This window comes from Pan troglodytes, chromosome 12 (genome assembly GCF_028858775.2).
Source record: "Pan troglodytes isolate AG18354 chromosome 12, NHGRI_mPanTro3-v2.0_pri, whole genome shotgun sequence".
NCBI classification, from domain to species: Eukaryota; Metazoa; Chordata; class Mammalia; order Primates; family Hominidae; genus Pan; species Pan troglodytes.
The window spans coordinates 14,996,563-15,941,444 of record NC_072410.2 but is presented as its reverse complement, the minus strand read 5'-3'; the positions used below and the strand labels follow the sequence as shown (position 1 = coordinate 15,941,444).

Sequence of the window (944,882 nt, the reverse complement as noted above, 5' to 3'; positions counted from 1 at the left end):
ACCAAAGCAGCAGCTGCATTCCCACAGTTCGATCTTCACCTTCACGATGTTTCGCTTGCTCAAAAAATGCACTAAGTCATCTCCAAGATCAAAGCATTCAGCAAACAATGGCAAGGCAGAGCCACCAGAAAAGTACACCTGATTTTCATGACAATACGATAATGCTGTGTTAGCTAGTGGAGCCACTTTCTGTATTGCTATATGGACATATGTAGCAACACAAATCAGAATAGAATGGAACCTGTGCCCTGTTGGCAGAGTCACCCCAAAGGAATGGAGAGATCAGTAATCATCCCAGCTGGTGTAATAATGAATTGTTTAAAAAGCAGCTCATAATTGATGCCAAGTTAAAACACTGTGTACCCATTAAGATATGGCATTATTGAAGAAATAAAGTACATTTTGAAACCTTCAAAAAAAAAAATACAAAAATTAGCCAGGCATAGTGGCAGGCACCTGTAATCCCAGCTACTTGGGAGGCAGAGGCACAGAATAACTTGAACTTAGGAGGCAGAGGTTTCAGTGAGCCAAGATCCCAACACTGTACTCCAGCCTGAGTGACAGAGTGAGACTGTGTCTCAAAACAAAAACAAAAACAAAACAAAAAATGCTCAACATTCCTAATCATCATTAGAGAAATGCAAATCAAAATCACAAGGAAATATTATCTTACACCCATTAGGATGTCTACTATCAAAAAAGCAGAAAATCACAAGTGTTAAAGAGGATGCACAGAAATTGGAGCCTTTGTGCAATGTAAAATGGTGTAGCTACTACCAAAAACAATTTGATGGGGTCTCAGAAAAGTAAAAATAGAATTGCCGTATGCACTTCTGGACATATATCCAAAAGAATTGAGAACAGGGTCTTTTTTTTTTTTTTTTTTTTTTGAGACGGAGTCTCACTCTTTCGCCCAGGCCGGACTGCAGTGGCGCGATCTCGGCTCACTGCAACCTCTACCTCCCGGGTTCACGCCATTCTCCTGCCTCAGCCTCCGGAGTAGCTGGGACTACAGGCGCCCGCCACCCTGCCCGGCTAATTTTTTTGTATTTTTAGTAGAGACAGGGTTTCACCGTGTTAGCCAGGATGGTCTCAATCTCCTGACCTCGTGATCCGCCTGCCTCGGCCTCCCAAAGTGCTGGGATTACAGGCGTGAGCCACCGCGCCCGGCCGAGAACAGGGTCTGTAAGAGGTATTTGCACACCTGTATTTATAGCAGTATTATTCACAATAGCCAACACGCAGAAGCAGCCTAAATGTCCATCAACAGATGAGTGGATAAACAAAATGTGGTGTATACAAATAACGGAGTATTACTCAGCCTTAAAAAGGAAATGAATTCTGTTACATGCTATAACATGGAAGAACCTTGAGGACATCATGCTAAGTGGAATAAGCCAGTCGCAAAAATACAAATACTGTATGCTTCCACTTAGATGAGGTATCTAAAGTAGTCAAATTCACAGAAACAGCAAATCAAATGGTGGCCACCAGAAACTAGGGGGAGGAGGAAATGGAAAGTTGTTGTTTCCTGGGTATAGATGTTCAAGTTTTAAAAGATAAAGTTGGGCCAAGTGGTGGCTCGCGCCTGTAATCCCAACACTTTGGGAGGCCGAGGTGGGAGGATTGCTTGAAGTCAGGAGTTTAAGAACAGCTTAGGTAACAAAGCAAGACTCTCTCTCTACAAAAAAAAAAAAAAAAAAAAAAAAAAAAAAAAAAATTAACCCAGCTCAGTGGTGCGCACCTGTAGTCCACAGCTACTTGGGAGGCTGAGGCAGGAGGATTGATTGAGCCCAAGAGTTCGAAGTTCGCGGCGGTGGGGGGGGGGGGCAAAAAGCGGCGGGGTGCAAAAAAAAGCGGCGGGGGGCAAAAAGCCGCGGCGGCAAAATTCGCAGCGGCGAGGGGTCAAAAAGCCGCGGCGGGCTAAAAGCCCTGGCGCCGGGGGGGCACAAAGTCGCGGCGGGCAAAAAGCCGCGGCGGGGTGGGGGCAAAAAGCCGCGGCGGCGGGGGGTAAAAAGCCCCAGCGGGCAAAAAGTCGCGGCGGCGTGGGACAAAAAGCCGCTGCAGCAGGGGCTAAAAAGCCGTGGTGGGGAAAAAGCCGCGGCGGCGGGGGGCAAAAAGCCCTGGCGGGCAAAAATCCGAGGCGGGGTGGGGGCAAAAAGCCGCGGCGGGTAAAAAGCCGCGGAGTCAGGGGGGGAAAAGCCACGGCGGAGAAAAAGCCGCAGCGGCGGGGGGGTGGGGGGGGGGCAAAAAGTCGCTGCGGCGGGGACAAAAAGGCGCGAGGGGCAAAAAGCCGAGGCGGGGTGGGGGCAAAAAGCCGCGGCGGGTAAAAAGCCGCGAGGGCAGGGGGGAAAAAGCCTCGGCGAGGAAAAAGCCGCGGCGGCGGGGGTGCAAAAAGCGGCGGGGTGCAAAAAAAGCGGCGGGGGGCAAAAAGCCGCGGCGGCAAAATTCGCAGCGGCGAGGGGTCAAAAAGCCGCGGCGGGCTAAAAGCCCTGGCGCCGGGGGGGCACAACGCCGCGGCGGGCAAAAAGCCGAGGCGGGGTGGGAGCAAAAAGTCGCGGCGGCGGGGTGGGCAGAAAGCCGCGGCGGGCAAAAAGCCGAGGCGGGGTGGGAGCAAAAAGCCGCAGCGGCGAGGGGGGGCACAAAGCCGCGGCGGGTAAAAAGCCGAGGCGGGGTGGGGGCAAAAAGCCGCTGCAGCAGGGGCTAAAAAGCCGTGGTGGGGAAAAAGCCGCGGCGGCGGGGGGCAAAAAGCCCTGGCGGGCAAAAATCCGAGGCGGGGTGGGGGCAAAAAGCCGCGGCGGGTAAAAAGCCGCGGAGTCAGGGGGGAAAAAGCCACGGCGGAGAAAAAGCCGCAGCGGCGGGGGGGGGGGGGGGCAAAAAGCCGCGGCGGGCAAAAAGTCGTGGCGGCAGGGGACAAAAAGCCGCGGCGGCGGGGGCTAAAAAGCCGCGGTGGGGAAAAAGCCGCGGCGGCGGGGAAAAAGCCGCGGCGGCGGGGGGCAAAAAGCCACGGCGGGCAAAAAGCCGAGGCGGGTAAAAAGCCGCGGGGGCAGGGGGGAAAAAGCCACGGCGAGGAAAAAGCCGCGGCGGCGGGGGGGCAAAAAGCGGCGGGGTGCAAAAAAAGCGGCGGGGGGCAAAAAGCTGCAGCGGCGGGGGGCAAAAAGCCGCGGCGGGCTAAAAGCCCTGGCGCCGGGGGGACACAAAGCCGCGGCGGGCAAAAAGCCGTGGCGGCGGGGGGGCAAAAAGCCGCGGCGGCGAGGGGGTGGGCAGAAAGCCGCGGCTGCGAGGGGCACAAAAAGAAAAAAAAAAAAAGAGTTCGAAGTTGCAGAGACCCATAATCGCACCACTGCATTCCATCCCAGGTGACAGCAAGATCATGTCTCAAAATAATAAATAAATAAATAGAAATAAAAGATGAAAACTTTCTGGAGATACATTGCACAGCAACATAAGGCTACTGCATTGCACACTTGAAAATGGTTAAGTTGGGCCGAGTGCGATGGCTCACACCTGTAATCCCAGCACTTTGGGAGGTCGAGGTGGGCCGATCATGAGGTCAGGAGATCAAGACCATCCTGGCTAACAATGTGAAACCCCATCTCTACTAAAAAAGTACAAAAAAAAAAAAAAAAAATTAGCTGGGCGTGGTGGCGGGCACCTCTAGTCCCAGCTACTCGGGAGGCTGAGGCATGAGAATGGCGTGAACCCGGGAGGCAAGCTTGCAGTGAACTGAGATCACGCCACTGCACTCCAGCCTGGGTGACAGACTCCATCCGAAAAAAAAAAAAAACAGGTTAAGTTGGGCTGGGTGCGGTGGCTCACACCTGTAATCCTAGCACTTTGGGAGGCCGAGGCGGGCATTCACCTGTGGTGGGGAGTTGGAGACCAGCCTGACCAACATGGAGAAACTCCATCTCTACTAAAAATACAAAATTAGCGGGGCGTGGTGGTGCATGCCTGTAATCCCAGCTACTCAGGAGGCTGTGGCAGGAGAATGCTTTGAACCCTGGAGGTGAAGGTTGCAGTGAGTCGAGATCGTACCAGTACACTCTAGCCTGAGCAACAAGAGCGAAACTCTGGCTCAAAAAAAAAAAAAGTTAAGTTGGTAAATCTTTTTTTTAATCACTATTAAATTTTTTAAAACTCATTTTTAAAGAGTAGAGAAAATCAACAAAGGCAAAAGTTGCTGTTTTGAAAAAAATTTTTTTTTTTTTTTGAGACAGAGTCTCGCTCTGTCGCCCAGGCTGGAGTGCAGTGGCGCGATCTCGGCTCAGTGCAAGCTCCGCCTCCCGGTTTCATGCCATTCTCCTGCCTCAGCCTCGTGAGTAGCTGGGACTACAGGCACCCGCCACCACACCCGGCTAATTTTTTTTTTTTGTATTTTTTTAGTACAGATGGTGTTTCATCGTGTTAGCCAGGATAGTCTCGATCTCCTGACCTCGTGATCAGCCTGCCTCAGCCTCTCAAAGTGCTGGGATTACAGGAGTGAGCCACCGTGCCCGGCCTGAAAAACGTTTTTAAATTCATAAAGCTTTTGTTTTTTGAGATTGACCAAGAAAAAAGAAAGACTCTACTAAAATCAAGGATGAAAGAAGGGGTATAAAAACTGACTTACGGCCGGGCACAGTGGCTTACAAAGTGCTTTGTAATCCCAGAACTTTGGGAGGCCAAGGTGGGCGGATCACGAGGTCAGGAGTTCGAGACCAGCCTGGCCAAAGTAGTGAAACCCCATCTCTAATAAAAATACAAAAAGTAAGCCAGGCATGGTGGCGGACGCCTGTAATACCAGCTACTCAGGAGGCTGAGGCAGGAGAATTACTTGAACCTGGGAGGCGGAAGTTGCCGTGAGCCAGGATCGTGCCATTGCACTCCAGCCTGGGCCAAAGTGCGAGACTACGTGTCAAAAAAAAAAAAAAAAAAATTGACTTACAAGGATGCCTTCTTTCTTCACTTTTATTCAACACTGTACTGGATGTTCTAGCCAGGGCAATTAGGCAAGAAATGCAAACAAAAAGTATCGAAATAGGAATAGAATAAATAAAACTATCTCTATTCTAGATGACATGATCTTATATACAGAAAACCCTAATGAAACCTCAAAAAAAAAAAAAAGACCTAAACCATCAGTGATAATAAATGAGTTCAAAGAGATTGTACCATACAAGGTCAATTAAAAAAAAATGAGTTGCCTACTTATACACTAGCAATGAACAATTCAAGTAAAATTAAGTAAACAATTCCATTTATAATATTATCAAAAATAATAAAATAATTATGAATAAATTTAACCCAAACGTGTAAGACTTGTAGACTGGAAACTACACAACACTGTTGAAAGAAATTAAAGAGGAGCTGAATCAATGGAAAGACATCCTGTGTTCATTAATTGGATGTAAACATGTCTACACAAAAACTTGTATACAGCCCAGGCATGGTGGCTCACGCCTGTAATCCCAGCACTCTGGGAGCTTTTGATGGGAGGATCACTTGAGTCCAGGAATTTGAGACCAGCCTGGGCAACACAGCGAGACCCCCATCTCTACAAAAAAAGAAAAAACAAAAACAAAAGAAAACCTATACATGAATGTTTACAGCAGTACTATTTTTATTAGTAAAAGGTGGAAACAATCCAAATTTCCATCTACTGAAGACGGATTTTTAAAATGTGGTATTATTGGGCACAGACACACTTGCCTGTAGTCCCAGCTACTGGGGAGGTTGAGGCAGGAGGGTCGCTTGAGCCCGAGAGTTTGAAGCTGCAGTTTGCAGCTGCAGTTTGCAGCTGCAGTGACGCTCCTTGATCCATGCAGGAGCTGTGATCAGGCCTGTGAAGAGCCACTAAACTCCAGCCTGGGCGACATAGTGAGATCTCTGTCTCAAAGAAAAATGTGGTATAGCCATACAATAGAATATTACTTTTGCATAAAAAATAATGAAGTACCAATGCATACTACGACATGAATCAGCCTTGAAAACATTATTCTAAATGAAAGGTGCCAATCACAAAACCTCATATATCATTTCATTTATATGAAATATCCAGAGTAGGCAAACTCAAAGACACAGAAAGTAGACTAGTGATTGCCAAGGGCTGGGCAGAGGGGAAATCTGGGAGTGCATGTGACTGCCAACCTAAATGGAGTCTCTTGTTGGGGGTGATAGAGATATTTTGGAATTAGATTTTGGGGATGGCTGTAAAACATTGCAAATTTACTAAAAAAAAAAATCATTGAATGAAATTAAATCCTATGGAGATGATAGGTATTTTCATTTTGGCCAGGCAATCTACCTGATTAGGTTCAAGCCACAAGTTCCCACCCCTCCATTCTGCAGTCTGGTTCCAAAGTCAGTTCAGTGTCCAAAGTCTTCACAGGACTATTCAGTTCTGTCTGACTTGTGCACCACCCAGTGGCCAGTTGTGTCTGTGGGTGATGGTCTCTCAGTTCAGCTGTCAGTCTTTGGTGTGTTGAACAGGACCAGATCTATGCAGGAGCAGCTCAAGAATGAGCCCTGGGGTTTATAGACAGGTTAATGGGGTTGCTTCACTGATTAACTCTCTCTCAGCAATTACCCTGTTGCTTTCATTTGCTGAGGCTTCTCTTTTTAGTCTTCCAAGCAGAAAACAGGCTTTCGGTATCTGGCTCTACCATGCATTTCTACATCTGAAGCCAAGCAGTGGGAGGACTGAATTGGAAGAGAAGCAACATGGATTGTTTCTGCCCTCTTGGGACCACAGCTCTGTCAATTGGAGAAGGTTCCCTCCTGCATCTTGGCTCCTGGGCTCCTCTTGGGGCTGGTGCCAGTGCCACTGTGGGACTGCTTGTGGGCTGAGGTATGAGAGAACAGGGAAAAGAAAAATGGGGAGGAACGAACTTCTGGATTCCCTCGGAATGTTAGGAGACACTTTTCCCGTTACTTGAGCCAGAAATAGAGAGCATCTTCTGGAGCTCTTTCTATCTGCACCCTGGTGCCCACTGCCAGGTTAGTCACGGGATGCCATAGGGGAAACATGGTTATCTCACCACTGGTTTGGTGGTACTTCAAGTTCTTGTCTTCTTGGGAAAGCTGCCTGCAACTATTTAGTTTTCACTGTCTTCCAATAGCTGCTCCATGCATTCTGTACTGTCTCCTGGCTGGACTCCATGCAGGAAGCCTGTCTCCTCCACAGTGTGCACTCACTCAGGTCATTGTTCAGTTTTATTGTTGGCGTTTGTTTGCTTTAATTTTTCAGAATGGCTTCTTAGAGGTCGCTTCTTGTTTGCATAGTTCGTCAGTCAAACATCAGTTAAAGCCAATACGGTTTCCACCATCTGCTGCTGGATCTATGTGCAATGGGGAGGAGGCACGCCCCGGGCCATTTGCAAGGGTGTTCCGGCTTTTACTTCCTAACACTGGCACCGGCACACACACAGGCTGTGTGCCCTGGGCATATGGACATGGCTTGGGCTTGCTCTAGTCTCTGCCAGCTATGAGCCTTCAGTCCATTAGGGTAGTGTGAAGAGTTTACTGAGCTCCCTCTTACATCCATGACTAATCTGCAGATCATTTGCTCGTCTCCAAAGGCCCAGAGCCTCGGGCTAGGAGTCAGTGGCCTTTCTTCCTCCTGGTCACTGATATCACCACCTTAACTAGCCATGCTGCAAATCAAAACCTTCCTCACTCTTGCCTCCAGCCCCTGCAGCGAGGTGGCAGGGGAGCTTATTTCCACAGGCTGCCCTGCTGGGGGCCGCTGTGTGTGTTATCAACAGCTGGGGTAAATGGGGGTAGCAGCCTGGGCAAAGATGCCACGGACACAGGCTGGTCTTATCCAAGGCTTTCTTTTTTTTTTGAGACAGGATCTGTCTCACTCTGTTGCCCAGGTTGGAGTGCAGTGGTGTGATCACAGCTCACTGCAGCCTCAATCTCCTGGGCTCAAATGATTCTCCCGCCTTAGCCTCCCATGTAGCTGGGACCACAAGTGTGCAACACCATGACTTTTTTGATTTTTTTTTTTTTTGTAGAGACGGGGGTCTTACCAAGTTGCCCAGGCTGTTTTTGAACTCCTGAGCTCAAGTGGTCCTTCTGCTTCAGCCTCCCAAAAGTGCTGGGGTTACAGGCGTGAGCCACCGCGCCTGGCCAGCTTTCATTCTTAAACACATCCCCATTTGTGCTGTGCCTTTGGTAAAGTAACAGAATGCTAAATGGTTTGTCCAGCTATACAGTTACATTTTGGAAAGATTTGTTGACCTCCTCACTTCATCATGCTAGAAGTGGGAACTTTGATTACTCTTTAAAGAATCTGAAGATGAAGGGAAGACCAACGCATAATTTGAGAGAATGGCAAGACTGAGAAAGGTTTCTGTAGCATGGTGCATGCATGTGTGTGTGCGTGTGTAGGGAGAGGCAAAGGGTTCTGACAAGAGGAAGAGGCTGAGGAAGCAGGCTCATCTCCACAACGTGCTGCTGCCACCCAATCATAGGGTCTCTTGCAGCAATTCCAGTCCTGATCTCACAAACCTCATACCCTAACTACCGTCTGCCTCATTGGGGTCCCTCCTCAGAGCTTTCCTAAGGCTCCCTAACTTTTCCCCTCACCTCGGTTGAGGCCTCCATGGTTTGGACTTGCTGGTTTTGCCTTGCTCTTCCCTTGATAAATACACCATTTATTCCGGTTCAGCCCTTGGAACTCTAAACCTTAACCCAAGCCTCCTCCACCCCACTATATTAGCCCAAGCCTAGAGTATCAGATCTGGATATTTGGGTAAAGATGCAGACAAATTTTGAGTTGGAAAAGAAAGAACTTAATTGCACCATTGCACTCCAGCTGAGGGCAGGGCACAGTGGCTCATTGCCTGTAATCCCAGCACACCATTGCACTGCAACCTCTGCCCCCTGGATTCAAGTGATTCTACTGCCTCAGCCTCCCAAGTAGCTGGGACTACAGGTGCACACCACCACGCCCTATTAATTTTTGTATTTTTAATAGAGATGAGGTTTCACTGTGTTGGCCAGGCTGGTCTCAAACTCCTGACCTCAAGTGATCCACTGGCCTCGGCCTCCCAAAGTGCTGGGATTACAGGTGTGAGCCACTGTGCCTGGCCTGTATCTCCTTTCTTAAGAATAATAATAATTTAAAAACCCAGCATTTACATTGAGTAGAGGGAAGACTACACCATTGTTCTAGATGGTTCAAAATTTGGCTTATCTATAGTAACCAGGTCATTTTATTCATTTACTTGTTTCTATTATATATTCATGAATACTTCAATTTTCATATGTATTTCATATATATACCATTCAAAATAAACAATATACAACAGGTTATTGTTAACAATTATAAACATTTATTAAGCACCAAGAATATACTGTGGTGGTTGCTATATGAAAACACAATTACCGATATAGTATCCCTGCCATTGAGCTTACACTCTAAAACGAAATACAAGGCTATGAGCCTACCTAAAAACTTCCTTAACTTAGAAATGGCTACTTTGGCAAATGAGTGAGGCAAAATGACCTATTATTCAGGTGCAGTGCTAATAAGGCTTTGAATATGATCCAAAGAATGTTCTACTTGTACCCATTTTTCCCGATTATATTACACTTGCTAAGAAAAACAGTACTTAGAATTTTGGCAATGAATTATTTCAAATTGTCTTGTAGGACTTTAAACAAAGAGATGCTTACTGGCCTAAGTTTTCCAGCAGCCAGGGAAAGCCCTATTAAAAATATTATGAACTAGACCAAGTTTCTCTTTTAATCCACTTACACTTTTTTTTTTTTTTTTTGAGACGGAGTCTTGCTCTGTCGCCCAGGCTGGAGTGCAGTGGCGCGATCTCGGCTCACTGCAAGCTCCACCTCCTGGGTTCAAGCCATTCTCCTACCTCAGCCTCCCGAGTAGCTGGGACTACAAGCGCCTGCCACCACGCCTGGCTAATGTTTTTTTTTGTATTTTTAGTAGAGACGGGGTTTCACCTTGTTAGCCAGGATAGTATGGAATCTCCTGACCTCGTGATCCGCCCCCCTCGGCCTCCCAAAGTGCTGGGATTACAGGCATGAGCCACCACGCCCGGCCCACTTACACTTTTTAAACTTCTTCCTCTTCTCCTATACCTAAGGGCTCCAATGATACTACTTATCAGGGAAGAAAGTACTGTATCTAGATAAACTACCCTTAAGTATTACAGGCTTAGCAAGTTGAATTTCTAGAAAATACTCATTCATAATTTATTTATTTTTTTTGAGACAGAGTCTTGCTCTGTTGCCCAGGCGGGAGTGCAGTGGTGCGATCTTGGCTCACTGCAAGCTCTGCCTCCCGGGTTCCCACCATTCTCCTGCCTCAGCCTCCCGAGTAGCTGGGACTGCAGGTGCCCGCCACCACGCCTGGCTAATTTTTTTGTAGTAGAGATGGGGTTTCAGTGGTAGCCAGGATGGTCTTGATCTCCTGACCTCGTGATCCACCTGCCTCGACCTCCCAAAGTGCTGGGATTACAGGTGTGAGGCACCGTGCCTGTCCACTAATTCATATTTTAAAAGAGGACTGAGCAAAGACAGCAATGGAACCTCTGGCTGCAGGAGATGCCTGGCTATGCCTGATATGTAAACAAACACAAACAGTCGAGTTCAGGCCATGCATCTTCAAAGTGACGAAGAATATATGTAAATGCTTGTTTTTCTCCTCCATATTTCTCGTGTAGAGGTATATGAGAATTTAGCATCAAGACGCTATACTGCAAACCCTGTCCTATGTTGCCTATATTCATAGCATAATATTTAATAAATACTCCCAAGGTTGTCATTGCTGGTCACATATTAGCTGACAAAGGCACACTGAAGGGACTTTGATTCTTACTGTCAAATGCAAAGATTGTTTTAAACCACTGAACATATACAATCTTAAACTATGTGATGATTATTTTCAATCATTTATGATAATTTTAATTCTAAAAGATTACTAAAAAAAAATGGTTGTAGGGTATCTGAAAACAAAAATAAAATGTACTCCATAAAGTACATGCACAGAATTTTTAAAAATGCAGGCATACAAATATTTAATGGCAGAGTGGTAATAACCTGAGACTTTTTAAAAATGGCAAAACAATATTTCAGCAATTTTTGGAAAAAAAACCCCAAATATTTTCCCTAAGAAGTCTCTCTTGGCAACTTTCTTTTTAAGTAACAAAGCAGCAGCAACATTTTTAAATGTTCATAAAGCTCGCTTTCCATTAACAAGTTTATTAAGGAAGAGTGGTCCTGAAACTTCAGGATAAAACTTTTGATAAAAATAAAATCACTAATTTTGACCTAAAACAGACACTAAAACACCCCTCCTTCCAATTTAAGAGTGTCATTTATACCTCCTACTTATAGTAAATAAATCAAATTAATTATAAGATTTGAAATGGAAAATCTGAAACACATATCAACATCATTTTCTTCTAATAAGATAACAGAAATTAACTTCAATGGATTTCCCCAAAAAGAAGAGAATAGAGTTTCTAAAAACTTAATTACAGCTGTGGTAAATGAATCTGGGTTTACCAATCTCAGATCTCAATGCACTTAGTTTTAGTTGGTATTCTGTGAGATGGCTAGAATTCCTGATTTAAGTATGTAGTATGTATTTTTTTAAGGCAAGGCAAGTTTGAGTATGTATAAAGCATAGATATTAGCATGGTTATAAAGGCAATATGACCGACATACACATTCAGTTTTCTGAAGCAATATATTCCAAGCTACATACAATTTAATTTCATGTCCTATTCTAAGACTACATGCTTAACATTAAGCTTAGAAACATAATTGCTGTAATACATTAAAAATACTTCATTTTCCAATATTGTAAAGTATATTTCCAAATACCTGGTATAAATTTTTTTTGCACAAAAATTTAAAGGACATCCTACTAGCTAGCTATTACTACTGCGTTAAGTAATCATTTGAAGGAAGAATTCACAAGGAGAGCAGGTTATAAAACTAAGCATAATAATTACTGCATTTAACTAAAAAAAATCAAGTAGTTCTGAATTACACTTGTTTTTTGTCTTAGTAATGTGCATATTCACTTTCTAGCTACTAGTTTGATAAATATACTAAGATTGTATAAGATTTGTTTTTCTTGTTTTTGTTTTTCTTGGGTGGTTATTTTTCTTTTCTGTGTCCTTCCCCAACAGCAGTTGGAATTTTCTTTTGAACACAAAGTAAATTAATGTTTATACTGTTTTTTCACCTGAGTCATGTAAAAGGTGACTCCTTTCATTTTAAAAAGTTATATTTAATTTTTGGGGGCCTTAATTAAAATTTAACATTTAACCATGTGTTTTTTTTTTGTAAACAGTCTACATGTCAACAAATGGATAAGGGTTAACAAAGGCAAATACTGACTTCATTTGTGTTTTAAACACGATTATATGAATTTTTCTTTTTTAATTAAAAAAATGACATAAAACCATTCATATAGGTCCTCTTCTCTCTCAACTGCTTTGAGATATAGCTTTAAATATGGGTAGATCAAGACAAGTAATGTTGGTAATCTCTTATCTTGCATAGAAAAGAAAAAATAAAGGAACTTATTTCCTTCCTAAGGTCTCAGCTAGTTTCTTAAGTCTTTTCTTCAGCTCCAGTGGAAATTTCTCATAGCACTTCTTACAGACTGGCTTCATGTCAAACTCCACAAACTTATTCCTAAAGATAAAAATTATATAAAAAAAGAAGTTAGTGGAAACATATTCAACAAAGATATATAAATGATGTGAAGTAATTGTACTGAACTAAACGAAGGCAACTAGGTGATGATATTATATTCATGTTAGTAAAAAAACCATAATTCTAACCTCAATTCTTATTGTGATATATATATAAAAATTCAGTATCATTTAAAAAAAAGTCCTTATAAATTGGTTCTATACATCCATCTGTGTAATGTAGACTGTAGATTACATTTTATTCAGTACTAAGTAAACAGGAAATCTAATGTAAATATAATTTACTTAAGTACAGTCAATCACTTTTTTTTTTTTTTTTTTGGAAACAGAGCCTCGACTGTCACTCAGGCTGGAGTGCAGTGGTGATCACAGCTCCCTGCAGCCTCCAACTCCTGGACTCAAGCCATCCTCCCACCTCAGCCTCCTGAATAGCTGGGACACAAGTGCATACTACTACGCCTGGCTAACTTAAAAATTTTTTTTTGTAGAGACAGGGTCCTGCCGTATTGCCTAGGATGGCAATCACATTTTAGAATACCTTAAAGATAAATTTATCTAAAGGAAAGAATCATATTTTTATAATGTGAATGATTTCTTTATTGGAGGCAATATGATCTTACTTAGTACTTTAAATTAGGTAGCCGTGAGGTTTAATTAATTTTAAATTATAAGGGGTTATTTTGGTTATCTGACAGAAAGGTTGGAAGAAAGTTTTTAATCACTCTTAACATAAATGTAACCAGATCACCTGTGGTTGCATTGTAAGTTGTAGCTATTTGAAGAACTCAACTATTCTTTTGAAAAGCTAGAGCAACACACATTATCAATTTATTTTTAAAATGGTCCTGGAGAAGACAACTTTTCAGATAGCCTCCTGATCATCTGTAATGCATTTCCAACAGGTAATTACAGGAGCTTATTACTGTTGAAATCCAGAGTGTTTAATTTTGAATTGAGTAAATATACCACTTGGTAACTTGTTCACTGTCTGTGAAATTATATTCAGGTAGCATTTGTGAAATAAATCTAGTGGTATATTGCTATCTATGACAAAAATTATAAAATCTGCTGATATTTTTACTGCATTTAAACATTATATTAAACTAGACTTTGCTTCAAGATCATTTTAAAGGACAATGTTAGTAACAAAGGAAATTCCTAAACACATATCTAAAATGAAAAATCTTCTATTTTAAAACACTACACTGGGAATTACTTTACGGCTTTTCTCCCAAGGTCATCTTAGAGCAAAAGCTATTAAAACTGCCATTTTTTTGATAAAAGAAAAAAATTATTCCTGTTTTCAGACAGACTACCTTAGCAAGCTTTCTAGTTTTAATCTTTTTTATTTTATTTTATTTTGAGACAGAGTCTCACTCTGTCGCCCAGGGTGGAATGCAGTGGCACGATCTCGGCTCACTGCAACCTCCGCCTCTCAGGTTCAAGCGATTCTCCTGTCTCAGCCTCGCGAGTAGCTGGGATTACAGGCACCCGCCACCATGCCTGGCTAATTTTTTTGTATTTTTAGTAGAGACGGGGCTTCACCACGTTGCCCAGGCTGATCTCAAGTGATCTGCTGCCTTGGCATCTCAAAGTGCTGGGATCACAGGCGTGAGCCACCATGCCCGGCCTCATTGTTTTAATCTTACATTTACATTTAATTCCTCTTTATAGAAGGAAACATGTAAACTGGAACAAAATATTTTTAGAGCTCCAAACACAATGGTAACTATGAGGGAAAACTGGAACAATCATGCTGGTAATTCAAGAGAATTTCAAAGATTGAAATACTTCTCATAAAAATCAGGAATAAAAAAAGAGTTTGAAGACATTGAGGAAATGAATTCATAAACAGTAGCATATGGGTATTCTATGAATGCACATTCGAACATCACAGAAGAAGATGTCTTACGTAAATCAGATGGACTTTGCTTAGATATGAAACATGCTGAAAGATTTTTTTTTTTTTGAGTCAGAGTCTCACTCTGTCGCCCAAGCTGGAGTGCAGTGGCAGTCATGGCTCACTGCAGCAGCCTCAGCCTCCTGAGTAGCTGGGACTATAGGTATGGGCCACCACGCCTGGCTAATTTGTTTTTTTTTTTTTTGACGGATGGGGTCTAGGCATGTAGTCCAGGCTGGTCTCAAAATCCTGGGCTCAGGCAATCCTTCCACTCTGCCTTCCTAAAGTGCTGGGATTACAGGCGTGAGCCACCATGCCCCGCCATGCTGAAATAATTTAATACATAACTTAGAATATATGCATTTTTAAAAATATCAAACAACACTTATAATTTATCAATTAAATGATCGTGGCAAGGAAACCAAAAACCAGGATTTTAAAAGCTACAGTTAATCAGACAAAAATCCTTTAAAACGTTTTCCAGGGTCTATTAAGAGATTAGAATTCTTCCCTTTAAATCCATTAAAAAAAAAATGAAAGAAATGTATACTATATGGTGTTTAAAAAATGAGGTGAGTGAGTCTACAGAGTAAGTGAAATACATGACCACAAAACTGTATTAAGTATGGAGTGTATTCATTTAATTTTTGTAATTTTAGCAGTTATGCAAAAGGACCAATTCTACATAGGACAAATACTTGTATTTCAATCTCTGATGACTACAAATACATGCCCAAAAGTTGCAAGGGGGGAAGAAAGCAAAAGACAGAAACAGAACAAAAACATATTCCAAAGGACTAACCAAAGGAGAAAGCAGTGAAAATGATGACACAGGGATAGAAAAGTTTACAAACAGACTGGCTTTTTCTTTTTCTGCTTGTCCTTATCCTTTGCTTCTCTCTCCCGTTTGGCAAGTCGCCTCTTAAATTCTTCTGGCATTTTCTCATAACAGTGTTTGCAGACTGGCTTTAGGTCAATTTCAACAAACTTATCCCTTTGAGTAGGACAAAGAAGGAATAGAAGAAAGAACAGGGAACAATTAAAGGAAGAACCTTTACTTTCAGAAGGCCTGAACAGAAAGAGGAAATAAGAAATCAAATAATTCTCTTTTTCTAAATTCTAGGAATTTTTTTAAGTGTCTCCCCAAAGTTTTCAGTCTTAGGATTCACACTGGACAAAACCGTACACTTACTTGAGTGTTAATTTAGTGTTGCAGGTAGAACAGGCAAAGCAGTTCACACACCAGGCCTTATTAAGAGCAGAGACCACTGGAGAAAGAGGAAAGAGATCTGGTCACATGGAAATACATCAGTATGGGGAGCAGGGCAGCTTAGAATTTCAACTCTAAAACAGAACTACGACTGTGTCTGTGGCACTTGGTGGAGGTTCTCAAGAACCTTTTTTTTAAAAATGAGACAGGGTCTTGCTCTATAGCCCAGGCTGGAGTACAGTGGCACAATCTTGGCTCACTGTAGCCCCAACCTCCCAGGCTCAAGTGATCCTCCCACCTCAGCCTCCTGAGTAGCTGGGACTACAGGTGCATGCCACTACACCTGGCTAATTTTTTTTTTTTTGAGACGGAGTCTCGCTCTGTTGCCAGGCTGGAGTGCAGTGGCGCAATCACGGCTCACTGCAACCTCCGCCTCCTGGGTTCAAGCGATTCTTCTGCCTCATTTTCCCGAGTAGCTGGGACTACAGGCGCGTGCCACCATGCCCAGCTAATTTTTGTATTTAATAGAGATGGGATTTCACCATGTTGGCCAAGATGGTCTCAATCTCTTGACCTTGTGATCCGCCCGTCTTGGCCTCCCAAAGTGCTGGGATTACAAGCGTGAGCCACTGCGCCCGGCCTGTACCTGGCTAATTTTTGTATTTTTTATAGAGACACGGTCTTGCCATGTTTCCCAGGACGGTCTTGAACTCCTGGGCTCAAGCAATCTACCTGCCTCGGTCTCCCAAAATGCTGAGATTATAGGCATGAGCCACCATGCCCAGCCAAGAACCTCTTTCTTGAGAGCTTCTTTTCTTTTGTTTTTCAGACAGGGTCTTGCTCTGTTGTCCAGGCTGTATTGCAGTGGTGTGATCACAGCTCGAACTCCTGGGCTCAAGCAATCTTCTCATCTCGTTCTCCTGTGTAGCTGGGACCATAGGTGTGTGCTACCACATCTCGCTAATTTTTTATTTTTATTTTGTACAGATGGAGGTCTTGCTATGTTGCCCAGGCTGGTATCGAACTCCTGGCCTCAAGAAATTCTCCTGTCTCAGCCTCCTTAAGTGCTGGGATTACAGGTATAAGCCACCACACCCGGCCCTCAACCTTTATGTATACAGTTGTTGCTCAGTATGTGCAGGATACTGTTTCTAGGATGCTGTGAGGATACCAAAATCTCAGACACTCAAGTCCCTGATATAAAATGCATAAACCTATGTACATTGTCTTGTATACATTTATTTATTTATTTTTGAGACGAAGTTTTGCTCTTGTCGCCCAGGCTGGAGTGCAATGGTGTGATCTTGGCTCACAGCAACCTCTGCCTCCCGGGTTCAGGTGATTCTCCTGTCTCAGCCTCCCGAGTAGCTGGGATTATAGGCATGCACCACCACACCCAGCCAAGTTTTTGTATTTTTAGTAGAGATGGGGTTTCACCATGTTGGCCAGACTGGTCTTGAACTCTTGACCTCAGTTGATCTGCCCGCCTCGGCCTCCCAAAGTGTTGGGATTACAGGGGTGAGCCACTGAGCCTGGTCCCATCTCGTATACTTTAGATCATCTCTAGGTTAATTATAATGCTTAGTACAATGTAAATGATATGTAAATAGTCATTATACTGTACTATTTGTACTGTTATATTGTTATTTTTCTCTAAATATTTTTGATCCATAGTTGGTTGAATCCACGGATGTTTGGATCCAGCCCCTGGATATGGAGGGCTGACTTTAATCTTCCCCCATCCTTAAGTATCCTGTGAAGTTATAAATGATGTGTGCCATGTCTTACACCAGCAACTGTGCCCCCTTGGCCTGGGCACATGTGGCAACTGTCCATGCATCATGTTGTTTAGGTGAGCTTGCTGTTTCTGTCCCTACTGCTGTTGGCCCAACATGGAAATATGAACTAGGTAAATAATTTTCAAAAATCCAGACATTAACTTATTTGCCCCTGTAGGAGTCTTTTTTCCAGAGCTGATGATAAGAAGACAGTTTCCTTTGCAGCTTCTTTCACCTGGCATCTATTTCACACAGGAGGGAGGTAAGTTTTATTTTCAATGGCACTAAAGATTGTTTTCCTGGATTGTTTTCACAAACTGCACATGAACAATGTTTCAAAAGTATTTCCTGAATTAGGTGATGTCTGCAGGGAGCCATGAATCATGCTGAAAACAGTATCGTTCAAAACTTTGCCAGGAAGTCTCTGGCAGAAGTGTGTTAGCGAGTCTTAGCAAACACAGCTGCTTCCTTTCTGTTCCAATCAATCAGCCCAGCCTAATTTCCACAGTACAAGGGTGGTAAGTCCTAGATATGCTTGCTGATAACTGCCAGCTTTTAGCATGTGCAGGTTAAAGTGCCTCTTCCTAACTGCGATAGCAGATTAAACTCTTCCTAATAAACGTTGTTCTAGAGCTTCCTGAAACTGGACACAGAAACAGGTCTTAGGGTCCACCAGGGACAGTTCCCATGATTGCTGGCATACAACACTGCAGCAGTGGCCGAAAGTAGTGTCATAAATCAGTAACAAATCCAACTCTTTGATATTATCATCTTACTGCTACAGATTACTTGGAAAATACGCCAAAGATAGAGAAAAAGTAACGATAACGATCACATTTCAAACCATAGCAATCACCAACCTGAATTTCCACATTACCCAAGTGTTTTTGTGTCAAAGTGGCACCAATCTAAAACTCACACAGATACTTACCATCACCTTCTATAACACGATTGCAGTGGAAGCAAACATCACCAAATAGCTGAAAATAAAAAAAGGTGGTCGAAGTTCAAGATGTGTTAGAATTTTTAGAACATTGAACATTTAAAAATAGCTGGCTATCTAAATTGAGGATTTATCACTACTAGAGAAAATTAGTAAAAGTTCTTTGACAAGTTTTTACTTCTTACAATGAAAGTAATTCACTCTCATCAATTAAAAGAAAAACTTTCCGGATGACAGTTTGAACACCCAAATAAGTGATGCAAAATATAGAAATCTGTGAGTCCATATGGATAAGAAATAGATAAATGAATAAACCTATAGACGGGAGAGGAGGTGGGTTCTTGCTCAGGCAGAGCGCTGAGGACCAGACTATGGATGGAGGGCATGGGGCTGGAGAAGTGTCGTTTGCAGCTGGCGCAGAGACAAGAATCATCAAGGGGTGCGAAATCTAGGGCGGGTTGATGAGGAACAGGACATTTCCGTGGTCATAAAATGATTGCCCACAGATTGCTTCTTTCTTACAAAGGAGGGAAGGAAATTGTAATTCACAGTGATGTTATCAGCCAGCACCATGCCTGGGAGATCACCAGTGCAGGAGAGGTATAAAATGCTCCAGGGGCAAGGTTCTGAGAAGATGCCCTGCCACTGTATGAGGCCACAACCTGCTGTGTATAACCTCATCTAAGCACAGAGAAGCACCAGGTGAACCCAAGTGGAAAGTAGTCTATTAAAAAGGGGTTAGGGGCCCTCTGCATCCCTCCAAAATGTCAATGTCATCAAAAATTTTAAAAGACTCTGGAAACGTTCCAGATTTAAGAAGGCTAAAGAAACATCACAGCCAGAGGCTGGGTCCAGTCTGGGAGTGGAAAAAATGCTGTGAGGATATTATTGACTCAAGCGACAAAACTGGAATAAATGGGTTAAAGTATGGTATCAATATTGATAACTACAATTATGTTAGAGAGTTCCATATTCTTGGGAAATATACACTGAAGTATTTAGGGGTAAAGGAGTATGACGAACTTATTGGCAAATGCTTTAGAAACAGCCATCATACTTGTATATAATATTTACGTAAGTATGTGTTTTACACAGGAAGACTGAGCTTGGGAAATGATAAAGCAAACTGTGGACTTGAATGAAAGACATACAGGTATTCTTTGTATATTTTATAGTTAGCTTCTGAGTCTGAAATTATTTCCCAAATAAAAAGTTAAAAACAAATCTCTACTGAACAATGTACATCTTCCAAGAGATTTCCTTGTAGCTAAACTACTGATAAGCTTAGGTTCATAAAAGTCTATCTAGCATCCAGTGACTAAGGTCAATACCTGGTTATAGTGAGTTTCACAATACGCCAGGCCTTTCCTCTCATAATGGCGATGTCCAAGAAAGGGTTTCTCACACTTGGCACAAACAAAATGCTGAAAAAAAATTGCTATAGGTCATTTTTGAATTGCCATATTTTATATCTAATAAAGTAAATACCAGAGTTAACCTATTTTCAGAGAAGATGAAGGAAAGTTTGAGACAGTCATTTCATTTGGCCATAGGTGGCCCCATAATATAATACTTCTGCAGTTGTAATTCAGGTGTCTGTCTTTGAAGGTTACTTTAAGACATAGCCTATTAAAATAGCCCAAAAAGAGAATAGAGGTGAGCATCTCAGTAGCACCTATAAAGGAGGAGCTGCTGCTGGATACAGACCATGGCACTTCCTGCTTCAAGAAGGCTTTAGGAGCAAAAGTGCACATCCTGTATCATTACTGAGACATTCACAAAAGCAGTGTACATTCTATATTCTTAGCTGTCAGCAAAGTCAATTGTCTTTAAAATGTCCACGTTTAATCTTTAGAGTCTCCTAATCTTGCCAGGACACCTGAATCATGAAGATTTGAAAGTACTGGTTACCCCTGAATCATGGGAGATTTGAAAGTATTGGTTACCCCTTAATCATGGAGATTTGAAAGGATTGGTTACCCTTTGCCATTTAGAACTCACCTCCACATGCCACTGCTTGCCCATGGCGTTCACCACGCGCCCTTCGATGGGCCGTCGGCAAGCGCCACAGATGGGGACCCCCATTTTATCATGGCATGGCAGGCAGTATAGCTCCCCTTTCAGCTCCCGTGCATCGGCAGTCAGCTCCTTCCTGTCCGTGAGAAAGACACACAGCTTAATACTAAGAGAGAAAAATGGCCAACCGATGGGGCTAGCACACTTTTTAGAAGGTTTTTAAAGATATTACTATGACAATCCCTGCAAATTTCTTTTTTCCCCTTTAGAGGTGATCAGAATAACCTGAATTAATAGGCCTGAACAGGTTTCAGACTCCTACCAAAACATCTGTATCTTAAAAGGATAAGATGCAAGACTAGGTCAGATACATACCACCACACCAGTCATATTCATAATTTCCTTCTTATATTATCACATTACATTTTAGTCCATTTGTCTTCCTTTAAAAGCTACAGGGAATAATCACAGTGCTGAGGGTAGACTCAGTAATACTACCTGCTATGGTGTGACTGTGTCCCCAAAGTTCATGATCCCCAATTCTGAGGTGTTGAGAGGTAGGACCTCTAAGGGGTGATTACATCACGAAGGCTCTGCCCTCACAGATGGATTAACGCTGTTACTGAGGGGGTGGGTTCCTTATAAAAGGACGAGTTCAGCCTCCTTCCTTCTCTTCCTTCCCCCCTCCTCTTCCCCCACCATGTGATGCCCTCTGCTATGTAATGATGCAGAAGAAGGTCCTCACCAGACGCCAGCCCCTTGATCTTGGACTTCCCAGCCTCCAGAACCATGAGCCAAATAAACTTCTGTTGGTTACAAATTACCCAGTTTGTGGTATTCTGTTACAGGCCCATAAAATAGACTAACACACGACCTTTCCAAGCAAACTGAGAAGTTGGGAGACTAGTTCCATTTACTAACAATTATTTAAATTGTCACAAGCTGTTGAAAAGAGTTATAGGTTAATAGGTTTATTTTCATAAACAACAAAATGCCCAGAATTTTCCTTCTCCAAATGCTCAAATTAAATATTATTTTCAGTCTCCTGCATCAATAAACATTTGGTATGAGATGGTCCCAATTAGTCAAACGGACTTGTTTGAATTTCATCCCTTTTATGTAATTCTGTAGGAGAGATGCTAATGAAAAGTGGACAGAGGTGAATCCCCAAGAGGAAGGACAGGCAAGAAAACGAGATAAGGCACAAACTGATAATTCAATCACAAAAGATGAGATGGCTGAACTTATACAACCAAACTGTTTTCTTTCTTTCTCTTTTTTTTTTTTTTTGAGACGAGTCTTGCTTTGCTGCCCAGGCTGGAGTGCAGTGGCGCGATCCACACTCACTGCAAGCTCCACCTCCCAGGTTCACGCCATTCTCCTGCCTCAGCCTCCTGAGTAGCTGGGACTACAGGCACCCACCACCACGCCTGGCTAATTTTTTTATTTTTAGTAGAGATAGGGTTTCACCATGTTAGCCAGGATGGTCTCGATCTCCTGACCTCGTGATCCACCCGCCTCGGCCTCCCAAAGTGCTGGGATTACAGGCGCGAGCCACTGCACCTGGCCCAAACTGTTTTCTTAGTATTTGGCTTACTGTTTCTTCTCCATCCCTACTATAATTTAGCAAGTAAGTTCACATTAACTACGGTAAAGAATATTTTTTTATTTTTATTTTTGAGATGGAGTCTCGCTCTGTCTCCCAGGTTCAAGTGCAGTGGCGCAATCTCAGCTCACTGCAACCTCCGCCTTCCGGGTTCCTGCCATTCTCCTGCCTCAGCCTCCCAAGTAGCTGGGACTATAGGCACCCGCCACCGTGCCCGGCTAATTTTTTTTGTATTTTTTAGTAGAGACGGGGTTTCACCGTGTTAGCCAGGATGGTCTCGATCTCCTGACCTCGTGATCTGCCCGCCTCGGCCTCCCAAAGTGCTGAGATTACAGGCGTGAGCCACCACGCCCGGCCAAGAATCTTTATCCACTAAATTTTTATACTAGGCAGCAAACTGAGAAAAATTCATAGCCTAACAATTTATCATAACTTATTGAAGACAAAAAATTAAATATATTTCTTTTAGATATAAACCAAGCCAAATTAAATAAATATAACAACATCTTTTAAGATAATACCTAATTATTACAACTGTAAAAGTTATGCATGTACAGAGATAAGACCTTTTTTTGTTTTTAGATCTTCGATTGGAAAAACATAGTGATGACAAATATTTCTGGGGCTACTGGGAATATTTTTAATATGGACTGATAGTTGATATTATAAGATTATTGCTAATTTTCTTAGGCATAATAAGAGTATTGTGGTTCTGGCCAGGTGCAGTGGCTCATGCCTATAGCCCCAGCACTTTGGGAGGCTGAGATGAGTAGATTGCTTGAGCCCAGGAGTTTGAGACCAGCCTGGGCAACGCAGCAAGGCTCCATCTCTACAAAAAATTTAAAAAAATTAGTCAGGAAGGGTGGTGTGTGCCTGTGGTCTCAGCTACTCTGGAGGCTGAAGTGGGAGGACTGCTTGAGCCCAGGAGGGTGAGGCTGCAGTGAGCTATGATTGCCCACTGCACTTCAGCCTGGGCAATAGAGCGAGAGAGACCCTGTCTCAAGGCAAAAAAAAAATTTACAAAAAGTATCGTGGTTCCATAGGAAAATGCTCTTATTCTCAGGAGACGCATACTGGGACTCATGAGAAATTTTAGAGGTATGCGTATACAGGCACACGTGCACACATACATAGGAGGGTGAAACGAGAATGTGGACTGTATACACACAAGCATGGCAAAATGTCAACTGGTGAAATGAAATTAAGGGTATACAGGTTTCATTATATCATTCTCTTGACTCTTCTATAGGTTTAAAATTTTCTAGACTAAAAATTGGAGAAAAACAATTTGGTTTGCTAGAGTAACAGAAATATAGATAAATGTAATCTTTCATTCCCACTGCTTGTGTAATAAAAAAGAAACAATTCCAGTACCCGCAGTTGGCGCAGTTGAAATGGTCTGGATGGTAGGGGTCGTTCTTGAATATCAGAGGCTGCTCATCGATGATAGCATGGCATTTCTGGCAGATGTATTTCCCAAGGCCTCTGGCTTTCTCACGATTATGACAGGGGCGACACAGGTGTCTAAACAGAGTCAAAACTTAAATTTAAAATTTTAGGTTCTTTCTAATGGTTAAAAAGAAATATGCTTCCCTTATCTCTGAAAAGAAATTAAACAAACCATTTCTTAAAAAAATCACTCCTGTGCTTCACGGGGCAGAATCAAGCCACATGAAAAATGTGTTCCAACCCTAATATCTGACTGATTTTTAAGAAACTCCATCTAGGTACATCCCCCATTGGTAGTTCAGCCATGCATGGAGCAGTTATGCCCTGTGAACAGCAACACAAGGGTCCACTCCCAGCAGCAGCACTCAGTCAACACACTGCAGTGTCTGAGTTCCCATGCCCTCAATTCAGTGTCCTACAGAACTGCCTTACATCCCACATGGAGAATACACGTGATCTTGTCACAGTCACACTGTCCACCCACATCTGACAAGGATGAAAATCCACCTACCTCCCAGCATTCTTGACAAACCCGATATCTGCCAGAACTTCCTGGCAGAGGTCACAGCGGAAGCACTCCGGATGCCAGCTGTTATTCATGGCTTTGATAACTCGGCCAATGATGAATTCACCTGTGGGAAAGCAACACACAAAGGATGTTACTAAGTAACATCCTAAGTAACAAGCATGGCACTTTATTTACTGAGAGAGCAATTAAGGAAAAACAGTGAGGAAAAAAACCGTTGAAGCCTTTCTCAATAGAGGAACTTTTTTTTTTTTTTTTTTGAGACAGTTTCGCTCTTGTTGTCCAGGCTGGAGTGCAATGGCACCATCTCGACTCACTGCAACCTCTGCCTCCCGGGTTCAAGCGATTCTCCTGCCTCAGCCTCCCAAGTAGCTGGGATTACAGGCGCCTGCCACCATGCCCGGCTATTTTGTATTTTCAGTAGAGACGGGGTTTCTCCATGTTGGTCGAATTCCCGACCTCAGGTGATCGGCCCATCTTGGCCTCCCAAAGTGCTAGGATTATAGGCGTGAGCCACCACACGTGGCCAGTAGAAGAACTTTTTATGTGTCTACCAGAGTAAGCACATTAGAAAAAAAGTTTATTTCATCGAATTTTTGTTTTTGATTCAACAGCCACATTTTTGGGCTGTTTTGTGTCATCTCTGAATCTAGCTTTCCTTTCCAAACGAGCTACTAGGCTCTCTTGAATGCCTTTTGGTTATTTCTGGTCATTGTCAACATAGACAACTGAAATCTACAGCACAGTTTCTTATAACCCATACTTAATTTATTCTTTCATTAAACCTTTAGAACATTCTACCCAGTTTCTTCAATCTCTGGAAACCTGGCAGAGGTATTAGCAACCAGTGAAGTGGCCAACGTGCAAGCAAGTCCATCACTTATGCGCCGTGCAAGCAACGCTTAAGCATCCCTAAGCTTCTGAAGCACCTCACTGATACCTTCCCTGCCTCTTTCCGGGCAAAACCAAAAGCAAGTAGGTAAAGGTTGTGTTAACACAGGAAAAGAACACTCCCAAACGCCACCCGATAGGAGTCCTAGTTCATCCCAAAATACCTCTACCTTAAATGTCCTTAAAAATCAATGATCTCTAGGTTTTGATACTCCTCCAGATTGTTCTATGTTAACAATAGGGAAGAGGAGTGATGAAGTATCCAACAGTTATTCATAATGAGCACTAAAAACCATTTTTACCATCGATACTTCACCAGTGTGAAATGACTGAAGTAATGTGGAAACTTACTTTTTTTTCCCCCCAAGATGGAGTTTTGCTGTTGCCCAGGCTGGAGTGAAGTGGTGCATTCTCAGCTCACTGCAACCTCTGCCCCCTGGGTTCAAGCGATTCTCCTGCCTCAGCCTCTTGAATAACTGGGATTACCGGCACCTGCCACCATGCCCAGCTAATTTTTGTATTTTTAGTAGAGACGGGGTTTCCCTACGTTGGCCAGGCTGGTCTCGAATTCCTGACCTCAGGTGATCCTCCTCCCTCCGCCTCCCAAAGTGCTAGGATTACAGGTGTGAGCCACCGCGCCTGGCCGGAAACTTACTTTTTACTTGACATTTAGCAGTAAAACTTACCACACTGATGACAGCAAGGGGCAAAGAGCATCTGAAAGTCATGTTCACAGTACTTTCTTCCTTCAAACTGAAAGAGAGGGTACCACCAACTTACAAACACGAAACAATCACAGGAGAAATATATTTGATGAAGATATACAGGAAAGATGTTTCTAAACTAAGAGTTCTACTCTAAGAATTTATAACTCTACTGGGATTTTAAAAAGCAGATACTCTTTTGCACCATCCATACATCTACATGTTGGTACAGGAAAGACATACGGAATAAGTAGAGGCTAGAGTGAACAGTACACCTACAGGGACTGGTGACCTGGCCTCTGACTGTGCTGAATTGTTTTCTGGCTCAAATACCCTGCCTTTAATGAATCTGATGAAAGCTATGGATCACCTCTCCCTCCAGAAAATATGCACATACATACAACTCTCCTCCCACATTTTTCAGGTCGATATCTGTAATTCTCACTGTAACCTCAAATATTTACAAAGGGCAAATATTCTAGCACATTGTATTTTATTATTTTTTTAAATGGGAGTCTTGCTATGTTGCCTAGGCTAGTTCTTGGACTCCTGGCCCAAAGCAATCCTCCTACCTCAGTCTCTCAAAGCACTGGGACCACAGGCGTGAGCCAGTACGCTCAGCCCTAGCACATTTTAAAATGACCAAAATCCATTAAAAAACATTCTCTTAACAGCCAAGATTTTTACATCTTTCATTTCTTGAACTGTTTTCGTTTTATGTGCTCCAATTTTATCCTAGTATATTTTTGTACTTGTCTTTAACTGATCACCCTATCATACTTTTCTGCAATTAAAAAATATATATAACATGAAATTTTAAAATGTGCTTTCTGAATCCATAAGGCTGTAAAGGTTAACATTTATTTTCTTCTGTATTATCATTAGAATGATTAGTATAGGACAAGCAAGACACAAATATTAATTTTTTATACTATCTGTTTACTTGAAAAGCATATCTTAGTGATAGTGAAATGAGTAGGGCTGCCCTTTCCTCCCACAATTATTTCATGTATCTCATGCATCAATATGGCTTTCCACTATAAGACTCAGCTTCAATATTAATTCTAGGTCTATTTTCTATTTTGGGTGTTGCTTTTTTTTTTTAAATATAGAAATGCTAAGAAGCCTTTTTCACATTACTAACTTGTGAGAAATGTTATAGTAATGTCTCCCCTTGAGTCTTCGAGCTCCTTACAAGTTATATGCCAAAAGTCATACACTGTTTGATTATTAAAATCCATTTTTAATGATATCCATTTTTAATGTATCAGTTGTCAACTCAATTTCCTCAAATTATGGCTATAGATTTAGTGCATCCAATTTAGTGAACATATCTACCATAGCTTAACTGGCAAAGTCAGTTCTTACTGTTGAACCAACCAAAGCAGATTTTCTCCTAGAAAAAATAACTTTTTTTTTTCCCAGAGTCTCGCTCTGATGCCCAGTCTGGAGTGCAGTGGTACAGTCTTGGCTCACTGTAACCTCTGCCTCTTGGGTTCAAGCGATTCTCCTGCCTCAGCCTCCTGAGTAGCTGGGATTACAGGCACCCACCACCACGTCCAGCTAATTTTTGTATTCTTAGTAGAGATGGGGTTTCACCATGTTGGCCAGGCTGGTCTCGAACTCCTGACCTCAAGTGATCCTCCCGCCTTTGGCCTCCCAAAGTGCTGGGATTACAGGTGTGAGCTACTATGTCCAGCTTTCACTTTTTAATTCAAATGAATAAGCTGTAATATATTTAATGTATCTTTTTGTTTTTAGACTAGTTCTTGCTATGTTGTTCAGGCTTGTCTTGAACGCTTGGGCTCAAGTGATCCTTCTACATCAGCCTCTTGAGTAGCTGGGATTACAGGCACACACTACCTTGCCCAGATTAATGTATTTGGTTTTTAAAGTTTATTAACAGAAGAGAATAAATTGATATGCTATTACTCAATACTATGCCATACTACATTATAATGTGCAGCCAAAAGTGTAAGTATTTATGAAGCACGATATATTTCTGATGAATGTATGCCATCTATATGTATAAAAATCTGATGTTTAGCTTTTAGCAGTAATTAATGGAACTACCATATGATCCAGCAATCTCACTACTGGGAATATATCCAAAGGAAATGGAATCAGTATGTGGAAGAGATATCTGCACTCTCATGTTTACTGCAGCACTATTCACAATAGCCAAGATTTGGAAGCAACCTAACTTTCCATCAGCGGATGAATGGATTAAAAAAATATGGTACATATACCCAGCGGAGTACTCTTTGGCCATAAAAAAGAATGAGATCCTGTCATCTGTGGCGACATGGATGAACCTGTAGGACATTACATTAAGTGAAATAAGCATAGAAGGACAAATACTACATGATCTCACTCATATGTGGAATCTAAAGAGGCTGATTTCATAGAAATAGAGTAAAATAGAGGTTGCTGGAGGCTGGGGAGAATGGAGTGGAGGGGATGGGGAGAAGATGGTCAATGGGTACCAAGTTACAGTTAGGACGAATAAGTTCTAGTGTTCTATTGCACAGTAGAGTGACTTTGGTTAATAATATATTGCATTTCAAAATATTTCAAAATAGCTATTTCAAAATAGCTAGAAAAGGGGTATTTTATATGTTCTTACGACAAAGAAATTAGAAATGTACAAGGTGATGGATACGTTAAATACCCTGATTTGATTTTTACACAATGTATACATGTATTGAAACATCACACTGTGCCCCATGTGTGTAATTATTACGTCAATTAGAAACAAAAAAAAACAAAATGACCACAAAACAGCCTTCTGTATCTGCTGGGTCTGCATCCTTGGATTCGATCAACCAAGGATAAAAAAATATGTGGAAGAAAAAACCCCAAACAACAAAAAATACCAATAGAAAAATAAAAATAATACAAATTTAAAAACACAGTATAACAACTATGTACATAGCATTTACATTTTATTAGCTATTGTTTAAGTAATCTAGAGATAATGAAAAGTATACAGGAGGATGTGCATAGGTTATATGCAAGTAAGTATACCATTTTATATCAGGGACTTGAGCATTCGAAGATTTTGGTAAGCTCTGAGGGTGAGGTGGGAGTGGGGTGCAGGGGGTGTCTTGGAACCAATCCTCTGTGGATATCATAAGACGACTGTGTAAAAAACTCATAAATAACTCCATTAATTTAGTTAGAAATGATCAACTTTTATTCTGTATTAAATGAAAGAGAAAGATGTATATTGCATAAAAACACAAAAAAGTAGCCCAGCAGTATATATATATATATATTAAAAAGGTTGAAAATATAATCACTGTATATGATAAAATAAAATTAGGATTAACTATAATTTGGAAACATCTTTTAACAAGACAGGTAGGAGTCAAGAACACTGACCATGGATCCAGACTGCCTGCGTTCAAAATCTGGCTGAAAGACTCATTGTGTGGCCTTGGGCAAGTTGCTTAACCTCTTAGGGCCTCCCAAGAGTCAAAAAGCGATACTGCTTTGGTCTGTTTGTTCTAGCTCATGGGCATACCCTCACTGTGACATTGTGAAATACATATTTGGTCTTCCTCCCAGTTTCTTGGCATACAGCTCCTAAAATCCTTGGAATCTTAAAAGTGATGTCTTTGTATATGTTAATGAGGTGCCTCCTGACTGGCAGCCCCTAGGTAGATTTAGGATGGGACTGGTTACCAGAAAGACCAAGGCAGAATCGGATGGTTGGGGTTTTCAGCCCCACCCTCCAGCCTTCAGGAAAGGCAGAGAGGAGCTGAAGGTTAAGTTGGTCACCAGTGGCCAAGTGTTTAATTCATCATGCCTACATAATGAAGCCTCCGTAAAAATTTAAAAGGACAGGGTGCAGACAGCTTCTGGATAGCTGAACACAGTGTAGTTTCCCAGAGGGTGGTGCAGCCAGAGAAGGTGTGGAAGCTCTGACCACCTTCCCCTATATACCTCACCCTACGTATCTCTTCAGCTGTATCCTTTGTAATATCCTTTTAAAAAAATTATTTTATTATTATTATTATTTTTTTTTCAGAAACGGTCTTGCCCTGTTTTTTCAGGCTGGAGTGCAGTGGCATGATTATAGCTCACTGTAGCCTCCAACTCCTAGGCTCAAATGATCTTCCCACCTCAGCCTCCCAAGTAGCTGGGACTGTGTGTGCCATCATGCCTGGCTAATTTTGTTATTTTTTGTAGAGACAGGATCTCACTATATTGTCCAGGCTGCTCTTGAACTCCTGGCTTCAAGCAATCCTCCCACCTGAGTCTCTCAAAGTGCTAGGATTACAGGTGTGCTCTACCGTGCCTGGCTGGTAATATTGTTTATAATAAACTGGTAGAGCCAGGCATGGTAGCATGTGCCTATAGTCCCAGCTACTGGGGAGGCTGAGGCAGGAAGACTGCCTGAGTCCACGAGATGGAGACTGCAGTGAACTGTGATTGTTGCACTGCACTCCAGTTTAGGTGACAGAGCTTGACTTTGTCTCAAAACAAACAAATAAACATAATACTAATAATAAACCAGTAAAAGTGTTTCCCTGAGCTCTGTGAGTTGCTCTAGCAAATTAATAGAACCAGAAGAGGAGGCTGTGGGATTCCCAATTTACAGAGCATGTCAGCCAGAAGGACAGGTGAAGCAATCTGGGGCTTTCAATTGGCATCAGAAGGAGAAGACAGTCCTGGGGCTGCCCCTCAATCTGTGGTCTCCAGATAGATAGTGTGGGAATTGAATTGAAGAATGCCCAGCTGGTGTCCACTGCAGAACTGATTGCTTGCTTGGCGTGTGGTGAAAAATTCCCACACGTTTGGTCACAGAAGAACTTGTGTTGATTGTTGTGGTGTGCAAGCAGAGGGAAAATGGTTTGTGTTTTCTATCCACCTCATTCACAATTTCTTACCAATGCTCTTTGCTTTGCTCTCCCAGAGCTTTCCCTTAAAATGGATAAATTCTTCTGAAATTAGTCAGGGGATGAAAAAGGCTAAGTCCTAAAAGGAAAGCTGTTGGCTGGGCGCAGTGGCTCATGCCTGTAATCTCAGCACTTTGGAAGGCCGAGGTGGGCAGATAATGAGATCAGGAGTTCGATACCAGCCTGACCAACATGGTGAAACCTGTCTCTACTAAAAATACAAAAATTAGCCAGACGTGGTGGCATGCGCCTGGATTCCTAGCTACTGAGGAGGCTGAGGCAGGAGAAATCGCTTGAATCCAGGAGGCGGAGGTTGCAGTGAGCCGAGATCATGCCATTGCACTCCAGCCTGGGCGACAGAGCGAAACTCTGTCTCAAAAAAAATAAATAAATAAAAAATAAAAATAAATTAAAAAGGAAAGCTGTTATAACTACTGCCTATGTCTCTAAATTCAGCATATGCAGTCATCTGCTGGATAACATTTCTGTCAACAATGGACCATATATACTACCATGGTATATGGTATATTTACTGTACTTTTTCTGTTTGGATACTTTTAGATACACAATACTCACCATTGTGTTACAACTGCCTGCAGTATTCTGCATAGTAACATGCTGTACAGGTTTGTAGCCTAGGAGGGACAGGCCATACCATATAGACTAGATGTGTTGTAGGCTATGACATTTAGGTTTGTTAAATACATTCTCTGATGTTTGCACAACAATGAACTTGCCTAATGACACCTTTCTCAGACATTTCCCTGTGGTTAAGGGGCGTGCATATCTGTACCTGAATACAGAATATCCAACACAGTTCCTAAAGCCAAGCTTCTCCTTAACGAGAAAATACATAAGGCAGGAAAAGACTAAGCCTTATGGATTTCAGCACTCCCTAACTAATCCTTTTTGATGGGTATCCTGGAGCAATTAATGATAGTAAGATTTGGGATCTCTTTCTTTTGCAATGTGAGAGAAGTACTACTGTGAATATAAATATGTTTTCAGGCAAAGAGAAAAGGATCCAGAAATTGAGTCCTTCAAAACCAGAATAGGAGGACTTAGAAATAGATTTCCTTGCCACCATTCATCCTGCAAATCTCTTGCACTCTGGGCTATGCTTCTCCAGTGTCACAGCTACTGTTAATTCCAGGTGGAGAACTTCTGCTATAATGAGCTGCCTCTTTTCTACAGTGTGTAGAAATGATCAAACATAGTATAGCTCAACTTTTGAGCCTGAGAGAAAGGCCAGAAGTTGATCCAAAGTAAAACTCTACGATATAAAATTTTTTAAAAATCAAGAATCATAAATTGGGAGGAATTAAATTTCTATAAATATAGCCTTTCTAGGTAACTACACATTACATCCCCAAACTGATTTAAACAACGAATACAATAAGCCTGTTAGAATTATTAATGGTCCAAATTGTTTATAAACAAAATGCCTTAAGAACCCTGGGGTCCCACCGCTTGTGGAAATGGGTTGCTTTGTGTGGGGGAAGATGAGCTCCAAGAATGGCTCTAACTGTTTTAAGTTTTGGAGTTCTGTAAATATTCCCTTTAGGGGAAGAAACAGTTATTCTGAGCTGCTTTCAAGTAAGCTCAGAACGGGAAACCAGCTGGAAGTCTCATTTCCAGTCAAGTGCAAAGTTGCAAATCTTCATTTGGTACTTTATACTGGTTTGTTATAAACTGCCTTGAAGTGAGTGGATCCACAGATAAACAGATGTGCTGGTTGGAAGTGTCTTCCATTTCAGTTTCTGCCTTCCTGAATAATCAGAGTAAATGAGTGAAGAAACCTCTTTGTAAAACATCTTGCTACAAGACTACTCATCATAAACGGGTCTTTCCTGGCCAGGCGTAGTGGCTCACTCCTGTAATCCCAGCACTTTAGGAGGATGAGGCGAGCGGATCACCTGAGGTCGGGAGTTTGAGACCAGCCTGACCAACATGGAGAAACCCCGTCTCTACTAAAAATACAAAATTAGCTGGGCATGGTGGCGCCTGCCTGTAATCCCAGCTACTTGGGAGCCTGAGGCAGGAGAAGCACTTGAGGCCGTGAGGCGGAGGTTGCAGTGAGCCAAGATCGCACATTTGCACTCCATCCTGGGCAACAAGAGTGAAACTCTGTCTCAAAAAAAATAAAAATTAAAATTAAAAATTAAAAAAATGGGTCTTTACTGTTAATGCATTTTGTGATGGGAAAAAAGGGACACATTTGTGAAATCCAAACTAAGGAGAGAGAAATGTGAAGCACCAACAAAGAACCCAGCCCTGAGCATGTACTAAGTCAGGGTTAATCAGCTGCACACCAGGTCCCTAGTCCTTGGTTCAGTCCATCCCACTCTGCAGTACTTCCTGGACTTAAATCACTCTTGTAACTGTTGGCTCTGCTTCACTCCCAAAAGTATTTTCTTATGGGAAAAATTAAAACACTTCTTTTACTGGAGATAATGCTGGATGTCACAAAGATTTAGGAACCACTATAGTTAGCGTTAGGGCCTCTGGGTTGAAAGGGTATTTCCCTGGGGAAATGGCATCTAATCACTTGAGCTCAGGAGTTCGAGACCAGCCTGGGCAACAGGGCAAGACCCTGTTTCTGCAAAAAAAAATTTTTTAATTATCTGGCTGTGGTGGTGTGTGCCTGTAGTCCTAGCTACTAGGGAGGCTGAGGTGGGAGGATTGCTTGAGCCCAGGAAGTCAAGGCTGCAGTGAGCCATGATTGTGCCACTGCACTCCAGCCTGGGTAACACGGTAAGACCCTGTCTTAAGAAAAAGAAAAGAAAGAAAAAAAAAGAGAAACTGTAGTTGAGACAGAAATACTGGTGCTCATTTCTTCAGATATATGTTCTGGTAAGTGGTTAGGAAACAAGGATCTCATTCTATACTTGCCTCTGTGGCCAACGGGAAGAATGTCCTATTTAATTCAAAGTACCAGAAAGTTCTACCATAAAAGTAAATCACATTTTCAAGGGGAAGCGAGTGCACAGACCCCACCTCTAAGTCTTCCTAACTAGTCTTCTAGAGAAAAGAAAAAATAGAGGCTGTGGAAATCAGGGAAGGAAGTTGTTGTGATAATGAGACAAAAGCAATAACAAAGATATAGAGTGGCGAAGATGCATTTATTATACAAAGACTGAAGCACATCAGTCATGTCCCAAATGGAAGGCAAACTGGGTAAGTTTCCAAGCTTTCTTTTCTGGAAAACAACTTATTGCTGGATATAATTGAAAGTGAAGATTATTTGTTAGCAGTCTTGGATAGTTTTTTTCTCTAATATCATTTAACCAAAAAGAAATGTCTTATTCTCCAGATGCAGGTTTACACATCCCTGGGCTGGTTTTAATGATAAACAATGTAGCCAAAATAGTAATCTTCCTCAGGACCCAACAGAGCTTGAACTGGGCAACAGCCCATGAATAGCCTAGTTCTGGGTATTCATCGCATCTTTTGGAATAACAGCACACAGACCCAGGGAGGGTATTTATAGTCCAGTGTGAGGGTGGGCAGGATGAGATGAGTCACACTTTACTCTTCGCTGCTCAAGGCTGTTCTGAGCTTCTCCCTCTGACTCAGCACCAGTGGCCTCACAGCTGACGGGGCCTAAATGCGGCAGCAGGAGCTCAGGAAGCGGTCATGCTGCTTAATGAAGGTAGCTTAACCATCATGTTCGTTCCTAAGTCACAGGCAAAATGGGAGAAAGAAGGTGACGGAGGGCTGGGGCTCCAGGGTGCTCACAGGGGAAACAGCAAGCCAGGGATATAAGGAAAATGTTGGGGAAACAAAGCCTGTCTTTTTCTCTGAGTTCTTCTCTATTGCTCCCCTGGACCGAGCTCTCCTAAGGCCTTTGTCATAATCACCCATTTCAATAAAAATATCTTATATTTAAAAAGAATATGTAAGGGAAAGAATATTGTATTGGATACTAGGAGACCAGCTAGGCTCTCATCTCTTTCATGTCGCAAACCTGCTATGTTATCAGACATTTCAACCTCTCTGGACTACAGGAGAACAAAAAAAGAAGGGAGGGATACAGAAGGGATTCATATAGTGAGAAGACCATGCTCTCTCCAAGCCAGCTTTCCAGAATTCCCTTCAATGTGCCTTGGGAGTCTCACCTCCTTCCTTGCCATAGTCCCGGCAGGCCTCCACGGTGCCGAGGTAGAAGCAGGTCCTCAGGTCCCTTTACCTGAATTGAGTCATGGCTCACCACCACTACCACCAGCAAACGCCCTCTCTTCTTGCTGCCACAGCACCTAGGGATTTCCTATTCCTTCTCCTCACCAGCTAATCACAGTCTACCTATAGCCTCGGTAGGGGGTCTCTATGCCTGATGCCTCCATTCACACCTCTGGAGCTCCTCTCCTGCCCTCTTCTGCTGTGGTACATTGGCCTCTCCTGCTCCTGTCCATCTTCACAACTGTCATTTGCCCATCCCTAAATCCATCATCCTTGCCCAAAAGATTCCCACTGCCCAGGGAAGGAGTCAGGAAGAACAGGAAGAACTGTAAGAAGATACATAGAGCATGTTTGGAGACCTAAAGAAATAAACTTAAAAAAAAAAAAAAAAAGAACTAGAAGAAAAGAGAAAACAAAAACCTCTTTCCACTGCTAAGGTTTTTGTTGTTGGGAATGTGTGTTTTGGGGACACAATAGGAGCTTAAAAAAATGTGTGCTAGTGAATAAAATAGCATTCCTTAACCCAAACCCTTAAAGCTGTTTCCGAGTTGACATTATTACATCCTTGCTAGCCCTGTATTTCATGTACCCATGATGGGGTAAACAGCTTTTCTGTGGGATAGCCTGGGAACCCCACTCTCATGTTTGTTTCTATGGGAAAATGCTGCCTGAGTGGCATACAATGGACTTACCAATGATCTTTGTCAACTACCTTTCCTTGCTCAAGCATGGTTTATATAACAGGGAAACATAAAAATCTGCTAGGCAAAAGAAGAAATCAAAGAGCAGCCATCTCCAGCTATAAAATAATTCTATATACATATATTATCATATATAGATGTGCATATATGTACAAATATGTAAGAAGTAAGGTGGTAAAAGTAAATTACCTATTTGATCTAACACACACATACACCTCACTCTCACCGTCATTTATAGCCTGGGGTCAGCATCTCTAGATTATCCCCCAAAATACATGTTTACTGTGAGAAAGGAGTTTCAGTAGGCCAGACATGGTGGTTCATGCCTGTAATCCTAGCACTTTGGGAGGCCGAGGATCACCTGAGCCCAGGAGTTTGAGACCAGCCTGGGCAACATAGGGAGACTCCGTTTCTATGAAAAATAAAATTAGTTGGGCATGGTGGCACATGCCTGTAGCCCCAGCTACTCAGGAGGCTGAGGCTGGAGGATCACTTGAGCTTAGCAGTTCAAGGCTGCAATGAGCTATAATTATGCCACTACACTCTAGCCTGGGCTATACAATGAGGCTTTGTCTCAAACAAAACAAAACAATAAAAAACAACGAGAAAGGGGTTTCGGTAATGTTGAGAATACCAAATACACTACAAAGGAAGTGCAGACCATATGCTAACACCCGAGGATCAAGAAAAACAAATATTTGGAAAAGAACATAGACACCCAGGAGAGCTAAATGTAGACAGTATAGTTCCCTAAAATACTTATTTTTTTTTCCCTTAGAAAATAAATGCATGGACGCTCCTGGCTCGAGGCTGGGAAGTTGTGGAGGGGGTGACGTACACTGCACGCTCTCCTTTAGAGCAGGTCCAGTGGTCCTCCGAGAAGGGGGAAAGACACAGAGACAGGAGTGGGTGAGGTGTGTAGGGGGCCTGAGTGTGGCTGAAGACTCGGAAAGAATTTTGTATGTGGAGCTGAGCTGCTTAGGTCTGAAAGGCTCTGTCATAAGGGACTCTGGGTTCTGAAATAGGACGATGAACTGAGCAATACAAATAAATGCGGGGTCTGTGAGGGTGTCCCAATCACTCCACTGCCCATATGGGCCATAGAGATGCCACCTCTGACCTCACAGCTATCAAATACCTGGCATGCATCTGGCACTTCAATTCAGTCTTTCATCCTGAAACTGAACATGAAGGAGGAGGCCTCAGGAAAGAAGGGCAGGAAGCAGGAGGGCGGGGAATGGCACCTCCCTGCTTTTGTCCAGTGCAACTCACCTCATAGAAGAGTCCTTCTGGGAACTGCTGGAAGCACTGAGCGCACACGAAACACTGCTCATGGTACAGCTCCCCATTACTGTTCACGATCTTCTCAGCGGGCGCAAAGCCGCCCTTGCAGCGCTCGCAAGTGGCGCTGGCCAGGGCGTTGGCCATGTTGCTGTAACACGCAAAGAACAGCAGGTTGCAGACCGTCAGCCACTTCTTAGATCGAAGATCAAACAACACTAAGAACCGAGCAGCAAATTCTATCTGATCACAAAAACCCTATTTTATCTAAAAAGCTCAATTTCTTGCTTGTTCCTTACATGCTCTGAACTCGGACTCTTCAGCCTCTTTACCGTAGCATCTGAGGCTCTGTAAGGGTGTCCCACTTTGATTCTAACATTTTTGGCATTCCTCTTGCTGAATATACTATGAGTGCGTGCCTACTACGTGTTAGGCACCTGAGACAGAGATGAAAGTTACAAGCTGCTCTCAAGGAATTGGGTTTATAGCTTAATAAGTAGCTTAATTAAAATATCCAAAAGTCAACATCTCAAGGCCAGTTTCTTTCCCTTCTGAGAACAGAATCTAAAATGCATGTCAACTAAATGCCATGTCATATAACCTAGACACGGGTTATCCCTTTGATTAAATCCTGTGGAAAACAACTGCTTAAGTAGCCTTAAAACCAGCCAAGATGCCCCAGTCCTGTTACCTAATCGGTAAGACGAACCTGATTACCAGTATTATAAAATGTATCTTAAAATCACAGAATTTTACATAATAAAGATCATTTTACAGATGGCAAAACAGGTTCACAGAGATGGAAGGATCAGACCAACATCACAAGGCTAATTAGTTAAAGGAAGGCACAGGACTAGAAATCCAGGTTCCCTGCTCATAAAATCACACTGTCAATCAAAACAGATTACACCACGAATTTCAAACACTTGAAAGGACATGACAGGGATACCACCACATTTCATAGGTTAGGAAAGTGACACCAGGTTGTCAAGTAACCACTGCTGCGGCTGGTGACGTGGGAAATTCCCCCATCAGTAGCCTCACTACACCTTAAAACACAGAAGGCATTCAATAAATAATCTCAGGCTCTAACCAGTGTGCAGTTTGGAAGAAGGAAAGCAACATGGCAGACGGCTGCGGTGACTCACACCTGTAATCCCAGGACTTTGAGAGGCCGAGGACAGTGGATTACTTGAGGTCAGGAGTTCGAGACCAGCCTGACCAACATGGTAAAACCTCGTCTCTAGTAAAAATTCAAAATTAGCCGGGTGTGGTGGCACATGCCTGTAGTCCCAGCTACTTGGGAGGCTGAGGCAGGAGAATCACTTAAACCTCAGAGGCGGAGGTTGCAGTGAGCCAAGATCTCGCCACTGCACTCCAGCCTGGACAACGAGAACAAAACTCCATTTCAAAAAAGAAAAAGGAAAAGAAAAGCAACATGGCTTTGACAGGCATACAATTAGATGAGGATTTCACGTGAAGACCTATTTATTTCTTAAAAGTCCTAGAAATGGAGACGGTCCCCCATGCCAAGCGGTCCTTCAATTTTTGGCAAGTTTATTTTCACAGGCCTACCCACAGCATGAGCTCCACACCTGTGTGTCTAGTTCCCTGGTACAGCTTCTGACCTTCCAGATATTTAATCAATGTACTTCATGAAGTTATTACCAATGTTCTCCTGAATTTTCACAACCAACTAGTGAGACAGACAGGTAGACAGTCTCCATTCTATAAACAGAGTAACTAACTGCCTTGCCCCTATTGGTTTCCAAGTTTTGCTGTTTCCTTAGCAAAAGTGGTTCCACTTACTTGCTTCACTCCCCTCCACACCTCTGGAAGACAACTTTCCCTCTGCCTTCCTCCCCAAAATGTTTCACAAAACAGTCATCCTGTTTTGTAGCCTTCCATAAATAACTGCGTGCAGACACACCATGTTCATCACTTCAGACCAGTCAAAGCTCAACTTTATTTAACAGGTTTGAATGCAGAATTAAAATGTCACAAAAAAAAGGAAGGAAGGGAGAAAGGGAAGCAGCTTCACTGCTCAGTAAACCTGGCCTAAGCCTCATGTTAAAATGAATTTCCATTTTGTCATTTCAAAGTTACTGTGGGTTGGGGAAAAAATCTGTAAAATTCTCATCATCGCCCAGCTTTGCCGTAAGCCAGATGATTGTGGCAGTTTTACAAAACTCTGGAGGGGTTTGTGCTTCTTCCCTCTTTCTGACCAAAGTCCACAGGTATTCCTGGATGAAGGAGCACGGTAAGCTCCACATCTGCCTGGTCATTCTCAGTGCTGTTCTCATTATTGTTCTGAGGAAAAAGTATTTTAAACTATTTGGAAACCGTAAGATGCTGCTCAAATATATGGCTCTGTTGTTAATTCTAAACCCTCTCAAAAGATTCACCAAACCTCAGCAATCTTAATGGGACTCTAAAAAAGCCCAAAAAGAATATTCTAGAATGTCCTGGATCATTATCACCTAAATCAGTCGTTTTCAAAATGTCAGCGTCACCATGACCCTTTCAGGAGGCAGAAAAGTCCTCTCTTTTCCAACTACATCTCTGTGGGAGGCCATGTTTTCTTCATACATTTCATCTAAAACAATAGACTGTAATAGGTTGAATGCAGAAACAAATCTGAGAAACTTTTATTAACAAGATTCGCAAAAATGTAACACAATGCCATCCTTTCCTCTAAGCCTCTTCCATTTTGGAAAACAGTTATTTTTCATGAAAACATTAATATTAACATTTACTATTATTAACACATAATAAGCTTAGTGTTGTTTTTAAATGAATTAATAAGTATTTTAAATTGTTCCCAGTTTCAATTTCTCATATGGTAAATACTGATAAATGAAAGTTCTTTGGGGACCTTAATAGTTTTTAAGAGTGTTAAGAGGCCCTTAGATTAAAATGTTTGATTATCACTGACCAGTTTAAACTCATAATAATATAGATTGTTTCTACTTAAGTTCAAATACTCAAGTAGAATTAGGAAATAGGTAGATACATCATAAAAACAAGCACACAGTTACTTCCTACACACAGGAAAAATCCGCTAGTTTTAGAGGTAATATAATATATATTTTGCAAGAAGTATTCCTTTTCATCACAAGCAGGGGGAAAAAGGAAACAGAACCATCACCTTGCTGCCCCCTGAACCAGTCAGGCTTCCCTTTCCTCTTTTGCCTTTGACCCTCTGGCACAATGCCTGTTTTTTTTTTTTTTTAATGTTGATTTTATATTTAATACTACAGATGACAGAAATTACTTTAGAAAAGTCATTAGTGATAGTTATAGCTACCATCAGATTAGTTATAATTAATTAGCTAATTTTTCAGAAAAAGATTTTCACTAAAAAGTGTTGATGACAAGAAATATGTAAGTGGGGGAGTATCTATCTATCTATCTATCTATCTATAGATAGATATTTATATGTAAAAGTCAGGCCAGGCATGACTGATGAAGCTGATCTACTTCCACAAATCAACCTCACACAGCACAACTGATATCTTGCTTTCCATTATTCAAGTATGCAAAACAAATTGTTTGGTCCTAAAATGCAGCAATGTATAAATCCAAAAATCTTCTTGAGAGTTCACCAAGCAGTTAAAATGTGGGTTACTGTATTATTACAATTCCCCAGTTACTGTCAAACAGAGCTCTCTGTGAGTTGTGAAGATAAGTGACATCTGTACCACAGAGCACGGATTATGGAAGTAGAGAACCGGGTCAGTTAAATTCTCATTAACTCTTACTTGACAAATTGGGGATACGCAGTAATTCTAAGCTCACAACTTTGAATGAGGTCAATAATCTTGAGCTGGTCTGATGGCTACTCTGCATTTTCTTAAAAAAATGTGTTTGCTAAAACCTATTTAATAATATAAATTAGCCTAGCTTTTTAGAGTTAACAGTATGTTCTATATGTGTATTGAGTTGCTACTTTTACGATATATATATTTATTCATTCAATTAAGAAACCCAGTTAGCTTACTTCAAATTGTTGATTATTACACAAAACAAAAATATTTATCTTTACCAACAGTCTGTAATTTGTTTTTTTCACTGTTCCAACCCATCTGCCCCTTATCTTTGGGCCGTTTTAGACTGCAGAATTTTTCTAACGTAATTACTGACAATGACAACACTAAGCCTCCCTTGCGGACGACATGATGAAAATGCAGTTACCAAGTGATCAGGAACCTACTGAAGACGGGGCCGCCAGGCTCTCACAGTGAGGGCAGCACCTCCCTCCCATCTGCGTGTCGCTGCATGTCTTACCGACAAGGCAGTCTCCTGTCTCCCTAAACATGCTGCGCTGCGAGCCCCTCGGAGCCCTACCACCCTGGAAAACTCCCACCCAAAGTCCAGTCAATAAAATTGTATGGGCCAGCTCAGGATGGCTCCTGAACAGACAGCCAAGAACGCTGGACCTGCAAGAGGGCACTCCAGGAGAGGAGACACTCACAATTTCGCATAAAAGTCACAGAACTCCTTGTAGACTTTCACGTCACTGTGCCTGCGCTGCAGTTTGGAAACAGCCCTCTCATCCTCGGTCCCATTGGCCTCGTGGACACTGTTAAGGGCTGCTCGGGGGATTTCTTCGTTCTCTGGGATAACGCAGGGGCGCGCTCGGCCTGAGAAGGCCATCGTGGGTGCTTGAGAGCTCTGAGCACAGGGACGAGAATGGCAAGACACAGAGCCAGGAGAAACAATATCCAGGCCTCCCTGCTTCCCAGCCAGGGTCACTCCCCCTGTTCCCACGCACGTCAGCCTGGCCCGCCAGGGTCACTGCTGCTGCTTCATGTTAAGAGCTCAGCAGCACAGTACACAGTTACATGGCAGTCAGGATTTACTGAGGCATTCTGGAAGTTCTAAAAAACATTCCACAAAGTAGTGACACAGTCTTTGTCAGAGCGGCAGTCCCAGTGGACTATGCTATAAACACTGCACCAGGATACCGGGGCTACCTTGTAAGCCTCCAAGAGAAAGAAATACCCACACGTGCCTTGCATATTTGCCACAAGAATTCATCAACAATGCCGTGCTTTTCACTCTGGAGGGCATAAGAGGCTTTTGGAGACCTTGTAAAACATCCCCTGACAAGCTCTCCCTGAGGCTGAGGCTGCTGGCACACTCTGAGGAGCATGTGAACCCTGCCCGGACCTGGGCTTCCACAACCCTGGCCATGACTGCCAGCTATGCCCGATGGGTCCCTTCCCCAGGAGGCCATGAGCCCCTAAAACTAAGAGCTATGTTTGACTTCTATCACCTTTGCTACTGGTACATAGTCACAAATGTACTCAGTCCAATCTCAGCTTCAATGAATGGGCACAAGTGGAAACAGACAAGGGCCGGTGTTTAGTTATAACTCTTCTACTGGACTCCAGCTAACCTCAAAGCTTAGGTGAGCCGATGTTTCTCAGTCTCTATCATGACTAAGGAAGCTGTTACATACTTTGGCATTCTTGCTATATTCAGTCCACACTCCTGTGTCCTGTGATTGAGTTAGCAATGCGAAAGGAAACTAAATCACTAAGCCAAGGAAAAAGTCAAGCTGGAAACTACGTCAGGCAAACTTGCCTCCTGTTTTATTGCTAAATAAGATCGCTACAAAGATAACAACCTACATCCCTCCCTCACCATTTGCCCGCAAGAAAACTCCTTATGGAAAAAGGACAGACACAACTCAAAGTCATCCCTTTGAGGCTCACCTGAGACAAATGCATAACTGATTGCTTCCTCTACCCTATTGTTCACGTAAAAATGTAGGTTCACTGAGCCAGACACAATTGTGTATTCATCGGAAGGCTGATCAAGGACTCAAAAGAATGCAACTTTTTGTCTCTTATCTACTTCTGGCCTGGAAACCCCCTACTTCGAATTGTTCCACCTTACTGGACTGAACCAATGTACATCTTACATATATTGATTGATGTCTCATGTCTCCCTGAAATGTATAAAAGCAAGCTGTACCCCGACCACTCCGGGGCGCATGTTGTCAGGACCTCCTGAGGCTGTGTCATGGGTGCGTCATTAACTTTGGCAAAATACATGTTCTAAATTGAGTAAGACTTGTCTCATATACTTTTTGGTTTACAGCAATCATGACAATCATGATGTAGCACTAGAGACAACTAAAGGGCTCAGAATCTTTCTCACGTCCCCGTCCTCTCAGGGCAGCGTGCCACCCACCAAAACCAAGAGACTGTGAAATAAAATCTACAGAACAGGCACAAGGCACACTGATGGACAGTCACGGAACCAGCAGCGACAAACAAAATGCAGCCAGAGACACCAAGTAACAACCATAAATAATGATATCCAAGAGTCAGTGAGTGCTTCCTATCACATCCCTTAATCCTTCCCACGGCTTCCGAGATAGGTGTTAGTTACAAATGAAGAAACTGAGGCACAAAGAGACTGAATAACTACTAAGGAGGTGGTGGAGTCAAGATTTAAACCTAGGCACTCTGAGTCCAGAGCCTATGTTGTTAATCCCTGTGTGAGAAAATGTTAAACATAATTACTGGGAAGCACAATGGTTAGCCAGAAAAGATGAGGGAGTGGGTACCAGACAGGACTGGAAGCAGGGGACCAAGTCTTTCTACTTTGAACCCTAAAAATCTCAGAGGATAGGTCAAGAACTCAAAGGCTGTGGGCTACAGATCCTGCCCAGGCCCAAAGCCTATGGCTCATGAAACAAGGGAACCACCATATTTAAATAAGAAAGGAACAACCTCATGGTTTAAAATTTTTCCTTTCAATTTATCTACATTTCCTAATTTTTTAGTTTTCTTTTTTACAATGACCATGTGAAACAGTGAGGAGGCAGGGAGGGAGGGAAAGAAAGAGACAGACAGACAGATGGATGAGGACAGAGGCAGGCTGACTCAGACCAGAAATTTAATGCATCCGGTGGGGGTGGCATGGTAGGAGGCAGGAAGCCACATGAGCCTTCTGCTCAGAATTCTCCCTCACAGTCTCCCCAGTGCTCACATCTTACGTGACTACAGTACAGGAGCAAAACCAGGAACCTGACATTGCAGCAATGCATGTGTGCGGGTCTCTGTCATTTCATCACATGGGCAGCTTCCTGTAACAACAGCTTCTATCAAGTTACAGGACTATTCCATCACCACAGACTTCTCTTTCATGTTATCTCTGACCATCACATACCTCTGCACACTCCAACACTCCTAACCTCTGGCAACCACTCATGTGTTTTTCATTTATATGATTCTGTTATTTAAAGAATGTTACCAAATGGAATCGTTCATATGACATCTTAAGGCTTTTCATTCAGCACAATGCCCTGAGACCAATCCAAGTTGCTCCACATGTCCACAGTTTGCTCTTGTTTACTGCCAAGTAGTATTCCATGACATGGATGCATAGTTTGTTTCACTGTTCACCCGCTGAAGGGCATTTAAGTACTTTCCTTCCAATTTGTGGCACTGTGAATGAAACTATAGAAATTTCTGTATTGAATATATTTTTATTTCTCTGGGATAAATGCCCAACAGTAAAATTGCTGAGTTGTATGGTAAGTGAATGCTTAGGTTTTAAAGAAACTGCCTGTGATATTGTGACTTTTAATAATAAATCTATTCTTGGTCTCCGCCCCCATTTCCTGGCACAGGACTCCTAAAACTCTTGGACTCTCTGAAGTGGTAAGTGTCTTTTGTAGGCTAATGTGACAGGTGTGGGGGTGGCTGCTGGAGAATCAACCATGCAATAAGAAGGCTGCAACTTTCAGCTCCAGCCCCAACCCCTTGGAAGGGAGAGGAGCTGTGGTCAATGATCAAATCAATCATGCCTATGAAAAGAAGCCTCCATAAAAACTCAATAGGACAGAGTTTAGGGGAACTTCTGGGTTGCTGAACATATGGAGGTGCTGGGAGGGTGGCGCTTCCAGAGGAGAGAAGCTCTGCTCTGTTTCCCCACACCTTGCCCCATTATCTCTTCCATCTGGCTGTTCTTAACTCAAGTTATGCTATGTAAGGATTACTACGGGGAAGCAGACAGAGATCTTTCCTTTTATCTGGTTTCCTCTACTTACATCTGTGACTATTTTAATGAGGGTGGTTGGCACACAGTAACCCTAAATAGAACTCTTCAATAGAGGTCACCTTAACATGACCTGGTTTTATGATCAAAGGTACCATATACTATGAAGATATTTTTAAACTGTTTAATCAATCAATGTAACATTTTATATGAATGTAAAACAGGTTTGTGGCTCTGTTCCTTTGTTTACAATTTTGCTAGATCTCATTCTCTCCTCTTGGCCTTTCTTTCAATCAGGAATATCCTACTGGGAGTTGGGAGGGAAAAGAGAAGCTGACGTTCTGAAGGAAGAGAAGATGCAGCAAGAAAGCTAGATTGTCTTCTATCACACTCTATAGATCACCTTCCCATTAGCCTCTGCCTAGGAACTGACGACCCAACCAGTTGATTCTCAGCATAAATAATACAAGGCAAAGAAATTCTCTGCACATTACCCAAGCTACTTACGCTGAAACAACAAAGGAACTAATGTGGGGGTTAAAGCCAAGCAGGAGGCTCAGACATGTCCTCCACTGCAATGGTGGGAGTAAACAGGCCCCGGGGTTTCAGGAGCTGGTGACAGCACTGATGGGCTGCCCTTCCTTTAGCAGCCCATTTTGGCATTCTGGTAAAGTCTATTTCTTCTAGAAAAATAGTTGCTTGCATTATTCCATTGTTGGCTTTACATCATTCCTGGACATATGGAACTTTTACTATGAGCCCATGATGCAATAGGCCCAATGTGGTGCCTAAGAAGTATCCAGCCCACCATCAGTAGAAGATACTACAATCTGCTGAATGAATGAATGAATGAATGAATAAATAAATAAAAGTCATAGCCTCTGCTTCTATGACTATACAGTACATAGTTTGGTGCCCAGTGCTGAGTGAAGAAGGTTGTTTGTATGTCGTGAATAAGGATCTGTAACAGTGTGGCCATGGAAAGTTTAGGTGGTGGTCAGGTGCAGTGGCTCACGCCTGTAATCCCTGCACTTTGGGAGGCCGAGGCGGGTGGATCACCTGAGGTCAGGAGTTTGAGATTTGGCCAGGAGCCTGGCCAACATGATGAAACCCTGTCTCTACTAAAAACACAAAACATTAGCTGGCGTGGTGGTGGGCACCTGTAATCCCAGCTACTCAGGAGGCTGAGGCAGGAGAATCGCCTGAACCTAGGAGGCAGAGGCTGCAGTGAGCCGAGATTGTGCAACTGCACTCAAGCCTGGGCAACAAGAGCAAAACTCCGTCTCGAAAGAAAAAAAAAAAAAAAAGAATAGAAAGTTTAGGCGGCACACAATTCTCCCAAAAAGACTACCTGCAGTCACTTATCTTATTATTACTACAACAGAGTAAAGCTAAAAGAAATATGTTATTTTTTCAAGAAGACAAGGGAGTGGTTCAATTCCGAATAAACACCATAGCTCAACTTTTATATTCAGGCATTTTGATACTGTTAAATCATTTTCAGGAATTAATAATGTCACTCTAAGAAATGCAAACAAATTTGACTGAAACTACTACTGCCACGGCAGTGGCATCAGAATAGCCATTGAAGTAGGGTAAGAGGCTGTTGTTTGAAAATACCAAAAAAGTCAGATTCGTCTGAATAGCAGGTCTGCTAGGTGGCTTTTGGTGAAGAATTAGGATTGTGCGAGGTCCTCAATTCCCTAAGGGCGTTTTTCTTTTTTTTAATGTTGAAAGTATTTATTTTATTATACTTCAAGTTCGAGGTAGGTACATGTGCAGAACGTGCAGGTTTGTTACATAGGTATACATGTGCCATGGTGGTTTGCTGCACCCATCAACCTGTCATCTACATTAGGTATTTCTTCTAATGTTATCCCTTCCCTATCCCCCACCCACCGACAGGCCCTGGTGTGTGATGTTCCCCTCCCTGTGTCCATGTGTTCTCACTGTTCAACTCCCATTTATGAGAACATGCAGTGTTTGGTTTTTTGTTCTTGTGTTAGTTTGCTGAGAATGATGGTTTCCAGCGTCATCCATGTCCCTGCAAAGGACATGAACTCATCCTTTTTTATGGCTGCATAATATCCTGTGGTGTATATATGCTACATTTTCTTTATCCAGTCTATGATTGATAGGCATCTGGTGTGGTTCCAAGTCTTTGCTATTGTGAACAGTGTTGCAATAAACATACATGTGCATGTGTCTTTATAGAATGATTTATAATCCTTTGGGTATATACCCAGTAATGGGATTGCTGGGTCAAATGGTATTTCTAGTTCTAGATCCTTGAGGAATCGGCACACTGTCTTCCACAAGGGTTGAACTAATATACACTCCCACCAACAGTGTAAAAGTGTTCCTATTTCTCCACATCCACTCCAGCATCTGTTGTTTCCTGACTTTTTAATGATCGCTATTCTAACTGGTGTGAGATGGTATCTCATTGTGGTTTTGATTTGCATTTCTCTAATGATCAGTGATGATGAGCTGTTTTTCATGTCTGTTGGCTGCATAAATATCTTCTTTTGAGAAGTGTCTGTTCATATCCTTTGCCCACTTTTTGATGGGTTTTTTTTTTTTCTTGTAAATTTGTTTTAGTTCTTTATAGATTCTGGATATTAGCCCTTTGTCAGATGAGTAAATTGCAAAAATTTTCTCCCATTCTGTAGGTTGTCTGTTCACTCTGATGATTGTTTCTTCTGCTGTGCAGAAGCTCTTTAGTTTAGTCAGATCCTGTTTGTCAATTTTGGCTTTTGCTGCCATTGCTGTTGGTGTTTTAGACATGAAGTCCTTGCCCATGCCTATGTCCTGAATGGTATTGCCTAGGTTTTCTTCTAGGGTTTTCATGGTTTTATGTCTTACATTTAAATCTTTAATCCATCTTCAGTTAATTTTTGTATAAGGTATAAGGAAGGGATCTAGTTTCAGCTTTCTGCATATGGCTAGCCAGTTTTCCCAACACCATTTATTAAATAGGGAAACCTTTCCCCATTGCTTGTTTTTGTCAGGTTTGTCAAAGATCAGATGGTTGTAGATGTGTGGCGTTATTTCTGAGGCTTCTGTTCTGTTCCATTGGTCTATATATCTGTTTTGGTATAAGTACCATGCTGTTTTTGTAGTAACAAAACAGCCTTGTAGTAACAAAGTAGCCTTGTAGTATACTTTGAAGTCAGGTAGCGTGATGCCTCCAGCTTTGTTCTTTTTGGTTAGGATTGTCTTGGCTATGCAGGCTCTTTTTTGGTTCCATGTGAAATTCAAAGTAGTTTTTTCCAATTCTGTGAAGAAAGTCAATAGTAGCTTGATGGGGACAGCATTGAATCTATAAATTAGTTTGGGCAGTATAGCCCAAAATTGATTCTTCCTATCCATGAGCATGGAATAATGTTTCCATTTGTTTGTGTCCTCTCTTATTTCCTTGAGCAGTGGTTTGTAGTTCTCCTTGAAGAGGTCCTTCACATCTCTTGTAAGTTTTATTCCTAGGTATTTTATTCTCTTAGTAACAACTGTGAATGGGAGTTTACTCATGATTTGGCTCTCCGTTTGTCTGTTATTGGTGTATAGGAATGCCTGTGATTTTTACACATTGATTTTGTATCTGGAGAATTTGCTGAATTTGCTTATCAGCTTAAGGAGATTCTGGGCTGACACGATGGGGTTTTCTAAACATACAATCATGTCATCTGCAAATAGAGACAATTTGACTTGCTCTTTTCCTAAGTGAATACCCTTTATTTATTTCTCTTGCCTGATTGCCCTGGCCAGAACTTCTAATACTATGTTGAATAGGAGTGGTAAGAGAGGGCATCCTTGTCTTGTGCTGGTTTTTTAAAGGGATTGCTTCCAGTTTTTGCCCATTCAGTATGCTATTGGCTGTGGGTTTGCCATAAATAGCTCTTTATTATTTTGAGATACATTCCATCAATGCCTAGTTTATTGAGAGTTTTTAGTATGAAGCACTGTTGAATTTTGTCGAGGCCTTTTGTGCATCTATTGAGATAATCATGTGGTTTTTGTCATTGGTTCTGTTTATGTGATGGATTACGTTTATTGATTTGCATATGTTGAATGAGCCTTGTATCCCAGGGATGAAGCCGACTTGACTGAGATGGATAAGCTTTTTGATATGCTGCTGGATTCGGTTTGCTAGTATTTTATTGAGGGTTTTCGCATTGATGTTCATCAGGGATATTGGCCTGAAATTTTCTTTTTTTGTTGTGTCTCTGCCAGGTTTTGGTATCAGGATGATGCTGGCCTCATAAAATGAGTTAGGGAGGAGTCCCTTTTTTTCTATTGTTTGGAATAGTTTCAGAAGGAATGGTACCAGCTCCTCTTTGTATCTCTGGTAGAATTCAGCTGTGAATCCATCCAGTCCTGGACTTTTTTTGGTTGGTAGGCTATTAATTGCTGCCTCAATTTCAGAACTTGTTATTGGTCTATTCAGGGATTTGACTTCTTCTTGGTTTAGTCTTGGGAGGGTGTACATGTCCAGCGATTTATCCATTTCTTCTAGATTTTCTGGTTTATTTGTGTAGAGGTGTTTACAGTATTCTCTGATGGTAGTTTGTATTTTTGTGGGATCAGTGGTGATATCCCCTTTATCATTTTTTATTGCATCTATTTGATTCTTCTCTCTTTTCTTCTTTATTATTCTCACTAGTGGTCTATCTATTTTGTTGATCTTTTCAAAAAACCAGCTCCTGGGCCGGGCGTGGTGACTCACGCCTGTAATCCCAGCACTTTGGGAGGCCGAGGCGGGCGGATCACGAGATCAGGAGATCGAGACCATCCTGGCTAGCGCGGTGAAACCCTGTCTCTACTAAAAATACAAAAAATTAGCCGGGTGTGTTGGCAGGCGCCTGTAGTCCCAGCTACTCATAGTCCCAGCTACTCGGGAGGCTGAGGCAGGAGAATGGCATGAACTCGGGAGGCGGAGCTTGCAGTGAGCCGAGATCACACCACTGCACTCCAGCCTGGCGACAGAGCCAGACTCCGTCTCAAAACAAAACAAAATAAAAAACAAAACCCCAGCTCCTGGATTCATTTATTTTTTAAAGGGTTTTTCGTGTATCTATCTCCTTTTCTGCTCTGATCTTAGTTACTTCTTGTCTTCTGCTAGCTTTTGAATTTGTTTGCTCTTGCTTCTCTAGTTCTTTTAATTGTGATGTTAGGATGTCGATTTTAGATCTTTCCTGCTTTCTCTTGTGGGCATTTAGTGCTATAAATTTCCCTCTACACACTGCTTTAAATGTGTCCCAGAGATTCTAGTACGTTGTGTCTTTGTTCTCATTGGTTTCAAATAACATCTTTATTTCTGCCCTCATTTCGTTATTTACCCAGTAGTCATTCAGGAGCAGGTTGTTCAGTTTCAACATAGTTGTGTGGTTTTGAGTGAGTTTCTTAGTCCTGAGTTCTACTTTGATTGCACTGTGGTCTGAGAGACCATTATGATTTCCATTCTTTTGCATTTGCTGAGGAGTGTTTTACTTCCAATTATGTGATCAATTTTAGAATAAGTGCTATGTGGTGCTGAGAAGAGTGTATATTCTGTTGATTTGTGGTGAAGAGTTCTATTAGGTCCGCTTGGTCCAGAGCTAAGTTCAAGTCCTGGATATCCTTGTTAACTTTCTGTCTCATTGATCTAATATTGACAGTGGGGTGTTAAAGTCTCCCACTATTATTGTGTGGGAGTCTAAGTCTCTTTGTAGGTCTCTAAGAACATGTGTTATGAATCTGGGTGCTCCTGTATTGGGTGCATATATATTTAGGATAGTTAGCTCTTCTTGTTGCACTGATCCCTCTACCATTATGTAATGCCCTTCTTTGTCTCTTGATCTCTGTAGTTTAAAGGCTGTTTTATCAGAGACTAGGATTGCAACCCCTGGGTTTTTTTTTTTTTTTTTTTTGCTTTCCATTTGCTTGGTAAATTTTCCTCCATCCCTTTATTTTGAGCCTATGTGTGTCTCTCCATGTGGGATGGGTCTCCTGAATACAGCACACTGATGGGTCTTGACTCTTCATCCAATTTGCCAGTCTGTGTCTTTTAATTAGGGCATTTAGCCTGTTTACATTTAAGGTTAATATTGTTATGTGTGAATTTCATCCTGCCAATATGATGCTAGCTGTTATTTTGGCCCGTTAGTTGATGCAGTTTCTTCACAGCATTGATAGTCTTTACAATTTGGTAAGTTTTTGCAGTGGCTCGTACCGGTTGTTCCTTTCCATGTTTAGTGCTTCCTTCAGGAGTTCTTGTAAGGCAGGCCTGGTGGTGACAAACTGTCTCAGCATTTCCTTGTCTGTGAAGGATTTTACTTCTCCTTCGCTTATGAAGCTTTGTTTGGCTGGATATGAAATTCTGGATTGAAAATTCTTTCCTTTAAGAATGTTGAATATTGGCCCCCACTCTCTTCTGGCTTGTAGGGTTTCTGCCGAGATCTGCTGTTAGTCTGATGGGCTTCCCTTTATGGGTAACCCAACCTTTCTCTCTGGTTGCCCTAAACATTTTTTCCTTCATTTCAACCTTGGTGATCTGAAAATTATGTGTCCTGGCGTTGCTTTTCTCAAGGAGTATCTTTCTGGTGTCCCATTTCCTTAATTTGAATGTTGGCCTGCCTTGCTAGGTTGGGGAAGTTCTCCTAGATAATATCCTGAGGAATGTTTTCCAACTTGGTTCCATTCTCCCCGTCACTTTCAGGTATACCAATCAAACAAAGATCTGGTCTTTTCACATAGTCCCATATTTCTTGGAGGCTTTGTTCATTTCTTTTCACTTTTTTCCCTCTAATCTTGTCTTCACGCTTTATTTCATTGAGTTGATCTTCAATCTCTGATATCCTTTCTTCTGCTTGATCGACTCGGCTGTTGATACTTGTGTGTGCTTCATGAAGTTCTTGTACTGTGTTTTTCAGCTCCATCAGACCATTTATGTTCTTCTCTAAACTGGTTATTCTAGTTAGCAATTCATCTAACCTTTTTTCAGCGTTCTTAACTTCCTTGCATTGGGTTAGCACATGTTCCTTTAGCTCGGAGGAGTTTGTTATTACCTACCTTCTGAAGCCTACTCCTGTCATTCGTCAAACTCATTCTCCTTTCAGTTTTGCTCCCTTGCTGGCAAGGAGTTGTGATCCTTTGGAGGAGAAGAGGTGTTCTGGTTTTTGGAATTTTCAGCCTTTTTGTGCTGGTTTCTCCCCATCTTCGTGGATTTATGTACCTTTGGTCTTTGAAGTTGGTGACCTTTGGATGGGGTCTCTGAGTGGACGTCATTTTTGTTGATGTTGATGCTATGCCTTTCTGTTTGTTAGTTTTCCTTCTAACAGTCAGGCCCCTCTGCTGCAGGTCTGCTGGAGTCTGCTGGAGGTCTGCTCCAGACCCTGTTTGCCTGGGTATCACTGGCGGGGGCTGCAGGCTGTTGTTCCTTCCTCTGGATGCCTCATTCCAGAGGGGCACCCACCAGATGCCAGCCAGAGCTCTCCTGTATGAGGTATCTGTTGGCCCCTACTAGGAGGTGTCTCCCAGTTAGGATACATGGGGGTCAGGGACCCACTTGAGGAGGCAGACTGTCCCTTATCAGAGCTTGAACGCTGTGCTGGGAGATATGCTGCTCTCTTCAGAGCTGCCAGTTAGGGACAGCTGAAGCTGTGCCCACAACCACCCCTTCCCCTAGGTGCTCTGTCCCGGGAGGTGACGGTTTTATCTGTAAGTCCCTGACTGGGGTTACTGCCTTTTTTTCAGAGATGCCCTACCCAGAGAGGAGGGAATCTAGAGAGGCAGTCTGCGGGTAGCAACCTTGCTGAAATGCAGTGGGCTCCACCCAGTTCTAACTTCCCAGCGGCTTTGTTTACACTGTGAGGGTAAAACCATCTACTCAAGCCTTAGCAATGGCAGACGCCCCTCCCCCAACCAAGCTCGAGCATCCCAGGTCGAGCTCAGTCTGCTATACTAGCACAAGAATTTCAATCCAGTGGATCTTAGCTTGCTTGGCTCCGTGGGGGTGGGACCCACCAAGCCAGACCTCTTGGCTCCCTGGCTTCAGCCCCCTTTCCAGGGGAGTGAATGTTTCTGTCTTGTTGGCATTCCTGGCACCACTGGGGCAAGAAAAAAACTCAAACGCTACCACTGGGGTATGAAAAAAAAAAAACTGGCTAGCTCGGTGTCTGCCCTAAAGGCCGCCCAGTTTTGTGCTGGAAACCCAGGGCCCTGGTGGTGTAGGCTTCGGAGGGAATCTCCTGGTCTGTGGGTTGCGAAGACCGTGGGAAAAGCGCAGCATCTGGGCCGGGGTGCATGGTACAGTCCCTAATGGCTTCCCTTGGCTAGGCGAGGGAGTTCCCCAACCCCTTGCGCTTCCCGGGTGAGGCAACGCCCCACCCTGCTTTGGCTCATCCTCCTTGGGCTGCACCCACTGTCCAACCAGTCCCAATGAGATGAACTGGGTACCTCAGGTGGAAATGCAGAAATCACCTGCCTTCCGCACCAATCTTGCTGGGAGCTGCAGACCGGAGCTGTTCCTATTTGCCATCTTGCCAACAAATCCAGGGCATTTCTTAAGAGGTTCTATACTCTAATCAGCCCTCATGGCTAAGTTGGGTCTTTGGGAGATTCTACAGGACAGGTCTGAACCCCACATGTTCCTTAAATCCACCCAGAGCAGAGTGATTTCTACTTTATGAAAACAGTTGATGAATTTGTCATTTTCTGATCATCTACTGCGTGTTTCACTTATGGAATGATTGACCTACTGCAGCAAATCTGGGACCCTGGCTGCATGAGTCCAATAGCTTGGTTAAGGGCCCCCACTCACTGCACAGTGATGCAAAGTTGGCACACAGTAGTGTCCTGTAAAGAAGGCTGTAAAGCTTCAGATTCCAACTGTCTGCTAACTTCATGATTTTAGTCAAAACTAACTCCACCTCTGACATAAGCCATGGCCAAATACAAATAAGCTACTTGGAGATATCATACAAAAAATTATAGCTATTTTCAGCAGCTCAAATAATTAAGGCCTGAATAAAGTCATGAAAATAGCAGCCAACATTTTTTTAAAAAGCAGCTTTTAAAAAACACTAGTAGCTTAAAATTACTCCTCTTAAGTAGTAATGATGGACTTATGTACATCATTACCAAATATCTGTAGGATTTAAAAGCCAAACTAGACATTTTAACCAATTGCCTCTAAAATACAGGACTCCAATATAGAAAAAGAGGAGTGCTTAGTAAATGCTTCATTCTATTCCACAAATAGATTTGCATAACTGATGGCTAAACGGAGCACTTGGCAATAACAACTACTAGATGAAGCTTCTCCAACTGCATTCAAAGGCTTCCAGGTCATAATGGGGTATTTGAATTGTTGGGGTGGCCTGGTGAAATTATCATATGCCAAAATGAACTGTTTCTACTATCATCCTCTATCCTGCTCAAATGGAAAATACAATCTAATTTCCCCCAGACTACTAAAAACAAAACAATCATGACATGCAAGTAAAGATAACGAAACTGGGAAGTTCCTTCCCATTTTGTAGCTTCTAGAACAAATGCACTGGATTTTCTTTCAACAGACAGTGAGAAAACAGACAAAGTTTGGCCAGAAAAAGATACGGATTTGTACTTAATATGCCATTTTGCCTTGTCAATTTTTTTTCCTAATTCTTGAATGCACAGGCAAAAAGAAATTATTCATTACCACAGAAGCAAGACAGTGATAAAGAAATAATGTACATTTTCTCAAGCTAGTTTAAAATAAAGAAAATAGCACATTTTTTACATGTTTATATTAGCATTGCTTATTGGGATTATTATCAAAGTAAGGCAGAGCTACCGTGGCTTTGTTACATATGCTAAAAATAACTGAAGAGTCACTAAAAGATTATTACCTAACAATAATGAAATGAACAAAACAAATTCTCTCCCTATGCACCATCAACCCCATCCCAGGGGCCCAAACCATCCCAAACACTGGAATCAAAGTCCAGAAATTACAATGAGGTTGTAATTGTGAGAAGGCTATTTGCATCTAATTGTCTTCAAGAAACTCCCTCTGAAATGAAACTTAATCTAAAGAGTTAGAGACTCTCTTCGGTGTTGCAGATAGGTTTCTAGCATCCCAAACTTTATGATATCTTAACTGTATTTATTTCCCTTAAAAGGAAAATGAGTGAAATGCCATTTGATATCAGGTTGAAATATTTCTGGAAGAAAACTAGCAGGCACCCATTTAAGTCTTAAAATCATCTAAAATACATCGTTTCAGATGGAATACCATCCAGCCACAAAAAAAGAATTAGATCCTGTCAGTCGTGGCATCATGATGAGCCCGGGGTACATTATGTTAAGTGAAATAAGTCAGGCACAGAAAGACACATGCCAGATGTTCTCACTCATATGTAAAAGCAAAAATACAATTGAACTCACAGAATTAGAACGTAGAGTTGGTTATTAGAGGGTGGGAAGGGTGGCTGGGAGGGGAGAGAGGGAGAGGTTAAGGGACTCAACATTACAGCTGAGTAACAGGAATAGTTCTTGGGTTCCTCAGCACTGCAGGGTGACTAATGTTAACAATAATTTATTGCGCATGTTCAAAAAGCTAGAAGAGGATTGTGAAAGTTCTAAACCCAAGGAAATGATAAATGTTTGAAGTGATGGATATGCTAGTTACCCCAATTTGATCCTTATGCATTACATGCATGCATCAAAATAACACATGCACCCCATAAATATGTACAATTATTATGTATCAATAAAAAATTCCTCCTCTAGTATCTGAGGGAAAACTATCCTAGTTTTATTCCCAAAGCCCACAGGCAAAAGAGAGTGGCCACTCAGGAGCCCCAGGCAGAGGTGTACTGAGGGACAGCCCAGAGAAGGCAGGAATGGCCCCACGCTCAACCTCAGTGTCCATGGGGTTCTGCAACACAAGGCAGGTCTGAAAGCGCTGTGTGGCCTCAGAGACACTGCCCACAACAGGCAGAAAGTACTGCAAATAAATAGTTCAGTTACTCAATCCTAACCAGTTTTAAAAGTCTTGACGGCCTATGTGGTGGCTTGTTTCTTAAGAAGCACCTCTCCCTGGATGATCTCTAGAAAAGTTGCTAACATGAACCAACCAACAAATATCTACCCACAAAGGACTTTGTAAAGGACATGGAGCCTGGGGAAGGGAAAGGAGAAAGACTGAAATCAAGCTCCTCCCAGCACTCTCTCCTTTCTCCATGACACTCCCTGAGTGCCTCAGACACTCTTGTGACGCTCTTACTCCCTGCAACAAGCCATCCTGTCCCTATGATAATGGAGACACTCCCATCACACAGGAAACCCATCATGGAAAGACACGAGACTGGATGGGAAAACAGAATGGGCAGCAAAAAGGTGCAATCATTAAAAGCAGAACACTAACAAATGACTGAACAATGGCAAGCCTCAGTTTCTGTAAGCCCGTGCGCATGGATGTGTAAGTGCTTTGGGATGGGATCACTGAACTGTACTGTTTTGGTTTGGTAAGCTGAATTTGTCAACTTTTATCAGCCCAACAGCAATATAGCTTATTGCAGAAAATGTATGAAAGGCAGAGAAGAATCACTCATATTCCTGCCAACTAGAAACAAGTACTTTAACATTTTGAGCTCTATTCTTTTTAAAATACATGTACACGGCTGGGCACGGTGACTCACGTCTGTAATCCCAGCACTTTGGGAGGCCAAAGTGGGTGAATCATGAGGTTAGGAGTTCAAGATCAGCCTGACCAACATGGTGAAACCCTGTCTCTACTAAAAATACAAAAATTAGCCGGGTGTGGTGGCAGGTGCCTGTAATCCCAGCTACTCAGGAAGCTGAAGCAGGAGAATCACTTGAACCCGGGAGGTGGAGGTTGCAATGAGCCGAGATGGCGCAACTGCGCTCCAGCCTGGGCGATAGAGCGAGACTTAGTCTCAAAAAAACAAAACAAAAACATGTACACATATATGATATATGATCTTAAATAAATACAGGGTTGTTGCAAGGTGACTTTAGAATTATCTTTAAAAGTGATGATCAACATTTCTAGCACTGGGTGAAACATATAAAGGACATACGATTTTCTGGATGAATACCACTGTCCCTTTTTTTTCTCCTGAACTTTCTGCTTATCAGAAACCTGCCCAGTCCTCAAGTACCTGCTCAAGATCTTCTCCAGGAAGCTTTCTTGACATTCCAGGCCTTATCGATCTTCTGTTCAGCAGCCATAGCACCCACTGTGTGTCCCATGCAGTGAGTGGGTAAGATTTTCATTGGATATAAAGCTGTGTTCCGTATTGCAAAGGTGCTCCTCATCTCCTCAAGAACACCAGGAGGCCCTTAAGTAGACATTTTTTTTTTTTGAGACGGAGTCTCGCTCTGTCACCCACGCTGGAGTGCAGTAGCGTGATCCACGGTCATTGCAGGCTCCGCCTCCCGGGTTCACACCATTCTCCTGCCTCAGCCTCCCGAGTAGCTGGGACTACAGGTGCCTATCAACATGCCCGGCTAATTTTTTGTGTTTTTAGTAGAGACGGGGTTTCACCATGTTAGCCAGGATGGTGTTGATCTCCTGACTTCATGATCCACCCGCCTCGGCCTCTCAAAGTGCTGGGATTACAGGCGTGAGCCACCGTGCCCAGCCTGTGCTTAGTTTTCTTGAGACAGAGTCTCACTCTGTCGCCAGGCTGGAGTGCAGTGGTGCAATTTTGACTCACTGCAACCTCGATCTCCTGGGTTCAAGTGATTCTCGTGCCTCAGCCTCCTGAGTAGCTGGAATTACAGGCATGTGCTACCACACCAGGCTAATTTTTGTATTTTTAGTGGTAGAGACGGGGTTTCACCATGTTGGACAGGCTGGTCTCGAACTCCTGACCTCAGGTGATCTGCTCGCCCTGGCCTCCCAAAGTGCTGGGATTACAGGCGTGAACCACCACGCCCAGCCTCTGTTGAATCTTTATACCCCTCATGGCACCAAGCACACTGTCATCATGCAATTAATCAAACTGGACATCTTGAGAGAAGTCCCTAGACTGCCTGCAGAGGGCATCTAAAGAGGGCAAGCCCTGGTGAGCTGCGTCCCTACCCAGACACCCAGACAGCTCAGTCTAGCTCGTGGCCTTTGGCGTAACTTTCTCTCCTCAAGAAAGACAGCTCGATCCACCAGAATCACTATAGTTTGAAATCTATAAGCCACCTCGCAATTTTTTTTTCTCCCATGGTCCCTCAAATAAGCAGTGTTTAGTCAATTTAAAAACATTCTTGGGCTGGGCATGGTGCCTCATGCCTGTAATCCCAGCACTTTGGGAGGCTGAGGTAGGAGGATCACTTGAGCTCAGGAGCTGGAGACCAGCCTGGGCAACGTGGTGACACACCATCTCTACAGAAAAATTAGCCGGGCACGGTGGCATGCACCTGTAGGCGCTACTAAGGAGGCTGAGGTAGGAGGATCGCTTGAGCCTGTGAGCTATGATTGAGCTGTGATCACGCCACTGCATTCCGGCCTGGGAGACACAGCGAGATACTGTCTCAAAAAAAAAAAAAAAAAAAAAAAAAAAAAATCTTAAAATTTTCTCTCATAGGTTAGGTGATTTTTCTCTGACCATTTAGAAACTTTAACTAGAAAATGTCTCTGTACTAGTTCCTTTATATTTCAAATCACTTATCTTTTCATTCTTTTATTTTTATTCGTATTGTGATCCATTAACATACATTCTCACACCTAAACAGCTTTTTAAAAAGATAACATTGTGTTCTGGTCAAAACAGACAAATTAGAGGAAGCTGTGTTTCCAATACAGAATGGCAGTATTTTTAGCTAGGAATGCTGACTTAGGAGAACGCCCAGATCACCAGTGACAGCCTCCAGTGTGTCAGGAGCTCTTGACACGGCTGTAGTGGCTGTAGCACCAGAGCATCTGGCTCTAAATAACACCCTTATTTTAGTTCTGACTCAGTCAAGGCTATCTCCCTGGACATTAACCTTCAGCTACACTGGGAGGGAAGTCCGTGGGAGTTTTTATTTTGTGACTAAGCTTAACGCGGGGTTTACTTCCCTCAACGATAAGGTAAAAGAAAACCATGAGAATTTCAGAATAGAACAGAATAAAAAACATTTCACTTGAGTCAAGTGAAAACAATGAACCCTTTCAAATTCAAATGTACATATCTTTCACTGCCCGTTATTTTCTTTTTGACACAGAACGTGTTTTGTGTAGATTTTACTGCATTAAACAGCATTTGAAAGTACTGACCAGGATGAAGCAGAGGAACTAAAATACACACACACACACACACACACACACACACACACACACACACACACACATTTTGCTGAATTTAAAAAGGTTTCTTTTCTTTCATTAACTTTAAATTTTGTGAAATGTACACAGAAAGGCAAGGGATTATTTCAGCTACCATAACTTAGATTTTGCCATAAGTACAATGAAAAAAGATGTGGAAATAGTATAAGGTCAGGAGGTCAACCACTGTAAGCTGGTGCTCATGTAACACTGCCCAGCTACAGCCAGGCTAGCAGCATCTCCCAGGGGCCTCAGTCACTCCTCTTGTTCTGCAGGCTCCTGTGCTCAACCTTCCTCTCTCCCCACACAGAGCTCTCCATTCTCTGTCACGGAATGAAGCTATGGTTTTTGAAAGCAGTTCACAGGGCTAAGTAGGAAGCTCTTTATTCCATTCCTTACCTCTTCTCAAAAAGTGGTATTCTATAAATCTAGCAATAATATATAAAAATATGGCAGTTACCCACTTAGACAGACCCCCTTGTGTCCTGTAGGAGGCATCACTGGGGTATTCCTAGGTGCTGGTGATGCAGTTACTGCTGCCTCTGTGAATCTTTGTCCTCTATGAGCAGCACTGAGACCTTGTCAGTAGAGGGTGCTGGAGAGACACTGCAGGAGGAAGAGGTTTGCTTCCCAGTCCTGCCTGCTCCCTGGGCAAAGCTCCTGCAGCACTCTGGCTTCTTCGGTGTCTAGCTCCTGCAGGGCATGGTGGCTAGCACCAGCTTCCCTGGCACTGGCCCCTCAAAAGTTTTACAGCAGAGTGCCTTGGACCCTGACGGTGCATGCAGCCAGCAGCACCCACCCCTTGGCAGTCAGCTATGTAGGGGGTGCCTTGGGTGAGGGAACTCACTGGGAACAGCCTTCCCTGGTATTTGAAAGGAGGATTTCCAGCAATCTGTGCCAGCGACTTTTCTGCATGCAGCATGCCCTGGTAGTGTGACCCCGGGCACGGAGTAGGGCTCCTCCCTTGGCACTCTAACTCATCTCTAGGGTCCGTGGCTGCTCCTTACAGCGGCTATTCCTATACTCTTTTGCTTTCTCTCCTCTTAGTAGCCAATTCCTTATTACTCCAAAACCTTGTTAGAGTTAGTAATTCTATCTTTATATTAAACCTTTCCTGTTCAAATTAGCGTGTGGGTTTTCTCTCCTGGTTGGACCTAGGCCGACAGAGGCAGCCTATGTGAGGACTCTGCAGCTGATGGTACTTAGACCTTTTGGGCTCTTTCTCCAAGATGTCACTTAGGAATTTAAACAACTGTATTTACATTCAAAACTAGGAACAGACGATTTAAACAACTGTATTTACATTCAAAACTAAGAACAGACGGGGGGAGGAGTGTGTTATCAAGTAAAGGTACAGAATAATAAACCTGTCAGTTAAACGGGAGTCCAAGTCTGTCTACCTCATTCTTTTTTTTTGAGATGGAGTCTTGCTCTGTCACCCAGGCTGGAGTGTAGTGGTGCGGTCTCAGTTCACCGAAACCTCCCCCTCCCGGGTTCAAGCAATTCTCTGCCTCAGCCTCCCAAGTAGCTGGGATTACAGGCACCCATCACCATGCCTGACTAATTTTTGTATTTTTAGTAGAGACGGGGTTTCACCATCTTGACCAGGCTGGTCTTGAATTCCACCCGCCTTGGCCTCCTGAAGTGCTGGGATTACAACCATTCTTTTTTTTTTTTTTTTTTTTTTTTGAGATGAAGTCTTGCTCTTTCCCCCCAGGCTGGAGTGTGATGGTGCAATCTCAGCTCACTGCCACCTCTGCCTTCCGAGTTCAAGCGATTCTCCTGCTTTGGCCCCCTGAGTAGCTGGGATTACAGGCACCTGCCACCACACCCAGTTAATTTTTGTATTTTTAGAGATGGGGTTTCACCATGTTGGCTAGGCTGGTCTCGAACTCCTGACCTCAGGTGATCCACCTGCCTGGGCCTCCCAAAGTGCTGGGGTTACAGGCGTGAGTCACCGCGCCCAGCCACAGCCATTCTTTATTTATGTAAACTAGAGGCCACACATGGACTCATTGTTCAAGTCAGGGCCAGAAGACATGGCCACCCCACACCCCAGTGTAGACCCCCATCCTCATGGCACTTTCTGGCCCCAGTGACATGTCTGGGGGCCACTCAGTGTGAGCTCCTGGGTTCCTCTGTGACCCCAGCAAAGAGGCAAACAGGGACACACACCCATTGGTCAGTCCTCAAGAACAAGAGGAGAATAAAGGAACTGAGGCGATCAGTGAACTTTTGTTCTTCTTGAAGATGACTGGGAGGGTGCTAGGACAGCAGCTCCTTGGGCAGTCGCTGCGCTCTGCTGCGCCTGCCCATGAGGGCTTCTGTGAAGCTTTACTGTGAGTGCTCCACATGCTTTCCTGTCATGGTCATTCCTGAGCCCCCCTTCCTGTCACATCACTCCCACAATAGAATGAAGCAGCCGCCTGTTTTCTAAATAGTCCCTCGATTTCAGGACATTTGTGGTGAAAAGGACCATGTGTACCACTTAACACTGACGTGTGTTGCGTCTCTCCAGAGATGTGGCCAGGACAAGGTGTCACATTCAGAAGGCACAGCTTCAGGAGCCTGAAAGCCAGCCTTGGGAGGGCTGAAAGATTTGCCTCATGCTAGTGGTAGGGGCAATGTTCTGTATGAGCTTCTTTGTTTTCTGAGGGGATTGAGAAAAATCTAAAATGTAATGCAGTAACAGTCTGGACAATTTCTGTTACGAAATGAGCTTTTAGGAGATGACATATTACCTCATTATTTCTTCTCTTTCCTCATTATCTACCTCTCTCCCATTCCCCATTGGTATAGACATTAAATTGAACAGCTGGCATGCTGAATTAACATGAGAGTCACTGAAAACTGAGTGCTGCATGAGAGCTGGCAGCTGGCACACCAGAGAGCCCTGCAGTCCTTCTTCCCTCCCCCTACAGACATCCTGCTAGAAGGAGACCCCAACCTGACACAGGTCAGTTATTGCATGGACTTCCTTGAGCTTTGCCCAGCCTGCTTCCTCCCTCTCTACCCTTGTAAGAGTCTTTGAGGACAGTCCTCCCTCCTCTTTCCTTTGGAGCCACAAAGAGGCCACAGCCAGCATCCAGTCCCCATCTCAACCACAAAGCTCCAAGAAATACTACTTCTAAAGAACGGTGGTGTGCAAGAGAGAATCACAAGAAAAGCTTGGTGGGAGAAACACCACAATGGGGTTCAGGGAGATTATTTCAGGAAATTTTGTAATTGAGGCACAAGGATGGACATACACACACACCTGTGTGTAAATTTCTTATCATTTAATTACTTAAATAATATAAAATAAAACTTAAATTTCCTGATTTTAGGGCAACAAAACTCCCTGCTCTAATCCTTTTATAAACAGCACTGTCACCAGGGATTTCAGTTCAGAATGGCAAACATGCACTTGTATGACTCTGGGCCAACCAAGTCTTTTAAGTCAAACCTTTAACCAACTATTAGTAAAGCATAAGACAGAACAATCTCTTTTATGGCAGCTCATAAATAAAAAAGCAAAAATGTAATCAAAACTAACTTGGCAAGAGGCCAAATTCATAGGCTGAGAAAACAGAACAAAATAACTGAGCTTCAAAGAGTTTAGAACCTATTAGGAAAGCAAATCAAATGGTGAAATTGAGAGTGGTTCAAATAAACTAATAAATATGGTGACTATCTGGACTATGTTCGGACTGAATATAAGAGGTCTGACGCTCTAATGACAGCGCCTATGCTGGTTGTATAAAAAGTCAATAATTTAAGCCTATTTAAAAGCAGCAGTCATTTTTACTCTTCTATGGATGGCAATATTCTAACCTATTACAGACAAAGCACCACATGACTATTTCAAGAGACAGTTTTATCCTTTGAAATAAAACTGCTCTGAAACACAAAAAATAATTCTGTGTTAAAAGAATACATAAAAATAACCTCACCAAATCAATTAGTAAGAATTAAGATGCTGGCAAAAACAAAGGGACAGAAGAGCAGGAAGCAATTCAAAAGGCAAAACCAAATCTTCCACTGCCGTCATGATGAACATTAAATGTTCTATTTCAGAGCAGAGCAGGGGATACATGGATGCTTCCTGGAGTGGAGGGGGAAGGGGACAAGGGAGTCACCTGGTACACTTTATTAACCTGAGCACAAACATAATCAGAAGAACAATATCATAATGGCTCATAAGGCAATGTCAGTGCTTTCTCATTCAGAAATCAATGTGTACACTTGCTATGCAGGTACAGATTGCCTCTAAGTAAACTGCTTATATAAACAGACTTTTCAAGGTCAATTTACCTTCCTTTTGGTTTAATATTTTCATCTACATTTAAGTAGCCTGAGCCAGTATTCCAGTTCTCTGAGGCCACAATCCCAGGCACTCATGTACAGCTCTGTAGAAGTTGCTGAAGTGCCACTACTCACATGTTGATTCTATAGCAGTATCTGCATTCCCTCTTAACATTTTCAAAGCTGAGGAGGCAGAGAGGCTTCTCTTTGGCTCGCTTACCATTCATTTGGCCCCAAATACCATTTTGTGCAATAAGATCTAGCACTGCCTGATAAAGAACAAGGTGTCCAGAACATCAGGACTCTGGGCATATCCTCCCTTGAGTTTTCCTTCACTGTTCATCACGCTCTGAGAATGCGCGTTGCCTGACCTTGAGACACCTGGACCCTACATCCTATGCAGCATCAGCACTTAACTTTTAACATGGTGTCTTTCAAGGCAGAGAAGATGGCTGAATTTAGCAGATGAAATCACTGACACGAGGTACTTAGGAAGTAAAAAGCAATTAACTTTCTGCTTTTCAAACATGTGTGGCTTCCCAAAGAGTAAAAAGGAAAAGTATCAGCTGGGCACGGTGACTCAAGCCTGCAATTCCAGCACTTTGGGAGGCCAAGGCAGGTGGATCACCTGAGGTCAGGAGTTCGAGACCAGCCTGGCCAAAATGGGAAACCTCGTCACTACTAAAAATGGAAACATTAGCCAAGCATGGTGGCAGGCGCCTGTACTCCCAGCTACTCAGGAGGCTAAGGCAGGAGAACTGCTTGGACCCAGGAGGCGGAGGTTACAGTGAGCCAAGATCGCACCACTGCACTCCAGCCTGGGTGACAAGAGCGAAACTGCATCTCAAAAAACAAACAAACACGAAAGTACCTATTCTGTGAAGGAGGCATATATGCAAAGCGGTTCCAAATGTGAAGGAGCTGAGAAACTAAAGAAGGAGAAAGACAAATCTATTTTGTTGGTATTGGGTGATTTACTGAGGGAACTTACAGACAGAAGTGTGGTCTTGGTCAGCCACAAAACAGGTAGATCTCTGCACCACTGCTCCCAGACCCAGGGCTTACAGACCATGAAGAAAGGGCACGTGTGCAGACAACCCTCCAGAACATGGATGCCGTGCGCATCACAGCCTGGAGTCTGTGTGACAACATCCAGGTTGACATGTTCTTCCACTAGGGACAGTAAGTAAAGTAGTAATCAGGAGCCATTCAAAGGTCTCAAAGGAGGGTAATCAGAAGTCAACATGGCATGCTATAACAGATGTCTTAGAAAAAAAAAAAAAAAGGCAACACGGTAGATTAGCATCCAAGACAGAGTCCCTTTTGTTCCACAGCATACAATCATTTGATATTTAAAATTAAACACAATAAATCCTCCTTGAGTAGGTCTAAATCTGTTAATATAAGAACATTCACTTCTTTTACAGATCATATTCAACTAGCAAAGGGAGAAACTCAAAGCTCCTAAAAATAACTGACTTGCAGAAGTCAATTACTAAGTAGTTATTCAAGACACTGGACCCAGGCCAGTGGGCTATACCCAGACTCCTCACCCACTCTCACTCAGCAACTTAAAACAAGTGTATTTACACTCAAAACTAGGAAGGGAAGGGCGGAGGTATATATTATCAAGTAAAGGTATAGAAAATAAAATCTTCAGTTAAATGAGAGTCCAAGTCAGTCTACCCCATTCTTTAAGCCAGAGGCTAGTCTACCCCATTCTTAAGCCAGAGGCTAGAAGCTGACTCATTAAGTGTCCCACACTCTGTAAGCCAACTTCATCCTGTCATAATAAATTTTAATTGTCTGAAAAATCAAACAATTCCATCCCTGCTCCACAGATGTAAAAGCAGTAACTTGAGATGTTCATTTTTCTGAATCTAATCTTTTACCCCTTCATTATCATTTTCACTTTCTAACATTAAGAAATACTGTTTTTTTCCAACACAAAATATGAAAGCTTAATGATTACCATAGAACGACAGCCTAGATTAAGGTAAAGAATCCTACTTTTTTCCTCCTCGTCCCACTCAACCTCCAAATTACTCATGCTAGAGCCATGGGTGGTGAAATCCTGGTGTGGCTTATATCCCAACAGACACACAGGTAGCTGACAGCAGAGGGAGCCTCAGGGGCTTTGTTATATTCCTGACTACCGGGATAGATGTTTGGATGGGACACAACCACTCATCAGATAAGCCCTAAATAAATGAAAAAGTATAATGTGTTAGTTACACATAAGGGAAACGTTAAAACTGTGCCATTCGTCATGATACGTATTTCAAAAAATTTAAAACCTTTGATTACTGAAGATTTCAAACATACATTAAACGAGTGAGTATAACGAATCCCTCTGAACCATTATCCAACTCCAACAGTCATCAAGTCGTGATCAATTTATCTACTCATCAACCATAAAATATTTTGAAACAAATTCCCTACATTGTATCATTGGATCCCTGAGTTCTTCAGCATGTAAGTGTGACATAATTAAGCTCTGATTTCCTATAGCAGCGCAGTGAATTTCGAAGGAGGCTCACTACAGGGATGCCTGAATTTCACTGTTTTTAAAATCACACTTTTAAGTGAGGCAGGCTGTCTTCTGGTTTTCTTTTTCTTTTCTCTTTTTTTTTTTTTTTTTTTTTTGAGACAGGGTCTCACTCTGTTGCCCAGGCTGGAGTACAATGGTATGATCTCACCTCACTATAGCCTAACCTCCCAGGCTCAAGCAATCCTCCAGCCTCAGCCTCCCAAGTTGCCAGGACTACAGGTGCACGCCACCACGCTTGGCTAATTTTTGTATTTCTTTGTGGAAATATGGTTTCACCATGTTGCCCAGTCTGGTCTTGAACTCCTGGACTCAAGTGATCCACCCGGCTTGGCCTCCCAAAGTGCTGGGATTACAGGCATGAGCGACAGTGCCTGGCCTTCACCTGGTTTTCAAATCTTGATCTCCTAAACCAAGACGCCTCTGCAGCTGCCATGGGACAAAGGAAGGGCCTCAGGAAAGGAATCTGCAGTCTAGGCCACATAGCCTTCTCTCCTCACATCACCTCTATGGAGAATCACTGACTTTGTTTCACATACCACAATCCACAGGGAAATCCTGTCTGGGAAAAAAATGACTCTTTAAAGCTTCTGAATGGACCAAGCCTTTCTTTTTATATTTGGAGGAAACTGGGCTTCAGAGAGGCCCAAGGTAAAGTTCCACTTCCTCACATGCTAAACAAGCTCATTAAAGGATGCAATGTCAAACAAACACAGTAACCACCCACACCTTTTCTGAGAGTCTCAAATGGAAAGTCTTCTCTATAACTGATACTCGCATTTTTTCATCTGTTCTTGTGAGAATCAGAAGCTCTAAAAACACTGACTGGCTTTTTGAAATAATCCAACCTCTAGCTATTTCTATTACGAGTGAAAGTTAACTCACTACAGTTGAAGCAGTCAATTTCAGTCTCTGTCTCCTCTCTTTCTTTATATGTATCTCTGAAGACCATCCTAAGTTCATTCATAGAGAAGAAACTTTTTTGGAAACAATCCTATACATCTTCTTTCCATCCGAACATGGTTGAAACATTACAAATTAGAAGCCAACATGTAAGTTGTGATCCGTTTCTAGTTCCACGCATACGAATACTTCTTCCCTATAACACTGCCATTTTTTCATTCTCATTACCCCGATCAATTAGAATTCTGACAATAAAATGTACCATTTCCTCCCAATACCACACAACAGTCTTCCTTTAAACAGCTATAATAGCAGATGGCAACAGAGATAGACAAAGGTGATGGCAATACGTTTCTGTTGAATTGCACAGCTGCTTATGATGGACACCAAACCTACTGATATTGCTTTAAGCACAGATGGTCAAAGAAGTAATCTGTTTTTTAAAAAAATATTTCAATGCAGTCTCAGCTACTCGGAAGGCTGAGGATCACTTTAGCCAGGGAGCAAAGATCGTGCCACTGCACTCCAGCCTGGGTGATAGAGCAAGACCCTGTCTCAGAAAAAACAAGAACCTTCATAAAACTCATTACTGTCATATTTCTCTTCAAAAATTAATGCACTGAGGCTGGGTGTGGTGGCTCACGCCTGTAATCCCAGCGATTTGGGAGCCAAGGAGGGTGGATCACCTGAGGTCAGGAGTTCGAGACCAGCCTGGCCAACATGGTGAAACCCCGTCTCTACTAAAAATACAAAAATTAGCCGGGCGTGGTGGTGCGCCTGTAATTCTAGCTACTCGGGAGGCTGAGGTGGGAGAATTGCTTGAGCCTGGGAGGCGAAGGCTCACTGCAGCCTAGGCAACATTGATTTCACTGCCTCTTCAATAAATGATCCAATAAACTGCTTTCATAGCTCATTTCATTCATTTATCGATTCACAAATATTAACTGGAAATCCCTAGTTTAAACTGGTGCTAGTCATTAAGTGAGAGCTAGAAATGACTCTTGGCCTGATTTGACAGTGACTGCACATGGATGGTATCTGAGCCATACATACTCAAGAGCCATGGGAGACACTGAAAGACAAAGGAAAAACTGAAAAGAAGTAACCAGTAGGAAAACTAGGAAAAGGCAGGGCTGAGGAGACAATGGAGGAGACAATTTTAAGAAGAAAGTATTACTGCTGTCAAACTTCAAGAAGTCAAGGGAAAGTGACCAGAGCTGTGGTGAAGACAGACACACTGAGAAGATGGCCTTATGACCACAAGGGCAGAAACAGGAGCAAGGCACCTGCAAGTCAAGAACACTCAGCACTGCAGGCAAAGCCTGGTGCTTGGAGAGGAAAGGAAGCATCTCCCTTCAGGGGTCAGAGGGGGCATGGCCCTGCTGACACGCTGGTTTCTGACTTCTGGTATCCAGAAATCTATGACAACAAATTTCTGTACTTTGAAGCTACACAGTTTATGGTACTTGGTGATGGCAGCCCTAGGAAACAGATATAACCATTTAAAAAAACTTAAGGAGGTTCATATTTATGTGAAACATGTTTAATAATTACTTCTAAAAGAAGATTTTTTTAAAATAAGAAAATATTCACGTCCAAAGTTTTAGTCACAGAATAGCCAATGAGTAGCACAGACATATAATCAGTTGCTGTGTCTCTAAGATACATACATGTAGAATAAATAGTACTGTTTCCTTTTAATAACATCTATCCAAAGTCAGGTAGGTAAAGCACAAGTTTTGGACAACTATCTTTTCTGACTTTTATAAGTAATTTATACCTGAGACTTCAAGATTTTGTTTGCTTTTTTAAAAACCAACAGGAAAGCAACCAAATTATTGATATTTTGGGATTTAATTGTCACAATAAATAATTTAGATAATTTGATGCGTACTGACAACAAAATTACAGATTGATTCTGTTAAAGTTGACGTTGGTTCGTTCCTAAATGTCTCCTATAGCAGTGCAAAAAAAAAAAAAAAAACAAACAAACCAGAAAGGGATCATTATTCAATAACTTTTTACTTCTTATCATTCCTTTAACAGACCTGATTTTTAAGCATCAACACTGCTATTTTTAATTTCAGCATAAACTCCCTCTACTAGTCATACATTGCTTAATGACAAGGATATGATCTGAGAAATGCATCATCAGGTGATTTAGTCATGTGTGAACATCATAAATATACAAATGTTCACATAAACATACACAAACCTAGACAGTACAGCCTATTACATGCCTAGGCTACGTGGTATAGCCTGTTGCTCCAAGGCCACAAACCTGTACAGCACAGGACTGTATTGAATACTGTAGGCAACTGTAACACAACGGTTAAGTGTATATATAGAATAGCTAAAAATATTATAGTATAGTAAAAATACAGTTTAAAAGATTAAAATGGTACATCTGCATAGGGCAACTTCCTTGTAATCTTAAGAGACCACTGTCATGTTTGTAGTCTCTCGTTGACTGAAACGTTTTATGCAGCACATGACTATATGCAGAAATATTTTAGATGACTGAAAAATACATTTCCCTTTGGAAACTAAGCTTTCCAAAACTACTGAAAGAGAAAAGCAAAATAATCATGATCTATACTCTGATAGATACGTCCGTCTCTTAGGCTTCTCTCAGTGTGATACTGTACATAAATAAAAAGTTAATAACTAAGACTTAAAAAGTAGAGTGTAAAGAGTTTAATCTAGAATAAAAGAGGTACCTTTAGGCCAGTTTAGTTTCTCATTCCTTTACTCATTCAATGAGAAACAGATTCTGAACTGCAGTACGTGCTAGATGCACAGGAAATATGGTAAAGTCTCTTGCCTTGAAGAATCCCCTCTCTATTATATGGGGGAGGGAGGTGAGAGTGGGTGAAGAGGGGGTCTGTAAAACCAGTTATTACAATATAAGTACTTGTAGGTTACAATCAAACATATAGGAGAAAGCACTATGAACTTTTAAAAAGCAACACTAGCAAGTGGTTTTTCTCTTTCCTATAGCAAAGAGAAAAATATTTCTTATTAATTGTCCCATGTGTTTGCTCATTGTTGGGAAGACTAAATGTACCCTCACTGAACCACCAAATAATAAGAACAGATAATATCAGATAATAAGATAATGGCAAAACTGCAATTTTATCCCTATTGTCTAACAGACTACATTTCTAAAACTAAAATACAAACATAATTTTTCAGTTAAAAGTTGGGCCAAAAAGTGATCAGCAAACTGCAAAAGAGGTATGCAAGAAACACACAGCCTAGGCTGAGCTACTCCAACGTTGACTGAATTCTAAGCACTAACTTATTTGAATCAAGGACAGAAACTGGTTTCATAACAATGACCACCTTTATAGCCTTCAGTTCTTTCTCCCTTACGGGATCATGAGACATGGTGGGCCCACACACACAAAAGCCCTTACTTAATGCAGTGCCTGGCCTATAACAGGGGTTCAATTAATGGTTATGTACTAGTCAGGAACACATGATCTGAGTTTTCACTCTCAAACCAAAGCAAGGACATTCCCACCACTTAAAAACGATTTTATATGCTATATCTATAAAAATATGAGCTTGGAAGGTTTATTCTATAACCAGAAAGTAAAGGTTACATTTCTTTGCACTTCCATTCTTGGTTAACCTGATCCATCCAGGAATCAGGAGAAGGGACTACTTCAAGGTCAACGCTGCAGGAAAGGAGGAAAGGAGGTCTAAGAAGCGAAGAGCTCACTGCTGCTGTGTGGCAACTTCCCATTTTCACTTTACTCCTAAACTATTAGGGATACAAATTTCAAACTGCATTTTTTTGGGGGGGGATTCATATTCTTTTCAAATGGCTGACGTAGCCCTGATTTTATCCAGGCAAGATAAACCTAACTGGGAGGTGAGAGAGGAGGGCAGAAGCATGGCCGAAGGAACAGGGAAAAGGGAAAGCTCTAGGAGTTCTTATCTCAGCACTAGACCAGGGGTCAGCCCAGGTTTTCTGTGAAGGGCCTGAAGGTAAATAGTTTTTGTCTTTGTGGGCCACATTGGTATGTGTCACAACTCAACTTTGCCAGCGTAGCACAAAACCACCACAGGCAACACATACAAATAAGCATGGCTGTGTTCCAGTAAAACTTCATTTGTGGACACTGAAATTTGAATTTCATATATTTCACCTGTGAAAAATATTTTTATTATTTTTTCAACCATTCAAAAATGTAAAATCCATCCCAAGCTCATGGGCCATACACAAAAAGGCAGCAGGCCAGATTTGGCCTGAGGGCCATAAGTTCACCTGCCCCTATATATATTTTTTGTTTGTTTGTTTGAGAGAGTCTCACTCAGTAGCCCAAGCTGCAGTGCAACGGCGTGATCTCGGCTCACTGCAACCTCTGCCTTCCAGGCTCAAACAATTCTCGTGCCTCAGCATCCTCACTAGCTGTGCGCCACCACACCCGGCTAATTTTTTGTATTTTAGTAGAGGCTGGGTTTCCCCATGTTGCCCAGAGTGGTCTTGAACTCCTGAGCTCAGGTGATCCGCCTGCCTCGGCCTCCCAAAGTGCTGGGATTATAGGCGTGAGCCACCACGCCCGGCCTACCAGCCCCTATATTGTTATTTATTTATTTATTTAGAGACATAGTCTTGCTTGGTCACCCAGGCTAGAGTGCAGTGGCGCGATCTCGGCTCACTGCAACCTCTGTCTCCTGGGTTCAAGCGATTCTCCTGCCTCAGCCTCCACAGTAGCTGGGACTACAGGCGCCTGCCACCACGTCCAGCTAATCTTTGTATTTTTAGTAGAGATGGGGTTTCACCACGTTGGCCAGACTGGTCTTGAACTTCTGACCTCAAGTGATCCGCCTGCCTCGGCCTCCCAAAGTACTGGGATTATAGGCGTCAGCCACTGCATCCAGCCACCAGCCCCTATATTAAGCTGTTTTGAACCCAACCAGGAGAAACTTCAATTTTGTACTGTTTCTAATCAGTTATTTATAGATCCCTTCTATCTGAGGCAGAGAAAAAGTAACTTTGAGAATTTTTAAAGGGCAGGAATTTCTCAGGTGTGTTTGTCATTCAGGTATTGTCAAAAAACAACTATGTTTGAATGCAACATAATTTAAAAGATAGAATAGCTAAAGGAGTAAGTATAGGTACATGGGTATATCTTAGATGTTATTTTGGGACACCAAAAACTTCAGGGAAAAAAGGATCAATGGCTTGTGAAGGTCTGGGGCTTTCGACCCACTGGAACAAGCATGTCACTTGTGTCACTTCACTCTAACTGTAGCCACAAACACAGTGGGTAATGCTCCACTGTACAAAGTATGTGAATAAAGTCAGTTTCAAGTCATATTTAATACTTTAAAACAAAAGTCTAGGAAGCCCAGTGTTTGTCATGCCACCTTTTACCTGCTTCGGTTTTGAACAATTTCAAGTTTGACGCCAGAACTATTTTCATGTGTATTACAGTGCTCTTTAAACACATGCATCTCGTGTTTCAGAGCACAGCCTTTTATTTAAACTTTAAGAGGAAAAAATGTTTTCTGGCAGTGGCCATGGCCAATTTTAGTCTCTGAAAGTTTTTCTGTTAAGAGTCCCCAAACATAAGAAATGAACACGTGAGTAAGAAGGACTGAGAGCTGGAATGGGTCTTATGCAATACTTGAGACAGTATGAAAGACGTTTGATAGCACATATATTCAAAATCAAATAATTGTTCATGGAGAGAAAATCTGTGGTCATATTTAATATGCCCAAACCTAGGTGGGTGTTCCTGTGGCGAGGCCTGTGTCTTATTCCTTACTGTATCTTTACTTTGCAAATAGTAGGCATTCAATAAAAATTAAACAATGAATTAACTGTATGGCACTATTCGCAAGATAACAATGCCACCTGCCTCACTGAATTGGTGGTTTGAGTTCTGTGAGAGAGTAAATAATGTTCAATAATAGTAGTTATTTTTATCCTTATTTTTTTTAAAAAAGAATAAACCAAGACTTAAAAAAATTATATAACTTGTCCAACTGAGTGGTACTGAAACTCTGGTGTACCTAACTTCAAAGTCCTTACTCTCTTTGATTCCTATTAGCTCAGAAACCTCATTTAATCCTGAAAATAGGCTTAGTATAACTAGGGTAAAAAAAAAATATACCTAAGCTGATTAAAAAAAAAAAATCCAGGCATAAACAGACAATGGTTTACCTTTCTTGGCTAACCTATACTTCTGAATAAGGAAAATGATCATTTTCTCTACATTAGGAGACAAAAGTGGCAGAAATACAAGTCCCTTCTATGACCAGATAACTACATCACCAGAATGGGTGACAAAATATTTCTCTTTAAACAACTAGAACAGGCAATACTTAAGAATTATTCTTCCTCTTTTAATTAAATTCTAAGCAAAAAAAAAAAAAAAAATCTAGTTGTTTGAAAGAGCATTATAACTATGTAAATAACTACTTCCTTGGCATATACGTTATTTTACTCATGAGTACTTTGGCTATTGTCTGAAAATAAAGAAAAGGTTGGTTTAGAATTTTTTTTATATAACTTAATTTTTTTAAAAAAGGAAATTCCTCCAAACCCCGAAATCTGAAATTAAAACTGTTTTTGGTAACTTCACTCTTGGATCCATTGTAGACTGGAGTCTACCAATAAATGTTGGTTTCAGAGGTCACTTCCAATTGTCTATCTGGTTAGCAATATAGAGCTCAATATTTTCACTAACCTCACATGCAAACTTCTTAACAATTTAAACTCTGAGACTTTTAAATTGTTTAATCCAGTCAATTCAAAGTTAATACATTAAATGTAGCTAAGAGACACCTGACATAGTAGGCGATAAGTTCTAATAATGTTAGTGTCAATAATAGTCCTTTAATGCTACCCTCTTCAAAAATTGGTGAGTCAACAATTTTAAAATAAATGTTTCTTTAGCAAATTACAGTTACTGTAGTATAGCTGTCTGTGACAAATACAAATTTAATAGAGAAGTTGAAGCTTGTCAATTTGTCCTTGTTACATTTAAATAGAGAATTTAAAATAAACTCTGGAAGTTAGTTTGTAGGAAAAAGAACAATAGTACACAAAGTATAGATAACCTTCCCGCCATCTAATCAGAATATTCAAACACTTAAATCAAGACCTCCAAATTAAAGTACTAACCAGTAAATGTAATTTAAAAAAAGGAAGTCTCTCTTTACTGCAGCCTTCTGTCATCAGTAAAACAGGAACATCCCAGGAACAGGGAAAATCTAAACCCTTCAGTTAACGCAGTATTTTAACACATAGGCTTAACGCTGTAGAGGCTTTCAGAACCTCAAATCTAAGAAATTTTCAGTAGTTGCAACAAAAAAATAAAATTGTGTTGTTTTAGGGAAATTCACTTTGAAAGCCAAGAACTCTAACCTTTTTAGTTAAAAAGGTTTCCAGATTTTTGATGTCCTTCCTTCCTAGGCTACATTCAATAGTTCCACTGCATTCCTTTGTTACACCATTTCAGTAACAATCTCCATGGCACCCCTCCCCCAACCCCAAACCACCACAAACTACCCACCTTCATCAAAACACAGACAAAAACATGTTCCAATCAGCCAAAGAAAACTCTCTTTAAACTAAGTGGAAAAATCAGTTGTTTTCAATTTAAAATATTTCTGGTGATTATATAATTTTTAAAGACATAACAACACTGTAGGTTTGGAGAAGGGGTAAAACAACTTAAAGGATTTGTGAAGAAATGGGCAAAAGTATTCTGGTTTTGCACAGTTCCAATCAGTACAATCTTGATATTGTGTTCAGTTTTTAATTACAGACTAAGAGGTTACTTTTCAATGAGTACTTCCCAACACTGCATCCACTTAGGCATGAATCCCCACTGCACTTACTAAATTAGATGTCTTGACCTTTAGCCAACCATGACTTTGCACTCACCTTAGCTCTTCCTCTGGTAACCCATTTACTCTCAAACTATCGGGGCGATCTCGTCTTCTCCTGTAGAGACCTGAATGTGAAAGCTCTTTAAGCTGTAATGCAGTCATACTTCTCTCCACACATCAATTGCTGACACTTTAAAGCATTTATGCTCAGCAGTGTGGCTGCCAGGGGAAAGCAGCGTCCCTTGCCGAGGGACCTCAGCACACCTGACTCAGCCTTAGAAACCTCCAGGCAGGCCAAGCTGCTGAAGCACAGCTTCCTGTTTCTCACTGGTACACACCCTCCTCAGCAAGGCACAACTTGCCTTATCTCTGGGCCTCGCACCTTGGGGAGGGGGGAGTCGGTGACCAAGAAGGCAGGTTACTTACTTGTTTATTAATAAGCAAAATTTAATTGTTATGAATAATCACACCAATTCCTTTAAAAACCTTGCCAGGACCACTCTGAACTAAAATTGGGCTAAAAAGCTCCAGTAAGGTAGTCGCTAAAGAAGGGTCCTGCTGTTTTATTTGCCAGGAAATCCATCAACACTTCACAGGCAGTTGTCAGTTTAAAGAACCGCCTGGTTATAGTGAGCTCCTTAGGGACATTTTCCTTAAAAAGGAGAGGAGGGGCAGAATTCTAAAGGGAAGCAGTCCAATTCCTCCCCCTTACCACTCCACTCTAAATCCTCTTCAGAAGGGAAGGAAGTGTCTTTGGTCCACCCACCCCTCATTAAATATTACTGAAGAATTCATAACTGAAAGGAAGATGGTTTCTTCCTTCATTCATTGTAATTACTGGCTGTGAATAATACCCTCTCGTAGGACAGGCCACCCCGGCTGACACAATGCTGTTGGCTTTAAGGTGGAATGGGTCCTATATACCCTGTATTTATCTGTACATTTGACCTCGGAAAGTGACAATGTTAGGAAGGTTTTGGGTGTGGGGATGTGGACAACAGAGGACAGGTTTGGGGAAAGTCCTTCGTCATCCAGCTCAAAGTGATGCTACCCAACAGCAGGCACAGCACGGCCCTCCAATCCACTTCAGTCCCACTGGGAACACAGGACGACACCACAAACACAGGCTACCTCCCAGCAAGCTCTTAGCCAGCAGTTTGACTAAATGGTTCTAGGACTTTTTCTCTGGGCAATTTATACCAGCCTCTTTTCCTTTTAGAACCTTCTCGACAAGAACACAGAGAAATGGGTCTGATAATATTTTTACACTAAGAGTTAGAGAGTTATTCCCATCTCTGAGAGAATCTGCTCTATATATACAAAAATTAAGGCAACCCATAGGAAAGGGAAGTCTACATCTTATTCCTTCACTTAGGACACAGATGCTAGTTCCCCTGAGGGCTACCATTTGTTACGCTAGGTCCATGGCCCCAGGAAAAACAAATGACTTTTCATAATTGCCATTCAAACACAGCATATGTTTTTAAAGATGCAGGGAAAAAATTTACCATTTTTGTCACTATACTAGATTTAATGAGTGATGAAACACGTTTTAAAAAATCAGTTGACAGTTACATCTGTCTCCGGAAGGGTACACAAAAACCGGTAATACTGGCTGCTTCTGAGGGACCTGGGGAGACAGGAGCAGAAGGAAGCATTTCCACTACACACCACTCTACACCTTCTGAACTTTGAATATATTGCCACTCAGAAACAAATAGAATTTAGAAGATTTAAATACCAAACAATTTAGTTTACAGTAATAGAAACATTTCAATTTAGAACTCCTGAAGTATCCAATTCTGTCTTTTTGTTTTGTTTTGTTTTGTCTTTTGAGACAGAGTCTCCCTCTGTCACCCAGGCTAGAGTGCAGTGGCAAAATCTCGGCTCCGTAACCTCCGCCTCCCGGGTTCAAGCGATTCTCGTGCCTCAGCCTCCCCAGTAGCTGGGATTACAGGTTTGCGCCACCACGCCCAGCTAATTTTTGAATTTTTAGTAGAGATGGGGTTTTGCCATGTTGGCCAGGCTGGTCTCGAACTCCAAGCCTCAAGTGATCCAACTGCCTCGGCCTCCCAAATTGCTGGGATTACAGGCGTGTGCCACCGTGCCCAGCCTTCGTTTTTAAAAATCAAGACAAGTTAAAAAAAAAAAAACAGAAACAACCACTAATCTTCCTTGTTTTCCCCCACCATCAACACAGAATAGACGCCTAATGAATAAAACACAAATCAATTGTATATTCATTGTAAATACAGAAATCCCAACATTAAATATGACCTGTCTCCATAGGAAATGTAAATAATTGCTTATTTTTAAAAGAGTTTTTAAAAATTAATGCAGCTTGCTGACAAGGGAAAAGAACTTGGTGACTACTAAAGGTTAACCAGACAGGAAACACCTAACTGTGTAGGATGAATCCTGCATTTGATGAGACTAGTGTTAAAAGGATGTGCAGGGGGTTAGACGGGGCGGGGGAGAGCAGTAACAGGGACAGTTACCAAGCCATAAAACAAATGAGCTGAAACAATTCTTGCCCTCTGACTTTTAAAAAGGCTGTACTGACAAACAGGAACTTCAGCAAATCAATGCTTATGTTCTGATGAAACTGCCACAGCTGAGTAAAATTAAATTCTGGGCCTTTGGGGAAGGTCTTTTTAACCAGGATCTTTTTTCTTTTTTTTTTTTTTTTTTTGAGACGGAGTCTTGCTCTGTCGCCAGGCTGGAGTGCAGTGGCACGATCTCAGCTCACTGCAACCTCTGCCTCCCTGCAACCTCCACCTCCCGAGTTCAAGCGATTCCCCTGCCTCAGCCTCCCAAGTAGCTGGGATTATAGGCACGCGCAACCACGCCTGGCTAATTTTTTGTATTTTAGTAGAGATGGGGTTTCACCATGTTGGCCAAGATGGTCTTGATCTCCTGACCTTGTGAACTGCCCGCCTCAGCCTCCCAACGGGCTGGGATTACAGGCGTGAGCCACCGTGCCCCGCCTAACCAGGATCTTTTCACTGAAGATAGAGAGAGAGAGAGAGGACTGCTTTCCCTCCCCAGCACCCTTCAGACAGCAGCACATCAGCACAGGGAAGGGGGTCAGATGGGCAAACACCCAGGACACACAGCAGGGCCGTGACAAAGACAGGGAGGAGTCCCCATCTATTTTTCCTTTCAAATGTACTTTCCCATGGAAATGGAATTATTAATTATGCCTGAATTCTCAGATCAGGCCCTATTTAAAAGGGTTTCAAATTTCAAATAACTGTCTTAGCATGATTTTGACAGTACAGAGGGAGGCCTGTATAAATGCATTTTCTGCGGGTTTCCAAATAGAGATATTTTTCATTTTAGCACTCTAAAAAAATCTTTGAAGGTCAGTCCAGACTCTCATTCAATGCAGAATTCCCCACCGTCATTTTCCCCATGGCCTCATCCCTATACAATATCTATGACCTGGGAGTTTGTCTCTTCATGGACACTTGCAGTGATGGGGAACTTACTACCTCATAAAACTCCTGGGGCTTTCCCCCACATGCCCAGTGGTTCTCAAGGAACAACAGTTCACAAAAACTGGGAATAAGACATTTGCCTTAACAATTGGTCTGGCCCTAATTACAACTTTCTGTCCTTTTTTCCAAACTGTTGGGTTCTCCTTGAATCTGTACTTTGACTCCAGCAGATCTCACACCCCCATCCCAGCTGAGAGGACTGGACTCCAGGAGTTTCCCAGACAGACTGTGCTTCCTCTCACTTTCTAGCCTTTGCACATATGGCTTGGTAAGACTGGAAGAAGGATCACTGGCAGGACTAGCTCCTGATCATCCCACTAAGACTCACTACAAGGATCATCTCTTCCGAGAAACCTTTCTAAACCCCATATCCCACTTACCGCTGCATCTATAGGGCCAGGGACATGGAAGACAGTCACGTTTGTTAAACAAGCTTTATGTTTTAGTTGTTCAACCAATTAATTTTGAGAGCCTAATCATTTTACAATGTCATGTTTGAGAAGAAATCTCCAGAGTTTTGAAGCTTTTTCATTTCTGCATGTAACACTCAATGTTACCTAAATGAGATTTTAAAAGACACACTTGTTCTACAGTTTTGGAAAAATTTACTTTCTTGGTGAGACTAAAACTCTGAAGCTTTCATATTTGTGGAGTTGAACAGTACCTTCCACAAGTATAAACATTTTCCATTTGTGATAAGAATAAAAAATTAGCCTGGATTTTTGCCTAAACTTGTCATAGTCCAGCTTTTAGCATCCTGTTGCAATTAACCCCTTCAGATATAAGAGGGTGAAGAAACCTAATTAAACATCAAGCTGTAAATATGATCATTAATGTTACTGAATCATCAATTATTTCTCCTATACAGAGTTAAGAAAGCTGCAAGCTGGTTTCCGTGGCCAACTGGGGCTCACTGCCAGTACACTAGGTACTAATGGCTCGTAAACTGGTTGAGCAGCTGTACATTTCCAGGCCATTAATTTCCCTGTGTGACATAAAAGAAGAATGTTATGTTTTGCAGCTAACTTTGCACTTGATGGAAATGAATCATTTTTAGTTTATGTTTTATCTCATAAATAATCATTTACAGGGAAAATCAAATTTTATCTAATAAAGCAAGAATATCCCTCCATACTATGTCCAACACACATTCATCTGGCAAACATTTATTTGCCAGCCAAGCTGTCTTCCTAAGTGAGGCCTCTCAAGAGTGCTCTAGGCTATAAATCTGAAGGAAGAACAGGGCTATATATCTGCTGCAGAAAAGGGTTCAACGATGTACCATTGCGAGTAGGCTCAAGGTCAAGCTAACTGGAGCAGAGAGTATGAGAAGGCAGAAGCAACTGTCCACAAAAACTGTTCACTGTGTGGAAAAAAAAAATCATGAAAATATGGTCCCACTCACAAGCAGATAATATTGCAACTGTCTACAAGCCCCTCTGAACTTTCTCCTTAATCAGGCTTCCTGGACCTCTGACACATCTGAGTGGACAGGCTGAGCTGTCATTAAAGCTCATGTGAGGCCAGTGTGGTGGCTCACGCCTGGGATCCCAGCAATGTGGGAGGCCGAGGTGAACAGACAGCTTGAGCCCAGGAGTTTGAGACCAGCCTGGGCAACACAGTGAGACCTTATCTTTGCAAGTAATACAAAATTAGCTGGGCGTGGTGGCGAGTGCCTGTAGTCCCAACTACGAGGGAGACTGAGATGGGGGGATCATGATCACTTGAGCCTGGAAGGTCGAGGCTGCAGTGAGCTATGGTCACACCACTGCACTCCAGCCTGGGTGACAGAGTAAGACCCCTATATCCAAAAAAAAAAAAAAAAAAAAAAAGCCCATGCAAACTTGCCTGTGTCATTCTCATACAGCAGCCTCTTCCACAACCAGCAACATGGGGCCATCGACAGTCTTCAATTTAGACCATTAACAAATGTTCTCAAAAGCCACTGATACAATATGCAAATTTTCCAGGTATATTTCCAAATAATTTAGAATGAAATTCTAAGTAACCTATCCAATCCCACGTTTTCAAGGGGCCAAGGGAGAGTACAAGGTAGGTTAGTGGAAGGATACAAGAGGTGACCAGTAGACATTTAGCTGACAGTTCCACGTTTGGAAACTCCCTTGCTGTGACTACCTTATAAGTACACAGGAAGTCATTTAACTATCACAGTCCTCCATTGTTCCACTTGGATCAGAAGTGGCTGAATTAGGTGACCTCCATGGTCTTCTCTGCAGGCTAACATTACTTGGTTTTCAGACAGGACCTGTGCAACATGACTCCCTGACTAAACACACTTTTCTCCTTCTTCATATAGTCAGAAATCTCATTCCTGAATAAAGCAGGTACACATGGGCAGGCTCTGCACATTCAGCAATTTCCCAAAGGCATCAGTGTGCCAGGCCTTTGGGGTGTGGAGGAGAACCCTGAACAGCCTCTGGGCTCCCCAGATCCTTCTCCATGAACACCTTTTCTTTGGTCACAAAGCTGCTTGAGGATAAGAGCTCTAGAGTAGATAAGGACCACAAAAAGGCATGCTGATCACCCTGGCCCCACCATACCCCCCACCCCACCCAAAGAGAACAGAGGGTCCTCCTCAACAGAGCGCTGACCTTTCAGGGAAGGAACACAGACAGAAGCTTGCAGCAGGACTGCACTTTTCCTCCCTGAGGGCAAAATAGAGGGTATCTCACTCAATGTAGTAAACTTGCTTCTGGAAAACTACATATAAAGCTAAAACTTTAGCACATAGAATAATTTTTCTTTCCCTAAATGAACTTATTTTTAAAAGGAATTCTAGTGGTACTCTTCACAAATGAGAGCTTTCCACAAATCCAGATTTTCCCACAATTTGACTTAAAACTAGATACATATATATGTATTGAAATCACTTTTTAGATATTGTTTCTATCTGTTCTGCCTGACCACCAACTATACATACAACTATACGCTATAGATTCTAGTGTATCTATATCTGCTCAGCATATTTCTAAACTAAACCGTCATTACAAAAAAATCCAATAGGTTAAATACTTCTGTGTGAGAGGAGAAATGTAACAGTTACTTGCAAGCTAACAGTTCCGACATTCTGAAGACCAGAAAGAACAAAAACGGTTCTTCTCCCTGCCCTGGAATTCAAGGGGTGTGTCTTAAAAAATAAACCACAATTCCTGCCCCACCCCAGTGTAGGTTCATGACTATAGCCAATATTGTCAACACATCAACTTTCACTTCAAAATTGTTTTTACCAGGTTATCAAAATACTCCCCAGGTTTTGTGTGAAGTCTAACCTTAAAGGCAACAACACACATAACAAGCTGTGTGGCCACGTTTCTGATATCTGTATTATCCCTTTATTTATTATTTTTTCCTAACTCCGATATAAAAGTTCAATTCAATGACACAAATCTAATTTAGAAATTTAAGGGTATCTAGCCCTAAAGACAAAAGTTTTTCAAAAACTTTTATTTCCTATGTAGTGTTACTATGCCAGAGTGACTGATGGCAACTGAAAATGATAATGTAAACATGTATTTGGCATAAAAATGTGTGTTCATGATCTACCACTGAATGAAAAAAAGACCATAGGATACAAGCTAAGAGATTCTATTTCACATGAAAAGACCACATATGTACATACATTGTATGTGTCCACACCCTCCCCAGCATCTGGAAGAGTGTCTACCAGGACATCTCTGGTTGGCAGAGACTGGAAGCCTAGGCAGGGTCTGGGTGGTGAGAGAGCAAGTTCAGGGCAGTTCACATGGAGGAGACGCCTGAGCATGGTGAGGACCTGTCAAGGGGATGAGACTGGCAGAGGCATGGGCCTTCCAAACCGGGAACACAGGTTTAAAGTGGATGAGAAAAAAGCAAAAGTCACATGCGGAGAGTCTGTCATCAGCCAAGTATAAGAAACAACACAGAAGGGTGCCTGGTGTGCCCCCAACCCAGCTGTGCACCTCACACACCTTTAGTGAGCGTCTAACCTAGGCTGGGGTCTGCTCTTAGCAGCAGAGACTCAGTGGCCTCGTGGAGCCTGCAGTCGAGTAGGGGACACTGGTATCAACCACATAATCACAATTTAAAACATGTCAAGTAGTAGAAAGTAGGGTGCAGAGTGGATGCCGACAGCAGGGAGGGGAGCAGGACAGCAGGGGCAAGCTTCCTGAGACAGAAACACTGGATCTGATCCAAGAAACCAGGCTCAAAAGCAAGAGGGCCTGACACTGTGGCTGAGGGGAGGGCTGGGAGGTGAAATGAGACAAGAGACATGGGTGGTGGCATGTTTCGAAGGACCTGGTGTTCTTCACCCTGAGAGCCAAGGGCCGCCCGTGTCTTAAGCAGGGTACTGACAAGATCCCACCTGTTTGCTGAGGACCCCTCTCTCTGAGGCAGCAAAGGCCCCAGGGTAAGGACCAGCAGAGCTGTGCAGAGCCACATGGCAGTCCATGGAACAGACAGCAGCTTGAGCTAGCCAGGGTGGTGACAGAGAGAACAGCAAGGAGAGTGGACACAGAGATGTGTAGGAAGGGAGGGCAAAAGGGCAGACTGGACACAGAGGGCCAGGGAGGGAGGCAGGAAGCACCCACACTGCTAACGTTTCTCCCCACATTCTTTTGTGGACAGAGCAACAAACAGACCTGGTGAACTACAGCATGAGCCAGATGTACTTCATGTTGCCTTAATCTTGTCCACAGAAACGTAAGCGTTTTAAACCTACTTTGACTCTAATAATAAAGACTTTTACGAGTTCACAAAAGAAAAAAGCTAGGACATAAAAATGTTTGCTTGTATTGTAAAGCTCAGTCTCTCAACTATTTATGTAATATAATTATTACTAACAACTGACGTTGGAGTACCTACCCAGCACATTATGTGTTATTAACCTCCATCTCAACCCTATGAGGCATGTATTGTGATTATACCCATTTACAGATGGGGAAACTGAGTCTTAAAGCAGTTAAACGACTTGACCAAACAATACAACCAATAAGAGTGTGTGGATCCAACCCAAGTTGATTTGACTCAAACATTCCTGTTTCAGTCATTAAACTGCACTGTCCCAGGGCCTAAAACATTCTGCCCCACAGACCATCACAAGGTCAAGTCTGAACTAGCACTGCCTCTCAACACTGACAACCTAACCCCGGAAGCTTCTGGGAAATTGGGTGCATGACAGGCGCAGGAGCCGCAGCGCAAGCCCCGGAGTGTAAACACTGACTAGAAACCACCCAGACACCTCAGCCAGCCCACACCTTCTCTCCCTCCAAATGACCCAGACCTAGTCCACGTGAATATTGTGAATGGTCGGTTTGAGGGTTCTGAAAGGAGCCTCGTGAGGTGCTCAGGTGCAGTCCCCACTCATATGAGTATTCCTTTTCAGCTGGTTTTCTCCTGCAGGTTTGGAGGCAAAAGCTAGTGAAAGAAGTGACCTTCTATGTAACTGAATTCCTAGATTCCTTAGGAGTCTTTGGGTCCAAATTACCCAAAAGACTTTATTTCCTTTTAGAGTACATGGAATTATTCAATGTTTCCAACAGTTCTGGGAAAAAAAAAAAAGGCAGATTCTAACAGGTTTTCTTCATCATAGCAACTACGCTGAAACCAAGGGTACTGTGGAACAGCAACACGCACTGGAAGCAATACAAACAGCAAACTTCAGGAGGGCGTGGGTGTATGAAGAGGCAATGATGATGTGTGACCACACCGATTTCGGTTCCTCTGAGAACACTTCATACCACAAACACACTTTAGAGCTCAAGCCGGTCAAGCAGCCACTTGCTCTTACTGCTTCATGCAAAGGAAGTCTGGTAAAGAAGGTGATTCTAATTCTAAAACACAAATCAAACCAGTCACTCTGTGAGACTAATAAAAGAAAGGCCTGAAGTTTTAATCCTCCAATCCTGATCTCAAGAACCCCTGCCAAGAGAAAAAACTCACTCTTAGGGCATATATATATGTATATATGTGTGTGTGTGTGTGTGTGTGTGTGTATATATGTGTGTGTATATATTATATATGTATATATTTTATATATGTATATATATTTTTTATATGTGTGTATATTTTATATATGTGTGTACATATTTTATATATATATGTGTATATATATATATTTTAGATCATGGTTCACAGCAACTTCTGCCTCCCTGGCTCAAGCAATCCTCCCACCTCAGCCTCCTAGTAGCTGAGACTACAGGCTCACGCCACCACGCCCAGCTAATTTCTGTATTTTTGTAGAGACAGGGTTTTGCCACGTTGCCCAGGCTGGTCTCGAACTCCTGAGCTCAAGCGATCCCCACGCCCCGGCCTCCCACAGAGCTGGGATTACAGGCGTGAGCTACTGCACCCAGCCTAGGGCCAATATTTTTGATTGATCACAACACACTAGGGAACTATGTTCTACTGAACAAAAATTCCCAAAATAGAAGTGAAATACCTCAAAATGTAATGAGACCACTATATAGAACCAAAGCAAGTGCACTATTTCTAAGGAAAGTGAAAAAAAAAACATTGATAGGTTATTTTTTAAATCAGAGCCTTGGGGAAGAAATAAAGGCTCTGATTATTCCTTCCCCGGGGCTCAATATAATTTAGGAAATAGCACCTTGGTCAAGAGCTAGATGTATTGAGTGCTTCTTATGCACCCAGAACTGTGATAAGCACTTTGCATACACTTACCAAATTTAGTTTTTACAATAATCCAATGAAACAGTACTATTATTATTCCCATTTCAAAGGTGATGAGACAGACATAGAAAGTGTAACTTACTATACAGTTATTAAGTAATTGAGTGAAAAACTGAAACCTGGCCTCAGCCTGGTTTTAAACCATAACGGTGTACTGCCTGCTAGTCAGAAAATGGTTATTTTTCTCAGCAGTAGATGAGAACTTATAATCAGAAATCATTTAAAAATTCAACCATGGCTAAACACAATGTGGTATCCTCGACTGATTGATGGCATAGAAAAAAGACATGATGAAGATAATGGAAGGTGCTGACAAGAGGGGAAGCTATGTGAGGACTATGTGAGGATTATCTGAGCTCCTGACCTCTGCAACTTTTCTATAAATCTAAAATTATTCCAAAATAAGGTTTATTTTAAAAATTCAAAACTTTAATTCTACATGACAACAGAGCTGGTATCTCTGTCAATGACTGGAGGAAAAACAGAGAAGGGGTTTTCCTGCAGATTAAGAGAGACTTAACAGACTTATCAATCAAATGTATTATTAAACTATGGCCTTTGTTTAGATCTTGGTTTAAATAAAACAAATGTAAAATGCTACTCTTGGGACAAGTGAGGACATTTGATTATGGGTGGGGTACTGGATGGTGATAAAGAATTATCACTCGTTTGTTAGATATGGTAATAGCATGTCCATCTTCTCAGAGACCAGCTTATAAAAGAAAATGTCCATCTCCTCAGGGACCAGCCCTGAGGTATTTTGGGATGAAATGACCTGATGTCTGGGATTTGCTTTTAAATAATTAAGAAAGAAAAGAAAACAAAAAAGAATATGTGAAGCAAATATGGCAAGAAGTGTGGGTGATGAGTATAAGAGGATTGTTTCTTCTATTTTTATATTAGAATGAAAATTTTCAGGCTAGGTGCAGTGGCTCACACCTGTAATTCCAGCACTTTGGGAGGCCAAGGCAGAAGAACTGCTTGAGGCCAGGAGTTGAGACCACCCTGACCAACATAGTGAGACCCCATCTCTATTTTTAGAAAATAAAAAAGAATAGTTTTATAATAATACACACACACACACACACACACACACACACACACACACGCACATATATTTTTTGTAACAGAGTCTCACTTTGTCGCCCAGTCTGGAGTGCAGTGGCACGATCTGGGCTCACTGCAAGCTCCACCTCCCAGGTTCACGCCATTCTCCTGCCTCAGCCTCCCAAGTAGCTGGGACTACAGGCGCCTGCCACCACACCTGGCAAATTTTTTTGTATTTTTAGTAGAGACAGGGTTTCACCATGTTAGCCAGGATAGTCTTGACCTCCTGACCTCGTGATCCGCCCACCTCGGCCTCCCAAAGTGCTGGGATTACAGGCATTAGCCACCGCGCCTGGCCAATAAAATATTTTTAAGTTAAAAAAAAACTTCAACCGTGGGGATGAAAACAAGCATAACTTCCTTAAAGCCAGAAGGTCATACACTGCTGTATATGTGTGCAGTGTGATGCACCGACAGCACAGCAGAAGGCATCAGGTCAGGACTCCTGGGTTTTCTGGGTGCTTCCTCTAACGAGAGATCTGAAGTATCATATCTGAGGATGTTAAATAGATTGCCCAAGATCATATGAAATACATTAAGGGATATGTTACATTGTGAAAGAATGGCACCAGGAAAAGGGAGGAGAGAATATTCTAGATGGAGAGGAGAATGCAAAGGCACGGGAAGGTGGAGAAGTGAGCCAGGGAACAGTGGGCACCTCACTCTGGAAACAGTAGGAGCAATGACTGCGGGGAGCCGGGCGGTTTAGAGTCAGCTTTTGAAGAGTGAGAGCCAGGCTGATGGGTTTATGTGACAGGTGATAAGCCACACAAGGTTAGAATTCCGGGTGGGGAGGGGTGCAATCCTGGAGACAACCAGTTGTGGAAGCAGCTCCAGGCAGCAACACCTGCCATGGGGGAGGGAAGAGAAGACTCCAGAGGAGAAGCCTTTATGCTTTGCCAGGTAAACAGGTTGCTAAGAAAAAAATCAAACAAGATTAGCACACACACCAACACAGGAAATTATTTTGCATGTATTTAGCCAGATCATGCCCCAAATGAGAACACTTCAAACCCTCAGTACTCTCGAATCACCGATCCCACCCACTTTTTCTATTACTCTTGGGAGATAACCCCACCTATGTTAGAGAAAACAGAAGTCTTCAGAAAGACGCCACCTCAGCTGTCTCCAAGCTATTGTCCCTACTTCTTTCAGAGTGCCCTCTGTCCAACTGCAAGTTAAAATATAGCACAAAATTAGTCCTGCCCTGAGTCTGCATTACTGTCATCTCGTTCTAGTGGCAGTAATGATGGTAATAACCATGGTGTTAATGCTTCACATACTATTTCATTTGATCCCCCTAACACCCTGTGAAATGAGCGGTATCCCTATTTCTCGGAAGTAGAAACTGGGCTCCCAACTGGTGAGTGACAGAATGGGGACTGGAATGGGCATCAGGGGCCCCATCTATGATCACTCTACTACCCTGCTTCTCTCAAGATCAAGAAAACAGATTTCTAAAATAGTGATGGCTTCAATGAAATGCTGTATAGCTGTAAAAGAAAATTCACTGAAGCACACATCTACACAAATAAATGTTTTAAAAATGTGAGTGGGCCGGGCGCGGTGGCTCACGCCTGTAATTCCAGCACTTTGGGAGGCCGAGGAGGGCAGATCATGAGGTCAAGAGATCAAGACCATCATGGCCAACATGGTGAAACCTCGTCTCTATTAAAAATATAAAAATTAGCTGGGTGTGGTGGTGGGCGCCTATAGTCCCAGCTACTCGGGAGGCTGAGGCAGGAGAATAGCTTGAACCCGGGAGGCGGAGGTTTCAGTGAGCCGAGATCACGCCATTGCACTCCAGCCTGAGTGACAGAGCGAGACACCGTCTCAAAAAAAAAAAAAAAAAAAAAAAAAGTGAGTGAAAAAGGCAACTTGCACAGTAACACAAACAGTATATACCAAGTAAAATCTAAATGAAAGAAGGAATCCCATGCAATGTTAAGAATACATAAATGTGTAATGAAAGTATAAAGATATGCACAAAAGTGAGCCAAACTCCATTAAGGAAAGGGTTTCTTCGTGGAGGAAAACAGGAGGAGGGAATGTGATTGGAAGAGGAAACTGAACCAAGAGACCTCAACTCTGTAAGGTGTTATTTCTTGAGGTGGGTGGTAGATATTTGGAGGTTCCTTTTATTAATTTCAATATCTTCATTATTTTTAAAAGAAGGAAAGATGAAGATGCAAAGCAAACACTCTGAGTATGTAAGTCCACAAAGTTTCAAAGCACTGCGCCTGCCACCATGTGGCTCCTGAAGATGTTACAGGCACACAATTTTCAGAGGACAAAAGAAAGGGGCATTAACTCTGAGACCAATATCACATGAATGTTACCCACAGTGAAAGCCCAAGGAGCCCCTACTTGATACATAACCAATATTAAAATCATATCCATTTCCAAATAATGCCTAATAAAACAGAAGACATAAAACATTATGCTAGGAGCCCACTCAAAGGAAGATGAGAAAAGTTAAGGGATATAAACTATAAGACTAGTAAAAACAGATGGGAAAGACTGGGTTTCAGGCACAATTAACTTAATAGGTAAATGAGGACCTGTGAATTGACTTTAAGACCCAGAAGTAAATAAGCAAAAAGAATACAGTAAAATGGAACTCCGCCCATGGTATTAATAATTTCACTTGTAAAACTTAGTACTTTTAATAGGCAAATTTATTAGAGAGATCAATACCTCTTTTCTGGTTATATCCAGGTTAGAGAGAAATACCTAAAACTGAAACCATAGTGAATTCTACTAGATGCACAAAAATACACCCTTGTGTAAAAATCACTTCTATATGTGCACACATGTACTATTTATGTGATGAAGATACCAGACAACTGGTGTGCTCAATTATGTTCTATTTGTGTTTCATTTGGAGGGGGAACAGCTCAATATTGTGCAGCAGCACTCACCATGTCATGTATCTTGATTCGATGTGTCCCTCATCAGCTGGCTGTCCAAGCTAAGCTCTCCATGCTCACAGATGGCACCCTCTCACTGTGTCCTCACATGCAGGAAGGGGCAAGCAGGCTCCCTTGGGCCTATTTTATAAGGGCACTAATCTCATTCATGAAAGCTCTGTTCTCGTGACCTAATCATCTCTCCAAAGGCTCCACCTCCTAATACCCTCACTTTGGGGTTAGAAGTTCAACATATGAATTTTGGGGAGACACATTCAGACCACAGCAGCATGGTACATGAGACATACCCTTTACTGCATACTCACCTGTGTGGCCTCATTCCAATCACTTTTCCCCTTCTAACAACTAATTGTGCTATATTTTAATTTCCCAACCACTTCCCTAGACTCAGCACACTCTTGTGTTTCCAGGATCTACCATTTCTCTATGTGGATGAACCTCCAGCCTCTCTCCTCACATAGGACTCCCACAATATTCCCATTTGGTGGAGCCTTCCAGAGCTCCCCCAGGGAGGCAGTGGAAGCTGTTTTCTCCTCTGGGATCCTACTTAACTTTAGACAAATCTATTTTGTTGCACTTGCTGTATTGTGTGTTGTTTATACGCTGGTTGCTCTTCCTCACTGAAATGTGAGCTCTTCAAGCCTGGCAACAGTAGGTACCTAAGAAATGCTTCTTGAATGGTTGAATTCAGTTCAGAAGCTTCATACAAACATGATAGTGCTAATAAAATTGTAAAAGTACCTTACAAATTGTGATTTTTTCTTACTAACGTATACACACATGCACATATACTGAAATCCGCCCCCCTTCCAAAAAAAGTCCTCGGTTCAGTGACAGAGTTTGCTGGTGAATCCAGCTGGCTTCACCTTGGTGAAGAATCCCACCTTGGTGAATTTTTAAAAATGTAAAGTCTGACCTTCAGCTTCTGAAGCTGAGCAAGGAATGTTGTCAGCACACCTAAGGTAGATCTGCCACTCAAGCATCCTCATTCACCAACTTTTAGAACTGACGTGCAAAACCACAACTCCAACTTGCAAACTAAAATATCTAGCTTTCATAAGTAATGTGTTCTCTCCTAGACACAGGTCAAATGAAAACCTAAGTTATAATTAGAAGGTTGTCTGGTGTGCCTGAATTCATAAAAATAGTTATACAGTCCGAATACTCAGTGACTACAACAGCCAGATTCACCTCCCCCAAATTGGGGGCAGAGCTGGCAGCAGGAACCTGGTACTTGGGCCCGAGGGCCACGCTGCCTGGCCCCCAGGCCTGGTTGCCAGCTTCACCTCTGTGACTGCCCATACAACTGCTGCTTCCATGCTCACCGGGCCTTTCAGATGGTCATGTCCTTTCTTTACATACACATCCAGAGCCACTCCATCCCCTTTAGGAGACTACAGAGCTCTACTCCTGTGTCAAGTTTGAAGTTTCACTCTCAGAGGATAATCTGACTTCTTTTCTTTCCAAGTTGCTCTTGGGTCCCTCACTGTAGTCTAATATGGCCCACAATACACAGATAAAATGAACTTGGTTATAAGGATGAAGACTACACTGGATGGCATTCTCTAAGTGGGGCATCACTAAGTCCAAACACTGACACATTCTTCTGCTTGTGTTTCTGCTTATGTGAAGCCATGTGCTGGGCATGTAGTAGGTACTGGGCAGACATTTTTGGAATGAATAAAGAGGAAAATGGGGACAGCATAAAATGCTGAAAGGAATAAATTTCAGTAAGTTTCAAAATATGGAAATTTTTAAAAAATTTTATAAAAAATTAGGTATTTTGAGTGAGCTCTTTAGCTTGACACATGTAGGTTTCTAAGATGCAAGCAACAGAAACCACCTTGGGTTAATTTTAAGTAGAAGAGATATTTAATAAATGATATTTGAATGCTCACAGACTCTGCAGGATTAACAAAGAACCGAGCTTATAACAACACCTTGCCCAGCAGGGGAAGTCTGTCCCCAGCCCTACACCTTTGGACACAGTGTACCACATGGACCAATGCTGGGTACTGGGCTGTGCTGCTCACACCGGGTTCTATTGCTGCCCCTAAACAATGGGTGTCATGAGTGCTGTTACAACCGTGCTCTCCAGAAATGATTCCAGGCAATCTCTATTTCTTTGCATCTCTAGCTCTCAGGTCACAGTCCAATACAGGTGTACCTAATGGCCAGAGCCCAAGACACATTCCTGTGCCTCAGCTGCAGCTGCAGGTGAGGCTAGGAAGGCAGTCATCTGGCCCTTCCAGATTCTCAAGAGGGAGCAAGCTTCAGTATCCTGTTCAGACTCACAAGGTGGGGAATCATCAGACAACTGGATTCCAGTGAAAAAGGAACTATGTGGCATTAATCCCTGACCCATCAATCCTTCCTGCAGGCAAATTGCTCTCACCTGGCAGAGATCAAATTTCAGACTACCAAGTGCTCTGTACAGTTGAGACGCTGCCTTACTGTCTGTCCAACAGATCTACTCCTGCTGGTCCCCTGCTTCATCCTTCATCCAACTCAGAGGAGCAGGGGCAGTGGGGGTGGTCTTAGACAACTCTCTAGTGCTCTTCCAGGACAGAAAGAACGGAAGCTAACTAATGCTAGTTACAAGAAACCCACCTTGAGGAAGGGGGATGAGGAGCAAGACTTGTTTTAAGGTAATTAAAATATGTTAATATCCAGTCATTTCTATTAGAACAAAATTTAATTTGAGAGGCTAAGGATAAAAGATCTGAATGCAGTAACCGTCTAAAATTTGAAAATGTTAAGTTTTCAAAAATTGCTACAACTCCTCTATGGCACGAATCATCAAACTTCTGTAAAAGGCCAGATAGTAAATATTTTAGGCCTTGCAGGCTATAAAGTCTTTGTGGTGACTAGTCAACCCTGCCCTCGTGGTTCAAAAGCAGCCACAAACAATAGTAAAGAAGTAAATGTGGCTGTGTCCCAAGAAAACTTAAGTTATGAACACTGAAATTTGAATTTCATATAATTTTCATATCATCCTTTTATTTTTTTCTCAACCATTAAAAAAGGTCAAAATATTCTTAGCTCACATGCTGTAAAAAAAATAGGAGGCCAGAATAAAACTAGAAATAAATAACAAGAGGAATTTTGGAAACTATATAAATACATGGAAATGAAACAATATGCTCCTGAATGACTAGTGGGCCAGTGAAGAAATTAAGGAAAATGAAAAATTTCTTGAAACACATGATAATGGAAACATAACATACCAAAACCTATGAGATATAGGGAAAGCAGTACTAATAGGGAGGTTTATAGCTCTAAATGTCTACATCAACAACAAAAAACCCTTCAAATAAATAACCTAACAATGCATCTTAAGGAACTAGAAAGGCAAGAGCAAACCAAATCCAAAATTAATAATAGAAGAAAAGAAATAATAAAGTTCAATAAAAAGTTTTTTTGAAAAGTTAAACAAAATTGATAAACCTTTAGTCAGACTGAGAAAAATAGAGGACCTAAATAAATAAAATCAGAGATTAAAAGGAGGCCAGGCATGGTGGCTCACAGTACTTTGGGAGGCCAAAGCAGGCGGATCATTTGAGGTCAGGAGCTCAAGACCAGCCTGACCAAGAGGTAAAACTCTGTCAAATGTAATCCCAGCTAGTCAGGAGGCTGAGGCAGGAGAATCACTTGAACCCAGGAGGCGGAGGTTGTAGTGAGCCAAGATGACTCCAGCCTAGGTGACAGAGCAAGACTCCGTCTCAAGTGGAAAAAAAAAAAAAAAAAAAGGAGATGAAAAGGAGACATTACAACTGATACTGCAGAAATTCAAAGGATCATTAGTGGCTACTATGAGCAACTATATGCCAATAAATCGGAAAATCTAGAAGGAATGGAAAAATTCCTAGATACATACAACCTACCAAGATTGAACCATGAAGAAATCCAAAACCTGAACAGACCAATAACAAGTAACGAGATCAAAGCCATAATAAAAAGTCTCCCAGTAAAGAAAAGGCCAGGACCTGACGGCTTCACTGCTGAATTATACCAGACATTTAAAGAAGAACTAATACTAATCCTACTGAAACTATTCTGAAAAATAGAGGAGAGGAGAATACTTCCAAACTCATTCTACAAGGTCAGTGTTACCCTGATAACAAAACCAGAAAAAGACACATCGAAAAAAAGAAAACCTGGCCAGGCGAGTGGCTCGTGCCTGTAAATCTCAGCATTTTGGGAGGCCAAGGCAGGCAGATCATTTGAAACCAGGTGTTCCAGACCAGCCTGGCTGGGTACCATGATGAAACCCTAAAAATACAAATACGTCCCTGCAAAAAATACAAAAAATTAGCCAGGCATGGTGGCACATGCCTATACTCCCAGCTGCTCAGGAGGATGAGATGGGAGGATTGCTTGAACTCAGTAGGTTGAGGTTTCAGTGAACCATGATTGAACTACTCACTCCAGCCTGGGTGACACAGCAAGACCCTGTCTCAATAACAAAAATAATAATAAAAGAAAACTACAGGTCAATATCTCTGATGAATTTTGATGCAAAATTCTTCAACAAAATACTACAAAACAGAATTCAACAACACAATCATTCATTATAATCAAGTGGGATTTATCCCTAGGATGCAAGGATGGTTCAACACATGCAAATCAACCAGTGTGATAAATCAATCAATGTGATACATCATATCAACAGAATGAAGGATAAAAACCTTATGATCATTTCAACTGATGCTGAAAAAGCATTTGATAAAATTTGACATCACTTCATGATTTTAAAAAACCCTCAAAAAACTGGGTATAAAAGCATACCTCAACATAATAAAAGCCATGTATGACAGACCTACAGCTAGTATCATACTGCGGGGAAAAACTGAAAGCCTTTGCTCTAAAATCTGGAACACGACAAGGATGCCCACTTTCACCACTGTTATCAACACAATACTGGAAGTGCTAGCTAGGGCGATCAGAGAAGAGAAATAAAGGGCATCCAAATTGGAAAGAAGTCTTCAAATTATCCTTGTTTGCAGATGATACGATTTTATATTTGGAAAAACCTAAGGACTTCACCAAAAAACTATTAGAGTTGATAAATTCAGTAAAGTTGGAGTACACAAAATCAACATACAAAAGTCAGTACCATTTCTATATGCCAATAGTGAATGACCTGAAAAAGAAATTTAAAAAGTACTCCCATTTACAATAGACACAAATAAAATAAAATACCCAGGAATTAATTTAACCAAAGAAGTGAAACATCTCTATAATGAAAACTATAAAACACTGATAAAGAAAATTGAATAGAACACCAAAAAATGGAAAGACATTCCATGGGTTGAAAGAATCAATATTGTTAATATGTCCATACTACTCAAAGCAATTTATAGATTCAATAAAATCCTTATCAAAATACCAATGACATTCTTCACAGAAATAGAATAAACAATTCTAGGCTGGGTGCAGTGGCTCACACCTATAATCCCAGCACTCTGGGAGGCCAAGGTGGGTGGATCACCTGAGTTCAGGAGTTCGAGACCAGCCTGGCCAACATGGTGAAACCCTGTCTCTACCAAAAATACAAAAATTAGCCGGGCATGTGTGTGGAGGAAAAATTAAATATTAAATTTGAACTCAGTTGAACATGGACACAAACAATGGTCACTAAGTCCTGAAACAGGTTGAGTGAGCCCCTTGAGGCATTCATCCAGCGCTGTTTCGGAGAAATCTCTATTTCAATCTATTCTTACACGTTAGTTATTAAAAAACAATAGACAATCGCAAAAACAAGTTGTGACCTTTTTGTGTTCCTTAAGCCCAGTCACGAAGGGCAATCTTGACTGGGTCTCATGCCAAACAACTTGTTAAGAAAACAGCTAGAGTCCCAGACTGCACCGAAACTTCATGAGACCTTCCCTCGCTGTGCACGGACAAGTGTCTGACTCTGGAGCCCAGGCTGTTTCTTCCCGGTCTGGTGATGAATCCTCCATAGTTTGGTGAGTGTAAAAAAAAAAAAAAAATATATATATATATATATATATATTTTCCCTTCTCCCCTTTTCATTGCAATTTGTTTATTATATCATTTGTTTATTATATCTGCATTGCCATTTACGTGGGATAAAGCTTGTTTACCCTTAAAGGTATTGTGTGTGTGTTTTTCTTCCCCCCTCAGGCATCTCCCGCACAGAACAGCATGATGGCGGGTGCCTGTAATCCCAGCTACTCAGGAGGCTTGAGGCAGGAGAATCACTTGAACCCTGGAGGCAGAAGTTGCAGTGAGCAGAGACTGCATCAGTGCACTCCAGCCTGGGTGACAGAGTAAGACTCTGTGAAAGAAAAGTGAAGAAAAAAGAGAAGAGAAGAGAAGAGAAGAACGAACAATTCTAAAATTTATGTGGATTCACAAAACAGCTGAATAGCCAAAGCTATCTTAAGCAAAAAGAACAAAACTGGGGGAATCACATTACCGGATTTCCAATTATACTGGAGAGCTATAGTAACCAAAACAGCATGGTATTGGCATAAAAACACACATATAGACCAATGGAACAGAATAGAGAACCCAGAAACAAAATCCACACACCTACAGTGAAGTCATTTTCCACAAAGGTGCCAAGAACGTACACTGAGGAAAAGACAGTCTCTTCAACAAATGGTGCTGGGAAAACTGAATATCCATAATGCAGAAGAATGAAACTAGACCCCTACCTCTCACCATAAACAAAAATCAAATCAAAATGAATTAAAGACTTAAATCTAAGATCTTAAACTATGAAACTAGTATAAGGAAATGTCTGGCAAACTCTCAAAGATATTGGTCTGGGCAAAAATTTATTGAATAATACCCCACAAGCACAGGCAACCAAAGCAAAAATGCACAAATGGGATCACATTAAGTTAAAAAGCTTCTGCAAGGCCAGGCGTGGTGGCTCATGCCTGTAATCCCAACACTTTGGGAGGCCGAGGTGGGCAGATCACCTGAGGTAAGGAGTTCAAGACCAGCCTGGCCAAAATGGTGAAACCCCGTCTCTACTAAAAATACAAAAAATCAGCCGGGCGTGGTGGCAGGTGCCTGTAGCCCCAGCTACTCGGTAGGCTGGGGCAGGAGAATCGCTTGAGCCCAAAAGGCGGAGGTTGCAGTGAGCAGAGATTGCGTCACAGCACTCCAGCCTTGGCGACAGAGTGAGTGAGACTCCATCTCAAACGACAACAACAACAAAAACAACAAATACAGCTTCTGTACAGCAAAGGAAAACAGTCAACAAAGTGAAAAGACAACCACAGAATGGGAGAAGATATCTGCAAACTAACCATCTGACAAGGGATTAATAACCAGAATATATAAGGGGCTTAAACAACTCTATAGTAAAAAAATCAAATATAATAATCTGATCAGAAAATGGGCAAAATATATAAAAAGATATTTCTCAAAAGAAAACGTACAAATGGCAAACAGGCCTATGAAAAGGTACTCAATACCACTGATCATCAGAGAAATGCAAATCAAAAGTACAATGAGATCTCATCTCGCCCCAGTTAAAATGGCTTATAACCAAAAGACAGGCAATAACAAATACTGGTGAGGATGTAGAGAAAAGGGAACCCTTGTACCCTGCTGGTGGAAATGTAAATGAGTACAATCACTGTGAAGAACAGTATGGAGGCTCTTCAAAAAACTAAGAATAGAGCTACCATAGGATCCAGCACTCCCACTGCTGGGGATATACACTAAAGAAAGGAAATCAGTATATCGAAGAGATATCTGCAGCACTGATCACAATAGCCAAGATTTGGAAGCAACCTAAATGTCCATCAACAGACGAGTGGATAAAGAAAAAATGTGGTACTTATACACAATGGAGTATTATTCAGCCATAAAAAAGAATGAGATCCAGCCATTTGCAACAACATGGATGGAACTGGAGATCATTATGTCAAGTGAAATAAGCCAGGCACAGAAAGATAAACATCATTTGTTCTCACTTATTTTTAGGATCTAAAAATCAAAACAATTTAACTCATGGACACAGAGAGTAGAAAGATGGTTACCAGAGGCTGTGAAGGGTAGTGGTGAGATGGAGAATGGGAAGGGAATGGTTAATGGGTACAAAAACATTAGTTAGAAAGAATGAATAAGACCTAGTATTTGATAGCACAACAGGGTGACTACAGTCAATAATAATTAGATTGGACATTTAAAAATAACTAAAATAATATAATTGGATTGTTTGTAACATAAAGAATAAATGCTTGAGGGGATAAATATCACCCCCCCCAATAAAATAATTAAACAGAAACAGGAGGTAGATTTGGCTCACAGACTGAAGTTTAGAGACTCCTCCTTAATAGGAAGAACTAAATACCATATTGGACAAACTTAAACAAAATATCATTACTATAGAGCCTTGAGAAAACAGATTTTTCTTTATAAGATGCTAACTCCTTAAATGAAATAGTGGCCACCACAATTACTGAAGGAATACCTTAAAGACCCACACAACCACAGCTTTTTGAAAGACCAGGGCTACGTTTACAATGACAGGAGAAACAGACACAGCTTCCGTGTTGCCTGAACTGGCATAAACAACAGAAGAAATGAACAGTGTCAGACTGGCACACATCTGCCTGGCCAGGGCCTCATTCCCACACTCCGTCCGTTCTCCCAAAAGGATTACCCCCCGCCACCCCCCAGATGGCTAGTATCCAACCATCAGGGCTTAATCCTAAGCAAAATATCGAACTAGCTGTTTTCTTCTCACTGGCCTGGTATCTGCAAAGCTAACCATCCGGCTGCCCTACCTTCAGCTTTCCTTCCAAATATAGTACTCCTCAGTCTCTCCTTCCTCCTAGCCTATACAAAGTCACAGTTTATGTTAATTTTATTAAAGCTTTGCCAACAACAACAAAAAGTCTCAAATCACATCTAAGACATACCAGGTGACAAAAATTCATTTATAAACAAAAAAGTTTGGATAAAGTAGACATTTTTTTAGTTTACTATGAACTGATGATATACTGGCAAACTTACTAGATGGAGGGCTTTGAGCCAGCCACTTACACATCAGGTCCTAATCTATGAAATAGCCCACGCTGCAGTTGTAGGGATGAGGGGTAAAGTTCATAAGCCACCCAGTGCACAGCCAACCACAGTGGGTGCTCATAATTGGTAGCTATTCCTAGGATGATGAGAAACAAGGATATATTAGAAAACATTCAGAATTCATCTGTAGAACAGGTGGGAGAAGGCTTTAAAAAAATAGCATTTCTGGCCAGGTGTGGTGGCTCACACCTGTAATCCCACCACTTTGGGAGGCCGAGGCGGGCGGATCACCAGGTCAGGAGTTCAAGACCAGCATTGCCAACATAGTGAAACCCCGTCTCTACTAAAAAATACAAAAAATAGCCGGGTGTGGCAGCGGGCGCCTGTAATCCCAGCTATTCGGGAGGCTGAGGCAGGAGAATCACTTGAACCTAGGAGGCAGAGGTTGCAGTGAGCTGAGACTGCATCATTGCACTCCAGCCTGGGCAACATGCAAGACTCTGTCGCCAAAAAAAAAAAAAAAAAAAAAAGCATTTTTGCTTGTATTATAGATAAGTGAAAAGGAGAAAAAAGAAACATGCACAAAGAAATTCTTTTAGTTATGCAGGTAGAGACAGTCTGTGTGTGTGCCTCTGTCTCTTTCACACAGACATACGCACAAGCAAGCACATACACAGTAACCTACAATGGCAACCTGCCAGAAAGAACTTGATGTTGTATGCTAGAAAACATCACCCTCTAGTGACTGCTAGTGTATTTGTTGCTTATTCAATTTATCAAGAATTCACAACATTTTAACTCTTCTATCCAAAAAAATGCTTTTTAAAAGTCTTCAGAAATGCAATCATCATTACAATCACGTGTTGCTGTGGCTGGACTGGGGGCATGAATTCCTGGAAGTTATACAAAAACTTTCTATGCATGTGCCTTTGTGCATTTTCTTCTATGAATGTCGTTAAGTGTTGAGTCTCAAAGTGGTCTGTGAATAAAAAAAAAAGGTCAAATTAAGATGTTTTGACCAAGCACGGTGGCTCACATCTGTAATCTCAGCACTTTTGGAGGCTGAGGCAGGCAGATCACCTGAGGTCAGGAGTTCGAGATCAGCCTGGCCGACAAGGGGAAACTCCACTTCTACTAAAAATACAAAAATCAGCTGGGTGTGGTGGTACGTGCCTGTAATCCCAGCTTCTCGGGAGGCTGAGGCAGGAGAATCGTTTGAACCCAGGAGGCAGAAGTTGCAATGAGCCAAGATCATGCCACTGCACCCCAGCAACAGAACAAGACTCAAAAAAAAAAAAAAAAAAAAAAAAAGATGTTTCGTAGGGAAATTAATGAAGCATCCCAAGTACTTCAAGTTCCTATTTCCTCAACATGCCCCCCTCCTTTTTATTTTTATTTTTATTTTTATTTGAGACGGAGTTTTGCTCTTGTCCAGGCTGTGCAATGGCGTGATCTCGGTTCACAGCAACCTCTGCCTCCCAGGTTCAAGCGATTCTCCTGCTTCAGCCTCCTGAGTAGCTGGGATTACAGGCATGCACCACCACGCCTGGCTAATTTTGTATTTTTAGTTGAGATGAGGCTTCTCCATGTTGATCAGGCTGGTCTCAAACTCCTGACCTCAGGTGATCTGCCCATCTTGGCCTCCCAAAGTGCTAGGATTACAGGCATGTGCCATGCCCGGCCAACATGCCCTTTCTTTACATACATCCCTAATGGGGAAAGTAAAATCTGAGACCTAACTGAATTCCATTGATCTGTTCTGTAAATCATTTTACATTTATGTTAATCTTCCAAAAAGTGTGCTCCCATTTTCCCCACCTCTTATTTTTAAAATGTTATCATATATAACACCAGACTCCTGAGCCACCCTCTGGCTTTTCTGCCCCTTCCACAGCTACAGCTCATCTTCCACGGACCCTTTCATTTCCTCCTTTGGAAATTAAAGACAGCACATGCTCATTTATCTCACACTCTTTTGTAAGAATTACAAATTAACTCGTATTAATACTAAGAGTATTAATTATCGCTAATTAGAAATAAGCTGAGAAAGATAAAGTACTATACAAATGTTGGCCGCTGAATGGCTACAGGGACACATGAAGTCAAAACAGTATCAGGTCTTTCTATGTCTGCGGCAGAATGCCAAAGCCCCGACACACACCCTTTTAGCAGCTTTAAGTCACTTCTGCAAGTGAATACTAGGAGATTGTCCCTTACTCCTGATCTCTGCTCTCAGGGGGCCACTTCAGCATAAGCCTTCCACCCTCCACAGATAACCTCAGGTTCTCCTCAAGCCTCTAGATCTTATTTCACATTTTATTATAGGTGCAACTTCTTGTGTACTTAACACTGTTGAACTGTTGAGTTTAAAAATGATTAAGATGGTAGATTTTATGTGTTTTTTACCACAATAAAATAAAGAGGCTCCAAACGAGCTGCAAAATGAGGGCCCTAAAAGATTATAAAGGACTCTAATTCTAATGTTTTTCATTTTTCAGATGAAGGAACAGAATGAAAGTCCCAGAGCTGAGAGCCAAGAACAGGACCTGGGGGGTACACTGATCCCTAGTACACAGTTGACTACAAAACAACAACAACAACAAAATAAACCAAGTACAATGGGAAAAACTGAAGAAAACAGTTAAGTGGGACAAAGGCAACAACAAAGTAGGCAGAATCACAAGAAGAAAGAAGACCAAGGGAAAATTTCAAGAACATTTTTTAAAGTAAGAAAGCATGGAAGAAATGACTGAATATTATAAACATAGGATGGTCCCTGTTTTGCTGGAATAGCAGTCTGAAACCATCATTTATCTTGGTCTGGGTGGAGCTGAGGTCTGGGAATTCCCATATAAGGTAGTTTGTTCATGCTTACTTCCTCAAGCACACATTACACCTCCTCATCTGAAAAAGGCACTGGAAGAAAAGATTCTTTGGGAATGACATCCACACATACATTAAAGGCTGTGGTTTCCACCCCTAATGGTTAGTAGATTTGCCAAGACACAGCATCCTCGCAACCCCCACCCAAATACGGTTCAGCATCTAGCAGTCAACACCACAGAGCCTTCCTGTGGTCACGACTGGCAGTGGTGATAAAGGTCAGTATGACCTTACTGCTCTCCATAAATAGCCCTTCAGTCAGTAATGTCCTTGCATGATATGGTCACATTCTTTCCTTTCAAGAGCAGCCCTGCTTTTATGTGTGGTACCTTCCTTCCACAGAGCTTTCCATCTCAGGTGAAGCTGCTTTCTTGCCCCACCATAATTCCTCTCAATGACTTCAAAGCAGGGCCTCTACATTCGATTTTTTTTAGGATGAGTCTGTCTACCTTTTTTTTAGAGCTATGCTGTCTACTTTGGTAGCCAGTAGTCACATGTAGCAACTTGAAATGTGGCTAGTCTGAATTCAGATGGACTTTAAAGTACCCACTGAATTCTCCTGGTAACTTTAAAATGCTGATGACATGATATGTATATAGCTTGGACATGAAGAGAGTTTGATATACTGGGTTAAATTAAACATATTATTAAAATTAATCTTCCCTATCTCTTTTTTCCTGTTTTAAATGGCTACTAGAAAATCTTAAAACTACACATGCTGCTTACATTGTATTTCTACAGGATAGCACCATTCTAGATAGTATAATAAGCCCTGCTTATTGAATACGCTCAGTAGAAAGAAACCCTGGAATCCTTTCATTTCAAACGATCTCCTGTCGGCCAGGCAACTTTCTTCATTTGCAGGTGAGATTCTTCATCTGTAATGTAGACAAAATAAACCCCCCTCACAGACTGGTAAGGACTGAGAACACAAAGAAAGCATTTTAAGCATTCAGCAACACTAAATGTGTTCTCAGTAAATGTCACTTCCCTTTCTGTGGGTGCATTCAGTAGCTGGTTTAGTCATCTAGGGGTTAGTCATGGAACGTCTGGATTCCAACCCTCTTTGTTCCTTTTTCTCCACTCTAATCACTTCCACAGAATTCACCATAACTTAAGAGGGCAGGGGTCTGTGGTGAACTTTCTAAGCAAAAACTACCCCTTCCCCACAGCTGAATTTTTTACTCCTACCACTTGTCGACCATATCCTTCCCACCTCTTCTCTGCTGGTGCATTCATTAATAAATTATTAAAATTAATCTCAAAATTCTGGCTGCTGCTCATTTTCTCCTTTGGGCTGTTACCAGTAGCTCACTGCTATTGTCTGAATTTAAAGGGAGCTTTGTTACTATTCTAGCTATTTCATGTGTGAACACTTCCTTCCCCTCAAGTGCATGGATATCCTTTACTTACCACTAGGGTCTCACCAGATATGTAATGACTGAAGGATTCTACAATGGTCCTAGAAATAAGTAAAATAAAACTGAATGTTGACTTTTAATTACTGACCAGGCCAATCAGGATTACAGGAATGAAAAGTACCTTTTATGACTAAGAAATCACATCTGACTTGGCAGTCTGGTGTTATTTCTGGCTGGTTTATCTGTGGAAAATTCACTTTATGATTTCTTCCCAGCTGTTGCTAGCAGTGTGCTAGGCTGGCAGCCCTAAGAGTTGAATCACCCCCATGGATGATACTATTTTCTCCTTCCCCACCCAACCTTTCCCAGATACTTGGCATTTTTTAGTATTATACAGGTGCTAATTGTTCTGAAAGTCTGGCTTAAATTAAAGTTTATTGTAAATTGACGTAATATAGCATCTGGATATCATTCTGTGTCTATGTCCCTTTTCACAAAGACAGCAACTCCAGGTCTGGGTAGGCTTGAGAGTGGGGATGGAGAAGTAACTCCGGCAAGACCTTTTCCCCAGCATTCCTTTATAGAAGGCAGGCGGTGAGAAGGAAAGAATTAGTGAGGGAAAGAAAAGGCAATCGAAGGGGAGAAGATTTAAGAAAGAAAAAAGCAAAAGAAAGAGAAGAATGGCTTTTTTCACAGTAGAAGTCACACAGTGGGAGGCTTGGATAAGGTTTAGATATGTTTGGAAGTAGAGAAAAACCATGAGACTATCAGGCACTAAAGTGAATTTAGTTGCTTTCAAACCCTGAACTCTAGTAATTCTGGATCTTAAAGGAGATATGCATAAATGATGCAGAGTAAACTAAAAAACAAAAGTAGAGAATGATTGGAAGTCCCTCAAAAAGTTAAACATAGAATTACCACATGACCCAGCAATTCCAGTTCTGGGTATATATCCAAAAGAATTGAAAACAAGGATGCAAACAGGTATGTGTACACCCATGTTTACAGCAGCATTATTCACAATATCCAAGGTATGGAAACAACCCAAGTGTCCTCCACAACTGAATGTTATATACATTTTACTATTAATACAATAAAAAGGGGAACATTTGTTGTTCACCTGGATCCCATCAAATATCAAGCTAGGATCCTTTTACATACACTACTCACAGATTAAATACTATTGCCATTTACAGATGAGGAATCTGCAACTCAGATATTAAATAATTTGTTCAAAATCACACAAATGGCAGAAGTAAAATTTAAACCCAAGGTCTTTCAACTTACACCACAGCATTTCAAGGATAAATAGGCTCAATGAATAAAGAACAAGTGAGAAAAGTATATGCTACTTATGGTCTCAAACTGTTAAATAAGTGACAAGAAAGACCATAAACAGCTGAACCCAAAGAACTCGGTAGTCTAATGTCTTCCCAGGCTGCAAACAAACCTTCTTTTAGCATAGCACATTTTAAAGCCCTATAAGGGAATCTCTGCCTGTTCTCCACACACCCCCCTCCCACACACAAAAATTGGTAAAAGTTGTTTTTCAATTTTTTTAGATTCTGTATTATATGTCCCATCTGGGCTGATAAAGTATCCTTTTCTCCCAACAATATTATCATACATTTGTGGCAACATTTGGGGTATAAAATACCTCCCCACCTGCCACTTCACTTATTTTAATCAAGCACTCTACAGGACATCAACATTTCATCCTGTAACTATTCTGACAAACTGCGCCTCAGAAGTGACACACCGACTCAGAGCTAAAACACTGCTCCTGTATACCTCTTTCTCCTGGAACTAATGGGTCAATCAACATATGGCTAACTTTTGGGCAAGACCCAATTTAAAATCACTGTAAGTCCCCGCATTAAAAACACAAAACTAGGCTGGGCGTCATGGCTCACGCCTGTAATCCAAGCACTTTGGGAGGCCAAGGCATGTGGATCACCTGAGGTCAGGAGTTCAAGACCAGCCTGGCCAACGTGGTGAAACTTCGTCTCTACCAAAAATACAAAAATTAGCCGGGCATGGTGGTGCGTGCCTGTAATTCCAGCTACTCGGGAGGCTGAGACAGAAGAATCACTTGAACCTGGGAGGCGGAGGTTGCAGTGAGCTGTGATGACGCCACTGCACTCCAGCCTGGATGACAGGGCGAGACTCTGTCTCAAAAAAAAAAAAAAAAAAAAAACTAAAAACATTTTTAAAAGTTCCCTTAAAAGGCCAAGCATGGTGGCTCAAGTCTGTAATCTCAGCATGTTGAGAGGCCAAGGCAGGAAGATCTCTTGAGGCCAGGAGTTCAAGACAAGCCTGGGCAACACAGCGAGACTCTGTTTTTATAAAAATTTAAAAAATTAGCCAGGCATGGTGGTGTGTGCCTGTAGTCACAGCTATTTGGGAGGCGGGAGCAGGAGAATTTCTTGAGTCCAGGAGGTCAAGGCTGCAGTGAGCCATGATCGTGCCACTGTACTGTAGCCTGGGTGACAGAGCAAGACCTTGTGAATCAATCAATTTTTTTTTTTTAAAAAGTTTCACTGAAGGCTTCCTCTTTTTTCTGGGAACTTGCAGAACTACTGACATCAAGAAACTATCAATGAGACTTCAGACTCCTTCCCACGCCTCTGACAATGCCCAGGTTCAGGCCCCACCACATCATTTGCTCAGTCCTTTGCTACAGGATGTTCACACATCTGGCATTACCCATGGAAACCATTTCTCAGTCACCTTTGTGTCCCCAGAACCTAACACAGTGCTTAGCATGGGGCAACCACTCAAATGTCAACTGAATGAAAGACCCACTGACACATCCTTTCGTATGGTATTGCTATCTTGCTCTTTAGTCCTTCTAATCCATTCTCTACACTGTAGTATTAGCAAACACTTCACTGCAACATCACAGATGCTTCCCTAATATCCCCAAACTTTACACTGCCCTCAAGACCAATACTCCACATACACCCTCCCTCCCTGCCATTCTTATCCTTCAAACATTCCAGCACAGTAGATAATTTTTGAATTTCTTTCATTCATTCAACATTTATTTACTGAGCACTTACTGCTCTGGGCACTGGGAATACAGAGGTGAACAAGAGGAAACAAAGCCCCTGTTTTAACAAATCTTCCAGGCTAAAGCGGAAAACACAGCACAGAAAGGAATAGGGCAGGGGGTAGATCCAGAAAGCACTTGCAGCCCAGAATAAAAACTGGATGTTATTCTAGGTGAGATGGAAAGGCAATGGAGGACTCTGAAGAGAGAAGTAACACTGACCTGCAAACCTTTGCTCGAGCTGTTGCCAACTGTGCCTAGAACAACACTCTTTTCCATCATTTGTCAAATTCTTCAAAGCCCAACTCAAAAGTCACTACCTCCATGGTGTCATCTCTTAGAATTGAAGGGGGTTCCCCGCTTTTTGGTTAGCCTCAAAAACTTGACACTACCTGTGATGGCCTGATGTTTAGTTATTTTTGTATATTTTTTAAACTACCACCAAGTGTTTGTGTTCATTCAGAATACTTTATTCTATTTTCATTCTATCAGCTATGCAAAGTGCCTTGTTGTTTGCAAACTAAAAAGCATGTACCCTTTTTATCAACTAAAAGACCAAATTAAAATGATTATCCTCTTTTTAATGTTTTCTTTCTTATCCATGAAAAATACTTGTGTTCTCCTGTTCATTATAACTATTCCTTATTTCCTGATTATGTATGTGAATGTACATATATACACACGTGTACATACACACAACATACATCTATATAAGAGACTGCCTTACACATGCAATCGGTATCACTCTTAATGTTCTTGAAGGTTAACTGTAAAATCAATGCTTTTGCAAATACATTTAAATCTCTAGGAAGTCCACTGTATAAGGCAAGTCATGTAGTAAAGCAAAAGATTCTTTTGTGGGTAAATAATCACCCCTGAATAAATGTTTTCCAAATGTAGGTCTGAGGCATTACAGTTCCGTTAAGAGTGGCCTGCTGGGGGAAATTCCACCCAACAGCAACAGAATACATATTCTTCTCAAGTGCACATGGAACATTCTCCAGGACAGGTCAAGAAGGCTGAAATTACATCACGTATCTTTTCTGATCACAATGGTATGAAACTAGAATAGTTTCTACAGTAACAGGAGGACATGGAAAATTAACAAATATGTGGAAATTAAACAATATGCTCCTAAACAACTATCGAGATAAAGAAAAAATTAAAGGGGAAATTAAAGAAGAAAATAAAGGAGATATATAAAAAAATCTTGTGACAAATGAAGATGGAAATACAACGTACTGAAACTTATGGGATGCAGCAAAAGTTAGTGCTAACAGGGAAGTTTACAGCAATAGACACCTACTTCAAAAAAGAAAGATCTCAAATAACAGCCTAACATTACACCTCATGGAACTAGAAAAATAACAAACTAGGCCCAATGTTAGCAGGAGGAAGGAAATAACAAAGATCAGAACAGAAGTAAATGAAAAAGAGACTAGAAAAACAACAGAATCAATGAAACTAAGAGTTTGTCAACAGGTACAAAATTAGGAAGAGTAAGTTCTGGTGATCTATTGTACAGCAAGGTGATTATAATTAATAATACTGTGTTGTATATCTCAAAATACCTCAAGAGGATTTTAAGTGTTGTTACCACAAAAAAGTGATATTTGAGATGATTGATAGGCTAATTACCCTGATTTGGTCATTGTACAATGTACATATGAACCAAAACATCACATTGTACTCCATAAATAAATGTGCCAATTAAAAATAAAACTTAAAAAAATGACCAGTTTTTTTTTTTTTAAACAGCATTTTACATGTTAATGGATAAGAGTAACTCCTTACTTAGTTATAGCTGCTTTCTTCTTACCATGACAGGACAAAAGTTCACTAAACATATTGCTAAATAGTACATTTCCCCACCAAAGACCCTAGGCAGCAGAAATAATGTTTTAAAAAATTAATGTAATAAAATGCCAAAAGCATTACTAAGGTCTTTTATAGAAGGCTCTGCAGGATATAAACCATATGACACTAAATACTGTTTATCAATTGTTTTTAAATTTTTCTTTGCAAACAAAAGGCACAGTTTCCCTTCCACACCCACCCTACTTTGAAACCAATAAAACAAAGTTTTCACATATTTCAATAATTAAATACACAACTACAAGATATAAGAACCACAATCATAACCTCTGCAGCAGGCAGAAAATTTTAATCAGCATGGCTGAAGGTTACTACAACTCACCCAAGACCCTTTCTGCATAGAGAGTTTCAACAAATATCCTTTAGATTTGCTTCTTAAATAACTGAGAAAGGTAGGTCATAAGGAAAACAAATCCAGAAATACGACAATACCCCGTGTTTGGCTGATTTAGGCAATCATGTCCATTTCTTCTCTCAAACTTCCACTCCTTTGCCTTAGTCACTTTACACACACAGGCCCAGTTCTGCAAACCTACGCACTCTACCTGAGCCACCTCCAGCTCCCCTTCTCTTAATTCAAGAGTAAAGAACCTCCCTCCTGGCTCCTACTCTTATTTAACTTACTTATCAGGGCTTGGGAGGCCAGTTTCACATCACTGCGAATTATCTTTGAAAGCCTCTATTTCCTAAACTGTACAGAACTTCCTCATCTTAGCTTTGTCTCTGTTGTCTTGAACTATATTTGAGCCAATGAAACCAAGTTCAGGGTTTTTTTTTTTCCTGTATTTAGTCAAATCATGTGACATGGTGTGTTACACGATAACCCCACTGTTCTGAAGCAATAGGACAACACCCCTAAATGTCATAACTCATATCCTGCTAAGTTGTTTTATATACTTTATGAAGTTAAGAAATTCACCCAAAAACTTACTGAAAGCACATATAACATGCAGACAAATATTTAGAAAAATGAATAACTGATCATCATAGAAAGAGGTAACTTTAAAAAAATGATAGCCTCTGGCCCTCTGGATCTCTATAATAACTACATGTTTGAATTAACGGAGCTTCTTTATGTGCCCTCTGAATGCTACTCTGGGGTCAAGCAGCTACTCTACACTACATCTTCCGGTGGCAAGGTGCAGGCCAGCTTAGAGACGGGCACGCCAGGCTCTGGCTGCCCCAGCAGCGGAAATTATTCTTTCTGTCCCAGATATCCCTGACAAACACAGTGCAGAAGAAGCAAGGCCAGTGGTGCTAAGGCCTCACATATCCGACTGAGTCACCTCCTGGGACTCCTCAGTGCCAAGTTTCCACTGAAGAATAAAGGGATCTAATTTAGTTGAAGCTAAGAAAGAACTTGAGAGCAATTAATTCAGCCTTCCCCTTCCATGAATGAAGGTGTCCTTGCCTGAATTCACTGAAAATACAGTAAGAAAGCTCCTTTACCCAATTTCTTTATTATAGAGGAATCATTCTTAGGATAACTGCATTTCTAGGATGGTAACATAACTAGGGCCTGAGGTTAATCTTTAAAAACAAGAAAATGGCCAGGTGCAGTGGCTTACACTTGCCTGTAATCTCAGTGCTTTGGGAGGCCGACATAGGAGATCACTTGAGCCCAGGAGTTCAGGCCCAGACTAGGCAACATAGGGAGACCATGTCTCTGAAAAAACAAAAACAAAAACATACCACCACAACAAACCAAACACACACACACACACACACACACACACACACACACACACAAAACCCCAAGAAAACAACTCATCACTTTTGCTTGTTATCCAACACCGAGACTGGGTACTAGCCACTCTTAGAGCTGGTGACAAGCTATAACCTGAGGGCACCCTGGCAGGTGACTATTTACAGGGAAGGGTTTAGTGCTTGAAAGAGTGGAAGAGCACATCCAAGACAAGCTAAAGGCAGAGGGAGTTCTAAAGCTCAGGGTTCTGCCCAGCACTCCTGGGGGAACCTCACAGGCTTCACCTTCACGTACTCTGAAATCCAACGGTCCCAGCTAGTTTGGGAGCTCTCACACAATACTGAATGTAATAAAATTCCAGCCAGAATGTTTTTCTGGCTTTGATTTATTTACTTTATTTTGGGAGGTGGGAGTGGAAGGCAGATGGAAGCTGGAAGTGAAAAGGCTGCTTTGGAGTGGGAAGCAGTTCCCTCCCCCATTCCCAGCAGGGACAGTCCTATGTCATGGACATAAACCCCGGGAAGCAGCTGCGATCTCTCTTGGGAGAGGGAAAAGAGAATGGAAGTCTTCTGAGCTACAGCCCCAAAATACAAAATTCCCTCTAGGAAGGCAGCTCGTGATGCTGCAGTTAAAATCTAAAGGAAGGAAACTGGATGTTTTTCTGAGTCCCAGCAGAACATCCTGGGCAGACTGGCATTGTTGTTAACTTCTCTACTCATGGATGGGTCCCATCAACCCTCCTCTTGAAGCCATGCACCACTCGCATAAGGACTTACCACGCTTGAAGGTCTTCTCGTAATCGACCTCATCCCTTTCTTCTCTCAGCAGATATTACTTTATTACTTATTCATGAAGAAAACAGTTTATCTGGAAGGTTCTCTTTCAACTACCTCCCACCCATATGCTTACTCTTCAGGCCTTCAGTCCCATAAAGGTCTGTTTGATGTCAGTCCATAAACTCACATCCAGACAGCCACTTTCCTTCTTTATGGGCTCTTTCCCCCGAAGAGTTTGTAAATAGGCTCCAGTTTCTGCTACGTTAAAATGAGTCTATCTTGAGTCACTCTCCAGCTACCATCACAGCTCTCTCTTTTCAGACACCATTTTCTTTTTTTGTTTGTTTGTTTTTTTGTTTGTTTTTGTGTTTTGAGACGGAGTCTCGCTCTGTCGTCCAGGCTGGAGTGCAGTGGCGCAATCTCAGCTCACTGCAAGCTCCGCCTCCTGGGTTCACGCCATTCTCCTGCCTCAGCCCCCGGAGTAGCTGGGACTACAGGCGCCCTCCACAACACCCGGCTAATTTTTTGTATTTTTAGTAAGATGGGGTTTCACCGTGTTAGCCAGGATGGTCTCGATCTCCTGACCTCATGATTCGCCCGCCTCGGCCTCCCAAAGTGCTGGGATTACAGGCATGAGCCACCACGCCCGGCCTCAGACACCATTTTCTAAAAGTTATCTCAACTCCTATTTACTCATCAACCTACTGCAATCTGGAAACACCTCTTACAGTCACAGCTCTTAAAAGCCAAATCCAGAAGGCATTTTTCAGTCCTTATCTTACATTTGACATTTTTAAATGATGCTTTCCTGGGAATTTTCTATTCCCTTGGCTTCCAGACCACCGTACTTTTATCCCTCTTGTCATCCCATCACCATCTCTTTTGCAAGAGCCTCTGCCTGGCTGTAGGTATGGCTACTCCCCAGCCTGACCTTGGCTTTCTGCTCCTCTCATTGCGCACATTCTCCCTGATGACTTCAACAAATCTCATGGCTCAACTACTTCCTCCCTGTTAGTGGCACTGGCTGGACCTTCTTAAACTTCGCAATCATACATCGAATTGTCTGCCGATGTCTCCATACAGATATCGTCACAGGCAACTCAAACTCATGATGCCTAAAATAAACTCCCCTCCCCACCATGCGTAAATCCAATTCTTCATCTTAATGTGCCCTCTCTCAGGCATGGCGACATTATCCAAGCAGGCATGCCGCAGCCTCCTAGATGGAGTCCCTGTCTCCAGCCTGGTCCCCTTCAATCAAATCCAACAGACACAGCCAGCAAGCGGTCTAAGGAACCTGCTATCATTACCCTGCTTAAATTCTCTACTGCACTGAGGACAGTCAGCATCCCCTAAGGTAACACACAAAACCCTGTATCGCCTGGCCCCGCCTTTTTTTTTTTTTTTTTTTTTTGAGACGGAGTCATGCTCTGTTGCCCAGGCTGGAGGGCAATGGAGTGATCTCAGCTCGTTGCAGCCTCCACTTCCTACGTTCAAGTCATTTTCCTGCCTCAGCCTCCCAAGTAGCTGGGTCAACAGGCACGTGCCACCATGCTCGGCTAATTTTTGTATTTTTGGTAGAGACAGGGTTTCACCATGTTGCCAGGCTGGTGTCGAACTCCTGACCTCAAATGATCTGCCCATCTTGGCCTCCCGAAGTGCTGGGATTACAAGCGTGAGCTACTGCTCCAGGCCCTACCTGGCTCCATCTATGTCCCCAAACCCTCATCCCTGGACACTTCCTGCCGCTCACTTTACATAGCCTAAGAGGGACATACACATACCACACAGGCCCTCATCTCCATGCTGCTGCTCACGCTGACCTCGGCTGGGAAGGGCTTCCCTTCGCTAATGCTCACGTCCTCAAACAACTCAGAAAACCTGTCCATACCTTCCTAGTCGACTCTCCTGCCTGGATCCCGCACTCCTCCTCAGGGATCCCGTTATACATTCTCATTTACTCTGCGAGGATCATTTTATGAGCTCCTGTTTCTAACCTCGTGGAGGGCAGGGACTAGATTCCTACTCATCTTTATGCTCCTTGGGCCTCTGCCTAGCAGACACACTAGATACTTAATAAAGTTTAGCTAAACTGAGGCCTATAGGAGGGGCACTGTTATTCCTTACCTCTAATAAGGAACAGGAAGCTCACAATGAGGTTACGTGGCTTTAAAAGTCACCCAAGGAAAAGTCTAGGGGGAAACCTAGAATGCAAAAGCACACCAGCTAAAATAAGTCTTCTTGACAGCAGAAGGCCTCTCAGAGCTAAGCATGGTGGGAACAGGGAACATGTCTATGTTTTTCCTCTGTTACCCTAAGCCTGACAAAGTGTTACACAGTGCACAGCAAGTGCTTAGCAAACACGGGCTGGCTCACTATGATTGTGGAGAGATCACTTTCATTTATAGACTATGTAAGAGTGGGTTTGCTTCTCTCCAGCAGATGGAGCTACAACCCTGGGTTATCTCCAGCTATGGTCTGGGAACCCTGAGAGAAGAACCAGCCTTTTCCATCCATCCCTTGCCATCTTCTTTTTGTCCTTTATCAGTCTCACATAGAAACAGCAACAACAGCCAGGTGCAGTGATTCACGCCTGTAATCTCAGCACTTTGGGAGGCCGAGGCGGTCAGATCACTTGAGGTCAGGAGTTCAAAATCAGCCTGGCCAACATGGTGAAACCTCATCTCTACTAAAAAATACAAGTTAGCCAGGCGTGGTGGTGGGCGCCTGTGGTCCCAGTTACCCGGGAGGCTGAGGCAGGACAATCGCTTGAACCCAGGAGGCAGAGGTTGCAGTGAGCCGAGATCACACCACTGCACTCCAGCCTGAGCGAGAGTAAGACTCCATCTCAAAAAAAAAAAAAAAAAAAAAAAAAGAAACAGCAACAACAAAATAACAGGATAAATGCTTTCCACAGACTATTCTGAATGGACATAGATCTTTTTTTAAAAAATTTGTTCAATGCCCAATACACTTGCGTATCTTTTCCTCCTGGGACTTTAAAAAAATCTGGGATAATTTCACCTAACTTGATTTACCCAATCTATCAAGTGCTAATCAGTGTCTCCACCTTTATATACTCTTCATAGGTCCTTGTTATGAAAGTCATTTATAACCCCAAATGTTCATCATACTCATCTCTATGTATATGCCCTATGTCACTCGGGAAAACATTAGTTTACTAACCATCTCTCATTTAAAAACAAAACCCTTTGGGCCAGGCGTGGTGGCTTACGCCTGTGGTCCCAGCACTTTGGGAGGCCTAGGCAGGCAGATCATCTGAGGTCAGGAGTTCGAGACCAGCCTGCCCAACATGGTGAGACCCCTCTCTACTAAAAAAAAAAAAAATACAAACATTAGCCAGGCGTGGTGGTGCGCGCCTGTAATCCCAGCTACTCATGAGGCTGAGGCATTGCTTGAACTCGGGAGGCAGAGGTTGGAGTGAGCTGAGATCACGCCACTGCACTCCAGCCTGGGCAATAAGAATGAAACTCCATCTCAAAAACAAAACAAAACAAAAAAACAACAAAAAACACCCCTTTTTAATATATTCTAACCATTGTCTTAAAGGATTTGAGTTTCTAAATAGAATATAAAAGAACAATTAAGGGCAAAATGTTCATAGGTGGTAATGTTAGTACCACCTATGAAAATAAAGCATAAAGTCCAAGCAAATTTCATCCTTCACTCAATTTATAATTTCATGGCATTCCCAGAAAACTTAGTGCTTATTGAAACTGTTGAAAAGTACTTCATGATGGTATCTTTTTTATTTTTATTTTGAGACAACATCTTGTTCTGTTGCCCAGGCTTGAGTGCCCAGGCAGTGGTATGATCTTGGCTCACTGCAACCTCTGCCTCCTGGATTCAAACAATCCTTCCACCTTAGCCTCCCAAGTAGCTGGGACTGCAGGCACGTGCCACCACACCTAGCAAATTTTCATATTTTTAGTAGAAATGGGGTTTCATCATGTGGCCAGGCTGGTCTCGAACTCCTGGACTCAAGTGATCCACCGACCTTGGCCTCCCAAAGTGCTGGGATTACATGTGTGAGCCACTGTGCCCAGCCGATGATATCTGAAACAGATATCAACCTAAACCTGATGATGTCAACCTAAACACAGTTAGGTTCTATGTTCATCATTATACAAAGGTGTTTTTCTTTCTTACGTTTTTAACCAGCATCAAAGTCCTGTGGATGCATACTTCATGACATTCAGCATCTCTGGCCTCAGTCCATTTAGTGCCTATGGTACCCCTTTCCTGAAACCATCGAGATAAACTAAAAATGCTCCACAAGTTCCCACTTGCTCCTTAGGGAACAGTTTCAGATCCGCTGAGGACGACAGACCCAGAGGATTTCTGAGGCCATTAAGCATTAATGCTAAAAGTACTCACTAAAGTACCTAAGGGAACCACTTGTCAGGGTTTGACTTAACTCATTAATATTACACAACATTGAATACTATTAAAATTAAAGCACTGTAACTAAATTCATTTATAAACTTTACATTTTAATCAAAGAAGTCCCCAATTTGAAATATTTTCAAACTCTGACTATATCAAGAAAACAGTGTCATCATATAGCAAGTTTTTTTTGTTTGTTTTGTTTTTTTTTTGAGATGGAGTTTCACTCTTGTTGCCCAGGCTGGAGTCCAATGGCACAATCTTGGCTCACTGCAACCTCTGCCTCCTGGGTTCAAGCAATTCTCTTGCCTCAGCCTCCCTAGTAGCTGGGATTACAGGCATGCGCCACCACTCCCAAGTAATTTTGTATTTTTAGTAGAGATGGGGTTTCACCACGTTGGTCAGGCTGGTCTTGAACTCCTGACCTCAGGTGATCTGCCTGCCTCGGCCTCCCGAAGTGCTAGGATTACAGGCATGAGCCACTGTGCCCAGCCTATAGCAAGCCTCTTCTAAACATAATAACATCTAAGAAAGAGCCCTAAATAGCAGCACTTAGTCCTAAAAGCCCCTAAGCTCTGGGGGCCTTTCTGAGTTTGGGAAAGTTACTATAAAAGAAAAATCTGAGGAACAATACAATTTTAAAGAGTTTATTTGAGTAAGAAGCAATTCGTGAATTGGGGAACACCAGACGAAAAAAGTTTTAGTGTCCCAATGACAAAAAGTCAGAGACAAGTATTTACTGGGAAACGCAGAAGCAAAATAAAGAAATTATTTGATTGATTTGAAATTACAGAATTGCCTTTTTTTAGGTACCTTGTTGGAAAGCCCCTAGTCACTTAGTCATATGTTAGTTGGCAGCTTACGACTGGCTGGGGTTAAGTTTTACTTCTAACATAAACATTTATCAAAATGACTCTACTTGTTCTGCTTATGTCTGCAATTTAAGCAAGGCTGAGGTAACATATAAGGCCTAACTGGTTTTGTGTGCTCAGAGATTTCACAGGCCTGGTCTTCATTTTAACTTCCTTTAACAATACTCATTCCAAAACCCACTCAGACCCAAACCTGCCTAAGGTAGGGGAGCAGAAGGAAGTACGTTACAAATTCCATGGCAATACGGTGAGAAGATTTCAGCAGCCCAGGGACACAAAAAGAGAGTAACAACCTTGGCAGAGGCCACGATGCGGGAGTGAGAGGGCCCTGATGGCAGAGCTGGAACCCCACAAGTAATTTAATGGGGAAGTGTTGTTCATACCCAAGTGTTCTTAAATTAAATGTGGTCTGCTTAGATACTCCAACTTATTACTTCATAACTGAATGAAAGCCCCATCCCCCTCCTGAAACTCTCTCTCCTCCATGCAAGGGACCACTATGCACACAATGGTTCTAGTCCAAGCGAGAAACCTGAGAGTCATCTTCAACAACTTAATCATCCTCACACACCTCCCAATGTCCAGCTGCAAAGTCCTTTCTTCTCTGCCTCTTAACTGTTTCTGAATCTATTTACTACTTTATATCTGTACAGGCTGCATCTACTTCTGGCACCATCACCTCCTATGTGGATTAATGCAACAGCCTTCTAACTGGCCTCTGAACATCCCTCTTTCCTAATCACTGTTCCCAAACCACCTCTTCTCTGAGCTACCGTAACACTGCCTTCTGGGTGGTCATGTCATCCACATGGGTACCCATGTCGTCCACTCTCTGTTTCAGGTAACAGATCTAGTTGTCCTAACCACCTAACAGTCACCTACCTTGATTGACTAGGCATGGTGCTTCTTCCTATCCTCTGGCCACAATGACTGGTCCTGGTCCATTTGGACAATGGACTTGAACTAAGTTAATCAGATACTATTTCTCAAAGACTAGAAATCTGAGTAGAGACTAACACCCTGCAGTCAGAGGAAGTCAACTCAGAGCACTGCTCTATAGAGACATCCCACAAGTTCTGCAGAGACACCGGGAAAGCCCTAGTTGTTTGCCCTTCTCAGAGACCTGTAAGTTCAGCCCATTCTTCAATTCTGGGAGCAACCCCAGTATTTTTCCAGTAAATTTCTTTGAAGCTTCTGTTTGCCTGAGTCTATTCCTGTTGTTGATAATCAAGGAAACTACAGTGCCAGTAAAAACGGACCTGGCTGTCCTTGCTCCCACCCGGCATCCCCCAGCTCCAGCCCTCACTGCACAGGCTGCAGCCCTGCGGATCTGCCTGTCACATCTCAACAGCCCTCCTGGCCTGGTGCCTCTTGCCTTCCTCCCTGAACTCTTCTTGGGATGATTCCCATTCAGACTCGGACTCGGTCAAGAGGTTGCTTCCTCTGGGAAGTTCTCCGGAAGGCCCTCTTGCTCCACAGGAATTTGCCTGTGTCCTTTAGTCTGACCTCAAGTTACAAGTGATGATTCCTGTTCACAGCTGTGCCCCATGCCAGTCATGCCTGGCAGAGGGCAGGCTCGCTGTGAATACTGTCAAACAAATGAGCAAATGAGGAAATCAGAAACACTTCAAATGAGTATTCAGGGAAGTGTAACACAAGTTTAAAAATAAATGTATTTCTCTGGAATCAAGAGACTCTAGACATCCAATATTAAATTCATTGTATTTTAATATTAATTCATAGTCCAAATCATTTGACCATGCTTTTGCTTTGCGAAAATTCCTAAGTTGCGCACTTACGATTTTTGCACTCTTGTGTATTACATATTAATAAAATTTTAAAAAACATATTTAACATCACTGAAAACCATAGATACAGACTAGTAATAAGTTCATATGCTTGGAAACATTATATAGTGGTAGAAGGTACACTGAATGCAAGTAAAATTATAGTCTTAATCATGCCACTTACTATAAGAGCTGTGACATCTTGGTTCGATAAAAATTCTTTATATTCAGCTTTAATATCCATAAAATAACATAATTACCATTTTGTCCAAATCTCAGGGCTACAGAATAGATTTTTTTAAATTATAAAGGTGAAAATTCAAATATAAGTTGTTTTTGTTACAAAATTCGGAATCATTTCAAAATGAATGTTAGTAAAACCAGTCAAAAAAAATTGGACTTTGGAAAACACAACACTTTGGCATGAAACTGCCTACAAAATCCCATGAATGCATACCAAAAAGTGATATAGGATAATGAATCCAGGATGCTAACCTGAAATTTAAGACTAAATTTATTCTTGAGGAACAAAAAAATGATATCCCTACATCATCATTTTTCTTTGTAAACTAGATTTAAAAATTATTTACATTTCATGACCAGGAGCAATGGCTCATGCCTGTAATCCCAGCACTTTGGGAGGCTGAGGCAGACAGATCACGAGGTCAGGAGATTGAGACCATCCTGGCTAACACAGTGAAACCCCATCTCTACTAAAAATACAAAAAAATTAGCCAGGCGTGGTGGTGGGCACCTGTAGTCCCAGCTACTTGGGAGGCTGAGGCGTGAACCTGGGAGGTGGAGCTTGCAGTGAGCTGAGATCGCGCCACTGCATTCTAGCCTGGGCCACAGTGGGAGACTCCGTCTCAAAAAAAAAAAAAAAAAAAAAAAATTATTTACATTCCATGAACTAAGACAAACATTTCTTAAGCTTATGATAACGGAAATGCTTTTAAGAGTTCAGCTAAGGCATTAACCTTCTGGCTGCAGTAATCTCAGAGAAGGGGGTGGAAGAAAGTGCGGATATTCCTTATTTCATACGGTGGAGATATTATAACATTTAAAACTATTTCAAAGTAAGTGCTTGCATTTAAAGAGAGTATAACAAAATATGAAAGGATGTACAGATTAAAAATATATGAAACACATCTTTACATATACACATGCTAATAAGCTCTTAAAAATAATCGAATGATAAAATGAACCATAATTAGAAATGGTGACTAACAGGCAATTTTATTGTATACCTCTCTATAGTATCAAAACATACAGGCTGGGCGCGGTGGCTCATGCCTGTAATCCCAGCACTTTGGGAGGCCAAGGCGGGTGGATCACGAGGTCAGGAGTTCGAGACCAGCCTGGCCAAGATGGTGAAACCCCATCTCTACTAAAAAATACAAAAATTAGCCAGGCGCGGTGGCGGACATCTATAATCCCAGCTACTCGGGAGGCTGAGGCAGGAGAATCACTTGAACCTGGGAGGTGAAGGTTGCAGTGAGCCGAGACTGTGCCACTGCACTCTAGATCGGGCGACAGAACAAGACAAGACTCCGTCTCAAAAAACAAAACAAAACAAAACAAAACAAAACATACAATCTCAGAATAGCATTTAACAGTCACACGGTAAGAGGAGAGAACAGATGGGCAAGACTTTATTTCTCAGAAAAAATAGATTTTCATTTTTTAACTGCTGAGCCAAAATACTTTATTAAGTTCCCAGAAATGCTAAACAGCTTTGTAAGAACATCTGAAGCACCTTTTTTCTCTCTCTCTTAAAAAATAAAGTACTACAATATAGATTCATGTTTGTTAAGAATGTAAAATACATTTTAAGAATGTAAAAACATTTAGTTATTGTAAAAATTAACTTTTGAGCAAATGCAAGTGTTAACCAACCCTTACCCACTTTGTACCATTAAAATAGGGGTAAGTAGAAAACAAATACATACACATTGAAAACTTCCATTTTCATTTCAGTGAATATTTACCCAATGACTACCATATCACTAACTGCTATAGGTACGGGGCACATAAGGATAAATAAGGCAGAGCCCGGAGTAACTTCCTAGACTGCGATGTACACACAAAACATATTGCAATATTCTGTCATGACACAGCAGAGGCAGCATCTGCAAAGCGCTGCGAAATGCAGCAGCAGCAAGAAAGGCCTAGGCCTTACCGGGTTCATCACGGAAGTGAGTCTGTATTAGCTGTGGTTCACGAAGTGGGAGAGGGAAAGGGAATTCTCAGGGAGTAACTCGAAAGAGCACTGACTTAGCAGTGTGTCAGGCACTGTGCTAGCTTCTCAGGCAACAGCAATAAGACTCAGTTAACTAGTTTCAAATGAGCTTATAGTTCAAGGGAGACACAAGAAAAGGTCAATCATAAAACATGTTGAGTGCACTCACAGTTCTGAGAGATCGTACTGTTTTCTGGAAGTTTAAAACCCATTTTCAAGGAATTTGGACATACTAGTGAAGATCAAACAATGGTATAAGGAAATGTGAAGCTGTGGCAGCCATGAGCATCCCTGTTTGGGATGACCAGAAACTCCTGTTGGCACGTTCCCTCCTACCTCAGGGAGTTCTCCCTGTCCTTGAATCCTGATTGCTCTGTACCTCTTTTTAGGATATTTACCAAATGTTGCCATGTATCAAGATAAATCTGAGACTTATTTACTCTTCCCTACTAGATTATAAACTCTGAGACTGGGAACTTTGTCCCTTAGCTTCTTAGCCACTGTAATGTGAGGCATAAGGCTCACTCTAAAGGGCACTTTAACTTGTGGCCAGGCACGGTGGCTCACACCTGTAAATCCAGCAGTCTGGGAGGCCGAGGCAGGCAGATCATGAGGTCAGGAGTTTGAGACCAGCCTGGCCAATATGGTGAAACCCTGTCTCTACTAAAAATACAAAAATTAGCCGGGTGTGGTGGCACGTGCTTGTAATCCCAGCTACTTGGGAGGCTGAGGCAGAAGAATCGCTTGAACCCGGGAGGCAGAGGTCGCAGTGAGCCAAGATCATGCCACTGCACTCCAGCCTGGGCGAGAGGGCGAGACTCCATCTCAAAAAGAAAAACAACTTGTTAGCCAATGAGGTGCATGCCTGTAATTCCAGCTACTCAGAAGGCTGAGGCAGGAGGATTGCTTGAGCCCAGGATCAAGACCAGCCTGGGCAATACAGACCCTGTCTCAACAAAACAAAACAAAACAAAACAAAACAAAACAAAACAAAACTAAACTTGCTTAGTTGACCCATAACTGGTACTGACCCACTATGACAAGTTCTATTCTATTCCTTTTGCAGGAATGAATAAAACCTATTAGCTCTCATTCAGTCAAGGTGATGATCTTAAAGACTTCAAAAGTTATTTTCACATACATAAATACTAAAACCTTATCAAGAACAGTACTAAAATGAGTAGGAAAACCCAGTAACTGCTAAGTCTCTGTCACTACTTCCAGACTAACACTGACATGAAGACCAGGCCTTTCCCCACTCCCAGGTATAGAAAGAAGACTTCAAATCCTGGCCCCAGCTGCCTGCTTCCTGATTAGGTGCAAGCACACGTGCCTATTAATATTATCTTGCTGCTTTTTTCTGTCCTGTTGGCAACCTCTTGGTTTGGTTTTGGCTACAAAATAAAAAATGCTGTATCACATGCCATCCAAATAGCCAAAATGAATATTACCACACACACACAAACGCACAAAAGGAGAAAGACTAAACAACCCTGATGACTCAGGATTGATTTCTGCAATAGTTATAACAAATCAAAACATAAAATACTTTAAAGAATAAAAATAAACGATGCCTAGAAGGAAGCTGGAGAACAAGAGGTGGGCTGCAGCAAACCCTGCACCTCTAACATCAGTGTTCACCCAGACCACTTAGCCCAATAGCCTGACTGTGACTAAGAGGTGACAAATGCAGGAATTTGGAGTAAGAAAATGCACCAGAGCAAAAGGGCCTCCACATTAAATTTCAAGAAGAATGTTCTCTGATGAAAGAGAAAGGAAGAGCTAGAAACATCTGGATGGCTAACACGCTTTAAACAAAGAAGTAACAGCACCTGCTAGGCTGCAGCTCTGTGAGCCGTAAGGGCAGCAAATCTCTACTATTTCAGCTAACTGAGAGGACTCAGGTTTCACGGCCATCAACACCACGTTGGCTAACTCTTCTGCATTTTTTTGAAGAATGGTTAGCTCACATTCTAACGAACATACAACTATGTTTGTAAGAGGATCAAAAACCATGTAACCCCAGGCTGAAAAACCCCACCTCCATCCTCCCCAACCTTGGAGGGGAAGTTACAAATGATTAAACAAACTAGCTAGGAAAAAAAAAGGGTGAGAGAAGTTATTTGTAAGATTGAGAACCCCAAGAGTGTTGAGGCGTGTTACTAAGAAATATAACCTACAATGAGAAACAGCAGGTAATACTTCAAAAGAAGAGTATCCTGCCAAATTTCAAAGGACACTTATATGAATTATTAAATTTCAACCTAAAAAATAGCAAGGCACGGTAAAAATCAACATGATATTTAGTTAGTCCCCAACCCAATGACCAAAAATCTGAAGTAGGATCTATATTAAGTTTCCAACCCTGGAACACATTTTCCATAAAAGCCATATAGTAAATTCCATAAAAATAAAACCATGACCAATCTCCAAAAGCTTCCTTCACCAAAAAAACGTAGCTGAAAAAGGAGATGGGGTAGCAGCAATCAGGGACAGGAAAACCAAAGAGTTTTTGCTTCAGGTCTTTACTCTGGTTTACCGGGAATGATGACCTTGGACAAATTATTTAACATCTGTGAGCTTCACATTTCTCATCTGTAAAACAGGTATAGTAATACCTGCCTACTAATTTTATGTAGTGCACAAGCTCAAATGAGACTAGAATACTTACTAGTTATAAACAGTCATCATCCCTACTCCTCCTCCTCTCTAACCCAATTGAAGGCTGGTGGAGGAGGTGAGAGAGCACAGAAGCAGTGGGAGGTTTGGGAGCCATGACCTCGAGTGAAAGGTTTGGGTCAGAGCTCTTGGAGTTTGCAGAAGGTAAGTCTTGGGTAGTGGAGAGCAGCCAGATGAGAAAAAAGCCCCAGCAAATGCTGCTGTCAAATACAAGGAGAGCTGTCTCTAAGCACCAGGTCATTCATAAGCAGGGAATAACCTACACATCCTTAACTTCAAAGTGCTTAAACAAAAGCAATGCCTTTTTCCCAAAGCTTTAATCTCTTCTTTTTTGAAAGCCCCTTCCCTGATCTTGTCTAGCTTTTCATGTCCCCTAGAGAAATTTCATCCACTTAAAAATGGAAACTCCATTACAAAACTCATGTACTTCATACCCTTAGGAAAAAGATACTTAAAGCCTTGAAAAATATCCAGACCTAATCATCAAAAGCAAAATCCACACATAAATTCCACCTTCCCATTCCCAGACTGATTTCCAGTTTTTTTTGGTGGGGGGGAGAGGGGATTCAGGCAGCTTTTAAACCAAGAACATGGAGAGTGAGTGAAGACTATAAAGCATAATAGATAAAAACCACATTTATTATCAGCCATTCCCTAGCTGAATGGCATGAGAAGAGTCCCTAACCTCAGTGAGTTCCTCAAAACTGCAGGACCTCACCTCTGCTGCTCCAAGTCTTCTCTTCCTGAGCCTGATCTTGGCCCAAGGTCACCTCAGAGAAGACTTCCAAGATCAACTGACTTCAATGTGTAATCGTTGCCTACTGTCCCCTACACCCTTTCTCTAGCTTATTCCTCCATACTGTTGATCACCATCTAATACGCTATATGCTTTATTTGTTTATGGTGTGTCTCTACCATCCCCAACAAGGACATAAGCACCATGAAGACAGAGAGTTCTGTCTGCTCTGCTTCCTGCTGTATCCCTAGAGCCAAGCATACACCTAGTCTCTACCAGGCACGCAGCAATATTTGTTAAATAATACATGATTACAAGTGAGGTAATTCATCCCTGCAGTGGGGCTAATACCACTTACTTTGCAGGGTTGTTTTGAGGATCACCTAGAAATAAAAAATAAAAATGCTTTGCCCATCAGCTGGTGTATCGTTAAGTATTCAAGAGCAACTGTTAGTTTCCTTTCATTTCTTAGGCCAAAATAACTGGTTAAAAGCTGCAGAACATTCTAAGTGGGAAACTCTAAAAGCATGGCCAAAAGATCACTGTACCCAGTAGAAAAAAAAAAAAAAAAAAGAAAAGAAAAGAAAACGGGAGAAGCAGGACTGCTGATCAGTATTGCTCAGTGTGGCCCACGAATCACAAAATTTTGTAATCACTCTGCAATAAAATAAGTGCAGAAATTGAGAGTAAGTATTTAGAAACTTACCAATGTGACATAGAAATTTTATATCTGCTGAATATAAAGAGAAACAACTGGGACTTGCATTCATATGACTTTTTTTATTTTTCTAGCATCCCATTTTAATTGTCTTTTACAGAAGTGTCACTTAACAATAGACTAGAAAGTATTTTTTAAAATCCTTATTCTTCACCAGTTTGGGAAGCACCGACAAGCATACACTCAGTCTGATGTGGCCCAGGAAGCTGCGGAACAGCAACAAAGCTAACACACAATACAAGTTTACTACTGCAATTTATGTGGGTTCTAGGACAAGAGAGACCTGGATGACAGAAGGGTGGGGAGGCAGATTCAGCGGCCAGTTCCAGAATGTTAGAGAATTCTCTAAGACAGTGTTTCTCAAAATGTTTTCCTACACTTCCAAGACCACCTGACTTCAATGTGTAATCGTTGCCTACCGTCCCCTACACCTTTCTGTAGCTTATTCCTCCTATACACATCAAGAGCAAAAGAGTCAGGCCGGGCGTAGTGGCTCATGCATGTAATCCCAGCACTTTGGGAGGCCGAGGCGGGTGGAACACAAGGTCAGGAGTTCGAGACCCACCTGGCCAACATAGTGAAACCCTGTCTGTACTAAAAATACAAAAAATTAGCTGGGTGGGGTAATCCTCCTGCCTGTAATCCCAGATACTCAGGAGGCTGAGGCAGGAGAATCACATGAATCTGGGAGGCAGAGGTTGCAGTGAGCTGAGACTGTGCCACTGCACTCCAGCCTGGGCAATAGAGCAAGACTCTGCCTCAAAAAAAAAAAAAAAAAAAAAAAAAAAAGCAAGAGTCCCAGAGACCAAGGGAGAGAAGGATTACAAAGGGTTATGCTCATTTTCTTGACTGTGGTAACAAACTCATGGGTCAGAACTTATATTGTAAAATTGAATACAAGTAGCTTATTGTATGTAAGTTGTATTTCAGTGAAGGGAAGTTTAAGGAAGGGAGAGAACAGTAAGACACAACAGACATGTACACAAAGTCAGGATTAGGATATAAATTCCATGATAAAAAAAAAAAGCCCAGTCCCTCAAATCCTCTTTCAAAATAACTTTTCTAGTGGCTTTATAATAGGCCACTCATGACACAACCAGTATTTAGACATAAGCTCAACATGCATTCATGTATATTATTACAGTTTTGGCATTGCTACACTAAATGCATATTTTCCAACAGAACATCCCCTTACCCATCCTTTTTAAAATATAAGGGCCCATGGTTCCTGGCTTAGAGACAGCTGTTGTCAGGTCCAGTTGAGCTCTGGAAGAGCAGCTGGGGCTCAATGAGACACATTTGAAGACAGTTTCTCAGGTGCCTGTCCCTACATTGAACAGTTTTCCTCAATAGCATTAAGCCCATGTCCCCATCTGTATTTTCTTATCATACAGAATTATGTGCTAAATTGTCAGAAACTGAAAAGTGAGAGTCTTCAACGAAAGAAAAGATTAAACGTTTAAGATTCACTGTCTAAAACACTCATTCCTACTTCTATCACAGCATTAGTAAGCTTTTGTACTATTCATAAAACAGACTGCCTTGTTCACAATAAAATGCTATTCCAATGTAAGGTATTACAACATTTTTTAAGGCTATTTATTGTCCCACCTTAGATGAGTAACAGGATTCCGTGCAATTATGTACGCCAATGTTTATTTTCAAAGAGGTATATTTCCTGTTTGCAAATAGCTCAAGGAGAATGTCCAGCACACTGGGAACAGTAGTGGACTGTGGCTCAAAACATCCACGATCACTGTTCACACTAACATGACTAACAGAGTCATTTTCATGGAGCCTCTTGCTATTTATATGTCAGATGCAATGTGTGGAAGACTCACACCTGTAAAGTTTACACAATCTTTAGCTCTCAATTTCTCCACCCTTAAAAAGATCTTCCTTCTCCCTCCAGATAACCTCAAATGGTTATCTAGAAAGACAACCTTATATCTTATGATTACTACTATTACCACTGGTATCATAAATATTTACCATTATTTATAAACACTCTGTCTTCTCTACTGCACTCTAAGCTTCTTGAGGGAAGGGTGCATAATATTTACATCCCTCCCAATAAACAGTATACGTAATAATATCTGATGCAGAAAGGAAAGGAAATAAAGATACAAATAAGATTTCTGTAACTGATTAATGCTCAGAGATTTTAAAAGAAGATTCAGACATTTGAAATGTTTTTAGCAACTTTGAGAAATGTTACCACATTAGACCAAAAGCTATGTTATTTTTCTTCAGTTAGCTATTAAGAGCTCCCAGAGGCTGGGATTAGCTAGCTGACGGCTAACACTTAGGGGATGGAGGAGCGGTCTTGGCCTCCCTTTCCCCTCCAGGGCAGGACTGCAGAGCCAGTACCTTCAGTCTGGTCTTCCTCAAGGTCGCTGCTCACAACCACTCTCAGCACTGCGGACCTCCAGGGCTCTCCCTTGCTAACTCCTCCCGCTCTTCTCCACCGCCTCCCAGGATGGCCACGTTCCCTCTGAGATGCGGCCACTCCCTCTGTGAATCAGGCCATCACAGTATACAGGAGACAACCCCTTAGAGTTCAGCTTTTTTTTTATCTTCTGTTTGTTTGCTTGTGGGAGTTCAGACTCATTAGTTTGGCATTAAAAAGGTTTCCTCCCCCACCACCAACCTGCCAGCAACTTCTGGATTCCAGAAACCCTGGGTTTCTGGAAAGCTGGTCTCTTCATAGCCAAAGAGAATATAGTATTACTTTATTTATTTTTTTGAGATGGAGTCTTGCTCTGCCGCCCAGGCTGGAATGCAGTGGTGAGATCTCGGCTCACTGCAACCTCCACCTCCTGGGTTCAAGAGATTCTCCTACTTCAGCCACCCGAGTAGCTGGGATTACAGGCACGCGCCACCATGCTGGCTAATGTTTGTATTTTTAATAGAGATGGGGTTTCACCATGTTGACCAGACTGGTCTTGAACTCCTAACCTCAAGTGATCTGTCCGCCTTGGCCTCCCAAAGTGCTGGGATTACAGGCGTGAGCCACCATTCCCGGCCTAGTATTACTATAATGTCTTGATTTCCTTTCCCCATACAAACAAATATTAATAATAAACTCCTCTATATCTGTCAAATAAGTTCTCCATAATTCCTGTAAATATATTATCCTATCAAAGATTTTTGTATACTTTTCTCCATTTATGTAGTGGCAAACAAGCTAAAAAATACTTTTGCATTATTTTTCTCCCAAAATAAATATCCCTTCTCTTCACTCTCCCTCCTCTACCCTTAAAAAACAGCATGATGGCTGAGCACAGTGGCTCATGTCTATAATCCCAGCACTTTGGGAGGCCAAGGTGGGAGGATCACCTGAGGCCAGGAGTTCAAGATCAGCCTGGGCAACATAGCAAGACCTCATCACTAAAAATAGAAAAAAAAAAAAAAAAAAAGCCAGATATGGCGGTGAGTGTTTGTAATGCTATAATAGCTACTTGGCAGGCTAAGGTAGGAGGATTCCTTGAGCCTAGGTGTTCATGCCATAGTGAAGTAGGATTATACCACTGCACTTCAGCATGGATGACACAGAGAGACCCTGTCTCAAAAACAACAAACAACAAAAACCTCAGCAAGATGGGAAAGAACAGTTTCTTCAACAAATGATGCTAGGAAAACTGGACATCCACATTCAAAAGAATGAATTATATACAAAAATTAACTCAAAATGGATTAAAAACCTAAACATAAGTCCCCAAAGTATAAAACTCCTAGAAGAAAATACAAGGAGAAAGGCATGACATTGGACTAGGCAATGGTTTCCCAATCCAAAACTAAAAGCACAGGCAACAAAAGCAAAAACAGACAAATGGAACTATATCAAACTTTAAAACTTTCGTGCATCAAAGGACCCAATCAGAGTGAAAAGGCAAAATATGAAACAGGAGAAAATATTTGCAAATCATGAATGGATGAGGCTTTAATATCCAGAATATATGAAGAACTGCTGTACCTGAAGAACAACAACACGGCCAGGTGCGGTGGCTCACGCCTGTAATCCCAGCACTTTGGGAGGATGAGGTAGGCAGATCATGAGGTCAAGAGTTCGAGACCAGCCTGGCCAACACAGTGAAACCCCATCTCTACTAAAAATGCAAAAAATTGGCTGGGCATGGTGGTGCGTGCCTGTAGTCTCAGCTTCCCGGGAGGCTGAGGTAGGAGAATTGCTGGAACCTGGGAGGCGGAGGTTGCAGTGAGCTGAGATTGTGCCACTGCACTCTAACCTGGGCAACAGAGTGAGACTCCATCTCAAAAAAAAAGAACAACGCCAAAAATATCAAATAGCCTGGTTACAACATGGGCAAAGAATTTAACAGACTTTTTTCCAAAGATGACATACAAATAGCTTACAAGCATATAAAAAGGTGTTCAACATCACTAATCATCAGAAATGCAAATCAAAATCACAATGAAACATCACCTCACACCCATTACAATGGCTACTATTAAAACAAAACAAAACAACAAAGAATAACAAATGTAGGTGGGGATGTGGAGAAATTGGAACCTTTGTGTGTTGTTGGTGTAAAATGGTGGGGGTACTATGGAAAACAGTAAGGTGGTTCTTCAAAAACTAAAAATAGAACTACCATTTGATCCAGCAATCCTACTTCTGAGTAAATATCCAGAACAATCTAAAGCAGGGTATTGAAGAGGTATTTGTAACCCATGTTCATAGTAGCACTATTCACAATAGCCAAAATGTGGAAGAACTCAAGTGCCCACTAACAGATTAATAGATAAATAAAATGTGGTATACATAACAATAGAATACTATGAACCCGAAGGAAATCTTGTTATAAGCTACAACATGGATGAAGCTTGAGGACATTATGTGAAGTGAAATAGAAAGCCAGTCACAAAAGAACAAATATTGCATGATCCCACCTATAGGAGGTATCTAAAGTACAGGAAATCTTCAATATTAATAATTGGTTCTCAGAAACTATGACTTTAAGTGAAGGGACATATAATGAAACCAATTTTTCTACAGGCTAATTGATACAAACAAGAGTTAAGTTCCTATGGCATATTTCTGGTCACAAAAATATCAACAAACTTTGAAATACCCAAAACACTTCTAATATTAAGCACTGAAATAAATATGAGCTATACAGTCTTTTAAGACAGACGAATAAAAATAACCATTTACCCAATTTTTGGTGAATCAGTGAGTGACAGTGGTCAAAATGGTGGTTAAATCAATGAATCAATGTTTGCAAAGTGAAAATTGCAAGTAGCACCTCCTGCCACCACGTTATTTGGAAACAAACAAGAACATAGGGCAGGCTGGGTGAGGTGGCTCACGCCTGTAATCCTAGCATTTTGGGAGGCCGAGGTGGGAGGATCATTTGAGGTCAGGAGTTCAAAACCAGCCTGAACGGCATGGAGAAACCCCGCCTCTACTAAAAATACAAAAATTAGCCAGGCGTGGTGACGCATGCCTGTAATTCCAGCTACTTGGGAGGCTGAAGCAGGAGAATCGCTTGAACCCAGGAAGCAGAGGTTGCAGTAAGCCAAGATCACGACATTGCACTCCAGCCTGGATGACAGAGCGAGACTCCATCTCAAAAAACAAAAAACAAACAAAAAAAAGGAAAACAGTGCATGTTCATTGAGTGCTTTTGTACCACATCGTTTACTGTCGTGTTTTATTGATCATTTATTGTATGATGATCATATACTTTACAAATTTTTATTTTACAATAATGTGTGTCCATTTATTCATTCATTTTCCACCCTGCTTATTCCAGTTCAGGGTTGCAGGTGGCTGGAGCCTATCCCAGCAGCTCAGGGAGCAAGATGGGAACCAACCCTGGACGAGACTCCATCCCGTCACAGGGCATACAGCCACACCCACTCACACGGCGACGATTTTAACATCAATTAACCTAACATGTACATCTTTGGGATGCGGGAGGAAACTGTAGTACCAGGAGAAAACCCAAGCAGACATGGGAGAAACACGTAAACCCCACACAGACACTGGCCCCAACTGGGAATCAATTTTTTGTTCTCATCAACATTATAACAAAATCATGTTGAATAAAACAACATTATTTGAGAATCTGCTGTATTCAAATTTATAGACATTGAAAGTAGAACAGTGGTTGCCAGGAGCTGGGGATAAAGCAGGAGTTGCTATTCAATGGATATAGAGTTTCAGTTCTGCAAGATGAAAAAGTTCTGGAGAGCTATTTCACAACAATATAAACATACTTAACACCACTGAACTACACACTTAAAAAGCATTACGATGGGCCAGGCACAGTAGCTCACACCTGTAATCCCAGCACTTTGGGAGGCTGAGGCGGGAGCATCACCTGAGGTCAGGAGTTTGAGACCAGCCTGGCCAACATGGCGAAACCCCATCTCTACTAAAAATACAAAAATTAGCTGGGCATGGTGCTGGGCATCTGTAATCCCAGATACTCGGGAGGCTGAGGCAGGAGAATCACTTGAACCCAGGAGGCAGAGGTTGCAGTGAGCTGAGATCATGCCACTGCACTCCAGCCTGGGTGACAGGAGTGAAACTCCATCTCAAAAAAAAAAAAAGGTTAAGATGGTAAATTTTATGTTGGCATTTTACGACAACAGCAGCATGATACACTGGAAAGAGTAGGGTTTGGGTTTTACAGACCCAAATTTGAAACTCTAACAGCTCTGCCACCTACTGTGTGGCCCTGGGCAATTTACCCTCTGAGAATCAGTTTCCTCATCTATATAAATGAGGGTATAAATAATATATATCTTAAAAGTGATCTGAAGAGTAGATGAGAACTGCTGACATAGAAGACACTCACAGCTGGATTCCTTAATTCTTCTTCTGGGGATTGCATCAATGCATCACCCTCATCAAAGCAGCTAACATGAATTAAAGCCTTACTGAGTCTTGCACTGCTCTGCGTGATATGCCAGGAACCACATTTAATACTTGCAGAAAGGAAAGTAGGGAAGACTGTAATCCCCACTTTGCTGATGAGGAAAGCAAAGCAGAGAAGTGGCCTAACCTGCCCAGACAACACAGTAAGTGATGGAGCCTGCTTCATTTTACTTCACAGAGACATGAAACAGAGCTAGCAACACAGAAAATAAAACTGACAGCAAAACACAAAACTCAAAAAGGAGCTGCTATGGTGTCAATGTCTGTGTTCCCTCCAAAATTCATGTTGAAACTTAATCCCCAATGCAACAGTATTAAGTGAGGCCTTTAGGAGGTGATAGGCATGGAGGGCTCTGTGTCACAGATGAGAATAGTGCTTTGTGAAGGGCTGGTGGGAACTTCCACGTCCTTTTGTCACCTCCTGTCATGTGAAGCCACAGCCCTCAAGGTGCCATCCTGGAGAAGATGGCAGCCCTCACCAGACACTGAACCTGCTGGCGCCTTCATTTAGGACTTCCCAGCCTCGAAAACTGTGAAATGTAAGTTTCTGTTATTTAAAAATTACCCAGTCTGTGGTATTTTGTTATAGCAGCAGGAATGCACTAAGACAGGATCACAATATATAAAACAGACCATAAGGACTGTGTCTCAAAAGTCAATTAATGATCAGATAAGATTAAGGAAAACAATTTTATATTTAAAATTTACATTTCCAAAGAATGGTTTAAAAGGTCATGATTTCCCTGCTTACCTTTTAAACAAGTTCATTCCCTCCTTAAGCATTCACTTTAATATTCAGTTGTCTTTCAAGATAGAATTATAACTCTAATTCATAATGCAGTTTAAGTTACTTTATTTCTTACTCCAACTAAGATAGAAAAGAGTTACTTAACACCATCTATGATTAGTAGACGACTAAATTATGTGCCTCCCAAATTTTATTAGAGACCTTTGTGCTACCAAATTTTACAGTAGCCACTGTAATAAACTTCCCAGAAATTGTATCATCTTGGCTATGTCCTAACATGACAACATAGCTGTTAGCAACCTTTCCATACATTCCATTTAAAAAACTCTGTGGAACGAAGACGGTATCCAAGTAAGGAAAAAGTTACCTCCTGGCTTTTAACAACAGCCATAAGTAACAAAGTTGAGTTGAGAGAATCAAGTATTCCAGAGGTCAACTCAGTTATGGAGCAGTTCTCAGTTTTGACAGAAACCGACTTGGAGAAAGCTCAGAGATTTTGTCCAGCACAAACACTTCCTGGAACTATGGGTTTCTCTTAAAAAACTAGGGCAGAGCGCTGGCCCTTTCCTTCCCTGTAACCTTGGGGTACAGTGACTACAGTACAAAGTGCTTATTTTGGACGTTTATAATAGACAAGTTCCCTTAGGCTACACAGTGTTACCCACACCTTTTTTTTTTTTACAGTGTTGTCTTTCCCTCTTTGACAACCCCCATTCCAGCTTCAGCCCTAACATGACAACATAGCTGCAGCAATCTTACGTACCTTCCATTTCAAACATTCTTGTGGAACTTAATTGTATACTAAATCGTACGACGTGCCAAGCACTGAGCTAACGGGTTTATATAAGAGGCACAGCATAATGGTAAAAGCAACTGGGGAGTACAACTGAGTTTGAATTGTGCCATTAGACAGCCTTCAGACTTGAAGTGCAACACCGGCTCCTCCCTGGGTCTCAAGTGGATTGGGTCTCTGTGGATTTTAAACTTGCCAGCCTCCAAAATCCTGCAAGCCTATTCCTCAAAATAAGTCTATCTCTTTATCTATCTCTATACAGGCATACCTCAGAGCTACTAAGGGTTCAGTTTCAGACCACCACAATGGAGTGCGTATCACAATAAAGCGAGTCACATGAGTTTTTTGGTTTCTCAGTGCATATAAAATTATGTTCACACTACACTGTAGTCTACTAAGTGTGCAAGAGCATTATGTCTAAAGTGTGCAAGAGTATTATGTCTAAAAAGAAGTACAGACCTTAATTTTAAAATACTTTATTGCTCAAAAATGCTAGCAATCATCTGAGCCTTCAGCGAGTCATTATCTTTTGCAGGGTCTTCCTTGATGTTGACGACTGCTGACTGATCAGGATGGTGGCTGCTGAAGCCTGGGGTGGCTGTGGCAATTGAAGAAAACCTCCTTGTGGCAAACAATGTTTCTTTCCTTTTCCTTTTTTTTTTTTTTTTTTTTTTTGAGACAGGGTCTTGGCCTGTCACCCAGGTGTGATCATAGCTCACTGTAGCCTTGAACTCCTGGGCTTAAGCAATCCTTCCACCTCAGCCTCCCAAGTAGCTGGGATTATAGTGCACCACCACACCTGGCTAATTATTTTTATTTTTGTAGAGACAGGATCTCGCTGTATTGCCCAGGCACATCTCAAATTCCTGTGCTCAAGCAATCCTCCCACCTTGGCCTCCCAAAGTGCTGGATTTACAGGCATAAGCTATGCGCCTGGCCACTAGAACATTCGAAATTGAAGTCAATTCTCTCAAACCCTGCCACTGCTTTACTAAGTTTATGTATTATTCTAAATCCTTTGTTATCATTTCAATAATGTTCACAGGAAGTTCATCAGGAGTAGACTACATTTCAAGAAATCACTTTCTTTGTTCATCCATAAGAAGCAACCCCTCATCTGTTCAAGTTTTATCATGAAATTGCAATAATTCAAGTCACAACTTAAGACTCCACTTCTAATTCTGGTTATCTTGTGATTTCCACCACATCTGCAGTTACTTCTTCCACTGAAGTCTTGAGCCCCTGAAAGTCATCCATGAAGGCTGGAATCAACTTCTTCCAAACTCCTACTAATGTTGGTATTTTGACCACCTGCCATAAATCATGAATGTTCTTAATGGCAAGAAGAATGGTGAATCTTTTTCAGAAGGTTTTCATTTTACTTGCCCAGATCCATTAGAGGAATCACCATCTGCAGCAGCTATATAGCCTATGCAATTTATTTCTTAAATAATAAGAATGAAGTTACTCCTTGATCTCTGCGCTGCAGAATGGATGCTGTGTTAATAGGCATGGAAATAACATTAATCTCCTTATACATCTCTCCATCAGAGTTCTTAGGTGATCAGATGCATTGTCAATGAACAATGTTTTAAAAGGAATCCTTTTTTCTGAGCAGGTCTCAACAGTGGGCTTAAAATATTCAGGAAACCATGCTGCACACACATATGTGGTCATCCAGACTTCAGTGTTCCATTTATAGAGCAGAGGCAGAGTAGATTTAGCATAATTCTTAAGGGCTCTGGCTTTTTTGGAATAGTAAATGAGCACTGGCTTCAATTTAAAGTCACTAGGTACATTATCTCCTAACAAGAGAGTCAACCTGCCCTTTGAGGCTTTGAAACCGTGAAGCCAGGCATTCACTTCCCCTCTCCAGCCTTGAGTCCTAGATGGCATCTTCTCCCAACAGAAGGCTATTTTGTCTACACTGACAATCTGTTGTTTGGTGTAGCCACCTTCATTAATTATCTTAGCTAGATCTTCTGGATAACTTGGTGCACCTTCTACATCAGCACCTGCTGCTTCACCTTGCACTTTTATGTTTCGGAGATCTTTCCTCAAGCTTCATGAATGAACTTCTACTAACTTTCCAACTTTTCTTCTGCAGCTTCCTCACCTCTCTCCACCTTCACAGAATTGAAGAGTTAGGGCCTTGCTTTGGATTAGGTTTTGACTTAAGGGAATGTTGTGGCTGGTTTTATGTCCCATTCAAACCACTAAAACTTTCCCTGTATCAGCAATAAAGCTGTTTTGCTGTCTTATCATTTGTGTTTTCACTTTTTCAAGTAGCACTTTTTCAAGAACTTTTCCTTTGTATTCCCAACTTGGCTAACTGGTGCAAGAGGCTTAGCTTTCAGCCTATCTTGGCTTTCAACATGCCTTCCTCACTAAGCTTACTTGTTTCTCGCTTTTGATTTAAAGTGAGAGATATGTGATTCTTCCTTTCACTGTAACACTTAAAAGATTATTATAGGGTTATTAATTGGTCTAATTTCAATATTGTTGTGTCTCAGGGAATAGGGAGGCCCAAGGAGAGGGTGAGAGATCGGCAAATGGCCAGTAAGTATAGCAGTTAGAACACATACAACATTTATCAATTGAGTGTGATATCTTATTTGGGTGCATTTTTGTGGTATCTCAAAACAATTACAATGGTAACATAAAAGACTGCTGATCACTGGCCGGGCATGGTGGCTCACGCCTGTAATACCAGCACTTTGGGAGGCCAAGGTGGGTGGATCACGAGGTCAAGAGATTGAGACCATTCTGGCCAACATGGTGAAACCCTGTCTCTACTACAAAGTACAAAAATTAGCTGGGCATGGTGGCATGAGCCTGTAGTCCCAGCTACTCAGGAGGCTGAGGCATGAGAGTTGCTTGAACCCAGGAGGCAGAAGTTGCAGTTGAGCCAACATCACGCCACTGCACTCCAGCCTGGCAACAGAGTGAGACTCCGCCTCAAAAAAAAAAAAACAAAAAAAAACACTGCTGATCACAGAGAACCACAACATATAATCATAACAAAGAAGTTTGAAATATTGTGAGAATTACCAAAGTGTGACACACAGACATGAAGTGAGCACATGCTGTTGGAAAAATGGCACCAACAGACTTGCTTGACGTAGGGTTTTACAATCCTTCAATTTGTAAAATATGCAATATCTGTGAAGTGCAATAAAATGAGGTATATCTTTCTCCCTCTACACACACATAGATGCATACACCCCCACCCCTAACACACACACACACACACTGCATTGGTTCTGCCTCAATACAAATTGTTATTAATTTACCACATGACCTTGATCACACTGCTTAGCCTTTCTAAACCTCGGGTTTCTTATCTGTCAGATGGGCTAATAATAGTACCTACTTCATAGGCCACTTATGAAGATACACTGTGTTAAACAGAGATTCAAACAGATTAAGCACAGTCAGAAAATAACAGATGCTGGTGAGGCTGCAGAGAAAAGGAACACTATACACTGCTGGTGGGAATGGAAATTAGTTCAGCCACTGTGGAAAGCAGTTTGGAGATTTCTCAAACAAAATACCCACAGAGTGAGAGATTCCAACAGCAGATAAGTGACAAATACCAACACAACTGAGAGTAAGGTCTGTACTGGTGTTTGCACTTTGCAGCCAAATGACAAATGCAGCTGATTTTTTTCACTGAGCTACTGGGTTTATCAGGAAAGACAGGGGCTCAATCTTTCTTCTGACCCATTGGTAACAGAATCAGACCAATTAGCATTGAGCTACAGTGTGGCAAAACCAATGGTTATTTATCAAAGCACACACAGACACACAGAAGGCATCATTCTGACCCTACTAAAAGTATACTTCAGGCAGAAATGCTGGTTAAGAGTTTTTAAAATTAATTTGACAAATATTAACTGGGTGCACTAACAGGCACTCTTCCAGCTGTTGTGGATACGATGAACAAAACAGAAAAACTCTTGCCATGGTGAGGCTTATAGTAAGGACAGACATGACAACAAAATTAAAATCCATCCATCCATCCATCGAAGCTCTGTGTGTGTGTTTGTGTTTAGCAGTGAACAAAGAGACATTTATATTCTAAGTGTCAGGAGAAAAGCAAGCAGGGAGGGGGCAATCAGGAGTGTCAGGGCAATTTTTGATAGGACAGTTACGGAGGACCTCCCAGAGGAGGTGAAGGAGTGAGCTCTGCCACAGTCTTTGGGTAGGAACAGCTGGTGAAAGCCTCTAGGATGGAAGCCCGACTGGTGAGTTTGAGAAACACCTAGGGGACAGACGTGGATAAAGGGGAATGAATGAGGGGAAGAACAGTAGGAGATGAGATCAGAGGGCAGCAGGGGGCCAAACACTGTGAGGCCTCATGGGTCTCTCTAAAGACTATGGCTTTTCCTTAGGGTAAAATGGAGATCCACTGGAGGGCTTTGAACCAGACTGACAGGATCTGACTTAGTAAATTTTAACAAGATCACTTTGGCTGCTGTGTTAAGAATAGACTGGAGCTGGCGAGGGGCAGTGAGGGAAACTCGTTAGGAAGCTAATAAAACAGTCCACTTGAGAGGTGACAGCAACCTCATCATCCACTCAAAAAATACCTGTGGACACCCACCCTGTGGCCCATCATCTGCTGGCCCTGAGAATACACAGTTGAACAACTCCCCGCAGGAAAGGCACCAGGAAGGCATTCTCCACCACCTCTTCCTCAGGCAGGAAATGAGGGAGCAAAGGATGCTCCAACGTGGGGAGAACCCAGGACTCCATGGGAGGTGGTGGGGCTGGCGGGTGGGCTCCACTTGTTCACTGCTGACTCCCCAGCACCTACGACAGTCCGTGGAATAAATATTTGTGCTCAGAGTGACTTTCAGATAACAGTTTTTAAGGCTGCTTTAGTGTCAAACCAGTTTATAATTGTTTGCCAGTTTAAATGTTGATCAACTCACTAAAAATATTATGAAAAGGACACACACCCACATACCTACACACGCCACACACTTCCCACAAATGTATGTTGAAGACTGATAGAGATTCTATAACAAGCACATCGAAGACAGAATATTTCCAGTTTCACAGAGGTTTCATTTGAGGGAGAGGGTAATAGAAAAATGTCTTTTAAATGTGAAGAATGTGATCCTATAAAGAGATTAGATTTTTATCATGCTTCTTCATAATTATAGTTTCTAATATAAACCTAGCACTGTGCTGCAAACTAGAAGTAATAGTTTTTAAAAATTAAGAGAGTTGATTATAAGACCACAATGAGAAAGTCTTATTTTCTTATTCCTTATGGAACATAAGTAATTATGTATCACAGGCAATTAAAATCAACTCATATTTACAGACTAATAAACTTTTAAAATTACAAGTAATGCAAATCACTCTAGAACAACACATTTTTACAAGTTATTTTGAAGTGTTTTAATGTCGCTGAGGACATTTAAAAATTCTCAGGAACCAATTCTCACATTTTCCAGGCTAGCATTTCTCACATCCATGGATGTCAAGGGATATTGTGATTATGTATCTTCATAGCCTTCTACAGAGAACTTTATGTGCAAACTCTGAATTAAAGCCAGTGTCTAAGGGTATATAAATTATCCCATACAGAATAATTTCGTGGAAGTGATATTTAGCTCCTTGCTCAGCCTGTCCTAATGGTGGGAATCAGAAGCTGCTCCCGGCGCCTTGGCAGTTTCTGAAGAGTTATTTTTGTACATTTAAATATGTTCTTGGCCGGGCACAGTGGCTCACGCCTGTAATCCCAGCACTTTGGGAGACCAAGGCGGGTGGATTACCTGAGGTCAGGAGTTTGGGACCAGCCTGGCCAACATGGTGAAACCCCGTCTCTACCAAAAACAAAAAAATTAGCCAGGTGTGGTGGCATACAACTGTAGGCCCAGCTACTCGAGAGGCTGAGGCAAGAGAATTGCTTGAACCCAGGAGGCGGAGGTTGCAGTGAGCCGAGATCGCACCACTGCATTCCAGCCTGGGTGACAGAGTAAGACTCCATCTCAAAAAAAAAAAAATTAAAAATAAATAAATAAATATATTCTTAAAAGTTTTCTCACAGTTGATGTAAAAGGATATTTGTCTCCAATGCACTCTATAGACTGTCAATTTATTCACATCTAACAAAAGATGAGAAATGCCAGTGCAACAAAGGCATTTAGAGTACTATAAAAACGCACAAATCGTCCTGGTGTGGTGGCTCACACCTGTAATCCCAGCACTTTGGGAGGCTGAGGCAGGTGGATCACGAGGTCAGAAGATCGAGACCATCCTGGCTAACACAGTGAAACCCCATCTCTACTAAAAAATTAGCCAGGCATGGTGGCAGGCACCTGTAGTCCCAGCTACTTGGGAGTTTGAGGCAGGAGAATGGCGTGAACCCACGAGGTGGAGCTTGCAGTGAGCCAAGATTGTGCCACTGCACTCCAGCCTGGGCGACAGAACAAGACTCCGTCTCAAAAAAAAAAAAAGAAAAAAATGCACAAATCTTCAGGTGGGCTGATATAACCGATCCTACAATTTCAAGGAAAGAAAGGGCAATCCATTTTAAATCTATAATTACCTTCTAGTATGTTTCAGAGATACTGTAACAGGAATTCTCATAATGGCTTTCTTCGTAGTCCTATACTTACAATTTTTAGGTATTAAATAGTCTGTTTGCTAGAAAGTATTAATAGAACTGTGAGATCTTGTATTTTATATCCATAATTTCCCCTTCATACATTCAGCCTTTTGTTTTTCACAGATCATAAAGATAACATTGTACTTATTAGTAGAAATAAACCAATTTGTTCTCACACACAAAGTTGGGTACTTTGAAATCAACAACTTCAAGAATCACGTTCACTTAAATCTTTGAAACTTTACAGAAAATTCCAACTGGGCGTGGTGGCCTATGCCTGTAATTCTAGCACTTTGGGAGGCTGAGGCAGGTGGATCACCTGAGGTCAGGAGTTTGAGACCAGCCTGGGCAACATGGTGAAACCCCATCTCTATCAAAAATACAAAAATTAGCTGGGCGTGGTGGCACGTACCTGTAGTCCCAGCTACTAGGGAGGCTGAGGCAGGAGAACTGCTTGAACATGGGAGGTAGAGGTTGCAGTGAGCCCAGATTGCGCCACTGCACTCTAGCCAGGGCAACAGAGCAAGACTAGGTCTCTCAAAAAAAAAAAAAAGTTCCTACTATTTTTTGATTAATGAGGGTAAAATATGAATCTGATCGTATGTTCGATATCTTATAAAATGGTCAGTTCAGAAGTTCCATGTTAAAATTACCAAGTCCTCTCAACCAATGAAAAACTCTAGTCTTAAGAAAAAAAGGCTGGGCATGTTGGCTCACACTTGTAATCTCAACATTTTGGGAGGCTGAGGCAGGAGCAACACTTGAGCCCAGGAGTTCAAGACCAGTCTGGGCAACATAGAGAGACACCGTCTCTACAAAAAATGAAAAATTAGCCAGGCATGGTAGTGTGCGCCTGTGGTCCCAGCTACTCAGGAGGTTGAGGCTGCAGTGAGCTGTGATGGCTCTACTGCACTCTAGCCTGGGAGACACAGTGAGACCCTATATGTCAAGGGTAGGGGAGAAGGAAGGAAGGAACAAAGGTAGGTAGGTAGTGACAGTTACTACAGGACTGAACGAAGGGGGATGAACACAGAAATGAAAACAAAAAAGAAACTGTTTTAAAGAAGGGGTCAGGGGGATCCTTGCTTCTAGTGAGCAAAGGCAGCCCTGAGCTTCTACAGCCTTTGTATTTATTGGGTAGAAAGAGCAGGGAGGAGTAGGTAACGATTGGTCAGCTGCTTGACTGATCACAGGTTCACATTATTGCTAACAGGCTTCAGATTTGCCTAATCACAAGCAACACTGTGCCTGGGGCGTGACTGCCCTCAGCATTCCTTCTGGGCGGCAGACGCAGTTGTCAGCTTGCTAACATTCTGCATTCATGAGAACAGTTTGCTGTTTACTCATATAGCCTCCAGTGGTATACTGAGTTGATCACCGACCCTCATTCTTTCAGCCTCCAACAAAGGAAGGGAGGGAAGGAAAGGAGAGAAAGAGAAAAAGCATAAGTCCATCTTCCAATCTATGTCTGAAAATATAAATAACATAAGAGTTAAGTTTTCAACAGTTTGACAGGTCCTAAAAGGTAAACACAGAATTACCATATGATCCAGCAACTCCACTCCTAGGTATATGCCCAAAAGAATTAAAAGCAGGGACTCAAACAGATATTTGTACACCAGTGCTCACAGTACTCAAGTGTTCATAAGTGACATTACTCACAATAGCCAAAAGGTGAAAATCACCCAAGTGTCCATCAACAGATAAATGGATAAACAAGTACAGTATATACATACAATGGAATATTATTCAGCCATAAAAAGGAACACAATTCTGATACAGCTACAACATGGATGAACCTTGGGGACATTATGCCAAGTAAAATTAGCAAGACACAAAAGGATAAAAATATATGATTCTACTTATATGACGTACCTAGAGTAGGCAAATTCATAGAGACAAAAAGTAGAACAGAAGTTACTAGGGGCTGGGGGCAAGGCAGAATGGGAGTTATTGTTTAATTGCATTGTGAATGTGAAGTTACTGTCACTGAATTATACACTTAAAAATGATTATGATGGCTCCCTCTCCCGTCTCCCTCTCCCTCTCCCGTCTCCCTCTCCCTCTCCTGTCTCCCTCTCCCGTCTCCCTCTCCCTCTCCTTTCCACGGTCTCCCTCTCATGCCGGGCCGAAGGTGGACTGTACTGCTGCCATCTCGGCTCGCTGCAGCCTCCCTGCCTGATTCTCCTGCCTCAGCCTGCCGAGTGCCTGCGATTGCAGGCGCGCGCCGCTACGCCTGACTGGTTTTCGTGTTTTTTTGGTGGGGACGGGGTTTCGCTGTGTTAGCCGGACTGGTCTCCAGCTCCTAGCCGCGAGTGATCCGCCAGCCTCGGCCTCCCGAGGTGCCGGGATTACAGACGGAGTCTCATTCACTCAGTGCTCAATGGTGCCCAGGCTGGAGTGCAGTGGCGTGATCTCGGCTCGCTACGGCCTCCACCTCCCAGCCGCCTGCCTTGGCCCCCCAAAGTGCCGAGATTGCAGCCTCTGCCCGGCCGCCACCCCGTCTGGGAAGTGAGGAGCGTTCTCTGCCTGGCTGCCCATCGTCTGGGATGTGAGGAGCCCCTCTGCCTGGCTGCCCAGTCTGGAAAGTGAGGAGCGTCTCTGCCCGGCCGCCATCCCACCTGGGAAGTGAGGAGCGCCTCGTCCCAGCCGCCATCCCATCTAGGAAGTGAGGAGCGTCTCTGCCCGGCAGCCCATCGTCTGAGATGTGGGGAGTGCCTCTGCCCCGCTGCCCCGTCTGGGATGTGAGGAGTGCCTCGGCCCGGCCGCGACCCCGTCTGGGAGGTGAGGAGCGTCTCTGCCCGGCCGCCCCGTCTGAGAAGTAAGGAGACCCTCCGCCTGGCAACCGCCCCATCTGAGAAGTGAGGAGCCCCTCCGCCTGGCTGCCACCCCGTCTGGGAAGTGAGGAGCGTCTCCGCCCGGCAGCCACCCTGTCCGGGAGGGAGGTGGGGGGCTCAGCCCCCCGCCCGGCCAGCCGCCCCGTCCGGGAGGGAGGTGGGGGGGTCAGCCCCCCGCCCGGCCAGCTGCCCTGTCCGGGAGGGAGGTGGGGGGCTCAGCCCCCCGCCCGGCCAGCTGCCCTGTCCGGGAAGGAGGTGGGGGGGTCAGCCCCCCGCCCGGCCAGCCGCCCCATCCGGGAGGGAGATGGGGGGGTCAGCCCCCCGCCTGGCCAGCCACCCGGTCTGGGAGCTGAGGGGCGCCTCTGCCCGGCCGCCCCTACTGGGAAGTGAGGAGCCCCTCTGCCCAGCCAGCCACCCCGTCCGGGAGGGAGGTGGGGGGGTCAGCCCCCCACCCGGCCAGCCGTCCCGTCCGGGAAGGAGGTGGGGGGCTCAGCCCCCCGCCCGGCCAGCCGGCCCGTCCAGGAGGGAGGTGGGGGGCTCAGCCCCCCACCCGGCCAGCCGCCCCGTCCGGGAGGTGAGGGGCGCCTCTGCCCGGACGCCCCTACTGGGAAGTGAGGAGCCCCTCTACCCGGCCAGCCGCCCCGTCCGGGAGGGAGGTGGGGGGCTCAGCCCTCCGCCCGGCCAGCCGCTCCGTCCGGGAGGGAGGTGGGGGGCTCAGCCCCATGCCCGGCCAGCCGCCCCGTCCGGGAGGGAGGTGGGGGGGTCAGCCCCACGCCCGGCCAGCCGCCCCGTCTGGGAGGGAGGTGGGGGGGTCAGCCGCCCGCCCAGCCAGCTGCCCCGTCCGGGAGATGGGGGGGTCAGCCCCCCGCCTGGCCAGCCACCCGGTCCGGGAGCTGAGGGGCGCCTCTGCCCGGCCGCCCCTACTGGGAAGTGAGGAGCCCCTCTGCCCGGCCACCACCCCGTCTGGGAGGTGTACCCAACAGCTCATTGAGAATGGGCCATGATGACGATGGCGGTTTTCTGGAGTAGAAAGGGGGGCAAGGTGGGGAAAAGATTGAGAAATCGGATGGTTGCTGTGTCTGTGTAGAAAGAAGTAGACACGGGAGACTTTTCATTTTGTTCTGTACTAAGAAAAATTCTTCTGCCTTGGGATCCTGTTGATCTATGACCTTACCCCCAACCCTGTGCTCTCTGAAACATGTGCTGTGTCCACTCAGGGTTAAATGGATTAAGGGCGGTGCAAGATGTGCTTTGTTAAACAGATGCTTGAAGGCAGCATGCTCGTTAAGAGTCATCACCACTCCCTAATCTCAAGTACCCAGGGACACAAACACTCTGCCTAGGAAAACCAGAGACCTTTGTTCACTTGTTTGTCTGCTGACCTTCCCTCCACTAGTGTCCTATGACCCTGCCAAATCCCCCTCTGTGAGAAACACCCAAGAATGATCAATAAAAATAAAATAATATTAAAAAAAATGATTATGATGGTAAATTTTGTTATTTATATTTTGCTATAGCAAAAAAGGAAAAAAAAAAAAACCAGGATAATTAAACCGGGCAAAAAAGAGTCAAGTTTTCAAAGCATTTCCAATCTACCTCCACTATTTCATTAGGATTCTATTTTACAGATAAGGAAACTGAGGTTCAAACACCAAATGAGGAGCAAAGCATGGACCAGCACTCCAGCCAGTGGGCTCCACAGCCAGCCAACTGCAGCCTGGCTCACCCCACAGTCCAGCACACAGCACTTCTGAGTGCAAGCCTGCCTTCCCTCAGGACAGCCTCCCAATTCTACTCTCTGCCCTTATAGCTTTCCTCTCCCTCCACCAACTTTCGTGTGAACAGTGGAATAATCACCACAGGGTAAAAGCACAGTTCACAAGACTAGGAGAAAAGCCTAGGAGCACCTGAGAATGTAGGCCTTTCACAAGAGGACCACGCACACAGCACCTTGTGCTCAGAGTGCTCATTACCAAAGCAGACTAGGATGCTTCCAGCTGCAGGAAATCAGAAAACCCAAAGTCAAACTGGCATAAGCCATGGGAAAATTTATTATCACACAGAACTATGAGATGAGAGGCAGAGAGGCCTGGATCCTATGACCAGCAGGTGAGTGCCAGAACCAAAAATGCAGGTTCCTTCTGTCTTTCTGCTCTGACAACTTCAGTGTCAGACTCACCTCAAGACTGATCCCCTCAAGGTCACAGAATGGCTGCCAGTGGAAATACGGTCACAGCTATGCTTCATTATTTGCTCTCTCATTCTGGATGTGAAGGAAAATGCTTCCCCCTCCCCCCTCAAAAAATAAAGTCTTTCCTTATGACTGAGCCAACCCAGATCATGTGGATACCTCTAGACCATAAACAGTCACCACGGGAAAACCATGCTCTCACCTACTTAAAGAATGGATTCTCATGGCTAAGCGTGAAGGGGAAGTAACCGAAGAAAATGTGCATCTCGTTATTAGGAAAGACAAAGGAAATGGATGCTGATAGGCAGCCAGCACTGTCCACTATTCCTGTGTTTCTCAAACTTTAATGCACATGAACTCCCAGAGGATCTCACTACAACACAGATCCGGATTTGGTAGGTCTGATATACATAGGGCCCAAGATTCTACATCTTCAATAAGCTTCCAGATAACGATTATGCTCCTGGTCCCGCTCTGCACACAGGAGCTATTCAACAATGGTTTGTGTGTCCCTTACTTAAAGAGCACACCTCCCCTAGTGACCAGGGTGTCTGGCCGCCTCCTGAGAGCGTCATGTCATGTACTTTTGTCAGGCTGGTTGCCAGCTGCGCTCTGAACATTAGAGGCCAGCACACTCCTCTCAGCTGTAATGGCACGGATATTGAATAGTGCAGGTGACAAATTACCCTGAGGCATCCAGAAGCTAAGAAGCTTTTTAAACAAAAACATTTGGCAAAATAATCAATGGTGATAAATAATATACTCTAGCTCTAATGGCAAGGCGTTATAAATCTCTTGCATTTTATCACCCCATCTATGTTAAGAGCTTCTACCCCAAGAATAAGGAAGATACTCTTCTTCAGAGACTGTCCTTCAGTAGCACTACCCCAATGGGACACCATGCCAAGTACAGGGGGAGAAGGTGACCAGTCCTCGGGAATAGAGTGTAGGCTCTAGAGTCTGGGATGAAGTGGAGCCATGGGTTAGTCTGGCTCATACTGAAGAAGATGTAAAGGGCAATAGGTATCAAGTGAATACACAGGAAATAAGTAGCAGCATCTCCTAGATTTTCCACAGGATCTCAATACCACTGACCCCACCAAGAGCTGTCATTCCTCCTCCACCTCTTCTATCCTCTCCTGGCAATTTCCTTGGCTTCAGAATAACAAGGTGTTCCCCACCATTGAATGGATTTCCCAGAGAAAATGTAATGCTACAGAAAATGCATAGGATCGGAAATTCCAGGGCCCAGGTCTCAATATCAGCTTTGTCATTTTACCAACCAACTATGTGAGTAAACAAGTATTTCCTGAGTCTTGGTTTGCTTATCTAAAAAAAAAGAGAGAATGAGGATAATCATGCCTATCTATATCATCAAACACTACACAAATGTTTGTCCCTATCATTCGAAGTTCTCCGTATGGTAGAAGAGTAATCCCAGTTTTCCCCATACACCAGAGACCTCTCTAATTCTCACAAATCCTGGATGTTCAGATTGAAAATGATCTCAGGCATGGCTCCTCCATATACTCTAATATCCGACAGAGTCATCACAGCAGTTCTGGGGGTGCATGGCCTGAAGCCAGTTCCCCAGAGATTCTGGGAAGGCTTGTCTGGGTCTGTACTAGCATGCAATTTGGAATTTCCTGTTCCTTAGTAGTTTATGGCACTAATAAGAGTGTTTTGCAAAGCAAGGGATTTTCCTTCCAAGCAGAGAGAAGACCACAAAATAGGAATGTCAATGCAAAACTATCATTATTTCTAATGAAAGAGAGCTGGATAGTTCTCTAAAGTCTCTTCTAACTCTAGTATTTTGGGATTGTGTGATCCTGGGCCTTTCCTAGAGAAACTTTAGCCCAGAATCCACTGCTAAAAAGCTTCTATTATGACCCGCACTTACTCCTGCCAAGCATAAAGCACTGTCCTCAACTGGCTCTCCAAGTTTATACAACAGTTAAAGGTCATTTGCTTCAATCGTGGAGCAATGATTTTAAAAAGGACCAACAGTTAAAAGCACACAAACGGCAGTGAGCCCCAGACAAGTACTAACTCTCTCCCTCAAAAGATATTTATCTGCACCCAGGCTGCATCTGGGCAGTGAGAGAAGGAAACCTTGAACCCTACAAATTGTGTCCAGGAGAGAGCATGGAAGACCATGCTAGAAAGTGGCAGCATATTCTCTTATGTAAGGAGGAGGCCCACATGAATTATGACTCTTTTTATGCTTTTCTCTTTAACATCCCATCACTGTCCACAGTGATTTCTCATGCACTGGTACCTTCTTCAGAGCCATCCTGATTAAACTTCGTTTATTTTTCATTGGATATGGCCGTGACAAAGGATTCTCAGATTAATATCCTTCATTTTCCCCAATCTATCTCTATGCCTCAGAAACTAAGTACTGAAGAAACTTCTAGCGTTTATAGTTAAATTGGACTAGGCACAGTGGCTCATGTCTGTAATTCCAGCACTTTGGGAGGCCAAGCTGAAAGGATTGCTTGAGGCCAGGAGTTCCAGACTAGCCTGGGCAACACGGTGCAACCTTATTTCTACAAAAAAATGTAAAAATTAGCTTGTCATGGTGGCACATGCCTGTAGTCCCAGCTACTTGGGAGGATTGCTTCAGCCTGGGAGGTCAAGGCTGCAGTGAGTGGTGATCATGCAGTATGGCCGACAGAGCAACAACCTGTCTCCAAACACACACACACACACACACACACACACCCAAAATATATATATATACACCCCAAAGTTCACTCATAGTGTATATATATAAATATATATAAGATATATTTATATATTATATGTAACTGTAATGTATTACTATTATATATTAATATATTTAACTGTATATTTTATATTTATATTTTTAACTATATACAATTATAGTTAAGTATATATAGTATATATAGTTTTATATATACACTATACGTATAGTATATATAGTTTTATATATACTATACGTATAGTATATAGTTTTATATATACACTATACATACAGTATATATAGTTTTATATATACACTATACGTACAGTATATATAGTTTTATATATACACTATACGTACAGTATATATAGTTTTATATATACACTATACGTACAGTATATATAGTTTTATATATACACTATACGTACAGTATATATAGTTTTATATATACACTATACGTATAGTATATATAGTTTTATATATACACTATACGTATAGTGTATATATAGTTTTATATATACACTATACGTATAGTGTATATATAGTTTTATATAAAACTATACGTATAGTATATAGTTTTATATATACTATACGTATAGTATATATAGTTTTATATATACTATACGTATAGTATATATAGTTTTATATATATACTATACGCATAGTATATATAGTATATATAGTATATATAACTAATGTATTATGTATTATATATTTATATAACTGTATATTTTATATTTATATATTTAACTATAATTATACAGTTAAGTATATATAGTATATATAATATATAGTTAACTCTCTCAATATACATATGTATATATACACACATACACACACATATACACAAACTAGAGACCTCTGTACTTCTCACAAATCCTGGACGTTCAGATTGAAAATGATCTGAGGCATGGTTCCTCCATATATATATATATACACACACACACACACACACACACACATATATACATATACACACATATACATATATACATGTATATACACATATATACATATGTATACATATATACTACATAGTATATATACAGTATATGTGTATATATGTATATTGTATATCATATACAATATACATAGGTATATATATTGTATATCATATACAATATACATAGGTATATATATTGTATATCATATACAATATACATAGGTATGTATATTGTATATCATATACAATATACATAGGTATATATGTATATTGTATATCATATACATTATACATATACTATATACATATATACTAGTGTATGTATACAGTGTATATACGTATATATACGTATATATGTACATATACACGTATATATACGTATATATGTACATATACACGTATATATACGTATATATGTACATATACACGTATATATACGTATATATGTACATATACACGTATATATACGTATATATGTACATATACACGTATATATACATATACACATTTTGGATCATTTTCAATCCGAACGTCCAGGATTTGTGAGAATTACAGAGGTCTCGTGTGTGTGTGTGTGTGTGTGTGTGTGTGTGTGTGCATATATATGTATATAGAGTGTGTTAACTATATATTATATATACTATATATACTTAACTATATAATTATATTATAGTTAAATATATAAATATAAAATATACAGTTATATATAAATATATAATACATAATACATTATATATTTATATTATAAATAAAATCTATTATATAAAAATATATATTTTTATATATATAGTATGAGTGAACTTTGGAGTGATGAAAATATTCTCAAACAGCATTGTTGTAATGATTGTGCAACTGTATAAATACATAAAAGCCTTATACACTTGCAACAAGTGAATTTTATAGTATTTAAATTATACTTCAACGAAGCTGTGTGTGGGTTTGTTTTTGTTTCTTGAGGTAGGCTCTTGCTCTGTCGCCCAGGCTGGAGTGCAGTGGTGCAATCACAGCTCACTGCACCCAACTTCCTGGGCTCAAGTGATCCTCGCACCTCAGCCTCCCAATCAGCTGGGACTACAAGTGTGTGCCACCACTCCCAGCTGAATTAGAAAACAATTTTTTTTTGTAGAGATGAGGTCTTGTTATGTTGCCCAGGCTGGTCTCAAACTTCTGGCCTCAAGCAATCCTCCCACCTCGGCCTCCCAAAGTGCTGGGATTACAGGCATGAGCCACTGCACCTGGCCTAAAGCTGGGGTTTTTTTTTTTTGAGACGGAGTCTCTCTCTGCCGCCCAGGCTGGAGTACAGTGGCACAATCTCAGCTCACTTCAAGCTCTGCCTCCCAGGTTCACGCCATTCCCCTGCCTCAGCCTCCCAAGTAATTGGGACTACAGGCACCCGCCACCACGCCCGACTAATTTTTTGTATTTTTAGTAGAGATGGGGTTTCACTGTGTTAGCTAGGATGGTCTCGATCTCCTGACCTTGTGATCCGCCTGCCTCGGCCTCCCAAAGTGCTGGGATTACAGGCGTGAGCCACCGTGCCTGGGCTTTATTTTTATTTTTTTTTATTATTATTTTTTTGAGATGGAGTCTCGCTCTGTCACCCAGGCTGGAGGGCAGTGGCGTGATCTTGGCTCACTGCAAGCTCCGCCTCCCAGGTTCACGCTATTCTCCTGCCTCAGCCTCCTGAGTAGCTGGGACTACAGGCACCCGCCACCGCGCCCGGCTAATTTTTTTTTTGTATTTATAGTGGAGATGGGGTTTCACCGTGTTAGTCAGGATGGTCTCGATCTCCTGACCTCACGATCCTCCTACCTAAACCTCCCAAAGTGCTGGGATTACAGGGGTGAGCCACCGCGCCCGGCCAGCTGTTTATTTTTAAAAAAACACTTTGTATTTTTCCTAGTCATTTTATGTTTAAACATTATAAAGTTCTAATCATACCATATTTATAGTTTCACATCCTGTTTTTCTGAATAATATGTCATGACATTAAAATATTACAAAGCTTTAATAAATATGATAAATATTATATAATTTCACTAAACTCTAGGATATCATCAGGCATTTTAAGTGATCCTTTTATTATCTACATAGTTTCAAACTTTCTGGTAGTATAAATAATGCTACCAAAATCTACTCACACCCAGTTTTCTCCACACGTTCTTAGATTTGATTAACAAAAGTAGAAATTACAAATTACAAGTTACAAATCATTTTAAACTTGACACATACTGACAAATTATTTTACTAACAGGTTTTATCCATTTGTCTTTCTTCTTAATAATTAGCTTTTTGCTATTCTTGCCTGTTTATTCCTCTCAACGAACTTCATAATAATTCTGTCCATTTTACCAAAAGAATTCCACTTGGAATTGAAGCTATATATTAATATGGAAAGTTGAGGAAATTCATAAGAAAAAAATTAATGTTTCAGCTAAAAAATTTAATCCAGTAATCTGGAAGCTTCATTTATCTAAAATATAGCCTCTTCCCATATCAAATAACTTGTTCCTGCATTGCCTCCTAATGGAGAAAGCAAACACTGTACTTACCATCCTGGCCAACATGGGGAAACCCTGTCTCTACTAAAAACACAAAAATTAGCTGGGCATGGTGGTACACGCCTGTAGTCCCAGCTACTAGGGAGGGCGAGGCAGGAGAATTGCTTGAACCCGGGAGGCAGAGGTTGCAGTGAGCCGAGATCATGCCACTACACTCCAGTCTGGGTGACAGAGCGACACTGCATCTCAAAAAAAAAAAAAAGAAAAAAAAAAAGAAACACTTTACTTGTACATTATTATTGAAATAATCCATGTCTAATTTAATGTCAAGTCAACTGAAAGGTTACTTATTAGCAACTACCCACAAATATACTTCACTAAACCAAACAAAAAGCCATATATACCAAATAAAATATACTGTGCATCATTATTTATTCATTTGACAAGTATTCACTGAATGGCTACTATATGCAATGCACTGTCCCATGAGCATGAGATTTTTAAGTATCTCAAAAAGCATAGGTAGCTTTTTGTAAAGTGCTATATTCTTAGAAAGTAACGTCTTATCAAAATTTATCTAAAATATCCAACTGCATATTTTGGCTTTCATCTCATTTGTTCAGCTAATCTCCAGTAATGCTTTATCCTGGAAAGCATGACAGTGCAAAACAAAACTTCATTTCTAAAAAGTTCCCAAGCCTTATGTTCTTAGAGTTCCCATGCCTTATATCCTTGGAGTTCCCATCACCCTCCACATTCCAAAACCTATCGCCGTAACTTCCGTCATAGAAAGCATTCTAAATGAATGAGCAAATTATCAGAGATGTGGTTTTTGTCTGTTCTCACGGTCCCAAAATGACCCTTTGCCAGGGGGGCTGGTGGGGAGAGCATGGAACAGACCTCTGAAATTTTGAGGAATTGCTGGAACTTGTTTTGTTTTTCATCAAACTCAATAGACAGTTCTGTATTAAAATTAAGCATCACATTCTACACTTCACCAATGTCCTCTGTCATCATGAATACCACTCCCAAAGGGAAAGCACCTGACGAATACTGGAAAACTCAGGTCTAAAACAAAGTACATTTCATACAGTATATACCACATGCTCAGGGTTAAAACATTCCATTATGAAGTATAAAGAAATTGTGTTAAACAGACATCTGTAGATGTTTCATGCTTTGTATAGATCTGGCAAATGCCCAAAAGACAAAAAAGTACTCAATTCCTGATGTGGGTTAGCCAGCATTGAAAAAAAAAAAAAAAAAAACCCAAACATTGTTAAAATTGTTTCAGAAATTACCCTTACACCCACCTCAAAGTTATATCATTGTAATTCTCATCATCTTATTAACCAGGTAACCTAGTGTCCTAGATATCCATCATTTTAAAATCTTTAACCACATTTTTTCATCATTATCCTCAGTCATGTAAACACATTCAATGACCTGAAATGGGCTAAGTGCGAACACAGCTTTCCAGATTTCATGGGGCTAGTCACAAAGCTCCTACTTTCTTGAACCCATTTTTAAAAAGAGAAAACCAGTCTCTAGCCATGTTTACAAAGGTTTCATGGCTATTGCAAAAATATCACTACCCACACTCCTAAAACAAAAGGCTGCTCATTTGACGGATGAATTACTCCATCTCCAGATTCTAATTAAGACTACTATATAGACCCTAAAACATGCTTCAATATGACAAAGTCCGTATTGTATTCTAAAGAAAGAAGTATTCTGACAGCAATCCAGTAAAACCCAAGAGAACCGATATATTCTAATGTAGGCAATGACCTTAAACGCTGGTATTTTGGGCACCATTTCCTCCACACACTCTATCAAGGAAAAATTTGAAAGTGGAGAATGAATAATTGTTTTGTTCTGAAACTTCCCATTAGAATAACAGAAAGAGGCGTTCAACACAAGCCTGAGGAACCAGGCTAAATTTTAACCTATATTCCTATGCTTTAGCTTCTAGGACACTCAAAGAACAAATCTCAACTGGATAGAAGACATAAGTCAAACTGCCAATGGTCCCTCTTGGCTAATTATGGGCTTAGCACCTGTCATTTTTACCTGTCTCTTTCTGCATCTGGGTTGTGGGCCCAGCTATGAGAGAACTACCCCACCCAAGAGAGTGTCCACCCTCTTGGAGCCAGCCGTTAGCAAAGTGATCTATGCTGGAGACACTAAGCATTATGTTCTAAGGGTCTGAAGAGAAAGACACCCTCAACCTCATCAATTCCACCTCTGCCCTACACCATCCCTTGGTGATGAAGGGTACAGCAGGGCAATCCCTAAGGATGTCCTGCCTGACTATCCACCACCCAATTCACAACAGGACTTGGCCTATTTCCCAGCAACTTAAAAGTTTAACACCACTATCAGTAAGTGTGGAAGCACACCAGTTTTGTGTTGAAGTCAAAGTCTAACTGCACCTTTGCAATCCAAAGCGCAAGGTAAAACCTTTATTCAAAATTTACATTAAACAACTTCAAACCACAACTCCCCCAGTGAACTCCATCAACCCTTCTTCTTACCTCATAATGAAATCAGAACTCTTATCTATCAGCCATTTCATTTTTTCCGTAACAGACTAAAGTTATAGACACAATTATAGTCAAGGAGACCATTACTGAAAAGCAAAACGTTATACTTCAAACACAAGCATCATTAAGGAAACTTTATTCTCCATTATAAAACATGCACAGTATTGACACCCAAATGATTTACAGGTGCTTTATGGAAGTCTCCATAACCAACTTACTTTGCCCTTTAGAGATTATCTTCCTTCTATCTTTCATTGAACATTTCAAAGTCTGTATGATATTTAACATAAAACTATTTATACCATTGTCTTTAAAAAAAAAAAAAATCACTCAAATTAGACAGGCTCGCTAGAGAATGATCCACTAGGCTCTGCTGGTTTAGCTATAAATGACCCAAACATTAATGATGGAATGCCAATCAGCCAATGAACAGGGATCACTTAATATGAGTGGGAAGTTATCACCATTCCAGTGGACTTCCAAGAAGTGCAGAGGCCATCCTAACCAGAGGGGCTCATAGTACAAGAGCAACATGCACTTACAGAGTAGGAGGGTGGCCCAGGCACCGTGGCTCACACCTGTAATCCCAGCATCTTGGGAGGCTGAGGCAGGAGGAACCCTGAAGCCCAGGAGTTCAAGGTTTACAGTGAGCTATGATCGATCCACTGCACACACTCCAGCCTCGAGGACAGAGTAAGACTCTGTCTCCTAAAAAAAAAAAAAAAAAAAAAAAAAAAAAGGCGGCAGCCCGAGAGCAAGGGAAAACAATCACTAGTCCAAATCAGAAAGTGACACCTCAACCCTAATTTAGTACTCTGTAAACCTAAAGCATCCAAAAGTTAAGGACTATCTAGATACCACAGACAATGCACTTTTGGAGCACAGGTTCTATAACCAGTATTATACTAAAGTGATATATGCTAAGGCAATACACATATTATTAAGTAGGAGACTAGACAGGATTACATGCTAACAACATAAGAGTGATGTGTAATCTGTCAGATTGTATCATCAGATTACTAAATAGTTAAGGAGGGCTTCTCTTTTTAGAAGTACAGCAGCTAGGACCTGCAATGTCTTCAATAACAATTAGAATATTTCCATCTTTGAAACCCTCAATGCATTAATAATAATCCAGATTGAAAGTCTGCATAGTGGGGTCCAGAGGCCAAACCAGCCTGTCCCTGTTTTTGTACAGCCTGTGAGGTAAAATAGTTCTGTCATTTTCCCATTTATTACGAAAGAGGTGCATCTGAATCAGATATGGGTAAGACTCAAGGCACCATTCATCCTGAGGCAAGTTCTCCTCCAGCTATGAGCCCTTAAGATCAAACAAGTTACCTGTTTCCAAAAGACACAGCAGTCTTCAATAATTTTTAAGAGAGTAAAGTGGTCCCAAGACCAAGAACTGAGAACTGCTTTTTTAGATCCAACTACCAATTTATAGAATATATTAATATAATAGAGGATGCACCGGCACGGTGACTCAGGCCTGTAATCCCTGCACTTTGGGAAGCCGAGGCGAGGCAGGTGGATCACCGAGGTCAGGAGTTCAAGACCAGCCAGGCCAACATGGTGAAACCGCGTCTCTATTAAAAATACAAAAAATTAGCTAGGCGAGGTGGTGGATGCCTGTAATCGCAGCTACTTGGGAGGCTGAAGCAGGAGAATCGCTTGAACTCGGGAGGCGGAGGTTGCAGTGAGCCGACATCAAGCCACTGCACTCCTGCCTGGGCAACAAAACTATATATATGAGGATGTTAAACCATATACCCTGAGGATATAAGCTGGTAAATCCAGATGGCAGGAAATTCTTCAAGATAACCACGCAATTTCTTCAACAACAGCAACAACAAAATCACAAGAGAAAAGAAAAAGATGAAAGGTGTACTTATATGTTAAAAGAGACTAAAAGACTTATCAACCTATCAAATTTGTGAACCTTATTCAGATCTCAATTTAGAAAAACCACAAAATAAAATTGATGTTTGGGATAAACAGAAATTTAAACACTGTGTAGTTGATGATATCAAGGAATTACTACTCATCTTTTTCAGGTGTGATGCTGAGGTTATGTTTAAACAGTTTTTTGAAGAGTCCTTATCTTTTAAGGATACATATTAAAATCTCTACGATATGACACAGGGGAGAGAAGAGTGAAAAAATATTGGCCTTCAGTCAAAGATTTACCATCAGTTAATAATTATTGAGGCTGGCCCAGTGTGGTGGCTCACACCTGTAATCCTAGCACTTTGGGAGGCCAAAGTGGGTGGATGACCTGAGGTTAAGAGTTTGAGACCAGCCTGGCCCACATGGTGAAAACCCGTCTCTACTAAAAATACAAAAATTAGCCAGGCATGGTGGTAGGCACCTGTAATCGCAGCTACTTGGGAGGCTGAGGCAGGAGAATCGCTTGAACCCAAGAGGCAGAGGTTGCAATGAACCAAGAGCACCAGTGCACTCCAGCCTGGACAACAGAGCAAAAACATCGCCTCAAAAATAAATAAATAAAATAATAATTGTTGAAGCTGAGCAGAAACACACAGAGACATATTATTCTCTGTATTTTTGTATATGTTTGAAATCCTCCATAATAAAAAATTAAAAAGCATAGATTTCATGACATACATTCCTCAAGAAGTATGGGATGAGGCTGAGCAATCAGCATTTTTAGCATGAACCCCATGCCATGAGAAGTCTGCAGCCCATGTTTTGAGAGCACTGTTCTCCCTGATTCTTGAATTTTCCCTACAACATTCCAAATAAGCCAGGCCTCTGGTTGAACCCTACGATGACCAATACACCTCTACCTGCTAAGAATCCAATAATATTTGACTGGTCCTAATGTCTTCAATAAGTAACAACTAATCTATAATAACTAGTAACAAATTACCACTTCCTCCTTTAAATTTCTTTTTACTTTTTTGAGAGAGACAGGGAAAGAGAGAAGACAGAAAAGAGAGAGGGAGAGAAAGACAGAGAAAGAAAGAGTCTTGCTGTGTTGCCCAGGCTGGAGTGCAGTGGCAAGACTCAACCTCCCAGGCTCAAGTGATCCTCCCACCTCAGCCTCCTGAGTAGCTGGGACTGTTCCTGGACCAAACTGAGGGTTGGGCTGCTATTTCTCGTGGCCCAATAACGAGATGCAGATGAACAGGGGAGGAAGAGAGTTTTTATTTCTGCAACCAGTTACAGGGAGAAGGCCTGGAAATTATCACCAGACCAACTCAAAATTGCAGTTTTCCAGAGCTTATCTACCTTCTAAGCTATATGTCTACGTGTAAGTGTGCATTCACCTGAAGATGTAAGTGATTAACTTCTTTTAATCTATAACTAAGGTCTGAGTGCTGGAGACCTTCTTCTGGATCCTCAGTAAATTTACTTCATCTAAATGGGTCCAGGTGCTGAGGTGATTACCCTTGTCTCCTACTAAATCACAGAGGTTTGGGGAGTTTCTTCAGACCCACAATAAAATTTGTTTAATCCTAAAAGGGTCCTGTTAAAAATTCTTGTTATTTTGTCATGCTTTAAGGCCCAGGAAAGGCCTAGGCAAAACTCTTGGTAGGTTTCTGTTACACTCCAGCCTTTGATAAGGGCACTGACTTGTTTAGCTTTTACTATTTCACTTAACCACTCAGTCAGTATTGAAACAGTTGTTATGGAGGCCTGCATTAGTGAGACCTAGCCTGCCACAGGACTACGGGCACGTGCCACCATGCCCAGCTAATTTTAAATTTTTTTGTAGAGATGAGGTACCACTATGTTGCCCAGGCTCATCTTGAACTCCTGGGCTCAAGCGATCCTCTCACCTCAGCCTCCCAAAGTGCTGAGATTACAGGTGTGAGCCACCATGCCCAGTGAAATTTCTAAAAGACTTTTTTAAACAGTCTCTTATGGGACTTGTACACACAAAGCTACAATATTAGACAATGTGTCCTTCACTCTATTACAGCTGTATACTCCATGCCCTATAGCATAGTACAGTGTATATAATGGACACAAACTGTATTGAAAGATGTGTTCCAAAATTTGTAAATATCACTTTCACATATGCAAGCACAGCCAAGAGTTCAAATAAAAATAATGAAGTTTGTGTGTTGCACACAAATACAGACACATTAAATTTGGGTAAAGAACTGCATCTTACCCAATGCATTCTCCAGGAGGTCAAGAAAAGAAAGCCTAATAGGTGTTGAAGCAGCCAAGGAAGTCATCTTCAAGACAGAGGAGTTTAAGCTGGGACTTGAGTTGTAAGACTTGGGAACTCCTACCCCCTTAAAAAAGGAAAGGCTACTCCTAGCAGAGTAACAAAAATCAAGTTCAGAAAGAAGGACTGTGGTATGGTTGGCAATAAGATGATATAAGCGTAAGGGTAGTAGGGAGTAAAACTGGATAGGTTGTCTGGACATGCCAAGAAAAAGCCTTGAGACTTGGAAAAACAATTAGCGAGCTGTGACCTCTTCTTGACCAGTGACATGAAGTGAGGAGACACAGGGCTCTACAGGGCACTTCCGTATGAACCCCAGCTGTCACTAATTGTATGACTTGGTGAGTTCTTAACCTCTTGAGCTTGGTTTTCTTATCTGTAAAATAGATATAAAGGTCCTACTTCATGGTGTGGCTGTGATGGTAAGATTATATAAAACAATATCCTTAAGGTATTTGTGTGGAAGTAGGTAATTAAGAGAAGGTGGTTATGACTAACCGAGTTTCCAAAAGAGTGGCCTAGGAGGAAACTAAACAAAGATGCCTAAATATCATCTGAATTTCTCCTAAATGTTTCATGATGTTGGGTCTCTGCCAGCAGTCTGTAATACACTGTAGAGTCAAGCTAAACCAAAGAAAATGATCCTGTCTTACTCAAAGTTTCGTGAATTTATTCAAACAACGTCAAAGACACTAAACAGAGCTAGCCCTGAACTTTTCGATTCACTAACAAATAAAAGGAGAAATAAAGCCTACTGTCCAGCTTGTTTTTCTTTGGATATTTAACAAATTTGATTAAGACATTCCTTTACTTCCAGAGATTACACTTTGGCAGAAAAGCTTAGACATATATACAAAAAACTATAAAACAAAACAGAAATTGGTAATTACCAAAAAAGAATTCAAAATGCTTTGGGAAAACAGAAAAAGCTCTGAATCCCTAATTCCCTACTACACAGCAGGGGCTAAATTAATGCTCCAGGAATTCGTTATTTTATGAGAGAAGTGGCAATTTTGTCCCAGCTGCCAAGAAAACACAAAAGATGATGATTTTCCAAGCCCAGAGAAGGGCATGAACAGCACCGAGGCAGGAAATCATCATTTTCAGAAAAAGGCAGTGGGTTAGAGAGACAAAGGCTAAGGAAACAGTGTGTGACAAGGCTATGAAGATGGGTTGGGCCAGATCACAAACAGCCTTAAATTCCAGGCGCTGGAGTTTGGACCTACTTGACAGGCAATAAGCAGCTTCTCAATATTTTGAAAACATGTGACCAAAGTAGTTCTTTAGAAAAATCTGAAACCAACAGGGATGACAGATCAGTCAGGTGCACCTGCACTGTACCTGCACAGAAAAACAAATCCTGTTGAATCTACTGCACTGAGAAGGAGAAACAGCTAGCTGTGGCAAAAGCTGCAACTGCCTACCCAATGTCCATTCTCCCTCCCTTCCTCACTGTATTAACAAGGCAAATTTTAAAATGGACAGCAATGTGCCCAGCTTTAAAAGTAAGCAAACAAAAACAAAACAACAACAACTACATTTACCAATGAGAAATAAACATATCTGTTTAAGTAGCTGGTAACATTTGTCACTCAGCTGATGCATTGGTAAGGAAGCCCGTCAATAGGAAGGGATCTCTCTGGGGAGGAAAAAGTTGCAAGCACCAGCACATGTGGCTAGGAATACCAGGTCTTCAACAACACTTTTGAAGTGTTCTTCAAAAGGAATCACTTGAAAGAGACTGAGATCCAGGACACCTGTAATAGAACAATTCTGGGCCAATATCCATAATTCATTCAGACATTTCCAAATGTACTATGTTAATGGGCTCAGCTATAGGTCTTGGTCCTCAAGGTATTTACTATATACTGTAGACAAAAAGATAAAATATATACATACAACAAACTGTAACAATGCAATGTGAATAAAGTAACAGAGCAAACCAACGTAATATAGCAGAGGAGACCCCACAATACAACCACATCTTGGGCTGTATTCCTAACCCTGCTGTTAACTGACTTTCGGCCTTGAATAAACTATTTTACCTTCTAGGCAAATCGTGTCCTGTAAAATAAAGAAGCAGTGTATTTAAATAAAGGGCTAATGCAGGGGACCCACTAAAGTGCATGAGTTCAGTAGGTTCCAACTTTTTCACATATAAACCCACTTTTTAAATGTTAAATAAATTTTCTTAGATCTTCATATCACCATGATTGTCTTTTTAGCACGTTAACAGATAAAGCATGCACTATATAAATACTACCACGAATTCCACAAACACTTTAAAAGAATCTGTACTTTATCAGCCAGGCGCGGTGGCTCAAGTCTGTAATCCCAGCACTTTGGGAGGCCGAGGCGGGCAGATCACAAGGTCAGGAGGTCGAGACCATCCTGGCTAACACGGTGAAACTCCGTCTTTACTAAAAATACAAAAAATTAGCCAGGTGTTGTGGCAGGCGCCTGTAGTCCTAGCTACTTGGGAAGCTGAGGCAGGAGAATGACGTGAACCCGGGAGGTGGAGCTTGCAGTGAGCCAAGATCATGCCACTGCACTCCAGCCTGGGCAACAGAGCAAGACTCCGTCTCAAAAAAAAAGGAATCTGTACTTTATCACCATTTAAATGAAAATTAGAAACATTCACAAAACATTATTTGTTCCACTTCAAACACTTAGTATGTGCATAGATTTTTTTTTTCCAGCCAGTTGGAATAAGTTTACAGTCCACAGGACACTGGCTCTGCATTCTCTCAAGTCTTTCCCAGTCTTAATACTATCATCTTATGTTCATTTGAAAGATTTTCAGAACCAGGGTGAAAAGGAAATCAGTAAGAAAGGAGTGAAAAAAGAAAACAATGGATTCAAGAGAAAATTCGAAGGTAAGAACTCAGCAAGAAGGTGGCTATAGGGAGGGAAGGACAGGAAGAAACAAAAGCAACCATGTTAGGTGCCATTAGCAGCAGTATAAGTCCGGGGGAAAAGAACCAGGATGATGGGAAACGATGACTTCATTGAGCATCTACTATGTTCCTGGCATGGTGTTAAATGGTTTAAAAATGAAAACATACACATGATTTTAAAAATCAAAACAGTACAAAAAGCTATACAACAAAAAAATGTCCCTCTCATCCTGGATTCTCAGGTGCCTAGACTCCCTCTCCAGAAGCAACAATCACTAAAAATTTCATCGGTATGCTTTCAGAAATATTTGCATTTGCCTTCATATTTAGTTATCACAACAACCTCTGAGATAGGTGGGATTATTTTATAAATTAAGAATCTGAGGCTTAAAGACGCTGACAGGGCCAAAGTCAAAGAGCCATGAAGGGACAGAACTAGGACTAGAACATGGACCCAAACACTCATGCACATACTAACTCTACACTCAGAAAGCTATGAAAACTCTGGTAGCTGGGTGCAGTGGCTCGCGCCTGTAATCCCAGAACTTTGAGAGGCCGAGGAGGGCGGATCGCTTGAGGCCAGGAATTCAACACTAGGCTGGGCAAGATGGGGGAAACCCTGTCACTACAAAAAATACAAAATATTAGCCGGGCATAGTGGCATGTACCTGTTGTCCCAGCTACTCAGAAGTCTAAGGTGAAAGGATCACCTGACCCCAGGAGGTTGAGGCTGCAGTGAGCCATGATTGCACCACTTTACTCCAGCCTGGGTGACAGAGTGAGACCTTGTCTCAAAAACAAAACAAAACAAAAAACACTCTGGCAGAGATGTTCAAAGTGTTTGTGATAATTAAAAAATAGAACCCAAATAACCACTAGTCAAGGACTGGATGTACAAATCATATCACATGTACACTGTGAAATACTATGCAGCCATTAAAACTAAGGTTAAAAAACATAAGGTAAACCCAGATACACCACTCTAAGACAGCTTGTTGAAGTAAAAAAGCAATTGCAAGAAATGGGGAGTTGGTATTTACAGGTCACAGAGTTTCAGTTTGGGAAGATGAAAAAGTTCTTGGAAGGAAGGGTAGTGATGGTTGCACAGCAACGTCAATGTACATAATGCCACAGAACTGTACACTTAAAAATGGTTAAAATAGTAAATTTTGTTTTGCATGTTTTCCGTAACTTTTTTAATACTAAAAAAAGCAATTGCAGAATAGTATGACTATGATTCCATTTTTGTAGAAAGGGAAAGTATGTGTAAACATTATTTGTAAATGCATGTTGTCTGTTATCTTGCTTTACCTTGCCTGCTACTCAGACATCCTGAAAGCCCTGGATTCCTGGTGTGCTGATGCTGAGTCCCGTGCCTCTCACTGCCAAGCACATACTCCCAGCAGCTGAACTACTGCCTTCACCTTTCTTCCTACCTCTCACAGAATGCACTCTTCAGCACTTGCTTTATCTGCAGCTGTCCCGCCCCACTGTTAAATGTCACTGAAGACTCATCAAGCTCCAAAACGTGCTCCAACGTGAAAAAAGATGCAGGAAAATGACTCCCTTACTCATTCCTGCAGTAAGCTCCAGGGTGGAAATGTGTGATATGATCAAATAAAAGAGATGAGATTATATCAGAAAGAGTGAAAAGAAAACCTCTGTTGCTGAAGAATGCACAGTATATGGCAACAGGTAGTGCAGCTCCTGCTTCTCAAGTGTCTTAAAATTAAAGTGTTTGGAAGACAATGTGGCAACAGTCCAGCATATAATGTAGACGACATCCCTGTGGGTGGAAAACCACAGCTTAAAGTGTAGTTACGAGAACTATAAAACTAACAAAATGGTTTGAGATGTTTTTCCTTCTATTTAAGTGCAAACCTAGGTAAGAACATGACCTATACTGAGGTTTATTTATTTAAATGATTATCCAAAGAGCAAACACAACATTATTGAAAATAGAGGCTTTCAGAGTAAAGCTCGGCTCTCCTGTTACTGATCTGCTAAAGCTATGGAAGTTTCTCTGACCCAGTGGAGGGGCTCCAAGGTCCCCCTCTCTAGGAGGAAAGGAAAGCCTACTTGTTGTACTCACATTTAGCAAAGGAAAGAACTGCCCAGGAGACAGGTCAAGGGGCTACAGCAAAGGGAAAAAAGGGTGGGAATGATCAAATAAAATCAAGACAGCACAATCCTGATGGACAGTTTTCTCTAAGCCTGCAAAAAACGGAACCACCAGAACTGAAATGATCTTTTGTACCACCAAACTTTCCTTAGCTTTCTTAAAAATCAACAGTTCGATTTTCTCACCATACAAACAGGCACAGAACACTGAAAAGTGTGAATACACTTAGGCCCATGGCATTTTCCCTCTTCATAATGGCACTGGCCATTTTCTTATCAGGGAAAATCCTGCAAGGCAGAAAGTTGCTTCTTCCATGGTGGTCCAAGTCTTAGTTATTACATCCTACTAAAACTAGCCAAAACTACAAGGCACACACTACCACAAGCATTCAAGAGCAATTTTAAGAGAAACCTTGTATTTTTTCCTTGTTAAATATCCCCAATACCTGCATATCCTTCATCATTTAGGATTATGTCTTTAACAGTGGTTCTTAAAGTATGGCCTTGAACTCCTGAGGGTCTCCAAGACCTTTTTAAGGGATCCGAGAGATCAAAACTATTTTCATCATACTAAGATATTCCTAAGAAGTCACTGTAGCATTGTGCACTGTGTTGACACACAGATAGTGCAAAAACAACAGTCGGTACAACTGCTGGCCGCTTAGCACTAAAGAGGGCCGTGGTACTGTCTCTGAATTCTTTACCTTTATGTACTCACAGGAAAATAATGTCAATTTCACTTTTTAAGTGAAATGGTACAGTCATGCTGGAAAAAAACTGTCAGTTTCTCAAAAAACTAAACATAGATTTCTGTACAACCTGACAATTGCACACTCTTGGACATTTATCCCAGAAAAGGAAAAGTTACATTCACATAAAACTTAGACAGGCTGAGCACAGTGGCTCTAAAATTCCAGCACTTTGGGAGGCTGAGGTGGGTGGACTGCTGGAACCCAGGAGTTTGGGACCCCCAGACTAGCCTGGACAACATGGCGAAACCCTGTCTCTACCAAAAAAATACAAAAGTATCCAGGCATGGTGGCGTGTGTCTGTAGTCCCAACTACTCGGGGGACTGAGGTGGAAGGATTGCTTCAGCCTGGGACGTCTAGGGTGCAGTAAGTCATGATCATGCTACTGCATTCCACTCCAGTCTGGGTGACTAAGCAAGACACTGTCTCAAAAACAGCAACAAACACCTGTCTATTTGTTCGTAGTAGCTTTCTTAATAGCCCAAAACTAACAGCCTGAATGTCCTTCAAACATGTGAACAGTTAAACTGCTGTACATCCATACCATGGAGCACTACTGAGCAACAAAAAGGAACAAACTATGACATGCACAACAAATAGTGTATGATTCCACTTACATGAGATATGAGGTACCAGCAGTAGTCAAAGTCATAGACAGAAATTAAAATGATGGCTGCCAGGGACTGGCGGGAGGAGGGGAATGGAGAATTATTGTTTAATAAGTACAGAGTTTCAGTTTTGTAAGATAAAGATTTCTGGACATGTATGATGGTTACGGATGCACAATAATTTGAATGAACTTATTACTCTCCCTCCAAAAAGTAAATTACTAATGGTAAATTCAGGATGGGAAGGGGATAGGATGCGGAGAGACACTGGACCAGAGAGGTTTGAAGGTCTTAAAAGGAAACTATTATCTCCTTTATTACACTACATATCCGTTATTCTTAATATCTCACAAATACTTTAAATTTTATATCAACTTACTAGTCAATACTTTTTTTTAAGGAAAAAAGTCCATGATGAAGGAGTACAAATTATTGTTATCAAATCTTGAGCTTTGACTCTTTTTTGTTACTTGTGACCAAATGGCAGGTGTGCACTTCTGTAATAGAGCGATAAGCTGAATTAACTTGCTTGTGTCATGAAATACCATTTTTACGGGAAAGAACACTTGACAAACTAGGGTTATTTAAACCTGTATTGCCGGACATTTCCTTGAAACTGAACAAAGTGAGTCTGTCACTTTGAGGAAAACAATTGACAATATTTTGCTCCCAATGATAAAAAGCAAGCTTTCAACCGAAAATTAGAATTTTGGAAAACTTGTAAACACCACCTTGTATCTGACGGCTTTTAACATAAAGACTTTCCTAATGAAATCAATAGCGATGGTAACGAATGTTATTCGGCGCTATTAGTGAAATGCGTCAGCTTGAGATCTGCCAAACTCAGTGAGCCAATATCTTCCAAACGACAAATATATGGTGTTACAATGGGTAACAGCTGCATTCAAACTGCAAGACAGACCAAGGAATTTTAACGTAACTGTGTGCAAAGGCCATTGACAGGAGCTTCAGCTGCATTCAAACTGCAAGACAGACCAAGGAATTTTAACGAAACTGTGTGAAAAGTCCGCTGACAGTAGCTTCAGATTCCACGTCCAAACCAGCCTTTGAGAAACTTCCACTTACGTAGTTTTGGTGTAGTAATAAAGAATACCCATAATTATCTGAAACAGCTATTAAGACAGTACTCACTTTTCCAACTACACATCTGTGTAAGATCAGATTTTCTTCATATGAAAACATACCGCAACAGACTGAACTGCAAAGCAGATGGGAGAACGTAGTTGTCTCTACTAAGTCAGACAACTCAAGAGATTCGCAAACTGTAAAGGACGCCAGTCGTCCCACGAACTCTTTTGTTTTAGCAAAACCCTATGTTGCATAAAAATGTGGTATGTACGCTAACATACCACGGATTTATTCAATGAGTTACTCGGTTTTCCTTTCTAGTACAGTCTATGGAGATAGCCACCATTCCAGGTCCTCTAGTCCCAAGAGGGGTCCTGAGACCAAGACGTCTGCGACCCGCTGATCCCTACTGCTAGAAGATAAATGATTAGCTCGGCAAATACTGATTTGTCTTATGGAACTCTCGGAGCAGCGGGGCGGCGTCAGCGCCTGTGCCACCGCGGACACCCGGGAGTGAACAGCAGCCGTCTCCTCCGCGGGCCCGCACGCAGCCACGCCGCCACCCGAGCGCTGGGGGTCGGGGCTCCGGGCCGCCCGGGGGAGGCCGCGGGGAAAGCCCGGCCGCCCGCCCGCGCCAGGCCCGGCCCGGCCCGGCCCGAAGGCCCGCCGGCAGCTGCAGGGCGGACGTGGCGGGCGCCGCGCGGCGCGGCCCGTACCTGTGGGTCATCCCGGCCGCCACGCCCAGCATCTCTCCGCTTTCGGCCGCCGCCGTCTCTCAGCCCCTCGTCTCCCGGCGCCGCTCTAGCCGCGTCCTAGTCCCTCGCCGCCGCGGCCGGCTACTGGCGGGCCCGGAGCAGGAAGGGGAGGAAGGCCAGGGGCGGGTCGCGCGGGGGCGCGGGAGGCGGGGGAAGGCGAGGCGAACCGCGCGGGAAGGCGGGGGAGGGGCGGGAGCTGCTGGGCAAGGAGGGGCGGGGACTGGCCGGGCGCCGAAGGGCGCGGACTGGAGAGGTAGGCGCGGGGGGGCGGGGCGTTGCGGGGCGGGGCGCGCGTCAGACCCCGCCCCAACCCGTGGCTCGGGCCCGCCCCCATCTCAACACCCCAGGCTAGTCTAGGAGGCTAGCGCAAACGCAGCGGGTGGCGGGGGTAGGGGCTCATTGGGAGCCCACGGAGTGCGGCGGCGGCTCGGGGGCCGAGTTCCCTACAACAAGGATGGCGGTGACGGGCGCAGGGAGCGGGGCCCGGCTCTCCTTGCCTCGAGGCTCCTCTGATTCCACTCGCGTGGCTGCGCGGCCCTGGCAGCGGCCTTCGTCCCGGGGGTGGGACCTACACAGGGTTCCGCCCCGTCCTGGCGAGGACGCCTGAGGGGGCTCTGTGGTAAGGCTCTGTCGGGCAGGCCAGGCTTCCGGGAGGACCTGGTCTGGATCGGTCACCGCTGGGTGCCTGAGCTCCGCATGGAGCCTGCAGACTTTGTTTAACTTGTGAGTTAAGAAAAGTTAACCTTTCTTGGAGAGTTTCCAGTCTTGCCTCTGCATCCTGTTCTAACTTGCTAGCTCTCATTTTCTTCACCCATTCCATCTATGAAAACCTGAAATTTTGGGGCCGGCGCAGTGGCTCACGCCTGTAATCCCAGCACTTTGGGAGGCTGAGGCAGGCGGATCACCTGAGGTCAGGAGTTCGAGACCAGCCTGACCAACATGGAGAAACCCCGTCTCTACTAAAAATACAAAATTAGCTGGGCGTGGTGGTGGCACATGCCTGTAATCCCAGCTACTCGGGAGGCTGAGGCAGGAGAATCGCTTGAACTTGGGAGGCGGAGGTTGTGGTGAGCTGGGAGATCGCGCCACTGCACTCCAGCCTAGGTAACAGGCTCCGTCCCCCCCCCAAAAAAAGTGAAATCTCCAAAGGATCTAATAGATAAGACAGGTTATTCATCCTGGGCATAAATGATCTCTCTCAGGATACCTGATTCTGTAACTATACCTACTCTCTAGTAATAGAATGAAAACTTTGGTCTCCTGCCAGTCGAGGCATGTCGGAGGAAAACACTGGATCTATTTGATGTCCTCATATGAAAGTAAATTCCAAACAAAGCAAATAGTTAAATGTTCTAGAAAAAAAAAAAAAAAGAGAGAGGTTATGAAAATACCAGAAGAAAACAAGGGAAAAAAACAAAAGTAAGGTTGGAGTGGTGAGAGACTTTTCAAAGAGCATATAAACCATAAAATTAAAAATTGATAAATGTAGGCCGGGCACGGTGACTCACGCGTGTAATCCCAGCACTTGGAGAGGCTGAGGTGAGTGGATCATGTTGGTCAGGAGTTTGAGACTAGCCTGACCAACATGGTGAAACCCCGTCTCTACTAAAAATACAAAAATTTCACCGGTTGTGGTGGCGGGGTTCCTGTAATCCCAGCTACTTGGGAGGCTGAGGCAGGAGAATTACTTGAACCTGGGAGACAGAGGTTGCAGTGAGCCGAGATCGTGCCATTGCACTCCAGCCTGGGCGACAGAGCGAGACTCTGTCTCTAAATAAATAAATAAAAATTGATAAATGTAACTACATAGAAATCTAAATTTTCTGCATAGCAAATAAATATAACAAACCCCAACCAAGAAAAATATTTGTAAAATGTATGACAAAAAGTTCTAAATTATTAAAAAAGTTCTAATTATTAAAAAAATCAGTACAAAAATGTTCAACTCAGAGAAAAACAGGTTTCTACAGAAAAATACAAATGATTTCTTAAAGTATCATAAAACAAAAATAAAATACGATTTTTCACAAATGCAAAGATGAAAAGTTTGACTATATATTGTTTTGATGAGGATATAGGGAAACCCTTTTTTCCTCCCCTAGAGGAGGCCTCTCTATGTTACCCACACTGGTCTTGAACTCTTGGACTTCAACTATCCTTTTGAATAGCAGGGTTTACGAGTGCACGTCAGCATGCCTGGCTAATTTATTGTTGATAGGAGTATAAATCCATACACGCTTTGTAAAGAACAAGTGGGCAATAGCTATCAATGTAAAATTCAGCTCTTCCTTGACCCAAGATATTCATATTTTGGAATTTATCTTACAAATGTATTCTTATATGTACACCAAAAGAATGTACAAATTTGGGCATGGTGGCTCACACCTGTAATCCCAGCACTTTTGGAGGTCGAAGCAGGAGGATCCCTTGAGGTTAGGAGTCCAAGACCAGCCTGGGAAGAAAAGGGAGACCCCCCTGCCTTGTCTCTACAAAAAAAAAAAAAAATTTAAAAATTAGCTGGGCATGGTGGCGTGCACCTGTAGTTCCAGCCGGCTATAATTGGACCACTGCACTGCAGCCTGGGTGACAGAGTGAGACCCCGATTCAAAAAAAAAAAAAAAAAGAAAGAACAAATTTTAAAGATCCCTAGGCAACTATCTGTACACTAAATGATATCACTGAAATTTACTTTAAAATGTAGGGGTGGGGAATGTGGGTTGATAACTTGAAACTACCTCATAAATACATTACATTCTTTATATTAGCTTGTCTACTTTAGTGTATATGTGAACATTTCTGTAATAAAAAAGTTTTTAAAAATTGAAAACGGCCGCGCGGTGGCTCAGGCCTGTAATTCCAGCACTTTGGGAGGCCAAGGCAGACAGATCACGAGGTCGGGAGATTGAGACCGTCCTGGCTAACACGGTGAAACCCCGTCTCTACTAAAAAAAAAAAAAAAATGCTGGGCATGATGGTGTGCGCCTGTAGTCCCAGCTACTTGGGAGGCTGAGGCAGGAGAATGGCGTGAATCCAGGAGGCGGAACTTGCAATGAGCCTGTAGCAGGATGAGCCGCAGACAAAACTCCTCAGACACCGAGTTGAAGGAAGGGGTTTATCTGGCCGGGGGCATCAGCAAGGCTCCTGTCTCAAGGGCCAAGCGCCCCGAGTGAGCAATTCCTGTCCTTTTTAAGGGCTCACAACTCTAAGGGGGTGTACGTGAGAGGGTCGTGATCGATTGAGCAAGCAGGGGGTATGTAACTGGGGGCTGCATGCACCAGTAATTAGACCGGAACAAAACAGGATAGGGATTTTCACAGTGCTTTTCTATACAGTGTCTGTAATCTATAGATAACATAACCGATTAGGTCAGAGGTCGATCTTTAACTACCAGGCCTAGGGTGTGGCGCCGGGCTGTCTGCTTGTGGATTTCATTTCTGCCTTTTAGTTTTTACTTTTTCTTTCTTTAGAGGCAGAAATTGGGCATAAGACAATATGAGGGGTGGTCTCCTCCCCTAAGCTGAGATCGTGCCACTGCACTCCAGCCTGGGTGACAGAGTGAGACTCCGTCTCAAAAAAAAAAAAAAAAAAAAATTGAAAACAGACGAATGTACAAGGAGAGTCATTGCAGTTTTGTTTTTAAGAACTGAGAAAGTTTATTTATCCAGGACATTGTTTAAGTAAATTACGGTTTCTACCAGGAATACTCTGCAGCTGTTAAATAAGAATAGCCAATAAGTATATGAAAAAATGCTCAACATCACTAATCATTAGGGAAATGCAAATCAAAACCATGGTGAGATATACCTCGTACCCTTTCAGATGGCTACTATCAAAAAAACAGAAAATAATGTTAGTAAGGATGTGGAGAAATTGGAACCCTTGTGCACTGTTGGAGGGAATGTAAAATGGTGCAGCTCCTGTGGAAAGCAGTAAGGCAGTTCTTTAAAAAATTCAAGATACAGTTGCCATGTGATCTAGCAATTCCACTTCTGGATCTATATCCCAAAGAAGTGAAAGCAAGGTCTTGAAGAGATATTTGCATGTGCACATTCATAGTAGCATTATTCACAATAGATGAAAGGTGGAAACCACCCAAATGTCCAGAAATGGATAAATGGATAAATAAAATGTGGTACATTCATACAATGGAATATTTATCTATTCACCCTTAAAAAGGAAATTCTGGCTGGGCATGGTGGCTCATGCCTGTAACACCAGCACTTTGGGAGGCCAAGGCAGACAGATCACCTGAGGTCAGGAGTTCGAGACCAACCTGGCCAACATGGTAAAACCTCATCTCTACTGAAAATACAAAAATTAGCTGGGCATGGTGGCTGGCGCCTATAGTTCAAGCTACTCCGGAGGCTGAGGCAGGAGAATCACTTGAACCCAGTAGGTGGAGGTTGCAGTGAGCCAAGATCATGCCATTGCAGTCCAGTCTGGGCAACAAGAGCAAGACTCCATCTCAAAAAAAAAAAGGAAGGAAATTCTGACTTATGCTGCAAAATGGATCAACCTTGAGAACGTTACACTAAGTGAAAGAAGCAAATCATAAAAAGGACAAATACTGGGCCAGGTGCGGTGACTCACACCCTGTAATCCCAGCACTTTGGGAGGCTGAGGCGGGCAGATCACGAGGTCAGGAGATCGAGACCATCCTGGCTAACACGGTGAAGCCCTGTGTCTACTAAAAATACAAAAAAAATTAGCCGGGTATGGTGGCGAGTGCCTGTAGTCCCAGCTGAGGCAGGAGAATGGTGTGAACCCGGGAGGTGGAGCTTGCAGGGAGCTGAGATTGCGCCAGTGCACTCTAGCCTGGGTGATAGAGCAAGACTCCGTCTCAAAAAAAAAAAGCTAACTTGAAAATTGAAGTCCCTATAATCCTACTTCCTAGATAGAATCAGTGATCTTGCACTTTTAGTGTTATTTTCTGTCAATCATAGTTATATGCATCCCAATGTAATACATATATTACTTAACATGAAAAATTTTAAGCACATAGAAATTTAAAGGAAATATGCTCATCTGTGAATATTATAAAGCCACTATCTAGATTTAGCAGTTAATATTTTGCAGTGTTTAAATTTTTTTCACTGTAGTTTGAAGTAAATTACTTTAAACTTTTCACCCCTAAATACTTTAGAATGCATCTTTTTTAAAGAACGAATTCTTTCACAATATAATCACACAATTTTCACACCTAACACAAGTAACAGTGCTTTCTAAATGTTGTCTAATGACCAGACTATATTCACCTTTCCCTTTTTGACCCCAAAAAATGTCTTTGAGAGCTGGTTTGTTTAAATAGGGTTCTAATTAAGGAGCATAGATTGCATTTCATTGTTTGTCTCTAAGCTTTTTAAAAATCAAGTGTAGTACCTGGCCCCCCCTTTTTTTTTCTTGACTTTGAACTTATTGGAGAGACCTAGCCAGTTGACTTATAGAAGTTGGGTCAATGTTCTCACTTACTGTATTTATCTGATTGTTTCCTCATGGTGTCCTTTAACTGTATTCTCTTTTATTTCCAGTAAAGCAGAATTTTAGGCTTGAACACAATTACATTAAACATGTTGGACAACAATTCTTCACCATCGATATCATTTTCTTTCTTTCTTTCTTTCTTTCTTTCTTTCTTTCTTTCTTTCTTTTCTTTTCTTTCTTTTTCTTTCTTTCTTATGGAGTTTCACTCTTGTCACCCAGGCTGGAGTGCAGTGGCACGATCTCGGCTCACTGCAACCTCCACCTCCTGGGTTCAAGTGATTCTCCTTCCTCAGCCTCCCACGTAGCTGGGATTACAGGTGCTCGCCACCACGCCCAGAAAGTTTTTGTATTTTTAGTAGAGATGGGGTTTCACCATATTGGCCAGGCTGGTCTCGAACTCCTGACCTTAGGTGATCCACCCACCTCTGCCTCCCAAAGTGCTGGGATTACAGGCATGAGCCACCACGCCCAGCCTGATGCCATTTTCTTCACATAATATCTAGTGTACCCACTATTAGAGATTCTAAGATTATAGGGTTAACTATCGATTTACCTTCTTGCCACTGGAAAGTATTCTATGGGTTGAAACACTGAGATCTTTGACATCTTTCCCTTAATGGTTTTAGCGTGCAGTAATGATTCTTTCTCACATCAGTTACTTAATTAGAAGTTGCAAAATGGTGATTAAATTATCTTCTTTTTTCTACATTTATTAACTGTCATTCTTACCTCTAAAGAACTTTCCCTCATCCACTGGGGTTATTTTGTATCTAAAACTTAGTTCCACTGCAGAGAAAGAATACATTATTCTTTATTTACCTTTAATTACCAAGTTTTAGAATAAGAACTTGAATAACAGCCACCCCCATCAGTGATGAATAAGATGGTTTGTTTTCATCTTTATTGAGTATGATTATGGACTCAAGAATTTTTATGCTTTAAATGTCTTCTAGTCAATTATGGTTCATTATTCTTATTGATGCTCAAACTGTCAAAATGTTCCAGATTTGGCCAAGGGGAGTCCTTTCTGTTAGCTCCTGGGACCTTTTCATATGACTCCATTAGTCTTTTAAATGACTCTTTTCGTCTTTTGGAGTTTTAATATAACTTCATTAGTCCTGGTTCACTTTGTACATTCCTTACCCCAGACCTGAAATAAGCATCTCTCAAGCCTCCTGATTCCTTTTACTATGGAATTACATTTACACATTTATGATTGTTATGTCTTCTTGTTGAATTGACCCTTTAATAATTATGTAATATCCTTCTTTATTCATGGTAATCATCTTTGTTTGAAGTCTACTTTGATATTAATATAGACACTCTCATTTCCTTTTTCTTTTGCTTATTTTTTTAGATACAGGGTCTCATTCTGTTGCCCAGGCTGGAGTGCAGTGGTGTGATCATAGCTTGCTGTAACCTCAAACTACTGAGCTCAAGTGATCCTCCCACCTCAGCCTCCCAAGTAGCTAGGGTACATTATACCATGCATGCCACCATGCTGGGCTATTTAAATTTTTTTTTTTCATTTGTAGAGAAGGGATCTCATTCTGTTGCCCAGGCTGGTCCGGAACTCCTAGCCTCAAGAAGTCTTCCTGCCTTGGCCTCCCAAAGTGCTAGAATTACAGGTGTAAGCCACCACACCCAGCCTAATTTCCTTTGATTAGTATTTGCATTTTTCCACTTTTAATTTTATTTTTCTATATATATATTTTTGATATGAAGTCTCACTCTGTCACCCAGGCTGGAGTGCAGTGGCACGATCTCAGCTCAGTGCAACCTCCACCTCCGAGGTTCAAGCGATTCTCCTGCCTCAGCCTCCCAAGTAGCTGGGACTACAGGTGCGTGCCATTATGCCTGGCTAATTTTTTGTATTTTTAGTAGCGACAGGGTTTCACTGTGTTAGCCAGGATGATGTCAGTCTCCTGACCTTGTGATCTGCCTGCCTCGGCCTCCCAAAGTGCTGGGGTTACAGGTGTGAGCCACCAAGCCCAGCCCATTCTTTTAATCAATTAAGTCTTTATATTGAAAGTGATTTTCGTATAAATAGCATGTACTCAGGTCTTGTCTGTTTAATGTAGTCTGACAATCTCTGCATTACAGTTGGTATATTTAGACCATTTACATTTAATGTAATTATTGATTTGGTAGGATTTAGGTCTACCATTTCTAATCTGTCGTCAAGTTCACAAACTCCTATCATTGTCATCTGCATTCTGCTATGTAGCCCATCGAGTGAAATTTTGAAAACTATTAATAATACATTTTATTGTTTGAACAATTTCAGCTTATCAGAAAAGTGAGCAAACAGAAGAGAATTCCCATATGCCCTCTTACCCCAAACCCTCCCACCCCCGTTTCCCTTATTATTAACATCTTGCATTAGTATAGTACATTTGTTATAGTGGATGAGCCATTATTAAAACTTTATTAACACTAGTCCTTTGTGGATTACATTAGAGTTCATTCTTGGTGTTGTATAGTCTATGGGTTTTGACAAATATATAATGACATGTATTCATCATAACAGAATCAAACAGAATAGTTTCACTACCCTAAAAATCAGCTGTTCTTCACCATTTATCTACCCTCCCCGCCCCCAACTCCTAACTCCTGGCAACCACTGAACTTCTTACTGTTTCTATGGTTTTGCCTTTTTCAGAATATATATATATAATATTATATATGATATATATTATTATATATCATATATAAAGAACTATTTTTTGCAAAGATTTTTTTCCCATTTAATGGCTTACCTTTTCATTCTCTTAACAGTGTCCTTTGTGAGCAGAAAAATTTAATTTTAGTGAAGTCCAACTTACCAATTTTTTCTTTTATGAGTCGTGTTTTTGATGTTATATCTAAAAAGTCATCACCAAATCTAAGGTCACCTAAGTTTTCTCCTATGTTTTCTTCTAGGAATTCTGTAGTGTTGCATGTTACATTTAGGTGTATGATCCATTTTGAGTTAATTTTTGTGAAAGGAGTGAGATCTGTGTCTAGATAAGATATACTTAGGCAGGCCCAGTGGCTCATGCCTGTAATCCCAGCACTTTGGGAGGCCAAGGCGGGCAGATCACCTGAGGCCAGGAGTTCGAGACCAGCCTGGCCAACATGGTGAAACCCCATCTCTACTAAAAATACAAAAAATTAGCTGGGCTTAGTGGCGGAGGCCTGTAATCCCAGCTACTTGGGAGGCTGAGGCAGGATAATCGCTTGAACCCCGGAGGCAGAGGCTGCAGTGAGCTGAGATTGCACCATTGCACTCTAGCCTGGGCAACAAGAGCGAAACTCCACCTTAGAAAAAAAAGAAAAGATATACCTCGATGTAGCATTTTTGTTATTTATCCTAAATGGTGTTTTTTGAGCTTCCTGGATCTGTTCCTTTATGTCTACCTTAGTTCATTTGGGCTGCTGTGACAAAAATATCATGAACTGGAGAGTTTATAAACAACAGAAATTTATTTCTCACAGTTCTAGGGGCTGTGATGTCCAAGACCAAGGCACTAGCAGTGTCTGGTGAGGCCCTGCTTCCTCATAGATGGCACATTCTGGCTTTGTCCTCACATGGTGTCAGGGGCTAGCTAATTCCCTGGGGCTTCTTTCATAAGTGCACTAATCTCTGTCCTGAGGATAGAGCCCTCATAACCTGATTGACTCCCAAAAGCCCCACCTCAGTACTATCATATTGAGGATTAAGTTCCAATATAACTTTTGAGGAGACACAAACATTCAGACCATAGCTTTATCTATCATTAATTTGGGGAAATTTTCAGTCACTGTTGCTTCAAATGTTTCTTCTGTTTCTTTCTCTCTCTTTTTTTTTTTTTTTTTTTGAGACGGAGTCTTGCTCTGTTGCCCAGGCTGGAGTGCAGTGGCATGATCTCAGCTCAATGCAAGCTCCTCCTGCCAGGTTCATGCCATTCTCCTGCCTCAGTCTCCTGAGTAGCTGGGACTACAGGCGCCTGCCACCACGCCCCGCTAATTTTTTGTATTTTTAGTAGAGACAGGGTTTCACTGTGTTAGCCAGGATGGTCTCGATCTCCTGACCTTGTGATCTGCCCGCCTCAGCCTCCCAAAGTGCGGGGATTATAGACGTAAGCCACCACGCCTGGCTTTCTTTCTCTTTTTCTTCTCTTTCTGATATTTCCAAAAAGTCTCCATGTTCCACCTTTTGTAATTGTCTCACAGTTCTTGACTCTTCTTCTGTTTTTTCTTTTTCATTCTTTTTTCTGATTGTGTGTCAGCTTTTGAAGTATCTATTGACATCTCTTCGAGCTCACTGATTCTTTCATTGGCCATATCCATTCTTTTGATGAACCCATCAAAGGCATTCTTCATTTCTGTTATGGTGTTTTTTATTTCTAGTATTTCATTTTTATTTCTTCTTAGTGTTTTTATCTCTTTGCTTACATTACCCATCTGTTCTTGCATGTTATGCCGTTTTTACATTAGAGCCCCTAGCATGTTAATCTTAGTTATTTTAAATTCCTGGTTGGATACTTCCAATATTTCTTTCATATCTGAGTCTGGTTCTTATGCTTGCTCTGTCTCTTCAAAGTGTGGGGTTTCTTTTCTTTTAGTATGCTTTGTAATTTTTTGTTTGAGGCTGTATATGATGTACTGGGTGAAAGGAACTGAGTTAAATAAGGCTTTAGTATGAGATTTTGTTTCTCTGGCTAGGAGTTAGGCTTTGTTTACTCTTTGCTATATAGTCATGGATGTCAGAGGCTAAAATTTCCTCTAGTGTCATTGTGTTGTCTCCCTTGTCTTTTCTGGGGAGCTCCCTAGAGGCTTCTTTGTAAAGTAGCTCTGAGTCTTGCAGTGTCTATCCCTAATCATGGGAAAACATCAAACAAACACATACAGTGGGACATCCGACAAAGTACCAAGTGTCAAGGATCGTGGATTGAATCCTGAAACAGAGGAAGGACACTGAAGGAAAGACTGGGAAAACCTGACTGAGGTCTGGAGTTTAGTTAGTGATACTATACCAAGACGAATTTCTTAGTTTTGATAATTTATTAACAGTTATGTTAACATTGGGGGTAGCTGTGCAAGGGGTGTGAGAATGCTGTTATATCTTTAACCTTGGCCCATGGTTAAGGTGTTTCCAGTGTAAGGTCACTCTTATTCCTTGTAGTTAACATATATTTGGCACCACAGGATTCATTCTGGAATTCTTGGCTTATTCATAACTTTTTTTCTTTTTCTAGTAGTGAGAAACCTGGCTTTCATGCAGAGTTTACAAACGCCAATTTAAACTTTTGTTTTGTCATATGCAATAATTTTATTACCTGTATTTATTTCAGAGCTTATGAATTTTTAATTATTCTAAGGGCTAACACAGAACTTTTTCATGTTTTCTACTCTTCAAGAGTAGGTAAGACTTTAGTTTGTAATACATTACAAGAGGAATCCTGTGGTTCTCTAAGAGCTAATTTGTCTTGGCAAAAGGCCTTAGCGAGCTGTGAGTGGTGGCTCATGCCTGGAATCCCAGCACTTTGATCTGAGACGGCTGGATCACCTGAGGCCAGAAGTTTGAGACCAGTTTGGCCAACATGGCGAAACCCCATCTCTGCTAAAAATACAAAAAATTAGCCAGGCATAATGGCATGCACCTGTAGTCCCAGCTACTTGGGAGGCTGAGGCAGGAGAATTGCTTGAACCTCGGAAGTGGAGGTTGCAGTGAGCCGAGATCGTGCCACTGCACTCCAGCCTGGGAAACAGCGAGACTGTCTCAAAACAAACAAAAAAAAACAAAAAACCCCCCAAAAACCAAAAAAATTAGACGGGCGTGGTGGCATGCACCTATAGTCCCAGCTACTCAGGAGGCTGAGGCAGGAGAATCGCTTGAACCCAGGAGTTGGAGGTTGCACTGAGCAGAGATCATGCCGCTGCACTCTAGCCTGGGTGACACAGTGAGTATCCATCTCAAAACAACAACAACAACAACAAAAACAAATTTAAAAACCCAACAACAACAAAACCAGCAAACAAAAAAACTAAACAGGCTTTGGGGAAAGAGCAATCTAATTATCTGATTATATGACTGGCACTAAGATGGGAATGACTCTGGCCTAATTTCTTCAATTTACATTTTAAAATAGGAGCTTAGTTAGCCCCCAAATAATATTTAATTGATGTATTAGGGTTGGGGAGTGAATATTTTTCAAAGCAGAAGATATTTCTCAATTCTTGCTTACTTTTAGAGGTTGAAGTTCAAGGAAGCCCCTGCCTTGGCACTGTATTCCAGGGAGGTATTTGGAGTTAATTTCAGGGCTTAGCAGTGACTCTTTAGAAAAGCAGTATACGATTGAAATGTAATGTGTTACAAATGAGATCACTACAAGTAATTTAAAAATGTGCTAGTAGTGTTTCTTTTTCTGAGACGGAGTCTCGCTCTGAAGCCCAGGCTGGAGTACAGTGGCACGATCTCAGCTCACTGCAAGCTCCGCCTCCCCGGTTCGCGCCATTCTCCTGCCTCAGCCTCCCTAGTAGCTGGGACTACAGGTGCCTGCCACCACTCCTGGCTAATTTTTTGTGTTTTTAGTAGAGACGGGGTTTCACCGTGTTAGCCAGGATGGTCTCGGTCTCCTGACCTCGTGATCCTCCCACCTCAGCCTCCCAAAGTGCTGGGATTACAGGAGTGAGCCACCACACCCAGCCTCTAGTAGTACTTTTATCAAAAGTAAATAGAAACATGAAATTAATTTTCACAATACATTTTATTTAAACTAGTATGTTCACAATGTTAAAATTTCAACATGTAATCACTATAAAAACTACTAGTGAGACATTTCACATTACTTTTTTCATGTAAGCCTTTGAAATCTGGTGTGTATTTTATATTTACTGTACATCCTGATTTGGAATAACCACATTTCAATCTTTCAATAGCCACATGTGGCTAGTGGCTACTGTGTTAGAGCAGTTCTAGAACAAAGGAGTCCCTTTCAAACTATTTTGAAGTCATCGTCTATAAGGCAATATGAAAGCTGATCTGAATGATTTCTCCTTTTCCAGGAAAGGAAACAAAAATGAAATCATGTTAGGGCTGCATATTTTATGGATCCCAGGAGAAATACACATAGTCTGAAAGAATGATCTCAGTCAGAAACTCAGAATGAATCATATGAATTAAACATTGGACAATGTCCAATGCTCAGCATGTGTTTTTGGTTTATACTAAGAGCATATTATGCCACCAAATACAGATATTTACTATTATACTTCGTGTAGGAGGTATACTGAGACATTGTTCTAGACTACCACAGTTCCATATTTTGTGAAAAGTTATATTGCACTTTTTTTTTTTTTTGAGAGTGCGCCCAGGCTGGAGTGCAATGGCATGATCTCAGCTCATTCCAGCCTCTGCCCCGCCCAGGTTCAAGTGATTCTCCTGCCTCAGCCTCCCTAGTAGCTGGGATTACAGGTGCGCACCACCACGTCTGGCTAATTGTTGTATTTTTTAGTAGAGACGGGGTTTCGTCATGTTGGCCAGGCTGGTCTTGAACTCCTGACCTCAGGTGATCCACCCGCCTCAACCTCCCAAAGTGTTAGGATTACAGGCGTGATCACCACGCCCAGCCTTATATTTCACTCTTTGGGAATTGCATCTTACTGTAATCTTAAACTACACTAAAATAAATAATGTAAACCTTTTGTCAAATTGCTCAGAGTAGGTTTCTACTTTGGTTATAAGGAATAAAATTCATGCTTTTGTGTACACACTAGACATCTAAAGCAATCAACTATAGTTAACAAGCAGTGCTCTTACCAAAAGGTAACTCTTTCTAGAATCTGGCACACCATTTAATATCAGTATGAGCATATGGTGGGTTTAATAATTGTTTTCCATGTTTATAAGTTTTCTTTAGTTTTATAAGCAGTTAAAAAGAATCCCTTTCACTAAAATACAATCTGTGGTGGGACTTCTAGCTTTTCTCGATCTTACGCTGCTAGATTTATGTCACTGCCATAGCTATGCAATGGGTGATATTTACACTATCCTCAAACAAAGCAACCAGAAAAACACATCACTGAATAATACAGATATTCTGAAGTCAAGCAAGCCAACTTTGATTAACAGATCAATTTCCTTAGAAAAGTTGATGAAACCAAAGACTGAAGTTCAAACAAAAAGCCCTCTCGAGGGGGTATGAATTTCTGGTAACTTATGGGGTAAGAAAAAGAGCAAGAAACTTGGAAGTAGGGAAGAGAAAAAAGAAAAGGAGCAAGAGGGGATAGCCAGCTCTCAAAAGTCTCCAATAGGAAAGCAAAATCTGTATCTAGCCAGTACCAACATGTGAAGAAAGAGTGAGCATAGCAAAATTTAGAAAGGTTGCTTGAAAACCAAACAAAAAACCAAACACCTGTAATCCTAGCACTTTGGGAGGGTGAGGTGGGCGGATTGCCTGCACTCAGGAGTTCAAGACCAGCCTGGGCAACATGGTGAAACCTTGTCTCTACTAAAATCAAAAAAAAAAAAAAAAAAAAAAAAAAAAATTAGCTGCGCATGGGCTGGGTGCGGTGGCTCACGCCTGTAATCCCAGCACTTTGGGAGGCCAAGGCGGGCAGATCATGAGGTCAGGAGATCGAGATCATCCTGGCTAACACAGTGAAACTCCATCTCTACTAAAAATACAAAAAATTAGCCGGGCGTGGTGGCGCGTGCCTGTAGTCCCAGCTACTCGGGAGGCTGAGGCAGGAGAATCACTTGAACCCAGGAGGTGGAGGTTGCAGTGAGGTGAGACTATCCCACTGCACTCCAGCCTGGCGACAGAGCGACACTCGTCTCAAAAAAAAAAAAAAAAAAGTCTCTTTTGGCCAGATGTGGTGGCTCACACCTGAAATCTCAGCACTTTGGGAGGCCGAGGTGGGTGGATCACTTGAGTCCAGGAGTTCAAGATCAGCCTAGGTAACATGGCAAAACCCCGTCTCTACCAAAAACAAACACAAATTAGCCGGATGTGGTGGTGCACACCTGTAGTCCCAGCTACTTGGGAGGCTGAGGCAGGAGAATCACCTGAGACCGGGAGGCAGAGATTGCAGAGAACTGACACTATGCCAAGGCACTCCAGCCTGGGCGACAGAGCAAGACTCTCTCTCAAAAAAGAAAAAACAAAAAGCCTCCTTTAAAAAATGCAGTTTGATGCTATAAATTTATCAGTTAATAGTTTTTGGGGAAAAAATGTTTTCTGACATTTGAATAAGAGCTATAGACGAAGTCCAGCATTAGTCATGATTCTGGACTAAGTCGGGAAATCTGGAATCTCTTCCCAGCTCTGGGAGGTACAAAGTTTTAAAAAATAAGTTAAGGTCAAAATGCTGGAAAACATTCAGTTTATTTCCTTATTAACTCAACTGTTCACTCATAAACGACAGTAACACTTGGTGCTATGGGTCATGCACTGAGGTCAGAACAAGGAACAGAAGAAAATGAGGTAAATTGATAAATCTTTTTGTAGGCTGAGAAGGGAGAGAATGCTGGCATGCCTACTCTGTGCTGTTTTTGTTTTGTTTGTTTGTTTTTGAGATGGGGTATTGTTCTGTTGCCCAGGCTGGAGTGCAGTGGTGCAATCTTGGCTCACTGCAAGCTCTGCCTCCTGGGTTCACGCCATTCTCCTGCCTCAGCCTCCCAAGTAGCTGGGACTACAGGCACCCGCCACTACACCTGGCTGATTTTTTGTTTTAGTAGAGATGGGGTTTCACCGTGTTAGCCAGGATGGTCCCGATCTCCTGACCTCGTGATACGCCCACCGTGGCCTCCCAAAGTGCTGGGATTACAGGCGTGAACCACCGCGTCCGGCCCTCTGTGCTGGGTTTTATGATGTCATCCAATAACTCACAACTATGTAATTTATTTCCTTTTTACAGATAAAGAAATGGGGGCTCAGAGCAGTCAAGAAGAACATGCCCCAAGTTGTTCGTCAGTGAGGCGGAAATTGTGGTGTCCTTGTGTAAGTTCACAGTTTATACTTTACCATTATACTGTGCTCCAAATTATCTGATATTTACTTTCAAAGTACGTGTAGGAAGTTTACTATGACGATGCAGAGACATTGTACAGAATCCAGTCCCTTGATTCTCAGGTCCCCAGAACACTCACTTCACCATTTTGTTGACCTCTTCTGTCAACTTAAACCTGGCACTCTCTTGGCTGGCTTTCTCTGCTCTTTCTGGGCACTCCAAAGCTTCTGTACTTACATGCTACAATTCCAGTCACAGGAAGATGCTGAGTTCTTTAGTCCCAGATCCATATTCCTGAGAAAACCTAATTGCCTAGGCTCAGGTCATAACTCTGTATCTGTTTCAGTTGATTATGGCTGGGCCTACTGCCCCTCTGTATGGTGGTGGGGCAGAAGTTCCCAGAGAGAGGCAGGGGTGACAGAGACTGTTGTCTCAAATGCTAGGCAGGCATCTGGAGTGGTAACCACTACATCTGTTCACAGTGAGCACATCCTTCCAGGGAAACTGGGTTAATCATCTCTATTATTGAAACTCAGAGGTATAGTGTTTCTTCATAGGAATTTTCTTTCCTTATTTGAGATGGGGGTCTCACTTTGTTGCCCAGGCTGGAGTGCAGTGGTGTGTGATCTTGGCTCACTGCAGCCTCCCCTCCCGAGTTCAAGCGATTCTCCTACCTCAGCCTGCTGAGTAGCTGGGACTACAGGCATGGGCCAACATGCCTGGCTAATTTTTGTATTTTTCGTAGAGACAAGTTTTCACCATATTGGCCAGGCTGGTCTTGGACTCCTGACCTCAGGTGATCTGCCCACCCTGGCCTCCCTAACTGCCGGGATGACAGGTGTGAGCCATCGCGCCCAGCCTATTTATAGGAATTTTCTATAGGTATATAAGTAATAATTTGAAGGTCACAACTCGATGCCTTTTCGTGTAACTGTATCTTGAATGGAACAAACATTTTCTTTCTACGTAATTATACATAAATAACCCAATGCTTTTTAATACCCATGAAAAACCATTAGCTCAAAGACACTTGCAAAATGGTATCAGGTTGTTTTCCTTGGTGTGTATTAAGTTTGAAGCAAAGGGGATTTTCAGATACCAAGACGAAGTAGAAGTCTTCCACCAAGTTGAAATCATCACATTGCAATTTAATCGTATGATACAACCAATTTTTTGATGTGTTATGCCATTCGCCAAATACCATACAAAGTACGGTATGCCTTCTCAGTGCCTTGTTAGTAATTCAGTTACAGTTCTGCCAAACTTTCTTTAAAGGAATACAATTCTCAATCTTACACTGTTCAGAGCACAAGCATAGCTTATTGTATACAAGAGATGTGCATCAGTTCCCACTCCTCAGGGACTGTATGAATTTGGCTTTATTTTTATTTTTTGACGGAGTCTCACTCTGTCGCCAGGCTGGAGTGCAGTAGTGTGATCTCGGCTCACTGGACTCTGCCTCCCGGGTTCAAGTGATTTTCCTGCCTCAGCCTCCCAAGTAGCTAGGACTACAGGTGCACACCACCGTGCCCAGCTGATTTTTTTTGTGTTTTTAGTAGAGACGGGGTTTCACCATGTTGGCCAGGATGGTCTTGATCTCTTGACCTCATGATCTACCTGCTTTGGTCTCCCAAGGTGCTGGGATTACAGGCATGAGCCACTGTGCTGGGCCAAATTTGGTTCTTAGAAACCAAGGAGTGATGTGTGCACCAGGCCCAGGGCTGAAGAGCTGCTTCTCACTAGATGCCTCTCTTGGTCTGGCTTCTGTATCCAGTCCTATGCAGGGTTAGCTCTGTTCCTCCTTGCGGCATCTGTGTTTCTCTTTCTGCTCTGTCTCTCCCCATCTCCTAGTCCAAACATCCAAAGAAATTAATTACCTCCAGGAGATCGAGACCATCCTGGCTAACACGGTGAAACCCCGTCTCTACTAAAAATACAAAAAATTAGCCAGGCGTGGTGGCGGGCGCCTGTAGTCCCAGCTACTTAGGAGGCTGAGGCAGGAGAATGGCGTGAACCTGGGAGGCAGAGCTTGCAGTGAGCCGAGATCATGCCATTGCACTCCAGCCTGGGCGACAGAGCAAGACTCTGTCTCAAAAAAAAAAAAAAAAAAAAAAAAAAAAAAAAAAAAAATTAATGACCTCTGCCCCTAACTGAACAAAGCCCTTCATCTAAGGCCACCCTTTGGTTGGCAGCCTTAGCGAGACATCTGCTTCTGGTCAAATCAATGTCTTGTCCACAGGGAGGCCCAGCGCTGTTTCTAGTTTTAGCTGGATGCAGGGTGTCAGACATGGCAGGTACTACGGTCTACCTGGCGGGTATCAAAGAGTTGGTCGATGTTCTCTCAACAACCTAATAGGGACCAATCGTGTAAGGCCAGTAGTAAAGGAGTTTGAAGTTCCCTTTCAGAAACCAATTAACAACCCCAAAGAGATAGTGTCTAACATAAAAGAGCAGCCATAAAAATATACAGTTAAACATATTTAATAGAAATATTAAAATAATCATTACACTTCCTCTCATTGCAGAAACCATGAAAGAATATGCCTTTTGTAATCAAAGAAATTTTTTATCATGCAAAAAAGTATTTTGTTATGACATTCTTAAGTAGAGACTATATTTCAAAACAAGTTTATACAGACTTCAAAAGGTCTAAAGTCAAAGAGAAAGTGAAATATATTTAAATATGGTTAGTTACATCGTATGCAGCTGGCATACTCATATTCACAGTTTATAAAGTAAAAAAACTAAACTCTTCATGTCAGCTCTGAAATAGATGCATTTTCATTCATACATTCACTAGTTAGGTCTGTTCTTCTAAGACAGGAGGAAAGACGAGATATATGAGATATATTTTAAAGAACAAACTCAACATATCAGCAGCAAATTTCAGTTAAACTAAATTGGAAACCAATGTTCTGTGTAACCAAAGTGCAAAGTCAGTTCTCCAGCTCAGAAAGAAAATTAAGAGTATAAACTGAAGGCTTAAGAGAACTTCAGAGAGCATACTGTATGATTAACACATAAATATTAAAAATTATCCAATTTTTGATTTAAGAACAACACAGTTTGGATCTAGTCATTAAAACATATGCAGAGGTGTCAAAGGCAAGTAACACTACCACCTAAGGTTATTCGGAGGAACTGTGAAGATGTAGCACGGACCTCTAAGGTGTCTAAAATCCCTTCTGATGGAAAGCTTATGGAACACTATCTGCCAAAAAACACTGAAAGCACCAGTTTTATATTTAGATCCAATGCTGAGTGATATAGTCACTGTTGGGATAGGTTTTTATTTGGGAAAATGGAGAGGATCCTCAAAACAGATTCATGGCTTGCATGCAGTGACACCCTATCAAGAGCCTGGAAAGACACCATGAAATCACCTCAACTCAAGTGGTGGGCCCACCTATTCATAGTCAGTGTTACACTAGCCAGCTCTAGGGCTCTGACAACATAATGAGTTTTGAGATAGTATAAAGAAAAAAAGAAGAGTTTATTTTAAAGCAAATAACTAAACTGTATTTTAACTTAGCATAATTCACTGCAGCATATTTACTTCATAGCCCCTTAACATGTCACTTTTACCAACAAAGCTTTTTCCTTCATATTCTAATCACAAGTTTCTCAACAATTTATAACAATCTGTAAATCTGACCTTGCAATAAATAGTCATAAAACGTTATTTTTATTACTATTATTATTTTTAGAGACAAGGTCTCGCTCTGTTCCCCGAGCTGGAGTGCAGTGGTACAATCACAGCTCACTAGCCTCAAGCGATTCTCCAGCCTCAGCCTCCCAAAGTAGTGGGATTTCAGGCATGAATCACCACACCTGGCCTTGAAACATTATTTTTAAAGCCTAAATTCCAGTTGGTATGGTACCAAAATTTAGTTTAACTTCAAAATTCACAGTACTGCCGAGAAATGGGCGGGTCCTGAGGTTCCAGAGAAGTGGGGAGTGAATTCATTCCTGGTGGTTTTATTCTGGCAGCATGCATGGGAGATCACATGAGTTAGAGAGCTGTGGCCTGGTATCAACACTTCAAGCTGTTGTACTTTTACTTCAAGATGAAACTTTTAAAATACATCTGTCATATAGTACAAATATATGTAGATGCAAACATATATACACACTTTTGACAAAAGAATGGTGGTAATATACATGAACCATTTTTGTAAATAGATTCTATTTGGTTAATAAAAATATTCCATCAACCTATCGAAGTCCAGACCAACTATGAAGATAGGATGCCCATCCAGAAGAACGGGAAGCATTTTCTTCCTCACCTTTGGAAAGTAAAACAAAAAAAAAAAAGAAAAAAAAAGAAAAAAGAGAGTATTAAAATTTCTCAATGTAAAAATCTATATTTTAGAACCACTCTACAATATAAGCAAATAATGTGTTTTTTACTGATTACATGCCTTTTTTTTGGGGGGGGGGGCGTTCTTTTTTTTTGAGACAGGGTCTTGCTCTGTCACCCAGGCTGGAGTGCAGTGGCGTGATGAGACTTCAATGCAGCCTTGATCTCCCAGGCTCAAGTGATTCTCCCACCTCAGTCTCCCAAGTAACTGGGACCACAAGCTGTGTGCCACCATGCCTGGGTAATTTTTTGTTTTTTTGTAGAGATGCGGGTCTCACTGTTTTCCAGGCTGGTCTCAAATTCCTGGGCTCAAGTGATCCTCCCACTTCAGCCTCACATTGTTGGGATTACAGTCACGAGCCACTGTACCCATCCATATGTCATTCTTTAGACATATTACTTACTAAATTTCTCTTTTTAAAGGATATACTGAATTTCCGGTTGAGCCAACTTAACAGCTAATTTTATATTTTAGCTTTAAAACATTGATAAGCAACATGAAGCAATCTAGAACTTAACCTTTAAATGGCTTTATTAAAGAAATCCAGCTATGAAAATCATGCAGAAATGATTATTTACAAACAATCCTACCAGCACATAAGAAATTCTTCCTCTATTCTGAAATACCGTCTTCTCACAATATACTTTGATGTTATGAATCAATGTCTGTTCTTGAACATTATTTTTCTCCATTAAACAATTCCAAAATAAAATTTCCAGCACAACTAAGTATTGTTGACGATGAGGATTTAAAAAAAAATTCTTTTAAAACAGAAGCTTATATACAACTTAGAATCTAAAACCAATAGATTTATGGTAAACCTTAAAACTGAACCAAAACAAACAAAAACCAAAGTTTTAATCATTTAAAAATCATGCTTATTGAGGTACAACTTACTTATAGTAAAACCTGCCCTTTTCAGTGTATAGCACTGAGTCTTGACAAATGCACAGTTACGTACCACCACCGACAAAGGCCTGGCACATTTTTACCTCCTCAAAGTTCTCCCTGGCTGCTTCTCCCACTCCTTGGCAACCACTAACCTGTTTTCTGTCCTTATAGTTCTGCTTTTTTCAGAGTGTCATATAAGTAGAATCACACTGTACATAGTATTTTGAGTCTGACCTCTGTCAACTGGCATAAGGCATTTGAGAATTATCCATGTTGCTGTACTGGCAGTGCACTCTTTTTTATTGCTGAGCAGTATTCAATTGCATGGCTGTACCAGTTTATTCATTTGCCAGTTGAAGGATAACTCACATCTTCCTCGTTTTTAGCAATTTTAAAGAAAGTTTCTATGAATAATTGTGTACAGGTTTTTAAATGTTTTGGAGATATAATTCATATACCACATAATTCACCTTTTTAAAGTGCATAATTCACTGGTTTTTCATATATTCACAAGGTTTGTGCATAGGTTTTTGTGTGAATACTGGTTTTCATTCCTCTTGGATAAAGATTTAATTTGGTATTACCCTTCCAGACACCTTTCTGTGTTTTCATACGTATATATGTATGACAGTTTGACCTTAGGCAGAGTAGCATTTTCAAAATTTTACATGGGGAAATTTTCTAGAGTTAAAGCCATTTTATTTTTCTGTTCTGTCTGGTTTTATCTGCGTATTATTTACAATCTGCTGCGTAACAAATTACAAACAGTACCTTAACACATATTTATTTCACAGTTTCTGTGGGTCAGGAGATCAGAAATGGTTCTATTTCAAGGTCTCTCACAGGGCTGCAATCAAGATGTTGGCATGGCTGGGGTCTCATTTGAAGGCTGGACTGGAGAAGAATCTAATTCCAAACTTATGTGGTAGTTGGAAGAACTTAGTTCCTCAAGGCCGCTAAACTGATGGCCTGTGTTCCTTGCCTCTGGGATGGTAGCTTGCTTCAACAAAGTGTGCAAGCAGAGAAGACAGAGTCTGCTGGCAAGATAGAAGCCACAATCTCTTGTAATCTATCATTTTTGCTGTAGTCTACTGGTTAAAAATAACTCATTAGGTTAGCCTACTGGCTCTCAAGGGGAAGAGATTATACAAAGGCATGCATTTCTGGAGGAGGGAATGAGGGCAAAGAATCCTGAGAAGTCTGTCTTCCAAAATCTGAAGAACTTCTAGAAAGTAGGAGGAAGCGATATTGCTTAGGGATGGACAACTTGGCACTGGTTATGTATTTCAAGTGAGGTAACCTTGTTCCCAAGAATAAAGAGAACCAGACGACTGTAAACATTTCCCTAAACTGAAATGCAGACTGTTGTATGTTCCCCTGAAATGAATGGTGTAAGCTGAATATAAGATTTTTGACAAAATAAAAATTTTGCTGTGTTCTCAGGTCTGGCAGGCTCCTGCCCTTGTGCAAACAATGTTCCTGGCAGCTATTCATCTCCTTAGGTAAATAAGAATTGGAGAAAAGCTGTGCTGAGATAGGATGCATTTGCTCTTGCCTTGGAAGGTTGTTTTCTGATAAGGTTCTATATCCTCTGCAAATCAAATCAGGCACTTACAGTGTGAGTATGCATTCTCTTCCTGCCAGTCTGGAGATGATCAAAAAGCCTATAACAGGCTTGGCCTATTTTCCTATTGGGTTGCTGGGCTTTTTTTTCATCTTTATTTACTTGTAGAGAATTTTAGACCTCTGTGTATGTATGGTGTACAAGTGACAATATTCAGATCTGTAAACTGTAACGCAGTCTGGGAGCAAAGAAGATATAGAAAAATGAGTTTTACTTCCTGCTTGAGTAGTAAAATTGAGATTCAAATTTTGCATATAGAAGTACTATATGGCTAACTTATTTGGGGAGCAAAACTGACTTACCGTAAGTCTACCTGAAATAGAAATGAAACACTCAATTTGTGAAATATGCTGAGTTTTAATGCGTGTGGGGGCAAGGTGAATTAACATTTGTGATGCAAGGAGAGGAGCAATCTATACTTACCAGTGTCTATTTGACATTGGGGACTACTGTTACACTCTAAGTCATTTTACCTTATAACGCAGAGTTGTAACACGCTACTCTGAGCAGCTCATGACATCTGCTTGAAATTTAAGTTGGGCCCCTAATATGTGTTTATTATAAGGACTTTGATGCTGCTTTTCCGAGTTGGGTAACCTACTTTACCCCCTAAGCTAATGTTTCCCAAATACACCCAAACCCACAGAAAGGAAAACTATTCCTCATTAACTTACAGCCAACATCATAAACATTTTATATCTAGAGCTGATGATACAGTCAGGTATTTACCAACACTCATGTATATATGTAGAGTTTCAAGAAATTGCTTACCCTTACTAGATGCAACATATTCTAATGTTTGACATATTATTTTTATTTCTTAATTTTTTTTTAAAGATGGGGTTTTACTCTGTTGCCCAGGCTGAAATGCAGTGGCATGACCAGGATTTCGACCAGAAGTTTGACTGCAGCCTCGAACTCCTTATAACAATCCTGCTGCCTTAGCCTCCTGAGTAGCTAGGACTATGGACACATGCCACCAGATCTGGCATATTTTAAAATTTTTGCAGACATAGGGTCTCACCATGTTGCTCAGGCTGATTCTGAACTCCTGTTCTCAAGCAATCCTCCTGCCTGGTCTTCCCAAACTGTTGGGCTTACAGGTGTGAGTCACTGAGCCCAGCTTGTATTCTTTTGATTTTAAAAAAATATTCTGAATGTAATCCACCAAATTAATTTCACCATCCACTAATAGGTAGCAACCTGAATGAAAAATACTGTTATAAACTTTACACAAAACCAGAGATTATAAACATTTGCTTCCAAGGAGATGAGAGAGGCAAAAGGTACTTGTTTGCTCTGATGGGCCCTGTTTCCTTCAGTGCCAGGAAGAGTGGCTCTCAGACCTTTCTTCTGGCATCCCTCATGTATGCAGTGTTGGTTATTATTTTCAAGGCCTTGGTAACAAAATGCCCCTAGTGTGACCAGTCAGACTGACAGTCCATATCTGTAATATGGTGGTAAGTTTCCTTTGCATGTCTTTCTTTCTTGCATCTTAGACCTTTTACCTAGGAAATTTTCTTTTTGCTTGAAGTACATCATTAAGAATTTTCAGTGAAGGCAGATTCTTAAAGTTTTTGTTTTCCAGAAGAGATCTTGGAAAATATAAAAGGTTGGCAGGTATTTCTTTTAGTACATGAGATAGTATTACACCAATGCTGTTGAGAAGTCTATTGTGAGGCAATGTGTCTTCTTTCTCTGGCTGCTTTTGAGATTTCTGTCTGTCTTTTTTAGGGGCAGTTTTACTCTTATGTGACTAGAAGTAGATTTCTTCTTTTTTTTTTAATACTGCTTGAGATTTTATTGGGGTTTTGAATCTGTGGATAGATATCCTTCAACAGTTCTGAAAGATTTCCAGCCATTCTCTTCATATATTATCTGTGCTGTATTCTTGTCTCTCCTTTTAGAACTTCGATTAGTAAAACCATGTTTGATGTCTTTTCCCACTATTGTTTTTTGTTTCTCCCATGCTGAATTCTGTGTAATTTCTTTTGAACCATCTTGTAGTTTACATTCTTTTTTTTTTTTGAGACAGGGTTTTGCTCTTGTTGCTCGGGCTGGAGTGCAATGGCACCATCTCGGCTCACTGCAACCTCTGCCTCCTGGGTTCAAGCGATTCTCCTACCTCAGCCTCCCAAGTAGCTGGGATTACAGGCATGCGCCACCACGCCCAGCTAATTTTTGTATTCTGAGTAGAGACGGGGTTTCACCATGTTGGCCAGGCTGGTCTCGAACTCCTGACCTCAGGTGATCTACCCTCCTCAGCCTCCCAAAGTGCTGGATTACAGGGGTGAGCCACCGCACCAGGCCTTACATTCTCTCTCTTTAAGAGAGAATGTAAGGTATCTAAATCTGCTGCTAAACCATCATTGTTTTTAATTGTAATAAGGTCTTTTTTATGTACTCACATTGATAAGAGACAAGTAGGAAATAATCTTTAAAGGGCAAACTAATTTAAATGTGTTTTCCTGTCTGTTTACAGGACTTAACAAATGCACATCTTAGAGTTCTGGGTTTCTAATGCGTATCTCCTCTATGAAATTCTTTAAAAATATCTGTTATTGGTATCCCTTAGGTTAGTCTCTTTTAGAACTTCTAAATCAATGGACCCTTAACTTACAGGAGCCACCTGGACGTTAGCAACGTCTACATTAAACATGCTGAGCTTTTAAAAGAGGCCTGTTAGACATGCTGAGTATTTTGAGATAATATCATTGTTGTATTGAAAACTTTTGAAAACTTTAATTTTAAAATGCAAACGTTCTTAAAGTCCTGGTTAATTTTATAACTATAAAATTAGTTATAATTTTGAGATTTCTGTCTTGTTTTTTTATAGGGGCAGTTTTACTCTTAGGTGACTAGATTTCTTCTTTTTTATAACCATAAAATTAGGTTTACTTTTCTTAGAATAAATTAAAGACAGTGAATTTGTAATTTGAATAACTACTAAAAATATACATGATGTATTCTTATTTGGGCCCTTGTGACGAAAATACTATTGTGGCTATAGAAACTTATCCTATAGTTTGAAGAACTGAGATTACTGTCAGTATTGAGAACATTCCTCCTTCATCATTAGAAAGATTATAAAAAACCAGATTCAAAGAAACTATCAATACTACTTATGAAGTATGTCTGTAAAAAAAATTAAGCCTGAATCTTATCAGGCCTCTAGACCAGGGGTTCTCAAGGTATGGGCCCCAGACCAGAAGTATCAGCAACAAATTGCTAAAAATGCAGAATCTTGGGTCAGAAACTGGGGACCAGCAATTGGAATTTTAGTAAGTATACCAGATGATTCATATGCCTGCTCAATTTTGAGGATGACTCCTATCAGTTTAGTTATTAGGATTTACAGGGGATGGGGAACATGTTAAAGAGCACCAACTAGATAAGGTCAATCAGTCAAAAGTAAGATGTCTGGACATTCTGGGCCTCCTGATGTCTTAGAAAGCACACAATACCATCTATGATGTGTTTTTGTCCACCATCCCACCCAATTGCACCTGGATCTTCCTATTTATAGGCAATTGGAACAAGTTCAGTGTTACCCTGTAATGATTAAAACCCAAATATAGGACTGCTATAGCATAAACGACCACTTTCTTCAATTAATAAGTGGCACATTAAAAATATATTTATATATATAATTGTTATAGATGAAAAAACAACAAAATGGCCGGGTGTGGTGGCTCACACCTGTAATCCCAGCACTTTGGGAGGCCAAGGCGGGCAGATCACAAGGTCAGGAGATTGAGACCATCCTGGCCAACATGGTGAAACCTCGTCTCTACTAAAAATAGAAAAATTAGCTGGCGTGCATCTGTAGTCCCAGCTGCTGGGGAGGCTGAGGCAGGAGAATCGCTTGAATCCGGGAGGCGGAGGTTGCAGTGAGCCATGATTGGACCACTGCACTCAAGCCAGGGTGACAGAGCAACACTACGTCTCAAACAAACAAAAACACAACAACAAAATAAAGCTTAAGGAACATCAACCAAATGCAATATATGAGCCCTATTTAGGATACTATAAAAAGACATTCACAATAACATAGGCAAAATGAACATAAACTAGGTATAGGTGACAGAGAAATCCAATAAACATTGAATTATTCACTGGGGAAAGAAATGACGTGTGGGATTTAAGTCTATAACTCTCCCGTATTTACGCCAAAAGATTGTCCGAGTTGAAAACTGTTAGAGATGGGTGACAACTCAAGAGAGATTATAGTGTCTTCCTTGTATGCTTGTAAATGTCAAAAATAAAAGTAATTTAAAACTAAAACAAAAATGAAACCGTAATTCTTAAGATGCAGCTTGAATTCAGTTAACTATAGCAGTTGTATATGAAGCATTTCAAAGAAGTTAATGACATCACAGTATTAAATCCATCTGACATGGAAACCAACTCTAACTACATCATAGTTTTTTTTTTTTTTTTGAGATGGAGTCTCGCTCTGCCGTCAGGCTGGAGTACAGTGGCGTGACAGCTCACTGCAACCTCCGCCTCCTGCGTTTGAGCAATTCTCCTGCCTCAGCCTCCTGAGTAGCTGGGACTACAGGCGCATGCCACCACGTCCAGCTAATTTTTGTATTTTTAGTAGAGACGAGATTTCACCATGTTGGCCAGGATGGTCTCGGTATCTTGATCTTGTGATCCGCCTGCCTTGGCCTCCCAAAGTGGTGGGATTATAGGCGTGAACCACCAGCGCCTGGCCTATGGCACAGTTTTAAAATTGCATTTGCCTAGAAAGTGGACTGCTGTATATAGACCAAGTGTTGGGCTATATGACTCCATTGTCTTAGGCTATTTGGGGTTGGAGGAAGGAAGAGGGGTGAAGTAGAAAAGGAACAAGCTAATAAATGTTTTTTAAAAAGTAGAATTTAAAACAAAATCACGTTCAGCTGAACACCAGAACTCAACACCAGGATAAAAATCCAATTTTCAAAGAGCTAGAAGATCAAGCTAAGCACTTATTGTATTTTGCTGAACATTAAAATTATATAAATGTACTACAGTTGCCTCAAGATGTTAAAAAGTCAGCTTTTCAAATCTAGTCATGGCCTACTCATATGATAGACCCAATTCAAATGAGCAAAATTGAAAAGTTACACATACAGACAACTTCTCAACCACCAGGCTGTTTAGTTTAAGTTAGAAGTCAGAAGTTCTGAGACTCTCCTTTTACCCACCTTGAGCAACCGCAGCAAGTTTTCCCTTTTCTTCAGGGCTGAGCTGCAACATCGTATTTATAACAGGAAGAAGTCTCTCTCTTTCACTACCTGGTTTCAAGAAAATGAACTGCAGCAAGACGTTCTTCAAGTATTCCAGGTTAGCTGCAGACTTCTCTCGCTCTTGATTCCTTTCCAATCTTCTTATTTCACTTTTGAGAAGCTGGTGGTAGAGAAATGAGTTAAAAATGGGCTTTAGGAGCTTCTGATTAAATATGGCAGACTGAACTCATGTATTTTTCTTCTCTTCCCCCCAAATTTCCCCCTTCCCTCCATATGGCAATAAAGGAAGGAATTCAGTTAACTACAGCAGCTGCATGTGAAGCATTTCAAAGGAGTTTATGACATCACCGTATAAAATCCATTTGACACGAAAACCGGAACTCCAACTATGAGATAGTTTCAAAGCTGCATTTGCCTAGAAAGTGGATTGCTGCATATGAACCAAGTGTTGGGCTATATGACTCCATTGTCCTAAGCTATTTGGGGTTGGAAGGAAGAGGGGTGAAGTAGAAAAGCAACAAGCTAATACAAGAGGAGAAAAAGTAGATGAGACACATCAAGAAATTCTCACGAGAAACAGATGAAGAGGTGGAAATGAGTCAGTCCAGCAGCTTACCAAGTATCACTGACAAGAGGAGAGGATGCATCCTGTGTAAATACTGGAGTTCTTGTCTCAGAAGCACAGGGTATCATGGAAATGGAGGTGAAAGCTGGGGAACTGATGGAACGTCTCCATGAGGAGCAACTAACTGGAGCCATGGGTTGGTACCAACATGTTCCCTCTGCCTTCTACTTTCGATAGAAACTAAGCCAGTATGGCATGGGGCTCTGAAAATGGGCTGAGGGGAACATCGGTAGCCTCCACTAACCCTCTGCCCCTACGCTGTTCCTAAAGTCCCAGGCAGTTAAGACGTCCACAGTGAACGGCACTTAATCAAAAGTTCAGACACAGTGAAAATTCAGGAATATAAGACAATGTAAAACACTATCAGAGAAATGAGGCAAAGAATGATATAAAAAAGGTAATAGGATGTTCAAGTCTTTGAGGAAGATTTCCAGGTTGAAACCAAGCCATAGCTTTTAGTATATTTTCATTTTAGGTTAGGCAAGAAAGCGAACTTTGTCCTCAAACCTAGGACCATTTAAAAAAGTGACAATAAAGAAGACTAAGAAATCATGAAGAGAGTATAAATTTATGAAAATATAACATTTGGCCAGGCTTGGTGGCTCATGCCTGTAATCCCAACACTTTGGGAGGCTGAGGCAGGCAGATCACGAGGTCAGGAGATTCAGACCGTCCTGGCCAACATGGTGAAACCGTGTCTCTAGTAAAATAAAAAAAATTAGCCGGGCATGGTGGTGCGTGCCTGCAGTCCCAGCTACTCGGGAGGCTGAGGCAGGGGAATCGCTTGAACCTGGGAGGCGGAGATTGCAGTGAGCTGAGATTGCACCACTGCACCCCAAACCTGGTGACAGAGCGAGACTCTATCTCAAAAAAAAAAAAAAAAAAAAAAAAAAAAAGAAAATATAACACTTAAATAAGTCATTTAGGTTTACTGGGCTAGTTAGTGATTTGTTAGCTATGATAATGTTTTTATTAGTCGGAAAATGTTATTTTATAGAGATGCATACTGAAGTATTTAATGGTGGAATGTCATGATATATACAATTTACTGAAAATAACTGAATTCAGCTTTAAAATAATCTGACAAGGATAGCTAGTGGCCTTGCACAGTGCAGGACAGATCTATTAGGAGCAGCAAAGTACAGGGAAAATGCATGTACTTTTCAGACAGCTATGAGTTTAAATTTTGTTCCACCATTTACCAGCTTCAATTTTTCTCCCAACCAGTGATGAGATTAAATAATGTATGTAAAGCCCAGGGCCTGGGTCATAAGAACTCCTCAATAAGCAGTATGACTATATTCTGAGGGGTGATTTATCAGTGAGCCAGGGTGGAAATACCTCATTTGAGTAATCCTCAACTGTTCTGCAACATTCCTAGATGTTTCTGGTGTCTACTTTAAACAGGAAAAACTTCCCATGCCACTTTGCCATCTCCACCTGAAAACTGTTTAGTAGTTCAGTACTATAAATATCAGTTGAATAATTTAAATTCACTGGTTATGTTTAGAATTCAAAGACTCACACCCATTTAAGTTTTATATAAGCATATGTGAACAATGATTTGTGAACATCTCTCTAGTTTCTAAATCTATTACGGTTTCTTAGAAAAAGTAGGAATTAAGAAATAATCTTTATGTAATAGGTGTAAAAGAAGTATTTTGGCAGGATGCGGTGGCTCATGCAGTGAGCTGAGATCGTGCATGTGTATGGAGGGTCAAGAAAACCAAACTGGCGGTTTTCATGGTGGCCAGGTTTTCTGATCTCACCTTAATTTGCTCCATAAGGACTGCATTGGTTGCTTCTGTTTCCCGAAGCAGGCCGTTTAAGTGATCTGCACTTTTTGTGGTGGAACTGAGCTTCTGAACCAATTCTTCTTTGGTAAATTCAGCATGCCATAATGGAGGCTCTGCAACATGTTGTTCCAAGAATTAATTTTCAAAATCATACATTACAGATGAAGATTCTAAATAAGAAAAATCTAAATATAAATAGCTTAATATGTGATATTTTATAGGTCTGCTTTCTTTGCCATTCATCTATTCAGCATACCTCAATCAACAGATTATATGTTATAGGTGACACAAATAAAACAGTATCTCTGTTGTAAAGCATGTCATCTAACTGAATAAAGCCCTATGAGTCCCAGTTCTGAAATTTGTCAGAATTGTGTTTATAGACAGTTTTATTACACATCTTCTTCCCATCTATTAATATTCCAAGATTTTATGTCATTTCACGTATAAGGAAAGCATTAACATTTACTGGTCACGTATCATGTTCCCTCATAAGAATCTTCTATCAGGTGGGGTAGGTATCATTATTCAAACTTTACAGACGATGAAACAGGCTCACAGTTGACAGGTAATTTTTGCAGAAATCACAAAGTCAAATTGGCTTCTGGAGTCTGCTGCTCTATCATGATGCCTCCATGTCACCACTATTAACTTTGCCTGAAGGAACCATGACTTGTAGCTTCTACCCCACGTGGTCAGTGACCATGAATACAAATAACCCTTACTCCAGGTGATTCTGAAGTTTCAGGAAGATGACAGATTCCCCCTAAATTTTGAACAGTAATATTAATTACAGGTAATAAAATATACCAAAACATCACTACAAAAATTTAGCATTACTTCATCAAGAGGAATAAACTGAAACTGTCAGTTTCTTGGAAGGGTGAGAGGATAGTTCATCCTGCTGTCTAATACCCACCACCTATTTGTGACTATAAACTTCCCATCACTTATTTATGGTTCAAGCCTAGGGCAAGAGCTAGCATTTTATTTTTAAAAAGATTTGTTTAATAATTTTTCCATTTGGACAGTGTGATGGTTAATACTAGGTGTCAAGTTGATTGGATTAAAGGATGCAAAGTATTAATCCTGAGTGTTGTCTGCGAGGGTGTTGCCAAAGGAGATTAACATTTGAGTCAGTGGGCTGGGGAAGGCAGACCCACCCTTTATCTGGTAGGTACCATCTAATCAGCTGCCAGCGAATATAAAGGAGGCAGAAAAACCTGAAAAGGCGAGACTGGCCTAGCCTCCCAACCTACATCTTTCTCCTGTGCTGGATGCTTCCTGCCCTTGAACATCACACTCCTAGTTCTTCAGTTTTGGAACTTGGACTGGCTCTCGTTGCTCCTCAGTCTGCAGATGGCCTAGTGATCGTGTAAGGTAATACTTAATAAGCATCCATCCATCCATCCCATCCATCCATCCAACCATCCAATTAGCCCTGTTCCTCTAGAGAACCCTAATACAAACAGGTAGTGGAATATTGAAAGAAATTTTATTGGAGCAGCCCAAAAAAGCATATGTAACTTAGAGCAATAGTAATTAAATAAGACAGTGAAATTAAATAAGAAAAACATATTTAGACAGAGTAACATACCAAGTTTAGTTTCGGGAGAGTTAAGCAGCTGCTCTAAAGACTGTGTGTATGTGCTGGCGGAAGACACAGACTCCGTATCAGTTGTCTCCATGCCTTCTCCCTCTTCCCGGGTTACAGCGTGCATGTCTAGAAGCGGGAGGTCTGTGTTTCTCCTTTCTCGAAGGTTCTTCAAAGATTGTTGAGAGGAAACTGGGCCTATTAGATTTTTTTTAAAGGTTAAGTGTGAGATTGTTCAAAATCTATTGATTTGGCCTTACAGAGATACACAATAAAATGAAAATATCAAATGATAAGAGTAGAGGAATTAAGTAACTATAAGGTAAGTGAAAGGTGTATGAAGAATTGCTAAAGCATTTCTTAAAATTTAGTCATCAAAGCCGGGCGTGGTGGCTCAAATCTGTAATCCTAGCAGTTTGGGAGGCTAAGGTGGGTAGATCACGAGGTCAGCAAGTTCAAGACCAGCCTGGCCAAGATGGTGAAACCCTATCTCTACTAAAAATACAAAAATTAGCCAGGCACGGTGGCAGGTGCCTGTAATCCCAGCTGCTGGGGAGGCTGAGGCAGAGAATTGCTGGAAACCAGGAGGCGGAGGTTGCAGTGAGTCAAGATCACGCCACTGCACTCCAGCCTGGCGACAGAGTGAGACTCCAGCTCAAAAACAAAACAAACAAACAAAAACTTAGTAATCAAACTTTTAAATACGTTACTCATTTTAATAGAAGCTATAAATTAATTGCTACTAGCTAAGATAAACTGTTAGATAACACAGCTCATAATATAGTACTACTTATTTTTTATTAATTTAGAGTAGAGGGCCAAACTACTGCTAAATACTGGCCAAAATTAAAAGACTAGATTCTAGCAATTTTTCAGGATTAGGTATTTCAGATTGCTGCATACTTCTTGAAACACACTTGCTGAAATCTGCTTGGCAGACATCCTCAATCACTGCCCTTATACCTTTACCTCTGCAGCTTCTTAATTGTTGCTGCTCACACCTACAGTGCTCATACAGTAAGAGCACAGAATCCAGGGCACGGAACTAATCAATTACATTGTCTAGCAAGACCTTCCTGTTTGCTGATAAACTGTATAGTGTTTTTTATTTTTTCTGAGACAGGGTCTCACTCTGTCACACAGGTTGGAGTGCAGTGGCACGATCTTGGCTCACAGCAACCTCTGCCTCCCAGGCTCAAGCCATCCTCCCACCTCAGCCCCACAAGTAGCTGGGACTTCCGGGTGCATGCCATCCTGCCCAGATAATTTTTGTATTTTTAATAGAGATGGGATTTCACCATGTTGTTCAGACTGGTCTCAAACTCGTGGCCTCATGTGATCCACCCGCCTTGGCCTCCCAAAGTGCTGAGATTGCAGGGGTGAGACACCACGCCTGGTCTAAACTGTCAAGTTTATCAGGCCCTTTGACATGTATTGGTTTATTGACTCCCCAAAATCTGAAGTTCAGAGAAATTTAATGACTTTGCCCAAGGTCTCATAACTGAGTTAGAAACCAGAATTGTAATCTAGATTTTTAAACTTCAGATTTCATTTATTTTGCATTTCATTAAGTTGCCTTAGTCCTGACTGCCCTTTTTGAAGCTTTTTCCTGGGTTTCTGGTAAGCTGACTGCTGATTGCTAGATTACAATCTCTTGTGCGACCTTTGCCCTGGCTGATTACTTCCTTTGTTGATTCGTTGGCATATGTTAAATTCTTCTGAAGTTGCTTTTTTACCCTAATAAGTGAGCGATAGCGGCTAATGCTCCAGTGACAATATTTCCCATGGGAAACCAAAACACCATCAACTTGCTACTAAAATACTGCATCATCATGGCTGACATTTTTCCATTTCTTCCTGGAAGCAGAATGGAAGATACTGGGTGCGGCTGAACTAAAACTCCAACTAGTTGTAAATGTGAAAGCAAAGAAGCTATATTGGTTATGCAGTTCTAACACATTCAGTGCCGCTTGTTTCTAAGTTCCTTGCTCTATCTAATGTTTCTATTTAAAAAGTAGACAAATTTGATGTCTAACAACGGAGAACACGAAAGGAATCTGGTGAATACTAGAATTAAGACATGTGTTGGCCAGGCGCAGTGGCTCATGCCTGTAATCCCAGCATTTTGGGAGGCTGAGGCGTGTGGATCACGAGGTCAGGAGATCGAGACTATCCTGGCTAACATGGTGAAACTGCGTCTCTACTAAAAATACAAAAAATTAGCCGGCCTGGTGGTAGGCACCTGTAGTCCCAGCTGCTCGGAAAGCTGAGGCAGGAAAATGGCCTGAACTCAGGAGGTGGAGCTTGCAGTGAGCCGAGATCGCGCCACTGCACTCCAGCCTGGGCGACACAGCGAGACTCCGTCTCAAAAAAAAGACATGTCATGAGACTGACAGAGGATATTTAAGTCAGAGAAAAAGAAATACTCCTTTCCATTGAGGGTAAGGAATACATCAAAGTCAGCATTCTCAGAGGTTATACAGACTTCTGTAAGTATAATGAAGAGGGAAGGATTCAGATGGTTCAATTATCTTTCTAGTAAGCAAATCCAAAATTCATTAATCACAGATTTGACACTGGTGACACCTAGTAAATTTTCTTTCTTATGAATTTGTGAAGAATGTATTTAAGAGACAAATGCATGAAAACATGAACAACTAATATTTCCATGTGTACATACATACTTCTTGTGGTCGGTTCATTCTTAAGCTGGAAGAGCTGTGCTTCCATCTTGGAGAGCTGCTGCTGTAATGTCTCCACTGTCTTTCTGTGTTCTTCCTGCAAATGTCGCACTTGATCTCGGAAGCTATTTCGAAGGACCTCGTTCTGGGATGTTAGCTGACTCACAGTCTGTGTATGTTCAGATTTCATCATCATGTTCTCTGACTGTATTGAACACAATCTGAAAGATGAGAAACTTAGTTACAGAAGATCTTTCAACTTTATATGCTGACTTAGCCTTTCTCAACTGGGTTCTGCAAGAGAATTAGCTCTAAGACCTCTACTGAAGGTATGAATCAACTTCTCTCCTACATACCTACACTGTACTCATTGTGAAATAACTTGATGAGAACTGACACTGGCTGTCATCTAGTTCAAATAATCTGTGTTACACATTTCAGATGAAGAACCCCAGTTAAGAAACTGTGTTGTGTTGTCCAGACTAGGAACTTCTTTCATGGTTCATCAGAAAATAGGATTATATTTAAAGCATAAAATAATTATACTTTTAATTAGTCCACTTCTTCACATCATCGTATGTGGTAACTCACATGAATGTAAGATTAATCTCCCTTTTATCTACTACCCTGAAAACATTAAAAAAAAAAAAAACAACTCACACTCTTCTGATTTACTCAGAAAACTTTAGAGGAAAGTATCCATTTTTGAGTTGATTAACATAAACCACAACAAACACAGACTTGGTTTACTATAGCTATTTCAAATCTCACTGCACATGAGAATCACTGGAGTACCTTGTTGAAAATAGAGATGTCTAATTTTCATGTTACACCCACTGAATCAGGATCTCAGTAGTGGTTCTAGGAATTCCCTACTTTTAGTAGTTTTCAATGTGATTTTTATGTACTCAGCCTGAAATTAACCAGTGGGCCTACAATTTGGGAACCATCACTTTTAATGGTTTACCTGTAGTTTTCATGTTTTATATGTTTGGCTTTGGTAAAAAAAAAAAAATAATAAAAAATAAATAAATTTCCTTTTATACAGGGGATCCACAGAATTCTCTCATAAAAATATAAAAAATACAAAAGCCATCAGAGAAAAAAGTAAAAGCCCCTTATTAATTACTCTCATGCCTGGCAGGATAAAATCCCAATTCCACAGGTAGATAAACGTTGTTAACAGTTTAGTCTGTACTTTTCCAAGATATTTTTTCTACCTGCTACACATATGCGCACCATACAAGGTTTCAAACAGGGTTTAGTGGCTGAAAGGAGAAATGCAATAAAATACCATGTTTCAGAAAAGAAATCTTAATTACTAAGTTCATACTGATTAATGAATCTAGAAAATACTAGTGTATACAAATTTCTCTGCAAGCATTTTTTGCAAACAATATCTACCAAGAAAGCAAAGGAAGAACCATCAGAGGTTACAAAAATAGTCTAAGCAGGATAAAAATTAGAGGTGGGTAAAGTGTCTATTCTCAGGCAGTATCACTGATATTTATGAATTTACCAATTTGAAAGCTAAACGCTTAAACCCCCCATCTGGAATCAGAATGATTGTGCTGATGGAAGTTCACTGTTCTGTCTCAGTTGTTACAGAGGTGTTTATATTAACTGTAGTCTCTGCGTAATACAGATATTAATTAGTTAGCCTAATTATCACATTCCTCTGGAACCATTTTCACAATCTGCTATAGATAAAGTATGAATATTAAAACATTTTTTAAAAGTGGAGACTACATAAAGAGAAGGCTATTTCTTCATACTTGGGCACAGACAGTAACAATACCATTAGTTTTTAATATTTCTGAAGAAGAGGAAAGACTCCTAAAGATACCTCAAAATGCTATGAAAAGTGACTGGCACATAGTAGGTGCTCAAAAAACACTTACTGAAAGACTGAATTACTTTAGAGGAATCAACAGTACTTTATTTGTGTTAGCAATGTAATTTGCAATAACTTTCCAAAAGAATAAGTGTTGGAGAATATCAAGCAAACATCACTATATATAAGATAATCTCATGGTAAACCCTGGTGATAGGCAGTTAGAAAACTGGTACATCTTCCCTGAAACTTTTGGTTTACATGATTAACATGCAAATTACACTGTTAACAGACAGAAGCCACAAAAAGCTAAACCTGCTTTCATTTTTCAGATTAGCATAAGATTAGGTATATATTATATAAGCAAATCTGTGATAAAATTATCTTAACACCCTTGATAAAAGATGCTCAATGAAGAATTCTTTTCCTCAGCCTAATACTCCTACTACCCAATTTCTTTATCACAGGAGTTGAAAACTTCTTGTTCACAATAATCTATTTATTTTGCCAATACTTCTAATGTCTATTTAAAGTATTACAGTGAACAAAATATGACAAATTGAAGACAGAATTGCAAAGATAAGTTGCATATTCTTTTTCAGTTAGCAACTATTTGGGTGTTTTCTTCTAGAAAAAAAAATGCTTATGATTTGATACTTGGGTTGGAAAGTAGTATGTTTTTGTTTGTTTTTTTAGAGAAACATCCTAGCCAAGAAGGCTGTAGGAGACACAGAATACTGGATGAGCAGATAGACATTAATTGTTCTTAAAAATGCAAAATACAAAAGCAATGTAAAAGGCGAAGCTCTAAGGTAGATAAAGCAAAGTTTCCAAGCCTTTAGAAATGTCTATTTTTTATTTTCTAATCTGCATTTATCTCAAGGATCAACATATTAGAAGTTTCAACAGAGAAATACATTGCTGTCTGGTACAGCGTTAGTGCTGCTAACAGTCTTACTTTTCCCGGAGTTCTGCCTCTTTGGACACAGTTTCCTGCAGCATCTTGTTGTGCCTTTCTAGCAGTGTATCATGTTCAGACTGCAATGTTTGAAGTTCAGATACATTAATCTGTAAGTTATTTTGGCTATCTTGTAATTTGATTTTTAGCTGGTCAATCAGCATTTCCAGATGTTCCCTAAAACAGAAATACACAGTTTTAAAATTTTTTGAAAAAGGTGAATTTGATTTTGTGGTTTTAAATATAGTTTAACCATTTAACCTTTCAATGCCATACTCTTGGATGATTCTAAACGAAATATAATAGAAGAATTCAAGACTAGGATTAAATATAATACAAAAGATATTATAGCCAGATTTAAAATCTTAGGCACTACAGATTTACAAAAAATTTCTCTAAAATTTAGAATTTCATATTCAAAAAGGGGCATCAAAATAGCCTATTTATGTTACAGGACTATGTCAGTTAAAGAAAAAACCTCACACTATTTTTTTTTTTTTGAGATGGAGTCTGGCTCTGTTGCCCAGGCTGGAGTGCAGTGGCTCAATCTTGGCTCACTGCAGCTTCCGCCTCCCAGGTTCAAGTGATCCTCCTGCCTCAGCCTCCCAAGTAGCTAAGACTACAGGCACCCACCACCACGCTCAGCTAATTTTTTATTTTTAGTAGAGACAGCGTTTCACCATGTTGGTCAGGTTGGTCTTGAACTCCTGACCTCAGGTGATCCGCCAGCCTTGGACTCCCAAAGTGCTGGGATTACAGGTGTGAACCGCCATGCCCGGCGCACTCACACAGTTCTTAAATTGTTGTTATAAGAATGGTATGTCAGACCAAGTTACAGTGAAAGATAATCCCTGAAGAAGAGCAGGTCTTTTTAGACTTGGAAAAAACACTAGGTGGAGATAGTTAAAATCCTGATTCTGCCACAATGAGTACAATACACTATTAGTTTCTTTTTTTAAAAAATGTATTTATAAGAAAGTAGAAGGAACACAAAACATTTACCTTCATGTAATGTGAACTCAAAATTTAGGCATGGTCAAAAATGGCTCTTGAAAATGGTAACATTTATATTTATGAAATGTATCAGTATCTAATTTCCCCTTTATATAATGAGCTACTGGAAAGAAACTACCATGTTTCAATCTACAGTCTCTATATTTAATAGATTCCTAAATGAAAGTAACAGAAACATAAACATACACAAATTTCAGAATAATTAGTCTTGTTTAGAACAGTAAGAGCCAGATGTAAAACTGCTTTGAATACTGAACCACTCAACACAGATGCCATGGAATGCCCTCTCTCTCTCTTACTCCCAGTACAAACAGGATCTGTATGCTAGTTTTAAAGCAGCATAAACAATATACCATTCAAATAGAACTGAAATGGTCATAAATAAGAAAAGTTTAATTCTAGACCAAAATTCAGTACTAAATTTAAAATTTTTGAAATAAGTGAAACATTTTAAAGCAACTTCTGTTTAACTAAATGGCAAATAAGTGTACTTAGCATTTTAATTTTTACTTCTAAATTTTCAAAATTGGAAAAACAAATCATAATGTAATTTTAATGCCTCTTATTTCTACCACGAAAAGATCTTATTAAGATTGAACTGTTAGCCTATTATCTCATATCCTGGCTTCACTGTGCACTTTAACATCTAATTTTAGAGGTTGCAACAGTGTTCTTTGTAATGAAGTTTCCCTGTTACTGTCTGCAGACACAGTGAAGCCAAGAAATTCCGTTCTCTTTGGTAACAATATACATAATTTCACAGTTAAAAATCATAATAGAATTTTAGGCCGGGTGCTGTGGCTCACGTCTATAATTCCAGCACTCTGAGAGGCTGAGGCGGGTGGATCATCTGAGGTCAGGAGTTTGAGACCGGCCTGGCCAACATGGTGAAACCCTGTCTCTAATAAAAAATACAAAAATTAGCTGGGTATGATGGTACACGCCTGTAATCCCAGCTACTCAGGAGGTTGAAGCAGGAGAATCGCTTGAACCCGGGAAGCGAAGTGGCAGTGAGCTGAGATTGCACCACTGCACTCCAGCCTGGGCAACAAGACCGAAAGTCTGTCTCAAAAAAAAAAAAAAAAAAAAAAAAAAATCATAATAGGATTTTCAATCTACTTGGTGAAGAACCTGCATTGTGGGAGGAAAACTCTGCATATTTAATTTAGACTTTACCTTTCTTGTTTAGCGCCCTCAGTTTCAGTCTGAGACATAGATTTATTTTTCTGTTTTAGAACATTATGAACTCGGACTTTGTAGCTCTCAAATTCAGAGGTTATAGTAGCTTGTTCTGCCTATAACATTTAAAAGAGAGAAACGTTTTCTATTTTAACAGGGTCCTTCTATTTTCTTTCAGAGATTAACAAATTGAGATAAAAACCTGTTTTTGAAAATGAGAAAAATGGCTGACATTCTTTTTGGTTTCTTGATTAACCTTGCTAAAAAGCATACTTCTGTTGGCTTTACACTTAAAAAATTTTTTTTAATTGATACATAATTGTACACATTTATGGGGTGCATGTGGTATTTTGATGGATGCATACAATGTCTAATAAGCAAATCAGGGTAATTAGAATATCCATTGCCTCCAACATTTATCAGGTCTTCATGTTGGGAGGCCTTACACTTTTTAAAGGCCTCTCAATAATACATATTTTCTGATAAGAGATCCGTTTCTACCATGTCTTCTACCCTGGTAGATTAATTTACTAACCATACATTTTATAGTGACACTATGTGCTTTTGGAACTTTATAAACATTTTCTTATGATATCCCCTCTTTTTATAAATTTGAGAAAAATTAACTCAGAAATTAAGTTATTTGAACTTCAGTTTTCAAAACAGGGTGGTTAAGTGTTAAGTTCTAGGTCTTCCACTTTCTTGAAGTGATCTGTAAACTCCCACAACAGTGTTGCCATGATTGCTTAAATAAGACCTCCATCTAACACAACCACTGCACTGTCTCTGTTTTGGATGATGACAAGAAAGTAGGCCCCCACAGCCATGCTATTAAAATGTTATTTTATAATCATTTAGCCCTAAGAACTGTAACACGTTTCTAATAAAAAAAGTTTTATAAATAAGTGACACATAAATTGCAAAACAAGGTTGAAATGGAAAAAACATCATGTTTTTCCTTTTGGCAAAAAAAGTGATCCAACTTAACGATTAGGGTTGGCATGGGATTGGGGTTAAAGCCAGATTAACTGAACAGGTCTTAATCTAGTAAGTGCTCTTAACAGGAAAATACTAAAAAGGCAGAGCACAGCCCTGGAGTAAACCAATGACTTGCTGATAATAAAATCCCAGTGGCTTGCTGTGGCTGCCCTGAAGAACGCACCTTGGCAGCACGGCTCTCTTCCTGTAGTGCTGTCACTCTCTGCTGGTATGCACTTAGCGTACGCTGGTGCTGTTCCGCAGAGGTTTTCAGGTGCTCGTGGATTTTGTGCCTCTCTGATGTTATTTCAGCCAGCTGTATCTGGGGGTAAATCTTTAAATTTAGCTTTAGCAAATCCTATCTTCACTAGTTAAAGAGGTTTTCCTTAAAATACAAACTTTAGGTTTGAGACATAAGTACATATAAGGCATAATTAAGTAGTGAAATATTTTTATGTATTATTATTGAAAAAGTAGAGACAAGTAGAACATTTTCTAAGTTATCTTTTCTTAAACCAACATCAATTCAAAAAAAAGAAAATCCCAGACTACATATTTAACATACAATGTTTAAATACTTCAAGACATTATATATATAAAAATATACACAAACATAGCAAACGTATAAAATCATTTTATAAACTGTTCCTTGTGACTGCAATAGCATTAAGTTCAGATGCAGGCTTATTTTATTTTGCACTATTCTATAGTATATTACGAATTTCCAAATACATGAAAATAATCTAGCTTGAGCTAAACAATATACTCCAGTTATATGCCAGACTTGATTTATTGTTGTAACTTCCTCAAAATGTTGAGGAATCTTTCTAGATATCGTTATAGGATAATTAATAAAATCTCTAAATGGTACCTCACTTCTACATGAAAAAACATTTTTTTAATCTTAAAAAGTAAAACCCTTACTTTATAGACTTCTACTTGCTGCTGGCTTGCCTCCAGCTCACCTTTTAAAGATGCTTGAAGTATTAAGTGATCAGTTTCCTATAGAATGAGAATCTTGGTTAGATTTTTTTTAATGTTACTCATAAATAAATTATGAATAAGTACTAAATATGACACTGAAAAATTAACGTACTGCTTGCTTTGAATCTGCCAGTTCCTTTTTGGTTTTCACAAGCAATTGCTTGATTTTGGTGTTTTTTTCTTCATATTGTTGTACTGAAGACTGTAATGAAGCTAGCACAAGAAATAATTTCAGCAGAAAAAGATTTAACAATTTTTATCAGTGAATTTAAATACACAAATATGTCTTCTTTGTATTGGCTTGTCTTTAAGCCTGTTTTAGCTTTTTATTATGGAATACTTCAAACATATGTGACAGTAGTAACAACAGTGCCATAAACTCTACTGTACCCAACTCCCGGCTGTAACAATTACAACCCACAGACAATCTTAGTTAACCCAGACCAGGAAACAGCAAGGTACTTAAGAAATGTTAAAGTGAATAAATGTGGACTACAAACATCTTAATGGCAAACAGTTTTACACCCATTCTGGGTCCCCAGTAACATTTATCACCGTGTTAAACACCTGACTGACAGTGAAAGACTGGTGAAATAAACAAGTAATGCCCCCCACCAAATCAAGTTGTTATGATGAAATAATTAAAAAGTAAGGTGAATTTTCTTTAACTCACTTATTTCTTCTTGTAGGGTTTCTTGTTTCTGTTTTTGAATTTTTATTTCTTGCTCCAAATCTTCTATCTTGTTGTTTTTATTAGTTAACTTTTGATTTAGTTCTTTCATCAAACGTTCATAATCAGCTATTTCCATATTCATCAATGTGGTTTGTTGGGCATCCTGCACATTTTATAAGTAAAAGATTTACACAATAGTAGATGAGTTCATTTGTAAATTTTTTTTTTCATTTGTAAAATTGCTAAAATGATGCCACAGCAATAAATGGGTGCTTTTCTGTAATACTGAAATCGTTTACACTGTAACAAAGAAATGAGGAGTTGGATATTTTCTACTTTTTAATTTCACAAAATATTTTCTAATAGTTTAACCCAACTTTCTTAGTTTCATTTTATTTCATTATAACTAACTACAACTAGCAGCTGTAGCTTGCAGAGCTCTTATTTATAAAATACTAATATGTCAAGTGGCTCTTACAGTACATTTCTTTTTAGCCTCATCTTTGCGGGAGTAAAGTCAGCCAAAGTTTTAAGTATAATACAAATTTCAAGCTTTGACATTAATTAAATCTTAATGTGTCATACAACAATCATGTATACAAAATGAACTGTCAAACCAAAATCTTGTAACTCAGGAGCCTAGATTCTTCTGAAAGGACTGGTACTTAGAGAAGTTAAATTTTCAATTTTTTGAGCAAATAATTTATAAAGCATTATTTTAGTACCACAAGTAACATTCTAAAATATTCCTTTTCAACATGTATAGAATAGTTTAACAATGCAGGCTGAGTGCGGTGGCTCACACCTGTAATCCTAGCACTTTGGGAGGCTGAGATGGGCGGATCATTTGAGGTCAGGAGTTCCAGACGAGCCTAACCAAATTGGTGAAACTCCATCTCTACCCAAAATACAAAAAATTAGCCGGGTGTGGTGACGCATGCGTGGAATCTCGGCTACTTGGGAGGCTGAGGCACAAGAACTGCTTGAACTCGGGAGGCATAGGTTGCAGTGAGCCGAGATCATGCCACTGCACTCCAGCCTGGGCCACAGAGTGAGATTGCAGAGAGAACAGAACAAACAGAACAACAAAACAGAACAATGTGAATATTACATCAATTTTGATCCTAGTGTTTTATTTTACCTTTTTAACCAGCTCTAATTCTTGCATGGTTTTCTGAAGCTGTTTCTTTTCCTTTTGAAGTTGTACCTGAAGTTCTTCAAGTTCATTTACAGTAGTGGCATGTTCCTGAAATTAAAAATAAAAACAACCCACACCACCCAACCAACATTAAAAAGGTATTTTTAAGGGGCTTTAAAATAAATCTGACGGCCGGGCGTGGTGTCTCACACCTGTAATCCCAGCACTTTGGGAGGCCGAGGCGGGTGGATCACAAGGTCAGGAGATTGAGACCATGCTGGCTAACACAGTGAAACCCCGTCTCCACTAAAAACACACACGGAAAATTAGCTGGGCATGGTGGTGAGTGCCTGTAATCCCAGCTACTCGGGAGGCTGAGGCAGGAGAATGGCATGAACCCAGGAGGTGGAGCTTGCGGTGAGCTGAGATTGTGCCACTGCACTCCAGCCTGGGTGACAGAGCGAGACTCCGTCTCAAAAAAATAAAATAAAATAAATCTGACACGCTAAAATACAAAAAGTTTGGTAATATTTCAATGTTTAAAATATATACACCCCAAATCACAGCATGGATTCTCAAATTTATGGTTGGTATTAAGGAATTAATGAACTCTGCTGTATTCATAAATGCTACTCTTAGTAAGTCTTCCCTTCATTTAAATAATATTTTGGTAAATGCATCATATATATGTGAATCAATCTCATAGGATTGTTTTTACCTTTATCTTCTGTTCTTTCTGAAGTTTTTCAGCTTCTAATTCTTTGTCTACCATTGCTTTGGCTCTCTGGACTTCTAAAATCTGTACTTCTAATAATTTGGCATTAGACTGTAGTGTCTCAATACGAGCCAGGAGATCTTCATTATCAGAATTTATTGTTTCACACTGAAATGACAAATGATTCATTACTATAAACATGCAAAAAACATATACAGCAGAGGAAGAATGAACAGGTACATTAATGAGAATATTGGCATAGTGTGACAAATGAAGATTTCCAAGTCCATGCTACAGAACGATAATATTAAGAATCAGTTTTAAAATCTGTCATTGAAATACTAATATGGTAAACCTTATAAGAGACCAGGTGCACTGGCAGAGCAAAGAGCAGAAACGAAAAACAAACAAACCCCCAAACAAACAAACAACCCTCTAGGGGAACTGAGATTAGAATAATAAGCAAGATAGTTGCTAGCTGTTTCGTCTTATTCTTCTCTCCTAAGTGGGAAGGAGGGTAAAGTAGGGGGGGGGGAATAAATTCTGTTTCTGACTATATTTTTTATGCAAAAAGTATTGAGATTAAAATATATCTGTTATAGTTTTCATTTTTGGATTAAAAAATTACCTGCAAAGTCGAATTTCTTAATTGTCTTGTAAGGTCTTCAATACGATGCTCAAAATTATTAGCACGTTCTTTTTCCACATCCAGTTGCTCTGACTGCTTTTCATATTCTAATAAAAGATTCTTCAATAAAAGAAGGATTTAACTTTGGTATATTATTTTGCATTCAACAGGTCAGACTTCATCATCAAGCCACCTTAAGATTCATGAGTCCATTCTGGATGCTTAAAATATTTACCCAAGTTGAACAGAATACCTAACTGGCATTAGGTAATAAAATTAGCACATTTTGGGTAACTTTTAGTATTGGAGAGTGGGGGAAATATATGAAAGAAGAAGAAAATTTTAAATATAAACAATATAATAGCTCCAAGGTTAAATATTCTACTCATTAACAAAAATGAACTTCTGAAGTGTAAACACAATTTAAGGATAGATACAACGTTTAATAAACACAATTTAAGGACAGAGGATAAAAAGTTTAACCTGGATACCTAACTCCACCTGAAGAATTCTAATGAGAGAAATATTCCAGGCCTGACCTAATATAAGGTAAAGGTGCTAATGAAAGAACACTGGAAGACATTCATAGATTTAGTCTCTCACACTCTGCAGTGACACTTTCAATATTTCCTGAAGAATCCAAAGACAACTGAATTTTCTTTGATATTCCTAGTTGGCCTACTGAAGGACAGAATGATCAGACTTTTTTGCCACACACAAGCTAATTAGGTTATCCACCAAAATATGTAAATGAGATTCAGTTTCGAGACTGCATGTAGTTCTTTATGTTTTTCTCTCTCTTTCCTTATAAATCCTGTTTTTGCCTTTGTTTCTGGAAAACTTCTATTCTTCCCATAAATGTGCCTGCAAAATTACTAGCAAAATGGTGTTTTTAAAAAAATTTTTTAACTTTTAAGTTCAGGGGTCCATGTGCAGGTTTGTTATGTAGGCAAACTTGTGTCACAGGGGTTTGTTGTACAGATTATTTCACCATCCAAGTATTAAGCCTAGTACCCATTAGTTATTTTTCCTGATCCTCTCCCTCCTCCTACCCCTCCACCTTCTGTTAGGCCCCAGTGTCTGCTGTTCCTCTGTATGTGTCCATGTGTTCTCATCATTTAGCTCCCACTTATAAGTGAGAACATGTGGTATTTAGTTTTCCGTTCCTCCATTAGTTTGCTAAGGATAGTGGCTTCCAGCTTCATACATGTCCCTGCAAAGGACATAATCTCATATTTTTTTTTATGGCTGTGTAGTATTCCATGGTGTATATATACCAATTTTCTTTATCCAGTCTACCACTGACAGGCCTTTCGATTGATTCCACGTCTTTGCTATCATGAATAGTGCTGCAGAGAACATACATGTACATGTGTCTTTATGACACAATGACTCACATTCCTTTGGGTATATACCCAGTAATGGGATTGCTGGGTCAAATGGTATTTCTGTTTTTAGGTCTTTGAGGAATCTGTTTTCCACAATGGCTGAACTAATTTACACTCCCACCAAAAGTGTAAGTGTTCCTTTTTCTCTGCAACCTTACCAGCACCTGTTATTTTTTTGACTTTTTAATAGTAGCCATCCTGACTGATGTGAGGTGGTATCTAATTATGGTTTTATTGCTAGCACATTGTTCATGTTTTCTTGCAAAGTTTATATTTGGAAGTTCCACTGAGATATTATGCATAACAGAGAAACAACATTAACCAAGAGGACTGTGAAGCCTGGCAGTGCCTGCCTGTGGACCTGGACCTCTTGTGTCCTTGGCTCACCTCTGCAGGCTTCTCTGGTGGGGTTTTTCATTTTTTTTTTGTTTTTTGTTTTTTTTTTTGAGATGGAGTCTCGCTCTGTCGCCAGGCTGGAGTGCAGTGGCGCGACCTTGGCTCACCGCAGCCTTCGCCTCCCGAGTTCCAATGATTCTCCTGCCTCAGCCTCCGGGGTAGTTGGGATTACAGGCATGTGCCACCACACCTGGCTAATTTTTGTATTTTTAGTAGAGATGGGGTTTCACCATGTTGGCCAGGCTGGTCTTAAATTGACCTCAGATGATCCGCATGCCTCAAGCTTCCCAAAGTGTTGGAATTACAGGCATGAGCCACTGAGCCCGGCCTCTGCTGGGTCTTGTGTGGCATTTATGCTCTTTTGGATCGTGCTTGCGAAATCTTTTTTTTGAGACGGGGTCTTGCTCTGTCACCCAGGCTGGAGTGCAGTGGCGCAACCTCAGCTCACTGTAACCTCTGTCTCCTGGGTTCAAGCGATTCTCCTCCCTCAGCCTCCCAAGTAGCTGGGACTATAGGTGTGTGCCACTACAGCCAACTAATATTTGCAGTTTTAGTAGAGACAGGGTTTCACCATGTAGCCCAGGCTGGTCTCAAACTCCTGAGCTCAGGCAATCTGCCTGCCTAGGTCTCCCAAAGTGCTAGGATAACAGGTGTGAGCCACCATGCCTGGCTCTTGCTTCCCAGATCGGATCCTTGACTAACGCACTTTTGTTTCTAATTCTCATTTACACATGGTCAATTATTTGACTCAACTGGTGGCTGACTGTTACAATCTGAATTTTGATTTCATAGTCTGTCCATTTAGTGATTTCAGTGGCAGAAGACAAGACTTGGGAATCTAGAATCTGGCTTATTTTTTATTTTTTTTGAGACGTTGTCTCGCTCTGTCGCTAGTCTGGAGTGCAGTGGCGTGATCTCAGCTCACTGCAGCCTCCACCTCCCTGGTTCAAGCAATTCTACCTCAGCCACCATGTCCAGCTAATTTTTTTGTATTTTTTATTAGAGATGGGGTTTCACCATGTGGCCAGACTGGTCTCCAACTCCTGACCTCAGGCAATCCTCAAGCCACGGCCTCCCAAAGTATGTTTTTCTATGTTTATTTATCTGAGTCTGCTACTTCTTGGCACACATGCATACAGGGTTGAGGTATCACTAGGGTCTTTTCTTTTCCATAGAAAGAAGATCCTGTGCTTGTTTAGTATTTGGGTAGGCTCCTCTAGAAATCAGAGATATTTATCCTCTTAGTCTCTATCTGGCCTTCTTCATTTTTACTCATTCTGGTTCCAACTGCTGTCAATAGCTGTAAAAACTGAATTGCTATGCCAAGGCATAATAAATAATGGCTCCCTTTGGGAAATTCTGATTTTAATCAAGTATTATTCCTAAGGGGAGTCTTGGAACAAAAATGAATGCCATGCATACAAGAGTCTACTTTCCTTATGTAGGGTAGACACTTCTAAACATCTGAATAATTACAAATTATTGTCCCTCTAGGACTCCTGTGTGTTCAGATCTTTTAATAAACTGATACAAGTTATTACAAGTGATATGAACACTGAAAAAACTAGCCAAATTAACAAGCTCCAAAAATTACTCAGTATCTTTAAATGATGCATCCTGAAGAACCTAATAGAGCGTAGGTACATGTGTTTTTAAAAGCGATCAACATTCTTAAACATTTCAGCACCTCTGGTTCTACCTTAAATCCTGTCACATTTTTATACGTAAGTTTATATTACATATGAAAATATGGTAATGAAATTTGAAAATTTAAATTTATACATGACAAAGAATTAGTATGTTTATATATAAAGATCTTACAAATCCATTAAAAACCCATTTAAAATTTATATATGGGCTTCTTCATAAGAGCAAGTTACACAAGGAACTTGCTTCTTTACATTTTAAGAGACTCTATAATCTATTAATTTCTTCCAGAGGTAGACCAGGCATATCAATTTCAAATAGTTAAATCTATCAATCTTTTCCTTTGTAATTTGTTAAAATACTTTAGGTAGGGGTGCAGTGGTACAATCTCCGCTCACTGCAACTGCCACCTTCCAGGTTCAAGTGATTCTCGTGCCTCGGCCATTAGAGTAGCTAGGACTACAGGTGTGTGCCACCATGCCCAGCTAAATTTTGTATATTTTGTAGAGACAGGGTTTCGCTGTGTTGGCCAGGCTGATCTCAAACTCCTGGCCTCAAGTGACTCACCCACCTTGGCCTCCCAAAGTGCTAGAATTACAGGCGTGAGCAACTGCACCTGGTCGAAATTTAGTATCTAACGTTTGAAAAAGTCTTTTGTATGCAGAAGTCAGTTAAAGGATCAAGTATTTCATTCTAGGTTTTTAAAAAATATTTTTCACAAAATTTTTTAATCCATCCAGAATAAATTTTGGTATGTGGAGTGAAATAAAAACCTAATTCCTTAGAAGGAATTTCTTTCTTCATTGGTTTCTGTTTCAAACTTTACTGAGATGGTATAGCTTAGTTGGTGAAACAATAGATCTGGAACGAGACTCCCTGAATTAAAATTTCAGCTCTGCTCTGTTACTTGTTCTGTGACCCTGAGGTCTCTTAAGAAATCGGAGTCTGTGACTTTGAGTTCCTTCATCTATTTATGCCTCAGAGTCCTCACTTGTAAAGTGTTGATGCTAATATACTTGGGGGTTGTTTTGAGAATTAAGTGTATTGAGATATGTAAAGTGCTTAGAAGAGAGCCTGGCACCTGTTTGTTGTTATGCAGAAGTATCTATCTCTTCTGCTACATTAATCTGTACCATTCTTGCATCAGAATTCTACCACATTACTGTAACTCTGTGATAAGTTTCAGTGTCTCTTTGAGTAGGATGTCACTTTTTTCTTTTCATTTAAAAAAAAATTTAGCTACTCTTGCTAGTTTTTACTTAAAACTTAGAATTCTGTCAAGATCCAGCCAAAAAAAATCTACAATTTTCAATGAATTTCTCTTAGAATTTATAAACCAATCTCAGAACTGATAGTTCAAATAATAGTCATCCTATATAAGTTTTGCAGTTTTCTTCATTAAGTGCCAAAACTTCTCATTTAAGTGCTTCCTAAGATTGGATTTTATGGCTGCTGTGGGATATTTTTTTTCATCAAATCCCGCCTGATTACCACTCACTCTCTTCTCCCTACCCACCTTACTTTTCTACACAGTATGTATCTTCTATTTTTGTATGTTTGCCTGTTATTGCCATTGGGATTTTTTTAAGTCCTAAGAGGATAGGAACTCAAGTCTATTTGGTTGACCTCCAACCTGCCCCAGAACTCAGAAGTCAGTCTGCCACATAACATTTGCTGAACGAATACCTGAAGAAATGTAGTGATGTTTATCTTGCATTCAGTGATTTTGTTGTACTTTAATTTTTAATTATCTTTTTAATAATACATTTTCATGTTACTAAGGTAAACATACTTTAATTTTTAATTCTTATCTTTTTAATAATACATTTTCATGTTACTAAGGTAAACAAGCATATTGCCTCCAAATAACAATGCTTCACCTTGTTTAAGCTTCAGGTTTATTCACTTGGCCAGAACAATATTAAATAATCACAGTAGGAATAGGTTATCTTTTTGTTACTGATTTTATTAGGAAATCCCAAAACAAAATTTTACTTTTATAAACAACAATTTAAAGGCACTATTTAGGCCAGGTGTGGTGGCGCATGCCTGTAATCCTAGCACTTTGGGAGGCCGAGGTAGGTGGATCACGAGGTCAGGAGTTCAAGACCAGCCTGGCCAGCATGGTGAAACCCCGTCTCTACTAAAAACACAAAAACTAGCCGGGCATGGTGGCGCGCACCTGTAGTCCCAGCTACTCGGGAGCCTGTGGCAGGAGAATTGCTGGAACCTGGGGGCAGAGGGTGCAGTGAGCCAAGATTGAGCCACTGCACTCCAGCCTGGGCGACAGAGAGAAACTTCATCAAAAAAAAAAAAAAAAAAGCAAGCCGGTATTTAAAGCTTAACCACTTTAAAATCTTGATATTAGGATTCTATTACATTGCACCCCAAAACAGAATAAAGATTTACTAAAAAATACAAGGTGATTGTTTTGTTGACAATAGTTTTACATTTCCACTACATTTCTTAACTTAGAAGTTATTATTACAACTTTTATAACTTGTTATTAAAATGACTATTTTTTACCTTATAGCTTTCTGCTCCTTGAATGAGATCTCTCATGGAAGCAGATAACTGGTCCTTTTCTGATCGAAGAGATTCAAGTTTTTCCTTCACAGTCTGGGTCTGTTTTAAACACAAGTAAAATTAAAGAGGTTTTTGTTTTTTTTTAATGGATAGAAAAACTCTTGATTTTTAAAAATGTAAGATTCCTGAATCTTACATTTTTAAAGTCAGCTCACCTCTTTTCTGCTGGAATCTAGTTCTTTCTTTGCCTTTACGGCAACTAATTTTATCTTATTTATTTTCTCCTCCTTTTCTTTGCATTCTTTTTCCAGATTTTCTAAAAATAGAAAATAAATGGATTACATACGAACTCAAAAGGAAAAAATTCAAATTACTTGCTTATTTTAGCCCTAGATTATTTGGGAGCACAAAATTGGTAATTTGATATTAAAATAAGCAGTAAAAACAGTAATATCATTTTTTAAAGTGGAATTTTATTCATTATGTGAGACAAACAATGTAAAAAGTTTCCATTGTCTTTAATCCTCCAAAATAGTCTACTTTTTTCTAGCCGTTTCATGTTTCTAGGAATTAGAGGCTTTCAGAACTTCTTTCTCATTAGATTTCCTGGAAATGCAGGTATGCTAGGACTTTAGGTGATAGTGTGCAAATTAGGATCAAGTATCAGAGATATCAGATGCAGATCAACATTTATGCTCCATAAGTGCACTCCTCCTCTTGGCTGCTGGGTCTGATTTTCACAACTAAACCTGTAATATGTTTTACCTATCCAATATTGATCTCTCTGTTAACTTCTTTAGCTTGAACTCCTGAGTTCAGGACTTCTTGGTATTTGTTTCTAAAAATTCAGTTATGATCTGAATTTCTGTCCTGGCCTATTAATTTGCTTGCACCGGTGCCTTCCCTCTCGCTGCCATAGTGAAGTGTCTGTGTGCGGAGCAAAGGCCAATTGTTCCACATCTGCATTTCATCCTGCGTCTCATTACCTACTCAAGCATCAGAGCAACAATTCTCCCTCCTTCTTCTGCAGCAATAATTTTCCCCTTTCTAGTCGATTTTTCCCTAATATTTTATAAACATGCAACAAGAAAAATTATCATCACGAAATTAAGGCCAGGAACAAATAGTGAAAGCAGTTAAAGAGGGTAGGGGACAGGTGAACATCTTAAACATGCTGTTACTCTTCCCATAAAATAAAAAATTAAACCACACTGCCCCTCTAAAATAAAAAAAAAAAACCACCCGGTCCCTCTGGTTTTGTCCCATCGCTTTTTTTCTCCCTATAGCAAATCCCTTGAAAAGAGTTGTCTATATATGCTCTCAAACACTGCCTCCCCCATTTTTTTCTAGAACCAACTGCAATCAAGCTCTGGTTCCAGCATGTCATGGACACTGACCTCTATGTTGCTTAACGCAGTGGTCAGGTCTCAGTACTCATCTTATTTGATACATCAGCAGCACTAGCAGTGGCTTTTTCCCTCTTGAAGCACTTCTTTCACTTCCATGTCACTTGCCTTAGCTTTCAAGACATTTTATGTTCCAGGTTTTCCTACCTTACTAGCTGTTCCTTCTCAATTTCCTGTGTTGTTTCTATCTTCTCTATGTTTACATGAATGGAAAAATGTCTCTGGTCTCCATCTTTTGGCTATCCTCCCTTGGTAATTTGAATCTCCCGGCTTTATTTATTTATTTTTTTGAGACGGAGTCTCGTTCTGTCGCCCAGGCTGGAGTGCAGTGGCATGATCTCGGCTCACTGCAAGCTCTGCCTCCCGGGTTCATGCCATATTCCTGCCTCAGCCTCCCGAGTAGCTGTGACTACAAGCGCCCGCCACAACGCCCGGCTAATTTTTTTTTTTTGATTTTTAGTAGAGACGGGGTTTCACCGTGTTAGCCAGGATGGTCTCAATCTCCTGACCTCATGATCCGTCCGCTTAGGCCTCCCAAAGTGCTGGGATTACAGGCGTGAGCCACCGCACTCGGCCTCTCCTGGCTTTTAATGACCACTCTTTAACTACAAGTATTTTATCTCTAGCTTAGCTCTCTCCCCTTAACTCCAGATTTGCATAGCATTCTAACATCTTTACTTGGACTGGTATTTAAACTTACTTCTAAAACTGAACATCCCAATCTGCCCCAATCACCCATTATAGACAACTGGGAGTCATTCTAAACTCTTCAACTTCCCTTACCCTAATCTAATAGGGCACTAAATTCAGGGATCATTGGCACATTACATACTTCTAAGTCTTCATTTCCTGATTCTTATATGGGAATAAAAGAGCTATCCTATAATGTTACTGTGAGGAATAAATGGATAAGATAAAGTCCTAACTCCTCTGCATATCAATCATACTAGTGTGTTTATGATCAGGCTCCTACCTCTCCAGGAACTTCCTAGTACTATATATCAACCTACAAGCACCTGCTCTTCCTTCTTCCTAGAATACCTTTCTTCCTGTGTAAAATTTCTCATTCTTCAAGACTTGGCTGAAAACCCTATTCTACGCTGCTTTTTTTTTTTTTTTTTTTAAACTCAAAACAGTGTTAAGTTCCTATGCTGTTAGTACTGTATCTTGTCCACACCTCAAACAACAGTGAGATCTTTGAGCACATGGTCTGTACCTCAACCACTTTTCTATCACCAGGGTCTAGAATAGTTGGGCATTTAAATAAAATTTGCTAAATGAATGAAAAACCCAAAATAAATCAGGAAGCCATTTATAAATCACACCAATCTTGCTTGGGTTAAACAATAGAAAGTAACACTTTTGAAAGAGAAGGCAAACAGGTGTTAGAGGGGCAAGAATGTGAGCTCGAGGAAAAGACAGCTACGAACTGTGTTTTTAACAACTCATTATTTGGCTACTATATTTCCCAATCTATTCTAACACTAACAAGAATCTGTCTAATTAATTGTGACAACATCTGCAAAAGCATAGTTACCTATTTTTTCTTCCAACTCTTTTACTGAAGACAGAGGATCATTTTTTACAGAAGGTGATTTCGCTAAGGAATCCTAGATTTTACAGGGGAAAAAAAAACACAAAACAAAACAAAAACCAGAATCAGAATTCATTTTCCATAATGAACTGGCCATCATGTTAAGCATAAGAAAATCACTATCAAAGAGAATTCCTACAGAAACCAATTTGGTCAACAGATTTTCCCTTGTTAGACCAGAAAATTAATACTGACCTTACTATGCATATGGCATTTACTATTAAAAAAAAAAAAGTAGTAACCAAGGCCAAGATAAACAACCTGATACATTAAATACATGTGTAATAAGGAAAAGATTAAATGATTTTTAATCTTTAATTTTTAAAGAAAACCCTAAAATTTTAGCAATACCACCACAGCTCTTACTTAAAAGTGCTCTTTACAAAAAATAACTAAGCATATCACACGAGAATGAAACTCAAGTTTTTTCATGTTTAGTTGTTTTGCTAGTGACTAATAAACTTCTGATCAAGACATTTAAACCCCTAATCATTTAATCTTCTATAAACTCAAGATTTTAAAAGTATCTAAAACTCCCCAAAAATAAATGTAATAAACTGGACATACAACATGGAAATGTCTAATGCACTTTTCAGAAAGTTGCCACTTGAGCTTAAATGGTAAAAATTTACTTTTGACGTCAAGGTGTAAAAATGTTTAACGTATATAGAGTTGAACTAAGAATTTATTTGAGACAATAGAATTCAAATGAATGGTACCTTTACTAGTATCAACTCTGCTCTCCTATCTCGTAATTCTGATTCTTTTTGTTCTTGTAGTGGCTTTAGGTTTTCATGTTCCTTTATAAAACATTTTTCTTTTTCATTATGGATTTCACTTTTGCTACATGTTTGAGATACTTCTTCAACTTGAATTAAAAGATTCTGATTTTCAAGCCTTGTTTTTTCATTAGCATTCTTCATTTCTAGAAGATCAGACTGCAGGGCCTCTTTTTCTGACTGTATTTCTTCTAACTCTTTCCTTAAGAGAACTTTCTCTTGCTCATAGTCTCTCAATAAAGACTTAAGTTCTTCACACTGAACTACACTCTCTTCTTGAAGGCACTTAATCTCTTTTTCTAACTCTAATATTTTTTCATCACGCTGAAAAGCCAGGTTGCATTTTTCCTCATTTATTTTTGCCAAGGATTCACCGACTGCCTGTAGGACATTAACAACATCTTTCTCTTCACTGTCTTCTGAAACTTCTGACCCCATTTCTTTAAGAAAACCATACAACTGAGTTTTAACAAATAACTTCTGAACTTGCTCATTTTCAAGCAGTTTATTTAAATTATCTTGCTCTTCAACCATTAACTGAAGTTTCTTTTCTAATTCAGTAATATGTTCTTTAAGGATAACATCTTCTTTTTGAGACAAAAAACCCTCCAAATCCCTACTCAACTGTTTTTTTTCTGAACTGAGTTTATTGTTTTCCTCATAAAGAGACTTCACTTCAGCTGACAATACTTGTTTGTCTTCAGAGAGAACTTTCATTTGAACCATAAGTTTTTCTAGTTTTTGGTCATTTTGATCCTTTTCTTTTAAAGTCTCCTCTAGTCCTCCTGTTAATTCATTTACCTTTTGTTCTAGTTCACTGTTGTACTGGGTTGTTTGCTCTACTTTCTTCCCAAGTTCAAGAATCAATCTTTCTTCCCTTTCACATTTCTTACGGAAATTATCCATTTCTTCATGGGAATTTTTCAGTTTATTTATAAAATCATCTTTTTCCTCAGTAAGAGAATTTATCTTTCCTTCTAATTCTTTTAACATGGTATCTCTTTGACTGAGACTAAGTAAGTATACTCCATTCTTTTCTTGAAGGTTCTTTATGGTATTTTCAAGTTCTGGTACCAATTCTTGTTGAGATAGTAACTTTTCATTTTCTCCCTGGAGGCGTTTCACAGTTTCGAGAAGGGCATCTTTTTCAGTAAAAGCAGTTCTGAGCTTCTGCTGCAGTTCATGAACATCAGATGCTTGCTGTTGCTTCATTGATTCAAACTCTTGACTTATTTTTCCAGCAGATTCCCCCAGTTCTGTTTGTAAAATTTCCATAATCTCTCGTAAACTCTCATAATTTAAAATTGCTTCTTGCTTTTCTTGCTGTAGGTTTTCACACTGTTCCTTAAGACCCTGTATTTCAAACATTAATGTTAATTTTTCTTTTTCTGAATCTGACAAAAATGTCTCATTTAGTTCTGATATTTCTTTTTGATGTTGTTCCTTAAGACTCCGTACTTCTTTGTTATGCTGTTCTACAGTATAGCAAAACTGTTTATTTAAACCTGCTAGCTCAGATTTTAATTTTTCAATTACACAGCCCTGTTCTTCTTTAGCTAGTAATAATTCATTAATTTTAAACTCTAAGTCTTCCCGTTCATGAAAAAACTCATCCTTTATATGTTGAGCATCCATTTCAAGTTTTAACTTAAGATTATTCATATAAGTTACCTCATCTTTTAAGATACTGTGTTGAGATTCAAGTTCTTTTAAGGTATCTTCTAAGTGTTTGACTTTTTCATTTACTACTTGTTCTACAAATGTATTTTCTTGCAAGAGAATAGAACATATCTGATTGTCTTGGTTTGCATTTGAGGTGGCTTTCCTTAAATTTTCTAACTCACATTCATACTTCTTCTGGATGTTCTTTTCACTTGCCTCACATTGTTTTACTAAGTTCTCTTTTAGCTCGTTCAACTTATTTATCTCTGCTTCATGTTCCTTAGCTGATGCTTCAATCTGGCACATCAATTCTTTCACCTCTTCTTGGTGTATAGCTTTCAACTGTAAAAGCTCTTCCTGCAAACTATTAATATTTTTTTGGTAATGCTGAGAATTAGCCTCAATGATATTTTGGAGTTGAGTAACTGTTTCCTTCTTTTCATCAGTGGTAGCATCTAATTGCTTTTGCAGATATAAAATTTGCTCCTCAAAGCCTGGCCTAATTTTCTCAATCTCTTCTTGTAGTTTTTTAACATTATCTTCAGAGTTGTTCTGAAATTTAAGTTGTTCTGAAAGTTCTAATTGCGTATTCATTGCTTCTTCCAGTTGCTTTTGTAAGTTAGCTTTGTCTTCACTGTATTTGGAACGTACTGCCATCAACTCATTTTTCAAATTTTCAATTTCTTTCACATAGTTTATATGTGATTGTTCCAACTCCTTATGTGCATCTCCCATCTTTGTTACAGAATCCTATTACAAAAAATAAGCACACATAAATTATTTAAGTAAGACAAAAGGAGCCTCTGACCTTAGGAAAAATATTAGCCACAAGCTAAGTAGAGAGAAAAGTAAATGAGCAGAAATGTATTTGGAGAAACATGATACTAATATTCCAATAACTCTCCTTAGGTGCTGCCTATCTAAAGTATGACAATATATATGTACAATATTAAATCTATTACTCAAACTAGCCCAGACCTAATAGGCAAGAAATAGGCAAGAAATGCCTCTGAATACCGTAGAACTAAAGAGATAATGGTATTTAGTCGTGTGTGAAAATCAACTTACTTTTTTTCGCTTTTAGTAAAGATGGCATTATAGCTATAAAAAGATAATGCAACAAAAGTAAATGTCACCTCTGTTGCTGTATAGTTAGGTGATTCAGTTATTTTTCCTTTAAAATCTCAATCTCGGTTTCTTTGTTTATATTATAAAATATTAATCAGATTAGATGCTTTTTAAAGTCTTACCTCTAAAATTAATGACTACACTATATGTTAATAAAAAAGAAAAGAACACTAAAATATTGACTTACCTCAACCTCTTGCTTCATTTTTATATTTTCCTTTTTCAGAGAAAGACACCGTTGCTCAGTTTCTGCTTTTTCCAGAAGAAGAGCATCCAGACGTTCAGTTAATGCCTGTTTTAGAACAAGATTTATTTGCCTGGGGTTAAAAAATGGTGGATTGACCACATGCGTAATTATCTCCTGACCTTTTCAAAACACACTGAAGTGAGAATAAGAGATTTTAAAAGGTAGAACACATTGAGCAAAGAGAAAAGGAGAAAAGATATAAGGATAAGAGAAATTTCAACACATCTTTGGAAAACTGAATTACGGAGGAGGATGAACTGAATTAGAAGCAGGAAGAAAGCTATAACCTAAGGACCTGCACAAGGAAACACATGAGAACCTGGCAAATATTCTGCAGAACTGAAATACTCAGAATTGGAGGCAACAGATATTGTGGAGGGAGGTGTCATGTGTGGGGCTCAAAAATTGGTGATTGGTCAACAATCTGAATAGGGACCAGTCAGAGAGTAAGCAAGAAATATCTATGTCCTTCCTCCCTCAGAGACAGGTTATTCTCTGCAGAAATTAAAGAGGAAATTAATGAGATGGAAAAAAAAATCAATAAGCCAAGAGTCAGCTCTTTTAACACAGCTATCAAAATAGACACCTTTTAGTAAAACTGATCAAAAGACAGAAGTTCCAAAAAATAATACAGTGTAAAAGGAAGCACATCTACGTAAGTCGGGGATGGTGGCTCACGCCTGTAATCCTAGCACTTTGGGAGGCAGAGGTGGGCAGATCACTTGAGGTCAGGAGTTCAAGACCAGCCTGGGCAACACGGTGAAACTCTGTCTCTACTAAAAAATACAAAGAAAATTAGCTGGGTGTGGTGGTGGGTGCCTGTAGTCCCAGCTACCCTGGAGGCTAAGGCAGGAGAATTGCTTGAACCCAGGAGGTGGGGGTTGCAGCGAGCCAAGATCACTCCACTGTACTCCAGCCTGGGTGACAGAGCAAGACTATGTGTCAAAAAAAAAAAAGAAAAAGAAAATTATTATGAATAACTATTTGTCAATAATAATGAAAACTCAATGGAAATGGATAACAATTCCTTTAAAAATAAAGCTTTACTGACTCACAAAAAATTTAAGAAGCATAATACTATATTTAAAAATCAAATAGTTAAAAATTGTCCACCAAAGAAAACAGGAGGAATAGATGGTTTTTAAGGTGAGTTCTATCAAATTTTCAAGGGACAGATCATCCCAATTTCATACAAACTCGTTCAGACAAAATAAAAAGCAAGAATAATCCCCAAGTTATTCTATAAAATCAGCATAACTTTAAACCAATATCCAAGTACTTACAGAAAGGAAAAATCAAAGACCCATTTTATGACAAATCTAAATGCAAAAATCCTAAATAAAACATTAGTACACTATCACTATTGCTAATTAACATTGTATTAAATACCCCAGCCTGTAAAATAAAGCTTTAAAAAGACAGGAGGTGGCCAGGAGTGGTGGCTCATGCCTGCAATCCCAACACTTTGGGAGATGCAAGTGGGAGGATCATGTTTGAGCCTAGGTAACAGGCGAGGCTGTGTCTCAAAAATAAATAAAAAAATAAGACATGAGGCATAAAGATTAAAAAAGAAATGGTTTTTCAGATGGTATGACTGTTTATATAAAAAATCTAGAAGAATCCATAGGTAATTAGAAACAACAGAGTTTCACAAAGTAGATATAGGATTAATATACAAAGTCAGTTCCATTTTTGGATACTAGTAGCAAATATTTAGAAAATATAATTACAAAGAAGACAGCATTTACAATGGTATCAAAGAATATCAAGAGTCTAGGAAAAACTTTACCAAAAGATGTGTGAAGGCGTTCCACAGGGGAAATTATAAAACTACAGATTCCACGCAATTCCAATTAATCGCAATGAAGTTTTTCATGGAATATGACAAAATTCTAAACGTATATGGGAAAGTAAAAAACCAAGAATAGCCAGGATACTTTTGAAGAGAACAAAGAGAGGACTTACTCTCCTAGATATCATGATTTACTATAAGGCTATAGAAAAATAATAAAGACAATATAGTATCGGCAAAGGCACAGACAACCAATGGAATAGAAAACAAGTTCAGACAAACGCAAACATATTTTTAACCATAATATTAGATTAATGGAGAAAGACTATTCAATAATTAAGGTTGAAAAAGTTATTGATATTAAAAAAGACTTCATACCATATTATAAACAAATAAACTCCAGATGGATTAAGATTTAAATGTCAAAAACACAGCTTTAAACTCAAGAAACCATAAGCTGGCCGGGTGCAGGTAGCTCATGTCTGTAATCCCAGCATTTTGGGAGGTTGAGGCGGGCGGATCATGAGGTCAGGAGATTGAGACCATCCTGGCTAACATAGTGAAACCCCATCTCTACTAAAAATACAAAAAATTAGTCGGGTGTGGTGGTGGGCACCTGTACTCCCAGCTACTCGGGAGGCTGAGGCAGAAGAATGGCGTGAACCCGGGAGATGGAGCTTGCAATAAGCCAGGATTGCCCCATTGCACTCCAGCCTGGGTGACAGAGTGAGACTCTGTCTCAAAAAATAAATAAATAAATAAATAAAAAAGAAACCATAAGCTGGGAGAAGATATTTACTACACAAACAACAAAAATAACAACAAATATGTATTTTAAAAAATTCTACAAACCAATAAGAAACCCACTGGCCCATTAAGAAAATGGATGTTGGCCGGGTGTGGTGGCTGATGCCTGTAATCCCAGCACTTTGGGAGGCTGAGGTGGGCGGGTCACGAGGTCAGGAGATCAAGACTGTGTTGGCCAACATGGTGAAATCCTGTCTCTATTAAAATACAAAAAATTAGCTGGGCGTGGTGGCATGTGCCTGTAATCCCAGCTATTTGGGAGGCTGGGACAGAGGAATCGCTTGAACCTGGAAGGCAGAGGTTGCAGTGAGCTGAGATCATGCCACTGCACTCCAGCCTGGCGACAGAGCAAGACTCCATCTTAAAAAAAAAAAAAAAAGAAGAAAATGGATGTTATAGACAAAAAGAATACTCTCAATCCAGACCACATGATCTATCATTTCACACCTATTTGATTGGCAAAAATAAAAATGTATGACAATACCTAGTGCTGGAGAGGATATGGTTCCATAGCATTCCTTGTATATTGCTGGCAGAAGTTATTTCAAATACTTAATAGTGGTTTGGCACTATCTCCTGAGGTTGAACCTTCATGTAACTTTTGATGCAAAGATTCCACCCGTTTACTTATTAAGAATCCTTTGCACATTTATAAAGGAGACGTACAGCGCATAAATCTTGGCACAACCCCAACATCCATTAACAGTCTAGTTCATGCTGAACCAGCCTCTGTTTGAATCTCATGATCAGAGGTGACTGTATTCTGGGCAGTATGCAGCAGATTTATATGCTCTAGTTATTACAAAGTGCTACCCAAGACTGAGTGAAAATTGTCTCCCTGAGATTTTTATTGAGGGAACCTAGTTTTCCTCCTTGTCATTCATAAACTATTCTATTAACAGTCTAGTTCATGAGTGAACTGTTATTGTAATACAGTGTCATACTCTATAGCAGCATGGTGGCATGCAATGATACAGATGAGCTTTAGAAAAATATTAAGTGCAAAAAGTCCTAATACATTACAAACAACATGATACCCTTTTAGTGAAGTTAAAAACTAAAATGAAAAAAATTATAAAATGATACTTATAAATGCAATAAAACTTTATAAAAGGAAAAGGAATGATGAACATGGGACTTAGGATTATGGTTTCCTGGGGTGTGGGAAACTGGGGGGGTGGAGTAGCAAGGGGGTGAGGATTACACCGTAAGATGTCCTATTATTTTAAAGATCCTAGCTTTTGGGGGGGTTCACATATGATTATATCACAAATAATTAAATTGGAAGGAAATGGAGACAATGCAAAGGAGGCAGAAGTAAAGTCCAAGACAGCATAAATTTATTGGCTCAGAAAGATTATAGAACTTGTTGAATCTTTAAATAAGATGAAAAAAGAATATTCATATATCAAGAATGAGCTCTTTGAAACGAAATATTTAACATCAAATAGAAATTTTAATACAATGATGGAAAAATTAAAAGTGAATGACATTTTTTCTTAGACAAAAGGAAAAACTCTACTGAGAAAAAGGAAAAACTCTATTGCAAATATAAATCTAGATGAGCATTCTAGAAAGTTTTGTGGCATACTCTATAGACTGTCTCCTTCAACTTCCATAATCAACACATTCTTTCTTGCCTGCCTTTTCTACAGACAGTATAAAAGCTAAAACCTAAAACCCCTGATTTTTCAGATCAACAGGATGAGGATGCAGGAGCACAGGGATGAAGAGTGTCTGGGTCCTGATGACATCACTGGAAGACTGCACCAGCCTGAGAACTGCTATGTCTAAACTTCTTAGATGAAATAATACTAATTTAAAAACTTTATTATTTAAGAAAACAAAAACAAAACAGATGTAGAAAAATTCAGAGTTCTATATCAAGTTACAGCTATCATTCAAACATGAGAGTAGAATAAAGGAATATTTAAATACAAGACAATACAAAAATTTACCTACATGTATTTATTCTTAGGAAGATACAGAAGAATGTGCTCTACCAAAATGAGACGGTCAACCCAGAGAGTGAATGACATGTGACCTAGCAAAGAACAGGGGGCCAACAGAAGTAAGCAGTGTAGAGGTTCATAGGATCATCACAAAAAGCCTGCCCACAAGTACAGGAAGACAGAAGCCAGGTACCAGGAATAAAGATAAAACAAAGATTATTTAATCTGTTTGATCATTTGGAAAGTAGAAGGGGTGGTGAAAGACAGCTAGATTTTCATCTGTTGTAACAGGAAGTTTTAGAACTGATAAATCAAGTAACAGCAGTATAGGTGTATTATTTAGAAATACAGAGATAATTTTCAGAAGTTATTGGGTATTATAAGTTATTTAGAATTTAGTATAAAAAATTATGTGCATATGACTTTGGTTAAAACAACCTGAATTTTAAAATTAGTTTTTTCACATTATATATAAGTATTGCAATATAAACTTCTGATTGGTAAGTATCGGAAGTCTAAATAAATTAATTTTAGGAGATCTATATATACAGGCTAAATGCAAACAACTATTAAAAAAAAAAAACCTTAAAAACGAGAAGCACAGAATGGACAGAATTTCTTAGGAAATACAAATTTGATTTCAGCTTAAAAGAGAAATTATTAACAGTGATATGGACTAGAAATTCAAGTATCTTAACATGAAATCTTTTCATGCTTCTTGCATTTAGAAGCAGCATAAATATTAACTGTAATACTGTGCACCTCAAATTTTGACATGAGAAATATGGTTCCTTAGTCCTTCTTTAAAAGTCAAACGTGTGAGGTTTGCAATGAAACTAAGATTGTATTTTAATGCACTAGAAGATGTCTACCAGAAGTTTTAGTCATAATTTAAACTTGTAAGGACATACATTTTAACACGTTATATAAAGAACATAAAAGTTTCTATTAAAAGCTATAGGTTTTTCCAGTGTACTTTCCCAAAAAAGTGATATAACTTAGCAAGAAAGCCTTTTCAGTTTTCCAGAAATGTAGAGAACATATTATTATATTGCTATATGAGTCTTCTAAAATAGAGAACTTACTTGTAGCAGTTGAGTAAGGGATGAACACCTGTTAACATCACTCCCAAAATAATTTTCTTAAATTGTTACCTTCTCAGACTTGAGTGGTCAGGATAACATGTTTTAATATTAAATCAATAACCTGGCCTAGGCAAAGAATTCATGACTAATACCTCAAAAGCAAATGTAACAAAAACAAAAACAAATAAATGGGACCTAATTAAACTTTTTGGTTTAATTGCTTATACCCCAAAAGCTACCGAAATAAAAACTAAACTTTTTAATTAGCTTCTGCACAGCAAAAGAAATAATCAACAGAGTAGAGACCACTCACACAATGGGAGAAAGTATTTGCAAACTACGCATCTGACAAAGGACTAGTATCCAGAATCTACAAGGACTCAACAAATCAGCAACAAAAAACCCCAAATAATCCCATTAAAAAGTGGGCAAAGGACATGAATAGGCATTTCTGAAAAGGATATATAAAAATGGCCAACAAACATATTAAAAAATGCTCAACATCATAATCATCAGGGAAATGCAACTTAAAGCCACAGTGAGATACCACCTTAATCCCAGCTACACAGGAGACTGAGGGAGAACAGCTTGAACCTGGGAAGCAGAGGTTGCGGTGAGCCGAGATTGTGCCACTGCACCCCGGCCTGGGCGACAGAGAGAGACTACGTTTCAAAAAAAGTCAAAAACAACAGATGTTTGCGTGGATGTGGGGAAAAGGGAACACTTATACACCGCTGGTGGGAATGCAAATTAGTACAACTTCTATGGAAAACAGTATGGAGATACCTTAAAGAGCTAAACATAGATCTATTATTCAATCCAGCAATCCAAAATGACTTATAGAATACTACTCAGCCATAAAAAGGAATGAAATAATGTGTTTTTAGGCAACTTGGATGGAGCTAGAGGCCATTATTCTAAGTGAAGTAAAACCAAAAACCATATATATTCCCACTTATAAGTAGGAGCTAAGCGATGAGTATGCAAAGCCATACAGAGTGATATAATGGATGTTAGAGACTCAAAAGAGGGAGGGTGGAAGGGGAGCTAGGGATAAAAAACTACACATTAGGTATAATGTTCACTACTCTGGTGATGGGTGCACTAAAATCTCAGACTTCACCACTATATAATTCATCCATGTAACAAAAAACCTCTTGTACCCCAAAAGCTATTGAAATAAAAAGTTTTCAAAAAATCAATACTCTGAGATCAAGGTTAGGAGAGGGCTTCAAAAGGTGGCTGATTAGAGGCATCTCTTACTTACCTCCTCCACTATGAACCAAAATAGTGAGTAGATAATTACATACATATAGATCATCCCAGAGAGAACACAAATTCAACAGAGAAGTGACGGAAAACACCTTAAGGTGATATAGTTTGGAAATTTGTCCCCACCCAAATCTCATGTTGAAATGTAATCCCCAATGTTGGCAGTGGGGTCTGGTGGGAGGTGTTTGGATCATGGCGGTGGATTCCTCATGAATGGCTTGGGCCATTCCCTTGGTGAAAAGTGAGCTCTCACTCTGAGTTCACAAGATTTGGTTGTTTAAAGTGTGTGGCACCTCTTCCCACAGTGCTCTCTCACTTGCTCCTGCTTTCGCCATGTGACGTGCCTGCTTCCCCTTTGCCTTCTGCCATAAAAGCTCCTGGAGGCCTCCCTAGAAGTCAAGCAGATGTCAAAACTATGCTTCCTGAACAGCCTGCAGAACGATGAACCAATTAAACCTCTTTTCTTATTAATTACCCAGTCTCAGGTCTCCATCCCTCCCGTCTCCCTCCCTCCCTCCTTCCTTCCATCCTTCCATTTTTCCCATAGACCTCTGGTATTTCTTCATAGCAATGCAAAAATGGCCTAAAACATAAGGAAAGAGAAGGAAGCAAGGCAGCCTGCTCAGCTACAGTTGGCTGGGAGAAGAGAGAAATTCCCCAATGCTCAGAAAGGCTAAGTGAGAGACTCTCAGCTGTCCACATTCCTGTTGCAGACTTCTACAATCCTAGCCATAGAAGGGTCCCTTGACCCCTGTGGGTCCCAAGACTCACAAAGGGAGTTTCCTGAAAGCTGCATGAAGGCATTGCTCCAGAGAGCTCACTCTGTCCCCACAAGCCCCTGAGTTTTGAAAAGTGGCAGCACAGTGCCATGGCCTCCACTCCACTGGATTATGTCTTGCCCGGCAACCTGGGCTGAGGTGGCAGCACGGGTGGCAATCTTGCCCCTTCTAACCATGCAGAGGGGTGGCTGAGCATTCTCATGAACCCTGAGGACAAATTCCACTGCCTGCAGCTGCTGTAGCTAAAGACCGCTGTGGGCCGACGCACAGGTGATGCTGCCTACCTATGGCTGCTCCCAGGGGAAGCAACTTCACTCTCCTCAGTAGCAGCGACACAACATGCTGCTGTCTCCACCTGAACATTCTGCTGGTGGCCTGGGACACTCACCCCACCCTTATAAACCACAGCCGGCATCTTTACGCACCACCGAGGAACCTAAGGGCACACAGCCTGTCCTGGCTCCAGCCCCTACCAGTACCTGAGAGCAATGTCCAGGGGACTAGGTATTGTCCAGCCCAGTCCATTACCAGTGGCACCTGCGCACTCAACCTGGGGCCTGAGATAGGGCCCACTTAACCTGCTGCTACCACCACAGCTGGCACTCATTGCCATGCACCACCTGTGGATATGGAGACTGGCCCAATCAACAAATCACAGTCACTGCCAAAACCAATGCTGATCAGTTAGGACCCAGAGGGTTGTCCCACCACTGCTGTTGCCATTTCCCATGCTACATCCACTGCCCAGGGGCTCAAGAACCCACCCAACAGCCTGGCCCACTGCTGCCATTCCCAGCACCTGATCAAGCTACCTGGAGGCTCAAGAATTGGCCTGCTAACACTGGTGCCAGCAGACACACTCTGGGGCCCAGGGACAGGCATGCTCAATCCACAACTACCACCACTGCGACCTGAAGACTGGCATACTTGGCATTCCAGGCCCCAGCAAAACTTTACCACAGCCTCCACTAACAACTGCACCCTAAGTCACTGATGAAATCACAGACACCACTGATGCTGTTTACAGCCAAATAAGTCATACTGATCCTACGCTATTGCACCCACCTAGAATCAAAGCCACTGTGCTCTACCCAAGCAATACTAAAGATACATCTTCAGGAAAAAGTTCTTCCCTACAAAAGTAAATTAAAAAAACTGGAAAAAGTGACTATTACACCAGATGCACAGATATCAAGGTAAAGGACATAGAAAACATTAAAAAGCATGGAAATATGACATCTCCAAAGGAACACAATAATTCTCTAGCAACAGATCTCAATCTAAAAGAAATTCATAAGATCCTGGAAAAAGAATTCAAAATTTTGATACTAAAGGAGCTCAGTGAGATACAAAAAGTTTCCAAAAAACAATACAAAGAAATCAGAAAAACAATTCAGGATATGAATGACAAATTTACCAGAGAATAGATATCAGAAAAAAAGAACCACATAGAAATTCTAGAACTGAAGAATTCATAGAATAAAAAACAAAATACATTCAAAAGCTGCAACAATGGACTAGATCAAGCAAAAGAATGTCAGAACTTAAAGACAGGTCTTTTTTTTCTGATATAGTCAAAAAAAAAAAAAATAAGGGTAAAAGAATTTTTAAAAATGAGCAAAGTCGGCCAGATGCAGTGGCTCATGCCTGTAATCCCAGCACTTTGGGAGGCCAAGGCAGGTGGATCATCTGAGGTCATGAGTTCAAGACCAGCCTGGCCAACATGGTGAAACCCTGTCTCTATTAAATTACAGAAATTAGCTGGGCGTGGTGATGGGCATCTGTAATCCCAGCTACTCACGAGCTTGAGGCAGGAGAATCGCTTGAACCCAGGAGGTAGAGGTTGCAGTGAGCCGAGATCACGTCATTGCACTCCAGCCTGGGCGACAGAGCAAGACTCTGTCTCAAAAAAAAAAAAAAAAAAAAAAAAAGAAGCGAAGTCTTTGTGACATATGCAACTCCATAAAGTGACCAAATATTTATTTATTTTATTTTTTATTTTTTGAGACTGAGTCTCACTCTGCCCCCCAGGCTGGAGTGCAGTGGCACGATCTCGGCTCACTGCAAGCTCTGCCTCCCGGGTTCACGCCATTCTCCTGCCTCAGCCTCCCGAGTAGCTGGGACTACAGGCGCCTGCCACCACACCCAGCTAATTTTTTTGTATTTTTTAGTAGAGACGGGGTTTCACTGTGTTAGCCGGGGTGGTCTCGATCTCCTGACCTCATGATCTGCCCGCCTCGGCCTCCCAAAGTGCTGGGATTACAGGCGTGAGCCACTGCGCCCGGCCTCCAAATATTTATTTGAATTACTGGGGTATCTCAAAGCAAAGAGAGAACAAAAGGATTAGAAAACCTATTTAGTGGCCGGGTGCGGTGGCTCACGCCTGTAATCCCAGCACTTTGGGAGGCCGAGGCGGGCGGATCACGAGGTCAGGAGATCAAGACCATCCTGGCTAACAGGGTGAAACCCCGTCTCTACTAAAATACAAAAAAAAATTAGCTGGGGGCGGTGGTGGGTGCCTGTAGTCCCAGCTACTTGGGAGGCTGAGGCAGGAGAAGGGTGTGAACCCGGGAGGCGGAGCTTGCAGTGAGCCGAGATAGGCCACTGCAGTCCGGCCTGGGCGAACGAGCAAGACTCTGTCTCAAAAAAAAAAAAGAAAAAAAAAAAGAAAACCTATTTAGTGGCCAGGCACAGTGGCTCATGCTTGTAATCCCAGAACTTTGGGAAGCTGAGGCAGGTGGATCACCTGAGGTCCTGAGCTCAAGACCAGCCTGGCCAACATGGTGAAACCTCGTCTCTACTAAAAATACAAAAAATTAGCTGGGCATGGTGGCAGATGGCTGTAATCCCAGCTACTTGGGAGGCTGAGGCAGGATCACTTGAACCCAGGAGGTGGAGGGTGCAGTGAGCCGAGATTGCGCCACTGCACTCCAGCCTGGGCCACAAGAGTGAAACTATGCCTCGAAAACAAAACAAAACCAAAAAATACCAGGAAACCTATTTAGTGAAATAGTGAAATAATACATGAAAACTCACCAAGTCTAGCAAGAGAGGTAGATATCCAGATATAGGAGGCCCAGGTATCCCCAAACAAATACAATGCAAAAAGGTATTCTCCATGGCATATTTATAGTCCACTGCCATAAATCAAAGACAAAGAGAATTCTAAAAACAGCAAAGAGGAAAAAAAAAATTCAGCAAAGAGAAAAGCATCTAGTCACCTATAAAGGAACCCCCATCAGACTTACAGCAGGTTTCTCAGTAGGAAGCTTACAGACCCAGAGAAAAGAGAAGAGAAAAGAGAATAATATATTCATTGGAGATAAGAGAATGATATATTCAAAATGCTGAAGGAAAAACTCCCAGCCAAAGTGTATTAGTCTGATCTTGCACTGCTGTAAAGAACTATCTGAGCCTGGGTAATTTATAAAGAAAAGAGATTAAATTGGCTCATGGTTCTTCAAGCTGCATAGGAAGCATGGCTGGGGAGGCCTCAGGAAACTTACAATCATGGCAGAAAGCAAAGAGGAAGGAGGCACATCTTACAGGGTCAGAGCAGGAGGAAGAGAGTGAAGGCGAAAATGCTACACACTTTTAAACAACCACATCTCGTGAGAAGTCACTCACTATCATGAGAAAAGCAAGGAGGAAGTTCATGTTCATCCCCATGATCCAGTCACTTCCCACTAGGCCTCGCCTCCAACACTGAAGATTACAATTTGACATGAAATTTGGGCAGGGACACAAATCCAAACCATATCACAAAGATACTATAATCGGCAAAATTATCCTTCATAAATGAAGGAGAAATAAAGTCTTCTCCAGACAAGCAAAAGCTGAGGGAATTCATTATCACTAGACCAGACCTACAAGAAATGTTCAAGAAGTCCTAAACCTGAAAGTGAAAGGATGACATTTATGATCATAAAAACACACACAAATAGAAAACTCAGTGGTAAAGCAACACACAAATAAGGAAGAGAAAGGACTCAAATGGTACTACCATAAAAAGACAGCAAACCAGTATAACAAACAATAAGAGAAAGGAACAAAGAATATATAAAGCAACCAGAAAACCATTAATATGACAGAAAAAAGGCTCACATATAATTAATAACTGCATGTAAATGGAGTTAAGCTCTCCTCTTAAAAGATACAGGCTGGCTAAAAGGATAAAAAACATAATCCGACTACGTGCTGCCCACAAAAAATGCACTTTCCCTGTAAAGAGACATACAGACTGAAAGTTAAAGCATGGAAAAAGATATTCCATGCAAATAGAAACCAAATGAGCAGAGAGAACAAAAGGATTAGAAAATCTATTTAGTGGCCAGGCACGGTGGCTCATGCTTGTAATCCCAGCACTTTGGGAAGCTGAGACGGGTGGATCACCTGAGGTCAGGAGCTCAAGACCAGCCTGGCCAACATGGTGAAACCCCGTCTCTACCAAAAATACAAAAAATTAGCTGGGCATGGTGGCAGACAGCTGTAATCCTAGCTACTTGGGAGGCTAAGGCAGGATCACTTGAACCCAGGAGGCAGAGATTGCAGTGAGCCGAGATTGCGCCACTGCACTCCAGCCTGGCAGCGGCGTGATCTCCGCTCACTACAACCTCTGCATTCCGGGTTCAAGCGATTCTTCTGCCTCAGGCTCCTGAGTAGCTATACTTAGATAAAACAGACTTTAAGTCAAAAATAGTAAAAAAAAAAAAAAAAAAAAAAAAAAAAAGACAAAGAAGGTCATTATCTAATGGCAAAGGAATCAAACCAGCAAAAAGATGTAACAATTCTAAACATATATGAACCTGACACTGGAGCACCCAGATTCCTAAAGCAAGTTATTACTAGATCTAGAGAGAGAGAGACTCCAGTGCAATAGTACTGGGCAAACTCACCCCACTCTCAGCATTAGACAGATCATCTAGACAGAAAATTAACAAAGAAACATTGCATTTAAACCGGACTTTAGACCAAATGGACCTAACAGATGTTTATAGAACATTTTATCCAACAGCTGCAGAATACATATTTTTCTCAACAGCACATGAAACATTCATTCTTCAGAAAAGACCATATGTTAGGCCACAAAATCATTCTCAACAAATTTTTAAAAATCAAAATCATATCAAGTATGTTCTCGAACTACAATGGAATATTAGAAATCAGTACCAAGGGGAACTTTGGAAGTGACAGAAATACATGAAAATTAAATAACATGGTCTCAAATGACCATGGGTCAATAAGGAAATTAAAATGAAAATCAAAAAATTTCTTGGAACAAATGAAAATGGAAACTACAACATACCAAAACCTATGTGATACAACAAAAGCAGTGCTTTTGTATCACAAAACCTATGTGATTTTTTGTATCACAAAACCTGTGTGATACAACAAAAGCAGGACATGAATAGGTAAGTTCATGGCAATAAACGCCTACATCCAAAAAGTAAAAAGATTTCAAACAATCTAATGATTTACCTCAATGAACCAGAAAGAACAAGCCAAACCCAAAATTAGCAGAAGGAAACGACTAATAAAGATCAAAGCAGAACTAAATGAAATAGAGACTTTTAAAAAAGGCAGAGGATCAACAAAATGAAAAGCTTGTTCTTCAAAAAGATAAACAAAATTGATAAACTACTAGTTAGGCTAACAACAACAAAAAAGAAGACCTAAATAAAATCAGAAATGAAAAAGGAGACATTACAACCGTTCTAATAGAAATAAATAGACCATCAGAGAATATTATGAACAGCTATGCACTCACAAACTGGAAAACCTAGAGGAAATGGATAAATTTCTGGAAACATACAACCTATCAAAGAAAAATCCAGGAAAAAATAGAAAACCTGAACAAATTAATAATGAGTAGCAAGAACGAATCAGTAATAAAAAGTCTCCCCACAAAGAAAAGCCCAGAACCAGATGGATGCACACTGAATTCTACCAAATGTATAAAGACCTAATACCAATCCTCCTGAAACTACTCCAAAATACTGAAGAGGTGGCAATTTTCCCTAACTCATTCTAGAAAGCTGGTGCTACCCTGATACCAAAACCAGACAAGGACACAGCAAAAAAAAAAAAAAAAAAAAAAAAAAGAAAGCAACAACCAATATCCCTGATGAACACCAATGCAAAAATCCTCAGCAAAATACTAGCAAACCAAATCTAACAGCACATTGAAAAGATAATACACCATGATCAAATGAATTTATTCGAGGGATGCAAGGATCGTTCAATATATGCAAATCAATGTGACATATCACATCAACAGAATAAAGGGCAAAAGTCGTATGTCATCTCACTAGACGCAGAAAAAGGAATTCATAAAATTCAACATCCCTTCAGGATAAAAACTCTTAGCAAACTAGGCACAGAAGGATTATACCTCAAAATAATAAAGGCCACATATGACAAACTCACATTAACATCACACAAAAATGGGGAAAAGCTGAAAATCTTTCCTCTAAGAACTGAAGACAAAGATGCCTACTTTCACCACTACTATTCAACATGGGACTGACAGTCCTAGCCAGAACAATTAGGCAAGAGAAAGAAATAAACGACATCCAAACTGGAAACATGGAAGTTAAACTGTCCCTCTCTACAGATGACAAAAAACTATCAAAAAACTCTTAGAGCTGATAAATTCAGTAAGGTTGCTGGATACAAACTCAACATACAAAAACCAGTAGCATTTCTATATACCAACAATAAAATAGCTAAAAAAGGAAATCAAGAAGGCAACACCTTTTACAGTAGCTCAAACAAAAGCCAAAGAAGTGTAAGATCTCTATAATGAAAACTACAAAAACACAGATGAAAGAAACTGAAGAGAACACAAATAAGCAGGAAGACATTTCATGCTCACAGAATATTGTTAAAATGATCATACTATCCAAACTAATGTACAGTTCAATGAAATCCCTATTAAAATACCAACACCATTTTTCAAAGAAACAGAAAAAAGAATCCTAATGTTTTCATGAAACCAAAAAAAAAAGCCAGAGAAGCTAAAGAAATTCTGAGTTAAAAAATAAAGCGGCGGCATCATTCTACTTGACTTCAAAACATATTACGAGGCTATAGAAACCAAAGCAACAAAGTATTGGTATATAAACAAGCATACAGACCAATGGAACAAAATAGAGAACCCAAAAATAAATCCTCATATTTATAGACAACCGATCTTCGACAATGCCATTAAGAACACACACTGGGCAAACGACACCCTCTTCAACAAATGGTGCCAGGAAATCCAGGTAACTATATGCAGAAGAATGAAAGTGAGTCCCTATCTCTCACCATTTAGTTGATACAAATATCAACAAAAATAGATTAAAGACTTATATGTAAGACCCAAAAGTGTAAAACTAGAAGAAGAAAACACAGGGCAAGTGCATCAAGACATTGGTCTAGGCAAAGATTTTATGGCCAAGATCTCAAAAGCCCAGGCAACAAAAACAGACAAATAGGACTACATTAAACTGAAAGGCATCTTAAATTTTTTTTTTTTTTTTTTTTTTTTTTATGTAAGGGCTCCCTCTGTCACCCAGGCTGGAGTGCAGTAAGTGTGATTATGGCTCACAGCAGCCTCAACCTCCTGGGATCAAGTGATCTTCCTATCTCAGCATCCCAAGAAGATGGGACTACAGGCATGTTCCACCATGTCTGGCTAATTTATATTTTTTTGTAGAAACGGATCTTGCTATGTTTCACAGGCTGGTCTCAAACTGCTCGGCTCAAGTGATCCTCCTGCCATGGCTTCCCTTAATGCTGAGATTATAGGCTAAAAAGCTTCTGCATAGCAAAAGAAACAATCAACAGCATGAAGAAGACAACCTCTTAAATGGGACAAAATATTTGCAATCTACTCATCCAATATGGGACTAATATCCAGAGTATACAAGGAACTCAAACAACACAACATTAAAAAATAACCCCATTAAAAAATAGGCAAGGGACATGAATAGACATTTCTTAAAAGACAAAGAAATGGCCAAGAAGTATATGATAAAATACTCAATATCACTAATCATCAGGGATATGCAAATCAAAATCACAATAAGGAATGGCTATTAAGAAGAAAAAAAGTAACAGATATTGATGACAATGTGGAGAAAGAACTCTTCTACACTGTTGGTGGAAGTGTAGGTAAGTATAGTCACTATACAAAACAGTTGGGGATTTCTCAGGCCAGGAGCGGTGGCTCATGCCTGTAATCCCAACACTTTGGGAGGCCGAGGCTGGCTCCCAAAGTGGTCAGGGGATCAAGACCATCCTGGCTAATATGGTGAAACCCCATCTCTACTAAAAAATACAAAAAATTAGCCAGGCTTGGTGGCCAGCACCTGTAGTCCCAGCTACTCAGGATGCTGAGGCAGAAGAATGGTGTGAACCTGGAAGGCAGAGCTTGCAGTGAGCCAAGATCGTGCCACTGCACTACAGCCTGGGCGACAGAGCAAGACTCCGTCTCAAAAAAAAAGAAAACAGTAGGGGATTTCTCAAACTAAAAATAGAGCTACCATACAATCCAAAAACCCCAATATTGGTAGTCATTGAAAAGAAATCAATATAACAAAGGGATATATGCACTCCTGTGTTTATTGCAGCACTACTCACAATAGCAAATACATGAGATCAACTTAAGTGCCCATCAAAGGATGAATGGATAAATGTGGTATATATACACAATGGAATACTATATGCCCATAAAAAAGAATAAGATCACGCCATTTCCAGGAATATGGATGGAGCTGGAGGTCATTATGTTAAGTAAAATCTAAGACAGGGAAAGATAAATATTTTTCAAAATAGCCAGAAGACTTGAAATGTACCCAACACATATATATGATAAATACCTGGGTGTGGATACTAAATACTCTGATTTAATGATTATATATTCTATGCATTTAACAAAATTTCACATGTACCCCATGAATACGTATAAATATAATGGATCAGGAAAAAAAAAGAAGGAAAAGAAAAAAACCTTAAAGGTAAAGTTGGCTAACTTGGAGAATTTTTTTTTTTTCTTGAGACGGAGTCTCACTCTGTTGCTCAGGCTGTAGTGCAGTGGCACTATCTCAGCTCACTGCAACCTCTGCCTCCTCGGTTCAAGCGATTCTTCTGCCTCAGCTACCGAGTAGCTTGGGCTATAGGCACGTGCCACCATGCCTGGTTAATTTTTGTATTTTGAGTAGAGATGGGGTTTCACCAAGTTGGCCAGGCTGGTCTCCAATTCCTGACCTCAGGTGATCTGTCCGCCTCAGCCTCCCAAAGTGCTGGGATTACAGATGTGAGCCACCGAGCCTGGCTGAAATTTTCTAATCTTGTCTTTAGGAGTAGTTTTGACAGTGGGAGAATACATTGATGAGTGATAAGGAGGAAACAGCAGGTAGATATTTAAATGTTCTTATTCTGAAATGCAATTCTGTAAAAAGTATTATAAGAGTTAACGGATAAAAAACTTTCTAGAGTGTTTTCTAACACTCTAGAGGTTGCAGTGAGCGGAGATCACGCCACTGCACTCCAGCCTGGGCGATAGGGAGAAACCCTATCTCAAGAAAAAAAAAAATCCCCCAGAAATAATACATGGTAGTAATAACAATGATAACTAACAATTATTGGGTACTTATGTGACCAACCCAGTTCTATGTGCAGTAGATATATTACCTTATCAATCCTACATTTCTACATCAATCCTGTTTGTACCTCAATCCTACAAACAGAAAGTATTATTATCGCTGTTCTACAGATGACAAAACTGAATCATAGAGAAAGAATTTAAGAAACTTAGTCAAGGTCACACAGCTGGTCAGTAGATGAACAAGGATTTGAAAGCCTGACTCAGGCAGTCTGGGTGTTATCGACCTTCTTCCTTAATTACCATATAGTTGTACTGTGGCTATCATGGATTAAGAAAACATATAGTGACTAAATATACAAAGACGACTACTGTGAACTCAGTAATACTTAAATGAAACAGTACATCATAAAATGAAATGACACTTGTGCACATCATTCTGGCTTCATACACTGTAACTAAATAAAGAACAAAATGATACTGTGTGACATGCATATGGATTTAAAGACCCCTTGTAATAACTCTCTGGGAGTCCCTCAGTAGTTCACTGCTCACAAGTGGGGAGCCACTGATGAGAAAATAAGATAATACATAACCAGGCTGGGCGCAGTGGCTCACGCCCGTAATCCCAGCACTTCGGGAGGACGAGGCAGGTGGATCACGAGGTCAGGAGATCGAGACCATCCTGGCTAACGTGGTGAAACCCTGTCTCTACTAAAAATACAAAAAATTAGCCAGGCATGGTGGCGGGTGCCTGTAGTCCCAGCTACTCGGGAGGCTGAGGCAGGAGAATGGCGTCAACCCAGGAGGCGGAGCTTGCGGTGAGCCGAGATTGTGCCACTGCACTCCAGCCTGGGCGACAAGGGGAGACTCTGTCTCAAAATAAATAAATAAATAAAAATAAATAAATATATAACCAACGGATATTATGCAAAAGCAGTGAAAATAGTATTTCAGAGCTCTGAGATATAAAAGAAACTTTACAGAAGCTTGGCCTAAGGCGGGGAATGAAAGTGAGGGAATGAAAAAGCATTTGTTAGCATTAAGGGAGTGGAAATAAGAATAAGCAACTCAGATTTTTTTTTTTTTTTTCAAACGGAGTCTTGCTGTGTTGCCCAGGCTGGAGTACAGTGGCTCAATCTCAACTCATTGCAACTTCTGCCTCCTGGGTTCAAGCAATCCTTGTGCCTCAGCCTCCTGAGTAGTTGGGATTTCAGGTGTGGGCAATCACGCCCAGCTAAATGTTGTATTTTTAGTACAGACAGGGTTTCACCATGCTGGCCAGGCTGATCTCAAACTCCTGACCTCAAGTGATCCTCCCACCTTGGCCTCCCAAAGTGCTGGGATTACAGGTGTGAGCCATTGCGTTTGGCCTGCGACTCAGGTTTTTAAACGGGGAATAAAAACAATATTTTGTTATCTGGCAGTATTATATAAGACTAAAAAGAGAAAGAGAACCCAGTGAGGTTTTTATTGAAATAGGTTAAGTATTTGATGTGTTTAACATAAAGCCATAGAAATAGAGAGAAAAAAGATAAACTGGAACAATATCTTAAAGCTATGATAGATCTCTGGTGACTGACACATATAGAGAATAAAGGAAACAGAGAAGTTAAAGTGTCTCTAAAGTCAAAAGGTATAAAAAACTGTGGTGCCACTGGTCTAACCAAGGGAAGCAATTTGGTTGAGTTTGATGAGATAAGTGAAATGTGTGAGAGGGAAACACAACTGTGAGATCTGGGTCAGTAGACATGTCCAGGGATATGGATCTATCTATAGATTATATACTGTACACCTAAAATCACTTAAGTCCTGAGCATGGCCAGGTTTTCAGGGGGCTGGGGAAGAGCAGAGAATGAAGTAACCACCATAATTAGAAAATATGGGCTGGGCGTGGTGGCTCACGCCTGTAATCCCAGCACTTTGGGAGGCTGAGGCGGGCGGATGGTGAGGTCAAGAGAGCAAGATCATCTTGGCCAACATGGTGAAATCCCGTCTCTACTTAAAATATAAAAATTAACTGGGCGTGGTGGCGTGCGCCTGTAGTCCCAGCTATTTGGAAGGCTGAGGCAGGAGAATCGCTTGAACTCGGGAGGCAGAGGTTACAGTGAGCCAAGATCGCACCACTGCACTTCAGCCTGGTGACAGAGTGAGACTCCATTTCAAAAAAAATAAAAAAAAAAAAAAAGAAAGAAAGAAAAAAGAAAATACGTGGGAAGAGAGTAGAATAATAATTTCAGAACAGAAAGAGACCCAGAGGTCATTAACCCACTCTTTTTACAGTGAATCAGATAGGTAAAAACAACCAAGGCAGAGAGGAAGTAGAACAGAGACAGAAAGCCAGATAGCCTCTAGCAGACTGACAATCCTCTGGGAAATTTTATTTCTCTTTAGACATTTCCCAACGTAATAATTACCTTAATAATATCACCAGTTCCTTCAGTAACAGGTTTTGATTTGAGTTCTTCAATTTCTTTCTCCAATTCTAAACAATTAAAAAATAAAGGACTCTGGTTCAGAAATAAAGAACATAATTACTGGGAAACTGATAAGTACATTCTCACAAAACCCCCCCAAAATCTGCAAATTAGAATATATTTAAGCAGAATAGTATGATTAATCTCTGCACTCATCACTATACTTCAGCATTACATGGCCAATTTTGTTTCCTCCCAACCTGTACTCACTTCCTCCTTCACTGCTTTTCTTATCCATCTGATAATTTTCAAGCATACCCCAGACATCATATTATTTCACCTGTAAGTACATCTTACTATATAACCTTAAAGCAACAATCACATATTAAGAATAAACGTTATTGAGAACAGCCTGGCCAACATGGTGAAACCTCGTCTCTACTAAAAATACAAAAATTAGCCAGGCATGGTGGTGGGTGCCTGCAGTCCCAGTTACTCGGGAGGCCGAGGCAGGAGAATCGCTTGAACCCGGGAAGGGGAGGTTGCAGTAAGCCGAGATTGCGCCACTGCACTCCAGCCTGGCCAAGAAGAGCGAGACTCCGTCTTGAAAAAAAAAAAAAAAAGAGAGAGAGAAAAGAAACGTTAATCTAAGTGTTTCATTAGCAAATGCCTAGATCTCAGGCCTAGAACTTCTTTCCAAATAAATTATTCTCTTCATTGCAAGGTGATCCAAACTCCCAAGACATACTTTTATCTTTTCTAATAGAAAATAAGTCTTTGCTTTTAGGCTAAGCAGTTAATATTTATAAGTCACTGGAAATTCAAGAGCTCATGTACATATACTAAAAAAAAAGGATGCTAAGATCTTTTTCCTTCTGGAATAAAAAGAAAACTGAATAGGGAATCAATCAACTTCAGCAGATAAACATACTTCAATATCTATAAATGGAAGTCTTTTATTATTTTAATTGAGGAAGCTTTCCATCTCTTTGGGCTTATCTTCTGTCTCTAACATTTCAACTGACTTCTCTTGAAAAAACGCTTTACTCGGAACTCAGAAGAATCTAAAGTCTACATGAAGGAAAAACACACTTAACTTACACAAACTTTAAAAATCCTCCTCCCTGACTTTAACAACTCAAAAGTCACTGTGGTTTAGAGATGTGGGAATAATTTAGAAATCAGAGGTAAATTTTTAGAATGTTAAATGACAGATTCTACTACACTAAGGTGTACTTGGAATCACTGGAAAACAAACAAAAACAAGCCAATGCATTATTTTAAAAACTACCATTTTAAACCACGATTAAAGAGACTGTGATCAAGATGAGTATTTTCAACCCAATACCTGTACACCTTGATTTAGCTTTCTGTATTAGCATCATCTGTTTCTTGGCAAACTTGATGAGGTCTTCTTTGGGCAATGTTTCCAGCTGAAAGATGTGGTCATGTTACCAACTTGTTATAACTCATGTTTCTAGTATATCACAAAAAAGAAACAATGTCTGCTAGAAAACAAAAACATTCTACAGAATAAATCTTTATGCCAACCGCATACTTTGTTCCACATTTTTTTTTTTGAGACAGAGACTCGCTCTATTGCCCAGGCCGGAGTGCATGACACGATCTTGGCTCACTGCAACCTCTGCCTCCCAGGTTCAAGCAATTCTCCTGCCTCAGCCTCCCAAATAGCTGGGATCATAGGCGCCCGCTACCACGCCCGGCTAATTTTTGTATTTTTAGTAGAGACGGGGTTTCACCATGTTGGCCAGGCTGGTCTCAAACTCCTGACCTCAGGTGATCCGCCCGCCTCGGCCTCCCAAAGTGTTGGGATTACAGGCGTGACCCACCGCGCCCGGCCACATTTTTTAAAATCAGCAAATGCAACGTCAATTCTGTAATTGCTATGCAACTACTAAAAATTAGTTATGCAACTACTATGAAACGTAAAAACCAGGCCATATCCTCTTATAGCTAATGTTACATGTTGACATTGGTAGCTTTTGATTTAATTGTAAAATCAGTAGGTTGGAGCTAATGCTACTTAAAATTCCTTGGAGCTGTAAAATTATTTCATTGTATTCAAGGCTGCAAGTCTTTGGTCACAAGAAAATTTAAGCATAATTACAGCAGCAAGATGAACCGGGTAACATTCAGGCTTTAATTAAAAAATTGAGCTTTACCACTTGAGAAAATTGCTTAAGCCTGTGGTCTCAGGTTTCTCATCTGTAAAAGGAGGGTAACAACAGTACCTATCTCATGGTTATTATGAAGCTTAAACGAAGGAACTGAGTGGTTAGGCAAGCGCCAGAAATTTAGCATGCACACAATAAACCTTAGCAATAAACCACTATCATTTAGAATGACTGAATGTTAAACATTGTACGGGGCCATAAAACTGGACTAATTAAACTCTTTGGCAATGTAGAAACTGGAGCCCACAGATCAGAATCCCTTGATTCCTACCCTATGTCACTGCTCCTTCCACTACACCACTATATAAACCTTCTTAGACTGCTTTATGTTCGAAAAATAGCAGGATCTCCCAGCAGTGCTAACCAGGAGCAGGAAGTAAACAAAAAGTCTTTCTATATCGGGGTGGGCGGGGGAGAAACAGGAAATGGGCGACTGCGCACACTAAAATTGAGATCCCTTGGAGCAAGGCTATTTAAAAAAAAAAATCAGCGCCCCCCTTCCCCATGCCAAAGTTTTCCAATTCATCACCCTTCCACTCTTCAGGAAGCCCGCTATTCAAGTATTCTCTTCACCTTAGATTTCCCGGTCCCAGGGGTAGCTGGTGAAGCCACCCCATCTTGAACAAGATCCTGCAAAATAAAATCAAACCCAGGTGTCAGAAGAACTCTTTTCCTAATTCCACACGGAACGCGTAGAACCCTTACAGGGAAAAACCTTCTATGGAATCAAGTGGTGGAAAGCCTCGTGAGACAGAGAATGAGGGCGGACGGAGGCGGTCGCTGTGGCAATTCGTACACAAACGGGCTCTACGGGGCAGGTAACCCCCAGGGATGGAGTTTACGAAAGATGGGGAGGCGACGGCAGCGCGGGCTTCGGGGCACCAAGAGGGAGACTACCGCGCCCTCCCATCGGGCCCACTCCCACATCCCAAATCGCGGCGCGGAAGGCTTGATGGGAGGCAGTGGGCCCCACCTGAGTTACCTCCATCTCCGCCAGCCCGCCGCCGGCCCGCAACCAGCCGCCGCCACCGCTGCACTTCTGTTTGCGCCAGCCTCTGACGTAGGCGCTACTGCAGGTCAAAGGTCGCGCTCTGCGGGCGGCCCGCCCCCCACGTCTCCATAGCTACAGCTCGGCAGCACTTCCGCTTCCGTGTCTGCGTCCGGGAGAAGGTTCCCCGCACGGCGCTAAGGGCGGAGTCCATGTAGACGTTCTACCTGGGGCTTGACCCCTGGGCCTGCAGGTCACGGAGTAGGTGTGGGTCCCGCCACTGCCGGTTATTGGCATGGGAACGCGGGCCGATTACCCCTTGGGGCCTCGGGCCTCGGTTTCCACGTCTGTAAAATCTTGTGAGAGTGAGGAGAGCATTGGATTGCAGGACAGGTCCCTCAGTCCTCCAAAGGTGTCCGCTAGCCTGCGAGTGCCTGCGGGACCCACAGCTGGTTCCGGGGGACTCCTTAGGCATTTGTGGCTAGCATGGTGCCCGGGAGCTCCGTGACTCATAGGTCAGGGATGCGGTAGAGGGCTTCCCTGAGGAGGCATTTCTTGACTCTGGAGGCTGTGAGGAGATCCCTGGACAGCTCTGCCCTACAGCCGCCCGGTACTGATGGTGATGTGGTGGAGGCAAGATAGTCGGCCAGGGAGCTGGGCAGCCGTGGGAGGAGACTCTGTAGAGTAGGGGGCCCGAGGCCACCCTTTCCCCAAGAGCACGCCAGAGAATCTGTGGTCGAATCCCAGAGCTGCTGCTGTTTCCTGATTGGCGGTCCAGTGCTCTTGAGAGCCTTTCTGTTAACTGCTGAAGTGGTTTGCTGCGCTTTCACCTTCCCATTAATGTTTTCCATACACTCCCATAACTAAGGTAACCTGAAGATAACCCAGTTTCCTGTAGTTTAAATGGCCAAAAGATTGAAGAGGCAGCACACAGTATGCATCGAGTAAATGGTAGCTGATTATTACTAGGTGAAAGAAGTGTTATAAACGAGAAAGAACAGCTTATTGTGGACATCTACTCTTTGTCTTTGACAGTGTGTATCACCTATGGTGTTTGTAGGATTGGTTCAGGGGTGGTGTGTGACCTAAGATGTACAGTCAGAAGGTTTGAGACTTCCGTTTAGTATTTTGGTTTAGTGATAATATTTTCTCTTTCTTTGGATGTGATTGAAGAAACATACAGCCCTGATTGCTGTTGGCAGACATCTGCCGCTATGGTAGAAAGCAGCCTGAGGACAAAATTGTTAAGAGGAAAAAAGCAGAGCCCAGGCAGCCCCGGAGGAATGAAGCTGGAACTCTGATCAGTTATCGGTGAGTCAGTAAATTCCCTTTAAGTGATCCAGTTAACACTGGGGTTTACGGTTACTTGTAACAGTGTACACATCTATTGGGAGGAAGAGTTTTCCAACCTGAAGAAAAAATCTCTCTCGCTGACTAGAGAAAATGTCCATAAATCTGGACATTGTGCAATGGTATAAAATGGGCAAGTTTCCTACTGGAGTAGAAAAATTTACCGCAGACAACATTTGAAGAAAAGATCTCCTAAGAGATCTTTCTAAATCTCCTAAGAGATCTTTACACAATTTCTAAAAATTGTGTAATTGTTCTCCTCTACAAAGTGCTGATATCGGATATTTCAAGGACATTTTCAATAAAATTTAAGGTTACTAATGATCACAATTATAGTTAATATATAATTCCTTATATAAGATGTGCCATAAAGATGTGTTGTTAGAAAAAGAATAATTTTGTCTAATTCGAAAGTTATCTAAAGGTTAATTCAAATTATGGACTTGCAAAAAGTTATTTATAAAATAAGGTAGTAAAGAACCAGTAAATGGGGGAGAGAGATGTGAAGAAAGTTACAGATATGAAGATGTATGTTTGGTAAGGAAAGTTATAAAGAAAAGAGAAGAATTTTGTATGAGAAAGGATCTTGTATGGTGAATTTTTGTCCTAAAATAAAATGACTGGTTATTAAAAAAAATAATTGGCCGGGTGCAGTGGCTTATGCCTGTAATCCCAGCACTTTGGGAGGCCAAGGCGGGTGGATTACAAGATCAGGAGATCGAGACCATCCAGGCTAACACAGTGAAACGCTGTCTGTACTAAAAATACAATAACAAAATTAGCCAGGTGTTGTGGCGTGTGCCTGTAGTCTCAGCTAGCTGGGAGGCTGAGGCGGGAGAAGGCGTGAACCCGGGAGGTGGAGCTTGCAGTGAGCTAAGATCGCACCACTGCACTCCAGCCTGGGCGACAGAGCAAGACTCCGTCTCAAAAAAAAAAAAAAAAAAAAATTTAGGACAAAACAGAAAGTCCAAACATGTCATATAGGTGGTCTGTGTAAGTCATACACCGTTTTCTTACTACTTCTCTGTATGTCTATATTTGTGCACATACAGAGAAGATAGAAAGTTGAAAAAGTTTAGATAATATTCTTTAAAACCTGATAGAAAATTGGAGAAATTTGGCTAATTAACATAGCATTTAAACATTTGTTTAAATGCTCTTAGTTTAAAGCTCAGTTAAATGCTGTTGTTTAAAGCACTTAGTTTTGATGAAAATAAAATAAATATTATGAAGAAATACATTTGCAGTTTGGCAATTCTTTTTTAATATAGTTAAGCATGAAGCAAGATTTAACATGGAGCCAGGTTTAACATGGAGCCGAATTTCACATATATGTTTGCATTGCTTTGTTTTACACTGTATAGATAGTACTAGCACTAAAATACTTACTGGTCATGTGCCTAAAGTGAATTTCTTAATGTACAAAATGTACAGTGGTATTGGTGGACTTAAAGACATTAATTTACATACCTGGAACAAAATATCTACCTTGTGTGTGTGTGTGTGGGGGGGGGGGTTTATTTGGCTCTAGGTAACACTTTAGCTTCCAAGGTAAACTGAGTAGGAGAAAAACTTGGGGTTGGTTTCTTGTTTGTCTTCGCTTCTGATTTTCATTTATTTGCTCTTTTTTTTTTTTGGGGTTTTATATATACATGTATAAAACCATTGATTTTTTTAGTTTCTAATGGAATGCTTTTATTTGGCTTTATGAATAGCCATTTTGTTTCCTATGCATTTGTAACAATTCATTATTTGTTCTGTTTATCTAGAATTCCTAAGCTGCAGTTGTCAAGCCTGGAAAAATTGGTAGAGCACACCAGCCATTTAAAATTTTCTTGTTTCTTCTTACCACTAATGATCTAGAGAGCTACAAGAGCTTTAAGGTTCCTGGAAAAAGTAAAACAAAAGACTTAAGTTCTGAACAGAAATAGTACATTATACATTTCGTTATTTGGAAAGTAGATGAGAGCAGAAATATTTAAATGGTGTTTATTTCCAAGGTAATTCTCTTCAATCAATAACTTGAGTTGGTTTCAGATCTTACCCTTTAATGAGGAAAAACCGATATGGATACAAAGTTTTAAGGTTCAGGAAAAATTGGCCTTATCTTTAAGGAAATTATGTTGATTGGGATTTCTCTCAAACTACTTTAGTTGTGTTGAACATTATTAAAATTAAGTAACATTCACTTGGATTAAGTAGTAATAAAAGATGTGAGACTTTCTACTGATTGGTGATCCCAAGCCATTTATCCCTGATGGGCCTTCCTGTGTGTACTTGGAAATACAGTGTATATAAGGGTTGCGCTGATCTGAAGATTTTTGGTTATGAAAATTACCTAATCAGTTATCAGTACTGTATCTAGAAACCAATCTTGGGAAATGTGTGATGATGCTCTTTTAAAATAGCTGAGAAGAAATTATTGTGTGTTCGTTCTTACTTTGTCCCTGTTTTGTTGTATAATATTTAAGTGAAGGAAGAGTATTTATTCTTACTGAATTTTCAAAACTGATATTTGTGCTTACCATTTTTTTAAAATAGAAAAGTTAGCTGTCTTACTTTGGTAAGTTTGGTATAGAACCTATCACTTTATGATGCTTTTGGTCACAGTTTTGTCACTAGAATACTAGCAATTAGGCCTATGCTAATTGCTAAAGTGTAACCTAACTACTTTAATACAGTGGTTTGAAGTGCTGCAGGCAGTAACTCCTAAACAACAAATCACATTGTTTTAATTTGTAACAGTAGAAGGAATGATATGACTTTCTGTTGTGTAAATTTCCTATTAACTAATCTGTGTGCTGTTAAGTTACAGAGCTTTGACTCCTGGGTCTGAAAAAATCATTGACCTCTGCTAAATCTTGAGCATTGACACAAGTTGAAGCCTCATCTTAAGTACCAGGAGAAGGTGATTGACCAAATAACCAGTTTTCGTGAGACATGGGGCCAGAAATTAAAATGATTCAATCCCTCTAAGCCCAGGGAGTATTGTGGAAGAGTTGGACCCGTTAGATCGTAAGGGCATATTTTGAGGGATAAGATTAGTTTAAGGTGTTTCTATAAATTAAACATTAATATCAAAAGCCAGTGATGCAAAGCCAGTGTCTGGGACCGTGTGTCAGAATAACAGGGTTTTCCTGGAACATTGATGTGCTCTTTAATAGAAAGTTGTAAAACATTATAAAAGGTTTAGGGAAATCTTACCTTATAGACAAACTGATTAAAATCAGATACATTTGTTTATAAAGTTTTATTAAACTTAGCTTTAGTGTTAATTATATACCATACAAGGGTAAAATTTTGGTTTTCTCTTTTGAACAAAATGTTTGTGTAATATTAATAAGAGATAACAGATTTCATTTACCTTTTGAGTGAACTGCAGGAAGAAAATGGAGTCGGGAGAGACAGGTTTAGTTGGTCTCATGCTGTCTTTATTAGGGCTTATTGTTTGGGAAACTGAATCTCCTTTTTATCAAATAAAAGATGTTTTTGTATTATAATTTTGGCTAAATGAATGACTATTTTATAGTAACTTGTGATCCTATTTTGAGATATCACGTGTGTTAAACCTTTTATATTTGACAGATTTTCCAATAGCAAAATTTCAAGTTCTAAATTCAGACTTTTTGAACTTACACTACCTGTTCGGATATTCATGTTCCCTGAAGTCCAAGAGAGACAGTAGGCGTACTTGTTATGTTAGAATTATATAGGAAGCATTGTCAAATGTGAGGTGGTATTTAACTTTCTTTGGGTTATATTTATACAGATATGTTGTTAATATGTGTTCCAGGATTGTATCACGTTCCTGAAATTCTGATATGTCTTAACATATTTTGTCAGTAATAATTATGGTTATTATGTCAAATTGTATGCCACAGAAATAACCAAATTTCCTTGTCAACTGTGTCTTTGATTATGGCTATCTTAAGACTTTTGTCATCCACAATTGATGTTTGCTTTGATCCTTTTCAAAAAATTGATATATCAGCTACAGTCCAGGGCTTGTTTCTTTGGAGTAGTTCACAAAAAGGACTCTTGAATGGAGGTTTCTGATAACTTTGGGTGTGCCATTGGATTTGAGAGAAAACTTTCAGGGCATTAATTGAAAGGCTGATGTGTTCGTAAAGATTGCTAACCCAATATGAAGCAGAGCAGGAGTTAATTGCGTGGACTGAATTAATGGATGACAGAAATAATTTTGTATGGCTATTTTCCTTTGAAATATTGCTTATTCTTTTTGTTTTGTTTTTCAGAGTCTGGAAAATTTTTTTCTTTTGAGCTATTTATAGCCTGTAAGTATACTTTAAGTATATTGAGTAGAGTATACTTTTATAAACAGAATTTGAGGCATTGTTTAATTTCTCCTGAATTTGTAAACTATTTGTGAATATTAATTGGGAATATGGTTAATAACAACGTGTTTTCTTTTATAATGGGACACAGTTGGAGGAACTGGTTACTTTCTGTGGGCCTTGTTTGAAATGGCCTTCTGAGATGTTCCAACAAAGCCAGTTTAGGAGCGCCTATGTAGACAATGATTCTTGCTGCACTTTGTGTGGGTAATCAGGCCAAGTCTATGGGACTGAAGCTTATTTTGCAGGTAGATTGGTCCTGCTGTGATTTGCCTTTGGTGGAATTGTCAGGGGGCCTGGAGAGAGAAAGATTGTTTCAGAAGAAAACTATAGTATTAGATTAACTATAGTATTAGATTAACCTTTGATTCCTGGGTGGCCATGAGGTCACCTGTGTTATAGAGGTGCCCAGGACACCCCTCCTCAGCACGAAACAGTCAGAAAGATTAACGACCAGATTCCCCATGACTGAGGAATTGATAAATAAAAAGGGGGCCTGGACTGACATCAACTTAATAGTGCCAAAGACAGTTTTTTGGATAAACATAGAAATTGACCTTCTGGTCTTAAAGCTTGAAACTTACTTTGTTTTATCTGAGACGCTTCCTCAGGAAATGACCTTCAGGCCTCTCAAAAAAAGTATCAAAACTGAAACTTACCAGATCACCACATCCTGACAATGACATTTGGACCCCTCAATCATCATGATTGCTTCCTTGCCCCTCACTAGTTCCTGTTTTCTTACACATTGTTACATTTCTTCCCTGCTATATAAATCCCTAATTTTAGTCAATCAGAAAAATGGATTTGTGATTGAGCTTCCATCTCCTTGGCTGCAGCACCCAGTTAAAGTTTTCTTCCTTGGCAATACTCATTGTCTTTCTGTGTGTCTTGGCAATACTGATTGGCTTTCTGTGTGGAGAGCAGCAGGACTTAGACCAAAACCCTGGTGTTTTGGTAACACTAATGTCTGAATGTTTGGGGCAGATTAAGGGGCCGACAGAGGCGGGCCCAGGCACAACCTGCTGTTAGGCACTCACAAATGGAAGGGCTTTCTTTCCACTCTGTAATCCACCATTTTACTTGGTCCTTCAGATTTAAAAGAGAAGTTACAAAAATGTATATCCTTTTTCCAGATTAATTACTGAATTTGCTTTATCATTCTTTCTCTATGTATAGACATAATTATTTTTTCTAAGCCATTGAGAGTAAATTGCAGACATCATGCTTATTTATCCCTAAACACTTCAGTGTGTTTCCTCAAAACATTATTCAATGTAATCATACAGCAATCAAAATCAGAAAATCAACATGGATACTGTTATCTAATCTACAAATCTGAAATTCCACTTATTGTCCCACCAATGTCCATTATAATAAAGGGAAAAATATCTTTCTGCTCCAGGGTTCAATGCATTTAGTTATCATCTCTTTAATCCCTTTTTTTTTTTTTTTTTTTTTTTTTTAGATGGAGTCTCACTCTGTCTGTTGCCCAGGCTGGAGTGCAGTGGTGCAATCTCAGCTCACTGCAAGCTCCGCCTCCTGGGTTCACGCCATTCTCCTGCCTCAGCCTTCTGAGTAGCTGGGACTACAGGCACCCGCCACCACGCCTCACTAATTTTTTGTATTTTTATATTTTTAGTAGAGAGGGGGTTTCACTGTGTTAGCCAGGATGGTCTCGATCTCCTGACCTTGTGATCCATCCACCTCGGCCTCCCAAAGTGCTGCGATTACAGGGGTGAGCCACAGCGCCTGACCCTTTTTTAAAATTATTATTATTACACTTTAAGTTCTGGGATACATGTACAGAAAATGCAGGTTTGTTGTATACACTTGCCATGGTGGTTTGCTGCACCCATCAACCTGTCATCTACATTAAGTATTTCTCCTAATGCTATCCCTCGCCTAGCCCCCTACTCCCTGACAGGCCCCAGTGTGTGATGTTCCCCTCCCTGTGTCCATGTGTTCTCAGTGTTCAACTCCCACTTATGAGTGAGAACATGCGGTGTTTGGTTTTCTGTTCCTGTGTCAGTTTGCTGAGAATGATGGTTTCCAGCTTCATCCATGTCCCTGCAAAGGACATGAACTCATCCTTTTTTATGGCTGCATAGTATTCCATGGTGTATCTGTGCCACATTTTCTTTATCCAGACTATCATTGATGGGCATTTGGATTGGTTCCAAGACTTTGCTATTGTGAATAGTGCTGTAATAAACATACTGTGTATCTGTGTTTATAGTAGGATAATTTATAATTTTTTGGGCATATACCCAGTAATGGGATTGCTGGGTCAAATGGTATTTCTGGTTGTAGATCCTTGAGGAATTGTCACACTGTCTTCCACAATGGTTGAACTAATTTACACTTTCACCAACAGTGTAAAAGTGTTCCTATTTCTCCACATCCTCTCCATTATCTGTTGTTTCCTGATTTTATTTTATTTCATTTTTTTTGAGATAGAGTCTCGCTCTGTCACCCAGGCTGGAGTGCAGTGGCATGATCTGCGCTCACTGCAAGCTCTGGCTACCAGGTTCATGCCATTCTCCTGCCTCAGCCTCCCGAGTAGCTGGGACTACAGGCACCTGCCACCATGCCTGGCTAATTTTTTGTATTTTTAGTAAAGACGGGGTTTCACCGTGTTAGGCAGGATGGTCTCAATCTCCTGACCTCGTGATCTGCCTGCATCAGCCTCCCAAAGTGCTGGGATTACAGGCTTGAGCCACCGCACCCGGCCATTTCCTGACTTTTTAATGATCACCATTGTAACTGGCATGAGATGCTATCTCATTGTGGTTTTGATTTGCATTTCTCTAATGACCAGTGATGATGAACATTTTTTCATATGCTTGTTGGCTGCGTAAATGTCTTTTTTTGGGGAAGTGTCTGTTCAAACAGACTACTTTGCCCACTTTTTGATGGGGTTGTTTGTTTTTTTCTTGTAAATTTGTTTAAGTTCTTTGTAGATTCTGGATATTAGCCATTTGTCAGATGGATAGACTGCAAAATTTTTCTCCCATTCTGTAGGTTGCCTGTTCACTCTGATGATAGTTTCTTTTGGTGTGCAGATGCTCTTTAGTTTACTTAGATCCCATTTGTCAGTTTTGGCTTTTGTTGCCATCACTTTTGGTGTTTTAGTCATGAAGTCTTTGCCCATGCCTATGTCCTGAATGATATTGCCTAGGTTTCCTTCTAGGGTTTTTATGGTTTTAGGTCTTATGTTAAAGTCTTTTTTTTTTTTTTTGAGATGGAGTCTTGCTCTGTCGCCCAGGCTGGAGTGCAGTGGCACGATCTCATCTCGCTGCAAGCTCCACCTCCCAGGTTCACGCCATTCTCCTGCCTCAACCTCCCAAGTAGCTGGGACTACAGGTGCCCGCCAGTACGCCTGGCTAATTTTTTGTATTTTTAGTTGAGACAGGGTTTCACCATGTCCGCCAGGATGGTCTCGATCTCCTGACCTCATGATCTGCCTGCCTCGGCCTCTCAAAGTGCTGGGATTACAGGCGTGAGCTACTGCATCCAGCCATGTTTAAGTCTTTAATCCATCTTGAGTTGATTTTTTTATAAGGTGTAAGGAAGGGGTCCAGTTGCAGTTTTCTGCACGTGGCTAGCCAGTTTTCTCAACACCATTTATAAAATAGGGAATCCTTTTCCCATTGTTTGTTTGTGTCAGGTTTGTCAAAGTTCAGATTGTTGTAGATGTGTGGTGTCATTTCTGAGGTCTTTGTTCTGTTGCATTGGTCTATATATCTGTTTTGGCACAAGTACCATGCTGTTTTGGTTACTGTAGCCTTGTAGTATAGTTTGAGGTCAGGTAGCTTGATGCCTCTAGCTTTGCTCTTTTTGCTTAGGATTGTCTTAGCTATGTGGGCTCTCTTTTGGTTCCATATGAAATTTAAAGTAGTTTTTTCCAATTCTGTGAAGAAAGTCAATGGTAGCTTGATGGGGATAGCATTGAATCCATAAATTACTTTGGGCAGTATGGCGATTTTCATGATATTGATTCTTCCTATCCATGAGCATGGAATGTTTTCTCATTTGTTTGTGTCCTTTCTTATTTCCTTGAGCAGTGGTTTGTAGTTCTCCTTGAAGAAGTCCTTCACATCCCTTGTAAGTTGTATTCCTAGGTATTTTATTCTGTTTGTAGCAATTGTGAATGGGAGTTCACTTATGATTTGGCTCTCTGTCTATTATTGGTGTATAGGAATGCTTGTGATTTTTGCACATTGATTTCATATCCTGAGACTTTGCTGAACTTTCTTATTAGCTTAAGGAGATTTTGTGCTGAGATGATGGGGTTTTCTAAATACACAATCATGTCATCTGCAAACAGACACAATTTGACTTGCTCTTTTTCTATTTGAATACACTTCATTTCTTTCTCTTGCCTGATTGCCCTGGCCAGAACTTCCAATAGTATGTTGAATAGGAGGCATGGGAGAGGGCGTCCTTGTCTTGTGCCGGTTTTCAAAGAGAATGCTTCCAGCTTTTGCGTGGTCAGTATGATCTTGGCTGTGGGTTTGTCATAAATAGCTCTTATTATTTTGAGACATGTTCCATCAATATCTAGTTTATTGAGAGTTTTTAGCATGAAGTGGTGTTGAATTTTACCAAAGGCCTTTTCTGCATCTGTTGAGGTAATCGTGGTTTTTGTCATTGGTTCTATTTATGTGATAGATTACATTTATTGAATTGCACGTGTTGAAGCAACATTGCATCCCAGGGATGAAGCCAACTTGATCGTGGTGAATAAGGTTTTTGATATGCTGCTGGATTTGGTTTGCCAGTATTTTATTGAGGATTTTTGCATCTATGTTCATCAGGGATATTGACCTGGAATTTTCTTTTTTTGTTGTGTCTCTGCCAGGTTTTGTTACCAGGATGGTGCTGGCCTCATAAAATTAGTTAGGGTGGTGTCCCTCTTTTTCTATTGTTTGAAAGAGTTTCAGAAGGAATGGTACCAGCTACTCTTTTTACCTCAGGTAGAATTCTGCTGTGAATCTGTCTTGTCCTGGGCTTTTTTGTTTGGCAGGCTACTAATTACTGCCTCAATTTAAGAACTTGTTATTGATGCATTTAGGGATTCAACTTCTTCCTGGTTTAGTCTTGGGAGAGTGTATATGTCCAGGAATTTATCAGTTTCTTCTAGATTTTCTAGTTTATTTGCGTAGAGGTGTTTATAGTATTCTTTGTATTTCTGTGGGATCAGTGGTGATATCCCCATTATTATTTTTTATTGTGTCTATTTGATTCTTCTCTCTTTTCTTCTTTATTAGTCTGGCTAGCATTCTATTTCGTTAATCTTTTCAGAAAATTAGCTTCTTGATTTATTGATTTTTTGAAGGGTTTTTTATGTCTCTATCTCCTTCAGTTCTGCTCTGATCTTAGTTATTTCTTGTCTTCTGCTAGCTTTTGAATTTGTTTGCTCTTGCTTCTCCAGTTCTTTTAATTTTGATGTTAATGTGTTGATTTTAGATCTTTCCTACTTTCTCCTGTGGGCATTTAGTGCTATAAATTTCCCTCTAAACACTGTTTTAGCTGTGTTCCAGAGATTCTGGTATGTTGTGTTTTTGTTCTCATTGGTTTCAAATAACTTATTTATTTCTGCCTTAATTTCATTATTTACCCAGTAGTCATTCAGTAGCAGGTTGTTCAGTTTCCATGTAGTTGAGTGGTTTTGAGTGAGTTTCTTAATCCTGAGTTCTACTTTGGTTGCGCTGTGGTCTGAGAGACTGTTATGATTTTAGTTCTTTTGCATTTGCTGAGGAGTGTTTTACTTCCAATTGTGTGGTCAATTTTAGAATAAGTGCTATGTGGTGCTGAGAAGAATGTATATTCTCTTGATTTGTGGTGGAGAGCTGTAGATGTCTATTAGGTCTGCTTGGTCCAGAGCTGAGTTCAAGTCCTGGATATGCTTGTTAATTTTCTATCTCATTGATCTGTCTAATATTGACCATGGGGTGTTAAAGTCTCCCACTATTATTGTGTGGGAGTGTAAGTCTCTTTGTAGGTCTCTAAGGACTTGCTTTATGAATCTGGGTGCTCTTCTATTGGGTGCATATATGTTTAGGATAGTTAGCTCTTTTTGTTGCATGAATCCCTTTACCATTATGTAATGCCCTTCTTTGTCTCTTTTGATCTTTGTTGGTTTAAAGTCTGTTTTATCAGAAACTAGGATTGCAACCTCTGCTTTTTTTTGCTTTCCATTTGCTTAGTAAATACTCCTCCATCTCTTTATTTTGAGCCTATGTGTGTCTTTGCATGTGAGATGGGTCTCCTGTATACAGCATACCGATGGGTCTTGACTTTTCATCCAATTTGCCAGTCTGTGTCTTTTAAATTGAGGCATTTAGCCCATTTACATTTAAGGTTAATATTGTTATGTGTGAATTTCATCCTGCCATTGTGATGCTTGCTGGTTATTTTGCCTGTTAGTTGATGCAGTTTCTTCATAGTGTGGATGGTCTTTACAATTTTACATGTTTTTGCAGTGACTGGTACCGGTTGTTCCTTTCCATGTTTAGTGCTTCCTTCAGGAGTTCTTGTAAGGCAGGCCTGGTGGTGACAAAATCTCTCAGCATTTCCTTGTCTGCAAAGGATTTTATTTCTCCTTCACTTCTGAATCTTAGTTTGGCTGAATATGAAATTCTGGGTTGAAAATTATTTTAAGAATGTTGAATATTGGCCCCCACTCTCTTCTGGCTTTTAGGGTTTCTCATTTTTTTTCTTCATTTCAACCTTGGTAAATCTGACGATTATGTGTCTTGGGGTTTCTCTTCTCGAGGAGTTTCTTAGTGGTGTTCTCTGTATTTCCTGAATTTGAATGTTGGCCTGTCTTGCTAGGTTGGGGAAGTTCTCCTGGATTATACCCTGAAGACTGTTTTCCAGCTTGATTCCATTCTCCCCGTCACTTTAAAGTACACCAATCAAACGTAGGTTTGGTCTTTTCATATAATCCCATATTTCTTGGAGGCTTTGTTCGTTCCTTTTCATTTTTTTCTCTAATCTTGTCTTCACTCTTTATTTCATTAAGTTGATCTTGAATCTCTGATATCCTTTCTTCTGCTTGATTGACTTGGCTGTTGATACTTGTGTATGCTTCACTAAGTTCTCATGCTGTGTTTTTCGGCTCCATCAGGTAATGTATGTTTTTCTTTAAACTGGTTATTCTAATTAGCAATTCCTGTACCCTTCAAGTTTCTTAACTTCCTTGCATTGGGTTAGAACATGCTCTTTTAGCTCAGAGGAGTTTGTTATTACCCACTTTCTGAAGCCTACTTCTCTCAGTTCATCAAACTCATTCTTCCAGTTTTGTTCCCTTGCTGGTGAGGAGTTGTTATTCTTTGGAGGAGAAGAGGCATTCTGGTTTTTGGAATTTTCAGCCTTTTTGCTCTGGTTTTTCCTCATCTTCGTGGATTTATCTATGTTTCATCTTTGATGTTGGTGACCTTCAGATGGGGTTTTGGTGTGGACATCCTTTTTCTTGATATTGATCTTATTCCTTTCTGTTTGTTAGTTTTCCTTCTAACAGTCATGCCCATCTACTGCAGGTCTGTTCGAGTTTTCTGGAGGTCCACTCCAGACCCTGTTTGCCTGCGTATCAGCAGCGGAGGCTGCAGAACAGCAAAGATTGCTCCCTGTTCCTTCCTGTGGAAGCTTTGTCCCAGAGGGGCACCCACCAGATGCCAGCTGGAGCTCTCCTGTATCAGGTGTCTGTTGACCCCTGCTGGGAGGTATCTCCCAGTCAAGAGGCACAGGGGTCAGGGATCCACTTGAGGAGGTAGTCTGTCCCTTAGCAGAGCTTGAGCACTGTTCTGGGAGATCCCTGCTCTCTTCAGAGCCAGCAGGCAGGAACGTTCCAGTCTGCTGAAGCTGCACCCACAGCCACGCCTTCCCCCAGGTGCTCTGTCCCAGGATGATGGGAGTTTTATCTATGAGCCCCTGACTGGGGCTGCTGCCTTTCTTTCAGAGATGCCCTGTGCAGGGAGGAGGAATCTAGAGAGGCATTCTGGCTACAGCAGCTTTGCCAAGCTGCAGTGGGCTTCGCCCAGTTTGAACTTCCCTGTAGCTTTGTTCACAGTGTGAGGGGTAAACCACCTACTGAAGCCTCAGTAATGGCGGATGCCCCTCCCCCCACCAACCTTGAGCATCCTGGATTGACTTCAGACTGATGTACTGGCAGCGAGAATTTCAAGCCGGTGGATCTTAGCTTGCTGGGCTCTGTGGGGGTAGGATCTGCTGAGCTAGACCACTCGGCTCTCTGGCTTCAACCCTTTTTCCAGGGGAGTGAACGGTTCTGTCTTGCTGGGGTTCCAGGTGTCACTGGGTATGAAAAAAAACTCCTGCAGCTAGCTCGGTATCTCCCCAGATGGCTGCTGAGTTTTGTGCTTGAAACCCAGGGCCCTGGTGGTGTAGGCACCTGAGGGAATCTCCTGGTCTGTGGGTTGCAAAGATCATACGAAAAGTGTAGTATCTGGGCTGGAATGCACCATTCCTCATGGCACAGTCCCTCAAGGCTTCCCTTGGCTATGGGAGGGAGTTCCCTGACCCCTTGTGCTTCTCAGGTGAGGTGATGCCCCACCCTGATTTGGCTAGCCCTCTCTGGGCTGCATCCACTGTCTAACCAGTCCCAATGAGATGAGCTGGGTACCTCAGTTGGAAATGCAGAAATCACCCACCTTCTGCACTGATCTTGCTGGGAGCTGCAGACGAGCTATTCCTATTCAGCCATCTTGCCAGCCACCTCTTGAATCTCTTTAAATCCAAAAAACTTATCTTTCATGACCTTGACATTTTTTAAGACAACAGGCCTGTAATTTTATAGGGTCTCCCTTAGTTTGGGTGTGCAGGTTCTGCGGTTTTGCCAGCATTACCAATGAAGCCATGTTGTGTCATATCATGAGGCATATGATGTTGATATATCCTGCTATTGGTGATGTTAACAGTGACCATTTCATTAGGGTGGTGTCTGCCAGGTTCCTCACCATAAAGTTATGATTTTTTTCCATTGTCATGAATAAGTATCTTGTGGGAGATGCCTTGACACTATATAAATATCCATTGTCTCATTAAACTTTCATCTACTAGTTTAAGCATCCCCTGACAATTCTTGCTTGTAACTTATTACTTTTGTGGTGAGTTTCTGATACCATCATTCCTGCTACATTTATTAGTCATTTTACTGTAAGAGCTTTCCCTTTCTCTCCCATTTATTTATTTATTTATAATACTATGAATTCATGGATTCTTATTTTATCCTATGGGTTATAGTCTGTTATGAATGCTGTTTATTTTGATGTTTAAATTGTACAAGATTTGACCAGGGGAAGACCTTTCAAGCTGGTTCCTGTGTTCTTTTTCCATGTCCCCATGGTGGTTAGCCTTTTCTCATTTCCTGTCAGAAAAAGATATTCTGGCTAACCTTATGTTTTCCGTGCCCCCGTTCTAAAATCAACCATGTCTCTGAGGAGCTCTGGTTCCTGTTGATGGAGTATGGTATTTAGAAATAAGGAGCTGGGGAAGTAGTGTGCTCATTGCCAGTGAGTACCATGGCTTCTAGGCCTTCTCAGCCTAGAAGAGTGAGGACTAGGGAATATATGTATGTGTGTATATACAGGTATGTGTGTGTATATACATATAAATATATATAATATATATATAAATATATATAATATATGTAAATATATATAAATGTATATTTATATATTATATATATATATTTATTTGTGGTACATAGAAAAGTGGCTGCCCATGTCTTAATCCTGGAACCTGTGAATATATTACCTTACATTCAAAAGGAACTTTGTGGATGAAGTTAAGGGTCCTGAGATAATTACCCTGGTTTATCTGGGTGGGCCTGGTATAATCACAGGGTTCTTATGAGAGAGAGGGAAGAATCAAAGAGAAGGAGAACAGATTCTCTTCTGAGGTCCTTGATTTTAGACTTCTGTCCTCCAGAACTGTAAAAGAATAAATTTGTTTTGTTTTAAACTACTAAGTTTGTGGTAATTTGTTACAGTACCAATAGGAAACTAATTCTGAAGTAGGAGATATATGTATATGTATGTATATATGTGTGTATCTCTACCTATATAATATATAGATATTTATATAATACACACACTCACACCCACACCCACTGGTATCTATTTATCCAGTAAAAACTATGAGTTTCTATTGATACCTAAAATTCCATTTCAACACCACAAGGATTATTCCAACTTCCCCTTTGTGAGACGAAAAAAAAATACTGAGTTTTTTTTCTATTCTTTCACTCCACAATAGCCATCAAGTTCGTGACCAAATGAGTGGGGTTTTTTCCCCACATGCCAAGTAGCAGACACTAGCTCTAGGTGTCCTGTAATTCAATTGAAATCTGACACTATCTGCCTGGAGGTTGCTTTAGCTTCCATAGGTTGGGGGCTCTGTCCCCAAACTGCCCCCTCCTTCAGATACCAGTCGCAAGTCCAGGCTCTGGAACTTCTGGCTGATCCACTCCAAGTTGAAGTTCCCCTGGCCCTGTTTTTAGGTATGATTAATTTGCAGGAGCTGTTCACAGAACTCAGGGAAACTCATTTACCAGTTCATTATAAAGAAGGATTTTTTTTTTTTTTTTTGACAGAGTCTCACTCTGTTACCCCGGCTGGAGTGCAGTGGTGCGATCTCGGCTCACTGCAACCTCTGCCTCCTGGGTTCAGGCGATCCTTGTGCCTCAGCCTCCCTGGTAGCTGGGATGACAGACACGCACCACTGTGCCTGGCTAATTTTTGTATTTTTAGTAGAGACAGGGTTTTGTTATGTTGGCCAGGCTGGTCTGGAGCTCCTCGCATCAAGTGATCCACCTGCCTTGGCCTCTCAAAGTGCAGATTTACAGGCATGAGCCACTGCCCCTGGACACAAAGGATGTTTTAGAGGATACAAATAAACAGCCAGATGGAGATACATAGGGCAAGGTCACAATCAAACTGCAGTAAAATTGTGGATTGAATGGGCATTGGTGATCTCTAGAACTAGGGTCTGGAGTAGTTGCTAAGGTGGATTGTAGAGTAAAGAGAAACGTAAGATTCACAGAGTGCCTAACTCAGAAATGAGTAACTACACCAGCTTGTCCTGGCATAAAGACCTAAAAAGTATTTTTCTGTGGATCCCCATGGAAGCCAGTGTGATAGGATACACAGCATCCCTGACAACATTGCTCAAACAAGTAGACTTGGTTTCTTATGATTCTCAATGAAAGCAGTTCTATAATGAGTGAAGATGGTGTGGTCCAGATTGTCAGGCTTGTTGTTATAGTAATTTTATGTGCTATTTTAAGTGTATATATTTATTTTAACTTTTTATTATGGAAAATTTCAAATACATTCAAAACTTGAATGCCCATGTTCCTAATCACCCAGCTTTAACAATTACCAATTGATGTCTATTCTTGTTTCATCTGTTGCTCCTCCTCTACCTCCAAGTGCCTTTTTTTCTTTAATAGTTTAGAGCAAATTCTAGATATGATGATTATTTCCCTCTTGAGTACTTCAGCATGTGTCAGGGACTTTACTCATTTCTTTTTCTTTTTCTTTTTTTTCTTCAACTTTTAAGCTCCAAGATACATGTGCAGGATGTGCAGGTTTGTTACATAGGTATACATGTGCCATAGTGGTTTGCTGCACAAATCAACCCATCACCCAGGAATTAAGCTGAGCATCCACTAGCTATTCTTCCTGATGCTCTCCCTCCCCCTGCCCCACTGACAGGCCCCAGTGTGTGTTGTTCCCCCAATGTGCCCATGTGTTCTCATTGTTCAGCTCCCACTTATAAGTGAGAACATGCAGTGTTTGGTTTTCTGTTCCTGTGTTAATTTGCTGAGGATAACGGCTCCCTGCTCCATCCATCTCCCTGCAAAGGACATGATCTCATTCCTTTGTATGGCTGCATAGTATTCCATAGTGTATATGTACCACATTTTCTTTCTCCAGCCTATCATTGATGGGCATTTGGGTTGGTTTCATATCTTTGCTATTGTGAATAGTGCAGCAATGAACATACTCATGCATGTATCTTTATATAATAATGGAATCATCTGTATTCCTTTGGGTATATACACAGTAATGGCATTGCTGGGTCAAATGGTATTTCTGCTTCTAGATCTCTAAGTAATTGCTGTACTGTCTTTTACAATGGTTGAACTAATTTATACTCCCACCAACAGTGTAAAAGCATTCCTTTTTCTCTGCGACCTCACCAGCACCTGTTGTTTCTTCACTTTTTAATAATTGCCATTCTGACTGGCATGAGAGGGTCTCTAAATGTAGTTTTGATTAGGTGCTTTACTCTTTTTTTTTTTTTTTTTGTGAGATGGAGTTTCGCTCTTGTTGCCCAGGCTAGAGTGCAATGGTGCGATCTCGGCTCACTGCAACCTCCGCCTCCTGGGTTCAAGTGATTCTCCTGCCTCATTCTCCCGAGTAGCTGGGACTACAGATGTGTGCCACCACGCCCGGCTAATTTTGTGTTTTTTAGTAGAGATGGGGTTTCTCCATGTTGGTCAGGCTGGTCTTGAACTCCTGACCTCGGGTGATCCACCCGCCTTGGCCTCCCAAAGTGTTGGGATTACAGGCGTTAGCCACTGCACCTGGTCAGGGGCTTTACTCTTAATCATTCTTGTTGTTCATATTTTGTGGATGAGGAAACAGGCACAGAGATGATTAAGTAAGTTGCCCAAAGCCACAGGATAATAAAGCGGTTCAGAGACAAAGTTGGTTCAGTTACCATCTGTATCTCCATCTGTCATTCTTGATTTCTCTGGCTGGGGTGACGTAGAAAAGCAAGAGTTACACGTGGAACATTTTAGCTATGATCAAGCACATTGATGTACACTGGCTGGAAATAAAGGAAAAAAACATGAGCTTCAACCTCTAATACTTTGTAACTTCTAATGTTAGGAGCATCAGCTTCAAATCTTTAAAATCTTATTGGCCTGTTTTACCACATTTTTTATTTATTAGGGCAAGAAAATTTATTGTCTTGATTCTGCACATATAATTTCAGTACAAAATAAATGCATCCATGAAGTTCCTATATATTTTTAAAATCTTGATTTCATTTCCTAATTATAGTTCCTAATAAGATCAAGAACTTCCCCAGGAAGGTGGCACTTGGGCCATGAAGGCAAGGACCATGTCTGTTTTTTTTTTTTTTCTTTTGCTTTTTGGAAACGGAGTTTCGCTTTTGTCACCCAGGCTGGAGTACAATGGGGCGATCTTGGCTCACTGCAACCTCTGCCTCCTGGGTTCAAGCGATTCTCCTGCCTCAGCCTCCCGAGTAGCTGAGATTACAGGTGCCTGCCACCACACCCGGCTAATTTTTGTATTTTTAGTAGAGACGGGGTTTCACCATGTTGGCCAAGCTGGTCTCGAACTCCTGATCTCAGGTAATCTGTCCACCTCGACCTCCCAAAGTGCTGGGATTACAGGCATGAGCCACTGTGCCCGGTGCCATGTCTGTCTTATTTGATGTTTCTTCACACCTGGGATGGCCTTACACAGTGCTTTGCACATTGTGGATACTCAGTAAATGTTTGTCCATTAAATGTACTTTATTTATTCCTAACAAGAAACTTTGGTAATTTTGTGACACCATCTTATCTAAAATTGCATGTATTATTTGTTATTTAGACATAGTTACTTAAACATTATGTTTAATTTAAAAAATGTATTAGGCCCCCCAAAGGGCATAAAAAGAGTAATAGTTAAAAACAATATGGTATATACAATGTAAACTTTTTCTGGGGTGGGGGTGAGAATTTATGAATGAGAGAGTGTCCTTAATTGTGAATAGCTGACTGTCTTCTAGATGGTTGCCAGTTGGCTCGCACCCTTCCCACCTCCAGATTTTGAGAATAACCTTGGGGTCTCTTGTTTGCATGCTTGCGTGTATATATTTAAATCCAACTCTATGAAGGATGCATACAGCGTGGCATATGTTATAAAAGGCAGTAAGCCTCTGCCTCACCCCATTCTGACTTTCTAGTTGCATTTTATGTGATTAATCAGTACAGGCTGAATACAGCCTTCTAGAATTCAATATGAACACAGTTCTAGAGACAATGATGATTCTAGTCTACTGGCAAGGACCTTGTGTTTGTTAGGTAATCATAGATACATAGAATTGATTGAAAGACTGGCTTTAGAATCAGTTGTTACTGGTTTGGTTTTGACTTTTTAATAATAAATTTTCACATTCAGTTTCTTCGGTTCCAGGATACTGTTCAAGTACCTAAACGATCTTTTCAGTCTTTTGGTCCAGGATTTTGTCCTAATCTAAACTAAAGTCTATCCTAAATGATTCTCCTATTGTCCAGCCCTGGAAACCAGGCCCTCACAAGAACCCGTTATTCAGGTTTTTGTTGTTCCGCATGAGCCACCACCACATTCTTGCATAAAGATGAGATTATTTATTATATAAGCCATACTCAGGTACATGTTGATTGTCATTGACCCACTTCTTCACAGTTGCAATCTGTTTGACCACAAGAGAAAAAGTCTAGGTCATTCTTTAAAAATTTTTTTTTTATTTAGCTGGTTTTATTTTGGTTATGTCAAGTGATTGATGTGCAGTAGATGTAATCATTTCGTTGAAAAGATGTTAGCCCAGCAAAGTGTCAACTGCTCAGCGTCCCATTATTAAACAACAGCATTCTGATTCACTTCGAAACCAGAGACATCAAGCTTCTGTTAATCAGGAATAGGCAATCCAAAAGCAAAAACCAAGGCAAAAGCAGTGACAAAAGTACTTGATAGATCTTTAAAGTGTCAAAGGAAAGAATCAGATTATGTTAAACACAACTTATTGTTAAATAAAAGGTAAAACAATAACCACACACGCAACAATAATTGAAAATCATAAATTGTTTTGCAACTTCTAGCTATAATTGCTGTCTATTGTTATCTCCCTTCAGGAAGATAATTAATCTTGAAATTGTCAGTGAGTTTAAAATGTACATTTCTTTGAGAAAACTGAGTGATAGAGATCAGTATTTTTTTAAAAGCTATTTTGCAGGTCATTCTTACTCTGCTTCTAAAGACAAAGTACATCATTATATAAGTATCATTTTACCGACTTTGACGAGACACATACTGAAAGACGGTTTATGTAGTAAGTTCGGAGTAATTCAATTTAATTTTTTTGGCAAACTAGTGAAGGGAGCCAGGTAGTTTTTTTTTTTTTTTTTTTTTGAGAGAGTCTCCCTCTGTCGTCCAGGCTGGAGTGCAATGGTGCCATCATGGCTCACTGCTGCCTTGGCCTCCCAAGGGCTTAGGTGATACTCCCGCCTCCGTCTCTCTAGTAGCTGAGACTACATAGGGATGTGCCACCATACTTGCCTATTCTTGTATTTTTTTTTTTTTTTTTTTTTTTTTTTTGAGATGGAGTTTCACTCTTGTTGCCGAGGCTGGAGTGCAATGGCATGATCTCGGCTCACTGCAACCTCTGCCTCCTAGGTTCAAGCGATTTTCCTGCCTCAGCCTCCCTAGTAGCTGGGATTATAGGCACCTGCCACCACGCCCAGCTAATCTTTAAAAAAATATTTTTAGTAGAGACGGGGTTTCACTATGTTTGCCAGGCTAGTCTTGAACTCCTGACCTCAGGCGATCCACCCGCCTCAGCCTCCCAAAGTGCTGGGATTACAGGCGTGAGCCACCGCGCCTGGCCTATTCTTGAATTTTTTCTAGAGATGAGGTCTGTCTCGCTGTGTTGCCCAGGCTGGCCTCAAACTCCTGGGCTCAAGCAATCCTCTCTCCTCAACTGTCCCAAGTGTTAGGGTTACAGGCATGAGCCACCATGCCTGGCCAGATAGATTTTTGAATTCTTCCCATTGCAAACTGAAAATAGACAAGTAACGATCCCTTCTCAAGGCAACACCCACATCCCATCCATTCTTGCTCGAGGCCAAACTGCTTTCCCACAGAGACTGACAGTCAGTGTGCATTTCATAACACTCTTCCCCGCAGTGCACCCATAGGCTTGGAAGCCTGAACATTTGTGGCCACTATACAACAGATGCAGTTTTCAGCCAGAACCCTCTAGGGCCTTCCTTTTCACTGGCCCTCAGCGGCTGCTGGGTCTGCCTGCCATCAAGGAGCAGCCAGTGTGTGTGTGGCTGTGAGGTGTGGGAGGGGCCAGGGTAAGCAACAAAGCAGATCAGAGGTGAATTCTGGGGCTGGGTGGACACAGTGGCAGGACCAGTCATGGCCCACAGTAAGACCAAAGGGTCTTGTGTCCTCCATTAATTCTTTTCTGGGCGGTTTCTGCTAAGGACAGCTTCAGGGAAAATTCCAGCTGGCCCTTAAGGCTCATCACCTGGGTGTGCTCCTTGCCAAGCAGCTCACCGAGCTTGTGATCCTCCCATTGCTCTGAGATGCTCTTCTTCTCCTCCACAGGCCTCAGATCCTTTTCCCTGATGAACTATTCCAGGTGGTATCCCATAGCCCCAGTCATGAAGTCCACAGGGAATGTGACATAGCAAGCATAGGTATGCATCACAGTCCAAAGTACAGGCCATGTGACATCTGCAGCCCAGACCACACTCTTTGGTCTGGCCTGCTCTCCCTGCCTCTCCTAGAGCACATCACAGACATTGCTGCTCCCAGACCCTAGTTTTTCTTTTATTCATTGCTTTTTTCTTAGGATTTGGCTGCAAAATTATTACATCAAGTCCAAACTCTATATTCTACACATGAAATGTCTAGAGGAATTGAGAGGTCCATTCTTGAAGCATTCCCAGAAGAATGAGAAATATCCTACAAGTCAGAATTCTCTTCCAGCCTCTCCCTGACTCTTATTGGCCAAAGTACATTCCAACCCAGTTCCTAAACTGACCACTGCCCAGGAGAATGGCTTATTCTTAGCCAATCAGGCTAATTCCTGAAGCTGAGGTTGAGATCAATGTCCTTGGAGGCATGTGGGCTGCATGGGGAAGAGGCAGACACCAGAACTGGGTTTTATTAGGAAGAATGAAGAGGAGATAGATGCTGGGTGTGGAATCAACAATGTCCAATTCAGAAAGAATGGAAGGAGGCAGGAAGGCTTGAAAAATATTAAGGGGATAAATGTGTGGGGAAGTGTTGTGGGGAATATGGGAAGAGATTCGGACTTGGCAACTGGGGGGGTATTTGATGAAATAAGAAACCAGACAAAATAGATTTAATGCCAGGGAGGTGATAAATTCAGTTTTGGATGAGCTGAATCTGAGGTGCCAATGGGATATCCAAATGGTAGTTTGATGTTCTCAAGAACAAGCTTTAGCCTGAAGGTATGTCTGAGAGTCCAAGAGGCATCAGCATATAGAGAGAATTGAAGCCATTGAGTGGATGACTCAGGGAGTGAAGAGAATGAAACAAAAACAAACAAACAAACAAACAGTAAAACAAAACAAGAAGAATTTTGGAACCCCTGAGAAAGAAGATGAGAGTAGGTGAGAAAGTACTGTGGGAAAGGTGGGAGGAAAAATCTGGAATGTTCGTTATCAGAGAAACTGAGGGATGAGAGCATTTCATGAAAGTAATGATGGTTACGTTGTCAAATGCTACAAGAAATACGTGGACTTAAAAGTATCCATTGGCTTTAGTGGCAAGAAGGTTCTTAAGACCTTGGCAATAACACTTTTGATGGACTTCTGGAGACAGAGCCTGACTGTGCTGGAGTAAGATGGAAAATGAGAAAATGGAGAAGGTGTGTGTAATCACCTATTTTGAAAGGCAAAAATAATTTAAAAAAAAAAAACCAGGAGAGACTTTAGCATGTTTAAATGCTAAACAGCCATTCTGTTTCAAGATGGGTGTCTACTCAGTACACACTTTTATCTCCGCTCCTTTCAAAATGCCATGCAGTTAAAGAGCAAGATCTGTAGCAGCACTGGAAAACATTCACATTGCCATCCGCAAACCAGAAACAATGAGGGATTTCTGGGAGACATAAAGCATGGGATTCGATCTTTGGCAAAGGTAAAGATCCTAAAAAGCAATATAGTAGAGGAAGAGACTATTGGAAAATTGAGTTTTTTTGAAAGAACCTTGAAAAAATCCTCAAGACTAGAGTCGTTAGTAGCTGTGGGGGGAAGAAGCAGTGGAGAAGAGTAGATTATGGGGCAGAGGGTGGGGTCATTAGTTCCAAAATGGCTGGAATAAGGTCAGGCCCAGAGAGTGCCCAAATGGGTATTCCTCTTCTAGGCTATAGCTAGAGACAGCCTTGTTATTAAAGACCAGAAAGTGGGGAGTGCCTCCCTTGGGAGACGGAATGTCAGAGTATAATCTCGAAGAGAGATAGTTCAGGTTCTAGCCACCAAAATGGACACAGTCTCTCACATTCTGAAAGCAAGTTCCCCAAGAAGCATGAAAGGTGATTTTCCTGGCTGCACTTTGCTGTCCACTCACCATGGCCAGTGCTCTGCTCTCAGCTAGGTATTCACACTGCAAAGGACACAGTGACTTTAGAACACTAGCTAAAAACACTTCTTATTTATAAACTTGAATAGATAATTAAAAATCATCAGACATTAGCATGAAGAAGAAGAATGAAGAATAATTAGTAAATAGTTACTGAGAAAACAGATAATTTAGAAAATTAGATAACTTAAATTTTCAGTATTTCTAGAAATGATTGAGATTATGTTGCACTCACAAAACATTTCTAGGCTACTCTGGGCCAAGCGCTGGTGGCTCATACTCATAATCCCAGCATTTTGGGAGGCCAGGGCAGGCGGATGACTTAAGGATCACTTAAGGTCAGGAGTTCGAGACCAGCCTGGCCAATATGATGAAACCCCATCTCTACTAAAAACACAAACATTAGCTGGGTGTTGCACACCTGTAGTCCTAGCTATTCAGGAGGCTGAGGCAGGAGAATTGCTTGAACCCAGGAGGTGGAGGCTGCAATGAGCAGAGATCACGCCACTGCACTCCAGCTGGGTGACAGAATGAGACTGTCTCAAAAGAATAAAGAAAAAAAAAGAACAAGTTACCAAAACAGTATGAAAAAATAAACTTTAAGTTTGTAAGTAGACTGGACATGGAGGAAAAATAACTTTATAAGCTGAAATATGGTGCCAATGAATTTCCCAGAACTTAGTGCAGAAAGACAGATAGTTGAAATTATGGAAGAAAAGTTAGAAGACAATTTATTATTTCATTTGATAAGTACTTTGAATACCTACTAGGTGCCCTCTTGGTGGCCTCATAGAGTCTATAATTTAGTGAGGAGTAAGGCAATAAACCAAACATTACAACAATGAGTATATAAATTGGAATTGTGATAATTTGCTATGAAGAACAAGAACAAAGAGTCATAATATTAATAATAGCTGAAATTTACATAATTTAGAAACTGTGCCAAGAACAGTTCAAAGTGCAAACTTTATCTGCTTATTTAATTTTTTGTTTTTGAGATGGAGTCTTGTTCTGTCACTAAGCTGGAGTGCAGTGGCACGATCTCTGCTCACTGCAACCTCTGCCTCCCGGGTTCAAGCGATTCTCCTGCCTTAGCCTCCTGAGTAGCTGGGGCTACAGGCACACACCACCATGCTCAGCTAATTTTTGTATTTTTAGTAGAGCCAGGGTTTCACCATGTTTACCAGGATGGTCTTGATCTCTTGACCTCGTGATCTGCCTGCCTCGGCCTCCCAAAGTGCTGGGATTACAGGCGTTAGCCACCGTCCCTGGCCTAATTTTTTTTTTTTTTTTTCAGACTGGGTCTTGCTTTGTCACCCAGGCTAGAGTGCTGTGGCGTGATCTCAGCTCACTGCAGCCTCGACTTTGGGGCTCAAGCAATCCTTCCACTTCAGCCTCCCCAAGTAGTTGGGACTACAGGCATGTACCACTACACCCAGCAAATTTGTAATTTTTGTAGAGATGGGGTTTTGCCATGTTGCCCAGGCTGGTCTCAAACTCCTGAACTCAAGCAATCCACCTGCCTTGTCCTCCCAAAGTGCTCGAATTACAAGCATCAGCCACCACACCCAGCCTGTATTTGCTTATTTAATCTATACCGTAATCCTATGTCAGCCAGGGAGTAAATATTTTAGACTTTATAGGACATATACAATCTCTATCACATATTTATTTTTTTGAACTCTATAAATATATCATTATTATTTTAAATTAAAAAAATTGAAAAATTTTTTGGCAGAGTCAGGATCTCCCTGTTTTGCCTATAAATGTATTATTTATGAAGTAATGTCAGGAACTTTGAAGGATCTGAGATTTTACCCTAGTTATAACCTAATCAGTTAGATGGAAGCTGGCAAAAATCATGAGACTCCTGTGTCAGAGACAAAGGACTTTATTACCGAAGACATATTGGGTGGCATAGACCTCATGGACTTCAGGTTTCCAGATGTGCATACAGTGGGTCTGTATCACAGCTGAGGAGTACTGAGATCAGGGAACCCAAATCTTTTATGATGGGCTGAAGCAGACCCACTCTTTTTCTTAGAGGGAGATATTATCATTGTTATACTTGACCGTAAACAAGGCTGCTCTTTACTGCAGAGGGAAGCACTCTCTCTTCCAAGGCTGTTCTCTATATAAATATCTTCGAAAAAATAGTTCATGACAAAGATGTGCAGAAATGAGAGGAATCCATGGTGAATTGTCTCCCATCAGGAAGCCAAGGCATAGAGAGGTTGAGGCTTGTCTGAGGCCTCACAACTAAGTAGATGCAGAGCCAGGATTCAATCCCACATAGTCTGTGTAAGCCATACTCTTAACCAAGGGTTGGTAAACTATGGCCTTCCAGCCTAATCTGGGCCTGTTTTTGCATAGCTGGTGAGCCAAGAATAGTTTTTACATTTATAAAGCATTGTAAAAAACAATATGTGATAGAAATTGTTTTATGTCCTATAAAGTCTAAAATATTTACTACCTGGCTGACACTTTACAAAAAACGTTTGCCAACTGATACTCCTAGCCAGTGCACCTGACTGCCTTTTAGGATGTTTACTGGGGTGTGCATGGGGGCTAGCCTAGTTCGAGGTAGTGGTGGTAGGGAAGACATGAATTAAAAATTGAATCAGAGGCCAGGCATGGTGGCTCTATAATCCCAGCACTTTGGGAGGCCGAGGTGGGCAGGTCACCTGAGGTCAGGAGTTTGAGACCAGCCAGGCCAACATGGGGAAACCCCATCTATACTAAAAATACAAAAATTAGCCTGGCGTGGTGGTAGGCACCTGTAATCCCATCTACTTGGGAGGCTGAGGCAGGAGAATCACTTGAACCAGTGGGGCAGAGGTTGCAGTGAGCTGAGATTGCCCCACTTCATTCCAGCCTGGGCGAAAGAGTGAGACTCTATCTCAAACAAAACAAAACAAAACAAAACAAAACAAAAAAACAAAAAATGAAGAATAAAAAAATTAAAGATAAAAATTGAATCAGGCCTGAAAGGTGAATAAGAGTTGAATGAAGAAAGGAGAGGAAGCTGGTTCCGTGAAGAAAAAAATTTCCCTGAGTGGAGAGATACTTGGGTTTTTAGACAAACTGCCACCCACACTGTGTGAATGTGCACCGTCCCCTAAGCCCATCGTGGGTGGTGGTTGTCATCACTGAGTGCTGTGCACTGAGCCAGTACGTGGGAATAGGGACAAAGATGTGGGACAAGGTCTTCTGAGAAGACGTGGCTGAAATGTGGCCACTTAACCACTTACACAGCTCTCAGATCAGAAACCTAGGAGTCATCCTTGACTCCTTTCTTTTCCTTATCCCACATCGAATTTATCTGGAACTATCTCCAGAATATATATGGAATCCAACTGCTAGTAATCTTCATCACCACCCCTGCATTCCCAGCCACAATTAGAACAGCTTCCTAAGCAGATCTAACTGCATTCACTCTTGCTGCTTACTTTCTATTTTCCATGCAGCAACCATAGTTTTACTTTTAGACATCAAGTCAGATGATGTTATTCTCCTGCCTCAATCCTCTGCTGGCTTCTCCACACCTTTAAAATAAAATTCAAACTCCTTCCCATGACCCTGTCCACCTCTTCAGCTGCATTTCTTATTCTTTCTATCCGTATTCACCTTGGTTTCTCAAGTCAATCTTTACAGAGATACCTTCTCTGACTAACCTTACTAAAATTAACTCATCCCTACAATGATATAACCCTAGACCCTGCTTTATTTTCTCCATGACACGTATCCCTTCTTAAAAGTTATATTTATTGGTTTATTTGCTTAAAAACACAATATACATCTTTCTCAATGAGCAAGACTAGAATATACTTATTAGAATGAAGGATTCCTGAAGGCAGGGACTTAGTCTTGTTTAGCACTCTATTCCTTGTGCCTGGGAAAGTGTTTGCTACATAGTTGGAAGGTTAATGCATATTTGTTGAAAGAATAAACACGTCATTTAAGTAATTTTTGAGCTTCATAAGAAAACACACCCGGTATCTCCTATGATTGAATAAAATCATAATAGTGAAGAAGATAAGCTGATCCTATTGATGACAGAATTTGACAAGAACCACCTGCCTTTTCTGGTTTTAACATTGAGGGCCCATGAAAGAAGTAGACAAGGAGGAAGAGATAGGTAGATGCATGGGCCACATAACATGGGGTGCCACCAAGCAAATCCAACCTTGTTTTTGTGGCTGTCATGTTTGCAGCCTGCCTTTAGTCGTGGCCACTGCATAACTCCCTTGGGGTGGATAGTCTACCACTAGGTGGAATGTTGGAATGCCACCTGGTGGAATAGACCACACTCTCCTTACGAGTAGAGTTGATAATGTGCTGCTGACACCAAGTCAGCCTAATACTTCCCATTGGCTCAGGGGCTGAGAAGGACATACTAACAATTACCTGTGAGCCTGGTAAGGATAGCAAAATGGTTAACATGGAATTTGAATCAGTATTTCCAGGCCTCTAAGTGACCACAAAAATAACCAGTAGGGGACTTCGAAAATGTCTGACAGAGCATCAATTAATCTTGCATATTAGTTTAAGAACTTCTTTGATACAGTCAAGAGATGGCCTAAAAATATAGGCTGTATTTTTGCATACCATGTATTCCACGTACCATATCATCCTGGGAACGTCTGCTGTCAGACCCTGCTCCTCCTTATCCCCATCCCAAGCATTAGGAATAGTGACTAATTGTTTTCTGTTTTAGAAAGCTAAACTGTTTCTATAAAGGGCTAGATAACAAATATTTTAGGTTTTCTGGGCCATATGTTCTCTTCCACAACTTCTCAACTCTGCTTGCTGTTGTAGTGCAAAAGCAGCCAGAGACAACACATATTTAAATGAATGATCTCATAACTGTGTTCCAATAAAACTTATTTATTTTTTTTTGTTTTGTTTTTTTTGAGTCAGGATCTCACTCTGTCACCCAGGCTGGAGTGCAGTGGCATAATCTCGGCTCACTGCAACCTCCACCTCTCCAGTAGCTGGGACTACAGGCACGAGCCACCACGCCTGGATAATTTTTGTATTTTTTGTAGAAATGGGGTTTTACCGTGTTGGCCAGGCTGGTCTCGAACTCCAGACCTCAGGTGATCTGCCTGCCTCCGCCTCCCAAAGTGCTGGGATTACAGGTGTGAGCCAGTACGCCTGGCCCCAATAAAACTTTATTTACAAATAAAGTTTTTTATTTGTAAATAAATAAATTTGACCAAAGGGCCATAGTTGGCTGATGTGATTTAGACTATCACATAAACACAACTGGGAGATTAGAAGAGTGGGCCTGTCAGTCATTTGCTGTAATTCATACTCCATTGTAGATGAGTCAACTATCTATTGATTTAATATGGTACATCTTTTAGTAGACTCGGTAAGGTATTAGCAGGCAATCTTCTTCTCTCAAAGATGTGGTCATTGTGTGCGCTATTTCAAGATAAACAACTTTTGCTTGCTATCAAAATTTTACTCTTGGTAAACCAAACACCCTTCTATAAAGACGGAAAAATTTTGTTAGAACCCCGGAAGAAGATATAATCGTATCCCTTAGATAATTTATCTTTTAATTCTCAGAGCACGTTATTCAAAGCCCTTTAGGAATCCTTGTTTCTATTCATATAAAATTAAACCAGAAACTGAGATCTTTATCAAGTTATGGATCATATTAGAAATCACAGGTATAGTCTAATTTCTTAAGTCCAGCTTGAGTTTTAGGTGTACTCATTCCCGATTGTTTATTATAGGAGTGAATTTGGGAAGTGTCTAAAACAAGGTGACTTATGTGTTTAGAATAACTGATCTCTATCTGAAGAACAGTGGCCTCACGAAGCTATTCTGTCACTTTACATTTAAAAAATATATAAATTATTATATATAATTATATGTTTTATAATTATATAAAATTATATAAAATTATATATAAGTATATATAAGTATATATAATTATATAAAATTATATATAATTATATATAATTATATAAAATTATATATAATTATAATTATATAAAAGTATATGTAATTATATATAATTATATATAATTATATATAATTATATAAAATTATATAAAATTATATAAAATTATATAAAATTATATATAATTATATATAATTTGTATATAATTATATATAATTTTATATAATTATATAAAAATATATATAATTATATATAATTATATAAAATTATATAAAATTATATAAAATTATATAAAATTATATAAAATTATATAAAAATTATATATTATGTATATTATATATTATATACTATATTATATAATATATAATATAATATATGTATTATATATTATTATATACAATATATATTATATATTATATATATTACACATTATATATTTATTATATATTATATATATTACACATTATATATTTATTATATATTATATATTACACATTATATAATATATATTATGTATAACATATATATTATATATGTAATATATATAATTATAAATATATATAAAATATGTATATAAAAATATAAATATAAAATTATATATAATAAATTACATATAATTTATATAAAAATTATATATTATATATAATTATATATTTTATATATATATATACGCACACACACACATTAGCACCAATTAAAGACCAGGACACAGTCAGAGAAGGCACCAGTAGAGTGGATATTTCCCATTGGCTTAGGGACTGAGAAGGACATCCTACAATTGACTGTTGAATAGATTTGAATTGGGCTAGAAGAGCATAAGATAGAAGAAGCTATTGTGTAGCGGTTCTTTCAGCCTGGTCTACATTTACAGAGCATCTACCACTCACTAAGCATTATGCTAGGCACTGGTCAGGGAAGGGGGAAAGATGCAATTGTAATTAAGACAGAGAAATTCTCACTTGTTGAATTAGTTGTAGACACAGGCTATAAGCACATAAATGAACAATATTAATTGTTTTTAGTTCTAGCAATTAAAATGGCTTTCCACTGTTGCTAGCCCTGGGAGACTAACCATTCCTTATTGGTTTTGCTGCTCACATCTTTGTAAACAATCCCTTTTTGAATTGTCCTGTTGCATTCCTGACTGACATAGATGGCAATGATCTTGGCATGTTTGAGAAACAGCAAGAAGGCCAAGTTGATTAGAGAGTCATGACTAGTGGGTAGTAGTCACTTCCCATTCTCTAATCACCTTGGCCTTCTTGCTTTTCCTCAAACATACTAAGGTCATGTAGTAGAAGGTGCAGTTGAAGAGGGCTTGGCCAGTCCCTGGGGGCTTTGAAGGTTGTGCTGAGTTTGGGCTGTGTTGTTTGCAAAATGGGAAGACATTGGTTGGTTTTAAGCAGGGGAAACATGATCTGAATTATGCATCAAGAAGGTCATTCTGACTTTTTGTGTAAAGAGGCTATTAGAGCAGGTGTGGGGGAGTGGAAGCTCTTAGGAGGCCTTGTAGTGGTTCAGAGGTGATAGTGCTGTGGGTGAGGGGGGTTGTAAAGGAGGTGATGAACAGTGATCGGATTTAGGATAACATTTGAAATTAGTGCCAGTTTTGAGGAACAACTTGGATTTTCTGTTGCACTTATGTGGGCATGAGGGAAAGAGAGGGATTAAAGAAGACTCTTAGGTTTTAGGCCAGAGTAACTCTGAATACTGGGACTGTTAATCAAGATGGAAGAAGGCTAGGGGTGAAGATCAGGTAGGATGTTTACAAGCTGTGTTTTGGACATATTTGGACAAATTCGAGTTGTCTATTAGGCAGCCAAGTAGATATGCTAATTAGGCAATTAGTTTAAAGACCATCTATCAAACGTGAAATTTGAGTTTGAATTTCAGTGCTACTATTTTCTAGCTGTTTATTGCTATCTTCTCCCCCTGGTTTCCTTGTTTGCCCTGGATGTTGACATCCAGTCAGCAGATGTGAGAAGAGGGGGTGGGAGGATTTTGTGAAAAAGTTTTTATGGGCCAAGTAAGGGAGTCACTCATATTCTTTTGAGTTGCAAAAATCCAACTGTGTCTGAGACTGAGGAATATTGTCTTGCTGAGGGCCCAGGAAGGAGAGAAGATGGGTGTGGTGGTTAACTAGCCATCTGAGTCAAATTCACCCTTCTGGATACCAAATATCCATTTCCCCCTTCTTCCCACTTAGAGAAGACACCCTCCCCATGGGCAAGAGCCCAAAAGTCCCATCTTGTTACTGGCTGCCACTTCAAGTTGAGCATCTCAGGATGAACTGCAGTCATTTTTCCAACAGGGCAGGGTGTGGCCAACTTCTGAATCAAAAGGACAAGGTTTTTGTATTCTAGCCACACATTACACAGTGATATAGTAGGTATAGGGCACTTCCACTGAGAAAAGGAAAGAATGAGAATCACACAGCAGTCATTGATCCAGCACTTGGTGACACCCTGCAGGGAATGCCTGAGGAGTCCTGTCTGCCCTGACATTGGGCACAGTTCCACAATTAGACCCAATGCTGCTGCCTGAGAAGGACTTTTTTAATCCACTGTTTTCCATGATCCCTGACTCTACTCTCTGGGAAGTTCTTCCTTGTGAGTGACCACTTTTGCATACATGAAGGAATCATCCCATACAAGATTTACTGTGGAAAAAATTTTGTAAATATCCTGCAGGTATCTTTGAGAACATCTTTACCCGTCAGCCCAATTACAAAACAACATCATAGTCTTTGTACTTTAAAAAGTGAGTCAACTGAATTTTCAGAATAGTTGTGGTAAGATGGCTGTCTTTTTTTATCTTTTTCCGTATATCTAATGCCCACTGAGAACAAAAGTTCCCTCAGGCTGTTTGGCCAGAGTCCAAAGGGATGCTCACAGGGCCAAGTGAGTCCCAGAATCAGCAGCTGATAAGGCCATGTTCCAAAGAGCTCACATTGCACCAGAGGTGGAAAAGAACATTACGGATATAGTAACTATTGATATGTTACCGTTGTACTCATCAAACACCAATTTTACTTTAATAATAATTTGTAAGCTGCATTCACTATTAATAATAAAATAATTAAATATTTTTAGACATAAAATTTAGAGTATGTAGAATTTAGTAAAGCACTCTTATTTTTCTTGTTTATGGTGTCTTAACTTATAGTGTACATTAATAATTAGCTCATTTTGTCACCATATGATTGTATTTTTACCAATTTTTGTTTTGAGACAGAGTCTCACTCTGTCACCCAGGCTGGAGTGCAGTGGCGTGATCTTGGCTCACTCCAACCTCTACCTCCCGGGTTCAAGCGATTCTCCTGCCTCAGCCTCTTGAGTAGCTGGGACTACAGGCATGTGCCACCATGCTCAGCTAATTTTTTTTTTTTGTATTTTTAGTAGAGACGGGGTTTCACCATGCTGGCCAGGCTGGTCTCAAACTCCTGACCTCGAACTCCTGACCTTGTGATCTGCCCGCCTCGGCCTCCCAAAGTGCTGAGATTACAGGCGTGAGCCACCATGCCTGGCCGTATTTTTACCAAATTATTAAAGCACATCCAATATAGATTAGATGATGCTCAATTATTTTGCAAAATATATAAGACTTGTTTATAATTTTTAGCAAAAAAGGTGAATTTAAAAAATTATTCATAAAATGTACCTATGTTTAGAATCACAGAAAGGTTACAACTGAAAGGAACTTTATAGCCTACTCAGTTCACATCTTTATCTTGTACTTAGGGCTGTAGTATGTTATATTTTAGGAAGAAAAAATATCACCAAACTCTTCAATTAGAAATTTACTTATTTGAGGAACTATATAAAGCTATATCAGATGTTATACATTAGACCCAAATATGTGTCTCTGAAAAGTAATTACTTTATAATCACCATTATGTTTGCAAGGCACAAATATTTAATTACAATGTTCAGATATATAGTTGTCCCCCATTATCTATGGGGGTTTGGTTCCAGGAACTCCCCGTGAATACCAAAATCCATGAATGCTCAAGTTCATTATACAAAATGGTGCAGTATTTATATATAACTTATTGAAATCCTCCCATATACTTTATTTTTAAAAAATACTTTTATTATATTTATGTATTTTTTAAGAGACAGAGTCTCCCTCTGTTGTCCAGGCTGGAGTGCAGTGGCATTCACAGCTCACTGCAGATTTGAACTCCTGGACTTAAGGAATCCTCCTGCCTTAGCCTTCCAAGTAGCTAAGACTACAGGCATGTACCACTACACCGGGCTTATTTAAAAATTTTTTTTTGTGGAGATAGGTTTTGCTGTGTTGCCCCGGTTGGTCTCAAACTCCTGGCCTCAAGCAATTCACCTTCCTAAGCCTCCCAAAGCGCTAGGGTTATATGTGTGAACCGCTGCTTCTAGCCCCACCTCCTGTATAACTTTAAATCAACTCTATAATTATAAATAATACCTAGTACAGTATAAATGCTATGTAAATACTTATTATACTGTCTCGTTTAGGTAATAGTGTCAAGAAACAAAGTTTGTGCATGTTCCGTACAGAAGCAACCATCCATTTTTTCCCAAATATTTTCAATCTGTGGTTGGATGAATTCATGCATGTGGAACACATGGATATGGATGGCCAACTGTATCAGATAAAGTCTTAGAAACTATTAGGTAGACAAGCGGAATTCAGTGAGATTTGCGGCAGCATGGGAACCTGTATGTAACAGAAGAACTGGACCATGGTAGCGATTTGTTGATTTTGAGCATCTTAGTGATGAGTGAGGTCTAGCACACAACCATGTGTCGGCATTGTACCTGCCATGAAGACAGTCAGAATGAAGAGGTGAGCTAGCAGCCCTCAGGTATAGGCATACTTTCTACTGCCATGGTTCACAGCCACTTAGAATGACATTGGAAGGTGCAGTTTAAAAACTTAGGTTCTCTTCATGGTGCCAAAACCAGAGCACTGGGAATGAAGGAAAAGGGAAGGAGTATTCACTGATAGAACAGACGCTGTTGGCCTCACCAATGATAGGATGGAAAATCAAACTTTTAAAGTAGTAGGTTGAAGATTTAAAAACTCAGCTGGGGCTGTATGAAAGGGGTGGGGAGAACACAGATGTGTATGGACACTAGAGGAAGTGGAGCCAGATCCCAGTGCTGCAGAAGAGGTGGCTGAGAGCAAAGTTTCTACTCCCATGAAAGCCACACAACTCACTGAGGGCCCAGATAACTCAAAAGCAGACGGAACACAAAGCTTTGAGGAACAGGACATGGTTTGGCAGTATCAATCCTCACACAGACTTTATGAAAAGATTTACAGTAATTATAATAATCATGTCCATTATCATTGCTAGGTTTCATTGGTTACAGATGATGTCCCAAGCACATTTCCCTTTTTTTTTTTTTTTTTTGAGATGGAACCTCGCTCTGTCACCCAGGCTGGAGTGCAGTGGCACGATCTCCGCTCACTGGAAGCTCCACCTCCTGGGTTCACCCATTCTCCTGCCTCAGCCTCCTGAGTAGCTGGGACTACAGGCACCTGCCACCACGCCCGGCTAATTTTTTTTGTATTTTTAGTAGAGACAGGGTTTCACTGTGTTAGCCAGGATAGTCTCAATCTCCTGACCTCGTCATCTGTCCACCTCGGCCTCCCCAAATGCTGGATTACAGGTGTTGGCCACTGCGCTCGGCCCCAAGCACATTTCTAAGTGCTTCACATGCATTAACTCACATAATTCTTAAAGCAAAAGAGAAGTAGTTACTATTAGTAGCTCCAGTTACAGAGGAGGAAACTGAGGTGCAGTTAAATAAATTGCTGACATTTCACAGTGAGAAAAGTGGAGTGGGGTCTGGAACCTGAGCAATCTGATTGCAGACCTCATTTGACCACTATGCTAAGAATCTTTCAAGAAGGATAATTTCTAGATGGGAGACTAAAAATAACAAACACTGAGAGATGACTAAATCGCTTGCTCTGTGTTAAGTAATTTATGTGCATTACCTAACTTAATTGCATGCCTCAAGAGCTAGGGACTCCAAGGAAGGCAAGGCAAGCTGGCTTCCTGAGAGAAAGACTGAGTAGAGGCTGTGTGCCTCAACAGAACCTAGGCCTGCTTCAGATGTCAAAGAGGGAATAGCAATGAAGACAATTGAAGTGGGCTGCCTGACTGGAGACCTCACCATTGCAAATGTATCCATTTCAGAGAAGGGGGCCTGTGTCTGAGATGCCATACTCAGAGAGAGAAGGCAGTTCACAAGGGGTGGAATGTATTCAGACCCTGGAAACCCGTGGTGGTATGGTGGTAAACTAACTCATTGATTGCTCCGCCTTGTTGTGGTCACTTGTCAGCTTCTGGGTCACTTATGTTTCACCTCACATCTTGACATGTTTAGGTCCTCAGTCTTCATTGCCACTCCTTTCAATTTTTGGTGATTTTAATAACCACACGGACTACCTCTTCTTTTCTTCAGTGCTCCTGTGTTTCACTCTCCCCCAGTTGATTGCTTTAGTGATCATGCCTTAGGACTTGTCTTTACCAATAATCGGGTACTTTTCATAATCACAATTACAGGCATCTCGCCAACTAACCACCACCTTCCATCTTTCCCACGCACTCCTTCCAGCACTCTGACCCTAACAACGGTGCTACCTGTGCCAGACCATCTGCATCTGTGTCTGCATATCCTGCCTTCCTCCTGTTACTAGGGATGAACTGTTTGAACTCCTGGGTTCTGTCTGTTCCCACCCCACACTCATCATCAGTTTTCCTTTCTTTTCTATAATGTCTCACATTTTATACTTTGCTGCCACATTCTACCTCAGATACTGCCCATTTTTTCCCTCTGTAATAGTAAACTCCTAAAATAGTTGACTATATTTACCATCTCCAGATAATTTCCTTGTCTCTCTTGCAGTCTCTGCAGGCAGAACTTTTGTGATCAGTCTACCAAAATAGGTCTTGTCAAGGTTAAAAATGGCCTCCACTTTAGTAAATTCAGTGTTGTTTGTCAGTAATGCCAATAACTACCCTCTACCTCCAAACATAAATTTTTTTTCCGTAGAAGAAGGAGAGGGAAAAGCAGAACTCTAAATTTGGCTAACAACTTCTGAAATAACTTAGTAATAACTAATTTAACCACATTTACCAGGACACTAATTTTGTTTTATTTTCTGGTTTGGAAAACATGTAGGCTGATTGTCAGAAATTAAGCTTAGTTATAGGAAAATTTAAAAAGTTACATTTTTGTGTATCTTAGGTTTATTATCTATGAAATTCACTACTGCAAAAAGAACAGGAGGCATTTTAATGTGGAGAGCTGTTAAGATCTATAAAGGGGAGAGGGAAGTGGTGGGAGCATTTTAGTGTGAAGAATGAAGTGAGAAAAATGGGGGAGACAAGAAAGCTTTGAGTCCCGTATGAGTCAAAAGAAGAAACAAGAATTCCGTCTCAAAGGACAAAATTTAAAGGACTATTGAACTTAACTAATGACAGCTCCAAACCACTGACCAGTCATGAAATAAGAGGATAAAAATATTCACCTAGGCCGGGTGCTGTGGCTCACACTAGTAATCCCAGCACTTTGGGAAACCGAGGTGGGGGATTACTTGAGGTCAGGAGTTCGAGACCAGCCTGCCCAACATGGTGAAACCCATCTCTACTAAAAATGCAAAAATTAGCTGGGCATGGTGGTGTGTGTTTGTAATCCCAGCTACTCAGGAGGCTGAGGCAGGAGGATCATTTGAACTTGGGAGGCAGAGGTTGCAGTGAGCCGAGATCGCACCATTGCACTCCAGCCTGAGTGACAGAGTGAGGCTTCATGTAAAAAAAGTGGAAATAGGTTTAATGTCTTTTGAAACAGTTGTGCAATACCTAGCAATGCTGAAGGTATATAGCATGATGATCCAGGAATTCCCCTCTTAGGTTTATACCCCAGGGAAACTGTGTGTGTGCCCAAGGAGACATAAGAGGAATGTCTAAAGTGGCTTTGGTGGTAATCGCAAACTGTTGGAAATAACCTAAACATCTAGCAATAGGAGAATAGATATGTAAATAATGTGGTATGTGATAAAACAAAGAAATAAGTTGTGTTACTATATTCATATGCTGGAATGCTACACAGTGGTGAAAAGAAATAAGCCAGGACTATGTTTGAACATGGATGAATATTACAAACTAGTGTTGAACAGAAAAAGAAAATTGTTGAAGAATGCATATAGTAGGATAATTTAAATCTGCAAGCATGTGCACTAAAAATATAAACAAATGCATGGGAATGAGAACCACCAAACTCAGAGAGGAGGAGATAACTTAGGAAGAAGGGGAAGGGATGCTGCTGGGAGTGGTACCAAGGAACTTCCCCTGGAATGCTTTATGCTTTATTAAAGTTTGTGGTAGGTACTTAGATGCTTTATTTAAGTCCGTGGTAGGTGCATGAGCATTTGCTCTATTATATTTCATATCATTTATATATTTCATATAAAAATGCTCAGACTACTAAGTATTCTTCATGTCTGATACTCATTTTGTCTTGTTTGAGTCTTTTACTGATTGGAATAATTAATTTTTTTCCACTTAGATGTGAGAATAACCTGGGACAGTTTTAGTGGGACACCAGCCGACCATTGATTCATATTGCATAAGCCAGAATGTCTGGGGACCAAGGAAATGTGTCTAGAAATTTTGTGCTCACTAGACAATGATGGTAAATGTGTAATATGGAGATTTCTTATCCAAGTAAGAACGTTCTAAAAGCCAGATAATTAATGTATTTTTTCATGAGGTAGAAAGCATCCACAGCATGACACCCACCCTAGTGATAAGTAAGGCATCCAGTCTTTGAAATGGGGTTATTTTTGACACACTCTGCAATCAGAGCTTGCTTTTAAAGGTCTTACGCAGACTTGTCAGGACAAGGGCTTGGGAGAGCCTACTGCCTAGGAATGATTTAGGAGACGTGCCTGTCCCAGTTTCTAGCAGAGGGACCCATAGGCCTCCAACGCTATGTCTGTGAGACCACGACTCTCTGGGATGGAGGGTGGCTTGAGAAAAGAGGAAGGGAAAGGTGCCTTGCATTTAACTTCTCATTATTTGGTTCCTTTATGCAACTTTTGTTGTAGAAGCCTCAATGCTAACATTTCTTATTTTAAGGAATCTCACTCCGTTTCACAAAGATTCTGGGAAGCAGAATAAGAAGGACAAATTTTCTCCATCTTTATTATATTGATTTCAAGAACAAGCATATTAAACATAATAAAAGTTGAGAGCATTGCATTGAGACACTATTTCTGTTTTCTAGTTTTTTTCCTTCAATATTTATACCTGTCAACCTGGGGTCCTAGGACAATAGATGGCAAACACTTTCAAGAATACCTCTCTCTTTTCAAGATCTTTGATTCTTCTTTGAACACACTCTCTACTCTAGGTTTTTTTTTTTTTTTTTGCATTGGCAACCTCTTTAATATCTAGACTAGATATTATAAAATCAGGCCTCATTTGTCCAGTATATATACAATATATACAGTATAGCAAAGTTAAATGAAATGCATGTACCATATAGGCAACGGATTAAGCTGAAATTTTCTAATAAACAATGGCAAAATGCCTTTTGCAGTTTCTTCCTCCCACCTCGCAAGTGGTTAAACAATTCCACTTCCAAATAGCATTTCCCATCAGTTTTTAAAAGCTATTTACAAAAAGTGTTATTCTACTACTACTTTTAAATACAAAAATATCTAGAAAGGCTAGATATTTCATATAACTTGTCCACCATGTACACAGCATCATTAAATAAAATTGCAGCCACATAACAATGGTTATCATCTGAGTTATCTTCCAAATGTTGCCATTTTGCCCTTGAATCATTCCCTCCTCTCTTCCTTCAATCCAGTGGACAAGTACAGGCACGTGTAATGCTTAGAGATGGTTGAACAAATTCCTATGCAAAAGTCATTTACAGAAGACAAGTTTTCCTATGAATTTCAGCACAAGGCTTACAAAATATGCTAATTTTACTAAATGCTTTGTCATATACACTAGCAACCTCTTTAACATCTAGAGACTAGATATTGAAAATTTGGACTCATTTGTCCATTATATACACTATATACAGAGCAAAACAAAATGCACAAAACGTACAGAAAAATGGTGTCGAAAATGTCCAAGTACAAACACACTAGCTATTACCTTTTGCAATTTCTTCCCCTCCACCTCCTCTAAACCATTGAACAAGAACAAGTATAGACAGTACTATACTGCTTACAAAGGTGGCTTCACAATTCAATTCCCAAAAGGCAGTATTTCCTATGAATTTTAGCAAAAAAATATTTACAAAGTGGTATTTTACTACCTCTACATTTAACATACATTGGGCACTTCTAAACATCTAGGTGTTTCAAGTAAGGGGTTAATTTGTCCACTATGTACACAGCAGTCTTGAATAAACTGCAAACATGTAACAGCAGTTATAATTTGAAAGAGTCTTCCAAATGTGAACATTCTGGCCTAGAACCCTTCCCATCTCCATCAATCCAATGGGCAAGGATGCTCAGATTTTCAGAAGACAATCTTTCTTAGGACTTGTAAAACAAAATGTACAAAGCATATTAGTTTACTAACTCTACTTTTGTCATATACTGGCAACCTCTTTGTTAGAAGTAAATGCTCGGTGCCACCAAGTGAAAATAGCACTCAGGCAAAAGTTTTCTCAGCAAGGCAATTTACTTCTATAGAAGGGTGCATCTCACAGTTGGGGCAATGGCGAGAGCACACCAGACAAGGGAGAGGAAGGGATTCTTATTTTTAATGCATCTGGTCCCTACTGCTGTGTCTTTCCCCTGTTGGCTAGGATTGGACCACACAATCTAAACTGACCTGATTGGCTAATGTTTGAAATTGAACACAGCTATCTAGGTGGGAAGGGGAAGGCTATCCATTACGGTGCAAGGCATGTCTAGGCTTGTCAGGGCATGTCAAGGTGCAGGAAGGGCAGGAAGGGTTGTTTACAGCATGGGTAACTATAGAAACTAGAGAAACAAAGAACCGGAAGAACACGGAATTAAAACCTTTTGAAGAGGAATTTATTATCTGTCAATTTCCCCCTCTTGATTTTATAGTTTTTCCTCTTCAAAACACCTCAGCATATCTCGCTCTGTTGTTGTTCTTAGGCATCTAAAAGGAAGAGTTTATCTGAATAAGGTGGAGGAGAGCTATGGGAGGTTTTGGTGAGAGCTGTTTCTATAAGTCTTTGCACTAAACCATGAGTACAAGGTATGATACAGCATCCTACAAGACTGAGCACACCTATAATGATTACAAGGGAGGTGAATATTGAGGTCATAATTCCTTTCCATTTCCCAAACGATTTTTCCATGAGGCTTGTAAAGGGGTCATTTATTCCAGAATTTTTAGCTAACTCATTTGACAAGGAGGTAAGGCCTTGTAAGGCTTTTGTTATTGTTCCATCGGGGGCGGTATTATTAGGAATAAAAGTACAACATTGGACTCCAATCATGACACAAACCCGGCCTTTCTCTGCTGGCATCATATCAAGAGCTATGCTATTTTCCTAAATCATCTGAGTGGTGGGGCCTAATCATTCAGGTGTTCCTTTAATGGCATCTTTTGTGTAATTAACAAACCTTTGTTGATTATAATAATTGTAATTTATCTAATTCTACATTTTTGTTTATAGTTGACCACCAATACAGTGGAGATTCAAATCCTGCAGCTATTTGATTTTGGGCTTTAAATTCATCTGGTACTCCTTGTGGAACTCCAATAGTGTCTACATAAACTTGGGGGTCAAAGGACCTATGTGGGGCACTTCTTCTTTTACTATTTTCTTTTCTGTCACATTGACGGACTGCTAGGGTGAAAGGGATGGCCAATTGGACTAGAGCGCAAATGCTGCTCCAATTACTTGGCAGAGTACCCAGCAATAGTCCCCCACAATACCACCACACATCTGCTCAGGGATGAACAAGGGCAGACTGATTGGTAAGCTCTTGAAAAGGTCTGGTTTTACTGAACCCTGTTAAGTCTCCAGGAAATGCTAACTTGTCCCCCTGCCGTGAAAGGCATGAGGTGAAGTTAACATCAGGGGCTGGAGGCCAGATGGCCCTCAGAGGCTGACTGCAGGGCTCTTGACCTCAAGGAAAAGCAGTGAAAGACTCTTGCATGACTCATTGCCCCAGTCTATGGGGTTCTGGAAGAGAGCTACCATACAGCTCATGCCGCGTCTGTGAGAGGACCACCCAAGTGGAAAGGGGACAATTTGGGTCTCTCGCCTAACTGTCGCACAAGTGTGACAGTCGCTTTTGTTTAGCTTGCGAACAGAATATTTAACCCATTCCAGCCAAGCATTTGCATCCTGATACCCTGTTTCAGTCACTATAGTTTGTTTTAAATCTTTAACCTCTACAACAGCTACTTTGGTTTTATTATTGGGTATATAACAAGAGAAGGTTTGGTTAGTGGAGAACTTAGGAGAGGGAGAAGGGGGTGCAGGAGGTGGGGAAGCATGAAGCACATTTCAAAGGATCTTATGGAGTCCTTCCCTGAGACTTCTACTCCTATACCACAGAAACAGCTTAATGGAGGGGAAGAACTCTGGGGAGCAGCAATGGTAATCTGTACTAGATTACATTGGTTCAGCTGACAATTGGAAGGGGTAACTCCTTTAGTAAAATGAATATAAGGTTTCAAGAAACTGCAAGTACTAGTTGGGGCAGTCCATCCTTGCTCCTTAGTATTTCATAGAGCGTTGGACCAACTTCAGCAGAGAAGCTCTGCTCTAGGAGGACAAGATTCCCAGTTCATACTGGAATCTTTGTCAAACTCTTCCCAAACTAACTTATCCTAGCTAACAGATTTCCAGTCTGAGGAGAGCTAGGAAGGACAAAGATACTTTTCTGAAGTGGAGAGTTTCCTCTGGCTTGGCAAATCTCCACAGGGCATCACAAAGCAAGCATCAAAAGTAATAGTTCGGGGTGAACTCAACCTAGTTACATTAATAACGAGAGGACTAACAATAGAAGGGGAAAAGAAAGGGTTGTAACATAAGAGGATCAAACCAGTTTTAGCTTTACCTTGGTTGGAGTTGGCGCTGGAATAGCTGTCTATGATTCTGGATGGGGTGGTGCTCTTTTGACCCGGGTGTGATGAGTCCATCCTCTTTCTGCTGTTCGAACTGTGGCCTTGGTGGTTAGAAACACTAGGTAGGGCCCTTCCCAAGCTGGTTCGAGTTTTCCTTCTCTCCAACTTTTGATGAGGATATGGTCCCCAGGTTGATGTTGGTGCACTGGAAACTGTAGTGGTGGTGCCTGTGCTAAAATACCTTTAATTATGAGGGAAGAGAAAGTGGAAGATAAACCAAGTATATAATTTCTGAGAAACTGATCTTTTGTTTCAAATGTAGGAAGACCAGTAGTAGAATGTAGATAAGGCAATCCATAGAGCATCTCATAAGGGGATAGGCCTATATCTTTTCAGGGAGCAGTTCGGACTCTCAACAGGGAAATAGGCTTTCCTACTTTCCCTGATGAGGGTGGATGCCATGGTGTGTGGTATTCCCATTTTCTTTTAGGGTTTGTTTATTGGTTTTTCTGCACACTATACAACTATCTGCAACTTGTCTAGCAAGGGTATAAATTCCTATGCATCCATAAACTCTAAGGACTGCATCACACATAGCTTGGGGGCCCCAGTGAGTTCCTTGATGTAGCTGTGACAATATCTCTCACATGAGGGGCTTAGACAGCATTTCTCTCTTGTCTGATAGTACCCATTTTCCCTCATGGCTTTCTTTGGCTCCTATTTCTTCTAGCTTTTCTTGCTCTCTGGGGGAGAAGATAGGGACTACAGCTGGAGCGGGAAGATAAGGGGTTAGGTGGAAAATGGGTGCTGCTTGAGAAGAGGCAGCTTGTTTGGCTACTGGTTAGCTATGTTATTCCCTCAGCTCTCGAAGGAAAGATTCTTCTAGTGACCTGGAACATGAACAACTGCTATCTCTTCTGGCAGCTGTAAGTTCTCTAGTACTTGGATTATTAAGTCTCTATGGACTAAGTTTTGGCCTTTACTGTTAATGAGACCTCGCTCTGCCCAAATTTTCAAAGGTGTGGATGACTCCAAAGGCATACCTGGAGTCAGTATGAATAGCTCCTTTCTGGTTTTGCAGAAATTTTAAGGCTTGATTTAGTGCAAACAACTCATGTGTTTGTGCAGAGCAGTCATTAGGTAATCTTCCTGATTCTATTTTTGTGAGGGTGTCTCCATCTACTACTGAGTACCTGTTAGGCCTTTTCTCTTTTATCACTTGAGAAGAACCATCTACAAAAAGGTGTCTTTCAGTTTGAAAGGGAGTTCCAATTTCTCTGGCATCTTGGAGGGACAACTGTGAGACTGGGGCTTGTCTATGGTGAGAATTTCTAGGAGGGGGCAAGCAAGGGAGAGAAGCTGGATACTGAGGATGGGGTGGACCCGGAGAAGCAGGGCTGGAGGGAGCTGGCTCCCCTGTTGAAGGTGCCTCTGGGATTCATTTCTTTAGTTCCCTGGGATTGCACCTTGTAGCCTCACCTAAGATGGCAGATAGGAGGGCTGGATCAATCCTAACACTGTTGGCAAAGGTCTGGATTATTGCCCTGAAAGGTGTAGAAATCCTGCAAATAGGAGGCCTGTGATCATTTGTCCTCACAGTTACAGAAAAGGTTCAATGGGAGGATGGTATTGAAATGAATGGTTCCTTCCTGAGGCCAAGCCAGCCCTTTCTGTAAGTCATAATTTGGCCAAACCTTTGTGCAGAGGGCTATGAGGCATTTTTCTTCCAGAGTCTGAAGGTCAAACAGTCCCAGAGATTCGGGATACACCCCAGTGGAGTATAAACTGGGGATGGTGAGGATAGCTGGTTGCCCATTCTGAAAGGAAACAGATGTCCCTCATTTTCCTTCCTTCTCTCAGCAATAACTCAGGGTGTGAGGGAGAGAGAAAGCAGGTGTTCCTCACTTTCTCTTCCATCTTTTCATCCCTGACTCCTGGTGACCTTGGCAGGTGCTCACCCATGGGTGCCAATGTGGCTTGCACCCATGAAGTAGGGAGAGCCTAGAGAATAGGAATTATCTGCACTAACCTATCCCCCCTACTTTTGACAACCTTTAATTCCCTGGGCCTCATCTATGCCATGGAGCATGGCCTCCTTCCATGGAGCAGGAGTTTAATTGGCAGGAATTAGTCCTGCCCATTTACATTGTGCCTGTTGCCTGGCTTTGGATCCCTCAGATCTGGTTTTCCATGCTAAGGCTTCAACCTAAAGCTTGGAATTGAGTTTTGGACAAAAAAGGTATTTCAGGGGGGTGCATGGGTCCATTTAGATTAAGCCCCATATGGGCCCCGCCAAATTTGCAGTCATCAGACACCAGGGGTCACTCCTCTGTTGTTTCCCTATCATAAGCAGAGTTCTGAGGTAGGAAAAGAACATTCTCACTTAGAAAAAAAATAGCTTAAAGTGCCAAAAAAAAAAAAAAAAAAAGGCGGGGGTCTGTCCTGGGGGAAGAACCTCTTTCTCTGTACAAATGGGCTCCTTCAATCACTGTATCCCTTCCCTGGTTCAGACTGAGTTGAGCTCCTCAGCAGCTGGGCTCACAGGGGCCCTGGCCTCTGAGATTGCCCTGGGGTCTGGGTGGCATGTGCAGCTTACTCCTGCTCTGCTTGGCCACTGGGCATGGCACATGCATGTGGTGGATATGCCCAGGTGCCCAAGCTGGAAGGGGAGGGGGTAAGGAGGGGAGCCACCATACACCATGCATACCTGCAGCTTTTGGGGTGGGGGTGGGGATGACACCTCTAAGAACAAATGGAAATCACATTGTTCTGAAATGCATGTCTGATGGCTGGGCCAAAAGCTCATTCTACTTAATATCTCTAGTTTGTAGCAAAACCCTTAACATTATAAAAGAAGAGACAGGAGCCATTTCAAACTGTGAAAGAAGGAAGGAAAGATACTATAGGAAAATCTAGGGGTCTTGGCTGATGCTTCCAGTTGCCCCAGGACCTTTTCCTGGTCCCACTCAATGGCTAAACCTTCATGAAGGGAAATCAAGCCAACATTCCTTTCCCCTGAAAGAAACAGAGAGGTGGCAGTGTCTTGGAAAAGAGACAGAGCTGATAGTTCCACATTTGTACTCATCCTTCTGATGGATCCTGGATGAGCCCCCAGATGAAAGGAGATAGTTCCCTTGACCCCTTCACAGGACTTGTGAAGCGAGTGACTTGTTTGCTCAGCCCACAGCTTTCAACCCCTCATGGGAGGGAAAGCATGCAGGTGAGTGGTTGCAGAGACCAGGATGAACGCTTCTGGGTAGTCAGCAGGAACAGAACTCCATATGGGCCCATAGCAGTGTCTAGGGGTAGCCTGTGACCCCTGGGGCCTCAGAGGGCATGTGTTACAGTGTGCTGTTTTAGCTTTGCCATCCATGAATGGCTTAACTATTAGATAACTCAGTGGAGGGTCAGTGTGACAGCTTCTTGAACCCATACCTGGGTCTTTGTCTAGTGACCAGGAGGAATCAGGTTGCACGAACAAATTGAAGATAACAAATGTGGAGGATTTCACTGCTGATGAAAGTGGCTTTCAGTGGGATGGGGAGGTAGCAAGGGGATGGATTGGGAAGGTGGTCTTACCCTGGAGTTCGGCCAGCCCTGGCCGGCCGAACTCTTCTCCGAGGTTTCACTGTTGAGCCATAACTCTGAAGTCAAGTTGCTTCTCACCGATGTCAAGCTGCTGCTTCTCTCCTTCTCTGCCACACTGCTCTGCTCCTTTGCCAGTAGAGTCTGGGGTTTTAATGGATACAGAATGGGGGGCAGGGTGGGCCAGGGTGGGTTTGGAAAAGGCAACATTTGGGTGGAAAAACAGGAGTGCATGTTCTCACTTTGGAAAGCAGTTCCAGGCTTGAGGGTGGAGCCCTCACCAGGGACCCTGCACTTTTCTACCTAGCATTTCCCTGCCTACAGTCTGTATCACTGTGACCTGGAATCCCCCTCCTAACTTCAAGTTGTCTTGCCTTTGCTTCAAGTTGTCCTGCCTTTTCCAGACAAAATCATTGTTCATCTTACATATGTTGACTGATGTGTCATGTCTCCCTAAAATGTATAAAACCAAACTGTGCTCAGACCACCTTGGGTACATGCCGTCAGGACCTCTGGAGGCTGTGTCATAGGCATGTGTCCTCAATCTTGGCAAAATAATCTGTCTAAGTTAACTGAGACCTATCTCAGATTTTCAGCGTTCACGTTTTGGTAACCATTAAGGGATTCTGAGTGGAGGTGCCCCAGACCTTTGACAAATCTCCTATCAGTGCTTGGTATCTGCTTGAGCTATCTTTGTGGCTCAAACCAATAAGACAATTTACTGAGGCCTAGAAGTACCCCCTCCGGAGAATCCCTGATCTCCCCAAATTTGGTCAAGATCTAAAGTTTATTTTGCTGTACAACTTCTTTTTTTTTTTTTTTTTGGAGTTTTACTTGCTTCCAACACAAGGAAGGCAAGTTTTTATTGCTTTCATGATGATGGAAGGCAGGTAACTCATTTATGGAGTTTGAGCTCACTTCCAATAGGGAAGATGAATTCGAGATTTTTCCAGTTTCTAGGATGGTAGAGAGTAAGTAGTCTTCAGCCTGAGACCCATCCCTTCATAAGTAACTGAATTAGGGTTTGTCTTGGTCAAAGTTAAGATTAATAACCAGCTGGTCTTAATTTCTCCTTACCACTAGAGTGCTCAGTAATCGTACAAGTTTTGCCATCATTTGTTTTGCTTAAAACAGATGATGTTGTTTTTATTGTTATTAGTTTGTTTCTGTTTTTGTTGTTGTTTTGCTCTTTTTCCCATTTGGGTTAGATCAACTCTATCTGACTTGATCATGTCTGAAGGCAAGTTCCAAATTATGGGGAACAAGGCCTCTGAAGTGGCTAAATTTCCACACACAAAAAGAGGTGGTGTGGTGTTGGGAGAAAAATGACCAGCAAAAGGTGGTGGTGGTGGGGAGGAGGGGAGGGAAAGATTTTTTTATTTTGACTATTTAAGGGGCTTTATTTATATAACAAGGTCACCTTTTATCTAGGCGGGCCAAACTGAAATAGCAATGGCTGTCACCCCACAGTGCAGTCCCATAGCTAAGGGTTCTGCCTTCTTTTTTCCTACTATGACAGCCTGGTTTTGTTTCCTAAATTAAGCCCTTTCTGGTTTGATATTTGGTACTTCTGAAATAGCAGCAATTTGTTCTAGCTGAGATATGGTAATGAGATTTAAAAGGATTTTTTTTTTTTTCGAGACAGAGTTTTGCTCTTCTAGCCCAAGTTGGAGTGCAATGGCGTGATGTTGGCTCACTACAACCTCTGTCTCCTGGGTTCAAGCAATTCTCCTGCCTCAGCCTCCTGAGTAGCTGCGATTACAGGTACATGCCACCACATCCGGCTAATTTTTTGTATTTTTAGTAGAGACGGGGTTTCACCATGTTGGCCAGGCTGGTCATGAATTACTGACCTCAGGTAATCCGCCCACCTCAGCCTCCCAAAGTGCTGGGATTACAGGCATGAGCCATTGCGCCTGGCCTTAAAAGGATTTTTTAAAAGGAGTTCAGTGGTTAAAAGTCAGTTTAATTAAAAGATAACATCCAAGTTGTGTGTGTATGTGCATGCATGTGTGTGTGTTTGTATTTAAAAGGCCTTCAAGTGTTGTTTTTTTTTTTCTCCCAGGACCTCGTTCTTTTTTTGAGCGAAAGTTTTCTTCTTTTCAGTTGACTGAATTCTGTTTTCTAAATTTACTGGTGCTGTCTCTCCTTTCTCTTGCGCCCTCTGCTGCATGAGGGACTTAAAATAGTTTATAATAGCCTAGGGTTTCTTAAAGAAGATGGAGAATGTGCCAGACTCCCTTTGGGGAGAGACCTATTTTTCCTTATGGAACCCTGAGATCGTAAGCAGACAAATTCATCTCAGCTCTTAAATTGCTTCCTTTTGTGTTGTGTTACCTGATTTATTGACTAAAATAGTTATTGCAACAGAGGCTACTCTTGGGTTTTTAAGGAAGAGTGTAGTTTAGACAGTTAGAAATGCCTTTGTTTAAAAAATTTTTTTTAAGTGCACTGTAAAAGCATCACATGGTCTAGCTTCATAATAATTCTCCATTTTTGGAGACCCAGGATTCAGTATGGGCTCTGCCCAGAGCTCAGAGATCCGGTTAAAAGACAGGTAGTTCCGGCAGGGTGCCGTGGCTCATGCCTGTAATCCCAGCACTTTGGAAGGCCTAGGCGGGCAGATCATGAGGTCAGGAAATTGAGACCATCCTGGCTAACACCGTGAAATCCTGTCCCTACTAAAAAATACAAAAAATTAGCTGGACGTGGTGGCGGGCGCCAGTAGTTCCAGCTACTCGGAAGGCTGAGGCAGGAGAATGGCATGATCCCAGGAGGCGGAGCTAGCAGTGAGCCAAGACTGCGCCACTGCACTCCAGCCTGGGTGATGGATCAAGACTACCTCTCAAAAAAAAAAAAAAAAAGAGAGGAAGTTCCTAGCTAAATAAAATTGGTCTCCTCATACAATCTTATGATAGATTTCTATAATTTTATGTTTGATTTGGTATCCATCTTTAATTTCTCTCTAGCACCATTAGATTTTTTCTCTCAGTACTTTAAGATGTAAATTTTGCTATCTGAGTTTTTATCTACAAGTTGTTTTCCTTCAATATGCAGATTTAGGGCTATTGAGCTGACAACTGCCTATGGTAGCAAACAGATTATTGAGAATTTGAAAGTCTAAGATAAGAAAAAAGGTTCTTATGAATCTATAAGATGTACTTCTATTGTCATGCCTAATACATCTATGTATTTATGTGTTGTGTACACAGTGTTTTACTACATATATATACATATATATAAGAGCTCTAATTGACTTAAAAAAGCACTTGAATCAAATACTTTATCAGGAAAAAAGAAAAGACTAGTCAAAAGCTTTTTCAAGGTTATATAACTTTAATAAATAAGTTGGCTTTAAAATTATTGGTAAAGTAATATTAGAAATGTCTTAAGAACTGCCAGCATATATTTTTGTTTGCATTTATTGATCAAGCAATTTTATACTTATCCCTGCCAAATACTATAAGATGTCAAAATTTGTCATAAGGGTTAGAAAACTATAAACCCAGCCCAAAACAGAATGATCTTTGCTTGTGTAATTTTTAATAAATAAGACATTGATATTGGTTTAAGGAAAATAGCTATATCTTGAATTATTCAGTTAAATTATTATAACTTCTAATCATGTGGCTTTAGGCAGTTTAGTCCATAGGCAGTAAGGTTTGTTTTGGGAAAGGACTGTTATCATCTTGTTTAAAAACTAAAGTAGAAACTAAATTCCTCCCAAAGTTAGTTTGGCCCATGTCTAGGAATGAACAAGGACACTTGGAGGTTAGAAGCAAGATGGAGTTGGCTAGGTCACATGTTTTTCACTGTTTCAGTTATAATTTTGCAATGGTCAGTTGCATATCTTTAAATGATGACTATCGCAGTTTTCATAGTCTAGGTAAATGATTAAAATAAGATAATTAGGCTAGACACGGTGGCTCATGTCTGTAATACCAGAACTTTGAGAGGCCGAGGCAGGCAGATCACGAGGTCACGAGATCGAGACCATCCTGGAAAACATGGTGAAACCCTGTCTCTACTAAAAATACAAAAAATTAGCTGGGTGTGGTGGCACGTGCCTGTAATCCCAGCTACTCAGGAGGCTGAGGCAGGAGAATCACTTGAACCCGGGAGGCAGAGGTTGCAGTGAACCGAGATCACGCCACTGCGCTCCAGCCTGGATGACAGAGCGAGACTCTGTCTCAAAAAAAAAAAAAAAAGATAATTAGGTGAATGTGATGGAATAAATACTTGTAGACAAACGTCATAATTTGGAATCTAAAGTTAAATTAAATAATAGATATTTCATTATTTGAATATTTTCCAATAAAAATATATTGTAGGAAAAAATTCTTTCTAAAAAAGTGTCATTCTAAAAAAGGCGAACAACTTTTGTCTAATTCAAAGCTTATTTAAAGGTTATGGGCCAGTCATGGTGGCTCACACCTCTAATCCCAGGACTTTGGGAGGCTGAGGCAGGTGGATCACCTGAGAACAGGAGTTCAAGACCAGCCTGACCAACATGGAGAAACCCCATCTCTACTAAAAATACAAGATTAGCTGGGCGTGGTGGCGCATGCCTGTAATCCCAGCTCCTCGGGAGGCTGAGGCAAGGAGAATTGCTTGAACCTGGGAGGTGGAGGTTGTGGTGAGCCGAGATCGTGCCATTGCACTCCAGCCTGGGCAACAAGAACGAAACTCTGTCTCATAAACAAAACAAAACAAAACAAAACAAAACAAAACAAAAATTTCTGTGCAGTGCAGAAGGTCTTTACTTTAGCCTTTTGGTAACTGGCCTAACAGATTTTATTGTTTATTGAAACAATTCCTATGCCATTATTATCAAGTTTTGGTTTGCTTAGGAAAAAACTGAGATTAAATTTAAAAAAATTAAGGTTATTACATCCATGTATCTTTCTGTATGTGCCTTTAATGTACTTGTGACATTGAGTTATAGGGCTTTGACTCCTGGGTCTAAAAGAACACCAAGTCCTGCTAAATTTTAAACCTTGACAGCAATTAAACCCCATGTACAAGTCCAGTTGAAGATGCCAATCAAAATAAACTGCATTCCTGAAACACGGGGCCAGAAATTAAAACTATTCAATTCCTCAAGGCCCAGGGACTATTGTGGAAGAGGTGGGCTTGTGAGATTTTAAGGGCTGATTTTGAGGATAAAATACCTTCAGTTTCTCTATTAATTAATCATTAATGTCAAAGACACATGGATGCAAGAGCAGCATATAGGCCCCTATGTCAGATTAACAAGGTTTTCTTGAAGCATTAACTGACTCCTTAATAAAGATTATAAAAGTCTTGTGGAAGTTATAGTCAAGATTAAAATCTTAAAGATTGTTTATACATTTTAAAAAACAAATTTAATCGGTTTCATGCTGTTTTTATTAGGGCTTATTGTTTGGAAAATTAACATTCCTCTCTTAAAGAATGAAGGTTTTTGCTTTTTTTTGAAATACTTGAGTTATCGCTCTGGTCAAGTGACTGACTTATTTTGTAATGACCTGAGATGTCAAGTGATTTTGATAAAAGTGATTTTCATATCAACATACAATACTATAGGATTCCATATTTGCCTATATGTTTACTTTTACTAGAAGCTTTATATTTTTGCATAGTTCCATGTTACTGGATAGCATTGTTTCATTTTAACTTGAAGGACTGCCTTTAATATTGCCTTTAGGGAAAGTCTAATGGTGATGGGCTCTCAGCTTTTGTTTTTATGGGAAAGTCTTAATTTCTCCAGTTCTTAAGGGAGAGTTTGTTAGACATAGTATTCTTGGTTGGCAGTTTTTTTTCTTTTAGTTCTTTGAATATATTATTCTACTTCCTTCTGGCCTGTGAGGTTTCTGCTGAGAAATCTGATAATCTGATAGAGGCTCCCTTGTATCTGATGAATTGCTTTCTTTTGCTGCTTTCAAGATTCTTTTTTTCTGTGTGGTTCTTGTACACAACAGACTACTATTCTGCCATCAAAAATAATGAGATCCTGTCATTTGCAACAACATGGATAGAACTGGAGGTCATTATATTAAGTGAAGTAAGCCAGGCATAGAAATACAAACATCACATCTTCTTGCTTATTTGTAGGATCTAAAAATCAAAACAATGGAACTCATGAAGATAAAAAGTAGAATGATGGGTTACCAGAGACTGGTAAGATTAGTAGGTGGTAGGAGGAAGAAGGGGATGGTTAATGGGTCCAAAAAAAGAAAAGAAAAGAAAGAGTGAATAAGACCTACTATTTGATAGAAAAACAGGATGACTATAGTCAATAATAATTTAATTGGACATTTAAAAATAGCCCAAATAGTATAATTGGATTGTGTATAACACAAAGAATAAATGCTAGAGGGGATGGATACCCTATTTTCCATGATGTGATTATTATGCATTGCATGCCTGAAACAAAACATCTCATGTACCCCATAAATATATATATAAAAAAATAAATATATATACTTTCTATGCACCCACAAAAATGAAAAATAAAAAATTTAAGAAAAGATTCTCCTTTTCTGTAACTTTTGAGAGTGTGATCATAATGTGTTTCAGTGTAGGTCTCTTTCAGTTTATCCTAGTTGGAGTTCATTTAGTCTCTTGAATTTGTATGCATACTTCTTTTCTCAGATTTTTAACATTTTTAGCTATTATTTCTTCATATTAGCTCTCTTTCTCTTTCTGTTGTCTCTTTCTGAAACTTCATAGTGCATATTTATTCCTCCTAATGGAGTCCTGTAAGTCCCACAGGCTGTCTTCACTTTTATTCTTCCTCTTTTTTTCTTCTATTCAATAATTTTAAATTACTTATTTTCAGTGAATTTCTTCCCTTCAATAATTTTAAATTACTTATTTTCAAGTTCACTGATTGTTCTGTCTTTGATGGTCAGTCAGGTATAGCTGACTGGAGAGACTCAGGAAGACAAGGCTTATTATACTGACAGCTGCTAGGAGAGGAGACACAGTGTGCCACACAAGGTCATCTGTTTGGTCAGGAGGCAGGAGACAGGAAACAGGAATGAGGGGAATGAGGGGAAGGTTTGGCTAGAGTCTTTATTGGGGTTTACATGAGAAACAAAAGGGAGGGCAGAATAAGTATTTTAAGTTTGACTATTTGAGTAATTTTGGTGTTATCTAAGCTATGGGTTTGTCCCTAGTTACTTGGTACCTGGTTGTGGATGATTAAAGCATACCTCCTGGGGCATATGGGCTAGAAAGGGAAGTTAGGGCTTTAGATTTATTAGTTTGTATATCAAAGCCACTCTCCTGGCTGAGCCCTTGCTATTTCTAAGAATTGGCTGAACCCAGGAGGAGCAGCCTTTCCCCAGAGAGGAAGGTTTTTAAAGATGTCAAGACATCATTACACACACACTTACTTTATATGCATTAAACTGATTTTTCTGTCCAATGAAGTCTGCTTTTTTGAACTGTATGTGAATTTTCAAGTTTGGTTATTGATTTTTTAGCTCCAGAATTTGTTTGGTTGTTACAATAGTTTTTATCTCTTTGCTGATATTCTTATTTTTTCATGCATCACTTTCCTGATTTCATTTAATTGTCTTTCTGTGTTCTATTTCAGCTCATTGTGGATCTTTACGACGGTTATTTTGAATGTTAAATTCTCTTTTAGGTAATTAGTAGATCTCCACTGCTTTATGTTAGGGGCAGAAGGCATCCAAGTTACCAGCAGTGAATCTGTACAGATCTGCAGCCACCTCAATTCTTGCCTCCTCAGAAGAAACAACTTGACTGAGGGGCATAAGGCAGAAAAAGAGACCGAGTTTCAGAGCAGGAGTGGAAGCTTATTAAAAAGCTTTAGATCAGGAAAGGAAGGAAGGTACACTTAGAAGAGACCCAAGCAGGCACTGTGAAGGTCAAGTGTGGCATTTAACCTTAATCCTAGGACTTTATAGGATGGTTCACTTTTGGTATCTTGCACTCTTTTTCCCATGATTCTTCCCTTCAGGTGGGCTGCCTGCATGCACAGTGCCCTTCTTATGCTTGGAAGTGAGCATGAGCAGTGTGTTTAGGAAGCTGTATGCATCCCCATCTGAGGCTTTCTTCTCTTTTCTGGTGGAGTCCCCTCAGAAGATCATACTCTGCCATTTTGTCTCTTAATGTGCATGCCTGGGCTCATTTGCCCAGTTCCTGAGATTTTAATATCAATCTCAAGTGTTTTTATCTCTTTGGGAAGTTGCTTCTCACTGGTGCCTGCATTCAATTAACACTTTAATGTGACAGCTGTGGACCATCAGTAGATTGTCTCTCCCTGGTGCTGGCTGCCAAATGATCATTTTTAGAGAGGCAATGCGAGAACTGTTGAACCATTACCTGATGATGGCCCAATGTTCCTGGTGGGTAGGGGAAGAAGTCTCTCCTGCCCCACGCATGCCTGTCTAACTACCTGTAACATTTAGGGCTGGTTTCTGGAGATTTATTTTGTTCCTTTGGTTGGGCTGTGTGTTCCTGTGTCTTTGTATGCCTTGTCGTCTTTTGCTGAGATTTGGGCATTTGAAAAAACGGTCACCTCTACTGTTCTTTACAGACTGTCAGTTAAAGAGATATGTCTGTTTTTCATCAGGAGCTCATCATGTCTTGCTCTCCCTGGTGTTTGCCTCCAATAGTGCGGTTTCTCTGGTGCTGTAATGAGCCACCTTTGTTCTCAGTGGCACCCAACCTGAGTATGCTGTTGTTTCTGTTAGCACTTCAAGTTAGGTGGTACAGAAACCATCTACTATGTAATTTTCTGTTTCATGAGGTATTTCTAATTATAGGGTGAATTTTCATTTCTCAAACGCTGGATTTAAGTTTGAAACAGTATGATGTGTATGTATTTTTAGAATTATGTTCCCACTGGTTATTCAGAAATAAATAGGATTGAGGTGGCCTCCTGAGGCCTTTCAGTCATATAAAATCTCTTAACATTGCCAAAGTGTATGAGTTTCTAAATACTTTACATAGAATCATAATACTTATATTATTGCAGTAGGTTACCTATTGCATCTCTACACATGAGCTTTGATTTCCTTTAATATTTTCTTGGTTCAAGTCCAGACCTCCTCCACAGAAGTCAAAGGTTATTGCTCTGGTGTGGCAAAACACCAAATGTGTACCCTGTATTTACAGACTCAATGTATCAGAAAGGTTACAAAGTCTAAATGCATTATTTTAATTCTCTGATGAAATGGAAATAATCTTGAATAGATCTAGAATACAATATCCTAATCACTAGTTTCAAAAGACTTGAGAGAATAGGCCAAGTGAAGACCAAACTGAGTTGGTCTAGTTGGGGCTGGAGCTAAGTAAGTAAACCACAGAGATTGGTTTTGCTTGCTGGGGGTATAGAGGGGATTTTCAGGAAAGTAAGAGGTAGGCTGGGCATGGTGGCTCATGCCTGTAATCCCAGCACTTTAGGAGGCCAAGGCAGGTAGATTGCTTGTGCCCAGCAGTTCAAGACCAGCCTGGGGCAACTGGCAAAACCTTGTCTCTACAAAAAAAACAACAGAAACAAAAAATTAGCCAGGAGTGGTGGTGCATGTCTGTAGTCGCAGCTACTCTGGTGGCTGAGGTGGGAGGATCACTTGAGCTCAAGGGTTTGAGATCAGCCTGGGCGACATGGTTGAAACTCTGCTCCACAAAAATTAGCCAGTGTGAGCCTCTGGTCCCAGTTGCTTGGGAGGCTGAGGTGGGAGGATTGCCCTTGAGCCCAGCAGGTGGAGGTTGCAATGAGCTGTGATCACACCACTGCAATCAAGCCTCGGCGACAAAGTAAGACCCTGTCTCAAAAAAAAAAAAAAAAAAAAAAAAATCTTGTCCAATAGAAGGTTCTCTGATGTTAGAAATGTTTTAGAATCTGCACTGCCCAATATGATACCCTCTAGCCATTCATGGCTACTGAGCAATTGAAAGTTGGCTGGTAAAAATGAAGAACTGAATTATAATTTTATTTTATTTTAATTAATTTAAATTTAAATAGCCACACGTGACTAGTGTCTAGCATATTGAACATCATAGCTATAAATTAGCGTGCTTTTAGGGACTATCTACTTGAAATATAAGAGTTAGCTTTTAAAAATTTCCCTGACATGTTTTTTCAGCCATTTATATTTGAGTGTTTTATATACTGTTTGGCGTGCAGTGAAATATACAGCAATATCCCTATCTTGGAGAAAAAAAATAAAAATTAAAATAAGCAAAGAGAGACAATACAGAAACATGAGAGTTGCCATAATACACTTTAATCTTCATCACAGAAGAGTTACACTAAGTATAGAGGACTTCAGAGAAGCAAGAGTGCTTTCCAGGTTGTAGTGTTTGTAGGAGGAAGGGACTGGTTATTGAAGCACGTGGTATGTCTTGGGTAGGTAGAAAGAAAGGAAGAGAAATTTCAGGAGGAGGCTTGGTATAAATAAAACTGGGAGGGTAGGAAGTGGTAAGATGTGACTAGGACCCAGTAAGTAGGCTAATTTGCTGGAATATGGAGGTGGTTTGGAAGGTGAAGCTGGAAGTGAAGGCTGGAGTCATTATGGTTATAGCTGCTCTTGAATGCATGGCTAAAATCTTGGGATTTATCTTTCAGGCAGTGAAAGTTCAGTCATTGAAGGATTTTGAGCTAAGGAACAACATAATAAGAATCTTTTTAAGGAAAATAACCTTGCCATCTGTCTGAAATAGAGAGAAATGGGTTAGGAAGCTATTACACTAGTTGAGGCAAGAAGTAAAAGGTTTCTGAACCAGAAGGGTGGCTATAGAAATAGAAGGAAAACAAGGAATGGTTAGACGGAAATATTGTAAGAGATTTCGTAGATTAAAACTGACAGATTTTGCTGACAGATTAGAATGGATTGTGGTGGCAATGGGAAAGATGAGTCAAGAGGTGATCCAGGATTGTAGCATTAGCTGAGGGTGGGAGAGTGAGTCCAGTTAAATATATACGCCAGTGAGAGATGGGGACAGATGTATTACACTAAGACCCTGAAGTTTTTCTTGGAGGGTTCCAAGAGGAACCTGAATCACTTGATGGTTACTTCACCACCAAAAAATTGCTGGAACAAACAGTCACTATTTACACGTTAGTGATGCATTTAAAAATTAACTTGAACCGGCTGGGCACAGTGGCTCACGCCTGTAATCTCAGCACTTTGGGAGGCCGAGGCGGGTGGATCATGGGGTCAGGAGATCGAGAACATCCTGGCTAACACGGTGAAACCTCGTCTCTACTAAGAATACAAAAAAAAAAAATTAGCTGGGAGTGGTGGTGGGCGCCCATAGTCCCAGCTACTCGGGAGGCTGAGGCAGGGGAATGGCGTGAACCCAGGAAGCAGAGCTTGCAGTGAGCCGAGATCGTGCCACTGCACTCCAGCCTGGGCGACAGAGCGAGACTCCGTCTCAAAAAAAAAAAAAAAAAAAATTAACTTGAACCAAAATTTAATCTGAAAATGTTAGTGTATTATCATGTGAGGACTGAAGCATTTCCAATATGTTAAAAAGCACATGATTGTAGAAAATGTAAATATGATGATAATTGGCAATGATACCAGGATTGTACCTAGTGATTTATTGAGCTTCCCTCTCTCCATGTCGCCACCGTGCTGCCTGTCACCACTTTGCCTCCAGCCTTTTAAAATAATTTTTTAGTAGAGTGAATAAGAGCAAACACAATAAACTATTCTGATAACTGGAATCTGATATCATTTGTTATGAGAATTAAACTTTCATTATTACCCAAATATACTAGGTAATAAACTAAAACATTTTCAGTTGTTTTTCTTCCTTACTAGAACTGGAAGTGGAAAGTTAGTCTGGTATCAGTCATTTTCTTCTTGTAATCTTCATCAAATCTCTCATTCTGAGCCACAGTGAAGTGTTTCTTCCAGTCTCCCACTGCCCCTGAAATACAGTTATGTGGGAGAGGGTCAGTAGCTGTTGGAAGAGTCTGTGCTTCCCTATTCTCCTGTTTCTGTATGATGATTTCTATGCCATGTTCTAGGAAGGGCAGTATTGGACAAAACGTTTCTCTTGCTATCCTGTCACTTCCTTATCCTGAAGAGAAGACAACTTTCTTGTCTGATCTGTGAGACAAGGAGAGCCTCTTGCCACCTGGTTGCATTAGTGGGTGGGCGAGACCGCCATGTTACAATAGCAGGCCTGAAGGGCTTTCTTGTCTTTCCCTGTGCCCTGTTGCACATTGAAGCATGGTGGGTGCTCATGACTGTAGCTCCCATGCTGTAAACTGACCAAGAAGGGCCTATTTCTGGGAGGCCCAAGGTACCATTTGAAGAAGAAAAAATAAGACCTCCCCCCACAAATTCTCTAATTGTAATCCCTGTTACCTTTCCCAGTTTCGTTTTTCTTAATGTTATCTATCTATGTATTCTTTATTTTGCTTATCACTAGAATATAATTTCCACGCAGGCATGAATTTTTGTGTTTTGTTCACTGCTGCAAACAGTGGCTAGAACAGTGCCTGGCACATAGAAGCCCCTCAGTAAGTACCTTTGAATAACTGAATCTGATAGCATAGAACTGTCTATAAAATGGATTCTTTGCCCTATCTGACTTAATTCTATATATTTTCATGTTATTAGCCAGAACTCTTAAGGGAAAGTGGGGATAAGTGGTTGGATTTGGACATCAAATCTTACTCTCTTAATCTTAATAATAATTGGCTAATTAAACGTGATTTTCATTTTATCAGTGGCTTCTTAAATACTTCTTTTCCCCAAATCATTTATTACAGATATTATTTTTCCTAGACACAGGAAAGAAAACTCCTCAAATGCTTTAAAATATTTGACAGTTCTTTTAAGATTATAATGAAAATAAACTATAAAAACCTTTTCTCATGAATGGAGAAATGGAGTGGTCCATGATTTCAGCAGGAATCGATGAATAGTTTGCCATTGGATTCTGTTTCATGACATCAAATGAAGTGTAATGGACAATTTTATCTAGAACTTTGTCATCTAATTTCTTCCCAATAAATTCTGCCAGCTTCTGAATTTCATGCTTTGGGTTCTATGATCAGAGTCAAAAGAAAAGTAATGATTTAATAGAATTAGTTTAAAAAGAATATTGTGATGGATTAATGACAGTAACCAGTAACATATTACGAGCTAAAATAAAAAACAAATCTTAACAAATGCTCAAGTGACTCATTTTAACGTGATGACCCATATTGTTCTTTTTTTAGTAATTGGAATCCCTAATAATTTTTTCCCCTTAATATGTAATCAACTGGGTAGGGTTAGTGAAACATTCACCAGACAATGACATACAGTGCCTAGTGAATGGTTCACTAAGGGAATGTGTCAGGGTTATGTCCACAAGCCCTGCTCAAGGCATTTCAGAAGCACAGGGGCAGAAGATTTAAGACCTGACACAGAGGAAGCTACATCCTGTTTCTGACATTGACAGAAATGTCCCCAGACTGCAGTGATGGCAGGAGGAGAGGAGAGAATTTTTTTTTTTTTTTTTGCATGCCTCAAGAGGCACTCATGGCTAGTGACTCTGGTACCAGACCACCAAGTCAAGTGGAACTGAGAGGAGCTGAGTTCCAGTGTAGCTACTGATTTCGCATCAAAGGGACATACAACCTTGTGACATCACTGTGGCTGTGGGACTCCTCCATCTCTAGGAGCAGAGGGCGGGTGGGGAAGGAAAGTGGAAGCGCTTACCCTGACCACTGTGTCTATAGTGGGCTTCTGCTTTAAAAGCTTGTATGTCAAAAATGTTTCATTTAACTGACCTCACACAGGCTAGGAATCAGAGAGTGCTGAGAATTGTGAGCTTTGTGGGAACTACAGTGAGGGGACATTCAAGAACAAGATCACAGCAATATTTTTAAAAGTTTTAGGGACTCTGAGGTTAGATTACCTATTTCGATAAAGTTTCTTCCTGGCATGCATAATACGCTAGGGTCTACCTAAACAAAAGAGCCCCATTCCCAGCGACATATCCTTTCTCTGACATGGCTATGATACATGCTATAGGGAAACATCATCTGCCTGCAGTCTTCGTATGGTGGCACAACACTTTTGTACCAAGTAAAAACAAAGTAAACACAAAGAAGGAGGGAATTTTATACTGATAACCTCATAGGTTGTTCTGCTGGTTCTTTGGTCATGCTTCTGAGAATCCTAGAGCTATAACAATTATTTTAAAAACCACATGAAAATAGTCTGTGTTTTCCACTCCTTTGATATTTTGTAGAACTCACTCATATCACAAGGCCCAGCAGTGATTGAACCTTAGAGAAGTGCATCTAAATGGTGATGTGTGCTTGAATCTCCTGGGAATTTTATAAAACTCCAGACTTAGCAGGCCTACAGCGGGCTCCAGTAGCTCATGCAACTAGTCTGTGAAGCACCTGTTGAGTATCAAGGCTTTCAACGACCAATTCAAGAACAGACACTGTAATTCTGTATAGATCTCTGTATTTAGTGGGGTCACAGAAAATAGCTGAGTAGATGATTATTTACAACAAACATCCACTGATATTATCTCATTTAGTCCTCAAATAAATCTTGAATGGGTAAATATTATTATCTTCATTTTTACATTTAAGAAAACTAATTTCCCAAGATGTTAAGTGTCTTTACCAAGAATTGACAGAACTTGATTTCAATAATTTTGAATCTAAATCATTAGTATTTTCCATTGCACCACTTCTTAAAGTTTCTTAAAGCTATTGGCTGGGCGTGGTGGCTCACGCCTGTAATCCCAGCACTTTGGGAGGCCGAGGCGGGCAGATCACGAGGTCAGGAGATTGAGACCTGGCTAACACGGTGAAACCCCGTCTCTAGTAAAAAATACAAAAAATTAGCCGGGTGTGCTGGCGGGTGCCTATAGTCCCAGCTACGTGGGAGGCTGAGGCAGGCGAATGGTGTGAACCCGGGAGGCGGAGCTTGCAGTGAGCCAGAGATCGCGCCACTGCACTCCAGCCTGGGTGACAGAGTGAGACTGTCTCAAAAAATAAATAAATAATTAATTAATTAAATAAAGTATTATGTTCGTCAGTGCTAATAAAAAAACAAAAACTCTGGGCATGGTAGCTCATGCCTGTAATCCTAGCATTTTAGCAGGCTGAGGAGGGAGGAACACTTGGGATCAGGAGTTCAAAACCAGCCTGGCCAACATGGTGAAACCCGGTTTCTACTAAAAATACAAATAATTAGCTGGGCGTGGTGGCAGGCGACTGTAATCCCAGCTACTCCGGAGGCTGAGGCAGGAGAATCTCTTGAACCCGGGAGGCGGAGCTTGCAGTGATTTGAGATCGCATCATTGCACTCCAGTCTGGGCGACAGAGTGAAACTCCTCCTCTGTCTCAAAAACAAACAAACAAACAAACAAAAAACCAAAAACCAAAGAAACCAAAATGTGCTAGGATTTTTTTTCCTGCTAAACTGCATTTTAAAATAGACATGCAAGGGAGAAAATGACATCATCCATATTGTGTAATAACCTGCCTGTAAGGGAAATGTGCAGCATCCCTGGGAGCACCAGGAAGTTGCAGGTGAGACTGTGTGATACTTAAACTCATGATCAGCCATGCGCACTTTGACAAATGACAGCTGTAACCAATGAAGTGCAACAATTTTCGGTTCCCGGCATCAATCTGAGTCCCTGATGGGGTCAATACATGATGACTTAAATGTTTTATGGTCCAGTGGGTACACCTTAGATGGCACTGTGCTCACCTTCTTCATGTCCTCATAGAAGAGATAGAGAATACGGTGTTTGTCTTTGGCTTCCCACCATCCTTTCACATGTTCATGCCAGGAGCCCCAGCACACTGGAGGATGGGATGGAAAACAGGGCAATGAGTCACAGAGGTCCTATTATACCACCGAAAGGAGAATTCCTGAAGAGAAGTGAGAGTGTTCCATTAAAGAAGGCAGAGCCCCTGCTGGTCAAAAGAAAAGATTCTTTCCTTCTAGGGTGTTTGGAGATTTTGAGAAAGGAAGGGAAACAAAGCTAAATTCTCTCACCTTTCCCAGCCAGAAAAGTCTCAAAATACTCTTCCCATGTTCCTGGAGCAGGAAGTGCTTTATTCATTCTTTGGAAATGGTAATAGGACACCATGTTGTCCTTGGGATTTCTTGCTACATAGATTATCTGGGAATGATGAGGGGAGGGGAAGGGAAGAAGCAAAAAAACAGGAATTTTTTCTTTTTTTGCTGTTACTGCCCAGGCAAGTCATGTTAGGGTAGATACATTTCATACAGTTCATTTTTTTCTGAGGCTGCATTCTTGTCATCCTGGTTATGGGAGACTTTTTGTTTTTTGTTTTTTTTGAGATGGAGTCTTTCTCTGTCACCCAGGATGGAGTGCAATGGCGCGATCTTGGCTCACTGCAACCTCTGCCTCCTGTGTTCAAGCGAGTCTCCTGCCTCAGCCTCCTGAGTAGCTTGGATTACAGGCGTGTGTCACCACGTCCTGTGAATTTTGTGTTTTTGGTAGAGATGGGGTTTTGCCGTGTTGATCAGGCTGGTCTTGAACCCCTGACCTCAACTGATCCACCCATCTCAGTCTCCCAAAATGCTGTGATTACAGGCATGAGCCAACGTGCCTGGCTAGGATTCATATTAATTTGCATATTGATTATTGTGAAGAGGTATATATATATATATATTTAACAAGTGAAGTGTTTTAAGAGGAAATGGAAGACTAAGGTTGTTTTAAGGAGTACAACTCTGAATTCCTTTTGCTTTTTACCTTACAGTTTTTCTCTAGCAAGGATGGTGGCAGCAAGTGAAAGGGAAGATGTGTTTTCAGGATCCGTGGTGAGGGCATTGCATGAGCTTGTTCCAAACCTGCAAAATTGGTTTTCGATCAATTTCTACGATTTTTTTCTCTATTTGCTTCCAAGTCTTGCTGCTTCCATTATTACTACTACAGTTCAAAGCATCTATAAGAGCATTGTAACTGTAGATCTGGTGTGAGAGAATACGTCTAGCCTATGAATAGATGTTTTGACTAGAACAATTCCTAACCATAACAGTCATCCAAATAAATAAGAACCTAAAAAATTCAAACCCTTTCACCAGGATTATCTTACTTGAGCTTATTCTTTTGAAGTAAAATTAATTTCTAACTAGAGAAACAAAATTTAACTCACTTTTGTATAAACAGCAATTCCATTAGAAAATGTCTGGAGTATAACAATGGCCAGACACAGTTAAAAAAAGACAAAACCATGAAACTCACCAATAATTGTTTGAAAGCCTATAATTTCAAAAGGTGCAAAGACAGTAAAAATCCTAAGTGCATTTTAGGACTGTAGTGAAGTGTGGCTATTTGTACTCACCAGATCCTAAGGATGGGATTTTCATTTCGAGGAAAGGAAATCGTTGATGAGTCGGTGCCCGTTTACTTTTCTCCACATCACCTTCATTTTGTATTAATTCCACTATCTCCTGAGTCCATGTTGTTCCTTACGTGCACGTAAAATGAAGATGAATAGACATCTAGTATAGTACATTCCTTAAAATATGATCAAATACTTGTTAGAACATCTATGTCTTTTGTTTTGTTTTGTTTTGTTTTGTTTTTTGAGACAGGGTCTTGCTCTGTATCAAGGCTGGAGTTCAATCGTGCAATCTTGGCTCACTGCCTCCTGGGTTCAAGCGATCCTCTCACCTCCGCCTCCTGAGTAGCAGGGGTTACATGCATGCACAATCACCCCTGGCTAATTTTTGTACTTTTTGTAGAGACGGGATTTTACCATGTTGCCCAGGCTGATCTGGAACTCCTGAGCTCAAGTGATCTGCTCGCAAGTGATCTGCTCGCCTCGGCCTCCTAAAATGCTGGGATTATAGGTGTGAGCCACCATGCCTGGACCATCTATGTGAATTTAAAAGCTAGGTTTTAAATGGGATTCAGAAGATAGCACTCCTTATTTATATCTTATTATCATAATATGATTTTTAAAAAATACTCCAATTTTGAATGGACATTAGACTGATAAATATACATTTCTTTTTTTCTGTCACAACTATTAATTTGGATTGTTATTATTGTTCTATTTATTTAGCTGTATTGTCCTTAGAAAGGACATTCTCCCCAAATTGTGATCTGCTATAGAGAAATGACTACATGGTTTTCAAACTCTCTTTTTCCCAGTTGCATAGCATAGGAGACACTTAGTATTTGTTGGCTGAATGAGTGAACCATTACATTAGGGCTTGAACTTGATATTGACCATTAGCACTTAGTATTCAGTTTTTCACCTTTCTCTGTTTCCCCCATATCTCATGGGCTGAAAGGCTGTAAAAGGCCTTCCCTAAACTCCTTTGCCACTAAGATTCTGAAGGCTATTTAGATCCCTCCAGTGAGATGCATTAGCCTGAGTTTTGGAAGGCAGTGGGGAGATAGAAGTCATCCTTCCTGAGGTGGTGGCTGCTGATAGTAGCCCCAGCAGATAGAAATTTTGCAGAGACCATTCCACGTTCCATGGCCCAGTGCCCTAGACCCAACCACTGCCACTGTGGCCATAGGTAGAATGGTATCCCCCACCTTCAGTCTGTCTGTGTTTTGCACTGATCCTGACTGATACAGTGATATTGTGCTATCAACATAATCTTCACCCTTTGATGAAGATCTGTTGCACCAGATGTTCTGGCAAAATCCAGGTTAGGAGGATGTTGAGTTATTTTAGGATGGCTTTTTTTTTTCTTTTTTCCAGAGACAGGATCTTGCTCTGTTGCCCAGGCTGGAGTACGGTGGTGGGATCCTAGCTCAGTGCAGCCTCCAACTCCTGGGCTCAATGGTCCTCTTGCTTCAACCTCCCAAATAGCTAGGACTGTGAGTGCACGCCACCATGCCTGGCTAATTTTTTTTTTTTTTTTTTGCACATAGGAGTCTCCCTATGTTGCCCAGGCTGGTCTCAATCTTCTGGCCTCAAAAGATCCCCCTGTCTTGGCCTCCCAAAGTGATGGGATTACAGGTGTGAGCCACCATGCCTAGCCAGGATGGCTTTCTGAATCCTGATCTAGGTTGATCTTTCCTGTATTATCTGGCTGAAACTCTATAGATTCCTTTTCCCATATTCTCAATTTAGTGCTTTTAAAGGCCTAGAATAAGGGCATAGGTTAGAAAAAAATTAAATTACATTTTATATTTTATAGTAGTTGGTCTCCTGTATTTTCTGGCAGCAACTTTTATTACAGGACAAAGGGCCAAGATATCTTTAGCTATCCATGCAAAGAATATTCCAGCCATTTGTACTAGTTTTATGGGAATTTATAGCCATAACACTGAATGTCTATAATGAATGAATTGAATGAATTTATAGACATGAGCCAACATGAGGGCAGATTCAAATGTTGCTAGAGGCTCCGGGGTGAGTGGAATGACTTCTCAATTTATTCTCTAGAGGTCAGTGATTCTATGATGTATTTTTTTCTTGTGTCATTCAGAGTATTATTCTTTTAAAAATTTAGGGTGAACTATTTTTGCCATCTATGCTTGTTTCTTCTTCCTTCTAATCAAATAGCCTTCATTAGTGTATATGGTTTTAATTATGATTAAATATTACTTTAGATGGCAAGCATTTAATTTTCTTAGTGTGCTTTTTGAATTGCTTAAACCTCATTAATGCCATGAAAAACCTAAATGAACCATATCTTTGTACTTGCGTTTGGCAGATAGAGAAAAGATTATTTATGTATTGAATTGATAATCAAGTGGAATTGTCAGTGAAATTAAGATGATGAGATGTGATCCTCACCAGTGGCTACTTTTAGAAATTTACATTCAGAAAAATTTGATCCTGAATGGGCTCCTAATGAGTAAGATTGGGAAATCAGGACCAACATGAAACAGATGGACAAAGAAGAGACCAAGGCCTCCATGTGCCTGCAGAATCTTCTGTCAGGATCTTGAGAGATAAGAACAAAAGAGGATTTTGAACAGTCTCAGAAAATACTGAGGTTTAGATTTTTTGATGTGTGTGTGTTTGTGTGTGTATAACAAGAGTTTTTGACAGCTTGATTTTGCAAAGAGCAAATGTATATACAATTTGTGTGTGGACCCAGTAATGTATTTCTAGTAGATATGTAGATATGCAAAAATATTTATAGAGAACTATTTCCACCTCATCATCACCCAATTTTTATGACGTGGTGGCTCGGCTCAAGCTAGTCCTACTTTTACAGACAACTTTGTTAAACTGATTGTTGAGATAAGGCAGTTGGTTCACAACTTACCACAAAGGAAGGTGGAAATCAGAAGGATGGTTCTCAGACCCTGAGATGGGAGGGCTGCTGAGGTGATATCAGCATTGCAGAACCAAAGCTCCCCTGTTTGTTTCCCAAATCAGACTCGGGATCCCCTTTCTAGCTCACACACTCAAAGCAGCTTTTTACAAGATCTACAATAAGGGCCTAGATTGGGAACGAATAAATAAACAAGTCTACCCTTTTGCTCTTAACTGTTTTCACTCTCTCCTGGGAAAGTGGAAAAAAAAAAAAAGTACATTATAGCATCATAGGAAGATTGAATTCTAAAAATTTGTATGTCATTTTAGTATGTTTCGGTATAGCTTCAGTTTCCACTAGTAACTTTCCTTAGCCATATCACTCTGTCCAGTAGAGTTTGCCAGATCAACTTCTTTATTTCATGACAATGCATACTTCCCACTTACCTTCCTAACTCTCCTCTTCCCCTTCCCCTGCAAGCCCTTCCACCTACCTGCTTTAGGATAGGTAGAAATAAGCAGGTCATCAGGCTTGGCTTGGAAGTTCCAGATCTTATCCCAGATGTCACAGGTGTCTGTGGGTTGAAGAATTCCCTTCACGTAGTTGACACTTAAGCGCTTTGTTCCATCAAATGTAAAATCCTCCATCTCGTGTAAGGCCATTAGTGTAAGAAATCAGAGGGCTCTTCCAGACACAAAGTTATCTTTCAGTCAGCATATGGCTGCGTTGTGGATAGAGGCAGCACTCTATCCACCACACTACCACACTATCCAGCCCTCTAGCACAGGCCTGTCTGGGCCAGCAAACAGGGAGAAAGTGAGTTGTAGGCCTCCCGACTCAGGTTCCAGGGAACTGGAACTCTTGTTTATGACTTTGTCCACTGGAGTTTCCTGAGGAACTGCAGCCCCCTCCTCACCAGGCTGTGGCGTCACAGCAGAGGCGGTCACAAACCCTGCTGGCCAGCAAACAGGGAGAAAGTGAGCTGCAGGCCTCCCGATTCAGGTTCCAGGGAACTGGAGCTCTTGTTTATGAATTTGTCCACTGGAGTTTCCTGAGGAACTTCAGCCCCCTCCTCACCAGGCTGTGACGTCACAGCAGAGGCGGTCACAAACCCTGCTGGCTGGGTCCCGTTCCAGCCCTTCCGTTCTCTGTGAGTTAACAGGACATAGTATCACATTGTTTATAGCTCTCATCTCTGTGTCCATTAAACCCTTCATAGATAATTTCAGTAATTGTTCCTTCTGGGAATTTTAAACAATTAAAAAGTTGCAGGACTTGCCTGTGAAATTACAGATTCTACACAGAATGACTTCCCTGAGAGACTGCAGGGACTTCCCGTGGGCTATTAACAGTGGGGGCCTGGATGGATCTGAATCTCCCAGTACAAACATCTGCCAGGGTCAGCTTTGTTATTTTTTAAGAGTAAAATAAATAATGCTAAACTGGAGAAGTCTCCTTCCTTTGTAGGGGTTTCATCACAGCTATGAAAACATGTATGCCTCATTTAAAGCAAAAGGGATGCAGAAAACTCCAGAGTTAACAGAAGACAGTGGCTGCCTTAGGAATCCATTCTGCCCCTGATAATCAGAAATTTCACAACTTGCTTCAGTCCCTGCCCCTGGCCTGGCCTGCACCCCAGGGCCATGCCACACTTGCTCCCCATGGCAGCACTCCTTCTGGAGATCTTGTCGGCTCTTGTGTGTCTGGCTGTCTGATTCTCTTTATTCGTGTCCCAGCTTTGATGCCCCCTTTCTGGAGAAGCCTCTTTGACTTTCTGTGTCATCTCAAGTAGGTCCCTCCTATTTCCTTGCTCATGGCACTTTGTGTTCCTTTAGAGCAACCATTGACAGTTAGTTTTTGCGTGTTTACTTGTTGGCATTTTCTGTCTCCTTCACTACACTCTAAGGCACATGAAATGGGGCCTGTTGTTTTCTCACTGTTTGATAGCTGTATGCCTAGTGTCTGGCATTCTTCTATTTCTCGAAAGAATGAATGAGTAAAACTAAGCAAAAATTGAGGAAGCGAGTTCCTTGGGCCATCATTATGTGGGGACTAGGTGAGTATGGTGGCTGTGGCTTGACATCCTTCAGAGAGAAGTCAGGCTGCCTGTATTTGAATCCTATGCCAACTCCCAGTAGCTGTGGGCAATGGCAGGTTACAGAATCTTTCTCTGTTTCATATCACGCTTTTCCTCAGGTCTGAATTGGGGATCTTAACATTATCTACCTCATGGTTGTGGGGAGATAAAACAGCTTATTTAATGCTTGGCAACAGGGAAATGTTGAATAAATTGTAGCTGTTAATAATAATGGGTGACTTTGTTCACCATTTCTCTGTGGCCCATGTTCTGGCTGCAAACTCAGAAAAGATCAATTCTTTGGCTTTCCCTATTCCTCATCCCCTCCCTCCAGACCATGGTGAGGTGGATGGGCCCTTGAGACAGAGACTGCCAGGTGGAATGCCTGGGATGCATATGCATTTAAACAGACTTTTAAAAATCACCTATAATTTTTCAGTTAGATTTTATTCTATAGTCTTTTTGGCCCTGTGTGCCGTCAGAGTAGAGTGGTAGATATTCAGCAATGCCTTAGCAGTTTTCTCTAGTGCGTTGTGTGCTAGAGGGGGAGGGCTGGGAGATGGGGGAGGATATGCTTCTGGACCCAAAGATGACTGACTGGGATTGAAAATAGATCCAGGGAAGATGGGAGGTTCCAAATAATTTGAAAAGTGATCTTGACTACAAACACTGCTCTTATTCTCACTTGATGTTTGTACTCAATAGTACTTTCTCATGAGGTTAGGAGAATTAAATCAATATATTTAGTGATTATAAGAATAAAGTTGGTGCTAAGTCTACATTTGACAAGCATTGCTTTGGAATTCTAAATATATGGGTTTGAATTTAAACTGCCCCCTAATAGCTGTGTAACTTTTCTAATACTTATCTCTTCTGAGCCTTTCGTTTTTTATTAATCTCACAGGGTTAATGTAAAGTTGGATGTAAATAAGGCATCCTAGAGTCTTGGGATATATTGGGTACCCAAGATAAAGCTAATATACTCTCCCCCTCTAATTCTTCCCTGAATCTCCCTTTCAACTCTGTCACTGTTTGCTTCTGAGCATGGAGAGGAGATTCCAACTCTCAACGTGCTTTAGATGTCCTTTTTGCAAACTACTAACTTGTTCAGGCCTCAAATGTGATTCATTTGCAAAATTTGTAACTGGGGTTTCCAAACTCTTTTTTTGTTAGTAAAATCCAGCATGCTGGTTACTACCCTTAAACAGGTCTCTGTTTGCTTTTTACGAAAGGAATATGTAGGCAGGGCGTGGTGGCTCATGCCTGTAATCCCAGCACTTTGGGAGGCCGAGGCAGGTGGATCACGAGGTCAGGAGATTGAGACCATCCTGGCTAACACGGTGAAACCCCGTCTCTACTAAAAATACAAAAAATTAGCCGGATATGGTGGCAGGTGCCTGTAGTCCCAGCTGCTCAGGAGGCTGAGGCAGGAGAATGGCATGAACCCAGGAGGCGGAACTTGCAGTGAGCCAAGATCGCACCACTGCATTCCAGCCTGGGCAACAGAGTGTGAGACTCCATCTCAAAAAAAAATAAATAAATAAAATTAAAAAAAAGGAATATGTCTAAAAGACGTTTTGACTCGGCACACTGTTTTAAAACACACCCGGCCAGGCGCGATGGCTCATGCCTGTAATCCTAGCATTTGGGAGGCCAGGGTGGGCAGATCACCTGAGGTCAGGAGTTTGAGACTAGCCAGGCCAACATGGCGAAACCCTGACTCTACTAAAAATAGAAAAATTAGCCAGGCATGATGGTGCATGCCTGGAATCCCAACTACTCAGGAGGTTGAGGCAGGAGAATCACTTGAACCCTGGAGGTGGAGTTTGCAGTGAGCTGAGACTGCACCACTGCACTCCAGCCTGGGTGACAGAGCGAGACTCGGTCTCAAAAAAAAAAAAAAGATACCCATTGGAGAGTGAGCTAAGCCTGTGTTGAAAAAGTTGAATTGTAATGGTCTTTGTTCTTTGAATCAATATTTAGCTTAGAGGTATTGTAAATGACTTATTTGTTGTTCAATACTTGAAACTGAAGCACGAGGAAGAACTAACAAGTCCACATAATTAAAACTGGAATCAAATCCAGATTGTTCAGATATTGATAAATATCTATGGTTTATTCATAACTTCTTTTCTCCCTTCCTCTATTTAGATGGCCTTAAGGCCATTCTATTTGCAGTACACTATTCCAGAAGCTGAGTAGGGAGAAAATGAAACTCAAATGAATTATATTACTCTTTGCTATAATACTTTAATCAGCTTCAGAGATTGGAGGTTACTGTAAGCACTTAGTGAGGTGAAGCAAGGATGTAGGCAATCTGTAATTTCAGACAATTCCTTAAAACATAACCTAAGAACCCCTTACATTCTCAGAAAAATGAAAAGCTGTGTCAAATGCTGGGTCACGTAGAGCTTCCAGCTGTAGCAAATATAGATACAGGATGCCCAGTTACATTTGAATTTTAGATAAACAGTGAATTAATTTTTAGTACATGCATTTTCTGTGCAATATTTGGAATATACTTATTCTTCAAAATAAATCACTGGTTGTTTATTTGAAATACAAATGTGAGTTGGCATCCTGTATTGCATCTGTCAACCATAAGTAGGGGAGCAGTTCTGGCCAAGTCTAACTCCCAAACAGAAAAACTCCAGGAGCTCAATCAGTGGGATTAGAAACATGCCTGAAGCAGAAAGCCTTTCAGAATTGCACATGAGCTGGGTGACCACCTGCCTCTTTTCCCTGGCTCATGGGGAAAACTTCATACTTGCCAGTTGTTAGCATCTCTGCCAGCCTCTCCTCTGGGCCTGGAGATTCACCCAGCTTGTTTTGTGGAGATGGCACCACCTTTATCGGGGGAACCCACACCTGATAATTCAACATGAGTCCTTTTCTATTTTCCCTAAGTGTCGGCCGATCTGAGAAATAAAGGGAAAGAGTACAAAGAGAAATTTTTAAAGCTGGGTGTCCGGGGGAGACATCACATATCGGCAGGCTCCTTGATGCCCCTGAGCCGCAAAACCAGCAAGTTTTTATTAGTGATTTTCAAAAGGGGAGGGAGTGTACGAATAGGGTGTGGGTCACAGAGATCACATGCTTCACAAGGTAATAAAATATTACAAGGCAAATGGAGGCAGGGCGAGATCATAGGACCAGGACGAAATTAAAATTGCTAATGAAGTTTCAGGCACGCATTGTCATTGATAACATCTTATCAGGAGACAGGGTTTGAGAGCAGACAACCAGCAGGAAGCAGCCAGGCATGAGCCACTGCGCCCAGTTTTACCACACTCTTAAAATAAAAGTTGGATTTGACCCGTGGAAGTAGTTTGCCAACCACTATTCAAGGTAAATATCTAGAAGTGTGATTGCTGGGCCACGTAGTAAGTGTGAGTTTAATGTTATCAATGCACTGCCAAATTACTTTCCAGAGTAGGTGTATCATTTTGTATTCCCACTATTAATGTATTAGAGATCCAGTTAAATTGTATTTTTGTATTCGGGTATCATCCGTATTTTTTTTAGTCATTCTGATAAGTGTTCTGTGGTATCTCATTATGGTTTTACTTTGTATTTCTCTAATGGGTAATGAGATTGAACATCTTTTCATGTGCCTATTTGCCATTAACATGCCTTCTTTGGTGAAGCATGTGTTCATATCTTTTGCTTCTTTTTAAATTGTAGGGGAATTTATATCCTCAGATTTTTTATTCTGTTGAAAAGCAATTCTACTCTTCAGTATTGGTAACAAATAGTCCTGATGTTTCAGTGGCTACTAGCATAAGTCTATTTCTCTCTTGTGCTGCCTGTCTATCATGGGTCACCTGAGATCTGTTCCTGATCCCTTAGTACAGGCTTCTCACTGTGAAACCTAGCCTGACACCCTGCCCCATCTGAAGTGTTGCTGATTGGCATGGCAAAAGTAAGCCATGCTCTAATTAACATTTCTACCCATGAGAAATACATATAACTTTGTCTTATATTTAATTAGCCAAGCAGGCCATTTGGCATGCCTTAACTTCAGAGGTGGGGATGTCCAATCTTTCCATGTCCCTAGGAGAAGAATGTAGCCATAGTGACAACAGCAGCATTGTCACTAATAATAAGGTATCTAGGCAGTTCTCATGTATGTCATATTCTCTTACCATTTCTTTTCAATTAAATTTCTAAAATATACCTGTAATCTCAGCACTTTGGGAGGCTGAGGTGGGCAGATCACTTGAGGCCAGGAGTTCAGGACCAGCCTGGCCAACATGGTAAAACCCCATCTCTGCTAGAACACAAAAATTAGCCAGGCTTGGTGGCACACACCTGTAATCCCAGCTACTTGGGAGGCTGAGAAACGAGAATCACTTGACCCCGGGAGGCGGAGTTTGCAGTAAACCAAGATTGTGCCACTGCACTCCAGGCTGGGTGACAGAGAAAGACTGTCTCAAAAAAAAAAGAAATTTCTAAAATGTAAAAGCACGACTAAAAGAAGATATCTTTTAAGGGGAGGCTCACTGACTTATGTATTTCATAAATTAATGTAAAAAACGTGGGGCCTGATGTTTATTTTCCCAAGTAAGGATATTTCCAAAAAAATTTACAATCACACTTCCATTTCATTAAGAAGGACATTTTAACATCAAGTGTGAGAGCATAATCTCAGGGTAAAAAGAAAATTGAATGTACCTAGCTGTATGAAAAACTTGTATTATCCTTAACTTTTACATCTCATTAGTAAATCATACCATTGAAGGATGACATTTGGGATTTCTTAGTAGTGGATTCTGGACTAGGAATTGCAGGGAAATGGTCCTGGGTATGTGTCCAGGATCAGGAAGGACTGTGCCATGATCAAATTAGGGCCTCACAGAGGTTTAGAAAGGCCATTAGAGAGAAAATTAATGCATATTTCTTTTACTTTAGGTTATTATTTTAAAAAGTGTTACAAGGAACCACATGGGTTATTAATTGCACTGAAAACAAAATGTTCTTTGGCTACATTGTAACTGGTCAATGTGAGTGATGAGGTAGTCTTTATCACTTGTCTTGACATCTAGCTTTACTTTTCAGAGCCCTGCAGAAAGTACAATACCAGTCAGACCTTTTCATAGTCATTTAATTGCTCATTCTGAACCACTACAAAGTGACTTTTTCCAGCCTGCAATGGTACTTAAAACGTAGCAACAAAAAATACTTTACCATAAAAATACATGTGTAGTGGCCAGGCATGGTGGCTCATGCCTGTAATCCCAGCACTTTGGGAGGCCGAAATGGGTGGATCATGAGGTCAGGAGATCGAGACCATCTTGGCTAACATGGTGAACCACCCCCACTACTAAAAATACAAAAAGAAATTAGCCGGGCATGGTGGTGAGCACCTGTAGTTCCAGCTACTCGGGGGGAGGCTGAGGCAGGAGAATGGCGTGAACCCAGGAGGTGGAGCTTGCAGTGAGCTGAGATCGCGCCACTGCACTCCAGCCTGGGTGACAGAGCGAGACTTTGTCTAAAAAACAACAACAAAACAAAACAAAAACAAAAAAAAAGTGTAGAAAAGCTTGATGAATGTATGCTGAAACATTAAAGTTATCTCTAGAAGATGGGATGACATATAACTTAATATACATCTGGAATCTTCAATAAGTATATATTATTTTATAATATGAAAGTTATTTAAAAATTAGAACAGTTTATAATTTAAATATAATGGGAAACTTTTTTGGAGATTCAAAGTGTCTCAAAGTTGATTTTCTTCTAACATCTTAGTGAGAAATGAATTATTATGAGGTCACCATAATATATCAGGAAACATGAGCTAGGAAAGTTCTGTAATTTTGTTCTGGACAAATGAATGAGAGATCAGAAGAGTCTGGTGTTTGGATTCCTACCTCTGTGTTAATTGTATCTCTTTGAGGAGGGGTTGCAATGTTGCAGGTGTCTTCCTAAACTCTTTACATGTAATAATTCATTTACTGTCCACAACATCTACTTGAAGTGGATACTAATATTCTTCCCATTTTATATAAGATACAACAGAAGAACAGAGAGGTTGAGTAACTTGTCCAAGGTAATACACCCCATCAGTGACATTACTGGTATTTGAATGCAGGAAATTTGGCCACTGCCCTAAGTATCAACAGCTGCCTTTCACAAAGATTCTTACTTCTTCATTTGACCTCTGTGATGACTAAGGATGCTCACAAATGACATGTATGCTAAAAGCTGACAGAATAACAATATGTTATCATATCATGGAGTCCACCTATAACAGTTTTTATAGCCATTTTATTGAGAGCCCTAGGCCTCCAGGTATTGTCTTCCAGAGGTTACTGTGCATTGGGATGGGAGGAGGAACAGGGCAGGGAATGGACAGGGATAGTGTCATTGGGTAAGATCATATACTTAATATTATTATTTATTATGTATTACATGAGGTTCAGTTATTTGTTCACATTGCTGCCTCGCACCACTCTGTCATAATCTTCACAAGGGCAACCACTATGATTTATTTCTTTCTGCTTCCTCATTACCTTAGCATATACTTGATACATAGTAGACAATATGGCTAAGTATAAATGAAGGAGTGAGTTACATTCATACCTTTCTACCCTGTTGCCCTCAAAACAGACAAAGCATACTAAATGTAACGCCCCAGGTGACTCATCTCAAGCTTATGCTATATCGATATTTATAGGCCCCAGGTGACTCATCTCAAGCTTATGCTATACCAATATTTATTTTACAAACTGGTCTTCAAACTAAAATCATTTTTAAATAAACAGAACTCCTTCTTTCTCTGCTCTTCCCCACCATCTTCAGAGGTATTGGAAGTGCAGAGAGCTCTGGCTGGAGCCACTGTCTGATTCTTTAGTTCAGACAAAATTTCCAGCGACACCGATGTTCTGAAGTCTAATTTTAAAATCTACACCTTCTCCCTGAACATTTAATCCAGAGGGAAAGTAATATGAAGAAGAGATAGAATTGACCATGTTTGTTTCAGACATACTCAATATTGCCCTAGGAGCTTCCAGCTTCTCTTGTTATTGAAGAATTTATGAGCCAGGTAATTGGGAATTGGTTGTTATATTAAAAGAAAAAAGCAAGATGTAAGCTTCATGGGGTGTGATCTCACTTATGTAAAAAATACGTAAGATGCTGAAAGGAAATTTACAAATAGAACATCTCTGGGTGCAGTTAGAGGTGGTTTTACATTTTAATAAATAATCATGGATTCATTTTAAACTTGGGGAGAATTAAGCTTCTGTTGTCATCTACTGCCACCTTCTTACTAATGTGCCAGGTGATGTTCAAGACAGTTTTTCATTACGGATAGAAACAAAAGAACTTCCCATCACATCCTTTGCACAGGACTTTGAGCTGGAGCTTTGTTTGTGAAATGTATTTATACCAAAGCCCCTGTCCTGTTCCCTAGGAAGACTACTGCTGTTGCCTGCAGACTCACCTTTCCATTATTCACTCATCAACACTTCCTGTGTACCTGATGTATGTACGGCAGGTACAGAGTGAATGCTACTGTGCTTTTCACTTGCTTCAAAATGGAAGACATCTGGAGAGCATCACCTACTGTGCATCGCTTGCTATTGCTGGGAAAGGATGCTTCAGAGTGTTCATGGTCCTAGATCAGGAAGTACATTATTCATCCTGTGATTATGGCAAAAAGATATAATGTCATCATTGACATTTCTTATCTCATAAACTAGCTGGAATAGGGCAAGAGACTGTAAGATGGAAAAAGATATATATGAAATGGCATTATATTTAGTATGCTTTGTCTGTTTTGAGGGCAACAGGATAGAAAGGTATGAACGTAGAATGTAACTCATTCCTTCATTTATACCTAGCCATATTGTTTACTATGTATCAAGTATATTCTAAGGTAATGAGGAAGCAGAAAGAAAGAAATCATAGTGGTTGCCCTTGTGAAGATTATGACAGAGCGGTGGGAGGCAGCAATGTGAACAAATAATTGAACCTCATGTAATAAATGGTAAATAATAATATTAAGTATATGATCTTACCCAATGACATCGAATTACCACAATGCAAAGAATTTTTGGTGCTCTCACCTTAAATTACTTGGTAAATATGGTATCAACTCAAAATAAGAGGCATATATGGTTTAGGGAAGGCACTTTGTAAATTCAGAATTTGTGAAGTATACAATTCTAATTGTTACACTAAGAAGGACATGACAAAAAAATAATGGGAAGTGTGCTGTAGGTTTTTCCTAGGAATAGGAATGGATATTTAGTTTTCCTCTATGTTGGGAAAGTTTTAAAACAATTGATTTCAGATTGCTTCAAAAAGAGTCAAGCTCTAATCTACTTTTGGGGCAATGGATGCCACATGTTAGGTCAAAAAGGTAGAATATTAATGTGATCAGTCAGGTGATCAAAGGATCTGTGCCGGCCTGTTGGAACTGGTGTGCCAGATCAACGTCCTGGGGAGAGGCAATGCTTTAAATTTGTACCAGCTGGCCATTCGCAGTGGCTTGTACCTGTAATCCCAGCACTTTGGTGGATCACCTGAGGTCAGGAGTTCGAGACCAGCCTGACCAACATGGTAAAACCCGTCTCTACTAAAAATACAAAAATTAGCTGGTCATGGTGGCGCACGCCTGTAATCCCAGCTGCTCAGGAGGCTGAGACAGGAGAATTGCTTGAACCCAGGAGGCGGAGGTTGCAGTGAGCTGAGAGTGTGACACTGCACTCCAGCCTGGGCAACAGAGCAAGACTTTGTCTCAAAAAAACAAAAAAAGGTGTACCACAATATACCATGGACACTGTGATATTTGCCTATGTTCTAGTTCTTTCTTTGTTTAAATTCCACATCCATATAGAAAGACATGCCAAAAATAATACAGCAGCTACTGTAGTGACTGAGATCCTGTTTTGCTTCCTGACATACGCTATTTTCATATGCTTCCTGACAATGCTTATGCATTTCTGACATTCATTGTATTTTTTCTTTTGGAATGTTATTTATAGGAAATTACAGCAGATACATAAGAGAAAAATGAGAAGTTTCCCATTCATTTTCATCACGCTTTATTCCTGATTATTTTTAAGGGTGAAGATATGATATTTACTAGTTCCAGTGCAAATAAACTTCTCACTGCTCTGGAAGAATTCCAGATGTACTCTGCTACATGATGATTCTATGTGTTGTACTTGAAACTAACGCTGCACTTGATACGTGGCAAGAAGTCAAGGCTGAAGTTAAACTCTGTTGTCTACCAGCTGAGCTCCCCAGCCTTGGCATGCTTTTTACAATTCATACTTTCTTTTCAAGGTGTTCTTTATTTGACTTTCTCATTTTCAACATCATGGTCTTCTGCTCTTTGAACATGGCAAATCATTACTGTTTGTATATGGAGGATGCCCAGGCTGAAGATTCCAGCGATGACAGATCATTGATAATGCGACCTAGTCTGATTTGCCTTACCGGTGAAAAGCTTTTCCTTCTTTGGTTTTACGGAAGACACTGTCCTCAAAAAATTAAATACACCTGGGAAACCTGGCCTCTGCTTCATTTAGAGGCAGCATTAATGATTTATTTCAAGACAAAACTAGGAGAAAGAACCGCACTATTTCCATATGTTACAAGTGGGTTAGAACATAGAGGAGTTGCTGCATGAGATTTTACAATGTTTTCCAGAAAGTTCCACACAGATGAGTCACTAACTTGTTTAGAAGCCATTTAAGACACATTTTGCACCTTTCTAAAAAAAATTGAATTGAGTCATACCTCTCTATTGATGTGTGAGAGCCACAGATGGTTTTCTTATTTTTTTATTTTTATTTTTATTTTGAGACAGAGTTTTGCTCTTGTTGCCCAGGCTGGAGTACAATGGTGCAATCTCTGCTCACCACAACCTCCGCCTCCTGGGTTCAAGTGATTCTCCTGCTTCAGCCTCCTGAGTAGCTGGGATTACAGGCACCCACCACCACACCTGGCTAGTTTTTTTTTTTTTTTTTTTTTTTTTGTATTTTTAGTAGAGATGGGGTTTCACTATTGTTGGCCAGGCTGGTCTCAAACTCCTGACCTCAGGTGATCCACCCGCCTTGGCCTCCCAAAGTGCTGGGATTACAGGCATGAGCCAATGCACCCGGCCACAATGGTTTTCTTATTAATCATATATTTCATTTCTTACTACATTGCTGAGTTAAGCTATTCTGCTACCAGCATATGAGCTGCTGCTCAAATAGCAGTAACTTCTCTGGCTTTTGTTAAGACATCATCTTGATTCAGAGAGCCAAATGCCACCTTAAGCCATTCAGTTTTCTTTAAAGACATATTGTGGTGGATGGTCTCTGGTACCCTCATCCAGCTTCCTTAGAGAAGGGGATTTCAGGTACCAGGCCATCATTGCCACAGGGCCTTCTCTGTGTCCTGGCCTATGGCCTGCTCTTGTGGCTTGGGCTCAGTGAGTCTGTGGGTTGCTGGTACCATGGCACTCCAGGATGCCAGCTGCCCCCTTGAGCCCACTCCATAGCCTCTGACCCTACACCAACCCCTCCTCAAGCACAGCCTCCAGTTCCACTACTAGAGTGGGAGAAGCCTCTTGCCCAACCTCACTTGCATTTATCACACATTTTGAAATCTGACATTTGGGGAGCATTCTTTCTTTCTTTCTTCTTCTCTTTTTTTGAGACAGGGTCTCGCTATGTTGCCCAGGCTTGTCTCAAACTCCTGGGCTCAAGCCATTCTCTTGCCTCACCTCTCAAGTAGCTGGGACTACAGGTGCGAGCTACCATGCCTGGCTATTTTATTATTATTTTTTTGTAGAGATGGGGTTTTACTGTGTTGCCTAGGCTGGTCTGAAACTCCTGGGCTCAAGCAGTCCTTCCACTTCAGTCTCCTGAGTAGCTGGAATACAGGCATGCACCACGATTCCTGGTTGTATTTATTTCTTAGTAATGAGGATTGCTAAGATTAAGTTACTTGTCCAAGGTTACATAGCTTGAGTGGTAGAGCTAAGATCCTGATCATCTATCTTAATGTTCATTTAACTCATGCCTACTTCCCAAACACTAACAAATACTAACATTTCAAGGGCTGCAAATCACGGAACTGTTTCTGTGGCAGATGCATTCTATCTCCCAAGTTCGAACACTAGAGATAAATATCTCCTTTTGCTTTGTGGAAGGAATGGGTCAGAAAATTTATTAAATAAACAACAAATACCAGTCTCTTGGTTGTTAAAGTTAGTATCTACAGCTGATAAGCCACTTCCATATGTGAGTTACTCCTTTGCATTCGCTGAAGAAGGGTAAAAAGTAATGGATGCTGGTCATTTCTAGGTGTTCTGACTGGGGCGTGGATTCAGGGTGTGAAAGATTTCCTTGCTGGTTCCTGTGGCTGAGTTACTTATAAATCAGATGATTTTGTATGGGAAACTGCTTGCATCAGATACCGAAGTGGACTGGTCTTACCCACTCAAGCACTGAATGCTGAGATTGAATGGGAGCTTGTCTTTTTCCAGTATTTTCATTATTCTGTGCCATATCTATAATCTCATGTCCAAGTGATTCCTGATGGGATATAAGAAAAAAAAATCAAGGTACGTTAATTATCTATAAAATATTAGTTAGAGAAACTTTCTGTAGTAAAAAGTGAAATCTATAATGGCAATTTTAGCAAAAGATGAACAGAAAAACTAGATTATAAGTGGGAATAAGGAGCAAGGCTAGCAAAGATAACTAGAAATTTGCAGAAAATCTGTAAGTCTAATTTTAATGATTGTATTATGTTGGGAATGGGTGCTCGGTGTCGCAAAAATCAACACTGAGACAAAGGATCTCTCAGCAAGGCTAGTTTACTTTCTGCAGAAAGGGTGCTGTTCTCTGGCAGTCTTGCCATGAGAGCACACATGAACAAAGGAGACGGGGTCATTTATAACCTGACGTGTCCACCCTACTGCTGTGTCTGGTTTCCTTTGGCTGGAACAGGACCTCACATTCTGTACTCCACTTGATTGGCTAGCAACTTAGAACTTCCCAAAACAGGCAAATTGCGGAATGCTGAGAGAGGCAAAAACACTTCCAAATAAGGAAGAGAAATTGGTTATGACCTAATGCTTGCTTGAACCGGTTCAGGCATGCCAGGGCAAATATCTAGGCTAGAATGTGGGAGCTGAGAACACAGAGTATATTGATTTCTTTAGTATGGCTAGCAGATGTTTAAGAATATTAGCACAGGACTTTGACTAAATTTTGCTTCTAAGAGAGGTTACTATCCATTCTCAATTAGACTGGGAGGAAAGTACCTTTGAAGAGGAACCTCTACTTATTTCATTTTCTACATATTAGCAAATAGTAAAACAGATCTGAGATTCCCCTTGCTTGTCTTCCTCTGTCCTCTCCTTTAGATTACTGCCATGGTCAAATGAAGGGAAAAGAAGTGATTCATGTTAGAAAAATTGCATATATTGGAAAATAATTAACATTTTAGGGGATGAGAATTTGCAAATCTTTCTTATTAAAAGCAGACTTAAAAAAATTAGATAATGAAGGATAACAGGATTAGGATTCTGAGGTATCCTCTAAGTGAGAACAACTTTTGGTTGTTTTCGGGTGCTTACTTTTTCTCTCTATAGGTTCTTTTATCAGAATCACTAAAGAACTATGAATATGAGAAAAAAAATCCAAGAATGTTTCCTATTCAACTAAGTCTTCCTGAAGCTTATTTATTTATATTTTAAATTGATAAGTGGTAGTTATATATATTGTGGGGACATAGCAGTAATCAGACACTCTTGGGTGCCTGAACATTAAAGATTTTTGGGCAGGAAAAAGGCAACAAGGCAGTGGTTAAGACAATAAGCTATTCAAAGAATTGGAGAAAAACCTTGGAGGAAGGAGAGCCAATGAAAAGACAATTGTTAAGGCACGAGTCAGTGAGGGCCTGGATTTGACTTTTGACAGTGGAATTGAAAGGAAAGAGAGATTAAAAAGACAGGACACAAGAAAAACAGACAGGATTTTATGACTGACTGACTGTAGAAAGAAAAGAGATGTTGCTAACAGAGCCGGTTTAGAAGCCAGCTTCATGGAAAAAGGAGAAAAGGAGAAGCTAGCACGAAGCTTTGAAAGCCAAGGCAGTGAAAATATCATGAAGACCAAAGCAGAAGTGGTTTTCAGGAAACTGTAGTGAAACACTTTAAAAGCTGCAGGTAGATGATATCAGCAAAATGGCAGAATAGGAGGTCCCAGGCTTCACTACTGCCAACAGAAAGTTCAACTGACAACAAAGAACACCTTGGTAAAAATCCCAAACTTTGGGTATAAGCTGGAGTTTCCTGCATTGTCCACAGAACTGAATAAAAACGACATTAAAGAGATAATAGAAATAGTCTCACATTAACCATGTCACCCTTTCCACTCCCCCAAATTGGCACAGTGCCACACAGAGGGGATTCCCCAGGACCCATGATTTCTACAGTGAGAAGTAGAGCCAGAGGAGGACATCCAACTTCCCTAGTCTTCTGAGATGCTTCCCAGAAAGCCCATTCCAGTTTTACTTCATGGGAAATACAGTGGGAAACAGCGTGGCTAGAACACTTGGGGTGAGGTAGAAACAAAGCAAGGAGGTGGTAACAAAGCAGTATTGGTGGTAACTCTGTGTACCTGTCAGCGGTGGAGCCCAATCAGAGGTACCAGCTAACAGATGTGATGTAATGCTCTACCTAGCTTGAGTCCCTAGATGGTCAGCCTCCATGACCCGCGTTAGACCCTACCGAGGGATTGCACTCAAGGAGGAAGATGATCACTGCAGCAAATTTCAGTAAAGGGTAGGGACTAGTTCTGCCACACCCAGAAGTTCAAACAGCATTTGAAGCATCCTCAAAGCCCATCCCCAAACCCCACCCACAGAGGGGGACAACTGATGCAGCAAACTTTGGCAAAGAGCCAAGGCTAGATCTGCCACACACAGGAGTTTAAACAGTTCTCAGCCCAACCTCAAAGCCCACCCCAAGGACTCATTTAGGCAGGGCAGCAAACCTCAACCATCCATTGCTATTAAGCATAGCAGCTGGTTCCATCCATCCCAATCAGTGACTCCACCTAACCTCAGGGTCCCTCCTGCAACACTATTTAGCTGCTGAACTCAAATATCAGTACCATCTGACCAGGGAATACACCCTGTGGCCCTGCTTGATTAGAAGCCATTGTAGTGCCAATTGACCGGCTCGGCTTGACGGAAACTGAGGCGGGAGGATTCACAAGCATGGTGGAAGGTGAAAGGCATGTCTTACATGGCAGCAGACAAGAGAAAATGAGAGCCAATTGAAAGGAGAAACCCCTTATAAAATCATCAGATCTCGTGAGACATATTCACTACCAAGAGAATGGTATGGGGGAACTGCACCATGATTCAGTTATCTCCCACCAGTCCCCTCCCCCCAACACGTGGGAATTATGGGAGCTACAATTCAAGGTGAGATTTATTTGAGGACACAGCCAAACCATATCATTCCTCCCCTGCCCCCTCCCATATCTCATGTCCTCACATTTGAAAACCAATCATGCCTTCCCAACAGTTCCCCAAAGTCTTAACTCATTTCAGCATTAACTCAAAAGTCCACAGTCCAAAGCCTCGTCTGAGACAAGGCAAGTACCTTTCACCCATGAGCCTTAAAATCAAAAGCAAGTTAGTTACTTCCTAGCTACAGTAGGGGTACAGGCATTGGGTAAATACAGCCATTCCAAATGGGAGAAATTGGCTAAAACAAAGGGGCTATAGGCTGCATGCAAGTCTGAAATCCAGTGGGGCAGTCAAATCTTAAAGCTCCAAAATGGTCTCCTTTGACTACATGTTCACATCCAGGTCACTCTGATGCAAGAGGTGGGTTCCCGTGGTCTTGGGCAGCTCTGCCCCTTTGGCTTTGCAGGGTAGAGCCTCCCTCCAGGCTGCTTTCACAGGCTGACATTGAGTTCCTGTGGTTTTTCCAGGTGCATTGTGCAAGCTGTCAGTGGACCTACCATTCTAGGGTCTGGAGGATGGTGGCCCTCTTCTCGTGGTTCCACTAGGCAGTGTCCCAGTGGGGACTCTTTGTGGGGGCTTCAACCCCACATTTCTCTTCTGCACTGGCCTAGAGGTGGTTCTCCATGAGGAGCCCTCCCCTGCAGCAAACTTCTGCCTGGACATCCAGGCATTTCCATACATCCTCTGAAATCTAGGTGGAGGTTCCCAAACCTCAGTTATTGACTTCCATGCACCTGCAGGCTCAATGCCACATGGAAGCTGCCAAGGCTTGGGGCTTGCACCCTCTGAAGCCATGGCCTGAGCTCTATGTTGGCCTCTTTCAGCCATGGCCGGAGTGGCTGAGATACAGGACACCAAGTCCCTAGGGTGCACACAGCAGGGAAGGCCCTGGGCCCAGCCCATGGAACCATCTTTTCCTCCTAGGCTTCTGGGCCTATGATGGGAGGGGCTGCCATGAAGGTCTCACATGGCCTGGAGGTATTTTCCCCATTGTCTTGGTGATTAACATTTGGCTCCTTGTTATTTATGCAAATTTCTGTAGCTGGTTTGAAATTCTCCTTAGAAAATGGGTTTTTCTTTTCTATTGAATTGTCAGGCTGCAAATTTTCTGAACTTTTATGCTGTGTTTCCCTTTTAAAATGGAATGCTCTTAACAGCACCCAAGTCACCTCTTGAATGCTTTCCTGCTTAGAAATTTATTTCACTAGATACCCTAAATCATCTCCCTCAAGTTCAAAATTCCACAAATCTCTAGGGCATGGAAAAAATGACACCATTCTCTTTCCTAAAACATAGCAAGGGTCACCTTTACTCCAGTTCCCAACAAGTTCCTCATCTCCACCTGAGACCACCTCAGCATGGATTTCATTGTCCATATTATTATAAGCACTTTGGTCAAAGCCATTCAACAAGTCTCTGGGAAGTCCCAAACTTTCCCACATTTTCCTGTCTTCTTCTGAGCCCTCCAAACTGTTCCAACCTCTGCCTGTTACCAAGTTCCAAAGCAACTTCCACATTTTTGGGTATCTTTATGGCAGCACCCCACTCTACCAGTATCAATTTACTTTATTAGTCTATTTTCACACTGCTGATAAAGACATACCCAAGACTGGGTAAATTATAAAGAAAAAGAGGTTTAATGGACTTACAGTTCCATGTGGCTGAGGAGGCCTCATATTCATGGCAGAAGGTGAAAAGGCATGTCTTACCTGGTGACAGACAAGAGATAATGAGAGCCAAGTGAAAGAGGAAACCCCTTATAAGATCATCAGATCCTATTCACTACCATGAGAACAGTATGGGGAAAACCACCTCAATGATTCAATGATCTCCCACGGGGTCCCTCCCACAACATGAGGGAATTATAGGAGCTACAATTCAAGATGAAATTTGGGTGGGGACACAGCCTAACCATATCAACATTACTTCCGTATACAACAAAATTATTTTCAGTGTTGATCATGAATAGAGACAAATAATAATAATAGTAAAGAAATGTAGTCAGTGAAACTTTTCTTTTATTCAACTTTGTGTATAGACTCAAGACCAGTAAAAAAATCAGAATGCCAATTTAAATAAAACTAAAATGTCTACAAAAAGTATAAGTCAGACAATTACTAAATCATACCACTGGTGTAATGTTTTATTTTCTTGATTCATTCTTAAATTTTAAAACAAATAATTAACACTTAGAAAAGAGTAAATTTTGTTTTTAAAGTTATTATTCAAAGTCAGTAAACTTCCTGTATGAGCACAACTTTGTACTTACTAAACAAAGTGTGAATGTTGCTGTTCACACTCTTAAATTTTACTGTTTTAAATTCTGGATACAACTGAAAACCCCAATGAGAGAATTGAACAAACTCAGGTGTTCTGCTTCTTTTCCTTTACAACCATTGTGCCACCATCATCTATGCCAAATCTACTGTTTAAACAGCAATATCCAAATACTGCAGGGTTGGAGACACAGGTTATACCTGAAGTGAGCTTGCAAGATTCTGAACTGTTATGAACTTAACCTTGGAAGGAAGCAGGCAGAACTACATCTGCCTGCTGGAATTAAAGAGGTAGACTCTATGCTTGGGGTTTCTGAATTAATTTCCATACAAAGGTGAATAAGACATGAAACCAAACAACAAAAATTTTACAATGCAGTGGGGATACACATAACTTTTATTTATTTACCTAATAAAAAGGTGCTTATTTGAAGCTCATATGCATATAGTTAAAACTCAGTGGTAACCTAGCTATTATTTAGAACTTAGGCCAATAAGAGTTTTTCTTTTCTTTTCACTTTTCTTTTCTTTTTTTCCTTTTCTTTTCTCTTTTTCAGGGAGAAGCATTTTAACACTGACATTGTTTGGAATTGCCAGTGCATGGTAATAATAAAAAGCAGTCAGTTGAGACCAGCCTGGGCAACATGGCAAGACCCTATTTAAAAAAAAATACCCTACGAAATCCAACAAAAAGCATTCAGAATTTTAGTTGGCTTCATTCTTCCTCTTATTGTCTGCTCCCAGGGTGAACTGCTCCTACTACCCTCAGCTATGGAATGCCACTATTTGGGACTAAAAGAAAAGGGTCAAAGTTCAAAATTTGTGATTTGCTGCAGTCATTTATCCATGCACTTTTTTACTCACTCTACACGTTCTCAAGGGCACTTGCTGTGTGCAAGGCACTGCATTAGGTACTAGGAGTAAATATGGCATGAGACTGAACCCAAAGAATTAACAATTGAGTGAGAGGTATAGATAAGAAATTGAAGAGTAAATACATAACAACAGGGCTGCAACTGGGACAAATATGGGAAGCAAGGGAAAAGAACACCTCAGTTGGTTTAGGGCTTCCCAAAAGGGTGGCATTGAAGCCAAGACCCAATTACCTCCATGCCTGGGAGCCATGCCCATGCTGACATTGTTGACAGCCATCCTGTCTCCTCCTTTCTGCTTTCACCAGGACGTAACTTGGGTTCCCAAAAGGCCACTATCATGCTTTCTGTTTCCTATATGACCTAGCACTGGGACTATTAACCAGGTTTTGGTCTTCTGACATCTCCTCTGTGCACTTCCATTTTATTCCCACCCACCAGTGAGGGCACTCAGGCCATGTTTCCTCAGGGCTGGCTGCACCAGGGTTTCCCTCAAAGTGTTCCTTCTGATAGTGACTAGACAGAACTCCAGGATTGAGCCCAGGCTGGAGTTGCCTGAATGGCCAGGACAGATGCCAGAAATTTTGTTTTTAATATAGATATAACCTAATATTTGGACTTATACTCAAGGTATTATGATGTTATAGACTGGGAGACTAGGACGCACTTTCCAGAATAATGGGGATTAAAACAATCCTTTTGTACTCAAGTCATACGTTTTACTTAGTTTATTAAGCTATCTTATATCTTACTTTGGAAAGAATAGTTGGGAAAATGGTCATTAGACGTGATCCTTTTTAAAAAATGAAGTGGTGACATACTGTTAATCATCACAGAGATTGTTTGTACTACATTGTATACATTCACAATATGCTTTCAGAGATTCTTCTGGCTGGGACTGAAGGATTGAAGATAGTATTTGCACTCTTGCCATCCACCTTTTAATTTTATTTACATCTTGCTCAGAGTTCCATGCAGAAGTTTATGGAGGTTCCTTCCATCTTTCTTCTATAGATTTCATCAAACCTCTCATTCTGGGCAACAGTGAAGTGGTTTTTCCAATCCCCCACAGTTCCTAGAAAAAGGAAGGCCAGACAGGAGTGTCACTCTCTGATTGAAAGATGTGGTGTCCCTGAGTAAAGTGGTGTAGTGCCCATACTGAATCTGGCCTGTCCACATACCTGACTCACCCAACTCCCCCTTCAGTGGACACCTGTCCACGAGCAGCTGTCCTATAAGAAGCAGGCCTAGGGGACTCTGTGCAGGGGGATGGACTTCTGAGTCAGCTGGGCAACTGACCCAAGGCAGCTAGTGGCCTGCATGACCTGGCCCCCCCTGTAGTGTATTTACCTGATGGATTACTACATAGACATAAAAGAAGGATGAACTACAGACACACAACCACGTGGAGGAATCTCAAAACATTATGTTGAGCAAAAGACACCAGACACAGGAAAGTAAATACTGTGAAATTCCATTTATGTGAAGTCCAGCAACAGGCAAAATCAATCTATAGTAATAGAAATTGGAAAAACGGTTGTCCCTGGAGGTAGACATTGACTGAAAAGGTCACAAGAGGGAACTTTCTGGGGTGATGAAAATGTTTCATATCTTGATTGGGGTGCTGGTAGTGTGGGTGTATACATTTATTAAAATGGGTTGAACTGTATACTTAAGATCTGTGCATTTTTGGTATTTTGATTATATCTCAATAAAAAACTATTTTGGAAAAATATGAATGAGATAATATTTTTCACCAAACAACAACTTAAACTAATTTTAAACAGGGGAAATTCTCTTTTCCCCACCAATGCCTCTTCCAGAAAATTATGCAACAGAAATAAAAGCATCTGGAAATAATAATTTATGCACAAAGATATTTACTGTAACATTATGCATAAAAACAAACATTGAAAACAATAATAACTATAGTGTCTATCATTAAGGGAATAGTTGGATGAATTATGATGTATCCTTAGCTTGGTATAACATGGGACCAAAGAAATCAATGAGGTGTATGAGTCTATATGCCTTGCCCTAGAGGGGTTTCTCATATCCTGGTAAGTAAAGGTACAAAATATGACCCCATTCTCCATTTTAGGGAGCAAGCTTTCATTATGGTTACATATCTTTGTGTCTGTGTGAGTCTGAAGAAGGAGGGTGTATAGAAAGATGGTTATGTATGAGCCTGAAGAAGGGCACCTTGACAAATCATTACCACTGGTTATCCAAAGAGAAAAGGGGTAGAATATTTTGGTTTGTTTCATTGGTATGGAATACTGTTGTAGATTGGAAAATGCAACAACATAAATTCAAGCACATGCAAAATCAAAGAGGAAGAAGAAAAGATGTTTCAAAGCAGTGTGTATACCATGATTTCACTGTTGTGAATAAAAAATCTGTATGTTATAAATGAGAGAGAAAGGGACTTCCATACTGTTGGTAGTTACTTCTTGGGGGTGGAGTTTTTGTGGAGAGACTTTTAAAAAATATAATTTTATACTGATTTTATTTATTTATTTATTTATTGAGACAGAGTCTCACTTTGTCACCAGGCTGGAGTACAGTGGCGTGATCTTGGCTCACTGCAACCTCCGCCTCCTGGGTTCAAGTGATTCTCCTGCATGAGCCTCCCGAATAGCTGGGACTACAGGCGTGCACCACCACGCCCAGCTAATTTTTTTATTTTTAGTAGAGACAGGGTTTCACCATGTTGGCCAGGTTGGTCTTGATCTCTTGACCTCGTGATCTGCCTGCCTAGGCCTCCCAAAGTGGTAGGATTACAGGCATGAGCCATCGCGCCCAGCCTATTTAGTTTATTTTTTAAGAAGAGCTGGTGTCTTGCTCTGTCACCCAGGCTGGAGTACAGTGGCAAGGTCCTAGCTCACTGCATTCTCAAAATCCTGGGCTCAAGTGCTCCTCTCACCTCAGCCTCCTGAGAAGCTGGGAATACAGGGATGCATCACCACACCCAGCTAATTAATTTTTTTTGTAGAGATGGGGTCTTGCTGTGTTGCCCAGTCTAGTTTCGAACTCCTAGCCTCAAGCAATCCTCATGCCTCAGCTTTCCAAAATGTGGGATTATGGGCATAAGTCAATCTGCCCAGCCCAATTTAATATTTAACAATGACATATTTTGCTTTTTAAATTAGAAAGTTTTTTCTCAAAAAATATTAGATGGGCCAATTAGAATTCCTCGTTTGGGAATTGGAACTAAGAAATACTGAGGATGAGGCAGTTCTCAACGGTAGTTGTAGTTGAAACTCATGAAGTAGAGCAGGTTTGGGTAAGGGTCAAGACCAAGTTATGAGCAGAAACTGAGTCATCAGAAGTTATAAAGTGGGAGAAAGTTGTAATGGGTGGAGAGACGGGAAGCTGGTTAGCAGAGGAAGCCATGCCTAATAGATATGTGAAAAGCAGCTGAGTCCTGTAAGTGGTGGAGCTTTGGAGCAAAGACACATCCCTCCTGCTGCTGAGTCCTGGACCCTGAGATCCAGCGGCCCCTGGGAGGTCTGGACCAGTGGTGGCTCCTCTTCCTAGTTTTCTATGTGATTGCATTTCCTTTATTGTCCATTGTGAATCTTCACAGTAAGCCCCTTTCTTTGGGGCTAGCTTGAGGGACTCTCTGTTCCTTGCAACCAAATACTGGAACAATACCCTAGAAAGTTCTCTTCTACAACAGGATCAAATCCCTGGTTTTATTAGAAACACATATTAGGAATAGTTGAAGTGGATTGGCTTGGAATTAATAAAACTCAATATTGTCTGCTAAGAGGCAGACAGGATGTTACGAGACAATCTGAATGTATGATAAAGAGGCCCCACACACCTTTTCTCATGAAGGAGGAAATTGACTGGTCCATGATAGATTTGGAAACTGTAGAACGATTTGTCATGGGATTTTCTTTCATTTTCTCAAATGACGTCTCCTGGACAATTTTATCTAGCACTGTTTCATCCACGTTCTTTCCCATGAACTGCATCACCTTCCGAATTTCATGCTTTGGGTCCTGCGGCAAGGGTAACATTGGACTGGAATGAATGAGAGTATCATAAAGAAATACTACAATTCTCTGGGATGTCCTTTGAAACAACTTTGAATTTCTCTGCACCTGAAGGACCACTTTAAAATGGTTCTTCTGCAGAGCCTTCACTCACCCTCTTTATGTCCTCATAGAAGAGGAAGAGAATCTGGTGTCTGTCTTTCATCTCCCACCATCCTTTCACATGGTCAAACCAGGAACCCCAAACCACTGAAATAGACACAGGAAACAGAATGGTCTACATAGGCATCGCACAAAACCTTCTGAGTATTAGGGATTTTCCTGAAGTGAGTTAGAGAGAGAAAACCCAAATTCTGGATTAGATATGTCCTAAGGGTTCTGATCTGTTTGATTTTGAGGGTGGTGTAGATGGGGTCAGCCTTAGGGTTACTTGCCCCAACATCCTCCCTAAAGTGGCTTCCTATTATGTGCAATCACATAGGGACAAGGACACCTTTTGGAAGAGGATGGCTTTAATTAAAGACTTTGAATCAGGTGGAAGATGTTTGCTGAGGGCTATGGGCATACACTCAGAAAGTGGCCAGCTTGCTCTGCCCAGTCCCAGTCTGTGGTAGGACACACCTGGTGAAGTACAGGCATTCTAGGGGATAAAATGCTACCTGTGGTTCCCTAGACCCAGCCTAGCTGGAGTGAGAATGCAAGGGTGTGAAGGATGTTCCCGTACCTTTTCCATTGATGAAGGTTTCAAAATACTCTTCCCAGGTACCAGGGTCCGGAAGCATGTGGTTCATCCTTTGGAAATGGTAGTAGGAAACCATACAGTCTTTGGCATTTCGAGCTACATAAAGGAACTTTGGGGTAAGAAAAGAGGTGGGTAAAAGATGGTATAAAAAGTGGGCTTTCACAGAGTTCCCTTAGGCGGAGCCATCCTGAGGGTTGCTGTGCACTCTGGCTCAGTTCTGCAGTGCTGGCCCTGCGACTTGGCCTTGTGACCTCCCTCTTCTTTCTGTCTCTGCTTTGTCACCAAGTCTGCTCTCTACTTCAAACTCAGTCCTTTTAATTAGCTAATCAATTAGGGATTGGTGAGGATTAGATTGCCTGATTGCCCCTTTGGTATCAGGAGCAAAGTCTTTTTCTGTAAACTATGACCTGCCACTTGAATAGGAGACTTCCACAGTATCAGCGTAAACTGATGACCCCTCGCGCACCCTCCCAAAGATGCACAGAAGCTTCATGTTTAAGAGTTTGAGCCACACAGCAAGAAAATAGCTCCTATTTTTCTCCTGGCCTCCTCAGCTTGAATGATTTCCATCTCTAATCATTTCAGCTCTGCCCCTACAAACATTCCTTCAAGTTCCACTTTGCCCACAATTTCACATCCCTCCACCCTCCCAACCTTTCATTTTACCAAATCTGACCTTTTATCCAGTACTCAGTTCACATTTTAATGGCATCAATGCCAAATGGGCCTCTTGACTATGCATCTCAGATCTATGACCAGCTATTTCAATGCTGTGCTTTTTTATTCTTTCACTTTTAAGTGGTTCTCAGTTGGGGATGATGGGATGATTGTATCCACTAGGGGACATTTGGCAATGTCTGGAGACATTTTTGGTTGCACAACTTGGAGTAGTGGTGCTACTGGCATCCATGCAGGGGCCAAGTATGCTGTTCAACATTCTACAATACACAGAAGAGTCCCCCTGCTCCCACCCACGAGAAAGAAAAATCTGCCCCAAATGTCAGGAGTGCTGTATTAATTATGTCTTTTATATTCTGTATCTGATGCTTTGACATCCTGGGGCTTTGCTGACTCTGGAGGAACTGCCTACAACACCCCAGAGCCTATACCCCCAACACTTCCGCTGTTGGGCTTGTACACACTGGGCCATTATTCACCTGCCCTGACCATCCCAGGGTCAGATACCAGACCACTAGGCCAAGCCCCTGTGGCTGAAAGCCTGCTCCAGTGGTTCAAACTGGCCAATCCCAAGCCTGCCTACCTTGCCTCAACTATTCTTTCCGAAAGAAACCACATCAAGGCTCTTGCCCATGTCTTCTACTCACTGTCTCTTCCTCCTGACCTATCCCATTGCTTCCCTGTGAGGCTCTGTGTGACATGCCATGCCTCCTGTTCTAGGGATCTGCGAGGACACACTTCTTCCTTACGACAGTCACCACTGTACCTGCATGTCTTGCCATGCCTGATTATATCAAGTCCCAGGCCCTTTAGAGCAAGTGCTAAGGTTGAGAAACCCTGCTCCTGAAAGCGTTGACTCTGTTGCTGTCTACTAAGTCCTACTCCCCATCTTCTCTTCTCCAACTTACCAAGCTGCCAAGCACCAGTAAAGAAGGTTTTAAGAAATGCTGATTTAAAAAATTCCCCTAGTTTCTAAATTTTTTATGCTCAGTTTTCTTCCTCTTCATTGCTGCTTGATAATCCTTTTATTAATCCCTCCCGTGCTCCCTCTCTTGGCTCTTAGCTCCAGACACAGGTCTCTCCTCTCTCCTCAAACCTTTACCCTCAAACCTTCCTGTCTGAGTTCACTAATTCTCTATGCAGCTGTTCTGCACTTTATCCTATGCTTGAGTTTTTAATTTCCATGATTTTATATTTTTTTGTTATAGAAATTCCATTTATTTACTTAATATTTCTGTGTCTAAAAGTAGCATCTTATTTCTTTATTTTATTTTTGATACACTTTTTCATTTATTCACACAACTTGAACCTTCTTTTATTTCTAGAGTTGATAATTACATTGTCTGAAGTTCTTGAGGTCTGACTCTTCCATGGGTTCTTTCTGAAGACTGCATCTCATGGTGGCTTGTTCTTTTGTGTATTTTGTAATGTGGGATGGTGAGCTCAAGTGGGGATCCTATGGGGGTCTGAGTTGCAGCTGTGTCCCTCCAGAGAGGACCGGGGAACACTGGCTGTGGGGACCACCTTGTGTAATTTCTCTGCTTGTAGTTTCTTGAACAATGCAAGGAGTGCAATTTTGAATCTCAAACCCTGAGAGAGTAAACCTGTGGCTATACATTCTCAAGGGAGCTGAGCGCCTAGGTCAAGGCAGAGTGGTTCCCTAAGGTCTTCCTCTGCTTCCTCCACCCATCCACTGAGGATGTAGCCCTTCAGTGGTCCCAGCTTTGGCTCCTCATTCTTCTGGTTCCTTGTGCCATGGGCTTTGACCCTGTCCCTGTGCAGCCATTAAAACTTAAATTGCTGGATTATCCAGGTCATCAGATTTCCCCAGGAGAGTCCCAGTCTCAATTTGCCTCTCTGAGTTTCAGTTTCCTCTGCAGTTTCTAAACTTAGGGACTTTATTTTGATCTCAGTTATGCATTAAAAGGAAACTTGTGATTTTTTAATGCAGTAATCCTGGATGTTCTACGTATAAGGGCTTCAGGGGTTCAGAACACCTGGTTTGCCATAATTCTGGAAATGGAAGTTTTTGTCCCCTTATCCAACATTATTACTAAAAGGACTGAAGTCATTTGAGTCCTCCAACTTCACTCCAGTCCCCTAGCAACATATCTTTCTTAGCCCTTCTTTCCCCTTCATTCCTGCCTTTAAGGAAACAGTGCCCCACTTTCTCACCAAGGCTGGCAGCTCAGTTTGTACCCTTGACTCCACCTGCTCTACAGCCACTTCCGTATTTACTCAGCAAGGACGTGTCTAATGCCCTCTATGTGCCAGGAACTTATTAGGCACTGGGGTGCATACAAATAAAGTCACAGAATAAATAAAACGAAGAACTCAGAGTCTACCAGAGGCAGAGGTGGGGTGTCCTCAAGAGCGTTGCTCGGCCTGTTCATCTGTTTACCCTTTGGGGAGAACTTTTTTTTTTTTGAGACGGAGTCTCGCTCTGTGGCCCAGGCTGGAGTGCAGTGGCGTGATCTCGGCTCACTGCAAGCTCCGCCTCCCGGGTTCACACCATTCTCCTGCCTCACCCTCCCGAGTAGCTGGGACTATAGGCGCCCGCCACCGCGCCTGGCTAAGTTTTTTTTTATTTTTAGTAGAGACGGGGTTTCACCGTGCTCTCGATCTCCTGACTTTGTGATCCACCCGCCTCGGCCTCCCAAAGTGCGGGATTACAGGCGTGAGCCACCGCGCCTGGCCCCCTTTGGGGAGAGCTTTAGCTTTTTTCCTCTCATTCTTCCCTCCCTGGTCTGTTAGAAAACCTCCCCATGGCCTGCAGCCTGGAACCACCATCTTCTCCCCTTCATTTCACAGCTACGCTTACTGCACTCACTGCCTCCCCATGTCTCTAGTTCCCTCCAAACATTCAGTCTGGATCCTGCCTTCATGTCCTATTTGAAACTGTTCAGGTGAATGTCCTGCTGAATGTAGAACTTTATGTTTTCTCTTTGCTGATAAGCATCAGAGACAGTGGAGAGGCAAAGGTGATCACGAATGCTCTGCGTTGGGGTCTGCAGGACTCGCTTTGGTTGGCTTACTTTCCCTTCTGTCACAGGGAGCTGTTGGTATCTTACCTTGCAGTTGTTTTCCCAGAAAGACGGTGGCAGCAGCTGAGTGGAAAGGTGAGTCTTTAGTATCCGTGGAGAGGGCATTGCTTTGGCTTTTTCCACACCTTTAAAATAGTTCAAGAGGAAACATCTGCGTAGTACAAGCACTACACGGGGACCTCATGATCCAGGCTCTGTCCAGGATATCCCATCACCCACCTGTCTTTCTGCTAGTCTCTTGACTTTCTTTTGGGATTTTACAATGGGATTATTAATATAATTTTCATTTTTGTAGAATCACACAGCTTGAGTCCTGGATGGGGCCTTAGAGTTAATTTACTCTGTCACTTTAAGGATGAGGTGACAGAAGGTGAGAATGGGCAAGTGAAGTCCTGCTGAGGCAGAGTCAGCCAGGACCAGAGAAGAGAGGACTCCCTCACCTTCCTGCCAGCCAGAGATGACCCCCATGTGCCTGCAGCAGGCTGTCTCATGTACCCGGCCTGTTTGCAATCACTTGTTTCATCTCTAAAAACATGTATACTTGCTGGCCTGTGAGTCATGATTTCTACTGTCTCATTTTTTTTTTGAGACGGAGTCTTGGTCCATCACCAGGCTGGAGTGCAGTGGTGCGATCTCGGCTCACTGCAACCTCCGCTTCCCAGGTTCAAGCAATTCTCCTGCCTCAGCCTCCCGAGTAGCTGGGATTACAGGCGCTTGGCCACCACGCCCATCTAATTTTTCTATTTTTAGTAGAGACAGGGTTTCACCATGTTGGTCAGGCTGGTCTCGATCTGGTGACCTCGTGATCCACCTGCCTTGGCCTCCCAAAGTGCTGGGATTACAGACATGAGCCACGGTGCCCGGCCTCTACTCTCTCATTTAAAAGCCTTAATGAGCACTTTGTGCAATCATTGTGTTAAGCTGAGGTTAGGGGAAAAGGCAACAAAGACAAGAAAAACACAGACCTTCTCCCTAAGGAGCTTCCACTCTAGTGTGGGAATCAGAGGCTCATGCGAATCATGTCAGAGGAGCTGGGTCAAGTTAGTGCAGAAAATCTCCTTCCTCTTTAAGACTGAGTAATGTTCCATTGTATATCCACATCTTGTTTATCAATTCAGCCATTGGTGGACACTTGGGTTGTTGCCACCTTTTGGCTATTGTGAATAATGTTATTTTGAATGTAGATGTACAGGTATCTGTTTCAGACCCTGTTTTTTTTTCTTTGGGATATATACCCAGAAGTGGAATTGCTGGATCATGTAGTCATGGTAATTTTTGTTAAATAAAAAAGTGTTTTGGTACTAAAAAGAAAAGTTGGAAAACCACCTTTAACCATTTTTGAAGTCCATATTCCTTAGAAGAGCTGCAAAGCTCTCCTGCCTCTAGTCTCTTTTCTCAGCTCCACCTCTACGCCAGCTCACACTCTGTCCTTCCACATGCCCTGGTCCTGCTGCCCCACACCCCTGTGCCTCCCTCTGGCTCTCATTTCTACACATCTGGACAGTCCCACTCACTCTTCAAGGGTCTCTCCAAGTACTTTCACTGCTGGAGACATGGTGGCCTGAACATTATGAAGATCTTTCCTGTTAATCACACACCTGCAGATTCTGATTAAAACACCAAACATATCATTTAAGTGCATAATCAGGCTCATAAGAAAATAAGGGGACCCTCCAGGGACCAAAGTGAAGAGGGAGGGAGCTGCAAGATGGAGAAGTGGGCAAAGGCTTTGATGACAGCTGCCCTGAGTGGGTTCACCCTCTGGACACCCAGTGCTCAGTTCAGTGACCTCTGCTCAGGGAAGAGGCTGGTAGCCCTGGACTTCAGTGAGGCACAGATTAGGAACAGAGACCCATGCATTAGCCGGAGAAACTCAAATGTCTGCTACCTCAGTGAAAGGTGAGAGAGAAAAAGATCACCTACTGCCAAAGAGAGGTAAGGTAATTTCCTTGCCTTGCCTCTGGGTGCAGAAAAAGAGGCTTTCTTGAGAACTCATAACCACAATCCTGTTTTCATACTACATGCATGGATATGAAATTATACTACCAGCTTGGACCAGAAGTTAACTTAAACTATTCCAGATTGGAAATGTTCCAATGTAGGTGTGAGATCAAGACAGGGAGAAAAGAGCTTTTTATACAAAATTACAAAACAAATGAGGGAAAAGCCCTATGAACAAGAGCTAGAAAAAAACAGGTGGAAGAACTAAACCCCTAGTGACCTCAGTTATTGGGTACCTAATAGAGAATATAAATAACTATGTTTAAAATATGCAAAGAAGACCAGGGGCAGTGGCTCACGTCTGTAATCTTGGCACTTTGGGAGGTTGAGGCAGGTGGATTGCTTGAGCTCAGGAGTTTGAGACCAGCCTGGGCAACATGGTGAAATCCTGTCTCTAAAAAAAAAAAATACCAAAATTAGCTGGGCATGATGATACGCACCTGTAGTCCCAGCTGCTTACTCGGGAGGCTGAGATGGGAGGATCGCTTGAGCTCGAGAGATTGAGGCTGCAGTGAGCTGTGTTTGCACTACTGCACTCTAGCCTGGGTGACAGAGTGAGACCCTGTCTCAAAAAAAAGTGCAAAGGAATAAAAGAGAAAGTTGAAAACATGAGCAAGGAAACAAGAGACTACTAAAAAGACGGGGAAGATTTATAAAGTGTTTGGACATGAAAACCTACAATGAGTAGGGTTAAATAGCAGAGCTTATATAGCTGAAAAGAAAAATAGTGGCAGAGCTAAAGAAGCACAATGTAGAGAAATGGAGATGAAAGCTATAAGAAACCTTAGCAGACATAGAGGACAGAAGGGAAGGTTATGGATGGAGTTGGACTGTCAATCCCAAGCTGGGGAGCAAATTCAGGGAATCTGCCAGAAAGTGAGATCTGCAGGCTGGTTGATTTCCTTCCTGGTACTCACGGCTCTCCTCTTTCCTATTACACCTGATTTAATGCCCTGTGGGCAGTAACCACTTAATGCCTAAAAGAGACCCAGTCTTCTTTTTTTTTTTTTTTTTTTTTTTTTTGAGACGGAGTCTCGCTCTGTCGCCCAGGCTGGAGTGCAGTGGCGCGATCTCGGCTCACTGCAAGCTCCGCCTCCTGGGTTCACGCCATTCTCCTGCCTCAGCCTCCCGAGTAGCTGGGACTACAGGCGCCCGCTACCACGCCCGGCTAATTTTTTGTATTTTTAGTAGAGACGGGGTTTCACCGTGTTAGCCAGGATGGTCTCGATCTCCTGACCTCGTGATCCGCCCGCCTCGGCCTCCCAAAGTGCTGGGATTACAGGCGTGAGCCACCGCGCCCGGCGAGACCCAGTCTTCTAATTGGGAAATCTGTACTCAGTCATTATGGTCCTTAGATGGCTCACAGTCATCCTTCCTGCCCATGACAAATAAGAAGGCCCACTCCTACTCCTGATCCAGCCCTGTTGGTGGGCTCAGTCCAGCTCTAACTCCAAATTTTTCTGCCAAAAAACCCCTACAGGAGAGAGATACTGTGGAGTCGGGGCTTGACATAAAGCAGTTGACCAGTGTTTTCTTTTATGAACATAGGTACATTGTACATTCTGCCCCCCCACACCCTCGCCCCACCTCTCTCTCATCAATGATTCAGAAAATCCCCATGGGGTTGCCTCACCCGCCAGGAATACCACGATGGTTGCTCAGACTCAGGGTGGAGAAGCACAGCGTGGAGAGTGTGCATGACACAGCCCAGGCTGCAGGGCCCATTCCCAAGCCCACTAGCTTGGAAGAAGGGGGCAAACGGGGTCACTTTTGGCCTTTGTCAGTTGCACTAAGATTTTAGCCTTGGGATTTGAGCCAAATTGCATGTGGCTGTGAGGGATAAATCAATTCAGCCAATACTGTAGAAACAGCCCCATGGGAGTACAAAGTTAAACAGAACTTGTTTCTTGCCATCAAAGAGTTTGCAGTCTGGCAGGAGACAGAGGCAGAAAATTAGTAATGACAACGGTTTATCATTTCAGGTGTCACCTCCAGGAACGGTTCATTGGCCATGTTCCCCTCACCCTGCCAGTAGCCCTCCATGCTTGTTGTTATATCATCTGCATTGGTTTCTTCCATGGGACTATAACTTATTGGGGGCAAGTAGGTGTGAGGTCTTATGAGCAGCATAGGCCCTTGAGCATAGATGTTTGCTGAAACTAAGTGGATCATTCCTAGATTTCACCTATATACAGTTCACACACACACATGCATATGCACACACATGCACACAGGTCTTTTCAAAGTCTTTCCAAACCAATTCTCTGTGGGTCACAGATGTAATCCCTTTTGTCACAGAACGGCTATGAGGCTGGGAGTTGATGGGAGAGCAGAAGGGGGCCTGGAAGGGAGACTGACCATGCAGGGCACAAGCTCGTCCATTGTCCCGTAGTGTCTGACCACTCCAGAATGCTCCAAGGGTGGTTGAGACCTTTGGCCGACAGCCATGAGTCTATGTCAGCAACTGGTCTCCTCCCAGTGATGCTCCTCATCTCGACTGGCAGGGATTATCTACTCTGAAAGAAAACCACTGGCTGGGCACGGTGGCTTACGCCTATAATCTCAGTGCTTTGGGAGGCCGAGGTGGGTATATCATGAGGTCAGGAGTTCGAGACTAGCCTGGCCAACATGGTAAAACCCTGACTGTACTAAAAATACCAAAAATTTGCTGGGCATGCTGGCAGGTGCCTGTAATTCCAGCTACTTGGGAGGCTGAGGCAGGAGAATTGCTTGAACCCGGGAGGCAGAGGTTGCAGTGAGCCAAGACCATGCCATTGCACTCCCGCCTGGGCAACAGAGCCAGACTTTGTCTCAAAAAAAAAAAACAAACAAACGATCACTGCACAGCTGAGTCTCCAGCCAGCATTCAGCTCTCTGTGGCTGGGCAGATCATAAAGCCTGAGACTGTTTGTTATTCTCAAACAGGGCACCTTGGTTCCTAAAGAGGCCAGGGTGCCTCTGTATGACATGCCAAGCTGGCCGTTTGAGTACCATCCTTTCTCTGGATTCTACAGCTCTATCCTGGTTTTTATGCTGATTTAGTAATTGAACACTCTGCTCTCTACTGCTGAGAATACTTCATTAGAAATCTTGCTTAGGCCTCTCCTCTTTCTTTAATCTCTCAAATTGCCAGAGGTAAGACACTGGGCAGCGGCAGGGGCAGGAGGTAGAACAAAGATCAAAAGCTGTTCTTGGGCTGGGTGTGGTGGCTCATGTTTGTGATCCCAGTGGCTTGGAAGGCCAAGGCAGGAGGAGTGCTCGAAGCCAGGTGCTTGAGACCAATCTGGGAAACATAGTGAAACCCGATCTCTACAAGCAAAAAATTTGCCAGGTGTGGCGGTGTTCACCTGTAGTCCCAGCTACTCAGGAGTCTGAGGTGGGAAGATTGCCTAAGCCCAGTAGTTCCAGGTTGCAGTGACCTATGATGGCACCACTGCAGTCCAGCCTGGGTGACAGAGCTAGCCTCCATCTTTAAATAAACAAAAAATGCTGGTCTTAGATAATCAGGGAACACATGGGGTCATGGGGCCTGGAGAAGTGGTTAGTAAAGATAGCTAACACGTAGATAGTATCCTCTGAGTGTCAGGCACTGCTTCAAGCTTTTTACCTATACTGAATTTGTTAATGCTCACAACAACTCTTTGAGATAGGCCTTGATTCTATCTACACTTTGCAGCTAAGGAAACTGTAACACAGAGAGGTTATGTAAACATTGTGAGGTGAGTGACAGAGTCAGGATTTAAACGTTGTGAGGTGAGTGATGGAGTCAGGATTTAAACCCTGGTAGTCCTTAACTATTATACCATCCTGCTGCTCAAGGAACAGAAGACCAGACACACACAAAACAGCAGGTCCTGATGGTGCATGGAGTGAGATCATGGTTAAGCAGGCAGAGGCTGGCCTGTCTATGGGGTCAGAGCCCCACAGGTAGTTCAGAGCAGGGCGGGAACAGGCACTGGGTTACAAAGCCAGTAGTTACCTACCTAGTGACCATTTTCTCTTCTTCGAGAGCCAGAGGAGCCAGAGGGGCTGGATGGTAGGATCATAGGGGAAAGCAAAATCCTTTAAGGCTATTCTGACTTGGAGACACCTCCTTCCACAGGTTACAAGTGTCTTGTATGCATCAGATCAGGGAATTTCTATCTTAGGACATTTTTAGGGATTTATCAGACCTCTGTCTACAGTTGCTCCAAGTCTAGACTTCATGCTAGAGCTGCATTAACTACATTTTCATAGCTTCAGCTACTGTGCTCCCAGCTTTCTATCACATGGATCTCTGCAATGCTGTAACTTAGGGAAGTAGGCCTTCCTCCTATCCTTGTTTTGCAAAATAGTTCCAGCAGCTCCAGTTACCTGAAATATAGCATTCTGGTTATATTTTTTAGCTTTCTTTATTTTTTGATGTGAAGAGAAACACTTCTAGGTTGAGCATTACCTGAAAAGTCTTCTCTGTTGAACAGAAATAATTGGTTCCAAATGCAATGGGGTGTGTGTGTGTGTGTGTGTGTGTGTGTGTGTGAATTATCGATTCTTGGATACCCTCCTGGCTGCACTGGGTTTTATCAGGTTGGGGTACAGATAGAAGAAGGAATAAATGGCTTACAGTTTTTCACATCTTCAATGTGATCTACAGTTGCACATGATCAGAGGGAGGGCTTAAGAAGAAAATAAGGCAGAATCTGACCCTAGCACACATCCTTTTCATTTGGTGATTCACTTTTGGTAAAAAATCTTAAATAATATGTAGACAGGATGAGAGGAAGATAAAAGGAAGAAACATATGACAGTGAAAATGAGAGAGAAAGAGAAGAGGAAGGAGAGAGGGAGGGAGAGAGAGAAGAGGAAGGAGGGGGGGAGAGAGAGAGGAGAGAAGAGAACAGTGAGAAAAGACAGGGGAAAACAGAAGAGAGAGGGAAAGAAAGCAGGAAGAGAGAAAGAGGGGGGTGCTCTCACCAGAAGGTTGGGGTGGCCGAGCCCACTCAATGAAAGGATGGCGGTGTTGGATTATGGCTCGCTGGCACTTCTCCACGTCCCCATTCTGTTCAATCATATCCACAATTTCCTGAATCCACGTTGTCCCTGAGGCTCAGAAAGGAAGGATGAGAAGCAGAAATCTGTTAGACAATCTTCCCTGAAGAGTCCCGAGTAAACAAAGAGGATGTAGAGCCTTGGTGTTTGCATCAACCTCCCCTTGGGTCAGAATCCTGTTTGCCATGAGTGATAGAAGTCCATGAGGGATGGACTTTGGATCTCTGTAGGGAGTGGAGCAGCACAGGCAAGGGTCTCTCCACCCAAGACCAGTGCATGGTAGAGCATAGCAGCTTTCCTGGAAAACTCGGATATCAGGCATCCTGTGTGAGCCCTGAGCTCCAAAACCCATTGTGGAACAATAAGAAGGAGCAGGTTTCCTAAGAAGGGGAATTCTAACTTAAGTGATGAGCCTGTGCTGGCTCAGCAGGTCTTTGCTGTCCCTCCTACCCTGCAATCACCTGCTTTAGGGTAGGTGCAGATGAGGAGATCATCTGGTTTGGCCTCGAAGCTCTGGATCTGGCTCCAGTTGTCCACAGTTGCAGGCTGCAGGAGGGTCCCCTCCACCTCTTTCAGTTTTATCTGTTTCCCCAGGTCTGAGGTCAGGGCCATAGTGTCTCAGGGTTGGGGTCCCTATGGGAAAAGAATAGAGGAGATTTTTAAAGAAGTTGTGGTGAAATATACATAACATAAAATTGATCATTTTAACCATCGTTAGGTGTACAGTTCAGAGGCATTAAGTACATTCACATTGTTGTGCAACCATTATAACCATCTTTTCTAGAATTTTTTTCATCATCCCAGACAGAAACTCTGTATCTATTAAACAATAATACCCATTCCCCCTCCCTCAGCTCCTGGCAACCACCATTTTACTCTCTGTCTCTATGGACTCTATATACCTTATTTAGGTGGAATCACATAATATCTGCCCTTTTGTGAATGTCTTATTAATTAAGCTTAATCTTATGCTTAATTGAAAGTTTGATCCAAAGCTTAATCTCTTCAAGGCTCATCCATGTTGTAGCATGTGATGGGATTTCCTTCCCTAGTTCACTGTAGATATACACCTTTCCTTTTTTTTTTTTTTTTTTTTTGAGACAGAGTCTCACTCTGTTTATCCAGGCTGGAGTGCAATGGCATGATCTCTGCTCACTGCAACGTCTGCCTCCAGGGTTCAAGCGATTCTCATGCCTCAGCCTCCTGAGTGGCTGGGATTACAGGTGCCCACCACCATGCCTGACTAATTTTTGTGATTTTAGTAGGGACCGAGTTTCGCCATGTTGGCCAGGCTGGTCTTGAGCTCCTGACCTCAGATGATCCACCCACCTCGGCTTCCCAAAGTGTTGGGATTACAGGTGTGAGCCACCGTGCCCAGCCTATATTTTGTTTACCCAGTCATCTATTGATGGAAACTTTTGGCTGTCATGAATTAGGTCTCTGTGAACATCGATGTACAAATATCCTTTGAATTATTGCTTTCAATTTTTTTTGGTATATACTCAGAAGTGAAATTGCTAGATCATCTGGTAATTCTATGTTTAATATTTTGAGGAAATGTTACAGCATCTTCCACAGCAGCCGCACCATTTTACATTTTTACAAGCAGTGCACAAGGGTTCCAGTTTTTCCAAATTGTCATCAACACTTGTTGTTTCTTGTGTTTTTTGTTTGTTTTTTTGGTTTTGATAATAGCCATCCTAATGATTGTGCGGTGATAAATAGCTCATTGGGGTTTTGATTTGCATTCCCCTAATGACTAATGATGTTGAGCATCTTATCATGCTTATTGGCCATTTGTGGGAGAAATATCTGCTTTGCCCAGTTTTGCATTGTGTGTGTGTGTGTGTGTGTGTGCGTGTGTGTGTGTGTTGTCATTGTTGTATTGAGGGAAGACTTTTAAATGCACCAAAAGGAGAAAGCAGAAGATGTAAATCACTGTTACTCAAGGATAACTGGCTTGGCTACTGGGGTTCCGGAAGACATTTATTACTACTACTACTAATGAAATAATAGTTAAAAGCTAACATTTATCGAACACGTCAATTTGCCAACGCTGGGCTGAGGCCTTGTATACATTAATTTATTTTAACTTTTGCTGAAAATGAGTGATAGAACTTCGGAGCTGAAAGGGTCCTTACAGAAAATGTAACAGTACATGCTTGCTAGAGGTTGAATGAAATAATCTGGCCCAGCTGCTTCATGGAATGGTTGAGAAAACTAGGTGCCCAGATTAGTGAGGGCAGTTTTCATGGTGGCTTCTGCTTCCAGATTGAGCTGAGCCCTTTAAGATGAAGACAATTTTTGGAAAACGAAAGACAAATTATTTATGAAAATTTTCAAATATGAGAAGCAGTTGTATTGTATGTATAATACATCAAAGAAGGTGGAGTTTGGACAGTACTCCTGAGATTATGGTATGATCAAATTCAGGAGAGGAGGGATAAGAACAAACATTTCTTGCAGGCCTTCTATGTTAGGTCCTTCATGGACTTTTCTTTTTCTTTAATTCATATGACAATTTTATTAGGAAGGAATAATTATCACCCTCATAAATGTGAGGAAGCTGAGAGTCACATGATCAATAACTTGCCCAGGATCGCAGCCAACATCTGTATACGAATCCTATGTTCCTTCTTTAAAAATTGCCTCTTGTTTTTTTTTATTGTGAATTTAAAGTTATACATTGCCAAAACTTTGGAAACAGTCCAAATGTACAAGGAAAACATCTATCACACAAGAGTTGTTATTATTTTGATGTATTTCTATCTGTCTTTTTCAAATGTATATTGTTGTAGGCAGAATAATGGCCCTAAAGATGTCCACGTCCTAATTCCTAATACATTACATTGTGTGGCAAAGGGCTTTGCAGATGGAATTTAGGTTAAGAACCTTAAGGCAATGAGCATGTCCTGTATTATCCAGGTGGGTCTAATGTGACCACAAGGGCACTTAAAAGTGGACAAGGGTGTAGAAGAGCAGTCAGAGAGTCGTGTGGCTGAAGAAGTGGCTGGAGAGTTTGGAAGCATGAGAATGACTCAACTTGCCATTGATGGCTTAGAGACAAAGGGGAACACAAGACAAGGCATGACCTCCAGAAGCTGAGAATGAACCTCAGCCAATAAGCAAATGGGACCTCCATCCTACAGCCACATGAATCTGAATTCTGCCAACAACCAGAATGAGCTTGGAAGGGATTCTTCTTCAGAGCCTCCAGAAGGGAATGCAGCCCTGCCAACACCTTGATTTTACCCAGAGACACCTGTTTGGACTTCTGACTTACAGAGGTGTGAGATAATAAACTTGTATTGTTTTAAGCTGCTAAATTTTTGATAATTTGTTATGGCAGTGATAGTGATAGAAAACTATTTATACATAGTTATGAACAAAAAGTATACATATATATAAACATAAAACTACAAAACACTTTTTGGATACTGCTGTGGTTTGGTTGTAGTTAGTCCCCACCAAAACTCTCTGTTGAAGTTTAACTGCCAGTGTGGCAGTGCTAGGACACGGGGTCTTGTGAGAGGTGTTTGGGCCATAAGGGTGGATTCCACATAAGTAGATTAATGCCATCTCCCAGAAGTGGATGAGTTTGGTCCCTTTAGACATGCCTGCTTGCCTTTCTATTTCTTCATCATGTCTTGATGCAGCATGGCCCTCACGAGAAGCTGAGCAGATGCCAGCACCATGCTCTTGGACTTTTCAGCCACCAGAATCATGATTCAAAATAAACCTCTTATATTTATAAATTACCCAGCCTCAGGTATTTTGTTATAGCAACACAAAATGGACTAAGACGGACATTATCATGGTTTGAATTGTGTCTCTCTAAGTTCGTATGTTGAAGTCCTAATCCGTAGTATATTAGCCTGTGGCTGTATTTGGAGATAATGTCTTTATGTGATTAAGTTAAAATGAGGCCGCTAGGATGAGACCTATTCCAATCTGGTATCCTTGTAATGAGAGGAGATTAGGACACACAAGGCAACACCAGGGATGTGTGCACATGGAGGAAAGACCATGTAAGGACACAGTGAGAAGGTCCTCCATAGGGTGGGGGTGAGCGGATGGTGAGTCCAATTCTGGGGTTGAGTCTGATGTATTTATGGGACTTCCCAATGTACACCTGTAGGCAGGTGTACATGTGAGCTTAGGGCTCTGGCCTTGAACTAATGCCCTGAGAATAATTCACGCAACACATTGACCAACTCTGTGGTAGGCGTTGTGCTCTGGGCAGGTAGCTGATGTCCGAGGGCCTGGGCACAGCTGTGAACATGTGTGGAAGGGCACCTGCTGCTGCTGAGGACCAGGGCGGTTAAGGGCTTGGCTGTCCAGTGAACTATGGATCCCACCGTATTGCTCTTGTTGGAGGCCTGCACGGGGAGTGATAGAACCTGGCTAAAGCTGGGAGAAGGAGATGCAGCAAGAGATTGAGGCAGCTGGGTAGTGCAGTGGGAGCAGAGGGATCTGCCAGTTCCCACAGGAGAAGTCCCAAGTCCTTCTCACCCTCCCCAGGCCCCTCATTGCTGGGCCACATCAGCACATGGTTCCTGCCCTTGGAGAGTCAGGCATGTAGACACATACATTTCCCCTTGAGCAGCCAGCAGGGACATTTTCATCGTATCAGGCCAGATCACTATGGCCTCCTTTGTGGAGGCATCCCTGACTCTGTAAACAGAAGTAATCACTCCTTTCCATGGGATCCTATAGTATTTTGTGTGCGAATTTTATAGTTCTTACTCCACGTCCTACAATTACTTGCTTATAAGTCTGGACCCTTGGAGCACAGGATCTGGTTCAGTCCCCTTGCAGGCCCAGCATGTGTCTTAGTCAATGGCTGGCATAAGAGGAGGGCTGTCATGGAAGAAGAAATAGTCTTGGCCAGAGAAGTTGAGCTGGCCCTGGAGGAGGATGGGACAGGGAGGGTATTTGGGAAAAGATCAGGGTGGGAGACAGAGATAGTATTACAGGAGAGAGAGCTTTTGGAGGTGATTTGAGGGGGGTCCTGAATTTCTAGGTCTGAATTTTTAGGCTGGAGGCTGTTAACAAAACTCTTTTATATTATTTTATCAGATTCTTAGGATCTTTTCTGGTTTGAATAAATGCATCTATAAAGTCACACCTATGTGGCTAAAGGTTAAAAAATAAATTAACGAGTTAGGTACAGAATTTCTTTTAAGCCATATTCTTACCTTCAAGTTCCAGCTGAAAGTCAGCAGCTCAAAGGCCCACTCAAGGGTCAGTGGGCACGGAAAGGACTTTCACAGGAAGCAGACGGCAATTGCAGAGGCTCAAATTACTACTGTGTCAGAGTTACAGGGGCGCTCAGCAGGTAGCCAGCACTTTGGGAGGCTCTCAGCTTCAGTGTGGGAAGTTGAAGCTTTTACTGGAAGAATCCGGATTGAACAGAAACAAACCCTGTGACCTGGCCCTGGGAGGGAGAACTTCTCACTTTACCATGATCACTCATGTGACCCTGACTGCTGTGCAAATACCAACTCCCTCTAGTTCATATGAACTAAGGGCACACTCTACTCCTCCTCTCGGTCACCAGCTAGAGTTTTTCACATCTTTCCTGGCCCTCAGCTGCCTGGCCCCTCCCTCCTCCCACTGGCCTAGAAGCTTAAACAGGTGGGGGCTGGGGGGAAATGGAAGGTTGGCTCTAGGACCAGATGCATCAGGCTTCAGATAGGCTCCTGCTTATTTGGTGAACTCCCTTTTCCTTCCTCCTTAGCCTGAGATTTAATTTCTGCATCTATGAAGTGTGGGTAATACTGCCTGTCTCCAATCCATGCTTTAAGATTGAAAGCAACAATGTTGATGAATACACTTTGCAGAGCAAATAGTAAGTGCTTAAAACTGCTGGTTCTTCTTTCCTTTCTTCCCAAGTTGTATTCATCCACACCGAAAATGCAGAGAGGATAGAACAGAAGTCTAGAGCTTAGGTGTGTACTTATTTATACTTTGCCTTATTGTACAAAAGGTACACTTTAGTGGAGGCAGATTATATTCCATGGTGTCTTTGGTTACCTGGGAAATTAAATGGATCAAGTGTTAATGATCTCTGAACTGCTACTCTTCTGCCAGCCCCAACCTTGTATCTACCCCAGTGCTTTCCTTTCTGGAATTGAAGCATAATTCTGCACCCCATCTGCCCTTCTTGCCAAAGCTTTCCTTGTCTTCTTTGACCCTGAACCTCCTAATGCTTCTTTGCCGACACTTCTTCTTCCTCCTTGTTTCCAAAGGGCTCTTTTTTCCCCAATAAATTGAACTTTCTTTCTTTCTTTTTTTTTTTTTTTTTTTTGAGACGGCGTTTCACTCCTGTTGCCCAGGCTGGAGTGCAATGGTGCAATCTTGGCTCACTGCAACCTCCGCCTCCCGGGTTCAAGCGATTCTCCTGTCTCAGCCTCCTGAGTAGCTGGGACTACAGGCGTGCGCCACCATGCCCAGCTAATTTTTGTTTTGGTATTTTTAGTAGAGACGGGGTCTCACCATGTTGGCCAGGCTAGTCTCCAACTCCTGCTCCCAGGTGATCTGCCCGCCTTGGCCTCCCAAAGTGCTGGGATTACAGGCATAAGCCACTGCACCCGGCTGAACTTTATTTTTCTACTTCTGCTCTCTTCCCAGTTCCACTTATCCCAGTGCTGTCAATTTTCAGCCCCATAGGGCTGATTCACAGTTCTTAGTGCAACCTCACATTTTCTCTGCAGTTAAAGTCCCTAAGTCTACTAAAGTGTCTGCCAGTATCGGTGCCATGCTGCGCTGCATGCTGCATCTCCCTGCCTTTGCTGTCTGCATGGGTCACAGTCTCTACAATCCCAGAATTTACAGTTAGTAACCACTGCTAGTATCTGCTTCCTCCACATTTGTGGAGGATGAACTGGGATGTTGCACAATCTTCTAGCAGTCTCCTTATTTCTGGTCTCTTCCCTACTAGTCTCTCATACTTTCAGCATATAAATTAAGCTCAGCTCAGATCAGGCTATCCTTTGGTTGTTTATGGCTCAAATTCTGGGTGCTTCCACTTGGAATTCAAGACCTTCTAAATTCATTAATTCTTATTTTTTATAAGACAGGGTCTCACTCTTTTGCCCAGGCTGGAGTGAAGAGGCATGATCATAGCTCACTGCAGCCTTGACCTCCTGAGCTCAAGTGATCCTCCTACTTCAAGCCTCCTGAATGCCTGGCTCAAGGCCTTCTTTAATATAACACCATCCCCACCATGGGCCCCACACACCAGGTGAACTGAATGACTTACTGTCCCCTGTATGCATCCTATAATTTCCTGCCTCCCTGGTTTACTCCTGTTTCTCCCTGCCAAAAATGCTCTTACTCTTAGCCTGGCACACTGCTGCGCACCTGTAATCCCAGTTACTTGAGTCCAGCCTGGGCAACATAGTGAGATCCCATCTCTAAAAAAATGTTCTTACTCTGTTTCCATAGAGTCAGATTCTTCAGCTTTGAACCCATCTTTTCCTTGAAGCCTTTCCTTAGGTTATAGCTGGAAGCAATCTCTCTGTGAACTACCATATGCTTTTTTAAAAATAAGTTTTATTGAGATCAAATTCACATACTGTGCACTTCACCCAAGTGTACAGTTCAATGTTTTTAGTTGTGCAACCATCATCACACTCAATTTTGGAATATTTTCATCACCCCAAAATGAAACCCCATGTTTATTAATAGTCATGCCTAATTCCTCCTACCACCGTCTCCAGCTTTAAGAAACCAAAATCTACTTTGTGTCTCTATAGACTTGTCTATTGTGGACATTTTATATAAATTGAATCATACAATGTGTGGTCCATAGGATTAATTTGGCCTTCTCTTACAGCAATTTTCTGTTTTTACTTTAATGAGGAAATTAACTACCCTCCCAGTGTGTCAATTGGGGCCTATCTCTAAGACCACCTGTACCATGTACCCATTCAACTGGATTAATATACTTACTGAATGAATAAACAAATGAATGAAACAAAAACTTTAGTTTTCACCAGGACTGGGACTTGAATAAGGGAACTAAGGTGCAAAATGTAAGGAGACACTCGCTCCAGGGCCGTGCAAGAGAATGAATGCCTCCTTCAATGCTATGCCCTTACCTCACCCTAGTCCCTGCCCTGGTTTATACATAATCCATCCACATGGATTTTTCCCTGATTTGTGATTCATGTACCTCTGGAACTTTCTGAGCTGTTTCTGAGAACCAGGTAAAGTGTGCCCTCTTTGGAGTTAGGGGAATGTCTACACGGCAGCCTCTGTCCCGCTAGAAAGACCAAAGTCACCATTGCCTCCTGGAAGAGTTTTGTGAGGGATCTGATCATGGTTTTCAATTGGGAAAAGTAGCCAAGCTGCTTTGTGCCACTAGCACAAAGTGGAAGGTGCCTGTGTTCCAGCAGGCTGGCTTTGAGGAGCAGCAGGAGCAAAGGTCTCCCCCCGGGACATAGCCATTCCTTCTGGGTGCTATGTCCTACAGCTGCAACTGCTTCGGGCAAGCTTTGTAACACTTGCCTCAGTCACACAGATCCTTTGACCAAGTCCACAAGAGAGCAGATGAGCTCTTTCCTGCAGGTGGTGAGGTACTAGGTGGGCAAACTCTGACTCCTTTGTAACTTCATGGATCTCGCTTATTATCCAGGAAACTGGCTCAGCATTCTCCTGGCTTGTGCTCCCTTGTCGTTTAAATTTTTTTCCTTCTGTTTTTGACCATCCGCAATTCACATAATTACATGTCTCTCAAGCCATTTTTCTCACTTTGCAATGCTCATTGGCTTTAATTCTCCCTTTCTCTTTTCTTGTCTAATTCTTGTCCAGTCACCCAGGGAAAGACAGAACAAGTCTTTTTCTCCCTCACTTTCTACTATCTCCTTTCTTTCATATTCTCCTACTCATCCTTCCATTTGCTGACCCTGGCCCCACTCCAGCCATGGCTGATGGCTGTTGGCATGGGGATGTGGCACATTTGTATTAAGGAAGAGAGAAATCCTGAGACGTGATTGACACAAAGTTAGAAATAATGAAGAATCACATTGCATTAGTTTCCCAGGGTTTCTGTACAAATTGGGTGGCTTAAGCTACAGAAACTTCTTGTTTCACAGCTCTGATAAGTAAAAGTCCAAGATCAAGGTGCAGTATGGGCTTCTTCTCGAGCTGTGAGGGAGAATCTGTTTCATGCTTTTTTCCCAGCTTCTGGTGGTTTGCAGGCACCACCCCAATCTCTGTCTTCATTGTGTGTGTCTGTGTCCAAATTTCCCCCTTTTATAAGGATATCAGTCACATTGGATTAAGGCTCACCCTAATGATCTCCTCTGCAAATATCATATTTCCAAATAAAGTCACGTTCACGAGCACTGGGAGTTAAGACTTCAACATTTTTGAGGGGGACTCAATTCAACCCATAACACGCTAATATCAGTTTTTGGAGCTTTGAAAAATAGACCCCAAATGTCCAACAACGATAGACTGGATTAAGAAAATGTGGCACATATACACCATGGAATACTATGCAGCCATAAAAAATGATGAGTTCATGTCCTTTGTAGGGACGTAGATGAAGCTGGAAACCATCATTCTCAGCAAACTATCGCAAGGACAAAAAACCAAACACCACATGTTCTCACTCATAGGTGGGAATTGAACAATGAGAACACATGGACACAGAAAGAGGAACATCACACTCCAGGGACTGTTGTGGGGTAGCGGGGGCGGAGGGATAGCACTAGGAGATATACCTAATGTTAAATGACGAGTTAATGGGTGCAGCACACCAACATGGCACATGTATACATATGTAACAAATCTGCACATTGTGCACATGTACCCTAAAACTTAAAGTGTAATTATAATAAAAACAAAACAAAACAAAACAAAAAAATAAAAGTTTCTTTCAAAATTCCATGGTAGTTTTCAACTTCATTTACCATTTTCTCCAGCTAAATTGGCAGTTTGTTTTAAGGCACAGACATTCAAGTAAATACAATAATCTGTTTCATTTAATAGCTAGTTTTGCAGTAGCGTTATCTTTTTACTTATGATTCATTTGGAGTGCCTGGTGTTTCAGCTACCTTGTGAGTTCATTGTAGATATTACTCTAATCTTGAGAACCTAGTACTTATTTCAGCATTGTTTCTTGGGAAAATATCTTTCAAGTTTCAAAAGACTGAAAGTATACTTTGAGCGCAGTCAATTTTTAAATGGGGGCTTCCTGTGCAAGTTTCTGGGTCTATCATATGTGATAATTGAACCCTTCAAAAACATAGAAAAGTAGACCTATGATAGTCCCAACACACTTTAAGGATTTCTCAAATTAATAAATAATGTTTTGTACGTATGTTAGGACACTGAATAACTGATCATATAGTGAGCGAAACAGCATATTACAAAATGATGTGTTTGGTGTGATCCTGTCTTTGTAAAAAATGTTTTGTCCATCAACAACTGTATGGAAAAAGATACACCAAAGCCTCTACCCCTGTGTTAGCCATACTCATCTCTTGGGATGAGATGTGTCACTGTGGGTGGGAATGGGGGAAGGATGTGGGAACCACTTGTCGAATGGGATTGCATTCATCCATTTTCATACTGCTAAGAAGAAATAACTGAGACTGGGAAATTTATAAAGAAAAAGAGATTTAATGGACTCACAGTTCCACATTGCTGGGGAGGCCTCACAATCATGGCAGAAGGTAAAGGGGAGCAAAGGCACATCATACATGGCAGCAGGCAAGAGAGCATGTGCAGGGGAACTCCCCTTTATAAAATCACCAGATCTCATGAGACATATTCACTATCACAAGAACAGCATGGGGAAAACCCACCCCCATGATTCAACTACCTGCCACCAGGCAAGCTACAAGGTGAAAGAAGATAGTTGTAACATAGCAGTTGTTAAAAAATTTGTATCCAGATTATATAAAGAACTCCTACAAATCTATGAGAAAAAGACTGATAGCCAAATAGAAAAGTGGGCAAGAGACCTGAACAGGTACTTCATAAATGATGATCTGACCAATAAATACATGAAGATGCCAACATCAGTAATTACCAGAGAAATAAATCAAATCAAGTAATTAAATAAGCTATTTTATTTATGTATTTATTCATTTTTTTAGACACAGTTTCACTCTGTTGCCCAGGCTGGAGTGCAGTGGTGCAATCTTGGCTCACTGCAACCTCCGCCTTCTGGGTTCAAGCAATTCTCCTTCCTCAGCCTCCTGGGTAGCTGAGATTACAGGTGCGCACCACCACACATGGCTAATTTTTTTGTATTAGGGGTAGAGACGGGGTTTCACCATATTGGCCAGGCTGGTCTTGAACCCTTGGCCTCAAGTGATCTGCTTGCCTCAGCCTCCCAAAGTGCTGGAATTACAGGCATGAGCCACAGTGCCCGGCTCATGCTATTTTAAATAAATTCAATTGAAAATTATATCACAATTCAGTACTACTACCCAAACACCAGAATGTCTAAAATCAGAAGGTCAGGATATGTAAAATTTTAGTGATGATGAGAAACTAGGATCCAATTACAATTGCCGTTTCTTTCTGTCTTTCTATGTTTTCCACATGTTCTACTCAATTTATGTTCTTCTCAAATCAGAATATAATGATATTTTTCTACAGAGCAGATTCTTGTTTTCTTAATGCTTTCCAGCTCAGCAACTAAAACTAAAAGATGGGCAGAACGGAAGGATGTATCCAAATAAATATGGCGGGTTTTAGACTGGTTCTTTAGAGGGCATGGGGCAATTAACAGACCCAGGTTATAGAGGGTAATTTAAGGGGCAGAATTTTTGACTTCTGAAAAGAACTTCAGCAGGAACAGATTCTGGGTTGCAGCATCTCAGCAGGTAGAGTGTAGATGACTGTGACATTGGGTAGCTCACTGTCCCACTGAACTGTGATAGTCTTAAGGGGCCAATGACAGGGTCTTGGTGGCTGAGCCTATTTCTTCTGTGTCAGTTCTTCCAGGACTTCCTACTCTAATATACTTCTCTCCAGAAATTGTTATAGTTCTTGGTCATCCAAGTACACAGTGGGCTCATACAGTCCAGTATTTTGTCTGTAGGTCTACTTACCAGATATAGATGTCAGCCAATCTAAGTGGGTTATTTTGACACTATAGTTACTGTTCTTCAAGGTATCCATGTTTCAGTAAACAAACTTCTGCATTTTATTGTTTAGTAGCTTTTCTTTCAGTCAAAATATCTCTGTATGATATTAATGATGATATAATATGTCTTACTATACAACTGGCACAATTCTAGGAATTTCACATTTTTATTACTTCATGTAGACCTCTAGTAACCCTGTGGGGTAGCTGCTATTATTATTCCCCTGTCATGATGGCAACGAGGGGTAAATACCTTGCTCCAGATCACAGCTGCAGAGCATGGGTTTGAACCCCAGAAGGCTGCTTCTCTAATTGAGGCTTTTGAATACCACATCACTCTCCATTTTAAGGCCACCTGCTATAGCTTTGTTTCCTGGTGAATGTAGAGTAGTGGGACTGGCACCAACATGAGATGTATTCCTTGCTGAGTCATTTCCCTCAAGACCAGGCCTCCAGGCTGGATTTCTGGAGGCAAAGGGCCTCAGCTACTTTCTCACAGCAGAGCTTACCCCTGAATCCCCTCCCCAAATACCTGAGGGTGCTCTGACCACATGTTTAAAACAGTTATAACTCGCTCTCTCCTCTATGGAAGTTTGCTCATCCTTGGGGTCTCACATGTTAAGTGTAAAGGGTAATTTGCTGGTTGAAGGTGTGGAGCAGTATCACTTTTTGAAGACATTTTTCTTACTAGCCAAGGTCATCTGCAATTTATTCTTGTCTTTTAAAGGGCTGAGAATCCCATGCGCTTATCAAATTAATAGCATATTTTATATTTAATGTTTTAATTCATTTCATTTAAAGGACTAAAAGAAAAGCTCATAAGTGGGAGCTGAACAATGAGAACACATGGACACAGGAGGGGAACATCACCCACCAGGGCCTGTTGCAGGGCGGGCGGCTAGGGGAGAGATAACATTAGGAGAAATACCTAATGTAGATGACTGGTTGATGATGGGTGCAGCAAACCACTATGGCACATGTATACCTACGTAGCAAACCTGCATGTACTGCACATGTATTCCAGAACTTAAAGTATTAAAAAAAATACTATTAGTAAGAGATAAAATGGTACAGTTTGAAGGGCCTTTGGTAATCTGATTGAAAACATTAAAATGCATGTGTATTTTTTTCCAAAAAAACAAAAAATAAAGAAAAGTTACAAATACATTCTCTCTCTGTCTGTCTCTCTGTCTCTCTGATTACTGACACTCGGCATTTAAGGACAAGTGGTGTATCATCGGGTGAGGAAATTAGGGTCCAGTTCCTGGTTTTGCTGAAAGGGCCATTAGTCAGGTCTCGCTTTTGGGCTATCTGAGTACCCTGACTCAGGGTTAACTGGCAGCAGGAAGGCCTGATTGCCATTGGCCCCACCATCGAGGTGTGTGGCCACATCCTGGCAGAGCTGCAGCTCCTATGTTGCTGCAGCTTTCTTCTCCAATAACTCATTTTCTGGGATCACCTTATCAGGATGCTGATTAATGAGTTTACCTTTGATAGCATTGGCCACACCTAGGTACAAAATCAGGGTTGGAGTTTTGTCCTCTGGGGATAAGCACACCCAGGGTGAATTCATTCTCCAGAGTGGGAGGAAATCACTGAGTGAACAGCTTCTGTGAAAGTCGTGCCACAGAGAAAGGGCCATGTGCTATCCTCAGTTCCTGTGAGATTTAAGGGGTCTGCCCTTAAATCTCCTTCTCATGGGGATGGCTACTAGTTTCAATGTTGATGCTGGCATCACGATACTGTTACAGAAAGCCGGAAACTTGGAGGAGCCTAGGAATTCTATAAAAACACGCAGAAGGGCACAAAGGACTCTCCCCTCAGAGATAAAAGAGAAGGCATACAGAGATACTGAGATTTCCATAGTAGATTAGCAAGGATCACCATTCATTCATTCATTCACTCATTCATTCATTCATTCATTCACCATTCATTTATCACCAGGCATTGTGTTAGGAACTGAGAAAACAAAGAAATAAGAGCTTTATATGATTTATGGAATTTAGCACTTGTGGATTTTGCTTCTTCCCTCTTTATTTCCTTATAGTGATGAGATACAAAAATCTCAAAATGAAAGGGTCTGCAACCCCAGTCTTAGGGGCAGGGGGAGGTGGAATGCTGGGCCATGCTTCCCTTTGTGGAGTCCCCAGCAGAGAGAGAGACAGGAGGTTCCAGCAGGAGCTGACGGCTCTGGGGAAGAGAAAGAGACTGACGGAGTTTTGGGGGCCTGTGAGGAGAAAGAATACGGTACTGGAGCAAGCGTGCTCTCCTTGTTCTCCATCAAACCGCCCTGCAAGTAGCCAGCAGAGATACCTTCTAAACATCTCAGGGGCTTCACCCTGTGCATAGCAGGGGCCAGCAAGCTTTCTTTGTAAGAGGCCAAGTGGTGACTGCTTCAAGCTTTGCCAATCACATGATGTCAGTTGCAGCTACTCAAGTCGGCCGCTGATTTGTGACAGCAGCCACAGACAACATTACACAGATAGTTGGGGCTGTGTTCCAATAAAACTTTATTTACAAAAACAGGCAGTGAGCTTTGGCTTGCCCACTCTGCTGTTTAGAATAAAGAGGAAACTCTTGAATTTGACGTAAAAGTCACTTTCAGTAAACCTTTTCCTCCCTGCACCTCTGGCTTCTTTGTGGTCATTCTCCTCATGTGAGTTGCCAGTGTCATCTTGAAGGCTCCATATTGCTGGCCTTTTTTTCTTTTTGTAACAACTTTATTTAGATATAGTTCACACACCATACAATTCACCCACTCACTTAAAATGTACAATTCAGTGTTTTTTTTGGCATATTCACAGAGTTGTGCCACAATAAATTTTAGAACATTTTCATTGCCCTCCCAAAATGCGGTGCCCTTTAGATGCCATCCTCCAGCCTCCTGCTCCCAGCCCTCAGCAATCTCAATTCTACTTTATATCCCTGTAGATTTCCCTAGTCTGGACATCTCATATAAATGGAATCATACAGTGTGTGGTCTTTTGTGACAGGCTTCTTTCATAATATTCTCAATCTTACATTTTAATTTCATTATCTTTTCAGGGTTCACCCATGTTGTAGCCTGTCTCGCACTTCATTCCCTTTTATGGCTGAATAGTATTCTGTTCTAGGAATATACTACATTTTGTGTATCCTTCCATCGGTTGATGGACATTTGGGTTGTTTCCTTCTTTTAGCTTTGGGAGTAATGCCACTATAGACATTTATGTATAAGTTTTTGTGTGGACAGAGCTTTTCATTTCTTTTGAGTATATACCTAGAAGTGGAATTACTGGGTCAAATGGTGACTCTATTGAACTTTTTGGGGAACTGCCAGACTATTTTCCCAAGTAGTTGCATCATTTTACATTCCTACTCCCGGTGTATGAGGTATAAAATTTCTCTACATCCTCTACCGACTGTTGTTATCATCTTCCTTTTTTATCATAGCCATCCCAATGAGTAGGAAGTGGCATCTCATGGTGGTTTTAATTTGCCTTCCTTAATGACTCATTAAGCTGAGTATCTTTTGGCCATTTTTATATCTTCTTTGGAAAAAATGTGTATTCAAGTTCTTTGCCCATTACAAAAATCATTTTTAGCAGTTATATAATTATATGTATGTTTAAGTCAGAGCATTTAATGTGGAAAATTTTTAACTGTTATGGGCTAGCAACATCATAGTACAGTTTATAAGGAGGAAGGGGGTACAACAAAACTTTCAACTAAGAGCTAAGTATTTAAAAACAAAATAATATTATAAAAATTCAAAATTCCTTTATGAGAGTTCAACACGACAAGCTAAATATACTTTTTGAATGATTCTGTAATCAAGGCAGTTTATTCTTTTAAAATATCATGAAATGGACAAATGCTCATTAACAGATGTAGCCGCCCCAAGATTTCAATCTTTTCAATCTCGGTGGCTTTCTTTAAATTAAAATTCATGAAGTGTACAATTAAAATGTGTCCAAAAACTGAATCTGCTACTCTGACAGATGTCCACGCTCAACACTTAGTAGTTTATCTGACCAAATTGGATTTTGTTAGGGGAAGAAAATGAACCACTTGTAAAGCATTTAGTTTGAAATATTTTTCTTAGAAATAAAAATTTGTGGAGGAAAAGTTATTTATCATAAGGAAAATAAAGTAAAACACTAGAATGAGCAAACATTTTCAAAGAACAAGAACCACAAAGGTCACTTACATTGAATTTTTAATATTTATCAATGCATATTTCTCCAACCAGTCTACTTCATCAAATTTGGAAACATTTTCTGAATCACTAGATTCCACAGCAGTATGGCAAGACAGGACGGTGGCAACATCATTTTCAATGTCTTCATGGTGAGCTCTCTTTACACCCTGCTCTTCTACGTTGTGTAACTGAACACCTTTCCTTACTGATTCCAGAAGTACACTCTTGGCAACCCAGACTATAGGTACAGCTGGGAGATGACACTTTGGCTCATAAGCAGACGTAACTTGTGTTGGAGGAGTTGGGGTCATTCATGGAGCTTGGGGACTTGGGACAGCAGTAGGTGAAGTTGGATATAGCCAGAGAGAGGATGAGCAGGACTGCAACTGTGACAGATGATGATGGTTGAATACCAAGTGGAGCCAGAGAAGGTAGTGTGGGGCTGGAGGTAGCCTTGGATGTCTTGTGGGGTGGATGAACTGGGACAGCACTAGTTCCTGGCAGAGAGGGCTGTGTAGAGGAGCAGCTGGAGGAGGAGCTGGGTGAAGACGGCTGGGGAAAATGTGGAAAGGAGCTGGAGGAGGTGGTACTGCTGGAGTTCCCAAGGCAGTGTTTGGAGGTGGAGGCAGAGGTGGGAGAGGTGTTGGTGGAGAGCAGTTGAAGTCACTGAAGCTCCTAATGAAGACATTGACAGGGGAGATGGAAGGGGTGGTGGAGGAGGTGTGGGGGTGGAGCTCACAGAGACACGTGTATTGCCTATAGCTGGTGACTGAGCATGATTTTCTATCAAACCTGCAGCAGCATTTACACAGGTGGGCATGGGTTTTGCACCTCTTCTTCCTTGAATTAGTGGAGGTGGAGGTGGTTCATGTGGCCTGACTGAGACCTTTTACTCAGCTTTCATCTGAGTCTCAGTTGTTAGACTAAATGACAAGACAGAAAGTGAACAAATCCATCCACACGATCCACATGCTTTGGGGGCTTTGCTGCAAAGAGATTTGCCTCATCTTCAGCCAGCTCCAGACTTGGGCCAGCTTCTGCCATCCTCTGTCTGGCTCATGAAGACAATCTAGATTTTTCTAGCTTCTGCTTCCTCCTTTCCTTCCTCTGATCTTCTATATGTTGCAACATTTTTTCTTTCATAAATCAAAGAAATGTGAAGGATTGATATAAGTTTGCCCATTTAAAAATTGGGCTGTTTGTCCATTTTTATTTTGAGTTGTAAGAGTTCTTTTTATATTTTATGCTGAAGTCCCTTGTCAGATATAGGATTAATGAATATTTTCATCTATTCTATAGTTTTTTTTTAAACTTTCTTGATAGTATCTTTTGAAGTCCAAAGTCTGTAATTTTGATGAAGCTCCATTTACTTATTTTTAATTTTTGTTTGTGCTTTCTTTGAGGATGGGCCTCAGTACACCACCAAAATTTATAATCTTTCTTCCAGCCTTCCTCAAAAGGACTTATTATCTTTTACCAGGGTGACTATGCACTGAAGAAAAGAAAATAATCAGACCCTTGGGGCACTACTAAACACATGGGCCCTGAACTGACACTAAGTTCCAGAGATCCAAAATTCCGCTGTGGCCCACCACAGTCAGAGTAGTGGCTTATGGCGGTCAGATGAGCCATGGAATTCAGCTCAGGTCCTTCTCACAGTGGGTCCAGTGTGTTCCTGAACCCATCCTGTGGGTATTTCCCCAGTTCTGAAATGTACAATTGGCCTAGACATACTTAGCAGCTGGCAGAATTCTCACATTATTCCCTTGACTTGTGGAGTGAGGGCTATTAAGGTGGAAAAAGCCAAGTGGCAGCCACTAGATCTGCCTTTACCTAGGAAAATGGTAAATCAAAAGCAAATCCACCTTTCTAGAGAGGCTGCAGAGATTAGTGCCACCATCAAGGATGTGAGAGATGCAGGGATGATGACTCCCACCACATCCCCATGCAGCTCTCCTGTTTGGCCTGTGCGGAAGACAGATGGATCTTTTTTGTTTGTTTGTTTGTTTTTTAATTTTATTATTATTATACTTTAAGTTTTAGGGTACATGTGCACAACGTGCAGGTTTGTTACATAGGTATACATGTGCCATGTTGGTGTGCCACACCCATTAACTCGTCATTTAGCATGAGGTATATCTCCTAATGCTATCCCTCCCCCCTCCCCCTACCCCACAACAGTCCCTGGTGTGTGATGTTCCCCTTCCTGTGTCCATGTGTTCTCACTGTTCAATTTCCACCTATGAATGAGAACATGCGGTGTTTGGTTTTTTGTCCTTGCGATAGTTTGCTGAGAATGATGGTTTCCAGCTTCATCCATGTCCCTACAAAGGACATGAACTCATCATTTTTTATGGCTGCATAGTATTCCATGGTGTATATGTGCCACATTTTCTTAATCCAGTCTATTGTTGTTGGACATTTAGGTTGGTTCCAAGTCTTTGCTATTGTGAATAGTGCTGCAATAAACATACGTGTGCATGTGTCTTTATGGCAGCATGATTTATAATCCTTTGGGTATATACCCAGTAATGGGATGGCTGGGTCAGATGGTGTTTCTAGTTCTAGGTCCCTGAGGAATCGCCACACTGACTTCCACAATGGTTGAACTAGTTTACAGTCCCACCAACAGTGTAAAAGTGTTCCTATTTCTCCACATCCTCTCCAGCACCTGTTGTTTCCTGACTTTTTAACGATCACCATTCTAACTGGTGACAGATGGATCTTAAAGAATGACAGTGAATTATCGTAAGTTTAACCAGGTGGTGACTCTAATTACAGCTGCTACAGCAGATGTTGTTTCATTGCTTGAGCAAATTAACACATCCCTGAGAACTGACATGTAGCTATTTATCTGGTAAATTCATTTTTCTCCATGCCTGTCCATAGTGCTCATAAGAAACAGTTTGCTTTTAGCTGGCAAGGCCAGCAACATGCCTCACTATTGTTCCTTGGGGGTCTATCAGTTCTCCAGCTCCATGTCATAATTTAGTTCACAGAGATGTGATTACCTTTCTCTTCCATGAGATATTACACTGTTCTGTTTATTGATGACATTATGCTGATTGGACCTAGTGAGCGAGAAGTAGCAACCACTCTGGGCTTGTTGGTACAACATTTGAGTGTCAGAGGGTAGGAAATAAATTTGACTAAAATTCAGGGGCCTTCTGCCTCTGTGAAATTTCTAAGGATCCAGTGGTATGGGGCATGTTGAAATATCCCTTCTCATGTGAAGGGTAAGTTCTTGCATCTTTTTCCTTCTACTACCAAAAAGGAGGCACAATGCTCAGTAGGCCTCTTGGGAATTTGGAGGCATCATCTTCCTCTTTGTGTGTCTTACATCAGCCCATTTGCTGAACAATCTGAAAATTCATTATGTTTAAGAAGGACCCAGAAGAGCAGAAGTCTCTGCAATAGGTCCAGGCTGCTGCACAAGCTGTTCTGCCGTTTGTGCCACATGACCCAGCAGATCCAATGGTGCTTGAGGTATCAATGGCAGACAGGGATGCTGTGCGGAATCTTTGGCAGGTGAATCACAGCACAGGTCTTTAAGATTTTGGAGCAAGCCAATGCTATCTTCCACAGATAACTACTTTCCTTTTGAGAGACAGCTCTTGGCCTGCTACTGGGCCTAGGTAGAGACTGAATGCTTAACCATGGACACCCAAGTTACCGTATGACCTGAGATGCCCATCATGAACTATTATCTAATCCACAAAGCCATAAACTTGGGTGTGCAGAGCGGCAACTCACCATGAAATGGAAGTGATGTATACATGATTGGGCCTGAGCAGGCCCTAAAGGCACAAGTAAGTTACATGAAGAAGTGTCCCAAATGTCCATGGCCCCCATGCTCCACAATAGAAACAAGCAAGAGTATGTCTGGAATCCAGGAGATAACTTTGAGTGTTTGTATACCATGCCTTGTGATTAAGTTCAATGGAAAACTACAGCTGAATTCGGGCAGGACTACTTATGGTCCAGATCCTTCAGGATGAAGGCTTGGGTAACCTCACCAGGTAATGATGCATGACTAGCTGAGGTGTTTGTAGGAAGCATAGGAATATGGAATGGGTAGTGGAAGAAGGTAGTTATAAGTATCAGATATGACCACATAACCGTTTACAGAAATGAGGGCTGTAATTGTCATGAGTATTTTTTGTTATGAATGTGTGTATATAAATGTATATTAAGCAAAGTCCTTGTTTTCTTCCTTCTCTCATCCCCATCAAGTAACAGAAGATGTATTGCTTTTAAATTATAATGCTTAAGTATTATTACTTTTATATCATAGTATATAAGTTACTGGACATCAAGGGGAAAGATACCCAATAAAATACTGTTTTCATAAACAGCAATTGGAAATTAGAAATTACAAGGAATAAATGGTTAAGGAGGAGAAGGAGCAGCAGCATGAAGAGGGTCATTTTAAACATTTCCAACACTGAGGTACTATGGAGGGATATTACTTGTGGAGGTGGGAAGATCTGCTAGGCAGTTGAAAACATAATAATCCTGCAGAATATTTGTAACTGAAGAATTAGATGTGGGAGCAAATCACATAGAGGTTCCATTTGGAGCTTTTGAAGGGAGAAGATGATCTATTCACATTTGCATTTCAAGTTCATAGGCTCTAGGTTGGAAGGATCCTTACAGTGTTTTCTTATTTCCATCTCCCACTAAGTTGGAAGGTTATAATATTCCATCTCTCTCTCTCTCTCTTTTTTTTTTTTTAACGAAGAACCCCATCTCTCTCTTTTTTTTTTTTTTGAGATGGATTCTCGCTCTGTCACCCAGGCTGGAGTGCAGTGGCGCTATTTCGGCTCACTGCAACCTCTGCCTCCCAGGTTCAAGCGATTCTCCTGCCTCAGCCTCCCTAGTAGCTGGGATTACAGGTGCCCACCACCACAGACAGCTAATTTTTGTATTTTTCTTTTAGTAGAGATGGGGTTTCACCATGTTGGCCATTGCTGGTCTTGAACTCCTGGCCTCAAGTGATCTGCTTGCCTCGGCCTCCCAAAGTGCTAGGATTACAGGCATGAACCACTGCGCCCAGCCTGAACCCCCATCTCTTAATCAGAAATATATTTAAAGTGAGATGCCTTTGGATGGGTTGACAGAGGTGTAAGTGTGCTTGAGAAGCATGAGTCAGGTCCCTGTGCCTGAGAAATGAAAGACTTCCAGTTCTATAGATTGTCGACTAACATTTATGACAACATTCCGGAAACAAGGCTGAAATTCAAGGCTTTTGATCACAGACCTTCACAGGCACACTATGTAAAGCCTTGTGTTGAGATTGCTTTATTATTTCCAAGTAGTTTTTCAGCTTTAGATCGACTTTGGCATAATCGCACACCGGGCTGAATGTCCAAAGGCTTCTTGCCAAGGCAAACCCTTAGAAGACAGGAGCATCCTGCTGGGAGCTGATTGCCAGGCAGACATCTCTGTGAAATCCCATGGCGTGCAGGCATCAAGGTGTACTTACATAGCTAAATACACTGAAAAACAGTTCTTCATCTGTCTGTATATATCTATATCTATTATCTGTCTATCATCGATATATCACAATCAGAGATTTCATTATAATATTCAATGTCAGGTGGAAAAGTATAGCAGTTTTATATTTTCAGCTTTCTTTCAGAAATTAAGTAAAGATCCATTTAATATACCCAAAAAACAAACATTATTTTGTGCCTTTAGTTTAAGTGGAGCAAGTCTGTCTATGAGTTTTGTCATCATCATAGCTCAGTGTTCAGGCATTTTCCCAGGAATCCTTTCTGGTTGTTTACTTTTCCTGTTCTTCCTGTTCCTTTCGCATCCCCTGTGCCTTCAGTGTTGTGTTTTAGTCATGAGACATGCCTCGGGCCCTCCCCAGAGTGTCTTTTCCAGCTTCCGGGTCTCAGGTTCCATCTTTGTTTCTGTTTCGTTTCGTTTCGTTTGGTTTCTGTGACTCTGACCCCGGGTCTCTCAATTACAGAAGGGCCTGCTGCCCTGAGTAGGAAACACCCTGTCCTAGGACCCTCCTGGCTTGGACCCATACCCCCTGCCCCATGGAAAGGGGCTAGGATGTTGCATCTCACATTCTAGGGTTTCCTACCTAAGTAGCCATTCTCCATATCAGGGCAGCAGGGTGTGGTGGGATAAGAAGGGGGACTTCCCTTAAGGCTGAAGGCCCTCCAGCTTGGCTGGCAAAGACCAGGGCAGAGCTCACAGATCAATGCTGAGCTGGCAGATCAATCAATCCCACATGTGCCACCACTGTAGTTCATCACCATCCTCAGCCCCCATGTGCACCCTGTATTCAACAACTACTCAGCTCCAACTTCAGAAGGAAGCTTTTCAACCATACAGAGCTCAAGGTTCTTGGTGGCACTCACACAGTGCTGGGTTTTTCATGTGGGATTCAAAAGTGGGTTCATCCTCACTGATGCTCCCTGGTAATGAAGCTGAGTTCCCAGTGCTCCGCCCAGATGCCCTCGGATCCCCACTGCCAGTCCTCACCTCACCCCCTACCCTTTCTTCTATGAGCCTGAACGTTGGGGACTGAGTGGCTTTGCCCAGAGGCTTAGAGAGCACAGGCTCAGAGAACACAGGTATGGGAGCTGACATTGCCCTGGGGCCTCTCAGAGGGAGTGACTGTGTCATGCCCCAGGAAAGCCCAGTTCCCTGACTCAAGTAGGGACAATCCCTGCATTGCCCCCTGAGGATCAGGCTGCACCTAGGACTGTGCTAAGTCCATACCCTTGCTTGGCTACTTCCTCTCCAGCCTGCCTCACCACACACTGATAATTCTCTCCTAGGAACACTTTTTAAATAAATCCCTTGCACAGAAACCCTCATACCAGGATCTGCTTCTGGCAACCCAAACCCAAATACAGGATGGCACAGGTTGCTTGCACACTGTGGGATTTCACAGTGATGTCTGCCTGGCACACCAGCCCCTAGCAGGATGCTCCTAAGGTTTTTCCTGTGCAAACAACCTTTGGACATTCAGCCTGGCGTGTAGTTATGCCAAAGTGCTGTGACTGATTGCAGTTTCCTGCTTGATTACAACCAGGGTGTGACCTGGCATTCCCCCAAATTCCAGCTCCCTGGGACCTCAAGGGGCATGACTGGAGATGTTTTGTGCTAGTTTCTTGGGCTCATGTCCACTTGAGTTGCTAGGGAGGGCATCCGAACTTTTATTTGGCTGTTGCAGCTGATTCTACACTGAGTCTTCTGTCGGAAGCCAGCCTGGTCTGCCTCTCCCTGCACTCGTATTGTTCCCTAATTTCCATGGTGGGTACTGGTGGTGGTTGGGGCTGTTCTCCATCAGTTTGGAGCTTAGGCAGGCAGCCAGTGGCCTTCTGGTTAGGGACATGCTGGACTCTGGAGTTTTAAACCCAGGGGTGGACCAAACCCTAGTCAGTTAGTCCACCTTTTTCTGCTAAACTTTGTACCTAGGGCTGAACTCTGTGAGTGGACATCGCTAATGACTGCTCCTGGAGGCCCAATGACCCAAAAGCCCACAGCGATCCAGCTGCACACTGGGGATGACCTAACAGGTGGAGAGCTGTCTATCAGCCATGCATAACCCTTCTTGATCCTTATCTTCTGGCTGGAGGCCATGTTCAGGTCACCATCTGAAAACTGCACCTGCACTTACTTTATGGTCCTTGCCATCATGGCCCACATATACTATTGGTCCCTTCTATGCCCACCTGCTTATTCCTGGGACCGCAATATGTACACCACTTCCCAGGAGGTGCTTCCAGATGGGAAGGTGGGTGGAGGAAAAACTCCTGCCTCAGGAGCATGAGAGCTGTAGTGGCCTGGGACCTCCCTTGGCTTGGAGAGCTGGGCATACTTCCCCTACAAGTTTCAAAGGGAGGCAGGCCCTTTACCATGCACAGGCTCCCGTTGTTGGGAGTACTCCTCAGAACTGTTTGGGAAGAAGGCTGGGAGGGTCTGATGACGTCTGGATTTCTGGGACTCCCATGCGATCCTCACCCAGGACCCCTATCTTCACAAATACGGATCTTCAGGAGCCTTCTCATTCATCTACATAAGATCCAGCGCAAGCCGACCCAGAAACTCAGCTTGAGCCGACTGAGGTGGGCTGCCTTTGTCAGCTGGGGTAGAAGGAAGTTCGGACACGTTTTCTGTGTCCGATGAACTCAACCCATGCTCTGCTCTGACTGAACTTTCTTCACTTAAGCCCAGTTAAGGCACAGACGAGTCAATTCAGGGATGGTCAACCAAGGCAGATAGAGATTTACAGAAAGTACTAAAATCCCTGAGTTCTGCTTGGTAGGGTTTGAAGGAAGTTGGTGTGACACATTCCATGGGGTTTCCAAGAACCAGCTGCCAATGTAAGGCAATTCCAGGACCTGGCCATGTGAGTGTGTCCCCAAGAAGATGTGGTGGCCCTGGGCACATGCAGAGAGACTGCATGGGGAGGCAGATTTCCCGGAGGACTACCAAGAATCTCATGAAAGGCAAGGGCTCTCTTTCTTGCTTTGCTTATGGTGAATATGGAACATGAATGGTTGATTGTTCTTATGAAGAGGCTGCAGAATGAGGAAAGTGGAAGCCACAGTGTGCTTGGGAGTCACTGAAATGCAGAGACTGATCATGGGTCAGGGCCAGCTGGATGGAGGGCGAGAAGGAAGAGAATGGGCACCACAGAGGAGGGATGGCCACTTCACCTCTACTCTCCCAATGTGCCCCCTGGGTGGAAGGTGGTGCCCAGAGACTGACAGGAGCAACGATCCTGAGGGAGACAGCTCTGCTGGAAACAGTCCACATTGCCAACAAAGACGCAGCACTCCAGGGCGGCCTGCAGCCAGCTGAGGACCCCTGATTATCTTAGACCCATCGGAGGGTCCCTGACTCCTGCTGCCCTCAGCCCAATGCTTAGCCCTCCTTGATGAAAAGGGGTCTCTGAGGAGCACTGCCTCTTCTTCCTGAGGAGGGATTCTGAAGCACCCAGTGAGAGGCAAGACATTACGATTTGCTGAGATAGCCCAGATGTACAGACTGGAGAAACCACTGCTGATGGGGCAGGCTGTGAGGGAAGAGAGGACTCCAGGGCCTGGATGTTTGTGCCAGCCATGCATGGTGGTCTTGCGGTATGCTCTGTTCCAGCTACAGCTGGGCTTAGGGTGTTTGTCAATATTTATTCATTTGTAAAACCAAATTTGGCTTTACTCAATTTTTGTTCCCTTCTCTCCTCCTCTGCCCTCCCTCCATAGAGCAGGTGTGCAACAGTGATGCCTGTATGGCCATGGTGCCTACAGCAGGGCTGGGTTGATGGTCGTCCAGGGCCTCTGCCTACAGAACAGGCCTGCTGGGGGGTTCTCCTAAACTAGGGATCAGAAAACAGTTTCTGTGAAGGACCAGATAGGAACTATTTTAGGCTTTGTGGGTCACATATTCTTGTCATTTCTGTTGTTTTTATAACAACTGTTTAAAAGTACACAGTTTATTCATAGCTCCCAGCCATACTAAATGGCTGGATTTTTTGGCCCACAGGCCACCTCTGTGGCCTAGACCAACCTCTTTGAGCCTAGACCAACGACCCATGAATATAGAGAGAGAAAGGGCACTGATAATGGAGAAGGGCTGGGAGGGTCCTCCACTGATGAAAAACCTCTTTGGAGAAGACTGATCGTTAGATTCCTCTAGTATGAACTCTAATTCTACCAAGCTGAAAAAAAATAGAATAGGAACTGTTAAGAGGTAAACTCTGACACGTTAACATTTTAAAGAGTTTATTTGAGCAGGCAATGATTCATGAATCTGGCACTCCAAGCCAGAATGTTTCAGAGCTCCTTTGAAGGAGCGTGTGGGGAGACTTTTATAGAGTGAATGGGAAGCAGGATAGGGGAAATGTTCAATTGGTCAAAGTGGAGCAATAATTGGAAAGTCCCTAGTCCAAGGTTGATTGGTGGTTTCTGACTGGTTGAGTCCTCAGTGTAACTGAGTTGGGTCTTGGTTTGCTTCCATAGGAATCTGGGACACTGGAGGCACTAAGGTCTGATGGCCTCCCAGGTGATCATTTTAACAACACCTAGAAAGGGTTAAGGTTTTTCATTCCAGTCCCTAACCCTCCTCTCTGTCATTTATTTCCTGGCATTCCCCATACTTGAGTTTATATGGACTAAAACTTGCCTCAGATGTTTTGGAGTTCCCTTAACAGCAAAACCCACACTAGATTATTAGGGGTAAAATGAGGAAAAGGGCAGTGGAACATAGTCTTTGGGGCTGCATAGGGAGCTCGGTCCACTCCACTTAGGGCAGGCCCTGTGGGAGATGTGATGAGGTTGGGCAGGATGCAGGGGGTGTCAGCCTGGTACCTACAGGCCAAAGAAATCCCAGAAGCCTCACGATGGGGGTGGAGGGCAGAGCTGGGCTTTACTCAGCTTTGGGGAAGGGCAGTTTCTGCTGTGGGCTCCCTCCTGCTCACAGACATCTCCAAGGTGCTCTAATGCAGAGACCCTCTCTGGGAAGAGCTGCCTTTCTAAGTGGATTCCCATCAGGCTTTGTTGTTTTTCTTTTTCTAAATAGGCCATTAGAAAAATTTTGGAATTTCTTATGTAATCAGAGAGAATCCATAGAACACCCAAGCTGTTCCAAGTGCTAAGAGGAAGTGAGTAGTGCAAGATGAAGTCTGCAGAGAAGACTTTCGCAATCTGCGTGACTCCTGCAGTGTGTGGGGAGCTAGCCAGGGGCCAGGGGATCCTGATTAACTGTGTCTGCGTGACCTGTTTGTGGGGGCCATCCCTCTCTCCCTGGTTCTTAGTTTTCTCATCTGAAAAGTAAGATTGTTGAATGATGTGATTTTTGTGACTCTTGTAATTCTCACCCTAAAATTTTATGAGTCTAACTTCCCATTGCTGCTTTTTATTTTCTTCTAAGTGAAAAGTTCCAAAGTAAATTGAACATTTACAATTTGATCTTCTATGACTGTGGTATATTTAGGAGTCTCTCTCTCTCTCTCTCTGTAAGTATGTAATAAGTGATCAGAACACAAGATTATCTAGGATACATGGATGGTCATCTTCATCATGTTTATTTTATGCAGCTGGACCAAAGATATTTTAAGATTGAATTAAACCATTAATTCTTCTTCATAGTACTTTTAGCATTGTTTGAAAGGACATAGCAGAGCTTTGTAAAAGAGGAGTCTAGAAGTATTTTCTGTGGCTGAAATTTATAGAGAATATAAGAATGGGATATATTTTTACAATTAAATTAAAAAAATTAGTTTATAAAGGGAGAAAAGCAAGTTTTGCCTAGTCGTAAACTCTAGACCTATTGCCTATATTCTGATCAATACTGCCCATATATCCAGTTTCTATCACAGTCACAAAGGGAGTCACTGTGTGATTATGTGCTTGCTATCTAAATTGTTAGGCAGCTCTTAGAACATGAACCCAAGACATTTGGTGTGGGTGTTCCTGATAAAAATTTATTTGCTATTGAATCATGCTGGTTCAGTTCACCATATCTTTCCTCAGTGCAGGCCGGAACTCTGCATAAATACTATACTGGGATATTTGTCATGTGGTTAATGATTTGCATGCTTACCCTAGGGAGGGAAAGATGAAAGAATGCAAAGGGGTATACTTTGTTACTGGGTGGAGTAGATATTTTTTTGTGTTGTATGGTTTAATGATAAGTTAATCACCTATCCCACAAAATGTACCTTCTTGACATTAAAAGAATAATAATACATGGATCGTTGTATAGCTTGTATAAAATGATGGCAGATATTTTCTTGGTACAGGTTTTAACAAAAAGAAGGAAAAGAACATAATCATTAGTGTAGCTGAAGAACTTGGCAATGCTGACAGTTTTGCTAAGAGCCCTTTAAAAAAAAGTATAAAAAACGATTTTCCACAGAGATGTGAAATTTAAGCTTTTCTTAACGTCCATGAGTTACCAAATATTTTATTTTTCCCTTGAGCTCACTGAAGACTTCCTCTCTCTCTCAGAAGTCCATCTGAAAGATAAAATCTTTCTCTGCTTTCCAGCCTTGTGTTGGCCACAGAAGTAGGCTGAGTTTCTTGTTCATCTTGTGTTCCTTATCGCTCTCCTGTGGCCTTTCTCTTTGGTTTTGGGACCATTTCAGCTTGAAGCCACCTGAGCCAGACCTAGCTCACAGCATTCCATCCTTCATGCCACCCCCTGCACCTCCTAATCTAATATCTCCAAGAGTAGGACTATCCTCTGCCTCTCATTCCTGACCTTTAAAAATAAAAACCATTTCCCCCACACATTATCCTTAGTGCCCACTTCTCATCCTCATTCTTCTCTTGCTCACTTTCTCTTACATTGAAATTCTACTCTTATTTATCTCTTTATTTATTTCACTATTGTAAACTAGTGATGGAATTAAATTGCCTTTATTTTGCCTTAGGACAGGGGAGTACGTTATGTGGTTGGTGTCTAAATGAGGGATCATGTATCTTAATTAAAAACTCTACCCAGGATTTGGTTACATTTTGATGAAGTATTATCATCTACAGGTAGTGTGTAACAGCTCCAGACTGGAGGAAGGGTGTCTTTGTTTTAAGTGTCCTTGATCATGAGGCTCAAATGGCAAAAATCTGGTAAGAAAGTCCAGGACAGACTCCCTGACTGCTCTCAGATCTCTGTGCGGAAGGTTAGGGTGCTTCCTGTCATCTTCTTCTGGTAGTCCTTGTCAAATTCTTCATTTTGGGCCACAGTAAAATAGTTCTTCCAGTCTCCAGGCATCCCTGAAACAAGGCAAAATCTTAATGATTGCTGCAGGAGTACAGGGAGAGGTAAGCCTGCACCCTCAGGACCCCACCAAGAATGAGGAGAAACAGGCAACTTGCCTCTCAAAGGTTGTACAGTGGTGCTGCTGGAAAGAATAAATAATGGAGCATGAAACATTACTGGAAAATCTAAGCAGACCATGGGGACCACAGAGTTCCATTTGACATCTTAGACTACAAAGCTTATCTACCTTTCCTCATAAAAGGGGAGATGGAGTGGTCCATAATGCTGGTGGGCAAAGTGGTATAGTTGGTCATTGGGTTTTGCTTCATTACATCAAAGGAGGTGTGATAGATGATTTTATTCAGAATTTCCTCTGATATGTCTTTTTCCAGGAACTTCAGTATCTTCTCAATTTCCCGCTTTGGGTCCTGTATGTGGAACAGTCACACCAAACAAATCATGTTGGGTCTTCCCTTGGGGATGATGTTCCATTTGGATAGTATTTGGAGAGAAATGAGTTAAAGGATCATTTGAACACATTTTAAAAATATTTCTCAAGTGACTCCTAGTGCCAGATACTGTACTGTCCCAGATACTGTAGCAACACAAAGATGAGGGTTGTCCCTGCCCTCAAGAGGCTTACCTTGAAGGAAAGGAATTAAGCATAAACACAAACAATCACAAGGCTGGCTGAGAAAGTACATGCTGCCTACGTACAGACAGAGTGCCAGGAGATTTGGTGGGAAGGAGCAATGGTATCCCCTGGGGGAGAACAGGAAAGGCTGTGTGAAGGAGGAACAATGTTGGTGGTGAAGCATAGTATAACTAACTCTAGTATTTGGACTACAACAGATGGCAAAAAGAACCTATGAACTTAACAGAAGGTCACTAAGAGGAGGAATAAAAGGAATCTCAAGTTGACCCAGAAGTATAAATCCTTATTTCTTGGATCTTTTTGATCAAAGAGATACAGAAAGAGAGAAAGCTATAGCTTTTGATTAAATTTCTGAGGACATCTCAGATGCTAGTTTTGTAATTCTAGGATGCTGATGCACTGGGTCATGAGAGTGAATTTGTGCAGGCACTCAGACACGATGGTTTGAAATTCAGAAATCAGTCCACTGTCCCAATATGTGGGACTAATCCTACCAGTGTTTATATGGATTAAACTTTGCTTTATGATGTGGGGTTGAGGTGTACAAGAGGGAGAAGGAAGCTAAATTTCTTGAACACAACTATGTACACTTTACAAGTATGATAGTGTAAATCTTTACAATGATCTCATGAGATAGATATGACACCATTTTGCAGATAAAGATATCTGGCTTACAAGTGCCAGGAGCCAACAGATTGATTCAACTATAAAGCATGTGCTATTTCCTGAGGAAGAAGAATATTTTGAAAACTGAATTAAAGCAAAGCAGATTTAGAATACCGAAAAAGTAGTTAGAGCTTTTGAGGATAAAACTGAGTTGCAAACAGTGTCATGGACTTGCACTGAAGGCTCTTCTGCATGAAAGCCCATGCACTAAGGTTCTAAATAGGGATTGATGTATCCTAGGATGTGGGAGGATCTGATGGAGATGGCACTGCCCTCACCTCCTTCATGTCCTCGTAGAAGAGGTAGAGAATGCGGTGCTGGTCTTTTGCATCCCACCATCCCTTTACGTGGTCATACCAGGAACCCCACAGCACTGAGGGGAAGGAGAGAGATGAGATGTCAATGCAAGCATGAAACTTGTAAAACAAACGTGAATATTTCAAATAAAAGGGGACATTTAATAAATACAACCAGAAGACAAAGACCTTGGGCAGAATTCTTATTTGCAGAAGGCAGGGATTTTTTTTTAAAGTAGGGTGATGATAGAAAGTATTCTGGATCTCTTGGCTTATATTTCCAACCTTGAACTTATTACTGCATGAAAGATTGTCTTGTGGCCAGGGATTCAACACCTTTATTTTCCTTGCATCGTCACATAGTGCATTGGTCAATATTATGCAATAAATATTGTTTCTGAACAGGCTGATTTTAAAAAGAAGACTTTTACTGTGAAAAATTTATAAGTACTGGATATTTGGGCACCTTCACTCTCTTCAATGATAAATAGAAGGAAGAGAGGCTCGCTGGGTATTTTCTGTTGTCTCTGCCAACTCACTTTCCATCCTCTTGTGCTCTGCCTGGTGCCCTGCAAAGCGACCTGCATGGACTGTGTCAATGATTTCCTTTGCCCTCAGGATTATAGCTAGACTGTGTCAGCAAGAGGCATAGGAAGGCATTTAGAGGCAGAAGGAGAGGAGGGCATTGTGTTTATTTCCCTGATGCCCTTCCTGTTGGCTCACTGCTTCCCCAACCAAAGGCTTTAGCTCTTGTCAAGGGGTCCTCTTTTGTCTCTGGAGAGATATGGCTCCCTGCTGGTACTCTCCCAAGAATACTGTACTAGCCCTTGTCAGTTTCCTTAAACTCTGCTCATAGCCTTGTAAATAGTCTCTTTGTTAGAGTCTTCCCAGATGACCCAGTTTGAGTGTGCCATCTACTTCCTCATAAAACCTTGATGGATATAGCTGTTCAATGAAAATTATCTTCCTTTCTGCTGTCAGCAGGTGAATGAATAAGGAAATATGAACTCACAGTTTTCTTCCACTCACCTTTTCCAGCTTTGAATGTCTCAACATATTCCTCCCATGTACCAGGGTCAGGCAACATTTTATTCATTCTTGAGAAATGATAGTAGGAGACCAGACAGTCCTTGGCATTTCTAGCCACATAGATAATCTGGAATCAGCCAGCAAGAGGAATGAGAGGCAGAGAGAAAACAAGACAGAGAAATATCATTATTCAATGCAGAGGACCATAATCTTAGAAAGCCTCTTTGTAGAATCTTGGACTCTCCTATTTGAATAATTTAATGTTCATGCATTCTATCTCTTCCAGTTTGTCTAGGTGCAGTTCCAGTTTATGGCTGTGGTCTTAGCGTGATCATTAAGAGCACCCCTTTTCTCTGATAGAAGTGTCCTGTTTGCATGGTGTATACTACATTCACCCTAACTGTGATATTTCTGGAGGTTAAGGAGGCTACCCATGTTGTCTTCATCCATTCACGGTTCTATAACAAAATACCACATGCTGAGTAGCTCATAAACAACAAAAACTTATTTCTCACAGTTCTACAGGCTGTAGAATCCAAGATAAAGGTGCTGACAGGTTTGGTATATGGTGATGATCTGCTGCCTCAAGACAGCCATGTGTTATAATCATGAATCCCATTCATGAGGGTTCCCTACTCATGGCCTAATCTCCTTTCAAAGGTCCCACCTCCTAATATTATCACTATCGGGGTTAAGATTTCACATATGAATTTTGAAGGGACAAATGCAGACAATAGCATGTGGTATATTTTTCAGTGTGTGAAGGTTCCCCTTGGCTTTCACTAAGCAAGGAATCTAAACTAGGTTCTAGGCTGGAAGGAGCTAAAGCAACAAGACATTTGGTTTAATTTCCATGATATGAATCCCAGCCTTACCGATAAATTATCACTCCTACATTCATTTGCTGATGAGGATGAAGGACCCTTGAGGCAGTGCTAAATCCATCTTTGGAGCTGTGTGTGATGGTCTTCTCATAGGGCAGGCATGGTCTGGTGAGAAGGAGCTGACTTCTTGGCTTCTTGTCCTGGTGACCCCTCCTCCCCTCATTACTCTGGCTGCCATCCCATCCTACCCTGCTGTATGCAATCTTAGCAGGGCTGGGGAGGAACCATTCTCAGTGGTTTCTCAATAATTTTTGTCTTGTGTCTCACTACGGAACTTCTGTGTCCAACACAACCAGTCATCCAGCCCTATTTTACTCTAAGTGAATTGCCCTAGGTTCTTGCTTTCCATCTTTGCTCACTCAGATGAATGCAGTCCTGGCATGACTCTGTTTTTCTGCCCCCTTTCTTGCTGCTGGCTTACTATCCAGCATTTATGAAAGCTTTTATGGTGTCAAAAAGTATGATGCAAGTGCAAAGTCTTATTATTATGTACATATATTTTGTGTAATATTCCTTAATGCTTAAGTTGCTTATTGCCTTCTAGGCCTAAATGGAAATGGGAAGTCCTAGGCTAAACAGGGAACATATTCAGATGTACATTAGGTGTGGGGTCCAATGTCAAATAAAATTTCTGAGAACTTCTTGATTCATCTGTATTAATTTCCAATTGCTCCTGTAACAAATTACCACAAATGACTTAAAACAATGTAGATTTATTCTCTCACTGTTCTAAAGGCCTGATTTCACTGGGCTAAAGTCAAGGTGTCAGCAAGGCTGGTTCCTTTAATGGCTCTGGGGAGAATTCATTTTCTTGTTTTTAGAATCTAGAGGCCACCTGTACTCCTTGGCTCTTGACGCCTTCATTGAATCACTCCAAATTCTTGCTTCAGTTGTCACGGCTCCTATTTCCTCCTTTGATATGCTTGTTTCCATCTTTTAAATACCCTTGTGCTTCCCTGATTTGCTGATTTGCTTCCCTGAGATCATCACCCAGATCACCTTAAATATGGCATATCAGCATATTTAAGACCAAGATAATCCAAGATAATCTCTCCATCTCAAGATCCTTAACTTAGCCACATCTGTGTAGTCCATTTTGCAATATATGGTAATATTCCCAGGTACTGGTGATTAGATGTAGGTATCTTGGAGTGACTATTATTCAGCCTACCATGCCATCATAAAATGAAAAACTTGGACTAAGCTCCCTACAGTCTTTTCCTACTCAAATAATTCACACCAAGTCTAAGTGGATAAATGGAAGTGCTGCCACTGAGATGTTTACATTATTTAGAAGACGTGATTTTACAAAAAGATGTTAGTATGATGACTAACCAAGTGTTAGTGTGTCTTCTGACAATGAGTCTACAAGATTTGGAAGTAATATTGGTTCTTGAGGAATAAAATTAACATACAATTAGTGAAGGTATTTATCTGTGGGAATAAACCAAGAAGTTTTCACAAATCTGGGTGATCTGGGTATGATCTCAGGGAAACAAATCAGCAAATCAGGGAAGCAAAGCAAGCAGATACTTGGAAAACTATTCAATCATATTGTACCTTATTTGGAGATAGAAGATGGACAAAATAAAGAGCTAGTGAGTCATGGAAGCTCAGAAAAAAGAGCAGTCACTCGCATCGTGTATCTGAGCACTGCACCAAGGACAGATAGTCTTGGTTAGACTTGACTGTTATGGTTTCCTTGGTGAATTCAGTCTAGAAGGTTGAAAGACTCTCCAGCTGTCATAGCTGAAAAACACTTTTTAACATCAACAGACTCTCTCAGCAATCTTCAGATAACTGTTTACAAAGAAGCTTGCCCACAAGCAGATGATGTGTTGGTCTAGCTGATACAAGCATTTGGTTCTGCTGAATGGCTATACTTTTCATTGCAAATGAATAGGTCGATATTTTGTTTATATTACACATTTCATTAATTTAAGACTAACTTATAAAGCAGAAATCAAAAGGAAACCCTGCTACATTCAATGTACACTGCATTTATCGGATCTAAATTAGAAAGTGTCAAAATAAAAATATATTTTTTGAAAATGAAGGAAATAAAGGTCTAACAGTTCCTAGGATCTTGCTTCACAAGATATGCTTTCTGAGAGTGTCGATCTCTCAGTTGGTATTAAGGGTGGGCCAAACCAAAATAAGACAAAATCATATTTCTCATCCTGAAAAGAAGAGAAGCAGATTTTGGATACCAAGGTGTACATAATCTCATCAGGGCAGCCAGATGGTGGCCATGAACACGGGCTATTAAGATCTCTGAATGTGGAAAGTAAGTGATGGATGGCCTCAGCTGCTGTACTCTGAACCCACTACCATGCTCTTTATAAGACCACATTTCCAAACGGCTGCTCTTGGCTGGTGAGTAAGCACAGCAGACATGCTAAGGCAGGCCCAGTCTATGAGATATGGGACTCTCTGATGGTTGACTTTGGCTAGAGGACTCCCCAACAGCTTGGATGAATCTTGCTCATGGCTGCATTGTAGTGTGAGTTTTCAACTCTCCTTCCTTGCCTCTCCTTCATAGGGGTCAGACTTGCATCATGGTCTTATTGCTCTCCATCCTTATTTGTCTTACTCCTCTTTTCACAGGTTTTCCTCCAAATAATTCTCTTTCAGGTCTGACTCTGCCAGCTCCTTAGAGGACACAATCTAAGAGATCACTCTTCCTCAGGAAATACCTGCTTTGTTTCATTGATCACCTTCTTTGAATGTGGCTTAGATGGCAGACAGTCAGAATAATTTTGTCTGAAAACTTCCCAATATGTACCCAAAAATAATATTTTAAAGGAAGATGAATCCAGAATGAGTGTGTGGGAATGTGGAGTAATGCCACCACCTGCCCTATGGCTCCACTGGCTATCTTTCTTTTAGTGTCTTTGACTGTTTCTACTTAGAGACATTATTTGGCCATGCCAATCAAACTCGGTTTGAAGACTTGGCTCTTCTTACCTTTGAATTTTCTTTCCAGAAGGAAGGTGGTAGCATCTGAATAGGCAGATGAGTCTTCAGAGTTCTAGGAGAAGGCATTTTGTTAGCCAGATCCAGACCTGGGAAATAAGGCCACACAATTCAGCCAAACATTTCTCATCAGCTGCATAGATTCGATATTAGTACCGTGCCAATCATTTGAAATCAGATTGACCCAATAGTCAGCTCTCTGTCTAAAATAATAATTTTTATGCCTATGTTCCCTTTCTGATGACAACTTTACTGCTCATTCTGGTAGAGGAAAGCACTGATGAAATATTGAAAACTATGGAGGCACATTACTTCCCTTAGTTGTTGGGCATTGGTGTGTGCTTGTGTGGGCAGATAAAGATGTTTGAGGTTGGTGAGAACAGCTCTGTAATAGCCCCAGTAGCTCTAAAGAATGCAAGATTTTCTTTCAACTTTTACTTTCAAGGCCAAGAACCACAACAGCCATCAGACATGTGCAAGCATTGTGCTGGGAAATATTTTTAGTTGAAAAACTGCCTTATAGTGATCAAGTCATTTTTCCAAGTTAGTAAATGTGAAAGCTAGGATTAGAAATCAGTGAGTCTATGAGTGTGGAGAGTCAAGGAAGAGAAGTTTTGTGAAAAACAGTAGAGAGGCAAGAAAGATTTAGATAAAGCACAGACGAAGTATTCCTGGAAACAGAAAGTCCAATGCTAACTGCTAAAATGCTGAATATAGGCCGGATGTAGCCATGTGCAGCACCAACTTCAGGGGACAGGTTTGCAAGTAAGGCATAAGTGTCAGTAATGGAGAAGATAGCTTCTGATGGAGAATGAGATATGTAAGGAAAGGGAAGTTCTCCTTGGAGGCATAGCAGTAAAGGGATAGAAGGAAGCAAGAGGGAGAAAATTAAAGTAAAAATTTTGCATAAAAGAGAGAAAGAAAAAGCATGCCAATTTCTTCTCCTCCCCACTAACCAGTAGTAAATACTTATAAACAAAACTGCTCAGAAGAAGGCAGAACTGACAGAAGAGGATGTTTTTGAACTAGAAACTATGTTCATGAAGTATATAAAAATAGGAAAAAAACACAGATTTCATTGACACAAAGCTACTATAAAGATCAAAGAGTCAAATAAAAAAAATCAAATCCCCACAAAATCAACTACAAAGCTGAAAATGAAAATGCAACATTTTAAACTAAATTAAATATCTTGAAACAAACATTTGAGAATATGAAAATAAAATCTGAAATCAGAAGTACAAAAAGTAAGGACAGACGTGGACAAAAAAGGAAAGTGAAAAAGATTTGAGTGAACTCAACAAAGAAGTAGAAGAAAAGGCAAAATAGCTTTAAAAATTAAATTATAAAGTGGATAAATGGGGAATAGATTTAAATGAAAATATAAATGCTATTGAAGAAAAGCACTAAAACAATTGAGACAATGACACAAGAAAAAGAAATAAGTAAAAGGTTTCAGAGAGCAAGTGGCTGACATTGAAGACAGGTGAAGAAGGTCTAACATTAGTAGAAGTTGGAGTCCCTGAGAAGAAAATGAAAACAGTGGAATAAAACTAGTATTTAAACCTGTAATCTGAAACAGTTTTCTGGAGAAAAAGACTGGAATTTATATGTTAACCATGGGGTATTGGGAAAGTTGATTCATAATGATCAACTCTGAAATATATGGTAAAATTATTATATTTTATGATTTAAAAAAATCATGCCTCATGCAAAAGATGAAATAATCCTGAAGGTGAATAGAACCAAACTGGCATCAGACTCCTGAAAACATCATAAAAAGCAAAGAAACTGTTGATCAACATTTTAAAGAAATTAAGGACAGAAAATCTGAAAGAAAGATGTTATCCCCAGGCAGGCTGTGCTTTAAGTATCAAGGATAGACAAAAAAAAAAAGGTTTAAATGTGCAAGGACTAGGGAATACAGTACACATGTGCCTTTCCTGATCAGTTAGCTAGAATAGGTTCCATTCAATCAATAAATGACTTGGAAATCTTCGCAAAAAGGATCGATGGTGAATATTTCACATTATATAATATTACAACTAAATTAATGAGGATAGATCAAGAGTAGAAGAATAATGTGTAAACCTTATAGGTTCCCACAAAGTAGTAATAATACAACTTAATATTTGAAATATGATTATTTGCTGTTGTATAATTAATAGGGGGAGTCACAGTATTCCTTTGAAACCAGCAGATCAGATAGTAAAAAGTTAAGTAAGAGAAAGGAGGAATTAAGGTTTTGTAAAGGGTAATAATACACAAGTAACCACTACAAAAAAAATACAAACTTTTCTAAATACAAACACACCATCGAAACAAACAATCCCCCACTTTTTTAAAACAAAAAGGAAAATAAAAAGGATATACTAAATAGGGAAGGAAACACAGTAAATATTACTTTTTACAACAGTAATTTGAACAAGTGATGATACGACATAATTGTGACCAACATGTCAGTCATATCAATAAATGTGAGTGGTTTAAATAACCTATTAATATTTTTCAAATTGGCTCATAAAACCTAACTATATGCATTGTACAAGTGAATACCCGGAAACATAATAACTAATATAAGGTAAAAATAAAAGAATGGATAAAGATATAAAACAGAATGAAAACTATAAGAAAGCAAGGATTGTGGAGAGCAAGATGATGAATAGAAGGCTCCACTGATCATGCCACCTCTCCGCCCCCTCTGCCGTGCAAGGAACGCCACCTTAATAACTATCTCTACCAAAGAAGCACCTTCATAAGAACCAAAAATCAGATGAGCACTCACAGTACTTGGTTTTAACTTTGTATCCCTGAAAGAGGTACTGAAGACGTTAAAAACAAAACAAAACAAAACATGACTCTTGAATTGCCAACAACACCCCTCCTTCGCCCCCATGAAGTGGCAGTGTGGTGCTGAGAGCATTTCTGTGCATTGGGGTAGGGAGAGAACAGCAATTGTGAGGCATTGAACTCAGTGCTGTCTTCTTACAGCAGAAAGCAAAATCCGACCAAACTCAGCCGGCGCCTGCCCATGGAGGGAGCATTTAAACCAGCCCTAATCAGATGGGAATCACTGATTCCAGTGGTTGGAATTTGAGTTCCTGCAAGCCTTGCCACTGAGGTCCAAAGTGCTTTGGGGTTGTAAATAAACCCAAAAGGCAGTCTAGGCCACAAGGACTGCCACTCCTAGGAGAGTCCTAGTGCTGAAATGGGCTCAGAGACAATGGACTGGTCAGGGTATATGACCTACTGAGATACCAGCCCGTGTGACTAAGGGAGTGCTGGCATCATCCCTCCCCTACTTCCAGGCTGCACAGCTCATAGGACCAAACGAGATCTGTTACTTCCTTTTGAGGAGAGAAGTGGGAAGAGTGGGGTGGAGTTTGTCTTGCATCTTGGATACCAGCTCAGTCACAGCAGGATAGGGCACAGGTCAGAGTTTTGAAGTCTCCCTTCCAGGTCCTAGCTCCCAGACATTTCTAGACACACTATGGGCCAGGAGGGAATCCGCTGTCTTAAAGGGAAGGATCTTTAAAAATGAGTCTTGGCCAGGCATGGTGGCTCATGCCTGTAATCCTAGCACTTTGGGAGACCGAGGCAAGCGGATCACGAGGTCAGGAGTTCGAGACTAGCCTGGCCAATATGGTGAAACCCCATCTCTACTAAAAATACAAAAATTAGCCAGGCATGGTGGCACGCGCATGTAATCTCAGCTACTTGGGAGGTTGAGGCAGGAGGATCGCTTGAATCTGGGAGGCGGGGGTTGCAGTGAGCCAAGATCACACCATTGCACTCCAGACTGGTCGACAGAGTGAGACTCTGTCTCAAAAAAAAAAAAAAAAAAAAAAAAAAAAGAATGAGTCCCGGCAGCATTCATCACCTGCTAACTGAAAGGTCCTTGGGCCCTGAATAACCAGCAGCAACATTCAGATACTATGTTGAGGGCCTTGAATGAGACCTTGAGACATGCTGGCTTCAGGTACCAGCTTGGCCACAGTGGGGTACAGCACCAAGTAGGCTGTTGGAGACTCTCTAATTCCAGAACTTGGCTCTTGGATGACATTTCTGGACCTTCCCTGGGGCAGAGGGGAGACTACTTCCCTGATGGGTGTGTCCCAGGCCAGGCAACATTCACCACAAGCTGACTGAAGAGCCCTTGGGCCTTAAGGGAGCATCAGTGGTAGTCTGGCAGTATTCCCTATGGGCCTGTGGTAGCGGTGGCCATGGGATGAGGCTCCTCTGCCTTTGGAAAGGGAAAGGAAGAGTGGGCAGGACTACATCTTGTGGTTTGAATGCCGGTTTAGTCACAGTACAATAGAACACCAGGTAGACTTCTAAGGTTTTTGACTGTAGTCTCTGGCTCCCAGATGCCACCTCTGGAGCATGTGGGAACTCATGATGAAAACCCTTATAAAACTGGGTATAGAAGAAACATACCTCAACATAATAAAAGCCATATATGACAGACCCACAGCTAGTATCATACTGAATGGGGAAAAACTGAAATCCTTTGCTCTAAAATCTGGAACATGACAAAGATGCCCACTGTCACCACAGTTATTCAATACAGTAGTAGAAGTCTTAGCTAGAACAATCAGAGAAGAGAAGGAAATAAAAGACATCCAAATTGGAAAGGAAGAAGTTAAATTATCCTTGTTTGCAGATGATATAATCTTATATTTGGAAAATCCTAAAGACTCCACAGAACTATTAGAGTTGATAAAAAAATTTGGTAACAGCAGGATACAAAATCAACATACAAAAATAAGTAGCATTTCTGACAACAGTGAATGATCTGAAAAAGAAATTTTAGAAGTACTCCTGATTATAATAACTACAAATAAAATTAAATACCTAGGAATTAACTTTATCAAAGAACTGAAAGATCTTTATAATGAAAACTATAAAACACTGATGAAAGAAGTTGAAGAAGACACCAAAAAGTGGAAAGATATTCCGTGTCCCTGAATTGGAAGAATCAATATTGTTAAAATGATCATACTACCCAAAACAATCTATATATACAATGTAATCTCTATCAAAATACTGATGACATTTTTTCACAGAAATAGAATAAACAATCCTAAAATTTACATGGAACCACAGAAGACCCAGAAGAGCCAAGGCTATCCTAAGCAAAATGAACAAAACTGGAGGAATCACATTACCTGACTTCAAAAAACCAAAGCACTATGGTACTAGCATAAAAACAGACACACAGATCAATGGAATGGAATAGAGAACCCAGAAACAAATCCACACTCTTACAGTGAACCATTTTTGACAAAGGTGCCAAGAATATACACTGGGGAAAAGACAGTCTCTTCAAAAAATGGTGCTTGGGAAAACTGGGTATCAATAAGCAGAAAAATGAAACTAGACTTCTATCTCTTACTGTATACAAAAACCAAATCAAAATGAATTAAAGACTTACACCTAAGACCTCAAACTATGAAACTACTACAAGAAAACATTGGGAAAACTCTTCAGGACATTGGTCTGGGCAAAATTATCTTGAGTAATACCCCATAAGCACAGGCAACAAAAGCAAAAATGGACGAATGGGATCACATCAAGTTAAAAAGGTCCTGCCCAGCAAAAAATACAATCGACAAAGTGAAGAGAAAATCCACAGAATGGGAGAAAATATTTGCAAACTACCCATTTGACAAGGGATTAATAACCAGAATATATAAGGAGCTTAAACAACTGTATGGGAAAAAATCCAATAATCCAATCAAAAAATGAGTAAAAGATTTGAATAGACATTTCTGAAAAGAAGACAAACAAATGGCAAACAGGCATATGAAAAGGTGCACAACATCATTGATCATCAGAGAAATCCAAATCAAAACTATAATGAAATATCATCTCATCCTAGCAAAAATGGCTTATAATCAAAAGACAGGCAATAAACAATGCTGGTGAGGATGCAGAGAAAAGGGAACTTTTCTACACTGTTGTTGGCAATGTAAATTAGTACAACCACTATAAAGAACACTTTGGAGATTCCTCAAAAAGCTAAATATAGAGCTGCCACAGGATCCAGCAATCCCACTGCTGGGTATTTACCCAAAAGAAAGGAAATCAGTATATCAAAGAGATATTTGCAATCTCATGTTTGTTGTAGCACTGTTCACAATAGCCAAGATTTGGAAGCAAGGTAAGTCTCCATCACATGAATGGATAGACACACTTTGGGCCAGAAGGGAATTTGCTGTCTTAAAGGGAATATTATTCAGCCATAAAAAAAGATCCTGTCATTTGCAACAACATGGATGGAACTGGAGATCATTGTATTAAGCGAAATAAGCCAGGCACAAAAATACAAACATTGCATATTCTCACTAAAAATCTAAATTGAACTCATGGAGATGGTTACCAGAAGCTGGGAATGGTAGTGTGGGTGTTTGTGGGGGATGTGGGGATGGTTAATGGGTACAAAAATTAGTTAGAAAGAATTAATAAGACCTACTATTTGTTAGCACAACAGAGTGACTATAGTCAATAACAATTTAATTGTAAATTTTAAAATAACTAAAAGAGTATAGTTGGATTGTTTGTAACACAAAGCATAAATGCCTGAGGAGATGGATACCCCATTCTCCATGATGTAATTATTATGCACTGTATGCCTGTATTAAGACATCTCATGTTTCCTGTAAATATATACATTGACTATGAACCTACAAATGTTAAAAATTAAAAAAAGAAACCAAGGATTGTGATGCTATAAGATAAATTAAGATTCAACCCCAAATATGTACGACACAAAGAAGAAACTTCATAATGTGAACGATTCCATTACACTAATAAAATATAGTAACCACGGATATCTATGTACCACATAATCAAGTAACCACTTATGCAAAACAGAAACCACAGCAGATGCAAACACAACACATTAATAATAGGATATTTTAACTTTCAGTGCAAAATAAGTCAACTGGAAAAAAGAGAAGAATACAAAGTGTTTAAACAATATAATATATTAAATCTTTTGGGTAATAGAGAATATACTTTCTTCTCAAGCAAACATAGAAAATTCACAAAATAATTATATATTAAGACACAAGTAAAACATCAGTAGATTTCATAGCATTGGCATTTTACAAACAATAGTCTCTTACCACAATGCAATAAAACTAGAAATCAAACACAAAGACAAAAACCAAAGAAGCACTTTCATCTGGAAATTAAAAACTTCTGCTAAACACCACTGGTATAAAATTACAAAAATTCTGAAAAATGTAGTGAAATTAAATGTAACAAAACACTACATATTAAAAACAAGTACATTTAACACGATGATCAGACAAAAATTGATAGCCCTAAACAAAGAATGAATTTAAATACATGAATTGAATTCCCAAGTCAAAAAACATTTGACTAAATGCAACAGCGGTTTATTATTAAAAACTCTGCGAAAACAAGGAATAAAAAGAAACTTCTTCACTCTGATAAATGATATCTAAAAAAATCTGCATCTAATATTATACTTAATGGTGAAAGAACAAATCCTTTTCCACTAATATCAGGGACAAGGCAAGAATGTTTGCTCTAGTTATTTCTATTCAATACGGCACTGGAGACTCCAGATGATAGTGAAATAAGGCAAGAAAAAAGAAATAATAGAAATCAAGACTAGAAAGCAAGAAGTAAAATTGTCTTCATTTAAAGAAGACATCATTGTCTGTGTAGAAAATCCACTCTCCAATCGAAAAGTACAAAAAATCTAGAACTAATAAGTCAAGTTGCAAGATACAAGGGCCAACAAAAAATCAACATATTTCAACCTATCAGCAACATATAAATAAAAATTAAAATACAATAATATTAAAATATATTTTAAAAAAATAATAAAAATCCTTATGATTAAATTTGACTAAAGATGTGACAGGCATAATGAAAGCTGTAAATCATTACTGAGTGGTATTTAAAACATTCTAAATAATTGGAGACATAAAGCACTTTCATAGGCCAGAAAAGCCAATTTTGTTAGGGTATTAATTCTTTCCAAATAGATATATAGATTTAATGCAATCCCAGCCAAAATATGAGAAGGTTTTTGTTTCTTTGTTTGCCTGTTGATTTTGGTAGGAACTGACAACTTGATTATAGAATTTATATGAAAATGCAAAGATCCTAGAATAGCTAAAGCAACAACAACAACAAAAAAAAAAAGCGAGAGAAAGAAATGGGGAGGTCTTATTTCTACTTAATTTCAAAACTTATAAAACTACAGGAATTATTATAAAACAGTGTAATATTGGCATAAAGACTGATACATCAAGGAGAGAAGCAGAATAGAAAATCCAGAAATATACCCATACATAAACAGTTAATTAATTTTGGCAAAAGAGTCAAGACAATTCAATGGGAGGAAAGATTAAAAAATATTTTTCAATAAATGTTGCTGAAATAATTGTCCCAATCAATAATAGGGTTTCAATACATATTAGGTATTATTATTTTACAAATGAAGAAAAATTAAGCTTTGAGATGCTTAATGACTTGCTCAAGGTACCCAGATAAAAAATCCATACCAGCATTTGAAGCTGGACTGTGTGATTTTAACGTCTATGCCTTCCCACAAAAGGCTTGTCTCCTACTGTGAAAACTACTATTTATTACAATTGGCTTTATAAAAACATGTCCTTTATTCCCAACTTGATTACAAAATCTTCAAGGGTGCCTTCTATGTCTTGCATTTCTTAGTATATTTGGTGTAAAGTGTAATCATTTATGGCAGTACTTTTCTCCCCAGGTGTTTTGACATGAACCCCCTTCAAACTTCTTCCCAGTTCCTTATGGACATAGTTTCTAAAAGGCTAACTGCAGAAATGATTTTCCTCTTAGGTGAAAACTGACCCAGTACAGTGGTTCCAACCCCGTAGGTCTCACTCGGGCAAACTTACCTGAGTTGAGGGGTGGGGGCAGTGTCCACTCGATGAAAGGATGGCGGTCAAATGTGTTGGCCCTCTGGCACTTCTGCACATCCCCATCATTTTGGATCATGTCCACAATCTCTTGTGTCCAGGTTGTGCCTAGAAGCATTGATTATTCTCATCTTCACCCACTCGTGGCATAATTTAATTCTATTTTCATGGTTACTCATGTATTTAGTTAATCTCCCAATTGCTGAGTGTTAAGCAGGATCAGCTCACCCGCCCTCTCTTCCACATGACCCCCAAGGTGAGCGGGGCTTCCGCCTGCCACCCAGAGTGGGTGGGGCCTCTCCTCTGAGCACCGGCCCCGATCTGCGCTCATTGATTATCATGGTCTGCTTACATATTAGCTTCCTTGCCACTAAGAGCACTTTGGAGGTAGGGAAATATTCTTTTTTTTTTTTTTCCTTTGTTCCTAGTACATACCATGGGGCTTTGTCCCTAATGAATGTAGCTTCGTGGTTGAATATTGAAGCAAATGAAAGTACGGAGATACAAAGATGAATTAGCCATTATAACTGCTCTAACAAGCTTACAATATTTTGGGAGGAGGTAAGATGTGACTGAGACTGCTTCTTGCCATAGCTACTATGCATTCTTCCCTTCCCTTTCAAATTAATAGATTCTCAATTTTTAACTTGGCATATAGTTGTTTGGCTCAAAGGTTATATTTTCTACTATTTCTTGCAGATAAATGTGGCCATGCCAGTAAATTCTGGGAATCTGTCATGAAAGGAAAGAATATGACCTTATTCCTTCCTTCCTACCTCCTTGCTAGTATTTGGACTGTGCCTGTGGTGGTTGGAGCCCCAGCAGTCATACTGGACCATAAACTCAAAAGCCACACCTGAGGATGGTGGAGCAGAAAGCTAGAAGGGACCAGGGCGGTTCATGACCAAGGCAGCCGCTGTTTCAGCCCCAGGCTACCAGCCTCCTGACTGCTTTTCCCTTTGTGTTATTTTGGGTTTTCTAACACTTGTAGTCAAATAGAATCTTAACTGATACAGAAGAGGACTGTAAATGGACGTGTGGGTAGGCAAAAAGGTGGACTGAAGCAGAGAGCTAATTGTCCACCAAATATCCATTTTCTTCTTACTACTTTTGATGTCTCTGTGGCTTGCAACCAAACCTGATGCTAACTGAAACATGAGACCCATACACATAACCGAAAGAGAAACTGTTCCAGGAAGGGCTGTAAAAATGTGTAAAGGGCTTCGGGAGTTCAGAGGAGGGCGGACTCACTGCAGAAGGCGTCAATAGGGCTCAGTGGAGGAAGGGGATGGTAGCTCTGAAATGAAGGGCTGAAGTGGGAATAGAATGTCCATCTTCACAAAGGAGGCACAGCATCCTAGGTGAGGAGCCTCAGGAGCTAAGACAAAGGCGTGCATATTCCACACTGGGAAGGAAGGAGGGCTCACAGTAAGTTGAGAGGTGCTGGGAGAGATGGGGGAGTAAGACTGGGGAAGCATTGAGGCCTTGGGATGGAGGGCCTTGGGGCCAACTGCATAATTTCCCATGCAAACCAAAACAAAATTTCTGCCCTTAGGTAATACAGGTTTACGTTCACATCTGGGCAAAGAAAAGTGTCCAATGCAAATCAAACAGAAGATTCTAGAGAAACTGAAACCTACTAATAGCAAGCCCCTACCTACGTTTATTAAGAAAGCCCTGGCCAGCCAATGCTGAGTTAATAAGAAGGCAGTGAGGCTAAGGAGGGGAGGTTGGAGCCAAAGAGAGGACAGAAACACATTTCCATGAAATGTGGTGAAGGGACCCTTTTCTGAAATCTTTCTGGTTATGGATTTCTTCATGTTGAGTCAAGTGACCACTGAGAGACTTTCCCAAACTCATTAAAGTCCTTTACCTCACTTGGTCACACTGTCTGAAATTATATATTCAGATAACATGGGGATTATGAGGCATCATCACAGTCTTGCTGGTGGTGATGTTCCCATTCCTCCACCCTGCACAAGCCTAGGATGCTCTTTGCCATTTCTGACTTTTGCTTTTCCCACAAACTCCTCTTCCTTTCATGAGATGCTGGTAAATGCCACCTTCCCTTTCTCACATCTTCCCCATCATACTCACATAAATTTTGGCCCCAACTCTGTCAGTACTTTTTATAGTGGGGTGAAAGCATTCAGTTCCACATCTGTCTTCTCCACTGGAAGGAGCTTCTTAAGGGCAAGAACTGTGGTTAATTCTGGCTTAGCAGATGGGAGCAAGGACTGGCTGGTTGGCAAGTTTACTGTAAGAACCTCTGTGCTCTTTGTAATTCTTTCAGTCCTTTGGGGATTTGGGATTCTGGCAATCTCTTTTACAGGGACCAAATAAAAGGAAGATCTTGGATTGTAGAGGATTGGAGATCATGAGCAAGTCTGGTTTTCATTTTTTCCAGGGCCGGCACTGGTGAAAACCTGCATTTTTAAATTGGGAGACTCACTGCAGGTGTCAGTGCTCTGCTAAATCTGCCTTTCCTGCCATTTCCTTATACCCACCTGCCTTTGCATAGGTTGCAATGAGGAGATCATCAGGTTTTGCTTGGAAATTCCAGATTTTGTCCCAATTATCACTAATCATTTTGGCCATAAGGATTCCATTCACTTCTCTAGTTTCTGGGTATAGATATTTTTCCTCCAGCTGAATCTCTTTCATCTTCTCCAAGGACATCTTACTGGGAGGACTGGACAGCTGCTTAAAACAAAGGTGTGTTGTGTCATTTCTAATACTTAGAACAGTCAGTCCTTTTTTAAAAAAGACTATTGTCTGAGAGAGTCAGAAGAGACACATAGTGGGAATTCATTACTGTGTTTCATGTTAATTTAAGTGAGAGAAGTAAAAACTGTGGGAGCCTGAGAATTGCAAATAGCTTTGTTTCTGGGTAAAGAAAGATGGTAAAGAAATAAGTGCACCTCTGATGGGGATGGACGCTAGGGAGGACCACAAACCTGGGAGATTTCTTAGCCAAGAGCTGGTTTATGTTGGCTCATCAAGAGACGCCTGAGGCCTGAGCCACAAGCAGAGGCCCTGCCGTGGAGCCCAGGGACAGAGGGGCCACTCAGTTCACAGACTTTTGTCAAGTTTGAGCAAGGAAAGGAAGGCTCTCATGCAGTCAGTGCTTAGACTGGTTGGATGCAAGCCAGTACTGAAGCAGGCTAGGGGTGGGCCCACTAGATTGCATCTGACCCAGCCTACCACAGAGCTGGGAGAAGGCACAGAACAGGCTTCATTAAGTCATGTTGGGTCTCTATAAGACAGTGATCTTCAGAAGGTTTCAGTCTGGTGGTCTGGGTTACATAGAAATTTCCCTGCATGTTTACAACTCTAGATCTCAAAGCCTGCCCAAATCTCTGTGGAAGAGCAATATGGCAGCTATGGAGGAACTTCACTTTGCTGGGGGAGGAATTCAAACTAGCTTGGGATGTCATCATTGTTCCCATAGTAGTTCACTTTAGTTCACTATAGTGAATCTTAGTATATACTTATTAATGTTTCATGTAAAAATAATTTCCTTCTACCCAGAAGGTGCAAGTACAATTGATGCTTCAGGCTGGGCACAGTGGCTCACGCCTGTAAGCCCAGCACTTTGGGAGGCTGAGGCGGGTGGATCACGAGGTCAGGAGTTCGAGACCAGCCTGGCCAATATGGTGAACCCCTGTCTCTACTAAATATACAAAAATTATTCAGGCTTGGTGGTATGCACCTGTAGTCCCAGCTACTTGGGAGGCTGAGACAGGAGAATTGCTTGAACACGGGAGGTGGAGGTTGCAGTGAGCTGAGATTGCACCACTATACTCCAGCCTGGGTGACAGAGTGAGACTCCGTCTGAAAAAAAAAAAAATTTGATGTTTCAGAAATATGTAATGTGCTTCCAGCACACATTTTCTGTGGTATTCATGATCTCATTTAAGAACAAAATTGATGGGTTTCCAGTGCCTAGTAGGATAGCTTTAATAGGGCCATGGAGATGTAGATATTAACTTAAAGGAGCAATTGCAAAGGTGGAAAGTTTCTGCAGGCCAATGGAGTCAACCATGGCAGGTGTTAACACTGTACCTGGTAGTGCTACTGCTTCCTCCTAAACGGAAGACATGTTCTAATGAGTCCTTTTAGAAGTTGTTCTAAGTTTGGGTAGGATTTTGAGATATTAAAAAGATGGTATGATTTTTCAAGTGTGCAGAAATGTGATCTATGAACTATTCCAAAGGAAGCCTCAAAGAAGAGAGAATCTGGTCCTTGATGGGCATCCCTTTTCATCTCCCATCACTCCCTTGTCCCCATGACCTGTGTTTTCTCATCATCGTTGAACTTACTTCGATCTCCTGAACAACCTTAGACCTTTCATGACCCTGTTTTGTGTCCCTATACTCATGCTCCTAGGTAATCAATCTTCAACTCGTTCTTTAAAACACTCTAAAATGTAACTCCACTAAGCTTTTTTTTTTTTTTTTTTTTTTTTTTGAGACAGAGTCTCTCCCTGTCGCCCGGGCTGGAATGCAGTGGCGCAATCTTGGTTCACTGCAAGCTCCTCCTCCCGGGTTCACGCCATTCTCCTGCCTCAGCCTCCTGAATAGCTGGGACAACAGGCGCCCGCCACCACGCCCGGCTAATTTTTTGTATTTTTAGTAGAGACGGGGTTTCACCGTGATCTTGATCTCCTGACCTTGTGATCCGCCTGCCTTGGCCTCCCAAAGTGCTGGGATTACAGGCGTGAGCCACCGTGCCCGGCCCACTAAGGTTGACCATATGTCTTTTAATGCATGGTTAACATTTGGAAAAATCTCTATTTCCACTTTAGACACTATGTTCTGGAAGAGAAAGGATTAAGTCATTCATTTATCTCAGAAAAAAAAAAGTCAAATAGATGTTATCTCTTCCAGGGAGGTAGCACAGAATATATAAAGAGCTTATCCTATAAATTGGAAAGTATACACCTATTACTTGTTCATCACTTTTGTACCAAACCATATTTCCTTGTGGTATTTTATGAATGGAACTAGGCAGAGCCCCTGTGACCAGAAATATGACCCCTAGCACCCCTTCTTCAGCAGACTCCTGTAGCTCCTGTGACCTAGGCCAGATGCCACCAGTGCTATGTTGAGGGAATGTGGAGCTGCAGCTGAATCCTGTCGCTGGGGACTACCAAGACATCCATGTGTGTGTTCAGAGGGACACACTTCACCTTGGCCTCTGAACAGGAAGGAGCCCTTTCACTAACTTCCTCTGCAATCACACAGCACTGGGAAGAATGAAGCAATAGGCACGATAATGTCTCCCAAAGGTGTCTATGTCCTGATGCCTGGAAACTGTGAATATGTCACCTTCCATGGCAAAAGGGACTTTGCACATGTGATTGAGTGAAAAAACCTTGAGATGGGGAGACTATCCTGCATTATCTGGGTGAGCCCAATGTGATCAGAAGTGTTCTTATAAGAGGAAGGCAGGAGGTCATGTAATAGTGAAATAGTAAAAGAATTAATGTAACTAACTATTTTCGTTGAAGGGGACTTTAACTCATTTTATATGTAGGCTGAGATAATTTTGGAGTACTGAGATAATATATAAAAATAACAATCATGTAGTTTTAAAAACTAACTCTGGGATTAAAAAAAACTATGTTAACAATTATGTTTTTTTGAAACATTTATAAAAGCATTGTGACCTGGCCAAAGACAAAAAAGTTCTTAACCTCCTCAGACCCTCGCTGGCACTCAGATTGTCAGTCACCTCTTTATTGCCACCCTCTCTTCTTCCCCTTGCCCTTAACATAAAAACAGCCTAAAATTTATAGTGACTTGAGATGGTACTTTAAGATGCTAGTCTGCCATCTTCTTGGTTTGCTTGCTCTCTTAAAAAATCTGCTTTTCCTTCCACCAACTCTTGTCTCTCATGTTTCTCTTTTGAGTGGCGGGCAGCTGAATCTGGGTTTGGTTAAAACTATGGAGCCCAACATGTGGCTGTGTGCCTCAGGTGGTCTATCCTTCCTGGTTTCCAGCGGATGGAGCAATTGGCTGTAGCAACACAGCAGGGCTGCTACCTGGTAGAGTTACACTACCAGGCAGAACAACAACCACTTGTTGAGTGCCATCTGCTTGTGGCTAGCTGATCTCATGGCTAGGATTCCAGGGATGTCCCAGCAACTGTTGAGAATACTTTTGTCTCGGGGATCCTTCCTTCTATCCCTGTTGTGGCATCAGCTACCTACAATGCTTCATTGGTGCAAGCAGAAGCAGTGTCTGGGGGAGTCAGTGGACTCCAGGACTGGGTAAATCGCTCCAGTTTGTATAACCAGGAACTCCCTTCCCCTCCATTTGGGCTTTTCCTCTGAATAAGCCACTTTGTTTTTGTCTTTGATTGGTATACCCTGTTGGAAAGGGGAATAGTTGCTGGACTTTTACCCAGTTTGAGAACTGGTTCGTTTTCATTTGTCTGCCAGTTATCTTTATGCACTCTTGCTTACATGTTTAAAAACATGAGAAAGTTCAAAGGCAAGCCAGGTTGTCTGAGACTCCAGCTGGTTACATATTATGGCCCATTTTTATACACATTTTGAACTGATGGACAAATTATAGCAAGAAAACTTCAGAGCTCAAATGGTTAACCTACAAGTATAGAATTAAACAGAGTCTTCTAAAACTCTGTATTTCTTTCTTTCTTTTTTTTTCCTTCCTGCTTTGAATCTACTGCTATTAAACTCCTGGTGTTGAGATAAAACTCACTTTTTATAGTACCACCAATTCAAGGTTATTTGGAGATTTTGTTTTTCTTACACAGTTCAACCAGTTCTGTAGACAATAAACACTCATTTAAAACAAAACGTAGGCAATAAACACTCATTTAAAACAAAAATTGAAGGGTAAAAAGTTTTTTTAAAAATCAAATTGCCATAAAAACTAGTTTAGCCAAAATTTTTGTTCACAGTCTTCACTGAATTGCCCATTGACAGATCCCAATTTTATAAAAAATAATTTGGATCTAGCTATCTTTTATAGGCCAGTGATTTTTGTGATGCTGTCTCATTGCAAGAGTTCCAAGGTAAAAGCTGTTAAATCTTTGTGTGTATGTATATATGTTTAAATATATTTAAACATCAGCTCCTGTAGTTTTTCCCTCTAATTCTAACTTGTGGCCTGATGCTAAAATGTTTTATCTTAAAGGTCTAAAAAACCAATATTTTCCTCCAGTATAACATGATTCTATACTCTTGGCTTTTCTTAATGTATCTAAATTATTCAATATAATCAAATAACTTCTCAGACAATTTCTAAGAGTAATGTATCTCCCTCCTATATTCATAACCTTAAACACATTCTTCCTGCATCTGATTAAACTCAAGTACTTTTTTTCATCAGGCTTGACTTCCCGGTTACCTAAATCAACTTCCCATAAAATAGAACAGCCACACTTCAAAAGGTTTTTCTTTGCCTCTTTGATAACTGGCTTGAAAAGCCAGTTTTTCAAGATAATTTTGTGTTTTATCAAGATAATTTTGTGTTTTGTCAAGATAATTTTTTTATTATCTTTATTAAGTTTTTGATTACTTAAAAACCTGAGATTTAAAATAATTAAGGTTTTCACATTTGTTTAACCTTCTGTATTGCCTTTGTGGTCTTTTAATTATCACTCTGTTAAATAAATGACTGTCATTTTACAATAATCTGTAATTCCGTTTCAACCAAATGGTTTGAGCCTTTTAACATCTTTAATAAATGTCCTCAAAATCAAAATTCTAAACTAAGTCTCTGACCTAGACTTATTACTGGGGACTTTTCAAAGCTATAAAAATTAATCACTGCAAGCTTGTAAAGTCTTTTTACAACTTCCAGTTGGATCATAGACTCTGGTATCATCACCTCCAGCCACTTAGAAGCGTCCTTATCAGGTGCTATTAACTAATCCTTGTGCGGTTAAGTTACAGGGTTTTGACTCCTGAGTTTACATATTTCATCTAAAAAGTCACCAACTGGCAGGGCATGATGGCTTACACCTGTAATCCCAGCATTTTGGGAGGCCAAGGCAGGAGGATAACTTAAGGTCAGGAGTTTGAGACCAGCCATGGCCAACATGGTAAAATCCTGTCTCTACTAAAAATACAAAAATTAGCTGTACGTGGTGGCACACGCCTGTAATCGCAGCTACTTGGGAGGCTTAGGCAGGAGAATTGCTTGAACCCAGGAGGCAGAGGTTACAGTGAGCTGAGATCATGCCACTGTACTCCAACTTGGGTGGCAGAGCGAGATTTCATCTCAAAAAAAAAAAAAAAGAAAAAAGTCACCAACTGCTGCCAAATCTTAAATGTTGACACCAGTATCTGACACCAACTCAAGTTAACCAAAGCCTTGTCTTTGGAACTCCAGCAGAACTCCAGGGGAAAAAAACCTTAAAAACCTAGTTCCCCAGCCATGATGGGATGGGAAGTCAGACACACCTTGCTATGCCCCCTCCCTTTTATGGTTTAGACACAACAACTTACCAATATTAATATTAAATAAAAATCATAAGACTGACAAAACAGACTCTTTCTAACAATAAAATTCCAAATTATAAACAAGACCTAAGGCCATGCCAGGCAAGAGTTAAGTCACACAATCCTACACTTACAAAGTAAACTATGTTCCACCTGCCGCAGGTTTTTCTTTTCTCTAACAGCCAAATACTGGCCTCAAAATAAACAATGTTAAAGCAATTTAACTGAAGCTTTACTAGATACTGACTAACTGACCCCCAGCCCCTGTTAAAAACAGCCGTAAGTACAGCTTTAATTAGACAATAGACTGATTTCAGTAACTTTCTCCTAATAAAAAGACCATGGACCATAGACTAGTTGTGGTTGGTTCATAAAAATTATACATTTGCATGACTTTGGATCCTAAAATAACGTTTTACATATAGGGCCTAATTGTAATATATTTAAATATTAGGTCTCCACCCTAATGTAAGTGTAAGTCACATGTTATCTACATGTTTTTCAATATATCTTCCTAAATATTCTTCACTCCTCCTATAATTTGTTAAATGTATATGGCTTAGCCAACCTGTCATCATATCCACATAAGAGCCCCAGGTACAACTGACAGTGGGAAACAGATTTATTAACTTTCTTTTTTTTTTTTTTTGACGGAGTTTTGCTTTTATTACTTAGGCTGGAGTGCAGTGGCACAATCTTGGCTCACTGCAACCTTTGCCTCCCAGGTTCAAGCGATTCTCCTGCCTCAGCCTCCGGAGTAGCTGGGACTACAGGCGTGCGCCACGACGCCCACCACATTGGCCAGGCTGGTCTTGAACTCCTGACCTCTGGTGATCCGCCCTCCTTGGCTTCTCAAAGTGCTGGGATTACAGATGTGAGCCACTGCACCCAGCCAACTTTCTTATAAATATGGGAGACATATATTCTATAATTAACACCTGTCTATTCCCTAATTCAAAAAAGACTATGATAATTACAAAGATGTCAGGAAAAACTATGACTCACACCTTCCTACAGCCTTTAGATTGTCATCTTAATAACCACAATTGACAAAAAAACGTAAAAAAATTGCCAAAATGTTTTAAAAAAACTACTTTGACTTGAGGTAAGACATTGTTGATTCCCTGTTATAAATTAAAATGAGTCCCCAAAGTAGACTCAGATTGAGCCCCTTTAAAATATTGTATATAAACCATTCTAAGTTTCTGCCCTGATTAAAAAAAATCAATTGATACTTTAAAAATTAAACAATTGGGCGGGTGCAGTGGCTCACGCCTCTAATCCCAGCACTTTGGGAGGCTGAGGCAGGCGGATCACGAGGTCAGGAGATCGAGGCCATCCTGGCTAACACGGTGAAACCCTGTGTCTACTAAAAATACAAAAAAATTAGCTGGGCGTGGTGGCGGGCGCCTGCAGTCCCAGCTACTCGGGAGGCTGAGGCAGGAGAGTGGCGTGAACCCAGGAGGCGGAGCGTGCAGTGAGCCGAGATCGCTTCACTGCATTCCAGCCTGGGTGGCAGAGCAAGACTCCGTCAAAAAAAAAAAAAAAAATTTTAAGCAATTCCCAGATTGTGTAATATGTGGTACACTTGTCCTGTCACCTTTCTTACATCCATACACTCTAGTCCTGGAAATGTCTGGACCCAGGGCCTTCCGGCAAGTGACTGTGGACTGTAGTAAAGACTGCGTGAAAAACATCTTGGTAAAAGAGTTCAGATTGTAGAGATAATATCCCTGAAGCACCTGTAAGACTTCCCAGTATAGAATGGATGGTCTATGTGGACAAGAGCATGACGAGGAGCTGGTGGGACAAGACCCAGACCAGACTTGCGATACAGTCAGACCCTGTGGGCAGAGGACGTGGTGACGCTCCTCCTTGTGGTTTGGGGCTAGAAATAGGTAGTCCTTGTTACATAAAGTAGATTCAGCTGTTCTCAAGTTCTTAGTGGATTTGATTCATCATTGCAGGAATATTCTCTTCAGATGTGAATCGTGAGCCAGCTGGCCTCCTACCTACTTTAGATTCTGGTGGCCAGGGCAGACAAAAGTAGATCAATTGCTTTCCTCCTCAAAGAATTTGGTCCAAACAAGGCTGAAATGTCTGACAATGGAGAGAAAAATTACTCCACTTCCCATCTAACTTCCGTTGAGAAAAGGAAATTCAGGAAGGGCATTAATCATATGTTAACATGAATATTGGAAATCTGTGGTAACGGCTCCCATCCAGCAGAGACACCATGGAAGGTTATGCTGGATTTGACTCTCATGTCTGTTTCCACATGTCTCCCCGCATCCCACTGCACAAACGAATGAAATAATTATGGGTTTATGTTTTATATTTTCAATTATTAATTATGAAATAAGGCACATATACCAAAAGAACAGCGAGAAATCTAACAGACACTTATGTATGTACCAGTAAAGTTCAGAAGCTGCTAACATTTTGCTTTATTTAGTTAAATAGACACAACACTACAGATAGCTAAAACCTTTTTGCCAATTGCTATCCCTTTCTCTTTCCCTAGAGTAAAAATTGTAATCATATAATAAATTGTAATCATACTTCTGAATTGGTTGTGTGTCATCCTCATATTTTTATAATTTTAATTATTTTTATTTATAATAAACAATTTCTATGAGTTAAATTTGGACATAAAAATATTGTACACATCCTTTTGATTTTTTCACTTATATTTTTAAAAATTTATTAATTTAGTTAATATCTGGTTAATATATTTGACCATGTTTTGCCAAAATTACTTAATCTGAATCTAAACAGAAGAAACAATCATTTAAATCCAGAATGTGGAACATTTTACAAGGCAATTGGTCGGAACTCCTCAAAAAGGTTAATACCATGAAAAACCGAAAAAGACTGGAGACTATTCTAGATGAAAAGAGGCTAAAGAGAAATACTCTGATTGGATCCTTTTTTTTTAAAGCTATATGAGATACTCTTGAGACAGTTGAGGAAGTGTGACCGTTGATGATGTTTAGTGGGATTATGGTTACATGAGAGAGTCCTTCATGGATTTAGTTCATTTATCCTAATCACTGTGTTGTGATTCATTACATGATAAACTCAGTTCCTTTCCTCTTTCCTTGGCTGATGTTTGTTTACTTGCATTGTTAAAATTCTCAACAGATTTACTTTATTGTCTGATACATTATTTAGTGGAAAAGGACATAGAACAGCCAAAATAATTATAAAACTGATCAATTTCTTGTAATCTTCTCAATTTTTGCTCACTATAACTTTGAGTCTGTTGATGGGTACATACCAGTTCAGAAAAGTTTCCCTGCTGGGTGAATTTTTTCTTTTAACATTATGAAATGCTATCTTTATTTCTAATATTGCTTTTTTGGTTAAAGTTTAATTGGTCTGATACCAAGAGAATGTCCTCAATCTTAGGAGGTAGTGGCTGAACTATGTAGTGGTAAAGTGTCACAGTGACCTTAACTTACATTCAAATGGCTCAGTGAAATAGAGTACACTTATGTGTGTGTACATGCACATACGTATATACAGGACACACACATGCACATATGTATATGCAGTGCATATACATGTGCCTATGCATATACAGGTCTTATACAAGCATTTGTGCATTGACAGGGCCTATAAACATGCCTGTGCATGTACAGTACATATACATCCACATATGCTTACATTTGGGGAAGGGTACATGCAGCAAACTTGAGTTGAAAATGCAGCAAAATTAAGTTGGCAAATCTAGAAGAGGGTTCAAATGTATTTTTTGCACACTTTTTCAACTTTTCTATAGGTTTAAAATTCTCTAAAGAGAAAGATAAGAGAAAAATGTCTCATTCGTTTGTCAGACTACTTATATAATGCGATGTGGGTGGCCAATGCATGTGACATTCAGCTTCTGATTTCATAATCACAGTGAGAATTGTTCTCTTTCCTCCCATACCTATGCCAACAAGGGGAACTGTATTCTGCAGTTCTTAGGGTGCGCTTTCTCAGATTTGGTCTTTTCTCAGAACCCCCTCCTGTTGTCTTGGGATTTGTGTGCTGTCCCCCAGCCCCTCTGGCTGTCGGAATGAGAGCCCTCCCGTACCTCTGAGGAGCTTTCATTTCTCTTTCACTTATCCGGATTTCCCTTACGGTTTTGCCAGTTCAGCAACATAGTTAAGAAGATATACTTGAGACAATATTTTATCTAGCTTTCAAGAAAGACATTCTGCAGCTGTAGGCTTGTGGATGATATTTATTCTTCTGTACTAATGATTCCATTTTTTGTTATGTCTAATCTATAGTTTGAAATATTAATGGCTATGTATTCATACTCTGTTACCTGAACTTGTAGGAGGTTTTACTATGCTGCTAATGCTTTCTGCTGATTCCTTCTGAGTGCGGTTTCCATTTTGGATGATAAGTGTACTTTCAGGAAGGATGTTCATCACAAACCTCTGCAGCCTGGTTGAGGGCTTCTCTCTCCAGAGAAGTTCTGAACCTGCCCCTGCCAGGTGGTCCAGAATATTACTAACTTGTGATTTATTTTTATGTTCATTTATTGTTTTGGTGGTTGGTAAATGAGTTGCATACTTTGCTCTGTTGCTCAGGCCCACAGTTGCAAATCCCAAGGGGAGCCTCCCGTTCACCCACAGCCCGGGATGGCCCTGTCAAGCTTCTCCACTGTCTCCCTGATGATGAACAGTCCCCTCCAGAGCCCCCTGAAAAATCCAAGCTAGGATTAGGGCTGTGCAATTCTACTTCCCTTCCTTAGGCTCTCCTCTCCTGACCTTCCAGGAGTGAAAATGCAGCGATGGGCACTCACCATTCCCAGCAACCCTGCCTGCCATGCTGAAACTGCCTTTGCAAAATTAAAACTGAGGAAATTATGACAGTGAAAGAAATCAGAACTAACTGACTCCATCTTGCTTCTAATCTTTAAGCTGTCCTTGTTCATTCCTGGGCATAGGCCGAACTAACTTTGGGATGGTATCTAGTTCATGGTTTGACTCTGAAAAAAAATTGATAACAGCCCTCTCCTGAAGAGACCCCCGTCTTGCCTGGGGACCAGTATGCCTTTGCAGGACTAACAAATTAGCTACAAGATTAGAAATTAGTTTAGCGGGTCATGCAGCCTCTGGCTCCAAGAGTCTGAACCTCCCCAAATTGCTCCAGGGGATAACATCACTATTGTAAAACCTAAGATCAGTGCTTGAGATATTTTGCAGACCCTGCACTGGATGGATCAGCTGACACCACCTAGACCCTGGTAATCTGGCTCAACCAGTTCTGCCACTCCACCCAGAAACAAAAGACAGCAAGAAAAACTGACTTCGACCCCCTATGATTCCATCTTCAATCTGACCAATCAGCACTCTCCACTTCCCAAGCCCCTACCCTACCAATTTATCTTTTAAAACTCTGATCCCCAAATGCTGGGGAGACTGATTTGAGTATTAAAAAAACTCCAGTCTCCCACACAGCCAGCTCTGCATGAATTACTCTTTCTCCATTGTAATTTCCATGTCTTGATAAATCAGCTCTGTCTAGGCAGCGGGCAAGGTGAACCCACTGGGTGGTTACAATGCTGGGCCTTGGGCTGTAGTCCCTTCTTTCAGGGCACCGTGGAATGTCCTTTCCTCCCTCCATGCTCAGCTCCACATTTAAAAAGAAAAGGAGAGGTTGTATTTATCTAGAAATCCTTGTGTTTATATTGGGAGGGTTTTCAAGAAACCTGATCTGTTTTGTTACCAGAACTGGAAGTTTTTTAATCTATTATTTTTGGCTTAAGTAAAAAAGGTACTTATTCTGTAAATTGGCAGAAAGAATCTCCCTGGATACATGTTTTAAAGTTCTTACACCTAGACTGGAAATAAAAACATTTACCTAAAAAGCAAATATTTTCTTCATTAAAAAGCTAAGTTAAACAGATTAAGTTTAGTAAAAACAATTTCAATGACATAGGAAAACAGTGACACTTAAGCAGACTTTGCTCTAGAAACCTATTAATAAATGGGTTTCAGCTTTCTGATTGCAGGAACCACATCTAGTCACCTTGATGCCTCCATGCCTGGTGATAAGCAACACAAAGTGGGTGCTGTATTTCTGTTGTTGTTGAGTGACTTTGAACTTGCTTATCCACCTGTGAGATAGGAAGACATACTTTTCTTTTTTTTTTTAATTATTTTATTTTATTTCTTTTTTTTTCTTTTATTATTATTATACTTTAAGTTTTAGGGTACATGTGCACAATGTGCAGGTTAGTTACATATGTATACATGTGCCATGCTGGTGCGCTGCACCCACTAACTCGTCATCTAGCATTAGGTATATCTCCCAATGCTATCCCTCCCCACTCCCCCCACCCCACAACAGTCCCCAGAGTGTGATGTTCCCCTTCCTGTGTCCATGTGTTCTCATTGTTCAGTTCCCACCTATGAGTGAGAATATGCGGTGTTTGGTTTTTTGTTCTTGCAATAGTTTACTGAGAATGATGATTTCCAATTTCATCCATGTCCCTACAAAGGACATGAACTCATCATTTTTTATGGCTGCGTAGTATTCCATGGTGTATATGTGCCACATTTTCTTGATCCAGTCTATCATTGTTGGACATTTGGGTTGGTTCCAAGTCTTTGCTATTGTGAATAATGCCGCAATAAACATACATGTGCATGTGTCTTTATAGCTGCATGATTTACAGTCCTTTGGGTATATACCCAGTAATGGGATGGCTGGGTCAAATGGTATTTCTAGTTCTAGATCCCTGAGGAATCTGCACACTGACTTCCACAAGGGTTGAACTAGTTTACAGTCCCACCAACAGTGTAAAAGTGTTCCTATTTCTCCACATCCTCTCCAGCACCTGTTGTTTCCTGACTTTTTAATGATTGCCATTCTAACTGGTGTGAGATGGTATCTCACTGTGGTTTTGATTTGCATTTCTCTGATGGCCAGTGATGGTGAGCATTTTTTCATGTGTTTTTTGGCTGCATAAATGTCTTCTTTTGAGAAGTGTCTGTTCACATCCTTTGCCCACTTTTTGATGGGGTTGTTTGTTTTTTTCTTGTAAATTTGTTTGAGTTCATTGTAGATTCTGGATATTAGCCCTTTGTCAGATGAGTAGGTTGCAAAAATTTTCTCCCATTTTGTAGGTTGCCTGTTCACTCTAATGGTAGTTTCTTTTGCTGTGCAGAAGCTCTTTAGTTTAATTAGATCCCATTTGTCAATTTTGGCTTTGGAAGACATACTTTTCTTCTTGAGTTAGAGCTTGCTTCCTTCCTAGCGCTAACCAATGGCACACGGTCATTACTGTTACTTGCAGACTCAGCCCCAGTCTGTGCAAAATGAATTGGCTCATGGCCAGCTCCCCCATGCTTGGGGAAGGAGAGGGTTTCATGTTGGGCTCCCAAGGGAGATCCAGGCCCTCTGCACCCAGCCTCTACCGCAGCCAAGCCTGTGGGGGAAGTGTGAGACAGGACTTGCCCAGAAAAGTAGCATGTGAGTGTTCCCTGCAGATGCCCAGTCCAGTCACCTGCCCTGGTGGATGGGATTGTGCCCTGTCAGGCTAGGGATGTATCTTCTATCCCAAGCTACACATTTTCTGTGTCCTCATGCACTTTTGCTGGGCTCCAAAACAAGGTGAAGGGCCCAGAAGCAAATACTGCTGCAGAGGCCCTTGTAGAGTGGTCTCAAGGAGATCACTGGGGGCCTGGCCCCTCCATGCTCATTACCAGTGCCCACCTGAGAAGGGGGCTAAGCTCTGAGGTTCTTATTCAGGAGGAGCCTCGATGGTGCAGAGGGTCAGAGAAGAGGTCAGAGTAGAGTCCACTACCTGGCTGGTGCCAGGCACACAGGTGCTGTCTCCACTGCTCAAGTTCATGCCTCAGGGCCTCTAGCACATGGGGAGCCTTCGGTAAAACATCCACCTGTTACCGGGGTGAAGGGCAAAGCTTTCAAGAAACCTCTGGGTCTGGTTAATCTGAGGTCCAGGTACTTGCAGAAGATCCCCCCCTTTTCCTCTCCTCTGTCCTTGGAATGTCATGACTATCTGGGCTGCAGCTCCAGGGTGCCTGGAACTCACCTCTTGTGCATTGCCCTCCTGTCGCCTTTTGAGACAGGCTTTTTGAGGCCTGTCTGTGAATACAGACTGTGAGATCTGAGTGTCTGTAGTTGTGTAGCCTGAGCCCTTTGTGAGGATGGTAAGTTAAGAGGAGAAAATCCTTTGTGCAGCCAAAGGAAAGGCATGGAAGCCTCTGCTCAGGCCTTGCTCCCCACCCCTGCCCTGGAGTTGTAGCCGGCTTGCCAGGACCCCTGAACCTGCTGCCAGTTTACTCCTCTGTTCTTTTCAAAACAATTTCCTGTGAACAGACAGTGAAAGGTGGCTCTGTAGTTAATACCCTTGGCCACAGAACCCAGGACTGGGCATGTCCTTGGTCTGTGTGGGTGCTATTGAGAAGATCCTGGCCCTGTTTTAGTACAGACAAATTGAAATTGGGAGCATAGGACTTGGAGGTGGGTCAAGATGTCTCCCACCTGCAGGGAGGGGAAGGACCTGGTAGTAACTTGCTCAGAGTGAATTTAAGTTAATTATTTAGGAAAGAGTTTCCCTTTAATCTAATAAGGCCACCACAGACAGAGGCCTTGGGAAATTTGGGACTAAGGGCCGGAAATACATTTTTTTCCTCCTTCATATCTTTGAAAAAAATTTTTTTTTCTCTTTTGTGCTGGAGAAAGTGACTCTTTCCCTTTCTTCCCTAACCTTGCTATCTGTTCATCTTGAAGGAATCTACCCTGGGAATTCAGTGGGAGGATTTTTAGCCAGTACTCACAAGATTCCAAGAGAAAGTAGTTTTCAAGACCTTGATCTTTGTTTTCTGTTTGTGGACTCTTGATGACTTTGCTTCCTTTAGTCCCTTCTTCCGGGATTGTTCATGAGTTCTGAAGCCCTGACATACAGAGGAGGGCCTGTGGAGAGGTTCTTGCATTAATCCTTTCCTTTTCTTCCCTTGATATAGGACCTGCTTAAGGCAAGTTAGGGATTGGGTTGCATCTAAGCGCTTAACAACTGAAGGAGGAGATCAAGGTAGTAACTAATGAAAGCCCTGGTGATGAACTCCAGCCAATCAGCCCAGCAGCATAGCCTGACACTTGCTTCCAAACTGTTTTGTCCCATGACCACTTATTTCTTGGCAGTGGCAAAGCACTTTGAAATTACAAGTTTGGAATTACAAGGGCCAGCATTAGGAGTCATATGCAGCATCACATTCCCTCTTGTACCTGTAGTTTACAGCAGTAAATGAATAGGGAACTGTTTCCCAATGAAACCATATGTGTCCTCAGAATTCTCCTTAACATAGTTTTCCAGAGAGTCACTTTCAATTGAGAAGAATTGGCAAAAGATAAGACCTGTTAGTTATCCCTGGTTTATAGTGTACCCAATGTTCTGGTGGAATTAAAATCAAAGGTTTAAAATGCCATAGAAGTCTTTTTTTGTTGTTGTTTTGTATTCCATTTTTTCATTTATTGATAATTGCAAGCTAACCATTTTTATTTGGTTTTACTTGTTCGGTTTAATTACCCTGATACATCAAACAGTTCTCTTATAAAATGTCCTTGTGGACACACTGCATGGTTATCTTGCACATTTGCTAAAATCACTATCTGTTTTTATTTATTTCATAAAGTTATAGCTACTTTTATCCTAATGTTATTTTGCATGTTTTTGTTCTACTTGCATTTTAAATGGGATTTAAATATATTTTATTATATTAATGAGGCTTAATATGAGGCCTCAGAATATTAATTAATGGCTTAACATTAATGAATGATAATTGTTAATTTTTATTCACTTATGGTAGTTACCATGCAAAGAACCTGTGGACCTCCAAATGAAATAAACCAAACAATAAATAGCAAACCCTCATTAAAGGCTAATATATATTGAGCCCAATTTCTAAGTGCTTTACTTGTCTTTTGTGATATAAAAATCCTTACTACAGTTGTGCCAAATAGATATATCATTTTTTGCCCCCATTTTACAGGTGAGAAATGAAAGGCCTAGAGAGCTTCAATAATCTACCCAGAGTTACACAGCTAATTTGGGAACTCAGGCAGTTGAGGTCAACATGATTCTTCCTATGGTGGAGAGATCTTAATATAAAGGAAGTTAATGCGGTTCAATGCCAGGAGGTTCATTTTAAATATACAGAATATTTGGTCTATTGGACTCTCCAGATTTTGAAGCAACGACTTTGAAAGAAGTTAAATTAGCAAATATATAATTATCAAAATAAACTGAACTTCAAAATTTTATCTGTTAATGTATAATCTTAGAAGCTCACCAAGTCATATATATGTATATTAACACGTTTAAAAATGTTGTTAAATCAAGTATCTCCTAAAGATGCTTGCTATAAGTTATAAAACTTTAAATTTTTAAATACTATGCATTTGAGGTCAATTTGCTCCATGTTTCTATTTGTTCTATGAGAAAAGGGTGAAGTGGGAGAAATAGTACATTTTCTTTTTTTGGTGGTTTGTAGAAATTTTATGTTCCAGACTTTCAGTGACACTATGAATATTCATCAACTTTTGAGGCCCACATTCAGAATTTCAGTGATAGTTATCTAAAAGATGTGTCTTTAATTGTGAATCAGCAATAAAACTTAAAAAAATTGTATTCATTTTGCTGTCCATGTACAAATGCCTTGGTACCCATAACTAGACCCAGCCAGTGGTAGGGATGGAATCCTAAAGGGGAAATGACCAAAGGATGTGAATGGCAATCTGTGTCCTTTGGTCATTAGAAAACCACAACAACATCTGAAAATCATAAGTGAGTCTGTGGTTACTCTGGAATGACATACAGACTATAGGAACTTACTTGGATAATTCGAAACAAGATAACTATGGAGTTTCTTTTTTTGGTCTAAACTCTATAGGTAGGTAGGTGGTTCTCATTTGTCTATCCAGCTTCCCAGCCATCCATCCATCCATCCATCCATCCATCCATCCAACCATCCATCCATCCACTCAACAAATAGTTACTGGACACTTTCTACATGCTAGGCGCTGTTTAACTGTTGGGAGTGGTTGTTTCCAATCATGTATGAGGAGACACATAATAAAATAATAAACAAGATTGCAGCAGATGCTGTGCTATGACAAAAGTGATAGTTCATTATGAAAAGAAATGGGGTGGTGACCAAGAAGTTGTGAACATGCTCTCTGAGGTAGGTGAATTTAGACCTGAAAGAGCCAGGCTAGAGAAGACCCTTGGAAAGGGAATGCCAGGCAGAGGGAGTCCCACTTCTAAGACCTGGGGCTTGACCTGCTCCTGGAGGCAACAGGGGACTTGAGCCCATGTGGTCATCAGGGGTGAGTGGTTCAAGTGAGATCGAAAGGTAGGTAGAGATCAAGGAGGCTTTGGGACTGCGAGAGAGTTTGGTTTTTATTCTAACTCAAGGGGGGTCCTTTGAAGGGTTTAGATCTCTTTCTTAAAATCAAGACTCTGATTTCCACTGGACAGAGCACACACTGGTTGCTGTTGGAGAATCATTTGTAGAGGACAAGAATTCCAATGATGAGACCGGCTTAGAGACTCGTCTGCAGACAAATAATTGCTCACTGGCATTTATTCAGCCTTGGACATGTTATGGATTAAATGTTTTGATAGTGGTGATGAGAACATGTGCTCTGGTTAATATTACAGACCCAAGTTGTCCACAGAGAAAGAACTAGTTAAGGGTCCCAGCTGCCTTACCTGCTGGCCCAATTACAGAGAGAACACCTGCTGTAGTGTATTGACTTACTACTTGGACAACTGCAGGGATCATTTATCACTCTCCATAATAGAAGTGTTTTCAGGGGGAAGCCAGACTCATGGCACTTAGTTACCTGGAGGACTTACAGGATTTCATTATTGGTGGAAATAAGCTCAATCGTGTGTGACTACAAAGGGATTAAAGAATTGTCTACCTTCTCCTGAGGAGGTAGAGCACGTTTGGTGCCTGTGAACAGATGTGTGGGCTGTGGGCAGTGGGTTTGGCGGGGCCTCCCACTGATTTCCTCCTTCCTTGCAGAGTGAAGAGGAAAAATGCCATGGAGTAAAATTCACTTCTCAGAAAGTGACAGGGCTATAATTTTAGGTAAATCTGTATTTGGAAAAAAGCAAATAAACAACAACAAAATTTAAAAATAGCAATCTAGGTGAGGAAAGTACAGTTTCCTGAGAGATGGAGTCCCACCCCCAGGAAATTGCTGTCCCACAATTGATTTCCTAGACTCTTTTGTAAAGACTGAGGTTCCTGAGGTCTGGGGCAAGGCTTATCTGCATGTCCCCAGTGTCTGTTGTTTGTACTAGTTTGAAAAGGCAGTCCTAGGCAGCGTGTGAGGAAGAGTTGGTGGGACTCTTCTTTTTTCCCTATCTATTCTTGGATGTTTATTAATAAAGTGTTGCTTTGTCATATTTTAAAAAAATAAGAAAAGGAATCCTCCTCCCCAGAAAAAAGAACAGAAAAGAAAAATTAACAACAAAAAAGAAATCATAATAATATTTGAATTGTGAAATTGAGACAACATTATACTTTCGGTTAATTTAAGGAGAATTGAATGACAAATTTCAATATTAAGTCTTTTCTACCCCAAACCATGATATTATTTAAAAATATTTAAATCTTTTTTCATGTCTGGAGTTTTTAATACAAGAGATGTAACAAACATGAATATTTACATAGTAAAGTGCATTGCATTAAATCATACAAAGTAAAATTGATTGTTTAACAAATCTTCTGTTTCATGGTAGAATTTAGTACATATTTCTCTGAATTTGGGAAATCACATAGTTAAAAATAACTGTGTACAGCAGGGAATAAACTAAAATATTTTAAGCACAAACTGGTAAAATTATTGTAGGAGGGGGTAGGTATGGTAGGATCTGTGGTGAACTGCACAGACTGTACACGACCTCAAGGCAGTCAAAGTAAAGGAATTTTCAAAGATAAAAGTAAACACTATGAACAGTGCAAATACTAGATTTTCACTAGCGTAAACAGTGTAATTACTATATGTTGTCTTAAAAATTAGGAATATATCAAGATATAAAGGCAGAAGTGGTAATCACTTGAAATCTCACCATGCAAAGAAAACCACCAATAATATATTGGTGGCCTTCATTTGTACATCTCCACATCCATACATATAATCAAATATAAATGTTTTACATCTATCCTTATAAATATATCTACAAATATGTATATTTACATATTGTGATAGTTAGTTTTAGGTGTCAATCTGGCTGGATTGAGGGATGCCTAGATGGCTGGTGAAGCATTGTTTCTGGGGGCTTCTGTGACGGTATTTCCAAAGGTGATTGACATGTGAGTAATGTGTATATATACATGTTTATGGTTTATTTTGCAAAAAGAAGATCACATTTTATACACTACTCTGCATTTCATCCCTGTGTAAATTCTGCTAAGCTAGCTGATAAATAGTTCATACTCATTCATTTTTTAAAATTCTCACCCTAACCGTAACCCTTCCAACTCATTGGCTAGGTTTGAATTGGCTGAATAATACTCTGTTGGAATAATATTTTGTTGGTTGAATAATATTCTATTCTATAATATTCTATTGGCTGAATAATATTCTATAAGGTGAACAGATGGGGAAATAAAACTTCCCCAGATGGATCAGTGCTTGTGTAAGAAACTCCAGCCTCCAGAGACTGTCTGCATTAATGAGATTGGATCTGCAGCCATTTGTTTAGTTCATTGCTCTGTTTCAAAAAGATAATAAAACTTCTCCTTAGCTCTTCCTAGAGGGCCAAAATGTATGGTCTACAATAGGTCCCTAGGTTAAGCCCCAGGATGCCTGGGAGTCTAATGTAGCTATCTTCCTAGGTGTTTGCATTTCAAAGAGGAATGAGCCCCAGACCTTGGTGACATCTCTAGGTCAGAGGTGCTCTCTGCTCCTAGAGAGATTTTATTTACATAGCAAAGGGTTGGATTAAGGAGGAGACCCTTTCAGGAGAAGAGGGAGACAGGTGCCTCTTTCCCATTTATAACTAGGGCATTTGTTTCCTCATGGGATTTGGCCTATGGGATATCTGTCTGCTGTGTAGAAAGGTTTTCCATCTGACTTTCATAGTGTCAGTGCAGGTATAGGTCTGAGCTTGGGTGTTAGGAGTTAGAGGGTTTGAGGGAGAATGACATTCATATATGGTAGTACGTTAATTAATAAGAAATCCATTCCTTATCTGGAATACCTCTCGTGAGCAATGAAGACAAATATGAAAAACCAAACAGGATGTCTGACAATTTATTACCTCCTTCCTTTTTCATAGGCACTTGCATAGTTTACAGATTATAGCCACTATGCTACAAACCATATTGCAACACACATCCTATATGTATATCTGTATATACTGTGTTTTTCCTGGAAAAGTTCCAATAGTAGTAGGAGGGTTTATGGTTCAAATTGATTATGTTTTATTTTTAATAGATACAATTTTCCAAAAGGTTCATAAGAAATTAGATTTCTCTCAAGGCATGAAAAACCATTCAAAAGATCAACAAACCCAGGAGTTGGTTTTCTGAAAAAAATTAATAAGATAAATATTCTGCTAGACTAATAAAGAAGAAAAGAGAGAGGATCCAAATAACACAATTATAAATGACAAAGAGGATGGTACCACTGATCCCACAGAAATACAATATGAACACTTCTATGCACACAAACTAGAAAACTTAGAAGAGATGGATAAATTTCTGGACATATACACCCTCCCAAGACTGAACAAGAAAGAAACTAAGTCCCTGAACAGACCAATAATGAATTCCAAAATGGAATCAGTACTAAATAGCCTACCAACCAAAAAAAGCCCAGAAAAAAAAAGGATTCACAGCTGAATTCTACCAGATGTACAAAGAAAACTTATTACCATTCCTATTGAAACTATCCCCCAAAATTGAGGAGAATGGGCTCCTCCCTAATTCATTCTGTAAGGCGAGCATCATCACCCTGACACCAAAACCTGGCAGAGACACACACACACAAAATAAAACTTCAGGCCACTATCCTAGATGAACACTGATGCAAAAATCCTTCACAAAATACTTGCAAACCAAACACAGCAGTGCATCAAAAAGCGAATCCACCACGATTAAGTAGCCTGCATCTCCAGAATGTAAGGTTGGTTCAACATATGAATATCAATAAATGTGATTCATCATATAAACAGAACTAAGACAAAAACCACATGATTATCTGAATAGATGTAGAAAAGGCGTTCAATAAAATTCAACATTTCTTCATGATAAAAACTCTCAATAAACTAGGTATTGAAGGAACATACTTCAAAATAATGAGCTATCTATGACAAACCCACAGCCAACATCATACTGAATGGCCAAAAACTGGAAGTATTTTCAAGAAAGCATTGAAAACTGTCACAAGACAAGGATGGCCTCTCTCACCATATTTATTCAACATAGTATTGGAAGTCCTGGCCAGAGAAATCTGGCAACAGAAAGAAATAAAGGTCTTTCAGATAGGAAGAGAGGAGGAGGAGGTCAAAGTATCCCTGTTTGCAGATGACAGGATTCTACATGCAGAAAATCCCATAGGCTTGGGTACAAAACTCCTTCAGCTAACAAACAACTTCAGCAAAGTTTCAAGATACAAAATCAATGACAAAAATCACTAACATTCCTATACACCAACAACAGCTAAGCCAAGAGCCAAATTGGGAATGCAATCCCATTCACAGTTGCCAAAAAAAGAATACAATACCTAGGAATACAGCTGACAAGGCAGATAAAAGACCTCTAGAATGAGAATTACAAACCAGTGCTCAAAAAAATCAGAGATGACAGAAACAAACGGAAAAACATTCCATGCTCATGAATAGGAAGAATCAATATCATTCAGATGGCTATACTGTCCAAAGCAATTTACAGATTCAACACTATTTTAAAATTTATATGGAACCAAAAGAGAGCCCAGATAGCCAAGACAAAGAACAAAGCTGGAGGCATCAGGTTACCCAACTTCAAATTATACTACAGTGCTACAGTAATCAAATCAGCATGGTAGTGGTACAAAAACAGACACATAGACCAATGGAACAGAATAGAGAGCCCAGAAATAAGGCCACACATCTGTGACCATCTGATCTTTGACCAATATGACAAAAACAAGCAATGGGGAAAATAATCCATATTCAATAAATGAGTCTGGAATAACTGGCTAGCTGTATGCAGAAGATTGAAATGGGACCCCTTCCTTACACCATATACAAAGATTAACTCAAGATGGATTGAAGACTTAAATTTTAAATCTCAAACTATAAAAACCCTGGAAGATAACCTAGGCAATACCATTTTGGACATAGGAATGGGCAAAGATTTAATGATGAAGGTGCCAAAAGCAATCACAAGAAAAGCAAAAATTGACAAATGAGGTCCAATTAAACTTAAGAGCTTCTACATGCAAAAGAAGCTATCAACAGAGTAAACAGACAACCTACAGAATGGGAGAAAGTATTTGCAAACTATGCATCTGACAAAGGTCTAATATATAGCATCTATAAGGAACTTAAACAAATTAACAAGAAAAAAACAAACAACCCCATTAAAAAGTGGGCTAAAGACATGAACCTGACACTTTTCAAAGGAAGACATACATGTGGCCAACAAGCATATGAAAAAATGTCACTGATCATTAAAGAAATGCAAATCAAAACCACAATGGCATACCATGTCACACGAGTCAGAATGGCCATTTTTAAAGAATCAAACAATGATAGATGCTAGTGAGGTTGTGGAGAAAGGGGAACACTTAATATATTCTTGGTGGGAGTGTAAATTAGTTCAATCATTGTGGAAAGCAGTGCAGCAATTCCTCAAAGAGCTAAAAACAGAAATGCCATTTGACCCAGTAATCCCATTAAAGGGTGTATACCCAAAGGACAATAAATCATTCTATTTCAAAGATACGTGCACATATATGTTCATTGCAGCACTGTTCACAATAGCAAAGACATGGAATCAACCTAAATGCCCATCAATGACAGACTGGATTAAGAAAATATGGTACATATACACCATGGAATACTATGCAGCCATAGAAAAGAAGAAGATTGTGTCTTTTGCAGGAATGTGGATGGAGATGGAGGCCATTATTCTTAGAAAACAAGTGCAGGAACAGAAAACCAAATACTGCATGCTATTACTTATAAGTGGGAGCTAAACAATGAGAACTCATGGACACAAAGAGGGGAACAACAGACAATGGGGCCTACCTGAGTGTGGAGGGTGGGAGGAGGGAGAGGATCAGAAAAAAGAACTCTTGGGTACTAGGCTTAGTATTTGGGTGAGAAATAATCTGGACAACAAACCTCTGTGACATGATTTTACTTGTTATATAACAAACCTGCATGTGTACTCCTGAATCTAAAATAAGATTTAAAAAAATAAATATAAATGATCAGAAGAGAGAAAAAAATAAAACAATGTAAAATAATAAAATAGTGTGATCTCTGCACTAAAAAAAGAAATTAGATTTCTCTGGGAATATAGAACAATATACTTCTCCCCAACTTTATCCAATCCTAGCCAACAATGTGTGTTGTCATTCTCTGCATTTTCGAAATGTTTGCTACTTTTATTGGTGAGAAATTTCTGTTCATTTCTACCTTGATTTGCAGTTCTCTGATAACTGGGGATGAGATTGAGAATCTTCATAAGGTTTTTGTGTTTGGCCTTGTGGTGTGTGTGTGTGTGTGTGTGTGTGTGTGTATTGCCTATTCATATTTTTGCTCATTTTTCTATTAGGATGTTTACCTTTTTCTTGTTTGTTTATAACAGTTGTTCATATATAGATAACAACTTATCTAGCTGCAAATATTGTTCCCTAATTATCATTTGTTTATTGATTTTTTTTCTTTTTAAACTTTTTATTTTACTTTAAGTTCTGGGATATATGTGCAGAATGTGCAGGTTTGTTATATAGGTATAAATGTGCCATGGTGTTTTACTGCACCTATCAACCCATTATCTAGGTTTAAGCTGCACGTGCATTAGGTATTTGTCTTAATGCTCTCCCTCCCCTTTCCCCCCAACCCCCAAAAGGCCCCAGTGTGTGTTGTTTCCCTCCTTGTGTCCATGTGTTCTAATTGTTCAACTCCCACTTATGAGTAAGAACACACGGTATTTGGTTTTCTGTTCCTGTGTTAGTTTGCTGAGAATGATGGCTTCCAGCTTCCTCCATGTCCCTGCAAAGAACATGATCTCATTCTTTTTTATGGCTGCATAGTATCCCATGGTGTATATGAGCCACATTTTCTTTATCCAGTCTATCATTGATTGGCATTGGGTTGGTTCCATGTCTTTGCTATTGCAAATAGTGCTGCAATAAACATACATGTGCATGTGTCTTTATAGTAGAATGATTTATTATCCTTTGGGTATATACCCAGTAATGGGATTGCTGGGTCAAATGGTATTTCTAGTTCTAGATCCTTGAGGAATCACCACACTGTCTTCCACAATGGTTGAACTAATTTATACTTCCACCAACAATGTAAAAGCATTTCTATTTCTTCACAGCCTGACCAGCGTCTATTGTCTCTTGACTTTTTAAATAGTCACCATTCTGCCTGGTGTGAGATGGTATCTCATTGTGGTTTTGATTTGCATTTCTCTAATGATCAGTGGTGATGAGCTTTTTTTCAAATGTTTTTTGGCCACATAACTGAAACTGAACCCCTTCCTTACACTTTCTACAATTAGCTCAAGACGGATTAAAGACTTAAATGTAAAACTATAAAAACCCTATCAGAAAACCTAGGCAATACCATTGAGGACATAGGCATGGGCAAAGACTTCATTACTAAAACACCAAAAGCAATGGCAACAAAAGCCAAAATAGACAAATGAGATCTAATTAAGCTAAAGAGCTTCTGCACAGCACAAGAAAGTAACATCAGAGTGAACAGGCAACCTACAGAATGGGAGAAAATTTTTGCAGTCTACTCATCTGATAAAGGTCTAATATCCAGAATCTACAAGGAACTTAAAGAAATTTACAAGAAAAAAACCAACAACCCCATCAAAAAATGGGCAAAGGATATGAACAGACACTTCTGAAAAGATGTTTATTAATTTTTATGTCAGCTTTTGACAAAAAAATCTTTAAAATTTTTGAAAATATATTTAAACATGTCTTTTCCCTTTATTACTTTTATTTTCCCTTTATTACTTTTTCTTTCCTACTTTGGTAATACAATTTTCTCCCAGAACCTACCTTGTACATATAGTGTCTTGTTTTTTCTGCTAATTTTTCTATTGCTTAATATTCATACAATTAAGGCTTTAATCCAGCTGGAATTTATTTTTGCATATGATATGAGATGACATTCCCATTTAAATTTCTTTCAGCTGGTGTGTCAATTTTGCTAACACAATTTGTTAAATAATTTATTTTTCAATACTTAAATTTAGTGCTGTTTAAAAATTTACTAAACATACCTATACTTTGAAAACTTTTCCTGTTTATCTACTTATCTATTCCTGTGCCAACACCATAATTACTCTGGTTTATAGTTTGTTTCAATGTCTAGAAAGATAATGACTGTTCTCCAGATTCCCTTTAAAAGTTTTCTTGGGTATTATCAGTCATTTAGACTTCTATATAAAATTTAAAATAATTTAATATAATTTTAATATAATTTGGTTGTAAATTTGGCTTTACATTAAATTTATATGTAAATTTTGGAAGAGTTAACATTTTTATATTAAGTTTTCTCTTTTAAGAATATGATATTTCTTATCATGTTTCACATTTTTGATACATTTTATTAATAATGTAGGTTCTGTATCTCTTTGTTATATTCATTCCTAAGTATTACTTTTTTTGTTACTATTGTGAATGGGGTATGTATATATATCCCATATATATATAAAATTTCCATAGGGTTTTGGGGAACAGGTGGTTCTTTAATGGTGATTTCTGAGATTTTGGTGCGCTCACCACTTGAGCAGTATACATTGTACCCAATTTGTAGTCTTTTATCCCTCATCCCCCACCCGTTCTCCAGAGTCTCCAATGTTCATTGTATCATTCTTATGCCTTTGCATCCTCATAGCTTAGCTCCCACTTAGGAATGAGAACATACAATGTTCATTTTTCCATTCCTGAGTTACTTCACTTAGAATAATAATCTCTAATTCCATCCAGTCACTGCAAATACCATTATTTCATTCATTTTTATGGCTGAGTAGTATTCCATGGTGTGTGTGTGTATATATATATATATCACAATTTCTTTATCCACTTGTTCATTGGTGGGCATTTGGACTGGTTCTATATTTTGGCAATTGCTAATTGTGCTGCTATAAGTATGTGTGTGTAAGTATCTTTTTTGTATAATGGCTTCTTTTCCTCTGGGTAGTTACCTATTGGGGAACCTGCCCCAATATTCACATAGGTTCTTTTCTATTTTTCCTAAGCATCGGCCAACTTGAGAAATAAAGGGACAGAGTACAAAAGAGAGAAATTTTAAAGCTGGGTGTCCGGGGGAGACATCACATGTCAGTAGGTTCTGTGATGTCCCACAAGCCGCAAAAACCAGCAAGTTTTTATTAGGGAGTTTCAAAAGGGGAGGGAGTGTGTGAATAGGTGTGGGTCACAGACATCAAGTACTTTACAAGGTAATAGAATATCACAAGGCAAGTGGAGGCAGGGCGAGATCACAGGATCACAGGACCACAGGACCGAGGTGAAATTAAAATTGCTAATGAAGTTTCAGGCACCATTGTCATTGATAACGTCTTATCAGGAGACAGGGTTTTGAGATCAACCAGTCTGCCCAAAATTTATTAGGCAGGAATTTCCTCTTCCTAATAAGCCTGGGAGTGCTATGGGAGACTGGAGTCTATTTCATCTCTGCAGCCTCAACCATAAGAGACAGGAGCACCTGGGGGGGCTGTTTATAAGCCTATACCTCCAGGTGTGTATTCTCTTTCTCAGGGATGTTCCATGCTGAGAAAAAGAATTCAGCGATATTTCTCCCATTTGCTTTTGAAAGAGGAGAAATATGACTCTGTTCTGCCCAGCTCACCGGTGGTCAGAGTTTAAGGTTATTTCTCTTATTCCCTGAACAATTGCTGTTATCCTGTTCTTTTTTCCAAGGTGCCCACATTTCATATTGCTCAAACACACATGCTGTACAATTTGTGTAGTTAACACAATTTTCACATGGTCCTGAGGCGATATACATCATCCTCAGCTGACAGGATTAAGAGATTAAAGTAAAGGCAGGCATAGGAAATCACAAGGGTATTGATTGGGGAAGTGATAAGTGTCCATGAAATCTTTACAATTTATGTTTAGAGATTGCAGTAAAGACAGGCATAAGAAATTACAAGAGTATTAATTTGGGGAACTAATAAATGTCCACGAAATCTTCACAATCCACATTCTTCTGCCATGGCTTCAACCGGTCCCTCCATTTGGGGTCCCTGACTTCCCGCAACAGTTACCCAGTAGTGGGATTGCTGGATCGAATGGTATTTCTACTTTTAGTTCCTTATGGAATCTCCATAGTGTTTTCCATAGTGGTTTTCCATAGTGGTTCCGTAGTGTTTTCCATAGTGGTTGTACTAGTTTACATTCCGAACAGCAGTGTAAAAGTGCTCCCTTTTCATCACATCCCTTCCAATATCTATTGCTTTTCAATTTTTGATTATGGCCATTGTGAATGGGATATTTTTTATATTCATTTCTAGTTAATGATGGTATCTAAGATAAATACAAAATATCAGTAGCTTTTCTCTATAGAGGCAATCTTCAACTACAAATAGCAGTGCTAATTATAAGGACTTTTGGGTTATTGATTGTTGTTAAATGCCAAAAATTTTCACCCAGTAATTCCAGGAAAATGTGGAGTAGAAGCCCTCTTTAGCAGCATTTAATTAGGAGACTCTCATCTCCCTGTGCTAGAGGGAACACTGGAGGAAAGCAAGCCTGGGATTTTATTGAGTGGCAGAACTGCAAAGGAGTTGGAATGCGCAGCTCTGATGACTCTACTTTGCTAAAGTTAGAGCCAGATAGGGAAAGACTGGGACTCCGAAACCTGGGGCATCCTAACAACCTTGAGCCCCTTGATTCCTCAGCAACTCTGGGGCTGCAAAATTGGCCTCCTCTTGACTCAACTTGGTAAGAAGCATCCCTGTGTCAGAGGGAGTGGGCCCACAGCAGAGTTTCTCAACATTTTCACTGTTGATCATTGGAGTTCAATAATTCTTCATTGGGGGTGGGAGTCTGTACTTTGCATTGTAGGGTATTTAGCAACATTCCTGGTCTCTACTTCATCCAATGCCAATAGCATCTCCCCAGTGGTGACAATAAAAAATGTCTCCAGAGCATGGGGACAAAATCACTCCCAATTGAGGACCACTGCTCTAGAGGAAAAGAAAGATGCTCTTTCTAACCATGTAAGAGGAAGATGCTGTGTGGAGCTTCTGGCATGTCCTAATAGGAGATTCACAGTGTGCACTCCTAAGGTTCTGGATCAAGCAAATCCATGTTGTTTGTTAAAGAGAACTGCTGACCATTTGAAAACAAGCCCCTGGCAGAGTACTCAGTCATAGTAGGGATTAAGCACTGGAATATGAGACACCAATTGACTCTGCAGCTAGTGCCTCTCACCATAGATGGGAATTGTTAGACCAAATCATAAGGTTGCATAAACAGCGATTTGTTTTATGATACTAATGGACATTGGGATCAGGTCTGAGCAGATCTGGAAGACATAAGCTCATTAATGAGATACTCCACATTCCTCACCACCCACACTTTCCTCTATTGCACCAACATCCCTCCTTTGGAGCCTGTGGGGAGTTCCCTATGACCATCTGACAGTGGAGGAAATATCAGGATGGATTTGCTGCCTATGTGTTCCTTGTGTCAGTAAGATCCAATAATAGACTTTTTCCATATTAGTGGGTGGGGTGGTGAGGAGGATAGTGGAAAGGGTAGGTCCTCTGAGTGAGTAGAACTATGTGCAGTATGTCTGGTCATTCTCTCTGTGTGGAGGAACAAGTGGCCTGAGTTGAGGATACACATGAACTCCTGGGCAGGATAAAGGGCCAGCTGGTTGACTGATATCCTGGAAGGGCAAAATTAATGAACTGGAGACACAGAGATCAGTGGCAGAGCTACATGCTTGGCCATATAGGGGTGGGAATGAATCCTGTGGATTTTTGTGTCTCACAGCAAATTCCAACAAAGAGGATCTACAACAGGAAGCACTGAACAACCAGAGAGCAGAAGGGAATCTTTCATTTTTTTGTTTTGTTTTTTAAGAGACAGGGTCTTACTATGTTGCGCAGGTTGGTTTTGAACTTCTAGACTCAAGCTATCCTCCTTCCTCAGCCTCTCAAAGTGCTGAGATTACAGGTGTAAGCCACCATGCTCAGCCTGAAATGACTCTTTGTTAAGCAAAGCTAGCCTCTCTCTTAAGCCATCATCATGTTTACATGAGCCCAATGGCATGGGCTGTCTCTCACAGAGGCATATCGAGTTGTGAATATCTGATCTTGCAGCAGCAGGGAATGATGATGAGCCTTTTGATCATGGTCCTATTTCTTGAAGGAACCAGCTGTACACACAGTGACTGGTTGATTGCATCACTCTCCATTTTGGAGAAGTAATGATTACCTTTCCTCTCTGAAGTGTGTTGGCCAGCACTACTCTCTGAGATCCCACGGAATTATCATCCCCTTCCGCCAATGGGACACTTTACAGCAAAGAAGGTGGGAAAATGTGCTTAAGACGCAAGACCTCTTTGTCTTATCCCAGAACACTTGATCCAGAAGCAGATCATTTTAAGGAACACGGAATGAACTCTCGAAGTTTTAGCTAAGGTGGTGCCAACTTAGAGATAACACTTTACAAGTTTCAGGGGCTTTCCTTCAAGTTACAGGGCATTCTTTAAATGAATGACCATTATATGGTACTATGTCCATGACCGGTAGATTACAGGAGGCCAGGAGAAGTGGCAGGTAGGTACAGGCCCAGTCATCAGTTCCTTTGTGATGTTTCTGAGGGATTTGTGATTATAATCTTTAGGCTTTGCTGGAGCAGGTGTCCTCGTGCCCAGGGGAGGAACTTTTCTACCAAGGGACTCAATAGGGGCCCAACCAAACTTAAAAGTATGGTTATTTTGGGTCAATTTTGCTTCCTCCTGCCTATAGAACTGCAGGCAAAGGCAAGCAGGAGTTACTATGTTGGCAGAAACTGGCCCTGATTTCCATGAGGGGATGGAGTTGGTGCCACATAATGGGGGCAGTGAGGAATATGTCTGGATCTGGGAGATTCACTGGGACTCCTCTTAGTGCCTTCATTTCCAGTACTAACCATAAGTAGTGTATTGCAACAACCACAGCCTGACAAAGGCAAGGTAACCAGGGAGCTCAGACTCTTCAGGGATTCAAGTTGTGTTATGCTGCTGTGCAGGCCCTCTTGCCCAGCACAAGTACTGGCTGAAGTTAGGGGGCATCAGCAGAGCAAAAGAGGAGGGAGAGGATGAGTATATATTATAGGCTCAGTACAAATTGCAGCAGTTGGGGCTATAGCTTGTTCCATTAACACTCCTGTTGTAAGATTTGTTTTTGTTGTAGAAATTGCTGCTGATCTTGAAAAAGTGAAAGGCAGGCTGCAAATGTCACCTGAAGTGCAAGCAGATCCCTGGTGCAAAGGGGGCTGTAGCAGACACTGGCAAGTGCTCAGCTCCTCTGTGTTCCACTGACGTCTTATAAATGCCAGTATCTTTTTCTTTGTGTCTAGGGGTTTCTTCTGGAAGCCTGCTCTGCCTGTGAGTGGAAGGGTAACCCTCAAGCAATGACGACAGGAGTATAAGTGTCCTGCCTCTATCAACGCTCCAGTGTGAAAATCCCAAAGCTTGTGCTTTACATAGTTCCCCAGGGTGTCTTTGTGGGACTCACATTTAGTCAACTTCTATGGAGCTGATTGAGTTTCATTCTCTCCCTTTTCTGTCCTAAATCAGGTACCCACTGCTCTGCTGGAGATCTGCAGAGCAGATTTGGATAAATCACTCACACACAAATTCCTGTTCTAGTGTCTGATTCTAGGTTCTGGGGGGGCCCAAATGAAGACACATATGTCCAAAGAAAATGTAAGAAAAGTAACTGAAAGCTATTGGAACTAATTCACTATTGGTAATATGGTCAGTATACATACACAAATGTGTGTGTGTATATAAAACATATATATAAAATATATACACATGCAAAATTGCACATATAATCAAATTACTTTCCTTGAGCTAGTGCTAAATAAAAGACTTGGAAAATGTGAAGTAGGAAGGAAGATTCCTTTTATGGTTGCAACAATAATTAAAAATAGAAAATTTATCAAAATATGTTTATGTCAATATAAAAAATAGAGAAAAATTTTTACAAAATATAAACATATACAAGAATATTCCATTATTGTAAGTGAAGATTTGTTATAAATATATCAATAATAAAAAATATTTCATAATTTGGAAATGAAATATGATTTCAATCCAATTGTAATTTCTTTCTTTCTTTCTTTCTTTTTTTTTTTTTGAGATGGAGTCTCGCTCTGTCACCCAGGCTGGAGTGCAGTGGTGCGATCTCGGCTCACTGCAAGCTCCACCTCCCAGGTTCATGCCATTCTTCTGCCTCAGTCTCCGGCGTAGCTGGGACTACAGGCACCCTCCACCTCGCCTGGCTAATTTTTTGTATTTTTAGTAGAGATGGAATTTCACCATGTTAGCCAGGATGGTCTCGATCTCCTGATCTTGTGATCTGCCCACCTCGGCCTCCCAAAGTGCTGGGATTAAAGGCGTGAGCCACCGCGCTCAGCCTGTGATTTCTTTTTAAATCTGTGCATATCTTCTAAAATTCGCATGACAGAGTAAGTCTTTTAACTAAATAGAAATCAACTTGAAAAAGAAAAATAAGGGAAAAAGCGATCTTACTTTATTTGAAGGTTGGCATTGTCACAGATAAGTAGCTTAGTGTAAGATAAAACATATATATATTCATAACTTTAGAAAGAATGAAAGTAGAACCCCAAATTGGTGGGAAGTAAGATGTTATTTGATAAATGTTTTTGGGAATATTAGAAAAAATTTAGTTGGATCTCTGTGTGATACTATATATGACTATGAATGGATTGAAGATTTAACCCACAAATATCTTAATAGATGAAGGAATGCCTCCTTAGTCTTGAAATAAATATCAAAAGACATAAAAGAAAATAATTTTAGGATCTGTTTACAAATCCTATAAAATTTTAGAAAAGACAAAATTATCTACATTATGAAATATAGCATAAAGATAAAATATAAACAAAGACTATTGGGGAAATTAAATATCTGCATGCAATTATATGTAATACATAAACATATCCATGCTTTATAAACTGATAAGAAGCATGATAAACACCTCAAAAGAGCAGAGTCAATGACTATGAACAGGCAAGACATTCACACACATACTCCTCTGCCCCACACACAGAATCTCCAAAGCAGGAATAAGGTACAATAGCAGAAACTTAACTAAACAGAACACACAAAATAAAAATGAGAAAAACCTTTTGGTTCTCCAATTAGCAAAAATTAAACAGCAATGATAATATCCATTGCTGGGAAAGGTGTGAGAAAACTGGCATTCTTGTTGGAGGCCACACTGGGTAAACCTCTATGGGGGGCCGTGGGGCACTCTGTATCTGTGAACTGTCTGATTCTCAACAGCCTGTAGCCAAGTCATGGCTCTGGAGGATGAAGAATAGCTCAAATCCTCCATGTATTAGGTTGGTGCAAAAGAAATTGGGGTTTTTGAAAACCACAATTACTTTTGCACCAACCTAATAGAAACGCACAGCAGCTTTGCTCCAGGCAGTTATCACCCATTGCATGAAAGAAACAACTTTTGTATAGTTGGTCATGAACACTGAGAGTCCAAATGGTGGTACAGGAAATGTTTTTATTGACAGCATTCAGTTGCTTAGAGAATCATTTCTGAGTAGGCAAATGAGGTTCACTTTTCCTTTTGTCTTCCTTTTCCTCTTCTGAGGTCTACTTTTGACTCTGACATTACCTGGGAACCAGAGCCCTCTACTCATTACGGCTTGTCACTTCTCCAATTGCAAAGTATACTAGCCCTGTGAACCAGTCTTTGAGTGCATTGACAAGGCAGGGGTGATCAATGAATCTCTGTTTTTCTTGCTATGCCTTTAAGGAGTACTAGAGGAAATCTCTCTGGATCACCAACTAGACATGAAGGTTGTATTTCAGTTGGTTGAGTTATCTGGCCAGATGGAGTCAGAGGGGTGATGGTTGATGGGGAAACTTCACCCAGGGTCCCCCCTGGGCTGGTTTAGACTCCCCATCCTCATTCTCTCTTCTACCTCATAGCAGGCCCTAGGGACTAGCTGGTCTCTTTTCTTAAGATCTCATCATCTATTCTTTACCATTGAGTTTGTCTTCCTTCCAGTTGGCTAGAGGGTAGGATGCTATTTCCCCTTTGCCTGGGGTAACAATAGCACTGCTTTTCTTACTAAAATAAGGTAGAGATAATGATCACAACCACAGGGAGTTTACTTTGTTCTGTGCATTGGGAGCTCTGTATATTCCTGATTCCCTTTCAAGACGCTAATTGAAATGTCTTTTTAGATTTCTCTAATTTTATCTCTGAGTTTAAATCTCTCCAAATTTCTCCCTTTCATGACATGTTCCTTGCTGTCCTCTCTGAGGTCATCTGTCCTGTTGTCATTCAGCCACTCACTAAGGCCTCTCAGAACCATCTCTTCTAATAATGATATATTAGTGCTGGGTAGAAAAGAGTGTGGTTCCTTTAAATGCTATGCAAAGGGGGAAGGAACTGCTGGGTCGAGGAGGGCCTGGTCTCTGGCTACCAGAGACCCCACCCCACAGACTTAGCTGAGGATAGGCATTTCCTGCTCAAATGTTGCATTTTTCCAAGACCATCCTGGACTACCATGCCCCAATACTATGCCTATAAAAACTCTGATGTAGGGAGACTCCCTGAAACTATTGCTACAGAATAAAAGATGAAATGCTCCTGATTATTGTAAATACAAAATTGCAGGCGGGATTGTGTAAAGACAATGCCAGGTTGGGCTGCCAGAATGAGCCAACAGCACATGATGTCCTTCTCCCTGCAGAGAGCCTATGAACGGACATGCAGTCAGGGAGGTTTCACATCACCAAGATTCCTATTCCAGAAAAGCAGATGTTCATGCCTCCGGGAATGGAATGTGACCCTTGTGGAGAGCCTATAAATGGATGCATGAGGGGCACCTCTTCATATGGATAAGATAGGGCTATAAACACCCCCATCTTGCCATGGCTCTTCTAGGCCTCTTTAGGGCGAAGGCATACTCCCTTCTGAGAATTTCTGGTTTAACCAGTTGTTTAGCTTCACGTCCTGTTTCTATGGATTGTCTGTAACCAGCTTTTGCTGCAACTGTTACTGCTGATTAATATCTTGCTAATCATAGGTTATGGAAAGACTATATTTCTGTTTTAAGGCTCTGTTAGAAATTACTGACCCACAGACTATATTGTAAATTCTTATCTCTGCATACTGTACTTCTGCATACAGATGTTATGTTAAAGAATTACTTCATCCCCATGTGACCATCTCACCTCATAATCAAATGACCCTAAATCCCTCACTAACCTACCTCCACCCTCACCAAACTTAATAATAATGCTGATATATCCAGTGCATTGGCGGCATTGCAGGACCAGAAGGCGGTGACCCCCTAGACCCAGCTTTCACTATCTTGCATGTGTCTATTATTTCTCGACCTGCTGATCCACCTGTGAACAAAGAAATAGCCCCATTGCATTGTGGGCTGCTGGCCAGATCCCACAATATCTGGCACCCAATGTGGCCTTCTTTGTTCCTTGGCTAAGTGCACTATGAGTGTGGGTTCATGATGACTAGTCTTCAGTCTCAATGGTAAGGTCTCCGGGTACGTGTTTTCTGACTCTCTCCTCTTTTCAAGTTTGTTGACCGGTATTATTCCAGGGTTATCTTTATACAGATATTTGTTTTTAACCAAGTTGTCATGAGGAAGTAATTTTATTTTTTTCCTTTTTTTTTTTTTGAAAAGGCTATAAATGCTGTGGTCAGGACTGGTTATAATGACTTCATGGGGGCAATGCAAACTACTTTTTGATTTAGAATTTAATTAAATTTAATCATATAAAAGGGTTGTCAGTAGGGGCTCTGAAATACTGTTATACTGACTTTTTGGCAATGATTTATTTTGTATCTGCCCCCTCTGCTTACTCTTGAACTAGGTAGAGCTGTTAGGTATCATCAGATCCCAATTCCTGCTGGGAAGAAGTCCTTTTGCTTGGTTTCCTGACAGACACTTGCTCAGGGACAGTTGGATTGTCCAAGGACTAGGAGCTCCCATCATCACAACACAGCCATTTCACTTATGGAAGGTCTAATTATTTGAGAGATATGCATTAAATTGAGCAGACAACATGTAATTTTCATCCATTTGTCTGCATTTTGCTCACTGCAGTGACAATGAAGATCTATAATCATGTTTCTACACTAAATTCGTACAGATAGGTGAAAATTATTCTCACATCCAAAATCATCTTCTGTAATCCTCTAGTCTCTTCCTCTGTGTAAAGATTGCTGTTTCCATGAGATATTCTTCTTTGAAGGGCTTTTTGCCAGGTCTTTGCCAGTCTGATTTCACACCTGGTCAATACCAGCCACTTGCTTTTTTGAAAGGTGTGGCTCTAACTGGTTCTCTGGTGTTCTGGAAGGTGTGATCTTGTTAGTAAGCAGATGAAGGGTCATGTCTGCTAATTCTAATTTGGAGTCACCGCAGGTGAACATGTTTAAGATTGTGCACTATGACCTATGGGAAAGGAACTCTCTATGGCTGTGCAATGTATGACATTTTTGACTGCACATGACAGCTCAGTAGTCCAATAACATTGTCAGATCAGGACAGCAGGATATCATCTCATGCCTTCCCACTGCCATGTCTTTCCATAGGAAATGCCTCTTCTTATTTTGAAGTTGATTGTTTGGAACTTAAGTCAAGGATTTGGGGCTTTTTACCTTCTCCCTACACTTATGGCCCCATGTGACTTCAATTTACATTTGTATCCAGTTTTGAAAAATAATCTCTTCTACTTGGTTTCCTTGTTCCCAGGTCTCCAAGATAGGACGTCCTCACTCAGGATGGCCTTTGGTACATTTCTATGTCAGATTCTAGAGGCACTTATTTTTAGAATCTCCTGAAAGAGGGTACCACAAAATTAGTTTGCACTCACCTTTTCCTGACATGAATTTCTCATAAAATTCCTCAAAGTTCTGAGGATCAGGCAATAAAGAAGTCATCCTGTGAAAGTGGTAGTAAGACACGAGGCAATCCTTGGCATTTCTGGCCACATAGATAATCTGAAATCAAGGACAGAGAAGGAAGCCAGGGAGAGAAAAATAAGACTGAGGGGAAATACTCTAGGAGAGTGTTCCAATACAATGATAACTACACCCAATAAGTTCATAGTATTATATGCATTATTTACGAACTAAAATATTAAATAAATGGATCCTCTTTGACTCTGCAACCCCGATGGCCTTGGGGAAGAGAAAGACAAACGAGAGTGCCCAGCTTTAGAGTGGTTATGAGTGATGCAGGAAGATGAACATGATATTAGGACAGCACTGTCAATCATGGTTGGAATATGATATAATATGCTGAGTAGTCACAGAAGGAAGAAGTGACAAAGCATTCCTGGGCATTCAGAGAAGGGGTCAGGAAACAATGAGTTTCAGCCATATCCCAACAGGTGAATAGGAATTTCCAGCTTCACAACTGGGAAAATATTAATGAATGAGAAATCATTCTTGTACATACCATCTCATCTGACTCCTAGAAATATTAGGGTTAGATAAGAAGAGCAGAGGTCCTATCCTTTAAATGATGAAGTAACTGAGATTTACAGAATTTGAGGGACTGCCACTAATATATGCTTAGTACAAGATGAGGTTGGGACTGGTTACAGAAATTGGTGCACTGTGTCCAGAGCTTCTTCCTTGATATATCAATGAGAAGTGTACGGAGAATGTCTCAGACAGTGTTTCTGAAAGAATAGGGTGGTTAAGCTGATATATAATTTTTTTATTAGTTGCATTGCTCTTGGCTTCTCCCTGGGAATTCAGGCATATTATGGAAAAAAGAATGGTGATGTGATGATTGGGAATTAAGGATCATTAATTCCACAAGTGCAGAGCAGAGAAGTTAACCCTTCCTATGTGCCAGACACTGTTTAGAATGATAAATTGGACAAGAGCAAGTCCCTGCCTTTCTGGAGCTCATAGTCTATCAGAGAGATAAGAAGAGAGAAAACTACAATGCCGTGTGGTGAACACAATGAATGGGGCAAACATACACACATATGCCAACATGTATACATGAAACTCACCCAGCCATGGGGTCAGGGGAACTTCCCAGTAGGTGGTTTCTATGCACAGACCAAAAGAACAAGTAGGAATGATGCAGGTAAAGATGGGGTATGCTTGAGTCAGATGGGAGCATGTGGGAAGGTGTGGGGATGCTCTGTGTGTGAAAGGACTTGCAGGATTTCAGGAGGACTGTAGTGAGGATCAGGGAATGGGAAGACACTGGGGAGGAGCTGGAGCAGGGTGCAGACTGTCAAGGCCATCGAAGTCATGTAAAGGATTTGGAGGGATCTTCATCCACCTGTGGAAGTGTTTATAGTGGGAAATCCCTTAGTCAGATTTGTGTTTTAGGAAGATTCGAGGTTACAGAGGGGAGGGGTTAGAGGGGGCAGGACTAGAGGCAACTGGGAGGCAAAAGAGAGCAGTGAGCTGACTTGGGTACAGGTGGTAGTGGTGCAGTATAGTGCACAGATTAGAAGGATGGAAAAAGTGAACTGGATTTTGTGAGATCAGATATAGAGGTGAGGGAGATAAAAATGAGGACAGGCTTTGAGCTTAATCTACCAAGTAGATTACGGAGGTGTGGAAGCCTTGGCAAGGAGTAGATCCTATACTTTTGGTTGTGGGACCAGGAGAGCATCTGCTAGTACTTTGGCAGAGCAAAGCAACAGGGTTTTATTTTTAAAGTGTTCCCCTCCGTTCTAGCTCCCAATCCACTCTCTGATTCAGTATGTAGCAATACAGGCTGAATTTTGGAAAATTTGACCAAGAAGTTTTCATGAAGTAGGATTGGAGAAAACAGTATTAGAAAACATGGATGTTCACAGATTTCAAATTTATGTAATCTTTGATTTTAAGGACTCCAGGTCTAAAAACATTAACACTTTTAGTATTTTGAAGGATTTCTTCACTTATATAATTTATATTACCAAGCTAAGAAAAGTTTGAAAAGTGAGCATTTTTTACCTTGCAGTTTTCTTTCCAGATAGATGGTGGCATTAGATGCGAAGGAAGGTGAGTTTTTATCATTCGTGGTGAGGGCATTTCAAGAGCTATCTCCAAATCTAGAAAAATAAGTCATATTCTTCATTTATTCTTGCCACTCTTGGGAAATCCTTGAATTTACATTTGTTACTTAGGCTAAAGAATGGTTAAAAAATTTTTTCCATTGGAGACAATAGCTGTCTATCCACAAGAACATGTAAACATTTCTTTCTTCTGAAAGCCTTCTAGGTGGCCTTTCTTTATCTAATCTTACTCTCTGAGCTTTTACACCATGAGGAAAGCTCTTTAGCTACCACAGTTGATTCTGGGAGTGTCTATAGAATATCCCCTTCTACTTATCCTCCTTCTTTTCCCTTAGAAATCACCTCCATCATTTTATGATAGCTCAACACTAATTGCTGGCTTTTCCATTTATTCAAACATGGGAAGTAGGAAAAAAAGAGAAGGGTCTTGTGTATCAGTTCTTTGAAATGGGAAAAGTAAAGAAATAAAATGAATAACTTGTTGAGAAGATGAAGGCCATCCACTCAGAACACCAGGAGGCTCTGAGGACCCAATCTAGGGTATGACTTCTTGACTGGTGACCAAATTGATCTCCAGAAAGAAACAGGGTAATTCAGGCCACCATAGAGGCACTTGACCAAGACACTGCACATTGCTCTGGTATCTTGCAGTGAAGGCCCTTTCAATCTTGTTACATATGGCTCACCAGGTTTTTCTCCAAGGCGAAATGTTAGTTCAAGGAAAGGGTGTCTCTCTGTAGAAGTGGCTCTTTTGCATTTCTCCACATCACCATCATTTCGAATCAAGTCTAAAATTTCTTGCATCCAGGTTGTACCTAAAAACATTAACAGTAGTTATTTAATTTTAGTGGACTGTTTTTTTTAATCCAGGTATTGAATAGTTGAAGAAAGGCAGAAAAATGAGATCCTTTGAAATTGAATGAATGTTGTGGACGTATAAAAGAAAACTTCCGTTGTATTACACCTACCCTTAGGTATGAGAGGGTCACAAACTTGCCTGTGGTAGGACTTCGAGCATTTTTTCCTGACTTTTATTATGAAAAATTTTAAACTAGAGAAAATTTTGAAAATATGACAAAAAAAGCATTCCAAAATTTAAATTTTAAAGAACAGTTTGCTCTGTTGACTTTTATCTCTCTACCCTCTCATTTATCCATCTATATCTATCTCATCTCTCTCTCTGTAGCTCTTCAAATCTATCATTACTGTGCTTTAGTGAACCATTTCAGAATGTTTCTGATGTCTTGACACTTTATGCCTAAAAATGCTGCATGTCCCAAGATGACATTCTCCTACCGTATCTCCTACACGTTTCTCATCTTATCTAATTTATAATGGTTTCAAAATATCATTAAATACTCAGTCTACATTAACTTTTCTTCAGTTGCTTAATAATGTCATTTACAGTCATTTTCCCAATTAAGGTTCATGGGTTCAATGACGTTTGTTGTCATTTTTGTTTCTCCCATATTTCTTCTTCATGACATTAATTTTCTTTCCTCCTTAACAATTGATTTTTGAACAGATCAGCCAGCTGTCTTATATTATGCTCCACATTCTGGATTTATCTCCTTATTTCCTCACAGTATGTAAAACTGTTGCGCTATTTCCTTTATTTTCCATAGAATGGAAATTAGAACCTGATTAGGTTCAGATAAAATATATATTTTTTTTTGCCAGGAGATTTCTCAGACCATGCTTTGTACTTCATTTTGCATCATACCAAGAGGTGTTTATGTCAGATCGTCCCACTATTAGTGGTACTACTTTGATCGTTGCATTAAGTAGGTGACCATCAAATTTCTCATTGTAAAGGTTCATATTTCCATTTGCTATTAGGAATTAAACTTGTGATGACATTTCAATACCATTTGACTAATCAGTTCTTTTCAAGTTTTATTTGATTAGTTTAGGATCTATTGATGATCTTGCTAAAATGAATTTTCAATGTGAGTTTAAATTATTAAGTTTTTAAAGCCATTATTTCTCCTCTATTTATTTTGTAGATCTTATGTAGAGAATAACTTTCCTCTCATAAACTAGAGAAGAACTACAAATCCTCTAGATTATTTTCCTTAATTATGTATTTACAGGCTAAGAGATTTATAATAGTTATCTTCACTGGTGGTAAATGAGTTTTTTTCTTTCTTCTTTTACCCTCATTATGGACTGTAATTTTTTGAAATCAGCTTCGTTGTGGTAAAAATGACATTCAATGGAATGAACCTATTTTAAATGTATAGTTTGATGGATTTTGACAAATGCCTACATCCATGCAACCATTCCCACAGTCAAGGTTAGAACCTTGTGTCTATTTGCAATCAGTAATCCCTACTTTTGGCTCTGGGCCACCATTGATTTAATATCTGTCGATATATTAGTTTTACACATTCTAGAATTTCATATAAATAGAAGAAAATAGTTTGTACTCTGTGTCTAATTTGTTTCACACAAGGTAGTTACTTTGGGATTTATCCATATTGTGTACATCTGTAGTTCATTGTTTTTTACCGTTGAGTACTTAATTTTATGGATAGTCTACCATTTGTTTATTCATTCACATCATGATGGAAATTTGAGTTGTTTCTAGTGTTAGGATGTTTTTGTTTTCTCTTTAAATTAAATTTATTATTTCTTATTTTATATTTTATTTTTATTCAATAAATTTTTGAAATTTCAATAGCTTTAGGGGTAAAAGTTATTTTTGGTTACATAGATGAATTGTTCAGTGGTGAAGTCTAGAATTTTAGTGCACCCATCACTTGAGTCATGTATATTGCACCCAATATGTAGGTTTTCATCCCTCACCGCCAACCTCCCCACTTCTGAGTGTCCAATGTCCACTATGCCAATCTGTATGCCTTTCTGTACCCTTAGCTTAGCTCCCACTTGTAAGTGAGAACATGTGGTATTTGGGTTTCAATTACTGAGTTACTTCCTTTAGAATAATGGCCTCCAGCTCCATCCAAGTTGCTGCAAAATACATTAGTTTATAATTTTTTAAGGCTGAGTAGAATTCCATGGTATATCTATATATACCACATTTTCTTTTTTTAATTTAACTTTTATTTTAAGGTCAGGGCTACATGGGCAGGTTTGTTATATAGGTAAACTTGTGTCATGGAGGTTTGTTGTACAGATTATTTTGTCACCCAGGCATTAAGCCCGGCATCCACTGGCTATTCTTCCTGATTCTCTCCCTCCCCACAACCCACCCTCACCGCATAGGTCCCAGTGTGTGTTATTCCCCTCTATGTGTCCATGAGTTCTCATCATTTAGCTCCCACTTAAAAGTGAGAACATGCGTTATTTGGTTTTCTGTTCCTGCATTAATTTGCTAAGGATAATGGCCTCCAGCTCCATCCATGTTCCTGCAAAGGACATGAACTCATCCTTTTATATGGCTGCATAGTATTCCATGGTGTATATGTGCAACATTTTCTTTATCCATTCTATAATTGATGGGCATTTGGGGTGGTTCCATGTCTTTGCTATTGTGAATAGTGCTGCAATAGACATACATGTGCATGCATTTTCATAGTAGAATGATTTATAATCCTTTAGGTACATACCCAGTAATGGGATACCTGGGTCAAATGGTATTTCTGGTTCTAGATCCTTGAGGAATCAGCACACTGTCTTCCACAATGGTTGAATTAATTTACACTCCCACCAACAGTGTAAAAGTGTTCCTATTTCTCCACATACTCCCCAGCATCTGTTGTTTCCTGACTTTTTAATGATTGTCATTCTAACTGGTGTGAGATAGTATCTCATTGTGGTTTTGATTTGCATTTCTCTAATGACCAGTGATAATGAGCTTTTTTCTATATGCTTGTTGGCTGCATAAATGTCTTCTTTTGAGAAGTATCTGTTCATATCCTTCACCCTCTTTTTGATGGGGTTGTTTGTTTTTTCTTGTAAATTTGTTTAAGTTCCTTGTAGATTCTGGATATTAGCCCTTTGTCTGACGGATAGATTGCAAAAATTTTCTCTCATTCTGTAGGTTGCCTGTTCACTCTGATGATAGTTTGTTTTGCTGTGCAGAAGCTCTTTAGTTTAATTAGATCCCATTTGTCAATTTTGGCTTTTGTTGCCATTGCTTTTTGTGTTTTAGTCATGAAGTCTTTGCCCATGCCTAGGTCCTGAATGGTATTGCCTAGGGTTTTTTCTAGATTTTTTATGGTTTTAGGTCTTAACGTTTAAGTCTTTAATCCATCTTGAGTTAATTTTTTTATAAGGTGTAAGGAAGGGGTCCAGTTTCAGTTTTCTGCGTATGGCTAGCCAGTTTTCCCAACACTATTTATTAAATAGGGAATCCTTTCCCCATTGCTTGTTTTTGTCAGGTTTGTCAAAGATCTGATGGTTGTAGATGTGTGGTGATATTTCTGAGGCCTCTGTTCTGTTCCATTGGTGTGTATATCTGTTTTGGGACCAGTACCATGCTGTTTTGGTTACTGTAGCCTTGTAGTGTAGTTTGAAGTCAGGTAGCATGATGCCTCCAGGTTTGTTCTTTTTGCTTAGGATTGTCTTGGCTATACTTGCTCTTTTTTGGTTCCATATGAAATTTAAAGTAGTTTTTTCTAATTCTGTGAAGAAAGTCAATGGTAGCTTGATGGGGATAGCATTGAATCTATAAATTACTTTAGGCAGTATGGCCATTTTCATGATATTGATTCTTCCTATCCATGAGCATGGAATGTTTTTCCATTTGTTTGTGTCCCCTCTTATTTCTTTGAGCAGTGGTTTGTAGTTTTCCCTGAAGAGGTCCTTCACATCCTTTGTAAGTTGTATTCCTAGGTATTTTATTCTCTTTGTAGCAACTGTGAATGGGAGTATGCTCATGATTTGGCTCTCTGTTTGTCTATTATTGATGTATAGGAGTGCTTGAAATTTTTGCACATTGATTTTGTATCCTGAGACTTTGCTGAAGTTGCTTATCAGCTTAAGGAGATTTTGGGCTGAGACGATGGGGTTTTCTAAATATACAATCATGTCATCTGCAAACAGAGGCAATTTGATTTCCTCTCTTCCTATTTGAATACCCTTTATTTCTTTCTCTTGCTTAATTGCCCTGGCCAGAACTTCCAATAGTATGTTGAATAGGAGTGGTGAGAGAGGGCATTTTTGTCTTATGCTGGGTTTCAAAGGAAATGCTTCCAGCTTTTGCCAGTTCAGTATGATATTCGCTGTGGGTTTGTCATAAATAGCTCTTATTATTTTGAGATACATTCTATCAACACCTAGTTTATTGAGAGTTTTTAGCATGAAGGGGTGTTGTATTTTATCAAAAGCTTTTTCTGTATCTATGAGATAATCATGTGGTTTTTGTCATTGGTTCTGTTTATGTGGTGGATTACATTTATTGATTTGCATATGTTGAACCAGACTTGCATCCCAGGGATGAAGCTGACTTGATCGTGGTGGATAAGCTTTTTGATGTGCTGCTGGATTTGGTTTGCCATATTTTTTTTTTTTTTTTTTTTTGAGGCAGAGTCTTTTTCTGTCACCCAGACTGGAGTGCAGTGGCACAGTCTCGGCTCACTGCAAGCTCTGCCTCCCGGGTTCTCACCATTCTCCTGCCTCAGCCTCTTGAGTAGCTGGGACTACAGGTGCCTGCCACCATGCCCAGCTCATTTTTTGTAGTTTTAGGGAGACAGGATTTCACTATGTTAGCCAGGATGATCTTGATCTCCTGCCTTTGTGATCCGCCCACCTCAGCCTCCCAAAGTGCTGGGATTACAGGCATGAGCCACCGTGTCCTGCTGGTTTTCCAGTATTTTACTGAAGATTTTTGTATTGATGTTCATCAGGGATATTGGCCTGAAATTTCCTTTTTTGGTTGTGTCTCTGCTAAGCTTTAGTATCAGGATGGTGCTGGCCTCATGAAATGAATTAGGGAGGAGTCCCTCTTTTTCTGTTGTTTGGAATAGTTTCAGAAGGAATGGTACTAGCTCCTCTTTGTACCTCTGGTAGAATTCAGCTGTGAATCCATCAGGTCTTGGGCTGTTTTTGATTGGTAGGCTGTTAATTACTGCCTCAATTTCAGAACTTGTTATTGGTGTATTCAGGCATTTGACTTCTTCCTGGTTTAGACTTGAGAGGGTGTATGTGTCCAGGAATTTATCCATTTCTTCTAGATCTTCTAGTTTATTTGCATAGAGGGAGGTGTTTATAGAATTCTCTGATGGTAGTTTGTATTTCTGTGGGATCAGTGGTGATATCCTCTTTATCATTTTTTATTGTGTCTATTTGATTCTTCTATATTTTCTTCTTTATTAGTCTGTCTAGTGGTCTATGTATTTTATTAATCTTTTCAAAAAACCAGCTCCTGGATTAAATGATTTTTTTGAAGGGTTTTTCATGTCTCTAGCTCCTTCAGTTCTGCTCTAATCTTAGTTTTTTTCTTGTCTTCTGCTAGCTTTTGAACTTGTTTGCTCTTCCTTCTCTAATTATTTTAGTTGTGATGTTAGGGTGTCGATTTTAGATCTTTCCTGTGGGCATTTAGTGCTATAAGTTTCCCTCTAAACACTGCTTTAGCTGTGTCCCAGAGATTCTGGTATGTTGAGTCCTTAGTCTCATTGGTTTCAAAGAACTTATTTATCTCTGCTTTAATTTCGTTATTTACCCAGTAGTCATTCAGGAGCAGCTTGTCCAGTTTCCATGTAGTTGTGCAGTTTTGAGTGAGTTTCTTAATCCTGAGTTCTAATTTGATTGCACTGTGGTCTGAGAGACTGTTTGTTATGATTTCTGTTGGTTTTTTTTTTGCATTTGCTGATGAGTGTTTTACTTCCAATTATGTGGTTGATTTTAGAATAAGTGCCATGTGGTGCTGAGAAGAATGTATATTCTGCTGATTTGGGGTGGAGAGTTCTGTAGATGTCTATAAGGTCCACTTGGTCCAGAGCTGAATTCAAGTCCTGAATATCCTTATCAATGTTCTGTCTCATTGATCTGTCTAATATTGACAGTGGAGTGTTAAAATCTCTCACTATTATTGTGTGGGAGTCTAAGTCTCTTTGTAGGTCTCCAAGAACTTCCTTTATGAATCTGGGTGCTCCTGTATTGGGTGCATATATATTTAGGATAGTTAGTTCTTTTCATTGCATTGATCTCTTTACCATTTTATAATGCCCTTGTTTGTCTTTTTTGGTCTTTATTGGTTTAAAGTCTGTTTTATCAAAGCCTAGGATAGCAACCCCTGCATTTTTTTGCTTTCCATTTGCTTGGTAAATATTCCTCCATCCCTTTATTTTGAGCCTATATGTGTCTTTGCACGTGAGACAGGTCTCCTGAATACAGCACACCAATGGGTCTTGACTCTTTATCCAATTTGCCAGTCTGTGTCTTTTAATTCGGGCATTAATCCTGTTTACATTTAAGGTTAGTATTGTTATGTATGAATTTGATCCTGTCATTATGATGCTAGCTGGTTATTTTGCATGTTAGTTGATGCAGTTTCTTCATAGTGTCAATGGTATATACAATTTGGTTCATTTTTGCAGTAGCTGGCACTGGTTTTTTCTTTCCATGTTTAGCACTTCCTTCAGGAACTCTTGTAAGGTAGGCCTTGTGGTGACAAAATCTCTCAGCATTTCCTTGACTGTAAAGGATTTTATTTATCCTTCATTTATGAAGCTTAGTTTGGCTGGATATAAAATTCTGGGTTGAAAATTCTTTAAGAATGTTGAATATTGGCCCCCACCCTCTTTGGCTTATAGGATTTCTGCAGAGAGATCAGCTGTTAGTCTGATGGGCTTCCCTTTGTGGGTAACCTGACCTTTCTCTCTGGCTGCCCATAACATTTTTTTCTTCATTTCAACCTTGGCAAATCTGACAATTACGTGTCTTGGGGTTGCTCTTCTTGAGGAGTATCTTTGTGGTGTTGTCTGTATTTCCTGAATTTGAATGTTGGCTTGTCTTGCTAGGTTGAGGAGGTTCTCCTGGATAATATCCTGAAGAGTGTTTTCCAACTTGGTTTCACTCTCCCTGTCACTACTAGGTACACCAGTCAAATGTAGGTTTGGTCTTTTCACATAGTCTCATATTTCTTGGAGGCTTTGTTCGTTTCTTTTCATTCTTTTTTCTCTAAATCTTGTCTTCATGCTTTATTTTATTAAGTTGATCTTCGATCTATGATATGCTTTCTTATGTTTGATTGGTTCGGCTATTGATACTTTTGTATGCTTCATGAAGTTCTTGTGCTGTGTTTTTCAGCTCCATCAGGTCATTTATGTGACTCTAAACTGGTTATTCTAGTTAGCAATTCATCGAACCTTTTTTCAAGGTTTTTAGCTTCCTTGCATTGGGTTAGAACATGCTCCTTTAGCTCGGAGGAGTTTGTTATTACCCCCTTTCTGAAACCTACTTCTGCCAATTTGCCAAACTCATTCTCCATCCCGTTTTGTTCCCTTGCTGGAGAGAAGCTGTGATCCTTTGAAGGAGAAGAGGCATTCTGGATTTTGGAATTTCCAGTCTTTTTGTGCTGGTTTTTCCTACTCTTCATAGATTTATCTACGTTTGGTCTTTGATATTGATGACCTTCGAATGCGGCTTCTGTGTGGACGTCCCTTTTGTTGATGTTGATGCTATTCCTTTCTGTTTGATCGTTTTCCTTCTAACAGTCAGACCTCTCTGCTGCAGGTCTGCTGGAGTTTGCTGGAGGTCCACTTCAGACCCTGTTTGCCTAGGTATCACCAGCAGAAGCTGCAGAACAGCAAAGATTGCTGCCTCTTCCTTCTCTGGAAGCTTTGTCCCAGAAGGGCACCCACCAGATGCCATCCAGAGCTCTCCTGTATGAGGTGTCTGTCAATCCCTGCTGGGAGGTGTCTCCCAGTCAGGAGACAAAGGGGTCAGGGACCCATTTGAGGAGGCAGTCTGTCCCTTAGCAGAGCTCGAACACTGTGCTGGGAGATCCGCTGCTCTCTTCAGAGCCAGCAGGCAGGAACGTTTAAGTCTCTGAAGCTATGCCTACAGCTGCACCTTCCCCCAGGTGCTCTGTCCCAGGGAGATGGGAGTTTTATCTATAAGCCCCTAACTGGGGCTGCTGCCTTTCTTTCAGAGATGGCCTGCCCAGAGAGGAGGAATCTAGAGAGGCAGTCTTGCCACAGCAGCTTTGCCAAGCTGTGGTGGGCTCTGCCCAGTTTGAACTTCCCAGTGGCTTCATTGACACTGTGAGGGGAATACTGCCTACTCAAGCCTCAGTAATGGTGGACGTCCCTCCCGCCACCAAGCTCAAGCATCCCAGGTTGACTTCAGACTGCTGTGCTTGGAACGAGAATTTCAAGCCAGTGGATCTTAGCTTGCTGGACTCTGTGGGGGTGGGATCTACTGAGCTAAACCTCTTGGCTTCCTGGCTTCAGCCCCCTTTCCATGGGAGTGAACAGTTCTGTTTCACTGGTGTTCCAGGTGCCACTGGGTTATGAAAAAAAAAAAAAAAAGTCCTGCAGCTAGCTCAGTGTCTGCCCAAACAGCTGCCCAGTTTTTTTGCTTGGAACTTAGGGCCCTGGTGGTTTAGGAACCCGAGGAAATTTCATCTGCGGGTTGCAAAGACCATGGAAAAAGCATAGTATCTGGACCAGAATGCACCAAATCTCAGGGCACAGTCCCTCACGGCTTGCCTTGGCTATGGGAGGGAGTTCCCTGACCCCTTGCACTTCCAGGGTGAGGTGACACCCCATCTTGCTTCAGCTTGCCCTTTGTGGGTTGCACCCATTGTCTAACCAGTCCCAATGAGATGAGCCAGGTACCTCAGTTGGAAATGCAGAAATCACCCACCTTCTGCATTGATCTTGCTGGGAGCTGTAGACGGGAGCTGTTCCTATTCAGCCATCTTGCCAGCCATCCCATCTCATTGTGGTTTTGATTTCCATTTCTCTAATGATCAGTGATGTTAAACTTTTTTCATATGCTTGTTGGCTACATGTATGTCTTCTTTTGAAAAGTGTCTGTTCAAGTCCTCTGCCCACTTTTTAATGTGGTTGTTTGTTTTTTTCTTGTAAATTTAAGTTCTTTATAAATGCTTGGTATTAGACTTTTGCCAGATTTATAGTTTGCAACAATTTTCTTCCATTCTGTAGGTTGTCTGTTTACTCTATTGATAGTTTCCTTTGCTGTGCAGAAGCTTTTACATTTAATTAAATCTTATTTGTCAATGTTTGCTTTTGTTGCAATTGCTTTTGGTGTCTGTGTCATAAAACCCTTGTCTATTCCTAGTCCAGAATGGTATTGCCTAGGTTGTCTTCCAGGGCTTTTATAATTTTGGGTTTTAGATTTAAGTCTTTATTTTATCTTGAGTTGATTTTTGTATGCGGTGTAAGGAAAGTGTCCAGTTTCAATCTTCTGCATATGGCTAGCCTGTTATCCCAGCCTCATTTATTGAATAGGGAGTCCTTTCCCTATTTCTTTTTGTCAGCTTTGTCAAAGATCAGATAGTTGTAGGTGTGCAGTCTTATTTCTGGGTTCTCTATTCTGTTTCATGGGTTTATGTGTCTGTTTTTGTACCAGTACCATGCTGCTTTGGTTACTGTAACCCTCTAATATAGTTTGTAGTAAGGTATCATGATGCCTCAGCTTTGTTCTTTTTGCTTATGATTGCCTTGGCTGTTCAGGCTTTTTTTGTTTGGTTCCATATGAATTTTAACAGAGTTTCTTTCCTTGTTCTGTGAAGAATGCCAATGCAGTTTAATAAGAGTAGCATTAAATCTATAAATTGCTTTGGTTAGTATGGCCATTTTGATGATGTTGATTCTTCCTATTCATGAGTATGGGATGTTTTTCCATTTTGTTTGTCTTAGCTCTGATTTCTTTGATCAGTGGTTTGTAGTTCTCCTTGTAGAGATCTTTCACTCCCCTAGTTAGCTATATTTCTAGGCATTTAATTATTTTCTTTGTGGTGATTGTGAATGGGATTGCATTCTTGATTTGACTCTCAGATTGACTCTTAGTGTATGGAAATGTTAGTGATTTTTGCACATCAATTTTGTATTCTGAGACTTTGCTGAAGTTGTTCATCAGCTTAAGGAGATTTGGGGCTAAAACTATGGAGTTTTCTATGTATAGGATCATGTCATCTGCAAACAGAAATAGTTTGACCTCCTTTCTTCCTATTCGAGTGCCTTTATTTTTTTCTCTTGCCTGATTGCCTGGGCCATGACTTCCAATACTACATTGAATAGGAGTGGTGAGAGAGGGTATTCATGTCTTCTGCCAGTTTTCAAGGGGAATGCTTCCAGCTTTTGCCCATTCAGTATGATGTTGGCTGTGGGTTTGTCATGGATGGCTCTTACTATTTTGAGGTATGTTCCTTCCATATCTAGATTATTAAGTGTTTTTTACATAGAGCTGGGCTGAATTTTATCTAAAGCCTTTTCTGCATCTATTGAGATAATCGTGGTTTTTGTCTTTAGTTCTGTTTATGTGATGAATCACATTTATTGGTTTGCGTATGTTGAACCAACGTTGCATCCCAGGGATAAAGCCTATTTGATCTTAGTAAGTAAGCTCTTTGATGTGCTGTTGAATTCAGTTTGCAAGTATTTTTTGTAGAATTTTTGCATAAATGTTCATCAAGGATATTAGCTAGAAGTTTTTTTGCGTGTGTGTTCCACGTTTTGGCATCAGGATGATGCCAGTCTCATAGGATGAGATGAAGAGGAGTTGGACCTTCTCAATTTTTTTGGGAATAGTTTCAGCAGGAATGGTACCAGCTCTTTGTACATCTGGTATAATTCAGCAGTGGATCCATCTGGTCTTGGACTTATTTTGCTTGATAGGGCTATTTATTACTGACTCAATTTCAGAGCTCATTGTTGGTCTGTTCAGGGATTCCATTTCTTCCTGGTTCAGTCTTGGGAGGAATATCACATTTTCTTTATCCACTCATCAGTTGATGGGCACTTAGGTTTGTTCCATATCTTTGCAATTGTGAATTGTGCTGTGGTAAACATACATGTGCAGGTGACTTTTTGATATAGTGACTTCTCTTCCTTGGTGTAGATACTCAGTAGTGGGTTTTCTGGATCAAATGGTACTTCTACTTTTAGTTCTTTGAGAAATTTCCATAGTATTTTCCAGAGAGGTTGTACTAATTTACATTCTCACCAGCAGTGCAAAAACCTTCCTTTTTCATCACATCCACAACGTCTATTGGTTTTTGACTTTTTAATAATGGCCATTCTGGTTGGGGTAAGATGATCACTCATTGTAGTTTTAACTTGAATTTTCTTGATGATTAGTGTTGTTGAGCATTTTCTTGAATGTTTATTGGCCACTTGTATGTCTTCTTTTGAGAAATGTCTATTCATGTCTTTTGCCCACTTTTTAGACGGGATTATTTATTTTTTTCCTTGTTGAATTGTTTGAGTTCCTTGTAGATTCTCGATATTAGTCCTTTGTCAGATTCATAATTTGCAAATATTTGCTCCCATTCTGTAAGCTGTCTGTTTACTCCAGTGATGATTTCTTTTGCTGTGCAGAAATTTTCAGTTTAATTAGGTTTCATTTATTTATTTTTGTTTTTGTTGCATCTGATTTTGGGGTTTTATTGATAAATTCTTTTCCTAGATCAACGTCCAGAAGATTTTTTTCTATGTTTTTTTCTAGAATTTTTATGCCTTCAGGTCTTAGATTTAAGCCCTTAATCCATCGTGAGTTAATTTTTATATATGGTGGGAGGTAGCGATCGTTTTCCTCTTGCACACGCGGCTATCCAATTTTCCCAGCACCATTAACTGAATAGGATATCCTTTCCCCAGTTTATGTTTTTGTATGCTTTGTCAAAGATCAGTTGGTTGTAAATATTTGGCTTTATTTCTGGGCTCTGCATTCTCTTCCATTGGTCTATGCATCTACTTTTATACTAGTGCCAAAACTATGGTTTTGTAGTATAATTCGAAGTTTGGTAATGTGATGCCTCCAGACTTATTCTTTTTGGTTAAGATTGCTTTGGCTATTCAGGGTCTTTTTTGGTTCCATATGAATTTTAGGATTTTTTTTCTAATTCTGTGAAAAAAGATATTGGTATTTTGACAGGAATCGCATTAAATATGTGGATCACTTTGGGCGATATAGTCTTTTTCATGATATTGATTTTTCCAATCCATGAACATGAGATGTATTTTCCATTTGATTGTATCATCTATGATTTCTTTTGGTGGTGTTTTGTAGTTCTCCTTGTAAAGATCTTTCACATGCTTGGTTAAATATATTCCTAGGTGTTTTATTATTTTCTTGTAGCTATTTTAAAAGGGATTGAGTTCTTGATTTGTTTCTCAACTTGATACTTGTTGGTGTATAGCAGTGCTACTGACATGTGTACATTGATTTTGTAATCTAAGACTTCACCGATTTATCTAGAAGTCTTTTGGAGGAATCTTTAGAATTTTCTAGGTATAAAATCGTATAGTTAACAGAGTTTGACTTCCTTTTTTCTGTTGTTTTAAAGCCCGTTTTATCTGATATAAGAATAGCTACTCCTGCTTGCTTTTGGTTTCCATTTGTGTAAAATATCTTTTCCCATTTCTTTACCTTGATTCAATAAGAATCCTTGTGTGTTAGGTGTCTTTCCTGAAGACAGTAGATATTTGGCTTGTGATTTTTTATCCATTCTGCCAATTTGTATATTTTAAATGGAGCATTTAGACCATTTACATTCAACGTTAATATTGAGATGTGAAGTATTGTTCCAGTCATCATGTTGATTGTTATCTAGTGACATTTTTCTTCATTGTGTTTTTGTTTTATAAGACTTGTGAATTTTATGCTTTCAGGGATCTCCATTCTGTTGCATATACATCTTTTGTTTCAAGATTTAGAACTCAATTCTCTATTTCTATCCTTATGCCAAGACCATATTGTTTTGAATTCTAAAGCTGAATAGAAGAAGGTCTTGAAATCAAGCAATGGAGTCTTTCCATATATATATATATATATATATATATATATATATATATATATATATTTGGGACCACAGGCATGCACGACCACGACTGGCTAATTTTTTTGTATTTTTAGTGGAGATGGGGTTTCTCCATGTTGCCCAGGCTGGGCTCCAACTCCTGAGCTCAAGCAATCCACCTGCTTCAGCCTCCCAAAGTGCTGGGATTATAGGCATGGGCCACCATGCCTGGCCCCAACTTCACTCTTATTTATAAAAATACTTTGGCTACTCCAGGTCAATTGCATTTTCATGTAAATCTTAGAATCAATATCTCAGTTTATGATTCACATGGCATTGAATCCATAGATCAATTCTGGAACTCTTATCTTAACAATATGAGTCTTTTGACCCACAGAATTGGTATACCTCTTTACTTATTTAAGTCTTAAAATTCCTATCAGTAATGTATTAATGTAGAAATCTTGGATGGCTTCTGTTAAGTTTATTTCTAAGTATTTCATGTTTATAAACACTATTCATTATAATGGTATTTTAAACATTTTGTGTTCTAATTGTTGCTAAAATATTAAAAAGACAATAGATACTTTTGTTTATTGACTTTACATCCTCTTGTGACCTTATTAAGTTTACCTATTAGGTCTAATAGAAAATAGTTGCCTTAGCCTTAGTATTTTCTGTATTCATTATGCTACCCTTAAATGATTAAATGATGTAGATTTTTCATAAATGTTCCTTATCATGTTGAGAAAGTTCTCAATTTGCATTTTTCTTTAATTTTTTGAGCTTTTTATGTTGGAAATTTAGAGTATTTGTTTTAGATCTTTCATATATCTACACACACATATAAATATTTATAAATTAAAAATTTTGCAAAGTTTCTCTTTAAGCACTGATTTAGCTGCCTCTCACAAATTTTGATCGTTATTCTTTCATTATCATTTAATTAACAGTGTTTTCTAATTTCCTTTACAGTAATATATTTAGAATTATATTGTTTAATTCCCAAATATTTGTAGATTTTCAGATAACTTTATTAATTTCTAATTTAATATTTTCTTCTAAGAAGATGCTGCACATAACTTCAGTCCTTTCAGATTTATTTGAGAACTTATTTTAAATCCAATTTTATGGTCTGCATTTAAAAATATTCCATGTATACTTGAAAAGAATGTAGATTCTGATGCTATTGGATAAAGGGAACTAAAATTATTATTAAGTCAAGTTAGCTGATAACAGCAGTAAGGTCTTCTATATTCTCACTGATTTTTCATCCACTTGTTCCAGCAATTACTGGGTGAAGAGTATTAAAATCTCTAATTATAATTGTGGACTTGCTTCTTTCTCCTTTAAATTACCACTTTTTTTGCCTTATGTATTTGGAAGCTTGGTTATTTGGGACATAGATATTTAGAATTATTTTATCTAGATAAATTGACCCTTTTATCATTATGAAATATTTGTCTTTATCTCTGGTAATAATTCTTGTTCTAATATTATATAGTCATTTCTGTTGACTTATAATTATTATTTGCATGGTATATCTTTCCCATCTTTTACTTTCACTTTATCGTGGTATTATATGTGAAGTTCATTTTAATTGCAGTGTTTAGAAAATTTATCTCTAAGATACTTATCTGCATAACTAGCTTTAAATTTGCTGCCAGGCTATTTGTTTTCTATATTCCCATCTTTATTCATTTGTTACTCTTTTCCTGCCTTCTTTTGAATGGACTTCTTTTTAGAATTCCATTTGGCTTTTGATAATATCTTTCTGTTTAATTTTCCAGCAGGGACCCTAGGGTTTACAGTATACATCTCTATTTTGTCACCATCTATGTTAAATTGATATTATATGTTATTTCCTCTGTTATGTAAGAATTTTGCAACAGTACATTTTTATATTTACTTTTAGTCTGAGTCTTATTTTGGTCATGCATTTTACTTCTACATATGTCATAAACTCTAATACATTAAAAAATTTTTGCTTTAATTATCTCTACAAAATTTAAAAATGAGGAAAATAATTTATTTTATTGACACATATTATTATCATTTCTGACATTCCTTATTCATTTGTGTAGCAGATCCAAGTTTTCATTTACTATCATTTTCTATCACACTGAGGAGATTCCTTTAACATTGTTTTTAGTGCAGATCTGCTGGCAACATATTCTCTCAGCTTTTGGTTAACTGAAGAAAGTTGTTGTTAGACCTTCATTTTTAAAGTGTATTTTTACTAATATATAGAATCCTAAGTTGACAGTTTAAAAAAATTTTTCACATTAAAGGTGTTATTTACTGTCTCCTTGTTTGCATTGCTTTAGAAAAGAGGGCTTTGGTTATTTTTAACATTGTTTCCTCTTAGGCAATGTATCTTTTTTTTCTATATCTGCTTTTAATATTTTCCCATTAGTTCCTAGCAATTTGATTACGGGTGAGGTTTGGTGTTCATGAGTAGCTCCTGATTAAGTTTTTTTGAGCCTCTTGGATTTGTAAATTCATCATTTTCCTCAAATTTGGTAAACTTTTGGCAATAAATTGTTAAAATATTTTTGTATCCCTTCCCTTTTATAGTACTTCAATTAGATGACTTTATCTTTATGGGGCTTCAGGTTTTTTTTTCAAGCTCCCAGTTGTTAACAGAATTCAGGTCCTTTTGGGTGTAGTGCTGAGATACTGTTTCCTTAATATTGCCTCTCTTCATTATCAGGCCAGTAATCATGCATCCAATCTTCCTGGTTTGAATTTCCCTGACTTTCTCCTCTGCCAAATCTCTTTGAATTCCTCTTCTACTTTTAAGAGCTCCTGTGATTCCATTGGGCTCATTCAGATAACCAAGATACTCTCCTTATCTTAACGTCAGCTAGTTAGTAACTTTATGTATAGCTCCAAATCACTTGGACATGTAATATAAAATAAACACAGGCCAGGCCAGGTGGCTCATGCCTATAATCCCAGCACTTTGGGAGGCTGATGCAGGAGGATTACTTGTAGCCAAGATTTTGAGACCAGCTGATCAGCAAAGTGAAACCCCATCTCTACCAATAACAACAACAAAAAAAAAAAAAGAGGAAAAAAAGGGAGGCTGAGGTTGGGGGATCACTTGAGACCAGGAGTTAGGAGGCTGCAGTGAGTTATGTTGATTGTGCCACTACACTGCAGCCTGGGCAGACAGTGAGATCCTGTCTCTAAAAAAAAAAAAATAAAATAATAATAATAATAATAATAATAATAATAAGCACAGGTGTGACAACAGAGGACTAAAGTCATAGGGATAATAATTCTGCCCATCACAGGCTGGTTGGAACACAAAAGCATCTCAAAGCTGTGTGATTTCTGGGAATTATTTGGCTGATATTTTTTCCTGGTAGCTCCTTGCATGACCTCATGGAGCCTAGTCCTATCCTAATGCAGTTTACTATTTAGCAATAGACTCAAGGGCTCTCTTGCATAGATATCTGGAGGTGCTTCTTTGTGTAGTTTAATTTTCTCTGGTACTCTCCCTGCAAATTGCAGCTGTCTTGGGCTCCTAGAACTCTTACATCTGGCTCCTGAACTCAGTGAGTCTGACATGACTTCCTTTAGTTTCCTGCTGCTATACCATATTCAGAAAGTATCTTCTGGCCAAAAACTGGGAAAATTGGTCTCCAATGTTGAACAACAGTAATTTCATAGAGGTTTTGCAGTTTTCTGTTTGCTTATGGCTGGAGTACACTTCCAATCCAGTCTCTCTGTCATGGCTAGACAGGATTTTTTAATTTAATGTTTCACCAGTCACTTAGAGACATTATTCTTTTGGACATTCAAAAAATCCCAAACTTGGCCAATGTGAGCTCCTTCAAACCGGCTCTTGTGTTCCTCTGACATTCCCCCATTTATTTTTGAGCATTTATTTGGTCCTTAGCAAGCAGCATGTCTTAGACTCACCTTGTGCATTCCCTGTTCAGGACTGGGATCATCTGTTCTCCTGATAGCCATGCTTTCTTTTGGTAGGAAATGATATTTGGAAACCAAGTTCTGGCATTAGGTGTGCACATTGCTACTCGGATGTATTTATGTCAGGAATTTTCAGAGAATTGTTAGAAGTTTAAGGCATTTTTAATCAAGGTCAAGTCCTTGGGCTTTTTGGAATGAGACTTAATCCCAACTAAGAGCAGAAAATTCTCAATTTACATCTTTCAAGAACTTGAATAATTGGATAATCACATTTTTTATATCTCGGACAATAGATTAATACCTGGAATATGGCATTATTTTAGGAGAAAGTTACCTTGAGTGAGGGTTTATGTTGAATAATGTCATCTCTATTTCAATTTATTGACCTTATATTTTATCTAAGCATTGGTTCTGGTATGGTGGCATTATCTCCCTTACTCCCAAGACATTTAGAAATGTGTCTTGATCATCAGGAGAGACTGCTATTGGGAATTGGTGCCTTAGGAGCCAGAGATGCTGAATGTCCTGCAATACTAAGGACAGATCTGCATAATAAAGAATTGTTTCTCCCCTAATCCCAATCATACTTTATTGATGAATACAGATTACCCAATAGTTTCAGGTTAAATTATAGAGCATTTGAATGTATTTTGATGCACTTACCTGACTTTGGGTAAGTTGCCAGAATAAGGTCATCGGGCTTGGCTTGGAAATTATCGATTTTGTCCCACATTTCTTTTGATAATATTGGCAAAGGGACTCCACCCACTTCCACAATGTTCAATACTCTCGACTTCTTTTCCAAAGTGTGACTGTTCTTCTCAATCTGTGCCGTTGGGAATCTGGGACTGATATTGTCACCCTATTTAAAATAAAAAAAATGTGTTTTATGGCTCATAGTTAGGGTTGCCATTGTACTTATTGCTGTTAATTAGAAGAACATAAAGCCAATGAAAGCTAACATATGTAAGCTGCTAAGAAGTTACTCTATGTGTGTTATTTACTTAATTCTCCTGGCAACCACATAAAATAGGTAATCTTTTGTTTTCTAAATGAGAAAGCTGAGGTCATTACAGATTAAGTAATTTAATAAATGTAAAACAATGAATATTTGTTAGAACTGAGATTTACACCAAATAGTCTGTTCCTAATCTATGTTCTAAAAACTATATTGCTTTTACGTTAGTAGAAAAAAAGGTAATGTCTCATATATTGATTTATAAATTTCAGAATAATATTTTGTATAATTAGAAATGAGATCATTGTATTGAAGAAAAATCAAAGCAATGGTTTTAAGGGGCTTTCTAGCGTCAATTTTCTTGTTTATTTTTACAGTGAGAAATAATTAAAAAACAGGCTTCTATATAGTATTTGTTCATTTTGGGGATCAGTTTTTCAACAACATCAGCCACAGATTTACAGCAAGAAAAACTTTCATATATCTATAAAAGTCTACTACTTCTGGAAAATTGAGATTAAGTTGGGGTATGTCCAGATCATTTAATCTCACTCTACACTGAAGTCCTGTATCCCATTTGGAAGAAAAAAGAAGATTCCTTTCAGTATCAGTCTTATATTAGTTGGCAGAAAAGAAACTATTGAGACAAAAAAAAAAGGCAACAAGAGTATTTAGGGTAAGAAGGACATAATAACTGCAAGAATACATAAACGCTCAGTATTCAATGCCTTTCTTATAGTTGACATTGAATAAATGTTAATTCTTTCTTAATTACGGGAGGAAATAACATTTAGTAAAATGTCTAGATAAATGCATTTCTGTAGTTTGTTAATCAGTGTTCTTGGAAAAAGGGATTCCATGGTGACATGAACTTGAGCACTTGCTGGGAAATACACAGTGAAACAGATTTATTTCCTTCAGAATGTCTTAGAGCCTTAAATTCATTAGTAGGCATTTTGAGTCCCTAAGAGAAGATTCTAGTTTGAAGCATTTTCCATTCATGAAACTCTTTTTTTTAAAAATAGAATTCTCATAGAATTTGCATTCTTTAAAATATACTGTGGAAAATTCTGACCCTACGCATATCAAAGCAGTGGATGGCTACAGTGTTGAGATGGCCACCCTGATCCACTCTCAACCTGCGGTCTTGTTCCTAATCCAAGGAAATTCTCAATAGTTCATTTACTTTGGGCAACAGAACCCAGTAAAATGAACTCACTGGTTTCATTTTAAGGTGCAGTGTGGCTTTTTCCTATGAATGTGTCATATGCAGTGCTTAGTCATTTTGGAAGCAGTACAAAGTGTCAGTTTTTTGTAATTTCCCTAGTTGGGAGCACAAAATTAATACACTTTTTGTATACCATTACAACTATAGCTCTCCTTCAGCAAATGTAAGGCTAGGTGAACCTAAGAATAAACAGCAATATGCAGAATGTACGCACAGTCCTTTCATGTTCAAAGAGGCCTGAAGGTTTGGGTTCCTTTCTGTGTCTCGCCTTTGCAGTCCTACCCCAGTTGCTTTCATTGGCAGGCAGGAGGTGCTCTGAAAGCAGCCTTGGGCAGATGTTTAAACTTTCCCACCAATGTTCCTTCCCTATCATGGACAATGTGTATCTGCCTTTATGAGAAATCTTGGGAAGTGATTTGTTGCTGAACTCCACTTGAATGATGGCTATTCTTTTGGGCAATAGCAAAATGCATTAATGTTCTGTGTTTTGACATTCATTTTACAGCAGTTCCTGTAGAAGTCAACAGTCCTAATAATTACTATAGACTCTAAATGTATTTCATAGTTTTGGCAGTTCACTCTTTCATTCAAAAAATATTTTTTAACACCTACACCATGTGAACCTAGATATAAATTAGTCTTAGGAAAGACATTGGGTATGAACTGTGAGCAAAATGCATCTGGATGTCACCTTCACAGAATCTATAGTCTGTTCATAAAGCCAGTGAGTAAATTATTGCATCGAGAGAGGAGCATCATGGAAACAGAAGCAAGATGTGTTAGGAAGGCATGAAGCAGGGACACAAAACACGGGGTGTGGAAGGAGTCAGGGTAGTGTTGCTGGAGGAAATGATGTTTGGGCTGAAACCTGGAGAATGAATTTGTTTTATCCAGATGGAGAGGGGGTTCCAGCCATGAAATGGGCAAGTGTATGCAATCCTCAAGGAAGTAAACCATGCTCAGTATGGAAGCAGCACTCTCTGCAGGGGTCCTAGAGGAGAATGCTAGAACACCACCAAATGCTGTCTTGGTGACGTCGCTAGATGTCAAAAGCAATGCAAGAACCTAAGTGGAGCCAGCCAGGGAAAACAAGTCTTTTGGCCAAGCGTGGTGGTTCACACCTGTAGTCCCAGCACTTTGGGGGGCTGAGGTGGGTGGATCACCTGAGGTCTGGATTCAAGACCAGCCTGGCCAACATGATGAAACCCCGTCTCTACTAAAAACTACAAAAAATTAGCCAGGCGTGGCCGTGGGTGCCTGTAATCCCAGCGACTCAGGAGGCTGAGGCAGGAGAATCGCTTGAACCCGGGAGGTGGAGGTTGCAGTGAGCCGAAATTGCGCCATTACACTTCAGCCTGGGCAATAGAGGGAGATTCCATCACAGACAAACAAACAAACAAACAAACAAGTCTTTTAGGAGGAGGAAAAACTAGGCTGGTTTTAGATTTTCTTATTCTAATACCTAGGAGCAGAGGAAGTGAAGCGATGTCTACAAAACTTTCAAAGAAAGAAAGTACAGCTGAAGAATTTTATATGCAGCCACTTTGCATTTCAAATGTAAACAAAATGATTGAGCATGTAAGAACCCAGGAAATTTAGCCTCTATCCCCTCCTAAAAAATAAACAAAAGATGCCAAAAACCTTGGAGTCAAAAATCCTGTATTTGCTCACATCTTACATCCAATCCATCATCAAACTCTGTCAAATCTACCTATAAAATTGCACAGCAATCAAAGAGGGCTTCAAGTTTAGATGGAGAGTCAAATTCACAAGAAATAGTAGCTTTCCTGGACACTCAATTTTCTTAGCTTTGAGAAACAACACAGGACATAAAACAGAGCATACACAGCAAGAGCATCATAGGTCTTGTGACTTCTTATGGAAGCTTCTAATGTTCCCAGTCATTATGCTTGGGCATATGCCTGCCATGAGAAGTGAGACTGAGTGAGGTGGTGCTCACCACCTCAGTTCAGGAAACCACCAGCTTGGGAGTGCTTAGCTTTAGCACTTTCCTAGTGATTTATCCTCACTCTTCAGTGCAGCTGTATCTCACAAATTAGCAGTCACACAATAAACTATCTTGAAGCCAGGAAGAGTGTATTGTGATAGTGACACTAGGTACACAGTGATCCTAGTAGAGCCCTTGTCTGTCTGTGATCTGGAACACTATGTACTTCTTCAGCTTAGTATTGCAAGGAGTTCAACCTGTGGTCTGGTCAAATCCTCAGGTGTCTCTGATGCTGAAGGAGTCCACTTGTACAAGCTTTCCTCTCAAAAACAAGGAATATTTTCCTATATGACCACCTGGTCACCTCCCAGTAAACCTCCAGCATCTTTCCCTGTACTGCTGAAATTGCCTCAAGACTTCCTGCCCTGCCTCACACTGGCTCCCTACAGTTACTCTCCATACAACAATCAGAAGTATCAACTTTCCATATGTCAGTGTATGTCTTTCCTTTGGTAAAGCCTTCTGGTAACTTCCACTCTCACTCTGAGTAAAAGCCAAAGTCCTTACAGTGCCCATGAGACCTTGTGTCCAGCCCAATGTCAATGCCTTCCTGCACTGGCTGAGCTCCTTGCTCCCCTCTGCTTGCTCTGCTTCAGCCACACTGGCCTCCTGGCTGTTCTGGGGCACCCCGCCCACTCCCACCTCTCCTTCTTGTGCCTGGAACGCTCTGCTTTCCCATAACCTGACTTCTTTTAGTCTCTGATTAAATATCTTTTATTCCACCCTCCCTCCCCAGGCAGCCTTTCTCTGGCAACTTTATCTAAATAATAAGCCTCCTCTGCTTTATTTTTTCTTACAGTGTTTATCACCACTTGATATATCATATTTATCAGTTAACCTGTTATTGTTAATGTTAAGTGCATAAAGGCAGGGGCTTTTGTTTTCTTTTCTGCAATGTCTCTTCTCTGGTGCCCAACACAGTGCTTAGCTCCCTGTGGGTGCTCAGTAAAGATTCCTTGAATGAAAGAATGTATTTACTCATAGCTCTCCTGTGGGCTGTCTATATGCTTATAGAAGTAGTTGGAGAGATGGTCAATTCTTAAGCTAGTGTATGCTGAGTCTCCAGCAATTCATCACTTATAATTTCAGTTTTTCTATTCCTGCACTTACTCCAGCTGTGGGCTTCTTCCCCTGTGTTTTTCTGTGTTCACGTTTGTCCAGTTTTTGGTGCAGCAGGTTGCCCTGAAACCTTGATTCTCTGAGGAATCTAAGAGGAGTTATGAATTTTAAGTTCCAGTTTTTCTTGTTTTGGGAACATGAGTAACCTCTAAGCTGCTTCCATTTTGAACCACAAAAGGGAAGTTCTTCCTATTTAATTTATATACGGCTAATTTTGCTCATCTGTAAATGAAGCTAATATTTATTGTTACTCATAGGATTATTAAAAGAATTACCTGAGAAAAAGATTCAAGAAGGTTAGCACAATGCTTGCACAAATCAAATGTCATCTTTTACCAAATAAGTGCTATGAGTGTTGGTGTTACTGTTATTGTTGATGATAGTAAGTTTAACCAGACAGGAGGAGGCAAAGAGGTGAGTCTGTAAAACACATCTTCAACTAGCAAAACAACCTGGAGCAAGAGAAGCAGCAAATAGAGTAATTCATAGATTTTATATCAAAAGGGTGGAAATCACAGGTTGATGTTTATAACATTCAGACCTTCATCATAGAGGAATGACATCACATTTGAAGTTGAGAAAGTAAACACACACACACACACACACACACACACAAATTAAAGACACAACAAGGAATACACCTTGTTGTGTACAAGATCCTGCCTTCTCCTCGCACTATTAAGTTTTTTTTTCCTTGCCCACCCTTTCACTAAGGATGCGTGCCTTTTCCGAGTTCCAGCAAAATGTAGGGGTTTTCGTTTCAACCTCTGAATGGCTTGGGTGTGAGGTCTCATCTCCTGTGTCCACCTGCTCACTACAGCCAAGCCTGGATCTGTGTGACTCATAGAGTGTCCCTCGGGAGGTTTTGGGAAATGTGGAATTTTGGCCTGTCCAGATTTTAGCAAAATCCCAGGGGTTCAATGCACCTTAAAGTTGGAGAAACACTGCTCTAGGGAATTGCACAATCAACAGCCCCTCATCCCCTTCCCACACACTACCCAGGTGCAATCAGTAACAGTTTGCTCACTTTCATTCTGGTTTTTAGTTCTTTCCTTTTACTGGCAATTTGAGATATCTTTTTCTTTATTCTGTTGATTTTAGTCATTCCTTAAATCCACAAATCCACTAGAGATTTGTGATATATTTCCTAGAATTTCTGAGTGTTAACATGGGAAATTATGCAAAAAATCTAGATTTCCAAATTCTCACAGCCAGAAGTCCAATTTGTCTCTCTTGGGGGTTTATTTCCCGTCCATTTATGTACTCACTTACATCTACACCTTGCCAGGCACTGCATCAACATTTGCAAATACAGCGAGTAGAGGAAAGAGTTGTTACAGGAAAAGAACTAGGAAGGAGGTGGATAGTTATGGGAAACCTAGGGAAGAATCTCAAGACCCTCTGCCATTCTATGTAATTATTTTACCCTTTCTCATGGGACAGAGGGAAGAAATAGACTGGAAATTGTTGTGAACCAAAATTATACACAGCCACCTAAGTGCCTTTCTGGGAAAGAGCAAACTCCACCCACTGCCACACAGGAGAGAGAACGGGACCCTGGAAAATCTTTGTTTGAGGCATCTGTTTTTTGGGAGATGCTCTGACAAGGCTTTACTTCCACTGTGTAAAGAGAATAGTGATTGGGACTTCATATGCCAACAGTGTTGCTCTGGTCAAATACCTCATGGGGTCAGAACACATCAATCCCCACCATAGAAAAAAGTTGTAAAAATGTTTGCACCAGCGTCCTGCCTGCGCCCCCTTCCCTCCCGGGTAGGCCAGGGCAGCTGAGGATCAAGGGTGTTCAGACTTCAGGGATGCTTCTCTTTGGAGAGATAGGTGAAAGTATGGGCAGGAGTTGACCTTATCAACGACTTTGTTGATGAGGAACAAAGGCAAAAGCCCTGTGTTTCATCTCTGCCTGGTATCACAAAACTTCATTTCATTGAATGAAAAGAATCAAAGTAAGATCTGTCTTACAGAGGAAAATCAATTCCAAATTTGCAGGGTTCTAAGACAAGGGTTCTTAACTTTTATGTGTCATGGAACCCTGTAGTAGTCTGGTGAAGTCTAACACTCCTTTATCAGAATAATGTTTTAAACATATTTATATATGTGGTGTGTGTATGTATATATATATATATATATGTATATATATATATATATGATCATTTATATTTTACATATGAACTCAAAGGAAATTTATTGAATTATAAGTATCAAAATATTATAAAATAAATGTGCTTAACATAGTCATACAAATTCTTCTCATAAATCTATTAAACAATAAGAGCTAGCATCAGGTCTATGAAAACTACTGTAACCTAGAAGTAGTCAAGACCCTAAATGGTATTTTATAACTGCAATGTGGTGAGACATATGGGTTTTCTATGGGCACAACTACATTTAGCATTAACAGAAATGCTACATGTCAGAAGTCAGTGCAAATAATACTGAATAATAAATACTTTTTTTTCTATTCATTTTTATGCACTGCCCTTAATTCTCTTCTTAGTCCTCTAAGGCAAGAGTGAAGTAAACACTTAAAAACAGAGTGTAAAATGAAATGTATAAAAAAGGTATCCCAATGACGTATTGGAAAGAAAGAAATACAAGAGGCAGCTGTAGCTCATGTGCAGGGACATCTGCTGTGAGTGATTCTTTTCCAGCTGGTAAACAGGGGCCAGAGTCAGCCAGGTGGAGGAAGTGAGAGAGGCTCTGCTCAGGCACACAGCTGTGAAGGGTGGGCTGGGGCGGGGACAGGAGGAACTCTGTTTTAAAAATGATTCCATGTAGGGCCTGCAGGACAAGCCCACATGCATAGAGCCGTTCCTGGATTTCAGGAAGTTGTCGTGTGCTGTAGAGGCTGACTGTGAAGTCCCCAAAGCTGAAGTGGATACTGCCTTTATGAGGTGGGATTCATTGAGGAATCAGCAGAAGAGGCTTCAGGAGAGGAACAGGAGTCCAGTGAGGACACTGACAGGGACCAGCAGAGAAGGGCAGGGAAGCAGGAAAGGACAGTATCACCGAGGTCATGCCAGGAGGAGGTGTGAGGTGCCCATGTGTTCCCCAGAGCTCAGGGCCTTAGAGAAGTGGTGAGGTCATAACGAGCTTCCTTCCCTCAAGTCAGAGGCGATACCACCCTGCCTCGGTTCCCTCCAGGATGAGGCCAGTGTGGAAGTGCCCCTGTCAGTATGAGGAGACTGTTCTGACAATGCACAAATGGTGTGGGTCATCCTGGGTTTGGCAGTTGTCATAATAATTACCAAAGTGCATACTTCCCATTTTCCAGCATTTATGTGTTACCTGTTTTAAACTTCAAAACAGTAATTAGTATTATACCTAATTTTGTTAATGCCAGGATCGATGGCCCATCAAATTGTGGGTAGAATTAGACTGCAAAACTTAGAGGTTCCTGCAGCAGTGACCTACCATTCTGCAGTTTGGGGTACGTCTACAAATTAAGAGCTTGTCAGAGCCCTGCCCTGCTGTGGGTAATTTCTACCCCTTCCCAGACACACCCTGTGCTTTGAGTAGGGCTTTCTTCCCTGGGGTTCTCCACTCAAGGTGCTCAGAGGCCCAGATTGCTGGACAGCAGGACAGGCAAGCCCAGCAGGTGGAGTCTTAACTCCCAGAAGGTAAATGTTAAACCTGAGCTAAACCCCATTAAGTAAGAGCTTGCCTGGCCTTGTTGGTTCCTGACACCTGTCAAGGGCTGCTAGGGCTGTGACCCCTCCTGGCCTGTCTGGAGCCAGCCCAAGGGATCTCTTCTTCAGCTGGATTCTCAGGAAGATGTTATACAGAACTGAGGCCAAGATTTGTTGCTTGTTTTAATATATACAAAGTATGTGGCATGGAAACTTGTTCTCAAATTGCGAAGTAGCCATTTAGAATAATCACATTCCAAAGTTAATATGCAGCTTTGCTCAACATTAATATGCATCTCTGGTCAAAGTTAATAGGTAAGTTTGCTCTTCAAAGTTCATATGCTGAAATGCTCTGTGAGTACGTTCCTTGTCTGGAGGTGCCTTCAGGAGTTTCCTCCTGCTTCTGTGGAAGGAACCTTGTAAATTACAGCAGCCCTGCTTGGTGGTGAGAAGTTCCAGAAACCTCTGCAGGCATCTCTTCCTTTACTGCTTTCAGGGTACTAACTGCCCTGATGATGAGACTTCGCAATGGAATATCATCCCCAAGTAATGGAAATTTCTTCTTCAAATGAGTGTTAAGTGGAATAAGCCAGGTATAGAAAGAAAAAGACCATATGACATCACATATGGGAGATAAAAATGTTGAACTAATAGTAGCAGAAATTAGGGTGGTGGTTCCTAAGGGCTGGGAGTGTTGAGAGATTTGCTGAAAGGATAAAAAGTTTCAGTTAGTCAGGAGGTAATTGTACAACACAGTGAGTATAGTTAATAACAATATATTATTAAAATTTGCTGTAAGTAGGTTTAAGTGTTCTCACCACAAAAATAAGTTGAGTGAGATAATGTGTAAGTCAATAAGCTCTATCTAGGTATTCCACAATGTATGCATACTTTAAAATATCATATTGTTCATCACCAATACATACATTTTATTTGTATATTAAATAAAGTAACAACTCAATAGCTATAAAGGATTCATGAAGGATTAATCTGTGCTGAAGAGTTTGCAGATAATCCTATTTTAGTTCTTGTAACTACAAAAGGTAGGCACCTGTTTTGCAGATAATGAATTAGGTCTGAAGTCATTCACCTAATAAGTGACAAGGCTGAGATTTGAATCCCGGCCTGTTCCCCCATAGGTGAAGCTCTGGAAAGCTTTGCATGGTCCCCAGGGGAAGAGAGACCCCTTCATACTGGGGGCAGCTCTAAGCCTGCTGTTCCAGCAAAATGGAATTGCAAAGTACAGTCCTGCCTTCAGCATCTCCTTCATCCTCTCAGCCCATGAGGTGAACTCACCAACAAGGATAGGTTTCTGGTTTAATGCCACCTTTTCTGCAAGGAACACTGAATACCTTCTGAAGGTGCGTGGGAAGTTCAGATCATACCTTACCTGAGTTTCTACTCTATGTGAAATAAATGATTGAATGTAGAGCCCCAAAGCCTGAAGACCTCATGGCATTTTGTTTTGTTTTGTTTGTTTGTTCTTAGAGACAGAGTTTTCCTCTGTCACGCAGGCTGAAGTGCAGTGGTGCGATCATAGCTCACTGCAGCCTCAAAATCCTGCATTCAAACAATCCTCCTGCTTTAGCCTCCTGAGTAGCTGCGACTACAAGCACTTGACACCATGCCTGGCTAAGACCCCAAACCTTAGGCCATTGTTTTTTATATGATTAATGAGCATTTAATGTTCTCACCCTTTCCAGGTTCTGGTGGTGGACAGACACCAGAGTGGGATTCTAAGCTGGCGAGGCTTACCTGGTATCTCAGGGTCCCGGTGCCCTCAGTCAACACAGGTTCCTGAAGACTCAGTGCCAGGTCCAGGACACTGTGCAAGCAAGAGCACAGCAGGTGAGGATGTTTTTGACTGTCCAGAGCTTTTAAAACTGACAGAAGGCACTGAGTGGGGGTGTTAGGCTTGCTTAAGGCCTGCAGTAGGAGGATGCCAGGGGAGGACTTTGCGCCTGCTGCCGTGTTTTGCCTCCACTTGACCCTGATGTTTTCCCCCGGGTTCCAATCTAGTCCCAGCCCTCTCTGCAGCCACCACAAAGTAGAGGACCCCTGCTCCTCTTCTGCAACTAACCTTAATTATCCTAGTGGGCCCTTAATTGAACTAAAGGGCTTCCAATTCCAGCTCAGCTCCTAGAAGGGAACAGGCATAATTCCAGCCTGTCCCCACTGAACCATGGGCAAGGTACATGCTACTGTGTCTTCCCCAAACCCACTGTAGAACTGGGTGAGGGCAGAATTCATTTTAAGGAGCCACAAGGCTTATAACCAAACCAAATGTCTCCCATGTCCCACTGTGTGTAGGTGTGTGTGTGTGTGTGTGCATGTGTGTGTGTGCTCCATAGAAAGAATGTCATAGTTGCTAGATGCAGTGGAACACACTGTGGTGTCAGTGTGGGTATGGAAATGAGAGGACAGTCTCCAGAGCTTCTGGTCTTGCACCCCTCATCTGGTGCCTAATTAAATTTCCATTTAGTGAGCTTACCTCGTTGTTGATTTTACTCTTCTTATAGCCAGAACTGCTCTGTATTCTATATTTAAGTAAATATTTACACAAAATTTATTTTAAAAATCTCATATGTTTGCATCTGTCAGTCCAACATTTTGCAAGACTCCCAGACACCACTCTACACTCTACCACCAAACTACAATTTGAGTTATACTGAAATAAGAACTTTTAAGCTGCAAATTCTTTTAAGTTATTTTTATCAGCAAAGTTGAAAGGCTCACATAATTGTAAAGTATTGGAGGATCTGTGGAAATAGAAACCTCCGTAGCTGATTATAAGATGAGGCTTTTAATTGTTCTCCAGTTAGTTTTATTAAGTTATATTTCTTGGACTTTGTTCATTTTGCCTACATTTTCAAATACTGGCTCAGCTTTCATTATAATATTATTTTCTTTCCCATTACTGTTTGTAGAAGCTGTATATCCCTCTTTTCCTTCCTGATAATGTTTTATTTGTGATTTATCATTTATCAGTTAATCTGAGAAAATGTTTTTCAATTTCTTTAGAAAACCAGCTTTTGACTTTTGACAGATAAAGAGACCTCAGCTATGTCAATATTTCATTTAATTGAATATTTTACTCATTTTAAAAAGGCTTTAAGCAATTTGATAAAAATAATAATTATGGTTTTGCTATTTTTTAACTATTATTTTAAGTTCAGAGGTACATGGGCAGCTTTGTTACATAGGTAAACTTGCATCATGGAAATTTGTTGTACAGATTATTTCATCACCCAGGTATTAAGCCTAGTACCTATTAGTTATTTTTCCTGATCCTCTCCCTCTTGCCACCATCCACCCTCCACCCTCCAAAAGGCCCCAGTGTGTGTTGCTTCCTTCTATATATCCATGTATTTTCATCATTTAGCTCTCACTTATAAGTGAGGACATGGGGTGTTTGGTTTTCTGTTCCTGTGTTAGTTTGCTGAGGATATCGACCTCTGTAATTTATTTTAAAAACTTCTCTTTAACTTCTATAAATTAATACTTAGAACTGTTAAAATATATAGTAATGAACCAAAGTGCCTTTTAAGTTCACATGATTTTAGCAAATCTTTGATATGTAAGCTGGCTTTAAATTTGTTAGGAAAAAAAGAAAGATATCTTCAGAATTGTTAGCATACCATTACCATTTTTTGCCTGGGTTTGCTAGTCAGTCAGTATTTTATTTGCCTCTGAAAAACACTGTAAGGTCATAAACCTCCAAATCCAGATTAAAAGTATTATAATCTTTGTTTATGTAACTTCTTGAAAACTAAGATTAATTTGATACTGTTGGTTTAATGAAAACAGCTTTATCTTCTGGTTTATCAGCAAAATATTCATATATTTAAGGTTCTTCCTTAGGTGAACCTCTCACATTTATAGGCTGTAAAGATGGTTAATAGGAAAATAGCTCCCAAGGATGACTAGCTTTGTCTAATATCTCAATTTTCATAAGTAATCTGTCTAATTGTTATAATAAATTAGGCAAATATAAACGGAATAAATATTTGTGAATAAACTTTTCATATAATTTGAGATCTTACTGTTATGTTTAATTAAGCAATAGACATTCATAAAATATCTGGATCATTTCCAAAATACTCAAAAACACTAAACCTAAATTGCTGAATGTTGAGTTTAAATGTGTCTACTTTTGGCTTCTTATTACAAAGGAACACAAATATTTGGGTCTATTAATAAATTTATCCTGTTCTATATTGTAGTACTATTTTATGAGAAAACACGTTTCTAAAAATTACAAAATGTATATTAATAAATTGTTGGTATATAACAGAATTCAAAATTGCTTACTTGCTAGATTTCTCCTAGAAATTAAGGTTGCTAAGAGTTAGGAATTCTAGTCAGTGTGCGTAATTTTCTATACAAAGTGTACAAAAAGAAAATTAAGATGTATTTTAAATGAGAAAAATTATAATGCATAAAATATGTTCTTTTATTGAGAAAAAATAAATAATTTTGTCTAATTTTGAGAGTTATTTAAAGGTTATTCAAAGGGTAAATATAGAAAAACATAGAAACAATGCAAAAAGGAATCAGTAAGTAGGAGGGGGAGATACAAAGAAAGTTATAAGCATGAGGGCATATGTTTTGATAAAGGAACATTAAAAACAAGATAATAATTTTTTATATTAGAAGAAATGTGAGGTTAAAGTGACAAGGAAGAAAGGATTTTTTTGTTTCAAATATGACTGGTTGTTTAAGAAAGAAGTGTAGGACAAAATGGAAGACTTAAGCAAGCTGTAGAAGTTTGGATGAAGTTGTAGAAGGCCTAAGGGTGTCATGGAGAATTTGCAAAGAATGAATTTTGTAAAAGGAAGTATATGTGTGATCAAGGAAATTGATCCAAATTAGAAGAAAATTGTTTGTAAGTCCTTATAAAGATTGAGCTTAGTTACTTAAAAATCCATTGACACAGAACTTAAATTTTTGTTCCCTATGTTAGAACAAGGGTTTCTTGAAGTATTTATCTGCTTACCATAAAGAATTGCAAAAATTTCTTATTTTAATTCACAAATGTATTTCTTAAATTTTTCAGCCATCATCTGAACTTTTGTTCAGTTCATCTTCTTTCTGTTTTGCAGTTTCTATTTCTTCCTGAAATCCATATAATTTTCATAATTTCAGGTTGGAAACATTGTCTTGTCCATTTAGAATGGTAATTTTATTTCTTGAGGGAGACTTTGCCTCTTGAGGCTTCTCAGATATCTAAACTGCTTCCCATAAGCAAAAGCAATCATTAGCTTTTCTGATTACTTAGAAAGACTGGGCTTTGAAAGAGTTAAGCTTTTTAAATTTCAAACATCCATGTAACTTTCTGTATTGCTTTGGAAAGCTTTTGATTATCACTCTGGTTAAATAAATTGTTGTGGTTTCACAGTGACTTGTGGTTCTTGTTAAATCTAATGCTTTCAAATTTGTGACATCTTTGTCAGGCTTCCTCGGCATAAAATTTTAAATTAAGGCTTTTTCTTTTCTTTTTTTTTTTTTTAACTTGAACTAATATTGGAATATTTCAGAGGACCTCAGAATTTCTGAAAGTTTTATAAAAGAGAGATACTGAGGTAAATAAGGGTTATTTGAAATGTTGAATTATATGGAATGCAAAAGATAAGTGATGCTAGTTTTTTTCTTTCAATTACATTTATGGGTATGTTATTAATATGTGCTTTAAAAATTGTATAAATTCATATAAATTTAATATGTCATCAGTCATAATTTTTGTTTTAATGTTAAATCTTTAAAGTTATATTTCTATGAGTATGTAATTGATGTGATTATTGTGAAGATTATGTGAAATTTATAAAAGTCTGACATTCTTCTTTTTTTATTTTTTATTTGTATAAATTTAATGGATACAGGTGTAGTTTTGTTACATAAGTATATTGTACAGTGGTGAACTCTGGGCTTTTAGTGTAACCATTGCCCAAATAATATTCATGGTACCCATTAAGTAATTTTGCATCTCACTCCCTTTCCCACCCTCCCACCCTTCCAAGTCTCCTACGTCTATTACTCTACACTCTGTACATGCCTACACAATATTTAGCTCCTAATTATAGTGAGAACAAATGGTATTTGACTTTCTGTTTCTGAGTTGTTTCAATTGTTTCACTTAAGATAAGAACCTCTGTATTCTTGGCAATAGCTGATATTTTTCAGCTTTTTAATAATAGCAATTCTGATTGGTATGATGATATCCCATTGTTTTAATTTGCATTTCAGTGATAATTAGTGATGTTGGTTTTGTTTTATATGCTTGTTGGTCATTTCTATGTCTACTTTTGAAAAATGTCTATTCATGTCATTTGCCCATGTTTTAATAGGGTTATTAGTTTTTTGTTGTTTTTGAGTTGTTTGAGTTCCTTACAGATTCTGGATATTAGTCTCTTGTTGGATGCATATTTTGCAAATATTTTCTCCCATCCTGCAGGTTGTCTGCTCACTCTGTTGATTATTTCTTTTGTTATGCATAAGCCTTTTAGTTTAATTAAGTCCCATTTGCCTATTTTTGTTTTGATTTCTTGTGCTTTTGAGGCTTTAGTAAGAAATTCTTTGCCTAGACTAATGGCAAGAAGAGAGAATTTCCTAGGCTTTCCTCTAGTGTTTTCACAGTTTCAGGTCTTACTTTAAAGTCTTTAATACATCATGAGTAGATTTTTGTATATGGTGAGTAATAGGGGTCCAGTTTCATTCTTCTGTATATGGCAATCCAATTATCCCAGAACCATTTATTGAAATGGGTATCCTTTCTTCAGTGTATGTTTTTGTTGATTTTTGTCAAAGATCAGTTAGCTATAGATATGAGGCTTTATTTCTGAGTTTTCTATTCTGTTGTATTGTTGGTTTTTATCCTAGCACTTTTTTTTTTTTAATTATACCTTGCAGTATAATTTCAGAGTAGGTAGTGTGACACTTCAAACTTTGTTCTTTATGCTTAGGATTGCTTTTGCTATTTGGGCTCTTTTTTGTTCCACGTGAATTTTAGAGTTGTTTTTTCTAATTCTGTGAAAAATGACTTTGGTATTTTAATAGGGGCTGCATTAAATCTGTAGATTTCTTTGAGCAGTATGGTCATTTTAGCAATATTAATTTTCTAATCCATGAGCATGGTATGTTTTTTCATTTATCTGTGTCATCTACAATTTTTTTCATCAGTGTTTTGCAGTATTCCTTGTAGAGGGCTTTTACCATATTGGTTAAATATATTCCTAGGTAGGCTGGGTGCAGTGGCTCACACCTGTAATCCCAGCACTTTGGGAGGCGGAGGTGGGTGTATCATGAGGTCAAGAGATTGAGACCATCCTGACCAACATGGTGAAACCCTGTCTGTACAAAAAACACAAAAATTAGCCGGGCGTGGTGGCGTGTGCCTGTAGTCCCAGCTACTCAGGAGGCTGAGGCAGGAGAATTGCTTGAACCCGGGAGGCAGAGGTTGCAGTGAGCCAAGATTGTGCCACTGCACTCCAGCCTGGTGACATATATATATACACATACACATATATATACACATATATATATACACACATATATATATATATACACACACACACACACACACACATATATGTACACTGCACCTATTTGGCAGCTGGCAGTGGCTGTGGTGTGGTCTCCATTTGTGACCCCAGACACAAATACATACATATATATATATTCCTAGGTATTTTATTTTGACCTTCTTTCTCTCTTTTTTTAAAAAAATGTTTTTGATTTAAAGTCTGTTTTCTCTGATGTAAGCATAACTATTCCTGCTTGCTTTTGGTTCCCATTTGCATGAAATATCTTTTTCCATCCTCCAGTCTGTAAGTGTCTTTACCAGTAAGGTGAGTTTTTTAAATAAGCAGCATATACTTAGAACAGATTTTCTTATCTATTTCACCAGTCTATATCTTTCAAGTGGAGCATTGAGACCATTTACATACAGGTGAATATTGACATGTGAGGTTTTGTTTCTGTCACAATGTTGCTATCTAGTTGTTTGGTGAATTCTTTTTTTTCTCTGTCTTTGTGTTTTAGTAGAGTCCTACCATGTTGTCATTTGATTTCTGTCTCCTACTCTTTTTTGTGTAATTGGTTTATAAGACCTGTGGGTTTTATACTTTCATATATTTTTATGATGGTGAATATTAATCCTTTGTTTCCATGTTTAGAACACTTTTGAGGATTTATTGTAGTGTAAGTCTATTGGTAATAAATTTGCCCAGCAATTTTCTTGTCTGAAAAAGATTTTATTTCTGCTTTGTTTGTAAAGGTTATTCTGGCAGGATATAATATTTGTGGTTGTTAGTTTTTTTAAAAAAAACTTTAATGATAGAATTGTAATCTCTTCTGACTTATAAGGTTTCTGCTGAGAAGTCCACTATTAGTTTGATGGGGTATCTACATGCATGCATTTCTCTTGCTGATTTTAGGATTTTTTCCATCACGTTGACTTCAGACAGCCCGATAACTGTGTCATGTGAGGTCCATCTTGCAATGTATTTTTCCTAATGTTCATTAGGGCTCATTCTGTCTGGATGTCTAAGTCTCTTGCTAAACTAGCAAAATTTTCATCAATTGTTTATTTAAATACGTTTTCTAAACTTTTTGCTTTTTTTCCTCTTGAAAATACCAATGATTCATAAGTTTGGTTCTTTATGTAGTCCCATAGTTCTCAAAAGCCTTGTTTATTCCTTTTTCTTTATGTTTGTACGACTGGATTTATTCAAAAGACTTATCTTCAAGTTATGAGATTCTCTTTTGCTTGGTTTTCAATTGTATTTTGTAATTTCTTTGTATTAGGCCACCTTTGCATTGTTACAAGAAATAACTGAGGCTGGGCAATTTATTAAGAAAAAAGGTTTAATTGGTTCACAGTTCTGCAGGCCTTACAGGAAGCATGGTGCATCTACCTCTGGTGAGGGCACTGGAAACTCTTACACATGGTGGAGGGCAAAGCAGCAGCAGGCACATCATATGGCAAGAGCAGAGGCATGAGGGTAAGGGGAGAGGTTCCACCCACTTTAAAACAGCTGTATTTTGTGTGAACTCAGAGCAACAACTCATTATTACCAAGGAGATGGTGCTAAGCCATTCATGAGAGATCTGCCCACATGATCCAACTTCCTCCTACCGTACCTCACCTCCAACATTGGGAATCACATTTCAACATGACATTTGGAGGAGCCAAAATCAGAACAATATTATCCTGTGGTGGATTTTTCATTTCCAGAAGTTCTGTTTATGTGGTTTTTTTTTTTTAAAGCTATCCATCTCCTTGGTAAACTGCTCATTTGAATCCTGAATTGATTTTCTGATTTATTTGTATTGATTTTTATATTTCTGTTGTTTCTCATGAGCTTCTTTAAAATCAATATTTTGAATTTGTTATCTGGCATTTTGAATTTTTTAAAAATTAGGATCTATTGTTAGGACATGACTTATTCCTCTGGAGATGTCATAACACCTCGCTTTTTCATACTTCCAGTATTATTACATTGATTTCTTCACATCTGCAGAAACGGTTTGTTCTTATTTTTGACTTTACTTTCAACAGGGCAGATTTTTTTTTTTCACTTTAGGATGTGACTATGATATATGTTGAGTAGGGCCACTTGGCTTTGCTTTTGGATGCATTTGGTGGTTAAAACTGTGATTTTCTTTGCTATAAAACAGACTTGGTTCAGTGGCTTTCTCAAATGTTGATTGTAGTAGCAGTGTAGTGGGTGGGTAAGTGGGCTCATTACCTCCTGGGTTGCTGCGATGGCATGGCCAATGGTGATAGCAGACATAATAAGAAGCTTGTCTTATTCCTGAGCACTGTGCACTTGTGCCAGGAGATGTTATAATGGGCTGTGCAGGTTGACCTCCAGGTCAATAAGTGGCATTCGCAGGTAAAAGCCAGCTGTGGGTATAGCAGTAGGGTTTATTAATGACCTTGTTAATCGAGGAGAAGTACTTGGGGGTCCCAGGTGGTGAGTTGGGCCCTGGGACACTTAAGGGCCTGGGTCCTATTGTCCATCTTGTAGTGGGTGGTGGAGCTTGATGAAACCAGATCAGGGAAGCCTGTATTCAGGCCCTCCAATAGTGGGTGCAAGCTTCATCCCTGATAGGGGTGGTCAGGGAGTCCTCAGGCCCCTGCAAAATGTTTGGATGATGGGTGATAACTGCTGTACTGTCTCAGTGTGAAGAGTGAAGAGTGAGTGGTCCCAGGACCACATCCTTGGCAGGCAGGAGTGGGACCTGCTTCCCTTTGATGTTCCAGTCCCAGCATTTGGGATTTTCATTTATGTTAGTCACTGCAGTTTGCTTCTAGGCTGCAATGTAGTCCATAGCCATAGGACATGCCAGGCCAGTGGCTGAACACTACACCTATTTGGCAGCTGGCAGTGGCTGTGGTGTGGTCTCCATTTGTGACCCCAGACACAAAGCCTTAATGTGATACTGTTAGTCACAATTTTGGTTATTATCTTAAAATGTTGTATGTAATAGAAATTACTAAAATTTCCTTGTCAACTGTGAAATTTAATCAGATTTTAACCATAACTATTCTAAGCTTTTGTCGCCCACTGTTATCATTTTGATTTTTTTTTCTAAAAGCATTTACAATCAGATTCATGGAAAAGACTCTAACAAGTTCTCTTATAAACAAGTTTCTAATAACTTGAAGGTCAGTGGACTAAGTAAAAATTTCAAAGCTCTTAGAAGAAACTGGTAGGTTAATGAAACTGCTAATTAATAATATGCAAAGCAAAAATTATTCATATGACATTGACTATATGGTGAAGATAATGTTTTTATGACTTTTATTTTAAACGTTGTCTTCTTGTACTTAAATGTTTTATTTTCCATATTTAAGGAAACTTTGTTAAGCTATCTATAGTTTATAGCAATTTGGTAAAGTATAATTCTGTGAAAAAAATTGGAAGCATTTACTTTTTCTCCCTATTCCTTCCCTCCAAAATTTGGAAACTTTTTGTGAATATTTTTATTTTATGGCAATATAGTTGCTTGCTTAAATTCAATAAGAATCTGCTGTCTTTATAACAGGATACAATTGGAAATATTGGTTATATTATCAAGATTTTGACTAGGATGTCACACTTAAATTGTTTATAGGCACTGAGGCAAAATGTGAAGTCTGCTTTAGTTTGGTCTCCTAGCCTCAAAAGGTTTTTGAATCTGGGATTTCTATGTGGCCAGTCACTATTCTTGCTGCACCAGTATAAAGGATTAGGCAAAATTTGGTAAAAGTAAACTTATTTTACTAAGAAATTAGTCTTACTCTGATTATCTGTGGTAAAAGTTGGGATAACTGTGGAGAAAAATGTTATATTTCTTTTTTAAAAAACCTACAAAACTGGTATTAAACTGTAGCCTTGTATATTATTTTTGAGTCCTTGTTAGCTACCTGTAGCCTGAACCAGATCCTAAATTCTCCCCGTTTCCTCCAATATCTGGCTACACCTCACTAATAAGAGCCACTCTATTCTTGAGGCCCTTGAAGCTAAAACTAAATGAATTTTAAAAACAAATCTTATTCCTGATAACATGGGCCACACAGAAGTTCACCAAACTGCCCAATGCCATAACCACAGACATTCAAACTGTAAACCAGTGTGATAATTTGATGGTGTCACACGGTGGGCAGCTTTTGCCAAGGTATCAGAACAAGACTCCATATGACAATGAGACTCTTATCTATTTCAAGGCCAAATTTTTTTTTTTTTTTACTTGACAGGATAATGGCGTAGTTATAATTGCATTGTTCATAGCTTCTGTGGGTGACTTGATAAAATTGTGGCTCTGTCATGCCAAATCTAGTTCCTTATATGACCTAAGAAATCCTTTAGTCCACCTAGTGGGTAACTTTGGCTACACCCAGTACTAGTATCACTAGTAGTGGGTAACTAGTGTACCCACTAGTACACCTAGTGGGTAACTTTGGCAACATTTTCTTTAAATTGTCCTAATAGTCCCTTTTTATGACACTCCTTTAATTTAACCCAATTATGAATTGTTAACCCAGTTTTCTAAAATAAGACAACAGGCTCAATCACCGCCATAGGCCTCACCTAATTCCCTGTGGCCTTTTGTTTATTTGGTTACTCTTTGGCTAAGGCTCTTGATTCGGAACCATTGTGTAGACTGGATTTGCTATGCTCTTGGTGTTTTGTATTATTTCCTTAAAATTTTCTACCTGTTGCCTGTTCAACCTCTGCAGAAACAACACTCTTAACAGAGTAAGGCTGGACCAGTGCTTCAAAATGATAACCAATACCTTTGAAACTGATGACATTGAACTCAACAAGAAATGCCAGGCAGACTTAGCCTGAGAGATATTATTTCAAAACCTCCTTGTTGTTCAAATGCAACTGAAAGGGTTTTGGTACTTACTCAGAATTGCTGGCCATTCTCCCTACATGGACAAGGCCAACAATCAGAACAGGTCCATCCCAGCACTGGGAGACAAACCTAATTACAAGGTGCATGAGCAGTGATGCTTTTGAAGAATAATGTTGATCAAAAGGGGAAGATGATAAAGTTGCCAGCATTAAAATGGAGTCATTTGTGTTAAGTTCTGATAAAAATATAGAAATAAAGCCATCAGGCGCAGAAGGTAGGGTCTTCATGCACACATTCCTGTGATAAGAACTATCACAAAGGCTCCATGAAGGACTTTCATGTACATATGTCTGCAACAAAAGCTTTTGCAAAGGACTTTTCAAACTGGGGCTTGCTACATGAGTTACAGGATAGCTGAGTAGGTATACATGGACACTTGCCCAAAACACTGTCTCCACTAATGAACTGGTGTCAAGTCCTGCAACAGCCCCTGTAACTAATGTTATATTTGTTCCAAAACAAATTAAAAGCTTCCTCTTGCCTTAACTTCCTTTGACATGCTTAGGATCCACATAGCCCATATCTTCTAGATTTGCAAATTCCCTGCATATTCCCGAAGAAACTCAGTATCTTTGGAGAATCACTTTCTGTTATTTATGTTGAAATCTGATTTTTCCACGTGTATCTGTTTTTAACCAAATTGTGTTGAAGATTTTATTTTATTTTGGTCATTTGCTTTTCTCAAGAGAATATGAATGCTGTGGTTAGGTTTGGCCTTAATAAATTCATAGGAGCAACACAAAGTACTTTTTAATTTGGGACTTAAATAGTTTAATCTAACAAAAAGGATTGTCAGTAGGGACTCCGAAATATTGTTATCCTGACACTTGGGCATATATTGTTTTTGTTCTCTGCCCTCTCTCCTCACTCTTAAGACCAGGAAGGGCTTTTACATGTCACCTGGTCCAATTTCCTGCTGAGAACAGAACTTTTGCTTAGTTCCCTGACAGACACTTGCTTAGGGACTCTCAGATTGACCAAAAACTGAGAGCTCTCAACATCACAATACAACAATTTCATTTATGGAAGTTCTAATTATTTGAGAGAAATGCATTAAATGGGGCAGACACGATGTCATTTTCATCGATTTGTCTGTGTTCTGCCCAATGTAGCAATAAGGAAATACTGTATTTCTTCATTAAAGCCCTTAAAAATATGTGAAGATGGTTATTACATTTTAAAGCACTCCTTGTAAACATCTAGTCTTTTGTTCTAAAGATTGCTGTTTCCTTAAGATACTAATATTCTGTGAATCTTCTGAGATCCTTTTCAGTCTGATTTGACACCTGGTAAATTCTAGTTAATTGCTTTTTTTGAGAAGTGTGTCCCTAACTGTGTTCACTGGTGCTCTGGAATGTGTGATCTTGTTAGTAAGTGGATGAGGGGCCATGGCTGCTAATTCTAATCCAGTCTGGAGATGAGCATGTCTAAGATTGTGCACTTTGACTAAGAAAGGCACTCTCTGTGGCTGTGCAGTTTATGACTTTTGTGAAACACTTCACAGCCTGGTAGTCCAATAACTGCTAGATCAAACCAGCAGGAAATCATCTCATGCCCCCCACTGCCAGGTATTTCTATAGGAAATGTCTCCTCTTCTTATTTTGAAGTTGATTGTATGAAACTCAAATCAAGGATTTGGGGATTTTTACCATTGTCTCAACACTTATGACATATCCCAGATGACCTCAATTTACATTTGTATTCAATTTTGGAAAAATATCTCTTCTATCTGACTTCTCCAGTCCCAGGTCCCCAAGATAGGATCTCCTCACTCAGGATGGCCTTTTGTACCTTTCTCTTCCAGATTCTAGTGGCGCTTTTTGTTAGAATTTTCTGAAAGAGGGTAACACAAAATCAGTTTGCACTCACCTTTTCCTAATGTCAGTTTCTCATAAAATTCCTCAAAGTACTGAGGGTCACTCAATAAGGAAGTCACCCTGTGAAAGTTGTAGTAAGATACTAGGCAATCCTTGGCATTTCTGGCCACAGAGATAATCTGAAATCAAGGAGAGGGAAGCAAGCCAAGGAGAGAAAAATAAGACTGAGAAGAAATACTCTAGAAGAGTATTCCACTACAATGATAACTACATTCCTATAAGTTCATAGCATTATATACATTAGTTATGAATTAAAATATTAAATAAGTGGATTCTCTCTGACTCTGCAACCCTGATGGCCATGGGGAACACAAAGACAAACAAGAGTGCCCCACTCCACTTCAGAGTGGTTATGAGTGATGCAGGGAGATGAACACAATGTTAGGACAACACTGTCAATATTGGTATGATATGATATGCTGAGCAGTCATGGAGGAAGTGACAAAGAATTCCCGGGCATTTAAGGAAGGAGTGATGAAACTGTGAGTTTCAGCTGTATCTCAATGAGTTGAAAGAAATTTTCCAGATTCACAATTGGGGAAACATTAGGGAGCAAGAAAGCATTTTTGTACATACACCTCATTTGACTCCCATAAACGGTTAGTCTTGGGTAAGGAGAGAACAGGTACTATTCTTCCTCAGTTGATAAGTAACTGAGGTTTAGCGAACTTGAAAGACTCTCACTAATTCATGGTTAGTACAAGACAGAGTCAGGCCTGGTCACAGAAATTGGGGCACCAAATCCAGACCTTCTTCCTGGATGTATGTATGGGACTTGCACTGAGGAATGTCTCTGACAGTGTTTCTAAAAGATTAGAGTGATTTTGCTGATACACATTTTTTTTTCATAGTTGGGTTGCTCTTGGCTTCTCCCTTGGAATTCAGGCAAATTAGGAAGATATGATATGATGATTGACAATTTAGGACCATTTATTCCACAAGCACAGAGCAGACAGGTAAGCCCCTGGTATGTGCCAGACACTGTTTAGAATGATAAATTGGACAAGACCAACTCTCTGACTTTCTGGAGCTCACAGTCCCTCAGAGAGAGGTAAGAATAGAGAAAATTACAATGCCATGTGGTGAACACAATAATGGAACAAACACATGCACACACAAACCCACATGTATACATTAAGCTCACCCAGCCATGGGTTCAGGGGGAGCTTCCTAGTAGGTAGTCTCTATGCACAGATCCAAAGAACAAGTAGAAATTATGCAGGTAAAGATGGGTGGATGCTTGAGTCATATGGTAGCATATGGGAAGATGTGTTTCTAATGCCAGCCATTAGAAACTGAGTCCACCCAACATGGCGATTCCCACAATTGTTCTCTTGCTCTTGCCCCCACATGTGCCTGGCAGCATGGCCACCCCCACATATCCCCCCATGTGTAGAACATCATGGAGCCCTGCATTTGCATATTAAAACCTAGGGTGGGAGGGCCAGTTTTTTCTTGGGCTATGTGGGTAATATGACTGGTTAAACCAATCGCCTGAGCCCTGTGCAAATCAGACATCACCTCCTCCAGCCTCGTCATATACCTGGCTGGTATCCTCTGTATGCAGGGTCTCCTTTTGTGGCTTTGGAGCCTCCCTCCCTCTGTCTCTGTATGGGGAACTTCTTCCTTCTCCCTTCTTTCTTGCCTATTAAATTCTTCAGTCCTTAAAAACCACTCCACATGTGTCCGTGTTGTTTTTTTTCAATTCAACTCAAGACAAAAACCTGGTGTTTCTCTATTCATCGGAGCCATATCACTACTGTAAAAGACTGGGACACCTTAAAAGGTACTGTCTTGGGCTGAAATGAAAGAAAAGGCAGGAAAATGCAACTCAGGAAGACTAGGGGTGCTCCAAGGAAGTACAGGGATTTCACCTCTCCAAATATTCTACCCTGACAAGCAAATTTGGAGAGATTAATATAATTATAAGCCACGAGCTTACAACTGCCTTGACACAGGCACAACTATATCTCTGATAAATACCACCTTATTTAGAAACCCCATTCCTCAAAGTAATGAAAGAATTACCATGGTGGGTGTGTCTAATAAAATGATCTTTATGTTTTGAGTCAAAACCTATACCTTATCATTTCATTGGGTTCATCTCCCCCACCACAGGCTCTAAGTGTCACATGCTCAGTAGGTCCCATGTGTTTCTTACATGCCCTGCGGCCCTGTCAATCTTTTGGGCTATGATCTCCTCGACATCCATAATGCCCATATCTCTTTTTCATCAAAAGGTGAACTTTTTCAAGAATTAGAGCCAGGGGACCAAATATACCAAATTAAAAAACGTCCTGACAATGTACCACAATTTAATGCTAGTAATGTTAAAACATCATCTTGTGACCAGGAAAATGAAATAGAGACAGAGGAGGAAATATTAGCAGAGAAGAGAATACATTGGAATAAAAAGCAGAAAACAATAAAACTACCTTTAGCTTACCCAATTTTTCTGTTAACACCAGAAGTGGAACACTTGCTCAAGGATGTCCCCTCCCACTTATGGTCTCCGTCAAATACAGATATAGGGAAAAGATTCTCAGCCACTCCAGATAAAGGTAGAGATAAACCTGAAGAACCACCTACCCAACCTTAAACAATATAATCTATGACAGGAAGTCATAGAGGGAATTACTCTTATCATACAAGATTATCTGAAAAAGGGGCTCATTATTCCTTGCACAAGCCCCTGCAACAGCCCTATATTCCCAGTTAAGAAACCAAGTGGGAGAGGATGGAGATTTGTACAGGAATTGAGGACAATAAACTATCATAATACCCAGGCACCCAATAGTCCCCAATCCACATACCCTTCTATCAGCTATACCCACTACCAGCCAGTATTTCTCAGTTGTGGGTCTCTGCAGTGCCTTTTTTTAGTATTCCTGTAGATCCAGGCAGCCAGTATTTGTTTGCCTTTACTTGGAAAGAATGGCTATATGTGTAGATGGTAATGCCCCACGGGTATACAAAAAGTCCCACTTACTTTCCCCAAATATTAAAAGCTTATCTAGAGGATTTAATTTTCCCCAGGGCTCAGCACTCTTTCAGTATGTAGATGATGTTCTCCTTTTTTCAGACACACTATCTTTCTCTTAGGAAGTTAGTCTATATTTGCTCAAACAATTAGCCCCCAAGGGACACAAAGTATTCAAAGACAAACTTCAGCTATGCTTACTGCAAGTTAAGTATTTGGGGCATATTATCTTGGTCAAAGGACTGAATATTAACTATGATAGAGTGAGAGGAATTTTAGCTTTCCCAATGCCCATTACAAAGGAACGACTTAGAGAATTTTTGGGCCTGGCAGGCTGTTGTAGAAACTGGCTACCAAATTTCTCCCTTATGGCTCAACCTCTGTATGCATACCTAAAAAATGAACAGCCTGTATCATACCTAAAAAATGAACAGCCTGATCCCATCATATGGACTCCAGAGGGACAATCAGCTGTACAACAAATAATGGAAATTCAAACTAATGCCTAGCCTTAGGGCACCCAAACTACAAATTGCTTTTCTCTCTTTTCATACACCAAACTGGAGGTCCTGCATCTGGGGTACTGAGCCAGAAAGATGGTGATCATCAGAGACCTGTAGGCTATCATAGCCCACAGCTGGACACTGTGGCTCAAGGGCTGCCTCCTTGTGTGAGAGCAATAGCAGCCATTGCCCCTCTGTACAAGTCTGTTGAAAAAATAATTATGGGTTCCCCTTTTACCATTTTTGTGCCACATTCTCTTAAGACCCTTCTAAACTCTCATCATACTCAACATCTGTCCATCAACCAGTTAGCCTCTTATGAAATTTTGCTTTAATCATCTCCAAATATTACTATTTCCCACTGTAATAATCTTAATCCAGCTACCCTCTTTGCTGGACCCTTCCAACGAAACCCCTCATGACTGTGTTCTGATGACTGGACTGACTTCTCACTCCCAGGACAGGTCTACAGGAGACACCACTGGATAATGATGAGATAGAATGGTATAGACATGGGTCTTGTTTAAAGGGAGAGGATGGAAATTTTAGAGCAGGATATCCTGTGGTTTCCTTACTGGAGATAATTGAAGCCAGTCTTCTTCCCCAAGCCAGATCAGCTCAAGTGGCTGAATTGATTGCCCTGACCAGAGCTTGTCAATTGGCAAAAGACAAGACTGCAAATATTTACACTGACAGCCGCTATGCTTTTGGGGTTGCTCATGACTTTGGGATGCTATGGAAAGAGAGAGGACATTTGACCTCCTTGGGGCAGCCCATAAAAAATGGACAACAAGTATCAGAGCTGTTAGAAGCTTTTCTAAAACAAAACGTTTGGCAATTATAAAAATTCCAGGTCGCTCAAAATTAGACACCACAGAAAGTTGGGGTAACCAACTGATGGATGCCAGAGCTAAAACAGCAGCGTCCAAGCCACCAGCTCCAATCCAGGAAATGGCCACAAAACCTGAAATGCTTAGAAACATCTTGAAAGAAACCCATAGCATAGCTCCTACAGAAGAGAAATCTACTTGGAAACAGGCAGGGGGATACTTGACTCCTGAAACTGAAATATTGTGTGGACCTAATAATAAACTCATTATTCCAACAGGATGTCAGGTGCCCCTTATGGAATATGTCCATAATCTAACCCATTAGAATCCAGATAAAATTATATCCTGGTATAAACAATATTACTGGAAGCCATCCTTTACAGTGAGAAAAAAGGTTTACTCTCAATGTGTTATTTGTCCCAAATACAACCCAGGAAGTCCCCTCCATGGGGCCCACGGTCATTTTCCCCTTCTGGCTGAAACTTTTGAGGTATGGCAGCTTGATTTTATTCAGCTGCCATCATCTCAAGGTTAAAAGTATGTTTTAGTAATGGTCTGCATGTTTTCCCATTGGGTTGAAGCTTCTCCCTGCAGGCAAGCAACAGCCATGGCAGTTGGAAAAATCTTACTAGAAAAAATTATCCCATGGTGAAGAGTCCCCTGTGAACTTAACAGTGACAGGGGAACTCATTCTACTGGCCAGATTATTCAAAGTATTTGTAAAATTTGGTCCATATTTCAACATTTCCATTGTGCCCACTATTCCCAATCCTCAGGCCTAGTGGAAAGGACCAATGGAATACTTAAAAGGTAATTGGCTAAGTTCATGGAGGCATTTCACTTCCCCTGGTCCAAAGCACCCCCCACAGTGCTGCTTACACTCCAATCCACCCCTTTTGAAAAACATCAACTGTCTCCTTAGGAAATAATAATGGGAAGGCCCATGTGTATGGGAACAAACATGATCAACCCAACTTTTCCCAAAGGAGATGTTTACAATATTGTGAGGGACTTATTTATTATCTTTAAAAAAGCTAAGATTTGGTAAAGAATTTCTTTCACAGTGCATTCCCTGAAGATAAGGTGCCTGATCACAACCTGCAACCCTGAGATTTTGTCTATTGGAAAAGACATCTAATAGACATCTAATAGACATCCAATAGACATTTGTCTATTGGAAAGGACATCCATCCTTCAACCTCGATGGAAGGGCCCATACCAGACACAGCTGACTAATCCATGCACTGCAAAATTAGAGGGTATAGACTCATGGATTCACATCTCTCATCTTAAAAAGGCACAATCTCCTGAATATGCTGCAACTCCCACCAAAGACCTTCACCTCCAGTTCACTAAACATCAACCTTCAACCCAGGATTAGAAGTAGACAACAGCTGTTGCGGACTGCTTAACCCCAAGACACAGGACCAGGCCTATATATAAAGAAATACCTATGTTTACTTTATAATAACCATTACAACTATTGTCCTAGATATAGTGTCAACTGTTGTCTCATAAAAAACAGGGCACTTGCCTTGTCTGATTTAACACCCTTTAGTAACTAAGATGAATTTCACAACTTTGCTATTATTAATCATGTATCCCTACACCTTCTTGCCACTGCCACTCACTGATGCCCATGAAACGAAACTGTTTCTACCATGGGCTCAGGATTATGTGGGCAGATTACAAAATGATACCTGCTGGATATGCAGACTCATGCCTCTTTCCAGTGTCTCTGACCTGCCATGGTGGGTATCCCCCTTCCAAGGTCAGGACAGGATAGACTAGCAAAAATGTATTACATCACAGAAATGGTCTGGTATTCTTAGTGCTGGCATAACAAAACAGAATATATATAGTTGGCCCATTAAAAACACTTTTAAGAACAAGGGACAATGGAAAAATTTTTCAATAGAAAGGACCAGCTCATTAGCTCTCACTTTAGCATCCCCCCAACTAAAACAGAAGGTGGTGACCATGCCCCCCAAAATGGCCCATTTTTAAAATGGAATAATGCAAATTTGGGATGGATTTATCTGGCTCACCCCTTTTTTGGCCAACTCAGCCAGAATACTCTTTTACACTGGGAGCAAAGAAATTACACCAAGGACCTATGGCCAAACAGTACAAGAGATACGGGGTGGATACCTGCAGAACATTGTGACCACATTATCCTATTACAAGACACTTACTAGCATGCCACTGATTAGGTGCAGCAACCAGGTATTTACTGACTAGCTCCAAATGGGATATATTGGCTATGTGGCACTAATTTATGGCTGTGGTTACCTTTGGGGTGGTTAGGACAATAATCCCTAGGTTATGTTTGGGCACAAGAATGAGTAATTCAGACCCTGCCCAAGTCAGCAAACCTTTTTCATGTACAATCTCATTGGATACATTCAGTAATCCAATGGTATGATCATTTAGCTTCAATATTTATACCACAGATAGGTATTTTTTCTTTTGTCTTTTTTTATTATACTTTAAGTTCTGGGGTACTTGTGCAGAACATGCAGTTTTGTTACATAGGTATACACATGACATGGTGGTTAGCTGCACCCATCAACCCATACCCCCAGCATTAGGTATTTCTCCCAATGCTATCCCTCCCCTAGCCCCCCACCCATCGACAGGCCCTGGTGTGTGATGTTCCCCTCCCTGTGTCCATGTGTTCTCATTGTTCAACTCCGACTTATGAGTGACAATATGGGGTGTTTGGTTTTCTGTTCTTGTGTTAGTTTGCTGAGAATAATGGTTTCCTGCTTCATCGATGTCCCCGCAAAGACAGGAACTCATCCTTTTTTATGGCTGCATAGTATTCCATGGTGTATATGTGCCACATTTTCTTTATCCTGTCTATCGTTGATGGGCATTTGGGTTGGTTCCAAGTCTTTGCTAGTGTGAATAGGGCCACAATAAACATACCTGTGCATATATAGTAGAATGATTTATATTCCTTTGGGTATATACCCAGTAATGGGATTGCTGGGTCACATGATCTTTCTAGTTCTAGATCCTTGAGGAATAGCCACACTGTCTTCCACAATAGTTGAACTAATTTACACTCCCACCAATGGTGTAAAAGCATTCCTATTTCTCCATGTCCTCTCCAGCATCTGTTGTTTCCTGACTTTTTAATGATCACTATTCTAACTGGGGAGACATGGTATCTCATTATGGATTTGATTTGCATTTCTCTAATGACCAGTGAGGATGAGCTTTTTATCATTTGTTTCTTGGCAGCATAAATGTCTTCTTTTGAGAAGTGTCTGTTCATATCCTTGGCCCACTTTTTGATGGGGTTGTTTGTTTTTTCTTGTAAATTTGTTTAAGTTCTTTGTAGATTCTGGATATTAGCCCTTTGTCAGATGGATAGATTGCAAAAATTTTCTCCTGTTCTGTAGGTTGCCTGTTCATCCTGATGATAGTTTCTTTTGCTGTGCAGAAGCTCTTTAGTTTAATTAGATCTCATTTGTCAAGTTTGGCTTTTGTTGCCATTGCTTTTGGTGTTTTAGTCACGAAGTTTTTGCCCATGCCTAGGTCCTGAATGGTATTGCCTAGGTTTGTTTTCTAGGATTTTTATGGTTTTAGGTCTTACATTTAAGTCTTTAATCCATCTTGAGTTAATTTTTGCATAACGTGTAAGGAAGGGGTCCAGTTTCAGTTTTCCGAATATGACTAGCCAGTTTTCCCAACACCATTTATTAAATAGGGAATCCTTTCCCCGTTGCTTGTTTTTGTCAGGTTTGTCAAAGATCCAACGGTTGTAGATGTGTGGCATTATTTCTGAGGGCTCTGTTCTGTTCCGTTGGTCTATATATCTGTTTGTGTACCAGTACCATGCTGTTTTGGTTACTGTAGCCTTGTAGTATAGTTTGAAGTTAGCACGATGCCTCCAGCTTTGTTCTTTTTGCTTAGGATTGTCTTGGCTATGTGGGCTCTTTTTTGGTTCCATATGCAGTTTAAAGTAGTTTTTCCAATTCTGTGAGGAAAGTCAATGGTAGTTTAATGAAGATAGCATTGAATCTATAAATTACTTTGGGCAGTATGGCCATTTTCACGATATAGATTCTTCCTATCCATGAGCATGGAATGTTTTTCCATTTATTTGTGTCCTCTCTTATTTCCTTGAGCAGTGGTTTGTAGTTCTCCTTGAAGAGGGCCTTCACATCCCTTGTAAGTTGTATTCCTAGGTATTTTATTATCTTTGTAGCAATTGGGAATGGGAGTTCACTCATGATTTGGCTCTCTGCTTGTCTGTTATTGGCATATAGGAATGCTGTGATTTTTGCACATTGATTTTGTATCTTGAGACTTTGCTGAAGTTGCTTATCAGCTTAAGGAGATTTTGGGCTGAGATGATGGGGTTTTCTAAAAATACAATAATGTCATCTGCAAACAGAGACAATTTGATTTCCTCTTTTCCTGTTTGATTACGTTTTATTTCTTTCTCTTGCCTGATGACCCTGGCCAGAAATTCCAACACTATGTTGAATAGGAGTGGTGAGAGAGGGCATCCTTGTCTTGTGCCAGTTTTCAAAGGGAATGCTTCCACTTTTTGCCCATTAAGTATGATATTGGCTGCGGGGTTGTCAAAAATAGCTCTTATTGTTTTGAGATACAGTCCATTAATACCTAGTTTATTGAGAGTTTTTAGCATGAAGGGGTGTTGAATTTTGTTGAAGGCCTTTTTGGCATCTATTGAAACAATCGTGTGGTTTTTGTCATTGGTTCTGTTTATGTGATGTATTACATTTATTGACTTGTGTATGTTGAACCACACTTGCATCCCAGCCATGAAGCCAACTTGATCATGGTGGATATGCTTTTTGATGTGCTGCTGGATTTGGTTTGCCAGTATTTTATTGAGGATTTTTGCATGGATATTATTCAGGTATATTGGCCTGAAATTTTTTGTTGTTTTTGTGTTTCTGCCAGGTTTTGGTATCAGGATGATGCTGGCCTCATAAAATGAGTTAGGGAGGATTCCCTCTTTTTCTATTGCTTTTAATAGTTTCAGAAGGAATGGTACCAGCTCCTTTTAGTACCTCTGGTATAATTCGGCTGTGAATCCATCTGGTCCTGGACTTCATTTGTTGGTTGGCTATTAATTACTGCCTCAATTTCAGAACTTGTTATTGGTCTATTCAGGGATTCGACTTCTTCCTCGTTTAGAGTTGGCAAGGTGTATATTTCCAGGAATTCATCCATTTCTTCTAGATTTTCTAGTTTATTAGCATAGAAGTGTTTATAGTATTCTCTGATGGTAGTTTGTATTTTTGTGGGATCAGTGGTGGTATCCTTTTTATCATTTTTTATTGCATCTATTTGATTCTTCTCTCTTTTCTTCTTTTATAGTCTGGCTAGCAGTCTTTCTATTCTGTTGATCTTTCCAAAAAGCCAGCACCTGAATTCACTGATTTTTTGAAGGACTTTTTGTGTCTCTATCTCCTTCAGTTCTGCTCTGATCTTAGCCACTGCTTTAAATATGCCCAGAGATTCTGGTACATTGCATCTTTGGTCTCATTGTTTTCAAAGAACATTTTTATTTCTGCCTTCATTTCAATATTTACCTAGTAGTAATTCAGGAGCAGGTTGTTTAGTTTCTATGTAGTTGTGCAGTTTTGAGTGAGTTTCTTAATCCTGAGTTCTAATTTGATGGCACTGTGGTCTGAGAGACTGTTATTATTTCCATTCTTTTGCATTTGCTGAGGAGTGTTTTCCTTCCAATTATGTGGTCAATATTAGAATAAGTGCGATGAGGTACTGAGAAGAATGTATATTCTGTTGATTTGGGGTGGAGAGTTCTGCAGATGTCTTTTAGGTCTGCTTCATTCAGAGCTGAGTTCAAGTCCTGAATATCCTTGTTAATTTTCTGTGTCGTTGATCTGTCTAATATTGACAGTGAGGTGTTAAAGTCTCCAACTATTATTGTGTGGGAGTCTAAGTCTCTTTGTATGTCTCTAAGGACTTGCTTTATGAATCTGGGTGCTCCTGTATTGGGTGCATATATATTTAGGATAGTTAACTCTTCTTGTTGCATTGATCCCTTTACCATTATAGAATGCCCTTCTTTGTCTCTTTTGATCTTTGTTGATTTAAATTCTGTTTTATCAGAAACTAGGATTGCAACCCCTGGTTTGTTTTTTTTTTTTTGCTTTCCATTTGCTTGGTAAATGTTCCTCCATCCCTTTATTTTGAGCCTATGTGTGTCTTTGCACATGAGATGGGTCTCCTGAATGCAGCACATCAATGGGTCTTGACTCTTTATTCAATTTGCCAGTCTGTGTCTTTTAAGTGGGATATTTAGTCCATTTACATTTAAGATTAATATTGTTATGTGTGAATTTGATCCCGTCATTATGATGCTAGCTGGTTATTTTGCCTGTTAATTAATGCAGTTTCTTCACAGTATCAATGGTCTTTACAATTTGGCATGTTTTTGCAGTTACTGATACCAGTTGTTCCTTTCCATGTTTAGTGCTTCCTTCAAGAGCTTGTAAGGCAGGCCTGGTGGTGACATAATCTCTCAGCATTTGCTTTTCTGTAAAGGATTCTATTTCTCCTTCACATATGAAACCTAGTTTGGCTGGATATAAAATTCTGGGTTGGAAATTCTTTTCTTTAAGAATGTTGAATATTGGCCCCCACTCTCTTCTGGCTTGTAGGATTTCTGCTGAGAAATCCGGTATTAGTCTGATGGGCTTCCCTGTGTGGGTAACCCGACCTTTCTCTCTGGCTGCCCTTAACATTTTTTTCCTCATTTCAACCTTGGTGAATCTGACTATTATGTATCTTGAGGTTGCTCTTCTCGAGGAGTATCATTGTGGTGTTCTCTGTATTTCCTGAATTTGAATGTTGGCCGATGTTGCTTGGTTGGGGAAATTCTCCTGGATAATATCCTCAAGAGTGTTTTCCAACTTGGTTCCATTCTCCCCATCACTTTAAGGTACAGCAATCAAACATAGATTTGGTCTTTTCACATAGTCCCATATTTCTTGGAGGCTTCGTTTGTTCCTTTTCATTCTTTTTTTTCTAATGTTGTCTTCGTACTTTATTTCATTAAGTTGATTTTCAATCTCTGATATTCTTTCTTTTGCTTGATCAATTCAGCTATTGATACTTGTGTATGCTTCACAAAGTTCTCGTGCTGTGTTTTTCAGCTCCATCAGGTCATTTATGTTCTTCTCTAAACTGGTTATTCTAGTTAGCAATCCATCTAACCTGTTTTCAAAGTTCTTAGCTTTCTTGAATTAGGTTAGAACATGCTCCTTTAGCTTGGAGGAGTTTGTTATTACCCACCTTCTGAAGCCTATTTCTGTCAATTTGTCAAATTCATTCTTCATCCAGTTTTGTTCCCTTGCTAGCAAGGAGCTGTGACAGTTTGGAGAAGAGGCATTCTGGTTTTTGGAATTTTCAGCCTTTTTGCACTGGTTTCTTCCCATCTTCATGGATTTACATACCTTTGGTCTTTGATGTTGGTGACCTTCAGATGGGGTCTCTGAGTGTAAGTGCTATTCCTTTCTGTTAGTTTTCCTTCTAACAGTCAGCCCCCTCTGCTGCAGGTCTGCTGGAGTTTGTTAGAGGCCCACTCCAGACTCTATTTGCTTGGATGTCACCAGCGGAGGCTGCAGAACAGCAAAGATTGCTGCGAATTTTTTCTTCTGGAAGCTTTATCCCAGAGGGGCACCCATCAGATACCAGCCAGAGCTCTCCTGTAGGAGGTGTCTGTCAACCTCTGCTGGGAGGTGTCTCCCAGTCAGGATACACGGGGGTCAGGGACCCACTTGAGGAGGCAGTCTGACTTTTAGCATGGCTCAAATGCTGTTCTGGGAGATCTTCTGCTCTCTTCAGAGCCATCAGAGGGATGTTCATGTCTGCTGAAGCTGCACCCACAGCCACCCCTTCCCCCAGGTGCTCTGTCCCAGGGAGATGGGGGTTTTATCTATAAGCCCCTGACTGGGGCTGCTGCCATTTTTTCAGAGATGCCCTGCCCGGAGAGGAGGAATCAAGAGAGGCAGTCTGGCCACAGTGGCCTTGCAGATAGCTATTTAAGATGTTATATGGCATATAGAGGCCTTAATGAGTTACACCCCAAGGCCCTGAATGATAGCTGCATGAGGACCTATTTGCTAAATGATAAGCTCATGCTTATGAGAAAAGATGTGCTGCAAAACTGTATGGCTTTAGATACACTCATGGCCGCACAAGGGGGACCTGCACCATCATAAAAACTGAATGTTGTGGGTTCATTCCAGATGAACTGAAGAACGTAACCCAGCTTATGACTGATATAAAAACCCAGATAACAAACCTGTCAGATTCAAAACCCTCACTAATCAATTGGTTGAGCAGCTGGTTTGGATCCTGGGGAACTTGGTGGCAGAAACTATTGCTTATCATAGGAATAATGATAATAATTTGTGTTTTGTCCTGTTTTTGCTTACAATGGTGTTATTATATATGTTTGCAAATAAGCCAAAACGCAACTAAAAGGGCTAGGGTAATGATTGCCCAGAGAATTGCTCTAATTGAGGAGGCAATAATATAGCATGATCCAGCTTCCAGTTTTCTTTTCCTTTTGTTGCTATAAACCTGGCTTAGGTCCCTATATATTTTTCTCTTTTCTCTCTTTCTTTCTTCCTTTCCTTTTCCCCTTCTTTCCTCCCCCTGCTTTTTGTCTTTGTGGGACATAACTTCGTAGGAATGAGCCTTACTAGTGACATGGGACAAAACTTCCTAGAAATGAGCCTTCCTAGCAATGTGAGGCATGACCTCCTAGGAATGAGCATTCCTAGCGATGTAGGACCTGAACTTCTAGGAATAAACCATCCTAGCAACAAGAAACCAGTGGGAGAGAAAAAAGGAGGAAAAATCAACTTTAGGCCAGGAACCCATATTCATTTTTAAAATGCTTTTATACAAAAGATTTTTTTTTTTAAAGAATAATGTGAAAGGAAATTAAATTTTGGGACCCCAAACTCATTTAGCCAAAGGCAAAAGTCAAGCTCAGAACTCAGTCATACAAACCTGCCTCCCCCTTTTGGTTTCTAAATAAGACGGCTACAAGATGAAAGGCTACACACCTCTCCCATATTTTGCCCTCAAGGAAATTCCTGGTGAGCTGTTAAAACATCACCATGGCAATGCAAAATGATGGCTTATCTTTAGAGGCGCCATCACCCTGGCCTGCCAGACACAAATGCATATCTGATTGTTCCCCTTCCCCTTTTCATCTGTGTTATCTTTTGTAAAATGCAGATTTTCCACATTTTTATCTCTGCCCCCTTTTGTTTATGTGAAAACTGTGTTTCTCAATATCCCTCCCTTTCCCCTTTAAATTTGAATTCCTCAAAATCATCTTTGCCGAAAGGCATAGACCTGTCTCTGGGGTGTGTCCTTAACTTTGGCTAATAGATCCCCTAAAATGATTGAGACTTGTCTTGTCATTTACTTTGATTGACAGGCCATATAAAAGTGTGCAACTCAGCCATGCCACTCAGAGGTTCCATGAACAGAACAAAAGCTAATGTTGTCTTAACATTTTCTTGTAACAAGGAAAGCAGTTTGAACATACAGATATTCTCTAAGAGCCGAAAATTCTTCAAAAAACATTTCTATGGAAAACAGAAAACAGAGCCCAGTTGCACAGAGCTGGCCTAATCATTCTGTGATTTATTCAATCAAACATTGAATCCAGGAATTCAAGGAATGAATTAAGAAGAAAGTTGAAAAATTTCTTGAAATAAATGATGATGAAAACACAACATACCAAAACCTATGAGATACAGCAAAAGCATTACCAAAAGAGAAATGTATAGCTATAAGCGCCTACATCAAAAAAAGAGAAAAACTTCAAGTAAATAACCCAATGATGCATCTTAAAGAACTAGAAGAGCAAGACAAAAGCAAACACAATAGTAGAAGACAAGAAATAATAAAAATCTGAGCTGAAATAAATGAAATTGAAATGAAGAAAATAATACAAAAGATTAATGAACAAAAAGTTTTTTTTTTTTTTTTGAGACGGAGTCTCACTCTGTTGTCCAGGCTGGAGTGCAGTGGCATGATCTCTGCTCACTGCAAGCTCTGTCTCCCAGGTTCATGCCATTCTCATGCCTCAGCCTCCAGCATAGCTAGGACTACAGTTGCCCACCACCATGCCTGGCTAATTTTTTGTTATTTTTAGTAGAAACGGGGTTTCACCGTGTTAGCCAGGATGGTCTCGATCTCCTGACCTCACGATCCGCCCGCCTCAGCCTCCCAAAGTGCAGAGATTACAGGTGTGAGCCACTGCGCCTGGCCAAAAAGTTGTTGTTGTTGTTGTTGTTTTAAAATGACAAACTTTTAGATAGAATAATTATGAAAAAAGAAAGACCAAACAAATAAAATTAGAGATGAAAAAGGAGACATTACAACCAATACCACAGAAATTCAGAGGATCATTAGTGGCTACTATGAGTGATTATATGCCAATAAATTGGAAAATCTAGAAGAAATTGATAAGTTCTTAGACATATACAATCTACCAAGATTCATGAAGAAATACAAAATATGAAGAAACCAATAACAAGTAATGAGATTGAAGCCATAATAAAACATCTCCCAGCCAAGAAAAGTCTGGGACCTGATAGCTTCACTGCTGAATTCTACCAAACATTTAAATAAGAATTAAATACTTTACTACTCAAATTATTATGCACAACAGAGGAGGAGGGAATACTTCCAATCTTATTATATGAGGCCTGTGATATTGATACAAAAACAAGACAAATACACATCATTAAAAGAAAACTACAGGTCACTAATGAACATTGATGCAAAAACCCTTAACAAGATACTAGCAAACCAAATTCTATAACACATTACATAGATTATTCATCATGACCAAGTGGGATTTATCCCAGGAATGCAAAGATGATTTATCATACACAAATCAATCAATGTGTCACACCATGCCGATGGAATTCAACGCAAAAACGATATGATCATTTCAATGATGCTCAAAAAGCATCTGATAAAATTAAACATTCCTTCATGATGAAAACCCTAAAAAAACTGGGAGTAGAAGGAATATACCTCAACATAATAAAAACCGTATGCATCAGAACCACAGCTAGTATCATACCGAATGAGGAAATACTAAAAGCCTTTCCTGGAAATCCTATCTAGAGCAATCAGACGAGAGAAAGAAATAAAACACATCCAAATTGGAAAGGAATAAGTCAGATGAACCTTGTTTGCAGATTATATGGTCTTATATTTGGAAGAACCTGAAGATTCCACCAAAAAGCTATTATAGCTGACAAGCAAATTCAGTAAAGCTGCAGGATACAAAATCAACATACAAAAATAAGTGGCATTTCCATATGCCAATAGTGAACAATCTGACAAAGAAATAAAAATTAATCATTTGTCATAATTGCAAATGAAATTAAATACCTAGGAATTAACCAAGCAAGTGGAATATATCTACAATGAAAAATATAAAAAAACTGATGAAAGAAATTAAAAAGAACAGCTAAAAATAGAAAGATATTTCATGTTCATGGTTTAGAAGAATCAGTATTGGTAAAATGTCCATACTATCCAAAGTAATTTAATCATCCAAAGCAATCCCTATAAAATACCAATGGCATTTTTCACAGAAATAGAAAAAACAATTCTAAAATTTATGTGAAACCACAAAAGACCCAAAACAGCCAAAACTATCATGAGGAAGAAGAACAAAACTGAAGAAATCACATTACCTGACTTCATATTATACTAAGGGGCTATAATAACCAAAACACCAGGTTAGTGGCATAAAATAGAAACATAGAACAGTGGAACAGAATAGGGAACTGAGAAATAAATCCATACATGTACGATGAACTCATGTTTGACAAAGATGCAGAGAACATACACTGGGGAAAAGAAAATATCTTCTATCAATGGCGCAGGGAAAACTGGATATCCACATGCAGAAGAATGATAGTAGACCCTTATCTGTCACCATATAGAAAAATCAAATAAAAATGGATTAAAACTTAAATATAAGACCTCCTCCTATGAAACTACTAAAAGAAAGCATTAGGGAAACTCTCCAGGACATTGGAGTGGGCAAAGATTTCTTGGATAATACCCCACCAGCGCAGAAAATGAAAGCAAAAATGGACGAAAGGGATCACATCAAGTTAAAAAAGCTTCTGCACAGCAAAGGAAATGATCAACAAAGTGAAGAGACAATCCACAGAATAGGGGAAAGTATTTGCAAACTACCCATCAGACAAGGGATTAATAACCGGAATATATAGGGAGCTCAAACAACTCTATAGGAAAAAATCTAATAATCTGATTTAAAAATGAGGCAAAAGATCTGAACAGACATTTCGCAAAAGAAGACATACAAATGGCAAACAGGTATATGAAAAGTTTCTCAACATCACTTGTAATCAGAAATATGCAAATCAAAACTACAATGAGATATCTCACCTCAGTTAAAATGGCTTTTAGCCAAAAGATAGGCAATAACAAATGCTGGTGAGGATATGGAGAAATGGGACTCTCCTGCACTATTGGTGGGAATGTAAATTAGTAGAACTGCTATGGAGAACACTTTGGAGGTTCTTCCAAAAACTAAAAATAGAGCTACCATTAGATTCAACAATCCCATTGCTGGGTGTGTACCCAAAAGGAAGGAAATCAGTATATTGAAGAGATACCTGCACTCTCATGTTTGTTGCATCACTGTTCACGATAGCTAAGGTTTGGAAGTAACCTAAGTGTTCACGAACAAATGAATGAATAAAGAAAACGTGGTACATATATACAGTGGAGCGTTATTCAGCCATAAAAAAAGAATAAGATCCTGTCATTTGCAACAACATGGATGGAAGTGGAGATCATTGTTAAGTGAAATAAGCCGGACATAGAAAGACAAACACCACATATTCTCATTGGTGGGAATCAAAACAATTGAAATTGAAATTGAAAAAATCAAAACAATTAAACTCATGGACATAGAGAGTAGATGGATGGTACCAGAATCTAGGAAGGGTAGTAGGGAACTGGGCAGGAGCCGGGGATGATTAGTGGGTACCAGATAATACATAGAATGAATAATACCTACTATTTGATAGCATGACAGAGCGACTAAAGTCAATAATAACTTAATTGCACACTTTTAAATGACTAAAAGAGTATATTAGGATTGTTGGTAATACAAAAGATAAATGCTTGAGCGTATGGATACCCCATTCTTCATAATATTATTATTATGTATTGCATACCACTATCAAAACATCTCATGTGCTCCATAAATACACCTCTTAGGTACCTACAAAAATTTAAAGTATTTAAATATGTAATTTTATGTAAATATTTTAATTATTTAAATATTTTATTTATTTAAATATTTTTAAAAATACATAAATAATTTAAGAAAAAATATTTTTAGTTAGATGTTCCTTATTTCTTGTCTAGGTAGAAGGACTTTAAAAAGTTGAAAACATACGTCCAGGAAGATTCTTTCTGCCAATTTACAGAATTAATAGATTTTTCACTTAAGCCAAAATAATAGATAAAAGAACTTCCAGTTCTGATAACAAAATATACCAGACTACATGAAAACCTTCCAATACAAACACCAGGAGTTTTAGCTACAGACAATAAACATTCTGTTAAATTTGGAGCCAAGCATAGTTTTATTCCCATGAGTTCTCTGTTAAATTCCAATTTACTCTTCTTGATATTCTATATAAGTTATGGGTACTTATTTGTAATCTTAGCTCCTCTTTGTGTGCAGAACTGGATTCCAATGTCTCTTAAAATTTTTACCAGAAAGCACATGCTTTTTTTTTGAAATATATATTTTAATGCTTAAAACTACAATAGCGGGTACATATTTTGCAGATAATGACCTCAGACTTATTAGGAGGGCTCATTCACTAATAAGTGAGAAAGCTGGGATGTGAACCCTAGCCTATCATCCTCTTTAGGTGAAGCACCCAAGTGATCTGAAAAGTTCCCAGGGGAGGAGAGAGGTCTCTTGCTGCTGGCAGCAACTCTAGCCTGCTGCTACAGCAAAATAGAATTTTGCAAAGCACAGCTCTGCCTTGAGCATCTTCTTCATCCTCTCAGCCCATCAGACAAACATTTCAACAAAATTAGATTTAGGTTTCAGTGTTACCTCAGGGCTTAACACCTTCTGAAGGTGCATGAGGCATTCAGTTCATGCCTTACCTGAGTTTCTACTGTTTGTAAAAAACATGGTTTTATTTGCAGCCACAAGTCTGAAGACCCCAAACCTTAGGCTATTGTGTTTTATTGATATATGATTAATGGGGATTGAATATCCTCAAACTTTCCCAACCCTGGTGGTAAGCATGCACTAGAAGGAGACTCTCTAAGCTGGCAAGGCTTGCCTGATATCTCAGGGGCCAGAGACGGCAAGCAGCTCACTGGCCTCAATCAACACAAGTCCTTGAAACTCAGAGACAGGTCCTGGGGAAAGTGGAGAAGCAGGACATCACAGCAGGAAAGGACAGCACGGGCTGTCTGGAGTTTTAAAACTGGAAGGAGTTGTGGTGTGGGTATGTCAGGCTGCTTTCAGGCCTGCAGTAGGTGGATACCAGGGGAGGTATTTGCACCTGCTGCAGTGTTCTGCCTCCACCAGACCATGCCATACTCTCTAGGTGCAAATCTAGTCTCAGCACTGCAGTCTGAAGCCACCACAAGGTTGAGAGGTTGAGTTCTTGCTCTGCTTCTGCAACCAGCCACTCAGAATGTGACTGAACGGGTCCAACATCAGTGAATGGAAGCCAATAACTGATTAACTATTCTAGTGTGCCCTTTTTTGTCCTAAAGGGCTTCTTTATATGTTTTGGATATTAAATCATTAAACATATGATTTGCAAATATTTTCTTCCATTCTGTAGGTTGTCTTTCATTCTTTTTAGTATATCCTTTGATAGACAAAAGATTTTAAGCTTGATGTTGTCCCATTTACTTGCTTTTGCTGCCTGTGCTTTTTTGTCATATACTAGGAATCACTGCCAAGATTAATGTCATCAGGCTTTCCTTCTATGGTTTCTCTAGGTATTTTATAACTTTAGGTCTTATGTTAAGGTTCTGATCAGTGTTTTAGCTTTCTCGAGATATAATTGACAGATAAAAACTGTATACACTTAAGGTGTACAAATTCATATTTTGATGTACTATACACTAAAATAATCACCATATTAACTTAATTAACATGTCCGTTACATCACATAGTTACAATTTTTTGAATGGTGAGAATAATTAATATTAAGAGAAAATTTCAAGGATTCATACAGTATTATTAACTATAGTCACTTATTGTACATTATGTTTCCAGAATTTAGGCATCTTGCATTACTGCAATTTTGTAACTTTTGTCCAACATCTCTCTATTTTCCTTTCCCTCCAGGCTCTGACAAAAATCACTCAATTCTCTGCTTCTATGAGTTCGACTATTTTAAATTGTACATATTAAGATCGGGCAGTATATGTCTTTCTGTGTGTGGCTTGCTTTACTTAGAATATTGTTCACCAAATTCATCCACGATGTTACAAATTGCAGGATTTTCATCTTTTCTAAGGCTGAATAATATTCTTTTGTGTAAATATTTATGTATATACACATGCACAATGGAATAAACATATACACACCTATATATGTATATGTGTATATATGCATGTATATATGTATATGTGTATATATATACACAATGGGAAATATATATTTTTGTATGAATATATATATATTTATATATATACACATATTATGTTTATTTATTCATTTATTTATTCATTCATCCATTGACAGACACTTAGGTTGTTCCCATACTGTGGCTATTGTGAATAATGCAGCAGTAAACGTGAGAGTACAGATACTGCTTAGAGATGCCGATTGCATTTTCTTTGGAAACAAACCCAAGTAGAATTATAAGATAGTTCTCTTTGCAGTTTTTTAGGAGCATCCATACTTTAAAAAAAAATAATGGCTATACCAATTTATGTTCCCATCAATATTGTACTATGATTCCCATTTTTCTGCACCTTAATCAACATTAAATTTTTTAATTTGTTTTCTTCTAAAAAGAAAAACAGGTACATTAGCTGAAAGTGTAGGTTTATTAACATAGTTATACATACAGACAATAAACATTCTGTTAAATTTGGGGCTGAGCATAGTTTTATTCCCATGAGTTCCCTCCACTCACCCGCGACCCTCCAAAAGGCCCTGGTGTGTATTGTTCCCGTCTCTGTGTCCATGTGTTCTTAATGTTCACCTCCCACTTAGGAGTGAGAACATGCAGTGTTTGGTTTTCTGTTCCTGTGTCAGTTTCTGAAGATGGTGGCTTCCAGCTTCATCCATGTCCCTGCAAAGGACATGATCTCATTCCTTTTTATGGCTGCATAGTATTCTGTGGTGTATATGTGCCACATTTTCTTTATCCAGTATATCATTAATGGGCATTTGGGTTGGTTCCATGTCTTTGCTATTGTGAATAGGGCTGAAATAAATGTACATGTTTATGTGTCTTTATAATAGAATGATTTATATTCTTTTGGGTACACATACCCAGTAATGGGATTGCTAAGTCAAACGGTAGTTCTGGTTCTAGATCCTTGAGGAATCACCACACTGTCTTCCACAATAGTTGAACTAATTTACACTCCCACCAAAAGTGTAAAAGCATAAAGCATTCCTATTTCTCCATAGCCTCTCCCGCATCTGTTGTTTCCTGACTTTTTAATAATTGCCATTCTGACTGGCATGAGATAGTATCTCATTGTGGTTCTGATTTGCATTTATCTGATGATCAGTGAGGCTGAGCTTTTTAAAATATATTTTGGCCACATAAATGTCTTATTTTGAGAAGCGTCTGTTCATATCCTTTGCCCACTTTTTGATGGGTTTGCTTGTTTTTTTTTTTTTCTTGTAAATATGTTTAAGTTCCTTGTAAATTCTGGATATTAGACATTTGTCAGATATGTAGATTGCAAAAGTTTTCTCCCATTCTGTAGGTTGTTTGTTCACTCCAATGATAGTTTTGTTTTGCTGTGCAGAAGCCCTTTAGTTTAATTAGATTCCATTTGTCAATTTTGTCTTTTGATGCAATTGCTTTTGGAATTTTTGTGATGAAGTCTCTGCTCATGCCTATGTCCTGAGTGGTATTGCCTAGGTTTTCTTCTAGCGTTTTTATGGTTTGGGGCTTTACATTTAAGTCTTTAATCTATCCTGAGTTAACTTTTATATAAGGTATAAGGAAGGGTCCAGTTTCAGTTTTCTGCATATGGCTAGCCAGTTTTCCCAGCACCATTTAAGGAGATCCTTTCCCTATTCCCTGTTTTTGTCAGGTTTGTCAAAAATCAGATGGTGGCAGATGTGTGGTGTTATTTCTGAGGTCTCTGTTCTGCTCTATTGGTGTATATGTCTGTTTTTGTACCCATACCATGATGTTTTTTTTTTACTGTAGCCCTGTCGTATAGTTTGAAGTCAGGTAGCATGATGCTGCCAGCTTTTTCTTTTTACTTAGGATTGTCTTTGCTATATGGGTTCTTCTTTGATTTCATATGAAATTTAAAATAGGTTTTCTAACTCTGTGAAGATTGTCAATGGTAGTTTGATGAGAATAGCATTGAATCTATAAATTACTTTGGGCAGTATGGCCATTTTCATAATATTGATTCTTCCTAATCACAAGGATGGAATGGTTTTCCATTTGTTTGTGTCCTCTCTTATTTCCTCGAGCAGTGGTTTGTAGTTCTAGAATAGGACCTTCACATCCCTTGTTAGCTGTATTCCTAGGTATTTTATTCTCTTTGTAGCAATTGTGAATGGGAGTTCATTCATGATTGGCTCTCTTCTTGCCTTTTGTTTGTGTAAAGGAATGCCTGTGAGTTTAGCACATTGATTTTGTATCCTGAGACTTTGCTGAAGTTCCTTATCAGTTCAAGGAGTTTTGGGGCTGGTATAATGGAGTTTTCTAAATATACAATAATGTCATCTACAAACAGAGATGACTCGACTTCTTCACTTCCTATTTGTATACCCTTTATTTCTTTCTCTTGCCTGATTGCCCTGGCCAAAACTTCCAATATTATGTTGAATAGGAGTGGTGAGAGAGGGCTTCATTGTCTTGTGCTGGTTTCCAAAGGAAATGCTTCCAGCTTTTGCCCACTCAATATGATATTGGCTGTGGGTTTGACATAAATAGTTCTTATTATTCTGAGATATGTTCCATCAATATCTAGTTTACTGAGAGTTTTTAACATGAAGGGATGTTGAATTTTATCAAAGGCCTTTTCTGCATTTATTGAGATAATCATGAGGTTTTTGTCTTTGGTTCAAGTTTATACGATGGATTATGTTTATTGATTTGCATATGTTGAACCAGCCTTGCATCGCTGGGATGAAGCCGACTTGATCATGGTGGATAAGTTTTTTGATGTGCTGCTGGATTTGGTTTGCCAATATTTTATTGAGGATTTTCGCATCGATGTTCATCAGGGATAGTGGCCTGAAGTTTTCCTTTTGTGTTGTGTCTTTTCCCTGTTTTGGCATCAGGATGATGCTGGCTTCATAAAATGAGTTAGGGAGGAGTCCCTTCTTTTCAATTGTTTGGAATAGTTTCAGAAGGAGTGGTGCTAGCTCCTGTTTGTATTTCTGGTAGAATTCAGCTAATAATCCATCTGGCCCTGGGCATTTTTTTGGTTGGTAGGCTATTAATTACTGCCTTAATATGAGAACTTGTTATTGGTCTATTCAGGGATTTAACTTCTTCCTGTTTTAGTCTTAGTAGGGTGTATGTGGCCAGGAATTTATCCATTTCTTGTAGATTTTCCAGTTTAGGTGCATTGAGGTGTTTATAGTATTCTCTAATGGTAGTTTGTATTTCTGTGAGGTCAGTGGTGATATCCCCTTTATCGTTTTTTATTGTGTCAACTTGATTCTTCTCTCCCTTCTTCTTTATTAGTCTGGCTAGTGATCTATCGATTTTGTTAATTTTTTCAAAAAAACAACTCCTGGATTCATTTTTCTTTGTTTTTTTTTGTGTGTGTGTGTGTCTTTCTCTCTTTCAATTCTTCTCTGATCTTAGTTATTTCTTGTTTTCTGCTAGCTTTTGGATTAGTTCACTCTTGCCTCTCTAGCTCTTTTAATTGTGATGTTAGGGTGTCAATTTGAGATCTTTCTAGCTTTCTGATGTGGGAATTTAGTGTTATAAGTTTCCCTGTCAACACTGCTTTAGCTGTGTCCCACAGATTTTGGTATGTTGTCTCTTTGTTCTCATTGGTTTCAAATATTTTTTGATTTCTGCCTTAATTTCATTGTTTACCCAGGAGTCATTCAGGAGCAGGTTGTTCAATTTCCATGTGACTGTGTGGTTTTGTGTAAGTTTCTTAATACTGAGTTCTAATTTGATTGCACTGTGGTCTGAGAGACTGTTTGTTATGATTTCAGTTCTTTTGCATTTGCTGAGGAGTGTTTTATTTCCAATTGTGTGGTCGATTTTAGAATAAGTGCCATGTGGCACTGAGAAGAATGTATATTTTGTTGATTTGGGGTAGAGAGTTCTTAGATGTCTACTAGGTCCACTTGATCCAGAGGTGAGTTCAAGTCCTGAATATCCTTATTAATTTTCTGTCTCGTTGACCTGTCTAATACCGACAGTGTGTTGTTAAAGTCTCCCACTATTATTGTATGACAGTCTAAGTCTCTTTGTAGGTCTCTAAGAACTTGCTTTATGAATCTGGGGGCTCCTGTATTGGGTGCATATATATTTATAATAGTTGGCTCTTCTTGTTGAATTGTTCCCGTTACCATTATGTAATGCCCTTCTTTGTCTTTTTTTATCTTTGTTGGTTTAAAATCTGTTTTGTCAGATACTAAGATTGCAGCCCCTGCCTTTTTTTTGCTTTTCATTTGCTTAGTAAATTTTCCTCCCTTTATTTTGAGCCTGTGTGTGTCTTTGCATGTACAATGGGTCTCCTGAATATAGCACACGAATGAGTCTTTATCCTTTTCCAATTTGCCAGTCTGTGTCTTCTAATTGGAGCATTTAGCCCATTTACTAATTTAATTCTGAGTTTAAATCATTCCTATTTCCCCCCATCTGACATGTTCCTTACTGTCTGGGGACAGTTGTAGCTCCTGTCTCTATTGAGTCAGTGCCCTTTCTGAGGCCATCTGCTGGCACCCACCCACTCACTGGCATCCACCCACTCACTAGGCCTCTCAGGACCATCACTTCTAGTAAGACAATCATAATTGGTCATATAAAAAACCAGGTCTTCACTGGAGCATGGTTGAAGCACTAAATTTATAATAAATCTGAGGTCATACCTATTGTTAGAGTGATGCAAGAGAGACTCTTTATTAAGAGAAATGGCAATGCAAAGTCATGGTGCTTTTTTCCCAGATCTCAATTTATAGATCAGATACATTAAGCAATTTTATTTATATCATGGAAAGATCTTTTTCAGGGGTACTCATTGCTTGATTTCTCTAATTCAAACTATTTTAATTAAAAACTTAGTTACAAGTCAAATTTGGAAAAGCAATTGTTTTTCAACCGATTGATTTTTTCAGTAGTAATTTCAGTAGCAACCTACTTATCAGCTCTTCTCTCTTGGAAGTTATTATTCACCCATAAAAATATAAAATGTCCATTCCTAGGTATTGTGCTTTCTGTTAATAATGGGGGCATGTAATACCTATGCATCATTTTGTTGTGAAATCTACTTGGGATCACACATGGGAAAGCGTGATGCAATGGTTTGCTCTTGCATTATCAGTCATATACAATGAAACATACCTGTACTTCTTAAGAAATCCTCATGTAGCCAGAGTCTGCTCTCCATTCCTCTTACTTTATTTACTGGAGTAGCTGGTTTATTGATATTTTAAATCATGTTTTAATATTGTACCAGACTAGTCACAACTCTAGGAGAAAGGGACTGAAGCTCACAAGCTCCACATTCAGTCACAGTGCCTTGCCCCACAGACAGAACAAAAGGCAAAATAGTTGGTATAATATCTGCCTCTTGTTGTTGTTGTTCCTCTCAGATCTCTGTGCAGAAGGTCAGTGTGGCCCCTGTCATCCTCTTCTCATAATACTTATCAAAGTTCTCATTCATAGTCACAGTAAAATGGTTCTTCCAGTCTCCAGGCATCCCTGTAGGACATCAAAGAAGTTCATGACAGACTCTGCACCCATTCCACCTAACCTTTCTACCGTGAATTGTTCCTAAGCTTACCCACATAATCTTCCCACAAGTAAGGGTCCCTCAGCCCCACTCCACCTGAACTTCCCAACATAAATGGTCCCTCATTCTCACTCCACTTGGCCTTCCCATCACAAGGCACACAGCATCCTTACACTCCTTCTTCAAATCTTGCAGGCCACACTGAGGTGCCCCACTTGGGCTGAGTCTTCTGCTTCTGTTCACAGTAGGCTCTAGTGTACCCAACCCAAAGTCTACAGCTGATTACCATCATGGATTTGCTGGGGTACATCCTATCTTGTTCTTCCAGGGACAGTGAAATGTCTTAGAAAGTGTCAGTAACATTCACTGGAGAAGACATTTCTTTTTGGGTGAAATTAAAGCGTAAATCCACCAGAAGTGACATTTAGATACTAGTGGTCTTCTACAAACTGTTGTACCATGGCAGCCCAACACATGCTGAACTAATGAATTGTTTCTCTAAATTATCCTAGTGCTTTATTTCTGCTGGTTTCCTACCCTTTGACAAGAAGATTAACCAGAAATGCTTGATCATAATACCAAATTCTAGATTCTAACTTGCAGCTAGTTAATTGGAACCTTCAGGAATGGGGTCGCTGTTTTGAAAGGTAATTTTGATATAGTCAGGTGAACTGGTATTAGGGAATTACTAGTATAGCCTCCCACATTACTTTTTTGTTATTAACTTTTTGCAACTATTTCTCCATCTACCTAGAATGTTAACCTGTTGAGGACAGAAATAATGTGTTGTTCATTCATACCCTCACACAACAGGTTTTTTTGAGGTATGAGTCTCCATACTAGGTTCTAGTAGAACAAAACTGAACACAGCATTCTCTTCTGGACAGCCTATTGTCTTATTTTGGAGACAGACATGAATACCAATAATTACAAATTTAAGTACTAGGTGCTAAGCTAGAGTTCTGAACAACAGGGATAGACTAAATATGTGTGCTCAAAGCTGCCCAGAGGATAGACAAGCCTTCAGGGGGGAATTCTTGGTTGAGCTGGGTATTGTAATCAAAGTGACCAGCACCCTCAGCATCACCTGAGGACGTGAGAAAAAGGCAAATTTGAGGGCTACTCTTGGACTTATGGAATCAGTATCTCAGAGTGTGGACCAGCAATCAGAGCTTTAGCAAGGCCTCCAGGGGTTCTAATGTGACTCAAGTTTCAGAACCACTGACACTGGCTTTCAGCAAACAGGCAGGGTGAAGGGAGCAGAGATTCATAACTTAACTGAAATGTGTCACTTCTTCCTGAAAAATAGGCTTAAAATTATTTTAGCCTATAAGGCAGAAAATTTTTTAGAATTGAGTTTAGTAAAAGAAATGCCACCAACCTTTCCTCATGAATTTTGAGATGGAGTGATTCAATATGTAAGAAGGTACCGCAGTTTGGTTGGCCATGGGATTATACTTCATTACATCAAATGAGGTATGGTGGACGATCCTGTTTATAATATCATCTGACAAAGTTTTCTCCAAGAATTCCAACACCTTATGGATCTCATGTTTTGGATTCTGACCATGGAAGAAAAAGGCATTGTGAAGATGGAGGAAAGAAGAACTTGGCCAATTAAAGCCACAGCTTGTTGACAGAATGACATTGTCAGGAGGGTTTCTGGGTCTGACCTACAAGTCTCAGTGCCACTTACCTTTTTTATATCCTCATAGAAGAGGTAGAGGATCTGGTGCGTGTCTTTTGCAGCCCACCATCCTTTCACATGGTCAAACCAGGACCCGAATAAAACTAGAAGACGTCAGAGCTCTGTTAGCTCCCAGTACCAGGACAAACCCAAGGCTGTAAACTAGATTAGCGCTCATTTGAAATAAGCTCTTGTAACTTTCATTCTGGTTACTTAATGAAGTGGAAGTAATTTTCTACTAATAAAATTTGTCCATATTTATGGTGTAAAGTAGAGATTTAGAGTACACATTTATTATATGTGACTTAGCACACATTGACGATTTCTTGAGACACACCTTAAAACATTAGGCAATCAAATACTTCCCTTGTTCCTGGTAAACAGTGCTTAGTTTCAGATTCAACTACTAATTCAGGCCATCAGATACAGGGGTAGGGTCCTCCTGCTGCTTTCCCTGTATAGCTGTGCTATGCAGTTCACAAGTTCCTGTTCTGAAAGAGACACAGCAGCAGCAGAAAGAAAGGTGCCCTCGAGGAGAACTTCTATTTCCACCAGAGGCTGCGTGTACATGGTAAACATGGGATGGATTTTATTTTCACCAGTAGGTAAGAGAATGAGTGCACACCTGAGTTAGCCAGTATCATATTTTTAATTCATCCCAGTGATGTTTTAGTGTCCCTGATAGGTTATCACTTCTGGCAGCTTCCTGGTTTTATTCTGAGTAGTCATTATAAACACAGTAGATATCTTTATTGAGTATTAGCTGTGTTACAAGTATTGTGCTAAGCGGACGTGATGATTTGTCTGAAGGATGATGGAAAACATTCTCCAGAGGTGAAATGCCCACATAACAAGAGGGCAAGGGAGTGAAATGCTCTCTTTTGAATCAGGATGAACAGAGATGTAAGTTTGCAGTGACTTGAACCTTGGCATGTGTCATGCTGACTGGCATCCGTGTCAGCCACGTTCTCCAGAGAAACAGAACAACAGGCAAAATCCAGAGGAGAATACATTAGTCTCCCCTTATGCACAGGGGATACACCACATGACCCCCAGTGCGTGCCTGAAACTACAGATAGTACCAAATTGTATAATAGTGCATATGTTTTTTTCTATACATACATATTTATGATTTATATATTAGGCACTGTGAGTGAATAACAATAAAACTAATAATAAAACAGAGCTATTATAACAACATTCTGTAATATATTCATATCTATGTGAATGCACTCTCCCTCTCTCTATCCTTCTTTCTCTTGAAATATTGTAATATTTTTGGATTGGGGTTGACTATGGGTGACTGAAACTGTAGAAAGGGAAACCAAGTATAAAGGGGACTCATGCACGTATATGTATGTTTGTGCATGTTATATGTATATGCATAATATATATGTGTGCACATATATGATTTATTATAAGGAATGGATATATAATATGTATATATATAATATAAATTATGTATGTATGGTTTATTTTAAGAAATTGGCACCTGCAATTGTGGGGCTTGGCATGTTTGAAATCTGTAGGGAACGCTGGAAACTCAGGCAAGATTTGATATTACAGCTTTGAGGCAGAATCCTTTCTTTTGGAACCCTTCTTTTTTTCTCTTAAGAAGTTTAACTCATTGCATAAGGCCCACTCATGTTATTAATATTTAACATTATCTCCTTTTCTTAAAGTCAACTGATTATAGATGTTAATCACAACTACAATATCGATATCACTTGGATTAGTGTTTAATTGAATAAATGGGTTCTACACTCCAGCCAAATTAACACAAAAAACAGTAACACAACCCAGGCCTTGAGAGGACTCCTATAAGAAAAGAACCTTGGATTCTTCTCTACCCCTGCTTCCTCCTACTCTGCCTGCTCTCAAAACTTCTCTGCATAAATATTGGAAATCTATCCATGTGGAGCCTTATCTAGATTTGTGATTTTCCTTATTTGCATCGATCAGTCCTTTTTTATTTCATTTATTTCTAGAGAAATTGCCCTAATGAGGTTATCTCTGTTGATTCAGTGGAGAGACTTGCTTGATGGAAATTGTTATTTATTGACTTTTTCACAGATTCCTGTTTTAATCAGGTCATGTTGCAGAAGTCACTTCATTTTGATTGTTTCCCTCAAAAGAATATGAATGCTGTGGTCAGGATTGGTTATAATGAAGCTCAGGTCCCTGACACACTTGCTCAGGGATAGTTAGGTTGCTCAAGGACTGGAAGCCCTCAGCATCACAACACAGCCATTTCACCTATGGAAGGTCTAATTATTTGAGAGATTAATGAAATGGGGCAGACACCATGTTATTTTCATCCATTTGTCTGGGTTCTGCTCACTACAGTTACTACTATAATCATATTTCTGCGTTAATGCTCATACAAATATGTGAAGATGGTCTTCAAATCCTAAATCACCTTATGTAGCCATCTAGTAGCTTTTTCTGTCTAGAAATTGCTGTTTCCATGAGATATTCTTCTTCTGTGAAGGGTTTGACATTCTTGCCCATCTTATTTGACACGTGGTCAATTTAGTCAATTGCTTTTTTGAAAATATGGCCCTAACAGGGTTCACTGGTGTTCTGGAAGGTATGACCTTGTTAGTAAGTGGATAAGGGGCCATGGCTGCTAATTCCAATTTGGACAGTGTGGAGGTGAACATGTCTAAGATTGTGCACTATGACTTATGGGATATGTGACTATGACTTATGGGAAAGGCACTCTCTGTGGCTGTGCAGTTTATGAGTTTTATGACTGCACATCGCAGCCTGGCAGTCCAATAACACTGCTAGGTCAAACCAGCTGGAAATCATCTCATGTCTTCCCACTGCCAGGTCTTTCCAAAAGAAAAGTTTCCTCTTCTTATTTTAAAGTTGATTGTTTGAAACTCAAGTCAAGGACTTGGAACTTTTTACCTTTGTTCCCATACTTATGAGCCCAGATGACCTCATTTGTATTCAATATTGGAAAAATATCTCTTCTATGTGACTTCCCCAGTCCCAGGACCCCAGGATAGAACCTCCTGACTCAGAATGACCTTCGGCATATTTTCCTCCAGATTCAATGGGTGCTTATTGTTAGAATCTCCTGAAAAAGGGTACCAAAATCAGTTTGCACTCACCCTTTCCTGACATGAATTTCTCATAAAATTCCTCAAAGTTCTGAGGATCAGGCAATAGGGAAGCCATCCTGTGAAAGTGGTAGAAAGACACCAGGCAATCCTTGGCATTTCTGGCCACATAGATAATCTGAAATCAAGGAGAGGGAAGCAAGTCGGGGAGAGAAAAATAAGACTAAGGGGAAATCTCTAGGAGAGTGTTCCACTACAGTGATAACTACATCCTGTAAGTCCATAATGTTATACACGTTAGTTATTATTTAAAATATTAAATACAGTGGAAGGTATGATCTCTTTAGTAAGAGGATGAGGGACCATGACTGCTAATTCTATTTTGAATTAGAATTCTAATTTGAATCTGCAGGTGAACATGTCTAAGATTATGCACTGTGACCTATGGGAACGACAGTGTCTGTGGTTCGGCAGTGTATGACTTTTGCGACTGCACATGGTGGTCTGGAAGTCCAATAACACTGAAACCCTGATGGCCATGGAAAATATAAAGACAAAAGAGAGCGCCTGATCTTAGAGTGGTTATATGTGACATAGGAAGATAACACAACATTAGGACAGCACTGTCAATATTGATTTAAATTTTATATGATATGCTGTGTAGTCACAGAAGCAAGAAATGACAGAGCATTCCTGGGGATTCAGGGAAGGAGACATGATACAGTGAGTTTCATCTGCATCTCAATGAGTTGAAAGGAATTTTCCAGATTCACAACTGGAGAAAGATTAGGGAGTGAGAAACCATTTTTGTGAATACCATCTCATTTGTTTCCTATAAATGTTAATGCTAGATAAGGAGAGAACAGGTATTATCCTTCATTAATTGTTAAAATAACTGAGATTTAGAGAATTTGAGGGACTTCCACTAATATATGCTTAGTATATGATGTAGTCAGGCCTGGTCATATAAATTGGAGGACTGAGTCCCAGAGCTTCTTCCTTGATTTATTGATGAGACTCACACTGAGGAATGTCTCAGACAGTGTTTCTCAAAGCTTGGAGTGGTTTTCTGCATATATATTTATTTACTTAACGTAGTTGCTCTTGGCTTCTCTCTGGGAAATGGGCAAATTAGGGAGAGGGGCATGGTAATGTGATGATTGGGATTTTAGGATCAGTCAATCGAAAAGTGCGGAGTGGACAAGTTAACCCCTCCTATGTGCCAGACACTGTTTAGAAGGAAAAGTTGGACAAGACCAAGTTTCTGTCTTTCAGGAGCTCACAGTCTATCAGAGAGGCAGGAAGAGAGAAAATTACAGTGCAGTGTGGTGATCACAATGATGGAGCAAACACATGCACACAGAAACCAATACATATACATGAAATTCATCCCATCCTTTGAAGTCAAGGAGACTTCGTAATAGGTGGTCTCTATATGCAGACCAAAAGAACTAGTGGGAATTATTCTGGTAAAGATGGGGGGATACTTGTGTCAGACAGGAGCATGTGGGAAGGTGTGGGGATGCTCTGTGTGTGAAAGGACCTACAGGATTTCAGGATGACTGTAGTGAGGGTTGGGGAATGGGAAGACACTGAGCATGAGCTGGAGCAGGGTGCAGAGGGTCAGGGGCATGAGAGTCATATAGAGGATTTGGAAGGATCTTCATCCACCTGTGGAAGTGTTTATAGCAAGGAAATGCCTTAGTCAGATTTGTGTTTAGGAAGATTATAGGCTACAGAGAGGAGGGGTTGGAGGGGGCAGGTCTAGAGGCAGGCCGACAAAGTGGGAGGCAAAAGAGAGCAGTGAGCTGACTTAGGTACAGGTGGTAGTGATGCAGTGTAATGCACAGATTAGAAGGATCTAGAGAATGAACTAGACTTTGTGAGAGATCAGATATGGAGGCGATTGGTATAAAAATGAGGACAGGTTTGAGCTTAATCTACGGAGTAGATTAAGGAGGCATAGAAGCCTTGATGAAGAGCAGATTCTATACTTCTGCTTCTGAGGCCAGGAGAGTATCTTCTAGTACTTTGGCAAAGCAAAACAACAGGGTTTTATTTTTAAGTCTGTTTCCTTCTATTCTAGCTCCCAATCCACTATGATTCTGTAGCAACACAAACTCAATTTTGGAGAATTTGACCAAGAATTTTTCATAAAATAGGATTAGAGGAAACAGAATTTTAGAAAACACGGATGTTTGTAGATTTCAAATATATGTAATCCTTGACTTTAAGAACTTCATGTCTAAGAAAAATACATTTTGAAAAATATTTTTCAAGGTATATTATTTTGAAAGATATCTTCATTTGTATGCTTTGTATCACCAAGCTAAGAGAAGTTTGAAAAGCCCACTGTTTTTACCTTGCAATTTTCTTTCCAGATAGATGGTGGAATCAGATGTGAAGGGAGATGTGTTTTTATCAGTCGTGGTGAGGACATTTCAAGAGCAATCTCCAAATCTAGCAAAAAACAATTTATATTCTTTATTCTTGTCACTCTGCCAAAATACTTGAATTTCACTTGTTTCTTTGTCTAAAGAGTGATTACATTTTGTTTTATATTCATTGGAAATAAAAATTGTCTATCCACAAGGACAGGCAAAGAATCCAATCCTGCCTAACCTTGTAGGAGAATTTTGCTTATTTCCTCTTATTCTCTCAGCTTTTAGACTTTCAGCAAAGCTCTTTACCATCTTCAGCTGAGTCTGGAAATGTGCATAATATATCTGGTTGTTCTTTTCCCCCTACTCTGTCTCTCTCTCTCTCTCTCTTTTTTTAAGAAATCACACCTATCCTTTTACAATAGGCTGCCATCCTTGGAAAAGTTTTGAATTTACATTGGTGTCTTAATCTGGAGAGTGATTTTATTTCTTTTCACTTTTTTTTCCATTGGAGACAGTAGCTGTCTATCCACAAGGACATGTAGAACATTTTTCCTTCTGAGAGCCTTCTAGGAGATCTTGCTTTATTTCATGTTACTCACTGGGTTTCACAATATGAAGGAAGCTTTTTAGCTCCCACAATTAATTCTGGGAATGTCCATGGTATTTCCCCTCTACTTCTCCTCCTTTTTCTTCAGAAATCACACCAGTCCTTTTACAGTAGCTGATTGCTAATTTCTGGCATTTCCACTGACTCAAACACAGAAAGTAGAATCCAAAGTAGAGGGAGTGTTCTTCATCATGACATCGGGAAGGAGAAATACAAGAAACAGAAAGAAAATCTTAACGGCCACCAGCTAAGAATAGGAGGAAGCCCTGAAGATCCAATCTAGGGTTTGACTCGTTGGCCTGTGAGTAATTTCACCTCATGAAAGATACAGGCTACTTCTTGCTACCATGGAAGCTCTGTCAAAGACAGCACACATTGCCTGGAACCTTCGAGTGAAACTCCTTTCTGTCTTGGTGCATATTACTCACCTGGTTTTTCTTTATGGGGAAATTTCACTTCAAGGAATGGGTATCTTTCCAGAGTATTGACTCTTTTGCATTTCTCCACATCACCATCATTTTTAATCATGTCTAAAATTTCTTGCATCCATGTTGTACCTGAAAATATTTGAAATAATTCTTTGATTTTATTCAACTGAACTTCCATCCTAAGTTATTGAATGTTTTAAAGAAAGACAGCAACATGAGAGCACTTTGAAATTTGATCAATGTTGTCAAGGCAGAAAGGAAAACTGTTGTATTAAACCTATATATCTCTCTTTCTCTGTCTCCTATTTCTCTATGTATCGATTATCTACCTATCATCTTTTTATTATTTAATCTCTCATCAACCATGTTTGAGTGAATCATTTCTATATTTCATATATTATGACACTTCATGCCTAAAAATCCAGTATCTCCTGACATGACATTCTTTTATCATGGTTCCTATATGTTTCTCATCACATCTAGTTTGTAATAAATCCTTAATAACATAGAATGCTCAAGCCATATTAAATTTTTCCCATGAGTCTTAATGTTATTAATCTCTTTTTTCCCAGTTAAGATTTATAGGCTGCATTACTTTTGCTGCCCCTTTTTGTCTCAGCTTAGAATCATCCTCCCATATTCTTTCTTTTTTTTAAAAAAAAAATATTTTATTGTAAGTTTCAGGATACCTGTGCAGAATGTGTGCCAGGGTGGTTTCCTGCACCTGTCAAACCATCACCTAGTTGTTAAGCCTGGCACGCATTCACTATTTATCCTGATGCTCTCCCTCCCCTCCCCACCGACAGTCTCATGTGTGTGTTGTTCCCCTCCCTGTGTCCATGTGTTCTCATGGCTCAGCTCCCATTTATGAGTGAGAACTTGTAGCCTTTGGTTTTCTGTTCTTGTGTTAGTTTCCCTTCCAACTCCATCCATGTCCCTGCAAAGGACATGATCTCATTCCTTTTTTATGGCTGCATAGTATTCCATGGTGTATTCCATGGTGTGTACGTACCACAATTTCTTTATCTAGTCTATCATTGATGGGCATTTGGGTTGGTTGCATGTCTTTGCTACTGTGAATAGTGCTGCAGTAAATGTACGTGTGCATATGTCTTTATAATAGAATGATTTGTATTCCTTTGGGTATATACCCAGTAATAGGATTGCTGGGTCAAATGGTATTTCTGGCTGTAGATCCTTGAGAAATCTCCACAGTCTTCCGCAATAGTTGAACTAGTTTACATTCCCACCAACAGTGTAAAAGCATTCCTATTTCTCCACAGCCTTGCCAAAATCTGTTTTTTGACTTTTTATGACGTTGATTTTTGTTCTTTGACACTGATTCTTTAACAGATCAGCCAGTTTTCCCCTAGTATTCCTTACATTGCAGATTTGTCTAATTGTTTCCTCATAGTACATTTTTGATCCTCTATTTGCCATAGACTGGAAATCGGGCCTTGGTTAGGTTCTGGTGAACATTTTTGGCTGATTTCTCATATTTCTTGGTACTTTATTATGCACCATGCTAAGAAGTACATAGGTCAGATTTCCCCACTACTAGTATGCTACTTTTCATTATTCAGTTTCATAGGTGACCACCAGATTGCTCATTGTAAAAGTCCATATTTCCGTTTGCTTTTAGGAATTAAACTGTATGGTGACATTTCAGTACCATGTGACCAGCCAGTTTCCCTCAGATTTTATCTAATTATTTTAGGATCCATTCACTAAAGATACTATTTGACCTTATTTTTATTGTGGATTGCAAATTGTTTATTTTTTAATCCCATGATTTCTCCTCTTTTTATCAGGTAGATCATCATATAAAGAAGAACTTTCCCTCATAAATTAGGGAAGAACTGCAATTCCTCTAAATTCTTCTTCTTAATTACTTCTTCTTTTGGCTAAGAGATTAATAATAGTTATCTTCAACCATGATAAATAAGCTTTTCTCTCTTTTTTTGCCATCATTACGGAATCATGTTTTTAGAAATAAATTTAATTGTGGTAAAAATTACAGAGAAGAGAATGAATCCATTTTAAACATATAGTTTAATGAAATTTGACAAATGTATGTAGCCATTACCATAGTCAAGATTAAAGCCTTGTGTCTATTGCAATCTATCATTCCTTTCCTCACTTTTGACTCCACAGAACTGCTTATCTATTTTTTGTCAGTATAAATTAGTTTTACACATTGTAGAATTTCATACAAATGAAGTCATATGGTATTTCATCATGTGTCAGAATTTTTCCACACATTATTATTTTACGATTAATTCATGTTCTTGTATATATCTGTAGTTCATTCCTTTTTATTATTGAGAACAACTAAATTTTATGGATAAGTAATGATTTGTTTATTCATTTATATGATAATAAAAATTAGGTTTTTTTTTCCAGTGTTGGGCTTTTTAAAAATAAATCTGCTATAACATTTGTGTACAAGTTTTTGGATGAACATAGATTTTTTATTTTTGGGGGGTAAATCTCTAGGATTGGAATTGCTGGGTTGCATGGTAGGTGCATGTTTAACTTTATAAGAAACTGTTGAACATGTCATATCCTCCCCAACAGTGCATGGGAATTTCGGTTGCTCAGTGTCATCATCCACATTTAGTATTTCCAAGCTTTTCGTCATTTGAATTGGTGTTTAGTGGTATTTCGTCGTAGTACTAATTGACATTTTCTCATGATAAATGATGTTGAGTGTCTTATTCTGTGTTTATTGGTTAGTAGTATGGATTTTTTTGATGATGTTTTTTCACATCTTTTGCACACTTTAATACCTTCTTTTGTTGTTATTGTTGTTGTAGTAACAGTTCTTTATACTTTATGGAGAAATATATGTATTGTGAATATTTTCTTTTTATCTGTGTCATGTGTTGCTATTTTCTTAACTGAGTCTTTAGAAGAACAGAAGTTTTAATTTTGACGAAGTCCAATTTATATTGAACTTACATGAAATCCAAATCATAAAGGTTAATGTTTTCCATTTTCCCCCCAAAATAGTGTTGCCTAACTTAAAGTTTGATACTGTTCTCCTATCTAAACTTCTATAGTTTTATAGATTTAATTTTTATGTTTTGGGGTCTGATGCCTTTGCAAGTTGACTATTTTGCCTATGGCATCAAGTAAGGGTCAATCTTTTATGTCTGTCCTTACACCAATACCACACTGTTTTGAATGCTGAAACTGAGTTTAATGTCACAAAATCAGCTAATACGAACCCTGCCACTTTACTATTTTTATAAAAAATATTGGCTATTAACATATGAAATAAAGCTCAACATCACTGATCATTAGTGAAGTGAAAATCAAAACCACAATGAGATACCATCTCACACCAGTCAGAATGGTGATTATCAAAAAGTTAAGTGAAAATAGATGCTGGGGAGGCTGTGGAGAAATAGGAATGCTTTTACACTGTTGGTAGGAATGTAATTAATTCAACCATTGTGGAAGACAGTGTGGCAATTTCTCAAGGATCTAGAAGCAGAAACACCATTTGACCCAGTAATCCCATTACTGGTGTATACCCCCAGGAATATAAATCATTCTACTATAAAGACTCATGCACACGTATGTTTACTACAGCACTATTTACAATAGAAAAGACATGAAACCAACCCAAAAGCCCATCAATGATTGACTGGATAAAGAAAATGTGGTGGATATACACCATGGAATACTATGCAACCATAAAAAGGAATGAGATCATGTCCTTTGCAGGGACATGGATGAAGCTAGAGGCCATCATCCTCAGCAAACTAACACAGGAACAGGAGACCAAACATCACATGTTCTCGCTCATAAGTGGGAGCTGAACAATGAGAACACGTGGTCACAGAGAGTGGAACAAAGCACACTGGGGCCAGTCAGGGGTGGGGGTCGAGAGGAGGGACAGCATTAGGACAAATAACTAATGCATACAGGGCTTAAAACCTAGATGATGGGTTGATAGGTGCAGCAAACCACCCTGGCCCATGTATACCTATGTAATAAACCTGAACATTCTGCACTTGTATCCCTGAACTTAAAGTAAAATTTTTAAAAAATTAGCTATTATAGGACAGTTACATTTCCATATAAATCTTATAATCAATTTTTCAATTTGTGATTGAAATTGAATTACATGTAAAGATTAATTTTGAAACAGTTGATATCTTAAAAATATTAATTCTTTTGATCCATAGTAATGGTATGTCTCTTTGTTTAAGTCTTATACAATTTCTCCTCATAGTGTTTTCATTTACAGATCTTGCCTGTTTTCATTAAATTTGTTTCTGAATATTTCATGTTTCTGGCTCTTTATTTTATCAATGGTATTTTTTAAATGTCATGTTCCAATTGTTTGTTGCTGGAATGTTGAAAGATAATAGAGTTTTGTATATCGACTGTGTATCTTGTTGTGACCTCATTAAATTCACTTAGTAGGTTAAATGATTTCCTATTAAGCTCCTTAGTATTTTACAAATCTATGATGTTTCCATTAAATGATTAAATAATGTGGATTTTGTAGAGATGTCCCTTATCAGGTAGAGGAAATTCCCTTATCAGGTAGAGGAATTTAAGCTAAATTGAGCTTAAATTCCTCTACTTTTTAAAAGCTTGTTATGTTGGAACTTCAGATTATTTATTTAAGATCTTTCATATACCTACATATATAAAATGTTAAAAACTTACTTTAAAAATTTCTCTTTAAGAGCTACTTTACTTCTCACAAATTTTAATATGCTATGTTTTTATTATTTCATTCATAATATTTTCTAATATCCTTAGCAGTCATATGTTATTCAGAATTATATTGCTCAATTTCTAAATATTTGTGGGTATCTTTCTGTTGTTGATTTCTAATTTAACATGTATTTTATAAAGTGTTCTGTATAATTTTCATCATTTCAGATTTACTTGAGAATTTTTGTTTAAATCTCATCTTATGATTTATATTTTTAAATGTTTCATGTGTACTTGAAAAGAATGTGGGGGCTGGTACTGCTGGGTGGAGTATTCTAAAAATGTATTTAAGCCATGCTGGTTCATTATATGCTTATGGTCTTCTAAATTCTTACTTTTTTAAACATGTTCTAGCAATTACTGAATGAGAAGTATTAAAATTTTTAATTGTAACTATGAATTTGTCTATTTCTCCTTTTAATTTTCACGCATTTGCTTTATGTATTTGGAAGCCCTGTTATTTAGTATATAAATATATAGGATTATTGTGTCTTGATGAATTAACATTTTTATCATTATGAAATTTTTTCCTATCCTTAGTAAAATTCTTGTTGTGTTATAGTTATTTTAGCTAGTTTATATTTATTATTTGTATGGTATATATTTTCCTATTCTTTTACTTTCAGCCTATCATGGTTTTATGTGTAAAGTCCTCTCTAATTGGTGGTGTTTATAAAATTTATATTTAATGAGACAGTTCTCATTTATTCAGTTTTCCTTCTGCAGTTTCAGTTATTTGTGGCTAATCATGGTCTGAAAACATTAAATGGAAAATTCCAAAGAAAAACAATTAATAAGTTTTAAATTTCATGTTGTTCTAAGTAACATGATGAAATCTCGGGCCACCATCTCCATTCCTCCTGGGGTGCGAATCATTCCTTTGTGTATTCTGTCTGTTACCTGCTCATTAGTTGCTTACAGCTAGCTAGTATATTAGATTGTCATGGTATTGTAGGACTTGTGCTCGAACAACACTTATTTTATGTAATAATGGCCCCAAAGTGCAAGACTAGTGATCCTGCATATTACTAGAAATGTTTTATTTTATTGTTATTTATTGTTAGTATCTTACCATTTCTAATTTATAATTCAACTTCATCATCATAGATATGTAGGTACAGGAAAAACATAGTGTATATAATGGTAGCATCTGGTTACAGGCATTCAGTGTGGGTGTTGAAATGTACCTTTTGCAAATAATTGGGGACTACTCTACAATTATCTGCATAATTGGCTGTAAATCTACCACCTTGCCATTTATTTTCTATATTCTCATGTTTATTCCTTTGTTACTCTTTTCCTGCCTCTTTTGGATTGACTGTTTTTTAGAATTCCATTTGGCATTTCTGGCAATACCTCCTGGTTTTATTTTTCTGGCAGGTACTCTAGGGTTTACACTACATATCTCTATTATCTGATCATAGTCTATGTTTAATTAATATTGTAATATTTCATAGGTTATGTAAGAACTTTACAACAGTATATTTTTATTCCTTCTTCCGTTTGAGCCTTATTTTGGTCATGAAATTTACTTGTACTTATGTTATAAACTCTATAACACATTGTTTTAAATTTTGCTTTAAATAATCAATTATCCTTTAAAAATTTATGAGAAAAATTGTCTATTATATTCTTCCATGTTATTATTTTTTCTGAGACTTCTTATTCTTTTGTGTAATGGATCCAAGTTTTCATCTACTATCATTTTCTGTCACACTGAACAAATTTCTTTAACATAACTTTTGTTTTGTTTTGATTTGGTTTTAGTGCAGCTGTGCTGGCAAGACATTCTCTCAGCTTTCGGCTGTCTGAGAAAATGGCCTTGTTTGACCTTCATTTTAAAGTAATATTTTAAAATATTATTTTTACTGTGCATATAATATTCTAGATTGAAAAGTTTTTTCCCCCACTTTAATAGGTCATTCATTGTCTCCTTGTTTGCCTTATTTTAGAAGAGAGGCTTATGGTTATTTTTAATATTGTTTCTCCATATGCAATACATGTTTTTCTCAATGGCTTCTTTTAACATTTTCCCATTGGTTTCTAGCAATTTGATTATGGCAGGTTTGGTGTTTGTATGTATGTGTGTGCATTTCCTGATTAAGGTTCATTGACTTTCTTGGACCTGTGAGTTCACAGTTTTCATCAAATTTGGTAAACTTTTGGCCTTTACTTTAAAAAACAATTTATTGCATTCCTTCTCTTTGTGGAACTTTAATTAGACTGCTTTGATTTTGTTCCACAGGTCACTGAAGCTGTCTTTATTTTTTTTCATTCTTTGTTTCAGTACATAAGACTTTTTGCTATTTTTTCAAATTATCGTATGTTTTATTCACCGTGTTTATAATATACTTTTAATTCCATTCAGTTTTCTTTTCTCTATTTCAGATACTGTGCATTTTAGCTCTGTAAGTCTTTTGGGTTTTTTGACTATCTTTTATTTCTACTCTCAGAGTATTTTGGTTAAGAGTAATGTTTTCCTGCTTCATGGCGTTTTGAGAAATATTAGATGCCAGATATTTTTTTTTGAATGTAAGATTCTTGCATGATAGATTTCTTCCCCTTCCTTCCTTCCTTCCTTCCTTCCTTCCTTCTTTCCTTTCTTTCTCTCTTTCTCTCTTTCGTTTTTGGCCTTCTGTTTAGGCATTAACTGTTAGGCAGTTAAGTTGCTTGTCATTTTAGGGATTCTCTTTGTTATGGTTGGTTTAAAGTAGATTTTTCTCTACAGGTTGTTTAACCCTACTACAAAGTACGACCTATAATTTTTACTAAATTTCCAGGGTATTCAATGAGGGGGATCTCTTCCAGCAGTATATTTGTGTTCTATTGCTGCTGTAACAAATTACCACAAACTTAATAAGTTAAAACAACACCTGAATATTAGGTCACAGTTTCTGTAGGTTAGAAGTTGGGCTTAACATGGCTGGTCTTCTGTTTAGGGTCTCACTAGGTTAAAATCAAAGTATTAGCTAGGGCTGCCATTCTCATCTGGGACTTCAGGGTGTTTTGCCAACCTCCTAGATGTCAACAGAATTCCGTTTCTCATGGGTGTAGTATTGAGATAACTGTTTCCTTGATACTTTCTCTCTCATCTTTAAATCAATAATCATGCATTGAACTTTTATTATGATTTAAATTTCTCAGCCTTTCTCCTCTGCTACATCTCTCTGACTTCCTCTTTTGCTTTGAAGAGCTCATGTTATTCTACTGGGTCCATCCGGATAGTCCAAGATCATTTTAATATCAGCTGATTAATTACTTTAATAGCAGCTGCAAAATCCCTTTGGGCATGTAATATGAAATAACCACAGAATGTAATAACAGAGGACTAATGTCATGGGGACCAACATTCTGCTCATGATATGCTGCTTGGAGCACAAAAGTCTCTCAGCCCTGTATAATCTCTAATAACTATATAGCTAATAGTTTTCTGGTAGTTCCTTGCCTGATTTCATGGAGCTGGACTCTATGCAAGTGCAGTCTACCATTCAACAATAGACTTAATGGGTCTTCTCTACAGATATATAAAGGTATTTATTTGTGTAGTTTCTTTCCCTCTGGTACTCTTCCCTGCAAATTGCAGCCACCTCAACCTTCCAGAACTCCTATGTCTGGCTCCTGAACTCAATGAGTCTGCTGCGAGTTTCTTCAGTTCTCTGTAACTAAACCCTGTTCAGAAAGCATCTTCAGATGGAAGACTGAGACAATTGTCATCCCATGTAAAAAACGGTGGTTTTATATATTTTGTCCAGTTTTCCTTTTGATTATCGCTAGAGTACAAATCCAATATTGTCCCTTCAGCATGGCTGGCAAGGAGGTTTTTATTTAATGTTCTCCCGATAAGTTAGAGATCATTCTTTTGGATGCTCAAACTGTCCCAGATGTGGCCATTGTGAGCCCCTTCGCATTGGTTCTTATGTTCTTCTACATGCCCCCATTAATTTTTGAGCATTTACTCACTCCTCCGAAAGGAGGATGTAGTAGATTCACCTTGCACATTCCATTCCCAGGAGAGGGAACATCAATTCTCCTAATATCTGTGGTTTCTTTTGATGGAGAATGGCCTATGAAAATCAAGTTATGGGCCTTAGGTGTGCCCGTTGTTACTAGGATGTATTCGAGTCTACAGACTTTCAGAGAAAAATTAGAAATCTAAGGCACTTTAAATCAAGATAAATCCTTGTTCTTCTCTGAATAAGACTTATTTGGTACAGAGCAGAAAATTCGTGATTGACATTCTCCAAGAACTTTAGAGGATTAGAGAAATCAATTTGTGTTGACTATCTGGGATAATATATTAATATTTGGTGTATGACATGTTTTTAGAAGGCTGCCCTGAGTGAGGGTTGATGTTTAAAAAAGCCATATGTCTTTCAGTTTATTGTCCTTATAGTTGATGTATGTTATTGGATCTGGAATGGGGGCATTATCTGCCACACTCCCAAGGTATCTAGAAATCTTTCCTGTTATCTGGAGAGAGTGCTATTGGAAAATGTAGCCCTAGATATCAGGAATACTAAATGTCCTCCAACACCAAAGAATGGATATCCATAATGAGGAATTGCTTCTCCCCAAATCCCAATCATGCTTCTTTGATCAACACAGACTATGTATGCATTGATTTCATGTGCAAATATTGAATACTTTTATGTTTTGATACTCTTACCTGACTTTGGGTAAGTTACCAGAAAAAGGTCATCAGGCCTGGCTTGGAAATTAGAGATTTTATTCCACATTTCTTTTGATAATACTGGCAAAGGGATTCCATCAACTTCCAGGATGTTAAATAGTGTTGAACTCCTTTCCATAGTAGAAAAATTTTTCTCAACCTTCGCCATTGGGAATTGGGATGGATATGGTCAATCCTAAGTAAAATTTTAAAAATGCTGTTTTATGACTCATAATAAGGGTTATCATCTTACTGCTGTTGATTAGAATGATATAAAATAAGTGAAAGTTAACATAAAACATGCTAATAAGTTACTCTATGTACCTTATTTATTTAATCTTCACAGCAACCACATACAGTAGATAATATTGCCTCTGTTTGCTAGATGTGGAAGGTGAAGTCATTACAAGATTAAGTAATTTGATAAAAATAAAATAATCAATAACTGTTGGGGCGGAGATTTATACTTAAATAGTCTTTTTCTACTCCATGTTCTAACAACCATATTATCCATTAAATTAATAGCGAATATAATGGGTAATGTGTCATATATTGCTTCATTTTCTTCAAAATATTGTTTTGTACAATTAGAAGTGAGACTATTATATTGAAGAAAATTCAAAACAATGGTTTCAAGGAACTTTCTATACTGAGTTTTCTTGAAAAATTTTACAGTAAAAACCTTCAAAAACCAGAATTTTATGTAGTATTTTTTTCATTCATGGGATTATTTTTGAAATATCAGCATAAAGAACTCTCATGTACCTGTAGAAGTCTACTAAATTTGGAAACTTTAGATTAAGTTGGGGTATACATGGGACATTTAATCTTGCTGTACACTTTGAGGTTCTGTGTTCAATTTGGAAGGAAAAAAGGAATCGTTTCAGGATCAGACATATTAGTTTACAGAAAAGAACTTATGCATTGAGATTAAAGAAGTATTTAGGATGAAGGTGGCATAACAAATGCAAAAGTACATAAATTCTCATTGTGTAATGCCTTTCATGTAGTTGAAATTGAATAAATGTTAATGCTCCTTTCTTCATTGTTAGAGAACATAATAAACGTATATTAAAATATCTAGAGAAATGTATTTCTGTAGCTTGTTAATCAGTGTTCTGAAAAAAGTGGACTGCATAGGGACATGAACTTGACGACCTCCTGGGAAATAGTGAAACAAGTTTCCTTCCTGCAGAATGTCTTGGAGTGTTAAGTTCATCAGTGGGATTTTGAATCCTTAAGAAAAGAATCTAGGTGTTAGCACTTCCAAGTCCTTTTATTTTTTGTTTTAACAAAGCAGAATTCTCATAGAATTTGAATTCTTGAAAATATTCTGTGGGAAATTCTGATCACGTGAGTATGTAAAAGCAATGGATTGCTGCAGTACTGAGGGTGGCCTTCTGGCCCCATACTCAACCAACCTTTCCTCTTGTATCTAATCCAAAGAAATAAGCACAATTTCACTTATTTCATCCACCAGAACCGGGTGGAATGAACTTTTATGGGTTTCATTTTAAGGTGCAGTGTCTTTTTCCATGAATGTGGTATTTGCAATACTTAGTCATTTTTGGAAGCAGGACCAAGTGTCAATTTTGCTTCATTTCCCAAGTTGGGAATATACAATCAAGAAATTTTCTTTCTACCATTACACTAGCAACTCTCCTTCAGTAAGTATAAGGCTCAATCCACCAGAGAATAAACATTAAGCAGAATAAGCAGAATGTGTGCAGCCCACTTGTGCTCAGAGTCTTGGAGGTTTGGATTCCTGTCTGTGTCCCACCTTTGCAGTCTTGCCCAGGTGGTCTAATTGGCAGGCAGGACATGCTCCGGAAGCATCTGTAACCAGATGCCTAAGATTGCCCACCAATGTTCCTTCAGTATCATGGGTAATGTGTATCTGCTCACTTGGGCAATCTTGTGAAACAATTTGTTGCTTGAATTATGGCTACTGTCTTGGATAATATAATAGTAAAACACATCACGGTCTTCTCATTGGACATTTATTTTATAGGAGTTCCTGAGAGCCAGGTAATCTTTGTTTACAAACTATTTGGAAGATGTGGACTTTCCCAAATCATAGAACTCCTATCAACATGGATATTCATTCTTTTATCTATTGCTGGTTGGCAGGTTCAGCCTACATCAATTAATTTTAACATTTGAATTGATTTATTTATGTAAGAAGTTTAAATTTCAAAAGTTATTTGAAGTTGTGATAGCATAACCAGTTTAGAAATGTTTGGTGTTAAATTTTTTGAATAAACCATCACCAAGCAAAATTAAATCAGATGATTTAAGGAAGTCTCTGTCCCAAACAGAAGTTAAGTAACTATTGGATCCCTCTTCTTCAGGAAAAGAATGAAGGTGGTTTGGTTAAAGGGTTACTGAAATGGACAATGATGGTAATACTTTGGGCCTGGGGTAAAATGATATTTCAAAGGAGGTTAGAGCACCAGCTCAAAATTGGCAAACATTTTCTGTCAAGAGAAACTTCTTTTGAGGAATCTAATTGAAGATTTCAGTCACTGAAAATGTGAGTGTAAAGGAAACGAGAGAAGAATTACATGGGAGTCTTGAATCTATTTAATAGCAGTATTAAAGCTAAACAAATTGGGCATTAAAGTTACCGGAAAGAATGTAAATTTTATATATCGTAATGATGTATCAACACTTTTGAGGAGACCAAAATAAACATATGTATATTATTATTTAAAGGCATGTGGTTATTTTCTAAGAAACAGACCCAAAACATGAGTAAAATATTTTGATTTATTCTCATTTCATAAAATGAAAATGAATTAGACTCAACAGGGCTGTTTATTTTTGAAGTAATTTTGACTTTTCCTGTTGATATCTGCTACTTAAGTATGTTTTAAAGTCAATGGTATAAACAATGTTGGTAATTTCAGTAGACTTTATCATGATAGAGAAATAATCAATAGTTCTAGTAATTACTATGGATGCAGGATGTTCTTGATAGTTTTGCCAGCTCACTATTCCATTCAACAAGTATTTTTAAGCAGCTACACCATGCAAACATAGATGTATGGTAGTCCTAAAACAGACACGGAGGATGAACTGTGAGCAAAATGCACCTAGCCACCACCTTCAGCATATCTATAGTCCGCTCATGAAGATAGACAATGAATAAGTAGTTGCATAAAGCCAGAGAAATACCTTGGAAATAGAACCACCATGGAAAACTTGAAGCAGGGACACAAAGCAATGATGGGTGCGAAGGCGTCAGGGTAGTGTTGCTGGAGAAAGTGATGTTTGGGCTGAAATCTGGAAGATGAATGTGTTTTGTGCAGATGGGGAGGAGAGGAAGGAGGTTCCAGGCATGAAATGGGCAAATACACACCATCCTCAAGGAAGTAAACCTAGTCCAGTTTGGAAGCAGGGTTGTAGAGGAGCATGATAGAACACTACCAGGAGACATCTTGGTGAAGCCAACAAATGTCAAAAGTAAAGAAAGAATCCTAAGTAGAGGCATCCAGATAACATTAGCCTTTTAAGGGAGGAAATATTAAGCTGGTGTTAGATTTTCTTATTCTAATATGTAGTGGCAGAGTTAGTGGATTAATGTCTTCAAACTTCAAAAGAAAGAAAGTGCAGCTGAAGAATTTTATATGTAGCCACATTGCATTTCAAATATAAAGAAACAAACACAAATGATTAATCCTGGAAGAACTCAGCAAATTTAGCCTCTGTTTTTTTTCTTTTTTAGGCAGAGTTCTATTCTGTCATCCAGTCTGGAGCTCAGTGGCACCATCATGGATCACTGCAGCCCCAGCCTCCTGAACTCAAGCAATCCTCCTGTCTCAGCCTCCAGAGTAGCTGGAACTACATGAGCAGGCTACCATGTCTGGCTAAGTACCTCAAGTTTGTAAAAGATAATACAATTTCAAGATCCTCTAAATGTATTATGCAAGGGATAAATTAAGCCCTGGAGACTGAGTCACATAGCGTATTTACAATTTTACTTCTTAGATTATAGAGGAACTCTCTTCCTCACTTTTTTTATTCTGTAAATTACTATGAGAGAACAGAGACCAGACCTTCCCAATTCTAATTGCTGATCTTTGTTATAGATTATCTTCCTCCTTTATTGTCCTGTACCTAACTCAATCAAATAGTACTCAAGACTCCATGACTGTTATATCATCAATTACATATAACTTTCCTGAAAGAAAAAGACCATCTTGACTAATCAGATCCTTGTAACTACACATTAAGCATTACATAAAATGATGTTGAAATTCTGCTAAACTTCTGTAGACTTTGTATAAGTGACCCAAAAGTTCTACACTTTAGAACACTGACTTCCCTTCTTTGAGACCTATGCTTAGTGGATGGCCAACCCTCAAACTTTGTGCTTAAACAAACTCTCTTTAAACTAGATTTTGACTCTTTTCGTTACTTTATCTTGACACTTTGGTGACCACAAATGGTCACCACTAGTGAGCCTCCAGTGAGCCCTGCTGTTTCACCAACACCTGATGCTTTGGTGCCAACACTAAGGTTTTCATTCACTGGACATCATCAGAAGCAGAAAGGTTTTTGATGAGACTCAGGTTTTTAATTTTCCTGACTTTTTGGTTGAAACTCGGATTTTATTCAAATGACTTGGTTTTATGCTCCATGCAGCTGGAGTTGAACCTCTGCTTTTAAGGTAGGAGTTTATTTTTTGTTCTTTAGAGATTCTGTTTTTCATAGATTTGTAATTTCCACTTTTCTCTGATGTCAAGGGTTATTTGTAGAACTACTTTTAGAGTTTGTACAACTTTGTCTTTCATTGGAATTTTGGTCAGGAACAGAAATAGTTTCTTCCTCTGAAAAGAGAAGGTGAAAAAAAAAATCCTGGCTAAACTCTGAAGCTTGGCTCATTTGTTATATCTAAAGATTTTTCTGAGTGATGAAAATCAAGGAAAAGCTGTTTTGTGAGGATGAAGATAAGAGATGCCATTCTTCCATTCCTCCTACCCAAAAGGCACCTTAGATGATGAAGATCTTGCGGGAGTGCAGGAGCTCATCACTCCTACATGCAACGGTCTCATAGGAAATCCCCATAGAAGAGCATACAGACAATCTTGCTTAACTAGATGGGCATGTATGAAAACTAGATCTCCTAGTGCCTTAAGTGCCCAGGATTCCTGGGTTTCACTGAAACATGTAAGAGGGGACAAGCAATTCCTGAGTGACACTTCAAGGTGTACTCCCTATTAAGCAGCATACCAGATCCCAAACATCTTTCCCTCTCAGTCTTTTGTCATTTAAGAAGAGAATCCAAATGATGGAAAATCATCCATCTGAGCCCAATTCTTCCTCTATAAAAAGACATCCACTTTTAGGAACTCCAGCCAGATTCATGTACCATACTTATTGTAACACCTCCTGTTAATATCCAGAATAATAGTCTCACTTAACTCATGAAGGCCCCAACCTACAATGACCGAAATGGGGTACCGTTATATACCTAAATTAGTGTATTTATGTGCACAATTGGAAAAACTGCCTCTAAAACTAAACGATGAGCAGAGTTACTTTCAATGGTACTTAGAAGAATCCCAAAGGCCTTGGCAAAGCTCTTTGCCCACAGGAAGAAAATAGAAAGAACTCTAAAGTCATTTCTGAATTAAAGAAAACTGCTGAAGCTTTTTCTCTTCATCCTCCTTTTTCTACATCTCTTTATCCCTCCTTATCTGAATTGCCTCACCCAGACTTGCCTTCTCTTCCCCTTCCTTCCACTTCCTTCATTTCTTGAACAGCTGGTATTTGATACCAGAGAATTTAACATATTTTATCAACCATGGTGAAAGATAGAACTTAAAGGCATCATTAAGGAATTTCCTGACTGCACCAGGATCCTACTGATTTTGTTAGGAAATTTCAACTGAATATTTGAGCTTATGACCCTGTTTTTTCTGATTTATATCAATTAGTTCACATTAGAATCACAAAATAAAGCTGAAGATTGGCTAGTTAAGGCAAATCAGAGGAGCTGGCTGAAGGACTTTTGTAAATTTTCAGAAGATTGAAGACATGGCTGTGAGTTTGCAAAGGCTTTGTTCAGAGCCATTCCTTTACTATTCCAAAGAGTGGCTGACTCAGATAAAATACACCAATGTCAACAAAACCCAGGTGAGTCAGTAATGCCATATTTTGATAGATTTGAAAAAATTTCCAAACAATATTGAAGATTCTCTGAAAAGAGCTGTGCCCACCATCAAAATGATACTCTCAGCGGGGTGCAGCGGCTCACGCCTATAATCCCAGCACTTCGGGAGGCTGAGGTGGGTGGATCACGAGGTCAGGAGATAGAGACCATCCTGGCTAACATGGTGAAACCCTGCCTCTACTAAAACTACAAAAAATTAGCTAAGCGTGGTGGCGGGCACCTGTAGTCCCAGCTACTTGGGAGGCTGAGGCAGGAGAATGGCGTGAACCCAGAAGGTGGAGCTTGCAGTGAGCCAAGATCACCCCACTGCACTACAGCCTGGGTGACAGAGCAAGACTCTGTCTCAAAAACAAACAAACAAACAAACAAAAAAATGATGCTCTCCTCAATTCCAATTCGTTAAACAGGTTAAGTGAAGAATTGGCACTAATAGTACAAAGATAACAGCCTAATTGGGCTACTTCCCAAACTTATGATTTGCTTAAGTTATTGATCAGTTATCTTATACCTTAATCAATGAAGAGAGAGAGAAAAGGCAAACAAAAGAATAAGGCTGAAAAGATTATGAACTTGTGACTCAAACAACTATCCACCCAGGCTGAACCTCAAAATACTCCAATAAATCTCAGAGTGGACTTCACACTCTTCTTTGTAATTACTGCAAAAACCTGGACACTTTAAGAAAGATTGTCAGAAACCACAATGGAGGGAACAACAACAGGCAAAAGAAGAGGAGATGTAATGGAGTTTCTCCAAGCAACTGAAAGAGTTTCTCTTCCTCCTTACTAACACTATGAGAGAAATAGAAATTGTTTGAAATGGAGAACAAACATAAGCTCTTGTTGACACTGCAGTTATGTTATCTGTAGTAAATCCCACGTTATTACAAGGCCTCATTCCTTGGAGCAAACAAACACTTCAATTGGTGGATGTCACTAATACCCCTGTACTGGCATATAAATCTTAGCCTTTAGCTTTTCAGCTAGGCCCTTTACAAGGGACTCAGGTTTTTCTCTTAGTTTCCTCAGGCCCCATTTATTTGATAGAAAGAGACTTCTTAGAACTACATAATGCCCACTTTTTTCCCCAAACATGGGAAATGTGTTTAGAATTAGAAGACAAAATTTAATTACTAGATACAATAAATGTTTTGAAATATGATTCTCTTAAATTCACAAATTGCAATCCATATTGCCATAGAGGACACCAAATTATTGAATAATGAAGAATCATAAAAACACTTAAAGGTAGTACCTGTTCAATTGTGGTGAAAGTCATCCACTGGTATTGGAAAAAAAATCTTAGTTGCCCGAGTCAAAATTCAAATAAACTCATCAAAGCCTTTTTCAGACTTCACACAATAGCCTAAATAAGGGGATCAAAGTCAGCCACACCATATCTTTTGCTCCTGCTTTTTCCAGGCTGGCCTTGTCCTTATGGGGCCGTCTTTGTACTGCCTCCTCCCAGCGCAGAGAGGGCACTGTGGGGGTTGCTATTATGCTCCTTTAAAAAACTAGTAGGGTTTGGGCCAGCAGGATGTTCATAGCTCATCCATGCTCCTTGGGAATTCCATGAGCACAGCCTGAGCCAATATGCCTTAACATGTTCTTATAACAAAGAAAGCAGTTTGAGCATACAGACATTCTTTAAATAAGCTGTTTCAGCTTTCAAGATTTTTTTTTTAACAGAAAACAGTACAGACCCCAGATGCACAGAGTTGGCCAAATCATTTTGTGAGCTGATACAGAGGTTGTTTAAGAGCCAATAGTGCTTGTGGTGAAGATATACTTACTCGAGGCCATAACATTCCTTCATTTCACACTGCCTACTTTCTGTTGGGTTAATTTGGTTGCTTCTGTATTCTTCCCACATTGAAAAGAGGGTGTGGAAATGTTTCAGGTTCCCTGTCAGGTCATAGGGGCTGGCCTTGACTCACCAGGGTACTGCTCCTCTTGGTGAGGGGAAGTCACTCCCAGTGCCTTTCTCTTAAGCTGGGTGCTCAGTGACAGCAGATGGGCAGTTAGGAGACAAAAGGGGCTGGATCTAGGGTCACTGGACTTGAGATCTAGAAGGCACTTTGTATGCCAATGTGCTTCACCATTCACTTTACATAGTGGGGAATAAAAATCCCCTAATATTGCCACTTGGCAACATGTGAGAGTTGAGCCACCAGATAGAGAAAATTAAGGTATCAGGTATTCAGAACAAAGATGCTTATTAGGATTTGGAATTAAAAAAATTGAAGACTTAAGTGACTTAAATTTCAAGCTGCTGCTGGCTGTGAACCTACCAAGATGGGCATCATTCCATTGCTCACTCTGTGTCTCCTGCTCTTAGTTAAACTTTGAAAGGAGGCTGGACTGTGACATTTCATGGGTATGGTTTTGCTTACCGTCAGCCAGATCTGGCTGCAAATATCAGGTTGTCTTCTTTTACCTTTCCAACTTTAACTTTTAGTTCTAACATTTCTGGTTGATTATTTCTTAGAGGTTCCATCTGTCTGTGTCATTGCCCATCAGTGTTTGCCTGTTGTCCACCTTTTCCATTAAAGCCCTTAGCATTTAATTATAGTTATTTTAAATTCCTAATCTGTTGCGGGAAGTCAGGGACCCTGAATGGTGGGACTGGCTGAAGCCGTTACAGAAGAACATAAATTGTCGAGATTTCATGGACATTTATCACTTCCCCAACCAATACTCTTATAATTTCCTATGTGTGTCTTTACTTTAATCTCTTAATCCTGTCATCTTTGTAAGCTGAGGATGTATGTCTCCTCAGGACCCTGTGATGATTGTGTTAACTTCACAAATTGTTCACAAAGCATGTGTGTTTGAACAACGTGAAATCTGGGCACCTTAAGAACAGGATAACAGCAATTTTCAGGGAATAAGGGAGATAACCTTAAAGTCTGGCTGCCTGTGGGCTGGGCAGAACAGAGCCATTTTTCTCTTATTACTGAAAATGAGTAAGAGAAATATCACAGAATTCTTTCCCCAGTAAGGAATATTAATAATTAACAGCCCTGGGAAAAGAATGCATTCCCAGGGGGGCCTCTAAAATGGCTAATCTAGGGGTGTCTGCCTTATGTAGTTGCAGATAAGGGATGAAACATGCCATGGCCTCCTGCAGCGCCCCCAGGCTTGCTAGGATTAGGAAATTCCAGACTGGCAAATTCTAGTCAGACCAGTTCTCTGCTCTTGAACCCTGTTAAGATGTTTATCAATGACAAGGCATGTACAGTGGGACATGAAACTTCATTAGTAATTCTAGTTTTGCCCCGACCTTGTGATCTCACCCTGACCTTCTGCCTTGTGATCTTTTGTTGCCCTTGAAGTATGTGATCTCTGTGACCCACACCCTATTCATACATTCCCTCCCTTTTGAAAATTGCTAATAAAAACTTGCTGGTTTTGTGGCTCAGGGGGCATCACGGAACCTGCCGATATGTGATGTCTCCCCTGGACACCCAGCTTTAAAATTTCTCTCTTTTGTACTCTTTCCCTTTATTTCTCAGACTGGCTGACACTTAGGGAAATAGAAAAGAACCTACATTGAATACCGGGGGATGGTTTCCCCTGATACTAGTCTCTTAATTCCAGTATCTCTACAATATCTGAGTCTGGTTCTGATTCTTTCTTGTCTTTCCAGACTGTGTTTTTGCCTTTTAGTATGCCTTGTAATTTTTTGTTGAAATCTACATGGTGTATTGTGCAAAAGTAACTGAAATCAATAGGCCTTCATTGTGATCTTTATGTTTAATGGCTAGGAGTTAGACTGTGATTAGTATTTGCTGTGGTTCTGATGTCAGAGGCTAAAATTTTGTCTAGTGTCCTTACTTTTATCTCCCTTGTTGTCTTGGAGTTTCCCTATAGACTACTTCTTATTAGAGTATGAGGCTTGCAGTTCTTTTAGCGGCAACCCCCTATTATTATACAGGAGCACCAATTATGTGGTGAGGTGCAGAGGAAGGAGAAATGTCCCATAGACCTAGGATTAGGTCTCAGTCTTTCAGTGGGCCTGGCTGCTGGGCATTGACCTTCACATGTGCTTCCAGTTTTCCCCTTCCTCATTTAGGTGAGATGGGAGGGCTAGAGGAGCTGGAGTTGAATATGCATGGGCATTTTCCTTCCTCATGTTTGTTTGGTCTTCATCAAATAGTTTATCTTGAGGAAAGGTCTTTGTTATTGAAAACCCAATGCTCTGGGCATATTTCAAAAATGGCTGTAGTTCCCTTCTTTCTACCAGAAGCATGAGAGGATTTTTCTCCAGTCCTAGCAGTGAGTATCTGGTGTGGCTCCAGGAGGTGAAATTCATAAAAGTATGTTCTATACACCCCCGAATTTGAGCACCCCTAAAGTTGTTAACTCTCAAGCTAGTGCCTCCTGAGCCTCCAACAATTCCTTTATTACAATTTCAGTTATTCTATCCTGGCACCTCCTCCAGCTTTGGGCTACTTCTGTTCAGCTATGATTCTCTGCATTCAAACATCCGTCGAGTTTTTGGGACAGCAGTTTGCCCATAAACTTCATTCTTTAACGAATTTAGGCTTACAGTTTGTTTTTCTTGTTCTGGAGACAGGAGTAACCTTCAAGCTTCTTTAATCTTGGACTGGAAATGGGAAGTTCTTCCTATTTAATTTTCCTAAGGATAATTTTACTTATAAATGGGGCTAATATTTACTGTTGCTCATAGGATTGTTAAAAGGATTGTATGAGAAAATAATGAAAAGAAGTTAGCACAATATTGGCACAAACCAAAAGTTAACCAAATGTCGTCTTTTACTGAATAAGTGCTATGAATGTTGCTGTTGCTGTTATTGTTGATGGTAGTAACTTTAACTAGACAGGAGGAGGCAGATGGGTGAGTCTGTAAAACACATCTTCAATTAGCATACAACCTGGAACAAGAGGAGAAGCAAATACAGTAATTCATAAGCTTTATATCTGAGGGGTGGAATTCTTAGGGAGACTTTTCAGAAATTCAACTTAATGAGGGAGGAATGAAGTTATATTTTAAGTTGAGAAAATCAAGAAACAAAAGAAGTCAGAGACACAAGTATTGTACAGAAACTGCCATCTCCTTGCTCTGTCAAGACATTTTTCCCAGCCCACCCTTTCAGTGATGGTGCAAATGTTTTGAGAGTTCTGGCAAAATATAGGGGTTTTAGGTTCAATCCCAGAATTTCTTGGGCATGAGGTCTCGTCTCCTGTGTCCACCTGCTTACTACAGCCAAGCCTGCATCCTTCTTACTCAAAGAGCATCCCTTGGGAGATTGTGGGGAAATGTGGAACCTTGATTGGTCTCAGATTTACTGGATCAGAACTTGCATTTTACCAAGATTCCAGGGGTTCAATGCATCTTTAAGTGGGAGAAGCACTGTTCAAGGTAACCATACAAAAAGCCCCTGGGAGTCCCCACTCCTCATTCCCTTCTCACCCACAGCCCAGCCAGGTCCAAAAGCAGCTTGCATACTTCCATTCTGGTTTTCAGTTCTTTCTTTGTTCCTGGCATTTTGGGATTTCTGTTTCTTTTTGCTGTTGAGTTTAGCCATTCACTTAAGGAGATATTTGTGATAAATTTTTGTAGAATTTCTGTGTATTACAGTGGGAAGTTGTACATAAAATCTCAATTTCCAAATCCCCTTAGCCAAAAATCCACTTTATCTCTCTTAGGGGTTTCTCCTCCATTTATGTTCTTGCTCATTCACATCTACACCTTGCCAGGCACTGCACAAAAGACTGTGAATACAACTGGTGAAGAAAAGGGTTGTTACAATGTAAGGATTAGTAAGGAGGAGGGTAGTTATGGGAAACCTGAGGAAGAGTCTCAAGATCCTCTGCCACTGTACACAATTATTTCACTCTTTCTCCCAGGACAGAGGAAAGAATAGAATTGGAATTGTTGTTAACCAGAATGATATACAGCCATCTAGTGCCTTTCTGGGAAAGAGCAAACTCTACCAGCTGCCACACAAGAGAGAACAGGATGCTGGCAAATCTCTGTTAGAGGCACCCGTTTTCTGGGAGATGCTCTGATCTGGATTTCCATACTTCTGCTGAGTAAAGAGATTAGTGATTGGGACTTCATGTGCCAACAATGTTTGCCCTGGACAAATACCTCAAGGGGTCCGAACCCTTGAAAAGAGTTGTGAAAATGTTTTTACCAGCATCCTGCCTGTGTCTCACCCCCTCCCAAGTAGGCCAGGGCAGATCATGATGAAGGGTGTTCAGACTTCAGAGATGCCTCTGTTTGGTAGAGGTGGTGAATAGTGTGAGGAGGAGTTCATCTTATCAAGGACTGTCTTTGATAAGGAACAAACACAAAAACCTTCATTTCATTGAATAAAATCCTAGAGAAGAAAATCAATTACAAATTTGGAAGGTTGTAAGGTGAGGGTTCTTTATTATTTTGTGTCATAGAACCCTGCAGCAGTCTGGCAAAGTTTAATCCTCCTTTATCAAAATAATATTTTAAATGCACCATACACACACACACACACTCACACACACCTATCTGTCTATCTATCTATCTATCTATCTATCTATCTATCTATCTATCTATCTCTCTAATCTACCCAGCCATCTATCTATGGAATCTCAAAGGAAACTTACTGAAGTATAATTATCAAAGTATTACATAAAGAAATACACTGAACATAGCAATCTAACTGCTCCTTTATTTATACATTAAATAACAATATCTAGCAGCCAGTCTATCAATACGACCATAATTTGAAATAGTCATGAACTTCAATAGTATTTTATAACTAATGTGGTGAGACATATCTGTGCTTTCTATGGGCATGAAGTCACAGGTGCTGCTAACATTACATTTATAATTGATAGAAATGCTTCATGTCCCATGGAAGTCATTAAAAATAAAGAAATAATTTTCTCCATTATTTATTTCATGGATTGCTGTGAATTTTATTCCTTGTTCCCTAACATAAAAGTGGAGTAAACACTTAAAAACAGAGTGTAAAAATGAAACATATGAAAAGGTATCCTGATGACACATTGGAAATATATTCAAGTGGCAGCTGTAGCCAACGTGCAAGGACACCTGCTGTGGGTGGTCGTTGTCCTGCTGGGAAAGAGGGGCAGAGGCAGCCAGATGGAGGAAGTGGGAGAGGCTCTGCTCAAGCACACAGCTTTGAAGGGTAGGCTGGGGCAGGGACAGGAGGAGTTCTGTTTTGGAAGTGATTCCATGCAGGGTCTTCAGGACAAGACCACATGCATGGGGCAGTTCCTGGATATCAGGAAGATGTCACACTCTGTAGAGGCTGACTGTGGAGTACCCAGGACTCAAGTGGGAGCTGCCTTGATGAGGTGGGAGTTGCTGGGGAGTCAGCAAAGAAGAGGCTTCAGGAGAGGTAGATGAGCCTGGAGTGGACACTGACAGGGACGAGCAGAGCAAGGCAGGGAAGCAGGAAAGGACAGCATCATTGAGGTCATGCCAGGAGGAGGCTCGAGGTGCCCATGTAGTCCCTAGAGCCCAGCATCCTAGAGAAGTGGGGGTGAGGTCACAACAAGCTTCCTCCTCTCAAGTCAGAGGTGATGCCACCCTGCCTTGGTGCCCTCTAGAATTACCAGAGGCCTGTCCTGGTTTTGGTCAGATCGACCTCTCCCAGGCCCAAACTCTGCCCTGAATGAGGGTTTCTCCCTTGGGCTGATTTACTCAGGGAGCTCAGAGGCCCAGATATCTGGATGGTAGGACAGGCAAGCCCAGCAGGCAGAATCTGAGCTCCTTAAGTGGGAGCAAACCCAGTTAAGCAAGAGTGTGCTTGGCCATCCAGAGCTGCTGGGTCAAGGTGCCTGACTTGAGCTGCTGGGGCTGTGACCCCTCCTGGCCTGTCTGGAGCCAGAAAAAGGGACCTCCTCTCCAGCTGGACTCCTTGGAAGATGTTATCTAGAATAGAGTTGAAGTGTTGTTGTTTGTTTTGATAAATGCACTGTGTGTGGCACTGAAACCTTTTGAATTATGAAGTAGCTGTTCAGACCAATTAAATTCCAAAGTTTATATGCAGAAATTCTCTGTGGGCATGTGCCCTGCCTGGAGGTTCCTAAGGGAGTTTTCTCCTCCTGCTGCAGATTAGTAATAATAATTTAGATTCTGTCTTGTTTTGCTTATAAGGTTGTTAAGTTACTTATTTACAACTAAGTAACTGAAAAGGTCAGGGTAATGATTGCACCAAGTTGTTCTGACTGAGGAGGCAGTGGCTTAGTCTGAACCAGGTTCCAAGATTGATTTATCTTTATTGCTATAAATCTGGCCTCAGTTGCTATATTTTTGCCGTTTCTCCCATGACTCCATTTTTCCTTTCCTTTCCTCCTTGTTTATTTTTTTTTCTTTAAGGGACATGACTCCCTAGAAATGAGCCTTCCTGGTAATTTAGGACATGACCTTCTAGGAACAAGCCTTCCTAGCAATGTGGGGCCTGAACTTCTGGTAACAGACCATCCTAGTGATGAGGGATCAGATTAGAACCTGGGACTGGAGACTCATTTTCTTCTAAAATGGCTTCTGAAAAAAAGGCAGGGAATGTGAAAAGCAAAGAAAATCTCAGAATCCCAAATTCGCTGAGCCAAAGAGAAAAGTCACACAAAGGGAACTGAGTTACAGAAACCTGCCTCCAATATTGTTCCTAAATAGATAGCTACAAACTTTCTTCACATTTTCCTCAGAAGGAATTTCCCTGTGGTCTCCAAGATCTTTGTCTGTTGAATCTCACCCTGAAAATGTAAATTAATGGCTTATCTTTGAGACAGCCATCTATAAAGGGGACCCCAGAGAAACTATGATTGCCCTGTGTACTGGGAGAACAGGGTGGAGCCATGGAAGTTCACATCCTTTGCAGAGGGGAGAAGCCTGGCTTCTGTTTTGGAGTGGGAGATGGGATTCCATCTGTGCAGGTAGCCCAGTAGCAGGACTCTGGCTTTGCTGAGAGTCCCAGTTTCTCTCTCTTTTTTTTTCCTTTTTGACCAATAAACCCTGCTCTTCTCACCCTTCAAAGTGTCTGTGAGCCTAATTTGTGGTGATCATGTCACAAGGGCCCTGTTTGTAGTTTTTAAGGAGAAAATCCTACAGCACCTTTGACGTGCAATGTGGGGCTTGAGAAAGGGTGAGTGAAATGGGGACTCAAAACCTCTCATTGTTTCTTCTGAGCCTTCTGGTCCTATGGCATTCCTCTTCTTTTTTTTGAGGACAGTAATGACAAATATTTTTTCTTTTACAGTACTGGAGGTGTCCACAACCACCCCAATGGCCACAGGAACACACCAGGGATGATTGGGTGGGCTAGCTCCCTGCTCCTCCTTCCTTCCCTACTTGCTGGAGTGCATGGCCCTGTCTGCTGAATGTGTGCACAGTGTTCAATGGCCACACAGTGTAGGAATAAGCTGCAAGAGCTGCCAAGACCCCAAGGCATCCCATCCCACGTGCTCATGGAGTGTCCCCCTCACCCATCCAGGGAGTCCAACTCTGTCCCACAGCAATTAAGCTTTTCTCTCTTGTGGGGGAATGATTTGCATAAGAATAAGAGGGTCTTTTCCCAGGCATCCTTTTTTCTTCTCCTCCCTGTCAGCAGTTAACTTTTAAATGAGGTTTTTTTATTCCCTTTTGGAAGACATTTTACTAGGCTAGGAATGATAAGGATCACTGTTTATAAAAGTTTTAATTGTGAAAAAGGATTTGTGAGGCTGTAAGCTGTACCCAATCTGGTGTTTTTTGCATGTCTGTATGGTCCACAGCAAACTTGGCTGCAGGCCTCCATCTTGCTTTATGTCCTGTGGGTGTGGCCTATAACCCAGTGGCAAGGCTTTATTTTTATTTTTATTTTTTTAGCAATCCTGCCATAGGGAAGGAGTACTTTCTGGCTTGATATCTGCATGTTTTCCTAGCCCTGTCTCTTAAGGGGATACGCTTAGAGACTGGGTTTTCTCCTGCCCACCTCTGTAGTTATATATGTGTTGTGTGTGAGATTTCTGTTAAGAGAGCTCAAATTAATTTGGCCTAAAGGAAGACAAGTGCTTGGATCAAATATTTTTTAAAGGGAAGATAAAAACTGTGGTACCTTTCAGTTCACATGACTTTAATCTTTGAGAAATTAAATTAGCCTTAAAGATTATTGGTAAAAAGCAGATGTCATCAAAATATGAATAGGTGGATTAAATTGTGCAGGTCAGATGCAATGTTCCCTAAATGTTTTAAGGTTATAAACTACTTTCTTTGGTTTTTGAGAACTGCCCAACTTGGTAAGGCCTAGAAACATATGGAACTAGCCACATCCTTAATTAAGCTGGAATAAGTAAAACCTTGGCTGCACCTAGCACACAATTAAAACAATTTATCAGGTTTTACATTAAAATTAAAATTGCTAGGAGTTACCTGTAAGACATGTAATTAAGGTGACTGGAAATAGATTTACATGCTAGGTGTGTGAGAATAATAAAATGTGTTTTTAGTAAAAGGTTATAAAAAGGCATGAAAATGTAAATCCGTGCATAGGGTTAAATAATTGTTTTGAATCAGACAGAATAAAGCTAAAAGTTCAAACAATGGTGGAAGGATTGTAAAAATTAACCTTGCAAAATTCTGTGTGAACGTATTGACTAAATTCAGAAGGCTATTGTATGGTTTTTCTGTAAATTGAGCATTAAAATAAAAGGTATTTTGCTTTTGTAATTTCTGAGTCATTTTGACAAAATAAATAATTTACGGTAATCTGGAATTCTGTTTTATAAAATCAAGTGTTTTAAACCTCTAACTTATTTATCGGGCTTCCCAAAATCTAACTTTCACTTCAAAATTGTCTTTCCTTGAAACCTGGATTTTTGGATTCTTCAGAGGGCCCCTGGAGTGTCCAGAAAAGAGAGATAAACAGGATTATTTAACAAGTCTATGTACATGGAATTGCCAAAATGATGTTTAATCTTCTTTAGCTTACATTTTTGTGAATAATGCTAATATATGTTCCAAAATTGCATGGGGCTTCTAAAATTCTAATGTCTGAGTATATGTTATTTATCATAATTAAGGTTGTTATGTTAAGTTTTGTAAACCACAAAGATAACCAAACTTCTTTGTCAATTGTGTTTCTAACTGTAACTACCCTGGGCATTTTGTTATTCACAGACAATTGTTTTGTTTTAATCCTTCTCAGAAGATGGTTCATAATATGTGATAGGACTCTGACATGTGCTCTCAAATATTGGTTTTTGATAACTTTGGAGATTGTAACATTGGAATAAAGGAAAAATGTACAGGATTCATGAAGAGCTGAAATGTTCATGAATATCAAGCAAATCAAGAACTAAATGGACTGAACTCAGTAAGCTGATACAATCTTTTTGATTTTTCTTGGAATATTGCTGATCCTTGTTTTGTTTTTCAGAGTCAAGGAAGCTTATTTTGAACTATTTATGGTCTTTAGTAATTGAATAAGTTATACTCTTGTGAATAAAATTTGGAGAATATTTCTCATTGCCTGGTTCCTCTAGAATTCAGAAATGATCTGTGAGTATTCTTCAATTATGGCAATGTAGTTGTTTGCATTAGTGCAATAAAAATCCATTTTCTTTTGCAATAGGATGCACCTGGAAAAACTGGTTGTATTATAAAGGCTTTGATTGGAGGTATATGCTTCCCTTTAAAGAGTCAAGCTCAACTTGCAGAGCCAATAAAACCCCCTTGGGTGAAAAACGAAAACAAAAAACTGGCCTTATAACCTCATATATGCAGTTCCTGTACAGGATTCCTGACCTGTGGTCAGTAAATAATGTCACTTTCCAACAGACCCAGGAGCCCCAACTTTATCTTGTGACCTTAAGAGAAGAAAATCACCCAACTCACAGGTATTTGAGGATACAAACACACAGCTGGGCTCAGCTTGTAAAGGTCTTATCTGAGATTCCCTGTGGAACAGAATTCCCTCAAAGCCAACCCAAAAGGTCTATGTAGTAATAGTTATTCTTGCTGCACTTTATGCAAATAATCAGGCCAAGTATAAGACTAAAATCTATTTTGCAAACAACTCAGTTGTATCATGTTTTTTTTTAAAACAAAAATGAGGACTGGAGAGAGAAAAATAGCATTTTAAAACTTATCATTCATTTATCATTAAATTCTAAACTTCTTAGTTGTTTGTAAGTTTTCCCTGCATTTTTAGACTAACCCTGCTTGTTCCTGTGAGCTAACCAGCAATCTCCAGCTGCAGCTCAGAAAGAACAAAAGTGGTGAGTAATGTAAAAATCAGGTCAATATTCTAGTTCTGAGTAATTCTCCTGCAAATCCTGCCAGGTGATATGAATAAATAGGATGCCCATCACCTAGATGTTTTGTGTGTGTGAAAGACAAAGGGAGCTAACAAAAGCCAATCACCATGCACCCAAATATTAGCAAGCATAACCATAGCCACCAGTTATCTGGGCATGTCACAAGATATTCTTTTCACTCCCTTGTTGGAGGAGGGCTAAGTTCCACAGCTATACTTTAGCATTTGGCTTTTGATAAGCAGTCCATGCAACACCCCTCGCCCCAACCCCTGAGACACATTTTTGTCCCAACTTAATTCCAAGCTTTGAGTCAAAGCCCTAGGAAAGAAAACTGGATCTAAGTGATCCAGAGGCAGATGATAACAGAGGTTAAAAGACACAGTGCAGGTAAGCATGACTAATTCCTGCCAATTAAGCCAAGCCTCCTGTTTCATGAATAAGAGTCATACTAGTATCCATGGCATAAATGAGGTCTAGGGAACTCCAAGGCTACTGACAATAGCAGAAAGAGAGACATAGGCGAGAGCAGATAATTTGTATTCTCTAAGCCCTCTCTGCTTCACAGGTTCATGCTGCTTTGGCACCCATGGGCAGCACCAATCAAGGTCACTAAGACACAGGGATAGAAGGATGAAAGAGAGAAAGAAGACACTCCTCCCTCTCTCCCTCACATACCCCGGGTATCTGTTTGGAAGAGAAGGGAACCATGGATGACTGCTTCCCTCTTGGTAGATGAGTAGCCATTCATTTTCAGGCTGTACCCCTTTCAATTGCATCCTGAACCTCTGGGACTCCTTTGAAAAAACACCTCATTTTTTCCTTTTTTCCTCCTCTGTCCTCTCTTCACTGATAGGTAATTGTGTCTCCGTACTACAGGACACGCCCCTCAGATGCATACTGCAAACTGAGAAAAGTTAATTTCCCAAACCTTAAACCAGTTGGCTTAGGATTGGGCTCAGGGGAAGGGAACCCAGAAGCTCAACATTGTGGCAAAAGGGTAAAGTTTTTACCAGTCTTGCTTTTGGCCTCTCTCTCCCCATGCAAAGTGGTAAAAGACCTCAGGACTTTTTAGCTGTTTTTACCCTCCCCCTTGTTTCAGTTTGATGCATGTTTTCTGATAACCTGGTTTGTCTCTTCTTACCTTCAGACCACCAGACTCCATATGGTCATGCAACTGGAGCCTCGGATGATGGCCCATTTGACTGGGTACCCTTAGATGGGTCTTTGAGGGAGATCTGACTGCTGTCTTCCCAAAACAGTGCCCCTTGTTAGCAGGAAGCCGTTAGGATAGGTCTTTATATTTATCCTTATTGTTATTCTAACAGCAGTTAGATACACTTTGTTAGAGGGGTGAATGAGACAACCAAGTGTAAAGGGGTCCCTGGAGAAACTCCCACCAGGCTGTGCCCTGGGAGAACAGGGAGGAGCCATGGAAGTTTGCGCCCTTTGCAGGGGGCAGGAGCCTGACCTCCCCTGTTCCAGGGTGGAATCTGGGATTCAATTCGTGAGGCTGGAAGCCCACTAATAGGATTCTGGCTTTGCTGAGAATCTCTGTCAGCCCCCTGCCTTTTTCCTTTAGCTCAATAAACCCTGCCCTTATCCCCCTTCAAAGAGTCTGCAGGCTTAATTTTTCATGGTTGTGTGACAAGGACCGGGTTTTTAGCTGAACTAAGGAAAAAGTCCTAGAACATCTTCAGAGGCAAAAGATAGAACTGAAAGTCCTTTCACCACTCATCTGAGACAAATGCATATCTGACTGTTCTCTGTACTCTATAATTATTTTATTCACTCATTTTACTTATGTAAAAATGCAGATTCACTGAGCACCAAGTGACTGCATAATTGACTATTAATCCACCTGCTTCTTTCATTGGAAAAATGTGGATACAGAGAAGCTAATCAAAAGACTCAAAGGAATCCAACTATTGCTTCTTTTATCTAGTCTCCCCACCTTTTTCTCTTTCCTTTTCCCCCTACTGCCTCCTCTTTCCTCTTTAAATATAGAAGCCCCCAAACTCTCTCTGGAAAAAGCATGGACCACACGGCCAAACATGTTTTCTGTGGTTATGTGTCCCTTTTTCCTGGATTCATCCTTAACCTTGGCAAAATAAACTTCTAAGAAATGTTTGAGACATGCCTCAGTCATTTTATTTGATTTACAATATGTTAATTAGTCCAATTTAGCCATTGCACAATGCATGCATATTTCAAAACATTGCATCATACATGAGAAACATATACAAATTTTACTTGTCTATTTAAAAATATAATTTAAAAAATCACACTATTTTGCTTATTGATATTAATAGCACAATAGCTATTATTTGCAAAAGACTAATCTGTGATGAAGAGTTTGTAGAAATTCTTATTTTAATTTTTATAACTACAAAGAGTAGGTAGTTGTGTTGGAGATAATGAATCTGAGGCTTAGAGGGCTAAAGTCATTCACCTAATAAGACACAAAACTGAGACTTGACTTCTGGCCTGTCAATCTCTGGTGGTGAAGTTTTAACAGCTGTGTAGGGTCCACTTCCTGTGGGATGCAGCTCCATCCTGCTGCAGCAGCATAACACAGTTGTACACCATAGCCATGCCTTTAGCACATTCCTTTAGCATCTCCTTCATTTTCTCAGGCAATCGGACAAAGATAACCAAGTTAGATTTCTGCTTTAGTGTTACATCAGGATCCAATACCTTCTGAAGAGGCATGAGGCATTCAGTACACAACTTACCTGAGTTTCATTTGGAGCCACCAATTCTGAAGACCTCAAAGCTATTTTGTATATGATTAATGAGGGTTAAATACCTCTCCCATTTTCCAAGTCCTGGTGGTGGGTAGACACTAGGGTGAGACTTTCTAAGCTGGCAAGGCTTACCTGGTATCTCAGAGGCCAGAAGGAGCAGCTTGCTGCTCTTGGTCAACACTGGTTCCTGGAAACCCAGAGCCAGTTCCAGGACACTATGCAAGAAAGAGTACAGCAGGTGAGGATGGTGCTGACTGTCCAGAGCTTTTAAATCTGAGAGGAGGGGTGGGGTGGGTGTGTCAGGCTGGCATAAGGCCTGCAGTAGGTGGATGCCAGGGCAGGACTTTGCACCTGTTGCTGTGTTCTGTCTCCACTGGATCCTGATGTACCCACTAAGGTGCAAATCTAGTCCTGGCTTTGCTCTCTGCAGATACCACAAACTTGAGGATCCCTGCTCCCCTTCTGATATCAGCTATTCGGAATGTAAATGAACAGGTCCAACGCGAGGGAATACAAACCAATAATCCATTTATTATCCCAGTGAGCCCATATTTGTACTGAAGGGCTTCCCAGACCAGCTCCCAGGTCTGGAACTTGCACAATTATTTCATCCTGTCCCCTCTAACCCTGTGGAAGACATAATCTACTGTGTCCTCACTGGATCCATAGTTAACATTGATACAGAAGAAAGTTCATTTTAGGAAAACACAAGGCCCATAATAATACCATGTATTGGCCGGGCACGGTGGCTCACGCCTGTAATCCCAGCACTTTGGGAGGCTGAGGTGGGCAGATCATGAGGTCAGGATATCGAGACCATCCTTGCTAATACGGTGAAACCCCATCTCTACTAAAAATAGAAAAAATTAGCTGGGCATAGTGGCGGGTGCCTATAGTCCCAGCTACTTGGGAAGCTGAGGCAGGAGAATGGCGTGAACCCAGGAGGCAGAGGTTGCAGTGAGCCAAGATTGTGCCACTGCACTCCAGCCTGGGCGACACAGTGAGACTCCATCTCAAACTAACTAACTAAATAAATTATAATAAAAATAATACCATGTATCCTCCATGTCCTCGTGTGTGTGTGTGCGCGCACGCGTGTGTGTGTGTGTGTGTGTGTGTGTTTTATTCTAGAGAAAGAATGTTGGGGTTAGTGGACACAGTGGGACACACTGTAGTTGTCAGTGGGTGTGGGCAGGGGAGAACAGTCTCCAGAGCTTCTGACCTTGCACCCCTCACCTGGTGCTTAATAAAATTTCCATCTGTTGAGCTGAACTAACGACTGGTTTTATTCTTCTCATTATACATACCGCTCAGTACCCTAGATTTAAGTAAATATTGGTACAGAATTCATTATTAAAATTCCATATGTTTGCATTTGTCTGTCCTCTGCTTTGCAAGACTCATAGACACTTTCCTAAATTGTAATTTCAGTTATACTTTTAAGACAAAGTCATGTCTTCTCAATCTCTTTCTAAACTCTTGTTCCTTATGAAGAAGCAATAGAACATAGCCTTTTAGAGTGTAACTTTGAAGCCATGTGGCTAGGTTCCCTATTCTCTGGCAAGCTGGTTGTAAGGATCAAGTGACATAAATTACGTAAGGTATGAGAACGTTGCCCAGGACAAAGGATGCCAGGCATATGGTGGTTAACATCATGATTACTTCTGGCTGCTGAGCTGATGTCTTGTTGAAAACATAAAGGAGGTCTGTTTGTTGAAACTCCTGCTGCAGGAGGAAGATTAAGATGTTCCCTTCATAGTTGTCATTGCGTATGCATGATTTAGAATATTCTGGCTGTGAAACATGACCACTCATGCTACAGGCCTTCTTTAAGGGGCGAACATATCAAAACAGGAACAATGTGAGTGTGAAAAGAGGTTCTGTTGATTACATCGATTGCCAAGTTATGAAGTGGGACTTTTCCAGCTACAAGGACAGTCCCAGTCCAATTGGATCATTTGGTCACCCTGTCCTGACAGACCTGCGGCCAATAGCAATTTTGGTAATTGGCCCAGGGGCTGGTGTAAGCAGAACTGGGAGGTTTTCTTGGATAGAGTCCCCTTGCCTTGAACAGATGCTATAATGGTCACAAAAGCATCTCTGCATGCCCTGTTGTTGTGTGCTGCCTCTGGTCTCCTGTTGGAGGGAAGAACTACATGTGTTAAGACCCAAGACAGAGCACCTGGTCTACTTGCTTCTCTTTGTCCCTCCCTGGGGTTTCTTTTCACTCCACATATTTGACAATTTGATCCAATGTCTGTGTGGTCTCTTTTGTTAGGCTTTGGTCAATTTTAGTTTTTTTCCATTTTAACAACTTGAAAAAGCTGAGAAAAGTACCTGAGGTTTTCCACCCTGCTAGGATTTTTAGTTTAGGGCCCACTATTCAATTTTATGCTAATATAATCGACATCAGCATGTTGTCTTTACTTGAAAAAAAATATTTTCTCCATTTGTCCATGTCCTGCAAGCATTTCTGGCCTCTTTTGTTTCGCTTCTGAACTTAACGAGAATGCATGTAGAGATTCCTATATGCTGCTTGCTATATGATTTTGGTTGAGACTCTTATCTATTCTAAACCAGAACTGAAAATCTAAATGTAAAAAAGAAAAAAAGTAAATCTTTACCACTTTTGAACACAATTCAGGAAAATATCTTTATAACTATGAGGCTTGGCAGAACTTATTAAGTAAAATATAAAATTCACCATGTAATAAAATTAAAAATATGTATTTTTCTATATTAAATAGTTTTGATAATCAAAAAACAGATATATTTGGAACATATATAATTCAGTCCCTGATACATAAGGATATTTTAGAAACAAAAAATGAAAACCATGAAAAAAATAAATACGCGAACAAGCAATTCACAGAAAAAGAAAACCTGATGTCCAAATTACATATGGGAAAATGTCCAATAGCATGAGTTATCAAGGAAGTGAAAATGCTAAAAATGTGAATTCTTCACCAGGCGCAGTGGCTTACTCCTGTAATCCCAGCACTCTGGGAGGCTGAGGCGGGTGGATCACAAGGTCAGGAGCTCAAGATCAGCCTGACCAACATGGTGAAACTCCGTCTCTACTAAAAATAAAAATGTTAGCTGGGCCTGGTGGCATGCTCCTGTAATCTCAGCTACTCAGGAGCCTGAGGCAGGAGAATCACTTGAACCCAGGAGGAGTAGGTTGCAGTGAGCTGAGATTGTGCCACTGCACTCCAGCCTGGGCAACAGAGTGAGACGCCTCAAAAAAAAAATGAATTCTTTTAAATTATTTTAATTGGAAAAATCAACATGCTTATATAACTGCCAGGTATTGGTGAAGATCTCAGCAAGTAGAAAGTTCCATAACCTATTATAAGATGATATTTTCTATTTTTTCTTGAGTTAGTTTTTAAAAATTATGTGTCCTTGAATATTCCTATTTCGCATATATTTTCAAACATACTGGCATAGTTTTCATTATAATAACCTGTCATTATTTTTACTGTTTGCAGGAATTGTATGATATTTGCCCCCTTTCATTGCTCGCAGTGTTTTATTTGTGCTTGGCATTTATCAGGTAATCTTACAAGACATTTTTGAATTCCATTAGTCATTCCAAGGAATCTGTTTTTTATTTCTGAGGGAAAAGGGACCTCAAATATGTCAGTAATATTTCATATGTTTTAACATTTTATTTATATTGAAAGGTCTTTAAGAAATTTGATTCAAATATTCACAATGGTGTTCTAATGTTAGGCATATTTGTATTACATCTACTTCCGTGCTTTATTTATTATATTTATCTCAAGATTTTTATTTTAGCCATCAGTCATGTGTTAATTAAGTCTCTGTGTGGTTATAACTCTAAGTTAACATGTCTGAAAATATTTCATTGATTTCCTTTCTATTAGAAAAAGCTGAAAGAATTAGCCTTTAACCTCCTTGTAATATTTAACTTTAAAAACAAAAAATTAAATCACTCCAACAGATTAACCTTAAAATACAATGGGGAGTCTTCATTTTTCTCAAACCTTCTGCTCAGTTAATGGTCTACAGAAGGGACCAAGGACTTTTACAGAAGGACTTTTAAGTTAGAAATAGGAATTTGAATCTCTTCATGAAGACAGTGGAAATATGGTGTTCAAATCTAACTTTATCCATTAGTTTTTGAGAAGGAATAATTTACTGGATTTCCAATACTTCTGTATTGAAAACTCAGATATTTCTCATAGATTCCTAAAACTTTACTCTTAATAATTATGTAATGTTTTGGAAAACAATTCTTTATTCTTTCAATTTATTTTTTTCAACAAAATAAATTATGCAGTTATAGACAATGTTAATTTTGTTAGAAACTTTGTCAATGTGTTTGACACTTAGAGGCTTACTACATAATCTTGTTATATATATAGATTCATTATTGTGATGTAATCTGTAGAAATACAAATAATTGAAAAGTGGGCCATTTCAACTAGACTGTCCTCCTATTTTCAAAGGCATAGTCTCTTATGAAAGATTGTCTGTGTTGATGGTGTCGCCTGTCAAAATTTTCTGTCCCACTTGAAGGTAGTGTCACCTGATAACATTTTTCAGTTGTTGGAAATTTCCTGAAACAGAACAGCATAGAAAAATGTACATAGCTCCAAACATTTATTAACTGAACATTGAGAACATACTGTATCTTTATCATACCCAAATAATAAATACACTTTACCCTTCTTTACCACATGGAAAATAGGATCTTTGTTCCATATCAGTGACTTTCTTTCTCCTCTAAATACTGTGAAACATTTTATAGTGTAATAGGGTTTTAGAAAAAATAAATCTCACTTTCATGATTTTTCCCAATGGAATACAATTCTGGAGAATGAGTGTGTGATGTGACATTCCTGATGCCAGTGGGGTGTTGTCATTTGTGTTGCCCCTCCCACCCCAAGCTTCACAATGGCTTTTCCCTCTGGGCCCTCTACTAGTCATTACCATTAGCTTTTTGAGGTATAATTGACAAGTAAAAACTGCATATATCAGATGTATAAAGGTTGATGTCTTGATAGAATATACACTGAAATAATGACCACTATCAAGATAATTAACATATCCATTACATCGTCAGTTACCATTTTCTTTTTAATCTCCTTGTTGTGTGGTGAGAATAATCTTTTGCAAATTGTGAGTGTATAATACAGTATTATTAACTAACGTTACAAAAATATACATTGAATTTCCAGAATATATTCATGTTGCATAACTGAAACTTTGTAACCTTTGTCCAAGATCTTCCCCTTTTCCTCTGACTCCTGGAAAACATCATTCCATTCTCTGCTTCTGTGAGTTTGATTATTTTAGAGTCTACTTATAAATGGTTCATGCAGTGTATTTGTCTGTTCTCATGCTGCTAATAAAGACATGCCTGAAACTGGGTAATTTATAAAGGGAAGAGATTTAATGCACTCACAGTTGCATATGGCTTGGGAGGCCTCACAATCATGGCAGAAAGCAAAGGAGAAGCAAAGGCAAGTCTTACAGCGTGGCAGGCAAGAGAGCTTGTCCAGGGGAACTCTCATTTATAAAATCATCAGATCTTATGAGACTTATTCACTACCATGGGAAGAGTATGGGGGAAACTGCCCCCATGATTTAATTATCTCCACCTGGCCTTGCCCTGGACACCTGGGGATTATTACAATTCAAAGTGAAATTGGGTGGGGGGGGAGGGACACAGCCAAACCATATTATTCTGCCCTTACCCTCCCAAATCAAATGTCCTCACAATTCAAGACAAATCCTGCCTTCCTAGCAGTCTCCCAAGTCTTAACTCACTTCATCATTAACTCGGAAGTCCGTAGTCCAAGGCAAGTCCCTTCCCCTAGGAGCCTGTAAAATCAAAAGCAAGTTAGTTACTGCCTAGGTACAATGGGGGTACAGGCATTGGGTAAATGCACCCATTCCAAATGGGAGGAATTGGCCAAAACGAAGGGGACACAAGCCCCACACAAGACAGAAATCCAGCAGGACAATCAAATCTTAAAGTTCCAAAATGATCTCCTTTGACTCCATGTCTCATATCCAAGTCATGCTGATGCACAAGGTGGGTTCCCTTGACCTCTGGCAGCTCTGCCCCTGTGGCTTTGGAGCATACAGCACCTGTCCTGACTGCTTTCACTGGATGATGTTGAGTGTCTGTGACTTTTTTAGGTGCACTGTGCAAGCTGTTGGTGGACCTACCATTCTGGGGTCCGGAGGACAGTGACCCTCTTCTCACAGCTCCACTAGGCAGTGCCACAGTGGGGACTCTGTGTAGGGGCTCTGACCACACATATCTCTTCCACACTGCCCTAGCAGAGCTTCTCCATGAGGGCCCTGCCCCTGTGGCAAACTTCTGCCCGGACATCCAGTTGTTTCCACACATCCTTTGAAATCTAGGTGGAAGTTATCAAATCTCAATTCTTGACTTTTGTGCATCCGCAGGCTCAACACCATGTGGATGCTTCCAAGGTTTGGGGGCTTGGGGCTTGCAACCCCTGAAGCAACAGCCTGAACTCTATTGTGGCCACTTTTAGCATGGATGGGATACAGGGCACCAAGTCCCAAAACTGCCCAAAGCAGCAAAACCCTGGGCCTGACCTATGAAACCGTTTTTTCCTCGGAGGCTTCCCAGCTTGTGATGAGAGGGGCTGCTGTGAAAACCTCTGACAAGCCATGGAGACATTTTCCCCATTGTATTTGCGATTAATATTTGGCTTCTCGTTACTTATGCAAATTTCTGCAGCCTGCTTGAATTTCTCCTCAGAAAATGGGTTTTTCTTTTCTATCACATCATCAGGCTGCAAATTTTCCAAACTTTTGTGCTCTGCTTCCTTTTTAAACATAAGTAATTCCAAACTATATCTTTATGAATACTTAAAACTACAGGTTATTATATTTGTCCATGTGTTTGTTGTTACCAGATACCTTATATTTTTATACAGCTTCATGTTGCTGTCTACCACTCTTTTGTTTCAATTTGAAGGGCTCCCTTTATTATCTATTTCAGAGCAGGTCTAGTTGTAATAAACTCCCTCAGCTTTTGTTTATTTGGAAAAAGCTTTAATTTATCTCTCATTTTTGAAGGTCAGTTTTGCTAGACACAGTATTCTTGGTGACAATTTTTCCCTTTCAGGACTTGGAGCATATCACCTGACCTCCTTCTGGCCTGGAAAATTTCTGCCGAGAAATTGGGTGATAATCTTATAGAAGCTCCACTTATGCAACAAACTGTTTTCTCTTCCTACTTCCAAGATTCTCTCTTTTTCAGTTAGCTAGGAGGAATAAGTTCAAAATATCTATTGTACAATATGGTGACTATAGCTAATAACAACATATTGTATTTTTGAAAATCACAGAAAGTAAATTTAAACAATTCTCAGCATAAAAATAAGTACATGTGGTAATGCACGTATTAACTCAATTTAGCAATTTCACAATGTATGCATTTTAAAAACAATGTTGTACAGAATAAATATATACCTTTTGTAAATTATAAATAAATTTTAATAATAAAATAAAAATTACAAATTAAAAAAAGATTCTCTCATTGTGTATGATGTTAGACAATTTAATTATAATGTGTCCTGGTGTGGTTCTCTTTGGACTTACACTTGTTGAATATTCTACTCCTGGTTTGTTCAGTGTTTTTATCATGAAGAAGTATTGAGTTCCTCAAATGTGTCCTTTGAATTAATCAATATGGTTATGTAGATTTTTTCCTCTATCATTCTATTAATGTGGAATATTAAATTGATTGATTTTCATATATTGAATGCTGTCAAATCCTGGGATAAATCTCAGTTGGTCATGGTAAATAATTCTTTTTACTATTTTGCTGGATTCAGTTTTACAGTATTTATAGAGGATTTCCCCACCTCTATTAATAAGAGATGTTAGTCTGTAGTTTTATTTTCTTATGATGTCTTTGTATCTTCAGCTCTGGAACACAGGAACTGAAGAAATATTTGTGTTTCTAGAAGGAAGAACCCTGAAACCTTGTTGTATTCTGGGGTATACAGTTCTTCTACAAAGAGAACATAGAGACATTTACTTGGGTTACTGTACATTAAGGGAAAGAGATTGCCTAGAGCAGGGGGTGGCAAACTACAGACTGGGAGCAGAATCAAGCCAGACACCTGTCTTTGGAAATAAAATTTTATTGGAACACAGCAATTTCCATTCATTTACACATTGTCTATGGCTGCTTTAATGCTACATTTGCAGAGTCCATAATTACAACTACAGTCTTATAATTTGAAAAACCTAGAATGTTCACCAACTAACATTTTACAAAATATGTTTGCTGACCCGTGATATTTGAGGACAGTTGGACATAAGTCTAAGCCAATATTGATACCCAAATACCAAAAGCATCATCATGGTCCCCTGTTAGAGTGGGAGCTTATAGGGCTACATAATAATTAGAGTCCTGGGTGAATTCCAGCTACTTTGCAGACCCACCCAGCAGTTCTTTCCAAAGTCCCTGACTGTATAATTGGATTAATATACTTGATCATTGGAGTAGTTCCTTCATTGGGCCCTTGGCCTGTGAAGTAAGAGGGACACGTGGAAGCTGCTGAAATTGCAACCCATATCAGCTACATAGCAAATCAACAACAATATTGCATGTTTGCAGGGGGATGGAGTTGGGTGGAAGTGATGAGTGTCATTTTTTTAATTCCTTAAACTTGTGGTGGGATATGGAGTGGAGGGGTCCTTATCATGTTTCCTCTTAACTCTTTAGTGCAGCCTCTTCATAAGTAAGCTGGATCCTGGGGGAGGACTGGAGATCACCTCAAGCAACCAATTAGCCACTCTGTTGGCAGTGTCAGCTCCAGACACAGGGTTGTTGTTGGAGTTAATTTCATCAGTCGATTAGGCACATGGTGCACAGCACTGAATTTTTGAATATACTCTTTTCTCTTCTGATCAGAACAGAAGTCTTATTGGAATTCATGTGCAAAGGACAATAGTTCTGACAGTCTTGCCCTAGGATTATGATTACTCTACTTGGTGCTGTTATATAAGAGAACAAAGCTATCTGGTGCATCTGCAGAACACTATGCTGATCCATTTTGTCAAGACGTCATGCTGATGAGGCTGGATAAGTAAGAAGCCATGGAGGTCTTGGGAAGACACATGTACTCCAGAGGGTGGGTGCAGGAGTTAAACTCTGAGAAGATTCAGGGACCTGTCACTGAAGTTTTGAGGTGTCCAGAAGTCAGGGGATTTGTAGCATTATCCTTAAAATTATAAGGCATCCTGCATCTCCTACCACAAAGAAGGAAGCTGATCACCTGGATAAGTCCTTTGGGATCTGGAGATGACACATTCTACACCAGATGACTTAGACCATGGCCAGGTAGGAGCAGGTCCTGGGACAGGAAAAGGCTCTGCAGCAGGTTCATTCTGCAGTGGATCTTCCCTGCTAGTTGGTCTGTGAAACCTACACTCCCCATGGGGGTGTCAGTAGTGGGTGCACATACAGTGGGAGAATCACAACACAGGCTCTGGTGATAGAGGTCATCCATGCCATCTGCAGCTAAAAAATCCCTCCCTTGGGACATAGTTCCTGGCATACTACTGGGCCCTGGTAAGGATGGAATGCCTGGCTGTAAGGGGCATGTGTCCATGCATCTGGAATTGAGCACTATGGGTCTGTCACATTCAAGAAGTCACAGTGAATAGACCACCCAGCATTCCTCTGAAAGTTCAAACTGGTACATTCAAGGTCAGGGCTGTGATGATCTAGCGGTCACTATCTAAACAAAAGAAATCTGGGCTTAGGGCCTGTACTGAAACAGATTATAGGAGGGAGGGGAGGAGGACTGTTGCAACAGTGAGAAACCTAGGCATGAGATTGGCAAGTGTCTCTAAGGTCATCCAGAGTGGGGCTTTTAAGTAATAGAGAGGAGTAAGAAGGCTAGAAAAAATCAGGGTCTCAGGGACTGTGTGTCTTTGAAGTCAGCTAATATTTAGGAGGGTTTAGGAGGGGCCTTTCTGCATTCAGATGCTGACTCAAGCTGAAGGTGGGCTGAAGTTCAGGGTACTCTGAAGAGAGAGGAGCTTAACTAAAGTTTGGTCAAGTATTTTGTACTGATTAATCTGTTGGGGAAATTAGCTCATGTATTCATTAATGAGACAAAGAATGAGAATTTGGAGGGTCTGTTTCTGACCTTTTCCTAGGTAAACCCAGGAATTATATCTAAGTTACATGAGGAAAGATGGTTATTCCAGTAAGCCATTTTCCAGATAACAAGAGGTGAGGGGAATTCTTTAAACTTCCTTATACTCAGGATCACAGGGCCTGGTAAAGTTCACCACTGTCAGCGCACATAAGTAAGCTGCATGAGGAGAAGCCCCACTCTATGTCCATCTTCATGAATACACCAGCAGCCCTGCCCCAGTGTGCACCTGTGACCATCTGCAAGGTCTGGTGGTGGAGAGGGGTTATGTGCAGCCAGCTGGGGGAGCAGAAAAAGCCCATTCTTGGTTTATGAATTATTCACCTCTGAAAGTAGGTAACAGCCAACATGGTCAGTATCTGCTTAAAGCCACTCTCAGAGCAGCCTTTAAGGACTAAACAGGAAAAGTTTCTTCACAGTGGTCTAACTTGTCAGTACCGTACCTGTTTACTTACATTTTTTAGAAGGAACAGTGACATTAGATGAGACCATATCCACATTGTTGGACATGACTTTGCTGGCTGGAATCAATAGTCACAGAAGGTATGAAGTCTTTTGCATGGCATGTTAATGCCCACCACAAAACATCCACCACAGAGGAGGCACTGGACTACCCAGGAGACAAATGTCTGGGGTGGTTTACATTACTGAGCATTTGTCATCATCCACCCCATGCCAGAATCAGCAGGACAAGGATCTATGCTATGCTTGGGCCAATACCTTGGATGTCCACTGACCATGGCTGATCTAGCTATTGCTTAGTATAAATGGCCAACCTAAAAAGATTAGAGACCAATATTCCTGAAAAAGAACAACTCGGTGGTCATTTGATTACAGCAGCCTCCTTTTATCCTTAAAGGGTCAGTGGTTCATTCCCACTGGGAAAGTGTCGATTTGTATTTTTTGCCTGCAGAGCCTCAAAAAGCACCACTGTCCAGGGGCATATGAAATGCCTGATCCACAGTCAGACATGGATTCCATACAACCCAGCATGTTCCATAAAATCCCCTAACAGTGACAGAAATATGTGGGATGCACCACTTAGAAGCAACGGGTCTCCTCGAGTCCTGGAACGGCCTGCTGAAGGCACAGCTGAAGCAGCAACTCAGAGGCAATGCTATGCAAGGGTTGGTGCCCTCTTTACTGATGCACTGTGTGCATAACATGAGGGAATTCCTCTTCATCCCCAGGAGGAAGAACACCTGGTTTCCAGGAACCCAGGGTGGAAGCAGGAGTGGCCCCATCATCATCATACTCTGTATAAAGAGCATCAGAGTACATGGGTCTACTCCAAAAGCCACATTTGGACACAGCCATCCTAAGGCCTTTCCCCTAACAATGTTGGAGCATTATGACAACCACAGATTCTGTGCCCCACTCTCTTATGCAGAATTTTACAGACTGAAGAAACTAAAGCTTAGAAAGGCAATGAACTTGCCAAGTGATATGGTTTGGCTCTGTGTGCCCATCCACATCTCATCTTGAATTGCACTCCCATAATTCCCATGTGTTGTGGGAGGGACTGGGTGGAAGATAATGGAATCATGGAGGTGATTTTCCCTGTACTGTTCTCCTGGTAGTGAATAAGTCTCATGAGATCTGATGGTTTTATAAGGAGTTTCCACTTTCACTTCTTTCTCATTCTCTCTTGGCTGCCAATTGTAAGAAGTGCCTCTCACCTTCCACCATAATTGTGAGGCCTCCTCAGCCATATGGAATTGTGAATCCATTAATTTATTTTTGTTTCCAGTCTCAGGTATGTCTTTATCAGCAGTGTGAAAACAGACTAATACAGTAAATTTGTACCAGGAGTGGGGTGCTGATGAAAAAGTAACTGAAAATGTGGATACAACTTTGGAACTGGGTAGCAGGCAGAGGTTGGAACAGGTTGGAGAGCTTGGAAGAAGACAGGACAAATATGGGAAAGTTTGGAACTCCCTAGAGACTTGTCATTGGCTTTGACAAAAATGCTGATAATGATATGGACAATGAAATCCAGGCTGAGGTGATCTCAGAAGGAGATGAGGAACTTGTTGGAAACTGGAGCAAAGGTGACTTTTATGTTTTAGCAAAGAGACTGGCAGCATATTGCCCCTGCCCTAGAGATTTGTGGAACTTTGAAATTGAGAAAGGTGACTTACGGTGTCTGGCAGAAGAAATTTCTAAGCCATAAAGCATTCAAGATGTGACTTGGGTGCTGTTAAAGGCATTCGGTTTTAAAAGGGAAACAGAGCATAAAAGTTTGGAAGTTTTGCAGCCTGACAGTGTAATAAAAAACAAAATCCCATTATCTGAGGAGAAATTCAGGCTGCAGAAATTTGCATAAATAATGAGGAACTGAATGTTAATCACCAACACAATGGGGAAAGTGTCTTCAGGGCTTGTCAGAAGCCTTCAGGGCAATCCCTCCCATCACAGACCCAGAAGCCTAGGAGGAAAAAATGATTTTATTGGCCGGGCCCAGAGTCCCTCTGCTGTGTGCAGTCTAGGGACTTGGTACCCTATATCCCAGTTGCTCCAGTCATGACTAAAAGGGGCCAAGATACAGCTCAGGTCATGGCTTTGGAGGGTGCAAGCCCCAAGCCTTGGCAACTCCCAGGCAATGTTGAGCATGCAGGTGCATGGAAGTCAAGAATTGAGGTTTGGGAACCTCCACCTAGATGTCTGAGGATGTAGGGAAACACCTAAATGCCCAGGCCGAAGTATGCTGTTTGGAGGAGGGGGGGCCCTCATGGAGAACCTCCAATAGGGCAGTGTGGAAGGGATATGTGGGGTCAGAATCGCTACACAGAGGAGTCCCACCACCGTCCTCCAGACTCCAGAATGGTAGATCCACCAACAGCTGGCACCGTGCACCTGGAAAAGCTGCAGACACTCAACAGCAGCCCATGAAAGCAGCCAGGAGGGAGGCTATACCCTACAAAGCCATAGGGGCAGAGCTGCTCAAGGCCTTGTGATCCCACCTTTTATATCAGCATGATGTAGATGTGAGACTTGGACTCAAAAGAGATCATTTTGGAGCTTTAAGATTTCACTGGCCCCCTGGATTTTTGATTTGCACGGGGTCTATAGTCCCTTTGTTTTGGCCAATTTCTCTCATTTGGATGGTTGTATTTACCCAATGCTTGCAACCCCATTGAATCTAGGAAGTAACTAACTTGCTTTTGATTTTACAGGCTCATAGGCAGAAGGGAATTGCCTTGTCTCAGAAGGGACTTTGGACCATGGACTTTTCAGTTAATGCTAAAATGAGGTAAGACGTTGGGAAGGCATGATTGGTTTTGAAATGTGAGGACATGAGATTTGACAGGAGCTAGGGAAGGGAAAATATGGTTTGGATCTGTGTCTCCACCCAAATCTCATCTTGAATTGTGCTCCCATAATTCCCACGTTATAGGATGGACCCAGTGGGAGATAATTGAATCATGGGGGTGGTTTCCCCCATACTGTTCTTGTGGTAGTAAATAAGTCTCACAAAAGCTGATGGTTTTATAAGGGGTTTCCACTTTCACTTCTTTCTCATTCTTTCTTGCTGCTGCCACGTAAGAGATGTCTTTCACCTTCCACCACGATTGTGAGGCCTCCCCAACCACGTGGAACTGTGAGTCCATTAAGCCCATTTTTCTTCTCAGTCTCAGGTATGTCTTTATCAGGAGTGTAAAAATGGAGTAATACACCAAGATAACAAGACCAATATGTAACAGAGCCAAAGCTGACTTGGTCTGTCACTCTCCAGAGTCCCAGCTTTAAGTTACCGTCAATACCATGTGTAGAACATTAGCAATCAGCTGACCAACTGTCCTGGTATGCTTGGGACTGATGGGTTTTCTGGGATTTAGGATTCTTAGTATTGAAACTGGGAAGGTTCTGCCAACCTTCCCAGAGATGATTTGAGTCCCCAGTTTATAAAAAATGCATAAAAATGGTAATAATTATTATCCTTAGTGAGTTTAGCTCTACAAATGTTTGGCCAGATTTATTAGAAGTAAACCTCAGAAAAGCAATTTCACATCATAGTTGTCATGGACATGGCAACTTGACCACTGAGGTAGGAGGTCCTGCAGAAATGGAGCTGAGAAAGGGATACAGGTTCCAGGCGGGGAGAAGTCCTGAAAACCTTGACAGAGCAGCTCTGGGGGCCATCCTTGGCAGAATCAAGTCAGGTAATGAGATGTTCTTCCTCAGAGGACCTAGGTCCATATGAAACATGAAGAGTGTGTGTCTGGCCTTGTGCTAGGTAAACAAAGGACTTATCCAGGAGTTATATCTAAGTCATATGGGGAAAGACAGTTCTTTAGTAAGCCATTTCCCAGGTAACAAGAGGTGAGGGGAAAAGGAATGACCTAAAGGAGGTGACCTAGAAAAATAAAGGTTTCTTCCCTCTGTGAGAATGGTTGCAGTCACAGCTCCCAGAAGTCCATCTTTCTGGACCAGTTCTATTTGCAAAATGATTTACCTTCTCCTTCCATCAAATGATAGAAGCTCTTTCTCCATCTCCTGGAGACTGGTCTGGCCTGTGGCTTGCTTTAGCTAATAGGATATGCTGGAAGGGGTGTGTGAGTGCTGGAATGGAGGGCTCAAAGGCCTTTTAGCTTTTGCTTAGAACCACTTACAATGCCGACATCAGCTTCCCATCAGCCTCCAGGGAAGAAGCCCAGAGTCACCTATGGGGGGATGGGATGCCCTAAGAGGAGAACTGAGATGCCATCACAAACAGCTGGCACCAGCATCCTAAAGTCTGAATGAGACTACCTTGGATCCCAGTCAGCTGCATGAGTGACTCCAGGTAGGGTCAACCAAACTGCCCATATTGCTAACTCACAGAATCATGAAAAAAGTAGTAAATCACTTTAAGCCACTACATTCTGGGAATAGTTTTTGTAGTTCATGGAAGCCTCACTCGCTGGGGCATGTAAAGGTTCCAGTTATTAACCTATCATTTCTTAGCTTACAACCCACCCATCTGGGCTCTGCTTTGTGAGGGCAGAGCTGGGACGCTGCACTTGACATTATGCTTGCCAGCTGGCTCCCATCAGGCCCTGCCCACATGGGCATAGAGGGATATTGGGAGGCCGAAGCAAGGGAGGACAGACTTTTTTCCAAACCTGTGAGTGAGAACCAACAATCTTGGTTACTTCCGCAGGAGTAGGGCCTTCCTGTAGCAGCAGGTGGACTCAGTGTGTGGGTTTTTCTATACATGCATACCTTCTTCATGGCCCTCCTTGGAGACATCAGCACCTTCACAGCCCTGGGTTACTGTCCCAAGGGGCTTTTCCTCTAAGCTTATAAATTTTAATAATTCAGTCCCTTTTTGTTCCAACAACCTTAGGTGCCGCAGTTGCTTCCTGCAGTTGCTACTTCCAGGATACCCGAGTGCTTCATTTTATTTTGCCTTCTGGTTCTTCAGTATCTAGTTAATATTTTTTACATTAAAATCCCCTATTAAAATATGGCTGCTGTGATTTCTGTATCCTGGCTGCTCTGACTGGTACACTGTGTATGGTTAATCCATTATCATTCATGAGGGAGACTCATAACTTCATTAGGAAACTAAGTGAGGCTGGATGCTCAGAACGTTAAGGATGGGGCTCGTACCAATTACAGAAACACTATAGGTAACATGGCCCAGGGAAAGACAAGTGGCTTTCCTGGCTGCCTGCCTGCCTGCCTTCCTTCCACATAATATATTGAGAAAAGATGGGCTTTGGAGTCAGATATATTGGTTAAAAAGTTTAAATCACTTACTCACTAGCATTAAGGCCTTGGGAAATTTATTTAACATGTTTACACTCTGTTACTCTCTCTCCCAGAAACTGCCTACTTTATCCCAGTACACCCTTGGCAGCTTAGGAAGAGAACAATTATGTAATGTCAAGGAAAAACACACATCTCTGGATTTCCTTAATAAAGGAAAGGCTTTATTGTTTTGTTTTGTTTTGTTTTTGACATGGAGTCTTGCCCTGTCACCTGGGCTGGAGTGCAATGGCGTGATCTCAGCCTACTGCAACCTCCACCTACTGCGTTCAAATGATTCTCATGCCTCAGTCTCCTGAGTAGCTGGGATTACAGGCACCTGCCACCATGCCCGGCTAATTTTTGTATTTTTAGTAGAGATGGGGTTTCACTATGTTGGTCAGGCTGGTCTTGAACTCCTGACATCAGAAGATCTGCCTGCCTTGGCCTTCCAAAGTGCTGGAATTACAGGCATGAGCCACCAGGCCTGTCCAAGGAAAGACTTCATTAAGGGGAGTTTTTGCAGTAGAGAGATGCTCAGAGTCTACGCCAGAACATCTCTTGGAACAGGTGGATGAGCAAAGCTGTTATATGCCAAGACATGAGATAGTTGACTGTGGGAAGAAAAAAACTAAAATATGCTGAGGGGTCTTGATACTTAAGGAACTGTATCAAATGTTGGAATAACAGGAAAGCTGAGGTAGAGAATGCTTGTTTTCATTTAGGTACATGGGCAGAGGTTTGAATCTGAGATAGAGCAAAAAAAGTTATAATGAAGGAAGTTCATATAAAACTGAGGGCCAGCCAACATAGTCTAGCCAGTTTCAAGTTATGTCAAATGTAAATTTTGATCAGCCTTGTCAGTCTCTCCTCTGTTTCAATACAAGCTCAGAGAAACTCTCCCTGAACAACCAGGGATAAGGAAAATTTGAAGTTGGGCATGACTGAGTGCAATAGTCCTCAGGGCCAGAGTTTCCTCAGTGTTGTTCCTGGAAGACCAGTAGAAATGTCTGTTGAGCATGCTGGCAAAGGTGAGCTGTTTTAGGGTCATACAGAATAAGTATCTTAAAAGTGGAATTTCTAAAATGAGAAACATAAATATTAACATAAAAGGTTGCATTAAAGTAAACAGCCACGAGTTGAACTGCAAGGGTACCCAGTCCAGCAGATTGCAACTGGTTTGCAAATGGAAATCTTTTGATTATGCACATTGCTTGTTGGGTTTCTTGAAGTGAGGAGTCTGCACAATGCTGTCCACAGTCTTGTTTACTTTTTATTTTTTCTGTAAAGCAAGTGTTTTACCAGACAGCCTTTGTAGCTCACACAGTGGTTTGTCTGGGGAGAAATCCAGCCCATGCACAGTCTGCAGTGGTTATGAGTACTTCCAGGTTCATTAAGTTACCAGGAATCAACTCTCAGGACTTCTTCAGATCCTGGGGAAAAGGCCAGCTTCAAGGTAACCTAGATCCCCGATGGGAATCTGCACAGTCAAGTTTGAGTTCTCAGTGATGCCAAATCAGGAGGGAGAGAGAAAAATGGGAAATAGTTGTTTGGAGGCTTGGAAACAGATATTGAAGGAAACTGGAAAACCTGAAAACTTGGTCATGGTGGACAGTTTGTACAAGGTGACAGCTAGGAAGTAACACTGTTTTTTTGTTTTTGTTTTTCACAGTGGGAGAAGTCAAGACAGAATGTGATTATCCATCAATTATTTACAGTTTATAAAGATATGCAAAGTGGTTTGAAGATAATGAATATGATCAGAATCTGATATCCCTGAAAGATATTGTACGTTGAATTGTGTGCCCCAAAGACATGTTCAGATACTAACTCTGGGATCTGTAAACATCATGTTATTTAGAAGTAGTGTCTGTATTAGTCTGCTCATAAAATGCAATAATCTGGGGGGTTTAAACAACAGAAATATATTTCTTACAGTTCTGGAGGCAGGGAAGTCCAAGCCACACTAAAGGTACTGTGCCTGCCTGCTAATGAGTTCAGAAAGTTTAAAGATGAGGATGGATAGGGAGATGATAAAAGGGAAGAGGGCAGCCCAAAGAGTAAATATATCCCCAAGCTCAAAGCATCATGAAGATATCTTCTTTGAGACAGTGTTCTAGACTGCAAAACTTAGGTCACAGACTTAAAAACTGAGCAATATTGGCCAGGTGCGGTGGCCCATGCCTGTAATCCCAGCACTTTGGGAGGCCGAGGCAGGTGGATCACGATGTCAGGAGATCAAGACCATCCTGGCTAACACAGTGAAACCCCATCTCTACTAAATATAAAAAAAATTAGCAGGATGTGGTGGCGGGCACCTGCAGTCCCAGCTACTCAGGAGGCTGAGGCAGGAGAATGGCCTGAACCCGGGAGGTGGAGCTTGCAGTGAGCCAAGATCACACCACGGCACTCCAGCCTGGGCAACAGAGTGAGATTTCATCTCAAAATAAATAAATAAATAAATTAAATAAAATAAAAATAAAATAAAATGTAAACAAAACCAAAACGAAAACCAAAACCAAAAACCTGAGCAGTATTTACTCAGTAATTAAGAGGTCTATGCCCCACTCAGCTGGAGAAAATAGCATGCCTTAAAGGTTTGCCATGGTCAGAAGATGATCTTGCTTTAGTTATTGGAACTGACTGATTAGCAGGTTCCCTGTTGCCTGAAGGAATGTCAATAAGAACACTATTCTAAGCTGATATTCACATTGATTCTTGAAAAGAAGGAAAATTTGGATCCAAGTCCAAAATCATCAGTGTTTTGTTGATTCTCATGAGGGCTTTCTTCTTGGCTTGCAGATGTCCACCTTCACGCTGTATCCTCACATGGCCTTCCTTGGTGTGTGCTTGTAAAGAGAGAGCACAGGCTCTGTGGTGTCTTTTCTTATAACGACACTAATCCCATCAGATCAAAGGCCTACCCTTATGACCTCTTTTAACCTTAATCACTTTCTTCCTCCAACTACACCCCCACTGGGATTCAGAGCTTCAAAGTATGAATTTGGTGGAAAGACATGATTTAGTCTACAATAAGTCTACAATGATTTAGTCTTCGTGGGATGTAATCAAGTTTCAATATAAAAAGAGGATATTTGGACATGAGTGAACAGAGGGTCAAACAGGGGACACACACACACACACACACACAGCAGAAGCCCCACGGACGATTGGCAGAGATGAGAGAGATGTGTCCTACAAGCCAAGAAAGCCAAGGGTTGCTGGCAACCACCTAAAGATAGAAAAAACACTGAAGCATTCTTTGTAAGTCTCATGGGGAGTACAGCCCTGATGACACTTCAATTCCAGATCTAGCCCTCGCAACTCTGAGGAAATCAATTTAAGCCACCAGTTCTGTAGTACTTTTGTTACAGCATCCCTTGGAAACCAATATGAATATGTTAGCATTTTCTGTTAAAACACAACATTTATTTTTATAGTCACCCCACTCTTCCTTTTGATCAAAGGCAATCTTGAAGAAAAATCACTCTTGATCACAAAATAATAACATATGGCTGGTCTCATTAATTTAGCATCATTATTTACACAGATAAAGGAAAAAGGACTATTTGCTATATGGGCCTTTTGAAGTTTACTTTGTAAAAAGTTTCCATAAGGAATCTTAGATTGAATTTTTAAAACCTTATAGAAAACCAAGCCATCAGAGAATAGGATTGCAACCCCTGCTTTTTTTTTTTTTTGCTTTCCATTTGCTTGGTAAATATTCTTGCACCCCTTTATTTTGAGCCTATGTGTGTCTTTGCACATGAGATGGGTCTCCTGAATACAGAACACCGATGGGTTTTAACTTTTTATCTAATTTGCCATTCTGTGTCTTTTAATTGGGGCATTTAGCCCATTTACATTTAAGGCTAATATTGTTATGTGTGAATTTGATCCTGTCATGATGCCACCTGTTTTTTTTTTTTTTGCCTGTCAGTTGATGCAATTTCTTCATAGCATCAATAGTCTTCACAATTTGGTATATTTTTGCAGTGGCTGGTACTGCTTTTTCCTTTCCATATTTAGGGCTTATTTCAGGAGCTCTTGTAAGGCAGGCCTGGTGGTGACATGATCTCTCAGCATTTGCTTGTTGGTAAAGGATTCTATTACTCCTTTGCTTATAAAGCTTAGTTTGGCTGGATATAAAATTCTGGATTGAAAATTCTTTTCTTTAAGAATGTTGAATATTGGCCCCCACTCTCTTCTGGCTTATAGGGTTTCTGCAGAAAGATACACTGTTAATTTGATGGGCTCCCCTTTTTGGGTAACCTGATCTTTCTCTCTGGCTGCCCTTAACATTTTTGCCTTCATTTCAAACTTGGTGAATCTGATGATTATATTTCTTGGGGTTGCTCTTCTCGAGGAGTATCTTCATGTTGTTCTCTGTATTTCCTGAATTTGAATGTTGGCCTGTCTTGCTTGGTTGAGGAAGTTCTCCTGGATAATATCCTGAAGAGTGTTTTCCAACTTGGTTCCATTCTTCTTGTCACTTTCAGGTAGACCAATCAAACATAGGTTTGGTCTTTTCACATAGTCCCATATTTCTTGGAGGCTTGTTTGTTCCTTTTCATTCTTTTTTTTCTAATGTTGTCTTCATGCTTTATTTAATTAAATTGATCTTCATTCTCTGAAATCCTTTCTTGCACTGAATTGATTCAGCTATTGATACTTGTGTATGCTTCATGAAGTTCTCACAGTGTATTTTTCAGCTCCATCAGGTCATTTATGTTCTTCTCTAAACTGGTTATTCTAGTTAGCAATTCATCTAACCTTTTTTCAAGGTTCTTAGCTTCCTTGCATTGGGTTAGAGCATACTCCTTTAGCTCAGAGGAGTTTGTTATTACCCACCTTCTGAAGCTTACTTCTGTCAGTTTGTCAAACTCATTCTCCATCCAGTTTTGTTACCTTTGTTGCAAGGAGTTGTGATCCTTTGGAGGAGAAGAGGTGTTCTGGTTTTTGGAATTTTCAGCCTTTTTGCACTGGTTTTTCCTCATCTTTGTGGATTTATCTACCTTTGGTCTTTGATTTTGGTGACCTCTGGATGGAGTTTTTGTGTGGACATCCTCTTTGTTGATGTTGATGCTATTCCTCTCTGTTTGTCAGTTTTCTTTCTAACAATCAGGCCCCTTTGCTGCAGGTCTGCTGGAGTTTGCTGGAGGACCACTCCAGACCTTGTTTGCCTGGGTATCACAAGCACAGCAAACACAACAGAATCTTTGCAGAACAGCAAAGATTGCTCCCTGTTCCTTCCTCTGGAAGCTTAATCCCAGAGGGGCACCCACCAGATGCCAGCAAGAGGTCTCCTGTATGAGGTTTCTGTCAACCCCTGCTGGGAGGTGTCTCCCAGTCAGGAGGCATGGGGGTCAGGGACCCACTTAAGAAAGCAGTCTGTCTCTTAGCAGAGCTCAAGCACTGTGCTTGCAGATCCACTGATCTCCTTCCGAGCTGGCAGGCAGGAATGTTTAAGTCTGCTGAAGCTGCATGCACAGCTGCCTTTTCCCCCAGGTGGTTGGTCCCAGGGAGTTGGGAGGCTTATCTACAAGCCCGTGACGGGGGCTACTGCTTTTCTTTAAGAGATGCCCTGCCCAGAGAGGAGAAATCTAGAGAGGCAGTCTGGCCACAGCAGCTTTGCCAAGCTGTGATGGGCTCCGCCCAGTTCAACTTCCCAGTGGCTCTGTTTACACTGTAAGGGGAAAACTGCCTACTCAAGCCTCAGTAACGGCGGATGTTCCTCCCCACACCAAGCTCAAGCATCCCAGGTTGACTTCAGACTGCTGTGCTGGCAGCAACAATGTCAAGCCAGTGGATCTTAGCTTGCTGGGCTTGGGCTCCATGGGGGTGGGATCTGCTGAACTAGACCTCTTGGCTCCCTGGCTTCAGCCCCCTTTCAAGGGAAGTGAATGGTTCTGTCTCACTGGTGTTCCAGGCACCACTGGAGTGTGTGTGTGTATATATATATACCTGCAGCTAGTTCGGTGTCTGCCCGAAAGGCCATCCACTTTTGTGCTTGAAACCCAGGGCCCTGGTGGTGTAGGCACCCAGGGGAATCTCCTGGTCTGTGGGTTGTGAAGACCATGGAAAAAGCATAGTATCAGAGCCGGAATGCACCATCCCTCATGACACAGTCCCTCATGGCTTCCCTTGCTAGGGGAGGGAGTTCCCCGAACCCTTGTGCTTCCCGGGTGAGGCAATACCCTGCTTCAGCTCACCCTCCATGGGCTGCACCAACTGTCTAACCAATCCCAATGAGATGAGTCGGGTACCTCAGTTGGAAATGCAGAAATCATCCACCTTCTGTGTTGATCTCACTGGGAGCTGCAGACTGGAGCTCTTCCTATTCAGCCATCTTGCTAACCACCCCATTATACCAGCCCCCAAACTCCTGGAACTGTTAAGCAACTTCAGCAAAGTGTCAGGATACAAAATCAATGTGCAAAAATCACAAGCATTCCTATACTTGAATAATAGACAAACAGAGACCCAAATCATGAGTTAACGCCCATGCACAGTTACTACAAAGAGAATAAAATACCTAGAAATATAACTTACAAGGAACGTGAAGAACCTTTTCAGGGAGAACTACAAACCACTGCTCAAGGAAATAAGAGAAGACACAAACAAATGGGAAAACATTACATGCTCATGAATACGAAGAATCAATATCATGAAAATGCCCATAATGCCCAAAGTAATTTATAGATTCAGTGCTATCCCCATCAAGCTACCATTGACTTTCTTCACAGAATTAGAAGAAACTACTTTAAATTTCACATGGAACCAAAAAAGCACTCATAAATCCAAGACTATCCTAAGCAAAAAGAACAAAGCTGGAGGCATCACGCTACCTGATTTCAAACTATACTACAAGCCTATAGTAACAAAAACAGCGTGGTACTGGTACCAAAACAGATATATAGACCAATCGAACAGAACAGAGGCCGCAGAAATAATGCCACATCTACAACCATCTGATCTTTGACAAACCTGACAAAAACAAGTAATGGGGAAAGGATTCCCTACTTGATAAATGGTGTTGGGAAAACTGGCTAGCCATATTCAGAAAACTGAAACTGGATTCCTTCCTTACACCATATACAAAAATTAACTCAAGATGGATTAAAGATGTAAATGTAAGGCCTAAAACCATAAAAACTCTAGAAGAAGACCTAAGCAATACCATTCAGGACATAGGCATGGGCAAAGACTTCGTGTCTAAAACAACAAAAGCAATGGCAACAAAAGCCAAAATTGACAAATGGGATCTAATTAAACTAAAGAGCTTCTGCACAACAAGAGAAACTATCATCAGAGTGAACAGGTAACCTACAGAATGGTAGAAAATTTTTGCAATCTAACCATCTGACAAAGGGCTAATATCCAGAATCTACAAGGAACATAAACAAATTTACAAGAAAAAACAAACAACCCCATCAAAAAGTGGGTGAAAAATATGAACAGACACTTCTCAAAAGAAGACATTTATGTGGCCAAGAAACAAATGAAAAAAGCTCATCATCTCTGATCATTAGAGCAATGCAAATCAAAACCACAATGAGATACCATGTCATGCCAGCTAGAACGGCATTCATTAAAAAGTTAGGAAACAACAGATGCTAGAGAGGATATGGAGAAATAGGAACACTTTTTTTTTATTACACTTTAAGTTTTAGGGTACGTGTGCACAACGTGCAGGTTTGTTACATATGTATACACGTGACATGTTCATGTGCTGCACCCATCAACCCATCATTTAACATTAGGTATGTCTCCTAATGCTATCCCTCCCTCCTCCCCCGACCCCACAACAGGCCCCGGTGTGTGATGTTCCCCTTCCTGTGTCCAGGTGTTCTCATTGTTCAATTCCCACCTACGAGTGAGAACATGCGGTGTTTGGTTTTTTGTCCTTGCGATAGTTTGCTGAGAATGATGGTTTCCAGCTTCATCCATGTCCCTACAAAGGACATGAACTCATCATTTTCTATGACTGCATAGTATTCCATGGTGTATATGTGCCACATTTTCTTAATCCAGTCTATCATTGTTGGACATTTGGGTTGGTTCCAAGTCTTTGCTATTGTGAATAGTGCCACAATAAACATACGTGTGCATGCGTCTTTATAGCAGCATGTTTTATAGTCCTTTGGGTATATACCCAGTAATGGGATGGCTGGGTCAAATGGTATTTCTATTTCTAGATCCCTGAGGAATCGCCACACTGCCTTCCACAGTGGTTGAACTAGTGTACAGTCCCACCAACAGTGTGAAAGAGAAATAGGAACACTTTTACACTGCTGGTGGGAGTGTAAATTAGTTCAACCATTGTGGAAGACAGTGTGGTGATTCATCAAGGATCTAGAACCAGAAATACCATTTGACCCAGCAATCCCATTACTGGGTATATACCCAAAGGATTTTAAATACTATAAACACACAGCACACATATGTTTATTGCAGCACTATTTACAATAGTGAAGACATAGAACCAACCAAAATGCCCATCAAAGATAGACTGGATAAAGAAAATGTGGCCCATATATGCCATGGAATACTATGCAGCCATGAAAATGGATGTGTTTGGCCAGGTGTGGTGGCTCATGCCTGTAATCCCAGCACTTTGGGAGGCCGAGGTGGGCGGATCACGAGGTTAGGAGTTTGAGACCAGCCTGGCCAACATGGTGAAAACCAGTCTCTACTAAAAATACAAAAAATTAGCTGGGCATGGTGGCACATGCCTGTAGTCCCAGCTACTCAGGAGGCTGAGGCAGAAGAATTGCTTGAACCTAGGAGGCGGAGGTTGCAGTGAACAGAGATTGTGCCACTGTACTCCAGCCTGCATGACAGAGTGAGACTCCCTCTCAAAAAACAGTAAAAAAATAAATAAAGGATGAGTTTGTGTCTTTTGCAGGGCCATGGATGGAGCTGGAAACCATCATCCTCAGCAAACTAACTCAGGAACAGAAAACCAAACACCACATGTTCTCACTCATAAGTGGGAGTTGAACAGTGAGAACACATGGGCACAGGGAAGGGAACATCACACACCAGGGCCTGTCAGGGGTTGAGGCCTAGGGGAGGAATAGCATTAGGATAATTCCCTAATATAGATGGCGAGTTGATGGGTGTAGCAAACCACCATGGCAAGGGCATATCTATGTAACAATCCCGCATGTTCTGCACATGTATCCCAGAACTTAAAGTATAATTTAAAAAAAAGAAAAAAAAAAGAAAAAGAAAACCAAGCCATCAGGTTTCTCCAGCAGGTACCTATAGTTCTTTGTGAATTCTTCTCTTTTCAAGAGTCCAAAATATGTTCAATTTCTCAAAAGTGCCAGGAAGTGATCTTTATTTCTTACCTCCATGTTTGGGAACCTATAAGCCAGGTACGGTTTTCCCAAGAAGGCTTTGTAAGCTCTGACTCTATAAAGTCAACATTAGTTCCTTAAAAATGTCTGGTCATATCTGAGTAAGTGACTATCATTTTAAAATATGACATCTCAGGCAAGGGCTTGATTCCATAACCAACGTTTTAAATTATATACTATTAAAAAGGACAGACTCCTACTAAATGTATATGAATAACTGTATTGCCATGGAAGTAAGAATACTCAACAAGAATTTCTGAATTCTGAAAGTATCAGGCAGGGTGAGAAAGATAAATGTTTCATTTTTGTTAGCAAAATCATGTCTATTAAATTGTTTTGAGCCTGAGAGAAAAGATAAAGGCTTCCACGTATTTGGAAAGTGTAACGATAAAGCATCAGCAATATTCCAAGCAAAGCCCACCATCATTCTTCATCAGTTCATTCAGTCCTATGTGATTAATTACTGTTCTGCTCATCTTGGGCTAGCAGTCTCATAAGCTCATCTGCTTCTCCAGTAGTGTTCTGCAAATCTCGACCCAGTCCACTGGCATAGTTTCAAATTTAACCAGACAATGCCATCAAATGCCTGTGCCTATGAGTACCTGGTATAGTTATTTACCATGGAGCTTTGAGAAAGTTCCTTTTTGTTGAAGATGAAGCACTCTGGCTTGTGGGTGATTTGCAAGTCTTTTCAGGGTAGCATCAAAGTAAAACACAAAACAAAACAATATGAAAACCTATCTGTAGATGAGGAAAGACTTAAAATGACTGTGATTAACTTAATGCTGACAATTTTCAGAGGGGAAATATCTGAGGAGAGTTCATTACAAAATAATGCAACTGAGAAGGAAGTGTGTTTTTTTCTGTGGTGTGCAAAATAAAATTAATCTGATTTTTTTGATAAAATATCAGAACATACTCCTTACAGAGAAAAAATCTATTATAATCCTGGGACATACAATACCATGCATATTGCAATAGTATACCAAAAATATATCAAGATCTTCAAGTAAAGAGTTTCAATAAGTCTGGAGTAGTTCCTAAACATGTCTATATACGCACTGCATAAGTAATGTGAATCCCCAGTTGAAAAGATTTATACTTTTAATATTTGTCTCCATTATTTGGAATAATGTTCTTTTATACTGAACAGATTTTTTTTTTTTTGTATTTTAAATACCATCACTTGGTTTCCCACCCTAGGCAATGAGAATTTACTTTTATTAACTTTTTGGCACACACACACACACGCACACACCACTTACCATCGCATATCCGACCAAAATAATTCAATCGTATTTTTAAAAAATCATGACTATTTACAAATTCTTCCAACCTGAAACACAAAGAAAAATGTGATGACCTTTAATTGTCTTTTTAGACTTTTGTTTTTCCTAGGGTTAATTATTGCTTCACCTTCTTTTTATCTATTCACATTTCTAGGTATCTATCAGTAATTCATTATCAAACTCTCTGCCAGAACTCTAAGACTCTTATTAAAATTAAGCATACATCACACTTTATCAGTTCCACTTTTTAAGTTGAAGATATCCTTCATCTGTCTGTTTTTATCTGTATTGGTTGCTCTCTAAGCAGGCTGAACAGATATCCTCCTGGAAATTTACCAAGCTTTTTTCTTGCATGCCTTTGTCTTTGCAGATGATTGACAGTTTAGCCAGTAGAATTCTAGGTCAGAAGTCATCATCATCTCATTATCTTCTAACTTTCTGCATTAATGTTGAGAAGTCCTGCATTAGTCAGTTTATTGATACTTATGTATGTTTTTGATATAAACATTTTTAGGGTCATCTATTATCTCTGGAGTTCTAAAACTGATTATTTACCTTAGTAAGCCAGACACTGTGTCTTTCAGTCAGGACAATCATATCCTTCCGCTTCTTCTTGTATATTTTCTTTGATAGTTTCCTTTTACCTCATGGGTTTCTTCAGTGTTATGTTGAACATGATGAATTGATAATATCATTTTTTTAACTTTTCTTGTCTAATTTCTATATATTTGCCTTGTTGGTCTACTTTTGGGAAATTTCCTTATTTTCATTCATTTTCTAAAATTTTTCTCCTAGCCTAGTTTTGAATTTTTAATTTCTGCTCTCCAAGTTTTAATTTCAAAGACACTTACTTTTTTATTCTCTAAATGCTTCATTTGAAATATTATCCCATTCTTAGATGCCTGTGATGGTAGGGAAGTACATTTCTTACTAAGATTAATTCATATTTCACTTTTGGAGGAGCTGCGGCTGTATCGTGTAAGAGATATAAATGGATGATTCTCTAAACACAGCTCTCTCCTTTCAATATTATTATTGGCTTTTTATCTCAGTGGAGAAGATGGTAACTTCTGTTGTGGTTTTAAGCATGCTTGCATGCGTACATGTGATCATTATTTACTGACTTAGCTAAGCAGTACAGCAAACATTTGCTCCTGGAATACTATCTAGTGGTGGGGAAACACAGATCCGACCTTGAAGTAGATCGCGCTGTGCTTGTATTCCTAGTAAGGACTTTGTAAGCATAAAAAGATTAAATACAGGAGGCCTTGGATGGCCTGAATAGAGACACGAAATACATTGAAGGGGATGTTGTAGGGCTGTGAGTAATAATAAGCACTTTAGGAATCCCAGGGGTTTAGAGTTACGGGCTATAAAGGAAATGCCTGTCTCTCAAGACCTTAGGTAAAGAGGATCGAATGACACAGCTCAAACAAGACCAGTTTTGTCTAACTGAATTTTTTCTGTATATCACCACATGGAAACAAAAATGGATGACAATAGTGCTGTTTCATCCTTTGCTCATAAAGATTTTATTTTTAGTATGCTCTTTTCAGTCAAAAATTATTCATTTCCCAGTGAATTTCATAGCTAGTGCTGTTATTTAGAATGTTTTACATTAGCATTAATCTAATCTATCCTTTTTGTCTTACACCAAGTCATCTCAAAACTTCTGAGAAATAAAAAAATCATTTTGTTAACAAAAGCTTTGGAAATTCTGAATCAAGTGTTACATGTAGGTGACCATGCCTTGAAGAAATATAGAAATCTAAGATGAATGGGCTGTCTACTTTTTCTCATTGCCTCACACTTTTTCCTTAAGGATCCGGAGATACAGAGTGGTGCACAGGAACTTTATGCTGTAGGACTGTGTTAATGTCAGCATTTAGAAATCAAAGTAATAACTCATAAAGTAAGCAAGCTGTAATGAATGACTGCACTTGCTCAGATGAGGAAAATTGTAAATTTAGAACATTAGTTAGATAACCTGAAGAATGGGCATGCCACAAGTTGCCTCTCATCCTATAGCCCTTAAAACACTGGTCCCAACTAAATGCTTACAATCCTATAACACCATATGCAGGAATTTGTGTAGGTCCTCTTTACTGGTTGCTTAGTGTAACTAGCAACATGTAGTATCAATTTATTTCTAGAAAAGAGAGCATCATAATATTGGACCTCATTTCTATCACACCAAGCACAAGCTTAGAGTTGAATAATACAGCATTACCACTGGGATGGAGAATCGGGATTTAAGCCAAGATGATCTCTCATCCTCTGGACACAGGGCATGTTTTTGAGCTGTGTTCCAAAGCTATGTCTCGGTGATAGATTGTGAAACACATCACACTGAGCAGTTATGCATTCTGATAGTCCAGTATTAAAATTAAGAAAAAAATAAAAGGCACCGGCATTGTGATATTAACTTCCAGAACAATTTCATGCTACATTCTATTACATATTTATGTAAAAGAAAATATAAAATATATAAAGCTGAGGGATTTTTTTTTCATATATGGCAAACATTGTCCTAAATGCTCAGACCCATGAAGATCATTTGCTATTCCCACTTCCATTCCCTTCTTGCCTGTTGATCAGCATCCAGGAGACATGTTTTCTGTTAGTATTTGCATCCTCTGCATACACAGAGCACAATGGTGATGCTTCCTTTTCTGCATCACACTCTGTGCATCATGGGAAATGAGAGTGGGTGCTGCTGGGAAGGAACACCTGGCTAGTTGGGCCTACCTGTACTCCTGGGGAAGTGCAGTAACAGCTCAGCCCATGCTCCATTACAGTGCTGAAAAGAGGACTGAGAACAGAAAGAGCCTCTATACACACGCTTTGAGAAGGCTTTCCTCTTTAAAGTTTTATTTTGTATGTTTAGTTTCTTCAGGATTTATTTTTGGTTTAAGCAGTTAATATTTTTCCTCCATAATTGCCCTGACAGGCTTTGGGAATAATAAAGAAACACTCCAATTGGAATCCTCTTTCTCACCAAAAGTTATGAATGTCAGAGAAGGGAGAAAAACTGCTTGACCTGATTGGGGCTAGAGGAGAAACTCCTTTGCAAAGCATTGTAATATTATATATTGTTTATGCTTATACTCATATGTGTCAATGTTATAAAAATCCAGAAAGAGGATACACATACCAATTTCAATGCCTTGTCTGGTCTACTTTTGGAGATTTCCTTAACTGTGGGGAAGTAAGAACAAAAAAATCAACCAACATGTTGCAGCCAGGCCTTCAATTTGCTTGCAATATCTAATTTCTTTCTTAAAAAATTGATGTAACTATGGAAAAGTGCTAACATTGTGTGTTAGTCTGTTCTCACACTGCTAATAAAGGCATACCCAAGATTGGAGATTGGGTAATTTATAAAGGAAAGAGGTTTAATTGCCTCACAGTTGCATATGGCTGGGGAGGCCTCACAGTCATGGTGGAAGACAAATGTGGAGCAAAGTTACATCTTACATGGTGGTGGGCAAAAGAGCTTGTGCAGTGAAACTCCCATTTATAAAACCATGAGATCTCATGAGACTTATTTACTACCATGAGAACAGTATGGGGTAGACCACCCCCATCATTCAATTATCTCCACCTGACCCCACCTTTGACATGTGGAGATTGTTACAATTCAAGGTGAGGTTTGGGTGGGGACATGAGCCAAACCATATAATTTCACTCCTGCCCCCTCCCAAATCTCATGTCCTCACATTTCAAAACCAATCATGCCTTCCAACAGTCTCTCAATGTTTTAACCCATTTCAGTATTAAGTCAAAAGTCCACAGTCCAAAGTCTCATCTGAGACAAGGCAAGTCCCTTCTGCCTATGAGCCTGTAAAACCAGTAGCAAGTTAATTATATCCTAGATACAATGGACTTCAAAAGTCCACAGTCCAAAGTTTCATCTGAGACTGGGCAAGTCCCTTCTGCATATGAGTCTCTAAAACCAGTAGCAAGTTAATTATATCCTAGGTACAATGGGGGTACAGGCATTGGGTAAATATACCCATTCCAAATGAGAGAAATTAGCCAAAATGAAGGGGTTACATGCCCTGTACAAGTCCAAATCTAATGAGGCAGTCAAATCTTATACCTCCGAAATGATCTCCTTAGGCTACATGTCTCACATCCTGGTCATGCTAATGCAAGAGATGGGCTCTCATGGCCTTAGACAACTTAGGCCCTGTGGCTTTTCAGGGTACAGCCTTTCTCCCAGCTGCTTTCACTGGCTGGTGTTGAGTGTCTGCAGCTTTTTTAGGTGCACAGTGTATGCTGTTTTTGGATCTACCTTTCTGGGGTCTAGAAGATGGTGGCCCTCTTCTCACAGCTCCACTGGGAAGTGCTCTAGTGGGGACCCTCTGTGGGCTCCACTCCCATATTTCCCTTCTGCACTGCCCAAGCAGAGGTTCTCCATGAGGTCCCTTCCCCTGCAGCAAACTTCTGCCTGGACATTTAGGGGTTTCCATATATCCTCTGAAACCTAGGAGGAGGTTCCCAAACCTCAATTCTTGATTTCTGTCCACCTGCAGGCCCACAACACCACGTGGAAGCTGCTAAGGCTTGCGGCTTGCACCCTCTGAATCCATGGCCTGAGCTGTACCTTGGCCCTTTTTAGCCACAGCTGAAGTGGCTGGGACACAGAACATCAAGTCCCTAGGCTGCACACAGCAGGGGAGTCTGGACCCAGCCCACAAAACCATTTTTTTCCTCCTAGGCCTCCAGACCTGTGATGGGATGGGCTGCCACAAAGATCTCTGTCATGCCCTGGAGACATTTCCCCATTGTCTTGGTGATTAACATTCTGCTCCTTGTTACTTATGCAAATTTCTATAGCAGGCTTGAATTTAACCCCAGAAAATGGGTTTTTCTTTTCTATTGCATTGTCAGCCTGCAAATTTTTCCAACTTTTATGCTTGGCTTCCCTTTTACACAGAAGTTCCAATTCCTAACCATATCTTTGTAAATACATCAAATTAAATGCTTTAGCAGCATCCAAGTCATATCTTGAATGCTTTGCTGCTTAGAACTTTTTTCCAACAGTTGCCCTAAATCATCCTTCTCAAGTTTAAAGTTTCACAAATCTTCAGGGTAGGGGCAAAAAGCCATCAGTCTCTGCATAGCAAGAATGACCTTTACTCCAGTTTCTAACAAGTTCCTCTAGCCTGAACTTTATTGTCCATATCACTATTAGCATTTTGATCAAAGCCATTCAACAAGTCTCTAGGAAGTTCCAAACTTTCCCACATTTTCCTATATTCTTCAGAGACCTCTAAACTGTTCCACCCTCTGCCTGTTACCCGGTTCCATAGTTGCTTCCACATTTTCAGGTATTTTTACAGCTGTGTCCGACTCTATGTGATGCCAATTTACTGTATTAATCCATTCTGATGATGCTAATAAAGACATACAATTCCACATGGCTGGGGACACCTCACAATTATGGTGGAAGGTGAAGGAGTAGCAAAGTCATGTCCTTACATGGCAGCAGGCAAGAAAGCATATGCAGGGAAATTGCCCTTTATAAACCATCAGATCTTGTGAGACTTACTATCAGGAGAAAGCATGGGAAAAACCTGCCCCCATGATTGAATTGCCTCCAACCAGGTCCTTCCCATGACATGTGGAGATTACGGGAGCTACAGTTCAAGCTAATATTTGGGTGGGCACACAGCCAAATAATATCAATATGGCTATACACCTCCCTTTTAGCAGTACTTTCCCTGCATCCCATAAATTTGGCATGTTGTCTTTTTATTTTCACTTGTCTCAAAGTATTTCCTAATTTCCCTCTTCACTTATTATTTGACCCACTGATTGTTTAACATTTTGTTGTTTAATTTTCATGTATCTTGCTATTCTAGTTTTGCTATTGCTTTTGTTTCATTCCATTGTGGCTATTAATTATACTTAATATGATTTAAAATTTGAAATTGTTGAGACTTGTTTTCTGGCCTAACATGTAATCTACCCTAGATAATTTTCTATGTTCACTTGATGAGAATGTAGGTTCTATTGTGTGGAGTTTTCTATGTATGCGTGTTAGGTCTAATTAGTATAGTGTGATGGTTAATACTGAGTGTCAAGTAGGTAGGATTGAAGGATGCAAAGTATTGATCCCAGTGTGTCTGTGAGGGTGTTGCCAAAGAAGATTAATATTTGAGTCAGTAGTCTGGGAAAGGCAAACTTTCCCTTAATCTGGGTGGGCACTGTCTAATCAGCTGCCAGCTCAGCTAGAATATAAAGCAGGAAGAAAAAAACGTGAAAAGACTAGCCTGGCCTAGCCTCCCAGCCTACATCTTTCTCCTGTACTGGGTGCCTCCTGCCCTCAAACATCAGACTCCAAGTTCTTCAGTTTGGGGACTCAGACTGGCTTTCCTTGCTCCTCAGCTCACAGATGGTCTATTGTGGGACCTTGTGATCATGTGAGTTAACAAGTAATAAATTACCCATTATTTATATATTTATTCCATTAGTTCTGACCCTCTAGAGAATGTTGACTAATACAGATTTTGGTACCAGGAGGGGTTCTAGAGGAACAGAATATTAAGGATGGAGTTCTTTCATTGCTTTGGGGGTTTCTGGAGTTGGCTGCTTAATATGATCAGACCCCAGAATGTTAAGGAATCCACTTCTAATAGTATGGAGAACACTGATAGTCCTTGGTGTGAACTGCTTAGAGAGTTATGCAGAATAAATGCATTTGACACTCCTGATTCACCACTCATGAGAGGCAAGGAGTTTAGTGACTCTATACATAATACTTCTGATCATATGTGGAGAACCGAAGAACACAACAGAGCTGGTTTGTTGTTTCTAAGTTCAGTGGACAAAGTGATGACAGAAAATGATGAACTCAGGGGGATTCTAACTCCCAGCTTCAGAAGCAGATACCAAACCTCAAATCGGCTGAGATTGCCCTGAGTGAGAGAGTCTTATCTCCTGTAGAAAAAAAGCTCAAATTGTGGAAAAACGAACAGAAGCTCTTATCATGTGAGTGGCTGACCTGCAATGAAAAGGTGCATGCACAGCCTCACCAAGTGTCTACTGTTAAAGTGAGGCCATTCATAGATTGGAGAAGAATGGCACCCTGCAACTTGGAATGGGGGCATGTGGAAGGACCCTGATGAAGCTGGGAACATTGAGTCTGTAAACTCTGGTGAACCTTTTTTTTGCCAGAAGAAACAATTTCCTCTTCCCCAGTAGTGGCAACAACCCCTCCCTGACCTATTCTCCCATTAGCCTTTCCACCTTTGTCTGAGAAGATAAACTCTGTGCTGCCTGAGGCAATGATGATGGCCTTCCGTGAGGCAGTTTCCGGCAGGATAATATTGATTCTCCTCAGGAAGCACCCCCAACACCCCTGTTTGCTTCTAGACGTATAACTAGACTAAAGTCCCAGCATGCCCCTAGAAGTGAGGTTGAGAGTGTGAGGAGGTGTGCTGCACTTCAAAACTGTTTGAGTTTTCTGATTTATACAAACAGAAATCTGGAGAACAGGCATTGGAATGGATATTAAGGGTGTGGGATAATGGTGGAAGGAACACAGAGTTGGATCAGGAATTTATTTATTTGGGCCCACTAAGTAGGGACTCTGCATTTTAATGTTGCAGCTTGGGAACTTAAAAAAAGTTCTAATAGTTTATATGCTTGGTTAGCTGAAATGTGAATTAAAAGATGGCCCACTGTGAGTGAGCTGGTAATGCCTGATCCACCTTGGTTTAATGTAGTGGAAGGGATCTAAAGGTTTAGGGAAATTGGGATGGTAGAGTGGCTTAGTCACTTTAGACCTACTCATCCCAGCTGGGAGGGTCCAGAAGATATACCCTTGACCAATGCCTTGCAAAATAGATTTGTGAAGGCAGCACCTGCATCTTTGAAGGGTCTTCTAATTGCTCTTCTCTGTATGTCAGATCTAACAGTGGGAAACACAGTCACTCAACTAAAAAATTTAAATACAATGGGAATAAGTGCATCCTGAGGTGGCAGGGGACTAAATAGTGGTACTCAACCATCAAAGGCAAGGTGGGGCTTGGCACGGTGGCTCACATCTGTAATCCCAGCACTTTGGGAGGCCAAGGTGGGCAGATCACAAGGTCAGGAGATTGAAATCATCCTGTCTAACATGGTGAAACCCCGTCTCTACTAAAAATACAAAAAATTAGTTTGGTGTGGTGGCACGTGCCTGTAGTCCCAGCTACTCATGAGGCTGAGGCAGGAGAATCACTTGAATCCAGGAAGTGGAGGTTGCAGTGAGCTGAGACCACACCACTGCACTTCCACCTGGGTGACAGAGTGATACTCTGTCTCAAAAAAAAAAAAAAAAAGAGAAAAGAAAAAAGAAAAATGGCAAGGTGGTTGTAGCTACTGTAATGGACTGCAGAGGCAAAGCAGCAAACAGAATGGATAGACTCATGTAGATCTCTCACATTGGCTAATTAATCATGGTGTTCCTAGAATTAAAATTGATAGGAAACCTACTGCATTCCTACTAAATTTATATAAGCAGAAAACTTCTAGGTCGAATGGACAAAAGAATAATTTTAATAATAAAAACAGAATCATGGCCCCTGAATCAGTTTCCAGACTTGAGTGAGTTTACAGACCCAGAACCCCTTGAATGAAGGGTAGGCTGAGTCCCCTTGAGGAAGAACCTCCCTACACTACCAACAATTTATGCTGTTAATCTTTCTCTCACCCTTCCTCCAAAAGACCTCCAGCCTTTTACCAGGGTAACTGTGGATTGGGGTACGTGAAATTGTCAGACATTTTGGGGACTGCTAGACACTGACTCTGAGCTGATGTTGATTTCAGGGGACCCAAAATGTCATTGTGGTCTTTAAGTTAAAGTAGGGACATGTGGAGATCAGATAATTAATGGAGTTTTAGCTCAGGTACAACTTACTGTGGGTCCAGTGGGTCCCTGGACTCATCCTGTGGTCATTTCCCCAGTGGAAGAATGCGTAATTGGCATAGACATGATTAGTACTTGGCAGAAGCCTCACATTGGCTCTTTGACTGGTAAGGTGAGAGCTATTATGGTGGGAAAGACCAAATGGAAGCCATTAGAGCTGCCTCTACCTAGAAGAATAGTAAATCAAAAACAATATTGCATCCCTGGAGGGACTGCGGAGATTAGTGCCATCATCAAGGACTTGAAAGATGCAGGAGTGGTGATTCCCACCACATTCCCTTTTATCTCTCCCATTTGGCTTGTGCAGAAGACAGACAGATCTTGGAGAATTAGTGCATTATTGTAAGCTTAACTAAGTGGTGACTCTTGGCCTGTTACTGGGCTTTGGTGGAAACTGACCGTTTGACTATAGGTCATCAAGTCACCAGGTGACCTGAACTGTCTTTCATGAACTGGGTGCTTTCTGACCCATCTAGCCATAAAGTGGGTCATACACAGCAGCATTCCATCATCAGATGGAAGTGGTATGTACGTGATCGGGCACTAGCAAGTCCTGAAAGCACAAGTAAATTACATGAGGAAGTGGCTCAAATGCCCATGGTATTAACTCCTGCCACCCTGCCTTCTTTTCCCTAGCCTGCACCAATGGCTTATGGGGATTTCCCTATAATCAGTTGACAGAGGAAGAGAAGACTAGGGCCTGGTTCACAGACGGTTCTGCACGATATGCAGGCACCACCAAAAAGTGGACAGCTGCAGCACTACCTACCCTTTCTAGGACATCCCTGAAGGACAACGGTGAAGGAAATCTTCCTAGTGGGCAGAACTTTGAGCAGTGTACCTGGTTGTGCACTTTGCATGGAAGGAGAAATGGCCACATGTGCAATTATATACGGATTCATGGCCTGTAGCCAATGGTTTGGCTGGGTAGTCAGGGACTTGGAAGAAGCATAATTAGAAAATTGGTGACAGAGAAATTTGGCTAATAGGGTTGTGGGTGAGCCTCTATGAGTGGTAAAAAACTGTGAAGATATTTGATCTCATGTGAGTGCTCACCAATGGCTGACCTCAGCGGAGGAGGATTTAAATAATCAAGTGGATAGGATGACCCATTCTGTGGACACCACTCAGCCTCTTTCCCCAGCCACCCCTGTCATCTCCCAATGAGCCCATGAACAAAGTGGCCATTAGTGGCAGGGATGGAGATTATGCATGGGTTCAGCAACATGGACTTCCACTCACCAAGACTGACCTGGCTAAGGCCACTGCTGAGTGCCCAATTTGCCAGCAGTAGAGACCAACACTGAGCCCTCGATATGGCACCATTCCTTGGGGTGATCATCCAGCTACCTGGTGGCAGGTTGATTATATTGAAGCTCTTCCATCATGGAAAGGGCAGAGGTTTGTCCTCACTAGAACAGACACTTTCTCCAGATATTGGTTTGCCTACCCTGCATGCAGTGCTTCTGCCAAGACTACCATCTGTGGACTCACAGAATGCCTTATCTACTGTCATGGTATTCCACACAGCATTGTCTCTGACCAAGGCACTCACTTTGTCACTAAAGAAGTGTGGCAGTGGGTTGATGCTTATGGAATTCACTGGTCTTACCATGTTCCCCATCATCCTGAAGCAACTCGATTGATAGAATGGTGGAATGGCCTTTTGAATCACAATTACAATGTGAACTAGGTGACAATATTTTGGAAAGCTGGGGCAAAGTTGTGCAGAAGGCTGTGTATGCTCTGAATCAGCATCCAATATATGGTACTCTTTCTCCCATAGCCAAGATTCACTGGTCCAGGAATCAAGGGGTGGAAGTGAAAGCAGCGCCACTCACCATCACCCCTGGTGATCCACTAGCAAGATTTTTGCTTCCTGTTTCCACGACATTACGTTCTTCTGGCCTAGAGGTCTTAGTCCCAGAGGGAGGAATGCTGCTACCAGGAGACACAACAATGATTTCTTTAAACTGGAAGTTAGGATTGCCACCTGGACACTTTGGGCTCCTTCTACCTTAAAGTCAACAGGCTAAGAAGAGAGTTACATTGTTGGCTGGTGTGACTGACCCAGACTATCAAGATGAAATCAGTCTACTACTCCACAATGGAGGTAAGGAAGAGTATGCATGGAATACAGGAGATCTGTTATGGCATCTCTTAGTATTACCACGCCCTGTGATTAAGGTCAATGGGAAACTGCAACAACAACTTATTTAGACAGGACTAAAAATGTCCCAGAACCTTCAGGAATAAAGAGGTTTGGGTCACTCCACCAGGAAAAAAAAAAAAACATGACCTGCTGAGGTGCTTGCTGAAGGCAAAGGGAATACAGAATGGGTAGCAGAAGAAGGTAGTCATCAATACCAGCTAAGACCACATGACCAGCTGCAGAAATGATGACTGTAATTGTCATGAGTATTTCTTCCTTTCGTCAAAAACATTTTTGTGTATATATACACTTGTACAAAGAAAATATCTTCACTTTATTTCCTTTTTCGTTTACCATGTGACATAAGATTTATTGACTTCATATCAGCATTTAAGTGTTGTTAACTTTGTATTTGAGTTGGAAATTGGTGCATTTCTGGTTATATGAAGGATAGTTGTATTATTTTAGGCATAATTTTTACTTTATTATTGTCTTTATTTGAAAATTATGTATGCTCTCAGGAGATGTATATGGGTTCAAGTTGACAAGGAGTGGACTTGTGATGGTTAATACTGAGTGTCAACTTGATTGGATTGAAGGATGAAAAGTACTGATCCTGGATGTGTCTGTTAGGGTGTTGCCAAAGGAGATTAACATTTGAGTCAGTGGGCCAGGAAGGGCAGACCCACCCTTAATCTGGGTGGGCACAATCTAATCAGCTGCCAGTGTAACTAGAATATACATCAAGCAGAAAAACATGAAAAGACTAGACTGGCCTAGCCTCCCAGCCTACATCTTTCTCCTGTGCTGGATGCTTCCTGTTCTTGAACAGGAAGAACTTGAACTCCAAGTTCTTCAGTTTTGGGACTCAGACTTGCTTTTCTTGCTCCTCAGCTTGCAGGTGGCCTATTGTGAGACCTTGTGATTCTGTCAGTTAATACTTAATAAACTTCTCTCTCTCTCTCTCTCTCTCATACATGTATGTGTATATGTATATATATATGTATATGTACATGTATACGTATACATATATGAATTTCTGTCCCTCTAGAGAACCCTGACTAATACATATAGTGATATTCAAGTCTCCTACTTTCTTGTTGATCTTCTCTTTAGTTGTCCCATTCATTATTGAAAGTGGGATACTGAAGTCTCCTACTATTGTTTTGCTATATAGTCCTCCCTTCAATTCTGTCAATGTTTACTTAATTCATCTAGAAAATCTGAGATTTTGTGCAGAAAAACTTATAATTGCTTTTGCTTTTTGGTAAATTAACCCTTTTATCATTATGTAAAATCTTCTGATAACAATTTTTTATTTAAAGTCTATTTTGTCTGACATTAATATAGCCAATCTTGTTCTTTTGGTTATCATTTGCATGGAACATCAGTATTCATCCTTTCACTTTTACCCTGTGTTTGTCCTTTGATCTAATGTGGTTCTCTATATATTTTCTTTGTGGTTAATATTGCAATTATACAAGACATCTTAAAGTCATAACATTATATATTTCAAACTGATAACAACTTAGCTTCTGTACAGCTGCCCTCTCCAATTAATATTATCAATGTCACAAATTACATCTTTATATATTGACAACCCAATAATATAAATGTATACTTTTATAAATAGTTTTTTCATTAAGATTCTATGAACCAAAATGACAACACTACAGATTACTATGTTCGTCCATGTATTTGCCTCTACCCAAGGACCTTATATAATTATATGGCTTATGTTGCTATCTATTATTTCATTTCAACAAAAGGTTTTCTTTCATATTTCTTTCATCTAGTGGTAATATTCTCCCACAACTTTTATCTGGGAAACTCTTTATTTCTCTTTTATTTTTGGAGATGAATTTTGCTGGATATAGTATTCTTGGTGACAGTTTTTCCCTTTCAGCAATATATCATTGCACTCTCTTCTGGCAAGAAGAGTTTCTGTGGGAAACTAGTTGATAACCTTATAGAAGCTCTCTATGTGTGGCAAATTGCTCTAATCTGGCTATTTCCAAGATTCTTTCATTGCTCACTTATCTAGGATGAATAAATTCCAGAGATCTTTGTACACCATGGTGACTATAATTAATAACAATATATTGTATTTCTGAAAATCACTGAGTGTAAAATATAAGGGTTCTCACTGCAAAAAATAAATATGTGAATCTATACACATGTTAAATAGCTCTATTTAGCCATTTCATAATGCGTACATTTTAAAAACAGTTTTGTACACAGTAAATATCATTTTGTCAATTAACAATAAGTTCATTAATTAGAAAATATAAATAAAAATACCAATAAGAAAAAGATTCTCTCTTTGTATATAATATTACAGAGTTTGAGTGTGATGTGTCTTGTGTTGTTCTCTTTGGATTTATACTTTCTAAATTTGTGTTCTCAGTTTGTTAAGTATTTTTATCATGAAAAGATGTTCGATTTGCAAGTGTATTTTTTTGCATTAAATGAAATTGTCTCGTAGTTTTTGTCACCCTTTATTAGTATTCAGGTAGCGTGTTACATTGATTGATTTTTATTTAAGTATCCTTGAATCCTGGGCTAAGCCTCAGTTAGTTATGAGATATATATATATATAAATTTCAACATTGTATTAGTCTGTTCTCACACTGCTAATAAAGATATACCTGAGACTGAGTAATTTATAAAGGAAAGAGGTTTAATACACTCACAGTTCCACATGGCTGGGGAGGCCTCACAATCGTGGTAGAAAGCAAAGGAGAAGAAAAGATTCATCTTATATAGTGCCAAGCAAGACAGCATGTGCAGGAGAACTCCCTTTTTATAAAAACATCAGATCTCATGAGACTTATTAACTATCATGAGAACAGCATGGGAAAAACCCACCCCTATGATTCAATTACCTCCCACTGGGTTCCTGCCATGACATGTGGGGATTATTACAATTCAAGGTGAGATTTGTGTGGGGGTACAGAGCCATAGCATACCATTCCACTTCTGGCCCATCTGAAATCTCATGTCCTCACATTTCAAAATCAATCATGCTTCCCAACATTCTCCCAGAGTCTTAACTCATTCCAGCAATAACCCAAAAGTCCAAGTCCAAAATCTCATCTGAGACAAGGCAAGTCCCTTCTGCCGATGAGCCTGTAAAATCAAAAGCAAGTAGGTACATCCTAGAAACAATGAGGGTACAGGCATTGGTAAATACAGTCATTCCAAATGAGAGAAATTGGGCAACATGAAGGGGCTACAGTCTTCATGCAAGTCCCAAATCCAGTGGGGCAGTCAAATCTTAAAGCTCCAAAATGATCTCCTTTGACTCAACATCTCACATCCAGGTAATGCTGATGCAAGAGGTAGGTTCCCATGGTCTTGGAAAGCTCCACCCCTGTGGCTTTGCAGGGTACAGTCCCTCTCCTGACTGCTTTCATGGGCTGGTGGTGAGTGTCTAGCTTTTCCAGGTGCATGGTGCCAAGGTGTTTGTGGATCTACCATTCTGTGGTCTGGAGGATGGTGGCCCTCTTCTCACAGCTCCACTGGACAGTGCCCCATTGGGGACTCTGTGTGGGAGCTCCACTACCACATTTATCATCCATATTGTCCTAGTTGAGGTTCTTTATGAGGTCTCTGCCCCTGCAGCACACATCTGCCCAGACATCCAGGCGTTTCCATACATCCTCTGAAAGCTAGGCAGAGGTTCCCAAATCTCAGTTTTTGATGTCTTTGCACCTGCAGGCACAACACAAAGTGTAAGCTGCCAAAGCTTGGGGCTTGCACCCTCTGAAACAATGGCCTGAGCTCTGTTTTGGCCCCTTTTAGCCACAGTTGGGATGTAGGGCACCAAGTCTCAAGACTGCACAAAGCAGCCAAGACTTGGGCTTGGTCCACAAAACCATTTTTCCCTCATAGGCCTCCAGGCCTGTGATGAGAAGGGCTGCTGTGAAGATCTCTGACACATCCTGGAGATATTTTCCCCATTGTTTTGGCAACTAATGTTAGGCTTCCCATTACTTATGCAAATTTCTACAGCAGACTTGACTTAAATTTCTCCGCAGAAAATGTTTTTTTCTTTTCTATTGCATCACCAGGCTGCAAATCTTCCAAACATTTTGCTGTGCTTCCCTTTTAAACAGAAGTAATTCCAAACCATATCTTTGTGAATACAGAAAACTGAATGCTTTTAACAGCACCCAAGTCACCTCTTCACTTTGCTGCTTAGAAATTTCTTCCATCAGATGCCCTAAATCATCCCTCTCAAGTTTAAAGTTCCACAGATCTCTCAGGCAGGGGCAAAATGCCAGCAGTGTCTTTGCTAAAGCATAGCAAGACTCATCTTTGCCCCAGTTCCCAACAAGTTCCTCATCTCCATCCGAGACTATCTCAACCTGAACTTCATTTTCCTTATCATTATCAGCATTTTGGTTGAAACCATTCAACAAGTCTCTAGGAAGTTCCATTCTTTGCCACATTTTTCTGTCTTCTGAGCCTTCCAAACTGTTCTAACCCATGTTTGTTACCCAGTTCCAAAGTTACATCCATATTTTCAGGTGTGTTTACAGCAGCACCCCACTCTACCAGTAACAATTTACTGTATTAATCTGTTCTCACACCACTAATAAAGGCAGACCTGAGACTGGGTAATTCGTAAAGGAAAGAGGTTTAATGGACTCAAATTCCACATGACTGGGAGGCCTCCCAATCATGGCAGAAAGTAAAGGAGAAGCAAACTTTCATCTCTCATGGCAGCAATCAAAAGACTATGTGCAGGGGACTCCCCTTTATAAAACCATCAGATTTCATGAGACTCATTCACTATCATGAGAACAGTACAAGAACTTCCCCCCCACCAACCTGTGATTCAGTTACCTCCCACCAGGTCTTTTCCACAACACTGTGAGATTACATTTCAAGATGATATTTGGGTGAGGATATACAGCCAAACCATATCAAACATGATGCTGAATTCAATTTTTTAGTATTTATAGAAGATTTTTCCAACTATATTCATAAGGGACGTTACTCTGTATTTAATTTTCTCATGACGTCTTTATATGTTTATCTCTGGAACATAGTGACTGAAGAAGTAATTGTTTCTAGAAGACAGAACCCTGGAACCTTGCAGTATTCCAAGATATAGGATAGGTATGTAGTTCTTCATCAAAAAGAACTTAGAGTCATGTACTTGGGTGACTGAACACTAAGGAAAAGAGAATACCTAGAGCAGGGGACTACAGACTACAGACTGTGAGATAAATCAAGCTGGGCAGCAGTTTTTGCAAATAAACTTTTATTGGAAAATGGCCAGGTACATTTATTTACATATTGCCTATGACTGCTTTCATGCTACAATGCAGAGCTCATAACTATAGCCAAAACCTTAGAGTTTGAAAAGCCTGAAATATTTACTATCTAGCACTTTATTAAAAAATTGTTGACTCTAAACTAGACTTTTTGAGCATTAAGGAACAAGGGTATAAGCTAACATTGATACTGGAAGACTGAAAGCATCATCATGGCCTGAGCAAGAGTTTATGGGGCTACATAATAACTAGAGTCCTGGCTGAGTTCTACCTAAATTTTACAGATTTACCCAGTGGTTAGTCCTTTTCCCTGTCCCTGACTGCATAATTGGATTGGTATTATTGGCCATTGGAGTAGCCCCCACATTGGGCCCTTGGCCTGTGAAGTAAGAGGGCCATGTGGCAGCTGCTGAACTTCCCTGATTCACCAAGATAGCAAATCAATAACAATGTTGCCTGTTTGCAGTGGGCTGGGTTTGGGTGGTGGAGATGAGTGCCAGTTATAAAGTCCTTAAATGTGAAGTGGGTGTGGAGTAGAGGAGTCCCTTATGATGTTTTGTTTTAATTCTTCAGTGCAGACTCTTCAGAATCAAGATGAATCCTAAAGGAGGACTGGAGACCACTGCAAGCTCAACCAAGTGGCTGCCCTGATGGCAACTGCAGATCCATATACACTGTTATTGCAGGAGTGGAATCCTATACCATTGGGCACACGGCATGCAGCACTGAATTGGAGACTATTCTCTTGCTTCTTCTGATCAGAACACAAGTCTTAATTGAATTTGTGTGGAAAGCACAATATTTAGTGACATTTTTGCCCCAGGATTGTTTACTCTATTTGGCTCTGTCATATAATATACAAAGTCAGGTGGTCCATTTGTATGTAGTGCAGGATATCACACTGATCCATTGTGTTAAGATATCATACTGATTCAGCATGATAAGTAAGAAGCCATGATGGTCTGGGGAAGACACACACACTCCAGAGGGTGAATGGAAGAAGACAAACTCTGAGGAGATTCGGGGAGCTACCATTTCTATGTTTTTATGGGTACAGAGGTCAGGAGAATGCTGGAACATTCCCTACAATATATGAGGCAAATTGTTGTTGCATCCTGCATCTCCTACTATGAAGAAGGAAGCTTATCACTTGGACAGCCCCTTTGGGATCTGGAGATGACACTCTGTATTCTACATCAGGTGACTTAGAACATGGTCATCTGTCATTGCGCCCTCGGGCAGGAAAGGCTCTGCAACTTGTCCATTCTGCAGTGGCTGATGCCCTGCTCCTTCGTCTGTAAAATCTGACACTATGGTGTTGGGAGTGTCAGTAGTGGCACAGATGCATTGGAAGGATCGCACAGATGCTCTGGGGATTGGAGGTGGTCCATGCCATTTGCAGCAGGGAAGTCTCTAGCTTTGGAAACAGCTCCTGGCATGTTAGTAGGCCCTGGTGAGTGTGGAATTCCTGGGCACAGGGTTCTTGTGATCATCCATCTGGAACTCAGCACTAGGGAGTGGGTCTGTCACACTCATCAAGTCACAGTGGAAGGGCCCTGCAACAATCCCTTTGAAAGTTGGAAATTGTACATTCAAGGTCAGAGTTTTGCAGAACAAGAAGGCACTATCTAATTATTACAATTTCAGGATTAGATAAGGAGAGACTCTACTCAAACAGATTATACAAAGAAGGGGAGAAGCACTACAGCAACAGGGAGAACTCTAGGCATGAGATTGGTAAGCGTATCAAAGGGCAGCCAAAGAGGGCCTGTTGTGTTACAGGAGGAGTAACAAGGTTAGAAAGAATCTTTCTGGGAGGGGCTCAGAGACTGTGTCTCTTTTAGTCCAGCTGATACTTAGGAGGGTTAAAGAGGCACCATTTTGCATTCAGATGCTGACTCAGGCTGATGGTAGGCCAAAGTTCAGAGTGGTCTGAGGAGAGAGGAGCTTAACTAAAACTCGGTGAAGTCAAAGTTTGGTCAAGCATTTTGTTCCAATTAATCAGTTGGCACAAAGATCTCAACTAATCATTCATAAGACTAAGAATTTAGAGAATGTGTGTCTGGCCTTGCTCTAGATAAATAAAGAGCTTATCCCGGAGTCTTCTCTAAATCATATGTGGAATGGTGTTTCTGTTCAGTAAACTATTTTCTAGAAAAACAAAGGATGTGGGGATTTCTTGTAAACTACCTGTAGTCAGGTTCACAGTGCCCTGGTAAACTCCACCACTGTTAGCTCACATGAGTAAGCTACTTGAGGAGGAGCCCCACCCTACATACATCCCTATGGTTGCACAAGCACCCCTACCCCAGCTTGCACTTGTGGCTGTCTGCAAATTGGGGCTGTGGACAGAGGATTCTGTGAAACCAGCTGAAGGAGGAGAAGTCCATGCTTGGGTTATGATTATTCACCTCCAAATGTGGATATCAGCCAAAATGGTCAGTGGCTGCTTAGTCACACTGAGAATAGCCTTTAAGGACTGGACAAGAAAAGTTTCTTCCCAGTGATCTAAACTGCGATATTGCACCTATTCTTTTACATTCCTTAGAAGGAATAATGACTCCAAGAGAGATTATATTTAAATTCCTGGGCATGATTTGACTGGCTGGAAGCAGGCATGGTACGAGGTATGAAGAATTTTGCATGGTATGTTAATGCCCATCACATAACATCCATCACGGAAGAGGCACTGGACTGTCCAAGAGACAGATACCTATGCAAGTTGACATTACTGAGCATTTGTGGTAAGCCACACCATGCATGGCACAAAGATCGCTGAACTCAGCATGGCAGAGATGGACACTATGCTTGGGACAACAGCTTGGATGTCCACTGCCTATGGCAGATCTGGGTATCACATATTCTGAATGGCCAACCTACAAAGAAAAGAGTCCAATATTTCTGGAGGAGTAAAATTGGTCTCTTGGTGGTCAGTTGATGATGCTGGCAACTTTCCATTGCATGATATGGTGATTATAATTAGGAACAATGCAATCTATTCTTGGGCATTGCCACCAGTAGTTATTTGTTCTCATGAAAAAAAGTTTGTGAGGTAGTGTGTGTATATTAATTTGCTTAATCAATCCATTCCACCAAATATTTCAAAATATCATGCTCTATATAACAAATATGCGCAGTTTTTATTTGTCAATTACAATTAATTTAAAAAATAATTAATGCTTTACATTTTCTTTACCAGGCTGTGTGATCACATTTTAAGTCTTAGGTGATCTTTACAGATTAACATCAGCTAATAAATACAGAAAAGATGATAGAAGCAAAAGTATTAAAAAGGGAGGCTAAAAACTTTTGTATAAAATGTTGAGAGGAAATAGTATATTCATACCATTTTAAAGTATCTGTCCACAGATTACGAAGGGGAAATATTCCTTCATAATGAAGCAAACTGGGGGTGATCACCTTCACCAGGTCTTCTAAATTAGAATTCCTGATTGCAGGACCATGTGGCATTATGTGGTTGCTGCTGTGATCCAATCAGATATCAATAGCCTGAACTGTGGAGTATTCCAGTAAGGATGTTTGTGTTAGCCCATTATGGGTTGCTATAAGGGAATATTTAAGGCTAAATAATTTATGCAAAAAAGAGGTTTATTTGGCTCATAGTTCTGCAGGCTGTATAAGAAGCATGGTGCCAGCATGTGCTTCTGGTGGGGGCCTCAGGAAGCCTTCAGTCATGATAGAAGATGAAGGGCAGCTGGCCTCTCACACAGCAAGAACTGGAGGAAGGGTAGGAAGAGTGGTTCCAGGCTCTATTAGGCAACCTGCTTTCATATGAACTTACTCGTTAATATGGGGAGGGCGCCAAGCCATTCGTGAAGGATCTGCCCCATGACTCAAATATCTCTCACCAGGCCCTGCTTTCAACACTGGGGATCAAATTTCAACATAAATTTTGGAGGGGACAAATATCAAAGCCAAATCAAAGTTTAACTTCAATTTAAGCATGAAGGAATAGTAAGATACATCCAGAATGTAGAATGTTCTGTGAGACAACTGGCCTGGATTCTTCAAAAGATTCAATATCATGGAGACATAAACAAAAGGAAGCAAGATGGTTTGGGCTTGGAGGACTGTTCTCAATTAGAAGAGACTAGAAAGACTCCACCAAATGCAATACAAACATTTCATGGATCGTGAATTAGGGAAAAAAAGGCTTTATGTATTAGGCTTTTTTTTTGAATTGCTATAAAAAATACCTGAGGCTGGGTAATTTATAAAGAAAAGAGGTTTAATGGGCTAATGATTCTCTAGACAGTACAAGAAGCATGGTGCCAGCATCTGCTTCTACTGAGGGCCTCAGGAAACTGCCATTCATGGCGGAAGGTGAAGAGGGAGGAGGCATTTCGGATGGTGAGAGCAGGAGCAAGAGAGGGAGGAAGATGATGACACACACTTTTAAACAATCAGATCTTACATGAACTCGCTCATTAACAAAGGGATGGTACTAAGCAATTCATGAGGGATCTGCCTCCATGATCCCAACACCCCCTACCAGATTCCACCTCCAATATTGGAAGTCATTTTTCAACATAATATTTAGAGGGGACAAACATTCAAACCATATCACTTTGGAAGATATTATTGAGACAGTTGGGGAAAATGGAACACAGATGGTATATTCTCTGGTGTTATAATAAGACATGAGAATGTCATTATTCTTAGGAGATAGCAAGTGAAGTGTGTATGGGTGAGTGTCACAGCTGACATCAAGTTACACAGAGATGGCTCAGTGAAATAGAATATATTTACATATGCGTACATGCACATATGCATATACAGTGTCTGCACATGCATATATGCATACGAAGTGCTTATACATGCACATATGCATATATAGCACATATGATTGGATATATACATATGCATACATATAAGGTGCATATACACATATGCATATCCAGTGCATATACATGTACATATGGACATACGCGTGTATACTGCCTGTACCTGCACACATGCTTATACATGCACATATGGATGCACAGTGCATAGGAATGCACATATAAATATAAAGTGCTTACATCTGCACCTATACATACACAGTATGCTTACATGCACCTATGCATATTCATTGCCTATACATGCACCTATGCACAACCAGTGCCTATACATGTACCTATGCATAAACAACATGTCCTATATAAGCACCTATGCATAAAAGGGTGTATATATGCCTATACATTCTATATATGTATATAGAACCCATACATGCACCTATGCATAAACAGTGCCTATACATGCACCTGTATATAAACAGGGTCTATAAATGCACCTGTGCATATATAGGCCATATGGATGTGCCTATGCATAAACAGTGCCTATAGAAGCACCTACGCATAAACAGAGCTTATAGATGTGCCTAGGCATATAGGGACCTATACATGCACCTATGCTTATTTTGGGCTTATAAATATACCTATGCATTTATGTGGCCTATATATATGTCTATGCCTATACAGGGCCCACACATGTGAATATGCTAATACAGGGCCTATACCTGATCTTATGCTTATACAGGGCCTATACATGCTCATATGCATATACAGTGCCTACGCATGTACCTATGCATATATGGGGCCCAGACATGCAACTATGCATATAGAGTACACATACGTGCACCTGTGCATACATAGTACATATACATGCACACATGCTTACATGCAGAGGGGAAGGAACATGCAGCAAAATACAAGTAGGTGAATCTAGGAGAGTATTCACATGTATTCTTTTAACTGCTTTTCAACTTTTCTGTAGATTTAAAATTATCTTAAGAAAAAAATGAGAGAAAAAAAGACTCATTCATTTGTCAGAATGATGTGAATGTGGATGGCCAACACACATGATAGCCAGCTTATGGTTTCATAATCTCAGCAAGAATTGTTCTCCTCCCTCCCATACCCATGCCGGTAGGGGAGCTGTGTTCTGTCCCTCTTCTCAGGGTGTGCTTTTCCTGGATTTGGTCTCTTTCAGAACCCTGCTCCTGTGTTCCTGGGCTTTGCATCATGGCCACAGCCCATCTGGCTGTCAGAAGGAGAGCACTCCCGTACCCTGGGGAGTTTTCATTTTCCTTTCATTTATCTGGATTTCCCTTACAGTTTTGCTAGTTCAGCAACACATTTGAGAGGACAAGATTTAGAAAAAAAAAATTATCTGGCTTTTAAGAAAGACGTCCTGCACAATGAGAACACATGGACACAGGGAGGGGAATATCACACACCAGAGCCTATTGGGGGGTGGGAAGCTGGGGGAGGGATAGCATTAGCAGAAATACCTAATGTGAATGACGAGTTGACGGGTGCAGCAAACCAACATGGCACATGTATACCTATGTAACAAACCTGCACATTCTGCACATGTATCCCAGAAGTTAAAGTAGAAAAAGAAAAAAAGTCTTTCCGTAGTTAAAGGCTTGTTGAGGGTATTTACTCTTCCATACTCATTATTCTCTTTTTGGTTATGTCTAACCTATATTATAAAATATTAATGGCTTATATGTCCATACTCTGTTACCTGAAGTTCTAGGAGGTCTGACTATGCTACAAATTACTTCTGCTGATTTTTTCTGAGTGGGGTTTTAATTTTGGATAATGAGCGCACTTTCTAGGAGAATGTTTGTCACAGTCCTCTGTAGACTGGTTGAGGGCTTCTCTCTCCAGAAAGGTTCTGAACCTGCTCCTACCAAGTGGTCTAAGAACATTACTAACTTGTGATTTATTTTTGCGTTCATTTATTGGGATTGCTGGGCCTTACGGGTCATATAATTTGGCCTGTTGCACAGGCCCACACTTAAAAATCCCAAGGGGAGTCTTTTGCTTACCCACAGCCCAGGATGGCCCTGTCAAGCTTCTCCAGGGTCTCCCTGATGGAGACCAGTTCTTTCCATAGATGTTTGAGGAATCCAAGTTTGTATTAGGGCTATTCGATTCCACCTCTCCTCATTGCAGTGGCTCAGTTTCTCCTCTCCTGACCATTCAGGCATGAAAATGCAGCAGTGGGCACTCACCATCTCCTGCAACCCTGCCTGCCATGCTGGGACCTGGGCTGCAGTTTCTTCCTTCTGGGCACCATGGAATGCCCTTTCCTCCCTCCATGCTCAGCTCCAAATTTAACAGAATGTTTATTGTCTGTAGCTAAAAGTCCTGGTGTTTATATTGAAAAGTTTTCACGTAATCTGGTGTGTTTTGTTATCAGAACTGGAAGTTTCTTAATCTATTATTTTTGGCTTAAGTGAAAAAAATCTATTTATTCTGTAAATTACCAGAAAGAACCTCCTTAAAGACATGTTTTCAACTTTTTAAAGCCCTTACACCTAGACAAGAAATAAGGAATATTTAAATTAAAATATTTTAAAAATTATTTATTTTTTAAATTTTGTAGGTACATAGTAGCCATATATATTTGTGGGGTATGTGAGATGGTTTGATAGTGGCATGCAATATATACTAATCATATCATGGAGAATGGGGTATCCATGGCCTCAAGCATTTACTCTTTGTGTTATAAACAATCCAATTACACTCTTTTAATCATTTTTAAATGTACAATTAAGTTATTATTGACTGTGCTCACACTGTTGTGCAATCAAATAGTAGGTCATACTTATTCTTTATATATTTTGGATCCACTAAGCATCCCTAGATCCTCCCCAGACCCTTTTCCAGACTCTGGTATCATCCTTCTACTCTCTAGTTCATGCGTTCAATTGTTTTGATTTTTTAGATCCCACTAATAAGTGAGAACATGTATGTTTGTCTTTCTATGTCTGGCTTATTTCACTTAACATAATGATCTCCACTTCCATTCATGTAGTTGCAAATGACAGGATCTTATTCTTCTTTATGGATGAATAATACTCCATCACATATATGTACCACCTTTTCTTCATCCATTCATTTGTTGATGGACACTTAGGTTGCTTCCAAATCTTAGCTGTTGTGAAAAATGCTGTAAAAAACATGAGAGTGCAGGTATCTTTCAATATATTGATTTCCTTCATTTTGAGTATATACCCAGCAGTGGGATTGCTAGATCATATGGTAGCTCCATTTTTAGTTTTTGGAGGAACCTCCAAAAATGTTCTCCACAGTGTTTCCACTAACTTAAAGTCCCACCAGTAGTTCAGGAGGGTCCCTTTTCTCCACATCCTCACCAGCATTCATTATTGCCTGTTTTTTTTTTTTTTGATATAACCCATTTTAACTGCACTGAGATGACATATATCATTGTAGTTTTGATTTTTATTTATCTGATGATCAATAATGCTGAGCACTTTTTCATATGCCTGTTTGCCATTTGTATATCTTCTTTTGAGAAATGTCTGTTCAGATCTTGTCCAGTTTTGATTGGATTATTAGATTTTTTCCCCAAGGATTTGTTTGAGATCCTTTTATATTCTGGTTATTAATCCCTTGTCAGGTGAGCAGTTTGCAAATATTTTCTCCTATTCTGTGAATTGTCTCTTCACTTTGTTAATTGTTTCCTTTGCTGCACAGAAGCATTCTAATTTGATGTGATCCCATTTGTCCATTGTTGCTTTGCTTGCCTTTGCTTGTGAGGTATTACCCAAGAAATCTTTGTCCCGACCAAAGTTGTGGAAATTTTCCTGAAATTTTTCTTGTAACAGTTTCATAGTTTGAGGTCTTAGGTTGAAACTTGTACTCCATTTTGACTTGATTTTTGGACATGATGAGAGATAGGGTATAGTTTCATTTTTCTGCATCTGAAGTTCCAGTTTTCCCAGCACCATTTATTGAAGAGACTGTCTTTTTCCTAGTGTATGTTTTTGGCACCTCTGTCAATTATGAGTTTAACATAAGTGTCTGAATTTGTTTCTGGGTACTCTATTATGTTTCGTTGGTCTATGTGACTGTTTATATTCCAGTACCATGCTGTTTCGGTTACTATAGCTCTGTAATATAATTTCAAGTCAAGCAATGTAATTCCTCCAGTTTTGTTCTTTTTGCTTAGGATAGTTTGGGCTATTCTGGGTCTTTTCTGGTTTTATAGATATTTTATGATTGTAGTTTCTATTTCTGTGAAGAATCTCTTTGGTATTTTAATAGGGATTGCATTGACTCTGTAAATTGCTTTGGGTAGTATGGTCATTTTAACAATGGTGATTCTTTCAATCCATAAACATAGAATATCTTTCCATCTTTTGCATCTTCTTCAATTTCTCATTGGTGTTTTATAGCTTTCATTGTGGAGATATTTCATTTCTTAGGTTAATTGCCATATATTCAATTTTATGTGTGGCTATTATAAATGGGATTAGTTTTTTATTTTTTTTTAGATTGTTTCTATTTTTGGCATATAGAAATGCTACTGATTTTTGTATACTAATTTTGTATCCTGCAACTTTGCTGAATTTGTTTATTGGTGCTCATAGTTTTCCTGCGGATTCTTTAGGTTTTTCTTTTTTTTTATTATTATACTTTAAGTTTTAGGGTACATGTGCACAATGTGCAGGTTAGTTACATATGTATACATGTGCCATGCTGGTGTGCTGCACCCATTAACTCCTCATTTAGCATTAGGTATATCTTCTAATGCTATCCCTCCCCCCTCCCCCCACCCCACAACAGTCCCCGGAGTGTGATGTTCCCCTTCCTGTGTCCATGTGTTCTCATTGTTCAATTCCCACCTATGAGTGAGAACATGCGGTGTTTGGTTTTTTGTCCTTGCAATAGTTTACTGAGAATGATGATTTCCAATTTCATCCATGTCCCTAAAAAGGACATGAACTCATCATTTTTTATGGCTGCATAATATTCCATGGTGTATATGTGCCACATTTTCTTAATCCAGTCTATCATTTTTGGACATTTGGATTGGTTCCAAGTCTTTGCTATTGTGAATAGTGCCGCAATAAACATACGTGTGCATGTGTCTTTATAGCAGCATGATTTATAGTCCTTTGGGTATATACCCAGTAATAGGATGGCTGGGTCAAATGGTATTTCTAGTTCTAGATCCCTGAGGAATCGCCACACTGACTTCCACAATGGTTGAACTAGTTTACAGTCCCACCAACCGCGTAAAAGTGTTCCTATTTCTCCACATCCTCTCCAGCACCTGTTGTTTCCTGACTTTTTAATGATCGCCATTCTAACTGGTGTGAGATGGTATCTCATTGTGGTTTTGATTTGCATTTCTCTGATGGCCAGTGATGGTGAGCATTTTTTCATGTGTCTTTTGGGTGCATAAATGTCTTCTTTTGAGAAGTGTCTGTTCTTATTCTTCGCCCTTTGTTTGGGAAAATAAAACCAAGAAAGTCCATAGATCCCCAAAGGGAAATTCTATATTTTTGTAAGTAAAATTTTAGATGGAAATTATCTACTCCACCACACTTATGGGAATTGCTATATTCACTCTACTATTTGCAATAGGGTTACAGGTATTTAAAGATCAAATCAAAATTATTGAGAAGCTCAGGGAAAATGCAGTCTTCAGCCTCAGGTGGCTGCAATCCTGCTTTTAATGAATTCCAGTCCTCTGTGTGGAATTGGTTAACTTTTTTATTTAGCCTTCTCTCGCTTATATGTCTTGTACTAATATTTGAACCCTGTATACTCAATACTATAACTCGAATTTTTTCTTCTCACCTACAAGCAATCAGACTCCAAATGGTGCCACAAACTGAAACATGCATAGACGTGCCGTTTTTCTGAGAATCCTAGGATCGACCACAGGAGGAGCCCTAGCTGCTGTTTCCCATTCGACACCCCTTTTCAGCAGGGAGTAGCCAGAAAGAGTCATCCACCAAAACCTCCTAACAGCAGGTATGGTGAGATCTCCACAGAGGGGAGTGTTATAGGAGTTATTGAGGAATAATTTTAGGCAGATAGAGAGGAAAAGGGGTCCTTGGAAAGTTTTTGTCTCTTTTAGAGCAGCTCCAGAAATGTTTATTGTCTAGCAGGAAAGCCGTGGCTCTTAGAGCCAGGCTGGCAACCTTTGATAGGCAAACGCCGGCCATTAGAAACTGGGTCCACCAACATGAGGATTCTCACCATTGTCCTCTTGCCCTTGCCCCACACGTGCCTGGCAGCATGATCGCCCCCACGTATCCCCACGTGTGTAGAACACCATGGCACCCTGAATTTGTATATTGAAAGGCTAGGGTGGGAAGGCCAGTTTTTTTGTGGGCTATGTGAATGACACGCCTGGTCAAACGAATCCCTTGAGCACTATGGAAATCAGACACCACTTCCTCCAGTTTCCTCATATAACTGACTGGTATCCACTGCTTGTGGGGTCTCCTCTCTCAACATTGGAGCTCCCCTCAACCCACTCTGTCTCTGTACAGGGGAGCTTCTTCCTTATTTCTTCTCTCCTCTTACTTGCCTATTAAACTCTCCACTCCTTAAAACCACACACACACAAAATAAATGATTGGGACATGACTTAGTAATTTTCTTTGATTTACAATACGTTAATTGGTTCAATTTAGCCATTCCACAATGTATCCATATTCTAAAACATTGCATTGCCCATGAAAAATATATAAAATTTTTAGTTGTCAATTAAAAAATAAATATAATTTAAAAAATCATGATATTTTGCTTATTGATATTAACAACACAATAGCTGTAATTCATAAAAGATTAATCTGTTATGAAGTTTGCAGAAATTCTTATTTTAATTTTTGTAACTTTAAGTAGGTAATTATGTTGGAGATAGTGAATCTGAGGCTTAGAGGGCTAAAGTCATTCACCTAATAAGAAACAAACCTGAGACTTTTCTCCTGGCCCATCACCCTCTGAAGGTAATGGTTTCAACAGCTCTGCAGTGTCCGCTTCCCATGGGTTGCAGCTCTAGTCTGCTGCAGCAGCATAACACAATTGTACACGACAGACATGCATTTAGCTTCTCCTTCATTCTCTCAGCCCATCAGGGAAAGATATCTAAGTAGAGTTAGATTTCTGTTTCAGTGTTACCTCAGGATCCAACACCTTCTGAAGATGCATGAGGCATTCAGCTCATGACTTACCTGAGTTTTATTTGCAGCCACAAAATCTGAAGACCCCAAAGCTATTTTTTATGTGATTAACAAGGGTTGAATATCCCTACCCTTTTCTAGGGCCTGATGGTCGTCAGACACTAGGATGAGAGTCTCTAAGCAGGCGAGGCTTACCTGGTATCTCAGGCACCAGAGGAAGAAGCTTGCTGCCTTTAGTCAAACTGGTTAGTGGAAACCCAGAGCCAGGTCCAGCTCCAGGACACTGTGCAAGCAAGAGCACAGCAGGTGAGGATGGTGCTGACTGTCCAGAGCTTATAAACCTGGGAGGATGGGTGGGGTGGGTGTGTCAGCCTGGGGTAAGGCTGATGCCAGGGCAGGACTTTGCACCTGCTGCTGTGTTCTGCCTCCACTGGATCCTGATGTACTCCCCAAGGTACAAATCTAGTCCTGGCTTGGCTCTCTGCAGATACCACAAAGTTGAGGGTCCCTGCTCCCCTTTTGATACCAGCTACTCAGAATGTAAATGAACAGGTCCAACATGAGGGAATACAAACCAATAATTCATTAATTATCCCAGTGAGCCTATATTTATACTGGAGGTCTTCCCAGACCAGCTCTCAGGATGGGAACTTGGACAATTATTTCATCCTGTTCCCTTTGAACCTGTAGAAAACATATTCTACTGCCCCTTCACTGAATCCATAGTTAAAATTAGTGTAGAAGAAAGTTTATTTTGGGAAACCACAAGGCCTATAATAAAACCATGAAACCTCCATGTCCTCCTCTGTGTGTGTGTCTCTGTGTGTGTGTGTGTGTGTGTATTTTAGGGCAAGAATGTCAGAGTTAGTGGATGCAGTGGGACACACTGTGGTTGTCAGTGGGTACGGGCAGGGGAGAACAGTCTCCAGAGCTTCTGATCTTGCACCCCTCACCTGGTGCTTCATAAAATTTCCATCTCTTGAGCTGATCTAACTATTGATTTTACTGTTCTCATTATACATAGTAACACCCAGTATACTGGAGTTAAGTAAATATTATACAGAGTTCGTTGTTAAAATTCCATATGTTTACATTGTCTGTCCTCTGTTTTGCAAGACTCCCAGAGACCATTCCCAAACTACAATTTAAGTTATACTTTTGAGACAAAGTCATTGCTTTTTAATCTCTTTCTAAACTTTTGTTCCTGATGATTGAGCAGTGGAACACAGACCCTTAGATCATGACTTTGAAGCCATATGGCTGTGTTCTCCATTATCTGGCAAGCTGGTTTTAAGAATCATGTGATGTAAATTATATAAAGCATCAGAACAGTACCCAAGACAAAGGATGCCAGGCATGTGGTGGTTCATATCGTGATTACTCTTGGCTGCTGAGCTGATGTCTTGCAGAAAACCTAAATGAGGTCTGTTTGTGAAAACTCCTGGTGGAGGAGGAGGACTAAAATGCTCCCTTTATAGTTGCCATTACATATGCTGATTTAGAATATACTGTGAAACATGACCCCTCCTGCTACAGAGCTTCTTTAAAGGGTGAACATATCAAAACAGGAAAAATGTGAGTGTGAAAAGAGCTTCTGTCGATTGCATTGACTGTCAAGGTAAGAAGTGGGAGTTTTCCAGCTAAAAGGACAGTCCCCATCCAATTGGATCATTTGGTCACACTGTCATGACAGACCTGAAGCCAATAACAATTTTGATAATTGTCTCAGGGGCTGGTGTAGGAAGAACTGGGAGGTTTTCTTGGATAGAGTCCCCTTGCCTTAACAGATGCTGTAATTGTCACAAAACCATCTCTGCATGCCTGTTGTTTTGTGCTGTCTCTGGTCTCCTTTTGGAGGGAAGAACTGCATGTGTTAAGATCCAAGGGCAGAGAACCTGGTCTACTTGCATCTCTTTGTCTCTCCCTGTGGTTTCTTTTCACTGCACATATTTGACAATTTGATCCCCTGTCTATGTGGTATCTTTTGTTAGGTCTTAGTCAATTTTAGCTTTTTTCCATTTTAACAACTTCAAAAGGCTTAGAATTGTACCTGAGGTTTCCACCTTGCCAGAATTTCTAGTTTAGGGCCCACTATTTATCTTTTTCTTTTTATGAAAAAAATCTTTTTTCTGAGATTGAGTCTTGCTCTGTCGCTAAGGCTGAAGTGCAGTGGTGTGATTTCAGCCCACTGCAACCGCCGCTGCCTGGGGTCAAGCGATTCTTCTGCCTTGGCCTCCTGAATGGCTGGGACTACAGGCACACGCCACCACACCTGGCTAATTTTTGTATTTGCAGTAGAGATGGAGTTTCATCATATTGGCCAGGCTGGTCTCAAATTCCTGAGCTTGTGATCCACCCACCTTGGTCTCCCAATGTGTTGGGATTACAGGCATGAGCCACTGCGCCCAGCCCCACTATGTATCTTTATATCAATATAACCAGGATCAGCATGTTGTCTTTCCCTGAAAAAATTATTATTTTCTCAATTTCTCCACATCCCGTAAGCATTTCTGGCCTCTTCTCTTTTAATTCTGATCTTAATGTGAATGCATCTAGAGATTCCTATATGCTGCTTGCTATATGATTTTGGTTGAGACTCCTATTAGGTAAATCTAATCCAAAACAGCTATGAAGTCTAAATATAAAAAAAAGTAAATCTTTACCACTTTTGGACACAAAATCTGTTTCTTACTATGAGGCTTGGCAGAACTTATCAATAAAATATAAAATTTCCATGTAATAAAAGAAAAAATATTCTTCTATATTAGTTTTGATAATCAAAAAACAAATATTTGGAACATACATACATAAATAAGTATCCATAATATATAAAAATATTTTATAAATCAAAAATATAAGCTAAGAAAAAAATCAATAAATATGCATGCAAGCAATTCACAGAAAAGGAAATCCTGATGTCCAAATAACATATGGGAAAATGTCGAATAGCATGAGTTTTCAAGGAAATGAAAATGTTAAAAATGTGAATTCTTTTAAATTATTTTAGTTGGAAAAATTGGCACACTTCTATAACTGCCAGGTATTAGTGAACATCTTGTTGTGGGAATAAAGGAGGACCAGAGAGATGACAGGGTAAAATAGGAGGATTTTACTGAGAGCACTCAGAGCCAGTCGATTAACATCCAAAAACTGGCCCCAGAACAAAGACAGCACTTGACTTTTATACACACTTCTAAAAGGGTGTGGGCTAGCTTGAAACAAGCTTACAACGGTGTGAAGCATAGTGCTGCAAAAGCAAGAATACAGAGGCAGAACAAAGGCAGTTAATCAAATCGCGATAGGTTCATAATTCAGGATTACATGCACCTCTTGCTATGCAGTCCAGATGGCTGTTATCTAGGCTTGCTCTAGTGCTTTGCATGGGCTTATCTCATAATGTTCGCTATGGCAGCTAGATGGCTGTAGCCCAGGCCTGTTCAGGCATGTCTTATAACCTTCAATGTGCTGCTTAGATAAAACAGAATACTTGAAGTTACTAGTTACAGAAAACAAGAATCTATAAACTCATAAGTTTACTCATATCATAGGAGAAAGGAAAGTTTGTTTTCTTTTTCTTATGTTGAGGGAGTGCTGGGAGAGTCCCTAGAGCACATTCCTTTGAGCCCTGGCTTCTTTGATAATGTTATCGAGACTTTGCCTGGGTCCGGGCTTTGCCTGTTATTGTCTTTGGGTTGAGTCAGCCTAATATAGAAGACTTGTTTTTCTTTTCTGTTTTTTTTTTTTAATTTTGTTTTTCTTTACTTCTTTTATTTCCTGCCTCAGCTGGAGCAAATGAAAATTTCCATAACTTAACAGAAGATGATATTTTCTATCAGTTCTTGAGTTAGTTTTGAAAAATTATATTTTCTTGGAATTTTTGCATTTTGCGTATATTTTCAAATATACTGGCATAGCTTCCATTATAACATTGTTTTATTACTTTGATTTTTTGCAGGAATTTATGATATCCCCCCTTCCTATTACTGGCAATATTTTGTTTGTGCTTAGCATTTATCAGTTAATCTTACAAGATATTTTACAATTCCACTAGTCATTCCAAAGAGTCTGTTTTTGATTTTTGAGGAAAAAAGAGACCTTAACTATGTCAATAACATTTCATATATTTGAACATTTTATTTATTTAGAGAGGTCTTTAAGCAATTTGATAAAAATATAATTTATTATTTTCCCTGTTCTTTTCAGCAAAATAAATTATGTAGTATAGACAATGTTAATTTTGTTAGAATCTTTGTCAATGTATTTGACACTTAGAGGCTTACTACAAAATCCTGTTGTGTATATAGATTTATTATTTTAATCTAATCTATAGAAATACAATTATTTGAGAAATAGATGATTCCAAATAGACTGTCCTCGTAGTTTCAAAGTCATAGTCTCTTATGCAAGATTGTCCATATTAACAGTGTTGTCTGTTGACATTATCCGTCCCTTTTGAGGGTAGTGTCATCTGATAATATTTCTGAGTCATTGGAAATTTCCTGAAACAGAACAGCATACAGAAAGGTACATAGCTCCAAACATTTGTTAATTGAACATTGAGAACATTGTGTACCTTTATCTTACCAAATAGGAAACAGACTTTACCCTTCTTTACCACATGGAAAGTAGGCACCCCAAGCTTTACAATGGCCTTTCCCTCTGTGCCCTCTACTAGTCATCACCGCAAGTTAACTGGACACCATATAGTAAAAATAAAATAGACATAGGGATGATATGGGTCTTCTTTATTTTCTTAAAAAATTTTAATGTTTTCCATAAGCTTTGGGGTGTAGCAACTTTCGAACAAACTATGAGAGGCAAAAAGATATTGATCATAAGCAACAACATACATTTTTTCAGGAATCATGTTTACTTTTTCTAGGATATATTTTGTCATCTTTTCTCCTTTAACTTTTTTTTTTAATTGAAAGTTTTAAATGTAAAACTTTTAAAAATTATATTAAAAATAGAAAATTAATTTAAAATCCTAAAATTGAAATTAATATACCATAAAATTAACCATTTTAAGGTGTACATTTTGGTGGCATTTAGTACCTTCCACCATCACCTCTAGCTCATATTATAAAATGTTTTCACCCTTAAAGAAAGTGCCATTCCCATGAAGCTCTCCCTCTTCACCCCTCCTCTCACAGCACCTGGTAACCACCAACCTTCTTTATGCCTCTACAGAATCAATCAAATTATCTGGGATGTTTCGTCCAATATGTAACCTTTTGTGTTATGGCACTTTAATTCTTTTATGGCTGAAAAACATTTCTTTGTATGCATTTGCCATATTTTGTTTATTCATTCATCCATTGGCAGGAATGTGGGCTGTTTACCGCTGGTGGTCATTGTGAGTAATGCTGCTGTAAACAGTCCATTTGTGCTTAAGTATTTGAGAACTACTTTTCAATTCAGTTGGGTATATACCTAGGAATAGCGTTGTTGAGTCTTATGTTAATTTTTTGGTTAAAAAAGTCACAAAGAAATGTGCCATCTTTACCATTTTTAAGTGTACACTGTAATTCCCATTTTCTTTCTCTTTCCAGTTCCTAGGAACCACAATTTTAACTCCTGATTCTATGAATTTGTCTACTTTAGATACCTTATAGAAATAGAATGATACCACATTTGTCATTTTAGGACTGACCTATTTCTCTTAGAGTAACATCCTCATGGCTCATCCGCATAAGTATGTGGTAGGATTATTTCTTTTTAAAACTGAAAAATAATCTATTTTGTATGTATAACAGATGTTGCTTCTCTGTTCATTCCTTGATAGACATTTGGGTTCTTTTCACCATTTGGTTATTGTGAATAATCCTGCTTTGAAAATGGGTGTAAAATATCTCTTTAAGATCCTGCTTTTAATTATTTTGAGACCCTTCTTTCCAATTCTAACCAGAAATGGGATTGCTGAAGCACATAGTAGTTTAATTTTCAACTTTTTGAGGAGCCATTTTTTGTTTTGGGTTTTGTTTTTACAGTTGCCATCCCTACTGAGGGTGAGGTGATATGTCATTGTTTTGCTTGACATTGAGTATATATTCTTATGCTTGTTGGCTATTCGTATTCATTTTGGAGAAATGTCTATTCAAGTCCCTTGTCTGTTTTGTAATTGGGTTGTTGGATTTATTTGTAGGACTCCTTTATGTATTTTGGATAGTAACTCCTTATGACATATGTAATTCACAGATATTTTCTCCCATGTTTTTTCACTCAGTGGAATATAACCTTTGATAGACAAATGATTTTAAGTTTGATGTAGTTCCATTTGCTTATTTGTTTTCATTGACTGTGCTTTTAGTGTCATATCCAAGAAATCCTCGCCAAAGTCAGTATCACGAGTATTCCCCCTTATGTTTGTTTCTAGGTGTTTTACAGTTTTAGGTCTTCCATTTAGGTCTTTATTACTTTAGCTTTTCTGAGGTATAATTGACAAATTAAAACTGCATATATTTAAGATGTATAAAAGTTGATGTCTTGATAGAATATACACTGAAATCATCACCACTATCAAGATAATTAATATATCCATTACATCAGATAGTTACCATTCTCTTATTTCTTTCTTTGTTGTGTGTGAGAATCACCTTTCATAAACTTTGAGTATGTAATACAGTATTATTAACTAAAGTTACACACTATACATTGGATTTCCAGAAGTTATTCATGCTGCGTAACTGAAACTTTGCAACCTTTGTCCAAGATCTTCCCATTTGCCTTTCCTTCCACTGCTGGCAAACATCATTCTATTCTCTGCTTCTATGAGTTTCACTGTTTTAGACTCTGCATATAAATAGTTCATGCAGTGTATTAGTCTGTTCTCACACTGCTAATAAAGACATACCAGAGGCTGCATAATTTGTAAAGAAAAGAGGTTTAATGGCTTCATAGTTTCATATAGCTAGGAGGCCTCACAATCATGGTGGAAGGCAAACAAGAAAAAGCTTTAATTTCTCCTTCATGTTTGAAAGTCAGTTTTGCTAGGCACAGTATTGTTGATGACAATTTTTCTCTTTCAGGACTTGGAATATATCATCCCACCTACTTCTGGCCTGGAAAGTTTCTGCTGAGGAATTGGATGATAATCTTAAAGAAGCCCTTCATATGCAGCAAATTTTTTTGTCTTGCGACTTCCAAGATTATCATTTTTTCAGTTAGCTAGGAAAAGTAAGTTCAAGAGATCTATTGTACAATATGGATCACAGCTAATAACAATATATTGTATTTTTGAAAATCACTGACAGTAAATTTTAAGGGTTCTCACCACACACACAAAAAATAATAAATATATGCACATATGGTAATGCACATATTAAAAAACTCACTTTAGCAATTCCACGATGTATTCATTTTTAAAACATAATGTTGTACACTATAAATATATACCTTTTTGTCAATTAAAAATAAATTAATTTTAAAAATAAAATAAAAACAAAAGTTACAAATGAAAAAAGATTCTCCCATTGTGAACGGTGTTAGACAGTTCAATTATATAGTGTCATCATGTGGTTCTCTTTGGATTTATACTTGCTGAACATTCTATTCTTAGTCAGTTCAGTGTTTCTATCATGAAGAGATATTCAGCTTCTCACATGTATCTTTTGAATTAGTCAATATGTTTATGTAGTTGTTCTCATCCATTATTCTATTGATGTGGAATATTACACTGATTGATTTTGATTTATTGAACCTCTCTCAAATCCTGGAATAAATCTCAGTTGGTCATGGTATATAATTCTTTTTATGATTCTGCTAGATTCTTTTCTAGTATTTGTAGAGGATTTTTCCATCTGTATTCATATGGGATGTTAGTGTGTAGTTTTATATTGTCATGATGTCTTTGTGTCTTCATCTCTGGAACACAGTGATTGAAGATATATTTGTGTTGCTAGGAGAAAGGACCTTGAAACCTTGAAGTATTCTGTGGTATCCTGTGTGTACACAGTTCTTGTTCAAAGAGAACTTAGAGACATTTACTTGGGTGACTTGATATTAAGGGGAAGAGATTGCCTAGAGCAGGGGGCAGCACATTGTGGACTGAGAACCAAATCGAGCCAGGCACCTGTTTTTGCAAATAAAGTTTTATTGAAACACAGCACTCTCCATTCATTTACACATTGTCTATGGCTAATGTCGTGCTACAGTTGCAGAGTCCATAATTGCAACTAAGATGTTATGATTTGCAAAACCTAAACTATTCACCAACTGACATTTTATAAAATATGTTTGCTGACCCTCGACTTTTTGAACACAGTTGGACATGGGTCTAAGGTGACATTGATACCCAAAGAGCCAAAGCATCATCATGGCCCCCTGTTAAACTGGGAGCTTATAGGGTTATGTAATAATTAGTGACCTGGGTGAATTCCAGCTAAATTCTGCAGACCAACCCAGCAGTTCTCTTCCCAGTTCCTGAATGGATAATTCGATTAATATACTTGACCATTGGGGTAGCTCCTGCACTGGGCCCTTAGCCTGTCAAGTAAGAATGACATATGGAACAACCTGAAACTGCCACCCAAATCACCTACATAGCAAATCAATAACAATATTGTATGCTCATAGGGGGCTGGAGTTGTATTGAAGAGATGAGTGTCATTTTAAAAGTCCTTAAGCTTGTGATGGGATGCAGAATGGTGAAGATTTTTATCATGTTTCCCTTGAACTCTTCAGTGCAGCCTCTTTAATAGCAAGCTGTATCCTGAAGGAGAACTGGAGATTACCTCCAGCAAACAAGTTGCCACTCTGATGGCAGCTTCAGCTCCAGACACAGAGTCGTTTTTAGAATCAATTCCAACAGCCAATTGAGCACATGGTGCACAGCCCTGAGTTGTTGAATATACTCTTCTCTTCTGATCAGAACAGAAGTCTTATTGGAATTCATGTGGAAAGGACAATAGTTACTACTAGTCTTGCCCTAGAATTATGTTTACTCTGCTTGGCCCTGTTATATAAGGGAACAAAGCCATCTGGTACTTCTGCAGAACACTATGCTGATCTACTTTGTCAAGACCTCATGCTGATTGGGCTGGATAAGCAAGAAGCCATGGAGGTCTTGGGAAGATACATGCACTCCAGAGGGTGGATTCAGGAGCTAAACTCTGAGATGATTCAGGGACTTGTCACCTCAATAAAGTTTTGAGGTATCCAGAAGTCAGGGGATTTGTAGAATGTTTCTTATAGAGTTCAAGCAAATTGTTGTTGCATCTTGCATCTCCTGCCACAAAGAAGGAAGTTGATCACATGGACGGGTCCTTTGGTATCTGGAGATGACATCTTCTACACCAGACGACTTAGACCATGGGTAGCTAGGAGCAGGTCCTTGGGACAGGAAAGGGCTCTGCAGTAGGTTCATTCTGTAGTGGATGCTTCCCTGCTTTGTGGTCTGTGAAACCTCACTCCCCATGGGGGTGTCAGTAGTGAGTGCACGTGCAATGGGAGAATCACAACACAGGCTCTGGGGAGAGAGGTAGTGCATGCCATCTGCAGCTGAAAAATCCACCCCCCGTGTTGGGACATAGTTCCTGGCATAGTACTGGGCCCAGATAAGCTTGGAATGTCTGGCCATAGGGTGCATATGTCCATGCATTTGAAATTGAGCACTATGAGCCTGTCACATTTACCAAGTTACAGTGAATAGGCCACCCAGCATTCCTTTGGAGGTTGGAAATGGTACATTCAAGGTCAGGGCTGTGAGTAACCAGCAGTCACTATCCAATTAAACAAATCTGGACTTAGGGCCTCTATTCAAATAAATTGTAGGAGGAAGGGGAGGAGGACTGTTGCAACAGGGAGGACCCTAGACATGAGGTTGGCAAGTGTCTCTATGGTCAGCCAGAGAGGCAGAGAGGAGCTTTTATGTTAAAGGGAGGAGTAAGGAGGGGAAAAAAAAAAAAAAAAGGACTGCAACAGGGTCTCAGGGATTGTGTGTCTTTGAGACCAGCTGATACTTAGGAGGGTTAAGGAGGTGCCATTCTGCATTCAAGTGCTGAGTTAGGCTTGGTGGGCTGAAGGGATGAGGAGAAAAGGAATGTGCTAAAGGCGTTGACCTAAAGGAATAAAAGGCTCTTCCACTTATGAGAATGGTTGTCGTCACAACTCCCAGGAGTCTACCTTCCTGGGTCACTTCTGTTTGCAAAATGATTTTCCTTCCCCTTTCTTCAAATGGTAAATGCTCTTTCTCCATCTCCTTGAGACTGGGCTGGCCTGTGGCTTGCTTTATCTGATAGGATGTGCTGGAGAGGTGTGTGAGCTGGAGGCCTCGAAGGCCTTGCAGCTTCTGCTTAGAACCTCTTACAACGCCAACATCAACTCCCCATCAGCCTCCTGGGAAGAAGCCCAGTAACACCCAAAGGAGCATGGGAGGTCCTAGGAGAAGAATTGAGACACCATCGCCAACAGCTGGCACCAGCATTCCAAAGTCTGAATGAGGCCAGCTTGGATCCCAATCAGCTGCATGAGTGACCCCAGGTGAGGCCAACAGAACTGCCTGTATTGCCAACTCTCAGAATCCCGATAAAATACAGTAAATCATTTTAAGCCACTACATTCTGGGAACAGTTTGTATACTTCATTGAAGGCTCAACCACTGGAGAATGTGAAGGTGCCAGTTATTAACCTATCATTTTCTAGCTTCCAAACCACCCATCTGTTCTGCTTTGTGAGGTCAGAGCTAGGACTCTTCACTTTATCTTATGCTTGCCAGCTGGCTCCAATCAGGCCCTGCCCGCCCAGGCAGAGAGGGATATTGGGAGGCTGGAGCAAGGAGGACAGACTTTCTTCCAAACTCGTGAGTGATACCCAAAAATCTTTGTCACTGCATCTGAAGCAGGGCCTTCCTGTAGCAGCAGTTAGACTGAGTGCGTGGGTTTGTCAATACGTGCGCACTTTCCTCAAGGCCCTCCTTGCAGATATCAGCACCTGCTCAGCCCTGGGTTACTGTCCCAGGGGACTTTTCCTCTACACTTTTAAATTTTGATAATTCAGCTCCCTCTTTTTGTTCCACCAGCCTTAGGTGTGGCAGCCGCTTCTTGCAGTTGCTACTTTTTGAATACCCCAGTGTTTTATTTTATTTTGCTTTCTGGTTTTTTAACATCTAGTTAACCATCTTTTACATCAAAATCCCTCTGTTAAAATACTGCTGCTCTGGTTTCTGTTTCCTGGCTGCTCAGACTGATACAGTGATTATGGTTAATTCATTATTTGTGAGGGAGACTCATAACTTCATTGGGAAACTCAGTGAGACAGGCTGCTCAAAAGCTTAATGATGCGGCTCATACCAATTACAGAAACACTATAGGTAATATGGCCCAGGGAAAGACAAGCCGCCTGCCTGCCTGCCTGCCTGCCTTTCTGCCTGCCTGCCTTTCTTCCTGCCTGCCTGCCTGCCTTTCTGCCTGCCTGCCTGCCTTCCTGCCTGCCTTCCTTCCTGCCTGCCTGCCTGCCTGCCTGCCTTCCTTCCTTCCTTCCTTCCTTCCTTCCTTCCTTCCTTCCTTCCTTCCTTTCTTCCTTCCTTCCTCATAATATATTGAGAAAAGATGGGCTATTGAGTAAGATATATCAGTTAAAAATTCTAAATCAATTACTTATTAGCATTGTATCCTTGGGAACATGATTTAACTTGTTCACACTCTGTTACTCCTTCCCCCAGAAACTGCCCACTCTATCCCAGTACACCCTTAGTAGCTTAGGAAAAGAACAATTAGTTGTATTTACTGTCAAGGAAGCACAGACACACCTCTGGATTTTCTTAATAAAGGAAATACTTTATTAAGGGCAGTTTGTACAACAGAGAGATGCTCAGGGTCCATGCCAGAACATCTCTTGGAATAGGTGGTCAAGCAAAACTATTATGCAAAGACATGAGATCGATGACTATGGGAAGAGAAAAACTAAAAAACGTTGAGGGGTCTTGATACTTAAGGAACTGTGTCAAATGTTGCAATAACAGGAAGGTAGGGAATGTTCATTTTCATTTAAGTACATGGGCAGAGGTTTGTACCCGAGATAGAGCAAAAAAAGTTATAATGAGGGAAATTCATATAAAACTGAGGGCCAGCCATCACAGTATATCCAGCCTCAAGTTATGTCAAATGTAGTTTGATCAGCTTTGTCAGTCTCTCCTCTTTTTTAATACAGGCTCAGATAAACTGTCCCTGAGCAACTCAGGGATGAGGGAAGTTAGAAGTTGGAGATGGCTGAGTGCAATAGTCTTCGGGACCAGAGTTTCCTGACAGTTGTCCCTGGAAAACCAGTGGAAACGTCTGTTGAGCACGCTGGCAATGGTAAGCTGTTTTAGGTCCCAAAGATGAGGCATTTTAAAAGTGGAATGCCTAAAGTGAAAAACATAAATATAACATAAAATGTTGTATTAAAGTAAACAGCCAAGAGTTGAACCCCAAGGGTATCCAGTCTACCAGATCCCAGGAGATCTTTGGATGGAAATCTCTGGATTATGCACATTGCTTGTTGAGTTTCTTGAAGTGAAGAGTCAATGCTCTGGGTGATGTTGTCCACAGTATGGTTTCCTTTTTTTTTTTTTTTTTTTTTTTTTAAAAAGCAAGTGTTTCACCAGAGAGTCTTGGGAGCTGACACAGTGGATTGTGTGTGGGTGAATCCAGCACAGTTTTAAGTGGTTTTCATTTTTTACAGGTTCAGTAAGTTGTCAGGCTTCAACTCTCAGGACTTCTTCAGATCCTGGGGAAAAGGCCAGCTTTGGGGTAAACTAAAGCCTTAATAGAGATCTGTGCAGTCAAGCTGTGGTTCTCAGTAATGCTGAGTCAGAAGGGAGAGAGAAAAAGTTAAAATATTGGTCTGGAGGGTTGGAAACAGATATTGAAGGAAACTGGAAGTCCTGAAAACTTGGTGAAGCTTGACAGTGTGTACAAGGTGACAGGTAGGAAATAACACTGTCTTTTGTTTTCACAGTGGGAGAAATCAAGACAGTTTTCTTATCCATCAATTATTTACAGTTTTTAAAGATATTCAAAGTAGCTTAAAGATAATGAATATGATCAGAATCTGATATCCCTGAAGGATGTTGTGGGTTGAATTGTGTGCTCCAAGAGACATGTTCAAATCCTAACCTCTGGTGACTGTAAACATCATCCTATTTAGAAGTAGTGTCTGTATTAGTCTGCACTAAAATACAATATTCTGGTATATTTAAACAACAGAAATGTATTCCTTACAGTTCTTGAGAAAGGGAAGTCCAACCCACATTTAAGGTTCTGTGCCTACCTGCTAAGGAGTTCAGAAAGTTCAAAAAGCAGTATGGATAAGGAGATGATAAAAGGGAAGGGGGCAGCCCAAAGATCATCTGTATCCCCAAGCTGATAGCATCATGAAGATACCCACTTTGCGACAGTGTTGTATTGATTCTGCAAACTTATCTCACAGACTTAAAAAAAACTGAGCAATATTTATTCAGTAATTATGGGGTCTATGCCCCACTGAGTCAGAGAAAGCAGCAAGCTTGATAGGTTTGCTATGGTCAGAAGGTGATCTTGCATCAGTTATTGGAACTGACTAGTTAGCAGGTTCCCTTTTGCCTGAAGGAATGCTAATAAGAACACAATTCTAGACTGATATTCATCGATGTTTGAAAGGAAGGAAAATTTGGATCCAAGTCCAAGTTGGCAAGTCCAAAATCATCAGTGTTTTGTTAATCCTCATGAGGGCTTTTCTCCTGACTTACAGAAGTTCACCTTCGTGCTGTGTCCTCACATGGCCTTTCCTTGGTGTGTGCTTGTGAAGAGAGAGCACAGGCTCTCTAGTGTCTTTCTTAGATGGGCACTAATCCCATTAGATCAAGGGCCTACCCTTATGACCCCTTTTACCCTTAATCACTTTCTTCCTTCAAATGTAGCTCCACTGGGATTTAGAGCTTCAAAGTATTCATTCACCAAATTCATAAATTTGGTAGGGGGACATGATTTAGTTTACAATTGGGTCTTTGTGGGATGTAATTAAGTTAAATGGGACCATATGAATTAGAATGGGCCATAATTCAATGATTAGTGTCCTTACAATCAGAGGATATTTGGACACAAATGCACAGAAGGTCAAACAGGGGACACCCACCCCCCCCCACCCCCCCACCCCCCCACACACACAGGGCAGAAGGCCCTATGATGATGGGAGGAGATGAGAGTGATGCGTCTTACAAGCTAAACTAGCCAAGTGTTACTGACCACCATGTGAAGCTAGAAGAGGAATTGAAACATTCTTCCTAAGTCTCAGGGGGAGCACAGACCTGCTGATACAATCCCAGATTTCTAGCCCTCAAAGCTGCAAGGGAATAAATTTAAGCCACTCAGTTTGTAGTACTTGTTACAGCATCTCTAGGAAATGAATGCAAATTTGTTAGAGTCTTCTATTAAAAGACAGCATTTATCCCTACAGTCACCCCCATTCGTCCTTTTGATCAAAGGCAATCTCAAAGAAAGATTGTTCTTGACTGCAAACTAATAACACATGGTGGTTCTCATTAGATTTGGCCTCATTATTTCACAGATACAGGAAAAAGGACAATTTGCTATACAGGACATTTAAAGTTTTATTTTGTAGGAAGTTTCCATAAGGAATCTTAGATTAGACGTTTAAACCTTCTTGGAAACTAAGCCATTACACTTCACCAGCAGTACCTCTAGTTTTTGGGTGAGTTCTTCTCTTCTCAAGGATATAAAATATGTTAAATTTCTAAAACTGCCAGGAAATGATCTCTATTTTTTACCTATACATTTGGGAACGTATAAGTCATGTATGGCTTTTCCAAGAGGGCTTTGAATGCACTGACTCCATCAAGTCAACATTGGTTCCTTAAAAATGTCTGGTCATACCTAAGTAAGTGACTATCATTTTAAAATATAATGTCTCAGGCAAGGCCTTGAACCAATGTCTTAAATTATATCCTGTTAACCAGAACAGACTCCTACTAAATGTATGTAAATAACTATATTGCCATGAAAATAAGAATTTCTGGGTTCTGGAAGGTTCAGGCAGGGAGAAAAGGATAAATGTTTCATTTTTGTTAGCAAAATCAAGGTCGATTAAATTGTTATGTTATAGATGACCTACAAAAACAGATAAAAGATTCCTTGCATTTACAAAGTGTAACAATAAAGCATCAGCAATATTCCAAGCAAGCCCACAATCATTCTTCATCAGTTCATTCAGTCCTATGTAATTAATTACTGTTCTGCTCATCTTGGGTTAGCAGTCTCATAAACTCATCTGCTTCTTGAAGAGTATTCTGGAAATCTTGACCCAGTCCACTGTATAGTTTCAAATTTTTCCAGATGATGTCATCAAATACCTGTGCCTGTGAGTACCTGGTATAGTTATTTACCTTGGAGCTTTAAGAAAGTTCTTTTTTTGTTGAAGATGAAGACTCTGGCTTGTAGGTGATTTGCAAGTGTTTTCAGGGAAGCATCAGAGTAAAAACAAAACAAAACAAAACAAAATAAAAAACCCATCTGTAATGACAAAGACTTAAAATGACTGTGATTACCTTACTGCTGACAATTTTCAAAGGTGAAATATCTGAGGAGAGTTCGTTACAAAATAATGCAACTGAGAAGGAAGTGTGTTTCTTTTCCTGTGGCATGCAAAATAAAATAAAATTAATCTAAATTTTTTGGGATAAAATAAACATAATCCTTACAGAGAAACATTTTATTATAATCCTGAGACATACTATACCATTCATATTTTAATAGTATACCAAAAATATACCAAGATCATCAAGTAAAGAGTACCAGTAAGTCTGAAGAAGGTCCTAAACATGTCTATATTAATAATCCTCAATGAGTAAGTAATGCAAATTCCCAGTCAGAAAGATTTGTACCTTTGTTATTTGTCTCCATCATTTGGAATAATGTTCTTTTCTACTTAGCAGATAATTTTTTATATTTTAAATACCATCACTAGGTTTCCCATTCTGAGCAATGAGATTTTACTTCTGTTAGCTTTGCAGTAAATAGAATGCAATCTACTTCTATTAATGGTACCGTTTATTAACTGTATGAACACACACACACAGACACAAACACACACACACACACACCACTTCCCTTCCCATATCCTACTGAAAGAATTCAATCATATTTTAAGAAATCATGACTATTTACAGATTCTTCCTACCTAAACCACAAAGAAAAATATGATCACCTTTCATTGTCTTTTTAGACTTTTGTTTTTCCTAGAGTTAATTATTGCTTCACTTTCTTTTTATCTATTCACATTTCTATGTGTCTATCACTAATTCATTACCAAACTCTCTGCCAGAACTCTAAGACTCTTATTAAAATTAGCACACTTCACACTTTATCACTTCCACTTTTTAATTTGAAGATATCCTTCATTTGTCTGTATGGGCAGCTCTCTAAGCTTGCTGCACAGATATCCTCCTGGAGATTTCCCAAGCTTTTCTTTTAGCCTGCCTTTGTCCTTACAGATGATTGGGAGTTTAGCCGCTAGAATTCTAGGTCAGAAGTCATCATCATCTCATTATCTTCTAACTTTCTCTATTACTGTTAAAACGTCCTGTGTTAGACTTGATGCCTAAATATGTTCTTCATATAAACCTTTTTAAGATCATCCCTTATTTCTGGAGTTCTGAAGGTGATTATTTGCTTTAGGATGTCAGGCATTCTATGTCTTCCAGTCAGTACAATCTTATCCTTCAGTGTTTTCTTGTATATTTTTTCTTTGATTATTTCCCTTTCCTTCATTCTTGGGTTTCTTTAGTGTTTTGCTTAACATGATGAATTGATAATATCCTTTTTAAACTTTTCTTGTCTAATTTCCATTTATTTGACTTGTTGGTCTATTTTGGGGAGAATTTCTTATTTCCATTCCTTTTTAAAAATTTTTTCTTGTAGCCTAGTTTTTGAATTTTTAATTTCTGCTCTCCAAGTTTTAATTTCAAAGAATACTTTCTTATTCTCTGAATGTTTCCTTTAAATATTATTCCATTCTTAGATGCCTATGATTATAGGGAAGTTTCTGGCTAGGATTAATTCTTCACTTTTGGAGGAGCTGAAGTGGTATCATATAAGAGACATAAATTGATGATTCTCTAAATACAGCTCTCTCCCTTCAATATTTTGATTGGCTTTATATCTCACTGGAGAGGACGATAACGTCAGGTGTGGTTTTAAGCATGCCTGCCTGCATATATTTTGTCATTATTTACTGATTTAGCTAAGTAGTACAGCAATCATTTGTTCAGGGTCTACTCTCTAGTGAGAAAATATAGATCCAACCTTCCAGTAGATAATGCTGTGCTCCTAGTCAAAGTAAGGGCTTTGTAAGCATAAAAAATGTAAATACAGGAGGCCCTGGATGGCCTGAATGGAGTAAAGAAATACAATGAAGGGGATGTTGTAATGCTGTGGGTAATAAGCACTTTAGGGATCCCAGGGGATTAGAGTCATGGGTTATAAAGGAAATGCCTGTCTCTCAAGACCTTAGGTAAAGAGGATCCAATGGTACAGCTCAAACAAGACCAATTTTGCCTAACTAAATTTTGTCTGAAATTACAGCATGGAAACATAAATGGATAACAATAATGCTCTTTCATCCTTTGCCATAAAGACTTTGTTTTAGTATGCTATACTCAGTCTCAAATTACTCATTTCCCAGTGAATTTCAGAACTGGTACTGCTTTTCAGAAAGTTTTACATTAGCATTCCTCTAAATTTTCCTTTTTGTTTTACAACAAGTCATTTCAAAACTTCTGAGAAATAAAAAAAATCATTTTGTTAACAAAAGCTTTGGAACTTCTCAATCAAATGTTATGTGTAGGTGACAATGCCATAAAGAAATATAGAAATCTAGGAGGGGTAGGCTTTCTACTTTTTCTCATTACCTCACACTTTTTCCTTAAGGATTAGGAGATACAGAGTGGTGCACAGGAACTTTATGCTGTAGGACAGTGTCAATGTCAGCATTCAGAAATTAAGTAATGATTCATAAAGTAAGCAAGCTGTAATGAAGTGCTGCACTTGCTCAGATGAGGAAAATTGTAAATTTAGACCATTAGTTAGATAACTTGAAGAATGGGCATGATACAAGTTGCCTCTCATTCTGTGGCCCTTAAAACACTGGTCCCAGCTAAATGCTTACAAGCTTGTAAAATCATAGGCAGTAGCTCGTAGATCCCCTTTACTGATTCCTTTGTGTAACCAGCAACATGTAGTAGTAATATATTTCTAGAAAATAGAGCATCATAATATCGGACCTCATTTCTATCAGACCAAGCACAAGCTTAGTGTTGAATAACGCAGCATTACCCCTGGGATGGAAAATTGGGATTTATGCCACAATGATCTCTCATCCTTTGGACACAGGGCATGTTTCTGGGCGGTGGTCCAAAGCTATTTCTTGGTGATAGATGGTGAAATACATCAAACAGAGCAGTTATGTATGTGATAGTCCAGTATTAAATTAAGAAAAAAATTAAAAAGGATGGCAACTGTATCACGATATTAACTTCCACAATTATTTCATGCTAAATCCTATGGCTTCTTTTGCATGTTCATGTAAATGAAAATATAAAATATATGGAGCTGAGTTTTTCCATGTAGGACAAACATTGTCCTAAATGCTCAGACCCATGAAGGTCCTTTGCTATTCACACTTCCGTTCCCTTCTTGCTTTTTGATCACCATCCTGGAGACAGGTTTTCTTTCAGTGTTTGCATCCTCTGCATACACAGAGCACAATGGGCATGCTTCCTTTTCTGCATCACACTCTGTGCATAATGGGAAGTTAGAGTGGTTGCTGCTGGGAAGAAACACCTGGCAAGGTGGGCCTACCTGTACTCCTGGGGAAATTCGGTAACAGCTGAGCTCACACGCCACTACAGTGCTGAAAATGGGGACTGGGAACAGAAAGAGCCTCTATAAACACATATTTGGGAAAGACTTTCCTATTCAAAGTTTTATTTGTTTTAAGTAGTTTTTTATTTTTTTTTTAGTAAAGTAGTATTCTTTTTTGCTTAAGCCGTTGATTTTTTCTGTACAAAATTGCCCTGACAGCAGGCTTTGGGAATGACAAAGAAATACTCTAATTGAAATCCACATTTTCACCAAAAGTTATGAATGTTGAAGAGGGGAGATAAACTGCTTGGCTTGTTCAGAGATGGAGAAGAAACTCCTTAGCAAATCAGTATAATATTATATATTGTTTATGCTTATATTCATATGTGTCAGTATTATAAAAATCCAGTGAGAACATAAACATACAAATTTTGAAGCCTTGTTTGGTCTACTTGGTTAGATTTCCTTAACTGTAGGGAAGTACAAGGTGAAGAAACCAAGATGTGGCAGCTAGGCCTTCAATTTTCTTGAAATATCTAATTTCTTTCTTATAAAAAATTGATGCAGCTATGGAAAAGTGCTAACATTGCTTGCACCTGAGTAGTGGTATATACAAATTTTTGTTTTCTGTACTTGTCAATATGCTTGAATTATTTTATAAAATTTTTATTTTTAAAATGAATAACTTGAACACAGGTTGATATTGAGATGTTTTAAATTATAAGCAAGGAAGAAAATCGTTTTCCTCTGAGATGCTCCACTCTATTTAATATCTACTGTTGCTCTCTTGGCCAAGAGCCAGGAATTGCAATCTCACAAATCTCAACCACAGAATGTGGCAGCCAAAAGAAGACAAATTGCTGGTGCAAGGAACAGGGAAAGTGGAAGACCAGGGGCTGGGGAACAGTTACTCAATTGAAAAAGACTCAATAATTGATGGTAAAAGTGAAGAAATGGCTAGCACCCCTTCTAAACTACCCACATTGCAATCAGCCAGTGGCCAGAGTGCTTTCCTTCATAAAAGAGTAATCTAAGCGGCTTTCCAGAACTTATGGGGCAGAGTGCTGGGATCTCATTTATGTCACAGTTACTGGTATGCTGGGGCAAAGCATCATGTTGCAAGGACCAATCTGAAGATGACGCCAGCCCAGAGGACAGGACACCTAAAAGACGTGGGGGTGTGATCCAGAGGACATGTGAGGCCAGGCGCAGTGGCTCATGCCTGTAATCCCAGCACTATGGGAGGCCAAGATGGGTGGATAACTTGAGGTCAGGAGTTTGAGACCAGTCTGGCCAACATGGTGAAACCCTGTCTATACTGAAAATACAAAAATTATCCGGACGTGGTGGTATGTGCCTGTAATCCCAGCTACTTGGGAGGCTGAGGCAGGAGAACTGCTTGAACCTGGGAGGCAGAGTTTGCAGATTGCACTGTACTCCAGCCTAGGAGACAGATCCAGACTCTGTCTTAAATAAAAAACAACAAAGGTGTCTTTCACAATGGTTGAACTAATTTACATTCCCACCAATGGTAAAAGCGTTCCAATTTCCACATCCTGTCCAGCATCTGTTGTCTTCTGACTTTTTAATAATCGCCATTCTCACTGGCATGAGATGGTAGCTCATTGTGGTTTTGATTTGCCTTTCTCTAATGACCAGTGATGATGAGCTTTTTTCATATATTTGTTGGCCACAGAAATGTCTTCTTTTGAGAAGTGTCTGTTCATATCACTTGCCTACTTTTTGATGGGGTTATTTTTCTCTTGTACATTTGTTTAAGTTCCTTGTAGATGCTGGATATTAGCGCTTTGTGAGATGGATAGTTTGCAAAAATTTTCTCCTATTCTGTAGTTGCCTGTTCACTCTGATGATAGTTTCTTTTGCTGTGCAGATGCTCTTTAGTTGAATTAGATCCCCTTTGTCAATTTTGGCTTTTGTTGCAATTGCTTTTGGTGTTTTAGTCATGAAGCCTTTTCTCATGCCTATGTACTGAGTGATATTGCCTAGGTTTTCCTCTAGAGATTTTATGGTTTTAGGTCTTACGTTTAAGTCTTTAATCTACTTTGAGTTAATTTTTGTATACAGTGTAAAGAATGGGTCCAGTTTCAGTTTTCTGCATATGGCTAGCCTGTTTTCCCAGCACCATTTATTACATAGGGAATCCTTTCCTGACAATGACAGGAATGACAAAAACATTGCTTGTTTTTGTCAGGTTTGTCAAAGATCAGATGGTTGTAGATGTGTAGTGTTATTTCTGAGGCTTCTGTTCTGTTCCATTCGTGTACATATCTGTTTTGGTACCAGTATCATGTTGTTTTGGTTACTGTAGCCTTGTATAGTTTGAAGTCAGGTAGCGTTTCATCAAGTGATTTTTTAGGTCAATGCTTAGGCCACCCACTAACTTCTTTTTCTCACACACAGCATTTGTCAGAGTGCAGGAGAGAGCTCATTGGCCTGTATTGTTTATTTTTCTACTTACAAGCACTTTGAAGTTTGAGGTCTCTCTGTCTTCTAGCTATGATGAAGGTAAAAGGTCTTCTGTCATTTTTAAACTTAATTTTTATTGACAAATAGAAATTTTCTATATATATATCATGTATAGCATGATGTTTTATAATATGCATGCATTTAGAAATGTCTTAATTCAGCTAATTTACATATGCATTATCTCACAACTATTTTTTTGTGTGTGATGAGAACACTTAAATCTACCCTCTTAGTGATTTTCTGTAGAATACCTTGTTATTAACCATAGTCACCATTTTGTACAACAAATCTCTTGAACTTATTCCTCCTGTCTAACTGAAATTTTGTATTTTTATCAATATCTCCACAGTCCCCAAGACTCTGGGAACCATTGTTCTGCTCTTAGTCTTGTATGGTTGTATTTGTTCTTATTTGTGTGTGTGTGTGTGTCCATGTTTCCACTTGTGTATTATCTCTGGGATGTGTTGGGAGGTTTGGACTTATTCAGTTGCCCATACTTCAGCTTGCATCCTTATTTCTAGGTTGTGTCTGTGTGTGTCTGTGAGTGAGTGTGAATGTGGGGTGGAAAAATTCCTGATTTTATCTTTTCATCACCTACATTTGATTTTATTCACTTTGGGTTCCCTTTCCAGTGTCTTAAAATGCTTCAAAAATTTTAATGTAACTATTTCTTACTTCCCCTTGTCTTGTTTTTTCTCACCAGTTGGTCAGTCCCATGTAGCTGCTCTTTTGGTGTCTTTGGTTCTCTCTTATTTATTCTTGCTTCTTACAGGCCCAGTGTTTCTACAGGTTGGGCTGCGTATTCCAGGAGAAGGGATTGTACAGTGATGCACTCCATATTGTAGTACAATCAAAGGGTAAATTGATGAAGACAATACAGATGCTCAAATATTACATGTAGTTAATAAATATATAAAGCAAAATTAATAAAATTTGAAGGAGAAACTGAGATCACATAACAAAATTTCATTAGCTTCCCCTGATCGAAAACAAAGTGAGCCAACTTGTTTTGTCAAATACCAAGATGTCACATCTTTTTTTTTTATTATTATACTTTAAGTTTTAGGGTACAGTGCACAATGTGCAGGTTAGTTACATATGTATACATGTGCCATGCTGGTGCGCTGCACCCACTAACTCGTCATCTAACATTAGGTATATCTCCCAATGCTATCCCTCCCCCCTCCCCCCACCCCACAACAGGCCCCAGAGTGTGATGTCCCCCTTCCTGTGTCCATGTGTTCTCATTGTTCAATTCCCACCTATGAGTGAGAATATGCAGTGTTTGGTTTTTTGTTCTTGTGATAGTTTACTGAGAATGATGATTTCCAATTTCATCCATGTCCATACAAAGGACATGAACTCATCATTTTTTATGGCTGCATAGTATTCCATGGTGTATATGTGCCACATTTTCTTAATCCAGTCTGTCATTGTTGGACATTTGGATTGGTTCCAAGTCTTTGCTATTGTGAATAGTGCCGCAATAAACATACGTGTGCATGTGTCTTTATAGCAGCATGATTTATAATCCTTTGGGTATATACCCAGTAATGGGATGGCTGGGTCAAATGGTATAACATAAAAAATAAATATAAAACTATTGGCCAGGCACGGTGACTCACACCTCTAATCCCAGCACTTTAGGGGTTGAGGTGGTCAGATCACAAGGTCAGGAGTTCGAGACCAGCCTGGCCAACATGGTGAAACCCCATCTCTACTAAAAATACAAAAATTAGTTGGGTGTGGTGGAGGGCACCTGTTGTCCTAGCTCCCTGGGGAACTGAGTCAGGAGAATCGCTTGAACCAGGGAGGTGGAGGTTGTGATGAGCCAAGATTGTGCCACTGCAATCCAGCCTGGGTGACAGAGTGAGACTCTGTCTAAAAACAAAACAAAACAAAATTATAATTAAGACATATGGTATTGGCCCAGTGATAGGTGAGTAGATTAATGGAGTAGAAACATGACCATAGAAACACACCTGAGTTACATAAAAGCTCACATAACAGATAAACAGGGAAAAGAGAAACCATTTAACATATGCACTGAGATGTTTGGCTACCTACCTAAAAGTTAAATTGAATTTCTACTTTATAGCATAGACAAAAATAAATTCCCCATGAATCAACACTTGTACAAACTTAACATATTTTTGGGAGAAAATAGAGGAGAATTTGACCTTGAAGAAAGCCAGGCTCTCCTAAACCAAATTGAAACCATAAATAAAGATTGACAAATTCAACTTCAATAAAACTGAGAACTTTTGTTTATCCAAAAACTGACAAAGAAAGTGAGTAAGCATGCCAGAGCTTGGAAGAAGATACATATCATATTCATATTTGTTGAGAAATTCAATTTTGAGGACACAGAGACAAGTACTCTCCCACTTGGAAAATGAGCCAATGATGTGGACACATACTTCACAGGAGAGGAAACTTGAGTAGAGTGTGATGTTTAAAAGATTCTCAATTTAACTAGTAAACAGGGACATGCAAATTAAAACCCCAGTGGAGGACTATTTTACAGTTTCTGGATTGGCAATAATGAAACAATTCCATGTGTTGCTGAGGATGGGAATCAATAGAAACACTTACCTACTGATGGTGGGACTGAAAAATCAGTAAAAATCACTTTAGAAACAGTCCAGATTTCTCAGGTAAAATTGATGAGATATGTCCCCTGTGACCCAAAAATGCCAAATCTCAGTACATAACTTAGAAAGCTCTTTCAGAAGTCACCAGGGGACATGTATAAGAACATTTACAGAAGCATTTTTACAATATAAAATATTACAGTTTCCCCATCAACAGAATAAATACATACAATGCAGCATATTCATACAATACATGAAAAAGAAGCACACAATGGCTATTAACTTCAACACGAGTATACCTCAGAAACAGAGTGTGGAAAAAGCTGGTCCTGAACAAACACTAAATGTACAACTACATAGTTTTCAAAAACAAGTGTAGAATAAAACTAAGATGAAAAGCAAGAACATGATAAAGTGATGTCAGAGAGAGGGATGGGAAGGAACTACTCAGGATTAACTGACAGAGCAGGAGTATCACCATCTTGGACAAGCATTGCCATTTTAAAGTTCCCTTGATCAAAAACCACCTAAAATCCAAAGAGCATCAGCCTAATGACTAAGGTCAGCATGACCATAAACCACAAATGACCTCTCCTACCAGAAACATTCCAATCCCCTCCCCAACCAGAGACATGCCAGACCCCAGATAACCTCCCCTCCAACCACAGGCATTCCAACCCCTCCATAAACTTCTCCCCCACACAGAAACATTCCAAGCCTTGATTGCAAGATAATCTCTCTCACCCTAAAACCCATAAATACTCTTAGTCTGTAAGAGAGAGAGTGCTCCTGACCAAAATCGGCCAGAAGCCCTTCTCAGGTTTATTCTCTAAAATAAACCTGTCTTTGACTGTTGAACCACTTTTCATATTTCTTTCCTCTTTCTTTAACTCTTACATTAATAACATGGTTTGTTAATGACAGTGTTAATATTGCTTTAATGATATTCTTAATATTGTACAGCTTTAACTGGTTGGTGGTGGGAAGCTGTAAAAGCTAAACTCTGTAAAATACTTAAAAGGTTTATTCTGAGCAAATATGAGTGACTACAGCCAGGGGAACAATCCTAAGTGGTCCTGAGGAAATGTGCCTGAGATGGTCGGGTTATAGATTGGTTTTATACGTTTTAGGGAAACAGAAGTTACACGCAATGACACAAGTCAATATGTGTATAAAGTAGACATTGGTTTGGCCTGAAAAAGCGGGATGTTTGAAAGTGAGGATGGGGGATAGGGTTGAGATTTATTTAAAGATTTGAAGTCAGTAGAAAGAAATGCTTGAGTTAATATAGGGGGTTGTGGAAGCCAAGGTACTTGCTATAAAACTGAAGCCTCCATGTAGCAGGTTTCAGAGAGAATAGATGGCAAATGTCTCTTTTTAGACCTTAAAGGTGTCAGATCCTCATTTAATCTCTCTTAACTACAGGAAAGACCTAGAAAGGTAAGCAGATTTTCTAGAGATGCAAATTTCCACAACAAAAATGGCTTTGCAGTGCAATTTCAAAATATATTAAGGAAGTATATTTTGGGGTAAAATATTTTGATTTCCTTTAGTGCCTGCTATCTGTCACATGATGCTATACCAGAGTCAGATTGGGATGGGATATCTTATTGCTACAAAGAGTCTGTTTAGTCAGTCTTAATATCTCTTTTTTAATGCTAATGCTAGTTAACTGTGGCTAACCTCCAGCAGGGATGAGGTATAACGAGGTGTGTCCAACCTACCTACCTGTCATGGCCTGAAATTTAGTTTCTCACATTGCTCTAGGGTTCCCTTAGCTAAAAGCATGTCCATTCAGTCAGTGGGAGGGCTTAGCATTTTACTTTTGGTTTCTGCAGCTGTTCATGGTATTATCCTCTGCATCTGTTTATAGTCTGTATGATTCACACTCTACTGCTCTGCAACCAACTGCATCAGCTTTGGTAACAGGTGTGCCAAACTGTTGCCTCAGTTTACTACTTATGCTCTCTTAAAGGTAGAAAACTTTTTGCCATCATGAAACATTTTTAAAAAGTGACCCCAGAATTTTATGTCAAAAAAAGATCTTCACAGAGAAACAGAACTTCTCGAACATTTACTAATTTGAGACAAATAATGGTCATGAGCTCTTATCATAAACAATGAGTCAGTCAACCCAAAGAACAGCTAATATGTAATAATGTTTTTGGATCCTAAACATCACCAAATGGAGTCCCTTATGATGAGTGACTCAGCCCACAGTGAAACTGCTGACCCTTTCTACTGATAAACACTGAGATGATAATGTTAGATGCAGGAGGCAGATAAGGGGGGGTCCCCGGAGAATCTCCAACCCACCCCACAAGTGTTTACACCAGATACTTTTGTGAAAATGAGGGACCCTACCCAGGGTCTTGTCTGTGCAAGCCTACAATGGACTGGGGACCCACGTATGCACTGGGAGGAAGTTTTCACCTTGTGCAGGGGCATGGAGTCTGGCCTCTTCAGCTGGTGTGTGGTTGCCTGGTATTCAACATTTGAAGTGGGAACCTGTTAGGAGGACCCCTTCCTTTTTCACTGAGAGCATTCTTTTAATAAATTCTGGTCTCTCACCTTTGATGTGTCTGTATGCCTAATCTTTCCTGGTAGTGTGACAAGAACCCGGTGTTAGGTGAACTAAGGAGAAAAAATCCTGCATGATTTTGGCGGCCTGTATAGGTACATGAGGAAGAGTTAGTAAGATGCAAATCAAAAAATCATTTTCCCTTTTGTTTCTAAGCCATTTTGTCCTTGGACTTCTTCTGAGGGTAGAGGAAACTATGTCCCCCCTGCCCTGTTACAGGGGTCAGGAATGTCAGTGTTGGTCCAACCCAGCCTTCTATGGCATTTTCTTTCTTTTTTCAGGATGAACAGGCAAGCAGTGGCTATGGCCCAAGGGCCCCCATGTGGCAGGCTGGCAAGTGTTCCTGCCAGGCGTCCATGGTGTTTTCCCCTCCCCTAGCCAAGGAGTCCAGCTCCATCAGCAATTAAGTTTCTCTCCCAGTTGGAAGAATCCATTTACATAAAAATAAAAGGTTTTTCCCCTAGGCATCTTTCCAACCCTGCACTTTAAGCTTTGTTTTTTTTTCTTTTCTCCACCCTGTGGGTAGTTAGCAACAGCCCTGTACTTTAAGCTTTTTTCTTTTCTCCAACAACACTTAAGTCAGAGATTTTTTTTTCCTTTTAGAAAACGTTTTACTAGCCCAGGACCCCAACTATTACTGTTTATGTTCTCTGTATAGTTTTAATTATGGAAAAGGATTTGTGAGGTTGGACTTAAGACATAGCCAATCTGGTGTGTTTTGCATGTCTTTCTGTACGGTCAGTAGCAAACTTTGCTGAAGGCCTCCATCTTGTTTGATGTCCTTGGACACATGACCTGTATCCACAGTGGACGTGGTTTGTTTTGGCCTCCACCATTTTAAAATGGCAGCCCAGGTTCAATCCTGGCTTAGGAAATGAGTTCTTTCTGGTTTGATATCTGTGGGAACTTTGCTGTTTTTTAATTCTCTTCTGCTCCAAGAACTGCCTTACTTAATGCATTTTAAACACCTAGTAATAAACTAATAAAAGAAACAAGACTCATATGAATCTTTGCAAATCATTATTAAGAGGAATTAATGAGGCCTAAACAGAGGGATATGTCATATTCATAAATTGGAAGAGTAAATACTGACAAGATGTCAATTTATCAAAACTAGTTCAATGCAATTCTGATCAGATTTCTTCTTTCTCTCTCTGTCTCTCTCTCTCTCTCTCTCTGTGTGTGTGTGTCTGTGCACTGTGTATAAATTGATGAATTGGTCTTGCAATTTATAAGGAAATGGTTACATAAAACATTCTCAGCTTCATTTTTAGCAGTAAATACAAATTTAAACTACAATAAGAACTACTATATACCCAAAGGCATTATAAAAATTAAAAAGATAAACACAACAAAACATGTGCAAGTTTGTGCAACAATGGAAATTTTCATACACTCCTGCCAGAATGTAAATTTCTGAATTCAATCAATTCAGAAAACTGGCAGTATTTGCCAAACCTGAGCATATGTGTAACATTGGTCCTAGTAATTCCACTCACAGGAATATAGCCAAGAGAAATACATACACATGTTCATCCAAAATACCACATATATTTATAAGAACATTCACAACAGCACTATTTGCAATAGCCTCAACCTGGGAACAACCTAAATACGCATCAAGAGTAGAATGCATGATGTTTGGTGTATTTATACAATGGAATAATACAAAGCAATGAGAATGAATGAACCAAGCTGCAGTCTGAAATAATCTGACATATATAATGTTGAGCAATAATAGGCTAAGCCAGACATAAAGTATATTCTTTATAATTCTATTTATTTGAAGGTCAAATTAGGAAAAACTTATTTATGATGCCAGGAGAGAGTGGAAGTATTGACTAGAACCAGTAGGAAGGCTGCTTCTGGTACGCTAGAAAAATTCTAGCTCCAGATCTAGGTGCAGGTTACATGGGTGTCCTCACTGTGAAAATTCACTGGGTTGTACACTGATGGTTTGTGACTTTGTGTGTGTGTGTGTGTTTTGCTAAATATCAGTTTATTGAAATATAACACCTACTATAGAATTTATCTGTTTTTTAAAATTTTACTTTGAGTTGACAGTTAATAGTTGTGTATATATTTGGGGTATAATGTGATGTTTCATTATATGTATTCTCTGTGGAATGATCAAATCAGGCTAAAAAACATATCCATCAGCTCAAATATTTATTATTTCTTTGTGGTGAGAACATTTTAAATCCTCTCTTTTAGCTGTCGTGAAAGAGAGTACATTTTTATTCAGTATAGTCGTCATGCTATGCAATAGATCACCAGAAGTTATTCCTCCTGTCTAACTGAAACTTTGTATCTTTTAACCACAGCCTCCCTTTTCCTCACCTACCTCCCCTCCCCCTAGGCCTGGTAACCGCTATTTTATTCTGTGCTTCTCTGAGATTGACTTTTTCGTTCCATGTATAAGTGATATCATGCAGTATTTGTCCTTCTGTGCCTGCCTTATTTCAATCAACATTATGTCTTCTAGGCTCATCCATGTTGTTGAAAATGACACAATTTCATGTTTTTAAAGGCTAAATATCATTCCATTGTGTATACACACCAAATATTTGCATACATTTACCCACAGATAGGGACTACAGTTGTTTCCATGTTGTGGTTCTTGTGACAAATGCTGCAATGAATTTGGGAATGCAGCTATCTCTTCAACTTACTGATTTCATTTCCTTTGGGTGTATATCCAGTAGTGGCAGAGCTGTGAAACCCACCTAACAGTCCAGTAGGCAAGTTTTCTGATAAATATGGAAATTGACCTTTCTGTTCTTAAAGATTGAAACCTCCACTTATTTTTTCTGCATTCCTTCCCCAGAAAATGACCTTCAGGCCTCTAAACAAAAGTATCGAAGAACTGAAACTCACCCATCACCACATCCAGACAATGAGATGCAGGCTTGCTTGTTCATCATGACTGTTTTCTTGCCCCTCTCTAGTTTCTGTTTTCTTACACATTGTTACATTTCTTCCATGCTATATAACCCGCTAGTCGTGGTTGGTCAGGGAAATTGATTTGAGACTGATATCCCATCTCCTTTGTTGCAGCACCCTATTAAATCCTTCTTCCTGGCAATACTCATCATCCTAATCATTGGCTTTCTGTGTGGTAAGCTGCAGGACCTACACTGAACCCCTGGCCTTTTGGTAACCTATGGATCATTAGTAATTGTATTCTTAGTTTTTTGAAGAGCCTTTATATTGCCTTCCAAAGAGGCTGTACTTATTTACAATGCCACTGATGTTGTACAAGGGTTCTCTTTTTTCTACACCTTCCCCCCACTTGTTATTTGTTGTCATTTTCATAATAATCTAATATATGTGAGATGATATTTTATTGTGGATTTAATTTGCATTTCTCTGATGATTAGAGAGGTTCAGCACTTTTTCCTGTATCTGTAGTCCATTTGTGCGCATTCTTTTCAGAAATGTCTATTTAGATTCTTGTCCATTTTTAAATAGGGTTATTTGTTTTTTTATTATTGAGTTGTATGAGTTCCTTGCATATTTTGGATATTGGCCTCTCATCCAATCTATGATTTGCAAATATTTTCTCCCAGGTTGTGGGTTGTCTTTTCAATCTGTTAATTGTTTCCTTTGATGTGTAGAAGGTTTTCAGATCAATGCAATGGCAATTGTCTATTTTCGTCTATCATAGTGATTTCACATATCTCCAGACCTATGCCATGCAGCTTTACCACTATGTTTCTGTTCTCCTCTAGTAGTTTTACAGTTTCAGCTCATATATTTTAAGTGTTTATCCCATTTTGAGTTGATTTCTGTATAAGGAGTAAGAAAAGAGTTTAACTTTTATTCTTCTGCATGTGGATATCCAGTTTTCCCAACACCATTTATTGAAGAGACTGTACTTTTCCCATTGTGTGTTACTGGCACTTTTTTCAAAAATTAATATACTGTAATTGTGGGTGTTTATTTCTGAACTTTGTATCCTAGTTCATTGGATGATGTACCTGTTTTATGTTAGTACCATGATGCTTTAATGACTATAGCTTTGTAAAGTATTTTTGAATTTGGTGGTGTGATGCCTCCAGCTTTGTTCTTTTTGCTCAGGATGGCTTTGGCAGTTTGGGGCCTTTTGTGGTTTCATGTGAATTTTATAAATTCTCTATTTCTTTGAAAAATGAGCTTGAGACTTTGATTGAAATTACATAGAATCTATAAATGGCTTTAGGTAGTACAGATATTTAAAAAATATTCTTTCTATCCATTAACACGAAATATCTTTCAGTTTATTTGTGTCATCTTCAATTTCTTTCATCAGTGTTTTACCATTTTCAGTATATAGATCTTTCACATTCTTGGTATTTTATTTTATATTTGATGCTATTGTAAATTGGGTTGTTTTATTATTTTTAAAAAAGATAGTTCATTGTTAGTGTATAGAAATGCAACTGGTTTTTGTAAGCTGAATTTGTTTCCTGCATCTTTACTGAATTTCTTTAGCAGTTCTATGAGATTTTGGGAGGAGACTTTAGAATTTTCTCTGTATAAGATTGTATCATTAGCACACACAGTATTTCACTTCCTCCTTTTCTATTTGCATGACTTTTATTTTTTTCTTGCTTGATTGTCCTGGCTGGAACTGCTAGTAATATGCTAAACATAGTGGTGAGAAGAGGCATCTTTGTCCTGTTTTTGATTTTAGAGGAAAAGCCTGCAACTTTTCACCATTGGTTATGATGTTCACTGTGGGCTTATCATATATAGCCTTTATTGTGCTGAGAAACATTCCTTTTATATCTAATTTATTGAGTTTTTTTAATCATGAAAAGATGTGAAATTTAGTCAAATGCTTTTTGTGTGTGTTAATTGAGATATTGATATGTTTTTGTACTTTATTCTGTTACTAAATTATGTTGCATCTATTGATTTGTATACATTGAATCATCATTGCCTCCCGAGAATAAATCCCACTTGATAATGATGATTGATCTTTTTAATGTACTATTGAATATGCTTTGCTTGTATTTTGTTGTCAATATTTTTATCTGGGCTCATTAGGAATAGTAGTCTGTAGTTTTCTTTTCTTATAGTATTTTTGTTTGGCTTTGGCATTGGGATCATTCTGGCCTTGTAAAGTGAATTTGGAAGTGCTTCCTGCACTTCAGGGTTTGCAAGAATTTGAATAGGATTGGTATTAGTTCTTATTTAATGTTTGGTAGAATTCAGCCATGAAGCTATGAAGTCTTGGGGTTTTCTTTGATGGGAGAGTTAATTACTTGTGTAATCTCCTTACTCATTATTGTTCTGTTCAGATTTCCTATTTTATTGTGTTTATGTCTTGCTAGGTTATGTTTCCAGGAATTTACCAATTTCTATCAGATTATTAAGTTTGTTGGCATAGACAGTAATCTTTGTATTTCTATGTTATCAGTTGTAATATTTCTTCTTTCATTTCTGATTTTTTTGAGTGCTTTCTTAGTTTGTGTAGCTAAAGGTGTGTCAATTTTGTTTAGCTTTTCAGAAAACCAACTCATAGATTCATCAGTCTCTTTAATTGTTTTAAAGTGTCTATTTTATTTATTTTTGCTCTGGTTTGTGTTATTTCTTTCCTTCTGCTAACTTTGGGCTTAGTTTGTTTTTTCTTTTTTTCCAATTCCTTGAGGTGTAACTCTGAGTTGTTTGAGATGTTTCTTTTTATTTTTTTTAATAGTATAATTTTTAGAGGCAAAGTCTTACAATATAGCCCACACCGGGTTTGATCTCAGGCTCAATTGATCCTCCCTCTGAGTAGGAGAGAGTACAGGCATGCACCATTGCACATGGGATTGTTTTTTATTTTTTTTAGGAAGAAAAAGAATTGCTGTGTTTCCCTCTTAGAAGTGTTTTTGCTGCGCCCAATAAATTTTGATATGTTGTGTTCTATTTTTTGTGTGTTAAAGATATTTTTAATTTTTGCCTATAATTTCTTCTTTGACCCAATACTTGTTATAGAGCACATTGTTTAATGTCCACATTTTTGTTAATTTCCCAGGATTCATCCTGTTATTGAATTCTAGTCGTATAAGACTATAAGCTTCATGGTTATACGTATAAGACTATAAGTCGTATAAGCATCATGGTTATAAAAGATGCTTAAAATGATTTAATCTTCCTAAATTTGTTAAGACTTGTTTTGTGCCTAACATATGATCTAACTTGCAGAATGATAGGTGTATACTTCAAAAGAATGTGTATTCTGTTGCTGTTGGGTGGAATACTCCGTGTATATCTGTTAGATACATTTGCTCTATAGTTCAAATCCAGTGTTTTTTTTATTGATTTTCTGACTGTATATTCTATTGTTTAAAGTGGGGTACTAAAATCCTCTACTATTACTGTGTTGCAATCTATATCTTTCTTCGGATTTCTTAATGTTTAGTTTGTATATTTAGGTGCTCCCAATTTGGGGTGCATGGATATGTATAATTGTTATATTCCTTTGATGAGTTAATTGCTTTATCACTATATAATAACTTTCTTTGTGTCTTTTAACAGTGTTTGACATAAAGTCTGTTTTGTTTGAAATAATAGATGTAGCTACCTCTGCTTTCTTTTTCTTTCCATGTGCATGGAATATCTTTTAAAATTTTTTTATTTTTATTTTAAATCCAGAAGGTACATGTGCAGGTTTGTTATGTGGATATATTGCATGATGCACATGATTTGGCTACTAATGACTCTGTCACCCAAGTAGTGAACATAGTATTCACTAGGTAGTTTTTCAACTTTTGCTTACCTCCCTTCTTCTCCCTTTGTGGAATCCCCAGTGTCCATTGTTGCCATGTTTATGCCCATGTGTACCCAATGTTTAGCTCCCACTTATAAGTGAGAACTTGTGGTATTTGGTTTCATTTTTCTGCATTAATTCATTTTGGATAATGCCTCTAACTGCATTCATGTTGTTGCAAAGGACATAATCTCATTCTTTTTTATAACTATGTAGTATTCTATGATGTATATGTACTACATTTCCTTTATTCTGTCGACCATTGATTGGCACTTAGGTTGATTTCATGTTTTTGCTATTACGAATAGTGCTATGATGAACATATATGAGTGCATGTGTCTTTTTGGTAGAATAATTTATTTTCATTTGGGTGTACACCCACTACTAGGATTGCTGGGTTGACTGATATTTCTGTTTGTAGTTATTTGAGAAATCTTCAAACTCCTTTCCACGTTGGCTGAACTAATTTTTATTCCCACCAACAATGTATAAACATTCCCATTTCTCCACAACTTTGACAACATCTGTTTTGTTTTTACTTTTTAATAATAACCATTATGACTTGTGTGAGATGGTATCTCATTGTGGTTTGACATAAATCTCTCTGATGACTAGTGATATTATTTTTTATATGTTTGCTGCCTGCTTGTATGTTTTCTTTTGAGAAGCGTCTGTTCATTCCCTTTGCCCACTTTTTAGTGGGGTTATTTGTTCTTAACTCATTAAGTTCCATATAGATTCTAGATATTAGTCCTTTGTCAAATGCATATTTTGCATATATTTTCTCTCATTTTGTATGTTGCCTGCTTATTCTTCTGATAGTTCCTTTGGCTGTTCAGAAGCTCTTTCGTTTAGTTAATTCTTATGTCTCTATTCTTGATTTTGATTCATTTGCTTTGGGGGTCTTCATTATACATTCTTTGCCAAGGCCCATGTCTACAAGAGTATTTCTTAGGTTTTCTTCTAGGATTTTTTAGTTTGAGGTCTTATATTTAAGGTTTATTTATTTATTTATTTATTTATTTATTTTTCAGAGTATTGCCCTGTCACTCAGGCTGGAGAGCAGTGGAGTAATCACAGCTCATTAGAACTTTGAATTGCTTGGCTCGAGCATATTTCCTGCCTTAGCTTCTGAAGTAGCTATGACAACAGGCACATAACACCATGCCCAGCTATTTCTTCTAACATTTGATAGAGATGAGGCCTCATTATGTTGTCCAGGATGGTCTCAAATTCTCGGGCTTAAGTGATCCTCCCGCCTCAGCCCCTCAAAGCATTGGAATTACAGACATGAGCCATTATGCTTAACCGTGAGTTAATTTTTGCATATGGTGCAATATGAGGTAGAGGTTCAGTTTCTTTGTTGTGCGTATAATTAGTTCATTTTCTTATTCCCATTTCCAGAATAGGATATTCTTTCCTCATTTATTTTTGCTGACTTTGTGCAAGATCAGTTGGTAGGTGTGTGGCTTTATTTCTGGGTTCTCTGTGCTGTTTCATTGTTCTTTGTGTCTGTTTTTTGTACCAGAATTATTCTGCTGTTTTGTTGACTGTAGCCTTGTAGTATAGTTTGATGTCAGTTAATGTGATGCCCCTGGATGTATTCTTTTTGCTTAGGATTGCTTTGGGTACTCAGGGTCTTTTTTGGTTCCTTGTGGATTTTAGAATAGCTGTTTCGAATTCTGTGAAAAATAATGTTGGTAATTTGATAGGAATAGCATTGAATCTATTACTGCTTTGGGCTATATGGATGTTTTCATGATATTTATTCTTCCAACCCTGGAGCACATAACCCTATTCTATAATTTTGTGTTGTCTCTGATTTCATTCAGTAGTGTTTTGTAGTTTTTCTTGTAGAGGTCTTTCACCTCCTAGTTTAGATGTATTTTCAGTGTGTGTGTGTGTGTGTGTGTGTCTATTGTAAATGGTATTTAATTCTTGATTTGGTTTCAGCTGAATGTGATTAGTGTATAGAAATGATACTGAATTCTGCATCCTGAGACTTTTCTTAAGTCACTTAACTAGGAGTCTTTTGGCAGAGTCTTGAGGTTGTTTTTGGTGTAGAATCATAATGTCAGTGAAGAGAAGATAATTTGACTTCCTAATTTCCTATTTTGATTATTTTATTTTTCTCCCCTTTCTGATTGCTCTGAATAGGGCTTCCACTACTATGTGGAATAGTGGACATCCTTATTTTGGTCTAATTTTTAGGGAGAAAGTTTCCAGGTTTTGTGCATTCGTTATGATGTTCGATATGGGTTTGTCATAGATGGGTCTTATTATTTTGAGATATGTTCCTTTGATGCCTAGTTTGTTGAGGATTTTTATCATGACAGAATGTTAGATTTTATTATATTTTTAATATTTCTATTGAGATGATCATTTTTTTAAAAGTTCTGTTTATGTGGTGAATCACATTTACTGATTTGTGTATGTTGAACCCTCCTTGCATCCCAGGAACAAAGCCCATTTGATCATTGTGAATTAACTATTTTACATGCTGCTGAATTTGACTTGCTAGTGTTTTGTTGAGGATTTTTGCGTCCATATTCATCAGGAATATTGCCCTGTCATTTTCTTTTTTGGTTGTGTCTGCCATAATTTGGTATCAGAATGATACTGCTTTTGTAGAATGAGTTAGGGAGCAGTCCCTCATCTTCAATTTTCAGTAGTTTCAGCAGTATTTATATCACCTCTTCTTCATAGGCCTAGGAGAATTTGGCTGCGAATCCATCTGGTGCAGAGCTTTTGTTGGTTGGTAGGTTTTTTATTACTGATTCAATTTCAATACTTATTATTTGTCTGTTCAGGATTTCTGTGTCATCCTGGTTCAACTTTGGAAGGTTGTGTGTTTTTAGAAATTTAGCCATTTCCTCCAGAATTTCTAGTCTGTGTGCATACAGATGTTTATAGTAGTCTCTGAGGATGTTTTATATTTCTGTGGGATTAGTTGTGATATCATCTTTGTTATTTCTGATTGCACTTATTTGGATCATCTCTTCTTCTTCATTAATTTAGCTAGAAGTCTGTCAACATTTTCAAAAATTCTTTGCATAGAACCAACTATTTATTTAATTGTATTGTCCCTTTATATGGTTTTTTGGGTGTAAATGAAATTTACATCCTGCTCTGATTTTAGTTATTTCTGTTCTTCTGCTAGATTTGGGCTTACTTAGTTCTTGTTTTTCCAGTTCTTTTAGGTGTGAGGTTAGGTTGTTAATTTGCAATCTTTCTATCCTCTTGATACAGGTAAACTGTAAACTATCCACTTAACACTGCTTTTGCTGCTTTCTCAGACGTTTTGCTATGTTATGTCTGTATTTTCACTTGTCTCAAATAATTTTTTGTTTTCTCCCTTAATTTTGTTGTTTGCCCAAAAGTCATTCATGAGCAAGTTTTTTAGTTTCCATGTATTTGTGTGGTTTTGAGAGTTCCTCTTGGTATTGACTTGTTTTTGCTGTTCCACTGTAGTCTGAGAAGATGGTTGATAAGATTTTAATTTTTTGAGTGTATTGTGACTTGCTTTATGACAAAGCATATGGTCAATTTGAGAGTATGTTCTCTGTGCAGATGAGAAGAATGTATATTCTTTGATTATTAGGTGTAGTATTCTGTAGATGTCTATTAGGTCCAATTCAAGTGCCATATTTAAATCCAGAAATTGTTAGTTTTCTGTCTTTGTGATCTCCCTAATGATGGCAGTTGGGTGTTGAAATTCTCTACTATTCTTGTTTGGCTATCAAAATCTTTTCTGATGTTTGTAGATATTTGTTCTATAAATATGCACACCCCAATGTTGGCTGTGTATATATTTAGGACAATGAAATCTTCGTGTTGTACCAAACGTTTTAACATGATGTAATGCCCTTCACTTTCCTTTTTTGCTGTTGTTGGTTTCAAGTCTATTCTATTTGATAAAAGAATAGCAACTTCTGCTCTTTTTTGTTTCCCATTGATGTGATAGATTTTTCTTCATCTCTTTACTTTGAGCCTATAGGTGTCATTACATGTGAGACAGGTCTCATGAAGACAACAGAAGGGTGGATCTTGTTTTTGTATCCAACTTGCCACTCAATTTCTTTTAAGTGGAGTGTTTAGTTCATTTATGTTTAGGGTTAATTTTCATATATGAGGTTTAGTTCCTGTCATAGTGTTGTTAACTAATTGCTCTGTAGTCTTGATTGTGTAGTTGCTTTATAGTGTCCATGGCTATGTGCTTGTGTGTGCTTTTGTAGCAAGTATCATCATTTTGTTCCCATATTTAGAACTCCCATAAGCATCTCTTGTAGGGCCAGTCTTGTGATGAATTCCCTTAGCATTTGCCTGTTTGGGAAAGACATTTTTCCCCTTCGTTCATTAAGCTTAGTTTTGCAGAACATAAAATTCTTGGCTGGCATTGTTTTCCCTTAAGAATGCTAAAAATGAGTCCCCAATCTCTTCTGCATTGTCAAGGTTCTGCTCAGAAGCCCAATGTTTTCATCTGATGGATTTCCCTTTATAAGTAATATGACCCTTTTCTTTAGCTTCCTTTAAGATTTTTTCTTTCATGTTGACTTGGATAATTTGATAAATATTCGTCTCGAGGATGGTTGTCTTGTATAGTATTTTACAGGAGTTCTCTGGGTTTCTTCTACCTACATGTTGATGTCTCTAGAATGATTGGGGAAATTTCTCTAAATTATATACTCAAATATGTCTTTCAGTTGCTTACTTTCCTTTCTCTCTCTGGAATGCCAATAAGTCATAATTTGGTCTCTTCCCATATTTCTTGAAGGATTGTTTACTTAAATTTTTTTTCTTTATTTTTGGCTGACTGGGTTGATTTGAAGGACCAGTCTTCAAGCTCTGAATTTTTTTCTTCTGCTTGGTCTAGTCTGTTGTTACGACTTCAAATGATAGTTGGAAATTTTTTTCAAAAAATTTTGAACTTCTTAATTCCAGGAGTTCTGTTTATTCACTTTTTAACTCAGTTAGGTCCTTCAAATCTTTGATTATTTTTCTGGCTTCTTTGTGTTATCTTTCAACTTTCTCTTGGATCTCATTGAATTTCTTTTCATCCATATTGTAGATTCCATATGTGTCATTTTAGGTGTTTCATTCTGGTTAAGATCTATTGTTGAGTAGTTAGTCAGATCCTTTGGAGGTGATGAAACCCTCTGTTTTTTTAAAAATTGTCTTGCCAGAGTTCTTGTGTTGGTTCCTTCCCATTTTCCTTCTTCTCCTTCTCCCTCTCCTTCTTCTCTTCTTCTTCTTTCTTCCTTGAATTTGCTACTGTTCGAATGGGGCTTCTGGACTTTTTTACCCTTTTTTTTCCCCCTTGGAGATATTACTGTGATGTATATTGTATATGATTAAATGGCTTTGTTTTGGAGTGCTTTCAGAATGCCAAGGATCTGGATGGGTTTCTTGGTTTCAGTTAGGTTTGTAGCTTTCTCAGATGCTAATTGTTATAGAGAGATAATTTCATTTGGTTGTAGAATTCAGGCTGCAGTCCTGTAGATGACACTTAAGAGTAAGCTCCAACAAGTAGGGATGGGGCAGAGGCGATGAAGAAGCACAAAATGTGCCTTTCCTCAGTGGACATTTGCCTTCAGTGGTGTGGGAGCTGCTGGACACGACTGAGAAGCACACTCTTAGAGCCCACGCTAAAGTTCAAACTGCTGGGATCAGCAATTCCCCTCTGGCTAGGGCTAGGTTAAATGCGCCCTCCATGCGCAGGTGTCAGCTCTATTATAGGACAGCGCTGAGTTCAGTGCCTCACAATTCCTGTGTTCTCCTTCCCCCAGTGCCCAGAGAGCTATCTGCACCTTGCTTCAGGTTGGGGAGTGTGGCATTGGTGATTCAGGACAGTTTTTTCTTTCTCTTCAGTGCCTCTTTCAGTGACACGAAGTTAAAACCAGGTAGTATGAGTGCTTACCTGATTTTTGGTTCTTATTAAGGTGCTTTCTTCTGTGATAGTTGTTAACTTGCTGTCCTTGTGGTGGTGGAGGAGACCATTGGTGGAGCTTTCTATCCTACCATGTTGCTCTGCTCTCCTCCTAAATAATTATTTTTAATGATTAAATTTAATACTTATGTAAAATATATAAAATTATAGACCCTGTCTCTTAAAAAAGATTAAACCAATTTTTAAAATACATGAAACTAATATATTTCCTCAAAATATTCCCTGATTATCTGTTTAGTTATTCCTATGCCAACACCATAATTACTCTGGCTTTATAATTTGTTTTAATATCTAGAAAGACTACAACACCTCCCAGCATCCTTAAAAATTGTTGATATTATCAATTATTTGGATTTCTATACAAAAAATACTTTAATATAATTTTAGTACAATTTGGCTGTAAATTGGCTTTACATTAATTTCTGTATGAATTTCAGAAGAACTGACATTTTTATATTGTTAAACCTGGGATTGCTACAAGTTCAATTTTGCCTCTTTATTTGTGTAAAACAGCAGGTAAAAGCAGGAGTTACTATGGTAACAGAGGCTGCCCCTGTTTACCATGAAGGGATGGAATTGCTGTCACATAATGGGGGCTGGGAAGAATATGTCTGGAGCTGGGAGATTTACTGAGGCCCCTCTTGGTGCCTCCATTTCCAGTATTAACAAAAAATAGGCAATTGCAACAACCACAGCCTCAAAAGACAAAGTCAACAGGGAGCTTAGACTCTTCAGGGATGCAGGTCTGTTATCCTACTATGCAAGCACCTTCACTCAGCAGAAGTTAAGAGAAACTTGAGGAGCAACATAGGAGGGAGAGTAGAAAGATTTATTACATGTTAGGGACAAACTGCAGCATCAGAGGCTGTAGCTTGTCCCATTAGCTATCTTGAGTGCCAAGATTTTTTTTTTTTTTAATGTCTAGAAATTGCTGCTGACCTTGATGAATGAAAAGGCAGGGTCAATTTTACCTGGGATGCAGGTGGTCCTCTGATGCAGAGGGGATTGTAGTAGACAGCGGCGAGTGCCCAGTCCTTTGTGTTCTGCTAACAACTTCCAGTGTTGGTGTCCTGTGTCTGAGGGCATTTTCTGGAAAGCTGCTTTGCCTATAGTTGTGTCAGGCTGGAAGTGCCCCAGAAGTTATTCTCGCTAGAAGTAACTTTCAGGTAGTGATGACTTATGAACCCTGCCTCTTTAACCCTTCAGTATGAAAATCTCAAAGCATGTGTTTTGCAAGGTTCCCCAGAGTTTCTTTGCAACATTCAAATTTTGTTGCCCTCTTTGGAGCTGGTTGAGTTTCACTCTCTCCCTTTCCTGTCTCAAATCATGTACCCATTTGTCTTCTGGGGTTCTCCTCACCTCTCAGATAAACCAATCACAGGCAGCTTCCTGTCTTATGAAGGATTCTTGGCACACCCAAATGTGGTTGCTTATGTCCAAAGAAAATAAAAGTAACTGAAAAGTATTAGAACTGATGAAGGAGATTGGTATTGTAGTCACTATATATACATATACCTCTTTTTGTGTCCATGTCCATGTATATGTGTGTGTGCATGTATATGTGTGTGTCTACAAGCACACATACACACCCAAAAATGTATATATAATCAAATCACTTTCCTTGACACTAAAGGGAAGACTTGGAAAATAGAAAGAGGAAAGATTACTTATATAATGGCAACAAAAATTCAAAATAAAAAATTAACAAAAATCTTTATATAAATACAAAACATATTATTAGAATGAAACTTTTTACAACATAAAAAATATATTATAATATTCCATGTTTCTGGAAATGAATATTTACTGTTGTAAATATATCAAGAATGTATCAATTAATTGGCTAAAAAAGAAATAGTGTATTATATAATTGCAATCAAATTGTGATTGTCTAAAATCTTGACAAACATTCCAAAGTTCATATGAAATGATAATTTTTATAAGTATCAACTTGAAAAAGAAAAATAAAGGAAGAGAAAATTTATTCTATTTAAAGGTTGGCATTTGTCATTGATAAGTAGCTTTGTGGAAGACAATGTATGTATTCCTAGCTTTAGAAAGAATGAAAATAGAATCCCAAATTGGATGGATATAAGGGGTTATTTCAGGAATGTTATTGGGAATATTGAGAAAAAAATTGGGTGGATATCTAAATAATTAGGAATGGATTGAATAGTTAGCCTACAAATATCCAAGAGATAGAGAAACGTTTTCTTAATCTTGAAATAAATACCACAAGCCCTAAAAGAAAATGATGTTAGAATCTGATTTTAAATTCTGCAAATTTGAGAAAAGAAAATTATTTTGCACGATAACATGTAGAGTAAACAAAGTTAAAATATAAAGAAAGAAAATTAAGTGAAATTTAATTGATACACATTGATATAAACATTTGTACTGTAGAAATCAATATAAAAGGAGGACCATCTCCAAAGGTTAGAGGTAACGGGTACAAACAGGCAAATTCCTCACACACACTTACACACACATGCACAGAAACTCCAAAGCAGGAATGGTATACAATAATACCAGCAAAACAAAGAATAGACACACAAAACAAAAATGAGTGAATATTTTTGGCTTTCAGATTAGCGAAAATTAAATAACATTCATAATATTAATTGCTGGGAATGGTATGGGAAAACTGGCGTTCTCATTTGCTCCTTATGGGAGGCCATGCGGCAGGCCAGGTTTCACTAATGCAGGCCTCCATCACAACTGTCTCAGTATTCAATGACTGTTTAAGTTAAATATTAAAAGCTAAAAAAAAAAAGCCAGTGTCCTTATACAAAGGCTGGAATGTAACAAAAGCCCATCAAGAGTTTTGCCTAGGCCTTTCCTGGGCCTTAAAGAATGACAAAATAATGAAGGAATTCTTAACAGTAACATTTAGGATTATACAAATTTTACTGGGGTTCTGAAGAAACTCCCCAGGCTTCCACAAACAAGTTTATTGGAGGTCTGAAGGAACTCCCGACCCTCAGTGATTTAGCAGGAGACAAGATAAGGGTGATCCTCCCAGCACCTAGACCCATTTAAATTAAGCAAAATTCCTGAGGCTCCAGAAGAAGGTCTTCAGGACTCAAACCTTACTTATAAATTAAAAGAAGTTAATCACTTATGTCTTTAGATGAATGCACGCTTACATGTAGACATATAGCTTAGAAGGTGTACAAGCTCTGAAAAACTTTTGTCATTTTGAGTTGGTCTGGTGATAAATTCCAGGCCCTCCAAATGTAACCAGTTACAGAAATAAAAACTCTCTTCCTCACCAGTTCATCTGCATCTCATTATTATGCCAGAGAAATAGCAGCCCAGCTCTCAGTTTGGTCCAGGAACAAATTCGGTGAGCCAGCCAGAAGAGACTGGGATGGTGCCGTGTTCAGTGGCCGGCAGCTCGCAGTGAGACAGTCTTCAGGAGGATCCCAGCAGCTGTCGGTGAGATTTCCCAGGAACGCTCTCAAAGGCTGTCCCATGCACAAAATTGCATGTCCCTGTCGCTACTGGGGAAGAACAGAGATCAGGTACAGACAAGCTCAAAAGGTGAGTTAACCGTATCATATGCTGGGAGACTATTGTTTTCCTGTTCTGGGCTTGTTAAGTCATTTGTCCGATACCACGAAGGGAAGCAATAAGGCTCATCCATAGACCCACTTTGCATTTTGGTTGAGATCTGGTTTTGAGTTGGTTTTGAGTCTGTTTTGCCTGAGTGCACTCCCTCCTTGTGTTTGTCTGAAATTTGTCTCCACTTGTTTATGTATCTGTCTTAGCCCTTTTAATGCCATGTGAACTTGAAAATGGGAAGTATTGGGTCCATTCCTGCTGAGAGGCCTCTTGGAAGGAAAAATAATTTCTTTAGGAACTCAGTGGTTAAATGTCAGCTTAATTAAAAGCTAACATCCAAGATGTGTATATGTATGTGTTCGTGTTTGTATTTAGAAGGGCTTTATGTTTTTATTTTTGTTTATTTCTCTCCTAGGGCCTTGTCTTTTTGAGCAAAGGGTTTTTTTCATCTCGGTGGACTGAATTTTGTTTTCCTTATTAATAGCTATTGCAACAGAAGCTACTGTAGGGTTTTTAAGAGAAAGGTATAATTTAGACACTTAGAAATGTCTTTGTTTGGAAAAAACTTTTTTTTTAAGTGCACTGTGAAAGCATCACACGGTCAAGCCTCATAATAATTCTCGCTTTTTGAAAATCCAGGATTTGGTGTGGGCTTTGCCCAGAGCTCAACAATCCAGTAAAAAAATAGGAAAAAGGAGGTCTTATGGTTTATAAAATGTACTTCTATTGACTTGCCTTATACATCGATATGTTTCTGTCTTGTGGACACCATGTTTCACTACTGAAAAATATAAAAGAGCTTTAATTAATTGGCTCAAAGAAAAATAAAAGCACTTAAATACTTTAACAGAGAAAAATAAAAGACTAGTCAAGTGCTTTTCCAAGTTTATGCAACTTAAGTAAAATCTTTAATAAATAAGCTAGCTTTAAAAAATGATTGGTAAAGTAATATTAGAAATGTCTTAAGAGTTTCCAGCATACATTTTTGTTTGCATTCATTGATCAAGCAATTTCATACTTATCTCTGCCAAATATTATAAGGTGTCAAAATGTGACATAGACACTACAAATCTATAACTTAGCCCAAAACAGAATAATCTTTGCTTGTGTAATTTTTAATAAATGAAACATTGATATTTTCTTAATGAAGATAGCCATATCCTGGAATACCCTAACTTCTAATTTTGTGGCCTTAGGCAGTCTAGTCCACAGACATAAAGAAAGTTTATTCTGGGAAAAGACTGTTATCATCTTTGTTTCTAAGCTAAACCACAAACTAAGTTAATAAACAGGAAGCGCTTGGAAGTTAGAAGAAAGATGGAGTCAGTTAGGTCAGATCATTTTCACTGTCTCGGTTATAATTTGGCAATGGCGGTTTCACAACTTTAAATGATGACTATCTCAGTTTTCATAAATATTCTAGGTAAATGGTTAAAATAAATAATTAAATAAATGTAATGAGATAAATGCTCATAAAGAAACTTGTCATAATTTAGAATCTAAAGTTATATTAAACAACAGATACTTCATTGTTTGTGTATTTTCCAATAAAATATATTGTAGGAAAATATTCTTTCTAAAATTTGTGTCCTTTTTAAAGAGTAACTAATTTTTGTCTAATTCAAAGTTTATTTAAAGGTTCTATATAAAACAAGGTAAAAGAACCAAGACATAAAAGATATATAAAGGAAGGTATAAAAGAGAGTTTTAAAGATTATTGGTAAAATAAAACTATCTTCAAAAATGTAAACATTTTGCCTAAATTATGCAGGTCAAACATTAGGTTTGCTAAATGCTTTAAATCATACACTGCTTCTTTGACTTAAAAATTATTCCATTTATTTTTCAGTGTTAAATTCTAGATAAGGCCAGGGGACATGCTAAATTAGCCATGCCCCTTAGCTATGCAAAAAGGTATTAAAGAAAGGAGAATATATATAACACAGGATCTTGTATGGTAAATGCTTGTCCTAAAGTAAAATAACTGGTTCCTTAAAAGAGAGGAACGTTTAAGACAAGTCAGAAAGTCAAGGCATGTCAAAGATTGTGTAAGTCGTGAAAGGGCTTATGAGTGGGAATTTATGCAAGAAATGTTGTAGAATTTAAAGGCGATTAGGTCTCCTAAATGCTTTATAAAATGCTACTGTGACTCTTAGCTGTACAACTTGCTTGCTTTCAGCTAGGTAAGGCCTGGGACACATGGAGTTAGACACTGTAATAAGTCAGACCTTATCTACCCTTCTGTCTAGGTCCCAGGCTCCACACCTAGTACATAATTAAAATCTCATAAATACCAAGGTTTTCACTAAAAGTCAAGGTTGCTAAGAGTTAACAGTGTAGTGTGTACTTATGACTGTTAAAGAAACAGTTTACATGCACAGTGTATAAGAAAAGAAAAATATACTTTTGGTAAAAAGATCATAAGGAGGCATGAGAATGTGGATTTTTGCCTAGACTAAAAAGTTAAAGGTTGTTTTAAGTTGGATAAAATAAAAGTACAGTTTTACACAAGTTGTGGAAGGTTAATTGTGAAGGAAATTCTGTGTGTAAACATATTGGCTAAAATTAAAGGGGTATCATCTAGTTTTTCTGTAAATTAAGCATTCAAATAAAAGCACAATGGGTTTCTCTTGGAGCACTAACCTGCTCTTTAACAAAAATTATAAAGGGCTTTAAAAAGTCTTTACAAATTTCACCTTATGGTCAAATATTAAAATTGTGTAAATACATGTATAAGGATTTATTAAGAATTGGGTTTAATATTAATAGTAAACTAATGTAAAGGTGAAATTTGGCTTATTTGGTATAAAAATTATACGGTAAACATTGTCAAATATAAAATAGAGTTTGGCTTTCTTTGGGCTATATTTGTATAAATATGTTATTTGTATGTGTTCTAAAGTTATGGGAAACTCCTATAATTCTGATATATCTTAGTGTATGTTATTAGTAATAATTATATTGTTATGTTAAAATTCTTGTGTGCCACAGAGATAACAGGTTTCCTTGTCAATTGTGTCTTTAACACAATATGGCTACCCTAAAACATTTTGTCACCCATAAACAATTGCTGTCTTGTTTCAGTCCTCTTTAGAAGGTGGTTTTATAATCAGCTATAAAGCTCTAACAGGTGTAATGCAGGTTTCTGATAACTTTGGAGATTGTGACATCAGAATAGAGGAAAAACGTTCAGGACATGTGAAGAGCTAAAATGTTCACTAATATCAAGCATGACGGGAATTAACTGCCTGAACTGAACTAATAGGAGACTGGAGTGATCTTTTTGACATTTTGCTTAAAGTATTGCCAATCCTTTGTTTTGCTTTTCAAAGTCAAACTTTTCTACACAGTTAAATTGGTGAAATTCAGCTACACACAGACACACACACAGACACACACGCACACACACACACACACACATATATATATATATACACACACACTTACTTTTTTTTTTTTTTTTGAGACAGGGTCTAATTCTGTCATCCAGACTGGAATGCAGTGGTGAAATCGTGGCTCACTTTCACTGCAGCCTCGACCTCCCTGGCCTCAGGTAATACTACCTCAGCCTCCTAAGTAGCTGGGACACGCATGCACCACCAAGCCTGGCTAATTTTTTTGTAGAGATGGGATTTCACCATGTTGCCCAGACTGGTCTCAAACTCTTGGGCTCAAGCAATTTACCCGCCTCAGTCTCCCAAAGTGCTGGGATTATAGGCGTGAGCCACTGCACCCAGCCTTTACACATCTTTTAACACTTTCTCTCACCTATCCCACATCACCAAGGCCCCACTGCATGTCCCAGGTGCTGTCCTTTTAAGACAGCCAGGCAAGCTCTGCCTGCACAAGACAGCTTCTCCCCATCAGATTACACCTGACTCTGAGAGTGAGATGAGTATGCAGGTCGTGACCCATGAACATGGACAAGGAAGATACATATTTCCAACTGCGGAAAGGATCATACAGAGCAATGGAAATGGGAACAGGAAGGCTTGGGGTGGTGTGTTTCAATCATGTCTATGGAACAGAAGGATTGGAGGAAGCCACAAAGTTTATCAATGGTTGATAATGCAGGGATTGGGGTTGTTTCTTTGTACTTTACGTTGAGACAGGTGCCAAGATGTCTCTGCTGCTTAATATATATAATATGTTACATAATGTATAAACATTTACTGAACCAATCTGTCACCCTTCTTCACTGCTCTCAGCCAGCTCACTCAGGAAGCCAACAGACACCACATAGGTGTACTAGGTTGTAAGGTCCCTTGAGGCAGGTGCCTTGACTTTATGTCCCTCCAAGTATTTCTCAAAACTAGGACAAAAAGATTTTCCATTTGAGTGAACTTATTAATGCTGAGGTTCAGTGATGGGTGCATTATTTTTCCTAGCAGTAAGGATTGTCAACAGAGACTTTTGGAATGACTTACTCTTAAGGCATGCATCATTCATTCAACATTTAACATGTACTTGTTCCAGACAGTGTTGTAGGCGTGGAGGATTAAGACAAAGTCCTTGTCCTCACATAGCTTATGATTTTAGTGCATGCCAGATAGAGGAATTTTTTTTTTTTTTTTGAGACGGAGTCTTACTGTGTCGCTCAGGCTGGAGCACAATGGCGTGATCTCGGCTCACTGCAACCTCCGCCTCCTGGGTTCAAGCGATTTTCCTACCTCAGCCTCCTGAGTAGCTGGGACTACATGCACGTGGCACCACGCCTGGGTTATTTTTGTATTTTTAGTAGAGACGGGGTTTCACTGTGTTAGCCAGGCTGGTCTCGAACTCCTGACCTCAGGTGATCTGCCCACCTCAGCTTCCCAAAGTGCTTGGATTACAGGCAAGAGCCACCGTGCCCGGCCTGGACAGAGGAATTTTTAATTGGGGGAGCACGTATTCCCACAGTCTTGGCTGCTGGAATTCTGGTTTGGGGTGATGGTTGTGGAAACAGGAATGCCTCTTGAAAACCCTCACATCTCACTATGCAGGAGAAAGTTGCTTATGTCCATGTGTGACCTGAGTCATTTTTTCCTCTTATTTCCCGTTCTTTCTAGAGTGGATGCAATGGTTCAAATGTAAAGGAAATAGGAAAGTAACTCAGTGGACTGCATTCAAAGGATAATGCCCAGACCTCCTGGAGTCACAGGGTGCTAGTGACTGTCAGGTGACACCCATGCCTCCCGTCCAGAGGCCTCTGGCAAAGCCCCACACTCTCCTTTTGCCGGGGTCGTGCTTGCTGCAAAGTGATGCCTGCTCAGGTTCTACACACAATGTAACAGGCCTGTGAAAACCCAACTTAATTAGAAGTTGGTGGCATCTTTTCAAACAAACATTTCCAGGAAGTAGCCACTCAGCATTCCAGGTAAGACTTAGGCTTCCAGGTTTCAAGGGGAGAAAGCCTAAACCGTAAGAAGGCATATACACAGAGTTGTTGTTGTTGTTGTTGTTTTTGAGACGGAGTCTCACTCTGTCGCCCAGGCTGGAGTGCAGTGGCGCGATCTCGGCTCACCGCAAGCTCCGCCTCCCCAGTTCACACCATTCTCCTGCCTCAGCCTCCCGAGTAGCTGGGACTACAGGCACCCGCCACCGCGCCCGGCTAATTTTTTGTATTTTTAGTAGAGACGGGATTTCACCGTGGTCTCGATCTCCTGACCTCGTGATCTGCCTGCCTCGGCCTCCCAAAGTGCTGGGATTCAGGCGTGAGCCACCGCGCCCGGCCTACACAGAGTTTTAGGAAAGAATATGCCAGACTGCTCTCTTTGTTTAATTGGGATATCCATCACCTTATATCTTTATCGTTTCTTTACACTTTTTTTATTATCTTCTAGCTATTTTAAAATGTACGAACAATTAATGTTAACTATAGTCACCTTACTGACTTATAGAACACCAAGTCATATGTCTTCTAAGTATATATTTGTACCCATTAATCAGCCTCTCTTCATCCTCCTTCCCCCAGTACTCTTCCCAGCCTCTGATAACCACCAGTCTACTCTCTAGCTTTATGAGATCTACTTTTTCTTAGCTCCCACATATGAGGGAGAACGTGCAGTATTTGTCTTTCTGTGCTTGGCTTATTTCACTTACCGATATGACCTCCAATTCTATCCCTGTTGCTGCAAACGACAAGACTTCATTCTTTTTTATGGATGAATAATATTTCATTATGTATATATACTACATTTTCTTTATCCATTCATCCATTGATGGACACTTAGTTTGGTTCCCTGTTTTGGCTATTGTGAATACTGCTGCAAATGAACATGGTTGTGCAGCTATTTCTTTGATATATTGATCTCCTTTCTTTTGGATGTATACCCAGTAGTGGAAATTACTGAATCACGTTGTATTTCTATTTTCAGTTTAGTTTTTTTTTTTTTTTTTTTTTTTTTTAGGCACCTCCATACTATTTTCCATAGTGGCTGTACTAGCTTATATTTCCACCAACGTTGTTTGAGAGTCCTCCTTTCTCCACAGTCTCACCAGGATCCGCTATTCCCTGTCTTTTTTGTAAAAGCCATTCTAACTGGGGTAAGTTGATATCTCCTTGCGGTAAGTTGATATCTCATTGCGGTTTTGATTTGTGTTTATCTGATGATTAGTGATGTTGAATACATTTTCATTTACCTGTTGGCCGTATTTTATAAAAACTCTGTTCAGATATTTTGCCCATTTTTAAGTCGGATTATTTCTCTTTTTTGTTATTGAATTGTTTGAGCTCCTTGTGTATTCTGGTTGTTAGTCCCTTGTCAGATGAATAGTTTGCAAATATTTTCTCCCATTCTATGGATTGTCTGTCCACTTTTTGATGGTTTCCTTTGCTGTGCAGAAGCTTTGTAGCTTGGCGTAATCCCATTTGCCTATTTTTACTTTATTTTGCCTGTACTTTTGAAGTCTTACACAAAAAATCTTTGACCAGACCAATGTCCTGAAGTGTTTGTCCAATGTCTTCTTCTAGTAGTTTCATAGTTTCCAGTCTTAGATTTAAGTCTTTAATCCATTTTGACTAGAGTTTTCTGTATGGTGAAAGATAGGGGTCTAGTTTCATTCTTCTGCATGTGAATATCCAGTTTTCCCAGCACGGTTTATTGAGGAAAGTGTCCTTTCCCTATTATATGTTCTTGGTGCCTTTATCAAAAATGAGTTGGCTGCAAATGTGTGAATTTGTTTCTTGGTTCTCTATTCTATTCCATTGGTTGGTCTATGTGTCTGTTTTTATGCCAGTACCATGCTGATTTGGATACTATAGCTTTGTTGTATATTTTGAAGTCAGTGTGATGCCTTTAGCTTTGTTCTTTTTGCTCAGGATTGCTTTGGCTGTTTGGTGTCTTCTGTGGTCCCATATAAATTTTAGGATTTGTTTTTATTTCTGTGGAGAATGTAATTGGTATCTTGATAGGGATTGCACTAAATCTATACATTGCCTTGAATAGAATTATCATTTTAACATGATTAATTCTTCCAATCCATGGATTGGAATATTCTGCCAATTTTTGATGTCCTCTTCAATTTCTTTCATCAGTGTTTTATAGTTTTTCTTATATTGATCTTTTATATCTTTTGTTAAACTGATTCCTAGGTATTTTATATTCTTTGTAGCTATTGCATGGGATTGCTTTCTTGATTTCTTTTTCAGATTGTTCGCTGTTGGTGTATATAAATGCTGCCAATTTCTATTTGTTGATTTTGTAGCCTGCATTTTACTGAATTCATTTATCAGTTCTAAGAATTTTTTTGGTGGTGTCTTTAGGTTTTTCTGAGTATAAGACTATGTTGTCTATGTATGAAGCTAATTTGACTTCTTCCTTTCCAATTGTGAATGCCCTTTATTTCTTTCTCTTGCCTAATTGCTCTGGTCAGAATTTCCAGTATTATGTTGGATAAAACTGGGCATTTTTGTCGTGTTCCAGATCTTAGAGAAAGGTTTTCAATTTTTCCCTAATCAGTATGATATTGGTTGTGGGTTTGTCATATATGGCCTTTAGTATTTTGAGATATGTTCCTTCCAGTTTGTTGAAGTTTTTTTTATCATAAAGGGTTGTTAAATTCTATTGAATGCTTTTTTTTAGCATCTGTTGATATGTTCTTGTGGTTTTTATCCTTTGTTCTGTCAATGTGATGTACCACATTTGTTGATTTGTGATACAAACCACAAATTTTGATGTTGAACCATCCTTGGATCTCTGGCATGAATCCCACTTGATCATGGTAAATGATCTTTTTAATGTGTTGTTTAATTCAGTTAGCTGGTATTTTATTGAGGATTGTTGCATCTATGTTCATTAGTGATATTGGCCTGTAGCTTTTTGTTGTTGTTGTTGTGTGTCCTTGTCTGATTTTGGTATCAGGATGATGCTGGCCTGGTAGAATGATTTTGGAAGTACTCCCTCCTCTTCAGTTTTTAAAAAGAGTTTGAGTAGAATTGGTATTTGTTCTTCTTTAAGTGTTTGGTAGAATTCAGCAGTGAAGCCATTAGGTCTTGGACTTTACTTTGGTGGGAGACTTTTTATTACAGCTTTGATTCTTTTACATTCATCATTGGTTTGTTGACATTTTCTACTTCTTCATGGTTCAATCTTGGTAGACTGTACGTGGCCAGGACTTTATCCATTCCTTCTGTGGTGTCTCATTTGTTGGTGTATAGTTGCCTGTAATAGTCTTTAATGATTCTTTGTATTTCTGTGGTCTCAGTTGGTATATCCCCTTTTTTTGTTTCTGAATTTATTTATTCTGTCTTTTTTTCTCAGTCTAGCTAAAGGTTTGTTGATCCAGACTGGCGTGTGTGTGTGTATGTATGTTTGAGTCAGGGTCTCTGTTGCCCAGGCTGGAGTGCAGTAGCAAGATCTCAGCTCACTGCAGCCTCTGTCCCTGGGCTCAAGTGGTCCTCCCACCTCAGGCTTCTGAGTAGCTGGGACCACAGGCACACACCACCATGTCTGACTAATTTTTGTTTTTTTGAAAAGGCAGGGTTTTCCCATGTTGCTCAGGCTATTCTCGAACTCCTGGGCTCAAGCAACCCACCCACCTTGGCCTCCCGAAATGCTAGGATTACAGGCATGGGCTCCCAAGCCTGGCCTCAGACTGTTCTTAACCTGTGGAAAAGGTAAATCCATCTCATTAAAGAGAAAGAATAACATATATGCCACAATGTTGCTGATTTGCCACAGCTGGGCATGGTGCCAGACAAAGAGGGCCAGAGAGGCCAACCTTGTACCAAGCACAAATCACCAACCAAGAGCAGCCCAGTTTCATGGGGGTTGGGGCAGCCAGCCTTTAAGTTGGCCTCAGAGATTCCATCTCCTAGTATTCACACCTTTGTGTCCCCTTCCACATTATAAGCATATTAGTGTTTGTGATAGATAGAATGTGGCGAACTGAGATAGGTCACTTCCAAGATTAGGTTAGAAAATACACTGTGGGCCCTATTTCCCTCTCTCTGTCTCTCTCTCTCCTCCATCTCCCTCCCCCTCTGTCATAACTCTCTCTGGGGAAATCAGATGCCATGTTGTAATAATTACAATAATATTTTGTTATTATTCAGTAGCTAATATATGCCAGGCACTGTGCTAGGCACCTTACAAATACTTTTCCAATGAATCCTTACTATCGACCCATGAGGTTAATACCATTATTATTCTGTACATATTACAAAGGAGAAAATGAGGCCTCAAGAAGTGAAGTAACTTGCTCAGAAGTTGGTCCTAATCTCTTTTGACTCCAAAGTCCATGCTCCTAACCACTCTCAGTGTGCTAGGGCAATAGTAGCAACAAAGAACAAAAATCTCAGAACCCAAGCAATTTACAATTTAGTGAGTGAGATGAAGCATGCACAAAGGGAACAATTAGAGAAAAATTACAAATGAAAATACAAATTTGAGATAATTTGCCCTCCCCACTCCCTTAAGCGATAATGACTAGAGGTGCTAAGGAAATAGGAATGTGGGGCAAGGGGAATAATCAGGAAAAATTTCTTAGAAGAAATTGGTTTTGATTCAGATTTAGAATGGAAGGCAACTGAAAATATCATCTGAGCTGGTTCCAACATGTATTGACCCAAGGAAAAGTCAAAGGCATCAGCATCTCTTTTACCTAGTTTTTCCCTAATGCTCATCTGCCTCCAAGGTCAATTGCTAGTTTTGATATTGTACAATAGCTATGCAAGATGTTACCATTGGGGAAAATTGAGAAAAGGGTATATGTGACCTTCTGGTCCTTTTTTTTTTTTTTTTTTTTGCAATTTTCTGCAAATGTATAACTATTTCAAAATTAAAAGGTTTTTTTTTTTTTTTTTTTTTTTTTTGGTCAGGGGTATAACTATTTCCCAAGTGTGCCAATCAGTTGTCTGCTGGCTCTTAACTCCATTCGCACCCCTTGCATGCGTCTCTGTATCACAGGGCGGCTGGAAGCCTGCAAACCACATTTCCTAGACTCTCTTTTCAGTTGATTTTAGGTTCTGCCAGTAGGAGTCACTGGCAGTAAATTGGAAGATGATTAAAGCCACAGACTTCTTTTATTCTTGAGGCAACAGTGTATCCCAGTAGCCTCAGTAGCCTGGTGATGGTGGGTCCTGGAAAACACCTTTCCTTTTCTTTCTCCAGGTTAGGTGGATGGTAGCACCCTGCAATTACTGATCTTTGGGTAATCTCATTTCCCCTTTCCAATCCTTCAGCCCTTCCAACATTTTTTTTTTTTTTTTTTTTTTTTTTTTTGCAATGGAGTTTCGCTGTTGTTGCCCAGGCTGGAGTGCAATGGTGCGATCTCGGCTCGTCCCAACCTCCACCTCTCCCGGGTTCAAGCAATTCTCCTGCCTCACCCTCTGGAGTAGCTGGGATTACAGGCATGTGCCACCCCGCCTGGCTAATTTTTTTGTGTTTTTACTAGAGACGGGGTTTCTCCATGTTGGTCAGCCTGGTCTCGAACTCCCGACCTCAGGCTGCCCTCCTCGGCCTCCCAAAGTGCTGGGATTATAGGCATGAGCCACTGTGCCCGGCCCCAACATTTTTTAAAAACACTTTGAGATATAATTTACATACAGCAAAGTTCATCCATCATAAGTAACTGCAAAAATTTTGGCAAATTCATGTGACCATCACTATAACTTAGCTTTGGGACATTTCATCACCCCCCAAAATTTCCTCGTGTCTGTTTATGGTTAATTCCCACTCTCACCTCCAGCCCCCTGGAGCCACAGTCCTGCTTTCTGCCTCTATACATTTCTCTTTTCTGAATATTTTATATAAATTGAATTTACAAAGTGTTGTCTTTTGTGTCTGGTCTCTATCACTTAGCATAATGTTTTTGAAGTTCATCCATGTGTTAGTGCATATCAGTAGTGTGTGCCTTTTAATTGTGGCACAGTATCCCATTATTTGAAAATACTACAATTTGTTTGCCTGTTCATCAGTTGATGGGTCTTTGTGTTTCCAGTTTTTGGCTATAAGAAATAATTCACAGATATGTCTGTATGTGGACATACATTTTCATTTCTTTGGGGTAAATTCCTGGGAATGGAATTGCTGTGTTGTATGGTAAATTTATGTTTAACTTTGAAAGACCCTGCCAAACTATTTTCCACAGTGGATCTACCATTTTATATTCCCACCAGCAATGCACAAGTGGTACAGTTTCTCTGCATCTTTGACAAGACTTGGTACTGTCTGTCTTTTTTATTATAGTTGACGAGTATCTGTGTAGTGGTATCCAGTGGCTTTAATTTGCATTTCACTGATGATTATGTTGCTGTTGAGTATGTTTTCATGGCTATTTGCTTTTCAGCCATCTGTATTCTTTCTTTGGTGAAATGTCTATTAAATCTTATGCTCATTTTTAATTGGCTTGACTTCTTGTTGTTGAGTTGTATGAGTTCTTTATATATTTTGGATACAAGCCCTTTATCAGATATATGTCTGGTAAACATTTATCCCAGTCTGTGGCTTTTAAAAACTATCTTCTTTATGGTATCTTTTATAGTGCAAAAATTTTAGATTTTGATGAATTGTAATTTACTTATTTTTTCTTTTATAGATCATTCTTTTGGTGTCATATTTAAGAACTCCTTGCCGAACTCAAGGTTATGAAATTTTTCTCCTATTTTTTTTCTAGAAGTTTTGTAATTCTAGCTTGTACATTTAGGTATATAATCCATTTAGTGAATTTTTGTGTAAAGGACAGGGTCTAAGGTCATTTTTTTAAAGTCAATATGCAGTTGTCCCAGACTATTTGTTAAAATATTATCCTCTCCTTGTTAAATTTTCTTGGCAACTTTGTTGAAAATCAATCCTTTCACCTCACCCTCCCAAGTAGCTGGGACTACAGGCATGCATCACTGCACCTGGCTCTACACCTGCATTTTTGAAAGATACTTTTAAATTCTGGATATAGAATTCTTGGATAATTGTTGGCATTTCCCCCAGCACTTTGAATATTTTCATACAACTACCTTCTAGCCTTATTTTTGAGGAGAAGTAGCTGTTAATTTTATTAGTGTTCCCTGTATATTCTACTTTCAGTGATAAAAGAGTCTTTGGCTTTCAACAGTTTGACTATAATGTGTCTAGGTGTGGTTCTTCTATCTGAAGTTTGCTGAATTTCTTGGATCTGTAGATTAATGCTTTTCATTTAATTTGAGGAGCATTTGGCCATTGTTTATTCAAATATGTTTTTCTGCTCTTTCTTCCTCTCTCATCTGAAATGCCCATTAAGTATATATAGGTACACTTGATATACAGCAGGTCTTCAAGGCTGTGTTCACTTTTCTGCAGTCTTTTCTCTCTTTGTTGTCTAAGATGTCCTCTTGATCTATCTTCAAGTTCACTGATTCATTCTTCTTCCATCTTAAATCTTTTGTTGAACTCCTCTAATGAATTCTTTACTTTGATTATTGTACTCTTCAACAACACATTTTCATTTTTTATATATTTTTTAAAGAGAGAATCTTGCTTTGTCACCCAGGCTGGAGTGTGGTGGCACTATCACAGCTCACTGCCACCTCAAATTCTTGGACTCAAGAGATCACCCTGCGTCAGCCTCCTGAGTAACTGGGACTACAGGCAAACACCACGACGCCTGGCTGATTTTTAAATCTTTTTTGTAGAGATGGAAGTCTCAACATCTTGCCCCGGCTGGTCTTCAACTGCTATGAATAGCTTAGTGTTCAGTCGATTATTAGATAAAGATTGTGTTCAAATACCTCAAACCAGTAAGGTTTGCATCATCTGCTGATGCATTTGAACATGGATAGGGGACCACATTAAAAATTTAGGCTGTTGGGGCCACGCCGGTAATCTCAGCACATTGGGAAGCTGAGGCAGGTGGATTACTTGAGGTCAAGAGTTCGGGACCAGCCTGTCCAACATGGTGAAACCGCATCTCCACGAAAAATACAAAAATTATCCAGGCATGGTGGCACGCGCCTGTAACCCAAGCTCCTCAGGAGGCTGAGGCAGGAGAATCACTTGAACCCAGGAGGCGGAGGTTGCAGTGAGCCAAGATCCTGCCACTGCACTTCAGCCTAGGGGACAGAGGGAGACTCCTCTTAAAAAAAAAAAAAAAAATTAGGCTGTTCTCAGGTCTTCTTAGTGTTTTGCTTTCTGATGCCACCTTTTGAGTCTTCTACGCTCACACAAAGCCTTAGTGTCAGCTAGGAGTGTGTGAATAGCCGGAGGATTCTCAGTCTCTGCCACACATGCGCACAGCATCATACAGGAATATGCTTGCCCCAGTTGCAACCTCAACACAGAGTCTTGTTCTGTCCCCCAGGCTGGGGTGCAATGGCGTGATCTTGGCTCACTGTAACCTCCCCCTTCTGGGTTCAAGCTATTCTTGTGCCTCAGCCATCAGAGTAGCTGGGATTACAGGCATGCACCACCACGCCTGGCTGATTTTTTTTTTGTATGTTTAGTAGAGATGGGTTTTCACCATGTTGGCCAGGCTGGTCTCAACTCCTGGCCTCAAGTGATCCACCTGCCTCAGCCTCTCAAAGTACTGGGATTACAGGTGTAAGCCACAGCACCTGGCTGATTCCATATCTTTGCTATTGTGAATAATGCTGTGATAAACATATGAGTGCAGTTATCTTTTTGATATAATTATTTCTTTTCCTTTGGGTAGATGCCCAGTTGTGGTATTGCTGGATTGAATGGTAGTTCTATTTTCAGTTCTCCGAGAAATCTCCATACTGATTTCCATAGAGGTTGTACTAATTTACATTCTCACCAAAAGTGTATGACCTTTTCTCTATACTCTTGCCAACATTTGTTATTTTTGTCTTTTTAATAATAGTCATTCTGACTGATGTAAAATGATATCTCATTGTGGTTTTAATTAGCATTTCTCTGGTGATTTGTGATGTTAAGCATTTTTTCATATGCCTCTTGGCCATTTGTATGTCTTCTTTCAAAAGTGTCTATTCATGCCCTTTGCCTATTGTTTAATGGGATTGTTTTCTATTTTGTTGTTGTTGTTGTTGCATTGTTTGAGTTCCTTGTAAATTCTGGACATTAGTCCCCTGTCATACATAGTTTGTAAATATTTTCTCCCATTCTCCAGGTTGTCTGTTCCCTCTGATGATTATTTCTTTTGCTGTGCAGAAGCCTTTTAGTTTAATTAAGTCCCATTTGCCTATTTTTGTTTTTGTTGTCTGTGCTTTTGAGGTCTTTGTCATCAATTTTTTGCCTAGATCAATGTCCAGAAGAGTTTTCCCCAGATTTTCTTCTAGTGTTTTTGTAGTTTTGGGTCTTACATTTAAATCTTTAATTCATCTTGAGTTGATTTTTTTATATGGTAAAAGATGGTGGTCCAGTTTCTTTCGTCTGCAGATGCCAATCCAATTATCCCAGCATCATTTATTGAAAAGGGTGTCCTTTCACCACTGTATGTTCTTGTTGATTTTGTCAAATATCAGTTGGCTGTAATATGTGACTTTATTTCTGGATTCTCTTTTCTATTCCATTGATCTATGTGTCTATTTTTGTACGAGTATCATACTGTTTTGGTTACTACAGCCTTGTATTATAATTTGAAGTCTGGTAATGTGACAGCTTTAGCTTTGTTGTTGTTGTTTTATAATTGCTTTGGCTATTCCGGCTCTTTTTTGGTTACATGTTAATTTTAGCATGTTTTTTCTAATTCTTTGAAAAATGACATTGGTATTTTGATAGAGATCCCATTGAATATGTAGATTGCATTGGGCAGTATGATCATTTTAATGATATTAAATATGACCAATGAGCATGGGATATCTTTCTATTTGGTTGTGTCATCTACAATTTTGTTCTCAGCTAGATCCTCATTGGTGTATAGAAACACTACTGATTTTTATACATTGATTTTGTATTCTTAAGTGTTACTGAATTCATTTATCAAGTCTAAGAGTTTTTTGGTGGAGTCTTTAGGTTTTTCTAGATATAGAATCATATCATCAGTGAACAGGAATATTTTGACTTCTTTTACAATTTGGATGCCTTTTATTTCTTTTTCTTGCCTGATTGCTCTGGCTAGGACTTCCAGTACTAATTAATATGTTGAATAGGAGTGGTGAAAGTAGGCAACCTTGTTTTGTTTCAGTACTTAGAATGCTTTCAGCTTTTCCCCATTCAGTATGATGTTGGCAGTGGGTTTGTTATATATGGTTTTTGTTAATTCAGAGTATGTTCCTTCTATACCTAGTTTATTGAAGGTTTTTATCATGAAGAGATGCTGAATTTTACCAAATGCTTTTTCTGCATTTATTGAGATGATCATATGGTTTATCGTCTCTAATTCTGTTGATAAGATGAATCAAATTTATTTATTGCTTTGCATATGTTGAAGCATCCTTTGCAATGCTGGGATGAATCCCACTTGACCATGGGGTATTACTTTTTGATGTGCTGTTGGATTTGGTTTGCTAGTATTTTTTGAAAATTTTTGCATCTATGTTGATCAGGGATATTGGTGTGGAGTTTTCTTTCCTTATGTGTCATGTTCTCTCTGATTTTGGTATAAGGTATTACTGGTCTCATAGTATGAGTTAGAGAGAACTCATTTCTCCTCAAATTTTTTTTTGAAACAGTTTCAGGAGGACTTGTATTAGTTCTTTGTACATTTGATAAAATTCAACTATGAATCCATCTGGTCCTGGGCTTTTCTTTCTTGGGAGATCTTTTATTACTGATTTAATCTAGCTATTCATTATTCATCTGCTTAGGTTTACTGTTTCTTCCTGGTTCAATATTGGGAGGTTGCATGTTTCTAGGAATTTATTCACTTCCTCTAAGTTTTCTGGTTTGTAAGCTTATAGTTGTTCATAATAGTCTCTGATGATCTTTTGTATTTCCATGTTATCAGTTGTAATGTCTCCTTTATCTTTTCTGATTTTGTTTATTCAGATTTTCTCTTTTCTTGGTTAGTCTAGCTAGTGGCTTATTAATCTGTTTATCTTTTTGAAAAACAAACTTTTCGTTTCATTGATCCTTTGTATTTTTTTATCTGTATTTCATTTAGCTCTGCTCTGATCTTTGTTACTTCTTTTCTTCTGCTAACTTTCCATTTGGTTTGTTCTTGCTTTTATAGCTTCTTGATGTGTGATGTTAGGTTGTTAACTTGTAATCTTTCTTTTTTTTGATGTAGGCATTTAATACTATAAACTTTACTCAGCACTGCTTTTGCTGTATCCCAAAGATTTTGGTATGTTTTGTTTTCATTTTTATTTGTTTCAAAAAATTTTTAAATTTCCAGCTGGGCATGGTGGCTCATGCCTGTAATCCCCGTGGTCTGGGAGGCCGAGGCGGGTGGATCACCTGAGGTCAGGAGTTCGAGACCAGCCTGACCAACATGAAGAAACCCTGTCTCTACTAAAAATACAGAATTAGCCATTGTGATGGCACATGACTGTAATCCCAGCTACTTGGGAGGCTGAGGCAGCGGGATTGCTTGAACCTGGAAGGCAGCAGTTGCGGTGAGCCAAGACCGTGCCATTGCACTCCATCCTGGGCAACAAGAGCAAAAATCCGTCTCAAAAAACTTAAAAAAAATTTTTTTTACATTTCTATCTTAATTTCTTGATGCAATGATCATTCAGGAGCATGTAGCTTAATTTCCATGTATTTGTGTAGTTTCCAAAGTTCCTCTTGGTATTTATTTCTAGTTTTAATTCCACTGTGGTCTGAGAAGAACTTGATATGATTTTAATTTTTAAAAATTTGTTTTGGCCGGGCACTGTGGCTCACGCCTGTAATCCCTGCACTTTGGGAGTCTGAGGCGGGTGGATCACCTGTAGTCAGGAGTTAGAGACCAGCCTGGCCAACAGGGTGAAACCCTGTCTCTACTAAAAATACAAAAATTAGCCAGGCGTGGTGGCAGGTTTAACCTGGTTTAACGTGGTGGCAGTGTTGTATTCTCCCAAATCCAAGGCAAAGACGGATCCAAGCAAAATTGGACTTAGATTAGAAGTGCAATAGAAAGTAAATGATCACAGAGTGATGTTTATGTTTCAGGTTAAATTATATTCATAAAATCTATGTTGGAGCAAAGTACCTGTGACAGCAATATACCTGTTAGAGTATACACTTGACACCTGTGGAATGCCATTTGTGGAAGATTTCAGCTAACAAATAAATTACAATACAAAAAAAAGTATTTACCATCTACTTCGATACTTTTGGAGGGAAAACTTCACTTTTTTGGCTAATATTTAGGATTTATTTGTCATATTCCAACTTAAAGAACTGAAAAATGATTCTCAGAGCTGAAAGGAAATGCATCCTTGAATTTTCTTTATTTTTTCCTAGACTTATTTTTCAACTAGACTAATCTAACTTCACTCTCCAATCCTATCTAATGAAATATTATAGTAGGCATTAACACCTGCCGCAAATTGATTAGGTTCTTCAACATGAAGTGCCCTGGGCAATGGTTAATTCAGAGGAAATGTTCACTGTCAGGGCAGACACAAAAGGATTTTTTGTGAATCTGCCTAAGACCTGTCATCCTCAATCACAGTAGTTCTTGGGATGAAATAGATGCACAGACCATTAAAAGAAGGAAAAGGAATAATAATTTCATAAGACCTTTCATGTTTGTGGGAAGCATCATGCTTGCAGAGAAGGGCACACTCTTTAGCACCCTCAGAGATTAATGATATTTACATTTGATATTAAGTGTCATGATCAAATATTTTTCAATTCATCACAATTAAACATATACACAAAAGTACATTTTTATAACTGAGTTGCAAGTATTTTAATTTATACTTTTTAAGAAGCAGGAAAACATAAGCCAGTAAAATGCTTCCAAAGCTCATGTTTTCAAATTACATGACATTATGACTGCACTTTTTCCTTGAGAAAGTAATCACAACCTGACTTGATAACTGGAAATATATTCTTCCACACAAGGTTGCAACAAGACAAGCAAACCTGTAGAAGGCCATGGAAATGAAATTTGCTCAGTGCTAAAATAAATTGTTTATTGTTTCCAGGTTTAGCTCAACCAAGTACAGCATTAGAAAAGAACAATAAATACCAGTAAACAGAGAGGGCAAAAGGCTGAACTCAATGTCAGTCAAATGTCTCAGTCTTATAAATATTTACTATACTGTCTCGAAATACAAGTTTCTTTAAAAATCATCTGTGCTGATGTATTTGGCAAACACCTTCTTGAGGGAATAAATCGGGTGACCTATGACTAAAGAGATCATGACAATCATTTTAAATAAAATAAATCCAGAGCAGTACTAGTCTGGTCCTTTTTCTTCCTTCAACTTCATTGTGACATTTGAACATGTTGAAGGGAAAGTAAATAACCCTGTCTTTCTGCTTTTACACCTCAGCTGCTCTTCAAAGCAACAGAATATATGATTATTATGTGCTTACATCTAAAGAGGATTCTTGAAGGTATTAAGGAATTCAGTAGAAATCTGTTATAAAGAGCAGGAAGAAATACATAATGGCAAAAATAAAAGAAAGGGAAAAAAGCTCAGAGCACTTGGAGTCAACACACCTGTAGCTGAAATCTGGACTCTCCAAGGTCACAATCAAGGTGCCAGCCAGGTCTGGAGTGTCATCTGAAAGCTAAACTGAAGAAGGATCTATTTCAGCCCTTGTGGCTGTTGGCAGACTTCAGGTTTTTTGTTTTTTGTTTTTTTCTTCAAATTTTATTTTAAGTTCGGGGTACATGTGTAGGATGTGAAGGTTTGTTACATAGGTAAATATGTGCCATGGTGGTTTGCCACACAGATCATCCCGTCACCTAGGTAGTAAGCCTAGCATCCATTAGCTATTCTTCCTGATGCTCCTCCTCTCCCTGCAACACCCTGATGGGCCCCAGTGTGTGTTGTTTCCCTCCCTGCGACCATGTGTTTCCATCATTCAGCTCCTACTTAAAGGTAATAACATGTAGTGTTTGGATTTTTTGTTTCTGCAGTAGTTTGCGGAGGATAATGGCTTCCACCTCTATCCATGTCCCTGCAAAGGACATGATCTCATTCCTTTTTATGGCTGCAGAGTATTCCATGGTGTATATGTACCATATTTTCTTTATCCAGTCTATCATTGATGGCCATTTAGGTTGATTTCAAGTCTTTGCTATTGTGAATAGTGCTGCAGTGAACATATGTGTACATGTCTCTTTATAATAGAATGATTTATATTCTTTGGGGTATATACCCAGTAATGGGATTTCTACTTCTAGGTCTTTGAGGAATTGCCACAATGTCTTCCACAGTGGATGAACTAATTTATACTCCCACCAACAGTGTAAAAACATTCCTGTTTCTCTGCAACCTTGCCAGCATATGTTGCCTTTTAACTTTATAATAATCATCATTCTGACTGACATGAGACAGTATCTCATTGTGGTATTGATTTGCATTTCTCTAATGATCAAGGATGTTGAGCTTTTTGTTAATATGTTTGTTGGCCACATGTTTGTTGTCTATTGAGAAGTGTCTGTTCATGTCCTTTGCCCACTTTTAAATAGCGTTGTTTGTTTTTTTCTTGTAAACTTGTTTAAGTCTCTTGTAGACCCTGGATATTAGACTTTTTTCAGGTGGATAGATTGCAAAAATTTTCTCCCATTCTCATGGTTGTCTGTTCACGCTGATGATAGTTTCTTTTTCATGAAGAAGTTCTTTAGTTTCATTAGATCCCATTTATCAATTTTTGTTTTTGTTGCAATTGTTTTTTGGTGTTTTCATCATGAAATCTTTGCCTGTGCCTATGTCCTGAATGGTATTGGCTAGATTTTCTTCCAGGGTTTTATGGTTTTGGGTTTTACTTTTAAGTGTTTAATTCACCTTGAGTTAATTTTTGTATACAGTGAAAGGAAAGGGTCCAGTTTCATTTCTCAGAGCTTGATATTGATCTGTTCAGGGATTCAACTTCTTCCTGGTTCAGTTTTGGGAGAGTGTATGTGTCCAGGAATTTATTCCTTTCTTCTAGCTTTTCTAGTTTATGTCATAGAGGTGTTTGTAGTATTGTTTGTATTTCCATGGGGTCAGTAGGGATATCCCCCTTATTATTTCTGATTGTGTGTATTGATTCTTCTCTCTTTTCTTATTAGTCTAGCTAAGGGTCTATCTATTTTATTGATTTTTTTCAAAAAAACAAGCTCCTGGATTCATTGATTTTTGAATGTTTTTTTGTGTCTATATCTCTTTCAGTTCAGCTCTGATCTTGGTTATTTGTTGTCCCCTGCCAGCTTTGGGTTTGTTTGCTCTTGGTTCTCTAGTTCTTTTAGTTGGATATTACATTGTTAACTTGAGATCTTCTAGCTTTTTGATGTGGGCATTTAGTGCTATAAATTTCCCTCTTAACTCTGCTTTAGCTGCATCCCAGAGATTCTGGGACATTGTCTCTCTGTTCTCATTAGCTTCAAATAACTCCTTGATTTCTGCCTTAATTTCATTATTTACCCAAGAGTCATTCAGGAACAGGTTGTTCCATTTCCATGTACTTGTGTGGTTTTGAGTGAATTTCTTAATCTTGAGTTCTAATTTGATTGGACTGTGATCTGAGAGATTGTTTGTTATGATTTCAGTTATTTTGCATTTGCTGAGAAGTGCTTTACTTTTAGAGTAAGTGCCATGTGGCAATAAAAATAATTTATATTCTGTTGAATTTGGGTGAAGAGTTCTATAGATATCTATCAGGTCCACTTGATGCAGAGCTGAGTTCAGCTCCTGAACAGCTTTGTTAATTTTCTGTCTTAATGATCTGTCTAATATTGTCAGTGAGGTGTTAAAATCTCCCACTTTTATTGTATGGGAGTCTAAGTCTCTTCATAGGTCTCTAAGAACTTGCTTTATGAATTTTGGCACTCCTGTATTGGGTGTGTATATATTTAGAATAGTTAGCTTGTCTTGTTGAATTGAAGTCTTTACCATTATGTAATGCCTTTCTTTATCTTTTTAAAATTTTTGTTGGTTTAAAGACTGTTTTGTCAGAAAATAGAATTGAAACCCCTTCTTTTCTGTTTTCCATTTGCTTGGTAAATTTTCCTCCATCCCTTTATTTTGAGCCTATGTGCATCTTTGCACATGAGATGGGTGTCTGGAAGATAGCATATCAATGGGTCTTGGCTCTTTATTCAGCTTGCCATTCTGTCTCTTTTAATTGGGGCATTTAGCCCATTTACATTTAAAGTTAGTATTGTTATGTGTGAATTTGATGCGTCATCATCATGCTAGCTGGTTATTTTGCAGACTTGTCTATGTGGTTGCCTCATAGTGCCACTAGCTGGTCTCTGTACTTCAGTGTGTTTTTGTAGTGGCTGATAACCATTTTTCCTTTCCATATTTAGCGCTTCCTTCAGGAGCACACAGGGCTGGTGGCAATGAATTCCCTAAATATTTGCTTTTCTGAAAATGATGTTATTTCTCCTTCGCTTATAAAGCTTAGTTTGGCTGGATGTGAAATTCTGGGTTGGAAATTTTTTTCTCTAAGAATGTTGAATATTGGCCACCAATCTCTTCTGGCTTATAGGGTTTCTGCTACGAGATGTGTTGTTAGTCTGAAGAGTTTCCCTTTGTATACAATTTGGCTTTCCTCTCTGGCTGCCCTTAATATTTTTTCTTTCATTTCATCCTTGGAGAATCTGATTATTTATGTGTCTTGGAGTTATCCTCTCATGAAATATCTTACTGGGATTCTCTGCATTTCTTGAATTTGAATGTTGGCCTTTCTTGCTAGGTTGAGAAATTTCCTGGATGATATCCCGAATGTTGACCTTTCTTGCTAGGTTGAGGAAATCCCTAGGTGATATCCTAGATTATACCTTGAGCCAAGATTCCAGCTTGGTTCCATTCTCCCCATTTCTTTCCGGTATCCCAATCAGTCATAGGTCCAGTCTCTTTACATAATCCCGTATTTCTCAGAGGTTTTGTTCATTCCTTTTCATTCTATTTTCTCTATTCTTGTCTGCCTGTCTTATTTCAGAAATATAATTTTCAAGCTCTTAGATTCTTTTCTCCACTTGGTATATTCTGTCATTAATACTTATGATTGCATTATTAAGTTCTCATGTTGTGTTTCTCACCTCCATCAGGTCAGTTATGTTCCTCTCTAAACTGGCTATTCTGGCTATCAGCTCCTATATTGCTTTATCATGAGTCTTAGCTTCTTTGCATTGGGTTGCAACGTGCTCCTTTAGCTCAGCAAAGTTCATTATTATCCACCTTCTGAAGCCTACTTCTGTCAATTCATCCAACTCAGCCTCAGCCCAGTTCTGTGCCCTTGCTGGAAAGGTGTTGTGGTCATTTGGAGGAGAAGAGGCACTCTGGCTTTTTGTGTTTACAGCATTTTTACATTGATTTCTTCTCATGTTTGTGGGCCCATCTACCTTCAATCTTTGAGGTTGCTGGCCTTTGAATGAGGTTTTTGTGGGGTCTTTTTTGTTGATGTTGTTTTCTATTTGTTTGTTTTTCTTTTAACAGTCAGGCCACTCTACAGTAGGGCTGCTGTGGTTTTCTGGGGGTTCACTCCAGATCCCAGTTGCCTTGGTGTCTCATACCTGGAGGTATTACCGGTAAAGGCTGTGAAATAGCAAAGATGGCAACCAGCTCCTTCCTCTGGAAGCTCTGTCCCAGGGGGATACTGACCTGTTGCCAGCCCTCACACACCTGTAGGAGGTGACTGGAGACCTCCATTGGGTGGTCTCACCCAGTCAGAAGCAATGTGATCAGGGACCTGTCTAAAGGCACAGTCTAGCTGCTTTTTAGTAGAGCAAAGTATGCTGCATTGGTGGAGGACCCTTCCTCATTCAGACTGTCTGAGTCTACCAAACCACAGAGATGGCAGCTGCCCCTCCCTGGAAAGCTCTGTTCCAGGGAAACATCAGAGCTCTGTGGGTAGAACTCTTGCTGGAGTGGCTGAAGCCCCCACAGGAAAGTCCCACCCAGTGAGGAAGAATGGATTCAGGGTCCCACTTAAAGAAGTAGTCTTGCCACCATTTGGAAACGCAGATGTGTTATGTCATGGAAGACTCTTTTTCATCTGGACCATCTGTATTCTCCACTGCTGGCAGGCTGGAGTGTCTGAGTCTACTGAACCACAGAGATGGTGGCTGCCCCTTCTCCTGGAAACTCAGACCCATCTCAGGCAGACTCCAACCCACTGCCATTGGCTGGCTGGGATTCCAAGCCAGTGGGTCCTAACTTGTGATGTTTTGTGGAAGTGGGGCCTGCGGAATGACACTGCTTTGCTCCCTGGATTCAGTCCCCTTCTGAGGGATATGTACAGATGGATTTCCCACCTTGCCCGGGATCTTAAGGCTGGCACATGTAAAACTCCTGGGTTTTGGTAGGTGCCCAAGCAGCTGCTCAGCTGAGACTCCACACAGCTCCTCACCAACCCAAGGCCCTGGTGGCATGGGCTCATGAGGGAATCTCTTGATCCGTGAGTTGCAAAGACCCATGGGAGAAGCATGGTTTCCTGGGCAGGGTCACACAGTCGCTCACTGCTTCCCTTTCTGGTGGTGGGGGTTCCTTTGGCTCCATGCCACTCCCATGTGGGCTGTTATCCTTCCTTGCTCTTCTTCATTTTTCATGGGTTGAGTTATTTGCCTAGTCAGTCCCAATGTGAGAACCTGGATATTTCAGTTGAAGGTGCTGAATTCACTTGCCCCTTTTCATTCTTCTCTGGGAGTGCTGCAGACCACAGCTGCTTCTGATCAGCCATCTTAAGACTTCATTTCTTTAAGGGCTGTTAGACAGAGGGCCTCCATTCTCACCTGACCCTGGGTCAGAAGCCACTCTCCTTTCCTGAACACTTGGCCTCTCTAACAAGGCAGCTTACTTCATCAAAGTACATAAGCCAAGAAGGCACCAGAAAGTTGACTAGCAAAACAGAATTCACAATCTTATGTCACTTAATCACAGAAGACATTGCATTACCTTTGCCATAGTCTGTGGGTTACAGGCAAGTCATAGGTTTCATCCAAAGTCAAAAGACAAGATTTCATAAGGGCATAAATAATAGTTGGTGGGAACCATCTTACAGATTAACTGCCACACATGGTTTCATCTGTCATGGGATTACTGTGACTATTAAGTCACTCAGTTCAGAGTAAGCATTTTGTAAATATTAGTTCTTGTCCATTGTGAAGGCACCTTCTTTTCCTTAATTGTTGCTGTATCCAATTACTTTTGTTGGAGTTCTGCACATACATTTTCTCAACCACATAGGCTTCCATGAATTATGCTTTAGAGATTGTTCCAGGCAATTACTGAGATTCCTTTCCTAGACAGACCATTTTCCTAGATGCTTTCCTAGTGAACTAATTGAAACAGGAACTCCTTAATGGACTGTAGAAGAGACAATGGACAGAGCAGGAACAGAAACAGAAAGAAAAGAATGCATACAGTTTTAGGGAGAGCAACAGTCATGCACTGGAAGAGAAGATTCCTAGAAGGTTTGTAAGTAAGGCATGATAGAAACAAAATAAAAGAATAAACTTTAGAATCATATCTGGATTTGTATATAAATCTACCACTGAATAACTGTGTATTCTTGGACAAATTGTTATATAACTTCTCTGAGCCTCAGTTTCCTCATCTGTAAAGTAGATCAATAAAACTTTCCTGATTCAGAGATGTGACGTGGAGCTAAGATTAGATAATCCTGGTAAAGAGCTTCACAAAATGCTTGAAATATGGAAAATACGCAGTAAATTTTGTTATCATCATCATCATTGTCATCATTATTAGTGTACAAAAACAATTTGGAATCTGATTATAGGGAACCTAAAATTGCTGTAATAAGAGAAAATGTTTGTTATTATTCGGAAGATAATAAAGAGCCATTTTAGATTTTTCAGAGTTCCTATAGTCAGTGTCCCTCAAAAATCACTGTCTAAAAGGAGGTGTAATAATAGTTTTAAATATAGAGAGCAAAACTTTAATTTTGTTAGAAGGCAAGGACTAGGGGTATGAGTGGGGAGAGCTGAGTTATAATATATTAATGAATAAATAATTGCCCACTGGCATGGATTATTTAATTTAATTATTTTATTTTTTTAATTTTGCCTTGCTTGTACTTCTTTGTGGAAACTGCAAGATCTGAAACATGTCATTCATGAAGTGGATCATGGATAGGTTCAGTCTTGTAGAAGAACCAATAAGTGAACAAAGTCAAACTCACTTTATTAAATCTCCATCTAAAAAAGGTCATTTGAACAAAAACAAAAACAAAACAAAAGGCTGTGCTCAGGTGTCTGCAGGTTTGTGAATGTAGTAGACGTGAAAATGATAGAAACCAGATAAAGTGATAACCCTGAGCAGCTTGTTTTGAACAGCTGCTGTAGAAAACAGCTGTTCCAGGCAGACAGGGGTGCTCAGAGGTTTCCTAGCTTCTCTCTAGTGCTTTGTCATTGTGTTTCTCCTTTAATATCTTCTAACATGTGCCAGAAAATATTAAGAAAACCATCTATTCATGCACAAAAATGAGGAGTAATTCTATACCCTTTAGCTTTAAATCTGCATGGTCTAAGCCAGTAAGAGATCACAAAGGCTGCCTCTCCCCTGTGAGGGATAACAAAGGTGAGAATAACTTAAAGGTGTAGGGCACTCGAGGAGTGACATCAGCACACACTCAAAATCAGTAAGTCTTTGAAGAGCTCTTGAGGTAAGATTCTACCGTTTTCCTGAATTCCCGTTACATAATCACCAAGTAGAAAGCCGGTTCCCACTCAAACACATCTAGAGGTAAGAAATTCATTTTTTTCCTGGGCAGCCAAGTTCATTTTCAGGCAGTTAAGGTGTTTAACAGGATTGCCTGGCACTGAGCTGAACTTGGCCTACCTACAACTTACTGGTGCTAGTTATGTCCTTCGGAATCAAACAAAGTTGGGCTATTTGTGTCACAATGCAGCTTCTGTATTCATTTTTCAATGGCATCTTTTCTGGTATATCGTGTGTATTAGTCCAGTTGTGTTACTATTGAGGAATACCTGAAGCTGGGAAATGCATAAAGAAAAGAAATTTAATTGGCTCACAGTTCTACAGCTCTACCAGAAGCATGCCAATGTCATCTGATCGGTTTCTGGTGAGGGCCTCAAGAAGCTTGCAATCATGGTATAAGGTGAAAGGGGAGCCAGCATCTCACATGGCAGAAGAAGAAGCAAGAGTGAGAAGGAAGAGGTCCCAGACTCTTCTAAACAACCAGACATCCCATGAACTAACCGAGCAAGCACTCCCTCATCACCAATGGGATGCTGCTAAACCATTCACAAGGGATCCATCCCCATGATCCAATCACCAGACCCCACCTCCAATATTGGGAATCTCATTTCAACGTGAAATTTGGAGATGACAAAGATCTAAACCATATCAATCATCCATATTTCTTTTAACTATTTTTTAGATATCATGCTTGATAGACTGTTTACCTCTGAGAACAACAAAGAAAGTAGAAAACCCACTCTGAATCTGGCTCCTAAGACCTAGGCTGTAGTATCCCTTAATGAACAAGAACAATTCAAACAATAACAGACAATGTCACTAGGTGAAGACAAAAACAAGGCCACTCCATATTCAACTCTGAACAAGGAACAGGCTAGGATGCTGTACCACCAGGAAGTAACCAAACACCCCTTTCTCCCTGCGGACACGAGTGACTATTGCTTCTTTACCAATTTCAACTCTAGCTCCACTTCATTTGTCCTGGCTCCTAAATGGAAATTGTTCAGATAGCAGCATTAGCCATATAGCCCAAAGGTGGAAACAACTCAAATGTTTATTAAAAGATGAATGGATAAACAAAATGTGGTATACTCACAAAATGAAATATTGCCCAGCCATAAAAAACATGTGAACTGACATATGCTACTGCATTGATGAACCTTGAAAACATTATGCTGAGTGAAAGAAGCCAGACACAAAAGGCCACATACGGTATGAGTCCACTCACATTACCGAAGAACCAATAAGTGAACAAAGTCAAACTCACTTTATAAAATCTCCATCTAAAAAGGACATTTGAACAAAACCAAAAACAAAACAAAAGGCTGTGCTCAGGCATCTGCAGGTTTGTGAATTGTAGTAGAGGTGGAAATGAATCTGGAAAGTCCAGAATAGGAAAAGCTAGAGACAGAAAGTAGATTAGTGGTTACTTAGAACTTGGAGAGAGATGAGGGTGTGAAAGTAATAACTACAGGGTACAGAGTTTCTTTTGGAGGCAATGAAAATGTTCTAAAATTGGTTGTGGTGATGGATGCACATGTCTGTTGTGGAAATAATGAAAACCAACTGGCTATTTATCCAGAGCTTGCTACAGCAAGGGAGTCGGCCACCAGCACCTGTGTTTGGCAGACTCTCAAAAGGCAAAGCAGCAGGCGCGCCCTGATTGGAGGCTGCTGGCCTGGAGAACCACTGGCAGGCTAACACAGAAAGGCCTCCTATATGACTGTTTAGGGGTACATATTTGGCTTCCTCTGACTGATCCTGAATTGAAAGTGAGGGCAAAAATTAGGGAAGCTGGAAGTTATTAATCAAATCCTGGCCATTTGGGGCTGATCTTTATTGGGGTTAGTAATTGGTTTCCCGGATTATTTACCAGAGGAATTGACCTTACTTCCTACAGATTTGACAGAGAGTAGATTGGCTTCCTGGGCAGGTTATTGTAGATAATGGGTTGGTATCCTGTACTGGCTGCTACAGACTGTGGGTCACAGTTTATTTTTACATATAGTCTGGCCCTTGTTCATATGTATATTCAGTCTCTCACTTGAGTATACTAAAAACCATTGAATTGTGCACTTTTAATGGGTGAATTTTATGTTATGTAGATAATATTTGTATAAAACTGTAACAAATTCAAAAGAGGGACATAAACTTCAATTATCAAATTGCATCTGCTCCCTGCAACATCCAACCCAGAGCCAATCCTCGCTTCTTTAAGCTTTTCCCAAAATCTCCCAGCATAAGCTCAATCCCTGCAATAAACCCATCCTTCCTTCTTTTTGCTAAGATACCCATTGTTTGTATGCCGATATCTTGCTGTAACAAGTTAGTAAACTGGGCTTTCTCCCTACTGCAGTTTATCTTCTCTAACAACAGTAAGTCTGTACATATCCTTCTTGCATCATGTTATTGACAGATCTTTCACACGTGTCATCAGATCAGGACAGAAACAAGCAACATTTCCACCTTGCTCATTCTTGACACTGAACTTCCATTGTGAGACTGTCATCTGCTTTTTTTCTGAAACATCTATCCTCTTAAAAAACAAGAGCCTCAAAGCAGGAAAAGGTATATTATTTTTCCCCATAATCAGGTCCTTTTTTGAGGAACCATTAAAAGACTAATCTAAAAATATTAATAGTCATAGACCATAAAATGATGTTTTGCTTAACAATGGACTGCATGAACATGAACATGCATGAACGATGCATGAAGATGGTCCCAAAAGTTATAATACTGTATTTTTACTTCACCTTTTCTGTGTTGAGATAGGTTTAGATACACAAATACTTACTATTATGTTACAGTTGCCTACAATATTTAGTACAGTAACAACCTGTACAGGTTTCTAGCCTGGGAACAATAGGCTATACCATATAGCCTAGCTGTGTCATAGGCTACAACATCTAGGTTTGTGTAAGTTCACTCTAATGTTTGCGCAATGAAGAAATCAGCTACAGCTAATGATGCGTTTTTCAGAACATATTCCTATCCTTAAGTGACACATGACTCTGTGTGTGTGGGGGTGTATGTGTGACTGTGTGTGGGCGTGTGTAAAACTATACTTCTGAATTGGCTGTAAGCCCATATTAGCTTCCTTGAAGCAACCATTCATATGGAAATGGTCAAACACAAGGAAACTGAGAATCAATACTGAATAATTTAAGTTACTTATTAACTTTATTACATTAGCAGTGGTACATTCATTTCAATTATTGATCTAGCTTACTAATGAGACTTGGCAAAGCTTCTTGTATTGTCTATAACCTAAATGTGAGAGGAGAAAAGGCAGGGAAAGGAAAATATTCTTTTGATCTGCCTGGCCTTCTTCAGGCTTAGGAATTAAGAATTTCATTTCTTGGAGCCATCAGGAGCTCCACCAGGTTTTCAGATTCAAGCTATCAGCACTGCTTCTCTTATTTGGAGAGTAGCCCACGGTCACTGTGCTTCCTACATTCAGATTGTTCATAAGCAGAATATTAAGAGACCCAGGCTATAAAATGCTGACGCTGACTAAACAAGGGGCATCTTATAGAAAAGCCAGGGGTGAGAGGCTGAAAGTAGAGAATCTGCTCACATTCCGCCTAAAGTATTTGGGTGGCCTAAATTATCTGTCCCTCTCTCACCCACAGACCAAGATGCTGTCCTTACCCAGGTTGTCTAGAGCAGGGCACTGACACATCCTCAAAACCCCCAGTCTCATTCTAGGCTGGGACTTCAGCAGAGCTCCTGAACCAAAGTTACAGCTGAGTCCTAGAAGTAGGAAGGAGACAAGAGAACACAGGTGCATGTTTAATTTTTAATCTTAGGAGAAATGAGATTCAAAATCAAGCCAAAGAGGTCCACCTCTTACATGCAAAAGCAAGCATATAACAAACCAATCCTGCTACAAATAACAGCTATAGACTCTGGGCAGAATATAAAACACAGCTACTGGAGAGCTCTGGAGACTGAACAAAAGAATACAAATTAACAAAAGAATACAAATTATCAAATGAGGTTCAAAACTTGAAACAAGCTGCCAAAATAGAGATTTCTGTAGATTTTTCCCTGTGGCAAGATGGGTGTGGAGCAGTGCAAATTCTGATAGAACATCCACCATTTTTCTTTTCTTTCTTTTTTCTTTTTTTTTTTTGAGATGGAGTTTCACTCTTATTGCCCAGGCTACAGTGCAATGGCGTGATCTTGGCTCACTGCAAGCTCTGCCCCCCAGGTTCAAGCAATTCTTCTGCCTCAGCCCCCGGAGTAGCTGGGATTATAGGCGCATGCCACCATGCCCAGCTACTTTTTTTGTATTTTTAGTAGAGACAGGGTTTCACCATGTTGGCCAGGCTGGTCTCGAACTCCTGACCAGGTGATCCACCTGCCTTGGCCTCCCAAAGTGCTAGGATTACAGGTGTGAGCCACCACGTTGGGCCCACCCACCATTTTTCTGATCAGAAGACCCAGGACGAAGAACTAGGACAACTAGGTCCACTAGCCAATGAGAGGAAAACCCTAAAATAGAACCAGTGAAGGGAATCCCAAATTCTGATAAACTCAGGTTAAGTCTCTAGCTGACCCTTGAGTCAGATGTGCGTAATAAAATGAAAGCAGCATACAGCTAAAGATTAAAGAATTGGCCTAAGATCTGAAATTTCACCTCTTTTCATTCCCTACAGGAAATTTCAACTTCAGTATGAGTCTAATCAAGTTAACTGACTGCTTAAAAGCAATCGATACTATTTTTCAGAATATAAGAGAATCCAGAATTATATGATCTAATATTTACAGGGTCAAGCATTCAATTTAAAATAATTTATATATGATGATTCAAGAATATGTAACCCATTCCAAAGGGAAAGACAATCAAAGTAGGCAACCTTGTTTTGATCCCAATGTTGAAATTATCAGACAAAAACTTTAAAGTGGCTGTTATAACCCTGCAAGTGAGGTAAGAAAAAATCTGCTCCAAATAAAAAAAAAATAGAAAAATTTAGCAGATATGACTGAAAAAAGAGTCAGTGAAGTAGAAACCAAGTAAGTAGAAATTCTCCACTTATAAGAGAGAAAAAATATTTTTTAACAAATCCTCAAGAATTAGTGGGACAAATTTAAGAGGTCTAAGAGTTAATTGGAGTCTCACAAGAGAAGAGAAAGATAATTTCTAAAAATTAAAGATATTAAGAAATAATGCTCAAAAACTTCCTAAATTTTATAATCCACATAAATTCACAAATTTAAGAATCTCAACCAAATATAATTTGGATAAATTTGAAAACCATACCTAGACGTAGCATAATCAATGGCTAGCAAAATAAAGAGAAAAAAAATTAAGGCATAGAAAATTACAGACAGGAAAACTATAATTCAGAACTCTACTGAATGCTCATCAGAAACTATGCAGGCTGAAGCAAAACGAAACAATATCTTCAAAGTTATTTTTTAATTCAACCCAGAAATCTATAAGCATCAAAAATATTATTCAAGAACAAAGGAAAGGGGCACTTCTGGAATAATGGAGTAAAGGCTTTCAAATGTCTGCTCCTCCATAAAATTAGTGAGAACAATGAAACAATTATTTACGTCAACTTTTTCATGTCTCTGTGAATTAATCAAAGGCTTCCAACAATCAAAGCAGTGTTTATTCAGGAAAAGTGGACAATTTTCAGTATAAACTGTGAGCTCTGTGGCAGTCTAACTTGCCTTATTCCCAACCCCCTCTCTCCAACTCCATGATAGCCTTGAAAACCAACAGCTTTGCAACTATAGTAATTATGAAAAACAGTAGCATAGCAAATACTGGCGGGGGCAGCAGAGGTTTGGAGCTCCCCCAAAAAGCCTTACTCCACAGACTTGTCACTATTTGAAAGAATACCCCAAACAAATGCGGTCCCTAGGCAGAGAGAATGTATTGCTTCAAGCTAGTTAAGGAAACCACCTAATCATTAGCTGACCACTAAGCTCCAGAGCTGAGAATTCAGTGGCTGCTAAGATCAAAGAATACACACTAGTTGGCTGGGCACAGTGGCTCATGCCTGCAATCCCAGCACTTTGGGAGGCCGAGGAGGGTGGATCACACGGTCAGGAGTTCCAGACCAGCCTGGCCCAGATGGTGAAACCCCGTCTCTACTAAAAATACAAAAATTAGCCGGGCACGGTGGTGGGCACCTGTAATCCCAGCTACTTGGGAGGCTGAGGCAGGAGAATCGCTTGAACCAGGGTGGCGGAGGTTGCAGTGAGCTGAGATCAAGCCACTGCACTCTAGCCTGGGCAACAGAGCTAGACTCCGTGTAAAAAAAAAAAAATATATATATATATATATATTTACACTAGTCAAGGAAAGTCATTAAACTAACAGTAACAATAACAAAAGCAAGAGAAAACGGCTACAGCAAAAACCCCGGGGTGGATGTCTCCAGCAGAGCATTCATGTTATATTATTTAAAATGTCCAGTTTTCAATAATAAATTATGAGACAATGCAAAGTGAAAGGAAGTATGGGCCATACACAGGGAAATAAGTCAGTCAGTAAAAACTGTCCCAGAGGATGCCCAGACAGTGTAAACATGAAAGAAAGATTTTAAATCAACCATTACAAATATGGTCAAAGAACAAAAGAAAACAATATCTAAAGAATTAAAGAAAAGTTTGAGAATGATGTTTCACCAAATAAAGAATACCAATAAAGAGATAGAAATTAGATTTTAAAGAAACAACCACATTTTAAAGAAACAACTACAACTAAAATAAATATTAGGATATCAAATTCAGAAATATGTTTTTAAAATAATGAAGTATCACATAAGTAAATTTGGTTTAACATTCGGAAATCAATCAGTGTAATTCACCATATTAAGAGATTATAGGAGAAAAATCATATTATGAACGCAAAAGATAGGAGAAAGGCTTTGACAAGATTAACATACATTTGTGATAAAAACTCTTCAAACTCGAATAAAAAGCTTTCCATATTTAATAAAGGACATCTGTAAAATATCCACTGCATATTGTACTTAATGGTAAAAAATTAAGCAATTGAAAACTTTCTTGCTTAAGAATGGAAACAAGGTAAGAATGTGTGTTCTCATCGCTTCTATTCAATATTGTACTAAATAGAGTAATATTTAGAGAACTAAATATCATACTATGTTTAGCAGTATCTCTTGTCCCTATCAACTATATATCAATAGCAACCTCTAAGTCATTATAACCAAGAAATGAGAAATTGCCAATGTCCTCTGGGGAGGAATATCACCTCCAGCTGTTAATCACTGCAGTAATGCACAAAAACAAAACACATTACAAATTAAAAGATGTCAAAACATCCCCATTAGGCAGATAGCATATTTGTTTACATAAAATTCCTCAGGTATTTACACAAAAATGCTAGTGAATTTAGCAAGGTCACTAGATACAAAGGTAATATATAAAAATCCATTGCATTGTATTTTAGAAACAAACAATTAGACATTGAAATTAGAATAACAACTTATAGCATGACAGAAACATAAAATAGTTATTAACAATAAACATAACAAAAGATGTAGAAGCTTTCTCTATGGGGTATTGCTGAATTCTACATGTAGAATATTGCTGACAGAAATTAAAGGCCTAAAGAAGTGGAAGGGCGTACCATGTTCATTGATTAGAATGGAGCAAGCCAATCAGTCATTCCCACAATATGAAAAGTTATATTTATATAAGAAAACTTATTTTAAATTTCCCTAAAGTTGTCTTATGAGATTTGATAATGAAATGCAGCTAAAGTACTTAGTATAGTATCTGGCACACAGTAAGCATGCAACAAAGCTTACCTATTATTATTATTTAATTACTGCTTTCTCTGCCATAAAATTCCATCTGTTTCTTCCAGCATTAGCTTTCATTTTTAAAACTAATAGAAACTTCTACTTCCATGTATTTTTTTGAAAATCTTCCTGAATCTGAACAGATAGACTCTTCCCACCTTCTGCACGAACTTGGAACACAGAATGCTAGAGCTGGCCATATAAAGCAGCTAATTAATTCCATGACTGAGTAAATGAGTTGTTCTGGCTCCCTTTACAGGTAGGGATGAATATCATAACAAAAATCAGCCACATCTCCCTTGTCACATTTCTTGGCTACTGATCTCCTTCAGGGAAAAATAAAATAAACTCAAAATATGGTTCTTATGAACCAGAAGCACCATAAAGATCAAGAAACAAAAAAATCTTAAAACCACTTTTACACTGTAATAGTATTACATAAAAATTATTATTCAGTGCATAAGTAAAATTAGACAGTGAAGAAAATCTACATAAATTAAATACCCACGGGTTTGAACAAATAGCCCACAAATGTTTTTATACCTTGATTTCTCTGAATAGAAACCCAAGTTTGATAAGACACTATTTCCCACCTCTTTATAGAGAATAGCATTTATGGAGTCTGGTCTTATAATAACTAATTTCACTTCCTGAGGATTTTCTACATGTGGATGATGAGGTAAAATTATGAATCAAGATTTAATATGAAAAGGTGAAGAGAAATGATACATGATACTGTTTTAATAAAATAAGCTAAAACTTGGAGAAGGATCAAGAATTCAGTCTTACTCAGCCTTTCTTGGGACCCTCATTTGACCTTCTCAAGAAAACCAAAAAGAAACAAGCTGTGATGGGTAATTTCTTTTGGAGCTAAGTAATGGAGCCATTATGCAATGATAAATCAGGGGAAGAGTCTCTTCCAGTAATGTGATTACTAATCCCAGGGTCAGAGGCAGTGGCAAGCAGAGGATCTAATGACGTAAGTTTATAGCCTTCAAGGCCTAATCACGCCTGCTACTACACTGGCTCAAATGGTATCATTTTTATTATACTAGCAACCAACCAACCAGCTAGGTCAAAAGGGGGAAAAACAAACCTGGGGCAATTGTGTTCGGCCACAAATACCTTATTTGGTTTGGTGGCAATTGAATAACAACATCTCTGGTGAGCTGCTAATGAAATCCTCTTCTCTTAGCATCTAATCAAAATTCACAGCCAGAAGCAATATGGAATGAATATTCCAGCTAAAACATTAATTATTCTGGTGATAAAATTGTCTCCACAGTGGGCTTCAAGCAGGCACATTCTTTGTGACCAGAAATGCTTAAAACATCATGTTCACCCTTTGATGTCTGAACACTTCAAATTAGGAAGGAGGGAGGGCAAGTAAGCCATCTATTCCCCAGCAGGGCCTAGTGGGCAGCATGAACATCAGAGAGAGCAAAGCATGTGCATTTATAGCTCTTGTCCTTCAAACTCTGGGGAAAATGACACTAAGATTTCAAAAGTCATGAGCATAGGAACTAAGCCTAATTTAAAAGATTAATAGTTTTATCCCCATTTAGTTAACCATAAGTAGATTGTAGTTGTTCTATATAATTTACCTGCAGAATACTAGTATTTGTTAAAATCAGAACAACCTTGCAACCGTTCATTAATTGTAATGTTTTCTCTAAATGTAGAAGTGCCATTGGCAAGGCCATGAACATAAAGTATCACAGGCACCACCACTGTCAGAAAGAAAACACTTCAGCACTCTTAGTACTTGCAGAGTTCTGGGCATGGTGATCTGGAGAGAAATTCAATATAATTTACCCACCATCTGGCCTATGTTCTGCTTGTTTTCTTATGACAACTATGCATGGCTTTCAACTGTCATTTTAAGAACAACCACGTTGTATAATTTAAGGCCAGTAAGTAATGGTAGATGCTCAGAGTCCTGGTTGGGAAAAGATTAGTTTAATATTAATGACAATAATATTAATAACAATACTTAGTGAGCACTGGTGCCAGATACTTTAGTAAATACTTTACATGGATTATATAATTTAATCCTCACATTGACCCTATGATAGGCAGGGCACTGGGCTCATGCCTATAATCCCAGCACTTCAGGAGGCTGAGGTAGGAGAGCCGCTTGAGTCCAAGAGTACAAGACCAGCCTGGGCAACATAGTGGGACCCCCATCTCTACAAAAAGTGTTTTTAAAAATATTAGCCAAGAGCGGTGGTGGTACACACCTGGGGTCTCAGATATTCGGGAGGCTGAGGTGGGAGGGTCTTTTGGGCCTGTGAGTTTGAGGCTGCAGTGAGCCATGATCGTGCCAGGCACTCCAGCCTGGGCAACTGAGTGACAGCCTGTCTCAAAAAAAAAAAAAAAAAACCCTTTGATAATAATATATCATTGTGCTTATTTACAGATGAAGAAACTACATGCTTAAAGAAATGTGCAAGTTAGGTCACATAGCTAAGAAGCTGAGGAACTAAGTTAATAACCTATGGCCAAATGAGTTCAGAGTTCAGTTCAGCTCCACCCTCTTGGCAGATAAGTAGCAGCAGAAATGAGTCTAACTAACAGGCACTGAGTGTTGACACTGTTCTGAGTGCTTTAACTTATTGAATTCCCACAATTCTGAGATGAATATTAATTATATTATTATTATTATTTCCATTTTACTGAACAGAGGAAATAGAGACACAAAGAGACTATTAGGTGACCAAAGTCAACACAGCTGTCTAGAACTGAAATTTTAAAACTCCGTTGTCTGTGAAGTCCGTACTATTTGGTGAACTATTTCTAAAACCATTATTCTTTACTTACTCACAATGTTTCCCTTGGTTTTCTAGGCAATTGGAAGATGTATGAAATTACCTTTTTGTGTGGTATGAATTTCAGGGTAGTCTGTAATTTATTTTTATGGGAATAAAATGACTGGGGATCAAAAATAAATAGCCTAATTTTTATTTAGGTACAATTAGTTATAATTGGTTTATGTGACCTTGATGTGTCTTTTCATTTTTCCTGAACTTGATTTCCTTGGTTATAAAATGAAGGGTTTATACTAGGTGACTTATAAGGATCCTACAAGTGAAAACTTATCAATCCTCGCCATTCTTCTAAGTATATGAGTATGTGAGCACTCAACCTGTTACAAATTTTTTTTTTCTCTGAAGTCAAGGCAAGGTTAGCTAACTTTCTTATTGAACTCTGTTTACCTGTGTTTAGGGGCTAACCTGATGATGTACTTCTGAATAGGTAAAGCTTTACTTCCAGGGAATGTCCTAGCAGAAAAATACACATTACCTTTCCTGGGAATCACTTATGGTGTATTTGCAGTAAAAGGCCAGTCAACAAACCTTTCCCTCCATAAGCCTTGAAGAAAATCATTAGCATTAATTAACCATGGGAAAGTGGAATTTACAATATTAACTTTCAAAAGCATCTGTGGAAATAAGTTCTGATATTCAAGCACGCCCTCATTTCATAGATACCCTTAAACTGTCTTCTAAAAGCTAATTTACACTGGGTGGCTCAGGAGATATTCCCCAAGAATGGGTACAAAGAGCAAGACATAATAACCCTTGGGCTTAGGTAGAAAAACGAATCTCAGAAAATGATGAGTAGGAATGTGTTTGAGACAGTGAGGCTATAAAAGACATACTTCCCACTGATTAAGAAATTTGCTTCCAAGAAGAGCTGTACTCCAAGAGGGAGTTAAAGACACTTAAAGGCAAGTGTCATTATTTTTGAATGAAGAAGTACACGAAAGCTATCTATGGCGACTAATTTCTTAAAAAGCATGTTTCTATTCTAAAACTATTCCAAGAGTGAAATAAATGTTTGCATTTTCTACAGAAGTCCAAGAAAATAACCAAAATACATAAAACAGGCGATTGGTTGATTAAATGTGCCAAGACCATACAATGGAATGTGGCACAATCATTAAACTTAATACTCTAGAAATATTTAATAGAAAGATGTTCACTATTTATTTGGATTTAAAAATATGTCCCAAAACAATAACCCAGTGATAGTGCCATTTTCCAATGTGTGAGTGTAGTGCATGTAAGTATATATGCCAATGTGATAGCTGACTACTTATTATCTTATTAGTTTATGAGCATTTTATAATTTTTTGGTAATAAGCATGTATTAATTCTTTAATGAAAGCAAATATATATTTAAAGTAGCCTAAGAAGGCAGATCCTGTGTGCAATCAACAAGACATAATATATCTCAAAAGGCACAATTTCTTAGATTAGGGATTTGTTGCTGTACATCGAGGCTTTCCCTGGTGAAGCTGTTCTGAGCGCTGAACCACTTCTGCTAGGCTGTCAATAAAAAACCCCTGCTTGGTAGCTTAATATGATCCACCTTTGGACATCCACACAATAGCTGAGTGGGACAAGTGTTCATTGTTTATCTAAGCAGGGAGTCTTATGCTGACTATGGCTGTCTCTACGTCAGCGTTGTAACAGCTCTGGGAGTGAAGAATTGTTATGACATGGCTTTTCAAAATGGCAACCATAAAATAACCACTTGAACTCACCCATGATGCTTAACCCTGTCACTGGCAAGATCAGATTTACAGCTGGAGCCAAAAAGTCTGTAGTTTCTCTCCTCAAATCATGCTTTAAAAGGAGAAAGCAGATTAGAGATCAAAATGTGGAACTCTGGGAACACACATCTATTAAATACCTTATTTTGCTAGTGGCAGAAGTATTAGTAACCAGAAAAATGAAAGAAAGCAAGACAGAAGCCACCGCATTAAAATATATCCTAAGACAGCTTTGAATCCATTAGAGAAAAACACAGGACAAAAAATGTTTGGCTGAAAACTCTTCAGATTTATCCTTTTGAAAATTATTCTTCCAAAACGTGTTCTCATTTTCTAAGTGAAAATAAAGTAATAAAATTCATGTATTACTAAACAAATGCTATATAGGCACTCAAGTAAGATATACCATACAACTCCATAACAGTCAAGCTGACAGCATTGCACAAAGGCAGGAGTGCTTAACAGCAGGCTGAATAGATGGCAGCTCCTGGAATTGGGCAACATGACAGCACCAAGTGACTTTCTGTATTCATAGTACATTACAGAGCCGTTTCCCCACTGTACAGATTGTATTTGGTTTTTAGAAGTACCTGGTGAAGCACATAGAGAAATGATGATTGCTCATATCCCATTTTTCAGGTAAGGATGCTATGGTTAATGAAGTACCCACAACCAGAAGCACTCAGTGTTTGAAAATGAGATTTTTGACCCCAAAGTGAAAATATCTAACTCTCAAAAACACAGAAATGCCAGTTTAGTAAATTATTGTTCTATTACCCATTATATAAAACAAGAAAATTCTTGAGATTTTTAAAAAATTAAAGTTCTAGAATGTTTTTGTTTCCTGAATATCTACCACCTTTTTTATTTTTTCCAGAAAACAGTTTCTTTATATTTTTAATTGAGGTAAAATTTATGTAACATAAAGTTATTCATTTTAAAGTGAGCGATTCAGTGACATTTAATACATTGACAGATTTCTCCCACCAGCACCTCCATGTACTTCCAAAGTATTTTCATTACCCAAAATCAAACTTTATACCCATTAAACAATTAGTCTCTCCCCCCCACCTTTCTGTGTTCTATGTTTATGAATTTACTTACTTTGGCTATTTCATATAAATAAAAGGATACACCATGTAACCTTGTGTTACCCTCTAACACATAGCTGGGGAGGAGGGGGATGAGAAATTCTAGTTAATCTTTTTCCAGGGAGATAATATAGCCCTCAACTAGGACATGGAGAGTGAGAGATCTCTGTGTCTTTGGCTGCACCCACACCAAGTGGAGTTTCCATTGTATTGAGCTGAAAGAGGGTAATAAAGAGGTGAGTCATAATTCAAATCCCAGAAACTCCAACTATTCTTACCAAGTTGTAGTAAATGTTCTTTTAAAAAAGCTTCTGCCTTTGTATATGCTCTTAGGACGATCTCCAGAGAATTAAATGGTTGTTTGTTTCATGTTAATTTTATTAGTTATGCTAATTTTACAGAGGAACAGGACAACAGAGCTCTTGTCACTTTCATTGTGAAGTAGAACTCTGCTCTTTGCTGTTTTAATGCTGGAAATGTACCTGGTTATTGAGCAGACCCAGGTAAAAAAGAGTATCACAAAATATTTGGAATTGGTAAGAACCTTAAAGGTCAGCTAATATATTAACTCAACCATCAGTATTTTTTACAGATTTTTTAAAGTCGATATTTAGAAACAATAAGGAGCATCCTAGCCACACAGGAATTTAATGCCAAATGGAAGAGTAAAAGGAGGTCATATATGGGGAAATTTGTAGATTCCACCTTAAAAAGGTGCTATATTTATCATGCAATAAGTTTATTTCTTATCCTACTAGATGGTTTATGTGACTTTCTAGACGCAGCTTCCCAAGTGGCTCCTGAGTGTGCCCTGGTGTACCAAACAGTGCATTTATTAGCCTCAATGCGTGAGGCACAACTGAAATAAAACCGGTTTAAATTTTATAAGGAAAGGTGCAGCAGTATTGTAGAGTTGTTTCTTTTATGAGCACTCATACCCTCACACATATAATTTGCATGTGTATTTTAAATACAGGTATGTTATATTCATAGGAAGATATAGACATGTAAAAATAACAGGGTGGCTTTTTTTCATTTCTCATAGGTCCAGAAAAAATAACACATTTAAGGAATGTTTAAACTCATAAAGAACAATTATGTTATAAATGTGTATTCCTAAAGGATAAATTAAGAATTTAATGTTAAGTCATGAATCTCAGTTTAATATTATAATACTATTTTAGTATGATCCCTAAAATATTCATCTCAATATCCAATAGATCAAAACAGAATGCATCAATGTATTAATCTTTTGAAAAGTAGCTCAAATAAGTCACTCAATGCCACCAGGATGTTTGTGAAATAGGACAGTAAAAATGAAAATATTTTGGAAAATGTATAATAAAATGTACTCTGCCTAATAAAAATATCCTGGCAAGAAAAAAAAGCATATTGAAGATCTACATGCATATTTAAAAAATACTTCTAGTTCATAGGATTAAAGAGTCAAAGAAGATAACCAAAAAGTTTTGTCTTCTCTGCTGAGTAACACTTCCAGTGAGCCCTGAGATTTCTCCTTTGCTAACTTTACAGAACTGTGGTAAAATTAAGATTTTTGCATTCTTCAGTTGAAGATTTATGTAGTGGGCTTCTGGCCATGTTATTATATGATTGCATAAAATGAAAACCTATCGATTCTAATTTATGTTCATATTATCCAACTTAAAAAATTACCTATCCTGATTTCACTTGAAAAGGAAGAAATTTCTCAAATATCACAGTAAAGATTATTGTAACAATAAGACAGCAACTTCAAAATTTTAGATAAATTTACTTATTTTCTTCTGCCTGAAGGAAAGAGAAAGAGAAAGAGAAAATAATAAGGTACTGCAGATGAAAAGCTCCACTCACTCATCTGTTCATGTCTTGAAGTTGTAAATATTATTTTATATATCTTAATGCAGAAAACATGTGAACAACCAGCCAATAACCTGAGAAAGCTATCTGGACTTTTCCTCAGAACTGTCTGGCTCTGTGGCTATGGGTTTGTGTTTCCTAGAACTGTATATTTATTTTGCATGGCCAGGGGTTTCTTGTGCCTTAGGAAAGCCATAGGACACAGAGGATCACATGGTAATTTACACTGTTTGTCACAAGGAAGCTTTGGATAAAGATGCTCTTTGATATATTAGACAGGGAGTGAGTGGGCTTGACACAACTGGCAGGGAAGAAATAAATGAGACAAAGTTTTCATCCGTGTTTAGTTATGGAAAGAATCCAGAAACTTTCAAAAAATAAAATCTGTATATCGATTTCATATTGTGAGATCAAATCTTACAAAAGTCAGGCAGCCATCTAGAAGGCTTGATCTAGGCTATGAGAACTCACTGGAATCCATAAACAGGTGGTCTATGACTTCCTTAGTATCATATTTAAAACGTGATGTGTTTTGTATATATGCTAATATTTCCACAGGGAGAGTTCATGTCTTCTATAATATGCAACTCAGAGAGTTCCATGATTTATTCAATAGTTGGTCCCTACTCTGTGCCATGCTAGACACTGGGTGTGCTTGTATCTATTATCTCTTTTTGTTTTAAAAAAAAAAATCCCCAGGCTCATTGGCTTACAGTGGTACGTTAGGTCTTTCTTGCACTGCTACAATGAAATACCTGAGACTGGGTAATTTATAAAGAAAAGAGGCTTAATTCACTCATGGTTCTGCTAGCTGTACAGGAAGCATGGTGCTGGTATCTGCTTGGCTTCTGGGAAGGCCTCAGGAAGCTCACAGTCATAGCAGAAGCCAAAAAGAGAGTTGGCATATCACATGGTGAGAGCAGGAGCAAGGGGAGAGGGAGGTGTCACACACTTCTAAACAACCATATCTCATGAGAACTTACGTGAGAATAGCACCAAGCCATGAATGATCGATCCCCATTACCCAAACACTTTCCACCAGGCCCTACCTCCAACACTAGGGATTACATCTCAACAGGAAATTTGGAGGGGTAATCCATACTATATCATTCTTCCCCTGGCCCCTCAAGTCTCATGTACTTCTCACATTGAAAAACACAATCATCCCTTCTCAATCGTTCTTCAAAAGTCTCAACTTTTGCATTTCAGCATTACTCAAAATTCAAAAATCCTAAGTCTAAAGTTTCATCTGGAAATGAGTTATTTTTGCCTAAAAATTTGCAAAACTGAAACAAGTTATTTACTTCCAAGATATAATGGGAGTACAGGCATTTGGTAAACACTTCTATTCCAAAAGGCAGAAATTGGCCAAAAGAAAGGGGCCTCAAGGCCCCATGCAAGTCTAAAACCTAGCAGGGCAGTCACTAAACTTTAAAGCTGTGAAATAATGTCCTTTGACTCCATGTCCCACATCCAGGGCACACTGCTGCAAAGGGTGGGCTCCCAAGGTTTTCAGTGGCTCTGCCTCTGTGTCTCTGCAGGGTTCAGTCCCTGTGGCTGCTCTCATGTGTGGGAGCTGAGTTCCCAAGACTTTTCCAGGCACAAGATGCAAGCTGCCCGTGGATATACACTTCTGTGGTCTGGAAGACCTGGCCCCCTTCTCACAGCTCCACTAGGCAGTGCCCCAGTGGGGAGTCTGTCTGGGTCCTCCGACCCCCACATTTCTCCTTGGCACTACCTTAGTAGAGGTTCTCTGTGAGGGCTCCATTCCTGCAGCAAGCTTCTGCTTGGGTCACCAGACTTTTTCACACACCCCCTGGAATCTAGGCAGAAGCTGCGAGTCCTTCTTCACTCTTGCACTCTGTGTGCCTTCAGGCTTAACAATACATGGAAGCTGCCAAGGTTTATGGTGGGTTGTACTTTCTGGAGCAGCAGCCTGAGCTGTATCCAGGACCCTTTGAGACTCAGCTAGAGGCAGAATGGTCAAGATGCAAAGAGCAACCTCTTGGTGTGGTATAGAACAGTGGCACCCTGGGCCACGTTCAAGAGACTATTGGGTTCTCCTTGGCCTCAGGGGTCTGTGATGGGAGGGGCTACCTAGAAGATTTCTGAAATACCTTCAAGACCTTTTTCCCATTGTCTTGGATGTTAGCACTTTGCTCCTTTTTAGTCATGCAAATCTCTCTAGCAAGTGGTTGCTCTGTAACTCTCTTGAATTCCTCTCCTGATAATGCTTATTTTTCCTCTGCCACATGTCCAGCCTGCAAATTCTCCAAACTTTGATCCTCTGCTTTCCTTTTAAATATAAATTTCATCTTTAAGTCATTTCTTGTCTCCCACATCTGAGCATAGGTTTTTAGAAGCAGTCAGACCACATCTCGAATGCTTTGCTGATTGAAATTTCTTCCACCAGATACCCTAAGTCCTCTCTCTTAAGTTCATACTTCAACAGATCCCTGAGGAATGGAGATAATACAGCCAAGTTCTTTGCTAAGGCACAACAAGGATGATCTTTGCTCCAGTTCCCAATACGTTTCTCATTTCCATCTGAGACCTCATCAGCCTGAACTTCACAGTCAATATCACTATCAGCATTTCAGTTACTACCGTGTAACAGTCTAAGAATTTCCAAACTTTCCCTCATCTTCCTGTCTTCTGAGCTCTCCAAACTCTTCCAACCTCTGTCTGTTACCCAGTTGTAAAGCTGCTTCCACATTGTCAGGTATCTTTATAATAATGGAGGGATGACCTAACATAAAAAATTGGTATCAGAAGTGAGGTATTGCTGAAAAGAATCAGATCTTGTGAAAACTCATTATCCTGAAGATAGCACAAAGCCATAAAGGGTCTACCCACATGATGCAAACACATCCCACTAGGTCCCCCCTCCAACACTGGGGATTACATCTCAACATGAGATTTGAAGGAGACATCCAAACTATATCAAGCAGTAAGCATTTACTTTTTCTTATGAATCTATATGTCACCTGGGCTGTCCTTACAGCATTTCTCATGTATTTGTGGACAGCTGATACACTGGCTGAAATTGCGAGGTTTAGGACAGCCTCCCACACATGCCTGGCAGTTGTCTGCTGGGGGCAATGGTAGTGGCTGAGAGATTGCATGCCTTTCATCATCCAACAGGTTAGCTTAGGCTTACTGATACTGCAGTAACAGGGGTCCAGAAAAAGATCAAAGCATGCACAGCATTTTGAGGTCTAGGCATGAATTCAGAATACCATATTGTGCCTTTTTTTTTTTTTGCCAGTGCAAGTCACAAGTTTAGCCCAGATTAAAGAGGTGGAGAAACATAGTCTACCTCCTGATCAGAGAATGTTCAAAATCACACTGCAAAGAGCAATGATACAAGGAGTAAAAAATCAAGGGCATGTGTGCATAAAAATCAAGGGCATGTGTGCATTCTCCCAGTGATTGTTCAAAAATTGGCTTTAGTTGATTACCATGCCTTTTATCCACACCATTGCCAGGTATTTCCTCAGTCTGGCTTTATTGTTGGCCATGTACCTTGATTTGGCTATAACATGCAGGTGGAAGTCCAAGTGTGTCCATTCTGAACCAGACCTTAGGAAAACTTGTCTGTTCTGCTTGTCCACTTTTTATTATTTTTATTTTTGGTGGGTACATAGTGGGTGCATATATTTATGAGTTGCATGAGATAGTTTGATACAAGCATGCAGTCTGTAATAATCACATATGGGTAAATGGGGGTATCTATCCCCTTAAGCATTTATCCTTTGTATTACAAATAATCCAATTATACACTTTTGTTATTTTTAAATGTACCACTAAACTATTTTTGACTATAGTAACTCTATTGTGCTAACAAATACTAGCTCTCATTCATTCTATTTTTTTTTCCCATAAGCATCCCAGATTCCTCACACACTCCCCCACACTTCCCAGCCTCTGGTAACCAAATCTCTACTCTTTATCTCCATAAGTTTAACTATTTTAATTTTTCAGTTCCCACAAATAAGTGAGAACACATGAAATTTGTCTTTTTTTGCCTGATTTATTTTACTTAACAAAATGGCCTCTAATTCTATCTATGTTGTTGCAAATGACAGGATCTCATTTTTTAATATGGCTAAACAGTACTCCATTGTGTATAAATACCACATTTTCCTTACTCAGTCATCTGCTGGTGGACACTTAGGTTGCTTCCAAATCTTGGCTATTGTGAACAGTGATGCAATAAACTTGGGAGTGCGGATACCTCTTTTATATACTAATTTTCTTATACTAATTTTTTAAATACTAATTTATATACTAATATACATACCCAGGAGTGGGATTTCTAGATTTTGTGGTAGGTCTATTTTTAATTTTTCGAGGAACCTCCATACTGTTCTCCACAGTGGTTGTACTAGTTTATATTCCTAGCAACACTGTATGAGGGTTCCTTTTTCTTTGCATCCTTGCCAGCATTTGTTATTGCCTATTCAGATTTTGGATTTCTTCATGGTTTAATCTTGGTGGGTTGTAAGTGTCTTTTATCCACACCATTGCCAGGGTCTCATCATGGACACATTTTAATTCCACACTCTGGCTTTATTGTTGGCCATGTACCTTGATTTGGCTAAGACATGCAGGTGGAAGTCAAGGAATTTATCAATTTCTGCTATATTTTCCAATTTATTGACATATAGTTGCTCATAGTAGACACTATTTATCTTTTAAATTTCTGCTGTATTAGATGTAATGTCTCCTTTTTCATCTCAGATATTATTTGAGTCTTCTCTCATTTTTTCTCAAGTCTGGCTAAAGGTGTGCCAATTTTGTTTATCTTTCTTAAAAAACTTTTTTTTATTTCAGGGATATTTTATATTGTTTTCTTCATTTCAAATTTATTTATTTCTGGTATGATCTTTATTTTCTCCTACTAATTTTAGGTTTGGTTTTCTCTTGCTTCTTCCGTTCTTTAAGATGCATTGTTAAGTTGTTTATTTGAAGTTTTTCATGTTTTTTGATGTAGGCACTTAATAGCTATAAACTTCTCTGCTTGTCCTTTTTACATCTTGTCATTGCCATATGGAAAACAAGTCCCAGAAGAAGGATGAGAGAAGTGTGGAGCAAGATCCAGCCTGCTGAATTGCACTGTGAAAAAGATGATCCCAACCACCACAGCCTCAGAAGAGACATCTCTGCTGATCCACAGGTTCATAAGTATGGACAGCATTATTGGCAATGGTTGCAATAACCACATGATATACCAAAGAGATTATAGTGTGAAAGATACACAAGATCACTTCCTTCATGGAGCCTGCAATCCAATGGGGAGAAATACATATAAATGAATAAACAAAAATACATTAAAATAATTCGTATTATGAATAAAGTGAAATGAGCAAGAGGCTGGTAACAGAGCTTGTTTTACAAGGGTGACTAAAGACTGCTCACAATATTTTTTTGCATTTTTAAATACATATCGGTGGTGTCAACATAGCTTCAGTCACAGAAGCCTGTGCTACAGAAAATGGTTGTCACTTTACTGCAATTTTTTAAAAGATGCCCTAGTTCTTAAACTTTAACTGTGGCTCTGACAATTCTCAATATAGTTTAATATTAGTGAATGATAAAATGACTGGCATATGGTGAATATGCCAATAAATAAAAGTTGGTATAATTTTAGAACATCATAGTGGGTTATAAGTAAAATATTGCAGCTCATTTTACTTTTGTTAATGAGTCAGAAAAAAATTATGTATGTTCGATGTTTTACTCGCTTGTTCTGGCATATTTGGGCAAACTGAAATTTATGTGCCACTGTGCCACTGCCATCCTTGAGCACACCACTAGGTTTTACTGAAAATGAATAATTACTGCTTCTTGGCCAGATGGACAATTCCAAAATAAACAGAAGAAATCCTAAAGCAATGTTAGCTTGGCTTCCAATAATGAGTTTTAGAGAAAAGAATAAAGCTTTCTCACCTACAGTGATTTTGATTCATCCTTTAAATAGAAGATATTCCACATTTTCATTTAGCTTACTTCAGCCCAATAAGTATTTATCGAAAGCTAAACAGGAAGAAGAGAAGGAAGAGAGAAGGGGAGGAGGAGAAGGAGTAGGAGGAGAGAATTAGGAGGACGAAGAAGAGGAAAGACATAACGGAGGAGGTCAGTCCAAAAGGTAAGAGTCAACGCCTGTACCAAAAGGTGAAATAGAAGATGTCTGAATCATTAATTGTCATACCATCAGCTTATCCCACAATGAGCTCTGATCATTACAAATTTATATTCATACCATTTTGACTAAATCCCAATTTCTTTGATATTACCAATATATTAAATATTTAATATATTAAAAGTGAGTGTCATCATTTTTCCAGGCAGCCTTTCCTGCCTAACTATACCCCACAATTACCAATATCTGACTTTAAGTTTGATTTGTAGATCACATTCTACCCATTAACTCTTTTGGATTTGCCTGTTTGGTGGTTCAGGATTACTCTCTACTTAGTCTGTGTTGGTTTACTCTATAAAGTTCTTCTATCTCCAAAGGAAAGATAAAAAAAAGTCCACTTCTTCTTTTGCCACTGAAGATGCCTAGATCTTTGCTGGAAACAAGCCAGTCCCCATCACTGGAATCTATCAGCATGCTGGAATGAATATGCAGCAAGGCAGACTTGACATGAAGCAGAGAGAGTAAACATATTGCTCGATCACCACTGTTTTCTAAATCAGAATGTGGCCTTGTCCATATGCACGTGGCCCGCAGGCCTAGTCATTATCCTTCCTTGCCCTCTGTCTAGGACAGACAGGCACAGTTGGTCTCAACTTTCAGACTTTGACCTACTTCATTCAAATATTCCTATAAAATGGTTCCTGACTTCACAATTTTCATCAGTTTCTTTGCCTCCAGAAATGAATGACTTCTGTTAGAAGCAATGATATGTTAAAAATTAACTAATTGCCAAATAACACTTGGGAAATCATTATTACAAACAAGTATCAGTTGCCAGTAACTAGACTTTCTGTTTCTTATCTCAAATCTGGATTAAGGACATCTACTGGTAAATAAATATACATCTCCTCAAGACATCACTATCACAATTGCTATTTCATGCCTGTCTGGAGTCATAATATTTCCTTTGGTTATAAACTTATACCTTTGCATATCCTGAAACCTTAGTGACATTATTTTTGCATAGGAAGATGCAGAGGAAGTTTCAAATTGTTGGAAAACCATCTGGTACCAGGACGTGAGGCAGACACCTAATAGTTGCAGAGCCCATGAGCAACAGGTGGGCAATCACTGTTTATTATTATCCACCATGTGGGAAATCATATTTTATTTGATTTTTTTTGAGATTTGAGCTGTTGTAATGATTCCCAGAAGGAGAATATGCCCTCACTAGACCTGAGCTGGGCTCATGCCTACGGTCATGTTATGCTTTCCTGATGATGTGGTCCCACCATGCTCACATCAAAGTGACATTTCACAATCTGGCTTCCACCTCTGTCTGGCTCTGAAATAGAGGAGGGCCCACAATGCCATGCACTGGCCCTGATTTGAAATGCACATAATTTTGAGGAAAGTGTGACCACCAAAGGGAAGAGAGGAAATACCATGGGGAGCTATTTAAATCATACTTATGCAGAGAGGTCTGGATAGAAGGGGTGGGAAAATGAGAGAGAATAGGGAGAATAAAGCAGTGAGGAGAAAGAAAAGGCCCTATGTCTTGAGTCCATTGCTCCAGTTTTCTAACTGTGAGCTTCTTAGTAATGTCAGTGCTCCCATCATAAAACCCCAAGGATTCTTCAAAGATTCCGTGAAGAAATACACAGCTCCTGGTCACATTTTGGCTGTTTCTCAAGAAAGCCAGAACTCTTCTCTTGAACCCCTTGGTTATCTCAAGGACTTGCACAATAGAAATGGAAAAAAAACACCACATGAAGACAAATTTACACACCCTGTCTCCCTTCCTTATGTAGCACCAACACTATTATTACCAGATAAAAATTAAATACTGATAATTTGGGGCCCGGACTCAATTTTATTATTTATTCAAGATTCAATTAGACATTAAGTCATGTCTGCTCCTCCTGCTACATGCTGGGATTTTGCTTTGAAAGGAAGGCAAAAGAAGGGACGGGGCATGATAGAAGACAATATACCTATGCAGAACTCTTTTCAGCACCATGGACAGTTGTCCTTAGACTAGTTGTCCAGTACCTGTGAGAAACACATTTGCAAAAAATATCACCTATCAATTCCTTTAAAGTTATCCTTAAAAATCATTTTGATCTTTACTACTCTAATTTTTATATAGATCCCTTTTGTAGTCAAAATTATATCAGTAGTGTGAGAAACTTTAGTACCAATTTAGCAAATGATGTTAGCTTCTTTAATAGAAATTTTTCGAGTGCAGCATTATTTCTTTTCAATAAAATTTAATTGTATCTATGACCTCACTAGTAATATAACTTGCTTTATATAAATAAATGTTTACATCTACTCCATATACATCTACTCCATTTTTATAATTAGTGTAACACTAAGGAAACATCAGGAACTTTGCATACTCTGGCCCACCGACTCACATTAACAGTTTAAATTCTAATGTTCAACAGCAGAGTAGGGTGACATAGATAGCAACAATACATTGTATATTTCAAAACAGCTAGGAGACAGGATTTGAAATGTTCCCAAAACATAGAGATGATACGTACTCAAGGTGATGGATACTTCAAATACCCTGGCTGGATCATTACATATTCTATGTATGTAGCAATTACTCTCATGTACCCAATAAATATATAAAATAATATGTATCAATAGGTTTATATGTTAAAAACTAGAGGTTCTAGAGTATCACCCTGGACCAACCTGGACCATAATTTTGAAACTGACTCCTGGGCCAACCATGCTTTTAGAAGAAGCAAAGGAGCTTCTTAAAATCACCAGTCTCTCCAATTATTTGTTCTAGTTTCTAGTTGATTTTAATTCTTGTCATGGCTATTAGTTACATATTGTTATATGTTGAGCTGAAAGAAAATAGATGTTAAACATGGAACAATGAAACAAGGAAAAAAAGTCTTTGGTTTTCACCTCAGAAATGATATTAACTAGCAAGGTGACCTTGGCAAGTCATTTCACTCTTTGGACCTCGATCTCTTGAAATAGAGTGCTTTAGATTAAATTTCTACATTCCATTCCAGCTGAAAATAGGTATATTTGTGTATATTTTTAGTAGCCAAATTAATAACCTAAAATTAATCACATTCATGATTTTAAACCATTCTACCATCAACTGGAATTCAGCAGCATTTCAGTTTTCTGTAGCTAGTTTAATGTTTAAGGTTTAATGTCAATTATCATCATGACAAGTTTCAATTCAGATAGTTCTATTACATATAATGAAAACCTTAAACCCAGTTAATAACTTCTATAAACAGAAAGGAAAGAAAGAATTGTTTTGTGTTATACTTAATAATAAAAGCTAGGGGGAGAGCAAGATGGCCAACTAGATACAGCCAGATGGAAGAGCTGCCGCTGAGGGACTGAGACAACTGGCATACTCCTAGCATCATCGTGATACCAAAACCTGGCAGAAACACAAAAACAACAACAAAAAGAAAATTTCAAGCCAATATCCTTGATGTACATAGATGCAAAAATCCTCCACAAAATACTGGCAAACCAAATCCAGCAGCACATCAAAAAGCTAATCCACCATGATAAAGTAGGGTTTATCACCCGGATGCAAGGTTGGTTCAACATACACAAATCGATAAATGTGATTCATCACATAAACAGAACTAAAGAAAAAAAACACATGATTATCTCAACATGCAGAAAAGCCTTTTGATAAAACTCAATATCACTTCATGTTAAAAATTCTTAATAAATTAGACATTGAAGGAACATACTTCAAAATAATAAGATCCATCTATGATAACCCACAGCCAACATCATACTGAATGGGCAAAAGCTGGAAGAATTCCCCTTGAAACACAAGACAGGGATCCCCTCTCTCACCACTCCCATTCAACATAGTGTCGGAAGTCCTGGCCAAAGCAATTAAGCAAGAGAAAGAAGGGAGACCAAATAGGAAGAGAGGCAGTCAAACTGTCTCTGTTTGCAAACAACATAATTCTACATAGTCTCACCAAAAAAGCTCCTTAAGCTGAGAAACAACTTTAACAAAGTCCCAGGATATAAAATCAATGTGCAAACATTACTAGCACACTTAAACACCAATGAAAGTCAAGTCAAGAGCAAAATCAGGAATGCAATCACATTCAAAATTGCCACAGAATAATAAAATACCTTGGAATACATCTAACCAGGCAGGTGAAATATCTCTACAAGGAGAACTACAAAACACTATCCAAAGAAATAAGAGATGACAGAAACAAATGGAAAAACATTCCATGCCCAGGAATAGTAAGAATCAATATTGTTAAATAGCCATACTGCCCAAACAATTTATAGATTGAATGCTATTCTTCTTAAACTATCAACAGCATTCTTTACAGAACTAGAAAAAACTATTTTAAAATTCATATGCAACCAAAAAAAAAAAAAAAGCCCAAATAGCCATGGCAATCCTAAGCAAAAATAACAAAACTAGAGGCATCAGGCCTGGCATGGTGGCTCACACCTGTAATCCCAGCACTTTGGGAGGCCTAGACGGGCGGATCATGAGGTCAGGAGATTGAGACCATCCTGGCTAACACGGTGAAACCCTGTCTCTACTAAAAATACAAAAAAATTAGCCAGGCGCAGTGGTGGGCGCCTGTAGTCCCAGCTGCTCGGGAGGCTGAGGCAGGAGAATGGCATGAACCCGGGAGGTGGAGCTTGCAGTGAGCAGAGATCATGCCACTGCGCTCCAGCCTGGGCAATGGAGTGAGACTCCGCAAAAAAAAAAAAAAAAGCTGGAGGCATCATGCTACCAGACTTCAAACTGTACTGCAGGGCTATAGTAACCAAAACAGCATGGTACTGGTACAAAAACAGACACATAGACCAATGGAACAGAATAGAGAACTCATAAATAAGACTGATATCTACAACTATTTGATCTTCTACAAACCTGACACATACAAGCAATGGGGAAAGGACTCTCTATTCAATAAATGGTGCTAGGGTAACTGGCTAGCCACATGCAGAAGATTGAAACTATACCCTTTCCTTTCACCATATACAAAAATTAACTCAAGGTGAATTAAACACTTAAAATGTAAAACCAAAGTTAAAAAAAAAAACTCTGGAAGACAACCTAAGCAATACCATTCTGGACACAGGAACTGGCAAAGATTTCGTGATGAAGACATGAAAAGCAATTGCAACAAAAGCAAAAATTGACAAATAGGATCTAATTATACTACAGTGCTTCTGCATAGCAAAATAAACTATCAACAGAGTGAACAGACAACCTACTGAGTAGTGGGGGATTTTTTTTTTGCAAACCTTGCGTCTGACAAAGGCCTAATATCCAGCATCCATAAAGAACTTAGACAAGTTTACAAGAAAAAAAAAAACCCCATTAAAAAGTGGGCAAAGGGCATGAACAGACACTTTCCAAAGAAGACATACACGCAGCCAACAAGCATATAAAAGAAAATTCTGTATGCTGTAAAATTATTCTCCAAAGTGAAGGAAAAATAGAATCTTTCTTGACAAACAAAAATTGAGGGAATTTATTGTCAGTAGACCTGCCTTGCAAATAATGTTAAAAGACATTCTTTAGAGAGAAGAAATGTGAAATAGGTCAGAAATTCTGATATAGATAAAGGAAGAACATTATAGAAGGAATAAGTGAAGGTAAAATAAAAAGTCATTTTTTCTTATTCTTAATTGATATAACATAAAACATTATGACCAAAAGATAGTAGCAACAACATATTTGATAGTTATAGCTTATGTATAAGTGAAATGAATGACAGCAACGACACAAGACATGGGAGGAAAAATTAAGAATAGCTTGTTATCATATGTTACTTAACTTATCCGTGAAGCAGTATACTGTTATTTCAAAGTGGACCTGGATTAGATGTTGTATATTACAAACTCTAGAGCAACCACTCAAAAAAATAAAAAGAGAAGCATAATTGGTGTTCTAAGAAAGGAGATAAAATGAAATCATATAAAATGAATTAAATGTTCAATTAAAATCACATATGACAGAAAAAGAGCAGAAGACAAGAACAATGAATAGAAAACAGTAACAAATATTGTAGATATTAATCCAATTATATCAATAATCACTTTAAAATTCAACCATGTAAATACAGTAATTAAAAGGCAGAGATTGTCAAAGTGGATTTAAAAATAAGACTCAATTATCAATTGTCTATAAGAAATTTACTTTAAATATAAAGACACATATATACTAAATGTAAAGAGATGGAGAATGACTCCAAGCATATCACATTGTGCAAAAGGGGAAATTACGCAGACGGTAGAAAGACCAGTGGTTGCCAGAGGTTAGGGAAGGAGAGGAAAGAATAGGCAGAGCACAGAGGCTTTTTAGGGTAGTGGAACTACCCTGTATGATACTAGGCAGGTGAATATATCTCATTCTACTTTTGTCACAAGCCAAAGAATGTGCAAAACTGGAAGCATATCTTAAGCTAAACTATGGACTTCGAGTGATAATGATGTGTCAATACAGATTCAGCAATTGGAACAAGTGTACTACTTTGGTGCAGAGATACTGATAGTGGGGGATGCATGGGTGTGTCAGGGAAAGGGGCATTGAAATATCTCTGTACTCTCTGCTCTATTTTGCTGTGAATCTAAAACAACTCTAAAAGCTGAAGAATATTTTTAAATTAAAAAAATAAAACCTGCCAAAAATATTTGACAGACCAGATACAATTAGTTAGATAATCTGCCAAGATAAAAATATCGATTATGTTTTTACAAAGGTATTCATTTTCCTCCAAATATCTCTCCATCGGGATCCATTAAGGTCTTTGAGGCTATTGCCTAAAGCCAGGGGGAAAGAGGTGATTGGCTTGGCATTTTAACTCTGCTCGTTTTCTCAAATGGATATCAAATATAGCAACTGATAAGACATGTGGGGATAGATGTTATGCCACCTCTTCCTTATGAATGCCTGGTAAAAGAGTTTGCTGTGCCATAGGTTGCTTTGCAAACCAGTTCTTTCTGCAGCTCCTACATCCAGCTGACAAAGGTCTTTCACAGTCGGGGATGGGAGTTTCAAAGCTGACTCTATGGAATTCAGAGGATGAGTCCGCATGGGGTAAAGAGTGTCTGAACCTACACAGAGTAGGGCCTCGACAAGTTCTGTGGAATTACAAAATGCTACCCAACCTGAAAATATAATTTGATATGCAAATAAATAAGTTTGCAAATTCTACTGAGAATCTTGATGAGCAATAAAAGGAACTGTTAATGCTGGTGGGAAAATCCTGGGTGCCTACACCATTTCCTAATGAAACTTGAAGATTTGACCATTCTGTCCATTTCCATCCTTGTTTGAGTGGTGTATAAGTGTTTTACCCCACATTCAGTTCTACCAAAATTAACTGTGAGCCATCGTGTTGCTACATTGTGTTTATCCAATTTGTGAATAAGTAAAAGGGAGTAATATGACCAAAAACATCAAGATACAGACCCAAAATGGAAACATTTTAAATGTTAAAATAGTACCTTACGTCTACTCCACATTTCTACCTTGAACAATTACCATGTTGATGGGTTAACTTTTATAAACCGTTAGAATCCTACTAAGATGCCTGTTAGAATTTTATTTTCACTGTTACTTAATTCATGAGGAAAATGTCCTTATGTACATTAATAGACTAAATCCTGACATTAAGAACTCTGAAGTAGAGCAACAGCATATCTATACAAAGATTTCTAATTTTATATTATCTTTGTTCCATACACTTACTGTTACTTTACTTGGAATAGTCACATTTCTTCATCAGCGTCATTGTCCATAGGTTTCCAAATTAAATGCAATTACTTAAAAGGAATCAATAACACAGCTAAGACAGCTCAGACCCTGGGTGGTTCCTAAAATAAGCTTCGATCTTTTTTACCAGAACAATGTCTAGTCAAGTTTGAAGAATATTTTAAGAGGCCCTAAATCAGATTAAGTGCTGGCTTTCAGGTCTTGATATCTCGGAATGCTGCCAGATAGCAATCTCTGCGATTGAGTCATTTTACATTAGGAGAGCTTGTTCTGATGATGCCCAAATGACTCATGGCTTCTAATTCTCTTAAAGAGAGCCATGAGACCTGCAATGTTAATTACATTATGGGACCGAGTGGAGGAGGACCATTTCTTTAATGGAAATGGATCCAAATTATGCATCTCAGGCTCCTGTGTGCAGAGTATTTTGGAGTACAGGCTTGTTCTAACAAGGAAGGCATTTTAGTCTCATGGCACCAGAGTTGTTACAGTTTCTACTTTGCAAATATATCTTTAATGAATGAAATACTAATTAGTATGACCAGAGTAATTAGAACATGTGGAATTTGGCCTCCTCTAGCCTAGGATGCCAGGAAACAACTGTATTGGGCAGCAGCTCCTGGGTGCTTGCATGGTGTACTGAGTGCAGAATTCATTCTGAAAGGACAGTTTTATAGGAAATAGCCATTTACCCTGAGTATGAATGATGGGTCTGGTACCCAGCTTGCTCCAGACAATATTTGTTTGATGGAAGGAGATTTTGTTATGCCTTAACCATAAAGACACTACCTACATTAATCAAGAACTATTTGAATTTTGTGTTTTTAAAAGAATGAATCAAAGGAGTTTTATTTCATGAGCTTTGTCTGGAAATACTGAGCTTTATCCACAAGAAAATCTCTTCCACCTCTCATTTCATACATCTGCTTTGGTGGTTCACGCTGAAACAAAGGAATCAAATTATATCAATTCAAAATCCATATTCCTTAGCTGCTGTGTAGGTTGTACAGATACTGAGTTTTATTTTCCACTTACCCAGAGCATACCTGGATTATGGGTTATCAAATGCTTTGAGAGGGTTTTAGCTTTGTAAAGGCTATATAGAATGTATTAAGTTTAGTTCTGTTAAATAATGAGAACAACCTTATCTGCCACTCTGAGTTTTAGGAGCAACTTGAGACAGAAGACAAAATGAAAAGGTACTAATTCATTAATTTGCAACCTTATAAGTCAAAAGACTACCTTTCCCTAGATACAAAGTTGTAAAACCAAACAGAGGAGCTGGGATTAGCTGACCTTATAGCCGGGAAGAAAAGGCCCCAACATGTCTGACCCTCTAAGTAACACAGACAAAGGGAGGATCCTACAGAGATAGTTTTCCTGAAGACCAGGAGAGATGAGCTACTCAGGCACAGAAAAGCCATGCCTCCGAGACACATAGATAAAGGAGAGAAGCCGAGAGAAGCCTCTCTTGAGTCTGCTGTCTCAGATTCCACTTTGGGAGGCTTGTATTTGTTTTGTTTCATATAATTTAAACTACACAAATAGTTAAAGAAAACATTCAAATAACAGAGTTAAAATGAAAATTCTCCTTCATTGTCCTCTCCCATATTCCAGGAACCTCCCCAGAGATGACTATTGACTATTATATGGTAAACAATAATTAAGTTCATTTCTTTTTTATGTTTTGCTGACTTTCAGGTATATACACATTTTGTTGTTATGAAAGCATATTCGTAAACATAGATTATATATGGGTGTCTATATATGCATTATAAATATATACACACACATAAATATGTTTATTAGTTTGCTTTATTGTAACTGTTCAAATATATGGTACACGGATCTCCACTTGTACTCCTGCCCTGCAAAAGGGTTGGGCCTGCCTAGTCATTTCTGACACTAGATTTTGTTTTATTTTGTATATTTATATTTGTATCTCACCTATGTTCAAAAATTTCAGAGGTAATTTACAAAAAAAAAACATATTCATATAGATACAGTGTAGCCAGAGCTGAAGCTATCAGAAATTATATAGTCTGTTTGCCAAAAATATTCACAGTGAAATATTATATAAAAGTATATTAAAATATAAAAAGTTCTAGAAAGTCAAAGAAAATAATTTAAGTAAGTTAACAACTTTTAACTTTGTTGCAGTGCTTGCTGTTACACTGAGCCCAAACAGAAGCAGTAATGAGTTTCTTCTTAATGGAAAGTGGGAAACACAAATTCCTTAAGCAAAATTCTAAAATGATATTCTCATGTGGAAGTCTACAGTAGCATTTTTATAGCAAATGTAATAGTGAATTACGTATGACTTTTATTTTTGGTGTAGTCTTACAATAAGAGTTGAAATAAATTAAAATGCAGGTTATGAAAATGATTCTGTTATCCAGGCAGTGACCTGGTTATTTAATGTGTATTAGAGAAAGCCAAGAGTTTGCCATCACCCACAAATTTGATGGTAGTTTTCTAAATCTCTGATGAATAGGGCAGGCCATAACCAGGGAACTATTGTTTTTGACTGTTCTTGACTGAGAACAAGCAGATGAAGAACTAGAAATGGCTCAGTGCCTGGTAGATTTCGTTTCCGCAGACCTGAATAGGATCAGTTCCTCTTGGCATAAAGGGATATTGGGTGATGCTGTTACTGAATGCTCTTAGCCATTCTGGAAATGTTACTGGCTGGTCTGGAAGTTCCACCAATTTTGCTGTCCTTGCCTTCCTTCTGTAATTTCCCCCAGAGCCCTTGGTCCAAGTCTGAGAACAGAATACTTTTGTATTAAATTTACCTTAATTAAACCAATGTATACACTAAGATAAAAGAGCACCTATTGCCAGCAAATCCATTTAGAGATTTAAAAATATTTACCTCTTACTAAGTATGGCAGGCTCTGCATATTTAGTCAGAATGATAAAATTTTCTCAAAGACTTACAATCAGGGTCAGCTACAGTAGTTTTCATTGTGGGAAATATAATTTAAAATTATTATAAAGGGAGAAAATATAATAAACTCATTATTCTGTTCCTGCCCCTTCAAAAACAAAAAACAAAAATCAAAAACCCTTTTTCCAGACTTGGGCTCATCACACAGGCCCCATGTTAATCCCCACATTAGACATTCTGACAAGGTACTCCATCCTCTCTCAGCAGGGTCTATGTGTGCGGCACACTTTGAAATCTTTGATTGAAGTGTTGCCACTTTATAATTTCATTTTTCGTGGATAACAAATACGAGAATTCATTTGGGGATCAAAATAGAACATCTCGATGCTAGACTTTACGTTATCATTGTCGAGCTGTCAAAAGAAAAACTGATGAGATGGCAGATCATCTTGTTAAAAGAGCCTCAATTCAGTGGTTTGGAACTTACAAGCAATTTAGCCACACTGTCTGCAAGCCCATCTAATAGTGGGGCATCATTTGAAACAATACATACATGTTAAATATGGGTTTTATTGATGAAACAAAGTCCATGAGCTCATTAAGTATGGACAGGTTTGGGGTCTCACATAAGTAAGATCACTTTTAATATCAAGTTTGTAAAGATTTAAGAATACTACTGTGCAAGACTATTCCACAATGTAAGGAATGTAAAGATCTTGCATAGGTTGTACTTTACCATTGAAAATAAATATTTGATGTACAACCAGGTACTTCATTATTTCAAATCTATAGTCATTTTAAATACCCTTTAACTCAAAATTTTTACCTTATTGACAGTTATTATAATAAAGTCAATTAAAGATTTCAAAAGACATTATATGCATGGGCCACCTTCTCTTTTCATATGCAACAAGAAATAAAATGGGAACCCTCTTTCAAACCAGCAACTGCTCACAATTAATAGTGGTATGAGTAGGTATTTGTATTTCCACTGAGCGTATGTGTATAAATGTTCATTCATTCATCTCACCAACAGTTATTGTGTACAATTTTCTTCTGTGGATGTAAGCAAAGTTCATTAGGCTGATGGAGGGCAACTAATTTTTGCATTAGGTCACACTTAGCTCCCAGATCCCTCACGTCTCTCCTTTCTACTTCTCTGCCTTCTGAACACACTCCATCTCCCAGCTCCTGGGTTTTTTTTACACTCCTCCATGTGGGAAAAGGGAGCATTTATGATTCTCAAGAAACTGTGATTTAAGGTTTTTAATCACTTTTTATGATATTGTACTTCTTTAAAAGACTATAGAAAAGGACCTCAAAAGAATAAAAAGTTTGATGGTAAAATTTCAGGTCATGAAATATTTCTCCTTGAACTAGAAATTGTCTGAATCTTTTCCAGTAATTCTTAAAATCACTTGTGCAAAAATCACTTGTCCTTTATTCTTTCAATATGGTCCATTTTGTTAACCTAACCATAAACCAGTCTCACTATTTACATACACGGTGTTTGAAGAATCCCAACATCTTATTCTCCACTGAGCTTGGGATCAGTTGAGAGATATAAATGAGTGTTGGACAGAGTTTATTGTTGATCAAACCTGGAACAGAAGATTTGTTTTAGATGTGCAGCTGGAATGGACCAAAATAAACATATGTCCCCAAACTACAGGCAAAGCAAGAAGGTAGACCAACCATTCTGCAGGCAGACTGACTCAGAGAGAAAAGAGGCAGCCAGGACAACATTCTCAGCTGCTTGTCCTAAATTCATCAAGGGAAAAAGTCATTCTGCCCACCAGGGAGAATAAGTAGAGTGGGCACAGAGGGCAGGAGCTTAGTCTAGCTCATGAGATCAATGAGCAAAATGGAAGAAATGTTACATTTAATGAGCACTTACTGAGAGCCTGAAATACAGTTCCAAACTTTATCTTGAGTATCTTGCTCTATTTTTGTTAAAGTCCCATGAAATAGGTATTATCCTCTATTACACTTTAGGAAAGAGAATCTCAGAGATATGGTAACTTGCCCAAGTAGCAGAGCTAGGATTCAAACTCAGATTTCTCTTAATCAAAAGCCAGAATACTGCCTATCTCCATGCATTGCTTTCCAGTACCTTATCAAGAAAAAAAAATTTCCTCCCTCAAGATGTGCTCATATTTTAAGTGGATAAAATATGTATGTATATTATTTTCAGTATTGCATTAGTGACAGCTGTAGATTGTTTTCAAATCAAAAATCTTGAAATGAACTCTATCAAGAAAAGAAAAAGCAGAACATCTACATGGGCATTCAGTTCCTACTCGATCTGTTGGTGGTCATGCCTCTCAACATCTGCCTTCAATAGCAGCAGAAAGTAATCACCATAAGATCACTATGCTTTCTCAGTTGGCTGTATCAAATATCTATAATTGCTCTTTAGTTAGATAAAAGTTACCAAGAACAAATAGAAACATTACTGTTATGCCTCATTTGTAAATTAAATACATATGTATTTTAGAAGACACTGAGTTATTTTAAATTATAGATATATATGAAGTGTACACCAGTGGGCCTCTCATCCTTAGGATCACAAAAATAAATCTCAAAATTCAGAGGTATAAAGCCTGGAAAAAAAAGTATCTTTCAGTTTAGGCTTATTAAATGATATGCCTAAGTATTATCACCAGTTGATATCAATTATATTTCAAAATTAAAATTATGATGAATTGGGTAGTTCAAATTCACTCTAATTTTTTATAATAATGTTTATTTTCCTTTAGTAAGTCTTTGTGAGGCCCCGAGCCTCACAGATCTGCACTGTGGCATCTCAACTAAATCTGTTCTTATATCCTTCCACTGGGAAACACTTAATAGATAAACTGGTCTCTTTAAGAAAGAAAGCTTGATGGAAAGAGGTTCAAGAAAGTTGTAAAACCTGATGAAATATCAAACAACACAATTTTTAAATTACTCTTCAAACATAGTGATGAATTGAACAAGGGATGAGATACTAACTAGACTAAGTAAGCTAGAAACATGTACAACAGCAATCTGGCTTCTGGGGTGTCCCTAACTAACTTAAAGGAGAACAATATCAAAGATACAAGCCAACAGTCATGCTCAGTCTCATTTCTCTACGTTGGCCAGAAGTAAAAATTCTAGCCAAGATTAAAATGCTAGCCAAATAGCTATCACAAGATTACAGGCAACAGAAGATCAGATTCTGAGACCAAAAAGGCTTGGGATCAAAGCCTGATTTCACCTTGGATCTTCCAATTATAAAATTAGGAAATTAACAAGTACCTTCACTGGGCTGCTTGGACTTGCAGGAGTTCATATACATGTCAAGTACAATGCTGAGACACTGAAAATATTCCTTTCCCTCTCCTCTTCCTAAAGACGCATATCTCATTTCATTCTTTTTTTTTTTTCTTTTGAGATGGAGTCTCACTCTGTCACCCAGGCTGAAGTGCAGTGGCACGATCTCAGCTCACTGCAAGCTCCACCTCTTGGGTTCAAGTGATTCTCCTGCCTCAGCCTCCCGAATAGCTGGGATTACAGGTGCCTGCCACTATACCCGGTTAATTTTTGTATTTTTAGCAGAGATGAGGTTTCACCATGTTGGCCAGGCTGGTATCAAACTCCTGACCTGAGGTGATTTGCCCACCTCGGCCTCTCAAAGTGCTGGGATTACAGGCATGAACCACTGTACCTGGCCTCATTTCATTCTAACAATAACTCTATTAAGTAGATACTCTAGTGATGCCCAGATGAGAAAACTGAGGCACAGAGATTTGTCCCGTTCACAGACAGAAGTTGTGCTGGAACTGGGAGTGCTGCCTCTACTCTGAGTGGGGGATATGACAACTTTTCTTACAACAAAAGGGCAAGCCAATACTTAGCACATCAGACATTGATACTAGTTGAGTTCATTAATTAACAAAGTATTCTTACCAAAGCATCTACATTTATTTAGCTTTTGAACTTTAAGCTTATATTTGTCACATAGAGAAGATAATGTACCATATTTCCATAAAAAGGTAGCATCAGTTTAACGCTCCATCGACTAGATCTCTACTCTTTTCACGTTCTATTCTCTGTTGTTCTCCAGCACCCAGCAGAGTAACAAGACTGGCCTGATTGTCCAGGGGCTGGAGCCGGGGCTGGAGCCAGGGCTGGTTCTGGTGGGTTAAGATGGAGCATTCCTGGTCAAGGCAGAAGACACCTATAGCCAAATGGATGGACAGAACTTAGGCCTGCAGGAGAAGGCTAAGGCTTTTGAGAGAGCACAGACAACCACCAAAGAAGAGTGAGTGGCTCTGGACCAAGAGCTGACAGCAAGGTAGAGATGAGGAAGGTGGAATGTGGGCACAAGAGGAGGGGGAGGGGCTGTAGGCTGCCCAGAGTGCTTTCCTTGAACACCAGCTGATCTTTGAGATGCAAATGTGCAAGCCTAATATTTCTTGATACATAATTGAGACATTTTGACTTAGGGTCAATTCATGTCATAATTGAGGCATTTTGACTTAGGTTTCAGAATATCTGAAAGGTGGAAATGATTTGTGCTTAGAACTGGTCTTTCCATCTGACATGCAGAGTCTAACACGGAGCCAGCTCCCAACTGGAATCAAACCCAGAAGTAAAGAACCAGCCTCTGTCAGTCTGATCTCCCAAGCCCAAATCTATGAAGTGTTTATAAGTGTGACCCCCTTCCAACCCCTTCAAAATGTATGTTTTCATGTCTAAGAAAAAAGATTTGATTAAAAACTAAGGAGCTGTGCGTGGTGGCTCATGCCTGTAATCCCAGCACTTTGGGAGGCTGAGATGGGTGAATAGCTTGAACCCAGGAATTTGAGACCAGCCTTGGCAGCATGGCAAAACTCTGTCTCTATAAAAAATGCAAAAAAAAAAAAAAAAAAAAAAGCCGGGTGTGGTGGTGCAGGCCTGTAGTCCCAGCTACTCTGGGGGCTGAGGCAGGAGGATTGCTTGAGACTGGGAGGCAAAGGGTGCAGTGAGCAGAGATTGAGGTGTTATACTCCAGCTTCAGCAACAGAGGGAGAGTGTCTCAAAAAAAAAAAAAAAAAAAAAAAAAAGAAAAGAAAGAAAGAAAGAAAAAGAAAAAAGAAACTAAGGTAATGGTAATGTATTATGTTTATGCAGATATATAAACATAATTTTATACATAATTTTATATTAAGATCTCAAGGTCCTAATGCTCCCTCTTCTCTCCCTGCCTGGTGAGTACAGAAGACAATGACTCAAATAATGAATAGGAAGGCACATACCAGAAGGTCCCTGTGAATCTGTGGTGACCCATGGCCTTCATCAAGGATATTCTTTTCTAGGAGAGCTTGGCTTTCATCAAGTACGTAGTCAGTAAGAAAACCAAGAGTCTGTTATAAAACTAAAGCTGTCCTGGAAGAAGCTGAGATACTTTAAACAGTGTCTGGATCTGACAGATAATACTGGCTATCAATTATTGAACAATTAAGTTCATGCTAGATATCATTCATTATATGCAGACATACACACACCCACACATGCGCATGCATGCACATACACACGTACACATACATGCATGCACATACCCACGTATACACACACATACACACATTATCACACTTATCACATTATCATATTCACTCCTTAAAGTAATCCTATCAAACTGAGGATATTATTTTCTCAATTCTGATTGATGAAATTGAGCTTCAGAAATGTTGAACAATACACCAAAATATGCACAACTGGTGGATCTATGCTTTAAAGCCAGACTTCCAAAGTTTATCCTTTTAACTCTCGTGCTATACTGCATCTAGGCAAAATGCCCACCTTTGGGACTGTTTCAGAGTGTCTGTTGTTTTCAATTCCTTCAAACTAATAAGAACCAGCCTGAGCCCAGGTCCCTGTCAACCCCAGATGTTTCCCTTTCAGTCCCAAATCTGTCCCTGGAGGAGGTAAGCTCCTCAAATCTGGTTACATAGGAATGTGCAAGCCCAACTTGTATCTATTCTCAGTCTTTTTCATATTTATCAACAACATAAATTTTTTCTTAATATACGGCTGGGAGACCTACAGCAACTCAGCACTGAAGCAGTTAAGTTTATTATGTTACATCTAAGAGGAGTCCTGAAAACTTACTCTTGGCTTTTTCCCTTTTCTTTTTTCTTTAGTCAACCCCTGTAATCAATCACCAGTAGATCATGATACTGGCCACAAAGCAAACACATCACAGTTGCAGTTGCTATTTCCATTGACTGAACATAAAGCCTGTGAGGCACAGCATCCGGTGGAGGGCCAGGGATTCAGCATGGCTTAGCATTGCAGGCACCCTTTCCTGTGGGCTCTAAGGAAAGCAAGCTGTCTTTCCTGGCACCTCTTATTTTGTCCTACAGGAACATTGCAGGGTTGAAAATTTAAAATAATCCAGCTAATGCAAAATATTTCCTCTGCCCCCCCACTGAGCCTACTCTGAATTTGTGCCAAAATAGCTATTAGTGGTGATTGAAAGTATGAGATGGCCGAGATGACATTCTCTCAGGAACAAAGAGAGAAGCACCTTTCCACCCTGGGCTCATCAGCGCTAATGAAAGATCAGCAAAAAGCCCAGCCAGGAGTAGGATAAAGAACCAGGAGACAGACAGCTCAAGAACATTTCTTCTGATTAATTCATCAGTTGCATGTGATATGAAAGAATCAAGCAGAGTATTGTTTTTTTCACGTTGCTTTTTTGATGAGGGGCCAGAGGAAAAAAAAGCAAAATTCGAATTTCATCTATTGCAAATAGACGTCATCTTATTCTAAAGCAAAGTCAGTTAAAGCTATTGTCACCTACACATGACAGATTCTAGATTATAAGTGGAAATCTCTGCCTAGAGCTACAGAACACAGGTAAGAATTGTGCCAAAATGGTGTTGCCTTGGCTTATCCTAGGAGCATCTAGACTCCCTGCAGCCATGGAGTTATAACCTGAAGCAGATAGAGAAAGATACACCCAGTATTTCCTCCTCGCTTTATTTAGGTCCTGAATCAGCAATCAGATTGAAATCTTGGCTCGTCTTCCTGGAAAAATCTATCTAATTCTGGGAAAAGGGTTAATATCAGGCCTGGAATGGTCTGTCTTTTTATAGGAATGCCTGAAAACAAAGCTAAGAAAAATATGGAATGCGTGCCTGCCTTGTTTGTTGTGAACATTTTTTTTCCTGTAGGATGGCACCTGAGCTTGGGAAGCTGTGAGTTGGCAAGTGAGCACTGGGCCTGTGATATAGAATTGGATAAATATGGTGGAAGTCTTAGCTTCTCTCTGTCAGCTTGGCAAGCACACCTTGGCTCTCATTTGCAACAAGTATACTTGCTCCTTATGGGAGAGGGCATTTGAAATCCTGATTACTTGGTAGCTATTGCGCTATGAGACAAGATGCAGTGTGGACAGTGTTTCCTACTGTATGTTCCTGTAAGGCTCAGTATGTGCCGTATTAGATTGAAGCCGACTGGATCTTGTGAGTTTGGTTGCCAGTTAGGTTGAACCCTCCTTACTCACTGCAATGCTGGTGTCCAACTTTCCCTTGATCCTGGCAGCCTTTGAGGGACCTAGGTGAGCTCTATTAATTCCATTTGTCATTTTTATTAAGTTTATACCCAGGTAGGATGATTTTTAAAAGTCGAATTATGATACTGGGTTTAAGATAAAATTCTGTGTCTACACAAACTCACATACACAAATGTAGGGAAAGTGTTCCCCTCCTAACCTTAACCAACTTCCTTGAATATTTTAAAATTAACTTTTGGAGGATAAACCTAATTTCCTGTTTTAATGAATATATTGACTTAGAAATCCAAGACAAACTTGATGTTCCAATTAGTGTTGAAATAGCTTTATTTTCCCATTTCAGCCAAAGGGAAAGGCAGCCAAACGGGTTTAGGACTTTTATATTGAGTCAGGTCCTCAGTCAAATGTTCTCAATCAGATAATGTCACAAGGAACAGCCACATAAGACCCACTTTTTATTAATAGCAAGTTCTGACTATGTCATCTTGAACATTTTTACATTGTTACTAGATGCATTAATTCTGAGACTAATAAGACATTTCTTAAATCACAATTAGCATGACTGATGTTCATGGAAGTTATGGATACCCCTGGCTAAAGGAAGTAGTCCTAACCTCAGAATATTTAGTAGCTTCTCCAAAGAGATGGAGCCCAAAGGTCCAGCTAAGATGTCACTTAGTATTATCTGACATTGCTACACAATGTTCTCATCCCATGGGCTTCATAAAACTACAGTAACCCTCAAAATGTGGCTTGAGCACATCAGCAATTATTCAAGAAAAAAATCGAAGTGTTTTAACTATCTGTAGTATCAAAGAACAAAGGAACTTACTAAGAAATCACTGCACACCTCAAATCCATTATCCGCCTATGGGTCGATGGGTCCAGGAGCCACTGCTGCTACCAACAGAGAATAATGGCTTCCCTTTCTCTTTAATCTTCCAAATACCATTCAACTGCTTCTTACTAGTGAAAACGTAGGCCAGAAATGTCAAAAGAATATGTAAAATACAGGTTTCAGGTTTCTAGCCATTAGGATACAAATTAGAGTTTAAAGGATTTGAGATGGTATTAAGTATCAATAGACAATATCTAGCATACTCAGAAGAAAAGACAAACCACAGCAGAAGATGCAAAAAGGATGCCAAGGAGTATTCACCTATACTATATCAATGAAAAGTAAGAATCCACAGAGAGCTGACAATTAGGACATCAACAAGATGATCATAATTAGCATGGCAACTAGGTAAGCAAATGAAAGAAATATAATAATGTAAGAAAGAAAAAAGGAAGGAAAGAAGGAGACAGAGAGGGAGAAAGGTAAAAGAAGTTGGGAACTAAGAAGAACTCATTCTGGAAGAAAACATTACCCATGGAATGTAATGAAACCTACCAATACTTTAAGATATAGCAGAATTTAAGAATGCAGATTCAAAATCTAGGTGATAAAACAAAAATATAAGAAGAAAAAATTCAGAACGAAGAAAGCAAGTTGAAAATTAAAAGACAATTAGATATTTAATTATCATATTAAGGGAAAAACAAGGACTAAATAAACTTGCTAAGAATCAAATTATTGGAATAAATTGATTAAATTATTGGATAAGAATCAAATTATTCCAATAATTTGATAATTCTCCTGAATTCCAATAAGAGTAAAAGGAGAAGAAACATTTAAAGAAATTAGGTAAAATATGAAAGAGAAATGAAAGATTTTAGGTCTGGAGAAAATAACAAATCTTGGTTTTTCATCTGTTCTCTCGTTTTCCCTCCCAAAACATGACACCAACAAGAACGACAGATTAATCGACAGAAGGCTCATGCCTTCAGCATTCCTAGGACAGTGAGAAAATGCAACTATGGTCATGTGGAAAGCACAACGTATAAATGATGAACTTGGATATTAACTGAAAATATTTTCATCCAAAGCATTGAAGGTACAGCGTGGTTTCTTTTTGCTTCTTATATAGTAAAATATTAGGAGAAAAAAAAATTGAGGGGAAAACTGTTAAGCTGCAAGGAAGCAGAAGTAGATAGATGGGCCATTTTTAGACACTCCAAATATCAAAAGTCCTTAAAATGAGGAAATCTACTCTCAGGAAAGCATGCCCTGGAGAGAAAGCCAAAGGTATGGCTAAACAGCTTGGTGTGTCAGAAGAATGAAAAGGTCAGAGTATTTGACACAAAGAGGATTCTTTGAAAACATTGGCATGTTATTTATGGATCCTCTCAGTCATCTAAGCCAGAAGATAAAAGTAGAGATGGAATTATTCAGGTAAAATCTGTGAAGGAATCTCTTATCTAGTAGGGTGAATCCTGAGACATACACAGGAGACCCACACTGTCCACTGTCCGTCAGATATGATACCAACAGAAACATTGCGAGCTCAAAATGAAAGAGACGTAAAGAGTATAACATGGAGGAAGAATGCTGGACAACCAAAATTCTACAGACTGGAAACAGATTGGTTAAACTATTCAGCAGCCAGAATATGCTAACCCTCATGAAATTAAAATGACTCCAAGGACAGAGCCATAAGCCCAAAGAGTGGAGTCATGAACCACAGAGGATTGCTTCCAGTCCTCCAAAGCCAGCACTGTTTACCTGGCTGGATATTAGAATTGCTTGGGGCTGAGAATTCGTTATTTCTTTCTGTTTTCTATCCTTCTGAATAAAAATGTCTGTAATTGTTCTATTATGCCTATCTCACCATTGCATCATAGATGCATATAATTTGTTTTCTAGCTTTATAGGTCTGCAAATGAAGAGAAATTTTGCCCCAAGATGGATTACACACAGAGCCTCACCCATACCAAATGCAGATGATTTAAATGATGAGATTCGGGAGTTTTGAGTTAATGACACTTAAATGAAATTTTTATTTGATGGGTGATGGCATAATGGGTTCAGACTTTTGGGGGACCTTGAAATGGGGTGAATGCACTTTGCATATGGGACAGATGTGAATCTTTGGGAGTCAGAGGGCCAAGCTGGGATGAGCAAAATGATGGCTCTCTCCAATGATGACTACCTCCTAATCCCCCAGATCCTGTGAATATGTCGATTTACACGGCAAAAAATGCTTTGCTGATATGATTAAATCAAAGACTTTGAGATGGGGAGATTTTCCTGGATTATCAAGGTCTGCCCAATATAGTCACAAAAGTGTTTGTAAGGGAATCAGGAGTGTTAAGATTCAGAAGGAGACTGACAGAGGAAGGAGAGGTCAGAATTCTGTGGGACCATGAGTCAAGGAATGCAGGCAGTCTCTACAAGTATAAAAAGCAAGAAAATGGCATCTTCCTTAGAGCTTCTAGAGAAATGCAGCCCTGCCAACACACTTTAGACTTTTGGACTCCAGAACTCTAAAATAATAAATTTCTGTTGCTTTAAGCCATTAAATTTATGGTAATTTGTCATGACAGAAATAGGAAACTAATGCAGATTTGAATCTTTAGCAGTTAGGGTTGAACCAGGAAAAAAAAAAAAGAAAGAACGAGTAGGAGACATATATAAAGAGATTTATTGCAGGAAGTTGGCTTATACAATGGTGAGGGCTGAGTAGACAAGTCCATACCACAGGCCATCAAGAAGGGCAGCTGAAACTCTCAGGCATGAGCCAAAGCTTCTGTCCACAGGAAGAACAACTATTCCTTCAGGGAAGCCTCAGCTCTGCTTGTAAGTCCTTTCCACTGATTGAATCAAGCCACTAAGATTATTTGGGAGTCTCACTTACTGAAAGTCAACTTTAGTCATATATACAAAAAAAAAAAAATACCTCTAGTGTAACACCTAGATTAGTTTTGACTGAATAACCAGGGACTACAGCCTAGCCAAGCTGATGCATGGAACTGACCATCACACCAATGCACCAAAATTAACATCATCCAAAAGTGGACAAATAGACATCAAGTGATTCCAGACAAGAGACTCTGAAAATGACACAACCAACTATACAGTATTCATGGCAAAAAAGCAAAACCTGTATCTAATCCCAAGGATCTATCAAATTCAAAGTGAGAATATTGTTTTAAAAAAATTATTTTTAAAAAATCAATGTTTTAAAAGGCGAAAATAAAAAGGTATGGAAATGTTCCAGATAAAAGAAGGCCAAAGAGACATAATTAAATGCAGCCTCAGTTCCACACAAACCTATACTAGAGGGGGGAAAATGCTTATAAAGGGTAAAATTGGAATGTAAGTGGTAGATTAATTAAAATATGTAAATGTAAAGTTTACTAGCATTGATAACTGTGCTATTTTTAAGTAAGATAATATGACTTTCTTAGGAAATATACCTTGAAGTACTTAGAGATTAAAGCCATGGGTAGGTAAATCATCCTCAAATGGTTCAGAAATAAATTTATCTCTCTCTCTCTCTCCCTCTGTGTGTGTGTGTGTGTGAGTGTGTGTGCACAGAAAGAGACTGGGCTGGAGAGTTCTCAATGATTATTTACACAATAAGTGAACTATCTCAAAAGGCATAACAACTGGTATTTTGGATGATGAAAATTTAGAAAAATCATGGTATTTAAAGGCATGAGGTAAAGACAAGAGATAAAATAAATATGTCATTCATAATTAACATAGATTTAAATTTTCTAGAATTTTTCTAATTAGCACTTTCAGATTCTTTGTGCTATATTTGGTGACCTCTGGGTCTTCCAAGAGTAATTATAACTACAATAATAATAACTAACATTCTAAAATCCACTAGTTTTGACAACATACAAATTGAGTTTGTTATAATCCAATTATGGTGCTACAATTTTGGTTTTATAAAGTATATAAAAATTTAAATGAAAATTCAATGTATGCTTATATGCATAAATTTGACAAATTCTAAGAAAGTCAAATTTCTATCAAAAACTTGAATATTCAGATATTAAAATAACACAATTCTTTCTTTTATGGTGTAAATTATTCTTCCTATTTGATTGATTATTGCAAAATTCATATTTATACCTTACATTATAAATTCAATATATGGCACCTAAATTAGGGTAATGACATATCCATGGATAGGGGAACAACTTTCCCTTTGTGCAATGGTTGATTAATAGTAGTTTCTAAAGAAGTATAAGCAGCGTGAGATAAAATAACAAAGCCTGGAGCAAGACAAAAGCAGTATCATCTACCACTATGTTTTCAATTCTACGCCATAGTTTGTTTTTGTCAAACTCAAGCAAGTAGATTTCAACAGTACTGGAGAAAGTCACACTGTCCACTCCACTCAAAACTTTCTTTGCCATAATTATATGTGCATATTTTTATGTCCAACCCCTCAGATTCTCATGGATGTGGACTGTAGTTAGACTCAGAAATGACTTCAGACTCTTCTTGTCATACAACAGGCATAAAAACATCTCTGTTTATCACTTGAGAGTGTTTTTAGAAACAAGAAAATATTTCTGGCATGTTTTTTATGACCTATGATAGTCCATAATTTTTTCCCACTGTTTAGTCCTATAGCCCTGACTTTTTAATAAAAAGTACTGTGGCCATTGGCTCAAAAGCAAAAATGTATGTTCCAATCACTCCAAAATGTCATATAAAATCTAATTTAATCACAAGGATATTGTATCACTTCCCTGTTGCTGCATAACAAGTTATCACAAACTTAGTAGCTTACAACAACATCCGGGACACAAGCTCTAAGGTTTGCACTGCTGAAGAGAAGAAAGATAGGCCAGCTATTTCCTCAAACTCTTTCCGCTAAGTTATTTCCTCAAACTCTTTCCACTTATACATCAGACAAATCACTCTGTTTTCAGTTCAGAAAAGGACTCAAGAATATTGCACAAGCTCAGACAAAGAAAACTGCTCAAGATAGTATTGCTGGTATGTAGCAAAGAAGAATCTCAAACTTGCTTTTCTCACTTCGGTGCAGTGCTAGTTCCTTTGTGTGGACTACTTCTTTCTTTAGATGTGTGTTTATTTTCTTAATTGAATAAGAAAATGTCTAAGGCAATTCATTATGCAGCATGGAATTACCTAAAGCTTTACCATTAAGGTTACACCATTCATTGGGTTTAAATGAAGAAGAGTTGTCAGATACATCCTAAAATCCATCAGTTACCATGTATCCTGTTATTATTCATTCTCACACAGAGGGATATCCAAAATCCTCTTGGTAAGTAAGGATTTCAGTATCTTTCATTGTATAAAATTTTAAATTTATAGCAGGACTAATATTGTACAAGGTGTCTGAGCTCTGAGAGCCAGATCCTTAAATCCAGATAAAGTACTTCGACATCACTAGAGGACAATTACCCAATGCACATTTTTTCTTTTTTTTTTTTTCCCTGAGTAGCAATATCTGCCCAACAAAAGATCATCTCACATATAAGACCTGTAGATGAATGAAAGTTAAACTATTTAGACCAGGTTTTTAAAATGTATGATGCATTGTCATAGTGTATATAAATTTATTCAATTATTTTATGATATATTCTCATAAAAACAGAATTAAAATCCTAATAAAGATCTTAATGAACAGGGAAGATAAACACATCATGCTGGATATCTAAATTGTAAAAAAAAAAAAATAGGCAAAACTTTAAAAAATACTTTTTTATTAAGGAAAAATATCAGAATATAAAGTTTCAGGCAGGTAGCATTATTAGCCAGTAGAATCTTTTGCTGTAGGATTAAAGTTTTAAAAGTACATTTATTTGCATTTCATTTTTGTTATTGTATTGTTTAATGCCTGGAAAGAGTCAGGAGCACAATTGTTTGTTTGTTTGTTCAATGGAAAAGTTGAATATTCAGTTGACTCCAGATGGAAAGAGGAAAAAGTATAGATCTTTTGATTTTAGAAATCCTTTTTATATGTTTCGAAATACTAAATCCCAGTTCAGTGGAAGCCATAATCTCCATGTTAAAACTTTTTTTTCTAAAATTAATAACAGATAAGGAAAAAAAATCAGGGTTTAAGCAACAGATTATATGGAACAGTGACTGGAACCTCTTCTGCAGCTCATTCTACTTAGCAATGGAGACATGACTGGAGCCCAGGCATTGTACCATTGTCATCACAGCCTCTGCGCACCACCTGCAAATGGGAAATACCAGCAATCTGGATGCATGCATGGCTTTTGGACTTCCCTCCTGTTTTTACAGGACACTTCCATCTCTCTCCTCCCTTCCCCACCTCCACCACTTTATTCATTCTTCTCTTCAGCCCCCCACGCCTTCCCCACAGGACTATTAGGGTTTTGCTTGGGATCAGGCCCTGCAGAGACAGCCCAAGTGCTAAGGATGCACCCACTGACCCCAGCTTTGTCAGAGCACTCTCAAGGGCAGCTCATGGGGGTCAGAGAACTTCTTTGCATTCCAGCACTGCTCTTTGCCATTTGTATGACTTTACCCCTCTATTTACTCTTCTGAACACTGAAAAGATTTAACAGGAGCATCACGCAGGCACCTTCCATTTCTAACAGCTCTAGGTCCAATGCCTCTAAGAACAACAAGACTTGGAAGTGCAAAAGCATAAAGCTAATGATGGTGTTCCCAGGGCCAGATGAATTCTAGGCCTTTGTTATTCCAGAGCAGAAGGAAAAACCCGGAAATAGAAGAAGGGATAGGAGACCTAAGCCACAATCTGGGATAACCATTCCAACAGTTCAGGGTGACTTGGAGAGGATGAAGCAAAAGACGCGAGACAGAGCAGGCAATTAGGCAGTTTGGAAAGTCTAAGAGATTGGCTTTGAAAAAATACTTCTAGTGCAAAGGGGGAAACTAGTGTGAGATGTTGCCAATTTAGATGAAGTGATACACGGAGTTTGAAGTGCCTTGCATTTGTTTACGCATCAAAGAAATGATACCATGTATTTAGCGCCCAGCATTGGTGATGGTCCAGGAACACAGGTGCTTTCATAATAATGCCTCCGCACTCTCTAAGGACTATAACAAAATGCTATGATTTCACAACACAGGGTCCTTTCCTGGCTGAAACATATGCAAATGCATCTGCATTAATATGAATACCAACTAACCAGAACAATGGCTAGAAAGGCATTTTCTAGCTGTTCTGAGCCTCATACTTGACGATACTTTAGGGATGGAAAGGTGGAAGTTATTATTGCAGCATAGTCAGTTCTGATGGGGCTGTGTTGATTTGTGAGTCAGCCCAGCAGGCTATCCTATACAAAGAAAACCTCCTGCCTACCTTTCTGGCACTAGAAGCCTCCAGTAGGCACAACTGTGCTAGAATATAATCACTAATACTTGTGATTCCCTTATTATTTTCAGAACTACATAGAGACCACTTGAGTAGATGTTAAAGAGAAGAAATTACTAGTGACTCCTTGGCATCTATAAATCCAATATAGGAAATTTCAATAATTTAAGCTGTTTTTTTGCAAAACTGTCAAGTTGTGCTACATCAAGTTTAGAAGCCTTAATTCCCTTTCCAAAAGAAAAGAAATATATTTTTCTTGCAATCTACTTACTACAGTGAAGAAAAGAATAAAACTTCCCAATTCCCCACCTCCATTACCTGTCATTCACTCTAGCAATTAGAAATAACACAAATGTTCAGTTATTTCTGTCAACCATTCCCACCTCTTGAGATGAGCTTGCACACAATTCTCTCTTAAATCAATTTACTTTACATTACAGAGCTGTTTTTCTTGGCACTGTAAAATTCATGGTGGAAGTTTCCTAAATAGCATGTCTTCTCACAAATCCCTTTGGCCGCGTTTGTCATAATAACCTTACTAAACCCAATGGGTGAAAAATAACCTCTACTAAACTCCACATTAACATATGTGCATGCTGGGTAACCATATTGATGTATGGCTCATATGTAACACTTCAGAAAAATAATGCAGCTGTATCTTTCCATAATAAACATCCAGGAATACGGAGAGAATTTCATTTCAATCAGTGTTGCCTTGAAAATCTCCCAAGGAGATGGATAACATGTAACTGAAGACTTTAAATTATTAATTGTTGTCATGGGCTAAAATAAAATGTGAAATCAGGATGAAAGCCCACAGTGAAGCCAAGCTTACAGGGCGTATTACAAAATTATGAAAAACAGAAATACAGCATCAATAATTCAACACTATGGTAGATTAAGTGTGCCATCCATACCAGCAAGAAAAATCACACCCAGTTTCTGGCTTTTAGGATTTTAGGAAAGCAATTTATTCTTTTTTTAATTGGAAAAGACAGCAGGGATATGTCTATCTTCATCTTTCTCCTTTTGCCCTGGAAAGAAAGAGGACAAGGCAGAAGAAGCAGATAATGTACAAGACACTGAGGTGGTCATTTTTATCTTTCAAGAGGGCATTGGCTCTGTTAAAAGTCAGATAGAAAGACAAAAAAGTATAGAAAATTCTGGCTGTCTACCCAGAAATAGAAATAGTCATTTTATCAGAAATAATACAATTGTTTGTGGATATTTATTTATTTATTTATTTATATTAGACAGAGTCTCGCTCTGTCTGTTGCCCAGGCTGGTATGCAATGGCACAATCTCGGCTCACTGAAACCTCTGCCTCCCAGGTTCAAGGGATTCTCCTGCCTCAGCCTCCCAAGTAGCTGGGATTACAGGCATGTGCCACCATGCCATGCTAATTTTGTGTGTGTGTGTGTTTAGTAGAGACGGGATTTTGCCATGCTGCCCAGGCTGGTCTCGAACTACTGAGCTCTGGCAATCTGCCCACCTTGGCCTCCCAAAGTGCTGGGATTACAGGTGTGAGCCACCATGCTTGGCCAGTTTATGGAGCTTTAAAGAGTAGAAGAAAACTGTGAGAAGTGGTTAGCAAGGACCCCTTATGTATTAATACAAATATTAAATATAAATATGAACATAAACATGTCTTCCTAAACATCCAACGCTGCTAGGTACTTATGTTCTTTCCCACTGTCTGATTACACTGTGGGTTGGGACGTGACGTCCTGTAGCAGCAAAGTCGAAAGCAGTGCAGCTTTGGTCTCCTACTAAACCAGCTACTTCTCTACTGAGGGCTTCACCATAATTCCCCCAGCACTAAACAGTGCCAGGGCCCAGAAACCACTTTCTTCCTCCTTCTGTGGACAAAGCCACAGAGAGCAAGCGGGTTAGAGACACAGTGAAAGTAATTTCTTCCACCCACAGCTGGTGCATGCTGGCTGAATATCTGTACACGAGTTTTGTATCGACATGCAGCACAGCTGGGCTCTGGGCCCCTTCTGAACTGACAGTCTTGGTGATCTCACTGCCTTCACTCATCAGCCCTGTTCATGCTGCAAGGTCAGTAGCCTCATGCTCCCTAGAATTAGAAATTCTGCCCTAGCCTCTTCTTGGTTTATATATGCCTCAGACGTGTTCTACACCATCTCCAAAATTGTAAACTCATTTTAAGGCAGAATTCTACCAGAGCCACTGGCATTATATTCTCATTAAATGAATGCTGAATACATGGCTACAGCCCCTTCAGAAGGCTTAGATCTATTATCTTATTTTGTTGCAGTGATATGGGAAACTCGAGGGACCACTATCAGAGGGTGATTGGTAGTGGTTTACCCTCTCTGATTTCAGTTTCTGCCTCTGTAACATGGAGGAGGTAGAACTGGATACTTCCCAGGTCCTTCCTGAGCTATAGTCCTAGTTACTATGCCCAGAGGCATTCTGGAATGATTTGGGTCCCTGTGATGAGAGGCCAGAGAGCCAAGAGCATATTTTTCCAATGGGTTAAAGAAATTCTATATAGTAGATGTATTTCTGTATCCATCCATACAGCACTTACTATGGACCCATGTTCCAAGTACCTAACAAAATTTAACCTACTTATATTTTTATTTGCAGATGCCGAAGATCCAAGGGATGAAAGTAAAAGCCAGAAATCATATCCAGCTGGTTCTCTTTCACCTAAATGGACTTTTAAGGGGTTCAAATTTGAATGACACTGGATAAAATCCAGCCCTCCAGTAGAGCCCATTCCCCACCACCCAGTAATCATTCCCTGCCTGGTTCCTGTGTGTGTCTGTGATGAGAAAGTATCTGCTGGGCACCTGGAAAGGAGTAGTGTAGGAGGATCTGACACAGTTTCTTACTAATAACTGGAGTATTTTCTTATTTTGCTTAGTGATATGGGAAATGAAACAATAAGGAGAATAAGGGATGGTGCTGTGGACAGTGACCAGGTCCAGAGACCAGGTTGAGACCAGCTAGGGAGACCAGAGTTTCAACAAAGTATGCTCAGAAGTCATGTGCCTGATCAGTTTCTGTTTTGTACATAATATAATGAAAATATAAGGGACAACAGCTACAAAAAGAGAAGTTCCAATGTCAGCCACAGAACAGAAGTGAAGTCACTGTGAAGGAAATAGTACAGAGTTTATTCAATGCTATAGAAGACATTAAGCATGATGACTTTAAGGAAGGTATGAATATCATTCATGAATGAGGGGATTGGCCAGGAGTGTGTAAATGGCACCCGCCAATGAGGAGGTGGAAGACTGCATACCTTCTATTATGCATTGAAATGGGATGTTACAAAGGGTTATAAAAGAGTGCTGATTTGCAAGAATTAACAGGGAGCTAGGATAGTGCTAACCCTTCTTTTGACCCCTGTAGTTCATGGCAAATAGAAGAAAGAACAACCTTCTAATGAAGAGCTGGTATCAGTCACTTATAACTCAGTATAGACTGTAGAGACTGTATTTCTTCTCTGAAGATATTTGCAAATTAAATTTAAGCCCTCTTTAGACCATGAAAGCTGGTAGGTTGTCTGTTGTGAATGGCAGCAAACCTGAAAGTACGTCACTTGCACAATTCTGGAGACTACCTTCCTGTTGGCCTCCAGAGCACTCTGGCCTCGTTTTCTTCACATCCTTGGAGCCTTTCCTGCTCACTCTATTTTGGATAATTCTCTTCTTTCTCCCACAGCCGAATGTTGGGCTTTTCCAGAGATTTGCCACAGCTTTGTTGTCAGTAGCCCAGTACAGGTTTTTGTCTTTGCAGTGCAAAAGAATTTGAAAGTGAGACTACAGTGAAAGTACAGAAGCTTTAATGTGGAGCAAAAGCAAGCATACACTCAGGAGTATGTGCATGTGTGCTCAAAAGAATGAGATATGCACAACATGGTCAGGGCTCAAATACTATATGGGTAAGCATAATGAAGTCACAGAGTATTCTATAATAAGGGGAAGGATTTTCTGGGAAATGGGTAGGCAATTCCCAGAATCGGAGGGTGCCACCCTTTTCTTGATTAAATGTGGTAAATCTGGTCATGGCATCAGGTGCATGATAAAAGTGAGAGGCTTCCCCATGGAAATTTTATGGTAATAGTGTCATACATTTTCTGATAAAAGGGTCAGCAGTAGATCAAGATTTTGGCCGTTTTTAATTTAACCAGTTGTGGTCAGTTTCATCTTTGCTACAATCTTACTTGTGCCTAAAGCACGATGACAGCAATCTCTCTACATTGTTACAACCTGTTGTAACAGTTCCTTTCTACTAGAGGGGAGGTCCCTGTGCTAACCAGTTTGGCCCAGTTTGTTTTGCTTTTAGCCACCTGTAAGTAATTATGCCTGTTCCCCCCGCTAACTGCTTGCCACAGCTTTCTATTCCTACTCCAGCCTGGGTGGTATCATCTATTCCTGTGGCTTCACTCATGTGCCAATGACATCCAGAGGCATCTATGATCCATAGTTCTCCAGACCCATGTGTCCAGCATCACCATATAAATTCTTAATTTTGTATTTTTTTTTTTCTGGAGGATACATCCCCAAAGTTATAGAAACTTCTGAGCCCACAAAACCTGAATCAACTCTTTCTCTCCTTAGTGCTGGTCTCCCTCCCATGCAGCAAATCACTCCTTCCTATTAATTTTATTCCCCAAATATCTCTCAAATACAAGAGGAATTCATCCCTGTGGCTACTGCTGTATGTCAGGCTCTCATAATTCCTCCTAGAGTTGCTGCTAAAAGCCCCAAACCTGAGTCTCCATACCTCATCCTGTTCCCTTCAATTCCATTCTCCACACCAAAGGTACTGTGAGTTTTCTGAAATTGAAATCTACCCATATCATTCCTCTAATAAAAATTACTTAATCCTTTTGGTCTTCAATATTGAATTTAATGCCTTGGCATAAAATACAAGGCCTTTGATGATCCAGGCATCGTCCATCTCTTGCTGCTCCATACACACCAGAAAACCTCAATTACTTGTAGTTCGCTAAACATACCACATCCTCTCACACCTCCAGGCAGTGCTTATGCTGGCCTTACCTGGTGCATCCTCACCCTCCCTGAACTGAACATGCCATCTTCCGAGTCCTGTGGCCCTACTCGTCCTTCAATGACTCAGCTCAGACACCAAACCCTTCTGAAAGCTTACCCCACTTCCCCACCTCCTAACACAAGCACCCTCTATCTGAAAGTATGTGCGTTTTCTTAACTCTTATTATATCTTGAACATGTTTTAATAGCATTTATGCCATTCTGTGTAATTGTCTGCTTATCTGTCCACTCCCCCATAGCACTGTGATCTTATGGGAAGCAACCTTTTTCTTTTGTGCATCTTCAGCACATGACAAGTTTTGGGAAGCAGTTTGGAACTTTACAAATGTCAATTGAATGGACTAAATGGAGAGAAACGGATGGAGAAAGATGCAAGTCACATGGTGTCTCTTCAAACTTTTCACTTAATTCATCTTTTTTTATAAATACAAGGATGACTCTTACCTGTTGTAACAGTGTCTGGAGGGATTCAATGCTTAGTGGATGGCAGAGAACATTCTAGTAGTTATCCCAGATGCTGGCATTGTAGTCTTCTATAGGACCAAAAGTGGCATTAGTACATACATCTTTTTGCAAGGTCAAATACCCTACTTTAGCAAGGATGAAATTCCACACAACAATTTACTCTTAAAAAGTGCAAACATGGAGTCTGTTCAGGCCAGTTATTCTGGAAAATCACACCTCTTTTCAGGAAAGAAGGGAGGAAAAGAGGAGTAACCAGCCAGATTGAGTAGTATAATATCATATTAGCTACTGGCTATTGAGGACTTGAAATGCTAGCCATCTGAATGCAAAAGATTTCATTAAAAATTGTATTATTGATTACATGTGGAATTTTTAATATTTTTGATATATTGGGTTAAAGGAAATACTTTATTAAAAGTAATTTCACCTTTTATGTTACTTATTTCAATGTTACTTCTTAAAACTTTAAAAATATATATGTAACTCCCAATATATTTCTATAGAATAGTGCTGATTTAGGAGCTAGAAAACATACTTTTGCTACCATGCTATTTCTATCTTTGGTAGCAAAGCTTTGGAGTTCATGACAATGCATTCTTCTTCATTCAAAGAAGCCTTATTCTGTTCACTTTTCCAATTGAACTCAACCAAAATGTAGTTATTCAAAACAGTGCCATCTACTGAGAGAAAACAGTAATAACTTTGAAAGTAACTGCTATTTTGAGTCCCAGCATGGGAATTTCTCTCCTACTCCTATTTACGATTAAACAAAAATACAGCAAACCCAGAGTAAGATCATTGTATCAGCTGCCACATTTCAACCTCTGATGGTTGCATACATGCATCTGCCTTCTTTTTATGTCTCTTTATTTTAAATAGCACAGGACAGCAGAAGGCATGGCCAGTCCCCAGCTCAGACCACCTGGGCAGGCTGCATGCCTGGTTGATGATGAAGGGAGAGATGGTGCTCCCAAGCATTTTCTGTAAGAGGCGCTAATTCTTAGTTGTGCTTTCTCTGTCCTGAGCAGATCCTCCTTTGGGGCATTATAGTGCTTGAAGCCTGCCTCTCTGGCTTAAGATAATTTTTTTTTATTATACTTTAAGTTTTAGGGTACATGTGCACAATGTGCAGGTTAGTTACATATGTATACATGTGCCATGCTGGTGCGCTGCACCCATTAAGTCGTCATTTAGTATTAGGTATATCTCCTAAAGCTATCCCTCCCCCCTCCCCCCACCCCACAACAGTCCCCAGAGTGTGATGTTCCCCTTCCTGTGTCCATGTGTTCTCATTGTTCAATTCCCACCTATGAGTGAGAACATGCGGTGTTTGGTTTTTTGTTCTTGCGATAGTTTACTGAGAATGATGATTTCCAATTTCATCCATGTCCCTACAAAGGACATTAACTCATCATTTTTTATGGCTGCATAGTATTCCATGGTGTATATGTGCCACATTTTCTTAATCCATTCTATCATTGTTGGACATTTGGGTTGGTTCCAAGTCTTTGCTATTAACACTTCCAAGTGAAGTCTCCAAATCAATTTTTACTCTTGAACACATTCTAAACATCTTTAACCTTAACTGCCATTTCTTAATGACCCCTTTGGAGCCTTTCCTATAGCACATTAGTGGCATCTGCCCTGGAGGGCAGGGGAACAGAGGAATAGGGAACAAGGCGGTCCTTAGAGATATTTTGAGACTACCCACCTTCCTCCTCAAGCACATTCAAAACAATACTCAAAACAGAAGACTCTACATCACTCTTTGGAAATATATTTTCAGAAATCGCATCACCTTTTAATTTTTCAGTGGCAAAACACTTTCTATTGACAACATTCCATATCTTAAAGGAGAATTACTAGTTAAGAACAACCAGATTGGTCTTGTTAATAAAAAATTAATGCTAGCCATCTTGGCTAATTATATATGGATACCTGTGTGTGTATATGTATGTGTGCAAACATGGCTGTGCATACACACGTACACACACACTCCTTTGCCCTCCCATCAACATGAAGCATTTCGTCTGTGAAATGGGATTACAGATGATTTTGCTAATTCCCATCTTCATAAATTTCTACATTTCTAAATTTTCCACAATTAACGTGATTAACGTGTATTATGTTTGCAATTTAAAAAAATAAAACAATAAAGTAGAAAAAAGAAAGGAAAAACAGAAGGAAGAAGTAGGGAGGGAAGAAAGAGAGGTGGAGCAGAGACAGAGAGAGGAACAGATAGAGAGAGGGAAGGAGGAAAAGAGAGAGAGCACACTCAGCGAACTGCTAGCTCAAGCCTACACTAGTCAGAACGGGAAGTTAGTCACCCTAAAGCCCTTCTCTCAGACAGCTTAGAGGAAGCATTTAGGAAAATTCTGTAATGCACTCACATGCCATGCATCTGCTCTCTTATATCATCACTAAAGACATTCTCCCCAGAAGGAATGGGTATTAGTGTACGCAGAAAAGATTATTATTTTTCTGTATACTCATTCAAAACAAAGGCTGTTTAGTTGCTTCTACTATTGCCAAACATAAGGTCTAGCCAGAAGCTCTTTGTTTTTTGGCATTGATTTTAATTCTGCTTCTCCAGCTCAGCCTTTGGACGCCCAAAGGTAATAATTTTTTTTAAAGACAACCACAAAATTAATATCCGAGCTCTGCATGGTTTCTTCCTACAAGGAGACATACAGGGATGGTTATATGGTCAATGAAAATCAATACTTTCAAGAATGATATTGACCTGCTAACAAGTGAACAGAATTTCTAGGAGAAAGCAGGGTGCTCTCAAAATTCAAGCTGCATGCATGTGTTTCAGGTTTTTAAAAATGCACTTTATGTTAGAATCCTTACCATGCACTATGACCTGCTGCCTCTGGACTAGCTACATCAATATGAAGGACAAATTTACATCCCAAGGAATGGCCAGTGACAGTCTCTCCAAAGCCAGGATCAGACCTATGGAATGAGCACCAATTTATGCTGATTGATGGCCTTTTGTCACTCTGTCTTAGAGGTTGTGACCATTTGAAACTTCAAAATGGATGAAGTCAAACAGAACAGGCGCTCCTGCTCAATGAAGCAGAGAGACAGGACCAAGAAGCCAACCATTCTGTCAAAAAAGAAAATGTTCTGCCCAGAATAATCCATCAGGGTTTCAAACCTTCTGACACTTTTCATATCCAATGCATACAAAAATATCTATGATGAATGCAGACAAAACAACTGATTGTCTTTCTTTTACATTAGTACATAAAACTTTAAAAAATAAATAATCCATGCAATCTTTTAACTCAGTAAGTACACTTGCAGGTAATTTTACTTCAAAGTATTTATTATAAATACATAGAATTTTTTTCTAAAATTAAGGGGCTTGATAGACTACTGTTTACAATTTTTTAAAATAGGAAATTGGTTATAAATTATGACTAGTTAAAATAATGTAACAACATGAAATCACTAAAGATTACATTGTAGATTATTTAAAATATATTCAAATAATATAGTAATTTTAAAAAATTCCAAATTGATATCAATGTTATATCACATATATGTATCAACATATGTAAGATATATAGATTTTATAACATATAGACATAGAAATATATATATGTAAACTATATGTACATCAAGAAAAAAAAGCACTGACATAATACATACAAAAATGTTAATAATGAACATCCCAATAGTGGAATTACAGATGATGTTTTAGTTTTCTTATATATCTAGATTCCCCAAAATTACCAAGTTAACATATAATGTTTATATATGTAAAAATGTTCATAATTATAGTCTGTTAATTTCTGTTTCAGTATATACTTCTATTTATTGGAGATCAGTATCTCTACTAAGGTCTAAGAAATACCATATGTAAACATATTTCTTATTGTAACAAGACTTTCCATGCCGAGGGTGGCCTGACCACCAAAGGGTTGTGGACTCATGCCCTTGTATAAATAAAATATTAACAGAGCTCTGCTTGGGGTTACAAAGCTGGTAAGGAAGGATACCTGTAATACTTTAACAGTATCAAAGAGAAGAGTTTATGAACATTACAATGCTCAAACAGATTTACACTATCAGTTACCATTAACAAGCAAATATCTCTTAATCACAATTGTATTAAGCATGAAAATTGGATACTTCCAGGAATATGATTTCCAGAAGGCATGAATTTAAAGAGATAGAAAAAAGAAGTAATTTAAGCATGGAGTTGTAAATTCCCTCAACACATGTGTCTTTACCCCTTCATCCCAGTCGGCATGGCAGAAACAGAAATGCATAAAAATGCCTGGATTAATGTTTTCTCAATATAACGGGGATGGGGGGAATTGGAAAGTTTACAGCTGTGGGAGCAATGCCTACCTTCAGTTACGTCCAGGAAGCAATAAGATTTTCCTTGGTCAAAGAGTAACTTTACAAGTCTTGGACAAATTCCAAATAAAGTTTTGTTTCATGTTTCACTGATGAGAATTATAATGTATGAGCCTCTGAAATGTAAACTTGGGATGTTGTATATTGACTCTGATTTTTTAATGGATTGCTGGTTATTCTGCATTTGCATAGTTCCATTCTAGACCATTTGCCAATCTTTTCTATCTTTCTGTATTTCCTGGGAGGCTGATCTACACAAAGGACATCACTAGGGCTCCCTTGCTGATTGATTTCCAATTGGTTTCAGCCAGCGAGCAATCACCAAAAGACCAGAAGCCAGAAGACAGAGAGTAGGGCATTATTTCCTGCTTCCTCCTGTACCATGCCTCTGGTAGCAGCCATGACCTTTCACAACTGCAGCTGCCTCCAGGTGGCCCTTCTTCCATGGCTTCAGCTCCCACAGCAATTCCTCATGCCCCTCTGCTTTAGGGTTGTCAATCACTTATTCCCCTACGAGTCTCTAGGTGTCTAATCACTGCTCCAGGGAATGGAAGATCTTGCTAATTAATACCCCTAAATATTATTTATAATTATATGCATATACATATACATATTTTAACATAGTATATATTACTGATATATAAGATTAATATCTTATATAAATCATGTAATGTATATTCTATAAATGTGAAAAGAATTATGGAAAATATTCTCAAGGAAGACACTGTATATGTATACGTGTGTGTGTGTGTGTGTGTGTATCTATATATGCATGGAGAGAAATAAAGAGAAAGATGGATGTACTACCTCAAAAATTTGGGATTTGTTGTTTAGCTCACATAGCTGGGAGTGGCTCTAACGATTTGGTTGTTTGATTAGTTGAAGCCTGCATCTGTGGTGGCCTGTAAGCACAGTTGAGATGGAAGCTTCCTTGGCATATTGTAAATTAAGGAAACTGGAGGCTTAAGTAGATGGACATGGGAGAGTGGACCTCTCATGTACAACACACTTAGCTACCTCCTAACCTCACCCCATAGCAAAGCAAAGAGAAACAGATTGGCGAGAGTCTTCCCAGCGTCTCTGAAGAGCTCTGTGTGGCTACTCTATGTAGCCTTGAAATGATGATGAGAGATTTTGCCATTGATCTGGCTGTTCTGATTTCAATAGCAATGATGCTATTTCAGGGTGGCAGGGACCCAGTTGTGAGGCTTAATTATCAGAGACAAAGTTGGCTCAATTTCTGTGATAGACCACAGAGATGCAGTAGCAATCGGAGGGTACTGACACTTAGAAATCTGTGGAGGCTTATTACTGGCTTCCTATGAATAAAATAGATGGGTGGCCAAAAATGACATGACTTGATTAATATAATCCAGAAATCACTATCTCTGATGGAAAAAAATGCAACTTCACAGAGGTGTTGGTATAAATCCATAGGCAGATCCCATACCTAAGCCAGTTTACAGATCCTGAGCCCCTTGAGTGAGGAGAGAGTCGAGGAACTATTGGGATAGTATCCTGAAACTTGACCTCAAGTATGTGCTGTAAATCTCCCCAGTTCTTTCCCAGAGTAACCTGCATCTATTTAAAGACTGACTATGTGAATGAGAGATGCCCAGACCTTCAGGGGGTTCTTAGGTGTTAGCTCTGAATTGACACTTATCCTAAGAACACAATGGTTGAATGGTCACAGTGAGAATTTATGGGAAGACGCTCAATAAAGAGTATATCTAAATTTGTCTCACAGTGGCCCTGTAGACTGCCAGATCTATTTTATGGTATGTCCATGGTTTCTGCAGGTATAATTGGAATAAATGCATTTAGAACTGGTATTACTCCCACGTCAATCCCCTGCAGTCTGGAGTAAAGACTACCATGGTAGAAAGGGCCAAGTGGAGCTGTTGGATCTGCCTGTTCCACCTCTGGACAAACTGGTAAATCAAAAGCAATACTGTACTTCTGGGAGAAATAGCGTAGCTTAGTGATACCATAAAGGACTTTTAAAATGCAAGAATGGTGAATCCGAATGACACTTAAGAATAGCTGTGATGGCCGGCTGCGGTGGTTCATGCCTGTAATCCCAACACTTTGGGAGGCTGAAGTGGGCAGATCACCTGAGATTGGGAGTTCGAGACCAGCCCGACCAACATGGAGAAACCGTGTCTCTACTAAAAATACAAAATTAGCCAGACATAGTGGCACATGCCTGTAATCCCATCTACTTGGGAGGCTGAGACAGAAGAATCACTTGAACCTGGGAGACAGAGGTTGCAGTGAGCCAAGACTGTGCCATTGTACTCCAGCCTGGGTGAAAGAGTGAGACTCCATCTCAAAAAAAAAAAAAAAAAAAAAAAAAAAAAAAAAAAAAAAAAAAAGAATAGCTGTGAGTTGTTATAAATTTAGTCAAGCTGTGATTTAAAAGTAATGTATTTATTGAACAGACCAACACAACCCCTAGCACCTGGTATGCTAATATTTACTAGGAATACACTTTTCCCCCAACTCAATTAGTCAATACAAGTAGAAGTGGTTTGCCTTCTCCTGGCAGAGACGGCAGTACATCCTTACTGGCTAACTAGTCATTGGCTATGACAACTGTCCTCCTTTACCTTATATAGTGGGCAGACCTTGATCATCTGATCCAGTATGGTGAGTAAATTATATAGATAGCAACAGGAAATACCAAATAGCCCAGTTTTCTTGTTGAAAGAGTGAGAAAAAATAACACATGAAATTCAAAGGCATAACTCATTAGTGAAGTTTCCAGAGATCAGCGGTCTTGGTTAAGCAGATTATAACCTCTAAAGTGAAAGAGTTGCTGCACTTAGCACTGACTATGAGAAATGTACATATTTGGACATACTTATAGTTGAACTCCACAGGAATAGAGATGGCAGCTATTATCAGGAGTATAGCTTGTGCAACTATCCTGAGACAGAAAAGAACTTGACTTGTACTAGGAATGGAGAAAAAAAACAGAGTGACCATAAAGTAGGTAGCAGAAAGGAAGGTGAGTATGTGATGAAGTTGAAGGGTTAGGATAAACCTGGATCCCAGGCCTCACAAGCTGCAGTAAAGACTTTTAATTTGATTCCAAGTGCAGCTGCAGAGTTCTAAACCGGGAGTGGGAGCAAGTGGGTCTGGTGCAATTTGATTTGTGTTTGTAAACAGTGAGTCTAGCTACAAAGAGAAGGATTGAAAGAAAAGATTAGGAAGATTAGAGGCACTAATTTGACAGAGGAAATAAAGGACATAATACTAGATTTGGTGTGTTGCCTTATTTATTGGTAAATTGTATAGGTGTGCTGCTATCATTAGCTAAAGTCTCAAGATAAGATATACTTTGAGCGGGAAGTATCAACAATAATGGATGTAACTAACCTTGCATTTCTAATTTATTAGAATGGCATCTTGGATCATGGATTGAATCCTGAAACAGAGGAAGGACACTGAAGGAAAGACTGGGAAAACCTGACTGAGGTCTGGAGTGTAGTTAGTGATACTATACCAAGACTAATTTCTTAGTTTTGATAATTTGTTAACAGTTATGTTAACATTGGGGGTAGCTGTGCAAGGGGTGTGAGAATGCTGTTATATCTTTAATCTTGGCCCATGGTTAAGGTGTTTCCAGTGTAAGGTCACTGTTATTCCTTGTAGTTAACATATATTTGGCACCACAGGATTCATTCTGGAATTCTTGGCTTATTTATAACTTTTTTTCTTTTTCTAGTAATGAGAAACCTGGCTTTCATGCAGAGTTTACAAACGCCAATTTAAACTTTTGTTTTGTCATATGCAATAATTTTATTACCTGTATTTATTTCAGAGCTTATGAATTTTTAATTATTCTAAGGGCTAACACAGAACTTTTTCATGTTTTCTACTCTTCAAGAGTAGGTAAGACTTTAGTTTGTAATACATTACAAGAGGAATCCTGTGGTTCTCTAAGAGCTAATTTGTCTTGGCAAAAGGCCTTAGCGAGCTGTGAGTGGTGGCTCATGCCTGGAATCCCAGCACTTTGATCTGAGACGGCTGGATCACCTGAGGCCAGAAGTTTGAGACCAGTTTGGCCAACATGGCGAAACCCCATCTCTGCTAAAAATACAAAAAATTAGCCAGGCATAATGGCATGCACCTGTAGTCCCAGCTACTTGGGAGGCTGAGGCAGGAGAATTGCTTGAACCTCGGAAGTGGAGGTTGCAGTGAGCCGAGATCGTGCCACTGCACTCCAGCCTGGGAAACAGCGAGACTGTCTCAAAACAAACAAAAAAACCAAAAAAAAAAACCCCCCAAAAAACAAAAAAATTAGACGGGCGTGGTGGCATGCACCTATAGTCCCAGCTACTCAGGAGGCTGAGGCAGGAGAATCGCTTGAACCCAGGAGTTGGAGGTTGCACTGAGCAGAGATCATGCCGCTGCACTCTAGCCTGGGTGACACAGTGAGTATCCATCTCAAAACAACAACAACAACAACAAAAACAAATTTAAAAACCCAACAACAACAAAACCAGCAAACAAAAAAAAACTAAACAGGCTTTAGGGAAAGAGCAATCTAATTATCTGATTATATGATTGGCACTAAGATGGGAATGACTCTGGCCTAATTTCTTCAATTTACATTTTAAAATAGGAGCTTAGTTAGCCCCCAAATAATATTTAATTGATGTATTAGGGTTGGGGAGTGAATATTTTTCAAAGCAGAAGATATTTCTCAATCCTTGCTTACTTTTAGAGGTTGAAGTTCAAGGAAGCCCCTGCCTTGGCACTGTATCCCAGGGAGGTATTTGGAGTTAATTTCAGGGCTTAGCAGTGACTCTTTAGAAAAGCAGTATACGATTGAAATGTAATGTGTTACAAATGAGATCACTACAAGTAATTTAAAAATGTGCTAGTAGTGTTTCTTTTTCGGAGACAGATTCTCGCTCTGAAGCCCAGGCTGCAGTGCAGTGGCACAATCTCAGCTCACTGCAAGCTCCGCCTCCCGGGTTCGTGCCATTCTCCTGCCTCAGCCTCCCTAGTAGCTGGGACTACAGGTGCCTGCCACCACTCCTGGCTAATTTTTTGTGTTTTTAGTAGAGACGGGGTTTCACCGTGTTAGCCAGGATGGTCTCGGTCTCCTGACCTCATGATCCTCCCACCTCAGCCTCCCAAAGTGCTGGGATTACAGGAGTGAGCCACCACACCCAGCCTCTAGTAGTACTTTTATCAAAAGTAAATAGAAACATGAAATTAATTTTCACAGTACATTTTATTTAAACTAATATGTTCACAATGTTAAAATTTCAACATGTAATCACTATAAAAACTACTAGTGAGACATTTCACATTACTTTTTTCATGTAAGCCTTTGAAATCTGGTGTGTATTTTATATTTACTGTACATCCTGATTTGGAATAACCACATTTCAATCTTTCAATAGCCACATGTGGCTAGTGGCTACTGTGTTAGAGCAGTTCTAGAACAAAGGAGTCCCTTTCAAACTATTTTGAAGTCATCGTCTATAAGGCAATATGAAAGCTGATCTGAATGATTTCTCCTTTTCCAGGAAAGGAAACAAAAATGAAATCATGTTAGGGCTGCATATTTTATGGATCCCAGGAGAAATACACATAGTCTGAAAGAATGATCTCAGTCAGAAACTCAGAATGAATCATATGAATTAAACATTGGACAATGTCCAATGCTCAGCATGTGTTTTTGGTTTATACTAAGAACATATTATGCCACCAAATACAGATATTTACTATTATACTTAGTGTAGGAGGTATATTGAGACATTGTTCTAGACTACCACAGATCCATATTTTGTGAAAAGTTATATTGCACTTTTTTTTTTTTTTTGAGAGTGTGCCCAGGCTGGAGTGCAATGGCATGATCTCAGCTCACTCCAGCCTCCGCCCCACCAGGTTCAAGTGATTCTCCTGCCTCAGCCTCCCTAGTAGTTGGGATTACAGGTGCGCACCACCACGTCTGGCTAATTGTTGTATTTTTAGTAGAGACGGGGTTTTGTCATGTTGGCCAGGCTGGTCTCGAACTCCTGACCTCAGGTGATCCACCCACCTCAGCCTCCCAAAGTGTTAGGATTACAGGCGTGATCCACCACGCCCAGCCTTATATTTCACTCTTTGGGAATTGTATCTTACTGTAATCTTAAACTACACTAAAATAAATAATGTAAACCTTTTGTCAAATTGCTCAGAGTAGGTTTCTACTTTGGTTATAAGGAATAAAATTCATGCTTTTGTGTACACACTAGACATCTAAAGCAATCAACTATAGTTAACAAGCAGTGCTCTTACCAAAAGGTAACTCTTTCTAGAATCTGGCACACCATTTAATATCAGTATGAGCATATGGTGGGTTTAATAATTGTTTTCCATGTTTATAGGTTTTCTTTAGTTTTATAAGCAGTTAAAAAGAATCCCTTTCACTGAAATACAATCTGTGGTGAGACTTCTAGCTTTTCTCGATCTTAGGCTGCTAGATTTATGTCACTGCCAAAGCTATGCAATGGGTGATATTTACACTATGCTCAAACAAAGCAACCAGAAAAACACATCACTGAATAATACAGATATTCTGAAGTCAAGCAAGCCAACTTTCATTAACAGATCAATTTCCTTAGAAAAGTTGATGAAACTAAAGACTGAAGTTCAAACAAAAAGCCCTCTCAAGGGGGTATGAATTTCTGCTAACTTATGGGGTAAGAAAAAGAGCAAGAAACTTGAAAGTAGGGAAGAGAAAAAAGAAAAGGAGGAAGAGGGGATAGCCAGCTCTCAAAAGTCTCCAATAGGAAAGCAAAATCTGTATCTAGCCAGTACCAACATGTGAAGAAAGAGTGAGCATAGCAAAATTTAGAAAGGTTGCTTGAAAACCAAACAAAAAACCAAATACCTGTAATTCTAGCACTTTGGGAGGGTGAGGTGGGCGGATTGCCTGCACTCAGGAGTTCAAGACCAGCCTGGGCAACATGGTGAAACCTTGTCTCTACTAAAATCCAAAAAAAAAAAAAAAAAAGAAAAAAAATTAGCCGGGCATGGGCTGGGCGCGGTGGTTCACGCCTGTAATCCCAGCACTTTGGGAGGCCAAGGTGGGCAGATCACGAGGTCAGGAGATCGAGACCATCCTGGCTAACACAGTGAAACTCCATCTGTACTAAAAATACAAAAAATTAGCTGGGCGTGGTGGCGCGTGCCTATAGTCCCAGCTACTCGGGAGGCTGAGGCAGGAGAATCGCTTGAACCCAGGAGGTGGAGGTTGCAGTGAGCTGAGACCATGCCACTGTACTCCAGCCTGGCGACAAAGCGACAGTCGTCTCAAAAAAAAAAAAAAAAAAAGTCTCTTTTGGCCAGGTGTGGTGGCTCACACCTGAAATCTCAGCACTTTGGGAGGCCGAGGTGGGTGGATCACTTGAGTCCAGGAGTTCAAGATCAGCCTAGGTAACATGGCAAAACCTCGTCTCTACCAAAAACAAACACAAATTAGCCGGATGTGGTGGTGCACACCTGTAGTCCCAGCTACTTGGGAGGCTGAGGCAGGAGAATCACCTGAGACCGGGAGGCAGAGATTGCAGAGAACTGAGACTATGCCAAGGCACTCCAGCCTGGGCGACAGAGCAAGACTCTCTCTCTCTCTCAAAAAAGAAAAAACAAAAAGCCTCCTTTAAAAAATGCAGTTTGATGCTATAAATTTATCAGTTAATAGTTCTTGGGGCAAAAAATGTTTTCTGACATTTCAATAAGAGCTATAGACGAAGTCCAGCATTAGTCATGACTCTGGACTAAGTCTGGAAATCTGGAATCTCTTCCCAGCTCTGGGAGGTAGAAAGTTTTAAAAAATAAGGTCAAAATGCTGGAAAACATTCAATTTATTTCCTTATTAACACAATTGTTCACTCATAAACGACAGTAACACTTGGTGCTATGGGTCATGCACTGAGGTCAGAACAAGGAACAGAAGAAAATGAGGTAAATTGGTAAATCTTTTTGCAGGCTGAGAAGTGAGAGAATGCTGGCATGCCTACTCTGTGCTGGTTTTTTTTTTTTTTTTTTTTTTTTGAGATGGGGTCTTGCTCTGTCACCCAGGCTGGAGTGCAGTGGCGCAATCTCGGCTCACTGCAAGCTCCGCCTCCTGGGTTCACGCCATTCTTCTGCCTCAGCCTCCCAAGTAGCTGGGACTACAGGCACCCGCCACCATGCCTGGCTGATTTTTTGTATTTTTAGTAGAGATGGGGTTTCACCGTGTTAGCCAGGATGGTCCCGATCTTCTGACCTTGTGATACGCCCACCTTGGCCTCCCAAAGGCTGGGATTACAGGTGTGAGCCACTGCATCCAGCCCTCTGTGCTGGGTTTTATTATGTCATCCAATAACTCACAACTATGTAATTTATTTCCTTTTTACAGATAAAGAAATGGGGGCTCAGAGCAGTCAAGAACATGCCCCAAGTTATTCGTCAGTGAGGCGGAAATTGTGGTGTCCTTGTGTAAGTTCACAGTTTATACTTTACCATTATACTGTGCTCCAAACTATCTGATATTTACTTTCAAAGCATGTGTAGGAAGTTTACTATGATGATGCAGAGACATTGTACAGAATCCAGTCCCTTGACTCTCAGGTCCCCAGAACACTCACTTCACGATTTTGTTGACCTCTTATGTCAACTTAAACCTGGCACTCTCTTGGCTGGCTTTCTCTGCTCTTTCTGGGCACTCCAAAGCTTCTGTACTTACATGCTACAATTCCAGTCACAGGAAGATGCTGAGTTCTTTAGTCCCAGATCCACATTCCTGAGAAAACCTAATTGCCTAGGCTCAGGTCATAACTCTGTGTCTGTTTCAGTTGATTATGGCTGGGCCTACTGCCCCTCTGTATGGTGGTGGGGCAGAAGTTCCCAGAGAGAGGCAGGGGTGACAGAGACTGTTGTCTCAAATGCTAGGCAGACATCTGGAGTGGTAACCACTACATCTGTTCACAGTGAGCACATCCTTGCAGGGAAACTGGGTTAATCATCTCTATTACTGAAACTCAGAGGTATAGTGTTTCTTCATAGGAATTTTCTTTCCTTATTTGAGATGGGGGTCTCACTTTGTTGCCCAGGCTGGAGTGCAGTGGTGTGTGATCTTGGCTGACTGCAGCTTCCCCTCCCGAGTTCAAGCGATTCTCCTACCTCAGCCTGCTGAGTAGCTGGGACTACAGGCATGGGCCAACATGCCTGGCTAATTTTTGTATTTTTTGTAGAGACAAGTTTTCACCATATTGGCCAGGCTGGTCTTGGACTCCTGACCTCAGGTGATCTGCCCACCCTGGCCTCCCTAAGTGCCGGGATTACAGGTGTGAGCCATCGCGCCCAGCCTATTTATAGGAATTTTCTATAGGTATATAAGTAATAATTTGAAGGTCACAACTAGATGCCTTTTCGTGTAACTGTATTGTGAATGGAACAAATATTTTCTTTCTACATAATTATACATAAATAACCCAATGCTTTTTAATACCCATGAAAAACCATTAGCTCAAAGACACTTGCAAAATGGTATCAGGTTGTTTTCCTTGGTGTGTATTAAGTTTGAAGCAAAGGGGATTTTCACATACCAAGACAAAGTAGAAGTCTTCCACCAAGTTGAAATCATCACATTGCAATTTAATCATATGATACAACCAATTTTTTGATGTGTTATGCCATTCGCCAAATACCAAAAATTTTTTAGGGGAAACTTTACATCCTCAATACTATACACTTCCAGCTACATCACCACCTAACAGGGACTTTAAAAAGAATACAAAGTACGGTATGCCTTCTCAGTGCCTTGTTAGTAATTCAGTTACAGTTCTGCCGAACTTTCTTTAAAGGAATACAATTCTCAATCTTACACGGTTCAGAGCACAAGCATAGCTTATTGTATACAAGAGATGTGCATCAGTTCCCACTCCTCAGGGACTGTATGAATTTGGCTTTATTTTGTTTTTTTGACAGAGTCTCACTCTGTCACCAGGCTGGAGTGCAGTAGTGTGATCTCAGCTCACTGGACTCTGCCACCTGGGTTCAAGTGATTCTCCTGCCTCAGCCTCCCAAGTAGCTAGGACTACAGGTGCACACCATCATGCCCAGCTGATTTTTTGTGTGTTTTTAGTAGAGACGGGGTTTCACCATGTTGGCCAGGATGGTCTTGATCTCTTGACCTCATGATCTACCCGCTTTGGCCTCCCAAGGCGCTGGGATTACAGGCATGAGCCACTGTGCTGGGCCAAATTTGGTTCTTAGAAACGAAGGAGTGATGTGTGCACCAGGCCCAGGGCTGAAGAGCTGCTTCTCACTAGATGCCTCTCTTGGTCTGGCTTCTGTGTCCAGTCCTATGCAGGGTTAGCTCTGTTTCTCCTCCTTGTGGCATCTGTGTTTCTCTTTCTGCTCTGTCTCTCCCCATCTCCTAGTCCAAACATCCAAAGAAATCAATTACCTCCAGGAGATCGAGACCATCCAGGCTAACACGGTGAAACCCCGTCTCTACTAAAAATACAAAAAATTAGCCGGGCATGGTGGTGGGTGCCTGTAGTCCCAGCTACGTAGGAGGCTGAGGCAGGAGAATGGCGTGAACCTGGGAGGCAGAGCTTGCAGTGAGCCGAGATCGCGCCATTGCACTCACGCCTGGGCGACAGAGCAAGACTCTGTCTCAAAAAAAAAAAAAAATTAATGACCTCTGCCCCTAACTGAACAAAGCCCTTCATCTAAGGCCACCCTTTGGTTGGCAGCCTTAGCCAGACATCTGCTTCTGGTCAAATCAATGTCTTGTCCACAGGGAGGCCCAGCGCTGTTTCTGGTTTTAGCTGGATGCAGGGTGTCAGACATGGCAGGTACTATGGTCTACCTGGCGGGTATCAAAGAGTTGGTCGATGTTCTCTCAACAACCTAATAGGGACCAATCGTGTAAGGCCAGTAGTAAAGGAGTTTGAAGTTCCCTTTCAGAAACCAATTAACAACCCCAAAGAGACAGTGGGTAACATAAAAGAGCAGCCATAAAAATATACAGTTAAACATATTTAATAGAAATATTAAAATAATCACTACACTTCCTCTCATTGCAGAAACCATGAAAGAATATGCCTTTTGTAATCAAAGTAATTTTTTATCATGCAAAAAAGTATTTTGTTATGACATTCGTAAGTGGAGACTGTATTTCAAAACAAGTTTATACAGACTTCAAAAGGTCTAAAGTCAAAGTGAAATATATTTAAATACGATTAGTTACATCGTATGCAGCTGGCATACTCATATTCACAGTTTATAAAGTAAAAAAACTAAACTCTTCATGTCGGCTCTGAAATAGATGCATTTTCATTCATACATTCGCTAGTTAGGTCTGTTCTTCTAAGGAGGAAAGACGAGATATATGAGATATTTTTAAAAGAACAAACTCAACATATCAGCAGCAAATTTCAGTTAAACTAAATTGGAAACCAATGTTCTGTGTAACCAAAGTGCAAAATCAGTTCCCCAGCTCAGAAAGAAAATTAAGAGTATAAACTGAAAGCTTAAGAGAACTTCAGAGAGCATACTGTGTGATTAATACATAAATATTAAAAATTATCCAATTTTTGATTTAAGAACAACACAGTTTGGATCTAGTCATTAAAACATATGCAGAGGTGTCAAAGGCAAGTAACACTACCAACTAAGGTTATTCGGAGGAACTGTGAAGATGTAGCACGGACCTCTAAGGTGTCTAAAATCCCTTCTGATGGAAAGCTTATGGAACACTATCTGCCAAAAACACTGAAAGCACCAGTTTTATATTTAGATCCAATGCTGAGTGATATAGTCACTGTTGGGATAGGTTTTTATTTGGGAAAATGGAGAGGATTCTCAAAACAGATTCATGGCTTGCATGCAGTGACACCCTATCAAGAGCCTGGAAAGACACCATGAAATCACCTCAACTCAAGTGGTGGGCCCACCTATTTATAGTCAGTGTTACACTAGCCAGCTCTAGGGCTCTGACAACATAATGAGTTTTGAGATAGTATACTTTAAAGAAAAAAAGGAGTTTATTTTAAAGCAAATAACTAAACTGTATTTTAACTTAGCATAATTCACTGCAGCATATTTACTTCATAGCTCCTTAACATGTCACTTTTACCAACAAAGCTTTTTCCTTCATATTCTAATCACAAAAATTTCTCAACAATTTATAACAATCTGTAAATCTGACCTTGCAATAAATAGTCATAAAACGTTATTTTTATTACTATTATTATTTTTAGAGACAAGGTCTCGCTCTGTTCCCCGAGCTGGAGTGCAGTGGTACAATCACAGCTCACTAGCCTCAAGCGATTCTCCAGCCTCAGCCTCCCAAAGTAGTGGGATTTCAGGCATGAATCACCACACCTGGCCTTGAAACATTATTTTTAAAGCCTAAATTCCAGTTGGTATGGTACCAAAATTTAGTTTAACTTCAAAATTCACAGTACTGCCGAGAAATGCGCGGGTCCTGAGGTTCCAGAGAAGTGGGGAGTGAATTCATTCCTGGTGGTTTTATTCTGGCAGCATGCATGGGAGATCACATGAGTTAGAGGGCTGTGGCCTGGTATCAACACTTCAAGCTGTTGTACTTTTACTTCAAGTTGAAACTTTTAAAATACATCTGTCATACAGATGTACAAATATATGTAAATGCAAACATATATACACACTTTTTGACAAAAGAATGATGATAACACACACGAACCATTTTTGTAAACAGATTCTATTTGGTTAATAACAGTATTCCTTCCATCAACCGATTGGAAGTCCAAACCAACTACGAAGATAGGATGCTCATCCAGAATAACGGGAAGCATTTTCTTCCTCATCTTTGGAAAGTAAAACAAAGAAAAAAGAAAAAAGAGAGTATTAAAATTTCTCAATGTAAAAATCTATATTTTAGAACCACTCTACAATATAAGCAAATAATGTCTTTTTTACTGATCACATGCCTTTTTTGGTAGGGGGGGGTTCTTTTTTTTTTTTTTTTTTTTGAGATAGGGTCTTGCTCTGTCACCCAGGCTTGAGTGCAGTGGCGTGATGAGACTTCAATGCAGCCTTGATCTCCCAGGCTCAAGTGATTCTCCCACCTCAGCCTCCCAAGCAACTGGGACCACAAGGTGTGTACCACCATGCCTGGGTAATTTTTTGTTTTTTTGTAGAGATGCAGGTCTCACTGTTTTCCAGGCTGGTCTCAAATTCCTGGGCTCAAGTGATCCTCCCACTTCAGCCTCACAGTGTTGGGATTGCAGTCACGAGCCACCGTACCCAACCATATGTCATTCTTTAGACACACTGCTTACTAAATTTCTCTTTTTAAAGGATATACTGAATTTCCGGTTGAGCCAACTTAACAGCTAATTTTCTGTTTTAGCTTTAAAACATTGATAAGCAACATGAAGCAATCTAGGACTTATTAAATGGCTTTATTAAAGCAATCCAGCTATGAAAATTATGCAGAAATGATTATCTACAAACAATCTTACCAGCACATAAGAAATTCTTCCTCTATTCTGAAATACCATCTTCTCACAATATACTTTGATGTTATGAATCAATGTCTGTTCTTGAACATTATTTATTGTCTTTCGCTATTAAACAATTCCAAAATAAAATTTCCAGCACAACTAAATATTGTTGACGATAAGAGGATTTTAAAAAAAATTCTTTTAAAACAGAAGCTTATATACAACTTAGAATCTAAAACCAATAGATTTATGGTAAACCTTAAAACTGAACCAAAACAAACAAAAACCAAAGTTTTAATCATTCAAAAATCATGTTTTTTGAGGTACAACTTACTTATAGTAAAACCTGCCCTTTTCAGCATATAGCACTGAGTCTTGACAAATGCACAGTTATGTACCACCACCGACCAAGGCCTGGCACATTTTTACCTCCTCAAAGTTCTCCCTGGCTGCTTCTCCCACTCCTTGGCAACCACTAACCTGTTTTCTGTCCTTATAGTTCCGCTTTTTTCAGAGTGTCATATAAGTAGAATCACACTGTACATAGTATTTTGAGTCTGACCTCTGTCAACTGGCATAATGCATTTGAGAATTATCCATGTTGCTGAACTGGCAGTGCATTCTTTTTTATTGCTGAGCAGTATTCAATTGCATGGCTGTACCAGTTTGTTTATTCATTTGCCAGTTGAAGGATAACTGAGATCTTCCTCGTTTTTAGCAATTTTAAAGAAAGTTTCTATGAATAATTGTGTACAGGTTTTTAATTAAATGTTTTGGAGATATAATTCATATACCACATAATTCACCTTTTTAAAGTGCATAATTCACTGGTTTTTAATATATTCACAAGGTTTGTGCCTAGGTTTTTGTGTGAATACTGGTTTTCATTCCTCTTGGATAAAGATTTAATTTGGTATTACCCTTCCAGACACCTTTCTGTGTTTTCATACATATATATGTATGACAGTTTGACCTTAGGCAGAGTAGCATTTTCAAAATTTTACATGGGGAAACTTTCTAGAGTTAAAGCCATTTTATTTTTCTGTTCTGTCTGGTTTTATCTGCGTGTTATTTACAATCTGCTGCGTAACAAATTACTACAAACTTAGTACCTTAACACATATTTATTTCACAGTTTCTGTGGGTCAGGAGATCAGAAATGGTTCTATTTCAAGGTCTCTCACAGGGCTGCAATCAAGATGTTGGCATGGCTGGGGTCTCATCTGAAGGCTGGACTGGAGAAGAATCTACTTCCAAACTTATGTGGTAGTTGGAAGAATTTAGTTCCTCAAGGCTGCTAAACTGATGGCCTGTGTTCCTTGCCTCTGGGATGGTAGCTTGCTTCAACAAAGTGTGCAAACAGAGAAGACAGAGAGAGTCCGCTAGCAAGATAGAAGCCACAATCTCTTGTAATCTATCATTCTTGTTGTATTCTACTGGTTAAAAATAACTCATTAGGTTAGCCTACTGGCTCTCAAGGGGAAGAGATTATACAAAGGCATGCATTTCTGGAGGAGGGAATGAGGGCAAAGAATTCTGAAAAGTCTGTCTTCCACAATCTGAAGAACTTCTAGAAAGTAGGAGGAAGCGATATTGCTTAGGGATGGACAACTTGGCACTGGTTATGTGTTCCAAGTGAGGTAACCTTGTTCCCAAGAATAAAGAGAACCAGACGACTGTAAACATCTCCCTAAACTGAAATGCAGACTGTTGTATGTTCACCTGAAATGAATGGTGTAAGCTGAATATAAGATTTTTGACAAAATAAAAATTTTGCTGTGTTCTCAGATCTGGCAGGCTCCTGCCCTTGTGCAAACAATGTTCCTGGCAGCTATTCATCTCCTTAGGTAAATAAGAATTGGAGAAAAGCTGTGCTTAGATAGGGTGCATTTGCTCTTGCCTTGGAAGGCTGTTTTCTGATAAGGTTCTATATCCTCTGCAAATCAAATCAGGCACTTACAGTGTGAGTATGCATTCTCTTCCTGCCAGTCTGGAGATGATCAAAAAGCCTATAACAGGCTTGGCCTATTTTCCTATTGGGTTGCTGGGCTTTTTTTCTTTATTTACTTGTAGAGAGTTTTAGACCTCTGTGTATGTATGGTGTACAAGTGACAATATTCAGATCTGTAAACTGTAACCCAGTCTGGGAGCAAAGAAGATATAGAAAAATGACTTTTACTTCCGGCTTGAGTAGTAAAATTGAGATTCAAATTTTGCATATAGAAGTACTATATGGCTAACTTATTTGGGGAGCAAAGCTGACTTACCATAAGTCTATCTCAAATAGAAATGAAACACTCAATTTGTGAAATATGCTGAGTTTTAATGCGTGTGGGGGCAGGGTGAATTAACATTTGTGATGCAAGGAGAAGAGCAATCTATACTTACCACTGTCTATTTGACATTGTTTGGGGACTACTGCTACACTCTAAGTCATTTTACCTTATAACGCAGAGTTGTAACACGCTACTCTGAGCAGCTCATGACATCTGCTTGAAATTTAAGTTGGGCCCCTAATATGTGTTTATTATAAAGATTTTGATGCTGCTTTTCAGAGTTGGGTAACCTACTTTACCCCCTAAGCTAATGTTTCCCAAATACACCCAAACCCACAGAAAGGAAAACTATTCCTCATTAACTCACAGCCAACATCATAAACATTTTATATCTAGAGCTGATGATACAGTCAGGTATTTACCAACACTCATGTATATATGTAGAGTTTCAAGAAATAATTGCTTATCCTTACCAGATTCAACATATTCTAACGTTTCACATATTATTTTTATTTCTTAATATTTTTTTAAAGATGGGGTTTTACTCTGTTGCCCAGGCTGAAATGCAGTGGCGTGACCAGGATTTCGACCAGAAGTTTGACTGCAGCCTCAAACTCCTTATAACAAACAATCCTGCTGCCTTAGCCTCCCGAGTAGCTAGGACTATGGGCACATGCCACCAGATCTGGCATATTTTAAAATTTTTGTAGACATAGGGTCTCGCCATGTTGCCCAGGTTGATTCTGAACTCCTGTTCTCAAGCAATCCTCCTGCCTGGTCTTCCCAAACTGTTGGGCTTACAGGTGTGAGTCACTGAGCCCAGCTTGTATTCTTTTGATTAAAAAAAAAATATTCTGAATGTGATCCACCAAATTAATTTCACCATCCACTAATAGGTAGCAACCTGAATGAAAAATACTGTTATAAACTTTACACAAAACCAGAGATTATAAACATTTGCTTCCAAGGAGATGAGAGAGGCAAAAGGTACTTGTTTGCTCTGATGGGCCCTGTTTCCTTCAGTGCCAGGAAGAGTGGCTCTCAGACCTTTCTTCTGGCATCCCTCATGTATGCAGTGTTGGTTATTATTTTCAAGGCCTTGGTAACAAAATGCCCCTAGTGTGACCAGTCAGACTGACAGTCCATATCTGTAATATGGTGGTAAGTTTCCTTTGCATGTCTTTCTTTCTGGCATCTTAGACCTTTTACCTAGGAAATTTTCTTTTTGCTTGAAGTACATCATTAAGAATTTTCAGTGAAGGCAGATTCTTAAAGTTTTTGTTTTCCAGAAGAGATCTTGGAAAATATAAAAGGTTGGCAGGTATTTCTTTTAGTACATGAGATAGTATTACACCAATGCTGTTGAGAAGTCTATTGTGAGGCAATGTGTCTTCTTTCTCTGGCTGCTTTTGAGATTTCTCTGTCTTTTTTAGGGGCAGTTTTACTCTTATGTGACTAGAAGTAGATTTCTTCTGTTTTTTTTAATACTGCTTGAGATTTTATTGGGTTTTTGAATCTGTGGATAGATATCCTTCAACAGTTCTGAAAGATTTCCAGCCATTCTCTTCATATATTATCTGTGCTGTATTCTTGTCTCTCCTTTTAGAACTTCGATTAGTAAAAACATGTTTGATGTCTTTTCCCACTATTGTTTTTTGTTTCTCCCATGCTGAATTCTGTGTAATTTCTTTTGAACCATCTTGTAGTTTATTTTTTTATTTTTATTTATTTATTTTTTTGAGATAGGAGTTTTGCTCTTGTTGCTCGGGCTGGAGTGCAATGGCACCATCTCGGCTCACTGCAACCTCTGCCTCCTGGGTTCAAGCAGTTCTCCTACCTCAGCCTCCCAAGTAGCTGGGATTACAGGCATGCGCCACCACGCCCGGCTAATTTTTGTATTCTGAGTAGAGACGGGGTTTCACCATGTTGGCCAGGCTGGTCTCGAACTCCTGACCTCAGGTGATCTACCCTCCTCGGCCTGCCAAAGTGCTGGATTACAGGTGTGAGCCACCGCGCCAGGCCTTACATTCTCTCTCTTAAAGAGAGAATGTAAGGTATCTAAATCTGCTGCTAAACCATCATTGTTTTTAATTGTAATAAGGTCTCTTTTATGTACTCACATTGATAAGAGACAAGTAGGAAATAATCTTTAAAGGGCAAACTAATGTAAATGTGTTTTCCAGTCTCTTTACAGGACTTAGCAAATGCACATCTTAGAGTTCTGGGTTTCTAATGTGTATCTCCTCTAGGAAATTCTTTAAAAATATCTGTTATTGGTATCCCTTAGGTTAGTCTCTTTTAGAACTTCTAAATCAATGGACCCTTAACTTACAGGAGCCACCTGGACGTTAGCAACATCTACATTAAACATGCTGAGCTTTTAAAAGAGGCCTGTTAGACATGCTGAGTATTTTGAGATAGTATCATTGTTGTATTGAAAACTTTTGAAAACTTTAATTTTAAAATGCAAACGTTCTTAAAGTCCTGGTTAATTTTATAACTATAAAATTAGTTATAATTTTGAGATTTCTGTCTTGTTTTTTATATGGGGCAGTTTTACTCTTAGGTGACTAAAAGTAGATTTCTTCTTTTTTATAACTATATAATTAGGTTTACTTTTGTTAGAATAAATTAAAGACAGTGAATTTGTAATTTGAATAAGTACTAAAAATATACATGATGTATTCTTATTTGGGCCCTTGTGACAAAAATACTATTGTGGCTATAGAAACCTATCCTATAGTTTGAAGAACTGAGATTACTGTCAGTATTGAGAACATTCCTCCTTCATCATTAGAAAGATTATTAAAAACCAGGTTCAAGGAAACTATCAATACTACTTATGAAGTATGTCTGTAAAAGAAATTAAGCCTGAATCTTATCAGGCCTCTAGACCAGGGGTTCTCAAGGTATGGGCCCCAGACCAGAAGTATCAGCAACAAATTGCTAAAAATGCAGAATCTTGGGTCAGAAATTGGGGACCAGCAATTGGAATTTTAGTAAGTATACCAGATGATTCAGATGCCTGCTCAATTTTGAGGATGACTCTTATCAGTTTAGTTATTAGGATTTACAGGGGATGGGGAACATGTTAAAGAGCACCAACTAGATAAGGTCAATCAGTCAAAAGTAAGATGTCTGGACATTCTGGGCCTCCTGATGTCTTAGAAAGCACACAATACCATCTATGATGTGTTTTTGTCCACCATCCCACCCAATTGCACCTGGATCTTCCTATTTATAGGCAATTGGAACAAGCTCAGTGTTACCCTGTAATGATTAAAACCCAAATATAGGACTGCTATAGCATAAACGACCACTTTCTTCAATTAATAAGTGGCACATTAAAAATATACTTATATATATAATTGTTATAGATAAAAAAACAACAAAATGGCCGGGCGTGGTGGCTCACACCTGTAATCCCAGCACTTTGGGAGGCCAAGGCGGGCAGATCACAAGGTCAGGAGATTGAGACCATCCTGGCCAACATGGTGAAACCTCGTCTCTACTAAAAATAGAAAAATTAGCTGGCGTGCATCTGTAGTCCCAGCTACTTGGGAGGCTGACACAGGAGAATCGCTTGAATCCGGGAGGCGGAGGTTGCAGTGAGCCATGATCGGACCACTGCACTCCAGCCAGGGTGACAGAGCAACACTACGTCTCAAACAAACAAAAACACAACAACAAAATAAAGCTTAAGGAACATCAACCAAATGCAATATATGAGCCCTATTTAGGATACTATAAAAAGACATTCACAATAACACAGGCAAAATGAACATAAACTAGGTATAGGTGACAGAGAAATCCAATAAACATTGAATTATTCACTGGGGAAAGAAATGATGTGTGGGATTTAAGTCTCTAACTCTCCCCTATTTACGCCAAAAGATTGTCCATGAGTTGAAAACTGTTAGAGATGGGTGACAACTCAAGAGAGATTATAGCATCTTCCTTGTGCTTGTAAATGTCAAAAATAAAAGTAATTTAAAACTAAAACAAAAACGAAACCATAATTCTTAAGATGCAGCTTGAATTCAGTTAACTATAGCAGTTGTATATGAAGCATTTCAAAGAAGTTAATGACATCACAGTATTACATCCATCTGACATGGAAACCAACTGTAACTACATCATAGTTTTTTTTTTTTTTTTTTTTTTTGAGATGGAGTCTCGCTCTGCCGTCAGGCTGGAGTACAGTGGCGTGACAGATCACTGCAACCTCCGCCTCGTGAGTTCAAGCGACTCTCCTGCCTCAGCCTCCTGAGTAGCTGGGACTACAGGCGCATGCCACCACGTCCAGCTAATTTTTGTATTTTTAGTAGAGACGAGATTTCACCATGTTGGCCAGGATGGTCTCGGTATCTTGATCTTGTGATCCGCCTGCCTCGGCCTCCCAAAGTGGTGGGATTATAGGCATGAACCACCGGCGCCTGGCCTATGGCACAGTTTTAAAACTGCATTTGCCTAGAAAGTGGACTGCTGTATATAGACCAAGTGTTGGGCTATATGACTCCATTGTCTTAGGCTATTTGGGGTTGGAGGAAGGAAGAGGGGTGAAGTAGAAAAGGAACAAGCTAATAAATGTTTTTTAAAAAGTAGAATTTAAAACAAAACCACGTTCAGCTGAACACCAGAACTCAACACCAGGATAAAAATCCAATTTTCAAAGAGCTAGAAGATCAAGCTAAGCACTTATTGTATTTTGCTGAACGTTAAAATTATATAAATGTACTACAGTTGCCTCAAGATGTTAAAAAGTCAGCTTTTCAAATCTAGTCACGGCCTACTCATATGACAGACCCAATTCAAATGAGCAAAATTAAAAAGTTACACATACAGACAACTTCTCAACCACCAGGCTGTTTAGTTTAAGTTAGAAGTCAGAAGTTCTGAGACTCTCCTTTTACCCACCTTGAGCAACCGCAGCAAGTTTTCCCTTTTCTTCAGGGCTGAGCTGCAACATCGTATTTATAACAGGAAGAAGTCTCTGTCTTTCACTACCTGGTTTCAAGAAAATGAACTGCAGCAAGACGTTCTTCAAGTATTCCAGGTTAGCTGCAGACTTCTCTCGCTCTTGATTCCTTTCCAATCTTCTTATTTCACTTTTGAGAAGCTGGTGTTAGAGAAATGAGTTAAAAATGGGCTTTAGGAGCTTCTGATTAAATATGGCAGACTGAACTCATGTATTTTTCTTCTCTTCCCCCCAAATTTCCCCCTTCCCTCCATATGGCAATAAAGGAAGGAATTCAGTTAACTACAGCAGCTGTATGCATTTCAAAGGAGTTTATGACATCACCGTATAAAATCCATTTGACACGAAAACCGGAACTCCAACTATGAGATAGTTTCAAAGCTGCATTTGCCTAGAAAGTGGATTGCTGCATATGAACCAAGTGTTGGGCTATATGACTCCATTGTCCTAAGCTATTTGGGGTTGGAAGGAAGAGGGGTGAAGTAGAAAAGCAACAAGCTAATACAAGAGGAGAAAAAGTAGATGAGACACATCAAGAAATTCTCACGAGAAACAGATGAAGAGGTGGAAATGAGTCAGTCCAGCAGCTTACCAAGTATCACTGACAAGAGGAGAGGATGCATCCTGTGTAAATACTGGAGTTCTTGTCTCAGAAGCACAGGGTATCATGGAAATGGAGGTGAAAGCTGGGGAACTGATGGAACGTCTCCATGAGGAGCAACTAACTGGAGCCATGGGTTGGTACCAACATGTTCCCTCTGCCTTCTACTTTCGATAGAAACTAAGCCAGTATGGCATGGGGCTCTGAAAATGGGCTGAGGGGAACATCGGTAGCCTCCACTAACCCTCTGCCCCTACGCTGTTCCTAAAGTCCCAGGCAGTTAAGACGTCCACAGTGAACGGCACTTAATCAAAACAAAAGTTCAGACACAGTGAAAATTCAGGAATATAAGACAATGTAAAACACTATCAGAGAAATGAGGCAAAGAACGATATAAAAAAGGTAATATCATGTTCAAGTCTTTGAGGAAGATTTCCAGGTTGAAACCAAGCCATAGCTTTTAGTATATTTTCATTTTAGGTTAGGCAAGAAAGTTAGCGAACTTTGTCCTCAAACCTAGGACCATTTAAAAAAGTGACAATAAAGAAGACGAAGAAATCATGAAGAGAGTATAAATTTATGAAAATATAACATTTGGCCAGGCGTGGTGGCTCATGCCTGTAATCCCAACACTTTGGGAGGCTGAGGCAGGCAGATCACGAGGTCAGGAGATTCAGACCGTCCTGGCCAACATGGTGAAACCGTGTCTCTAGTAAAATAAAAAAAATTAGCCGGGCATGGTGGTGCGTGCCTGCAGTCCCAGCTACTCGGGAGGCTGAGGCAGGGGAATCGCTTGAACCTGGGAGGCGGAGATTGCAGTGAGCTGAGATTGCACCACTGCACCCCAAACCTGGTGACAGAGCGAGACTGTCTCAAAAAAAAAAAAAGAAAATATAACATTTAAATAAGTCATTTAGGTTTACTGGGCTAGTTAGTGATTTGTTAGCTATGATAATGTTTTTATTAGTGGGAAAATGTTATTTTATAGAGATGCATACTGAAGTATTTAATGGTGGAATGTCATGATATATACAATTTACTGAAAATAACTGAATTCGGCTTTAAAATAATCTGACAAGGATAGCTAGTGGCCTTGCACAGTGGCAGGACAGATTAGGAGCAGCAAAGTGCAGGGGAAAAGCATGTACTTTTCAGACAGCAGTGAGTTTGAATTTTGTTCCACCATTTACCAGCTTCAATTTTTCTCTCAACCAGTGATGAGATTAAAGAATGTATGTAGAGCCCAGGGCCTGGGTCATAAGAACTCCTCAATAAGCAGTATGACTATATTCTGAGGGGTGATTTATCAGTGAGCCAGGGTGGAAATACCTCATTTGAGTAATCCTCAACTGTTCTGCAACATTCCTAGATGTTTCTGGTGTCTACTTTAAACAGGAAAAACTTCCCATGCCACTTTGCCATCTCCACCTGACAACTGTTTAGTAGTTCAGTACTATAAATATCAGTTGAATAATTTAAATTCACTGGTTATCTTTAGAATTCAAAGACTCACACCCATTTTTTATTTAAGCATATGTGAACAATGATTTGTGAACATCTCTCTAGTTTCTAAATCTATTAGGGTTTCTTAGGAAAAGTAGGAATTAAGAAATAATCTTTATGTAATAGGTGTAAAAGAAGTATTTTGGCTGGATGCGGTGGCTCACACCTGTAATACCCGCACTTTGGGAGGCCAAGGCAGGTGGATCACGAGGTCAGGAGATCGAGACCATCCTGGCTAACATGGTAAACCCTGTCTCTACTAAAAATACAAAGAAATTAGCCAGGCATGTTGGCGGGCACCTGTAGGCCCAGCTACTCGGGAGGCTGAGGCAGGAGAATGGCATGAACCTGGGAGGTGGAGCTTGCAGTGAGCCGAGATCGTGCCACTGCACTCCAGCCTGGGTGACAGAGCAAGACTGTCTCAAAAAAAAAAAAAAAAAAAAAGGCAATATTTCTCACCATCGGGAATCTAATATAAAGATCAAGACGTTATAGATGCATCTGCAATGTGAATTTTTAAACTTGGGTGCATGTGTATGGAGGGTCCAGAAAACCAAACTGGCGGTTTTCACGGTGGCCAGGTTTTCTGATCTCACCTTAATTTGCTCCATAAGGACTGCATTGGCTGCCTCTGTTTCCCGAAGCAGGCCGTTTAAGTGATCTGCACTTTTTGTGATGGAACTGAGCTTCTGAACCAATTCTTCTTTGGTAAATTCAGCATGCCATAATGGAGGCTCTGCAACATGTTGTTCCAAGAATTAATTTTCAAAATCATACATTACAGATGAAGATTCTAAATAAGAAAAATCTAAATATAAATATCTTACTATGTGATATTTTATAGGTCTGCTTTCTTTGCCATTCATCTATTCAGCATACCTCAATCAACAGATTATATGTTGTAGGTGACACAAATAAAACAGTATCTCTGTTGTAAAGCATGTCATCTAACTGAATAAAGCCCTATGAGTCCCAGTTCTGAAATTTGTCAGAATTGTGTTTATAGACAGTTTTATTACACATCTTCTTCCCACCTATTAATATTCCAAGATTTTATGTCATTTCACGTATAAGGAAAGCATTAACATTTACTGGTCACGTATCATGTTCCCTCATAAGAATCTTCTATCAGGCGGGGTAGGTATCATTATTCAAACTTTACAGATGATGAAACAGGCTCACAGTTGACAGGTAATTTTTTCAGAAATCACAAAGTCAAATTGGCTTCTGGAGTCTGCTGCTCTATCATGATGCCTCCATGTCACCACTATTAACTTTGCCTGAAGGAACCATGACTTGCAGTTTCTACCCCACGTGGTCAGTGACCATGAATACAAATGACCCTTACTCCAGGTGATTCTGAAGTTTCAGGAAGATGACAGATTCCCCCTAAATTTTGAACAGTAATATTAATTACAAGTAATAAAATATACCAAAACATCACTACAAAAATTTAGCATTACTTCATCAAGAGGAATAAACTGAAACTGTCAGTTTCTTGGAAGGGTGAGAGGATAGTTCATCCTGCTGTCTAATACCCACCACCTATTTGTGACTATAAACTTCCCACCACTTATTTATGGTTCAAGCCTAGGGCAAGAGCTAGCATTTTATTTTTAAAAAGATTTGTTTAATAATTTTTCCATTTGGACAGTGTGATGGTTAATACTGGGTGTCAACTTGATTGGATTAAAGGATGCAAAGTATTAATCCTGAGTGTTGTCTGTGAGGGTGTTGCCAAAGGAGATTAACATTTGAGTCAGTGGGCTGGGGAAGGCAGACCCACCCTTAATCTGGTAGGTGCCATCTAATCAGCTGCCAGCGAATATAAAGCAGGCAGAAAAACCTGAAAAGGCCAGACTGGCCTAGCCTCCCAACCTACATCTTTCTCCTGTGCTGGATGCTTCCTGCCCTTGAACATCACACTCCTAGTTCTTCAGTTTTGGAACTTGGACTGGCTCTCGTTGCTCCTCAGTCTGCAGATGGCCTAGTGATCGTGTAAGGTAATACTTAATAAGCATCCATCCATCCATCCCATCCATCCATCCAACCATCCAATTAGCCCTGTCCCTCTAGAGAACCCTAATACAAACAGGTAGTGGAATATTGAAAGAAATTTCATTGGAGCAGCCCAAAAAAGCATATGTACCTCAGAGTAATAGTAATTAAATAAGACTGTGAAATCAAAGAAGAAGAACATATTTAGACAGAGTAACAGACCAAGTTTAGTTTCGGGAGAATTAAGCAGCTGCTCTAAAGACTGTGTGTATGTGCTGGCGGAAGACACAGACTCCGTATCAGTTGTCTCCGTGCCTTCTCCCTCTTCCTGGGTTACAGTGTGCATGTCTAGAAGCGGGAGGTCTGTGTTCTCCTTTCTCGAAGGTTCTTCAAAGATTGTTGAGAGGAAACTGGGCCTATTAGATTTTTTTTAAAGGTTAAGTGTGAGATTGTTCAAAATCTATTGATTCGACCTTACAGAGATACACAATAAAATGAAAATATCAAATGATAAGAGTAGAGGAATTAAGTAACTATAAGATAAGTGAAAGGTGTATGAAGAATTGCTAAAACATTTCTTAAAATTTAGTCATCAAGGCCGGGCGTGGTGGCTCAAATCTGTAATCCTAGCAGTTCGCGAGGCTAAGGTGGGTGGATCACGAGGTCAGCAAGTTCAAGACCAGCCTGGCCAAGATGGTGAAACCCTATCTCTACTAAAAATACAAAAATTAGCCAGGCACGGTGGCAGGTGCCTGTAATCCCAGCTGCTGGGGAGGCTGAGGCAGAGAATTGCTGGAAACCAGGAGGCGGAGGTTGCAGTGAGCCAAGATCACGCCACCGCACTCCAGCCTGGCGACAGAGCGAGACGCCAGCTCAAAAAAACAACAACAACAACAAAAAAAACTTAGTCATCAAACTTTTAACTACGTTAGTCATTTTAATAGAAGCTATAAATTAATTGCTACTAGCTAAGATAAACTGTTAGATAACACAGCTCATAATATAGTACTACTTATTTTATTAATTTAGAGTAGAGGGCCAAACTACTGTTAAATACTGCCAAAATTAAAAGACTAGATTCTAGCAATTTTTCAGGATTAGGTATTTCAGATTGCTGCATACTTCTTGAAACACACTTGCTGAAATCTGCTTGGTAGACATCCTCAATCACTGCCCTTATACCTTTACCTCTGCAGCTTCTTAATTGTTGCTGCTCACACCTACAGTGCTCATACAGTTAAGAGCCCAGAATCCAGGGCACGGAACTAATCAATTACATTGTCTAGCAAGACTTTCCTGTTTGCTGATAAACTGTAAAGTGTTATTTTTTCTGAGACAGGGTCTCACTCTGTCACACAGGTTGGAGTGCAGTGGCACGATCTTGGCTCACAGCAACCTCTGCCTCCCAGGCTCAAGCCATCCTCCCACCTCAGCCCCACAAGTAGCTGGGACTTCCGGGTGCATGCCATCCCGCCCAGATAATTTTTGTATTTTTAATAGAGATGGGATTTCACCATGTTGTTCAGACTGGTCTCAAACTCGTGGCCTCATGTGATCCACCCGCCTTGGCCTCCCAAAGTGCTGAGATTGCAGGGGTGAGACACCACGCCTGGTCTAAACTGTCAAGTTTATCAGGCCCTTTGACATGTATTGGTTTATTGACTCCCCAAAATCTGAAGTTCAGAGAAATTTAATGACTTTGCCCAAGGTCTCATAACTGAGTTAGAAACCAGAATTGTAATCTAGATTTTTAAACTTCAGATTTCATTTATTTTGCATTTCATTAAATTGCCTTAGTCCTGACTGCCCTTTCTGAAGCATTTTCCTGGGTTTCTGGTAAGCTGACTGCTGATTGCTAGATTACAATCTCTTGTGCGACCTTTGCCCTGGCTGATTACTTCCTTTGTTGATTCTTTGGCATATGTTAAATTCTTCTGAAGTTGCTTTTTTACCCTAATAAGTGACCGATAGCTGCTAATGCTCCAGTGACAATATTTCCCATGGGAAACCAAAACACCATCAACTTGCTACTAAAATACTGCATCATCATGGCTGACATTTTTCCATTTCTTCCTGGAAGCAGAATGGAAGATACTGGGTGCGGCTGAACTAAAACTCCAACTAGTTGTAAATGTGAAAGCAAAGAAGCTATATTGGTTATGCAATTCTACACATTCAGTGCCGCTTGAGTGTTTCTAAGTTCCTTGCTCTATCTAATGTTTCTATTTAAAAAGTAGACAAATTTGATGACTAACAACAGAGAACACGAAACAAATCTGGTGAATACCAGAATTAAGACATGTGTCAGCCAGGCGCAGTGACTCATGCCTGTAATCCCAGCACTTTGGGAGGCCGAGGCGGGTGGATCACGAGGTCAGGAGACCGAGACTATCTGAGGGAAAATCTTCAGGTTTTTTCTTCTCTTTTGCTGTAACACCAGTCAAAAAAATTGACAAAGATAAGGTATTAAGTATTGACGTTAATACTCTACCTGAAAATAAAAACCATGGAACCTATCTATAGGTTAAAACAGCATACTGATAAAAAACACATATACTTTGATGCAGAGATGTACGATAATCATGAATTAGAATTAGCATCCTGATTTAGTGTTCTATCAAAAACCCTAAGTGAACACAGAATCTATTTAAAACCAAAGAAAACAAAAAAAATCTTGTGTTTACTTAATAGTCATTGAAAAGAATTACTACAAATTTCTAGAATTTAAAAAGGTTAAACATTTTAAAGTGTTGCCTAACTATACTTAGCATACAATAGTTTACCAAAATATCCATGCATTTGCAGCAATTGAAAAAAATCTTAAAACATAAGCAAGTATTAGTATACATATGAAACTAATCCAAAGCCAACTGTGATTAGTTCCTGTAAGGAAAGTTAACAATTGCCAAGAATGGAAGGTGACTAGAGTTGCGTCTAGTTTGCCTGTGTTCAAGCATGATACTAGATAAAATTAAATAAAAACTGTGACTCTATGGGTAGCTAACACTATAAAATCTAAGACCATTCATATGGCTGAAAACAACCCATCCCCAGCCACCATCAATGCAAAGGGCAAAAAATTAGAAACAGAAAAAACTTCTATATGCAACCTGTTCTGATCTATTAATGTAAAGAAGAACTTCTGGCTAAAGGAGTTTAATAAAGTAAGCCAGTTATGAAGCATGCCATGTATATCAACTGGTGACAGGGAAACATTCTGAGAGCTATGGTGTCCAATATGGTAGCCTAGCCACATTCTATTAAAACCTCACAAGGTGGCTAGTCCAAATCAAGACATGCTAACAGTAAGTGTAAACACACACACTGGATTTTGAAGACTTGGTGAAAAACAATAATGTAAAATATCATTAATTTTTATATTAATTAGAAGTTAAAATGATATTTTGGACATAATGAGTTAAATCAAATCTATCGATAAAGTTACTTTCATCTGTTTCCCTTTTTAACTGTTTCTTTTTATTCTTTTTAATATGGCTACTAGAAAATTTATTTATTTATGTATTTATTTGAGATGCGGTCTTCCTTTGTCACCCAGAGCTGGAGTGCAGTGATGTGATCATAGTTCACTGAAGCCTGGAACTTGTGGGCTCAAGTGATCCCTCTGCCTCAGCCTCCCAAGTAACTGGGATTATAGGCACAAGCCATTGCACCAAATGACAATTTTAAATTACATACACAGGTTATATTTTATTTCTATTGGATGACACTGCTCTGCAGAACCAGTGCCCTTCCTTTTACAATGTGAAATTTGTCCCTCTCCTTCATTATAAACAAAAACTTAGTATCATTTCCTAGCTAGGAGGAATAACAGTACACCGTAAGATACAGATTCTTGTTCCACTTCTGCTATTACTCAGTAAAGACCCCTTGGGTAAATCAGATAGCCTCTCTTGGCCTCAGTTTACTCATGTCTAAAGTCTTCATTTCTAAGGTCCCTTGGGACAATGACATTATCAGATTCAAAACAGAATAAGGCTCTATGTTCTACAGTAGTGTATAGGCACATTCGTTCTTAGGTCAGGGATTCCTAACCTAGAGCTCACAGAAACTGTACGCAAGTATACATCCACTTTTAAGTTAACACTTTTCACATTTCTCAAAGACCGTATCTTTAAAATAAAAGATTAAGAGCTACCTTAGCTGGTAATAAAACTGGTATACTTAAAAAAAAATCAGAGATTGTTACTTTATCATTGTACTTGTTTGGCATGGCTAAGATGTGTTACTGGTCACTAAGGGTGAGATTTCACTTCCCTAACCTGTTCTTGAAGGCCTTCAACAGATCCCACTTCTTGTTCCACTCTAGAAGCCACACTTCTAAAAATGATCTGTGCAACATATATAATATGCAAGCTGTAGAATGCTGGCTGTTAAAAATGGGGTCCATTTTCAAATACAGCATTTTTCTAAACCATGCACAAAAGAACAGCCCTACAGGGACACTCTTCCATACTGTATACATGCCGTTGCCACTACATGTGAATACTGGCAGACGTTAGTGGCTAAAGATAAACATTAGATAAAACATAGGTCTTCATTGAGCAGACCTCAAATAGCAGAGGAATGAAGTACATTACAAATCAGCATCCCAGTACATTTAAAAAAACAAACCAACAAGGGTGTCATGCCACCAGTCAAAAGGTACTTTGCTTAAACTGGCATTCTTTAACATGCATGTTGTAGTGGTAAGTACTTCATTTCATACAGCCACAGTTACGAATACTTTGCTAAGGGCTACCAGCTGCTAAAAACTGCTGTTACCTCATACCGAGAATGCTAGTTCTATACCTTTGCTCTCAGGCTGTGAGGAAGGGGTGCTAGTCCAAAAGGCCATGGGATTAGATTTTAAAAGGCTAAAATTAAATCCTAGAAAATAAAGAATATTTCATTTTTTAACATTTTAGGAAACAAAATGAATATGCTTTTAAAACATAAAAAGCCAGAATCCCTCAATTTATACCACCAATCTGACTGTCTTACATATTCATTTATCCCTGTAGTTTCATTCTTTGCTCATTTAATACACGAGCAAGACTGACATACAACACATAAAATGAGAACATCTCAATATCATGTTTTTCTTTTTTTTTGTTTTTTTTGTTTTTTTTTGGAGACAAAGTCTCACTCAGTCACTCAGTCAGGCTGGAGTGCAGTGGCATGATTTCAGCTCACTGCTACCTCCATCTCCTGTGCTCAAGCGATCCTCCTGCCTCAACCTCCTGAGTAGCTGCTAATCATTGGCACGCACCACCACGCCCGGCTTATTTTTGTATTTTCAGTAGAAACAGGGTTTCACCATGTTGGCCAGGCTGGTCTCGAACTCCTGAGCTCAAGTGATCTGCCCTCCTCAACCTCCCAAAGTGCTGGCATTCTAGGAGTGAGCCACCGTGCCCAGCCTCAATATCATGTTTTCTGAGTGACAAAAGAAACAGAACAAATGAAAATGAACACTTTAAAAAAAGACTCATGTCAATGCGCATGATTCAAGCATGAGTCCGTACACTGTACCAAGTTCTTTTGCTCTGCCCTAGCATGATAGAAGTATCTTCCAGTTACTGAAATGTCTTTAACTAAGTTCTCTTGCTCTTTGAAACCTCACTGTGAACTTATTAAGGGAGAAAAAAAATTGCTCAAATATTTTGGGGGTGTTCACAAAGCATCGTTTATATCCCAACATTAGTATCCCACAGAGAGCCTGCATCAAGCTAAACATTAAAAGAAAGAAAAATTGTGCTTAAACAACAAAGTACCTACCCTTTTCTGGTGTTTTAAATGTGTAGTTGATTGAAGATTCTTCCGTTGGAAAGGAAGCAGAGAGATTTTTGACTTTCCTATCTGAAGACTGTTTGATATCAGAGTTCTTTGACAGTTCACATTTTTTAGGTTCCACTTTGCTTTCAGATCCACTCTGGGCTACTGAACTAGTTTCACTATTGTTACTTTTCAAAGGTGCATTAAAACTAAATCCAAACAAAGACCCAGTGGCAGAACTGTTGCCAAATGCAACTGGTTTTGATTTTTCACTACTAAAAATGCTTTTAACAGACTCTGAACCAAATACAAACTTTGCAGGAGAAACCACCGCTTTTGTTGTTGTTTCAGATGTGCTAGACACTTCAACTTCTGAAGCTGCATCTGCTACATCATCACCCTGAATAACATCTGTCCTCTCTCTTGTGGTTTCTTCTAATACAGCTACAGCAATTTTGCCACATGGTGACTCTCTGGGAGTGCTTGACCGAGAAACATGAGGTGTTATCAAAGAATCTTTTTCCTGGGCTGTTTTTGCTTCATCAAAAATTTTCTTAAACGAGTCTGCAACATCCTGTAGTTTAAAACGAACAGCTAAATGCTCTACTTTTCTTTCTCCATCTGCAAAATCACATGCAGTCCACACCCATACTCTTTCTGTCCCTTTCATATTGTGCAAACTCATGTCTGGAGTTATTCTGTGATTGGCACAAAGTTTTAATACTTGGTCCCTTCTCATCACTATACGAACTTGCTTATTATCATAATTCTGTAAAATCTTTATATCACCAATGCCCCTTTCTTTCCATTGACCAACATCTTTATCATATCTGTAGAGTTCTGCCCTGTGACTAAAAACAACTTGTTCATTTTCCTCACCACTGGATACTTCAACTAGATCAGGTAAAGGAAGAACAGGTTCAAAGTACTGTCCATCTCTCTCTTCTTCTTGAGTAACATCAGATTCTTCATCAGTGCCAACTGAAGTCCCACTCTGATTCAACTTGGCAGGAGACTTAGATAGACTCAAAGCAGATTTAAAACTGAAGTCAGATCCTGTTGTCGACTCATCAGAGCAGAAAAGATTTTCTCTCACAGGGCTACTTGCCAACGGAGAATCATGTACTGAGCTACTACTAACATTATCATCCAAAGCATCTTCCCTTAAATCATAGTTATCCCATTCTAATGTGGGCCCAGTGTTTTCAGGATTGGGTTTTATTGTTGTGTCTGAGGCACCGGCTGCACCTGTACCTGAACCCTTATTTTCTTCCTCAGTGACTTTTGTTTGATCATTTGTCAAAACTGCTTTGAAATCTTTCAGTCCACTCTTCATTTCTTCAGCTCTCTGTATTAACTTGGCAGCTCTGCCAGTATCTACAAGTTTATGGGGAGTTTGAAGTGGTATGTCTAACAGAAGCCGCTGGCATTCCTCAAATTTCTGCTTGAATTCTTCAGCCAGCACTGGTGTTTTAAATTTTGCTGCCAACTGCTCTAGTTTGGCATCACCATCAGAGAAATCACTGGCTAACCACATCCATACTCTATCTGATCCAGAGAGGGGCTTCAGGTTCATTGTAGTTGTTATCCAATGATTAGCACACACTTTTAGTACTTGGTCTCTTCGCATCAGCATTCTTGGTTTGCCATTGACCTCATTTATGAGGATTTTTAAGTTCCCCAAGCCCCTTTCTTTCCACTGACTTATCTCAGCATCAAATCTAAATAGTTTTACCCGCTGTGAATACAGAACTTTTTCACCTTCTTCTCCGGTTACAAGTTCTACTTTTTCAGGCATTTGAACTACTGGTTCAAAATGGATGTCATCGCTGTCCTCAGTCTTATAGGCATCATCATCTTTCTCAAAGTCACCGGAAGTGTTTGCTTTATTGGCCATTTTACCACATTGTGATGAGAATAATTTTTCTCCAGCACCTGAAAATCCCTTGAAATTGGGGTCTTTTTGGCCAAACTGAAATCCTTCTCCTGAAGTTGATTTTCCAACATCTGCAAATGTAAAAGTGCCACTTGTTTGGCCAAAAATCACACCATGGCCATTCTGGCCACTAATATCCTGAGCCTGGAAGCCAGTATCATTTTCAAGAGGCTTTTCACTTTTCTTTTCTTGATTTCCTGGTTCTGAAATGCCAAATTTAAATCCATCAGCAGACACAGGGATGGAAAATCCTTCTTTGGTTGACTTAAATTCTGTATTAGAAGAACCCTGAAACATAAATGAAGGTGAATTTTCTTGATCCACATGCCCAAAATAGTCATGAAATAAATACCTTCTTCATTCCTAATTTATCAAATGATGTTAACAATAATGATGATGATGATGATGATAACATTTATTGAGCATTTATTAATGCGCCAGCTGGGCACTGTTCTAAGCACTTTACATTATTATCTCATTTTAATATCCTCAAAAACCCTGTGAATTAAGGTATTATTATTATCCTCATTTTACATATGAGGCAACTGATGCATTGAGAGGTTAAGAAACTTGCCTGTGGTCAAAATAAGCAGAAGAGCAAGGGTCTAAATGCACCCCAACACTCTGTCCTCAAAGCTGTCACATTCAACTACCACTGTAACATTGAGTCTTCAATCAATTGTTATATATATAGCTGTATCAGGCCTGAAAGTACTTACCACATAGTGGGTCAGCAAGGGCATTACAGTTCTATTTCTGTTAAAACAGAACGATGAAGGATCCACCACCACCACTCCCATTTTTAAAATATTCTAAATATTCACACTTATTAACACAAAAATAAGGTGACTAAGAAGGATAATTTCTGTATTTGGAGATAAATTTTAAATATCTACATTTTAAGGGACATAAAAGTTTTAATAGTGAACTGCTCTCTTGAATTTATTTGAAGGAACCCTAAACAATTTAAAAAGAAAATAATTATAAATGTATAAATTATTCCTTTGTTACCTTTGTGGGAGTAACATTAGCTGCTGGTCTGAGAAGATACTGGGAATTATATGCTGGTGACTGACTATAATATACTGAAGGGCCAGTAGTTGCAACTAAAAAAAAAGAAAGAAAGAAAACACTGTTAAAGTCTATACTACAGTTAAGACTATCTAGGCAAGAGCTATAAATACAAAGGCAATAGAAATTAAAGAAAGATTTAACTACATACATTTTAAATTTCTGTACATCAAAATACACCAATCAAGATTATCAAATGACAAACTAGAAAAAATTGCTAAATATGACATGAAGAATAAGAGAATAGCATCGCTGTGATCAACAAGAACTACCTCACAAGCATTAAAAAAGGAATAAAGAAGAAAGTAACTGTTGCCTTTTCTGAGAAAGATCAGTATGATGTGGAATTATGGACATTCAGTCACAGAAAGGACGTAAGGAACCAAGATGCCATCTGATGGTCAATGCATTTGAAGTGGGCCTAGAAAATCTGCAGAAAGACTAGGTTGTATTTTGTAAACTTAAGCTATTACTGAGAATGTTCAGCTCAAAAATCACCTGACAAATTCATGGAAAGGATGTCATAAATAACATAAAATGTGTTCCCTGGCTTAAAATAAAAAGCACATCAACACTCATACAGATGTACAAACTGTCTGCTCCCTCTGTTTGGTCTGTTTTACCAGGAAACAAAACGACTAGAAGGCACCCATGTTAATGACAAAACTACCAATAGTCATTTGCTTGAACTGTTTTATGATAGTTTTACCAGAAAACAACCAAAAGACCTTTTATGCCTGTACATGGAAGAAGAAACAGAAACTGTGCCAAGAGGTTCCAAACAATTGCCTCTGGAAAGCACTGAAAAATCAAGACCTAGAAAAGGCTAGCCAGAAGCCCAAGTTTGATTTTGGAAACCTTACAGAGGTGAGGATAGCTATTTTGAAATTACTATGGGGAGGAAGCAGGCACAGAACACAGAACAACCTGACAGAAATGGCCCAAGAATCTTAAAGTCTTGCAAGATGTCTGTCTGCATGAAAGCAAAAAGAAAAAATAAAATATTAAATAAAAAAAAAAATCTTAGTCTGAAGTTTAAGTAGGGACTTTAATTGACTACTGACTCTAAACTGTGCGGCTCTAATAAATCTACTAAAAGTAATCTAATTTTTTAAAGCACCGTATGAATAGACAATTTGGGAAAGAAATGTTAATAGGCCTCAAGGAACATGTTTTTGAAGTGAGCCTTGAAAATCTGCAAAATGACGAGGTTGCATTGTGCAAATTGAGGCTATTATGAGAATGTTCAGGTCAAAAAAATTACCTGACAAATTCATGCACAGGATCTCCCAAGGAACACAAATGTGTTCGTTGGCTTTAAAAAAATCACATTAACATTCATGTTGATATACAAAAACTCTTCTCCATCTGTTTTGTGTGAGTTTTACCAAGAAACCAAACAACTGGAAGGTACCCACGTTGAAGATGGCAAAACTACCAACTGCCATTTGCGTGAATTGTTGAGCATGACTAGTATTTAAAAAACTTAAAAATTGATATCACTTTTGTTCCTACAAATTGGCAAAGGATTTTATAAACTAGTAAGTCAGCATTAGCAAAAGTGCGAAAATGGCACTATCAGATACTAGTGGTAAGAGCATAAACTGAATATTTTGAATACCCTACAAAACTAGGACACTGTCCTAGAATTTGTAATGGCATAAACCAGAAACAACATAAATAAAGGAACAGAATTTACAGTACTTCCATGTGATGGGATACCATGAACTCATTAATATTCAAAAAACATTTAAGTTTAAAAATGCTCAGAACTAAAGTAACATTTAAAAAACAGGCTAGCTCATCTACACACAACATAGTAACATGGTAACAATCTCATAAAAAATACTATATGTATAGAGAAAGAACCAGAAGGAAATGCTCTCAAATATAAGAAATGTTAATAAGGTGGTTAGTTTTTAGTTTTCTTCACCCTGTTCAGTACTTCTGAGTATCTCCTATGAGCTCATTAATCTTTAATTTTAATCATCTTATTTTAAAAAAACAAGGACCATCTTGATGTATGTTTACTTTTATTAAGGAAAAAGAACCTATGAACACAGGAACAGAAATCAGGAGATCTTGGCTCTCGCCCTTTCAGTGCCACAAAGCTGTTTTGTGAACCTGTAAATAATCCATTTGGAGTCTCCATGTTTCTCAATTGTAAAATGAGGATGTGCTGCTTCTACACATTTCACAGGGTCATTGCAAGAATAAAATGAGACAATGAGAATGTTGGATTTACATGCTTGTATAAGAACAGAAGACCTTTTATGCCTGTACACAGAAGAAATGGAAATCATGACCCACAAGGCACCAAATAACTGACTGCACACATCACTAAAAAAGCCCCAGGAAAGGCTAGCCGGTTTGTTTATCCTCTTACAAGGACCTATATGATGTGTAAGGTTTTAAGAAAACAAGGTTTGAACGTTAGACATTTCATATACTTATCTATGACTTACGACATTTAATAAGCTTGACTTCACAAAGATTTTCTGTTATTTTGCTTGTGTTGAGAAGATACTATCACAAAAGGCTAGTGGGGTTGCCTTAACTATATGAACCATCACACAAATGTGCTCATCTAAACTACATTTTATTCTAAATCTTTCCTGGGCTAACAAGAGAAAAAAAAAAGGGCACTACTACTACCATTTCAGAAGTCTGTCGTACGTAAAAGGAACAATTTTGTTATTTCTGGCTGCCTGGGAGCAATGTATTATACTGGCAAGTGCTTTGGAGTTACACCACTGGAGTGTGAATCTCGGCTCTATCAATAACTAGCTGTATAATAATGAGTAAGTTACCTAACCTTTCTTTATCCATTTCCTTATTTATAAAAAAGGGATTAATAATGGTACCGGCCATTCTAAGTTACTGTAATTAAATAAAATTACATTCACAAAGCACTTTTGCACATAGCCAACCCACAGTAAACACTATTAGTAACCTTAGTTCATTAACTGTTTACTGTGTACTCTAATAAATGTCTGATACACACCCACGCCCACCTGCACATACACAAATGCTCATAGTAATTATGTAAGGCAAGTATTATCTCCACATTTCAGACAGGTTAACTTACACAGCTATTATAGTAAGTGATAGAGCAGAACTTAAAAACCCAGTATGATTCAGGTCCAAACTCCTTTTCTTTCTTTATATAACCATAATATTTCAAATTAAGTAAGATTTCCTATATAACGTCCTGCCTCTCATCATTATCATCAAAATAATTCCCCAGAGGTGTAGGTTCTTAATTAAGCATTTCTTAGTGCATAACTCTATTCAATAACATTTTTCAATTTAAGGAATAATCTCATCTCAGCTCATCTGAGGTGTGGATTAAGTGTTCTTTAAGCCTTTATATACACGTGATCACATACGGCTCGTTTTTTCTGCTTGGGATTATAAAAATCTCCGTAACACCAAATACAGCTTTTGAAGTCACATATAAACAGACGTTGACATGTATATTAACAAACATATATAAACAAGGTGATTTCACACGTTATCTACTTAAAAGAGGGAAGTAAAGTAATTTTACTAAAATATGCGATTATCCACTTGCCAGCTCACCTGTTAGTGGAGCCCCATGAAATGTCTGTGACCCCTGATATCCATCAGGCACCGAGTCTGGTCCATAATTCTCTGTGGGCCAACGATGACGGGATGCTGACTTACTGCTATTTAGTTGCGACTCCTGCATTTCTTTCTATTGGAAGAAAAAAATACCAAATAATTTTAATCATTTAATTATATCATGCCAGAAACAGTGCTGGGGAAACTTACTCTTTTAAATTTAAATAACTGATTTTTTCTTTTTTTCTTTTTTGAGATGGTGTCTCGATCTGTCGTCCAGGCTGGAGTGCAATGGCACAATCTTGGCTCGCCGCAACCTCCACCTCCTGGGCTCAAGCAATTCTCCCACCTCAGCCTCCCGAGTAGCTGGGATTACAGGCGTCAGCCAGCACGCCCGGCTAATTTTTTGTATAATAGTAGAGATGGGGTTTCACCATGTTTGCCAGGCTAGTCTTGAACTCCTGACCTCAAGTGATCCACCACCTCAGCCTCCCAAAGTGCTGGGATTATAGGTGTGACCCACCACGCCCGGACCTGATTATATCTTTTGAAAGTTTCTATTTGCCAATGAGTTCTAGGTACCTGGTGCTGATTTTAAAATATGATTCTTAATTTGTTAAAAATTTATCTGCTCCCATTTTCATTCGTTAACACAAAACCTAATTCATTAACTCTCTCACCTAAACAAATAACCTCCTAAATGATCACACCTTCATTTCCATTCTACACTTGCCTACATTAACCTTTCTGACGTTCACCTCCAGCCAAGACAATTCCCTGCTCAAAAAAACAAGTACCTACAAACTAAACTTCTTTCCCCAACTTTCACAGTCCTCTAACATTACACTGACCATCCTTTCAGTGTGTTCTTTCTACACTGCAATCTGGACTACCTGACATTCCGCGTTACCTCCCCAAATTAGCTTTTCACTTAACCCCGTGCTGAAACAAAATACAACTAATTCTCAAGGTGATGTTCAAATGCTCCACCAGGAAAGGGAAAAAAGTAGTAGCTGCAGAGAATTTATTATGTATATAATAATACGTCCAATGCACTTAAACTCTTAATTTTTATACCATCTACACTGTTAGGTAAACAATATTAGCTCCTATCTTAAAATGAGAGAAACGGATGCAGGGAATAACAGCTGGAATTTGAACCAGATCTGACTCCAAAAATGTTTTCTTAACACAACTCTGCTGCCTTGACAAGACGGCAGATAGATACAATGCCGTCTAGTGTAGCTATGTGGCTACCTGATCTCTGCTGAAGAAAACTAAATGACAGCACCATACCCAACCCTAGAACCTACAAAATGTCCCCTTACAAAACAGACACTTAACAGGAAATTCTTTTTCCAAAGAAACTGTAGTGGTATCAGAAAACAGGTAAATTTTGAAAAGTTTCAAACTTCTCTGTATCAGCCCAGGAATCCGATCAGTTCTAACAAGTGAGGTCAGGGACAGATCTAGCATGTCTGCTTTCTTTTTCTACAAGTGTCTCAAATAAAAATTTCCCAGAAAGACCTAACCATGAGGTCCAAAACTATCTCAATTTTCAAGCTAAATAAAATTTCCCCCACTTATCCATCTACAGTGCCTAGTCCAGATGCTACACATACACATCCAAGAAATAAGAAACTAGTGGAATCACCTAGAAAACTTTATGGTCACTGTTGGTATCCGCACCAGAGCTTAGAATTTGCAATCACTGCTGTAACTGTAATTTTTAACATTCAGTGTGATGAGAACTGGCTTCAATAATTCTCTCATTTTAAAGATAAGAAGCCAAACAGTCACAAAGGAAGTGACTGGCCCAAGATCATTAATTAATGGCAGAGTCAGTACTAGTACCAAGCTTTTCAAGCTCATGGACTAGTGCTCCACTATACTTCCACAGAATACAATGTTGGGAGCCGGAAACCTGTATGTTAAGTCAAAATTGTATGTAATTGTCATAGGCCACGACTACACAGAATTAACATTCAAAATTTTTGTGCAAATTCAAAAATGTCTTCCCCACCAAATAGTATTCTCTTAATTTGCAAATACTGCTGATCACACTGTAATAATTGCCACACATCAGCATATCCTTGATGTAACTTTAGCAGTATGAGTAATTTAGTTCTTGCTTGATAAACATGAAAGAACCTACTTTTATTTCCAATTCCAAAAAAGTCAAGCTCCTTTGAACCCTATTGTTAAAATAAGATATATATACATAACTATTTCCTTACATAATTAAGTCAAATTCATATGGAAGTATTAAAATATAGTAAGACTTTTTGAAGCTCAGACCACTTTTCGATTCCTAGCTATACATTTGAAACACATGTAATCCACAGCTAATCTGGGAATGAACTCATAGACCAGAGTATGATTAGTACATTGTAGCACTTCAATCACTCGGGAACCTTCTCTGTGTCAGGAACTCTTATATTTTAAATAAAACAGTTTCTACCTTTGAAGGTCTCAAATTTTGTGGAAGATGAGGAGAGAGACACATAAAGTACTTTCAAAAATACGGTAAAGGGCTGGGTGCGGTGGTTTACACCTGTAATCCCAGCACTTTGGGAGGCCAAGGCGGGCAGATCACCTGAGGTCAGAAGTTCAAAACCAGCCTGGCCAACATGGTGAAACTCTGTGTCTACTAAAAATACAAAAATTAGCTGGGCCTGGTGGCGGGTGCCTGTAATCCCAGCTACTCGGGAGGCTGAGGCAGGAGAGTCACTTGAACCTGGGAGGTGGAGGTTGCAGTGAGCCAAGATCACATCATTGTACTCCAGACTGGGCAACAGAGTGAGACTCCATCTCAAAACAAAACAAAACAAAATATGGTAAAGGGTCAAGACCAAGGTATGTAGGCTGGGCACAGTGGCTCACACCTGCAATCCCAGCACTTTGGGAGGCTGAAGCAGGAGGATTGTTTGAGCCAGGAGTTCAAGGTCACCCTGGGCAACATGGCAAAATCCCATCTCTACAAAAAATACAATTAGCTGGGCCTAGTGGCGTGTGACTGTCTGTAGTCCTGGCTTCGTGGCAGGCTGAGCCAAGAGCCTCTCTTGAGCTAGGAGGTCGAAGCCGCAGTAAGCTGTGATCCTACCACTGTACTCCAGCCTGCACAACAAGACCCTGCCTTAAAAAAAAAAAAAAAAAAAAGACCAAAATGTCCCCTTGCCATACTATTTGGATGGCAAGGGGACATTCTGACCAGCTTCAGAAAAAAAGTGAGAGAGTGGCCAGGGAAGGAATCTTGGAATAAAAAGTACAGCTAGAGAAATTAAGTGACTTACCTTAATGGCCTCTACTTGTTGGGAAATCATTTTCAGTAAAGAAATCTGATCTTCTGTCCATCGACGTGGTATTTTGGGAGAATACTAAAATAAAAAAAAAAATAACAAAAGAGCATTTAAAACACTTAGAAACAATTTCACAATGAAATGATTCCATTCTTTCCTGTTTACCTTGTAACTTTTACTTGGTGATAGTGAATATCCGGTAGGAGACGGTGGAGAATGTTTTATTTCTGAATCTGCATTTCGCAAAGAACCATTTGTATAGAGAGGACCTCCTTCACTATAGGCTTCGAGTTCCTGCAGGACTGACTTCAGCATCTCTTTTACAGACTCCAGGGGCACAGGCAACTCAAAATAAAAGACATTAATTAAGGGCTTTCATTTGCAAAAAATTCCAAAAGTAAAAACTCTAAAATGATATATTTTATCTTATTTACATTTTTGTCACTTTAATAAGTACTTTACACTTTAAATAATAATACACGTGAAGGTGTTTTTTAATTATCTTTTTTCTTTGTTTTTCTGTTGTTTTGTATTATTATTTTTATTTTTTTGTCTTTATTCTATTTTTTTCTTCATGAACACAGAAAAGTGTTGTACAATCTAACATCTTCTGATTCTAAAGTCCATGCTCTTTCTATTACTTCTGTTAACCATGATAATTGTAGAGAAATGTTAACTTGGAAAGCTTTTCCAAGTGAACAAAATAAGTTACTGATGTTTTCTAACTGATTTTCAATGGTGACAGAAATACAGATGCTACAATACACCAGACAACATAAATCCTAATAAAAGAGTAGTAACACAAATTAATCAACAAAACACTCAGAAGACTGAACATAATTTAACATCATCATGACAATCTCAAACAGCTGACAGCAAGAAAACAAGGGCGTTCATAATGGCTGATGACGATGAGAAGAAAAGCTCTTAAGTTGTCAGCAACAACTTTCAATTTCAGCAAAGTTCATTAAGAATTAGTCCTGAGGTTATAATATTTGTTTTGATTACACTGCTAAGATAACAAAATCAATGTCTTATCTTAGAAATCTTTTCTAATTCCCCAAGAAGTACTTTTTAAGAGCATATACCTAGATTCCCAAGTTTAAAAAGACACACCAAACCTAAGACAAAGCAAGCAAATATAAGCATTTAGACACACACATCCCTTCTGTGCATTAATAACAACATATTACTGAGTATTTTTGAAATTACCAAAATATAAGACCAACGCAAAAACACTGACCAGTGGGTTATCAGTAAGAACGTACATACAACAACCTGCTACTTACTTTCTTGACCACTGAAAGATTTGAATCACTGTCATCTATAATCTTTATTAGGTAGTCCCTGGTCTTTGTCAGATAATTTTTGCATTCTTCTTGTTCTTCAGGAGAAAGGGCATCATTTGCAATGTCTTCTGCCTTCCTGTGAAAAATCTATACAAATAGTGCTTTTATGAAATCATTAGCTTTTTAAAACAAAAAACTTTCAGCTTGGCCACGCATGGTGGCTCATGCCTGTAATCCCAGCTACTCGGGAGCTGAGGCACAAGAATCGCTTGAGCCTGGGAAGCAGAGGTTGCAGTGAGCCAAGATTGTGCCACTGCACTCTAGCCTGGCCAACAGAGAAACACCGTCTTTTAAAAGAAATAATAAATAAATAAATAAAACTTTTAGCTCAAGTACCGCATCTACTTACCAGTGCAAGATTCCAATAAGAAACAACACTTTGTATAGATTCAAAAGCAGTCACAGCATCTTCTATATTTCCATTTACTGCATCCAATACAGCAAAAGTTATGTGTGCGTCTTCTTCATATTCAACAATTTCTGATGCCTAAACACACAGAATAGTTTTTAGTCAAATTGTTTATACTCAGAATATAAAACCCAAATGATTTTCCAAAGATTTTATATGATCTTAAGAGACAAACATCTCATTATTCTTCTCTGTCATATCTTATCCGTGAGAGCTAGTGAATTTACAAAACAAGATTACCGTTAAATAACAAGGCAATTAATTTAAGCAGTTTATAGCTCCACTTCTTTGTTTATAAACTGGAAATTCCCATCTCCAATAAATTCATAAAGGAACTCTGTTACCTGAATGTCTACACTATGAAAATGTTTAAACAGAGGATCAATAGGTTCAGGAATACTGTTCTTCTTTATTATCTTCAACAATGGCAAAACTTTCTTCCAATAATGAACACTTCTCCCTATGTATTCTCGTTGATCATAAAAAGAATTAAGACCGCTGCCCTAAAACAGAAAGTTAAAAGCACACAACTTTAAGGAACACGCATGATTATATCTAAAGTTCATTTACAAGTTGTAAGAACTGGCTAAAATTTCAAGTCAAAACCAAATGGTATCTCAATAGTCATTTGTTCAACTTCCAAATACTGTAATAACTAAACCACCTTAATACCAGTGAACTCACTGCAACCTCTGCCGTGCAGGTTCAAGCAATTCTCCTGCCTCAGCTTCCCAAGTAGCTGGGATTACAGGCACCTGCCACCATGTCTGGCTAATTTTGTAGTTTTAGTAGAGTTTTTTTTTGTATTTTTAGTAGAGACGGGGTTTCACCGTGTTAGCCAGGAATGATCTCGATCTCCTGACCTTGTGATCTGCCCGCCTCGGCCTCCTAACGTGCTGGGATTACAGGTGTGAGCCACCGCACCCGGCCTCTACACTCAACTCTTAAAAGCTTCTAATGATACCACCCTAAGGTAGCAATCCCAACTACTTTTTAACAGTTGCCCTTTTTAGATAGCTGAAACCTGCCTCTTCTGTAGTGTCAGTTTGTTCAAAAGGCTGACCATCTACACCTAATGGTGACACAAAACACACCTTAAATATTTAGAAAGATCTATAATGGTCTTACCTACAAAGCCTTGTGCTAAATTTTTTTTTAATTTTCAGGCTGAATAATTATCAGAACTTAATTATTAAGGAATAACAGTAACAGCTCAGCTAATATGTAACATTCACTGTGTGCCAGGCATTGCTCCTCTAAGTGCTTATATTTAACTACATTAACTATTTTGCAGCAATAAAAAACACATCTGTCCTAATATGACCAAGCTGCTGTTTCCAGAACAAAAAAACTTTCAATAAAAAGTGCATGATTTTAAAAAATTAAGGTAATGTTCTTTAAAAATGCTTATACTTTAAAACTCACCATTTTCTGAAGGCATTTTGCCCAATGTACAAGCAGAGCAGGTTGAAGGCCATGTTTTTCCTGGGCTCTTAGAGTGTTTATTCCATGCTGAACTAGAAGTCTCAATTTTGCTATGTTTCCAGGTCTAAAAAATAGTTCAATTTACTAAAATTGCTTTCTAAATACACAGTTCAGCGCTTACATACATATATGTTAATGGGTCACATGACAAATTAAATCTTCACATGAGGATTAAATCCCTGGTAAAACCTACACACTAAGTGAAAGCAATATTTTTGTTTTACTACTTACAGTGCTTTTCTGTGAATCAGAGTACAAACCGCATCCCACCAAGATTTTTGTCTTTCTGTACAAAGCTGTTTACATACAGGAAGGGGCAGGCATAACGGCTGATAGGAGCTGTGGTCAGAATTACATTTCTCCTTTAATTGTAAGTGGCTGGTATATACTACTCCAAGGAGAAATACCTGTTTTATTTAAGGAAAAGTTAAGTTAGAAAAAAAATTAAACAAAATTCAGAATATTTAATTTGTTAAAATCTTTGCTTACTTCAAGATCTAAAGTACATATTGATTCAGGCGCATTTGTTTCAAGCCTTGAGGTTTCATGGGGCAAACGATGGAAAAGCTGTTTTAGCCATTTTCGGATTCCAGGTAAAGCAGGCAATGAATTCCACTGTAAGCCGAGCCAAGTAAGGTGCTGAAGACTACCATTATGTGCTCGAATAGCACCTGAAATAAAATTTAAAAATTGGCTTAAGGGTTTGAAATTTTTCTTTGTGCCATTAGTTTTGCCAACATAAACAATTCACATTATATATATATCTTAATTATATAACTGCTTTTCTATATCAAAGCTGGAGGGAATTCTATGTTAGGCAAAATCTCATGTTCTTATTAAATGCATTCTCACTTGATTATTTCTAGAAATTTTAATAAAAATAGTAGTGATGAAGAATGTTTAAGTCCATCTTAAAAAATGACACTGACTAGAACTCAATAAACCAAAATCAACTGACAAAAGCCAAATAAAGAACACCTAACCTAATAAGAAACCCCAAAACAATGGGTTTTCCTTTAAGTCATTAAAGCAATGGAACACCACTATATTAATCCATCGGTACAGTAAAGAAATCTGTTTTTCTACAAGAAAGTCAATATTGAAAAGGTTCTGCGCAGTCAGGAGTTCGAAACCAGCCTGGCCAGCATGGTGAAACTCCGTCTCTACTAAAAATACAAAAAATTAGCCGAGCATGGTGTCACGTGCCTATAGTCCCAGCTACTTGGGAGGCTGAGGCAAGACAATTGCTTGAACCTGGCAGGCGGAAGTTGCAGTGAGCCGAGATTGCGCCACTGCGCTCCAGCCTGGGTGACAGAGCGAGACTCTGTCTCAAAAAAAAGAAAAGAAAAGAAAGGAAAAGAAAAGAAAAGGTTATGCGCTTCTGGAAGCATGAAGAGGTATAATCTTTCTGTCATTTTGGCAATTTGCAAGACTTAAAGATGTTCATGTCCCTTGTCTCAGTAATTCTGTTTTTAGGTATCTCTATGGAAATAACTTGCAATGAAGACACTTTTTGTTGAAGTTTTTATCAGAGTATGATTATTAACAGTGGAAAAGTTGAGAAAACTTGGATGCCCAATAACAGAAAGTAGCAAGCAAATTATGACTACTTCATAAAAAAGATTATATTGCCAATAAAAGTGATATTTATAGTTTTAATACACAGACTATGGGAGAGAATTCATGAAGGAAGCAAGATAAATCATACATAAACAACCATTTAGATGAAAAATATGGCCAGATGCAGTGGCTCATGCCTATAATTCCAACACTTTTTGTTTTTGAGACGAAGTCTCGCTCTGTCGCCCAGGCTGTCGTGCAGCAGTGTGATCTTGGCTCACTGCAACCTCCACCTCCCGGGTTGAAGCGACTCTCCTGCCTCAGCCTCCTGAGTAGGGACTACAGGCACATGCCACCACCCCCGGATAATTTTTGTATTTTTAGTAGAGATGGGGTTTCACCATGTTGGCCAGGATGGTCTCGAACTCCTGATCTCAGGTGATCTGCCCGCCTCGGCCTCCCAAAGTGGTGGGATTACAGATATGAGCCACTGTGCCGGGCCTAATCCCAACATTTTGGGGGGCTTAAGCAGGAGGATCACTTGAGCCTAGGAGTTGGAGACTAGCCTGGGCAACAAAGGGAGACCCTGTCTCTACCAATTAAAAAAAAAATTATCTGGGCCGAGTGGCATGTGCCTATGGTACCAGCTACTCAGGAGGCTGAGGCAAGAGAATCCCTTGAGCCCAGAAGTTCAAGGCCAGCAGTGACCTACGATCATGCCACTACACTGCAGCCCAGGTGACACAGCGAGACCCTGTCTCAAAATACAACAAGGCTGGTCGCGGTGGCTCACACCTGTAATCCCAGCACCTTGGGAGGCCAAGGCAGGTGGATCACCTGAGGTCAGGAGTTTGAGACCAGCCTGACCAACATGATGAAACCCCATCTCTACTAAAAATACAAAAAATTAGCCGGGCGTGTGGTGGGCATTTGTAATCCCGCTACTTGGGAGACTGAGGCAGTAGAATTACTTGAACCTGGGAGGCAGAGGTTACAGTGAGCCGAGATCGCACCACTGCACTCCAGCATGGGCGACAAGAGCAAAACTTGGTCTCAAAATCAACAACAACAAAAAATACATGCCACCTCCACAGCACCAACTCCCCCCAGCCCAACACACACACAAAAGGAATACAGGAAAATATTAAGTTGTTATTTCTGGGTAATAAGATTATGGGCAATTTATAAGAATTAAGACGGAGACCATTTCCTCTGAAACATATAACTTACCAACATCGTATCTAGCCAAATCTTCAAGCTCTGGTTCTCGTACATCAATGTTTCCAATATCATCGCTACCAAGAAAAGATGTATCCTTAGGTGACTGACTAGAAAACAGAGCATCATATAACGCAGACTGCCCGCTTTTGTTGGCAAAAGTTTCAACAACCTCTTTTAAGAAATCTTGCTTGCCACGACTTAAGCTTAGCAACATGTGCCCTGAAAAAAAAATTTAAGTTATTTCCATCACTTTAAAAATACAGATTGTATTTGCTCACGTTGTCTCATTTGTATACCCAAAGGGGAAATAACATGATTATTGCAGACCTAACCCTCCAACCCAAAAAATACAGCTGGACAACAAAACGGGTGCTTATGTAGCAAATGAAAAGAGTACAGGTTTAATATTCTCAGTATCTACATAAGACAGCAGAAGGGGGAAAAAAGACAGGAATGTGTATGAAAAATGCCAAACGTATTTGCATTTTAGATGAAAAGGTCTGGATTTAAGTGGCCATAGGAGAACCGGGACAAGCTCTTATTCTCTGATCTGATACACTGATTTCTAAACCTGGCTTATCAGAATCCTCCTTTAAACAGCTTTTAAGAATTATTTCCGGCTGGGCACGGTGGCTCATGCCTGTAATCCCAGCACTTTGGGAGGCCAAGCTGGGTGGATAATGAGGTCAGGAGATCAAGAACATCCTGGCTAACACAGTGAAACTCCGTCTCTACTAAAAATACAAAAAAAAAAAAAAAATTAGCCGGCCCTGGTGGCGGGTGCCTGTAGTCCCAGCTACTGGGGAGGCTGAGGGAGGAGAATGGCGTGAACCCGGGAGGCGGAGCTTGCAGTGAGCCGAGATCACGCCACTGCACTCCAGCCTGGGCGACAGAGTAAGACTCTGTCTCAGGAAAAAAAAAAAAAAAGAATTATTTCCAGGCCTCGTTCCCAGAGATTTTTATGCCATAGGTTTACAGTAAGCAATCAAAAAATCATAGTCCTCGGATAAAGTACTGATACATGCTATAACACAGACGAACCTTGAAAACCTTGCTAAATGAAAGAAGCCAGTCACAAAAGACCACATACTATATGATTCCATTTATGTGAAATGTTCAGAAGAGGCAAACCTACAGAGACAGATGAGCGGTTGCCAAGGCTGAGAGGTTTGGGTAAAATGGGGAGTAACTGCTAACAGGTAAGGAATCCCTCATGGAGTGATGAAAATCTTCTAAAACTGACTGTGGTGACAGTGGTAATACTCTACGAACACAGTAAAAGCCACTGAACTGTACACTTTAAATGGGTGAAGCGTATGGTACATGAATTATATTTCAATTGAACTTTAAAAAAAAACCCTCCTTCGAGTTAATTCTGCTGGGCAATTAGGTTTGGTTACCACTACACAGTTGTGTCTCAGCACACTTACAGAGGCACCCTCGGGATGCCCAGATCAAAGACATAAAAAAAAATACAGGCAATTTTCATCCAACTATGACACCATGCAAAGGCACTTATGAGAGCCCTGCAAGGGTAGAAGGAAAAGAGAAAAGGAAAAAAGTAGAAAGTCACTTTAAGGACTGAAAGCCTAACTCCCACAAAAAAAGTGGGCTATGGAATAAAAGAGCAATGTGAGCTCTGGCCAACAGCCTAACTATACACCAAAGCTTGTAATAACCTTGATTTAATATTACATCTTGCTCTTTACAAAATTCATCCAATTTTATATCAAAACTGCTCCTTATAGAAAGCATTATGTTTCTTCAGTTCACTGCTTGATTCAATGGCCACCTAACTACCTTAAAGTTTGTATCTTAGCAAAATCACAGGTAATACGCAACAGACCTTTAGCATTCATCCCAAGCCAAAAATGGGGGAAAAAATCCACAAATTCCAAGAGCCTAATATAAGGTAAGTATATATCTTCTATCTTCCTCACTGTGCTCTCAGCTCTTTAAGACAGATCCGTATCTTCTTCATCTTTATATCCCCACAGCAGTGTTTTTAGAATCAGCTGGTGTTAGATGGTTGGAAAACCAATAATTATCCTTAGTTCAGGAAGTGACTAAATATTCAGGATAGAGGCTCTAGCAGCCAGATGAAGAAAGAGTTAAGAAATCCTCTCCACATAGGAACAAACAATATCAAATATTCATTTTTTTAAAAGAATGTGCTATTTCTTCGCATCTCTTCCATACCTATTGCTCTTAACTGATATGGCAAAAAGAAATAATTTTGACAAATTATCTCCTGGACAGATGAAGATTTTATCATAAGATATGCCTTAACAGAAATTCCTTTTTCTTTTTAAATTAAATTAGTTTAATATTACTATTACCTGATTGGCTCAGTCGGTCACAGGCCATCATTTCCAGCAGATTTTGTCCAGCTTCACCTTTTATTAATTTAATCTTTGGTCTTGGAACCTAATAATTTTAGAATCAAAAATCTTAATTTGATGATACCCATACTTCTAATAGTAACATGGTCTTATGTATTACACTGTACTTTTTTTGATAATGAATAAACAGTTAACCATTAATTAAACTGAATTGGAAAAGACTGCAAAAACTGGGAACCAAGGAATTTATATAACCTATGAAAGATAGGCCAGGTACAGGCGTGGTGGCTCACACCTGTAATCCCAACACTCTGGGAGGCCAAGGTGGGCTGATCACTTGAGGTCAGGAGTTTGAGACCAGCCTGGCCAACATGGTGAAACCCAGTCTCTACTAAAAATAATAAAAAAAAAAAAACAAAGAGCCAGGCGTGGTGGCACACACCTATTAATTCCAGCTACACGGGAGGCTGAGGCACAAGGATAGCTTGAACCTGGGAGGCAGAGGTTGTAGTGCGCCGAGACTGCACCATTGCACTCCAGCCTGGGTGAAAGAGCGAGACTCCATCGCAAAAAAAAAAAAAAAAAAAAGAGGGGCCAGACATGTTGGCTCACACCTGTAATCCCAGCACTTTGGGAGGCCGAGGTGGGGGGATCACTTGTGCCCAGAGTTCAAGACCAGCCTGAACAACACGGTGAGACTCTATCTCTAAAAAAAGTTTTTTTTAATTAGCCAGGCGTGGTGGCACACACCTGTGGTCCCAGCTACTCAGGAGGCTGAGGCAGGAGGATCACTTAAACCCAGGAGGTCAAGGCTGCAGTGAGCCATGATCATGCCACTGTGCTCCAGCTTGGGCGACAGAGTGAGACCCTATCTCCAAAAAAAGAAAAAAAAAAAAGCATACACAGAGCAGCTCTGAGAAATTAGTTTCTACTAAAAGCACATTCATGTCACATTCAGAGAAATGGAAAATTTAATTACATTACTTTTCTACCCTGCATAAATAGGACAACAGCAGATGTTGTCCTATTTGAGTAGATATGACACCCTACTTTAAAAAGTACAGGTGAAATGACACTTGGAAATGCCACATTGTAGATAACACATTTTCAGAGTATGGATAATAGGGGATAGCACTGGAATAAATGGGACAACCAGGAAATTAAAAGAGATCCTAATGCAATAACCTATAAAAAAAAAAGCATGATGAATAGAATGGCGAAGGGAAGACGTGACAGCTGCCTTCAAATATTAAAATTATTTTATAAAAGAAATCATCAAAAGAAGAAACAAGACCAACAGGTAGAAGGCTTGAAGAATATTTTTATTCTATATAAGGAAGTACCAAGAGCCAAACCACCTAAAGATGCACTGGGCTATCTTGAAAAGTAATGAATGTCCATCACTGAAAACGTCCAGTCATAGGCAATGCCCGCTTACTAGAAACATACCAAAAGTAACTATATGGGTGACTAGAGCATCGGCTTTTAATTCTATCACCACTTTCTTAATTGGTGGTGGAAATGTAATTTGATACAACCTCTTTAGGGTTAGATATTTGGCAACAGCTCTAAAAATTATAAATGCACAGATATACTTTGATACTGCAATTCTTTCAGGAATTCATGGCACAAGTTAATCATTGCTAAATTACTTGAAGTAGCATTAAAAAAAAGAGTAAAAGCAAGCTAATGTCCTGGTTTTAGGACCCTGGTTTTAAAAACTCCAAAACTACAGTACATCCATACAATGGAATAATATGCAAGCATCCAAACTAATGAGAATACCCTTTATATATACTGACATGGAAACATCTCCAAGATACAGTTAATGGAAATAAAGTAAATGGAATGTTCAAATGTTTTCCTCCTTCTTTTAAAGACAGGGGATGTGTGTTTACTTGGAGATGCATAAAACATTTCCTGAAGAACACACAAGAAAGCAATAACATTAGTTTCTTTGGGGGTGGAGAAAGTAAATAACTAGGGAACAGAAAGGAGTCTTCATAGCATATTCTTAAGAGCCGCCAGAATTTTAAACCATGTATATATAATTCTTTCCAAATATGCTCATTTTTCAAAATATATGATTTATGAACCTAAAAGCTTCTGATTTTGAATTTTAGAAATATTCGTATCGCCTATCCTTTTACTCACAAGTTTTCTAAACATCATGTCAAAGTTTGTCATCTATATGTTGAAAAGAGCACACAAAATAAGAAACAAAATGTTGACATCATTCTTTTTGTTTTCAAACTGACCTCAATTCATAAACCCGGCCTCTTTTACAAAATTATTCAACAGTTGAATCTGTGACCAGTTAATTAGTTGTGAATCCACTCAATCAAATCATCTCAATTCACTATTTCCTTTTTTTTTTTTTTGAGATGGAGTCTCGCTCTGTCGCCAGGCTGGAGTGCTGCAGTGGCACGATCTCGGCTCACTGCAACCTCTGCCTCCTGGTTTCAAGCAATTCTCCTGTCTCGGCCTCTCAAGTAGCTGGGACTACAGGCACCCGCCACCATGCGTGGCTAATTTTTCTATTTTTAGTAGAGATGGGGTTTGACCATGTTGGTCAGGATGGTCTCAAACTCCTGACCTTAAGCGATCCGCCCGCCTCAGCCTCCCAAAGTGCTGAGATTATAGGCGTGAGCCACCACGCCTGGCTATTTCCTCATCTTAACTAAAAGGTTTCAAGATACTTTGTTAACTACCTAGCTGCAATGCAGATGCACTTACTAGAACCACAGTATTCCTCTGATTAAGAGTCTGAAAATCTTGCCATAAAAGTTAGCCAATTCTTAAATACCCAAATGCCAGCACATAACCTACATTTTATGCTTATAATCATTTGATCATTAAGCTTTAAAATAAACTGATCAAATAAAATACAAGCATCTAAGATGTTTCTATTATATATTCATTCTACAGAAGTATGTGGTAGTTAATAAAGACTGAGGTAGGTATCTCTGTGCTGAAGTGGGACAATGAGGAAACATTTAGAAAAGCAAGGCATCTGGCAATAGGTAAAGCACACCCACATTGAGGCACAATATTTTTTAAAAGCACAGAAAGAATGTATTGCACATTTGCATATGCAAAAAATATTTCTGAACACCCAAGAAACTCCTAACAGTAGCTGTCATCTAGGAAAGGAGACCTGAGTGAATGGATTAAGAGGGAAACTAACTTATTATGATTACAAGTTCACAGTCAGGTGTGGTGGCTGATACCTGTAATCCCAGCACTTTGGGAGGGCAAGGCAGAAGGATCACTTGAAGCCAGGAGTTCAAGACCAACCAGCCTGGGAAACATAGCAAGACCTTGTCTTTACAAAAAATTTAACAATGTAGCCAGGCATGGTGGCAGGCACCTGTAGTCCCAGCTACTGAGCTGAGGCTGAAGCAGGAGAGGATCACTTGAGCCCAGGAGTTCGAGGATGCAGTGAGCTATTATCATGCCACTGCACTCCAGCCAGAGCAAGAGTGAGACTCTGCCTCCCAAAACTACATATCAAAAATTTTAGGCTGTGCGCCGTAGCTCACACCTATAATCCCAGCACTCTGGGAAGCTCGAGCCCAGTTCAATGTTACGGTGAGCTACGATTACGCAACTGCACTCCAGCCTGGGTGACACAGCAAGACTCTAATAGACACACAGACAGATAAATTTTAAAGTTTCCATTAAAAATAAGAACTATTGGCAGGGCGTGGTGGCTCACGCCTGTAATGCCAGCACTTTGGGAGGCCAAGGTGGGCGGATCATGAGGTCAGGAGATCGAGACCATCTTGGCTAACACGGTGAAACCCCATCTCTACTGAAAATACAAAAAAATTAGCCAGGCTTGGTGGTGAGTGCCTGTAGTCCCAGCTACTCGGGAGGCTGAGGCAGGAGAATGGCGTGAACCCAGGAGGTGGAGCTTGCAGTGAGCCGAGGTCGTGCCACTGTGCTCCAGCCTGGGCGACAGAGTGAGACTCCATCTCAAAAAAAAAAAAAAAAAAAAAAATAAGAACTATCAGTTACTTGAGAATTTCTATAAGAACCTTTTAACGTTTGTATTACCTAGTGAACCTCACTAAATCCATTAATTTTCACTAATCCATTCCTTATGAACACAGAAGTTTCTACTGAGCAAATATTAGCACTTAACATGTGAACTGTCTATCAACGGTGTTTTTAAAAGATTTACAGGCCGGGCTCAATGGCTCATGCCTGTAATCCCAGCACTTTGAGAGGCCGAGTCGGGTGGATCACGAGGTCAGAAGATCGAGACCATCCTGGCTAACATGGTGAAACCCCATCTCTATTAGAAAATACAAAAAATTAGCCAGGCATGGTGGTGTGTGCCTGTAATCCCGGATACGTGACAGGCTGAAGCAGGAGAATCACTTGAACCCAGGAGACACAGGTTGCAGTGAGCTGAGATTGCGCCACTGCACTCCAGCCTGGTGACAGAGCGAGACTCCGTCTAAAAAAAAAAAAAAAAAAAAAAAGCCAGGCGCGCCAGGCGCAGTGCCTCGCGCCTGTAATCCCAGCACTTTGGGAGACCAAGGCAGGTAGATCACGAGGTCAAGAGATTGCGACCATCCTGGCCAACATGGTGAAACCCCATCTCTATTAAAAATACAAAAAATTAGCTGGGCTTGGTAGCACGGGCCTGTAGTCCCAGCTACTCGGGAGGCTGAGGCAGGAGAATCACTTGAACCCAGGAGGTGGAGGCTGCAGTGAGCCGAGATCACGCCACTGCACTCCAGCCTGGCGACAGAGAGAGACTTGGTCTCAAAAAAAAAAAAAAAAAAAAAAAAAAAGGTTTTATGTTTTCAAACATTAATAGATATACTGTTACATATACACAATACAGTCATAAATGTTATATACATGTGTTTCAATTAACATGTTAAATTGCAATCATATTCTTCTATCATAGGCTATAAAGCCATTGCCCTACATCTACTTATTAGGATTTTGTCCAAGTAACACATCTTTTTGAATCAAGCTTTACCCATAATACGAGATTACATCTTTATCATGTTCCCAAAAATGGCAGAGTAAAAAGATCAAACTCTTCAAATTTGTCTACAAACAAATCATGGCAATGCAGGCTTTCGACAAGAGTGCATTCAACATCCCTGTTTCACCAGCCTCACCAGTATTGTGTATGCTTAGTTATTTTCCACTGTATCAAGTTGACTATTTCATTTTAACTTTAATTCCACAGGTTTGTTCACATATTGTCATTACATACCAGAGCACACCTTCATTTAAAACACATCAAGACTCCGTGAAATGTCAATTGCTCCTACAAGTGGAAGACTTACCTGAAATGCTATGAGATAGCACAATGCAGCCAGCTCAGAAAGAGCTCGCCATTGAACATTATTACCATGCTGACCCATCTTCAAGAGCAGAGAACCAGCATACATATAGAAATGTCCTTTCATTTCTAAGAAAGTAGCTGACAGTTCATCATTTCCACCCAAAGAAGATTTCGCAGACTGAAGAGCACTATCAAAACTGTAATATGAAAATATCAAACAGATGATACACACTTACTGCACTGTGAATAATCATGGTTCATTTAATTCAAAACAAAATAAAAATTTTATTTCAAGCTTCATCTTCCACATTCAACTTCTAATAATTCTTATTCCCCATGTTATAAATTATGAATCATCTAATGCTTATTTTTATCCTGCATACTTCCTAAACTTCATGCTTAACCTCTCAAATGTCGTCTTATTCCCAGTTATTTCCAGCCCTCCAATCACAGGATAAATATAAGATTAGTGATTATAGGTGCACATTTCAAAATAAACCAGGATAAAGTTGGGAGACTATTTTGTAGTTTCTTCCTGATCATATAATTTCATTATTTAATTAACAGTTGTAATTTGTCAAATTAGACATACCATTTCCAAATTACAATTAAATAACTGACAGGTATTTGAGTATCAATACAGCAATTGCTCTTTTTACTATATAGATCATTACAGCGTTAAATAAATTGTCTTTTTTTTTTTTTTGAGACGGAGTCTCTCACTATCGCCTGGGCTGGAGTGCAATGGCACGATCTAAGCTCACTGCAACCTCCACCTCCCAGGTTCAAGTGATTCTCCCGACTCAGCCTCCTGAGTAGCTGGGATTACAGGCACCTGCCACCATGCCCCGCTAAACTTTTTTTATATTTTTAGTAGAGACAGGGTTTCACTATGTTGGCCAGGCTGGTCTCGAACTCCTGACCTCACGATCCGCCCGCCTCAGCTTACCAATGTGCCGGGATTACAGGCATGAGCCACTATGCCTGGCCTATTATTTGTAATCTATATTCTAAATTAGTTCTTCTAAATCCTAATGTTTCTCCAAATCCTCACTTTGGAAGAAAAGTAAAAGCAAAAAGCAAACACTTAAATGTGAAGCATGATTTTAAAGTGGCTTACAATAAAGCAACCAGAGCAAGTGAGGTCTAAAGATCTCTGAGGGTGCTCAAAAACCCCTTCAGGGGATCCATGAAGTTAAAATTACTTTTACAATAATACCCAAAAAAAATTATATATTACATACTCATTTTCTCATGTATGTAGAGCTGACTTTTTTTTGTTTTTGTTTTTGGAGACAGAATCTCACTCTGTCACAAGGCTGGAGTGCAGTGGCACAATCTTGGCTTACTGCAACCTCTGACTCCCAGGTTCAAGAGATTCTTCTGCCTCAGCCTCCCGAGCAGCTGGGACTATAGGCGTGTACCAACATGCCCAGCTAATTTTTTGTATTTTTAGTAGAGACAAGGTTTCACCATTGTTAGTTGGGACGGTCTCGATCTCCTGACTTCGTGATCCACCCGCCTTGGCCTCCCAAAGTGCTGGGATTACAGGCCTGAGCCACCGTGCCCCGCTGAGCTGAGTTTTCTAGAGGCTTCATGACATGTAATAGTTTTACAGATTGAAAGAGGAAGCAAATGAGAATCTAGCTATGTTCTATTAAGCGAGACTTTAAAAAGATTTACAAAAATGCAAAAACAATGACACTTTTCTGACTACTTTTTTGCTGTTGGGAAATAATTATTTTTCATAAAAAATGCTATTATTGGCCCTGCGCGGTGGCTCACACATGTAATTCCAGCACTTTGGGAGGCCGAGGCGGGTGGATCACCTGAGGTCAGGAGTTCAAGACCAGCCTAGCCAATATGGTGAAACCCCATCTCTACTAAAAATACAAAAAATTAGCCAGGCGTGGTGGTGGGCACCTGTAATTCCAGCTACTTGGGAGGCTGAGGCAGGAGAATCGCTTGAACTTGGGAAGCAGAGGTTGCAGTGATCCGAGATCACACTGTTGCACTCTAGCCTGGGCAACAAGAGCAAAACTCCGTCTCAAAAAACAAAAACAAAAAAAGCTATTATTATTAACACACAATAGGGCTTATTATATTTTTAATGGATTACATTTTTTATTTGTTTTAATTTCTAATGTAATAAACACTGACAGAAATAACCCACATACGGCCGGGTGCAGTGGCTCAGACCTGCAATCCCAGCACTTTGGAAGGCCAAGGCAGGCGGATCACGAGGTCAAGAGATTGAGACCTTCCAGTACTTTGGGAGGCCAAGGTAGACGGATCAAGAGGTCAAGAGATCGAGACCAGCCGGACGCGGTGGCTCATGCCTGTAATCCCAGCACTTTGGGAGGCTGAGGCAGGCGGATCACAAGGTCAGGATACCAAGGCCATCCTGGCTAACACGGTGAAACCCCATCTCTACTAAAAATACAAAAAATTAGCTGGGTGTGGTGGCGGGCACCTGTAGGCCCAGCTACTCGGGAGGCTGAGGCAGGAGAATGGCATGAACCCTGGAGACAGAGCTTGCAGTGAGCCGAGATGGTGCCACTGCACTCCAGCCTGGGCAACAGAGCGAGACTCCATCTCAAAAAAAAAAGATCGAGACCATCCTGGCCAACATGATGAAACCCTGTTTCTACTAAAAATACAAAAATTAGCCAGGTGTGGGCTGGGCGCGGTGGCTCACGCCTGTAATCCCAACACTTCGGGAGGCCGAGGAGGGCAGATCACGAGGTCAGGAGATCGAGACCATCCTGGCTAACACGGTGACACTCCGTCTCTACTAAAAATACAAAAAAATTAGCCGAGCGTCGTGGTGGGCGCCTGTAGTCCCAGCTACTCAGGAGGCTGAGGCAGAAGAATGGTGTGAACCTGGGAGGTTCACAAGGGGGGTAACAAAGGACCCATGAGGCCGGATTAACTGATCTGACAAACCATCTGTCACCCACAGCCCTAAGCCACACTGTGAAACTGCCTAGGGTGGCAACAGCTTTTTATCTTCCTCAGGGTCCTCCCCTCAGGCCCCCAAGTCACCCCCTCATGGTCCAGATTCTCCCCTGAGTGACTCCATCCCCATGGTCATCTCCCCTCCTGAGCCTCCCCCTCTGAGGGCCAAGGGCTGTCCTCAGGGCCCTCCTGGGGCTTCCTGGTGGGGAACAACCTGAGGCAGGAGGATAAGCTCTTATTCAGAGCATTGAGAGGAAATTGTGAAGCTTGCAGTGAGCCAAGATTGTGCCACTGTACTCCAGGCTGGGTGACAGAGCGAGACTCTGTCTCAAAAAAAAAAAAAAAAAAAATTAGCCAGGTGTGGTGTCGGGCACATGTAGTCCCACCTATTCAGGAGGCAGAGACAAGAGAATCACTTGAACCCAGGAGGCGGAGGTTGCAGTGAGCCGAGACTGCACCACTGCATGCCAACCTGGCGAGAGCAAGACTCAGTCTCAAAAAAAAAAAAAAAAAAAAAAGAGAGATTGAGACCATCCTGAACCCCGTCTCTACTAAAAATACAAAAATTAGCTGGGCGTGGTGGTGTGTGCCTGTGGTCCCAGCTACCTGGGAGGCTGAGGCAGGAGAATCACCTGAACCCGGGAGGCGGAGGTTACAGTGAGCCAAGGTCGTGCCACTGCACTCCAGCCTGGTGACAGAGCAAGACTCCATCTCAAAAAAAAAAAAAAAAAAAAAAAAAGAAAGAAAGAAAGAAAGAAAAAAAGGAACCCACATACAAAGATCTTTGATGTCCTTAAGAAAAATGTAAAAGGAACTTGTGACCAAAAAATTTGAGTATACAAAGAACACAAAATAAAACATCCTACATGTTTTCTAAAATAATCTTAAAGTTATGTTAGTTCTTTTAGATACTGCTCTTACCCTACCAATTTAGGACACTATGTACTTTTTCAAGAAAATTACCTACTCCCTGCACTCAGTGAAATGAACTTCTTTCCTTATACCAGATGGGGAAATAAATTAACTTCCAAACAAATGGACAGCCTAAACTAGCAATCAGTAAACTTTTTCTACAAAAAGGAGGAGATTACTAATCTGGCTTTACAGGCATACAATCTCTGCTGCAACCACTCAACTCCAACCTTGTAGTATGTAAGCAGCCACAGACAATACATAAACAGAGGCATGCTGCATTCCAATAAATATTAACAAAATTAGGCAGGGGCCATATTTGGCCCACAAGTTCTAATCAACCCCTGCTCTAAACTAACATCTTTATACAAATCCAAGTGATGTTTTTGTTCAATGGAATTTATTTTCAAAATGGAGACACTGGTTTTCAAAATCAAAATTTAGGAAAAAAGGTAAATCGCATAGTTGAGTTATTTTGTTTCTTAGCTAAAACAGTATTTTCTGAAATACCAGTGATGCTAAGTGCTTATACTAGTACATGTGAACCTAGCCATCTGATGACAGATGAACTTTTTCACTCAAGATTATACTATTATAAAAAAATAAAATATGAAATAGCAGTTAGAACATTCATTTTAAGCTTGACTATGACAAAACTGAGTAACCATAAGGCTAATTTTAATCAAGCTTGAACTATAAGAGTTCTCTAAAAAGGAAAGTCATATAAAACCAATTAGAACTTCCCCGTAAAAGAAGAAAAATAAGATTGCCTCCTAGTGGTTCACTGTATTAACTATAACTCCTAGGTACATTATAGAAATAATGATTCAGTGAAGAAATTTAGAGCAATGAACTTACTGCAAAAAGAAAAACTGCAATTTATACTAAAGCATTCTCCTCAAAGTCAACGCACCTTTCCAGTAATTCTCTACTTTCCTGCACATCTCTAGTGGAAAGCGTAAGAAGCATAAGATTAGCGTAGGCCAGCAGTAAGTCTGTATTGGTTGCTCGCCAGTCACTTTTATCAGACTCCAAACACTGTAAAGACTCCAGATATTCCTATTTTGTGGAATGAATAATAAGTTACAAAACTTAATCAAGTGTTAAGAAATTAACCATTTTATGCCTATAAATTCCTTTTCTCACTCCAACCACGTTTGTGAAACTACATTGATTTTTACATCAACCTTATAAATGAAAACACCAAAAATATATACATTTATCATAGTTATCTCCCCAATTTTCCCATTATAAATTTAACTGATCCTGGTAAAAATTTCATTTTATAACTGTTCTACCTAAATAAAAGAAATTTAAGTCCTGCGGGGCACTGCTGCTTTAGTACAAAAAGATGTATGCTAATTGCCTACATAGAAATGTAAAGACCCAATAGCTTTTATCTACCTTAAGGGTCTGTACAACACACGAATTCCACTCTAAACTTGAACGCAAAGCTATGTTCCTCTCTGCCTCATGGCAGTGGGCCACAGCATCCTTCAATCTTTTAGTTGAGCGATACAACTCCACTAGCCGGATGTTCACATGGACGTCATCAGGTCTTACATGAAGTTCTGACTGAATCAAGTCAAAAAGTTTATTCCATCCATCTTCACCTTCACAATCTAGAAGCTGTTCCTATTTAGAGGGGAAAAAGAAAAATTATTAGAGTAACACTTGTGCAATTTTAAACAAGTCATGCTCCCAAAGAGCACCATTCCACTATGTCTAGTTTTATGATGATGCCACCAAAAACACCATCCTATATAGCTTATTCGTCCCTTCTGAGAGTTGCTTACAACCCAGAAACTAAGCCTCAAGAACTGTATGTGAAGAAAAGCATCTGTGATTACTGCAGTAGCTCATACTCTCTTCAGAGACTACCAGGACTATTGCCACACATCCCTGTCCGTCTGAGTCACCACCAGAAGCCTAGACCTCCCCAGTCAATCCTCAGCAACAAGGTCCTTATGCTCAAACTGCTCTGTATCTCCTTAAATCTGACTCAATCCCGCATCCCCTCTCCTCCCACTGTTCTGTTACCTTCATCATCATCTCAAAGCACTGTCATCACCTCCTGACCTTAAATGAAGACAGTATCTTCTCAGGATAACCCCCACTACCATGATGGCTTTTTCTCTCTGAACTTACATACAAGGAGAGGAAGCAGGTTTTGTGGCCACTCGTTTCTCATTTGCGACGCTCTTCCATCAGCCTCTCAAGAAGCTAGGACCACAGGCATGCACCACCATGCCCGGCTAATTTTTTTTTAACGTTCTGTAGAGATGGGGTCTTGCCGTGTTGCCCAGGCTGACTACTCAGTTCCTTAATCACCTCATCTCCAGTGATGTTATCCTCTACTCCAACCTCAACCATCCACTTGCCACTGACACAGGTCTTCAAAATCTGCATTTTGGTCATACCACCGAAACCACCATACCATCCTTCTTATTCTTCCACCTCACTGAGGGCCTACATACCCTTACTTTCAGAAATATACTTCTCCACCATATGACAAGTTCCCTTCAAGACAATAACATCATCAAGTTTTAAACACCTGTAAACACATATAAATATACACACTTTCTTCTGTCAGGCAAAAAATGCTATAATCCCTTATATCCATAATTACTGTTTGCTTACAGATCCCTTCAACTAATTCCCTCTTTTCCTCAGAACCCTCCCAACTGGTTTCTGTGTGCTTAGATTTGGGAAATCATAACCCCAAGCTAACTGATTTCATTTGCATTATCTCAACCATCAAACCGGTGCTGCCTAAAACAAAATACCATTTTAGTACTAACAGACTCACTTTCTCCACTCCCTGACACTTCACACCTCCTCCTATTTCCTCAACTTCCCCATACCTTCCTTTGACCCTCACTTTCAACTTATAACCTAGATTCATCCTTCACTGAGAAACCTGATGCTATCACATATAAATTCCATTTTACCTTACCTACTTAAACTCGTCTTTCCCCAGCTCTCAAGACCAAGCCGCCCATTACTACTCTGTATTTCATTCCCCTCTCTCCTTTATCAATTTCTCCTCTTCTGGATGAGATGGATGATACCCTGGTCTCTCCCTATTGCAAAAGCCCTAGTCTTTGACTCTATGTTAAACATTTTTTAAAAAACCACTGTGAGTGCTTTTAAAAAGTTCTATCTCATACTTGAGAGAAAAAGCCTTCTCAACAGTAATACTCTCATTCTTTAAACAAATGTCAGAAACTGTTTACCTTAGCAAGCCTTAAATTTTAGGAGAAATGGAATTACTTTGCATGACAGTTATAAATCTCATGGATTTCAATTCCAAAAAAAAAAAAAAATCTGATACAGGAAAGGTGTAACAGTGCCTTTAAGTTATTAAAGAAAATCTTTAAAGAATGCTTCAAAGTATCTAACTTGTTACACTGCAAGAAAAGAATCTCCTGCCATTACATATGTTCTTTAACACTACTGACACCAGATTAACTGGATTGCCACGCCCAATATGGGAGTTATGTTTGAGGCATAACACCTAAGAGAGTAAAGAAATCTGCACAATTAGACCTCACGTTTTAGACTAATATTTAAAATCCAGCTGCTTATTACTGGGGAGAAAAACTTATCAGTAATATTTATCTTTGGAAGCATCTTCAATGCTTTTTCAGCTTCAAAAATCTGTACATGATTGTTCATAGCAATTGAACAATAGCCAAAACCTAGAAATAACCAAAATGCCCCTCAAAAGTGAATGGTTAAGGCTGGGCACAGTGGCTCACACCTGTAATCCCAGCACTCTGGGAGGCCAAAGTGGGTGGATCACCTGAGAACCCGGGAGGCAGAAGTTGCAGTGAGCCAAGATAGCACCACTGCACTCCAGCATGGGCGACAGAGCAAGATTCTGTCTCAAAAAAATAAAAATAAAAAAAGTGAATGGTTAAATTGTGGACCATGAAATACTACTCAGAAGTAAAGGAACCAACTATGGATATACAAAACTTAATATGGATCACAAATGGTATTATGCTGACTGAACAAGCCAACCTCAAAAGGTCACATGCTTGGCTGGCCGCGGTGGCTCACGCCTGTAATCCTAGCACTTTGGGAGGCTGGGGTGGGCAGATCACAGGAGGTCAGGAGTTCGAGACCAGCCAGTTTCTACTAAAAATACAAAAATAAGCGGGACATGGTAACATGTGCCTGTAGTCCCAGCTACCCGGAAGGCCGAGGCAGGAGAATCGCTTGAACCTGGGAGGCGGAGGTGGCAGTGAGCCGAGATTGCGCCAGTGAACTCCAACCTGGGCAACAGAGCGAGACTCTGTCTCAAAAACAATGAAAAAAGAAAAAAAAAGTCACACATTTCATGATGACATTTACATAACATTTTGAAATCACCAAAGTATAAAGATGGAGAACAGATTAATGGTTGCCAGAGGTCAGGCATAGTGAAGAGAAGTAAATAGCATGACTACAAAAGGGGCAGCATGAGGAAGATCTCTGTGGTAATAGAGTAGTTCTGTATCTTGACGGCAGTGGTGGTATGAATCTACACGTGATAAAATGAAAGAAAACTATACGTACACATTGTACCAATGTCAAAATTCCTGATTTTGATATTGTGCTTTGGTCGAGTTAAACAGGTTGAGTATCCCTTATCCAAAATGCTTGAGACCAGAAGTATTTCAGATTTTGAATTTTTTCAGACTTTGGAATATTTGCAGGATACTTAGCAGGCAGAGCATCCCAAATCTGAAAATCTGAAATCCAAAATTTTCCAATGAGCATTTCTTTGAGCATCATGTCAGTGCTCAAAAAATTTCAGATTTTGGAGCATTTAGGATTTCGGATTTTAAATGCTCAACCTGTATAAGCATTGGGGAAAAATGAAGTAGCATATAGGATCTTTCTGTGCAAACTTTGCAACTTCCTGTGCAAAAAAATCTATAATTATTTCAAAATTAAAATTTTTAAAATTTCTATCAGAAACATATATAATGGGGGTAGGAGGAAGCTAAAGGCAAATATACATTTATAATTTTATATTGTACACACACAATAAAGTATACATTAATATATAAAACATTACAATATACATTTTAAATGTTTGCCAAACATATTTGTGTAGATTTCTCCAGAACAGTTACTTAGTAAACTATATTTTACTCTATAAAGAATATCAGGACCAGTCAACACACTAGCAAGAACTTCCTACCATTTTTAGTAATTACATCTTATATACTACAGAAACCACCTTTTATCTTTTGCTTGAAAACCTTACTATCTCAAAATACAATCCCTTCTACTTTCAGACAATAGTTATTAGAAAACTCTTCTTTAAAATATCCCTAAATTGTCATCCTGTAGGTAATTTTCACTTAATGAAGCAAACATTGTATATCAGACAGAACTTAATGTAAATCTTAGCTCTACTTAGTTTACAGCTACTAAACTGTAAAATCCCTGAAATATTAATTATTCCAGAAGGGTAAATGAGATGTCACTTATAAAGTGTAACAATGCCTAATAAGACAGTAGATGCTCAGAAAGGTTTTAATACACTTTTTAAAAGAAAAATGTTAAAGGAAACACAAACACCTGGGCTTAAGGTTTGCTATTGAAAAGTAATTTAAACTCCAAATATTAGAAATGGTTATGTCTTAAGTTTTCTCCCTTTATGTTTTGTTTGTTTACCTTTAGTTTATAAATTGCAGGACTTCCTGGGAAAAATTTAGCTGCTCTTTCAACCCAGTATTTTGCTCTTCCATCAGTAACATCATTTTTACAAAGCAATTCTGCAATCTTCAACACAAGATCTTTTTGTGTTGGGTTTAATTCCACTGAACGCTAATATCAGAAAAGAAATTAAAGATTAGTAAATAAATTGTATGTATGTATGTAGGAGTATATATACTTATATACTTATATATAAAGGTTAAAAATTATCACTCCAACCCTTAAAAAATTCTACTTCTAGAGAAAACATATTACTTCAAAGGTGTTAAAATAAAAGTGTGTTGGAATTTTCTGGAAATGAATCAAATAAAAATTATATTTGTGTCATTTGAATGCAAAAAACACAAAAGAACACCATTTCTGACCGTGTTAGACCTACAATTTACAGGTGTTAAACAATTCTAAATCTGTTCCAAGCTGTGTCACATAACTGTACTATGATACCAATGCCTGTTTTATGATATTCATAAAATATATTTGACTTACTTATGTACATTTCTCTGGGCATCATGTGTTTGGCTATGCAAAGGCTATATTTGAATCCTATAACTTACCCTGTAACATTCAATGGCTTTCTCTGTGTTTTCTTCCAATTCATAAAGAAGACCCAGAAATCTGTGAGCTCTGGGATCCCACTGTTGCACATTAATGTAAGTACATATGTATCTGTTTTTTAAAAGTAATACAAAAGTAAATTAAACTTAGAACTGTACTTTTAAATGCTAACCGAAGAATACATCTTAAACCAAAGCAACCACTAAACTCGTTTATATTGTTACTCAAAACTACCACTAGTCATACAAATAACTCAAAAGTATTCATAGAAAGAAATGGGTAATACTTAAAAACACGTACATAGGGTTGACCACATACTCATTTTACCATTAAATGTCACATTTACCAAATTTTTCTCCAGTGTTATCCACACATAAGAAATGAACATATCAATTGCTTTTTCTTCCTGATCACATTTTAATAAAGCACTAACAGTTTTGCAAATAAATTAGAAGTGATTATAGTAAACATTTTTAAAGTTATAATGCAAAATACTAAACAGCAACAATTTCCCAAACAACAAAGGGAAATACACTTACCCTTTAAGCAAGAAAGTAATTTCTAACAGTACTATATATCCAGCTAAAATCGAACAGAAGAAAAATTACTAATTACAGTACCAAATACAGGAAATTTCCATTTCTCAAATCAAGTAACAACTAAAATAAGTAAATATCCTCTAGGTTCCTTGACAGTATTACCATCAGAGAAATTAGGCCAGACCCAAACTAAGGGATTAAAGTCTCACAGTAAAAAGGTACAAGAGTTAACAGTCACAGTGCTGCTAGTTACATAATTTATGTACCACCATTTTCCTTTCTTACCAGCATTTCCATCTTCCTTTGGATGCCTTTAAAAGCCTGCCTCCCAGCTGGGAGCAGTAACACACACCTGTAGTCCCAACACTATGGGAGGCCGAGGCAGGCAGACTGCTGTGCTCAGAAGTTCAAGACTAGCCTGGGCAACATAGTGACACCTGTCTCTACCAAAAAATGCAAACCTTAGCCAGGTCCACGTGGTGGTGCGCATCTGTATCCCCAGCTACTTGGGGCGCTGAGGTGGGAAGATCGCTTGAGCCCAGAAGGCAGAGGTTACAGTGAGCAAAGATGGAGCCAGCTGCTGCACTCCAGCCTGAGCAAGAGAGACAGATACTGCCTAAAAAAAAAAAAAAAAAAAGCCTGCCTCCCTCTTAATTTCCTGCTTTAATCCACTCCCAGCCAGGAAATCAGAATCACCAAGCTTCTTATCCCTAGGATAGAGCCTTACAGCATCACATATTGTGTCAATTAAAGATCTTTTATACAAGCTATTCTCCTGCCTTACAACTACAGTTTAGTTTTTTATTCATTGCTATTTTCCATCTGATTAAGGTATCAGATATCTAACCAAAAACAAATTAAGATATAGGCATGGTCCTCTTTTACTCCAACAGAAGACAATTTTTAGAAAAAGTGTTTTAAGCCAAACAATTTCTTGCCCTTGGTATAAAGCAGCAGCATGCAGAAAACACTAATTGCAGTTTCAATCTCAATGGAATCTAGGCTGGTCCTTAGCATCAGTCTGAGTGATAAATCCCTTATTCCAGAATACACTTAGGAAGAACTACTAAGAACATATTTTTACCTATTTCAAAGAAGAAAATGAGAAAAGGCATTGATTTAAGAAAAAAGAATACATGTTACGGTTTGTACTTACTTTTTAGCAAGATCATATTCTTTAGCTTCAAAATACAGCTTTGCAAAATAGAATCCTTTCATTGACTTCTAAAAAAAATTAAAAGTTGTTTTATGTTTCATACAGAAATATTTTCCAACATTTTTTCAAAAGTAGTTAAAGCCTGACAAATGCATAATTCCATGTTTTATAATTTCCTATCACAAAACAAAAAATAGAGCTGGGTGCAGCCGCTCATGCCTGTAATCCCAGCACTTTGGGAGGCCGAAGTGGGCGGATCACCTGAGGTCCGGAGTTTGAGACCAGCCTGGCTAACATGGTGAAACCCCGTCTCTACAAAAATAGAAAAATTAGCCAGGCATGATGGCGGGTGCCTGTAATCCCAGCTACTCGGGAGGCTAAGGCACAAAAATCAGTTGAACCCAGGAGGTGGAGGTTGCAGTGAGCCGGAGGTTGCAGTCAGCTGAGATCGTGCCATTGCACTCCAGCCTGGGCGACAGAGACTCCATCTCCCAAACATCATCATCATCATCATCATCATCATCATCATCATCATCATAAATAAGCTGGGTGCACTTGGTCACACCTTTAATTCTATTTAATTCTGGTACGTTGAAATTACAACGTACAAGTAGATATCTATCCTTCTCTGGAGGAACAGACTGTAACTTACTCCACTGTTCCCAAGAGAAATCGGCCAGAAAGCCCGGGCCAGGACGGGCCCAGGAGCGAGCACCGTCGGGAACAAGCTGGGAGAAAGAAGAAGCGCTGGCCCCAAAGGTCTCCCGCCCACCGCGGTCCCCCCAGGACTCTTCCTGCGCTTGCAAGCGCCACGCCGCCCACAGGACTGCGCTAGCCGGCCGGCGCCTCAACAGAGCGCGCCAGGGAGCAGCGCCCGTCGGGAACCATGACGCCTGAGCCATCCAGGCCGTCGCCGCCCGGCCGGGTCGAGAGACCGCCGCCGCCGCCGCCGCCGCCCGGCTGGGTCCAGAGACCGCCGCCGCCGCCGCCGCCGCCGCCGCCGCCGCCCGGCCGGGTCCAGAGACCGCCGCCGCCGCCGCCCGGCCGGGTCCAGAGACCGCCGCCGCCGCCGCCCGGCCGGGTCCAGAGACCGCCGCCGCCGCCGCCCGGCCGGGTCCAGAGACCGCCGCCGCCGCCGCCCGGCCGGGTCCAGAGACCGCCGCCGCCGCCGCCCGGCCGGGTCCAGAGACCGCCGCCGCCGCCGCCCGGCCGGGTCCAGAGACCGCCGCCGCCGCCGCCCGGCCGGGTCCAGAGACCGCCGCCGCCGCCGCCCGGCCGGGTCCAGAGACCGCCGCCGCCGCCGCCCGGCCGGGTCCAGAGACCGCCGCCGCCGCCGCCCGGCCGGGTCCAGAGACCGCCGCCGCCGCCGCCCGGCCGGGTCCAGAGACCGCCGCCGCCGCCGCCCGGCCGGGTCCAGAGACCGCCGCCGCCGCCGCCCGGCCGGGTCCAGAGACCGCCGCCGCCGCCGCCCGGCCGGGTCCAGAGACCGCCGCCGCCGCCGCCCGGCCGGGTCCAGAGACCGCCGCCGCCGCCCGGCCGGGTCGAGAAACCACCGCCGCCGCCGCCGCCCGGCCGGGTCGAGAGACCGCCACCGCCGCCGCCCGGCCGGATCGAGAGACCGCCGCCGCCGCCGCCCGGCCGGATCGAGAGGCCGCAGCCCGGCCGGGTCGAGGCCGCAGGTCTCTTCGTGACCCACTTACCTGTCGAGGCGACGGGGTGCAGCCCAGCACCGAGGCGACGTACCGCTCCACGTCAGCCTTGCTGCGCCTCATCGCGCCGCCAACCTGGCTCCCGAGACGCCAACCTGGCTCCCGAGACGCGTGAGAGCACCGCTCAGCCCGGCAGCAGTCGCCACTTCCAAGAGGAAAGTGCCTGCAAGCCAGTCACGCAGCGGTGTAGCCGGCGGAGAACCACTGTGACGAACTTGAGTATTGCGTCAGCACTGTGTATCCTTGGCGACGTGGGCGCTGGAGCTGCACTGGGCCGGGCTCTTGGCAGCCCCCTGTGGTCTGAGGGTGTCTTGACGTGATCTTATGTATAGAAAACCCTAATGAAACCTCAAAAAAAAAAAAAAAAAAAAAAAAAAAAAGACCTAAACTATCAGTGATAATAAATGAGTTCAAAGAGATTGTACCATACGAGGTCAATTAAAAAAAAAATGAGTTGTCTCCCGGTGCCCCTGAGCCAGCGGCCCTCTCCTGCAGGCTCCGGAGGACTCCCCTGCCTGCATCTGGTCTCGCATTTCCTCCGTGACCTCCAAGCTCCCACTGGGGGCACACGGCTGCCCCGCTGACCCCAACTCTGGCCCTGTGCCGGTGGTGGGCAGCATCTGGCACGGGGGAGGCGCCATTTCTTCCACACTCACGCGTTTAATACTGACCCCATCAATCTCCTGTACACATTAGAGACACCTAAAGATTTTCTCCCTCAGAGACTTTGACTTCACGGTTTTGCTATTGTGTGTGCACCCAGGTGAGAAGTGTCTAAGCTAGCTAGGAAGAACCGGGGAAGGGGATTTGTTATTGTGGGATGAATAGGAAAGCTTGGGGGCACGTCACTGAGAATCCAAAAGTAGATTAGATTTATAACCTGCCTGCAGTTATTTAAACACATACACACAGAGCTCATACAGATTGATCTTCTTGTGAATGCAACAAGGTTAGTGGTTTGTCTTCTGAAAAAAGGAGCCAAGATTGACGGAAAGCCCATTACTTCCAAATTTAATCACCTCAAGGCAATTAAAGCAATTTTGTGTTTTCTACTTTAGTGCTCCCCTGAAACGACAGCATCTGGACAACTTTAATTACCGTTTCAATTCAGTAAAATGCATGAAAAAGGCAAGTTTGGGACTAGCCATGGCTCTTTTCCCTACTGTTTTTCTGATTTCTCAGCTGCAGTGTTCGGTTTATTTTCTGTCAATGCTAGGCGAAGTGACTACACCCTTGAGGCTGCCTGTGCTCCCAAAAAGTGTAGGGATAAAAACTCTAAAGGAAGATCACCCATGAGAAAGCTGAAATGATAGGTATTTAAATGTTTAATGTACACAGAGTTGATTATCTCTGCAGGTTGCCTCCCTGATATAAATATTGACAGCATCACTTGAGCCAGCTCCTTCAGGCCCTCCTTATAGTCTGTCTCAGAACTGTTTGAAAAGTAGTGCCTGGTGTGCAACTAAACCTCAGAAGAGACTACCTGGCATTAGACAGTAAGAGACTAGGTCACTGGAATGCCCATCATGGACTGGGGGCTGCCATCCAACCAGTGCTAAGGTTGGGTGAGCACAGCAGCAATTTATCATATATTGGAAACAGTATATTATGGCTCATGTCCAGACAAGTCCAGGGGGCACAAGGAAGTGACAGAAATAGGTAGCTTAGCTCTCCACACACAGCCTCTGTTGTACGGACACTTTTCCCTCAGCTCTCACCTGTGGGAGATCCCATATAGCCAACTAATAGAGGATTTAAAATGTCATGCTTAGTTCACAAATAAATGTCTTAATGTGAGCAAAAAGCAGATTGCTGCCACATTACATCCCTACTAGAGTAGCTTTGAGAGTCCTCGATGGGGTCCATACTTCCAGTGGGCAGAACTTGGAGCACTAAACCTGGTGATCAATTTGATGTGGAGAGAGGTCAGTCCCTACGTAAGGACTTACAGACTCCCAGGAAATGGCAAATGGTTTGACTTGCTGTTCAGGGAACTGCAAGGGGGCAGTAAACAACTGTATTTGCTTTTCTACAAAGGACGCACCCAGGCCAAACTATGACATATGAAATTTAATAAAGAGTTTTGAATATTTTCTAGGTAAAATTGAGAAGTGTTCATATCTTAGATTGCTTAATAAGCTTATAACACTCATATTCTGACATTTTTTCTTCCCAATCACCCCTTTCCACACTGTCATTTTTCCTCTCTTTTAGACTTTCCCCCATTCATATCTCCCACAAGTACTCTTTAGCTTCTAAATGTTACTCTCGCCTTCCAATTACTAACGTATTTCCTTTAATTCTTTTCTTTTTGATGGAGTCTCTCTTAGTCACCCAGGCTGGAGTGCAGTGGTGTGATCTCAGCTCACTTCAACCTCTGCCTCCCAGGTTCAAGTGATTCTGGTGCCTCAGCTTCCAGAGTAGCTGGGATTACAGGTGTGCACCACCCTGCCCGTCTAATTTTTGTATCTTTAGTAGAGGTGGGATTTTGCCATGTTGACCAGTCTAGTCTCGAACTCCTGGCCTCAAGTGATCCAACTGCCTCGGGCTCCCAAAGTGCTGGGATTGCAGGTGTGAGCCACTGTCCTCAGCCTTCTTATTTTTTTTTATTTTTTTATTTTTTAGACAGAGTTTCACTCTTGTCACCCAGGCTGAAGTGCAATGGCATGATCTTGGCTCACTGCAACGTCCGCCTCCCGGGTTCAAGCAATTCTCCTGTCCCAGCCTCCCAAGTAGCTGGGATTACAGGTGCCCACCACCACGCCCGGCTAGTTTTTGTATTTTTAGTAGAGACCAGGTTTCACCCTGTTGACCAGGCTGGTCTTGAACTCCTGACCTCAGATGATCTGACCATCTTGGCCTCCCAAAGTGCTGGGATTATAGGCTTGAGCCACCCCACCCAGCCCTTCCTTTGAATTTTTAATGGAAAACAATCTATACAAAAATAGAGGGAATATTATAATGAATCCTATATACATGAAATTGCACCTCTCAGCTTCAAACGTTATTTATGATGAGTCTTGTTTAATTTATAAACCTATTCACTTCCCAGCTCATGCCAGCATCTTCTGATCAAATCCACATATCATTTTATTTATAAGGATTTCAGTGTTTCTCTAAAGAATTATTTTAAAAAGATAACTACACTACAATTGTCATACCCCAATAATAATAACAAAGACAATAACTCCTCATTACCATCAAATATTCATTACTCAGTATTCAAAGTGCCCTGAGTGTCTTATAAATATGTAAATTTTATCTTAATAAAGATCTAAATACAGTCCATATATTGCAATTAATTAATGTGTTGTGATAAAGTTTTTGCTCTTTGAGAAAGCTTATATTTTGGTCTAATGTTTCCATTTATATTAATACCCTTGTTGAAACTATTGTTCTCTTTTCTTGTGGCTACAGCCTATGGGTTCCACACTAAGATCAATAGTGATATTAACTAGTGACCCCTTCATTTTCCTCTCTTTTCTCTCCTCTTCCCCACTCTTCTCGCCTAAACTCTTCTAAAGCCCTCTATGCCACGATCTTCCTTCTTGGCAATGCCCTGTCATTAGGGCCTTACTCAGCTTTTATCCAGTCCTGTTAAAATGTGCAAGTTCTATATCCTGCTTCTTTTGGTCCTTTTCATTTTAATTTAATTTCTATTTTTTTGTGACAGGGTTTCACTCTGTCACGCAGCCTGGAGTGCAGTGGCACAATCATGGCTCACTGCAGCCTTGACCCCTGGGCTCAAGGGATCCTCCTGCCTTGGCCTCCCGAGTAGTGGGGAACACAGACACGAGCTACCAGGCATGTCTAATTTTTTTTTATTATTTGTAGAGATAGGGTCTCACTATGTTGCCCAGGCTAGTCTCGACCTCCTAGGCTCCAGTAATTCTCCTGCCTCAGCCTCTCAAAGTGCTGAGATTATAGATGTGAGCCACTGAGCCTGGCTTGGTCCTTTATTCTAATTTCAAAGCTAATACCCAGTTAATCCCTCAGAAGACACAATTATGGCTCCATAAACAGTGTTTAAACATAACATCTTAAGCTGGTACTTCTCAAACTGGAGTATGACCAGTTATTGCAGGCTAATGGAGTCATAGGATAAATAAGTTTCATTTTCATGAAGTGTTAAATTTACTTTGTGATGAGCAATTTTTAAAAATGATATATATTTTAATATATTTATTGTTTCATATTTATGACTAGGTTATAATGTATCATCTTCAATTTATACTAAATTTTAAAGTTAATTTTGAAATGGAAAAGAAATTTTATGCTGTTAGTAGACATAGTTGCATTCTTTTGTGCCATTAGTTGTGCTTTTATTGAGAACTTTGTCTTATACCCAAAGGGTGACTCTAACTATGAGAATTTCTTTCTTGGTGGTTTGCTAGTACAAAGAACTTCAGGTGTTCAGAGCTTTCTGATGACCTTCAAATCACAGGTGATACATACTCTGTTTATTTCATGTGTGCTTAAACTCGAAAGAAGTGTTGACCACGTCCAACACGGTTGACAAACATGTATTCATGTGGCTATCAATTCAAACCTTTCCACTTCTAACAATTTAGCTAAAGAACACAAACTATTGGAAAATATTTCCCTTGTGGCCACTTTATAACTTTATGTATACATCAAAATTGCATTTAGTTGTTAAAATTAATGAGATTTTAGCTGGATAAGGCATGTTATTCTTTGCTCTCTGACATTTAAGGAACTTAGTTTACATTCAGGAAGTACTTTGACTTCCTTCGAAGCCACATCCTAAGTCAGTAGCCTGCCACGCTGGTTTCTAGTCAGATATGTCTACATATTATTTATTTTTATATCTTTATGCCTCTTCTAGTCTCTCTGTCTTGAATTCCTATACATTCTTGGGCATGTAGAAAAACTCAAGTAGTCTGGAGTCCAAAGTCACTTTCTCTATGTAGAATTCCTTAGTATACCCTAAAAGGAATTGATTGCCACCTGCCTATCCCACACTTCCTTTAGAAGTTGTTCATACTGCTGGGCATGCTACTGTATGTGCTCTGGAGTTAGGCCTGGATTCCCACCTCTGTGTGATCACTTGCTAGATGTTTAATATTGAGCCAGTTACACAGTCTTTCTAGATCTCTGTTTCCTCATTTGTGAAATGGGGAAGATAAAGCTGCTTACCTTATAGTATTGTTGTATATAAGATAATGTATAGAGACTGCCTATTCTAGTTCTGGACATATAATACGTACACGGCGTTAGTGCTGTTGTTGTTGTAATTATTATTATTACAGTGGGATGTGGTATTCCTTTAGCACCCATTGCTTATTCAATTTATCATAATCATTATCCAGCACATAGTCCTGCACATTTTTGGTTAGTTGCCATTCCGTAGGTTTTTGCCAAATAAATTATTTAACAAATAACTCCATTGCCAGTCGTCACTGTTCTATTCAACTTAGTTCATCATGCTACTAAAATAATTTTCTTAGGAGATCATACCTTTTGCAACAACATGGTTAAAACAAAAGACATTCTGCTAAGTAAAGTAAGCCAGACACAAAAAGAAAAATACTGAATCATCTCATTTATATGTGGAATATAATTTTTTTTAAAAGTTTGAATACACAGAAATAGAATTAAAATGGTGGTTACCAGGAACCAACAGTGGGTGACAGAGCAGGAGCATCGACATCTTGGACAAGCCCATCATTGTAAAGTTTACCTTAATAAAAAAACACTTAAATCCAAAGGGCATCAACCTAATGGCTAAGGTCAGCACGACCATAAACCACAAATAACATCTTTAACTAGAAACATTCCAAACTCCTCCCCGACCAGAGACATACTAGCCCTGAGATAACCCCCCTCCGGGCAGGAAAGATGTCTGCCCCAAGATAACTTCCCCACCTCACAGAAAGATTCCAGCCCCACCATAAACTTCTCCACACACATAAACATTCCAAGCTTGTGATAAGTCCCCTCACCCTGAAACCAATATATATTCTTAGTCTGTAAGAGAAAGCACTCCTGACCGAAATTGGCTAGAGGCACCTCTCACGTTTTATCTAAAGAAAACCTGTCTTTAACTGTCAGCTGTGTTTTGTGTTTCTTTCCTCTTTCTTTAACTCTTACAGTGGGGAGGGTGGGGAGGGAAAGATATAGGTCAAAAGGGAATAAAGTTGCACTTGTGACAACTACAGTTAATAAGATTATATCCTATGCTGGATATTTGCTAAGAGAGTAGATTTTAGGTGCTCTTACTACAAAAAGGTAACTACGTGAGATGATGGATATGTTAATTTGCTTAGTGTAGTAAACATTTCACTATGTATATGTATATAAAATCATTGTGCTGTACACTTTAAATACATGCAATAAAAAATTGTTAGCAACTCTTGGTGATGACACTCATTTGAGTTTCAAACATAAATACTATTTCTTTATATACAGTGTACCTGTATTTTTTTCTAGAAAGTAAGCCTCTTTGATTTTCCTTCTGTTTGTTCATGAAGGATCTTCATGAAGACTATACTAATATTTTAGAATTGCTATAGAACATGAAAGTAATTACTCATGTTGATTTTTGTAAATAGTTGAAAAGACTTAAATGAGAAACAAAACTCACAAGTGATTATAATTTCACTTAGAAAGTGAACAGTGAGAATATATTCACTCAGCAGTTAATAGAGAGAATGAGAGTTTTATATAACTATTTAAATGGATGGAAGATAAAATATCTTTTTTTTAAGAGAGTTATGGGGAAAACACAGACCATGACCCCAGCTTCTGCAGCACCACTGTGGGTGATTCCCTGGAGAAGCACTGGAAGCCAAGGGATGCCACTGCCAGTGCTATGTGCTGTCTTCCTTCTCTTCTGCTTTCCTAGTGCAGCATGTGTAGTTCTTACTGGCAAATTGTAAGGGCCAAGGAGTTCTGGAAAATGAATTTCCAGTTTTCAATCTTGAAATGAAGAAGCTAACTTGCATCAGACAGTCCACATTCCACGTGTTTTCTAGAGTGAAAAGGATGGCCTGGAAAGCCAACATATCTGAGGGTCATGAATTACTGCTGTGGAAGACCATAATTCAACATATTTGTGAGGGAAATGTGTTAAAATAATGGGCATATTTAATAATGAAAATATATGTCTATCAGGCCTTTACAAGCTAGACAGGGATTTAAGAGAGGGCTAAACATGATGAACATTGCCATGTAGGCCATTTTTCTGTCGCTGAACTAGCCTCTTCTTTACTTCAGCTCCCAGAGTGCCAGGGCACGCTCAGTGCTTGGAGAATACCTGGGAGGCACATTCATCACATTATGATGTTACCGACTTAAAATGCTGCCCATTCCCAGCAGTTTTCCATATCTGTATGGGGGAAAGAAAAAAGTGGCTATGCTTATCCCAAATGTGTACTAGTTTGAGAGTAGAGGATAACTAAACATATCAATTTCTGTCAATTTCTTCTACTATTTCTGGAATGCATTTCCTTCTCATTGCTGCCAATACTGCATTTTCTAATCTAGACAATCATCGGCTTGGACTGCTGTTGAAAACCTCTATGTGCACCTGCACACCTGCTCTAGCAAGTTTTACAATGTGAAAACTTATCACTTAACTTACATGATTAAAATAACCTTTTAATTTATTCTCATTTAAAAAATAAAATGAAGTTCGTTTTTTAGAATATGAAATAAACACAAGCTATAAATAAATCATACGCAAACTTATAAAGAAGAAAATACAAATTCCATTATAAAAAGTCAAATGCTAAAACTGTTCTGTATATATTTTTAGTTTTTTTATATATACACAAACATACCCACAGTATATTAACACAGGGTATTAAACAAATACCAAGGGGAACAGTTAACTTGAATGAAAGGTCAAAATCAGCAACAAGTTCTACAATCCAGTGCTGATATCAGATACAAGCTTCAAGGATAAGTTTCTTTTTATAGGTTTATTCCAGTTTTGTGAGGCTAGCATGAGGTGTATTCATTTGCCAGGGGCAAATTTATACTTCTGAATTAACCCGTGCAGCAAATGCTAGCATCTGCTTGCAGTCTATTTAGAAACATTTGCAGTGGACTCTGAAGGGGGCTGACTCATGGTACTCCTATTGCTAATCCACATCTACTGGAAGATGGACAGTGAGGCCGGAATGGAACAGCAGATCCACACTGAGTACTTGTGCTCTGGGGGCACGCTGATCTGATCTTCATGGTGCTGGCACCAGGGCGGTGATCTCCTTCTGCATCCTGTCAGCGATGCCCCAGGTACATGGTGGTGCCACTGGACAGCACTGTGTTGGCCAACACGTCTTTGCGAATATGCACATCATACTTCATGCTGGAGTTGAAGGTGGTCTCGTGGATACCGCAAGATTCCATGCCCAGGAAGGAAGGCTGGAACAGCATCTCCAGACACCTGATCCCCTCGTTGCTGATCACAACCATTTAAAATTGTACAATTTATTGGCATTTAGTACAGTGACAATGTTGTATATCTATGACTTACATAAGTTCTAAAATATTTTCATTACCTCAGAAAAAAAACACCCCAAACACATTATACAATTGACTCCCATTCTCCCTTACTCCCATCCCCTGGCAAGCACCAATCTCCTTTCTGTCTCTATGAACTTACTTGTTCAGGATATTTCACATTAATGGAAAAATATAAAATGCAATCTTTTGTGTCTGGGTTCTTTCACTTAGCATAATTTTTTTTTTATTTTTTGATATGGAGTCTTGCTCTGTCGCCCAGGCTGGAGTGCAATGGATCAATGCCCCAAATGCAAGAGCTAAAACTACAAAACTCTTAGAAGAAAGTATAAATAGATCTTCAAGACCCTTGACTGTCCATGGATTTTTCATGACACCAAAGACAAGAGCCAAAAAAAAGAAAAAGAAAAATTGAACTTTATCAACATTAAATATTTTTGTTCATCAAAGGAAATTATCAAGAAAGTGAAATACACCCTGCAAAATGAGAGAAAATATTTTCAAATCATCTATTTGATAAGGGTTTAGTATATAGAACATACGAAGAATTCTTACAACAACAAAAAATCAGCCATGTATTTGAATAGACATTTCTCTAAAGCGATGTGTAAATAGCTATCAGGCACTTGAAAAGATATTGAACATAATTAATCATTAGGAAAATAAAATTTAGACCCACAGTGAGATATGCTTTATACTCACTGGGATGGATATAATAAAAATAGGGGGAAAGATGACAAATGTTCATGTAGATATCGGGAAATTGAAACTCTCATATATTGCTGGTGGGAATGTAAAATGTTTCAGCCGCTATGCAAAACAGCTTGCTGGTTTCTCAAAAAGTTAAACATAGACTTGCCTTGCCCTATGACCCAGCAATTCCACTTCTAAGTATATACCCCAAATAATTGAAAACAGATACTAAAATTCTTCTGTAAGAACGTTCATATCAGCACTATTCATAAGAGCCAGTGGGCAGAAACAACCCAAATGTACATCAGCAGACAGATGAATAAACAATATGTGGTAATACATACAATGGAATACTATTCAGCTATAAAAATGAATAAAATACCAATACATGCTACAACCTGAATGAACCTTAAAAACATTACGCAGGCGGGACGTGGTGGCTCACGCCTGTAATCCCAGCACTTTGGGAGGCCGAGGCGGGCAGATCATGAGGTCAGGAGATCGAGACCATCCTGGCTAACACGGTGAAAACCCATCCCTACTAAAAATACAAAAAAAAAAAAAAAAAAAAAAAAAAAAAAATTAGCTGGGCGTGATGGTGGGCGCTTGTAGTCCCAGCTACTCGGGAGGCTGAGGTGGGAGAATGGCGTGAACCCGGGAGCTTGAACTTGGAGCTTGCAGTGAACTGAGATTGCGCCACTGTTTAGTTCATTTATATATACAGTATAAGTTAAGGGTACAAATTGATCCCATTGCATGTGGCTCTCAAGTTGTCCCAGCACCATTTGTTGAAGACTTTGATGTTCCCATTGAATGGTCTCGGCATCCTTGTCTAAAATCATCTTGTCATAGATGGATTATAGGTTTGTTTTTGGACTCTCAATTATATTTCCTTTGTCTATATATCTTCGTACCAGTAACAAAGCAATCGCCATTGCTTTATGGTACATTTTAACATTAGGAAGTGTAAATTTTGTCTTAGTTCTTTTTCAAGATTATTTTGTCTCTTTGGGTACCTTTGCCATTCTCTAGAAATTTGCAGATGGGCTTTTTGTTTCTACAAATGTCGTTGGAATTTCGGTTAAATCTTTAGATCACCTAGGGTAGTTTTGTGATCTTACCACATAAAGTCTTCTAAAACATTACCATCATATAACTTACTATTATTTAGGTCTTGTTTGATTTATTTCAGCAATATTTTGGAGTTTTAAGTATACAAGTTATTTACCTTCTTGGTTAATTTATTCCTAAGTATTTTTATTCTTTTGGATGCTATTGTAAATACAATTATTTTCATAATTTCCTTTTTAGATTATTGTTTCCTAGTGTGTAGAAAGACAACTGATTTTTGTATTTTGATCTTGTGTTCTGTAACACGAATTAATTTATTAGTTCTAATAGTTTCTTTGTGATTATAAAGGGTTTTGTAGCTAGCTATAAGCTCATGACATGTGCAAATAGAGACAATCTTACTTTTCCCTTTCCAATTAAGGTGTCTTTAAGTTGTTTTTCTTCATGACTCAGTTGAAAACAAGCATTTTTGTCTTGTTATTGATCTTAGGGGAAAGACTTTCAGGCCATCACCCTTGAGTATGATGTTAGCTGTGGATTTTTCATAAATTTCATTTACCAGGCAGGGGAAGTTCTTTTCTATTCCTAAATTGTTAAGCGTATTTACCATAAAAGATTGTTTGCATTTTACCAAATTTTTTTTGCTTCAATTGAAATTATAATGCATTTTTTCTTCATTTTGTTTATGTGATGTATTACATTGATTATTTTCATGGGTTGGACCACTCTTTTATTTATAGGATGAATCATACTAGGTCAAGATGTTAGTGCTTTTCATATGCTAACGGATTTGCTTTTCTATTTTGTTGAGGATTTTTACATCTATATTTACAAAGGATATTGGACTACAGTTGCCTTTTCCTGTAGTGGATCTTTATCTGACTTTGGTGTCAAGATAATACTGACCTCCAAGAATAGGTTAGAAAGTGTTATTTCCTTTTCTATTCTTTAGGAAGAATTTGAGAGTAACTCTTTTTAATTCTTCTTAAAATGATTAATAGAAGTCACCAGGGAAGCCATCTGGTTCCAGCTTTTCTTTCTTGGGAGGTTTTTACCGATTCAATTTCTTTAATGGTTATAAGTCTGTTTAGGTTGTACATTTCTTCTTGAGTCTATTTTTGTAGCTTGTGTGTTTATAGAAATTTGCCCATTTCATTTAAGTTATATAATGTGTTGGTATATAATTATTTATGCTATTTTCTTATAATCTTTCTTATTTATATATATTTGTAATGTTGGTAGTAATATCTTTTCTTTCATTTCTGATCTTGTTAATGTTAATTTTTTCTTTTTTTCATAGTCAATCTAGGTAAAGACCTGTCAATTTTATTGATCTTTTTAAAAAAACAACCTTTAAAAATATATTTTGTTCATTATTTATTTCATTTATCTCTGATATAGTTTTTATTATTTTCTTTCTGCTGGCTTTGGGTTTAGTTTTCTTATCCTAGTTCCTTAAGGTGTAAAGTTAGGTTGTCAATTTCAGACCTTCCTTCTTTTTGAATGTAGGTATTTACAACTGTAAACTTCCCTCTGAGCTCTGCTTCTGATGCACCCTGTAAGTTTTGGTATATTATGTGTTTATTTTCATTCATCTGAGTGTTTTCTCGTTTCACTCTGTGGATTTCTTCTTTGACTCATTGGTTAAGAGAATGTTGTTAAATTTCCACATATGTGTACATTTTTCTATTTTCCTTGTTATTGGTTTCAATTTTCATTTCATTGTTGCTGAGAAATATGCTTTGGATGATTTCAAATGTTTTAATGTGCTGAGACTTGTTTTGTGGTCTAACTTATGGTCTAAGCTGGAGAATGTTCCATGTGTCCCACAATTTTTAGAAAAGACATATCTTACTATGGCCTACAAAAGTCAAATAACTTGACCCCTAACTATCCTAGCTTTATCTTGCAGCTGGCTCCCCTCACTCGCTATGTTTTGCCATGCTTTCTTTTAGACATTTGTTTTGCCCAACTTCTTCTCACGATAAGCTTCTATTGGCTTCTTCTTCCTGTTGTGTTATTTTGGTGTTTTTTTCCCTTCTAGCTAAAATTATACCTTCGTATAGAACCACATTCTTCTCTTCCACAGAGTATCTCACTTAAGACTTCATACACAATTCAATGATCCTTTTTCTCCACCACTCAACTTTAAACTATGACAGCAGGAATCAAGTCTATTTTGCTAATTACTTTGTCTCCAGAAGCTAGGATACTGCTTAGCACCTCATATGTTCTCAATGGGTACATGTGGAATAAACAAATAAATGAAGAAAAAGGGTAAGATTCTTGAGTCTTCAAATTATACTAGCTATTCCAATTTTACTTAAGTCTGGGCATTAAACCAGAATAATCTTCAATAAAAAAAGAAAAATAAATGAGTAAATTAGCAGTTACTATTCAACTAATTCTTAGAATTAATATAAAACACAAAATCTGTTTCATTTGGAATGAATAATTTTTGACGGCATTGTTCATTGAGCTATATGATATATTACATTTATTCTTATGGAAATTTTAAATGCCTGTAATGTACTAAGCATTAGACACAGCTTATAAAACACAATATGTGGTACATTAAGTGCTCAGTTTGTTTTTTACCTCTCCTATCAGAGCATTTATGGACTATTATCAGAACTCATAAAAAAGGGATACTGTTATGCACTTCCTTACAACTGAATGTCAGAGGAGGTAGAGCAACGTAGCAGAATAAAAGGATGCACTGATTGTCCTACCTGCAAGGACACCAATTTAACAACTATCTACACAGAAAAACAACACCTTCATAAGAACAAAACATCAAGTGAACACTCATAGTACCCTGTTTTAACTCTGTATCACTCAAAGAGGCACTGAAGATATGGAAAAAACAGTCCCGAATCATCAATGCCACCCCTTCCCCACTCCACAACAGTGACGGCACGGTGCAGAGAGCATCTCTGGGCACTGGGAGAGGAAGAGAACAGCATTTGTGAGGCACTGAACTCAGTGCTGTCTTCTTTGAGCAGAAAAGAAAACCAAACCAAACTCAGCTGATGTCCGCCCATAGAGGGAACAATTAAACCAGCTTTAGCCAGAGAGGGTATTGCCCATCCCAGTGGTCCAAATTTGAGTTCCTGCAAATCTCCCCACCAAGGGCCAAAGTACTCTGGGTTTCTAAGTAAATTTGAAAGGCAGTCTAGACCACAAGGATTGCAACTATTAGGCAACTCCTAATGCTGACCTGGGCCCAGAAACAGTGGACTTGTGGGAGCAGGGGACACATGACCTACTGAGACACAAGGTGGGGCAGCTAAGGGATTGCTGGCATTACCCCTCTTCTAACTCCAGGATACACAACTCACAGCTCCAAAAAAGACCCCTTCCTTCTGCCTGAGAAGAGGAGAGGAAAGAGTGGGGAAGACTTTGTCTTGCATCTTGGATACCTGCTCAGCCACAGCAGGATAGGGCACCAGTCAGAGTTGTGAGACCCTTGTTCTAGGCCCCAGCTCCCAGACAACATTTCTAGACACATCATGAGTCAGAAGAGATCCTGCTGCCTTGAAGGGAAGAATCCAGTCCTGGCAGCATTCATAACCTGCTAACTGAAGAGCCCTAGGGCCCTGAACAACCAGCAGCAATACCCAGGTACTACATCTGGGGCCTCGGATGAGCCTCTGAGACTTGCTTGCTTCAGGTACCAGCACAGCCACAGGGAGGTAGAGCACTAAATGGGCTCTCGAGGTCCCCAATTTCAGGACCTGACTCTTGGATGGCATTTCTGGATTTGCCCTGGGACAGAGGAGAGCCCACTGCCCTGAAGTGTGAGTCCTAGGCCAGGCATCATTCACTACAAGCTGACTTAAGAGCCCTTGGGCCTTAAGGGAACATTGGCAGGAGTCTGGCAGAACTCCTTGTGGTCTGTGGTGTCAGTGTCCAGAGGGTGAGGCTCCTTTGCTTTTGGAAAGGGGAAGGAAGAGTGGAAAGGACTGCATCTTGTGGTTTGAGTGTTAGCTCAGCAACAGTACAATAAAACAACAGGTAGATTTCTAAGATTTTTGACTCTAGCCCTTGACTCCCAGATTGTACTTCTGGACACACCTGGGGCCTGGGGGAATCCACTGCCCTGAAGAAAAGGACACAGGCCTGGCTGTTTTTGCCACTTGCAAAGACCCCTAGGGCCATAAGCAAACATAGGCAATAGCCAGGGAGTGATTACAGCAGGTCTTGGGCAAGACTCAGTGCTGTGCTGACTTCAGGCCTGACGCAGTGCAATTCTAGTGGTGGTAGCCACAGGCATGCTTGTGTCACTCTACCCCTAGCTTGAGGTGTCCCAGAAGACAGAGAGAGACTGTGTTTGTTTGGAAGAAAGTAAGGGGGGAAGGGCACAAGGGTATCTATCTAGTAATCCAGATAATTCTCCCAGATCTTGTTCAAGACTATCAAGGTGGTACCTCTATGAGTCTGCAAGAACCACAGCATTACTGGGCTTAGGGTGCTTCCTAAAACACATTCAGCTTAGATTACAATACCCTTTCGAATATCTGAAAAGTCTTTTAAAATACCTGAAAAGCCTTCCCAGCATCTTATAAAAGCAAGAGCAAGCCAAACCCAAAATCAATAGAAGAAAAGAAGTAATAAATATCAGAGCAGATATAAACGTATTTGAAATGAAGGAAATAATACAAAACATCAATAAAACAAAAAGTTGTTTTTTGACAAGGTAAACAAAATTGGCAAATCTTTAGCCAGACTAACTAATTTAAAAAGAGAGAATAAGCAAATAAATAAAAACAGAAATGAAAAAGGAGATATTAAAACTGATACCATAGAAATTCAAAAGATCATTAGTGGTTAATTTGAGCAACTATATGCCAATACATTGGGAAATCTAGAAGAAATGGATGAATTCCTAGACACATATAACCCAGCAAGATTGAACCAGGAAAAAAATCCAAAACCTGAACAAACCAATAACAAGTAATGAAATTGAAGCTGTAATAAAGTCTCCCAGTAATAAATCACTGGAACCTGAATGGCTTTGCTGCTGAATCTTACCCAACATTTAAAGAAGTAATACCAATCCTACTCAAACTATTCCAAAAAATAGAGGAGGGGGTACTTCCAAATTCATTCTACAAGGCCAATATTACTCTGAAACTAAAACCAGACAAACATGCAGACACATCAATAAAAGAAAGCCAGAGGCCAATATCTTTGATGAATATTGATGCAAAAATCTTCAACAAAATACTGGCAAACAGAATTCAATAATATATTAAAAAGATCATCCAACATGACCAAGTGGGATTTATCCCTGGGATGCAAGGATGGTTCAACATATGCAAATTAATCAATGTGATATGTCATATCAATAAAATGAAGGACAAAATACATATGGTCCTTTCAATTGATGCTGAAAAAGTAACTGACAAAATTTAACATTCTTCACGATAGAAATCCTCAAAAATCTGGGGATAGAAGAAACACATCTTAATATAAGCCATATATGACAGACCCAGAGCTAGTATCATACTGAAGGAGAAAACACAGAAAGCCTTTCCTCTAAAGTCTGAAACACCACAAAGTTGCTCAGTGTTATTGCTGTTATTCAACATAGGACTGGGAAATCCTAGATAGAGTGATCAGATAAGAGAGAGAAGTAAAGGGCATCCAAACTGGAATGGAAGAAGTAAAGTTATCCTTGTTTGCAGATGATATGATATTATATTTGGCAAAACCTAAAGACTTCACCAAAAAACTATTAGAAATGATAAATTCAGTAAAGATGAAGGATATAAAATCAACATTCAAAAATCAGTAACATTTTTATATGACAACAGTGAACAATCTAAAAAGAAATTAAAAAGGAATCCTATTTACAATAGCCACAAAAAAATTAAATACCTAAGAATTAACCAAAGAAGTGAAAAATCTCAATAACAAAAGCTATAATACATCAATGAAAAAAATTGAAGAGGACACCAAAAAGAGGAAAAAATGTTGTGTTCATTGATTAGAAGAGTCAATATTGTTAAGATGTCCACACTACCCAAAGTGATCTACAGATTCAATATAGTCCCTATCAAAATACCAATAACATTCTTCACAGAAATGGAAAAAACAATCATAAAATTTATATGGAACCACAAAAGACCAGGGATAGCCAAAGCCATCCTAAAGAAACAGAACAAAGCTAGAGGAATCACATTACCTGATTTCAAATTATACTACAGAGCTATACTCACCAAAATATCATGGTACTGGCATAAAATCAGACATATAGACCAATGGAACAGAATATAGAACCCAGAAACAAATCCACATACTTATAATGAATTCATTTTCAACAAATGTGTCAAGCACGTACACTGGGGAAAAGACAATCTCTTCAATAAATGGCTCAGGGAAAACTGGATATCCATATGCAGAAGAATGAAATTAAACCCCTATCTCTCGTGATGTACAATAATCAAATCAAATTGATTGAAGACTTAAATCTAAGATCTCAACCCATGAAATTACTAAAAGAAAACGTTGGGGAAAATCTCCAACACATTGGTCTGGGCAAAAATTTCTTGAGTAATACCCCACAAGTACAGGCAACCAAAGCAAAAATGGACAAATGGGATCACATTAAGTTAAAAAGCTTCTACAGAGCAAAGGAAACAATCAACAATGTAAACAGACAATCCACAGAATGGGAGAAAGTATTTGCAAACTACTTCAACAAGGGATTCATAACCTGAATATATAAGGAATTCAAACAACTCTATATCTAAAAAGCTGATAATCTTATCAAAAAATGGGCAAAGGATTTGACTATACCTTTCTCAAAAGAAGACATACACATGGCAAACAGGCATATAAACACATATTCAACATCATTGATCATCAGAGAAATACAAATGAAAACCACAATGGAATATCATGTCACTCCAGTTAAAATGGCTTATATACAAAAGACAGACAATAATAAATGCTGGTGAGGATGTGAAGAAAAGGGAACCCTCATTCACTGCTAATGCGAATGCAAATTAGTACAAGTACTATGGAGTACAGTTTGGAGGTTCCTCAAAAACTAAAATAGAGCTACCATATTATCCAGTAATTCCACTGCTGGGTATATACCCCTGTATTCGTCCATTTTCATGCTGTTGATAAAGACACACCTGAGACTGGGAAGAAAAAAAGGTTTAATTTGAGTTACAGCTCCACGTGGCTGGGGAGGCCTCAGAATCATGGCAGGAGATGAAAGGCACTTCTTACATGGTGCAGGCAAGAGAAAATGAGAAGCAAAAGTAGAAACCCCTGATAAACCCATCAGATCTCATGAGACTTACTCACTATCATAAGAATAGCACTGGAAAGCCCAGGCTCCATGATTCAATTACCTCCCCCTGGGTTCCTCCCACAATATGTGGGAATTCTGGGAAATACAATTCAAGTTGAGATTTGGGTGGGGACACAGCCAAATCATGTCATTCCACCCGTGGCCCCTACAAATCTCATGTCCTTACATTTCAAAACAAATCATGCGTTCCCAACAGCCGCCCAAAGTTTTAACTCATTTGAGCATTAACCCAAAAGTCCACAGTCCAAAGTCTCATCTGAGACAAGGCAAATTTCTTCCACCTATGAGCTTATAAAATCAAAAGCAAGCTAGTGACTTCCTAGATACACTGGGGGTATAGGTATTGTGTAAATACAGCCATTCCAAATGGGAGAAATTGGCCAAAACAAAGGGGCTACAGGGCCCATGCAAGTCCAAACTCCAGTGGGGCAGTAAAAATTTAAAGCTCCAAAATGATCTCCTTTGACTCCTGGTCTCACATCTAGGTCATGCTGATACAAGAGGTGGGTTTCCATGGTCTTGGGCAGCTCCACATGTGTGGCTTTGCAGGGTACAGCTTCTCTCCTGGCTGCTTTCATGGGCTGGCATTGAGTGACTGTGGCTTTTCCAGGTGCACGGTGCAAGCTCTTGGTGGATCTACCATTCTGGGGTCTATAGGATGGTGGCCTTCTTCTCACAGGTCCACTAGGCAGTGCCCCAGGAAGGACTGTGTGTGGGAGTGCCAACTCATATTTCCCTTCTGCACTGCCCTAGCAGAGGCTATCCATGAGGGTCCCGCCCCTACAGCAAACTTTTACCTAGGTATTCACGTGTTTCCATACATCTTTTGAAATCTAGGTGGAGGCTCCCAAACCTCAGTTCTTGACTTCTGTGCACCCACAGGCTCAACATCACGTGGAAGCTGCCAAGGCTTGGAGTTTCCACCCTCTGAAGCCACAGGCTGAGCTGTATGTTGACCCCTTTCAGCCATGGCTGGAGAGGCTGGGACATAGGGCACCAAGTCCCTAGGCTACACACAAGCATGGGGACCCTGGGCTCAGCCCATGAAACCACTTTTTCCTCCTGGGCCTTAAGGCCTGTGATGGGAGGGGTTGCTGTGAAGGTCTCTGACATGGCCTGGAGACATTCTCCTCATGGTCTTGGGATTAACATTAGGCTTCTTGCTACTTATGCAAATTTCTGCAACCAGCTTGAATTTCTCCCTAGAAAATGAGTTTTTCTTTTCTATCACATAGTCAGGCTGCAAATTTTCCTAACTTTTATGCTCCGCTTCTCTTATAAAACTGAATGCCTTTAACAACACCCAAGTCACCTCTTACATGCTTTGCTGTTTAGAAATTTCTTCTGCCAAATACCCTAAATCATCTCTCTCAAGTTCTGTCTTCCACAAAATCTTTAAGGCAGGGGCAAAATGCTGCCAGTCTCTTTGCTAAAACATAACAAGAGTCACCTTTGCTCCAGGTCCCAACAAGTACCTCATCTCTATCTGAGACCCCCTCAGCCTGGATTTTATTGTCCATATCGCTATCAGCATTTTGGGCAAAGCCATTCAACAAGTTACTAGGAAGTTTCAAACTTACCCACATTTTCCTATCTTCTTCTGAGTCCTCCAAATTGTTCCAATCTCTGCCTATTACCCAGTTCCAAAGTTGCTTCCACTCTTTCGGCTATCTTTTCAGCAACACTCCACTCTACTGGTACCAATTTACTGTATTAGTTTGTTTTCATACTGCTGGTAAAGACACACCTGAGACTGGGAAGAAAATGTGGTTTAAGTGGACTTACAGTTCCACATGACTGGGGAGGCCTCAGAATCATGGTGGGAGGTGAAAGGCACTTCTTACATGGTGGAGGCAAGAGAAAATGAGGAGAAGCAAAAGCAGAAACCCCTGATAAACCCATCAGATCTCATGAGACTTATTCACTATCATGAGAATAGCATGGGAAAGACCGGCCCCTGTGATTCAATTACCTCCCCCTGGGTTCCTCCCATAACACGTGGGAATTCTGGGAGATACAAATCAAGTTGAGATTTGGGTGGGATACAGCCAAACCATATCAACCTCAAAAAAGAAAATCAGTATATTGAAGAGATATCTGCACGCCTATGTTTGTTGCAGCACTGTTCACAACAGCTAAGATTTGGAAGCAACCTAAGTGTCCATCAACAGATGAATAGATTTAAAAAAATGGTATGTAAAAAAACAATGGAGTATTATTCAGCCATAAAAAGAATGAAGTCCTGTCATTTGCAGCAACATGGATAGAACTAGATGTCATCATATTAAGCCAAATAAGCCAGGCACAGAAAGAGAAACATCACATGTTCTCACTTGTTTGGATCTAAAAATAAGAACAATTGAAGGTATGGAGATGGAACGTAGAAGGGTGGTTACCAGAGGTTGGGAAGGGTAGTGGGGCATTGGAAGGGGATGGGGACATACTTAATAGGTACAAAAAATAGAAAGAACGAATAAAACATGCTATTTGATCAAACAGCATGGTGAGTGTGGTCAATAATAACTTCATTATACAGGTTTTAAATAACTTAAAAAGTATAATTGAATGGTTTGTAACACAAACGATAAACGCGATAAACGCTTGAAGGGATGGCTAGCCCATTTTCCATGATGTGCTTACCTCACATTGCATGCCTCTATCAAAACATCTCATGTATCCCACAAATATATACACCTACTATGTACCCACCAAAATTAAAAATTAAAAAAAAAAAACTTGAAATCATATGTTTTTTTGTCCCACAGAAGAAAACATATTACAACTAGGAAACATTTTACATATAATCTAATATTCTCTTCTTAATTTAGAATTGAGAACATTGAGGCTCAGATGGGTTAAGTGATTAATTGAAGTCATGAAGCTAGAAACTAAATTCCAATGCAAAAGAGGCTTGTTTTCAATTATAGCATGGTGCTACCATGGTATCTCTCAATTTATTTAATGCATACTGATAAAAGGCTTATTTTCATCATATTAAAAGTAATGCTTGTACTTCTGGTTTGAGCCATTATGCAGTAATAATGGGTATTAGATTTCTCTTCCCAGGAGGAACAACTGCAGGATAATCTGCATGGAGCAACTGTGTTTAGGCATTGGACTAAACAGAGCATAGGACTGTGGCCCTTGGGAGAAAATAACTTCATGAGTAAAACTTTAAATTCCTTTTGGCTTTCTTGCTGCAGATCCTTTTCAAACCATACCATAGGGAAATGGAGACCAGAGTGCAGTGATAATGCTCGGTGGAGAAAACACAGAATAAAGTTCAGGGCCACTGAGGCAGGTGGAATGTGAGGAACAGGTTATAAAACAAGAAGGTGTAGAGACAGAAGAGGAGCTCCAGAAATCTGTATAGAAGTTATCTTGAGCCTGTGGCCAAATACTAAGTTGTACATGCTCAGATTCCCTAAAGCTCTGCAGAAAATAGCTACTAGAAGCTACTTGGGATTGGGGCTGCACAACTCTGGCAAACACTGGGGGTGTGACAAGCCATAGTAAACACCATAGGCATCCAGCTGAGACTCAGGCAAGGCCAGAGCATTTAAGAAAGCTTAAAAGTAAGAATTAATAGATTGAAGCTGATCAGCTAGTAAATACATAGAACAAAGCTCAACATCCTTCCAATGAAGTTACCACAAATTAGAATCTGCAGCATAATATCTACAATTTTCAGAAAGCCATCAAAATGACTATTCCAAGATATGCTGGACTTACCAGATAAGGACTATAAAATAGCTATTGATATTATAAATTAGTTCAAAGATTTAAGAAAAAATAAAACAAAAAGTATGACAGATAGGGACTCTGCATACAAGTTAACATTTAAAAAATTAAAATTCTACATCTACAAAGCACAATACTTGAATTGAAAATTTTACCCAATAGGCTTAACAGCAGTTTAGATAGGACAGAAGAAAGATTAGTGGGTTTTGAGATAGGGTAATAGAAATTAAAACAGAGAAAGAAAAATCACTAAAAACAAAAAACATATGTTCAATGTCATGTGGTATAACATACATGTGATTGGAGTGCCAGAAAAAGAGGAGAGAAAAATTGGGGTAGAAAAAGATATTTGAAAAGATAATGCCTGAAAAATTTTAGATTTACTGAAAAAAATATTAACCTAGAGATCTAAGAAGTAGGATAAACACAAAGCAAACTGTATTATTTTAGATTGATTAAAAAGCAAAAACAGAAAATTTAAAAAGTAGTGAAGTAAAAAGAACACATTGATGTAGGATAATAACAATAAAAATAACGGCTAAACTTTCATCATTATAAATGCAGTCCAAAAAAATTGAATGATGCCTTTAAAATGCTGTAAGAGGAAAATAGTTATTAACATAGAATTCTATATCTAGAAAAAGTCATTTCAAAAAATGAAGACAAAATAAAGACATATTCAGATAAACAAAAGCTGAGATCATTTGTCTCTGGGAGACCAACACTTACAAAAATCCGTAGAAGAGGTTCAAGTTACCAAAGGGAAATTAAATTAAATGGAAAAAAGAATTGAAGGGTATTGGAAATAGTAAATTGGAGGGTAAGTAGAAAATAGTTATTTTACATGTTTCTTAATGTCTTTAAATGACATATTTAAAAGGTTGTTTAAAACAAACACTAAAACACTGTTTTCTAACATGGAGTTTATAACATATGTAGATGTATGGTATATGACAGCAATGAAAAAAAACATGAGGGGTAAAATACTACACTGTTGTAAGTGTTTAATTAATACTATTTCTGTTTTACATGGCATAAATAATAGTGATTAAAGGTCAACTGTAATAGGTTAAATATGTGTATTGTAATACGACAATCTCTCAAAATTTAAAGCAAAGAAATACAGCTAAAAATCCAATAGAAGACATAAAATGGAATGTTAAAAACTACCCAAATGATTCAAAAGAAGGCAGAAAAATGAATGAAGAATGCATAAATGTGAAACAAATAAAAGGAAAATGGTAGACATAAGACAAAACAGATTTAAATTATGTCAAATGCAAATGGACTAAATGCACTATTTAAAAAGCAGTGATTATCAGATTGGAAAAGAAAGAATCAACTATATGCTGTTTAAAAATATATACCTTAAATAAAAGATGCAGATGTATCGGAAGTGAAGGGATGAAAAGTATGACATGCAAACACTTATCATAAAACTGTTGGACTGATTCTATTTCTCCAAGGCAAATTAGAATTCAAGACAAGGAAAATTTTGAGAGATAGAGATATTTCACAATTATAAAAAGGTCAATTAGTAAAAAGAAAAAGGATAAAAATGCTAAATGTGTATGCACCTAATAACACTGTGTAAAGACACATGAAAAGTTTACAAGTCTAAAATGAGATAAACTAAAAAACATAGTGGGAGATTTTCACACTCCATTTCCTGTGATCAGTAAAACAGGAAACACATTCAGTAAAGACAGAGCATCTGGACCACACTACCTATCACCACAATGATAGAACACTACATATTCCTTTGAAGTTCACTAGGATAAGTCAGGTGCCAGGTTTAACGCCAAGTGTTGTGTAAAACACAGCTCAGTAAATTAAAAAAAAAATTAAATCATACACAATTTTTCCCCTGATCATGACATTTTAAAACATAACTCAAGAACAGAAAGATATCTGAAAATCCCCAAATACATTACAATAAAGCAACACACTTCTATGTAATGGGTGGACAAAAGAAGAAATCACAAGAGAAATAATAACATATGTTCAACTGAGAAAGTTAAAATTCAGCATATTAAAATTGTGTAATGAACTAATATAGTGTATACAGAAAAAATATTTTAAACGATTAAGCATAAAAATGTTTAAAATCAATAATCTTATTTTAAGATTCTAGAAGAGCAAATTAGCAAAATAAATTGAAGAGAGAGGCAATCAACACAAGAGGAGAAATCTCCAATGTCTCTATCGTCTCATCCCCGGGGAATCACGCCTTCCCAGTGCCTACTTGGTCTCACCCTTGGTGCATCATGCCTCTCCAGTGCCTGGACTGACTAATCTCTAGGGATTCCTGCCTCCCCAGTGCCTTCACAGCCTCATCTCTAGGGAATCCTGCCTCCCCAGTGCCTGCGCGGTCTCATACCTAGAGGTTTGTGCATCCTCAGTGTCTATATTCTGTGCTCTGTAGTGGTTCATGCATCCTCAGCATGTGCGTGGTCTCTCCTCTAGTGGTTCATGCATCCCAGTGGCTGCATGAGCCCCCAGGGTCTCCATGTTCTCTCTGGGTCTGGAGCCCCTTTGTTGAGTTGATTTAATGTAATAAGTGAAAACCAGTACCTGAGCACCTCTGGACAGTTTTCCCTCCATTCTTATCCTCCTTTTTGGGTGCTAACACAGTAGAAACCCGCTGTAAGCGCTCTCCTTTGCTATGGGCACTTCCTCAACCACCAGGCCTTTCTGGCAATGTCACCTCTGGTAGTTCAGCAGAGTCTAAAGCATCATCCTTTTTTCCTACCTCTTTTCTATTGAATCTTGCCAGGTTTAGTACATGTGAGCACTGGAAGATGCTTGAAAAAGGTAGGTGTCTACTCAGTTGTTGCCCTGGTGTTTGAAAACTGTAATTTAGGTCCCGCGGCTCCCACTTCTGTGAGCTTATTATTCACGACTGCTTTCAAGACTTTAATGCTCCTGTCTCTGCTATATGATAGTCAATGATGAAGTATGGGTATTTATTAGCTGAGTTGTCTCTCCTGAACCTAGCAGTGAGGTACCTTTCTTTGTATTTGACAAGTGCATGTTTAATGCTAACCCTGTTAAATCCAAGTGCTGTTTTAAGGGCCCTTAAGGAGTAGTGTTAAATGTAGGAACTTCAGGAAACCAAGGTTACTCAAGAATGTACTTGTAAACAGGGCTCCAAGGACTTCTCTAGTCATATTAGCAGGTGACTTTTTATGTGCTCATAAAGCAGTATTGATTCCAATAGCCTAAACAGGACAGTCTTTAGGTTTGAGGCTAACCCTCGTGATTCTAGTTTTCTGTGTAGGATCTGGAGGTGAGGAGCCTCCATGAAGAACTTAGAACCCCTATGCCCACAAGGATTGGGTTCTTCATCATCAGGGCCCACGGATTTAGTGCACAGAGTCATTTTGTGGGACATTTAGGAGGTGCCTCTTGGGGGAGCCCTGACTCATCATGAAAATTCCATCTGGGGAAAATGCGTCTGGTTTGCCTAAACACTATAAACTAAATGAGCCTTAAAATATAATGCTGTCCCTCAGGGAAATAACGGTGACAGCATTTCAGAAAGAAATGGAAATTTTTGACTGCCATATAACACAAAATATCAAGAAGAGAAATAATTCTATTGAATGATGTAGGAGAAAACACTAGAGTAGGAGTCTGCAGACCTGATCTTAAATCTTGTTTGAGTGACTTTTGACAAGTTGCTTCATCTCTTTGATTCCCACATACCTCATTTACAATACAAGACATTGGTGTAGATTCCTTTTAAGAATTCCTCTGGGTCTCTAGGGGCAAGGATTCCATGAAATAGATAATTTATTTGACTTGTAAATTAATAATTGACAAAAAACCACCTCATTAATCAACTATGAGATGACTGGTATGTCATGGAAATTTTAATGTTTGCTCATTAGTTGGATTTAACACCTTAAAAGTAATGATGGCAAACATTTACAATTATGTGCATGTTCAGAGAGCGTTTATATATATTTTTTCTGGCATCAGCTAGAGACAAAGAATATAGTCCTCCTGTATTAGTCTGTTCTCATGCTGCTAATAAACATATACCTGAGACTGGGTAACTTATAAAGGAAAGAGGTTTCATTGACTCACAGTTCCACATGGCTGGGGAAGCCTCACAGTCATGGTGGAGGAGTAAGGGGCATCTTACATGGTGGCAGGCAAGATAGAGCTTGTGTAGGGGAACTCCCCTTTATAAAACCATCAGATTTCATGAGATGTATTCACTATCATGAGAAAAAGCATGGGAAAGGTCTGCCCCTATGATTTAATTACCTCCCACCAGGTCCTTCCCACGATACGTGGGAATTATGAGAGCGACAATTCCAGATGAGATTTGGGTGGGAACACAGCCAAACCATATCACCTCCCCTCCTCACCACATATAATTTCAAAAGAAGTGAGGGCATGGAAGTTATTTTCCAGACATTAAAACTCTGACTTATAAATGCTGGACGTTAGACCTTTGTTGGATGAATAGTTTGCAATTTTTTTCTCCCGTTCTGTAGGTTGTCTGTTTACTCTGTTGATAGGTTTTTGTTGTTGTTGTTGTTGTTCTTTTTTTTCTGGAGTGCAGCAGCTCTTTAGTTTAATTAGATCCCTTTTGTCAATTTTTGCTTTTGTTGCAATTGCTGTTGACAGCTTCATCATGAAATTTTTGCCCATGCCTATGTCCTGAATGATATTGCCTTGGTTGTCTTCCAGGGTTTTTATAGTTCTGAGTTTTACATTTAAGTCTTTAATCCATCTTGAGTTAATTTTATATATGGCATAAGGAAGGAACTTAAAAACATTTACAAGCAAAAAATAAACAACCCCACAGAAAAGTGGGCAAAGGACATGAACAGACACTTTTTGAAAGAAGATATATGTACAGCCAACAATCATATGAAAAAAGCTGAACATCACTGATCATTAGAAACACACAAATCAAAACCACAATAAGATACCATCTAACACCAGTCACAATGGCTATTATTAATATTAAAAAGTCAAAAAATAACAGATGCTGACAAGATTGTGGAGACAAAGGAACACTTATACACTGTTGGTGTGAGTGTAAATTAGTTCAGCCAGTGTGGAAGGCAGTGTGGAAATTCCTCAAAGACCAAAAGACAGAAATACCTTTGGACCCAGCAATTTCATTACTGTGTATATACCCAAAGGAGTATAAATCATTCTGCCATAAAGACACAGGCATGTGTATGTTCATTGGAGCACTATTCACAATAGTGAAGACATGCGATAAACATAAATGCCTATCAATGATAGACTGGATAAAGAAAAGGTGGTAAATATACACCATGGAATACTATACAGTCACAAAAAAGAACAAGATCATGTCCTTTGCAGGGACATGGATGGTGCTGGAGGTTATTATCCTTAGCAACTAACACAGGAACAGAAAACTAAATACCACATTTTCACATATAAGTAGGAGCTAAATGACGAGAACACATGGACACATGGAGGGGAACAACAGACACTGGGGCCTATTGGAGGATGAGGATCAGGAAAAATAATGAATGGGTACTAGGCTTAATACCTGGGTGATGAAATAATCTATACAACAAACCCCCATGACACAAGTTTACCTATGTAACAAACCTGCACTTGCACCCCTGAACTTACAATAAAAGTTAAAAAATAAAAAACCTCTGACTATTTTTTGGCACTATGGAAATTTTTCCAGCCTGGTATGAGAATTTTTTAATGCAAAAGAAGCCTCAGGAGCTGTTTAAGTATGTGTGGCCATGTCTCAGGGATGTACTTTCACCCAAGTTCAGAAGCTGTATTCAGATAAACCCTAGGTTTGTCCTATATTATGAAAAAGAAACTGCAGCTAGACTCCTGTGGCTGACAGACATCCCCAGCTGTGCACAGCTGCAGCCTGCAGTGGTGGTTTTGAGGTTTCCTTACCACTTAACATTGACCTCCTTATTTTTCCTGAAAGCCACTGTGCCTTGGATTCCATGATAGCATCTTCCTGGTTTCCTCCTACCTCTCCGGCAACATAGCCTCAGCCTTCTTTCTTAGATTATCTGCCTTTACCACATTTTCAACTACTGAATTTTCTCCAGGCTCAATGCTTAGACCCCTGTCTTACTCCACAGTTTCTTCCTAGTTTATATTGGTAATTCCCAGAGGCTTCAACTACTGTTTGATAACTCCAGTTATATATCTCCTTTCTAGACTTTCCCTCTCAGATTTAGACTACATAGTAAGCTTTCACTAAGCTCCAACTCCTTAGTAATGACATCTAAAAATCACAGCTCCTTCAATATCACATGTCCTGCTTAACTCCTGACTTTTTACCTCCCAAACCTACTTCCCCTTTCTGGTTCTGGTCTCACTGAAAAGACTAGTTACTTACTCAATTGTGCAAAGCAGACACTTGGGAGTCACTCTCATGGCTAATGAATCCCTGTATCCCTTATCTCCTCTCTTATCAACTACTCTTACTTTCTTTTTATTTTTATCCAATTCTACATCAAAATTACAATAGCTTTCTAGTCCATCTCCCAGGCTCAGTTTGTAATCTTATTTGATCCTTTCTCTACAAGCAGCTGTGCAATTTTTAAAAAATAGAAATGTAAAACAAATCTGATCATGCCATTTCCATTGATGGCATTTCATTACTCTGAGGTATGGTGATCAATTGTTCCATTTTTCACAGGACTGAGGAATTACCCAGGATATGGGCCTTTCAGTGAACCAGGACAGTCCTGAGACAATTGTCCCTATTTGCTTAAGATATAGGGTTTCCTGGCATGTGATATTCTCAGTGCTAAAACTGGGAGAACCTGTCTAAAACACCAAAAGCAATGGCAACAAAAGCCAAAATTGATAAATGGGATCTAATTAAACTAAAGAGCTTCTGCACAGCAAAAGAAACTACCATCAGAGTGAACAGGCAACCTACAGAATGGGAGAAAATTTTCACAACCTACTCATCTGACAAAGGGCTAATACCCAGAATCTACAATGAACTCAAACAAATTTACAAGAAAAAAACAAACAACCCCATCAAAAATTGGGCAAAGGATATGAACAGACACTTCTCAAAAGAAGACATTTGTGCAGCCAAAAAACACATGAAAAAATGCTCATCATCACTGGCCATCAGAGAAATGCAAATCAAAACCACAATGAGATACCATCTCACACCAGTTAGAATGGCTCTCATTAAAAAGTCAGGAAACAACAGGTGCTGGAGAGGATGTGGAGAAATAGGAACACTTTTACACTGTTGGTGGGACTGTCAATTAGTTCAACCATTGTGGAAGTCAGTGTGGTGATTCCTCAGGGATCTAGAACTAAAAATACCATTTGACCTGGCCATCCCGTTACTCGGTATATACCCAAAGGATTAGAAATCATGCTGCTATAAAGACACATGCACACGTATGTTTATTGTGGCACTATTCACAATAGCAAAGTCTTGGAACCAACCCAAATGTCCAACAACAATAGACTGGATTAAGAAAATATGGCACATATACACCATGGAATACTATGCAGCCATAAAAATGATGAGTTCATGTCCTTTGTAGGGACATGGATGAAGCTGGAAACCATCATTCTCAGCAAACTATCATGAGGACAAAAAACCAAACACCGCATGTTCTCACTCATAGGTGGGAATTGAACAATGAGAACACATGGACACAGGAAGGGGAACATCACACTCCGGGGACTGTTGTGGGGTAGGGGGAGGGGGGAGGGGGGAGGGATAGCATTAGGAGATATACCTAATGCTAAATGAGGAGGTAATGGGTGCAGCACACCAACATGGCACATGTATACATATGTAACAAACCTGCACGTTGTGCACATGTACCCTAAAACTTAAAGTATAATAATAATAAAAAAAACTGGGAGAACCTGAGGCAAAGTAATCACCCTAGTTTTAGAACAAACTAGTTAAAGTCCCTGGATGTTCTGCCCTGCTTTTCTTTGGTTCTCTGAGTTTCAGCCACAAGAGTCTTCCTTCAGTTCCATGAAGTGTCCCTCTCTTGATGCCATTGGGTTTCCCCTCCCCCTCCCTCTCATCCCAGTGCCCTTGGTTTTAGGAGGACAATTCAGTCCCTGTCCATAGTTTGCATAACTGCCATAAAGCAAAGACTTCACAGGGGCCAAGGAGCCACAGCTTCCTGTTCCTCATGAATGCCTTTGGAAGGTCTCATTGTATCTTCTTTCCACATTGTAGTGGGAATGGAACCTTTTCCATTGATAACAAACAAGCCCACACAAAGTCTCAAGGCGATAATTAGAGAAGTCAACATTTGTCTATTAAGGAAGGATAGGTAGAGAATTTGGTTTATTATTTTCATTAGAATTTGAAAAAAAAATCTAAGAAAAATTGTGCTAGAGCTTTGGCCTATAAGATGCTAGTAGAAATTTTTCCCCTAAGAATACTTTTCCTCACATGAGCACAAAGGGCTTTGCCACATGCTGGGCAACTGACCCTTGACATATCCCTGTGCAGTGGTGCAGACCCCAAGAGGCAGTTCTGGGAATGAACCCAGACTTTCCATCAACCTATCTATTTGCAGCTGTGCTTCAGAGGCCTCAGCTGGAGAGAATTGGCTGTAGGTTCTCAGACCCCAGCTGAGCTAATGGAGCAAAGAGAGACGGAGTAGCTACTGTGAATGCAAAGAACTACAAAAAAATGTGGACAGAGCACAATTCAATTGTAGCATCTTTCAATGACCTGTGTATAGGGGAATACACCGTAAGTGGTTAACTGATATGTGCAACACCACAGATCCTATTGCCCTGGTTATCTTTGCTGCCTACTGGGATTCACTGTGTTGGAAAAATCTCAGAACCCAAGGATGTCGGAGTTGGAAGGGAACTGAGGACTCATCTAACCCCTCCCCTTCATTCTTCATTGAGGACTTTCAGATGCAGAGGGGTTTATGCCTCTTGCTTGAGGGTCACTTTGTTATTTACATATAATGAAAATGAACATGCCTCTAGTTTCTAGTTAATTAAGATCCAGCTTTGAATGCTACTCAATTAGGTATTTCCCCTGGTGTATGTGGATCTGTAGTCTGAAAAAGCAACAATCAATGGTGTCCACTTTTTAACACAAATCAGGACTAAATGAGTTTTAAAATGATGAGTTGGTTAAAAATACGTTCAGTGGGAATAGTTGTGTTCATCAGTCTTCTGTTAATGGTTTGGAACCTAAAGTGATTTTTAAATCATTTATTTCTTTCCCAAAGGTTTTATGCCCACCTTTAAGTAAACAGCAGAATTTAATCAGCAGAGTTAGATGAGCAATTTCTCTCTTGAGAGCTTGCACAGTATTGAAACTCATTGGGTTTCACAGTTACAAAATGCAGTCTGTTTCAATGGTCCTCATATTCTTAGATATGCCTCTAGGTAATCATTGATCTTCATACATGTGACCATAATTCAGCCTATTAAATTCAAATTTGAAATATGGCAACATCCCTTTAAAAGCAGAAGAGGGCATAGCGGTCCCATGAGATATTACAACAGACCTCTGATCCTCCACACAGCTGCTCTGTGTACATATTGGGGCAGCCACATAGGAGCATGTTTGGAGCTGTATGATAAATCAAATTCATTTAGCATGAGAAGACAGTTTATACTAAGCGTACATTTTTATAACACAATATTTTTTCTTTCCTCAAGGACCTCAAAGGCCTTTAACAACTCGGATTCTTATTGTTGCATGACTTAACATTCTGCTGGGCACAGGGCACATCCACACTCCATATGGGCTATTTGATCAGAGACATATAATTTAGCATCCTTAGAGTTTCTGTGCTCCGTCATTCTATCGTCATAATAACCTTGAGGTGAAATAGGAAAGGTACTGTCATCATCATATTATAAATGAAGACATGGACACACAGAGATTAGGTGTCTATGCCAAGGTTTCAGGTTTCTATACAGGAACTCTAATACCCCTGAATTATTATTGTGATGCCAATCAAAAAGGAAGTGGTAGGGGGTCTTAATTTGTATTAATTGGGTGGGGAATTAGCAGTTAAATTTGTTTGGTTATTGGCAGAAACAGAGAAAAACAGTGTTTACCGGTTCAGATTTTCTTTCTTAGAAATAGTGAAAGTCTCTGTAGACAGCAGTCTCACCAGTGACACTGTGTTGCACATCTCCTCACTGTTTTAATCTGTGGGACTTGAAGGTCTGTTCCAGCTTAGCTTGATAGCCTTGGGGTCAGAGTTCTAGGTTCTAGGTATGATGTCAGTAAACTAAAACCCATTTTTCAAACAAGGGGTTAGCTATCATGTCTTTAAAGATTTGTTCAGCTTAAACATTTTATGACCTCTGATACTTTTTTTTCCACTTTGGCCCGTGGGTCAGACACTAGGGTCACCTAACGGTTTCCAGGAATACAAGAAAAGAGTCATTTATCTTAAGGTTTGCGCTATTTCATAATGCTGCAATTAGTGTGCTAAAGTGTAGTTTAATAACTGAGTTTGAATCTAGGTTTAGAGAGAGCTGTGCCACTTACTAGCTGTGGGAATGTAAGCGACTTACTTATCTTCTCTAAGACTGTTTTATAAAATACTTAAAATGCCAAGTAAGCTTGTTGAGAGAATAGAAGATAAATGTAAGAAATGATGCACATATAGAAAATTCTTAAGTGGTAGCTATTAATGTGATTGCTAGTATTGCTATCCCGAGGATTTGCCAGACATTAAATACATTAAATATAAAGATGATGGGAAATACAAAGTGATCAATCCCTAACAGAGATGGGCAGAAATCAACTTTGTCAACAGCTATCTCCCTGAGCCCTGTCAGTGCTGCTGTAAAAGTGAAATCAGTCACAGTGGAGTAAATGTGACCTGGACAGAGTTCTGATTGGCTGTGACCCATCAACTACTGAGACCCTGTTGGCAGCCTTAGCATGCTCACTTCCTGAGCTTGAGCCTAGAACCCAGTCTCTCACAGCTTAAGGTTCTAATGCACAAACTGTGGACAGGATTATACAACTTAAATGAGAGACAGACAGTGAGAGAGAGAGACTCCCAACACCCAACATGAGGTCTGGCATAGTCTGCCTCTAAATCCGCATACTTTTCATCTTGCTCTGCATGGAGTCTGACCTCTTCAGATTGCATCCATCTGGCTTCCCTGCTGAGTGCGAAAAAAGCGAATGACTAGAGAGCACTCATCTCAGGCTTTCACTGGGGAAGTCTCAGTCAGGAGATGGAATCCACTCGGGTTTCTCATTTCTCACTTATTCTAGAGCAATACACAGAGGTCTAGCAAAGTCGGGAGTTGTTATGAGAGCCCAATGACAGCTAAGGGAATTTAAGTTGCATGATCCAAGAAGCACAGATCCCTCTCTAGCTATGATGAGGGGCTGCACAATTGCAGTAGAGTGTGGCAAACACTTTGACTTTGGCCTTTTTCTGTCAGTTGAGTGTGTGAGTGTATGGGGGAAGTACTATCTCTGGGGGTCCAAGACCCAGAGGAATGTTGCACAGGAACGTTGCACAGGATTGACGTTCCTAAGAACTGGGCGATGGCCAATTTCCCAAGGAACGTTGAAGGACGCCAGCTTTTATTTTTTCTTCTTCTTTTTTTTTTTTAATTGGTGATCAGCCCCTAGGTTTCAATCTTGGACAAGTTAACACCTCTCACATGCCAACTTCTGGTTGGGTTTAGACACTGGGAGATGGCAGCAAGAGATTGGAAAATGGATAGGCAGGAAGGAAAGGGCATTTTCTCTCACCTCCCCCATCCTGACTTGGCCAGGCCCCAGCCGGGTTGGTCTACGTGGCCCTATTCTATAGCTGCATTCTATTCTGGTAGCAGCCCCATTCTCTCACCCCTTACAGGCTGAGGGTTGCTGGCTCTGGCATGTTTCACCACCTTATGCTTAGCTGAGCCCACACATGTGTGAGCAGTTCTGCTATCGATCTTCCCTCAGCCCTTCGGACTGTACCATCTGTTTCTAGCTGCAGCCCTGCCTGGTGCAATATGGAAAGATATCTATTTGTTTAAGATGTAGATCTTGTTCATTTTAGTCATTTGGGTCAACACAGGCCTTTCCAAAATTTCACGCTTTGTCTATATCTTCAAATACGTCTTTTAATCTAAAAAAAGATAAACCTTTAGGGAAATATAAGAAGGAATTTGCACTAATGTTAGAAAGGCAAATTATTAAAAGTCCTCTCCTTTTTTTCCCTTCCATTTTAATTTCCTAAGAGTGATTTTTTTTTTAAATCCAAAAGCCAAGCAAAAATTATGGGAATTCTATAGCTTGCGGTATAGCCAAGGCACTATTGTGGAAATAGAAAATTCCCACGATTAGAGCAAAACCTTTCAAATGGTCTCATTGCCCAAAATGACTCCATTAGACTTGCCACAATTCCCTATTTTGTTACAATGCTCTAAGCAAGCACAAATAAAAATAGCCAAGGAGGAAGCTTATGTATAGGCTCTGGTATTAGGGTTTTTCCATGGGAAATTGATTTATTCTTCACAAGTCTATAAATTCAATTTACCTCCATGACTTCCTCTATTGATACAAATACCATGGATTCAGGGAACGCTTACGCAGACATGCCTGGGAAACAGTCTTCATTTTTCTTTCTCAATTAGATGAGCTAAAATTGCATTACAGAGTACTCTGCTCCGAAAGCCCATAAATATACGTGATGTCCACTGTCTGGAGAAATGTAAAACTGTGCAGGCAGCTGCCCTCCTGACTTGGGCTTATAATTCTCTCACATCTCCCAGTGAAGTCACAGTTTTTACTCAGTCATTCTTAGCTGAGAGCTGAAGAGGCAGTCCCTGAGTGTTTCTTTTATACTGATTAAGAAATGGTTGATTTCCTTATGTTTACCATATTTTAATAGTTTAAAGGGCAAATCTGAATAAGAAACTTCAACTTGGTCCAACAAGCTTGCGGTAACTGGGTTTCACAGTTTTCCTTTGTTCATCCATCCCTGCATTCATCTATTGTCAGGCACTTCCTAGGAACACAGTAGCTCCCTTTAGTGTGACTACTAAGAAAATTAAAGAAGACAAAGTAAAATGTATAATCCATTGCTAACCATTCGAGAATGTGCAGGTATTGTGCTTGGTGCTGTGTGAGGAAGCAAAAGACACAAAAAGAAAAAAGAGCTGTGTTTTCTGTATTCTGGAGTTTGGTGTCCACTGGGAGAGTGAAAGTTCAGAAAAATAATAAAATGCCACTCATCAAAATGTTGGTTTTATTTTAGTAAATATATTAAATAATTCTTAGTATATGTGTTATTTAAAAGTACTGCTGGCCGGGTGCAGTGGCTCATGCCTGTAATCCCAGCACTCTGGGAGGCTGAGGCAGGCAGATCATGAGATCAGGAGTTCGAGACCAGCCTGGCCAACATGGTGAAGCCCCGTTTCTACTAAAAATACAAAAATTAGCTGGGCGTGGTGGTGCGCACCTGTAGTCCCAGCTACTCAGGAGGCTGAGGCAGGAGAATCGCCTGAACCTGGGAGGCAGAGGTTGCAGTGAGCCGAGATGACACCACTGCACTCCAGCCTGGGAGACAGGGCGACACTCCATCTCAAAAAAAAAAAAAATAAAGTATTGCTACATTTCCACTGTTAATTGGAGTAATTCCTAGACTTCCTAGTCTTGCTAGTAAATATGTTGGTGGAGGGTCAGCTTTACTCAATACTCCTATGAGGTGACCATCTTCAGATTGTCACAAGACTCCACCTGGTGGAACAAAAGCTTGTCCTCAGTAGCATTACCAATAGGGTTTTGATTAGTACATCAGATATTCATGGTAGGTAATTGGGGATAGCAGTTCAAGAGAGTTGAAAACTTAGCGCCTAAAATCACAGATTCTAGATTCGGATGCCATGGTTTTGAAAGCAGCCTCTGCCACATTTTAATTATGTGACCTTTGGCAAGCTACTTAATCTTTCTGGGACTCAGTTTCTTCATATGGAAAGTGTAAACAATCGTAGGATCTATTCCACGGCATGTAAAGTTCTTAGTATGACCATGAAAATGGCCATCGAATATTATTTATTACCATTATTATTAGCACTTCCTGAAACTGCAGGACCTAAAATCTGGCTCATATCTAATCTGGCATATGGCTTACTAGTAAACCTAGTAAGCACCTGAAATAATGATACTAAGTTCTTCATTTTATGTACAATGACATATCTCTACAAAATGTTACAAACAACCTTAAGATAAGGATGGTTTTATCTTTACATAAATGAAAATAAAAATATGATAGAGTGAAACTGTAATACTTTTTCCTCAAATAGCAAGTCAGTAGATAGGAAAAATAATTGGACAGACAGTAGTCTAGAGTGAGAACCTGTAAAGAAATATTCATGGAAACCGACATAAAGTGGTTCAGGCCAGAGCATGCTGAGGGCTCTTGTCATTTCTATAACAGGATGTACAATGAGGAAGTGATAAATAAAAATAAAAAAATTAATATTACTCCCCAGCCGTTTTCACTGAAATATACTGTTTTCAATAAGCTGCTGGTTGATTGAAACTATGACTACTTGTAACTCTCTCCCTCTCTCTTTATATAGGTACATATGTGTATATATATATATATAATACATCTATTATATATTATATATAATACATCTATATAAAAATCTTAATCTGAATGATAGATTAAGGTTACTTTTCTATAGAGAGAAATTTATATATCTCTACACATATTTTATATATATACATATATATAGAGAGAGACAGTCTCACTCTGTCACTTAGGGTGAAGTGCAGTGGTGCCATCTTGTCTCACTGCAGCCTTGAATTCCTGGGCTCAAGTGATCCTCCCACAACAGCCTCCTGAGTAGCTGGAACTAAAAGTGTATGCCATCATGCCTAGCTAATTATTTAAAAAATATTTTTGTAGTGACAAAGTCTCACTGTGTTGCACAGATTGGTCTTGAACTCCTGGCCTCAAGGGATCCTCCTGCCTCAGCCTCCCAAAGTGCTGTGATTACCGGCATGAGCCACCGTGCCCAGCCTTAGATGTTTTTAGTAAGGTGGAATGTCAATACTTTTCATTCATTCATCCAAGAAGTTTACTAAGTGCAAGATGTGTGTCAAGCTCTTCCCTAGGCACAACAGATGCAAAGCTTAATAAATTGTCTTCAATGAGCTTGCAATGCTGAAAGGAGAACTATATTATAAAGATGTAAGTCAAAGCATTAGTCTCCAAAGTGAGGAGTTTTAGGAGAGTGTGCCCAGTATTAATCTATATTTAGAAAATAAAGCTCACCTAAATAAATTTGTAAAGTATCCAAAATATGCTTTGAGACCAGCACTCAAATTTGGTGCATGTTCTGTGATATATACCAAGGGAAGGAGGTCTACAATGTAGAAGGTTGTCAATGACACACCAAACATTCTATGTATGCACTATGCATTAATGCATCATTGTATGTATACATTATAATATATCAGTGCCTAATAAAGCATTTTTGTGAATTATGTTACTTGTTTTTGTTTAACTTTCATAAAATCAACAAGAGACTTACAAAAGCTTCCTGTAAGATAATTGCAGACCGAAGATAGTAATAAAACTGTTAATAGGAGAGCAAAAGTGAGCAAGAAGCAGAAAGTGCTGTCCTTTCTCCTACTGCTAGTAGAACACCTCATCAGCCTCATCATGGATTAAAAACCATGACGATCTAGTCAGATCTACGGAGAAACCTATCAAAATAAATTCTAATTGATCAGTATTGATCTAATTGATAAGTATATTTGTAACCAAAATTGTGATTGACATTCCTCACTTGTAAAGTATATTTGGTATTAAGATTTTGGTTAATGATGGTAGTATAGATGCACAACTCATAAATATAAAAATTTGAGAGGATGTGCTGTAAATTTCTTAAGGATAGAAGTGTGTGAGCAAGTTTGGAAACCACTGTATTTATGCAAGAGAGTTACAGGGAGCAGCAGAAAGGGACAGGTTTTATTTTCATTATTCGTTTTAACAGGCTTAAGTAATGGAATTCAAAGCAGTGCTATCCCCTCCTTACTTAACCCACTAGCACATTTGCATGTTGGAGAAGTGCTTTGTAGTATCACAGAAGGATTGCTCTGTCACATCCCGTCAAAGTGTAAGATTTTCCTCCTTAGAGATGAGACATTACTCTCCATTATGTTGTATTGCTCATTTCACAGTTACCACTGCTACTGTCAAAAGACTGAAAAGGCACTGCCTCTACTAAATAGAAATGCCCCTACTGTTAACAGAAATTCTGAAGAGATTTGTAAAATGCATCTTAAAATTTTTGAATAGAAATATCTCTTTAAATGTAAATGATCTTAATTAAATTTTGATGCAATTGTTTTTTGAGATCTTGTAGAGTTTTATGTCTTGTGATATAAAAGGGCCACTTGTAGTCTTTCATTTTGATAATATTTGTAATTCTCAAAACACCTGATGCACATTATCTTGCTTGATCTTCATAGCAATGAAGAAGGCGCGGAATGAAAGGTGATGTGGATGCGGCTGCAGATCCTCTTCCTGCCTGCAGGAGCCCTGGTCCATGGGCAGGTCCTCTCAGTCTCACCTTCCTCATGTGGCAACAGGGATAACGATTCGTACTTCATGCGTTGGTTTTAAGCATCAGATTTCCTCATGTCTATAGAGTGCCACATTAAAAATCACTTAAATGCCAGTGGGCTGTCCTTTTTCTGTGTAATTTTTTTTTCAAGTTATTTTCTTAAGACATTTTGCCAGAAATGGAATTACTGAGTCAAAGGAGGTAGACATTAGCCACAAATGTCAAACTTACTTATGGGCAATTTTAAAATGGCCTTTTTAGTTTCAAGTACTAGTATTTGAAAAAAGATATTCATCTATAATGGATCCATTATATGTAGGGCAAGCAGTCCTATTTCTTTTAAACAACTTTCTAAAAAATTAAAACAAAAATAAACAATCAACATCAGAAAATGAAATTATTTAACTTTGATTTTCACTAGCTGAATAGTGCATATATTTAGAGGGACAATATGTCACCTGAAATTTTGGAATCATTACAGTAAAACTTATAGTTTCTATTTCATTATATCAACTATTTCTCTACTCTGTAAGTTTTAGCAAGTAATTTGTGCACCGAGTACAAAATGAGGAATGCATTTAAATGGTCTTGGCATTAGAAACAAAAAATATCGACAAATAGAAAAGGAATTTAGTAGTTTTAATTAAATTCAAAACAGGGATCAAGTTTATACAGTTAGTTAATGGCAGAAGAGTGTCTGAAAACAAAGTCCTCAGGACTATGTGTTATCCCTGAGATAATATGCATTTTTGTTTTTAAATCTAGTTTCACGTACTAGATAGTAGTGGGTGGTGATGCATAATGCTGGGAACTCTGATGTGATAAGCACTGTTTGAAGGCTTTATGTGTATATTCAATTTTCAAAACAACTTCGTGAGGTAGAAAGGATGTTAACCCCACCCGCACTTTGCAGAGCAGAACCCGAAAGTACAGCCAGGACCATCACATATCACGTGGCTGTTAAGGGCAGAGCCGGGACTCGAACCCAGGTAGCCCAACCCCAGAGGCTCTGCTCCTGGCCGTTTCTGATAATGCTGAGGTCGTGCAAGTTACTCCTCACAGCTGAGTTTCTTTTTTTGCTCACTTGTAAAATGGATTTCATAACAAGATCTGCTTTATGTGTGTTGGATATATGTCTTGAGAATCACAAATGGGCATATGTGTGAAAATGCTTTATGCACTGATGTGTTGTAAAATGTTAGTTATTATTGCTTAGCTCTCTAGTTGCTAAAATCAATAATGGATCCATTTTCTAACAGCAATTTTTCTTCTTCTGCAGTGAAGAAAGTGTGATCTGACTTGAAGTGTTGCCCTTTTGCTTCTTTTGATTCCCTTTGCTTTCCCTTACAGTGTTTATCTGCTGATTATAGCCAGACATCAGTGTTAGAGCTGGAGGAGGCCTGGGAGGAATCCGGTCCACTTACTCCTTCATTTCACAGAAGAAGAGCTGGAATCCAGGGTAGCTGAGGTTACTCAGACCTGACGAATGACTGGAAAGATACAAAGACATTTCACTTAATGGCCGTGGACAGCAACCTCATGATGACATCGCTCCAGCATTTCTTTGTGAAATGTGTTGCTCCCTGGGCCTGTCCCATTATCAGTGTTTGGGCCTGTATCCTGGGACTCTACCAGCTTTACCAGTGACAGTTCCATATCCCAAAACACCCTTCGGTAGCAGGCAAACTGGCATGGTTGGTCAGTCTACGAGACACAGTGGGATGGCTTCAGTCTTTTTTCCGGAGCATCTCTGGCTGGACTGGACGTTGTTAGTGTGAGACATCAGGGGACTTGCAGCATTCAGAGCGGGGTATCGGAAGGCCCACACAGGCCCACTCTCAGTTTATAAGGTCTGGTTTACGCTGCCCCTCTGGAGCCTGTTTTCTGTTCTAATGGAAACAAGAATTTACTCTGTTTTCATTTCCGAGCCACACAGCATTCTGCAAAATAAACTGTCAAAATAGAATTCTGAAGTTAAAATATACTTTAAGAAAAACAACAGTGAAACAGAAATAAGGTGCCGACATCTTTATAAAAACAATGCTAGCTCAAGGTCCAACAATTTAACAGTGTTGTCTTTTGTGGAGGTCTAAACATAGAACCATTATAGGTGGGATTTTGCTAAAATTCTAATCAGGTGTCATCTGAAACAAAGGGATAAAGACAGGCTGCAAGTAATTTCTATTGATATTATGCAGCCAAATCGCAAAGTCAAGTGCTAGCTAAATTCACAGAGCACATTTCGATGTAGAAAGAGCATACACACGGCATTCTGAGGTACATCCTGCCTCTAGCATGCTGGAATGACTTTCTGTTCCTAGGTCACATAGTTACAGAAGGAGCTCTCCAACCTGACTGCTAAAGCTGCAGCCATAAATCCTTGGAACCCCTTCCAGAGACTGCTGGTAATGAAGCCGTGAGCAGGCATCCTCAGGAACCCCAGGGAAATCAAGGTAAACAAGAGGAGCTTCATTTGTTTAATTAATAATTGTGCCTACTTAATGGGCTCTGACGACCCCTATGCTTTCATAAACCAACTTACCCAATCTTCCCTGATAAATGTTAGCTCACACAAGAAGTTCAACCAAATCAACCAAGAAATGTCTAAAAATTTTTATGGTGAGAATCCTGTTGGCCAACCTATCAGTCCTGCAAGCATGACCTTTTATTGGGAGGAATCGTTAAACTGTAGAGAGGATGAATGGTTAAGATGTGGTCCTTATCAATTTCAGAACTAAGGGCAGTTTCAGGCCAACCTTGCTTCAGAGGGAGAGATTTTACCAGGGTTCTGGTAAAACTCCTGATGCACCTCTGGAATTTGTTTTTCCCCGTTTAGAGTATCACGTACTCTAAATTCCAAGGTTAACTTAGTTGGCAGAGTAAATGAGATAGGTTGTGTCTGAGGCCACTGTGGGTTCTAATCTGTAGGGGATGTAGTGGCTGTAGCCAGATTCTCTGTGCAGCAGTTTACCCTATACATCCAACGGCCACCTTCAGACTGGCTTCCTGAGTTTGTTGATGGCAGGACCACCTGGTGCAGGTGCTCTCTTTGGGGCATTGCTATCCTGTTCCTTTTCTTTCTTTCTTCTTTATTTTTGTGTGTGCAGAATTCTTTTATTAGAGTCAGTTTTGTCCTACTGTTGTTTTGTCTACTTTTCTAAAATCATACCACTTTCATTGTGTCCAATAATTTGGGCACCTGAAGATTATACTCACACATAAAATTGGAATCATACTATATATATTTGTTCTTGAAAATATTATATTCTAAGGATTTCTTATAATTTCTAAATAACTTTTTTCGATTTTAACCTGAAATTTATTTGTCTTAATTAAGTTGACAAAACTTGTATTTATTTATGGTGTGCAACATGATGTTTGATATATGTGCACATTGTGGAATGACTAAATCAAACTAATTAAGATATCTGTTATCTCACACACTAATTTTTTTTGTAGTGAGAACATGTAAAATCTACTCTCTTAGGAAGTTTCAACTACTCAACAAGCACATTATTATCAACTATAATCACTACACTGTACAATAGATCTCCTGAATTTATTCCTCCTGTCTAACTGAAGTTTTGTATCCTTTGACATGGCCCCAATCCCAGTCTCTGTGGTTGACTTTGGCTCCTTTTCGGGAATTTTACTTTGCCAAAAACAGTCTCTTTTTCACTTGCGCAGACAATCTCTCGCTCACTTGACAGTGGTGTTTCTCTAATTATTACTTCCCCAGAGACCCCCACCCCAAATATTCCACTCATACCACAGTCTGTCCTGAACAGTTTTCAGCAAGGAGGTCGGGGAGGGAGGGGATGCTTCAGAGCGCTTGCACTCTTGCTCAGACCTGCGAGAGTCTTCCTTTCCCATGCTACTCTATAACCCCCCTTGAAGGCTACACAAGGTACCATGGGAATTTAGGAGACAGGGGTTTCAGCTGAAAAGTGTGGCTGGGTTCTGCTGCAAGTCTGAAGGGGTTTCCAGGTATCGGGAGCTTAAGGGATTTGGATGCCCTTCCATGAAGTTAGAGTAAGTCTACTTATAGGTTAAGCTGCATGGTAGGTCTGCTTAGGGCAGACCCTCAAACTTGATTAGTAAAGCCTTACTCTCTCTCTCTCTCTCTCTCTCTCTGTGTGTGTGTGTGTGTGTGTGTGTGTGTGTGTGTGTTTCCTCATCTGTTGTCCCAGAAAAGGATATTTTGATGGCTTAAAATAAATAAATGCATCTGAAATTCTGGCCAGCATGAATCTAGAACTTGCCCATTCCTTCATGTGCCTGCCCTTGGCATTCTCTTGAGAGGAGAGGCTTGGGTGATCACATAGGTTCTTCCTCTATCCTGAGGCTTCCATTGCATCCCAGGGAACTCTGAGAAGCTGCGGACCAGCTGGGCTTCTTTCTGAAGTCTCTGCCACCTGCTATGTCCCAAAGGGCAGGGAGACACTACGGGAGACGCAGCCTGTCTTTTCCTGCCTGTTCCCATCCAGCTGCTTCCTGAAAAGTTTCATTTTCTACCATTTCAGGGCAGTCCAAAGGCAGAGGAGAGGCTGAGAGTTGGACTCAGCCTCCCTAGGATGGAACACAGCCTCCCAAAGATTTGCCTTTTTGGGGAAGATTCATGGCTGGACCTCACCCCTCAAGTCTGGGCTGCCATTAAAGGACCAGTCCCTAGCCTCATGCAGAGAGGCTTGGGAGTCCCTATAGGTGCTGCTCCTTGTCCTCTGCTCTGATCCCTCTGGATCTAGAAAGCTGGTGTTCCCTCTGGACTAACCTCAGGCTGGACTCCAGGCCTGAGTGGTTTTTTATGGTGTTTTACTCTCAGGATCACCATATCCTCTTTAATTCACAGCCAGTTCCTTCACACACTTTCGTGGATGTGGGACTGTTGTCCTGGGCACTGACCTTTTGCAACATATATGAAGGACCATGGGACATGTAGTTACATGACTTTGCCCTACACGAAGTGTGCTGAAAATATTGATGTTGTGGTGGCCCCATCTTTCACTCTGTACCTGAATGGGTATTGTCTCTAAGAGGTGGAGGCAACTAGTTTGGCTGCAGGTGGAATGCCTATTCTCTCTATGAGATACTTTAAATATTTTACTTTATTTATTTTTATTTTTTATTTATATATATTTATTATACTTTAAGTTCTAGGGTACATGTGCACAACGTGCAGGTTTGTTATAGATGTATACATGTGCCATGTTGGTGTGCTGCACCCATTAACTCGTCATTTACATTAGGTATATCTCCTAATGCTATCCCTCCCCCCTCCCCCCACCCCACAACACACCCCAGTGTGTGATGTTCCCCTTCCTGTGTCCAAGTGTTCTCATTGTTCAATTCCCAACTATGAGTGAGAACATGCAGTGTTTGGTTTTTCGTCCTCGCGATAGTTTGCTGAGAATGATGGTTTCCAGCTTCATCCATGTCCCTACAAAGGACATGAACTCATCATTTTTTATGGCTGCATAGTATTCCATGGCAAACATGTGCCACATTTTTCTTAATCAGTCTATCATTGGTGGACATTTGGGTTGATTCCAAGTCTTTGCTATTGTGAGTAGTGCTGCAATAAACATACGTGTGCATGTGCCTTTATAGCAGCATGATTTATAATCCTTTGGGTATATACCCAGTAATGGGATGGCTGGGTCAAATAGTATTTCTAGTTCTAGATCCCTGAGGAATCGCCACACTGACTTCCACAATGGTTGAACTAGTTTACAGTCCCACCAACAGTGTAAAAGTGTTCCTATTTCTCCACATCCTCTCCAGCACCTGTTGTTTCCTGACTTTTTAATGATCGCCATTCTAACTGGTGTGAGATGATATCTCATTGTGGTTTTGATTTGCATTTCTCTGATGGCCAGTGATGATGAGCATTTTTTCATGTGTCTGTTGGCTGCATAAATGTCTTCTTTTGAGAAGCGTCAGTTCATATTCTTTGCCCACTTGTTGATGGGGTTGTTTGTTTTTTCTTGTAAATTTGTTTGAGTTTTTTGTAGATTCTGGATATTAGCCCTTTGTCAGATGAGTAGATTGCAAAAATTTCCTCCCATTCTGTAGGCTGCCTGTTCACTCTGATGGTAGTCTCTTTTGCTGTGCAGAAGCTCTTTAGTTTTGACAAACCTGACAAAAACAAGAAATAGGGAAAGGATTCCCTATTTAACAAATGGTGCTGGGAAAACCGTCTAGCCATATGTAGAAAGCTGAAACTGGATCCCTTCCTTACACCTTATACAAAAATTAATTCAAGATGGATTAAAGACTTAAATATTAGACCTAAAAGCATAAAAACCCTAGAAGAAAACCTAGGCAATACCATTCAGGACATAGGCATGGGCAAGGACTTCATGTCTAAAACACCAAAAGCAATGGCAACAAAAGCCAAAATTGACAAATGGGATCTAATATTTTAAATATTTTAAATAGTCCTTTAGGATTCTCACAGAAGTCATTTCCTACTTGTCTAATTAAAATCTATGTGGATTTCAAAATTTAATGGGAAAGCATTGAATATTTGTCATTAAATATGACATTATTTGGAAGTATTTTGAAGATGCTCTTTATCTGATTGGATAATTTTCTTCTGTTTTCTAATTTGCTAAACATTTGTATTATGAAAGGGTATTGAATGCTGTCAAATGCTTTCCTGTGTCTGTATAATCTGAGAAGATCATAAGATTTTTTCCATCTGTTCTGTTTATATGGCAAACTTGGTCATGGTACATTATTACAATTATATTTTGATGGATTTGATTTACCAATATTTTGTTCAGGATTTTGGTATCTCTTTTGAAGGATATTGATCTGTAATGTTTTCTTTGTATAGTGGTCTTGTCTGGTGTTGATATTACATTATTGCCTCAGAAAATGCATTGGGTAATGATACCTCTTCCTCTATGTTCTATAAAATTTGTGTAAAATTTCTAGTATTTTTGCCTAAATATTTGACAGAATCTACCAGAAAAATATCTTGGGTTAGAGTTTTCCTTATAAAAATGTTGTTAATTACTCATTCAATTTCCTTGACAGATAGTGATGTTACAGCATTCTATTTTTTCTGTCAGTTCCGGTTAATTGTGTCTTTCAAGGAGTTTATACACTTCATCTAAATTTTTAAATTTATTGGCATAACATTGTTCATATTTTGCTTGCTTTTCTTTTACTATCTATGGGATCTTTGCTGTCTCTTCCTTTATTCCTGATATTAGTAATTTGGTTTTCTTTCTCACTTTTTCTTGTTATGTTTTTCTAGAGGTTGATCCATTTTATTGATTTTCTTGAAGAGCCAACACAGATAACTCTTGATTTCATTAATTTTCTCTATTGCTAGTCCATATCCGATTTTACTGCTTTCCATTCATCTCTGGTATTTCCTGTCTTTTGCTTGTTCTGGGATTCATTTCTCTTTTTCTAATTTCTTATGGTTGAATAACAAATAATTGATTTTATGTATTTTTTCTATTTATCCATTTAAAGTCATAAATTTATCTTTAAATGTTCCTTTTGCTGCATTCCAACATATGAATATATTCTGTGGCCACTATTGTTTGGTTCAAATGTGTTCTCTGATCCATGGCCTATTTAAGTTCTATTGCTTAATTTCTAAACATTTGGGACTTTCTTGATAGCTCTTTTTAACATAACTAAATTGTGGCTATAGAACAATCTCTGTATTCTTTCAATACTTTGAGATCGGTACCACTTGTTTAGTGGATATTGCTTTTTTCTAAAACATCCCAGGTGATTCTAATTTATAGTTAGGGCTGATAACCACTGGGTGGAATGATCTTCTGGTTCCTTCCTAATCTAATAATCAATGATTCTGTGCTTTCTTTTCTTAGAAAGAAGGCTTTAGCAATGGTATTTCTGACTGAGAAGTGGTTTAGAGACAGCAGACTTAATTGCAGGCAGGCTTTTCCCAGCAGAATCTCTGCCTTAGATATGGATTTCACCCAGAGCCACTGATGCAGTGTATCACTGCCCCTCAGACAAGGCTCGGAGCCATTTGTTCCAGCCTTATGTGACAGACCCAGTTATCATGATTCATATCCCTTTCAGTGCTGACTTATTTGTAAGATGTGTTCAAACAAGAGGCAGAAGCCAGCTCTACTAATAGCATTTCTACATCGCAGCAGTGGGACTTGCGCTATTAATAAAAGAGGAGCACTTAATGAGTTTGATTCATTTAGCAGTCTCACAGGGTGACAGATCATCTGCAGAATCTATTAATTGGGTGTATCAAATAGTCTAGGAATGAACACCAATGTTATTAAAGACCTCGTGTCAAAATGACTTCCACTGCCAAATCATAAAACTAAGGCACTGGAAGGAGATATTATGTATATAGATCAAATCCATCTAAGGCATTTGTAATACACATTTCCTCTTTGCTTGCATTATTTTAAAGTTAACTCTGCTAAAGCATCTGTTCCAGCAGAGAAGCCACTGGCAGTCCCAGTGTGACTATTTTGTAACACTGCTGGTCAGAGACAGGGCATGTGGGAAGGAAAAATCTCACCAGTTTCTAAATTTGGACCAGATGACCCCTTGTGCGTTCTTTTCAATGGGAGGCTCTGTGATTCCTAAAATGACCCGTTAGTTATTTTCATGCTGTTGACTTGCAAGGATTCTCAATGGCTTGACTCTATCTTTCCTTTATTTGCTATCCTAGATTTCTAATTAACTCATTTTATCACCTGCCTTAGGGGTTCTACAGGTACAGACTACAGAAAATGGAAAAATGATAGGTGGCAAAGGTGTTACTTGAAAAAACGTCTTTTGTTTTTGTTGATTTTTTTTAAAAAAGTTGTTCCTGGCACAGTTAAACACACCCTTATATTCTCTCTCATTTAATTTGGACAGAAACCTTGCAAAGTAGATATTTTGATATTCACTTTTACAGATAAGGAAAATAAAGTACAAACAGTTAAACTGTCCAAGGTCACACTGCAAATTAAGATTAAAGCTCAGGTTTAATCCCAAGGTCTGTGATTTCTCACAGTGCTTTTGAGCTCTTAGAAGACATGGGACATCTGTCATCTGATGATTCTTTCTAGTCACCTTTTAGACTTTGTGCCAACGCTAATTTTAAAAATATAGTCTTCTGAGACTGCTTCTAGGTTGACCAGATGCTTACAGAGAAAATACTGTTGAAAGTTCCATTCTCCCTAGGTAAGGCCTGGCCTGTTACACCAATAATTTTACCTGAGTTCATATTTTAGTTGCAGTAAGTGGCTTAATGGGTGATATTCTTTGATGACATTTTCATGTTGACAGGTAGTTTTGGTAATCCCAAACAAAGTAGTTAGTCATGTGAAAATGTCATATAGCCAGTCAAGGCTTGTTTGGGAGATATATTTGGATACAGATGGGATTGAGCACAAGGCATTCTGAAATGAGAGCATTATGGGCAGTCTGAGAAGGAAAGCAAGCCAAATCCAAATAGGACAGGGCTTGGCCTGATGAACTGAATGGCAGCTGCACTATACAAAGGGGCATTCACTCAGGCTCAGTTTAGATAATTAATGATGGGGTGATGGGGAAAATAGTATTTTCTTACTGGTAAGCAATATGGAGTCACCAGCACTTTCCTACAGCAGACAGTAGTTCAGGGGCATCAGATGGAGCAGTGGAACCTGTTTTCAGTCTCTAAGGTATTGCGGCTGAGGCTGACCCTGATGATAATATTTTTTTGTGATGGTCAGGAGTGGCCTAGAGTTGGAGTAGGCTTGGGACTGCAGGTCGTGACAATCCCATGGTGGAATTAACATACAATCCCAGGTAGCCTTACTGCTGGATATAGGATGGCCACTACTAACCTAGGCTGCTCCTCTGCTGCCAAGTGTGCTTTTCATTGCACCTAAATGAATAGAAGATGAACATGAATATCATATATTGAATAACCCTTTGACTTCTGTGTGCAGCCACCCCAAGTGAATACTTGAGTTTCTTCTAAAGTGGCATGGTTTGTTTCCTGGTTCTAAATTGTTCATTTATGTATACAGGTGTCAGTAGTGATTGTTCATTTATGTATACAGATGTCAGTAGTGGTGTGATATTTTATTGCCCTATTATAATTTTTTTCTCATCTAATCCTCCCAAGTGCAAGAACTTGTCTGAATTGCCCTTGCTTCTTTCATACCTAGTAATTAACAAGTGCTTAAATATGATTTTTGAATGAATCCTGGGTCAGTCCTCCTCTCTTCAGAGTAGGACATCAGATAATATTGAAAGAAGCATGACATAACTAATGGTGTCTGTAAATGCAGCTTCCTGAGATTATTCTGTAGTATCTGACAATTAATGCATATCTTTACATGTCAACTTCACTAAAGTGGTGGACCTCACACGTTAGTGTACATATGATTACCTGGAGAGATTGCTAAAACTCAAATTTACAGCCCTGTCACCAGAGTTCCTGGTTCATTCATTCTGGAATAGGGCCTGAGAATTTGCACTTGTAACAAGTTCACAGGTGATGCTGTTACTGCTGGTCAGGAGACCACACTTTGACAATCACTGCGTTAGGAGTAATTTAAGCATGTGAGATAAATGAAACTTGAGGTTGAAAGCAAATGCTTCAAAATCTGACATAGAACATTTTTGGGCTCCCTTTCTTAAGAAATTATGCATAGTATCTTTGTTGTTCCATATGAAATAGATGACTTACCCTTTAGTAAAAGTCAGGGGTAGATGATTAATTGTTAACTCAGTCTGAAATGTAGTGTTATTAGCAAAAGCCTTCCTTACTCCTCACTAATGTGCACTTATGACAATTTCTTCTAGAGGTAATCAGATATAATATATGACTAATATCAATTAAGTTATGGTTCTAATTTAGGATAGGCAGCAGTGCATCAAACCAGAAGCAGTCTCTATTAATTCCACTGGGCAGCATTCAGTGGAGTAGGAGGCACTGGCTACGAATAGCTCCCTTGCTTTTCCTCTAGCCTCTTTGCCTCCCTGCACTACTATGTAACCATCTAAGTGTTCTGAATTCCCACCAGCACCAAAGAATCACATATTTGGAATAGGTGAGGCAAAGGCCCAGCCTGCGTTCATATAAAGTCAGAGTTAAACTTTAAGGAATGCAACTTCAACATCAGCAACCGCTGCTAGTTAAGGAAGCACATAAATCCAAGATGTACAGACCATGGCCTTGAAATCACCGTGTCTTATTAAATAAGCAAAACAATTTTCACTGATCTCAATGACATTAGTGAACTTTTATTGATGCTGGACATTCCTAGATACAGTTATCACCTACTTCCAAATTATGGAGTCAGAGCAAGTGCATTTTATTACCTTTTTCCTTGTATTTCCAATTTCTGGAATTATTCCCTCTTCTGGGACCTTTAACTTGCCTTCGTGGCTTAGGTTGTAAATAACAAGTAATAAAATAAAAATGAGATCATGGACAATGAAAACATCTCGTGGTCTCTCAAGTCGGACACAGAAGTGCTTTTGAGTAATTGGCTATAGTATAATTCATAATTTGACTCTTGCCTAAAAGCTCTGTTTAGCTTCAGTGTAGTTGCTAAGCCCACATGCTTTGTGACACATTCTCACAGAATGAGAACTTACTGTACACTTCTGGAATTTTTTCCAAATTACTTTTAATCTTGAATTTCAATATGCTATTGAAAAATGTAGCTTCAAAAGTTCTTATGCATTTACTCTTAGGCACGAGATAAGCCTTTTTGCATTGAACAAATTGTGCTGTATATTGGGGGAAGATTTCTAGTAGCTTGTCATTGGTGAATGTAATCTGTGCAAAATGTGCCCACTGTCTTTTCTAGAAAACCTCATAGCTTGTTATTTGAAAAACATAAGCAGATAGGTATATCTTTGATTGTGTGATGTAGGACATTATACTTCTAATATCATCATCATTCTCAGAGAAATGGCAGTTTGTGAATGTCAGACAGGACACGTGAGGGAATCTATTAGTTACTGGAAATGTACTTTCTGCCTAATATTGTGCTGGGTTCCTCCACATATGCCATTTTATGTAATCCTTTCATTAACTGTATAAGATAATTACTTCAATTTCATTAACAAGAAAATTGAGGTTCAGAAAAATTAGTAAATTATATCAATTTACTAATTTATAATCCTCAATTATATCAATTTACAATCCTCAATTATATCACAGGGTTAAGGCACTGGTTTCAAACTCAGGTGTTTTCAACTCCAAAGCTGACGTGCTTTCTGCTGTTGTTCCCATACTTGGCTGCATATTAGAACTACCTGGAGAGTTTTAAAACAAAGGACTAATTCCTAGGTTCTCCCCTTAAGTAATTTTAACTCATTTGGGTTGGGGTTGAGGCCTGGATATTGGCATTTTAACAAAATGCCTCATGTCCAAGTGGTTCTAATGTGCATTAGTTATTAGTTGAGACCCCTGGATGTCCTTTCTGCTTATAGCGTTCCTTAACCCTTTAAGCTGGTGGAGAATTGCGAAAGGACGTAATTTTTCAGACATTTGAAAATGGGCTTGAGACAAAGGAGGTGAACACTTCTGTCCTTGGTAGAGCCACTCCACCTTAAAACAACTGGAAAAGGAGGGCTCATGGAAGACACATATTGCTAGAATCTGCATTATGAAGTGAAAAGTCAATGTTTTGCATTTTAGATCAAATTAACTGGAACATAAGTATGGATTTAAAAAATATTTTCGTATGGTTATCCTGAAAATAAATGAAACAATGTAATTGAATGAGCTGGTAGAGGACATCACACTGAAGTCAAACACAAGATACAATAGCTATAAACTTCATAAATCTCCAAATATTAATGAATTATAGAAAATACACAAATGTAAGTATTTTTTCCTATTGCATTCACTGATTTTTCTCAATCCTCTAATTGGTAACTGCTATTTTTAAAGAAAGGAATTGAACATGTAGGAAAGCATAATGTTTGAGTTGGTTAAGAATAAAACTAAAAAGTATGAGGATGCAGTAAGTCTCATCTTGTCTAAATGTTTTGGATCCGCTTAAAATGAGGATATTGCAGTGAGTTATTTTAAAAGAACATCTTTTAAAGTTAAGAGTTTGTATTATTTTAGAAATGAAGAGATAATTATTCTGATCAACAAATGATCAAATCAACTAAACAACTCTTCCATCCCAGATTTTTGAAGCCAAAAAAAAGGAAGAATATTAAGACAAAAATTGGGAATGAAGGCAAAATAATGCTAATTTATTTAAATTAGTCAACTTTTTACTTTAATTATGTAGTCAGTGACATCCTAGATTTAAACACCTTTTGAAATAAGATTTTTGAAATGCATCAAAGAAGCAGGGTGTGGTGGCACACACTTATAGTTCCAGCTATGTGGGAGGCTGAGGAGGGAGGATCACTTGAGCCCAGGAGTTCAAGAGTAGCCTGGGCAACATAGTGAGCTCCGCCTCTGAAGAGATACTATGTGATGACTAAAGCAGTGAGCGTGGTATGTGGACTTGAAAGTGAAAGGAGCAAGGTGAAGGTCAAAATTGAATTGGAGGAAAAAACATCTTATTAAATGAAGCTTGTGATTCCCTTCAGATTCAGCAGTTGGCCAGAACGTTGCATTCTCCGAATGCCAATTTTCCTCCCCCTCCCCAGCAATTTAATCCAGAAAGTAAAGAATTGGGATAAAATTATGCGTCCCAGGTTGAATGTGCTGTTATCATAATATGTGTAAGAAGGGAGACGAGATGATTTCCTTTAAAATTTGATTTTTATAAAATAGTTCAGATTATCTGAGATAATCTTTAATACCTTTTCCTGCTGAAAAACTCCTTGAAATTCTCTGGAATATAGCTCTGTTCATTATCTCTTTCAGAGAAGCTGTCCATATGGTCGTCACCTCATGGAATACACTCAAACCCTTTTATCACCACAGGCAAAATTCATGGGGAGTTGTACTTCTCTGATGACTGGAATACATTTGGAAAAACTTAATTAAACTTCAAAAGCTTTCTGTCTTGGCACTTGGGAGAGATGTTTGCATTTTAGAAAGTTTTGCAATCAGGGTGTTTGGCTGTTTGTTTACCCTGTGAGCTGGCAACCTCCCTGAGACCAGGAGCACTGTTGCGGCAGGTGGTATAAAGTATAAAGGAAACCAGCTGGGTGATGAACAATCAGTGCAGCCCTGCCAGAGAGAGCCGCATTTCAGGGAGCACTAATCATCTCAGTGGAGTTTATTGCAGTCATCATCATCTCTGATTTAGTTTGAAACGAGCAAGAAGAAGAAAAAAAGGATCCTCATGAAAGTTCTCAAAACCCCAGTGACTGCAAGTTATACTAGCAAATGTACTTGGAACAAATGGATCAGAAATCAAACTGACATATGTGCTTTTTGGTAGCTCAAGCCATGATTATGTTTCACAGCAGATCTCAAAGGTAAACAGGTGAAAGCTTGGATCATCTGCAGGGAAAAGAAACAACACTAGGGTTATAGATATTTTTCTTTTTTAAAGTTGTGTTGTTTGAAGGAGAGATAACTCTGGGGATAGCTAAGAAGATGAGAAGAATTGGAAGTTTTTCTCCAACTTCTTAATGAAGGGATGGAGTTTCCCAAATACAGAGATTTTATGAAGTTAATGTATAACAACTTCTAGGAAATAGACTAGATGAATAAATAGAAACAGAGATTCTTGGGTTGGGATTCTGGATGTAACCTAGGTAAGTTGTTTTACCTTGCCAAGTCTTACTTCTCTCATTTACAAAATAAGAAAAATAAGAGCATTTACCTTGTCATTTGGTTATAACAATTAGATCACACACATAAAGTGCTTAATGGAGTGCCAGACACATAGAGAGCATGTACAATGTTAAGAATTACCATGATCAGAGAAAGGATTGCTTGTGAGCTGTAGGAAGGAGAGAATGTATTTTAGGAGATGATGCTTTGGGAGGAACTGCAGTTCCCAGAACATGCCTGTCTTTCCAGCCTCAGAGGCAAACTTTAGAATCTGTTGCTCTGTGCCCTCTTCCCAGCCCTCCCTAGCCACACACTAGATCACTGCTTCTCAAATCCTGGATGAGAAAGCGCCAGTTTTTCTTTTTCTAAATTCCCAATACATTGTAGACTACATCTTTTTATAAAATACAATTGAAAATAATTATTAGAAACAAACAAATATAAAAACATAAAATAGAAGCCTGCTGATCACATGTTTGGATATTTGTCCAATTGCTCTAAAAGCTTCTTAATGCCTACTCTCAATTTTATACTTATCTTGTTACGATAACAGGCAGTTTATGAATTGGCACCCGTGCATGGTACTTGCTTTGAGGAGCACTGGTCTAGATTGTCCCATGACTTCTACTCTTCCTTAAGTCTCATTGAGGTGTCCCTTGCCCTCAGTGATGGAAGCTTTCTTCCATCTCCCCAAGATTGGACCTGTTACTTCTCCAGTGCTTCCCTTGCACACTGTGCTTTCCCAGAACTTAAAGGGACTGTGTCTTTTTCACCTTCCTATTTTCATTGCTAACAAGACCTGCCACACAACTGATTCTCAATAAGCACCAAAAGAATGCAGAATGCATTTATTTCAAGAAAGTAGAGAATTAAGGTGCATATTGTTCAACTCTGTAATTTCTAAACTTGGGTTGTGATCATTCTTGGCAATAATTAGACTCACTGCCTCTTTGGAAAAAATACTTTCTTGGCAGGAAAATGAAATTAATAAACAACAGTATATTTAGGCCCTGAGGAAGTCTTACTCATAGAACTTACCCAGAAAGTAGATTTTATTCATGAGCTTCAGGAAGGAAATTGAAGGCTTAATTTATATTTCTTCCTCAGAAGTAGATGTATAAATCTTTGGAAACTTTTTCTATCTTTGAAATATGTTGCCTTAGACAAGCCTTGATTCTGATGATTCATTGAAGACTTACTAAGAGCATAAATTGATGTAGAGGACAGTTGATCCAAATACCAACAAGGGATAATAGAAATACCAGCGGCTGCCTCACCAAGGGAAAGGAAATGACTTTTAGGGATAACTTCTTTTTCCCTTATGGATAAAGGAGAAGTGTGAAAATATGTTTCTATCTTCTCCATGTAGTTTTGATAGTACATCTTTGAGAGAAGAAATTGCTGATCTCCATTTAATAGAATAGGTCACTGAGTGGCCAAAGGAAGAGAAAACGCTGCTCATTTGAAAGGTTACCAATTTGGTTATCACTTTCTGGATGAGGGTCAGTATTTCCTAGTAATTCAGACCAAATAAATGTTGAAGACACGTCAATGAACTAAGCACAGAGCCCACTGTTCCTTGGCTTTGCTCTGAGAAGAGAAGCGATCTCTTCTTCACTGAAGACTTTTCATCTACCCCCGCCCCTCCACTGTTGTTAGCAGGGACATGGATCCAAGACTAGGAGGAATGAACCCCTCCCCATGCCCCAAACTTCCTGTCTGTAACTGGTAAATGGGGCTCAGGTTGTGCATGTGATGCCAAACATCTTGGGACAGACCAGGAAGTCTCCTACTATTAGTGGGAAATTATGCACAATGTAATAACACAGACCCAGTGGCACACACCTTCAGAACAAGAAACTCTCAGGGCTGTGGAGTAAGAGCCAGGCATATGGACCCCTCATGTGTACACTGTACGTGACTTATGGATTGGGCTGACAGCTTTTCTTGCCCACGCATACAGCTATTTATTTCTATATGTGTATAGCTTGTTATGATTAACAAATTCAACATTTTATATAGAACTTTTATATGCATCTCGTAATTTTTTGCCAATATGTTTTTCTCTCAACAGATAATGCAAGTACCATTGCTCTCATGTATAGGTTTGTGAATGCTGAGATTAAGAAGGAATCGTGAGTCTCTATAAGGTTGGAGACTGTGATGTGCCCTGCCTGGCTGGTTCTGGTTTCACACTCTGCATTGTGTGTGCAGGGAGCTTCTGGACACTCTGACGAGGATCTGGTTACCTCTGCACAGCACAGAAGACAGGTTGAGGAAGACGGAAAGCTGAGGGGCTTCTTCAGGGAAAAATAATCTCAGCGTAGCATCCCTGTAAGCCTGTCTCCATCTTACTTGAAGGTGAGTTAGGGACACATGGAAACCCTTATGTCCCCAAACATCCCCCACATACGTTCTGAATGTTCCATGCTCCTGTAACCAGGAGAGCTCACCCTTCACTGTGGAGAATCCACAGTAGACTGGGCTCCAAATACCTGGTTTACGATGAAGCCCTGTTAGTTTACTGCCACGTTGAAGTGACACATCTCCCGTGTTCTTCTCTTGAAGAAACACCTTGATTAGAAGAGAAGGCGTGAGGTTTAAGGAATCTGAGAAGGGAAGAGAGTCCCATGGAGGGAAGAAGAGTGTGGGTTTTTGTGCCATTAATTTAGATTTTAGGCATGATGGCTTTATGTCAACATGGAACAGAAGGGAGGAGTCAGGAACTCCCATCCAGCAGAACAGGATGGGGTGGATGGTGGTCTGCGATGGAGGCAGAGATTCAGCCAGGTGGGAGAGGCCCAATGTGTTAGTACAATTCCAAACGGTCCTGTTTGAGGCAATGGCTGGCCCTGGAGCTCCAAGCTGGCCCTAACAGCAGCATAGAAGTAGAGGCATGAGGCTGTGTGCAAGTGGAGAGCCCTGTGGGCTGCAAGTCAATGTTCAGGGCGTCTGCTTTGGAGAACAAGGATCTCATCACTAGATAGACTTTTGGGGACTGGGCTCCAAATACCAGGAGAGGGGTGGACACAAGCCTTTAGCATCATGGAATGAGAGCCAAAAGCCGAGGGAGGTCATGGATCTAAGTGATTACAGGAGGGACATGTGGCAACAAAGACTCCTTGGGGGCTACCATGGGAACCCAGTGCATAGTACTGCAACATCAAGATTTAGGATGAAGATAAGAACTAAGTCTTGGGGCCATAATGATGGAAATGACAAGGCCATAGGCTGAGACAATTTGAGTACAGCTAAATACTGCCCAGCCTGTAATTGAGTCTGTTTGCTATGGTGGTATTGTTACTGTGCCTCAGGACAATTTACTAAGGAGGGCTTCAGACAGGGAAGTTGGTAGTGATGCCTTCAAAGAAAGGAAGTCCTCTGAACCTCCACCCGATCCCAGGGAAACATGGCCAGCTTTGATCTAAGACATTCAGCCTCTTTAGCATAGCAAAATGAAGCTATTCTTGTGTCCCTCTAGTGCAAAAGTTGTACATTAAGTTGAGGAGCCATATCATAGCCACATATAAAAGGTTTCTTTACTGTGGCTCTTTTCCTCTGTGCATAACTGCTCTTTGAGAAGTATGGGAAGGTGGGAGCAGTGATATCACAGTAGGATTTAGGCATTTCTAGGTCTCTTAATTAAAATGTCACCAGAACTTCCCTTGTTACCTCCTCCACTGTGAAACTCACCATGCATAATGAGGACAGGAGAGTCTGCCACAGTTTCTGGCACTGGAGAAAATGAAGTGAATCATTTTCTCTTCAAATCAGCAAGATAGACCTTGTTTTTTACCAGTGCTTGGAGTGGACCCAAGGAGAGGGGAGGATCTTTTGGCCACCCTGTTCATCCTTACGACATTGGTGGAATAAAAAGAAAGAGACAGAGATAGAAGAAGAGGCCTAACCAATTATGTTTTCAAGATTGAGTCCCTAGAACACTGGGATTGAAACCTGACATGTCTAGGTCACTTCCATGGGTGATGGGTCCCTCCTGAGAGGTAGGGAGTATGATAAATATGTAGGATTAGCATTTTACTAGTGCAGGGACCTCTTATTCAACTGCTCTATCTCCAGAGCTGAGGCCAGATCCTGACATATGGGAGGTCTATAATAAATATTTGTTGCATTTATAAGTGAGTGTCCTTTTTCTCTCAAAGGCTGACAAGGACCTCTGAAGACACATTTATTTACTCAATAGCTTCCATTCAGCTTACCATTACCAGCAATGAGTAGTTTACACATTCACAATAGTCCCAATAAAACAGCATAGCCTAAGATCATTGTTTCTGGAGAGATTTTGAAAGACTCCAGTGAGAAGCGCTGTCTTCATTGTAAGTAAGTAGAACTGTTGCGACACTTCCAAGGTGAAGATAGCTAGCTTCAAAACCTATGTCATACTTATATTTTTGATAGAAGGTGTGTCTGTATAATAGCACCTCAAGGAACATAAGAAAGCATTTTCATTCTATCATATGAAATATACCCTACATATTTATCATTGCTTTTTTGGGAGGAATTAATGAAATCTGTGACATGTACCCAACAAAAGTTGAGGGTGAATGGAGTCACTGCTGGTACCAGCCACAGGGGTGCTCTGTTGCTGCTGGGTTTAGAGGGGGTTGCTTCAATTTCTTGCTTTTTTTTTTTTTTTTTTTTTTTTACCTGTTTTTGTGTCTTTCCTTCTCATTTTCAAGCTCTGTCTCTTCTCATTTTTTTTTTTTTTGCTTTTTTTTTTTTTACATGCTATTTTCCTTTCCTTTTATATTCAGCTCTGCTCTGGAATTCCCCAAGTGTTACTCCCCCCTCCAGGAAACCCCATGCAGAGCAATGGCACACAGGAGGCATTCTCAGCTTCACATTTGGAATGAGCCAGTCTAAGAGATCATCTTCTTAGGAAGAGACAGAAAGGTTCTCCCTGAGGTTATGCCAACACAGAGATATTTATCAACTAGTTCTTACCACTAGAATTGGAAATTATATCAGAGCAGTTTCCTGAAGCTGTGTCTAACATGTGTAGTCACTGAACAAAACTTTGTTGACTACATGACTGGCTACTGAATGTATATATAAATAGGCATGGTAAATTTTACAACTTAACATAAACAAATGTAGACTACTTGTAGTCATGCCATCTGAAAAGGGTGAGCAGCTTTTCAAAGATTCCATCAAATCTCAGGAAAGCAAAAGCCTCACATTCCTTTTTCTCTATCCCCAGGGACTTGCTTGGATTTCTCCAAATCCATCGTTTGTGTTGTGCCAGGCCATGACTATTTCTCTCTGTGATAAGTACTTAATGCAAATGGCAAGCCATCCTGAGGGAGGCTGGCATCCGTACCTACTGAGAAGGCCAGCAAACAGTGTGTGAAGCACCGACGTCAAAGGCCATTAACGCAAATGCAAATTAACATTTTTCATCAAGGTCTAACAGTACACCAACAGGTAGGCCAACCACTGTGCTGCCTGTTTACAGAAACACGTTGCTAATCAGTCAGCACAATCCACTCAATACCAGTGTTCCTCCACATTTGCTTCTTAAGCCTTTTGAGAGTATTAAATTAGTTTCAATTAGTAAAGCCAATGTGTGCAGAAATATTGAACATTTTAATTTAATGGAAAACACCCTGCTGGGTGAGAAATATCATTTCTATCTGGAGCCCATTTTTGTAGCACAAGCCGCTGGCTGCATATCTTGAAAGGTTAACCACAGGTTCATTACAATCCAAAACACTGATGTTGACATTGTTTTGCATTTCTTACAGATCATTAAAAAGCTCGATATTCATTTCTTCAGTGATGAGGTTCATCTGGAAGTTAAGGATTTAATTTGTGGTTTTGAATTTTACCTTTTTCCTGTTAGAGCACAAAAGAAAAACTATTGCATCATGAAAGTTCTCTATCATGTGAATCGTTTCCATACACATACAACAGTGAAATATTGCCAAGCAGCAATAATGAAACAGTCACCCTTTTCCTCATGATAGCCATATACATTCTCAGCTCTCCAATTCGTTGCCACCATTAGCTCTGTTTTATTTATTGTGCCTGAAGCCTGATTTCCAATGGGAGGCCTTGTATAATGGAATGCCAGTAGACTTCTAGCTCCCTGTGATTTAGATGCCAGCTTTATTCTCCATAATAAAAGGAGAGAACTAGACACGCATGAGAAAATACATTTTATCTACTGGCTGATGTTCATATGTTGAATGTTAGAAGGACTTTGGTTTTCAGCCATCACTAAATTTCACAGAGTTGCTGACATAATTTCACACCTTCCTGTGGACCATAATAATGACAGGAGAATTTTAAATATGGGATTTGACATGGAGAAATACATGTAAAGTTTACTACAGCCACCAAAGAACGTTATCTCAGTGATCAAATACAAAACAAAAATTAAATACAGCATTATACAGAAGTAGTTATTTATCCTCACCCATCATATTGTGAAGGAAATTACTGTATCAATAAAAATGAAACAAAAAATAGTCTGGTGTTATAGCTGAAGGGGAAGAGTGAAGGTGGAGGGAGGGTGGGAATGAGAGACAGGGAGAAAAGATACTAGAGTGTCCCATGGAATTCAGAGTTTCTACTTTGAAAATAGAGAAATCTGAAAGTCTTGACACTGATTTGTGGTTGGGTTTGGACCATGGAGAGCAGCAGAAGGAGATCACAAGGAAGGAAAAGGGATGAGTGACCAACATGCCAAACAGCAGAACCAACTCTGAGATTTCACTTTTCACCATCCCCCAGGGGACCAGTCAGCCACATGGTGGCTGCTGAACATATTAGACCCAAATCCTTGCACTTCATGGGTAGGCACATACTTGACTTACAGATTTGATTTTCCTACCTGCAGTTCTTCTTTCACAACTACTATTCCTGGACTTACAGAATGCCATATTCATTGACACACAATGTTGCCTCTGCCCAAGAGATGTATTTTACGGCAAAGGAAGTGTAGTAATGGGCTTGCAACCTTGAGGTTCATGGGTTCTTACCAAGATCCTCATGCCTCAGAAGCATCTGGCCTGATGGAATAGTGAATGGCTTGCTGAAGGTTCAAACATGGCCCTAGTTAGAGCCCACACCTCATGATGTGGGACTACATTCTTATATGTGTTGTATATGCCTTTAACCAGTAGAGAATACATGGTGTTATGTCTATCATTAACACAATGCTCAGATCTGGTAACTAAGGAGAAGTGCAAATGGTCTCTTTCAGTATTCTTCCTGTTAACCTACTTGAATTTTTTTCCTTCTGTTCCCATAACCTAGGCCTTGTGTATTTAGAAGGCCTAATAACTAAGGAGTGAGTGCTTCCATCCAGGAATATTATCATCCTTCCATTGAGCTGGAAGCTGAGATTGCCACTTGCCATTTTGGCTTCCTCAAGCTATAAAACAAATAGATACAGATGTCACTGTGGTGGCTGTAGGGATTGATCTCAATTACCAAAGTAAATTTAGCTTGCTGTTATACAGTGGGGATAAGGGAGACTATGCCTGGGTCAGAGGATTTACTGGGGAGTCTCCTATTACCCTCTTGTCAAAAAGTACTGGCCAGTAAAATTATTCAACAACCCCCCCAAAACAAACAAACAAAAAAACCTACCACCACCAACAGGCCACCAAGGAATCAAATCCCAGTGAAACAAAAGTTTGATTCATTCCACTAAGTAAACAACCTCTGCAACTGCAATACAGCAGAAGGAGAGGGACAAAGAAGAGGTAGTGGAATATGCAGCTGCAATGACCACCAATTTAGGCTGCATGAGCAGCTGTAGGACTGGGGCTCCAAGAGCTGTTTCCTGTTAATGAACTTTTTCTGTTTTCCTTTCTAACAGTAGTGGCTTTGAGATTTCAAGTGTCGAATGACAGCATTGACATTACCTATCAACATTCCCCTTGATTGTTGCTGGCTCCAGAGTCCTTGTGGTTTTCCTACATTCTGCACACATCTTTGTGAATAGTCACTTATTTAAACTATCCTAAAATTATCCAGTTAATGTGCAGTCTCTTTCCTGCCTGAACTTTAAACAATATACCCCTTAAACAAGTATTTCAAGATTCTCTTTTAAATTTTTTGATAAATATTTTATAACAATTATATTCAATATTTGTATAATTATTTGTTATGTGAACTTCTTTTATACACATTATCTCATATATGACACTCATACCAATATTCGGAGAAATATATTAATGTTTCCACCTCATAGATAAGGAAAATAAGAATAGAACTGTCAAAATGTCCAGATTCGTAAACGTGAAGCAACAGAGCTGAAATTGATTTTTTTTCTTCTGGATCCTTTCCATTATACAGTAGCTGTTTTATAGACAATAGCTCAAGTGCTTTTTTTATTGTACACAATAACATTCACTTCTTCTGATATACAGTTTTATGAGCTTTAATACCTGCATAGAGCTATTTAGCCTCCACCGCAATGAGAACACAGAAAATCACATCATCTCCCCAAATTGTCTCATGCTATTTCTTTGCCATCCGTGTTCCCATTGTTCCAGCACCATTTCTTGAGAAGATTATCTTTATCCATTCAATTATTTTTTGTAAATTTATTAGACAACAATCGACCATATTACTGTGGATCTATTTCTGGACTCTATTTGGTATCTATATTTTTGCTCATAATGTCGACTATTGAAGTTTTGTATCTGGTGATGTGAGTCCTCCAACATTATTCTACTTTTTGAAAACATTTTGGCTATTCTATTTTTTTTTTGCTTTTCTATGTCATTTTAAAATCAGTTTATCTATATCTACAAAAATACTGCTTAGACTTTTATTGTAATCGAGATAACCTAGTATAAATTTGGTGAAGAGTTGTTAAATAAACTATATGAATTTTTCTGATCCATTAACACAGCATGTCCCTCCATTTATTTAGGTCTTTGATTTCTTTAATCAGTATGTATTAATTTTCAGCATGTAGATCTTGCTCATACAAGGGGTCTTCAAAAGGTTAATGAAAAATGCATCTTATCAATTTTTTTGCACCAAAATAAACTCTTATTAATGTAATATAGCATTTTTGAACATGATCTAGTTTGAGACACTAAGAAGGACAAGAACAACTTTCCTATGGAAAGCATTCTTATCAGAACAACATGAATTCTGCTAAAATTGAAGCAAGAAAAAATGTCAAATTTGTGGTGAAGATTGGATGAAAGAATGTGGAAATCATTGTTGCTTTATAGAAAGTTTATAGGCACAATGACCCCTCAAAAATCAGCAGTTTATATACGGTTAACTCATTTTAAGAAGTGACAAGATGATTTTGAAGATGAAGTTCACAGCAGCAGACAATCTACATTCACATTAGCTTGTAAGAAAAAAAGTTATCTTGTTTATGCTGTAATTGAAAAGCACCAAAGACTGGCAGGTGAAACAACAGCCAACACCAAAAACATCTCAACTGGTTCACTGTACACAATTCTAACTATAAAACTGAAGTTGAACAAACATTCCACTTGATAGAGCATATGCCTTTAACCAGTGGAGAATACATGGTGTTATGTCTATCATTAACACAATGCTCAGATCTGGTAACTAAGGAGAAGTGCAAATGGTCTCCTTCAGTATTCTTCCTGTTAACCTACTTGAATGCCAAATGGTGCCAAAACCACTGGACCCACATCAGCTGCAGACAAGAGCAGAGCTTTCTATGGAAATTTTAAACACGTGGGATCAAGATATTGAAGCATTGCTTCAGAGAATTTTCAAGGGAGATGGAATGTGGCTTTATCAGTATGATCCTGAAGACAAAGCACAGTCAAAACAATGGCTACCAAGAGGAGGAAGTGGTTCAGTCAAAGCAACAGTGGACCAGTCAAAAGCAAAGTTTATGACAACACATTTTTGGCTTGCTCAAGATATTTTTTTTGCTGCATATCTGGAAGGTCAAAGGGCAATAACATCTCCTTATTATTAATAAGCTTTGAGACAGTTAGCCAACACATTAGCAGAAAAGCACCTGAAGAAGCTTCACCAGAGAGTGCTTCCCTATCACAACAATGCTTCTGCTCATTCCTCTCATTAAATAAGGTCAGTTTTGCAAGAGTTTTGGTGGACAATTATTAGGCATTCACTTACAGTCCTGATTTGGCTTTTGTGGACTTCTTTTTGTTTCCCAAATATTAAAACATCTGTCAAGGGCATCCATTTTTCTTCAGTTAATAATGTAAAAAAGACAGCACAGACATGGTTAAATTTCCAGGACCCTCATTTCTTTAGGAATGAAGTAATTGGTTGGCATAATCATCAACAAGTATCTTGATGTTCATGGAGCATATGTAGAGAAATAAAGTTTATATTTTTTATTTTTATCTTTTGATTTTATTTTTCTACGAACATTTTGAAGTCCCCTTGAGTGTTGTTGTATTTACACCTAACTAATTTTGAGCTATAATAAATGGTACTGTTTTACTAATTTTAGTTTACAATTTTTCAATTTAGAATTAAGTATATGGGAATATAAGCAAGCATTATAAGTTGACTTTGTATTCTGAAGCCATGCTAAATTCAATTATTTGTTCTAGAATGGTTTTTTTGGTAGATTCCTTGAACATTTCTACATGAATAATTATGTTGTCTGTGAATAGGAAAAATTGCATTTTTTCCATTTTGTATACATTTTATTGGTCTTGCTTTGTTGTATTGGCCAGAACTCATGATGTTGAATAGAAGTATAAAAAGTAAACATGCTTGCTTGCTCCTCAACTTAAGGGAAGAGCATTAAGTTCGATGTCATCTATATGAATTTTTGAGTTTCCTTTTATCAGATTAAGGCAATTCTCTCTTATTTGTAGTCTGCTGGGAGTTTTTATTATATAAATCTATTAGTCTTTTTCAAATGTATTTATACATCTGTTGAGATACTTATGTGGTTTTTCTTTTCAATCTGTTAATATAGTGAGTTACATTGATTGCTTTTCTTGGGAAATTGACCCTTTATCATTATGTAATGTCTCTTGTTTTCCTTAGCAGTTTTTCTACTTCTTAAGTCTACTTTTTTTGGTGTTAATATAACTACCCTAGTTTTATTTGATTTAGTGTTTTAATTGCATCTCTTTTTGTTCTGTTTTTACAATATATCTATATCATAATACTTAAAGAAGGCCTCTGATAGGATTTCTTGAATATAGTGGATGGTTTTCTTTGTTTGTTTTGGTTTAAATTCAATATAGTTGATGTGTTTAAACTCTTTATTTATGTTAAGTATAATTATTAGCATTGTTAAATTTTGTTCTAATATTTTATTATTTATTTTGTTTGATTTCTTTTTCTTTCATCTATTTTTCTTTCCATTATGTCATTTGTATTTCTTGAATATTATGCACTATTCCATTTAAATTTATCTGTTGGCTATTTGTATCTTTTTGTACAATATTTTTAGTGGTTGATTACAATTTGCAACTTAACTTTTCAAAGTTTGCCTAGAAGTAATATTTACTGCTTCAAGTGCAATGCAGAACCTTGAAAACATATGGGTACTTTCATTTTCTCCCTTTATGCTATAATTGCTATATGCATTATATCCACACACATTGGAACTTCTATTAAACAATGGTATAAATTGCCAACTGTCATATACATTTTTTAAAACTTAGAAAAATAAATATCTTCTACTATATTGATTCAGATATTTACCATTTACTATGCTCTTCATTCTTAAAGTATTAGATTTCTCTGGTATTATGTACTAGTCCATTTTCATACTGCTGATAAAGACATACTCGAGACTGGGCAATTTAAAAAAGAAAGAGTTTTATTGGACTTACAGCTCCACATGGTTGGGGAGGCCTCACAATTTTGACAGAGGTCAAGGAGGAGAAAGTCACTTCTTACGTGGATGGCAGCAGGCAAAGAGAGAGCTTGTGCAGATAAATTCCCATTTTTAAAACCATCAGATCTTGTGAGACCCATTCACTATCAAGATAACAGCATAGGAAAGACCCACCACCGTGATTCAATCATCACTCACCAGATCCCTTACACAACATGTGGGAATTATGGGAGCTACAAGATGAGATTTGGGTTGGGACACAGAGCCAAACCATATATTACTTTCCTATTCCCTGAAGAGTTTCCTTTATCATTTTTCCCTTTTCTAAAGAGATGAGGTCTATGTTGCTCTGGCTGGTCTCAAAGTCTTGAACTCAAGCCATTCTCAGCTTCCCAAGATGTGGAACTACAGGTGCACACCACCATATCTGGCTAGCATTTCTTTTAGTGCAATCACTCACAACACATCTTCTTAATTTGCTTTCATTGAGATTGTCTTTATTTTGCATACATTCTTGAAGAGTATTTTTATTGGACATAGAATTCTAGGTTGACAGGTCTTTTCTTTCAGAGCACTTTTTATTTTTAATTTTACTGTTTTCTGACCTCCCTGATATCTTATGAGAAATATATATTCGTTCATTTTATTTTTCCCCATATTTAATGTGTCACTTTTAGTGAGCTCTTTTCAAGAATTTTTATTCAACTTTGTTTTTTTTTCAGTAGTTTGATTATGATGTTATAGGGCATGAAACATTTTTAGTGAAAAAAACTTAAATCAGTGGTGAATTCTTTTTCCTTGTCAACCATGTCTTCTTGTAGACTCTTCAGTGTTTCTTCATGGCATCTCAATTTACTACGTAGTAGACTAGACATGTGAGTATCATTTCTGATGCCTTTCTTTTTCTCCCATTCTCATTTAGTTTTTTTCTCAAGCCTGCCTGTATTTTCATCGCAATTTCTGTCTATTAAATCCCTTCCACCTATTCATTCCATAGGTACATGAACATTTTTTGAGCTCTCATAATGTGCCTGGCATTGGGTTAGGTATTAATGCTACAAAGTTGAGTATGGCATTACATAAGTCAAAATTCAAACAGGAAAACAGAGCTACTCTGAGTATTAAAAATTAAGGGACTTTCATGCAGGAGCTGATTAAAGAGATGATGGAAGAACTGAATATTTAAACAGAAGACAGTGAATTGAACAGAGATTAGCAAATGCCAGATGCTACTGCAACCTATAGGTAGGAGATAATGTCATCAGACCTTTGAGGTGGGATCATCAATGGAACCTGACCACCTGTTCAAGAGAAAAGGAGCCATGAAGGAAGCACAGGTGTGACTGAAGATTCTACTAGAGGAAGAAAGTCATGGTAAGTACTCCGTACTCCTCCTACCAGGGAAAGGTGGTAAATGGATCTACAAGAAAGAAGCCTGGGACTTACACAGACATTGAACCTTGTTCATGAGAAACTTTCAGAGCAGTATAGGATGTAGACAGCTAAACAGGTAAGGTGTGATTCAGACCCCAAAATACACTGAAAAAAAAAATTGTACATACAACTGAGGAGCTGATTCTGCAAGGGAGGTTCAGGGTAATGTTTTAGCAATATTTAAAGTATGAATATGTTTGATGTCAAAGAAAGAGACAAGCCATCCCTAGAAATGGGGATAGTGTATGAAATGCACAGAAGCCTAAAACAGCAGGCTGTGTTTGGGGATCTGCCAAGCTTTAGGACTGCTGTCTGGTGAAGTTTGAGGTCATCAGTGATGCGGAGGGGTGTTGGCTGGGGGCAGAAAATGGTGGATTTTCTAAAACGTAAAAAACTACTTGGGTGTTTATAATCAGGAGATTTGGAGCTTTCAGGCAATTTGAAGCAGATGAATGACATCACTGGCTCTAAATTTTGGAAAGCTCTTTTTGATAAGAATCTAGAGTATAGATCCGAAAAGTTAAGACTTAAGAAAATGGCCCAGGTGTATAATGATGAGACATGGAATTAAGTCAATGGCACTGGGAATGGAGAGAAAGAACAGCTGAGGAGAGAGGACAGAAATAACAGAAGGGCCTGGTGATCATGCACATGTGAGATAGTTTTGGTGCCTGCAGGGACATTGGTGCCACAAATTAAGAAAGAATATCCAGGAAGAAGTGTATGCTTGAGTAGGAGGAGTAACACATGAGTTCTGTTTCAAATGGGCAGTAATTAAAATATCTGCAAAAAGTTCACTGAAGCTGGAACAATCAATGATAAATCTGGCTTAAAAATAAGGATTTGAACCAACCTTGCATCCTGGGAATGAAGCCTACTTGATCATGGTGGATAAGCTTTTTGATGTGCTGTTGGATTCAGTTTGCCAGTATTTTGTTGAGGATATTTGCATTGATTTACATCAAAGATATTGGTCTGAAGTTTTTTTTTGTTTGCTTTTGTTTTGTTTTGTGTGTGTGTGTGTGTGTGTGTGTGTGTGTGTGTGTGTGTGTGCATTTCTGCCAGGTTTTGGTATCAGGATCATGCTGGCCTCATAGAATGAGTTAAGGAGGAGTCCTTCTTTTTCACTTTTTTTTTGAAATAGTTTTAGTAGGAATGATACTAGCTATTCTTTGTACACCTGGTAGAATTCAGCTGTGAATCCATCTGATCCTGAGATTTTTTGGTTGGTAGGCTATTTATTACTGCCTCAATTTTAGAACTCATTATTAATCAGTTCAGGGATTCAATGTCTTCCTGGTTCAGTCTTGGGAGGATGTGTGTGTCCAGGAATTTATATAATTTCTTCTAGCTTTTCTAGTTTATATGCATAGAGATGTTAATAATATTCTCTGATGGTTGTTTATATTTCTACAGGGTCAGTGGTAATATCCCCATTACCATTTCTGATTGTGTTAATTTGACTCTCTTCTCTTTTCTTCTTTATTAGTCTAGCAAGAGGTAAATCTATTTTATTAATTTTTTTTCAAAAAACCAGCTCCTGGATTCTTTGATCTTTTCAATGTTTTTTTATGTGTCTCTGTCTCCTTCAGTTCAGCTCTGATTCTGGTTCTTTCTTCCGATATCTTTGGGGTTTGGCTGCTCTTGGTTCTTTAGTTCTTTAGTTTTGATGTTAGGTTGTTGCCTTGAGATCTTTCTAGCTTTTTGACGAGGGCATTTAGTGCTATACATTTCCCTCTTAACGCTACCTGAGATGTGTCCCAGAGATTCTGATACATTGTATGTTTGCTCTCATTAATTTCAAAGAACCTCTTGATTTCTGTCTTGATATCATTATTTACCCAAAAGTCATTCAGGAGCAGGTCATTCAATTTCCATGGAATTGTATGGTTATGAGTGAATTTTGTAGCCATGATTTCTAATTTGATTGCACTGTGGTCCAAGAGACTATTTGCAGATTGGCTTAACATATATAAATCAATAAATGTGATTCATCACATAAACATAACTAAAGACAAAAACTACTTGATTATCTCAATAGACATAGAAAAGGCCTTTGACAAAATTCAACATCTTTTCATGTTAAAAACTCCCAATAAACTAGATATTGAAAGAACAAAACTCAAAATAATAAGAGCTATATATGACAAACCGATAGCCAATATTGTTCTGAATGAGCTAAAGCTAGAAGCATTCCCCTTGAAAACCAGCACAAGACAAGGATGCCCACTCTCACCACTTCTATTCAACATAGTATTAGAAGTTCTGGCCAGGGCAATCAGGCAAGAGAAGGAAATAAAGGGTATTCAAATAGGAAAAGAGGGAGTCAAATTATCTTTATTTGCAGAAGACATGATCCTATATCTGGAAAACCCCATTGTCTCAGCCCAAAAGCTTCTTAAGCTGATAAGCAACTTCAGCAAAGTCTCGGGATATAAAATAAATGTGCAAAAAGTGCTAGCATGCCTGCACACCAAAAGCAGTCAAGCTGAGAGCCATATCACAAATAAACTCATATTCACAATTGTCACAAAAAGAATAAAATACCTAGGAATACAGCTAAAAAGGGAAGTGAAGAAATTCTACAAGGACAACTACAAACCGCTGCTCAAATAAATAAAAGATGACACAGACCAGTGGAAAAACATGCTATGCTCACGAATAGTAAGAATCAATATTGTGAAATGGCCATACTGCCCAAAGGAATTCATAGATTCAATGCTAGTCCCATTAAACTACCATTGACATTCTTCACAGAACTAGACAAAACTATTTTAAAATTTATATGGGACCAAAAAAGAGCCCAATAGCCAAGGAAATCCTAAGCAAAAAGAACAAAGCTAGAGGCATCATGCTACCTGACTTCAAACTGTACTACAAGACTACAGTAACCAAAATAACATGGCACTGGTATAAGAACAGAAACATAAACCAATGGAACAGAATAGAGAACCCGACATAAAGCCACACATCTACAACTATCAGATCTTTAACAAACCTGACAAAAACAAGCAATAGGGAAAGGATTCTCTATTTAATAAATGGTACTGGGATAACTGGCTAGCTCTATGAAGAAAATTGAAACTGGACCCCTTCCTTACACCATATACAAAAATCTACTCAAAATGGATTCAAGATCTAAATGTAAAACTCAAAACTATAAAAATCCTGGAAGGCATACTAGGCAATACTATTCAGGATATAGGCATAGGCAAATATTTCATAATGAAGACACCAGAAGCAATTGCAACAAAAGCAAAAATTGGCAAATGGGATCTAATTAAATTAAAAAGCTTCTGCACAGCAAAAGAAACTATCAACAGAGTAATCAGACAACCTACAGAATAGGAGAAAATTTTTGCAAACTATGCATCTGACAAAGGTCTTATATCCAGCATCTTTAAGAGTCAAACCTATGAAAAAAAAAAGCTCAACATCACGGATCATTAGAGAAATGCAAATAAAAACCATATCATATCACACCAGTCAGAATGGCAATTATTAAAATAAAAAATAACCTGCTGGTGATGCTGTGGAGAAAAAGGAACACATTTGTACTGTTGGTGGGAGGGCAAATTATTTCAACCACTGTGGAAGACAGTGTGGTTGTTTCTCAGAGACCTAAAGACAGAAATACCATTCAACCCAGCAATCCCATTATTTGGTATATACCCAAAGGAATATAAATCAGTCTATTATAAAGACACATGGACGTTTACATTCATTGCAGCACTATTCACAATAGCAAAGACATGGAACCAACCTAAATGTCCGTCAATGATAGACTGGATAAAAAAATGTGGTACATAAACAGAATGAAATACTATGCAGTTACAAAAAAGAATGAGATCATGTCCTTTGCAGGTACATGGATGGAGCTCGAGACCATTATCCTTAGCAGACTAACACAGGAACAGAAAACTAAATACTGCATGTTCTCACTTATAAGTGGGACCTGAATGATGATAACACGTGGACACTTTGGAGGCAAGAACACACACTGGCCCTACCAGAGGGCCAAGAGTGGGAGGAGGGAGAGAATCAGGAATAGTAACTAATGGATACTAGGCTTAATACCTGGCTGATGAAATAATCTGTACAACAAATCCCCATGACACATGTTTACCCATGTAACAAGCCTGCACATCCAGCTCATGCACCCTTGAATTTAGAATAAATGTTAAAAAAAAAAAGGGATTTGAAGAATATGGTGGTGTAGGTCATTGTAAACTCCCAAAAGGTGGATGGAATCACACAGTGAGGATATTTATGAGGAAAAGGGCCAATGGCAAAATTTTGTGATCAAGAAGTAGTGAGAGGAAGGGACTCTAGCAAAAAAGGGGCCCACAGCATAGAGTATGGGGTGTTCAGAAAATCTGGAAGATGGCGTTTAAGGTCAGTTTCATTTTAAAAGCTCCTCTAGAGAGTCTAATATGCAGTTACATTTGAGAACCACTGGACTAAAATGGTAGAGCTCAAACTTTGGTGTTTGTGAGGACTATCCAGGGATCTGCATAAAATGCAGGTTGTGTTTGATTAGGTCTAGGAAAGGCTCAAGATTCTTCACTTGGACCAAGTTCTGTAAAGCTCCTGGTTTAAGGGCCACATTTTGAAACACAAGAGTTTACTAGACAATCACGTAATGTCTTCCACCATACCCTTAGGTTGTGGTATTTTATCTACCTTAAAGAATGTCTTCCTTGGCACCTGTCCCAGTAGATGGGTGTGACTTGTCACCAGGACCTAGCATCTCCTGATGTGGCCTCAAGACAAGGTTATGCTTTGTCCCTACATGCTGCCCTCATTTGGTCTCTAGCCTAGGCATCAGGCTTCTCTGGTTCTCAGAAACACTGCCCATAAAGATGAACTTATTCTTGAGAAGCCAGTGGGAGAAAAAGTTCTGGAATATCCTTTTATTTTTTCTATGATTGAGTTTCTTCCCCATTACTGGTCCTTTTGCCCTAAGTATTATAGGCATGAAGGTCATGATAGAATTTTCTTCTGCAGGTAAAGCTACTTTGGTCTTTCCTCTGGTTCTAGACAATAACCAAAAATGAGTTTTGTCTCTGCCTTGGACAAAATGCAGAATTGAGCCCTGCTGCCAGGGGGCATCCTTGTACAGCACATCTAACTGGATCCAAGACCTCTCTTCATCTGACTCTCACCCACCTCTATCTATGGTACTATCAAAAACAAAACAAAACAAAACAAAACAAAAAACAACAAAAAAAAAAAAACAGAGGAAAAACCAAAAACACCTTTCCCATTAACTGCCCATGGCTTAAGTCAGGGTATAGGCACACACTGGCAAGGCCTGCCTCAAGGAGCTAAAGGCAGCAAACTTCATGCTTTCCACTTCGTTGCAGAGAGTCTGCCTTTGAACTTTGATGTACATGATACTCAGGGTAGGGAAGCTGCTGTCCTGTGCTTCTGGAGTCCAAAGCAAAGATTCTGGAGGCATGCAAGTTTTAATTTTCCTGTGTTTGTTCCTAGAAAACATGTAGCATCCAGCTCACTGAGACCTTTTAGTCACACAATGCATACATAGCACATGTGCCCCTTGAGGACTGGGATTCCTGAGGGTTGGCTCTGCATGGGCTAGAATTGAAGCTGTTTGGCACCTCCAAGCAGGAAGGTGAAGATCCATGTAACCTGCCTCGTAGACCCCCAGGGCCCCAGTTCATGCTATCAATTGTTAACCAAGAGTAGGAGAGACAAACTGTATTATTGATTACCTGTGTACTGGTTGAGATGGGTTTTAGCCAAGTTGGAACGTATTAGGTTGGTGAGATTTTGACTCACAAAGGATTTTCTATAGGCACTGGCTATATGCTAGTAAGGTAGTGAGTAGGCACTTACAATTTCAGAGAAGACTCTAAGTAATGCCGCCAGGAACTCAGCAATGTGGCTGTGGATGTTCTTGGAGTCACAGCCATGGGTGAGAACAGTCAGAGGTAGTCCTGGTCTGTGTGCTAAGGAGAAAATGGGATCCGAAGTCTGTCTGAGACTTGGCCAGCTGCAGCTCTAAAGAGCCCAAGTATGAAAATTAGAGAGTTTATCCAAGTGCCAGGGTGGACCCAAGAAAATTGAGATGGGGCACGAGCCTGCAGAAGAACGGGGGAATTTCTTGGGGTCATGGAAAGAGGTGGGGATGCACCTTCTGAGAGGTCATAGTTTGGAAACTACAGGAATCTTATGGGCTGCTGCCCACGGCCCATTTGTACAGCGACCTCACCATGCACTGGGTGCCGACTCCTGAGGCTCCATCCTGGTGCCCTCATTTCCCAGCTGTGTGGCCTCGGGGAATTCCTTTAAGCTCACTGCCCTCCAGAGTCTCATCTGGAATATGGGATACAGGGGAGTGTTTAAGAAGTTAGGGATATGTGAAGGATGGAGCAGTGTCCCGCATAGTGTGATTGCTTAATAGATACTGCTTGTTTTTATTATCGTGGGTTGTTATTCCTTACAAAAGATAAATAATAGCTATGATTGGCTATAATAGTGAATTATTATCTTGCTTCATAAAATTCCATACCCCTCAGTGTACCAGTGGAAGTGGTACACTTCCTCCTGGCAGGAATGGGCAGTTGGATGATAGATAGAACTGTCCCCAACATCTCTTACCCCTGAGCTCACCTCTTCTATCACTCAGACCCCAGGAAGACGTAGTCTAGGGACGTTTCCTGTACGATCTACCTCTGAGACAAGAGCGGATCCAAAAGTTCTCCGATCTTACAGCAGAAACAGTAGAACCTATGAAACTTCACCTATAGAATAATAAAGGGGAGATAGATCATGAATGTAAAAAAACACAAATATCTTATAAATATAATTTCCTTTCTGAAACTTATGGGTCTCCATTTTGAGTGAAGTCTCCACCATGTTAAGTCAGCTCTCAGAACAAACGAGATCTTTGTGCCCACTCCTTATGGGTGCCCTGCCTCCAATGCCTTTTTGACTGCTCATCTCTCAAAACTCCCTTCAAAGATATCTCTAGGAAGTCCTCCACCCACCTGCAGCCTTCTCTCCCGATTTCCCCTTTTTATTCTGAGCTATTTTTCATGCAAGGGACCTCTACTACAATATAATGAGGGCATTCTACTGTACACTCCAAAACAACTGTGTCAGAATGTGTCTGGAAGTGGTGAGTTCTTTGTCTGACTTCAAGAATGAAGCCACAGACCCTCATGGTGAGTGTTACAGTTCTTAAAGATAGTGTGTCTGGAGTTTGTTCCTTCTGGTTTTCGGATGTGTTCGGAGTTTCTTCCTTCTGGTGGGTTCGTGGTCTCACTGGCTTCAGGAGTGAAGCTGCAGACCTTCACAGTGAATGTTACAGCTCATAAGGAGGCACATCTGGAGTTATTCATTCCTCCCAGTGGGTTTGTGGTCTCGCTGGCCTCAGCAGTGAAGCTGCAGACCTTCGTGGTGAGTGTTACAGCTCATAAAGGCAGTATGGACCCAAAGAGCGATCAAGAGCAAGACTTATCGCAAAGAGCAAAATAACAAAGCTCCCACATTGTGGAAAGAAACCCATACGGGTTGCCGCAACTGGCTGGGCAGCCTGCTTTTATTCCCTTTTCTGACTCCCACCCACATCCTGCTGATTGGCCCATTTTACAGAGAACTGATTGGTCCATTTTACAGAGAACTGATTGGTCCGTTTTACAGAGAGCTGATTGGTCTGTCTTGACAGGGTGCTGATTGGTGCATTTACAATGCCTGAGCTAGACACCAAGTGCTGATTGGTGTATTTACAATCCTCTAGCTAGACGTAAAAGTTCTCCAAGTCCCCACTAGATTAGCTAGATGCACAGCACTGATTGGTGTGTTTACAAACTTTGAGCTAGACACAGAGTGCTGATTGGTGTGTTTACAAACCTTGAGCTACTTTGTGCCAGGCATTGTGTGAGAAAGTGGGTAATGGAGAGGACATCAGTCAGACCTTTGTGGCTGCCCCACATCTTTTGCAAATTACCTGTCCATTTGACAGTCTCTCCACCTCACCCTGTGGAAATCCAACCCATAATACAGAAAATATGTTTTCTAGCCTTCTTGTGAGCGCACACCTCCTTTTAGACTTTCCTGGGAGAATCGGGGGCTTGTCCTCTTCACACACATGGAGTATTTCCCATTTCCTTCTTCCAGGGGTGCTGACACAAAGCCTGACAGGCCTCTTGGAATTGGGATCAGGGGAACCTTGAGCCCCTTAGGCTTCTCATACCTAAAATATCATTCCCCTGGGGTTTTGTGCTTCCTCCACCAAATTCCTTCTTCTATTCTATGCAGTTTAAGTATATTTCATTTATCTTGTAATCTGTTGTAATCCTTTACATTTTCAGAAAATTAACCCTGGTTGTTATTTAAAGACCCTATATTCTTTTTGGTTTTCTAGATTGGAAGCTCCCTGTTCACCCACACCTCATGTTGTAAGGCCTAGAGAATCCATTAGGATTATCCCACTCTGCATCTCCACTTTAAAACATTATTCTTCGTCTTCAAAGCATTCTTTCTCTTTGAAGATCAAAGCCTTCCTCTTATCATCATTCTCGTTGCAAAAACTGACAAAAACTTCCTCTGACTCGCCCTCATTCATTAAGGACTTTGGCAATAGGCTTTCAATCTTTCTCCAATGAACCAATGTGTAACTTCATTTTAACTTTACATAATTTTAGCTTCCTGCTTTCATGGCTACATTCTGGATTTATAATGGCCCAGAACTTTGGCACAACTTTTTAGCCTAGACATTTACACTGAAATGTTGCAGGACCATATTGTTTTTTCTAAATGTCAACCGTTTTGGCCATCTGTCTGGGAACTATTAGTCTACGATCACTGTGCAAACTTACATGAACCAAGATAACATTTCCAAAATATAATTAGCCTCAATGTTTTATTTAAAAATAAAAGTAATATGTTTTTCATAAACAAAGTGGGCTTATTTTTATGGCTAGTTTCCAAAGAAAGTCATACTTTAAGGCTTACTGCCAATATTTATGTATCATAATTTTGCTTTCTATTTTATATACTGATATTATAGCCTGTAGTGTAGAAAATAAAACAACAACACATCTGTTGTTTTCTTTCTTTCTGCCTCTTACCTTTGGGATTAATATACATGCTGAAAGGTAACAGTCAGCACATGCAGAGCGTGAGAGCAATTTGAATGTGTTTGCACAGGCATACATCTTCATGCCTAACAAAAGATTCCCTCTGGAGTGCGTGCGTGTGTGTGTGTGTGCATGTGTGCATGCATGTGTGTAGACAGTCTTATAAAAATATATTCTGCAGAAGAAATTACATTTTGAAGAGAACCATTCTTTTCAATTGCCCTGGAGGAGGATCAGGGTTCAAAATGTATCCAGATAAAGAAGGCTGACTTCTTCCCTTGAGCCATTTGCCATCTCTATGCTAAGCTCCCTTAGTATTTGATGCTGTTTTGGGCAAATGCAGCCTTAGCCTCACTCAGCCCTGCTCTGTTGCCCCTACCTCCTGGGCAGCAGTCACCCATGATTTTGGCCTTCATCCTGGGAAGTTATACGAGAAAAGAAATGTGTCCATGTGACAGCTCTGCCATTTATTTGTCTGTCCCTAGGCCGGTGTTTAGCCTCTGTAAGAGATGAGCCTATTAAGAATATACTCTTTCAATGTCCCCCAGGAAACATTTTTCTATCTCTTTGCCATTCTCTGTTAAGTATATAAGCGTTAAACAGTTCATATTTAGCCAAGCTTCTAGTTGTGTGTTCAGTGGTGTCCTTTTATTTTTCTTTAAGCCTACACACCAGCTCACGTTGGTGAAGGTGCCCTTTAGTAAGTACAGTCATTAGTGCATTACTGGAGCCTGTTGGTTTAGTGAGTGATTCACACAGGCACTTGGGTCCTTGGGCTGACTTACTTCAGGGTGAACCAAAAAAAAAAAAAAAAAAAAAAAAAAAAAATTCAAGAAACTGCAAAGGCCCCTAGTTCAGAAAATACTTGGAGGTGGAAGACATCGACTCCAAAGCCTTAAGTTAGGGCTGGGGCTATTTATGGATTTTAATTTGCTGTTAATATCTCCTGCCTCCTTGCCATTTTGGTGTTTAATGCCGTGGCAGAGTTCCAGGCGTTATAGGAGGTACACTGCTGTTGGAACCCCAGAAAGCCGTATGCTATGAGTTTCAGCAACAGTATTACTTCAGATTTTCTGAAATGTGTCAAGTGTCAAAAAAATACATACCATATTAACATAATGCAAAATTGGCCACAGAAGCAGGTAGATCTTTAATGTTTTCTCCTTTAGGCTAAAGTTTCAGTTTCTCAATAAATTACCCTTGTGGAAGAAAATATATTGCCAGTGTCTCTATTTTGATTCATTGTCAATAAGCTAAGAGCCCGAGATGGATAAATAATTACAGGAGTACCTCTGTATCTTTATCTTTTTGCATTACTGAGAAAATATGAAACTATAACAGTTTTCTATACACATATATTGAAATAACCACAATTTTATATTTATATAAATTATATTTCTGTGCCTTTAGGTTGCAATTATACTAGCAGAAGCATATGTGTGCAATTTTTATAACAAGTATTACATAACAAGAGAGTGAGACTTTAATACAGTAGAAAATTAATAGAGGACTAAAAATTAAGATTATTCAGGACGAAAGTGGCTGATAGAATTAAAAAGAAACTTGCAACTTCTATTTGTCAAATGATAATCGGCCTTACAATCTCATCCTTTCTGTAAATTGAACAAAAATGTTCCAGCAAGAAATAACATCTGAATTAAAGGGTGTTTGTAAGCCCAGAGCGCTGGTATCTACTTCAGGGTTCCATTTCAGTAGAGTAGGTTATTAAATTTGAAGAACTAGCCAGCAGGAAGCTACAGTATTTTCTGAAGAGTTAACTGAAGAGTCAAGTTTTTTTTTTTTTAATTTTGCACAAAATTATGACCTATAGGTCTATCTAGCATTTACTGGAGGTGAGCAAGCCTGATTGATAGGCTCGTTTAAAAGGGAGTTTCATAACCTGTTGGTGAATGGAACCAGCAGCAGGAGGCTGGGGGAAGGACTTGGGGCAGGTTTGTCTTCCAGGACTCAAAAATAATTTCCTTCTTGAATCATTTAAAAATATATTTAACTATTAACTGAATTAAATTACCTAGATACAGCCGGCCCTCTGTATCTTTAGTACTGCAACCTCCTGTTTCATATCTGTGGATTCCACATACTAATGAAAACAATAAAAAATAATAATACGAGAAAAAACAATACAGATTAAAAACAATACAGTATTACAACTATTTACATAGTATTTATGTTGTATTAGATATTTTGGGCTATTTAGAGATGATTACATAGGTTATATGCAGATACTACATCATTTTAGATCAGGGACTTGGATTTTACTATCGTGGGGGTCCTAGAAGCTGATCCCACATGGATACCAAGGGACAGCTGTATTTAATCTTAAGGTTACTTCTCCAGTGGTATTAAGTCCATTTACTTTCGATAGTGAATTTAGGGAGCTTTATATTAAAAAGGGCTGAGTACCCAGGAGGTGCTTTCAAAGCACCACCTTCCCTGGAGGATGCAACAGCTATGAGCCAGCACCTCTGCAAAACCATGATATATCTACAGACTTGCCTATCATCACAATATAATTTTAGATCATTTTAATCACTTCAAAAAGACAACTGTGCTCAGCTACAGTAGGCCCTCACTGCCATTCCCAGGCCCAGACAATCACCAGTCTACTTTCTAATGTACATTTGACTTTCTGCATACAATTACTATAAATCAAAGTACACAGTGCTTTATTTTTTAATATGGATGATAGATTATCATTATTGTGGATGTATATTACATGTTTTTATATGTGATACAGCTCTTAGTAAATAAATACAAAAACCATAAAAATAAAACAGTCATGTGTTTATGAGTTGAAATTTTCAATTGTTAATTATTTTTAGTAATTTTTTTCAAATTTGCTTCAATAATTCCAACTGGTAATGAATGCACTATGCACAAAGCAACTCACAACCTCTTAGTTTTGTCTGTAAAATGGGATGCTGTGAAGATTAATAAAAATAGTGCTATGTACAAAGGACATTGCAAACAGTAAAGAATCATTATGACAAGGCTGTTGTATTGCTTCTATATTTTTTCATCGACAAGGCCAATTTTCAAACTAGAAGGTTGGAATAACATGATTAAGAGAGATGTGGAAACCAGGAACTAATCATAGAAGAGTATCCATCTCTTTTAAAAGAATTATAACTCAGGAGGCTAAAAAACAAACATGTGATCAAAGACTGTGGTCAGGCTCTACCCTACAAAACACTGTTACTCTGCATTTGAATGAAGAGACACAGGAGGTATTTTACCTAATTAAATTGAGCCCTGAAACTGACATTACATTTCAGGGTCATGTTTTTATCTTTCCTTTTATGAATCTAATTAACAGAAAATAATCACTCATTTGCTGACTGTTCAAGCCTTGCTCATGGAGACCTGGGAATATGGGTATGTAATAAATATCTTTGGTGATTCTGGTTATTAGAGACATTTGGGACATGACGCCTAAGTCGTATTTGTAAGGTGAATTTGCTGACTGGGAAAAAAAAAAAAACAGCACTCTAATTATGAATCATTCCAAGAGTCAAAGCATTATATTGCAGTAAAAAGGAAACACAGGTATTTGGAAAGCGTCTCAAAGAAAATGCTGAGTCTGCTACTTAAAACTTTTGTGTGGTTGGGAATGGTACCTTCACTCCCTCAGCTATTTAACAAAGGTGGATACTATTAACTCTCTCTGCCAGCCTCCTCAAAGTTATGAAGGTAGATACTTGGCAAAGACACAGTGAGATCAGCATTTATTTGATTATTAAAATGACAGTTTGCTTGTGGTATAGACGTGATTGGATTGTATGTACAGCAGAAAGGTCACGGACCAGAGAATGTAACTATGTTAGATTGAGCCAGATTTGGTAGTGCCTTTGGAGTTGACAATTATTACTTGTCAGAAGAACAGAAATATAAGCTTGTTTCTGTTGCAAATGTTCTGCGGTTTTTGAGGCATCTCCAATCCTTTCCTCATTGATGGGGCCCAAGGCTGCTGCTCAGTTGAGTGAGGAGACAGGCTCCACTTGGGAGTCACTGCATAGTCTGAGGCCTGGGTCTCTTGCAAAGGACTGATCATGGTTTTGCAGAGGTGCTGGGGATGGCTCACAGCTGTTGCATCCTCCAGGGAAGGTGGTGCTTTGAAAGCACCTCCTGGATAGTCAGCCCTTTTTAGTATAAAACTCCCTAAATTCACTATAGAAAGTAAATGGACTTAACTAAATACCACTGGAGAAGTAACCCTAATATTCAATACAGCTGTCCCTTGGTATCCATGGGGGATCAGATAGTAAAATCCAAGTCCCTGATCTAAAATGATGTAGTATCTGCATATAATCTATGTAATCATCTCTAAATAGCCCAAAATATATAATTAAAATAAAAATCATTGAATTGTACAATTCAATGTACAATTCAAAACAACACTCTTGGGAAGCAGAGTGGAAAAATTGGGAAAATTAGTAGTCCAATACCATGTCAGCACTGGAGAGGCTGATGATGGAAATCAGCCTCAATTAACGATTAAATGAAGGAAAATTTTGAAATTATTATAGCAAGGAAAATAATTTGAAAATGTTAACAAATTCTCTGAATGAGTAGCAGATTAACAAAAAGTTTTCAAGAAAGGACATTTTTAAAACTTCTAACTCACATCTCCTTGAATGGTATTATATGCTGTATTTATAAACACAATAATTGTTTATAATCCTCTTACTTAGCAATAGGTCAGAATTTTTTTTTTTTTTTTTTGAGACGGAGTCTTGCTCTGTGACCAGGCTGGAGTGCGATGGCGTGATCTTGGCTCACTGCAACCTCCGCCTCTTGGGTTCTAGGACTCTCCTGCCTCAGCATCCTGAGTAGCTGGGATTACAGGCACGTGCCACCACGCCCGGCTAAATTTTTTTTGTATTTTTAGTAGAGACGGGGTTTCACTGTGTTAGCCAGGATGGTCTCGATCTCCTGACCTCGTCATCAGCCTGCCTCAGCCTCCCAAAGTGCTGGGATTACAGGCTTGAGCCACCACGCCCAGCCTAGGTCAGAAATTTTAGCAGTCACTGTAATGAACATCCAAGTCACAATAGTTTCTCTACAGCTTTAGCCTTTCTATGCATCACAAAACTATTTAAAGAAAAAAGCCCCCCAGAAGTGTGGCTCACACTTATAATTCCAGAACTTTGGGAGGCCTAGGCCTGCGGATCGCCTGAACACAGGAGTCAAGACCAGCCTGGGCAACATAGTGGGATCTTGTCTCTAATTTAAAAAAAGAGAGAGAGAAAGAAAAGCTAAATTACATAGTCTTATTTTAAAACTATATTTTAATAAAATTATTTTTCTCAATTAAGCAGCTCTTATTTTTTTCTAATGATGTAAACTAATCTATTGGTGAAATTGTACCTATCATTGCTTCCGAATGAATACTATTTAAACAAGCATAAATGTATATATTAAAAGTCACTGAAGAAGGTAATACATTATAAAACCTTAATTGATAAAGTGCTTGAGGCAATGCAGGGAGTAAATGGTAAAATTAGTCATTTTGTTCAGAATATTTTTTTTAGTATGTTTTATTAAATAAAATCAGAATGTGTTTCCCAAAAAATAAGAACTCTCTCTTTCACAACAAATACTGTTGGAAATATTACTATTGCTTGATCTTTGATTTCCACCAGTACCTAATAAAGTTGTTTTTCAGATTCATAAAACTTAATAAATGATTCTCTTTCAATCCCAGAAATTCTCTTGCCAGCCTTAGGGGCTTTCTTGCTTGGTTAACCAAGTATGGCGTGTGTTTGTTGGAAAGTACCTGGACGCATGCTGCCAGCCTATGAGCTTACTAATATCTCATTGAGGAAAGCTATCTGAGGTCCTTGAATCTCTACACATCTCAACGTTTTCTAATGACTGTGTTAATATGAGCAAAGGTACAGGGGCTGGCTTCTGTTCACATTTGTCTCTGTATGATCAAGAACCAGTGGAGAAAACATGTTCAGTTTCATTTCTTCTTACTTCTAATTGGCTGAAACATCTCTAGTAAGCAACTATATTCATTTCTTCTTAGTTCCAATTGGCTGAAACATCTCTGGTAAACAACTATAAAGACAAAGGCAGGGAATCCTATGCGTTGCCTCCATCTTCTTATTACATTTTTGACGCATTTAAAAGGATCACAAATTAGGACACTTCCCCTGAATTATTTGAAGGTTTCTATACAATCTGTCTGAAATCAACAGCCTTTTACTATGGGCAAGGGGCCAGACAAGATAAGTAACCTCCAAATAAATGATGGATGAGTTCATGTGCTTATTGAGGCTGTTCCCTTGGTGAGGAGGGAGGATTAATGTACAGAATATGGAATTCTATAACTGTATGGGTGAGGACAGTAGTCAGTCTTGGATAAGCAATGCCTTTTACCTGGAAAGTTAAAAGCATTCCTCTAATTTGTTTTCATCATTCTAATTTATTTTGTTAATTGTTTGGATTTTGTAACCATTTCTAAAATATGGTTTTAGAAAATGTGAGAAAGTTGTACTCTAGAACATTAGCAGAATTGACATGCCCAAGTATTGGGAAAGTAGGTTTTGACACAAATGGAAGTGGGCTTTTTTGTAGGCTTACCACTTTCATCCTACTGATCCGGGGTACTGGATGAAGATACAGGGTTGAGGCAGACTTGAGATTACAGAATCCTTTCAACCTAAGGAAAAATAGGCAAGACAGGTTTGCAAAGAAATCCTGGTCAGATAATTTGAAAGGAATATGTGGAGTGGAATATAATTGTCTCTTTGGGTAAATAGTAAAAATGCAATTGCTGGAACTTTTTTTTTTTTTAACCAGAATTATGGAAAAGGAAGGTATAATTTGCACTTTGTATGTAAATAAAATTTTTATTTAAAGTTTATGGGAAATGCAGATTTTATTCAATAAAGTCAATATGCAGGAACTATGTTGAATAGTAGGAACTGTTTAATATTTGAGTAAGCTTACTCAAGGTGGTGTGTATCCTTGACTGGTATGCTCCAATGTGAACTGGAGGACACTTGGAAAGAGGGACTAGGCAAGAATTACTTAGGAGTCTAAACGGTCATAGCTTTAAGTGACCTCCTTCAGGGTCCCAGTGGTCCTCTTCCTGGGGGTAGACTTAGAAGAGGAAAGTCCCCATCACTGAACCCAGTATCAGGGTCAAAACTAATACTCATTGTTTTCCTTCTCTGCTGTCCATTATAAATTCGCTTCATCCTCAGCTAGCAACTCTGCTGGCTTTCGCGGAAAACTTTGTGAGGTACCCAGACTCTCATCCCTGAGGGGGTCTAAGGAGACTGCCACATCCTTTTCAGGCTGGTGTGTTGCATCTGCCCATGTGTTTTCACAAGTAAGCAAGTGAGTACCAAAGACATTAAAGGAATCACTTTGGTTCCAAATGTATTTATCTCTGTTCCCACTGAGTAACAGCAAACCCACCTCCTTCTGATGACCAGGGTCAGAAACCCTAGTTAGGATGGTGATTCCTCTTCCTGCCTGGGATGACTTGGATAATGGGAGCTCAAAGTGTCCAAGTGGCAGTGTGGCTATTCGTCCGATGAAACTCTTGGGAAGAAGAGTGGAAAATTTTGAAAAATTAGTAGCCCGACACCATGTCAGCACTGAAGAGGCTGATGATGGACTGGCTGGGATCTTGTCCACTCTATCCTTATGGTACAGTGTGGCAGCAGCCTCTCCAGTGATGGAAGCACTCTCCTGGGATACAGGGTGTTACACCTTGGCAAAGATTCCTGAAGATGATGTATACTCACTGCTAGGACAGCTCCTAGAAACATGAAAATGTTTTGGCCCAGCTCAGTGAAGTTGAAGACACCAGAATTGTCATGTCAGACAATGAAGGAAGGGGCCAAAACACTCGGAGTAGAGGGCTTGCTGGAGTGGACATGCCAAATCGTGCTGGAAGAGCACTATATGGTGTCTCACGGAAGGTTCAGAGGATCACAACTATAAAGAGTGTGCTGGTGAGAGAGTTACCAGCACCATTAAGAAATTTAGTGATGATTTTCTTTGTTTGACAAGGAGGGTGGTAGCAAGAGCCCACTAGTAAGCAGTAAGGTTGATAGGACACCAAAACAGTAGAGTCCAGGTGGAGATGCTCAACTATCAGAAGGCAGGAGACACAATTATTGCAATAAGCAGCTGTATCAGTGGCAGTGAATGGCTGTTTCACTTGAAGAAAGGCATGGAGGTGGTTTCTGGAACACAGTGTTCCTGTGTGCTGGATGCTCCATGGATGATGGAGGAGAAAAAAAAAAATGATCTTGCTTTGTTTATAGAGGAGAAGGAGGAAGCTGTGCTCCTCACCTCTTGAGTCTCCTTGGAAACGTAATGGGTATAGGTCCTAATTTCAACCCTTTAGTATTTAAATAAAATCTCTCTAAAATTCAGATATACTGGTGTGCCTTGGCTTTTCTGACCTAGAGGTGCCTCAGATTTCTGGAACTTTATATCTCCCAAAATATAAGTGTGTAGGAAGGTAACACTCCAGTCTCCCTGACACGCTCGAGTGTACATTAGAGCCCTTGCTGGGCTGTGGTCATTTGACATTCTCAGGGGAATGAGATAAGCTTTATTATACTTTCAGATCAGATCAAATAACTGGAAACATGGTTCCAGAGCTAATTATCATGCTATGTGGCATCTTAGAACACTAGGTCTCTTATAAGAACTTTCTCCAGGGAAGCTGGTTCCCCAGAGTTCTATGCAATTAGATCACATGTATAAATTTCTATAACCACCAGTAACAGTCAAGATACAGAACAGATTCATCACAAGTTTCTCACCAGCATTTCCCTCCAGGGTATTCTTCGTCAAGACTGCTTTAACTGTTTCAGTGCCTGTGTTCACTTGTGGGTCACTTGAACATTTTTAGAGTTATTTTTTGACTTGCTTATGGTGTTCTTGAGTACATCAATTTGTAGAGTTTTCTAAGTGGTGTTCTAGGTGTTATAATATACATATACCTCATGAGTGTGATTCCAGAGCTTTGGGAGGCCAAGGCAGGAGGATGGCTTGAGCCCAGGAGTTTGAGACCAGACTGGGCAACACAGTGAGATTTGTCTCTACAAAAAAAAAAAAAAGTTATCCAGGCATGGTGGCACAAACCTGTGGTCACAGATACTCAGGAGGCTGAGGTAGGAGAATCGCTTGAGCCCTGGAGGTTGAGGCTACAATGAAGAGTAATGAAACCACTGCACCCCAGCATGGGCAACTTGAGTGAGACCTTGTCTCAAAAAAAAAAAAAACCCAAAAAGCAAAACAACAAACAATATACATATGGATTTCATCAGTACACAGGTGTTGACATTTTATGACATAGAGTGAAATAGGTAGAAAACTTACCTCTATTTAGAACCCCTTACCCTCCACGTATTAAACATGTAGTTTTCTTAAACTATTCCCTCTACACATGGTGGGCACTTTATTAGATGACTTACAATTTTTGCTTTAAACAATCAAATGAAGAACACTTCATTTGAGAATGTTTTTATTTCCTCATCATTAGTAAAGAATATTCTCCAGGTATATAGGTCAAGGTTGACACCTGTTTTTTTTTTCTAGCACTTGAAACATGTAGTGTCATTTTCTTCTGGCCTCCATGCCTCCAGGTGAGAAATCAACCGCTATTTGGATTGGAGTTCCCATGTAGGTAGTGAATAGTTTATCCTGTTGGGAATTTGTTCAACTTTTGAAACTTTAGGTTTATATCTTTTGTCACGTTTAGGAAAATTTCAGTTATTATTAGGCTAAAAGTAATGTGAAAAACTGCAATAACTTTTGCACCAACGTAATATTTATGTGAATACATTTGCAACTCACTCTTTTTCTTCTCTCCATCTATGCTCCAGTGATATAAGTGCCAGATCTGTTGTTATCATCAAATGTGTCTCTGATACTCTGTTTAATCCTTTTTCTGTCCATTTTTCTCTGTTATGCAGTTTCAGTAATTTCTATTGTTTTATCTTCAAGTTTGCTGATTCTTTTTTCTGTCATATTCATTCTGCTATTGAGCTCAACCAGTGAGTTTTTGTTCTGATTATTTTAATTTTAGTTCTATGTTGCCCATTTGGTCGTTTTAGTACCTTTTATTTCTTTGCAGGCATTTCATGTTCTCATGCTTTTCATTTGTTTCCAGAACATTTGGGTTTGCTTGTGGGAGCCATTTTAGGATGACTGCTTTAAAACCCTTGTCATATAATTTCTACATCTTACTCGTCAGCCTATTGGCCTTTGTTGATTTACCTTTTCTCGTTCAAGTTGTGATTTTCCTGGCTTTTGGTATGACTGATTTTTTTTTTAATGATATTCTGGATAACTTGAATAGTATGTTTGCAGTCTCTGGGTTTTATTTTTGTTTTATATTTTAGCAGGTAGTCACCTTGTTTGGGTTTAGAGTTTAGGCCCTGGCCTACTTCTATGAGCTGTGGATCCAATGGCAATTCAGTTTTTAGTTGTTGCAGCACTGTTCTGTCTGGCTATACTTAATTGGTGCAGCTGGGTCTTCTGCTTCATCACTGTAAGTGCCACCTGTGCGTCTCAAGCGTGTGTTCTACACCTGGTGCTGCTAGGTGGGGGAGGAAAGATTTCCCCTGGCTGCCCTGCGAGTGTGGCCCATGGGTAGATACAGTTGCACTTCCCTGGTTGCTTAGGGAAAAGGGCAGGGGTAGGAGGATGAGAGAGACTCTCATAGGGCAAATGGCCCACTCTCTGGCTCAGTTGCCTTTTTACGTGATCTCAGTGATCTTTGGTAGTTTCTTTGCTATCTATTATGCAAAGATATTCCAGGCTCCTCTTAACATTCCTTGCCACAGACTGGAATCAGCCATTCCCTATAGGGAGTCCTGATATTCTTTAATGGGAAATGGTATTTGGAAACAATCTGAGCAGAGATTTAATGTTTACTTATTATATGAATGGCACTTCATCATTTCACGTATTAAACAACTGAGGATGTACTTGCCCAAATGCACAGATTAGATTTGTTCCCCTTTTTAGGCACTCATACATGCCCCATACACTCCCTTTCACAACATTTTTAACCCTTAGGCTTCATTGTTCAATGTTTATTCTTCTTGTTAGATGAAATCTGTAATGCTCAGAAGTCATCTCTCAGACAAGTAAAGAAAGGGGAAGCTATGCTTTCATTTCCTGTCTAGGCATCAGATTAGTGATTATGAGTTCTTTATATCCCAGAGATACAGACTCTAAATCAATTTTTCTTAACCTTGGCTACATATTAGAATAATTTGAGAAACTTTTTGAAAAATACTGATGCTAGTCCCTAATTCCAGAGATTCCGAGTCAATTGGTCTAAGATGGACCCAATACTTTTCAAAAGCTTCTCAGTTGTTTCTAGTGTATATCCAGGACTGAGAACCAATGATCTAGATTAAAGACTCATTCCTGAATAAAAACTTAATCTAGAATAGCTCCAAGCATGTGAAATACATTTTCTAATGCATACTATATTCCCCCTCCTGGAAACTGTGTACAAAGCTCAATTGAGTATATAAAAAAGCAAATTAATAACTTCTCCCCAAGTCAGCTCCCCCCAGCTCTCTCATGCCTGTGAGTGGGCTCACAATATAATAGGTTTAAATCCTTGGAATCAACCTTCTGAATCTACTGGAGAATCAACTTTCATTAATCTCTCAAGTCCATTTTGTTTTTTGGGGGGTTTTCTTGGGTCTTTGTTGCCCAGGCTAGAGTGCAGTGGCATGATCATAGCTCGCTGGGCTCACACAGTTCTTCTGTCCAAGCCTCCTGAGTAGATGGTGTTCAATAAACATTTGTTGAATAATACACAGATAAGTGGATGAAACTCATATAAAAAATAACCAGTTTTGGGGGGCGGTTTATGGGTCTTAGAAGGCTTGACATAGAGTAGGAGGCAGAATTTCAGAGGCTACTAGAATAGTCCAGTGATTCCAAGGGGCTGCCTGCTGGGTAACTCGGAGTTGTTCAATACCTTAGGCTTTTACCAACTACCTGGACAAAGTGAAGGGTATATTTATAGTGAGACTCGATCGTATGTTGTTAATACCACAAGATGGGCTGAATTCACAAATAGAGCATTTCTGATGGTAAGAAAATAGGACTTGGAGGGGGCAAATGCGTGTTATTTTCCTTGATAAAAATATTGTGTCCCCCCTATTTCCTAGAAAGAGAAAATGGATAATTCACTAGAGAAGTTGGTATCACTAACCAGCTGGCAGTGGCAATGAGGGAGAGGATAGGACATGAGATCTTGGGGTAATTCGAATAGCGTTAGTGTAAGTAATAAATTACATCTGATCTGACATGGAGGGGAGGTGTAGACCAACATAGGATTAAATTTCAAGACAGAAAGAGGCCTTAAAGAGCCTTTATAGAAATTTATATCATTTATAGAACATGATTTGAGATGATGAAAGGTCAATTAAGTCATCCAAGACCAAACAGTTAGGAGGAAAGCCAGGACTGAAGGCAACATCTCCTAACACCTAGGGTCAGCAGATGATGAAAATAAGAAAGAAGAATCTCCAAAGTAGACTGTAACAGGCCACCAATATGAATGCTGAAAACTTGCTTCTACTTCAGATTTTGTTTAAAAAGTCTTTTATTAATTAGGATATGGAGTGAACTAAAATTACTTTTATGGATTTTTTTTAGCCCCTCTAAATAACTGTGATACAGGAGACTGCAACAAATGTGTACAAAGTCATAATCAGCTCTTTTTATTTTATATTATGTTTTAAAATCTGCAGTTTTAAAAATTTATTTTTCTGGGACTTTGTAGGTCTCTCTGGAAAATGAAATGTGGGAAATATTTACTATGTATGTTATTATTTAATGGAAATTTTGCTATACAAATGAAAATGTAAAAAGGAAGTTATTATAAAATAGAACACTATGTAGGTTAGTTTTTTTCTTCAGGATAAATTTGGACTTAATGTTGATGAACAGAAACCAGAACATGTGGCGTTCATTGTGTATGTTCAAACGCTGTGAACACAAACAAATGGGTTTGAGACAGCAATTGCTCTGCATGGGTTCAACCCAAATTGTTCCTTGCACTTAAGTCCTAGCTTACGTTTTGTGCCCATGGCTATCATCTATGCCTGGGACATTTTAACCTACATAGAGTAGTGTGGTTTGCAATACTTTCTCGACCTTGATGTTTTCAAATTTCATGTTAATTTTTATTGGAACCCATTAGCACGTATTTCCCACCCCCAATTCACCCTCAGCATACACATTTATGAACTTTGAAGGCCAACTTTGGATGATTTACACATTGAAAAAATAATTTTGAATATCCTATCATTGTTATTACTTCTTTAAAAATTATTTCAATCATGTGGTATCTTCTAAGGAAATGATCAGAAAAACACATGGCAACCAAGCTAAAGAAATTTTTCAGACTTTCCCAAGCCTGCAAAACTGCCATGGGCTTTTCTCTTTCTGTTCTTTACTCTGGGCACAAAGTACTCTTGATAAGTGGTATTGCCCAAAAATTCCAATATAAATGCTGAGGTAAACTGTACCATGGACTTAGCCACGTCTAGTTAAACCAATGGTAATGTATGGAGCACAATTTGGGTGCATGCAGCACAGCATAAAATTTGTGTTGAATGAAGTCATTGAAGAGCCACATAAAGCAAATATGACTTATAGGTCAATATATTTTAAAACATATCACTTTTTCTTCATCCTTATCATAGAATCCGTGCTGATAACTAGTTGAACACAAGATTCAAAGTCAAAATGATTTCCCAAAAGCTAGATAAATTTTGTCACAGTTTTCCCAGTTGGAAAGACAGTTTCAGGAAAGCTTGCATGCATCATATAATGTACTAATAGCAAGTAAATACCATCTACATCTGGGAAACTGAGGCCCACAGAGGTTAAGCAACTTGGCTAAGACCATGCAACTCTTGTGGCCCTCAATCTGATGCTGAGCTGCTTTTCAAAGCCATGTGTGTCTTGTTCTATAGTCCCACTCTCAACTACTGTCTACCAAGCTACGCTACAATTCTCCGAAAAAGTTTCCTAATAGGGGCGTAATGAAAAATCTAGAGCTATAAAAGATCTTAAAGGTTATCTAAATAAGAAGCCTTACAAAGATAAAAGAGATCCAGAGAGTTTCAATAATTCTCCCAGCTCCGTCCATTTTCAGACCCCAAAAGAGTGTGATTCCTGGCCCCATCCTTCTACTGTATGCTCTTCAGCTCCACGTGTGGCACTGCACTATCAGAAGCTGTTTTCAATTAATTCTTTCAGTAATACCTACTGCTCTAAATTCTATCACTGGACTTTTAGTCTTACCTGGTTTATGCTTTTAACTGCCTCTATATGACAAACTGATAAATCAACACAGCAGTTTGGCTCCAAAATACATAATACAATACCTCTTTTAAATAGATAACTATAGTTTTCCAACCAAAAATAAAAGCAGAATCACCACATATTCTCTGACTTTAGAGAATTTAAATAAGATACAATGACTGTTTTTACTGTTTTGGAACTTTTCTTGAGGTGACAGTATAAAAATTGTAGAAACAATAATTATCATTATCCCATAGCTTCCTGGATCTCTCTCAAGAATGTCTGTTCTAGGAGAATGTTAGTGATCAAATTTAAGCTCTCTAGATACAATGGTTAAAATGAAGATAACGTCCACAGGCCCTAATATTATATTCGGATACAGTCTCTTTTCTGGCTCTTAATAATTCCCCCCACACTATAGATTTGTGATAAAGCAAAAATGTATAATCTCCAGAAGTGTGTCCACAAGACGACAACTCGATGTGATGTTGCCCTGGCATACCTACTTATTCTTTCCTTCATTCGTCCCTACACTCATTATAGGCCCTTCTGCCCTATATACATCCAAAGGCACTAATGCTTATTATAATTAAGGCATGAAAGGCCAAAGTTCTTCTGAGAATGTATATAACTGCATGTCTAAAGACATCTTGAAAGAGTAAGATGAGAGATACAGAGCACATAGTTGGAACACAATGACAGCCACTTGTCACTTAGAGATTGACTTCATACAACAACTGTTGGTCAGCTGTTTGGTTTGAAAAATGCAGATCTTCTTTATGTGATTGGAATGAATATAATTGGAATCACCTGGCTGACTCAGTCAGTAAGCATGAGACTCTTAATGGATATTATTCTATTGATTTCTTTGAGTTACAAAAGACCTGTGTACAATGGTAGAATGTCTTTTCCAAGAAAAACAATTTACATTTGTTTTTGAGCTATGATATATATTGCCCCAAGACTTACGTGAGGTGCAGCATTTCCACTTGGCATTTGCCTATCCTCCAGTAATGAGATGGTTTATTTTGATTTCATTGCATAATTGTCTTGAAGCACCATATATACTTAGTTTAAGAGAGGGCCCCCAAAAGCCAAATTTAGACAATGATACCCTAAATTGACCAGCACAATTTAATACATTGCCATTACACTTAAAGCATTTACACAGTTGCAAATATACTTATTTTAAGCATAATTTTATATAATAATTTGACAGACAAAAATATATGTTCTAGAACCATTATATGCATCTGTCTATGAAGTAGCAAACGTACAATAAATTACACATCATACCAGTGTAAATTTACATGAAGGCTAAAACAGAAAAAGAAATCATAATTTATGTTTAAAATATAATGTTAATTTATTATTTCCAAGTAAAAAGAGGAATAGCCATTTTATTAGATTCACTTATTTTAAGCTTATATTCGTTTCATAGTCACATAAAATTCATTACTTGTAAGTGTAGCAATGAAGTTGTATTTTGATGCTGAGTGTTTGAAACAACTTGTTGATATTGCAGTCCAGCTACAAGCTTGCTGATTTGAATATGTGTGGGAAAACAAAGCATTTAAATTACTCAAGAAATATGTTACAATCATATCAAAAGTATGAAAATAAAATATATGTTTTCTTCTAATGTTTTATCCACAGGTGTTGCCTTCCCACATTAATATAGCCATTGTCTAAATGTTTTGTTTATTTTATTTTCATTTGAGGGCCGATTTTGAAAATCAGGTCTACTGATTGAAGCTGGAAGAACATGTAAATGTCTGCATTACTCATTATGTCAAAACAGAGCACATGATGGGTACAAAGTATACTCTTGCACATTTCACAGCTTTGTGATACAACTGTCTTGGAAATTGGGTGGAAATTTATGCACAAATGTGCATAAGTAAAGACCTTGTGACTATTGTTTCCTTCCTTGCAATCTTAAACTTTTTTGTACTTAAAAATCATCTTGCTAACATTTAGCACATCTGTGGATTAATAACAAACTAGTCTTTTATATACCTACTTTGAGGGTAGGTGAGGAATAATGGGTTAAATACAATATATTAATTGTTGGCTTAAATTATTTAAGTTATCTAGTTTTAGTACTTTGAACAGGGCAAACATTTTCCCCATTTCTGTCTATTGTGAGAAATTGAATTATGTGGAAGAAATTTTTACTGTTAACCTTTTTTTCCCCACTGGATTTAAGTGTGGTTGTTGGGACAATTGTTGCCCAACAGAATGGTACAATGTAAAGAGAGAGACCTGTAGAGAGACTATGCCTCCCTGTTGCATTATATGACAGTATGAGTGAGGTGTTTCCTGACGCACATGGTGGAAGTCTGTGCCTCAGCAGGTTGAGACAGATGCTCAGGGTGACAGGATGGATAAAAACCACCATTCAGGTAGCATGCTGGGTAGCATGGTGCATCTGGAATAATGGTGTTTGCCAGGAATTGTAGTCTCCAGCAATTAATTACTTTTATGTGTCAAATGTTTTAGTATCTGTGGTTTTTCTTTAACGAATTTCTTGCCCCTTTCTCTTTTTTCAATCAATACCTGAGAATCGTGGACTCCCATATTTACTGGTTCCAAAAATATACTTCTTCCATGTACTCCATAGGGTACTGAATAGATTCTGAGAAAATAGATGAATAAAAGTAATTCTCTTTTCATTTAGATATATATGATATTCAGTGAAGATTTTGAATGCAATGTAATATTCACCATCAAATTTTGAGAAAGCACTGAAAATATGAGACATGTAAAATTATTTAATTTCCTCTTTTAAAAATTATCCTAGACATTAAATTCATGTTTAATGATAAAGATGTATTATTTGATGCTTTGAGACAATTACAATTAAATCTTATAAAAAGAATTCTAGGGTCAAGATACAACTTTTATTTTTAATGCTAAACACTAAGTTAACTTCATTTTGTTCATGAGTTGCAAAAAAGAAGTATTTTTGGAAAAGAAGTGCTTTAGTTTCAACAATTCAGACTCACTTTCTTTATGGGATCAGATTCCCTGATCACTTTTCAGCTCATCACTTCACTTTGCTTTTGTAGACATGGCTCCAGTTATTTCTATAATGTGTGACTGGTGTGAAAACACTTGAAATGGACACAAATCATTACACATACACACACACACACACACATATGAGTGTGTATGTGTAACACCAGAAAAGGAGCAAAATAGTATTTAATGACCAATCTCATGAATGTTATCTAGACATCAAATGTTAAAATTGATGGCTTCTTCACTTTAGGACTTATTTTATTTTTTGCTTTCTTCTACATTTTAAAATTCACTATGTACTTTCTGTAGTAGTTATTTGTCTAGTCTCTAAGGCCGGCTTATGTGAAAAAGTGCCAAAGAGTAGATCCTGTAACATTAAATCTTTCCTATTAATGAATATCTAAAAATTAATACAGTTTGTTTTTTTCTAATTTTACTACTATCAGGAGGTATTGTGGGGGCTTCCCATAAAGTATTCAATGAAATATACGTAAATTTAGCAGTGTGCCTCTCATTAACCGTAACAGATGCTGTGTAGCTACCTCTCCTTACATAAGGCCTAATTTCACTTCCAATATTAACTTATGTATTAATTTATATATTACTTATTTTATCATGGGGTAAAACTTTATATACTTGAGATAAAGACAAAAATGTACTGTTCTTCCTATTACCTTCTGTTTAATGAACTTATTGCTTTAAGGTTGCTTAATAATCCTTCAGGTACTGTTGTTTATGCATATAGTAGCTATGGAAACATACAAATTAGCCCAGTGCTCTTCTACAAAGATGGATTCAGTTTTCCTATCACCTTGCACATAAATAAATGCCAATACATAATTTTTTTGTGTTTTCTTTGCCCGTGCTCAGAATATTACATGCCATTAATAAAAGAATAAAAAATTGCATATTCAGCAAATGTTATAGCTCAGAACATGAAAGAAGGGGTTAATCATCACACTAAGAAAAATCAGCTGGTTAATTCATTGCACCATTCAAGGGAGTGACTGAAGTTATTCTCATAGCTTCGTGCTATAATGAAACTAGACTCATCAGTGCATTAGCAAACAAAGTTTGTATCAAAACTGTCCAATTTCCTTTTTTTTAGGCTTTTTCACATCTACTTCCTTTTATCATAACAAATATAAAAACTCTATTTGGCCCTTTGTTCTCTAAGTGGAACTTTACTTATTTTTTATACCTAGCAAAACTATCTAGCATCAAAATCAATACTACTATGGATGAGAAACAAAGTTGTTGCTTTCATAGGTGCTTCTTTCTAGCTTGGCTTGTATTTGTGCAATTGCACTTTATATGAATTTTTACTCTCCTGAATACTGTTTATATTTTTAATATATTTTTGTATGCTGCATACCATCTCTCCAGAACTACCCTATTATAGTGTTCTGTTTGCAAAAGCAGTATTTTATTTAGATGGGGTCACTGTAAATTATCTTCAGTCCCAGACCCTTCTGGACTGGAATCAACATCAAGGAAGGCCTCTTTATTGGTGAAAGTTGAGCTGAGGGTCATGCTCTGTCGTGGCTTCACAAGTGCAAGTTCATCTAATTTAATATTTTCATTTTTGACAAGAATTGTCTTATCCATGTTTTCTTCACTGTGTCTTGCAACAACAGCATCAAATACATCTAATTTAGGTGGCAAGGTTCCACTTTCAAATAGATATTTGGCTAGATAGGAGACGCAAATGTTGGTTAAGAATGACGTAACCATGGCAAGTGTTTTAAATGGAAATTTCTGATTATATATACCATTATCATCAGGGTAATAGCCAGGGTAGAAGATCAAGGGCTGAAGATACAGATATGGCTCCCCTCCAGTTATTCTCAGGAAGAGGCCAGAAACATAACCTGCCACGGCCCCATAGGTGTTGGTTCCCTTAACAAAGAGTACACAAAGCAGCTGGGGGAAGATAACGATGTAAACAAGGTCAGAACTGAGGTACCAGAGCCCATACACAGTCTTCGTCAGCAAGGCCATGGCTGTTGCAGATGCTCCAAACACAAACACTGTGATTCGCATAACCCAAACGATTTCTTTGTCCGAAGCCTGTAAGAAATTGCCACAGTGTCAGCTTTTTGCACAGTGTCTTGGCTCATTTAGGCAAAGAATGAGACACATTTTTTGCTTCAAAACTGGTCTAAAGAATTCTCCTGGTTCAAATGGCTCAATCTATGGGAAAAACCAACTACAGCTACAGCACCCAAAGCAAACAATCAAGGTGACTTCCTGGGTGGACCTTTGGGAGGGGTTTCTGTGTACCAGATGCATGACACACAGGCCACCTGAGCCTTTTCCTGAATGCACAGGGGGAAAGGCAGGATGAGCTAACATGGTGTCAGGGAGGTATAATAAAGCAAGGGAAGATTTCCTCACTTTACATATTAGGGAACAGTTCTTATGTGGCATTGACAGAGCATAGGCCATCCCTAGTTTATCTCTTTGTAGAAGTGCTACCATCCTTAAACTAACCACCTTCTGGTGCTCTTGAAAAGACACATGCACACATATGTTTATTGCAGCACTATTTACAATAACAAAGTCATGGAACCAACCCAAATGCCCATCAGTGATAGACTGGATAAAGAAAATGTGGCACATGTATACCATGGAATACTATGTGGCCATAAAAAGGAATAAGATCATTCCTTTGCAGAGACATGGATGAAGGTGGAAGCCATCATCCTCAGCAAACTAGCACAGGAACAGAAAACCAAACACCGCATGGTCTCACTCATAAGTGGGAGTTGAACAATGAGAACACATGGATACAGGGAGGGAGCAACACACACTGGGACCTGTTGGGGGGCGTGGGGGGCGGTGCAAGGAAGGAACTTAGAGGACAGGTCAATAGGTGCACCAAACCACCATGGCACACATACACTTATGTAACAAACCTGCACGTTCTGCACAAGTATCCCAGAACTTAAAGTAAAATTAAAAACAAAAAGAAAATGCCTTGTCCAAGGAGTTCCTTTGGTTAATTAAAAAAAATCAAATAAAATCAAAACAAAACAAAGCAAAAGCAAAAACACTGGGATTGTTTTGTTAACTAAAACCTAGAAAGAGGAAAAGCTTTAATCAAGCAAGAAGCATGCTGTTTTGCAGCCACTTTGATTCAATAAAGAAAATCAAATTGAGAGCATATCTTCCTGCAAAGGTGGACTTTGGAGTGCAAGTATAAAACAGTTCAGAAGTTACAAAAATACGTGTCGAACAACTTACCGTGCCCTGCTTCCACCAAGATTCTCCAGTGTCACAGAGAATTTAATTATACTAAAAGTTTTGCTGAATAGTTTAGGTTTCATTACTCTTTCATCAGAAAGACAAAAAGGTTAAATGATAGCCCTGTGACTGTACCTCTTGGGAAATAATTATATTGATTTGTTCCCTTTAGTATTGACATGAATAAGAACATGTACTGATAGCATCCATTCAGCATAGGTATAATTTGTTATTTAATCTCGTATGCTTAAAGTACAGTCAGATTTAACATAGAATATTAATAAATATATAATACTGTATATACAACAAATACAACATCAGAAGCAGCAAGAGCAATGCTAGTAAATGTCAGGTTGAAAGAAACTGTTCTTACATTTTGTCTGAAGGAAAGCTGGTAGATGTTCCGTGCAAACATGGAACTTGCTGACAAGATGGAAGAATCTGCTGATGACATAACAGCAGCAGAAACTGCACCAAGACCAAAGAAAGAAATATACACAGGGCAGAGATACTGCAGAACAATTGGTAAAATCATGTCTGCCTCTTCTGTAGTCTTGGGATCTGGAAGCCCATATGCAGTCTGGTTCCAGTCTGTTGAACAGAATCAACAACCATTATAACCACCAAGGAACCAAATGTTCTTTATCCATCTGGGGTCATCCTATTTACTAGGCTGTTTTGAAATAAACTCAGAATCATATACATTAGTCTGGTGTGAAGTCCATGTGCTGGTCAAGTGGAAATGTCTTATATCTCTTGGCTTCTAAAAGGTATTGGTTATAGTTAGTGTTATTCACAATGCCTGCACAGACACTGGTGGTAAGATATATATTTCCTTTCTGCAATGATGGTGTTACATTGCCTAGAATCATAGAAAACAAACTCTCATAAACAGAATTCTAGAGTATTCCTTCAACCACTTGGAAATGTGGTGGGACACTCACTGTTTCTTCTTTAAGGCTCAGTTATTCATGTGTAAATGAAGAAAGACAATAGTAGGGCTATTCTCAGCCATCATCTCTCTGCACATAAACTTGGTTTTGAAGCTGCCTCAGCATTACTTTTCTCCTATTTCCACATTGCATAGAATTTCACTAGGTTAAGAACAGTCCCTTTTTATTGAATAAAAATTACAGTCATGTGGCTGAAATTTTCAGGAAGTTTTGGTTGTGGGTAGGGTAAGAAGACTTGAAACACAGATTTATCTTTGAATACATAGCTTCTTTACTAGTTAGTTGTAGCATGTGTTGAAGAACTATGGAATCCTTAAATGTTCATTAGCACAGTCGGCTTTTTATTTGCTGAACTTTTTTAATATCATGATCATCGGACCAAATAGGAATTGTTCCCTTTGGATCCTACCATTTTTTCTTCCCTCATTTTCTATTACAATTGTCACCAAAGCCTGCTTACATGCAGGCAACTTTGTGGCCTTAACTGAGATTTTATGATAACAGAAATAACAAACAAGAATGTGTATCTAATCCAAGAAAAAATAGGCTTAATGCTGTTTCTGTTAGCCTGTGTTCCTACAATAAACACACACACACAGAGACACACACACACACACAGACACACACACGTCCATATATGTTTTCTGCTTGTGAGAGAAATACTATCTTTTTTTTTCAAAGACAAACACTACATACCACCTTCGTCAGTCATCTTTACATTTTTGAAGTGTTTGTCTCCTGGATGAACAACTGGAATGGAGAGTGTACACTATGAACCAGGACTGCTCTCCTAAAAGTTAAACAATCCAATAAAAGACTCTACTAATCGAAAGTCAAAGTTGCCGTAGGAACATCACCCTGGATCACCTTTACAGAATACCACAGGGCAAAAGGTGAACTTTAATCTATTTTATTACCTCTATGTAGAAGATGCCTTTGAATTTGGATTAACATGATGTATTTTCATTAAGTGCTCTTAAAAGTTACAGCACAGGAACAAAAAGGTCAGGAGTAATTAATACATTTAATTAAATTAAAGGTGAGCTTTTGAACAGGTTCTACATAGAGGCTAACAGGGAGATAAACATTTCATAATGCTCTTTTTTCAAAACCATTTTTTAATGTTATTCTCTAAGTGACTTTGTTTGTTTGTCTTGACCTAAATGCTTATTCATCACTTTCTTCAAGAAAGAAAACCCCTAATTAAAAACTACTAAAGGTGTAAAGCAGAAATCTCAAGTTCAAAGTGATCTTTAGGGAGGTCATGAGGATGACAGGTAAACGTCTCTAAGCCTGTGACTCTCAACTCTGGCTCTCAACTCACCTAGGGGTTTTAAAAGAACACTAGTGCCCATCTCTATCTTCAGTTATTAAAATAAAATTCCTGTGAAGTGGGCCACATATCCGTATTTTTAAAAGATCTCCCCACCATTCCCCAGATGATGTCAGCATGCACCTTGGTTGAGATCCACTGCTGACAGGAGTGCATATAAACAATGGATAAATATACCAAAACTGGGAGGAGGGTGTGCTCACCAATGTTTCATAGTGGAGTGAGCAATCAAAAAAATTGGAGGCTGGGCGCAGTAGCTCACACCTATAATCCCAGCACTTTGGGAGACCGAGGCAGATGGATCACCTGAGGTCAGGAGTTTGAGACCAGCCTGACCAACATGATGAAACCCCGTCTCTACTAAAAAAAAAAAAAAAAAAATGGAGGCCGCTGAACTATAATACAATTTACTGAATGCTATAACAAATCTATAGATAGGAATGTGATGAGAAAGAATTCACTATGTGGAGGAAAGAGGGGAGTGGGACAGAAGGGTGTCTGGGTGGGGATTGGTAAACTAACTGGCACATGTGGTGAAGCTGCAAGAGATTTACCTGTTGATGCTCCAATGGCCCCGATGAGTATGGCTGGGATGGCCATCACCAGGCACCCGAAAGCTGCCAGGAAGGACAGCACTTGAGCATAGGTGGCTGAGGAAGAAGAGAGAACCCTCTGAAAGTATGCTTGCCATGGGATTCCACCCAGCATCTGTGCGGGAAACACAAGGATGGAGAGTGAATTAGAGGCAAACATCTATTCATTTTTTTTAAAGAGTTTTATTGCAATCACATTTAGAATAGGCCTAAGTACAACTTAGAAGTAGTAAAAAAAAATGTGGCATGTAGCCACAAATATCAATTAGTATCATTATGTTTGCTATGATCTGATGTTTATGTTCCCCCTAAATTCATACATTGAAATTTTGATCCCCAAGGTGATGGTATTAGGTATCAAGTTGGCAACTTTGGGAGATGATTAGCCCATGAGGGTGGAGTCCTTATAAAAGAGAGTCAAAGGAGTTTTTTTCCTTCCACCATGTGAGGAGGCAGCAAGAAGGTGCCTTCTATGAGGATGCGAATCCTCACCAGGCAGTGAATCTGCCGGCACCTTGATCTTGGACTTCCCAGCCATGTGAAAAACTGTGAAAAATAAATCTGTGTTGTTTATAAGCCACTCCGTTTATGATGCTTTGTTACCCAACTGAACTAAGACAATGTATCATCAACTTTCAATTATGCAGAATTTCCTGAAGTTTTCTCTATAATTACATACAGCAATTATTTCTTTTCATTAATTTACCTATTTTGAACTGTATTTAAACTACCCCAGAGGCCTTCAATTTGTTATCATCTGGTGGTTCTAACCATCATAAAATATTCTCAGAAAATAATTAAGATTTTGAAAGTATGACATTTAACCTGAATCAATGCAACCCAAAAATATTTATACACTCCAATCATGTGCCAGGCAATGTAATGGCTGTAAGAGCAAAAACATGAATAAGGCATGGTCTTTCCCTGGAACTTACTTTCTACTATGAGAGTCAATGTATGTGGTGTTTTCCGCAGTGAGCATTGCAGAGTGCTCAAGGCAATACAGCCGGCATCAAATAATAAATACTAGAACTTCTATGTATATTCATTTTACTTTGTACCTAAATATTGTATGGTTGCTTTTATTAAATGATTTACATCATACGTTAATACAGAATATATAAGCAACTGATAGATATACATACCTATATTGGAATGTGCTTAAATTTCTTATTGAGCATATACAATAAAAATGTTTAAACTATAATGCAATTTGTTGCATGATATAAAGAGGTCTGTATGGGAATTAAAATGATAAACCATTAATTATTTGTGATGAGAAAAAGGTGGTAAGAAAGAGAGAAAGGGTAGCTGCATGTTAACAGGAAAACCTGCAGAAATGAAGTGCAGATTGTCCATAGGCTTTGAGAGCATTTCCACAGGTGGAGATGGAGGGAGAAGAGAGTACCTGAGAGAGAAACTAATAGGAAAAAAGAAAATAATGACAGCGACCAGGCAGTTGAGACCACTGGGTATTTGGTATGATGAGAGTTCAGTGAGTGAGGGAGTGGTTGGAGGAGAAGCTAGAAGCATACTTTTGGCTAGATTACTGCTACTTCTCTTTCTGGCATAAAGTCAATATTCAATAAATATTGGTCACATGAATGAATGAATGAATTGATAAATGAGCTTGCCATAGCACAATGTATTAAGGTTTCATTAACTGCCTGTCTCTCTCACTGGGCTCTGGGTTCTGGGGACGTCTGTCTTATCATGGTCTCACCTGGGCTAAGCAGAGTGTCTGTTACATAGATACCATAACAATCTCCTTCTTATAAAAGCCATATATGTTCAAAAGTAATTAAAGGAAAAAATTCTAAAATTCATAACCCCATTCCTGAAGTCTATATTCTTCCAAAACCTTTTCCTTTCATTCTGTGACCTATTTTATCAATATATCATTAACATCTTGCATGTCAATGACTTGAATGGATTGATACATCATAAATTACATATTCATCACCCTGGACATTTAGGTCATCAGAAGTTTTTAAGTAGGGTAAAGTCTGACTTCATCTACAAACAGAAGCTCTCATGATACAATGGACTGAATATTTGTCCTCCTAAAATTCATATGTTGAAACTCTAATCCCAACATGATAATATTCAGAGGTGGGGTCTTTGGGAAATAATCAGGTCATGAGGGTGGAGCCCTTATTATGGGATTAGGGCCCTTTTAAGAAGAGGTCAGAGACCTCTCTCACCCTCTTTCCACCATGTGAGGGCACAAAGAGAAGTGTACAGTCTGCAACCTGGAATACTGCCATCTTTAGAACCTAATCATGCTGGTACCCTGGTCTCAGATTTCCAGCCTCCAGAATTATAAAAATTATATTCTGCTGTTTGTACATCACCCAGTCTATGGTAAATTGTAACAACAGCCCAAACTGACTAAAGTAGGTAGTAATATGGAAAGTGGGCATGGGGGAGTAAGAGGTGGGCAGGCTGCCATCAGAGAGATGAGTGGGGGTTATCATAGTAAACCAGGTAAGGAATGCAGTCTACCTAATAGAGAGCAAACATGGGTACAGTGGGAAGGTTCCAGGTGTGACCAGGAGATACACTGACAGTATCACTAGCAGGACTTGACAAGTCATCTTCACATAGGGGATGTAGGAGAGACCACTGGAAGATCAAGACCACTGATGCAACATTTCAAGGCCAATTTCTATAGGTCATTCATTTATTCAACATGTACTACTTCATTTTAACTTGTCTTATAATTTGAATCATGAATATGACTAAGTCATATAATTTTTTAGAGCTGGAAGAAATTTAGCCATCACTTTACAAAATGTCTTATTTTAAAGATGAATAGTCTGAAGACTAAAGTGTGCTGTAGGGGAAAGGACTTTGAGGTCTTAATATTCTATATCAGTCTCTAACTCAGACAATGATGTGATTATTGACAAATTGCTTAATTGTTCTAAGTCTCATCCTCTCTATGATGTAACCATAAGCACATCTACTATGCAGGTATAGTTACATATACATATTTACTCTTACTCCTTCAGTTCATGATTTTAAGCCATACCAGAAAAAAGAGAGCCAACAGATTTCTCAACAATCCTTAGGCAAAGAAACCCTCCAGTACACTACTGGAAACATATTTTTGCCATATTTTCCTGCCCTTTACTTGAAAAATTTTAACTGGAAAAGACACAGTCACTTTGAGTGTTGAGGTAATGCTAAAATTCAGCCATGTGCCACGATCACAAAGTCATACAATATTGCCAACCTTCTACAGAGAAAACAAAAATAACCAATTTCCCTTTAAGCTTAATAGAAAAAGTAATCTATTTCTTTTTTTAAGAAGATTTTTTTTTATAGAGATGGGGTCCTGCTATGTTGTCCAGGCTGTTCTCAAACTCCTGGCCTCAAAGTGAGACTTCCACCTCAGACTCGCAAAGGGCTGAGATTACCAGGGTGAGCCACCACACTCTGCCATAATTGATTTCTTACGTTGAAATCAAATACAGTGTGTTATTTTCAGGCCTAACTCCTCTAATTAGCACAGTCGTAAAATCTGGTCAGTTCTTCTGGTTGTTCCCTCTTGCCTCAATGGGATCGGCCATTATCTCTTCCGTGTCCTCCTCAAAGTGCCTGCACCTTTGCCCCAAAGTTCTGCCTGTTTTCAAGCTTCCTCTGGCTCCTGAGGGCCTCTCTCTTGGCATCTTTCCTGAGTGACATGTCCCTTTCCAACCTGCCTCACTTACGGCCTCTAGCACTACTAATTCACTTACTCTGTAATTCAAGAGTGAATGAGAGACTTATTTCATAAGTTGGGTTTCATGCCTTAATTCAAAACACAAAATAAAGCTTTTACAAGGTTTTGCCTTCAGGTTGGGGAAAGTCCTGGGGGTAGGGCATGTTATTCCTTGACTTACATCACAATGGAAATGAGGACCCACCACACAGAACACCTCATGCTGTCCCCTCAGGGCCTCATTTGTTCTCCACCCTGACACTGCCAGCCATGATAGTCCGGCCCTGGCTCCACCCTCCCGATAGAGAGTCCTCAATTCAGAAATGGCCATGAGCCCACAAGCACATTTTTTACTATGAGTATGAAAATCGTGAAAATAAATTTGATTTTAGGAACAATTAAATCACATTCTTCAGGTAAGAGCATTACTTACCAACAACAGAAAACTATCAAGCCAAGAGTAGACTTCAGATGAGTCAACAGTTCCCAGCCACGGCTTTTGGTATTTGGCATGCACAGCAGTGAACCCGATGTCTGCGACTGCAGGATGTGACAATGCAAAGGGGACGCTGATCCACTGCAACAGAAAGTGACACTGGAGCCCTAGGCGATGGTTTTCAACTGTCTGATATATGCAAGATTTGTACACTTCACACACTGCACAGCTCAGTAGTTCCTCTAGTTCAGACAGAGAAGGATCGGAAATCATGTTCTCTGTTTTTTGTTGGGCACCATAAAATACTGATTTAGATAAATTAAAATAACACATTGACTATTTCTATGCTTGATTATACCATGTCATACAAACTATAGCAGCAGCAACATAAAACCTCTAGGAAGAAAATATTATATTTGAAATATCTGTCAATCTATCTATGTATCTATCTGCCTACCTATCTATCATCTATCTATCTCTGACTGTCTATCTACACACACACACACATACATAAATAGATAGGTAGCTATTGAGATATATATCCCCTTGTGTGTGGGTGGGGGGAGGAGGGGAGGGATGTGGATTGTTTTTGTTTTCCCCTTCTGTTAAATGTTGGATAACACAAACTTGAGTTCTAATAAAGAATTGCATTTCTCAGCTGCTTGGGAGGCTGAGGCAGGAGAATTGCTTGAACCTTGGAGGCAGAGGTTGCAGTGAGCCGAGACTGGACATTGCACACCAACCTGGGCAACAGAGCAAGACTCCATCTCAAAAAAAAAAAAAAAAAAAGAATTGTATTAATAAATAAATAAATAAATGGGTGCCGAGCACTGTGGCTCAGGCCTGTAATCCCAGGACTTTGGGAGGCCTAACTGGGTGGATTGCTTGAGCTCGGGAGTTCTAGACCAGACTGGGCAACTTGGTGAAACCCCATCTCTACAAAAAATACAAAAATCAGCCAGATGTGGTGGTGTACACCCGTAGTCCCAGCTACTCAGGAGGCTGAGGTGGGAGGATTGCTTAAACCTGAGAGGCAGAGGCAGCAGTAAGTGGTAATTGAGCCACTGCACTCCAGCCTGGCTGACAGAGCCAGATCCTGTCGCAAAAGAAAAAGAAACTGCCAGGCACAGTGGCTCATGCCTATAATCCTAGCACTTTGGGTAGCCACTGTTAGAGGATTGCTTGAGTCCAGGAGTTCAAGATCAGCCTGGGAAATACAGTGAGACCTGGTCTCTACAAATAATAATAATAAACAAAATAAAATAAAAAATTTTTTAAAATTATATTTGAAATATATATCCATATAAAAGTGTGTGTAGGCACACACACTTTTATGTTTTCTGTGAATTAGGGAAAGATATCCATTCCTTAAGGGAAAGATATCCATTCATTAAAGTAATAAGAAAATATGTGATTGAGAAATACATGGGTGACATATAAGCCTTCAAAGATGGGCCCAATACTAACAGGTAGAAGAATAAAGAATTGAAGGAAGAGATGTTTAGATGGAGCAAGTCAAAGAGCAGAAGAATATATGGGGTGTGTGTGTGTGCGTGTACACTCGCACCCACATCTGTTGGTGACAGGCTTTGCTGGCAAGGGAGTAGCTTGGGGAAATGGGAGAGATAAAGATGGATGTGTGGATAAAACTCAAATTGCAAGCTAAAGGATTTGTATTTTGTTTTTGCAGGCAACTGGAAGCTAGAAAAAATTCTTTTAAGTCTTAAAAAGTTTTCAGTGGAATTTATTCTGAAATTTAATAACATAGACATGAATGGTGAGTTTAGTGAAAAGGAAGAGTCAGGGAAAGTGGTAGGTGATTTCAATTCCACCTAGATGAAGGCCTGAAGTAAAGCAGTGACATTGGGAATGGAAAAATATCGGTACTAAAAAGGATTATGAAGAGTGAGCCAACAACCCTTACAAGAAGGAGAGAGAGGTCAGAGAGAGGGAAAATGAAAAGAAAAACCTCAAGTTTACAGTTTTGGAGCTCTAGAGGTGATGATAAAATCAATGACATTAGCGAATTTGAGAAAAGAAGGTGGCCTAAGGGATAAGTTGATTAATTACGTATGCTCACACGGCAATTAAAGTTTGGAAAACAACATTATTTAGGCTTTTATTCAGCCAATTCAATAGGGCCTTCTCTAGTAACCAACAGAACTTCATTCCTTATCAATTTGGCTACATTTTGTGGCAGGAAAAATATTCTAACACATTTGCACTGTCATCTTTACACTTGTATACTTGATTTATGCACCCGTGGGTTTTAAGTTCTAGTCTCATACAAAGCAATGAGAAATCACATATATCATCAATAACAGGTTCATTCCCTGGGGTTGTGTTTCTTGGAATACCTAGTGCATCAGTTATGAGAGCTGTCATTGCCAAACCAACCTGGCTCCTGACATTCTGAAGAGGGATTTATTTCTATGTTCCCTATTTTATTTCTGGAAGTTTATGTTGATGGTAGGGAAAAATCAGAATTTCAGCACGGTCCACTTAATTTTGGTAATTTAAATACAGAATAGTGGGAGTCCTTGAGCAAATTAAATATTCTCATATTCAGTTACAATATGAATGGACGAAATTCCATGAAATGCAAATAAAATGTCTAAGGAGAAAAGAGAAAATACTATAATCTTTGCTAGCGTATGTAAATTTATAGTTAAACTGCACATCTAATTGTAGTCTGTTTTTTACAATTTTTCCTCTAGGATATTATTAGAGATGATGGAAAGTTTATAAAAAGGAGAGAAGGGCATGAGATTACTTCTTCATTTTTAATTTCTAAGTGTCTAGTGTCAAAAGTAAAATATAATGAAATGCTTTACATTGTAAGATAAATAAATAAAGATGAGGAGAATCAAGAGTACTTAACCATCCTTGGGAAAATGAATCATGATCTCTAGTGTTAGGTTGCTCGGTCTGTGGCCTTTGCAGGAGGGCCTTGCCCGTAAAGAATCTACAACTGGGATAATATGTGTGTATGGTGAGATAATGTACATGAACCTATGATGACCCTAGCCCAGCATGGACACACCAGTTTTTATTCTTCTTTTGATACATCTTAGGTATTGAATATTATATGCATAAACTGTACTCTTCACATTTCTTCAACATTGACTAAAATATGTTCAGACACACAAAAGTGCTTTTAATATAGTGCTAACAATACTAATAATACTCATGTTTCATAATTATAATAAAAACAATAGATAATAAATCTTTCTGGTGCCTTGTATAATTAAGAATTTTCTTTGTTTTTAGACCACAAATAGTGATGATTAATATTTGAAATCCACAGTTTTCCAATGGGATCATTTCTATGTCTTATGAGCATTCTTAGGATTCACCAACTAACATAAAGGGAGACTTGTACAAGTTGCCACTAAGGTTTGAATTTTGTTATCTCTGCCGAGGGAAATGGATTGCCTTAAATACTAAAAGCAGATCATGCATAAGTTTCCATCAAATCTAGGCATTAAGGAAAGGAAGACCTAGACCTTTCTAACAGTCCAATGGAGAGCACACTTTTCTGTCAAATTTTATCAAAATGACGAGTTTTTCATCTAATTAATTTATGGAGAAATTTGAAATTTCATGTATGTGACTTAGTATGTATTACTCATGAGGGAAAATAATATTTCTACTCATTTTTAATGAGTTAGTATAAAATACATTACCTTTTACAGAAAAAAAGGAGGAGAATCTTGGGTGCTCCCACTTACCAGCCCTACAAAAATGCAAAAGAGCTGAACGACATCAGTGTAGGCCACAGAATAGAGCCCTCCCACCAGTGTGTACAGAGTGGCAATGAGTGCAGAGATGATGACAGAAATGTGCATATCCACATCGATGATCACGCTGATGGTGGCTCCTGAAACAAACAAGAGAGTTCTGTGGTCAAGGTGCCCAGACAGATTCTGCTCTTTGTATAAGGACATAATGAAAGTTCAGTGATAAACAACATTTTTCTCTCTGTCATATGAAATGCAGTGGATGATAACACCTAAAGTTAATTTTTATATTGAAATTTGTATATCTTAATAAATTCAGTGAGATACATACTTTTGCTTTCTGAAATTACTGGTTTGCTAACTTATCTATTTGGAGGACACACAGATCCATGGTATGGTTATAGAAGACCCTGAATTACTGAGAAATTTAATTACATTACAAGAACTCAAAATAATTTCACTATCTGGAACTCTGACTCAATCAAATACAGCCATGTGCTGCTTACCAATAGGGATGTGCTCTGAGAAATGTGTTGTTAGGTGATTTCACTGTTGTGCAACTTCACAGTATGTACTCACTCACAAATCTTGATGGTGTAACCTACTACACACCTAGGCTACATGGTATGGCCTATTGCTCCTGGGCTACAAACTCGTGCAGATTGTTACTGTACTAAACACTGTAGGCAAGTGTAACATGATGGTAACTATTTGAATATCTAAACATCATATCTAAACAGGGAAAGTAACAGTAAAAATATGCTATTATAATCTTATGGGACCACTGTCATATATGCAGTCCATCATTGACCAAAACGTCATTACATTACCAAACGTCATTAGTCACATCTATGAAAAACACAAGGCTTTCTGAGAAACATGATCACCCATTTCCACATTTTACAATTGACATTCATTTGCCATTTTGCATTTACTCTGCCCCCTACTAGGCTTTGATAGCTAACAAATGGTTAAGGCAGCAAAGAATTGAGAAAAATTTGTAGGAACAAATTATCAAATTGGTAAATGTTATTAATCAATCTCTCCCTCTTTAATTTGCGACAGATCACTCTTCTTTTATTTAATTGGTAGAACATACCAGTCCTGCTCCTAGGATACCAGTATACTGAAGAGCCTAAGATTTGAATATCATATTTTTAAGTAATTTTCATCATCAACATTTTAAACTTCTCTTAGAAATCAAATTTATGTTTCTCTTTATAACATTGTTTATTGTGTTTGTTGGTCCCTATATTTCCACTGAACATATTGAGGTATGACCAGTTTGGGCCGCTGTGGTTCTTGGACTGACAGTTCATAATTCACTTGTTGCTTTAGTAGCCTTTTCCCTATTGTTCTCAAAACGATACAGTTTACATGTCACATTATTAAATGCATACATGTAATGGATCTGTGATTTTATGTATCATCAGTTGCAGCCAGCTGAGTTGTCTTACACCCTGCCCCCATTCCTCAATTGGCATGCTAGTAGTATATGCAACCCACTGGAGATGAAACTACATTATCTCAATATAAGGTGTGTTGATCCAAAATATCAGTAAGAAATATTTTTCAGTGCTTTTGCTATGGTGATAAACTAGAATTATTTTCCAGAGTAAAGATCCATTGAAAAGAAAAATCTAGTAAGAAGTTGGAGAATGAAGACAAGGATGAGAGATAATTATAGATGAGTGACTTCAGATAACAGACTGAGTTATTGTTTTATAGATATTTGAAAAGTTATTTTTTCCTGAGATCATTTACTTCGAATCGAAACTTTACTTCCAACACTTTGTTGTTCTTTTTTTTTGTGTGTAGTTCTCCACTTTAATAATGCTTCTAAGCTATATACCATGAATTATGAAAAGTTCAATTATAAAATAAAGATTAGTTGGCTAAAATCTCAAAGATTTGGGGTCCTAGTAGATGCTGTCACTTAACTGTAACTCAGAGATATTAGAGACGTCAATCACTTCTCCATTATCACTATTAAAATTGAGATAAAATTTTCTCTAAAATATTTTCTGAAAAATTAAATCAATTGTAAGTGAAACAAAGTGATACTTTGAGGTATACCAGGAAATATTAGTCTACTCATGAAGCTATAAAATAAGTTCCCTGCAAAGTTATGAAAATCTACTGAGCTTGAGCTGTTAGAAGTGTAAATACACATTTCTTCAAAATGTTGTAGGATGTCAATTTCTACCAAGAAGATAGTTTAAGATTCTCCTATGTTTCAATGGTGAACTATACACATTCACAGAAAGGTGGTAATAGATCTTATATATTCTTGAATATACCAAATTATTTGTAATAAACACTAAATTTTAATTAAGTCCAACTATTACTTTTTATTTGTGTAAATTTAAAGATTACAGGTGCAATGATGTTACCTGGGTATACTGCATAGTGGTGAAGTTTAGACTTTCAGTGCTTTCATTACCCAAATAATGTACATAGTACCCAGTAAGTAACTTCACACACACACACACACACACACACACACACACTCTCTCTCTCTCTCTCCCAAAGAGTTCAAGCAATAGCAGCAATGTTTTTATATATGTTGTTTGATATATGTGAGTGTTTAGAAAGATACAGACAATAACATATTTTACATATGTAGTCATGGATTAGGTAATAATGTTACCATCAATGATGAACCACAAATACATAAATTCTCACAAAATCATAATGAAGCTGAAAAAGTCCTATTGTATTACAATTATAGCTATTGTATTACAATTGCCTATAGTATTCAGTGCAGTAACATGTTGCACAGGTTTGTAGCCTAAGAGCAATAGACTATACTATATAGCCTGTGTGTGTAGTAGGCGCTACCTACTCGGTTTGTGTAAGTACACTCTATGTTCACACAACATCAAAATTGCCTGCTGATGCATCTCTCAGAATGCATCTACATCCTTAAGCTGACTGTATATTGTAATACAGGCACAAACACAGACACACATATATACAAAACTAATTATAACAAAGTTCACAGTTTCGTTACTACATTTTATATTTCCAAAATACTTTAGAAGCATTTGCTTATTAATTCTATTCTTTCTTCAGGGCTCTGTTATATAAGTTGATCTTTACTCAATGAGTGAACGTTTTGTATTTTGTTATATACTCAGCCCACTCCTTTTTTGATACCTCAGCAGGTAATTTGTTCTTAAAATTAACATTTTTTGGTGTTCAAAGCAATGGCAAACAAGTGCCCAATGCAACTCAGCTAATGAGAGTCAGGTGGAAAGGGAGGTGTAGTTTTACACATAATATCATTAGAACGTAAGAGCAGCAGTGGATGTGGAGTATTATTATCCAGCACCAGAGAAGTGCAGCATTTTCCACCTAGTTGTTTTTTTTTTTCTTTTTGAGACAGAGTCTCGCTCTGTCACCCAGGCTGGAGTGCAGTGGCGTGATCTCAGCTCACTGCAAGCTCTGCCTCCCAGGTTCACACCATTCTCCCGCCTCAGCTTCCTGAGTAGCTGCTGGGACTACAGGCGCCCACTACCACGCCTGGCTAATTTTTTGTATTTTTAGTAGAGATGGGGTTTCACTATGTTGGCCAGGATGGTCTCGATCTCATGACCTCGTGATCCGCCCGCCTTGGCCTCCCAAAGTGCTGGGATTACAGGCGTGAGCCACCGCGCCCGGCCCTCCACCTAGTTCTTGCTGTATTTTATAACGATCATATACTCTTGTTTCTGCAACAGTCACTCTTTTTTATAGTTGGGAATCAGAAAAATCCTGACTAACCTGCGGGATGAAATTGGATGTGCTGAAGGCGGGGCAGTGCACACCTTTATGGGGAGCTTCCATCTCCCAGCTGCCTCAACAGCCTCAGTCAGGTCCAACAGTCTCAACTGGTCCCATGTGGTACACATCTAAGCCTGTGTCTCTAAGGGTAGATTGGAGTTGAGGAGACGCTAAGGCACGGGCAAGCTTTCTCATGTAAGTTATTGAGAAGACATTTAAACTGAAGGGGAAATTCTTGTTATATTCTACCATACTTAAATTTTTCCACTGCTAAACCATAACATTGAACTTTGTAATATCAATTTATGGAAATATTTCAAGTTTGTAGTTTTGCTGTGTGACTTACATTATTTACCTATTCTGTCAGCAGAGGGTTGGTGATATCTCACTTCTCTAGGAATGTTATTTACTGCTGGAACTGACTCTGTTTTATATATGTTTTTAATTAAACATTTTATTTACAAAGTCAACATCTCTGAAAATATCAGTGCTTTTAGAATAACATGCAACACTGTTGTCTCAGGAGTTTAGATAGTTTTATATCTGTGTTTATGCCAATTAACATGGCAGTTATTAGAGGGAAAACAATGGGAGGTAAAAAGTTCTCAGTTTGCAGGAAGAACACTTATTGGAAGAAATTAAGATATAAATCATTTATTTAAATTTATTCAACACGAAAAATATATATTAGTATTCTCACTAACCCCTGGTTCATGAATCCTTGTTTTAAACATTTATGTTAAGTAAACTGCACTTTTTAGCTATGCTTAATTCATTATTCTTTGTTCAAAATCATATATGACTCATAAAAGCAAATTGATCATTATAATTCATAGTTATTGGTCTAATGAGGCAATTCAAGTATGGAAAGTGTAGTTGAGGTTTTATTTAACCTCTGCCACCATATTGCAAGTAAACGTAGAATTTCCATCAAGCTTTTATGCATATAAATATGGTTCAGTATATGGTTTTAATAAAAATGTCCTCAGAAGCCAAGGCTGAAGAAAGTAAGGTTGTGTATCTGATGTTTAGTTAACTACAAAGATGCAGCTAGAACAACTTAGCTGGTCCTTACCCAAAGCAGAGAAAATTGCTGCAGCCCAGAACATTTCTCCCATCAGTGCAGGAATAAACAGGAGTCCGCCCATGCGTTTTCCATAGATTTGCTGAAACGGGTCTAACATGGTCACATACCCCTTTGAACGCATAGGTTTTGCAAAGAACAGGCCACCTAAAAATTAAGCAACTGTTTAGGAGAAAATAAAAACAAATGTAATATAATAGTCTTTTACTATCCTGCCATTTATCAAGGAAAATGCATTTTCCAGAACACCTGTATGGATTGAGGAACAAGTCTGCACACAGTACCAACCTACTAAAAATATTAGGTTTAGCAATCGAATATAATTTATTTAGTACACTTACCATTGTATGTGTCCAAAGGATAAATGGATCATGTTGAGGTATGTGAATTGAAAAACATGAACCAGCACATTGCTCACTTCAATGCCTCAATGCATTTCTATCACTCAACATAGCATTTAGAGGTTTTGAATAAGCACAGATTCAATAAAAGCCTTTTGAGTGCCCCCAAAATGAGGTACCTTCTGTTATATAATACTTTTGACCTCTTATTCATTTGACTTGCTAAAAGAAACACAGGTACATTTCAAGTTGATTCATTTTTAATGATATATCCATACTTGTTTTGAAAGAAATAAAACATGATTATGTTAAGAAATTCACTGTGCTGATAGCCACAGGTCCAGAGGATTTTTAAAATATATTCCTAACCAAGAGATCAAATAATTTAAGCATTAGTGTTCTGCTACTTACCAGTTTCTGGTAATGACTCCTTAAAGATCTCTGGGGACATTTTTTTACAATGGTTATTCAGAGTGTTTGACTTGTTATTCCACTTGTTATTTATACTCTTGTTCTGTATACTTTACTGAGTGAGTCACTGAGATTTGCACGTTCACTTACCTAAAATCAGACTAAGAGAATATCCAATTGGTGCCTGAGCCCAAGCTAGGCCATAACCTGGTACATAAACTGCTTCAGCTGTGCCATTGATATACCCTCCTCCGACCCAGGTAGCTGAAACAGAATGAAAAGTGAGGGAGTGATACTGTCTTACCTGTTATACCTACATCTGCCTGCCAAACCAGTGGCTACTAGAAGTTACTGAGCACCTGAAATGTGACGAGCCTAGATTGAGTTGTTTTAGGAATATAAAATAAACACCAGATTTCAAATGTTTTTTCTTTCATTAATCACATGCTGAAATGAAAACATGTTGAATGAATTGAGTTACATAAGTTATACTATTAACATTCATTTACCTATTTCTTTTTGTTTTTAGAGGTTTGTAGAAAATGTAACATTATGTTTGTGGCTCATATTATATTTCTATTGGATAGTGCTGCCCTAGATGTTTTCTAAATGCATTGAGTCAGCAGCATTTTCATGATATTATATGTAATATAGTCTGAGGTCAAGGGGTAAATTTTCTTTATTTCAAGGCCCTTTCATTTTAATTGTATTGATGTTTTTATACTGTCCTCACGGAGTGGTGTGCGTGTGTACGTGCATGTGTGTACACATGCATCTATGTAGGTGAGTGTATGTTTGTAGAAATGTGCTTTTCACTAATAGAGTCTTTTCTTGAACACTCTGGGGATATCAGAGCTTGCAAATCTTATCTCCATCACCACTAAGTTGTACTTACGACCTTAAATTATTAGGAGTGAAGAGAGGATCGAGATGACACTTCTACTACAAGGTGTCCAAAGTGAGTTTAAATGTTACCTTAAGGCCTAGACTACCTTACTGCACTCAGAAGAAGGTAAAATGTGAACTGCATACATACTTGCAATTCTATATTTTAATATGGATCTTTTAGTAAGATATTTACTATTTGACAAGAAGTAATGAAAAATGTCTTATTCAGATAAATAAAATTTCTGTAGCACAATAGCTGAGGCAAGGAGGTCAAAGAACCAAAGAAAATGAGTTTTGACTTAACAGGTTTGAGCCAAGAATGATCTACAGATTAATATTTTTCTCTGAATAGACAATGTAATGCTAGCACCATTTTCTCTGAGGAAACAGTATAATATTGAATCCTTGCTGAAAAACTAATGTTGAAGAGAACACTACATCTTTGCAGTTTACACCTTGTTGAGGTTACAGTACAGTCAAAATATTCTAAGCAATCCTTATACAGAATTTGTGTAAAGTTATGATGGTCACAGGTTGGTAATAAAAATTTATCAGATATGAGGCTGAATTCTGGATTGCATCATCCCATTAGGAATAAAATTTAACTCTGATGAATTTTCCAAAATCTCACAGTTAGAATGTAAGTAAATGAAATAATATCTATACAAAACTACCTAGGATGTGTTTCTATTGTGTTTATGGCAAAATTTATCTGGCTTTTAATCTAATACAAAGCAAAGAAGAGGGAGTCTTAGGGTTGACATAAAAAGATTTTCCTACATAGGAATTTTGAGTACATTTAAATGAAAAGTTTATATACAAAATCCTGGAGACAAATACATATTTAGCAATCACTCCCACCTTTGCTGTAGCTTTTATCCTCAGTGTTAACAAATAACAAAAATAACAAATGGCATTATTTGTTTTCTTATTCTAAGCCCTGCTGAAATTTTTAAAATGGTTTTTTTTTTCCACTGTGTGTGTAACCATGAGCCGAAGAAATGAATTCTTACAGGCAGAAAACTTGAGACTTTATCTTTCTACTAGGCAACTGGAATTGCTAACACGTCAATGTTTTACTGCATAAAGTAAATGGTCTAATGGTCTTACAAGCACAAAGCTCATTAGTGATCATTCGTCATTGTGTAAGTCTACTGTCCCTTGTCCAAAAAGAAAATTGGTGCCTGAATCATTGCAACTATTGTGATACAGAAGTGAGGGCTTGGCTACTTACTAAGATTTAAAAGTTCCCTTTATAATTGAATTTAGTCTCTTCTATAACAGTATTTGCTCTCCTTGTTTGTATATTTTGTGTCAGATCCATGAGTGAGAACACAACCTCTTAAAATATATTCATTTTTAAAAGAATCAACATTTTTTATCTCTATTCTTTATAAAATATATCCAAGTCAATCAATCTGACAAGGTTAGGTAGTATGGTTCAGATTTTAAATGAATTATGACATTGACCAAGGTTATTTTGAGTTCTGAGAAAGAAAAAAAAAGTTTTACGAACTGAGGAAGATCATGGCCCTTTATAAAAAACAGCATCATTCAAATATTTTCCGTACCTTTTAATAGCTTGTTAGGTTGAAAAAAACCATTCTAAATAGTAAAAACAAAATATATAATATTATTTTTATGACCATATTAGACAGAATATTAAATGAGAATAGTAGAGGGCTATAATTATTTTCAATAAACAACATATTTTGATATACAGTAGCTTTCTTATTCTTTCTACAGTGTTTACAAACTGTGCACCTTTTGAAAGAAATAAAGTGAAACTAGTTACAGGGCTGCATGTGGCACAGCATGGGGTGGTCACCAGCATGACGCAGTATTTGCATTTTGGAACTAAGTTACCGGAGACCTGTGTTAGGTTCTGGCTCCAGCCCTCGTCCTTGTTAACCTTGCAACCCGGGATCTCCACTTAACCCCAGATGCTCATCATAATGCCGTTATAAAGACCAAATGAATCCACGTACAGTGGGTGAAGAGTTAAACAAAGATAAAATGTCAATGTCTGAAAGATAAAACTGATGGCTCACATAGAACACTGTAAGTTTCAGATTGCCAAAGTCAAGGGGTTCAGAACATGAATGGCCTCTCCCCAGACTGGTTTGGTAAACTATCTGATATACACGGTGAATCATTTTAAAATTGCCCTTCGGGACTGAAATTGGGCATCACTTGATATCATTTCCCATGGGATATTTTTCCAATGACCACTCACAGTTCTTGCTATGTTGCAAATGTTTAAAAACTCTACCAAGACTGTATAATGAAATATGTGTTGTTAGTGCAACTGTATTAAATATTAAACATATAATTTTAAGTTGATGTTTTTCAGAATTATTTTCAACGACCAAGAAGAATATAAAAAAGAAACAAATCACCCTTTAAACAGAACCACTTTAGTGCAAAGTAAGAAAGAATATCAGCTCCTGCTAACACAAAGAAGGCTTGAATGAGAGATGACTGCAGATGGTGGCCTGGGGATTCCTATGAGGACACGCCCTAGCTTTTCCCTTTTATAACAAGGTTCATGAAATCTCTTTATTAGTGCTGTGGACTCATAACATGTGATTGTCTTCCTGTGAGGAATTAGTTATTAAATGAAAGAATTAGGTTTCAAAACAGGGAATCACTCAATTGGGAATATCATCACCCCCAAATTTATTTATGCAGATTAAAAACCATCACTAGATGGTATTCATTGGCACTTATTTAAATCTCAAAGTCACAACTTTATGCATGTATTACCGGACACGTTGAGATGCTGCCTATCACATTAATTAGCAGATACATAGCTTGTAATACTAGGACAGCTTCCCATTCCCCTACCTCTTTGTTTTTACTCTGTTTCCACCCACTCAATAGCCCAGAGAGCCAAGATTTGTTTCATGGCTGTTCAGTCCAGTGATTTATTATAAAATCATTTTTGTTCAAGTACTACTGAGTTGAAACCAATTTATTTTTAGGTTTTAAATGAATAGAAAATTATTTTAAAATATATATAACTAGTGAACATAAAGAATCCCCAAAGGACAAAGACCAACATTTGCTTTGTCACTCTGAAGCCACACGCTGCACACTCACAGATGCCAAGGAAGGGAGGACTGCATGGAGCCGGTGGCGTCTGAACGTACCTGTCATGGTAAATCCACCAACCAATAAACCAATATCTCGGCCACCAACTATGATGGCTTCGCTGCGCTCTTCTGCGCTGCCACTGTTTTTGGTTCTCCAGGCAGCCCATATTCCAACCAGCAAAATTAGAAGGTAGAACACGATGATAGCTATCAGTCCTTCCACATGGAAAGCCATTTTTATCTAATGATCCAGATTCTTCTGCAGCTGGCTACTTCATTAAGACTTCTGAAGAAAATACAGGGATGCATTATAAATCAGTCAAGCACTATGCACATGTAGGCAGCCAGGAATAAACCAGCTGGCTCATGCGAGATCCTGTGCCACTCACAGAAACAGTACAACCCTGAAACCACACGTGAAACGGGCAGTTACCAATAAGTGTCCACTACATTATCCTATTTCTATTTGACAATTTAACATTATTTTGAGTTTGCAAGAAACAGAAAAAAAATGGGAATGTAGTTTAGCAAATGGAATCATAATCCTTGTGTGTTTCATACATGTTTTAAATTTAAAATTAACCTTGTCGTGTATATCTTAACTCGGTAACTGTCAAATCATTTACAAATAGTAGGGCTGTATTTGCGTTTTGGAACTAAGTTACTCTTCTAGAATTATTTATTCTAGAAGTGTTAAATGTTTCATAAATGACCATTCTGAAAATTTAAAAATATCCATTAATTTATTCATTCTTTTATCCGTCCTTTCAAACAACTTCAGAGAATGGCTTCAGTAGTAATCTGATGTAAAAATATCTGAAAAAAATCTTTAGAAAAATCCATTTCAAAAACACATCAAACTCCACATTTTCAACAAGTTTCTGTAGTTCAAGTTACTATAGCAACTAACTATGTTTTTTGTTGTTGAAAGGATCCATTCTCTTGATCTTCTTCGCCCAATATCCTTCATTCAATTCATCACCCCCCATTAATGGTACATACAGGAAAAGGTTTTGTTGTTGTTGTTGCTGTTGTTTTAAACACAATTGCCTAAAAGCACATCAGAAGCGTCAAAGATATTAAAATCAAGACTCTTAGAAGACAGATGTCAAGTTCGAAAGCATTCACCTTCTGAAATTCTTGTTCCTTTCTATTTTTATTTTTATTTTTTTACCTTTGTGACCACAGCTGTTCCATGAACCCAAACTCTCAAACACAAGTTTCTGGGGGAAACTCCGATATTTGTGCATGCAGGTGGGTGAAGAGCCTTTGGGGGAAAGAATCAGCCTCTCTGGAATTTAAAGGAGGCAAAAGAAGCGCCCGCGGGCTGGGTCTTCTCTGCCTTTGTGAGCAACCAAGCAGGCAAGTTCCTCTCCGCAGCAGCCCGATGCTCTCCCGGCCCCCTGCGGCCCTTCCTCGGCCCCCTCTACCCATTTCCTGCGCCCAGACTTTGTAGCCTCTTGCACCCTGACAGCAACGGTGCCAGACAGCAAACCCTGCCTTGCATCCCACCGAGAGGGAAAAACGCCGCGTCCCTCCCCTCTAAAACCGCCCGGGCTCGGTGCCCAAGGCGTTTCCGAGGGTGCGGGCCCGTAGGCGCAGGAATGCCCGCTCCGCTCCTACCTGGAGTGGTAGCTGCACGCGAAAGCGCTCCGCCCGGGGCCGCCGCCCCCTGGAACCGCGAGGGGTGTGGGTGCGAGGGTGCAGAAAGGGAGGGTGCGGGGTGGGTCAGGGGTGCAGTGCGGAGGGGGGCCGGGCGGTCAGGGCGGCTCCTCACTCGGCGTCTCCAAGAACCTGGGAGCGCGCAGAGTTGACAGGTGTTGGCGCCGGCGGAGGGCGCGCGGCGCAGGGCGAGGTGGGAATCGATCGAGTATTGGGAAAAGTCGCCTTTATAAGGGCGGCAGGCGGGGGCGATCGTCAGAGATCCGGAGGCGGACGTCAGAGGAGAGTGGTGCTGGGGCGTGTGCTGGGGACGCTGCCCTCGCGAGGAGGGTGGGTGTGCGGGATGCGAAGGAAACGGGGCCCAAGGAGCCGGGGGGCAGGCTGGGCTCTGGTCCGCGCCGCCAGCCACGGTATCCCCATCCTGAGGCAAGTACCTGCCACTCCCATCTCCTCCTCCAGAAAACTGGGCGGAGATCCCTTAGGGTGATTCCCAGTCTAACTTCTCATCCCTCTGGTTGGAAGCTGGGAATGGGGAGGGTCTCAGAGGATTATATTTTCAGAAGCAGCAGCTGGAAGCCTAGGAGAAGTGTCCTGTTCTTTTCTTCCCAGGTCAGAGTCTGGAATTGTTTCCTGACGAGTCTCTCTGAGAGGGAAGGGGTCCTCTCCCGCGGCCTCTCCTGGGCCCTGTTGGAAGCTGTTCCTGGCGTCCCTGGTGATGGGCTCCCTGAAGGAGACATTTCAGGAAGATTTAGAAAGTCCTTTTTACATTCATACCCCTGCCACTTAAAAGTAGGGCTACCATGAAGGACACTAGGCGTGGTCCAGATTAACAATGAGGTTATCACAGAAGTCAGACAAGATGGCTTTCCTGGTAGAGCCCTTTGGGCAGCTGGCCTGCTGAATATCCTATTCCAGCTTACAAAAATTTGCTGTGTTAGTTTACAATATATCCATATACCTACCTATTTTTATAGATTATTTATATATTACACATATAAATATGTATCTATAGATGTATTTCTACATCTAGGTATACATGGATAGATGCAGATACCTGTGTGAATGTGAATGGAGGAAGAGAGAAGGGTGGGAGAGAATAAGATAGAAGAGTCACAAGCCACAAAGCTACAAGCACTCTGGCCACTTTCTCAGTTCTTTCCGCATTCCACCATGAGAGTGTATTTAACAGTGAAATACGCAAGTCTAATAAGGGATAGAATAAATAAGAGTGCCTCTGAACTACTGTTCACCTCTCCAGGCCAATCAGACCATCTCCCCTTTTCTTACACTGGATTTTGAAATTAACTTTCAAATTTATATTACTACCCCTTTTCTTTCTTCTCTGTATAAACAATAACTGCATCCAACTACCTCTTTTGAGGTGAGAAAGCCTAGGGAGTTCAAACAGAAATTAAGACGGGCCAAAAGGCCTGCAAAGATAGTTATTTCCCCTGGGTAATATGACTAGTTCATTGATTTTCTGGAAAAGACTCAGGTTGCCTTTTAAGATAACCCCATTTTTACATACAAATTTTATTAATTTAAGCAATTTTAAGGAACTGACAGAGCGAAACAGAGATGGGATTTCATATAATTACCCATGTGTTTTACAAGAGGTTCATTCATTCATTCATTCATCCATTCATTCATTGTTTTTGTCTTCTATAACTCATTTTCTGATTCTGGGCCTTAGCCTCAGGTTAACTGATGTATTTCCTGCCAGAATATACTAATGATGATGATGACACACAGCTTATTGCTGTAGCAGGGCAGGCATGGGCAATTGCAGTGTCTGAAATAGTGCACAGGCCTAAGGTCAGGGAGCTTGACTCAGATCCAAAGAGAGACTGAAGAGGCAGCCGTCCTCAGAGAACATCACCAGCCTTTCGGTATGAGAATTGGGAGTGCAGCCAAAGCACACCTCCCAGAGCCCACCTAATCCACTTTGACAAGCCAGGCTTGCCAGACTCCGGACTCAGTGCCAGATCTGAGAATGGACAATGACCTTGACAGTGGCCAAACAAATTCTGGCCTGGCAGAGCAGCTGTCCTCCATGACAAGAAACACCAGTTGAAAATGACAACTGCTGATGTATTGAGTCTAGTTCTGGGGAGACATTTCCTCATTTGCTGAGTCCTTTGCACTCCGTGTCTGATCTAAGGATGAAGCTGCATGTGAATTTCTGTGCCAAGGTGTAATTTCCCAGACACCCATTTCTCTTTTGTCTTTAATATTGGTGCTTTAATGTGTAGCTCTTCCTCCACGCTCCTGAGAATATGTTATCATGCATGGACTTAGGGAACTACATGTCAGTGGGAGATCAATTCCCGCTTTTGGGGAGAAAAAGCAGGTTTTGCATTTATAAATCATTTATTTTTTAAAAACACATTTTCTAAGTGCCTTTTACATTCTGAACACTGTCCTCAGTACTGAGAATACATGTAGAAAATTATACAAACCTTGCCCTCAAGTAACTTATCCATGAAAAGAAAGAAGGAACAAACAAGCAAAAGCTGCACTTCTATATACTATTGTAAGTGCTGAGAAGGATGTAGCATATCTGTACACACAGATTCTAGGGAAAGTTCAAACAAAAGGTCTTAATCAGATGGAGGAATTCTTCTTGGAGGAGCGGGGAGAGTCATTTATTCAATAAATACATAAAAACACCTGGCTGGGCACGGTGGCTCACGCCTGTAATCCCAGCACTTTGGGAGGCCGAGGTGGGCGGTTTATTTGAGGTCAAGAGTTCGAGACCAGGTTGGCTAACATGGTGAAACCCCGTCTCTACTAAAAATACAAAAATTAGCCGGGCATGGTGGCACATGTCTGTAATCCCAGCTACTCGGGAGGCTGAGGCAGGAGAATTGCTTGAGCCCTGGAGGTGGAGGTTGCAGTGAGCCGAGATCGTGCCACTGCACTCCAGTCTGGCTGACAGAGAGAGACTCTGTCTCAACGAACAACAACAACAACAAAACACCTGCTGCTTTGTGCTAGGTATATACTCAATTGATTGAAATGAAAAGATCCCTGTCTTTAATAGGTTAACACTCTCTGACCTTGCCATTCAAAGTACACTTCATGGAACAGCAGCGTCAGCATTACATTTTTCTTTTTTAATAACAGCTTTGGTAATTTGAGAATGTCATCACTTGGTCTATACATTTTGAACATGCTTCAAATGTGATCCAAATGCATATTGAGACTGTGGGGGCCCATTTTGCTGAAGTTATTATCCTTCCTAATGCTCCAGTTTCCCCATACAATGTTAACTCAAATCTTTCATACTTTTTAATGGATTACATTTAGCTTAAATTAAAATTGGCCAGTCATTTCCAAACCAGGGTGACTATCAGAATTGTAGAGTTCTTTAAAAATTGCAGATACTAAGGCCCCACAGCATGAATTCTGACTTTGTATATCTTGGGCAAGGGTTTGAGAACCTAGTTTTCTTTCAGTCCCTCCCCAATGATCTTGATGACAAGCTGGGATTGGAAGACTATGTTGAGTTTCAGAGTGGAAATAACTTTGAAAGTCAAAACAGACAACTTTAGCTCAGGTTTACTAATTATGGAATCTTTGTCAAATTAAGTTATCTTCACTGTGTTTTAAAGTGAAAATAAAAAAAAGGTCATTTCAATCTCTTAGGAGTGTGAGGATTCATTGAAATGGCATACAGTGAGCCCTTTGCACCCATGGGTTCTGCATCCATGGATTCAACCAATTGGGGATTGAAAATATTTGGAACAAAAACATGTGTGTACTAAACTCATACAGACTTTTTTTTCCTCATCAGTTTCCAAACAATATAGTGTAAGAACTATTTATATAGCATTTACATTGTATTAAGAATTGTAAGTATTCTAGAGGTGATTTAAAGTATACGTAAGGATGTACATAGGTTATATGCAAATACTATGCCATTTTGTAACAGAAAATGACCATCTGCAGACTTTGGAATTGGAGGGTGATCCTAGGTATGGAGGAATGACTGTGTTTCGAAACATTGAGTGCAATGCATATTTTCCCTTTGGTACTCAATATATGGTAAGCAATTGCTGCTGCTGCAGTTTCTGTTACTGTTGCTTTGATTCATTATCGAAGCCTGCTGATGTTCTGGCCTCTGGTGGCAGTCAGTTATTAATACATTGCTGGTGCTGTGGATAAATGCATCTGACCTTTCTTTACCTAATGGTAAAGAAATATTTTGCTAATAACCTCAGGGGTGCATCAGAGGTTCATATATTTGGCAAACCACACCGTAGACTAAAGTCTAGATTCTATTTCTTAACCAAATTTTAACATAATCCAATTTATGCCTTTGTAGATCAGGCCAGGAGTAGTGTCAGTCATCCACTTTCAGAGAGATACATGTGGAAGAGTCCTCTCACTGCTTCTTTCTCAGTCTTTTCTCCCTCAGCTTCACACTCAGTCCTTAGCAACGGTTCCCAGCTTTCTTTTTAAATGCACTTTTTTTCCCCAACTAGTATGAAGCTAACCCTTTCTCATTCTTTTAGACTCAACTCAGATACGGAGCGAAGAGAAACTTCCCTGATTTCTGTCTATAACCAGACTGGGTCATGTGTTCCTTTTCTAGGCTGTTCGCCCATGGTACCTACTTGTATATAACAATGGTCTACAGATCACGTGCCTGTTTCTTGATTAGTCTGTGAACTCTGTAAAGGGGACTACCCCATTCCATTTACCTTTACCTACAGAGCACTTAGCACTGTGCCTGGAATACTACTAGACAAAAACTTAGTTATACTGTATTTGTTTTACAGAAGGAAAATAAGAGACTCAAAATGAGTAAATATCTGAGAAATCATTTACTCGAAATCTAAAGTAGAAAACTGAGATTTGGAAAAGGCAACATGACCATTCTAGTTATTAAGTACATGTATGTCATCGTGGGTTTAAATTGCATTGATTTGTACACGGTCACACAACCAGTTAGTGGCAGATATAAGACGGAGTTCTCATGCCTTCCAAATGAATGATTTTTAACTTTGGGTAAACAGTGCTTTTACACTCAATTTGATATTACACTATCCCAAAATTGTACATAGTCTTTATTTAAAAATTTACACTTATATTTATTTTTGCAATTACTATAATTTAAAAATGCAGTCATAAGAATGATGGAGAAAAAAATAGCATAGGGATTAGAGCTGGTAGGGGGAAGACTGACATTTTTGGTAAAAATTCTATTACACCAATCTGAGCATGTTAGAACAGACCTCTATGTCATCGCTACAACAATAACACTAGAATTAATCACTTGAGTGCACATCAATTTAATTGAAATGCAATTGCCCAACAAATGCCAAGTTATTTTCTTGTGTCCTTATGATAAATGACATATGGTGACTAAAGCCTCATACTTCTAAAACAAGCAGTTATATAGGAATTATGCAGTTGTATACCTTCATCGTTATAAAAATGTATGACAGTGGTAAAGTGTATCTCAGAGTCAATGATCTCTCTCCATTGGTAGTATTAGAGTCATTCTGTGCAACACTTCTATAGTTCTTCATATCAGGATAACATATTTTTCCTTCTGGTTATTATTCCAGTATTTTATTATGAAAATATTCAAACAAATATCAAATTTAAAACATATATCAACGTTAACATCCATATATTCACCGCCTAAATTCTACCATTAACATTTCTTTATCAGTCTGTCTATCTTTTTAACTATTCATCAATTCATCTCATTTATTTGATGCATTCAAAGTAAATGGCACAAGTACAATTCCCCTAAATACTTCAGCAAGTGTATTATTAACTAGACATTAATAATTTTATATATATATATATATATAGTTGTTGTTGAGGTAAAATTTATATAGAATGAAGTACAGGACTCTTGAGGGTATGAAATGAGTTTTGATATATTAAATAAGTTTTGATAAATGCAAGTGTCATTTTAAATCAAACCCTGATCAAGATATAAAGCATTATTTTTGCCCCAGAAATTCTTTTATATATTTTCTGAGTCCCTGCCATTGCACCTAAGAGACAAAGAATGTTGTGATTTTTCTTCCACTATAGATTAATTTTGTCTATTTTAGAACTTTATATAAAGTGAAGCATACAATGCATATTTGTACTTCACATATTTTTGAGACTCATTTATAGTGTCGAGTGGAAAATTATTTCTTTATTTTTTCCTGTCATATTCCATTGCGGGATTACACCACAGTTAATTGTCTATGTTCTAATTGATAGGCACCTGGGGTGTGTCCAATTTCTCCTGATTATATATAAAGCTGCTCTGAACAAGTATTTCTGTGAACACAGGTTTTTATATCTTCATATCCTTGACAGCATTTGGTGTTATCAGTCTTGTTTGAAAACATTTTTATGTATTTTCTTTTAATTTTCATTATTCTGGTGGTTATGTAGAGATATGTCATTGTGAACTTAATTTGCATTTTCCTTATGCCTAATAATGTTAAGCACATTTTATGTGTTTAATGATTAATTCTAGGCCTTCTTTTGTGAGGAATATATTCAAAAATTTTCCCCATGTGTGATGAGTTGCTTGTCTCTATTACTGAACTGCAAATATCATTTATACATCAGGGATATCTGCATCCTACATATGTTTTGTGAATATTTTCTTCTACCCTGTGGCTTGCCTGTCCATTTTCTTAATGAGACTCAGAAGTTTTCAATTTTGAATAATTCTAATTATTTTCTTTAGTTTCAGTGTCCTCTCTGTAAACCTTTGCTTATCTCAAGTCAAAAAATGTTTTTTTCTTTTAAAAACATATAATTTTAGGGTTAACATTTTGTTCTATGATCGATCTCAAATTAACATTTTTGTATGGTAGAAGGAAATATTACATCATTCTTTTTCCAAATATTTTCTGTCTCATTCTCTTTCTCCTCCTCTTCTATGTCTTTGAGCATATACATAAAAGACTCTTTGAATTTGTCTACAGAATCTTAAGGTTATTTTATTTAATCTTTTAAAAATGTTTTTCTGATTGGATAATTTTTATTGATATATCTTTAAATTCCTTGACACTTTTTTGTGATCTCCATTATGCTGTAACCTCATCCAATTCTTTTTAAAATTTATGTTTTTTTTTTTAATTTTTACACTTTGAGTTCTGGGTTACATGTGCAGAACGCACAGTTTTGTCACATAGGTATATATGTGCCATGGTGGTTTGCTGCATCTATCAACCCGTCACCTACATTAGGTATTTCTCCCAATGCTATCCCTCCCCCAGCCCCCCAGCCGCCACAGACCCTGGTGTGTGATGTTCCCCTCCCTGCATCCATGTGTTCCCAACATTCATCTCCCATTTATGAGTGAGGATATGCGGCGCTTGGTTCTCTGATCTTGTGATAGTTTCCTGAGAATGATGGTTTCCAGCTTTATTCATGTCCCTACAAAGGACATGAACTCATCCTTTTTTATGGTTGCATAGTATTCCGTGGTGTATATGTGCCACATTTTCTTAATCCAGTCTATCATTGATGGACATTTGGCTTGGCTCCAAGTCTTTGCTATTGTGACTAGTGTCACAATAAACATACATGTGCATGTGTCCTTATTGTTGAATGATTTATAATCTTTTGGGTATATGCCTAGTAATGGGATTGCTGGGCCAAATGGTATTTCTAGTTCTAGATCCTTGAGGAATCGTCACACTGTCTTCTACAATGGTTGAACTAATTTGCACTCCCACCAACAGTGTAAAAGCATTCTGATTTTTTCACAACCACTCCAGCATCTGTTGTTTCCTGACTTTTTAATGATCGCCATTCTAACTGGTGTGAGATGGTATCTCATTGTGGTTTTGATTTGCATTTCTCTAATGACCAGTGATGATGAGGTTTTTTTCATATGTTTGTTGGCTGCATAAACATTTTCTTTTGAGAAGTGTCTGTTCATATCCTTTGCCCATTATTTGATGGGGTTGTTTGTTTTTTTCTTGTAAATTTGTTTAAGTTCACTGTAGATTCTGGATATTAGCCCTTTGTCAGATGGATAGATTGCAAAAATTTTCTCCCACTCTGTAGGTTGCCTGTTCACTCTGATGATAGTTTCTTTTGCTGTGCAGAAGATCTTTCGTTTAATTAGATCCCATTTGTCAATTTTGGCTTTTTTTGCCTTTGCTTTTGATGTTTTAGACATGAAGTCTTTGCCCATGCCTATGTACTGAATGGTATTTCCCAGGTTTTTTTCCAGGATTTTTATGGTGCTAGGTCTTACGTTTAAGTCTTTGATCCATCTTGAGCTAATTTTTGTATAAGGTGTAAGGAAGGGGTCCAGTTTCAGTTTTATTCATATGGCTAGCCAGTTTTCCCAACATCATTTATTAAATAGTGAATCTTTTCCCCATTGCTTGTGTGTGTCAGATTTGTCAAGGATCAGATGGTGGTAGATGAGTGGTGTTATTTCTGAGGCCTCCATTCTGTTCCATTGGCCTGTATATCTGCATTGGTACCAGTACCATGCTGTTTTGGTTACTGTAGCCTTGTAGTATAGTTTGAAGTCAGGTATATTTTTTGTTCTGAAATTTCTACTTGTTCCTTTGGAATTGTTATTTGTGCTGAATTTCCTATCACTTCTTTCAGTATGACATATTTTCCTTATATAGTCAAGCATAGTTAAAATAAATGCCTTGTCTGCTTATGGCAACATCTGTGCCATCTAGGGTTTGTCCCTGTTATTATCTTTTCTAATGGGAATTGGTCACATTTTTTCTGTTGCTTCCATGTAGAGTGATTTAGCTCGTATCCTGGATAATATGAATCATAAATTTTGGATCCCAACATATTCTTCTAACCACTTTTGCTTTATTTACCATTTTATTTTCATCTAAATACTGGTTTTGTCTCATTTTTAAAAGTAATTTATTGAGGTAAAGTTTACATAACATAATTTCAACATTTTAAAGTGAGCAATTCAGGGGTATTTAATGCACTCACAGTGTTGTGCAACCATCACCTGTATCTGCTTCAAAAGCACTCCAAAGTAAAAACTCTTACTCATTGAGCAGTTTCTCATCACTTCCTCACTCCTTTCAGCCCCTGGCGAAACCAATCTGCACTCTGTCTCTATAGATTTATTTACTTTGACTATTTCATATAAGTGGACTCAAACAAACTGTGATACTTTGTGCCTGGCTTCTTTCACATGGCACAATATTTTGGAAGTTCATCTATACTGTAGCATGTGTCAGTGGTTCATTTTACTGCAAAATAACAGTTCATTGTATGTGTATATTACAATTTGTTTATCCACTCATCGTCTCATTTTCTTGTTGTACTCTTTGCATGAAATATCTGCTTTATTCATTTCCCTTGGGTCTAAAGGGAGTCTCTTGTACACAGAAGACAGAGAAAAAAATTAAAAAAATATTTTATTCTGGCAATCTCTGCCATTTTTTGGATAGTCTAATCCAATTACCTTTAAAGTAATCATTAATAAGAAAAGATTTATTTTGGGCATTTTGCTATTTGTTTCCTGTAGATTTTATAACTTTTTTACACCTTATTTCCTCCATTACTTTCTTCTTTTCTTTAATATTTGTGTGTGTGTGTGTGTGTGTGTGTGTGTGTGGCTTTATCTCCTTCTATTATGGTCTGAAATTTGTCTACCCCAAATTCATATATTAAAGATCCAACGTTTGATGTGGCTCTATTTGGATAGAGAGGCTTTAATGGGCTAATTAAAATTAAATGAAGGCATAAGGGTCAGGACTTATTCTGATAAGATTATCCTTACTGCTTCTAGTATAATGCAAGAGAAGAAAAATAAATTGAAGGAAATATTAAGCAAAACAAAATTCAAACGTGAATTTTACGCACTTGTTTATAGTGTGAAAATAAGAGAGTATGTTCTGGAGAGAACACCAAGGGTGTAGCTGAAATACCATTCTATAGAGTGATTATCCATGTATTTAATCAGCGGTCTTAGCTGAATCTAGAAATAGAGATCAGATTGTAGCAGCAGAAATATTGTCTGCTGGCATTAGAGTTGATAGAGACACAGGACATAATAAAAGAAGGCTACCCGATTTCTGAAATTCTACAGGATGGGACAATAGGGCTAGTGGCATTCATCCATTCATTTCTAACTTTTGTAATTTAAACTTTCTCTCTTTTTTTTAATTTAGCCATATACACCTATAAATTTATCTTTAAGAATTGATTGTGCAGTTATCCTACAGCTTATGGCATTTTTTAAATTTTCATTAATCTTAAAGTATCCTTTATTCTGTAGCCCTTTGGATTTTTATTAGTGTGATGTTGAGTTTTCACATATTTATGAATTTTGCAGTTTTTCTTCTAATATTGATTATTAGTTTCATTCCATTGTGATTGCAAATGATACTATATATGATTTAAATTTTTAAAATCTATTAATAGTTGTTTTGTGCTTAACATATGACCTATGCCATAAAATGTTGCATATACACTTGAGAAAAATGTGTATTCTGCTGTTGTTGAATGCAGTGTTCTGTACATATCTGTAAGGTACGATTGGTTTATAGTGTTGTTCAAGTCCTCTCTTTGTTGTTTTTTTTTTTCCTAGTTATTCTATCCATTAATGAAAGTGATGTATTGTTTTATTATAATTGTTCATATAACTATTATTTTAGTACTAATTTCCCCTTAATTATGCACATGTTTGCTTCATGTACTTTGGGGCTTCCTGTTTGGTGCATATATATTTATAGTTGTTATATTTTCTTGGTAAACTAGCCCTTAAAGTTATGTAAGGTCCTTCTTTGACTCTTCTAACAGCTTATTATAAGTCTATTTTGTCTGATATTAGTATATACATATGTTGGTTCAAATGTTTGATGGTGTCTCCCGTGTCCCTTAGGCTCTATTTAATTTTCTGAATTTTTTTTCTATATTTATTCCTTAGACTTAATAGGTTCAGTTTCTCATCTTCAAGTTTACTGATTTGTCTTCTGCTTGTTTTAAACTGCTGTTGAACTCCTGTAGTAAATTTTTTGTTGCACTTATTACAGTTTATAGAGTTGTAATTCTTTTTAGTTTCTTTTTACAATTTTGGTATCTACTGATATTTTCATTTTGTCATATATACAGAAATATGACTCTATATGGTTATATATATATATATATATATATATAAAGCTGCTTTTACTTTATTGTCCATGTTGCCCTTAAACCCTTTGTGTATATTTAAAACAATTGTTCTAAAGCCTTTATCTAGTAAGTCCAATGTTTCCACTTCTTCAAGGACAATTTCTATTTATTTTGCTCCTTTGAATGAGCCATGATATCTTGTTTCTTTGCATGCCTTGTGACTTTTGGTTGGAAATTAGGCATTTTATGATTAGAATGCGATAACTCCAGAAATTAAATTTTCCCCCTCCACCCAAGGTTTGCTGTTTATTTTGATTATTAAAATTTGTAGCAGCCAAATTTCTAAGGCTTTTCCAAATTATTTTGCAAAGATTATTTCTTATTACATGTAACCACCAAAGTCTCCATGCCTTTAGCTCATCAGCTAGTACTTTGACAGAGGTTTATTTGAGTGACAAAATAGCAGGGAGGTAGGGAATATTCACCAGATTGTCTCTGTGCTGGTGTACTTCTTCACCACTTAGCTTTATCTACTCTGAGTCTGGCGATTATCCCTAAGTGAAAGTGTAAGGCCTTTGCAGAACGTTTATAAAAGCGTGTCTGTTTTTATCTTTGATGTTTCTGTGGGGAAATATGAACTTAGTGATTCCTAGTTCACAATTTCACTAATGTCATTCCTCAGTGTCTCATCAGTTATGGGATTCTGTGATTTTAGTTTTATTAGTCTCTAAATATTTTATAATTTACCTTGTGATTTCTTCTTTGATACATGTTTACTTATAAATGTGTTTAATTTTCACATATTTGGGTTTTTAAAAAGTTTTGTTCTGTTATTGATTTCTTGTTTTATTTCATTGTGATTAAAAATATATTTTGTGTGATTTCAATATTTAAAAGTTTAAGACTTATTTTGTGGCATGAAATATGTTCTATTCTGGGTAATGTTCCATGTGCACTTGAGAACTATGTGTATTCTGCTTTTGTTGGGTGAAAGTTCTGTATATGTCCATTTGGTTTAATTGTTGTACAGTGGTGTTGGAGTTCTGTTTCCTTGTTAATCTGGCTATTATATTTATTACTAAAGTGAGTTATTATTATTATAAATAATAATCTGCAATTATTATTTAGAACTGTCTATTTCTCCTTTTAATATTTTCAGTGTTTGCTTCCTTTATATATTTTGGGGCTTTGTTGTTTGGCACATGTAGGCTTACAACTGTTGTATATCCTTGGATAATTGAGTCTTTAAGTATATAATAATCTTTTTTGACTCTTATAGCAGTTACTGACTTGAAGTCTATTTTGTCTGATACTATAAACTCTCCATCTCTCTTTTGGTTACAATTTGTATGAAATGTCTTCCATCATTTTTGATTTATTGGTGTCTTTGTATCTAAATTGAATCTGTCGTAAATAGCATACTGTCAGCTCATGTTTAAATTTACCAATCTCTTTATTTTATATGGTTTAATCTATTTATATTTAAACTAACCAGTAATATAGAATACTTACCTTTGCCATTTTGCTATTTGTTTCCCATTTGTTTAAGTCTTGTCTATTCCTCATTTTTTCCATTCTTCCCTTCATTTTGTTTATTTTTTTCTTATTTCCCTTTATGTACCTATTTTTAGTTTTCTTCTTAGTAGCTACACTGGGAATTACAATTAACATTCTAAATTTCTAATTATCTAGCTCAGGGGTGTCCGAGGGAGAGAACAGTCGTGGGATCTTAGTTTCTATTTCTGGTTGGGCCAGTAAAGCCCCTTCCTCATTTCTCTTATCTGCTTATCACTAGAGACAGAAAGTAAAAATCATGGCTTTAGGCTGTTAAAAGGCTAAAACAAAACAACAACAAAATAAGACAGATCGAACAAGTTTGATCTAGTTCAAATTGATAAAACTTAGCTTTAATAACATGCAAAGACTCTGTTCCAATATAGTGTTTTCCCTGCCCCATATATTATCATTGTCACAAATTTCATCTTCACACATTGTAACATGGATGTGTAATCATTTTCATGAATTTGTGTTTTAAATCCTATAGAAAATAAAAAATGGAGTTACAAACAAATCAAAGTTACTTTATCTTGGTACAACATCCACCTGTTTGCTATAAACCTTTGTTTTATAGAGTTCTGGCAGTTTTTTCTGTTTCTGCTTGTTTTTGAAATGTTTTTTGGAGTGACAGGATTTTGGAGATGTCTACTATACCATTTTGCTGATGTCCTTTATTTCTCTCCGCTCCACTCTGTCACAAGCAGACAGTTAATATGGATGAATTCATACTGCAATCTCTGTCTTCCCTGTGGAGGGAGGCAACTCTAATCTTAGCTTAGTTCTTTTGGCTTTTGATGGTCTTTTTGGAGTCTGCCTTATGCATGTGTGTTTCAGAAGTAATCATCTACAGATGTTGATGGAGTTTGTACACAATATGTAAGGCTCCCCATTTCCTCTTTTCCAGGATTTTCTGTCTCACTTTCCAGCAGGTGTGGTTGTCTGAACTTTGTGTTCTGATTTCTTAAAAGCAGAAATAAAGATGGTAGGTTTTTCTACTGTAGTATTTACTGCCTTGAATAGTATAAAATGGAACCTACCTTCAATCTTAAAGCCATAATAAATGAAACACTTGTCCTGTGCCATTTTTTCCTTTTAATTATTAACTTTTCTTCATACCTGCCTAGGTTTGATTTTTCTTCAGTACCTTCATTTACTTTTATTTTTTTGCCCAGAATTTATAGTTATCTGTGGGAGGATGTGTCTGATCCGAGTTTACTTGGCTAAAACAGAGGAAGAACCTGAGAAGTGTTTTGAACACCATCGTGATACCTTCTGCCATACACATGATCTTTCCACCACTTGCATGTTCTTATTTTCACTTTTCCACAGTGGGTCAAGAAGAGGACGCCAAGTTCTGGCTCTTTCTTCCCCCAGAATATAACACAGTCACCTTGCAAATGGTGAAATATAAGTGAGGCTTCTTTCTACAAGAAACCTTTCGCATTATGGCGTGACTGTCCAATATGTTTGTGGGAGCTCTGAGCAGAAGAAAAAACTACCATATTTCCTGAGTTATATTCCAGCTCCCTAGGCTTTGACACATACCAAGGAGACATGATGCGTTTTGAATTGTCTGATCTGAAATCGCATTTGAGTTATATTAACATGAGCCACCATGGGAGGAATTACTCAGTAATAAATGTCTGGCCAAAGTTCTTAGAATAGTCAAGAGTGATCCAAAAAAATAAAATATAAATGCCAAATCTAAGGGAAGGACTGAAAAACAGGATAAAGTTTATCTCTCATGTGAGGAACAAGGTGAAATAAAACTGAAATGTGTTTTGGTCAGATCAGAAATGTTAAAAAGGCATGATCTGGGTAGCTAAAGAATAGGTGACCCTGACTTAAAGATGCAGGAAGTGCACTAAAATGTGTAATTTCAATGTTCTAGAATTTTCTTTGTATTTTTTTGTTGAGAATAGATGAGATATTAGGCATGGGTAACCTGATCAACATAGAAATGTATGCTTCATAGGAAAATAGAAGCCAAATCACACATTTCCCCTCTCTTTGCTCCATTATTAACATCAATACTATATACTCAATTGCTTTTTGTATAAAGCATGACTGTTAGTGAACTATATTTAAAAAGAAATAATACATTAATTACATAGGATTATGCATCATACAGACCTTTTGTTTTCAAATCATTTTAACACTATTTGAGGTTTAGTTTGAGTCATGAAAATAGCTATTATATTTTGTTTTGACATTTTGCATTTCTATCAAATTTCTTACAGAATTTTATGTGGTAAGGAGACTTTTCTGTGAGCTTATTTTCAAGCAACAAATTAAAATTTACTCCCAGTTTCATGTTTGTTTTCCTTTAGGAAACAGTGACTACAATATTTTCCAAGAGAAAGCTGCCAAATGAAAGTGTATACAAGAGAGTGGGTTTTTACTAGAAGCAGAAGTTTAGGTTACTGTTAATCCCAGAAATCAATGTTGTCAATCTTTTATGTCTCTTTCATTTTGATGACTACTTATTGAGCTTCCAATTATAATAATGCCAAAATGTAATTTTAGACCTTTTTTGATCTCTCCCCCTACATATCCATGAGAAGTATATTATAATTAATGTATGCCTTTCATATTCTGGTCAATAGATGCATTGTAAAAGCTCATCACATTTTTGTATACATTTTGCCATTGGAAATGAATGTTAAATTACTTATGGATATAGATAAACCTAAGTAAACAAAATTCAAAAAGGATACAATTGTCTCATATGCAATTCATCATAAAACTGGAAATTTTATCTGCCATTAGTTATTCTTGAAAGCTTCTGGATTTAATACTGTATAAACTGGGCAGCAATATAGATAAGGCTCATTTAGTGGGCATACTAAAGCTCCAGGTGACACCCTTAGAATTATATAAGAAAATCTATTGAGAATGTTTAATAATCCCAGACAGATTGCTGTGATAAAATAGATTGCAAGAAAATCTGTTTTAATTCCATTAGAGAATCATTTTCTTTTTTTTTTCTTTTATTATTATACTTTAAGTTTTAGGGTACATGTGCACATTGTGCAGGTTAGTTACATATGTATACATCTGCCACGCTGGTGCGCTGCACCCACTAACTCGTCATCTAGCATTAGGTATATCTCCCAATGCTATCCCTCCCCCCTCCCCCCACCCCACAACAGTCCCCAGAGTGTGATGTTCCCCTTCCTGTGTCCATGTGATCTCATTGTTCAATTCCCACCTATGAGTGAGAACATGCGGTGTTTGGTTTTTTGTTCTTGCGATAGTTTACTGAGAATGATGATTTCCAATTTCATCCATGTCCCTACAAAGGACATGAACTCATCATTTTTTATGGCTGCATAGTATTCCATGGTGTATATGTGCCACATTTTCTTAATCCAGTCTATCATTGTTGGACATTTGGGTTGGTTCCAAGTCTTTGCTATTGTGAATAATGCTGCAATAAACATACGTGTGCATGTGTCTTTATAGCAGCATGATTTATAGTCCTTTGGGTATGTACCCAGTAATGGGATGGCTGGGTCAAATGGTATTTCTAGTTCTAGATCCCTGAGGAATTGCCACACTGACTTCCACAATGGTTGAACTACTTTACAGTCCCACCAACAGTGTAAAAGTGTTCCTATTTCTCCACATCCTCTCCAGCACCTGTTGTTTCCTGACTTTTTAATGAGAGCCATTCTAACTGGTGTGAGATGGTATCTCATTGTGGTTTTGATTTGCATTTCTCTGATGGCCAGTGATGGTGAGCATTTTTTCATGTGTTGTTTGGCTGCATAAATGTCTTCTTTTGAGAGGTGTCTGTTCATGTCCTTTGCCCACTTTTTGATGGGGTTGTTTGTTTTTTTCTTGTAAATTTGTTTGTGTTCATTGTAGATTCGGGGTATTAGCCCTTTGTCAGATGAGTAGGTTGCAAAAATTTTCTCCCATTTTGTAGGTTGCCTGTTCACTCTGATGGTAGTTTCTTTTGCTGTGCAGAAGCTCTTTAGTTTAATTAGATCCCATTTGTCAATTTTGTCTTTTGTTGCCATTGCTTTTGGTGTTTTAGACATGAAGTCCTTGCCCATGCCTATGTCCTGAATGGTATTGCCTAGGTTTTCTTCTAAGGTTTTTATGGTTTTAGGTCTAACGTTTAAGTCTTTAATCCATCTTGAATTGATTTTTGTATAAGGTGTAAGGAAGGGATCCAGTTTCAGTTTTCTACATATGGCTAGCCAGTTTTCCCAGCACCATTTATTAAATAGGGAATCCTTTCCCCATTGCTTGTTTTTCTCAGGTTTGTCAAAGATCAGATAGTTGTAGATATGTGGCGCTATTTCTGAGGGCTCTGTTCTGTTCCATTGATCTATATCTCTGTTTTGGTACCAGTACCATGCTGTTTTGGTTACTGCAGTCTTGTAGTATAGTTTGAAGTCAGGTAGTGTGATGCCTCCAGCTTTGTTCTTTTGGCTTAGGATTGACTTGATGATGTGGGCTCTTTTTTGGTTCCATATGAACTTTAAAGTAGTTTTTTCCAATTCTGTGAAGAAAGTCATTGGTAGCTTGATGGGGATGGCATTGAATCCGTAAATTACCTTGGGCAATATGGCCATTTTCATGATATTGATTCTTCCTACCCATGAGCTTGGAACATTCTTCCATTTGTTTGTATCCTCTTTTATTTCATTGAGCAGTGGTTTGTAGTTCTCCTTGAAGAGGTCCTTCACATCCCTTGTAAGTTGGATTCCTAGGTATTTTATTCTCTTTGAAGCAATTGTGAATGGGAGTTCACTCATGATTTGGCTCTCTGTTTGTCTGTTGTTGGTGTATAAGAATGCTTGTGATTTTTGTACATTGATTTTGTATCCTGAGACTTTGCTGAAGTTGCTTATCAGCTTAAGGAGATTTTGGGCTGAGACAATGGGTTTTCTAGATATACAATCATGTCGTCTGCAAAGAGGGACAATTTGACTTCCTCTTTTCCTAATTGAATACCCTTTATTTCCTTCTCCTGCCTGATTGCCCTGGCCAGAACTTCCAACACTATGTTGAATAGGAGTGGTGAGAGAGGGCATCCCTGTCTTGTGCCAGTTTTCAAAGGGAATGCTTCCAGTTTTTGCCCATTCAGTATGATATTGGCTGTGGGTTTGTCATAGATAGCTCTTATTATTTTGAGATACATCCCATCAATACCTAATTTATTGAGAGTTTTTAGCATGAAGCATTGTTGAATTTTGTCAAAGGCCTTTTCTGCATCTATTGAGATAATCATGTGGTTTTTGTCTTTGGTTCTGTTTATATGCTGGATTACATTCCATGCTCATGGGTAGGAAGAATCAATATCATGAAAATGGTCATACTGCCCAAGGTAATTTAGAGATTCAATGCCATCTCCATCAAGCTACCAATGACTTTCTTCACAGAATTGGAAAAAACTACTTTAAAGTTCATATGGAACCAAAAAAGAGCCCACATCGCCAAGTCAATCCTAAGCCAAAAGAACAAAGCTGGAGGCATCACGCTACCTGACTTCAAATTATACTACAAGGCTACAGTAACCAAAACAGCATGGTACTGGTACCAAAACAGAGATATAGATCAATGGAACAGAGCAGAGCCCTCAGAAATAACGCTGCATATCTACAACTATCTGATCTTTGACAAACCTGAGAAAAACAAGCAATGGGGAAAGGATTCCCTATTTAATAAATGGTGCTGGGAAAACTGGCTAGCCATGTGTAGAAAGCTGAAAATAGATCCCTTCCTTACACCTTATACAAAGATTAATTCAAGATGAATTAAAGACTTAAACGTTAGACCTAAAACCATAAAAACCCTAGAAGAAAACCTAGGTATTACCATTCAGGACATAGGCATGGGCAAGGACTTCATGTCTAAAACACCAAAAGCAATGGCAACAAAAGACAAAATTGACAAATGGGATCTAATTAAACTAAAGAGCTTCTGCACAGCAAAAGAAACTACCATCAGAGTGAACAGGCAACCTACAAAATGGGAGAAAATTTCTCAACCTACTCATCTGACAAAGGGCTAATATCCAGAATCTATAATGAACTCAGACAAATTTACAAGAAAAAAACAAACAACTCCATCAAAAAGTGGGCAAAGGACATGAACAGACACTTCTCAAAAGAAGACATTTATGCAGCCAAACAACACATGAAAAAATGCTCATCATCACTGGCCATCAGAGAAATGCAAATCAAAACCACAATGAGATACCATCTCACACCAGTTAGAATGGCTCTCATTAAAAAGTCAGGAAACAACAGGTGCTGGAGAGGATGTGGAGAAATAGGAACACTTTTACACTGTTGGTGGGACTGCAAACTAGTTCAACCATTGTGGAAGTCAGTGTGGCAATTCCTCAGGGATCTAGAACTAGAAATACCATTTGACCCAGCCATCCCATTACTGTGTATATACCCAAAGGACTATAAATCATGCTGCTATAAAGTCACATGCACATGTATGTTTCTTGTGGCACTATTCACAATAGCAAAGACTTGGAACCAATCGAAATGTCCAAAAAGGATAGACTGGATTAAGAAAATGTGGCACATATACACCATGGAATACTATGCAGCCATAAAAAGCGATGAGTTCATGTCCTTTGTAGGGACATGGATGAAATTGGAAATCGTCATTCTCAGTAAACTATCACAAGGACAAAAAAACCAAACACCGCATGTTCTCACTCATAGGTGGGAATTGAACAATGAGGACACATGGACACAGGAAGGGGAACATCACACTCTGGGGCCTGTTGTGGCGTGCGGGGAGGGGGGAGGGATAGCATTAGGAGATATACCTTATGCTAAATGATGAGTTAATGGGTGCAGCACACCAGCATGGCACATGTATACATATGTAACGAACTTGCACAATGTGCACATGTACCCTAAAACTTAGAGTATAATAATAATAAAAAATAAATAAAAAAATTAAAAAAAAATTAAAAAAATTGGTCCATGTTATCTAGCTTATCAAATGTATGGTCATATAGTTATTTATAGCATTCCTTCATGATCATATTATGTCCATGGGATCTGTAGTGATGCCCACTCTGTCATTTCTGATATTTGTAATTTGTGTCCTTTCCCATTTTTGTTACTTAACCTGCTTAAAGGCTTATTAATTTTATCGACCTTTTAAAGGAGCCAGCTCTAATTTTGTTGATTTTTTCTATTGATTTTCTATTTTTGATTTTATTGTTTTTTGCTCTAACCTTCATCATTTCTTTTCTTCTACTTACTTTTTGGATTAAAATTGTTAACTTTTTCCATTTCCTAAGGTGAATGCTTAAATAATTAATTTTATTTTTAAAAATTTTCTAATATATGTGTTCAATTCTATAAATTTCTTTCTAAGCACTTCCTTTGCAATACCCCACAAATATCATTGTTATGCTTTTATTTTTATTTTGTTGAAAATATTTTCAAATCTCCCTTGAAATTTCTTCCAACACATGTGTTACTTGGAAGTGTGTTGTTTAATCTCCAACATTCATATTTTATTCAGATTTTCTTAGTTTTCATGTAATATGTTTTTGTGTGTGTGTGTGTACCAGGATCCCACTCAGGATAATAACATCGAGTCATCATATCACGTCAGTTTCCTCTGTACTATGAGGTGAATCAGATTTCCTTGTTGTTACTTTTTAATTATTTTGGATAGACATTAGTTGTTCATTAAGAGTAATCATCAGATATTTTGTTGACCGTACCTGAATTTTTGTGTGTTTAATATTTTTCTCATGATTAGGCTGTGGTCATGGGTTTGGGGGAAGAGAAATGGCTTACCACAGAGGTAAAATGCCATTCTTATCACATCATAGTAAGGGCACATGCCATCATATGATAAATTATATGACTTATCACTATTAATGTTGACATTGACCACCTGGCTGAAGTGGTATTTTTCAGGCTTTTCTAGCATAAAATTATTTTCCCCACACTTCTTTCCACACTGTGCTCTTTGGAAGGAAGTCACTATTTGCAGCCAACATTAGGGGGTGAAGGATTATGTTCTACCTTCTTGGGAAGGGTTATTTATATAAATTACTTGAAATTCTTTTGTGTAGATACTTTGTCTATTCTTTCTTATTGTTTATGTGTTCATTCATTTACTCATATTGGTTTTATCTCATGGATATTTATTTTATACTCTGAGTTACAATCCAATACTACATTATTTACTTTGTTAACTAATTATTCCAGCTTAGGAATTAAGAGATTTTACAGTGGCTATTTGTGTCCCTTTCACCATTGTTGCGGGGGTGTTTTTGTTTAATTTTAGCATTTTCTTACCTCCTACCAGCACAATATGTTCTAAGTTCATCTTGTATATTTCCTGCTCCTGTTGTAGAGTAAGGCACTTTGCCAAGAAATCCTATTTCCTTTTTTGGAGAATAGGAGGAAGAAGTAAGACATGGGTTTTGGGTATTCTCATTGTTACTGGGATATCATTGCTTCTAGTTCCTTTCAGAAAAAAAGTTTGGAAATATGTGTGAATAATAACTACTATTTACACACACACATAGATACACTTTTAAGTCAACAGCTACTTCTTTAACTAATGAAATCCTCCAACACATACATATACACTTACATACACAAGTGTGCATTTATTTAAAAAAATATTTAAGTGTACTACAGGTACAAACTTAAATACATATGGGGTTCAGACGACAACCTAATAAGTGAGATGGGAATGGTAAAACAATTGCCCCCTTCTGCCTATCTTTTAATATATGTGTGTATATGTATATATGAAAAGATAGGGAGAATATATACATATATATGTGTGTGTGTATATATATATCCTTCTATACCTATTTTAAGCCAAAAATGGGTTCATACTGTTGTCTACAACTCTAATCCAGTATTACATGAATTATTCTAGCCTTCCCTCCTTGCTCATCTGTAACTCCCTACTCTAACAGTGAGAAACCTGGCTTCTACCATGTGCCATCTATTTACTTAATTATTCAATTTCAATATATTTGTATAGTGGTTTCAGGATTTAAACATCATATTTTTATGATGAAATCTTTTTATCCAAAGTCATTCTTGATTTCTGGATGTTTTTCTATGTACAATAGGTAAAGGGCTCTGTACCAAGTTCTCATAAGAAACATTTTATTCACTTAAGGAAATTAAAAATCCAATTAAGATAAATATTTGAGAGTAAACCTTAATTTTTTCCTCCTATTCAGATGAATTATTATTAGTATTTGTTACTTAAAAGTGAAGAGGTAATTAGAGAAAAATATGTAAATCACTTTTTTATCCGACAATCTTGTGGTCAGGAACAAATAAGGCTTTAGTTTACTGTTAGGTAAATTTAATATTGCAATGAAGAGGCTCAGCTTTAATCCAGCAGACATGAAGACTTTCTCCATAACTATGGAAGACAGTTATTTCATTCTCAGCCTTATCAACCAGTCTCAATATCATCCCATCTTCAGATATTATTTAGGATTATTATCTTTAAAATCATATAATCCTAAACTTTCAGAGCATGAGAATAATAAAAACTGAAGCTAACAGTATACCTGTTTTCTTTATTTTTCTATCAATTATCTTGATGTTTTAAAGATGAATAAGTCTATAAGCATTAACACTACATTTAATTCAATTTTATAGAAATACTGTCAATGTGAATCTAATGGGCCATTTGGTAAGTCTTCTCTAATCCATAGCAGTAGAGACATTAATCATTCCTTAGTCACATTGAGAATCATCTGGACTGGGCATCATGTGCTGCATACCGTAAATGATTATTGTCATCTGTTTAGTCTGTTCATGTAGAATGTAAATACATTCTACTAGTAAATGTTTTTGACATTAAACACTGCTGCTCACTAAGGAAGAAAATTGAAATAAATCTTATCTTTACCATTATTTAACCAGTGCTTCAAAACCTAAATAGGTGTAGATATACAGAAGATATTTGAAATAAAAATTAACAGAAATTAATACTAAAGCCATTTATACTGTGAATTAATTCCTTAAAATAAATCAATTTACTACAGGGTTTTCAAATTTTCTTAAAGACAAACATACTATATTCCTAATGCAAAATAGTTTTAGAGATATCCTACATTAATAAACATAAATTTATTTCATATGCAAAGGGTTCAACTTTGATCCAAATAGTACAGCTATTTGACCTAGAGTTTTTATTTGTTTTCAGTTATTTTAATCTTTCTATTCAGATTGATTTCTTTTAGCTGCAATAAGTCTATAATTAATGGCTTCTAGATGGTCATACAGATCCAAATATATGTTTGTATAATTTTAGTTATAGATGTCTTAGGCAAATATATAATCTTTTGTTGAACCTAGTAAGATAATCCAGTCAATATTTCAACAAAATATATACTGAGTGCTTACTATATCCCAGGCCTGCATATGTAATCTTTTCTGTATTTGTTTTGCATTTGCCATGAAAGTTGAACAATAAAAGTAAAACTTTATTTAATGATATATGTAATTACACAATTGTGATCCTCTGGGAATAAGCACTTTTTCATTTTGTGCTGGTATTATGAGTAAGCAAAACGAAATAAACATTATTGTTTCTCTTACTATTTTCTTGCTGAACCAGAACACCTTACACCTTTATATATTGCAATATATACATATTTATTGCATATATATATATATATATGCAGCCACATTAACTTCTTAATTCTTGGTTGAATACTTTTAACTGCAGTCTTTTAATTTACCTACTTAAGAAAGTACTTAAAATAAAAGTAAACACAGCATTATTATAGAAAGAGCAGTCTTTTATTTTGAAAAAATAAATAATTCAGTAACTCTGTCACTTACTATGTGTTGTTGGGCTGTGACCAAGGCAGTGTGAGCCTCAATTTTGGCCCATTTGTCTGTTCTCTTTTCTCCACATCTCTAAGGTATTATATCTTGGGAATATAATCCTGGGTGGAAGGATATCATTTTATTTTTATCTTAATAATTTATGCTAATTATGTGAGTGTAAATCTCTATTACAAATTAGAAAAATACACTATGATTTATCCTTGTTAGTATTGTTGGTAATGTACTTTGAGTGAGGCTTCAAATCCTATTTACTCGGTCCTCTGGCATTACCCAGATTTGAGATTGCTCTCTTGGCAGTAAAGTGATGTTTCATGAGACAGATTCCATCAGCAGCTCTGTTTTCTTTGAGTAACCGAGTTTTGGCATATATAAACATCTTAAAGTCAGATTTTACATAATCGTTCAGATTTCTCATGAAAGTTGAAAAGCTGGCCTATATGTTTATTGGTTTCCACAGGAGAATAATTGGAGGGGTTGAATAATCACTTGCTCCCTTTCAATGTGGAACCATAGACCTTATGATCTGTTCTCATTTTCCTGAGACTGACGGCAAGTATCACGGTCACTTTGCATTTACCTCAGATCTTTTTACTTTGCTTTTCTTAAAATAAGGGTTTGGAGAAAAGGAAAATTTTAATTGAATTAGTGTCTCATTCAAAAGTGGGAAAATAAAAGATGAGCAGACAGGGGCAATTGTTTTACCATTCCCATCTCACTTATTATTTTGTCTGCCTGAACCCCGTACATATTTAAGTTTGTGATCTCCAGTACACTTAACTATTTTTTGAAACAAATATGCACGTGTGTATGTATGTGTTATGTGTTAGGGGATTTCATTAGTTAAATTCAGAGAAGTGATCATTGACTTAACAAGGGGTAATGACTGTGTAACACTGTGTTAGGAACTGAAGATAGAGAAATGAAGATAGAGAAATTCAGGAGACGTAATATTGTTATTATGGGGTGCATGGTCTAGGTAACTATAATGGAAGTCCCTAATAATTGTTTTCTAGTTCATTTTACATTTTTAAAAACATACTTGTTTTTATTATGTGCGTCATGATAATCCCTTTAATCCGAGCTGACTTCCCCATCTCATTAATTGGTAGTACAAAGATATACTAATTTTTTGATGTAGGCAAAAATTAAAACTTACAAATTCGAAGGTTTTAAGTCTAAGAAACAAATTTTCCAGTACTTTTATGTTTTTATTGATGAAGCAGTAGGAACATATGCAGTGCTTTTTAATACTGTACATTAAAAAATACCTTGATCACTGATGTGTTAAAGAGGATAAGATGATTTCTGTTTATGAAAAGGTAATTCTTGGTAAGAATTATACAGTTATACCTAGAGAAAAGGAAAAATTTTATCCAAGAAAAATAGATCTATTTCATTGTAGTTACTTCAATGTCACTCATAGTCCATAAGTTTTAGCATTGATAGATTTACAATACTGTTTGAAAGAGAAAATAAAAAAGATATGCAAACATCTATCATTTCAGGTAGGTTTTACCATCACTGACTTTCAACAGTTTCACTATACACACTGGAGATTCGCAAAATGATGGGTTTCTATTTCTTAATCCATCCACCTGAAGGAGCACGCAGGAGAGAAGTCAACTCATAAGTCACAATGGCAGCAGCTTTAGCTGTGGCTGTTACAATTTAAAGCCAGAAGTGATTGCTCCGTTGAGAGCTGGTAATCCTCGAGGTGAGTGTGGATTGGTTGATGTACTATTAAAGATGAGGCCAGAGACTCTCCATTACGAAAAAGAAGAATGGAGCTAGAGGAAAATTCCGTGGCTTAATTTGGAGGCTGTTAGGTAACAATAATGGAAGTTAGGAAAATAAATTCTTCGGAAAGTTATCAGAAATTTGCCTTCTCTATAACACAGCTGTATTATTCTCTTTTCTTCTTTTCTCTTAAAGCTACTCTGGCTTGAAAATGATCAAAGAAAAACAACTGTGATAATTTAGGATCATATGAAAAAAGCAAACATTTAATCTGATGTCTGTTGTGCCTCTGGAATTGAAATGAGACCTGTGATTCAATGCTTTTTCCTGCTGATAGCCTTTTTCTCTTTAGAATGCAAAATATGTTAATACTTTTTAAGATAGTATGTCTGAAATATCTCTTGTGTCAAAATTGGTAAATATTAAGAATCTCGTAAGATCTCATAATTTAGTGTATAAAACATATCCCCTGTATTGCCTCTAACTACACTGGGAAATGATTTCTTTGTACTGCTTTAAGAAAATGATCTTTGTAAGTTATTTCATTTATATTTCACTCATCTGTAAACTATCTTCATTTAATAGTAACATTAATAAAGTTATTATAGTTATGGGTAATGAGCTAAAAGTATCACCTGAATAAAGTGTTATATTAAAGGCTGAATGAGTAACTGCAATCAGAGATAATATTCCTTAATAAATTTACTCTATTCTCCCTGAGTAATATTACAAAACCCATTTAAGAGCAAATATCTTCTTGAGTATCTTTGTATTCCTTTTTGTAATCAGTGCTACTGGATTGGACAATGGTCTAATTGCCCAAAGGATATGAGGTAGCATATGTATTGAACTTTTTGCTATTGTTCAGTGCTCTGCATGACTAGGACAAAAGAGGAGGAAGGAATGAGAAGAAAGAAATGTATTATGTATCAAATGCTTTATATTCATTAATTTTTTTACCTTTCCAAATATTGAGTGATATGGTTTCGACCTGTGTGCATGCCCAAATATCACGTCGAACTGTAATCCCCAAAGACGGAGGTGGGGTCTGGTGGGTGGGAGGTGATTGGATCACGGGAGCATTTTTCTCATGAATGGTTTAGCACCAGTGCTGTTCTCTTGATGGTGTGTGAGTTCTCATGAGATGTGTTTGTTTAAAAGTGTGTAGCACTTCCCACTTCTCTCTCTTGTTCCTTCTCTTGCTGTGTAAGCTGCCTGCTCCTGCTCTGCCTTTGGCTATGAGTAAAAGCTCCCTGAGGCCAACCCGTAAGCAGATGCTGCCATACTTCTTGTACAACCTGCAGAAACTGTGAGCCAATTAAACCTCTTTTCTTTATAAATTGCCCAGTCTCAGGTATTTCTTTATAGGAATGCGAGAACAGCCTATTACAATGAGGTAGTGTCATTATTCTTATTCTACAGATAAGACAACCAAATTCCTTGTGAAATAAAATAATTTGCCTGAAACCATACCGCTGGTAAGCAAGCAGTGCAACTGGAATGCAATTCAAATGCAATTATCCATGACTCCAAAGTTCATGCTCTGTCTCTGTTCCTATAGTGCCTCTGAATGCACAGCATGGATCCTTTTCTCTTCCTTTCTTAGATCAGACTCAACTCCTCTGTAGATCCCTTCTCATTCACTAAAACAGGTTCTGGGTACCTGGGTGGCTACCACTAGCTATCTGGCCACCGTGTGGACGTCATATTCATGCCATTAGTCACATCCACAGGACGGAATCTTCCGTACAGCCTTAGTGGTGACAACCTTATACAATTTCTTCTAGGATAGGCATATCATGTAGAATACAATCATAACTGAACACACTAATAAAGCATCATTAATGAATAATAAATACAAGGACAGCAAAAAAGATAGTAACGGAGTTTTATTGATTTCTATTTGTTGAAGCCTGAGAATGAGAAGAAAATAAGGCTTATGCCAGTTTTCCTCAAATTGATCTGTATTATGATGAAAAAATAAAATTGTCCTATGGCTACTTCAGTTTGGAAGATGCAGGTCTAGGCATGAGTACATTTCTTTAAGGAAGAATATCAGAGAATCTTTGGTTAGCTAATATGACTGATTTTGAGGAAGCATTTCCTAAAATAGTTGACCATGTAACCTCAGGTTTTAATTTTTTCTTGAGAAAATTTTGAGAAACTGGTGCTCTCCAGTTACTCTTTGGTTTAAGCTAACGAAAAAAGAAACCATAAATGTTGTCCATCTTTTCCTTTGGTACGACATAATGTAGTTATTGAAAATGACAAATTCCCCCTACTACTATCTTCCATTGGATTCCTATACACTTCATGACTCTGTTCTGAAACTCGTTCACTACTTCTTCTCACCAGAAGAAAGACCCTGGTGAGCCTCAACAAAAATCTTCCTAAATGAATAGGCTTTTGACTAATTGTAGAAGTTTTCATTTATTGGAGAGGCCCCAAAGGCTGGCAATGAAGCTGCTATTCTTCATATAGACTCTAATCATTGGCATCCCTCCTCTAATGACTGCTATAATCTTATGGGGATCAAATATGATCCAGGCTTATGTGAGGTGATAGAATATTTTTATTTGTTTAGTAAGGACTATTAGTGGCATAATGCCATTGAAATTAAGCTATTGAGGAAGCTGAAAAGCCTTCTCAGTATCATTTCACAATCTGTCCAATAGACCTCTGTGAAAATGGGTAGAAGCGTTTTTTTACTGATGAGAATAGATTTCTATATAAGAAACTCTGTCAACGTTAGAGACAGTTACAGTCAATACAAACTCTTCATTTATATTTTTTCCAAAAGGCTACACAGTAGGTTGAAAGATTTATCAGCATGTTTCAAGATACTTGATATTGCTTAGAAAAGAGGAATTTCCTTTGTTTCTGTAACTTAAATAAATAAATAAAATAAAATGCTACAGCATTAGTTGTATTACTACTATGATATTTGAATATACCTATTGGAATGCTTTAGAATTGTGATGAGGACATAAATGAGTCATAAAGCCATTTTTTCTCTGAAGGTTTTTTGTCATATGTATTTTACCCATAAGGATCACCTCCAATCATCAGTGTCTGAATAAGTGAGCATCATGGAAATGACTGTCTTTATAATTTATTCACATTACTACCTAAAGGGAGTCTCATATCAGAAATACAGGACAATAATCTTTCAATAGATGGACACTAGATTTTTGAAATACCTAATTGGAATTAGGAACTAAAGAGGCTTTATTTTCCCCTGCACTTCTACCCTAGGGGTGCTAGAAATATAATACAGTGTTGCTGTGAGCACTGGCTGACCACAAAATAGTGGAGATACATGCAAAGCCTCCAGCAACAAGAGGGATATTTAGAAACTGTCTCTGGGCTTCCCTATTAGTGGGGGTTATGCACGCCCTTTTGGTCTTTCTGCAGGTTCATATCAAATTAAGCAAACTACCAAAAAGTCTATTGAATAAAGATGGAATTAGTGAAGTAGCACAGATTATCCTGCTCCTTAAGAAAAACACTTTCTGTGTGAATTCTTAGATTTCCAGGGAAAGGGGTATAAACACTCAGAAGGCATCCTCATATCCCTATCTCTGTCTCAAGGGAATTGCGTGATTCAGGCCTTAGCAGTGTGATGTGCCTCTCTTTTAATCTAATTCCTCTATATGTAACTGCATACATACATGATCAAGGTGAAGATACCATAATAGTGCTGTTCTGGTTCAAGTGAGGGGGAAGAGTGTGGAGAGAGAGGGCATTGCTGAGTCCCAGTAGTTGGTTCTCTACCTTACCACCCCACCTTGGCTCACTCTCCATGACCCTGAATACTGAAACAAGATAGTTTCAAAACCCTGCAGCAAGGCTTTCCTCTAAGTATATTGTTGAGATTTTTCCAGGATTATACTCATATGTTTTGAAGTCTCCTCATGTCTAATGACTAATTGAAGGAATATGGAAAATATTCATAGAGTTTAATTTACAATGTTGAAGCCAATAGTGCATATTTTTAATTGTATATTTAGTCCTAAAAGTTTTAAATAAAAAATCCATTACCACCAACTTCTGAGAAAGCCAATTTCTCAATTGTCTTTGTCAACACTTGTAACGTCTGTCTTTTTGGTTATAGCCATTCTAGAGTGTGTGTAGTTGTATCTTACTGTGGTTTTAATTTTTATTTCTCTAATGACTAATGATGCTGAGAATCTTTTCATGTGTCTATCTGTCATTTCTATACCTTCTTTGGTCAAGAGCAGAACTCTTTTGCATGTTTTTTTTTAAGCTGCTCTTTGTCTTATTATTGAATTGCAAGAGTTATTTGCATATTCTGGATACAAGTCTTTAAACAGACATATGGTTTGCAAATATTTTCCTTCAGTCTATGCCTTGTCTTTTCTTTTTTTCTTTTTTTTTTAAAGAGAGGACTTTTTATCTGTTTTTAATTTTGATGAAGTCCAATGTATCATTTCTTTCTGTTATGAATTGTGCTTTTGGTGTCATATCTTTGTTTAACCCGAGGATGCAAAAATGTCTTCTATATTTTTTCTAGAAGATTTACAGTTTTCATTTTTACATTTAGGTCTATGATTCATTTGCATTAATTTTTGCGTGTGGTGTGAGGTGAAACTTACATTCATTATTTTGCTTGTGAAAATTCATTTGACCCAGAACCATTTGTTGAAAAGACTATCCTTTCCCCATTGACTTATAATGGGAGATTTGTTAGAAATTAGGTGACCAGAAATGTAAGGGTTTGTTTCTGGACTCTCAGGCCAATTCCATTGATCTATATGCCTGCTCTTATGCCAGTATCACACGGTGTAGATTATTGTACCTTTATGTTTTAATGTTGTGTAGTATGTGTATTTGAACATTGTTCTTCTCTTAAAAGTTGCTTTTGCTATTCAGGGCTTGCACTACCAAAAAAAGTTCAAATGCTAGCTTCAGTATTGATAAAGACTGTATTTAATCAATAGTTCAAATCAAAAAGAATTGGCATCTGGAATACCTTAAGTGTTCTAATGCATAAACACAGAACATCTCTCCATTTAGTTCATCTTTTTAATTCTCTCAGAAATGTTTTGTAGTTTTCTCTCAGTAATGTTTTGTAGTAATGTTTTGTGTGCAAGTATACCTCTTTTGTTAAATTTGTTTTTAAATATTTTATTTCTTTTGGTGCTATTGAGAGTGAATTTTCTTAATTTTATTTCTGGATCTCTATTGATGAGTCATTTTTCTCTTGCCTTTGTCAAGATTTTTGCATAGTGTTTGATTTTTAAACGTTTCACTATGATATATCTAGGTTTGATTTTCTATGCAATTATCTAATAAGAGGATTATTGAACATTTTGGATGTGTAGATTGTTTTAATAAAATTAATGAATTATTTGGAAACTTTAGGACATTCTTTATTCAAATATATTTTTCTCCACCTTCTCTATTTGTCTCCGCCAAGGACTTTTATTACACATATATTGGTATGTTTGATATGGTCCTATGAATCTCTAAACTTCTTTAATTTTTCTTTTACCCTCTATTCTTTACTTGAGTATTCCTATTAATCTATCTTTAAATGACTATTTTTCTGCCATCCTTAATTTCCTATTGAGTTCTTCTAGTGAAGTTTTTTATTATAGTTATTATATGTTTCAACTCCAGAATTTCCATTTGATTCTTTTTATAATTTCTATTTCTTTATTGAGATAATTTATTTATTGAGACATTATTGTTACACTTTCCTTTAATTCTTTAAACATACTTTCCTTTTGGTATTTACACATATGTATAAACAGCTGCTTTGCAGTATTTTTTTTCTGTTAAGTACAACATCTGAGCCACTCAAAGACTATATCAAGTGACTGTTTTTGTTTTCCAGAGTATGGCCCACATTTTCCTGTTCTTTGCATATCCTGCAATGTTTTATTGAAAGTTGAATATTTCAGATAATATACCATAGCAACTCTTGACTCCCTTTTTCTTCAATTTTGTTTTTCTTTTTTAATTTTTTAAAAAATAACCTGCCTAAATCACATCCTCTGTAGTGTCTCTACAGAGTAACTTCTTAAAATTCTTGTTTTTATTTTTAAGCCTGGCTTCTCAGGGTTTACCCTTGTAACTGCATGGCTTATTGGTCAGTCAGCGATTAGACATCTCAAGTCAGTAAAAATGTTACCCTCTGCAGCTGGAACTATGTGTGATTTGGAGGGCTCATAAAGTTCAGGCAGTGTCTTGCATCTCTTTTTTGTGTGAACACAGCTCCATGTTCCCCAAAGGTATGTGGTTAGCTTGCATCTCATCTGTTCTCTCCTGCATGTGCACACAATCTTCCAGAAAGTCTGATATAAATGGACAGCTTATAAAGGCCTTCCATGCCTATCTCATTCTCTGGATCACCCAGTTAAATGTGTGGCTTATTTGCTGGTGTGTTTCTGCACTGACCTCAGGCTTACTGAGATGCTGACCATCCCTATTTGTTGGACATGGAGGTTACTGCTGTTACTAACAACATTGTTGGATGTGGTCATTTTTGTGTTGTGTGCCAAATCAATTGAGCCCTGTTTGGCTGCAAAACTTCTGGTGTCCGTGTCTTGTATCTCCTCATTAGAGCTAACACTCTGACTATTCTAGGGGATAGAAGGGAATAATGGGAGCAGTTTCAGGAAAGAACATCAAAGATTCCCTCTGTTCTTACCCAGTTTTATAACTGTTCATAATTAAAGACTGCTCACTTTAATGTATGGCTTTGGCTGATTTCCAGAGCACTGCCAGAGGTTGTTTTGGGGGCCAATTTGGGTGTAGAAATAAATTTACTTTCTCTGGCATAACAGTAGTTCTGCATCTGTATTTTTAACATCTTTATGAAATATAATTTATATATCATACAACTTACAGTGTACTATTCAATAGTTTTTAGAAGATTGACATAATTATACAACCATCACGATAGTCAAATTTAGAGCATTTTTGTCACCTCAAAAATCCCCCAAAAGAAAACCTATACCCTTTAGCTATCACCCTCCTGCCCCACCACTACAGCCCCAGCCTCAACCCCCTTCCTCATCCCTAAGTAACCACTAGTCTTTCTGTCTCCATAGATTTCCCTATTCTGAATTTTCATATGAATGGAATCATATAGCACCTGGCCTTTTGTGACTGACTTCTTTCACTTAGCATGTTGTTGTAAGGGTTTATCCATGTTGTAGCATATGTATATATCAGTACATCATCCCTTTTTATGGCCAAATAGTATAACATTGTATGGACATGGCACGTTTTGTTTACCCATTCATCCATTCAGGGACACTTGAGTTTCCATATTTTGGCTGTAATGAATAATGCTACTATAAACGTTTGTGTACAAGTATTTGGGTTTGAGTTTCCCTACCTTATGCCTGTTCCTTAGGCCCTGTTGATCTCTCTTGTATAGCTATTGGTCTCAGTGGTTTCCAATAACAAACTCATAGGGATTGCAACTGCTCCCTGTTCTTGCTAGTACTGAGGGTGCTTTACCAAGTTTTGTTCGTTTCCCTTATCCCTGTTCACAAATTTGTAACTAGTCTTTTTATTAAACCTTCTTCAATTTTTCTATTTAAGTATACCATAAGTATGTTTTCTAGCTGACATATTCCTTTCTTATGATTGGAGGAAAGGGAACAAGCAATAACTACTTCTCGTTTTGGAAGACATTGTGATTTGAGGTGCTCAACTGCTTTTTCCAAAATACTTCTCAACCGATTTTCTCTTCCAAATCCTCACTCTCTTGACCTTTAATAATTCTTTTGTTGTTGTTGTTGTTGAGCTATCTGGGAAGAGATTTTATTTAACTATTTTTTATTTAACTTTAAGTTTACTTCTATGATTTGGCTGTTATTGCACTCATGTGTCTTTTGTCCCTAGTTTTATTGAGGTATGATTGACAAAGATTGCACATATTTAGGTTATACTGTGTGATGTTTTGATATATGTGTACATTATGAAATAATTACCAAAGTGAAGCTAATTAATATATTGATATTACCCCACGCAGTTACCTCTGTGTGTGTGTTTATGTATGTGAGGTGAGAGCATTTAAGATCTACTCTTTTGACAAATTTCAAGTATGCAATTTTACATTATTATTAATACTGCATTATTACTGACTATAGACACCGTACTGCACATTAGGTTTTCAGTACTCATTCATTTTATAGTTGAAAGTTTGTACTCTTTGACCCATATATATATGACCCATAAATATATAATATATATATTTGTATGTATTAACCATTATCTGGTTGAATATGTTAATTTAATAGGACAATAGTCTTGTTTTTGTATCCTTGATTAGTATTAAAGTTGATTTTAAAATAAATGTATTGTTCAATTTAAATTCTTCTTTTATGATTGGTCTTTTTATAACATTAGTTAACATATTATTGGTACCTTATATTTTCCTTCTGATTTGCTTAAAAATCTATCTGTATATGAAACATATCAACCATTTTTTTGTTTTATTTATGTCAAAATACTTTTTCCAGTTTTTTGTTGCATTATAATATTTTCACTTTAATTTCTTCTATTGTATTTATGATTGGAAAGCTGTTCTTCATGAGACTGATTAGATAAAAATTAAATGACTTTTTAGTTAAGATTTTAGTTTTTTACTATTATTTTTATTATTTAACTACTTAATCTAACAGAATGTGTAAAGTCTAAGAGTTGAAGAAAGTGGAAAGAAACACAAAAAGTGGCTCAACCATCAAAGACAGTTTTATTTTGGAGAATAAACCCAAGAGGGGCTTCTGGCCAATTTCAGTCAGGAGCGCTCTCTCTTACTGATTAAGAGTATTTATTGGTTTCAGGGTGAGAGAGCTTATCGCAGGCTTGGAATGTTTCTGTGTCAGGGAGAAGTTTATGGCGGGGTTGGAATGTCTCTGGTCGGAGGGGAGGTTATCTTGGGGCTGACATGTCTCTGGCTGGAGGGAAGGTTATCTCAGGGCTGGCACATCTCTGGTCAGGGAGGAGTTTGTCTGATGGTTGGAATGTTGCTGGTCAGAGATGTCATTTGTGATTTATGATCAAGCTGACGTCAGCCGTTAGGCTGATGCCCTTTGGATTTAGGCGGTTTTTGATCAAGGGGAACTGTAGAATGGTGGTGCTTGTCCAAGATGGCGATACTCCTACTCTGTCATGAAGGTATATAATATCAGGCAAACATTAGAAAATAACTTTATTTGCCAAATATCTGGCAATTTTTTTCACTGACATTGAGTAATCCATTCCTTTCTCATTTGATTTTTGGTGCTATTTGTGAATATATATTCCTCCCATTACCCTCTACCCTTCAACCTCGTGTTTGTTTCTGCCTCATATGCCGTGTTTTATTCACCTGTGTGTCTATTGTTTTTTATCATCAAATACAGCCAACACCTTTTCATTATTGCTCCCTACCCAATTTTTCTTGACTATTCTTTATTTATTCTTTCAGATAAATCTTGAATTAAAATTTAATTTAAAATTAAAATTGTGAATTTGTGTAAGATTTTGCTAACCAAATTAAAGAAATATTGAAATCTCTACTATTTCTCCTCTTCCCTATTTTCATATATATATATATATATAGTAGAAAAATATATATAGAGAAAGAGAGACTATATATATATGTATATATTCTCACAGGTCTACTACTAGTACTTATAAGTTTTACTTATGAATAGAACTTTTTTATCTTCTAATTCAATGTTATGGCATTGTTAACATATAGAAAAGTTGCTACAATTTATAAAGTCCTATCCATACCATTTCAGTGGAAACACCAATATTTTAATAATATAGTGGCCCTTAGAAAGAAATATGTTCTCTTTCCAGGTATCTAAGGTTAGAATGAGTATTGAAACTGGAGGGGGGAATACATACCTGCTATTTATCTTTGTATCACTTACTAGATTGTAGAGCAGAAGTTCTTTATGTGCCACAAATTGGTTTTTAACCAATTGTGATAAATCTATCTTTAAGATTTATTAGTTATTTCTTCCTTTTACATACTTTCTATATCTGTCACACTATTTATTAATTAATTAATTTTTATTTGTATAAATTTATGGGGTATAAGTGTAATTTTGTTACATGGATATATTGCATAGTTCTGAAGTCAGAGATTTTACTGTATCCATCACTGGAATAACATACATTGTACCCATTAAGTAATTTCTCATCATCAAGACCCTGTTATCCACACATCCTTCTGAGTCTCCATGGTCTATTATTCCACATTCTACCTCCAGGTGTACACATTATTTAACTATCACTTATAAGTGAGAACGTGCAGCACTTGTCTTTCTGTCTCTGAGTTGTGTTCCTTAAGATAATGGCCTTTGGTTCTATCTATGTTGCAGCAAAACACAGGATTACATTATTTTTTAAGGTGGAATAGTATTCTATTGTGTATATATAACACATTGTCTTTAGCAAGTTGTCCATTGATGGACACTAGGTTGATTCCATATATTTGCTATTGTGTATAGTGCAGCAATAAACATGGGAGTGCAAGTATCTTCTTGATATAATTATTTCTTTTCGTTTTGGTAAATACCCAGTAGTGGGATTGCTAGATCAAAGAGTAGTTTTATTTTTAGTTCTTCAGTCTTCATATTGTCTTCCATAAAAATTGTCCTACTTTATATTCCCACCAATAGTGTATAAGCATTCCCTTTTCTCTGTATCCTCACAAATATCTCTTATTTTTTGTTTTTAAAGTGTCCTTTATCATCTTCCAAAATTTCATAAGAGGTTATTTTGAAATAAAGTGAAGATGTATGTTCTGTTGAATGAAATTTAATATCTGTTTCGTATCTGATATTTTATTTTCTCTCCAAGCTGCACTTTGGTTTCTAAAGAGATGAGTCAATTTTATGCCTCAATCTTAAATTACTCAGATGTTTGCCAGGATTCAAACATTTCCATATTTTATGTTCACATTTTGTAAGCTCTTACATTTTGAAAATAGGTATTTGCTAGCTATTAAAATGTAGGTAAAATAGGTAAACATATCTCCAGTGTCAAACATTGGTAAATGAAAGTGCTGAATAATAACAAATTTATCTTGTTAATACTTTAACCAAAGATTCTCATTCCATTTAATACAAAAGATAGAACATGATTTTTATAGCTGCTCAAAGAGAGAATATTGTACTTTTATCTCTGGCTTAAAATAAGCCTTTGCTATTCCTTTTGTTGTTTGTTTTCTTTTACTCCCTTTTGTTACTGAATATCTTACCAAAGTCTTTGTTCTGGGGAGCTAAGTAATATGAATAAGAGGTTAACCTTTTCAGGATGCTCCTTGAAAAGACTCAAGGCCAATCATTTTTCATCCTTGTGCCAGTTCATTAAAATTATAAAACCTCTGAATAGAGGTTCTAATTGATCTTGCTGGGCTCAAGCACCCATACCTGGGTAGAAAAAGGCAGGATACCATAATGGATGGGAGTTATACCAAAGCAGAATGAGATCATTCTCCATGGAAAATAGGGTATTCAAGTAACAAAAGAAAGGGGAAAGTTATAGCCTGAATATATGAATGTGTCTTCCCTTTCTTTCATATGTTGAAACTTAATTACTAAAGTGATAGTACTAACAGGTAGGGCCTTTAAGAGATGATTGGATCATGAGGGCTCCAAGCTTAGAAATGAGATTAGTCTCTTTATAAAAGAAGTTGAAGGGAGCTGTGTTGTTCTTCACCGTGTGAGCACATAGCCTTCGCCTTTTACACGGTGTGAGGCTGTGGCAAGATGCATTGTCTATAAAGCGGAGAGCAGCCCTCACCAGCCACAGAATCTGACAGTACCTTGATTTTAGACTTTCCAGCCTCCAGATCTGTGAGAAATAAATTTCTAAGATATTTTGTTATAACAGAACAAATTGACTATGATAGGGAAGGAATGCTGAATTACAAAGAAAAGTCACTACACTTCCAGTACTCAATGACTTTTGACTCATATTATAGATACATTGATGTTTTACCTCCTATTTTATTTATTTTTAGATCCTTACCAGACTAAGCACATCACACACACACACACACACACACACACACACACACACACACACAGTTGCTTAATGAATACAAAGATATATACATGTGACTTTTTTCTAGAAGACAGAAAAAAACTGAAAGAATGTCCTAAACAAATATTTCCAGTAACATGTGAAGTACAAAGTTAGATGAATTCCCCACCATGCTATGATATGAATGTTTGTGTCACCCCCAAATTCATATGTTGAAACCTAATCCCCTATTATGATGGTATTAGGAAGCAGAGTATTTGGAAAGTGATTAGGTCAGGAGAGGCAAGCCCTCCTTAATGGGATAATTGCCTTTATAAAAGAAGGGCTAGAGAGTGGCTTGGCTCTTTCCATCACATGAGGACACAGAGAGAAGGCATCAACTATGAAACAGGAAATGAGCTCTCACCAGACACAAAACCTGCTGTTGCCTTGGACTTCCCAGCCACCACATCTGTGAGAAATAAACTTCTGTTGCTTATAAGCGACCCAGTGTATGGTATGTTGTTGTAACAGCCTGAATGGACTAAGACACACCTTCATTTATATTCATATTACTCATTTCTTAAAATATTTTCATTTTTGATTCTTCATCTTTATATTTATAGCTCTCAGTTCCTAGTGTGCATTTTTTTCTGTTCACAAAACACTTTTCTTCTTTAGGACTTACTTGAGGTTAAAAAGGAGCAGAGATCTTCCCCAGTATAAATATTTTATCCTCATTCTCCCATAGGCTGTGATGAATTGTTGGGAACAGGCCCCCAAATCTGGCTATAAACTGGCCCCAAAACTGGCCATAAACAAAATTTCTGCAGTACTGTGACATGTGCATGATGGCCATGACGCCCACGCTGGAAGGTTATCAGTTTACTGGAATGAGTGGAAGGAACATCTGGCCCACCCAGAGTGGAAAACCACTTAAGGTGTTCTTAAACCACAAACAATAGCATGAGTGTTCTGTGCCTTAAGAACATGTTCCTGCTGCAGATAACTAGCCAGAACCCATCCCTTTGTTTTGGCCCATCCCTTTGTTTCCCATAAGGAATGCTTTTAGTTAATCTATAATCTATAGAAACAATGCTTATCACTGGCTTGCTGTCAATAAATATGTGGGTAAAACTCCATTTGTGGCTCTCAGCTCTGAAGGCTGTCAGCCTCCTGACTTTCCACTCCACACTCTATATTTCTGTGCGTATGTGTCTTTAATTCCTCTAGTGCCGCTGGGTTAGGGTCTCCATGACTGAGCTGGTCTCAGCAATAAATGACAATAAATTGGAAGAAAAGACTTATAACTTTTCGTTTAGATAATATATTTAGTGACTTTTGCCTCTGAAAAAAATGAGTTTATTCATTTGAAAAATTTTATTCATTCAGTGATTTTTAAAAAAACAATTAGTAAGCATTGCCTGTTAAAAAAAATTGAAGAACTTGAGTGGAAGGGCAAACTCCTTGCCTTCACTGAGCTTGCTGTCTGATAGAGAGCCAAATATCACATCAGGGCAAGAATTTCCATACCAAATTGGGAGGACTGTCTTTCGGGCAGGTACAAGGTACTGTGAGAGTGGATGGGCAGGCATATCAACCCAAACTAGGAATACGGAACAGGGGGGTGTCTTGAAGTTGTAGGTCAACATCAAGTAGAATCCTGAGGGTCATAAAGGTGTTCAAGTACAAGAGGAGAGAAAATTATAGGAAAAAAGGAGTTACATGGGCAAAAACAAGGGAACAGAAGAGAGCATGATATATTTAGAGAATTGCATATATCTGTTTTTGTTTTATTTTTATTTTATTTTGTTAACTTATATAGAACTACTGTGTATCTGGCTCTGTTCTGTGTTTTATAAGTTTTAATTCATCTAAGGTCATTTAATGTATATTTAGAACTGGAGTTGGCAAACTACTAGTGTACAGATCAAATCCAGCCCCCTGCATATGTTTGCAAATACAGTTTTACTGAAAACAGTGATGCTCATTTGTTTATGTATTACCTATAGCTGCTTTGATGTTACAACTGCAAAGGTGAGAAATTGCAACAGAGATCTATGGCCCACCAAGTCTAAGATATTTGCTATCTGATTCTTAACCTAAAAAATTTGCCAATCGGTAAAGTACAACTTAGCTTTAGAAGAGATACATGAGGCTTGAGGAAAGAAGGGGCAAGATTACAGAGGATGTCAGTTTAAGAAATGGAGCTTATTTACTTGTGCGTTGCAATAGTAAGGCAATTGCTCTTGAGTATAACTGTACCCAGCAACTCACATAATTAATAGTGGCCCATAAAGACTGCTCAGGGAGGGCTATTAATGTTTCCGTCAGACTACAGCAATATTGCGTAGTCTACCCAATTTCACAGAAAGTAAGCTACTTCACAGAAGATATGTGTTCATACCTACAACAGAGGTTTTTGTTGACTTCTGAGCTGAAGCAATAATGTCTGCCTTCACAATCTAATTTTACAATAGATAAAATGATGTTGAGACTGTAGGTATGTGTCTTCTTAACAAGAAGACAAATCTTAGATATGTCTCTAGCATCAATGATATTTAGTATCTTGTACATAGGTCCTATTCCCACTGACCAATGCCTTAACCTAGGGTACATTATTTAGTCTCTTTCAACCCCAGTTTCATCATCTTACTTCAAAATAATGTTTTGAAGATTGAATTAGATAGTAAACATATAGTCCTTAGTACAGAGGATGCTATGCAGTGGGAACTGAATGAATTATGTTTGTTATTATAGAAACCACAAAGCTTTAGAGACCTCTGTACACATCTTTTTAAAGCTGTTTTCTTGCAACCCAGTATTTTTTATTAAAGGAAAGCTTATAGTTGGAAGTCAAAAACGTCACACAATCAAAATGCTCAATGGAGTAAAGAGCTTGATTGGAGACACATTAAAAGCGCAAAAAATAACATTTAATGGATTTTTTTTCAAAATTTCTGGGCACAGGTCAGAAATCTCTCTGAGAAGAGGTCTGATTTCAATGAAGTTTGGGAATAGCATCAGGAAAAATTGATATGTTGTTTTTGTTTTCAATTTTCCAGATGCAATAAAAATGGTGAAGAATAGGGGTGTATGTGACCATCTTAATGCAGATAAAGACAAGAATCAAGGTGCCACAAAATACACCCCTCAGCCTCTCTCTTATTTTTCCCTCATCATAGTCTCCATGTGAGTTCCCAAGCAACCCACAGTGTGGCACATTCTCTGGGTCTCCAAGCTTACTCGTGTTTTCTTCCTGTGAGTCAACTGTCAAAATATTGGGAATTAGCCTTAGAAACCAAACATCAGAATTTAAAAAAGGTGTATTAAAGTTTCCATCCCTGATAATGAACAATTAGAATATGACACTAGCAGTGAGGGTACAAGACTGCTGGAAAAGAAGGAGGAGAATGCCACAACAGAGAATGCCACTGGCTCCTGCACTCTACACCGTGATCCAAATGTTGTAGCAAAAGCTCACTCATATCTAGAGTATGGGAAAGTCTTGGGAATTTTTCTCTTTCATGCTGTCATCTGCTTCTTAAAAATACTCAGAGAGTATATATATCCCAGAGGCCTGGGAACCCGGGAAATGGCTGTGTCATATGCTTTTAACTGAGAAATATGAACCCAGTGGTTAATTCCGTGGAGCTTTAACTGCAATTTTTTTTCTTCTTGTC

General features: G+C 39.5%; 8 protein-coding genes, 4 long non-coding RNA genes and 1 pseudogene across 54 annotated transcripts; 4 read left to right on the top strand and 9 right to left on the bottom strand.

Moving 5' to 3' along the window:
- Nucleotides 1-9,297: 9,297 nt before the first annotated feature.
- LOC459477 (LIM and senescent cell antigen-like-containing domain protein 1) lies at nucleotides 9,298-164,462 on the bottom strand. 16 transcript variants are annotated; one of them, XM_024354510.3, is made up of 11 exons: nucleotides 164,177-164,399; nucleotides 36,760-36,919; nucleotides 25,686-25,752; nucleotides 24,094-24,214; nucleotides 23,508-23,657; nucleotides 20,513-20,663; nucleotides 19,843-19,935; nucleotides 18,500-18,548; nucleotides 15,773-15,848; nucleotides 15,383-15,574; nucleotides 9,298-12,660 (listed from the first exon to the last, which is right to left on the bottom strand). In XM_024354510.3, exons 1-10 carry the CDS (start codon nucleotides 164,206-164,208, stop codon nucleotides 15,427-15,429), a joined length of 1,047 nt encoding a protein of 348 aa, XP_024210278.1. In that variant the 5' UTR covers nucleotides 164,209-164,399; the 3' UTR covers nucleotides 9,298-12,660; nucleotides 15,383-15,426. The 16 variants fall into 16 exon arrangements, 15 of the variants coding, with proteins under 15 accessions (XP_024210278.1, XP_024210281.1, XP_024210280.1 ...); XM_024354513.3 differs by lacking the exon at nucleotides 164,177-164,399 and adding an exon at nucleotides 107,699-112,332; XM_024354512.3 differs by lacking the exon at nucleotides 164,177-164,399 and adding an exon at nucleotides 107,507-107,657.
- On the top strand, nucleotides 17,469-21,350 carry LOC129143248 (uncharacterized). Its single transcript, XR_008546507.2, has 2 exons — nucleotides 17,469-19,664; nucleotides 21,259-21,350. It is a non-coding gene; the product is annotated as an uncharacterized LOC129143248 (long non-coding RNA).
- Nucleotides 164,463-164,528: 66 nt separating the features above from the next.
- On the top strand, nucleotides 164,529-193,312 carry LOC112208192 (uncharacterized). The gene is made up of 4 exons (XR_002942591.3): nucleotides 164,529-164,834; nucleotides 179,579-179,661; nucleotides 185,718-191,878; nucleotides 192,067-193,312. It is a non-coding gene; the product is annotated as an uncharacterized LOC112208192 (long non-coding RNA).
- On the bottom strand, nucleotides 182,137-244,380 carry GCC2 (GRIP and coiled-coil domain containing 2). 8 transcript variants are annotated; one of them, XR_008546494.2, is made up of 23 exons: nucleotides 244,213-244,326; nucleotides 243,813-243,869; nucleotides 242,393-242,477; nucleotides 241,045-241,112; nucleotides 221,292-221,396; nucleotides 218,255-220,726; nucleotides 217,479-217,551; nucleotides 214,751-214,851; nucleotides 214,536-214,634; nucleotides 208,579-208,698; nucleotides 207,954-208,118; nucleotides 207,239-207,343; nucleotides 206,098-206,260; nucleotides 205,537-205,637; nucleotides 205,365-205,442; nucleotides 204,625-204,762; nucleotides 203,460-203,578; nucleotides 201,270-201,446; nucleotides 198,477-198,698; nucleotides 195,800-195,994; nucleotides 194,176-194,315; nucleotides 191,740-191,941; nucleotides 182,137-183,957 (listed from the first exon to the last, which is right to left on the bottom strand). XR_008546494.2 is itself a non-coding variant. In XM_054678719.2 (23 exons), exons 1-23 carry the CDS (start codon nucleotides 244,225-244,227, stop codon nucleotides 183,887-183,889), a joined length of 5,058 nt encoding a protein of 1,685 aa, XP_054534694.1. In that variant the 5' UTR covers nucleotides 244,228-244,380; the 3' UTR covers nucleotides 182,137-183,886. The 8 variants fall into 8 exon arrangements, 7 of the variants coding, with proteins under 7 accessions (XP_054534694.1, XP_024210273.2, XP_054534698.1 ...); XM_054678719.2 differs by having other exon boundaries at nucleotides 198,481-198,698; nucleotides 244,222-244,380; XM_024354505.3 differs by having other exon boundaries at nucleotides 198,481-198,698.
- A 9-nt stretch (nucleotides 244,381-244,389) lies between these two features.
- On the top strand, nucleotides 244,390-556,856 carry LOC129143247 (uncharacterized). 7 transcript variants are annotated; one of them, XR_010149289.1, is made up of 5 exons: nucleotides 244,390-244,488; nucleotides 245,401-245,538; nucleotides 460,322-460,466; nucleotides 550,579-550,655; nucleotides 550,950-556,856. It is a non-coding gene; the product is annotated as an uncharacterized LOC129143247 (long non-coding RNA). The 7 variants fall into 7 exon arrangements; XR_010149292.1 differs by lacking the exons at nucleotides 550,579-550,655; nucleotides 550,950-556,856 and adding exons at nucleotides 335,623-335,718; nucleotides 519,746-533,673; XR_008546506.2 differs by lacking the exons at nucleotides 550,579-550,655; nucleotides 550,950-556,856 and adding exons at nucleotides 335,623-335,730; nucleotides 519,746-533,673.
- On the bottom strand, nucleotides 265,323-280,834 carry LOC107971466 (small integral membrane protein 12-like; annotated as a pseudogene).
- On the bottom strand, nucleotides 301,163-318,741 carry SULT1C4 (sulfotransferase family 1C member 4). Of its 2 annotated transcripts, XM_525852.8 has the most exons (7): nucleotides 311,632-318,741; nucleotides 308,249-308,374; nucleotides 307,657-307,754; nucleotides 306,930-307,056; nucleotides 306,639-306,733; nucleotides 303,777-303,957; nucleotides 301,163-302,829 (listed from the first exon to the last, which is right to left on the bottom strand). In XM_525852.8, the coding sequence occupies exons 1-7, from the start codon at nucleotides 311,798-311,800 to the stop codon at nucleotides 302,717-302,719; spliced, it is 909 nt and encodes a 302-aa protein (XP_525852.2). In that variant the 5' UTR covers nucleotides 311,801-318,741; the 3' UTR covers nucleotides 301,163-302,716. The 2 variants fall into 2 exon arrangements, with proteins under 2 accessions (XP_525852.2, XP_016799997.1); XM_016944508.4 differs by lacking the exons at nucleotides 306,930-307,056; nucleotides 307,657-307,754.
- On the bottom strand, nucleotides 329,707-351,886 carry SULT1C2 (sulfotransferase family 1C member 2). 2 transcript variants are annotated; one of them, XM_009443052.5, is made up of 8 exons: nucleotides 351,552-351,886; nucleotides 346,815-346,986; nucleotides 346,279-346,410; nucleotides 339,352-339,449; nucleotides 335,585-335,711; nucleotides 335,015-335,109; nucleotides 334,686-334,866; nucleotides 329,707-331,931 (listed from the first exon to the last, which is right to left on the bottom strand). In XM_009443052.5, the coding sequence occupies exons 2-8, from the start codon at nucleotides 346,963-346,965 to the stop codon at nucleotides 331,819-331,821; spliced, it is 897 nt and encodes a 298-aa protein (XP_009441327.1). In that variant the 5' UTR covers nucleotides 346,966-346,986; nucleotides 351,552-351,886; the 3' UTR covers nucleotides 329,707-331,818. The 2 variants fall into 2 exon arrangements, with proteins under 2 accessions (XP_009441327.1, XP_001135304.1); XM_001135304.5 differs by having other exon boundaries at nucleotides 346,279-346,404; nucleotides 351,552-351,881.
- On the bottom strand, nucleotides 375,123-393,558 carry LOC100608286 (sulfotransferase 1C1). Its single transcript, XM_054678730.1, has 7 exons — nucleotides 393,327-393,558; nucleotides 390,799-390,927; nucleotides 381,872-381,969; nucleotides 378,021-378,147; nucleotides 376,974-377,068; nucleotides 375,622-375,802; nucleotides 375,123-375,388 (listed from the first exon to the last, which is right to left on the bottom strand). Exons 1-7 carry the CDS (start codon nucleotides 393,496-393,498, stop codon nucleotides 375,276-375,278), a joined length of 915 nt encoding a protein of 304 aa, XP_054534705.1. The 5' UTR covers nucleotides 393,499-393,558; the 3' UTR covers nucleotides 375,123-375,275.
- On the bottom strand, nucleotides 498,081-537,461 carry LOC470467 (sulfotransferase 1C3). The gene is made up of 8 exons (XM_525848.5): nucleotides 537,345-537,461; nucleotides 516,016-516,214; nucleotides 506,613-506,741; nucleotides 505,556-505,653; nucleotides 503,245-503,371; nucleotides 500,132-500,226; nucleotides 499,817-499,997; nucleotides 498,081-498,404 (listed from the first exon to the last, which is right to left on the bottom strand). The coding sequence occupies exons 2-8, from the start codon at nucleotides 516,185-516,187 to the stop codon at nucleotides 498,292-498,294; spliced, it is 915 nt and encodes a 304-aa protein (XP_525848.1). The 5' UTR covers nucleotides 516,188-516,214; nucleotides 537,345-537,461; the 3' UTR covers nucleotides 498,081-498,291.
- Nucleotides 556,857-602,794: 45,938 nt separating the features above from the next.
- On the top strand, nucleotides 602,795-733,963 carry LOC112208191 (uncharacterized). Its single transcript, XR_008546503.2, has 10 exons — nucleotides 602,795-602,903; nucleotides 604,253-604,398; nucleotides 634,562-634,829; nucleotides 638,321-638,403; nucleotides 639,899-640,206; nucleotides 641,240-641,375; nucleotides 720,496-720,630; nucleotides 722,099-722,176; nucleotides 727,101-727,180; nucleotides 733,316-733,963. It is a non-coding gene; the product is annotated as an uncharacterized LOC112208191 (long non-coding RNA).
- Nucleotides 729,718-786,769, bottom strand: LOC129135413 (RANBP2-like and GRIP domain-containing protein 5/6). Of its 13 annotated transcripts, none has more exons than XR_010149279.1 (24): nucleotides 786,415-786,769; nucleotides 784,715-784,782; nucleotides 783,019-783,130; nucleotides 782,423-782,575; nucleotides 778,154-778,384; nucleotides 777,663-777,808; nucleotides 772,881-773,076; nucleotides 767,563-767,650; nucleotides 765,233-765,442; nucleotides 762,932-763,113; nucleotides 762,674-762,849; nucleotides 762,383-762,506; nucleotides 761,302-761,460; nucleotides 760,898-761,035; nucleotides 760,489-760,635; nucleotides 759,365-759,544; nucleotides 759,194-759,277; nucleotides 755,898-756,033; nucleotides 752,256-752,350; nucleotides 749,312-751,532; nucleotides 743,759-743,952; nucleotides 742,135-742,274; nucleotides 739,374-739,575; nucleotides 729,718-731,541 (listed from the first exon to the last, which is right to left on the bottom strand). XR_010149279.1 is itself a non-coding variant. In XM_054678716.2 (24 exons), the coding sequence occupies exons 2-24, from the start codon at nucleotides 784,728-784,730 to the stop codon at nucleotides 731,507-731,509; spliced, it is 5,214 nt and encodes a 1,737-aa protein (XP_054534691.1). In that variant the 5' UTR covers nucleotides 784,731-784,782; nucleotides 786,415-786,678; the 3' UTR covers nucleotides 729,718-731,506. The 13 variants fall into 13 exon arrangements, 10 of the variants coding, with proteins under 10 accessions (XP_054534691.1, XP_054534689.1, XP_054534690.1 ...); XM_054678716.2 differs by lacking the exon at nucleotides 743,759-743,952 and adding an exon at nucleotides 783,559-783,601 and having other exon boundaries at nucleotides 786,415-786,678; XR_010149278.1 differs by lacking the exon at nucleotides 743,759-743,952 and having other exon boundaries at nucleotides 732,199-739,575.
- Nucleotides 786,770-875,890: 89,121 nt separating this feature from the next.
- On the bottom strand, nucleotides 875,891-904,416 carry SLC5A7 (solute carrier family 5 member 7). The gene is made up of 9 exons (XM_001165105.6): nucleotides 903,932-904,416; nucleotides 902,366-902,594; nucleotides 898,476-898,589; nucleotides 897,565-897,720; nucleotides 892,716-892,864; nucleotides 888,982-889,125; nucleotides 884,804-884,957; nucleotides 882,337-882,554; nucleotides 875,891-880,787 (listed from the first exon to the last, which is right to left on the bottom strand). The coding sequence occupies exons 2-9, from the start codon at nucleotides 902,541-902,543 to the stop codon at nucleotides 880,158-880,160; spliced, it is 1,743 nt and encodes a 580-aa protein (XP_001165105.1). The 5' UTR covers nucleotides 902,544-902,594; nucleotides 903,932-904,416; the 3' UTR covers nucleotides 875,891-880,157.
- Between the last annotated feature and the right edge of the window lie 40,466 nt (nucleotides 904,417-944,882).

Coding starts and splice junctions, on each gene's coding strand:
- LOC100608286 (XM_054678730.1), bottom strand. CDS start 393,498: ATGTCCTTGGAGAAGATGAAAGAGATTCAGCTGGAGGAAAAATATCTA. Junction 390,928..393,326: donor TGCAACCTATGCAAAGGCAG/GTGGGTATAAGG, acceptor CAATGCTTCTAG/GCACAACCTGGACACAAGAG. Junction 375,803..376,973: donor TCTACGAGGACATGAAGGAG/GTGAGGGCAGTG, acceptor TTCCACATACAG/GACCCAAAGCGGGAAATTGA.
- LOC470467 (XM_525848.5), bottom strand. CDS start 516,187: ATGGCGAAGGTTGAGAAAAATTTTTCTACTATGGAAAGGAGTTCAACA. Junction 503,372..505,555: donor TCTGGAAAGAAAATTGCAAG/GTAAAAACAGTG, acceptor CCTTGATTTCAG/ATTATCTATGTGGCCAGAAA. Junction 499,998..500,131: donor TCTATGAGGATATAAAAAAG/GTAAGTGGCACT, acceptor TTCCATGGTCAG/AATCCAAAACATGAGATCCA.
- LOC129135413 (XM_054678714.1), bottom strand. CDS start 786,486: ATGAGGCGCAGCAAGGCTGACGTGGAGCGGTACGTCGCCTCGGTGCTG. Junction 762,507..762,673: donor CTGATTCACAGAAAAGCACT/GTAAGTAGTAAA, acceptor ACTATTTTTTAG/ACCTGGAAACATAGCAAAAT. Junction 759,545..760,488: donor ATCTTTCAGTGGTCAAGAAA/GTAAGTAGCAGG, acceptor TTTTATTTTGAG/TTGCCTGTGCCCCTGGAGTC.
- SLC5A7 (XM_001165105.6), bottom strand. CDS start 902,543: ATGGCTTTCCATGTGGAAGGACTGATAGCTATCATCGTGTTCTACCTT. Junction 882,555..884,803: donor GGCCATTGGAGCATCAACAG/GTAAATCTCTTG, acceptor TCTGTTCAACAG/ACTGGAACCAGACTGCATAT. Junction 880,788..882,336: donor AGCTTTCCTTCAGACAAAAT/GTAAGAACAGTT, acceptor AATTTCTTACAG/GCTTCGGACAAAGAAATCGT.
- SULT1C2 (XM_009443052.5), bottom strand. CDS start 346,965: ATGGCCCTGACCTCAGACCTGGGGAAACAGATAAAACTGAAAGAGGTG. Junction 339,450..346,278: donor TCGGCCACCCCAACCTTCTG/GTGAGAGCACCC, acceptor ACTATTTTAAAG/GTGTGGAAAAAGCCAAAGCA. Junction 331,932..334,685: donor TTCCTCCTTCATGAGAAAAG/GTGTGTGGGGCC, acceptor TCCTTTTTCTAG/GAACTGTGGGGGATTGGAAA.
- SULT1C4 (XM_525852.8), bottom strand. CDS start 311,800: ATGGCCTTACACGAGATGGAGGATTTTACATTTGATGGAACAAAGCGC. Junction 308,375..311,631: donor TTCTACCTATCCTAAAGCAG/GTAGGTGGAAGG, acceptor CGTGCACGTAAG/GAACAACATGGACTCAGGAG. Junction 307,755..308,248: donor AATCCCATCCTTAGGATCTG/GTGAGTACAAAT, acceptor CCAATTTTGCAG/GTTTGGAACAAGCTCATGCA.
- LOC459477 (XM_024354506.3), bottom strand. CDS start 41,424: ATGGCCTTCTCAGGCCGAGCGCGCCCCTGCGTTATCCCAGAGAACGAA. Junction 36,920..41,242: donor TGTGACTTTTATGCGAAATT/GTGAGTGTCTCC, acceptor TGCGTGTTACAG/CAACATGGCCAACGCCCTGG. Junction 23,658..24,093: donor TTTGTCAAGAATGCTGGGAG/GTAGGTGGATTT, acceptor GACTCTGTTTAG/ACACCTGTGTCGCCCCTGTC.
- GCC2 (XM_024354505.3), bottom strand. Junction 205,638..206,097: donor AACCCTACAAGAAGAAATAA/GTGAGTTAAAGA, acceptor TTCTTGTGCTAG/CTTCATTACAGTCTTCAGTA. Junction 194,316..195,799: donor CTCTCCCGAAACTAAACTTG/GTATGTTACTCT, acceptor AACATGTTGCAG/AGCCTCCATTATGGCATGCT.